Source organism: Homo sapiens, chromosome 6 (genome assembly GCF_000001405.40).
Source record: "Homo sapiens chromosome 6, GRCh38.p14 Primary Assembly".
NCBI classification, from domain to species: domain Eukaryota; kingdom Metazoa; phylum Chordata; class Mammalia; order Primates; family Hominidae; genus Homo; species Homo sapiens.
Genome location: NC_000006.12, coordinates 108,797,741 through 109,951,173, shown reverse-complemented (window position 1 = coordinate 109,951,173; position 1,153,433 = coordinate 108,797,741). Strand labels below are relative to the sequence as shown.

The 1,153,433-nt window shown below is 40.7% G+C and overlaps 12 protein-coding genes, 3 long non-coding RNA genes, 1 other non-coding gene and 8 pseudogenes across 102 annotated transcripts, besides 61 other annotated features; 14 read left to right on the top strand and 10 right to left on the bottom strand.

The window, feature by feature from the left end:
• Window positions 5,552–6,449: an enhancer, noted in NCBI's record as "OCT4-NANOG-H3K27ac hESC enhancer chr6:110265928-110266825 (GRCh37/hg19 assembly coordinates)". NCBI's record gives its function as "activates a minimal SCP1, AML or CMV promoter by ChIP-STARR-seq in naive H9 embryonic stem cells {active_cell/tissue: H9 hESC(naive)}" and the evidence as "EXISTENCE:reporter gene assay evidence [ECO:0000049][PMID:30033119]".
• Window positions 6,450–7,348: an enhancer, noted in NCBI's record as "OCT4-NANOG-H3K27ac hESC enhancer chr6:110265029-110265927 (GRCh37/hg19 assembly coordinates)". NCBI's record gives its function as "activates a minimal SCP1, AML or CMV promoter by ChIP-STARR-seq in naive and primed H9 embryonic stem cells {active_cell/tissue: H9 hESC(naive and primed)}" and the evidence as "EXISTENCE:reporter gene assay evidence [ECO:0000049][PMID:30033119]".
• Window positions 57,399–58,013: an enhancer, noted in NCBI's record as "NANOG-H3K27ac hESC enhancer chr6:110214364-110214978 (GRCh37/hg19 assembly coordinates)". NCBI's record gives its function as "activates a minimal SCP1, AML or CMV promoter by ChIP-STARR-seq in naive H9 embryonic stem cells {active_cell/tissue: H9 hESC(naive)}" and the evidence as "EXISTENCE:reporter gene assay evidence [ECO:0000049][PMID:30033119]".
• Window positions 68,132–69,331: an enhancer, noted in NCBI's record as "MED14-independent group 3 enhancer chr6:110203046-110204245 (GRCh37/hg19 assembly coordinates)". NCBI's record gives its function as "activates an origin of replication core promoter dependent on BRD2, BRD4, P300/CBP and CDK7 cofactors, and independent of MED14, by STARR-seq in HCT116 cells {active_cell/tissue: HCT116}" and the evidence as "EXISTENCE:reporter gene assay evidence [ECO:0000049][PMID:35650434]".
• Window positions 94,519–95,034: an enhancer, noted in NCBI's record as "OCT4-NANOG-H3K27ac hESC enhancer chr6:110177343-110177858 (GRCh37/hg19 assembly coordinates)". NCBI's record gives its function as "activates a minimal SCP1, AML or CMV promoter by ChIP-STARR-seq in naive H9 embryonic stem cells {active_cell/tissue: H9 hESC(naive)}" and the evidence as "EXISTENCE:reporter gene assay evidence [ECO:0000049][PMID:30033119]".
• Window positions 95,035–95,550: an enhancer, noted in NCBI's record as "OCT4-NANOG-H3K27ac-H3K4me1 hESC enhancer chr6:110176827-110177342 (GRCh37/hg19 assembly coordinates)". NCBI's record gives its function as "activates a minimal SCP1, AML or CMV promoter by ChIP-STARR-seq in naive and primed H9 embryonic stem cells {active_cell/tissue: H9 hESC(naive and primed)}" and the evidence as "EXISTENCE:reporter gene assay evidence [ECO:0000049][PMID:30033119]".
• FIG4 (FIG4 phosphoinositide 5-phosphatase) lies at window positions 125,748–259,878 on the bottom strand. Of its 2 annotated transcripts, none has more exons than NM_014845.6 (23): window positions 259,673–259,878; window positions 235,998–236,096; window positions 234,606–234,729; window positions 223,909–224,065; window positions 218,487–218,537; window positions 215,876–216,024; window positions 212,721–212,849; window positions 209,630–209,730; window positions 207,902–208,064; window positions 207,402–207,499; window positions 190,791–190,924; window positions 188,967–189,083; window positions 187,192–187,237; window positions 186,013–186,161; window positions 184,279–184,445; window positions 174,114–174,252; window positions 166,146–166,204; window positions 164,725–164,872; window positions 161,497–161,580; window positions 159,603–159,798; window positions 158,510–158,592; window positions 154,323–154,409; window positions 125,748–126,086 (listed from the first exon to the last, which is right to left on the bottom strand). In NM_014845.6, exons 1-23 carry the CDS (start codon window positions 259,736–259,738, stop codon window positions 125,909–125,911), a joined length of 2,724 nt encoding a protein of 907 aa, NP_055660.1. In that variant the 5' UTR covers window positions 259,739–259,878; the 3' UTR covers window positions 125,748–125,908. The 2 variants fall into 2 exon arrangements, with proteins under 2 accessions (NP_055660.1, XP_011534583.1); XM_011536281.4 differs by lacking the exon at window positions 259,673–259,878 and adding an exon at window positions 249,452–250,272.
• Window positions 210,059–210,278: an enhancer, noted in NCBI's record as "active region_24932". NCBI's record gives its function as "activates an Ori minimal core promoter by ATAC-STARR-seq in GM12878 lymphoblastoid cells {active_cell/tissue: GM12878}" and the evidence as "EXISTENCE:reporter gene assay evidence [ECO:0000049][PMID:35858748]".
• Window positions 259,925–260,394: an enhancer, noted in NCBI's record as "active region_24931". NCBI's record gives its function as "activates an Ori minimal core promoter by ATAC-STARR-seq in GM12878 lymphoblastoid cells {active_cell/tissue: GM12878}" and the evidence as "EXISTENCE:reporter gene assay evidence [ECO:0000049][PMID:35858748]".
• AK9 (adenylate kinase 9) lies at window positions 259,972–458,319 on the top strand. 24 transcript variants are annotated; one of them, XM_006715376.4, is made up of 42 exons: window positions 259,972–260,702; window positions 265,114–265,330; window positions 275,418–275,545; window positions 276,913–276,976; window positions 279,007–279,059; window positions 279,159–279,255; window positions 288,511–288,623; window positions 291,761–291,946; window positions 294,290–294,418; window positions 306,486–306,560; window positions 309,558–309,656; window positions 317,851–317,990; window positions 318,071–318,251; window positions 331,938–332,082; window positions 336,694–336,789; window positions 336,878–336,991; window positions 339,081–339,164; window positions 340,661–340,809; window positions 365,102–365,258; window positions 365,937–366,051; window positions 371,548–371,624; window positions 377,580–377,732; window positions 386,329–386,418; window positions 386,894–387,094; window positions 387,462–387,577; window positions 400,872–401,084; window positions 405,047–405,307; window positions 409,003–409,127; window positions 417,704–417,923; window positions 422,101–422,163; window positions 434,532–434,744; window positions 435,099–435,317; window positions 436,737–436,950; window positions 441,794–441,995; window positions 444,374–444,520; window positions 444,627–444,847; window positions 451,934–452,130; window positions 453,209–453,378; window positions 453,611–453,709; window positions 455,734–455,836; window positions 457,079–457,193; window positions 457,603–458,319. In XM_006715376.4, exons 2-42 carry the CDS (start codon window positions 265,126–265,128, stop codon window positions 457,803–457,805), a joined length of 5,952 nt encoding a protein of 1,983 aa, XP_006715439.2. In that variant the 5' UTR covers window positions 259,972–260,702; window positions 265,114–265,125; the 3' UTR covers window positions 457,806–458,319. The 24 variants fall into 24 exon arrangements, 22 of the variants coding, with proteins under 22 accessions (XP_006715439.2, XP_011533852.1, NP_001138600.2 ...); XM_011535550.3 differs by having other exon boundaries at window positions 441,779–441,995; NM_001145128.3 differs by lacking the exon at window positions 265,114–265,330 and having other exon boundaries at window positions 259,972–260,027.
• Window positions 263,961–264,161: a silencer, noted in NCBI's record as "peak6018 fragment used in MPRA reporter construct". NCBI's record gives its function as "represses an SCP1 promoter by STARR-seq MPRAs in K562 erythroleukemia cells {active_cell/tissue: K562}" and the evidence as "EXISTENCE:reporter gene assay evidence [ECO:0000049][PMID:32103011]".
• Window positions 271,304–271,985: an enhancer, noted in NCBI's record as "NANOG-H3K27ac-H3K4me1 hESC enhancer chr6:110000392-110001073 (GRCh37/hg19 assembly coordinates)". NCBI's record gives its function as "activates a minimal SCP1, AML or CMV promoter by ChIP-STARR-seq in primed H9 embryonic stem cells {active_cell/tissue: H9 hESC(primed)}" and the evidence as "EXISTENCE:reporter gene assay evidence [ECO:0000049][PMID:30033119]".
• Window positions 437,045–437,550: an enhancer, noted in NCBI's record as "OCT4-NANOG-H3K27ac hESC enhancer chr6:109834827-109835332 (GRCh37/hg19 assembly coordinates)". NCBI's record gives its function as "activates a minimal SCP1, AML or CMV promoter by ChIP-STARR-seq in naive H9 embryonic stem cells {active_cell/tissue: H9 hESC(naive)}" and the evidence as "EXISTENCE:reporter gene assay evidence [ECO:0000049][PMID:30033119]".
• Window positions 442,335–442,860: an enhancer, noted in NCBI's record as "OCT4-NANOG-H3K27ac hESC enhancer chr6:109829517-109830042 (GRCh37/hg19 assembly coordinates)". NCBI's record gives its function as "activates a minimal SCP1, AML or CMV promoter by ChIP-STARR-seq in naive H9 embryonic stem cells {active_cell/tissue: H9 hESC(naive)}" and the evidence as "EXISTENCE:reporter gene assay evidence [ECO:0000049][PMID:30033119]".
• Window positions 442,861–443,386: an enhancer, noted in NCBI's record as "OCT4-NANOG-H3K27ac hESC enhancer chr6:109828991-109829516 (GRCh37/hg19 assembly coordinates)". NCBI's record gives its function as "activates a minimal SCP1, AML or CMV promoter by ChIP-STARR-seq in naive H9 embryonic stem cells {active_cell/tissue: H9 hESC(naive)}" and the evidence as "EXISTENCE:reporter gene assay evidence [ECO:0000049][PMID:30033119]".
• Window positions 444,322–467,530, bottom strand: ZBTB24-DT (ZBTB24 divergent transcript). The gene is made up of 4 exons (NR_187591.1): window positions 466,337–467,530; window positions 463,115–463,238; window positions 456,606–456,709; window positions 444,322–444,497 (listed from the first exon to the last, which is right to left on the bottom strand). It is a non-coding gene; the product is annotated as a ZBTB24 divergent transcript (long non-coding RNA).
• Window positions 459,857–460,567: an enhancer, noted in NCBI's record as "NANOG-H3K4me1 hESC enhancer chr6:109811810-109812520 (GRCh37/hg19 assembly coordinates)". NCBI's record gives its function as "activates a minimal SCP1, AML or CMV promoter by ChIP-STARR-seq in primed H9 embryonic stem cells {active_cell/tissue: H9 hESC(primed)}" and the evidence as "EXISTENCE:reporter gene assay evidence [ECO:0000049][PMID:30033119]".
• Window positions 467,455–467,894: a silencer, noted in NCBI's record as "silent region_17464". NCBI's record gives its function as "represses an Ori minimal core promoter by ATAC-STARR-seq in GM12878 lymphoblastoid cells {active_cell/tissue: GM12878}" and the evidence as "EXISTENCE:reporter gene assay evidence [ECO:0000049][PMID:35858748]".
• Window positions 467,955–488,580, top strand: ZBTB24 (zinc finger and BTB domain containing 24). 2 transcript variants are annotated; one of them, NM_014797.3, is made up of 7 exons: window positions 467,955–468,076; window positions 469,120–470,099; window positions 474,244–474,411; window positions 474,916–474,999; window positions 475,692–475,775; window positions 483,440–483,521; window positions 484,600–488,580. In NM_014797.3, exons 2-7 carry the CDS (start codon window positions 469,148–469,150, stop codon window positions 485,321–485,323), a joined length of 2,094 nt encoding a protein of 697 aa, NP_055612.2. In that variant the 5' UTR covers window positions 467,955–468,076; window positions 469,120–469,147; the 3' UTR covers window positions 485,324–488,580. The 2 variants fall into 2 exon arrangements, with proteins under 2 accessions (NP_055612.2, NP_001157785.1); NM_001164313.2 differs by lacking the exons at window positions 474,244–474,411; window positions 474,916–474,999; window positions 475,692–475,775; window positions 483,440–483,521; window positions 484,600–488,580 and having other exon boundaries at window positions 469,120–470,225.
• Window positions 467,975–468,264: a silencer, noted in NCBI's record as "silent region_17463". NCBI's record gives its function as "represses an Ori minimal core promoter by ATAC-STARR-seq in GM12878 lymphoblastoid cells {active_cell/tissue: GM12878}" and the evidence as "EXISTENCE:reporter gene assay evidence [ECO:0000049][PMID:35858748]".
• Window positions 469,963–470,464: an enhancer, noted in NCBI's record as "H3K4me1 hESC enhancer chr6:109801913-109802414 (GRCh37/hg19 assembly coordinates)". NCBI's record gives its function as "activates a minimal SCP1, AML or CMV promoter by ChIP-STARR-seq in naive H9 embryonic stem cells {active_cell/tissue: H9 hESC(naive)}" and the evidence as "EXISTENCE:reporter gene assay evidence [ECO:0000049][PMID:30033119]".
• Window positions 478,656–478,725: an enhancer, noted in NCBI's record as "active region_24930". NCBI's record gives its function as "activates an Ori minimal core promoter by ATAC-STARR-seq in GM12878 lymphoblastoid cells {active_cell/tissue: GM12878}" and the evidence as "EXISTENCE:reporter gene assay evidence [ECO:0000049][PMID:35858748]".
• Window positions 479,066–479,135: an enhancer, noted in NCBI's record as "active region_24929". NCBI's record gives its function as "activates an Ori minimal core promoter by ATAC-STARR-seq in GM12878 lymphoblastoid cells {active_cell/tissue: GM12878}" and the evidence as "EXISTENCE:reporter gene assay evidence [ECO:0000049][PMID:35858748]".
• On the top strand, window positions 485,206–507,112 carry MICAL1 (microtubule associated monooxygenase, calponin and LIM domain containing 1). Of its 3 annotated transcripts, none has more exons than NM_001286613.2 (25): window positions 485,206–485,510; window positions 496,935–497,235; window positions 497,329–497,536; window positions 497,807–497,911; window positions 498,559–498,663; window positions 498,773–498,928; window positions 499,474–499,574; window positions 500,617–500,874; window positions 501,089–501,204; window positions 501,391–501,517; window positions 501,693–501,774; window positions 502,295–502,442; window positions 502,781–502,971; window positions 503,211–503,299; window positions 503,452–503,493; window positions 503,734–503,817; window positions 503,945–504,101; window positions 504,402–504,478; window positions 504,762–505,038; window positions 505,312–505,403; window positions 505,645–505,758; window positions 505,884–505,977; window positions 506,179–506,278; window positions 506,376–506,449; window positions 506,835–507,112. In NM_001286613.2, the coding sequence occupies exons 1-25, from the start codon at window positions 485,497–485,499 to the stop codon at window positions 506,981–506,983; spliced, it is 3,261 nt and encodes a 1,086-aa protein (NP_001273542.1). In that variant the 5' UTR covers window positions 485,206–485,496; the 3' UTR covers window positions 506,984–507,112. The 3 variants fall into 3 exon arrangements, with proteins under 3 accessions (NP_001273542.1, NP_001152763.1, NP_073602.3); NM_022765.4 differs by lacking the exon at window positions 485,206–485,510 and adding an exon at window positions 495,402–495,455; NM_001159291.2 differs by lacking the exons at window positions 485,206–485,510; window positions 500,617–500,874 and adding an exon at window positions 495,283–495,455.
• Window positions 491,981–492,030: an enhancer, noted in NCBI's record as "active region_24928". NCBI's record gives its function as "activates an Ori minimal core promoter by ATAC-STARR-seq in GM12878 lymphoblastoid cells {active_cell/tissue: GM12878}" and the evidence as "EXISTENCE:reporter gene assay evidence [ECO:0000049][PMID:35858748]".
• Window positions 494,781–495,630: a silencer, noted in NCBI's record as "silent region_17462". NCBI's record gives its function as "represses an Ori minimal core promoter by ATAC-STARR-seq in GM12878 lymphoblastoid cells {active_cell/tissue: GM12878}" and the evidence as "EXISTENCE:reporter gene assay evidence [ECO:0000049][PMID:35858748]".
• Window positions 495,890–496,398: an enhancer, noted in NCBI's record as "H3K4me1 hESC enhancer chr6:109775979-109776487 (GRCh37/hg19 assembly coordinates)". NCBI's record gives its function as "activates a minimal SCP1, AML or CMV promoter by ChIP-STARR-seq in naive and primed H9 embryonic stem cells {active_cell/tissue: H9 hESC(naive and primed)}" and the evidence as "EXISTENCE:reporter gene assay evidence [ECO:0000049][PMID:30033119]".
• Window positions 495,991–496,330: a silencer, noted in NCBI's record as "silent region_17461". NCBI's record gives its function as "represses an Ori minimal core promoter by ATAC-STARR-seq in GM12878 lymphoblastoid cells {active_cell/tissue: GM12878}" and the evidence as "EXISTENCE:reporter gene assay evidence [ECO:0000049][PMID:35858748]".
• Window positions 496,481–496,530: an enhancer, noted in NCBI's record as "active region_24927". NCBI's record gives its function as "activates an Ori minimal core promoter by ATAC-STARR-seq in GM12878 lymphoblastoid cells {active_cell/tissue: GM12878}" and the evidence as "EXISTENCE:reporter gene assay evidence [ECO:0000049][PMID:35858748]".
• Window positions 496,761–496,810: an enhancer, noted in NCBI's record as "active region_24926". NCBI's record gives its function as "activates an Ori minimal core promoter by ATAC-STARR-seq in GM12878 lymphoblastoid cells {active_cell/tissue: GM12878}" and the evidence as "EXISTENCE:reporter gene assay evidence [ECO:0000049][PMID:35858748]".
• Window positions 503,119–503,168: a silencer, noted in NCBI's record as "silent region_17460". NCBI's record gives its function as "represses an Ori minimal core promoter by ATAC-STARR-seq in GM12878 lymphoblastoid cells {active_cell/tissue: GM12878}" and the evidence as "EXISTENCE:reporter gene assay evidence [ECO:0000049][PMID:35858748]".
• Window positions 507,255–510,450, bottom strand: SMPD2 (sphingomyelin phosphodiesterase 2). 3 transcript variants are annotated; one of them, XR_942566.3, is made up of 10 exons: window positions 510,003–510,450; window positions 509,721–509,817; window positions 509,546–509,622; window positions 509,107–509,200; window positions 508,875–508,964; window positions 508,549–508,631; window positions 508,290–508,422; window positions 508,093–508,197; window positions 507,754–507,842; window positions 507,255–507,657 (listed from the first exon to the last, which is right to left on the bottom strand). XR_942566.3 is itself a non-coding variant. In NM_003080.3 (10 exons), exons 1-10 carry the CDS (start codon window positions 510,050–510,052, stop codon window positions 507,269–507,271), a joined length of 1,272 nt encoding a protein of 423 aa, NP_003071.2. In that variant the 5' UTR covers window positions 510,053–510,450; the 3' UTR covers window positions 507,255–507,268. The 3 variants fall into 3 exon arrangements, 2 of the variants coding, with proteins under 2 accessions (NP_003071.2, XP_011534381.1); NM_003080.3 differs by having other exon boundaries at window positions 507,754–507,907; XM_011536079.2 differs by lacking the exons at window positions 509,721–509,817; window positions 510,003–510,450 and having other exon boundaries at window positions 507,754–507,907; window positions 509,107–509,214.
• Window positions 509,566–509,645: an enhancer, noted in NCBI's record as "active region_24925". NCBI's record gives its function as "activates an Ori minimal core promoter by ATAC-STARR-seq in GM12878 lymphoblastoid cells {active_cell/tissue: GM12878}" and the evidence as "EXISTENCE:reporter gene assay evidence [ECO:0000049][PMID:35858748]".
• Window positions 509,806–509,875: an enhancer, noted in NCBI's record as "active region_24924". NCBI's record gives its function as "activates an Ori minimal core promoter by ATAC-STARR-seq in GM12878 lymphoblastoid cells {active_cell/tissue: GM12878}" and the evidence as "EXISTENCE:reporter gene assay evidence [ECO:0000049][PMID:35858748]".
• On the top strand, window positions 510,003–560,959 carry PPIL6 (peptidylprolyl isomerase like 6). Of its 12 annotated transcripts, none has more exons than NR_104429.1 (9): window positions 510,003–510,718; window positions 514,975–515,070; window positions 519,829–520,017; window positions 524,018–524,080; window positions 524,180–524,327; window positions 531,931–531,987; window positions 546,126–546,245; window positions 551,004–551,139; window positions 558,237–560,959. NR_104429.1 is itself a non-coding variant. In NM_001111298.2 (9 exons), exons 1-9 carry the CDS (start codon window positions 510,584–510,586, stop codon window positions 558,346–558,348), a joined length of 1,014 nt encoding a protein of 337 aa, NP_001104768.2. In that variant the 5' UTR covers window positions 510,003–510,583; the 3' UTR covers window positions 558,349–560,959. The 12 variants fall into 12 exon arrangements, 11 of the variants coding, with proteins under 11 accessions (NP_001104768.2, NP_001273289.1, XP_011534068.1 ...); NM_001111298.2 differs by lacking the exon at window positions 546,126–546,245 and adding an exon at window positions 548,066–548,143; NM_173672.5 differs by lacking the exon at window positions 546,126–546,245 and having other exon boundaries at window positions 510,546–510,718.
• Window positions 510,136–510,955: a silencer, noted in NCBI's record as "silent region_17459". NCBI's record gives its function as "represses an Ori minimal core promoter by ATAC-STARR-seq in GM12878 lymphoblastoid cells {active_cell/tissue: GM12878}" and the evidence as "EXISTENCE:reporter gene assay evidence [ECO:0000049][PMID:35858748]".
• Window positions 510,289–510,494: a silencer, noted in NCBI's record as "fragment chr6:109761883-109762088 (GRCh37/hg19 assembly coordinates)". NCBI's record gives its function as "represses an EF-1alpha promoter that drives an FKBP-Casp9 reporter gene in an ReSE screen in K562 erythroleukemia cells {active_cell/tissue: K562}" and the evidence as "EXISTENCE:reporter gene assay evidence [ECO:0000049][PMID:32094911]".
• Window positions 553,734–554,028: a silencer, noted in NCBI's record as "tiled region #15445; HepG2 Repressive non-DNase unmatched - State 13:Ctcf". NCBI's record gives its function as "represses a minimal TATA promoter and a strong SV40 promoter by Sharpr-MPRA in HepG2 cells {active_cell/tissue: HepG2}" and the evidence as "EXISTENCE:reporter gene assay evidence [ECO:0000049][PMID:27701403]".
• Window positions 568,090–568,319: an enhancer, noted in NCBI's record as "active region_24923". NCBI's record gives its function as "activates an Ori minimal core promoter by ATAC-STARR-seq in GM12878 lymphoblastoid cells {active_cell/tissue: GM12878}" and the evidence as "EXISTENCE:reporter gene assay evidence [ECO:0000049][PMID:35858748]".
• Window positions 568,305–568,814: an enhancer, noted in NCBI's record as "H3K27ac hESC enhancer chr6:109703563-109704072 (GRCh37/hg19 assembly coordinates)". NCBI's record gives its function as "activates a minimal SCP1, AML or CMV promoter by ChIP-STARR-seq in naive H9 embryonic stem cells {active_cell/tissue: H9 hESC(naive)}" and the evidence as "EXISTENCE:reporter gene assay evidence [ECO:0000049][PMID:30033119]".
• Window positions 568,400–568,749: an enhancer, noted in NCBI's record as "active region_24922". NCBI's record gives its function as "activates an Ori minimal core promoter by ATAC-STARR-seq in GM12878 lymphoblastoid cells {active_cell/tissue: GM12878}" and the evidence as "EXISTENCE:reporter gene assay evidence [ECO:0000049][PMID:35858748]".
• CD164 (CD164 molecule) lies at window positions 568,707–584,660 on the top strand. 6 transcript variants are annotated; one of them, NM_001142403.3, is made up of 7 exons: window positions 568,707–568,970; window positions 571,512–571,595; window positions 573,203–573,274; window positions 575,062–575,100; window positions 580,707–580,763; window positions 582,157–582,252; window positions 582,849–584,660. In NM_001142403.3, exons 1-7 carry the CDS (start codon window positions 568,796–568,798, stop codon window positions 582,893–582,895), a joined length of 570 nt encoding a protein of 189 aa, NP_001135875.1. In that variant the 5' UTR covers window positions 568,707–568,795; the 3' UTR covers window positions 582,896–584,660. The 6 variants fall into 6 exon arrangements, with proteins under 6 accessions (NP_001135875.1, NP_001135876.1, NP_006007.2 ...); NM_001142404.3 differs by lacking the exon at window positions 582,157–582,252; NM_006016.6 differs by having other exon boundaries at window positions 582,157–584,660.
• Window positions 568,970–569,249: a silencer, noted in NCBI's record as "silent region_17458". NCBI's record gives its function as "represses an Ori minimal core promoter by ATAC-STARR-seq in GM12878 lymphoblastoid cells {active_cell/tissue: GM12878}" and the evidence as "EXISTENCE:reporter gene assay evidence [ECO:0000049][PMID:35858748]".
• Window positions 596,226–785,343, bottom strand: CCDC162P (coiled-coil domain containing 162, pseudogene; annotated as a pseudogene). The gene is made up of 46 exons (NR_152435.1): window positions 785,289–785,343; window positions 767,083–767,247; window positions 763,466–763,538; window positions 763,105–763,215; window positions 754,576–754,689; window positions 753,907–754,101; window positions 752,662–752,815; window positions 751,484–751,641; window positions 747,307–747,459; window positions 744,721–744,822; window positions 733,788–733,949; window positions 724,496–724,608; window positions 723,980–724,115; window positions 723,525–723,728; window positions 711,654–711,846; window positions 708,868–708,995; window positions 696,526–696,726; window positions 695,682–695,803; window positions 693,400–693,628; window positions 689,083–689,285; window positions 686,218–686,373; window positions 683,273–683,366; window positions 680,998–681,135; window positions 668,450–668,607; window positions 665,149–665,198; window positions 664,656–664,832; window positions 656,716–656,833; window positions 655,482–655,647; window positions 650,805–650,943; window positions 645,062–645,215; window positions 643,097–643,192; window positions 641,520–641,672; window positions 636,882–637,111; window positions 635,756–635,894; window positions 634,206–634,326; window positions 622,062–622,171; window positions 614,657–614,806; window positions 613,725–613,778; window positions 612,559–612,726; window positions 610,120–610,272; window positions 609,741–609,872; window positions 608,623–608,775; window positions 606,978–607,187; window positions 602,627–602,747; window positions 598,260–598,387; window positions 596,226–596,326 (listed from the first exon to the last, which is right to left on the bottom strand). The product of NR_152435.1 is annotated as a coiled-coil domain containing 162, pseudogene (transcript).
• Window positions 622,062–622,589: an enhancer, noted in NCBI's record as "OCT4 hESC enhancer chr6:109649788-109650315 (GRCh37/hg19 assembly coordinates)". NCBI's record gives its function as "activates a minimal SCP1, AML or CMV promoter by ChIP-STARR-seq in primed H9 embryonic stem cells {active_cell/tissue: H9 hESC(primed)}" and the evidence as "EXISTENCE:reporter gene assay evidence [ECO:0000049][PMID:30033119]".
• RPL7P28 (ribosomal protein L7 pseudogene 28) lies at window positions 623,281–623,999 on the top strand (annotated as a pseudogene).
• RNY3P11 (RNY3 pseudogene 11) lies at window positions 645,580–645,679 on the bottom strand (annotated as a pseudogene).
• Window positions 646,450–646,594: an enhancer, noted in NCBI's record as "oligo 6:109625879:G:A used in the MPRA construct". NCBI's record gives its function as "activates a minimal TATA promoter by MPRA in K562 erythroleukemia cells, with higher activity for rs1546723 A versus G constructs {active_cell/tissue: K562}" and the evidence as "EXISTENCE:reporter gene assay evidence [ECO:0000049][PMID:27259154]".
• Window positions 646,491–646,514: a transcriptional cis regulatory region, noted in NCBI's record as "range of bases deleted by CRISPR/Cas-9 editing among clones D6 and D7". NCBI's record gives its function as "positively regulates CD164, FIG4 and FOXO3 gene expression in K562 erythroleukemia cells {active_cell/tissue: K562}" and the evidence as "EXISTENCE:mutant phenotype evidence [ECO:0000015][PMID:27259154]".
• Window position 646,498: a transcriptional cis regulatory region, noted in NCBI's record as "MPRA functional variant 6:109625879:G:A corresponding to rs1546723". NCBI's record gives its function as "higher enhancer activity for the A versus G allele by MPRA in K562 erythroleukemia cells {active_cell/tissue: K562}" and the evidence as "EXISTENCE:reporter gene assay evidence [ECO:0000049][PMID:27259154]".
• Window positions 646,744–646,934: a silencer, noted in NCBI's record as "fragment chr6:109625443-109625633 (GRCh37/hg19 assembly coordinates)". NCBI's record gives its function as "represses an EF-1alpha promoter that drives an FKBP-Casp9 reporter gene in an ReSE screen in phorbol 12-myristate 13-acetate-treated (for megakaryocytic differentiation) K562 erythroleukemia cells {active_cell/tissue: K562(+PMA)}" and the evidence as "EXISTENCE:reporter gene assay evidence [ECO:0000049][PMID:32094911]".
• Window positions 658,933–660,132: an enhancer, noted in NCBI's record as "BRD4-independent group 4 enhancer chr6:109612245-109613444 (GRCh37/hg19 assembly coordinates)". NCBI's record gives its function as "activates an origin of replication core promoter dependent on BRD2, P300/CBP, MED14 and CDK7 cofactors, and independent of BRD4, by STARR-seq in HCT116 cells {active_cell/tissue: HCT116}" and the evidence as "EXISTENCE:reporter gene assay evidence [ECO:0000049][PMID:35650434]".
• On the top strand, window positions 659,816–659,919 carry LOC124901530 (small nucleolar RNA U13). Its single transcript, XR_007059961.1, has one exon. It is a non-coding gene; the product is annotated as a small nucleolar RNA U13 (small nucleolar RNA).
• PTCHD3P3 (patched domain containing 3 pseudogene 3) lies at window positions 660,653–661,470 on the top strand (annotated as a pseudogene).
• Window positions 684,671–685,734, top strand: LOC124901374 (uncharacterized). The gene is made up of 2 exons (XR_007059701.1): window positions 684,671–685,030; window positions 685,382–685,734. It is a non-coding gene; the product is annotated as an uncharacterized LOC124901374 (long non-coding RNA).
• Window positions 699,449–700,227: an enhancer, noted in NCBI's record as "NANOG-H3K27ac-H3K4me1 hESC enhancer chr6:109572150-109572928 (GRCh37/hg19 assembly coordinates)". NCBI's record gives its function as "activates a minimal SCP1, AML or CMV promoter by ChIP-STARR-seq in primed H9 embryonic stem cells {active_cell/tissue: H9 hESC(primed)}" and the evidence as "EXISTENCE:reporter gene assay evidence [ECO:0000049][PMID:30033119]".
• Window positions 708,387–709,586: an enhancer, noted in NCBI's record as "MED14-independent group 3 enhancer chr6:109562791-109563990 (GRCh37/hg19 assembly coordinates)". NCBI's record gives its function as "activates an origin of replication core promoter dependent on BRD2, BRD4, P300/CBP and CDK7 cofactors, and independent of MED14, by STARR-seq in HCT116 cells {active_cell/tissue: HCT116}" and the evidence as "EXISTENCE:reporter gene assay evidence [ECO:0000049][PMID:35650434]".
• Window positions 756,755–757,255: an enhancer, noted in NCBI's record as "H3K4me1 hESC enhancer chr6:109515122-109515622 (GRCh37/hg19 assembly coordinates)". NCBI's record gives its function as "activates a minimal SCP1, AML or CMV promoter by ChIP-STARR-seq in primed H9 embryonic stem cells {active_cell/tissue: H9 hESC(primed)}" and the evidence as "EXISTENCE:reporter gene assay evidence [ECO:0000049][PMID:30033119]".
• Window positions 776,756–856,011, bottom strand: CEP57L1 (centrosomal protein 57 like 1). Of its 21 annotated transcripts, none has more exons than NM_001083535.3 (13): window positions 855,599–855,667; window positions 850,888–850,982; window positions 845,084–845,139; window positions 805,793–805,955; window positions 804,237–804,416; window positions 800,935–801,056; window positions 797,225–797,341; window positions 795,867–795,944; window positions 795,297–795,383; window positions 792,072–792,149; window positions 791,712–791,905; window positions 790,458–790,602; window positions 776,756–788,425 (listed from the first exon to the last, which is right to left on the bottom strand). In NM_001083535.3, exons 4-13 carry the CDS (start codon window positions 805,950–805,952, stop codon window positions 788,204–788,206), a joined length of 1,383 nt encoding a protein of 460 aa, NP_001077004.1. In that variant the 5' UTR covers window positions 805,953–805,955; window positions 845,084–845,139; window positions 850,888–850,982; window positions 855,599–855,667; the 3' UTR covers window positions 776,756–788,203. The 21 variants fall into 21 exon arrangements, 19 of the variants coding, with proteins under 19 accessions (NP_001077004.1, NP_001337587.1, NP_001337582.1 ...); NM_001350658.2 differs by lacking the exons at window positions 845,084–845,139; window positions 850,888–850,982 and adding exons at window positions 810,499–810,753; window positions 821,682–821,870 and having other exon boundaries at window positions 792,021–792,149; NM_001350653.2 differs by lacking the exons at window positions 845,084–845,139; window positions 850,888–850,982 and adding exons at window positions 810,499–810,753; window positions 821,682–821,870.
• Window positions 849,325–849,716: a silencer, noted in NCBI's record as "fragment chr6:109422661-109423052 (GRCh37/hg19 assembly coordinates)". NCBI's record gives its function as "represses an EF-1alpha promoter that drives an FKBP-Casp9 reporter gene in an ReSE screen in phorbol 12-myristate 13-acetate-treated (for megakaryocytic differentiation) K562 erythroleukemia cells {active_cell/tissue: K562(+PMA)}" and the evidence as "EXISTENCE:reporter gene assay evidence [ECO:0000049][PMID:32094911]".
• Window positions 855,681–855,940: an enhancer, noted in NCBI's record as "active region_24921". NCBI's record gives its function as "activates an Ori minimal core promoter by ATAC-STARR-seq in GM12878 lymphoblastoid cells {active_cell/tissue: GM12878}" and the evidence as "EXISTENCE:reporter gene assay evidence [ECO:0000049][PMID:35858748]".
• Window positions 856,001–856,700: a silencer, noted in NCBI's record as "silent region_17457". NCBI's record gives its function as "represses an Ori minimal core promoter by ATAC-STARR-seq in GM12878 lymphoblastoid cells {active_cell/tissue: GM12878}" and the evidence as "EXISTENCE:reporter gene assay evidence [ECO:0000049][PMID:35858748]".
• Window positions 856,328–966,865, top strand: SESN1 (sestrin 1). Of its 3 annotated transcripts, none has more exons than NM_014454.3 (10): window positions 856,328–857,379; window positions 948,831–948,896; window positions 949,686–949,886; window positions 950,501–950,683; window positions 952,419–952,661; window positions 956,565–956,712; window positions 958,275–958,387; window positions 960,339–960,529; window positions 962,487–962,631; window positions 963,544–966,865. In NM_014454.3, exons 1-10 carry the CDS (start codon window positions 857,101–857,103, stop codon window positions 963,628–963,630), a joined length of 1,656 nt encoding a protein of 551 aa, NP_055269.1. In that variant the 5' UTR covers window positions 856,328–857,100; the 3' UTR covers window positions 963,631–966,865. The 3 variants fall into 3 exon arrangements, with proteins under 3 accessions (NP_055269.1, NP_001186862.1, NP_001186863.1); NM_001199933.2 differs by lacking the exon at window positions 856,328–857,379 and adding an exon at window positions 941,622–941,815; NM_001199934.2 differs by lacking the exon at window positions 856,328–857,379 and adding an exon at window positions 942,186–942,424.
• Window positions 856,811–856,960: an enhancer, noted in NCBI's record as "active region_24920". NCBI's record gives its function as "activates an Ori minimal core promoter by ATAC-STARR-seq in GM12878 lymphoblastoid cells {active_cell/tissue: GM12878}" and the evidence as "EXISTENCE:reporter gene assay evidence [ECO:0000049][PMID:35858748]".
• RNU6-653P (RNA, U6 small nuclear 653, pseudogene) lies at window positions 891,560–891,665 on the top strand (annotated as a pseudogene).
• ARMC2 (armadillo repeat containing 2) lies at window positions 898,134–1,102,752 on the bottom strand. 19 transcript variants are annotated; one of them, XM_006715573.3, is made up of 19 exons: window positions 1,102,628–1,102,752; window positions 1,099,419–1,099,530; window positions 1,096,689–1,096,949; window positions 1,092,903–1,092,975; window positions 1,082,179–1,082,350; window positions 1,074,824–1,075,031; window positions 1,056,631–1,056,707; window positions 1,051,382–1,051,480; window positions 1,046,769–1,046,944; window positions 1,040,173–1,040,275; window positions 1,038,616–1,038,839; window positions 1,022,941–1,023,086; window positions 1,014,175–1,014,274; window positions 997,823–998,141; window positions 989,480–989,602; window positions 989,047–989,160; window positions 986,862–986,994; window positions 986,034–986,194; window positions 976,698–977,817 (listed from the first exon to the last, which is right to left on the bottom strand). In XM_006715573.3, exons 3-19 carry the CDS (start codon window positions 1,096,904–1,096,906, stop codon window positions 977,660–977,662), a joined length of 2,604 nt encoding a protein of 867 aa, XP_006715636.1. In that variant the 5' UTR covers window positions 1,096,907–1,096,949; window positions 1,099,419–1,099,530; window positions 1,102,628–1,102,752; the 3' UTR covers window positions 976,698–977,659. The 19 variants fall into 19 exon arrangements, 15 of the variants coding, with proteins under 15 accessions (XP_047275352.1, XP_011534470.1, XP_006715636.1 ...); XM_011536166.2 differs by lacking the exon at window positions 1,102,628–1,102,752 and adding an exon at window positions 1,102,353–1,102,463; XM_047419396.1 differs by lacking the exons at window positions 976,698–977,817; window positions 1,099,419–1,099,530 and adding an exon at window positions 898,134–899,416.
• Window positions 904,759–905,326: an enhancer, noted in NCBI's record as "H3K27ac hESC enhancer chr6:109367051-109367618 (GRCh37/hg19 assembly coordinates)". NCBI's record gives its function as "activates a minimal SCP1, AML or CMV promoter by ChIP-STARR-seq in naive H9 embryonic stem cells {active_cell/tissue: H9 hESC(naive)}" and the evidence as "EXISTENCE:reporter gene assay evidence [ECO:0000049][PMID:30033119]".
• Window positions 905,414–905,708: a silencer, noted in NCBI's record as "tiled region #5156; HepG2 Repressive non-DNase unmatched - State 23:Low". NCBI's record gives its function as "represses a minimal TATA promoter and a strong SV40 promoter by Sharpr-MPRA in HepG2 cells {active_cell/tissue: HepG2}" and the evidence as "EXISTENCE:reporter gene assay evidence [ECO:0000049][PMID:27701403]".
• Window positions 941,244–941,363: an enhancer, noted in NCBI's record as "active region_24919". NCBI's record gives its function as "activates an Ori minimal core promoter by ATAC-STARR-seq in GM12878 lymphoblastoid cells {active_cell/tissue: GM12878}" and the evidence as "EXISTENCE:reporter gene assay evidence [ECO:0000049][PMID:35858748]".
• Window positions 941,374–941,423: an enhancer, noted in NCBI's record as "active region_24918". NCBI's record gives its function as "activates an Ori minimal core promoter by ATAC-STARR-seq in GM12878 lymphoblastoid cells {active_cell/tissue: GM12878}" and the evidence as "EXISTENCE:reporter gene assay evidence [ECO:0000049][PMID:35858748]".
• Window positions 941,494–941,873: a silencer, noted in NCBI's record as "silent region_17456". NCBI's record gives its function as "represses an Ori minimal core promoter by ATAC-STARR-seq in GM12878 lymphoblastoid cells {active_cell/tissue: GM12878}" and the evidence as "EXISTENCE:reporter gene assay evidence [ECO:0000049][PMID:35858748]".
• Window positions 968,761–968,961: a silencer, noted in NCBI's record as "peak6016 fragment used in MPRA reporter construct". NCBI's record gives its function as "represses an SCP1 promoter by STARR-seq MPRAs in K562 erythroleukemia cells {active_cell/tissue: K562}" and the evidence as "EXISTENCE:reporter gene assay evidence [ECO:0000049][PMID:32103011]".
• Window positions 999,449–999,950: an enhancer, noted in NCBI's record as "H3K4me1 hESC enhancer chr6:109272427-109272928 (GRCh37/hg19 assembly coordinates)". NCBI's record gives its function as "activates a minimal SCP1, AML or CMV promoter by ChIP-STARR-seq in naive H9 embryonic stem cells {active_cell/tissue: H9 hESC(naive)}" and the evidence as "EXISTENCE:reporter gene assay evidence [ECO:0000049][PMID:30033119]".
• Window positions 1,005,257–1,005,813: an enhancer, noted in NCBI's record as "H3K4me1 hESC enhancer chr6:109266564-109267120 (GRCh37/hg19 assembly coordinates)". NCBI's record gives its function as "activates a minimal SCP1, AML or CMV promoter by ChIP-STARR-seq in primed H9 embryonic stem cells {active_cell/tissue: H9 hESC(primed)}" and the evidence as "EXISTENCE:reporter gene assay evidence [ECO:0000049][PMID:30033119]".
• On the top strand, window positions 1,027,071–1,043,034 carry ARMC2-AS1 (ARMC2 antisense RNA 1). Its single transcript, NR_104137.1, has 3 exons — window positions 1,027,071–1,027,113; window positions 1,028,130–1,028,199; window positions 1,042,431–1,043,034. It is a non-coding gene; the product is annotated as an ARMC2 antisense RNA 1 (long non-coding RNA).
• Window positions 1,029,729–1,030,639: an enhancer, noted in NCBI's record as "OCT4-NANOG hESC enhancer chr6:109241738-109242648 (GRCh37/hg19 assembly coordinates)". NCBI's record gives its function as "activates a minimal SCP1, AML or CMV promoter by ChIP-STARR-seq in naive and primed H9 embryonic stem cells {active_cell/tissue: H9 hESC(naive and primed)}" and the evidence as "EXISTENCE:reporter gene assay evidence [ECO:0000049][PMID:30033119]".
• Window positions 1,043,148–1,043,565, top strand: LOC124901481 (ATP synthase subunit f, mitochondrial-like). Its single transcript, XM_047419651.1, has 2 exons — window positions 1,043,148–1,043,162; window positions 1,043,248–1,043,565. Exons 1-2 carry the CDS (start codon window positions 1,043,148–1,043,150, stop codon window positions 1,043,563–1,043,565), a joined length of 333 nt encoding a protein of 110 aa, XP_047275607.1.
• Window positions 1,043,278–1,043,697, bottom strand: ATP5MFP2 (ATP synthase membrane subunit f pseudogene 2; annotated as a pseudogene).
• Window positions 1,052,989–1,054,188: an enhancer, noted in NCBI's record as "MED14-independent group 3 enhancer chr6:109218189-109219388 (GRCh37/hg19 assembly coordinates)". NCBI's record gives its function as "activates an origin of replication core promoter dependent on BRD2, BRD4, P300/CBP and CDK7 cofactors, and independent of MED14, by STARR-seq in HCT116 cells {active_cell/tissue: HCT116}" and the evidence as "EXISTENCE:reporter gene assay evidence [ECO:0000049][PMID:35650434]".
• LOC124901373 (guanine nucleotide exchange factor subunit RIC1-like) lies at window positions 1,071,674–1,074,817 on the bottom strand. Its single transcript, XM_047419631.1, has one exon. The coding sequence runs from the start codon at window positions 1,072,610–1,072,612 to the stop codon at window positions 1,071,674–1,071,676; it is 939 nt and encodes a 312-aa protein (XP_047275587.1). The 5' UTR covers window positions 1,072,613–1,074,817.
• Window positions 1,076,044–1,076,093: an enhancer, noted in NCBI's record as "active region_24917". NCBI's record gives its function as "activates an Ori minimal core promoter by ATAC-STARR-seq in GM12878 lymphoblastoid cells {active_cell/tissue: GM12878}" and the evidence as "EXISTENCE:reporter gene assay evidence [ECO:0000049][PMID:35858748]".
• RPS12P13 (ribosomal protein S12 pseudogene 13) lies at window positions 1,094,437–1,094,821 on the top strand (annotated as a pseudogene).
• Window positions 1,102,395–1,102,494: a silencer, noted in NCBI's record as "silent region_17455". NCBI's record gives its function as "represses an Ori minimal core promoter by ATAC-STARR-seq in GM12878 lymphoblastoid cells {active_cell/tissue: GM12878}" and the evidence as "EXISTENCE:reporter gene assay evidence [ECO:0000049][PMID:35858748]".
• On the bottom strand, window positions 1,133,248–1,133,494 carry RPL37AP3 (ribosomal protein L37a pseudogene 3; annotated as a pseudogene).
• Window positions 1,144,209–1,145,408: an enhancer, noted in NCBI's record as "CDK7 strongly-dependent group 2 enhancer chr6:109126969-109128168 (GRCh37/hg19 assembly coordinates)". NCBI's record gives its function as "activates an origin of replication core promoter dependent on BRD2, BRD4, P300/CBP, MED14 and CDK7 cofactors, with strong dependence on CDK7, by STARR-seq in HCT116 cells {active_cell/tissue: HCT116}" and the evidence as "EXISTENCE:reporter gene assay evidence [ECO:0000049][PMID:35650434]".

Sequence of the window (1,153,433 nt, the reverse complement as noted above, 5' to 3'; positions counted from 1 at the left end):
ACCAAAAATAAAATTCTAAGGCCCCCCCAACCATCTGAATAGACCCCTCCTCTTGGTCAAGGGCATTCCAAAGTTAACCTGAAAAGCTAGTTCAGGCCATCATGGGAAGGGGGAGGTTGTATATGCCTCTTTACATGCTCCTCGCTTTTGGAATTCAGGAAAAGCTGACCAGCATTAACGTCAACACAGACCTTAAGTCTGTTAAGAAACATTTACACTCTATTCTCTCTGAGGCCTGCTACCTGGAGGCTTCATCTGCACAATAAACACTTGGTCTCCACAACTTCTTATAACCCAGACATTCCTTTCTATTGATAATAAGTCTTTCAACCAATTGCCAGTCAGAACTTTTTTTTTTTTCTTGAGACGGAGTCTTGCTCTTGTTGCCCAGGCTGGAGTGCAATGGCACGATCTTGGCTCACTGCAACCTCTGCCTCCTGGGTTCAAGCAATTCTCCTGCTTCAGCCGCCTGAGTAGCTGGGATTACAGATGCACGCTACCACACTGGGCTAATTTTTGTATTTTTAGTAGAGATGGGGTTTCACCATGTTGACCAGGCTGATTTTGAACTCCTGACCTCTTGATCCACCCGCCTCTGCCTCCCAAAGTGCTGGGATTACAGGTGTGAGCCACCGCACCTGGCAGAACATTTTAAAATCTACCCATGACCTGGAAGTCCCCCCACCCCCAGCTTTGAGTTGCCCCACCCTTCCAGAGTGAACCAGTGTGCATCCTGAGTGTATTGATTGAGGTATTCTGTGTCCCTAGAATGTATAAAAGCAAGCTGAACCTTGACCACCTTGGGCACATGTTGTCAGGATCTCCTGAGGCTGTGTCATGGTCATGTTCTTAGCCTCGACAAAATGAACTTTCTGAATTGCTTAAGTCCTGTCTCAGACATTTTGGGGTTCACAAAATGTTATACACATCAAATTCCTAACGACAGCTGAGTGACATCATATTTTCTTCTCCTCAGGAAGGCAGAGAAGGGGTGGTACAGGGAGTCCTGAGAAACCCGCAGGCCTCAGGAGAGGAGGCGAGGAAGGTGGGAAATGTCTTTCTCGGGGGCGGCTCTGCTCTGTTAACAGAAGGTCAATATTCTCACAAGAATGAGAGACGTCTCTTTTCCTTGTTTCTAGACGAAGCTGAGATGTGACTTCAGCATTTCGTTGTTCTCTGGTCTGCATCCTTGGCCTAAAAGTTTTTCCCCGGAATTGTCTTTCTTTCAGAAGGCAGAGTTCACAAGACACAACTGATCACAAAGAGCTCGGTAATAGCTCCTTTGCGGGTGGCCCCTCAGCCCTGCGGCGCTGGGACAGTGGGAGTGGCACGGCCTCTTAGACTCTGTGCACCTGCAGTCCTCCTCCTGCCCATGTGCTGTGAATGGGGAAGGAGCATTGTCACTGTAGGTGCAGCTGAGCTGGCCAACCCACCTTCTCACTCCACCTTGCCAGAAAATTGGGTCAGTAGGAGAGTTTTTGTTTTTGTTCTTTAGATACTTTGTTTTTCCCCTCTAAAGCATTTTTCTAAGATTCTGAGAAGGCGACTGTTAGACGAACATGCAGCTATGACTCCTCATCTGATAGGAGAGCTCATCAGCCAGCCAACCCTGGCGACCATGCTGGGGCAGGAGCTCTAGCCAGGATTCCCTCACAGAACAATCGCACTAAGGTTGGACTGTCCTGGGGTGGGTGGCAAGGGCCAAGGTGCCTCGTGCAGGGGGAAGCAGGCCTGTCATCTGGGCCCGCCGAGGCGCTCTGGATCCCTCTGACTGTTCTGCAGGGAGGAAGCTTTTCACCCCCAGCTCGGGTCAGGTACAGCATTACACTGCCTCTCGCCACAGTATTTTTCTTTCACAGCACTCCCAGAGTTTGCAAGATATAGTTGAAGGATTCTTTCACGTAATAATTATGTTTTCTAGTATCTGATGCTTTGACATCTATGCCTTGCAGTTCCTGGAGGGATTGCCCCTCCCAGGGCTAGCCAATTGCTGAAGATTAAGTAAACAACTCACCTGGGAGCAGATCCTTCCTATGCACAGCAACCAAGCCTGAGCACCTAAGCCCCAACCACCTCCTTCCGCAGGCCCTCACACTCCTGGGCCAGTATTCCCCTGCCCTCATCAGTCCAGGGCCAGAGCCCATTGAAATTATTCAAACTTGCCAACGCTAAGCCTTCCCACCCTGCCTCATCTGTTCCTTTCCCGCCTCACCTGTTCCTTCCCTGCCTCACCTGTTCCTTCCCCGCCTCACCTGTTCCTTCCCCAGGAAGCCACAATAAAGACTCTTGCCCATGTTTTCCCCTCCCTCCCTCCCTCCGCCTCCTGTCCTGACCTACCCTGCTGCTTTTCCTCATGGCCCTGCAGAGCATGCCCTGCCTCCTGTTTCTAGGGATGGGTGAGTACAAAAGCTCCTTTCTCATGACAGTCATTTCCAAGTCTGCATGTCTTGCTATACCTGATTAAAAGAAAGCCTGGCTACCTTTACAACATCTTATTAATGATTCTCTTGTTCACTGGATGGTGACCTCCGTGATGAAACAATGTATCTGTTTAATCCAGTCCCTGGCCCAGCACCTGGCTTGTAGCATTTGTTGAATCAATGATTGAATGAATAACTGAATGTTTTCAAGTTCCCTTAGCAATTCAGGGAAGAGGAAGAGTTTTATAAAATTTTTTTCATCTTAATGTATTGTCCATCTTTCAACAGACTGACACTCCAGTCCTTACTGATTGAGACGAGGCCCCTTCTGACCTGCTGTCCAGGAGTGGAGGTGGTTGGCCACATACTCAGCCCAAGCCAGTTTCCCCCTTTGCTGTGGACTATGCTGGACAATATGGCGGGGTACTGGGTAAAGCTTTACTGCAAAAATAAATAAGGAGAGGGAATCACTGCTTCTATGGGGTCTGCAAGACTTTGAGAAGCAGATAGTACTTAAGCTGGTCTTGAAGAAATGAAAGGACTTTAGCAGATTATGGAGCACCTTCCATGTACCAAGCACTGCTGATGTTTTATTTGTGTGACCTCCCTTGGGCTGAACTGCATCTTTGAGATATATTTAATTTCTTTTTTACAGATGAGGAAGTTGAAGCTAACTAAAGTTAAGTAACTTGTCTAAGGTTACACCATTACGTAGCAGAAGCAAAATTTGAATCCAAGAAGACTTTAGACCAAAGCCCATGATCTCTCTATTATGCCAGGCATGCCGTGTGTTCAATGATAATACGATGCCCGCAATTACATGTGCCTGGCATGCACGGAGGTCACACACATCATCTAATCTAATCATCTTCAAAACATAGGGTGATATTCTGACTATCTTCATTATACAAATTCCAAAAAGAGGCAGAGAACAGTTTAATAACTTGTTTAAGTTCATACAACTACTAAGTGACAGAGCTAGGAATTGAATCCAGGCTGGTGTCAGAATCCACATACTTAACCTAATCATTTAGTTTGTTCATATATGCACATGCGTAGGGGTTTGGGAATGGCATGGAGGGCAGGGGGCAGGGAGGAGTGGAGGCTGGATGCTGGCAGTTTTATCAATTTTGGCAAAAAATCTTTTTAGGATAGGATTTATTGGCAAAATTCTGTGTGAGCAGAAACAATAGTAATAATCAGCAATGATAAATATAGCTGAAGATTTGTTTTCTCTGAGGCAAACCAATTAGGGTAAGGACAGTGTGTCTCCCTAACTCTGCACTCCCAAATGGACACAATGTGCCTGGTATTTCTGGGATGGAAGGGGCTATGAACTGGGACCTGAGGTAGGTACTTCGGTGACTCACAATCCTTGACAATGCCACAGAGCCCTGGGCTCCTCTGCCTCACAGCTATGTCTGCTACCAAACTCCACAGCCAACAGCCAGCCATCAGCCTGGCAGTAAGAAAGGGGCTCGAGGCCTATGGCTGCAGGAACCTGTAGCTAGGGGCAGTGCCCTGGCTCAGCAGCCCTGGCCTCCCAGGCCGTAAAGGTGCAGAATGGCCCCCTTCCAGCTACAGCACCTGGTGAGTCATCAGTGCTCCATCACTGCATGTTAAAGGTGAGCCTCTGTAGGAAAGATAGAACTTACATCGCTCTGTGCCATGAGTGCTCTCAGAAACAGGCCCTGGGCCTCCCTAGCTTTCCTACGTCTGCTGTCATCACCAGCAGTACCCACAGGAGCCTGGGGTGCTTGCTAGGCAACAACCCATCTTGGCATCCTCCTCCAATCTGTAGATGTCTTTACTCAGATTCCCTGTCTCTAGGTTCATCCTTCCTGCAGGAGAATTGGCCAGACCGGGGTCAGAGATTGTGTAGGACTCCTGCAGGATGCTTGGGTACTTCATCCAATAAAAGCCTCCCTTAGAACCAATCACTGTCCCTTAGGTGCCTTCACCTTTCAGTATTTCCAGTGTTTTCATTTGCTAACATTGAAAATATGTGTCTTCCAGAGGCAATTCATTATGGAGAGGTTTATTAGCTCATGCATGAGTTATCTGGAAGTATTCCTCTTCTCTCTCCTATGGTTACTTTTATGGCCATTTTCTGCTAGGAACCAGAGGTCTGGGAGTAACAGAAGGGTAACCTATGTTTTATGACTTACTGCTGCTGGTTTTGGAGGCAATGTGTTATTGACTGAGTTAAAAAAAAAAAAAACAAAAAAACTTTCTTTGGTCCGTGGTCAAAGGTGAACAGGTTGCAAAATTAAGAAGTAAAATATTGGCCAGGCGTGGTGGTTTATGCCTGTAATCCCAGTACTTTGGGAGACCAAGGTGAGCAGATCACATGAGGCCAAGAGTTCAAGACCAGCCTGGCCAAAATGGCAAATCCCCGTCTCTACTAAAAATACAAAAATTAGCCGGGCATGGCAGTGCAAGCCTGTAGTCTTAGCTACTTGGGTGGCTGAGGCAAAAGAATTGCTTGAACCTGAATTGCTTGAACCCAGGAGGCGGAGTTTGCAGAGAGCTGAGATCACATCACTGCACTCCAGCATGGATGACAGAGCCAGACTCTGTCTCAAAACAAACAAACAAACAAACAAAAGGAGTAAAATATTAAATAAATTACCACCCTCCCCACCTCCCCACCCCCTATAACCTTCCCTTTCCCACCTGAGTCTTTTTCCTACTTATGAAGACAAAATGTGTGGCCACTCTATCAGGAGGACCTGCAAAGATTGCACAGGCTGCCTTCATTTCTCCTCAATCTGCCATACTCAGTGGGGCTTCTTGACCCTCTGGCTTTAAACCTCATTTGCATTGCTCTGGTGAAACTCACAAGCAACACAAGGCTGAAGAAGGTGGCAACTGGCAAGAAAGTACTGTTCAGACTTTTTAACACCAACAGGGGCATTTCTATCAAATATCCCAGAACCCATGCATGGGTCTTATTGGGCTGGACTCCACCAAACACATGCCCCACAACCCTGTCCCAAGGAACAGCATTCTTTGGTGTGCACCCCTCTCCCTCCCTGTCCATTAAAGCAGCTCTCTCTCCCCCCAATTTATTTGCCTCTATCTATGGAAGAGCCTGTCCTCCCGAAGGAGGGTGGTCTTAGGAGTAAGAATTGAGGGGAAGAGAATCGGTATTTATGGAGACCTGTAACTGGCCAGGCAATGTGCTAGGTGCCTTCTCTACTTTTTTGCATTAAATCCTTAAAATAATCCTATAATGCATAAATCATAGTTTAGAAATAAGGAGGCAAAAACTTAGAGAGATTAAGACATTTCTTTTTATACCATCACACAGCTGGCAAAATCCCCAGCCCACTGGCCCTGTTTCTCAGCCAGTTATTTTCACTAGAGGGAGTCTCCAGAGAAACAGAGGCTTGCTAATCCTCACACCTATCCATGACAATCATCCATGGTGCAAGCATGGAGAGAAAGGGAAATGGAGGGGTGGCAGCCAGGTTTCAAGCCCAGGTGCTAATACTTGCAATTAGCTGGCAAACAAAACAGAACTGACCAGAAAGCCTAGTAGAAGAGCAGAGGTTTAAGAGAAAAGCCAGCAGCAGGTGACAGGTTTCCATTCTCTTCCACCCCCTGGATGTCCTTGGGAGAGTTTGAAAATGCAGCCTTGAGGACCCTGGCTGTGTTTCCTGAACTGGTAGATCTGGAAGTTGAGTGGCGGTTACAGTATTCCTAAGAACATGATCATTTCCTTTTCAAGGAGAGCTTTAGTCTGAAAAGGAAGAATTCACCTGCTACATTCTATGATCCAGCAGAAGTGACTGACTTGAACTGCCAGCCTCTTGTTGCTATAGGAACGATTTCCTACCCATTTTCTGAAATACACGGGCCTGGGTAAATGCTACCATTATTCATGCATGTACTTCCACTGGTGCAATTGGAAAAAGTCCGCCAGGTGGTCACCTATCAAAGACAGAACCTGAAGACCTCTTTCTAATGTGAAAACTATTTAACAATCCCATCTCAAATCACAGGGGTGTTTGTAGATTCTGTCCTGTGGTGCACTCAAACTTTCCTCTCAGCTTGTTTCCCAGGTAAACAATGATTGGTGAAGGAGGTGCTGTGAGATTCAGTTCAAGGAATGCAACCTGGTGGATATGACTCATCCGGGAGCCAGGGGTTCAGTGCAAGCACAAAGGAGCTGAGGATGAGTGGTGTGTGCACATACTCATTCAGGCCACACACACACACGCACACACACGCAGCCCCCACCTTAATTGTTGTTGTGCTCCACTATGTTCCCTTCCTGGAGGTCACATCACATTTGGTCAACAGAAATTCCTCAGGGTGAGCCACCGAGCCTTAGGACTCAGACAAAGTTTGCTGCCTCCCTGCATTGAGACCCATGGTCCGCACACAATGTCTATTTTGCATGCGAGTGCAGGACATTTCCATTTTTTAAAGGTGGAATTCTCTATGTGGAGGCAGCCTCAACATAAGCGGAAAGGGGACTGGATTTAAACTCAGAAGACTTGCCATCCACTGAGCTAGCTCTGGGACCTTGAGCAAGTCGTCTGGTTCAACTGGATGACATTTTTCTCATCCATGAAAATGGATGATCAAGCCTCCTTCACAGGCCGATTGGCTCAGATAAGTAAATTGATTCATGCATTCAATAGTTGCCTAGGGCTGGGGATATTTCAAATGAAGATGGGAAAAGGTCCTGCTCTCATTCTAACATAAGGAAGTGAGAAAAATAATAAATAGGGGTAAATAATGTGAAGATAAATAACAGGGGAGTATGAAAGAGAGGATCTGGCAACTGCTTTAGATTGGGGGGTCCGAGAAGGCATCTCTGATGAAATGGCACCTAAGCTGAGATCTGAATGACAGGAACCAACCAGTCACACATGGGGGAAAAGCAATCAGCAGAAGGAATATGCAGTGCAATGACTGTGTTATGGGAATAAGCTTGGACTGTTTGAGAAAGCAAAAGAAAGGTGACACGGCTGGAGCATTGTTGGGGAGTGGGAGGGGGAGGCAGAGGCCAGCCCTGCAGCACTTTGTAAACCCAGGTAGTAAGCTGAAATTTTATTCTCATATATAGGAAGTCATGATAATGGTTTGAGAAAGGACAGGGCTGCATGGTTTGTTTTTAAAAGATTTCTGTGCTCACTCTAAGGAAAGTGGATTTAGAAACAAGAAAACAAGTTAGGAGGCAATTGTACTAGTCCTGGCAGAAGACAAGGGTGGGTTGGTCTAAGGTGATAGGAGAGAGATGGAGAGAAATGGGCACTTTGGGGCACTGTGTTGTAGATTGTGTCAATGAGTTCTACTCATGGATTGATATGTGGGGAAAAAATAATAGAGGATAGGTCAGATTTTGGGCTTGAGAAGACTGTTGAGTGAGATGAGGAAGCCTAGGGGAGGAGTGGGTTTGGAGGGATCAATAACTCTATTTATGATGAGCTTCTGCTATGTTTTAGATATCCAAGGAGAGACGTTATCTGGGCTGTTGATTACATGGTCTAAAGCTCAGGAGGCAGGTCGGAGCTGGAGATAGAAACAAGGAGTTTGTGAGCATAGAGAAGGTGTTGGAAGCCACGGGACTAGATAAGGTCACCTAAGGAGAGAGGAGAGGTGCAAGGGCTGAGTCCTGGCTCTCTCCAATCTTTAGAGATGATGTTTGAGGACAAGGATCCAGGAAAAGAAACTGAGAAATAGCAGTCACTGCAGTCAGAGGAAAAGCAGAAGAGTGTGGTTTCCCTGAAGTTCTGTCACAAAATTGGTCCACGAAGAGGCCAAGTACAATGAGAAAAATAATGAGCCTGCATTTGGCAGCATGGAGGCAGTCTCACTGGGCAGCCATGTGGAATGTGAAAGTGCTTTGGAAACCGTGAAGTGTTATTGGTGCTTCTCAAAAAGGGACATTTGTGCACATGTACCCAGGGAGAGCTTTTTCAAAATGCTCATGCCTACACCTTAGCCCCTGATCAACTGAATCTGAATCTGAATCTTTAGGGTGCTTAGAAAGTTCTGCTGTAGCCCTAGTTAAGAGCCACTGTGCTATATGGCTATAAGTTACTGTTGCTATCACCTGCATGTCCCACTCCCAAGTATATTCTGAGCTACTTTCAGCCTCTTTGCAGATATCTTATGAACATCTCTGTGGGAGGATGGTTTATGTTCTTCTTACCAGACACATTGATAATATGTATAGAACAATCCTATTCAATGCCCTGACTGTAATGGTTTACACAAAAGGGTTCTTTGCATTGTCTAAATACCCTTGGGGCTCTGGAATTAACAACTGAAGAGTTCAAAGTAAGTGTTGCAGACGGAGGTCTTCTTTGATTTGGTTTATTTATGAAATTTCCCTGCTCAAACATGAGTTCCAGTTGATTTAGATGAGAACATTACTAGGTAATCCAAAATGCCCAGCAGACACATTTCAAGGCACAGCAAACAAGGCATGTTCCAGCCCATGGCAGGCAGGCATAGTGACCCCACAGAAAATTTGCTCATCATCCCACTTCTCTTCCCCCAGCTCTGTGCCTTTCACTTTGTTATTCTTCCATTTTAGGGGCTCTGGATCCATAAGCAGATGTGGACAGGGTGGAATGGTGAAGGGAATATTTTTAAAAATATCTCACCAATGCTTAATTGATTTTATAAAATGTCACTCTAAAAGTAACTCTAATACTTGTCTGACGATTGCTTCTGAGAAGTCTGCTGAATGTTTGGGGAAACAGTTATGAACACATCATTATGGCAATGATCACACAAATAATCAAATAGCCTTCTTCTCACACTCATACACCTGGATATGGCTCAGGAGGACTGTCACGGGAGTCTGCTCTGCCATGATATCTTTATTAATAAGCAAGAAGCAGAGGTAAATATTGTGCTAATTAGATCTACTGTGGATACTCATCTAGAAGGCACAGTTAGCCATGGGAAGCACAGATGCCGCACTAACTCTGAGCATTTTAAATACGTGGAATGAGAACAGCATAATGAGTTTTGATGACAGAGAATGAAAATGTGAGGGGAAAAAGATTCTAGATGTTCAGATTATTGGAAAGATGTTAGGAAGAAGTAAATACCGACTCTTACCATTATGGCTCAGCAAGAACACTGAGATAGCATGGCCCTGCCCACAAATTGGATCTCCAGGGAAGACTGGAATATTAGCTGGAAGTTTAGTTTTTAAAGACAGAAAAGAGAAAGCCAGGGTGGTTTGAGACCAGATTTACTGAAAGGGAGCGGTTAAGATCAGGTCTGCTGGGCCCTGCTGGAAGATGCAGAGACCAGTTGAAGAGGCTTGTTTTAGAGAAAGAAGTTAAGAGGCAACTGAGGAAAAGGTGAATTAAGGTAGGACCTCTTTTCCTCAGGGTCCTGGGGATAAATGGTCAGTGGGAATCTTGCTGTGCAGAGATTTACATTAATATATGGGGATTGTGCCCAAGAGGGAAAGGCAGGTAAGTGTTTACCACCTTGGTAGCATCAACCTCTTTTTACCTTTTCTTCCTTTTTTCCAAGCTCTCATCCCTTTAGCGGTACCCCCCTTCTGTCAGCCCTGGCCCTGGCCCCAAGAATGGCTGTGAAGAAGATTTCCAGGAATCTAAAGAATTAACTAACCTTTTTCTGCTCCTTGCAGCACTTTCTGGGTCCGAAGAGACAACCCACCAACAGGCGGAGGGTTTAGGGAGAGGTGAGGACAGCAACTCTGACACAGACCACTGTGTCCAAACTCTTTGGAGGTGGGCCCCATGAGGAAGACTTGAGCCCTCCCCAGTAAAAGGCCAAATTCGTCCACTCAATTAAATTCTATACACATTTACTGGGCAACTGCTAGTGCCAAGGTATGTGTTAGGATCTTGGGACATAAGGAAGCAGAAAGAACAGATACATCAATAAACCATGTCAACACCGAGAGGTAAGCTCAGGCAATAGCCTGCCCATGCCCCAAGAGTGGCACTGAGGCCACTTATTGTTGCCTCCACTTATTGTTGGGGGCAGAGGGCTGTCAGGGAAGGCCCCATAGCCTTCAGAACAAAGTGGGGTGTACTAGTCTGTTCTCACACTGCTGATAAAGACATAGCCGAGACTGGGTAATTTATAAAAGAAAGAGGTTTAATTGACTCTCAGTTTCACATGGCTGGGGAGGCCTCACAATCATGGCAGAAGGTGAAAGGTATGTCTTACATGATGGCAGGCAAGAGAGAGAACGAGAACCAAGTGAAAGGGGTTTCTCCTTATAAAACCATCAGATCCCATAGACCCATTCACTACCATGAGAACAGCATGGGGGAAACTACCCCCAGGATTCAACCATCTCCACCAAGTCCCTCCCACAACACGTGGGAATCATGGGAGCCACAATTCAAGATGAGACTTGGGTGGCGACACAGCCAAACCATATCATGGGGGGTTGGGTAAAACCAAGTTTCCCAGGAGATGTGCTGGCAGAGAAAGAAAGACTGGGATAGATGGGAAAGGGGAGGAGAGAGGTGTTCTAGAGAGTTGGAGCAGCGCGTGCAAGACACAGGCATGGCATGGCAGGGTATGCTAGGGAGAGCACAAGGTTTTCAGCATGCTTAGAGCACCAGGGGCCCCAACATCAGTAACATCTGGTTCTTTCTTTCCTGACCACACAAGAGACTACACTTCCTACCTCCTTTGAGTAGGGTAGGGCCATAGTGAAGTTCTGGCCAGGGAAATGTGAGTGGAAGTGATGTATGTCACTTCCAGCCAGAGGCAGTGGAAGCCTGTGTGTCTCTAGTCTCTCTCCTCCTCTGTCTGAAAAACAGAGGACCAGATTGAGAGGACTGAGCCACAAGATCAAAGTGGCCTGAATCTCTGAGTCACTCTACCAAGGTTAGGTTCCTGGACCCACAGCAGTCTTTGCATGAACATAAACTTCTGGTATGTTACGTCACAGAGATTTTAAGAGCTGTTTATTCCTGTAGTAGATCCAAGCCTATCCTGACTCACAGGGGAATGTGGGAAATGGTAAGGAGTAGGGCTGGGGAGACTGGCAGGGGCCAGATCTTGGATGAGGAGTACAGGGACATTTTCTCTCCCAGCTTAAGAGTGTAAATATTCTACGCCACAGGGAGATGTAAAACGTATTTTAAACACCAGAGTGACATGATCAGCTTCGGCAACTGTTTGAAAGGGTGTGACAGCCGGCAGAGAGGCCAGGTAGGAGCAGCAGAGTGATGCTAATGGCTTGAATAAGGTCATGGCCGTGAGGATGGGAACATGCTAGTATGCTAAAACTGAAGGCCTTGGAGATTGCTTAGATGGATGAAGAGAGGAGGAATTAATTCAAATGACTCTTTAGTGTTTGGCATCAGTGATCGGATGGTTAGTTTCAGGATTTGGGGTAAGAATGAGTTTCGGTGACAGGTTATTTATTATTTATTTATTTTTCCCTGTAGCTTAGTGTTACATCCGGTAAAAGCCTCAGTCTACAGAGTCTGGCTTCCAGGTCCTTCCTCAATGGTGTTTCCCAGGCACAGCCTGGGCCTGGACCATATCTAGTTATTCCCAATGTATCTTTCATCACCCTCCTGTCCCACTGATGGGAAAACCCGTTGAGACATCAACGGCTGGGCTGTAAAATTAGGATCTCCCCAGCCTTCAAACCACACACTTGAGGCTTCTGGTGAAGTTATATCACTTGGAACAGTCAGTAGTAATGATTCAGACCATGTTATACTCCAAAGCCTTGGAAGGCACCATTCACCAAAAGGAGGTGAGCCAGGTATGACCCTTGGCCCAGAAAAGTCACTCCAAAATTGTCTTGGTGAAAGGACTCTCCTGGACAGTTACCTAGGTCCTAATGAGTATCAAACACCAGGAGCAGTGGCTTCTCCATATATTACTTGGCCCTCTCCACCCCATTTCCATGGGTCTTTGGAATTCTATGGCTGAGTTGATGGGGCCTGGTTGTCACTTGGAACAATCATGTACTAAACGTAAGAGTTTGGATATTGCTACCAATAATAACAATCATGAACACTCATTGAATACTGGCCCAATAGATGGAGGCACTCAGCATCTGGACTCTCTGGTCAGCCTCTGGACTTATAGTTGGGTGGGCACATCCTACCCCTCAGGCTGTCTGTCCAGATTAGTGCAGGGTTCAAATTAGGGGTGGAAGGGAGGTGGGGAGAACTGGCTATTTACTTATTTTTTTATTATTATACTTTAAGTTCTAGGGTACATGTACACAACGTGCAGGTTTGTTACATCTGTATACATGTGCCATGTTGGTGTGCTGCACCCATTAACTCGTCATTTACATTAGGTATTTCTCCTAATGCTATCCCTCCCCCCTCCCCCCACCCCACAACAGGCCCCGGTGTGTGATGTTCCCCATCCTGTGACCAAGTGTTCTCATTGTTCAATTCCCACCTATGAGTGAGAAGCGGTGTTTGGTTTTCTGTCCTTGTGATAGTTTGCTCAGAATGGTGGTTTCCAAGAACTGGCTATTTCTGATTGGGAATGAGAGTGTGGACCAAGAACCTAGTCAGAAACAGGTGTGGAAAGACAGACAAAAAGTAATGGAGAAAAGGTGTAGCTTGATGCTCACATGACTGCCACATGCCTGCCAAGTGCATTCCACCCTCTGCTCACTGAGACGTTGGCTGGATTTGCTTGTCTCCCCTGGGTTTGGCAGCAGGAGCAAGCTACATCTATGGGTAGCTGAGCAGGACAGGGTGGGCAGGGACAAACAGTGATCTCCAGGAGAAAAGTGAACCTGCAGTGCAGGCGACTTGCCCAGCCCAACACCTTTCTAGGGTTCCAGTCCTCTGAAAAGAAATATGTGGGAAGTAGGGAGTATGATGATCATGGGGCTCTTGGAGCTGGCATTCGCATGCTCATGCTCTGTCCCCCTTGCCATCTTTGGACCTCATTGCAGCAGCTGAGGGCATATATTGAAGTCACTACTGCGTATTTTTATATGTCATGTTTGAAAATGGTCACTTAACCTCTCTGAACCTTGTGTTTCTCAATTAAAAATTGCAGATATCAACACCTAATTGCAGATAACAATATAGAATTATTGTCGTGAGGATTAAATAAGATGGTAAAGTTCTAGGGGAAGGTCCCCCTTCCCATCAGCAACATTATTCATGGAAAAGTGGTCTAAAAAATGAAGGATAGGGCCTGAGCACGGCAGCTCACACCTGTAATCCCAGCACCTTGGGAGGCTGAGGGAGGCGGATCACAATGTCAGGAGTTTGAGACCAGCCTGGCCAACATGGTGAAACCCTATCTCTACTAAAAATACAAAAATTAGCTGAGCGTGGTGGTGGGCACCTGTAATCCCAGCTACTCGGGAGGCTGAGGCAGAAGAATCACTTGAACCCAGGAGGTGGGTGTTGCAGTGAGCTGAGATTGTGCCACCGCACTCCAGCCTGGGTGACAGAGCAAGACTCTGTCACAGAAAAAAAAAAAAAAAAAAAAAAAAAGGGATGGGAGCCCCCACCTGGGGCAGTTTTCAATAATGGAAGGAGAACTTGGAAAGCAAATGCAGGAAGCAACTGGTGGCTATAGAGTTGGGTCCTACTAAGGCCTTTATATCTCTAATCTCTTCCAACTACAAATCTCTAGTATCAACTTGGTCAGAATCTGCATCCAGATACACTGACTTGCCTAGGGTTTTCTTTCATTCTTGGTTGCTGTGAATAAGTTCCATCTGTGCGGTGCATTTTCTGCTTAGAAACATCTGCCCAGCAAGCTTAATACAAGATAAGTATTACCTTAGGCTGCAAAACAAGATCTCACTGCAGCTCCTGCAGCCACACAGGCTCTCTGAGCTCACACTGAAGGGAACATTTCGGCTCATGCCCATAGCCTCTGATGATGAGTTTGTAACACTGAATTGGATCATCATTTCAAAGAAGAGAAGTGAAGCAAAAGCCCTAAGCTAGTTGAAAATCTAGCTGATTAGCATAGCGTTTTTTAAAGATTAAGCGCTTCAGAATCTCCCAGATTGCTTATTAAAAGTCAGATGTGGCCAGGTGAGGTGGCTCACGCCTGTAATACCAACACTTTTGGAGGCCAGGAGGGTGGATCACGAGGTCAAGAGTTCAAGACTAGCCTGACCAATATGGTGAAACCCTGTCTCTACTAAAAATACAAAAATTAGCCTGGCGTGGTGGCACGCACCTATAGTCCCAGCTACTCGGGAGGCTGAGGCAGGAGAATCGCTTGAACCCAGGAGGTGGAGGTTGCAGTGAGCCAAGATCATGCCACTGCACTCCAGCCTGGGCGACAGAGCAAGACTCCATCACAAAAAAAAAAAAAAAAATCACATGTGTGGGCCTCCCTCAGCCCTACTGAATCAGAATCTCTGAGCTTGGGAGTTGGTACATTCCCAAACAAATTCCCTAGTGAATCTGATATACAGTAGTGTGAGAACTACTATAAGACCTATAAGGATGGAAGGGAAAAAACATTCACTTAAATAGAGTAAAACCAATTTGGTAGATTGAGTGGGTTAAGGGCCCCACTGTTCACCCCTTCCTGGATCCTTCCATTTGCAGCGATCTTCTCTTACTCCAGGCTCAGCCATGTGACTTGTTTTGGCCAATAGGATAAACTATACACAATCGTATAGTAAATGCTATATGAACAAGGACTTCTAAAGGGCTTGTGCAATTGGACCTCTGTTCCTGCACCTGCCATTTCCATGAGAATGCTACCTGGGCTAGCCTGCTGGAGGATGAAAGATACCTGGCTCGGAGTCAAGTCCCTCAGTAGTCTCAGCTAACAGACAGCCAACCCTACCCTGTGTCAGTGAGCCCAGCCAACATCAGCTGAGCTGCCTAGCTGGCCTACAGATGACTGCAGATGTAGGAACAAGCCCAACTGACATCAGCAGAACCCTGCAGAATTGCTAGTTATATAAGTGTTTATTGTTGTATGCCACTGAAGTTTTGTGGGGTTTTTGTTGTTATTGTTTTTTAAATGTAATTTGTGTTTATTGTATGCCACTGAAGTTTTTTTTGTATTTGTTTCTGTTTTAATGCAGTTTGTGTGTGATATGGTTTGGCTGTGTCCCCACCGAAATCTCATCTTGACTTGTAGTTCCCAACATCCCCATGTGTCGTGGGGGGGACCTGGTAGGAGGTAACTGAATCATGGAGGCAGTTACCCCCATGCTACTGCTCTCATGATAGTGAGTGATTTCTCAGGAGATATGATGGTTTTATAAGGGGCTTTTCCTGCTTCACTCTGCACTTCTCCTTCCTGCCCCCATGTGAAGAAGGACATGTTTGCTTCTCCTTCCACCATGATTATAAGTTTCCTGAGGCCTCCCCAGCCATGCTGAACTGTGAGTCAGTTAAATCTCTTTCCTTTATAAATTACCCAGTCTCTGGTATGTCTTTATTAGCAGCATGAGAATGGACTAATACAGTGTGTACAGCTTTTTTTTTCTAAAAGCAGACCACCGTAGCCATAGATAATTGATACAATGGAAGCAGGAAGTAGAGTTTGGTAAATAAAAACTTTGACTCCTGAGAAAGCCTGTACGAGCTTAACTCCTCATCCCTCTGTGTATAAGTTATGTGGCTATCGGTAAATTATGCAACTTTTCTGTGCTTGGATCCTTATCTGTAAAATGGAGGTGATGATAGTATTAGCCCCATAAAACTGTCTTGAGGATTAAAAAAACTTAATGCATGTAAAGTTCTTAAATAGTGCCTGACACATAGTGCTCAAAAATTACTAGCTATTTTTGCTGCTTTCTAAAGTGTACTCTCACTCTTGGGCAGGAATTCCTATGTCTGTTAGTGAAGCAGTAAGCATTTGTTTCCCACCAACAATGTGCAGGGCCTGGGGGTGCTCACAGAGACACTTGCCCACCAGAAGGTGATCTGACCATTATTTGTTCTTTTATGCTATGATGATTTCTTCAAGGCCCATGTTTTCCTCAGCTCACATTATAGTCTTAAGAGGATGGTCAAAGAGGTGTGTGTTTCTATAAAAATATTATGGAACATCATCTGTGAGTTGTGCCCCTGTGAGTGGAATCCCTGGGACTCCAGCTTTTCCAAGCCATGACTCTGGGAAAATCACTCAACCTTTTAGAACATTTGTTTGCTGCCCTATCAAATGGGGGCAAACCCTAGCTCAGAGGCTGGGGGAGGAGTAAACATGTTAACACTCACAAACAGCTCTGCACGGTGTGGGCCCTGCAGCAGGTGCTCAGTACACATTAGTGCCCTCTTCCTGCACCCCCAGCCCCTCCCGGCAGCACCGGGTGCCTCCTGCATCCACTGTGCACAAGTCCTCCTCCGTGTCAGGCCTGGTGGGGCCCTGACCTGGCAGCTTCCCCAGCGCTGCTCCCATCTCTCTGGATGGGTTAGGAGGGGTCTTCGAGATTGTCACTGGATTGCGTGTGTTCTCCAGCTCCACTGATGAAGGCCACTCCTCTCAGCCCATGAATGGGAACCGGCTCCCTTGTGTCAGCACTGCTGAGGGCTGCATCCCTGAGCTACCATAGCTGTGGCAGGGCCAAGGTCTTCCCTCCCTCCCCATCCTTTCCAAACCAGTCACTTCACGGTTCCAGACAGGGCTTTCAGTTTCATGTAGCATCCCCTGAGGAGCACACCAGGTTCATGCAGTTTCTCCCTCACCATGCTGGAGAATTTAGGACACTTTCGCTTGAGGCAGGGTCACAGGTCAATGCAGAACAACACATGGGGGCCCCTCAGAAACCTCCCTCCCCTCCGGCAGCACTCCATGAGGGATTTGGCGCCTCGGTGCAAAACTCCCATAGCTACGTCCCCAGCTCAGGGGAGTCAGCGTCCAGGAGGCTGGGAGGGGCCTCTCACCTCTCCTCCTCCCATGGCAGCTACTGCTTTTGCAGCTTTCTGCCCACCTTCTCCAATCCCTTCTCCTGGCTGAGCAGGGGCTGAATAGGGGCCCTTAGGCTGAGCCAGATCCTAGGCCAGCTGAGAGGGGTAGAGGTGGCCTGAGAGGCTACTGTCTGCAGTCTAAAGTGGACTTGGCTGAGGGGGACAAATAGAAGAGGAAGTATTTGAGGAAGAAGTCAAGTCAAAAAGTTGGCTTCACAGAAAGAAAGAAATGGGAATCAGCCTGAGCAGTCCATGCACTCCCTGAGCCTCTGCAGCCAGGCAGGCTTGTTTTCTTTTTTATTTTTTCTTTTTTTTTTTTTTGAGACAGAGTCTCGCTCTGTCACCCAGGCTGGAGTGCAGTGGTGCAATCTCGGCATACTGCAACCTCCGCCTCCTGGGTTCAAGCAATTCTCCTGCCTCAGCCTCCCAAGTAGCTGGGATTACAGGCACGTGCCACCACACCCAGCTAATTTTTGTATTTTTAGTAGAGATGGGGTTTCACCATGTTGGCCAGGCTGGTCTCGAACTCCTGACCTCAGGTGATCCACCCACCTTGGCCCCCCAAAGTGCTGGGATTACAGGTGTGAGCTACTGCACCCAGCTGGGAGGCCTGTTTTCTAAACCAGGCCTGTCAACAAACTTTTTCTATAAAGGACCAGGTAACAAATATTTTAGGCTTCGCAAACCATACAGTTGCATAGCAGTTGCTCAACTCTACCAATATAGTGCAAAAGCAACCATAGACAATATGTAAACAAATGAATGTGGTCGTGTTCTAGTAAAGTTGTATTAATTAATTCCAATAAAACTTTACTGAAAAATAGTCATGGACTTGTAAATATTTATGGACCTTGAAATTTAAATTTCCTATAATTATCATATCACAAAATATTCTTATTGTTTTTACGTATTTAAAAAATCATTAAAAAATGTAAAAGTATTCTTAACTTATAGGCCTTATTTAAAAAGGTGACAGGCCAGATTTGGCCTACAGTCCATAGTTTGCTGACCCCTGGTCTAAACGGTCTGTGGGCCATGGACAGGGCCAGTCCCTGGGCCTCAGAGACCATACTTGTTTCCTCTCATGAGGCCCATTGGATCCTCAAGGGGAATCCCAGGCAAGTAAAGGCAGTGTTTTTCAAACTGCAGATTTCCACCTACAGTACATATATGGGTTAGAAAATCAATTTAGTGGATTGCAACCAGCATCTTTTCAGTGAATTAAAATAAAGTAAAAAAGATTAGATTGCACTGTTCATAGTAAGGATAAGTAATGCTTCATTAAATTTTACTTTCTTTCTTTTTGTGTTTTTCTAGAGGCAATGGGTCTTGCTATGTTGCCCAGGCTGGACTTGAACTCCTGGGCTCAAGTGATCTTCCCGGCTCAGCCTTCAAAAGTTCTGGAACTACAGACATGAGCAACTACATCCAGCAGTTTCATTAAATATTAATTTCATTTATATACATGTGTGATGGTTAATATTAGGTGTCAACTTGACTGGATTAAGAGATGCCTAGATGGCTGGTGAAGCATTATTTCTGGGTGGGTCTGTGAGGGTGTTGCCAGAAGAGATTGACATTTGAGTCAGCGAACAGGGAGAGAATGTTCAACGTGGGTGGCCACCATCCAATCAGCTGCCCGCATGGCTAGAACAAAGCAGGTGGAAAAAGGCAGGATAGCTTTGCTTGCTGAGTTTTCTGGCTCTCTTTTTTTCTGCTGAGATGCTTGCTCCTCTCCTTCTGCCCTTGGACATCTGACTCCAGGTTCTTTGGCCTTTGGACTCTGGGACTTGCAGCAGTGGCTTCTGGGGGGCTCTCAGGCCTTCGGTGGCCTGAGACAGAAGGCTACACTGTGGGCTTCTCTGTTTTTGAGGCTTTCAGACTTGGACTGAGTCACTACCATTTTCCCTCTTCCCCAGCTTGCAGATGGCCTATCGTGGGATTTCACCTTGTCATCCTGTGAGCCAGTTCTCCCTCATAAACTCCCTTTTATATATACATATATCCTATTGATTCTGTCCCTCTGGAGAACCCTAATACAACATGTGATTGTGAATGGGTGTGTGTGTGTGTTTGAACAAGATCACCACATAAAATGTATTTCTTACTGAGGGTCACCATCCAAAAGTTTAAAACACATTACTTTAGAATTGTGTCTTTTGTTGTTGTCTTTGTGGTTCTGGTTTATTCCAATCTTACTTCCCAGTTCATATTTGATGCTAGATGATATTGGAATGGACTTGCCTTCCTTACCCACAAAATAACCGATGGCAGGACAGGAAGCCCAAGACCCCCTGGCATCTTATCTGCTTCAGATGATACACAGAGTAGAGCAATAGGCTTATGTGAATCAATGGGCCTGTGCCATGCAGACAAGTAGCATCACTTAAGCATGGCCTAACCCATAACTGGGAGATGGAGGTGGTAGGGAAAGAACTAAACCTGGCAGCTGGACAGACCCTGCCCCTCCAAGAGCCCTCTGAGATCTCTCTGCTGACTGTCCTATGAGCCTTGCTTCTTTTTATTTCTCATCTTGCCCCAAATAGCAAATCACTCATCACTCGCTACAGACTCCTGGCTCACTCACACCTTTGGGTCTTAGTTTGCTATTTCCTCTCTCTGCATTGCCTTCTCACTGTCCACCCTTCCCAACCTCAACTCAATCAACACTTCCTTCTTCCTAAAACTCTGTCTAGGTACTACCTCTATAAGGAAACTTTTATTGGTGACCTCTACCCCTCCCTACTCTGAGTTTAGCCCCTTCCTCAGGTCCATCCTGACAACCTTGGCCATCAAAACCTATCATAGCTTTTACTACATTGCTTCCAAGTGACCTGTCTCCATATCCAGCTCTGCCACAGGGAGAAGCGAGTGGTGTATATTTATCTCTGTATCCCTAGAACCTAGGGCTGTGCTGAACAGATAAATGGGTGAATGAATGAATGAATGAATGAGTGAATGCCTCAGTGGAGATGATGCAGTTAGGATTTGACCTTCCAATCTTGAAGATGGCCTAGAGTAGCCTTGTAACTAGCCAAGCTATGCTGCTGGATGCTCTACATCCTAGATATGAGGACCTAGTCCTCAGTTTTGTCTGATTTCTAGAGAATTTGCTGTAGCTTCAGGTCATTGATCTTGCAGACACACACTCGAAATAAGTTACCATTGCCAGAGGGTGAGAACAGGAAGGAAGTTGAGTAGAAGCTAGACTTGCCTGAATGAACCTTGTTTTAGAGTTGAATTTTGGAACCAGTGAATGTTTTATATAATTTTAATTAACGAAATAAAAAGAATTCACTCAAAATCACAAACTGAAAAAGGAAATCTAATTATAAATCTGGTTTTTGACTTGACCACACACAGAAGCCTTATTTCAAATGACTTGAGACCACAATATTTTCACTACACATCTCTCATGGAGTCTATCTTGAGAACCAAAAAGAACCACAGACATATCAATAAATCTTACTCTGCATTCAGTGGTCTTATTGTAGGTAGCATAATACAGTGATATTGTTATTTTGATACCAGAAAATAAGATAAAACAGATACATTTCTTCAATATTGTTAGGATGGAACCCAGATTTACAGTGTAAGGAGACAAAACATAGAGGTACAAATTATAAAATCAGGAAGGTTAAATAAAATCCTGTAATTCTTACTTTAAATTAAAAATATCAGTATCAACTCATGATTTTGGTGGGTTTTTTTTGTTTTGTTTTGTTTTGTTTTTTGATTTTTGAGACAGAGTCTTGCTCTTGTTGCCCAGGCTGTAGTGCAATGGTGCAATCTCAGCTCACTGCAACTTCTGCCTCCCAGGTTCAAGCAATTCTCCTGCCTCAGTCTCTGGAGTAGCTGGGATTACAGGCACCTGCCCTACGCCCAGCTAATTTTTGTATTTTTTAGTAGAGATGAGGTTTCACCATGTTGGACAGGCTAGTCTCAAACTCATGACCTCAAGTGATCTGCCCGCCTCAGCCTCTCTAAGTGCTGGGATTACAGGCGTGAACCACCATGTCCGGCCTCATGATTTGTTTTTGTTTTCCTAAAAAATTAATATTTTCTAGTTATGTCCACTGAAAGCATTTAGAAGAAGCAATAACTTAATAACAAGAAACACCCCTAGTTCTTAGACTGTGGACTCTAAATGCCATTTTCCACTAAAAAGAACAAGGACTTCTTGATCTGGAACATCTTGTCATACCTAAAAGCAAGGAAGCTGTCAAAGATTACTGTGATCATATCAAATGATATGGTAGCCAACTTGAAGGGGTTCCCATTGACCAGAGATGAGACAGCTTGAACATTTAAAACAATTACAACAACTGGCCAGGTGCAGTGGCTCAGGCCTATAATCCCAGCCCTTTGGAAGGCCAAGATGGCAGATTGCTTGAGGCCAGGAGTTTGAGGCTTCAGTGAGCTACGATCATGCCACTGTGACACTCCAGTCTCGGTGATACAGCAAGACCTTGTCTCCAAAAATAAGTAAAATAAATAAAATTTACTGCAACGGATTGAAATATATTAAATATACAAAAGTCTCTGGGTTCAAAAATAATACTCCTCATCCCACTTCACTCTTCCCCCTCTGCCAGAATAGGTAAAACCTCCTTAGTCACCTTTGATAGTTGCTAGGACACCAACTCATTATTCTGAAAACTGACTAATAAAGAAAAAGAATCAAATAATTATCCTGCCTTCCTTATACAAACTGTACCTTATAACAATCAAATAGTTGCTATTTGCTTTTTTAGAGAAGCACAAGTAGTAAATGCAACCAGAATGATAAAATTGCAAAATCACCAGTTCTCAAACCCTAAAGAAATAAAGATTCCAGGCAACAGCCATCAATGACTGCTAAAGCCATTAAGTTAAAAGTTGCTGAGAAATTCTACATTGCATGGATCGAGTTGATACCACCTGAACTCAAAGGTCAAGGTTAAACCGGCCAGATGTTACGTGCACCCTGATGGATACAAAAGGAAGTATACAACATCACCTATGAAGTATTATCATGGAGTATTATTCTCCCCACCAAAAACTCAAGAACCTGAATGTAATGAATTATGTAATGAACTCCCAGTTCATAGGAAATATGAGACAGAGAAGAATACGTTAAATGACACCATGAATAATTAATTGGAAATATTAAGTACATGGGAAATTCAACAGGTCAAATTACCTATTTTCATATAAAAATAAATGGCTCTTTTTAAAAAGAGATGGGGAACAATGACAGATGAAAAGAGATTTAAGAGACATACCAACTTCAGTAACTCTTGTTTAAAGGTAGATAGGTGTTCATTATACTATTCTCTCAACTTTTCTGTAGCTTTGAAAATTTTTCAAATTTTTTTAAATTAAAAACATATCTGCCAAATGTAGTGTATAAATCTTGTTTAGATGCTGATTTGAACAAGCCAACTAAAAATATATGTTAAAAATAAACAAATAAATAAATATGTGTATTTGAGACAACCAGGGAAAACAAAACATGGGCTTTATTGCGAATTATTGTTAATTTTGTCAGGTGCAATTACTGTACTGTAGTTATGTTTTTAAAAGTGTTACTTATTAGAATGTATAGTTAAGGCCAGGGGCAGTGGCTCACACCTGTAATCCCAGCATTTTGGGAGGCCGAGGTAGGTGGATAACCTGAGGTCACGAGTTCGAGACTAGCCTGGCCAACATGGTGAAACCCCATCTCTACTAAAAATACAAAATTAGCTGGGTGTGGTGGCAGGTGTCTGTAATCCCAGCTACTCAGGAGGCTGAGGCAGGAGAATCACTCGAACCAGGGAGGCAGATGTGGCAGTGAGCCAAGATCGCACCATTGCACTCCAGCCTGGGCAACAAGAGCGAAACTCCGTCTCAAAAAAAAAAAAATTATGTATATAGTCAAGTAGTAATAAATGAAAAGATATTAACATAGTGCTAAGGTCATGAGGTACAGGAGGAGGAACCTGTTGGGTGTTGTTAGAGTTAGGATTTGGGCTCAAATCCTGGTATCGCCACTTTTTAACTGGGAGAACTTAAGTGAGTTTCTTGGTCTCTCTTAGCCTCAGTTTCCATCAAATACCACCTGCCTTGTAAGACTGTGGAAATTAAATGAAATAATGTTTATGTAAATGCCTGACACATAGTTGATATTTAGGTTTTTTTTTTTTTTTTAGATGGAGTCTCGCTCTGTCACCCAGGCTGGAGTGCAGTGGTGCAATCTCGGCTCACCACAACCTCCACCTCCTGGGTTCAAGTGATTCCCTTGCCTCAGCCTCCTGAGTAGCTTGGACTACAGGTGTGCGCCACCACACCCAGCTAATTTTTTGTATTTTTAGTAGAGACAGGGTTTCACCAAGTTAGCCAGGATGGTCTCGATTGTCTGACTTCATGATCCGCCCACTTTGGCCTCCCAAAGTGCTGGGATTACAGGCGTGAGCCACCACACCTGGAAGTTTATTTTTATTATTATTTTTTAATGTAAAGGGTTATCCCTTACAGACAGATTTGCATTTAGCCAATGTCAACATCTTTAGTGGCTCATGACAGATTTGCAAGCATTCAGTAAAGGTTGATGACTAAGTTATTCCTTACATCACATGAGCCCAGGTCACCTCTAGTTTCCATTGGTCCTGAAAGCATTACACTATAAATCAAGGAGAGACTTAGAGGAGTAGGCAGCCCGCACTGGTCATATCAGTGAGGTGGTCACACAGTGGTCAGATTAAATGAGTTAACATATGTAAGATGTTTGGAACAATGCCTGACTCATGGTAATATTGTGTAAACATTATTATTATTATTAGAAATATCTAGCAGAATATAAGCCAACTTCAGCTTCTGCAAACTCCTACTTTTTCTGTTTCTCTGAACTCCCTCTCAGGTGCTGAGGTGACAATCTATAAATTGATATATTTTTTCTACGTTTAGAAAGGATGACTCAATCTCTTAATTCACAGATTCTGCTCTTGCCTTGGGCTTGAACCATTCTGAGTTTCCATTTTGACTGCATTATCGCTAATGGGTCTTTGACTCTCAGACTACTGCCTTGACCCATAATGATGAGGGAATCGATGGCCCCATGGAGTCCTCCCTCCAGGCTCATCCTGTTGCTCCAAGGGAAGTCTGGTCCTCATTGCAGCCAGTGGTAATCAGAGATAGAGACACGATTAGTCTTTTACTAATACACTGAGAAGTTCTCAGAGGAAAGCATAGGCTATCACCCTAAGAAATCTGCCAGTTTGTAGCCTTTTTGCAGGGGAGGAAATTTCTATGTTTCGAATTCTTTCCCTGACCATGAGCTGCTCAGTATAAATCTCCATGTAACATGTATTCAGTGAGCTGCTCTATGAATCGTCATTTTGGGCTTTGAACTTGGAGCTACTTCAGACAATGAATGTGGACTCAGAAACATGACCTACACAAGGACTTTGTGACATTGATGAAAGGGATCACCCTAAGACAAACGAGTCAGCAACAAGACCTATGATTCTGGGGCTACATCAGCCTGGGAGGAAAACATTTCATTGTCTTCACCACAACCTGAAATTGCACGGACCTCAGCTCCCTCGAACCCACTACTGCCTGCTATTCCTGGATTCTCCAGCCCACGTCTCACATTTTCTCACAATCCCAGCCCTCCTGGCAGGGTGGTGACCAGCATTTGCCTCTTCTTTCTCTAGGCTCTCCCCACTGTGTCTCCTGCCTCGAGGTACCTCTGATGCTCACCCAGAGCAGTGTGGTTCCAATGTCACTATAAAGCCTCACTGTCCTCCTGGGACCTACTTCTGATGCTTTCTGGCCATCTGATGTCACATTGCTTTAAATTAGCAAGAATCCAAGTGAAATGAGGGCCAGTGTTGCTGGCTGCTTACTGCTTGGAGAAAAGCATCCAGTTAAGATGGCAGGATGGCTAGATCAAGGAGCCACTGAACCAAATTTGCTAGTGTTGATTGGTGAGGCCCCATCAGGGTGTGGGCTTCAGAGTGGCCAGGAAGAGAGGTCAGCAGAGCCTGGTGAAGGATTTGAAAATAGCATGAAGACATCTTAATCTCACCCAAATGGAAAGTAGCAACCCTCTGCTGACAGCAGCCCAGCAGAAGCTATCTAGCCTTGCTGGGGGTAAGTGACCTGGCTTAGTGCAGTTGTCTTCCCAGCACGCTTTTTCTAGGAATAACTGAATATTTTACTATATGGCAATCTCCCACTCCACCAGCATGTCATACATGCATCCATTTCAGAGCCTCTGCTTTGAAATTACACTATTTGAATTCAAAACCTGTTAGCATTGGAAGGTATCTCAGTCACATGGCACCAAAATATGTTACCAGTGGTGAATCCATACAGGTCTGCAGCGACCTCAATTCTTGCCTCCTCAGAAGAAAGAATTCAACTGAGAGGCAAGGAAGATTTTAGAACAGGAGTAAAAGTTTATTCAAAGCTTCAGAGCAGGAATGAAAGGAAGGAAAGTACACTTGGAAGAGGGCCAAGTAGGTGACCTGGGAGATCAAGTGCACAATTTGACTTTCTGACTTGGGGTTTTCTACATTGGCATACTTCCCAGGTCTTGTGTTAGTTCTCCCAACTCCTGAGATCTTATTGGGAAGCTGTGATCACCAGTTTCAGCTGTCTTCTATTAGGAGACTGCCTTTCCCTGGTGCTGTCTGTGACTAATTACTACATTAGAGAGACTGTTAACAACAGCCTGACCATGACCTGACGGTCGCCTGACACTCCTGGTGTGTGTGGGAGCCCTCTCCTGCCCTGCTTATACCCGACTAGCTACCCACTGTAACAAACCTGGCTCTGACACAATAGAAATGTCTTTGGACTTATCATTTACCCTCTCTCAGCCTCAGTTTCCTCGTCTGTTGGTTGGTTTAAGTATCACAAGAATACCTCCCCTGTAGTATTTTTTGAACATCAAATGCACCTACACACTTAGCATAGAGCCTGGCACATGGTAAGCATACCATCAGTGTTTTATGTCATCATTATAAATCACCACTGCCATTCTCAGTGCTTTTATTATTATCCCAGAATTTTGTGCCTGATATTAATAAAGCTTGCCATACTCACAACATGCCACAGATTACTACTTTAGAAGTGAGCTCCCAATCACAGCTCTTGAATCACATGCAAATAGGACAATCGGTTCTGTTCTCTGCATAGGGTCGGATAGAAGTGTCCAAGAGCCAACATTAACTATAAAGGTTTCCCATGTTTATTCCAATATTTACTCACATTTCCTGAAGAACTTGAAAGAGATTCCAGTCCACGGCCCACCACAGTCTACTTCTGATCCTCCCCAGTTCCCTCTCTGCCTCAGCTTCTCTGAGGTCTCTTTCCACGCAACCCATCACCCCAGCACTCTGCCATACCTGGTCTGCTTATTTTTCTTCCTTTTCTCTTTTCTCCTGCCACTGCCTCTTTTTAACCTCTGCAGCCTCTCCCATCCAGCCTGTCTCTTTCCACCCTTTTCTCCCTCATTAAAATGTAGAGCAGGGCTGATTGGCCAAGAGGCAGTTCTTTTTAGGCAGCAGCCTGGGGATTTCTGTGATGAATTAAAGTAATAGAAATAATGTCACTAAAAATGTATATAGCGCCTTAACATATATTATCACATTTAGTTTTTAAATTTAATGCTGAGGGGATGACACAACATTCTCTTTGGAGGGCAGGGAAGGTAGAAAAGAATAAAAAATCAGAAATACCAGCAGGTTACTAAATCTTGGCTCCAAGAAATATACAGCAAGCATGTCCCGGGTGTTCTTCTGCCCCTCAGGCCTTTGCCAAAGCTCCTTGCCCCTCCCTCTTAGATCAAAACCTGACTCCCAGCTTTCCTTCCTAAACTTTGGTACTACTGTGGCATTCTCATGGGGGGTGGAGGGGTGGGACTGCGAGTCCTGCGAAGGGCTTCATTTGAACCCAAGTGAAGTCACCACACTTGGCTTTCCAAAGGCTTGTCATCCCTACAATCTTCGGGGGACCTCCTCTGGGGATCTCCAAGCCACTTCTACAGCCTGATTGTCCTATTTGCATGTGTGATTCAAGAGCTGTGATTGGGAGCTCACTTCTAAAGTAGCAGTCTGTGGCATGTTGTGAGTAATAGTCATTTATTTCCACAGGTGTTACTATAGAAATAACACCTATAGAATTAATTATACTTTCCTTTGTAGAGAATCCATATATATACTTTATTTTTTAGAGTAGTTTTAGGTTCACAGAAAAACTTATTAGAAAGTACAGAGATTCTCCACATTCCCCTCTCCACCCTACACACAACCTCCTGCACTACCAGCATCCCCAGCAGAGGGGTCCATTTGTTATAACTGATGAATCTACATTGACACATCATTATCACCCAAAGTCCAGAGTTTACATTAGGGTTCATTCTTGGTGCTGTATATTCTATGGGTTTGGACAAATGTATAATGTATGGGTTTGGACAAATGGTTCACCCTTGTAGTATCATACAGAATAGTTTCATCCCTGAAAATCCTCAGTGTTCAGTCTATTCATCCCTCCCTAACTCTGATTTCTTTACTGTCTCTGTAGTTTTGCCTTTTCCAGAATGTTAAATAGTTGGAATCATACAGCATGTAGCCTTTTCAGATTGGCTTCTTTCACTTAGTAATATGCATTTGATGTTCCTCCATGTCTTTTCATGGCTTGATAGTGCATTTCCTTTTAACACTGAACAATATTCCATGGTCCGGATATACTATAGTTTATCCATTCACCAAGTTCAGGAAGTCTTGGTTGCTTTCAAGTGTTAGCAATTATGAACGAAGCTGCTGTAAACATCTGTGTGCAAGTTTTTGTGTGGCCATAAGTGTTCAGCCTCTCTGAGTAAACACCAGCAGCAGGATCGCTGAATCATGTGGTCAAAGTAAGTTTAGTTTCATATGTGTTTTTAATGCACGTTGTCTAGTTTTATCTTGAAAGATCTAGTGTCACTTGGATGACTCTCCCATTTTGCATTTTAGCAGCTGAGACTCCAAGGGGTGAAGGGATTTACCCAAGGCCACCAGACTGAGATGTAAATCTGCTGACTTGGAAGAGAATTCCTCCTTTGCCACCGCTGAATTTCAGCCCCTGGTGTCTTAACCCCTTGCCAGAAAGCCCTCTAAGCTGGCTCCCTCCCCACCATTCTTCTCTCAGGCTGTGGTTGACCAGGATGCCTAGAAAGGGGGTTCAGCAAATCCCACTGCCCTCTCAGGGACTTTTACTTAAAGCAACTCCTGCCCATTTCTGACTGCTCCCTCCCCTTGCATCCAGACTTTGCAGGGTCAAGAAACCATCTTTTTTCTTCAAGGCTTAGGGGTCTGCCTGGGGATTCATACACATGGATCAGAATTGGCTCAGACCACAGTTATCACCTAGATAGAAAACCCTTGTCCATTTCACAGTGCCCTACATCTGGCACTGTTCTGTGGATGCCCATGGTGAAAACCTGTTCCACGCCAGGAAGAAGGCTGAGTAGGGAGAGAGTTGCAGTTTATCACCATCCTGCTGCAAATCTGTGCAACAAGGGAGGCTGGAGTCTCGTTTCCTTTCTGAAGGACAAGCGACCTACGACAATAGGCAATCAGTTATCTTGTGGGTGTCTTCCTTTTTTTAAACTTTCTTTCAAGCTCTGTTCCTTTAGCAATTACTTGTTTAAAATCGTTTCTTCAGAATTGCCTGTTTATACTCCCCTAAATGTAGAACTTTGTGTTTCCTGTACAGTATGTCCTCTCCTGGGGACACAGAGAACCCATGCTAATAAGGGCTATGCACATTTTGTTGTTCTTTAAAATTTTTTCTCAGAAGGCAAAGCACTAAGAACCTGGGAATTTTCTTTTTGGTAAGAGAGATGAGCAATTGCAAGTGGTGTGATTAGGACTGTCTCTTCACAAATATGACTGAGATCAATTTATCTAGCCTGAGTAGCTCTAGGAAAACAGGAGGGTGGAGCTGCAGGAGGACAGAGCCATTCATCTCATTGCCACATCTTGATTTCTTCTTATTCCACGCAATAAGGAGACAGATGCAAAAGGAGGCAACAAAATGGCTTTTAAATGCTAACTAAGCATCAGGTGCACCCTGATTCCATGGCGATAGAAGCTTCTGCATTTGGGACCCTCCCACCTCCCAGACCTTGCCCTGTTCCACTCGGCTGTTGACTCTTCCATTTGGCTGTTCCTGAGTTGTATCCTTTATAATAAACCATAGTCATAAGTATTTAAAAAAAAAAAAACAAAATTAACCTGCTGGGCACGGTGGCTCACACCTGTAATCCCAGCACTTTGGGAGGCCAAGGCGGGTGGATCACCTGAGGTCAGGAGTTCAAGACCAGCCTGGCCAACATGGTGAAACCCCGTCTCAACTAAAAATACAAAAAAAAAAAAAAAAAAAACCTGGGCGTGGTGGCAGGTGCCTGTAATCCCAGCTACTTTGGGAGGCTGAGGCAAGAGAATCACTTGAACCTAGGAGGCAGAGGTTGCAGTGAGCCGAGATGGTGCCATTGCACTCCAGCCTGGGCAACAAGAGTGAAACTCTGTCTTAAAAAAAAAAAAAATTAACCAAGTATCAGAATATATGTTGATCACTAAAGTGAGGATGGTAAATGTTTGCAATGATCTTTTTGAGAAGCCATTCCAGTGATTCAGCACTCTTAAAAATCTGATGAGTGAAACAGAAAGGGTGGACAAGGACAATGACTGTCCAGCCGTTGACAACCCTATCAGTCATCATGACAACACATCCTTCCAGCATGTAAATGCGGTGCTGGGCCTGTACCTCGGAACAGTGAGCAACGCGTTTCTGACAACATGGATTCCTCAGGGCCGGTGATATGGCCCTTCTGTGTTTCTGTGCTAGGGAGAGCAAGAGAATTGCTGGTCGATACCTTCATCGAAGGAATCAGGCACTGCACACTGTGGAATCCAGGGGCAAAGAAAGGGCTGAGTGGCGGGAGCGTTGGGGAATGGGTCTGGTAAAGCTTCATGGTGGAAGGGACTTTTCTGTAGGGCTTTCGCAGAGAGAGGACATGTAGAGGAGAGGAGGGCTTCCTGGTGTGTGCTGGGCTGAGGGGGTGTGAGATGAGACACAAGGCGAGAGGAGGAGTGCAGAGCTCTCTGGGCTGAAGAGTGATCCCGGGTGATGATGATCTTGGAGAAACAAGGTATGTGACATGGAGTCAAATGGCAAGGGGACAGTGAGAACACTGTCATTCATACTAGGTGAGCAGCGATTTCCATTTCAGGCCCTAACCTGTACAGCTTGAAAAATGCTTTGCAAATGGTGAAGGGAGATCCTAGTACTAATGCTGTTGCCCTCAGCCAAGGTTTTTTTTGTTTTTGTTTTTGTTTTTTTTGGTAGAGATGGGGGTCTTACTTTGTTGCCCAGGTTGGTCTCAAACTCCTGGCCTCAAGCGATCCTCCCACCTTGGCCTCCAAAGCACTAAGATTACGGGCATAAGCCACCACGTCCAGCCCTATTAGCCAAGGTTTTTTTTCTGGAAGAAGCATAAGGGGGGTTTCTGCTTTTCTTTAGTTCTTTTCTCTCATTTAGTAAGAAAAACATGTTCTATTCAACTGTGGCCAGAAACAGAACTCACTAAACGGAGAATGTTTACCCTCTATCTCCAGGAAGTTTAAAAATGTTTTCAAAACCTTTAAAAATATAAGAATAATTTTATTAGAGAGGCTTTCAGGATGCTCCTATTAATGTATGTACATTTCAACAAATATTTATACACCTGTGTCATGTATGAGGTGCCCAGCTAGGTGCTGAGAATAAGGTGCACAGCAGGGATGAGAGCAGGAGTCAGGGCACACAGCACCCCAGAAGGACAACAGGAGTCAGGGCACACAGCACCCCCGGTGGGACGGCAGGAGTCAGGGCACACGGCACCCCAGAGGGACAGCAGGAGTCAGGGCACACAGCACCCCGGTGGGACGGCAGGAGTCAGGGCACACGGCTACCCGCAGTGTGAGAGGACCACACTACAGTGTGTGCACGCCAGAGACACAGGCACCCCTGACCGTAGTGGAGCTCCGCTGAGCCACTCCCTCTTCCAGCTTTTCTCTGAAGCCTATCAACACTCCCGGTAGACACCATGGACTCTTTCTTCACCTCTTAGCATCTACAAAATGGAGATAAGAATAATAATACCTACCTCACAATGTGGTGAGAATTAAATACAGTCATGCTCCATATAATGACTTTTTATGGTCAACAATGGACATATATAATGTCCGTTGTTGACCATATATAATGGTGATCCTATAAGATTATAGTGGAGCTGAAAAATTCCTATTGCTAGTGAAGTCATACCTTTTCTATGTTTAGATACACACAGAGTTACCATTGTGTTACAACTGCCTACAGCATTCATACAGTAACTTGCTATAGAGATTTGTAGCCTGGGAGCCATAGGCTGTACCATTATAGCCTGGGTGTATGGTAGGCTACACCATCTAGGTTTGTGTAAGTTCACTCCATCTGCACAAGGACAAAATCGCCTACCCACCCACTTCTCAGAGCCTAGCCCCATCATTAAGCAACACATGACTGTAATTTAATACAGCCGAAGTAGTCAGAACAGTGCCTGGCACATAGTAAGCACCAGTAAGTGTGAGCGCTTATTATCAATTCAGTCTTAGGAGGGGATGGGAGGCAAATGCATCTACTTAGGCCACCAATCTTGAATCAGAAACTAGCATAGACATTAGCATAGAAAATAAGCATAGAAAAGCACATTTAAATTTTTTTAGAAAACAGGTTACCAAATTATAATTACATTCTAATCCTCATTTTGGGGAAAATGTGTCTTTATACATAAAGATTAATGGATATTATGGGCTGGATTGTGTTTCTTCCCATGTCCTCAAAAAAATATGTTGAAGTCCTAACCGTCATGTTTGGAGGTAGAGTCTTTAAGGAGGTAATTAGGGTTAAGTGAGGCATTTTGGGTGGTTCCTAATTCAATCCAATGGATACCTTTATAAGAAGGGGAAATTTAGACACAGACAGTATGTGTGCACAGAAGAAAGACCTCATGGGGACACAGAGTGGTATAGCCATGAGCAAGCCAAAAAGAGAGGCCTCAGGAGAAACCAAGCCTCTTGACACCTTGATCTTGGACTTCTGCCTCCAGAACCATGAGAAAATCAGTTTCATAGTTTTAAGCCACCCAATCTGTGTACTTTGTTATTCTCAGGGTAAAGGATTTGCAGCAGAGTTCAATTCAATTTATTTCCCAATTAAACAAAAAAACCCACTAGTTCTTCTATAAGAACTAGTTTTCACAAAGAATTACAAGACAAAGGAGTACCCTCAGGCTGAGCTCTTCAAAAGTTTAGATTTCAAATCTGTTTGCTGCCATTATGTCCCCTGGCTTTGTGCTTCTCTGGCTTGGAGGCCTGGTTGAGTGAGTGACTGGCCTGGGGCCAACCTGCCATGGTCATTACTCAAACACTATCATGGGTGTCCTCACCATAGGGTTTTCCTAGAAATTGAGCAGGGCTTCTGAAAATTATTCCATTCTAAAGAAAGGATGGTCCATTTTTACCTAGTGAATGTTTGAGTCTTTGTTACATCCAAAATGTTAACTTTGGCTGGGCACCATGGCTTACGCCTGTAATCCCAGCACTCTGGGAAGCTGAGGCGGGCAGATCGCTTGAGTCCAGGAGTACAAGATCAGCCTGGCCAACATGGGACCCTGTCTTTACAAAAAAAATTTTTTAATTAGCCAGGTGTGGTGGCCCACACCTGTAGTCTCAGGTACTCAGGAGGCTGAGGTGGGAGGATCAATTGAGCCTGAGAGTTTGACAGGGCCATAATTGTGCCACTGCACTCCAGCCTGGACAACAGAGTGAGACACTGTCTCAAAATAAATAATAAATAAATAAATAAAATGTTAACTCTTCTTGTGGGAATTCTTCAGGGCCCTATCAGAAATACTCCAGAGCCCTGAATTTCCTGGCTCAGGTCCCTGGCATGGATCAGCACCCTCGTCCATATGAACAACCTGCCTCTGTCACTCCGAATGAAAGGGCGTGAGACCAAATACCCTCTCGTCACGAAGCTCTTAGCAGCTTTTGCCTTTTTCTTGCACAAAACAGCTTTGATCCCTTACCTGAGGCAGCTGGACTTCAGCCAGATGAAGGGAGTGGTGGAAGGAGAGGGGGCAGTCAGACCACCGAGGGCACCAACAGCCTCCACCCACATTTCATTCCATCCCCAGAGTAAAACCAAATAGATGAAAGCAAATCTGTGTGGAAGGAAGAAAACAAGAGCCCAATTTCCCTCAAGGGTCCAGCCTCAGCTACTGCATGAACCCCTCACTGCCCCACCAAGGCAGGGGTGGGTGGCACCGAGGAGGGGTGTGTTGGCAGTAGATACCCCCAGACAGACACTCTAATTTGCCCCTGCTCGAGCTGAGGGCTTCCTTATCTCATCAGCAGGAGGAGAAGCAGGAGAACCTTTCCACCAGGCAGATGCGTCAAGCTTTGGGAAACTGTTAGTTCCTAGAGAGCCATTTCTGAGGAGGGCATTAGAGGGGAAGGCTGGGAGGGCCTGATCTGCTCTGCTGACCTAGCAAGAATAGGGTCAGAGGGGTGATTGGAAAGGCTGCTCCGTGACCTCCGAAGACTGCCACCTAAGCCAGAGAGACCCAGCCATGTCCAACATTACCGTAGCTGAAGGCTGAGGAATGGTGCCCAGTATCCCATTCTATTTCTGTCCAGAGTCCAGCAGTGAATGTTTCTCCAGGGAGAGAAGCATCTACTGAGAAGCACCTCGCATCAGCCGCAGCTCTGAGTTTCCACATACATTATCTCCTATATCACTGCATGCTGGAGTTAACATCCTGAGCTAGTAAGCTCAGGCTTTGTGACTTCAACAAATGGCAGCTTGGTTTCCTCATCTATAAAATACAGATAAGAATGTGCCTACCTCATCATTTTGTCAGGAGCAGGATAATAAGCATTCAATAAGTAAGCCATGATTAAAAATGAGGCAGAGCTACAGTACCAATATGGAAATAGCGCTAAGCTATCTTCAGAAAAGAAAAAAGAAAAAAAGAGGGTTGGGGATGGTGGCAGGAGACAGGATACCCAGTACAAGCACACCTCAGAGACATTGTGGGTTCCGTTCCAGATCACGACGATAAAGCAAATATCGCAATAATATGAGTCTCATAGGCTGGGCGTGGTGTCTCACGCCTGTAATCCCAGCACTTTGGGAGGCCGAGGCGGGCGGATCACCTGAGGTCAGGAGTTTGAGACCAGCCTGACTAACATGGTGAAACCCCATCTCTACTAAAAATAAAAAATATTAGCTGGGCGTGGTGGCGCATGCCTGTAATCCCAGCTACTACGGAGGCTGAGGCAGGAGAATTGCTTGAACCCAGGCGGTGGAGGTTGCAGTGAATCGAAATTGTGCCATTGCACTCCAGCCTGGGCAACAAGAGTGAAACTCTGTCTCAAAAATAAATTAATAATTAATAAAATAAAATAAAATGCTTTATTGTTAAAAATGCTAAGGACTATCAGAGCCTTCAGCCCAAGTTGTAACCTTTTTGCTGGTGGAGGGTCTTGCCTCAATGCTCATGGCTGCTGATGGATCAAGGTGGTGGCTGCTGAAGGTTAGGGTGATAGTGGCAATTTCTTAAAATAAAACAACAATAAGCCTGGGCAATGTGGAGAAGCTCTGTTTCTACAAAAAAAAAAAAAAAAAAAAAAATTAGTCTGGCATGGTGGTGCGTGCCTGTAGTCCCAGCTACTCAGGAGGTTGAGGTGGGAGGATGGCTTGAGCCCAGGAGGTCAAGGTTGTAGTGAGTTGTGATCGCACCACTACCCTCCAGCCTGGGTGACAGAGTGAGACAGAAGAAGAAGAAGAAGAAAGAAGAAGAAGAAGAAGAAGAGGAAGAGGAAGAGGAAGAGGAAGAAGAAGAAGAAGAAGAAGAAGAAGACAATAAGGTTTGCTGCATCAATTGACTCTCCTTTCATGAAAGATTTCTCTGTAGCATGGGATGCTGTTTGATAACATTTTACCCACAGTAGAACTTCTTTCAAAATTGGAGTCAGACCTTTCAAATCCTGCTGCTGCTTTACCAAGTTTATGGAATATTCTAAATCTTTTGTTGTCATATCAACAATGTTCACAGCATCTTTACCAGGAGTAGAGGCCATCTCAAGAACACTCTCTTTGCTTATCCATGAGAAGCAACTCCTCATCTGTTCAAGTTTGATCACGAGATTGCAGCAATTCAGTTACATCTTCAGGCTCCACTTTGAATCTAGCCCTTGCTATTTCTACCATATCTGCAGTGACTTCCTCCAGTGAAGGCTTAAAGCCCTCAAAATCATCCATGAGGGTTGGAATCAACTTTTTTCCAAACTTCAGTTATGTTGATATGCTGATTTCCTCCCATGAATCATGAATGTTCTTAATGGTATCTAGAATGATGAATGCTTTCCAGAAGATATTTAATTTACTTTGTCCAGATATATCCGAGAAATCACTGTCTATGGCAGCTATAGCCCTATAAAATATATATCTTAGACGGTAAGTCTTAAAAGTAGAAATTATTCCCTGATCCACAGGTTGCAAAATGGATGCTGTGTTAGCAGGCATGAAAACAACATTCATCATTGTCTTCTTTTTATTTTTAAGGGAAGATGTCTCACTCTGTCACACAGGCTGGAGTGCAGTGGCATGATCATAGCTCACTATATCCTCGAACTAACTCCTAGGCTCAAGTGATTCTCTCGCTTCAGCCTCTCCAGTAATTAGGACTACCAGCACATACCACCATGCCCAGCTAAGTTTTAAGTTTTTGGTAGAGATGTGGTCTCACTATGTTGCTGAGGCTGATCTCAAACTCCTAGCCTCAAGAGTTTCTATTACCTTGGTCTCCCAAAGTGTTGGGATTATAGGCACGAGCCACCGTGCGTGGTCAATTTAGCACAATTCTTAAGGGCCCTAGAATTTTCAGAATGGTATATAAACATTGGCTTCAACTTAAAATTACCAGCTGCATTAGCCCCTAACAAGAGAACCAGCCTGTCCTTGAAACTTTGAAGCCTAAATGCCAGGCATTGACTTTGCCTCTCTAGCTATGAAAGTCCTGGATGGCATCTTCTTCCAATATAATAGTGTTTCACTGACACTGAAAATCTGTTGTTTAGTGTAGCCACCTTCATCAGTGACCTTAGCTGAGTCTTCTGGATAACTTGCTGTAGCTTCTCCATCAGCACTTGCTGCTTCACCTTGCACTTTGATGTTAAGGAGACAGCTTCTTTCCTTAAACCTCATGAACCTACCTGTACTAGTTTCAAACTTTTCTTCTGCAGCTTCCTCACATCTCAGCCTTCACAGAATTGAAGAGAGTTAGGGCCTTGCTCTGGATTAGGCTTTGGCTTTAAAGGAGTGTTGTGGTTGGTTAGTTCTTCCAGCCAGACCATTCAAACTCTCTCCATATCAGCAATAAGACTGTTTCACCTTCTTATCATTCTTGTGTTTACTGGAGTAGCATTTTCCATTTCCTTCATGAAAGAACATTTTCTTGACATTCACAGCCTGGCTAAGTGGCAGAAGAGGCCTAGGTTTCAGCCTACTTTGGCTCTCAACATGACTTCCTCACAAAATTTAACCATTTCTAGCTTTTTAATTAAAGCAACAGATGTGAGACTCTAACTTAGACACTTAGAGGCCACCATAGGGTTATTAGGTGGCCTAATTTTAATATTGTTGTGTCCCAGGGAGTAGGAAGGCCTGAGGAGAAGCAGAGAGATGAGAGAGCAGCCAGTCAATGGAGCAGTCGGAACACACAACGTTTATGAAGTTTGCTGTCTTATATGGGTGTGGTTTGTGGCACCCCAAAACAATGACAATAGTAATATTAAAGATCACTGATCTCAGATTACCATGACAGATATAATAATAATGAAAAGACTTGAAATATTGCAAGAACCATCAAAATGTACCACAGAGACATGAAGTGAACACACGCTATTGGGAAATGGCACCCTAGGCTTCCTTGATGTAGGGTTGCCACAGACTTTCAATTTGTGAAAAAATGCAATATCTGTAAAGGGCAATAAGGCAAACTGCAATAAAATGAGGTCTGCTTGTACATTCCTATCTATTTAAAATGACAAGGATGCATAGCTGTATGTACATGCTTGTGTGGCTGAAGCATAGTCTGAGATTTTAACTTAGGTCTTTGTATTCTGTAAATTTTCCTCCTTTGCCTTGGGCCTGTTGGGCAGGAGAGCAAAGAAGCCAGCTTGGCAGCAATTCTCCACCTGCAGCCTCCTTCAACAGCCCTGGAGCCCTGGGGAAGCCAATGATACTCTCCCTGGTGTCAACAGCTCCAGTACCCCTGGTCAGGGCCTGCAATGGACAGTCCTTAAGCCAGCAGCCAAAAAAGTGGACTCTGCTACATCCCAGCCAGGGGCCTGCCCCTGTATATATGTACCCCCTGGCCCCTGCAGTGTCCCAGTATAACCAAGAATTGTAGGTGGGCCCTGGATACCTGGGAAGGCACACCAGGACACCCTGCCCCTCCAGCTGGGGAAAGACATGAGAACCTCTGAATCGTGGTTGTCTGGAGAAGGGCTCTGGGGAACTGGGAATGGGGAGGAAGACTAACCTCCCTGAAGCCCTCTCCTCCCTCTCCACTCCCTTTGGCTCACTCCCTGAGTGTCACCTTCCACTGGGAGCTTCCCATGTCTTCTGGTATTCCATCATGACTCACATCTGCCCCACCTAGCAGAGGCTGAGGGCCTGTGGGTCCGGAGTATGAATCTCAGCTCCATCACTGTTATGACCATGAGAAATTACTTAATCCGTTTCCATTAGCTTCTGCATCCATAATATGGTGAGAATTATAGTATCTACTCTATAGGGTCCTAGGTGTAGATTAAATAAGATAATGCAGGTAAATGCACAACACAACAGCTGGCATGTAGCAAGCACTTAGTAAACATTCACTAGAATTACTGAGGACAAATCTTGAAACCAGTTGAATAATTTAATTACCTTCTATGTTAAGTGAAAGGGGCAAAAAGGGACGAAGAGAAAGTGGACAGAGGAGGGGGGGTGGGGGAGGGAGAGGGAGAGGGAGAAGGAGGCCCCTCAGGACACAGGGTTGTGTTCTCCCAGCAGGCAGAGCTGTGTCCTTTTTGTGATGGGGGAAAAGAGTGGATGTGACGTCCCATGGTGCCTCCCAGCTCTGCTACAGTGAGAAGGAAGACTATGCCTGGCACAGGCAGGTGCTTAGTAAAGTTTTATTGGTTGGTGTTGGGGAAATATAAGGAGTCTTCTCCTAGCTCAGAAAACCTCTCCACAAAGGTAGTAGAGACAAAATGGTTTTATTATCGAATAAGTGAAGGAAATAATGTATACAGTGGCCCATTTCCAAGACAAAGTGTCTTAAATAGGCTCAGGTCAGCAAACTACAGAAGAAACAGGATATATTAGGCCCCTGCTTGAATAATTGATGCCCGCTTGTCAGCCTCCCCCTTTCTCCCCCTTCCCCCAGGCTTAGTTGCCCTCACCCAAACCAAAGAAGTTTAGTCTAAGATAAAAGTTAACCGGTCTGTGATATAGCTCACTTTTTCTGTTCTTATCAGCCTGCCCAGCTGCTTAGGTCATTAAGTCAAATACTTGAAGAGCCCCTGAGCTAACTAGAATTGCAATGCATTGTGGGCTGCAACAAAATGCAGCAAGACAATCCCCCCCGCCAAAAAAGGCACCTAAAGCCCCTGTCTAACAATCAATAGGTGACGTCCAGGAAGATTGTGACCCCATAGTACTCAGCCTATGAGGAACCGGGGGAGGGACCTGCGCACTAGGGGATAAATTGCTTGTTGAAACTGTGCTTGTTGAAATGCTGCCTGCAAGCCAGACACCCAATCTTGCAAGACCATCATTAAAAGTCTCACTTTCGCTGTTCTCTGGGTCTCTGAGTCCATTCTTTGGGTTTCGACAGGTGAGTTTGTTTCTCACAACAAGTATTAAACCAGAAAGTGATGCACAGTGAAGAGGTTCAGAATATGCCACCCCAAAATGTGCCACTCTGGCATAAGGATATTTTGCACTGAAGGCAACTGAGAAAAAGCAGACACAAAAAAAGCTCCCTCCTTCCCACCTCTACCATGGAAAGACTACTTGAATTGGCTTTAGCTGCAGGAGAAAAAAACTTCTCTCATCTTTATGACAGGAAGCAGTTTTGCAAATTGGAACAAGGTGCCCACTGAATTAGATGTCTACCCTTCCACAGTAATTGAGAGACAGGGGCACTATCTCATTTAATGCTCACATTTCAAAAAGACGTTTCCCAGGTCCTTGAGGAAACATTTCTCAGTGAGACTGGCAAGAGGCTTATTTTGTCATTATAAAGATTTACATACATTTGAAAAAGACAGAAAAAAATTCTGAAACAAAAAGGGAGAGGTAGGGAGAAGTGTCTTCCCTTATTTTCAAAATGGAGAACTAAGCTTTTATTTTAAATGTGTGCCTGCCTTTACAATCAAACTGTGATTAAAAACTAACAATAAATTAGTTAAAAACATTATTGAGTGCTTGTTAAGGGACAAATAGGTATTAACTGATTTAGTACCCACAAAACCCTATAAGATCCATACAATTATCCCCATTTTACAGATGGGGAAACTGATGCACTAGGAAACTGTTTTACTTGTTTATGGTCACATGGAAATGGAGCATGAACTTAAATCCAATCTCTCTTGATAGATGTATTAATGAGTGGATGAACAGATAAAGGAATGCAATCTGCCAAGAAATCAAGAGTATTTCAAGCTGCAGTTGAATTTGAAAATTGAGGCAGAGGGCTGTGGGAAGTCTGCAAAATATGATACTTGTCTGAAAATAAATATTTTCTCTAAGTTCAGCAAGGTAATTCCTTCTCCATGACCTTTTCACTCCAGCATCTGAGTTCAGTACTCATCTCCTCCAATATGCCTCCAGCAGTAACAGTTTTTGATGTGTCTTAATGATAAAATTACAAAATCAGATGATTGCTGATTTTAATCTTTGCCCACACATCATGCCTTCAATGATTTATTCTCTGTGTCTCCCCCAGCCTTCACAGCTTGGGAAGAATAAGCTCAGTTTCGTTCCCCAGCTGTCACCACACACACTCCAGGGCTGCTGTTTTCTGCAGTCCTCAGGACAGAGGTGCTGAGGTTCTACTTTCAATGACCCTTTATCTTTAATTTATCTCCCCCATCATACTTAATCATGTCAGAGGATTCACTTGGGGGAAACAATGTCTTCTTTTTCTTGTCTCAGAAATGTGGTTCTGCATTTTGGGAATGCTACTTTTAAAATGTTTTTAATATTGCTTTTAAACAATGTCTTTCCACAAAGAACATAAGATTTGCTGGATGGCATTATGACATTGTGCAGTGCCGATTGTAAAATTTAAACTATGTTCAATCCTGCTTCCAGGCTGACATTTCCCTTCTCATTTACCTGATTCACTATGGGTGTTTTAGGCAGATGTTTATAAAAGACATTGGATCACAACCTAAATGCATTTAGTCGGGCCCCATGGTACATCAAATGCTGAAATCGGCTTGATGCTGAATGTTGCTCAGAGTGGTCTCTGCTCCATCTACTCTCTAACAGGACAGTGAGGCAGGGGACAGCCTGAGAAGAACAGGAGGGAAGGAGATGAAACAATGACCCTATCCATGAGTAGGCCACAAAGCAGCATCGCATGGACATTAGCTGGGAGGTCAGCACACATGGAGCCAGTTCACTGTTGAGGTGGGCTGTGTAGGGTGAGTTGTGTAACCTCCCAAAAAAGACAATATTGAAGTTCTAACCCCTAGTAGTTGCGAATGTGACCTTATTTTCAAATAAGACCTTTGCAGATTTAATCATGTTAAGATGTCATTAGTGTGGGCTTTGCTCCGTTATGAGTGGTGTTCTTACATGAAGAGAAAATTTGAATGCAGACACACAAGGAGAATCCCATGCAAAGATACAGAGACATGCAGATACAGAGGAAAGACTTGTGAAGATGGAGACAGAGATTGGAGTGATGTTGCCACAAGCCAAGGAACACCTGTGGCAACCAGAAGCTGGAAGAGGTAAGGAAGACTCCTTCCCTAGAGACCTCAGAGGAAGAATGGCCCTGCCACCATCTTGATTTTGCACCTGATCTTAGTCTGTTTGTACTGCTATAACAAGATTCTTGAGACTGGGTAATTTATAAAGAACCAAAATATATTTCTCACAGTTCTGGAAGCTGGGGAGTCCAAGATCAAGGTGCCAGCATAGGTGTCTGGGGAGGGGCAGTTTCTGCTTCCAAGATTGCACCTTGTTGCTGTGTCCTCACATGGTGGAGAGTGGAAGGGAGGAGGCCAAATGTTGGGAAACCTGTTTTATAAGGGTTTAATCTCATTCACTCAGGCTCTGCTCTTGTGACTTAATCACTTCCTAAAGGCCCCACCTCTTAATACTATGGATTTTGGAGGGGACATAAACATTCAAACCATAGCCTCTGTGGTACAGTGGCTTTAGGAAATTATTACATGAATTCCATAGGATATAAGCAGAAACCAACTTTATTTTCTTTCCTCCACTGCTATTTTACACCCATACTATTAGACCATGCATCCCCAAGCCTGGATAAAATCTCGGGTAGATCCCTTAACTTTTCTGGTCATTTTGAGCTATTGAAAGTCAAATTCTATCTAAAATCAAAACTTTAGTCCTCATCCGATTTAGAGCTTCTTCCCATTCTGACTGTAGGCTTAACTTAAGCTCAAACCTGCAGAGGTAAAAGGCAACGTGGCTGCTTTTTCACCGTTTCCCACCTGCCTGTACACCCCTTTTCCCCTTTACACAGCATATGGCCTCCAGTGTTGGAGCAAAGGGGAGAAATGAGGGAAAAAAGAGTATCTTTATGAAGCTACACTTATTATCTGATAATGGGCCCTCCAAATAAGACCGAACCAAAGTCTGGCTTTTTCTTTTATGGGGCTCAGGATATAGTCACCCCAAATAATGGATCTACCCTGCAGGCTCTTGTTAGCTGGGGCCTCTCTACTCCAGCGTGCCCCAATATGGAAGATGGTCTTTCAGACAGAGCGTTTATGACCCACCCCAGTGATACACCATCAGCCCCTGTCTGCTGTGGTTGCCGCTTACCTTGCAGGAAGCTACAAAAGACACAGTCCTAGCCACTTCTCTTAGGCAAAGGTCTTACATTTCTCTAAAGAAATAGACCATTGGAGGAGGAGGAGGAGGAGGAAGGAAGGAAGAAGGAAGGAGGAGGAGTCATTAAAAATAAAAATTAAAACAAAACGTGTTTTTTTTCATATGTCAAACTAACAAAGATTTTACTTTTAAATTACTCAGCATTGGTGAGGATACAGGTACAGTTTTATCCTCTTGCTAGGCATATGAACTAAAACAATGTTTCTGGATGATACTTGGAAATGCATATCAAAGTGTTAAAATAGGCACACCAGATGGCTGGAGAATGCTTACATTCCTGAAAGCCTTAAATTCAGGCACAAGCCATGAAAGAGTTTTCCTGAAGGCCAAAAAGAGGACAATCCTGGGAATCCTGAGACTAGCCTGGAGTTAGGAATATCCAATTTTTATCAAAAGAACCCAGCTGCACCCCATCAGAATTCCTGTTGCCATTCAACAATTTGATCTATAAAGATTTTCCTCTATAGGAAAACTGGGAGCCAGCTGTTCTGAAAGTTGGATTCTTTGGCACATGCTTTGCTATTGTAGGTAATAATTCTACTGAGTCCTAAAAAATCATTTTGAGTTTTTATTTTTCTTTCACAAAATGTATTGGTTTCTTGATGAGAAAAAAAGGCATTTAAAAATGATTTTTTAAAAAAGAAAATGTTTCTTGATTATCTCCAGAAAAACTAGTTTTGGATGTTCTATAGTTAACAAAACAAAAACCCTATGTATCTCTGTAGATTGGGTCTGTCTTTGGTGCCCTATTCTAATTCACCTATTTGTTGCAGTTGCTTAAGGATCTCTATCTGTAGAAGAGGTAAAAACTAGTCAATTTCGCCAGTTAGAACATTCAGTTAAAATGTCAGTCAATTTATTTTATTTTTATTTATTTTTATTTATTTATTTCTTTTGAGATGGAGTCTCACTCTGTTTCCAGGCTGGAGTGCAGTGGCACAATCTTGACTCACTGCAACCTCCACCTCCCAGGTTCAAGCAATTCTCCTGCCTCAGCCTCCCAAGTAGCTGGGATTACAGGCACCTGCCATCATGCCCAGCTAATTTTTGTATTTTTGTTGACCAGGCTGGTCTCAAACTCCTGACCTCAGGTGATCTGCCTGGGTTGGCCTCCCAAGTCAATTATTTAAAAAAAAAAGGCCAATGGGCAAAAGATCTGAACAGGCACCTGACCAAGGGAGACGTACATATGGCAAATAAGCGTATGAAATACATCGTATCACTAGGGAATTGCCAACTACAACTATGAGATATTGTTACGTCTAGAACACTGATAATGCCAAATGCTAATGAGGATATGGAGCAACAAGGAGTCTCATTCATTGCTGGTGGGAATGCAAAATAGTACCGCCACTTTGGAAGACAGCTTGATAGTTACTTACAAAACTAAGCATACTCTTACCATATGATCCAGCAATCATACTCCTTAATATTTACCCAAATGAGCTGAGAACTTATGTTCATCAAAAATCTGCACATGGATGTTTATAGCAGCTTTATTCATAATTCCCAAAACTTGGAAGCAACCAAGATGTCCTTTGGTAGGTGGATGGATAAATAAACTATGGTACATCCAGATCATGGAATATTATTCAGCGCTAAAAATGAATGGGCAATTAAGTCATGAAAAGACATGGAGGAAATTTTAAATGCATATTACTAAGTGAAAGAAGCCAATCCAAAAAGGCTGCATTTTTAATTATTCTAACTATATGGTGTTCTAGCAAAGGCAAAACCATGGAGACAGTGAAAAAAAAAATCCGTGGTTGCCAGAAGTTGGGAGGCAAGAGAGAAGGATGAATAGGGGATTTTTTAGGGCAGTGAAACTTCTCTGCATGATACTATTATGGTGGTTATATGTCATTATACATTAGTCTAAACCCATAGAATATACAACACAAAGAGTGAACCCTAATATAAACTATGGACCTTAATCAATATAATAGTAAAAAATATCATTTATTTAAAATAATATAATTTAAAGACATATAATTAAAATATAATAATAAATAAGGTATCAATATTGACCAATCAATTATAACAAATGTACCACATTAATGCAAGACATTAATAGGGGAAACTGTGGGGGTGGGGCAGAGGAGTATATGAAAACTCTGTGCTTTCCACTCAATTTTTCTATAAACCTAAAACTGCTCCAAAAATGAAGTTTATTAATTTTAAAAAAAGTGTCAAGTTGATTGTTTTATTGAGTTCGTGCCTCAGAAAGGTAGATCCAGGATTTCAACAGAATCTTGGGGTAACTATATAATCTGTGGGGAGATTATTTTTTCTCTAGGACCCTAGACTAATATGACTGCATGTGTTAATTCTGCTGTGACTATATCCACAACTTTGCTATGGTTAGCTAGGACATTTTCAGGAACTGCAGTGGTGAAGGTAAATGGTTTCTCTCTGAATGTTTGGTTTGGGGTTATCCCCAGTGGCAAGAATCTCCACATCTCTCCTTTTCCCCCTGCACACATCCCCACCTTCGCACAGCCTGCCTCCTGCTGATGGAATGACATCGACTTCTCTAACTTGTCCTGAAAGCTCAGCTTCTTTCAACTTTTTCCCGTTTTTCATGTGTGAGAGAAAAAGTAGTATAGTGTTGCCTCATTCCCATAAAAACAGTCTTCTCCTACCCCCAGAGTGCATTCATGTGGGTCGGAAAGGCTGTAATTGTGCCTGTCTTGTCAATGGGTAGGCTGGAAGAGTACCCAAGCTGAGGATAAACCAGAACTCAGAGTGAACATTTGTGTTCATGGCTTCACAAGAATCTGTGAGACTGGACCTTGGAAAGGGCCTGGAGAGAGATGTGGCAGGACAGTCTGTGCAGATGCATATTGGTCCTGGGCTTCGAACCCCATACATAGGCTGCATCCCAAGTACTGGACATGGCCAGTCAGCCAGCCAGAAGGTCAGAATCCCAGACAGTTCTCACCGTGGGAGCAGGCAGCAGGCTGGAGACAGCATCAGGGGTCTGTAGCTGTAGGGGAGGCATGTGGCACATTTCCAAAGTTTATCCCTAAGTGCATGAAGCCATTCCTAACCTCCAGGGCTGCTTTGCAAAGATTCCCTGGCCAGCCTGGTTCTCCTCCTACCCCTACCACCTTCAGCTGGTAGAGCCTGTTCTTTAGCTCCTTTGCTTTTTTTGTCATCTGTATCTCCTTTTTTTAAAGCACCCTAATTTAGTACCTGAAATTATAATTGGGAAGAGGACATCCAAGAAATTTCATTTTATATGACTGAAATTGACTAGACCAGGGTGCAAAAGTGATCTGTTGGCCAGCATGCATTCCCTCAGCCAGTATGGATCAAGGGCCTCCTCCGTATCAGGCTCTGTATTTGATGCTAAAAATAAAATGATGAGTTAAAAAAAAATTTTTTTAAAGCCCCCACCCTCAACAACTCACAGTCCATGAGAGAGACTGACACTAAAGAGATGAGTACCCTGGTACCCCTCCAGAACTTCAGTTTCCTCTACATGAAGTTGTAGCATATCCCTTATGAATTCTAGTTCTGATATCTATCCATTGAATCATCTCATTTGAGGTCATTAGCAGGGAGGGGAGGGAAGAAGACAGAGCTTGGGGCTGAGAAGAAACAAGGGAGACACTATGAATGGCAGGGGAGAAATGGAGACATTTTCAGTGGAACCCAGGGGAGAAAGCAAGGAAACTGAGGCAACACAAATGAGGAGCCTTCTTACAGAGGAAGACGAGAAGAAGAGAGATGTTTATCAGAGAGGCTCACTGCAAGGGATTTGCGTGACACTATCATGGACAGAGCAAAGGCTAAATGACTTGTGCAGGAGGCAGGGAGTTAAGCCACTTCCATGCAGCCAAGTTTCTCAATGATCCATGCTGTTTGGAACCAGTGAGAGCTGGGCGACAGGAGTCAATAACTCCAAGATACAAAATCAGAAAAGCTTTGAGTGTTTGGGTAGAGAAGCAGGCAGAAAAGTACATTCCTTTTATTGGGCAAACTATCTATTTAAAAGTAAAATTTTTTCTTTTAATTATTTTATTGAAACAGCCAAGAAAGAAGAGCCTCAAGATTTTTCTTTCAACAAATGGATGTTAAGCATATAATGTACATTACTGCTAATGCAGAGTATGTAAATGTTATTAATATTTCTTTATATAAGGTACTGTCTTTATTATTTAATGGATGTAATAAATAGAGTTATAATCACTTATAACCTCTACTCCCCAAGGTACATTTTAATACAAGGTGTTAAACTTCTAACTATTGAATTATCTGGGGGTTTCTGGGGCCTGTGATACATAGCTAGAGAGAAATCTTATGGTGGGTACTAGTGTAGGACAAGGACAAATTCATTTTGACCTGGGGAATCCAAGGGTATCTTCTCAAGGAGATGATTTTTAGGCTGGGTCTTGGAAGATGAGATTACATGAGCCCAGGTGACTAAGGAGACATCATTGCTTTCTCATGCCTGCATCCTTCTCATGGTCACAGATCGTTCTGCCCTTATCTAGATGTGTTTCCAATTTAAGAAAGAGTTGAGTAGGGATGTCAGAGAACAGCAGTAATAATATTAGCAAACCACCCCTACCTACATAATCTCATTTGAGCCTCGCAAAAACCCTGTGAGATAAATACAAAGAGCCCATTTGATAAATGAGGAAGCTGAGGCTCAAAGAAACTGACTCAGTTGCTTAAAATTACACAGGTAGTGAGTCATAGAGCCAGGATTTTTCTTAGGTCTTCTGATGCTCAAACCTGTATACCATCAATACTGTTGTTGTTGTTTTTTTATTACACTATGTATGTTGGGAAGAATATACCATATCAGCATGGATGTACTCTATGTGACTAAAAGTGTACTGGATCAAAAGGGGACATTTAGAACTATTTTAGATTGGAAAAATCCATTTTTTGAAATCTTAAAAAAATATTTTGACGTAGATGCCTCCAATAAATGATGCTAAACAAGGCAAGTGGAGAAAGAGACAGAGCCAAAACCAGCATTACATATTTAGAGTAATATTAGTTGAAGCAACTTCTACAAACTAACAATAAAGGAAAAGTAAAGAGAGCATCAGAAATCAATAGCACAATTTTAGTGTTTGCTGCATTTAAGTGAGACAGCTCTGACTCATTCAACATGTGATGTCAGAACAAGCGGGTTGTAAGGGGCAAAAACGTATTTTTGGGAAAAGTTGGAAAAGGAACAAAAAATTTGAATATACCACATCTTAGCCACTCATCCCTATGGACAAAGATTTTTTAAAAATTTTAAGGGATCTTCCTGGAACCCTGAGGACTCTGTATCCATTCTTAAGTCTGCAGAGCAGGACAGAGCATGCACTGCCCTGTATAGGAAGCCAACACAATATGCAAATCACTGACAATAAATGGAAGATGAAGGCTGGTAAGTCTGAAAGGGAGAAAGTCTTAGGGACAAAATGATGCTATGAGAAGAGTCTCAGTTGGTAGAACCCAGTTCCTTTAATCCCTACAAGCAAGGAGTGATCTAGGCCATCATAGGGAAGAAAAAGTAACAAAGAAAGGAGGGTCTCTAATGGCTCTTGGTGGTCCTGTCCACACTTTAATCACAGTTGCTCTCAGGAAGCATCTTCTTAATCCTTTGTTACATACAAGGTCAGCACCTGCCCCATCCTTGAAGTCTCTCCTTCTCCTTTCTTTGTTCTTTATCTCCTTGCTCTAACCAACATCTATGCCAGGGCTCCTTTCGTGTTGCTGTTGGGAGATGGGACTGACTGTTCTATCACATAACTGATGCTGCTGTTTTACTCTGACAGGCATAATTTGACCAAGGACTCTCAGTGCCATGCAATAAAAGATCTGTGTAGTTTTTGTTTTATTCTGCTTGCATTTGTTGTCGTCTTTGGTTGGGAAGGATGCTTCATTCAACACTATTCATGAGTTCCTTCCCTACATTATAAAAATTTCTGTTATGAATCTTACTTTTCTAACAATTGTTTTCTCCCTGCTGAATTACAGGAAGCTCATAGAAGAGAAAAGATTGTAAGATGGGCTATGAGATTTTAGTAGACCAAAGAAGGTGACTTTTGAGGCAGCTCTGCTTGGTTTATAGCTAAATTTATAGCACGGAGACTGTGTCTTCTGGGTACAGGCAGGAGAAGCTTCAGAATTGGCCCTTTGACTCCAGCATGAATGGAACTGAAGTCGTTGCTGACTACTGGTATGCCTTCCAGCTGTGAAATTGCTGCAGAGGCCACGGCAGCTTAACTGCATTGATGGCCACTGGGGTTATTGCACCCTGCACTCCATGTTCTTGCAGTGCCTCTGTGTTTGTGCTGACAGGCCAGTCCAACCAGGAGCTGTAACTATGCACCACACCACTCCACTTTCTAAGTTGTTCGGGTTTTCCATCTCTAACACTCTCTCCTTAGATAACTGGGACGATGGGTGCCATGAAATAACAAATTTTCTTTTGAAATTCTTTCTTTCTTGTTACCTAGCAAAGGGCAAACCCACCCACACTTGTGGGTTTAGGCTGTCAGAAGCCTGGGAATGATTCATATCCACTGTAAAATGAAGTGTTTTTCATGATATGAAATACTATTGTTCAACAAGAAACCTCTAGATTGTTTATCCCCTTTTGCTTTATTGTGTTTTTTTAATACAAAAGTTATCCATGCTTGTTATTATAAATCCTACTGGAGAGAAGCTAATGTTTGATCAGTTGCATCCCCACCTCTAGCCCTACCTCATCCCCTTGCAGTAAAGTGTGTCCCAGCTGTGTGCACCCTTCTATGCCTTTCTTCAACACACATTCCAACATGCACACACAGGTGCACAAAGCTCAAATTTTGACCTCTTCTAGGAGCCTCTCCAACCTTTCCAGTTTGAGATCAGGTTTTCAACACTTCCATCATCTTAGGCATTTCCATCGCGTTCAGCATTCCTAGAATAGCCTTTACTCAATCTGCTGGGGAAACAATGAAACATGGTGGAAGAGTGACAGTCCCTGGGGAAAGCGCTCTCTGCTTCCTGAAAGGCCAGTGGTCAAATAAATCTGAGTCACCGAACTCCTCTCTGAATCTGAACTTGTTGAAGGTGTGAGGATTGGCACATGAGATACCTGTGTAGACCCTGGTGCAAAGAGCAGATTGTAGAGGCTTCTAACCAAGCAGGAGAAGCCGGATAAAGGATGGTTGTTGCAGTTTGATAGCTGATTCTGGAATATTCGGTGACAGTGAGTGGATAATTCCTGACTCTTACTTCTCCTCCTGGGCCTCCTGCTGAGGACAGTGTTAGGGCTCATTTGCACTTCCACTAGAGGCGAGCCCTTGCTGGGAGAAGAGGTGAGAGCAGTCGATTTTGCCACTCATTAGCAACTCTGGACAGACAGTGGTGGGAAGATTGAACCTATTGGCAAAATGAGAGTTTGCTTCTCTGGGGGCACAGTTACCCATTCTAGTCCTTTCACCATCAGCGTATCACCCAGAGTTGATTTTCTGCTGGTCTCACAGAGCAATGAGCAAGACAATATTTTTCAAAGGATTAGTTGCTTTATATAATAACTCAGTGAATAGTCAATGTTGTGACCTTCCAGTGGTGAGACTGAAGAAGGAAAAATGTCTCCTGGAAAACAGATGCCACAACCACCTTCGTGGTCTTACTGTTCTGGCCTAAAGGTCAAAGATTAAGTTTGTGAAGGACAAAATGTGTGTGTGTGTGTGTGCGCGCAATCTGGAATGCTGAAGTAAGTTTGCCAATGGATGCAAAACTGGTTAATATTCTATAAGACAACGCATGTTTGTTGGCATATTTCTACTGGGCAGAAAACTATCATATCTCTACTGGACACCGGCATTTACGTTGCTATGGATAAGAATAATTTCCATTACTGTTTTCTTCAACTTCTATAGTGTAAAATTGCTGGGTCATTAGAGAGACAGAGGGTCTACTAGACAATGCCCAGCACATCATTGAAAGGACACACAATGATGTTAATCTAAAGACAAAAAGATCTATAAACAAATCTTCAACTCCAATTTAGTAAAGGTGTTGTTGGTAGAGGTATGAATGTAGCAATTCTGGAATTATGTTGTGCTTTATTAGTGCAGCACTAAGCAAAAAAGTAAATAATTTGACTGTGGGCCAGGAGTGGCAGAGGGATTCAGGATTCTCACCATGAAAGAAAGAAGATACAAGCATAAACTAGGAAAAAGCAAAGAAGAACCATGTGGTATTGAATTGGGATTAGTGGTTACTACTGGCTCTGTCCATTGAAATGGCAGTGACATCCCAGTAGCAATCAGCAGAGATCTTGGTTTCTAAATACTACTGCTGCCAAAAGAAGCCAGGACTTTTTGGAGAAATGGCTGATTCCAGGGTGGGGCAGGGCAAGTATAAGAACATTTGGTTGTTCTTAAAAGTAAGAAAGTGCTCATAAAATGATGGGAGGATGTTGCAAGAATATAAAAAGCAACTTGAAGGGCTTCCCACTGGCCAAATCTGTAATAATTTGATTATCAAAACAAATAAGAATAGTGATGAATTCTAACCCTTGGAAAAATAATATTTCATTGATTCATATTATACTAAATAAATAAATGAGAAAGAGAGGAAGGCTCTTCTTTAAAATAGAAAGCCAACTAATAAAAGTAGAATAGATAATGGAGTTAGATAATCAACATTTTGCAACATTGTAGTAGTAATTGATTCACACAGGAATTATTAATGGATGCTAAGACAGTGGAAGTCTCAAAGTATTTCTTTAGAGATGACTTATTAATTTCTTTCTTTTTTTTTTTTGAGACAGAGTCTTGCTCTGTTGCCCAAGCTGGAGTGCAGTAGTGCAGTCTCTGCTCACTTCAATCTGCACCTCCTGAGTTCAAGCGCTCTTCCTGCCTCAGTCCCAAGTAGCTGGGATTACAGGCATGTGCCACCACGCCTGGCTAATTTTTGCATTTTTAGTAGAGATGGGGTTTCACCATGTTAGCCGGGCTGGTCTTGAACTCCTCACCTCAGGTGATCCACCCACCTCAGTCTCCCAAAGTGCTGGGATTACAGATGTGAGCCACCATGCCCAGCCATGACTTATTAATTTCAAAGAGAAAAATAGTAACTTCATATTAGAATAACTTGGCTGACACTACTCTAACTAATTGATCAACATTAACATCACTAACGATGATGTGATATGCTGAGGACAAAACATGACTTATGTTATAAACCGCATAACCTGCATATAACCATCTAGAAACACCAGACACATTTAAATTGTGGAAATTCTACCAAATGCTTGGCTTGTGTTCTTTAAGATTGTCAATGTTATGAAAGACAAAGACAAAATAATTCAGTAAATTTTCCAGATTAAATGAGGTAAGAGAATCAGGACAACTAAGTGTAATGCAAAATCCTGAATTAGATCTTCAATTTGGGGAAAAGTTGCCATAAAGGGCATTATTGGGGCAATTGGTGAAAGCTGACTATAAACTGTACCTTATCTTAAATAATAATATTGCATTAATGTTAAAGTTCCTAAAATTGATCATTGTACTATGGTTATGAAGAGAATGTCCTTGTTCTAAGGAGATCTATGCTGAAACATTTAAGGATAAAGGGGCATAATATATGCAATTTTCATTCATATGGCTCAGTAATACTAATTATAATAATTATTAGATATAGATAGAGAAAGCTGTGTCAAAATGTTAATTAGTAAATCTAAGTCAAGAGTATATGGGAGATTACTATATACCTTTTGCAACTTTTCTGTAAGTTTAAAATATTTTTCAAAATAAAAAAGGATTTTTTTTAAGTATTGTATTCTGCTTTTCTAATCTCTCTATTGGAGAAATGAGGATTAGATACTTCAATCAGAATTGAAGATGTGGTCTGGGCACAGTAATGCCTGTAATCCCAGCATGTTGAGAGGCTGAGGTGGGAAGATGGCTTAAGCCCAGGTGTTCAAGACCAGCCTGGGCAACATGGTGAAACACTGTCTCTACAAAAAATACAAAAATTAGCCAGGCACGGTCCACAACTGCAACCCCGGCTACTTGTGAAGCTAAGATGGGAGGATTGATTGAGCCCAGGAGATTGAGAGATTGAGTCTGCAGTGAGCCCTGATTATGCCACTGCACTCCAGCCTGGGTGATAGAGCAAAACCCTGTCAAAAAAAAAAAAAAAAAAAGAATTGAAGTTGTGTGGAATCCCCAGAGAGGTCGGGTTGTGTGGGCAATATGCACCTTGCTAGGAAAGAGGGTCATCAGGGCACTAAAAATCCTTTTCTCAAGGTAATGTCCTGGGATGCCCAGTCCCCCAGCCGTGCTGGGTTGAGTTATCTAGGTGAACTGCAGGATTTTGGAGAAAGAAAAGGTATTTTCCATGTAATTACTGTAACAGAAATGCGGGAGTCACCCTCGGTGCCAATCTCTCATTCAACTCGTCACCAAATCTTATGTATTGATTCCACCTTTTAGCTATAATCCAAATGTGTCCCCTCCCCTCTATGTCCTCTGCCAAGGTCCTCACTTCCTTGCCCACATTTCTGTGTCACCTCATCACCTGTCACCTGGTCTTCAGTGGCATCCCTCTGACCTATTCTTCCCACCCAGCCAGGTGCACAGTGAGTGAAGCTTGGTGCCTTGGTAGGGTGGCAGAGAGTGCCACCATGCCTGCTCCTACCTCTGCTGGAAATATCTCCCACCACCTCCTACCATTTCCTGCTGCCCTCTCTCCAACCCTCAATCCACACAGCCTTTGCTCCAACAATTTTGCACTATTTTTGAAGCCACCTTTGCAAAAATTATATCAGTGAAAAAATTATGACAGTGATCTGAGCTAACCCACCCCCATCTTGCCTTTCCCGGAAGGCCCCAGATGGGAAAGAACAATGAACAACTGTTCTAAGAGACGGCTGATCACAAACTACCCAAGGGTGTGACTACCTCAGTGGGCACAATGAATGGCTTCCTTCCTCAGGCACAAGAACCCTGCATGGAATCCCCTCCAGCACAACCCTAGAAAACTTCCCTCCAGCCCCACCTCTTTGCAGACAGCCCCTTTTCTGCTGTGCTGCCTGTTGTAACCTTTGAATGTATTTTCATACTTTCTCTAATAAATCTGCCTTTCTTTGCCTAGACTGCCACCCCCTCTTCCTGGTTCATGTTGGGAACAATTTGGAAAATAAAAGAATTAAGAAATTAAAGAAGTCACAGATAAAGGGAAAAATATGAATGGCTGAGTGAGGCTAAGCTGGAGGGTGTGGTTCAGGTCTGTCAGCCAGCAAGCTGGGGACAGCTCTGGGCAGAGCAAGCTACCTCCACCTGCCCAACTCACCCTGCAAGAGCTCCAACACCCAATGAGACAAAGCTCTCCACCTCCCCAGAGACCAGGAGGTATAGGGGCTAGGTTTGTGCTGAAGGAAATCCCTCCTGCGGGCTCCCTCTAACACGCCCCAGGCTGCAGCCTGCCCCTGTACCTTGTCTCAGCCTTCCCTCCCTGAAAAGCCAGGAAGTGAGCCCTCATCAGAAGCAGACCATGTGGGCCACCCTGATCTCAGGCTTCAAGCCTCCAGAACTGTGAGAAAATAAACTTTTCTTGCTTAACCCTCCCAGTCTATGATCCTTTGTTGTGCCAGCCTGAACAGACTGAGACATTGAGCATGTTCCATGTAAAGTTAATCACATCTTCCTTAGGTCTGTCTCCTTAGATGAAACTTAAAATTTGTCTCCCAAATCAGACATTTATGTAATTTTGAAAGCCAAGTTATACCGAAAGCCTTATAATGAAAATAGTAGTCTACAGCTCTTTTCCTAACTCCTGTCTTCAGCCCAGCTCTCTGGGGAAAAAAGCACTCTCCACTTTCTATTGTTTTTTTTTGATTAGGCAGACCACTCGGTGCTTCCAAGTAATGTTTACACCATGAATACCGGTGTCAAAAGAAAAATCTTGACCAAATTAAGTTTAACAGAGTTTAATTGAGCAAAGAATGATTCACAAATCAGGCAGCCTCTCAGGCCAGAGTAGGCTCAGAGACTCCAGTGCAGCCACATGTTGGAAGATTTGTGGAGAGTAAAAGCAAAGTGATATACAGGAAATGGAAATGAGGTACAGAAACAGCAAGATTGGTTACAGCTCAGTGTTTGCCTTATTTGGACCTGGTTTGAACACTTGGCCACCTTTGATTGGCCAAAACTCAGTGATTGGCACAAGATTTGGCTACTGAGGACTAAGTTCTGATTTTTTCATCTTGCCCAAATTCCTATCTAAAAGGTCTGGGGAGTCATGCCCTACAAACGGTAACTTCTCATTGGATGGGTTTTACTTAACCCTCTATACTGTGACTTACTTTCCATCCTGACTCTGGTGTAATATTACAAGACAATGAAAAAAAGAAAAATCGAAATATTTTATCCCAAAACATGTTTCTTTGCCATATCTTGAAATGGCCCTTCAAAGCTGTCCTTTGTGGGGGAAAATCTCCATCTGTAGAGAATCTATTAACATAGCTAGATCTTTTCCTTCCAGGCCCTCCCAATCCTAAAGAGATTAACTAAAAGTCTCGCATCTTTTAAAGATTTGAATAGGAAACATTTGTCATCTATTGTCTCTAAGGGAAGCCACTATAAGATTTCAAAGGGACCTTGTTCTCCAAAATATTTTATCTTAACCTGAACATTTCCTTTCTATCAATCCCAGGTCTTACACAAAATCAACCAATTGTCAACCAGAAAATGTTTAAATTTACCTATAGCCTGGAAGCCGCCCCCCAACCTTAGAGTTGTCCCACCTTTCTGGACCAAAGCAATGTATTTCTTAAATGTATTTGATTGATGTCTCATGCCTCCCTAACATGTATAAAACCAAGCAGCACCCCGACCATCTTGGGCACATGTTCTCAGGACCTCCTGAGGGCTGTATCATGGGCCATGGTCACTCATATTTGGCTCAGAATAAATCTCTTCAAATATTTTACAGAGTTTGGCTCTTTTCATTGACACTACAGTCTGTATACAACTCTATTTGGGTTATAGTTCATGGTGTAGAGAGGAACATTTAGGCTGAACTTAAAATATGTAAGGAGGCAGCTATCAGCTAAACTTGATTGAACAATTTCCTACTTTGGGTCATCCTCTCAATTTTGACAGATTGGCCAAAACTTTAGTCATTGATGTCACTATTACCATTGTCTGTACTTACTTGGTTTTGAGACCCACTGGGAAATAGCCGAACAGTGGGGTTTGTAAGGTGGGAATAAGAACTTTAGGGTTTTTTTTGTTTTTTTTTTTGTTGTTGTTGTTGTTGTTGTTGTAAGGTTTAGAGTAGAGGGTATCTCCTTATGCTGGAATGTGCTATATACAGAGGAAAAAACAAAAGCTAATCTGTTCTAGGATCGATGTGTTTCCTTAAAGTTTTAGTTTGGTTATGTCACATTTAGTATGAGAGACTCCATTTTGGTTTGGTCTGGTCTGTTGCAGCCTAGTGCATAAGCTCAGTCCAAAACAATGGCCTTTCCACAATTTTGTTTAAAAATTCTCTCGTTTTGGTCAGGTTCTCACTTAGGTAAGAGTGTGACTGAAAATTAGGGCCTTAGCACTACTCTCAGTTACCATGATTTTGGGTTTCTGGTCTCAGCACATAATTCATAGGTTACAGTGCCCTTATGGTCACACATTTTTTCAGCTCTTGCCATTCAACTTGAAGACAGTGGAATGACATTCTAGAGATGGCTGCATGCAAACATTTAAAACTGTTGAGAGAATACAGCACACCAGACAGACTACTATTATAACTATTATAACTATCAGAAGGATATTACCAAGAGTTTGGAGTATCCTCCTTAGCCAGGGTCCCCATGAACCAAACCAACTAAAATCAAATAGGTCAAAGAATAAGCTAGATAAAGAATCTACTCACTTTAACTAAGCAGTCTCTTTGTTAATCCCCTACAACTGAATCTCTGTAATACCCAGTGTGATGTATTTCTCTATGAGCAATAAGAAGTGATAGCAGCTGCACAAATGAAGCAGAAGATACAAAAAAACAAAACACAAGTTTTTCTTTTTCGGCCTCCCCCTTCAGATTCTTCTCCCTTACCATTGTTCCTTGTTCTGTTCTTATAATTATTTTTGCAAGTTTTGTAAGTTCCTGTTTTTCCCCTTCTGTGCAGCATTGTAAGGTCACAAGATATGCTTGAGTTACAAAACCTGTCACTGTTCAACAACTGCCTTTGTTCTGCTTCTGAAAGCTTGTTTGCCCACACTACAGGTTTTGTGCCATCAAACCGGCCAACCTCCCTTCAGATGCATGTATAAAAGTCAAGCCCTGTCTTTGTTCGGGCTCAGCCTTCGGATGTTAATCTCCTGGGCCGGTGCGCTCCTAATAAAATCCTCCTGTCCCACCCATTGGTCTCTCCTGTCCCTTGATTCATGTAACATTTCTGGGGGCTCATCCAGGATTGGAGATGACAGGTTTTCTGTCTCCTTTGCCTGTGGGTCTGGGGACCCAAGCCAGGGGGAGACACATGACCTCAGGTGTGCCAAGGGGGGAACTTAAACCCAGGTGAGAGATGGGCTCTCCTGTGACCCAGTGCCCCTCCCCGTCAGTGCAACAGAACCTAAGGGGCTACTGGATGATTCCAGGAACAGCATGCTACAGGACTGCAGTAAGGTTTGGGGCTCGAGGCAGGACCTGTCCCATAAGGATGGAAGGGGAGTCTGATCAACTCCCGGGATGTACCTAGTAGTCCAACCCAGGACATGAGAGTGGCTCGCTAAGTTGGTTGAAACCTACACCCCAACCTGAGAAGAAGAACTGGGAGTGGGAGAGTGTGTGAATGCGTGTGAATGAGTGGAGTGGAGCATGTGGGACTGCAAGTCTCCTAGTGTGAGACCATATGTCCCGAGCAAGTGTGGGACTGACTGGGACTAGTGGTGAACTGCATACAGCTTATGGAGGCTCCCCACAATTTAGTGATTGTGGGGTCCAGGTTTGGGGTTTATACAAACCCTCCAATGCTAAATGGCATCTGAAATACTCCCATGAGGGAGGTGGTCTAATTGGTCTGAAGTGAAAGCAAAAGAGAGTGAGTTGCACCATAACCGGGAGGAAATGGGAGGGAAGCCGTCAAAACTCACCCCATTAGAATGTATGTTAAAGAACTTTAAGAAAGGTTATACAGGGGATTATGGGATCATGTTGACCCCCAAGAAGTTAAGAACCCTTTGTGAAATAGAATGGCCCTCTTTTCATGTCAGATGGCCAGCCGAAGGAACAATAGATGGGGGAACAATTGGCTGTATACATTGGGTGGTGACTGGGGTCAGAGGACAGCCAGGGCATCCAGACCAATTTCCTTATATTAATACATGGCTGAATATAGTCCAAACCTGACCTGCATGACTACAGCCCTGCCTGGCGGCTAGTTACAAAATGCTTGTGGCTTGAGCCAAACCTAAAATGAAAGAAAAATCAGCTTCACCAGAAGCTACGGGGACAAAGGGAAAGCCACAGGAAAGACAGGAAAAACTGGTTTTGCAGGAACCACTGGAGGAAATAGAAATCCCTCCTCCCTATACCCCAATCTACCCCACTTTACCAAGGCTGGCCCCTTAGGAGTCAGGTTCAGATAATGATGAGCCCCAGGCTTCACCCGAAAAGGAAAAATCAGAACCACTGCCCCAGGAGGTCAAGGAGGAAATTCAGGCTGATCAAGCAAGCTGCCTCCAGTCTGGCCGCACCTGGGCTTTGCAGATGCCTCTCTGGGAAACTTGGGGCCCCTCTATTATGATTAATATGGCCATATCCAAGGGGGGCAATGGACCTTCATCTACCAGCCTTTTTCAACCACTGATCTCCTAAACTGGAAACACCATACTCCCTCACACACAAAGAAGCCCCAGGCCTTCATAGATCTAATGCAGTCCATTTTTCAGACACATAATCCAACTTGGCCAGATTGCAAACAGCTCCTCCTGACGCTGTTTAACAACGAAGAGCGCCAAAGGGTGACCCAAGCAGCCCTCTGCTGGCTAGAAAACAATGCACCAGAAGGCACACTTAATGTCCAGGCATACGCTCAGGGCCAATTCCCAGAAGCAGACCCACACTGGGACCCAAATGTTGCAACCCAATTATAGCACCAGCAGAGGTACCGAGAGGCACTCTTGCAAGGACTAAGGGAGGGCAGAAAGAAGGCAGTCAATATGGGGAAAATCTCGGAAGTGCTTCAGGGAACTGATGAAAGCCCTAGCCAGTTTTATGAGAGACTCTGTGAGGTGTTCCAGCTCTACACTCCGTTTGATCCTGAGGCTACTGAGAATCAGTGCATGGTGAATGCAGCATTTGCAGGACAAACCCAGGGGGACATCAGGCAGAAACTACAAAAGCTAGAAAGTTTCACAGGCATGAATGCCACCCAACTTTTGGAAGTGGTCACCAAGGTGTATGTTAACTGTGACGAGGAGGCAAAAAGGGAAGCAGATCAGAGACTCAGGAAGAAAGCTGATCTGCTAGCAGCAGCACTCATGGAAAGAGGAACAAGTATCACCAGAGGACGTGGATGCGGACACAGATGAGGAAGGGACCAAACTGGGCAAAGACCCGAAAATTGGCCAAGACTGGATAGGGACCAATGTACATGATGTAAGAAGAAGGGACACTGGAAGAATAAATGTCTGAGGATGACAAGGGAAATGACAGAGGCTATAAAACTAGAAGACTGCCAGCCAAGGGCTACTGTACCCCAAAGGAGCCAGACGCCAACCTTATCGGGCTGGCAGGGACTGAAGGGTATGAAGACTAGGCAAGACCGGGCTCCATCTCCTTAGGCCCCCAGGAGCCCATGGTCATATTGGAAGTAGAGGGCCAACTGATGGACTTTAAGGTAGACACCAGGGCTGAACACTCGGTAGTGACACAGCCCATAGGGCCACTATCCATACATCGTGCAACTATTGTTGGAGCTTCAGGGGTCCCAGAGAAGAGGCCATTTTGCCGGCCTAGGAGTTGTGTCATGGGGGAAGAGAAGTCCAACATGAATTCCTGTAACTCCCAAATTGCCCAGTTCCCTTGCTGGGAAGAGACCTGTTCCAAAAACTGCAAGCACAGATTGCTTTTGGGCCACAAGGGGATATGACTCTAAATCTGACTTACCCAAGGGCCATGGTGTTAACTCTTACCATCCCTCAGGCTGAAGAATGGAGACTGTACATCAAGGAGTTACCAGAACTGGGACTGGATGAACTGTATGGGCTGCTTTGTAAGATTCCTGGAGTATAGGCCTAGGACAACCCACCTGGGCTAGCTGTAAACCAGGCACTGGTGATAGTAGAGCTAAAATCAGGAGCAACACTGGTCAGGTTCATCAATACCCACTACCCCAAGAAGCCATACAGGGCATTCAAGAACATTTCAAGTGGCTCTTGGAACATGGAATCTTAGCCTGATGCCAGTCATCCTGGAACACTCCACTTTTGCTGGTACAAAAACCAGAGAGTAATCAATACAGACCAGTGCAGGACTTGCATGCTGTAACCAGTGCAGGTTACAGACCAGTGCAGGACTGAATGAATGAATGCAGACTGGTGCAGGACTTGCAGTCTACTGTAACCATCCACCCAATGGTACCAAACCCGTACACATTGATGGGACTCATTCCGGCTAGTGCAGCCTGGTTTACTTGTCTGGACTTAAAAGATGCTTTCTTCTGCCTTCACCTGCCACCAATTAGTCAGCCCATTTTTGCATTTCAATGGGAGGATCCAGTCACAGGCACAAAGGAACAGCTCACCTGGACTAGACTCCCACAAGGATAAAAAAACTCTCCCACAATCTTTGCAGAGGCATTGGCTGCCGACCTCAAGGCCTACACCCCACCAGATGACAACTGCACCTTGCTACAATATGTGGATGACCTCCTTTTGATGGCCCCAACCCGGAAGGACTGCTACTGGGGAACCCAAGGCCTCCCCCACCTCCTATAGAAGGCCAGATATAAGGTGTCCAAGAGAAAAGCTCAAATTTGCCAACAGAAGGTCAAATATTTGGGCTTCATAGTGACCCAAGGGGAACACCAGCTAGGCATTGAATGAAAACAGGCTGTTTGAACACTCCCAATTCCAACTACCCGGCACCAGATAAGAGAGTTCTTGGTGGTGGCAGGGTTCTGCCATATCTGGATCCCAAATTTCTCACTTATGGCCAAGCCCTTATATGAAGACACAAAGGGTGGGGAAAGGGAGCCCGTCCTCTGGGAGGCTGATCAGTAAAGGGCATTTAAACAAATCAAAGAAGCCATAACTTAGGCCCCAGCCTTAGGACTGCCGGATATAACTAAGCCTTTCTTTCTATATGTCCATGAATGAAAGGGAATGGCTATAGGAGTCCTGACTTAAGTCATAGAATCATTGCATCGCCCGATGACATATTCATCCAAACAACAGGACTCCGTGGTGCTAGGGTAGCTTCCTTGCCTTAGGGCACTAGCTGCCACCACCATACTGACACAGGAAGCTGACAAATTGACTTTAGGGCAAAACTGACTATTTGGGTACTGCATTCGATTATAACTTTAATGGATCAGAGAGGGCACCATTGGTTATTGAATCCAAGGATGACTCAGTACCAGGGGCTCCTATGTGAAAATCCCCACATAACTTTAGAAACAGTAAACACCCTTAACCCGGCCAACTTGCTCCCAGTCGAACCGGGAGCCCCACTTCATAACTGTGTGGAAATAGTAGATGAAGTATTCTTGAGCTGGGGAGATCTCATGGACCACCCCCTTAGAGTCCCAGATGTTGAATACTTCACAGATGGAAGCAGTTTTATACTGGAAGGGGTCCACTGGGCTGAGTATGTGGTGGTAACATTGGACTTAGTGGTGGAGGCTCAGCCTCTGCCCACCAGAACATCAGCCCAGAAGGCAGAACTAATATCCCTGACGAGGGCCTGTTTGCTGGCGAGGGGCAAAAGGGTCAATGTTTATACTGATTCTAAATATGCCTTTTCCACATTGCATGTTCATGGAGCTATATATAAGGAGAGAGAACTCTTAACTGCTGGGGGTAAAGAAATAAAGTATAAGGAGGAAATTCTACAACTCTTAGATGCTGTATGGGCCCCAAAGAAGGTAGCTATTATACACTGCAGGGGGAACCAAAGGGCGGGAACACTGGAGGCCAGCCCAAAGGAAACAAAAAGGCAGACAGGGAAGCAAAATGGGCAGCTATGACCACTCCGCATCTTAGGGAAGAAGCCCTGGCTATGGCCCTCCTCCCAGAGCCTCCCCTCCCGGTGGTCCTAAGTTATTCTCCAAATGCGAAGGCCTGGTTTAGCCGAGAATCTGGAAAATACATTGAGAGAGGTGGTGGAGATTCTCCAGTGGGAGACTAGCCATCCCTGAAATGGTGGCCCCCAAATTTGTATAACAATTCCATCAAGGAAATCATATGGGGGAAACGGCACTGGAAACGCTACTGGGACACCGTTTCTATGGACCACGGCTCACAGCCATCACCTGAGCCATTTGTGAACAATGTCTAATTTGTGCCCAGAACAACCCATGACAAGGGCTTACTCGGCCCCCAGGGATTCAGGAAATGGGAGCCACACCCTGTGAAAATCTACTTATGGACTTCACCGAGCTGCCCTGAGCGGGGAGGGCTGCCAGTACATGCTAGTATTCATCTGCACCTTTTTGGGATGGGTTGAGGCTTTCCCTACCCAAACAGAGAAAGCACGAGAAGTGACTAAAATACTGTTAAGAGACATTATCCCCAGATTTGGACTGCTCCTGACTCTAGATTCAGACAATAGACCAGCATTTGTAGCTGAAATAGTTCAGGAACTAACATGGCTGTTAGTTCCTCACAGAGCTCAGGAAAAGTAGAGCACATGAACCAGACACTCAAACAGCTACTAAAGAAATATTGCTAGGAAACTCATCTGAGATGGGATCAAGTCCTGCCCATGGTCCTCCTCTGAGTCAGGTGTATCCCCACCAAACAAACTGGGTATTTACCCCATGAGATCTTGTTCGGCCAGCCACCCTCAATCATAGGTCAAATTAAGGGTGATGTCCATGAACTAGGGGAATTGACCTTGAGAAGGCAAATGCAGGCCTTAGGGATAGGCATGCAAGGTGTCCATGGCTAGGTACAGGAGAGAATACCCATAAGCCTGACAGACTCAGTATGCCCCCTTTAAACCTGGGGACTCTGTTTGGGTTGAGAAATGGAATCCAACCACTCTGGGACCCATATGGGAGTGCCCCCATACTGTGATGTTGGCTACTCCCACTGCTATTAAAGTTACAGGAATTGTGCCTTGGATCCACCACAGTCGGCTAAAACCAGCAATCCAAGACAAGTGGACCAGCCCACAGGACCCAGACCATCCAAGCTGGCTGATCCTACGACGGGACCAAGTTGCCATTAGGGATGACAGCAGCTCTGCTCTGGTCACTCCGGAAGCTGACCTGTCTATGCACAGCTGAAGCTTGAGGAGGCAACAGCCCTGCTCCAGTCACCCCAGAAGCAGACTAGTCTATGACCGGCCGAAGTTAGAGTGGAACATGCAAGTACGTCATCAATACATACTTCTTTTTCTCCTAACTATAATACTACCCTTATCCGTGTTGGGAGAGGGACCCATAGAAGGATGGCCCCCTGCACTCATACTATGGGGTCAGGGAGCAACATAACCAGAACCCTGTTGTACCACACTTATTATGAGTGTACAGGGACCCCCTGGGGGAACTTGTACACACAACCAGACAAACTACTCAATCTGTGACCCAGAAAATGGCCAGCCTTATATATTTTATGACCCTAAGTCCTCACCTTCTGAAGCCTGGTTTAAAGTTTATGTTGGGTCAAAAGAAGGAAGACTTCTGAACCAAACCAAAGTCCCTCCCTCCCAGGGGGAGGTCATTTCCTTATATTTTGATGCTTGCCAAGCAACATACATAGGTCCCTATCTCGTAGTCTCCTGTGGTAGCCTATCATGGGAGAGATGCTATAGTAACTGTCACAAATATATATGTGCTCCAAGGAAAGGAACCAATCAATAGGGAACCCCTCTTTGCTCCCCCTACTCCCCAGAAAAAGACTGTCAGGACTGCACAACATGGTCCACAGACCCTGTGGAAAGTGCAAGAACACCACAGGGGGCAGTAACTCTTACCAAAATGCCGGTAAAATCACATTGTAAGACGAAAACTTGCAATCCTTTAAATTTCGCTATCTTAAAGCAAGATCTTCCCATAGGGACTACAGGTTACCCCATGACATTACAGATCAGCGGTCAAGGAACAGATCCAGGAGTCTATTTATATATTATCCAAAAAAAACCCGGATTAAGCATTCAACCCAACAATTTCAAGTTTTTGAGTCATTCTATGAGCATATCCACCAGGAGTTGCCTAAACCCTTTCTCTTAGCCAGAAACCTGTTCACCCAACTGGCTGAAAACATAGCCAGCAGCTTACACATCTCCTCATGCTACATTTGTGAGGGAACCACCATGGGGGACCAATAGCCATGGGAGGCAAGAGAGCTGATGCCCCAAGATAACTTCACTCTGACTGTCTCTTCCCCTGAACCTACGTTCATGAGCCCGAGCATTTGGTTCTTAAAAACCTCTGTTATTGGGAAGTTCTGCATTGCTCACTGGGGAAAAGCATTTGCAGATCCAGTAGGAGAGTTAACTTGCCTAGGACAATAACATTACAATGAAATGCTAGGAAAGACTTTATGGTGGGGCAGAAAGAATGATTTCAAATTGCCCCACCCAGGTTCATTCTCCCGTTTCCCCTCTTTAAACCACTCTTGGTATCAACTTGAAGCTCCAAATACCTGGCAGGCGCCCTCTGGCCTCTATTGGATCTGTGGACTGCAGGCATATTGGCAGCTGCCAGCTAAATGCTCAGGGGCCTCCTGTCCAACCCATTGGTCTCTCCTGTCCTTTGATTCCCACAACACAGACACTTCTTTTTTCAGCCAGTAAGTCATCTAGAGCAATTCTATTATTTATCATAATGTTCACAAAAGAATTTAAAGTCTGCCTTGACAGTAGAATCTGCTATAGAACCTATCACTACGGATAAATTTCTAAACATTGCTTCACTTACTCCAAATCATAAAAAAAAAAAGACCTAACAAATGATGCCCTTTAGAAGAGTGAAGACCTCCTGGCAATGTTCTCTTCAACCCATGATGTAGGTAAGATGAGTGCATCAGTGTTTTGTTTCTGACTGATCATGAGTACGTACCATCGAAATTTCTCACTCACACTGGGCCTTCATCTTCCATATATCAAAGTATAAGATTAACCATGTAGAAGGCTGGCTGCAAAATCTTTCACAAGTAAAAGTAAACCCCATGAATTCACAAAACAGACCCGCTTTTCACTTCTATTGTTCATAGAGGCATAAGCAAGGGAAAAAAAATTAAAGAATCTCATAATAGTAGAGAAATCTTGATCTGTGATCTTGGGAAAAAGCTGTCCACATCAAAGATGCCATCTTCTGGGAAAAAACTTCCCTGTTTAGCTTTACCTTAAGGTTTCCAATAGGTGTACAGTTCCAAGAATGTAGAGGGACCTTTCCGAGTTGTGAGATTATGAACTTAAAACTGTGGGTCAAGGTCCTGAAGTTTTGCTGCAGTGTGTATGGCAAGAACAGCCTTTCTCTGATGTTCTCAAAAGATCCAATCTTCAGGTTCTAGATTGTGAAGAGGTTGATTTTCCCCAGTCAGTAGACCATGAAGAGGTTGATTTTCTTCACTGAGTAGACCATGTATTTTTTTTTACCTGGTGAAAATATATATACTTTTGTAAAGTGAGCTATTACTGTTACAACAGCTCTCTTGCATGGGAAAGTTTTTATACAACCAGAAAACATGCACTGAAAATGACAATTGGCCAGGCGTGGTGGCCAATTACACCTGTAATCCCAACACTTTGGGAGGCCAAGACAGGTGGATCACCTGAGCTCACGAGTTTGAGACCAGTCTGGGCAACATGACAAAACATCATCTCTACCAAAAATATAAAAAATTAGCCAGACACGGTGGTACATGCCTGTGGTCTCAGCTACTCAGGAGGCTGAGGTGGGAGGATATGGCAGAACCCTGCTGCCACCAAGAACTCTCTTATCTCTCTTATCTTATCTCTTATCTGGTGCCAGGTAGCTGGAATTGGGAGTGCACAAACAGCCTGTTTTCATTCAATGCCTAGCTGGCTTTCCCCTTGGGTCACTACGAAGCCCAAATATTTGACCTTCTGTTGGCAAATTTGAGCTTTTCTCTTGGACACCTTATATCTGACCTTCTATAGGAGGTTGGGGAGACCTTGGGTTCCTCAGTAGCAGTCCTTGCGTATTGGGGCTGTCAAAAGGAGGTCATCCACATATTGTAGCAAGGTGCAGTTGTCGTCCGGTGGGGTGTAGGCCTTGAGGTCAGCAGCCAATGCCTCTGCAAAGATTGTGGGAGAGTTTTTTATCCTTGTGGGAGTCTAGTCCAGGTGAGCTGTTCCTTTGTGCCTGTGACTGGATCCTCCCATTGAAATGCTCTCAGGTTCCCTGGTCAACTTAGCCAAAGATTTTTTCCTACTTGAATGTGCAAGAAAAATAAAACAAAATAGGTAAACACAAAAATCCCTGCGAATTTCCAAAAGCCAAATTTTACAGCTACAGCCCCTGCAGTATTGCCACTCAGTCCTCCATAAGAGTCATCTAACTGGATTCAAGCCAGTTAATTATCAGATCCAATTCAATCGTGGACCCAGTCCAGTTTCTGTTGGGACTTCCAAACCCAGTTTGGATCAGAAATTTGCTCAAAGAAACTCAGAGAGCTCAAAATACAAATCCATAGAGCTTTGGAATTCAAGAGGGAATTTACCACAATCTCCAGCTGCTCTGAGAGAGCAATGTACATAATGGGCCCGGTGGGTACCTCACTTGGTCACTCAGCGCTCAGGGGGGTTGTTAGAAGCTCTACTTCAGATCTCACTTCTCACACCATTTGTTAAAAGAATAACCTTAGCCAAATTAATTTTAAGAGTTTAATTGAGCAAAGAATAATCCACAAATTGAGCAGCATGTTAAGCCAGAGTAGGCTCAGAGACTCCAGTGAAGCTATGTGGTGGAATATTTATGGACAGGAAATGGAAAGTGATGTACAGAAAACAGAAGTGAGCTACAGAAACACCTGGATTGGTGATACCTGGGTGTTTGCCTTATTTGAACATGGTTTGAACACTTGGCCACCTTTGATTGCCCAAAACTCAGTAATTGGTACAAGAGTTGGCTACGGTCTGTATCAAACTCCATTTAGGCTATAGTTCATGATGAACAAAGAAACCTTTAGGCTGAACTTAAAATATGTAAGGAGGCAGCTGTAGGCTTAACTTGATTTAACATCAAATTTATCAACTTGATACATTAATTATTGACTTCTTATTATAAGGATTTGACAGTTTTATTTTATGTCTTACTGCCACTTTCCCACCTTCCAACTCAGTGATAACAATCATTTTCAGTCAATGTTCAGTGTTTCTGCTATTTTGATCACATAATTGTTATTCACTGCCAAGCCAAATAATATAATTCTATTTTCTTTCTTGTACAACATTTTTGTGTTTTCCTATAGATACTGACATTTTATTTAAGCTTAACTTTATATTACTAGCACAAATTCTTCACAAATTCTCCAACAAAATTATAGAACTCCTCTGACTGCTATTTTTCATAGAGTTAAATCATCAGTTAGTCAGTTTATTTTTTGTTTCTGTTCCTATCATATTTTTAATGTCCATGAGTTTTTATATTGTTCTCCCAACATTCCTCTTTAATAGAAAACTCTTCTTGGTTTGAGGATGCTTTCTCTCTCCCAGGCTGTTGACCAGTCAGGCACCATACAATGATGTTTCAGTCAATCACAGACCACATATACGATGGTGGTCCCACAAAATTATAATGAAGCTGAAAAGTTCCTATTGCCTAGTGATGTCCTAGCCGTCATAACATCATAGCACAATGTATTACCCACGTGCCTGCGGGAATAACTATGTAAACAAATCTACTGCATCACTAGTCATATAAAAGCACAGCACATATAATTACATACAGTACATAATACCTGTAATGATAATAAATGACAATGCTACTGGCTTACGTATTTACTATACTACATATATTTTTACATTGAGTCTTGACTTGAAACTCATATACTATACTTTTAATCATTATTTTAGAGTGTATTCCTACATATAAATACATACATATAGTTAACTGAAAAGCAGCCTCAGGCAGGACCTTCAGGAAGTATTCCAGAAGAAGGCGTCATTATCACATAGAAAATGACAGCTGCACATGTGTTAGTGCCCCTGAAGACCTCCAGTGGGACAAGATGTGGAGGTGGAAGACAGTGATATTGATGATCCTGACCTTGATGATTAGGCCTTGGCTAATGTGTGTGTTTGGGTTTTCATTTATTTTATTTATTTATTTTGAGATGGAGTTTTGCTCTTATTGCCCAGGCTGGAGTGCAATGGCCCGATCTCAGCTCACTGCAACCTCCGCCTCCCAGGTTCAAGTGATTCCCCTGTCTCAGCCTCCCAAGTAGCTGGGATTACAGGCATGCACCACCACACCTGGCTAATTTTGTATTTTTAGTAGAGATGGGGTTTCTCCATGTTGGTCAGGCTGGTCTCAAACTCCTAATGTTAGGTGATCCGCCTGACTCGGCCTCCCAAAGTGCTGGGATTACAGGCATAAGCCACCATTCCCAGCCTGCATTTTCATTTTTAACAAACAAGTTTACAAAGTAAAGAATATTTTAAAAATTAAAAACAGAAAAAAAGCTTATAGAATAAGGATATAAAGAAGGAAACTATTTTGTATAGCTGGTAAATAGTTTAAAATAAGTTTCCTTGACTTTGAAAAACAAAACAAGGATCAGCAATATTCCAAGCAAAAAACAAAAAGGTTGCTTCAGCTTTCTGAGTTCAGTCCATTTAGTTAACTCTTGTTTTGCTTGATATTTGTGAACATTTCCGCTCTTCATGAGTCTTGTACATTTTCCTTTATTCCAATGTTACAATCTCTAAAGTTATCAGAAGCCTGTATTTGAGACCTCCTGTTAAAGTTCTATAGCTCATTATAAACTGTAGAGAGTAGAAAAGTTCTTCTTCAAAGCTCATCTTGGTTTAAAAATAAAATAATAGACACTAGGAATAATAGTTCCTTACTCTAAAGCCTCCTATCAACTATTAGTTCTTACACTTTAGCCCAGTTAGTTGCTTTGGCTTACTCAGGCATGTCTGGACAGGCCCAGGCAAGTCTTAGCTCATAGCTTATGCCCCTGGCTTATTTGGTAATGTTATTGCTTCCTTAAACCTTCTGTAAGCAACTCCCTCTCCTCCTTTGTTCTTCCCTGCACTTACCTATTTAGGAAAGTTTTAGGTTATTAGCAAATAGGGTATCAGTTTAAGAGTGTGAGGTCCAACTCCAGCCAATGCATGCAGGACACAGCAGTAAGGATGACCCAAATGCATAAATGATAAATATGTCTGCTTTTCCTTTGTTCAGGTGTGCTCTCACCATTGTTCCATCTGCGACTGAGCATCCTTTCTGCAGAAAGTAAAGATTGCCTTGCTGAGAGATCTTTTGTCTCCATGCTGACTTTTCTTCATGGCACCAATTATCTATTTCTAACAATTTTGGTATTTTAACATAAACCATCTATGAAAAGGATTAGAACAAGACAACAATTGTCTGTGAATATCAAAATGTCCAGGATAGTTACAATTAGAAACACAATTGACAAATGTGGCACATATACACCATGAATACTATGCAGCCATAAAAAATGATGAGTTCATGTCCTTTGTAGGGACATGGATGAAGCTGGAAACCATCATTCTCAGCAAACTATCACAAGGACAAAAAACCAAATGAGAGGTGACAGCGTGCTGGCAGTCCTCACAGCCCTCACTCGCTCTCGGTGCCTCCTCTGCCTGGGCTCCCACTTTGGTGGCACTTGAGGAGCCCTTCAGCCTGCCGCTGCACTGTGGGAGCCCCTTTCTGGGCTGGCCTGTGGGAGCCCCTTTCTGGGCTGGCCAAGGCCGGAGCCCACTCCCTCAGCTTGCAGGGAGGTGTGAAGGGAGAGGCGCGAGCGGGAACCGGGGCTACGTGCGGCCCTTGCAGGCCAGCTGGAGTTCTGGGTGGGCGTGGGCTTGGCGGGCCGCACTTGGAGCAGCCGGTCAACCCTGCTGGCCCTGGGCAATGAGGGACTTAGCACCCGGGCCAGCAGCTGTGGAGGGTGTACTGGGTCCCCAAGCAGTGCCAGCCCACCAGCGCTGTGCTCAATTTCTCACCGGGCCTTAGCTGCCTTCCCGCGGGGCAAGGCTCGGGACGTGCAGCCCGCCATGCCTGAGCCTCCCACCCCCTCCATGGGCTCCTGTGCAGCTGAGCCTCCCTGACGAGTGCCACCCCCTGCTCCACGGCCCAGTCCCATCGACCACCCAAGGGCTGAGGAGTGCAAGCGCATGGCGCGGGACTGTCAGACAGCTCCACCTGCAGCCCCGGTGCAGGATCCACTGGGTGAAGCCAGCTGGGCTCCTGAGTCTGGTGGGTATGTGGAGAACCTTTATGTCTAGCTCAGGGATTGTAAATACACCAATCAGCACTCTGTATCTAGCTCAAGGTTTGTAAACACACCAATCAGCACCCTGTGTCTAGCTCAGCGTTTGTGAATGCACCAATCGACACTCCATATCTAGCTGCTCTGGTGGGGCCTGGAAGAACCTTTGTGTCCATACTCTGTATCTAACTGATGTGATGGGGATGTGGAGCACCTTTATGTCTAGCTCAGGGATTGTAAATGCACCAATCAGTGCCCTGTCAAAACAGACCACTGGGCTCTACCAATCAGCAGGACGTGGGTGGGGACAGATAAGAGAATAAAAGCAGGCTGCCAGAGCCAGCAGTGGCAACCCACTCGGGTCTCCTTCCACTGTGTGGAAGCTTTGTTCTTTCGCTCTTTGCAGTAAATCTTGCTAGTGGTCACTCTTTGGGTCCACACTGCTTTTATGAGCTGTAACACTCACCGTGAAAGTCTGCAGCTTCACTCCTGAAGCCAGCGAGACCATGAACCCACCAGAAGGAAGAAACTCCAAACACATTTGAACGTCAGAAGGAACAAACTCCAGGCGCGCCACCTTAAGAGCTGTAACACTCACCGCAAGTGTCCGCGGCTTCATTCTTGAAGTCAGTGAGACCAAGAACCCACCAATTCTGGACACACAGACACAGCATGTTCTCACTCATTGGTGGGAATTGAACAATGAGAACACATGGACACAGGAAGGGGAACATCACACACCAGGGCCTGTTGTGGGGTGGGGTGGGGTGGGGTGGGGGGAGGGGGAAGGGATAGCATTAGGAGATATACCTAATGTTAAATGACTAGTTAATGGGTGCAGCACACCGACATGGCACACGTATACATATGTAACAAACCTCCACGTTGCGCACATGTACCCTAAAACTTAAAGTATAAAAAAAAAAACACAATTGACAAAGAAGTTTGGTTATCTCTGTGGTTTACAATAACTTAACAACCTTAATTATGATTGGTAGCATATACTTAGACATTAGAATTTTAGAAAGTTCATACAATTTTGGAACATACATTAGCATTGTTACTGGCAGGTCTTTGCTCCCAGAGCTCCCAAGATGGTGGTGGGCCACTCCCAAGATGGCAGCAAGCCTCTTGCTCTCTGACCTGGGGTCCTTGGCCTCACGGATTCCAAGAAATGGAACCTCGGGCCATGCAGTGTGTGTTATAGCTCTATTAGAAGCCATGGGTCACGGAAGAGAACCGTGGAACCCAGCAACTAGTGTTCAGCTCAATTAGGACAAACCCGGACACTTAGCCACGGAGGAACAATGGTGAGCCTCTAGCCTGATTGGGAGCGGCAATGGGTGCCTCGCTGACTCAGAAGTGCAGCAGACACCCTGCCAGATCCAGAGGGGTGGAAGTCAGTGGCAGGTCTGCGACGGTGGTGATCAGCAGTGGTGGACGGCGAGCGAAAGCTCAGCTCAAGCCGGAGCAAACACGGACCAGGAGAGTGTGCAGTTGCAAGATTTAGTAGAGTGAAAACAGAGCTCCCACACCAAGGGAGGGGACCCAAAGGGGGTTGCTCGATCCTGCTCGAATGCCTGGGTTTATATCCCAATCATTGTCCCTCCCCCTGTGCTCTCAGGCGATAGATGATTGACTATTTCTTTACCTGCTGCTTTTAGCCTAATTGGTATTTTAGTAAGCTGTCTTTACTACCTGATTGGTCGGGTGTGAGCTGAGTTACAAGCCCTGTGTTTAAAGGTGGGTATGGCCACCTTCCCCAGCTAGGCTTAGGAATTCTTAGTCAGCCTAGGAAATCCAGCTAGTCCTGTCTGTCAGCATTATTCACAAAAATATAATCTAAAGAATATTGAGCGTCATTTTGGCAATCCTATGTACCTAAACATGTCAAATAATCTTGTTTACCACTCTTTTTTGGACACTTAAGGGGCCCTCTGAAACATCTGAAAAGTCAGGTGCCAGGGAAGACAATTTTGAAACTGAAGTTTGATTTTGGGAAGGCTGTTAAATGTTTGAGGTTTAAAACACTTGATATTATGAAATAGAATCCCAAATTACCATAAGTTATTTATTTTGCCAATATCGTGACTCAGAAATTTTAAAGAAGCAAAAACCTTTCATATGCCTTTATAAATTTTGCCAAAAAGCAGATTAGTGCCTTAGGAAAACCTTTTTATGCTTTTATTTCAATGCTCAATTTACAGAAAAATCATATAATACGCTTTTTTGAATTTAGTCAATATGTTCACACAGAGAACCTCTTTTGCAAGATTTAAGTTCCACAATTCTTCCACCACTTCTTTGAACCTTCAGCTTTTTCCCTCAAAACAATCCTTTAACCCTAGGAAAAGTTCACATTTCCATGCCTTCTTACAACCTTTTACTAAAAAACACAGTTTACTGTTTCCACACACCTTGCATGTAAATCTATTTCTAGTAGTTTCAATTAACTCCTAGCAAATTTTCACTTTAAGGTAAAACTTGTTAGGTTGCTTTAATTGTGTGCGAACTGCAGCCAAGGTTTGCCTTCTTAATTAAGGGTGTGGTTAGTTCCATATGTCCCCAGGCCCTACCAGTTGTGAAGCTGGCAAGTCAAATAGTTCTCAAAACCCCAAAAGCAGTTTATAACTTTAAAACACTTAGCAAACCTTGTATCTGACCTGCATTTTACCAATAGTCTTTAGGGCTGTCTTATTTCTTAAAGATTAAAGTCTCGTGAACTGAAAGGTACGACAGATTTTATCTTCCCTTTAAAAAATATTAGATCCAAGCGCTCGTCTTTCTTTAGGCCAAATTAATTAGAGCTCTTTTTATAGACATTACACACAGTATACACACAGACAGGCAGAAGAAAACCCAGTTGCTGTGTGGGGCCCTTTAAGAGACAGTGTTGCGGGATTTTTAAGGAATCAGAGAGACTGATGGGGTTCAGGAGGATATTTATTATTTAGGTGCACCAGCCCAGTCGGATTAACATCCAAAGGACTGAGCCCTGAACAAAGAGTTAAGTTACCTTTTAAGTATTTCGTGGGGCGGGGGGAGATCTGTGCAGGGGGAAGCATACTACAGAAGTGAGAAACACAGGCAGTTATCCAGTTAATTGAAACATGCATTACATCATTTCTTACTTTTCAAGGAAAAACATGTCTTATGACTTGCGTTTATCTGTCTAGTGACCTTGCAGCTGCACAGCTAGGGAAACAGGCTCTTCACAATGCCTAGGAAAGGAGGAGAGACAAGGCTCATTAGCCACAGAAAAACAGGCAGTTAATTTTTAAAGGACTCCAGCTCTTTCTCTTTCTCAGGGGGAACTGGGTTTTCTTACATACAATTGAGTTTCTGCTTACACACTGTTTAATTTCTTTTAATTCCTGTTCCAACAGGGCTAGGAAAACATGCAGATATGGAACATGAGAGGGCTCATCCCCTCTGGCAGGATTGCCAAACAAAGCCTTGCCAAGAGGTTACCAGCCATGCCCTCCGGATGTAAAACAAGATGGAGGCTTGATTCCACCACCAAAACTTTGCAGAGAATACAGTGATAGTTGGGGGGTCCTAGCCTAGTACAATATCTTCTAAGAGAAAGAAAAATCCTTTTAAAAGTTAACTTGCTGATGGGGTAGAGAAGGGGAAAGAAAAGGCTTAAAAATGCCTGGGGAAGAATCGCTTATTCTTTTGCAAGTGGTTCCTCCACCAGGGAGAAAAGTTTAATTACTGTCCAATGGAGCTGAATCTCTTAGCCAGAAAAAGAGACTCCAGCGGCTCTTGGGGGAAAACGCCAGCCAGCCGCCCCTGGAACCTTGGGTCATGTGTTTCAGCCCCAGCAGGGAGGGGAGAGCGGTGGGGAGCTGCTGCTCTCCAATCTGTCCTGAAAAAGGAAGGAAAAGGCCATGAAGAGGCCCCAGAGCAATGAGGGTTGACGGCATGGTTTCCCCCACCCTCAAAAGTCCGAGGGTCTGAGGACGAAAAGGCTTAAGAGCAAGAGTGAGAGACTTTGAGTCCTCATTTCACTTGCGGCTTCTGGAGCCCCCAAGTTGCGCACCAAAAATGTTGCAGGACTTTTCCTAAGTTCAGCTAAAAACGGGGTTCTTTTTCCTGTGAAAGAAAAATACCCTGGGCTCCCAAAATCACTAAGGAAAACTCAAGCCGGAAACTGCTTAGGGCAAACCTGCCTTCCATTCTATTCAGAGTCACTTCTCTGCTCACTGAGATAGATGCATATCCGATTTGCCTCCTTTGGGAAGGCTAATCAGAAACTCAAAAGAATGTAACCATTTGTGTATCACCTATCTCTGACCTGGAAGCTCCTTCCCCGCTCCCAGTCTTCCTGCTTTGACTTTAAGTTGTCCCGCCTTTTCCGACCAATCCAATGTACTTCTTACATATATTGATTGATGTGTCTTGTCTCCCTAAGTGTATAAAACCAAGCTGTGCCCTGACCACCTTGGGCACATGTCGTCAGGATTTCCTGAGGCTCTGTCACGGGTGCCTCCTCAACCTTGGCAAAATAAACTTTCTAAATTAACTACGACCTGTCTCAGATATTCTGGGTGCACAGTCCCATGGCCACACAAATTCAGGCTGGCAGACAATGTAAATGGTGAGTACAACAGGGTTTTATTGGGTAAAAAGGAAGAAAAGGGGGAAACAGGGACCCTCGCAAGACCAGAGTCCCTCTGCTAGAGCACTTCCCTCCAGCTGCTTGAATCCCAGGTTCCACCCAGGAAGAGGAGGGGCCAGGCTCCTCCCTGCTGCAAATGTCCTGAACTTCCCCAGGCTCCACCTCAGTGGGCACCTGGCTGGAGTTACTCCAGGGACCCCCTCCCACCGGGCTGTCTCATCTGCACCCTTGGGATGCGGGGCAAAGAGGGCTGGGAGTCTTCCAGTTCAGCAGGTCAAGTGCCCTCAGTATGGCACTTTGCCCCACTCTGTGCTGTGGAGCCCCTCTGGCTCCTCCTCTCCAAGAGTAAGTCTCTACTTGGGTAGGGAGGAGTGGCCTCCTAGCTGCTCCGGATGGTGAACAACCTGGGGTCTAACATCTACTTAAAACAGAACTTCAACCAAAACCTCTTGTTTTTCACTTTATGCCCATCATGACCTCTGATAGCTTATGTGTCTCCAGTTCTCCACCCTCTCTTTGGGTGGAGCTGGTTTCTCTGATCAATATCACCTCTGCAGACACTTTGTAGTCAGATTTTTCCGTTCCTCTACTTCATTTAGTTTCCATCCTACCAAATCCAATGGTGGTTTTCATTCATTGTGGTGTCTTCCCCAATTCTCTTGGTCCTTTTGGGTTTATGTATATTTATTTTTATTGCTCTTCTCTCATTTTAGTGCATTTTTCAGGACAGAGCAGATAAACATTCATGTACAATTCACCATCTAATAGGAAAGTCATTCCATGGTCCCTCTAGCTCCAATGTATTTCTTCTGCTTTGAGCTCCTGCTCTGTGCTCTATCTAATGTGTTGTTACTTGTCTACCACTCCTATGGTTTTCCTAAGGGTGGTGGTCACTTGGCATTCCCAGCCCCTATTATAGATCTAGGGCATGTGATAATTAATTATTCAGTTGAATGCAACTTAATTTACATAATTCGTGCTGTCCACTGGAAAGCTGGAGAATAAAGTAAATGACCACATAAGGCCTCATCATCTCCCTTTCTCTATTAAAGATAGTGTCAATGAAAGAAATTTTCCAAGATTGAAGCAGAAATAGCAAACTCCTACTCATAGAGTGTCTTATTTACAGTATGCACAGCTTTATCTGACTCTTTCAGAGAAGTGCTTGTTTTACTTAGAAGTAATTGCTTTTCAAAAGCTGGCAATTATTATTAGTTACAAAGTGAGTGAATCTAATAAGAAAGGTCTCCTGACTGAGCTAGGAAAAGCAATGGAACAAAATGTATAGTGTGGGGGTTTTTTCCACCTTGCCAACCAAATAGGTCCTGTGTACACATAATTGAAAAAAAATTGACATGGATGGTGTAAGATGCATTTTTTTTTCTATGCACACAAACAAAAGTGGGCATGCAAGACAGAGTCCTTTGAGGTCCAGTAAAGGCTGCACTGATGAGTCTGTTACCTCTTGCAGAGCATCGTTTCACTGCTTCTGGGGTCAGACTTCTGAAACAGTTCTGAAACTAGCAGTTTCCCAGGGCTGCTGTAATAAAATCAAGATGTCAACAGGATTGATCCTTCCAGAGGCTCTGAGAGAATCTACTCCATGCCTCCCTTCTAGCTTCTGATGGGGCTGGCAGTTCTGAGCATTCCTTGGCTTGTAGTTGCATCATGGCAGATGGATTCCTGCCTCCATCTTCACATGGCCTTCTTCCCACTGTGTGTCTGTGTGCCTTCAAATCTCCCTCTTCTTATGAGGGCGCCAGTCATTCGCTTTGGGATTTACCTTAATCGGTTCCAGTATGACCTTGTCTTCACTTCATTACCTCTGCAAAGACCCTATTTCCAAACAGGGTCATATTATAAGGTTCCAGGTGGATATAAATCTTTTGGGGGACACTATTCAATCCAGCATATGGCCTAAAACTCTTTTTTCTTGCCCCCTACTTTGAGTTATAATTTTGGAGACTGCATTTGTAATCAAATGCTTTCAGACAATTCACGTAAGAGAAGACACAGGAAACTCCTGGAGAAGGTGCCTGGAAATCAGGTGAGGCTCCCACTCTCTGGCAAGGGTTCCTAATCTTGGCTGCACACTAGCATCACTCTGGTTTTTAAAATCCTGCTGCCTTAGGCATGAGTAGTTTTTAAAGTATGCCAGGTGGTTCCAATGTGCAACCTAGGATGCAAGCCACCACTCCAGGGACTCTTCCTGAAACCCTTGCTGCTGTGGCTGCCTTGTCTGAACTCCGCTGGCCTCTGCTGCCGTGGGCCTTGCACCTGCGTGCTCTTGCTGACTGTGGAGAATTTAGCAGCAGCACATGTGGATTTTATTTCTGCTCCTTCACTTGCTTTGAAGGAGAACAGCTCCCTTGATATTGAAAACCCAAAAGGTATTAAAGAGAAAGAACATTTGTAGGAGAGTGTGGATAAAGAGGAGGTTTAACATTTAGTTTTATATTTCAGAAACAATTTTTAAGTTTATCAGAGTAACAGGTACTCATCATAGAAATTTGAAAACCCCAAAAAGCACAGAGAAGAAATCACCAATAATTTTATCCTTCTGAGAAAATGGTTTGGTGACTGTTCTTCTAATAATTTTTTTCTATGCATCTATAAATATATACTATGTATTTTATAAATGGGGAATTATGTGGTTTGGGCACATACATTACTCCTTCAGCAATACATCATTACATATGTATCAATATGTGCATATCAATAAATATTTCCCATTAAGTTGTCCTTGGATTTTGAATGGCTACATTGTATCCATCGTGGAGAATATTCTATGATTATTAAACCAATCACTATAAGACAATCTCAAACAAAACTTCTGTTGTTTGACTATTGGTCATAAAGCAAAGAGGCAAAGCATAGAGGCCCTGCCCGACTCTCCATGCTATGGTCAATTCCACACTCCAGCCCAACCCCACAGTGCTCAGCCTCCTCTCCCCGGCCCCATGCCCACTCTCACTGAAGTCTCTATGAGCCCAAGATATGAAAACTGGAGGAATTAGGGAGTTTCTGACCTAGGGGAAAATGCTCCCCAGGCCCTGATCCAGATGAATCATAGAGTTTGGGAGTATTGAAGAGAGACAGGCATCTCATTTTCTGAACATTTGCTTAAAGAGTGTATTGCTGATTCAGATTCTCTATCAGTTGAGCAGAAAAAAAAGGAACTGGCTAGAGATGGCACCACAAAGAGAGGAAGCACTTGCTCTTGCCCCCACCTCCACCTTATTTGGTATGATAGGGATGCATGAGTTGCCCGTGGCCAAGTGGACACCGTGGAAGGAAGCCAGGCTTGTGCCACCTTTGCTGACACCCTGCCTGGATATGACTCCCTACAGGGAGACAGACTGGCAGCAAGAGCCTCTGGGGTTCTCTAGCATGGGCTGGAGTTGGGGAGCAGGGGCAATAGAAGCACATGTTCCCTGTGAGGCACCTATGTTGAGGGAGGCATCCCAAAGACATCCCAAAGGACTTTCCCAAGTGCTCCACAAGAGACCTAGTGTATTCATGTCTAACACTTGGAGGACATGAAACCCCAAGAGATGACCATGCCAGGTAAACAGACTTTTGTCCTTTTCCTATCTTTTCCACCCCTCCCTAACCCCTGCTCTGGAGGACTTGGAAGCAGCAGAGTGAGGGGGAGGAGGAGGCAGGAAAGAGCAGGCCAAATCCCCACCCCAGGGCAGTCCCCAAGCCTGGAAGAGGAAGGGCGTTGAATGAGAAGCAGGTTTTGATAACCTGGTCATGTGAATCAGTGATCTCTAAAACATGCATGCCACTTGACCCAGCAGATCCATCTCTAGGAATTTATCTAAGGGAATAATCAGAGCTGTGTAGAAATATTTATGTAGTAAGATAATTGCCATGCATGAAAAATATTTCCATGCATCCTGTAAAACCATAATTTATTGCATTAAAAAAACCCTTCTTTCAATAATTAACAATTAACAGAATTCTGAGAGCCTAATTTTTATATACATTTGCAATATAATGGCCCTTAAATAGAATAACTTAAAGTAAAGAAAATGAGTTTTAAACAGCTGGTCATTACACAATGTTGAGGACATGTGTTCTGGTTACTATTCCTGTGAAAAGCTACCCCATTCTCAGCAAACTAACACAGGAACAGAAAACCAAACACTGCATGTTCTCGCTCATAAGTGGGAGTTGAACAATGATAACACAGAGACACAGGGAGGGGAACATCACACACCGGGACCTGTCAGGGGGCGGTGGGGGGAAGGGGAGGGAGAACATTAGGACAAATACCTAATGCATGCGGGGCTTAAATCCTAGATGATGGGTTGATGGGTGCAGCAAACAACCATGGCACATGTATACCTATTAACAAACCTGCATGTTCTGCACATGTATCCCAGAACTTAAAGTAAAATAAAAATAAAAATAAAAAAAAGAAAAGCTACCCCAAGTACACTGGTATAAAACAAAAGTCAGGAGATAATGCCCATAAATTTTGTGGGCCAGGAATTTGGTTGGCATGTCTCTGCTTCAGGATTCTGGGGCCTCAGCTGGGAAGTTGAATGGTTAGGGTGTCTCAAACATCTGGGGGCTGGAAACATCTGGAGGCTTCTGTGTTCACATGGCTGGCACCTGGCAGGGATGACTTAATGGTCTGGCTCAGCTGAGACGCTTGACCAGAACACCTGCACATGGCTCTGCCTTGTAGCTGGGGTGTCTCACAGTATGGCAACTGGATTCCAAAAGGGATCCTCAGAGCAAGCATTCTAAGAAAGAACCAGATGGAAGCTGCATGACCTTTTATGACCTAGCCTTGGAAGTAAATGTGGAGTCCTGATAAGTTAGCAACAATGAAGTAGAGGCCTTTGGTGGAGGAAAGCAATTGTTCTAAGAGACAGCTAACCAAAAACATCTGTTTTCAAATACCTCACTCTGCACATGGCCCCATCAGCATGATCCTATCTGCACATAACCCCTCCAGCACGACCCTATAAAACTTCCCTCCAGCCCCTGTTGCATTGCAGGCAGCCCCTTCTCTGCTGTGTGGCCGGTTGCTTCTTTGCAATGTGCTTTCTTTCTAATAAACTAGCCTTTTTAACTCATTATTGTTTTGGTAAATTATTTTACCACCTGCAACACTGGCCCCAGCCAATTGTCACCCATGATGGTAAATGGTGTCACTTCCACTACACAATCTTGGTTAAAACAGTTATAAACTTGTTCACATCCAAGGGAAGGGACATGGACCCTATCTTTCAACAGAAGGAATGTTAAACTGCCATATAATTCTTAATATTTAACAAAATTGGAGTAAATTCTGCAGTTAGAGCCAATTCAGGCTTTATGCTTTGCCTCAATTATTAGTCTAGTACATACGTGGTGGTATTTTTCAACAACAAATATAGTGTCCCAAGACCAACCAATTCTCTCATACCAACTGGGTGTTAAACAATTCAATTCAATTCTGACACTAAGTATCCGGAAACAGTGCAGGCCCCACAGCTTAAGGGCTCAGTACTACAAGACTGCCCTCACTTCAGACGCCAGTCACAAGTCCCAGGTCCCCAGGCTACCTACACTTCTGTCTAACCTGGAGACACATTTGGGGGCTCCCATGTCTCCACTTCAGGGTTGGTAATCTGCTAGAACAATTCACAGAACTCAGGAAAGCACTTTAATTACAATGACTGGTTTATTATCAAGGATAAACTCTGGAACAGCCAAATGGAAGAGACTCATGGGGCACAGTATCAGGGGAGTGATGGGGTACACCCCTGCCCAGCATGTGGATGTGTTCATCAACCCAGATGTTCCCTTAGGCTCATAGTGTCAATCAAAACCTCATTACTTAGACATGATTGATCGAATCATTGACCATTGGTGATTGAACTCAACTCCAACGCCTCTCCCCTTCATGGGGGCGGTGAAGTGTAGAGCTGAACATTCTAACCCTCTAATCATGTGATTGATTTTTCTGGTGATCAGCCGCCACCCTGAAGCTATAACCGCTGCTACCCCACCCCTTGAGTCCACTCACTAGCAGACAAAAGACATTCCTACCACTCAGGAAATTCGGAGGTTTTAAGAGCTCTGAGCCAGCAACCAGAGAGAAAGACTAAATATATATCTTATTTATTATATCGCACCATGATGCTCATTATCTGTCTGTGGAGCACAGAGCTGGGTGCTGGAAATCTAAAGAGAACCAAGACACAGTACCCGTTTTTGAAGAGCTCAGAACCTAGGAGGGGAGACAGGAATATAAACAAATTTCTGCAAAATACCGTGAAATAAGCACCTACATGGACTCAAAGGAAGAATGAGTAAGTGCCGAGGAAGCATGTGCTTTTAGAAATTTTTTTCACAAAAGAAGCATATCTTGTTCATACTCCCCTGACTGCTCAGAAGGCTGCTGCAGGAGTGTCAGCATCAGCAGACTGCTCACAAAGTCACTGTGTTCATCCAAGGGGGCCACGTGACCATGGGAGCACATGCATTTCCAAGTCAGGCAGTGGAAAATCTGCTAGGGAGAAATGGAAATACTCAGGCACCTTCTTCATAATACACAACAAAAATGCAGAAAGCCCCTTGACATGCGAGGACAGGCTGGGCTGTGTATTTTACATATGCAGCACTGTGTACACCTGAGCACTGAACTCTAAACCTTGTGAAAGAAAAATAAATTTTGGGGCCCCCAAATCACTAAGCTAAAGGGAAAAGTCAAGCTGGGAACTACTTAGGGCCAACCTGCCTCCCATTCTATTCAAAGTCAACCCTCTGCTCCCTGAGATAAATGCATATCTGATTGCCTCCTTTGGAGAGGCTAATCAGAAACTCAAAGAATGCAACCGTTTGTCTCTCACCTACCTGTGACCTGGAAGCCCCCTCCCCGCTTTGAGTTGTCCCACTTTCACTTTGAGTTGTCCTGCCTTTCTGGACCGAACCAATGTTCATTTTACATATGTTGATTGATGTCTCATATCTCCCTAGAATGTATAAAACCAAACTGTGCTCTGACCACCTTGGGTACATGTCATCAGGACCTCCTGAGGCTGTCAGAGGCATGTGTCCTTAACCTTGGCAAAATAAACTTTCTAAAGTAACTGAGACCTGTCTCAGATTTTCTGGGTTCTCAACCTTCACGGGCCACTCCTAACATTTGCAAACTGGGGAAGGAATACAAAGGAAGGCCACATACCGTGCCTCCAACTTTTGAGGAGTTATAAATCAAGTAAATAAACTGCCAAGTAAAGTATGTTCTTTCTATTTTGACAAATATATCTCAGGACACCGTGGAAGGGCCAGGTTCAAATTTAAAATCTCAGTGCCATGCCTGAATGACCTTCAAGGGCTGGCCTATGCATCATCTCACCCTTGCTTTCAGAGCCCACACATGTGGACAACCCAACATGCATGCCCACACACCTGTAAATGGCCACCATCAGCCACCCCTTAGCCTCAGGGGTACAAGCACCAGCACAGGGGTCAGGGTGGGAGGATGCCTTGGGGAAGGGGCCCACTCAGGGCCCAGAAGTGAGCCCAGGGCTACTGGGATAGGGAATACTGGGTCCCATATACCTGGTGCCTGGCCCAGAAGGGGAGCACACTGGCTCTGAGCGCACACATCCTCTTGACCTTGTGAATTCCTGGCCCCTCTAAAGCTCAGAAATCCTGGGTTCAAGCCATCCTTCCACCTCAGCCTCCTGAGTAGCTGGAGTGCAGGAGTACACCATTGCACCCGGGTGACTTTTTTTTTTTTTTTTTTGAGATGGAGTTTCTCTCTTGTTGCCCAGGCTGGAGTGCAATGGTGCGATCTTGGCTCACTGCAACCTCCGCCTCCCAGTTCAAGCAATTCTCCTGCCTCAGCCTCCCAAGTAGCTGGGATTACAGGCATGTACCACCTCCCCTGGCTAACTTTGTATTTTTAGTAGAGATGGGGTTTCTCCATGTTGGTCAGGCTGGTCTTGAACTCCTGACCTTAGGTGATCTGCCTGCCTCAGCCTCCCAAAGTGCTGGGATTACAGGCATGAGCCACCGTGCCTGGCTGACTTTTTTTTTTTTTTTTTAATAGCAACTTACTGAAAGGCTGTTAATACAGTAATTGTATGAATTAGGACATTCCCCCCAACCCCCACTGAATTTCCTGGGCTCAAACCAACATCATGAGCATCTTTGCTTCCCAGAACTGAATGATATTGGCTAAATAAGAAAAAAAAAAAAAAACACTCAAACCACAAAACTGTGCTTAATGTGTACTTAATGGCAGCAAATAAACCACTAAACAGGGAGGGAAGGAAAAACACTCCGTGAGCAAAAATAAATCTGGCTCCCGCAGAGGGAGGCAGAGCCAAGATCACTGGTTGAAACAGAGTTTTTTTTTTTTTTTCAGGTTACTGAGACATATATTGCAGCAACAGGTCAGAATCAAGCTAAACTGACAAGTAATTTTTAGGAAAAAAGATCTGAAGGAAGCACTGAAATTGAAGAAGAAACTCTAAGCCACACATAAGAATTTGCTAATTCAGCCAAGCTCAGAGACCAAAACCCCTTTCTTTCATGAAGCATGTTCCTGGAATTGCAAGGTGAATTGCTAAATCAGAACTTTCTAGGAGGTAAGATCCTTCCAGTGGCCAAAGGACCACTGTGGTGCCCAAGGTCACACCACAAGTAGGTGACAATGGTGGTAATTTAGGAGATGTTAAACCTACATCTCCTAAATTCCTAGTTACTCTCCTTCCACCTATCAGCACTCACGGGTTGTTAAAAAAAAAAAAATCCATGAGCAAGATTTGATTTACTAGATATAGTTAAAAATAAAAAGTGGAGAAATAATCTCTACCCATAAAAAATATAGCCAAGGGGCTTTCTGTATTTTTGTTGTGTATTATGAAGAAACTGCCTGAGTATTTCCATTTCTCCCTAGCAAATTTTCCACAGCTTGACTTGGAAATGCATGTGCTCCCACAGTCACGTGACCCCCTTGGACGACAAACACAGCGACTTTGTGAGCAGTCTGCCGATGATAACATTCCTGCAGCAGCCTTCTGAACAGTCAGGTCAGAGTCTCAGCCAAGAAAAGAGACCAAAACCCCTTTCTTTCATGAAGCTTTTTCCTGGAAGTGCAAGGTAAATTGCTAAACCAGAACTTTCTAGGAGGTAAGATCTTTCCAGTGGCTAGAGGACTGCTGTGGTGGCTGCTGTTCCATGCCTGCCTGCCACATACACAGGCTGAGAACAGATGAGAGCTCAGGCCACAACAAGTAGCCACAGGCACACACTTCTCTGGCTGTACTTCTTCTAGAACAACCGCCAGTCATGCATCCATTCAGCATGTTTTCCTTGAACATTAAATACTAGGCGTGTGTTAGTGCTGAGGTAGACACAAAGAAAGGTAAGGAATTATCCTGCCCCCAAGGAGGCTGTGGTCTGATGATATATCGCATCAAATGCAGATGAAAGAACACAGGCAAGAGGTGAGGGTCCTGACTTGGTGATTTGGAAGTCACCCAGTGGCTCAGTTTCCCCATTTAGACATTGAGGGTTTCAGGCTGGAGGAGAGGCAATGTTGCTTCTATGCCATTTGCTCTTCTCTTGTCACTGTGGGTGCCACTTAATTTCATATAAGCTTCTGTGCTCAGGTCTCTGAAGAAAGCAGAACAATTCCATAGGGTGGAACTTGAAATTCTAGACACAAACTGTATTTCCATAGGTCTCACTAAGCTTGGGGCAAAATGACCAGTTAGAAATAATTGGGCTTGGCCAGGTACAGTGGCTCATGCCTGTAATCCCAACACTTCGGGAGGCTGAGGTGGGCAGATCACTTTGAGCTCAGGAGTTCAAGACCAGCCTGGGCAACATAGTGAAACCCTGTCTCTACTAAAAATACAAAAATTAGCTGGGTGTGGTGGTGTGTGCCTGTAATCCCAGCTACTTGGGAGGCTGAGGCAGGAGAATCGCTTGAACCCAGGAGGCAGAGGTTGCAGTGAGCCGAGACTGTGCCATTGCACTCCAGCATGGGCAACAAGAGCAAAACTCTGTCTCAAAAAAAAAAAAAAAAGAAAGAAAGAAAGAAAAGAAATCAAAGAAAAGAAAAGAAAAGAAATAGTGGGGCTCTTGCTCTTTTCCACCTCTCAACTTGGGGCATCCTTGCTCCTTTCCAAGGAGTCTCTCAGGTACATCTTGGGACCACAGGTAGATCTCACAAATGCTCATAATCCCCTGGCTGCCCAGGTCCCTGCACCCCCATGCCACGCAGGGGCGCTGCAGCCTTCCCATGGTGTCTGGTATTGCAGGTGTTCCTTCCTCCCGCAGCTACTGAAGCCGCTAAGACATCACTGCCTCCTCTCCCAAAGGTACAATTGCTGCTGCTCCCTGGAGATGCCCCAGTACTCCCACAGCCTTAGAACAGGTGGGGCCCTGACATGACCACTGCCTCTGCCCCCAGTTGTCCACCCATTAAGCTGTTGCGTGTCAACATTCTCTGTGCTGTTTCAAAGGACTTCCCAGGGAAAGTTCTTTTCCCAAAACTTTTTGCCACATTCTGTTATACATGTCCCAGAGCAGCCCTACCTTGTCCTGGGGTTTGGTGAGAGACAGTAGAGTCTGGGCAGAGTGGTGAAGAACTCACGGTCAAGGGCCAGAAGGTCCGGTTTGAATCCTGGTTCCTCTACTTAGAAGCTGTGTGATGTAGGGCAAGTTGCTTCTCCTCTCTGGGCTTCAGTTCCTCTTGCATCAAATGGGAATGACAACATTATTTATTTCAAGGGGGTTGTGACAATCCATTGAGTCATCACATATCAAATGTTTGGAGCAGCATTTGGTGCACACTAAATGCTTGATATGTCCTTGTATTTGTACTTTTAAAGATGGTGAATTCTCAAAGAGCCAGCAAGAGCTTGTGTTTATTTCTGTTTGTAGCTCTAGCTCATAGCACCTGCTTTGCACAGGACAGGTGCCCATTTGGTGAACAAATGAGTTAATGAATAAATGAGTAAAACAAACATGAGCCCAGAAGACTGGATAGAGGAAGGCCATCAACCCGGAAAACAACCACAATGCCACCACCGGAAAGGCTCAAGGGCCTCAGAGGATTCTGGGAGAGTGACAGAGGAGGCAATGGGAAGAACAGAGCTCCACCCAGTTCATCCCTACACCCATGGTAAACTCCCAGTAACACACCCAGTAGTGGAGCCAACATGGATAAGAGAAATTTGGCTACACTGTGAATGGTTCCCATCCTCAGAGCAGCCCTGCCCTCAAAGGGTGGGAAGATGTTGTCTTCCTGGGGAGACGGAAAGTTAGGAAGGGTGGGCATGGAGGCCTTAGGAAGAGATAGCCTTGATCATCTGAAACTTTGAGTTCCTTGTATAGTCAGTTGTATATAAGTTTCACTTTATTTCTGTGCTTTTTGTGAGAATACAGACTGAAAAAATGGTTTTATCCACTCACATTAGGACAATTGAAATTTTCAGACTTCACTTGCATGCATGGCAGGGTTTCACTGTCCATATAGTTCTTGCCCCCACCTCTTAAAAGCATGCCCAAAGCTAAGACACTATAGATCTGGGTGACAACATGCAGCTCCAAGCCTCTCTCGACAAGACCACTGCCCCCTCCCTTTTGTCTCCCCGTCTTACTTTTCTCTTCCACCACATCTACCAGCCACAGTTTTATTTTTTTGTATGTCCCTGCCTCTCCTGCAAGGAGTTAAGGGACTGGGTCACAGTCCTAGAACTGCTGACCTATATCTGTGCTATGAAGAGCAGCAGCTCATGGCTCAGGCCCTCAGGAAAAGTGACAGCAGTGATCTTGTGTGTTAACGTCACTGCCTTCCACATTCATAGCTTCACATACTGCATCATTCATTGAAAAATTAAAATTCATCATCTTTCCCCAGAATGAGGCTAACAGACTTTAATTGTAAGAATCAGGAAAAGCTGTGACATTTTAATTATAACAGTTTTTAATTAAAGGAGTATTACCTCATTTGATCTGTTAAAGAAAAATTATTCATGATACTTGTCAAAGATGGCAAGGTAGGCTTTATGCAAGGGGTCCATGGTGATTGGCATCAGGTCTTGTAGTGAGGGAAAAAGACTGGACTCAACTCTGGCTCCAAAAAGGATAAGTAGGGATTTATTACAAGGAGCAGGGTGGAGGTCAATAGATGGAAAATTACTATGAGGAATTGTCAGGGATAAGGTGTTTCTGGCTAAATTGACTTGACAGTTTATTGCTGAAGGCAAGGGTGGTCAGATACCAGAGTAGGGGTCTTGGTTAATTTGGCTTAGCAGGATTCTTGCTCAAACTGGATTCTGGCCGGGCATGGTGGCTCATGCTTGTAATCCCAGCATTTTGGGAGGCTGAGGAGAAGGGCGATCATGAGGTCAGGAGTTCAAGACCAGCCTGGCCAACACAGTGAAACCCCATCTCTACTAAAAATACAAAAATTAGCTGAGTGTGGTGGCAGGTGTCTGTAATCCCAGCTACTCAGGAGGCTGAGGCAGAAGAATTGCTTGAACCTAGGAGGCAGAGGTTGCAGTAAGCTGAGATCGCACCACTGCACTCCAGCCTGGGTGACAGAGCTAGACTCCGTCTCAAAAAAAAAAAAAAAAAAAAAAACTGGATTCTATTATACAAGGACAGAGAGGGAAGCCCAAAGTCTGGCCTAGTCAAGCAAAGGGCTTGCAGAAGCTTGACTGACGTTTTGATGGAAGAGTCTTTGTCAGATCCAGTGCTATAAAATAGCATTTGAAATTTTCTTTCCCAGTAATGCCAGGGTTGGAAAGTGGTTGCATAAAGTCTTGAATGTCCAGGGAAGCGTTTGATGTCAAAATCAAACACTAACTTTTTGTGTTACCTTCTAGTTACCTCCAGTTGTTTTGCTTTGTTTTCTCTTATTAATGGCTTGTACCAAATAAAACATTCTCTTCTGCTTTGTCCCAGCAGAACTAGATAAGCTCACTACATTAACTTCAAAGTTGATTCTATTCTCTCTGTACCCAGGATTTCTCAGTATCAAAGTCCTAAGCATCCAACTATAGACTCAACAGAAAATATTCTTGAAGCATTTCAAGCTCTATATGGAGATAGATACATAAGCTCTTTCCTTTCCAGAATAGCTGTACCATGCTGGAATGATCTGATTTGTAAAACAGAAAATGTTTAACATAATTTTTAATCTCAAATCAACCCATGTTAAATTGCTTAAAAAATTGAAACTACAGGAAAATATGTAGAAAAAATTTTAATTCACCCACAATTCTACTGACCAGAGGCAGCCATAATACAATTTTTTTTTTTAAGAGTCAGGGTTTCATTCTGTCACTCAAACCACAATTCAGTGGCACCATCATGGCTCACTGCAGCCTTGAATTCCTGGGCTCAAGTGATCCTCCTGCCTTAGCCTCTTGAGTAGCTGGGACTACAGGAACACACCACTAAGCACAGCTAATTTTTTAATTTTAATTTTGTAGAGATGGAGGTCTTGCTATGTTGCTCAGGCTGGTCTTGAACTCCTAGCCTCAAACCATCCTCCCACTTCAGTCTCCCAGAGTTTTGGGATTACAGGCATGAGCCATCATGCCCAGCTACATAATATGGTTTTCTTTTTCTTTTTTTTTTTAGACGGAGTCTCACTCTGTCACCAGGCTGGAGTGCAGTGGTGCGATCTTGGCTCACTACAACCTCTGACTCCCTGGTTCAAGTGAATCTCCTGCCTCAGCCTCTTGAGTAGCTGGGATTACAGGCATGCCCCACCACGCCCAGCTAATTTTTGTATTTTTCGTAGAGACAGATTTTCCCATGTTGGTCAGGATGGTCTCTATCTCCTGACCTTGTGATCGGCCCGCCTTGGCCTCCCAAAATGCTGGGATAACAGGCGTGAGCCACCGTACCTGGCCCATAATATGGTTTTCAATGAAACACTAGTTTAAGTTTGGTGTGTCTTTAGGACATGTGGTAGGTGCTAAGACCATTCCAATCTCTCTGTAACCTTTCACATAAGAGATTGTCTGAAAGGCCATGGATAAGTGCTACTTTGTGCAACTTAACCTGGTACAGTAGTTTCAAATCTTATAAAATCTGTGTTGGTAAAACAGCTATATTTTTGCAGGAAAGCAACCTTCTGTTGGGGTTCCAAACTTCTCAGATGGTAGTTGTAATATGGAGGAGCAGGTTGGTACAATGTAGTGCTACTGTCAAAGAGCAAAATTTTAGCAAATTGAGTTTTAAAGATCTAATTGGCTTTTATTAACAATTCATGAACTGGGCAGCATCCATTCTACAAAATAGGAGCTCCAAGGAGCATGGCAAGACATTGATTTTTGTGAGGTAGCTTGAGCAGAAACAATGAAACAGAATGGTGCAAAAAGTGGATTGGTTAACATCAGATTACTTCAGGTTTCTTTCTTCATATGGGGTAAAGCAGAAGGAATTTTCTTATCATGCTGGCTCAGATTGACTGGGTCCCTTTCTATTAGTTGCTGTGAATCTCCTGTTTATTTATTTATTTATTTTGGAAAACGGGCCTGTTTAGGGATTTGGCTATCATCTCTCCCCTGATTTCTGGGAAAGTCAGATCTTTATCTTTTTCTCTCTTTTTTTTTTTTTTTTTTTTTTTTTTTGCGGGGATCAGAGGAGACAGGTCTCACTCTGTTGTCCAGGCTGTAGTGCAGTGGCACAATTTTGGCTCACTGCAGCCTCAACCTCCCCAGCTCAAGTGATCCTCCCACCTCAGTCCCCCAAGGAGCTGGGACTACAGGTGTGCATCACCATGCTCAGCTAATTTTTTTGTATTTTTTATAGAGACACGGTTTCACCATGTTGCCCAGGCTGATGTCAAACTCTTTGTCAGGCCTCTGAGCCCAAGCTGAGCCATCATATCCCCTGTGACCTGCACGTACACATCCAGATGGCCAGTTCCTGCCTTAACTGATGACATTCCACCACAAAAGAAGTGAAAATGGCCTGTTCCTGCCTTAACTGATGACATTGTCTTGTGAAATTACTTCTCCTGGTTAATCCTGGCTCAAAAGCTCCCCCACTGAGCACCCTGTGACCCCCACTCCTGCTCACCAGAGAACAAACCCCCTTTGACTGTAATTTTCCTTTACCTGCCCAAATCTTATAAAACGGCCCCACCCCTATCTCCCTTCGCTGACTCTCTTTTTGGACTCAGCCCGCCTGCACCCAGGTGAAATAAACAGCCATGTTGCTCACACAAAGCCTGTTTGGCGGTCTCTTCACACGGACGCGCATGAAATTTGGTGCTGTGACTCGGATCGGGGGACCTCCCTTGGGAGATCAATCCCCTGTCCTCCTGCTCTTTGCTCCATGAGAAAGATCCACCTACGACCTCAGGTCCTCAAACCGACCAGCCCAAGAGACATCTCACCAATTTCAAATCCGGTAAGTGGCCTCTTTTTACTCTCTTCTCCAACCTCTCTCATTATCCCTCAACCTCTTTCTCCTTTCAATCTTGGCACCACACTTCAATCTCTCCCTTCTCTTAATTTCAATTCCTTTCATTTTCTGGTAGAGACAAAGGAGACATGTTTTATCCGTGGACCCAAAACTCTGGCGCTGGTCACGGACTGGGAAGGCAGCCTTCCCTTGGTGTTTAATCATTGCAGGGACACCTCTCTGATTATTCACCCATGTTTCAGAGGTGTCAGACCACGCAGGGACGCCTGCCTTGGTCCTTCACCCTTCGCGGCAAGTCCCACTTTTCTGGGGGAGGGGCAAGTACCCCAACCCCTTCTCTCCGTGTCTCTACCCCTTCTCCACCTTTCTGGGGGGCAAGAAACCCCCAACCCCTTCTCCTTCACTCTTAGCGGCAAGTCCTGCTTTTCTAGAGGAGGGGCAAGTACCCCAACCTTGTATCTCTGCACCCCAATCCCTTATTTCCACACCCCAACCTCTTATATCTCTGTGCCCCAATCCCTTATTTCCACACCCTGACCTCTTATCTCTGTGCCCCAATCCGTTATTTCCATGCCCCGACCTCTTATATCTCTGTGCCCCAATCCCTTATTTCCATGCCCCAACCTCTTATATCTCTGTGCCCTGATCCCTTATTTCCATGCCCTGACCTTGTATCTCTGCGCCCTGACCCCTTTCCCGCTTTTCTGGAGGGTAAGAACCCCCGAACCGCTTCCTTCCATGTCTCTACTCTCCCTTTTCTTTAAACTTGCCTCCTTCACTATGGGCAACCTTCCACCCTCCATTCCTCCTTCTTCTCCCTTAGCCTGTGTTCTTAAGAACTTAAAACCTCTTCAACTCTCACCTGACCTAAAATCTAAGCGTCTTATTTTCTTCTGCAATGCCGCTTGACCCCAATACAAACTCCACAGTAGTTCCAAATAGCCAGAAAATGGCACTTTCAATGTTTCCATCCTGCAAGATCTAAATAATTCTTGTTGTAAAATAGGCAAACGGTCTGAGGTGCCTGATGTCCAGGCATTCTTTTACACATCGGTCCCTTCCTAGTCTCTGTGCCCAATGCAACTCATCCCAAGTCTTCCTTCTTTCCCTCCCACCTGTCCCCTCAGTCCCAACCCCAAGCGTCACTGAGTCTTTCTAATCTTCCTTTTCTACAGACCTATCTGACCTCTCCCCTCCTGGCCAGGCTGAGCTAGGTCCCAATTCTTCCTCAGCCTCCACTCCTCCACCCTATAATCCTTTTATCACCTCCCCTCCTCACACCTGGTCCGGCTTACAGTTTCGTTCCGTGACTAGCCCTCCCCAACCTGCCCAGCAATTTACTCTTAAAAAGGTGGCTGGAGCTAAAGGCATAGTCAAGGTTAATGCTCCTTTTTCTTTATCCCAAATCAGATAGCGTTTAGGCTCTTTTTCATCAAATATAAAAAACCCAGCCCAGTTCATGGCTCGTTCGGCAGCAACGCTGAGACAGACGCTTTACAGCCCTAGACCCTAAAACGTCAAAAGGCCGTCTTATTCTCAATATACATTTTATTACCCAATCTGCTCCCTACATTAAATAAAACTCCAAAAATTAAATTCTGGCCCTCAAACACCACAACAGGATTTAATTAACCTCGCCTTCAAGGTGTACAATAGAAAAAAGTTGCAATTCCTTGCCTCCACTGTGAGACAAACCCCAGCCACATCTCCAGCACACAAGAACTTCCAAATGCCTGAACCGCAGCAGACAGGCGTTCCTCCAAAACCTCCTCCCCCAGGAGCTTGCTACAAGTGCCAGAAATCTGACCACCAGGCCAAGGAATGCCTGCAGCCCAGGATTCCTCCTAAGTCATGTCCCATCTGTGTGGGACCCCACTGGAAATCGGACTGTTCAACTCACCTGGCAGCCACTCCCAGGGTCCCTGGAACTCTGGCCCAAGGCTCTCTGACTGACTCCTTCTCGGCTTAGCGGCTGAAGACTGACACTGCCCGATCGCCTCGGAAGCCCCCTAGACCATCATGGACGCCGAGCTTCGGGTAACTCTCACAGTGGAAGGTGAGCCCGTCCCCTTCTTAATCAATACGGAGGCTACCCACTCCACATTACCTTATTTTCAAGGGCCTGTTTCCCTTGCCTCCATAACTGTTGTGGGTATTGACAGTCAGGCTTCTAAACCTCTTAAAACTCCCCAACTGTGGTGCCAACTTAGAGAATACTCTTTTAAGCACTCCTTTTTAGTTATCCCCACCTGCCCAGTTCCCTTATTAGGCCGAGACACTTTAACTAAATTATCTGCTTCCCTGACTATTCCTGGATTACAGCTGCATCTCATTGCCACCCTTCTTCCCAATCCAAAGCCTCCTTTGTGTCTTCCTCTTGTATTCCCCCACCTTAACCCACAAGTATAAGATACCTCTACTCCCTCCTTGGCGACCGATCATGCACCCCTTACTATCTCATTAAAACCTAATCACCCTTACCCTGATCAATGCCAATATCCCATCCCGCAGCATGCTTTGAAAGGTTTAAAGCCTGCTATCACTTGCCTGCTACAGCATGGCCTTTTAAAGCCTATAAACTTTCCTTACAATTCCCCCATTTTACCTGTCCTAAAACCAGACTAGCCTTACAAGTTAGTTCAGGATCTATGCCTTATCAACCAAATTGTTTTGCCTATCCACCCCATGATGCCAAACCCATATACTCTCCTATCCTCAATACCTTCCTCCACAATCCATTATTCTGTTCTGGATCTCAAACATGCTTTCTTTACTATTCCTTTGCACCTGTCATCCCAGCCTCTCTTCACTTTCACTTGGACTGACCCTGACACCCATCAGGCTCAGCAAATTACCTGGGCCGTACTGCCACAGAGCTTCACAGACAGCCCCCATTACTTCAGTCAAGCCCAAATTTCTTCCTTATCTGTTACCTATCTCAGCATAATTCTCATAAAAACACACGTGCTCTCCCTGCTGATCGTGTCCGATTAATCTCTCAAACCTCAATCCCTTACAAAACAACAAATCCTTTCCTCCTAGGCATGGTTAGTGTGGTCAGAATTCTTACACAAGAGCCAGGACCTCACTCTGTAGCCTTTCTGTGCAAACAACTTGACCTTACTGTTTTAGCCTAGCCCTCATGTCTGCGTGCAGTGGCTGCTGCCGCCCTAATACTTTTAAAGGCCCTAATACTTTTAGAGGCCCTCAAAATCACAAACTATGCTCAACTTACTCTCTACATTTCTCATAACTTCCAAAATCTATTTTCTTCCTCATACCTGATGCATATACTTTCTGCTCCCTGGCTCCTTCAGCTGTACTCACTCTTTAAGTCCCACAATTACCATTGTTCCTGGCCCGGACTTCAATCCGGCCTCCCACATTATTCTGGATACCACACCTGAGCCTCATGACTGTACCTCTCTGATCCACCTGACATTCACCCCATTTCCCCATATTTCCTTCTTTCCTGTTCCTCACCCTGATCATGCTTATCTATTGATGGCAGTTCCACCAGGCCTAATAGCCACACACCAGCAAAGGCAGGCTATGCTATAGTACAAGCCACTAGCTCACCTCTTAGAACTTCTCATTTTCTTTCCATCGTGGAAATCTATCCTCAAGGAAATAACTTCTCAGTGTTCCATCTGCTATTCTACTACTCCTCAGGGATTATTCAGGCCCCCTCCCTTCCCTACACATCAAGCTCGAGGATTTGCCCCCACCCAGGACTGGCAAATTAGCTTTACTCAACATGCCCCGAGTCAGATAACTAAAATACCTCTTAGTCTAGGTAAACACTTTCACTGGATAGGTAGAGGCCTTTCCTACAGGGTCTGAGATGGCCACCACGGTCATTTCTTCCCTTCTGTCAGACATAATTCCTCAGTTTAGCCTTCCCACCTCTATACAGTCTGATAACAGACCAGCCTTTATTAGTCAAATCAGCCAAGCAGTTTTTCAGGCTCTTAGTATTCAGTGAAACCTTTATATCCCTTACGGTCCTCCATCTTCAGGAAAAGTAGAACGGACTAAAGGTCTTTTAAAAACACACCTCACAAAGCTCAGCCACCAACTTAAAAAGGACTGGAGAATACTTTTACCACTTTCCCTTCTCAGAAGTCAGACCTGTCCTTGGAATGCTACAGGGTACAGCCCATTTGAGCTCTTGTATAGATGCTCTTTTTTAGTAGGCCCCAGTCTCATTCCAGACACCAGACTAACTTAGACTGTGCCCCAAAAAAACTTGTCATCCCTCCTATCTTCTCTGTAGTCATACTCCTATTCACCCTTCTCAACTACTCATACATGCCCTGCTCTTGTTTACACTGCCGGTTTACACTGTTTCTCCAAGCCATCACAGCTGATATTTCCTGGTGCTATCCCCAAACTGCCACTCTTAACTCTTGAAGTAAATAAATAATCTTAGCTGACAGGATTATGCTGAACCTCCTTAGGCACTTCCTAATTAGATGTCCTAGGTCCTCCCAATTCTTAGTCCTTTAATACCTGTTTTTCTCCTTCTCTTATTCCGTTTAGTTTTTCAATTCACACAAAACTGTATCCAGGCCATCACCAATAATTCTAAATGACAAATGTTTCTTCTAACAACCCCACGATATCACCCCTTACCACAAAATCTTCCTTCAGCTTAATCTCTCCCACTCTAGGTTCCCACGCCGCCCCTAATCCCGCTCGAAGCAGCCGTGAGAAACATCGCCCATTATCTCTCCATACCACCCCAAAAAAATTTTCACCGTCCCAACACTTTACCACTGTTTCATTTTATTTTTCTTATTAATATAAGAAGACAGGAATGTCAGGCCTCTGAGCCCAAGCTAAGCCATCATATCCCCGTGACCTGCAAGTACACATCCAGATGGCCAGTTCCTGCCTTAACTGATGACATTCCACCACAAAAGAAGTGAAAATGGCCTGTTCCTGCCTTAACTGATGACATTGTCTTGTGAAATTCCTTCTCCTGGTTCATCCTGGCTCAAAAGCTCCCCCACTGAGTACCTTGTGACCCCCACTCCTGCCCGCCAAAGAACAAACCCCCTTTGGCTGTAATTTTCCTTTACCTGCCCAAATCTTATAAAACGGCCCCACCCTATCTCCCTTCGCTGACTCTCTTTTCGGACTCAGCCCGCCTGCACCCAGGTGAAATAAACAGCCATGTTGCTCATACAAAGCCTGTTTGGTGGTCTCTTTACACGGACGCGCATGAAACTCTTGAGCTGAGGCAATCCACCTGCCTTGGCCTCCCAAAGTGCTGGGATTATAGGTGTGAGCCATCACGCCCAAGGAAGGTCAGATCTTACAAGTAAACAGGTTAGGTTTCAGTTTGGTGACATGGAATCTTAGCACAGGTGACTCCATCTTGGGTTCATATGTTGGGGCCTAATGCAGCAGCTCAGTCCAAATTAGTGGGCTCCCATAGATTTTATTTAACACTAGTTAAGAGGATAATAGATTTTCCTTGAAAGTGCCCTGGAGCAGAGCCAGTTTCATGGGCATGTGACTTGTGCATGCGTACAGGGCTGGATGTTTAGAAGGATCCTATGTTTAATTTAATGCACTACTGTTGCTCCCTTGAAATTCTTGATAACTTTTGGACACAAGGTCCTGCATTTTAATTTTGCACTGGGCAAATTCTGTAGCCAATTCTGCACTGGAGTCCAACAAAACTGGTTCAAACCCTGGTCTACACTTATTATTATTACTACTACCACTTTTACTATTGTGCAACTATTACTACTGCTAGCTGTCATTTTTGGAGCACAATGTCAGAGCCTGTGCTAAACGCTTTTCAGGTGTTAATGCATTTAATTCTCATCACAATTCTATGTGCTAGCTACCATTAGAACCCCCATTTTATGGATGATAAGACTGAGGCACAGAGTAATTAAGTAACTTTCTAAACTTGCATAAGATCCCAAACAGTTTAATTCCAGAACCCATGCTCTTAACCACTGTACTATTTCATCTGACTAGATTTGTGACTTTGAACAAGTTACTTCAAAGTTACAAGTAACTTCGAACACGTTACAAATTCAGAGGGGTCTGAACCCAAGGTCTCCTAAATGTAAAATGGGGATATAGTAGTGAGAACAGAACCCACTGGCTCCCATACTCAGCCTGGATACTTAGAACCCAAACCTGCCTTACAATCTAGTTAACAGGATTTCCCTACCTTCATTAGCAAATCTTTAACATATCTTCATTAGCATGACTTTACTTTGATGGTATCCTCCAGCCCAAGGAAAAGCTTTCGTTGTCCATTACAGAAATTTCCTGTAAAAATTCTTCAAATTCCGCTGCGCGTGGTGGCTCATGCCTCTAATCCCAGCACTTTGGGAGCGGATCACCTGAGGTCAGGAGTTCAAGACCAGCCTAGCCAACACAGTGAAACCCCATCTCTAAAAAAAAAAAAAAAAAAAAAAAAATTAGCTAGGTGTGGTGGCATGTGCCTGTAATCCCAGCTACTTGAGAGGCCGAGGCAGGAGAATCGCTTGAACCTGGGAGGCAGAGGTTGCAGTGAGCCGAGATCACACACTGGACAACAGAATGAGACTCTGTCTCAAAAAAAAAATTATTTAAATTCGTCATCAACTAAATCTTCAATAGAAAGCATCAAAGACAAGATTCTTTGAATCTCTCGTCTTGCTATTTCCACCAATCCTGTACTGTTGGATCATGATTACCCAATCCTAATCAAGTCCCACATTGTAAGACCTGCCTTAAACCAAGCTTCTAATTCTCAATCAATTTTTACCTTACCTTTTCCCCTCTGAGACACTGCCAAGTCAAAGGTGGCTTTCTCTTACTGCGTTGAGATGAACTCATCTGTCTTATTGACAATGACTCATTTGTCTTATTGACAGATTCTGTGGTATTTGGGGAGCCAGCTTTTGACAGTTTGTACAAATCTAACACCACACATTCATGTGTATATGAAATAAAAACATATAGAACTCTTTAGTTCTCTGTAATTCCATTTCTATATGTGGCCCCCATGTTCCTCAGGGTGATAGAGATTTAATTTCTGTCACTTTTGTGTCCTTGCCCTACATGTTATTGCATGTTATGAAAGTCCTAGGTGGTTCTCAATGTCATAAGCCTGTGCAGGCATCTACTAGAACATCTGTCATGCTCTCTGTGATTGGCCACAGGTTTGCACAGATCACCATTAAAACCTGTTCTGTTCCCTTCTGCAGGTTGTCCACACTGGAAGGCAATTTGTAACATCTAAATCTCATATGGCTTGGGACCCACTGGAATAGAATGCCAAGATGTTACTGGAGAAGTCCAAAGGCCAATCTGCCTAGACACACCAGATGGTCATTCCCCCTCTGGGTCAGGCCTTGTAAGGCCTCTATCCCATCTGCCTTTCCTCCCAGATCTTGGCAGCCTGATGCAGGAAAAGTGCAGGCATTGGCCGAGCCCACACTTCTGCAGGACACAGCATTCCCACTTCTGTTCCTTCTGTTGTCCAAGACATCCCCAACCCCCAGCCCACCTTGGCCTCCTCTGTACTAAGTGTAGGCTCCTTATAGGTAGGGACCACCATGAGATTCTTGCTTTTTCTACAAGCAAAGCCAGAGAAGCATCTGTAGGAGAGGAAAGGTTTCTTTTCTCACTCATTGCTAGGTTCATGGCTGAAGCATTTATAACAAAAGACTGATCAACAAGATAAAAGCGTACACATTGATTTAAGTTTTATGTGACATGGGAGTGTCCAGAAATGAAGACCCAAAGAAATAGAGAAGCCCATATATTTTTATGCTTAGGGTTGATGAAGGGTGGACAGTCATGCAGAAGTATGATTGAACAAAGAGGGTATGATCTAATGGTAATTAACTGGGGGAAACTTAGAGAGACCTGTTTGTTCAGATTCTTCTCTGTGTCCCTGTATCTTCAGTGATAAGGATGTTGCTTTCCTCTTGGTTTAGGGAGCGCACCGTGGAATGAAGGTTTTATGACCTGCTTCATGGGAGAAGGGCAAGGGGAAAGTGAGAGTGACCTTCCTGCTTCTGCTATTTTCTCAAATGCCAGGTGCCATATTTTGGGGAAGTGTGTCCTGAACCCTTTCATAGGCTTGCAGTGCCCTTAGTAGGAGCTACCACCTGGGAGAAACGACAACTAAATACTGAAATAGAAAGCATTTCAACCTCTTCTCAGCACAATGGTTCTTCCCTTTGCCCCAAAAAGTCTTGTCCGCAATCCTAGGGATCCAGAAGGGCCCTGTGGCATTAGAGCCATAGCCCAAGGGTTTTTAGTGGTGTCCCAATTCTAGGGGGCTTGCATATTGCCAAGCATTGGATAGGGGTGAGGCAGGGAGGGGCGTTTTGTCCTCAGTGCTGTCTGCTCACACGGGCTTTTTCAGAACCTCCTCTTCCAACTTTGGTCATCTGCCCTTAGAGGTCACCACTTCTTTCCCATTTGTATTAGTCAGGGTTCTCTAGAGGGACAGAACTAATAGTGTGTGTATATATACATGTTATATGTCTAATAGGATACATGTACAGGGGAGTTTATTAAGTATTAACTTACACAATTGCAAGGTCCCACAATAGGCTGTCTGCAAGCTGAGGAGCAAGGAGAGTCAGTTCGAGTCCCAAAGCTGAAGAACTTGGAGTCCGATGTCTGAGGGCAGGAAGCATCCAGCATGGGAGAAAGATGCAGCCTGGGAGGCTAAGCCAGTCTCTCCTTTTCATATTTTTCTGCCTGTTTTATATTCACTGGCAGCTGATTAGATTGTGCCCACCAGATTAAGGATGGGTCTGCCTTTCCCAGCCCACTGACTCAAATGTTTATCTCTTTTGGCAACACCCACACAGACACACCCAGTATTAATACTTTGTATCTTTCAATCCAATCAAGTTGACACTCAGTATTAACCATCACAAGTCCACCCCTTGTCAACTTGAACACATACACACCTCCTGAGATCATACATATCTTCAAATAAAGACAATAATAAGGTCATAATTACACCTAATATAATACAGCTATCCTTCATACAACCGGAAATGCACCAATCCCCAACCCAAATACTATTACACAAAGTTAACAATATGTAAATGCTGATATGAAGTAAAATCTTATGTCACATGATAAAGGAAAAGGAAATAAAATAAAGATATTTTCTCAGTAAAAATGTATACTTGCACAAACATGTTTTTTGCAAAAGAAGAAGGAAATGCCCATGACAATTACAGTCCCCATTTCTGCAGCTGGTCACGTGGTCGTAGCTGGTATTGATGACTACCTTCTTTTACTACCCATTCTGTATTCCCTTTGCCTTCAGCAAGCACCTCAGCAGGTCATGGTTTTTTTCCTGGTGGAGTGACCCAAACCTTCATTCCTGAGGGGTCTGGGCCATTTGTAGTCCTGCCTGGATTGGGTTGTTGCAGTTACCCATTGACCTTAATCATAGTGCATGGTAATACCAAGGGATGCCCTAATGGATCTCCTGTATTCCATGCATACTCTTCCTTATCTTCGTTGTGGATTAGTAGACTGATTTCATCTTGATAGTTCAGGTCAATCACCCCAGCCAACACTGTAACTCCCTTCTTAGCCTGTTACCTTAAAGGTAGGAGGAGCCCAAAGTGTCCACGTGGCAATCTTAACTTCCCGTTTAATGGAATGGTTGTTGTGTCTCCTGGTGGCAGCATTCCTCCCTCTGGAATTAAGGCTTCTAGGCCAGCAGAACGTAATGTCGTGGGAACAGGAAGCAAAAATTTTGCTAGTGGATCACTACGGGTGATGGTAAGTGATGCCACTTCTACTTCCACCCCTTGATTCCTGGACCCATGAATCCTGGCTATGGGAGAAAGAGTACCATATATTGAACACTGATTCAGAGCATACACGGCCTTCTGGAGAATTTTGCCCCAGCCCTGCAAAGTATTGTCACTTAGTTGGCATTGTAATTGTGACTTCAAAAGGCCATTGCACTGTTCTATCAATCTAGCTGCTTCAGGATGATGAGGAACATGGTAAGACCAGTGAATTCGAAGAGCATGGGCCCACTGCCACACTTCTTTAGCCATAAAGTGAGTGCCTTGGTTAAAGGTAATGCTGTGTGGAATACCATGATAGTGGATAAGGCATTCTGTGAGTTCACGGATGGTAGTCTTGCCAGAAGCATTGCGTGCAGGATAGGCAAACCCATATCTGGAGTAAGTATCTATTCCAGTGAGGACAAACCACTGCCGTTGGGTGCCATATTGAGGGCTCAGTGTTGGTCTCTGTTGTTGGCAAATTGGGCACTCAGCAGTGTCTGTAGCCAGGTCAGCCTTGGTGAGTGGAAGCCTATGTTGCTGAGCCCATGCATGACCTCCATCCCTGCCACCATGGCCACTTTGTTCATGGGCCCCTTGGGTGATGACAGGGGTGGCTGGGGAAAGAGGCCAAGTGGTGTCCACAGAATGGGTCATCCTATCTACTTGATTATTAAAATCCTCCTCTGCTGAGATGACCCGTTGGTGAGCACTCACATGGGATACAAATATCTTCACTGTTCTTGACCACTCAGAGAGGTCCATCCACATACCTGTTCCCCAAATTTGTCATCAATTTTCCAATCATGCTTCTTCCAAATACCTGACCATTCAGCCAAATCATTGGCTACAGTCCGTGAATCAGTATATTATCACACATTTGGCCATTTCTCCTTCCATGCAAAGTGCACAGCCAGATGCACTACTCAAAGTTCTGCCCATTGGGAAGATTTCCCTTCACCACTATCCTTCAGGGATGTCCTACAAAGGGGCTGTAGTGCTGCAGCTGTCCACTTTCGGGTAGCGCCTGCATATCGTGCAGAACCATCTATGAGCCAGGCCCTAGTCTTCTCTTCCTCTGTCAACTGATCATAGGAAACTCCCCATGAGGCCATTGGTACAGGCTGGGGGAGAGAAGGCAGGATGGCAGGAGTGGAGACTATGGGCATTTGAGCCACTTCTTCATGTAACTTACTTGTGCCTTTAGGACCTGCTTGAGCCTGATGATGTATGTACCACTTCCATTTGATGATAGAATGCTGCTGTGCATGATCCACTTTATGGCTAGATGGATAAGAAAGTACCCAGCTCATAACAGGCAGTTCAGGTCATATGGTGACTTGATGACCCATAGTCAAACATTCAGTTACCACCAAAGCCCAGTAACTGGCCAAGAACTGTCTCTCAAAAGGAGAGTAGTTATCTGTAGAAGATGGCAGGGCCTTGCTCCAAAATCCTAGAGGCTTCCACTGTGATTCACCTAGGGGGGCCTGCCAAAGGCTCCAAAGAGGATCCCTATCTACCACTGACACCTCAAGCACCATTGGATCTGCTGGGTCATATGGCCCAAGTGGCAGAGTAGCTTGCACAGCAGTCTGGATGTGTTGCTGAGCCTTTTCCTGTTCTGGACCCCACTCAACACTGGCAGCCTTTCAGGTCACTCGATAAATGGGCTGGAATAACAGAGCCAAGTTAGGAATGTGTTGCCTCCAAAATCCAAATAGGCCCACTAGGCTTTAGGCCTCTTTCTTGGTTGTAGGAGGGACCAAATGCAGCAACATATCCTTCACCTTAGAAGGAGTATCTCGACAGGCCCCACACCACTGGACCCCTAGAAATTTTACTGAAGTTGAAGTTCCCTGAATTTTAGTTGGATTTATTTCCCAACCTCTGGCACATAAATGTCTCACCAATAAGACCGGTGTGTTTGCTACTTCATCCCTTCATATCTGTGCCATGCTTGCAGGTAGAGGAATCATCCTGCTAGTTCCAGACCATGGTAGGCTTCCAGAATCTAAGAGGCTGTCCAAGGCCCTGTCTACCATCATGTAGTTATTCTGTCTCTTAGATCTTACCCTAGAGCTCTCGGGAAGTACAGATCCTCTGTTCTGGCATTCTCAAATCCAAGAGTGTTTACCACTTCCCTCAGTCCTGGTGAAAGAATACTGGGCCCTGTTTCAATTATTTCTGCATAACAAATTACTGCAAAATTTAGAGTCTTAAAACAACCACTTGATTATGCTCATGGAATCTATGGGTCAGAAATTTACAAAGAGCACGTGGGGACACCTTTCCTCTCTGCTGTGGTACGTGAGGCCTCAGATAGGCTCAACTTGATGGCTGAAAGCAGGAATCATCTAGAGGCTTCTACACTCACATGTGTGGTTGTTGATGGCAGTTGTTCAGCAGGGACCTCAGCTGGGGCCTGAACACCTCCACGAGGCCCCGCCATGCGACCTGAGCTTCCTCACAGCATGGCTGCCCTGGACTTACAGGTGAGAGTCTCAGCTCCCAAACCAGAGCTGCATGGCCCTTAAGAGCTACTGCTGCCAGAGTCTCCAGATTGCTCAGGACCACAGAAGGGGAAACCGGCCCCACCTCTCTTTGAAAGGTGTCACACTCACATTGCAAGAAGAGTGTGTGAGATGGGAGAGGTTGTTGTGACTCTCTTTAGACAATGGAACCTGGTGTAGCCCCTCTCTCCAGGGACCTCTAAAGGCCATTTTCTATTTATTTATTTATTTTCTAGAGGCAGGGTCTTGCTCCATCACCCAGGCTGGAGTGCAGTAGTACAATCATAGTTCACTGCAGCCTTGAGCTCCTGGGCTCAAGCAATCCTCCCACCTTAGCCTCCCAAGTAGTTGGAACTATAGGCATGCACCACCATACTTGGTTAATTCTTTTTTTTTTTTTTTTTTTGGTAAGACAAGGTCTCACTAAGTTGCCTAAGCTGGTCTTGAACTCCCGGGATCAAGTGATCCTCCACCTTGGCCTCCCATACTGGGATTACAGGCATGAGCCACTGTGCCTGGACCCAAAGGTTATTCTTACTTCACCATCCTCTCTTCCCATTCTTTTCCTAGTGGAGAGTGGGTGTGGCAGGTATGCAAAAGAGAATTCCTCCTTAAAAAAAAAAAGTAAATCCTCCAACATTCTGGAAATGCCGATAGTCCTCTCCTTTCTCCAATATCACTGGTTTATGGAAACCAACATAGAAATGCTTCTTTTATTCCCTTTCCAATGGCATGGTTCCTAAAGCCTGGCCATGATAGGAGAGAGGGAGTGAAAACATAAACTGAAGAGGGAAAAGGTTACTATCCCAATATTCCCCTACCACAAGGAAAATAATAAGTATCTTATAAATGCATTGTGAGAATTAACATGAGAATGTATGCAAAGCCCTGGCGATTGAGTGAGGGTTCGCATCTGCCCCTACTCTCTGTGGAGACAACTCCATGTAGGTGTGGGCTCAGCAGTGGAGGAGCTGGTGCTGAGCTGGGTTAACTTGACGACAGTGAATTAATATGAACTTGGACTTGATGGTGGAGTTGACTTACATAACTTTTTAAAGAGCATTTGGAGAGAGAAATGCTATTTCCTAAGGCCCTTTATGGATCTAAAGTGCCTTTGCCGTTCTGAAAGCCCATTGTACTTAGATGCTTCCCACTGCCCTGAGAGTTACTCTGGCAGCTCCTCATTTCAGACTAGATCATCTTTGTGAGCTGATGGGAAAGCCCGTCTTGGGGGGCATTCAGGGCTAGTGCAGCATGGTGCTTTTTCAAAATCAATGTCTGGGTCTCCAAAGAGGAGATTCTTCAAAGCTCTCCAGCCTGGGAGGTGGCTGCTAAGCACCACACCTGAGGATACTAAATGTGGGAATATAAGCAACCTTGGTTGGCAAGAAATCACTTTTCTCCTCCTCAGTGGGGGCCAACTTGCAAGGCGCTTGGCCACGAGTTGTGTTTGCTCAGGGCTCTTGCCTTGAAAGTCTTTGTGGATAATTTGTTGCCTGCAATGCCAAAGAATTTGTTAGTATCTCCTGTGCCCTTCCTTTAGAAAGTAGGAGTAAAGTCAAACTCATAATGAAAACAATTTTTCAAAATATGGGTAGAGAAATTGCTTTGTCATTTACAGCAAAAGAAAAAGTTTGCCTACATTCTTTCATAAGGTGAACTTTTTACCCTCTCAGAGCAAGGAAGACACACATAATGGGCTCAGACCGAACTGTTTGTTGTTACTGATGTTGGAAACAGAAAATGACACCTTTGCTTCTTTGTGATTTAGAATGTAATGCAGCAATTCTCAATTTTTTGGTGATCACAGCATTCTTTTTAATACCAACATGTTTGGTGAGGCACTGAAAGATGAAAACAATGCAACACCAATCAACAAGCTTTGCAACACAAACCTTACCACAAAATATAATAGCACAGTGATTGTCCCAGTGGCCCCTTCAGCACCATTGACTGTTGGAACAGAATGGTTGCTGCCTGGGCTACCTCTCCTGTACTCTGGGGCCCAGTTGTCCTACGGCCCAGCATGCAGAGTCCTCTCTTTGGAGGGAACTTGACTGTGCTCCACTTCTCCCCTCTTACCCGCAGCCATGGCACTCGCTCCACAGCAAGCTGCTCAGCCAGCCCAGGTCACCTTGTACCTGAAGAGATGGCCCTGCTGTGGGAATACTCAGCTGTAGTCAAATCAGTTCTACATACCAGTGAAGAACTGATAGCACATCCATGAAAGGATTCCCTGTGCACCAGTTGAGAACCTCTAGATAAGGAGTCCACATATAGACTTTAATTTTAAGTGTGATTTCTTCCTAATCAGCAAAGCCCTGCTGATCTAGGTGCCCTCCTGGGTGCTCCCCGGATGCCCCGTGCTTACCACACACTATGACGGTGATGTCTAATTTTATATGTCAACTTGACTGGACCACAGGGTGCCCAGACATTTTCTCAAGCATTACTCTGGGTGTGTCTGTGAGGGTGTTTCTGGATGAGGTTAACATTTGAATCAGTGGACTCAAATTGCTTCCCTAATGTGGATTGTCTCCCTAATGCGGGTGGGCTTCACTCAATCAGTTGAAGGCCTGGATAGAACAAAAAGGCTGACCCTCCTGTGAGTAAGAGAGAATTCTTCCTGTCTAACACCCTTCAAATGGAACATAGACTTTTTTTCCTGCCTTCAATCTTGACCTGAAATCTTGACTCTTCCTGGGTCTCCAGCTTGCTGGCCTTTGGATAAAAATGACACCATCAACTCTCCTGGGTCACCTTCTAACTTGGACTGGAGCTAAACCAAGGCTTTCTTGGGTGTCCAGCTTGCTGGCTCACCCTGCAGATTTTAGGTCTTGCCTGCCCTCATCATATGTGATTATTCCTTATAAAGAATTATGTGTATATAAATAACAGTCATTCCTCAGTATCCATGGGGGATTGGTTCCAGGACCTCCTTCAGATACCAAAATCTGTGGATATTCAGGTCACTTACATAAAATGGCATAATATTTGCATATAACCTATGCACATCTTCCTGTATACTTCATTTTTTTTTTTATTGTTATACTTTAAGTTCTAGGGTACATGTGCACAATGTGCAGGTTTGTTACATATGTATACATATGCCATGTTGGCATGCTGCACCCATTAACTCGTCATTTACATTAGGTATATCTCCTAATGCTATCCCTCCCCCCTCTCCCCACCCCACGACAGGCCCCGGTGTGTGATGCTCCCCTTCCTGTGTCCAAGTGTTCTCGTTGTTCAATTCCCACCTATGAGTGAGAACATGCGGTGTTTGATTTTTTGTCCTTGCAATAGTTTACTGAGAATGATGGTTTCCAGCTTCATCCATGTCCCTACAAAGGACATGAACTCATCCTTTTTTATGGCTTCATAGTATTCCATGGTGTATATGTGCCACATTGTATGTTATTTTATTTACTTTTAATTTTTTAATTTTTTATTTTTTTATTTCAATAGGTTTTTGGGGAACAGGTGGTGTTTGGTTACATGAATAAGTTCTGTAGTGGTGATTTCTGAGATTTTGGTGTACCCCTCACCTGAGTAGTGTACGCTGTACCCAATGTGTAGTTTTTTATCCCTCACCATCCCCTATTCTTTCCCCCGAGTCCCCAGAGTCCAATGTATCATTCTTATGCCTTTGCGTCCTCATAGCTTAGCTCCCACATATGAGTGAGAATATAGAATGTTTGGTTTTCCATTCCTGAGTTACTTCACTTAGACTATAGTCTCCAATTCCATCCAAGTTGCTGTGAATGCCATTATTTCATTTATTTTTATGGCTGAGTAGTATTCCATGGTGTGTGTGTATGTGTGTGTTTATATATATACACATACACATATATATGTATATATACACATACACATATATGTATATATATGAAAATGTGATATATATATATATATCACTGATATTGGAAACAGAAAATGACACCTTTGCTCCTTTGTGATTTAGAATGTAATGCAGCAATTCTCAATTTTTTGGTGATCATAGCATTCTTTTTAATACCAACATGTTTGGTGAGGCACTAAAAGATGAAAACAATGCAACACCAATCAACAAGCTTTGCAACACAAACCTTACCACAAAATATATATATCTATATATAGTGTATATATATATCTATATATATATTGTGTGTGTATATATATATATAAAATATATATTATATATCAGATTTTCTTTATCCACTTGCTGATTGATGGGTATTTGGGCTGGTTCCATATTTTTGCAATTGCAAATTGTGCTGCTGTAAACATTCATGTACAAGTATATTTTTTGTATTATATAATGACTTCTTTTCCTCTGGGTAGATACCTAGTAGTAGGATTGCTGGATCAAATGGTAGATCTTTTAGTTCTTTAATGAATCTCCACACTGTTTTCCATAGTGGTTGTACTAGTTTACATTCCCACCAACAGTGTGTAAATGTTCCCTTTTCACTGCATCCATGCCAACATCTATTTTTTTTTATTTTTAAAGTATGATCATTCTTGCAGGAGTGAGGTGGTATCACATTGTGGGGTGTTTTTTTTTTTTGCTTGTTTTTTTTTTGTTTTTGTTTTTGAGACGAAGTTTCACTCTTGTTGCCCAGGCTGGAGTGCAATGGCGCAACCTTGGCTCACTGTAACCTCTGCCTCCCGGGTTCAAGAGATTCTCCTGCCTCAGCATCCTGAGTAGCTGGGATTACAGGCACCTGCCACCACGCCCAGCTAATTTTTGTATTTTTAGTAGAGACGGGATTTCGCCATGTTGTCCAGGCTGATCTTGAACTCCTGACCTCAGGTGATCCACTGACTCGGCCTCCCAAAGTGTTGGGATTACAGGCATGAGCCACCATGCCCAGTCGCATTGTGGTGTTGTTGTTGTTGTTGTTTTTTGAGACGGAGTCTCGCTCTGTCACCCAGGCTGGAGTGCAGTGGTGCCATCTCTGCTCACTGCAAGCTCCGCCTCCCAGGTTCACGCCATTCTCCTGCCTCAGCCTCCCGAGTAGCTGGGACTATAGGCACCCACCACCACGCCCGGCCAATTTTTTGTATTTTTTTTTTTCAGTAGAGACGGGGTTTCACACATTGTGGTTTTGATTTGCACACAGAATCATGGTAAGTAGTTTGATGCTTTTGGCAGTATGGTCATTTTCACAACATTGTAGATTGCTTTTGTCAGTATGCTCATTTTCACAATATTGATTCTACCCATACAAATGGCCAAAAAGCATATGAAAAAATGCTCAACACCACTAATTATCAGGGAAATGCACTGTGGTTTTGATTTGCGTTTCCCTGATAATTAGTGATGTTGAGCATTTTTCCATATGCTTGTTGGCCATTTGTAAGGGCAGAATCAATACTGTGAAAATGACCATACTGACAAAAGCAATCTACAAATTTAATGCAATTCCCATCAAATTATTACCATCATTCTTCACAGAACTAGAAAAAGCAATCCTAAAATTCATATGGAATCAAAAAAAGAGCCTGCATAGCCAAAGAAAGACTAAGCAGAAAAAAGAAATCTGGAGGCATCATATTACCTGACTTCAAACTATACTATAAGGCCATAGTCACCAAAACAGCGTGTTACTGGTATAAAAATAGGCACATAGACCAATAGAAAAGAATAGAGAACCCAGAAATAAAGCCAAATACTTAAGGCCAATTGATCTTCGACAAAGCTAACAAAAATATAAAGTGGGGAAATGACACTCTACTCAACAAATTGTGCTGGGATAATTGGCAAGCCACATATAGAAGAATGAAACTGGATTCTCATCTCTCACCTTATACAAAAATCTAAGACCTGAAACCATAAAGATTCTAGAAGATAACATTGGAAAAGCCCTTCTAGACATTGGCTTAGGCAAAGACTTCATGACCAAGAACCCTAAAGCAAATGCAACAAAAACAAAGATAAACACATGGGACTTAATTAAACTAAGAAACTTCTGTACAGCAAAAGAAACAATCAGCAGAGTTAACAGATAATCCACAGAGTGGGAGAAAATCTTCACAATCTATATATCCAATGGAGGACTAATAACCAGAATCTACAAAGAACTCAAACAAATCAACAAGAAAAAAACAATCCCATCAAAAAGTGGGCTAAGGACATGAATAGACAATTCTCTTCCTGTATACTTTAAGTCATTTCTATATTACTTATAATATTTAAAACAATGTAAATGCTATATAAACAGTTGTTATAGTGTACCGTTTAGGGAATAATGATGGGAAAATATGCTCATGTTCAGTACGCACGCAATTTTTTTTCTGAATATTTTCAATCCATGGTTGGTCTAACTTATGGATGTGGAATCCATGGATAAAGAGGGCTGATTGTGTGTGTGTGTGTGTGTGTGTGTGTGTGTGTGTGTGTACAGATACTCCTCCACTTACGCTGGGGTTATGTTCTGATAAACCCATCATAAGTTGAAATATTAACTCAAAAACATCATAAGTCAAAACATATTTAATACATCCAACCTACCAAACATCATAGCTTAGCCTAGCCTACCTTAAACATGCTCAAAACACTGCCATTAGCCTAGCATTGAGCAAAACCATCTGGCAATGCAGTACACTGTAGAGTATCCATTGCTTACCCTCATGATAGTGTGGCTGACTGGGAGTTCAGCTCACTGCCGCCGCCCAGAATTGCAAGAGACTATTGGACTACCTACCACTAGCCCAGGAAAAAAAACCAAAATTTAAAATTCAAAGTACAGTTTCTACTTTTACATCATTGTAAAGTCAAAAGTTGTAAGTGGAACTACCACAAGTTTGGGAATGGTGAGTGTGTGTGTGCGTGTGTATATACATGTATATATATATATATATATATATGTATGTATGTATGTATGTATGTATGTATGTATTTCTGTTTCTCTGGAGAATACTGACTAATACAATAATGCTTACCATTATGAAGCTTAAGTGCCCTTTTCTTGCCTGTCTTTTTCACCAGGCTGTAAACTCTTTGAAAAAATGAGCTGTCTTGCTTGCCAGTGTGTTTTCAATCTCTAGCAAAGAGCCTAGTAATAGTAGATATTCAGGTCTAATCCTGTAATTGTCGTACTTTGCCATGTATCAGGGCTGCCTTTTCTTTTTGGTAGCTGGCAGACACATGTGGGGAGACCCAGTCCCTGCCTAACTCTCCAGCCTCTGTAGGCTTGCATCTGGCCTAGCACATAGAAAATACACACACACACACACACACACACACACACACACACACACACACACGAAGTCTATTGAATGAATTAGCTGAAAGCATACTTAAGCCAAGGTGTAAATGGATGCATTCATAATAGTTAAGCAGCCGTCTTCTCACAGACTTGGGGGGCATCAGTTGGAGGAGAATGGGGACCTCTTGAGATGGGAAGAGTGACATAGAAGCCTGGTGGTTGTGTGGTGGAGGATGGGAAGGGTCAGAGCTCAGAGGATGGGGTTGTGGGACCAGCAAGTCAAAGCAAGAGGGAGAGAAGAAATCCAGACAGAAAGCTTTGGGCTCTTAAAGCGCTGGCAGTGTTCATCTCTGGAAGTGTCGAGATTTGTAGCTCACTCCTAAGGCTGAAGAGGGCTCTAGGTTTGTCTAATTCTCAGGCAAGTTGCTTGTTAGTGATGCTTCCACCAGCCAAATATGGGCACCGGGGCTCCGGATTCCTTTTGTTTTCTTTGCTTTGTGGTCTCTGCGATAGAGGGTCAGCCCAGCAATGCCCACCACATAACAGCTGGACAGAGCTCCCCATTCTAAGTGTGCTCCTGAAAATACTACTTTTTTTTTTTTTTGGAGATGGAGTCTTGCTCTGTCACCAGGCTGGAATGCAGTGGTGCAATCTCAGCTCACTGCAACCTCTGACTCCCTGGTTCAAGTGATTCTCCTGCCTCAGCCTCCCAAGTAGCTGGGATTACAGGCGCATGCCACCATGTCTAGCTAATTTTTGTATTTTTAGTAGAGATGGGGTTTCACCATGTTGGTCAGGCTGGTCTCGAACTCCTAACCTCGTGAGCTACCCACCTTGGCCTCCCAAAGTACTGAGATTACAGGTGTGAGCCACCGTGCCTAGCCCAATGCTACTTTTTAAAAGAGGAAGTCCATCCTACTGTATATTCCTCCACAGGAAATATTTGCCCCATTATAGGTTTGTTTATATTTTTATTTTCAATAGACAAATAATAATTATATATATTTATGGGATACAATGTAATGATTTCATAAATGTTTACAACATACTATTTCATAAACATATTTGTCAAAAAAAAGAAGAGCTAAAATTGCTGGCTGCAGGAGTTCCAACCAGAGATCTTTTTCATGTTCAAGAATGCACACCTGTGTTTTTCAAATAGGTAGGTACTTTTTTCAAAGTTAGTTAAAAAGTAACCTACCTATTTGAAATAATTTATAATATTTAAGTTATTTAATATTTATAAATTATTTTTAAAATGAAAATAAATATTTATTAAATTATTGAATTAATATTAATATTTAGTAATTCCAAAATAGTATGCATAATTATATGTAAATTCACTGCTTCATGGGTTTCATTAAAAACTCATTACCAATCACCTCTCATCAGCCTCCCTTCCCCCATGTCTTTTCACCCCAGCAGTGGACAAAAGGGGGCAGAATTTGCTTCTTCCCCATCTAGACTTGCCTTTACCAGGTGGTCCACCTGCAAGGCACTGATTCCAGATAACAAGTCCTGGAGGTGACTAGACCCCATGCCTCGGACCCCTTTGCTGTTCCTGATTCATATAGAACCCTCCCTGGCTACCCAGACTTGGCTGGAGACTCTCACCTCTGTATTTAAAGAAGGCCCTTCACAGGCCAGACGCAGTGGCTCACGCCTGTAATCTCAGCACTTTGGGAGGCCAAGGCAGGCAGATCACTTGAGGTCAGGAGTTTGAGACCAGCCTGGCCAACATAGTGAAACCCCATCTCTACTAAAAATACAAAAAAATTAGCTGGGCGTGGTGGCACGCACCTGTAATCCCAGCTACTGAGGTGGCTGAAGAGGGAGAATCTCTAGAACCCGGGAGGCAAAGGTAGTAGTAAGCTGAGATCGTGCCACTGCACTCCAGCCTGGGGGACAGAGCAAGATCCTATCTCAAAAAACAAAAACAACAACAAAAAACTGAGTTGACATGTATTAAATGGGATAGTCACAGATCCAGAGCCATGTACAACCCCGATTCTACTCCATGTAGGGGCCTTGAGGAGTGTATCTGGCAGACAGGGCTGCTCTGGCCCCCATAACAATGAGCAGCCATCAGACAGTGCCAGCCACCATTTCCCTGCTCCTTCTAGTGCAGAGCTGGGCCTGAAACTGAGTTTTGAGGTTTGCAGCTCAGTGTGCCTGGGACCCAGTAAGTACTCAATAAATGTTTGTTGTCCAGCTCAATCAGATTGCAGTTGCTAAAAGGAGAGCCTAACATATGTAATTTTTAAATGACCTTAGATTTTCACATGGGGTTTTTGTGGGCACTAGATCAGCTTATCAGCAACTGTACCAAGAGGATTTTCAAAAACAGAAATGAAATTATCTCTAAGAGTTAGGTGAAGCATACCCTGGGGTGGCACTCCTGCTCTCCTCACTGGTGTATGTGACTCAGCTTAGCTCCACATTGTAAGAATCATCACTGATCCTATTGGGTCACTCCAATTATTCAGTTACTGGGTTGCTCTGCCCCTGCTCCCAAACAAAGAAGTCCTTTTTTTTTTCTTAAATTCACGTGCACATGGCATCCCCAGGAGTTGCAATCCTGACATGTTTGCTGAGGTGAGGGGAGCATGCCTTCCATTAACCTCTTCCTAACTTCTCAGCAGAGCATCTTTTGGTGGAGAGGGCCAAGTGGTGGGCTGTGTCCTAGAGTCTGGAAAACATCTTGTCTTATCCTATCTGCATGGTTTCAGCTGAGGGAAAGTCCAGGGTCATTTTGCTCTGGGCTGCCGAGTCCAGCCACCAGGATGATGATCTCCTGTGGTCTGGAAGCTCCTGCATCAGGGGCACAGGGTCTGGAGGCTCTGGTCAAAGATTCAGGGCACCATGGGCAGGGCTGGTAGCATCCACTGTGCAGCCAGGTTATGGAGAGGCAGGGATAGTGCTGACCCACTGGCCAGTGAGAACAGCAACAGACTGTCAGGCTTCTAATCTCAGGCATTTGCCCTTAGTTCTATGTTACTCCTTGGCTTCAATGGCATAACCAGCCCTGTCACTGTGCCAGCCTTTGGAGATGTGCGTGTGTAACCCAAATACAACTGGGCCACCTCTAGAACCAGTCTCTGTATGGTGTCACATTAAAAAACCCAGCCATCCAGACCCCTCCCTCCAAACACAGCTCAGCCATGCTGAGCTGTAAACCTCAAAACTCAATTTCAGGCCCAGCTCTGCACTAGAAGGAGCAGGGAAATGGTGGCTGGCACTGTCTGACGGCTGCTCATTGCTATGGGGGCCAGAGCAGCCCTGTCTGCCAGATATACTCCTCAAGGCCCCTACATGGAGCAGAATCGGGGCTGTACATGGCCCTGGATCTGTGGCTATCCCATTTAATACATGTCAGCTCAGTTAGTTAAATTAATATAGTCAAATAAATATATTTATGTAAACAAACACAAATCCATACTCAAAAGCTAGTCAAATCCCATTTCGGACTTGGTTCTTGACCATCCTTTTCAGACAGCTCTCACTTTCATCTCACATCTCCCTCTCTCTTTACCACCACCCCCCACGGGACTCCTCTCGCCAGGATGCTCTCCCTGGCTTCTTCCCCACCAGGCCTCACTGGTCATGCACTCCATGCCCCCAACATGTGATCTTCCCATTGCATGCATCTTTCTTTCTCTAATCATTTTCCTAGTGAGAATCTGCCACCCTGCAATTATGGTAAATAAAAATTCTCCACTTTGCTATATGCAGATGCATCAAGCCACCCAACCATGTCCTCCTCCCAAAGTCAGGGTGTCTCCCATTTAGGCTGGCCTTCTCAGCCCATAAGATTGTTGGAAATCCCAGCCTTAGCAGCTTTGTGCCCTTCTTTTAGCAAATATTTTCCAGTCCAGCAAAGGGGTTGGGCCTCCTTGCACAGTTGAAAGAACCATTCTAGGCCCTGCTTCCTCGGAGATATGTCCCAGGAGTGAGGTGCATTGCAATACATGGGTACTGCTCATCACCAGGAGTTTACTGACACCTAGGGCCATGTATGAGGGTCACGGGGGCCTCTCTGAAAAGTGCCCCTCAGCCATCTTGCTTGTTAGTTCTGTGGTCAAAACTCTTCTTGACATCAGTAGCCTTCCTCGGCCTCTCACCACCTCCCCACTATGCTTCTTCTTGTCTTTGGCTCTAAACCAGAGTAGAGCTAGGTGCTGAGATATGGAAGACTGTCTAATTTTTGTAGACTTCTCAGACTTTCAGCAAAGTACACCCCAGCTGGAGAATCTCAAATGGCCTTTAGTTTTTAGGAATACTAGCATATAAAAGTGCTTGCTATTATGGGCCAGGAATAATTCTAAACTCCTTACATAAAATGTCTCATTTAATCTTCATAAAATCCAAATGGGATTCATACTATTCTAAAAGTCATATCCCAGGCCATTTAATAGAAATAGAAAATGCGGCCGACAGAGGTTGAATATTGCTTGAAGTCCCTTGTTCACCAAGTGCTGGACCAGGGACTTGAACCCACGTTCTCTCTCAATCCCTGCACTTTAACCAATTATTAGACAGGGGTCTGAGTTGACACTGACAGTTAGGGATGCAAAATGTCATCATGGCCCCACTGCTAGAGGGAGGGCTCACAGGGGCCAGGTAATAAATGGAGTCCAGGCCACAGTCCAGCACACCATGGGCCCCTTGGGCCTGTGTGGTCATTTTCTCCAGACTTGAGTGTATAGTTGGAACTGATACACCGCAGTTAAGAGTAACTTCCACATTAGATCCTTGGACTGCAGTTCAAGACCTCTCAGAGTGGGGAAGGTCAACTAGAAACTTTTGAAACTGCTCCCCTTTCCTAGGGCCAGGATTGTGAATAAAAAATTCACATCCCAGGGCAGAAGGAGATTAGTGCCACTTTTAAAGAACAAAGTAGTTTTCATAGAGCCCTAGATTGGTCCTAACCCCCAGGGTACATGAAGTTCCCCATATATAGAAATGCCCCCATATAGGGCACTTCTACTCGCAGCCAGTTCTGACCCAAGAGTAGATCCAGAAGAGTCCCTCACTGTGGCTGCCAACCTCCAGCAAGTTGATTTTGTTAAAAATAATTTTTAAAAAACTTACCCTAGTAAGGATGTAAAATAGGAGTCCTTTATATATGTAATAATTTGAGTTTCCTGAATAGACATCTACATTTTTTTAACGCAGAAGACTCTCAGAAGATTTATAGAAACATCTGATTTAATTCTATCCCCAAAGATTTCATGAGGAAAAGATAAAATGGATTTTTACACAAGTTTAATTGACCTGAAACAATGATTCAAAAGGTCATATACTTCCATTTACTAAATGTTTTCTGTGAACAAGCTGACCTGTGAATTTCTCTCTCTGAAGATACAGACAAAATTAAATGTTTTATTGAACTGAATTAAAGATGGCTTCATAATTAGGGAAGAGCAATTCATAAGGGTTCTTTTCTATCACACGTGATTTGCCAACATGTGGTATCTTTTCTCAAATTTATTTTTCAGAGTCGTTGGATTTTATTAAGGCAGAACCAAATTTAACAAAATTGTTATCCATGTATCTTGCAAAAAACCAGACCTCTGTAGCTAGTCTGGAAGTGGAGAGTTACACCGTAATTCATAATTCTCCACAATTGAGTAAATAGCAAAATTTTAAAAACATGTTAATATAATTTATAGAGGTGAGGGATGAGAAATTACTTTATGGGTACAATGTACATTATTAGGGTGATGGCTCCACTAAAGGTCCAGACTTCACCACTATGCAAGATATCCATGTAACCAAACTGTAGGTGAACCCCCGAATCTATAAACATAAGAAATATAATCTATAGATTATCTTTCTCTGCTACAAAACCTTCAAGAGTAAATAAATAAGAATAAAAATACATTGCCAAGAATTTTCAACATTGCTAATATAATTTTTATTATATTTCAATGACCAAGTCCAACAAAGTTAAGGTTCTGCACTAGTTGATTGTCTTGGATGTGATAAATAAAAGTGAATTGTATATTTACATAAATTTCTTCCCTCAAGAAAGACAAGGCATCTAGTCTGTATGCAGAACATTCCTGGGTGGTAGTAGAAAGAGGTATCCCACAGGTTGGGAAGACAGGGATTAAGAAGGTGCAGTTACATCTTCCTTGGACACCTTTTAAAATAGGAATGAGATAACATCTTTCTAAATGGATTAGACACTCAAAGGCAAGAGGATGATTGAAATCTCCTTCTGGCCCTGAGTTTCCAGAGTCACAGTGCTGCTGCAGCCATCCTCAGGGCACTCACTCAACAGCATTTCTTGAGTGCCAGCTAAGTGAGCTCTGGGCTTGGGAGATGATGTGTGTGAGTTAATCTCTGCTCTGCTCTCAAGATGCTCAGTTTTCTTGGGAGACAGACACATAAACACCACTGTTACAGAAGCGTGATAAGTGCTGTAAGATCCGAAGTGCCGTGAGCGCCCAGAGGAGAGTGTCTAACAGAGGCATTCTCTTTGAGACCCTCCATGGGTCCCAACTGTCTACAAGTTAGCACCCTGAGTCTGTAATCCCTTAGCATAGAGGCTCTCAAAACATGGCTCGTAAACCCAGGGGAATTCCTGAGACCCATGCAGGCAGTCTGCCAGGTGAGAGCTATTTGTAGAATGATACTAAAATGTTATATGCCTTTTTCATTGTGTTGACATTTGCACTAATGGTGCAAAAGCGGTGAGGGCACAGCTGCTGGCGTCAGCACCAATCAAGGCAGGGACATGAAAGCTTATTGGTAGTATAGTGTGCCTCACCACCACACACTCTCAAGAAACAACTGCTTCTTAAGTGAGAATGTCCTTGATGAAGCTAGTAAAATTCAATTTTATTAAATCTCTACCCTTGAGTATAGTCTTCTTAAATATTCTATGTGATATGATGGGAAGTATGCCAAAAGCACTTCAGTCTGCACACCCACGTGTAATGCTTGCCTTAAGGAATACTGCAACTGTTTGAGTTGCGAGCCACTAGCCACTTTTTCATGGAAGACTATTTTTACTTGAAAGAACAATTGTGAGACAAACTATAGTTATTCAGACTTGGGTATCTGGCAGACTTTTGCTTGAAAGTGAACAAAGGAAGCCTGCCTATCATTACGAGGAAAACTCTCAGTATTTGTTGCCAGTGATAAAATTTGAGCTTTTCAAACAAACATTAGAGTTTTGGAAAACTTGTATTCACCACTATGAGTTTGGCAGCTTCCCAATGCTTAAAAGCTTTTCTACAAGACGGGTTGGCTGTAAATGAATGTGTCAACATTTGGAAGATCTGCCAGGGACTCAGTGAACCAATTATTTTCCAAATTATCAATGCATGGTATTACACAGTCATGCATGGGTAGAAAAGCCAATCTAAATTCAAAATTAATCAATGGATTTTAATGTCTCACACTGAAAAGTTCATTGATAGTTTCAGATATCACAATGCAACTGACCTTTAAGAATCTATTGCTTAACTATCGCAAGGACAAAAAACCAAACACCGCATGTTCTCACTCATAGGTGGGAATTGAACAATGAGAACACATGGACACAGGAAGGGGAACTTCACACACCGGGGCTTGTTGTGGGGTGGGGGGAGGGGGGAGGGATAGCATTAGGAGATATACCTAATGTTAAATGACGAGTTAATGGGTGCAGCACACCAACATGGCACATGTATACATATGTAACTAACCTGCACGTTGTGCACATGTACCCTAAAACTTAAAGTATAATAAAAAAAAAATAAAAATAAAAAAAGAATCTATTGCGTATTGAGTTTAGTGTATTAAGAAAGAATATTCACAATTATCTAAAAACGCTATTTATTTATTTATTTTTTGAAACACAGTCTCGCTCTGTCACCAGGCTGAAGTGCAGTGGCGCAATCTCAGCTCACTGCAATCTCCGCCTCCCAGGTTCAAGCGATTCTCCTGCCTCAGTCTCCCGAGTAGCTGGGACTACAGGCACACGCTTTCACGCCCAGCTAATTTTTGTATTTTTAGTAGAGACGGGGTTTCATCATGTTGGCCAGGATGGTCTTGATCTCCTGACCTCATGAACCACCCGCCTCAGTCTCCCAAAGTGCTGGGATTACAGGCGTGAGCCACTGTGCCCAGCCAAAAGGTTATTTAAATATTCCTCCTCCTTTCTCCATCTTCATATCTGTGTAAAGATGGATTTTCTTCATGTGCTTCAACCAAAACAACATATCAAAACAGACTGAATACAGAAGAAAATGCAGGAATACAGCTGTCTTCCATTAAGCCAGATGTTAAAAAGATTTGAAAATGTAAAACAATGCCAATCTTGGTTAATCTTTTTGTTTTGGAAAAGTTATTTTTCATAAAAAATATGCTATTTGTGTTAGCATGATGAGTTTATTATCGTTCTTTTAAAATTAATAAATATTTAAAAAATCATCAGTTTCAATTTCTAAATGCGGTATACATCAATAGACAGAACCCAGGTAAACAAAAGCGCTTCAGGGGTCTTCAACAATTTTTATGTTTGTAATGGAGTTCTGAGAGCCCCATTTGAGAAACACTGAGTTAGCATATCAAGCCCTTCACAATCTCACCAGACCTATCTTCCCAGCATTATTTCCTGACCTTTCCCTTCCCATCACCACCCTCCCCTTCCACTGCCATTCCCATGTCCAGAAATACCTGATGACTTTCAGACCCCCTGTATTAGTCCGTTTTCACACTGCTGATAAAGACATACCTGAGACTGGGAAAAAAAAGAGATTTAATTGGACTTACAGTTAGACATGGCTGGGGAGGTCTCAGAATCATGGCGGGCGGGGGAGGTGAAAGGCACTTCTTACATGGCAGCAGCAAGAGAAAATGAGGAAGCAAAAGCAGAAACCCCTGATAAACCCATCAGATCTCATGAGACTTATTCACTATCACGAGAATAGCATGGAAAAGATCGGCCACTATCATTCAATTACCTCCCCTTGGGTCCCTCTCACAACATGTGGGAATTCTGGGAAATAAAAGTCAAGTTGAGATTTGGGTGGGGACACAGCCAAACCATATCATTCTACCCCTGGCTCCTCCAAATCTCATGTCCTCACATTTCAAAACCAATCATGCCTTCCCAACAGTCCCCCAAAGTCTTAACTCATTTCAGCATTAACCCAAAAGTTCAGAGTCTAAAGTCTCATCTGAGACAAGGTGAGTCCCTTCTGCCTATGAGCCTGTAAAATCAAAAGCAAGCTAGTTACTTCCTAGATACAATGGGAGTATAGGTATTGGGTAAATACAGCCGTTCCAAATGGGAGAAACTGGCTAAAAGGAAGGGGTTACAGGACCCATGCAAGTCTGAAATCCAGTGAGGCAGTCAAATTTTAAAGCTCTAAAATGATCTCCTTTGACTCCAGATCTCACATCCAGGTCATGCTGATTCAAGGGGTGGGTTCCCATGGTCTTGCCCCTGTGGCTTTGCAGGGTACAGTCTCTCTCCTGGCTACTTTCACGGGCTGGCATTGAGTGTTTGTGGCTTTTCCAGGTGCATGGTGCAAGCTGTGGGTGGATCTACCATTCTGGGGTCTGGAGGATGGTGGCCCTCTTTTCACAGCTCCATTAGGCACTGCCCCAGTAGAGACTCTGTGTGGAGGCTCTGACCCCACATTTCCCTTCCACACTGCCCTAGCAGAGGTTCTCCATGAGAGCCCTGCCCCTGCAGCAAACTTTTGCCTGGGCATCCAAGTGTTTCCATACATCTTCTGAAATCTAAGCAGAGGTTCCCAAACCTCAATTCTTGACTTCTGTGCACCCTCAGGCTCAACACCAAATGGAAGCTGCCAAGGCCTGGGGCTTCCACCCTCTGAAGCAACAGCCCAAGGTGTACATTGGCTCCTTTCAGCCATGGCTGGAGAGGCTGGGACACAGGGCACCAAGTCCATAGGCTGCACACAGCACAGGGACCCTGGGCCCAGCCCATGAAACCAATTTTTCCTCCTGGGCCTCTGGGCCTGTGATGGGAGGGGTTTCCATGAAGGTCTCTGACATGGCCTGGAGACATTTTCTCCATGGTCTTGGGGATTAACATTAGGCTCCTTGCTACTTATGCAAATTTCTGCAGCTGGCTTGAATTTCTCCCCAGAAAATGGGTTTTTCTTTTCTACCACATAGTCTGGCTGCAAATATTCCAAACTTTTATGCTCTGCTTCCCTTATAAAACTAAATGCCTTTAACAGCATCCGAGTCACCTCTTAAATGCTTTGCTGCTTAGAAATTTCTTCTGCCAGATACCTTAAATCATCTGTCTCAAGTTCAAAGTTCCACAAATCTCTAGGGCAAGGGCAAAATGCCTCCAGTCTCTTTGCTAAAACATAACAAGAGTCACCTTTGCTTCAGTTCCCAACAAGTTCCTCATCTCCATCTGAGACAACCTCAGCCTGGATTTTATTGTCCATATTGCTATCAGCATTTTGAGCAAAGTCATTCAAGTCTCTAGGAAGTTCCAAACTTTCCCACAATTTCCTGTCTTCTGAGCCCTCCAAACTGTTCCAATCTCTGCCTGTTACCCAGTTCCAAAGTCACTTCCACATTTTTGGGTATCTTTTGAGCAATGCCCCATTCTACCGGTACCAATTTACTGTATTAGGCCATTTTCACGCTGCTGATAAAGACATACCTGAGACTGGGAAGAAAAAGAGGTTTAATTGGACTTACAGCTCTACATGGCTGGGGAAGCCAGGGAATCATGGCAGGAGGCAGAAGTCACTTCTTACATGGCAGTGGCAAGAAGAAATGAGGAAGAAGCAAAAGTGGAAACCTCTGATAAACCCATCAGATCTTGTGAGACTTATTCACTATCAGGAGAATAGCATGGGAAAGACTGGCCCCCATGATTCAACTACCTCCCCCTGGGTCCCTCCCACAACTCGTGGGAATTCTGGGAGATAAGATTCAAGTTGAGATTTGGGTGGGGACACAGCCAAACCATGTCACCCCCAAATAGGCTACATTTCTTATTTCCATTGTTCTTTTGAATGCCCTCTCTACTACCCCTATGTGTCAAGTTTCTACTGGTTCTCTTAAAATCAAATTTAGTAAAATTTTCCTTCATTATCCTACAAAGTAAGTTACACCCTCCTGGGGCCCTGGGAGCTTTGTGCAGAGCTGATGATCCTAGGAAATCATTTTGTATTAGATTGTGTATTAGTCTGTTCTCATGCTGCTAATAAAGACATACCAGAGACTGGGTAATTTATAAAGAAAAAGAGGTTTAATGGACTCACAGATCCACATGGCTGGGGAGGCCTTGCAATCATGGTGGAAGGCAAAGGAGGAGCAAAGTCACATCTTACATGGCAACAGGCAAGAGAGAGAACCATGTGCAGGGGAACTCCCCTTTATAAAACCATCAGATCTTGTGGGACTTATTCACTATCACTTTCCTGACCTGCCTTCATGATTCAATTACCTCCCACTGGGTCCCTCCCACAACACATGGGAATTATGGAAGCTACAATTTGAGATTTGGGTGGGGACACAGCCAAACCTTATCACATTGTTTACACATCTGTCTTTCCTCTGTGCAGTGGGCTCCTCAGGTAAAGGAAGGGTATTCCAAAAAAGGAAGAGGAAAGAGAGAATCAGAAATTTCATCTCACTCTCCTGCCCTGACCTAATGACTCTGGGTCAAAGGGAGGGCAGATGGTTGTTGGTGTGGAAAAGGGGCAACCCCCTCAAAAAAGGGATGTGCTAGACAAGATAGGAGATATACACTTGAGCTACTAAGGGTAGCTGCCAGGCACACATAAAAACCTTCTTTCCCCAACACACTTCCAGAAATGTCTTCTTTTAACATGAGCCAAAGTTGCCCACATACAAATTTAATTATGCACCCCCTCCCCATAGGAAACCACCCAGAGAACTATCCAGCTATTGTAACCATAGGTGAGGTCAGGATACCATTGTTCCCAGAGTGCAGGATCTTTAGGATGCACCTGTGTTAGGTATTCTGCCAGCTTGGGACCAGATGGAAAATTTAATCACCAGCCCAATCATCTCTAAGACACAATGACTGGGGGTTAGGGGAGGAACAAGAGAAGAGAACTTTGTTTTCAAATTGTAATTCCCATCTTAAAAGGAAAAATGATGGTGTTAGAGGAGTGCTGGACTTATTTGCTTCTTAGCAGAAAAGAAAATGCAAGTGAAAGCATTTTCCTTGTCTCTGCAACTAACCTTGAGGCAACACCATTTGAGGTTCCTCTCTCCCATTATCCATGCCACGTTTCCCTGGCTTTTGACCAGAATCTTGGTTGCTGCCTAATTTAGCAAATCTGATTTCCTGGCCCTTCTCTTTCTCTATAAACTAAGGCAAGTGGTTTAGTTTTGTAATTTTTTTGTGAAAGAAATCTTCAACCCATGGGGGATCAATTAAGACAACAATTTTTATTTACCAGTTGGATTGCAATTACATTGGTGTTTCCTTGAATGTACTGAAGAAATGAACCCAAAAAAATTCTGTGTATGGGTAGCAAGAGTGAAATGACAGCTTACTATTCTCTATTAGCAAATGACCCTCAACTTCTGAAACGGAAAAGGGAGACTCAAAATTCTGTTAAAGAAAGCTGCTCAAGTGCAGATAGAAAAAACTGACCTATGCTAGGAGCACCTCAGAACCATGCAGTTTCTGAAATAATCCATTGTCTCTTCCAAAGGGAGGGTGATAAGTCTTGAAATAAGGAAAACAGATCATTTTTCCTTCAATAAACGATTCATTTAAGCAATACTTATCTCAACAGAACATATAAAAAATGCTAGGGGGCCAAACCAGAAAAAGAGAATGTATCTTTAAACTGATTTTAAAAGAGCAAAACATGATTTCAAGAAAAAGCATATTCAGGACATAAGAACATCTTTGCCTTCTCTGGCCACTCTAAGCAATCTCATTCTGACCAGCTAACCTCGAAGGCACGTGTGGAGGCAATCGTGAGGCACATTACTTTCCAAAAGGAGAAAATACTTCTGATTCAGCATCTGGTAAATTCTAGGAAGAAGAAAACTCAGTGAGTTGGAGAAAAAAAGCTTTACTGTGAAACATATAATAAGATACAGGACAATTTTCGACTAAAGTTGGAATCTCATTTTCAAGTGGCATCTAATTTATTCACATGTAAGTGAAGAATAAAGTCTATTTGGATTCTAAGTGGAGTCACTTTTCTATGGAGAAATGAACTTCACATAAAATAATTTCCATTTGGATCCACAAAACATAAGATTAAACTCTGAGGACAGAGCACAATCCTATGAATTCTGCCTCATGACAAATGAATGCTTTTCCATGCCAGAACCATTTGTTCAATACATGTGTCCAGTCTTCCCAACAGCATGGCAGGGAGTGTATAAGCTGGAAAAGTCCAACCAAGACGGAAGGATCTCCAGGTTTGACAAAATGATACATGACTTCCTCCGTAGTGGTGGCTAGATTTACATACTAAGTGGCTTTAAGAGACATGCCCCTCCAACCCTATCCTCCACCATCACACACACATACACACACACACACACACACACACACACACACACACGCATACCCTTAGGAAGTTCACATTGTTATTTTAATGTGAATGCTTTGCCCTTGGGTATACAACCAACAAAATTTTATTTCATGGGATCTCGCCATAATTTGCTGAGATTTCAATTTATGACCTACTGTGTCTCCAGATTCATTTAGATTGCCTTATTTAAAGAATTAAAATCTACAATGCCAAGCTGAACTAGGACATCTTCTCCTTTTTCAGTGACTAGGACATGGTGAGCATTAATATATAACCTTGTTCCGAGATGATGCTCAGGTACCAGGTTAGCAAGTGCTGGTGATTATATGTGATCAGTGATCTTTTAGTGAATATTTACGCTGTGCTAGACACCATGCCCAGTGCTTTACAGGTATCTTCTTTCTCTCAGCAACTATCTATACTAGATGAAAAAATTGAGGATTAGAGATGCTAAGTGATTGCTCAAAGACCCACAGCTACTAGTAAGTGATGGAGAGCAAAGCTCCTGCTCTTAACCATATTTGCTTCCCTTTGGGTCTACAAATAAGAGCAGTTTCTATATTTTCCATGACATATTAGCTTTTTAGTACTTTCAGATACGCATTTACTTTGTTTACATGCTCCTTGAGATCACTAACCTTTTTCTAGAGGTTAAATGTTATGTCTGGTTTGCTACCAATTTGTAAAGCCTTCCTTGTATATCCAAAGTTAAGTAATCTGAATGTCAAAAGTAATAGCTCAGATACCACCTTGTTACATCAAAATTGTGTTAACTCTGAAAAGGACATACACGGATGCCTTAAATTGAAAATATCGGGGTGTTGGTGCTGAGGACACCATCACTGTCACCAATACCAACCACTGCCATCATCAACAGCAGCTACCATTGACAGCATCATTTATGTGCCAGGAACCATGGAACCATGGCTGTATGTTTTACATGCAGAGTCTCTTAAGTGCCATAATAAGCCAGTAGAGCAGGGATTATTATCCTCATTTTACAGCTATGGAAAGTTAAGCTCAGGGAGGTTGTGAAAGAAGATCTGGATTTCAGATCTTCTCAAAGAACTTTAAGTTCATTCTTTTCCTAAGTAGGTGGACCTCTAGAAGCCATGTTAAAAATAAATTTTAAAAATGAAGATCAGTGTCTGATCTATAATTGGCACCTCTGCAGCAATTTGGGATTATTCTTTGACTTGGGAAGATTTACGTGAGATCCCACCCCCACACACAACAGCAAGCTATTGTGTTAGATATTCAACCTGCGCCAAGGCAAAATTCCTCTTACCTATTATTTTGTCATTCTCTAATCTTTACTTCATGATGGCATCAATCAAAAATATCTGTCAAATGGGGACTTAACCTTTCTTTGCAATATAAAACCTTCCATAGAATCCCAGCATGTCAGGGTTGGTGATAGCTCACAGGTCATTTTGGCTAACCAGTTTTCCTTCTCCCATTAGAAGGCTTGGCTTTCTTCTCTATATTATTTATGGGGAGGGAGAATGGGACAGTCTGTAACAAAAGTATAGACATAATGAGATCAAATCATTTGTGGTAAACTGTTAGGAAATGCAGAAAGTTGTCCACATTCATGTTTGACTATACAGAGAACAAAACACGTGCTGTGATCAGTCAACACCTGACTGAACACCAAATGTCAAAGTATGTAACGCAGCTGCATGCCACAGGAAGTCAACTGGAATAATAATTTTAACAATTTATTTTGATATAATTTTTTTTTTTGAGACGGGTTTCACTCTTGTTGCCCAGGCTGGAGTGCAATGGCCGATCTTGGCTTACCGCAACCTCCACCTCCCAGGTTCAAGCGATTCTCCTGCCTCAGCCTCCCTAGTAGCTGGGATTACAGGCATGCGCCACCACGCCCGGCTAGTTTTGTAGTTTTAGTAGAGACGAGGTTTCTCCATGTTGGTCAGGCTGGTCTTGAACTCCCGACCTCAGGTGATCCCCCCGCCTCAGCATCCCAAAGTGCTGGGATTACAGGCGTGAGCCACTGTGCCCAGCCTTGATATAATTTTATACTTACAGAAAAGCAGCACGAGTAGCTCAAAGAACTCCTGTTTACTTTTTACCTAGATTTACAAGTTATTAATATTTTGCTCCATTTGATTTATCATTCATTCTTTTTATCCTGAACCACTGGAGAACACTTTTTTGACATCTTGTCCGTTTATCCATAAATATTTCAGCATTTGTTTCCTATAAACAAGGCCTTTTAGAATAATGAAATTTCTGATCAAAATACAAAGTTAACATAGAAGCCACCAGAATAAATGTCAAAATGTTAACTACAAGGAAACAATACTTTGCTTTCACGGATAAAGATAAGAAAAATACTTTGCCTTCATTCCTCACAAGAGAGGAATTTTTTGGCCTGTTTTGCTTACTGGGATGTTCCTAGACCTTGCCATGGTGCCTGGCACACAGCAGGTGCTCAGCAGATACCTGTGAATTTCTTAATGTGATGGTGTGATAGTATATTGACCACATTTGTAAACAAAGTATTTCTAAAATAAAGCAAAGGCAACAACAGCAAATTATCTAGTCATCTTTATTAGCTATAATTTGGAATTTGCAAGTGACAGAAAAGGAGAAAGGCTTCAGACGCAAAGGACTTTTAATAAGTTACCTTTTGAAGATGAGACAAGACAGGTTCTAAGCTAATCAGACGTGTCCACCAGGTGGACCTGCGCTCTTTTCACAGGTAGCGGTTCCTGATGTACTCTCGGTACATGGAGGAGTCCTCTTTTCCTAGGGGCTGCATGATACCTTGGCTGGCCTGGATGTGGGCTTGGAAGATCTCTGTAGATTTTCTGTCTACTCTTGGGGGCTGAACTTCATAGATGTTATCTTGCGAGAAAGCCGAGATGGGTGTTCTATAAAAGATGAATAAAGAGAGGGCTGCATTAAAGAAAATATAAGGAAGGACCACAGGGAGCAGTCTCAGAAGCACTTGAGAGTCGCTGGCATTGAATAAGCAGGCTGACTTTTGACAAGCTGCTGGGATGACCTCCCCAGTCCTTGCGAGGCTGGTTCTCTTCTCTGCCTGGAGGAGAGAGCTGGACCAACACCTCTGGGAGCCTCACCTGATTGCATAGGCAGGGCACACCCCTCTCCTCTGTTTCCACATCTCTGTGTACACCCACGTCTGCACACCCATCTGTCTCCCTCACATGACTGGGAGCAACTTTAGCTAAGGCTGTATAGACTTTTTGCTCTTTTTCCTTGGCACACGCTAGGGACTCACTGGTTTTTAAGGGAAGATATAGTAGAAATCAGTGAAGCAAGGGAGAATAAGAATGCCTACCTCACATAGTTGTAAACAGGAATAAATGAGCTTATATGCATATTTACATGTATAAAGTGTTCACTTAGCGTACTGCCTGGGAGCTCAGTAAATGTGAACTGTTGTTAATAATTACAGGTACAGAATTTCTTACCGCAATTCTGAAATCCTAAAAGCTGAAACAACCAGAAGTTACCTTGCTTGCAAAATATAACCCAACTGAAACTCATTTTGTGGCACATCCTAATGAGCTGACAATAATCACCCCCACTTCCCGTGAATATTAATGTGTCTAACTATTGGACATGGCCTCCAATCACACTGGGGATGTATTAGAAGGTGTATGTACCATCCTGCTATGCTGACAATTCGGAATTCTGCGACTCATCTAGCCTCCGGCTTTTGGATGATGGCTTGTGGGTCTGTAATAGGCCACTTCCTTCCTTTCTCGGGTAATTTGAAAAGCACCCAATAATCTCTCTATTCAAAAATATCCCTCCATTCCCACCCCACTTGGGCTGCCACAGGCTTAAAATTTCCATGCACCCCGTGGGGAAGGCACTGTCTCCAGAAAGGCCTTGTTGAAATGCAGCTCCGTGTCTGACATCCTTAGCAAGAGGTAAGCCTTCAAGGGATGAGTCAACCAACAAGTCAGGTGTGATGCAGAGCATGTGTGTGTACGGAGTGTGCATGCACACGAGCATGTCCAGGAAGGTCACAAAAAGGGGACGATGGTAAGCTAACAAGGCAGTGTGAGGGGCTGGGGGGCACAATGACAACACACTCTGCTACTTGGCTCAGGGCTGGCCCTGTGAGAATGCGGGTGGTTGGCCATAACAGGGTGCCCAAGATAACACAGGGAAAGAAAATCTGGAGAATCTATTCTGCTGAGCTGAGACCTCAGCCTTGCTAGGGTGCATCTTATCAGAGGAATCAGAAATGCACCCTGGATGCCAAACTGGTTAGCTGGGACCCCTGTGGAGATTCCCTGTAGTCAGACACAGAACTGGACCTCAGACCCAGCTGGGTCTGTACTTGAAATATCAACATTTCACTGGACACTAGATAGTACGGTGACATACAAAGGAAGATGGAAGTTGTACAGTAAAACCCCCCAAAAGGGCTCTATCTTCATAGGATGTGCTACAATTAAATGTGGGTCTTTTTAATGCTCCCAGCAAACAGCCAAGATAGCTTACTGTACTTTGCTTTTATCCACAACAATGACACATCCTGAGATGACTGGAGACTACATTCAATTGCATTAAAATAACACAGAACTAGGGGTGACCAGGAGAGCAGGTTGTCTGCTCATGAGGCCCTTCAAAGGATCAGCAATAAGGAATTTCAGCTCCTCAGAGTAGGCTGGGTCTTTAAAGACTTTGATAGGAAGAGAGTCAGTGACATTTTGGTTATAGAGAGAGCATGAGGACAGCAAAATTCTTACTGTACGTGTTTCTCAAACACTGATCTGTCTTCAACCTGTCAGGGAGCCATGTCAATGACAGACCAACAAGAAAGACACTGCAGTCTGGCAAAGGTTGAGGATTTTATCGCCAAGCCTAGGCAACATCAACAGCACAAAAAAATTATTTATAGATCAAAGTATACAATGACATTAATAGATATTAAAGAAATGTATGCATTTGTTATGTCTAAGGCTGCTAAACTCTATCTTTTGTAGACTCATTTGTCATCAGATTCACTAGATTAAAAAATAATGTGTATGCATGTGTGTAGATGAGATATGGTGTATATATATATACACACACACTATATATATATAGTTATGCTTTATACCTACTTATATATGTATATGTATTCTTTAAAAACAATGCTGAAGAAAGCGATATATATATATATATATATATATATATATATATATATATACATACACACACACACATATATATACACTTCAACCATCCCCACCAAGTAATGTGCTTTAAGTGAAGCCATGTGAACTTTTATAATGGTCATTCTATTGTGCAGATATTAGAACAAAAATATAGTTAATGAGCATATGGGGTTTGGAGCCAATAAATCTAGATAACATACTGTAACCCCTATTATTTCCTAGGTAGAGCTGGAACATCTTGTCCTTAAAATGTGACTGTTTTTTTACACTGTTATATAGCAAAGATCAATGAAATACACAATAGAGATTTAGAGGCTGCTACAAGGTTGGTAAAGTTTTCAGTTGAAATACCATTATGTACACATTAATTAAATATAAAAACTAACAATATTTACCCAATATTTATCATAGAAAAACTACTGTGTTTCAGATTTACCAGTGCTTTTCACTTTTTTATTGCAAAATAAAATCGATACAGAAAATCACACAAAACAAACACATAATTATTATAAAGTGAACATCACCCAGGTAAACAAACAGAAATTCTGACAACCAACCCAAAAGCCCCTTCCAGGTGCCCCAACCCCATCACAATCCCCTACCCTGACTCATAAGTAACCTTATCCTGACTTCTATAGTAATCACTTGTTTGCACTTTTAAAAAAAGACACTGTCGTTCAAATGTGCACCCCTAGATTCTATAGTCCTGCTCATTTCAAAAGTGTGATATGCTTTTTAATCTACAGATGCTCTCATCTTTCTTTTTCTTTCTTTTTTTAAGACACAGGGTCTTCCTGTATCTCCTAGGCTGGAATACAATGGAGCGATCATGGCTCACTGCAACCTCGAACTCCTGGGCTCAGGCGATCCTCCTGCCTTGCCCTCCCAAAGTGCTGGGATTACAGGCTCGAGCCACTGAACCCGGCCTCTCACTTTTCTTTTTCTTACAATTTATCTGTTGAAGAATCTGGGTTGTAGAGTTTCCCTCAGTTTGGATTTAGCTGCTTGCATAGTCAAGATGCAGTTCAAAGTGTTCCTCTGCCCTTTATATGCGCTGTGGGTCAGCAGTTGGACCCAGAGGGTGGTGAGATGCTGTTTCGATTGCTTTGGTAACACTATGGCTGGTGGTGTATTGCTTCATCAGGAGGGTCACAGTCTCTGGTTGCTTATCTTTTTTATGTTAACAGTCACTGAGGCCAATGCCTAGATCCAGTAACCCATTGGGACTTGTCAAATTATCACTTGACACTTCATCTTCAGTCCTTTTTAATGTCTTTCTTCATTTCTTTTTAAAGCTTTGTATTTTAGTTCATTTTGAAATAGTATGTTTCTGTTTTAACCTCTTTTATTAACTTGTCTTTCTGGCATGATTTCATTGTCTGTAGGAATGTTATTTTGCTCTGTTCTTTATAATTCTATGATGAGATTGGCCCTTGATACTTTTCTGTTGCTTATTGTGCAAAATTAGTTTTGCAGAGCTGTAAGAAGATGTTGCTCAGGAAAGATTTACTTAACTTCACAGAACTCTCTTTGGTTGTTTCAGTGAAGTGTTGAAAACTGCCACAGCTTGCTCTCTGAGGTTTCCTCTCTGCTCCCCTTCCTCAATGTTGTCTGGGCTTTCTCCTTCCTTCATCTCCATTGTCCTGCTCAATTTTAATGCCACTATCAGCAATTTCTCCTGCCATGTCCAGGTAGGGAGCTTTGGCCGTTTGGGTTCAAGACTGTATGTGGCCCAGACGGCCTCAGCCCCTTTCAGAACTCACCAAAAATCCCTTGCACTCCCCTGGTATTGAATTGGGTGAACCCCTTCTGTTTCAGCTTCAATGATTTCTGGCGACTACCTGTGAGCTATTTTGGGGTTCTCCTATTCTCAGGCCTCTCAGATGCCCCACTGTTTCCTCCTGCTTCTTCCTCTTGCACACACACTGCTATCATGCAGGTCTTTATGGCTGTGGGGGGTTTACTTCCACATCCTCTTTAGATTTGGGGGTGAGTGAGGATACTGTATCGCACAGTTTTGAGGTAAGTGTTGTCTGTAGGTGCCTGGTTTTGCTAACCAGTTGTTCTGTTTTTTTGTGTGAGGATTCAGAGAGATTTTAAAATGATGCTGCTGCTGCTGCTGCCTTCTTCCAGAACCGACCAGGCTCTATTTTTAAAAGTGTATTTTTCACCCATCCCTCAAACTGAGCCCTACATTTGCCATACTGTCAGCTGCAGGGCTCCATTTTCCTTGTTCTGGAGATCGGCACTGCTACACCACCCCTCCTTACCCAGGGCTGCTCTCAGAGAAGCTCTTTCCCAGCTCAACTCCCACGTCTACTCTTGCCGGACCTGTTCCCTTCAGAGACAACGCATACTGCAGATGTTCAGATGGACTGGCTATCTGAGTGATGGGAGACTTGGGGGGTGCGGGTGAGGTGGTAACACTCTTAATCTCATGGTTCATCTGCATGTGGCTAATCAGGTATTGCCTACATAGCAGTAGAGGTACAAGAAGAGTTAGAGAAATGTTTTAAATGACTACTTATCAGATATACTTTTATTGCAGCTAATAGGAGATGGTATACCATCTATTCTCATGTGAGCTGTGGTCTCAGAAGCATTTGACAGTCGCTAGATTGAAGAAGCAGGTTTACTATTAACAAGCTGCTGGAATGACCTCCCCAGTCCACTCAGGGCTGGTTTTTTTCTCTGCCTGGAGGACAGAGTTGGACCAGTACCTGCCTGGGAGCCCTGCCTGATGCATAGGTAGGGCATGCCCCTCTCCTCTGTTCCCATAGCCTTGTGCACACCTATGTCTGTGCCCCCATCTGTCTCCCTCATGTGAGTGGGAGCAACTTTTGCTGAGGCTGTACAGACTTTTTGCTCTTTTTCCTTGGCATATGGTAGGGACTCAATGGCTTTTTAAGAAAGATTTAGTAGAAATCAATGAAGTAGGGGATACTAAGAATTCCTACCTCACACAGCTGTTGAGTGGAGTAAATGAGTTTAAGTTTATATGTATAGCATAGTGCCTGAGTGCTCAGTAAAGGTGAACTATTGTTAACAATTACATGGCCATGGTGAGTCATGCCTATAATCCCAGCACTTTAAGAGGCTGAGGCAGGCGGATCACCTGAGGTCAGGAGTTCGAGATCAGCCTGGCCAATATGGTGAAACCCCGTTTCTACTAAAAATACACAAAATAGCAGCTCGTGGTGGCGGGCACCTGTAATCCCAGCTACTTCAGAGGCTGAGGCAGGAGAATTGTGTGAACCTGGGAGGCGGAGGTTGCAGTGAGCCGAGATCAGGCCATTGCATTCCAGTCTGGACAACAGAGTAAGACTCTGTCTCAAAACAAAAACAAAAACAAAATTACAGATACATAATTCCTATCTGCAATCCTGAAATCCCAAAAGCTATAATAACCAAAAGTTACTTTCTGGCAAAATGTGACCCAACTGAAACTGATTTGGGCCTTGGGCTTCATGGACAAAGGAGCCCTGGATGGCTACCCAAGGACCTCACTCTACTATCTGAGCAAGGTGCCTTTACCATTGTTGCCTAGTGGGATGAGGTCACTACTAAGGACAAATAGCAGTTGTATGTTTCCCATACTCCTCCTTTCTGAATGAGAGTTTTAATTTTCCTTTGCCACCACTGTATATCAGGAGCAGAGGCAGTCTTTATTTATAGGTCACTAGGTGATAAAAAGCTCTATCTGGACCTAATGAAGAGAGCTACACATACCCAGAGATCCTGGACTTTGAATGGGATGCAGAAATTTACAGGGAATGGAGTGGGTCCTACTTACAGCAAGAAGAGTATACACGGATAACTGGGAAGCTAAAGGGCAGACAGTGACACATGACATAGATGAGGCTCCTCAGCATCCACTGCATTCCCCGTCTAGTGTGCAGCAGCGGAAAAGCAAAAACTAATATCCCAGGATCCCTTGCAATTCAGGTTCAGAATGCAATTTAGGTTCTACCTGCGACTTGTACTCAAGTGCTTTGATTTGAAACTGGGTCATATGGAAAGCAGCAGGATGCAGGGTATGTGTTTTGCAGATTAGTGGCACAGGTGATGTGCTCTTGAGTTGGGCACTGTGGTAATGGCTTTTTGAATACAGTATTCCCCCTTATCCTTCAGGGATATGTTCCAAGACCCCCAATGGACGCTGGAAACTGCAGATAGCACCAACCCTCATATATCCTGTTTTCCTGTACATACATACCTATGACATGGTAATTTATAAATTAGGCACAGTAAGAGATTAACAGCCTACCTAATAATATAATAGAACATGTATGACAATATTCTGTAATAAAAATTATGTGAGGCCGGGTGTGGTGGCTCATGCCTGTAATCTCAGCACTTTGGGAGACCGAGGCAGGCAGATCACCTGAGGTCGGGAGTTCGAGACCAGCGTGACCAACATGGAGAAACCCCATCTCTACTAAAAATACAAAATTAGCCGGGCATGGTGGTGCATGCCTGTAATCCCAGCTACTTGGGAGGCTGAGGCAGGAGAATTGCTTGAACCCAGGAGGTGGAGGTTGTGGTGAGCCAAGATCGCGCCATTGCCCTCCAACCTGGGCAACAAGAGCGAAACTCTGTCTTAAAAAAAAAAAAAAAGTTATGTGAATAGCGTCTCCATCTCTCAAAATGTCTTACTGTTCTGTACTTCAGGTAACTGAAACTGCAGAAAGAGAAACTGTGGATAAAGGGGGACAACTGTATAGCTGAGGTGGCTGGTTTTGGAGCCAGCAGCTGCTGTGACAGCTTCCTGATGAAGGCAGACACAGCAGCTCCTCTGATGGTTTGCCATATGGTTTTGGGAGTCATTTGTGGAAGTTTGGTCTAGGGTCTACTTCTTCAGCTCTCCAGCGATCCTGAAAGCTACCTAAAATCCTATAATAAATCACTTTCTATTTAATTTACCTAGAGCAGATTATGCTTTCTGCAGCTGAACCCTGGCCAACACAGCCAAGCTAACAGGTAAAGAAATCCAGCACCAGCCCTCTTATTTTAACCAGGAGCAAGCTCCCAGGCCGCCAGGAGACCTGTGTTCCTAGATGCTTCTGGCAGAGAGTGGACCCTTTCAGCAGCTGAGCACATGTATGTTTGCTCCTCAAGGAGAGAGAAAGGACAGTCTGCCATACGCACATATATGAGTGGCAATGGTGGCACTTTTTATGTTTTAGCCTTTGCCATTGATATTTCATGTTGGTCCAGGTATGGTAGAATTATACTCTTTTTTTTTTTTTTTACACACTCTCTGAGAGCTGTAAAATAAAAAGGTTATTTGTATTTTAAAAATAACTTTTGGCTTTAGAGAAATAAAGCTTGATGATTTTCTGACCTGAAATAGGTAAAATGCTTCCAATTCAGAATGCAATTTATAAACAGTACAATTTCCCTCCCATATGCTGGACACATTGTCTACCTTAGTATAAAAAGAAGTGCAGCTTTTCTCTGTTTCAGCTGCGTTTATTATCACAAACACTCGGGAAGCATCCACCAATATTCGGCTGCATTGTTTGTAGGCTCTAACTCAAACATTTCGGCTGTTGTTTAATGAGAGAGGGCTTGGCTCTGAGCCACAGGCAACATGGACTGGTTCTCCTGCACAGTACTGGGTCTGCTCTGAAAGGGCTTTTCTGCCAACAAAGGACAGGTGGTACATCAAGCACACAACAGCTGTTCTCAAAGGGCAAAGAACATAAGTGCTCCTACCAGAGTCATCCTTTCTCCCTGCCTGGATGCAGGGCCAGATGCTTCCTCTGCACAACTGGTCATCCATCAGACATTTATACGGCGACCTTTTGGAGCAATCAGTCCCTTCTGTCCTCACATTTCCTAGAACAGAAGCAGCGGTAGCCACTCCTGCTGTCACTCCTGGAAACTCAGACCAATGGATTGCAGTAATGGCGTGTGTCTTATCTCCCACATGGAGGTGATGACGCCCTACTTAGGTTCTTCATGTGCGTTCTGATAGTCTCATCTTTTTCTGGTTATTTATAAAGAGCTACCATTGACTTTGTCATGTCACATCATTACACTTCTTGTGACTTCCATCTTCTTTCTAATAAACTTTTAATTTTAGAACCACTTTAGATTTACAGAATTATCGTGCAGAGGACAGAGAGTTCCTACATATTCCATGTTGTTTAATGAGAGAGGGCTTGGCTGTGAGCCACAGGCAACAAGGACTGGGTATCCCACACAGCACTGGGTCTGTGCAGGATACAATTTCCTGTCTTATTAACACCTTCTTCCATTAGTACGGTACATTTGCTATACTTCATGACCTGATAGTGATACGTGATTATTACCTACAGTCCATACTTGGTTTTTGCCTAACGTCCTTTTACTGTCCCAGGATCCCATTTGGGACACATTTCATTTAGTCATCACGTCTCCTTAGGCTCCTCTGGGCAGTGAGTCTCAGGCTTTACTTGTTTTTGATGACGTTGATGGTTTGGAGGGATGCTTAACCTGCATCTTTTCAGAGTTTTCCTAAGAATCACAGAAAACTGTTTTTTGGAAGAAGGTATCAGTAGGATCATGAGCCTCCAAAACAAGACCTAAGTGTCCTGAGGTTGCAGACGGATGAAGTCAGGGGTGCTCTGCCCAGTGGATGTTCCATCGGCTACTGAGGACATTCCTGTGAAGGATCCAGTGGAGCAGCTCCCCAGCCTGGCTTATTGTTACATTCAAATGGAGAACTGTACAAAGCACAGATTTCCAGGCTTTGGCCCGAGTGTACTGGATTAGAATCTCTAGCAATGGGGCCTTGGATTCTGTATTTTTTTATCTTTTAAAAAATAATAATGCTAATTATCTTTAATACTGGCAATTATAAAGAAAACATGGCCTATAATCTGTTAGTATTATTAATATAAATAAAAGTATAAATGTGGAAAATTTAAACAGTAGTCAAAAGTCAAAAATGAAAACTGAGTGCCCCCCCCCATAATCTAAACATGCTCTAGGAACACTCTGGTTGCTCCCTGTTTTTATTGTTTTTTTTTGTTTGCTTGCTTTAGAATTTGCATTTCAACAAGTTTCCTAAAATATGCCAGTGTAACTGGAAAACTGGAACCCACTACTACAGAAAAAATGAAAAATTCAGCTGTTGGGGAGCACAATGTCCCTTTCAGTGCCGATGGCCTTTATGTGATCATAAAGCCGTGCTCTTCCCCTTCTCCACTGCACAGGCCAGTCCTAGAGCCCTCAGATGGGTATAATCTGCATGGAGAGGCAGCCTGTGACAGTCTGGGGGATGGTGGTACCAAGCAGCATGAGGAGGGCACTCTCATTAACGGGGGGGTGGGGGGGGCAGCCTGGAGTGGGGAGTTAGAGCCCAGGCAAGAGAAGGCCATCCCTCCAGAGGACAGATCCAGTGTAGGGAGTGAGAACCTGGATGGGGAGAGGAGAGCATGCATGTGGACGCAGCCGGAGGAAGTATGTCAGAGCCCAAGCAGGGAGAGGCAGGCATGGGAGTCCATATGGAAGGGTGGCCTGGAGCCCAAGGAGAGGAAGAGGGCATCCCTGTGGGTGGGTGTCTCCATGAGTGGAGTCAGAGCCTGAAGGAAGGGCGTTCATGTCTGGGAAGGGGTGGATGCAGTGGTGACAGCCAACTGGTTATGTATGGGGGAATAAATCAAATAAACATAACGAGGGTAATGGGAGTCCAGTTTCCTAACTGTTGGAGAAGGCTAGAATAAACCCTGGATACCCTACAGTTAGAAGAATCAGTATGAACTTATGGATTTAAATATATATTTAGCTATATTTTATTTATAAAAATATTTGATATAATATATAAAATAGATATGCATGTATATACTTATACATACATTTACACATATATGTACATGTACACATAAATTTGTGAATGTTTTTTGAGTGGGCCTGGGGGCAGTGACCCTCCAATTGCAACAGGTATACCTAATGCTCAGATCTTGGCTTTAATGTCATTTTCCACTAAAAATAATCAGGGAGCCTCAGAGAAATGATTTCAGGGCTGGGACAGACAAAGGACATGATGAGCCTAGAACATCTTGTGCCAGAAATCAAAGAAGTATTCAAAGGCTGATGAGGACATATCCAAAGAACACAGAAGCCAGGCTGAGGAGACTCTGGTGAAATTTGGAACACTCTGAGCTTCACAACAAATAATGTCAGTAACAAAGTATATCCCATTGAATACACAGGACGTTAGGATCTCATAGTAAGAAAAACAATGAAAAAAATGGAAATATGATGAAGGATTTTTAGTTTCAAAGTACCTTCCATAAAATATTTATTAATTACAAGAAAAAAACAAGCAACTTCACAGTAGAAAAGCTCAGATGACATTGCTTACTCAAAGGATAAAAAAAAAATCATTAGGCCAGGCACGGTGGCTCAAGCCTATAATCCCAGCACTTTGGGAGGCTGAGGCAGGAGGGTCACTTGAGTCTGGGAGTTCAAAATCAGCGTGGGCAATATAGTGAGACTCCCATCTCTACAAAAAAAATTAAAAAATTAGCTGGGTGTGGTGGCATGTGCTTGTGGGCCCAGCTAGTTGGGAAGTTGAGGTGGGAGTATCGCTTGAGCCGGGCAGGTCAAGGTTCTGTGATTATACTACTGCACTCCAGCCTGGGTTACAGAGCGAGACTGTCTTTAAATAAATAAATAAACATCATCAGTAATGGCACAGACTGAATTTGTGTGCCCATGGTAGGATGCAATAAAAAGAACTCACCATCACTTTTGTGATATTCCTGTCTGTATTTGTGATGTACCTTAAGCCAACATTTATTATGTCACAGTTTCTGGAGGTCAGGGATCTGAGAGGGGCTTAGTTTAGTGGTTCTGGTTCCAGGTGTCCCAGGAGGTTGCAGTCAATCTGTTGATTACAGCTACTGTCAACTCAAGGCTTAACGGAGGCTGGAGCATCCTCTTCCAAGTTTACTCACTTGGTTGACAGGCTCCAATTTCTCACTAGTTGTTGGCTGGACACATCAGTTCCTTATGGGCCTATCCATATGGCTGCTCACAACATGGAAGCTAGTTTCCTGGAGCAAGTGATCCAAGAGATAACTTTCACAACCTTATCACTTCTGCTGTATGCTCGTGGTCACAAAGACCAATCCCGGTACCATGTGGGAGGAGATTACAAGAGGATATGAATAACAGGAGGTGGGGCCAACTTGAAGGTGAGCTACCACACCGTTATCCCCTGATTCATAAGCTGAAGATAATCATAACAAACCCAAATCAATGCCTATTCTATAAAATAACTGGCCTGCATTCTTCAACGTGTCAAGGTCATAAAAATCAAGGAAGAGTGGAGAAGTGTACCAGAATGAAAAAGGCTAAAGAGACATGACAACTAAATGCACCATCAGATGCTGGACTGGATCCCTTTGCAATTAAGGACATTTTAGGGAGTACTGGCAAAAACTTGAATGGGTTTGAGGATTAGAAAGTTGCAGTGTACTGAGGTTAATTTCCCGATTTTCCTGATTGTATTGTGATTTTCTAGGAGAATATTCTTATGTATAAAAATACCCACAAAAGTGGTAGAGAGAGAGAGGATATCAGGCCTGAAACTCACTCTCAAATGATTGGCAGTGGGGAGGGAATGGTCTCTGTTTTATAATGGTAACTTTTAGATAAGCTTGAGATTCCCAATTTAAAATGTATATAAATTAAAAGGACCTATAAATATAAAATTGTCTAGGTTAAAATATTAGGTAGAATTATATGAAACTGCTACTTTTATAGGTAAAAAGTGTAAATATTGGTGATTTCATATGGTTCCATTTAATATGAGAAAATTACAACAAACTAATCAACACCAAAGATAATGAAATTCTAGATTTACATAAGAATACAAAATGATTCAGTGCCTTTTCGAGGATCTCTCTCCTGCAGTTATTCACCCTGTCCAGTGCCCAGCATCTGTCTCTGCCATCAGCATACAGAGAATCTGCTGTGTAACTCCTGTCTGAGGAACGATCATTCCTCAAGTTCATATTCCCCTCCAGATACTGTCCTATTCCTCTGCACCCCTTTATAGTAACATTTTTTGAAAGAATGGCTTCTACTCCTGATGCTCTCTTACTTGCCATTTTTTCCTAAATTCATTCCAAGTGGGCTTGCAAGGCTACCACCCACAGAAACACTCTCATCAGGATCATTAATAACCTTCCTGTTGCCTAAACCAATAATCATTTTTCTGTATTCAACACTGCTGCCCATTTTCCTTCTTGAAACACTTTCTTCTCTTGGCTCCCATGAAACCAACTCCTCTTGAGTTTCCTCCTATTTCCCTCTTTGCTTACATCCTTGTCCACTACAATTCAGAAAGCACCCATGGTCATCTTTTAGAGATGTAAATCAGAGATGCAGCTCTCTACTTAAAACCTTCTGGATGAGTTCAGAGTAACAGCTAAGCTCCTGTGAGAGGTTCCCTGAGATCTGGCCCCTACCTATGCCTCACTCCATCCCACAGCACATGCCTCTGTGCCTTTGACCCAGGCTTCAGCTTGCATATTAGTCCATTTTTACACTGCTATAAAGAACTGCCTGAGACTGGCTGATTTACAGAGAAAAGGGGTTTGCTTGACTCACAGTTCAGCATGGCTAGGGAGGCCTCAGGAAATTTACAATCATGGAAAAGGGGAAGCAAGGCACCTTCTTCACAAGGTGGCAGGAAGGAGAAGTGACAAGCGAAAGGGAAGAGCTCCTTATAAAACCATCTCAAGAGAACTCACTCACTATCACGAGAACAGCATGGGGAAAAACCATCCCTGTGATTCAATTACCTCCACCTGGTCTCTCCCTTGACACAAGGGGATTATAATTCAAGATGAGATTTGAGCAGGGACACAAAGCCTAACCATATCAGCTTGCTTCTCAAACATGCCAAGTTTATTCCTGCCCTGGTCTTTTGTGTATGTTCTCTCTGCTTCAAACACTCTTCCCCAGTCATCTCATGTAGACTGCTCTTTTTCACTAAGTTCTCAGCTTAAACATTAACTCCTCAGAGAAAACTTTCCTCTAAGCCTAATTTAAAACAGCTCCTGACCTGTACCTGCTCCAAGCACTCTCTCGCATTCCCCTGCTTTGTGTTCTTCAGGGTATTTACCCTAATATGAAACTGTCTTACTTATACATGTATTAGGTCAATACTAGTCTGCCCACTCTAAAACAGAAGGGCCCTGGGGAATCTTGTCAGTCTTGTTTTCTACTATGTCCCCAGTGACTAGAACAGTGCCTGACACATAGTAGGTGCTTAGGTATTTGGTGAATAAATGAATCACCTACGTTCTTTCAAGCTGTTAATGATTCCAACTATTAGATGACTTGTGGCTATGATAATAATTATAGAATCTTTAAATGACCTTTATTCCAATCATCTTGTCCAACCTCAAACCAAATGAAGATGCTCTCCATCACATTGCTGATAGAAGGTCATCTGCCTCTGCTTGAGTACTCGAGTAATGGATACCCAGGACTTTCAATCATGGAATGTTTACAGGTCATTGTCAATAGCTCTGGTTGTTAGAAAGATGTCCTCTTCAGCAACCCTAAATCTTCCTCCCTATATGTTTCACTTATTGGTCCCTGAAGCAACTCAAACAGCTCTGCTTCACTTGACAGTGATTCGAATATTACTTGAGGGAATGATCACATGATTCCTAATTCTCTTTTCTGAGATAAATACTCCCAGTTATCTCAGCACTGCACGTGACATGAAAAATTAACCAACACTGCACATGAGAAAGGTCTGTGAAATTTTACCAGCTTGGTTTTAAAAAAATAAAACCTTTCTAAGCATCTTATCTGGGAACTACAACACAAGAGTATCCTTGGATATTCCGAGAATGTGGTCTCATTTCTCACAGCTGTCTTTCTGTTCTCTGACCAGCCTGGTTCTCTGCCTCATACTCTTTCTGATACTGAGGGAACTGGGACAACTATAGACAGCTAGGCCCACAAGCATCTTTCCTGGGACAAAAACTTACCTTTTTCAGAACGTATTTTTCTGTTTTCACTTCTAAACAAATTTTATATTTAATAAGATGAGGGAAAACTTGGACTGCTCACTAATAAGCTTTGTGGCAAGGACTCTTTGCTGAGGGCACTAAACAATTTATTGCATGAGTATTCCATGAGTGAACAAACAGTTTGGATCTTAATTCCCATTGGGCTTTGAATGCGTATGCAGCACAGGAGGAAGAATGTCTGTCGTGGCTAAACAGGCAGCATTTTAGTGCTGATTTGTACCCTTCACGTGACTTAAACAACTGAGTGAGCACTCAATTATTATTGAATGAAGGAGTGAGCAAGGGAATAAATGAACCAATGAACCAGACAATCCCAGAACTAATGCTCTAGCCCATGCACCAGCAAGGCAGCCACGACCTGGACAGGCAAGGACTCACAGCTCAGCAGCGGAAGGAATGGGATCAGATCCCAGGGTGCCTGATTCTCTGGCCTAGAATTCTTTCCACAGATTCATGCTACCTCTCTTTTTGGGCACCTGTGCAAATGAATTTCCAGTTAACTGGAAAAGTACGAAGGATTTTGTTTTTAATAACTAAGTCACTGTGATCAACTTCCCTACATCCATGCACCCTGAATGAGTATTCTAAGCCAATCACCATCAGCCCATACATAGCCTGGCAGTAACATACTTAGGGGTTAGCCTGTGACCCAATCCTGGCCATTTGACATGAGAAATTTGCTGAGCAGGTTCTGGGACTCCTTGCCCCTAAGGAGGAGACACAGAGTCAGTGTTTCCCTTCTGCCCTGGGCACTACTGTGTCTGACTGTGGCACCTGGAACTGCTGTGGCCATCTTCCTACTGGTCTGAAGATGGGGCAATACTGACAATGGGGGAGCAGAGAGATGGAAAAACCTGGGCACTTCATGATCACACGAAGCCCCTGAATCCACCAGCTCTGGAGCTTGCCCATCTGCAATCTTTCAGGGAAGTAAGATAATAAATTATCTTACTGTTTAAACCAGTTGAGTTAGAGGTTCTGTTATTTGGAGCTGAAAGCATCCTAAGAAGTTCAGACAGTTTTTGATAGAACCCTTTAAAAAGAGAACATTTGCTTCCTGAATTCCTTAAAAAATCATAAATCATAGAAAATAAGATTTCTTCAACCAGTCACAGATATCATCCTGCTGGCAAATACTGAGCAAGGCTGTAACATAATAACGTCCCTGGTTGCCTTAGTAATGCATATTGACATAAATAATCAACTACCCTATGCGAACAAGTTCTCAAACTTTTCAGTCTCAGAATCCCTTCACACTCTTAAAAGCATTACTGAAGACCCCAATTAGCTTTGGTTAATATGGGTTATATCTAGTGATATTTACCATATAAGACATTAAGACAGAAGTTAAAAAATAATTATTAAAATAACAAACCCAACACATGATAGCATAAACAACTTCTTAATGAAAAATAACAATTTTTAAAACAAAAAACTTAGTGGCAAAAGAAGCAATGTTTCACAGCTTGCGAATCTTTTCTATATCTGGCTTAATAGAAGACAACTGGATTCTCAAATCTGCTTTTGCAGAATCTGTCGTGATACATTGTTTTGGTTGGCATATATGAAGAAAATATGGCCTCACAGAGATAAGTGGTTAGAAAAGGAAGCAGTATTTTAATAGCCTTCCAAATAAGCCTTCAAATATTTTTATTTGATACTACAACAAAATTTGACAAGTTTCTTAAAGGTTAGTTGCAATGTAGAACTGAAACTATATCAATGAACTTCTCATACTCTCTTATCCATTGATGCATGTCACACTTGGAATGAATGCTTTTTACCCATGCATGAGTTTTTAACAGCATATATTGATCATTTGGAAAATACTGGTTCACCCAGATATGAAGATCTTCTAAATGGTAACATATCTGATTATACATCAAAAAAATCACATTTGTTAAGACTGCTACTGATCTCATAAAACAATCTTAAGTATTGTTCACGGTGGTAGATATACGTGTTCAAAAATTCTAATTTTCACTCAAAAGATCTACTTTATCATTGGTAACAAACACTGTAAATTGTTTTTCTTGAAGTGACAGGCTTACTTTGTTCATTTTTGAAAAAGTGTCTGTCAAATATCCAAGCCCAAAGAAACATAGTTTGTCTGTCTGTCATTATTTCAATTGGTGTTTGGTGAAAAAAGCAATTAGCTCACAAAAAAAAAGCAATGAGTTAGCTCACAACTTAGACAATCACCACACAAGTCCTTTTCCTCAAGACAACCATAGTACTTTGAAATACAAGTATTATGATATGCAAGAAGTGCCTTATGCATATTTTCCATTTTGTCACAAAGAATACTAAAAATACATGCATTCAAGTGTTGATATTTAATAATTTTTACTGCTTTGTCATGACTTAATAAAACTGGCATTTTTTTCTTTCTTCTCTCTTTTTTTTTTTTTTTTTTTTTTTTGCTGTGAGTGTGTAGGAGTGAAGAAAATAATGATCACCAATATACTTTGGTGCCACTGCCTTGCTATCACAGACCCAATGAAAGGGTCTTGGAACCAGGGCCTACAGACCACATTTTGAGGGTTTTGCAGACCACCTTTTGAGGACCTTTGCTTTATGTTTTCTATCTTTTCCCTCTTCTTCCTTTGGTGACAGCTGCTAGCCATTTGCTCACATGGATATTTGCTACTCTCCATGCTTCCTGTGAGTGCTCCTCCACTTTTAGCTGAACCCAGTAGGTGCCCAGGTTGGGTAAATTCCAGGTGCCTGGCTCAGCAGATTGTGTTATTGGACTTTCTGTTTGAGTCCCAAAGAAATGAATTTGAGTGCCAGCTTTACCACTTAAAAGTAACTCTGATCTGCTCTGTTCAGAACAGAGGCCTCAGAAAAAACATCACACATCTACAATCTTTGACAAATCTGACAAAACAAGCAATGGGGAAAGGATTCCCTATTTAATAAATGGTGTTGGGAAAACTGGCTAGCCATATGTAGAAAACTGAAACTGGACCCCTTCCTTACACCTTATACAAAAATTAACTCCAGATGGATTAAATACTTAAACATAAGACCTAAAACCATAAAAACCCTAGAAGAAAACCTAGGCAATACCATTCAGAACATAGGCATGGGCAAACACTTCAGGACTAAAACACTAAAAGCAATGGCAACAAAAGCCAAAATAGACAAATGGGGTCTAATTCAACTAAAGAGCTTCTGCACAGTAAAAGAAACTATCATCAGAGTGAACAGGCAACCTACAGAATGGGAGAAAAGTTTTGCAATCTATCCATCTGACAAAGATCTAATATCCAGAATCTACAAGGAACTTAAACAAATTTACAAGAAACAAACAAACCTGTCAAAAAGTGGGAGAAGGATATGAACAGACACTTCTCAAAAGAACACATTTATGCGGCCAACAAATATATATTAAAAAAGCTCATCATCACTGGTCATTAGAGAAATACAAATAAAAACCACAATAAGATACCATCTCATGCCAGTTAGAATGGTGATCATTTAAAAGTCAGGAAACAACAGATGCTGGAGAAGATGTGGAGAAATAGAAACACTTTTACACTGTTGGTGGGAGTGTAAATTAGTTCAACCATTGTGGAAGACCGTGTGACGATTCCTCAAGAATCTAGAACCAGAAATGCCATTTGACCCAGCAATCCCATTATTGGGTATGTACCCAAAGGATTATAAATCATTCTACTATAAAGACACATGCACACATATGTTTATTGTGTGCACACATTATTCACAATAGCAAAGACTTGGAACCAAACCAAATGCCTATCAATGATAGACTGGATAAAGAAAATGTGGCACAAATACACCATGGAATACTATGCAGCCATAAAAAGGATGAGTTCATGTCCTTTGCAGGGACATGGATGATGCTGGAAACAATCATTCTCAGCAACTAACACAGGAACAGAAAACCAAACACTGCATGTTCTCACTCAGAAGTGGGAGTTGAACAATGAGAACACATGGACACAGGGAGGGCCTGTTGCGGGTTGGGGAACTAGGGGAGGGATAGCATTAAGAGAAATACCTAATGTAGATGATGGGTTGATGGGTGCAGCAAACCACCATGGCACATGTATACCTATGTAACAAACCTATGCATTCTGTACATGTATCCCAGAACTTAAAAGTATAATTAAAAAAAAAAAAAGTAACCTGAATGAACTACTGACCCTCTCCAGGACTCCTTATAAAATCAGAGGATGGAATCAGATGATCCCTAATCATCTTCCAGTTCTCAGATTTCATAGTCTTAATACACTACACAAGCACATGCACACACACACACACTCGTGTGTGCACACATGTGTGCACATTATGGGGCATCCTGAAAATGCCATCTTGCACCTCTCCACACAAGTGTGATTATCCCTTTGTATCTCTAGAAGTCATTATAGAGGGGCTTTGGGAATAAATAAGTATGTGAATAATTCAGATTACACCGATTGAGTTTCTTATTATGGGTCTGCAGGGAAACATATCCAAGGTTCCAGATAAACAAAAATAAAATTAAAGGTTGAACAATAAACCTAACAAACAATAAACTAAATTAAATCACCTACATGATTTATAAACAAACCAGTAACTGATTCTGTTATAGCATGACAAAGTCTAAGAAGAGTTAAAACTGTTTAAAACAAGTAAAAGCAAAATCTTTAGGCCAATAGGAATAATAATGAACAGATAAGCATGTGCAAAACAAAGTTACTGGGCTTAAGAAGCTTCAATATAATTTTATGTAGAGCTGTCAAAAAGACATCTAAAATTACATTTTTTGTTTTTTTCTATCTGTTAAACATTTACTGAAGCTTCTGAGATTATCAGAACGATTTTCCTAGCTCTATTCTATTATCAAAAATAAATGTATTTGAGCACACTAACTCTATTAAATGTACTTTTGTATTTTCAAGTCACATAATAAATGAGCTACCAATTTAGTTATTTATATTTTGAAATAAACCTAAAAGTTTTATTGTAAAAAAAACTAATACATTTCTCTGATATACAATGCTTAAAAAGCATGAATTGATTTTATTTTGACATTAATACATTTTTAACATGAAGAGTAAAACAAAATCGTTAAGAAAGTCAAGATGGTCTCAATTACTTTTCTGAATAAGGACAGGATACATTTTATTCAGACATTTCAGGATTTAATTAGGATTTTGGTGACATCACACATACGGAATAGAAACTGCAACCCTTTAGTAATGGATGTAAAACCATCTTATAAAGAGTTTTTTGCAAGTTAACAGAAAGTGGGTTTGAGAGGCAAGATTTTTAAGAATATAAAAATTTCTACTCTTTCCAAGTAAGATCAAACCACAATAGTTTTCTAAAATCATAGGATTCTAAAAGTAAGTTAAATATAAAAACAAAGCAAATCCTCTTTTAGAGCTTCATGTATTTGGAAACAATAGGCAAATGCAAATCAGGAAATCATGGTTCTTCTCCAGTTATGTTGATCAAGGGACTTCAAGAGCTAATTGCCTATGGGAGGAAATTCTCTCATTAAGAGCTTCAGACATTTGGTAGCAGTAGGGAATCTAAAAATCAGAAAACCATGGTCCCTTGTATCCTGTCCTTCTAACACAATGTGTAACTCAACTAATAAGGACTGGAGTAGTTTGTCAGTTGGGAATATCAAGGGATTCTGCTCAGAACTCTGAGCTGCTATACCTAAAACTGAAAATAAACCATAGTAAAGTAAAAACTTACAAATATTTATCATCTGCCTTGTCATTTGCTCCAATTTGTTAAACCTTGCATCTCTCCCTCACAATTACTGCATAAAATTCCTAAAAGAGGTAAAATTGTTGAATGCCAAATATTCCTCATTCATAATTTAATGTTATTAGTATCACGGTATGGACTGGGGATACAAAGACAGATGGGCCTTGCTCTCAAGAACTCAAAGTCTCTTTATATTAGTTTTAGATTAACAATACCACATAGTGGGTTCCATTTACAAGGACTTTCTGTTCCCATAAAATTGGGAGGGATAGCAGAAAGGTGTTTATAAAATATGAGCAGATCTTTAATTATGAAAATAGAATGCAATTGATTTCCAGAGTATGATTTCTCAAATTTCTTCATAAGACCCTAAGGAAAATAAGTAATAATATTAAAATACTTAACATGGAAAATTGCTTATATAATACTAAAAGATCTGTTGGTAAATTTTAAACACAATTTGGACTTAATGAAGTTTGTACTTTTTAAGGTTCTGAGTAACATGCAAAGGGCAGTGTGACTATATTTAAATATAAAATTGAAATGTGTTTTCTTGTATTTCAGCCAAAAGTTTATCTTAACTGAAAAGACTTCTAGTATATGCTCAGAGAAGACAAGGGCTATAAATACATCATACCTGGACACTCATCTTCATTGTACAAAAGGAATGGTTGTCAGGAAGCCACGGTGACACAGCACAAGGCTCAATAATCACTCCATCTGCCCCAAATCCTCCCACTCACCTTCCATACACAAAACTGATGATAATTTGGTAAACTAACAAAATATTAAAGGTTAAACCACTAAAAAATGTGGTTCTTGTATACAGAGCAAGGAAAACCAATGAGTAATACCCCTCATATGACCACATCAGATATCCAAATCTGCTCCCCCAGATTAACCTGCTTGCTCATGTAAAAGGTAAGAGTGTCTTATGAGACAAAAATACATTAAAAACCATAAAGTCTTCATCTCTATCAGTCATTAAAGAATGTTTTCCCTTTAATCTGACAAGAATCCTTAGAAAATGTTTAAACCACATATAAATAATCTATTTAACTTGGGCCCCTTTAGTTTAGAGAAAGTTAAAGAAATTTAACTTGCGATAGTTTGCTGAGAATGATGGTTTCCAGCTTCATCCATGTCCCTACAAAGGACATGAACTATCAAACACAGCATGTTCTCACTCATAGGTGGGAATTGAACAATGAGAACACTTGGACACAGGAAGGGGAACATCACACACTGGGGACTGTTGTGGGGTGGGGGGAGGGGGGAAGGCTAGCATTAGGAGATATACCTAATGTAAATGATGAGTCAATGGGTGCAGCACACCAACATGGCACATGTATACATATGTAACAAACCTGCACGTTGTGCACATGTACCCTAGAACTTAAAGTATAATAAAAAAAAAAGAAAAAAGAAATTTAACTTACTTGCTTTTTAAATCAATAGCCGAGAAAACCCAAATTATTGAATCTCTCTAATCTAAAACCACTTGAGGCCCAGACATATCATCTTAGGTTTCCCATTATTGTCTGAAACTCACTACCTTAGCCCCCAAACTTGCCCTTGTTGTATATTTGCTATCCTGGCAACTTGCCACTATAGCTGGTCAACCAAGCTATAAAACCCCTGGCCTCTCAAATATTCCTGAAACCCAATCCACTAACAAGTTTTGAGAAGACTTACAGATTCTACCTTTGTAAAAGAATACCCCATCTCTATTTCAACTGCCAACAGCAGACTCCAATCACTTTCTTGTCCTGATGTTTCCAACAGATATGTTGTTTATCGCCCTGCCTCTAATCCACTCTCCACACTACTTCCAGAGTGACCTTTCCAAAACGCAAATGTAAGCCTATCGCTCCCCTGATTAGAACAGAGCTTTTAGGATAAAGGCAATACTCTCTCCCTTAGCATCTCTTCCTGATCTTGTTTCTACCTGTCCCTTGGATTAAACACACAGAATTATGTATGGTTTTCCAAAAGTGGTGCAACAGGACCATCTCCCCATGTGAAGGGGGTACCTAAGCTCTGACATGAGCCCATGAAAGCTCTCGTTCGTGATATGCTTTGTACTCACCAAAATAAAACGGGCAATATGTTAAATTGTAAAAACAAAACAAAAAAAAAGGTTTTTTCATTTTGACTTTCAGCTGGGAGCTTCTTACTATTTTCTTCCCTCACATGCTTATCCCAGCTCCCAATTCACTGGAAATAATGGAAGCCTATTTTCCAAGGCCTGCATTTATTTTATCCACTATGGATGTATCACAGAAACCACTTACTCCTCTTCTCTTTTTCTAATTATCCCCAACAGGAGTCATTCACATGTCTTTCATTCATTCAACAAACAATAAGTGCCTAGATGCCAGGAACAGAGCTAAGTTTTCTAATTCTTGTGGATCCAGAAGAGATGCATTCATATAAATCCAAACAGTGAAGTCACTCACAGTAAGAAATACATGTTGCATGGCAAACTGGTACACACATGCTAAACTTTTGCACAGAAACACAAGTTTCATGAAACAAGACTTATTCATAATATGTGCCTTGTGGTCATACTTTATATTCAGTTCAGTGCTATTTCATTTCACTGCATAGGCCTACTAAATTAATTTCACAACTAATTTTCAGAATTGTCCGAAAAACACTGACCTAGAATATGTATGGCAGGAACTTGTGTTTGGGAGTAATTACTGTATTTTTTTAGAGCTATAAATACCCTGGAGGGGATACAGAAAGGACAGTGAGGGGGAAAGAAGAAAAGCGAAAGGAAGGCAAAAATAAATGGGGAGGGGAGAAAGAGGTAATTAGAAATAGAAAAGATATCTGGAAAAAGTCAGAGATGGGTAAAGGAAAAGAGAAAAGAAAGTAAATGTCAGGACGAAAGAGGAAGAAAGCCTATCTTGGTAATTCCTGGAGTGAGAGGAGAGGTCACATCCCAGTTTCCTTGGGCTGAGGAGCTCTTATCACTTATTATCTCCGCCTGTGGAGGGAATTAGCTGATTAATCACTGATCACTGCCTCCAAGCTGCTCTAATCCTTAAATGTTTGAAGACTGTATTCCAGGTGTTTGGAAAAGATAACAAGAATTATCCATTAAGGCAGAAATACTTATTCAGCTTGCTGCACAGAGACCACAGCAGTATCTACAAAGTTCCAGATGAAATCAATGGAGGTGGGAGGTCCTGGGTGTGACTTGTATGTGAAGAATGTGTTATTGAAAATTAACATCATGAAAAGTAAATGAAGTTGAGTTAATCATGGCCATTGTGTCATGCCCATCTCATCAGTGTGAAGAAGTGCTCTAATTCTGTGTAACAGCATGCTCTGATCTGTAAAACACTTCCCCTGGTAGAAGCCCACACCGAGGGGCATTCACCCAGTCTTGAATGAATACCACTTTTTACGAGAGATTCTTAGGGGATAAATGCAAGCGTATGGTCCTAAAACTGTAAGCGCACTTATTATTATTATTTTTTTGAGATGGATTCTCGCTCTGTAGCCCAGGCTGGAGTGCAGTGTCACAATCTCGGCTCACTGGAACCTCCACCTCCTGGGTTCAGGCAATTCTCCAGCCTCAGCCTCCCGAGTAGCTGGGATTATAGGCGCCTGCCACCTTGCCCGGCTAATTTTTGTATTTTTAGTAGAGATGGGGTTTCACCATACTGGTCAGGCTGGTCTCGAACTTCTAACCTCAGGTGATCCACCCGCCTCAGCCTCCCAAAGTGCTGGGATTACAGGTGTGAGCCACCACGCCTGGCCAAGCACACTAATTTACCCTGCATTACATGTCAGCTTATCCTGCGCTGGAAGAATCCTAAAATACATGGTATTTATACAAACTGTATTATATTTTGAACCATTTCTTAGAGGTGATTTTTAAATGAGACATATTCCTAGAATAGGTGAACCATAGAAAAGCAAGCACTAATGATATGTGTTCATGCCTTTTCAACCTACCACTGATTGGCTTAGTTAAAATCTCTCAAGAACTGGTAGGAGTGTAAAATGAGAACGTGTTGGTCTTGCACGAATATAGTGAATCACTGCCTGGCCCCACAGCACCTGCCTGCCAGGCACAGCAAGTCTTGCCACTCCAGTCCTTCTCACCTGGCATTTGGTCACAGGTGCAGTAGAGGCAGACTAAAGGGGAAAAAATGCTAACAACTTGGTGTGCTTATTTTTTTTCTCTCTCTCAGAAGGCAGTAGGGGAACAAAAAAGCAGGAGGGGCAAAGGGTTTATAAGGAAAAAACACAATAGAGAAAGAACTAAAAAGTGTTCAAGGATGCCCCCTTGAAAACCAGTGGGACATGGAGGGAGCATTCTAGGGATGCTCATGGGGCCTCAACCAGGCCCTGATGGTCATGGGTGTGATGGGGGATGAGAGTCAGTGCATTTCAGTAAATATTTACTGAGCACTCAATTTAAGTTACTGTTCTAGAGACACAAAGATGGGTTGCCCTCTAAAAATGTATAACCTTGTAAGATTACAATAATGTCAGCAACACTGTTCCAGTGGTGGCTAAACAACCTCCATGCCATGTTACCAAATCAGTCAAGCAAAGTATGCTTGCCCAGGAAACTTAAGTGTGTCTACATTAGGGACAGTATGCTAGGTACTGAGGAAAGAATAAAGGTATGTTCTCCTTAAGTATTTTTTAAAACTCAAGATCGACAGAGCAGAAATATTAGAATTTCTGAATATTTCTGAATATAGAGGTGTCTAAAAATCCAGGTCATGTCAGATGCCCAAAATGAGGTCTGTTAATGCTAATAATAAAGCATTGCTACCCCAGTGATTGGAAAGCAGCTGGCAACAACGGGCATTGATAGCTTAGTGATGGAGATCATGGGCTCTGGAGCCATCCTGTGTGGGTTTAAATCCTGGTTCCTCTACTTGCTAGCTGTATCACCTTGGGCAAGTTACATAACTTCTCTGTGCCTCAGTTTCCCCATCTGTAAAATGGAGATGATAATAAGATGTACTTTATAGGGTTATTGTGAGAACTTAGAACAGGCTATGGTACACAGAACAGTGCCCATCACACAGTGTGTTCGGTCAATGTTGGCTGATGCCCTTTCTCCCTGATCACCACCCCTACACTCAGGGAGTGGTTATGACTCACAGGGAGGGGTCCCACTCACACAAACTACAGCTTAGGGTGCCTGGGCTGACAGTACAGACATTGACCAGTTTGGGGTTTAACATCCACTTCTAAGCAAAGTCCTGCAAGACCGTGGTTGAAAGTGTCCAGCTGCCCATTCATGTCTCTGCACGCTCATTTCAAGAGCCCCTGTTCCACTGGCTTCTTGCCAATTATTTACTGTCAATATTTTTTACATTTGGTGTTATAAATATCTCATATTTAGAAAAGAAAAAAATGGTTTCTTCATGATTTCAAGAAAAACTGAGTAAGATTATGAACTATCCAGAGATGGGTAGATGCATATGTGTATGAACTTGAACTTATTATGACTCTTAAATATACTAGAAAATAAAACATAGCAAGAGGAGAATTTCAAGAATCCCAAATAAATGTAATTTCTCTTGGTTTGGACATAGCTTTAGAAATCTAAAAATGAATAGTCGACATTTTAAGAACCTGACTACAGTTTCAATTTAAAGCACGTCCCTGTGCACACGTGCGTGCACACACACACACCCCAAAAACACCAAAAACATTCTTGGGCAGTTGCCATGACAATGTAATGCTGAGCTACCAAGCTCTTTGTTATCTTGCTGAAGATGCTGTGTAAAAACACCATTATGACAGATTCTTTACTAATTAAGTGGAAAAGGTTAAAGAATTCTAGATCCACGTGGTTTTCATCTGTGCTAGGACTCACAGGCAAATACTAAATATTTTAAGAAAAAGAATGCACAAGTAGTAACTGTAAGATCAATTACAGATCAAATCAGAAATAATGTTAAGAAAACGGGGGAAATGTTTTGTTTTTATTTTGTATGCTATGTTCATTTCATCATCTCCTCCTAAGTTGTATCATATTATTTTAGTGGAATAATCACTTTGTATAATACAATTTGGTTAATAGAGTCTCTTATTTTACTAGCACATTTAAATAGTTTCCTTCCTTGGACATATCTATTTCAATTCATTTGAGAGCCCATAGTTCCATATGCTAAATAGTTATAACAACACAAAGTGGTCTCTAAATTAATAGGGGCTTATATGCCAAACAAAAAAAAAAGAGGAAAAAAAGAAAAAATAGTGTTGGGGAGAGAAAGAAGGATAAACAGCATTTTTGAAGGCTGTGATAAAATATGGTCTGGGGTTCTTTCCACTTCTCTGATTAGCCATCTCTGTTTCCCTTGCAGGTTTTTCTATGTCTCTGTCTCAGCCATTAGACCCAGATCCCTGCCAAGATCAGCTGCAGACTGTTCTCACTGTAGTCTCGCTTCCTAGGTAGTCTCATCCTTAACTTATCCTTGACTTTCATTATTACTCATGAGCATTTACATCCCCAGCCCAGGTTCTCTTCTGAGTTCCAGATTGGTTGATCCAACTGTCTCCTAAACTTCTCCACTTTGATGCTACATTAAAGGCAAACCAGGTCCTCTTGCAGTGCTCCTAACCTCAGTGAATGGCAGCTTTAAATGGTCCTAACACAGACATATTCAATACCTATGTGTTGAATGAGTAGGCAAATGAATGCATGAATCAATCAAAACTGTTACACAAACCAAAAAACCTAAGGGTCATCCTTAATAACACCCTCTTGTTCCCCACTCTCTGAGTCAGGATCCAAGTTCTGTCCATTTCACCACTTAAGATTATTTTCCAGATCCATCCCATTCTCAAAATCCTCACAGCTACTACTCTCTAAAAGGCTTTTGCTGTATTACTGTAATAGTAATTACTATGAGCCATTACTAATAGTAATTACTGTGAGCCATCAATTAAGAACCTGCAGATGTGAGACACAGAGAAGTTAGGCAATCAATACCTATTCAAATAAACAATTAATTGATCAAACTGATAAAACTGATCTAAGAAAACGGAAGAGAACATTTACTAAATGTCAAGTGTATGCCAGACACTGATCTAGATGCCTCACATATACTACCTCACTGAATTTCCACAGTGACTCATTTTTTTTTTTTTTTTTTTGGAGATGGAGTCTCACTCTGTCACCCAAGCTGGAGTGCAGTGGTGCAATCTCAGTTCACTGCAACCTCCGCCTCCCGAGTTCAAACAATTCTCCTGTCTCCACCTCCTGAGTATCTGGAATTACAGGCACGCACCACCATGCCCGGCTAATTTTTGTATTTTAAGTGGCCACCGGGTTTCATGATGTTGGCCAGGCTGGTCTCAAACTCCTGACCTCAGGTGATCCACCCATCTCAACTTCTCAAAGTGCTAGGATTACAGGCGTGAGCTACCATGCCCCGCCCACAGTGACCCATTTTATGGAAGCAACTCAACTGAGCATACGGCATCAGGGAGCCTCTTCTGGTCACAACCCTTTGCTTTGTTAGGTCCCAACAAGCAGGCAATAATGATGAATATGAAGAGGATGATGATGGTGATCACAACTATTTCAGAACGTATTCTAGACACTACTCTAAGCACTTTGTGTACATTATTTCATTTGAGTCTCATCACTGTCCTACAAAGTAGGTGTTATTATTCCCTTTTGCAGATGAGGAAACTCAACAACACAGCAGTTAAGTCATTTGCTCAAGGTAAAAAACTGGGAAGTAGTATGATTTGAACATAGTTCCGTTTATTTAAGATTTCACAAAACACCTGTTTAACTTACAGCAAGTTATTAGAACTGATGGGGATATACAGCTAGAAGAGACAAATCGATCCATATCCTCAAAGGTCTTGTATTAAACTTGAGCATGTCTCCAGGATCAGAGCTGTTTCACCATCCCACTTCTACCCAGTGGAGGGCAGAGTTCATGGTTGGAAGCCTCCAACAATGCCAAACCCACCTCCAAAGATGCATTTCAGGACCATTAGGGCTGCCAACCTCTTCCCTATCCCTCAGAGACCCAGTTTTCCTCAAGTAAGGTACCACAAGGAGACACTTTGGTGCTTATACTAATTTGGTGACAAGAGTGAATCTTTTTCTTAAAAAGTCTTTAAAGAAAGCCCTATGAGTGGCATGAATACAAAGATTTCTTTAAAGATCTAATCTAGTACTTACAGTTTTATAACTCCATCTGAGCACCTAGAACAGGGCTGCTGGCTATTCTTGTCTTGTTTATGTTGACTCTGCCCCAGCTGAACAAATCTACAAATTACAATGGATAAGAGTCAGCTAAAGAAGGGAGTACTTGCAATTAATTCAGTAGATCACACAAAATGGTGTAAGCTTTCAAATTTCAGTAGTATGCTTATTTCAGAAAAACACCTAAGAGTACTGTATGTAACATAAGACTTTGCCTGATTTTAAAGTGGGCTTGTTAAAAGTAGGAAAAGGGATTCTACTTAAAATGTAAGTCATAACCATGGATAAAAGAATGAAATCAAATGTGCATGCCATTGAACTTCTATTAATTTAAACATGGTGCAGAACTTGAACAGAAATGTTCCTGAAGCCAGGAAGATGATCTTGCAGAGCCTCACACATCTAAGGGTGACAAATATCTAATGCGTGGAATGCAGGAAGCATGGGGGGAAGCATGCAGGATGGTGCTGGCAGTGAGACAAGTGACGTGGAAAGGGCAGGATCAGGCTGGGGATCCACCTCCTGAAGCAGGGACACTGCTAAGAGCCGGCCACAGACTAGGTTTCCTCTGGACCACAAGAATCCCCCCACCAAGTACTCTAGCCACTTCAAAGAGGAACACTTTCAACCAAGGTTGGGGAGACCCACTGATGAGCACAACGGCCATATGACCTCTTCTGAAAGGTCTTGAACAGCACTTCTCAGACTTGAACAGCACTAAGGCAGGCTTTGAGCTAAGAGCCAGAGGAAATGGCCTGGGCCAACTCAGCAGGCAGAGAGGATACCCAGCAGCTTTCTGGAGTGCATATCTGCTGGAAGCCTGCTTGGACTGCATGGATCTGTCTTTCCTTCAAGGATACGGTTTTGTAGTTTTGTTCTAATTTGCCCATGGGAGGTTACAGGGCAGGTCTGAAGAACTGATTTCCAGGCCACGCGCAGTGGCTCATGCCTGTAATCCCAGCACTTTGGGAGGCCGAGGCAGGCGGATCATGAGGTCAGGAGATCGAGACCATCCTGGCTAACACGGTGAAACCCCATCTCTACTAAAAACACAAAAAATTAGCTGGGCATGGTGGCATGCACCTGTAGTCCGAGCTACTCAGGAGGCTGAGGCAGGAGAATTGCTTGAACCCATGAGGCGGAGGTTGCAGTGAGCCGAGATCATGCCATTGCACTCCAGCCTGGGTGACAGAGAGAGACTGTCTCAAAAAAAAAAAAAAAAAAAAAAAAAAGGACTGAAACCAAAAGAACAGATTTCCTTATTTCCTTTCCATTTTTTTAACTACTTAAAAGTATTTTCTTTGAAGACTATGGAAAAGTTTACCATTTGTTTTTCATTAGCTTTTTTAAAGGTCAAGAAAGTGTTACAGAAACTACCAATTATTGTATCATTACAGTGCTAAAGAAAAACTTTCAAACAGCTTACTTTTATCCAACTTTATATCTTCAGCAAGTAAAAAATGTTGATCCATTTTTTGGGAAGAATGCCACATAGTACTGATTATTTGTACAGAACTTTAAACTTCTTAAATCAGGTGTACAATCACTGCCAGAGTTTTCTAAAAACTGGCAAGTGTCGGGAGGCTGAGGCAGGAGAATGGCGTGAACCCCGGAAGCGGAGCTTGCAGTGAGCCGAGATTGCGCCACTGCAGTCCACAGTCCCGCCTGGGCGACAGAGCGAGACTCCGTCTCAAAAAAAAAAAAAAAAAAAAAAAAAAAAAAAAAAAAAAAACTGGCAAGTGTATGAAGCTTTGAGGAAGTAAGTAGAAAGCTTTCAGGTCTGGTAAAATAGCAAACCAAAGATACTAGAAAAGGTGAGGGAAAAGGAAGACATAGACAGCGGGGCTCAGCAATTAGAAAAAAACTACAAAACCGAGAAATCCTTAGGCGTCCAAAGGTGGGCAAGGCCTAAGGTAGGAAAAACAGGCAGAAGAATGGGAAGCTGGAAGACAGGCTGCGGAAACCACTTCTAGCTGTGTGGCTTCCCTTCTCCACTGGTTCTGTGATAGGCCAGGTGGGAGCTGTTACATGCAAGCCAGGCTAGGTCACTGTCTACTATGTGCACAAACATAGCCAGCCAACTGAGTGCAGAAACGGGGTGGCAGGGGCACCTGCCAATTCAGCGCAGAACTACCTGGGCTCTAGCCCTGCCTTGAAACTCTCCCCTTTGGATCAGAGGAGGCACTAAGAAAGCTCCAGAGCCTAGCTGAGCCAAAAGTGGGTGCCAATCAGTCCCTGAACATCCCTTGGTCACCCTCTGGCACAGTTACCCCACAGATACTGATGGAGGGAGGATTCCTCTGCCTACTGCAATGCCCATGGCAGATGGAGAGGGGAGATATTCCAGGGCAGGCAAGGCAGTAAGGGCAGTGTGCCCACAGGAAGGGGTACTCACAGGGAAAGAATGATCAGCCCCGTTTCTCCCCTTCCCCCAAGGTCTGCATCATAAGCAGAGGCAGCTGATTATGATCAAGAGAACAAAAAGGAGGGAACAGCCTAAAATCCCACGGTACCCAGAAACACAGGATATGACTCCTGGATAAGGCACTAAATGGCTCTACTTGCTGCGCTATTAGCCCATAAAAGGGGATAATATCTTTTTAATCTACTACAGAATTGCCTAAAGAACAAACAAAACAGTGTAAACTGTTATACAATGAAAGGAGGTATTATCTTCAGAATATCAAACACAGAATTTTATTCTAGGACATGGGTTCCTCCCTCCCCTGAAGTAACCCCTTCAATCCTTGGCACATACACTCATTCCCTCTGCAATAAACAAAGTCATATTACTCAGTCAGTAACTTCAGATAATTCATTCTTCAGGCCACATGGTTTGTAAAGGCCCACTTCAACTACTACAGAGTTTGGCTACAGAGTTCTGACAGCCATGATGAATAAGTACTGTGTGTTTGTGTGTCAGAGTGAGGAGGGTGTGGCTGTGCTCTGATGACTAAATTGGCTTCCAGTCAATGACGCATATTCAAAAAAGTGCAAGTTACAGGAGCTGCTTTGGCAGTCAGGAAATGCTGTGCATTTTATATTTTATATATTATAGAGTAGTTTTTATTAATTGAAATGAAAAGCTGACAATATCTAATTCAATGGATTCTGTAAATGAAATGCCCTCATTTAAAAATAACTGAAGATCAGTGCTCATTTTATATTATACAATTTACATTTTACAGACACATTTACAAATTTGTATAAGTGGAACTGTATTCATATGCAATAATCAAGTCTTCTAAATCCATGTATTAAGCTGAGGAGGTGTTTGCAATGTTCTCATCAGGTTCGTGGGGATTTCTGAGTGAAGGATTCTTTTGAGAATCTGCTAAATCTATCTTCTCAAAAGGACACACATACACACGAAATTATGCACATGATTTCAGGGAATGCCTTATGGGTATCCCCTCCTTTCAACTAGATTTGCCTAATAAAGGCCTATAACATTGTGAATTAGCACCCTATTATTACTGTTTTCTTTTTCCTCCTCAGTCACCACTCCCACCAGCATCCAGGACCTAAAGTGATGCAAGGTCCTCATTTGTCAATATCCCAGATTTATTTTGTGAGAAGGGACTTTGATCTTGAGGATTTAGAAATGCAGGAATGTACTGGTACTTTGGTTTGTAGTTTACATATGAGCAGTGCAGATACCTGCATGCATCATAAATTTTTATCATTGAGGGGCAGAGTCTCAGGCATTTAGCACTTTAACTCTGTATATAAATCAATGTTTCAGAATTTGACCGCCTCAATGCTGAAACTGCATTTTAAGTGGAATTCATTTTCTTCTGTATTGCTGACTATTTTCATTTCTTAAAAGTTATATTAGGCTGGACGCAGTGGCTCACACCTGTAATCTTAGCACTTTGGGAGGCTGAGGTGGGCGGATTGCCTGAGCTCAGGAGTTTGAGGCTAGCCTGGGCAACACAGTGAAACCCCGTCTCTACTAAAATATAAAAAATTAGCCAGGCATAGTGGCGTGCACCTGCAATCCCAGCTACTCAGGAGCCGAGATCATACCACTGCACTACAGCCTGGGCAACAGAGCAAGACTCTTGTCTCCAAAAAAAAAAAAAAAAAAAGGTATAGTAGTTAGAAGTTACTGTAATTATAAATATTCATTTTTCTTTAATATCTACATGAAAGTATCTCACCTTGAATAAATGGAGAAATCTTCTTCTGAGAGGCCATCTGAGAGGTTAATTCCATATAGCTCCTTCATGGGTTGGACCACATTCTGGGGTTTAAAAAAAAAAAAGAAGAACCAGGAAGAATTTTTAGACATATAGCATATCAATAATTTCCCCAAAAAAATGAAACTGTGAATTTTTCCACAAAAGCAATCACAGTGCTTCTTTAACCTGTTCATTAAACTTCTTAGTTGATGGTTTTAAAAAATTTTGATTTCCATTTCTGCTAAAAATAGTTTATTCTAGGATTTTAAAAAGCTGTTAAATAATTACTAGGTGTTTTTGTATAATGCAGGAGTTGGCAACCTTATCCTGTAAAAGGCCAGATAGCAAATATTTTAAACTTTTTTGGGTTATGCTGTCTCTGTTGCAAATACTCAGCTCTGCTGTTATAGTGCAAACGTAGTCACATACAATGAGTAAACACAAACAGGCATGGCTGGATTCCAGTGTAATTTTATTTACAAAAAAAGGCATCAGGCTGGATTTGGCCAATATGTCATAGTTTGCCAACTTCTGGAACATGGATTTAGCTCTTGTATTAACACATTTTTATTTGCCTTATCCATTTCTAAATGAGTTTTGGATATTTCTAGAAATCAAATTTCCCCAAAGCTAGAGTTGGTCCTTTTGTTGCTTATTTCTATTTGTTTCCCCCAATCTATCAGTAATATTGAATTGAACAGGATGAATTTCCCATTGCAGCCATTCAAAGATTGTGAAGGCCACGTCTAAATCCTGTGATCCAACAATGTGCCCAGTAAGAGAATAAATGGACCTCAAGCGGATGGGCTGATCAAAGAGGGCCAGAATTCACTTGAAAATTCTGAAAGGATCAGAAATTCACCATTACACATGCGAGCAAAAACACCAATTTTATTTTGAAATGAAATAAAATCATGTAAATGCTAAATGTATTCATCTTATGCAGTGCCTCAAACACAACAGTGAGATAATGTGACATTTTCTTGCTCTCAGCCTTTTAACTGAAAGCGGAGTTGTAAAGATCATTTTCCAGGGCTTCAGGCTGGATGCCACAGGCTTCCCTCCCCCGCACCTCGGTCACTTTGGCACTGTCTCCTGCATCAGTCATCTTCACGGGAGTGGAGCGCTGAGACACAGAGCCCTCTTCTTCCCGATCAGTCCCAGAGTCATCCTCAGAGCTGCTGGACACAGCCTCCTCGCTGGGGGGCGGCGGGGCGCTGGCTGCCGTTTTCCGCTGTAATACAGCTTCTTCTCTATTGCTTTTGTTTCTTTTAAAAGAATAATATGGAAGTGAAGCATCTTTAAACTAACCCTCAACACCCACTGTCTATCACTCTGTCCCAAAGCCTTAGGCCTAGTGAAGCATAAGAAAATGACTGTGACACTAGTTTCTGGATTCAGGTTGTGCTACAGGGAAAAGGTTCATATTTCTCCATGTCCATGCACTGACCTTATATGAATATAAGCCCTGTTATAAATTCAAAAAATAAATGAAAATTACTTGCAGAGCGTGAAAAAATCTTCTCACCACTTGGTTACCATGCCTTCCTTTGGTAACTGATATCAATATTCTCAAAACTTACCCTACAATTATAGAAGACTGTATGTTTGGGATATTATTAAAATTAGCTGTAACTCATAAAAGGTCCAAGAAAAAGTGGGTAGCCAAACCTATGTATATTTCTCTCCCGCCTATAAATTTTTTATCAATCATAGTGTATCCAAATAATGAACAACTGATGAACATAAACTACATTTTAAATTTTATTGTGTTATTAGTAAACAAGTGTATTTGCTGAACATTCCCTTTAATAGTAGGGAATAGAAGGGGGGAAAACCCTACACTTATAAAAGTATTTACTTTCATTTTAATGCCAAATTGGAAGAGTAGTAAGAATGCTGTTTTTTAAATTCAGAAAACCATTTATAGTAATACTTTTTGCTTTATGAAAAATGTTTAATATTTCACTCTTTAAAAAATTCTCTATAAGGAGCTAAAAATACCATAATATTTTGAAATGTTCTAGGAAAGGAAAATGCAATTTTATGTGACCATGGGTTAGATATTGCAGAAAACAAGCAGTCTCTGACCTTTTGCAACTAAAAATTAAAGTTGGTAACGTTTCTGTGACACACACTAATATAGCTGGTCATTTACTTATTTGTTCTGGGAATTCCCTGAATTCCAAACTCCTGAAGACCTTCCTTCTTTTAAATTCCTCATAGCATCTGGTCAGGGCTTAACATGAGCTATTTAAAGGCTACATATAAAAGCCACAGAAATAGTGTTTCTGGAAAATATCAATATATGTCCCATTGGATAAATCACACATAGCTAGAATACAATTAAGATTCCATACAATTAGGACTCTGTATCTGCAGTCTGGCTGGGGTATGTGGCCAGAGTCTAGAAGAAATCTGTCACTGAGACTAGGCAGGTCAGTGGAAGGGAAAGAGGTTCTCATGCCAGGAAACAACACATTTCACTCCAGTCTCTTAAGCATGAAGATGCAAACACAGTATATCTTCTTCTTTACTGGACTGAATAAAATAATAGTCTTCCCCCAAATAATGTTATAGCAATGCACAGAAAAATCTATTAAGTTCCGTAACAGGGTATATTTGCTTTTATGTTACTGAGGATGCCAACAAAATAAATATAATAAATACAAATTTTTACTTAACTATTTCATGTTGGGAAACAGAGAATGCTGAGTTATTTATAAGACATCATATCTGTCACCTGCCTTTATGTCATCTGTTATATTCCCAATTTAAAACAATAAAATGCACTGTATTGCTGAAACTCCCATAAATTCTACTTTCAGTATTGAACACCTTAGTGATCCCAGTGTTATTAATAAACTATATATGACCTGAAGTTATTAGTTTTTGGTGGAAATCATATTGCAAGTACTATTCTTTTACACAAATCTTTAAAGTTTCGTTCTATACACAAATCTTACCCCAATACTGATTTTCCAGTTTCATCTGGTTTACGCACAGTAAATGGACTTGGATCAATTCCAACGGTCTTAGGCATAAAGTCACTAAAGAAAGGTGAAAACACAATTACATATGAATTACTGTCCATCCAGATGATATTGGCTTCCATCTCAGTTCACACTCTTACAATATTCCTTCTTAACTCTAGGAGTTACATATTACATATTCTGAGCCAACTTGTCAGGGACATAAAACCATGAATTAACAGCACTAGATAATTTCAATGTTATCAGTCTTAATTGTGAATTCTCTATGATCACGAGGCCCAATAGGGACATAAAACCATTAATTAACAGCACTAGATAATTTCAATGTTATCAGTCTTAACTGTGAATTCTCTATGATCACAAGGCCCAGTAGTTTTGAATTTAAGTATCATCTACTATAACAGTGTTGACATCTGAACTTCTGCTAAGATGTATACCATCTGGTTAATCTGGTTATATATCATGATTAGTTCTCAGGTAAAATTTAAATTCCTAAAGGCCAATGACAAAACACTAAGCTGTTCAGTTTCATGGACAACATTTTTAAGCTATACCACCTAAGGAGGTAGACATAATGATCAAAAACACAGTGGTATGAACTGAAATACCAACATCTACCTCATTAGGCTGAGGTTAATTCATTAAAACACTGCCGGAACACTTTAAATAGAAACTCTTTTAATTTACCACTTACTGAGATAAGCTAAAGCTTCCACATTATGCAAAGGCCACCTCACCATTACTGCTGAAGCCAGACCAGATTCCACAGTAGATGCCAAAAACGCAACAGTTCCAGGATTTCTGATGGATAAGACTCCTGGCTTCTGGCAAGGACACTGCTCCAAGCGTGTGACTGAATATCACATTATTTGAAGGAAAAGAAAGTAATCTTGATTCTGGCCTAAAATAGCTATTTTAACATTTGCAAATGTTTCAAAGATGTAACTGGCTTAAATTCTTTTCTTTTTGAACATACACAATTGATCGTTTTCATTTGCACATTCCATGTTTGTGAGACTGCTTGCTCACTAAGGTGTATCTGTAACCCCCAAATCAATCCTCGTGGTACTTTCACAGTCACTGCAGACATGTGCATGTACAGAGTGGTGAAAACTTTGAATCCCTTGCTTATGTTCTCAGCTGAGGCTGAACAAGGGGTACTCCGCTTCTTAATTTCTGCTCTCCTATCGTAAATGAGTGTCTTTTTCACAGTCTATTTGACACCATGTTTTTCACATTTTTGGTGCCTTTTTTGGTGATCTTGCTATTTAAGATGGTCCCCACACATAGTGCTGAAGCTGTTTAGTGTTACTAAGCACAAGAAAGCTTGGATGCACCTGACAGAGAAAACATGTGTGTTAGATAAGCTTCATTCAGGCATGAGCTATAGTGCTGTTGGCCATGAGTGTTATGTTAATAAATCAACAATATACAGATGCTCCTCAACTTAGAATGGGGGTTACATCCTGACAAACCCATAGTAACTTGAATATGTATTTAGTACACCTAACCTACTGTACATCATAGCTTTGTGTAGCCTACCTTAAAAGTGCTCAGAACATTTACATTAGCTTATGGTTGTGCAAAGTCATCTAACACAAAGCCTGTTTTATAGTAAAGTTATTATAAAGAATTTTGAATCAAAATTCAAAATTCGAAGAACAGTTTCTAGCTAATGCATGTAACTTTTGCACCATTGTAAAGCTGAAAAATCGTAAGTTGAATCATTATAAGGCAGGGACTGATTGTATATTAACTACGTTTCTGTCTTTAAACAAAAACATACACAAAACTAGGTTATGTATTGATTGGTTGACAAATATGATGTGACCAGAGGCTCTCAGGAACCTAACCCTGTATTTCCCTTAGAAGCAATGGTCCAGTATTTACTAATTCAGTGTTTGCAATGACTTTATAGAACACAGCTACCACAAACACAATTAACTACAGTAAGTCCTCACTTAATGTCATTGATAGGTTCTTGGAAACTATGACTTCCAGTGAAACAATGTACAGCAGGTCCTTAAATAATGTTGTTTTTTCCGACATCATTTCATTTAAAGTCAGTTTCCAAGAAGCTGTCAAAGATGTGAAGTGAGGGTTTATATGTATATGAACACATATACCTAATGTCATTTATCTTTTGCTGAGTTAACAACTTCTAGAAATGACAAAGGTCTCATAGTTAAAACTGCTAAACCTTAACAAGTTTACTTGAAAAATCAAGCAAGTAAGAATTTCGAACTGTTCCTAACTATCTGAAACTGAAGCAAAATGTAGAGTGATTTCTAGGAAACAAAACCACAGAATATGTTTCTATGTACCACACAAAGTATAAGCATATAAATACCACATCTGAAGAAAATGTGAAATATAAAAAATTAAATTTTAGTATAAAATATAACAAGTAATTTTCTTTGCTCGATTTTCTTATTCTGGTCCCAGCGTTTTTCCTAAAGGGTCCCATCAAATTCTAAAAGAGATACAGAGAATGAAATGTGTCTGAAGGTGAGAGACTAGGATGGAGAGAGAATGGAAACCATGCCACATAAGTTATGGAAGAACAAATGAAGGATATTTACCCTGAAAAAATGAATACTGCTTCCTCAAATATCTTGAGGCAAAAGAGAAACTAGATTTGTCCTATGACTAATAATAATAGTAATAATAATAGCTACCATTTATCAATCACCTGCCTGTACCAGGCACTACAAAGGCACTTGCGGGGCGTGTGTGTGTGGGGGAGAGAGAAAGAAGAGAGACAGAGAAAGACAGATTAAGAAAATAATGCTCAGGTAAGTTGGATAATTTTCCCAAGGTCACACAGGAAGTGGCTGAACTAAGATTCACATCCTAGCCTTTCTAGTACCAAAGATGATGCTTTTCCCACTAATTTATGTCAACTCTCAATTTCTATGTTCAGTGAAAAAACTGAGTTTATTCCAAATGGCAAACTAGGACTAATAGGAGGCAGATTTCAACCTATCAAAGGGGAGAAATCAACTCCAACTGTCAATAGAACAATAGAAGGGGCTGCCTCTTGAAGTAGTGGGCTCCCCATCACAGGAGGTATTCAAAGGTGGACTACCCACCTGACAGAAGGCCTACAGAATGGATTTCTGGTAAAGACAGACATATATATACAAACTAGGAAAACTACAGTTCTCAAATACTTATGGTATCAGAATACACACAACATACCGTGCTGAGCTTGTCATAGCCAAGCAAAAGGTATCATCAAAGCTGCTCAACTCATATGGCCGAAAGAACTCATTGTGGATATCAATCTCTTCTTCATATTTGTGGAATTTCTTCACTATCAACTTCTTTAAGTTCACAGCACAGATAACTAAGAGAGATACTGCATGTTACTCTAAAAGTCTGAGATTATAGCAAGCAAACATTTCCATAATATTAACTGTGTTCACAGACAGCACTGTGATAAGCTCTGTGGGGGATACAGCCCTGACCGAGGGTAAGCTCCTGCCTCCAACACTTACACAGTTAGAAAGGAGATGAGATAGATGCATAGAAAATACAATGCAAAGCTGAGTTCAACAAGCTCTAAGGAGCCAGGAGGGCCTCAGGAAGTCCAATGGGAGCAGGCAGTTATTTAGAGGAGGTTCTTTAAATTCCTTTTTGCTCTTAAATAAATGCCCTTTGTGTTTTAGCTAAAAATTGTACAGCTTTTTCCCTAAGTTTCCCTTTATATTTCAAATTCTGTTAATAGCCACTGTTAGTTAAAACCCTTTCCTTTCTCCCAGAACAACTAAACCTTTTCAGCAATATGAGTAATGATTTTGCCCAGAATTTCAAGTTACAAATACCTTCCAAAATGAATTTATAACTTAATAAGAACCAAAAATACTTTGTAATCTTACTTTATGGCCTTCCCCACCCAAAGTTGGGATGCTGAAGCATGACTAGATGGAGTCCTCAATTGGAGCATTCCAGATTCGCAGGAGATCTTGCTAGGAACCCTTTACCAAATGGAAAATGAGCTTGCTCAAGGTCAGGGGAGTTAGTAACAAAGCCAGAACTAAGCTTTATTTAAAATTTGGCAATTATTTAAATTTGGAAACATCATTCTAATGTATTATACACTTGAAGGTTTTCCTTTAATATAGAATGTTTCCTGCCCCTCTGACAAATTAATGAAATTTAATTTAAATGTGACTAAAATGTACTTTTATACATGCATCTGTACCTTTTTTCACTGCTTATTAGCACAGGAAAAAAGTTTTAAGTTCTCCTTGTGAATAGGTCCTTACTTCCTCCGCATTCTCCCAAAATATGTAGAAATATAAACTGTATTAGTTTAAAGTGATGAGCCGATATATCATATTTTACTGACTAAATATTTGACAGACACATAATAATTGTAAGACACAATACAAGGTATTGGCCTACATAGATAAAAAGAAGTATAATATAATTCCTGCCCTTTAAAAAGCTAAGAGATGTTATAATATCCTATCTATTAAAGCAGCAACATAATACTGAACAGCCATTCATTTGTTTCTAATAAAATACTATGTGCAAAGGATTTAATGCTTCAAGTTCATTAAGGTATAATGCCAAAATATGTTAGTGTAAAAACTAAAACACAAACAGTTACCTACCTTCATCATAGGGCAATGGTAAATGCTTTATCACCTCTGGTGTCCACCAGTAAGTATAACTATAAAATAAAAATTAAAAAAAAAGATGAACCAAATGTAAATGTTGGTTTTCTAAAATTTACTGGATAAAATAATTTATATGGTCTATAGTAACATGTTCCTACTTCAAAGTTAATATTTTTCTTTTTAAAACATGTTTGCAAAGCTTTTGACACAGTAGGTCTTCAACATGGTAATTCCCTTCCCAACTGCTTTCTTCCTTCAACTATGTTGCAGATCTACAAAAATGCCATGAATACACCTGAGAGTCAAGATGCTCTGATATTATTTACTTTTAGCTAAAAAGGATTAGAAGGTAATAAGCTGACTCTATGAACTGCTGTTAACTTCTCCCAGGGACTGTGCCTACAGTGACTTACTCTGCCACCAGGTGAGTAGTGGGACCTTGACCCAAGTCCTACAACCAGGATTCCCTTGCGTGTAGTTATCTGATAGTTAGAATCTACTCTGCTGTATAGTACACACCTGTGTGTATAGTTAAAACAGTTAAGCAAAATCATTAAGGAACGAATTAGACAGTCCTAACGAACAAGTTCCCTTAGAAAGCAGTATAGACCGTTATTCTTTAACTGTAAATATGTGCTACTTGATTACAGAAGCTAGTCAGAGTAAGAGTAAAGAATGTCACCTGTCTGGATTTCTGCTAGAAGGCTCGTCTGCTATAAGCAAAGAATCTGAAAGAATCCTAAGTGGCCTTCTCTCTGAACACCTAATTTAATTCTCAATCAAATTCTAATGAAATGAATATTTAGAGGAAAAGGATATATGTCAAAGTTCATGAGAGCTAGGAAGGAGAAGAATTTTTTAAAAATCAGATTTCTAAAGATTAAAAAAAGAGCCTATAGCCAAAAATTGCTAAAAAGAGATTTTAATATAAATGAAAGGCTTTCTAAAAATATAAAGCTGAAATTACAATCTTGAATAATCCTGATTATGAAGCAACAGGAAAGTATCCAAATGAAACTGGCAACACAGGGAACTCTCCTAGGGATGGCAAGCAGAATACACAACCACTAATGATGAAAAAAGGAATATGAAGCCTAATGAATTGTGTGGGGCAAATCACTGTTCTAACAGGAAAGGTTCCTAAAGTTTTGTTTTAGACTGAAGTTATGCTTTACAGCAGTGCTATTCAAAATTCAATGTGCATGTAAATCACTTTGGGATCTTGTTAAAAGGCAGATGATTCAGTAGGTGGGGCCTGAGATTCTGCCTCTATGACAAACTCCTGAGCAAAACCAAAGGGGCAGATCCTCCAACCCCTTTTCAATAACAAGGCTTTGAATATGAGAAGAACAGAGCAAGGATAAGGCTGCTGCTTGTGAAGAATTCATTCAGTTATTCCACATTTATTAAGCACCTGCTATGTGTCAGACACTGCTCTATGTGTTGAAAGTGCCAAGCTGAAAGCAATGACAGAGAAAGTAGAGCTACTTAATTCCAGTACTGTTTCTATCCTCCCTAGCCATAACAAGTTTCGCACCTGAAAGAAAAAACACAAGAGGGAACTGTGTACAACCCAGAAGACAGAAGGAGGCGCTAGAGCGTCTCTACAAGAGGCTAGTGTCCCGGTGTAGCTGAGATCTATAATCTTTAAGGAACAGTGAAACATGGAGCTGATACTGGAAATGGGCCAATGCAGTCTTTAATTTTTACATTTAGCAGAATTTATTTATTTATTTACTTTTTTCAACTTTCATTAAGTTCAGGGGTACATGTGCGGAACGTGCAGGTTTGTTACATAGGTAAATGTGTGCCATAGTGGTTTGCTGCACAGATCATCCCATCACCTAGGTATTAAGCCCAGCATCCATTAGCTATTCATACTGATGCTCTCCCTTCCACCCTCACCACTGCAGGCCCTGGTGTGTGTTGTTCTCTCCCATCATGTGTCCATGTGTTCTCATCATTCAGCTCCCACTTTTAAGTGAGAACACGCAGTGTTTAGTTTTCTGTTCCTGCATTAGTTTGCTGAGGATAACAGTAGTCTTGATGCTCAGCAGTGAGAGGGTGACAGATTCCAAAAACCAGACATCAACAAGTGATGTAAGTGATGTTGATCCCAGCAACATAACAGAATCAAATATGAGATCGAGATGTGTTGTAAGTGACCTAAAAAGATAGCCAATGCATTCTCTGAATTCACATCTATTCACAAAAACAAGCCACACCAAGCTAATATCATTTCCTTTCCTAATAGGAAAATCAGACTGTCAGATCAGGGGAATGAAAAAGACATGGACTAATTGTTTAAGAGGGGTGTATGCATGTGTGTATGCATGCATCTGAGTAAATCTAATTCTGTGATGATCTAACACTGGCAGACGAGTAAAGTAGAGAAGTTATCAGTATATGAGAAATTCCCTAAAGAATGTTGCTTACAATCAGCTTGCTTAGGAAGAAGAAGTAGACATTACAAAAAATGTGTTTTAACTCAGAATTCTTGTGGTGAGCAAAAATGAAAAGATAATCATGTATTCATGATTTAAGACCAGGCCATAAACTTTTTAAAAATATTACTAAATTGTATTTCCCTTACAATATGTAGCAATTTAACAACACTTTTAAAAGATTCCAAGTCTTTTGGGTGAGTCTCAGAAGCAAAGAAATATCTGCCTTGGGGAAGATAAGCTAAAATGGATGGAGGATAAGAGCATCTAAGACGACTAAGCCCAAGATAGGGGAATCTTTACCACCTCTACTACCAGGTACATTTATCCAGAGGAAGAACAATGCACTGGGTCAGAAACCTGCTTTGGGACCAGGGATCAGAAAACAGGAGATTGCAAGTTAGTGTCACTCCCTTCTTTGCATACAAAAGAGCTAGTAAGTCAGATTCTCTTTTCTTTTTCAGTTCCTAGTATTATTAAGAGTTCTCGGTTCCATAGGAAGGTTAGGGAAAATTTTTACACTGTCTAATTTTCCTAGCTAACTTGGGAGCCCCCTGAAACATTCATGAATGTCAGCAGAGCAATCAATATTTGTGAACAAGACAGAGAAATATGGGCAGGGCAATAGTGTAGTTAAGTGAAATTACAGCTGTTTAAATGATTACAATCAAAGGCACTAAACAATGTTATGTGGAAGGAGTTGTCTGTGGGTAGAAATCAATGGGTTCTGCCATTTACCCTACTGTACTCAACATTTTTCATCAAGTACTTGAATTAGGATCAAGATGGTCAACTGATTAAATCTGAAGAAACTATAAAGCTAGAAGTATTCATTAAAGGTACACATTTCAATACTTTTTTTGGAAGTAGGCAAAGCATATACGAACATGACAAGAATGGTACAGATGTGGCAGAGTGGCAGCGGCACATGTTAAAAAGACTTAGGAGTTCTAACAGACAGGAAGCTTGGAGAATGCACACTGTGATGGCAATGCTGAGGATGGCTGGTGTGACCTTATGCTTATCAATGAAAACACAGCATCCAGGACAAGGGGAGTGATGGTCCCAGTGGTCTCAGAACAGCTAGCACAAATCAGACCAAATGCTGACCATTATTGGACCCAGATCTGGGGGCCACAGTTTAAGAAGAACATTGACCTCAACTGGAATATACACAGAGGAGAGTGTTGTTCCGAATGCTGGAGGGCCTTGAAACCACAGCATATGAGGAACAGCTGAAGAAACTGGGGCTATTTAACCAGTAGAAGAAGAGATTTTGAAAGTGTATGAACTCAACTTCAAATATTTAAAAGATTATCAAGTGGATGAGGAAATCTTGTTTTTAAGGTCTTTAACTAGGATTAATAGGTAAGATTACAGAGAAGCAGATCTCAGCATGACATGAGGAAGAATTGTGTAAGTGAACTGTTCCAAAACAACTGCCTCTTCAACAGTTGACAAACAAGAACTTGTCAAGCATAGGCCAGATTACCTCTCTCTCTCCCTAGGGAAACAGAAAGGGAACTCACATATCAGACAGGGGGCAGGCCAAGAAATCTCCCAACTCTAGGAGTCAATGAAATAATTAATGCTTAATACCTAAAAACATCTTGGTGACATTCTAAACACCAGTTCATTAGATGGAATCTTAGATGATTGTATGCCATATTAATCAAATTCAGAACAAAGCTTCAATTAGTGGTTTTAGGCAGATCAGTCAATGTGAGATTTTGTGTCATCGAAGTACTTATCTCAAGAGGACCTTGTTCCAATGACTCTAGGTAGAGTTAAGTTTATTCCCTCTTCCCTTATTGTGCAAGAAAAGTATTATTTCATGGCATAGATATGCCACGCCATTATCTATACCATTCCTGTATCATTGATAAACACAGTATAAGATACAGCATGCCACAAATTTCAAAACACTCATGAATAAATAATAAAGTCTTTATTAATATTACATTAATAAGTCACATTATCTAAGTTTCCAGACTTTATGGGCATCCCGTATGATCTTTAATAAATGTTAAAAACTAGGGAATGTTATCTCCTTAAAGAATAGTAACAGGGCAGGTGCAGTGGCTCACACCTGTAATCCCGGCAATTTGGGAGCCAAAATGGGCAGACTGCTTGAGCCCAGGAGTTGGAGGCCAGCCTGGGCAACATGACAAAACCCAGTCTCTACCAAAAATACAAAAATTAGCTGGGTGTGGTGGTGTCCACCTGTGGTCCTAGCTACTTGGAAGGCTAAGGTGAAAAGATGGCTTGAGCCCTGGGAGGCAGAGGCTGCAGTGAGCCGAGATCACGCCACTGCACTCCAGCCTAGGTGACAGAGCCAGACTCTGACTCAAAAACAAAGACAGTAACAATACTAACACCTATTGTATTTGCTAGGTGCTAACCATTTATATGATCTCATCTGATTCTCAGAGAAAGCTGTAAGTTAGGTACTATTATTGTCTCTGTTTTAATGATGTGGAAACAGAATGAGACCAGTTAAGTGACTTGCCCAAGGTCACCCAGGTATTAACTGGAGGCAGGCTTTCCAGAGCCTGGCTACTTCAGTACAGGGTTTATTCTGTGTCAGACCCAGTATTAAGTACTTTCCATATATTTTCCCATTTAAGCCTCAATGACCCTGTGAGGTATGTATAATCATCTCCATTTTATAGGTGAGAAAATGAGGTTGAGAGGTTAATGGGTCGCAGGCCACATACACTTGCAGAAATTCCAACTCAGCTCTACGTGAGCCTGAGCTCTGTGCTCTTGTCCTGTTGCTGCCTCTGGGTAAACTGTTCATTTCTTTTGAGAACTGTAATGCTGCTTTAACTGTCAGCAAAATAACCTGTACAGGTGGGTGACACTAGAAAGTTTTTTTAAAAACCCACTGAAATTTATCTTACAGTATTTATAAAAATTGTTTATGCACAGTATCAATTCCCTCTTCCCCTGACACCAAAAAATAGTTTTCAGAATTTTGACATTCTAGAGGAAAAACAAACAAACAGAAAAAGGAGACCTAAATCAACTGAGTAAGCCATATTATCTACTTAGATACAATTTTATTTTCAGTGGTAGGCTTAGAGCTGATTCTCACTGAATCATCTAACTGAATAATCTTAGCCAAGACATTATCTCTGCACCTCAATTTCCTTTTTTAGAAAATGGGGATGTAATACCAGCTTCCTTTTATTCCCACATATAAACTCTCAAACCACCTGCCTTTGTGATGTAACTCAAGGTGAGCAAGGGGTTTAAATTATGCTTTTAATACATAGCTAATTTCTGCAGTGGAAAATTGAGTTATGGCTGTTCCCAAGCTGTATCTAAATAGCTTCAACACTTTAAAGTAATACAAAATTTCAGAAAATCAACCATATTTACCTATGGTTAACTGTCATCAATAAATATAAATATAGGTATTTATACCCATCTCTCAACAAATAAAGTTTCAAATTTTTTGTCAGCAAAAATTCATGTAAATAATATTTTATTAATAATAAATTTAATGTAAAAATTAGCAGTGCTCCATTTATAGGGACAGTAAGCTCAAGTATTAAGTTGGTTATTCCAATAATATGCATTGATAAGAATAAATTTGAGAAACATACAAATTCTGAGACCTTCCAAATATTTTAAATATTCCTGAAGCAACACAGAACTTAATAACAGCTGCAAGAAGCCGGGCGCGGTGGCTCACGCCTGTAATCCCAGCACTTTGGGAGGCCAAGGCGGGCAGATCACAAGGGCAGGAGATCAAGACCACCCTAGCTAACACAGTGAAACCCCGTCTCTACTAAAAATACAAAAAAATTAGCTGGGCATGGTGGTGGGCACCCATAGTCCCAGCTACTCGGGAGGCCGAGGCAGGAGAATGGCGTGAACCCGGGAGGCAGAGCTTGCAGTGAGCTGAGATCGCGCCACTGCACTCCAGCCTGGGCCACAGAGTGAGGCTCTGTCTCCGAAAAAAACAAACAAACAAACAAAAAAAAACAACTGCAAGAGCTGTACTTGCAACTCTGTCAGTTGTTCATGGTCCCATACACACAATTAGCACAGACTGGCAATGATTCCTGTAGTGTTTGGTAGGTATCCTTTTTTTTTTTTTGAGACAGAGGTTTGCTCTTGTTGCCCAGGTTGGAGTGCCGTGGCACCATCTCGGCTCATGACAACCTCTGCCTCCTGGGCTCAAGCGGTTCTCCTGCCTCAGACTCCCGAGTAGCTGGGATTACAGGCACGTACCACCATGCCCAGCTATTTTTTGTATTTTTTTTTTTTTTAGTAGAGATGGGGTTTCACCATGTTGACCAGGCTGGTCTCGAACTGCTGACCTCAGGTAATCCTCCCGCCTTGGCCTCCCAAAGTGTTGGGATTACAGGCATGAGCCACCACGCCCGGCCTGGTAGGTATCTTTGCGCAAAATTAGGGCTCTATCAAACTGATGCTGTAAGAGAAAAGCACGATGGGAGAACTTGACATTAGAGGCCTTTGAGTGCAATGGACTAGGCTCTAACTTCATGTATGGTATGTAAAAAATTTTGTTCATGTGGCAAAATTGATTATATTATTATAGTACATGACTCCTCAGTTAAAAACACTAAAAAGCCTCCTCATTAAGTCCTCACAATGACTCTGTGAGGTGTGTCCAGGCATTTACATTTTCAGATAAGGAAAATAAGGCTTAGAGAGTTTAAATTACTCGACCCAGGTCACAGAACTGCAGAGATTCCAACTCAACTCTACCTGATCCTGAGGCTCACACCACAGAGCATCACACTAAACTGCTTCAGGTAAACTGTTTGTTTCTTCTGAGAATATTATATTACCAATTTAACTGTACTCAAAATAACCTGTACTGGCAAGTGACTCAAGCATGTGAGTGGTGGGGACATGAAAGTGGTTATCTGACGCTAGCTAGTAGCACTGCTCTAGCTTCCCGTCTTCCCAGTGTCACTGAGACTGGTTGTTTCCTGGAGGAGAGAATATTGGAATTACAAGGTACATGCTGCTTAGCTGTCACACTTGAAAAATCTAAGACTGACTCTCTGCATCTTAGAGTCCTTGAGAGTTTCAAGTTTGTAGGAAACACTCAAAGATGATACTGTTGGTTTGCTTTAGTGGAGCTACAACTTCTGTTTAACAAGGAAGTTCTGAAACTTCATATCTTAGAGAAAATACAAAACAACAATTGCTAGCCACATTTTCCCCAACCTACTATCAGGACATCAATAGTACGGAACTCATGGCAAGCATGTGGCCAGACTGACTGCTTTATGCATCAGAGGATGGATACCCCATTCTCCATGATGTACTTCCTTCCCATTGCATGCCTGTATCAAAACACTTCATGTACCCCATAAAAATATACACCTACTACGTACCCACAAAAAATTTTAAAAATTTTAAAAAATAAAATAAAACTGACTATTTTAGCCTATGATTTCTCAAAATGAAAAGTATCTCATATTCAAAATAACACCAAATGGGAGTTTATATTACAGACTAGGAAGAAAAATACCTTCTTCTTGTTGGCAAAAGTCTCATGGTATTTTTGTGATGCAAATAAAAATCTGTTGGGAGCTCCCAGAGATGAGGTTTCCCTTCAGTGGGATGGAAAACTCCCAGGAAGAGATTAATGGAATCTTGTCTATCGGCATCTAAAAAGCAAAATATATATTTCAGAAAATCCATTACTGATGGATATATAACTCAAGAGAATATTTTCTTAGGAGGATAGTGGTACAAAAGTAGTATTTATAGTTCAAATACATACAAATACAAATACTTCATACACACACACATAAGTTACCAAGATTTGGAGCAGAATTAAAATCTTGCTTCAAAATGTTTCCTCTTTGTTCCATACCTCTCATAAAATATACAGATGATAGCGAACATAAACTGCTTGTTGAATTTGGAGACACTTAAACATCTTTAAGAACTCAGATAGTAAATACCTTAGATAGCAATTTTATTTTTAAAATGAAAATATATCCTCACCATTTGTTATTTTACCTGAAGTAAATGTATCTTCACTTTATTGCAAAGACAAGCAGAGACTTCAGAGACAAATAAAATGACCCAATTTCTATCCATATTCTGTTGCACAACCTTGAACAAGTCAGTTGCATTGTCTCCACTTTTAATCCTTGAAAAGATACTCTCCCTTTCTTTAACAGAGACAATGTTTACAACACATTTTGTCCCTGTCAGCTGTGAGCCTGGCCCATTCTCTTTTGTGGTTGAAAATGAAGGCAAAGAAGGCACATGGTAACAGCCTCATTCTAACTATTCAAGCATTCCAAAATTACCTTTTAAACTATACTATGAAGTAACAAAACTGACTCTGTGTATGTTTTACTTCCTCTTCCTTTTCCTAATTATCTTTTGGTAACAATGATAATATGCACTGAAGTGGTCTCATGAACCACCCATCCCATTCTACATTCTCCTCCCTAGTGTCCTTCGTTCTTTCTCCTCGTTTCCTTCTTTCCATTCTTGTCTCAGAGCCCTGTATATTGAAGTTTGTGGCAGACATCCACAATATAAATAATAACCTCTTTCCAAAAATGAGCATAGAACTAAAAAGATAGCACAGTAGAAATGACTGCATTTGGAACAAGGTAACATTATTATAAAATCAATTTTCTTCCAACAGTTATAGCGAACAAGATATACCTGAAATTAGCAACACTGTTCTCATTGGGTTATTTGGTCATTACAGCAAAACTAAATGAATGAAATACGAAATACGGTACATCAAACATGTATTTCAGATATTAGACAGGAAGCATCCCATTAAAACAGCACTTACCTTTCGGGCTAAAAGTAATATATAAAAAGGGACATGTTTATATGCTGAGCACATTTGGGGACTTTCTTTGCACTTGTTGAGAGAAAACATCAAGCATTAAATAATGCATACATTACTGCCCCAATTTGTACCCTCTTTACATAATACAAAAGTAAACATGATGCTCTTATGGCAATTACATTCTTTCTGCTTCTTAAATAGCCTTAATAGCACTTAATAGTTCATTCTACGTAGTACCTCAAAATATCTTAATATAATCTAGAGAAGCTTTGCACTTTTCAGCCACATTTTCTAGGAGTTTCTTTCATCCTTTAACAGCAGTTACCTTTAATTTTTAGCAAGTATGGTAAAATGTAAGATGTGAGAAACATAGCCAAAAAAAGAATATTCTTTCAAAGGATCATAAAGAAGCCTTTTTGGAAGTACTGCTGCTGCAACTGAAAATACATGTATGATGTTTACGGTCACTTACTAAGCTTGAGATATAAGGCCAGCCCTAATGAGCCCAAGGATCTTCTCCTGGCTACTTCTGACTGCAAATAAAACAATCACCTCCAGGAAGATGGTGGTACTCTGGATATGAACAAGGGTTTAAAACTGGTAGGCTCTCTGTGGTTGTGGATAACAAGAGGGCGAAATGATTAGCCACTTTTATGTTTAATTGTGCTTGAAGGGAAGAAAGAATATGCACCAAATACCATTCAAACAGGTTAAACATTAGCCAATTTTACTACTGACTACATTTAAATAGATCAGGTTTAAATATAACAATTCTTTTTAATTAGAGAAAAAAATTCATTTTTGAACTGAAATAGCTCTTATTCTAATATTAAGTTTATGATACAGTGTCCTCTGAAATCAGCAATGAAAGGAAGTATTATTCAATAAACAGTACAATAGTATTGGGGTGGGGGTGGAAGGGACAATGATGTTAGACCCCTACCTCACATCAGACATTGAAATAAATACCAACTAAATGTAGGAAAGACACAGATTAACCCCTAATAGAAAAACAGGTACACACAATTTTCAAAAGAAACAGAAACAGCCAATGGATATATAAAAATCCAACTTCGCTAGTTATCAAATACTGCAAATTAGAACAACATACCATTTTCTGTCTGTTAAGTTGGCAAATACATTTCAAAATAGGCACTCCCATACTCTGCCAAGGGGAACATTAACTGTTTACATCCTTTCTGAAAGGCAATTTGGCAAATATATATCTATATAATATATATAGATAGATATTTTAAGCCCTAAAAATTATTTTTACCCTCTGACCTAATAAATTTGCTTCTGAACTTTTCATAAGATCAAAATATGCAAAAAGGTATATGTTCAAAGATGTTTGTTTAGAACAACTCTAAATGCACAAAGCAAATAACTAAATTATGATGCTTCTCAAAGATAGAGTACCATAGGGCTACTAAAAATCATGTTATAGAAGAATATTTAAGGTTATAAAGATTCATTACATTATCTAAAAGAGCAAAAGCATATTATAAATTACAGGTATAGTAAAACCAGAAGGATCATGTTCCCCTAAATATACAAGTGGCTATCTCTGGAAGGTGGGGATCATATGATTTATTTGTGAGCCATTCTGTACTTTGTATAATTAACATATATACTTTAGTAGTTGAAAAAAATGGCCAGGCATGGAGGCTCATGCCTGTAATCCCAGCACTTTGGGAGGCCTAGGCAGGCAGATCGCTTGAGCTCACAAGATTGAGACCAGCCTGGGGAACACAGGGAGATTCTGTCTCTACAAAAATAATAAAAAATATGAGCTGGGCATGGTGGCACACGCCTATAGTCCCAGCTACTTGGAAGGCTGGAAAGAGGGAGGATCACTTGAGCCCAGGAGTTAGGAACCAGCCTGGGCAACATAGGGAGACCCTATCTCTACAGAAAAAATAAATAAATAAATAAATAAAAATTAGACGAGTGTGGTCCCAGCTACTCAGGAGGCTGAGGTGGGAAAATCACTTGAGTCTGGGAAGTCAAGGCTGCAGTAAGCTGTGATAGCACCACTGCACTCCAATCTGGGTGGCAGGGTAAGACTTCACTCAAACAAACAAACAACAAGAATAGCAAACCCCTGCAGCCATCCAGATAACAGTGGATGGCCGTGGCTGTGTGGACTAGCGTGTCAGAAGTAGGGATGAAACACAGAAGATATTATTTTGGAGGTATAACCAACAAGATTTGTTGACAGATGGGATTGGGGAACAGTGATGAGGAAAAGAAATAATGCAGGGAGAATTCCTAGGTTTTCTGAATTGATCAATGGGTATTGAAGTAGAAAAAACAAGTAGAGAAACGGACTTGAGACAGAGTCAAGAGTTTCTGTCTCAGAAATGGTAAGTTTGTGATTTTGTTAGATTTCTGTGGTAGGAAGAAATTTGGCCCCCAAGACCTTTGCTCCCTAGTATCATACCATGAATATTTTCTACTACATGGTAAAAAGGACTTTGCAGATGTAATTAAGGTTACTCATCATCAACTGCAAGATAGAAAAATCCTAAATCATCTGGTTGGGTCCACTGTAATCACATTAATCCTTTAGAGGCTGAAGAGGAAGGCAGGAGGGGAAGGCAGAGAGATTTGAAGCACAAGATGTATTTGGTGCACTGTGGTAGGCTTTAAAATAGAGCAGGCCACAAGCCAAGAAATGCAGCAGCCTCTAGGAACTGACAGTGGCCCCCAGCCAACTGCCAGCAAGGACATGGGACATCAGTCCAATAGCTGCATGGAATTCTGCCAACAATGAGAATGAGCCAGGAAGCCTCCAGGTAAAAGCCCAGGTCAGCTGACATTTTGACTTCATTTTAACGTCATGTGACATCATTTTTACTCTAGTCTTGTGAGAACCTAAGCAGAGAATACAGCTCAGTAATGCTGTGTCCATAGACTTCTGATCCTCAGAAACTCTAAGATAATGGGTATTGTTTTAAACCACTGAGTTTGTAGTAATTTGTCATGGCAATGATAAAAAACTAATTCAATGGCCAGGCATGGTGGCTCACACCTGTAATCCTAACACTTTGGGAGGCTGAGGCGGGCAGATCACCTGAGGTCGGGAGTTCAAGACCAGCCTGACCAACATGGAGAAACCCTGTCTCTACTAAAAATAAAAATCAGCCAGGTGGTGGCACATGCTTGTAATGCCAGCTACTCGGAAGGCTGAGGCAGGGGAGTCTCTTGAACCCAGGAAGCAGAGGTTGTGGTGAGCCGAGATTGCGCCATTGCACTCCAGTCTGGGCAACGAGAGCAAAACTCCATCTCAAAAAACAAAAAACAAAAAAACTAATTCAATATCCCAGCAGAGATGCTAGGTAGACATTTAGATAAATGAGTCTGGAGTTCATGAGAAGTTAAAGTTAGAGCTAAAAATCTGAGTGTCAAATGCATGGTAGTCAAAAGCTGAATGTGATATCCCTAGGACAAAACTGGAAAAAGAGAAAGGTTTAGAAACACAGCAGGGGAAGTCAATAGGAGACTGAGACTCTCTCCTATTGACAGAGATCTCAATATCCCACTGAGAGATCTCACAAAGTGAAGTTTAAGAAAGAGGAAGTGGTCAACTGTGATGAAAGTTGTTGAAAGGTTGAGTAAGATGGAGTCAGAAGAGTAAACATTAGATTTGGCAATGTGGGAATTGTTGGTAACCTGGACAAGTACAGTTTCGGTGTCATGGCAGGGCAGTTGCCAAGTGGAGCAGGTAGAGAGAACACAGTGGAGACAACCCTTTCAAGAGGTTTTGCTCATGAGAGCAGAAAAATAGGACTGTGGCTGGAGGGGCATGTGGGATTAGGAATAGCTGGAAAGGGTGGATGGAAAATGCTAAGGTATGCTTTTATGTTAATGGCAATGATGCATTAGAGACAGAGAAACTGATGATGTACAGCAACAAGCATATAGTTAGGGAACACAAGAAGGCATGGGATTCAAAGAAAAAGGCAAGGTTTCACTTAAGATGGAGCAGGGCCACCACAAGCATTGTAATACAATATAGGGTAGAAACTATGGGTGCAGAAAAGGACGCCCTCTGCATTTGATGGGAGAATTAGAGGAAGTCCTGGCTAACATGGTGAAACCCCGTCTCTACTAAAAATACAAAAAATTAGCCGGGCGCGGTGGCAGGCACCTGTAGTCCCAGCTACTCGGGAGGCTGAGGCAGGGGAATGGCATGAACCCAGGAGGCGGAGCTTGCAGTGAGCCGAGATAGTGCCACTGCACTCCAGCCTGGGCCACAGAGCGAGACTCTGTCTCAAAAAAAAAAAAAAAAAAAAAAAAAGAATTAGAGGAAGTTCCCTTTCAATAACTTATTTTCTCACTGAAGCACGAAGCAAGGTCATCAGATGAGACTGAGGTGTTGTAGTTTTAAGGAGAGAGGACAAGTTATGAAATAGTCATTTTGGAGAGGGGAAGAATGAACTTACTATGGAAATGTCACAGGACAGTCCGTTGTCCTTTGGAGAACTGTAGTCTGTTTAAGAGTAATAAATTACAAACTTTTCTCTTGCCATGTACAACTGCTTTGGTTGCAGAAGAGGTGAAGAGTTGGGCTTTAACAAAAGTTACCAAGGGTATTAAAACAAACGTTATTAAAACAAAACATTTTTCCAACTGTTTTATTTCTGCTATTGCCAAATACAGCTTATTCACTCACAATCTGCTGTTTGAAGGATAACCTCAGAAGGCTATCTCACTATTCTTGATAAATTAAAATGTTCTCAGCATGTTCCCTTTGATGTCCCTCTTTCAGCAGTGAGCAGAAAGGGGAAGAAACTGCTGGCAGTCCTTTAGAGTACTATCATAATGCCAGGTGAAGCCACCTCAGCACCATCTTCTGGGATCACTGTCTTCCACACGTGATAAGCTTTGAAACCCTGACCCTGTGATATCGTTTGGATATTTGTCTCTGCCGAACTCTGGTGTTGAAATGTAATCCACAATTTTGGAGATGGAGTCTGGCGGAAGGTGTTTGGGTTGATGCACTCCTTGCGATAGTGAGTTCTCAAGAGATCTGGTTGTTTAAAAGTGTGTGGCACCTCCTTCCCCTCACCCCTTGCCATGTGAGACACCTGCTCCCCCTTCTTCTGCCAGGATTAAAAGTTCCCTGAGGCCCCACCTAGAAACTGAGAAGATAATGGCACGATGTTTCCTGTACAACCTGCAAAATCATGGGCCAATTCAACCTCTCTTCTTTATGAAATTACTCAGTCTCAGGTATTTCTTTATAGCAACGCAAAAACAACCTAACACACCTTGGGAGCTTTTCTCTTTAGATCCCTGTTGAGAACATGATTCCCCTCCATGCATGCATACACACATTCACTACATTCAAATTATGCACACGCATGTGGGTGTACATATTTATGTTAGGCATATATATACACACACACACACGTATATACAGCAGATCTATTATTAACTGCTGTAGGTTTCTTATCTTTTTTTTATAATAGGATTTAAATTCAACAAGCTCCAGCAAGAAAATCCAGGCTTAAAAATTTGCATTTAAAAAAAAATAGAAAGAGCTTAGCAAGGCCCTTAAGGGAATTAAAAGCTCTCCCTAACATCTGAAGAGATACCTATGCTTTCCCTGTAAAGCATCCTCCAACTCCCTATGTAACTAGTTATATTAAAAACTAAAAGGTGCTTCCTAGACCAACATGCATGCTAGCATGTGAAGCCTCAAGAACAGTTTTTAAAATGAATAGAAAAAAGGGTCAGGTGAGTTGACCCCATAGCATCAGTCCATCCACATAAACCAAGGGTAAAATTCCTAACAACCTAATTTCACTATTCTGGTTGCTTTTGTTTGCTTGTTTTTTGAGAGACAGTCTCACTCTGTCACCCAGGCTAGAGTACAATGGAATGATCATAGTTCACTGCAGCCTCGAACTCCTGGGCTCAGGGGATCCTGTGCCCTTAGGCTCTCACATAGCTGGGACTACAGGTGTGCACTACCATGCCTGGTTAATTTTTGTATTTGTTGTAGAGATGGGATCTCACTATGTTGCCCAGGCTGGTCTCAAACTCCTGGGCCAAGCAGCCCTCCTGTCTTGGTCTCCCAAAGTGCAGGATTACAAGTGTGAGCCACTGTGCCCAGCGCTTTTTTTTTTTTTTAATCTAGTTTATCAGTATGTTCCTGCCTAGCCCAGAGGCATAACATGAAAAGATTGATTAAGTTTTGCAAAGTTGTCTTGAGTGGTTTAAAGAAAATTCTTCTATATTGCCACCATTATATAATACCCATTGTAATTTAAAAATAAGTTGTACACCCCAATGATATCATGCTTCTTAAAATAAAGAAGCCTGTTTTAGCCACATTATTCATAAAATCATTCCTTTCACGGTAGTTCCTCTTTCAGTTGTGCATAATTTTGCCTTACCTTTCCATTTGTGCACATCATTTTCTCAGAATATCTTTATCTTTTATATTACTCCTTTCTTTTTTAAACATGGACAGCTACACAGTCATTCTGTCCGTCCTCTAGTCTTATTAAAAAGCACATTACACTCCGGAGGCTGAGGCAGGAGAATCGCTTGAACCCGGGAGGCGGAGTTTGCAGTGAGCCGAGTTTGAGCCACTGCACTCCAGCCTGTAGACAGAGCGAGACTCCCTCTCAAAAAAAAAAAAAAGCACATTACTTGATCCTTAAGTGTCAATAATGACCCCTATTACAGGGACAACGACCACAGGAGAGGGCAAAAGAACAGATGCCCTTTTTCATGGTGATATACACCCTGAGGGATATGTACGTATTAGCACATGACAGAAGTAGCCGATGAGGATTCTCCTCTCTGGGTTTTCAGAGGGAGCATGGCCCTGTCAACACTTAGATTTCAGACTCCTAGCCTCCCGAACTGCAAGAAAATACATTTCTATTGTTTTGAGCCACCGGTTTGTGCTGTTTTGATACAGCAGCCCTAGGAAATGGATGTGGATTTCCCCCGTGTTTGTGGGCAGGGGCACCTATGATTTGCTCCTGACCAAAGAAATATGGCAAAGATGACGGGATGTCACTCCCATTATTACATTACATTTGTAAGACTCAGTCTTGCCAGCACACTCATCCTATTGTCAGCTGTGAAGAAGCACGCTGCTATGAGTCCTACAGCCACAAGGAACTGAATTCTGCCAGCACGTGGGCTGGGAAGTGGTTCTTTCTCAATGGCAGCCTTGAGAGACCCTAAGCAGGGGACCCAGTTAAGTTGTGCATAAATTTCTGATGCACAGAAATTGTGAGATAATGCATGTGTACTGTTTTAAGCTGCTACATTTACAGTCATTTGTTACACAGCGCAGAAAACTAATACAGTTGGACAGGAGCATAACAGACCAGCTTTGCAAACTCTCTGGGCCTAGAAAATGTGGACAGCTGACTCTGATGGATGCTTTCCCAGATGCTTCTGAAGCTGCCAGCACTGGGGACTCTCTTACAATTCCCTTTTATCAGGCAGTTTCTTATAATTCCTTCCTTGGCTCCTTAGGTATCCAGTGTTTACCTCCTGGATCTTGCTGCTAAGGTCTCTCTGTCCTTCCAGGGGCCTTACTGGCCAGGACCCAGGCCAACCCCATGCTGGCACCCTCCTCCACGAGGCCCACATCCGGTTACCAGTCAACACTCAAGTATCCTTTGGCCCACCCAACTGGAGGAATGCAGACAATTCCCAATGTGGCACACTCTCCTCAGCCCATCCCTCTGCTTCAGATCTGCTGTGCAACAGTCCAAGGCCTACATGCTGCGTCTCTTCAACAGCAGGATACCATGTCAAGCTCACCCAGAGTCCTGTTGAAGCCCACTCTCTTTTCACTGAGGGTGGGTGTTATTGCAGGCAATAGTTCACTCCTAAGGACCTTTTTTTTTTCTTTCCGAGATGGAGTCTTGCTCTGTCGCCCAGGCTGGAGTGCAGTGGCGCGATCTCGGCTCGCTGCAAGCTCTGCCTCCGGAGTTCACACCATTCTCCAGCCTCAGCCTCCCGCGTAGCTGGGACTACAGGCCCCCATCACCACGCCTGGCTAATTTTTGTAATTTTTTTAGTAGAGACGGGGTTTCACCATGTTAGCCAGGACGGTCTTGATCTCCTGACCTCGTGATCCGCCCACCTCGGCCTCCCAAAGTGCTGGGATTACAGGCATGAGCCACCACGCCCAGCCCCAAGGACCTCTTTACTAATCTTCTCCATATTATGTAAACTTTTCTATCCTTAATCTGGTACAAGAGCTGAAGACTCATGAAATCAATCACTGAGCACTTCCTTCATAAATTCTGTGCATGGGGGTTTGTCTCACAATCACTTTGGTCTGTGATACCTATTGTATTGGCAATTCCATCAGAATGGAGGCAGGAAAAGCACCATTTCAACACCCTGTTACATGTAGTATTCACAAGTCATAAAACAGTAGAATTTAATGAGTATAATTTAGTGCTAATATCACAATTTGTTTCTAGTTGACATTTTAAAAATTCAGTGATATTTACATTCTTAGACAATTGTCGAGACTTTGAACCCTATTTAAAAAAATGACTCAACACCCTCAAAAAATTTTATCTATATACTGCAAGCAGAAAAATAGAAAGAGACAGAAGCCAAGGAATTAAAGTGTGTTGCATTATATAAAAACTCTAATTATGGGTGCCAAAATGCAAAAGTGTCCTATTTAAAATACAAATGTTTATTCATTCATTTATTGGACAAATATTTACTGAGCACCTTCTAAGTGACAGACTGTTTTATTTAAACTTTTAAAATATTAAATTTTAATTTCACTTAGCCAGATAGCTTTAAAAGACATACAAAAAATGCACTTCAGAGTAAGTCTTAAAAATAGCTATTACTTCAGAATTACCTGAAAAAGCATTGCTGTAATATCTAGACAGGGTTTGCATGATGTCTTTGGAGTGCTGGGTCCATGGTGCTATCTTTCTGTAGGTTTTCACACGATGAACAAGTTGAGAACCACCATACTGAAGGGATAGGGTATCACCATGATCTTCATAGAGTTCCTCAAATAACCTAAAAAAAGAAAAACCCGATTAAAGAATTTCACCAAAATCAAAGCACAAGTTATTCACTTAGCCAAACTCCAAACAAGTCTTATACTTTAAAAATTCTTCTGAGCCTTTCAAGTTAGATTCTTCAATATCTTGCAAATAAATGCAAACGCTAATATATTTTAGAGTGATATTCCAGTAAACACCAAAGCCATAGAAAACACTAAAATGGAAGCAGGGGCACCAAAAACATGGCCCACCAAAGCCAGACCAGGTTGTTTCTAACCACACTTAAAGACTCCTAACTTTCTGCAGCCTGCCAGAGCAATTCACTTCCCATAACGGAATGTACTGTGCTCTCTGAATTGCCTCTGAAAAAAGAATATGCTCCTGTCACGGTGTCAGTCCATTCGAGCTGCTGCAACAAGACACCATAAACTGGGTGGCTTATAAACAGCAAACATTTCTCACATTTCTGGAGGCTGGGAAGTACAAGATCAAGGAGCTGGTAGATGTAGTGTCTGGTGAGGGCCCATTTCCTAGATCACAGATGGTCTTCTCACTGTGTCCTCACATGATGGAAGGGGCTAGCTAGCTCTCTTCAGTCTTTTATAATAAGGACACTAATCCCAGTCATGACGGTTCCTCTCAGCTCTACTCATTTTCCAAAGGTCCCACCTCCTAATACCAACCATTTGGGGGTTAGGGTTTCAACGTATGAACTTAGGGAAGACACAAACATTCAGATCACAGCAGACTAAGAAACCATATTCTTTCTTAGATATGTACTTTTGAAACCTGTGTTTCTTCAAGTGTCTGTTAATATTTCCAGTGCAGTGATATCTGTTGGTGTGGCCATTTGTAAACTGATTACTTTCCTCAGCTGAGCCTTTATGACAATTTCCGATGACCAGTATCAGCTATCATTAATTGTATTTTCAAAAAAATAATACTTCATGGACTGTCATAGATCCAATAGACAGTGAAGAAATAGTAATCCTTAATGAAAAATCAATCTTTTATACATCTTAGATTTTTAGTATGTATGAAGACACAGTACTCTTTTTTAAAATGCCATCTGGATTTGTTTTAAAACAATGCCCACTAGTTTGTCTAAGTACTTTGGATTTATCTAAAGAATGTGGTGTTTATTCATAATTAACACAAGCAAAAACAACAACAACAACAGAAGAAAAACCCAAAGCCCAAACCATGGCAAGAATACACAAATTTTTAATAGAAATATTTATTCTAAGACACCAAGAACATCCACTGGGGAAAGGACACCCTCTTCAACAAATGGGTGCTGGGAAAATTGGATATTCATATGCTGAAGAATGAAACTGAACCCGTCTCTTAACGTATACAAAAACCAACTCAAGACAGATTAAAGACTTAAACATAAGACCAAAAACTATAAAACTACTAGAAGAAAATATAAGAAAAACAGAACGAGTTTGAATAATGTTTTCTAGCAACATAATTTTTGAGAAGCTAAAAGTAGAAACGCTTTCATAAAAAAATCTTATTAGTAACCAGGTTTGCCTTCTGCCATTATCAGCATTCAAATAGCAAAAAATAAGACTTACCTAACTGCATCTGTATCAAACTGTAGATTAGGTTTGTCAATCAGTCCCAGTGAATACAGCTGATAGGCCAGAGCACATTTTCCCACCATAAACTGTGCTGTGTTGGTGCGATCTAAACAGTCCACACAGTTGGTTCGAAGGATGCCAGTCTAAAGAGAAATACCTTAAGATTTTCAATCATTATTCCATCACCAAAGAACTTCCATACTACTTTAGATTTCTTTAAGAAACAAAAACAAAAACAAAAACAAAAACAAAAACAAAAAAAGTCTGTGGGCAGGTATTATTCCTGAACAAATATTATTCAGTTTTATGTAAAGTCAAAATAATAAAGAACATGTTTAAAGTTGCATAAGGTTATACATTGCTGTAACAGCACCGTTAAATCTTCTGGTCTATATTTGAATTTACTTTGTTAGTTTAACAAAATAAAACAAATAGCTGACAATTTGCTAATTTACCAGTTAGCAAAATATGGGCTTTTTTCTGACCTATCTCCTTATTATACAGTGTAAATATTCAGTGGTTAGGGCCATATCATTCTTAAAGCATAGTTAACATATATAGTATATACACTTGGCGTCTTTTCCAAAGTCACTCTAACTTATTCTTTTCATGTTCTTGTTTGTGTTTCTATTTCCAGTAATAACATTTAATATATAGAAAAATTCCATAGGACATATTATTTCAGCTACACATTTTTCTTTTTTTTTTTTTTCTTTCTGAGACAGAGTCTTGCTCTGTCACCCAGGCTGGAGTGCAGTGGCATGATCTCGCCTCACTGCAACCTCCGCCTCCCAGATTCAAGCGATTCTCCTGCCTCAGACTCCCAAGTAGCTGGGACTAGAGGTGCATGCCACCAAGCCCGGATAATTTTTTGTATTTTTAGTAGAGACAGGGTTTCACCATGTTAGCCAGGATGGTCTCGATCTCCTGATCTCATGATCTGCCCACTCCGGCCTCCCAAAGTGTTGGGATTACAAGCATGAGCCACCGCGCCCAGCCAGCTACACATTTTTCATAAGCATTAAAGACTAGAAGTAAGGCTTTTAACAATCATTCTCAAATAATAATTCTGCATTAAATAAGATACAGGTCTTTCCATGATTGCTTACAGAAAACATACAGTACACAATGGATACAGATTCTATTCATTACGAATTGTAATACTGTGTATACCTGCAGGCGACCAGTGGGAATCACACATCCTCCTAGTTCATTCCACCTGTGTTTAAAAATAAACACTTTTAAAAAACTTAATGGCAGAATACATATTTATTTTCAGTACCAGATCCTTGTTAAGAATCATAGAATTAAAGTAATAGAGCTGAAGGCTCCTGAAAAATCAGCTGATCCTGCCTACTCTCATTCTTTCAGGTAAGTGAACATGCAAATGACTGAGGCAGACTGCTTACCACACTCTCCTCAAAGACAGTCCAGGAAAGGGGCATTTTAATTTGCCTGAGTGTCCACTCTGGCATTTTGTTACCCATGCTCAACCAAAATCTCCCTTGCTTTCATTCAAACCCAATTCCTGTTTGGTCTCTATACACATGAATAATAATTGTAGGGCATCTTTCTAATAAAATCTTCCAAGCCTTAGCCTTCCCAACTCAACATTAGGATTCTCTACCTCCCCCAGCTTTTATTCATAGAGGCTTTGTTATATTTCTTTGGTTGGTTTTGTAGATTTCCTTTTAGAGACTACTTATTTTCTCCATGTGCAATGAATACATAGGAATATGTTTTGTTATGAAATACTATAGATGATGTTAATATTTTAATTATTTAAAAGAAGGTGCTGTGCAGAAAAGAGTTAACCTAACAGGCCTAACTGCTATCCTTAGAAAGTCCTGCTTATAAGGTTGGCCCTTGGCCAATGTCTGGCAACTTAAATTTCAGGAGGGTTTCCACCATTCCCAGAACTGATAAGAGTGACTAACTGTGCTGAAATGGTTTGTAGAAATAATATGGTTTTTCCTGAATACCTTCTTTCCCTCTGGAAGTCAAGAATTTTGGTATATGTCAGGCAGAGGCTGCCTATGTGACCAGCCTCCAGTAAAAAAACAGAGTCTCCAACATGCTTCCTTGGCTGGCAACATTTCACCCATGCTTCACAATCTGTTTCTTGGGGAATTAAGTGTGTTCTATGCAACTCCACTGAGGAGAAGACTCTGGAAGCTTGTGCCTGGTTTCCTCTGGACTTTGCCCCTTTTGCCTTTTCCCTTTGTTAATGTCACTTTATATCCTTTCACCATAATAAATTATAGCCAGAATACAATAGGCGGAGTCCTTTCAGTTCTCCTAGTGAATCACTGAAATCTGGGACTAGTCTTGGGGGACCCCTGTCATGGGTACCCTAAAATTCAAATAAACAAGTGCAAACAATGCAAACTATAACAAAGGGATTACTTCCAAAGACATATACACTAGTAGTTAGTTCTTTTTTATTGTCTTATGATTGTAGTTAACTACATTAACTGAAAATAAAATGCCATAAATACATAGTATTGGTTTCTTAAAAGATAAAGCATAAATCCTTGATCTGAAGAAGCTCCCAAAATAGTAATAAAAGATTTGTGAGCGAATAACTATAATACAATACTATTTTTATAAAAATGTTAGTATGTAATCTATAAGAAAAAAATGTCTGTTTCTATTCAATACTGAAAAATAGTTCACTGTTGAAAATTTTACTTACAGAAATATTTTATGTAACATTTGTTCTATGAAGCAAGAGATGCAGATCCCATGGCTTACATCTCAAGGTATGTAGGTAACCACCAAAGGAATTCCCATGCCCCAGTGAACATTCAGCACTCAGTCATGTGAGCAGTGTGCCTCCCCCCAGGACTAAATTCATCCAATTTCCAAGTAGTACAAACTGCTGTATTTAGAATACCCATAAGAGCAAAAATCATCATTTATTATAAGTTTTAAAATACCATACATACTTTTCATCTGGCCGCAAAATGCTACAGTAAGAATCAGGGCGGTTTACAAAGAAACCTGTTTTCTTCACCACACTTTCTGCAATCACATTTAGTCGATCAAGAACATTACACAGCTTGCTGAGGAGAGAAGGAAGAATGAGAAAAGTGAGAAGCCAAGTTTTAATATATATTTATCCTTATATCTAAAGCCAGTAAAGTCTATAGCAATGATACTTAAAGATGTAATTTTTAAAATCTCTTGGCTGGTACTTGATAGAAACATGTAACAATGTCTAGAATATAATGTGTACTCAGTAACCAGCAACATTTGATGTGAAAGAGACACAAAAGACCTGCAACTTAATATCAAATATTGGTGATCCTTAATCTTGGCATATAACATCCCTGCCTGAGCTTTCTCCAAAGCCTTTCACTCCTCAAGAGTTGTCAAGTCAATATACATTCATAAAACGGCTGTGAAAAGAGCACCACGCACAGTGCAGGTGGCAGAGCAGAAAAAACTGCAAAATAATATGAATGGCAGCTGGGTGCAGTGGCTCACGCCTGTAATCCCAGCACTTTGGGAGGCCAATGCGGGCGGATCACTTAAGGTCAGGAGTTCGAGACCAGACTGGCCAACATGGTGAAACCCCATCTCCACTAAAAATATAAAAAATTAGCCGGGCGTGGTGGAGGGTGCCTGTAGTCCCAGCTACTTGGATGGCTAAGGCAGGAGAATGGCGTGAACCCGGGAGGTGGAGTTTGCAGTGAGCCGAGATTGCGCCACTGCACTCCAGCCTGGGCAACAGAGTGAGGCTCCATCTCAAAAAACAAAAACAGAAACAAAAACAACAACAACAACAACAAAAAATTAGCCAGGCACGGTGGTGCATGACTGCAGTCCCAGCTACTCAGGAGGCTGAGACAGGAGAATCGCTTGAACCCGGGCGGCAGAGTCTGCAATAAGCTGAGATCGTACCACTGCACTCAAGCCTGGGCAACAGAGCAAGACTATGTTTGAAAAATGATAATTAAAAAAATAATATGAATGGCAATAACTTGTAAACAAACTTATACTCTGAGAAAGTGTGTGTGTATCTAACTGTATAAAATGACTCAGAAAAAAGTACAATAAGTACAAAACGATATAGTAACATCTTAAAAAATAAGACCTTAAGTAAACCTACAGCTTGTATGATTCTGTAGTAAGTGAACAAAAAGACAATGCAAGATTTAACAAAAGTAAGTTCCTTAGAAGAGATGAGTTTTGAATCAGATCTTGAAAGACAAAAGAGAGGTGGGAAAGCATCCCAGGGAGGGTGAAGAAGAGGAATGGAGGCTTAGGATGGGACTTTGGCTGCCACATTTGTGGCAGAGCATGAAAATTCAGTTTTCTGGAAGAGAACAGCCCTTGGGATAAATAAAAAGTGGTCACATTCTGAAGCCAACCAGATGACGAGCCTTTGACATTACACTAAGGAGTTTGGATCTACTATATACAGTCAGGAATTATCACAGGTTCATCCACGAGTGACATCTGAGAAAGTGTTTAAATAGTGAGACAGAATGATATAGAAAAAAGCAAAACTAATGCCTTTAAGGAACAGTTGTAGAGATGTTCTGAAATGACTAAATATTTCAAACAATTTGCAAATGGTATATATGATAGGCAAAAAGAAAAAAAAATGTTTGGTTAGTTTCTTGATGCACTCAAAACAGCCCCTCAACAGGTTCATGAAGGAAATTAACAGGGTAACATTTACTTTACCACAGAGGTCAGCTTCCTGTTATTTCTCATCACAAGAAAAGGAAACGATCATAGCCAGACAGATGAGTATCATTCACCTTTTGGTATACTTGGCCATGTCCCAGGGAATATAAACAATAGTGTGCTCAGGAGGCAAAAATTGGTTGAGATAGGTCACAGCAGCAACAAGTTCTTCACTCAGAATTCTTTCATGCTTTCTTTTCTCTCGTTCCTTTATCAAAAATTAAACATTTTCAGTGTTCTAATTTCCTTAAATCAGAGGAACAGGCTCAACATGTTTACTTTTAAGCTAAGCTAAGACAAAAAAATCCAAGTCTTAAATATACTAAAATGAAACCTAGCTACAATAATCAGAAATAATAAAAACACAAAGAAATAAATGCTCCATTGTATTAAAGTGAACAGCTAATGAACTTTGAAGATTCTAGGAGATCAGGTTTCTTCCTGGTACTCTCCCTGCACCCTGAGAAACCCAGCTTACCCAACGTGGGCCATGGCCCACACACTCCACACCTGACTCTGACAGAGGAGATCCCTCCCAAGGACCAGAAGAAGGGAGCCCCCAACTTTAACCAGCTGGAGGCCAGAAAGAAATCAACTAGTCTGGATGAACAATTCCCAAACTAGCACAGCAGAAAGCAGCTTCTCAGCCTTCACAGGACTTCATAAATTAGACTTGCAAATACTCTGTGAGATAACCAAAACAGGCATTTCTTTTTCTTTTTACACTGTGGTTGAATGAATTGAGGTGGAGAGGCATTCATGGAACTAAACCTTGCCTTCTGCCTCCTTGCCTGGGGCATCTCTTTAGTTAGACACTGCACTGCCTCTCATTCAAGAGAAGCTAGTACTTTACTGTACAGTTCTGTGGTTGGAATGGTGACTCTGCCACTCACTAGCCATGTGACCTTGGGCAATGTTCTCAATTTCCCTAGGCCTCCATTTTTTCATCTATAAAATAGGGTAAAAACAGTATCTTCCTTACAACATCAATGTGAGACTTAAATGAGACAGAGCATGGTGAGTTTTTTTTCTTTTTTTTTCTTAATACTTTAAGTTATGGGATACATGTGCAGAACGTGCAAGTTTGTTACATAGGTATACACATGCCATGGTGGTTTCCTGCATCCATCAGCCCAATATCTACATTAGGTAGTTCCATCACTCTCAACGACATGAACTCATCCTTTTTTATGGCTGCATAGTATTCCATGGTATATATGTACCACATTTTCTTTATCCAGTCCATCATTGATGGGCCGTTGGGTTGGTTTCAAGTCTTTGCTATTGTGAATAGTGCTGCAATAAACATGTGTGCATGTGTCTTTATAGTAGCATGATTTATAATCCTTTGAGTATATACCCAGTAATGGGATTGCTGGGTCAAATGGCATTTCTGGTTCTAGATCCTTGAGGAATCACCACACTGTCTTCCACAATGGTTGAACTAATTTACACTCCCAACAGTGTAAAAGCGTTCCTACTTCTCCAAGTCCTCTCCAGCATCTGTTGTTTCCTGACTTAAATAATCGCCATTCTAACTGGCGTGAGATGGTATCTCATTGTGGTTTTGATTTGCATTTTTCTAATGACCAGTGATGATGAGCCTTTTTTCATATGTTTGTTGGCCACATATAAATGTGTCCTTTTGAGAAGTGTCTGTTCATATCCTTCGCCTACTTTTTGATGGGGTATTTTCTTGTAAGTTTGTTTAAGTTCCTTGTAGATTCTGGATAGTAGCCCTTTGTGAGATGGAGAGATTGCAACAATTTTCTCCCATTCTGTAGGCTGCCTGTTCACTCTGATGATAGTTTCTTTTACTGTGCAGAAGCTCTTTAGTTTAATCAGATCCTATTTGTCAATTTTGGCTTTTGTTGCCATTGCTTTTGGTGTTTTAGTCATGAAGTCTTTGCCTATGCCTATGTCCTGAATAGTATTGCCTAGGTTTTCTTCTAGGGCTTTTTTGGTTTTAGGTCTTACATTTAAGTGTTTAATCCATCTGGAGTTAATTTTTATATAAGGTGCAAGGAAAGGATCCAGTTTCTGTTTTCTGCATATGGCTAGCCAGTTTTCCCAGCACCATTTATTAAATAAGGAATCCTCTCCCCATTACTTGCTTTTGTCAAGTTTGTCAAAGATCAGATGGTTGTAGATGTGTGGTGTCATTTCTGAGGCCTCTGTTCTGTTCCATTGGTCTATGTATGTGTTTTGGTACCAGTACCATGCTGTTTTGGTTACTGTAGCCTTGTAGTATAGTCTGAAGTCAGGTAGCATGATGCCTACAGCTTTGTTCTTTTTGCTTAGGATTGTCTTGGCTATACGGGCTCTTTTTTGGTTCCATATGAAATTTAAAGTTTTTTCTAATTCTGTGAAGAAAGTCAATGGTAGCTTGATGGGGATAGCACTGAATCTATAAATTACTTTGGGCAGTATGGCCATTTTCACAATATTGATTCTTCCTATCAATGAGCATGGAATGTTTTTCCATCTGTTTGTGCCCTCTCTTATTTCACTGGGCAGTGGTTTGTAGTTCTCCTTGAAGAGGTCCTTCATATCCCTTTTAAGTTGTATTTTTAAGTTATTTTATTCTCTTTGTAGCAATTCTGAATGGGAGTTCATTCATGATTTGACTCTCTGTCTATTATTGGTGTATAGGAATGCTTGTGATTTTTGCACATTGATTTTGTATCCTGAGACTTTGCTGAAGTTGCTTATCAGCTTAAGGAGTTTTTGGGCTGAGATGATGGGGTTTTCTAAATATACAATCATGTCCTCTGCAAACAGAGATAATTTGACTTCCTCTCTTCCTATCTGAATACCCCTTATTTCTTTCTCTTGCCTGATTGTTCTGGCCAGAACTTCCCATACCATGTTGAAGAGGAGTGGTGAGAGAGGGCATCCTTGTCTTGTGTTGATTTTCAAAGGGAATGCTTCCAGCTTTTGCCCATTCAGTATGATATTGGCTGTGGGTTTGTTACAAATAGCTCTTATTATTTTGAGATATGTTCCATCAATACCTAGTTGAGAGTTTTTAGCATGAATGGGTGTTCAATTTTATTGCAGGCCTTTTCTGCATCTGCTGAGATAATCATGTAGTTTTTGTCATTGGTTCTGGTTATGTGATGGATTACGTTTATTGATTCGCATATGTTGAACCAGCCTTGCATCCCAAGGATGAAGCTGACTTGATCATAGTGGAAGAGCAAATAAATTCAAAAGCTAGCAGAAAACAAGAAATAACTAAGATCAGAGCAGAACTGAAGGAGATACAGACATGAAAAACTCTTCAAAAAATCAATGAATCCAGGAGCTGTTTGTTTGAAAAGACTAACAAAATAGACTGTTAGCCAGACTAATAAAGAAAAAAAGAGAGGGGGAGGAGCCAAGATGGCCGAATAGGAACAGCTCCGGTCTACAGCTCCCAGCGTGAGCGACGCAGAAGACGGGTGATTTCTGCATTTCCATCTGAGGAATGCAGTTCCTCACCAGCAATGGAACAAAGCTGGACGGAGAATGACTTTGACGAGTTGAGAAAGGAAAGCTTCAGACGATCAAATTACTCCAAGCTATAGGAGGAAATTCAAACCAAACACAAAGAAGTTGAAAACTTTGAAAAAAATTTAAACGAATGTATAACTAGAATAACCAATACAGAGAAGTGCTTAAAGGAGCTGATGGAGCTGAAAGCCAAGTCTTGAGAACTACGTCAAGAATGCAGAAGCCTCAGGAGACGATGTGATCAACTGGAAGAAAGGGTATCAGTGATGGAAGATGAAATGAATGAAATGAAGCGAGAAGGGAAGTTTAGAGAAAAAAGAATAAAAAGAAACGAACAAAGACTCCAAGAAATATGGGACTATGTGAAAAGACCAAATCTGCTCTGATTGGTGTACCTGAAAGTGACGGGGAGAATGGAACCAAGTTGGAAAACACTCTGCAGGATATTATCCAGGAGAACTTCCCCAATCTAGCAAGGCAGGCCAACATTCAGATTCAGGAAATACAGAGAACACCACAAAGATACTCCTCGAGAAGAGCAACTCCAAGACACATAATTGTCAGATTCACCAAAGTTGAAATGAAGGAAAAAATGTTAAGGGCAGCCAGAGAGAAAGGTCAGGTTACCCACAAAGGGAAGCCCAACAGACTAACAGTGGATCTCTTGGCAGAAACTCTACAAGCCAGAAGAGAGTGGGGGCCAATATTCAACATTCTTAAAGAAAAGAATTTTCAACCCAGAATTTCATATCCAGCCAAACTAAGCTTCATAAGTAAAGGAGAAATAAAATACTTTACAGACAAGCAAATGCTGAGAGATTTTGTCACCACCAGGCCTGCCCTAAAAGAGCTCCTGAAGGAAGCACTAAACATGGAAAGGAACAACCGGCACCAGCCGCTGCAAAATCATGTCAAAATGTAAAGACCATTGAGACTAGGAAGAAACTGCATCAACTAACGAGCAAAATAACCAACTAACATCATAATGACAGGATCAAATTCACACATAACAATATTAACGTTAAATGTAAATGGACTAAATGCTCCAATTAAAAGACACAGACTGGCAAATTGGATAAAGAGTAAAGACCCATCAGTGTGCTGTATTCAGGAGACCCATCTCATGTGCAGAGACACACATAGGCTCAAAATAAAAGGATGGAGGAAGATCTACCAAGCAAATGGAAAACAAAAAAAGGCAGGGGTTGCAATCCTAGTCTCTGATAAAACAGATTTGAAACCAACAAAGATCAAAAGAGACAAAGGAGGCCATTACATAATGGTAAGGGATCAATTCAACAAGAAGAGCTAACTATCCTAAATATATATGCACCCAATACAGGAGCACCAAGATTCATTAAGCAAGTCCTGAGTGACCTACAAAGAGACTTTGACTCCCACACAATAATAATGGGAAACTTCAACACCCCACTGTCAACATTAGACAGATCAACGTCACAGAAAGTTAACAAGGATACCCAGGAATTGAACTCAGCTCTGCACCAAGCGGACCTAAAAGACATCTACAGAACTCTCCACCCCAAATCAACAGAATATACATTTTTTTCAGCACCACACCACACCTATTCCAAAATTGACCACATAGGTGGAAGCAAAGTTCTCCTCAGCAAATGTAAAAGAACAGAAATTATAACAAGCTGTCTCTCAGACCACAGTGCAATCAAACTAGAATTCAGGATTAAGAAACTCACTCAAAACCGCTCAACTACATGGAAACTGAACAACCAGCTCCTGAATGACTACTGGGTACATAACGAAATGAAGGCAGAAATAAAGATGTTCTTTGAAACCAACGAGAACAAAGACACAACATACCAGAATCTCTGGGACACATTCAAAGCAGTGTGCAGAGTGAAATTTATAGCACTAAATGCCCACAAGAGAAAGAAGGAAAGATCCAAAATTGACACCCTAACATCACAATTAAAAGAACTAGAAAAGCAAGAGCAAACACATTCAAAAGCTAGAAGAAGGCAAGAAATAACTAAAATCAGAGCAGAACTGAAGGAAATAGAGACAAAAAAAAATCCTTCAAAAAATTAATGAATCCAGGAGCTGGTTTTTTGAAAGGATCAACAAAATTGATAGACTGCTAGCAAGACTAATAAAGAAAAAAGAAGAATCAAATAGATGCAATAAAAAACGATAAAGGAGATATCACCACCGATCCCACAGAAATACAAACTACCATCAGAGAATACTACAAACACCTCTACGCAAATAAACTAGAAAATCTAGAAGAAATGGATAAATTCCTCGACACATACACCCTCCCAAGACTAAACCAGGAAGAAGTTGAATCTCTGAATAGACCAATAACAGGATCTGAAATTGTGGCAATAATCAATAGCTTACCAACTAAAAAGAGTCCAGGACCAGATGGATTCACAGCAAAATTCTACCAGAGGTACAAGGAGGAACTGGTACCATTCCTTCTGAAACTATTCCAATCAATAGAAAAAGAGGTAATCCTCCCTAACTCATTTTATGAGGCCAGCATCATCCTGATACCAAAGCTGGGCAGAGACACAACCAAAAAAGAGAATTTTAGCCCAATATCCTTGATGAACACTGATGCAAAAATCCTCAATAAAATACTGGCAAACTGAATCCAGCAACACATCAAAAAGCTTATCCACCATGATCAAGTGGGCTTCATCCCTGGGATGCAAGGCTGGTTCAATATACACAAATCAATAAATGTAATCCAGCATATAAACAGAACCAAAGACAAAAACCACATGATTATCTCAATAGATGCAGAAAAGGCCTTTGAGAAAATTCAACAACGCTTCATGCTAAAAACTCTCAATAAATTAGGTATTGATGGGACATATCTCAAAATAATAAGAGCTATCTGTGTCAAACCCACAGCCAATATCATACTGAATGGGCAAAAACTGGAAGCATTCCCTTTGAAAACTGGCACAAGACAGGGATGCCCTCTCTCACCACTCCTATTCAACATAGTGTTGGAAGTTCTGGCTAGGGCAATCAGGCAGGAGAAGGAAATAAAGGGTATTCAATTCGGAAAAGAGGAAGTCAAATTGTCCCTGTTTGCAGATGACATGATTGTATATCTAGAAAACCCTATTGTCTCAGCTCAAAATCTCCTTAAGCTGATAAGCAACTTCAGCAAAGTCTCAGGATACAAAATCAATGTACAAAAATCACAAGCATTCTTATACACCAATAACAGACAGAGAGCCAAATCATGAGTGAACTCCCATTCACAATTGCTTCAAAGAGAATAAAATACCTAGGAATCCAACTTACAAGGGATGTGAAGGACCTCTTCAAGGAGGACTACAAACCACTGCTTAACGGAATTAAAGAGGATACAAACAAATGGAAGAACATTCCATGCTCACGGGTAGGAACAATCAATATTGTGAAAATGGCCCTATTGCCCAAGGTAATTTATAGATTCAATGCCATCCCCATCAAGCTACCAATGACTTTCTTCACAGAATTGGAAAAAACTACTTTAAAGTTCATATGGAACCAAAAAAGAGCCCGCATCACCAAGTCAATCCTAAGCCAAAAGAACAAAGCTGGAGGCATCACGCTACCTGACTTCAAACTATACTACAAGGCTACAGTAACCAAAACAGCATGGTACTGGTACCAAAACAGAGATATAGATCAATGGAACAGAACAGAGCCCTCAGAAATAACACCGCATCGTCTACGGCCATACCACCCTGAACACGCCCGATCTCGTCTGATCTCGGAAGCTAAGCAGGGTCGGGCCTGGTTAGTACTTGGATGGGAGAAATAACACCGCATATCTACAACTATCTGATCTTTGACAAATCTGACAAAAACAAGCAATGGGGAAAGGATTCCCTATTTAATAAATGGTGCTGGGAAAACTGGCTAGCCATATGTAGAAAGCTGAAAATGGATCCCTTCCTTACACCTTATACAAAAATTAATTCAAGATGGATTAAAGACTAAACATTAGACCTAAAACCATAAAAACCCTAGAAGAAAACCTAGGCATTACCATTCAGGACATAGGCATGGGCAAGGACTTCATGTCTAGAACACCAAAAGCAATGGCAACAAAAGCCAAAATTGACAAATGGGATCTAATTAAACTAAAGAGCTTCTGCACAGCAAAAGAAACTACCATCAGAGTGAACAGGCAACCTACAAAATGGGAGAAATTCTCCGCAACCTACTCATCTGACTAAGGGCTAATATCTAGAATCTACAATGAACTCAAACAAATTTACAAGAAAAAAACAAACAGCCCCATCAAAAAGTGGGAAAAGGATATGAACAGACACTTCTCAAAAGAAGACATTTATGCAGCCAACAGACACATGAAAAAATGCTCATCATCACTGGTCATCAGAGAAACGCAAATCAAAACCACAATGAGATACCATCTCACACCAGTTAGAATGGCGATCATTAAAATGTCAGGAAACAACAGGTACTGGAGAGGATGTGGAGAAATAGGAACACTTTTACACTGTTGGTGGGACTGTAAACTAGTTCAACCATTGTGGAAGTCACTGTGGCGATTCCTCAGGGATCTAGAACTAGAAATACCATTTGACCCAGCCATCCCATTACTGGGTATATACCCAAAGGACTACAAATCATGCTGCTATAAAGACACATGCACACGTATGTTTATTGTGGCACTATTCACAATAGCAAAGACTTGGAACCAACCCAAATGTCCAACAGTGATAGACTGGATTAAGAAAATGTGGCACATATACACCATGGAATACTATGCAGCCATAAAAAATGATGAATTCATGTCCTTTGTAGGGGCATGGATGAAATTGGAAATCATCATTCTCAGTAAACTATCGCAAGAACAAAAAACCAAACACCGCATGTTCTCACTCATAGGTGGGAACTGAACAATGAGAACACATGGACACAGGAAGGGGAACATCACACTCTGGGGACTGTTGTGGGGTGGGGGGAGGGGGGAGGGATAGCATTAGGAGATATACCTAATGCTAAACGACGAGTTAATGGGTGCAGCACACCAGCATGGCACATGTATACATATGTAACTAATCGGCACATTGTGCACACGTACCCTAAAACTTAAAGTATAATAATAATAAAAAAAAAGAAAAAAAATACTTAAAAAAAAAAGAAAAAAAGAGAGAAGAATCAAATAGACACAATAAAAAATGTTAAAGGGTAGATCATCACTGATCCCACAGAAATACAAAATACCACCAGAGATTACTATAAACACCTCTATGCAAATAAACTAGAAAATCTAGAAGAAATAGATAAATTCCTGCACACATACACCCTCCCAAGACTAAACCAGGAAGAGGTCAAATCCCTGAATAAACCAATAACAAGTTATGAAACTGAGGCAATAGTTAATAGGCTACAAACCAAAAAAAGCCCAGTACCAGATAGATTCACAGCCAAATTCTACCAGAGGTACAAAGAGGAGCTGGTACCATTCCTTCTGAAACTATTCCAAACAACAGAAAAAGAGGGACTCCTCCCTAACTCATTTTATGAGGCCAGCATCATCTTGATACCAAAACCTGGCAGAGACACAACAAAAAAAGAAAATTTCAGGCCAATATCCCTGATGAACATCGAGGCGAAAATCCTCAATAAAATACTGGCAAACCGAATCCAGCAGCAGAGCATGGTGAGTTTTTATAGAACAGCTGGCATATGGGAAGTAACTTATAAAAATTTGCCATTTTCATTATCACCCTGATCAAGCCTTCACTTAGAAACAAAGAAAAACAATTAATTTCACAATAGTGAGACTGAAATGGTGTTAAGGCACTATTGTTGGCATCAAAATTAGATTGTGCTGTTTTCAATCATGGAGATTACTTTTCAATTGTCATGAATTTAATGAGATAACTACTGTAGAAACAAAAAGGGGTAGCTATTGAGCACAGCTGAATACATCAAATGAAATAATTAGATAAGAATTAAGAACAGTGTTAAATCAGTTTAGGATGAAAATAAATTTTGCTTATTTATATATCGGAGAAAATTAAATTATATATCTGAAATTTTTCTCAAAAGCATTTAAAATCAACTAGGGAAACAAAATCTTTTTGAAATGCTTATATCAAATCTGACATTTCGTGGGATGGAGAGGAAATGTTGTTTGAGCAACCTTCGTATCATCTCTGTGTGAAGAATCTGCTGTATGCATTGTCTGTCCATAGTGTAATAGTGTTAGTGGGTTGTTAGTCAACCTCTTTAGAGCCACAGACCCCTAACAAGTAAAGGAAAACTACTACACAAGTGATTTTGCATAACATTTCTTTTTTCTTTTTTTATAAAGAGACAGGGTCTCACTCTGTCGCCCAGGCTGGAACGCAATGGTGCAATCATAGCTCACTGCATCCTGGAACTCCTGGACTCAAGTGATCCTCCAACTTCAGCCTCCAAGTAGCTGGGACTACAGGTGTGCATCATGCTCAACTAATTGAAAAAAAAAAATTTTGTAGAGACTGTGTCTCCTATGCTGCCCAGTCTGCTCTCAGACTCCTGGCCTCATGCAAGCCTCCCGCCTGTTTCCCAGGTCACTGGGATTATAGGCATGAGCCACCACATCCAGCTGCATATCATTTCAAAGGGTTCCAAGATCCCCCTAACAGCCATGCATGGCCCACAGATTAAAAACTTCTGATGTACAGTTATACTTGATCCTAGGTTGGCCTTCTGTTGATACAGTAGCAGCATTGAAGGCACATGGATTGCTGCAAACTGTCTTTCAACCAGTGCCTCAAACTTTCACAACTGGGAAGAAGTTCGCAACACAGGGTAAAAGAGAAATGAAATCATGAAAAGCATTTCGCTTTATTAACTTCTTCATATGGTGGTAGAATAAAGAGTGAGTATCCCCTAGGTATCATTCTATACACACATGTATTCTTTGGCTCTTTAATCACAATTAATAAGGTCTTCTACCAAGTGGCCTGAATAAACATCTTCTTTAATCCTATGAATAAAACTAGTGCTATAAACAACAAAATATTTTCCTATTCCATGAAACAGCAACTTAATCTCCAAACTATTTCTGTAGCTAACTTCTAGTCATTGTCAGGATTTTTATTGCAATAGAACAATAAACAAGTACAACTTTAAAATCCACTGACTGACCTTTAAATATTCAAAAAAATAAATGTACATGTGAGATACCTGGCAAAGAATACATTATGATCACATGTATGATAGTATTTTTTGAGTGTGCACAATTAAGAGAATTATTTCAAGCATTGTAGACATGAATCTCCATTTAATGACAGCTTTTCAACCACACTATACGAACTCTGTAAAACATGAACTTACTTTTTATTTTATTTTATTTTATTTTATTTTATTATTGAGGCAGGGTCGTGCTCTGTCTAAATCCACTAATTCAAATCTAGGTTTCTAATCCAGTAACACTTTATAATTTAACACTTTGGCAATAATTTATTTCCATACTAACAATATCTTATTTTCTATACATTTACTGGAAAACTGTCCATGAGCATTTTCACTAAAGTTTTCATATTTTAAATTTGCAATTATGTATACTACAGCTACTGTTTAATACTAGGCTGAGGTTAGAGATTATCCACCTTACATTATTCTGAGTTGATATGGAGAGAGATGTGAACATGAAACTTCTGAATTAATATGAACAAATGTCTAGAAAAATGATTATTTAATATCTGAATGATTTATTTTACAAAGTCAATCCCTAGTGGGATACAATTACAAAGAGCAACACAGGAAGAAATAAAGCTGACTGCCTCACTGTTTCACTCTTCTCCCCCAACTGCCAGTTTGGGGACATATTCCTCCATATTCTTGATTTAAAACACACACACACACACACACACACACACACACACACACACACACACACAGAGCTCCTTTGAGCCCATGCATGTAGTTATACAGTCCTCTCCTAGGAACTGTCTCTTCCCCACCCCAAGCTTTGCCTCCATCCTGGGTGATATGGTTTGGCTGTGTCCCCACTCAAATCTCATCTTGAATTGTAGCGCCCATAATTCCCACGTGTTGTGGAGGGATCTGGTGGGAGATAATTGAATCATGGGGGTGGTCTCCCCCATACCGTTCTTGTGGTAATGAATAAGTCTCACGAGAGGTGATGATTTTATAAGGGGTTTCTCTTTTCGCTTGGTTCTCATTCTCTCTTGTCTGCCGCCATGTAACACGTGTCTTTTGCTTTCCGATATGATTGTGAGGCTTCCCCAGCCACGTGGAACTGTGAGTCCATTAAACCTCTTTTTCTTTATAAATTACCCAGGCTCAGGTATGTTTTTATCAGCAGTGTGCAAACAGACTAATACACTGGCTGACTTTCAGTATCTCCACCTCCTTTTCCATTCTAAATCCCCATTCCCACTATCACATCTTACACCAATTCATTATCACAGGCTGCTCTTTCTTCAACATTTCTTATTCGTGACCTCTTTTATTTCCACACTGCTTGCTTTAAATACCCCACCTCGTGAGGACTGCAATCCACTGACATCTCCACTTTCTCCAGCAGCCCTGTTCTTTAAGCCCTGTCCTTACTTGGCTGAGATTTCATGGACCACTTCGATCACAGTATTGCCAAAATCCAAAATGCCTTTCATCCTGTCTTTTCATGTCACACCTGTGTGGCAAAACTAAATAAACCCAATTACTATTTTACCTGTGCTTATACTCATTCACAAGCCTGCTGGAAGAAGGCAGGCAAGAGCAAAATGGTTCCATTTAAGAAATCATGATCACCAACTTGAAATTGGCTCTTGGTACTTCCTGCAGGTTTCTAGTCAACTTACCCTCCCACGTACAAAAGACTTAAACCTTCTCCACTCCCTTCAAACCTCCACTCTCAGCAGATGACCATTCCTCCTACCTTAAGGAGAAATTAAAGCCATCAGAATGGAATGTGCATGCTCACAAATACACACATGCCCGAACCCTTACTATTTTCTGTCTCTCCATTAAAATAATTCCAGCCAGGCGCCATGGTTCATGACTGTAATCCCAGCACTTTGGGAGACTGAGGTGGGAGGATTACTTAAGGCCAGGAGTTCAAGGTTGCAGCGAGCTATGATCTTGCCACTGCACTCCAGCCTAAGTGATAGAGCACGACCATGCCTCAAAAATAAAATAATAATTCTACTATGTATGCTTCAGATTTCATCATTTCCTACTTTCTTAAGTACATGAAATCACTGATCATTCCTTTTCTCTCCTGTGTCATACAACTATCCCTTTCACATGTATCCTCCCCATAGGCTTTTAAACATATCGATATGATCTCTTTCAAAAAATAAAAATGCCATCTTTCACTGGGTACTCCTATTGGGGGAAAAGTACATCACTTACTCACTGTTATCCCACACTCGGTCTACTTCAATCAGTGCCCTCCATGATGCTAACACTAATGGACAATCTTTCCATCCTCATCTTACTTGACCCCTCAGCATTTGATGCTGTTGATCATTTACTTCCTTCATTGTGAAACACGCTTTCTCCTGGCATTCCTGACACAGCACTTCCTGGTTTTCTTCCTACTCCTCTGGATGTTTTTTTCTCTGACTCCTTTGGAGATTCAGCCACTCTAAATGGGCATTAAGAGCAGGAGATCCCCAAGACAAGCTCTGAGGTTTTTCCTTCTCACTTTATACTCTCCACATGGGCATCTCATCCATGCCCATGCCTTCAAATGTCATCTGTACACAGAGTTACAAAAATCACATCTGGGCCTAGACCTCTCCTCTGAGCTCCAGAACCATGCCCTGACCTGTTACCTCCGTTTAGAGGACTCAAGCATCGCTTCTCGGCCTTTTGGCTAAGAACAAGTGTAGAGGACGCAAGCATACCTCAAACCTCACTCAGCATGTCCAAACTACACTCATGATCTTCCCCCAACAAACCCAGTCAGGGTTCTGTATTTCAGTGAATGGCATCACCATTCACCCACCTGAGTAAGCCAGAAACCTGAGAATTGAGCCTGACACCCCCTACTCCCTCATTTCAAATCCAGCCCATCACCAACTCTACTGACTGTCCACTTCTCTACATCTCCACCATACCACCCTGGTTTAAGGCATAATCACCTCTTTTCTGGACAATTATAACAGCCTCCTATCTGGTCTTCCAGCATTGACATTAGCCTTGTACCGATCCATTTGTTTTCTATGTTGAGGTCACAGTAATCTTTTCAAAACATAAATCTGACAATGATCCTCTCAACCATGCAAGATGTTTAATGACTTTCCATTACTCTCAGGAAGAAGGCCAGGCTCATTAATGCAGCCTACAATACTCTGCATGGTCTGGCCATAACCATCTCTTTAGCCTCATCTCAAAACAAGCATCTTGTCCTCACCCTCTGGGCCCCAGCCACAGGGAACCCCCTTTTCTTCCTCCAACCCACCACACTTCCTCCTGTCCTAGGGCCTTTGTACATGCTGCGCTCTGAGTTGAATACCATTCTTTCCCAGTGACCTGGTTAATGCCTCTTCCTTCAGGCTGATGCTAACTCATCCCGTCCTCAGGGAAGACTTCTCTCCATTATAAACTCTTGTTGCACCATTTACCTTATATTGTTGCCTCTGCATTACCTCACCATCTCCTACAACAGGCTGTTAGCTCAAGGCAGGAGCTGTTTCTAGAACTGCCTTTGCACATAGGAAACTCTCAAAAATACTTGTTAAATGACTGACTATAAGGTGTAAGGAAGGGACCCAGTTTCAGTTTTCTGCATATGGCTAGCCGGTTTTCCCAAAACCATTTATTAAATAGGGAATCCTTTCCCCATTGCTTGTTTTTGTCAGGTTTGTCAAAGATCAGATGGTTGTAGATGTGTGGTGTTATTGCTGAGGCCTCTGTTCTGTTCCATTGGTCTATATATCTATTTTGGTACCAGTACCATGCTTTACTGTAGCCTTGTAGTATAGTTTGAAGTCAGGTAGCGTGATGCCTCCAGTTTTGTTCTTTTTGCTTAGGATTGTCTTGGCTACATGGGCTCTTTTTTGCTTCCACATGAAATTTAAAGTAGCTTTTTCTAATTCTGTGAAGAAAGTCAATGATAGCTTGATGAGGATGGCACTGAATCTATAAATTACTTCCTTACACCTTATACAAAAATTAACTCGAGATGAATTAAAGACTTAAACGTAAGACCCAAAACCATAAAAACCCTAGAAGAAAACCTAGGAAATACCATTCAGGACATAGGCATGGTCAAAGACTTCATGACTAAAACACCAAAAGCAATGGCAACAAAAGCCAAAATTGACAAATGGGATCTAATTAAACTAAAGAGTTTCTGCACAGTAAAAGAAACTATCATCAGAGTAAACAGGCAACCTATAGAATGGGAGAAAATTGTTGCATCTCTCCATCTCACAAAGGGCTACTATCCAGAATCTACAAGGAACTTAAACAAATTTACAAGAAAAAAACAACCCCATCAAAAAGTAGGCGAAGGATATGAACAGACACTTCTCAAAAGAAGACATTTATATGTGGCCAACAAACATTTGAAAAAAGGCTCATCATCACTGGTCATTAGAAAAATGCAAATCAAAACCACAATGAGATACCATCTCATGCCAGTTAGAACGGCGATCATTTAAAAGTCAGGAAACAACAGGTGCTGGAGATGACGTGGAAAAATAGGAACGCTTTTACACTGTTGGTGGGAGTGTAAATTAGTTCAACCATTGTGGAAGACAGTGTGACGATTCCTCAAGGATCTAGAACTAGAAATACCATTTGACCCAGCAATCCCATTACTGGGTATATACCCAAAGGATTATGAATCATTCTACTATAAAGACACATGCACATATATGTTTATTGCAGCACTATTCACAATAGCAAAGACTTGGAACCAACCCAAATGCCCATCAATGATAGACTGGATAAAGAAAATGTGACACATATACACCATGGAATACTATGCAGCCGTAAAAAAGGATGAGTTCATGTCCTTTGCAGGGACATGGATGAAGCTGGAAACCATCATTCTCAGTAAACTAACACAGGAACAGGAAATCAAAAACTGCCATGTTCTCACTCGTAAGTGGGAACTGAACAATGAGAACACATGGACACAAGGACGGGAACATCACACACTGGGGCCTGTTGGGGGGTGGGGGGATAGGGGAAGGATAGCATTAGGAGAAATACCTAATGTAGATGACGGGTTGATGGGTGCAGCAAACCATCACAGCACTTGTATACTTATGTAACAAACCTGCACGTTCTGCACATGTATCCGAGAACTTAAAGTATAATAAGAAATAAGTAAATAAAAATAAATGACTGACTAAATGGACACACAGGGTCACAGGCTTCCTTGGTTTTTCAGTAAACTCATCTACATTTATTAACCAACCTCTCAGAATAACCTCAGACACTACTAGATTGTTGGACACCACCAAGAGCACATAACATAACAACACCCTTGCTTTTCATACTCTCAGGGTATTCTTGGCTTCTGACTGAGAGTCTTTCAATTCACTTGGCTGCAACAGATGCAGATAAAACTTATTCTGTGGTTCCCTGCCTCCTATCCTCAGCCTTTGACCTGTATGCCCATTCATATAGATAGATATGCTGACCAGTCAGTGTACTCTGCCAAGAAAGCAGGGAACTATGAGGCTAATACCACCTTGTCTGGGCTTCTCACATGCCCACCTGATCCTTCAGTCACAACAGTACCCCAGTTTATGAATCTAGCCTTTGATCCTATTACTATAAATTAATTTGCCCAGGGGAGCTTATGGATTTTCAAGGGAGATGACTGTAAAGGTGAGGCTGTGACAGTTTGATTTCATGCTTCTTTCTCCAAGTTGTCCTGGAAACTAAGGCAGAAATTTGACCTATATCTAATTCACACAAGGAAATCAGGACACAATGATTTCCTGATATACTGAATCACTCTACTCCCTTAGATATATACTACTCATTTTTTTCAGCCATGCAGAGAAGCCACATGGAATCTGAGGCCAAAGGAAAGTGACTCAGCTCAGACACAGTGAGCTGTCCCAGCATAATAATCTGCACGTCTCTCCACTAGGAAGAGGGAAAGCATGGCTTGTTAACCCCCTCTGTGTTGAGGAAGAGGCTTCCCAGAGCGTCTGAATCTCATAACCAAACAGATGAGCACATCATACCTTCACTAAATTCAAGATGATGATGGGAGAGCCAAACCTCTGGAACATCTGGTCAAAGTGAAGGGCAGCCACATGTGCAAATGGATCTGCCTGATCCACTGAGAAGGAAAAAAGATGAAAAAGCACCTGAATGAAAATTGCAAAGCAAAATAAAAGAAGCATAGGGTTGTTTTTTTAAAGAAATGCAATTCAACTAATCTTTCAATAGTTTCACTTCCCAAATCCTTCTTAAGATGCTCACTAGACACTTATTCATCATGTATTTATTACATTTGAATGATTCTTACATTTCTGAAGCAAAATAAAAATAATTTATTTAACAGTCAAAATTAAACATAAATTTATTACATAAGAATAACGGAAATTCCTCTTCTAAATTATCTACCTTCCAGGACTAAAACCTCCTGAAAACCTAAGCATTTATGAGATTTCTGTGACAACAGTTCATTATCTCTAAATGTGAGGACAGGAGTTATTATTAAAAACATGGCTCCACACACATGTAATAGGTGGTTTAGGCATCATAGTTGAAATGTCCTGAGACCAGTATAAGGGCACAGATCCTCTAACTTGTACATATGAAGAATAACTTCCTGCAGTGAAAGACATCACAGAAGCATCGCAGAGTATTTGTTCAGTCTCCACTTCATTTGCAACATCACCCTGAAAAGAAAGGTGCATTGAAAAATATTTTATGTTATTAGAAATGTTTAATGAAATAACTTTCAATGAAGTTATAATTCCTATTCTTTCAATGAAGTTATAATTCCTATTCTTTGAAAGTCTTGAGAGGTAAATATTGATCAATATTCAATATGCACATTAGAAAAGCAAAACCATTAAAATATAATAAAGAAGGCAATTAAAAGTAGCAGAGAATAGACTAGAAAAAAACAAATTAATCTCTAATAATACAAGTCAGATAGGAAACAGCTGGTTTAAATAAATGGGAGAGAGGGAAAGAAATGACAATTACATGAAATTATACAGGAGGTGAGGAAGACTAGAAGAATATCAAAATTCAATTCTGAAGACCAAAGTGAAATGAAAGGAGTGAGATTCAAATAATGCCTAATGGACAAAAGGAAAAAATAGGGTTTTGAGGTACTTACAGAAGTATATAAGGACATAATAAAGAATAATTTTAGAGGCAGTAATAACATGTCTGATTATCCTTTGAATATTCAAAAGTAAATAATATAGCTGCAAAATTCTGATATTTTAAAGCACCAGCTGTAACAATTTTCACTGTTGATATAATTTTAAGAACAATGTTGCTATTTTAAGCCAGGATCAAAACCCAGTGCCTCACTCAATCTGTCTACCAAATCACACATCCACTCAAAACTCAAGTTGTCTATTGCAAACAGAGACGGAGCACTCAAAGGACAGAACACGGCTGATGGAAGGATGGCTGCATTTTTGCTGTTGTTATTTCCTAGCGATGAACAGAAAAAGGAGTATGGGCAAAAAAGACAAAGAGGGCAAAGCGTTTCCTGAACCTTGCTCCACTTCGTCTTCTTATCAAGAATTGACTTCCCGTGATGAGTGCTGCCTTCTACTTGGGTGGAGGTGCTTTGCTATTTTTGTCTCTACATTAAACATGTACCGCATTTCATATATTATAGAAATGGCTCACCCTCCACAACATTAGACATTTTATAATTCCTCAAAGCACTGCATAACTCTAAGATAGCTGACTTTTCAGAACATCTGCATATTAGTCATATTTCTCACATGTTTCAGATGCACTGGAGTATTAATTATTGTCAGCCCCCCACATCCATGGGTTCCCTCCACAGAGTCAACCAATCTCAGACAGAAAATGTAGTTAGGCCTACGATGGTTGCATCTGAACTGAATACGTGCAGACCTTTTTTATTGTCATTATTCCCTTAACAATACAGTATTAGAACTATTTGCATAGCATTTACATCATATTAGATATTAGAAGTAATCTAGAGATGATTTAAAGTATACAGATGGATGTACATAGGTTATATGCAAGCACTAGGCCATATTATGTAAGAGACTTCAGCATCTGTGGATTTTGGATGGGAAGAGGGTTCCTAGAACCAATCCCTTGTTGATACTAAAAGGCAACTGTATTCTCTTGATAATATCCCAAACTAAGAAATACCACTTCTTAAAATTTCACTGTGCTTCTACATCAGCAAAGCTGATATAAAAGGTTAAAAGGTCAGTGAAGATACTGTTTGTCATCTTACCTCACAGTTTGCACCTCTTTTAAGAAAACGGGTGCCAGCAAATTTACTGGATCTTCTAGCTATTAGAGTGACATACACTGGTCGTCCATAGATCAACAGCTCTTGGAAATCAAGTTAAGGTTGTTTAGCATTCATGACTGTCACATAAGACCAAGAGAGTCATTATTCCTTAAATAAACATTTAGATACAGCTTGTCCAATGGCTTAAAGAACACCAAAAGCTCCACCCAAGAATGGAACAGCACTTGATCTAATGGTTCTTCAGAATTGCAGTGCAGCTACAAAGGGAAGGCAATATCCAACCTGACTAAGGAGTGCTTTCCATAAATTTCAGAGAAAATGGTAACCAGGTGTAGGGTTACTGGCCAAGGAAAGCCCTATGGCCAAGTAAGGATGTAAACAAGTACAACTAATCCTTCTGATATGGTTTCGCTCTGTGTCCCCAGCCAACTCTCATTTCGAATTGTAATCCCCACGTGTCAGGGTAGGGTCTGGTGGGAGGTGATTGCATCATGGAGGCGGACGTCCCCCTTGCTGTTTTTGTGACAGTGAGTTCTCACAAGATCTGGTTGTTTGCAAGTGTGTGGCACTTCCCCCTTTGCTCGCTCTCTCTTCTGCTCTGCCATTGTGAAGACATGCGTGCTTCCCCTTCACCTTCCACCATGATTGTAAGTTTCCTGAGGCCTCCCAGTCATGCTTCCTGTTAAGCCTACAGTCAATTAAACCTCTTTTCTTCATAAATTACCCAGTCTCAGGTAGTTCTTCATAGCTGTGTGAGAATGGACTAATACACCTTCCTTAGTCTTCCAAGATCATACACCTCTCAAAGAGAACATGTGTCATTTAATAGGCTGTTTCAATTATGAATAATATGTAATACTGAGGTGACAAACTGAGTATAAGACTCTAAAAGCAGTCAAAATTTGTCACCTACCTGCAAATTCTGAACACTGAATAATTTATTGTGAACTGCTTAACCAATATACAGCTTATTAGTTATGTCGCCTTACTTAACTTTCTGAGCCAAGTCTCATCTTCTATAAAATGGAGTAACAGTAAAGTAACCAAAGGTGGTCAGGAGGACTAGGTGAAGTAATGTGTGTACAACTAGTGCCTGGCCTGTAGTATTCATAAACTACTCTTATCAAAAGCTACTCTTTTTATAATCATATAGAGTTCCAGAATTCATTAAACGCTTGATAACCAGGAAACTAGATTCATTGTTTAAACTTACGAGCTTTAAAATGATCATCTATCATGGTGCTCACTATTTTAAAAAACAAACATTTACTATGTTTAATATGTGCCAGGACCCGAGTTAGCTCTTGGAAATACAAAACAGCTTAGAACTATCTTTTAGGAACTACCTTTAGAAATTGTAGCACATTCTTTTTGGTATCCTTGGTGGTGAAAAACCTGTGTTCTTCCCAGGTAGAATTTACTTTTGGAAAGAGAAAAAAGTAATTCAGGATCAAATCTCTTTATGCAGTAATGATCAACCAGATAATACCACTCACTGGTTGAAAGTGATTATAAAGTAATGAGCCTGATTTTCAAGTGTAGCACATAAATCTCACTGATCTTCATTTCAAAATCCCTCTGTGCTTTTATCTAGCCTTTCGTCCCCCTCACAGAAGGCAGCCCTGCTGCTCTTCAAGGCTAACCTCGCCAGCTGTGCCCTTGGCACCACTCCTCTCAAATGCTCCTGGTACAAGAAAGCATAATAATGGTCAGTCACATTCACCCACTTAATAGTCTCAAAGCAACCACTCCTTTAAATTTTTTTTTGTACATTATTATTATTTTAATATAGATCTGTAACTTCGGTTCCAAGTACCAAGGGGGGCCAGGGCTGGCCTGAGTGGGGCCTCACAGTGCGCTGGACAAAGTGACTGGTTTTTCTCCATAAATAAGACAAAGAAACCCTGGGGATCTGGAGAAAGATGTGAGGCCATTAAACTGCAAATCCCAACTGAAAATGAAGAAGCAAAAGTTTCTTTTTTGGTTCTTTTAAATGTCTAAAGAGAATAAAACTAAGAAAAATACAAATCCATTACAAATACTTCTTATCTGTGGGGGGAAAATGTACAAACGCCTTTTTCTTTAAAAGTCTAACATACTAGAAAACATGCTGAATGCAAAAATGCCCTACGTGATCTCAAAAGGTGATAGAAAAAATCGAAAAACCACTTCTAGATGGTACATGCTGCCTTCTTAAACCCCATAATTGCACTTTATTAAAAGGCTTCAATGTAGCTACAAATTAATGAGACATGAAGCTACTGAAGGAAATAAAAGTTTTTACAAAATTGAACTCATCAGCTTAACCCAAAGCTGAACCTACTTCTCTTTAATCTATTTTGCCCTCTTGCCTGGACTACTGCAATCTTTTCCTAACTCATGTTACTTGTTCTAGTTTCATTTTACTTAATCCAGCTTGAAAACGGTTGTCAACTCAAGCATCCTAAATACTACTTTGCAAATGTCATTCTTCTGCACAAAACCTTTCAAAAGTTCTAGCACCAAACCCAAAGTCCTCAGCTTGACCACCAAGGCAATCTGGTGACTGGCCATCTGACTCCCACATACCAATCTCCTTCCCACTATATCCTACCTCCTGGGAGTTTTATGCACAAGCCATGAGAACACTCCCATGTGTTTTTCCACCTCTACACACACAGTGTTTCCCAGGCTGTGATCTCTCTCTCTCTGCTCGGCCTGATCTCTCTCGCTGCTAAGGCACTGACTTTTGTTTAGGGCCCAGGCCAAGTTCAACTATTCCCATGGGCCTGTCCCATCCTCTCCAACTATCAGTAATTCTCCTCCTTCTCCCAGATAAGCATGACACTTATTACCTATATCACATTGCATTTTCTTCCTTGTTATTTATTCATCTTTATGTGTATATAACAGGCCTGTTCAAATAGTCTGCATTCTTCTTTGTATTTCTGCTACATAGTATCATGGGCAGGTTTTCCTGTTGGGGTGCACAGAGTGGTATTATAATCATATAATTCATATGTAGCTGTCTACAAATTGATACATCATAAGTTTAGTAATATGTATCTTACTTTTTCTTCAGAAAGGATACTTGACTGCCCACAGAACCCATGAATAATATACAAAAGCCAGTCACGATGCACAGTACTTTTAATTATATCCAGAAGTTCACCATTCCATACATATTTCATATAAGGCTCACTACAGATCCCAAATACCCCTGAAAAATAAAAGTCTGTATCAGTCCATAAATACACAAAATATTTTGTATCAATTAAAAAAAAGGTTGGTATCAGAAAGATATGGAAATTGGCTGACATTCAACTCATTTTTAAGTTAACTTCTGTTTTTAACTTCAAAGTAACATGCTTGGTTAATAGCATTGCCATTTTCAGTGGATATCATTCCTTTCATGTCCAGAACATTGTGTTGATTCTGTAAAAAGTCAAAGAAATCCCTTTTCTGACTTGTGAGAGTTCTTGAGAGAAAAGAAAATGACAAGGAAATTGAGGACATGTTACAAATATATAAATAAAGTCAAGAGGTGGCAGGAAGTAGCGGTTGAGCACAGGGCTATGAGGTCAAAGTTCCTGGATCCAACTCCTGGCTCTGCCTCTCATCAGCAGGGTCAGGCACAATCAAGAGTGTTACTTAGGGAGCACGGCACCTCTGCTCCCTCACCTGTACCACGTGGTTGTTTTAAGGACGAAATGAATTAATAAGGCACGTAAGGGGCCTAGAATAAGCCTAGTGTATTACAAATACTTCCAATAGGTGGCAGTTATTATGATGTCAGGCCTTTTCTCTATGAATAAATTAATTTCATCAAACATAATTTTAGCATATCCAGATAAATGTATTAAACAGCAATGAGTTTTACAAAACTTACATGAAGTGAAAAATTAAAAGTATGTTTATAAGATAATAGCTTAAAAGACTGTAATGGTTCTGAATAGCAGTTAATAAAGACCATTTTTTTCTCAAAACATGATCTGTTAAGAGTATTTGTTTATACACTATACCACACTTAGATTTGATTCATAAAAGCTAAACTTTCTCTGCCCTTTCAATGCATTACACGAGAGAATTAATAATAAAGACATCAATAGGAGTCCTGTTTTGTCACTTACTCTGTGACTTTAGGCAAGTTACTTAATGTCTTTGAATTTCAACTTTCTAAACTAGAAAATGATGTTAATACTACTCACCTCAAAGATATTGTTCAGATTAAATAGTATATGCAAAGTACCTGACATGCAGTAAAGATTATTTTAAAAATTTATTGTTTTCCTTTTCAACCTACTCTCATACCTTCTACCCTCACTCCATTTCTTATCAGTTTACCCCTGTGCGATAAGAGAATAATCTCACCTTCGACAAAGATGTATGCAGGCTAATCACCAGAAACTGTGAATATGAACTGTTACATTACATGGCAAGAAGAAATTAAAGCTGCAGATGAAGTTAAGGTTCCTAATCAGGACCTTGAGATGGGAAAATTATTCTGCATTATCTAAGTGGGTCCAATATAATCACAGGGTCCTTGTAAGTCAAAGAGGAAAACAGGAGTATGAGTGTCAGGTAATGTAATGTAGCCTTAAAGATGGAAGGGAGCCATAAGCCAGGGGATGAATGCAGCCCCCAGAAGATGGAAAGGGCAAGAAAACTGATTCTCCCCTGGAGCCTCTGGAAAGGAATGCAATCCTGCTGATATGCTAATTTTGGCTCACTGAGATCCACTGTGGACTTCTGTAAGATGATACATTTATGTTATTTTAGCAACTAAGCTAGGTAATCTGTCACAGCAACAAGAAGAAACTAATACACCCTGTTATTCATATCTATCAAGTAGAATTGCTCCAGAGATGGCAAAAAATTTAGTAGCATTGGAGGCTTAATTCACATCCCAGAACAGATATTCAAATTCAGATTTTGGATGGCATGTGGGGCAAATTTAGTGATACTTTCAGCTTTTGTATTACAAATTGTGACATTCAGAAGCGTTGCAAGCAAATATTCAAACACACCAGTTGTCTTGCCCTCTATCTGTCTCTAGTGGTATGGGTTACCACCAGAGTGTCTGAACCAGGGCAAATGTATGTGATCTAATGATCTGGGAGTAGGGAGGGTGCCCTGGGTTTGACCTTAGCTCAAGTGATAATCAAGTAAACTAACAAGAGTCAAGGGGAATGCCAGGGATAAATTCAGTTTAAGTAACAGCCTAAACCTTTTTAGAGTTGATCACAACCTTTGGCAAACCATTAACAGAACACAGCCTCTTTTTGAGAGTGCTGCAAGGGCAGATCTTCTGGGACTACTTTAGATTGGATTCTACCTCTGCACCTCTGCACCCACATGTTCATCACTATCATTTAAGTTGCACAGAGCAAGGAGCCCAAAGACACTATTGACTTACTTTCCACAGTCAGCTGAACACAACTAAAGTGTCTTAACTATTGAAATGCTTCCCTTACAACATTCATACTAGCAATGCCTCTAGCTTTACAGTGCTAGACCAACCCAAAAATTTGGCGATAAAGGTATTGCGTGACTGGTTTAGTCCAGGATTTCAGGGGCACCCTAGATGAGGCACTGAGTGGTCCCACAGCAGTCCTGCAGAGGCAAGACCTATGCAGGACTGATGGGTCAAGCTGGGACCGATCAAAGTAATAACGACCTCTGACTTGCTGCATTGATTCCCTGACATGGCTGTATGATCTTCATTTCCAGGCCTCCATTTCCTACTTAGTCTTTAATTCTATAAAACTAGCATTATACCTACTAAGCAGAGTTTTTATGAGGATTAGAGATATTACATGTAAATGTCTAGCACATAATAGGCAACCCATGGTAACTCTTTTTCAAAACTCAGACCATAACAAACTGGTCTCTGTGAAGGAAAATAAGTAGTGTGTATTACCTAATATTAAAAAAAATTATCCATGTAAACTTCACCTCTGCACACCATGTAAAAGTCTAGGCTTGAATGTATTCAATAAAAAGTACGTGAATAATTGCTAGAAAATGTCAGCATACAATTTTGTGGTTGGCCTACAAATGAAATCACATGGTGATTAATATCTCTATAAAAATGAATTGATCAACTTCACATATCCAAAACAACCCCACGTAAGGACAAACAGCAAAGAGGGATGGACAAATATGAGGGAAATGTGAGTGAATTTAATAAGATATCACTTCATGGATACCACATTAATATACATTAGATATATCAAGACCACCTACCGCTTCCACCTTGTGTAATTAATCCTTCATCTTCAAAGATGTCAAAGCTCTCTTGGCGATTCTGGGTCATTTCTGACTTTAACATCTCCAGGGGCATTCGCAAGACAGTGAGATTATATTGAAGTGAGTGGGACAAATCATAGCTGTAACTGAGAACAGAATTGAAACTTAATAAGAATTACAAAAGCAAAGCATATTTCATGGTCTTGGCGCCCATATAGAATTAAAATCTGTGAACTAAATTACTTAGCACCTATTACTTTATTTGGAAGCAATGCTATTCAAATAAGCACTGTAAAACACAGCAAAATATAAATGTAATTGGAAATAAAAACCTCACTGCATGACTAGGCATCTGCATGACTGGAAATATACAATACAATGTCAGTAACCTACGTTATTTGATTTGTACAATGTGCATTTTTTGCTTCATACTGAAATCAATCTAAGTTGATGGTCTTGTGCAAACAGGGTCACACCTTCTATGAATCTGTATGGGGTTTTATAGATCTATAACATCCACTGCAATACTGCATAGTTCTGTACCCTAGTTTACCCAGGAGCAAAAATAATTCTATTAATTATTAATGGTGGTATCATAACTGACTTCATAAAACAGAAATAAGCAAATAATATAGGCCATTACAGTGAAACATGTTTTAGAAGAGTAAAAGGCATTTCAAAAATATAACCGTCTCTGTGCAAATTAAATTTCATTACAATTTTGATCTCACATAATACCTTTTAAATAAGCATCTCTAGCTCTCTTTATATATATAGCTAGAGATATTTTAAAAGTATCTATATATAAATATATTTATACTCTATATTTATATACAGTATTTATATATGCATACTCTATATAAATATGCATATATAAATATGCATACATACATAGTTGTGTATATATACTATACTATATATATGTATAGTGTGTGTGTGTATATATATTTCTTAAGTGTTGAGGGGGCTTTCCAGTTTTTACTAGAAACTCTAAAGGAGCCTAGCTATATATTTTTAGCACAGAATTTCAGAAGGTATTTTGAATATTTTATACAAATTTGTTTTTAAAGTATTTTAGTCATATTTTAAAATGGTACAATTGTGTCTGGAGAGTCACACACATTATTTTAATTATTATTTATTCATATAATTTGATTGAAATTGATTTGTTTCATCTGTGAAGTTCAATTGTATCATTTTTGCTTGATGGATCCATTCATTTTAACAGCATCTAATCTCAAAGGGATAAAAGCTATATTAAGAAGTTGGTTTCTGATTTTTAACAATCAATTATTTCTATTTAAAACAATTCCTTTTTTCTAGAGAGTCTTAAGAATATATTATAACCTTTTTAAAAGCCTACTTATGAGGCACAAAAACTTTAACCTACATGTATTTACTTATAGAATGACTTGATCACAACTCAGTATAAAAATACAGACAAAACTGAGAAATATGAAGAAGAAGGCCATTTCTAACAATAGCACTGAGCTTCAATAATAATTCACAAACACTAAAAAGTTAGGCATAAAGACTGAAAACTAGAAGATGGCGAAAAATACAATGAAAATATACATTCAATAAACGTGTGTGGAAGTAAAAACTATTTCTTTAGGAGCCCTTCACTCCATTTCTGTTAAAATAATCAACTTCCTTCAGGTTTGCATCAATAAAGACATAATTCACCCCATGTAGTAGACATGTTTTTCTTTGTTTCATAAAGAAATGGTTAACTATATTAATAATTTAAAATAATTTTTAATGCAAAGCACCCTGTCAGTAGTATGTAACACCAACAGCTACAAATGCTCTAGGTCCTCCTTTAGTCTTTATGACTCAAGTCCTTACTGTGTTCTATTTTTATTTTGGATATTATAGCTGATAGAATTTTCCATCTATCACAATAATTGCATCTATCAGGCCCACATACTGGTCACGTCAATGGTAGTAAAATACTTATCATGATGCTGTAATAATCTACTTGCCTGTTCTTCAATTATCAATATTTGGGACGTCCCTGGATTATCTGGTTTGCTTGTTTGGGCTATTATAAATAGAGAAGCAATAAATGTCTCTTTACCAATGGAGAGTTGTATTTTTGCTCCTGGTTATTTTCTTAGGACATATTTTCATGTATGTTCAATGCCATATTCCTTCTCAGGAAACTGTTAATTTACAATGCCACCAGCAGTACATCAGTATTGCAACAGTTCTTCCTATTTTTAATTTGTTTTTACCCAATTTTGCCAGATTATTTACTAAAAGTTGAACAATGAAATTGTTACAACTCTTATTACAGGCTGAATGTAAATTTCATTTTTGTAATTTAAGATTACAAAATGAGAATATTTCTTTAAAATACATTAAGTCCTACCTAAAACAACGATGATTTTTATAATGTGAATAAATATCCTTTAATTTATCCATTTGGATTTTCAAATATAAGATTTTTAAAAGGAAGAAATAGCTATATTTTAATGATTTTAGATAAAACAAGTTGACTAAAATGAAAGAGAAGTACTACTATGTTCTCATTCTGCTTTTACCCGCTGGAAAATAATATAAAAGTTTATGTGATTGATAGGAGCAAAACTAACCTCACACTTACCTAAAGTAAAAATTGCTAGATAGGTCCACATTTTGAAATATTCGTAGATACCTAAAAAAAAAAAAACAAAGTACATTTCATTTGTCCAATACTATTATTTCTCACAGTTTAACATGTACCCATATGTACATTTATATTTGTAAATATGCTCATTAAAGCTGAGGAATTCAAACCATATCTAGAATAGGGATTACATCCAAAGCAATTCTAGGTCTATTGATCATCCCTTTGGAGACCTTTAACTTTATAGTTTGGCTGTTCCTTACCACTGATTATGCCAGTGAGAGGCAAAGTCGTGCATCTACATGTAGGGGGCACAGCAGACTTTGGGCAAGACAGAAGTAAATGCTGTTTTTGCTTTTACAACATGCTTTGCAAATGCTTTGAGGATGGAGAGAGGAGAGCAACAACAACAAGCGCAATGTGGGTCACCACAATTTTAAGTTGGTAAGTTTTTACACCAAAAAAGGTATAGAATAAAATGTTCACATTTCTGTCACTCATGATTAATAAGTGTTCACATTTTAAAATATCTATTTCAACCTTTTTAAGATAAATAACGAACAATTTAAAAAGTTAACATTCCCTTTAGACTTCCCCAGTCCGGCTCTCTCACTCCAAATGCAACCATTTTCCTGTCACTGATGTGAATCCTTCCAGTCCATGCATCTCTTTACTTTTATCACATTAGAGCCATCTTTAAATAATACATAGCATTATATTGTATATTTAAAATATGTATGCAAATCATTACAAACTTTGTATACTGTCCTACTTTTTTCACTCATTTTTTGAAACCTAGTTACGTTGAAAGTTATAGATTTAATTTGTTCACTTTGTAATCAATGTTTGGTCTTCACTATATACAGTCATCCCTCGGTATCTGTGGGGGATTGGTTTCAGGTCCTCCCTCAGATAACAAAATCTGCAGATGCTCAAGTTCCTGATATAAAATGGCATAGTATTTGCACATAATGCACAATACACATCTTCCTGTACACTCTCAATTACCTCCAGATTACTTATAATACCTAATACAATGTAAATGCTACGTAATTCTATAGTTGTTATACTCTATTCTTTAGGGAATAATGACAAGAAAAACATCTGTACATGTTCAGTACAGACACAGTTTTTTTCAAGTATTTTCAATCTGTGGTTGGTTGAATTCACAGAGGTGGAACCCATGGATAAGGAAAGCCAACTACACATGACACACTTTATTTATCCATTGTCTGCTGATAGACCATTAGGTTCTTCCTAGTTCTCCACTATAAGATACAATGCTGCCAAGAGCATCCCATGCATGTTTTCCCATACACATGTGCAAGAGTTTCTCTAGGGCAGATACACGGAAACAAGAACCACTGTGCACTATAGATAACGTGCATTTTCAATTATGCTGGAATTGCCAAAGTGTTCTTCTAAGTGGTTAAAATATCACTCCAACTCATAGTGTATAACTCATAGTATACAACTCATTTCCCACATCTCTGCTATAATTTGATGACAGCAGATATTCTGATTATTCCCAAACTGACTAATGAGAATAAAATGGTACCTTTTTAATTTGCATTTCCCAAATTACTAGGTAAGGTTCAGAATCTCTACTGTGAGCTGCCTGTTCCTTTTAATCATTTCTCAGTTATGTTGTATTTTTTTCTCACTGATTTGTAGAAATTCTTCCCACATTCTAAATAATAATCATTGTTATATGTTACAAATATCTACTTTCAGACTGCTGCTTGTTTCCTAAAATTTGTCTAGATTATAAATACATTTTGAATATTTACAGTATCAAATATAGCATTGTTTGCCTTATGGTTTATGCATTTTGTATTTTGTTTGTAAAATCCTTTTCCATACCAGGATTATAAAAATATTTACCTTTATTTTCTTAAAATTATCTTTGTACTTCTGGAATTGCTTCCTGAATATTATCAGAGAATGGAATCAAATTTCATTTTTGTCCAACTGGAAAACCAACACTATTTATCCCATCTTTTCCCCCAATGACTTGTAATGCTCACTCTATCATATTCCAGTTTGCCACATAAAATGGATCTTTTTCTAGGCTTTCTCAACACTGTTCATTGACCCCCATCAATTCCTCCACCAATACTTAGCAGTCTTATTTACTATAGCTTACTACCTGATTATCTTAATTATTATAGGTCTTACCATCTTGTTGACTTTATCCCTTCTTGTTTTTCTTGTTTCAATTGTCTGGACCATGCTTAGACATTTGCTTTTCCATATGACTTTTAAAATCATGTCAAGTTCCATTCTCAAAACATCCTCTTGGAATCTGGATCAATGTTACATTAAATTTATAAACTGGCCAGGCCCTGTGGCTCATGTCTGTAATCCCAGGACTTTGGGAGGCCGAGGTGGGAGAACTGTTTGAGCCCAGGAGTTCAAAACCTGCCTGGTCAACACAGAAAGACCCTATTTCTGCCGAAAATACAAAAATTAGTCAGGCGTGGTGGCATGTGTCTGTAGTCCCAGCTACTGGGGAGGCTGAGGTGGGAGGACCACTTGAGCCCAGGAGTTCAAAGCTGCAGTGAGCCAAGATTGCACCACTGCACTCCAGCCTGGGTAACAGAGTGAGACCTTGTCTCAAGAAAAAAAAAAATTATAAATTAATTTTGGAGAAAACTAACATCTTCAAGATATCAAGACTCATCCATGAAAAAGGGACATCTCTCCAATTATGTAGAGATTTAAAAAATCTTTTAATAATGTTTGAAGTTTTTTCCATAAGGTTTTGGATAGCTTTTGTTATATTTATTGGCAGGTACCTTATACATTTTCTAGTTCGTTACTGCTAGTGTGTGGAAATATTACTGGTTCCTGTATGTCTTACATGTTGATCTTTTCTTTTTTCTTCTTTTAATCTTTTTTTTTTTTTTTTGAGGCAGGGTCTCACTCTGTCACCTAGGCTGGAGTACAGTGGCACAAACATGGCTCATTGCAGCCTCAACCTCCTGGGCTCAATCCTCCCACCTCAGCCTCCCAAAATGCTGGGATTACAGGCATGAGCCACCATGCCCAGCCATCTTTTCTTAGTCACCTTACTGAACTCTTTCATCAGTTCCGAGAATTTGTAGATATTCTCAAATTTTCCAAGTAGGAAATGATGCTGTTTGCATAATGACAGTAATTTTTCTTTTCAAGCTTTATGCCTTATTTTTCTAGTCTTGTGGCACTGCCTAGGGACTTTCAGTATGAGGCTGAATGTTAGTAGTGACGGCAGATACCTCTGTATTGTTCCTTACCTTGATTAAAAGTAATGCTTTTAAAGTTTCACTTCTAAGAACAATTTTGGATATAGGTTTTTAATAGGTATCATTTATCAGATTAAGAAAGTCTGCTTATATTCCTAGTTTGCTAAAACCTTTTATCACAAATGGGTATTGAATTTTGTCAAATATGTTTTCTGCAAACATTAAGAAGATAATTTTTCCAGCAATATTTTAATGTGGTGAACTGTTCTAGTAAATTTTCTAACATTGGTAACAATCATGCATTACAGAGATAAACATTATGTATGAAATGTTTAATAGTACTGTATTTTATTTCCAAATATTTTACCAAATAGTTTTGCTTAGATACACTATTGGATTATATAGTTTTATAAGTATTAAAAGTTTTTCCTAATTAGTAATATTACTTCAGTTTACCTATAAAAAACTATTAATATAATTGTATCTTATTCTGAATAAGTCCATTTACATGTTATTACTCATAATTTTATTCTTTAAAGATATCCAAATCACTGTACACAACAACATAATTTGTATTAGTATTCTTGGCTAAAGTATCATAAAGATGAGACTTATAAACAACATTAACTTCTTGAAATTTTCCTATCCCTGGATTCGCATGGTCTGGTCAATCTGATTCACTTTTAGTCAATACACTATATAGGCCTTCCTATCAGCTGTATCAGATATAACCTTTTTCAGTTAGTGCAAGACAAAGGTCTACTCTGATAAACTGTACTTATCCTCAAATGAAACAAATTATTTTCTAATAACCCCCTTCCAAATCATCATCAAAAGCAACATCACAAGGGCTCAGAAAACCACTGTCTAAGATGGTCTCAAGCAACAGGGCTGCATCACCTTTAAATTTTGGTTCATGTATTGGAACACTACAAAAGTACAGGATATAATTAAAATCTAAACTGTTACCTATCCTAAAAACTTATAAATATTTCTTTGTTCCATTTTAATCTTCATAATATTAAATCAATTCAACCTTTACAATTTTATCAATTTGTTAATAGCTTTTCCCACGTTTCCAAGGTTCCAATAATTCCTCCAAAACTTTTGAACATTTCAGATATACAGGAAAAATTGCAGGGAAAAAAAAGTACAATTAACACCACTATGCCCTTCTTCTGAATTCACTTTTAGCGCTCTCTCCTTAAACACATAAACAAATATTATCTCTCTTTAAATATACAAATACATTTTATTTTTCTAAACCACTTGACTGTAAGTAGCAGACATCATGACACTTCACTCCTAAGTATTTTAGCATGTATCTGTTATAAACAAGGACAATCTCCTCAGTGACCGCAAACCATTATTATACTCCAAATTTAAATACTGATTCAAGATCACTAGTATGTAGTCCACATACAAACTGTCCAAATAAAGCCCTTTAGATCTTTGTGTGAGGATGTGTGTACAAGTACATGCACTTTTAACCCAGAATCCGACCAAAATCTGCATTTAGTTGTCACGTCTGTTTAAAAATCTGGAACAGTCTTTTGTTTTTTGTCTTTGATGACTTTTACATTCTTTTAAGAATCTAGGCCAGTTATCTTGCAGGAAGTCCAGTGGTATGTATTTATCTGATTATTTCCCCATGCTTAGATTCAAGTTAAATATTTTTAGCAATATTTAACTACTAAGGTAAACTGTGTCCTTCCCACTGAGAGTCAAACAATGTCAGTTTCGTCTCATTATTGGTGATGTGAAGTTTGATTATTTGGATAAGAATGTCTGCTGTTTTTTTCATCATAAAAATACTTATTCCTCTGTAAATAACAAAGAGATCCATGGAGTTTAAAATGTTGGGACTATGTGATTATTCTATTCCTCAATAACAACCTCTCACCTAATAGTAGCCATTGTTGATTCTTGCCAATTGCTATAATGGAGTCTTTAACAGCTCTTAACAAAAATTCTAAAATTCTGAGCCAACATTTGATCTTTTTACATAACATTCATAATATCTAAACTGTATTTTATTTTCTACCTGATCTACGACATTAAAAAAAAGTACTTGAGCCTGGGAGGCCAAGGCTACAGCAAGCTATGACCATGCCATTATATTCCAGCCTTCCAGCCTGGGCAACAGGGCAAGACCTTGTCTCCAAAAAAAAAAAGGTAGTTACCACCATACATACCTAGCTTCATCAGGATGAGTAACCCGTACAGAATCATTGGGTATATAGATCATATTTGTATCTTCGACCTTATAGATTGCATGACCTCCAATATCCGCCATCTTCCTCCTTTTAGTTATTAACACAATATAATAGCCTTCTAAGAACCTGACAAAACCTATGCAACAAAAAATAAAGAGAAATATGCTTTATAAACTTAGTAATGGCTTTTAGATGCCTATTTAAAAGGCCAAAGACCTTTGATACATTTCTCACTTTATTATTTCTATGATTTATAGCCATACAAATTTTCAGGTGTCTTAGGATTATTCTCTAAGACTATCTATACTGACATTTACCTCACTTAAAAATATTACTCTAAACAGAGCCAAATCATGAGTGATCTCCCATTCACAATTGCTACAAAGAGAATAAAATACCTAGGAATACAACTTACAAGGCACGTGAAAGACCTCTTAAAGGAGAACTACAAACCACTGCTCAAGGAAGTAAGAGAGGACACAAACAAATGAAAAAACATTCTATGCTCATGGATAAGAAGAATCAATATTGTGAAAATGCCCATACTGCCCAAAGTATTTATAGATTCAATGCTATTCTCATCAAGCTACCATTGACTTTCTTTGCAGAATTAGAAAAAACTACTTTAAATTTCATATGGAACCAAAAAAGAGCCCTCATAGCCAAGACACCAAGACAATCCTAAGCAAAAAGAACAAAGCTGGAGGCATCACACTACCTGACTTCAAACCATACTACAAGGCTACAGTAACCAAAACAGCATGGTACTGGTACCAAAACAGATATATAGACCAATGGAACAGAACAGAGGCCTCAGAAATAACACCACACATCTACAACCATCTGATCTTTGACAAACCTGACAAAAACAAGCAATGGGGAAAGGATTCCCTATTTAATAAATGGTGCTGGGAAAACCAGCTAGCTATATGCAGAAAACTGAAACTGGACCCCTTCCTTACACCTTATACAAAAATTAACTCAAGATGGATTAAAGACTTAAATATAAAACCTAAAACCATAAAATCCCTAGAAGAAAACGTAGGCAATACTATTCAAGACACAGGCATGGACAAAGGCTTCATGTCTAAAACACCAAAAGCAATGGCAATAAAAGCCAAAATTGACAAATGGGATTTAATTAAACTAAAGAGCTTCTGCACAGTAAAAGAAACTATCATCACAGTGAACAGGTAACCTACAGAACGGGAGAAGATTGTTGCAATCTATCCATCTCACAAAGGGCTAATATCCAGAATCTACAAGGAACTTAAACAAATTTACAAGAAAAAAACAAACAACCCCATCAAAAAGTGGGCAAAGGATATGAACAGACACTTCTCAAAAGAAGACATTTATGCAACCAACAAATATATGAAAAAAAGCTCATCATCACTTATCATTAAAGAAATGCAAATCAAAACCGCAATGAGATACCATCTCACACCAGTTAGAATGGAAATCATTTAAAAGTCAGGAAACAACAGATGCTGGAGAGGATGTGGAGAAACAGGAAAACTTTTACACTGTTGGTGGAAATTAGTTCAACCATTGTGGAAGACAGTGTGGTGATTCCTCAAGAATCTAGAACCAGAAATACCATTTGACCCAGCAATCCCATTACTGGGTATATACCCAAAGGATTAGAAATCATGCTACTATAAAGACACATGCACACATATGTTTACTGCAGCATCATTTTACAATAGCAAAAACTTGGAACCAACCCAAATGCTCATCAATGATAGACTGGATAAAGGAAACGTGGCACATATACACCATGGAATACTATGCAGCCATAAAAAAGGATGAGTTCATGTCCTTTGCAGGGACATGGATGAAGCAGGAAACCATCATTCTCAGCAAACTGACACAGGAACAGAAAACCAAATACCGCATGTTCTCACTCATAAGTGGGAGCTGAACAATGAGAACACATAGACATAGGGAGGGGAACATCACACACCAGGGCCTGTCGAGGGGTGGGGGCAAGGAGAGGAAGAGCATTAGGACAAATACCTAACGCATGTGGGGCTCAAAACCTAGATGGTGGGTTGATAGGTACAGCAAACCACCACAGCATGTGTGTATACCTATGTAACAAACCTGCACATTCTGCACATGTATCCCAGAACTTAAATTTTAAAAAAAAATTACTCTAAACAATTTAATTCATTCATTCCTCTTAGTCTCACTGCAAATAGGACTGAGGTGCCTTAAGCACAAATAGATATAAGATTAAGAGGAGTTGTTGTTCCATGGGTATAGAGCTTTAGTTTTGCATAGATGAAAAAATTCTCAAGATCTGTTGCACAAGATGCATACAGTTAACACTGCTGTACTGTGCACTTAAAAATGATTGTGACGGTAAATTCTGTTTTTTACCAAAATTAAATATATATATATATATGTACACACACACACACACACACACACACACAAAGGATTATAAAAATGAAGAGGAAATTACAGTAAAGGAAATAATGTTTAAAAACATAGTAAGATGAGTCCAAAAATAAAAGTTGTACATAAGAATGCATCTTAAGATCCTATGTACTATTCCCCACATTTGGCTCTCCATTTTCTAACAGATAATGCAAAGAGGAACACACATCCAATTATACCATGCACAGTGGCTGAAAGATAAAAACTAAACCACTACTTGGAGAAGCTACAGCAGTTACAAGAACTGGGAGACAATTTCAGAGTGAGTCCACATAAAAAGATATGTGCTGTAGAGAACAACCTCAGGAGAATTCTCCAGCGATGTCAAGCACACATTTCTCAATGCTGTTTCATATGCCAAGGCACAATTCAATAAATGTCATTCTTTACAAACTAGAAGAATGCAGGCAAGGTACACAGCTGAACGGAGGTCTAATTTCATCTGAAGATAAAAATCTAAGTATCTCTGGTAACATTTCCCCAAATGTGTTCTCCATGAAATATTAGTTAATGGAATCCCAGGGGGGAGAGGAGTGGCAGTGAGCAAATAATACTGGACTAAGAAACTTAAAACAAAAATCCTGAGAACCTTATAGGACTGTGCTAAAGTACACCGTGAATCTTGATGGGAGATAAAAACCAAGTGCCTTTCCAGATTCGTTTGTTCGTGGAACCTCCTCCCACCCCCCGCCTTAAAACAACAACAACAAAAACCAATGGATATACGTTCTGAGGAACATATTTTGGGAAATATTGCCCAAAAGAACAAACTTCATGGACTCTTGATAATTAATGTCAAAAACCAATTTGAGTCAGCTTAAACTAAAAAAAGGAATTTATATTAAGGATCCTGAAGTGATCCATTCCACACATGGGAAACAGTGTGACTGGGCCTCAGAAAAAGCCTAGTCAAGATGTCTCTGAACATCTACTCCATTCTTCTCTCTCTCCATAGACCAAGCTCCTCCACTTCTCTGGATCATGTGGTAGGAAACACAACTGCTGACAGCTCTGGGCTTTCCATCCAAAACCTTTACTGGGAAGAAAAGGACATTTTTATCAAGTTCAATTTCAGAATTCCTGGGGAAGAACTTGGACTGACCCAACTTGGGTCAGGGGCCCAGCCCAGGACCAATCAACTATGGCCAAAAAATAGAATCATGCAGCATTGGAAGCCATTTTATATGATAACTAGGTGGCCTAGATGAGGCCAGGGGACATGGTGCCAGTTCCCTGGAAAGTGAATAGGTTGGGCAAACAAAACAATGTATCAAGTAAATTACATATCCTTCATGCAATCTTCCACAAATATCATTTCTGATAGTTCAGTTTTTAAATGAATATTGGAGAGTTATAAATAGAGTTATATTTTATGTCAGATCATTAGAATATAGAGGTTCTATATTGGTGACTAAAGAAAGAGCCATATACATTAATGTTCAGCAGCATTATATTCTCAGCAACACACTAGTTGCCATATAATCTTGGTCAAAAACTTTCAGGTTCCCTGAACTTTGCTTTGGGAGTTAAAACTAACTTTCTTGGTGGTGGGGAAGAGGTGACACTTCTGAAATAGCAATGCAAGGAGCTCAGCAGACTCTTTCCTAGGAAAACAACCATAACTACTAAAAATAATAAAAACAAAGGAAAACATTAAAAGTTTCTGGAAACTGCCCTAAGGGCATACAGAAAGTGGAGAAACATTTATCCAAGAAAATCTAATAAATCTTGTTAAGAACAGCAAGTCTGTGGCATTTGGATCATGGCCTGCTCCCCTTCCACACTGCCTCCCAGTTCAGCGTTGACAGGATATCTACTCTGGGCAGGTGCCGCCAAGAAGGCAGGGCTCCTTCCTCTCTCTCCAGCTCCCAGTCTAGGACCACAATTGCTGCTCATGAGGGGTAGGCCACCAGCTTTTCTCATCCCCACCAACTCTGTGTTGTAAAAGCTCTATTCCAGGCAAGCATGGCTAAGGTCTGGGCTCCTTCCTTCAACCAAGCACCGACTCACAGGGTAGAGGCTCTACTCCAGGCATGTCAGGCCAAGAACACAAGGTCCCATCCCTGCCCAGCTCACTCACTCACAGGGCAAGCTAGATACAGTCATATACAGCTGTCTTCTCATCAGAAGCAATGAAAGCCAGAATGAAGAGGGATGCCATAAAGTACTAAAATATATATATATATATAAGAATCTTATATCTAGCTATCTTTCAAAATGAACTTTCTTACACATACATTCCCTTTGTTTCTCTCTCTGTATGTGTGTGTGTGTCTCTCTCTCAGAGTGTTATAGTCTATAAAGTCTAAGCTAGGATCCTGGTGCTCTGTCTGAATTTTTGCTCTAGAATTGGCAAATACCTATGATCTATGTCTTGTTATTCTCAGCTGATGAAAAAAGAATGACTAATTGAATACATTAACATGAATGAGCTGAAATCTATAATGGAAAGATGCCTCAAGAATCTTATCGGCCATGCCACTGCGAAAAAAATGCTATTAAAATAATGAAAAATATTGGTATTTTAGAAATCCACAAAACACAAAGTGTTTTTTAAAAAAGGTTAGAGACTCGCCAAAAATGACCTCACTAAAGTTGGAGGACACAGGAATGGGAAGGAAGGAAAAAAAAAAAGCTGATGACAACTTTACTAAAAGCAACTTAGGAAGTAGTCATCCTTTCAGAAATATAAAACTTACAAAAGTAAGCATTTCAGAAGCAGCACACACACCAAAAAACTTAAAAATGGAATGTAATTGGGATTAAATAATAAATATTTACAAGATAAATTAGTTTTCCTTTTATTCTTGCTGTATATTTATTTTTTAGATAAAAATTCTTAGTAATAATTTCTCTCAACCTGCATTCTAATTGAATTTTAATTTTATGTTTTTAGCACCAGGCTATTTATATCATTCTACACTTCCCTTCATAATTTGTATAAGGGAAAGTAAACATACTGCACAAAAGAGACACTCTTCTTCCAGCACAAATGGCTTCAGTATATTATAAATGAGATTATTTTCCACTTCCTTGTTACTACCAATTGGAAATGTCTCTCAACAATTAAAGGCTTCAGCTTGGCATAGACATCCACCAAGAATCAGCCTGTTCATCCTTCTAACATGATGAACACCAGAACAAGTTTCTTCATCTTCATTCTATGTACTTCTGACCCCAGACCAATTTCACTGAGTACTTTCCAGAAGACAAGATGATGGTCGTCATGCAAAAGTGATTTCTCTCTCCAAAATAAAAAAGGCTGTGTCACTTGAGAGGGAAGCCAAGCAAAGTATATTAAAAAGGACAATATGAGAGAATGGAGTAGTATGCAATTCTGGTGGCTGGAGAGGACCCTCATCAGCCCACTAACAGGGAATAGTGTAATATCCTGTATGGGGGGTCACCATGCCAGCCAGCTATTATCTTGAAAGCCTCCACTGAGAACAGCACTCCAGCAGAGAAGGACAAAACCCCCCGCAAGGTACCCAGTGCCTTTGTACAACAGAGCTCTCTGGAACCAAAGTGACATCTCTACTACCAAATCATACTGCCCCCTAACTAGTCTGAGACTCACACTTTTTTGGTGTTTTCACTGTTATCTTGGATCTGCAGTCTATTTGTAAGGGTATTGTTTTAAACAATAGCTTAGTCCATCACAGTGTACCGTATTGATACTTCTTATTTTGCCACTCCCCTTCAACATACTAGAGGCTTAGAAGAGTGTCGTCTGACAGACGACAGTGGCAGAAAAAGGACACGTACCTAAGGGCTGTGTATCAAAAGGAGCTGGGATGATAACAGAACTGAGTAGTATGAACTATAGGTCATTCCATTCATGTGCCCTAGGACCACATAAAACAACTTAGTGATGGATGCTCACGATCCCATCCAGTGGTTTCCCAAACTTCCTGCTGGCTGTCAAATAACAAAGGAACAGATCAGGAATTGGCCAGGCAGCTACAGGACTGGATCAATCCGTTTATAGCAAGGAAAACCCTCTAGGTCAGTAATATTCAAAACATGGCCTAGGGACCAGTGCTGGTCCATGAGCTTTCAGAACCGGCCCGTGAAAAGACAAGTAAACAAATTGAGACGAAGGATTTAGAAACTTTAGAACAATTTAGATTGCCCCACAACATCTGTGTGCATGATCAGTGAATCTGCCCTCACACAGGGCATAGACTAGTTTGGATAGTATTAAACTCGTGTTTTAAGTCACATGTGGTGTTGGTCTGCAACATGTGATATATGTGAGGGAGGGGGAGAAAAATGGTCCTTTATTACAGATCCTAGAGAAGTATTGTTCTAGATTCTCATGACATGTGTACTAAATAAACCATGACAACAATCCAAAACATTCCACCAAAAATATTTTCCACCAATTCAGCATGTTCAAAAAGTTAGTGAAGAAAATATTTTAGCCACAGAATAGAACACAACCATTCTAGTCATTTCACACGTGTTATTTTAACAACTAGACTACACATTTTTCAAAGATAAGTATTTTGTGTTAATAATTTCAGTATCCACTACATTTCTAAGCTTGTACTAGAAAAATCATAGACTTTTATTACTCCCTGTTTACTTTTCATGGATTCTTAACTTTATTTACATGACTGAAGTAGGACACATAAGGCACATTTCCATAAAAATACTAAATGTTTACCAGTACGTTATTGTCTTACTTTACTTGCAGGTTAATCTTACAATGACTTCACCATACATGCACAGTCTCAAAGCTAAAAGGGCTCTAACTTCAACAGAAATAGCTAAGAATGTCACCTTTAAAAGAAACATGGAGACACCTTCAGCCCTCACCCAGAGTTTATTAACCAAAACTTGTGTGTAAATTAAACGTCTGGTTACAAACTTGGTTATCAATTGATTCAAAGAAAAGTTCTAGTTTTACAAGCTTGGTTATCAATAGATTAAAAATGAGGCTAGGAATATGCTAAAAGCAAACATGTCAAGAACAATAAAAGGTGACCAAAGTATTAAAAAAAAACAAAAGAGTCCAGCAGTCTAGAGGCCATTTAATGTAAAGTCAAACAGCCCAATACAACTCTGGAATACCCAAGGACAGCTATTTTTAAACACAGTTCAGGCTGAGCACGGTGGCTTATGCCTGTAATCCTAACACTTTGGGAGGCCAAGGCAGGAGGATTGCTTGTGCTCAGCAGTTTGAGGCCAGCCTGGAAAACAAAGTGAGACCATCACCTCTAAAAAAAAAAAGAAAAGAAAAAACATTAGCCGGGCGTGGCGGCATATGCCTGTAGTCCCAGCTACTCAGGAGCCTGAGGCAGGTAGATCATTTGAGCCCAGGAGGTTGAGGTTGCAGCGAGCTATGACTGGCCACTGTATTCCAGCCTAGATGACAGAGCAAGGTCCTGTCTCAAAGAAAAAAAAAACACACACACACAGACACAAACACACAAAACAAAACCCACACAGTTCAATAAGTGATTTTCACTTCGTTACATTTAATCATCAAGAAAACTTCAATTATGAATAATAAAATCTGGCCAATAAGGCATTCAATAGTATATACACATTATGAAATGCCTATCAAAAAAGTTGTGGCCAGGCATAGTGACTCACATCTGCAATCCCAGCACTTTGGGAGGCTGAGACAGGCAGATTGCTTGAGGCCAGGAGCTTGAGATCAGCCTGGCCAACATGGCGAAACCCCATCTCTACAAAAAATGCAATAACCAGCCAGGCATGGTGGCGCACACTGGTAATCCCAGCTACTCGGGAGGCTGAGGCACGAGAATGGCTTGAACTCAGGAGGTGGAGGTTGCAGTTAGCCAAGGTCGCGCCACTGCACTCCAGCCTGGGTGACACAGCAAGGCTCTGTCTCAAAAAAAAAAAAAAAATGTAATAAGGTATCAACATTTAAGCTTAAACTATTAAGTAACTATTATTTAAATTAGAGTCTACTATATTTTAAACACATTTTATTTACAGTATTTTTTTCTTAAATTTAAAATATAAGCAGGACTGAAAGTGGAATTTAACATACTGGCATTTATGGCATTTAAGCACATGAACTCACGTGACACATACAGACATACACATTCCCACAAACACTCATCCATTCAACATGTAACCTCAAGGGCCTTCTCAAGACTAAGCAAAAGGCATAGAAAAGGGGCCAGGCCTGAGGAGAAGAAACCAGTCATGTTATACTACTCTTTACCTTCCCCTGCAGCCACCTAACACACAAAATGAGCCTAAAGGGATTACGTATGAAGAGCAACGACAGTATTCTTAGAAAAGCAAACTCCAAGGATGGCAGAATATAATCAAAGTTTTCATAGACATACAGTCACAAAATAGAAAGTGCTAAACAGAAGACCCAAAATAAGAATCTGAAAAACATATAGCATAGTCAAGTCCATATTAATTTTGTTAATATCTGTAGAAACCACTGATACGGTTTGCATTTGTGTCTTCACACAAATCTCATGTTCCATTGTAATCCTCCATTGTTGGAGATGGGGCCTGGTGGGAGGTGCCTGGGTCATGGGGATGGATGATTGAATGGTTTACAACCACCCCTTTGGTGCTGTTCTCGTGATACAGAGTTGTCATGAGATCTGGTTGCTTAAAAGTGTTGCTTAAAAATGTGTGGCACCTCCCCCACCATTCCTTAATTAAGCTCCAGTCATCTAAGACACACCTGCTGTCCCTTCCCCTTCTGCCATAATTGTAAGTTTCCTGGGGCCTCCTAGAAGCAGAAGCTGCTATGCTTCCTGTACAGCCTGCAGAACCATGAGCCAATTAAGCCTCTTTTCTTTATAAATTACCCAGTCTCAGGTATTTCTTTATAGCAATGCGAGAACGAACCAATACAACCACTTAATATTACACACAGTCCAGTAGGTTTAAGAAACACAGAGATAATTTCCTAAGTGTTTACAGAAAAAAAGACTCAAAATAAGGTGCTGGCAGCAGAGATGCTAAAATACAATAGCCCTCTGCTTTGGCTTTCAAAGCCCAAAGCAATCTGGCCTTGCCTGACTACTCCCCAGCATTCCCAGCACCTCTGGGTACCTTCATGTATGTGCCTCTGCTGTCACCCTTACTGGAGTTCCCTCTTTTCTTCTCTGCATTTATCCATACCTTGTTCCTCCTTCAAGGTACAGCTCAAGTCTCATCTACTATAGGAAATCTTCCCTGGCCATTCCAGGTCCAAGTAATTTACCTCTTCTGTGACCTCCAACACCATTTAATTCATACTACACAGCTTGGCTCTTACTTATAATCTTAGAGTTGTTTCATGTACATTGGATTTTATCCTCTGCCACAGACCAATCAGGGACAAACCCATAGTACAGTAAAGACAGGTTTATTGATTCACCACAAGGAGGGACAATGCATATCAGAGAAACCATGGAGCATCTTGCTAAAGTAAAGGAGTTATTACAGAATTGGGGGAAAGGTGGAGCTCAGGTAAAATTTAAATGAAGAGGCTCAAACCAAAGCAAGGTGATATTTAAAGAGATCAATATCACGTTTGGACTATGAAGTAGACCAAGGGTCCTGTTTCCTTGAAAACAACAGAATCATCATATCTATGGACTACTGTGTTCAGAAACCTCGTCTCTGAAGCTCTGCACCTGAGTTGGTAAACCAAAGCTGCTTCTCTGTGTCACAGTGACTTGGGTTGTCCAAGTAAATGTGGGATGTTTTATCTTACTAACACAATTTCAAACAGTGAAGTTTCTGATGGTCTGTGATTTTAGAAACCAAAGTTTCTCAGTGAGTTAAAAAAAAAAAAAAAAAGCAGTCATCCAAAGAAGGGGGTTATGACATTTTATAACTATAGACTAACCTTAGGAGAAATTCCTATTAATTTTAAATCCAGTTTTACGTGATTTGTTACTCCAGCTGACGAATGGCAGGGTGGATGTTTACAGTCCAGTCCAAGCTAATTTTTACTTTTTCATTCATCAATGAGACAGACAGCAACCTCCTCAAAGGCCAAAAACATTTTGATATTTGTTTGTATCCTAAATAAAACTGAGCAGTGCTAAGTGCATAAGCAGATGCTACAGAAACGCTGTTTGCTATCTGATTGATGGATAATGAAGTTTTAAATAACCAAAGCTACAGGTAATTATAATTTTAAAGCCTTATAGCCTTATAAACTCCTTTAAGTAGTCTATGTAGAGAAGACAAAAACAAAAAACAAGAGATTGTAAGAAGGGGGGCAGATTTCTTACCCACAACACCAAAAGCTGAAACCGCTCGAAATAAGCCCGAGGATCCTTTCTGTCCCATCTTTGTTCTATTTCCAAGATCCAAGCGGCCAAGAAGTTCCCTTACTTCTTGTTGAGTATAGACATGCTAAGAATAAGCACATTTACTCTGTAAGGTTGTGCTTAAACTTTAGATTATTTATTATTTGTGCCTGAAAGTTAAAAAGTTACCTACAAGCATCATCAGCTATTTCATACAGAAGTATATAATAGTACACAAGTAAGCTACAATTTTAAAAAGCTAACAAGTTCTTTAACATTAGCAATTAAGGTTGGTTATTGGATCATGCTGCTATACTAAAAAAAATGTCCAAACCTTATACTCTAAACCAGAGATGCAGAGATTTAAGGGATCTACAGGTAAATTTCAAGAGTCCATGAATCCCTTAAAACTATGTGCAAAATTTTGAGTAAATGTGCATCTTTAACGAGAAGGCCCATAGATTTTCTTAACATTTCAAAGGGCTCTCTGACCAATTGCTCCGATCTCCAAATAAAGCCAAGAACCATTACATTATATTGTTAAAAATGCTCAGATAGGTGGGGAGCAGAATGGACCCCAGGAGTAGCATGGGAAATCGTAACAAAGAATTTATCTAAAATTATTACAACACAGAAAATAGTTTTGTTACAAGTAGCTTAGTGAAAATGGATTCCAAACTGTAGTTACTACATATTTGAGAAACCAGGAATCTTTATGGATTCCGAAATAGTCACAGACAGGAATTTCAACACAAAAGATAACTTGAGTTCTTTTGTGTGAACAGTTAAACTTAACTGTTCAAACCACCATATAGTATTTCACTTTTGACTAACAGCTTCAGGTTTTTGTGCCATCTGAATTCCAGCCTCTGTATTCTTGACTCTGGATAATCTAACTCTGGATAAGAACAGCTTAACATTTCCTTAGTGTATAGCAAATCATCAGTAAAGGTCCTAGAGGTGATTTTTAGGAGGAAAATAAAGTCTGTAGCATAGAAGTCCTCCCTGACTTCAAGTAGCTTGATATTAAAGAACCATAACAGATCGTCTCTTTGGCAGATACAATATTAAGTTACACTGAATCCTTAAAATGTCAGCCCTCTTTAAGAAACAATACTCATTATCTTATCCTAAGAGTGTGTTTTCGAAAACAAGTCAAAACGAGGGGCAAAGTATAATTCTGGCGTACTTCTTGACACCAGTGATTTCTAGAAATCAGATTGGAGATTCAAATTCTAGCCAACCAAGAAAAATAACGGAAACTTTTAGATTTATGATAAAAATAATATATCACTAAAAACTGTAAGGATATTTCATGTCCTTTAAACAACAGGTATGAAAGTTTTTTTGCAGTCAGGTTTGGAGGATACTTACCCTGTCATCAATTATGACCAAATCTTTTGGTTCTGTTCTATCAATCTTCAAGACACGATATTTCGTTTCTGCATTATTGCTCCCAACTAGAAAGTATCTCTATAAATAAAAAGGAATGTCATTAGTTTATCAAAGCATTTTGCCCTATACACATTTTATACCACTTTAGTTTTTGAAATTAAATACATTAATAAAGTCAGGTTACTTTTTAAAGAAATATTTCTGTTATGTATAACTGGCAGATTAAAGAAAAGCTGACTCCAAAAGGTCAATTTTAAAATTAAAATATTCCTAGTGGTTTCATGATAAAGATCAGTCTGATGTCTGAAATGTGCCCAGTAACCAGGTCAGATGAATTTAATTGTCATAAATTTAGAGATTAATCTAACTGATTGGAGGCTGATGTTTAAGCTTTACCAGGAAGAAGCTCTGGTAAAAATTCTAAAGCTCAACATATAATTAGGAACGCTTAGGCAATTATAGCTACTAAAGTACTGACAGCTTATCAAAAAACTACTTACAAATTTTCATAAATGTCTGCAAATGTCTTTAATATAGTAACTATAAAATCTACCCAAAAGTCCCATAAATGATTAAAATGGTTGTCCTTCCCAAATGACCTTTTATAGATAAGCTACAAGAAATTATCATCATTCTTTCTTTCCTAAAACAGTTCCTTGGAGCGTTCTGACTAAACACAATCACATTAGTCTTATTAAATAAATACTGAAGGGGTGCTGGGCAAGATGGCTGACTAGAGGCAGCCAGGCGGAACAGCTGCCACCAAGGGACCAGGACAACTGGAGCACTCCTAACAGATCTTCAGAGGGAAGGCACTGAGAGTGGTGGAGGGAAGACACAGAAGCTGGGCTGAAGAGGGAAGAAGCTGGGAACCCTGCATGGGACTACCATGCACTGGCATTCATTCCTGGCCCCCAGTGACTCTGGGGGAATGGGTGAGTTGAACTGGTAAGGAGAAACTTACTCTCGCCAAGGCCTCTGGAATCCTGACAGAAGGAGACTCCCTGACCATCACAGACACTCGAGTTGGCAGGAAGAGCTGCTCAGAGAAGTGGTAGGGGCAACACGCTGGCTTATGCAGAGCCCAGAGGGTTTGGTATGGGAGCGTTTGTAGTGGAGCACAGCCAGGGACACTCATCCCCCTAGGGTTGACTTGTTCCCATAGGAGACTTTAGCCCTAGGGGAACTGTCGGACCTGAACTCTGCAGGGCGCTCTTGCCCATCAGACTGGACAGTCAACCTGAGCACCCCTTGGTCTGCTGACCTCTCTCCCAGGGCCCCAGCCCTGCTTGCAGGGAAGCCTTAGGTGTCCTGGGGGCCTGCATCAGAGACCCTGTGCTGGTGGACTGGCACCTGATTGGTGAAGAGCTCTAGTGGGGTGGCCCCCATGGCCACCCAGCAGCCCACCCTCTCCCTCCCTCCACTGCAGCTTCCCGCAGGCTCACTGCCACTTCCAACATCACTCTGCCAACATGTGTGTGCGCAGGTGGGTTTTGTCTTCCTTGCCCTACCAGTGCACGTGTGCGCATGTACCCTGTCCTGCCACTGCTGCAGTTGGGGGTGCAATCCACCTCCCTCCTTCAGCTGCACTGCCATTGCAGCTGGAGCCTTGGTGGGCACAGAGCCAGCCTGCCCCGTCCTCATCCCACCCCTGTGCCAATGCTGCCATGGGAATGAAACTATGCACAGAGGCCAGTGGACCTTCCCCAGCCCTCAGTGACCACCACTGCCTGCAGCACACAGAGAGTGTATATAGACCTGCACCTACCAGTGCCCTGCCCCTGTGCTAACAGGATCACCATGATGACTGCATGCACAGTCACCAGCAGGGCCTCCCCCGCCCCCTCAGCCATGCTGCCTCTGCTGCTGCTGTGAATGCCCACATGGAGGCAGGCACCTGCTGGCATCCTGCTGCAGCCACCATGCTTTCGCTGCCACTGGCACATGCGAATGAGGACATATCCCACCGCCACCGCACCATGAAATGCTTTGGCTGACACCACCCATCAAAGCATAGTGACCAGCAGTCACTACACGTTGGCACCCTCAGCGCATCGGATACCTAACCTCGAGGAGCCAGAGAACAAAGTCAGAGCCCAATACGAGTATTCCAGAGTTAGAGCACACAGTCCAGGAGTTGGCAGCTGAACGTTGGCCCCCTATAATCTTCCAGAAACAATACCTGTCGACTGAATCCACCTGATCCCACAATCGAACCCTTAAGGTCATCAAATAGGATAAAAGAAAAAAAGGCCATATAAAGGTCAACAGCTTCAAAGATTGAAGAAACATTAGCCCACAAAGATGAGAAAGAACCAGTGCAAGAACTCTGACAACTCAAAAAGCCAGAAGTGCCTTTTTTCCTCCAAAACAACTGCACTTTTCTCCAGCAAGGGTTCTGAACCTGGCTGAGATGGCTGACATGACAGAAATAGAATTCAGAATAGGAATAGAAATGAAGTTCATTGAGCTACAGGAATATGTTGAAACCCAATCCAAGGAAGCTAAAAATCATGATAAAACATGACAGACAAAATAGCCAGCATAGAGAACATTTCTGACCTGATAGAACTGAAAAACATACTACAAGAATTTCATAATGTAATCACAAGTACTAATAGCAGAACAGACCAAGCGGAGGAAAGAATCTCAGAGCTTGAAGACTGGCTTTCTGAAATAAGACAAGAATAGAGAAAAAAAAAGAATGAAAAGGTATGAACAAACCCTCTGAGTAATGTGGGATTATGTAAAGAGACTGACTCTACGACTCACTGGTATACCAGAAAGAGAATGGAACCAACTTGGAAAACATATTTCAGGATATCATCCATGAGAAATTCCCCAACCCATCTAAAGAAGCCAACATTCAAATTAAAGAAATGCAGAGAACCCCAGTCAGATACTCACTAGAAGATCATCCCCAAGGCACATTATCATCATATTCTCCAAGGCCAAATGAAAGAAACAATGTTAAAGGCAGCTAGAGAGAAAGGTCAGGTCACCTACAAAGGGAAGCCCATCAAACTAACAGTGGACCTCTCAGCTGAAGCCCTAAAAGCCAGAAGAGATTGGGGGCCAATATTCACCTTCTTGAAGAAAAGAATTTCCAACTCAGAATTTCATATGCAGCCAAACCAAGCTTCGTAAGCAAAGGAGAAATACATCCTTTTCAGACAAACATGCTGTGGGAATTTGTTACCACCAGAACTGCCTTGCAAGAGCTCCTGAAAGAAGCACTAAATACGGAAAGGAAAGACCATTCTCAGCCACTAGAAAAACACCCTGAAGTACACAGACCAATGACACTATAAAGCAACCACATAAACAAGTGTGCAAAATGACCGCTAACATCCTGATGATAGGTTCACACGTATCAATTCTAACCTTGAATGTAAATGGACTAAATACCCCATTTAAAAGGCACACAGTGGCAAACTGGATAAAGGACTAAGACCCATCAGTATGCTGTCTTCAACAGACCCATCTTACATGCAATGAAACCCACAGGCTCAAAATAAAGGGACAAAGTAAAATCTATCAAGCAAACGGGAAACAGAAAAAAGCAGGGGTTGCAATTCTAGTTTCTGACAAAACAGAGTTAAAACCAACAAAGCTTTAAAAAAAAAGACAAAGAATGGCATTACATAATGATAAAGGGTTCAATTCAACAAGAAGATATAACTATCCTAAATATATATGCACCCAACACAGGAACACTCAGATTAATAAAGCAAGTTTTTTGTTTTTTGTTTTTTTTGAGATGGAGTCTTGCTCTGTCGCCCAGCCTGGAGTGCAGTGGCGCAATCTCGGCTCACTGCAAGCTCCACCTGGGTTCATGCCATTCTCCTGCCTCAGCCTCCTGAGTAGCTGGGAATACAGGTGCCTGCCACCACGTCCAGCTAATTTTTTTTATTTTGTTTAGTAGAGACGGGGTTTCACCGTGTTAGCCAAGATGGTATCGATCTCCTGACCTTGTGATCCACCCATCTCAGCCTCCCAAAGTGCTGGGATTACAGGCATAAGCCACCACACCTGGCCATAATAAAGCAAGTTTTTAGAGACCTTCAAAGAGACTTAGACTCCCACACAATAATAGAGGGAGACTTTAACACCACACTGACAATAGTAGACAGATCATCAAGACAAAATTAACAAGGATACTCAACATCAGAGCTGAACTGAAGGAGACTGAGACACGAAAAACCATTCAAAAGGTCAATGAATCTGGCAGCTATTTTTTTTTTTTAAAAACTAATAAAGTATATAGACCGGAGGCTAGACTAGTAAAGAAAGAAGATTCAAACAAACACAATCAGAAGCAACAAGGGGGATATTAACGCTGACCCCACAGAAATACTAACAACCATCAGAGAATAGTATGAACACCTCTATTCACATACACTAGAAAATCTAGAAGAAATAGATAAATTCCTGGACATATACACCGTCCCATGACTGAACCAAGAAGAAACTCAATCCCTGAACAGACCAGTAATAAGCTCTGAAACTGAGGCAGTAATAAATAGCCTACAAGCAAAAAATGACAACAACAACAACAAAACAAAAATCCAGGTCCAGACAGATTCCAAGCTGAATTCTAGAAGATGTACAAAGAAGAACTAGTACCATTTCTACTGAAACTATTCCAAAAAAACTGAGGAGGAGGGACTCCTCCCTAACTCATTCTATGAGGCCAGCATCATCCTGATAACAAAACCTGTTAGAGATACAACAAAAAAAGAAAACTTCAGGCCAATATCCTTGTGAACACCAATGCAAAAATCCTCAACAAAATACTGGCAAATCGAATCCAGCAGCACATCAAAAAGCTTATCCACTACGATCAAGTAGGCTTTATCCCTGGGATGCAAGGTTGGTTCAACATATGCAAATCAATAAATGTGACTCACCATATAAACAGAACTAAAGACAAAAATCACATGATTATCTCAATAGACCCAGATGCTTTCAATAAAATTCAACATCCATTCATGTTAAAAACTCAATAAGCAAGGTATCGAAGGAACATACCTCAAATTAATAAAAACCATATATGACAAACCCACAGCCAACATCATACCAAATGGCCAGAAGCTGGAAGCATTCCCCTTGAAAACTGGCACAAGACAAGAATGTCTTCTCTCAACACTCCTATTCAATATAGTATTGCAAGTGCTGGTCAGGGTAATCGGGCAAGAGAAAGAAATAAAAGGTATCCAAATAGGAAGAGAGGAAGTCAAACTATCCCTTTTTGCAGATAATATGATTCTATTTCTAGAAAACCCAACAGTCTCAGCCCAAAGGTTCTTAAGCTGATAAACAACTTCAGTAAAGTCTAAGAACACAAAATCAATGTGCAAAAATCACTAGCATTCCTATACACCAACAACAGTCAAACTAAGAGCCAAATCAGGGACAAACTCCCATTCACAATTGCCACAAAAAAGAATAAAACACCTAGGAATACAGCTAACTAGGGAGGTGAAAGATCTCTACAAGAACTACAAACCACTGCTCAAAGAAATCAGAGATGACACAAATAAATGGAAAAACATTCCATGTTCATGGATAGGAAGAATCAATATTGTGAAAATGGCCATACTGCCCAAAGCAATTTACAGATTCGATGCTATTCCTATTAAACTACCACTGACATTTTTCACAGAACTAGAAAAAACTATCTTAAAATTCATATGGAACCAAAAAAGAGCCCAAATAGCCAACACAATCCTCAGCAATAAGAACAAAGCTGGAGGCATCATGCTACCCAACTTCAAGCTACACTACAGGGCTAAAGTAACCAAAACAGCATGGTACTGGTACAAAAACAGACACGCAGACCAATAGAACAGAATAGAGAACCCAGAAATAAGGCCACACATCTACAACTATCTAGTCTTTGACAAACCTTACTAAAACAAGCAATGGGGAAAGGATTCCCTATTCAATAAATGATCCTGGGAGAATTGGCTAGCCATATGCAGAAGATTGAAACTGGACCCCTTCCTTACACCACATACAAAAATTAACTCAAGATGGATTAATGTCTTAAATGTAAAACCCAGAAGTACAAAAACTCTGGAAGACAATATAGGCAATACCATTCAGGACATAGGCACAGGCAAAGATTTCATGATGAAGATCCAAAAGCAATTGCAACAGAAGCAAAAAATGACAAATGGGATCTAATTAAACTAAAGAGCTTCTGCACAGCAAAATAAACTATCAAGAGAGTAAACAGACAACTTACAGAATAAGAGAAAATTTTTACTAACGATACATCTGACAGAGATCTAATATCCACCATCTGTGAGGGACTTAAACAAATTTACACGAAAAAAAATCATTAAAAAATGGGCAAAGGACATGAACAGACACTTTTCTAAAGAAGACATACATGCAGCCAACAATCATATGAAAAAAAAGCTCTGCATCACTGATTATTAGAGAAATGCAAATCAAAACCAAAATGAAAGCCCATCTCACACCAGTCAGAATGGCTATTACTAAAAAGTCAAAAAACAACAGATGCTGGAAAGGTTGCAGAGAAAAAGGAACACTTATACACTGTTAGCAGGAATGTATATTAGTTGAACCATTGTAGAAGACAGTGTGGCAATTCCTCTAAGACCTAAAGACAGAAATATCATTCGGCCCAGCAATCCCATTACTGGGTATACACTCAAAGGAAGAGAAGTTGTTCTATTATAAAGACACATGCACGTGTATGTTCACTGCAGTACTGTTCACAATAGCAAAGACATGGATTCAACCTAAATGCCCATCAGTGATAGACTGGATAAAGAAAATGTGGTACATATATACCATGGAATACTATGCAGCCATAAAAAAGTCCTTTGCAGGAACATGGATGGAGCTGGAGGCCATTATCCTTGGCAAACGAATGCAAAAACAAAAAACCAAATACTGCAAGTTCTCACTTACAAGTGGGATGAGAACACATGGACACACAGAGGGAGCAACAGACACTGGGGTCTTTTGGAGGGTGGGAGGAGGGAGAGGATCAGGAAAAATAACTAGTGGGTAGTAGGCTTAATACCTGGGTGACAAAATAATCTGTACAACAAACCCCCATGACACAGGTTTACCTAGGTAACAAACCTGCACATGTATCCCAAACTTAAAAGTAAAAAAAAAAAAAAGAATACTGAGAATAAAATGAATAATCAAAATGTAGAAAAATATATTTAAATGAAAATGCTTTTAAGAAAAACTAAATGAAATGAATTATTCTAAAATTATATCTAAAAAATAAGTACTTCATTAGCAAAAATAAAGATATTTCGCTTCAAAAAGTCCTTTAAAAAGTGACACTTTTTAAACATTGCAAAAATTGAGAAAACACTGCCATAATCAACTCACATTGTGCCATTTACTATTGGACATATAAGGTGTAGATACACAAAGCAACTAAATAACAAACAAGTCTTTCGATATTAAAGGCCAAAATGAAGCATGTAGACCATAGGAAATCAGCGCAGGAAAGATTAATGTGGCTTACTATAGATGAGAAAAATGTCAGACAAGTTGGGTCTAGAATTGAACCTTCAAGAATAGGTAACACTTTAAAAGGTAAGAATTTACTGTATATTACAACATGAACACTTGGATATACTGTTTTAACTTTAAATCTGTAGAAATACATGGAATTTTTACTATTAAGTATATATATGTGTATATATGTGTATATATATGTATATATATGTATATATGTATAGGTATATATGTATATGTATGTATACATATGTGTATATATGTATATATATATACACGTATATATGTATGTATATATGTATATATATACCTATACATATATATATACACATACACACACACACACACATATATATATATACACACACACACACATCAGTTTATAAAGGCCTGATTTACTGATAAGTTATGAAGAGCAAAACAATCTGTTAAAAATGATGGGTTAGCCTGACCTCAAGAAGAAAGCTAGTCAAGAAATTCAATCCCACATCTCCTAGGAGAGGTACAGTCTAGATGACACTATGAGTTATAATGAGGTAGAAATAAAGCAATTATAATAAAAATTAGTAAACTAAGTTGGGACATCCAGTGACAGGATTCGATGTACTGGGGGTGCAGTTAGACAGACAGGCAAACAGGAAGAGAAAGGAAGTCAAAGAATCTCAGCCAGGCTTCAGCTAATTCCTGTCCCTGACACCCTACCCACCACTGAGAGGAGAGGGGGTAACCAATCTAACAGCGTTCACCTAAGAAGAATGGTTTGTAAACTATACGTGCTTGTTAGCAGAAAAGGGAGCCCTTCTTGAGGACTTAAAAAATGGCTTCTAGGAGAGGAAATAGCAATTGCAAAGAACTGAAAAGGGAAGAAGATGGTATGTTTGTTACAGGCACAAGAATAAGCGAGAAAATGTTCGTTCACAAAGCACCTAACACAGTGACCACAGCAGTCAGCACAAAAAAGACACTCAATAAGTGTTAGTTCCTTTTCTGTCCTTCACTTTGTAAGATGTCAGTGAGACTATGCCATTGTATTTGAGGAAAAAGACAAACGCCAGAGGAAAACAGAGAGTAGCCCAAAGGGAGGAAAGCATGTTCAGGACCAGAATGGACTCACAATGGGAAAATGCGCCAATCTGTTAGTAGTCAGTCTATGTCCTCGGGAGAGAAGAGCATGCAAATTGACAATCATGAATAGCATGCTATAACAGAGGCATGAACTAGATGCCATGAGAACACAGGAAGGGCATTTGACTTATCTGGGGATGGTCAGAGCAGGCTGGTGTTGTCCTGATTCTGAATTTGGCCTTGAGGAACCTCTAAGCAGGACTTTGGGCACTGAGCCAAGACAAGGCCAGTGAACCACCCATGTCCACCTGCACCAATCCCTACTCATCACCTGTTCTCCCCAAAGCACTTTTGTTTCTACCTAAATGTAGTACTTACTTCTGAAAGTCTTGTCTAAATTTGTTTGGGGCTTGTCTGCCCCCTACTATAAGCACCTCGGGAGACTGGGGCTAACTCCTTAACCTCTGTGGATTTTAATTTCCTAGTCTAGTAGCACAATATGGTGCCTCAGGCATTAGCTAAGTGTTAGGTGAAAGAACAACTATGTACCACAGAGTAATCATTTCATGTGCTGGGTAATTTTCTAAGACATTTACACTAACCCAGCTTTTCTGGGTAAGCACATAGAAAAATGGCTCTTTTAAGTCAACCACTCAGTAAGGAGGAACATCCTAGGTTTAAAAGAGGTAAAATCCCTAAATGAAATTCCCTAGAATTTTATTTTTTAATTTTAACTTCTATTTTAGGTTTGGGGGTATATGTGAAGGTTTGCTACATAGGTAAACTCATGTCACAGGGGTTTGTTGTACAGAATTTTAATAAATCCTACGAAACCTAAAGATTAATTGCAATGGGATGATACTTTGGCAGTTTGTGATTTTAAAAACAGATATAAATCCTGACATGCTCATGGGCAAATGCATTATTGGACTTCGAAACACATACTTAGGAAGGCAGATCTGTACTTCCAATATCTAGATCCTTCCAAAGAATCCATGAATCAGAGGAGCCAAAGGCTAAAACCCACAGAATCTGGAAATAGATCAGAGTGGAGGGAAAGAAATGGGAAGCACTATACCTACCCGCATTCTCTCTCTTCTCAAACAGTCTAAGAATCCTAAAAACGTTTTGTGCAGAGAATAGCGACCTCATGTGGAGCCAGTTATGAGGGAAAGAAAACCCCTGCTTTTCAGCTGGCCTACTGTAGACCGCGGAATCACTGCCTGCACTGCCCTCTGGTGGGCAGCTGACCATCCACTTTCACACCAATTTTTTAAGAGGTAACTTCCAGAAAGGCCTTGTTTCTACTCGTTCTTATTTCCTTCCTATTGAATATATCAACACTGTATATCCTCAGCCTTTGTTACATTTAATAGTATGCTTCAAAATGGACCTCAGCATTTTGGGGATTAAAAATTTCCCTAAAGTTTCCCTCCACTAAATTTTTCTCCACTGTTGATTTTTTTCCCAATTTTTAATTTAAAAAAATCTTCAAAGACAACAGAACAGTACAACGAACACCCATATACCCTTCATCTAGACTCACCAACTGTTAACATTTTGTTGCATTTGTTTTCTCCCTCCCCCACTCCTGATAGATGCTTTCTTCCTCTGAACCTCTGGAAATGAGTTGCAGGTATCGTAACACATAATCATAATATCATCAATACAATATATATGTACAATTTATATTCCAATTTTCCCCCCATCTCCCTATAATACCCTCTATAGCTGGATTTGATAAAGCCAGAATCTAATCAAGGATCATGTACTACCTATCTTTATGTAAAGTTATGTTACATCTTTTTAAATCTTTTAATCTAGAATAGTTCATCAGGCTTTGTTTTTCATGACTTCCCCATTTTTAAAGAGCCTACTTTTTTTTTTTTTTTTTTTTTTTGAGATGGAGTCTCACTCTGTCACCCAGGCTGGAGTGCAGTGGTGTAATCTTGGCTCACCAGAACCTCTGCGTCCTGGCTTCCCAGGTTCAAGCAATTCTCCTCCCTCAGCCTCCCAAGTAGCTGGGATTACAGACGTGCACCATGACACGTGGCTAATTTTTTTTGTTGTTGTTGTATTTTTAGTAGAGACAGGGTTTCGCCATGTTGGCCTGGCTGGTCTTGAACTCCTGACCTCAAATGATCCACCTGCCTTGGCCTCCCAAAGTGCTGGGATTACAGGCATGAGCCACCATGCCTGGCCCCAAGCCCACATTTTTTTACATACATTTTCTTGGTGTTTCTATTGATGTCACTCATTGGACCACTGACTAGTAAATGCCTCATATGTGTCAGGCACTAGGCTCGATGCCTGAGGAAAAAGATAAACTGAAGATATATTTTGGATATATAACTTACTGGTAGATGGGATCAGGAAGGAGAGTAATAGATCCAATTACCTTTAAGCAGATAGCTAGATGATGGTGCCACTTACTGATGTCGAGATGACTGGAGAAGAAACAGGTTTGAAGGGAAACCAAGAGTTCTGTTCACAACATGCCCAGAGAGGCCAAGTGAGAACTCAGTGGGTAAAAGAGCTCAGTGGGTGCCATCAGCATGTATGCAGCATTTAAAGCCATGGGACTGGGTTAAACCTACTAGAGAGAGTAGGGAGAGTGACGAGAGCCCAAAAAAGCTAGCCTGAGGAACTCCATTATTTAGAGGCTGGATACGGAGAAGGAACCAGCTGAGAAGATTGGGAGGAATGGCTGGTGAATGAGAAAACCCCAGCACGAGGTGGACTCGTCAAAGCAAAGAAAGATCATCTGGGAAAGGAGAAAGCAGTCACATCAGATGCTGCTGAGAAGTCAAGTCGATAAGGACAGAGCATCTGATGACAGGCGCTTGTGAGTGGCCCTTCTGTGGGCAGTCTCAGGGACAGAGAGGGGGCAAGATCCACAACAGAGATGTCTGAGGTGCAAAACAGGTAGAATCCTGGATAAAGATGGAGGAGTGGACACCTCTGGTCCTCCCAAACATCTTACTAAAACCATAGTAAAGTTTTTTATGTTTGTTTTTAGGCTCAAGCCCCAAGAGCAAAAGGAGGAACAAAGAAGATAAAGGAGAAAAATAAAAACCATTTGAAACTGAAAAGCATGTGTAACAAAGCTGACTCCTAAACTGGCAATGGTAAAGTCAAGAAGCAATCCAATTTACACAATAGAACCTCCAAAAGGCTTGGGAATTTGAAGCCCCTGATACCTCTGTAGTGTCAGAAGAAGATAAAAAGAAGAGAGCACAAAAAGAAGTTAGCACAGCTTCTGAAAAGAAAAAAAAACAAGCTTCAAACTAAAGATCAAGAACAGAGTAACATTAGAAGCTCTCAGCAACAATGCTGGAAGGTGGAAGAGAATGACATAAGGCCTTCAAAACTCTAAAGGAAAATTCATTCCAATCCTTAATTCAGTATTTATTTTATCAATCAAACCTGAGGGTGGCATAGGACATTTTTAGATACTCATGGGCTTAAAAAAAAAATGAACTTCTATGAACCCTTTCTCATGAAGTAATTAAAGGAAGTACTCTACCAAAACGAGGCCATAATCAAGAAACAGGAAGTGATGGGATCCAGGAAAACAGGGAAACTGTCATAGAGAGTATGATATAGGGTAACGGTGAAGGGAAACCCCAGAATGGCGGCTGTAGTGCAGGCCTTGGGAGCATCCAGTCCGGACTAAAGCCATTGCTTCAAGATGAAACCCAGAAGAATACTTAAGGGGTGTGAATGTGTTGAGAGATTTTTACATCTAGGGGAAAGTCAGGGTTCAATTTATTACAAATTTGTAGTAAGAACTAGGGATTGAAAGAAGACAGAAAAGTCATCTCAAGTATTGGCAGAGTCTGAAGAAGCAAAGGGCCCCTAGTTCAAATGGTAGGGAAAGGAGATAAATAAAATATCCAAGAATAGGGAAGGAAAGGGAGCAGTAACTGGAGCACACAGGATTTCCATAGATCAGGCATGCCTCAGCCAGACTCCCTAAAGGCATATATACATGCAAGTAGGTGCCTACGAATCAACACCACTAGGGAAAAGGTTTGTGTATTTGTAGATATGCTGGGGCTTGGGATTTGGCAGGAGTTCAGGTGGAGAATTAGGATACCAAAGAGAAAAGCTACATTGAAATAATACCTGTTAAGATAGAAGATGAGCTAAGCTGGCTCTCTTCTGAAAGTTAAGTGTCATTGTTCAGGCAAAAGCTTACAATTTCAATATAGCTTTAATAGAGGTGACTTGGTATAAAGATGAGTATTTCTAAAATATATATGTGAAATCCAAATAGAATACAATAGGTAATCCATTTAACAGGAAATTCAGTATCTACTAACATTATCTTCTTTTATAATGACAGGCTAATTAATCACTCACTTTTCATCTGAGGGAGGAAAATCAGCCTTCTTGAAAGAAATTTTAGGTTGTATGACAGCTTCAATTCATGTTAAACTTCACCTGAACTTTCAGATTAAATGTATTATTTGTAAAGAGCACCATGAAGTTGCTTCTCCCAATCTAACAGTATTGCAAGCCTGCCTCCTCACTTAGTCCAGTAATCCCAGTAATTGGGTAATGCCGCCCAGAAGGGGGAAGTGAGTCTCAAGAGAGGTCTGCAAGTCTATCCATTTGACCTTCAGGGCTTTACTCTGGGGAAGCTTCAAATCCTCTGTAGAAACAAATGTGAATGTCACCTCCAACCACACACTCTAAACCAGTTATTAATATAATCGCTATGTTTCTCTCTCTCACTTTATATACTTTGGTTTCCTTTTCCAATCCTTAGTCAACTACACCCTATATTGCTCTCTCCCATTCACTGATTACACAAATCAAGGCTAATTAAGAAAGGTGCATTTCCTCACCATGTGGTTCTTGTTTTATTCTACTTTCTGTGATGGGGGTGGGAGGGAGCTTCCTTAAATCCTTTTGGAACAAGGCAGGCAATAAATGCATACATATATGCTAACAATCTTGAACAAGTAAGAGTAAAAATTATCCTAACAACTTTCATCTCCCCGTCCCCTGCTAAATAGACACATGCAGACCTAGTTCTGTTTAGCTACCAATTTTAACGTCAACTATTATGTGTTCATTTCTTTGTTATGAAATGGTCACTTATTGTGATGCTAAGGTCCCTATGTCATCACATATTAAGCAAGGGCACCTTCTTGTAAAGGCAAACTGCAATTTCACCCAGGATAACTTCAGGTTGCTGAATCTCTGCTGGAAACTCCTAGTTGCACTGGGCTGTATGACTGTTAGTGCTGCGTTAGGCCTGGGCCACAAGGCATATTAGGACCACAGACGAGTCACAAGAGCTAAGGAGCATATTGAAGGTGCTAGGTGCCAAAAAGAATAGGTTAGTTTGGGAAAGGGCCAACCCTCACAAGCTAGAACTACACTTCCTGCATGTCATCTGCCAACACAGCTCCCTTTCCTCTCCAAATATTCCTCAAAATCCACCTCTATACACAGAGAACAATAACGACCTGAACTTCGCCTCCAGAGCAAGTCTACCCAATTATATTTCTAAATGAAGGCTCAGGACAAGAGACAGCCCATCTTGTCCACTGGCTCTTTTGCTTCTTAATGTGTCTCCTAATTCCTTTATAACTAATTAAAGGTAGAGTGTCCCTTATCTGAAATGCTTGGAACCAGAAGTAAATCAGATTTTCTGTTTTCTTAGATTTTGAAAATATACATAATGAGCTATCCTGGGGATGGGACCCAATCTAAACATAAAATTCATTTATGTTTCATATACACCTTATAGACATAGCCTAAAGGTAGTTTTACACAATGTCTTAAATAATTTTGTGCATGAAACAAAGTTTGTGTACACTGAACCATCAGAAAGCAAAGACATCACTAGCTCAGCCACCCATGTGGACAATCCACAGTTGTTGGCATTACCACTTGTGGTGTCATGTCATGTCCAAAAAAATTTTGGATTTTGGAGCATTTCAGATTTCATATTTTCAGATTAGGGATACTCAACCTCTAATACACCCCCACCAACCAAAATAAGAATGCCCATTTCTTTCAAATACTTCCCAGCAACGGCTTTGGCAAATCTTTGCCATTCTAACAGGGGGAAAAAGGGAATCTATTTTCATTTTATTGCTTTAATTATTTGCAAGTTGAACATTTTTTCATATTCAAACTTCTTTTTAGTGAGCTACTTGTTGATATCCTTGTCCTTTTTATTGGGTGTTTTATTTTTCAGATTGATTTTATAAGATATTTTTGCATGTAAGGATATACTGCTTTATCTGTTGTTCAGGCTACTAAGACTTTCACCATCTGTCATTAATCTTTTGACTACTTTTAAATTTACATTGATAGTTTTAAATGTTTTATATTAGAAAAAAATTAAGTCAACGGCATAAATTTCTATCTTATGAAGCTAGAGAAAGATAAGTTGATTGCTATGGTATACATGTCTGTGTCCTCCCAAACATTTAAAATTCATATGTTGAAACCTAATCCTTAATGCAATAGTATTCAGAAGTGGGACTTTTTGGAAGTGATTCAGTCCTGAGAGCAGAGCCCTCATGAATGGGGATAGTGCACTTATGAAAGAGGTTCAAGGAAGCCTTATTTGCTCCTTCCATTGTGTGTGGACACAGCAGGTCCTCACCAGACACTGGATCTGCCAGTGCCTTGATCTTGGACTTACCAGCCTCCAAACTGTGAAAATCGTAAGCCAACTAGTTGATGGGATTTTGTTACAGCAGCCTGAACGGAATAAGACACTGATTAATCCAAAATGCACATGAGAGGCCAGGCACGGTGGCTCACACCTGTAATCCCAGCACTTTGGGAGGCCGAGGCAGGCAAATCACTTGAAGTCAGGAGTTCGAGACCAGGCTAGCCAACATGGTGAAATCCTGTCTCTACCGAAAATTCAAAAAATTAGCTGGGCATGGTGGCGTGGGCCTGTAGTCCCAGTTACTTGGGAGGCTAAGGCAGGAGAATCACTTGAACCCAGGAGGCAGAGGCTGCAGTGAGCCGAGATCGAGCCACTGCACTCCAGCCTGGGCGACACAGCAAGACTCCGTCTCAAAAAAAAAAACAAAAAAAAAACAAACAAAAAAAAACCGCGTATGAGGAAAAAAAATAAGCCTAGGAGCAGAAATTAATTAACCAGAAAATACACAATATAGAAAATTAACCAAGTCAAAAGTTTATTCTTTCAAATCCCTAGCAAGATGAATCAAAGCAAAATCAAAGAGAACACAAAACACCAATGTCAGAAATAAAAGTGAAAATTTTACTACAAATCCTATAGACATCAAAAGGATTATAAGGGAATATTATGGGCAACTTAATGCCAATAAATTCAACAACTAAGATAAAATGAACAAATTCCTGGAAAAATATAATTTGTCAAAACTGATTCTAGGTCCACTGAAAATGTGTATAGCCCTATATCTGTTATGGAAAATGATTGATATCATTATCAAAATTCACCCCACAAAGGAACTCTATTCACAAATCTTTCACTGGTGAATCCTAGCAAACATTGAAAAATAGAAGCAATACCAATCATATAATCACTTTCAGAAAATGAACACTTTTTAACTCATTTTATGAAGCTAGAGTTATCCTGATATCAAAATCAGACAAAGACATTAAGAAAATGATAGACCAATATCCTGAATGTATTAATAAAAGCAAAGATTCTTAACAAAATATTAGCATATAGAATCTAGCAATATATAAAAACAGTAATAAATCATGATCAAGTAGGGTATACCTCCAAAATCCAAGGTTTAACATTTGAAAATGAATTAATGTAATTGGCCATAATACGCAAATAAAGAAAATGTCATGTGCAGATGTGAAAAAAACATTTGACAAAATTCAACATCCACTCACAATTTTTTTATAAAGTCTCATCAGACCAAAGCAAGAAATATTCCTCAATCTGAAAAAGGGTATCTAACCAATAGCTAACATCATACTCAACAGTGAAAGACTGAATACTTTCCCTCTAAGATAAAAAACAAGACAAGAATGTCTGTTCCGGTCACTTCTATTCAACTTTGTACTAGAGGTCCTGGCCAGGGCCATAGGTCAAGAGAAAGAAATAAATGGCATCAAGATGGGGAAGCAAAAAGTGTTCCTCTTTCTAGATTATACAATTTCAATTATCCCGAATTGGTCTACAGATTCCATGAAATTCAAATCACAATCCCAACAGGCTTTTTATTAGAAGTTGACAAGCCTATTGTAAAATTCATATGGAAACACAAAGGTTCTAGAATAGCCATAATAATTTGGGAAAAGAATAAAGTTGGAAAACTTCCTGATTTTAAGACTTACTATAAAACTACAATTATCAAGACAAGTTGGTAATGACACTAAAAAATAAAAAAATAAAAAAAAAAAACAGGCCAGGCACGGTGGCTCAAGCCTGTAATCCCAGCACTTTGGGAGGCTGAGGCGGGCGGATCACAAGGTCAGAAGTTCGAGACCAGCCTGGCCAACATAGTGAAACCCCGTCTCTACTAAAAATACAAAAAATTAGCCAGATGTGGTGGTGTGCACCTGTAATCCCAGCTATCCGGGAGGCTAAGGCAGGAGAATCGTGTGAACCCAGGAGGCAGAGGTTGCAGTGAGCCGAGATCGTGCCATTGCACTCCAGCCTGGGCGACAGTGCAAATCACCGTCTTAGAAAAAAAAAAAAAAATTGATCAATGGAAAGAGTTTAAGAAAAGATCCACATTTATTCAGTCAACTAGTTTTTTCAAAGGATGCCAAAGAAATTCAATAAAGGATAGTCATTTTTACAAATGATATGGGACAATTGAGGTACAGACAAAAGTGAACTTTAATCTCTGCAGCCTCCAAGAACTCTTAATGATTCTTGTCTCTTGGTATTCATGTCCTTCGTATGGCCCCCTTCCATACTCAACAGGGCTAACCTGTGTAAGAATATTGTAGAAATGATAAGAGTGTGACTTCTGAGGCTCAGTCACAAAAGACATTGCAGTTTCCTCCTTGTTTCTCTTGCATAACTCTCTCTGGATGAAGCAGGCTACCACATTATAAGGACAGACACTCAAGGAGTCCTGTGGAAATGTCCATGATGCAAGAAGGCAAAGCTCCTTGTCAACAGTCAGCTCAACTTGTCAGGCACGTGAGTTAGCTATTTGGGAAGTAAATCTGCCATTTCTTTCAAGCCTTCAGATGACTGCAACCCAGTTGAATCTTGACTGCGACTTCATGAGACCCTGAGCCAGAATCACTCAGCTAAGTCACTCCCAAAATCCTGATCTACTGAATCATACATTTTTCCCTTTTTTTTTTTTTTTTTTGAGACAGAGTCTCACTCTGTCGCCCAGGCTGGAGTGCAGTGGCACAATCTCGGCTCACTGCAAGCTCCACCTCCCAGGTTCACGCCATTCTCCTGCCTCAGCCTCCCGAGTAGCTAGGACTACAGGCGCCCACCACCATGCCCAGCTAATTTTTTGTATTTTTAGTAGAGACGGGGTTTCACTGTGTTAGCCAGGATGCTCTCAATCTCCTGACCTCATTTTTCCCTTTTTTAGGTAACATGTAATAATTGTACATATGAAACATAGAGTGATATTTTAATACATGCGTACACTGTGTAATGATCAAATCAGGGTAATTAGCATATCCATCACCTCAAACATCTATAATTTCTTTGTGTTGGGATCACTCAAAATCCTTTCTTCTAGCTAAGTGAAAATCTATGATAAATTATTTACCTATAGTCAGCCTACAGTGCTATAAAACACTAGAGCTTATTCCTCTTATGTAGCTGTTATTTTATATCTGTTAACCCTCCCTCCCTATCATTCCCTCTTTCCTACCCTTCCTACCCTCGAATAACCACAATTCTACTCTCTGCTTCTATAAGCTCAACATCGTTTTTTAGCACCCACGTGTGAATGAGAACATTTATCTTTCTGTGCCTGCCTGATTTCATATAACATAATGTCCTCTAGACTCATCCATATTTGCTGTGAATGACAGAAATTCATTCTTTTTCCTGGCTGAATAGTATTCCATTGTGTGTATATATACCACATTTTTTAATCCATTCACCTGTCAATTCACATTTAGGCTGATTCCACATCTTAGCTATCGTGAATAGTGCTACAATAAACATGGAGGTGCTGATATGTCTTTGACATACTGATTTCCTTTCTTTTGAATATATAAGGGGACTTGATAAAGTTCATGGAAAATGCGTATTATAAAAAAGCTATGGATTTCAAAATTTTTTTGCACCAAAATAAACTGATACTAACTTGCTATAACATGTCTGAACAGGATCTAGTTTGAAGTACTAGGAAGGATAACAGATCAGTTTGAAAACAGCCCGTCAGAGCAACATGAATTCTGCTAAAATTGAAACATGAACAAACGTCAAATCTATGGTAAAACTTGGGTGGAAGAAGGGTGAAATCATTGATGCTTATTAAAAGTTTATGGGGACAATGCCCCAAAGAAATATGCAGTTTACAAATGAATAACTTTAAGAAGGGATGAGACAATGTTGAAGATAAAGCCCACAGCAGCAGACCACCCATGTAAATTTTTCAGGAAAAAAATTCACTTGTTTGTTCCCTGATTAAAGAGAACAGATGATTAACAGCAGAAATAAGAGCCAACACCATAGACATCTCAATTGGTACAACTTACACAATTCTGCCTGAAAATTTAAAGTTGAGCAAACTTTCCACTTGATGGCTCCCAACGCTGTTTCACCCAGATCAGCTGCAGACAAGAGCAGAGCCTTCTATAGAAATTTTAAACAAGTGAGATCAAGATCCTGAAGCATTTCTTCAAAGAACTGTATTAAATATGGCGTTACCAGTATGATCCTAAAGTCAAAGCACAACCAAAGCAATGGCTACCAACAGGTGGCAGTGGTCCAATTAAAGCAAAGCAGACGGGCCAAGAGGAAAGGTCATGGCAACATTGTGTGTGTGTGTGTGTGTGTGTCTGTGTGTGTGTGTGTGTGTGTATTCACTGCATTTTGCTCGTTGACTTTCTGGAAAGCTAAAGAACAGTATCTGCTTATTATGAGAGTGTTTTGAGAGAGTCAGCCAACACTTTAGCAGAAAAATACCCAGGAAGCTCCATCACAGAGTCCTTCTCCACCACAACAATGCTGCTGCTCATTCCTCTCATCAAACATGGGAATTCTGCAAGAGTTTCAATGGAAAATAATTAGGCATCTGCCTTACAGTTCCAATTTTGCTCCTTCTGACTTCTTTTTGTTTCCTCATCTTAAAAAGAATCCTTAAAGGGCACCCATTTTTCTTTAGTTAACAGAGTAAAAAAGACTGCACCAATATGGTTAAATTCCCAGGACCCTCGGTTCTTTGTGGATGAATTAAATGGCTGGTATCATTAGTTACAAAAATGTCTTGACCTTGACGGAAGTTAGCTTGAGAAATAAAGTTTACATTTGTTATTTTTATCTTTTAATTCCATTTTCCCATGAACTTTTTGAAATCCCCTCATATACACACCCAGTAGTGGGACTGCCGGATTTTTAGTTTTTTGAGGAACCTCCATACTGTTTTCTATAATGGCTATACTAATTTACATTACCACCAATACTATATAAGAATTCCCTTTCTCCATATCCTCACCAGCATTTGATAATTTTTGTCCTTTTGAAAATAGCCATTTTAACTGAGGTGACATGATATCTCACTGTGGTTTTAATTTGCATTTCCCTGATAATTAGTGACCTTGAGTAATTTTTCATATACCTGTTGGCCATTTGTATATCTTCTTTTGAGAAATGTCTACTCAGATCCTTGCCCATTTTTAATTGGATTATCTGGGGGTATTTGCTGTTGAGTTGTTGAATTCCTCATATATTCTGGATATTAGTCCCTTCTTGGATGAAGAGTTTGCAAATATTTTCTCCATTCTATAGGTTGCCTCTTCACTCTGTTGATTGTTTCTTTTGCTGTGCAGAAGCTATTCAGCTTGATATAGTCCCATTTGTCTATTTTTGGGTTTGTTCCCTGTGCTTTTAAAGTCTTACTCATAAAATCTTTGCCTAGACCAATATCCTGAAGCATTTCCCCTATGTTTTCTTCTGGTAGTTTTACAGTTTTGGGTCTTGCACTTAAGCCTTTAATCCATTTTAAGTTGATCTGTGGATATGGCAAGAGAGAAGGGCCTTATTTCATTCTGCACATGGATATCCAGTTTTCTCAACACCATTTATTGAAGAGACTGTCCTTTCCCCAGTATACATTCTTAGCACCTGCACCACACCTTATGCCTAGTGTTCCGTTATTGGAACGCTAAGCTTGTGGGAGTTATTTATATCCTACTGCTCAAGGTCATCGCAAAGGTCTGATTTTTCACACAAAAAAATTTGCAACCTCTGGCATAAATGGGTTAAGTAACTGCCTTAAATTATCTTTGCCTCATTTTTTTTCTTTACTAAATAATATATATAGTAGTAGAATTAACAGCATGATCTCTTAGAGGTCTTATGAGGATTAAATAATAAAATATATGTAGAATATTTTGAGCTATTATCCTCATTATTACAACCTACTACAGTTTTTGTTTTTTTAATTCATAGCATTTATCCAGTTGCCTGTAATTTTATGCCTTTTTCTTATTTATTTATACTTTGAGCTTATTAGTAAAAACAAAACAAAACAAAACAAAACCTTTCTGCTTATATCTTTAACCAAAAAAAAAAAATTATTTAACAAAACCGAGACTCAGTGATTCAATGCAGCAGACATTTTCAAGGGTGGTTGCCCAGCCCCAACCATTTGCTGAAACAAAGAGGATCCTGATTCCACAGCTAAATCATTCCTGCCAGACCCCCCCTGGCCATGAATGATTTGTCCACTCAGGGGATGATAACCAATCATAGTTGAGTCGATCAGATTTTTTCTCCCAGCACCTACACTGTTTTTGGCAGTACTCTGAGAGGGTTCTCAAACCTGTTATCTCTTTCCTGCTTTTCCAGAAGCTGGATACCATGCAATGGCTCCCCTAGCATCCCTCTGATAAATTTACCTTTTGTCTCTAAGCTGGCCAGAGTTAGTTTCCATTACTTAGGCAGTTGAGAGGGGTCACAGCTGAGTTCTGGAACACACCTCTATCTCTTTGTGTTAGAGCTCCTTAATCCACATCTATTGAGAGACTACTGTTTGCAAGGCATGACCAGATATGTGCTGTGAGGATCAGCAAGGTTTTGACAGGAAAAGAGGGGGTGTGGCATTAAGAGAATAGAGAACAGCAGAAAAACACAGGGCAGATATAGGGAACTGAAAGCAATACAGTTTTACTGCAGAATAAGGCATATGAAGGCACATGGTTGATCCTCAATAAATGTTTCATTAATTGATATTAAATTAGATGTAAAACTAGATAGACAAGTTGAGGACAAATAATACATGGCTTTGAATGCCAACTAAGGGATTCAGAGTTTACTTGCTTCAGAATTGGGACCACTGAAGATTTCTGAGCAGAAGAGCCCTATAATATGAATTGTGCTTTCTGAACACTAATATCTCACGCAGTCCTCATGAGTGATCAGCTTTTTAATGGGCTGAAATTTGTGTTTTATTTACGGCCAGATGCGGTGGCTCATGCCTGTAATCCCAACACTTTGGGAGGCTGAAGCCAGGAGTTTTAGACCAGCCTGGCCAACATGGAGAATCCCTGTCTTTTATTAAAAACACAAGAATTAGCCGGTCATGGTGTCACATTCCTGTAATCCTAGCTACTTGGGAGGCTGGGGTGCGAGAACTTCTTGAACCTGGGAAGCAGAGGTTGCAGTGAGTGAGCCGAGATAGCACCACTGCACTCCGGCCTGGGTGACAGAGCAAGACTCTGTCTCAAAGGGAAAAAAAAAAAAGTTATTTATGTTTCTAATGAGGGAAATTTAGCAGCATATTTTACAGAAAATAGGTTTCATTTCAATGACAAATGATACTTCTTTATGGGTCTCATTAGAGAACTGAAAATACTTGCAAATACAGTATATTTGATAATGTCATTTTCTGCTCTAGATCTAATCAAAGTTGTCAGCAAAATTAATTTAAGGTCCACAATTCTCTACTCATGTTAACCTGAGGGAGAGGTTATTGTGCTATTAGGACTACGTTATAACTGAGAAACTGTTAAATGCCTTCTCATACTCCTCTAATGGAGACAACCCAAGTTTCAGAGAAACAGTTTATAAAGCACTCTATAACATAGTGAAGAGCATTATGAAAATATCTGGCATATGCAATCTTGTTAGCATGAAATGGGTAATATTAAACACAGTCCCTAATATCACTGTGGCACCCCAATTTAGAAGAGCTATACTGTACCAACTTTGCTTTCCACCCACAGAAAGGACCAAGTATGAAGTTATATAAACACCATTCTCCCTTAATTGAGGAACTGGTAATCGAAATACAAACTGATCTGCTTATTCACTATTTACATGGCCATTCAAAGTAATAAAATTTTAAAAGTAAATGTTATGTTGAAAAAAGTCAAGTGAAAAGCAAGATGTTATCCAAACAAATTATCTGTCTTTAAACAAAGTAAGTTTTCCTTTCCTTTCAAATAAGAAAAAAAGAGAACCAAAAAGTTCACCAATAGAAGTGTAATTCACATGAATCGCAGTGATGGTATACCATGGAATAGGAAAAAATAAGTTACAAGTCATAGTTCAAATTTTTTTCATACCCCTGCCTGTACTGTAACTTGTGAACTCTAGAACTTTAACAGACTTTCTGAAAGCTGAAAAGAATCCAGTAACTCGTACAGAGAACCTCATGAACAGTTCCTGAGGTACCACAAGCACCTGTTTCCAGCGTGTTCCAGCCATGGCTTGTAAGTGGACCTGCAAATGCTGCAATGTCCAGGGTACCAAAATAGGGGAAAGGCGCCCAGGCACAGCTCAAGGGAGCTAGCTTACCCCAAGGCTGTGTTTGACAGGGATTTGGGAACTGGAGAGGAAGGAGGAGGAGGCAGAGTACAGCCTCTGTCCTACGGCCCCACACCCACCGGCAGACATCCATCCTCCCGCCTGCGCCCCGCCGCGAGGGGGTACTCACAGCTCTAGTCTCATACAGAACCAGCTTCTGGACCGAGCTGATGATGGGGGCGGCGGCCGTGGGCATGGCGGCGGCAAATGGGGGCCCCACAACAGGGCACGAGCCTCCGGACCGCCCCAGGAGACTCGGCGAGAAAACCCCTCAGGCCCTGGACATCAAGTCCAGCCAGGAACAACACCCATTAGGCACTAAACCTATAGATGATCAGGTGTTTCCGGATCCCTGCGCCCCGCCTCCAGGCAAGCCCCGCCCCTCACGTCGGGAGCGGGGCTGGAGGACGTATCATAGAGAGGTCGGGTAGAGGCTCCCGGGACCTGCGTGCTGCCGAGAGAGGAAGCGAAGGGCACCATCTTTGGTAAGGATTGGAGGAAAACATGGGCGGAGAAAAAGTCGACGGATTAATTGAGTCTATTTATCTCCTCCCTCTCTTTGGAAAAAAGCGGAAGGTTTGGGATTGGGTAGCTTCTTTTGAAAAGGGTTCTCCGAGTTGCAGGATAGATCCTTGTGTTTTCCCTGCCTGCTGCGGCCCATTTTCCTGGAAGCCGGCCCTCTGACGGTCCTTCACTGAGTGTCAGTTTTCCCCTCACCTCTAATCCATGTTGTACCTACGCTGTGTGGCCCAAGAAATTGTTTTAAAATCACCTAAAGCTGGAAAGTGTGGCTTTGCCACACGTTTGTGCGTGAGGCTAGCCACTTGAAGTTGTCGACAGAGACTAGCGCAGTGTGGCGGAGCCGCGCTTGAAATGAGGTTTCTTCATTTCATGTGTGCGACATAAATGGGCATGCGCGTACCCTCTCTTCCATAGTTGTGAAAATGAGTGTATTATAATTATAAATGCCAAATTAGGTACAAAAGTGACTATTTCGAATTGGAAAAGAAATGACAAAGAACTACAGCCCCGCCTCTCGAGGCCCCGCCCCACCAAGCAGCAGGTGCGTGGCGGCCAGAGGTCTCCCCGGCAACCGCCCGACAGCCCCGCGGAGTCCCTGGAGGCAGTTGCTTCCCTGAGGAGGGTCCGGCTGCGGCCAGGTAAGGAGCCTTCCGGCGGCCCGCTGGGTCGTGGTCCGCCCTGGAGGCATCTTGGTATCTGTTGCACGGAACCCCGCCTCCTGCGGGGACCCCCAGACCAGCTTCTTTTCTTGCAAAACGGTCTCTTTGTAAATCCACTTTTTAAAACCACGTCTCCTTTCAACGACTGAAGTATTTATTCCACAAATATTTACTGAACACCTACTGCAAGAGTATAAGATGTAGGGGAGAGGCAGCTATCCTATCTTAGGCGGCAATTCTAGGTTTCCCAGGAAACCTCTAAACCTCAGAAACCTCTGCTAGAGGGCTTCTCAACTGCTAAGTGTAAGGAAACTTTAAAAAAAAATTATAGAATTATAGCATACCCAGATAACATTCATGTAATACCAAAGATCATATTGTAAATTAAAATTTGAGAAATTACAAAAATTGTAAAGAAATACTTAAGTCTATGTTATTTTGCGCTTCTTTCCCCCTGTAGTTTGGTACTCCTTTTATTAAGAACTAGAAGGATGGCCGTGTCCGTTCTGGCATTTTGGACTTGGATCTTTTAACTGGGAAAAATAGTTAGCTGTGTTCTGTTTCATAATGAAACCAACTCTTCTGAATATTAGTTAAATGTTTGCACAGTGTTTTTATCTAGGATAGCAACTCTTAAAATACCTGAAGGATTCTAGTTTTCAATTATTATAGTTTAGCACTTCCATTTTAACTTTATCTTAGTTTATTTCACCCGGAATCAGATCCTAAGACAAAACTTTGAAGGCAGGTTGTTTATATGAGACGTAATCCCAGGAAACAGCAGCAGGGAGGGGAAGAAAACTAATAAAGGAAATATTACCAGAGAAATTTCTCTGTGGGCTGAATTCACTAGGGAATACTGGGAGGCATGTCTCAGTTATCCCCTCTTGAGGGGCAAGGAAGCTGGAGTATTTATTCGCCAACTTCCATCAGTTATTGGATGAAGCCTGATAGGGCAGAACATTGATGCCCTAGAACTTCCAGTCTACCCTGTGTTCAGGGAGAGTAGGTTCTGGCAGCCAGAGAAAGCCCTTAGGCAAAAAGTCGCACATGCTAACATTTTGGAAGTTGGGCTGGTCGTGCATAGAAAAGGTGTATGTCAAGTGGATATGGGGGAGGCACTAATAGCAGCTGCTACATTCCACCCTTTGCAGCACTCGTATCCATTCTTCCTCCACATCAAGTTCACACCATGCCACCCTAATTCTTTAAGGTAGTGGCTAGTCTCAATTTTTAAAAGAAAAGGACTTACAAAAAAAAAGATTAATGGGACAAGCTGCAGAATCCACTACTGCAATTAATCTGAGGTCTCTAATTGATCATCTCCTTCCTCTAACATCATTCTAGATTTTCCTTACTCTTGGCCAACACTTCTGCTGGTCTGTGTTTGCCCAGTAGGATAACAAGCTTTCATCCCTGAGGAGCATAAGCCCTTGGTTACTGTGTCATTGTAAGGTTTTGGTTGCTGCAATTACCCATTCACTGGACATGAAAGCATCAAGAGCTGTCTCAGAGAATCCCCTGAGTTCAAGAAATGCATCCCCTATCCCACTTATCTAGCAGTTTATGGCCATACCACCCTGAGCACCCCCAATCTCATCCAATCACATAGCAGCAACCCTATCTCCATCTGCCAGTGCAATAACTCCTTATGAGCTTTTGGAGTCAAAAATGACCAGGTGGCAGCAGTAGTTTTAAGATTTAATGAAACCTTTACTGGGTCCCCTGATAGAACCATCTCTCCCCTCCACCAGACCCAGGACCTCTTGTCCAGAAGTGAGGTGCAAATTTCCCAAGTCAATCACTGAGAGTATTAGTGAGAGGGGTCACTCCTACTTCCAGCCCTTGATTCAAAGCATGTTCCTCATCTTGAAGTACATTGTCTCAATCCCACACAATCCCAAGCTAGCGCCTTAGCTGTGCCTTTAAGAGACCATTCCAACATTCTGTCAAACCAGTAGCTTCTAGGTAAAGTGGTATTGTAAAAAGGGTCCTCTGATCCAAGGCAATGGTATATGAGATCTCATGAAGATAAATGAGACATACTCTAAACCTTTAGGTAGTGGTGCTGGCCAAGGCACTGCAGGTAGGAAAAACAAGCCCATATTAGGAGCATTTGTCACTTGCCCCTTTAAAGGTGAAGGGGTCCTGTGTAATCAATTTGTCACTGAATGAATGTTTTGTCTCCTAAAGGGGTTGTACCATATTGAGGGCTCAATATGAACAGGTCTCAATTTGTAATCAATTTGTCACTGAATGAATGTTTTGTCTCCTAAAGGGGTTGTACCGTATTGAGGGCTTAATATGAACAGGTCTCTGCCATGAACAGGTAGAACATTCAGCAGCAGTAGTGTAGCTAAACCAGCCTGGTGAAAGGAGGCCTTGATATGAGCCCATGCCTATCCTTCATCACCTTCATCCCTGCCACCATGCCTACTTCATTTACAAACCCATTATGCAAGCATTGAGGTGACCAGAAGCAAAGATTGGCTCATGTCTACTGGATAAATTATCCTGTCCACCTGGTTTTTTCAGTGCCTCTTCTGAGGTGGATGCTTTCTGAGATACAAATATCTATGTATTTTACATCCACTTACATTAGTTTTCTATGCTGCATAGCAAATTACTGCAAATTTAGCAGCTTAAAACAACACACATTTGTGATCGCACGGTTTCCATGGCCAGGAGCCCTGGCATCACTCACCTGGGTCCTCTGCTCAGGGTTTTACAAGGCTGCAATCTGGTGTTGGCTGAGATGTGCTTCCATCTGGAGACTTGACTAGGGAAGAATCCACTCCCAAGCTGATTCACATTGTTGGCAAGCATCATCGTTTTGTGGTTGTAGGACTGAGGTCACTGTTTTCTTACCAGCTGTTGGCAGGGGCTGCACTCACATGCCACCCACTCTTCCTCATCACGTGGTCCTCTCACAACATGGCAGCTTACTTCTTCCAAGCCAACAGAAAGTCTCCCTCCAGTCCCCTAAAATGGAGTCTTATACCATGTAGCATATTCATGAGACAGACATTCTGTCACCTTTGCTCTATTTAGAAGCAAGTTACAGACCCCACTCCCACTCAAAGGAAGAGGATTATGCAAGGGTGTGACTCACTGGAGGTCAGATTAGGGTGTGTTTGCTACACCACCCTCATAGGCCCAATCACATGCTTCTTCCCCAGAACTCTTTTTCTCTTACCTTCTGATCTTGTACCTTCTAGGCCCTTGATGAAACCAATCCGCATTGTCCTCCAAATTGAGGGCCTAGGAATACTGCTTAAAGCTCTGCCTGCCAGGAAGATTTCCCCTAATCACCATTTTTCAGGGCCACTTGTGAGAGGAACTCATGTCTGGAAGCATTACATTTACAGCTTTTACCAGTATATTGTGATTCATCCATGAATTTTGTTTTCATTTTCTGTCAGCTCTTCTTAGGGAATTCCACATGAGGTGTGAGCTGAAAGAGACATTGGTGCATGAGACAGGTGACATGGGCATCTGGGCTGCTTATTTTTGAAATTTATTTGTGCCCTGAAGACCTGTTTGAGCCTGATCCCATTGTTCCATTTTTATCATTTAATGGGTTGCTGCAGTGCCTGCCTGACTTTAGGACTTGACTTGTCTGACATAACCAGCTCATAGTGGATACTTCCAGTTGCATAGTCACTTGATATCCCATGACCAGGCATTCATTCTCTACCAGAGCCCAAGAGCATGCCAAGAGCTGTTTTTTGAATGGGGAATTATTCTCTGCTGCAGACAGCAAGGATCTACAGAGAGAGGCTCCTGTTGTGGCTTTCCTAAGACTCCAGAAGGTATCCTTACATACCACAGCATTGTGGGACCTTTAGTATTGTGGGATCTAGCCAGATGTATGGCCCAGGAAGCAAAGCCTCTGGTACTACAACCTAAAACTACAGAGCTCTTTCTTGCTGTGTGCCCCACTCAAAAATGACAGCTTTCCATGTCACCCACTAAATGGGTCAAAACAGTATTCTTTAGTGCGCTTTATGCTCTCTTTGAAAACTAAAGAGGCCTGCAAAATACTGTGCCTCTTTTTTAGAGGTTGAAGGTACAAGGTACAGTAACTCATCCTTTACCTTGGACAGAATGTCCCAGACCACTGGCCTTTTAAAACTTTACCAAAGTAATAAGACCTTCAAACTTTGTAGGTTTATCTCTCACTTTATACTTACTGCTCATGTGTCTTTATAAGGGGATCCGGGACACTTGCAACTTCCTGCTCACTAGGTCTGATATTGTCAATATTGTGGATCAAGACCCCTTTATACTATATTGTCTCAAACAGCAGGAGAGTCCTTGGGTAAGACTGGATGTTCACTGTCACTGCTCTAAGTGAATACAAATTGCTTCCGATCCTCTTTCTTGATAGGGATTGAAAAGGATGCACACATTGCCAGATCATCAGCTGCGTAAAAAATACAAGAGACTGTGTCTATCTAGTAAAGATCCCATCTGCACAGCAGTTGCAACTGGGACTACCAGCTTGTTAAATTTGCAGAAGTCTACCCTCATCTGTTGTGCTCTGTCTAGCTTCTACAAAAGCAAGACTGGAGAAATAAGCAGGATTGTACATCTTTTAAATTGTGGTTGGTATCACTCTTCATTCAGAATGATTTACTCTTGGTTATCTTGCCCAGGGGTGGAGGACCCAGTATGCAATGTCATGAGCTTCCACTTGGCCTTTTCTTTTTCTTTTTTTATTATTATATTTTAAGTTCTGGGGTACATGTGCAGAACGTGCAGTTTTGTTACATAGGTATACATATGCCATGGTGGTTTGCTGCACCCATCAACCCATCACCTACGTTAGGTATTTCTCCTAGTGTTATCCCTCCCATAGCCCCCCACCCCCGAAAGGCCCCAGTGTGTGATGTTCCCCTCCCTACGTCCATGTGTTCTCATTTTTCAACTCCCACTTATGAGTGAGAACATGCAGTGTTTGGTTTTCTGTTCTTGTGATAGTTTGCTGAGAATGATGGTTTCCAGCTTCATCCATGTCCCTGCAAAGGATGTGAATTCATCATTTTTTATGGCTGCATAGTATTCCATGGTGTATATATGCCACATTTTCTTTATCCAATCTATTATTGATGGACATTTAGGTTGGCTCTAAGTCTTTTCTGTAGTAAATAGTGCTGCAGTAAACATATGTGTGCATGTGTCTTTATAGTAGAATGATTTCTAATCCTTTGGGTATATACCCAGTAATGAGATTACTGGGTCAAATGGTATTTCTGGTTCTAGATCCTTGAGGAATCGCCACACTGTCTTCCACAATGGTTGAACTAATTTACACTCCCACCAACAGTGTAAAAGCGTCTCTATTTCTCCACATCCCCTCCAGCATCTGTTGTTTCCTGACTTTTTAATGATTGCCATTCTAACTGGTGTGAGATGGTATCTCATTGTGGTTTTGCGTTTCTCCAATGACCAGTGATGATGAGCATTTTTTCCATATGTCTGTTGGCTGCATAAATGTCTTCTTTTGAGAAGTGTCTGTTCATATCCTTTGCCTACTTTTTTTTTTTTTTTTTTTTTTTTTTTTTTTTTTTTTTTGAGACGGAGTCTCACTCTGTCGCCCAGGCTGGAGTGCAGTGGCGGGATCTCGGCTCACTGCAAGCTCTGCCTCCCGGGTTCACGCCATTCTCCTGCCTCAGCCTCCCAAGTAGCTGGGACTACAGGCGCCCGCCACTACGCCCGGCTAATTTTTTGTATTTTTAGTAGAGACGGGGTTTCACCATTTTAGCCGGGATGGTCTCAATCTCCTGACCTCGTGATCCGCCCGCCTCGGCCTCCCAAAGTGCTGGGATTACAGGCGTGAGCCACCGCGCCCGGCCTCCTTTGCCTACTTTTTGATGGGGTTGTTTGTTTTTTTTTCTTGTAAGTTTGTTTAAGTTCTTTGTAGATTCTGGATATTAGCCCTTTGTCAGAGGGATAGATTGCAACAATTTTCTCCCATTCTGTAGGTTGCCTGTTCACTCTGATGGTAGTTTCTTTTGCTGTGCAGAACCTCTTTAATTTAATTAGATCCCATTTGTCAATTTTGGCTTTTGTTGCCATTGCTTTTGGTATTTTAGTCATGAAGTCTTTGCCCGTGCCTATGTCCTTAATGGTATTGCGCAGGTTTTCTTCTAGGATTTTTATGGTCCTGGGTCTTACGTTTAAGTCTTTCATCCATCTTGAGTTAATTTTTGTATCAAGTATAAGGAAGGGGTCCAATTTCAGTTTTCTCCATTTGACTAGCCAGCTTTCCCAACACCATTTTTTAAATAGGGAATCTTTTCCCCATTGCTTTTTGTGTCAGGTTTGTCAAAGATCAGATGGTTGTAGATGTGTGGTGTTATTTCTGAGGCCTCTGTTCTGTTCCATTGGTCTATGTATCTGTTTTGGTACCAGTACCATGCTGTTTTAGTTACTGTAGCCTTGTAGTATAGTTTGAAGTCAGGTAGCGTGATGCCTCCAGCTTTGTTCTTATTGCTTAGGATTGTCTTGGCTATGAGAGCTCCTTTTTGGTTCCACATGAAGTTTAAAGTAGTTTTTCCCAATTCCATGAAGAAAGTCAGTGGTAGCTTGATGGGGATAGCATTGAATCTATAAATTACTTTGGGAAGTATGGCCATTTTCACAATATGATTCTTCCTATCCATGAGCATGGAATGTTTTTCCATTTGTTTGTGTCCTCTCCTATTTCCTTGAGCAGTGGTTTGTAATTCTCCTTGAAGAAGTCCTTCACATTTCTTGTAAGTTGTATTCCTAGGTATTTTATTCTCTTTGTAGCAATTGTGAATGGGAGTTCACTCATAATTTGGCCCTCTGTTTGTCTGTTATTGGTGTACAGGAATGCTTGTGATTTTTGCACATCGATTTTGTATCCTGAGACTTTGCTGAAGTTGCTTATCAGCTTAAGGAGATTTTGGGCTGAGACAATGGGGTTTTCTAAATATACAATCATGTCCTCTGCAAACAGAGACAATTTGACTTCCTCTCTCCCTATTTGAATACCCTTTATTTCTTTCTCTTGCCTGATTGCCCTGGCCAGAACTTCCAATACTGTGTTGAATAGGAGTGGTGAGAGTGGGCATCCTTGTTTTGTGCCAGTTTTCAAAGAAAATGCTTCCAGTTTTTGCCCATTCAATATGATATTGGCTGTGGGCTTGTCATAAATAGCTCTTATTATTTTGAGATACGTTCCATTGATACCTAGTTTATTGAGAGTTTTTAGCGTGAATGAGGTGTTGAATTTTGTTGAAGGCATTTTCTGCATCTATTGAGATAATCATGTGGTTTTGTCATTGGTTCTATTTATGTGATGGATTACATTTATTGATTTGCATATGTTGAACCAGCCTTGCATCCCAGGGATAAAGCTGACTTGATTGTGGTGGATAAGCTTTTTGATGTGCTGCTGCATTCAGTTTGCCAGCATTTTATTGAGGATTTTTGCATTGATGTTCATCAGGGATATTGGCCTGAAATTTTCTTTTTTTGTTGTGTCTCTCCCAGGTTTTGGTATCAGGATGATGCTGGCTTCATAAAATGAGTTAGCGAGAATTCCCTCTTTTTCTATTGATTGGAATAGTTTCAGAAGGAATGGTACCAGCTCCTTTTTGTACCTCTGGTAGAATTCGGCTGTGAATCCATCTAGTCCTGGACTTTTTTTGGTTGGTAGGCTATTAATCACTGCCTCAATTTCAGAGCTTGTTATTGGTTTATTCAGGGATTCGATTTTTCCTGGTTTAGACTTGGGAGGGTGTATGTGTCCAGGTATTTATCCATTTCTTCTAAATTTTCTAGTTTATTTGCTGAGAGGTGTTTATGGTATTCTCTGATGGTAGTTTGTATTTCTGTGGGATCAGTGGTGATATCCCCTATATCATTTTTTATTGCATCTATTTGATTCTTCTGTCTTTTATTCTTTATTAGTCTGGCTAGTGGTCCATATATTTTGTTGATCTTTTCAAAAAACCAGCTCCTGGATTCATTGATTTTTTTTTTTTTTTTTTGAGACGGAGTCTTGCTCTGTCACCCAGGCTGGAGTGCAGTGGCCCGATCTCGGCTCACTGCAAGCTCCGCCTCCCGGGTTCACGCCATTCTCCTGCCTCAGCCTCCCAAGTGGCTGGGACTACAGGCACCCGCCACCACGCCTGGCTAATTTTTTGTATTTTTTTAGTAGAGATGGGGTTTCACCCTGTTAGCCAGGATGGTCTTGATCTCCTGACCTTGTGATCCGCCCACCTAGGCCTCCCAAAGTGCTGGGATTACAGGCATGAGCCACCATGCCCAGCCAATTCATTGATTTTTTGAAGGGTTTGTCGTGTCTCTATCTCTTTCAGTTCTGCTCTCATCTTAGTTATTTCTTGTCTTCTGTAGATTTTTAATTTGTTTACTGTTGCTTCTCTAGTTCTTTTAATTGTGATGTTAGGGTGTCAATTTTAGATCTTTCCTGCTTTCTCTTGTGGGCATTTAGTGCTATAAATTTCCCTCTACACACTGCTTTAAATGTGTCCCAGAGATTCTCATACGTTGTGTCTTCATTCTCATTGGTTTCAAAGAACATCTTTATCTCTGCCTTAATTTCATTATTTACCCAGTAGTCATTCAGGAGCAGGTTAGTTTCCATCTAGTTGTGTGGCTTTGAGTGAGTTTCTTAATCCTGAGTTCTAATTTGATTGCACTGTGGTCTGAGAGACTGTTATGATTTCTGTTCTTTTGCATTTACTGAGGAGTGTTTTACTTCCAATTATGTGGTCAATTTTAGAATAAGTGCAGTGAGGTGCTGAGAAGAATGTATATTCTGTTGATTTGGGGTGGACAGTTCTGTAGATGTCTATTAGGTCTGCTTGGTCCAGAGCTGAGTTCAAGTCCTGAATATCATTATTAATTTTCTGTCTCATTGATCTGTCTAGTATTGACAATGGGGTGTTAAAGTCTCCCATTATTATTGTGTGGGAGTCTAAGTCTCTCTGTAGGTCTCTAAGAACTTGCTTTATGAATCTGGGTGCTCCTATATTGGGTGCATATATATTTAGTATAGTTAGCTCTTCTTGCTGCATTGATCCCTTTACCACTGTGTAATGACCTTCTTTGTCTCTTTTGATCTTTGTTGGTTTCAAATCTGTTTTATCAGAGATTAGGATTGCAACTCCTGCCTTTTTTGCTTTCCATTTGCTTGGTAAATATTCCTCCATCCCTTTATTTTGCACCTATGTTTGTCTTTGCATGTGAGATGGGTCTCCTGAATGTAGCACACTGATGGGTCTTGACTCTTTATCCAGTTTGCCAGTCTGTGTCTTTTAATCAGGGCATTTAGCCCATTTACTTTAAGGTTAATATTGTTATGTGTGAATTTGATCCTGTCACTATGATGCTAGCCGGCTGTTTTGCCCATTAGTTGATGCAGTTTCTTCATAGTGTCGATGTTCTTTACAATTTGGTATGTTTTTCAGTGGCTGGTACCAGTTGTTCCTTTCCACGTTTAGTGCCTCCTTCAGGAGCTCTTGGAAGCCTCGTTTTGACAAAATCTCTCAGCATTTGCTTGTCTGTAAAGGATTTTATTTCTCCTTCACTTATGAAGCTTAGTTTGGCTGGATATGAAATTCTGCGTTGAAAATTCTTTTCTTTAAGAATGTTGAATATTGGCCCCCACTCTCTTCTGGCTTGTAGGGTTTCTGCAGAGATCCACTGTTAGTCTGATGGGCTTCCCTTTGTGGGTAACCCAAGCTTTTTCTCTGGCTACCCTTAACATTTTTTCCTTCATTTCAACCTTGGTGAATCTGACGATTATGTGTCTTGGGGTTGCTCTTCTCAAGGGATATCTTCATGGTGTTCTCTGTATTTCCTGAATTTGAATGTTGGCCTGCCTTGCTAGGTTGGGGAAGTTATCCTGGATAATGTACTGAAGAGTGTTTTCCAACTTGATTCCATTCTCCTCATCACTTTCAGGTACACCAACCAAATGTAGATTTGGTCTTTTCACATAGTCCCATATTTCTTGGAGGCTTTGTTTGTTCCTTTTTATTCTTTTTTCTCTAATCTTGTCTTCTATCTTTATTTCATTAAGTTGATCTTCAGTCACTGATATGCTTTCTTCCACTTGATCGATTCGGCTATTGAAACTTGTGTATGCTTCATGAAGTTCTTGTGCTGTGTTTTTCAGCTCTGTCAGGTCATTTATGTTCTTCTCTACACTGGTTATTCTAGTTAGCAATTCATCTAACCTTTTATCAAGGTTCTTAGCTTCCTTGAGTTGGGTTAGAACATGCTCCTTTAGCTCGGAGGAGTTTGTTATTATCCACCTTCTGAAACCTACTTCTGTCAGTTCATCAAACTTATTCTCTGTCCAGTTTTGTTCCCATGCTGGCAAGGAGTTGTGATCCTGTGGAGGAGAAGAGGCATTCTGGTTTTTGGAAGTGTCAGCCTTTTTGCGCTGGTTTCTCCCCATCTTTGTGGATTTATCTACCTTTGGTCTTTGATGTTGGTGACCTTCGGATGGGGTTTCTGAGTGGACGTCCTTTTTGTTGATATTGATGCCATTCTTTTCTGTTAGTTTTCCTTCTAACAGTCAGGTCCCTCTGCTACAGTTCTGCTGGAGTTTGCTGGAGGTCCACTCTAGACTCTGTTTTCCTGGGTATCACCAACAGAGGCTGTAGAACAGCAAAAATTGCTGCCTGTTCCTTCCTCTGAAAGCTTTGTCCCAGAGGGGCACCTGCCAGATGCCAGCGGGAGCTCTCCTGTATGAGGTGTCTGTCGGCCCCTGCTGGGAGGTGTCTCCCAGTCAGGAGACATGGGGGTCAGGGACCCACTTCAGGAGGCAGTCTGACCCTTAGCAGAGCTCAAGCACTGTGCTAGGAGATCCCCTGCTCTCTTCAGAGCTGGCAGGCAGGGATGTTTAAGTCTGCTGAAGCTGTGCGCACAGCCACCCCTTCCCCCAGGTGCTCTGTCCCAGGGAGATAGGAATTTTATCTATAAGCCCCTGACTGGGGCTGCTGCCTTTTTTTTTCAGAGATACCCTGCCTAGAGAGGAGGAATCTAGAGAGGCAGTCTGGCTACAGAGGCTTTGCTGAGCTGCGGGGGTGGGAGGAGGGAACTTCCCCAAGGCTTTGTTTACACTGTGAGGGGAAAATCACCTACTCAAGCCTCAGTAATGGCAGACTCCCCTCCCCCAGCCAGGCTCCAGCATCCCAGGTCACTTCAGACTGCGGTGCTGGCAGCGAGAATTTCAAGCCAGTGGATCTTAGCTTGCTGGGTTCTGTGGGGGTGGGATCCGCTGAGCTAGACCACTTGGCTCCCTGGCTTCAGCCCCCTTTCCAGGGGAGTGAACAGTTCTGTCTCGCTGGCGTTCCAGGCGCCACTGGGATATGAAAAAAACTCCTGCAGCTAGCTTGGTGTCTGCTCAAACAGCTGCCCAATTTTGTGCTTGAAACCCAGGGCCCTGGTGGCGTAGGCATCAGAGGGAATCTCCTGGTCTGCGGGTTGTGAAGACTGTGAGAAAAGCATAGTATCTGGGCCAGAGTGCACCGTTCCTCATGGCACAGTCCCTCACGGCTTCCCTTGGCTAGGGGAGGGAGTTCCCCGACCCCTTGCACTCCCTGGGTGAGGCGATGCCTCACCCCGCTTCAGCTTACCCTCCATGAGCTGCATCCACTGTCTAACCAGTCCCAGTGAGATGAGCTGGGTACCTCAGTTGCAAATGCAGAAATCACCCACCTTCTGTGTTGATCTCGCTGGGAGCTGCAGACCAGAGCTGTTCCTATTCAGCTATCTTGCCAGCCTCCCGCATTAATCTTTTTTGGGGGGCGGCAACTAGTTAATATTTTTTAGTCAAACTTTTCATTTTGAGATAACTGTAGATTTACATGGAGTTGTAAGAAATAATATAGAGGAATCTTGTGCCTTTATTTCTCTTATGATAATATTTTGCAAAACTATAGTATTGACATTGATACAGTCAAGATAGAGAACGTTTCCATTCCATATGTTGCCCATATATAGTCATACCCACTTCCTTTCTGCTCTACTCCCTGCTAACCCGTGGCAACCATTAATTTGTTCTCTATTTCTATATTTTTGTCATTTCAAGAATGTTACATAAATAAGACAATATGTAAACTGTGGGATTGACTTTTGTTGTTGTTTTGCTCTGTTTAATTCTTTAGAGATTGATACACGTTGCTGCATGTATCAATAGTTTATTCATTTTTATTATTATCATATTCCATGGTATGGATGTACCACAGTTTGCTTAATTGTTCACCTTTTGAAGAACATCTGGGTTGTTTTCAGCTTTTGACTATTTTGAATAAAGCTGTGATGAACATTAATGTATATGTTTTTACGTGAACATTAATTTCCTTTTCTTTGAGATAAATGCCAAAAAGTGCAATGGCTAGTCATATGTAGTTGCATGTTTAGTTTTTTAAGAAACTTCCAAATATTTTCCAGACTATACCATTTTATATTCCCACCAGCAATGTATGAGGGATCCAGTTTCTCTGCATCCTCACCAACATCTGGTGTTGTCACTATTTTTTATTTTAGCCATTCTGATATACATGTAATATTATCTGATTATTATTTTAATTGCATTTCTCTAATGGCTAGTGATTTTTAACATCTTTTCATGTGTTTGTCATCTGTATATCTTCTTTGATGAAATGTCTCTTCAGATATTTTGGGCATTTTCCAATTGGATCATGATATTTTTTTCCTGTTGACTTTTTTAAACTCAGTGAAAAGAATTCTGTTGACCTTTGATAGTTATTTATGCATAGCCAATTATTCTAAACAATTTATTTTTTATTCACCAATTTTAAATGCCTCCTTTATCATATTTTAGGCATGTATATATTTAGCAGGGCTAGGACTCCTGCATGCATGGCTCTTCACACACACATCACACACACACAGACTCTTAATTTTATGTATTAATTTGAACATAATAGATATCTTTACAAATTAAATCCTTTCGCCCAAAAATATATTATGGTTTTTTCTTCTTTAGTGTTCATCAGCAAAATGTTATAGTTAGTGCACATGATATATCACTAATGCACATTTTTACTAAAATTATTCATACCTTTTTATAGATTTGTGCAATTATGAGTTTTTGTTGTTATTAGTGTTGGTCTGAAAGAAAATTACTATTTTTAAAAAATATTTTTGCTATATCATTTTATTTTATTTTTTAACTTTTAGGTTCGGGGTACATGTGCAGGTTTACTATATAGGTAAATTGCATGTCATAGGAGTTTGGTGCACAGATTATTTCATCACTCAGATAATAAGCATAGTACCCAATAGGTAGTTTTTTGTATCCTCTTCCTCATCCTACCCTCTACCCTCAAGTAGGCCTTAGTATCAGTTGTTCCATTCTTTGTGTCCTTGTGTACTTGATGTTTAGTTCCCACGTATAAGTGAGAACATGTAGTATTTGCTTTTCTGTTCTTGCATTAGTTTGCTTAGGATAATGGCTTCCAGCTTCATCCATGTTGCTGCAAAGGACATGATCTTATTTTTCATGGCTGCATAGTATTCTGATATATATGTACCACATCTTCTTTATCTAGTCTACCACTGATGGGCATTGAGGTTGATTCCATGTCTTTGCTGTTGTGAGTAGTGTTGTGATGAGCATATGTGTGCATGTGTGCAAAGGACATGATCTTGTTACTTTTTGCTATATCATTTTAACTAAATATTTAATAATACTATTATTTTGCTAATATTTTATTTCCATTTTAAAATTGTATTGATCAAGTAATATTTAGAAGAATATTGTTTTCATTTTTCTTTTTAATTTTCAACAATTAGGGATTTTTAAAAATACTTTTATCACTATTTTTTTCATTATTTTATCGTGATCAAGAGATATGTCTCATGCTATTTTACTGTTTACATAATAGAAATATTCGATGGATATATATAAATATTTTATGAACATAAATATGTAGTCTACAAGTGCTTGAAAACAAGAGACAGTCTTTGTTCAAAAACAAATAAACTGTTGTGACCTTATTTGTTTCTGATTGACTCCAAAAGAGTTGGACTAAGTTGAAAACTGTTCATGTTAAAATACTGAGGACTCAAGCTTCTGTGCCTAGAAATCCGCTTAAGAGCAAATCAAAATAGCAAAAGGTTTCTGAAAACAACTTTAAAATAAATATATGTTCTTACAGATATTTATAAAATATTACAAAAGAAAAAATGTAAAAATGACATTACTTTTGGAAAAGTTTTCTTCATGGAATTAACCAAAGCTTCCTAAAATATGAAAATATGAATCTAATACATTTAGCCAACATTACCTTTTCTATTTCTGGTAAAATTTATACATGCACCTATGTTGCATGTGCATGTACAACATATTTAACTTTAATTTGGTTTTTAATATAATACACACAAATCTGTATTTTTTCCTCAAGTTAGTCTTTCAGAAACACTTTGAGCTCTCTTTTATACAACATATAGTTGGATTTTGTTTTTGTCTCAAACTAAGAGCTTACTATTGTTTTTATAAATGAGTTAAACTTATTTGCAATTACTGACAAAATTCATGTGTTTAATGGTACAAAATGACTTCTGGGCTAAGAAAACTCACAGGTTATTTCAATTGTTCCTAGTCACCTCATCCAACCAAATTAGACAAGTTAACAATCTTACCCTTTTTTATTGTAGTATTTTGTGTCATGACTTCTCAAGAGAAGACAGAAGAGTATCCTTTTGCAGATATATTTGATGAAGATGAAACTGAAAGGAATTTTTTGTTGTCCAAACCTGTTTGCTTTGTTGTATTTGGGAAACCAGTAAGTTATCTCTTATTATTTGGTATAATTTTTTTTATTTTTAAAATCACAATTTTCTAAGTTACCATATAAAAATAAAAACCACATATTGTGCTCATTTTTTGAGTGTCTGATAAGCTTTTATTATATGACTTAAAATCTGCCATAATATTGGTTATAAATTCATAACTATCTCTTGCACACATGCACACATATGCTCATCGCAACACTACTCACAACAGCAAAGACATGGAATCAACCTAAATGCCCATCAGTGGTAGACTAGATAAAGAAGATGTGGTACATATATACCGCAATACTATGTTATATGTTATAATTGAGAAGGAACCCAGACTATATTTAAATTTGCTTTTATATTATGATGAAATTAACTTACCAAAACACTGCACATGACAACTGTTAGTAGTGTGTAATCTGAGGTTATTTCAGACTTGATTTGCATATGAAACTTCCTATGCAATTTGTTTTGAGGCTCTGTGGATATGTGAAGATAGGACACCATCAAGATGAGCCAGGAGGTTCTCCTGTTAATATCTGAGATCCTGAGAGGCACCATGCCTCAGGCTTTACCTACAGCATGTTAGGGGACCTATGTGTTGACTTTCCACAAATCAGAAAGACACCAAAATGGCTATTATAATAAAGTTTGCTTTTCTAGACATTTCTAGTAAGAAACTCTAGATAAAAGCTACTGACAGCCACTGAGCTGGTTGATTAAAGAGCCTCTCCAGAATAGCAGAGATTAAGAGCTGGATCCCATCCTTGACTTACTTTACATGGACCCTGGGACAGGTACCAATAAATGGTTTCAACAACTTTCACTATGTTTCTAAAAACATAATGGGTTTTAAAAAGTCAACAGTGAAAGCAACCAGACACAAATGTTACTTCATCAAAACGACCTTTTATCTTTAAAGTATGATACTTTCCAAAGATGTCAGTTAAAAAGGATCTTTTTGCTCATCAAAATTACTAAATGGAAGCCTGTCAAAACATTCATGATTATGAACTTTAGAAAGGAAATAAAATGATGACTCTCCAATATAATCACAATGATTTGTAATCAAAATTATAAAAATTGACAGTTAAAATTGTGCAGTACCATAATGGTATAGCTTCTTGATTTTAGGGCTATGTACTTAATATTAAAAAGTTTATTTATATTACTTTAGGAGATGTGACATATGCAAAAATTAGTAAAGAAAAACTAAACTATACGTATCTAGGGTCTATTCTTCATTTTTTATGGGAAAAATTATAACATTGATGTAATAGTAACTAGCAATAGAATCTTTAAAAATTGCTGTATCTGTGTCACTGGCAAGTAACTGTTCTATTGGGCTTTAAATAACATTTTTCTTTTTAAGGGTGTTGGGAAAACAACATTAGCCCGTTACATAACACAGGCATGGAAATGTATTCGTGTTGAAGGTAAATTTTATCTTTTTTCTCTAATATTTTATTATGAAAACTTTCAAATATTCATAAAATGGAGATAATTATACAGTGAATGCCCATATACTCACCATCTAGAGTCTGTGATTAACGTTTTGCTATATTTGCTTTATCACACATTTGTCCACCTATCAACCCAGTGAATATTATCTGCTTGGGTTTTTATTTATATTTAATTTAATTAATTATTATTTTTTTTTTTTGTAGAGACATGGTCTTGCTTTGTTGCCCAGGCTGGTTTCAAACTCCTGGGCTCAAACAGTCTTCCCACCTTGGCCTCCCAAAGTACTAGATTACAGGTGTGAGCCACAACACCCGGCCCAATATTATTTTTATAACAGCATTATCAATCCAATAATGTTTTGCCCTTCTGTTTGTCCTAGTTTTGTTCATAGCATTTATGAAATGTCATCAACTCTATTCTACTACCTCCAATTCTCTATTCGTAATTTAGAACTGTTTGGGATATGTGTGTTTGGGTGTCTTTTTATGAAAGCTCAAATGAGATGGAACTCTCACAGCTTTTCTTAGGAACATTTTTCAGAACTTAATTGTCTTCAATGATAACTTTTATTTTTTATTTATAAATTTTCTTGCATTCTTTGCAATATATAAGAGAATGGGTTGATATCTTTATATATAAATATTCTTTTAATTAATAAAACTATTTATGCCCTAATAGAAAAATAAGAAAAAGAATGAATAGGCAATTCATAAAAGTAGAAATAAAAATAAACAATATAAGAAAAGAGAGTTTAACATCATTCTAAGAAATGTTAATCAACATAACACTGGTCCATATTTGCCTATCAAATTGGCAGTGAATCTTTACAATTACTACAATCACTGTAGGTAAGGATGTTATGAAATGGGCATTCCACATGCTGTTAGTAAAGTTGCAATCTGGTACAATTTTTTTGGAGAACAATTTGTAATACATAACACACACACACTCACACACACACACAACTCTAAAAGTTTCTTCTTTCTTTGTTCAAAAAGTTTACTTCTAGGAAATCTTAAAGAATACCAAACATCCCATAGATTATTAATAACTAATGATATAACAACTCTCCTGGGTCCTCCCCTGGGTCATGCCCCTGTCATTCCTATCCCAGGATGTCCTCTATCAAGGAATGATACATTTCCTCTTTTAAAGGAAATAAATCATTGGAATTTCAGCCTCAAGACCCCTCTTTCTAATCAGTGTTTACCCATTTTAACATTTCTTGATTCATTTCCTTTTACACCATGTGCAAAACTAGCAGGCTTTGGATGTAATTGTATGGTTATGAAAATCTGGATTAATTAATACCAGTGCATACTTTTGTAACTAAATGATTTAGAAATCACTGTCATATACACCACCTGATTTCATCCTTACGTTCTATTGTACACTACACAGTACATATGCATCCAAGGTGCAGAGGCGTTTACAGAGTTAACTCCCCCAGGATTCTTTATTTTTTTATTTTTTATTTTTATTTTGAGACACGCCCTCACTTTGTCATCCAGGCTGGAGTGCAGTGACATGATCACGGCTCTCTGCAAACTTGACCTCCTGGGCTCAAGTGATCACCCCACGTCAGCTTCCTGAGTAGCAGGGACTATAGGCATGCACCATAACTATGCCCTGCTAATTTTTTAACTTTTTGTAGGAATGTAGTCTCCCTATGTTGCCTAGGCTGGTCTCAAACTTCTGGGCTCAAGCAATCCTCCTGCCTTGAACTCCCAAAGTACTGGGATTGCAGACATGAGTCACCATGTTCGCTTCTCCAAGATTCTTAAGCTTAGTAAGTGGCAGAGACAAGTTCTCTATGGAAGACATTCTGCTGCTTCTGCTTTGGTTAGGCTTAAGTGAAGTAATATGCATACATTTGCATTGTAAATTATAAAGTGATGCACAAATGTTAATCTTTGTTACCAGTTACAAGACACTAGAATGTGTTTCTTATTTTGGTGATCTTAATATCAGTCTGTATTAATATTTTGAATTCATGTTTTAGCTTTGCCAATTTTAGAAGAACAGATTGCTGCTGAAACCGAATCAGGAGTTATGGTAAACAAACCTAAATTTCAAAGTAACTATGATTACAAAAAAAGCTCTGTATCATAGATATATTATACAGTAATGTACAATATCTATGCTTGTCCTTAGTTGCAATCAATGTTGATCAGCGGTCAAAGCATTCCAGATGAACTTGTCATAAAGCTAATGTTGGAGAAGCTCAACTCCCCAGAAGTCTGTCACTTTGGTATGTTTATTTTAATATATTTACAGCCCACAAAGCAGCCTTAAAACTCATGCTTTATCTGAGGCAAAAATAGTTTCTGGAGTTGCCCTTTCTTTTGCCTTAGCATAAGAATCTCATTATCTCTATTCAGTTGAACAGCTCAGATGGTTTTATTTGCTTGTTTTTATTTCTCAGATTGTACATTTGTTTTAAAAATAAGTTTATATGACCCAATCTTCTTTAACATTGTGTTATCCAGTAAAAGCATCAGAAATCTGCTGTGGTCCATCTTGCAGTACTGCTAACTCTGCTGACTGCTTCCTCATACACCTTGGGTTATATTGCTAAGTCCTGACAATGGCTAGGGTTGTCTGCATTAATCCACACTTAGAAGGCGGGAGTGGGAAGTGGAATGCCACTATCTTACTGTTGAGCTCCAGATATTGTCAGGCTTCAGCCTGTTCTTCCAGTCTGCCCTCTGACTCTGGACCTGAAACCTCTCCTGGTACTCAAATGGATGCTGAGCAAGGGCTTTGGATCTAATTTTTCAAGACAAAGACCACTGAAGCTCAAAATGATTAAAAAGAAAAGAGCAAACTCTAATACCTCTGCAAAAGAAGAGGAGAAGAATAATGACAAGTTTGGGATAAAATCATCCACCTGAAATGGATTTACTGAATGAAAAAAGAAAAATTAAGAAAGTTGTTTTATATTCTTAGTAAGTTAGAAGAAGACATTGTAACTATTAATGCAGGAATAAAAATACAGGAAAGTAAAAACCATAACTGCCAAAGCAAATCAATGATGGAAGCAGCAAACGCAGCCTTGTCAAACTGTATTTACTGGTTTCTATCTATAGACAAAAAGATTCCTTTTCATATAGCTCATGTGTATAGAGAGATGATACATAGAATGTCCCATATCCACATATGTAGACAGGTCTCTATATGGATATATGGGTTTTTATATATAATACATATATAGAGATTAATATATATGGATTATAAATACATTATAAGTAGATAAGGTTTCTCTGTAAACTATCTACCTATCTATCCACTTATTACCTATTTGTTCAGCAGTGATAAAGAGACTGAACGGCAAAATATCCAGAATATGGAAGGCTGGATAAGTAAAAAGGCAAACAGGAATCACAGAATTCCAAATTACGTCAATAAATGACCTCAGAAAACATAGTATTTGAAACAGATATGTATATAGGTAGGTAAGTAAATACCTATTTGTTAACCTCACTTACCTCTTGAAAAACTTAAATTGGTTTACATGGCTACAAAAAAGATGACATAAATTATAAGTATTGGCAAAAGGAGAAAGAAAAAAAAACAACACGAAGAAACTCAGTTGTGCCTCTCATGGTGTTCATAATGTTTTACAGTTGTTATTAGGAAATAGTTCAAACAAAAGTAGGGAGATTAGTATAAAGATGCTTCCACATTACCACTCAGGTTCAGCATATGTCCAAAACCAACTCTAGTCTAATCTCGTTTCATCTACACTTCTACTTACTCCCTTCTCTCAACCTATGTTATTTTGAAGCTAATCCATATCATATCAGTTCATCTGTATAATGTTCCATTTATATCTCTAAAAGAAAAGGACACTTAAACCTATTACACATTACCATTATCACACCTAAAAAATTAATTGTTATTCCTTGATATCATCTACTAGATTTCATTAATTACCTCATAGATATTTTTTAGTTGATTTTTTTTGAAGCAGGATCTAACCAGGTTTCACATAGTACAAGTGATTAGTATGTCTCAAGTCTCTTTATATATAAGTTTCCCCTACTTCTTTCTATCTTATTGTTTCTTCTCTGATGAAGAAAACAGGTCATTTGTCTTGTAGAGTTTCCCACATTCTGGATTTGGCTGATTGCATTCCTCAGACCCCAGTACTTCCTGTATGCCGATACTTGTCCTAGGAGCTGGCAGAGGAAAAGTGATATAAATGGTTTCCTGAGTCTGGGGGCCACACCCTCACCATTTGGTTACAAGGCCACGTTCTAGGCATGCACAAACGAGCTCATTTAAAGGTTGCAGTGGAGATGGAACCTAAAGCGCCTTCTGCCCAGCCACCCCTTAACCCATCCTGTAGCATCCCACAGGAATTGTTTTAGAACCTAGCACTCGGCTAAATACAGTTTGAAAATCTTTGCCCAAATTCCCAGCAAGGCGTCTCATCCTGATGTTTGCTCTCAACCCGTAGCCTGGTAGAAGGTAGAAGCAAAATTGGAAGTGAAGGGTTTTCAAAACAGGGATATAAACTTGATTAGGTCAATAGATGCAGAAAAGGCCTTTGACAAAATTCAACAGCCCTTCATGCTAAAAACTCTCAATAAATTAGGTATAGATGGGATGTATCTAATCATAATTAAGCTATTTATGACAAACCCACAGCCAATATCATACTGAATGGGCAAAAACTGGAAGCATTCCTTTTGAAAACTGGCACAAGACAGGGATGCCCTCTCTCACCACTCCTATTCAACATAGTGTTGGAAGTTCTGGCCAGGGCAGTCAGGCAGGAGAAAGAAATAAAGGGTATTCAATTCGGAAAAGAGGAAGTCAAATTGTCCCTGTTTGCAGATGACATGATTGTATACCTAGAAAACCCCATCGTCTCAGCCCAAAATCTCCTCAAGCTGATAAGCAACTTCAGCAAAGTCTCAGGATACAAAATCAATGTGCAAAAATCACAAGCATTCTTATACACCAATAACAAACAGCCAAATCATGAGTGAACTCCCATTCACAATTGCTTCGAAGAGAATAAAATACCTAGGAATCCAACTTACAAGGGATGTGAAGGACCTCTTCAAGGAGAACTACAAACCACTGCTCAATGAAATAAAAGAGGACACAAACAAATGGAAGAACATTCCATGCTCATGGATAGGAAGAATCAATGTCGTGAAAATGGCCATACTGCCCAAGGTAATTTATAGATTCAATGCCATCCCCATCAAGCTACCAATGACTTTTCACAGAATTGGAAAAAACTACTTTAAAGTTCATATGGAACCAAAAAAGAGCTGGCATCGCCAAGGCAATCCTAAGCCAAAAGAACAAAGCTGGAGGCGTCACGCTACCTGACTTCAAACTATACTACAAGGCTACAGTAACCAAAACAGTGTGGTACTGGTACCAAAACAGAGATATAGACCAATGGAACAGAACAGAGGCCTCAGAAATAATGCCGCAGATCTACAACTATCTGATCTTTGACAAATCTGACAAAAACAAGCAATGGGGAAAGGATTCCCTATTTAATAAATGGTGCTGGGAAAACTGGCTAGCCATATGTAGAAAGCTGAAACTGGATCCCTTCCTTACACCTCATACAAAAATTAATTCAAGATGGATTAAAGACTTAAATGTTAGACCTACAACCATAAAAACCCTAGAAGAAAACCTAGGCAATACCATTCAGGACAGAGGCATGGGCAAGGACTTCATGTCTAAAATACCAAAAGCAATGGCAACAAAAGTCAAAATTGACAAATGAAATCTAATTAAACTAAAGAGCTTTTGCCCAGCAAAAGAAACTACCATCAGAGTGAACAGGCAACCTACAGAATGGGAGAAAATTTTTGCAACCTACTCATCTGACAATGGGCCAATATCCAGAATCTACAAAGAACTCAAACAAATTTACAAGAAAAAAAAAACCCCATCAAAAAGTGGGCAAAGGATATGAACAGACACTTCTCAAAAGAAGACATTTCTGCAGCCAACAGACACATGAAAAAATGCTCATCATCACTGGCCGTCCAAGAAATGCAAATCAAAACCACAATGAGATATCATCTCACACCAGTTAGAATGGCAATCATTAAAAAGTCAGGAAACAACAGGTGCTGGAGAGGATGTGGCGAAATAGGAACACTTTTACATTGTTGGTGGGACTGTAAACTAGTTCAACCATTGTGGAAGACTGTGGCGATTCCTCAGGGATCTAGAACTAGAAATATCATTTGACCCAGCCATCCCATTACTGGGTATATAGCCAAAGGAATATAAATCATGCTGTTATAAGGACACATGCACACATATGCTTATTGTGGCACTACTCACAATAGCAAAGACTTGGAACCAACCCAGATGTCCAACGATGATAGACTGGATTAAGAAAATGTGGCACATATACATCATGCAATACTATGCAGCCATAAAAAATGATGAGTTCATGTCCTTTGTAGGTACATGGATGAAGCTGGAAACCATCATTCTCAGCAAACTATCGCAAGGACAAAAAACCAAACACCGCATGTTCTCACTCATAGGTGGGAATTGAACAATGAGAACACTTGGACACAGGAAGGGGAACATCACACACTGGAGCCTGTTGTGGGATGGGGGGAGAGGGGAGGGAAAGGATTAGGAGATATAGCTAATGTAAATGACGAGTTAATGGGTGCAGCACACCAACATGGCACACATATACATACGTAACAAACCTGCACATTGTGCACATGTACCCTAGAACTTAAAGTATGATTAAAAATAAATAAAATAAAACAAAAGAAAAAATAATTAAGCAAATGACAACTAAAATAGTAACTTCAAAATGAGATTAATGGAATAAAATAACAAAGAGAATTAAAAAAAAAAACAACTTGAGTGGGGGGCTGGGTGAGGATGGATAATTGATGACTCCAAAATCCCTGAAGAGATATGTGCACTTCCAGGGACATCACACGGCAGAGTATTGCCAAATTCATCTTAATTTTGTTTTATACTAGAGCCCTTTTAATAATTGGTGTTTCCATCACTATTTTAAAAGGGCCTACACGATCTATAATTATCTTTTCATTCACAATCTATTGTGTTGTTTTGGCCCTTAGCCAAAATCAGCTTCTCGGAGCTATATCCTTACCCAAGAGAAACAGATAGAGTCAATATGTGGCATCCTAAAAGCTCCTCACTGCTCCCTGCTTCTAGATTCTGGAAAATCTCGTTTTCCCCAGTGAATGAATAGCCCCAGTCTGGGCATTCCCTGCCCCGAGTATATCTTTATGAATAGTCTTGCAAGTCATTGGTCACCAATGTGTCCACTCATATCAGCCTGGTCTGAGGTCAGATGGGTAGAAGAGATGGCTGGACACAAGGCTACATCAGCCTGGCCAGAGGTCAGATGGGTAGCAGGGATGGCTGAACACAAAGCTACCTGATATCTCTGAATCTGTCATCACTTCAATCTGAAAGCAGTAGTCTGCCATCTTCATTTGTATGGAAATAGAAAATGCCTTCTTCCCACTGTGCCAAGAAATGGTGGCAAAGTGATGGTATGGGCCTGAGACAAGTCAGTTTCCTCTGGGCAGTGGTCTGGACAGTCTTACAGTTTCTCATTGGTTGAGCTAATGAGAACTGGGCAATGGCCTACAAAGCACCTAGTCTGCCTATGATAGAACATGCAAAGTCTCCCAGCAAGGACTGGCTTGGGGTGCGCCACTCCTCCATCGTTAGCATGGAAGGGCAAGGGCTTGGTAATGGTCTCAAGGACATGTGGGGTGGGAGCGAGGAGTTCCTCATCTGTGCTTTCATCCTCACATGTCTCTGGAATTGGAAAGGTTGACACTGGGCTCAGTAGTTCTGGTCTGTTTAACAAGCAGTGTGTCCCTGGGATCTTCCAGAATTGGGACTAGAGGACTAATCTATTCCACTTTACATCTGCAATGGTGAGACAAACTTAGATGACATAATTGTCTATCCCACACCTCCTCCCATAGATACACCCCTAGGCTCTGGAATGATAATACTAGACATCTCTCAGAGGGTAGAGCCCCACAATTCATAGCTCAGAACATTCAGGCAGCCCAAACAATGGCCTTTCAAGAGAGAGCTAGATCCATGGAAATTACTTATTCTTCTGCCATTTCCATCAGTAAAGAGACCAAGTATGAACATCATTCCAATATACATGTACACCAGAAGTTCAGCATTCCTGCAAACAGTTGCACGTGGAATGCCTGACAAGCTCTCCAGGCAGTGGCAGTGGCAGTGGCTGTAGGAACAGGAAGGTTTTGGCAAGCACAGCAAACAGTGCCAAGCATCTTTCTGTGATCCACTTACGATACACAGATGTTGGGAAGTATTACCAGCATAGGGAATGGCAGGGAGATACTGTTGCTTTTGCTTACAAGGCAAGGGCAAGGACTCTGGAGATAGATGGTCTCTGGAACTGTCTAACTTGGAGGAGTTAGCTTGCCAAGGTCTGAGTTCCATCCAGAGCTAGGCATGCAGTCCCGTTCAGTGTAGTACCTACCATCACAATGTGTCAGACCAGGAGTTAATGCCAGCCATCGTGTCCCAGAGGAGATACTGGTCAAAGTCTTAAAAACCAGTTCAAACATGTTGTTAATCAAGTGGAAGCTAGACTCACAAGAGCAAAGATGCCAAACCAAATGAGGGTGGTGTGGAGCCAGAAAAGCAGAAAGAGAACAACAAGAAGAGGCAGGTAGAGAAAGGTCTGGCCCATTTCTTGAGACAGTGCAGGCAGTGTCTACATTTTTTTAGGGATGTACTGAGCTAATTTAATGAACCTCCAATAGGATAGATGCCTTGGGGATACCACGCTATGTTTAAGACAATAGCAGGAGCATGTAAGTAAGTCAAGTTGGACACTAAGGATCATAGCAAGACAAGAGGGAATCATACCTACAGTTCATATATCTAAAACCAAGATGACAAGGTCATCCTTTCTGCCTTTTTAAGTTAAATTAGGTAGGATTGCTTCTCTGGATAGAGCCCAACACACTGTTAGCAGAAAGTAAAGTGATCAAAAAAGCTTAGGAGACATTGTGTATGCCTAAGCATTTAATTAGGTTTTGAATTAGCATGATGGTTCTTGGTCTTCTTCTTCTTTATTTTTTTTGAGACGGAGTCTCGCTCTGTTGCCCAGGCTGGAGTGCAGTGGTGCGATCTCGGCTAACTGCAACCTCTGCCTCCAGGGTTCAAGCGATTCTCCTGCCTCAGCCTCCCGAGTAGCTGGGATTACAGGCACCCGCCACTATGCTTGGCTAATTTTTGTATTTTTTTTTTTTAGTAGAGATGGGGTTTCATCATGTTGGCCAGGCTGGTCTTGAACGCCTGACCTTGTGATCCACCCTCCTCGGCCTCCGAAAGTGCTGGGATTACAGGCATGACCCACCGCACCTGGCCTGATCTTCTTTTTTAAAAATAAAAGATTGTGGCCTGACGTGGTGGCTCATGCCTGTAATACCAGCACTTTGAGAGGCCGAGGCAGGCGGATCACGAGATCGGGAGATCGAGACCATCCTGGCCAACATGGTGAAACCCTGTCTCTACTGAAAATACAAAAATTAGCCGGGCGTGGTAGCATGCGCCTGTAGTCCCAGCTACTCAGGAGGCTGAGGCAGGAGAATCACTTGAACCCCGGAGGCGGAGGTTGCAGTGAGCCGAGACCACACCACTGCCCTCCAGCCTGGGTGACAGAACAAGATTCTGTCTCAAAATAAATAAATAAATAAAAATAAAAATAAAAGATTGTGATGAGCATGTTCTGAGGTGAGGAATTTTAAGTTTGTTTTACACACATTCATTCACTCGTCTATCAACAGGTGCTTGGTAACTTTTTTTATTATGCTATTCTAGGCATTGCATTAAGATAGTGGTTCTCAAACTTTTGGGGCACAAGACTCTCTTACACTAATAAGAATTGTTGAGGCTCCATAAGTAGTTATGCTTACATGGGCTATATGTATTTATATTTACCATATTAGAAATTAAAACAGAGACTTTAAAAAATATCTGTTTAGAAATCATAAAACCATGACTTGTTAACATAAATTGCATATTTTATGAAAGATAATTTTTCAAAACAAAAAATTAGAAAAGTGGCATTGCTTTACATTTTCACAATCTCTTCAATGTCCAACTTAAGAGAAAGCTGGATTCTCACACCTGCTTCTGCTCAATCTGTTGCAATATATTGCTTTCGCTGAAATACATGAAGAAAATGTAGTTTCACATAGATATATTCTTGGAAAGGGAGGAGTATTTTAATAGCCTTTGGAATAATTGTGGATATTCTTGATTCTACATCAAAACCCAACAGGTGGAAGTTTCCTGAAGGTTGGTTGCATTGTGGAATCTGAAACTGTATCAGTGAACTTTTCAAAACTTGGTTACATTAAAATCCATTGGTCTGTCTTGCACTTGGAATAAGCCTGTAACCCATGCCTAATTTTTGTGGCACCATGCATTGGTCATTTGGAAAATGTTGGTTCACTGAGTTATACAGATCTTCCAAATGTTGACACACTTTACTATACAGTATCAAGAAATCACATTTGTTAATGTCACCACCACTCTCATCAAGAAAAGCCCATTATTAAGCTTTTCTTAATAATGGATGTAAGTTTTTCAAAATTCAGATTTTCACTTGAATATTATAACTGGCAACAAATGCTATCAGTTTTTGTCCTTGCAGTGACAGGGTCATTCCATTCACTTTTCATAAGATTTCTGCCAAATACCCAGGGCTGAATAAACATAGTTTGTCTGTTGTTCTTCCAAGAAAAGATGTACAGAAGTAAGCTGAAAGCTTTTAATTCCCACTGAAGGAATTGAGACTTTATTAATAAGAGAAAAGCTTCTTGAGCAAGACAGTAACATAATTGAAGAAATATATTAAGGAAATTAATATGATGATGGTAAACGGTGAATTTCAGTGAGAAGATTGAGATTTCTGGGTGGGGATACAAGCCAATAACTGCACTAAACCAAAATCATATTGGCTGTTTAAAAAACAGAAAATTATAGTGTGTCCATGGGTGTTTTATTACTCTCATAACTTATAAAAACATTATACACACATGTTCTACTATATTATGAAATATTAATATGAGAAAAAAATAAATATGGCATGCAACCCCTATAATATACCTTTACCATTCATATGAGTAAACTTTCCTAACATGAGTTAAAATAATTACTAGCATGAAATTTCCTTCCCTAGGCACCTCATCTGTCTAAAATAAATTGACTTGGAGTTTTCAAAAATGTCTTCTTCTAGTCCAGTGATTTCTTTATCATCAGAAAAACATTATTCATAGTTACACTTCATGTGGCAATAACTTTAAGTGTTAATTTAAAATTTTTGAGAGATGACTTTATGATAGATGAGTATAAAGTAATAATATAGTAAATATATATATAATATAATAAATCCATGCCCTCATATGTTGATAATTTTATAAAAGTTTTAAAATTATATTTTACTTTACAGGTTATATTATCACTGAAATACCATCACTTTCACAGGATGCCATGACTACCTTACAGCAAATAGAATTAATTAAAAACTTAAACCTGAAACCTGATGTTATAATCAATATAAAGGTAAGGATATTAATTGTTTTGCTAGTAGAGTAAACCATTCTTTTTGATAGTAGTTAAATTCAAGGAATGCTTTAAACATTTTTAAATAGTTATGGAGATAATAACTTATGCATCAATCACAGGAACTGAGTCATACTTCTCATAGTTCTGTGCTCTTGCTCCTAAAGCTCCATCCACATGAGATACCTTCTTGCCTCTTCACCAGGCTTCCTCATAGCCATCCTTTGAAAGTCAGTTAATACATCATCTCTTTAGAACTTTCCCTGACAACTACCCCGCTCCACCACCTCTCTTTCTGTCACTCCCTTCCACACCTTACTTATCATAAGAGAGTTAAATCCTTCTCTGATGACCATTCGTGGTGCTCTCCGCTCCCTGTCATGTTACTCACCTTACTATATTATAATTATCCATTTTCCTCCTAGACTCTGTCTTACTTGAAGGTAGGAACCATGTCTTGCTCATATAAACATCAACCAGTATATTACGTGGTACATAGTGGCACCTAGTAAGTTTACTAATAAAATGAAAGAATAGACACATGACATGAATGTATGAATGTTAAAGAACACTACTACATTAATTACGAGTTAAGGTTGGGTCTTGTTCCTAATTCTCTCTTTTATTATTAGAATTTGGTAAATCACATCTAGAAGTCTTGATTTCCTTTTTACAAAAATGACAATAGCTGCCTCATGGGGTTGTGATAAGAATTTAGCAAGGTGGTGTCTTCTTGTTTATGTCAAAATGAATGATAAGCTTTTGTATCCATACTCGGCCAGGGTTTATGACAGCTCAAATAAACTAGATGGTTTTCAGCTCAGATGCTGGGACCCAGTGGAGTGTCAGGGTCAGCTGTGAGAGAGAGGTGGCCTTGCAGTGCTGAATGTGGTGTAATCTGCAGCCCCAGCCACCACTCATGGCCAGGGGTCAATCACAATTGTGAGTGAACTTGAGAATGTCACACATGTGAATGTGGACATAACAGAGATATCTCATTCAACTGAAACCACATACAAAAACTAAGCCTAGGAAAAGACAGATTCAATAGAAAATTAAGATCTAATTGAGAGAGAGCACACAGTTGTGCAGGCCAGAAGACCCCAAATGCTTACTAAGTTTGGATCATAAATTTGGTTCTAGGTTTGGTGAACTAAAGTAAAAGGGGAAATGTGACCAGTTATAAAATTCACATTGTCCATGAGAAGACAAGCCATTCCTCAGGCAAAACAAGACTGCCATTGAGAATGAGAGAAATACCTTAGATGGGTCTTAATATAAGAGACTGCTTAATGTAGTGAATAAAGTCCTTAACCCCATTCATGTTATAAGTGTGATCATGAAGTATCCTATGGCAGTTTCTACAGGGTAACCAGAGTATCATCAGAGGGCTTAATGTGAGACAGAATTCAGTGCAACACACATTTTTTGGATAGTTTGTCCTTATTGGGGAATAAGCCTGGAATTTCTAGAGCAGAAGCTCTTAGCCCAAGATCCATAAATCCCTAAGCATTCATGAACCTCTTGAAATTATACATAAAACTTTATGTATATGTGAATTTTTCTGATGCAAAAATCTATGGCTTTCATCATGTTCTAAAGGATTCTGTGCTACCAAAAACCTGGTTAAAGGCTAGCAATCTACTAGAGCAGTAGTTATCAGAGAGTGGTCCCAGTTCCAACAGCACCCAGAAGCTTAGTAGAAATGCAAATTCTCAGGCCCTACCCCAGAACTAAGAACCAGAATCTGTCAGGTGGAGCCCAGCTATTAGTGTTGCAAAGCCCTCCAGGTGACACTGAGCACTTCTGCTCTGAGTTATATCCTTCAGACTCACACTTTCATTAGTCATTTCCTGCAAATGAGAACGGGAGACAGCTGAAGGAGATAGTCCTTGTCAAGGTCCTAGAAGGTGGGTATCCTGGGTTGTAAAACAGATGTTTTAAAAAATTACCTGTGTAGGTTGAAATTCTTTTTGTGAAAAATTAGGAAGCCTAACAAAAGTCTTACCTCAATAATTACCCATCCCATCTCCATCTAGAGATGGCATGAAGAAATCAGAAAATGAGCAATGAAGGTTCCAACATTCCTGGCTTCCTTTGTTTCTCAATGTGTGGTACATGAACTGCCAGCATCAGAATCACTGAGGATGCTTGTTGAAGAATCTAAGCCTCACTCCAAACTTAATAAATGACAAGAGGAGCTGCAATTGATTTAACAAGCTCCTCAGATAGAGTTACATGCTCATATGTCAGAATCACTGCCTCAGAAAACCATCCAGATTTTTTTTTATCCTGAAAAACATTCAGAGCACAATTTACAACCTCAAACCATCATCATTAATAATGCATCATAGACCATGGACTACAATCAGAAGGCTTGGTTCCAAGTTGCAGTTCCTCCATGTGACATTGTGACCTGAGATTGGTTTCTTAGTCTGCCATAGCTGTACTTCTCTGACCTGAAGGATGGTTTTAATTGTAATTTGGATTGCTTATCTTACAGGGTTAGTTGAGAATTCAGTAAAATCGCACGAGTGAAAGCACTTTGGAACAAGAAACTTACTTGTAGACTTTGGTTTTGGCTTTTTTACTACCTGGATTCAGTTTTCTCATTTACAAAATATAAATGTTATACTAGAATAGATGATCTTTCAGGTCCCATTTATGACTGGCATTGTATAAAACACCTCACCCATAAAGCTGTAAGTGATAGTAAATATTACAAATAAACAATATATTTTATTGGAAATATGTGGCTATTCCCCCCATTTTGCTCCATTCGTAAACTTTTCAAGCTAATCATAGAATTCTGTGTACCTTTGCAGAGTTAACTGATTTTCTATTCCATTTCTCTACTGTTTCTACTTTTCCAATCCTCTTTTCTCATCTTAAGACTTGTAATACTTTTTCACCTATATTAATTTTGGACAAATAAAAACATATAGCATAAAATTAGTGTCTGAGCCTCTCTTGGCATGTAATGAAACCTGATGCAAAATGCCAGTCACAATATTGCATTTGCTCAGGTTTTAAAGGAATTTTTTGGTTTATGTACTGTACAATATATTCAATAAATACACAGGGAATTAAAAGCATATTCAAAATGTTTTAAGTGATTTAATAATGTTGTTTCTTAGTGTCCTGACTATGATTTGTGCCAGAGAATTTCTGGGCAAAGACAGCACAATAATACGGGATACATATACAGTAGAGACCAGTGGGATCCTGAAGTCATTGAGAATCATAGGAAAAAGAAGAAAGAAGCCCAAAAGGACGGAAAAGGAGAAGAGGAAGAAGAGGAAGAAGAGCAAGAAGAAGAAGAGGTAATATCTCAATAGGTAACTACCATACACTACACTTTTTAAAATTGCTATAATTAAGGTAAATGATGGTATAGGTAATAGGAAATAGTAGATGCTATACATTTTCTTTACATCTTTATTGAGTTTGGAGGAAATAAGCAAAAATCTTTCATGTTTTCAAGGATTATGAGATCATAATCTTGAGGTCAAGTTTAGCCTTCCTGTCAGCATAGACGTGTCTCTACATTTCTGATGTTCTGACACCTAGTGTGCTTCATTTCATAACTATGGAGTTATTGGTCACCTACTGTGTGTCAAGCACTAGGCAAGGTAGAATAAGAAGTTAGAGCATTTCTTAGTCTATTTTCTGTTACCTACAGCAGAATACCTGAAACTGGGTAATTTATAAAGAATGACTTTTTTTTTTTAATTTAAGCTTCATGCTTTTTAAAAGCAAAAAGAAGCAAGTGAAAGTCATTTGAATAATGTATTTTATTTAATTGAATATATCCAAAAATTTTATTTCAACTTATAATCAACATAAACAAGTGAAAGTCATTTGAATAATATATTTAATTAAATATATCAAAAAATTTTATTTCAACTTACAATCAACATAAACATTCTGAGAATGACATGTTCTATTTTCATCTAAGTTTTTGAAATCTGGTATGTATTTTACATTTACAGCACGTTCCAGTTGCACTTGCCACATTTCAAGTGCGCAATGGGGAGATGTGGCTAATAACTTCCGTGCTGGATAGCCTAAGTCTAACCCTTTGCTCTGTTTTATTTTCCTTATAGCACTTAATCACTTTCTGAAATTATGTTACTTTTGTTACTTGCTTATTATCTGTCTGCCCCACTGAATGAAAACTCTATGCAGCAGGGACTGTCTCCAGTGCCTGATAGTGGGTACTTAATATGAAGATGTGTAATGGCTGAATGAATGAACGCCAGTGTGCTAGCAAAGCCCTCTACTAGGGAGAGAAGAATGGTAGCTTCTTTTGGAAAAGACGTGTATTGAGCCACTTTGAAATGTATAACCTTTGGTCCAGTAATTCTACTTGTAGGAACTATTCTAAGGGAAAATATTAGCCATATAAAGATTTATCTATGAAGCTACTTATTGCAACATTATTTGTAATTGTGAAAAGCCTGAAACATTGTTGTCCAACTATAGAGTAATTAAATAATTGTACATTCAAGGAAATTAATATATTATTTGACTATTAAAATAATACTTAAAACAGGTTATAAAATGGCTTATATAGAGAATATGGCTCAAGTCAAATATGTATGTGTGTACATTGATAAAAATGGGAAAGAATTAATAATTAGCATCATAAATATGATATGGAACACTTATCCTGTGCCAGGCCCTGGGATGAGAACTTTTACACACGCTGTTCCCTCTACCTTAAAATGTTCTTTCTCTAGAAACTTGTGTGGCACATGTTCTCACTCATAGGTGGGAATTGAATAATGAGAACACTTGGACACAGGAAGGGGAACATCACACACCAGAGCCTGTCAGGGGGTAGGGGGAGGCAGGAGGGATAGCATTAGGAGATATACCTAATGTAAATGACGAGTTAATGGGTGAAGCACACCAACATGGCACGTGTATACATATGTAACAAACCTGCATGTTGTGCACACATACCCTAGAACTTAAAGTATAATTAAAAAAAAAAAAGAAAGAAACTTGTGTGGCAGTTCTCTCTCCCTCATTTCCTTCAGATTTCAACTCAAATTCCATTTCTCTAGATAACCCTTTCATGACCACTTGATGTAAACAGCTTCTTCTCCTACCACTCTTCATCCATGCTACCCTGCTTTATTTTTCTTCCTAGTACTTACCACCACCTAATATATTATATATTTATTTGTGTACTTGTTTATGCTGCCTTCCTCAACTGCAATGTGTGTGAGTGCTATGAGCCCAGGGTGTTAGTTGGTTTTGTTCACTGTTCTATTCCAAATCCTTAGAACAGTGCCTGATGCATAGAAGGCACTCAATAAATACTTGAATGAATGAACTACAAGCTCAGGTGTTCACAGGAAATCTAATTTCTCTATTTTGTCTCTGAAAATCTGATGTTCTTCCCCTACTCGTCCCTACTTATTGGGGAACAAACAGAAATGAGTAAATATCCAGGTCAATTTAAAGCTTTATTCCATCTGATGAAGACCCGTTAGGAGTCTTCCATTCTCTTAAATAAAAATCCTTAATCTTTAATCGTCCCCTCCCCCTGCTTCTCACCCCAAAATGATATCTAGGTGTAAGGAGTGGGGAATATGGCTTGTAAATTGAATAGTCATTGACCTAAAGATATTTGAAATCTCTTCTTTTCCATTTAGGCATTTATTGCCGAAATGCAGATGGTGGCTGAAATTCTTCATCATCTAGTTCAGAGGCCTGAAGATTATTTGGAAAATGTTGAAAACATTGTTAAGCTTTATAAGGAAACAATTCTCCAAACTTTAGAAGTAAGAACAAAATATATTGCTGAAAATGAATATTGATATTTGTGTTTCATCACTGGTTAAGTAGCTTTCACATGTCTTCATCCCCATGTGTTATTATCTGTCTGATTCTCCCCTTGAGCTTTGTAGAAAGCTGTCAGAAAAAGGCCTCCATCCCAAAGACTGTTTCCCAGAACAATATTATTTTACTCTTACAAAGCAACTCTGTTACTGCAAAGTGACAAATGAACTGCATTTTTCAAAAGCCAGTGAGGAAATTCCTTTATGGATGGGAGTTGGGAAATTCATGTTAAAAGACTATGTTATAAAAGCATTTTCAATCTGTAAGTTATAGCTTTATCAAAACAAATATACATTTAAGGTACACCTTTTGTTTAAAAGGAATTGTTCATTTAGTTAAATTGCAATCTAAAGAATTTGTTACACTGATTGGTCTATGGTTATCCCATTATATGTAAACATGGTAAGACCATTATATAATGTAATAGGAAGGTTTTAATTAAAATGATTAGTATTTTAAAAGTATGATGACTGAGATTACAAGTAGCGAAAAGCGTATTTTATATGGTAAAAAGTCCAGGTAAGACTCTACCAAATGTAATCATTTGTGTTGGAGATTTAGTCAACAAACATTTATTGAACTTGCGCATTTAGCCAGACTCTATGCTAAGCAACAGAACTGTGAAGACAAATAAAACACAGTCCTCCAATTGCCTATTCCCATATGATAGAGAAACTAAAGAATGTGTTTCATGCTGTCTCACAGTGTTTATATTACTTTAAAGATAAATGAGTGGATCATTTTCATTCTCAACATCCATCCCCCAAAATGAGAACCACACTTAATTGCTTTCATATGTATGACTTCTATTCCTCCCCACCTCTCCTGTCACTGGCTTATAAACGTAGCTTCTGAAGCGTGAAGTACACGACTATCAATAACATCCTTTCTTCCTTCAATAAAAGTATCTTGACTACTCCTTAAGTGGCTGGCACTGGGTATGAAATAAAGCCAAATTAGAATCAGATTCAGAAAGTAGAAAATTGTATTTATGGGGGGAAAATGCAGAGGTTATCTTTTTAAGAACAAGCACCAGGTTATACTTCCTCACATTTGGGCAGTGCAGCGCCCAAAGTCTGGCAAGCAGTAAATATTTAACAAATGTTCATCAGCACAAATGACAAGATACAAAGGAAAAAGAATGATAGCTTCAATTTCGTTAAATGCACAACTTCCGGAAATTAAATAGATGAAACCACACTCAAACTAAAAGACAATAAACTGGAAAAATATTCACGTTAACTATGATGAAAGATTTAAAGCTTTGATATATTAAAAGGTCATAGAAATGATTTTTTAAAAACCTGTAAGTTCACTCTGTCTTGAGATAAATGGACAACAAATATGAGCAATTAACAAAAATGAAGAATGATAAGCCTGTAGAAAAAATGTTCAGCTTCACTGATAATAAAGAAATGCTAATCTAAGTAATGAAATATCATTTCCATGATGAAAATTTAAAAGATGAACAGGTAGTAAGAATTCCTGATGCTAGCAAGGATATGGTAAAGAACTCTTATACCCCAAATATGAATTTGTATGGCCATCCTTTGACAGGTTGTCCACAAAAACACCCAGAAGTAGAAAACTTCTAGGCCCTGCAGCAAAATATAGATAAGAATTCATTGCCCTAGTGCAACAAAGCAGTATTTCAAAGCCAAGAACCTAGACTTTAGGCCTAGATGACACTTGCTGAATAGCCAAGCAATTGCCTTATATGTTGAGGGAGGAGACCCATAAAGGGTAAGACCCTACAATTCTAGTCTTCTCTGACCTGGCTGAGATGTTACTTCACTTTTAGACCAAGACCACTAAAGTTCAGTGTGTCTCCAAGAGATACAAGGAAAGCAAGCAGGAGCAAACTGAGCTGCATCACTTTCTGGTATACATTCTGCAAACTGCTTCAGGGCTAAGCCAACACCATGTTCCCATTTTGGCCTGTCTTTGAATCCCAACTCAACTCCTGGTGCAGGTATCCATTTCCTTAAGAGTGTTGATACTCTCCAACTTAGTAGTTCACTCTTAAGATTGAATCTAGCTTAAGGAAACAGTAAAAAATATAGAACAGGCAGGGCGCGGTGGCTCATGCCTGTAATCCTAGCTCTTTGGGAGGCCAAGGTGGGTGGATTGCCTGAGCTCAGGAGTTCGAGACCAGCCTGGGCAACATGGTGAAACCCCATCTCTACTAAAATCCAAAAAACAGCCGGGCATGGTGGTGCACACCTGTAATCCCAGCTACTTGGGAGGCTGAGGCAGGAGAATCACTTGAACCCAGGAGACAGAGGTTGCGGTGAGCTGAGATTGTGCCTCCAACCTGGATGACAGAGCAAGACTCCGTCTCAAAAAAGAAAAAAAATATATATATTATATATAAAACAATGCGATGTGATGCCTTGTTCAAAACATGATTATTTATTGGTAAGTGAATAATGCTGATATAATCTGTTGTCGGTCTAGAGGAAAACACCTAGAATCTAACCTCATACAATATTGTGAAAACAAAATACACTGGATAAAGAGATGATTTTGTTCAAACTTGCAATAAGGAGAATGTTCATTAATAAAGACCTTCTAAAAGCAATGGAAGAGAGCTGGGTTTTATGGAAGCAGGTAAACAAGGGAGCCATCCTTGAGTCATGAGAAAAGATGGAGACAGACTTTATCTGAGTCCTTGAGGAAGGATGGAGGTGGGTCTTCTCAGCCATCCCTGCTTTCCAGGAACACAGGGCTCAGAGTTCAACATTGTTGTTGTACACAAATAAAATCCAGTAGATATTGGATTTTGTATTAAAAATAAAAACAAATAGTAGAAGAAAACTTAGAAGAATATTAATATAATCTTGAGATAAAGAAAATCTAATTTAGGCCAGGTGTGCTGGCTCATGCCTGTAATCCCAACACTTTGAGAGGCCAAGGTGGGCAGATCACTTGAGCCCAAGAGTTCAAGACCAGCCTGTGCCACATGGCAAAAAACATGGTGAAACCCTGTCTCTACAAAAAAGAAAGAGAGAGAAAAAAAAAAAAATCTAAACAAGAAAGGAAATCTACAAGTAATGAAAATATATATTTGATTATAAAAATATTTTATCTTGCTGAAGACGCCATAAATACATTCAAAAGATAAATCATAGAAAGGAAAAATGTTTGCAATCCACATGCCAGATAAGGGTTAAAAACTTTCCGTGAATGTCAGAGAAAGGAAACAATCCAAAAGAAAAATGCGTAGAGGCTATGATAAGGCAGTTTACAGAGATGCATATCTGAATGCTGAACCTCACCACAGGAATAAAAAGTAAAATAAACTGATTCCGTTTTTTAACTCAGTTTGGCAGAAATTTAAAAGCTAAGATAGCCAGTGGTGGCAAGAAGAAATGAACCTTCTCATACATTGCGGGTTAGGGCTTTGAATTGCCACCACCTTTGGAAAAACAACTGGCTATACCTACCTGTATTAATATTAAAACCTACTTTTGCCAGGCGTGTTGTCTCATGCCTGTAATCCCAGTACTTTGGGAGGCGGAGACGGGTGGATCACCTGAAGTCAGGAGTTTGAGACCAGCCTGGCCACCATGGTGAAACCGCCTCTCTACTAAAAATACAAAAATCAGCCAGGCATGGTGGCAGGCACCTATAATCCCAGCTACTCAGGAGGCTGAGGCAGGAGACTCACTTGAACCCAGTGGGTGGAGGTTGCAGTGAGCCAAGATCATGCCATGCAGTCCAGCCTGGGTGACAGTGAAACTCCGTCTCAAAAACAAAAAAAAAACACCTACTTTTACAAATCTGGCCCATATATCCAATATATCAGGATATACCAAAGGATATTCTGTGTTACTGAACATTTATATGTGTGCATATATTTATATCAATGAGGTGAATGGTTGTATAAAAAGACGCACTGTGTTGTGCGGGCAGCATGGAGGAGCAGGGAGAAGTCGTGTTAACTGTTTCTATGTACTTTTTTGCATTCCTTCACTGGTTGCAGTTAGTACAAGTTATTTTTGTAATTATTAAAGAAGAAAGTAATTTTTAAAACTTTCATAAAAAGAAATGCTTGAAAATAACTAATAAAGTATTGTAACATACCTAAATGTCAAACAGCAGAAGAATATGAAATAAATTATGCTATATCCACAGTACATAATCTTATAAAACCATTAAAATGTTACATTGACAGTGATCTTATAAAAAGTGTAGGGGAAGTTTAGTTATAATGTTAAGTGAAAAAGTAAGCTCCATTATGATCTCAAACTCCTGAGCTGTGGGTTTGTCATAAATAGCTCTTATTATTTTGAGATGCATCCCATCAATACCTAGTTTATTGAGAGTTTTCAGCATGAAGGCTGTTGAATTTTTTTGAAGGCCTTTTCTGCATCTATTGAGATAATCATGTGGTTTTTGTCTTTGGTTCTGTTTATATGATGGATTACATTTATTCATTTGCGTATGTTGAACCAGCCTTGCATCCCAGGGATGAAGCCAACTTGATCGTGGTGGATAAGCTTTTTGATGTGCTGTTGGATTCAGTTTGCCAGTATTTTATTGAGGATTTTTGCATCGATGTTCATCAGGGATCTTGGTCTAAAATTCTCTTTTTTTGTTGTTTCTCTGACAGGCTTTGGTATCAGGATGATGCTGGCCTCATAAAATGAGTTAGGGAGGATTCCCTCTTTTTCTATTGATTGGAATAATTTCAGAAGGAATGGTACCAGCTCCTCTTTGTACCTCTGGTAGAGTTTGGCTGTGAATCCGTCAGGTCCTGGACTTTTTTTGGTTGGTAGGCTATTAATTATTGCCTCAATTTCAGAGCCTGTTATTGATCTATTCAGGAATTCAGCTTCTTCCTGGTTTAGTCTTGGGAGGGTGTATATGTCCAGGAATTTATCCATTTCTTCTAAATTTTCTAGTATTTATAGTATTCTCTGATGGTAGTTTGCATTTCTGTGGGATCGGTGGTGATATCCCCTTTATCATTTTTTATTGCATCTATTTGATTTTTCTCTCTTTTCTTCTTTATTAGTCTTGTTAGTGGTCTATCAATTTTGTTGATCTTTTCAAAAAACCAGCTTCTGGATTCATTGATTTTTTTGAAGAGTTTTATGTGTCTCTGTCTCCTTCAGTTCTGCTCTGATCTTAGTTATTTCTTGCCTTCTGCTAGCTTTTGAATTTGTTTGCTCTTGCTTCTCTAGTTCTTTTCATTGTGATGTTAGGTTGTCGATTTTAGATCGTTCCTGCTTTCTCTTGTGGGCATTTAGTGCTATAAATTTCCCTCTAAACACTGCTTTGAATATGTCCCAGAGATTCTGGTATGTTGTGTCTTTGTTCTCATTGGTTTCAAAGAACATCTTTATTTCTGCCTTCATTTCGTTATGTACCCAGTAGTCATTCAGAAGCAGGTTGTTCAGTTTCCATGTAGTTCTGCGGCTTTTAGTGAGTTTCTTTTTTTTTTCTTTTAATTGTATTATTATTATTCTTTAAGTTTTAGGGTACATGTGCACAACGTGCAGGTTTGTTACATATGTATACATGTGCCATGTTGGTGTGCTGCACCCATTAACTCATCACTTAGCATTAGGTATATCTCCTAATGCTATCCCTCCCCACTACCCCCACCCCACAACAGTCCCCGGTGTGTGATGTTCCCATTCCTGTGTCCATGTGTTGTCATTGTTCAATTCCCACCTATGAGTGAGAACATGCAGTGTTTGGTTTTTTGTCCTTGCGATAGTTTGCTGAGAATGATGGTTTCCAGTTTCATCCATGTCCCTACAAAGGACATGAACTCATCATTTTTTATGGCTGCGTAGTATTCCATGGTGTATGTGTGCCACATTTTCTTAATCCAGTCTGTCGTTGTTCGACATTTGGGTTGGTTCCAAGTCTTTGCTATTGTGAATAGTGCCACTATAAACATACGTTTGCATGTGTCTTTATAGCAGCATGATTTATAATCCTTTCGGTATATACCCAGTAATGGGATGGCTGGGTCAAATGGTATTTCCAGTTCTAGATCCCTGAGGAATCACAACACTGACTTTCACAATGGTTGAACTAGTTTACAGTCCCACCAACAGTGTAAAAGTGTTCCTATTTCTCCACATCCTCTCCATCACCTGTTGTTTCCTGACTTTTTAATGATCGCCATTCTAACTGGTGTGAGATGGTATCTCATTGTGGTTTTGATTTGCATTTCTTGGACGGCCAGTGATGATGATCATTTTTTCATGTGTCTGTTGGCTGCAGAAATGTCTTCTTTTGAGAAGTGTCTGTTCATATCCTTTGCCCACTTTTTGATGGGGTTTTTTTTTCTTGTAAATTTATTTGAGTTCTTTGTAGATTCTGGATATTGGCCCATTGTCAGATGAGTAGGTTGCAAAAATTTTCTCCCATTCTGTAGGTTGCCTGTTCACTCTGATGGTAGTTTCTTTTGCTGTGCAGAAGCTCTTTAGTTTAATTAGATTCCATTTGTCAATTTTGGCTTTTGTTGCCATTGCTTTTGGTGTTTTAGACATGAAGTCCTTGCCCATGCCTCTGTCCTGAATGGTATTGCCTAGGTTTTCTTCTAGGTTTTTTATGGTTTTAGGTCTAACATTTAAGTCTTTAATGCATCTTGAATTAATTTTTGTATGAGGTGTAAGGAAGAGATCCAGTTTCAGCTTTCTACATATGGCTAGCCAGTTTTCCCAGCACCATTTATTAAATAGGGAATCCTTTCCCCATTGCTTGTTTTTGTCAGATTTGTCAAAGATCAGATAGTTGTAGATCTGCGGCATTATTTCTGAGGCCTCTGTTCTGTTCCATTGGTCTATATCTCTGTTTTGGTACCAGTACCACACTGTTTTGGTTACTGTAGCCTTGTAGTATAGTTTGAAGTCAGGTAGCGTGATGCCTCCAGCTTTGTTCTTTTGGCTTAGGATTGCCTTGGCGATGCCAGCTCTTTTTTGGTTCCATATGAACTTTAAAGTAGTTTTTTCCAATTCTGTGAAGAAAGTCATTGGTAGCTTGATGGGGATGGCATTGAATCTATAAATTACCTTGGGCAGTATGGCCATTTTCACGATATTGATTGTTCCTACCCATGAGCATGGAATGTTCTTCCATTTGTTTGTGTCCTCTTTTATTTCATTGAGCAGTGGTTTGTAGTTCTCCTTGAAGAGGTCCTTCACATCCCTTGTAAGTTGGATTCCTAGGTATTTTATTCTCTTCGAAGCAATTGTGAATGGGAGTTCACTCATGATTTGGCTCTCTGTTATTGGTGTATAAGAATGCTTGTGATTTTTATACATTGATTTTGTATCCTGAGACTTTGCTGAAGTTGCTTATCAGCTTGAGGAGATTTTGGGCTGAGACGATGGGGTTTTCTAGATATGCAATCATGTCATCTGCAAACAGGGACAATTTGACTTCCTCTTTTCCTAATTGAATACCCTTTATTTCCTTCTCCTGCCTGATTGCCCTGGCCAGAACTTCCAACACTATGTTGAATAGGAGTGGTGAGAGAGGGCATCCCTGTCTTGTGCCAGTTTTCAAAGGGAATGCTTCCAGTTTGTGTCCATTCAGTATGATATTCGCTGTGGGTTTGTCATAGATAACTCTTATTATTTTGAGATATGTCCCATCAATAACTAATTTATTGAGAGTTTTTAGCATGAACGGTTGTTGAATTTTGTCAAAGGCCTTTTCTGCATCTGTTGAGATAATCATGTGGTTTTTGTCTTTGGTTCTGTTTATATGTTGGATTACATTTATTGATTTGCATATATTGTACCAGCCTTGCATCCCAGGGATGAAGCCCACTTGATCATGGTGGATAAACTTTTTGATGTGCTGCTGGATTCGGTTTGCCAGTATTTTATTGAGGATTTTTGCATCGATGTTCATCAAGGATATTGGTCTAAAATTCTCTTTTTTGGTTGTGTCTCTGCCAGTCTTTGGTATCAGGATGATGCTGACCTCATAAAATGAATTAGGGAGGATTCCCTCTTTTTCTATTGATTGGAATAGTTTCAGAAGGAATGGTACCAGCTCCTCTTTGTACCTTTGGTAGAATTTGGCTGTGAATCCATCTGGTCCTGGACTCTTTTTGTTTGGTAAGCTATTGATTATTGCGTCAATTTCAGAGCCTGTTATTGGTCTATTCAGAGATTCAACTTCTTCCTGGTTTAGTCTTGGGAGGGTGTATGTGTCGAGGAATTTATCTATTTCTTCTAGATTTTCTAGTTTATTTGTGTAGAGGTATTTATAGTATTCTCTTATGATAGTTTCTATTTCTGTGGGATTGGTGGTGATATCCCCTTTATCATTTTTTATTGTGTCTATTTGATTCTTCTCTCTTTTCTTCTTTATTAGTCTTGCTAGCGTTCTATCAATTTTGTTGATCTTTTCAAAAAACTAGCTCCTGGATTCATTGATTTTTTGAAGGATTTTTTTGTGTCTCTATTTCCTTCAGTTCTGCTCTGATCTTAGTTATGTCTTACCTTCTGCTAGCTTTTCAATGTGTTTGCTCTTGCTTTTCTAGTTCTTTTAATTGTGATGTTAGGGTGTCAATTTTAGATCTTGCCTGCTTTCTCTTGTGGGCATTTAGTGCTATAAATTTCCCTCTACTCACTGCTTTGAATGTGTCCCAGAGATTCTGGTATGTTGTGTCTTTGTTCTCGTTGGTTTCAAAGAACATCTTTATTTCTGCCTTCATTTCATTATGTACCCAGTAGTCATTCAGGAGCAGGTTGTTCAGTTTCCATGTAGTTGAGCGGTTTTGAGTGAGTTTCTTAATCCTGAGTTCTAGTTTGATTGCACTGTGGTCTGAGAGACAGTTTGTTATAATTTCTGTTCTTTTACATTTGCTGAGGAGTTCTTTACTTCCAACTATGTGGTCAGTTTTGGAGTAGGTGTGGTGTGGTGCTGAGAAGAATGTATATTCTGTTGATTTGGGGTGGAGAGTTCTGTAGATGTCTATTAGATCTGCTTGTTGCAGAGCTGAGTTCAATTCCTGGGTATCCTTGTTAACTTTCTGTCTCGTTGATCTGTCTAATGTTGACAGTGGGGTGTTAAAGTCTCCCATTATTATTGTGTGGGAGTCTAAGTTTCTTTGTAAGTCACTAAGGACTTGCTTTATGAATCTGGGTGCTCCTGTATTGGGTGCATATATATTTAGAATAGTTAGCTCTTATTGTTGAACTGATCCCTTTACCATTATGTAATGGCCTTCCTTGTCTCTTTTGATCTTTGTTGGTTTCAAGTCTGTTTTATCAGAGACTAGGATTGCAACCCCTGCCTTTTTTTGTTTTCCATTTTCTTGGTAGATCTTCCTCCATCCCTTTATTTTGAGCCTATGTGTGTCTCTGCACGTGAGATGGGTCTCCTGAATACAGCACACTGATGGGTCTTGACTCTTTATCCAATTTGCCAATCTGTGTCTTTTAATTGGAGCATTTAGCCCATTTACATTTAAAGTTAATATTGTTATTTGTGAATTTGATCCTGTCATTATGATGTTAGCTGGTTATTTTGCTCGTTAGCTGATGCAGTTTCTTCCTAGCCTTGATGCTCTTTACAACTTGGCATGTTTTTTCAGTGACTGTTACTGGTTGTTCCTTTCCATGCTTAGTGTTTCCTCAGGAGCTCTTGTAAGGCGGGCCTGGTGGTGACAAAATCTCTCAGCATTTGCTTGTCTGTAAAGGATTTTATTTCTCCTTCAGTTATGAAGCTTAGTTTGGCTGGATATGAAATTCTGGGTTGAAAATTATTTTCTTTAAGAATGTTGAATATTGGCCCCCACTCTCTTCTGGCTTGTGGAGTTTCTGCCAAGAGATCCACTGTTAGTCTGATGGGCTTCTCTTTGTGGGTAACCCAACCTTTCTCTCTGGCTGCCCTTAACATTTTTTCCTTCATTTTAACCTTGGTGAATCTGACAATTATGTGTCTTGGGGTTGCTCTTCTCAAGGAGTATCTTTGTAGCGTTCTCTGTATTTCCTGAATTTGAATGTTGGCCTGCCTTGCTAGGTTGGGGAAGTTTTCCTGGATAATATCCTGAAGAGTGTTTTCCAACTTAGGTCTGTTCTCCCTGTCACTTTCAGGTACACCAATCAAACTTAGGTTTGGTCTTTTCACATAGTCCCATATTTCTTGGAGGCTCTTTCATTTCTTTTTACTCTTTTTTTTCTAAACTTCTTGCTTCATTTCATTCATTTGATCTTCAATCACTGGTACCCTTTCTTCCACTTGATTGAATCAGCTACTGAAGCTTGTGCATGCATCACGTAGTTCTCATGCCATGGTTTTCAGCTCCATCATGTCATTTAAGGTCTTGTCTACCCTGTTTATTCTAGTTAGCCATTCGTCTAACCTTTTTTCAAGGTTTTTACCTTCCTTGCAATGGGTTCAAACATCCTCCTTTAGCTCAGAGAAGTTTGTTATTACCGACCTTCTGAAGCCTACTTCTGTCAACTTGTCAAAGTCATTCTCCGTCCAGCTTTCTTCCATTGCTGGTGAGGGGCTGCAATCCTTTGGAGGATTAGAGGCACTCTGGTTTTTAGAATTTTCAGCTGTTCTGCTCTGGTTTCTCCCCATCTTTGTGATTTTATCTACCTTTGGTCTTTGATGATGGTGACTTACAGATGGGGTTTTGGTGTCGATGTCCTTTTTGTTGATGTTGATGCTACTGTTTTCTGTTTGTTAGTTTTCCTTCTAACAGTTAGGACCCTCAGCTGCAGGTCTGTTGGAGTTTGCTGGAGGTCCACTCTATGGATACCCTGTTTGCCTGGGTATCACCAGCGAACGCTGTAGAACAGAACATCAAATATTGCAGAACAGCAAATGTTGCTGCCTGATCCTTCCTCTGGAAGCTTCATCTCAGAGGAGCTCTTGGCTGTATGAGGTGTCAGTGAGCCCCTACTGGGAGGTGTCTCCAAGTTAGGCTACTCAAGGGTCAGAGACCCACTTGAGGAGGCAGTCTCTCCATTCTCAGAGCTCAAACTCTGTGCTGGGAGAACCACTGCTGTCTTCAAAGCTGTCAGACAGGGACGTTTAAGTCTGCACAAGTTTCTGCTGCCTTTTGTTCAGCTATGCCCTGCCCCCAGAGGTGGAGTCTACAGAGGCAGGCAGGCCTCGTTGAGCTGTGGTGGGCTCCACCCAGTTTGAGCTTCTGGCTGCTTTGTTTACCTAGTCAAGCCTCAGCAATGGCGGATGCCCCTCGCCCAGCCTGGCTGCTGCCTCGCAGTTGGATCTTGGACTGCTGTGCTAGCAGTGAGCAAGGCTCTGTGGGCATGGGGTGCTCTGAGCCAGGCGCAGCATATAATCTCCTGGTGTGCCATTTGCTAAGACTGTTGGAAAAGCGCAGTATTAGGGCAGGAGTGTCCCGATTTTCCAGGTACCCTTGGAAACACTTTCCCTTGGCTAGGAAAGCGAAATCCCCCCACCCCTTGTGCTTCCCAGGTGAAGTGATGCCCTGCCCTGCTTCGGCTCGCCCTCCATGGGCTGCACCCACTGTCCAACCAGTCCCATTGAGATGAACCAAGTACCTCAGTTGGAAATGCAGAAATCACCCATCTTCTGCATCGATCACGCTGGGAGCTGTAGACCGGAACTGTTCCTATTTGGCCATCTTGGAACGATCAAAATACGTTGTATCTTCTAAATGATGCTAGTATCTATGTGAAGAAAGTCTGTGACTTAAAGTTTAATCAGATGCTTCCATGGTTTAGAAACCAAATAGCAAAGCTATGAACATATGCAGATAGATGCCCCAAAACATTTTGTATTGGAAAAAACATTAAGGCATCAAAGTAGAGAAAAAAGATTTTTTTAAACAGGAAAATAAAATTCATGGTGAGAAGATTAGTTTGAGCTTTTGCAAAAGATCTCTTGAGCATTGAAAATAACATACATTATAGCATGTATAAGGCAAACAATTTACTTTAAATATATCTGCACAGTATATTAAGATTCTGATCTTGTATTCAGTTTTTCTAGTGATCCTGTATTATAAAGTTTCTTTTCTATTATCTGCAGGAAGTAATGGCTGAACACAATCCCCAGTATCTCATTGAGCTAAATGGAAATAAACCAGCAGAGGAGCTCTTTATGGTGAGTGCAGTGTTAAGCAGGAATACTTCACAGCATGGAAAATTTAAATCTATTGACAGTATTGTACTTCTTTTAATAAACAGAAGCATATTTATATTTGAACACCATTTATCTTTGAACAATCTGTCTTAACACTTAAAATTTTGATGTTCTGTTTATTCATCTGTCCATTTTAAAATCAAAACTACATTCGAATTTAAAATCTCTTTCAAAAGGCGTCTCAAAGAAAAGTAAAAGCAATGGTAACCAAAAGCACATGAGAAGATGCTGAACATCATTAGTCATTAGGGAAAGGCAGGTCAAAACCACAATGGGGAACCCCCTTTTACCTTCTAGGATGACCAAAGTAAAAACAAACAAACATAAAACAAATAATAAAAAGTGTTGGTGAGGATGTGGAGAAATTGGAACCCAAAAATGTTTTACAAAAATAATTCAATAATACAAAAATATAGTAACTATCTCTTAAATGTCAAATAAGTGTCTGGCATTATAATGGGCTCTAGGGATAAAGATAGGAAGGAGGCAGAAGGGTCCACACATCTCTGCTCATGCAGTATCCAATATGTTGGGGAAAATAAATCTCTAGAGAGCAGTTTGTGTTACAGTCAGGGATACACATGCATGGTATTACAGCAGTTCATAGCATAAAGACAAAACCTAGTCTGGTAAGGAGGACCACCAGTCTGAAACTATGTTTAAATAGAAACTTAAAGGACCAGTAAGAACTAGACCTTGAAGACAAGGGGAGGTGAGGGAAGTGAGACAGTGTTCCATGCTGAGGGAAGAGTCTGTGTCAAGGACCCAGAGGCCAGAAAGAGCATAGTGGTTTGCAGGTACTGAATATAGGACTGGAACGTAGGAGGATGGGGCTGGAGGGGTGGAATAGAGCCAAGACTAGAAATAAGAAGGGATTGCACCAAGAAAGACCTTGTAAACCATAGTAAGGAGTTTGGACCTCAACATGAGGGAATAGGCATCCAGTGAAAGGTTTTAAGCCAGAAAGTACAGATGATCCTATTTCTGTTTAAGAAAGATCACTCCGTTCCAAGCAAGGAAAAAAACTAAAGGAGAATCAAATTGGTGGTAGGAAAACTAGTTTTGGCTTTTGCCATTGATCAGGTATGAGATAGTGGCCTAACCTAGGGTAGTGAACACAGGAATGGACAGAAAAGGACAGATCTGAGAGACATTTAAGAAATCTACTTGACAGGACTTGGTGAGTAACTTAATATGGGAATTAAGGGAGAGAGAAAAGTCAAATATAATGCCCAGATTTCTGGCTTGATATGACTGGTGGCAGCATGGTAACAGTGCATGCTAGTGGTGGAGCCACCTCAGGGAGAAGCTCCTCACTTGGGACATGCTCTTGCCAAGATCACCTGTGATCTCATGACCAAAGTCACTGCTCATTTTTCAGTCTTCATCTAATTCAATCTATAATAGAAGCAGCATTTGACACAACAGATCACTTCTTTTTTTCTGCACCCTTCTTCCCTTGGCTTCTTGGACCCCACACCACAGTAGTTCCATTACACCTCACTTCACACTCTAATTCGCTAACCTGCAGTGTTGCAGGACCCCAGAGTTCACAAGGCATGAGCCCTTCTCTGTTTACCCTCACTCCTTAAGAGATTTCATTCAGTCAGTAGCTTTAGATATCTTCTAACCACTGACATCTCTTAAATTCATGATGCTGTATCAGATCTTTCCCCTGAATTCCACACTTGTATACTTAATGGCTGCTCAACTGCTGTTTTTCCAATTGGATGTCTGCTAGTCATTTCAGATTTAAGTGTGCAAGATAGAACTTCACCACCACCACCCTGCCCCCAATGTGCTTCTCCCACCGTTCTCCTTTTTCAGTAAATGCAAAAACCACCCAGCCAGCTGCCCTCCTTGACTTTTTTTTTCTCACATCCCACATCCCATTCACCAGCATATACAGCAGGCTTCTCCTTCAAAATATGGCCAGAATTCTACCACTTTTTACTACCTGGGACACACTTTCCTCAAGGTAGAGGGCAGAAGCTCCAAGGGGCCTGGCTGGAACTTGCCAAACCTGTGAAGGTGCCCATGGGAACTGGTACTCTGCACTTCCACCCACGTTCCATTGGCAGAGCAGGCTACATGGAGAAGCTTGACATTAGTGGAATAAGGAAGTGTACTCCACCCAGAATGAACTAGGGAATTAATCAGTGAAGGTTGCATTGTAACACAGTCTGTCACAGGCTACCACACACCATCAGGATTTTGGCTATCTCACTATCTCCCATCTCATGATCTGTGTGCTGGCCTCTTTTATTTTTCCAGATTCTTCCATGTAGTGTCTGCACAAATTTCCTGGGGTTGCCATAACAAAGTGCCACAAACTGGTAGCTTAAAATGACAGATATTTATTCTCTCACAGTTCTGGAGGCTAAAAGTCCAAAATCAAGGTGTTGGCAGTGCCATGCTCCTTCCAAAGTCTCTTGGGGAGGCTCTATTTTTGTTTCTTCCAGCTTCTGGTAGCTCCCGGCATTTCTTGACTTATGGCAGCAAAACTCCAATATCTGCCTCCATCTTCACATGGCAATCATCCCTTTGCCTGAAGAGGTCCCAGAGACCAAGACCTCTAAGGACATGAATATCTGGGGACCAGAGGGCAGACTGTTATGAGTTGAAATGTGTCCCTCAAAAAGATATGTTGAGGCCCTGAAGTCCAATACCTATGAATGTGACCTTATTTGGAAATAAGGTCTTTGCCTATAGATTAGGAGAAGAGACTCAGACACACAGGGAGAAGATGTTTCTGTGACAACAGAGGCAGAGATTGGAGTGATGCAAGCCAAGACATACCAAGGATTGTCAGCAAACAGCCAGAAGCCAGAAGAAGCAAGCAAGGATTCGACCCAGAGTCAGGGGGAGCATGGTCTTGGCTCATAAGCCCACCACTGTTTCAGAGTATTTGAGATATTCAGATGCCAATGTAGTTAAATATCTGTTCTTTAAATCTAGATTGTTATGGATCGACTTAAATATCTGAACCTAAAAAGAGCAGCTATTCTAACCAAACTTCAGGGTGCAGAGGAAGAAATTAATGACACAATGGAAAATGTAAGTTATATGGAACTGTCTGAAAGTCTAATTTTCAATATATGTTGTGGGCAGGGTGCAGTGGCTCACACCTGTAATCCCATGGGAGGATCACTGGAGCCCAGGAGTCTGAGACCAGCCTGGATGACCTAGTCAGAACCCATCTCTACAAAAAAAAAAAAAAAAAAAGAAAGAAAGAAAAAATTAGCCAGGTGTGGTGGTATGCACCTGTAGTCTCAGCTACTCAGGAGCTGAGACGGGAGGATTGCTTGAGCCCAGGAGGTTAAGGCTGCAGTGAGCCATGATCATGCCATTGCACTCCAGCCTGGGCAACAGAGCCAGATGCTATCTGAAAAAAAATTATATATATATAAAAATGTATATATATATATATATTTATTCATATATATATGTATGTTGTGGCCTTAATTTGTATTCTTTTATAAAAATGGATGTGATTTCTAGGAAGAAGCTGTAATATTAGCACAATATCCTTTCAGATATTAGACACAACACAAGTTTTGAAACAAAATCATAACAATTACATGTAGGAACAGTAAAAAAGAAAGAAATCCAAGTTCAGTTTAAAAATTTGCAGCACCAAAGAATGTGAAGACCTAAAAGTTCTTAACTCTATTTCTTTAATAATTCAACCAATTTTTTTGAGTAACTAATGTGTTCCTGGCACTGATGTGCTACATATGTGATGGGTATCAGATTATAACTGCCAATTGCCAAAAGTGCCACAAGGAGTTTTAACTGGAGAATTTGACCTATTCTGAGAAGCTCAGTTTCACCTAAATGAGTAGAAATTATTTTTAAAAAACGCATACCAGGACTGGGCACAGTATCCCAGCACTTTGGAAGGCTGAGGTGGAAGGATCACTTGAGCCCAGGAGTTTGAGACCAGCCTGGGACATAGCGAGACTCTGGCCCTACAAAAAATAAAAAAAAAAAAAAATTGGGGTGGAGTTCCAAGATGGCCAAATAGGAACAGCTCCAGTCTGCAGCTCCCAGCGGGATCGATGCAGAAGATGGGTGATTTCTGCATTTCCAACTGAGGTACCTGGTTCATCTCATTGGGACTGGTTAGACAGTGGGTGCAGCCCATGGAGGGTGAGCTGAAGCAGGGCAGGGTGTTGCCTTACCCAGGAAGTGCAAGGGGTCCGGGGATTTCCCTTTCCTAGCCAAGGGAAGCCGTGACAGACTGTACCTGGGAAAAACAGGACACTCCCCACAAATACTGTGCTTTTCCAACTGTCTTAGCAAACAGCAGACCAGGAGTTACTATTGCATGCCTGGCTCGGCAGGTCCCACGCCCATGGAGCCTTGCTCACTGCTAGCACAGCAGTCTGAGATTGAACTGTGAGGCAGCACAGTTTTGGTTCATATGGAACCAAAAAAGAGCCCACACTGCCAAGGCAATCCTAAGCAAAAAGAACAAAGGTGGAGGCGTCACGCTACCTGACTTCAAACTATACTACAAGGCTACAGTAACCAAAACAGCATGGTATTGGTACCCAAACAGAGATAAGATCAATGGATCAGAACAAAGGCCTCAGAAATAACATCACACATCTACAACCATCTGATCTTTGACAAACCTAACCAAAACAAGAAATGGGGAAAGGATTCCCTATTTAATAAATGGTGCTGGGAAAACTGGCTAGCCATATGTAGAAAGCTGAAACTGGATCCCTTCCTTACACCTTATACAAAAATTAGTTCAAGATGGATTAAAGACTTAAATGTTAGACCTAAAACTGTAAAAACCCTAGAAGCAAACCTAGGCAATACCATTCAGGACGTAGGCAGGGGCAAGGACTTCATGACTAAAACACCAAAAGCAATGGCAACAAAAGCCAAAGTAGACAAATAGGATCTAATTAAACTAAAGAGCTTCTGCCCAGCAAAAGAAACTACCATCAGAGTGAACAGGCAACCTACAGAATGGGAGAAAATTTTTGCAATCTACACATCTGACAAAGGGCTAATATCCAGAATCTACAAAGAACTTAAACAAATTTACAAGAAAAAAACAACCCCATCAAAAAGTGGGCAAAGGATATGAACTGACACTTCTCAAAAGAAGACATTTATGCAGCCAACGGACATATGAAAAAATGCTCATCATCACTGGTCATCAGAGAAATGCAAATCAAAACCACAATGAGATACCATCTCACACCAGTTAGAATGGCAATCCTTAAAAAGTCAGGAAACAACAGATGCTGGAGAAGATGTGGAGAAATAGGAACACTTTTACACCGTTGGTGGGAGTGTAGATTAGTTCAACCATTGTGGAAGACAGTGCGGTGATTCCTCAGGGATCTAGAACTAGAAATATCATTTGACCCAGAGATCCCATTACTGGGTATATACCCAAAGGATTAGAAATCAGGCTACTATAAGGACACATGCACGCCTATGTTTATTGCAGCACTATTCACAATTACAAAGACTTGGAACCAACCCAAATGTCCATCAATGATAGACTGGATTAAGAAAATGTGGCACATATACACCATGGAATACTATGCAGCCATAAAAAAGGATGAGTTCATGTCCTTTGCAGGGACATGGATGAAACTGGAAACAATCATTGTCAGCAAACTATGGCAAGGACAGAAAACCAAACACTGCATGTTCTCACTCATAGGTGGGAATTGAACAATGAGAACATTTGGACACAGGGCGGGGAACATCACACAACATGGCCTGTCGTGGGGTGGGGATCTGGGGGAGGGATAGCATTAGGAGAAATACCTAATGTAAATGACAAGTTGATGGGTGCATCAGACCACCATGGCATATGTATACCTATGTAAAAAACCTGCACATTGTGCACATGTACCCTAGAACTTGAAGTATAATTAAAATTTTTTTAAAAAATTAACCAGACGTGATAGCACATGCCCATCGTCCCAGCTACTTGAGAGGCTGAGGTGGGGGGATCAGCTGAGCCTAGAGGTTGAGGCTGCAGTGAGCCATGATTGTGCCACTTGCACTCCAGCCTGCGTGATAAAGCAAGACCCTGTCTCAAAAATAAAAATAAAATAAAAAACAAAAACATATGCCAGGATCATAAATAGACATAATTCAAATTTTAAAATCTTTGAAGAAAGAGGTCATTTTGTTATCCTGTATCATAACAAGATCTCAGTGGGTCAACATAACTGGGATATGTGCTGGGACCCCTGCAATATGAACTGGTGCTGAAGAGGAAGAAAAGTGGGCTTGGTCAGAACAGAGGCTGGGAAAAATAAACTGAGTACTGAGGCCTCCTGTTCTAGGTCATCAATGAAGGAAAGAGAAAAAGTATCTATAAAACCTGCAGGAAATTTCTGAGCCAGAAAGTTTGTCCTTAGAAAGCATTGCATGCATGGGGCATAGGTGTAAGGTTGTAGTTCATAAGCTGTATGACTAGGTGAACCTGCCTCCTTTTTCATAAAAGGGAAGATGTGGCTGTGTATGCTGGAGTCATTATTCATATCCCTTAAGCAGCATTTCTACCTGGCAGTCCAGACCACCTCCAAAAGAATCACCTGGGAAGCTTACTACAAACACAAATCCCTGAGGCCCAAATCCCAGACTGATTGAACCAGACTATCTGGAGATGGAACCTGAAAATGTATTTTTACAAAATCTAGAACAAATTCCTATGCCCACTTAAGTCTGAGAACCACTGCTTTAACTCTTGGGACACCAAAGGAGCCTGGTCAATTAAAGTTGATTAATATACAAGTTCTTGTGTTTTTAAAGGACTTTAGATGAATAATCTTCAGCTAAAGGCAGGTGATTTTTAGAGAATCAATATAATGGAAATATTTAAAGCAGTGGGTCCCAGCCCTGACTGCAAAATGGGGTCATCTAGGAAGCTTTTTAAACATTACAATGCCCAGGCCAGTTAAAACAGAATTTCTAGGGTAGGGCTCTGTCATTAAGTGAAACAAAACAAAATAGGATATGACATCAAAGGCAGAGACTACAAAAGAAAAATACAAAAAAACTTTTCTGCATCAGCACTATCAGTAGAAGCCGGGCATGGTGGCTTATGCCTGTAATCCTAGTACTTTGGGAGTCTGAGGCAGGCAGATCACTTGAGGCCAGGAGTTTGAGACCAGCCTGGCCAACATGGTAAAACCCCATCTCTACAAAAAAAAAGGAAAACACATCAATCAATAGAGTAAAAAGACAACCCACAGAAAGGAGAAGAATATTTGAAAATCACATATCTGATAGGGATTACTATGCAGAATATGTAAAGAACAACTACAACTCCACAGCAGTAAAAAAATCCAGTTCAAAAATGGGCAAAGGATTTGAATAGACATTTCTCTAAAGAAGATATATAAATAGCCAGTAAGTACATGAAAAGATGCTCAATATCACTAGCCATTAAGGAAATGCAAATCAAAACTGCAATGAGATGCCATCTCATATCCATTGGGGTGCTATTATTCAAAAAATGAGAAATAACAAATGTTGATGAGGAGAAATGAGAACCCTCTTGCATTGTTTGTGGGGATGTAAAATGGTACAGCTGCTGTTTAAAATAGTTTGGTGGTTGCTAAAAAAGTTAAACATAGAATTCTCATCTATCCAGCAATTACACTTCTAGGCATTTCCCCCAAAGGATTGAAACCAGGAACTCAAACAGATACTTGTACACCAATATTTATAGCACCTCTATTCACAATAGCCAGAAGGTGGAGATAACCCAATGTCCATCAATGGATGAACTGATAAAATGTGGTGTGTGTGTGTGTGTGTGTGTGTGTGTGTGTGATGGAATATTATTCAACCTTAAAGAGGAGTAAAATTCTTATATATGATAAAATATGATCCATGAAAACATACTAAGTGAAACAAGCAGATACAAAAGGGCAAACATATGATTCCACTTATACGAGATACACAGAATAGACAAATTCATAGAGACAGAATGTAGGATAGAGGTTACCAGGGGCTGGGGGGAAGGAGAGTTATTTCATGAGTACAGAGTTCTGTTTGGGATGATGGAAAAGTTCTGGAAATGAATAGAGGTGGTGGTTGCACAACACAGTGAATATACTTAATACCACTGAATTGTATGCTTAAAGGTGGTTACAAAAACAAATTTTATGGGATGTGTATTTTGCCACAATTAAAAAAACAAAAAATAAACCCAAAAATCTTCCCTAGGAGATTCTACTATGCAGCTCAGGAAGAGAACCACTGGTTTAAAGGGGTAGGAAAGCCACAGAGACCTTACTGTAGACTCCAGCTCCCTGGTGAAGAGTGAGAGAGCTATAGCATCTGCTGAGTTGCAGGAGAGGAGGGGCTGTGCAGGTAGATGAGGACATGGGCATGGGTTTGTGCAGTAGGAGGAAGGACAGGGTCAGACTGGCACCTAGCACAGTAAAAATTTTGGCTTTCGAGTCACACAGACCTGGATTTGAATTCAGCGGTACAGCCTATCAGACCTGTGACTCTGCTTAACCTTGCTGCCCTTTATTCAATGGTATATATTAAAAAAGGAGCAACAATCCCTATGGCATCGTATTATTGTAAAGATTACATGAGATTATGCTTTTAAAGTGCCTAGAACCAATGGTGATATTTTAAAAATTTAACAGCTGCATTGCAGGGGCAGGGTTGGCTTCATGAACTTCACACAGGACCATGTGCTTAGTTTAATACTCTGCTGCTGCAGTCCTGAAATTCTTAATAATTGTAGAACAAGGGTCCTGTAATTTTCATTTTGTTCTGGCCCTGGCAAATTAGTTTTTGTGGTGCAAGAGCATTCACCCAATCACAACAGAGCTGGCAGAAGTGCTGAAGACATTTGCCAGGCATTAACCCTTAGTTGCTGGACCATGGAAAGGTCCAGAGTTTCTTCAGCAAGAGGATGGGTAGGAGTAGAGCTTGAGGGTAGTGGTTATAGTGGCCAACTTTCTTCTGCCCCTGCCCCGCTACCTTGGCTGTGTCTGGGGTCCCTCACATGCTCCTCTGGTTAAGTGGCTCCAGAAAGTATGCTTCTGGTCTTCTCACTGGGAGAGAAGTGGTGGGAGGGGACCAAGTGGAGTAGGAGTGGCTCTGGCACTAGCACCTTCTTTCAAAGATTTCCAACCAGTTACACTGTTTTCTGCTCTCCATTCATTCCCCTTCAGAGGTACCTGGTATCACAAGGTCCCATGTCTTTCCAGGGTTTTGCAAAGTGAATCCACTGACTCCTTGTTGTTCTTACCCCTCCCATACCTATCTTTGCTCTACAGATATTTAGCTTTCACCTATCTCTGATATAAGTCAGTTACCACTCATCCATCTGCTTTCTAACTTACAAAACTGTGTAGCTGTAACTGGTGAGCTGTCAGCCTTGATCAGCACCTCTAGTCTCTTCTCCCATTCTCTGCGTCCTCATGAGTTTATTTCTTTTTTTTTTATTCTTCTACTGTCATTTTAGTGAGGTTTTAGGAAGCAGCAAACATAAATTCATGTTTTCAGTCTGCTTTGTTTAACCAGAAGCCAGTCCTGATCATTTTTAAGCCTGTAATATCAAATTCATTCAAAAGCTCATCTTCTCTTCTCCCTTCGGCACCTGCTGAACGTGTGGCCCCATGGGCATGAAGTTGAGAGAGGAACATGGTCTGCTATTCAAATACTTAACCTTTTAGAGAATACTTATGGTCTATTCAAATACTTTTTTCATGTATGGGTGGGAAATATGGATGATAAGGAAAGAGAGACTGCCTCCTGACCTAACTGGGCATGGTTTCAGTCCCTAGCTCATTGTCCAGGAACCCTGTGGAGAAGGCCTGTAGCTTAATGTGCTCCATGGATGAGGTTCTCAGTCTTATACAACTCTCCTAAGCATTGACAGTTTCCTTAATATTTACTATCACTTCCAGCTCTCACTTGGGAACATTCATGCAGTATCCCTGCAGTGCACATGCCTCTTTGTTCTCTGATGCTGCAGTGGTCCATGGAAGATCATAGCTCACAATCTCATCTGCATTGCATAGTCAACTCTGAAGCAAGCATATATCATGTGTGACCCACATCTGAGGGTTGGGGGGAGCAGTTTTCCCCTCGCCATTGCCCACTCTCTTCATTTTCTTTTGCTATAGCAGAATACCGCAGACTAGGTAATTTATAAAGAAAATAAGTTCATTTGGTTCACAGAAATAAGTTTATTTGGAGCCTGGGAAGTCCAAGTGCATGGCACTGGCATCCGGTGAGGGCCTTTGTGCTGTGTTTCCCATTGTGGAAGGTGGAAGAACAAAAGAGTGCAAGAGCCAGAGCCAGGGCAAGAGGGGTTAACTTGCCTTTATAATAAGTCCACTCTCAAAATAACTTACCCACTCCTGAGATAAGGACATTAATCTATTCATGAGGGCGGAGCACTCGTGACCTAATCACCTCTTAACAGTCCTACCTCTTAATACCATCACAATGGCAATTAAATTTCAACCTGAGTTTTGGAGGGGACATTCAAACCATAATACTCACCATGCCATCTCTCACCAGTTTTCTCATCCCCTGGTAAGGAACCACAAGGACAGATGAACCTTTCAAGCAACCTTTCTATCATATGGTTAAGTAAGCATAAATATAAAATAAAATAAGCATGTTCCCAACTGAGAATTAGCAGTTTTCTACAGAATTTTGCAGTCTGTAGAAAAGTATTTCTTAACTTATCTGGAGGTCACCAACAGAAAGGATTGCTGATGAAGGAGACTTTAAATTTTAAGAATTAAAGAACTGCTTATAGCTAAGTAAATGCAAAAACAATCTGTACATAACATCTTAGGTATATGTGAAAGCCAAGGTAAATTAGCTAAGAATCTGGTACATTTTCCAAAATTTTTAATAAGAATTTTTCAGAATCTGTTTTCTAAGGAAGATGATAGAAAATGCGCTATCTACCTTATGCTTATTTTACCATATGATAGAAATTGCTCAGTAGAATTTAAAGATTTTTTAACATAAATGTAAACTAGTTCTTTGTAAAACAAGGGTCCTGTAATTTTCAACTAGTTCAAACTAGTTCTACACTGTCTTATTAAATCAAGGACAAGTGCAGGATGTTGCAATTAAGAAAAAAGCCAAAATTTCCTTTTTAAATTATTTCTTAAATAGTAAAGCACTATAAAATGATAAATGAAATATTTAATGCTCCTAATTTCAGCAAAATTTATGCCCATATTTTTAATGTAGTATTTGCAATTCACAGGATGAGCTATTTCGTACTCTTGCATCTTATAAACTTATTGCACCAAGATACAGATGGCAAAGAAGTAAATGGGGACGTACATGTCCTGTGAATTTAAAAGATGGTAACATTTATTCAGGATTACCAGATTATTCTGTGAGGTAAGTAAGATTTTCAGAACTTAATTTTAAATCTTCCTCATACATCTTTTCAGTTGTTTACTAATATGGCATATTTTAAGTTTTCTAGGTAAAATCTACTGTCTTTCATCAGAAGAAGCATTAAAACCATTTTTGTTGAACCCACGTCCCTATCTGCTTCCACCTATGCCAGGACCACCATGTAAAGTATTCATACTTGGACCTCAATATTCAGGGAAAACAACACTTTGCAATATGCTTGCAGAAAATTACAAAGGAAAGGTGACTAACTAACTATCTGTCTATCTATCTATCTATCTATCTATCTATCTATCTATCTATGTCTATCTGTCATGTATCTATACTCGATTATAATTTGTAGGATTTTATTTGTACTCAGTTTTTAAAATTTCATGTTTTAATTGAATAATTGTTCCACTGGGCTTGGGGTAGGGTAGGCATTCTTTTTGTTGTTTATTGCTGCTTCCAGACCAGAGTCCCTCCCTGCTTCCCAAAAGCTCCCACATGTGAATATCGTGTCATTCAGACTCTGCCACCTATTAGCTTTCTTGGTTCTACTCATCTTCTGTCCCCTGGGTTTCACTTCTCCTGGCTCACTCTCACTCTCCCCATATAATCACTCCTGTCCTAATTCTTGGTGATTTCAGTATTACAAAGATGATCCTCCCAACACCTTGACACCTCCCTCAGTAATCTTGTTCTCCACTCTCAGTAAATGAAATTATTTTTAGCTTAGACAAGAGTGATAGCAGTAAAAGTGGTATGAAACAAGCATATTTGGGATATAATTTGAAGACAAAGCTGAAAGATTTGATGAGGGATTGGAATGTGGAGGAATTCTAGAAGGGGCAATGTGGCTTGAGGATTGCCTATGCAAGAAGGAATGGCACAAGATCATGGCTAAAGACAGAGCAATTCAGGCCACAGAAAGGTGTTAGAAGTTGTTCAAAGTGCTGTTGCATTCTTTTAAGCGCCGGAGTATCATTTTCTATTTGCTTTTAACTTTTTCATTGTGAAACATGACAAACATACAGAAAAGTGAAGCCCACTGAGTTACCGCAAAATGAACCCCCATGTAACCACCAACCAGGTCAAATCTGGAATGTTGCCAGCACCCAGACGCCCTCTCATGTTTCTTCTCAATACCAGTCTCCTCACTCTCCACACAAAGGTAACCACTGCCCAGAATTTTATGGCATTCACTTCCATACTTCTCCTATGGTTTTGCCGTGGAAGCATACATCCAAATACCATAGGCTAGTTTTGCATGGTTTTTTTGAATTTTATAGACCTAAACAATTTATCTTCTTTGTGCCTGGCTTCTTTCACTTAACATTATAATTATGATATTTGTCCAGACTATTGAATGTAGCTGTAGTTTATTCATTTTTATTGTTTTATTGTATTCTGTTGATTGACTTATACCATAATGTATTTATCCACATTTGAGCACTAATAAAACTTGGATTGATTCCAGATTGGAGTAAATAACACTACTATAAACATTCTTGTATGTGTCTCTTGGTGCACACATGGACATATGTTCAACTTGTGTAGATAATGCCAAATTGTTTTCCAAAGTAGTTCCATTATTTCACAATACTATCAGGAGTATATGAGAGTTCTGTTATTCCACATTCCTGTCAACTCTTACTATGGTCGGTCTTTCTAATTCTAGCCATTTTAGTGAGTGTATAATAGTATCTCACTGTGGTTTTAATTTGCATTTCCCTAATGACTAATGAGGTTGAACCTCTTTCATCTGTTTACTGACCATTTAAATATTCTCTTTTTGAAGTGTTTTCTCAAGTGTTTTGCCCATTTTTAGTTGTGTTTTTGTATATTATTAGTAAGAGTTCCTAATATTATCTATATACAAGTTATCTGTTGATTATAAGCATTAGGACTATTCTCTGTCTCTCTGTGGTTTGCCATTTCACTTTTCTAATGGCATCTTTTAATAAACAGAAGTTCTTTGTTTCAATGAGGAATGATTTATCAACCTTGTCTGTTATCATTAGTGCTTTTTATGTCATACTTAAGAAAATTTTTCCGCCCAAACATCATGAGGATATTGTCCTATATTAACTGCTAAAAGTTTTATTGTTTTGACTTTCACATTTAGATATATAATCCACCTAGACTTGACTTTCTTATGATGTGAAGGACAGGGTAAGTTTTACTTTTTCCCATATAGATATTCAGTTGTTTCAGGATCATTGAAGAAAACATCATCCTTTATCAACTGTTTGTCCCCTTTGTCTTATATCATGTTTTTATACATATGTGTGTCTCTTTTGGGGCTCAGTGGTCTATTTCTTTTTTTTTCTTTTCTTTTTGAGACAAGGTCTTGCTCTATTGCCCAGGCTGAAGTGCAATGATACCATCATAGTTCACTGCATCCTCTAACTCCTGGGCTCAAGCAATCCTCCCACCCCAGCCTCCTGAGTAGCTGGGATGACAGATGCACACCACCATGCCTGGCTAATTTTTGTATTTTTTTGTAGAGATGGGGTCTTGCTATGTTGTCCAGGCTGATCTCAGGAGCTCCTTGCCTCAAATGATCCTCCTGCCTCAGCCTCCCAAAGCACTGGGATTACAAGTGTGAACCACCATACCGAGCCTCACTGATCTATTTCATCATTCTATTAGTATTTTGCCAATACTACATTGACTTAATTATTTTAGCTTTACAATAAATCTTGATGTCAAGTAGAGCAAGGTCTTCTATCTTATTGTTCTCTTTCATGAGTGCATTGGCTATTCTTAGCCCTTTGCAATTTTATGTAGAAAAATCTTTTGAGATTTTAACTAGGATAGCATCACATTTATAGATCAGTTGGAGGAATGGACATCTTTACAATATTGACTCTTCTGGTCCATAAACATGATACATTTTGCCATTTATTTAGCCCCTCTTTAATTTATGTTAGTAATAATTTGGAGTTTTCTGTGTAGAAATTTGCACAGACCTCTGGGTATTTGATGGGTTTTGATGCTATCCTAGGTAATATCATTTTTAACTAATTAAAACTTCTCTCTATTATCTTGTATGTTATATATTATTTTCTTTAAAGAGTCACCCAAGAAATAATGCCTGACATATTACTTTCAATATAAATTGGTACTTTCATACTTCTTAGATAGTGCAAGGGTCTTATAATTCAAACATACCCTTAAAATGTATTCCCACATAATGTTTTCCTGTAAAGCATCACCTGGTTTTTAATGTGCAAACATCATAGACCACACATATCTCCCGGTGGCTCACGCCTGTAATCCCAGCACGTTGGGAGGCCGAGGCGGGTAGATCATGAGGTCAGGAGATCGAGACCATCCTGGCTAACACGGTGAAACCCCGTCTCTACTAAAAATACAAAAAAATTAGCCGGGCACGGTGACGGGCGCCTGTAGTCCCAGCTACTCGGGAGGCTGAGGCAGGAGAATGGCGTGAACCCGGGAGGCGGAGCTTGCAGTGAGCCGAGATCGCGCCGCTGCACTCCAGCCTGGGTGACAGAGCCAGACTCTGTCTCAAAAAAAAAAAAAAATTTTTCAAATACTGTTTATATTTACATCTCCAAAAGAAAATTCTACATTTTAAATTTATAATATTCAGGAAAGATGGTGTGATACATTTCAAATACAAGTAGTAGAATGTCAAAATCAAGTGTAAGTGTTTAGAAAAACTTCCTCATGTGTCAGTAACGGAGTCTCAAATGTTGCTGGCCCTAAGAAAGGCCATTTTACTGCATGGAAAACAAATGTGTATCACCAATAATATTAATTGTTTGGTGATCACATAATGATGTTTTAACCATTTTGCATCCAAACATGATTGCCTATTACTTGTAATAGGCCTTTGCTTATGTTTTAGTTACATTATAGAATTTGAGTCAAGGTATAATGCATTATAAATTTCCCATTTAAAATAATGAAAAATCGGCTGGCATGGTGGCTCATGCCTGTAACCCCAGCACTTTGGGAGACTGAGGCAGGAGGATCACTTGAGTCTAGGAGTTTGAGGCCAGCCTGGGCAAAATGGTGAGACCTTTTCTCTAAAAAAGTAAAATAAAATAAAATAAAATCATGAAAAATTGTTATCTCTGACCCTCAGAAACTGAAATAATAATTTTTGTTTAAGTCCTTAAGTTTTTAGGTACTTTGTTATGCAGCAATTAGAAAATACCCCAAAATAATTTTTTAAGATTGATAATTATATTTCATCAAAGTATAAAACATTTCTCTCTGATACAAGGCCTTTGTTTTTTTTAAATGAAACGCAGTAGCCTGGGAGATCTTTGAAACAAGTATAACTAAAAACATGTTTCTGGCACTGTATACTTAGAGCGCCTACAGATCAAAAGGATAAAGATAGGCAATGCTAGGAAAATAGACAACAGATAGCTAGAGAAAAACCACAGAAGTTTTCCACTGAGTTGTCAGTGGAAAAAACTTATGAAAGCTGCCTAACCTCATCAGGAAATAGGTAACATAAAATAATAGTAAGATGAAAATTTTCACCCATATCAAAAGAATGACAACCTTTGTTCTAAAGAGAACATGTATGAATGGGAAGTTTTAAAAACTGTTGATGGAACTGTACATGGCTACCATCTTTTTAAGAATCTTTAAATTCCAGCCATGACAGTGAACTAACCCTCCTAACGTGATCCCTGCGGGAAGAGAAACTCATGAGATGAGCTCCATGGTTACCTCAATTGTCTGCATGGATAGGGACAGTTTCCTGACAGGACAAGCAGAGCATGGTGCTTCCATGGAGCTGAGGAGACTGAGCTCAGTTCTGAAGCAGCCTGCACTGTGAAGCAGAGCAGCAGGGAGAAGGGAGCTGCTTGTGAGTAGGGTGGGAGCAAGGCCCAAGTGTGTGTGGCCAAGAGCTTCTCAAAGGAGACTTCACAAAGCTTATCAAAGGATGGCTCCTACAGGTTGTGAACAGAACAGATACTGGAGGTTGAGCAGTGCAGGGACTTGAGACATCTGGCCCAGTTGCAAAGGAGAGGCCTTATTACTAGAACATTGAGCTGACACACTGTAAAGGCCATCCCTTGGGTGTAAGGACCACAACCTAGATTAAGGCCTACTCTACACCCTCCCTTACCAAGCCTACAACCACTCCTCAATAAAATCTGGGGGAATGAATTTGGAGATTGAGCCCTATCAAATTGGGAAATACTTGGGGGCTTTCCAAATTTGGATTTAATAAAGCATAAAATAGAAGTTCAGGCCGGTTGCAGTGGCCTGTAATCCCAGCACTTTGGGAGGCTGAGGAGGGCAGTTAACTTGAAGCCAAGAGTTTGAGACCAGTTTGGCCAACATGGTAAAACCCTGTCTCTACAAATACGAAAATTAGCCAGGTGTGGTGGTGCACATGTGTAATCCCAGCTATTCGGGAGACTGAGGCAGAATTGTTTGAACCCAGGAGGTGGAGGTTGCAGTGACCAGAGATTACACCACTGCATTCCAGCCTGGGTGACAAGGAGAGACTCTGTCTCAAAAAAACAAAAAACAGAAGTTCAGTGTGGTAAACCAATACAGTTATGTGCTGCATATGCAACAGTGGTCCCATAAGATTATAATGGAGCTGAAAATTTCTCATCGCCTAGTGAAGTCATAGCCATTGTAGCATCATAGCACAAGTTACTTATGTGTTTGTGATGCTGCTATAAACAAACCTACTGTGCTGCCAGATGTATAAAAGCATAGCACATACAATCATGTACAGTTATGTCATACTTGATGACAATAAAAAACAATGATGTTAATGGCTTAGTATTTACAATACTGTACTTTTAATCATTATTTTAGAATGTACTCCTTCTACTTGTAGAAAACGTTAACTGTAAAACAGCCTCAGGCAGGTTCTTCAGGAGATATTCCAGAAGGCATTGTTGTCGTAAGAGATGACAGCTCCATGCATGTTCTTGTCCCTGAAGACCTTCCAGTGGGACAAGATATAGAGGAGGAAGACAGTGATATTGATAATCCTGACCCCATGTAGGGCTAGGCTAAAAAAAAAAAAAAAAAAAAAAAAAGCTTAAACATCGAAAAATAGAAAAAAGCTTATAAAGATACAAAGAACCTATTTTGTACATCTGTACAATGAGTTTGTGTTTTAAGGTAAGAATTGTTATAAAAGAGTCAAAAAGTTTAGAAATTTTAGAAGTTTATAAAGTAAAAAAGCTATAATAAGACAAGGTTAATTTATTATTGAACAAAGAAACAAATTTTAAATAAATTTAGTGTAGCCTAAGTGTACATTGTTTATAAAGTCTATAGTAGTATACAGTAATGTCCTAGACCTTCTTATTCACTCACCACACACTGTCTCACCCAGATCAACTTCTAGACTTGCAAGTTTCATTCATGGTAAGTTCCCTATACAGCTGTAGCATTTAAAAAATGTTTATGCCATATTTGCACAGAACCTTTTCTATATTTAGATATGTTTAGACATACAAATCCTTAACATTGTGTTACAGTTGCTTGCAAAATTCAGTACAGCAACAAGCTGTACAGGTTTGTAGCCTAGGAGCAATAGGCTATACCATATACCCTAGGTGTTTAGTAAGCTGTACCCTCTAAGTTTGTGTAAGTACACTCTATGCTGTTTGCACAACAACAAAATCACCTTATGACACATTTCTCAGAATGTATCCCCATTGTTAAGCAACACATGACTGTAACTGAACTGCCTGATAGAACAAAAGTCAACACTGACAGTCTTCAGAGGAAGATAACAGAATTCAAAGTCCCTAATAATGTATCATCCACAATGTCCAACATGTAATGAAACGTTACAAGACATGCAAAGAAACAGGAAAACGTTACCCATATCAAGAAAAAAGGAGACAATAGAAACTGGCCCTGAAATGGACCAAATGTTGGATTTAGCAGATAAAATCTTTAAAGTGGCTATTATAAATAATGCTTAAGGTCTTTATAAGAGAATAGAGAATCTCTTAAGATAAATGAAAAAACTACTTAAAACAGAACCAAATGGAAATCCTGCACTAAAAATATAAAAACCAAACTGAACGTTTTACTGAATTAGCTTGACTGCAGATTGGAATTTGTGGAAGAACTTGAAGACAGATCAATAAAACATTTCCAGTCTGAAAAACAGAGGGAGAAAAAAATATTGAAAGAAATGAACAGAGCTTCAGGGACCTGTGGGAAAATCAGATGGTCTAATGTGAGTAAGTGGAGTCCCAGAAGAAGATTATAATGGAAATAGGACAGAAAAAAAAAATACTTGAAGATATTGTCAACATTACTGAAATTAAGAAACCAAGCAAAAACCAAAAAATTATAGATTGACTTACAGGTCCAAGAAGCTCAGCAAGCCCCAAACAGGATAAATACAAGGAAAACCACACCTACACACATCATATTTAATGGTGAAAACCCCAAAAGCAGCAGTCCCCAACCTTTTTGGCACCATGGACTGGTTTTATGGAAGACAGTTTTTCCACAGACTGGGTTGTGGGGGTGGAGGATGGTTTCAGGATGAAACTGTTCCACTTCAGATCCTCAGGCATTAGATTCTCATAAGGAGCACACAAACCAGATCCCTCGCATGTGCAGTTCACAATAGGGTTCGTGCTCCTATGAGAATCTAATGCTGCCACTGCTCTGACAAGAAGCAGAGCTCAGGCAGTAACGCTCATCGACCGCTCACCTCCTGCAGTGCCCCTCAGTTCCTACCGGTCCATGGCCTGAGGGTGGGAGACCCCTCCCCTAAAGCAGTCACAGAAAAATTGATATGTTAAATAGAATAAAACATTGATACAAATGACAGCCAACTTGTCATCAGAAGCAATGGCAATCAGAAAACAATGAAACAAGAGCTTTAAACAACTACAAGAAGAAAAGCCATCCTAGAAGTATATAGCAAGTGAAAATGTCCTTGAAAAATGAGTTAACACAAAGACATTTTCGGATAAAAGACACTTCTGGCCTTCTGATGACTACGAGTTTCATAATATAATTGCCAAGCCAGATCACCTAAACACTAAACAAACAATACTCACGCAAATGAAGCTTCCAATTATTAACATGCTCTGGAAAATAAGAGTAATTATTGAATCCAGAAACTAGATCAGGATATTAGAAACAGAAAAGGGAACATTTGGAAAACAAAAAGAGTCCTTTGAAATTAAAATATATGCAAGATGAAAGAACATTAAAAAAGAAAATATAACACAAATGAAAAATTCAATAGAAGAGTTAAAAGATAGAAATTAAAGTTACCTTTTAGGTATTAGTATAAACTGACAAATGGAAAAAAGAATAGAAAAGAAAAGAAACTATAAAGTCAGTCTAGGGTGTTCATTTTCCATATAGGAATTCTTGTAGGAGCTACCAGAGAAAAGAATATTACCAAAGAGATAACTGCAGAAAATTTCCCAGATTGAAGGACATGCTTCCAGATAGAAATGACACAGTAAATTCCCAGTAAAATGGATGGAGAAAGACCTACACGAAGGGACATCACTTTGAAATTATAAGACAATGGGGGCAAAGATCCAGAAGCTTCTGTAAAATGAGCCTAGAAGACTCTGGAGAGGAAAACTAGGTCCCATGGAAAGGACTGGGAATTCCAATAACATGGAACTTCTCAAACCACAACTCTGGAAGCCAGAAGACAATTTTTGGGGGGAGTGGCTGATAGCCTAGAATTTTATATTCAGGCAAACGAAGTCTAATAATAGAATGAGGGCATTTTCAGTCACACACACAAAAAATTGCCTCTCATGTATTCTTTGTCAGAAGCTACTAGAGGATGTAGTGCATCAAAATGGGGGCCTAAACCAAGATGGTGACATGGGATCCAGAAGCAAAAGGGCATCTATGCATCCCTGACAAGGAAGAGGGTTAGGAAATCCCAAGATGGTGGGGGAAGGAGAGCCCATGATGTCAGTTGTTCTGCAGGCCTGGAAGCCTAGAAAATAACCAATCCAGTTTGGGGTAGGAGAACAGAGGGGTCCAGAAGAGATAGCTCCAGGGAGATGATTACCTGATGTATTTTCAAGCAGAAATTTATACTTGTGAAGAAGAGTTTGGGAATTCATTATTGATAGGTATATAGAAAACTAAGCAACCCCCACAAAAAAAAAACCTGCAGGAACAGAAATATGAACATGTTCTACGTAATTGTGAGTAATTGTTCCATAAGCATAATAACATGAATAATGCATATTATTTTTTTAAAATGTATTATCTAATTCTTGGGGGCTTACGGAGGGATGTGGGAGAAGAAATGTGTGTGTGTGTGTGTGTGTGTGTGTGTGTGTGTGTGTGTGTCTAAGATTCCTAACTAGTTCATCATTTGGGGAAGAAAAAGTTTTATCCAGGTAATTTCAGATTATTTAAAGTGTAAATTAGAAGGAAAAAGGAAAAAAATTAAAAGGAAAGTAAAACTTTTGACAGCATACAGAGGAAAATACTGAGTATATATTTGCCATGTGTGTGTTTCTCATTTATTACTGCATAAAAAATTACCCTAACAGCTTGAAACAACAATAAGCGTTTATGATCTTGCATAGTCTCTCTGAGTCAGGAATTCAGGAGTGGCTTAGCTACATGGTTCTGTCCTAAATGCTTTCATGAGGTTACAGGTAAGATGTCATCTGGGGCTGCACTCATCTGACACTAGGCTGGGGCTGGAAGATGGCTCGATCACATGAATGAGACCTCAGTTCCTTTCTATGTAGATCTCTTCATAGGACTGCTTATGTGTCCTCATGACCTGGCAGCTGACTACCCTCAGAAAGAATTAATCAAGGAGGAAGCTATAATGTTTTTCATGACTTAGTCTTAAAAGTCATCCACTATCACTTGCATCGTACTCTATTTAAAGCAAGTCACTACTAAGTTCTAGTTACACTAAAGAGGAGAATTAGGCTCCACCTTCTGAAGGGAGGTGTGTCAAAAGATTTGTGGACTTATTTTAAACCCATCACATCATAATATGTGTCAGATAAAGGAATTATCATTTTAAAATATAAAAAGACAAATCAATATGCAGATAAAGCTTCAATAGGAAAAAAAAATCAAACAGGCAATTCACAGAATAATAGATACAAATAGCCATTAAACATTAGCAAAAGGATACCACCTCCCTGATAGAGAGATGCCAAAAAACAGAGACTTGTCATATCAATCTCATTGTAACAGTTAAAAGATTACTAAAAACACCTAATTTCGATGTGTACCTAGGATGGGAGAAGTACATTCTCATAGACTGCTAGTAAGAGTATAACCATTAGGCATAGAAATTGGAAATACATATGCAAACCTAAAGTCCATGCATATCCTTTGAACTGCCAATTCTGTTTTATGGATTTTTCTAAAGAAACTATCAAAGATATGTAGATAATTGTGTTCATCATAGCCTAGTTTATGTACCAAAAATGTATATACCAAAATATAGATAATATATAATATGTGTGTTATATATTATCTACATTTTATACATATTATCATATATCATATATGTATACATTATGTCTATAATACACATTATATATTATATACATATATTTTATGTCTATAATACACATATATACATATATAGCATACTATGCATATATTATATTAATATACAATATAATATGCAATTTAATATTAATATATTATTGTATTATCCTGATTTATAATAGTAATATAATATTAACACTATATTAATATATATTATATTAATATTATATTATACATTGATGTATAATATACTATAGTATACTATTATACAAATATATATTACATATTATTATATACATAGTATACTATACGATATAGTATGCTATATATACTATATATATGACTATAGTATATACATATACATATATGTACATGTATGTGTATGTATACATATGGAGACTCCTGATTCTTTTTCTTATAGGAATGTATATGTACATAATATATAATATAATATGTATATTATATATAATGTCTAAAATATATACAATATGTATATTATATATAATGTATAAAATATATAAAAATGTATATTATATAATGTATAAAATATATACAATATGTGTATTATATATAATGTATAAAATATATACAATATATAATACACATATATAGATAATATATAATACACATGTATTATCTATATTTTGATATATACATTTTTGCAACTATAAACTAGGCTATGATGAACAAAATTATGAACATATCTTTGACAGTTTTTTTTGTTTTTTTTTTTGTTTTTTTTGCTCTGGAATTTCTCTTTCTGTTTTTTTTTTGTTTTTTTTTTTTTTTTTTTAATTATACTTTAAGTTTTAGGGTACATGTGCACATTGTGCAGGTTAGTTACATATGTATACATGTGCCATGCTGGTGCGCTGCACCCACTAACTCATCATCTAGCATTAGGTATATCTCCCAATGCTATCCCTCCCCCATCCCCCCTCCCCACCACAGTCCCCAGAGTGTGATATTCCCCTTCCTGTGTCCATGTGATCTCATTGTTCAATTCCCACCTATGAGTGAGAATATGCGGTGTTTGGTTTTTTGTTCTTGCAATAGTTTACTGAGAATGATGGTTTCCAATTTCATCCATGTCCCTACAAAGGACATGAACTCATCATTTTTTATGGCTGCATAGTATTCCATGGTGTATATGTGCCACATTTTCTTAATCCAGTCTATCATTGTTGGACATTTGGGTTGGTTCCAAGTCTTTGCTATTGTGAATAATGCCGCAATAAACATACGTGTGCATGTGTCTTTATAGCAGCATGATTTATAGTCATTTGGGTATATACCCAGTAATGGGATGGCTGGGTCAAATGGTATTTCTAGTTCTAGATCCCTGAGGAATCGCCACACTGACTTCCACAATGGTTGAACTAGTTTACAGTCCCACCAACAGTGTAAAAGTGTTCCTATTTCTCCACATCCTCTCCAGCACCTGTTGTTTCCTGACTTTTTAATGATTGCCATTCTAACTGGTGTGAGATGATATCTCATAATGGTTTTGATTTGCATTTCTCTGATGGCCAGTGATGATGAGCATTTTTTCATGTGTTTTTTGGCTGCATAAATGTCTTCTTTTGAGAAGTGTCTGTTCATGTCCTTCACCCACTTTTTGATGGGGTTGTTTGTTTTTTTCTTGTAAATTTGTTTGAGTTCATTGTAGATCTTTGACAGTTTTTTAAGAAAAATCCATAAAACAGAATTGACAGTTCAAAGGATATGCATGGAATTTAGGCTTGCATATGTATTTCCAATTCCTATGCCTAATGGTTATGCTCTTATCAGCAAGTATATACATATATATGTATATGTTTGTATATGTATATATATGAATAGTATATATAGTATATGGTGTATATGTATATGTATGAATAGTATATATAGTATATGGTGTATATGTGTATACTATTATGTGTATATAGTATACCATACATATGTATTCATATTTTAGTTAAGTAAGTTGTAACATATTCATCTGATGCAATACTATGCATGTACTAAAAACTGAAGATGTGGATGAAGATTTATTGGCATGGAATAAAACAGTGTAAGCCTACCAAAAGAAAAGCAGAATGGGAATATAGGGATCTGTAAATATTAATTAAAGACACATAGAATCCTATTTTTAAGATCCCAATATTCTGTATTAAATCTATTATCTACCTGACAAGTTATATCCAGAACATAGAAATTATTCTAACACAATTTTAGGCAAAAGCTGAACATATGCTTAAAGAGAAAAAAATAAGTGAATAAGCATATATAAAGAAGTTCAAAAGTATTCATGATTCAGGAACTGTAAATTTAATCTACAATGAGATACTTCTTCACACCCACTAGAAAATTTAAAAACTTCACAAAACCAAGTGTTGGTGAGGATGCGAGGAAACTAACTTTCATATCTTTCTGGTAGAGATGTAAAATAGTTCAGTTGTTTTGGAAACAGTTTGATGGTTTATTATAAAGTTATCTACACACTTACCATATGACCCAGGAATTTCACTCCTAGGTATTTACCCAAGAGAAGTGGAAACACATAACCACAAAAAGACTTCTGTACAAGTGTTCATCACGGCTTTATTCATAATAACCAAAACCTAGAACACAACCCAAATGTCTATCAATAGATAAATGAATAAAAAACTGTAGTATATTCATACAATGAAATCCATTCAACAATAAAAAGGATACCCACAATAACACTGATGAATCTCCAAAACATTCTGCTAAGGAGGGAAAACCTGAAAAAGATCACATACTGTATGCTTTCATTTATATGAAATTCTAGAAAAGGTAACACTAAACTAATTTATAGCTACAGAAAGAAAGTAGTTGCCAGGGGCCAGGAATGAAAGCTGGGGAAGGAGTAAGGCAGGAAAGGATTGACAACAAAGGAGCATAAGGGAATTTAGGGAGTGATGTAAAAGTTCAGGCTGCTCTTGAACTCCTGACCTCAAGGGATCCTCCTGTCTCAGCCTCCCAAAGTACTGGGATTACAAATGTTAGCCACCACACCCGGCAAATGTTCTATATCTTGATTGTGGTTAATATATATATATGTATATTTGTGAAAACTCATCAAACTGTGTACTTAAGATGTATGCCTTTTATTGTATGTAAGTTATACATATAACATGGATTTAAAATATATATATGTTTTAACTTCTGTTAAGTCAAAATATATACATAATCTGAATATATATACTACATGATAAATACATATATAGACATATATCCTACATGAAAAATATGGCTGAATTTCTATTAAAGCAAGTACTCAAAAATAGGTGAATTCTGAACATAACTCCAAATATACCTCAAGCAGTATTAATATTTTTGGAATAGAGATAGAAATATAGATAGATATACATAGATAGATGAACAATGTGTTTAATAGTCACAATAACTCCTGCTTATGTCGATTTTCTCAAATATTCTTTGCAGGTAGTCGACTATGCCCAACTTGTTCAGCCACGTTTTGATAAAGCCCGTGAAACATTAGTAGAAAATACCATAGCTGAGGCCACTGCAGCAGCAATTAAAGTTGTGAAAGAAAAGCTTCTCAGGGAACTGCAAGCTAGAAAACAAGGTGAAACATCTTTTTAAAATGTGTGTTTTAAGTTTAGGTAAAAATTAAGCCGGGCTACTTGAAAGCAAGGACTTTGTTTAGCTCATCTTGGCATTCTTGGCACTTTACACATTATAGACTCTTAACAAATGGTTGAAGAATGGATGTACATAAACCAATTCAAAAGCAGAGAAAAAAACTTTCAATTCTAGACCTCTAAGGAATGAATCAGAATGAGCCTCTAAATTTGGATTTCTTTCTCCAATGGGTCTACCTTACTGGGCAGACTGTTTGATCAGGATTTACACCTTTATCTACACCAGTCATTAAAACAACAGGAAGAATCCACCTGACTCTTGTGGAGTTTGTTGTTTTAGACTTATATGGCAGTCCTGATTGTGACTAAATCTTTCTATTTGGGAAAGATTAATTTAATGCGATGAAACTAGAAGAAGCCTTTGTGATCACTTAACACCCTTCTCTAATTTTATAGTTGAGAGAACTGAGGTTCATGGAGGTTGAATGGCTCCCTGGAAATCACCCAGCGGGTAGCATAGCTGAGACTTGATCCCTCATTTCCAAAGTCCTGGTGGTCTTTCTCCTGACCATTCTGCCTCTTCCTGTGTCTCACTGACTGTTGATCACATTGCAGAATAGACAAAAAGCGTTTTGTTTTTTTTTTTCTGTTTTTCTCCAGGAAAAATGAGAGTTCTCATTTCATGACTACTTTTGATGTTCATTGATTGGTTTTTGCAGACTTTCTATCTCTAGTTGGTAGTCTTGTAACTAATCATATTAGAACACATGAAAGTAGCTTAATCTAAACCTTTCCTCTTAATGGAATGTCCTTAATGCAACATTTCCTATGTACAACATGGGATCTTCCTCACTTTCAAAAATCTAAATCCAAAATCTGGGATTAGCTTCAGCAATTTTAGCTAGATTCAGTCACCACTGTTCAGAGTCCCAGAAGCTATGGCAGTGCACTCTGTGGCCATCAGTGCATCCATTCCAAATATCCTTTTCCTAATTATGTTTTTCTGATGACAAAAGTAATAATAGCCATTCGTGATGCATTTACTACAGGCTGGAGCTATGCTAACTGCATTGCATGTATTATCCTATTTAATCCTCATGACAAGTTTGCACGGTAGATGTTCTTATGGCCAATTCTAGTGGTTGAAGAAACTCAGAGGGATTATTTAAGAGTCAACAGCCAGCAAGTGATTGGGATTCAAATAAATGTGCTCTTCTTTACTGTGTCTCTCAAGTGAGCACAGAAAACCAGAAAAAGCAGATAGAAGGAAAACTCACTCATACTTAGAACGAGAACCATTCTTATTCTTTGCTGCTCTCTTTTTTTCTATTCATGTTTGTAATGGTTAATTGTGATCCTATGGTATACGCAAAATTACATTCACTGATTTTAAAATAATACTTCTTTCTAATTAAGATGTAATTATTATAATACATTTTGTATTAGATATATCTCTAAATTCATTATTTTTCCCAAATGCTGAGCCAATGTTACAAATAACAATTACTAAATTATCCATAATTTTACTGGAGGTTTGAAATGCCAACTTTATCCTAATATTAAGTTTGTGTGTGTATGTATAAACTTCTGGAATTTCTATTCTATTGATATTTATAGTAAACTTTTAATACATAATGTAATTATCAAAGCTTTATGATACATTTTTACTCTTGTGATAATATAAATCCTCCCTCAAAACATTTTGTTTTAAGTTGTTTCCTGATTATTTCTTCATTTGTTCCATGAAATGGGTGCTTATTGTTTGCCAGAAACTGTACTAGATGTTAGGATGCTTGTAGAATTTTTCTCAAGTTCTACAACAAATCCAAATGGGAGGATTGTATTAATATTATATAATAATTTGGTAAGAGTTCTCATATTTACTATTAGATCTTCTCATGCAGACATGAAATCTCCATTTTTTAGTCTAGTTTTGTCTTTCCATAATATTTGGTAGCTTTCTTCATGTGTTGTCTACAGTTTTCTTAATAAGCTTATTTCCAGATATTTTGTCATTTTATTACTAGTGAATGGGATCTTTTTATAATATTTTCTAAGTAGTTATTAACAGTATGTTGGAAAGCTATTTGATTTTCATATATTTATTTATAACTATCTAGTTTATTAAACTTACTTTCTAGTTCTGATGGACTTTCAGTTGATTCTCTTGGGTTTTCCAGAGAGCTAATCATATAATTTGAAAAGAAGTATAGTTTAAACCCCTCTTTTTCCAATACTTATATTTATTTCCTTTCTTGACTAATTAGGTAGGTGAGCAATTCTAGAATGTCAAATAGTGGTTGTGATACTGACCATCTTTAAAGGGGTTCTGGTCAATATTTCTCCATCAGGTTATTAAGTATTTTTATCTGGAATAGATATTGAAAATTGCCAAAAGCAGTCAAGGTCAGTGGCTCATACCTGTAATCCCAATGCTCTGCGAAGCCAAAGTGGGACGATCTCTTGAGGCTAAGAGTTCAAGATCAGCCTGGGCAACAAAGGGAGACATTATTTCTACCAAAAAAAAAAAATTAGTTGGGTGTGGGGGTCCACACCTGTAGACTCAGCTACTCAGGAGGCTGAGATGGGAGGATCACTTGAGCCCAGGAGGTTGAGGCTGCAGTAAGCTATGATCACATCACCACACTCCAACCTGTGTCAAAAAAAAAAGAAAGAAAAAAAAATGAAAATTATCAAATGTATTGCCAGCATCTTTCAAGAAAATCATTAAGTTTTTAATCCTTTGACCTATTGATTTGATCAGTTATACTAATGTATTTTCCAACATTAAACAATTCTTGTATTTCTGAAATAAACCTTACTTCGTTTCAGTTGGACTTTCAGTTGATTCTCTTGGGTTTTCCAGAGAGCTAATCACATAATTTGAAAAGAAGTATAGTTTAAACCCCTCTTTTTCCAATACTTATATTTATTTCCTTTCTTGACTAATTATGTAGGTAAGCAATTAATGTCAAATAGTGGTTGTGATTTTTTTTTTTCTGGCAGAGACAGGGGTCTCAGTATGATGTCCAGGCTGGTCTCTAACTCCTGGCCTCAAGTGATCCTCCGGCCTTGGCCTCCCAAAGTGCTGCGATTACAGGCATGAGCCGCTGTGCCTAGTTTCATTATTCTTATAACATTTTTTTTACTTTTGTTTGTTTATTTAGGACTTTTCCCCTACATTCTTAGGTGTGACTGGTTTATAGTTGAGCGGGGGAGATGTTCTCTATTTGTCAGAGTTTGCTATCGTTTCTTTTTTAACTTTTTACATAAATTGGGAAGCTTCTCAACATTTTGCATGCTTGAAACTATTTAAATAGCAAGGAAATTACTTCTCTGTGTTGAGTTTTTGCTAGATGAGAACACAGTATTTACCTAATAAATCTGCCTCTCTTCTTTCTCAGCCTATAAACAAATAAAATAATTCAACATGGTGCCCAAGAGATTACAAAAAACAACAAAAAGACCAGCACTGAAATTGCATGCCATCCAAATGGTTATCCAGACAATCTAGAGTGAAGTTATATTTTTAGTATAATACCTTCAAAATTAAAATTAAAATTTTAAAATATCTCAGTCAACTTACAAACTGAAGCTGGAGAAATATTGGCTCAGTCTACTAAAGTGGCTTGTTATTCAACCTATTTAAGGCTGGACAAAATGAATTTATTAATTCATTCAACAAATACTTGAATACCTACTTTGTATTAGACTTTATTCTAGGCACCAGCAATACAGATGAGAACAAGACACATGAAGTCCCTATCCTTGTGGTGCTCACATTTTAATAGAAGGCAGAAGGCAAAAAAAAAAAAAAGCCAAGGGAACAGATGGAAAAAAAATACAACATGGTAATGGGGCAGACAGTGATTGGAGTAGGGATACTGAAGTGTTGGGATGCCCAGGGAAGACCTCTCCAAAGAGGGGACGTTTGACTGAGACCTGGACCAAGGCAGGAAGTTAGCCGGGCTCCTGGAGGAAGAACAGTGATCTGTAATGTTTCTTTCACATTAAATTATAACATTAAATCATAGATTTTACAGCTTTCCACAAATTGCCTTCTCCCACTGGAATATAGCAATAGATGCTATCTCTCATATGCTGCAAACTTAAAAGCCTTTTTATTTTCTTTTCCAAATTCACTAATTATTCTAAATCTGACAATAGGAGTAACTCTACTTAAAATTTTAAATTGGAATTTTTTGCTGTTGAAGTTTGCCTCAATATATTTTTAAGAAAAATTTGTCAGTGGAGAATATTGAGGTTTTTTTAACATAAAAATTACATGATTATACAGAGGATGGCAGCTAACATGGAACAGCCTTCCTGTGTGCCAGCATTTTCCAAGTTAAGTATTTATATTCATTACCTCATTTAATCCTCACAGCAGTGCTTTCAGTTTAAAGATCCTCATTTTGCCTAGAAATTGAGACAAAAAGATCAAGTGATTTACCAAAGTCACACAGCCCTTACAGCTTATAAGTCAGAACTGAAACTCAACTGTGTCTAACTTTGAAGCAGGGGCTTTTGGTCACTCTACCTGTTTTTCTATCCCCAACTACGTTTTGCTAACACCACCCATTGTTATATTTCAGCTGAAACAGCTTTAAGAGAATTTCAAAGGCAATATGAAAAAATGGAGTTTGGAGTATTCCCAATGGAGGCAACACACTCATCAATTGATGAAGAAGGTAAAGAAATATATTGCTGATGTTATTGACCAAATCATCCCTAATATAAATAGATTAGCTGATAAAGTATATTATTCTTTCATTGCAGGGTACATTCAAGGCTCCCAAAGGGACAGAGGCAGCTCTTTAGTGGACACCGAAGAAGCCAAAACAAAGTCAGAAAATGTCCTCCATGATCAAGCTGCTAAAGTTGATAAAGATGGTAACAAAGTGAACTGCTAATCCCACGTTTGTGGATCTCATTTTCATTTATTTCATATTTGATTATGTTTATATTTATGCTTAAAATTACCCCCAAAATTGGAAACTTCAGGAGGAAAAAAGCTAAATATTTCCTTATGGATTTAACCTGAACAACTGTAGAACAGAAGTCAATTTATTAGAATAAAGAAGAAAACATATAAATGGGGAGTCAGATACAATTAGAGCCCAAAGAAAAATGTTTGAATGTTTCCAATGTTATAAAATCATTATCATATCATAAATTCTTTTTAAAAGCTCTCTACTTTAACGTATTGGAATCAGAGCATCTTAAGGCCACAATTTTAGCTGTGAAATTTTATCATTTACCCATTGTGCTATTTATCCTTATAAAATTTTTCTATTCATATTTGAACATAAGAGCATATAGCATTACATTATATAATAATTATATGTAATATATTATAGAATAGCTGTAATATATTATAGAATAGCTATAATATAGACTGTTTTTACATTTTTTTACTTATAATGTACCATTTAATTATATTACTTCATTGGGAAATATTTTAACCCTCATTATAAGTTACTGCACAATTTCTCTAGAATTCCTGGGGATTTCTAGGAACTACTAAATTAATAAATATGAAGCTATAGACAGAGTCAAATTGCTTTGCATAAAATTGTTCCAAATTATGTTTCCCCAGTAATATACAAAATCCATGTCATTGTTTCCTCAGTATTTTCTGTTGTTTTAATTTTTACTTCAGAAATTTATATTCATATTTGTTAACCATTTATATTTCTTCTTTTTTGAGGTGACTATTTTTGTCTTTTGCCCGTTTTTCTAAATGGTTATATCAATTATATAGTCTCTGTATAAACTTTCTATATTAGTCTCTTATTTTTCATATATTTTACAAATTGAGTGGTTTGTCTTCTAAGTCAGCTTGCTGTTTTTGAAGTAAAGGTATTTTTCATATTTTTGCAGTCAAATCATTATTTTCTCTTTGTTGCTTTCTTCCTTCACTTTTAGGCTTAAAAAGTCTTTCTCTCAATCAGGCATTTATATATATATTAAGTGTCTGAGAGGATAGATTATTATTATATCTAAATGTCTGATTGAGAGGATTGATTGATTATATCAAATTCTATAAACGTTCAATTTATAATATATAATATATAATTATATAAATGAGAGGAAGACTTTTTATATATAAATAATTGAAAGGACACATATAAATAATAGCTTTATATACATAAATTTATATGTATTTGTATAAATTTTTATATAAATATATTTGTGTAAGTTTATATATATAAACTTACATTTTGGTTTTTTTATTCAGTTTTAAAGTGCATCTATCATTTATTTTGTTAAATAATGTAGAGCTGATTTTTTGTTTAGTTTCTCCTACTAATTCAGACAGATGTGCTTGCCTGCTGTTTATTTAAAGCCTAGTAAGAATTGAACAGGGCACTGTCAGAAACTCACGTATGGCACTCCTCCTCCCTTAACACACACAGCCTTCACAGAACGACCCCACCCCCTATACATTAAATTTTTGACCATCAGATGGCAGCTGACAGCCTCATCTTTGCTGCTGTGGAGTTCCCAACTCCAATCCACAAAGAAAGCCCTGCCCCAAGACTGTCTGCTCCATCTTTGGGGGAGGCAGTCCAAGTTAGAAGCAGGCAGCAGCACCTCTATCCACTGCTGGAAGGATGCCAATATTGCCAGTATCCATGGGTAAGAAGGCATTCTTCTGCCCTGTGTCTCTGAGGTAAGCACATCATTGACCTCTAGGAGTCAAGAGGGTGTTAGTTGCCTCAGGAAGGGCACTGTTGATTGTTTTTTTCTATTTAGATCCATTGGCATTATAATAAACTGAAATTACTCCTGGTTTTGTTATTATGTTCATTATCTGCTGCTAAATATATTTACCCATTTAAATGTTAGGGTTGTTATTTTAATTAAAAATTGGGAATGTGAGTCCTGGTTCCCTAGGCTTATATTACAATCTTCCTTGGGAATCACCTACATTTTTTTTAATACCGTTCTTTAGGCATTCACAATGTTTTATTCACAGATGGAAAAGAAACTGGTGAAACATTCACATTTAAAAGGCATTCTCAAGATGCTAGTCAAGATGTAAAGTTGTATTCAGATACAGGTAAATTAATATTTGTATAATTTGATTCTTTTAGATTGTGGTTCTAAAAAACACAAGTAGTTCCCTCAGAATTTAGAAGAAGAAATGTGTGATTTTTCAAAAAAAATAAAAGCATGATTAATACCCAAGTACTCTATTTTAATGGCTACTCTATTATGTTGGACATGCAAGAACACTGAAAAACTAATACTTGATATGTTGTTTTGGTGAAAAAGAATGTTGGGAAGACAGGCAATCTATCTTTCTGCTCTGCCAGCCCTGGCACACAGCTACTATAATAGGCCACAAGATGGCTGCTGGAGCTCCAGCCATCACATCAGTGTACCTAGCAGGAACACTGGAAAGGGAAAGGAAAAGGAAAGGAAAGACAAAAACTGGCACTTAGCTGAGTCAGCCAAGTGTGAGGAGCACATGTGCATGCGAGTGCACACACACAAACATGTGCACACACACACACAAACTCTGCTTGCCTCTTGTTGGCTGTCCAAGCTATAAGGGAAGTTGAGAGATATAGTTTTTCAGCAGGGCACACTGCTAGCCTTGACAAAATCAGGGTTGCTGTATGAAGGAAGAGGCGAATGGATATTGGGTGGACAATTAGCGGCTTCTAGCACATTTCGCATCTTTGCCTGGCTGTTTCTGCTTCACTATGCACCCGCTCCCATGGGCACAGTAAGATCATGGGTTCTTGACTTTTCTGCTCTGGCTTTCCAGGAACTGTGAGTCTTTTGATCCCTGAGAACACTTTCAGGCAGGGAGGGCAGCAGGCAACTGCTTTTGAAGACCCTTTGGGATTTTTCTGGGTTGGGATCAGTCTGGCTCCAGCTAGACACCCTGACAGTTGGAGCCCTGAGGCAGAGGCTCAGAAGCTTGACTGCAAATGCAGAATTCAAGGAGTCAGGTGAAACTGCCAAACTCCTATCTCATTAGAGTAGCAGATGAACAAACATTTACATCATGATGCAGCCTGAGAGCCAACTCAGCCATGCAAGGACACACTTCACACCAAAAAGGACAAGAATCAAGTGTAACACTTGAAACACCAGGCTATGCCACCTTTTCTCCATCCCCTCCAACTTGCCTACCTCTTGTCCTCTCACTGTCCCTTGTAGTCTCATGCTAGTAACTGGAAGTATCCATCTTGTTTTTTGACTCATTCCCTGGATGCTTATGCTTTCACTTGATTCCTGGAATCCTCTGGCCCCTACATTTCTTCCCTGGTTTTGACTCCTGCCAGACATGACTTTCTTCTTGCCTCTTTCACTTTCATTCTGCTGTACTGGCTTTAAGTTACTTCTCTGAGAGTTTGCGGTGCTGTGATTCCTGACCTAACATTTCCTCTCCAGAGTCTTATTTCTCCCTCCTTCCAACATGTGCTGCGGTGACATGAAAATAATACTTTCTTGGGTCAGATATTATCAATCATGTTTTATTGCAAGTAGTATTGTCCACTAAAATTATTAATGGCATTAATTTATCAGCTTATTTTACTTTAGCCCCAACAGAAGACTTGATAGAAGAGGTAACTGCAGATCATCCAGAGGTTGTGACCATGATTGAAGAGACTATAAAAATGTCACAGGATATAAACTTTGAACAGCCATATGAAAAACATGCTGAAATCTTACAGGAAGTCCTTGGAGAGGTAAAAAATCTAGCTGGGCAATTCTTATCAGTGACTTAACTATTACTGAGAAAATGTTAATCTAATATGTGTGTAATTATTTTAGAGTCTTATGATGTTGAAATTTGTAGCCTTCAAATTCATGTACATTTTGTAGTCAGCATTGTTAAGTGCGAAGTACCCCAGTGAACAACTACTGATGCTCTTTGGTAAATTTTCAATTACAAACAAAATTATGTAATATAACTTTATGCTTTGAAATTAATTCTTCATTAAATTTTATTGTCTTTGATTCAGTTCAGTTAGTTAAAAGATGATGCATATTGGTACTAGGTACCAAAGTTATATGTTTCATCTATGAACTAATTAGTTATAAGCCAAGACAAATTTTGACCCCTGGTTAATTAATTTCATCCAACCAACTTGAACATGTGTTCATAGGGGAGATGAGAGGACACACATGTGCTGTTCCAGTCTAAAGGGAAAAAAAAATCCTCAAATGCTATCTATCAATGGCAGATCAGAAGGCCTACTGTTTGTTTATAAAGAACAGGATATTCATATGGGTCTGTTTTGTACAAAGATCTTAAGTAAACATTCAGAGCAAAAGTCAAATGCAGAACTAATCTTTTAGGCCCTCGATGAACTTCTGTATATCTCTGTGATTTAACTTAAAATTACTATGTGAAAAAAATATGTAGGATGTTAGAGTATGGAACCTCTTTGTAACACATTGGGTGGTTTCCTCAAGTCCCCAGCTCTACCAGCCTCTCTGACTCTCGGGTTCTCATGGCTCCCTTTGGGCTTCCCATACAGACTTTTCAAAGTTTTCTGCATACCTATCTTCAGGTTGTTCTATCATCCGTTTAGTCCTTCAGAAATATTATGAGTACCTACTATCTGCCCTATACCATGTTAGATACCAGGAATCTGAAGATGAATTAAACACAGCCCTTTCCTTTAAGGAGCTATCCGTCAGGTGGGGAAGACGGAACTGACATGTAAACCAATAACTGAGTTATCATGTGCTAGTGGCAGATAGATGTGTATGAGGTGTAGGAATTCCATGAAGGTCAGAGCCATCATCTCTGCCTGGGAGGTAAGAGAAATCATCCCAGAGGAGATCTGCAAGTGAGGGACATGTTTGGGTCTGTGGAATTTCCATATTTGCCCTTGAGTGAAATTTTTCTCCATTCTCTTCAGAGTTTATTCTGGAGCATATAAATCTACAAGGAATCCTACACTTCTGATATAGGAATATATATAGTATTAGATGGTAAACTGTAGCTCTGGGACTGTAGTTTAAATCGTATGAGATTTTAACACCAAAGCTCATATCAGGTTGTCATTTCTCAAAAGACCAGAGACCTGTGCAGGAGACAGTTTTACCTGTCATCAGTTCTGTGATCTTTATGATTAGAAGAACTATTTTTCATAAACAGCTAGAGATATGCTCCTTTGAGATGGGCCTGTACAAGTCATATGCCCATGTTGTTTTGGGGTTTGGGGGGTTTTGTTTTTATTTTTTAAATTGGATTGTTTCTTTTTTGATTCATGTGTTGTTTATGTATTCTGAGTATGAGCTCTTTGTTGAATATTTTGCAATTATCTTTACAAATATCTTGTCTTGAATAATAGGAGTTAATTTTAATGAAATCAAATTTATTAATTTTTCCTTTCATAGTAGTTAGTGCTTTTCATGTTCCGTTTCAGAAATATTTGCCTACCCAAAATCAGGAAGATATTCTCCTAGGTTTTCTTCTGGAAACCTAGCTTTATCTTTCATATTTGGATCTAAGGTCCATTTGAAACTAATTTTTGTGTATCAAAAACAATATTCAAATGGCCAATATACATATAAAAAGGTACTTAACATCACTAATCATTGACCACAATGTGGTCAAGTTTTATTTTTTTTTCAAGATAGATAGCTAGTTGCTCTAACACCACTTATTGAAAAGGCCATCCTTTCTCCACTATCATATATCAAGTGGCCATATATGTGTAGTCCCTTTATAGACTCTTCGTTCTGTTCCATTAGTCTGTTTGTTTGTCTGTGCCAGAGCCACATGTCTTAACGACTGTAGTTTTTTTTTTTTTTTTTTTTGAGCCAGAGTCTCGCTCTGTCACCCAGGCTGGAGTGCAGTGGTGCGATCTCAGCTCACTGCAACCTCCACCTCATGGGTTCAAGCAATTCTCTTGCCTCAGACTCCTGAGTACGTGGGACTGCAGGTGTATGCCACCATGCCTGGCTAATTTTTTGTATTTTTTTAGTAAAGACGGAATTTCACCATGTTGGCCAATGTGGCCTAGAACTCCTGACCTCAAGTGATCTATCTGCCTTGGCCTCCCAAAGTGCTGGGATTACGGGCGTGATCCACCATGCCTGGCCCTGCTGTAGCTTTATAATAAATCATGACATCTGAGAGGGTGAATCCTTCAGCACCCTATTTCTCCTGTCATTGCGTCCTTCTCTGTATCATATGTTATGTTTTCTTCTGCTTACTTCTTTAAGATTATCTTAGCTATTATAGGTCCTTTTTACTTCCACATAAATTTTAGAATGAGCTACTCAATTTTCACACACACACACACACACACACACACACACACACACCCCTCTGCTGGGATTTTGATCGGGTTGCATTGTATCTATTAGATAAATTTGGTTAAGACTATCATCTTTACAATATTGAGTCTTATAATCCATGAACATAAAATATTTGTACAGCCATCCCTCAGTACCCTCAGTGGATATCCTCAGTGGATTATTTCCATGACCCTCACAGATACCAGAATCCATGAATGTTCAAGTTCCTTGTATAAAATGGCATGACATTTGCATATAACCTATGCACATCCTTCCATATACTTTAAATCATTTTTAGATTACTTATAATGCCTAATACAATGTAAATGGTATGTAAATAGTTGTTTACACTATATTGTTTAGGGAATAATGACAAGAAAAACAAGTCTGCACATGTTTAGTACAGACATGACCATCCTTTTTTTTTCCAAATATTTTATATCCATGGTTGGTTGAATGCACAGATGCAGAGCCCATGGATACAGAAGACTGACTATAATTAATTTAGGTCTTCTTTAATTTTTCCCAGCATTGTTCTGTAATTTTCAAGGTAAAGGTCTTCAACGTCTCTCATTAGGTTTATTTTTTATTTTTAGGTATTTGATGTATTTTGATGCTTCTATAAATGATATTAGGGTTTTATTTTATTTTCTAATTGTTGCTGCAACCATTTTTTATCCCATTTTAAAAACTGTGCCTCCCATTAAATTGCTTTTTGTCTGAAGCTCACAGCCCATGTATAGAATAGATATGATTGATGCACTTGGACCTAATGTATGATCCAGTCCAGGGAAAGAAAATAGGTTATATTTTACTTGCAAATGGATCAGTTAAGCATTTTTTAAATAATTTTTTAGAATTATAGTTTAACAGTATTTTAAAGCCTTAAAAATATAGAAATAATGATAGATATTGTTTCTACCAAAGGAAGAGAAGAGTCACTCCCTTGCCATGGAGAATGCACAGAAATTATTTTGTTCATACCAAACCATTCGCACTTCTCCCTGTTCTCTGCCTTGACCGGCTACGGAGCACCCAAGGGAAGCAGAGGCAGAGGGACATGGGACCTTACTCTACAGCAGCTGTGTCTTCTGCTTCTGCTCTGAGCAGTTTTGTTGAGTGAAGCTGTTACACTGGCTATATGAAAGGTACTTGCCCAGTACCTAACAGAAAAACAGTAGCAACCTCTAGGGAGATGGGCCTTTTGTGTCAAACCTGCCACTCTGTGTTTTGCAGTGGAAGCTCATGACCTGTTATCCAACTGCACATCTAACCACAGCCTGTTCTTTTATCTCTGCACCCTTCTGTGTCATTAACATGATTTGCTCTGCTTCTCTGTCTACATGGTTTCCCTCTAACATCTGTACCTATCTGTTCTTGTTCATTTCTGTGTACTTCGCACCATGTACTTGGCACTGTCGTTATGTCTTTCTGTGCCTCCTACATCTCTCTGGGTCATGTCCTATTTCCTCTGCTTCCCCCAGTCTCGGTCTCCTATCTATCTATCTATCTATCTATCTATCTATCTATCTATCTATCTATTCACAAGTGATAAAATATAAAGTAAACATAAAATAGTATAGAGTAAGGGAATCCAGAAATAGTATGTTTAAATGCAGAAAAAGTAAATATTTTAAGTTTAAATCACAGGAGGATAGAAGAATGAGTAATGTATAAAAATGTTATACCATTTTTGTCAAAAGGAAGTGCCACTTTAATTTTATTTGATCAAACTCTTGAGAGTTTGATTTCCATGATTCTCTCTGGTGATACTAGACTGGACATAGACCACATGTAAAGGCTTCTCAGGGGCCCTTGTCCTCACCACTCTCCCAACAGGCACAGTCCCCAGCCTCAGAGCCTTCTCACCCCTCTGCCTGGCCACATACTCTGGAATTCTTTGGAATATGAAATCCTGGGGAAGGTTTTCACCTTCTCCCCACAGTTATCCCAACTAAGGAATCACCTCAGTATATTCCCAAAATAAAGCTGTGTGGCCGATTCATCCAAAACTTGCATCCTCAGGTACCCAAGTCCTCATCCCTCAAACCTTTCCTCACCTCAGCTTTGAATGTTCCTGAACTTGAGCAACTTGGGCTACTTCAACAACAGTAGCACCTCTCCTTTCAAGCCACCTCTTTTCCTGAAGGCATGGGAGATGCCCATCATGTTTCATTTCTCTCTTTCTTACTCCAAAATTGCTCAGTATTTGCTCTTTATCCATTTGCATCAGAATCATGTGGGATAAATTGAAATCAGAAAGACATCTAATGCATTCAGCTCTGCCACACAAACTTCTCCAAAAAAGGAGCCTGGAGATCCTGGCTCCCTTCTCAGAGTGGGGATGAAAAAAAAATAGCAAGAAAAAACTCAAATGAATATCTCAATAAATTATCTTGTCACATTAAGGATAGCAGAATACCTTATTAACATGACAAATGAGTTTGGCTTCAGGCTGCAGACCACATAACCTTAAAGTCAGAAATAAGACAATGATATTCCTATCACACTCATTTATTTTTTTAGGATATGGGGCCTTGCTATGTTGCCCAGACTGTTCTCAAACTCCTGGGCTCAAGTGATCCTCCCACCTCAGCCTCTCAAGAAGCTGGGACTACTTGCCACCATGCCCAACTGCTGTCACACCCATTCTTAATGATTTATAGAAATTTTAGCTTTATACAATGCCTTGAAACATAATAACAGGAATAATTATTAGAATAGAGGAGAAACATAATCATTATTTCAGTTGATACTATTTACTTTTAAAATATCCAAGAAAATAATCTAAAAAACAATGGAGCTAATAATTTCATTTAGAAATAAGGTAGCCAAAAGAATTTTAACAATCCACATGTGACAAGAACATAAATGTAATGTAACTAAGTTTGAAATAAAGATGAAGGATCCACATGAATAAAATTATTAAACTTTTAATGTGAACAAAAGCATATATCAATAAATAGAGACATAAATTCTTAAATGTAAAGATAAAATCTTATTAAGGTATCTTTCTCAATTTATAGATTTGATACAGTTCTAATAAAAATATCAAATTTTTTAAAACTGACAGCATCACTCTAAAGTTTCTCTGGAAGAACCAATAATTGAGACTAGAACAGTTCAACAAAGAAGTATGATAGAGGGAGACTTACTCTACTAACTAGTAAAATATGTTGTAATGCTAAAATGGTATATAGGCCTGATAAACATGCCAGAAGCAACAGAACTACAAAGAGGGTACAGAAACAAACTTCAGTATGGATAAAAATTTAGTATATGCCAAAGGTTACATCACAATCCAAAAGGAAAGAATTATTTAATGGTGTTGATAAGATTAACTGTTGGGAAGAAACTATTTAGATTCTCACTTTCTATCAAAATAAAAATAAATTCCATATATATTAAATAGTTAAACGTAAAAATGATATTTTATTTAAACTAGTAGAAAGTGTATTAACATTGAAATAATTTGGAATGGTCAAGGATTCCAGACACAAATGCAATGGAAGAACTTGTAAGGGAAAATCTCAATAGACTACTTAATAATGACCAACTCTCTATAAAAAAATTTACACGGCGGTTCCAAGATGGCCAAATAGGAACAGCTCCAGTCTACAGCTCCCAGCGTGAATGACGCAGAGGATGGGTGATTTCCGCATTTCCAACTGAGGTACTGGGTTCATCTCACTGGGGCTTGTCGGACAGTGGGTGCAGGATAGTGGGGGCAGTGCACCGAGCATGAGCTGAAGCACGGTGAAGCATCACCTCACCTGGGAAGCAAAAGGGGTCAGGGAATTCCCTTTCCTAGCCAAGCAAAGCTGTGACAGAAGGCACCTGGAAAATCGGGTCACTCCAACCCTAATACTGCGCTTTTCCAATGGTCTTAGCAAATGGCACACCAGGAAATTATATCCTGCGCCTGGCTCGGAGGGTCCCACGCCCAGAGAGCCTCACTCATTGCTAGCACAGCAGTCTGAGATCGAACTGCAATGTGCCAGTGAGTCTGGGGGAGGGGCGCCTGCCATCGCTGAGGCTTGAGTAGGTAAACAAAGCAACCAGGAAGCTCGAACTGGGTGGATCCCACCACAGCTCAAGGAGGCCTGCCTGCCTCTGTAGACTCCACCTCTGGGGGCAGGGCATAGCCAAACAAAAGGCAGCAGAAACCTCTGCAGACTTAAATGTCCCTGTCTGACAGCTTTGAAGAGAGTAGTGGTTCTCCCAGCACAGAGTTTCAGATCTCAGAACGGACAGACTGCCTCCTCAAGTGGGTCCCTGACCCCCAAGTAGCCTAACTGGGAGGCACCCCCCAGTAGGGGCAGACTGACACCTCACACGGCCAGGTACCCCTCTGAGACGAAGCTTCCAGAGGAACAATCAGGCAGCAACATTTCCCGTTCAGCAATATTCGCTGTACTGCAGCCTCCGCTGCTGATACCTAGGCAAACAGGGTCTGGAGTGGACCTCCAGCAATCTCCAACAGACCTGCAGCTGAGGATCCTGACTGTTAGAAGGAAAACTAACAAACAGAAAGGACACCCACACCAAAACCTCATCTGTACGTCACCATCATCAAAGACCAAAGGTAGATAAAACCACAAAGATGGGGAAAAAACAGAGCAGAAAAACTGAAAATTCTAAAAATCAGAGTGCCTCTCCCCCTCCAAAGGGATGCAGCTCCTTGCCAGCAACGGAACAAAGCTGGACAGAGAATGACCTTGACGAGCGGAGAGAAGAAGGCTTCAGACAATCAAACTTCTCTGAGCTAAAGGAGGAAGTTCGAACCCATCGCAAAGAAGCTAAAAACCTTGAAAAAAGATTAGACGAATGGCTAACTAGAATAACCAATGCAGAGAAGTCCTTAGAGGACCTGATGGAGCTGAAAACCATGGCACGAGAACTACGTGACGAATACACAAGCTTCAGTAGCCAATTCGATCAACTGGAAGAAAGGGTATCAGTGATTAAAGATCAAATGAATGAAATGAAGTGAGAAGAGAAGTTTAGAGAAAAAAGAATAAAAAGAAATGAACAAAGCCTCCAAGAAATATGGGACTATGTGAAAAGACCAAATCTACGTCTGATTGGTGTACCTGAAAGTGACAGGGAGAATGGAACCAAGTTGGAAAACACTGCAGGATATTATCCAGGAGAATTTCTCCAACCTAGCAAGGCAGGCCAACATTCAAATTCAGGAAATACAGAGAACGCCACAAAGATACTCCTCGAGAAGAGCAACTCCAAGACACATAATTGTCAGATTCACCAAAGTTGAAATGAAGGAAAAAATGTTAAGGGCAGCCAGAGAGAAAGGTCGGGTTACCCACAAAGAGAAGCCCACCAGACTAACAGCGGATCTCTCGGCAGAAACTCTACAAGCCAGAAGAGAGTGGGGGCCAATATTCAACATTCTTAAAGAAAAGAATTTTCAACCCAGAATTTCATATCCAGCCAAACTAAGCTTCATAACAGAAGGAGAAATAAAATCCTTTATAGACAAGCAAATGCTGAGAGATTTTGTCACCACCAGGCCTGCCCTACAAGAGCTCCTGAAGGAAGCACTAAACATGGAAAGGAACAACCAGTACCAGCCACTGCAAAAACATGCCAAATTGTAAAGACCACTGATGCTAGGAAGAAACTATCAACTAATGAGCAAAATAACCAGCTAATATCATAATGACAGGATCAAATTCACACATAACAATATTAACCTTAAATGTAAATGGGCTAAATGCTCCAATTAAAAGACACAGACTGGCAAATTGGATAAAGAGTCAAGACCCATCAGTGTGCTGTATTCAGGAGACCCATCTCACGTGCAGACACACACATAAGCTTAAAATAAAGGGATGGAGGAAGATCTACAAAGCAATTGGAAAGCAAAAAAAGGCAGGGGTTGCAATCCTAGTCTCTGATAAAATAGATTTGAAACCAACAAAGATCAAAAGAGACAAGGTCATTGCATAATGGTAAAGGGATCAATTCAACAAGAAGAGCTAACTATCCTAAACATATATGCACCCAATACAGGAGCACCCAGATTCATAAAGCAAGTCCTTAGAGACCTACAAAGAGACTTAGACTCCCACACAATAATAATGAGAGACTTTAACACCCCACTATCAACATTAGACAGATCAACGAGACAGAAAGTTAACAAGAATATCCAGGAATTGAACTCAGCTCTACACCAAGTGGACCTAATAGACATCTACAGAACTCTCCACCCCAAATCAACAGAATATACAATCTTCTCAGCACTACACCACACTTATTCCAAAATTGACCACATAGTTGGAAGTAGTAAAGCACTCCTCAACAAATGTAAAAGAACAGAAATATAACAAACTGTCTCTCAGACCACAGTGCAATCAAACTAGAACTCAGGACTAAGAAACTCACTCAAAACTGCTCAACTACATCGAAACTCAACAACCTGCTCCTGAATGACTACTGGGTACATAACGAAATGAAAGCAGAAATAAAGATGTTCTTTGAAACCAACAAGAACAAAGACACAACATACCAGAATCTCTGGGATACATTTAAAGCAGTGTGTAGAGGGAAATTTATAGCACTAAATGCCCACAAGAGAAAGCAGGCAAGATCTAAAATTGACACCCTAACATCACATTTAAAAGAACTAGAGAAACAAGAGCAAACAAATTCAAAAGCTAGCAGAAGGCAAGAAATAACAAAGATCAGAGCAGAACTGACGGAGATAGAGACACAAAAAACCCTTCAAAAAATCAGTGAATCCAGGAGCTGGTTTTTTGAAAAGATCAACAAAATTGATAGACTGCTAGCAAGACTAATAAAGAAGAAAAGAGAGAAGCATCAAATAGACAATAAAAAATGATAAAGGGGATATCACCACTGATCCCACGGAAATACAAAGCACCATCAGAGAATACTATAAACACCTCCACGCAAATAAACTAGAAAATTTAGAAGAAATGGATAAATTCATGGACACATACACCCTCCCAAGACTAAACCAGGAAGAAGTTGAATCTCTGAATAGACCAATAACAGGCTCTGAAATTGAGGCAATAATTAATAGCTTACCAACTAAAAAAAGTCCAGGACCAGACAGATTCACAGCCGAATTCTACCAGAGGTACAAGGAGGAGCTGGTACCATTCCTTCTGAAACTAATCCAAACAATAGAAAAAGAGGGAATCCTCCCTAAGTCATTTTATGAGGCCAGCATCATCCTGATACCAAAGCCTGGCAGAGACACAACAAAAAAAGAGAATTGTAGACCAATATCCCTGATGAACATCGATGCAAAAATCCTCAATAAAATACTGGTAAACCAAATCCAACAGCGCATGAAAAAGCTTATCCACCATGATCAAGTGGGCTTCATCCCTGGGATGCAAGGCTGGTTCAATATACGCAAATCAATAAGCATGATCCAGCATATAAACAGAACCAAAGACAAAAACCACATGATTATCTCAATAGATGCGGAAAAGGCCTTCAAGAAAATTCAACAGCCCTTCATGCTAAAAACTCTCAATAAATTAGGTATTGATGGGACGTATCTCAAAATAATAAGAGCTATTTATGACAAACCCACAGCCAATATCATACTGAATGGGCAAAAACTGGAAGCATTCCCTTTGAAAACTGGCACAAGACAGGGATGCCCTCTCTCACCACTCCTATTCAACATAGTGTTGGAAGTTCTGGCCAAGGCAATCAGGCAGGAGAAAGAAATAAAGGGTATTCAATTAGGAAAAGAGGAAATCAAATTGTCCCTGTTTGTGGATGACATGATTGTATATCTAGAAAACCCCATCGTCTCAGCCCAAAATCTCCTTAAGCTGATAAACAACTTCAGCAAAGTCTCCAGTATACAAAATCAATGTGCAAAAAATCGCAAGCATTCTTATACACCAATAACAGACAAACAGAGAGCCAAATCATGAGTGAACTCCCATTCACAATTGCTTCAAAGAGAATAAAATACCTAGGAATCCAACTTACAAGGTATGTGAAGGACCTCTTCAAGGAGAACTACAAACCACTGCTCAAGGAAATAAAAGGGGATACAAACAAATGGAAGAACATTCCATGCTCATGGATAGGAAGAATCAATATCGTGAAAATGGCCATACTGCCCAAGGTAATTTATAGATTCAATGCCATCCCCATCAAGCTACCAATGACTTTCTTCACAGAATTGGAAAAAACTACTTTAAAGTTCATATGGAACCAAAAAAGAGCCTGCATTGCCAAGTCAATCCTAAGCCAAAGGAGCAAAGCTGGAGGCAGCATGCTACCTGACTTCAAACTATACTACAAGGCTACAGTAACCAAAACAGCATGGTGCTGGTACCCAAACAGATACATAGACCAATGGAACAGAACAGAGCCCTCAGAAATAATACCACACATCTACAACTATCTGATCTTTGACAAACCTGACAAAAACAAGAAATGGGGAAAGGATTCCCTATTCAACAAATGGTGCTGGGAAAACTGGCTAGCCATACGTAGAAAGCTGAAACTGGATCCCTTCCTTACACCTTATACAAAAATTAATTCAAGATGGATTAAAGACTTAAATGTTAGACCTAAAACCATAAAAACCCTAGAAGAAAACCTAGGCAATACCATTCAGGGCATAGGAATAGGCAAGGACTTCATGTCTAAAACACCAAAAGCAATGGCAACAAAAGCCAAAATTGACTAATGGAATCTAATTAAACTAAAGAGCTTCTGCCCAGCAAAAGAAACTACCATCAGAGTGAACAGGCAACCTACAGAATGGGAGAAAATTTTTGCAATCTACCCATCTGACAAAGGGCTAATATCCAGAATCTACAAAGAACTCAAACAAATTTACAAGAAAAAAACAAACAACCCCATCAACAAGTGGGCAAAGGATATGAACAGACACTTCTCAAACGAAGACATTTCTGCAGCCAACAGACACATGAAAAACTGCTCATCATCACTGGCCATCAGAGAAATGCAAATCAAAACCACAATGAGATACCATCTCACACCAGTTAGAATGGCGATCATTAAAAAGTCAGGAAACAACAGGTGCTGGAGAGGATGTGGAGAAATAGGAATGCTTTTACACTGTTGGTGGGACTGTAAACTAGTTCAACCATTGTGGAAGACAGTGTGGCGATTCCTCAGGGATCTAGAACTAGAAATACCATTTGACCCAGCCATCCCATTACTGGGTGTATACCCAGAGGATTATAAATCATGCTGCTATAAAGACACATGCACACGTAGATTTATTGCGGCACTATTCACAATAGCAAAGACTTAGAACCAACCCAAATGTCCAACAATGATAGACTGGATTAAGAAAATGTGGCACATATACACCATGGAATACTATGCAGCCATAAAAAATGATGAGTTCGTGTCCTTTATAGGGACATGGATGAAGCTGGAAACCATCATTCTTAGCAAACTATTGCAAGGACAAAAAACCAAACACCGCATGTTCTCACTCATAGGTGGGAATTGAACAATGAGAACACATGGACACAGGAAGGGGAACATCACACACCGGGGACTGTTGTGGGGTGGGGGGAGGGGGGAGGGATAGCATTAGGAGATATACCTAATGTAAATGACGAGTTAATGGGTGCAGCACACCAGCATGGCACGTGTGTACATATGTAACAAACCTGCAGGTTGTGCACATGTACCCTAGAACTTAAAGTATAATTTAAAATATATATATAAATTACACAAATCAAAAATTTAAGACAAAGGACAAGCTGGGGAAAGTATTTATAATAAATATAACATTAATTTCTTAGAAAGCTGTAGAGAATCTAATATGTGATCAAAAAGCAAGCAAGGGATGTGAGCAGATTTTATCAAAGAAGAAATACAAATGGTTCATTGAAAATGTTTAGGCACTGGGTTTCTCAAGTTGCCCACTTGGCCCTCTTCCAAGTTGTACTTTCCTTTTTTTCTTTCCTTTCCTTTCTTTCCTTACCCTTCTAAAGCTTTTTAATAAACTTCCACTTCTGCCCTGAAACTTGCCTCTGTCTCTTCTTCTGCCTTATGCCCCCCAGTTGAATTATTTCTTCGAAGCAGGCAAGAATTGAGGTTGCAATAAAAAAAAATTTTTTTTGAGACGGTGTCTCTCTCTGTCCCCCAGGCTGGAATGCAGTGGCGCCATCTCGGCTCACTGCAAGCTCCGCCTCCCAGGTTCACACCATTCTCCTGCCTTAGCCTCCCGAGTAGCTGGGGCTACAGGCGCCCGCCACCACACCTGGCTAATTTTTTTGTATTTTTAGTAGAGATGGGGTTTCACCATGTTAGCCAGGATGGTCTCGATCTCCTGACCTCGTGATCTGCCCGCCTCGGCCTCCCAAAGTGCTGGGATTACAGGCATGAGCCACCGCGCCCGGCAAAAAAAAATTTTTAAAGAAAATTTTTAACGTTTGTTTCAATAAAAATTAAAACAATGAGATACAATTTCTCATCTAATTGGCAAAGTTTTTGACAATTGGTAATAGTGAGGCTGTACTGATAGAGTCACTTTCAAACACTGTTAGGAAGTATGAAAATTGATACAGATGCTTTTGGCAGCAATGTGGCAATGTGTATGAAAAGACTTTAAAATGTTTACTCTTTCATTCCCTTTGACCTGAAGTCATGTGAGGAATCTAATCTGAAGAAATATATAATATTTGGACAAAGATTTACAGATGTTGTAAAAAAAAACACAATGTTAGTAAAATAAAGATTTTCTATATAGATTTTCTTCACAGTGTTATAATAAAATTACAAATGACATAAATATTTAACAGTAAGGGGTGATTAAACAAATTAAGGTTTATTTGTTTGATAAAATACTATAAAGCCATTAAATTTTATTTCAAAAAAAGGTTGAATGAAGAACTAAAAATAGAACTACAGTACGATCCAGCAATCCCACTACTGGGTATCTACCCAAAGGAAAAGAAATCACTATATCAAAAAGATACCTGCACTCATATATTTATCGCAGCTCTATTAATAGCAATGATATGGAATCAACCTAAGTGTCCATCCATGGAGGACTGGATAAAGAAGATGTGGTATAAAACCCAGTCACTTTGTTTAGAAGCCTTAGCCACCCCTCCCTTCCTGTTCACAGATTTCATTGCAGTGGCACTCTCTTCACTTCATGCCTGTCATATTTCTAGGCATTAGGCACACCTGCTAGCCTGAATTAGGAGCCTGAGCTACCCCTCCCTTCAGGTGCAAACATCTTGGTGCAGCAGCATCCTTTCCACTCCATGCCAGGACACATCTCCAGGCATTTGGAGCATCCACTCTTCTAGGTCCTCCAAATGAGGAGCTTAGGCTGCCCTAGGATGAGGATGAGGAGTTTGGGCTGCCCCTCTTTTCCCAGGCAGAGAACTTGGGGCAGCAGATTTCTCCACTCCATGACCTGGCACATCTGTGGGTACTTGGTAACTATGCCCAGATCCCCTCTTGGAGCTGGTGCTGGTGCCTGCCATTGGAAGACATGTAGGTGGGTCAGCCCAGTTAGGCTTCACTCAGCTTGGTCTCTTCTCCAGGGCTGAGCAGGAAACTGAGACCACTCTGCCTTCCACCTGACAGCCCATTGCCTAAGGCAACAGAGAGCTTCCCACGATAAAGATCAAGCAAAGCATATACCCATCTGCATTGGCTGCAGCTAGCTCTTATCTGCAAGTGCCACCTGTTGGCTCAGAGGTTGAACTGCAATACCCAATAGAAATAGATTTTTTTCGTTTTTATTTTATTTATTTATTTATTTTTCTTTTTTTTAAATTATACTTTAAGTTCTGGGATATATGTGCAGAATGTGCAGGTTTGTTACATAGGTATACACGTGCCATGGTGGTTTGCTGCACCCATCAACCCATCATCTACATTAGGTATTTCTCCTAATGCTATCCTTCCCGTAGTCCCCTACCCAATGACAGGCCCTGGTGTGTGATGTTCCCCTCCCTGTGTCCATGTGTTCTCATAGTTCAACTCCCACTTATGAGTGAGAACATGCAGTGTTTGGTTTTCTGTTCCTGTGTTAGTTTGCTGAGAATGATGGTTTCCAGCTTCATCCATGTCACTGCAAAGGACATGAACTCATCCTTTTTTATGGCTGCATAGTATTCCATGGTGTATATATGCCACATTTTCTTTATCCAGTCTATCATCGATGGGCATTTGGGTTGGATCCAAGTCTTGGGTATTGTGAATATTGCCACAATAAACATACATGTGCATATGTCTTTATAGTAAAATGATTAATAATCCTTTGGGTATATACCCAGTAATGGGATTGCTGGGTCAAATGGTATTTCTGGTTCTAGATCCTTGAGGAATCACCACACTGTCTTCCACAATGGTTGAACTAATTTACACTCCCACCAACAGTGTAAAAGTGTTCCTACTTCTCCATGTCCTCTCCAGCATCTGTTGTTTCCTGACTTTAATCACCATTCTAACTGGCGTGAGATGGTATCTTATTGTGGTTTTGATTTGCATTTCTCTAATGACCAGTAATGACAAGCTTTTTTTCGTATGTTTGTTGGCCGCATAAATGTCTTCTTTTGAGAAGTGTCTGTTCATATCCTTTGCCCACTTTTTGATGGGGTTGTTTTTGTCTTATAAATCTGTTTAAGTTTCTTGTAGATTCTGGATATTAGCCCTTTGTCAGATGCATAGATTGCAAAAATTTTCTCCCATTCTGTAGGTTGCCTGTTAACTCTGATGATGGTTTCTTTTGCTGTGCAGAAGCTCTTTAATTTAATTAGATCCCATTTGTCAATTTTGGCTTTTGTTGCAATTGCTTTTGGTGTTTTAGTCATGAAGTCTTTGTGCATGCCTATGTCCTGAATGGTATTGCTTAGGTTTTCTTCTAGAATTTTTATGGTTTTAGATCTCATGTTTAAGTCTTTAATTCATCTTGAGTTAATTTTGTATAAGGTGTAAGGAAGGGGTCCAGTTTCAGTTTTCTGCATATGGCTCACCAGTTTTCCCAACAGCGTTTATTAAACAGGGAATCCTTTCCCCATTGCTTGTTTTTGTCAGTTTGTCAAAGATCAGTTGGTTGTAGATGTGTGGTGTTATTTCTGAGGCCTCTGTTTTCTTCCATTGGTCTATATATCTGTTTTGGTACCAGTACCATTTTGTTTTGGCTGCTGTAGTCTTGTAGTATAGTTTGAAGTCAGGAAGTATGAAGCCTCCAGCTTTGTTCTTATTGCTTAGGATTGTCTTGGCTATATGAGCTCTTTTTTGGTTCCATGTGTAATTTGATAGTTTTTTCTGATTCTGTGAAGAAAGTCAATGGTAGCTTGATGAGGATAGCATTGAATCTATAAATTACTTTGGGCAGTATGGCCATTTTCATGATATTGATTCTTCCTATCCATGAGCATGGAATGTTTTTCCATTTGTGTCCTCTCTTATTTCCTTGAACAGTGCTTTGTAGTTCTCCTTGAAGAGGTCCTTCACATCCCTTGTAAGTTGTATTCTTAGGTATTTTATTCTTTTTGTAGCAATTGTGAATGAGAGTTCACTCATGATTTGGCTCTCTGTTTGTCTATTATTGGTGTATAGGAATGCTTTCGATTTTTGCACACTGATTTTGTATACTGAGACTTTGCTGAAGTTGCTTATCAGCTTAAGGAGATTTTGGGCTGAGACGATGGGGGTCTTCTAAATATACAATCATGTCGTCTGCAAAGAGATAAATTTTGGCTTCCTCTCTTCCTATTTGAATACCATTTATTTCTTTCTCTTGCCTGATTTTCCTGGCCAGAACTTCTAATACTATGTTGAATAGGAGTGGTGAGAGAGGGCATCCTTGTCTTGTGCTGGTTTTCAGAGGGAATGCTTCCAGCTTTTGCCCATTTGGTATGATATTGGCTGTGGGTTTGACATAAATAGCTCTTATTATTTTGAGATATGTTCCATCAATACCTAGTTTATTGAGAGTTTTTAGCATGACGGGGTGTTGAATTTTGTTGAAGGCCTTTTCTGCATCTATTAAGATAATCATGTGGTTTTTGTCATTGGTTCTGTTTATGTGATGGATTACGTTTATTGATTTGTGTTTGTTGAACCAGCCTTGCATCCCAGGGATGAAGCTGACTTGATCGTGGTGGATAAGTTTTTTGATGTGCTGCTGGATTTGGTTTGCCAGTATTTTATTGAGGATTCTTGCATTGATGTTCATCAGGGATATTGGCCTGAAATTTTTTTTTGTTGTTACGTCTCTGCCAGGTTTTGGTATCAGGATGATGCTGGCCTCGTGAAATGAGTTAGGAAGGAGTCCCTCTTTTTCTGTCGTTTGGAATAGTTTCAGAAGGAATGGTACCGGCTCCTCTTTGTACCCCTGGTAGAATTCAGCTGTGAATCCATCTGGTCCTGGGCTTTTTTTGGTTGGTAGGCTATTAATTACTGCCTCAATTTCAGAACTCATTATTGTCTGTTCAGGGACTTGACTTTTCCTGGTTTAGATTTTAGAGAAACTCAATGAGATCCAAGAGAATGTTGAAAACCTACACAAAGAAATCAGAAAAACAATTTAGGATATGAAAGATGAGATAGATTTTTCTAAATTCTAGAAAGAAAAATTTATTGAAGGAATTGCAAAATACAGTTGAAATCTTTAACAATAGCCCAGCACAAGCAGAAGAAACAATCTCAGAGCTGCAAGACAGGGCTTCTGAATTAACCCAGTTAGACAAAAATAAAGAAAGAAAAGTAATAAAGTCTTCCAGAAATATGGGATTATATATAGTGTCCCAACCTACTAGTTATAGGTATTCCAGAGGAGAAGAAGAAAAAGTAAAAAGTGCAGAAAACCTATTTGAGGAAATAATTTAAGAAAACTTCCTTAATTTTGTCAGAGATCTAGACAGCCAGATATAAGAAGATCAGAAAACTATTGTAAGATATAGTGCAAGAAGTACCTCACCAAGGCATATAGTCATCAGACTATCTAACGTCAATGTGAAGGGAAAAAAATCCTAAAATCAGAAAGAGAGAAGCATCTAATCACTTATAAAAAAAAATCCCGCTGGGCACGGTGGCTCATGCCTGTAAAACCAGCACTTTTGAAGGCCGAGGCGGGCGGATCATGAGGTCAGGAGATCGAGACCATCCTGGCTAACATGGTGAAACCCCGTCTCTACTAAAAATACAAAAAATTAGCCGGGCGAGGTGGCAGGCGCCTGTAGTCCCAGCTACTCGGGAGGCTGAGGCAGGAGAATGGCGTGAACCTGGGAGGTGGAGCTTGCAGTGAGCCGAGATAGTGCCACTGCAGTCCAGCCTGGGTGAAAGAGCGAGACTCCGTCTCAAAAAAAAAAAAAAAAAAGAAATCCCATTAGACTAACAACAGACTTCTCACCAGAAACCTTATGAGCCAGAAGATATTGGAGTCCTATTTTTGGTCTTCTTTAATCCTTTTCCTATTTGCCCCTAGAATACTCACTGGTGGCAATTGCAGCTGCAGTGTTTACCCTGAGATAACTTTGCCATGAAATACCTCGCTTTTATTATTATTATTGTGTTTTGCTGTAGTATAGCAACTTTGGAAATAAAAGACATCATTCTATTTATAGAATTCTGTTTTTAGTAGTGGTATTTCCATTTACAAAATATAGTAATTTTCGATTGCTGAAAATGTCAAATCCTAGAAAATGTAGCATTCCTACACGTGATGTTAACATCAGTCTCAAACAGTTTTTGGCAAAAGATTCATTTCATGAATCCAATTTTTCTGAAATAGACAATTCTAATGATTCAGATGATTCTGATGTTAGTTCTGTTTAGAAATAACTCCAAGACCAGTTTTTATACTTTATTTTCACATTGAAAATCAGTCAGATTTGCTTCAGCCTCAGAGTTCATTTATATAAAATCAAATGAGTGCTGGCAGTGAACTGCACTTTTTTTTTTTCTAAATAGGAAAAGGGTTTTAAAAAATGCCAGGCAAGAATTTTATATCCTGCTAAACTAAGTTTTATAAATGAAGGAGAAATGAAGTATTTCCCAGGCAAGCGAACAATAAGGGAATTCATCACCACTAGACTGTACCTACAACAAATGCTCAAAGGACTTCTAAACATAAAAGCAAAAGGGTGATATTCAGCATCATAAAAACACATGAAAGTATTAAACTCTTTGCAAGTATAAGACCTCTTTGCAGGTCTTATAATGCAGTTACACAATCGAGACTGTAAAGCAAGTAGGTAATAATTAACATGACGAGGCTATCAATACTACATATAATACTAACATTAAACATAAATGGGCTAAATGCTCCACTTAAAAGATATTGGCTGATGGAATGGATTTTTTTAAAAAATCCAACCATGTGCTGCATACAAGAAACCCACCTAACTAGTAAATACATTTACAGAGTCAAAGTAAAGGGATGGAAAAAGATATTCCATACAGATGGAAACCAAAAGCAAATAGGAGTAGCTATACTTATATCAGATAAAACAGATATTAAATCAACAATAGTTAAAAAAAGACAAAGAAGGTCATTATATTATCATAAAAGGATCAATTGCAGAAGAAAAATGTCATTTCTAAATATATATGCATCGAATACCACAGCACCAAGATTCATAAAACAAATACAACTAGACCTAAGAAAAGAGAAAGACAGCAATGCAATCATAGTAGGGGACTTCAGTACTCTACTGACAGCACTAGACAGATCATTAAGGCAGAAAATCAACAAAGAAACTCTAGGCTTAAATTGGACTCTAGACCAAATGGACCTAACAGACATTTACAGAACATTCTACCATACACCTGTAGAATATTCATTCTTCTCATCTGCCCATGGAACATTCTTAAATGACCATATGCAAGGCCACAAGGCAAGTCTCAAAAAAATTTTAAAAATTGAAATAATGTAAAGTACCTTCTTGGACCAAAGTGGAATAAAACTAGAAATCAATAACAAAAGGCACCCTCAAAGCCATACAAATGCATGGAAATTAAATAATCTGCTCCTGAATGATTGTTGGATCAATGATGAAATTAAGGTGGAAATTTTTTAAAGTTTTGAAACAGATGAAAATAGACACAACATACCAAAAGCATTTGACGTACAGCAAAAACAGTGCTAAGAGGCAATTTTATAGTGTTAACAGCCTACATAAAAAAGATAGAAAGATCTCAAATTAACAATGTAACATTGTACCTCAAAGAACTAGAAAAACAAGAGCAAACCACATCAAAAGCTAGCAGAACTAAATGAAACTGAGACCAAAAACATTACAAAGAATTAATTAAAAGTTGTTCTTTGAAAAAATAAGCAAAATTGATAGCTAGATAATCAAGTGAAAAAGAGAACATTCAAATAAGCAAAATCAGAAATAATAAAGGTGTCATTACAACTGATGCAACAGAAATACGAAAGATCACTAATGACTACTATCAGCATCTCTGTGCATACAAGCTGGAAAACCTAGAGGAAATGGATAAGTTCTTAGAAATATACATCCTCCCAAGATGAACTAGAAGAAATAGAAAACCTGAACAGACCAATAAGGAGTAGTGAAATTGAATCAGTAATTAAAAATCTCTCAACAGTAACAAAAAAGCCCAGGGCCAGATGGTTTTACAGCCAAATTCTGCTAAATGTTGAAGGAAGAACTGCTACCAATTCTACTAAAACTGTTCCAAAACATCAAGGAGGAGTGAATCCTCCCTAACTCATTCCATGAAGCCAGCATCACTCTGATACCAAAGCCAGACAAGGACACAACAAAAAAGAAAGCTATAGACCATTATTCCTGATGAACATAGATGCAGATGTCCTCAAAAAAATACTAGCAAACCAGATTCAGGAACGAATACACAAAGAAAATCCAGCATAATCAAGTGGATTTTATTCCAGAGATGCAAGGTTGGTTCAGCATACACAAATCAATAAATGTGATTCACCACATAAACAGAATTAAAAACAAAAAACTATGTGATAACATCAATAGATGAAGGAAGAGCATTCAATAAAATCCAGCATCACTTCATAATAAAAACCCTTACCCAACTAGGCATAGAAGGAACATACCTCAAAATAATAAAGGCCGTATATAACAAACCCACTGCCAACATTTTACTGAATGAGGAAAAGTTAAAAGCATTCCCCCTAATAACAAGACAAGGATACCCAGTTTCACCACTGCTGTTCAACATAGTCCTAGAAATCCTAGCTATAGCAATCAGGTAAGAGAATGAAATAAAAGGCATCCAAATTGGAAAAGAGGAACTCAAATAATCTCTACTGTTGATATGTTTCTATACCTAGAAAACCCTAAAGATTCCTTCAAAAGACTGCTAGATTTGATAAATGACTTCAGTAAAGTTTCAGGATACAAAATCAACATACAAAAATTGCCATTTCTGTACACCAATAACAATCAAGCTGAGAACAAAATCAAGAACTCAATCCCATTTATAATGGCTATGAAAATAATAAAATACCCAGGAATACATTTAACCAAGGAGGTGAAAGATCTCTACAAGGAGAACTACAAAATACTGATGAAAGAAACCATATATAACACAAATAAATGGAAAACATACCATGTTCATGGATCAGAAGAATAAATATTGTTGAAATGAGTATAATACTGAAAGCAATCTACAGATTTAAGGCAATTCCTATAAAATTACCAATGTCATTCTTCACAGAATTAGAAAAAATAATAGTGAAATTTGTACAGAACAATAAAAAGAGCCCAAATAGCCAAAGTAAACTTAAGCAAAAAGAATAAAGCTGGAGAAACCACATTGCTAGACTTCAAATTATACTACAAGGCTATAGTAACCAAAACAGCATGGTACTGGTATTTTAAAAAGACACTTAGATTGATAGAAAAGAATAGAGAACCAAGAACTAAAGCCACATACCTACAACTAAGTGATCTTTGGCAAAGTCAACTAGAATATACACTGTGGAAAGGACACCCATTCAATAAATGGTACTGGGAAAACTGGAGAGCCATATGCAGAAGAATGAAACTGGACCCCTATCTCTCACCAGATACAAAATTAACATGGGTTAAAAACTTAAATGTAAGACCTCAGACTATAAAAATCCTGAAAGAGAACCTAGGAAAAACTCTTCTGGACATTAGGCAAAGAATTTATAACTAAGTTGTCAAAAGGAAATGCAGCAAAAACAAAAATAGACAAATAGGACGTAATTAAATGAAAAGTTTCTGAAGAAATAATCAACAGAGTAAACAGAGAATCTATGTAATGGAAGAAAACATTTGCAAACAATGCATCTGACAAAGGGCTAATATCCAGAATCTACAAGAAACTCAAACAACTCAAGAAGAGAAAAACAAATAACCCCATTAAAAAGTGGGCCAAGGACATGAACAGACATTTCTGAAAAGAAGACATACAAGAAGGCAGCAAACAGCCGGGCGCGGTGGCTCACGCCTGTAATCCCAGCACTTTGGGAGGCCGAGACGGGCGGATCACGAGGTCAGGAGATCGAGACCATCCTGGCTAACACGGTGAAACCCCGTCTCTACTAAAAATACAAAAATTAGCCAGGCATGGTGGCGCATGCCTGTAGTCCCAGCTACACGGGAGGCTGAGGCAGGAGAATGGCGTGAACCCGGGAGGCGGAGCTTGCAGTGAGTCGAGATCGCGCCACTGCACTCCAGCCTGGGCGACAGAGCGAAACTCCGTCTCAAAAAAAAAAAGAAGGCAGCAAACATATGAAAAAAAGTCCTCAACATCACCAATCATCAGAGAAATGTACATTAAAACCACAATGAAATAGCATCTTACTCCAGTCAGAATAGCTATTATTACAAAGTCAAAAAACAGATGTTGACAAGGATGCAAAGAAAAGGAAATTATTTATACACTGTTAATGGGAATGTAAATTGGTACACCTTTATGAAAATGGTGTAGAGATTTCTCAAAGAACTAAAAATAAGACTACCATTGAACCGCAATCCCATTATTGAGTATCTGCTCAAAGGAAAAGAAGCCTTTTTATCAAAAAGACACCTGCACTAGTATGCTTATTGCAGCGCTATTAACAATAACAATGCCGCGGAATCAACCTAAGTGTTCATTAGTGAAGAATGAAATCATGTCTTTTGCAGTAACATGGATGGAACTGGAGGCCATTATCTTAAGTGAAACAACTCAGACACAGAAAGACAAATACCGCATGTTCTCACAATTGGGAGCTAAACAATGTGTACACATGGAAGCAGAATATGGAATGATGGACAATAGAGTATCAGAGGGGTGGGGAAGTGGTGAATGATGGGAGCTTGCTTGGCTGATACAGTGTGCCTTGCTCTGGTGATGGATGCACTGAAAGCCCTGACTTCACCACAGTGCAATATATCAATGCAGCAAAATTGCACTTGTAACCCATGAATATACACAACAAATAAATAAAGTTGAATGAGGTGGAGAAATTATAAGTTATATCTCAATGTTGTTTTGTTTCAAACAACAATTGAAACATTGTAAAATTGTTTGAAAATTTGTTTCAAAAATACAATTTCAAATTTGAATGGTTAAATTTGTGTTAACCATTTATAGGTCTTCTTCATAGCTTTCTTTTTCCCTAATTCTCTTATGTTAAACATTTCAAAGTGCTTAAAATTATTTTTTAAAAGACTGCTTATTCAGATAATAATTCAAAAAGCAAGATGGACATAGTGGTGCAAGCCTATAGTCCCAGCTACTCAGGAGGCTAAAGGGGGAGGATTGCCTCAGCCCAAGAGTTCTAAACCAGCCTCGACAACATAGCAAGACCTCGTCTAAAAAAAAATCAAAAAGCAGATAATTTTAAATTCTGCATAGGCCTGTCAAGAGGGTAATATTGGCCCTCTTGACATCTCTTCCCCTTTGACTTGTAATATTTTGTGATTACCTAATGGTACACAAACTTGTTTGAAGCTCTCAGAATTGGTGTTTTCATAGATACACATTACTAATTTCCAAATATGTGTTGAAACTATTGCTATTGGAGAGAAGCAGGAAGACAAGAATTTAGCAGAATTCTCTAAGCACCTGCAAAGTTTGTTTTGTTGTTTTGACTCCATGCTTCCTACTGCCATCAGTAGGAACCATCTCAGTACCTTTTAGCTCTCACACTGAGAAATGAAAGCAGAAGAGAAGTGAAGGGTGTTGTCACTGAAAAGGCAAGCTGGACCAGGAGCTTTCTACTTAGAGTGGTCCAGGCATCATTATCACCTGGAAGCATGTTAGAAATGTAGACTCTAGGGCCATTCCCCAGACCTTCTGAATCATGATCTGTCCTCTGAGTAATGTATAGCAAAAATGTATTATTATATTTATTTCACAAAGTCTGTTCTTCCCTTTGTTAACTTTGGTTGTCGTTGTCTCATTAGAGACAGGGTCTGACACTGGTGCAGTGGCACAATTATAGCTTACTGCAACCTCAAACACCTGGGCTCAAGCAATCCTCCTGCCTCAGCCTCCTGTGTAGCTGATACTACAGGCATGCACCACTTCGCCCAGCCTCCATTCTTAACTTTTTAAACTTACGATTTTATTGCTTTAAAATTAAGTTTAGCTTTAAAAATTGTCACCCTTTTTTTTCCTTTTGAAAGAAGAACTCAAAAGATACTTGTTTAAGATCCACAAAAATTACATATCAAGGTTGCATCCTTGACTTGTCAAGCTATGATAGTAATATCAGTGTACAATTTTTCACAGGTAATGGAAGAAAACAAGGATAGGTTTCCTGGTGCCCCAAAATATGGAGGCTGGATTGTGGACAACTGCCCTATTGTAAAAGAATTGTGGATGGCCTTAATCAAGAAAGGAATTATACCTGATTTGGTCATCTATTTATCAGATACAGAAAACAATGGTTGGTAAATATTTATTATGTAAATTTGAAAGTGAAGTTTTGTTATTGATATTTTTGGTTAAATATAGAACGGACAACTCTCCACTCTTCCTAGATAGAAATACCCACCCCAGCAATCCCTGCAGGAACTAGAGGTACACAAAATGAGGCTTCCATATACTGAGAAGGTGGCCAGGAATAAGTGCCGGATGGTTGAATGTTCTAGCTGGCCGTTGTAATTTTTCTTTAAAGCTTACAGTTTAGCACGCACACACACACAATTAGAAGCTATAACTTCTAAATGAATAACATATAAGGCTGAGGGCAAAGACTAAATGTTAGTTCTTCTTCACCTCAAGTAGGAAAAATGAGGTACATAAATTTAGCAGAGCTAAATTTTAATTATTCTGTTTGCCTCTTAAAGTAAGATATTCAAAATGGGAATTGCCAGGGGAAAAATATAATATACTACCTCTTTTCATGTTTTACTTATTTCTACTGTATTCATACATACCTTTTTAAAAGAATTTAAGATGGTCTATTAATATTTTAAAGAATCTGGGCTCTATTTAGATACATGCTTAAAGGAAAATGTATTTAGATATAAGCAGAAATAATGTTTGTGTTAATCTTCAAAATACATCTCACTGTATTTTATAAGCTACAAAAGTAATATTAGTCTCCTTATCTGTATTTCAGGAAAATGTTTATTTAATAGAATATATTTACAGAAGAAATCTGAAATTGACTCTAAGATTTTAGAAAGATTATTAGAAGAACTACAAAAGAAAAAAAAAGAAGAAGAAGAAGCAAGGTAAAATCTGCCTAGAATGATAAAACAGATTAATGTATCTGTTATAGCAGTTAAATATCTTCTTGCAATTATACTTATAGAATATATTTAATATTGAAATGATAATTTATTATCTTGATCTGATTCTAGTTAATTTTAAGAAAAGCAGCGATTTCACAAATACTTCCAGAATCTCTAAAGCACACAGTTGTGATTTTTTCCCAGCCCATATCAAACTTATTCTAAATCAAGCATCTGCTCTTAAAAGACACTATTTAAAAAATGAGCATGGGTAAGATATATATATTGTTATATTTATCTGTGACTTAATTTTGTTAACTAGCATTTACAAATTGAAGAAACAACATCATAGGAAGCAGATGAAAATATATAGTACTTGTGCGACATGACTAAAATCCAAAGCCTGACTAAGTTCTACACATGGAAAGACCAGGCTAATTATTTATGTTTGACAGGTTTAACATTGAGGGCTTATTCTCTAATCTGGGTATAATGAATGACTTTTTAAAATGTGACCACACAGTTATCTGTTCATGGCAGGGGTCAATACTAAACTTTAATAAACTATAAGTCCTTCAGATTGAAGAATAAAATATTAAAAGAAACAATGACTTAGTTTGCTAATTGTTCTTCCTTACTAAAAAATTCTCTTTAAATACTTTACGTTTTAATTTGTCCACTGGGATTTCTACTATTCAAAGTAATAAAGGCCTAGACATTTAAGAATTAAATTTTTCTGTGTAAATCCATGGAACTTCCTACTATTGATGATGGCACCTATGGCTTTCTTAAATGCTGTTTCCTTTTCCCTTTCAAATATTAGCTATTTGAGCTGAGACTTAGGAGAGCTCTTTAAACCCTAGAAATGAAGAAGCTGGGAGGTGGATAATTACAGAGGTAGAGAGCAGTTTAACTGATATGTGTGCCAGAGGATTTTATTTTTTAGTGTTCATTATTCATTTAAGCTAGTCACTCCTTTAGAAATTTAACACACAAATATGTAAGATTTAGTTAAATTAGTTAATAAAATTATTATGTGATATATTGACCAAACAGTACTTTAATTCAGACAATAATTACAAACTTACTTATATTCCCTTTTAGCTTTGAAAACTTTTGTTACAAATCTACTAATTAGCTCCAATCAGCTATACTCAATCTACAGATCAGCTATAATCTGTTGATAATTAAGGAATTACTTAATCTTTTTCCAGTGTGTGAGAACTAGTCCAATCTTTGAGAACAGATGGAGATCTCAACATAAGAGTAAAACAAAGTTGATGTGATTTGTAGACTGGAGATCTGCTACATCTTAAATATATTAAAAATATGTATACCTTTAACTTTTTTTAAAAAGGAAAAGATATCTTCTCCACTTTCTGTCAATTCTACCTTCACCTCTTTAACCATATGGAATTCTCTAAGTTATTTTTATAATCAATCTTTACTTCTTTTGATTCTAAATTTTTACATCTTTATAAACTCCTTAATATCACCTGCCCAGATTGAAGCAGGCTTTTCTATGTTTTTATATGTTGATTTTTAAAATTCAACATGAGTTTTTCAAAACAAACTTTTTTCCTTTATACTTCAGAAATAAAATTTAAGATGGTTTTTAAAAAACTGTCAGACACTCACTTAAAGGCCTTATAGGTTGGTTAGAAAAGAGAGAAACTTAACAGGATTAAGAACTGCATCTTGATCAAATATCTAAAGACATGCTAAATTTTAAAACTTTTCCAGCATCAGTTTCCAAATATGCTAGTCAAATGGCAAGATAATTTCTGTCATATTGTTAGTCATTGGATCATCTATCCAAGTGGGTTACAGAAATTTCTAAGAACTGGCAGCAAAATTCTTCCTTGTTCTGTTCAGGTCTTAGATTCTCAGCAGCAACATACTTGATCCAGGATTTGGATAAGGAAGATGTCACAAAGAGCCCCATCTGAGGTACAGGCATAGCTTGGAAATATTGCAGGTTTGGTTCCAGGCCACCACAGTAAAGCAAGTCACATGAGTTTTTTTGCTTCCCAGTGCATATAAAAGTTATGTTTACACAATATTGTCATCTATTAAGTGTGCAATAGCATTATGTCTAAAAATGTATATACCTTAATTTTAAAATGCTTTAAAATAACATGGTGATGATCATCTGAGCCTTTAGTGAGTCAATCATTTTCCTGGTGGAAGGTTTTGCCTCAGTGTTGTTGGCTGCTGACCGATAAGGGTAGTGGTTGCCAAAGGTTGGGGTGGCTATGGAAATTTCTTAAACTAGGACAATGATGAAGTTTGTTGTATCTGTTTATTACTCTTTCTTTCCCAAAATATTTTTCTGTAGTATGTAATGTTGTTTGATAGCATTTTACCCACAGTAGAACTTCTTTCAAAATTGGAGTCAATCCTCTCAAACCCACCACTACTTTATCAACCAAGTTTATGTGGTATTCTAAATTTTTTGTTGTAATTTCAACAGTATTCACAGCATCTTCACCAAGAATAGATTCCATCTCAAGAAACCAATTTCTTTTCTCATCCATGAGAAGAACTCTTCATCTGTTCAAGTTTGATCATGAGATTGCAGCAATTTAGGCTTCACTTCTAATTCTAATTATCTTGCTATTTTCACTACATCTGCAGTTACTTCCTTCATTACAGTCCTGAACTTATTAAAGTAATCCATGAGGGTTGGAATCACCTTCTTCCAAATTCCTGTTAATGTGGATATTTTGACCTCCTCCCACAAATCATGAATGTTCTTAATGGCTTCTGCAATGGTAAATCCTTTCCAGAAGGTTTTCAATTTACTTTGCTCAGATCTATTAGAGGAATCACTATCTATGACAGCTGTAGTCTTATGAAATGTGTTTCTTAATAATTAGACTTAAAAGTCAAAATTACTCTTTGATCCATGGGCTGCGTTATGGATGTTGCATTAGCAGGCATGAAAACATTCATTCTCCTTATGTGTCTTCATCAGAGCTCTTGGGTGACTATCTGCATTGTCAATGGGCAGTAATATTTTGAAATTAATCTTTTTTTCTAAGCAGTAGATCTCAACAGCAGTTAAAATACTCAGTAAAGCATGCTGTAAACAGATGTACTGGCATCTAGGCTTTGTTCTATTTGTAGAGCACAGGCAGAGTAGATTTAGCATAGTTAATTAGGGGGCCTAGGATTTTTGGACTGGGAAATGGGCATTAGCTTCACCAGCTGCACAAGCCCTTAATAAGAGTGTCAGCCTGTCCCTTAAAGCTTTGAAGCCAGGCATTGACTTCTCCTCTCTAACTCTGAAAGTCCTAGATGGCATCTTCTTCCAATAGAAGCCTGTTTTGTTGACATTGAAAAATCTGTTGTTTAGTGTAGCCACCTTTGTCTATGGTCTTAGCTAGGTCTTCTAAATAACTTATTGCAGCTCCTACATCAGCACTTGCCTGCTTCACCTTGCACTGCATTTTGATGTTACAGAGATGGCTTCTTTCCTTAAGCCTCATGAACCAACTTCTGCTAGCTTCAAACTTTTCTTCTCCAGGTTCCTTGCCTCCCTCAGCCATCACAGAATTGAAGCGAATTAGGGCCTTGCTCCTGATTAGACTTTGGCTTAAGGGAATGTTGTGGCTGGTTTGATCTTCTAATCAGACCACTCAAAAACTTTCTCCATATCAATAGTAAGGCTGTTTTACTTTTGTATCATTAGTGTATTCACTGGAGTAGCACATTTAATTTCCTTGAAGAACATTTCTTTGGCATTCACAACTTGGCTAACTATTTTGCACCAGAGGCATAGCTTTTGGACTATCTCAGCCTTCAATATACCTTCCTCACTAAGCTTAGCCATTTCTAGCTTTTGATTTAAAGTGACAAATGTGGGGCTCTTTTTTTCACTTAAAAAGCTGGAGGCCATTGTAGGGTTATTAATTGGCCTCATTTCAATAGTATTGTGTCTTAGAGAATAGGGAGGCCTGAGGAGAGGGAGGGAGTCAAGGGATCAGCCAGTCAGTGGAGCAGTCACAACACCCACAGCATCTATCAATTAAGTTCACCGTCTTATATAGATGTGGTTCATGGTGCCCCAAACAATGATAATAGTAACATCAAAGGCCATTGATCACAGATCACTGACACATAATAATAATGAGGAAGTTTGAAATAGAGTTGCTTATTGCAGGGTTGCCACAAACCCTCAACTTGTAAAACAAAACAAAAAAACACAAAAAAAAACCACGATATCTGTAAAGCGCAATGAAGCAAAGCACAATAAGGCAAGGTATGCCTGCAGAATAACTGCCTGTTCACACACAGACAAAATGGGAAAGGAGTTCAGAAACAACACTCAGTAGCCTCAGAGGGCTGAGTCACGAGCAAAGAGAACTTGAATTACGCCAAGACTTCCGGCAGGAACACAGGATTTGGAATGCAGTGAGAGAATGTCCTCCATTAACAGGAAGCCGACCTGCTGGGAGAAGAGGTGTAGTAATGTCTTATGTGTAACTAGCTTTCAAAAGAAGGGAAAATGGATGCAAAGAACGCGGAGTATGAGAAAATAACAGGTCTGAGGAAAGCTGTGCCCCCAGTGTATGCTGCTGACATGAATGGGCTCTTCCTTAACCGATGAATACCTGATATAATTTTTTGTTAAAATTTTTTAAAGATTCAGTCAACATTCTTTTGTGTGTTTCTTTGTGCAGTAGTATTCCTGTTTCTGAGGGCTAAATTCCTAGATATAGATTTCTAGATCAAACATTTTAATTTTTAATAAATGTTGCCTTTCTCCAGCATTTTACTAACTTTCCGTCCACCTTTCTTTACCATCGTTAAGGCCGGTTTGGTGCTTCAATCCTAATGAAAAACAGATTCCCCCCAGGTTTTTAAGTCTCCATATTCCAGGTCTCTTTAAATTTCATCACTACTATGTTAAAAATAAAATAATTAGGGTTTTTTTCTTATTAGAAAGATAAATTTACAAATGTTCTGCTTATTCAATATAGAAAAAATTTTAATGCAAAAAGTTAAAGAAAACTTAAAACACTTATATGCCATCATCCATGTTGACCATTTGATTGGTTTTCTCCTAGACTTTTAATCCTCATTTATATGCATTCTAAATACCAAATTAAAATTATATTATACATACAGTTTTATATTTGACTTTTCTTACTTGACATTATATTGTGAACATTTACCATTAAATCAGAGGAAAAATGCTACAAATCCTTCCATTTGCCTTTTCAACATACAGTTAGGTAATCCTTTCTTATTTTTGACATGTTTCCTAATTAATAGACAAAGTTTTTCAAAGTATAACATTCCAGTTTTTCTCCCCCAGAAGAAAATGCTGAAAAGTAACTAGTCTCAACATGAGTAATTTAAAAATATACATTGTAAAGTAAGTATAATAAGATTTAATCTTTATTTTTAACACTATAAGCATTTAATCCTGTAATAGTGTGAGAAGTCTGAATTTCCAAAGATAATTAAATTTGAACCTTTTCATTTCAGAAAAGCCACAGAAGAGGAATTGAGACTCGAAGAAGAAAATCGAAGGCTACTGGAACTTATGAAAGTGAAGGCAAAAGGCAAGCACAGATTGCTATGACTGATGATGTGTCATGGTATTGTTACTGCAAGCAATTGCAGTATTTCAAGTGAATTATAGACTGGGTGATCACATTTCCCAATTTGTCCATGAGAGCCCAGGTTTATGCCTATATTCTTGAAGTCTTTATAGTACCTTTTATTCTTAAAGTGTTCCAGTTTGTATACTAAATAATATTGTTACTGAAGTAATGGATTCATAGGAAAATGACTCTTGACAGAGATACCTACTCATACACCCTCTGCAAGTGATACACAGCAGAATAGCACACACGGCTTGTCTTTAAATCATTGCTCTTGACACAGGTGACACACAGCTGTTGGAATTACTTCGTTAGAACCATCCTACAGGAGTTGAGAAGACAGCAAATCTCTTATTACCCACTTACTCTCTTTATGATTAAACTCCCATCTTCATTATATAACTCACTGTAACAGTTTAAGATTGGAGTTTTTCAGTGGACTTAAACTACACCCTAGAGCAAATAGATTTTACAGATAATTACAGAACATTCTACCCAACAACTGCAGAATATACATTCTATTCATCAGCACATGGAATATCCTCCAAGATAGATCACATAATAGGCCACAAAACAGGTCTCAGCGAATTTAAGAAAATCAAAATTATACCGAGTACTCTCTCAGACCACAGTGGAATAAAATTGGAAATAAATTCCAAACTATACGAATACATGGAAATTAGACAACCTGCTCCTGAATGTTCTTTAGGCCAACAATTAAATCAAGAAGGAAATTTAAAAATTATTTGAACTGAACAATAACAGTGACACAACTTATCAAAACTTCTGGGATACAGCAAAAGTGGTCCAAAGAGGTAAGTTCATAGTATTAAATGCTTACATCAAAAAGCCTGAAAGAACACAAATAGACAATCTAAGGTCACACCTCAAGGAACTAGAGAAGCAAGAACAACCCAAACCCAAACCCGAACCCAAGATCCCCAAAACAGAAGAAAAGAAATAATGAAGATCAGAGCAGAACTAAATAAAATTGAAACAAAAAAATAAATAAATAAAAGATAAATGAAACAAAAAGCTGGTTCTTTGAAAAGATAAGCAAAATTGATAGATCATTAGTGAGATTAACCAAAAAAAGAAGAGAGAAGATTCAAATAAGCTCAATTAGAAATGTAACAGGAGGCCAGGTGTGGTGGCTTATGCCTGTAATCCCAGCACTTTGGGAGGCTGAGGAGGGCGGATCACTTGAGGTCAGGAGTTCGAGACCAGCCTGGCCAACATGGCGAAACCCCAGCTCTACTAAAAATACAAAAATTAGCTGGGCATGGTGGCTCATGCCTGTAATCCCGCACTTTGGGAGGCTGAGGTGGGTGGATCACCTGAGGTCAGGAGTTCAAGACCAGCCTGGCTAACATGGTAAAACCCTGTTTCTACTAAAAATTTTTAAAAAATTAGCCAGGCGTGGTGGTGCACGCCTGTAATCCCAGCTACTTGGGAGGCTGAGGCAGGAGAATCACTTGAACCTGGGAGGCAGAGGTTGCAGTGAGCTGAGATCGTGTCACTGCACTCCAGTCTGGGCAACAGGCTATCTAAAAAGAAAAAAAAAAAGAGAAAGAAAGGAAGAAAAGAAAGAAAGAAAGAAAGAGAGAAAGAGAGAGAGAAGGAAAGAAGGAAAGAAAAAGAAAGAAAGAAAAAGAGAGAGGAAGGAAGGAAGGAAGGAGATATTACAGCCAATACCACAGAAACACAAAAGATCATTCAAGGCTACTATGAACACCTTTATGCACACAAACTAGAAAATCTAGAGGAGATGGATAAATTCCTGGAAGTAAACAACCCTTCTAGATTAAATCAGGAAGAAATAGAAGCCCCTAACAGACCAATAACAAGTAGCAAGATTGAAAACAGTAATTTAAAATTTTCCAACAAGAAAAGGTCCAGGACCAGATGGATTCACAGCTGATTTCTATCAGGTATTCAAAGAATTGGTACCAATCTTACTGAAACTATTCCAAAAGATAGAGAGAGAGGGAATCCTCCCTAAATCATTCTATGATGCCAGTATCACTCTAATACCAAAACCAAGAAAGGACATTAAAAAAAAAAGGAACCAGACCAATATCCCTGTTGAACATAGATGCAAAAATCATCAACAAAATACTAACTAAATTCAATAGCATGTCAAAAAGATAATACACCATGATCAAATGGGTTTCATACCAGGGATGGAAGGATGGTTTAACATACACAAGTCAATAAATGTGATACACTATGTAAACAGAGGTAAAAACAAAAATCTTATGATCATCTCAATAGATGCAGAAAAAGCATTTGACAAAATCCAGCACCCCTTTATGATTAAAACCCTCAGAAAAATGGGCATAAAAGGAACACACCTCAAGGTAATAAAAGCCATCTATGGCCGGGCACAGTGGCTCACACCTGTAATCCCAGCACTTTGGGAGGCCGAGGTGGGCCGATCACAAGGTTGGGAGATTGAGACCATCCTGGCTAACACGGTGAAACCCCGTCTCTACTAAAAATACAAAAAATTAGCCGGGCGTGGTGGCGGGTGCCTGTAGTCCCAGCTACTCAGAAAGCTGAGGCAGGAAAATCGCTTGAACCCAGGAGGTGGAGGTTGCAATGAGCTGAGATCATGCCACTGCACTCCAGCCTAGGTGACAGAGTGAGAGTCTGTCTCAAAAAAAAAAAAAAAGAAATCTATGACAAACCCACAGCCAACATTATACTGAAAGGGGAAAAGCTAAAAGCATTCCCACTGAGAACTAGAACAAGACAAGGATGCCCACTTTCACCACTGCTATTCAACATTGTACTGGAAGTCCTAGCTGGAGGAATCAGACAAAAGAAAGAAATAAAGAGCATTTAAATCAGTAAAGAGGAAGTCAAACTGTTGCTGTTCATTGATGATATGATCATATACCTAGAAAATTCTAAATACTCACCTGAAAAAGCTCCTAGATCTGATAAATGAATTCAGTAAAGTTTTGGGATACAAAATCAATGTACACAAATTAGTAGCACTGCTATGTAACAACAATGACCAAGCTGAGAATGAAATCAAGAACTCAACCCCTTTTACAACAGCTGCAAAAAAAAAAAAAAAAAGTATATATATGTATATACACCTAACCAAGGAGGTGAAAGATCTCTACAAGGAAAACTACAAAACACTGCTGAAAGAAATCATGAATGACACAAACAAATGAAAACACATCCCATGCTCATGGATGGGTAGAATCCATGAGCATGTGAAAATAACCATACTGCCAAAAGCAATCTACAAATCCAATGCAATTCCCATCAAAATACCATCATTATTCTTCACAGAACTAGAAAAAAAATCCTAAAATTCAAATGGAACACAAAAAGATCCCACATAGCCAAGGAAGACTAAGCAAAAAGAACAAATCTATAGGCATCACATTACCCAACTTCAAACTATACTTCAAGGATATAGTTACCAAAACAGCATGGTACTGCTATAAAAATTGGCACATAGACCAATGGAACAGAATAGAGAACCCAGAAATACAGTCAAATATTTACAGCCAACTGATCTTCGACAAAGAAAAAAACAAACAAACAAAACATAAAATGGAGAAAGGACACCCTATTCAACAAATGGTGCTGGGATAATTGGCAAGCCACAATGAAGAATGAAGCTGGATCTTTGTCTCTCACCTTATTCAGAAATCAACTGAAGATGGATCAAGGACTTAAATCTAAGACCTGAAACCATAAAAATTCTAGAAGATAACATCAAAAAACTATTATAGACATTGGCTTAGGCAAAGAGTTCATGCCCAAGAACCCAAAAACAAAAAGACAAATAGATGTGACTTAATTAAACTAAAAATCTTCTGCACAGCAAAAGAAATAATCAGCAGAGTAAACAGACAACCCACAGAGTGGGAGAAAATCTTCACAAACTACGCATCTGACAAAGGACTAATATCCAGAATCTAAAAGGAACTCAAATCAGCAAGAAAAAAAAATAATAATCCCATCAGAAAGTGGGTTAAGAACATGAATAGACAGTTCTCAAAAGAAGATATACAAATGGCCAGCGAATATATGAAAAAATGCTCAACATCACTAATTATCAGGGAAATGCAAATCAAAACCATAGTGACATACCACCTTACTCCTGTAAGAATGGCCATAATTAAAAAATCAAAAAATAATAGATGTTGGCATGGATGTGATGAAAGGGAAACAGTTTTACACTGCTTGTGGGAATGTAAACCAGTACAACACTATGGAAAACACTATGGCAATTCCTTAAAGAACTAAAAATAAAACTGCCATTTGATCCAGCAATTCCACTACTGGGTATCTACCCATAGGAAAAGAAATCATTGTTTGAAAAAGACACTTGCACACACACGTTTATAGCAGCACAAGCCTAAATGCCATCAACCGAGTGGATAAAGAACATGTGATATATATATATTCCATGGAATACTACTGAGCCATAAAAAGGAATGAAATAATGGTTTTTGCAGCAACCTGGATGGAGTTGGAGACCATTATTCTAAGTGAGGTAACTCAGGAATAGAAAACCAAACATTGTATGTTCTCACTTATAAGTGAGAGCTAAACTATGAGGGCACAAAGGCATAAGAATGATATAATAGACTTCGGGAATTTGCAGGGAAGGTGGGAGGGAGATGAGGAATAAAAGACTACACATTGGGTACAGTGTATAGTGCTTGGATGATAGGTGTACCAAAACCTCAGAAATCACCACCAAAGAACTTTTCCATGGAACAAAACACCACCTGTTCCTCAAAAACTTTTGGAATAAAAAAATTTTAAAAAGATAAGACAGATGTTAAAAAAAAGACTGGAGTTCTTAACCTAGGGTCTATGGGTAAAATTCAGGGGTGTGTGAACTTAATTGGAAAATAATTCCGAATTTATTTTCACTAACATTTAACTGAAATTTATTATTTCCTTCAATGTGCAATTAATATAGGCAACAAACCACAATAATATTAGCAATACTTTGACTTTGTCACCAAAAGAAATGAAGATGTTTTCATATCACATTATAGTTTTACATATCTTTATATGTTTATCACTGTTCCAAAATTGTGGTAGTTATTAAACCGGCTACTAGTTCTGGGTTGTTTGTTTGTTTGTTTGTTTTGAGCCAGAGTCTCATTCCATGACCCAGGCTGGAGTGCAGTGACACAATCTCAGCTCACTGCAACCTCCACCTCCTGGGTTCAAGCGATTCTCCTGCTAAGCCTCCTGAGTAGCTGGGGCTACAGGTGTGTGCCACCACACCCAGCTAATTTTTGTATTTTGTATTTACATTTAATATATTGATTAATATACTACATGATTTATTATTTTTAGTTAGCTGTAAGAAAATCAATCATTATATATATAATCTAACCTGGTGCTACCCATTAGAAACATAATATAAGCCACACATGGAACTTTAAATTTTCTAAAAGTCACATATTTTATATTTAGTTTTTCATATTAAATCTTTAAAATTCACTGTATGTTTTATACTTACAGTATATATCAATTTGGACTAGCCTCATTTCAAGTACTCAATAGCCACATGTAGCTAGTGGCTACTATATTGAATGGTGCTGATGTAGCCATTTCTTTGGACATTGGGCTATTTCTAGATTTACTGTAAGGATGTTTGGAACTGCCACAAACATTTCATTTTTGAATGAACCCCTAGTCTGGTACTCATACAGAACTCTGAGCAGATGACTATCATCCTTTACCACTACATGTGAATAGCTATAATAAATAGATAATTTTTCTATCTCCCCCATTAAACTACATACTCTAGGAGGGCAGGGACCATTTCATATTCTTTGTTTGGCTTCAGCACTTATCAACACCCAATAAATATTTGTTGACTTCAACCAAATGATAATTTATTTCTTCAAATTTTTTTAGAAGCTGAAGAGACTGATAATGAGGATGAAGAGGAGATTGAAGGTGATGAGTTGGAAGTTCACGAAGAGCCTGAGGCATCTCACGATACCCGAGGGTCATGGTTACCTGAGGAGTTTGAAGCATCTGAGGTCCCTGAAACTGAGCCTGAAGCAGGTTAGACTTTATTGATAGCAAGTTCTTAATTCTACTCATGTGCATTAATGTGTCTGTTTGGGTATGTGTATGTATACCTGTTGGTAAAATGGAAGCTGGCTGAGAATGGAGAGATGAGCCCCCAGAGAGCAGCCATTGAGTCCAAATCCCACAGTTTGAAGTGTGGTAGGAAAGCAGAGGCTGCTCTGCCCCAGCACTGGCACACAGGAGCACAGCTGGCTATGTAATTTGTGGGGCATGTTGTTCAAAAAGCAGGAAAAAAGTGTCATTAAAGGTAGTAAAATATAACGGTTTTTCCTTTCTTCCATAGTCTGTCTCTCAATTTGTCATGCTATTTTTTTGTTTGCTATTTAATGTTGCTCTAAGTAAAGAAAAATTAAATTAAAATTTTAAATTATTAGCATGAATTTTACAGTTCATCTTTATGGTGTGCAATGCCATTTTTAAATGCAAATATAAGAGCATTTTAAATGTTAATATGAGAGCATTAACTCTTTAAGCCCTACCTCAGAGGTCTCATTTGGTGGATGGGGCAAGGCAAGAAGGAGTCTATAGGCAATGAAAACCACTCCAAGGACTAGAGAGTGGGCTTAAAGCAGGAACATAGGGTACCCACCTGTGGTGGGAATGAGGCTTGCAAATGCTTTCAAGCAGAGTTAGTATTGAATCTGAAATTCATCCTACAAACTAAAAGGTCTTCAGATACCTGTAACTGGATGCTAGTCTGGAGCAGTTAAGGGCCTGGAACTGCTGTGAGCTTATAAAAGAAGCAAGACTAAGGGAAATTAATGAAAATTACACAATTCATATTTCACAGCTCATATGTGCATGTGTTTCATTCTGACAAGTATATTAAGTATTATGCATATCTAAGAGCCCCAGGCTGGTTTGTTCACTTAAAAAGATATTGAAGCCCCAAGCATCTTCTTTCCTCCTGTACTTCTCTCCAGTATCTGACTCCATCCTCACGATCCATAGGTGGCTGCTGCATCCAGACACAATGTCTCCTCTTGCAAGCTTTTACTTTTTATTTCTAATTCAAGAAATAGATAGTTCACAGAGACTTTCACCTACATTTCATTGAGCAGAATATTGTATCGTCATCTACCCCTACTTGCAGGGAATCTGGGAATTTAATTTGGACTTGGCTTCCTTGCCTAGATGGTAGAAGCCAATGGAATAGAAGACGAGAGGGGGGTTGAGGGAGCCAACCAACAGTATCTACCATACTGCCTTTCCACAGATGCAGGTTGCAGGAATGCCTAGGCGCACATTCATTATTTCACCCAAGAAATAAGTAATCATCTGCTCAAATTCTTAAATGCTTAACTGAGACTTTAGAGTTTCACATAAAAGAGAAATATTGTTTCATAGTATAGGTGGTAGATCAGCTGTATCAGAATCACCTATGGTTCTTATTTTAAGGTAAGCCTCTGAGCTCTATGCAGGCTCTGGTTCAGTAAGTCTAGGATGGAATTTAGGAATCTACATTTTAATGAACACCCCAGTGATTCTTATACATACTAACAGTTGAGAACTACTGCTATAGGAAAAACATTCTGCCTGAAAAATAAGTTTTGTCAATTATTCCTTATATCATGGAAAAAGCACAGTAGCATACCTGAGAAAAATCTGATCCTGAAAATAAAAACTCTAGAATCATTTGGCTGTACACTGTATCTGCAGGTCAAAATTAATGAATATATTGAATAGAAATTTGAAAAATGTCTATTAAAGACAGTGATCGTAGTTTTGATACAGTTGATGTTGAACGGTGTGTTTCAAAATCATACATCCATCCAGGTTTGATAAAAATATGTGCTAACTATAGAAAATACAGAAATTATACAAATAGAAAGATGGGGGAAATCATCATTGATCTGACAACAAAAGGCAATGATACTTAACATTCTAATGTATTTCCTTTTAGCTTTTTTAAGAATGGTGTTTTGTTTTGTTTTTATCTAACTGTGATCCAATTAGACTTCGGCTTGAGAGAAAGGTTTCCTCTCGGACATTTTTAAAGTCCTACAAGAGAGTTATTTTCAATAAACAATAACTATATGGAAATTATTTGTTTATAAACTTCCTTCAGATAGCATTTTGGAAAGAGGCATAACTTCTCCACATTGTTGAATGCTCATGAGTGTGGCCAGTTTTGTCCAGTCCACTAGAACAGGCTGTGGATTTCTGTAGCTATGTGGTATTAGGATAATGATAATTCCATTTGGATTTCTCCCAAATTCCACATGACCCTATTCTTGAGATTTTAATTTTGATTCATCTCTTAGTCATCTGGTCTACATCTTTGAGCAACTTTTTAAGGATCCAGCGTGGCATATTTTGTAATTTTTCTGCAAATCTATTGCTTTCACATATATAAAACAACTTAGAGGCTATTAAATCATTGTCATAACCTTTTCTTCTCAGAATTCCTCATGTTGACATTGCTTCATTGTCTTCTACACATGGAAAAGTCAAGATATTCCCTCATTTCTGTTCTTTTCGTTCTTTTCCTACAGGGGTGCTCAAAGGATCCTTTTCAATGCCATTATTTGTTAAAACTTTGCTGGTATGTGAATGATTTACCCGGGAATTCATTGAGCTCTTCTTGTCTTCATATCACAATCTTTGTCTAGCTCAAAATGCCTTTCTTCAGTTATTGCTTCAGATTCCTTTTTCAGGATCATTTATTATTTTTGGTCAGATAACTATTGTTTCTCAACCACGTTAATCTTCTTTTTCCTGATAGTTCTCATCTCTTTGTACTTTTTCTCTGGATTCTTCAGAGACTTGTTATCCTCCATGTCACTGGTTTACCTTCTCCACCTTATTGCCTCTCTCCTAATGCATTAAAAAATTTTTTTATTTCAGTAGTTTTAGGGGTACAAGTGGGTTTTGGTTACATGGATGAATCACATATAGTGGTGAAGTCTGGGGTTTTAGCATACCTATCACTCAAATAGTGCATGTTGTATTCTATAGGTGGTTTTTCTTTTTTTTATTATTATTATACTTTAAGTTCTATAGAGGGTACATGTGCACAACATGCAGGTTTGTTACATGTGTATACATGTGCCATGTTGGTGTGCTGCACCCGTTAACTCGTCATTACATTAGGTATACCTCCTAATGCTATCCCTCCCCCCTTCCCCCACCCCACGACAGGCTCCAGTGTGTGATGCTCCCAACCATGTGTCCAAGTGTTCTCATTGTTCAATTTCCACCTATGAGTGAAAACATGCAGTGTTTGGTTTTCTATCCTTGTGATAGTTTGCTGAGAATGATGGTTTCCAGCTTCATCCATGTCCCTACAAAGCACATGAGCTCATCCTTTTTAATGGCTGCATAGTATTCCATGGTGTATATGTGCAACATTTTCTTAATTCAGTCTATCATTGATGGACATTTGGGTTGGTTCCAAGTCTTTGCTATTGTGAATAGTGCAACAATAAACATACGTGTGCATGTGTCTTTATAGCAGCATGATTTGTAATCCTTTGGGTATGTGCCCAGTAATGGGATGGCTGGGTCAAATGGTATTTCTAGTTCTAGATCCTTGAGGAATCGCCCCATTGTCTTCCACAATGGTTGAACTAGTTTACAGTCCCACCAACAGTGTAAAAGCATTCCTATTTCTCCACATCCTCTCCAGCACCTGTTGTTTCCTGACTTTTTAATGATTGCCATTCTAACTGGTGTGAGATGGTATCTCATCGTGGTTTTGATTTGCATTTCTCTGACGGCCAGTAATAATGAGCATTTTTTCATGGGTCTGTTGGCTGCAGAAATGTCTTCTTTTGAGAAGTGTCTGTTCATATCCTTTGCCCACTTTTTGATGGGGTTGTTCGATTTTTTCTTGTAAATTTGTTTAAGTTCTTTGTGGATTCTGGATACTAGCCCTTTGTCAGATGGGTAGATTGCAAAAATTTTCTCCCATTCTGTAGGTTGCCTGTTCACTCTGATGGTAGTTTCTTTTGCTGGGCAGAACCTCCTTAGTTTAATTAGATCCATTTGTCAAGTTTGGCTTTTGTTGCCATTGCTTTTGGTATTTTAGTCATGAAGTCCTTGCCCATGTCTATGTCCTGAATGGTATTGCCTAGGTTTGTTTCTAGGGTTTTTATGGTTTTAGGTCTAACATTTAAGTCTTTAATCCATCTTGAATTAATTTTTGTATAAGATGTAAGGAAGGGATCCAGTTTTAGCTTTCTACATATGGCTAGCCAGTTTTCCCAGCACCATTTATTAAATAGGGAATCCTTTCCCCATTTCTTGTTTTTGTCAGGTTTGTCAAAGATCAGATGGTTGTAGATGTGTGGTATTATTTCCAGGGGCTCTATTCTGTTCCACTGGTCTATATCTCTGTTTTGGTACCAGTACCATACTGTTTTGGTTACTGTAGCCTTGTAGCATAGTTTGAAGTCAGGTAGGATGATGCCTCCCACTTTGTTCTTTTGGCTTAGGATTGTCTTGGCAATACGGGCTCTTTTTTCATTGCATATGAACTTTAAAGTAGTTTTTTCCAATTCTATGAAGAAAGTCATTGGTAGCTTGATGGGGATGGCATTGAATCTATAAATTACTTTGGGCAGTATGGCCATTTTCACAATATTGATTCTTCCTATCCATGAGCATGGAATGTTCTCCCATTTGTTTGAATCCCCTTTTATTTCATTGAACAGTGGTTTGTAGTTCTCCTTGAAGAGGTCCTTCACATCCCTTGTAAGTTGGATTCCTAGGTATTTTATTCTCTTTGAAGCAATTGTGATTGAGAGTTCACTCATGATTTGGCTCTCTGTTTGTCTGTTATTGGTGTATAGGAATGCGTGTGATTTTTGCACATTGATTTTGTATCCTGAGACTTTGCTGAAGTTGTTTATCAGCTTAAGGAGATTTTGGGCTGAGACGATGGGGTTTTCTAAATATACAATCATGTCATTTGCAAACAGGGACAATTTGACTTCCTCTTTTCCTAATTGAATACCCTTTATTTCTTTATCTTGCCTGATTTCCCTGGCCAGAACTTCCAACACTATGTTGAATAGGAGTGGTGAGAGAGGGCATCCCTGTCTTGTGCCAGTTTTCAAAGCGAATGCTTCCAGTTTTTGCCCATTCAGTATGATATTGGCTGTGGGTTTGTCATAGATAGCTCTTTTTATTTTTAGATACGTCTCATCAATAACTAGTTTATTGAGAGTTTTTAGCATGAAGCGCTGTTGAATTTTCTTGAAGGCCTTTTCTGCATTTATTGAGATAACCATGTGGTTTTTGTCTTTTGTTGTGTTTATATGCTGGATTACGTTTATTGATTTGTGTATGTTGAACCAGCCTTGCATCCCAGGGATGAAGCCAACTTGATCGTGGTGGATAAGCTTTTTGATGTGCTGCTGGATTCGGTTTGCCAGTATTTTATTGAGAATTTTTGCATCCATGTTCATCAGGGACATTGGTCTAAAATTCTCTTTTTTTGTTGTGCCTCTGCCAGGCTTTGGTATCAGGATGATGTTGGCCTTATAAAATGAATTAGGGAGGATTCCCTTTTTCTTTTTTTTTTTTTTTATTTTACTTTAAGTTCTAGGGTACATGTGCACAATGTGCAGGTTTGTTACATATGTATACATGTGCCATGTTGGTGTGCTGCACCCATTAACTCGTCATTTGCATTAGGTATATCTCCTAATGCTGTCCCTCCCCCCTCCCCCCACCCCACAACAGGCCCCAGTGTGTGATGTTCCCCTTCCTGTGTCCAAGTGTTCTCATTGTTCAATTCCCACCTATGAGTGAAAACATGCGGTGTTTGGTTTTCTGTCCTTGCGATATTTTGCTGAGAATGATGGTTTCCAGCTTCATCCATGTCCCTACAAAGGACGTGAACTCAGAGGATTCCCTTTTCCCATTGATTGGAATAGTTTCATAAGGAATGGTACCAGCTCCTATTTGTACCTCTGGTAGAATTCAGCCGTGAATCTGTCTGGTCCTAGACTTTTTTTGGTTGGTAGGCTATTAATTTTTGCCTCAATTTCAGAACCTGTTATTGGTCTATTCAGGGATTCAGCTTCTTCCTGGTTTAGTCTTGGGAGGGTGTATGTGTCCAGGAATTTATCCATTTCTTCTAGATTTTCTAGTTTATTTGCGTAGAAGTGTTTATAGTATTCTCTGATGGCAGTTTGTATTTCTGTGGGATTAGTGGTGATATCCCCTTTATCATTTTTTGTTGCATCTATTTAATTCTTCTCTATTTTCTTCTTCATTAGTCTTGCTAGCAGTCTATCAATTTTGTTGATCTTTTCAAAAAACCAGGTCCTGGATTCATTGATTTTTTGAAGGGTTTTTTATGTCTCTATCTCCTTCAGTTCTGCTCTGATCTTAGTTATTTCTTGCTTTCTGCTAGCTTTTGAATTTGTTTGCTCTTGCTTCTCTATTTCTTTTCATTGTGATGATAGGGTGTCAATTTTAGATCTTGCCTGCTTTCTCTTGTGGGCATTTAGTGTTATAACTTTCCCTCTACACACTGCTTTAAATGTGTCCCAGAGATTCTGGTATGTTGTGTCCTTGTTCTCATTGGTTTCAAAGAACATCTTTATTTCTGCCTTCATTTCGTTATGTACCCAGTAGTCATTCAGGAGCAGGTTGTTCAGTTTCCATGTAGTTGAGTGGTTTTGAGTGAGTTTCTTCATCCCTATAGGTGGTTTTTCATCCCTCACTCCCCTCTTACCCTGCTCCCTTCTGAGTCTCCAGTGTCCATTATACCACTCTGTATGCCTTTGCATACACATGGCTTAGCTTCCACTTGTAAGTAAGAACATTCCCAATGCATATGTTAACTCTACTATTGCATTTTAGATTTCCTTGCATTGTTTTCTTATTTCAGTTACCCTTCCTGTATTTCTGCCTTTATTTTAATCTATCTTTATGCCTCGTGATTTTTATTTCATAGACTCAGTTGTTATCTTGTGTTTTTTAGTACTCCAAGCATACATCTTGTAAAATTTACTCTGCTTTATATAAGAAATTGTCTTCAGAAGTAAAATTTTCATCTGAATCTTTGGATCAATACTCTCTTTTGCTTCGTCGATTTTGTTTTTGTTGTTTTTGTGGACTTATTCTTGGATGAAGCAGAATATATCCAACTCTTGCATTTACCAACAGGAAGGGTAGGTAGAGTATTTATAAGAACTCTGTCCCCCTACCCTGACTCCCACACACGTGTACTTTTCACTTAGACTTCTTGCCTGGCATTCTCAGATATAGACCTGTTATATCTGATATAGGTTAATGCAAATCAACCTAGTTCAAGTTGTAATATTTAGTAAGTACTCATCTTGTATGGCTCTTCTAGACTGAGGCTAGATCTTCACCCCCAACTATTGCAGTCTTTGATTAAGCCAGAGAAGCTAAGGCATTGTAGAATTATCTGTATATTCTTGGTGTTCTTTTCTCTTCCATGGTTTGTAATGATTTTCTTAATTGAGCAACCTACAATTAAACATGCCACCACCAGGCCAGTCCCAGGCTTGTCCCCTTCTACTTCCTGCTCTATTGAGTATTAAACATTATAGATCCTGTTGAAAGAGGACCCAAGTATTATTTTAGCTAACTCAGAAGACAGTTTCCACCGTGTTGCAGAATGTGTGTGTGTATATACATACGTATATATGCATATAGATATATGTACTTTTGTCTATGCAAAACTTGTGTTTCAGAACTAGGAGCAGACTAGGATGAAAAGACAGATAATTAGTCCTGCCTTCCCTGAAACTACCTCTGCTGGATCTGTATGTGCAGCATGTCTTACATCCTTCAGGAAAACAGTTTTCAACCTATATCTTCAACCGTGAAATTAGTTGAGAGTCTCTTAAATCTCTCCATGCCTACACCTACAGCTGGGACTTTGCAATATCATCATCTCTCACTGCCAGTTTGTGGTCTTTTTTGGTGTATCTTCTTGAAAAAAAATTTTTTTTTAAAGAGATGGTGTCTTGCTCTGTCACCCAGACTGGTGTGCAGTGGCACGATCATAGCTCCCTGTAACTTGAACTCCTGGGATCAAGTGATCTTCCCACCTCAGCCTCCCATGTAGCTAGGACCACAGGTGTGAGCCACCATGCCTGGCTAATTTTTATTTTTTGTAGGGATGTGGTCTTGCTGTGTTGCCTAGGCTGGTCTTGAACTCCTGGCCTTAAGTGATTCTCCCACCTCTGCCTCCCAAAGGCTAGGATTACAGGCACAATTCACTATGCCTGGCTTCATGGGTATTTTTAATAAGAAATTAAAAGGAATATCAGGCATTGTTAGTCTACTGCCAAATTAAAAGAAGTTTGATTAATATTTAACAAATTATCAGCCAGAATTGTATGTGCCATGTGTCAATTATTATTCTAGTCCATGTCCTTTTATGTGTTTAAGAATATTCTTTATTTTCTGCCTTTTTTATTATGTATTCTTATGCCGTTCTTTCCCTAACAAGAACTTTGCTTTCTATTAGGCATTTCATATACAATTTAAGCTATATTTTGAAATGTTCTTTGTGCCAAAACTTTCATAAAGGAATAATGTTTTCAAATTTAAACACTAACTATTCGATTTCTTTCTTAAGTATCTGAGCCTATCGAGGAAACTACAGTGGAAACAGAAATCCCAAAAGGATCCAAAGAGGGCCTGGAAATTGAAAAATTATCTGAAACAGGTTAGACTGTAAAATGAAAGTAGTTCTTGCATAAAAGTACTTTTCATATTTTCTTACAAAGGGTCCCTAATTTTAGGCATAGTAGGTGCGTCATACTTATTTCTTTCTATGTTGTATGCTAATTGACATACATAAATATTTGGCTTACTCCATTAAAAGTGTATCAAACTAGATTATAACACTGGTTTTTACACAAATTTGTTTTATACATTTTTTATTAACCGTTAAAGTTTCCTTAAGAAACTCATGTTAATTATCCAAAAGCTTGAGTTTTAGTAACAGGTAAATATATATCTACAGCAAATATAAGAACAAAGCATAATTAAATTATGAATTTATGAATGTATATTGTTGCTTAGAATATTATTTTTTTAACTGTTTAAAAAAATTGCAAAGTATAAGCTATTTTGGCAATATGGCTAAAGATAGGATATTTAAAGCCCCTTTTTTCTTTCCTTTGTCTTTTACTCCAAAGTTGTACTACCTGAGTTTCCAGAAGACTCTTATCCTGATGTTCCCGAAATGGAGCCATTTAAAGAGAAGATTGGTTCTTTCATCATCCTCTGGAAACAGCTAGAAGCAACAATTAGTGAGGCTTACATTAAAATTTTAAACTTGGAGATTGCTGACAGAACTCCACAGGAATTACTTCAAAAAGTAGTTGAGACTATGGAAAGTAAGGGCTTTAATCATAACATTTATTATCAACAGCAGGTGATAGTATTAGAAGCATTTTGAAACTTGAAAGCCTTCTTTGATGGTTTATGAAGTAAATGTTCAGTATATCCAAGGCTGATGTATAAAATACTTAGCAACTATCACTGTGCAGGTCCTGACCAATCAGAACAGCTATGTGGCCCAAACACCTCTGGCCATACTGGCCAGTTGTCACGTAAGGAACTTATAAAGGCCTATTTGCATACATATTTAATCTAAGAGACTAATAATAATAATAATCAATTTTCCCAACATTTGACTATAGTAATATGCTAATAACCTTTTTTACTAAAAATATTTTCCCCAATGATTCTCTTTTTCTCCAGAACCATTTCAATATACTGCATGGGAGTTAACTGGGGAAGATTATGAGGAAGAAACAGAAGACTACCAGACTGAAGCAGAGGTTGATGAGGAGCTAGAGGAAGAGGAAGAGGAAGAGGCATGATTCTTTTATTTCTACTCATTCTCATTTGTGAAGTCATTGAAAATATGCAAATAAGAGTGGTAACTATCACTTTTGGACCCCAAGTGAACAGACATTCTCATTTGCACACACATTCTCCCTCTGCCTCAGCTTCACTTGACCCCCCTGAAATTCCAGGCTATGTAGTATGAAAAAAGACTCATGAAAAGATAAAAGGAAACTATTTTGCATGGAAAAAAAGTTTAAGTTTTAAATACATAAATATTGTATAAATTTAGCAGAAGTGGTTGTTGTAAGTAAAAGAGGCTGCTTGCATGATAATAATGTGCAGTGTTCTCAGTTAGGAGTAACCCATATTCAGGCCCCATCCACTCCCTTGGCATCAGAATTTGGACAACCATTCTCATTTGATAGCTGCCCAGTTCAGACATCTATCAGTAATGAAACAGGAAGCAGTTCTTTTCATTTGAAGCTTTATAAGTAAAAAGTAATATTATTAAGTTATATAAACATAGACTTGTGATTAACTGGGTTAAGTTGCCTGACTTAAACCCAAATATATATGTGTCAAACAACAAACAATATGTAGTGTGATTCTGATAACAGCTTTTAGTACTTTATCACTAAGGAACTGGAGAGCCTTTCTTTGGGATGGCTAAAGGATGCGGGTTTTGTCCCACTCAGATTCAGATTCTTTTCTTTCATCATCCATCCTCTGCCATGTCTGCTGTTGTTCTTCTGTGTCCCACTCTGGTGCACCATAAAATGGTCTCTGGTATCCGCAGACAATTATCAGGCCGGCTGTAATACTCAAAGCTTATATTTTAAAGTATAGTCTTCATTAATAATATTAAAAAAAAACCCTCCCAATTCACAGAGCATTGGGTAGGGTACTAACAAGAGCCTAGCCTTAGGAATGGGGAATAACTAGACCTAGCATAAATGAAACTTTGGCCCCCCCATCAAAAAGCAAGAGCCAAAAGGATCAAACTGCTTCCAAGTAATTTAACTGTGTCCAAGAGCAATGCTCAAGAATATTTATGGGAATATAAAGTAAAATTCTAGCAGTCACTGAAGGATTGTGTGACCTGCAAACAGGCAGAAAAATATGACTCACAATGAGGAGAAAAAGTAATCAACTGAAATGGATTCAGAACTGACGAAGGTGTTCTTAGAATTAGATGACAAGGACGGTAAAACAGTTGTTATTCTATATGTTCAAAAAGTTAAACAGAGATATAGAAGATATAATAAATACCTAAGTTGAACTTTTAAGATTGAGAAGTACAATATATGAAATGAAATATACATTAATGGTATGACCATAGTTTAGCCACTGCAAGAGAAATAGCAATAGAAACTATCCGAAATGAAACAACAGAGGAAAAAGATTCTGAAAAAAAATGAGAAGAGCATCAGTGATCTGTGGGACAACTTCAAGCAGCCTATTATACAGAATGCTTGGGACCAGAAGTGTTTCTGATTTTAGACTTTTTCAGATTCTTGAATATTTGCACAATATATACCAGTTGAGCATTTTTAATCTGAAATCCAAAATGCTACAGTAAGCATTTTCTTTGAGTGTCAGATCACTGCTCAAGAAGTTTCAGAGTTTAGAGCATTCCAAATTTCAGATTTGGGGATTAGGGATGCTCAACGTGTACATATAGTTCAGATCTACAAAAAGTATGTGTGAGGGGAATTGAAGAGAAAATGGCCAAGTTTTTTCTAAATTTTGAAAAAAATTACAAACTCTCAGATTCAATATGCCCAATAAATAAATATGCTCAAGCACAAGAAACATGAAGAAAATATTATAATAGCACCAAGTACATCATATTATTCAAATTGCTCAAAACTAGTTTTAAAAATAAAGGAGAAAACATATGCCACATACACAGGAACAAAGATAAGGATAACAGCATATTTCTCATCAAAAACAATGCAAGAAGAGAGTGGAGCAACATCTTTAATGTATTGAAGGGAAAAAAAAATGTCAGCCTGGCACAGTGGCTCATGCCTGTAATCCCAGCACTTTGGGAGGCCAAGGCAGGCACATCACTTCAGCTCAGGAGTTCAAGAACAGCCTGGGCAACATGGCGAAACCCCATCTCTACAAAAAATACAAAAATTAACCAGGCATGGTGGTGCACACCTGTAGTCCTGGCTACTCAGGAGACAGGTGGGAGGATCGCCCGAGCCCAGGAGGTCGAGGCTTCAGTGAGCTGAGATCACACCTCTGCACTCCAGCCTGGGCAACAGAGTGAGACCCTGTCTAAAACAAAACAAAACAAAACATAAAATAAACTGTCAACCTAGGATTCTAAGTCCACTGAAACTCTCTTTTAAAAACGAAGGCAAGCTGGGCATGGTGGCTCACGCCTGTAATCCCAGCACTTTGGGAAGCCGAGGCAGGCGGATCATGAGGTCAGGAGTTCAAGACCAGCCTGACCAACATGGTGAAACCCCGTCTCTACTAAAAATACAAAAATTAGCCAGGTGTGGTCATGCGCACCTGTAATCCCAGCTACTCAGGAGGCTGGGGCAGGAGAATCGCTTGAACCTGGGAGCCGGAGGTTGCAGTGAGATCATGCCATTGCACTCCAGCCTAGGCAACAAAGTGAGACTCTATCTCAAAAAATAAAAATAAAAAAATAAAAACAAAGGCAAACTGAAGACTCTGTTAGACATACAAAAGCTGAAAGAAAGCAGCCAGACACAGGTGGCTTCCCTGATGAATTCTGCCAAATCTTGAAGAAAGAAAGAAAACCAATTCTATACAAACTGTTCCAGAAAATTGAAGAGGAGAGAATACTTCCTAGTCATTCTATGAGATCAGCATTATTCTGATACCAAAACCAAAGACATTAAAAGCAAGGAAAGAAAAACAAACTGCAGTCTAACATCACTCATTAATATAGATATAGACATTCTTAACAAAATTTTAGCAAATCAAATCCAAAAATACACAAAAAGAATAATACACCATGACCAAGTGGGGCTTATCTTGGAAATTCAAGGTTAGTTTAACGTTTGAAAAGCAATCAATGTAATTCATCATATTAACAAACTGAGGGGAAAAACCATGATCACCTCAATAGATATGGAAAAAGCATTTGACAAAATTCAAAATCTATTACTGGTAAGAAAAAAAAATGAAGGGAACTTCCTTAGCTTGATAAAGGGGATCCACAGAAAGTCTCTAACAGCTAATGTCATACTTAAGGGTAAAAGGCTGAATGCTTTTTTCCTAAGATCAGGACAAGGAAAGGATGTTCATTCTCACCACTTCTATTCAACACTATACTGAAGGTTTGGTTACTGCATTCAGACAAGGAAAAGAAATAAAAGGCATTCAGATTGAAAAAGAAAGATGCAACTATCTTTATATGTAGGAGATAAGATTTTCTATTGTGATAGGCTGAATAATGGCACGCCAAAGAAGTTCATGTCCTAAGCTGTGAATTGACACTTGTGAATGTTACCTTATATGGCAAAAAGGATTTTGCAGATATGACTAAATTAAGGATCCTGAGATGAGGGAGTTATCATGGATTATCCACGTGGACCAATGTAATCACAAAGGTCCTTGTAAGAGGAAGACAGGAAGTCAGAGAGAAGGTGCTTTTAAGCCGGCTTTGAAGATAGAGAAAAGGACCATGAGCCAACCCTAGAAGTGGAGAAGCAGGAATGGATTCTCTCCTGAGGCCTCCAGAAAGAATTAACCCTGCCAACAAATTCACAGTAGCCCCATAAAACTCTCTGGGATTCTGATCTCCAAAACTGTAAGAAAATACATGTTTGTTGTTTTAAGCCACTATATTTGTGGTAATTTGTTAAGCAGCATTATGAAATTAATACATCTATGTAGAAAAGCCAATGGAATCAACAAAAAAAGCTACTAATAATTGAATTTAGCAAAGTTTCAGGACATAAAATCAGTATTCAAAAACCAATTTTATTTCTATGTGTAAGCAATAGACAATCAGAAATTGATTTTTAAATGCCTTTCAAAATAGGATCAAGAATATGTAATATGAAGGGATAAATTTAGCAAAAGATCCAGGAACAACACACTAAAAACTACAAAACTGTGCTGAGACAAATTGAACAAAGCCTACATAAATGGACAGATAGATATACCAGGCCGGGCACAGTGGCTCACGCCTGTAATCCCAGCACTTTGGGAGGCCAAGGCGGGCAGATCACGAGGTTAGGAGATCAAGACCATCCTGGCTAACACGGTGAAACCCCATCTCTACTAAAAATACAAAAAATTAGCCAGGCGAGGTGGCAGGCACCTGTAGTCCCAGCTACTCGGGAGGCTGAGGCAGGAGAATGGCATGAACCCGGGAGGCAGAGCCTGCAGTGAGCCGAGATCGTGCCACTGCACTCCGCCTGGGCGACAGAGAGAGACCCCATCTCAAAAAAACAAAAAAAAAAACAGATAGATATACCATGGCTGAGTATGGTGGCTCACGTCTGTAATCCTAGCACTTTGGGAGGCCGAGTCAGGCGGATCACTTGAGGTCAGGAGTTCGAGGCAGCTTAGCCAACATGGCGAACCCCCCCTCTCTATTGAAAATATAAAAATGAGCCGGGCGTGGTGGTGTATGCCTGTAATCCCAGCTGCTGGCAATGCTGAGACACGAAAATCGTTTGATCTTGGGCAGTGAGCCAAGATTGTGCCACCGCACCCCAGCCTAGGCGACAGAGCAAGACTCCATCTCAAAAAAAAAAAAAAGTAAATATACCATGTTCATAGGTCAGAAGACTTAATATTATTATATCAATTCTCCCCAAATTTATCTACAGATTCCATATAATCAAAATTAAAAACCCAGCAGACTGTTTGGTAGAAACTTATAAATTGATCCTAACATTCATTTGAAAATCCAGAGTACTTAAAATAATGAAAACAAATTTTAGAAAGAATAACCAAGTAAGAGAATTAATACATTTGATTTCAAGATTAATTAATTATAAAGTTATAGCTATCAAAATAGTGTCATTGGCACAAAACAGCAAACAGATTAATAGAACACAAGAGAGTCCAGATATAGAGCCACACATATATGGACAATTGATTATTGACAAATCTACAGAGGCAATTTAGTGGAGAAAGGACAGTAGTTTTAATAAATAGTGCTGGAACAATTGGAGATCTATATGCAAAATAATGAACTTTGAACCAAACCTCACATGATATACAAAAACTAACTTAGAATGTATTATAGGCCTAAATGTACATTACAAAACTTCTGGAAGAAACATAAGAGAGAATCTTTGAGACCTTGGATTAGGCAAAAATTTCTTAGACATGACACCAAAAGCAGAATCCATAAAGAAAAAGAATGATAAATTGGCCTTCGTCAAAAGTAAGAACTAAACTATTTTAAAAAAAACACTATTAAGAGAATGAAAAGACAAACTTGGATAAAATATTTACAAATCACATATCTGATGCAAGTCCTTATATCCAGAATAGATAAAGAACTCTTAATACTCAATGAGAAAACAACCCATTTTTTTAATGGGCAAAAGATTTTAACAGACACCAGATACTTCACCAACTAAAATATACAGATGGCTAATAGGTACATGAAAAGATGTTCAACCTCATTAGTCATTAAGGAAGTAAAAATTAAAATCACAATGAGACACTATTAGATAGTGATTAGAATGCCTAAAATCAAAGACTGACCATACCAAGTGTTAGCTAGGATGCAGAATAACTTGAACTCTTATATACTGCTCGTGGGAATATAACTTGGTACAACCACTTTGGAAAACAGTTTGGCAATTTCTTAAACAGATAAATATACACCTACCATAGCACCCAGTCCTTCCACTCCTAGGAATTTATCCCAGAGAAAGGAGAGCACATGCCCATTCAAAGACTTGATGAGTGGTCACAGCAGCTTTATTTGTAATAGCTCCAAATTGGAAACCATTCAGTAATTCATCAACATAGGAGGAGGGGTGACTGCAGTCTCTGCAAACCAGCAGACTTAGCCTCTCCTCTTGGTAGTTCTGAGGAATCCAGGCAGCCCAGATGAGTGGGTTTCCCTTCAGCAAAACATACCCTCTCCACCAAGGGACAAAGTGCTTCTTTAAATGGGTCTGGCTCCCTGTGCCACCCAACTGGGTGAGACCCTCTAACAGGGGTTGTTAGACATTCTATACAGGAGCGATCCTACTGGCATCAGGTTGGTGTTCCTCAAGGTCAAAAGTCCCAGAAGAAGGAGCAGGCACCCATCTTTGCTGCTCTCTAGCCCTCTCGGTAACATCTTCAGGCATGGGGGCAAATCAGATGAGTAGTGTCTGAAGTGAACCCCCAGCAAACTGCAGCAGCCCTACGGAAGAGGGACCTGACTATTGAAAGAAAAACAAACAAGTAGAAAGTGACAACAACAGCATCAACAACAACAAAAAGGCCCCCACAAAAACCCCATCCAAGGGTCAGCAGCCTCAAAGACTGAAACTTGACAAACTCACGAAGATAGAAAGAATCAGTGAGAAAATGCTGAAAACCCAAAAGGTCAGAGTGCATCTTCTCCTCCAAATGATTGCAGTGTTTCTCCACCAAGGGCACAGAACTGGATGGAGGATCAGATGGATGAACTGACAGAGGTAGGATTCAGAAGATAGGTAATAAAAAATTAAGATGAGTTAAAGGAGCATGTTAACCTTGATAAAAGGTTAGAGCAATTGCTAACTAGAATAATCAGTTTAGAGAGGAACATAAATGACCTGATGGAGCTGAAAAACACAGCATGAGAACTTTGTGAAGCATACACAAGTGTCAACGGTTGAATTGACCAAGCAGAAGAAAGGATATTGGAGTTTGAAGAACACCTTACTGAAATAAGACCTGCAGACAACAATAGAGAAAAAAGAATGAAAATGAATGAACAAAGCCTCCAAGAAATATGGGACTTCATAAAAAGACCAAACCTACAATTGATTAGAGTACCAGAAGGAGACAGGGAGAATGGAAACAAGCTGGAAAACACACTTCAGGATATTATCCAGGAGAACTTCCTCAATCTAGCAAGAAAAGCCAACATTCAAATTCAGGAAATACAGAGAACACCATTAAGATACTCCATGAGATCAACCCCAAAACACATAATCATCAGATTCTCCAAGATTGAAATGAAGGAAAAACTGTTAAGGGCAGCCAGAGAGAAAGGTCAGGTAACATACAAGGGGAAGCCCATCAGACTAACAGTGGACCTCTCAGCAGAAACTTTACAAACCATAAGAGACTGGGGGCCAATATTCAACATTCTTAAAGAATTTTCAACCCAGAATTTCATATCCAGCCAAACTAAGCTTCATAAGCAAAGGAGAAATAAAATCCTTTCCAGACAAGCAAATGCTGAGGGATTTCATTACCTCCAGGCCTGCCCTGCAAGAGCTCCTGAAAGAAGCACTAAATATGTACTGGAAAGGAAAAACTGGTACCAGCCACTGCAAAAATACACCAAAATATAAAGACCAATGACACTACAAAGAAACTGCATCAACTAGTGTGCAAAATAAGCAAATAGCATCATGATGACAGGATCAGAGTCACACATATCTATACTAACCTTAAATGTAAATGGGCTAAATGCCCCAATTCAAATGTACAGAATGGCAAGCTAGATAAAGAACCACGATCTATTGGTATGCTGTCTTCAAGAGACTCATCTCACATGCAAAGATACACACAGGCTCAAAATAAAGGGATGGAAGAAAATTTACCAAATAAATGGAAAGCCAAAAAAAGCAGGGGTCACAATCTTAGTCTCTGACCAAACGGACTTGAAACCATTAAAGATCAAAAAAGACAAAGAAGGGGACTATATAATGGTAAAGGGAACAATTCAACAAGAAGAGCTAACTATTCTGAACATATATGCACCCAATACAAGAGCAGCCAGATTCATAAAACAAGTTCTTAGAGACCTACAAAGAGACTTAGAATCCCACACAATAATAGTGGGAGACTTTAACACCCCATTGTCAGTATTAGATCATTGAGACAGAAAATTAATGAGGATATTCAGGACTTGAACTCAACTCTGGATCAAGTGGACCTAGTTGACATCTACAGAACTCGATACCCCAAATCAATAGAATATATATTCTTCTCAGTGCCACATGGCACTTATTTTAAAATCAAACACATAATTGGAAGTAAAACACTCCTCAGCAAATGCAGAAGAACTGAAATCATAACAAACAGTCTCTCAGATCACAGTGCAAGCAAATTAGGACTCAGGATTAAGAGACTCATTCAAAATCACACAATTTCATGGAAATTGAACAACCTGCTCCTGAATGATTGCTGGATAAATAATGAAATAAGGCAGAAATCAAGAAGTTCTTTGAAACCAATGAGAACAAAGAGACAATGTACAAGAATCTCTGGGACACAGCTAAAGCAGTGTTAAGAGGGAAATTTATAGCACTAAATGCCCACATCAGAAAGCTAGAAAGATCTCAAATCGACACCCTAACATCACAATGAAGAGAGCTAGAGAAGCATGAGCAAACTAATCCAAAAGCTAGCAGAAGACAAGAAATAACTAAGATAAGAGAAGAATTGAAGGAGATAGGGACACAAAAGAACCTTCCGAAATACCAATGAATCCAGGAGTTAGTTTTTTAAAAAATTAACAAAACAGATAGACCATTAGCTAGACTACTGAGAGAGAGGAATCAAACAGACACAATAACAAATGACAAAGGGGATATCACCACTGACCCCACAGAAATACAAATTGCTGGGCTGGGTGTGGTGGTTCACGCCTGCACTCCCAGCACTTTGGAAGGCCAAGGCGGGCAGATCACCTGAGGTCAGGAGTTCGAGACAAGCCTGGCTAACATAGCGAAACCCTGTCTGTACTAAAAATACAAAAATTATCTGGGCATGGTGGTGCACGTCTGTAATCCCAGCTACTCGAGAGGCTGAGACAGGAGAATAGCTTGAGCCTGGGAGGTGGAGGTTGCAGTGAGCAGAGATCACACCATTGCACTCCATCCTGGGCTACAGAATGAGACTTTTTCTCCAAAAAAAAAAAAAAAAAAAAAAAGAAAAGAAATACAAACTGCCACCAGGGAATATTAACACCTCTATGCAAATAAACTAGAAAATCTAGAAGAAATGAATAAATTCCTGGACACATACACCCTCCCAAGACTGAATCAGGAAGAAGTTGAATCCCTGAGTAGACCAATAGCAAGTTCTGAAATTGAGGAGGTAATTAATAGCCTACCAACCATAAAAAGCCCAGGATCAGATGCATTCACAGCTGAATTATACCAGAAATACAAAGAGGAGCTGGTACCATTACTTCTGAAACTATTGCAAACAACTGAAAAGGAGAGACTCCTCCCTAATTCATTTTATGAAGCATCAGCCTGATACCAAAACCTGGCAGAGACACAACAAAAAAAGAAAGCTTCAGCCAATATCCCTGATAAACACCAATTCAAAAATCCTCAATAAGATACTGTCAAACAGAATCCAGCAGTGCATCAAAAAAGTTATCCACCATGATCAAGTTGGCTTCATCCCTGGGATGCAAGGCTGGTTCAACATACACAGGTCAATAAACATAATCCATCACATAAACAGAACCAAAGACAAAAACCACATGATTATCTTAATAGATGCAGAAAAGGCCTTTGATAAAATTTAACATCACTTCATGTTAAAAACTCTCAATAAACTAGGTATTGATGGAACATATCTCAAAATAATAAGAGTATTTATGACAAAGCCACAGCGAATATCATATTGAATGGGCAAGAGCTGGAAGCGTTCCCTTTGAAAACCAGTGCAAGACAAGGATACCTTCTCTCACCACTCCCATTCAACATAGTATTGGACGTTCTGGCCAGGACAATCAGGCAAGATAAAGAAATAAAGGGTATTCAAATAGGAAGAGAGGAAGTCAAGTTGTCTCTGCTTGCAGATGACATGATTTTATATCTAGAATACCCCATTATTTCAGCCCAAAAACTTCTTGAACTGATAAGCAACTTCAGCAAAGTCTCAGGATACAAAATCAATGTTCGTAAATCACAGGCATTCCTTTACACCAACAATAGGCAAGCAGAGAGCCAAATCATGAATGAACTTCCATTCACAATCACTACAAAGAGAATAAAATACCTAGGAATACAGCTAACAAGGGATATGAAGGACCTCTTCAAGGAGAACTACAAACCACTGCTCAAGGAAATAAGAGAAGACACAAACAAAGAAAAACTTTCCATCCTCATGGATAGGAAGAATCAATATCATGAAAATGGCCATACTACCCAAAGTAATTTATAGATTCAATGCTATTCCCATCGAACTACCATTGACATTTTCACGGAATTAGAAAAAACTAACTTAAATTTCATATGGAATCAAAGAAGATCCTGTATAGCCAAGACAATTCTAAGCAAAAAGAACAAAGCTAGAGGCATCACGCTACCTGACTTCAAGCTTGCTGCAAGGCTACAGTAACCAAAACAGCATGGTACTGGTACCAAAACAGACATATAGACCAATGGAATAGAACAGAGACCTCAGAAATAATACCATATATCTACAACCATCTGATCTTCAACAAACCTGACAAAAACAAGCAATGAGGAAAGGATCTCCTATTCAGTAAATGGTGCTGGGAAAACTGGCTAGCCGTATGCAGAAAACTGAAACTGGACCCTTTCCTTACACCTTATACAAAAATTAACTCAAGATGGATTAAAGACTTAAATGTATAACCCAAAAGCATAAAAAAACGTAGAAGAAAACCTAGGCAATACCATTCAGGACATAGGCATGGGCAAAGACTTCATGACAAAAATGCCAAAAGCAATTGCAACAAAAGCTACAGTTGACAAATGGGATCTAATTAAACTAAAGAGCTTCTGCACAGCAAAAGAAACTATCATCAGAGTGAACAGGCAACCTGAAGAATGGGAGAAAATTTTTGCAATCTACCCATCTGACAAAAGTCTAATATTCAGAATTTATGTTGAACTTAAACATATTTACAAGAAAAAAACAAACAACCTCATCAAAAAGTAGTCCAAATGTATGAACAGACACTTCTCAAAAGAAGACATTTATGTGGGCAGCAAACATGAAAAAAGCTCAACATCACTGATCATCAGAGAAATGCAAATCAAAACCACACTGAGATACCATCTCACACCAGCCAAAATGGCGATTATTAAAAAGTCAGGAAATGACAGATGCTGGTGAGGCTGTGGAGAAATAGGAATGCTTTTACAGTGTTGGTGGGAGTGCAAATCAGTTCAATTATTTGAAACACAGTGTGGCGATTCCTCAAGGATCTAGAACCAAAATACCAGTTGACTCAGCAATCCCATTAGCACTATGTTTATTGTGTTTATTATAGACACAAGCACACATATGTTTATTGTCGCACTATTTACAATAGAAAAGACATGGAACCAACCCAAATGCCCATCAATGATAGACTGGATAAAGAAAATGTGGTATATATATACCATGGGATGCTCTGCAGCCATAAAAAAGAATGAGATCATGTCCTTTGCAGGGACATGAATGGAGCTGGAAGTCATCATCCTCAGCAAAGTAACACAGGAACAGAAAACCAAAATCACATGTTCGCACTTATAAGTGGGAGTTGAACACTGAAAACACATGGACACCAAGAGGGGAATAACACACACCAGGGCCTGTTGGGGTTAAGAGGAAGGAACGTAGAGGATGGGTCAATAGTTGGAGCAAACCACCATGGCACATGTGTACCTATGTAACAAACCTGCACGTTCTGCACATGTACCCCCCTTTTTTTTTTTGGAAGAAATAAAAAACTGAAAAAAAATTATAAGGACTTGAAAGGATTTTACCCCAAATAAAATCAATTACTAAAATATGGGCTTAGGAAGAAAGATAAAAGCTAAACCAAAATAATAGGTGGGGGAGGCTTTATAGGTCATTTCTTACATACACCTTCATTGATTAGATAAGTCCCTGTATTTTTTGAACATCATAGGAAAAAAATCATTATTTTCCAGCTCGTTTTGAAGCTTGCATTTTTTTTTTTTTTTTGAGATGGAGTCTCACTCTGTCACCCTGGCTGGAGTGCAGTGTGCCATCTCGGCTCACTGCAGCCTCCACCTCTCGGACTCAAGTGATTCTCCTGCCTCAGCCTCCTGAATAGCTGGGATTACAGGCACGCGCCACCATGCCTGGCTAGTTTTTATATTTTCAGTAGAGAAGGGGTTTCACCATGTTGGCCAGGCTGGTCTCAAACTCCTGACCTCATGTGATCCACCCCGCCTCGGCCTCCCAAAGTGCTGGGATTACAGGCATGAGCCCCCGCACGCAGCCAAGGTTTGCATATTCTGATATTAATATCAAGTAAGAATAGTAAAAGGAAAGGTTAGTCTCATTTTTGCACCTTTATAGAAAGTTTGTTGTATCTTGTTTTGTGGAAAGAAGTATGATGTAAATAAGTATGTAAAGTATTCCCTTTGTATTTTTAAAAATACTATATATGTGCCTAAATATATATCTATTTTTATAGGCATATTGGTAGGATTTTTTTAATGAGTCTGGGAGATAAAACTATTAAGAATGCTAACATAGTACTGGAAGAAAAACGGTGAAAAGAGATTTTCACTTTTTATACATTGTGATGTGTTTTGAATATTTTTACAGTAAGCATGTATTTTACATCATAAAAAACATTTTTTAAGTGTATTTCCCTTGCTTTAAATAAATTGAAAGAATCCTTAATGGACTTTGCAATATTTTCTTTATCATAAATGAAAATACATTTTACACTTTCAATTGAGCTAAATAGGATATTTCCAAATTATTATTTGATCATATATCCACTTAATACCAAAGTAAATCCTGAGGCATCTCTCATTTAATTTGCCATGGGTAAGAAGTTGTGACCTTGACTCAGCTTTTACTTTTAGGGAATAATTCTATTTTAGAAACTGACCTCACAATGACCCAGCATCAACACATCCCGGAGTTTTTCATTACATCTCTGTTGGTAGAGGACTGGAGGCACCTTCATTCTCAGTGCTGCTTTATTTTCCTCATGAAAATAAAGAAACTTAGAATGTGCACTTAGAGTAATATATGAGAAACTGATTTTTAATTAATTAAAATAATATAAGGACTGGCTTTTTGTGGATAGTTTTCAAGTTGCTACAGATTAAATATTATTCAAGAAGCATTTTAAAAAATTATCTGCATCAAAATACTTTTTTAGTTTAATGTTCTCCAAACTTTGAATACCGTTTCTAGGGTGAAGATAAAATGAAGGAGAGAAAGAGGCATTTGGGAGACACAAAACACTTTTGTCCGGTGGTCCTCAAAGAAAACTTCATCCTGCAACCAGGAAACACAGAAGAAGCAGCCAAGTATCGAGAAAAGATCTACTACTTTTCAAGTGCTGAGGCTAAAGAAAAGTTTTTGGAGCATCCTGAGGATTATGTGGCTCATGAAGAACCATTGAAGGTGAGACAGTATTCCTATCTTAATGATTGCTCCCACAGGATTTTTTTGGGACTGATTACCAATCACCATCAATTTACTTAAGGGTGAAATCCCCAATCTGATATTACAATATAAAGAAAATATCTAGGCCGGGCGCGGTGGCTCACGCCTGTAATCCCAGCACTTTGGGAGGCCGAGACGGGCGGATCACGAGGTCAGGAGATCGAGACCATCCTGGCTGACACGGTGAAACCCCGTCTCTACTAAAAATACAAAAATTAGCCGGGCATGGTGGCGCGCGCCTGTAGTCCCAGCTACTTGGGAGGCTGAGGCAGGAGAATGGCGTGAACCCGGGAGGCGGAGCTTGCAGTGAGTCGAGATCGCGCCACTGCGCTCCAGCCTGGGCGACAGAGCGAAACTCCGTCTCAAAAAAAAAAAAAAAAAAAGAAAATATCTAAGTTCAAAGAACAACTTTTTGGAATATAACATAAAATAATTATCTATTTTGATTTCTTTAGTAATGACTTGTGTCAAACCAGCACTTAATATCTGCCTTTTTAGCTGAAATAAAAATAAAACAAAACACAAACACAGACAAACCCCACAGATGGATTAATTCCTTACTATAGTGAGGCCAGTCATTCTGGTTAGTCTTTCAGAGCAGAGCAGGATGATGGTCTTTTACAGGATTTTGGAGAAGAGTGGAATTCAGGGATTGGTGAACTTTCAGAGGCATAAGTGGGTTGACATCTATGGAAGTAAGATTACTCTAGTGATGCTGCTGTTGACTGGTTCACACTCAGAGAATTGTTATAGGGGTAAGTCCATCCTGATTGGTTGAGTTTCGAGAGTGAGGGCTGACACTGGTTGGTTGGATTGCAAAAATGTATTCCCTGAAGTGAGTTTACCCTGATTAATTAAACCAATTTAAAATTGTTTGAGTGGCTATTGTTACCATGGCTATACAATAGTCATTTTTTAGTGGAGCATTGTTATAGTGGAGAGGGACACTTTGGTGAATCTTCCCTGGACATTTTTCTGTTACAGCTTTGGCTGACTTTCTCAAAGCACTCTCATCATAAGCAGATGTTATTGCTCTTTGGCCCTCCAGAAGCTTAACAAGGAAAATGCATTGATCCTCAAAAAAATAAAGCTGTTGCCATGACCTTTGTGCTTGACCAGTCCACTTTTGCTTTGACTGGACCACTGCCACCTCTTAGTAGCCATTGCTTTGATTGTGCTTTGTCTTCAGGATCATACTGATAAAGCCATGTTTCATCTCCTCTACAGTTCTTCAAACAAATGCTTCAAGATTCTGATCCCATGTGTTTAAAATTTCCATCGAAAGCTCTGTTTTTGTCAGCAGATGATCTGGGTGCAACAGTTTTGGCAATCATAGAGTAGAAACTTTTTTCAACTTTAATTTTTCAGTCAGAAAAATTGTACACTGAGCCAACCTAGATGTCTAGGTGTTTTGGCTATTGTTTCTGCTGTTAATCATCAGTCCTTGTCAATTAGGCCACAAACAAGACAAATTTTTTCCTCACAAATTTAAGTGGATGGTCTGTTACTGCAGGCTTCATCTTCAACATTGTCTTGTCCTTTTTTCAAACAAATTGTCCATTTGGAAACTGCTGATCTCTTTGGGGCATTGTCCCCGAAACTTTCATAAAGCATCAATGATTTCACCATTCTTCTTCTCAAGCTTCACCATAAATTTGATGTTTATTCCTACTTCAATTTTAGCAGAACTCATGTTGCTCTGATAGGGGCTGTTTTCAAACTGATGTCTTATCTTTCTTAGTGCCTCAAACTAGATCCTGTTCAGATATGTTATAACAAGTTCATATGAGTTTATTTGGTGCAAAAAAAAGTGAATCCATGCATAGTTTTGTCATAATATGCATTTTCTGTCAACTTTTCGAAGACCCCTCATATTTTTAGATTTTTGAGAAAATTCCATACTGTTTTCCATAATGGCTTTCCTACTTTACATTTCCACAACAGTGTACAAGTGTTCCCCTTTCTTCACATCCTCATCAGTATTTGCTATTTTTTTTGTCTTTTTGATAATAGCCATTCTAATTGAGGTGAGATGATATCTCACTGTGGTTTTGATTTGCATTTCCCTGATGATTAGTGATATTGAGCATTTTTTCATATACCTGTTGTCCATTTGTATGTGTTCTTTTGAGAAATGTCTGTTCAGGTCTTTTTTCCCCATTGTTAAATCAGAATATTTGGGTTTTTTTTTTTTTTTTTTTGCTACTGAGCTGTTTGAGTTCTTTATATATTCTGGTTATTAATCCCTTGTTGGATGGATACTTTGCAAATCTTATCTCCTATTCTGTAGGTTGTCTCTTTACTATGTTATTTTCTTTGTGATACAGAGGTTTTTTTAGGTTAATGTAATCCTATGTGTCTATTTTTGCTTTTATTGCCTGTGTTTTTGAGGTTTTACCTGGAAAAATCTTTGCCCAGACCAATGTCCTGTAGCACTTCCCCAATGTTTTCTTCTAGCAGTTTTATATATTCAGGTCTTCCATTTAGGTCTTTAATCCATTTTGAGTTGATTTCTGTATAGGTGAAAGATGAGGATCTAGTTTCATTCTTCTGCATATGGATATCCAGCTTTCACAGCACCATATATTAAAGAGACCATCCTTTCTTCCACGTATTTGGTGCTTTTGTAGAAAATGAGTTGGCTATAAGTGTTTTGGCTTTCTTGAATTACTTTACTACTGTGCTATGCTATAGCTCCCTGGGATAGGATTACTGGAGCAAGATATATACATCACAATATATTGCCTTATTACTTTTGATAATATCAATGCCTTCTTAAAATGAACACATGGAACACAATCTAAGCTCTTCTGTATAATTTGGGCCATTTTCATGAACCTCAATTTTTTATATAGTGCCCATGAGACTACTGAAGTATGTGGATGGTTGTGCCCTCACAAAGAAGCCCCAATCCACTGGTGTTGGGGGTCATTTAAGGACTGTGGCCACTTACCCTTTTCTGTTGTTGTTGTTTTCAGCTGTAATTTCCGCTTAGTCTGGTTTGCTGTTTGTGATCTATTGCCTTGTTTTACACAAATCCATATGGATAAGATCCTGAAATCCTGACTGTATTTCCATAGTTTTGCAAAGCATAAAATGAACTGGGTTTTCCAGAAACATTTCCCTTCCCTACCATAGGGTACCTGAATACAGTCTGAGCACCAGACAGCCCTAGTTGCGAGACGTTTAACTGGTGGGTGAGTGAAGTGTTAATCCGGTAGTTTTATCACGGAGAGGTTTAAAATGTGATTTAAAAGTATGGTGTGAGGCTGCAGCTATATAATTTCATGTCATTCTAATTTTTCTCCTTCCCCTTGCAAAAACTCCAGCCCCTTTGAGGCTTATCCTACTCGGATATATCAAGAAGCCCCGTTCCTCCTTGCTGCTGTCACCTACTAATTTCTTAGTATTTCCTCACAATCACAGAAGACTTAGCTGCTGCTTCATTCCAGTACTCACCATTGTTCTTGACAGTTTCAGCATCCCGTGGATGATCCACACAATGTGAGTCCTGAGATTACTGTAATAAATGGAGAAGGCTGTAAATTTTTATTATTAGTGGGCTTTCTGTTTGATAGATTTATTTTATTATGTTAAGAAAGTATCTTTCCATTCTGTATTAACTAAAACTTTTGTCAAAAACAAAAATAAGTAAACTCTATTTTATTAAATGCCTTTTGGCATATGATACCAAGATAATCATATATGGTTGTTGGTGCTCCCTGAGGACCAGTGTTGATGGAACTAATTATGTTAATTGAAATCCTAATATCTAAGCATCCTTGAGTTCATGATGTGATCATTCCTACCCCATCTTAGGGAGGGCAGTTAATAAGTCTTATGTGTTCTAAATTACTCAAAACTGCTTTTCCTTCACTCTCCCTTTATCCCACCCCTCCCTGACCCACCCCCTGTGACAGGCTCCTCCATTAAGAATATGCCTTGTCGGCCCCCAGGGCTCTGGCAAAACTATGTGTGGAAGACAGTTGGCAGAAAAATTAAACATTTTTCACATTCAGTTTGAAGAAGTTCTTCAAGAAAAACTACTACTCAAAACTGAAAAGAAAGTGGGACCTGAATTTGAGGAAGATTCTGAGAACGAGCAAGCTGCCAAACAAGAACTTGAAGAGCTTGCAATTCAGGCCAATGTCAAAGTTGAGGAAGAAAATACAAAAAAGCAGGTAGTAATCTCTTTTTTTGTTTTTTGTTTGTTTTGTTTTTGCTGTTGTTATTGTTGTTGTTTTTGAGACAGGGTCTCCATCTGTCACCCAGACAGGAAGGCAGTGGCACAATCACAGCTCACCAAAGCCTCAACTTCCCTGGGCTCAGGTGATCCTCCTGCCTTGGTGTATTAGTCCATTTTCACACTGCTGACAAAGACATACCGAGACCAGGCAATTTACAAAAGAAAGACATTTAATGGACTTACAATTAGTTCCATGTGGCTGGGGAGGCTTCACAGTCATGGCAGAAGGCAAGGAGGAGCAAATCACATCTTACGTGGATGGCAGCAGGCAAAGAGAGAGCTTGTGCAGGGAAACTCCCCGTTATAAAACCATCAGATTTTGTGAGACTATTCACTATCACAAGAACAGCATGGGAAAGGCCTGCCCCCATGATTCAATTACTTCCCACTGTGTCCCTCCCATAACATGTGGGAATTCAAGATGAGATTTGGGTGAGGTCACAGTCAAACCATATCACTTGGCCTCCCAAGTAGCTGGGACTACAGGTGTGCACTACCATGCCCAGCTAGTTTTGGTATTTTTTGTAGAGATGGGGGTCTTGCTATGTTGCCCAGGCTGGTCTCAAATTCCTGGGCTCAAGCCATTTACCCACCTTGACCTCCCAAAGTGCTGGGATTATAGGCATGAGCCACTGTGCCTGGCAGTACTAATCTATGCAGACAGCTGTGCTTACTGGTGTTAATCTGGGGTAGTGGTAGTATAAAACTCTATAAAGTTTCTAAGAAGAGAAAATAATTAGCCCATAAAAGTCATTTAAAGAGTCATATTCATCATATGCTAAATACAAATCTTCCAGCTCTTCTAGAATATAAAGTACTGAGTTTTATATGACTCCAAAAAAATTCAGAAAAATTTTCCTTGACAAGGCTGTTTTATAGCATTTATTTGGAAGTATGATATTTGGTATATCTGACTTAGACAATAAACTTTTCCATTATTGTGTTCTCTGATTTCTATCAAATAGCATAAAAATCTGCCCCAGCCTTAGTGGAGATCTCAAAATATTAATTTCTAATGATGTCTTACCAGAAAGTTTGTACTGTATTAATCTGTTCTCTCGTTGCTATAAAGAAATACCTGAGATTGGGTAATTTTTAAAGAAAATAGGTTTAACTGGCTCGCAATTCTTCAGGCCATACAGGAAGCATAGTGGCATCTGCTTGGCTTCTGGAGAGGCCTTAGAAAACTTACAATCATGGCAGAAGGTGAAGGGAGAGCAGACACATCACATGGCCAGAGCAGGAGAAAGAGAGTGAGGTGGGAGGTGCCACACACTTTTAAACCACTGGATCTCATGAGCACTCACTCACTACCGTCATGACAGTACCAAGGGGGTAATGGTGCTGAACCATTCATGAGAAACCACCCCCATGATCCAATCACCTCTCACCAGACCCCACCTCCAGCATTGGGGATTGCAATTCCACATGAGATTTGGGCGGGGAAACAGATCCAAACCGTATTAACCTCTTACATGGCTTCTATCTGGAGTTATACAATGAAAGTTCTTCATTCTAACTCACATTTTAACCATTTCTGATATAGATAGGCCATTTGTTCTCAAATGATCCAAATGCAGTTATATGTAACACTCAAAGTTGAAGCAGGGTTGGATAGTGAGTGACATATGGTGTTCTAATAGGTAATGAAGTACCTGATCAGACATATTCTTTTTTCTTTTTGAGACAGCATCTCCCTCTCTTGCCCAGGCCAGAGTGCAGTGGTGTGATCTCAGCTCACTGCAACCTCTGACTCCTGGGCTCAAGCGATCCTCTCACCTCAGCCTCCTAAGTAGCTGGGACTGCAGGCATGCACCACCATGCCAGGGTAATTTTTGTATTTTTTGTATAGATGGGATTTCATCATGTTGCCCAGGTTGGTCTCAAACTCCAGACTTCAAGTGATCCACTCACCTTGGCCTCCCAAAATGCTGGGATTACAGGCGTGAGCCACCTGTGCCTGGCCTTCAGACATATTCTTTAAATGTTTTTCAGCTATATTTAGTAGCGTTCAGGAGAAACTGATATCCTATTAATTTAAAAAATGTATATCGGGACAGGCACGGTCGCTCACGCCTGTAATCCCAGCACTTTGGGAGGTGGAGGCAGGCAGATCACTTGAGGTCAGGAGTTCAAGACCAGCCTGGCCAACGTGGTGAAACCCCGTCTCTACTAAAAGTACAAAAATTAGCCAGGCGTGGTGACACATGCCTGTAATGCCAGCTACTCAGTAGGCTAAGGCAGGAGAATCACTTGAACCCAGGAGGCGGAGGTTGCAGTGAGCCAAGATCGCACTGCTGTGCTCCAACCTGGGCAACAGAGCAAGACTCCATCTCAAAAAAAGAAAAAAGTATGTCAGTCCAGATTTTTTAACTTAACAAGTCTAGATTTTAAAGTGCAACAAATATCTCCTGCTTGTCTACAGTTTTTTGTTTGGTTTTCTTTTATTGTTTTCTGAATAACTTGTCAGAAAGCAATTAAGGGATTTTATTTTTAGGTAATAAAATTAATCCTGCTTCCCGGTAAGCAGCAGTTTATCATACCTTAGCTATTCAGTTTTAGAATTTTGGATGACAAAAGTACTCAACAAAAATGTTTCATTTTTGTAAGAACTGTTGTTTTTTACTATCCATTCAAGGGTGATCCTACTTTAGAGAGACTTGACCTCAGTTAATTATCACAATGCTTTCTATTTGTTATTACATTATAATCCTCTTCTAGTTTGTATTTCAGATGGCTGCCTGTTTGGCTTATCCCATAATCAGGATCTAGGTTGGAGAGATAATACTGTAAAATTATAATATAAATAACAAAAATCAGTTAAGCCTTATAGGCGTGTGTGTGATAAATTGAAAAAGGTTTAGCAAAAAGTAATGAGATATGACCCCAAGGCCATGTATGAAAATCAATCATATTATTACTTATAATTTATCTTAGCTGTAGTAAATATTATTTACTATAGGTTGGTGCAAAAGTGGTTGTGTTTTTGCCATTACTTTTAAAGCAAAAACCGCAATTACTTTTGTACAACCTGTATTTCTAACCACATTAAATAATTGGTTTATAGAAAATAGCCCAAATTTTTAAATGTTTATAAGCAACACTATAAAAAAAGACCTCAGAGAAAATAACAGGTCTCATTCTAATCAGCTACGTAATACCATATTGTTTATGAATATAGATTTTGGGGTTTTCTAAATTGGTATTTGTACATATTTATGGGGTACCTGTGATATTTTGTTACACACATAGAATGTATAAGGATCAAGTCAGGGTATTTATGATATCCATCACCTTGAGCACTTATCATTGCTATGTGTTGGGAGCATTTCAAGCCCTCTCTTCTAGTTATCCTGAAATACACAATACATTGTTACTAACTATAGTTTCCCTCTGTGCTATTGAACATTAGAACTTACACCTTCTATCTAACTGTATGTTTGTACCCATTATCCTGCCTCTCTTCATGTCCTCTATCCCTACCACACACCCTTCCCTGCCTGTGGTAACTTTCATTCTACTCTCCACCTCCATGAGGTCCTCCTCTTTAACTTTCACATATGAGTGAGAACATGCAATTATTAGCATAGAGTTTTAAAACTTGTTTTGTTTTCTGATTTTTGTTTTTAGCTTCCAGAAGTACAACTTACAGAAGAAGAAGAAGTAATCAAATCAAGTCTAATGGAAAATGAGCCCTTGCCTCCTGAAATTCTTGAAGTAATTCTTTCTGAGTGGTGGCTTAAGGAACCAATACGGTATCTTAATTTATATAGAATTGTACATTTATTTGCTTTTATTTGTTTTATTCTTAAAAGTTAAAAATGTAGTTTAACATACATTTAAGAACTTTCTCCTTTATATTCATGTAAGCTGGTGATTTTTCACTTGAGATACACATTAAAAACATCTGTAGAGTCTTTAAAAATACCGATTGCAGGACCCCACACCAAAATAATTGAATTTGAAACTCTAGGAGTGTGAGCCTGGGATATTTTTCAGTACCCTCAGGTTATTCTAAAGTGCATTTGTGGTAAAACTGTAAAAACCTAAACAAAATAGCTAAATATTATGCACCATTAAAATTTATTGTAGGGCCGGGTGCAGTGGCTCATGCCTGTAATCCCAAAACTTTGGGAGGCCAAGGCGGGTGGATCACCTGAGGTTGGGAGTTCGAGACCAGCCTGACCAACATGGAGAAACTCTGTCTCTACTAAAAATACAAGATTAGCTGGGTGTGGTGGCACATGCCTGTAATCCCAGCTACTCCGGAGGCTTAGGCAGGAGAATCACTTGAACCCGGGAGACAGAGGTTGCAGTGAGCCGAGACAGTGCCATTGCACTCCAGCCTGGGCAACAATAGTGAAACTCCATCTCAAAAACAAAAAAATTATTATAATGAATAATGTGTAATAGCATAAGAAATGTTATTACATAAAGTTAAAAAGATGTAAAACTATAATATAATAGAGAATGCACACATGAAGAACCAACTAGAAAGAAATAAACTTTTAATAACCTCTGAGATATGGGATTATGGATAATTTTTGCCTTTTTATTAAGGCCTTTCTCTATTTTTTCCATTTTTCTATAGTGTGACTTACTGCTTTTATAATCAAGGGGAAAATAACACATTTTGAAAAGGTTATTGCATTAGTCCCAGAGAGATATACTAAGGGGCTTGAACTAAGGGAGAATTACAGAAATAGAAGTGTGAGTACAGAGGAGGACATGCCAGGACTTAGCTATTAAATGTAAGAAGGAAGAGGGAGCCAGGGGAGAGGGCCAAAGGTCTCTAACAGGTAGCACATGAGTACTAGTGGGTCAGAAGGAAGAGCAGTTTGGAAGGCTAACAGTATGATTTTTGACAGTATAATGTGTGTATAATTCCAGAAGGGCATTCAGATGGAGAAACTCCACAACTTTTTGAAAATTTGGAATCAAAACTCAGAAGAGAGGTTGGGTGTAGAGGTAAAGATTTGGAAGTCATTGACAAAGAAATGACAGCAGGAACAGTAGGAATGAAATTGACCCTGCCAGAGAGACCAGACTGAAGGCACCTCTAAAGAAAAAAACATGGAAATAGCTCAAGTCTACAGCTCCCAGTGTGAGCGACGGAGAGGACAGGTGATTTCTGAATTTCCAACTGAGGTACCAGGTTCATCTCAATGGGGCTTGTCAGACAGTGGGTGCAGGACAGTGGGTGCAGCCCACTGAGCGTGAGCCAAAGCAGGGCAAGTCATCACCTCACCAGGGAACTGCAAGGGGTCAGGGAATTCCCTTTCCTAGCCACGGGAAGCTGTGACAGATGGCACCTGGAAAATCGGGTCACTCCCACCCTAATACTGTGCTTTTCCAATGGTCTTAGCAAACAGCACACCAGGAGATTGTATCCTGTGCCTGACTCAGAGGGTCCCACACCCACAGAGCCTCACTCATTGCTAACACAGCAGTCTGAGATCAAATTGCAACATGGCAGCGAGGCTGGGGGAGGGGCACCCACCATTGCTGAGGCTGCAGTAGGTAAACAAAGCGGCCAGGAAGCTCTAACTGGGTGGAGCACACTGCAGCTCAAGGAGGCCTGACTGCATCTGTAGACTCCACCTCTGGGTGCAGGGCATAGCCAAACAAAAGGCAGCAGAAACCTCTGCAGACTTAAATATCCCTGTCTGACAGCTTTGAAGAGAGTAGTGGTTCTCCCAGCACAGAGTTTGAGATCTGAGAACAGACAGACTGCCTCCTCAAGTGGGTCCCTGACCCCCGAGTACCCTAACTGGGAGGCACCCCCCAGTAGGGGCAGTATGACACCTCACATGGCCAGATACCCCTCTGAGATGAAGCTTCCACAGGAACAATCAGGGAGCAACATTTACTGTTCAGCAATATTCACTGTACTGCAGCCTCCACTGCTGATACCCAGGCAAACAGGATCTAGAGTGGACCCCCAGCAAACTCCAACAAATCTACAGCTGAGGGTCCTAACTGTTAAAAGGAAAACTAACAAACAGAAAGGACATCCACACCAAAACCCCATCTGTACGTCACCATCATCAAAGACCAAAGGTAGATAAAACCACAAAGATGGGGAAAAAACAGAGCAGAAAAGCTGAAAATTCTAAAAATCAGAGCGCCTCTCCTCCTCCAAAGGAACACAGCTCCTTGCCAGCAATGGAACAAAGCTGGACAGAGAATGACTTTGACAAGTTGAGAGAAGAAGGCTTGAGATGATCAAACTTCTCCGAGCTAAAGGAGGAAGTTTGAACCCATAGCAAAGAAGCTGAAAACTTTGAAAAAAGATTAGACGAATGGCTAACTAGAATAACCAGTGTAGAGAACTCCTTAAAGGACCTGATGAAGCTGAAAACCATGGCACGAGAACTACGTGATGAATGCACAAGCTTCAGTAGCCAATTCGATCAACTGGAAGAAAGGGTATCAGTGATTGAAGATCAAATGAATGAAATGAAGCGAGAAGAGAAGATTAGAGAAAAAAGAGTAAAAAGAAATGAACAAAGCCTCCAAGAAATATGGGACTATGTGAAAAGACCAAATCTACGTCTGATTGGTGTACCTGAAAGTGACAGGGAGAATGGAACCAAGTTGGAAAACACTGCAGGATATTATCCAGGAGAATTTCCCCAACCTAGCAAGGCAGGCCAACATTCAAATTCAGGAAATACAGAGAACGCCACAAAGATACTCCTCGAGAAGAGCAACTCCAAGACACATAATTGTCAGATTCACCAAAGTTGAAATGAAGGAGAAAATTTTAAGGGCAGCCAGAGAGAAAGGTCGGGTTAACCAAAAAGGGAAGCCCACCAGACTAACAGCGGATCTCTCGGCAGAAACTCTACAAGCCAGAAGAGAGTGGGGGCCAATATTCAACATTCTTAAAGAAAAGAATTTTCAACCCAGAATTTCATATCCAGCCAAACTAAGCTTCATAACTGAAGGAGAAATAAAATCCTTTACAGACAAGCAAATGCTGAGAGATTTTGTCACCACCAGGCCTGCCCTACAAGAGCTCCTGAAGGAAGCACTAAACATGGAAAGGAACAACCGGTACCAGCCACTGCAAAACATGCCAAATTGTAAAGATCATTGATGCTAGGAAGAAACTGCATCAACTAACGAGCAAAATAACCAGCTAATATCATAATGACAGGATCAAATTCACACATAACAATATTAACCTTAAATGTAAATGGGCTAAATGCTCCAATTAAAAGACACAGACTGGCAAATTGGATAAAGAGTCAAGACCCATCAGTGTGCTGTATTCAGGAGACCCATCTCACGTGCAGAGACACACATAGGCTCAAAATAAAGGGATGGAGGAAGATCTACCAAGAAAATGGAAAACAAAAAAAGGCAGATGTTGCAATCCTAGTCTCTGATAAAACAGACTTTCAACCAACAAAGATCAAAAGAGTCAAAGAAGGCCATTACATAATGGTAAAGGGATCAATTCAACAAGAAGAGCTAACTATCCTAAATATATATGCACCCAATACAGGAGCACCCAGATTCATAAAGCAAGTCCTTAGAGACCTACAAAGAGGCTTAGACTCCCACACAGTAATAATGGGAGACTTTAACACCTCACTATCAACATTAGACAGATCAACGAGACAGAAAGTTCACAAGGATATCCAGGAATTGAACTCAGCTCTACACCAAGTGGACCTAATAGACATCTACAGAGCTCTCCACCCCAAATCAACAGAATATACATTCTTCTCAGCACCACATCACACTTATTCCAAAATTGACCACATAGTTGGAAGTAAAGAACTCCTCAGCAAATGTAAAAGAACAGAAATTATAACAAACTGTCTCTCAGACTACAGTGCAATCAAACTAGAACTCAGGAATAAGAAACTCACTCAAAACCGCTCAACTGCATGGAAACTGAACAACCTGCTCCTGAATGACTACTGGGTACATAACAAAATGAAAGCAGAAATAAAGATGTTCTTTGAAACCAATGAGAACAAAGACACAACATACCAGAATCTCTGGGACACATTTAAAGCAGTGTGTAGAGGGAAATTTATAGCACTAAATGCCCACAAGAGAAAGCAGGCAAGATCTAAAATTGACACCCTATCATCACAATTTAAAGAACTAGAGAAGCAAGAGCAAACACATTGAAAAGCTAGCAGAAGGCAAGAAATAACTAAGATCAGGTCAGAACTGAAAGAGATAGGACACAAAAAACCCTTCAAAAAATCAGTGAATCCAAGAGCTGCTTTTTTTGAAAAGATCAACAAAATTGATAGACTGCTAGCAAGACTAATGAAGAAGAAAAGAGAGAAGAATCAAATAGATGCAATAAAAAATGATAAAGGGGATATCACCACCAATCCCACAGAAATGCAAACTACCATCAGAGAATACTATAAACACCTCTACGCAAATAAACTAGAAAGTCTAGAAGAAATGGATAAATTCCTGGACACATAGAACCTCTCAAGACTAAACTAGGAAGAAGTTGAATCCCTGAATCACCCAATAACAGGCTCTGAAATTGAGGCAAGAATTAATAGCCTACCAACCAAAAAAAGTCCAGGACCAGACGGATTCACAGCCAAATTCTACCAGAGGTAGAAGGAGGAGCTGGTACCAATCCTTCTGAAACTATTCCAATCAATAGAAAAAGAGGGAATCCTCCCTAACTCATTTTATGAGGCCAACATCATCCTGATACCAAAGCCTGGCAGAGACACAACAAAAAAAGAGAGTTTTAGACCAATATCCCTGATGAACATTGATGCAAAAATCCTCAGTAAAATACTGGCAAACAGAATCCAACAGCACATCAAAAAGCTTATGCACCATGATCAAGTGGGCTTCATCCCTAGGATGCAAGGCTGGTTCAACATACGCAAATCAATAAACACAAACCAGCATATAAGCAGAACCAAAGACAAAAACCAGATGGTTATCTCAATAGATGCAGAAAAGGCCTTTCACAAAATTCAACAGCCCTTCATGCTAAACACTCTAAATAAATTAGGTATTGATGGGACGTATCTCAAAATAATAAGAGCTATTTGTGACAAACCCACAGCCAATATCATACTGAATGGGCAAAAACTGGAAGCATTCCCTTTGAAAACTGGCACAAGACAGGGATGCCCTCTCTCACCACTCCTATTCAACATAGTGTTGGAAGTTCTGGCCAGGGAAATCAGGCAGGAGAAAGAAATAAATGGTATTCAGTTAGGAAAAGAGGAAGTCAAATTGTCCCTGTTTGCAGATTACATGATTGTGTATTTAGAAAACCCCATCATCTCAGCCCCAAATCTCCTTAAGCTGATAAGCAACTTCAGCAAAGTCTCAGGATACAAAGTCAATGTGCAGAAATCACAGGCATTCTTATACACCAATAACAGACAGAGAGCCAAATCATGAGTGAACTCCCATTCACAATTGCTTCAAAGAGAATAAAATACCTAGGAATCCAACTTACAAGGGATGTGAAGGACCTCTTCAAGGAGAACTACAAACCACTGCTCAACTAAATAAAAGAGGACACAAACAAATGGAAGAACATTCCATGCTCATGGATAGGAAGAATCAATATCATGAAAATGGCCATATTGCCCAAGGTAATTTATAGATTCAGTGCCATCCCCATCAAGCTACCAATGACTTTCTTCACAGAAGTGGAAAAAAACTATCTTAAAGTTCATATGGAACCAAAAAAGAGCCTGCATTGCCAAGTTAATCCTAAGCCAAAAGAACAAAGCTGGAGGCATCACGCTACCTGACTTCAAACTATACTACAAGGCTACAGTAACCAAAACAACATGGTACTGGTACCAAAACAGACATATAGACCAATGGAACACAACAGAGCCCTCAGAGGTAATACCACACATCTACAACCATCTGATCTTTGAAAAACCTGACAAAAACAAGAAATGGGGAAAGGATTCCCTATTTAATAAATGGTGCTGGGAAAACTGGCTAGCCATATGTAGAAAGCTGAAACTGGATCCCTTCTTTACATCTTATACAAAAATTAATTCAAGATGGATTAAAGACTTAAATGTTAGACCTAAAACCATAAAAACCCTAGAAGGAAACCTAGGCAATACCATTCAGGACACAGGCATGGGCAAGGACTTCATGTCTAAAACACCAAAAGCAATGGCAACAAAAGCCAAAATTGACAAATGGGATCTAATTAAACTAAAGAACTTCTGACAGCAAAAGAAACTACCATCAGAGTGAACAGGCAACCTACAGAATGGGAGAAAATTTTTCCAATCTACTTGTCTGACAAAGGGCTAATATCCAGAATCTACAAAGAACTCAAACAAATTTACAAGAAAAAAGCAAACAGCCCTGTCAACAACTGGGCAAAGGATACGAACAGACACTTCTCAAACGAAGACATTTATGCAGCCAAAAAACACATGAAAAAATGCTCATCATCACTGACCGTCAGAGAAATGCAGATCAAAACAACAATGAGTTACCATCTCACACCAGTTAGAATGGCGATCATTAAAAGGTCAGGAAACAACAGGTGCTGGAGAGGATGTGGAGAAATAGGAATGCTTTTACACTGTTGGTGAGACTGTAAACTAGTTCAACCATTGTGGAAGACAGTGTGGCGATTCCTCAAGGATCTAGAACTAGAAATACCATTTGACCCAGCCATCCCATTACTGGGTATATACCCAAAGGATTATAAATCATGCTGCTATAATGCCACATGCACACGTATGTTTATTGCAGCACTATTCACAATAGCAAAGACTTGGAACCAAACCAAATGTCCATCAATGATAGACTGGATTAAGAAAATGTTGCACATATACACCATGGAATACTATGCAGCCATTAAAAAGGATGAGTTCATGTCCTTTGTAGGGACATGGATGAAGCTGGAAACCATCATTCTCAGCAAACTATCGTGAGGACAAAAAACCAAACACCGCATATTCTCACTCATAGGTGGGAATTGAACAATGAGAACATTTGGACACAGGAAGGGGAGTATCACACACTGGGGCCTGTTGTGGGGTGGGGAGTGGGGGAGGGATAGCATTAGGAGATATACCTAATGTAAATGACGAGTTAATGGGTGCAGCACACCAACATGACATGGCACATGTATACATATGTAACAAACCTGCACGTTGTGCACATGTACCCTAGAACTTAAAGTATAATTAAATAAAAATATATATATATATTATGGCCAATATATGGAAATTTGCTTCCTTACTAAGAAAGGAAAATTCACATTTTTGAATTAACAACTTTGAAGGCTGAAACTGTCAAATGTTCATGAAAGTCCTATTTGTATTAAGAAGAAAATATATATTTAAATATAAATATTAAAAACAAACCAAATTTCAGATAAGCAGGAGAAACAAATTCTACAGGAACCAGTATTGACTCTCTCAATTAAACAAAGCCAAGTTTTCAAAGCTTGGTTGTTTTATAAGTGCTCTCTAATTAAAATAAATTAAAATAAATAAAATAAAATAAAATAAATTAAAATAAGTGCTCTAATTAACATTCCAGTTATTATCCTGATTCTTTTTTTTTCTTTTTTTTTTTTGAGAAGGAGTTTCACTCTTGTTTCCCAGGCTGGAGTGCAATGGCATATTTTCCTGATTCTTAAAGTCTCATCACACGTGGGCAAGTTTGACAATCCCATTTGAATATAATCATCTTGCCCATAGGAACCAGGATACATACATTAACAATTGTCATCAGTTACAAGGAGACCCAGGGAGGTGGGTATGAGTTGTCTCATGAAAGGAAGCACTGTTAGAAGAAAAACTGCCAAAGGTGAGGGCTCCCACTACAATTGGGCTGGCCAGGTGTACTCTTTAAATAAAGAATACCACATTCATTAGGCTGGGCACCGCTCCCAAACAGAGAACTTATTTTCTCTTTTCCTATGGTCTTCTCACAACTTTTAGTAAACTTTCAGTTAATAGTAATTGTCTGTAAACTGATTGACTACAATTTTATATTATAAATATATGTATGGAATATTATAATTTTAATCCAACTTGATATATTTTGAAAAAGAAATGTCACATATACAACTAGAAATATTAAAAGAAATAAAAGAGTAAATTTTTAAACTATTCATTACATACAGATAGTTGATATTTATCAATACTTTTTTTTACTGTATTTTTTTCTTTTAAAATATGTCATTGACAAGTAAAGAATGTATATATTCAAGGTGTAATGATGACTTAATATACCTTGTATAATGATCATTACAGTCAAATTAATGAACACATCCATTACAACATTTTAATGAAATAAAGTAAATTATGAAAATTTCCACCAGTTCCACAGGTTTTATATTAGATGGTTTCCCACGATATCCAGAAGAGGCCCAGTTTTTGGGAGATCGTGGATTTTTCCCAGATGCAGCTGTTTTTATACAAGTTGATGATCAAGATATTTTTGATCGCCTCCTTCCTGCCCAAATTGAAAAGTGGAAACTAAAACAAAAGAAGAAATTAGAAAGGAAGAAACTGATCAAAGACATGAAGGCAAAAATCAGGGTATGTATCTAGCAAAAATGCATTGAATAAATCTGTTCAGCATCTGTTTAGTGATCTATTATAAAGTGATCTTCACAAAAAATATAGTATTCTAATTTTAATACCACAGTAAGCATGAAATATTTTTCATCGAATATTAAGACTATAATAAGAGTTAAGAGTTATTTCAGGCTTTTGTGGTGATCAATGTGTTAATGCTTCTCTCTTTATGGCAAATGAAAGGTAGTGGTACTGCCAAGACTTCCCTCTCCCAGACATGGGAGCAAAGTGGAAGAGGTAACAAACAGAGATTTGAAACACAAAGAAGTAAAATTTCAGAGGTCTTTTTCGCTGCCCCTGGAGCGATGACACCATCCATCAAAGACATGTGAGCCTATAGTGAAACCAGACCAAATTAGGTTAGAACATTGTACCTAAACCTACATTCTGAGGAGTATTCCATAAGATGTTCAAAAGTGTCACAGGGAACCAGCAATTCCACTCCTGGGAATGTATCTAACAGAAATGAAAATATATGTCCACATAAAAAGTTATATGTGAATGTTCATAACCATTATTCATAATAACCAGAAAGTAGAAACAACCCAAATCATCAGCTGATGAATAGAAAAATAAAAGGTGGTATATCCTTAGAATTGAAAAACTACTCAGCATTAAGAAGGAATGACCTATTGATACATCCTGTAACATGGATAAAAATCAAAACCATTGTGCTGAGTGACAGAAGCCAGGCAAAACAGGAGTGCATCCCGTACAATTCCATTTACATGACATGCCCTGAAAAGGCAAACCTGTAAGTCTAGGCTGAGGTAGAAAGAATGGGCTTTTGAGTCTGGACCTAGGATGGCCCAGATGAAGCATGAGAGCAGTGTTAAACGTCTGAAGGGCTTTCATACCGAAGAGAGCTTGGAGGTACTCCACGTGGCCTCAAGGGAAAGAACTACCATTGGTAGGAGGAAGGTACAGGGAAAGTATATTTCATTCTTAGCAAGACATTTCAAAAAGAATCAAGACTGAAGGCAGGGAGCTCCTTGCCAATAAATAAGCATAAACTAGGCGAACATTTGGCAGGGGAGAATGGAAAAATGTGTCAGAGAGCTCATCTATTAATTTCAATTCTGAGATACTAAGACTTAAATTATGTAATACATTCTCACATCTTAACACCAATTAAATTACAGACTGCCAAAGTGTTAAAACCAAGCAGTTCCTCTTTCATTGCTCAGACATCGTTTTCAAATTCTTTTCATCTTGGGGTTAGCCAGAGGAAATCCCTTCAAGGCCATTGCCATCCATTCCTCTCCCTCACCACACTAAGGTTGCATGTCCCAGGCCATCACTGGTCTGCACAGTATCAAGACAGGCAGAGTTCTTAGCCATCTGAGAACTATGGATGTGAGGAGGGAGACGTGGGAAGATACGTGGCTCCACACTGTTCTTGATGACGTTCAGGCCAAACTGTCTGCTATGCGAGAGATTCTGTAAGTATGAGAATGGAAAAGAAAGAGCCAAAGATGAGAGCCTACCAAAGCACATTCATATGTTGTCTCACTGTGGGGCCTGGAATATCTAGGCCAGTGCTAACACAGAAATCTCCGTGATGACAGAAATGTCCTAGATCTGTGCTGTCCTGTACAGGAGCCAGTAGCCGCAGTGGCTGTTGAGCACTTAAAATGTGATTAGTGTGACTGAAAAATCAAATGTTTAATTTTGTTTAATTTTAATATAAATAGCCACACACAGCTAGTGGCTGTTGTACTGGACAGAACAGCTGTAGGGCAATGAAGCCACATCCTAGATATCACATGCTTTAAGAATTTTAGGGACCTAGAATAGGAAAGCAGCAGGTTTCTGGAGCTAGTTTATCACCCCAGGCATTTGCCCCTTCCTTTCCTCACCCAATAACTCTATCTCAGTTCAGAGCTTTCTTGGCTGACACCAGCGCTCCTACAGTGACCTAATTGTCCTCCCTGGCTTCATCTCTCTGCCTTCCAGACCATCCTTCTGACTACCTCCACACGAATTTTCCTAAAACTCCATTTTGATCAAGCCACCCCATTAAGGTCTGAATTCTCAATCTTATCCCAAATTCTCTAATTTTTTTCTCAGTATTTCTCAAATACAAACCCTTCTCTGCAGCAGCCACCACATTGTATGCTTTGGCAATCCCGTATCTGGTAGTTTCTTTTCTTTTCTTTTCTTTTCTTTTGAGACGGAGTCTGACTCTATCGCTAGGCTAGAATGCAGTGGCGCAATCTCAGCTCATTGCAACCTCCGCCACTTGGGTTCAAGCGATTCTCCTGCCTCAGCCTCCCAAGTAGCTGGGACTACAGGCATGCACCACCATGCCCAGCTAATTTTTGTATTTTTAGTATAGACGGGGTTTCACCATGTTGGCCAGGTCAACAGATCGAGACCATATCTGGTAGTTTCTAAAAGCATCCTCACACTAATTGTGTGATATTACGTGAGTTAAACTCTGAATTTCTGTTAACTCACCTCTAGAGTGGAGTAATGCCTTGCAGATATGTTTTGAGCAGAAAGTGAAAGAATATATATTATAGTGCTCAGGACAGTGCTGCCATCTGGGAGATGTACAATAATTAGTTAAACCTCACTGACTATTTGAGTGAAAGGAGCAGAGGAAAAGTAGACTCGGAATGTGTATGAGTGCTATTGTGTATAGTTTGCAATTTTTTGGTAATACAGTGGTCTTTATGTTTTATGAAAACACAAAAGAGACTATGTTTTCACAACTCCACATTTAAAGAACCTATGGTAAAAATATGTTTTTATAAAATGAAATAATGGAAGTTTTTGTAAATTCTCACCAGTTAAGAGCCATAGAATCTTTCTGGGGCTCATAAACCAAATGAATTTTATTCAGTTCAGTTTTATAATTCTATCTACAAATAATTCTTGCATGCCTACAAGGCATAAGTTCTCAGGAATGTGTACTCAATAGCAACCAGATGAAAGCACCCAGGTTCTGCTCATCTGCACCAGAGCCCCAGAGCATGTCCTCAGGCACCACTCTATCTTCCCGGTATTTAAAGGGAGACCAGTTTACAGAGTCCTGAGCCAATAAGCCCCCAAACCTGAAGAAAGCAGATTAGTTTTCATGGAGACCTTGGAGACCTATCAAAGGGGATCCATTGTGTTAGATTTAGAGGATTCTGGGAAGGTTGGAGGACTATCTATATATCAAGTCTGTGACTGTCTGCCAACCACATACACTTTCCCCATGTGGACATATGTATTTTTAGGTTTGTTAGGCCAGGGGTTCCCAACCCTTGGGCCATGGATGGATACCAGTCTGTGGCCTATGAGGAACCAGGCCACACAGCAGGAGGTGAGCAGTGAGTGGGCAAGTGAGTGAAGCTTCATCTGTATTTACAGCCGCTCCCCATCACTCACATTACTACCTGAGCTCTGCCTCTGGTCAGATCAGCAGCACATTAGATTCTTATAGGAGCACAAACCGTATTGTTAATTGTGCATGCAAGGGATCTAGGTTGCACACTCATGAGAATCTAATGCCTGATGATCTGTCACTATCTCCCATCACCTCCAGATGGGACCATGTAGTTGCAGGAAAACAAGTTTAGGGCCCCCACTGATTCTACATTATGGTGAGTTGTAAAATTATTTCTTTGGATATTACAATGTAATAATAATAGAAATAAAGTGCACAATAAATGTCATGAGCTTGAGTCATCCCAAAACAATCCCCATCTTCGGTCCATGGAAAATTGTCTTCTGTGAAACCAGTCCCTCATGCCAAAATGGTTGGGGATCGCTATGGTAGGCTATTTAATAGTGTGTTAAAAGCTTACCATTTTCAGTGAATTGCCTCCACGTATTTCCCTATTTCCTGCCACCAAAACCAAACAAACAAATGAGCGATAAATTTTGAAAAGGAGTTCTAAACTTTGTGGAAAGAGTAACTGACCCCAAGTGCTGTTTATCCCTCTGGAAGAAAATAGCTGATCAAGAGGTTCAGAGGTACAAGGATGCAAGCCAAGCAACATGATTACCGCCATCACATCCTTTCCTGCAAAGTTCACTGTGCTTCTGCCCAAACGTTATTCCTACTTTATATAAAAATATATGAATACAGAGAAAGCCACTTTTATCATTCTCCATTACAATTTTTTAATGTCTCTTTCTTTAACAGGTTGATACGATTGCTAAAAGAAGGGCTGAACTTATATTAGAGAGAGATAAAAAAAGGAGGGAGGTAAGTAGTTTTGTTTTTTTTTTCAAAACAGGGTCTCACTCTGTTGCCCAGGGCAGGGTACAGTGGCACAATCATAGCTCACTGCAACCTCGAACTCCTGGGCTCAAGGGATCCTCCCACCTCAGCCTCTCAAAGTGCTAGGATTACAGGCATGAGCCATCACACCCAGCCTTTGCCTTCTGGCTTAAGACACTCTTGTAACAGCTTTTCAAGGCTGACCCTCTTGTAACCTGATTTCCATCTGTATAAAAATGTCCAGCCAAACAAGGAGAAGAGAAAAAGAGGAATATCAGAAAATACAACTTGCTACAAGTGCAACCACATGTCACCCTGGTGTGAATATGCTGGACTTCCGTACAGAGGACTGCTGATATTGTACAGTGCAACTGCAACTGCAACTGCAGGCACAAAGCATTGCAGAAGCGGGGCCAAAGTAATTGTTGCTTTGTCAAAACAAAATATTCACAACCAAAAGTAGATAAGAAAAAACCATTGGACTGAGAAAATTATGGCACCATGTAAGAATAAGAACCCTCCTCTTAATTATTTGCCTCGATTTTCATTCATTTATTCATTCAGTCCATCAGCAAACATTAATTGAGCTTTGTGTCTGACACTGTTTCAAATACTGGCAAATCAGCCATGAGCAAAACTTACAGAAATCGTAGCCTCATTATAATGCTCATTTCTCTCATCAAACATGTTCTGAAAGTTTGCTCTGTTTAAGGTGTCATGCTAATGTTTAGGATCAAAAAGATGTCCTAACCTGGAATTAAGTACAGTTAACTACTTTAAGCCCTTGGGAGTCCCTAGTGGTCCCCTTCTGAATCACTTCAAATGTTTCAGCAGTGAAGGAGTCCAGGCTTTGCAGTTAAACACACCTACGCAGTATCCCTTCTCCAGTTCTCACTGACTTTGTTCACTGCTCTCCAGTGCCTGGTGGAGTGCTGACACATGTGACATTCAACTTCAGTTGTTTCGCTGAGGTTGTATAACATTGAGTAAGTCACTTAGCCTCTGTAAACCTAGGGCTTTTTATTGTAAAATGGGAAAAATTAATACATTTAGTTTCCCTAATTAATAATAATTTAATTTCCCTTTGCTACTCTTCAGTTAAATCTTCTTTTCTTAAGAATTAATTTTCAGGATAAACTTTAAATGTTCTTTATAATTTTTTCATTTGTTAACATTAGAATGGTGTGATTTCTTCTGATTTTTCATTCGGAAATTCAATATTCTATGTAGAGGTTAAATAGGATTTTGTAAGTCAGCTCTCCTGAGACTTCATGTTTGTAAAACTGTCTGTGTATCCCACAAAACTGATACAAACAAACTCGCAGCACAACTCCTGAGATGTTTGATGAATAAAAAATTAAAACTGTATGTGGGGTTTTTTTTTTCCAACTCCTTTGATGGAAATTTTATATGTCCTGCTACTGACTCAGACAATAAAGTAGACAAAATATAGCATCTCAGGGATGAGTTAGTGTGCTTGTTACTATTGGTCAGTGTGCCACCCTAAGTGGCATCCATCCCGACTCCACATCTATACTGGAGCTCACTTCCATGAACAGATCCAGGGGGGTTTCTCACATTTGCCTTCTTATGCAGAATATGCAGTTCTGTGACTTGCCTTTTTCAGACTAACTGGGGAATCCCTGGCGGAGAAAGCCCTTCCCAGGTTTGTCTTCTTGCCCTAAACAAAATCATTGTCTTTACTGTCTTTTTAGCACTGAATGGGACATTTCCAACATTAGAAATCACTTCAATATCCCAGTCATTACTTGCATTAATTTCATAGGGAAATGTCGCCATCTTGTGGACCTGTAGTCTCAGAATGTGACTGTAAGGCAGCCCCTGGCCTTGCTTGTAATCCTCCCTCTCTTCCTGTCCCCTGGCTCCGTCTCTGGGTCTCCATTAGGTGTTGGGTAGCCACTGGGAGGTGAAAGCAAGGGAGGGCCAGGACAGGAAGCCCGGGGAGCAAGTGAGCACAGTGTCAGACTACGCCTCGGAGAAGAGTAATAGAGACACATTGTTCATAGGTACTGAGGGAAGGCCCAAGTCAGGGTCCACATGAGGTTGAAACAAGGGTCTGGACCAAGTACCAAGCCAAAACCATCTCCAGGATCCTCTAGGGAGAAGACAGAGTGTTTAGACCCAAAGGTTGATACACAGAGGGCTCTTCAGGTTGAAACAGCAAGCAAAAGTGTGCATGGGTATACGGGTTGGAGACAGATTCAAAGCACTGAAAACCAAGTAGTTCACAATAGCTGCTCCACAGGCAGTGTCAGTCACACCACAGCATAATAAAGAAATTTGGGATCTAGATAATGAGCACCTGTGTCAGGAAGCCCTGAGAACTCTGACAGGTCTTTTACTTCTTCTTCCATTTCTTCATGCTTTCCTCTTCCGTCACTTCTCTAATCATAAAAAAATCCATCGCTCTCCTGGCACAAGCTTCTGTCCAGATGTAGCTTCCCCTGTCTTCCCCTACCAGTAGACAGTTGTAACACAGCTTACCCCAAATCTAGTCCTGTCTCTCTGAGACTATGAATTTATTTGCTTTCTGCTTGTCCCCTCTGTTTTCTGTTTCTCTGTTCCCCTTTTCCGGCCTTCCTTGGATTATTTGAATATATTTTAGAAATTCATTTTAATTATCTATTGCCTTTTTTTCTTTTGAAAAGTGTGTAAAATTTTTATTTTATTTTTTCTTTTTCAATTTGTATTTTAGGTTCAGAGGGTACATGTGCAGGTTTGTTACGTGGGTAAATTGCATGTTGCCGGGGTTTGGTGTACAAATAATTTTGTCACCCAGGTAGTGAGCATAGTACTCAATAGGTAGTGTTTTGACCCTCACTCTCCTCCTACCCTCTACCCTCAAGTAGGCCCCAGTGTCTTTTGTTCTCCTCTTTGTGTCCATGTGCACTCAAAGTTTAGCTCCCACTTATGAGAACATGCAGTAGTTGGTTTTCTGTTCCTGTGTTAACTTGCTTGGGATAATGGACTCCAGCTCCATCCATGTTGCTGCAAAAGATATGAATTCATTCTTTTTTATGGCTGCATGGTATTCCATGGTATATATGTACCACATTTTCTTTATCCAGTCCACCATTAATGGGCATCTAGGTTGATTGCATGTCTTTGCTATTGTGAGTAGTGCACTGCATGTGTGCATGTGACTTTTTAGTAGAACGATTTCTATTCCTTTGGGTGTATACCCATTAATGGGATTGCTGAGTTAAATGGTAGTTCTAAGTGCTTTGATAAATCTCCAAACTGCTTTTCACAGTGGCTGAACTAATTTACATTCCCACCAACATTTCCTTTTCTTCATAACCTCACTAACATCTGTTATTTTCTGACTTTTCAATAATAGTCATTCTGACTGGCATGAGATAAGACACCACTGTGTTTTCGATTTGCATTTCTCTAATGAGTAGTGACATTGAGCATTTTTTCATATGCTCGTTGGCTGTGTCTATGTTTTCTTTTAAGTGTCTGTTTATGTCTTGTGCCCATTTTTTAATGGGGTTGTTGTTTTGGGCTTGTTGATTTGTTTAAGTTCCTTATAGATTCTGGATATTAGACTTATGTTGTACGCATAGTTTGCAAATATTTTCTCCCATTCTGTTGGTTGACTGTTTCTTCTGTTGATAGTTTCTTTTGCGTGAAAAAGCTCTTTAGTTTAATTAGGTCCCACTTGTCAATTTTTGTTTCTGTTGCAATTGCTTTTGGAGACTTTGTCATAAAATATTTGTCCAGAACCAAAACAGCATGGTACTGGTACAAAAACAGATACATAGAGCAATGGAACTCAGAAATAAAGCTGCACACCTACAATCATCTGATCTTCGACAAGGTCGACAATAACAAGCAATGGGGAAATGACTCCCTAGTAAATAAATGGTGCTGGGATAACTGGTTATCCATATGCAGAAGAATGAACCTGGACCCCTTTCTTTTACCATATACAAAAATCAAAATGGATTAAAGATTTAAATGTAAGACCTGAAACCATAAAAACCCTAGAAGAAAATCTATTGCCTTTTTAAGTATAACTCTATGCTTCGTTTTTTAGTAGTTATGCTAGAATTACAAACACATCCTTGGCTTTTCACATTCTACTTAGGGTCAATATTATTCAATGTAATATTGTAAAAACCTTAGAACTGTCTAGCTCCATTTGCCCCACCCATCTCCAACCCACTAACATCCTTTATGCTCTAGTTGTGATGTGTTTTACAACTGAATACATTACAACCCTCAAAAGAAATAGTTCTAATGTTTATATTAAATAGTCACATGTATTTTCAAAAAATTAATAGGAAAGTAAGCCTTGTTTTCCATTTATCCAGATATTTACTATTTCTGATGTTCTTCATTCATTCCTCTGGTATGATGGAAATCAGAAGGATGGGAATGCTGGACATCTGAATTATTGTTCACCTATTGTCTTTCTTTTCTCTGTATCTTTGCTTTTCAACAGTTTGGTTATGGTGTACCTACATATCATTTTCTTCATATTTAGTTTGGAGTTCACTAAGCTTCTTTAATCTGTAAATTTGTGTCTTTCACTAAATTTGGAGAAACTTTAGACATTATTTCTTTAGACATTTTTTCTGCCTCATTTACTCTTTGTCTTCTCCTTATAGTACCCCAGTTATACATAGGTTAGACCTTTGCTGTTGTTCCACATGTCCTGGGAACTTTGTTGATTTTTTTCCATCTTTTTTCTCTCTCTTCTTTAAGGTAAATAGTTTAAGCCCAACCAACAATTTTTTTAATTTCAAATATTGTATTTTTAGTTCTAAAATTTCCATTTGGTTTGTTTCTATATTTTCTATTTCTCTCCTGAGATTTCCTATCTGTTCATTTATTATAAGTGTATTTTCCTTTTCCTCATTGATCATTGTAATAATAACTGCTTTAAAAGTTCTTGTTTGGTGATCCTAACACCTGGGCTGGGTATTTGACAATTATCTTTCTTTATGAGGATGGGTCAAATTTTCATAATTCTTCATATTTTGAGTAACTTTGGATTATGTTCTAGAATTGTAAATGTTATATTGTGGGGATTCTGGACTTTGTTATGTACCTCCAAAGAGAACTGAGGTTTTTGTTTTAGCAGGCAATTAACTTGGTAAGATAAACTTTAAAATTCTGTCATGCCTGCAATGAATGGCAGCTCAGTGTATACTGTTCTTGAACCGCCCATATGTACATGGTTCACAGGCTAGCCAGAGTCTTGGACAAATTGACTTTGGTATTTCCTTCTCTGGCTCTCTCATCTCTGGCATTTACCCTCACTCTCCAGTGGCCCTGGTTTTGGCTCCTTTCTCTGGTTGCTCCATCCAGAAAGTCAGTTGGCTTTCTACCAAAGTTTTAGTCACACCAAACCACCACTACTCTGAAACTGCCCTCTCGGCAAATGAACAAAATCAGAAAACTCACCCTATGCCAGTTGCTTCCTCCAAATTTTGACTGCTCTTCAAAATCTGCTTTTCTTGCTCCAAAGACCTCAAAAATAATAGAGAGAGAGGAGTGTTGTTTACAGTTTATTATTATCTGCTAGAGGTTAAATAAACTTATTTCATCATATTTGAGGCAGATCTTCAAGGCCATGAAGTTTAGAATATACATCTTCCAACTTGAGGACTAAGAGATGCGTGATGTCAGGGAAAACAACACTGTTCTACAAGATTAAATGACCATCTACAGAAAAATGAAAAAAAAAATTTCCCTAGGAAGAATTAACCTGAGAGTCTCTTAGATGATCTTTTGTGAAGATTTTTAGGATATTTTTAGGATTTTTTTAAAATCAACATTGTACTACAGGTGTGAGCCAAAGCAAAGTAAGAAAAAGAAATAGCATACATATTAAAAAGTAAGAATAAAACTCATTATTTGTATATAATTTGAATATCTAGAAAGTGTAAGAGGGTAAATTGCAGAAAAATTCCTTAAGGTCACCTCTACCAGCCCTTCACTTAACAGCGACATTTGCCCCATAAAGAAAAAAGGTAAATCATTTCTAAAGGGATGAAATAATCTGTCTGGAAGATTCTAGGTCCACAGAATGTTGGTTGATACCTTTTATTTTTGGGGCAAGATCCAGGCTTCCTGCATCTTCTCATCTTCACATCTTAAATAGAAGTGTGATACAACATTACCTGCTCATATACAGACAGCATGCAGTTGCTCTGAACTAATCAATTTAATCCTTCATTTATAAAAATGAATAGCCAACCAAGGGTTACCATATACTTGAGGAAAATCACCAACAAAAGGAAAAACCAACATAAACAAACAGAACAATTGATCATAAAACAAGTGGACAACCCAGGAAACATCATTAAATATTAAAAGAATTTCACTTTCTCTCAGAAAATTCAAGAAGAAACTTGTATCCATAAAACAGGAAGAAGATGCTATAAAAAGTGAGAGAACAAAAAAGAGTTAATGAAAACTAAAATAAGTTAAAAGTTAAATTGAGAAAAAGGAAAAGTCCAAGAAGTTTCTCAAATATAAAACAAAGTGCAAGAGATAGGAAATACAAAAGAAAAAAACTGAAGATCTATGAGGTCAATCCAGGAAGGTCAACATCCAATATGCATTTCAAACAATGGAAACAGAAAATAAAGAAGGAAATATTCTAAGAAATGTTAGAAGAAAAGTTCCCAGTATTGAAGAGAGCAGGAGGTCTTCAAATTGAAAGGGCCCATGGAATGCCAAGCAGAATAAATAAAAAGAAATGTGCATTAGACACATCCTTATGAAATTTGAGATTGGCGGGTATAAAGAGAAGCTCCTACTTGTTTCTAAAATTTTAAAAGGATATCTACAAAGGAATGGAGGTAAGACTTGTATCAGACTTCTCAGTAACAATACTGGATAGTAAAAGACAAAGACAACACTTGTAAAATTCTAAGTGAAAATGGTTTTCAGCCTAGAACTCTGTACTTAGCCAAACTGTTTATAATGAGAGAAATGAAATGGAAAAATTTTCAGATACTTAAGATCAGTGAAAATTAGCCTCTTTTATATTCTTCCTGAAAAGAGTAGCCAATTGATATGGTGAATAACACTGCTTCTGCTCACAAAATAAACAACAATAAAACAAACGAAAAAACCCTAGAAACATGGGGGTGGGGAGAGACAATAAGAGTATTATTCAAATATGGGGCAAATGTAATTGTAGCATGATTTTGAATAAGAAGAAAAAATGATGCTTGGTCTTGATACTAGAAACATTCTACTTAGAATAGTGCATGTTTCTTGATACAGAATTGCATTCCTTGTATTACTAACTCCAGCTGTAGTGAATAAGGGTTATGTAATTTAACATAGCAGGTGCTGTTTATTGGATTTCCATATTCAGAATCAATCAAATGCTGTTTGCTTACTTTTAATTTTTAGAATCAATTTCTACATGAAGCACCAAATACTGATCTCCAATTATAGGACAGGGACATAAATGTAGTAATATTGGAGACAAAATACTTAGAAACTGAAGAAAGGGAGACTTGGAAGGAAGAGTAAGGACATCTTCTTGATGGGGAATCAAAACAGACATCTAAAGAGGACAGCTCAATAAAACAGAGATTTGGAGATAATATTTAAAGTTATAAGCACTCGATTACAAAATAAAGAGCAAAAATATGACTAAAACTGGGCAACAGGCAGAAAGAGGAGTGATGTAAGTTAGCTAAATTCCTCATCATCACTGGCAGGAAAGAGGAACCAAATATCACAAGGGTCAAAAGAGATTACCGTTTACTGTTTGTTTTGTTACTTTCTAAACTGGTTTCTATAGAAAAAACACACATTTTTAAAAGAGAAGAATGATTAAATGAACTGTGATACTATGAAATACTATGTGGCTGTTAAAAATATTAAGATGCAAAGAACAATCAGTGAAGAGAAAGAAACGCATCCAAATAAGAAAAGAAGTTAAACTATCTCTTTACTGACAATATAATTCTATACCTGTAAAACCCTAAAGACTCTGCCAAAAGGTCACTGAAACTAATAAACAACTTCAGTAAAATTTCAGGATACAAAAATCAATGCACAAAATTAGTTGCCTTTATACTAGTAACATTTAAGCTTAGAGCCAAATCAAGAATGCAATCCCATTTACAATAGCCACCAAAAGAATAAAATACCTAAGAGTACAGCTAACCAAGGAAGTGAAAAATCTCTCCAAGGAGAACTACAAAACACTGCTGAAAGAAATCAGAGACAACACAAAACAAATGAAAAAACATTTCATACTCATGGACTGGAAGAATCAGTATTGTTAAAATGGCCATACTATTCAATCTACAAATTCAATGGTATTCCTATCAAACTACCAATAACATCCTTCACAGATTTTTTAAACTATTCTAAAATTCATATGGAACCAAAACAGAAGCCCCAAATAGCCAAAACAATCCCAAGAAAAAAGAAGCCAGAGGCATCACACTACCTAATTTTATACTCTTAGATTACAGTAATCAAAACAGCATGATACCAGTACAAAAACAGACACATAGACCAATGGAACAGAATACAAAACTCAGAAACAAAGCTATACACCTACAACCATCTGATCAACAAGGCCAACAACAACAACAAAAAATAATAGAGAAAGGATACCCTATTCAATAAATGGTGCCAGGTTAGCTGGCTATTCATATGCAGAAGAATGAAACTGGATGCCTACCTTTCACCATATAAAACAATTAACTCAAGATAAATTAAAGATGTAAATGTGAGACCTCAGACTATATGATTCCTAGAAGAAAACCTGGGAAACACCATTCTGGACATTGGCTTTGGGAAATAATTATGACTAGGTCCTCAAAAGTAATTGTACCAAAAACAAAAATTGACAAGTGGGAGCTTAGCTCCCACAAGGACCTAAGACTATGGAGCTTCTGCACAGCAAAAGAAACTATCAACAGAATAAACAGGCAACCTAAAGAATAGGAGAAAATATTCACAAACTATGCATCTGACAAAGGTTAATATTCCAAATCTATAAGGAACTTAAACAATTGAACAAGCAAAAACCAAATAACCCCATTAAAAAGTGGGCAAAAGGTGTGAACAGACACTTTTCAAAAGAAGACATACATGCAGCCAACATCTGAACAAATGCTCAGTGTCACTAATCATCAGAGAAATGCAAATCAAAACCACAGTGAGATACCATCTCACACCAGTCAGAATGGCTATTTTTTTTTTTTTTTGAGACAGGATGGAGTGCAGTGGCACCATCACAGCTCACTGCAGCCTCAACCTCCAGGGCTCAAGCAGTCCTCCTGTCTCAGCCTCCAAGTAGCTGGGACTGCAGATAGAAACACAGTTAGCTATTTTTTTATTTTTTACTTTCGGAGAGACAGGGTTTAACCATTTTGCCCAGGCTGTTTTCAAACTCCTGGTCTCAAGCAATCTGCCAGCCTCAGCCTCCCAAAGTGCTGGAATCACAGGTATGAACCACCATGCCTGACCTAGAATGGCTATTATTAAAAAGTCAAAAAACAACAGATACTAGTGAAGCTGCAAAGAAAAGGGAATACTTATACACTCTTGAGGGGAATGTAAATTAGCTGAGCCACTGTGGAAGGCAGTTTGAAGATTTCTCAGATAACTCAAAACAGAAATACCATTCGACCCAACAATCCCATTACTGGGTATATATACAAAAGAAAATAAATTGTTCTACCAAAAATACACATCCACTCATATGTTCATCATAGCCCTATTCACAATAGCAAAGACATGGAATTAACATAGGGGCTCATCAGTGGTGGACTGGGTAAAGGAAATGTGCTACATATGTATAATACCGTAGAATACTACATGACCATAAAAAAGAACAAAGTCATATCCTTTGCAGCAATGTGGATGCAGCTGGAAGCCATTATCCTGAGCAAATTAACACAGGAACAGAAAACCAAATACCCTGTATTCTCATTTATAAGTAGGAGCTAAACACTGGGTACTCATGGACATAAAGATGGCAATAATAGACACTCAGAACACCTAGAAGGAGGAGGGTTGGGGAGAGGGTTGAAAAAATAACTATTGAGTACTATGCTGACTATCCGGGTGACACAATCAATCATACCCCAAACTTCAGCATCATGCAATATACCCTTGTAACAAGCCTGCACACGTACCCCGAATCTAAAATAAAAGCTGAAATTTTTTTTAATTCATTGAAAAAAAATTGAGATGTATGTTCTGATATGGAAAGAAATTTAAATATATTGCTAATTTTTTTAAAGTTGTAGAAAATAAAATAATCCCATTTATGTTTAAAATATGATGTAATTAAATATATATATAGTAAAACATTTGTAAGGATCCTAACCAAATTGTTAACCAAAATTAATTCCAGGTAGGAGGGTAGAAATAGAGATAGGAGTGTGATGAAAGACTTCTACTTTTTAATCTTATACAATACTATATAATTTAATTTCTTTATAATAAAAATGAATTTCTTTTTAAAATTGTACAATTTCAATTTTTAATAAAAAGTTGTAGGAGCTATTCAGTGGAGCCAGAGAGGTGAGAACAAGTTCATCTGGAACTAAGATGTCCCAGCTTGTAGTGTAGACCTATCCCACTATACTTGCAAAGATCCTTAGAAAATTAAATATCAGGATAGAAAATTGACAAGATATAATAAAAAGGAACAAGTCGTAAGGAGGCTAAATGATCTGAAACTTCTTTAAAACGAACCAGAACTGAAAAACCCTGCTCCATAGCCAAGCTCCTTTTGGAGAAAGGGGAGCTTGGGCAGGAGCAGGAATGGGTCCTGATGCTCTCATCTTCCTCCCTGCCCTCACACACCCGAATCCCATCTCCAGGCACTTTTCACTAAACTAAATGACCAGAGGCCTGGTCATTTAGAAAGATTAGGAAGTAGCCAGAAGATTGCAGGCAAGAGACAATGTGAAGGCAGACAGTGGAGAGGGGCCACAAGGGAGGGAGTGTTGAGCATTATTTAGGATTACAGTCCTTTGTAACCCCCCATCCCTTCCCACCCAGGACTCTCATCCTGGGAGTCTAGATAACTCCCAGGTTTCAGGCTGGAGGGCAGTTCTCCAACTGAAACAAGGAATACTACAGGGAGAACGGTGTGGAGGCAGTGCAGAGGATGATTATTATAGGGTTCAGTTTTGTGCAAAGTGAACTATAGCACTTAAAGCCTACACAATACGACTTAGTACCAATATCCTGTCATGGTCTTTAATAATCATTAATGTATTATTCTCGTTTTCTCAGATAGGCTATAGCCTCCGAAAAGGCATCTGCTGTTCTATTTGTACACTGCTTTACACAAAGTGACAATAATAGCTATAAGAGCATAATAATAGGTAACGTTCACATACTTACCATATGCCAGACATTTTTCTAACGGCTTTGCATGTATTAACTAATTTAATGCTCCCAGCAACCCTGTGAGATACTTTTATTATTCTTATTTTACAGGTAAGGAAACATCTTGTCCCAGTTAAGATAGCTAGTGTTTTATACTCTTTGAACTGCATTAAATATTGTTCCTGAAGACCATCAAAAACATGTAACATTTTGACAATCATAGACATAAATAACATTTAATATTTTGTCTCTGTATTTATTTATGGGACCACTTTGGGGCCAGAGTCTTGAAAGTATTAAAATTCTGAGTACCAAAGAAATTTTTAAACAATTTTTCCAAGATGGCAGGTTGGAGGCAGTGTTAGCATGCCTCCCCAACTTGGAAAGACAAAATAGGGTGTAGAGATACACACTGAACGTTTTTCAAAGAAGCAACACAGGAACTTAACAGGAAAACTGAAAGAAACCACAGACCCTTTGAAAGAAGCAGTGGGCTATAGCCTACACCAGGAGCCAGGCAGAAAACTGAGACAGTGAACCCGCTCCACATTGAGCACACTGCTACTACAACCAGCAACTGAGAAAGCCATCATCCAAAGACTACCACCAAGGAACTCAAGCACAGAGGCTTCACCAATGAAGGAACGCAGAAGTTGCAAGCAACTATAAACATAAAGTCACATCCTCAAGGAGAAAAAAAAGAAATTTTTAAAAACCAGTCAAATCCAAAATAAATTCAAAAATAATTAGAAGAAATAGTCTACCTAAATGAGAAGGAACCAGAAAAATAATTCTGGCAACGTGACAAAAAAGTGTTCTATAACACCCCCAAAAGTGTCAGATATTTAAAACCTTATTGCGTTACTAGATGAATGTCAACATGCAATACCAACCAATATCGAGCCATTACAAAATATTCCAGATGATTTGTTAATAGTGTCTTTTGTTACATATTTTATATGTATAGTAAAAGGGAATATTTTCTTCCTTAGAATGTTGTTAGAGATGATGAAGAGATTAGTGAGGAAGAACTTGAAGAAGACAATGATGATATTGAAAACATCCTTGAAGATGAGTTTCCAAAAGATGAGGAAGAGATGAGTGGCGAGGAAGATGAAGAACAGGAAACTGATGCAATTGAGCGCCTGAGAGGTGAACTAGGAGAAAAATTTGAAGCAGATACACATAATTTACAAATAATACAGGTTATTACTTTTCCTTTGCTTTTTATAATTCAAAAGTAATATTTGAGAATCAGACTAAAGCAATTTAGTTCATGCCATTTCTTTAAACATTTAAAAAATGTATATTTTAGGGCTGTATTTCCTTTTATCGGTATCATTTAACAATTATGCAATAAGTCCATAAATTAAGAGCAACGTGGAAGCCACAGAGGGTCAGAGTAAGTTTAGTCACCAACATGCAGCCACTTGGAAGCTGAAAAATATTTGTGTTCTGGACTGAAGTAGTCAGTCACCAGCAGTGTCTACATGCTGTGACTAAATACTACCAGCCTTTTTCTCACTAAATATATTTGTTTTTATGACTTTTCTTATCAGGATGAACTTGAGAGGTATTTGATACCAATAATTTCCATTAATGGAGCTCGGAGAAATCACATTGTACAATATACATTGAATATGAAACTGAAACCACTGGTGGAAAATCGTGCAAGCATTTTTGAGAAATGTCATCCAATACCAGCACCCCTTGCCCAGAAAATGCTCACCTTTACCTACAAGTATATAAGCTCATTCGGCTATTGGGACCCTGTAAAGGTAATTTCAGCAAACGCACCTGAAAGCCATGTTCCTTATTTATTTTTTTCAAAGGTATGTCTTTTTTAAAGGAAAAAGACTGGATAATTTCAAAAATTGTAAGTATTGTGTAGTAGTCTCATCTAGCTATAAAAATACTTTGGGATTTAAAATGGAATCATTAAACTTTCAGCTTTTCTTTTATCACCAACTGTGTAACATAGAGCAGACACCCCTACCTCCCCCTGAGTTTCTCCTTATCTCTAGCATTTACTCCCATCCATGAACTTCACTCTAGCCCAAGAATTATAATGTTGACACTACCATTGATCTGTAACAACTGTCTTGAGGTAGCTCTCAGGGAGGAGCAATATTGCCATACTGTTTCACACCTACTCTGTCAAGTTCAGGGATGGCTGACACTTGCCCATCTGATGCTATAAAAAGATATTCAAACGTAGCATTGATCAATTGCCCAGTCTTCATCATCACCAGTGCAAAGATGGGGCACCACTCCTCCAACTTCATTCCTACCCACACCTTAGGTTGCCTTTTATGGGTATTTTTCCCTTTCATGATAGCTCTTAATGTTTATGTGAGTGGGATTTGAACTACACAAAAATATAGAAGAGAACCCAGTGGGATTTGCCCTACTAGTATACCTCTAAAAGATAACCCAAGAACCCAATCGTATTAGTCATCTCTGGCTGCCGTTACAAAATACCACTTGGTAGCTTAAACAACAGAAATTATTTTCTCACAGTTCTAAAGGCTAAAAGTTCAAGATCAAGGTGCCAGCAGGGTTGGTTTTTCTGACAAGGCAAGACCTCTCTCCTTAACTTGCAGTTGGCCACCTTCTATCTGTGTCCCCACGTGGCCTTTTCTGTGTGCCCACCCTGATGTCTCTTCCTCCTCTTGTAAGGACACCAGTCCCACCAGATTCAGGTTCCATCCTTCTGACTTCATTTAACCTTAATTTCCTCCTTTATTAAAGGCCCTGTCTTCAAATATAGTCACTTGGGGTGCTAGGGCCTCAAACAGAAATTGAGGAGGTAAGGGAGAAACAATTCAATCCATAACATCACCTTAGGAATGGACCTCTTTGTGAGGATGAATTGGCCTGTGAATAAATGCAAACAACCTTAGGCTGTTTGACAGAAACATTCAGTATACACTAAACACACTATAAATGAAGTAGAAGGACTATAATTGTCATAAACTGAAGGCCAATTAAGAACTATTGCATTCATTACATACGGCTGTAAAATAATGTGTACTTTTCCACAGTTGTTTAATATTAACCTTTGATTATAATTAGTTTTCTTATTCTGTAAGGAATTTTTTTTTCTTATGTCACGAATTGTTTTTTTCAAATATGTTTCAGGGAAGTGCTGTAAAAATTCAAACTAACTTTCAAATTCAACTGTGTATATGTTGCAGCTAAGTGAAGGAGAGACAATCAAGCCAGTTGAAAATGCAGAGAATCCAATTTATCCTGTAATCCATCGTCAGTATATTTATTTTTTATCTAGTAAAGAAACAAAAGAAAAATTTATGAAGAACCCAATCAAATATATCCGCCAACCCAAACCTAAGCCTACTGTGCCCATTAGGATTATAATTGTGGGGCCTCCAAAATCTGGGAAAACTACAGGTGAGCGTATGTTTGCCTTTGTTTTCCTCAAGCATAAAAGAATCTGCTTGTACCCAATGCACATGGCAGGTCAATTCACCAAGACACTGGGTTGCAGCAGAAAAAGACATTTAATCGTAGGGTGGCTGAGTGAGGAGACAGGAGGAAATCTCCAATCCGTCTCCCTGAGGAATCTGGGGCTAGGGTTTTTAAGAGTTTTGGAGTGGGCTGAATTGAAGTGCAAAAATCATTGATTGGCTGAAGAATGCAGGGTGAAGTCATGGGACAGGGAGATGAAGAAACTGACTTCTCCTGCTGATTCGGTGGGGGTTTTAAACCTCCTGTTGGTGTCAGCTATTCTGCTGGCATTTAGGTTCTGCTTAAGGAATTCCTTAACAATAGCCTTATTATTCTAACATCAGAGATCCTATCTATCTTAAACAAAAGCCTTGTGCATCTGACATCAGAAATCCTATTTATAGGAATGATGGGGATGCCAGTGGTCAGTAACTACTGCTATGTGACTTTCAGTTACAAGGAAGTGGGTCAAAGGTGCAGCCTGATTCAGGCTTATTTTAACTGTATTTCTGTCTAGAATTCTTGTTAATCCTGTGAGAATGACTGAAAACTAGTGCCACTTCTTCAGAAAACCAACTATCAAGACTGACTCAAAACGAGATAGAAAACCTAAATAGACCAATAACCATCGAAGAGAAGGCATTCGAAAATATAACCCAACTCTGAAATGGCCCAGAATCAAATTGTTTTAGACAAAAATTATAGGAAATTTTCAAAGAACTAAAAACTCAAGAGATAATGCCTGTATTTTTATAAGCTCTCCCATAGGCAAGGGGAAAGAGTAAGTTTCCCAAGTTATTTTTATTTTCTTTTTTATTAAGGAATATGGTTCATACAGTCAAAAAGGCATATAGGATACAAATCCATTTTTTAATTAACATGACCCTAATATCAAAACCTAACCAAGACAATACAAGAAATTACAAACTAATATTCATAATTATAGTCAAATATGTTAAGTATATAAAGTATATGAAAATATTTTATAAATATAATTTACTATACTAGGCACAGTGGCTCATGCCTGTAATCCCAGCACTTTGGGAGGCCAAGGTGGGAGGATTACTTGAGCCCAGGAGTTCAGGACCAGCCTGGGTAACATAGTGAGACCTCATATCCATAAAAAAATTAAAACATTAGCTGGGAATGGTGGCACATGCCTGTAGTCCCAACTATTTAGGAGGCTGAGGTGGGAGGACCACTTGAGCCAAGGAAATTGAGGCTACAGTGAGCCATGATTGTGCCACTGTACTCCACCCTAGGCAACAGAGTGAGAGCCTGTCTCAAAACAAGTAATAATAGTAAATCAATTATCTTAATCATTTCTGGAAAGGCATTTGATAAACTATATTCCTGTAATGTTTTGTGTAACTTTGGACTTTAAGGTAAATAGTCCAAAACTTGGTTGGTTGTAGTATTTCAAGATGACATGATAACAACAAGAACAGTGGGTGGTCACAATGAGAACAGAATGGAAAGGGCAGATATAGGATACATTTCCAAGGAAAACAATAAGTCTTAATGACTGACTGAATAGAGAACAAAGAAGAGAGATAAGGGAATTTTATGTTCCAGCTCTTCAGATGAAAAGTTTATTTTGGCTTTATAAAGTTCTTAACATGACAAAAGAGTCTATAATTGTTACAGGAAAGGGGTCCAGAACCAAACCTCAAGAGAAGGTTCTTGGATCTCGTGCAAGAAAGAATTCAAGGCGAGTCCATAGAGTACAGTGAAAGCAAGTTTATTAGGAAAGTGAAGGAATGGCTACTCCATAGACACAGCAGCCCCCAGGGTTTCTGGTTGCCCATTTTTATGGTTATTTATTGATGATATGCTAAACAAGGGGTGGATTATTTATGTCTCCCCATTTTAGACCACATAGGGTAACTTCCTGATGTTGCCACGGCATTTGTAAACTGTCATGGCACTGGTGAGAGTGTGGCAGTGAGGACAACCAGAGGTCACTCTCATTGCCATCTTGGTTTTGGTGGGTTTTAGCAGGCTTCATTACTGCAATCTGTTTTATCAGCAAGGTCTTTATGACCTGTATCTTGTGCTGACCTTCTGTCTCTTCCTGTGACTTAGAATGCCTTAACTGTCTGGGAATGCAGCCCAGTATGTCTCAGCCTTATTTACCCAGCCCCTACTCAAGATGGAGTTGCTCTTGTTTGCACGCCTCTGACATAATCATATCCTAAATGTTCACAAAGATAATGATATTTTCCAAAGACAGCAGAACGTTGACATGCAAAATAAGATCCCACATCCAGAGCACAAGGTGAACATGTAGATTACCTGATATCTCATTTTTTTGTTGAAATGGTGGTTGATTTTTAAATAAGGTGTCAAATTTTAGGAGCCTAATTATTGTTAGAACTTTAAAAAAAACAGATTTCGTTCCAGCATTTGTGCAAAGCTGAAGTTATATGCTCTGTGGCTCTCATAGGAACTTCTTTATTGGGTGGTCCTGATGGTGGTCCCTGGTCAATCATCGTCCTTATGGGATGAGTAGGGTTCTGAGTATCCTCCACCCACTGCTATCTCCACACAGTGCTCAGGCAAGGAATATACACACAACAGAGCACACCCACATTTACTAGCTACTAGAAGCCATTTGTCTGTTGTCTCACTCAGGAGAAGCCAGTGTGAGTCTTCTTTCAGCCAGTGGCAACATCTATGTAACCTTGGACAAATCAGTTCCCCTCATCTATAAAACTGGAATTTCAATATCCATTCCACCCACCTGATGAAATAGTTAAAAATATCAAATAAAGTCACAGAAGAAAAATTCCTCATAGGCTGTAAGTCACTATTAAAATGTCAAGTGTGCCATTATACATTTTAAAAATTATTTCCTAGAGGATTAACTGAGATCTAACTGTATAGGGTATGCTATGCTGGTTGCATCATGGAGTCCATAAATGGACAGAAAGGGGAATGATACAATTCAGTGAAACAGGAATATTATATTGTTATTTGGGGCATACTACCAGATAGTAAGAGTACATAAAAGATGACTTGCAAAGCTCTCAAAAATTTTGCCACCTCATGCAGAAAAAAGAAAACCCTTAAAATTGGTTTGTTAAGGAAAAAAAAAAAAAAAAAACAAGCAGATTTGGTTCATTAACCAGATCTATCAGCCACATACCTGAAGTACTGTTAATGACTGACCTTTGACAGTTATTAGTTCTGTAAAATAGGGCAATTTTAATTTTTGAAATTTCATTGAGAAATGTGAAAATTAGCTTGCTGTTGATATCATTAGCCAGAGTCTAAAACTAAGGTGAACTGATAAATTTGTGAAATGAAATAAATTTAGAGTTTTGTTTTTTACTATCTATTGGGTACTACTGTTCTGGTATCTTTGGGTTGGATCTTTTCTGGCTTGAAACCTCTGTGGCTGCAGCACTTTTGCCCAAATTCTTGTCCTGCATCCAGGAAGAATGAGGTAGGCAGACAAGTGAAGAGTGAACAAGACAAACATGAATTGAGTGTTGTAGCAGCTCAGAGGAGACCCACAGTGGGTGACTCCTCTACTTAGGCAGGTCATCTGTCCAGTGTTCAGTTCTCAGCAGAGAAGAGGCCCTGGAGAGGGTAGCTCCTCTCTGCTACTGGTTGTCCTGATGTCTGCTGCTCTCAGCAGAGAGGAGGCCCTGGAGAGGGTGGCTCCTATCTGCTGGCAGGTCATCTCTGCAGCTCTCAGCAGAGAGGGTAGTTCCTCTCTGCAACTGGTTGTTCTGTCATCTCCAGCTATCAGCAGAGAGGAGTATCCTCTCTGCAGTTGGTCGTCCTGTCCTCTCCAGCTATCAACAGAGAGGGTACTCCACTGTCAACAGAGAGGGTACTCCTTTCTGCAGCTGGTCATCCTGTTATCTCTCTGCCCTCTTCATCCTCTGGTCGTCCTCTCCCACGCTCTGGCTGAGCCCAGGGCTTTTATAGACCTCAGAGGGGAGGAAGTGCCTGCTGATTGGTCCATGGGTGGCCCTGGGTAGGCCCAGAAGAGGCACCACGAGTCCCCACTCCTGTCCACAGACCGGCATCCCAGCCCCCAGCCTTCAGGCCCTCCCTGGCCTGAAGCTGGGGCCTTACTGGGGACCCACCCCCTTCTGCCCAGGAATCAATCTGCCAGGAATCAATGGCCCCTGGGGCTTGGCCCCAACCCCTGCTCAGAGATGGGAGTAGGGCCAGGAGCAGAGAGAGGCCAGGCAGCGGGAGCAGACACCCCTGAGCCTGCAGGGGTTGGGGAGGTTCCCAGGCCCCTGTGGATGCAGGCTGCAGAGATGCAGAGATGCCTGGGTCCTGCACCTGGGAAAACCCCCCAAGCTGCACCCAGGGAGCTCCCACCCCACCAACTCACAAGGGGCAGGGTTCCTGCTTGTCCGCAGCTCCTGCCTGCTCCATGGAGCAGGAGGCCCAGAGCTGCAGCCGTGGGTCAGGTGGCTGCAGCTACACCCAAGAGGGCAGGTCTTACCTGCTCCTGGCTGCCTCCAAGAGCACAGGGAGGCTCAGACCCATAGCCGCAGTTTAAGTGACTGTAGCCACACCCAGGAGGATGAGGCTGCTGCCTGCTCCATAGAGCAGGAGGCCTGGGTCTGCAGCATGGTTTGGGCAGCTGCAGCCAGTGTGATGGCAGCAGCCACTGCCATCACTATGTTTGCTACTTGGGGGACAGGATCATTAGAAGCCCAAACCTGAGCATCACACAATATACCCATGTAACAAAACTGCACATGTCCCCCCTGAATCTAAATCATTTAATTTAATTTAAAAGTTTTATGTTTTTCAGTTGCCAAAAAAATTACAAGTGAATATGGGTTAAAGCATTTATCAATAGGAGGAGCTTTGCGTTATGTACTAAACAATCACCCGGAAACAGAGCTGGCACTTATGTTAAATTGGCATCTTCATAAAGGAATGACAGCACCTGATGAACTGGCTATTCAAGCCTTAGAACTTTCTCTGATGGAAAGTGTGTGCAATACTGCAGGGTAAGTGAATGGGGTGAGAGGATGGGACAGAGGGAGTTAAATCTTTCAAGAAACTGCTCGCTCGTGATTTAAAACACTTACATGGGGCTTAAAGCTCTTATAAAGGGTGTGATCTACTTCTCTCAAACTCTGGGCACCTATATGGTTACATATTTGAATTTTCTGTCAAGCAAAAACTTGGCTTGAAAATTCACATGCCAGATTAGCAGGCAGGCCCCTTCACTCTCTCCAGCAACCCCTGAGTTGTCCAAAAGCCTTCAGACTTCAACAAAGGAGGCTGATGTGACTTCCACACTCCAGGAGTTCTTCTCACTGCCCCATGAAGTTATGGAGAAGTGGCCCTCCCCCATCCCCCAGGGGCTGGTCCAGTGGAGATGGTCTATGTCTGGCCCAGCTCTCTGCACGGGTAGCAGTGCCTCTCCCTTAACACCACATTTGGACAAGAAAGCTATGCACTTGAGCTGTCTCTTCCATTTACACTTCTCACCTTTGCTCCTCCAGCACAGCCACGGGCCATACCCAGTAGTAAAAGCCCTCCCCATGAAACCTGAAGCCCTGGTCTTGAGCACAGGTCACTGACCTAGAACCCCCCTGATTTACTCAAGGTTTTCTATTAGAAGCCTCTTTGACTTTCCTTGTCTGTGACCCATAATTAAGTCCTTGAACAGTTCTCGAGTTCATTTACTGGGGAGCAGCTTCTGGGGTGTCAGACTTTATCCCCAGAAAAGGCCCGGGACTTACCCAGATTGAATTACCTCCTCCCTGGTGTTCAGCTTTGCATAAGAAGGACCTCAGTGAGGCAATCATGGTTGAGTCAAAAAGATTTCATTCCACCTTAATACCAGGACAATGACTGCTCATTCACCCTGAATTTCCCTAATCCTGAGGGTCACTCAAGTGACTCTTCACAGGACAAAGAAGTTGAGCTACTCTTGATTAAAAAAACAACAATTGCACCCTCATACATTCTCTATGAGGCCAGCCTAGCCAACAATCCCCTCTGCTGTAGAATTGTAGGCCAGTGCCTAGAGACTCAGCTGTTATAAAAGAAAAACTTCAGCTGAATTAAATTCAAAGGAGTTTAAGCAATGAACAATTCACAAATCGGGCAGCCCCCAGAATCACAGCAGATTCATGGAGACTCCAGCGAAGCCACATGGTGGAAGAAGATTTATAGACAAAAAAGGGAAATGATGTACAGAAATTGGCAGTGAGATACAGAAACAGCTGGACTGGTTACAGGTTGGTGTTTGCCTTATTTGAACACAGTTTAAACACTTAGCAGTCTATGAGTGGTTGAAGTATGGCCGCTGGGATTGGCCAGGACTCAGTTATTGTTACAGGCACATACTCCTAAGTTAGGTTTTCAATCTTGTCTGACTATTAAGCTAGGTTACAGTTCATCCACAAGAACTCAAATATAGACGTATGGCCGTATTTAGTTTGCTTTAACAGCTGGAAAGCACTGAGGCAGGGGGTCCTGTGGCTTAGGTCAAACCAAACTTCCTGATGACCACCAGCCAGCATGCCCAGCTTGCTCCCACCTCACAGGGAGTTTCCTGAGCTTGGGGGCCACTCCTCCTGGAAGCTATAACCAGCCTTTTTTTTTCCTCCTCTCAGTTTGATAGTGACAATCTCATTATCTCAACCTATTGAACTAGTTTAAATTTTCCTTGTCATTTCTGCTCAGAGGCATGCATCATAGGTCCTGATGGAATGATTCCCACTCAAATATTATAGGGCCACTCTCACCAACTCTCCCCCAGCTGCACTCCCAGCCTCCTCACAGAGCATTTACTACAAAAAGCAAGCATGGAGCACACTTTTTTTTTTTCCATATTGGCTTAGTCTCTTACTAAAATACTACTTCTTGAGCATCTAATATGTACCAGGTCCTACTCTAGTTGCTTTACATACCTGATCTCCAATCTTTAAAACAACTCTAAGAGTTAAACATCATTTCCTCTTAGAAAGTTCAAACCAGGTTTTAAATCTAAAGTTATCTGCCTCTAAAGCTATACTCTTTCATGTTTAGATTAACAGCACCAGTTGAACACAATATTCAAGGTACTGTGGGAGTTATCTGTCAAATTCTGCCAAAATCTATCTCCAGCATGCTGAGTGTAGAAATTCAGAGCTCTCTCCTACGCCCACCTTCTGAACTGTGTTTGGATGTGTCCTGCCCACCTCATGGCTCTTGGCCTGACTGAGATTAAAGATGTAGAGATGAAGAGGGCAAAGTGTGAAGAAAATAAATTGAGTTACATAAGGAAAATCATGAGCTACTCCTAAAGAGACAGACTGGTTCTGGAAGACAGAAAGGAAGTACGAGAGAAAAAGAAATGTGGAATTTTTATTTTCATGTTTTTCCTTGTTAGTGTTGTCATCGATGGATATCCTGTAACTAAACATCAAATGAATCTCTTGGAAGCTAGGTCAATCATTCCCATGGTCATCTTTGAATTGAGTGTGCCTTCCAAGGAGATTTTCAAAAGATTGCTCCTAGAAAAAGAAAATGAACAAAGGTAATGTACATGATGAAGACAACAAAAAAGGAATAAACTTTAATCATACGGGGGAAAAGATATGTTTTTAACAGCTTTTTCCATTCCTTCTCTGTTTCCCTATTAGATTGCCTTATCCATTGCACAATAGTGCACAAATTGTAGCTGTCAATAATGTAAAGTATCGCAAAAATATTGGTGAGATTAGGCAATATTATCAAGAACAGCATCAGAACTGGTATGTGATTGATGGATTTCACAGCAAATGGTGGGTATGGAATGAAGTCATTAAGAATGTTCAAATGGTGAATAAATACATGCAGACATACCTGGAAAGAATAAAAGCAGGTAAGATAGCACTTTTTAAGGTAGAATAAAATATTAATTTCAAGTGTAAACATGCCTGACTCATGTTACTGTAATTCATTCCATTTGAACATGAGTCAGGCGTGACTTAATAAGTATTTCAATACTTATTATCCAATACTATATATAATAGTATTATCCAATTATTGTGATGCTATGGTCTGAAATTTGTATCACCCAAAATTCATATGCTGAAACCGAATCCCCAGTGTAATAGTATTAAGAGGTGGGGCCTTTAGGAAGTAGTTACATCATGAGGGCTTGCCCTCATGAATGGGATTAGTGCCCTTATAGAAGAGGCTTGAGGGAGCCTGCTTGTCCCTTCTACCACATGAGAATACAGCAAGAGAGCACCATCTATGAGGAACAGTGCCTCTCCAGATACCAGATTTGCTGGTACCTTGATTCTGGACTTCCCAGGCTCCAAAACTGTGAGCAATAAATCTCCGTTGTTTATTAATTACCCAGTCTGTAGCATTTGGTTATAGCAGCCAAAATAGATTATGACGTGGGCATGTTTGTTCTAATAAATGACTGCCGCTACCCAAGCTATCATTTATTGAATGCCTATGTGAATTTAGGACATAAAAATAATGCATGATCTCTCACTAAAAGGGTATATAGTGTTTGGAATAGTAAGAAGCTATTTTTCAGAATGTGTGCAGTAGTTATACGGGTCCATGATTGCAGAGTGACACCTGGCAAAATTTTATTTAGGAATCTAGAATTAAAATTATTTTTACTATTTACACCCATTATAGTATGATATAAATGTTGAGTCCATAAAAAAACTAAGCTTGTTCATTAAAATGTCTTTTAATCTATATTAGGAATTCACAGAAGCACATGTTTGATTATATATTCTTGTTAAATAGTTTATTGACTGTTCTCTGAAAATACACAAAATACAAGGAAAGTTATCTACATCTGATATCTCTAAAAAGAGTGATGACTACAAAGATGTGATCTGTAGGGGTCTCACAGACATCTGTTTAATGATTGTGTTTAACTTCAGAAACTACACAGAAGGTATGATGAGGTTTATGGGAGCAATGTGACTAAGAGAGTCCTATACAAAGAAAAATGCAGTGAGGATTCCAATAATAACTGCAGCACTGTATCTTGATTTGCTTCACCATGTGGGCATAACCAGTATTTCTGGTTCCTGTTTGTTTACAAATTGGGAATCTGTTTTCACCTAAAGATCATAAGGCATGAAGACAAAAGTGCAAGGGAAGGGAGAATTGAATTTTTAGAAATATCTCAATAAGCTCTGGATGGGATCGCACTGGGAAACACTCCACAGCAGACTTTGAAAGCGAAAGCTGTGCCTCATTCATCTTTCTGTTACTCTATTTCAGCCTCCCTGTCTTAGACTGGGTTCCCTAGAAACAGACTCAAGATGAAAAGTCACGTGCAGAAGTTTTATCAGAAAGTACTTTCAGGCGTAGAGTTGCCAGATTTAGCAACTAAAAATACAGGACACACAGTTCTTTTTTCTTGAAGGAGTCTCACTCTGTCACCCAGGCTGGAGTGCAGTGGTGTGATCTCTGCTCACTGCAACCTCCCCTTCCCGGGTTCAAGCAATTCTTGTGCCTCAGCCTCCCGAGTAGCTAGGACTACAGGTGTGCGCCACCATGCCCGGCTAATTTTTTGTATTTTAGTAGAGACAGGGTTTCACCATGTTGACCAGGCTGGGCTCAAACTCCCGACCTCGGGTGATCCACCCTCCTCTGCCTCCCAAAGTGCTAGTATTACAGGTGTGAGCCATCATGCCTGACTGACACCCAGTTAAATTTAAATTTCAGATAAACAATAATTCTTTAGTATAAGTATATCCCAAATAATTGCATAGGGTATACTCATACTAAAAACTATTAATATTCATTGCTTATCTGAAATTCAAACTTAAACAGGTATTCTTTAATTTTATTTTTTATTTTTTGAGACAGGGGCTTGCTCTGTTTCCCGGGCTGGGGTGCAGTGGTACAATCATAACTCACTGTAGCTTTGAACTCCTAGTCTCAAAGGATCCTCCTGCCTCAGCCTCTCCAGTAGCTAAGACTACAGATGCATGCCACCATGCCCAGCTAATTTTTTAAATGTTTTTATAGAGATTGGAGGGGGCAGTCTTACTTTGTTTCCCAGGCTGGTCTCAAACTCCTGGCTACAAGCGATCCTCTCACATCAGCCTCCCAAAGTACTGAGTTTATAGGCGTGAGCCACTGCACCCAGCAGTGTCCTTTATTTTATCCAGCAACTCTAATCAGGAGATACACCTGTGGACAAGTCAGGATGGTCAAATTGGGCAGAGGGAGAAACTAACCTGCAGTGTGGTGGGAACAGAAGCCCTCAGTAGATCCTGGGGAAACACTGGTGCTGGGAGGGACCTTCAAAATGTCCCCAAAGTGGGGGGAGGGTCCAGGCTTTGTATCCTCTCCACCCTCGCATCAGCCTGTCATTGACCGCAGGCCACCCCGGGAGGGAGTATAACTTGCGTAAGCTGTGACAGAAGGGCAATTTCCAGTCCAGCTGTGAGCAATCAGTGCCAGGTGCCCAGCAGCTGCAGGGTGGGTATGTCAGCCCTAGAGAGGGAACTAAGGATCCACTACATGATTCCAGTGCCTGCCTCTCTCACACATAGTTTCATCTCAGTGAAGTCTGTCCTGTTCTCTTCTGCTTCAGCGTCCGCCTGATAATCTAGCCTGTACCTGATTGTTTGAATTTAGTTTTGGTTTTTTTCATGCTCTGTTTCCTTTGTTTACTGTTCAAATGATCCTCTCCTACCAGGAGGCCAAGGTTTACCCTGATCAGTGAGATGGTACAAGGCTGGGGCTTAGAGAATTAAAGAGATTCCTCCTGCCACGTTCCAGAAGAGGGTACCTAGACATTGCCAGATGTCATCCAGAATATCCCAATAATTAGAAAAAGAGACATTTGGGTGTCTTTTGAGACTTGAAGTTACACGATTCTAAATTACCCTGTCACTAAACCTGTCAGGATTGGTGAGGTTCAGTACATCTGAGCTAAAGAGCAACCAAGAAATAGATAGTATTAGAATACTATAGCACCATGTAGTATAATATAATACTTTGTATTATAATACTATATACCTTAATAATACTATATATTATTGTACTATAGTACTACATATTATAGTACCACTATAGTATCATAGTAGTGTAATATTCTTTGTAGAAAATCAATATTGGAACTTCTTAGCCTTTTCATCTGTGTCATAAGCAACAGATAGAATAGTGTATTTGTTATCTATTGTTGCATAACAAATTAGTCCAAAACTTAGCAACTGAAAATAATACACACACACACACACACACACACACACACACATACCGTTCCTGTGGGTCAGAAATCTGAACACAGTTTAACTGGGTAGTCCCTTACAAGGCTACAGTGAAGGTGACAGCCAAGACTATGGTCTTTTCTGAAGGCTCAACTGGGAAAGAGCCCACTGCCATGCTCACTCATGTGATGTCGGTAAGATTCCGTTCCTTAAGTGTTACTGGACTGAGGACCTCAGTTCCTTGCTGGCTGCTATTGGCCAGAGGCCACCCTCAGTTCCTTGCCATGTGAATCTCTCCAACATGGCAGCTTCCTTTATCAAGTGAACAACCTGAAAGGGCAAGAAAGAGTGTCCATCTTTTGTAATTGTTTTACTTAGGGCTGCTGAAACAAACTGCCGCAAACTGGATGGCTTAAACAACAAAAATGTATTGTGTCACAGTTTTGGTGGCTAGAAGTCCAAAATCAAGGTGTTGACAGGGCCATCCTCTGCCTGAAGGTTCTAGGGGAGGATCTATTCCATGCCTTTCTGTTTTTCCAGTGTTGCCAGAAATCCTCAGCATTCCTGAGCTTGTGGACACATCACTCCAGTCTCTGCCTCTGTCATCACATGGCGTTCTCCATGTGTGTGTCTTTGTGTCTTCACATGTCATTCTCCCTTCCGTATCTGTCTGTTTGTGTGTATTTCTCTGACCCTATTTCCGAATAAGGTCATATTCATGGGTACTGGGGGTACTTCAATATATCTTTTTGGGAAACGTAATTCAGGCCATAATGGTAAACTAATCTTGGAAGTGACATCCCCTCACTTTTGCCATATTCTGTTTATTCGAAGCAAGTTACTCAGTCCAGCCCACACATGGGGGAGGAGATTACACAAAGGCAGGAACACCACAAGGCAGGGATCAAGAATACCACTGGAGTCATGTCAGATCAGCCCACCCTGTGGCTTCCAGTGATACACATGATATGATGATATGGTGAAGGAATTCACAATCAGATTTATGTTCAGATTAATTGGGCAATTGGGAATGTTAAGTGACAATAATTTTATGTGGTAAGGTATGGTAAGGTTCAAAGTCATTTGTTTTAAGGCCAATAATGCTCTCCTAGAAAGCCCTCTGTTAACTCTGTGAAACAGGCACAAAGACATTCAGGAGATCCCATCCAGCTGGCTCTCAGCTCTTCAGAGAAGACCAGAACCTAATGATATGGTCAGGATTCATTCATGGCTGGTAGCCTTTCTTCTGGGACTCAGAAGTTGAGTTGGGGATTCTAATTGACCTCTGCTGACTCTGATGAGTCTTAGATGTTACCATTTGGAAAATACTGTCACTTTATCAGTTTATGTCCTAAAGACCTTGTTAGGAGTAGTGCTGATGCCACACTGATGATTCTTTGCCTGCAAGAGATGAATAGAGGATGAGAGCCAATAAGCAATGGTTTTAAATGCCTGCCTTATTGAAGGAGGGCTGTGATTGCTTAAAGGAATGCCAGTTAATAAAGATCCCTTCATGTTGTGTATGTTCCTTTCCCCCTCTCCTACTCCCTGTTTAAAAGCAGGATTGTGGAGAGATTGCATAATGGAAACCTCTTTGGGCACGGTTTCCCAACCATCTCCTTTTCAGGATTACATGTGGCCTTTTGAAGAGTGGAAATGGTAGTTGGTATCAGGGGACATCATCTCCTGGACCCCCACACCCTCCTCCCCAGTACAGGCAGGCAGATCAGTGAGGCAATCAAGTGACATGACACCTCTGGCCTGTGATTCCAAAATCCAAAAACCTCTAAAAATATCAAGTTTAGTTATAAATCATTTGAGGGCAAAACTTCACATGAGCTGACATATGGCTATTTACAGTCTTTTTATGAAACCCAGTAAGTGGGGAAGGGTCAACCTATTTGGTTGCAGAAATTTCATCTTATCGATTACAGGGTGCTTCTCCAGACACTGTGAGGGTGTGATGTATTTCTTTTCTTTCATTTTGTTTGTTTGTTTGTTTGAGAGTCTCACTCTGTTGCCCAGCCTGGAGTGCAGTGGCTTACTGCAGCCTCCACCTCCCAAGCTCAAGTGTTCCTCCCACTTCAGCCTCTCAAGTAGCAGGGACTACAGGCATGTGCCACCACAGAGGGCTAATTTTTGTATTTTTTGTAGAGACAGGGTCTCGCCATGTTGCCCAAGCTGGTCTTAAACTCCTGGACTCAAGCGATCTACCCACCTCAGCCTCCCAAAGTGCTGCGATTACAGGCGTGAGCCACCACACCTGGCTGAGTGTGATGCGTTTCCAAAATCTAAAATATTCTGAATTATCCAACATTTCTGGCCCCAAGGGTCTTAGATAAGGGATTACAGTGCTGTAATAGTACATTGCAGATGAGATCATTTCTATCCTAACAAACAAAAAACAAACTATGATTTTTGCTTCATAATTTTATGGTTAATTTAGGACCTTCCTAGGCATAATCTTTTAAAAAGGTAAAACTTTGCCTTGGTAAAACGACAACTAACAAAACGTACTGGCTATAATAAGTCCACTCATTATAACTAAAATGTATTTAAAAAGTAATTTTATTTTCTATAACATCTTATATTGCTTTGAAGTCCCCATTCCAGTGGAGTATTAGAGAGAAAACTCTCTTTTTTATGTGTGTACTTACATTTTTGTTCTGGGTAAGCATAGAGAGAAAACTCTTAATCTTGTTCATTAAAGGAACTTGGGCACTTTCTTTTTAAAATCTACTCTTTAGAATAAAGCCAATCACTTTTGGATAAATGTTTGTTTTCCTTCTCTTGGGTGGGATCTGGGCACAGGGAGAACTTTGTGTGAGTAACATCATGTCAACAAACTATTTGCACTTCCTGAAATCTAGCCCATAGGTTTTTTTTAAATGTAGCAAGTTTATAAATGTGCGGGTATACACAGGTATAAATTGTGTGTGTGTGTGTGTGTGTGTGTGTGTGTGTGTGTGTATCATATATATAGTCTATAATAGCTAAGAACTAAAACGGCCAAAACATTCACCAATAGATAAATGGTTGAGTAAACTACATGTATGTTTATACAGTGGAATACTATGCATCGATTAAAAAGAATTAGGTAAATTGGCCAGGCACGGAAGGCTCATGCCTGTAATCCCAACACTTTGGGAGGCCGAGGTGGGTGGATCACCTGAGGCCAGGAATTCGAGACCAACCTGGCCAGCATGGCAAAACCCTGTCTCTACTAAAAGTACAAAAAATTAGCCGTCTGTGATGGTACACATCTGTAATCCTAGCTACTTGGGAGGCTGAGGCACAAGAATCACTTGAACCTGGGAGGCTGCAGTGAACTGAGATCGAGCTACGCCACTGCACTCCAGCCTGGGTGACAGAGCGAGACTCCATCTCAAAAAAAAAAATTAGGTAAATTATATAAGCTTATATGAAAAGAGGTCAAAGACCATAACTGACTGATAAAAGCAAGTTGCAGAATAATGTTTATAGTATAGTGGCACAAGCATACTATATGCAAAAAAGTATGTATGTGAAGGTATAGAAAAAAGACTGAAAAAGATACAAATCCAACAGTGATGATTACCTCTCAGGTTAAGTATTGGATTGAAACAATGGAGATGTGAATAGTAACTTTTACTTTTTACTCTATTGTTTGGAATTTTATAATGTGTATGTATAGTGCTGTGTAATTAAAATTATTTTAATTTCTAAAATCATTGCGTTCTCTATGAAAAATATATACATGATAATAGTTAATATGTTAATAATAGGAAAAGCTGCCTGCATTGACAAGTTATGTATCACACCTCAAGAGCTGCTTTCTCGCCTGGGAGAATTTGAACAGTTCTGCCCTGTCAGCCTGGCAGAATCCCAGGAATTATTTGATTGCTCTGCAACTGACTCCTTGGAATTTGCAGCAGAGTTCAGGGGGCACTACTATAAAATGAGTTCTCAGGAAAAACTGAATGTAAGTTTGTTCCTAACTCCAAATATTTACTAAAGAAAGAAAATGTCTTATCTTGGAATCAATCAATAGGAAGGGATAGGCACCCAGAAACTTGGGACTAGGAGCCCCATTACTGGAACTTGTGACTCTGGGACCAGTGAAGCAACTCAGCAGTGAGTTCCAAAACTGCATCCCAGGATATAATTTGAAACATTGCAGGAGTCCAGGGTCATTAATTGGCTGTTGGCCTAGGCCAGCCTAACGGCTAAGGAGAGCCAACAGTGAGCCCCATCAATGGAAGAGATGCTGAACAACAAGGACTCAGCCCACTGAGGATCCAGGGGATTCAGCACCCAGGGGTGCTGAAGGGAATCAGAGTCAGTAGAAATGAAGCAAGAGCTGACGTATGTCTCCTTTGCTTTAATTTTTTTTCTATCACTAGAACTCTTTGTATACCTTATATTTCTGCTTAATGGAACAGAAAATAGATTTCGTCTCATATTATAATGTCCAAAATTTGATGATTTTAAAAGATTGGTAGTTGAAAACAACAACAAGAAAAAACAGATGCCTCTGAACATTTTATTTCCTTGCAGAATTAGAATTGTTGTTCCCTTTATTATGAGATATTTATTTCTTCCTGCTTACTTAAATGGTAATCATAGAATTTTTAAAACTGGAAGTGACATTAAAGGCCATGTATCTGGCCCACCCCCTCCATTTTACAGAGCAATACCTGAAGCTGGAGAAGTTAACTCACCTGCCAAAGGCACCCAACCGGTTAATTACACAGCAGGACAGGAATACGGGCTGGCAGGGGCCTGCTCTCTCCAGTGACTGTAGTGTAGTAGGAGCGCAACAAGTGTTTTTTGTAGGAATGAATGAATGAGTGACTGAGATGAGGATAAATCTTGGATGTGATCACTTGGGAGTATTCCTGTAAGGAACTTCCTTTCAGAGGAGAGGTTATTTACAGTTTGAGGAGCAGCAGAACGCTGCTACTGAAAATGGGGAGGGTGCAGGAGAGCCTCGGTGGCCTTCTGATTGGCATAGCATTTCTGGTTTAAATCATGTTGCTACTGGAATTCTTTTTTAATAGAAATTCTTGGAGAACCCAGAATTGTACGTGCCTCCCTTAGCACCTCATCCACTCCCATCTGCTGACATGATCCCCAAAAGACTGACACTGTCAGAGCTGAAGAGTCGATTCCCTAAGTGTGCGGAGCTCCAGGGCTACTGTCCAGTGACCTATAAGGATGGAAACCAAAGGCAAGTCCTGGCCTTCATGGAAGTATAGAATGATATTGCTACGCCAAAGAAGTGGTTCATGTAATAATCTTAACATATTGGTCAAAAGTTCGCTGTTGTTTAATTGGAAAAATATTCTATTTCTTCCTTGAGCTACATAGGTAGAAAAATAAAATACTTTTGACTTTTTATTTACACAGGACTGCATATTAATTATACAATAGAGGTTTTGTTTTGTTTTTTGGTCTTCCAGATATGAAGCTCTAGTACCTGGTAGCATTAACTATGCTTTAGAATATCATAATCGTATATATATTTGTGAGAACAAAGAAAAACTCCAGAAATTTTTGAGGTGAGACCATTAAATCACAAATATTTACTGAAAATCTGTGTTGCATGCAACATGCTGGGAACGGGGGAGAGGAGTGTGTGAGAGAGAGAGAGAGAGAGAGAGTGTGTGTGTGTGTGTGTGTGTGTGTGTGTGTGTGTGAACAAGCACTGGTCCCTGCCATCCCAAAGCTGTCCAGGGTAAGATGGATTTTGAGTGCCTGGTAACAACAGAATGTGATGGACTTTAGGGTGGGGAAATGCCTGGACTTCTGAGAGAGTGTAGCCCAAAGGTCTAACTGAATTGTGTGTGGGTGTAAGGTCAGGATAAGGAGTGGGAATTGGCTAGATGAAGGAAAAGAGGGACATGTTCCAAGCAGAGGGACCTACAACAAACCTGGTCTAGGGTATTCCTGAACTGTAAGAACTTCAGCATAGCTGGATGTGATGTGGAGAGGGGACGGAGTGAAGGCGAGGCTGGAGGTGGAGGGCAGGGTCAGAGTGTGGAAGGTCAAGTAAGACCACCATGAAGCGTTTGCGGTTTCATGGACTCATGCTGTGTACACAGTTTGTGTCCTCATAGTGATCCTGAGGGCAATCTGAGCACATTGACTGATTGTAAGTGAGGTCCGTGTTGGAATCAAATTTGCTCTGGGGTCAGACCACTACTAAAGTGTAGACCATGGATTGGACTACCAGTGATGAGGCTGCCAGAGTGATCTTGTCTGAAATATGATAGCATGTTTGAGCTCATCCATAGTTATGTGGGGAAGGCAGCGGGCTTGGGACCACACCCTGAGAAACACCAATGCATGAATGTCAGAAGAGCTTACAAGAGAAACTGAGAAAGAAGAACCACAGAGACATGAAAGGAGAGCCAGGATGAGGAGGGTTGAGGGAGGCGGAGGGGAGGGATGGCATGGCAACAGGTTTAAATGCTCCTCAGAGGTCAAGCAAGACAAGGGCTGAAAAGCGTTTGAGATTTAGGGTGTAACAGGTCATTAGTAATCTTGCCAAGAATGGTTTTGTCAAGTGATGTGAGAGGACGTGACTACAGAGCTCCAAGGAGCAGAGCTGAGGAAACTGAGCTCTTGCCTGTAGTCCAGAGGCTACAAACAAACACAGTGCCTGCAGCAGCCAGGAGGCGAGGGACCTGAGGCAAGCAGGCTGGGTGTGAAGACACAGGAGTCAGGGGGCCTGGTGCAAACCGGACTGCACACGGCCGGCTGAGGGGACCAGAGCTGCCCATCTACTGCTGGAAGAAGCTGGAAAGTATTATTGCTGTTTAAATTGTTCACATTCCTAAACATCCACATCTGATTCAAATTTAAAAATAAAATACATGTGGATCAAATCCCATCTGCAGATAAAATTTGTGTGGTAGCTTGCAATCTCTAGTGAAGCCACTGTTTGAAGAAGTTTTAATTATAAAAAGAGAAGAGATGTTCGTTTCTGGAAGGCATATAGGATTTAAGGAGTAAAAATGGTTTTTCTTTTTTTTTTTTTTAAATGGGGAATTATGAAGATGTTTAAATGCATATGCACAGGAAGGACCCAATAAGGAAGTGGCAAAGATGCCAGGGCAGGGAGCAAGCAGGTGCTGTAGTAAGATGCCTGGAGAGAGGGAGCGGTGGGACCAAGGGACCTGGTCTCAGATGGGAGGCACCTCCACCATGGGAAGAGAACAAGTGGGTAGCTCTGCTTGTGATGGGCTGAGGAAGTCCCATCCTGATGGCTTCTCTGAGTACAGCATGGCATCTGCCTGGGGGTGAGGGGGCATTTGGGAGAGTCAGAAGTTTAAGGAAAATAAAGAAAGTTTTATATAATTGCTGTGAAAAATGAGAAAACTGAGTCGAGGTGAGTAGGGCTGGGTACCCAGTTGACATGAGTGGCTGTGCACTTCCAGGAGCCCCAGCATTCCCACTTGTATCATTTTCTCCAGTGCAGAAAAAGTAGTGAACTTTATCTTCTAATAGTCTCTTGTCTATTCCTATCTATACACACTGAGTATAACTGTGAGCATCCATCTAATGAACTTTGTGTTCTTAGGTCGCCACTGAAATACTGGGAACAGAAGCTTCCACACAAGCTTCCCCCATTAAGGGAACCGATACTTCTTACTAGTCTTCCTTTGCCTGGATATCTGGAACAGGTTCTTTTACTTAATTTTCTGTTATATATGTTAGAAGAATACAATGACTTCTTCTTTTTAACACTAATTTTCATTTTGGGAACAATAAAATTCAAGGCAGAGTTTTCTGATTTTAAGCTGCAAATTCTCTCAGCCTATTTTGTTTATATGTAGTGGTTAAAATAAAATGTGTGAAAATCCCCTGCTTCCATAGCTAATTCCCAAATATCTGCACTAAAGTGAAGAGAAAGTAGAGCGCCACAAAATTGTTTCCATTTGAATTAGATATGTAGTTTGGTTCTTACTTTTGAATTTCAATGTCTGTGAAACTTTTCATAATTTGAAATGTGCAGATTCAGTCCGTGAGAGGATCATTCACTGACTACCCAAAAGAGTTACAGTGACACAACCAGACCAAAAAGCCCATATTTTGCCCCACATCCAGATAAAGTCAGTTTTATTTACTGTTATTTATTTATTCTATTTAAGTTATACTTTATTTATCCAAGTATAACTTTTTAAGAATAGCAAAACTTAGCAGCAGCCAACTGCTATCTTTACTATTTTATTTTATTTTTACTATTTTTAAAGCTTTTTTTAAAAAAAGTCTACAAAATAAATGCTTAGGGCACAATGTCAAACCTTTGTCAGCAATTCTTAACCACTCTGATTTTTTCAACTTGCCTATAAGGTTAGCCTTCAGTCTTGTTTAACATCAAAATGCCAGATGAGGCCCACCCATAGGGGAGTATTCTCATGAAGGCCAATTTTTATCAGGAGGGCCTCTTACCTTCTTCTGGGCTCTGGAATCTTGCCAGCACTGACTACTGTGGTCTCTGGAATTACGTGTCAGGTAGCCAAGGGTCCTCAGAGTGGGAGGCAGTCTGGCCATTTCTGAGAATGAAAGCAGATACGGGCCAAGATATCGCAAAGCCTAGGGTCCCCTTCTTTCTTCTCTTAACTTTTTGTTATAAAAAATGTCAAACATATAAAAATAGAGAGACTTGTGTAATGAAGCCCATACTCCTATCCATCACTTAGCTGACACTAAGTCAGTTTGTAATTTTCATTTTTCCTAATCAAATGTATTTTGTATTTCTTTCCTGTTGGCTAACTGGTCATCTAACCATATTTATAAGCCCCATCCCCACTCCAGGGGGCTATTTGAGGCAAAGAAATAATATTTGCCTGTTTATCTATTGGCACTAAGAAAAGAAACCAAACTCAAGTATACACAGAATTTGAATTGTTCCCTCCCTGCAGGGTATTGCAACTTCTCTAATTAAAGCAATGAATGCAGCGGGATGCTTAAAGCCCAAGTTCCCCTTTTTAAGTATAAGGAGATCTGCACTGCTATATATAGCACTTCATCTCAAAGGTATGTCTTTTTTAATTATTTACTACTCAGAACAAATTTAACATTAATGGTAGTATAAGTGATGAATAGGATTGTTAAACTGTGTTGCCTGCTTGGTGAGAGAGAAAGAGAGAGTGTTAGTAGCAAATACAATACAGGGCAAATATTTTAAATAAAATGTCAAAGTTAAAATTCTATTTTCAAAGTAGGGACTAAGTAATACAGTCAGCTGTCAATAATCCATGCCATAAAGAAGGGTGAATAGAGGCAATTATGACCTAAAACAGAATAATCTCCAGATTTTATTTGGGATTTGGATATCTTCTCAACCATAACTGTGTAACTAACTCAACCACACATCCAGGTCTCTTTCATTTAATGACTCACTAACTAGCAGAAATTATTCACAGTTCTGTGAAATTTTCTACAGCATTTAATCCCAAAGGTTCCGAATACACAAGAAAAAAGTATAAGAAGAAGATGGAGCAGTTTATGGAGAGTTGTGAACTCATAACATACTTGGGTGCCAAGATGACCAGAAAATACAAGGAACCTCAGTTCAGAGCCATTGACTTTGATCATAAGTTAAAGACCTTTCTCTCTCTCAGAAATATAGACCCAATTAATGGGTAGTTTACTTAGGTGATAGCAGCCTGAATCTCAAGAGTTATCTGAAAGTGATAGAGGGAAACTGAGAGAAGTAGATTGAAAATCTGGGCCTCTTGGAAGTACTTTTGCCTCCTGAGCAAGGTACCATGGCTGCCAGACTTCAGGTGAACTCAAAGGTCTGCCAGCCAGGAAGGAGCACTCTTATGGAAACAAGTTTTAATACAATTTTAAAATGTATTGCTCTTTGCCTGAACTTTGATGCTTTAACAAAATAAACATTCTATTTATAATTCCATATAGAAAAGTTAAGTGACTTATTTAATAAATGTATTATTTTCCTTTTTAACATTTTCAGTAGAAAAGTCAGTCTCTGTTAAAATTACTCATTAAATGTTAGAAAGCTTTAAGACATTTAACATTGTTATAAATGAAACCAAAATATGGGTTATACATTTTACATACAAAACTGTTTGTGAACTTTGTGAACATAAGATACTATCATTTTCCCAATAAAATAAATGGATTTTGCAACAACTTACTGGCTGCCTCTTTTCTTTTTCTTAAGTATTCATTGAAGCATGCTTTATACCTTATTTTATAATTGGAAATTACCTGGAATTTTAAGAAGGATGAAATCTAGAGTCATTATATGACTCAGTATATGCTAGAAGAAAACTTACTAAATTGAATTTAATGAGATTTTTAAAATAACAATTTTCAGCAGCAATATAAAAGGATCTGGAATAGGAAACAGCAAGATTGACTCTTAAAAAATAAAAAATATGACCATTAACTGTGTAACCTTGGGTAAATTTCTCTGAGCCTTCATTTCTTAATCTCCACGATAAATGGTTTAGCTCTTTGATCCCTATAAATTCAATAATGTTAATTAAAAACTAGAAGCCTTTTTATATATCTTTTGCATTATATATTTCATAATAAAATGATTTTTAAACAAAAGCTGGAAGCCTATTGCCAAAGTTAGGATAAACCTCAAAAGCCTTTACTTTTTCAGGAGGCTGGGAGTTGCCAATAGCTACCAAGTTTTGCTGGCAACTTAAGCCCCATTTTTGCTCCCTGCCCATTTCTTAATGCCTGTAATTTACCATCTTTCTATCACCAACTGAAATCTACTGGCTTTTTCATTCTTGACAAGATATAAATGTTCTCAGGTCTCTTCAGCCTATGGGTATGATGAGTTTGCTTTAGCAGTTAAACCCAAACTTCATTGCTTCAGTGCCCCTGCCTTTACGAAGGGCAGCAGTCCCTGCAGAATACCGCTGAGTGTTTCTTGGGGTCTCCAGGGAGTGTCCCATGTGCTCCAGAGAAAGTCCACACCCACTGCACATCTCCTGGGGATGAAGTTCTCTAGTATGGCTTCGCCCTGAGAACTCTTATGAGCCCAAGGATGCTGTCTTCTGAGCTCTAACATCTCATGCATCATTGTTCTGGAGCTGCTGAATTCTGCACAAAACTAGGGCAAATGCCCTTTATCTTCTTAGTAGGAAGAAGCTCAGTCCCTGAGCTGAGTCAGCAACCAAAAGCCATGTGATTCTCCCTTTTCACCTCTCTCTCCATAGAGTTTCTTCCTCTGAGTAAATATATACAACAGAGTATAGCAGGTAGGAGGAGTGGGGAAGGAGTAAGGAGTCAAATTTCCTAGAGTAGCTTCTAGTGCTGGACACCCCAGGTCCCTCCCATTCACATGCAACTACAGTTAGCTACATTTGGAGCCTTATTTAGAATAACTACTGACACAGCTACTATTTCCCAGCTGCTTTCTATGTGGCCAGAGAGAGCGTGCTAGTGGCTTTTCATGCATTATCTCATCTCATTATTACACATGAGAAGAGCTTCCTACCCAAGATCACATAAGTACTATCCAGATTCAGACCCTGATCTGCCTTACTACAGAGCCTTGCTCTTACCCCTACCACTTCCTGCACTGTAAGCACATCTTGCAAACCACCATCACAGTGTCAGTGTTCTTAAGTAGTGTCAGTAGTGTCCGTGTGTGTCTGTGTGTATGTGTGAGTGTACTTTAGAGTACAAAAAAAATACGGGAGACCCTTGGGAAAGTCGTCTTGTTGGAGCCTGAGAACCACTCCCCTCCAGGCCCATTACATACGTGCACTCACACCCACCTATCATGTTTGCTTTCCTTCTCAGGGGAGCAAGCTGTGTTTTCCATGTCAAGGGGTCTGTGTCCCTAACAAGGGAGAACAACATTTCTGCAATAAGAACATGTATCCTTTAAAGCTTCTTATTGAAATTCTGCTTTTGTTTAGAAATTATGCTTGCATATTATTACAAATAATCCATTAACTAGCGTCCCAAATATGATGAAAGAATATTCTGAATGGGTGTCCAGGGACCCTTAAACCTTCCCTATGTGAAACAATAACAGAGTGGGTGGCCAGGCCACGGTGCTCACTGAGGCTGAGAGAGACTCCTTTTTGCCCACCCCCATCCTCCAGCTGCTGCCCCAATCCTGACTGCTTCAGGAAGAGGCTGAGGCAGTGCAGCTTTAAGGGCAAGGGAAACTCCAACCAGCCTATGCCTCTCCATGGCTTGTCTAGATGTCATTTTCACAGCAACAATAACTTCACCCAAGAAGGAGAAGCAGTCTCCATTTGACAGATCCTAAGTCAAACAGTAAATGAAATGTGGAAAAGTAGGAAAAGGATTTTGGAGTACTTCCTTTCCTTTTTTTTTTTTTTTTTTTTTTTAACGGTTACACTCAGATCCACACTGAATAGATACGCTATATTTGACCATTCCTATTGCTGGACTGTGTACTGTTGTACTAAATTTTAAAATACTACGTTGAGGTTGGGCACAGTGGCTCATGCTTGTAATGCCAGCACTTTGGGAGGCCAAGGTGGGAGCATCACTTGAGCTCAGGAGTTTGAGACCAGCCTGGGCATGTCTCTACAAAAATTTTAAAAATAAATAAAATACTGTGTTGAATCTTTCCCTCTTATATTTAGGATTATTAGCCTGATATAAATTCTGAGAAATAAAATTGCTGGGTTAAAGGGCATGACTATTCTTAAATGGATATTCACAATTCATATTACCAAGCAACTTTCCAAAATAATTACAGCAATTTATACTGCTTCCAGGAGCACCCAAGAACACCAATTTCAATACTTCTTTACAATCACTTGGCAGTATCTTCACATTTTTTTTTTCTTTAATGGGTGAAAAGCAGAACCTTTTTGCTTTAATCTGAACTAATAGTGAGATTGTATATTATTGCATATGTTGGTCACCAGTTGCATTTTCTCTTTTGTGAATTATTATCACATCCTTTGCCCTCTAACTTATGCAGCGTTTAAAAGTTGTTCTGCATGAGTTCTTTATGTAATATAGACATCAACCTTTTGAAGTACATATATTCCATTTTTTAGGTATTAACATAAAACATGTTCATCATTGCTTTCTAATTTTTTTTTTTTTTTTGAGATGGAACCTCGCTTTTTCGCCCAGAGTGCAGTGGTGTGTTCTCAGCTCACTGCAACCTCTGTCTCCCAGGTTCAAGCAATTCTCTTGCCTCAGCCTCCCAAGTAGCTGGGATTACAGGCACCCACCACCATGCCTGGCTAATTTTTGTATTTTTAGTAGAGATGGGGTTTCACCATGTTGGCCAGGCTGATTTTGAATAGTCTTCTAAGCTCTGGAAATTCTTCAATCTCTAGAAATGGAATATTCCATTCTGTTTTATTTTACTTATTTGTGTTTTAAAAAATATATATTTGGCCGGGTGCAGTGGCTCACGCCTGTGATCCCAGCACTTTGGGAGGCCAAGACGGGCGGATCACGAGGTCAGGAGATGGAGACCATCCTGGCTAACACGGTGAAACCCCATCTCTACTGAAAATACAAAAAATTAGCCGGGCATGGTGGCAGGCGCCTGTAGTCCCAGCTACTCGGGAGGCTGAGGCAGGAGAATGGCGTGAACCCGGGAGGCGGAGCTGACAATGAGCCGAGATCGCGCCACTGCACTCTAGCCTGGGCGACAGAACGAGACTCCATTTCAAAAAAAAAAAAAAAAAAAGGAAAAATAAATAAATAAAAATAAAGATATATATTTAATTCTTTAAGTCCTCTAGAATTTATTTCAGGATATGGTGTGAACTGTGGTTTTAAATTCTTCAAAACTCAAAGTACAGTAATAAATACTATATTTTTTAAACGTTCTCAATTTTATTATATATTTTTCACTTTATTTGCAATTCATTTGGTAATTTGTTGAATTCAGGCAATTCATTAAAATTTCACAAATTCAGTGATGAAGGGGAGGAAGTTCAAGAACAGGATAGGCTGGGCGCGGTGGCTCACACCTGTAATCCCAGCACTTTGGGAGGCCAGGGCGAGTGGATCACAAGGTCAGGAGTTCGAGACCAGCCTGGCCAACATAGTGAAACCCCCATCTCTACTAAAAATACAAAAATTAGCTGGGCATGGTGGCGCACACCTGAAGTCCCAGCTACTCGGGAGGCTGAGGCAGGAAAATCGCTTGAACCCGGGAGGCGGAGGTTGCGGTGAGCCGAGATCAGGCCACTGCACTCCAGCCTGGGCAACAGAGCAAGACTCCGTCTCAAAAAAAAAAAAACAAAAAAAAAACGGAAAGAACAGGATAGGAATGAGAGATATATTTTACACATGAACGCCTTTGTCTAGTTGTGGGTGATTTTTTTTTTTCGTTTTTTCTTTTTTTTTTTTTTTTGGTTTGTTCTTACTTTTACAAATGAAGATCCGGGTTAAAGAATATCAAGCTACAAAGCCTGAGAGCCCTTAACTATGGGTGGTTCTGGGAAGAATTATCAGAGGGAGTGACACCTGAATTAAATGGACTTTTTAAAATCAAAGCAGGTAAAATTTTAAAAAAATAAGTCAAATTTGAGATTATAACCAGGGGGTGAAAAACATTCCAAGAATTAATTTGTGAGCACACGTATTCACCAAACCTGTGAGACGCATGTTGAAGACTGCTTAGCATATGCAAGCATGTGTATATTTACAAGAATTCTACCAGTCTGTGTACAGTAGGAGATTAAAATATAAGCAGATACATGCCCTGCCCTTGTGTAGTACAGGACACATGGGATCTGGAAATTGGAGCACTACTGGATTAGTGCTATAAAATCCCTCTAAAGATGCACTATTGGCACTGAACATTGACAATTGTCCTTCTGTTCTCCCCAAATCCCTTTAAGTCATAATAAGCCTTGGACTATAGTTCCTTCCAGCCACAGTTATCAACCAACCATCCCAGGCTACACACATATTTTTGATGCCCTTCATCATGACAAAGGACTTCCACTAACCTTTAATTGCCAGATGATCATGACCTTCTCCTTCCTCCAATCTGCCAGATTCTCCATTGACTCAATACAACTGGAAGCTAGCCGGCACAGGACTTTGATGATGAAGTCCTTGAGTCCCTGTAGCCTCCCAGGGCCAAAAAAAAAAAAAAAAAAAGGAGAGAAGAATGGAGACTACATTTGGAGAGGAAAGAGAAAAAATCTGGATCGCCTTTTATCAATATTCACTCTGTAACTGATCTTACTTACAACAATTTATAATCTATGCTCTGATAACTCCATTATTAATATCTCAATTCTGTTCTCAGCTCTGAACTCCAGATTGTTACCTATGACTGCCTACTGTACTTGGTTATCTAGTTAACATTTCAAATTTAATATGTCCACCCCATACTTGTTATCCAACCCAACTTCTCTTCTTCCAGATCAGTTAATGGTAACACCGTACACTCTGTTGATTTAGCCCCAAACCCAGGAGTCAATCTTGATTGCATTGTTTCCGTCACTCCGCACATCTATTCTCAGCAAGTCCTCTCAGAAAGACCTATCCCCCAAATCTACCTTGAATATGGGCTCTTCTTACATTTTACACTGCTGTCACCCTCATATCCATGCCTCCACTCATGTCCCTCCAGGATCTACTCTTCATCTAGCAGCTGGAGTAATTTTTAAATACATAAGTCAGATTCAACAGTCCTTTTGAATAATCTTCCAGTGGCCTCCTATTTCAGTTAAAATCGAAACTCCTTTTTCTTGGCATAAAAGACTTTACATGATCTGGCTCTTCTTGCCTTTAACATTCTCTCCATCCTTCTCTTTCTCTCTCTCTTTTTTTTTATTATTTTTTTTTATTTTTTATTTTTGGAGACAGAGCCTTGCTCTGTCGCCCAGCCTGGAGTGCAGTGGCATGATCTCAACTGACTGCAACCTCCGCCTCCCGGGTTCAAGAGATTCTCGTGCCTCATCTTCCTAAGTAGCTGTGCCACCACGCCCGGCTAATTTTTGTATTTTTAGTAGAGACGGGGTTTTGCCATGTTGGCCATGCTGGTCTTGAACTCCTGGCCTCAAGTGATCCGCCCACCTTGGCCTCCCAAAGTGCTGGGATTACAGGCATGAGCCACTGCACCCGACCTGGCATTGACCAATAACTTTGAAATGCCATTATCTCCTCTACAGTGTTTGAAGTATGCACTCTATTTGTACCAATTAAGTGGCTGTCCCTTACTCTTTCACCATGTATATGTAAAGCCTCAAGGTAATCAATAGCTGTACCCTTAAAACACTGGAATACTGATAACCAGCTTCCCATCTTAAATGGTATTTTCATTCAATATTTTAGATCTACTCTATTTGTTTACTCTCCGAATTAGACATTATTTTGCATAATCAATGTTTGTTTAGATTTCCTTCATACTTACTTTTTTCTCTTTTTTTTTTTTTTTTTGGCTTACAACTCCCTCTTATACCTCAGACTTTCCTCTTGGTGTTATTTTCCTTCCTATGGTATGGGTTTGTTGGAGGTTAATACTTTTATTTTTTGTTTGACCAAAATTGTCTTGATTTTGTCCTTTTCCATGATAATTGTAGTCTATAAAAAAGATTTTAGGTGAATTTTGAAAGTATCATGCCACTAACCTCTGGCTTCTACTATTGCTGTTGAGAAACCAGCTGTCATTTTAACTGGTTTTCTTTTATAGGTACAGTCATGCATTGCTTAATGACAGGGATATGTTCTGAGAAATGCATCACTAGGTGACTTCGTCACTGTGCAAACATCACAGAGTGAACTTACACAAACCTAGATGGTATAGTCTACTACACACCTAGGCTCTATGGTACAACCTATTGCTCCTGTGCTACCAACCTGTACAGAATGTTATTGTACTGAATACTGTAAGCAGCTGTAGCACAGTGGTATTTCTGTATCTAAACATATCAAAACATAAGAAAGACACTTAAAATACAGTATACTGATGGCTCATGCCTGTTATCCTAGCACTTTGGAAGGCCTAGGTGGGCAGAGCACTTGAGCCCAGGAGTTCAAGACCAGCCTGGGCCACATGGCAAAACCTCATCACTACAAAAAATACGGAAAAAAAAAAATAGTGGAGTGTGGTAGCATATGTCTGCAGTCCCAACTACTCAGAAGGCTAAGTGGGGAGGATCACCTGAGACCAGGAGGTAGAAGTCACAGTGAGCTGAGATCATGTCACTGCACTCCAGCCTAGGCAACAGGGTGGGATTTTGTCTCAAAACAAAACAGTATAAAAGAAAAAAAAAGTACACCTGTGTAGGGCACTTACCATGAATGGAGCTTACAGGAATAGGAGTTGCTCTGGGTGAGTCAGTGAGTGAGTGGTGAGTGAATGTGAAGGCCTAAGACATGGCTATACACTACTGTAGACGTTATAAACATTGTACGCTCTAAGCTACACTAAATTTATATGAAAAAAAATTCTTTGTTGGCTGGGTATAGGTGGCTCATGCCTGTAATCCCAGCATGGGAGGCTGAGGCAGCATTTATTTTTTTAAATGGGTGTCCTGTGTCTTTATTTGTGAAATCTGGCAACTCTCCACTCCATCTGCTGCCCCTCACTCACTGTGCTCCAGCCACACAGTCCTTGCCGTTCATCAGATGCTCCTTCCCAGTCTGAGCCTTTATGCTTGCTTTTCCCTTGCCTAGAACATTTTTATTCCAGATCTTCCCACAGCTGTCTCCATGTCATTCAGATCTCAGCTCAAATGTCACCCTATCCTGATTTCACTTCCCTGTCAGTCTCCATCATCATTCTTTATAAAATTTAACACTTTCTGAAACTATTATTCATTAGTTTACTTGTATATTTGTCCTGTCTCCCCTTAGTAGAATGTAAGCTTCATGAGAGCAAAGGCCTTGTTAGTTGCTGTATCCCCAACACCTGACGCCAATGTCTGGCTCTTAGTAGACACTCGATAAATATCTGTTAGATGAATGTATGACACCCCAAATCCTGTTCTGCAAGATTTAAATTTAAGAAGACCTGTTAGGGGTAGACCGGCTGGCCTTAACAAGAACAAAAGTTTTGAAAAAGTCAGTATGGATCCAAAACAAAATTGCCTTGAAGAAAGGGCTAGTCTGTGTTGTGGGTGGCTGATGCTGGAAGATCCTCCAGACTCAGTCTTTCCTCGCAGGATTATGCTCCAGTGAGCAATGATTGAATGAGGAAATGGAAGTACCTGGCTTACCTTGGCACTGAGTCTTCTTATGCCGTTGAGGACCTCTGGAGGGACAGTGATTTGACTGCAACCCTCGTAGCAGCAAGAAACAATGAGGTAGCTAACTTCCTGCTGGTATGCAGAAGTCAGGGAGCGCTCCCCATCCCACTTGTACCCCCACAAATCCAGAGGACTTAGAGACAATTCAATATGAAAGGGAAACCTCAGAGAAGGAGCATGTGTGGCTTGAGCTAGTTTTAATAAAATCTAGTAAAAATGTAAGAGCCAGGTTGCTAATTACACCTCCGGTTCAAGATCAGGGAGGCTATAGATGGCATGTTGGGAATCTGGAAATGGGCAGAAAAATAAGTAATTAGGTATTGGCTAAGAGAGAGAAAATGCTGAAATAAATGGATGGAAGCAGGTGGGGAGTAGATCTGGATGGGGCTTGTAGACCACATTAAGAAGCCTGGACTTTATCCAGAGGGCATGTGGGAGCCACATGGATTCTAAGCCAAGGAGTGACTCTAGTCTCTGGATCTCATATGTACTTGGAGAAATCCTCTGTACTTCTGCGAATTAAAGAGAACAACGCTGCAGCTGAGACCAGTTAGAAACAGTCTATTGAACAAAGATGATGAAAGTTTGAATAATAATGATCATTTTAATCACAGCAGACGAATTAAACCAGGCATTTCCTAAGCCCATTACATACTTAATTTTGTTTATGCAATAGCAACCCTACCAAAGTGGCACTAGTGTTAACATCTCCATTTTACAGGTAAGGTAAAGAAGTTGTGAGGGTAAGTAATTTGCCCAAGATCTCTCAGAACCCAGGTTTCTCTGACTGCAGTGCTCTCTTCATTCCCTTAGACTAAGGCATCAGGAGTGGGGAGGAAAAGGAGGCAGATGTGAAAAACATTTAGGAGGTAAGTAATAGTTATTATATTAGCACTAGATAATGACGATGGTGATGATGATGACAATGATGATGACGGTAAGGGGGATTTCATGCCTTTATACATTCAAGAACAACACCAGATTCGGTGTCGGAGAAGAGATAAAATTAAGGTATTGGCGTTGAGCTAACAGTTTAATACGATATAAAACTTCCCAAAGGGAGGGGTCACAACGCCTCTCCTGTCCATTGCCCCCAATTCACCGCAAAAGTCGCTCCTGCCTGGGCTCCCCGGCAGTGCCACACGCAGGACCTCGGGCGCCGACACCGCCCCGCCCCTGGCCGCGCCCCGCCCCGGCCACTGTCCCTCCTCCGAAGCCGCGCCCCTCCCCGCCCTGCCCCGGCCCCGGCCCCGGCCCCGGCCCCAAAGCCCCGGGCCTGCCATCTCGCCCCGCCCTGCCCCGCCCCGCCGCGGCTCCCCCGACCCCAGGCCTGCATTCTCGCCCCGCCTTGCCCCTCCCCTCCCCTGCCACGCCCCAACCCTTGAACTGCCTTCGCGCCCCGCCTTGCCCTGCCTTGCCCCGCCTTGCCCCGCCCCGCCCCGCCCCGCCATCTCGCCCCGCCCCGCCCCTCACCTCCCTTCCCCTCCCCGCCGCTCTCGTGGCCCCCACCTCCAGGGGCGCCTCTGCGGGCCACGTGGTTCGGCGTCCGCGCGCAAGCGGCTCTTGGCGCCGCGCTTCCGGGTTGGCTGTGGCTGTGGCTGCGGCGGCGGCGCAGGAGCAGAAACCGGTGCGGCGCAGAAGCCCCAGAGGCGGGCGGGGCGGAGCGGAGGGCCAGCGGGCCCCGGCGTGGGTCTCCCGCCAGGCCGCCGGGTGAGTTGGCAGCGACCCGGACCCCACCGGGCGCCCCTGAGCGGTAGGTCTGCCGCGCCGACCCCTCCCCCGCCGTGTGCTCCCCAGTCGGGCCCGCGGGGCCTGGGCGGGGAGGTGGGGGTCTTTCCGCGCCACCTCTCCCTGCTGGGACCACCCGGGGCTGCGGGGGGCTCCGCGCCGCCCCTAGTGTGTCTGGCGGCCCCACGCAGCTTAAGTTATTAGTATTTTATTGCAGCTACCTCACATTCACTTTGCACGTGCACATTTCTTCACTCTTCACATTGGTTCCCACATACGAAATGGCTAATAATCTGGGAGATGGAGGCAGCTTCGTTCTCCCTGAAATAGTTGTGCAACCATAGAAAGTTCGTGCTTGCGGAGGATTTTGGAGATGGTTAATCCCATTCCTTCATTTTATAGAAGGTAGACCCTGAACCGTTCCATGAATACTGGAGAGTCACTCAGCTAGTTAATGTGCGGCAGGAGGCTGAGGGAGAGAATTGCTTGAACCTGGGAGGCGGAGGTTGCAGTGAGCCGAGATTGCGCCACTGCACTCCAGCCTGGGCGATAGAGCGAGACTCCGTCTCAAAAAAAAAAAACCGCGAGCTAAGTTGTTTTGTTTTTGTTTTTTGAGGTGGTGGTCTCGTTCTGTCGCCCAGGCTGGAGTGCAGTGGCACGATCACGGCTCACGGCAACCTCGAACTCCCAGGCTCAGGTGATGCTCCTGCCGCAGCCTCCTGAGTAGCTGGGACCACAGGCGGGCGCCACCACGCCAGGCTAATTTTTGTATTTTTTGTATAGATGAATTCTCTCCATGTTGCCCAGGCTGGTCTCAAGTGATCCGTCGGCCTCGGCCTCCCAAAGTGCTGGGATTACAGGCGTGAGGCCACTGCGCCCGGGCCCAGAGCTAAGTTTGTAGACAGACAAAAATGGTAATGGTAAAATTCAGTTAATGATGTGAAGTGAATAGGAAGTTCATGTGGGCTGGCATTAACCTTTTAGACAGTGCTTTCTCCTTTTTAAACCTTGTTTTCTTATTTCAGATTTAACCCTTAGTGGCTTCTGAAGAAAATGGCAGAAACATCGCCAGAGCCTTCTGGGCAGCTTGTTGTACACTCAGACGCTCACAGTGACACTGTGCTGGCCAGTTTTGAGGATCAGAGGAAGAAAGGCTTCCTCTGTGACATTACTTTAATCGTGGAGAATGTACATTTCCGGGCCCACAAAGCCTTACTTGCTGCCAGTAGTGAATACTTCTCAATGATGTTTGCAGAAGAGGGGGAAATCGGCCAATCCATTTATATGCTGGAAGGCATGGTTGCAGACACCTTTGGTATCCTGCTGGAATTTATCTACACAGGTTATCTCCATGCCAGTGAGAAAAGTACAGAACAAATCCTGGCTACTGCTCAGTTCTTAAAAGTCTATGACCTGGTAAAGGCTTACACAGACTTCCAAAATAATCATAGCTCCCCAAAGCCAACAACTTTGAACACTGCTGGTGCCCCAGTGGTTGTTATCTCTAATAAGAAAAACGATCCTCCAAAGCGGAAACGGGGAAGACCAAAAAAAGTCAATACATTGCAGGAGGAGAAATCAGAACTGGCTGCAGAGGAAGAAATACAGTTAAGAGTGAACAATTCAGTTCAGAATAGACAAAACTTTGTGGTTAAAGGAGACAGTGGTGTACTGAATGAGCAAATTGCAGCAAAAGAAAAGGAAGAATCGGAGCCTACTTGTGAGCCAAGTAGAGAGGAGGAAATGCCAGTTGAAAAAGATGAGAACTATGATCCCAAGACCGAGGATGGCCAGGCAAGCCAGAGTCGATACAGCAAGCGGAGGATTTGGAGATCCGTCAAACTTAAAGATTACAAACTTGTTGGGGATCAAGAGGACCATGGTTCAGCCAAGAGGATCTGTGGAAGGAGAAAGCGCCCTGGAGGCCCTGAGGCCCGCTGTAAAGACTGTGGCAAGGTCTTTAAGTACAATCACTTTTTAGCAATCCACCAGAGGAGCCACACAGGTAATGATGTTTTCAAAGCTGATTGCAGTGTGTTGCAGAATTGGGAGTAGTGATGATAATAATAGCTTCCATTTACTGTGCAACTTCTGTGTGATGGGCATTGTAATAAAGCCTTTATACATGTTATTGCAGTTAATTTTCTCCACAATCCTGCAAGGTGGGTAATATCCTCATTATACATTGTATGATTAAAATCATATTTACTCATATGTAAGAGAGGGTTGCTAAAGTGCATAGTTTACAGATGAAGCAACCAAGTTCTAGGGAGCTTAAATAACTTGCCAGAGTCACCCGTTAGTGACAGAGCTGGGATTGAACCCAGGTAGCCTGGTTCAAGAACCCCTCTCATTTGTAGTTGTTGAATGAATCCTTTAATGTCCACTTATCAAGATCTAGCCCAATGTACCCTGCTTTCTGATTCTTGAACATTCTTCATCTTGACCATAACCATGCTTTTGCCCAAGTCTGTGTAGATCACTTTGTAACTCAGCTATCTAGCTTTAAATACCTTCTCATTTTTGGTCCCTCTAGCCCAGCGCTGACCAATGGGACCCTTCTGTGATGATGGAAATGTTCCTACATCTCTGATGTCCAATATGGTGGCCAGTAACCACATGTGGTTTTTGAGCACTTGAACTGTGGCTAGCGTGACTGAGAAACTGAATTTTAAATTTTATTTTAATTCATTTAAATTTGAATAACCACATGTGGCTAGTGGCTACCGTATTGGACACTGCAGTCCTAGTGAGAAATCCCTTCCTCCTTTGAGCCCTTTCAGGTGCTTAAAACCCACTCTGCTTTGGATCAGATTGTTGTTACCACTTGTATATCCCTCAACTTAATTGTAATCTTAAGTATAGGGACTGGGGCTTAAGTCTTCTCCTGTGATCCAGCAGTATCTGGTGCTGTGGTTCTCAGCCTGCAAATTGGAATCACTTAGGGAGCTTCTAAAACTACCAGTGCCTAGACCTCCACCCCAGAGCTTCTGATTTAGTTGTCTGGAGCCTTGGTGCTTTTAAAAGCTCCCTAAAGACTTTAGCTACAGATAGGTTGAAGAGCTTGAATTCAGGTACTTCGAACAAAGTGGATACTTGAGAAATATTTGTTGAACTGTAATAGGTTATATTTTAGCTTTTTTTTTTTTTTTTTTTTTTTTTTTGAGATGGATTCTCGCTCTGTCACCCAGGCTAGAGTGCAGTGGCGCGATCTCGGCTCACCGCAACCTCCGCCTCCCGAGTTCAAGTGATTCTCCTGCCTCAGCCTCCTGAGTAGCTGGGATTACAGGCACACGCCACCACGCCCAGCTAATTTTTTGTATTTTTAGTAGAGACGGGGTTTCACCATGTTGGTCAGGCTGGTCTCAAACTCCTGACCTCGTGATCTGCCTGCCTCAGCCTCCCAAAGTGCTGGGATTACAGGCGTGCGCCACTGCGCCCAGCTGGCTATTTTTATCAAAAATTTTATGTGCATAGTTTAGAGTTAAATCATTATACAAGACTTAAGAAAAAGCATGTAGGATCGTTCTTCCCTTATGTCCTCAGTACAGACAGTCCCCGACTCACAATGGTTCAATTCATCTTTACAATAGTGTGAAAGCAGTACATGTTCAACAGAAACTGTACTTTGAATTCTGAGTTTTGATCTTTTCCCGGTCTAGTAATATTCAGTATGATCCTCTCATGCCATGCCGGGCCACACAGTCACGTGGGTAAATGACCAGTACTCTGCATTTGGTGCATTCATACAGTACTCTGTATAAGTGCATTTTTCCTTATGATATTTTCAGTATGATGGGTTTGTTAGATGTAGTCCCATCATAAGTCAGGAAGCATCTGTATTCTGAATTTTGCAGCCCATCACTTTAGTATGGGTCTGTTTTCTTCCATCTGGGTAGATAACAGGTAGATTCATAAGGTTTGGAAACTGTCTTTCAGTTCTGGAAAATCTTGAGTTATTTCATAGATGATTTCTCCTCTCTGTTTTCTCTGTTCTCTCTAACTTTATTTTCTCTTATATTTTCCATCATTTTTGGCCCCACCCTCTGGGGGATTTCCACTTTGTTTTTCAGCCCTTTGAGGTTTTCTGTTTCAACTCTTATTTTTTTCCCCCTTTAGGAGCTCTTTTTTTTCTAAATGTTTTAATTTGAATGATCTTTTTATTTCACAATGTATTATCTTACCTCTATGAGCATGTTAATGATAACAACATTTTCCTCACTGGAGGCAAGTTGCTTTTTTTTTTCTTCTTGCTTGTTTGTCTGTCACTATTACAAAAGGCTCTCCTTGAGTGCCTGGTGTTTTTTTTTTAAATCATATGTAAGGGTGGGTTGCTAAAAGCTACTGGCAATGCTGCATGTGTGGAGAGAGCCTGTATTTTATTTATTTCTTAGGCTGTTGCCCAGGCTGGAGTGCAATGGCGTGATCTCCGATCACCACAACCTCCGCCTCCTGGATTCAAGTGATTCTCCTGCCTCAGCCACCCAAGTAGCTGGGATTACAGGCACGCACCACCATGCCTGGCTAATTTTTTTTGTATGAGAGAGTCTGTAAAACTGTGACCTTGTTCCCAGATCACACTGAGAGTCAGGCTGCTATTTCTCGTGGCCCAATAATGAGATGCAGATGAATTGGAGAGGAAGAGAGTTTTTATTTCTGTAACCAGTTATAGGGAGAAGGCCTGGAAATTATCGCCAGACCAACTCAAAATTACAGAATTTTTCAGAGCTTATATACCGCCTAAGCTGTATGTCTGTCTGTAAGTGTGCATTCCTCTAAAGACGTAGGTGATTAACTTCTTTTAATCTATATCCAAGGTCTGCGTCCCAAAGACCTTCTTCTGGAGCCTCAGTAAGTTTACTTAATCTAAATGGGTCTAGGTGCTGGGGTGATTACCCTTATCTTCTGCTAAATCACGGAGATTTGGGGAGTTCCTTCAGATCCCCAGTAAAACTTGTTTAATCCTAAGTGGGCCCTGTTAAGAATTCCTTCGTTATTTTGTCATGCTTTAAGGCCCAGGAGAAGCCTAGGGGAAACTCTTGGTGGGCTTTTGTTACATTCCAGCCTTTGTTTAAGGGCACTGGCTTTTAATGTTTAACTTAACCACTCAGTCAGTACTGAAACAGTTGTATGGAGGCCTGTCATAACCTCACTGGAGGTGGTGTGGCTGTGCCCCATGTCCTTACTGGTGCCTGGCTTCCACATCTTTGCTCTCTCACCTTGGACCTCTCATGTTCCACTGGAAGACGCTTCTGCTCTCCCACTTGGAGGCACTAGGCCTGGCTGCTGGCCTGTGTCTAGGACAGGATGGGGAAGAAGGAGTGGGGGAGTCTCATCATCCCAGATGGAAATGTTGACTTACTCTCCCTGTGGTGATCCCAACTCAACTGTGCCTAGAAACTCCTAATCCAAAGACCCCTTTTTCTTAACCCTCCTCAGTGAACACTCTCCATTCTCTTTTGGGGGAGGGACAGTCTCCTGGCTGTGTAGAGTGGAAGATTTGATCAGGGGTCTAAGCACCTTTGAAACAGACTTTCATTTACCCTCCCTCACCCCTGTTTCCAGAGATAGCAGGTGCCACCAATTCCTGAGCCTTAGGAGATTGTGTCTTAAAAATTAGGTTGTATTGGGCTGGGTGTGGTGGCTCATGCCTGTACTCCCAGCAATTTGGGAGGCCGAGGCAGGAAGATTGCTTGAGCCCAGGAGTTGGAGACCTGCCTGGGCAACATAGTGAGATCCCATCTCTAAAAAAAATTAAAATTACAATTAAAAAATTAGCTGGGTGTAGTGGTGGCACATGCCTGTGATCCCAGCTACTCAGGAGGCTGAAGTGGGAAGATCATTTGTTCCCAGGAGGTTGAGGCTATAGTCAGCTATGGTAGCGCCACTGCACTCCAGCCTGGGTGATAGAGTGAGACCCTGTTACAAAGGAAAAACAAAAAATTAGGTTATGTTAGTGCTACTCACTGCTGGCTTCAGATTCATCTGTTCAGCTTCCAAAATTTTATTGCTGATGTCTCTTGTGTTCATTGTTGGCCTTTTGGATGTGTGCCTTTTAAGAAAAATCCTTTATTGTTTTTTTAATTTGGGAGAGACAGAAAAATGTGTGGATTCTTACTTATACCATGCTTCTGGGGCTCTTCTTCCAGGGGAGCGACCTTTCAAATGTAATGAGTGTGGAAAAGGCTTTGCCCAGAAGCACTCGCTACAGGTCCACACCAGGATGCACACAGGCGAGCGGCCGTACACCTGCACCGTGTGCAGCAAGGCTCTGACCACCAAGCACTCACTGCTGGAGCACATGAGCCTGCACTCAGGTAGTGGGGCTTGCCCAGAGGGCCAGCTTCACCAGATTCCCATTCCCCAGGGTGGGCATTACCAACACCTAAATGGTGTTTTCTCAGCCTAGTATCATTTCCAACGTGGTGTCATTGAAAGACAGGATTTTGCATCTGTCTGAGTGCAGTTTAGAGTTCTGCACGGATCATTAAACTAGAGCTTATAAACTGGCTGCTGGGAGTTTAGTGTGCAAGCATGTTTTATTAAACCACCAAAGTTTAGAATTGTTTTACTTTGAACGCCTTTCGGGGAAACTTAAATTCTCCAGTTCTACCCCAGTCTCCAGTACTCCCGATTGCCTTACATACCTTTGCACATTTATGTTTCTGTGGTAGATTGAAGGCTTCTGGGTATGTAAACAAGTCGCTTGTATCATTTGTAGAAAATGGGGACCTGGACCCACTGTAGTATTTACCTTATTAGTGAGCATTCCAGTTCTTTATAATTTTTTACATGTTTTAGTGTTTTGGTTTTTTTGGCAGGACAGAAGTCTTTTACCTGTGATCAATGCGGAAAATATTTCAGCCAGAACAGACAGCTAAAGAGCCATTACCGAGTTCATACAGGTACGATAAAGTGAGAACATTTAGATTGGGGGGGAAGAAATGCAAATAAGAATTGTTTCTGAAACATTAGGTTTATATTGTTCTGCTCTTAGCACATATCGTTCACATAGGGTATTTAGGGAAAAGTGCCTTAAGAGTCTAAATTACATGTTTTTATGTTATTGTCCGCCACCATGTGAATTATGTTTTATTTGTATACTACAGTTTTGGTGCCACACACAGAAACCCTACAGAATTGGCATCTTTCAAAAGTGCCACTTGCACAGGGGAGCTTCAGTGAATGGTTGTTAGTGGTGCCTGGGCAGAGACATCATCATCCCATGGCTGTCAGCCCAGGCTTTCTCTCCCCTGGTTCTACCTGTTGTCCTTTTTCTTTCCTGCCAACTGATAAGAAATGAATGTGGGTTACGAGTGTCATTTGAGGTCATTTGTGGCCTCAGTCACACCAATACTTTGAGGAAAAAAGGAGAGACTACATTTAGAATTGGAAGGATCCTAGCTCTCTTGGAGGAGGCAGTGAGTTGAGGTGCTTAGGAAAATATTAACAGTTACCAAATTAATGAAAAAATTTTTGTGGTTAAAGTACTATATTTAAAGTGATTATTTTTCAGGGAAGTGCTTTAACACAAATCACTGAAGAAAAGGCAGGGAGAGCATGTATGCACTGACACTTTTTTTATTGTTGCGACAAGGCCACTCATTACCGGAATGCAAAGACTGCCATCGCAAATTCATGGATGTGTCTCAGCTAAAGAAACATCTGCGAACACACACAGGTAAAACTCCATCTCGTCTGTCCCCCCAGTACACGGGATGTTTTCAGGAGAGTGAAGAATGAAGTTCTCTGAGTGCCCTGCTAAGCCTGTGTTTGGAAATGTTTATTATAAATTGGATGGGAGTTGTGTAAGAAGATAAGTTAAAAGTTGGAAGGCAGAATGTTGTCAGCACTGTCTTTGGGGAAATCACATCTCTTGTAGATGAGCAAAATGGAGATCACTTACTGAGGACTATTCGTATGTCACAATTCATTTAATACCACAGAATAGTGAGTCTGAGTCTGGTTCTATGTTTCACTCTTAATTTACTTCAGCATTGAAGGTGATATCAAGACTTTTTTTTTTTTTTTTTTTTAAAGATAAGGGCTTGTGCTGTCATCCAGGCTAGAGTGTAGTGGCACGATCACAGCTCACCACAGCCTTGACCTCCTGGGCTGAGGTGATCGTCCCACCTCAGCCTCCTGGGTAGCTGGGACCACAGGTGCAAACCACCACACTACCTAATTTTTTATTTTTTAATTTTTGTAGAGATGGGTCCCACTATGTTGCCCAGGCTGGTCTTGAACTCCTGGGCTCAAGCAGTCTTCCTGTCTGAGCCTCCCAAAATGCTGAGATGACAGGCATGAGCCACCATACCCAGCAAGATAAATTTTTTTTTTTTTTTTTGAGACGGAGTCTCGCTCTGTTGCCAGGCTGCAGTGCAGTGGCACGATCTTGGCTCACTGCAACCTCTGCCTCCCGGGTTCAAGTGATTCTCCTGCCTCAGCCTCCCTAGTAGCTGGGACTATAGGTGTGCGCTACCATGCCCAGCTAATTTTTTTTGTATTTTTAGTAGAGATGGGGTTTTACCATGTTGGCCAGGATGGTCTCGATCTCTTGACCTTGTGATCTGCCCACCTTGGCCTCCCAAAGTGCTGGGATTACAGGCGTGAGCCACTGTGCCTGGCCCAAGATTATTTTTTTAGAAAAGACAGCCAAATGTAACAGACACAAATGTAGCATAGACACTGAGAATGTTTCCACTTTCTCCCCTAGAACCAACACTTAAACTTAAGCAGCACCACCTCCAGAAAAATCAGTTTCAGAGATGACGAGGAGGCAGCATTGATTAGGGCAGGTCAGTTTTTTTATGTAAGATCGGAAAATTGGATCTTTTATACCTTTTGTCAAAGAATGTATGTTAAAAATAAGCCTATTCAGTTTTCTAAGAAAAACTTGCCATTACAGGTTATTTAATAATTCTGTTGTCTACTGGAATTATCTAAATAGCAAATTGATTTATGGTGCTTTGGACTTTTTTTTTTTTTTTTTTTGGAGTCACTGTCTCTGTCGCCCAGGCTGTTGTGCAGTGGTGCTATCTTGGCTCACTGTAACCTCTGCCTGCTGGGTTCAAGCAATTCTCCTGCTTCATCCTCCCGAGTAGCTGGAACTACAGGTGCGCACCACCACGCCTGGCTAATTTTTGTGTTTTTTTTTTGTAGAGACAGGGTTTTGGCATGTTAGCCAGGCTGGTCTCGCTCAAACTCCTGGCTCAAGTGATCCACCCTCCCAGCCTCCCAAAGCGCTGGGATTACAGGCGTGAGCCACTGTGCCTGGCCTGGATGTTGTTTTTTAAATACAAGTTTTTCTTCTTAAATTCAGTAAACATCTCATAGGATATGGATTTTAACACATGTACTGAGCACTTACTGGGAACCAGACATTGTTTTAGGCTTTGAGGATACAGCAGTGAATGAGATGGACAGGCCCCTGCCTTAAGGGGCCAACATTCAATAGGGAAGACAGAGTACAGACAAGTATATAACACATTTGGTGTTGTGAGTGCGTTGAAGAATAAAATGCAAGGTAAGGGGGCGGGATGCCGGAAAGAGAGTTGCTCTTTTATGCATGGACTGGTTTGGGAAGGTCTCACAGATGAGGTGGCATCTTGGATGGAGATGAGAATGCAGTGGGGGAGTGAGCCAGCCGGCCATTGAAGATGTCCAGGAGAGAGCATTCTAGGCAGGGGGAGCCCTGGGCACAGGGCCCTCAGGCAGGAATAAATGTTTTTGACAAGCTGGAGACGTGCTGGGAGGAGCATCAAGGCAGCCAGAGAGCTGGGAGTAGGAAGTCATAGTGTAGGTGGATGTTCTCAATTTAGCTGCATGCTTTTTACCACCTGGGAAGCTTTAAAAAAAAGCCTTGTCCCAGCTGCCAAGATTCTGATTGACTTCACCTGGGCAGAGCCTGGGAATTGGTGTTTTTTAAAGTACCCCTCAACAGTTGTAGGGTGCACTCGGGCTGAAGTACTTTGAAGGCCACAGTAAAGATTGGATTTTATTCTGAGGGAGATGGCTTTACTGAGATGAGTGACATGGCATGACTTAGGGTTGTAATAGGGTCACTCTAGCCACCCTGTGAGGTGGGGGCGAGGCCAGGGTGGAGGCAGAGAGACCCATCAGGAGGCTGTGCAGTAGTGGGGCTCGGAACAGCACAGTAGCAGCAGAGGTGGTGTCAGGTGGTCCAGTTCTGGAGATAGTCCAGGGAAGAATTCATGTGATTCGCTCATGATTGGATGTGGGAGTTGAAAGAGGAGGCAAAAGCCACTGTGAGGAGGAAAAGCTAGGGAAGACTAAGAAGAACAGATCAGGAGTTAGATTGTGGACTGGTTGGTGTCTATTTGACATCCATGTGCAGGTGTGGGGTAGATCATTAGATTTCCAGGTCTGGAGAATTCGGGGGAGAGATGCAGCCAGAGCTCTGGATTTCCACAGGTGCACATGTGCCTGCAAATAGTGGGTGGCGCTGTGCTGAGTTCCCTAGGGAGACAGCGGTGGTGGAGGAGCGTGGAGCTGGCTTGGTCATGCTGAGCAGTGCCAGAAGAGGCACTTCCCCTTGGTTCTGTTGCCTGAGCATAAGGGGGAGTGAGGTTTCTGGGCTTTGTGAGTAGCAGTAGGACTTGAAGTGGGGATGAAAAGGAACAGAAGACCTCCCCCACTATAATTCCAGCAAACTCTTCTCAGCCTGTCAACTTTGAGAAGCAGAACAGAAAGTGGAAGATGTGTGATGAGTTAAAAAGGAGACAGACGGGCCTCTGTGGTTTGCATGACTTAGAAATATGAAAAGAAATTGAACCTATCAAAAAATTGGGGTTCTTCAAGAGCAGCAACTATGACCCATCTGTCCCTAGCATCAGCATGGAGAATCTGCTTGAATGTTGGTGAAGGGCATTGGCGTGCCATTTCCCTGCTCCCTGGGCATTCAGAGTGAGAAGTGCCAGTCCTACTCTCAGGGCCATGCTCAGCTGGAAACCAAGACTTCATCTCTTAGAGATGAGCTGTCATTCATCTCTTAGATCTTTAGGCACAAACTCTCTGGGTTAGATGTCCTGCACCAAGCACTGGAGAAGTCAAAGGCAAATTAGAGATGTTCCCTTTCCTAGGAGTGCATCCCCAGTGAGGGAGGTGAACACATTTTGACATGGAGGCAAAGTGTCAGGCAGACAAGCAGTACCTGCCAGGTCACCACATCTCAGGCCCTTCTGCTCACATCTTGTCCCCATACCTGGCACTGGTCAGGTTTACAGGGACCCAATCAAGCCAAATGAGTTCACAGGACAGATAAACCAGAGGATATATCAACTCAATAGAGGGATTACACCTTTCTGTTGCCCACAGCACCTCCTTCCTCACATTAGTGACCCGAAAGCCAAGTTAGTGATCAGAAGATTGCATGGTGAGCTGGGAACAAGTCAAGGGAATTAGCCCAGGTCACAGAGAAGCCTGGTGAGTGACCTCTGACCCCACAGCACAGTCCCACCCCGCCAGTGTCCCTGTTCCTGGATGGTGTTCCATAAACACTGATTCTGCCCTGAGGGTTCCTACTCACAGGTAGATGGCCCTGTCAGGGAACAAATGATAAAGTTCAGTAAGTCACAGTTCTGTTCACAGCCTCATTGTGGCTTGAAGTTGAAGCTTCCCAAATCTCTTCAACTGTGTGTTGAGACCATCCATTAACGTTGAGACCTGGGGGTCTTCCCATCTTCCTGAGACCTGGGGGCCCCTCACCATAACATGCCCTTACAGAGTCTACGTGCCATCTACTATGAAACAGTATGGCGTGGTCAGAGCCACAGCAGAGGTGTGAACACAGGACAGGAAACAGCTGAGAAGACCATATAGGAATGCCAAGTACACAGGTGTCAAACCATGCTATCCACAGTTATCATGGACATGTGTCCCTTTTTTGCCAAGATTGGCAAGTACATGAGGAAATGCACATCTTTATTTATTGTTGGTGGGAATATAATTTGGGAACCCCCTGGAAGGAACTTTTGCAATACTTACCAAAACATAAACTGCACAATTGTGAAAAGATGTTTGCCTAAGGATATTCATCATAGGCAGCATTGTTTATAACTTAACAAGCTTAACAGCCACCTGAATGTCCCAGGAGGGGATTAGATAGGTAAATTTGGGGCAGTACACACAATGGTACACAGCACAGGGTTTTAAAATGGTGGTGTGGCTTTACTGATGTGACAAACGGCATGCATTGGATGACCTCACACAGTAAGACCGCAAATAAACAGATTTGTCTGTAAAGATATTCGCCATTGTTAACTGGTTGTCTCAAGAGATGAGAATAGTGGAGCAGTTTTAATATTCTTTGTATTTTCAATATTTGATTCTTTTACAATGAACACAGTAATTTTTTAAGAAAAACAAAGCCGTGGTCCACAGTGGGAGGCAGGATGCTGAGGGGTCCACACGGACGGAACTGGACTGCCAGGTGAATGTGACAGCTGAGGGAATGGGAGGTGTCACTGTGATTGTTGTGCCTGGCTGGACAGGGGCTGGGTGATGTTGTCATTAACATGTCATGCCCCATGTTATTCTGGGTTTCAGCAGGTGGGCATGGGAAATCCAGCTGTGATGCCAATAAGCAGTGACTCATCGATCCTATCTGGAGTGGGGTCCGGGATTTAAGTCACTGGGGAAGGGTAGGGGTGGGATCGGTGGAGTAACTGCTGAGAAGAGGATCTGGAAGTACACCCTGGAGCTGTTTCAGTACTTCCGTTGACATCACCCTGGGTGGGTGGGATTGGTGTAGTAACTGCTGAGAAGAGGGTCTGGAAGTACACCCTGGAGCTGTTTCAGTACTTCTGTTGACATCACCCTGGGTGGAACCTTTCATCACACTCCTGTCTCTGCCTTTTCCTTTAATCGCTATTGTCTAATCCTCTTGTAACACACTTCTTTCCGGTCCCCATGCCTCTCAGGCCCTGTCCTATTACCTTATCCTTCTCCGTCTGCCTCCTGCCACCTCCTGGTCCAGGCCTTGTGCATAGCCTGTTAGAGGTCCTCCTGCCTCTAGCCCACCCTCCTCATCATTCCCAGGTGTATTTTCTTAGTACTTTCAGCATGTCATTCTGCTAAAAACTTCCAGAGGCTCCACAGGTCCCCTGCCTGGATTTCATAGCTCCTGTTGCCTTGGCCTCCTGACTCCTGACAGTGATCCTTGGTCACTGGTGCACACCGTGTAGTCATTTCTGACACCAGCTTCTGCTCATACTATTTAGACTAGTACCCTGGCCCAGGCTTCTTTCCAGTCTAGCCAGATCCTGCCCACCCCATCCAGCACCCTGTCTGCACTCAGAATTGTTGACGCCACTCGTTTTAATGTTCAGTGAAACACAGCCCTATGTTACTTAATTAGTTTGTGCATCTCCTCAAGTAGATTAGAAAAGTTTCTTTTTTGTTTCTTAGCTGTGTACTTTATTGATGGTCTATCAGTGTTTGAGAACTAAATAAATTTAAGGAATGGGTGTCTCCATTGAAGGTGGTAGAGCTGTGCACAGGGGAACAGATCAGAAACCACTAAGCGGGAAGACCCCCTGCAGATTGACCTTGGCTAGGGAAATTTGCCTTCCCACTGTCCTGCTCACTCCCTCAAAGAGCTTCCACTGCAGGATGTTGCTCCTGCAAACACTTACCCTCAAAAAACATTTGCCATCAGACAGACTTTCTGAAATAGAAACTCAGCTGGAGCTGAATGGTATAGTTAATGTTGTTATGGATGATTGTTGCTGTTCTTTCTCTTAAAAACCTGAAAACTGCAACAAGAATTTTACAATCACAAGCAAACAGCAGGTACTCAGTCTTTGAATCTGGAGAGGGAGAAAACCAACCAAGATCAGAGAAGGCCCCAGCTCTGATGTAGAAAGCTATAGACAGATTATGGCAGTTGCCTGGTTTTAATCTTTGTAGTGGTAAGAGTTCATGATGCAAAGATGCAGATTCATCCGAGTTGTTACAGCTGTCCTCTGCCTCGATGGAGCTTGGAGAAATGTCTTGCCTGAATTTTCCAGTAGATGCTGTGAAAGGGAAGCTCACTGACCATCTTCCATTTCAAATTGTACTTATCCTTTGCTGTTCTCCTGTTCTCCAGTTAAGTGGATTTTGCTGCTTGCTTTTTTTTTTTTTTTCTTTTTTTCCAATTTAGTTTTCTTGCCTGCATTGGATTACTTAATTTTGTTTCTGGGGAACATGAACAGTCTGTCATTGTATGTTCAGCATGCAAACACACTGAATAAGCACTTGCTGATGTTAGTGAAGCCTGGTGGGTTCTGGAGCAGTTATAGCATCTCAGGTGTGCCACTCCCATGAAGTTCATTCAGCAGGGATTTCTGAAATGGCATGCCAGGCCAGATTCTCGGCACTGGGGTACTAGGAGCAGACATACCCACAAGTTATCTTAAAAAGGAAGAAATGGATAATAAATAACTTATACATTATATGAGGCAGCAATAGCATTGTGGAAAAACTAAATTGGAGAATTGGACTAAGGAGTGCGTGGCAAGGTTTGTAGTGCTCTTGGTGGTGATGGAGCCTCACTGATAAAATAACATGTGAACAGAGACTTGAAGGAGATGAGGAGAGTGAACCATGCTGGGAGACACCCTGAGATGAGATCCGGGAAGTTTGGGGTGAGGAGTAGGGTTTATGGGGTACAGATCTATGATCGCTTGTAGGGCAAGAACTTTGGGTTTTATCCTGGGGTGGGAAATCATCAGAACATTTGCAGCCCAAGCATAAAATGACCTGACTGCATCAAGGCTCACTCTGGTGGCCATATTGATAGTTTATGGCAGGGAAGCAAGAGCAGAAATGGAGACCCCATAAGAGGCAAGAGATGGTGGTGGTGTGGACAAGAGAGTGGCAGTGGAGGTACTGAGCAGTGGTCAGATTCTGGATATATTTGGAAGGTTGATATAAACATGAATAATACATAACTCACCCTAGCACACAGGAGTCCTTTCAGGGTCAAGTGGGCTACCTAGCCAAGCAATAAGGCAGGAGAGCATAGGTGCTGTAATATCTAAGGGGAGAAAACAGGAGTAAATACAGTGTAACTCACTTCCTTGTTGCAGTTTTCAGGTTTTTAAGAGAACCATGCCTTACGATTTCTGTGTATGCTCTTGGCACTCGGCACACAGTGCTTAGGTTAGTTACAGAGTAGATATTTGGTGAGTGCATCATTCGTTTACGCTTACGGAGGGGATTGCCTTTGTTCTGTTTATATTGTGAAACCGAAGTGTTTTTTTAATTTTGTCTTATTCTGAATGTATATTGTTAAATGTTTTTTTGTTTTGGGTTTTTTGTTTTTGTTTTTGTTTTTTTTAGGTGAGAAGCCATTTACTTGTGAAATCTGTGGCAAATCTTTCACAGCAAAGAGTTCTCTTCAGACCCACATCAGAATCCATCGGTAAAGTTTTGCAGATATTTTTCTCGCATGGAGGCCTCATTCAGTTCTGCTGTTCAGTGAGGTGACATGTGTTACCTATATAGTTTTCTCCCAGTTGTTACTTTGCAGAATTTTGTGTGCAGTTTATTACTTTGGCTTTGTTTTGTTTGTTTGTTTTGAGACAGGGTCTCACTGTCGCCCAGGCTGGAGTGCAGTGGTGTGAGTGGAGTGCAGGTGGGAGTTCAGGCGATTCTCCCACCGTGGCCTCCTGAGTAACTGGGATACCACACCCAGCTAGTTTTTGTATTTTTTTGGTAGAGACGGGATTTCACCATGTTGACCAGGCTGGTCTCAGACTCCTGACCTCAAGTGATCCGCCTGCCTGGGCCTCCCAAAGTGTTGGGATTACAGGTGTGAGCCACCACACCTGGCCTATTTTGTTTTATCTTTTCAATAATGAAATTCCTCACCTAGGTAAAAAGGAATGCTGATTCTGGCCAGTAAAAGTTTACATTACTGATTTCATTTATTAAATTTTGATTGGGGCTACGGATTGGTCCAAAGCTTAAATCTTCAATCAAAAATAAGTATTAAATTTGATGTTTTCTGAATAAATGTTTTTGTTTACACAGTTATCCCCAGGTTGGACTTAGGAGTTCTTCTGACAGCATCACAAATAATTAGAGGATGCTTAAATTTTTTAAATTGACATTAATCATAGATACTTATTGGGCCATTAGAGTCTAAAAATTGGCTCTGAAAACTAAGACAAAACAAAAGAGAACTATATGTTTATTGTATAAATATTTACTCTCTTTTCTTATCTGAAATACATACTGTGGAATCATAAAATTTTATCATATATAGCCGTGCCCCATCTGCCACCCTTCCTCAGGCACCACCCACACCCTATTTTCAGATTAAAAACTGCCCATGGAAGCGAGACTTGCTTCAAGTCCTTGAATTAGTAGGTGAACCCATGACTTATGACTTGCAGTCTAGTTAATTTTCCACTACTCTTGATTGCTTCCCCCTAAATAATCAGGAAGTAGTAAGTAGGTATTTCCATTTTAAAAATAAAATGTTTATTTTCTTACAGAGGAGAAAAGCCATACTCCTGTGGCATTTGTGGCAAATCCTTCTCTGACTCCAGTGCCAAAAGGAGACACTGCATTCTACACACTGGCAAGAAGCCTTTCTCCTGCCCTGAGTGTAACTTACAGTTTGCTCGCTTAGACAACTTGAAGGCTCACTTGAAAATTCATAGCAAGGAGAAGCATGCTTCAGATGCCAGCAGCATTTCTGGCAGTAGTAATACAGAAGAGGTCAGGAATATTCTTCAGCTACAGCCATATCAACTCTCTACCTCGGGAGAGCAGGAAATTCAGCTTCTCGTAACCGATTCTGTACATAACATCAATTTCATGCCCGGTCCTAGCCAGGGAATCAGCATTGTGACTGCAGAGAGTTCCCAAAACATGACTGCAGACCAGGCTGCTAATCTTACCCTGCTCACGCAGCAGCCAGAGCAACTGCAGAATTTAATTCTTTCAGCTCAACAGGAGCAAACAGAACACATTCAGAGCCTCAATATGATTGAAAGCCAGATGGGGCCCTCACAAACAGAGCCAGTGCACGTGATCACTCTGTCCAAGGAAACACTGGAACATCTTCATGCCCATCAAGAGCAAACAGAGGAGCTCCATTTAGCTACAAGTACTTCAGATCCAGCTCAGCACCTGCAGCTGACACAGGAGCCTGGTCCGCCACCACCCACTCACCACGTGCCCCAGCCAACGCCACTTGGCCAGGAGCAGAGCTGACCTGTAAACACGTTTGACTGCTTGATTGGGCTCTTCTTATAAGCCAGCTCTGACTGGATTTTGAACGCTTGAAATCAGGCTCTCCACACCATTGACTTGCAGATGCTTCTGTGAGAGCTGTGATGGCTAACTGATGTTTATAATGCCCTCCATCCAGGTAGCAAGATGTGTGTATGTCTTGTCTAAGGTACTGATTTGTATTGAGCATTTCAATATTATTGAATGGTTTTCATTTTAATCTGCAATGTCTCATAAAGACTCGGGTAGTTTTTCTTTGGGGGCATTGATCTCAGTTTTTCTGTAAGGTTTAAATGTTCACAGCCATAGGTTATGGTCTTGCCAACCTCCCCAGTTATGTTTTTTTGTTTTCTAGGACAAAGGGAGTCATTTTGGTTGAACTGGGCAGAATGGTTTGTTCTATTTTCTTATTTTTCTTAGGCAACACAGTTGTTACCACAAGACAAGTCAGGGCTAAATATGACAGATCACAATGTATGGGGAATTTGCCCTTTTAATAATTTCCAGTCCCCTAAGACAAAGTAACCCTCAACGTTTTATCTTTATGCAGTACAGTGGGCTTATTGTGTTAACACTTCAGAAAGATTCAAACTCATAAACTCAGTATTTTAACTCAAAATTCATGTAACAAGATAGCCAAAAGCATAGGATTTCTTAAAATTCTGAATTCGTCTTTTCTGAGAAACATAAATTTACATATTTTTCAACAGAAGGCTATCAAAATTTTAATTAAGTTTAAAATACAAAATTGGATCAAGACATTCACCCTAAATTCTGAATTTTTGTCAGAAAAGAGATTTGATTTTCATGAAGGTAAAGCTTTCTTCACTATTCTGGAACATAAAACTTTATTCAGTGTAATTTAAGTCTTATATATACTCTACTGAATTCTAACTGATCTCCTGAAAATGTTGATCTACGTGTTGTGTCTGATAACTTTCTGGAGATGGAAGCTTATAATTCATTTTTATTGCAGACTAGTTAAATCCCACAAAGTGAATATCTTCTCCTAATCTTTCCTTTTTTAGAGACAGGGTCTCACTGTATCACCCAGGCCAGAGTGTAGTGGCACAATCATTGCTCACTGTAACCTCGAATTCCTGGGCTCAAGCAACCCTCCCACCTTAGCCTCCCTAGTAGCTGGGACTACAGGGATGTACCACCACACCCAGCTAATCTTCATCTAATCTTAAAACTTTGAGCCTCAGAGACTTTGTAGCCAGCATGTGTCTGTAATTGTATGATTTTTAAATCATCATCAAAAGATTAAATTATGTTTGGGTTAGGTTTTCAAGCTAAGCTTATTGAATTCTTTTACCACTTTCATGTAAGCTGGTAGGGGATTTTTGAGAAAAGAAGGTGGGCACTAGTATATCTAAATTAACAATGCTGATGGGGAGTAGGGGGTAATCTACTCTAAAATTAATAGAGCCTTTCCATCAATTGTTTTGTTTTAGACATCCTTGATTTCTCCCTAAATCAAATAAGTTATTTGGAGGTTAGAGTAATAGAGAATTCTTCAGGTTTGAGAGAAGATAAAAACATTTTGGTTGCATATTTGCTAAGCTATATTTTATTATATGTAATTCACAAAACTTCCAAAATGATATATATCTTATATGTATCAACCAAACTAATGTTAAATCAGGCCTGACTAGAGCAAAGATAACAATTTTTTACAAACACTGTTAAGCCCTAAGTATTATTTCAGGTTCTCGTTTAAACTGTTTAATTTTATTCTTAAAACACAAAGTTTTTACCAACTTTTCAAAGCCCACCAATCCACATTTTCTCCAGGAAATTAAATATTTAAGTAAGTGAGTGTTTACTCACTCTGGATAGCTAGGTGATTATTCAGAAAATACGGTTACATAGCTATTTATAAGTCAAGTTTCACTGGCTCTATAACAGTCTACCTCTACACTAAGAGAACTATAACATGAACAACATAGGTCACTTTAAATGTTCTAGTAGCAACTTTTAAAAACATAAAAAGAAGCAGGTGAAAATGTTAATAAAAGTTTATTTAATCCAACATTTGCCAAATATTTCAACATATAAAAATATATTAGTGAGACATTTTACATTCTCTTTTTCATACTAAGCTTTCGAAATCTGGTGTGTATTTTACACTTTCTGCACATCTCCATTTGGATGCTAATGTTCATTGGACATACTTGATCTGTATTTAGATTTCATACAACTTACAGTTGAAAACAGATTCTCATATCAAGTAGCTAAGACAAAAGTTTTTTTCAAGAATTGAAATAAGTATCAGTTTAAAAATTTATATTAAATTTATTAAAATTAAAATCCAGTTCCTTGTTGCATGGGACACAGTGCAAATGCTTGATAAGCACATGTGGCTAGTGGCTGCTATATTGGACAGCATGGGCCACCTGTTTCTAACTTGAGCATCAGTCCTAGCTATGCCTGAATTATTTGACCAGCTGTCAAAGAGAAACAAGGAAATGATAGCTTTGTTAATCTAGCCTCTTTCTTTGTCCCACATATACATTCTACCCCTTTGAATAAAAAAGTTCAATGACGCCGGGCGTGGAGGCTCATGCCTGTAATCCCAGCACTTTGGGAGGCCAAGGTGGGCGGATCACGAGGTCAGGAGTTCGAGGGCAGCCTGACCAACATAGTGAAACCCCATCTCTACTAAAAATACAAAAATTAGCTGGGCGTGGTGGTGTACCCCTGTAATCCCAGCTACTCGGGAGGCTGAGACAGGAGAATCACTTGAACCCAGGAGGCGGAGGCTGCAGTGAGCTGAGATCACGCCATTGCACTCAAGCCTGGCGACAGAGCGAGACTCCGTCTCAAAAAAAAAAGTTAAATGACTTGAGTACCCAAAAGAAATGTCGTGAACATGAAAGTACTTCTCATGTGTCCTTGAGAAATGATGTTGCTAGTGCAGTGTTTCACAATTCATTTTCTACTAAATGTGTACCATTTTTTAAATTGTTTTAACAGAAATATAGAGTGTGTTTCTTAGGAAATAGAATGTTATGCTTTGGGGCTCCTGAAACACCTCGTTTTGAAGGTGAATCTTTGGTTTTCTCCCAGAAGAGGGTCTGCCTTGGGATGATTGGAGCTCTTACCATCAAAATCAGTTATTCAAGTGCTTGCCCAGTGCTTCTTGAAACTCACCTCTACTCTGTATTTTCTACAGTTGGTTCTTGTGTTATAAATGTTGTGAGCAACAGATTAAATGATGCTGAGGAATGAAAAAAGATTCTCATTATAAATGCTTACCTAGGATTCTCATTATAGATGCTTATCTAGGTTTTCATAAATGGGAATGTAACAATATCTTCCAAATATGGAGTCCTTACTATTGTCCAGGAGCCAAGCCAGGTCTGTTAAATCTGTATCATATCTTACTGGGTCTCAAACATCTTCCATGTCATGGCACACAGATTTACAATATAGCACCCTCTGGTTGGAGGACTCCAGTCCCCTCTGTTCATGACTGGTATATTAGTTTGCCATGACTACCATAACAAATACCACAGACTGGGTGACTGAAAAAATAGAAAGTCCAAGATCAACGTGTCAGTGGGGTTGGTTTCTTCTGAGGCCTCCCTTCTAGTTGTCTTCCCCTGCCTGTATCTTCACATGTCCTTCCCTCTGTCTTACTCTCTTTTAAGAACACCAGTTGTATGGGATCAGCCCACATTAATGTCCTCATTTAATCATCTTTTCAAATACAATCCCATTCTGAGATGCTGGGTATTAGGACATCAACATGTGAATTTGGAGTAGGGGGACACAATTTACCTCCTAACAACTGGCATCTGAGTGAGGAGGGGAGCAGTGTCTGGGACACACCTTAACCACTGGAAGCATGTCTCATCTTAATCTTCATGACATTCTGGTGAGGTGAGTAATTATTATGCTTATTGGACAGATGAGAACATGGAGCCCAAAGAGAAAGTCTGTTGCCAAATGTCATACAGTAAGTGGTAGAACCAGAACTAGGGCACAGGCTTTTAAAACTTTAAGCTGGATTTCTTATTCCCAAGGTTAATAGAACCAAAAGAAAAGGACAATTTTCTTATTAAATAAGTAATTTCTTATTTATTATTAAATACATAATTTATTTCCCACTTATTAAGTTCTTATTAAAAATTACATATTTAATAAGAACTTACTAATTAAAGAATGTGACCTGCTTAATGTAATAGAAGTTTTTGACTAAAATTGAGGGTCTATGTCTGGAATTATAGCATACTTTTTTCTTTTTTTAAGTGGAGACAGGGTCTCACTATATTGCCCAGGCTGGCCTCAAACTCCTGGCCTCAAGCAGTCCTCCCACCTTGGCCTCCTAAAGTGCTGGGATTACAAGCATGTGCCACCTGCATACAATTATAACTTTTTTACATAAAACAATAGTAGTGAAAGTTACGGTCTACAGAAATTCAGTAACTACCATATAATCATGTTAGTGTTTCACTACTATTGATTTAAAGCTTAATTGGTAAGAAAATGTGGCACATATACACCATGGAATACTATGCAGCCATAAAAAAGGATGGATGAGTTCATGTCCTTTGCAGGGACATGGATGAAACTGGAAATCATCATTCTCAGCAAACTAACACAGGAACAGAAAACCAAACACCACATGTTCTCACTCATAGATGGGAATTGAACAATGAGAACACTTGGACACAAGGCAGGGAACATCACATACCAGGGCCTGTCATAGGGTGGGGGGCTGGGGGAGGGATAGGATTATGAGAAATACCTAATGTAAATGACAAGTTGATGGGTGCAGCATACCAGCATGGCACATGTATACCTATGTAACCTGCATGTTGTGCACATGTACCCTAGAACTTAAAGTATAATTTAAAAAAAAGCTTAATCGAAATTTGCCAGTTGGATGAAAGTTACTGGTAAGGTGAAAATGTCTTAGTTAACAGGAGCCTCTGTAAGTGAGCCCTTTTTTCAAATTTTTGACTGAGGATATTTTAAGTTTAGGGTAGGTTTGTTTTATTTTTGTTATCCTTAATAAGCATTAAGGTAAAATTTCATTTTCAGTTTCTAAACTTAAGCCTAAACTCTTAAGAATTGAAAGAAAACTCTTTGTTTTGCTTTTGTAAATAGCAGATAAAGAGGAATGACCTGTGAAAAATCTGCTTGCCTTGCCTTTTGTAAATAGCAGCTCTCAAGGAGTGACCTCTAAAAGAAGCTGGAATGTTGTGATAGTTTATCCTGCTCTCAAATCCTTTACACATAATTAAGCAGCAAAAGACTTTAGCTTACTGGAGTGTGTGTGTGTGTGTGTGTGTGTGTGTATTTATATATATATTTCATTCTAACTTGAAACATGGGACATCAACAGCTTTTAAACTAAAGCTCATTCGATTACATTTCTTTTTTTTTTTTTTTTTTTACGTAGGGTCTTGCTCTGTCACAGGCTGAAGTGCAGTGGCATGATCATGGCTCACTACAGCCTCTTAGCCTCCTGAGTACCTGGGACCACAGGCATGCACCACCACCACACTCAGCTAATTTTTAGATTTTTTTTTAGAGACAAGGTCTCACTACGTTACCCAGGCTGGTCTCAAACTCCTGAGCTCAAGTGATCCTCCCACCTCAGCCTCCCAGAGTGCTGGGATTATAGACACAAGCCACTGTACTCAGCCCACATTCTCAGTAATACAAAATGTAGGAATTTAAACACATTTTGGTAACAGCAAGGGATCTTAGCTTTTTTATGAGTCTGAAAAGTGGTACTATATTCAGTGTGAAGTGTGAAAAAAGGAAAAAATTTGAGCAGGGGTCAGGATAGAGAACTTTTATTCTGAATTCATAATATCCATAATATGTCACTTTAAATATAATTCAAAGATGATTTTCCAAAAGAATAGTTTGGGTATTGGTTTTAGTTCATTCATATGACTATCCTTGTTAAATGAAAAGTCAAACTGAAGCTTCCTTAGACTAAATCAGAGTTAAAAACAAAACTACATTTTAAAAATCCACCTGTCAAGATAATTTTAGTTTGGTTAATTAAGTGGCTTCTGGATAAATGTTTCTTATAATCTTAGTGTTTGAAGGGCAAAGGCAGTCTTATTACAAAAATATGGGCAAGTATTTAACTGATCCTGAACCTATTTATGTGTTTAATCTTTGCAGCCTCTCAAGGTAGAGTCCTTGTGTTATCTCAGAATCTATGAAATCATAATTGTGCTTTGACTTCTGGGGAAGGTATTGAGTAAAAAGCAGCATACAGAGGAATAAGGTGGGAAGGAAAAATAGGAAAGAATGGGGGCCCCAAGTTTGTGATTTACCCACTCCAAGCCAAGAGACAAAGCTGGGTGTCATTCTTGAAGGGGCCCACCTGACCCCCACACCCAATTCATGGCCATGTTATGTCAGTTTCACCTTGAAATATCTTTTGACTCCATCCACTTCTCCCATCCTCACTATACCATGTCACTTGCCTGTACTCCTGACAAAGACCTGATTGATCCTTTCTACCACCTCCTGCTGGGCTTTCTCCACTGGAAGTGGTGATCTGTTTGGGCTCACCATTGTACCCTTAGCTTAGCATCAAACAGAGTGCCTTGCTGAATGAATGGATTTGCATTAGTTATTAAGATAAATATGACCGTGTCTCTGCTCTGCTTAAAATCCTTCTACAGAGTTTCCATTGGCCTTTAGAATAAAATCTCCAACTTCCTCTTGGGACCCTCTTCCCCATTCTCATTTCGTCACGTGGTTCCTTGGTGTTCCCCAAACATACCCAGCTCTTTCCTGCCTGAAGGCTTTGTGGCAGGTGGTTTCTCAGCCTTGAAAGTTGTCTGCCCCCACTCTGATTCATGAGTACTCATCTGTCCTCTAACCTCAATCAAACCATGTTGTCACATCCTCTCATGGCACTCTCTACACCTTTGGCGCAGATGTCACTTTTTAAATCATGGGCTCTGTCTCTGGCTATACTGCAGCCACAGCTTCCCGGCCCAGGACCATGGGTTTGTTGCTTGAAGATACTGGCCTGCAGGTACAAAGCCATATTACAGGTGACTTAAACATGCCACCTACAGTACTAGGGACCCAGTTTCTGGGCCCAGGAGATAAGAAATTGGGAGGTGACAGAACATGGTATGGGGCAGAGGAAGGAGGATCCTGTCGTAATGGCTCAGGTTTTAACCTAGGCTACTGCTAGGTTTTACCGTTTGCAAAAACATTAGAATGGGACTCCTTTTTTTCTTTTTTTGGACGGAGTTTCACCCTCGTTGCCCAGGCTGGAGTGCAATGGAACGATCTCAGCTTACCGCAACCTCCACCTCCCGAGTTCAAGCGATTCTCCTGCCTCAGCCTTCCTGAGTAGCTGGGATTACAGGCATGTGCCACCATGCCTGGCTAATTTTGTATTTTTCATAGAGTTGGGGTTTCTCCATGTTGCTCAGGCTGGTCTCGAACTCCCGACCTCAGGTGATCTGCCCGCCTCAGCCTCCCAAAGTGCTGGGATTACAGGCATGAGCCACTGTGCCCAGCCTTAGAATGGGACTCTTTAAACTGACTTCATGTGTCACCCACTTATTTGATCCAATATGAATTGGCCAATGTGATTGTGCCAGTATTTTTAGTTCTACATACACATAATTTGAATCATGACTCAAGATTCTAATTAAGGAGAGAAATTCTTGTGGTTAATAAATAGCTTTAATAGAGTTTTTTTTTTTTTTCTTGGAAGAAATTCTAAGTAGAACTTGGTTTGGGTCTTCTAGTCTGTTCATTTCTTAGGACAGCATTGAATGATAGGATTTTGGAGTAGAAATGGGCTGAGAAGGCTGAGTAATTAAACTGCCTCCATTTAGAGATGGGCAGACGAAGTGTGGTTGGTGACATCCAAGGTCACACTAGGCTAGCGTGAAGCAAAGCTGGAATCCAACCAGACCTTCTGGATTCCAGAACAATGTATTCCCTGCTGCTTTATGCCCCCATGTTAAGTATTTAATTAGCATAAGTTGAAACTTCAAGTCAGCAGTTTTTAGCACTGATGAACTCATTATTGTTCTCTGATCTTCTTTAAAGACAAATTTTATGATGTGTCATTCATAGAGCCACATGACCCTGCTTGGCAAAAGGCATTGAGTCAAGCCAGACCCCACTAAGCCTTTGCAAAGTGGAGCGGCTAGTTGTAGCCGCTGTAGTTGTAGTAAGTGGAGCGGCTAGTTGTGTACCATCTGCTAGTGAAAGGGAAATGAGATTATTCTAGAAGCCAGGGACTGTCTCGGGATCTCTTATGGTCTCTGGATCTCTTATGGTCTCTGGATCTCAAGGACAGCAACCCTCCTCTTTATTCCTCGGTTTTATTAGTGTTTCCAGCGTGACAGTTCACTTCCTCTAAACAAGACATAGCTTCGTATAATGCCAGCCTTTCACGCATCATTTTGAATCAACCCTGGGGTGGTGGAGCCCAGGGTAACCCAGCTGTAGTGGACTTTAGAACGTTTTTACACCATGTATTTAAATATGGGTGTGTCTGATATTCGGCAAATTCATTTCAAGCCAAATGACGTGTCACACTCAAAAGCTAGGATGGGCCCAACTGAGAGGCTGCCCTAGTTTTCTGAGCGTGACCTGGCTGAATTCCCTCGCCTCTCCTGGCAGAGAACAGGCATTTCCCCTTGCTTTCGTCCCACTGCCTGCTTCTCAGCTCGAGCTGGGAACAGTGAGTGTTCAGGTCTTACTGGGTCTCAGATATTTTCCAGATGAAATGCAAAATGAGAATAAAGGGAGAGGCCCTATTCCCTCCCAGCTCTTTATGGTCTCTGGATCTCAAGGACAGCAACCCTCTTATTTATACCTGGGTTTTATTAGTGCTTCCAGTGTAACAGTATCACTTCGTCTAAACAAGAAACAGCATCTTATAATGCCAGCCTTTCATGCGTCATTTTGGGTCAACCCTGGGGTGGTGGAGCCGACAGACCTGGGCCCCCAAACAGCTCTGCCACTTGCTGTGTGCAGATCACAGAACATCTGTGACTCAGTTTCCTTTTTGGTAAAATGGGACTGTTGCAAGCACTGATGTTGAGGTAATACTCATAGGATGACGGTCAATAAATGAGACGATGTTTTTTAATATTAACTAGCTAAAAGACTGGACGCGTCCCTTCACTTTAGGCGCTGTTCCTTATCGGGAATACGACGAAGCTGATCCCAAAGGCCTCTCCAGCCCTTTTCAGCAGACAGTCCCGTGGGTCCTCACTCTAAGGCATTCTTTGAAGACTTGGTCTCTCTTCCACACACCCCTCCCATTCCCCATCTCTTAGTGGTGGTCTAACCCGCCCCGCCATCCCCTTCCCTCTCACTTCTCATATCCATTTGGAAGCTGCAGATTGCTGAGTTTCCAGGACTTTAATCCGCGCCCTTTGCCCTCGGCCCGGGCTTAGGGGTCGACCTCTGTCACAGGAGGCGCACTCTGCGCTTGGATCCATCCTGGGGCGCCCGGGCCGTGGATCTCCAGGTGGGAGACCGGAGGAGAGCGCAGACGTTCCGGCGCCACCCTCGGACCCGCCGGCTTTTCCAAACCTCTTGAGGAGCCTGAGCGCCCTCTCGGCCCGGCGCTGGGAGGCTGCCAGCGGACCTGGGACCGCGGCGGGGGCGGGTGGTCCTCGCCTTGCGGCGGGGAAAGAGCTAGCCTTGCACGCGCAAGCACCGGCAAGGAGCCCAGGCCGAGGGTGCGCGGTCCAGCACTGGGCGCCCTGACCCTCGAGCTCCTCAGCCCCCAACAGGCCAGACCCACCCAGAGGCCCCAGAGCGGAACGGGGTGTCCGCAGCGCCACGCCCTCGGGCGCCACCCTGCAGGCATGGGCGGGCCCAAGACTGTCCCCGCTGGAGGCGGTAGAGGGATCCAGAAGTAATGAGATGCTAATGAGTCGCGAATAAAGCCCGGGCGGCGCCCCGCGCCCCTCGCGGAAGCCCACACTCCGCGCGACTCCAGGCGCACGCCCCGGGCCGCCCCGCATCCCAGCATCCCCGCCCGATCTCGGCGTTTCCGCCCCCGCCCCCGCCCCCGCCCTCCCACCCGCTCAGACCTGGTTGCCAGCCCAACAGGAAGCGGCCCCTCCCGGCTTCGGAGCCGCCGGTAAGTCGTCCAGCGGAGCCGGCTGCGAGCCCCGCGGCCGGGTGGGGTGAGGTGGGGTGCGCTTCCGGGGAAACGCAGCTGCGGTCGCTCGGGAACCACGCCTGGCAGGTCAGGCAGGTCTTCCCTCAGCCCAGCCCTGCTCACGCCGCGTCCGGACTTTGCCGTCCAGTGTCGGGGACCCCCACCGCTGCCGCCCGCGGTCCAGCTCCCTCTCCATCCTTTCAGACCGCTCCACCCCTCTCACAGCCTTTGTCCTGGCGTTTCCAGGCTGGGTCGCTCCTTTCTCCCCTTTCGCCGAGGTCTTCCTCCTTCCACCCTCCACCCCCAAGAAAGATCTTTGCCCTTCCGTCATGAGATTCCGTCTGCCCTCGTCCGGGCCACCCGCAGCGGGAGGCTTTCATCTCCTGTCTCGGCGCGGCGGGCTGGGAACGGAGGGGCAGCTGGATGGTGGAGGGGCCTGAGCCTCAGGGACCTGCCCCCACTGCTGCCATTCACCCTCCCTAACGCTGCCGTGGACACCCGCCTCCTCCATACCCTCTGATACCTTCTGGGCCCCGCGTGAGAAACCCCCTCGGGCACCCTTCAGGTGGCGTGGGAGGGGGCGACAAAGCGAGGCTTTGTCTCCGGAGATTCCTGGGAGAGCGCGCCCGGGCGCACAGGGGGCGGGGCGGGGTAGGGGTCGATCAGGGAGGGGGGAACCTGGGAGGGGCGCACCCGGCTGCGGTCGACCCCCAGCCCTACCCACGGCCCCCTGGAGTAGGGCACATTCACAGAGGAAGTGTTTTGACCACAGTGCGTCAGAAATAGACCCAGGCCTCCGTTCCCCAGTCAGTCGCAACATCCTCCCGCCGTTTGTTGAGGCAGTTTGGTGGAGGGAAGTGGAACCTACGCGGACAGAGGCTGTTTCTCTGTCAGGAGGCAAGCACGAGTGCTGAGGAAAACTTTGCCCTTGCCATGAGACACTTCTCAGACACAGCGTGGCACTGAGGCCATCAAGGGGCGCCGGCACAGGGACGCTTGGAGGGAGATGGGGCAGGATGTATGCTCAGCAGCTGGGGTTGTGGGTATCAGATCTGTCCCTGTGTTGCATGCAAAGGCAGCTCTGTCCTCTCCACATCTAAGAAATCCCCGCACACCCTGATTCCAAGGCCTAAGGAAGGCAGGCTAAGAATTCCTACCCCAGGGCTTGGAGATCCCTGGACAGGGAGGCTGAACTGGAGGCTCCCCTGGTGTCCCATGTGCCCTCTGTGCCCAAGACTAATGTTTTTCACTTCCAAATTTGGCAAATTTCACTTGGAGTGGACTGGATAGCAGCTGTCTCTGGAGCAGATGCTGGCAGGGGAATGGGCTGGGAGGAGCAGAGCCAATCACTGGTGAATCCCGAGCTCCCTGGGGACACCAGCCTGCTCTCTTCGCCTCCCCTTCCTTTTTATTTCTTCTGTTCTCCAGCCTCTTCCCCTTCTTTTTCCACCTCTCCAGCCACTCATCTCTGCCCAGCTGCTGCCCTCCCCAGGAGGCCTCCATGGCTTCACCTACCTCCACCAACCCAGCGCATGCCCACTTTGAGAGCTTCCTGCAGGCCCAGCTGTGCCAGGACGTGCTGAGCAGCTTCCAGGAGCTGTGTGGGGCCCTGGGGCTGGAACCCGGTGGGGGGCTGCCCCAGTACCACAAGATCAAGGACCAGCTCAACTACTGGAGCGCCAAGTCACTGTGGACCAAGCTGGACAAGCGAGCAGGCCAGCCTGTCTACCAGCAGGGCCGGGCCTGCACCAGCACCAAGGTGGATACACGGTGCCTGGGATGGGGTGTGGAGCATGCGGGGAGTCAGAGGACGGACAGGATGCCATGCCCTCACTGCCCTGTGTGTTCACAGTGCCTGGTGGTGGGTGCTGGACCTTGCGGGCTGCGGGTCGCTGTGGAGCTGGCGCTGCTGGGGGCCCGAGTGGTGCTGGTGGAAAAGCGCACCAAGTTCTCTCGCCACAACGTGCTCCACCTCTGGCCCTTCACCATCCACGACCTGCGGGCACTCGGTGCTAAGAAGTTCTACGGGCGCTTCTGCACCGGCACCCTGGACCACATCAGTGAGCACCACGTGGTGGCCTGGAGGGGCGGGTGAGCTTGGGCCTAGAGGCAGGCCAGTGGGGAAATGCTGGGACAGCCAAATGTCGAAGTGGACAAGATCCGTATCAGCCAGGTGACCTTGAAGATTCAGGTCCCCCATCTATAAGTGGGCTTTTGGGCTGAGTGATTGCTAAGGCCTTTTCCAGTCTGACCCTGACCAGGCACACACTGGTACATGGGGAGCTTGTGCTGCCCTAGGGTCCCTGTTCCTAATGTCCTCTCCCTTCCAGGCATCAGGCAGCTCCAGCTGCTTCTGCTGAAGGTAGCATTGCTGCTGGGGGTGGAAATTCACTGGGGTGTCACTTTCACTGGCCTCCAGCCCCCTCCTAGGAAGGGTAAGTATTTCTATGCTCCCTGGAATCTCCCCCTCCCCCATCAAGAACTTGGCCAGTGTCTGAAAAAGGATGGGCCAGGAGTGTCCTTTTCTGTTTTTGTTTTGAGACAGAGTCTCGTTCTGTCACCCAGGCTGGAGTGCAGTGGCATGATCTCGGCTCACTGCAACCTCTGCCACCCAGTTTCAAGTGATTCTCCTGCCTCAGCCTCCTGAGGAGCTGGGATTACAGGCATGTGCCACCATGCCCAGCTAATTTTTGTATTTTTTTAAGTAGAGACGGGGTTTCACTGTGTTGGCCAGGCTGGTCTCGAACTACTGACCTCAAGTGATCCACCCACCTCGGTCTCCCAAAGTGCTGGGATTACAGGCGTGACCCACCATGCCAGCCAGGAGTCTCCTTTTCTAATAGTGTGGCCTTGGGCAAGCCACTCTGAGCCTCAGATTGAGCATTTGCAAAACAAGAATAACACTTCCTTCCTCACCTGCCTTCCATAGCTGCTGTGAAGGTGTAATCTGATAGATAATATATCATTGCTTTCTAAACCAGAGAGTCCTTTACACGTTTTGATGATTTCACTGGTTTGTCCTGAGAGTATAGGGGCTCTTACGACTTCTACACCTTTGTGCCTCTCATACCCCCTGCCCTAGGGAGTGGCTGGCGTGCCCAGCTCCAACCCAACCCCCCTGCCCAGCTGGCCAACTATGAATTTGACGTCCTTATCTCGGCTGCAGGAGGTAAATTCGTCCCTGAAGGTGAGTGATCACTTCCCTCAAAGAAGCCAGCATCTCTGGCACATCCTGGGCCTTTCTAGATTGTTATAACCCCCTCCTCCTGCCATTGTTCACCTACCGCCACCTCTAGGCTTCAAAGTTCGAGAAATGCGAGGCAAACTGGCCATTGGCATCACAGCCAACTTTGTGAATGGACGCACCGTGGAGGAGACACAGGTGCCGGAGATCAGTGGTGTAGCCAGGATCTACAACCAGAGCTTCTTCCAGAGCCTTCTCAAAGCCACAGGTCAGGGACCCTCTTGCTGAATTTCCCCTCCCCCTGCCTGACTGTGGCCTGGCTCCTGCCTCTCCCTTCCAAACTTGTCCTCACTGCAAGGAACTCCACACTTTTCTGTTTTTTTGGTCTCAGCAGCAAAGGAGAAGGAACCTGTCCCCTCAGGGATTAAGCAAGCACAGCCCTAGTTGATCACCCAGCATGAAAAGTCCTGGAATCTCTCAGAGATGAACCTGTGTATGGGAGTTTTGCTTAAGTGGTACTTCAAGAAGGTGCCTCTGTTTACTTTGGTTTTGCACTGCCATGCGACCAGGTGGTGCAGGTCTCCCAAATGCCACCCCCCTCCAAGCTTCCCTCTTTGCTCTAAGTCCTCAGGCCTCCTGGGCCTGGGACAGATGGTTGTTTGTGTCATCAGGACTCGTGGGGTTCTATGCGTGGAGCACTCACCGCAGCCTAAGCTGGGATCCCAGCTCAGAGGTCAGGCCATGTTGGGATGTTTAGGGAAGGTGATGCATTATCAGGAGACATATCTACTGTCCCCTGCCCTGTACCCCCAGGCATTGATCTGGAGAACATTGTGTACTACAAGGACGACACCCACTACTTTGTGATGACAGCCAAGAAGCAGTGCCTGCTGCGGCTGGGGGTGCTGCGCCAGGTGAGGCCCAGTCCTGGCCAGGAGAGGCTGGGTGGTGAGCCCCGGGAGGCAGAGGCTAGGCTTGGACATAGTCGACACCTGGGTGTGGGGACCCCGTCCTCTCCTGCCTTTGTCCTGGCATTAACTTCACCTCTAAAAGTTCTCTTGGCCAGGCATGGTGGCTCATGCCTGTAATCCCAGCACTTTGGGAAGCCGAGGTGGGTGGATCACCTGAGGTCAGGAGTTCAAGACCAGCCTGGCCAACATGGTGAAACCCCGTCTCTACTAAAAGTACAAAAATTAGCTGGGCTTGTTGGCGGGCGCCTGTAATCCCAGCTACTAGGGAGGCTGAGGCAGGAGAATCATTTGAACCTGGGAGGCGGAAGTTGCAGTGAGCCAAGATTGTGCCACTGCACTCCAGCCTCGGCAACAAAGTGAAACTCTGTCTCAAAAAAAAAAAAAAAAAAAGTTCTCCCCTGGGATTTACAAGGCAGCAGGAATCATATTCTGGGCTAAACACCTTATACCAGCCACAGTAGATGTGTGTCAGCTCCATGAGGGCAGGCATTTCTGTCTCTTTGTCTGTTGCTTGCTGCTAATTGCCAGTACCTGGAACAGTGCCAAATACATAGTAAGCGCTCGGTATGTATTTGCTGAATGAATGAACTAGTTGAGTGCCTACCATGTGCTAGATACTGTGTTGAGAGTTAAATTTGCATCTCCCATCTAATTCTCATGAGTACCCTGATAAATTAGGCATGTTGTCTCTAAGTGATGGACAAACTAAAGCTCTTGAGTTTGTGGCAAGTATATGACAGTAATGATATGGGCAGAACAGAGCCTGGGACACCCAGCAGCAGGGTGAATGTTGAAGAAAGGGCTTTGAGAATTCCAGGCTGCTGGAATTCTAGTCCCAGCTCAGCCTTCAACTGCTGTGTAGTCTAGGGCAGCCCCTTCCTTCTCTGGGCCCCAGGATGTGCACCTTCTGCGCCCAAGGGGGTGGCACTGGCCCACTGACCCTGCTCTCAGAGGTCTCTGAGGTTCTGCTCTGTTGACCATACAGGACTGGCCAGACACCAATCGGCTGCTGGGCAGTGCCAATGTGGTGCCCGAGGCTCTGCAGCGCTTTACCCGGGCAGCTGCTGACTTTGCCACCCATGGCAAGCTCGGGAAACTAGAGTTTGCCCAGGATGCCCATGGGCAGCCTGATGTCTCTGCCTTTGACTTCACGAGCATGATGCGGGCAGAGAGTTCTGCTCGTGTGCAAGAGAAGCATGGCGCCCGCCTGCTGCTGGGACTGGTGGGGGACTGCCTGGTGGAGGTGAGGGGTTCAGGAGGCACAGGGGTTTCATGGTTAGGGGAGGGAGCTGCCTAGTATGGAGGAGGGGATAAAAAGGTCTGCCTGCAGAGGGGAGGAGCTAAGGGCTGCCTGGTGTGGGGATGGCCCCTTCTGCTGTGACCTGGGTGGATATCTGGGCTTGGGATGCACCTGTTGGATTCTCCCTGAGCTGCTTCCTATTCCTCTGACACTGCAGCCCTTCTGGCCCCTGGGCACTGGAGTGGCACGGGGCTTCCTGGCAGCCTTTGATGCAGCCTGGATGGTGAAGCGGTGGGCAGAGGGCGCTGAGTCCCTAGAGGTGTTGGCTGAGCGGTAAGACCTGAGTTGAGGAGGATGTGGGCAGGGCAGGACATGTGACAAGGTTCAGGAAGAGGGGCAGGGGTGCTGAGTGAATAGACGGAGGAATAGGCAGAAGAAAAGGCCTGGCAGTTCCTGAGAGGTGGGTGCTGACAGGTGCCCTCCCATTCATGCCCCTGCCCCTTACCCTCACCCCCTCAGTGAGAGCCTGTACCAGCTTCTGTCACAGACATCCCCAGAAAACATGCATCGCAATGTGGCCCAGTATGGGCTGGACCCAGCCACCCGCTACCCCAACCTGAACCTCCGGGCAGTGACCCCCAATCAGGTCAGACCCCCGACACACCCACCAGCCTTCCCAAGCCAACCCCCTTCCCCCAGGTCAGGCCCTCCCTGCCCAGTCGCTGCCCTTTGGGGTCAATCCTACCCCCGGCAGGCCCTTACCCCTGGACTCAGGGGCTGTGTGGCCAGCCTGCCTTGAGACCTGAGCGGGGCTGCCTTAGGTACGAGACCTGTATGATGTGCTAGCCAAGGAGCCTGTGCAGAGGAACAACGACAAGACAGATACAGGGATGCCAGCCACCGGTGAGCAGGCCTTCCTCCCAAGGGGTGACCAAAATATGTACTACCCAGCGAGGCCCAGGTGGTCCCTGCAAAGCAGCTGCAGCCTCAGGACAGGAGCAGCGTGCCGGAGCACTCATTGTTGGCTGGTGGGTTGGTTGGGGGCCTGCTGGAGGAACGGAGGGGCAGCACCGCACAGGCAGCAGTTGGCTGCCAGTCTGAATGTAAGCGCGTTAGTGTTTGAACCACCGTTACAGCCATAGTGGTGCTGGCAACCTCCCCTGCCCCCAGTTTAGTCTGCTGCCCTCTATGTGGCCAGTTGCGATTTCACTTTATTCACTCCTCTACTTTATTCCAAAGAGATTTTTTTTAAAAGAGAATTGGGATGGAGAGCTGCTGATAGTCAGCTTTAGGCTGGTGCCCTAGTAGAGGTGGGTCCCTGACTCCTCCTCCCCTACAGAACCCCCACATGCAGCAGCTGGGCTCCCTATATGCCTGGGATGGGCAGAGGGGGCCTTGGGCACAGCACAGCCTTCTTTCCCAGGGTCGGCAGGCACCCAGGAGGAGCTGCTACGCTGGTGCCAGGAGCAGACAGCTGGGTACCCGGGAGTCCACGTCTCCGATTTGTCTTCCTCCTGGGCTGATGGGCTAGCTCTGTGTGCCCTGGTGTACCGGCTGCAGCCTGGCCTGCTGTGAGTCCCTGGCAGACCCACCTCTCTCTCATGATCTCAGTGTAGGAGTTAGCATATCCAGTTGAATCCTAGAGACAGTGTGCTTCCCTGCATCTGCCGACAGTCTTGTGAGACTCTAATGCATTCAGATAGTGGAGAGCTTTGTGAATGGCACAGGCCCCCAAAGCCAGGAGTAGTGTCACTGGGTTGGGCACTGGGTAGCAGAGACTACACACCTACCTTCAAGCCTTCTTGTACCCCAGCTGCTGCTTGCTGTCCCTCCCCTCCTGCTGCCCTTCCTCCCCTCAGTGGGGCTAGGTTCTTGTCTCTAGTTGGCTTTTCTCCCTGACATCCCACAGGGAACCCTCAGAGCTGCAGGGGCTGGGAGCTCTGGAAGCAACTGCTTGGGCACTAAAGGTGGCAGAGAATGAGCTGGGCATCACACCGGTGGTGTCTGCACAGGCCGTGGTAGCAGGGAGTGACCCACTGGGCCTCATTGCCTACCTCAGCCACTTCCACAGTGCCTTCAAGAGCATGGCCCACAGCCCAGGTGACCTGAAGGAAAGGCGGGCAGGATAACTGGGATGGGGAGGTGTGTGTGTGTGTGTGTGTGTGTGTGACAGAGGGAGAAGGCGGTGTGTGTGTGTGTGTGTGTCAGAAAGAGGAAGAAGGCGCCCTCTGAGGGCCAGCCTGGGAGAGGTGTCCTTCTGGGTTGGAGAGTGACTGTCTGTTCTGAGAGTACAGTATTGGCACCCCCCATCCACACTGATGCCCTGGCTCTCCCCGCAGGCCCTGTCAGCCAGGCCTCCCCAGGGACCTCCAGTGCTGTATTATTCCTTAGTAAACTTCAGAGGACCCTGCAGCGATCCCGGGCCAAGGTGGAGAGTTTAGGCAGGGCTGGAGCTGAGCAGGGAGGAGTGGGCAGGGGGGTACCCAGTGGAGATCCTGGGGTGATGGTGAGGACATTCAGAAAGTGGGGAGGACTGGGACCTCAAAACATCACACTTAGAGCTGTTAGGACTTATTGCAGGAAAATGCAGAGGATGCTGGTGGCAAGAAGCTGCGCTTGGAGGTGAATGCAGGCAGGGGCGGGTCGGTCTCCTACCCCACATTTTATCCCCTTTCCTGGTACTGTCTTCCCTATTTCTCATCCCATGTCTTGTTCCCCACCCCAGGTCCTGTAACCCCCCCATCCAGCCTCCCTGCCTAGTCTCACTCCCCTTCCCTTCAGCCCCTTGTGTTCATCTGTACGCATCCCCTCCCAGCTGGCCCTGCCCCTCTACCCTCCCTGCCTGAGCACTTACCTCCTTAGATGGAGGCCGAGACCCCAAGTACTGAGGTGCCACCTGACCCAGAGCCTGGTGTACCCCTGACACCCCCATCCCAACACCAGGAGGTGAGAGCCAGGCTTTGTGTGCAGGCAGAGGCCCGGGGAGGGCAGGGCAGGGGCGTTTCATGGGAGGGAAAGAACTTTGGAGCTGGCCTTGGCTCCACCTGACCCTGTGTCCTGGGGGTCCACGCAGGCCGGTGCTGGGGACCTGTGTGCACTTTGTGGGGAACACCTCTATGTCCTGGAACGCCTCTGTGTCAACGGCCATTTCTTCCACCGGAGCTGCTTCCGCTGCCATACCTGTGAGGCCACACTGTGGCCAGGTGGCTACGAGCAGCACCCAGGAGATGGTGAGTGGGCCTGGGAGACCTCCAGAGAGACTCTGGGCCTGGCCCTGCTTGGGGGACACAGAGCTTGAGGTAGAGAGGCACAGGATGGAAACAGGCTCAAGATGGCACTTCGTTCTCCTGAGCTCAGGGTCTTCTCTGTCCCCTGCAAAGCTCCAGATGTGTGGTTCTGAGGAACAGGAGGCTGGCAGAAATTCACCTGCAAATCTGTCTTGTTTTCCCCACCTTCCTTCATAAACTGTTGCGTGTCTGGGCACTGGGCTGCCCACACCAAATGCCTCCTCCCCTCTCTACCCTTTCCAGGACATTTCTACTGCCTCCAGCACCTGCCCCAGACAGACCACAAAGCGGAAGGCAGCGATAGAGGCCCTGAGAGTCCGGTAAAGACTGAAGGCGTGTATGTATATTGGGGCATGGGAAGAGGAAGAGGGTCTCGTCAAACCAGCGCTTTGCTGGGGGTAACTGAATGTCGTCTTCTACTAGCATGTAAGCTCTGTGAAGGCAGGGATGCCTGTCTGCTTACACTTCTTGTTCTCTCAAGTATCTAAAACACAGCCAGACACTGTTTGTAAATGGTTTTAAGTGAATGAATGCCAAGGCTCACCTTTGCTCCGAAGGGGTGGCCTCACCCCCCGACCTCACTCCACATGGTGGCTTTTCCAGGAGCTCCCCACACCAAGTGAGAATAGCATGCCACCAGGCCTCTCAACTCCCACAGCCTCGCAGGAGGGGGCCGGTCCTGTTCCAGATCCCAGCCAGCCCACCCGTCGGCAGATCCGCCTCTCCAGCCCGGAGCGCCAGCGGTTGTCCTCCCTTAACCTTACCCCTGACCCGGAAATGGAGCCTCCACCCAAGCCTCCCCGCAGCTGCTCCGCCTTGGCCCGCCACGCCCTGGAGAGCAGCTTTGTGGGCTGGGGCCTGCCAGTCCAGAGCCCTCAAGGTAACCCATCCTCACAGATGTGCTGACCCAGGGTGGGACAGGGTGGGAGCACTGGCTTCCTGCAGAGGAATTCTGGGGAATACAGAGGGAAGTTGTGGGGATCCCAGGCCGTGGCAGCCTCTCCTCTGCTCCATTCTTCTCAGTTCCTCCCATGCCCCAACACATACATTCAGTCTTTACCAGACTTGCAGGGCCTCCGTCACCACCATGCTCTTTGTTGCCTGACTGGGGCAGGCGCTGGAGGCAGTAGAACGTCTCAGTTCTTCTTCTCAGCTCTTGTGGCCATGGAGAAGGAGGAAAAAGAGAGTCCCTTCTCCAGTGAAGAGGAAGAAGAAGATGTGCCTTTGGACTCAGATGTGGAACAGGTGAGTGGGCCAGCGTGCAGCCACAAAACGCTCTCCAGCCCACTACAGGAGAAACCTGCACTGGTCCACTGCACCCTTCTCTTGGAATGTCTTCTCACTTGGCCTGTCATATCTCTGGCCTCTACCTTTTCTACCAGAGCTTACCCCACTTCAGCACGGGTTATTTTCTGCCTTTCCAAACAACACTCCTATCCACCAGGGGGCCCAGGCCCTATCCCTGACTGGCCTGACCCTCCTATAGGCCCTGCAGACCTTTGCCAAGACCTCAGGCACCATGAATAACTACCCAACATGGCGTCGGACTCTGCTGCGCCGTGCGAAGGAGGAGGAGATGAAGAGGTTCTGCAAGGCCCAGGTGAAGCCCGGGGGTTCCCAAAATTCTGATGGGGTCAAAGTTCTGAGACTGAGATCAGAGTTCCTCCAGTGCTCTGTTCTTGAGCAACCTAGAGACTCCTGGATATTCTGTCTTGTACCCCTCAGACCATCCAACGGCGACTAAATGAGATTGAGGCTGCCTTGAGGGAGCTAGAGGCCGAGGGCGTGAAGCTGGAGCTGGCCTTGAGGCGCCAGAGCAGTGAGTGACAAGCTAGGACACCCCTCTGCCTTCTAGCACTGTGTTCAGCTCCACGCTCCAGCCCGTAGGAGTCCCAGTGGCTATGCCACACAGCTAACACATACCTGTGACACCCGGCTCTCCTGTCTCCCCTAAGCCTGTAACTCCTGTGGTGCTGGCTGGAAGCCTCCTGATCACCCTACCCATCTTCCTTCTTCTCAGGTTCCCCAGAACAGCAAAAGAAACTATGGGTAGGACAGCTGCTACAGCTCGTTGACAAGAAAAACAGCCTGGTGGCTGAGGAGGCCGAGCTCATGATCACGTAAGGGGAAGGGGATGGTGACAGTGGCCCATGGGCCAGGCTCCAGCCCCTTGGGCACCTTAGACAGCTCTGCTTCTACAATCCCTGACCTCCACAGGGTGCAGGAATTGAATCTGGAGGAGAAACAGTGGCAGCTGGACCAGGAGCTACGAGGCTACATGAACCGGGAAGGTAGGTGAAATGTGGGGAGAAGCAGACACATCCCAGGGATGTGTCATGCAAGCCTCATGATCTCAGATACTGACCAAGCAACATGATGCTCTAGTCTGTGTACCTCTGAGACAATTCAGGAGGAAGCCAGAGGAGGGGGCTCCAAAGCCCCTTCTCACTTCAGTTCAATCAGAGCTGCACAGTTGGCTTTTGTATAAGATCTCCTTCAAAAAAAATCGTGCTGCTCAGTAGTGCTAGAAAACCACTGGTGTTGGCAACCCTCCTAATTTGGCAGCTTAGGAAACAAAGCCCGGGTTATAGAAATCACATAGGCTGGGATTAGGTTGTGGCCCTCCTGCTTCCCTGCCCAGTTCCCTGTTCTCTAAGCTTTGTCTCCTCCTTTTAGAAAACCTAAAGACAGCTGCTGATCGGCAGGCTGAGGACCAGGTCCTGAGGAAGCTGGTGGATTTGGTCAACCAGAGAGATGCCCTCATCCGCTTCCAGGAGGAGCGCAGGCTCAGCGAGCTGGCCTTGGGGACAGGGGCCCAGGGCTAGACGAGGGTGGGCCGTCTGCTTTCGTTCCCACAAAGAAAGCACCTCACCCCAGCACAGTGCCACCCCTGTTCATCTGGGCTGCCTGGCAGAGAGCCTTGCTGTTTACAATTAAAATGTTTCTGCCACAAACAGCGTTCACACCGCCTACAGGTGGGAGGTGGGGGCGTGTATGGGGACAGGAGAAGATGTGTAGGAGCCTTAAGGTCTGTAGTGTGACAGTCACACTGACCCCTGGCTCCCATCGCCTCTACAAGGAAAAAGGCAGAGCCACTAAAGGGCCAAGCTTTATTGTTCTTTAGTTCTGTCCCCCTCCTGCTGCCCCAGGAGTAGGGCTGGCTGAGGCTCTGGGCCCAGATCCTGGGCCTCCCTTGCCCTTCCTAGCACATGCTGGAGCTCAGCCTGGGCCCTATATAAGCCATTGACCTCCTGTACGTGGAAGAGGTAGAATGCACCTGCCCACAGCACCAGCCCTACACTGGGGGTCCAGAGCAGTATGGCAGCTTCCCCGGCCCCTCCTCCAGCCGCCAGGACACACAGCAGTGCCAGGAGAAGCAGCCCCAGGCCAATCACATAGCTAGCGAAGGTGGCCCACCAGCGAGCCTGAGCCATGCCCAGACCCAGCTCCGTCCAGGCCTCCTTTAGCACACACATCAACGGCGACCTCTCTGCTGGTCCTACAACAGAGCAGGGCAGTGGGGCAGGAGAGAGTCAAGAGTGGAAGGGCTGCTTCAAGCGGGGCAAGGGCCAAGGAAAGGGTGGGGGTGACTCACCGTGGGTAGAGCTGGGGTTCTGCTGTGGGGGGCTGTGCCTCACAAACAGAGTAGCCATCAGGGCTTCATGATCAGAGAGGGGGGTGCCCCTGTGAGGGTCAAAGCCTGTAGTGGTTTCAAAACTCTTACAGGAGATGTAAAACCCAGAAACTGCCTAGGAAAAGTAAGGGCCAGAGAGAAGCTTATATATGAGGGCCTCTTCCCAGAGAACCAGCTCCCGGCTACCCCACTTTCCACCCATCAGTGGTCCAAGACTAGACTAGCTGAGCAAAGGATCTACACAGGTTAGTAGACAAAGAGACACAGCATATGAAAGCATGTTGAAGGGAGGAGCCTGACCTTGTAAAGCACGTAGTCAATGCGGACACCAAAGGGAAATGGCTTCAGCTCCTGCTGGCTGACGTAGCAGTTCTTGGGTACCATTGTGTTGCCTTCCTCAGAGCCCTAAGGGAATCATTGGCTCATGCTAGGATGTGGGGGAGAAGGAGGGAGAGAAGCTGGGGATATAGGTGGGGAAGTAACAGGCAAGTCCTCACCTTGAAGTCCCGAGTTTCAAGATAGGCATCATGAAGCCCTGTCCACTCCTTCAGCAGGCAGCAGCCCAGGTCTTCTGGGTGCATGTTGAGGTCTCCACACAACAGAACCACGTCTGCCTTCTTGGATGTGTGGCTGGGGGAACCAGGTTGGTGAGGCGGGAGTTCTTCCATCACCAGCTCTTCCCCATGACTGGGGCCTTGTTCACCCTCAGCCCCTGGGTCCCATCCCACTTCCCATTTCAAGCCCAGGCTCACACACTGGATGAACTGGGCCAATTCCCAAGCTTGGGCCACACGATGTGCTAGGTAGATGTCCTTCTGTCGATTGTATTCGGCATGGAGCTGAGCAAGATAGATGAGATCACAGCAGATAAGACTGAGGGTCCCAGGGGTATGTCTGAATCAAGCCTGTGTCTGTCACTTGGCATGGTGTTTGGTATACAATGGATAAGCCTTGCCCATTGCTTCCTTATAAGATCTTGCCCCCACACCTCATCCCCAGGTATGAGAGCTAGAGAAGTACCATCTCTCTGTCCCAGGACTGGGCTGCATGTCCCAGCCCTAGGCACTGCCAGCTTCACTCACATGGGTCACATAGGCGTTGAGCACCATGCCACTTAGATGGAGCACCAGCAGCCCCACAGCCTTCCCACTGAACCAGTCACCATGATGGATCTGCAGGCAGGAGGAGATAGAAACTCAGGGCACCGCCACCATCTTTCTGCCCATCCCCTGCAGCTCTCAGAGGGCTGCCTCCTCTACCTTGTATTACTGGAGGTGGGGAAGGGAGGTGGAAGAGGTCAAAGGTCTGCCTTACCATGTAGGGGTAGCCATTGAGAGTGTAGATGTGCTGGGTAAGCTCCTGGATTGGATGTTTGGAGAAGACACAGAGGCCACTGCCAATGATTCCGCTGAAAGCCAAGCCCTGCTTAATAACCAGAAAAACAGGGAGAGACACCCAGCCTTCTTCCCCTCCCTTGTCTTCCAGCTCTGATCAGCTATTTTTTTCTTTTTCTACTGCTGGGACTAGCCCTAGAACCAAGGCGACAGCCTTTGGAGGAGTATAGGGCAGCCAGAAAACAAAGCTGAAATGGGCTGAAGTCATAGGACCTTCTTGGTTCACCCTTCTCCTTCTCTCACATCCAGAGGGAGAGGAGGCTGGAGGAGACTGGAGAGTGCAGGCAGGATAGGGAAGGGCTGGCAGGGCCAAGAGCCTCCTGGGATGACAACAGGCTTCAGGCCAGTGGGCTTCTCACCTCCGGAAGTGGTGTGCAGCTGGGTAGGTAGGTGACAGCTTCTGTCTCAGGTACTGGAAGTCCTGCTCACTCCACACCTGAGGGAAGCGGTGAGGATGCCTGCTTGGTCTTTCCCCAGTGGGACGGTCTGTCCCTCCTCCCAGCCTGGGTTCCGCACCGTGCTGCACAATCTCACCTCCTCCAGCAAAGCCAGGTCGAAGCTCTCCTGGTTCAGAAAGTCTCCCAGGCGCCTCATGCGGTCGGCCCGGTGCTTGCTCAAGTACGGAATGCCCCTAAGGAAGGGAAGAGCGGGGCAGGGGAGGCGACTGCTGGGACCACCGGCGCTGGGGCCAGATGTGGACTTTGGAGGTTCGGGTTTTCCCTACACCCTGAGATCGTGGGGCGGGATAGGGGGAGGAAGGCTGCATGGGTGCGAACGGAAGGTGGCCCCCAGACCGCACTCCGCAGACGCACTCACCAGCAGTTGAGGTTGAAGATCCGCAGTCGCAGGGAGAAGTTGGGCTTCATGGTTGGGGAGCTCCAGGGGCGCTAGGCGGCTCGAACTCTCCAGCGACGGCCGCGGTGGGGACGGGGGCGGCCGGCGGCGCCTTCTCCCCAGACCGTTCCTTCTTCGCAGGCGGCGCGCACAGGTGGGCACCAAGCCCGCGTGGCTCAGGTCGGGCCCGACTCCCGCGTTCCCCCGGCAACCGGCCGGCTGTTCCCAATCAGGCGGGCCGCCAACCCGGAAAGGCGATCCGCTGCCGAAATCCGGGCGCCCAGGCTCGGTAAGGGCCGCGCGCTAGGACCCTGGGGGTCCGGAGAGCGCCCCCGGGTGGGCGGCTCCCGGTTCCTTTTCCTCCAAGCTCGTCCCCGGCGGTCGCGGCCGCCCGCGCGCCGGCGGCCCAGCAACAGGCGCAAAGTTGAGGAAAGGCCCAGCCGCCACGGGCCGCCCTCGACCCGCCCCTGGGCCCCGCCTCCTGCGAGCGGCGGAGGCGGGGCCGCGCGGTTGCCGGAGCGACGCGCAGTGTTTGGGGTCACCGGGCGTCCCCGGGCGCGGCCATGGCAAGGCCGCAGCCGTGCGGGCCCCCGCACGCTAGGTGCGGCTCGCCGTCGCTGCCGGAGCGGCCGCTGCAGGTGAAGGTGGTGGGGCTCTTCAGCTGCCCCAACTTTCAGATTGCGAAGAGCGCCGCTGAGGTAACCACAGAGAAACCTCCGTCGTGGGCGGCCCTCCCCGCTACCCGCTCTCGGCCGCGTGGACTGCAGGCGCCGCGCCTCCTCGAGGCGGCGGGGGTCGAGGCCCCACCGGCCGAGGAAGGGGCTGGCGTGTCCTGGCCGGGCGGGCTCCGTCTGGAGGACCGGGAGGAGAGTATAGGGGGGCAAGTGCGGGTCCGGGGGCGGGCGTTCCACTTGGCGACTTTTAAAGGGAGAACTGAGCGAAGGAAGGGTTCAGAACCGCGCTGGGAGATAAGGTAATCCCCTCCGAGACACACACACACACACCCGCAGATTTTGTTCTACGTCAATTTTTTCTTTAATTAGAGATATTTAAATTTATGGAAAAATGATTACTATATAACTAGCTAATTTTTACAACCCCGCCACCTCGGCCCAAGCGATTTTTGTTAACTATTCATGCGGGGAGATTCTTTTCTTTGAATTTTATAGAGCCGTCACTGCGTTCCAATCGAACTAGATGCTTCACAAGTGCTTTGGAAAATCATTTCTTTGTAAACACTCAGAACGATACTAAAGGAAAAGCACTTGAGGAAACTGGAAGAATTTGGCCAGATCAGTCATGCTGCAGCACACTTACAACCTGAAATGCAGGAGAAATGTATGAAATGTCGGCATGTAGAATTCAGCCCTTCTTACAGGGTTTGCTCCAGAAATGCTGTCCATGGCAAACTTCTCGCCGAAGCTCACTTGACTCCAGGACCATGCCTTAATTAATGTTTTTAACTCCCGAAGTACCCAGCTGGATACTTGACAACAAAATGTTCCCAAATAGAAGATATCTTGGCGCGGTGACTCACGCCTATAATCTCAGCACTTTGGGAGGCAGAGGCGGAGTTCTAGACCAGCCTGGCCAACATGGTGAAACCCCGTTTCTACTAAAAATACAAAAAATTAGCCGGGCGTGGTGGCGGTCTCTGTAATCCCAGCTACTCAGGAGGCTGAGGCACAAGAATCGCTTGAACCCGGGAGGCGGAGTTTGCAGAGAGCTGAGATCGCGCCATTGCCCTCCAGCCTGGGCGACAGAGCCAGACCCCGTCTCAAAATAAATAAATAATAAAAAGAAAACAAGTGATCAGAAGTCTGTGAAAATAATACATGAATCATCAAAAGTAGAAATTGTGGTCTGTGTTGCTTGGGCAGACGGGATCAGCAACCTTTTATTACCAAAGTTAATGGCCATGAAGTTAATTACAAAGTTAATGTATTAATGAGTTTCAGAGATTTTTTTTCTCTTTTTTTTCGCTCTTTTTCTGAAGGCACATATTTTCTGTGCCGACTCCACATTGTAAAGAAAGTGTTGACAAGTTTTTTTCTGTAAAGTCCAGATAGTAAATATGTTAGGCCTTCTTGGCAATAGGGTCTCAGTCACACCTGTTTAGCTTTTTCCTGTGTTGCAAAAGCAGACACAGAGATGGAAATGAATGACAGTATTCCAGTAAAACCATATTATGGACACGAAATTTGACTTGCGTATAATTTTCACATAACGTGAAATACAATTCTTTTGATTTTTTAGAATTGTTTACAGGCCGAGCGCGGTGGCTCTTGCCTATAATCCCAGCACTTTGGGAGGCTGAGGCGGGCAGATCACGAAATCGGGAGTTCAAGACCAGCCTGGCCAACATGGTGAAACCCCATCTCTACTAAAAATACAAAAATTATCCAGGCATGGTGGCGGGCGCCTGTAATCCCAGCTACTCGGGAAGCTGAGGCTGGAGAATCGCTTGAACCCGGGAGGTGGAGGTTTCGGTGAGCTGAGATCGTGCCACTGTGCTCCAGCCTGGGCAACAAGAGTGAGACTCTGTCTTAAAAAAAAAAACAAAAAACTGTTTACAAATCTAAAAATTATTCCTCTCCAACCCCTGATGTAGAAGACAGTAGGTCGAGAAAACAATATCTTTATTGTATTAATAATGTCAATTTTCCCTTTCTTAAACTTTTACCTACTGTAGTTATATTCAAATATGAAAATTCAGCTAGTTTTTTTTTTCTTTTTTTGGAAGAGATGGGGGTCTCACTGTGTTGCCTAGGCTGGTCTTGAACTCCTGGGCTCAAGCAATCCTCCTCGACCTCCCGAAGTGCTGGGATTATAGGCATGGGCCACGGTGATGCCCAGCCTCTAGTTCTGTCTTAATAAAGGATATCTGAATGTATTCCTAACATGATAATTTGTGAGCGATCCCAGATGCCTGATTAACTGACAAAGATTTAGATTTGTGTTGAATGTTCCCAACACAAAGAAATAATAAATGTTTGAGATGATGGATATGCTAATGATAAGTATACATTATATGTATTGAGACATCACTACCCCATAAATATGTGCAATTATTATATGTCAATTGAAAAATAAAAAACAAAATGTAAAAACCAAACACACAAAAGATTGAAATTTGTAGAGAATAGGAACAAATATTGCATACATTTTCATTTGGATATAGTCCGTTCTACAACAAATACTAAATTACTAAAAAGACATGTGTTTCATTTGAAAACTGCTGGATTTATAGTTTATTCCAGATGGTTAGAAATAGCAGTCAACCGGGCCAGGTGCGGTGGCTCACGCCTGTAATCCCAGCACTTCGGGAGGCTGAGGCAGGCAGATCGCCTAAGGTCAGGAGTTCAAGACCAGCCTGGCCAAGACCAGCCTGGCCAACATGGTGAAACCTCGTCTCTGCTAAAAATGCAAAAATTAGCTGGGCGTGGTGGCGGGTGCCTGTAATCCCAGCTACTTGGGAGGCTGAGGTAGGAGAATTGCTTGAACCCAGGAGACGGAGGTTGCAGTGAGCTGAGGTCACACCGCTGCACTCCATCCTGGGCAACAGAGCGAGACTCCGTCTCAAAAAAAAAAAAAAAAAAAAAAAAGAAAAGAAATAGTAGTCAACCTGCAGTATTGCCTCAAACTGAGCACAGACACTGGAACTGAGAAACAAGATGCGTCAGCTATTGCTTGGGGACAGAAGGAAATGGCCTAATTATTGTTGCCCTCTTCATGAGTATTCCCAAAGTAGGCCACACTCACATCCTGGTTTTCTCCCCTTGGAATACTCACCCCTGATGACCTGTGCTAGGCCAGCACCCTCTTTTGGACCATGACAGGACCTCCAAGCACTGTCCCTAGCAGGGAAGTGCCACCTGCAGCAGCTGTCACTTTTCCCTTTGGTCCATCTACTTCCCAAACCCACTCAGAAAAGAGGCCTGTTACTGCTTCACCTGTGTTCTCTTGCTTTAGAGGGAGACAAAGTATAACGAATATCAAGAACCAAGCCTGGATTGCTAACCAATAAGAATTTTCTCTGATTCCTGCAGACAATCTATGTCAAACTAGAACATATTCCGTATCTAAACCTAAACTGATTTCGTACTTCTCTTTTTCCTAAGGGGTATAACCACAACGTTATTATCTTTTTGGTCATCCCCCATTCATCAGTGAATTAAAGCAAGAACATTTATTTATTTATTTTAGTTATAAGTAAAGTATCTGTAGATCCACCGAGGTTTAGCAAGAGTTGTACTTAGGGAAAAACTAGTCTTAAAGAACATAGCATATCACAAAGCTATTGGCGTTAACCCATTTATGTATTCCTCTCTTTATTCAGCTGCTGTGTGCCAGAGATTGTGGCAGGTGGGAATATAGGAATACTAAGACAGAGTTTTTTTTGTTTTGTTTTGTTTTTTTGTTTTTTGTTTTTTGAAATAGAGTCCCACTCTGTCACCCAGGCTGGAGTGCAGTGGCGTGATCTCTGCTCACTGCAACCTCTGCCTCCCAGGTTCAAGTGATTCTCTTGCCTCAGCCTCCCAAGTAGCTGGGATTACAGGCACACACCCACCATGCCTGGCTAATTTTTTTGTATTTTTAGTAGAGACACGTTTTTGCCATGTTGGCCAGGCTGGTCTCAATCTCCTGACCTCAGGTGATCTGCCCACCTCAGCCTCCCAAAGTGCTGAGATTACAGGTGTGAGCCACTGCGCCCAGCCTCTAAGACATAGTTCTTGGCTTCGAGGCACTTATACAAATAAGCTCCCTGGACTGGGGAGCAACTTGGAGGTGAACACAAGGGCCTCTGACAGCGAGCAAGGAATATCTCAGTCGGACTGCATGGCCTGGGCTTGTGTTGTATAAAACTTCTGGAAACCCCGTAAAAATTGGGGAACATGATTTTGACTTTAAAAGAGAACTAACTCTAAAATAATTATTCTATTTCGAAATCCAGAATCTGAAGAATAATCATCCATCCAAATTTGAAGATCCTATATTAGTTCCTCTTCAAGAATTTGCATGGCATCAATATCTACAGGAGAAAAAAAGGGTAAAGGATATTTGGGGTGTGGGGGATATAGACAACAAGCCAAGTTTTGCCTGAATTATTTATGCATTGTTTTGGAAAAACTGAAAGAGTAATTTTAGTGTAACTAGATTTTATTTCTCTACATTACGTACTTTTCCTAAATTGTATTAATCATTTACCAAGCTAGGTGTTTTGTTTTTGAGACAGGGTCTCACTCTGTTACCCAGGCTGGAGTGCAGTGGGGCGATCTTGGCTCACTGCAGCTTCAACCTCCTGGATTCAAGCAGTCCTCCTACCTCAGCCCCGCAAGTAGCTGGGATTACAGGCACACGCCACCACACCTAGCTAGTTTTTGTATTTTTTTAACAGATGGGGTTTCACCATGTTGCCCAGGGTAGTCTCAAACTCCTGAGCTCAAGTGATCCACCCACCTCGGCCTCCCAAAGTGCTGGGATTACAGGCGTGAGTCACTGAGCTCGGCCACCAAGCTGTTTTTTGTTCTTGTTTTTGTTTTTGACTACAACATTTGGGCTGGGTGTGGTGGCCCACACCTGTAATCCCAGCACTTTGGGAGGCCAAGGCAGGCCGATCATGAGGTCAGGAGATCAAGACCATCCTGGCCAACGTGGTGAAACTCCGTCTCTACGAAAAATACAAAAATTAGCTGGGCATGGTGGCGCGTGCCTATAATCCCAGCTACTTTGGAGGCTGAGGCAGGAGAATCGCTTGAACCAAGAAGTCGGAGGTTGCAGTGAGCCAAGATCCCACCACTGTACTCCAGCTTGGTGACAGAGTGAGACTCTGTCTCCAAAAAAAAAAAAAAAAAAAGTGCAACATTTACAGAATTTTCCTTTGGAAAGCATGAGATAAAGGTAAAATCAATGGTGCCGTTTGCCGCTGATGATGGTTAGTTACCCTGTCTCCCTGCACATCACTTATACTTCCTCTCACACCCTGGCACCGAGCTGGTTAATGTGGCCTGGCCCTCTTGGCCCTTAAACTCTGGAAAGTGTTGATGGTGTACATCACAGAGACAGCCAGGGGCTTCTGTGGGACTGTTGCCTGGGGAAGCTCTGATGACAGACACCAAGCTCCCACAGGGCAACCCTGTCCTAGTTGAAGCTTCCTTCTCTGCATTCTCCCCTCTATCTATACCCTCAGAGAACTCCACACCTTAGGGCTAGCAGAGCTTGTCCAGGGATGATAGTTTTCCTGTTGGGTGACAACCTGTTCAGTTGGTAGTGCTGCCTGGAGCATGTGATGAGAAGAATGCTAAGGTGGCATCCTGGCTTAGCAATATCCTGTGTTGGGGAGGGTGGGATGCTTGTCACCCCTGGCCTAGTCTTGTAGATGGTCCCAGTCCTAGTTTCCCTGCCCCACCCCATCTCCCCCATGGCTGATGAAACCTCATTTCCCTTGACCAGAGCAGTTTCGATTGTTCTGTGCTGGGTTGCACAAGGATGTCCTGTGATCCTGTGATTAATTATCATGGAAGCAGCACGGTTTTATGAGACCACTTCATTCTCTGTTCAGTCACATGAATGGTGCAAGACTGAATAAGAATACCATTTGTTAAGCCTCACATGTTCATAGCCTTAAAAGATTCTCATTGGAATTCAAATAGAACCAAACACTTACAATTCTGCTTATTATATGACAGACAGTATTCTAGACACACACACACCCACACACACACACAAACACACATATATATTCTTTTTTTTCTTTGTTTGTAGAAACAGGGTCTCGCTATTTTGGCCAAGCTGGTCTCAAACTTCTGGCTTCAAGCAACCCTCCTACCTTGGCCTCCCAAAGTGTTGGGATTACAGGTGTGAGCCACTGTGCCCAGCTTATATACATAAATTATAATCCTTCCAACAACTCGGGTGACAAACGGTCCTGGTTTGCCTGGGACTGAGGGGTTTCCTAGGATGTGGGAATTTTGGTGCTAAAAGTAGGATAGTCCTAGGCAGACCAAAACTGTTGGTCACCCTAATATAAAACAATACTTTTTTTTTCTTTTTTATCAAACTTGTTATGTGACCTACCAGTGTCATGCTCTCCACCCACAGGAAAACTGTCTCATGGTTTGTGGTTTGCACCCACTCCTCTTTTGAATTCCCACTGGACTCTAGGAAATTGGTGTGGATTCTATTCCCCAGTTTCCCTCCCCTTTCAGCCTAGGTTACCTCAAGATGTTTTGTGTTCTCTTCCTCCTGCCTTTCTCATGGGTCTTGAATGAGGCTTTCCAGTTCATCATTGCTGCTTCGTTCCACCTGTGATATTCCTTATCCTTCCTTTCATCCCCCTCCCTCCCTTCTCCTCTGGCTGTTTGTTACCTTAACCTTTTCTTCCTTCTCAGGTAGTCCCTTGTCCTTCATCAATGTAAGTATTGTGTCTTGTGTCATAAGTAGTGCTTCTTAGCTCATTTGGTCTCTCTGAACTCACTAGGTTCAACTGGCCTTAGGCTTCAGCAGAATGAAGTGCCACCCTAAGTGGATGGCTTCAGGGCCATTGGGAAGGTCCCTCTCTCTGCTCCAAAGAAGGCAGCCTCATACTCTTAGTGCTGAAGGCCCTAGAAACCATCAGGTCCATGCTGTTCACATGAGGCAGGCGAGCACGCCTCCCTAAGTATAGAGGAGACAGAGGAAGGCATTTACATCTTTAGCCTCCAAATAAAACATACCTTCTACTGCATTTTTCCTACCAAGCTAGCTGAAATATCCACAGTGACATTTTTTTCTCCCGTTTAGAAAGTTCTGGGTCCTGGCAGGGTGTGGTGGCTCACGCCTGTAATCCCAACACTTTGGGAGGCCGAGGCGGGCAGATCACCTGAGGTCAGGAGTTTGAGACCAGCCTGGCCAACATGGTGAAACCCCATTTCTACTAAAAATACAAAAATTAGCTGGGCATGGTGGTGGGCGCCTATAATCCCAGCTACTCGGGAGGCTGAGGCAGGAGAATCACTTGAACATAGGAGGCAGAAGTTGCAGTGAGCTGAGATCACACCATTGCACTCCAGCCTGGGTGACAGAGCAAGACTCGGTCTCAAAAAAAAAAAAAAAGAAAGTTTTGGGTCCTGTAAAATATGGTAACACTGATAAATTTAAACACTCCAGGAAGTATCGACCAACTGGCTCTATCAGTGATTTATAGCTCAGCATAAGCAAGTCTCTTCTCTGCCTAGAAGCAGGTTTTGATAAGGGCATAGGAAGCAAGCAATAGGATATTAAATCTGCTGAGGAGAATGAAGCAAGTTGGCAAGTTGAATGTAAACTGTTCCTCAAACTAGTGTTTCTCCCAAGTGCAGTCTCTAGAACAGCAACATCAGCACCTCCTAGGAGGTTGTTAGAAATCCACATTCTGGCGGGTTACAGTGGCTCACACCTATAATCCCAACACTTTGGGAGGCTGAGGTGGGAGGATCTTGAGCCCAGGAATTCAGGACCAGCCTAGGCAATATAGTGAGACCTCATCTCCAAAAAACAAATAAATAAATGCAAATTCTCAGGCACCATCCTAGAATCAGAATATTGGGGGAAAGGGAGAGGGGACTCAGATTCTGTGATTCTGAGAATCTGAGATCAATGAGAATCTCAGATTCAGTGATTCTCATTGCCCACGAAAGTTTGAGCATGGCTGTTCCAAATTATTCATGGTTTGCCTGGCTGGTACTGGGTAATAATAAACCAGATCTCCTCAGAGGGGAAGTCCCTCAAGCCCACCGGAGATTTAGAAGGTTTACCATCAGCGTTGTGTTGATGAAAACACTAACACACTGCATTTTGAGGGGCTGAAGGCACTGTGCTGAGGAAGGTGAGTTTTCTTCCTCACTGCTCCTAGTTGTGCCCCAGAAATCCCTGTTGACCCTCGTAAGTCATTTCCTAACCTTAAGCCCCACACTACCCAAAAAACATTTTCCCAGTCCTCTGCATTGAACCCCATGTCTTACCTGGACCCCCTATCCTTTCCAAGTATGCACACAGTAAAATGTGCTTTAGGAATGAAGACAGAGACTGAATTTTGTTTGCAAGTTAATATATTAACAGGTATGCCAGGCTCATGATGATTTTTGTTACCAGATTACCATTTATCTTCTATTAATGTGTCGACCTAAAAGGAAGAAGCTGAAACAAAATTAATATAGAGTGTTAATTTGGGCCAAGGTTGAGGACTGCAGCCCAGGACACATTTCCAAGTTGCCTTGGGGAGTGCTCCAGAGAACAAAATAGAGGCTCAAGTGTTTAAAGAAAAAAGAATGAATCAGAAGAAGGGCGATTACAAAAGCTGTTGGTCAGGAATTGTCATTGATTTACAGAAATAACATTGGTTAGCAATTGGCTATATGTTGTTGAACTATAGGGTGGATGGCTTTTTATGGCTGTTTGGTGTCAGTCTAGAGCCCACATAGTAAGTGGAGGTAATTATTTAGCTCAAGGGAGAGTGAGACATAACTGCTATTACATTTTAAATGCCTTTCTGGGCATGATAATTTAAAGGGGCTCACATTCCTCAGATAAATTTTTTTTCATTTGTAACATTTTTATGATACTTTTTAGATCATTCTTTACTTTTAGTGATGTCAGATTCTTAAAAATGTTCTTAAGTTCTTTCTGAGAGCAAAATTCTGAAGGACGATAAAAACTTATTTTTAAAAGATTCAATACTAGAGTTGACAAATTCAGACCTAGAGTTGATCCTAAGCTCTGGCTTATGGGTTTAGCAAGTTTTCCCCCCACTTCTTACGTTTTTTTTTTTTTTTGTCCTTTTCCCTTACAGGAACTCAAAAATGAAACCTGGGAATATTCTTCCTCTGTGATTTCTTTTGTTAATGGTCAGTTTCTGGGTGATGCATTGGATCTGCAGAAATGGGCCCACGAGGTGTGGGATATAGTTGACATTAAACCCTCTGCACTTTATGACGCACTCACTGAGGATTTTTCCGCTAAGTTCTTAAGAGACACCAAGGCAAGTTATACTAACTTTTAAAGAAAAATTGTGGAATCTTTGACCCTTTATATTGATTCAGCATTAATTATTGATGTCCTAATGAAGGAGATTATAAAAAAGTAGGAGACTAAGTTTAAAGCCTAGTTCCATTTCCATTTGCAAAAGATTGTAATATGGTGGTATGTAAAGCAAGTGTGTCTCACAGCCCGTGGGCTGCACGGGGAGATCATCTCTGTGCAGACATTTTTACTTCCCATTAGAGATTTATATGCATGAATTACCTATTTTAAAATATAAAGACCACCCCCTCAGAGAAGGTAAAACCTATCATCCATTCATCTTGAGTGTGAAATATTTAAATTAAGACTGTCCAACATCTAGGCAAGAGCTGCTGAGCTAAGAGAATGGAAAGTTGTTTGAAGAAAGGTGACATTTTAAAGCATGAACACAGGCCGGGCGCGGTGGCTCATGCCTGTAATCCCATTACTTTGGGAGGCCAAGGCAGGTGGATCACAAGGTCAAGAGATCGAGACCATCCTGGCCAACACGGTGAAACGTCATCTCTACTAAAAATACAAAAATTAGCTGGGCGTGGTGGCGTGTACCTGTAATCCCAGCTACTCGGGAGGCTGAAGCAGGAGAATCACTTAAACCTGGGAGGTGGAGGTTGCAGTGAGCCGAGATCGCACCACTGCACTCCAGCCTGGTGCAGAGCGAGACTCCGTCTCAAAAAAAAAAAAAAGCATGAACACATAGTTAGCAAGAGCAAGCCCAGACAGGCTGTGCCAGTGGGGAGGTTTCCAGTGGCAGAGGATAGTCATGAAGCATGAGGTCCAGGGATGAGAGATAGTTATCAGGATGTGATGGCAGTAGGGGTGGAGGTACTTTGCAGTCCTGCTCAGAAACCTTCTTGTAGCAACAACTGCATTGTGCAGAAAATCATTTCATGCCCATGGCGGCCTGTGCCTACAGTGAGCCAATGCTAAGATCTGAGTTGTGCATAGGTAAAGGCCTTGTCTCATTCATCCTTGTTGAACCACTGCTCAAACAGACCTGAAACATAATAGGTGCTCAGTGCATGTTTGATTGAATAAACAGTGCACTTTGACAATGCTAGAAACTCTGGGGTGTGGGGAGGCATTTAATGTTCAAACAGTTAATTCCCAAAGGGTCAGGAGTCTAGCTGTACATGCCCTGGGAATGGCAGGGGGACAGCAAGGAGGCCAGAATTTGTGGGGAAAGAAGCTGGGAAGATGAGTTTCAGTCAAGATTCTTGGTGCCAGCATTACCAAGCTCCTCTGATTGATCGAAGGCGAAAAGGTGTGTATTGAAAGGATGCTGTTATCTCACAATTGACAGGAAAGCTGGACAACAGCTTTGGAAAACAGGCGGGAACCAATGAGGCCTGGCAGCAGGAAGACATGGCCAGAGTCACACTGCAGGGATGTGCTGCCAGGGAACTGCCATGGCACTGCTGGCCCTTGTTCACACCTCCACCTTCAATGAGATTAACTGTTCAATGCTTCAGTGTCTTTTCATCACTCCCTGGAGACCTAAGCCCAGGCAGGAGCACCTAGCTGGCAAGGCTAGGTCATATTCCCAAAACCTGGTGCTCTCAGCATGGGGAGAGGGAGAATCTGGCCCCTTTAGGTTCTAGTGAAGGTGGTGGGACCCTGTGAGGAGTTCCCCAGATAGGAAGGGTACTCAGATTTTAATTAGGAAAAAAAAAATCCAATAGATCCTAAAGAAAGATTGAGGCTGGGTTATGATTTATTGTCCATCTGAACGAAGGAGTTGGATTTTATCCAGAAGGAAACTGAACCAACAGAGCTTTCCATAAAAGAGTATGACGTAATCCTCTGTTTTTCTGGAAAAATGTTTAGGTCTGTGCAGAAGCAGGCTGGAGTAGGGGAGAGCTTGGGAGCAGGGGATTGGATAGCAGCATGGGCTGGACATAATGAAAGCCCGAAATAATTCGTGGCAGTGAGGATAGAGGATAGTCATGAAGCGTTCCAGAGACAATAGATTTTTTTTGCACAGAGGGTGGACTTTTCTTCCTGAATAAAACCCAGGGATTTGTTTACTTCCGGTTAGAACCATATGGTAGATAAATATGCTTGCCTGTTTGGCTGCTAGATGACTGGGACATTACCTTGTGTTGCATTCATTTGAACTCTTATTGGCATTTTCAGAACTATCTATTCTGGACTATCTCATAAAGATAATATCTTGATGCGCAGGGAAGTTTAATGGTGTCTGAATGGACAGTAAGTCCATTTCCTAAGTCAGCCATGATTTCCAATATATCCTCTTTATCCTCCTGAGCCTCTGAAGTTTACTATATTATGCCTCCTATTCTTTAGTTACACTATTCTGTTTTATACTTAAAAACTTGTAGTATAGAAGCTGAGAGGCACAAATTAATTATAATTAGTATGGATGGAACAGTTCATTGCTAGATGCCAGATAGCACAATATTATTTCAGTCTTTTCATTAAAAAAAAGTTAGAGTGACATAAAAAATATGATACATTTAATTTCATGTTTCCTAGATTCTTAAGAAAGAGGACAGGACAAGTTATGCACCTTGCTCAATAAGGTGGTTTTTTTTTTTTTTTTTTCTTCATAGGGTCTCACTCTGTCACCCAGGCTGTAGTGCAGTGGCACAATCATAGTTCACTGCAGCCTCAACCTCCCTGGGCTCAGGTGATCCTATTGCCTCAGCCTTCCAAGTAGCTGGGACTACAGACACATGCCATCATGCCCAGCTAATTTCTTAATTTTTTTGTAAAGACAGGGTCTCACCATGTTGCCCAGGCTGGTTTCAAACTCCTGGGCTCAAGGGATCCACCCACCTTGGCCCCCTAAAGTGCTGGGATTACAGGCATGAACCAGGGTGGCATTTTAATGTAGGAGAATGGTGCCCAAGACTTGAAATGTACTCCATTAAATGTGCTTTAGCCCCTAAATGAATGCTATTATGTTGAAACTAGCATTTTCATTTTGAATGCCTCTTTGTAGGGCTAGACAAGGTCTCACAAATGTTTTCCTCTATGAGAAAGGATATCAAGTGAAGACAAGCTGAGGGCATCTGTGCACATGAGGGTATTATTGAATATAACTTGAAAGCCCAGCATCCTTCTCTTCCCTATCTCTGGTGCTACACCTGCTATGGATATAGGGACCTGATTTTCCCACTCAGAACAGATGTGGCCTGGCTCTGGTTAGCTAATCTGTGCTGTCTCTGAAAATCCAGGACGCACAGTAACCAAATCCATGATGTTCATGATGGATCCTTCCCAAAAATAGGAAAGAAGCGAAGTAGAGAAGAATCCCCTGTCTGTTTTCTTCCCCACACTAGGTGTGGCTATTTCCACACCTAGTTGTGATGTGGTAGATATCTAGGCCATGTGTTTCACTCCTGTGAGATAGGTTAATGTTCTCCAGAGCTTTCACTCTGGAAAGGTTTTTAAAATGTATAATGTGGGCTGGGTGCGGCGGTAGCTCACGCCTGTAATTTCAGTACTTTGAGAGGCCAAGGTAGGCGATCCCTTGAGCTCAGGAGTTCGAGACCACCCTGGGCAACGTGGTGAAACCCCATCTCTATCAAAAATACAAAAATTAGCTGGGCCTGGTGGTGGTGCATGTGTGTAGTTCCAGCTACTTCAGAGGCTGCGGTGGGAGGATCACTTGAGCCCAGGAGGTTGAGGCTGCAATGAGCCAAGATGGTGCCACTACACCCCAGCCTGGGGGACAGAGCCAGACCCTGTCTCAAAAATAAATAAATAAATAAATACAATAATAAAAATTAAAATGTGTAAAGTGGGTTATAAAAACTTGATAAAATGAAATAAACTAATACAAGTCATTCACTTAATTTTACTGTAATATTATCCATTGGTAATGTTATTGAAATCTTTTCACTAAAAATATTGTATCTGCTGTATTTTTGGTCATTTCTGAAAACTTTCTTGTAAGACTTTGACCTGCATTATATGATTCTCCTTAATCTTCACAGCATGATTTCGTGTTTTTGGACATTTGTATTGATTCTTCTCCAATTGGAAGATTGATTTTTGAGGTGATACTTTTTTTTATATGTAAGTTTGTGGGGGTAGGATCTATAACTGTTGGAGTGTTAAATATTTAATCTTTGAAACCTTTTGTCTTTATTTTGTAGCTATACTGTGATGTGTGTCCCAAAACATGTAAAAATTTTCAGGTCTTGTGCACAGGAAAAGCAGGGTTTTCTCAACGTGGCATAAGACTACATTACAAAAATTCCATTTTTCATCGAATAGTACAGAATGGCTGGATACAAGGAGGGGGTAAGTTTAAAATCTTAAATACGAGTTAATTGCAATATCAAATGAGAAGGTCCAAACTTTCATTTATCTTTATGAAATGTATGTAGAATTAGATATACTTAAAATTAGACGTATTTAAAGAATGCTTTATATAGCCAAATAATGAAGTAAGATATTTGTATTCTTTAAAAAACACCCTAATTATTAAAATAAATAAATCTAATTTATGTTACCAGGAATATTCCAAATTCAAAAATGACATAGGAGAGTAGGGTGACATTTTATTTTACCAATTTTATTTTTACAAATTTTAAATGCTCACCTAAATACATAGTACCTAGAAATACAGCGGTTTTAATAAGTATGCTAAGAGTGGGAATTTGAAAATATAGTAAATGGAAAACAACTTATTTCTCACCAAACATGTTACATTATTACAAGTAAAAAGAAATGTCTAAAGGATTTTGGTTTCTATGTTCTCTTTCTTTTCAGGTCAGTCCTTTGGTTTTACATAGACTAGGTGTCTGATTAAAAGCATGGAATTGAATATTGGGCGCCTTTTGGGGGATAGTCCATAGGAAGCAACCAGGCAGTAATTTACACATAATTGGCTTAGTGTCAAAGGAAATTTGCTTGAACTCGATGACACATGGAGAAGTTTAAATTAGTTTTTACCATTTTTTATATGATCTGGAACATTCTGAGGCTGACGAGGAGAAAAATATAGATATATTCCAAGCATCCTACATGTTAAAGCAGGTATTTTCCCTTTGGTTTCTCCACAGTGAGATCATACCACAAATATTGTTATCTAACCTCACTTTCAAGTGTTTTTCCATTTTGTGTCTTTCCACTGAATATGTGGTGTCTATCTAACCATGCCAATGAACATAAACATACAAAATGTTTAGCATCTGCCTAGTTTTTTTTATCATATTGCTATACCAGTTTAATTAATTCCCCATTGGTGAACATTTAGATGGTTTTCTATTTTTTGTTAGTATAAAACATTTCTCAAGGGGTCCTGTTAATATTAGGGGCTCCTGACAATGAGTTCAGTGTTGACTCTCATGTGCTAGGCTTTCAGATGCTGTGTTCTTTTTTTTTTTTTTTTTTTTGAAACGGAGTCTCGCTCTGTCGCCCAGGCTGTAGTGCAGTGGCACGATCTCGGCTCACTGCAAGCTCCACCTCCCAGGTTCAAGTAATTCTCCCTGCCTCAGCCTCCCGAGTAGCCAGGATAGCAGGGGCCCACCCCCACACCTGGCTAATTTTTGTATTTTTTTAGTAGAGACAGGTTTGCCATGTTGGCCAGGCTGGCCTTGAACTCCTGACCTCAGGTGATCCGCACGCCTCAGCCTCCCAAAGTGCTGGGATTACAGGCATGAGCCACCACACCCAGCCTCAGATGCTGTATTCTTTTGTTTCGTTTTATTTTTGTTTTTGCTTAGCTCCCACCACCCTTGCAAGATTTGGGAAAAGTAGGTCATATTATTTGTTTGTGTTTTTATTTATTTAAAGTAAAATTTCCAAATAGTAAAGTGCACAGATCTTGGGTCATATTTTCAAACAGTGAGACAGCAATGTTAAGGACGGCTTGGGAAAAAGTTGGATTGCTAGATTCAAATCCAAGCTCTGATTCATGTAAGTTATACCATCTTGATAAGCTGCTTAGCCTCTCTGAATCAGTTTCTTAATCATAAAATGGGGATAATGATAAGAATATCACAGGATGTGGTGAGGATTCAATGACCTGGTGTGTTGGAAGTGCCAAACTCTGGAAACATCCTCTCTCCCTACAGATGTCCAGTTCCCATGATCCAGACCCCAAGAGAGGGTTCTTGAATCTCTCACAAGAAAGAATTCAGGGCGAGTTTGTTGAGTAAAGTGAAAGTAAGTTTATTAGGAAAGTAAAGGAACAGAAGAATGGCTACTCTGTAGACACAGCAGCCCCTGAGGGCTGCTGGTTGCCCATTTTTATGGCTATTTCTTGATTATATGCTAAAGGTGGATAATTCATGCTTCCCTTTTTCAGACCATACAGGGTAACTTCCTGATGTTGCCATGGCATTTGTAAACTGTCATGGCGCTAATGGGAGTATAGCAGTGAGGACCACCAGAGGTCACTCTCATCGCCATCTTGGTTTTGGTGGGTTTTGGCTGGCTTCTTTACTGTAGCCTGTTTTATCAGCAAGGTCTTAATGACCTGTATCTTGTGCCAACCTCCTGTCTAATCCTGTGACTCAGAATGCCATAACCATCTGGGAATGCAACCCAGTAGGTCTCAGCCTCATTTTACCCAGCTCCTATTCAAGATGAAGTTGCTGTGGTTCACGTGCCTCTGATACCACGGGACTATGTAGAATTTTGGAGGACAGGAGCTAAACGTGGTTTTGTGCTGTGCCTTAGGATGCCTCCAGGCACTGTTGCTTGCCCTTTGGGACTAACAGGCTGTACCCAGTCAACACTGCCTGCCCCTCCTCCTCACATCTTATCTTCTGACCTCTTACACACTCGGTTGCACACACAGCCTCTGGCTGCCTCCTAAGCACATCAAGCATGCATTGGCCCTGAGGCCTCGTTTATTTTGCCTGGGGCACATACCGCCCAGCCTGTTCCTGCAGGTATCCCTTGTTTCACCCCCTGCCCCCAACCCCACTGTCTGTTTCTGATTATTGCCCAGAGATTGTCTGGGCAAGGCCTTACCGGACCACCCTATATGAAACTGCCATCTTCCTGTCCACACACACCGCTCACCCCTCCTGCCACCCTCCTACTCCTTACCTTGTTTTATCTTTCTTCCTAGCACTTTTCATCATTAGACATACTACCATATGTTTCTTAGTTCATTTGTTTATTGTCTGTTTCTCTAAATTCCATGGGGGCAGAAATTTTTATCTATTTTATTCACTATGGTATCCCACGTACTACAACAGTGCTTGAGATATAGTAGGTGCTTAATAAATACTTGTAGAAAGAAAAGAAGGAAGAGAGTGTAAGAAGGAAAATAGGTGGTTAAACAGGAAACATACATTCTCTGCATTTTTAAAGTCCAAAGTTAAGATAGCAAGTCATTATACCACTTTGGTTGGATTCCCCCTCTGGCTCCCTCGAGGCCTACTTCCTTCAGAAGGATTAAAAAAAATTGATACCAACACTTTGTTAATCAAAGAAAATGAAATAAACTTTTTTACACAAAAAATGATCATGTTTTACATAAGACTAAAAGATATATATATATATAAAATGGGTGAGGATATCCAGGACCCACCAAATAATTCCAGTAAGAAAATTCAAACACTTAACAAAGATTCATTTTTCAATAGCCCATTAGTCACAGAACAATTACCCAACTATTAACAATTAAACCTACCTGTATATTAAAAATACATTTCATTTCACCCATACATCCAACACACTTTAAAATGGATAGAGGAAAATTTTATTAACTGGCTTTAGAAAAAAAAAAGTACCTATTGAACTCATATATTATTATTATTATTTTGAGGCAGAGTTTCGCTCCGTCATCCAGGCTGGATTACGTGGCACCATCTCAGCTCACTGCAACCTCCACCTCTGGGGTTCAAGTGATCCTCCTGCCTCAGCCTCCCGAGTAACTGGGATACAGGCACGCGCCACCATGCCCAGCTAATTTTTTCTATTTTTAGTAGAGATGGGGTTTCACCATGTTGGCCAGACTGGTCTTGAACTCCCAACCTCAAGTGATCTGCCCACCTCAGCCTCCCAAAGTGCTGGGATTACAGGCATGAGCCACCGTGCCCAGCTGAACTCATATATTATTGCTTAAAGAGAACATACCAAATTCTTACCTCAGTGTTCCCTTGTAAAAAAAAGTGGAAATCCATAGTCCAGAGAGACTCTTTAAGAATGAGCGCTGCTATGGTGTGAGTTGGCTGAAGGTTAAGAGATATGAATGAAAGTAGTAAAAACAAATAAAAACAGAAGAATGAGCCGCTGATAAGTACAATATGTTTATAACTCATAAAACATTTCATGTTGTGAATTTTCTCGAGCATACCAAATAATTAATATGCTTCAGGCTTTCCATTTGACTTACATTTATAGGATTTCTTTCCAGTAGGAGCTTTCACACGACTTTTAAATTAATTGTCTAAATGAACTTTTCTGTGTTTTTCTAACTACTAGGGTTCTAATCAAGTGTGCATTTTTATGTTCATAAGGTCCATCTCCAGTGTATATTATTATGTGACTTTGAATGGATTTGAGAGAAATGAAGACATTCCCACATTCTTTTTTTTTTGAGACAGGGTCTTGTTCTGTCGCTCAGGCTGAGTGCAGTGGCACAATCACAGCTCGCTGCAGCCTCAACCTCCTGGACTCAAGTGATCTTCTCAGCCTCCTAAGTAGCTGGAACTACAGGCACACATTACCATGCCTGGCAAATTTTTAAAAATGTTTTTGTAAAGACAGGGTCTCTGTATGTTGCCCAGGCTGGTCCTGAACTCCTGGACTCAAACAATGAATCCTCTTGCCTCAGCCCCACCAAAGTGTTAGGAATATAGGCATGGGTCTTAGCCTGTCACCCAGGCTGGAGTGCAATGGCACAATCATGGCTCTCACTGCAGCCTTGAACTCCTCCCACTTCAGCCTCCCAAGTAGCAGGGATTACGGGCACATGCCACCATGCCCAGCTAATTTTTAAAAATTTTTGTAGGCCAGGCACGGTGGCTCACGCTTGTAATCCCAGCACTTTGGGAGGCTGAGGCGGGTGGATCACGAGGTCAGGAGTTCGAGACCAGTCTGGCCAATATGGTGAAACCCCCCTCTCTACTAAAAATACAAAAATTAGCTGGGCGTGGTGGCATGCGCCTATAGTCCCAGCTGCTCGGGAGGCTGAGGCAGGAGAATCGGTTGAACCCGAGAGGTGGCCGTTGCAGTGAGCCGAGATGATGCCACTGCACTCCAGCCTGGGCAACAGAGCAAGACTCTGTCTCAAAAAAATAAATTTTTTTTGTAGAGACAGAGTCTCACTATATTGCCCAGGCTGGTCTTGAACTCCTGGCCTCAAGTAACCCTCCCACCTCGGCCTCCCAAAGTGCTGGGATTACAGGCATGAGCCACCACACCTGGCCACTTTCCATACATTCAGAGCTCTTCTCCAGAATGAGTTGTTTTATGTTATCAAATAGAACTAGAACACCAAAGGCCCTTACCGCATTTCCTCTATTCATAAGACGTTTCTTCAGTGTGAGTTCAGAAGGATCTTTTGAGATAAATTTAATGCATTTTATTATCATCATCATCATATTGAGCAGAATGATGAAGATGATGATAATGAGAAGGGGCATTCTAGAAGCATGTGATGCTGCATGGGCATGACACTCTGCCAAACACTGCCTGAGTGCTCTACCTATGTTATTTCATTTCATCCTCAGAGCTACCTGTGAGGCAGTTACCATTATCCCTGTTTGTACAGATAAGCAAACAGGTTTGGAAAAAGTAACTGACATCAGCATTTTAATCAAAGATCATCTGACTTTAAAGTTTGCTTTTAACCACTATTTGGCATCTCTGAATTTGTTGTCAGAAGTATAGCAATAATATCAGATATACAAGGCTGAATTCAAGAGGGTGGATATGGCCACAAAAAAGAATAGTAAATACGGATTGAAATGGTGTCAATATAAAATATTCACCTAGGAGATCTGAAGCAGAGGACAAGAGTAATGTTGGTGGGTGTGGGAGGGAGGGGGCAAGGGAATGTGACCAACGGGTAGGTAAGTTGGCAGGGGAGAAGACCACCTGGGTGGATTTCCCTGAGAGAACCAACCCCTAGGATCTGAAGGGATTGATGGTGGGGGGGCCCTCAGCTTCCCCATTTCCAGATTCAGCCTTCAGCCATGACAACTTCCTTTCAAGAGCTGCCTGGGGCTGGGTAGTGAACCATGGCTGAGTTTTAGGTGAGTCAGGTTGGAGACTTAAGGCTTGTCAATTAACTTCTGAGCCAGCTTTCTGAGTAGTATAATTTAAATGCTGCATGGCCTTTCTGGGATAAATTCTCTCTACATGCTTGGTGCTGCATCAGTTTTCTTTGAAAAATAGCACACACACTTTTATTGTAGGTAAATTGCTCATACTGACTTTAAAAAGCATAGTCCTTCAATAAATATTTATTGAGCACTGTATTAAAGGAGGCAGCAGAATAGAGCTGAAGTTAGTAGACAGATACTGATGGGGAGGATGGGGGAGAGAGGACAGACCTCAGAGCCCGCTCTTTTCACTAGAGTTAGCTTTGCTCCTCTTTTAGCTGTGGATAGATAAAAAATAACTTGTTCATGGAGTCTTTTTATAGTGGGAGCATTGCCTAAACCAAAATATGCGTAGCATGTGAACACCTGAAAAAAACCTTGTTACATTATAGGAAACTTTATTTCCAATATGCTAGGTAAATAAATGAGTTATCACTATAGGATATGAAATTTTGAACATGAATTCTGTTTGCAGCACCTATTTTTTATTCATATTCTTTTTTTTTTTTTTTTTTTTTTTTTTTTTTGAGATGGAGTCTCACACTGTCGCCCAGGCTGGAGTGCAGTGGTGCGATCTCAGCTCGCTGCAACCTCTGCCTCCCGGATTCAAGCAATTCTCCTGCCTCAGCCTCCCGAGTAGCTGGGATTACAGGCACCAGCCACCACACCCAGCTAATTTTTGTATTTTTGGTGGAGACAGGTTTCACCATGTTGGCCAGGCTGGTCTCGAACTCCTGGCCTCAAGTGATTTGCCTGCTTCGGCCTCCCAAAGTGCTGGGATTACAGGTGTGTCACCGCGCCTGGCTCTATTTTTTATACATATTCTAAAAATAACTTACTTTTCCTGTTTTAGCCTCTTAGTTTAATCTTGATCTCAGAAAAACAAGATAGACTGGAATAACTTATGAAGAAAGCAGAATTTATGTGAACATACTTTTGAAAAATTGTGACCACAATTATAATTTAATGCTTCATCCTTTCAAAAGTTTGCATTATCATGAATGTAAAAGTGCTTATAAAATACAAGTGAAATTATTATAGTAATATTTTCATAGTGTGGATATTGAATAATTAGGTAACTTATTCTATTCATTGGTATAAGTGGAATCATATTGCATTCTTTTGTTTTTTTTTTTGAAATGGAGTTTCACTCTCGTTGCTCAGGCTGGAGTGCAATGGCGCAATCTCGGCTCACCGCAACCTCCACCTCCTGAGTTCAAGCAATTCTCCTGCATCAGCCTCCCTAGTAGCTGGGATTACAGGCACATGCCACCACGCCCAGCTAATTTTTGTGTTTTTAGTAGAGACAGGGTTTCACCGTGTTGGCCAGGCTGGTCTCGAATGCCTGACCTCAGGTGATCTGCCTGCCTCGGCTTCCCAAAGTGCTGGGATTACAGGCGTGAGCTACCATACCTGGCTGATTCCTCTTTTTTTTTTTTTTAATCGAGATGGAGTCTCATTATGTTGCCCAGGCTGGTCTCAAACTCCTGGGCTCCAGTGATCATCCCACCTCAGCCTTGAAATCATCATTGAAAGCAAAATTTTTTCCCTGTCATTATTGTATCCTAAATCTTTTCATCTCAAAATTCTAATGTTTATTTGTTGCTATTTCTCAGATATAGTGTATGGAAAAGGAGATAATGGAGAGTCGATTTATGGTCCAACATTTGAAGGTATGTATCTTTACATTTTGTTAGTTATATATTAGTTGATTATTCAAACTTAACAGGACTGGACAGTTTCACAATTCCAAATAAGATATCACTGGGGGCAATACTTACAGTACAAGCAAGAGGTAAAAATGAGCAGATCGGGGGGAAGCGCCCTAAGGCCCGACCAGAGCAGCTTCATACACACATATTTTTTTCACTTACCTAATGATATTATTTCTTTAGGGTAAATCCCAGAATTAGGATTGTAGAGTCAAAGGGAATTTATATTTTTAGGGCTTGTAATTTCCCGTGCTGATACTTAGAACTGGTACCTTGATAATCATTCTATTTAGATTGCTGTCAGGTGGCCAGGTATGGTGGCTCACGCCTATAATCCCAGCACTTTGGGAGGCCGAGGTGGGTGGATCATTTGAGGTCAGGAGTTCGAGATCAGCCTGGCTAATATGGTGAAACTCCATCTCTACTAAAAATACAAAAATTAGCCAGGCATGATGGCGCACGCCTCCCAGATCCTCAGGAGGCTGAGGCAGGAGAATCACTTGAACCTGGGACATGGAGGTTGCAGTGAGCTGAGATGGTGCCACTGCACTCCAGCCTGGGTGACAGAGTGAGACTCGGTCTCAAAAAAAAAAAAAAAAGAAAAAAAGATTGCTGTTGGTAGAAAAACCCTGTATAACATTTACAACAAAAGCAGGTGACAAGGTATCTACCTAAATTCCACAATACAAACAGTTAAGGACAAACAACAAACCAACAGCCATGAAATCTGCACAGTATCAGCATCTGTGTAGGGGAGGGCAGGGCTTCCCAAGAATAGGGTACTTAGGATCCCCTAAGTAGCCAATAGTGTGTGAGTACAGGGGGCCCCCAGGAAGGTTGGAAGAGGCAGGAGCAGTCTAACCCCTGTGTACTCTCGAAACTGATCTGACAAGGCTCTCTTCCAGGACAGGCTCCCATGCAGATGGAACTGTTGGGAATGGCATCAAAATTATCCAGGATACAGGGACAATCATGACAAAGAGGGAATAGGAACAGAGTCAGAAATTTAAGGAAGAAAGCCACATGCTTCAATATGCAAGATTTTCAACATGCAAGAGGGAGCTTTTTGAAACTAGAAAATCTACTTTCTTTCTAAAGACACATCTTCTAAACATTTAGGAAAACTAATGTCACCCTATATAACAAAGAGAGTTTCTCTGAAAGAAAATAATGTTTATTCAGGAATAGGGTATTGCTGTAGGCATATATGTGCCATAGGAAACGATGTGCATATTCAGGAAGGTAAAGGCAGACAAAGGGTTTTAAAGGAAAATTGGGGAAGATTACGTAATTGTTTTGAAATGATTATCCTTGGCTATAGCGATCAGTAACAAGAGTCCAAGGTTGGACTGGACAGGTGTCCCTGCAGAAGTATTAATATTTCCTGCATAAGGTCGCAATGGCCTTTATGCAAGGTTGTGGCTTTTGTAGTTCTTTGTGATTGTTTTGCTATCAGGCATACAAGTGTGAGAGTTCTCTGTTCATAGCTTTCCTTGGCTCTATTTGTCAGCATTTTTTAAACATGACTACATTTTGATTCTGACCACTATTACACTAATTTTATATTAGAATGAACAATAGAAGTTTCAAGGTGATTATAAGAATAAAGAGAATAAAGAGCAGAGTAACATCAGCATTGATAGTGAATGTACCCTAGAAAGACATGCTCATAGGATACAGTTGACCCTTGAGCAACATGGATTTGAAATGTACGAGTCCACTTAAAGAAACTTACAGTCAGTTTCTTTAAAAAAAAAAAAAAAATAGAGACAGGGTCTCACTGTATTCCCCAAGCTGGACTTGAACTCCTGGGCTCAAGCAATCTTCCCACCTTAGCCTCCTAAGTAGGTGGGACTACTACCTACTTGGAGGACCATTTTTTGGAGAAGCTGCCACTGCAGCTATACCATCAGGTGTGAAAACCTTGCACTTTTTTGTGAAATACTTTTACCTTTTTTTTTCTTTTTTTTTTTTTTAAGAGACAGGATCTCACTTTGTCGTCCAGGCTAAAGTGCAATGGCGTGATCATAGCTCATGGTAACCTTAAACTCCTGGGCTTAAGGGATCCTCCTGCCTCAACCTCCCAGGTAACTAGGACTACAGGTGCATGCCACCACGCTGGCTAATTTTAAAAAAAAGATTTGTAGAGATGGGGTCTTGCTCTGTTGTCCAAGCTGGTCTCCAACTCCTGGGCTCAAGTGGTCCTCCTGAGTTGGCCTTCTGAGTCATTGGGATTACAAGTGTGAGCCACCAAGCCTAGCCTGCAAAATACCTTTTTTGTCTTGTATTGAAAATGCAGCTTTTATGTGGGCACAGGATGGCTATAAGAAAGGCAGACCTGTAGACTCTAATATGATTTGAGAAAAATCAAAGCTATTATATGACAACTTAAAGCAAAAGGAAGGTAAAAGATCTAAAACTGGATAATTTAATTCCAGCAAAAGATGGTTTGATAATTTTAGAAAAAAGTTTGGCTTTAAAAATGTCCAGATAACAGGAGAAGCAGCTTCTTCTGACCAAGAGGCAGAAGATAAATTCCAAGATGTCATTAACAAAATGAGAAGAAAAAGGATATCTACCTGAACAAGTTTTATGGCAGACAAAAGTGACCTATTCTGGAAAAAAAAAAAAAAAAGCCACAAAAAGGCCAGGCGCAGTGGCTCACACCTGTAATCCCAGCACTTTGGGAGGCTGAGGCGGGTGGATCACCTGAGGTCAGGAGTTCAAGACCAGCCTGGCCAACATGGTGAAACCCTGTCTCTACTGAAAATATAAAATTTAGCTGGGAGTGATGGCAGGTGCCTGTAATCCCAGCTACTTGGGAGACTGAGGCAGGAGAATCACTTGAACTCGGGAGGCAGAGGTTGCAGTGAGCCGAGATCACGCCACTGCACTCCAGCCTAGGAGACAGAGTAAGACTCTTGTCTCAAAAAAAAAAAAAAAAAAAGCCACAAAAGACATTTATTAGTAAGAGAAGCAAGCACTATCATTTAAGGCAGGAAGGAATAGGCTAACTGTACTGTTGTGTGCCAATGCAGTTGGGTTTATGATCCAGACTGCTCCTAACCATAAAGCTGCTAACCTAAACACCAACTGCCAGCCTTTTGGTTGTACAAAAAGGCCTGGACAATGAGAACCCTTTTTCTAGATTGGTTACATCAATACATTCTCCCTGAAGTTAGGAAGTACCTTGCCAGTAAGGGACTACCTTTTAAAAAGTTCTTTTGATATTGAACAATGATGCCCCTGGCCACCAGAACACCATGAGTTCAACACCAAAGGCATCAAAGTGGTCTACTAGTCCCCAAACACAACATGTCTAATTCAGCCTCTAGTCAGGGGGTCATAAGGACCTTTAAGGCTGATTACACATGGTACTCTATGGAAAGGATTGTCAACATTATGGAAGAGAACCCCAATAGAAAGAACGTCATGAAAGTCTGGAAGGATTATACCATTCAAGATGCTATTGTCGTTATAGAAAAAGCCATGAAAGCCATCAAGCTCAAAACAAGTTTCCGCTGGAGAAAATTGTGCCCAGATGTTGTGCTTGACTTCACGGGATTTATGACAGAGCCCATCAAGGAAATCATCAAAGAGATTTGTGGATATGGCAAAAAAGATGAGGGGTGAACGTTGTCAAGATATGGATCTTGGAGAAATTCAAGGCCTAATATATACCACAGCAGAGGCATTCAAAGATGAGTTGATAGAGATGAGTGCCTCCGAACCAGTGCCAGATCATGAGGAAGAAGACGTAGAAGGAGCAGTGTCAGGAAACAAACTGACACTAGACAATCTGGCGGAAGGGTTCCAGTTACTCAAGACTACTTTTGACTTCTTTTACAACATAGACCCTTTTATGATAAGAGCAATGAAACTAAAGCAAAGAGTGGAATAAGGATTGATACTGTATGGAAACATTGCTAGAGAAATGAAAAAGCAAAAAGTCAAACAAATTATAATGTATTTCCGTAAAGTTAACACTGAGTGTGACCACCTTTCCTGCCTCCCCTTCTACCTCGTCCACCTCTCTGCCTCTGCCACCCTGAGACAGCAAGACCAACTCCTTCTCTTCCTCCTCCTCAGCCTACTCAGTGTGACAAGGATGAAGACTGTTATGATGATCCACTTCCACTTAATGAATAGTAGATATATTTTCTCTTCCTTATGATTTTCTTTATAACATTTTATTTTCTCTAGCTTATTTTATTGTAAGGATACAGTATACAATACATGTAACACACCAAATATATGTAATCGACTATTTATGTTATTGATAAGGCATCTAGTCCATTGCAGACTATTAGTAGTTAAGTCACTGGGGAGTCAAAAGTTATATGTGGATTTTTGACTGCTCCGAGGGGTTGGTGTCCCTAACCCCCCGCATTGTTTAAGGGTCAACTGTAGATCAAAACTGTAACAGTCTATATCAAAATAAGCTAAAAGAAGCCTGGGCAACATGGCAAACCCCATCTCTACAAAAAATACAAAAATTAGCTGGGCATAGTGGCACACACCTGTAATCCTAGCTACCTGGGAGGCTGAGGTGGGAAGATTGCTTGAGCCTGGGAGGCAGAGGCTGCAGTGAGCCAAGATTGCACCACTGCACTCCAGCCTGGGCAACAGAGCAAGACCTTGTCTCAAAAAAAAAAAAAAAAAAAAAAAAAGCTAAAAGACATTAAGAAAATGATACAAGACATGAAAGAGCTCATAAATCAGAATTAGAAAAAAACATGATGCAACAGAGCTGAGGAAAGAAGGGCTGAGGAAAGCAATGAAAGAAAAATAATTTCAGAAGTGAGTAAACTACAAGGAACATAAGAGGAAATAAAAATACAACATATGTCCTAAAAGAAGTACAAGGTAGGCAGAGGAATTTTTTTGTTTGCTTTAATTTTTGTGGGTACATAGTAGGTGTGTATCTTTATGAGGTACCTGAGATATTTTGGTACAGGCAAGCAATGTGAAATTATCACATCATATAAAATAGGGTATCCATCTCCTCAAGCAGTTATTCTGTGTGTTACAATCCAATTATACACTTTTATTTTAAAAGGTACAATTATTATTGACTATAGTTGCCCTCTTGTTCTATCAAATACGAGGTCTTACTCATTTTTTCTTTTTTTTTGTGCCTATTAACCATCCTCACCACCCTCCTTTAACCCTCACTACCCTTCCCAGTTTCTGGTAACCATCCTTCTACTCTCGTCTCCATGATTTTATTTGTTTTGATTTTTAGATCTCACAAATAAATGAGAACATGTTATGTTTGTCTTTCTGTGCCTGGCTTATTTCACTTAGCATAATGACCTCCAGTCCCATCCATGTTGTTGCAAATGACTGGATCTCATTCTTTTTTATGGCTGAATAGTATTCCATTGTGTATATGTACCACATTTTCTTTATCCATTCTTCTGTTGATGGACACTTAGGTAGCTTCCAAATCTTGGCAATTGTAAACAGTGCTGCAACAAACATAGGAGTGCAGGTATCTCTTTGATATAATGATTTCCTTTCTTTTGGGTATATACCCAGCAGTGAGATTCCTGGATCATATGGTAGCTCTATTTTTAGTTTTTTGAGGAACCTCCAAACTGTTCTCCATAGTGGTTGCACATTAGTTTACATTCCCACCAACAGTGTACAAGGGTCCCTTTTTCTCCACATCCTTGCCAGCATTTGTTATTGCCTGTCTTTTGGATAAAAGCCATTTTAACTGGAGTGAGATATCTCGTTGTAGTTTGGGTTTACGTTTCTCTGATGATCAGTGGTGTTGAGCACCTTTTCATATGCCTGTTTGCCATTTGTATGTCTTCTTTTGAGAAATGTCTGTTCAAATCTTTTGCCCATTTTATAATCTGATTATTAGGTTTTTTCCTGTAGAGTTGTTTGAGCTCCTTATATATTCTGGTTATTAATCCCTCGTCAGATGGGTAGTTTGCAAATATTTTCTGTGGGTTTTTGTTTGTTTGTTTGTTTGTTTTGAGACAGAGTCTCACTCTGTCACCCAGGATAGAATGCAGTGGTGCCATCTCAGCTCACTGCAACCTCCGCTGCCTGGGTTCAAGCAATTCTCCTCCCTCAGCCTCCCAAATAGCTGGGATTAGAGGCGCACATAACTACACCTGGCTAATTTTTGTATTTTTAGTAGAGACAGGGTTTCACCATGTTGGCCAGGCTGGTCTTGAACTCCTGACCTCGTGATCCACCTGCCTCAGCCTCCCAAAGTGCTGGAATTACAGGTGTGAGCTACCACGCCCAGCCATGTCTTCACTTTGTTGTTTCCTTTGTTGTGCAGAATCTTTTTAACTTGATATGATCCCATTTGTCCAGAGAGTTTCCTCGATGTTTTCTTGTAGTAGTTTCATAGTTTGAGGGCTTAGATTTAAGTCTTTAATCCATTTTGATTTTATTTTTATATATGGTGAGAGGTAGGGGTCTAGTTTCACTCTTTTGCATATGGATATCCAGTTTTCCCAGCATTATTTATTGAAGTCTTTTCCTCAGCTTATGTTCTTGGCACCTTTGTTGAAAGTGAGTTCACTATGAGTTTGTGGATTTGTTTCTGGGTTCTCTATTGTGTTCTGATGGTCTATGTGTCTGTTTTTATGCCAGTATCATGCTGTTTTGGTTACTATAGCTCTGTAGTATAATTTGAAGTCAGGTAATGTGATTCCTTCCGTTTTGTTCTTTTTGCTTAAGATAGCTTTAGCTATTCGGGGTCTTTCATGGCTCCATGTAAATTTTAGGATTGTTTTTTCTATTTCCATGAAGAATGTCATTGGTAATTCCTTTTTAGAAGAAAACAGCTTTATTGAACAGGCAGTGTTACAGCTCCAGTGGTGTTATAGCTCTGTGACTGCTCCTGCAGAGCAGAGCTACCCTGTAGGCAGAGAGTAGCAGCTCAGGACAGTTTTACAGTCACATTTATACCCACTTTTAATTGCATGAGATTAAGGGGCAGTTTATGCAGGAAAGGGATAGTAACTTTTGGATCATTAGATGCCATGGAAAAGGCCAGTAACTCCCAGGTGTTGCCTCGGCAACAGTAGATTGACATGGCACATTGATGGACAGGTCTGATTGAAAGGTGCTTTCGCCCTGGCCCTATTTTAGCTAGTCCTCAATCTGATCCCCACCTCTGGAGTCCTCAATCTGAGCCCCACCTCTGGAGTCAAGTCCTGCCTCCTACCTCATTTTCCCCTCAGAAATTAGATCCTCCTCCTTAATATTAAGAGGGCTGCAGAAGGGTGAAGGCCAGTCTTCTGTAACTGCTTGCTGCTGAGCTCATGGCCATAGGCCCTGCCTAGCACTGGAGGAGTAAAAAAATCTCTGGATACCTGTTGTAACGGGCCCACAGGCAGGACACTTTCATTCTCCAGGTCAGTAGATGGGATAGGTTGGAAGCCTTGTGCCAGCATTGTTTTTTACCTGGAACTGTTGTAATCTAGAAAACACAAACTTTTACTAAGAGGTTAAATAAGCAAGGGCCAAAAATTGGAAACAAGAAGATAACTATCCAAGGTTCTATGAGAGGTAAAAACCAGGTGAGACTTGGGAAAGCACTTGATAATTGACCAGCTATAGTTGGGGTCAGTGCCCTGGTTATATCTGTGTAACCAGGTAGCTTGTTCATAGATCTTTTGAATGTTAATCTCAACTTGCCTAGAGTTGTTAAAATATGTGCAGCAGGTTTTATTAATAACTACACAGACTCCACCATGTTCAGCTAGTAAATAATCCAATGCTAGTCTGTTAATGAGAACTGCATTTGCCAAAGAGCCTAAGGACTCTTGAATTCCCTTTAATGCCTGACCTGTGTTGGTGGCTAAGGATTCTAGGGATTGAGTCAAGTTCATTAGAGTTGGCTCATGGTAGGCAAAGCTGCCCCGGGGTGCTGCTAGTCCTATCACTGCCAATTCCTGCCAGAATTACTCCTATTACTCACTTACTTCTGGTATTCTTGGGTGTTATGCGGTTATAGACAGTGACTCCTGGAGGGGCAAGAGTGGCCAGCATACATTCACCTCTGTTCCAAGTTTTTGATATACAAGGGAAAGCTACTCCTAAGGGAAAAGGTGACTTCCTAGGGAGTTGGGAGCAGTTCAGGTTGTAACTTCTTCCCATTCATGCCACAAACAAAAATGAGCCGGTTGGGGCACAAACAGAAGCCCTATTGGGATGTGGTATTTATGCTTTACTGTGAAATTGTGTCTAGAGAGATATTTTTCCCCTGTTCCGATGGGGGTGGCGGGACACCCTTTGTTTTCTGGAAGGGGGCAGTACTCCCACCTTCCCAGACTAGGCAGTTGTTTTTCCCTTATATGTTCTGATCCAGAAGGCACCATATGTGGTCTCCTCACTTACAAGTAGAATCCCATTTACCTTGCTGTGGCCTTGGGAATGTGGCAACTAAAGTTGAATCAGAGCATCACAGGGAGGCTTCCACTCTTGTGTCATGAACACAACAGTGAATGCAAAAGATAGAATCATTAGTGCGCTAGAGATATAGATACCCAATTTCCCAGGTCCAGGTAATGTTGGCAGGGGGTTCAAGTGGAATCCGTTAAGTGGGGGAGAGTTCCATTCAACAAGTAGGAGTTTGGGATTTGAAGATCACTATTTTAGGAGGTCAGCGGGGATGGTAGTGAGGTTTCTTAGGTAAGCCAGAAGACAGAACTCTCTATCCTGGGAATGTTCATGACAATCCAGCAGCCATGAAGATGATTCCCTGATGCAATACTTGTCGAAATATTTATTATAGAGTTGTGTTCCCACCCATACTGGACCAAGGTGATTAGGAGAGCAAACAGGATGAACAGTGACAACATGGTGTTCCGTTGGGCCTTAGCATGGCCTCTACACCCAACAAGGACAAAAGAGGTGTTTCCCAGGAGCTTGGCTAAAGCTACAGAAAATAAGTATTATAATCAGGAAGAAGAAAAATATTAAAGCTCCAGCAGAAATGGTGCCAACTGATCTTCCACATGGGACACGGGTGAAGATCTCTCCAGGATACCTCAGCTGCGATGGGCTCAGCGAGGCTGCCTCAGTGGGAGGGGCTTGCATCAGGTGGTAATCCATGGGTCTGCTGGTCAGAGAAGCGGGCCCTACACGAGGCAGATGGCACTATGGCCACCCTGCTAGTGGGCTGTCATTGGTATTTTGATAGAGATTGCATTGACTCTAGATTGCTTTGGATAGTATGGACATTTTAAATAATATTGATTCTTCTAGCCTATGAACATGAAATAGCTTTCCATTTTTGGGGCATCCTCTTCAGTTTCTTTCATCAGTGTTGTATAGTTTTCATTGTAGAGATTTTTCACTTTGGTTAATTCCTATTAATTTAGTTTTATTTGTAAATGGGTTTACTTTTTAGATTTCTTTTTCAGATTGTTCAGTGTTGGCATATAGAAATGCTATTGATTTTTGTATGTTTTTGTATCTTGCAACTTTACTAAATTTATTTATCAGTTCTAATAGACTTTTGTGTGGAGTCTGTAGGTTTTTCTAAATATGAGATCATGTAATCTATAAACAAGGATAATTTGACCTCTTTCTTTTTTTTTTTTGAGATGGAGTCTCACGACACTGTCGCCCAGGCTGGGGTGCAGTGGCGTGATCTCAGCTCACTGCAACCTCTGCCTCCTGGGTTCAAGTGATTCTCCTGCCTCAGCCTCCTGAGTAGCTGGGATTACAGGCACCTGCCGCCCTGCCTGGCTAATTTTTTTGTATTTTTAATAGAGATGGGGTTTCACCATGTTGGCCAGGCTTGTCTGGAACTCCTGACCTCAAGTGATCCGCCTGCCTTGGCCTTCCAAAGTGCTGGGATTACAGGCGTGAGCCACCGCACCTGACCTGACCTCTTTCTTTCCAATTTGGACCCCCTTTATTTCTTTCTCTTGTCTGGTTGCTCTAGCTACATAGTACTAGGAGAACTATACCCAGTCTTTTGAGGGTTTTTAATCATGAAGGGATGTGAATTTTATCAAATGCTTTTTCAGCATTAATTGAAATGATCATATGGTTTTTATCCTTCATTTTGTCGATATCACATTGATTGATTTGCATACATTGAACCATCCTTGCATCTCAAGGATAAGTCCTGCTTGGTCATGATGAATGGCCCTTTTAATGTATTGTTGAATTTGGTTTGTAAGTATTTTGTTGAGGACTTTTGCATCAGTATTCATCAGAGGTAGTGGCCTGTAGTTTTCTTTTTATGATGTGCCTTTGTCTGGTTTTGGTATTCAGGGTAATACTGGCCTTGTAAAATGAGTTTAGAAGTATTCCCTCAGGAGGAGGAAATTTTTTTAAACCAAAAGTAAATGAAGAAAGGTAAAAATTATTTACAGGAAAGTGACAAATATTAAAGAAAGAGGAGATTTAACATTTAGATGATACGTATCTCTAAGGAATTAAATTAATGCAGGGGAACAGAATGAATGCTAAGACTATAATTAAAGAAAACTTCCCTAAAATATAAAAAGGATTTGAGGTTCTATATCTTATTTTAGGTGGTGGTTATACAGCATCAAACTGATCATCAAATATGTATTTATTAAATTTTAATAAAATGCATATATCTTAGATGTTTGATGCATTTTGACAATTGTGTATACCTCAAGCATATGTTTATACCGTAAGTAAAAATATTTATATATCTCAAGTGAAAATGTTTATACCTCAAATAAAAGTATCTAAAAAATTGAAACCACTTATTGAAAATGCATACCATGAACCTGACAATTTGAAGCAGAACAACCAACACCAAGACATATTTTCCTAACATTATTGGACATTGAAGAAAAATTATTTGGGCATCTAGGGAAAAAGAGCAAGTGATTTATAAGGGAAAGAAAATTAGATTATCATATTCTTTGACAGCAACACTTTATGCCAGAAGAAAATGGAATAATATATTTATGAACTCAAGCAAAGGAAATGTGAGCAAGGATTTTATATCCAGTCAAACTGATGTTAAATTATAAAGGGCACACAGGTTTATCAACATGCAAGACTTCAGGGAATAGTGTTGCCATGAGCCCTTTCTGCAGAATCTCCTGTAGAATGAATTTCACACAACCAAATATTAATAATAAGAGAGACCTTGACACACAACTGGTGGTGAGCATTAATCATATTATTATTTGTGAATTTATTATATTCAGTGAGGAGTACGCCAGGTGTGGCAGCATGCACCTTTAGTCCCACCTACTTGGGAGGCTGAGGCAGGAGAATTGCTTGAGCCCAGAAGCTTGAGACCAGCCTGGGCAACATAGCAAGACCCCATCTCAAAGGGTGAGAGTATGCTGTATGATGATATGCTTGGGCAGTGGAGACAAAGTCTATTTAAAAAATAGAAGAAAATGAATATATACAAGTTTTATTTTTTAACTATTCTCAGTAAAGTACACTGGTGATGGTATTATTAGTATTGTTATTTTGAGACTGTTGTATATGTAATGTGGGATAAAGTCATTGAGTAATTATGGAATATAAAAATTTCATCATTTTGTTTGTCCTTGAGAATCAGGATTCTCAATGTGGAAGAAAGAAGATAGAGATGAAATGTAATAGAGGCTAATAAGAATATTCCATAGTCCTGGCCGGGCGCGGTGCCTATAATCCCAGCACCTTGGGAGGCCGAGGCGGGCAGATCACGAGGTCAGGAGATCGAGACCATCCTGGCTAACACGGCAAAACCCCGTCTATACTAAAAATACAAAAAATTAGCCAGGCGCGGTGGCGGGCGCCTGTAGTCCCAGATACTCGGGAGGCTGAGGCAGGAGAATGGCGTGAACCCGGGAGGCAGAGCTTGCAGTGAGCCGAGATAGCGCCACTGCAGTCCGGCCTGGGCGAAAGAGCGAGACTCCATCTCAAGAAAAAAAAAAAAAAGAATATTCCATAGTCCTGAACATGACTTTAAACTCAAGAAGTATCAAATGTGTATATATATAGCTCTATCCACTGAAAAGGTCTATAAACAATGGCCACAACCCAGTAGCAATGTGTAGTCCTAGAATTTAGATTGTTGTTTTGAAATGTCATTTCTTACTTAAAGAAACCAGAGTCTCTGGGAGAAATGGCAGATGCCAGATCTCACGGGGGAAATCTACAAAATGAGCCTGGAACCTCATGTTCTATTAGATAGCAAAAGTGGCCTTTGTTGTACGATGCTGCAAAGTGTGGAGATTTCTTTTCTGAAAGATTACTGGGGTCATGTCAAAAGGCCTCAGGAGCCAATTTGAAGAGGGTCTCACTGACCAAAGATGGAGTAATTGGAGCTTCACAAACAATAATAATTGCAGTTGATCAAAACCCAACAAATATCTCAAATCTGTGAGTTTATAATGATATTATAAAATAAAGGCTAATGGGTTACCTTTGGAGGAATACTAGAAAATGAATTTATCATGAAAAGTGGTATGTATAGGGAAAGAATCAAGCACCACCTTTCCTATATGAACTGTACTAAATTGTAGGTAAGGGGAGAAACATCTCTTTATAAAAGTATTGCCACTGATAAATGAAAAGGAAATAATAGAATTGGAATGTCACCATTTTGCTGCCCCCAGTGAAATAATGGATCTAAGCATTTGCTGCATCAATCTACTAATTTCACAAAAACAGAGACAACCAGACATGATGAGGCTTCTGTTGAAAGAACACACTACCAAAGAATATGAGTCTGACTAAGCCTCTGGACTCAGCTGCCGATTTGCAAGAAATACAGTCAGTTCTGTTGTATTGCGACATATGTGTTCCTAAAAAATCTCCACACTTTGGCCAGACATGGTGGCTCATGCCTGTAATCCCAGCACTGTGGGAGACTGAAGTGGGAGGATTGCTTGAGCCCAGGAGTTCAAAACCAGCCAGGGTAACATAACGAGATCCCATCTCTTAAAAAAAAAAAAAAAATTAGCTGGGCGTGGTGGCATGCACCTGTGGTCCTAGCTACTTGGGAGGTTGAGGTAGGAGGATCTCGAGCTGGGGAGGTCCAAGGCTGCAGTGAGCCATGATCATCATGATCATGGAGCCATGATGGACTCCATCCTGGGTGACAGACTGAGACCCTGCCTCAAAAAACAAAACACAAACCAAAAAAATCTACACTTTGCAGCATTGTACAACAAAAACCACTGAGTTTATTGTGAAAATGAGGTTTAAGAAAAACTTTCTTGATGGCATTAAAAAACAGGATAGTAGCCCAAAAAACCCAGCAATACAGTTTTACATATGTTAAATGGTCACGAAACATACATACCTTGCAAAAGACCTGAAGTTCATGAAGGTGGGTATGGAAAGAGTTGCAGCTTTTGAGCAATTTTGAAGTGGCGGAAGGAGGGTTTTCTGCAATCAGAACCCTAGGTGTGGGTGGGAGAGGCTCAGAACAGCTCCAGGGTAGCTGGTAGATATCTGAGGTGTGTGTGTTCCTATGTGGCTCCATGTAGCTGAATGCAGTTTTCATTTCCCTAGTGTTTCTCATGGTGGAAGAATGTAAGTGGGGGCGAAATCCATAATGTACAAGGCTTTCCCTAATATATCCATCAAGTTGAAGCAAATGTGCATTTTCAAAACAAGTATTATAGCAGAACTGACAGGACAGAGGACAGAGCAACATGCTGGACTGTACCATGTGTGCAATCAACAGACTCCAGACTGGGAGAAATTCTCGAGGTTAAACAGCTCAGGTTCATTAGTAATAGATAAATGTAAGGAAAAGAAAGGGATGGAGGTAAGAACCTGCAGATTAAAAGAAGCTTAAAAGCATAACCAATTTTTTTTAAATGGGAAAGACTAAACTATAGTGCTTAGGAATGCATATTTGGATGTTAAAACTATAAGGAAACATTAAGTGCATGGTTATATAAAAGTCGGGGGAATGATTCCTTTTGGGTGAGAGAGGGGCTTGACAAGGAACTTTGGGCAGAAGCCAGCAAAGTTTCTTTTCTTGGCCTGAGTGGTAGTTAAAAGGGTATATGCCTTATGATAACTTTATACATTAGTTTTCTGTGGCTTTTTGTGTCTATATTTGAATAAAATGAAAAGGTTATGAAAAGATATCTTTTTTTTTTTCCTTTTTTGAGACGGAGTCTCTCTGTCACCCATGCTGGAGTGCAATGGCGTGATCTCGGCTCACTGCAACCTCCACCTCCCAGGTTCAAGTGATTCTCCTGCCTCAGCCTCCTGAGCAGCTGGGATTACAGGTGCGTGTCACCATGCTCAGCTAATTTTTTTGTATTTTTAGTAGAGACGGGGTTTCACTGTGGTGGTCAGGCTGGTCTCAAACTCCTGACCCCGTGATCTGCCCACCTCGGCCTCCCAAAGTTACAGACGAGAGCCACTGCACCCGGCCGAAAAGATATCTTTATTGAATCGATGGCCAAAGTGAAAGGGAAAAAGTAATAGCTACTTTCCTTCTGAATTCCTGCAGACAGCTCTATCAAATGAAAACATGCAAGTGACACCATTCCTTTAGTCATTCATAAAATACTAAACTCCAAAGTAGGTGCTCACATGGTGCTAGGGCCTGTGGCAACAAAGATGGTATAACCGAGTTTCTACTCGGAAGGCTTGTAGTAGTTTTGTGCAGACAGATGTTAAAACAGATCAACTACAGGTGCTGTGCCAGTTGCTGTTAGAGAGGAGGGAACTGAGTGCTGTGGGAAAAGAAAGAATAGCTGCCTGGAGAGTTGGGTGCGGCAGCACAGAGAAGCTTTGAGTTGGGTCTGCAGCAACACGTTGCAGATGGAGAAAGGACTCTCCTGGCCCCAATCCCTGATGAGAATCCACTGTACCTCTCCACCCCACAGCCATTATCAGAGCACCCAAATGCTTTGTGCTCGGAGGCACAGCCTCAGATGGAACGTGGGCCTCCTGTCCAGTAGGAGACTGATCTGTTCACTCATCTCCTTGCCTGACCTCCTAGACACCCCTGAGTCTCTGCTGATTATCCCTCACCCCATCCTTAGACTGTTGTAGTATCTGCTCTCCAGATAGAATCTTTGCTGTCCTCACTGTGCCCATGGAGTCCCAGTGCATTCAGTGAAGTTTTTATTATTCGGTTGGTCTGGTAGGACAAAATTAGAAAAAATCCAGGAAGCAATCAAGTGGGAAGAAGAGATGTTCCAGAAGGAAAGATGAGTAACTGTGAAAGCGAGAGCACAGCTAGTCCTCAGAACAGCTAAGGCATGGGTCTTTCTCCCTCATCCCTTCACCTGCCTGGGAATGTGAATGCAGCAGCCAGCCAGTCCTTCCTCCACATTTCTCTCATGGGTTCCTACTTCCATGAGATGCAGAATTAAAACTGGGGCTGTGAAAAACTGCAACCACAAAACTCACTTTTGTTAAGCTTAACACAAAAATAATGCAATAAGTAATGTATCATTTAATTAGATTATCATTTTATAAACGAATTAATTTTTTTTTAACCTAGGGAAAGTCTGTTTTGCTTTGTTTTGAATCACAACTTTTAAAGTCCTAAATAAATAGGCTCTTTCTACTTAGGCAAGTTTCAGCTATTGGTTTCTGTGTAGGTTGTTCCCACACATACTTTATCCCTGGCAGAAGCACTCAGGAGAAAATAGGCTTGAATCAAACCTATTTACTGACCAGTGGCCTCACTCCTCACCAAACAAAGAGGACAGAAATTCCTCTATGGGGGCTTTCACTCTGTTTAAACCTAAAGAGGCTCAGCCCCCTTCAGCAGTGCTGTTTACTGCCAAAGGGTGCATTTTGATATCATGGAAGTATAAAGCAACTTAATGTTTTAAGTGTTAAATGAAATGTACCAAAAATTTACTATTAGAAAAAAAATCAGGGAAATTTATGTTGGTAAATAATTTTTTTAAAAAAAATTAGAGCTAGCCAGGTGTGGTAGCACACACCTGTAGTCCCAGCTACTCAGGAGGTTGAGGCAGGAGGCCTTGAGCCCAGGAGTTCAAGACTAGTCTGAACAACTAGCAAGATGCCTTCTCTAAAAAAATTTAATTTAATTTAAATTTAAATTATAGCTCTTTAATTTTAGAGCTTTATGGAAGCTTGAAAAGAAGTGTAAAGAGGCAGAAGGAAAGCAGAGGGGTTGGAAAGATCGAGAAATACCGAGGTGAGCAGACGATTAAAGAGTGAGTCAGAGAGACACGGCAGAACAAAATAACACGTAAATTACCCTTGTCTTGTAATACTTTATGTCTGCAAAGCTAGTTAGAGTTAATATTTAAAACGGTTCTTTCTTACACATCATTTTATTTGATGCATACAAGATCATGCCAAGTAGGCCAGTTACGGCATGACCACTGAGCGATTTCCGTAGGCCCTGGCATTACTGCCTGGCTGGAAGCAGCATAGCCTCGGGTTCTTAAGATTCACATACACATTCTGGACTTAGAGAATCCACACACAGTCGTTTAGTTTTCACACTTTTTTTCAGGTCCATACATTTTTAAGTTTCTAAGTCAGGGACTACCTGCACCTTTTAAAAATATAATTTATTCTGTCCCTTTATAGCAATGGTTCTCAAATTGTCTCTAAGGATTTCCATGCTGTCCTAAATAAATGTGTTCAGGAGATGAGAGGGCTCTAGGCACTTTTTTTTTTTCTTGAGACCGAGTCTTTCTCTGTCATCCAGGCTGGAGTGCATTGGCGCAATCTCAGTTCACTGCAACCTCCGCCTCCTGGGTTCAAGCGATTCTTGTGCCTAAGCCTCCTAAGTGGCTGGGATTACAGGCATGCACCACCACACCCAGCTAATTTTTGTGTTTTTAGTGGAGACGGGGTTTTGCCATGTTGGCCAGACTGGTCTCGAACTCCTGGCCTCAAGCGACCCACCCACCTTGGCCTCCCAAAGTGCTGGGATTACAGGCATGAGGCACTGTGCCTGGCTGCTCTAGGCACTTTTTGCACTGTTTTATACATGGGTTTTCACATAGGTAGCAGTTTCTTTGATAGGTATTATGATTAACTGCTTTAAAATTATCCCACAATCACAGAATTTTTTATAAAAATGTTACAACTCATCAATTTTCTTTCCCAATTTTTAAAGAATTTAAGAAAAATAAATCAGAATATGTAAAAGCAATGACAAATACCATTCTGTTAAAACTCTCTGAATCTGGGCCGGGCGCGGTGGCTCACGCCTGTAATCCCAGCACTTTGGGAGGCCGAGGCGGGTAGATCACGAGGTCACGAGATAGAGACCATCCTAGCAAACACGGTGAAACCCTGTTTCCACTAAAAATACAAAAAATTAGCCGGGCGTGGTGGTGGGCGCTTGTAGTTCCAGCTACTAAGGGAGGCTGAGGCAGGAGAATGGCATGAACCCGAGGCGCAGCTTGCAGTGAACCAAGACCGCGCCACTGCACTCCAGCCTGGGCAACAGAGCGAGACTCCATCTCACAAAAAAAAAAAAGAAAAACTCTCTGAGTCTTTGCTGTGGGCAGATTTCCATTTCATGCAATTTTCTGTGAAATTATGAGTTTTTTTCTTTATTTCACTGAAATGAATAAGGAGCATCAGCGTAATTATATAGACTCATTTGTACAAACATGCCTCATCAGCATTTCATAAGGTTTCAGGGGTCTTTATTCAGTTTTCAACTTACCAGGCTGAAAGTAACTACCCAGATATGGCTTAATCACTTAGTTTGCTTAGTTTTGAAACTTAATAACAGCAGTTGCAGTTTAATAAAATCTTATAGACAGTTAATATTCATATTTCTCAGTTATTCTCAGAAATTTATGAAGTTATTGAATGAAAAAATTCACTGAATTTCTCATCCATTATTTCCTTCTGTGTATTTGAACTTGGAGGCAAAGCTGGGAATGGTACGTCTTCAAATTGGTAGCCTAATAATCACCATACAACTCTTTTTACTTCTAAATCTTACACTAAAAAAGCTATTGCTTTCCACAAAATCTTGGTCAATCCAAATAAGGTTTCAGATTAAAATTTATTTGAAGATTGGCCAGGCACGGTGGCTTACGCCTGTAATCCCAGCAGTTTGGGAGGCCGAGGCAGGCGGATCATGAGGTCAGGAGATTGAGACCATCCTGGCCAACACAGTGAAACCCTGTCTCTACTAAAAATACAAAAAAAAAAAAAAAAAAAAAAATTAGCCGGGCATGGTGGCGGGCGCCTGTAGTCCCAGCTACTCGGGAGGCTGAGGCAGGAGAATGGCGTGAACCCGGGAGGCGGAGCTTGCAGTGAGCTGAGATCGCACCACTGCACTCCAGCCTGGGCGACAGAGCGAGACTCCCTCTCAAAAAACAAAAAAAAAATTTTATTTGAAGATCACTAAAAATAAACAATTAATTTCCTTTCATCATCAACATTTTTAAACTACATGGAATGGGAAAGTACATGGAATGGAAATCTGCCCAAACATTTAGGGCCACATTTATGCCAATTAATGTGCTGAGAAGCCTGGAGCTAAAGCCATGAGGAGACAAGGTTCCTGCCTTCACCTACTAGAGAAGAAATGCCATGTAAACCAATAATTACATCGAGTGTTATAAGGACTGTCCAAGAACGATGTGTAAGATGCTTGGGGGGTTCGGGGGAAAGGTCAGGTCCACAAAAGACTTCTCAGAGGAGGTGTTTTTAATGAGTATGGTGGTAGTTTGAAAGAAATACCAAAACAGCACGAGAAAGTTTGCTGACCTTTATTCTTGATTAGAATACTGTATATATTTCCTTGTACATTATTAATTTTCTTAGCACACTTGTTTATGGTAAAGACAAACTAAAGCTGAATGTTCCAATAGTTCTAATAAGGTTTTACAGGTTTTTTTAAACAGCCCATTTGCATGTTTGAAAATAATTTGAAATGAATAGAATATTTACAATTTGGAATCCATTGATAAATATGATTGAGAGTGTTACCAAGGGTTCTATTTGTTCCTTATATGTTACAATAAATTGAGATAATAGAAATGTGCTAATGACCTACTGATTATTGTCTTTCCTAGATGAAAACTTTTCAGTTCCTCATAATAAAAGAGGAGTACTTGGAATGGCCAACAAAGGCCGTCACAGCAACGGGTCACAATTCTATATCACACTGCAAGCAACTCCTTATCTAGATAGAAAATTTGTGGCTTTTGGGTATGTATATTGTAGATCTATTTATATAATATTCACACCTGTAAAAATGTCATTTAAAAATATTTGGATAAGTATTGTATATAGTGTATAGGTAGCTAAAAATAGGGCTTAAATGCAAAAATAATACAAATAGAGACAAAAGTATTTAAGAAATATTTTGCAAGAAGTTTGCTATCTATAAAAACACAGAAACTGGCCAGACACAGTGGCTCAGGCATATAATCCCAGCACTTTTGGAGGCTGAGGTGGGAGATTGCTTGAGCCCAGGAGTTCAAGACCAGCCTGGGCAACATAGCGAGACCCCATCTCTACAAAAAGATTAAAAATTATCTGGCTTGGCATGGTGGCTCATGCCTGTAATCTCAGCACTTTGGCAGGCCAAGGCAGGTGAATTACTTAAGGCCAGGAGTTCCAGAGCAGCCTGCCCAACATGGTAAAACCCCGTCTCTACTAAAAATACAAAAATTAGTCAGGCATGATGGCATGTGCCTGTAATTCCAGCCACTCCGGAGGCTGAGGCAGGAGAATCACATGAACCTGGGAGGTGGTTGCAGTGAGCCAAGATCATGCCACTGCACTCCAGCCGGGGTGACACAGCAAGACTCTGTCTCAAAAATAAATAAATAGGCCGGGTGCAGTGGCTCACACCTGTAATCCCAGCACTTTGGGAGGCTGAGGCAGGCAGATCACTCGAGGGCAGAAGTTCCAGACCAGCCTGGCCAACATGGCGAAACCCCATCTCCACTAAAAATACAAAAAATTAGCCAGGCGTGGTGGCATGCACCTGTAGTCCCGGCTACTCGGGAGGCTGAGGCAGGATAATTGCTTGAACCCAGGAGGCAGAGGTTGCAGTGAGCCGAGATCGTGCCACTGCACTCCATCCTGGGCGACAGAGCAAGACTCTGTCTTAAATAAATAAATAAATAAATAAATAAATAAAAATTAGCTGGGTGTGGTGGTGTGTGCCTGTAGTCCCAGCTACTGAAGAAGTTTCGGTGGGAGGATTGCTTGAGCCTGGGAGCCATGATTGTGCCACTGCACTCCAGCCTGGGCAACAGAATGAGACCCTACCTCAAAAAATATATAAGACAAAATAAAAAAATAAAAACAGAAACCATTTAGGCATAGTCACAATAATGTTCTTTCTGTGTCTCTATCTATCCATCTATCAAATCTTCAGCCTTAAGGATATTATCAATTCTTTATTACTATGAATCATACCACAGTGCTTAATAATATACTAATATGTAGAAGTGAAGAGGTGAAGTCATTTCAATAATTGTCCATGGACATCATGAAGAGGTAGATGAAAACTATTCAAGTTACATATAACTTTTTTTACTGAACGATTTTAAATATGAAAACATCACAGGTAATAGTTATTATTAGAATATTATTAGCAAGATGCTTAAAGCCATGTGGACCTAAAATGGATGATAGAAATACTTTTCATCACTCCAGTGTTTCATCTCTCTCTTTAATTACTGAGTGAATATGAGGCAGGGCTTACTTCTTCTTCCCTGAGATAATGTAAAGTGTTTGTATTTTTCTGAATAACTGTTAGATTTATTCCACCCACTCCATAGGGATAATTATTGACTCTCCAGCACCTGGAATGTCATGCCAGTGTTCATTTTAACCACAGTAATTCCTTTAGTGTAATGCTTTCTGTGATACTTCCAGGTTGAAAAAATAGAAAGTGTATTTTCATCCATAGGATATCTTTAAAGAGATAACATTACATTAATAGATGCATAACGTAAAACAATGACTTGTCTTAAGTTTTCCCTGGTCCCCAATAAATTGTATTCTGATTTCGAAAATGCATTATTAAATTAGTTTTAAGGCTGGACGCGGTGGCTCACGCCTGTAATCCCAGCACTTTGGGAGGCCAAGGCGGGTAGATCATGAGGTCAGGAGTTCAAGACCATCCTGGCCAACATGGTGAAACCCCATCTCTCCTAAAAATACAAAAATTAGCTGGGCATGGTGGCACACACCTGTAGTCCCAGCTACTCAGGAGGCTGAGGCAGGAGAATTGCTTGAACCCAGCAGGGGGAGGTTGCAGTGAGCCGAGATCGCACCACTGCACTCCAGTCTGACGACAGGGTGAGACACCATTTAAAAAAAAAAAAAAAAGTTTTAAATCCAAATAACATTTCTTGAATCATTTAAATCCAAATAACATTTCTTGGACCATTTAAATCTCTGTCATGTTGCTGACAGTCTCTGTCCTCTACCAACTTCCTGGTGATCTTTTATATCTCAGCTAAAGGTACCTTTCTCAAACACAAACATGACTACTTTAAAACATTTAGTGCCTCCATTACCACCTCCACATCTGCACAGCCTGAAGTCTAGAGTGGCATTCCAGGTCCTCTGGCCCCACATCCTTTGTTCAGCCTTCACTTCTGCTGTTTTCCCAACTCATTCAAGCAGAATTTCTTTAGGCACCTGCAGTATGCCATTCATGGTACTCAGTGCTGGGGAAAAAGAGCGACAAGGTACAATCCCTGCTCTTCAGCGAGCTTAGAGTATGTTATGAAAACAAGGTCAAATAGCCAATAGCTATGTGACAGTGAGACATGGGCCATGCAAACTGTGTACAGGGTGCATTGGGAGATGGGTAAGAAAACACCCTCCAACTCCCTTCACCAAAGCGAACACAGAGCGTTACAGGGCGGCAATGGAGTGGAGAGCACTCGGTCTCCTTTTGATGGTTCCTGTTCTCTATGATCCACCTTCCTCTTGGAGAAATCTCTAATTTTTGTTATCACCACTCTGTCCTCAGGGAGGCACTGCCCTCCTTCTATTCTGCTATTCTGCCTCAAGTATGATCTCAGTGTATTCCTTAAATCTCCAAATTAAAAACAAAGTCTCCAAATCACAGTTGGGGCTGGGCTGGAATATTTAAATAAGACCTTACAGAGTGCTAAGGGAGAAGCAGAAATGTAAAACATAATAGGCAACTAGATAATCTAGTTAAACTAATGAAATAGAACTCCTTCAGGGATACCTTCCTTCCCAGTTGTAGGGCTGCCTCTTCCCTATCATCTCTCAGTATCCCCAGGTGTGTCTGAGCTTTTGGAAGCCCAGACATGGTTAGCAAGGTCCAGAGAGATAAAGAATATTCCTCTCTGATCCAAGACAGGCACTCCTTCCAAGCCCAGTTTCCAGGTACATGAACCTGCCGCTCTCTCAGATGGATGACACTGGGAATGTCCTTCAGGAAAGACTGTAGCAATCCACAGAGCATGGCTGGCCCAGTGGGCTCATAGGGAAAGAATATCACAAAACAAGCCTGTAAGCTCTCCATTCACGTGCACCCATTGTAGAAGGGGTTTGGGGGAGGGGGAATTATTTCATTTTAAGAGACTTGTAAGGTGGGAGGGGGTCATGGAAAGTTTCATGAGAAGGTGAGCTGAGGAGTGAAATGTCACGTAGAAGTTAGCCAGATAGAGAAGCTAGAAATCACAATGAGTCAAATCAGTTTTAGGAAGAGTGAAGAGGTTTCGCAGAGAGGCCCTGAGGAGTAAGAGAGCATCTTATCTACAAGTCATCTGTTCTGGGCAGAGCTTGGTACTTAGGGGAGAATGGAAAGGGTGGAGGCCGGATAAGAGGGTCAGCAAGGGTCCAACTCCCAATGGACTGCGGGTGCCATGCTGCTGAGCAGGAACCTCACGCAAAGGTGATGGGGGCCATGGGAGAATTTTACATTGTGAGCGACATAACCAGCTTCTCATTTTGAAGAAAAAATCTCTTTAGCAGAAGTGAGGAATGAATTGGCAAAGAATGAAAAGGAAGTAGCAAGACCACTTAAGAAGCTATGGTTATAACAGGCCATAAATGAAGTCCTGCTCTAAAGCATCAGCAGTACAGATGAGCAGGTGATAAGTGGACAAACTCAAGACATTGAGAAGTTAGAGTAGAGAAGCACTTTGGGAGTCCGAGGTGGGCCGATCACGAGGTCAAGCGATCGAGACCATCCTGGCTAACACGGTGAAACCTCATCTCTACTAAAAAAAATACAAAAAATTAGCCGGGCGTGGTGGCAGGCGCCTGTAGTCCCAGCTACTTGGGAGACTGAGGCAGAATGGTGTCAACCCGGGAGGCGGAGCTTGCAGTGAGCGGAGATCGCACCACTGCACTACAGACTTGGTGACAGGGTGAGACTCCGTCTCAGGAAAAAAAAAAAAAAAAAAAGAGATCGAGACCATCCTGGCCAACATGGTAAAACCCCGTCTCTACTAAAAATACAAAAAGTTAGCCACGCATGGTGGCAGATGCCTGTAATCCCGGCTGCTCGGGAGGCTGAGGCAGGAGAATCGCTTGAACCTGGGAGGCAGAGGTTGCAGTGAGCCGAGATTGCGCCACTGTACTCCAGCCTGGCGACAGAGTAAGACTGTCTCAAAAAAAAAAAAAAAAAAGAAGTTAGAGTCGGGGGTGAGGGCCTGAGAGGAGTCCAGGCCAGCACTGTCCAGTAGAACTCTCTGTGACGATGGAAATGTCCTGTATTCTGCACGGCCCAGTATGACAGCCACTGGCCACATGTGGCCACTGGGCACTTGAAATGTGGCTAGTGTGACTAAGGAACTATATTTAATTCTAATTAAGGGTTTTTTTTTTTTGAGACAGGGTCTCACTCTGTCACCCAGGCTGGAGTGCAGTGGTGCGATCTCAGCTCACTGCAACCTCTGCCTCCCGGGTTTAAGCAATTCTCATGCCTCCGCCACCCAAGTAGCTGGGATTATAGGCATGCACCACCATGCCCAGCTAATTTTTGTATTTTTAGTAGAGATGGGTTTTCCCCATGTTGGCCAAGCTAGTCTTGAACTCCTGACCTCAAGTGATCCACCCGCCTCAGCCTCCTAAAGTGCTGGGATTACAGGTGTGAGCCACTGCAACTCCCAGCCTATAATTAAGTTTAAATAGCGATATGTAGCTAGTGGCATCCATATTGGGCAGTGCAGGTCTAGAGTAACTCCTAGGATTTGGGAACTGGTTGGAGGGGTGGTACCATTCACCAAGATAGAGAATATAAGGAGGAGGATTTGGGAGAGAAAATCATGAGTTCAAGTTGGACAAGTTTCATATTAGGATACCTATAGGATAGCCAGTTGGTGGCATCCCAGGAGGTGGATATTCAAGCTGAGTCAGAGCTGGAAATGTAATTTGGAAACAATTTGTAGACTGGCAGCCAAGCTGCAACCAAACCATAGTACCATCACTCCAAGAACAGTCCCTGTGCCTTTGCTTATCTTGTCTTGTTGGAGAACAGGCTTCATACTCTCTTTGGACAGAAATGAATCTATTTATCCTCTGCCCTTCATCCTCAGAATGTTGTCCTGTGTCATGGTTTTTTATTGGGATGGCAAAAATAGAGCCCAAAGGCAAAGAGAGGGCTAGAGTACACTTGGTGTCGGCACTGACCATGCTCCTATAAAGGCTCATGAGATGGAAGTTGCACCCTTCCCCTCAGCCACTGTCCAAGCCCAAGCACTGACAGAGGGCACCAGTCCTATGTCTTGGCCTGTCTCTCTGCCCTTTTTTAATTGAAAGAACCATCAGAAGTCTAGCTCCACTCCCCAGGAAGTTCTAGCTCATGGCCAGCAATTGTCTACAGAGATGTAAACTAGCATGGCTTTTTTTTTTTTTTTTTTTTTTGAGATAAGTCTCGCTCTATGGCCCAGGCTGAGTGCAGTGGTGCAAACTCAGCTCACTGCAACCTCCACCTCCTGGGTTGAAGCAATTCTCCTGCCTCAGCCTCCTGAGCAGCTGGGATTACAGGTGTGCACCACCAAGCCCAGTTAATTTTTGGTATTTTATTAGAGACAGGGTTTCACCAGGTTGTCCCCAGGCTAGTCTCAAACTGCTGTGCTCAGGCAATCCAGCTGCCTTGGCCTCCCAAAGTGCTGGGATTACAGGCATGAGTCACCACATCCAGTCGAAACTAGCATGGCTTTGAGCTGTCTTTTATTCATCACTCAGTGGATGTTGTCAGGTGCCTGGTAGTGCCAGGCATTATGCTAGGCACTGAGCCTGAGCACAAGCATGATCCCTACCATCATGGGAGAATTAGAAATCAATCAAAGAAGCATACAAATAAATGTAAGGTTTCAACCCTGGGAACTTCTCTAAAGGAGCGACAGAGAACTTAATATAAGCAAGGTGGCCTGGGAAACTTCCCCCAAGGAGGTGATGACTGGGCTGAGGTCTGAAGGAAGACCAGGAGGTGACCATGCCAAAGGGTAGGGGTGGGGGAGTAATGCAGGAGCTGTGGAAGAAGGGAGTGTGGAGCTCTTGAGGTACTGAAAGCCAGTCTGGCTGTAGCAGAGAGCAACAGGAAGCATGTGGCCCGACCTCCCCGAGAGGCCGTGGGAGATAGACTGTGCAGGCCCTGGTAGGCAATGGCAGGGACTTATAGTCTTCATCCTAAGGATAATGGGAAATTACTGTCGTGTTTTGAGCAAGGAAATGAAAGCAGATTGCTATTTCTAAAAGACCATGCTGGCCAGGTGTGGTGGCGCACACTTATAATCCCAGCACTTTGGGAGGCCAAAATGGGAGGACTGCTTGAGGCCAGGAGTTCAAGACCAGCCTGGGCAACATAGCAAGATCCTATCTGTACAAAAATAAATAAACAAAAATATTGGCCAGGCCTAGTGGCACACACCTGGTAAGCACTGGCTACTCAGGAGGCTGAGGCAGGAGGATCACTTAAGCCAGGAGGTCAAGGCTGTAGTGAGCTAAGATCATGCCACAGCACTCCAGCCTGGGCAACAGAGTGAGACCCTGTCTCAAAAAAAAAAAAAATCACCCTGACTGCAGGGAGAAAAACAGAGGGGAGGGTGCCAAGCAGATGGAGGAAGCCAGCTTAGAGCTGCGGCAGGAGGCCAGCTGCCTGGATGATGGCCCTGGATACTGCAGGTGTGGTAAAGTGCACACATCCAGAGAGGTTTAGGATACTTAGAGCTGATGTTCATTCAATTTGTAGGAAATAGTCTTAGCTATAGCTGGGTAGGACCCCATTTCGGAATGTTAAGCTAAATATGAAAACTTATGACTGACTAAATTTTCCATTTTTTTCTCCTATGTAGGCAACTGATTGAAGGAACAGAAGTGCTTAAACAACTAGAATTAGTTCCAACACAGAATGAAAGACCAATACATATGTGTAGAATTACTGACAGTGGAGATCCTTATGCTTGATTTTCATATCAATATTTTCTGTGATAATTTATTACTTTGTATCTGATCAGCTGTTTGTGGATTTAATTAAAAAGTACTTGATAAATTGTAATTTGAAAGCCGTGGCAGACACTGTAGGTTGCCTCATCTACACCCAATCCCTCCCCATCTTCCTTTCCTGTCTCTGTCATAGAGACTGTGAAAGGGTGGTACTCAATTTCCTAGACTCCTTTGCAGCCACGGGTGGCCATGAGAGATGGTTCTGGCCAGTGGGACAGGAATAGAACGCCAGTGGTCCTGCCCCTTCCCCTTCATCCAGTCTGGAATGTGGAGAGGCTGGAGCTACAGCTGTCATCTTGTGGCCATAAAGAAAAGGCTGAGGCCAGGTGTGGTAGCTCACGCCTGTAATCCCAGCACTTGGGAGGCCGAGGCAGGTGGATCACAAGATCAAGAGATTGAGACCATCCTGGCCAACATGGTGAAACCCTGTCTCTACTAAAACTACAGAAATTAGCTGGGCATGGTGGCATGCACTTGTAGTCCCAGCTACTTGGGAAGCTGAGGCAGAAGAATCTCTTGAACCCGGGAGGCGGAGGTTGCAGTGAGCCGAGATGCCGCCACTGCACTCCAGCCTGGCGACAGAGAGAGACTGTCTCAAAAAAAAAGAAAGGCCAAGTACTGCAGAGATGTCAGCCCCAGTCTCTTGAGCTGCGGGACCAATACCAGCAACCACCTACTCTGGACTTCTTATTATAGGAGACTAACAGAGCCCTGTGTTGTGTTGTTTATGTTACTGTTGGTTGAGAATTTTGTTACTTGTGGACAAAAAATTCTTAATTTAGCAACACACCTGATAGCCTAAGACATTTGTAATAGAATTATGTTCTTGTTTGTAACTACATGTACTCCTAGGAGAAACTTGGTAAGTAACCAAATAGGAATGATGCAGAAGAAAAAGCAATTCATTGTAATATTTCATTGTTTATACCAGCATTCAGAAAGAGTATCTACACTTTGGATGTTTTCATATATGACATGAACATCATCCTTATCTCTCTGAGCCATACCAACCCTATGAAAACCAAGGGCTTGTTTTACAGTGTCCGTGGTGGCTGACTCATGTGATGTTATTGGAGATTCAGCTTTATCACTACTCTGTAATCTAAAGTTCTCAAGCTCATATCACCTGGGGAGCTTTTAAAATGTAACCTAACAGACCTTGTCCTTGACCTACTGAGGCAGAGTTCCCAGGCGTGGGGCAGAGATTCTGTGTTCATTTGGTTCTTTCCCCAGGGTTCCCAGGCGTGGGGCACAGATTCTGTGTTCATTTAGCTCTTTCCCCAGGGTTCCCATTTAGACAGCTGGGCACTAGTCATCTGGGAATCACTGCAAGACATAAGGAACTGGTTCCAGTCCCCATGGTGTAATGTAGTCAGCAGAGTGCTTGACTCTGCTATTGGTGACCTTGCTCAGCTCCTGTTACCACCACTACCCTGTGCCCCTGCTCTGCCCAGACTAAGAGTGCTTTTCTTTTTTTTTTTTTTTTTTTTTTTTTTTTTGAGACGGAATCTCACTCTGTCGCCCAGGCTGGAGTGCAGTGGCACAATCTCGGCTCACTGCAAGCTCTGCCTCCCTGATTCATGCCATTCTCCTGCCTCAGCCTCCCGAGTAGCTGGGACTACAGGCGCCTGCCACCACGCCTGGCTAATTTTTTGTATTTTTAGTAGAGATGGGATTTCACCATGTTAGCCAGGATGGTCCCGATCTTGTGACCTCGTGATCCGCCCGCCTCGGCCTCCCAAAGTGCTGAGATTACAAAGGCGTGAGCCACCGCACCCGGCTGAGAGTGCTTTTCTTACCCTAAGCAGAATGAGGTTTGTCTTCCAAGAACAATCTCTATTTACATCAGTCTTAAAGAGGCAGGCTTCTAATGGATATGAGGCTTGCCAAAAGTAGGCGTAGGCTTTTTTAACTTTTTATTTTGAAATATAGATTCACAGGAAGTTGCAAAAATAGTACAGAGCAGTCCTGTGTACCTTTCACCCATTTTCCCCAGTGGCTACGCTTACAAAACGGTAGTACAATATCAAACCAGGCAGCTGACATTGGTACAATGTGTGTGATGCCATTTTATCATGAGTATATTCATGTAACCAACACTATAGAGAAAATATAGAACCTTTCCAGCACCTCAAAGACCCCCTTCCAGTACCCCTTTACAGTCAACCCACTCCCCTGCCCTCTGCCATCCCTAACTCCTGACAACTGGCATTTGCTTTTCCTTTTAATGACAGCTTTATTGCTATATGACATATGCTTTATGCTAAGACCTGAGGTGGATGGGAGGAAGCAGACCGCCTATGTTACATTCTCAACTGACCCAGAGCAACATAGTGTTAAGAATGTGTGTTCTAGGGCCAGAATCCTGGCTCTGCCATTCCCTAGCTGCACAAACTCAGGCAAGAACTTTTCTGTGCCTCAATTCCTTCATCTGAGAAACAGTGGTACCTACCACATAAGATTGCTGTGAGGGTTCCATGAATCAATAATTTCTATAAAGAACCTATAAGAGACCTGGTCTGCTGTAAGCACTCGATAAATTTAATAATAAATTACTAATGTGTAACCTTCAGGGTGTAGCCTCAGAGCTTGGACTTTTTGAAAGCTCTCCAATGACTTTGATAGCCAGATTTGGGAATCCCTGAGGAGAGTCTCCCTCTTCCTGTACTCACAGACTTCTGGGCAGTCTGAGAACTCGGGTGATTTGTCTAGAGCTTCCAGACCCTCTCGCTGGGCCTTTGCCCAGGTTCCTCAGGTCACACTGGGGACATCTCAGACAAAAGGGAGCTGGGCTTGCCACCAGGATTCAAAACAATTGGTGAATGAAAACTGATTCTTTGCAAGGAGCCCGGTTAAAACACATGACAAGCGTTACTCATGTAATAACAAACAGCAGGGCAGTTCTTACTGGTGATGAACCTATATATTAATGGCATTAGGCATTTTATCTGATGTTGTGAAAGAACTGGGATATTTGTGTGGGTGTAAGAAACTGATTCCAGCTCCCTTTGTCAGCAGCAATAGAAAGGTAGAACTCTGCCAGTCTTCTCAAGGATGGCGAGTTCATGGTCCCTTTGTTCACTCTAACTTTCCACTTCTGGGCTGTGGAAACCTCAACCACAGATCCATGCAGTGGTTCTTATCACCAGCACTTAAAAGTATACACACTGATACTTCTGTGCTAGAATGATTTGTATGTTTAACCTCATAGTTGAAGAAACTGATTGTTAGAAGGACTCAAAAGTTTACTCCAATGAACTCCACATGTAAGACTTTGATTTAACCAAACTGAAATACACTAATTAAACAGAAGGGATTCTAGATTTTTCCACATCTACAAATAGGACAATAAAGGCCTTCTGATGATTTACACAAAATGCTAAGTTATATGTCTAAACTTGCCCTAATTGCTGATATGGCAAAGTCAAGTACATACGCTTTATCTTATACTAGGCCGTGTGAATAAGGGAGGGCATATCTAAACATTTTTCTTATATGGGGAGATTTGAGGTAAATATTTAAAATTCTATCCAAGGAATTTGTTTGCCCCTACTGCAAACAGTGCCAGTTATTTGTTAAGGAATGGATAATCTGGCAACCTCAGGATTCCAGACCCTGAGTTTTTATACATATTTTAAATGAAGCATTATTTGTTTGAGAACCACCTGTCCAGCAATGTGATGGTCAAATCACTTAACCTTTCACTGTCCCCATTTGTAAAAATAACAGAAGTTGAGTTGCTAGCTTTCTTCTGGCTCTAAAACTTCAGTGATTATTCTGAGGAAACGCATAAAATCAACAATTTTAAGTGAAATGGGGGTACATCTGTCTCAGTGTTCTGAGGATTGACACAGCAGGTGAATCTATTCACAGCAGGTGAATTATGAGAAGCACAGCACAGTGCTTCTAATAATGCTTGGCACACAGCAGATATTCCTTAAGAATTAGTTTCCCTTCAGAAATGTCTCCCCACGGAAACCAGTCAAGCTACCACTGACAGAATATCATCATCCTAATTTCAAGAAATATCAAGCTCTTTTTATACTGAGTATTAGCAGTTCTCACATCAGATTAACTTTCAATCAACTGAACTAGTTCAAAGGTATATCTTTAAAATTAAAATTGGTCTCTACCACACCTAGCAATATTCTCCCTTATGGAGACTCATTTTTTAAACTATATTGATCTTACCATCCCCTACACTTCCCAAAGTGGAATCACCACCACTTAAATCTGGCAAGTCTTAAGACTTTTGTATATCATACGAAATATTGGTGACTAACTCAGTAGTAATGTATACAACATGAATTACAAGTTGCATATTTGATAGAGGGCTTTGTAAGGTGATAAATCACAGGTTCTTTTACTTTAGCATGCATCAGAGTGCCTGGGCCTGTCAAACAGATTGCTGGACCTCAGAGTTTCTGATTCAGTGGCACTGGGTTGGGCTGGAGAATTTGAACAAGTTCAAGGTGATGCTGCTGCTGCTGCTGTTCTGGAGACAACACTTTAAGAACAGATGGGATATATTAGATCTCTCATAGATCTGTGGCACACAGGTATGTAGAAGAGAAAAGTCATAACAGTAAAGTGTAACCTACAACAGAAAAGGAAGAATGAAGGAAACTGACAAGAAACCTTGATTTCATCAAGGCAGCAGAGGAGGTACACATACGTTGACCAATTAGACAGTGACCAGAATTCTGTTGCAAGGTCCTGAGGTTCTTAGCAGGGCCAGATGTGAGACCTCCAGGTGCTGGACAGTGGCAACGTGGTAGTCAGATCCTTAGGAAGGGACTTGGACACTTGGGCCGCTCAGGACACGCACTTTGCCAGTCAGTACAGAATTACTAGAATATTTTAATAACCAGAGTGGCCATGAGGTGTCTTCTGGCTGAAAATCAGCTCTCCAAGACAGGATCGGGAGAAGCACAGTGAATACCTAGGGACAAGGGGAAGCCATAGCTAATCCAAGATATCAGCAAGCCGCCTGAGGTGTAGTTTAGCTTGAACTTGGAGGTTATTCCTAAGGAACAAGTCAGGAAAAGGTTTCATTTCCTGAAGGACCAAGAGACGTAATGCAAAGAGCTCTAGCAGACCCAGGGTTTGAAGCAGAATACAAATAAAAATCATGCATCTCGGGTGCCAGCCTTAAGGGAACCTGGGCTGGGCTCCCTGACTCCTGCACATCCAGGAGGTTTGTGCTGTTTGTATGCTAACCTTACATATGTTTGTAAAGAAAGAAGCAAAAACAGTATATCTTGATGTAATTTTGTAAATGAATCACTGTTAAGAATTGCAGGCCTGGCATGGTGGCTCATGCTTGTAATCCCAGCACTTTGGGAGGCCAAGGGGGGAAGATTGCTTGAGCTCAGGAGTTCTAGACCAGCCTGAGCAACATGGTGAAACTCCGTCTCAAGCAAAAATACAAAAAATTAGCCAGGTGTGGTGGCGCACCCGGCTATTCAGGAAACTGAGGTGGGAGGATCACTTGAGCCTGGGGAGGCGGAGGTTGCAGTGAGCCGAGATTGCGCCAGTTTGACTGAAATAAGCCAGTTTATTTATTCATTTTTTTCTCAAAAAAGAAAAAAAATTGCAGCAGTTCAGGATAGAATAGTTCTGTGCAAGTCATAGTGTAAAGCAGTGTTCTCCAACTTTTTTTTTTTTTTTTTTTTTTTTTTTTTTTTATGAGATGGAGTCTCACTCTGTCGCCCAGGCTGGAGTGCAATGGCACGATCTTGGCTCACTGCAACCCCCACCTCCTGGGTTCAAGCAATTCTCCTGCCTCAGCCTCCCAAGTAGCTGGGATTACAGGCACCCGCCACCACACCTGGCTAATTTTTGTATTTTTGGCAGAGATGGGGTTTCGCCATGTTGGCCAGGCTGGTCTCGAACTCCTGACCTCAGGTGATCTGCCGCCTCAGCCTCCCAAAGTGCTGGAATTACAGGCGTGAGCCACTGCATCCGGCTGTTCTCCAACTTTAATACTTTACACATGTACATATCTTCTGGGAATCTTGTTAAAATGTAGGTTCTGATTCAGGAGATCTGAGGGGGAGGCCTGAGGTTCTGCATTTCTAGGTGATATAAATGATAATGGTTTGAGAACCACACTCTGGAAAGCAAGAGTAAAGCACTGGTTTTCCACCTAAGCTGCAGATTAGAAACACCTGGGAAGCTTTTAAAACTGCTGATGCTCAGACATTACTCCAGACCAATTAAATCAGTACCCAGGCACTAGTATCAATATTTTTCAACACACACCACCACCACTGATGTCACTAGGTAGTTCCAATGTGCAGCCAGGGTTAAGAACAACTGCTCTAAAGTGTAATGCTCCCCTCTGGCGCCCTGGCACACTTTTCAAAGAAACATCCACAGTCAAAGTGGAGAGCCTCCTAATGACAATATCTCCAGAATTTTACCCTTAATCTTAATCACAATATTAAGACTCTGAATATACAGTTTTAGCTAATATTTGATTTATTCCAATCCTTCTCTTTGTCAAAACAGATTCAAATACTACTAAATGAGCTTTAATATATGCTGTTAAAACTGTCTTACAGATGCCAGCCCTTGTTTCCCACCCATACTCCTCTAGATGAATCTACCCTGACCCACAGCTGAAGAGTTCAGGGAGTTATTTGTAGCAGCTGCCCTCCTACGCTTTTATTTTATTTATTTTATTTATTTATTTTTTTTTTTTTTGAGGCAGAGTCTCACTCTGTTGCCCAGGCTGGAGGGCAGTGATGCAATCTCGGCTCACTGCAACCTCTGCCTCCTGGGTTCAATAGATTCTTCTGCCTCAACCTCCCAAGTAGCTGTGATTACAGGTGCTTGCCACTACGCCGGGCTCCTCCTGTGCTTTTTAATGCAGCTAATTTTTGGCAAGGGTGGACAACTGACTGAAATAAGCCAGTTTGTTCATTTATTCATTTTTTTTTAATTAAGTGCAGGGAATAAACTGGTGAGCACTATTTCTGAGTTAATCTAGTGAGAAAGACAACTGCTATATAATGCAGTATATGCTTTGTTATGGGCAAGTCCAGGGTGCACAGAGCAGGAACACCTTTTGTAGTCTGGGAGTGGGGAGAAAGGGGTAGTTGAATATTTTAAGGATAGCTTAAGATGGGAGTGACAGCTTAGCTGAGAGACCTCAAACAAGTAGGAGTTGGTCAGATGCCAGAAGGGAATAAGAATGTTCTAGGCAGAAGAAATAGCATGGATGAAGATCCACATGCAAAAGAAAACATGACCAGTTAGGAGAACTGGAAGTTCAGGGAGCTCTAGTGTAGACTGCATGGATGGAGTCAGAGCAGAGAGTAGGTAACAGACAGGTTGGGAAGGCATGGTACTCAGTCAAGTTATCTCTTCCAAGAGCTATATAACTGGAATACTGGGCAATGGAGATGATTGGCTGTGGGTCTATAGATCTGGCAATGTCCTGTAGGGTTGAAGCCTGAAACGAAGTCCTAGCAAACCAGCTCCACGTGCTAGGGATTCCTCCTTTTAAGTTCAAGTCTCCCTTGGCCCTCACACACTTGATTTCCCACCCCTGAATGCCTATAAGATTTACTGTCATATTCTTACAGTGAATGGATTCCCTTTAACATAAGCTAGTACAAGGGGGTTTGTACTTCTTGCTATCAAGTAGTGGAGGCAAACCTCTGATTATTAAGGGGCCACTGGATGTTAGTTATAGCTAGAAGGCAGGGTCCTGTTTGGAGTGTTGATCTGTTTATTTGGGGAAAGGTACTGACACAAGGCTGAAGCATTGTTTAAAAATCTGCTGTTTAAAAAACTTAGAGGGAGCTTATACTGCTAGAAGATTCACAAGCGCAGAAGCACTCTGTCTTGCTGCTTTCAAGAAAATAAATGGTTAAGAAGGTCGCTCTAACAACCAATCGACAATCTAATTGCAAGCAATGTGTCTAAGAGGAAATAACCTGAGTGATGGCTGACCTTGCACACAGAAGAACGCTCTGAGGGTGCCTTTCAATTGTGATTTTACCCCCAGGAGACATTTAACAATATCGGGAGATATTTTTGGTTGTCACAACTGAGAGGTGGGGTGCTTCTGGTATCTAGTGTGTAGAGGCTACGAATACTGCCGAATATCCAACAATGCACAGGACAAGCAAGAATGAGTCAGCCTGAAATCTTGATAGCGCCAAGATTGAGAAACCCTGCTCTATGACAACAATAAACAGAAGCTTACTGTCAGGAACTGAAAAAAAAAAAGCTGTCTCTCTGAAATGGTGAAAATGACTTTGGAACTCCCTTGATCTACCTCTACAGTTGCCATGCAAAATAAAATAAACCAATGGTTTTCTAGTCTTAAAACAAGAGCGTGAAATGTCCCTTTATCAGGACTGAGGAATATCTGAGGACTAGAGTTAAACATCCAGGTGACAAATTGTTAAACAATGGTCTGCACAGAGGAGTGTGTTTATCCTAGGGTGGAAAGAAGATAACACACCAAGCTCTGAGAACAGAGCTTCTATTTACATTTTTTTTTTTTTTTTTTTTTTTGAGACGAGTCTGGCTCTGTTCCCCAAGCTGGAGTGCAGTGGTGTGATCTCGGCTCACTGCAACCTCCGCCTCCCGGATACAAGCGATCCTCCTGCCTCAGCCCTGCTAGTAGCTGGGATTACAGGCACGTGCCACCATGCCCGGCTAATTTTTGTATTTTTAGGAGAGACGGGGTTTACACCATGTTGGCCAAGCTGGTCTCAAACTCCGGACCTCAGGTGATCCACCCGCCTTGGCCTCCCAAAGTGCTGGCATTACAGGCGTGAGCCACCGCGTCCGGCCCCTATTTACATTCTTAACCTTAAAAAAAAATTAAAGTTGCCTTGCGCTTTCATTTGGTCTGGGTGCCAGATAGTCAAGTGTTAAATATAGAGAGAGGCCTCCTGAGAGAAGAGCAGACACTTCTCTGAAGGGCTTATGGTGGGAGCTCACTTCCCTGACAGCATTCTCATGCTTCTGGGCTGGATCAGTCAAAACTATCAGCTTTTTGTTTACATCCAAGCAACACTACTCCAACTAGCGTAGTCATTGGAACAAATGTTCATAGTCCTGAGGGTACAGAAGGACGACACTGAAAAGATCCCAAGGGGAAATAAAATCTTTCTATTTGAGCAAAAAGGTAAAAGCACTATGTAGTCATCTTTTTTGGCACATCAAAAAAGTCATCGTGGCACATCAAGACAGACCTCACGAAAGCAATTAATATTCCTATATTATTAGGATAACTTTGCATAATTAAAATTACATAAGTGTACAACAGCTGAAAACACAGCATTAAATACAACTTTTAAAGTCTAATTTTTACCATGTGATAACCGTATCAAATTTTGCGAATATTTTGTGAGACTTGGCAGTAGATGGCGCTCACCTTTACTAAAAGTCTGAGCAGCGCCTTAACACTAACAGGAACTTAAGAATCCAGCTCTGATGTCAGGCAATCCCGTGTCCAGGTCAGGTCACTTTTTTAAGTCTCAGTTTCCTCACTGGTAATGTGGGGGTGGGGGCCTCCCCAATGACCTCGCAACTCAGACCGCTTTTGATTCTCTGACTACAGTGGTGGAGTTGAGACAGGTCGGCTGCTGCAACCGCCGTCTGAAATAGCAATCCGGAAAAGTCAGGTTGGGAAAGTGACAGAGTAGACGCCCTGCGGCTCTGATCCGGGCGGCGCCTCAGCTGCCCACACTATGTGGGCGGCAACGCACAAACTCCTTAACCACGTGGTGCCTCCATTCCCCTAGGGAGTCCCATCACAGGATAACTTCTAGCAAAATCAATCTTCAAGAAAAAAAGAAGGGGTCCTGCCGAAGATATAAGGAAGCTCCCTGGGGATCCCGCAGCACAGCACAAACTTAGTTCTTGAGAGCCGCACAAAACCAACTTCCGCCCCAGTGGAGTTGCGTCCGGAAGGCGCGGCCCCGGAGGTCACGTGGGCCCGCGGAATTACAGCCTGGCGGGGCGCTCAGGTGGAAGCAGTAGGCCACATTATGTCGACTGTTCCATGCAAGTCAGGGTGGGGGCCGTCCCTATCGCAGGCATGAGACAAGTCCAGCTGCGTCGTGTCTGGTAATCTGAGGGCAAGAAGAACGATTTGCAGAAGCTCCCAGTTTTCTTGGCTGTGGCACAGTCGCTTTGAGGGCCAGGTTCCTTCGGCTTCCTCCCGACTCCCCTGCTTCCCCCCGTAGGATTCCCGTTGGTATCGTCCGAGCCCCACCTCCCTCCTCTTCGCCCCCGCACGCCGAAAACAGGGGCCTCTCACGTGACCCCTGCGCGCTCCCGCGGGGGAGCGTAGTCTCGGAGGCGGCGCCGCAGGGGATTGAGGGGTTGACTGAGCGTTGCGAGCCTTAGCTTTCTCCCGAACGCCAGCGCTGAGGACACGATGTCGCGGCTCTCCCGCTCACTGCTTTGGGCCGCCACCTGCCTGGGCGTGCTCTGCGTGCTGTCCGCGGACAAGAACACGACCCAGCACCCGAACGTGACGACTTTAGCGCCCATCTCCAACGTAACCTCGGCGCCGGTGACGTCCCTCCCGCTGGTCACCACTCCGGCACCAGGTGGGCGCGGGCCCTGTGGGCTTCCCGCCCTCCCCTGCCCAGCCGAGCCGCACTGCCTCCTCGCCGTGCGGGCGGGGCCCGGGTTCGGGCCACGGTCGGGCGGGCGGGCCGCGCTCGGGGTGCGGCGGCGACTCCGGCAACATGGCGGCCAGCCTGGAGTCCACTCGTGGCCGGGCCGGGTGGGGAGCGCGCTGGGGGGAAGCGGACGCGCGGTTCCCAGTGGCTGCGGGGCTGGGGCCCCCCTCGAAGTGTTGCAAGTCGAGGTGCCTTTTAAAAGTGCATCGTAATTCCTAGCCTCACTTGGGGTCGGAAATGGGGACGTGGCTTCCTTCCGCGGGGGCAGCGGTGGGGTTGAGGATGGGGCCGGGCGTCGCGCCTCTGAGGTTGGCGGTGGGGCCGAGCTGCCTCTCCCTGCCACTGGTTGTTCACCCTCCCGGCGCCTCTCTCCGGAGGTAGCCTTCTCCGGAAGTCCGGGAAAGAGAAACTTAAAGACGGTAATGCTCGTTCGTGTCTCAGACTTGAGTCTGAGAAGGTCGCTTGAGATTTAATTACATTGGTTTTGCAGATAGGAATAGAATGTAGCTGACGTTTGAGCACGTAGTTAGTGAAAACTTCACACTTCAAAGTATGCGAAAAGGAAGAAAAGTACCCATGTATGTACCGGGTGTTTTGCGTACGTATCCTAAGGCTAAACTGGAAGGTAGGTAGTGAAACCTAGGAGGTAGATGCAGAGACGGAGATGAGTAAACTCTCCTGACATTGTATGTTTATTCTTTTTTCAATTGTTTTTAAAATTTTCTTAACTATGTCCTGTGCTCAGATAGCGTATGTTTAGTAGGTCGTGGAACGGGGGTTTGTGCCCAGGTCTGTGGGTTTTCTAAAACCCGATCAGGAGCGTGTCTTTTGTTATGTGCAGTCGCATAGGGCTGGTTAAGGCATACATACATTTTAAAGCAGAAATTGCCATATACCGTGACAACACAAAAGAGAGAAGGAAGATAAGTTTGAGGTAATAAGCGGGAGAAACACTAGAGGTTTAAAACCTGCAGTCTCGTATGATTGGTTATTCTAGTTAACATTAGTTAAGGAGTAATGTTTACGTAGTTAACATTGGCTTCTTGACCGAAGAATGCCGAAGTGTAATGATTTTTATCACGGCATTCATATTCTACAAATTCTCCTCTAGTTTTAGTATTTTATAAAAGTTTAATAAAGTATATAGTAAACTTAATGTTTTGTTTTTAGTTTAAGGAAGATGTAATGGTAACATTTCAAAACGAGGGAAGTAAATTGCAGTATAATACTGGGAATTCTAACCGCACTATTTTAAGATGATAGAGCAGAATATGTTTGTCTCAGTCTTAATTTGACAGTTTCCTTTCAGAATTGTAGTGTGTGTGTAAGAGAAGGTTGGAAGTATCAAATTAATTTGTCTTTGTGTAATTGAAGTGCGTGCAAAGGAGGTATGTATTTTCTGGAAATCATAAGTGGATGTAGTGTGGTCTGAAAGGTAGCAAGTTTAGTTCATTGTAAAGAACATTTCAGACATTTCACTTTGCTACACCCGTCAAGCACAAAGGTTTTTAAACAGCATGTTTTATCTATACAAACTTCAGAAAATTTATTTTTACTTTATGAACCCTTCCCCACCCCACCGTACATGTCCCAGTCTTTAATAAGTACTAATGATGAAGTATTGAAAGCAGTGCCTCTGCAGAACTATTTTTTAGGCAGGAGCAAAGCAAACGAGAATGTTTGGAGGCATCTAGTTTCTAGGAAAATGAATGGAGCCCAATTCTTTTTTTTCTTTTATTTTGCTGCTTTTTCTCACTGGAAAATAGAGCCCAATTTTATAGTCCGTTCTTCTCCAGAAATTGAATTATGGTGATGAGTACTTGTTTCTGGATTGTTTGGCCTAGGATGAACTATTGACAAATACCTTGTTAACCTGAATTGTATGCACTTGAATATGGGCTTTTAGATGTTGTCTCCAGTTGTGGAGGATCCTGTCGAGAGTGGATCATTTATGAATCGAGAATCCCTGGGAAATTATCTTTGTTTGCAGCAGAATGGGCATCATCAGTGCTTGGGTTCAACCTGTTAAACTACTACTGTTACTACTAAAAATCTCAGGGTTTTATCTGATGTTTGGGGGTAGTGGTTTTCCTATGTGTAGTGTTGGTATTATATCAAAGCCTTTTTCTCGATATTTTTATGTATTAAGGATGCTTTGAAATGCCTAAATCCTTAGTGGCTGTGGGTGTCTTCCAATAGTTGTCCTGTGAAAAAGGATTGGTTAGACAGATACCATCAGGCACTGTACTGAGAGTGACCACTAGCTTGTTTTTCTAATGCGTTTACTTACAGCTTTGTAATGATTGGAATTTCTTAGTAAACCAGTATAAAGTTTTATCATTTATCTGAATTAGTAATTTTGATGCTGTATGTAATGCTTATTGTTCAAAAAGATAAGTAATACAGATTCAAATAAGATACTAATAAAATCATTGATTTCATGCATCTCTCCCCCCAACTCCCCAGAAACCTGTGAAGGTCGAAACAGCTGCGTTTCCTGTTTTAATGTTAGCGTTGTTAATACTACCTGCTTTTGGATAGAATGTAAAGGTAAGAAACTTTGGGGATGCAAAACTGTTTTGTTATAGCATTTTAAAATACAGTAATTCTTGAACACTTGAAAGTTATGTAGGACATTTAGGATATTGTGCACTATTTATTTTGCAAATCCAGTACTCCTTTAAAGTGCCAGTTGCCTCGCACTCCCCCTGAAAATCTCTTTTTGTCTCCCATCCTCCCTTTAGATTCCTTAAGACTTGATAATTAAAGCTCAGTCGTTTGTTTTTTATGAGATGGAGTCTCCTGTGTTACCCAGGTTGGTCTTGAAATCCTAGGCTCAAGCAATCCTCCAACCTTGGCCTCCCTAGTAGCCAAGACTACAGATGCGTGCTTCCTCACCTGGCTTTTTTTAAAGCCTGTTCTAAGGATTGAGAGTACTTTAATACACTGGAATTAGCTGTGAGTGAAGGTTGTGTTGAAAACTGTGTCCTGCAACATGAAATATAAAGAGACCTTATGAAACTGTTGGATGCTTAGGTGTAGAGAAGAAAGAGGTAGGGAGAGTTGACTTCCTGTGCTTTTGTTAATACAAGAGGTAGAGCGCTAAAGGGACGTACATTGAAATTCAATAAGATTCTTATTAGAACCATATTACTGCATACATTATTTTAATTGTTTTTTAATGTAAAGTGGTTGCACTTATCAGTAAAACAATCTAGTTGTTTTGGCGGTTTTTTTTTTAAGTAAAAACAAACCATAAGTTTTTTTATTTGGTAAAAATTTTAATAGTTCTAGAAATTATATCACTACATAAATTTCAAAAAGCTCTTTAAGGTATTAACTAAATTGGGCCAAATTAACTTTTTTGTTATAGAAGTGTCTCTTTTTTTTAGGTCATAAAATGGGATTTAAGGGCGTACTCTTTCCCCTTTATATGGGAGTATGTAAGAGTTGGTGAATTTTGGAGATGGAATGCTCTACTTTAAGATTTGTTGGGAAAGGTTCTCCCCTTACTCTTGTTCCAAGTCTACCTATCCAGGAAAGTTGTTTTAGAAAGTATAGAAGACTAAAGCAGTGAGATTTGGAATAGAGTTTCTACAGTGTTATGGGGTGCCTCATCTGTTTACTAACCTCTTAATACAGACCCTGACCACTTCAACTTACTGTCTCCGCCTTTTTTTTTTTCCCTGAGACAGAGTTCTGTATTTTTGGTAGAGGCAGGGTCTCACCATATTGGTCAGGCTGATCTCGAACTCCTGACCTCAGGTGATCTTCCCACCCTGGCCTCCCAAAGTGCTGAGATTATAGGCGTGAGCCACCTGCCCACTTTTTAGATGATGGCTGCCTTTCTTGATTGTACAGTAGTCTTCCCACAATTCTGAGATCTAAGTGTTGCAGATTTATTTTTTCAGTATATTAATGTGGATTTTTAATGGATAAAAGTTAGAAGGATCCTGCGTAATCTCTAAGTCAGTGGGAAAAGGAGAATGACAGGGTTTGGTCTGTGGGTTTAACTTTAGGTCAAAACACCTAAAGTGGTTCCCCCTGCCCACTTCTAAAGTGTTTGGGTTTGATTTCATAGAGCTTAGTAGCAGAGTCAAAGATAATACAAATGGGTGGTTGATGCTGTTTGTCTCTTTTCCCCTGCCCCCCAACAGATGAGAGCTATTGTTCACATAACTCAACAGTTAGTGATTGTCAAGTGGGGAACACGACAGACTTCTGTTCCGGTAAGTATTCATATTGGCTGCTTGGAAGCTGACCGCAGAGAGGTGAGGAAGATCATTGCCTCAGAAAGCCTTGTTTCAGTGCTTTGTTTGAAGCATTGCCATAATTCTCATCTTGTTAGAATTGGAATATGAATAGTATATTCATATTGATTGATTAAAGGATGATATTTGAAGCTTGGTTTAGTGATTTAGCTATAGTGTGGATGCTGTAAGTGTGGATGCGTTGTCTGCCCCCACACTTTTTTTTTTTTTTTTAAACTTTTCTAGGAATTCATCACAGTTTAGCCGCTATGTTTGCATCTTGCAGGTCTGGGAAACCTCATTCTGGCACTTTTGGTGTTGCGATACTGGGGATTGTTGATTGATAAATTTATTCTGCAGCATAGTTGGTGCTGTGGTTAAATGAGCTTTTCTATACCCATCCATTTTCTGTATTTTAATCTGAGTAACTTGATTAATTTTTAACCTTTACTATTCGTCCAGCAAAACGTTAAAATTCTACTTGAAGCTGCTGATTTTTCCAATGAGATTGTAAATCAGTGGGAAAGGCATATTCCTAATTTGATGCATAGATAATAATTGAATAGGAAAAAGATTTTTGTGCAGTGTGTCTAACCTTGAAAGACTACCTTTGACTCTTTAATTTTGGTAGGGGTTGCCCCATCCCAATGTGAATTTTGTAACTGAACATTTCATTAGTATTAGATCAGTTTTACTTCACACAGGGTGCATAATATAGTTAGGTGGTACACGAACAAACTTTTTTTGAGACAGTCTCTTTGTTGCCCAGGCTGGAGTGCAGTGGCACAATCATAACTCATTGCCACCTCATATTCCTGGGCTTAAGCAATCCTTCTGCCTCAGCCTCCCCAGAAGCTGGGATTACAGGTGCATGCCACCATAGCTGGCTAATTTAAAAATTTTTTTGTAGAGATGGTGTCTCACTATGTTGCCCAGGCTGGTCTTGAACTCCTGGGCTTAAGCAGTCTTCCCACTTTGGCTTCCCAGAGTGCTGGAATTACATGCTTGAGCTACTGGACCTGGCTGAAACATTTTAAGTAATTACTTTAATATGTGTTAGATAAACTAATAACTGTCAGACCTGTGGTTTTGTAATATTGCTTAGAGACAAGATTAATGAAGATTTCATTAGTATTAGAACGTTTTTGAAAACTGATTTAAAGGAAAACTGTATTTGTACTGCTGCATATTTGATGATGTACCAGTTAGAATTAGTTTCAGCTATGAAGGACATAAACCCCCAAATTACAATGGCTTAAGCAGTGGACTGATTTACTTTTCTCTCATGTAAAGGAAGTCTGGACTAGAGTTCAGCTCTGCAACCATTAGGGACTGAGGCTTCTTTAGGTTTTTACTCTTTCACCTCTCAAAAATGGCTTTGACCCTACTGTCCAAGGTGGGTCCTTATGTTCCAGCCATCACATTGATTATTTTCCTGCCAGCAGGATGAAGAAGGGAATGAAAGAGGCTTGTATCTTACTTTAAGGATGCTTCCTAGAGGTTATGCGTGATGGCCTGGAAGCACTGGAGACTAGGAAATGTCTTTTCAGGAGGAAGGGAGGTGTTGATAAAAATTGGTGATTCTATTTCTAAAGAAGAGACTGGTATTTGGGGGCAACTGTCAGTCTCTTCCACAGGTAGTATTTAAGTGTTGTAAAAATTGTGAAAAGTACTCAAATGATTGCAGGTCAGGAACTAGCGTTATAGATTGTGATATTTTAAATAGCTTTGATGTATATGGTTTTTCTTTTTTCTTTTTTTAATAGTTTCCACGGCCACTCCAGTGCCAACAGCCAATTCTACAGGTAATTCAAGATGACTGTTTTCTTCCTTTTCCTTCAGTATTTTTAAGCTTTCTTGATGGATTAGTTTTAAATAATTATGTAAAAGTTGTTAGTATAATTTTAAAGATGAGTAAAAACTTAAAAGTCTTGGACCACAGCAATTAACGTTAATCTCTACCTTTTGTGACAGTGACACATAGCTCCAGTGTTTTATAGTCGGTGAATGTGAGCAGATTTGCTGAGGCTGTGTACATTGAGTCTATAAAGTACTTTTTATAGATTTAGTGGAAATCTTGGGAAATATAGAAGCCTAAAGCAAATTATAATTCTCATCATCCAGAGCAACCAAAATGTTTTCAGTGATTAATTTCTTCTAGTCTTTTTTATGTGTATCTAAATAAATACACTTTTTATGAAATTGTACGATAACGTTCATGCACCTTTGTATTTCTTTTTTTCTTTTCTTTTTTTTTTTTTGGAAGCGAAGTCTTGCTCTGCCGCTCAGGCTGGAGTGCAGTGGTACGATCTCGGTTCACTGCAACCTTCCCCTCCCAAGTTCAAGCGATTCTCCTGCCTCAGCCTCCTGAGTCGCTGGGATTACAGGCACCTGCCATCATGCCCAACTAATTTTTGTTTTTTTAGTAGAGTCACGGTTTCACCACATTGGCCAGGCTGGTCTTGAAATCCTGACTTAAAGTGATCCGCCTACCTCAGACTCCCAAAGAGCCGGGATTACAGGTGTGAGCCACCGAGCCCAGCCTGTATTTTCTCTCTTAATGTAAGCATTATGGTATACACTTTACCCATCCTGCTCTTGATTAGAGAATTAGGCCGTCTCTCATTCTCCATGCAGTGAACATCTTACATGGAATTGCATTTGTATTTATCTCTGATAGGTTTGAGTCAAACAGAATTTCTAGGTCAGAGGGTATGATTATTTTAAGGCTCTCCAGAAAGATTTATTATTTTCATTCCCATCAACCTGGAAAGTTTTTACCGTGCCCTCAACAGCATGGATAAGAACTCCTTAAAATTTACTAACTTGAGAGGAAGAGTAAATATTAAATACTTAACATTTTACCAATATTAAATGCGTCTATTCCAAGACAAGTACTAGGGTAAATGGTAGGGTTAAGCCAGCATTTTGTCTACTGTAGGAACAATGAAAGATCTCAGTGAGCACAGCGTATTGGGAAATTTGTAAGAAGGAATGTGTATTGGGTGGGATGCAGATGTGGTGATAGCTTGGTAGTGAAACTGCACTGGAAAACTTGGAGAGAGCCTCTGAAGTGGAGCAGCGGGTCAGCACATGCGGAGGAGATGTGAAGTAGTACGGTGAGTTCAAAGAGTGTCCCATCCTGTACAAGGTGAGAAGGAGTTAAGCTGGTCCATCACCAGTTGCTCACCAGGTGAGCAGAATTGGGAAACACCTTTGTATGCCTTGCTGGTAGACTTAGATGTTATCCTGAAAGATTTTAAAGTTTATAGGTCATATGATCAGACTTGCATTTTAATAAAACAACTTATTCTGGCATTGTGGAGAGTAGATTGGAACGATGCCAGAAGGAACTCAGGAGATTAGATAGCCTGTTACAATAATTCTAGAGAACAGATAGAGGTGGGCTGCAGATGTTTGCAAATAAGTTTAGGAAGTAGAAGGGGTAGGACTTCATGACTGAGAGGAGGAGAGGTAGAGTGATAGGGAGAAGGGGAGGAATTTTCACCAAAGTAAGCAAGAAAGAGGAAGAGCAGTCTATTGATGGTTGGGCCTGTCATTTGGGATTTTAGTTTAAGATACCTAGAATCCATTTAAGTGGGATCTGTTCAGTATTCAGGAAACTGCAAGTCAGGCAAGAGCTCTTGGCTAAAAATATAAATAGGCATAGGCAGTAGTAGAGGCACTGGAGGAGCATATAGAAAGAAGGGATGGGGCTTGAAGACCAGACTCTAGGAAACAGTAATGTCTAAGGGCTAGGAAGAAGACGGGAGGAAATAGGGATGGGGGTAGGGTAGTAAAAAAGCCCAGAGAAGTATGTGCAAGAAACTAACAGTATGTGGTTGTGGGCGTAGTTTTTCAAAGGAAGAAGTAGTCAAATGCTGTAACAAGGACAACTCATCTTGAAACACTTACGCAGTGGTGTGTGGAGCTGGCTTGGACCAGCTTTTGCTAGCCAGTTATTGTGTAGTAGCTCTTCCCAGCCCATGTTCAGTGATACCATGTTGGTAACTTGAAACTGGTTACCATGGAAATAGTCATGCCATGGAAGTCTGCAAATGATACAAAACTTATTTTGAGCTGATGATTATATGGTGATGTGGTCGTAAATATTTAACACTCATTAGAAGACATTGACTAAGTAGGATGTTGAAGGTTGCTGAAACCAGAGGTGTTTGGAGAAAAGTAATTTTCAGAAGGTTGGTTATGAAAAGAAAATGGGGTGCAGGGAGTGGGGGAACAATTTATTCAGAACTGTTGTTCATTTCTTGAGAACTGGGTTCACTCTTGATGTAGTTCTCTGCAGCTTTCTCCACCCTGGGTCCTCCTGTGAATTGCCATGAGTCTTTTGTGCTATAGCTCTCTTTGGTGCTGTAAAGGGGGAAAGCAGCAAGGGCTTATCTGCAGAAAATGCATCAGTTGACTGACACTAGTTGAAGAACAAACCTTTAGGCGGTTTCTTTTCCGGGCATGTGTACCGTCTGCCGAAGAGAGCAAGTGAGAAGTGAAGGGGTAGTTAAACAATGCAAAGAGAATCTAATTTATATAGAAGGGTGTATAATGAGGTTAATTATAATGGCCCTCCTTCAGTACAAATAATAGAATAGCCAAAATATGTCAGATACAGTGGAAAATGTTCATATGAAGTGGAAGATGAACTGTATTAAGCAATTGTAATACAATTTTAGCTCTTGTTATATACATGCCTAGAAAAATGGCAAGAAGTAACCTGTTACTCTGATGGGACTAATTCAGTATTTTTTTTGGCATTTTCTAGATTTTCTTACCACTAATAGCAACTTTTATAACTTATGATTATTATTATTTTTTTTTAACCTTTCCTAATGAATCTTTTTTTTTCAGTAAAAGAAACAGTAGGTCAACAGAGGTATATTCCCTAAGTGGTGCTTTTATTTTGAAAATATTGTCAATGCAATACTTTTTTCAAAATCGAAAATAAAATATTTTGCCTACTTATTAAAAAGAAATAGTTTTTACCTTGTTCTGAGGCTGGGTAATGAGAACCAAATTGCAAATTTGCAGAATTTTTTTCCTAACATTGTCAAACAATTGGTAATAGTGTTTTGAGATTGAACAGAATTTGATGTGTTTAATTTGTAAAGTGTATTTTTTTGTGGTTACACAGAAGCAGTAAAAACCTTGACAGAAATAATGAGCTTTAACATAACCACAGCCTCTAATCTAAGAATTCTGTGTAAGGACCAGTCTTACCAGAGATAAGGTCAAATATTTTCCTGTAAGATTTTCTCAGCATGGAGAGTTGAGAGAACTGTTTAATCAAGAGCAGGATGGATGGAAGTATGTACAACAATGCTTGAAGTAAGAGGGAAAAAAGAAAGCAAATGGGTCTGAACATATCCATCAGTATTATTTGTATATCACCTATTAGCTTCTAAGTAGTATCAATATTAATAAAAGAAGTCTTAAGCTCTCTGTGACTCATGGTCATGTGAAAATTAGAATACCTTAGTTTCCTAGGATTCAGTCAACCTTGGGATTATGGGTAGTCAGCCTGTTACGAGAGTCCTGGTCTTTAAAGATCTACTTTTAGCAACAATTCAGGTATTTAGCAATATCTGAAAACTGTCAAGCCCTGCTCTTTTAGTGTATATTTACTGTTAAAGCACAGAACTTCCTCTTTTATATTAGTAGAATTTGGGAGGATGCTGATTCCTATTGAGGTTTTTGTTCGATTGTTTGAAAGTCTAATGCAGTGAAAAGATTACTCATTTCTGTGCTTCATCAACAGTTATTTGGCACCCTTTCCCTGTCTTTCGTGGGTTAAGCATATCACTTTGAAGTCTGTTCAGTTATGTACTTTAAACAGAAGTAACATTTGTTTTCCAAATTCTCTTTAGCCTTCAAACCCTTTTTTCTGAAATAGTACAAAAATGAATGTTTGCATAGCACCTTACATTTTTATAAAAATATAAATCTCATATGATTAATCTTCCTCATCTTTCCCCAGATCATCCCTAGCGGCCCACCAGCATAAGCATATCCTCATATTGAAGCCCTTGCACTCTGAAGCCTGACTTACCTAATGATTTCCTGAGACAAAATAAGCTCTCTTAGCTAGTGACTCCTATAGTGCACTTTCCAAAAATTTGAACCCTACCCTTAGGACAACCTCTTAATGAAACCTTTCTCAAATGCTCCAGCAAACTTTGAATTTATTTGGTAGCCATTTGGATGTTAGAAAAAATGTTAATTTGTAGAAACTATATTCACATCCTTCCTTTCTGAAAGCCTTGGTCAGACTTCTATTAGTATTCATACTACCAATAGAAACTTAATAGGTGATATACTGGCTGGACGAGGTGAGTCATGCTTATAATCCCAGCACTTTGGGAGGCCAAGGCGGCAGATCACTTGAGGTCAGGAGTTCAAGATGAGCCTGGTCAACATGGTGAAACCCTGTCTCTCCTAAAAATAAAAAATTAGCTGGGTGTGGTGGCACATGCCTGTAATCCCAGCTACACAGGAGGCTGAGGGAGGAGAATCGTTTGAACCTGGGAGGCGGAGGTTGCAGTGAGCTGAGAATGCACCATTGCACTCCAGTCTGGGTGACAGAGCGAGACTCCATCTCAAAAAAAAAAAAAGAGTGCTTTAGTCCCTAAAATGATTTTACATTCAAACTAATCCTTCTCAGAGTGTACATTTCTTTAGCAGTATCATCAGCTATTAGGTTGGTGCAAAAGTAATTGCAGTTCTTGCCTTTAGTAATGGCAACTCAAATAGTATTTTGGCCTCATGCAGTGTGGTGGACTAGAGCTTACTTAACCTTGGGCTCTTAGAATCTTACGTTGGGGAACTGTGGGCCCAGGGCCCCTGTTCTTATAAAGCTTTATTGGAACATACCATGCCCATTCGTCTGCATGTTGACTTTGGCTGCTTTTGCATCACACAGTGCCCAAAGAGTAAAATATTTGCTTTCAACCCATTTAAGAAAAGTTTGCCAACTCCTGAAGTGAAGAAGATAGGCAAATCTCAATACCCTTGTAAGAGAGAACTTACGACTTTAATAGTTTTTGTCTTAGGAGAAAGATTATGAAGAACCTATAGTTTCCTCACCTAAATGTTCTTGCCCTTGGCAGTGAGCAAGATAAGAGTTTTCGCAAATTTTATCCAGATGTATACATAGATTTTATACAAGATAGATACATAGATATTAACAATTTTATGATTGCTTATTGTTTTAAAATACACTTAAATCCTAGTATTCTTGGGTGCATAGCTATGTTAGTGAACCATTAACTGAAATTTGGCTTTTGGTCTCTAAAAAATTGAAAGCATGTTGAAGTTGGCAGGATTATTTTTTAAAGCTGTTAGATAACTGGGAAGCTAGAAATTTAAGGTTTTTTAAAAAGACATTTTGTTTTCATTCCAGCTAAACCCACAGTTCAGCCCTCCCCTTCTACAACTTCCAAGACAGTTACTACATCAGGTAATTGAGGCTTTTTAGATTAGCAATGATGCAGGATGTGTGCACGATGTTGCCCTTTACAATTTCTGCCATCATTTTCCAGCTTTCTTCGTTAATGGTTATGGAACTGAAATTCTTCTCTTACTCTTAGGGGGGATCAAGGTAGTGCTTTGTTAACACAATAATGATAGCTTTGCTGAGATTCCTCTTCTCATTTTTAAATGTGTAATCACATTTGACGTGACACTTTAGAATTAAGTAATAATGTTTTTCCAAACATTTCAGTACAACTTGTATGTAAAATCTAATTTGTAACTTCTGATTACCGTTAGGGATTGGTTGTGTGCTGTATGAGAGAGCATGGCGATTTGAGGGAAGATAATATATCCGTCCTTTTCACTGAGAAAGGTCTAAAAAGCCAGAATCACTACCAGATGTGCACCTCACTTTCTTAACCATTTCTTAACATTGCTCAGTAATGTGAAAATTAGCTTGTTATTAAATGATGATTTGACATAATCTAATTTAATTCATAGTTAGGTTACGCCACAGGATACTGTAGGTACACAGGTTAGGAATCCTTTCCTCCCTCCATATTTTTAAAAAACTGATGCTAATGAATCTTCTACCTGCTTTTTGTGATTTCTTTTTCTTCATGCTTATGCCACCTTTTTCTCAGTTTCAGTGAAGCCATTCTGTCTTCACGAGAAGGAATACAAAACAGTTGTCATTAAAGTTACCAACTTGTACAGCCACCAGAACCAGTGTTCTTTGATAACTGTTACTTTTTTCTTAGATTATTTTAAATGGAAATCGCTTTTTCTGTTTCCTCTTGAAACATTTTACTGCCTGAAAAGAATTCAGATATTTGTTTTTTCCTTATTACTTGATAATACTTTCTCATGTGAAATTTGTTGGCAGGATATGCCTTTAAAAACAGTTATTTTACTTGTTGAAATTATAAATTGCATATTATTAAGATTATTTTTGTAACATGAAAAATTGCAACCAAATATTTTACCTTATACTAGTAAATTCAAAAGTCATGTGAATTCTCAGCACTATTGACGTTTACACTCACAATTAACTAAAAGTACATAGTCTGAAGAAATTGTTGCATATTTTAGAAGTGTTTGATACATTCCCAGGGCACAATTTATGTACTAGGAGAATTTTTCCCATTGTTTTTATATTTGTACTAGTACAGTAGCATTGACCACTTTGTATCCTTGGGTGGAATGAAAAATGGGATATGGTTGTCTTCCTCAATTAGGGATAAATTCTAGCTGTAAAGACTTGAGGAAATACTTTATAGAATTTAACACATGGCAAAATAGAGGCTCAGGTGCATCTTTAAATTACAATAGAGGACCATGAAACTTAGGATTGTTGTTTCTTTTGTCTTATCTAACAGGTACAACAAATAACACTGTGACTCCAACCTCACAACCTGTGCGAAAGTCTACCTTTGATGCAGCCAGTTTCATTGGAGGAATTGTCCTGGTCTTGGGTGTGCAGGCTGTAATTTTCTTTCTTTATAAATTCTGCAAATCTAAAGAACGAAATTACCACACTCTGTAAACAGACCCATTGAATTAATAAGGACTGGTGATTCATTTGTGTAACTCACTGAAGCCAAAATACTATCTTTTAAGATGTCCCACATGGAAGACGCTATTCCAGGATCTTTAAATTTCCATGGATGCATATAGGATGTTTGGGAGCATCATCCGTGAAGAAAAAATCAATTAAATCATTGTGTTCAACAGGAATATTTAAAATATTCTGCATGAATCCTGTGGCTGTCTTATTTTAAATAGCTGCTGCTGTGGGATTATATTTTTTTTCCTTAACATGCCAAATATAACTTTCTGAAAGTGATGGAAAATGTTGTCTTGTGCAGACAACATCATGGCTCTTGGCAGTTTAAATTTAGTAATTTTAATTTAGTGAACAGAATTGAGAAGAACGTGCCAAATGAGAATCAATTAGGTGGATTTTTGGCTGTCATTTCAAAAGTGGAATAAATTTATTAATTTAGTAGTACTAAATGGTATCCTTAGATTAAAATTTTGTGCTTGATAACAGCTGTTTTTTCTACATTAGAAATAAGATGCCACACAAGGAACTACATTCCAGATTTAAAGAAATGAAAGGATACCATTAGTGTGTATAACAGATTATTGTTCATACTTGTAAAGCATCTTATGTCATTGAGAATATAAAGAACAGTGCCTTAGAAGACAGTGAAAGGTAAGCTCTAGCTTAATGTCTATGATTTGTTCTTTGACATTAAGGAAGGTAAGGATTGGTCAGAGGATGTAACTTGATGTGAGCAGTAGTAAACCTGTTTTAGATATCATACTGTTAATATTTTATTGAAAATTTATTTCAGAGCGGAGAAACTTAAGCTAAAGTCTGTTATACAGAATTGAAAGCCTTCGTATCTTGAACCTCCCAACATTTTTCTTATGGCTGTTGAAAAGTATAGAGCTAAATTGATTTAATTACACTTTCCTTTGTACTTTAAAAAAAAGTATGCTAGCACTATTGTACCTTGAAAGGATTTCCACCAGACTGTCTTGAGTAGTGACTTCTTTGGTGAGGCAAGAAGGATATACATTATTTTAGAATCATTTACTATTTAAATGAGACAATCATATTATTTTAGAATCATTTATTTTAAATGAGACAATCATTTTAAGTTTTAAGATAACAGAAGTGACCAATGTAATTTCACAACACCTAAGGATTTTTTGGTTGATCAGGTTACTGTAGATTTTTACTGATTGTCCTGGATGAATAGACTGTGCTTTTTCTTTTTCTCTCCCTTCCTTCTTGGTTTCCCATAGTATAATAAGCATGCATACTTTAACTTCTATAGTTTTCTCCTTTAGAGGGTCGTCTTCAGTTTTAGAGGTTTACTTCTCCCTTGCCTTTGACTCATTGGACTAGTGCAGAGGCTTTAAGTAGTTTAAAATGGGCTTTTGCTTTTCTAGGTCATTAACGTTTTTTATTTAGTTTCTTTAGCCAATAGTGGCTGAGTTTCGCACTTGATTTTCAATATTTTATAGTAAGAAATGACAAACTGCTTTGTTTCATTTCATAAACAAACTCTGCATTTAGATAACTATTAAAGGTTGTTAAGATGAAGATTTACTGTTTCTTTGTTACTCGTTGGTACAGCTGTTTGTTTTACTTGCACATTTGTACATATACTTAATGTTTTCAAGTGCCTTAATTGTTTAAAATCTCTGGCTTCAAAGTTTCTTGGGGAAAGGTCGGTTTACCTCACATTTTTTGTTTCCATTAGTAATATTCTAGGTACCTCACAAAATGTATTATGGTGCCATGGCTGTTAGTTTTTAGTGAGTGCTGTAGGATTAATTCGAAAATAGGCAGAATTCCATTCCTCCCAAGGTGGCAAAAATTAGCTATACTGATGTAATTGTCATTTACCTGGGTATGAATTCCCTGACACACATTCATGTCAACATATGTAGCAAATTTTGTGAAAACATAACAATTTGAAGCTTCTGTAATTTTGAGCACTGCTCTAACAACAAGCATAATATAAAATTAGTTAGATTTTGCAAGTCTACAAATGAGCTCTTGCAACAGAACTCACAGCCTTTTTACTTTTTTCCCCTAACTTTAGCAATGTAGTATCTTGAGCCATTAATTTTTGGGTTTTTTTAAAATCCAGAAGGTATATAGAAACCTTTTCAGATTTTTCATCTGATTTGTTCTTGCAGATGTTCTTCTATCAAATACCTTATTTTACCTTACAGATATTTGTTGCACAGGCAGATACTGCTGTATTTAGACATTTCTATTTCAGTTCATTAAAAACTGCAAAACCAATCTGTATCATGTACCAAACTGACTTAAAATAAATCTACATGTTTATTGAATTAATAGTGTGTTACTGCGTTTTGCTTATAAAATTTAATGCTTAGTGGATTTATCTTAGTCCGCTTGGGGTGGGCTTTCTACTCATTTTATTGCACCTCTAGACCAGCCGATAGTAACTAAGGCACATGTTCATATCAATAGAAAGCAGAGCCTTGGAAGTAATAGGTGGAGGGAGGACTTGGTACACTTGTGGGAGTGATTTGCAAGTTGATCTTCCACAAATCAATAGAAATTATGCTGTAGTTTTCCAATAATTTTTGAGAGGAATACTATCTTGGTTTTATAATCTGAAAGCTAGTTTGTGACTTTCTGCCTTTTTAGTTCATATTGCATATAAAGTAAAAACCAAGAACTATTTGGTATAAATTACTATCAAGCCACATGCTGTGACTTTGAAGTGTGGTTCTTGTTATTTTGTGGGCAAAATTATGTTCTATTTTATATCAGTGGACTTGAACTAAGAATTTACTCCTCTGTAAGCCTTAAAACCTGTAAGGGTGGACTGAATAATTCACTTTAGAAATCATGAATTTTGGGTTTTGTATTAGCCTTAAATATAGTCACATTTGGTTTAAGTAATACAAAACTTGATGCTAAGCTTAGTGACTCTGGTAAACATTAGAAACAATTTTTTTTTTGAGATGGAGTCTCACTCTGTCGCCCAGGCTGGAGTGCAGTGGCGCGATCTCAGCTCACTGCAGCCTCCACCTCCCAGGTTCAAGCGATTCTCTTGCCTCAGCCTCCTGGGTGGCTGGGATTACAGGCACCCGCCACCATGGCCAGCTAATTTTTGTAATTTTTAATAGAGATGGGGTTTCGCCATGTTGGCCAGGCTGGTCTCGAACTCCTGGCCTCAGGTGATCCACATGTCTTGGCCTCCCAAAGTGCTGGGATTACAGGCATGAGCCACTGTGCCTGGCCTTGTCCAGTGTTTTTTAGTCATTCAAGAATCCAGCCTCATTTCATCCCAGCTGGAAGAAAAAGTTCAACATAGTGTTTATAATGTATTATTTTTAAAATTTTCAATTAGTACATAGATTTTCTTAAATATACTTCTTAGAAAAGAAATTGCATTTAAATATTATAGATGTGGTGTCAGTCTGCTTTGACCATCCCCAGCCCTTTTCTCCTCTTGCCTTCCTCCGCTTACCAGAGTGGTGATACAGAGGTAATCACTGTAACTGGTTTACAATTAATGGATTTATAATCACATAATTGTATGTACCTTTGGAAAATAATGTCATGTAGGTTTTTTTTTTAATCCTGTAATGTTCATTCACTTTTTGGAGATCTTTCAAAGGTAGTGTATGTGGCTATACCAAGTTGTTTTTTTTTATTTTTTAAGTTCTAGGGTACATGTGTACAACATGCAGGTTTGTTACATAGGTATATGTGTGCTGTGTTGGTTTGCTGCACCCATCAACTTGTCATTTACATTAGGTGTTTCTCCTAATGCTATCCCTCCCCCAGCCCCCAATAGACCCCAGTGTGTGATGTTCCCCTCCCTGTGTCCATGTGTTCTCATTGTTCAACTTATGAGAACATGGGGTGTTTGGTTTTATTTTCTTGTTTTCTGTTTTGCTGAGAATGATGGTTTCCAACTTCGTGTCCCTGCAAAGGACATGAACTCATCCTTTTTTAATGGCTGCGTAGTATTCCATGGTGTATATGTGCCACATTTTCTTTATCCAGTCTGTTATTGATGGACATTTGGGTTGGTTCCAAGTCTTTGCTATTGTGAATAGTGCCACAATAAACATACGTGTGCATGTTCTTTATAGTAGCATGATTTATAATCCTTTGGGTATATACCCAGTGATAGGGTGGCTGGGTCAAATGGTATTTCTAGTTCTAGATCCTTGATGAATCGCCACACTGACTTCCACAACGGTTGAACTAGTTTACAGTCCCACCAACAGTGTGAAAGTGTTCCTATTTCTCCACATCCTCTCCAGCACCTGTTGTTTCCTGACTTTTTAATGATTGCCATTCTAACTGGTGTGAGATGGTATCTCATTGTGGTTTTGATTTGCATTTCTCTGATGACCAGTGGTGAGCATTTTTTCATATGTCTGTTGGCTGCATAAATGTCTTCTTTTGAGAATTGTCTGTTCATACCCTTTGCCCACTTTTTGATGGGATTTTTTTTTCTTGTAAATTTATTTAAGTTCTTTGTAGATTCTGGATATTAGTCCTTTGTCAGATGGGTAGATTGCAAAAATTTTATCCTGTTCTGTAGGTTGCCTGTTCACTCTGATGATAGTTTCTTTTGCTGTGCAGAAGCTCTTTAGTTTAATTAGATCCCATTTGTCTATTTGGCTTTTGTTGCCATTGCTTTTGGTGTTTTAGTCATGAAGTCTTTGTTCATGCCTATGTCCTGAATGGGCTATACCAAATTCTTAATTTCTGTGTTGGTATATGTAGTATGGATACCATAATTGACACAGGTATTTACCTATTGAAAGACAAGCTTTTTGCAGTTTTTAGTTCACAGCAACAATTTTACAGACCATCTTTGTACCTGCCACCTTGTTTATGTGTGACTTCCTCCAGAGTAGAAGTGGAGGCGTGGAAAGCTGCTTCATAGGGTTTCCTCACTGAGGATTTTCACAGAGATTGCTTTCCACTTCTCACCAGCAGCAGATCACTTGATATGTGAACAGTTTTTAAATTTCAATATTCTGGTGAGTGGAATGATTTCCTTGGTGAATCGTCTATTTTTCTTTTTCTTCTTATCAATTTGTAGGGGTTTTTGTTTTGTTTTAATCTGAAAATATGCCGGCTGCTAATCCGTGGTGAATAGATTTTTAAAAATATTTTCTTGGCCAGGTGCGGTGGCTCACACCTGTAATCCCAGCACTTTGGGAGGCCGAGGCAGGCGGATCACAAGGTCAGGAGGTCGAGACCGTCCTGGCTAACACAGTGAAATCCCGTCTCTACTAAAAATAGAAAAAATCAGCCAGGCGTCGCGGCGTGCACCTATAGTCCCAGCTGCTTGAGAGGCTGAGGCAGGAGAATGGCGTGAACCCAGGAGGTGGAGCTTGCAGTGAGCCAAGATCGTGCCACTGCACTCTAGCCTGGGCAACAGAGTGAGACTCCTTTTCAAAAAAAAAAAAAAAAATTCAAGTTTGTGTCTCTGATAATGGTTTGTGTCAACCAGTGTACGATCAGGAGACAAGCCACACAATATAAACAGGAAAAGTTTGATATGAAGAGATATTAGCTATAACAGTGGTTTGCAGTGATGAGGCATATTATCTGCAGAATTTTAAGAAATTCATGAAGCAGTAAAAAGAACTTTTTTATTTTTTATTTATTTTATTTTATTTTTTTGAGACGGAGTCTTGCTCTCTTGCCCAGGCTGGAGGCTGGAGTGCAGTGGCACAGTCACAGCTCACTGCAACCTCCACCTCCCAGATTCAAGCAATTTTCATGCCTCAGCTTCCCGAGTGGCTGGGATTATAGGCATGAGCCACCAGGCCCAGCTAATTTTTTTGTATTTTTAGTAGAGATGGGGTTTCATCATGTTGGCCAGACTGGTCTCGAACTTCTGACCTCAAGTGATCCACCCGCCTCAGCCTCCCAAAGTGCTGGGATTACAGGCATGAGCCACCTCACCCAGCCAAAAAAGAACTTTAAAGAATACAGAGATAGCAGATGTAGGAAGCAGCCACCCACCCACTCCCTCAAGCTGAATTTCAGAACTCATTAGCGAGCATACAGTCCTGGCCCTCCGGGTGGGGAAGCTCATGGTAGGTGCAAATCCATCTGAGAGAGTGCCAAGGAAGCCATCCATGTTTGTCACACCAGTGGCAATCTTCTGGGAAGTCATCCAAGGTGGTGAGGGGTAAGCCATACATAGGAGGTTGCCACAGTAGTGGCATTCCACTGTAAAGCTGTGAGCTGCTGGAGCAGGGCACTGAGGGTGTCTCCCTAGTGGAGCAAACCAGAGCCAGGAAAAGAAATCCTTCCAGCATCCTGCCAGTTCCCTTACAAAACATCATGCTGCTTCCCCAATACTGAGGCCAGACTTCCCTGAGGAGGCTTTCTAGTGTGGCTTAGTAGGAAGGACCAGGCTCAATTCCTAGCTTTGTGTGAGCTCCAAGTACTGTTTTCTCTAAACCTTTTCCCCAGCCTTGTGTATAAAAGGAGAAATCGTCATATGGTCCAGTGTCGTCATCACAGAGCAGGCAATGACAGGTGGATTGGGAGCTGAGGCAAGAAGTTGATAATAGTCACAGTCCACCCCTTTGGCTACTCAGCTTCCACATTTGCCCATCTACACACTTTGACGCTTCTGAACAACAGTGGAACAGCTCTACATTTCCACCTAACAGGATACAGCTATACTTTATTACAAGTCACGTTTGCTCCTTTCCCCAACACGAGAAGCCCAGTACCAGCAGTCATTGTATCCATTGTTGGCTATATGAATTACTCAAGTTCTGTCACTTCCACCAAATGCTCTGTTATCAAAAGACTGATTTGTGGCCAGTGCAGTGGCTCACACCTGTAATCCCAACACTTTGGGAGGTCGAGATAGATTGGTCTGCATGATACATTGGTTTCATCCAAAAGTGGAAAGCTAAAGCACTGCAGCCCCACATCCAGACCAGTCTGTCTTGGGCAGATCACTGAAGGTCGGGAGTTTGAGACCAACCCGGCCAACATGGTGAAACCCCATCTCTACTAAAAATACACAAATTAGCTGGGCATAGTGGCAGACACCTGTAATCTCAGCTACTCGGGAGGCTGAGTCAGGAGAATCACTTGAACCTGGTAGGCGGAGGTTGCAGTGAGCTGAGATTGTGCCACTGCATTCCAGTCTAGGCCATAGAACAAGATTCTGTCTCAAAATATAAATAAATAAATAAATAATAAACCTTATTGTCAATTTAACCTCCAAAAACGTGTATATTAAATTAAAATGGAAGGAGAAAATGAAAATGGTTAGAACATACGAATAAATACATACAAGAGGAAAATGGGAAACATTCAAAGCTACTATAGCCGTCATTTCTACAAAGCTTCAACCTCTTTTAACTCCCTATTTGAGATTTATTTTGCCCTTGGCCAGAACCTCAGCTGGTCAGAGTTCTTAACCTGGTGGAGTGACCCAAATACTCAAATTACTGAAGAATCTTGAGTCCTCCTGTGCTACCTGTTTTGGTTGCTGTAATTTTTCATGAGCCTTTACTATTGGATGTGGAAATACTCAGGCACCCAGAGAATCTCCTGTGTTCCAGAAATAGTCCTTTTTGCCTCCATTGTGTACTAGCAATACACTCACTTTGGTAATCAGGATTGATCATTCCTACCAGTATAGTTACACCTTTTGTTTCTTATTGGTTCAGTGGCATCAGAAACCCAGATGGCAATCTCATCTTAGATCCTACATCAGTGGAACAATTGTTGTGTCTCTGATTGAAGGATCCCCTGGGAACTAAGACTGCCAAACCAGCAAGCTTGAGTTTGCTAAAGTAAGAAGTATAATCATGAAAGGAGCCACTCCCACTTCCACCCTGTGATTCCTAGAACTGTATACTCTGGCTCAAAGCATGTACTGTCATGTGGAACTCCATCCTTTCACTGTGGTATCTGCCAGCTATCATCATAAGTGGGTATTCAGTGAACCATTCCACCTTTCAATTAGATTAACCACTTCTGGGTGTTGGAGTATGTTAATTTCATAGGCATGAGCTCATTGCAGCATTTCATTTGCTGGGAAACTGATTCCATGCTTAGAAGGAATGCTATGGGAAATGTCATGGTAGTGGACAAGGCATTTTGTGAGTAGGTGGATTGGATAGTAGTACTGGCAGAAGCATGAGCAGGGAAGGCAATCCATATCCAGAATACATGTCTATTCCAGTGAAGATGAATCTCTGCCCCCTATATGATGGAAAAGATCTGATGTAGTCAGTTTGCCACCAGGTAGATGGCTGTTACCCATGGAATTGGTGCCATATTGCAGCCTCAGTATTGGTCTTGGCTCTTGACAGATCGGGCAGTTGGCAGTAGTGCCTGTCAGCCTTGGTAAGGGGAATCCCCTGATGTTAAGCCCACACACAGCCTCTGTCCCTGCTACTGTGGCTGCATTATTTATGGACCCATTGAGCAAGTGGTGTAGTAGCTGGGGAATGTGCACTGATATTATAATTAATGTAACTGATAACCTCAGCACATTGTTTTGTCAACTTGATTAATAAGAGCCTCCTCTGCTATGGATGCCCTTTGGTGGGTGTATTAGTCCAAACCTGCTGATAGACATACCTGAGACTGGGCACTTTATAAAAGAAAGATTTAATGGGCTTACAGTTGTTCCACATGGCTGGGGAGGCCTCACAATCATGGCAGAAGGCAAGGAAGAGCAAGTCACGTCTTACATGGATGGCAGCAGGCAAAGAGAGAGCTTGTGCAGAGAAACTCCTGTTTTTAAAAGCATCAGATCTCATGAGACTTACTATCACAAGAACAGCATGGGAAAGACCCTCCCCCATGATTCAGTCATCTCCCACTGGGTGCCTTCTACAACATGTGAGAATTATGGGAGCTACAAGATGATATTTGGGTGGGGACACAGAGCCAAACCATATCAGTGGGCATTAACCTAGGGCACAGATATCTTCAGTCTGCGCCCATTCCCAGAGGTCCATCCACAGATAATTCCCAGACTTCCTTGTCACCAGCCTTCCAGACCTGTTTCTTCTAAGTCCCTATCTAGCCAAGCCATTAGCAGCTACCCATTAATTAGTGTAAGTCTGTACTTCTGGCCATGTCTCAGTTCAGACAAGTGGCCAAAGGTACTCCTTGAAGTTCTGTTCCCTGGGAGGATTTTTTTTTTCTTTTTGACCACTGTCCTTCAGGGTGGCCCTTGGGTGGGGCTATAGTGTTTTAGCTATCCACTTTTGCATGAAACCAACATATGCAGACCAATGTGTAAACCAGACTTGATTTTTTTTCTTTCTTGGTCAATTGGTTGTGAGAACAACCCCCAGGATACCATAGGTATGGGTTGAGGGAGAGAAGGCAATGAAAGCGGAGTTGGTGTTGAAAGAGTCTCAGCCACCTGTTCAAGCAAGCTACGCTACTTCTGTTTTCAGACCTGCTAAAGCAAGCTAAGTCTATTGTGTACCATTTCTGTCTGATGATAGATTGCTGCTTTGCATGTCCAAGTTCATGACTAGGCTAGCTAACAACATCCACATTATGATGGGAAGCTCAGGCCACATGATCCCCTGCCATCCCATGGTTAGGTATTGTCTCTACCAAGGCACAGTAGTAAGACAGACTTTCTTAAAAGCAGAGTAGTAATCTTCAGAAGACATAGGTTTGCTTCCCTATGATTCTACTGGTGCTAAAAGAGCCTCCACACAATATCCCTATAGGCCGTGATACTTTCAGTATCGTTGGATCTGCTGGATCATAAGACCCACATGGTAGAGCAGCTTGTGCTATAACTCAAACTTGCAATAGAGCCTTTTCTTGCTCTAGTACCCACTCAAAAATGATAATCTTACAGGTGACTCTAGATGGGCTGAAATAGCACACTCAAATAAAGTATATGTTGCCTTCAAAATTCAAAATGACCTACCAAGCATCATGTCTCTTTAATCATGGTGCACAGTGTGAAGTGCAGCAACTTATCTTTCATTTTGGAGGGGGATATTTTAATTTGTTCCAAATCATTGAACCCCTAGAAACTTCACTGAGTTTCTGAATTATGGGATTTTTCTTTCACCTTTTAGTTTTTATATGTTTTATTAAGCACCTAAGTACTTGCCACATCCTGCTCATTATTTCTAGTCAGCATAATGTCATCAGTGTAGTGGACCAATGTGATATTGTGTGGATTATCATGATGAACAAGGTCTCTGTGGACTATATCGTGGCAGAGAGAAGGAGAACTGACAAAGCTTTCAGGCAAGACTGTAAAGATATACTGTGGCTTTGCCAGGTAAAAGCAAACTGCCTCTCATGGTGCAAAAGGCTTTAAGGAAATAACTGCATGTCAAGTCCCAGGAGCATATTAATTTGTTTCAGTAAAGATACTAAGTCTGTGACAGCAGCTGCAGTTGAAATCACCACCTCATTAAGATGTGGAACTGATACTCCCTAGTTATTTTCTAAGATCTGTCTTCTGCACAGGCCAGAGTGGTGAGTTAAATGATGAAGGGATGGTTGTCATCACTCTTGCTTCTTTCAAGTCTTTGATGGTGGCATTAATGCCCAGGGCCATTTCCCCAGGGTTATGGTATTGCTTCTGTTTTGCTTTTTTGATAGGGAGGGCAAGTTCCAGGGGCTTCCAGTAATCCCTTCCTACCATAATTGATTCTTAGCTCATATGTCAAAAAACCAATATGGAAATTCTTCATATTGTTAACTGTATTTGTTCTAATTAATTATTCACTCAGAAACTGGGGACGTAGTCACAGGGTGGGTCCATGTACCAATTTGGTCCATTGTAATTCAGACCTGAGCTATGACTCCTTCTATATCACCTTACCACTGTAAGCCTTCATTTTGACTGGTAAGCCACAGTGGTGTTTTGGGTACCCAAGAATTAGCATTAATTTAGGCCCTGGGTCTAGTAACCACCAAAATGTCTGGATATTTTCTTTTCTCTGAAGAACAGTAATTTAAGAAAATGATTGCAGGTCCCTTAGGGAACGATTTGGAAGAAGATTTATAACATGAACCTGCAGCAGTGAAGGGTCCTTCCTCAAGGAGATCCATCCTCCCGTTTGGTCAAGGGCCTCTGGTCTGTGAATTGACTTAAATCTGGAACCTGGGTCAGAGGCTGTGACTCTTCACTGTGGTGACTCAAGTTTTGGCTACTAGACCTATAGATTTTTCTGTTCCATACATTAAGCAATTTTCTGTTATATACAGTAAGCAATCTTATATACATTAAGCAATTTCTGTTATATACATTAAGCAATCTATGATTTCATACCTGGGGACACATTAACTACCAAAGATCTCTGCAGGCCAAGGGATTCTGACTACTGATACATCCCTATTGCCCTTTATAATGGATGTGCCCGCCTTGTCTTTTGCCAGTTAAAGCCTGCCACTTCGCTCTTCCACTTTGGAATTGCATTTTCTTCATTGAAATCACAGGGCCCATCTCAATGGCAATGAGAAGCTTGATGAGCTTATAAATACAACTGTCACTGTAATTTAGCATGCCCCTAATAAAAACTTGTGCTTGATTTTTAGCAATATTATCCCTGTGACTATGAGAAATAAGAGATACTTTTAGGGGTATCATGGAAGCTCTCTGGTTTCAGACGATGAATTAAGCCTAGAATTAAAGGTCATGACTTGTCATTTTCTTCCAGAAGTGCTGAAGTGCATTCAAAAAAATCCACCTCACACCACAGTTTCTGTAGTCAGCATGACTACCATTATAGTCAATGTAGTAGCAATTTAGGCTCCTAAAGGCACATGCTTCAGCAGGTACTTTAGCACAATCGGCCACAGGTAATAACGTGATTGTGATGCCACTGCATGCAAAGAATACTAACATTCCAATTTCCTGTTGGCTCAGCACTGTATTCAAGCCTAAGGTTGCAACCAACCAAATCCCAAGTTCCATCTGTGTTCTGTTTCAGTACATTTTCTGTTGTTTATAACATAATACCTGAAATGGGGAAATTTGGGAAGAAAAGGAATTTATTTCTTAAAGTTATGGAGGCTGGGAAGTCTAAGGTTGAGGAGGCACATCTGGTAAGAGCCTTCTTGCTGGTGGGGACCCTCCATAGAGACCTGAGGCAGCACAGGGTATCACATGGTGAGGGAGCTGAGCATGCTACCCAAGTCTTCCTTTCTTATAAAGCCACCAGTCCCACTCCCATGATAGTCCATTAATTTAACAACCCACAAATCCATTAATCCATGAATGGATCGATCCATTAATCCATGAATGGATCGATCCATTCATAAGGGCAGAGTCCTCATGACCCAATCACCTCTTAAAGGTCTCACCTTTCAGTACTGCCACATTGGGGATTAAATTTTAACATGAGTTTTGGAGAGGACAGACATTCAAACCATAGCAGGTCTATCCTCTGGGAACACCCTGCTCCTGGTACCAGTTCTATATCAGTCATGGGCCATTCAGGAGACAGAAAGCACACAGTAATTCAAACAGGGAAAGTTTGATATAAAGAATTATTAACTATAACAAAAGATTGGCATACTGCTTGTAAGCAATAAAGAGAACTCTAAAGAATACAAGGATAGCGGATGTAGGGACCAGCCACTACCCTTCAGGGCTGAGATCCAGACCTCATTGGAGAGGATCTGGCCAAAGCTTATTGGATGGCTGAGAAATTCACAGAGACTGCAAAGCTATTCAAAGGGGTGCTGGAGGGGACCCGTCACAGGAGGTGCCATGCAAGTGGCACTCTACCATGGAGCTACATGCATCACTGGAGCCAGGCACCACAGAAACTGTATATACTACAAGAACCTGGTGCTGCAGAAGCCATGCACACTGCAAGAGCCTGCCTAGAGGAGCACAAGGTAACCTGGAAAAAAACCCTGCCACCTCCTACAGGGTCCCTCCAGCACCCTCTACTGAGAGCTTAACTTCTTGCCAGTTGGCAAAGAGGAAATATTTATAGGGTCCATATTTGTTATTGCAGAACAGACAATAAAGAATGAATTTGGAGCTGAGATATAAGTTGATAACTGATACAGTATTTTATCATACTGAAGTTTTAGTTCTGATACCAAAGTTACCAATTTTCCTATTGGCTTTTATATTCTGTTTAAAAAATCAGTTTGTGCATGTGTGGCATGTGTGTCTGTATGCATGTGTACGTATGTGCATTTAGATCTTTAATCCATTTGGGATTTATAGTGTATGGGGTAAGGTGATGATTTAATTTATTCCAAATAGCCTCCATGTTCTCTTTAGTTTGAAAAGCCACATACATCGTATTTAAATTTATGCATGTAAATATGTTTGTCTGTTCCATTCATCTGTTTATTAATTGCTTTACACAAGACAGATTTTCTTGTCTGAACAAAGGACTTGGATTAGGACTTTATACTAAAGTCTGAGGAAGTATTTGGCATTTGTAGGAAGAATGAAAAGATTGTTAATAGAGGATGGCAAATTTGTTTTCTAAGAAGTGAAACAAATGCTTTAACGTTCATTTGTGTTAATCTCTATTAACATACTTTGGTTTTTCACTTGTTAGTAAACACTGCTTAGAAGCAAGGGCCTCCATCTTAGCTTTCCTGCTTACCCACTAACTCTAGAATTCGTATTCAGAGGCTGCTGGCTGACCAGAGGCAAAGGCTAGCTTGTAGAAATGCAAATCAATGCTTAGGTTTTAAAGTCTGGGACCAACCCCTACTTCACCTGGGGTTGGTTCAAGATGTAATCATCTTAGTCCTTCAACCCTGTCTTCCAAGTACAGATAAGAGAATTTCATACATAAAATTAAGTAAGAGATTTAATGGCATTTGGAGTCATTTTTATTCATTCAAATACTCATAGAAATAAAGGTTGGAAAAAGAAGATATCATCACCAGTCAGCTCTAAATGGGAATCTGGATGGAGCTGTTTGAACCTGAAAAGCTGTCAGTTGAACATTTTCTGCCATATTGGGTAGGAAAACATCGTCAGTTCTTTTTTTGTGTTTAATAGGTACCTGTAATATAAGTAGATATTGGTGTTAAGAACATGGTGAATAATTCTTGTTATAGCATCATAAAAAGTCACTGTTATTAATGAGACCAAGATCATTGATTCAGTCTGGGTTAGGCCATATAGTATGCCTTCTTGTCTGTATTTTGCCATTGTCCTAAAGGGAATTGGTCAAGAATGAATCCATCAGTGGAAAGCCATTTCCAGTTAAGGAAGAAAACACAGCTCATACTTCAAGTAATCTAAAAATTCCTTAATTTTTTATCATTTGTGTTAGTGCAGGGCTAATTTTTAGAAAATTAACTGTGTTCTTACATTTCAGCCATGTATAAATTCCTCTTCAATGAGTATTTATCTGACTTGTCTCATAGGCCTTGCTTAAGAAGTCAGACCTGAGATCTGAAGTTCCAGCTAACTGTGTACCTTCCCTGGCCTTGAGGTTTTTTGCTTGGGGTTCCCGTATTGTACATAGCCACTGGGCCAATGGGCCCACAAGACACTTCACTGTAGGGTTTATTTATTTGGTAGGGCAATGTTCATCAATTAGCTTTAGCCTATCACCCTTTTGAATCTCTCAAATATAATAAATCTTCACTAATGCACTTATCTGCTTAGCAGCCTTTTCAACAAGTCACGATCACCAACACCCCCATGGTATTGCAGCTTTCAGGGTGAAATGGAGATGAAGTGATTCTTGAAAGCCCTTGTGATCCCACACATACAAAGTGAACTTTGCTTCTTTTTGAAAAGGGCTTTTGCGGAAACATAGACATATAATACAATTTCACATTTTCAAGAAAGATGACTGCACAGAGATTGGTGAGTCAAGCAAATGGTGGACATTAGTAATGTGGCCCTCACTTGGTCAAGATGGTGTTTGGGTATCTTCCCAACCTGTCTTTCCCCCTTCTTAACTGCATGTTTAGAAATCTTGAAACTTTTGATCCTTATAACTAGACCATCAGCTGCGGAATTACACCATCGAATGACTTGGAATGGCATACTTTTCTCTGAAGGAATGATTAAATATTTTCCTCTTAATTTTTCATCAGGTAATGGGAAATAATTTTTTTTTTTTTTTTTGAGATGAAGTCTCACTCTTGTTGCCCAGGCTGGAGTGCAATGGCGCAATCTCAGCTCACTGCAACCTCTGCCTCCCAGGTTCAAGCGATTCTCCTTCCTCAGCCTCCCGAGTAGCTGGGATTACAGGCGCCCGCCACTATGCCCAGCTAATTTTTGTATTTTTCATAGAGACAGTGTTTCACCATGTTGGCCAGGCTGGTCTCAAACTTCTGGCCTCAGGTGATCTGCCTGCCTCGGCCTCCCAAAGTGCTGGGATTACAGGTGTGAGCCACCGTGCCCAGCCAGGAATTCCTAAATGTGTTGATTAGATATGTGAATCTCTAGAAGGGATTCTGAAAGAAAATGCAGCAAAGAGTAAAATACTTATTAAAGCAGTAGAGAGGAGGCAGTGGAAGAGGAAGTATATGTTGTTTTACATAAACTAAAAACTGAAACATTTTACGAGTTCTTCAAATACATGCTAATCTGCATCCCAGGAATTTTCTTGGAGGGTAGATTTCTCACGTGTTTTAAAATGACTTCCGAAACTTATTTCTGCTCTGTTGGGGAACTCAGATAAGGAGTCTGATGCTGCTAGTTAATTGTTGAAGATGATTGGGGGAAAAAAGAAATTCAGAGATGGAACACAGCAAGGTGTTGGTACTGATTCCACACCCATTTATTGACTTGTAATTTAGAAGGTGCTGTTATAGGATTATTTCAACATCAGAATTTTCTTATCCAGATTCAAGGCATCTACATAAGCTCCTGATATATAATTTTTCTAATGTAAGTCTGAAGTGACCCAAAAACCATGAAATCAAATTGTAAGGCTTTATTGTTTAATGCATGTAATCAATCTTATTATTACTTACAGTCTGTGGCCTTTGAATCCATCTTGTTATTTTACTGCCTTTGAGATTAGTCTTTAAAAAGCGTTGCTGGGAGTATCTGGATGATGTGGAAGCAGAAGTTGGGGAGTATTGAGCCTGGGATATAAGGTCTATAAAGTTAAAAATGTTAAATTATATCTCTGGTTGCAATGGATAAACCTAGATTATTTTGATTTTTTATTTTTTTGAGAGTGGGGGCCTCACTCTGTTGCCCAGGCTGGAGTGCAGTGGCACGATCGTAGCTCACTATAACCTCAAATTCCTGTATCTAGATTTAATTCATAAAATTTAGGGCTTAAAATTGGCATCTAACTCAGCTTATTTTTCAGCTTCATCAATTTTGAGCAAATGTGTCAAAACTTGGAGAGAGTTTTTTGCCCAATAGTCGCATGACCAAGTAAAAGTGAAGGAGGTGACAAGAGACTTGGACTGTGGTAGGTAGAAGCGGATAGACTGAGAGCTACTTAAATTAGTAGGAGTTGAGAATTAACCAGATTTGCAGGGTGACAAAGAATAGCTCCCAAATTTCTGGCTTAAGCAACTGGATATTTGGCACTACCATTTGCTGAAAGAGCATCTCCCCCACCCCAAAAGTAGGAAGGGAGAAGGATAGGAAGACGGGTTCCATTCCTGTTGAACTTGTGAGCCTGAGACACGTGAACGTAGACATTATTCACTGGACATATGGGTCACTGGATATAGGGGTCTACAGCTCAGAGGAGAGTTTTGAGCTGCAGATGTAGACTTAGCAAACAATGATTAAAGCTGTGGGAAATATGCAATTATTTGGAGACAATGTGAGGTGAGAGAAGAAGGGGCCAGAAAGATCCCTGAACAACTTCAGTGTTTAGAGGTTGGATACAGTAGGAGGAACTAGAAAAGGAGGAGATAGAAAAAGCAGCCAGAGGAAGAGGAAAACCACAAGGAGCAGTGCCAGGAGAATAATTAGGAGAAGGGTGTGGTCAGCTGTTTCAAATGCTGCTGAGACATGAAATCAGTGAGAACTCAGTGTCCTTTGGACTTGGAGACAGAAGTGAAGGTGATCTTGGCAAGAGCAACTGCAATGAAATGGTGGTAAGAAAAATCAGATTGCTGGTGGTGGTGCAGAGACCTATTCTTGGCCCCCAATTGCAAATCTCTCCTCTCTTCTTAGAAATAGACCTCACATTTTTTGTTCACGGCATCCTAGAATAAAAACTACATTTCACAGTCTCCTTTGTGTGGTCTTGGGGCTAAGTGCTGGCCAATGGAATGTACGCAGAAGTGTCACAAGTGACTTCCAGGAAGCATTCTTCAAGCTTCAAGGGAGGGGTGGGCCCTTTTTGTTGCCTTCCTCCTTCCTATTGGCCAGAAAGCGTAAGCATCATATTGGACCATGAGGTAGTGAGGAACATTTGGAAGCCACAAGTTGAGAATGGCAAAACCTGAGAGAAATTAAGTGAGGTGAATCACGAAAGTGAGTATAGGCAGCTCTTTTAAGAAGTCTGACTGGGAAGAGAAAGACCAGCAGCAGGGGAAGGAATATGTTGTCAAGGCAGTGGGGGCGGGGGGAGCTATTTTACAGTGGATTTTATGATCCTGGCACATACATGATCAATAAGTAATTGTTGGTTGCAAGATTAGAGGGATGCATGGATGGGAAATCCAAGTATGTAGAAAAGAAGCAGCTAGTTCAAGGCCCCTGAGAAGGTAGCAGCAGATGGGCCCTTTACATAGGGATTGCCCTGGGGAAGAAAAGGGACATCCTTTCCATGTTCACAGGAGGGAAGGAGAAGCAGCAGAGTACAGATGTAGGTAGGCTGGGAGACAGGGAGAAGATGGCATTCCTGTCTGAGGGTTTCTAATTTCTCTGTGAAGTGGGAGATGAAAGGATGAGGTGTTGGGGGGAGCGTATGAAGATCTGAGGAGACAAGGCAGATTTAAAACAGTTGCTGCAGAGAGGAGGAGACAGCGAGCTGACCCAACCCTCAGCTCCAGTGGAGAAGCAGGTAAGCTGGGCCTAAGCCAACCAGACATCTTAGTCTGTGGCTCCACTAATTTGTTCAAAATTGGCAACATGACCCAAGTCAGTCCAGGCAGAGCCCAATTCTTTTTGACTGTCCCATCTCCATACCCTGCTCCTGCCATGCTGAGCATGAACAGAGACGGAAGCTACGGAGGTGGCTGCCATCTTGCTTCCAAAGAGCCTTGCTTCCTTTCTGCTCCCAGCCTCCTCAGAGCCAGAGATGGAGAGAGTGAAAGCAGTCCTCATGAACTAGGTCAAACCTTGATGAAGCTACCTTTAGCCAGGCCTCCTCTCAACATTTTACAGTTTTATGAGCCAAGTGATTTCATTTTTTCTTAAGCATGTCTAAAATAATTGATTTAGAAAAAAATCTTCATTTCTCAGGAGTTGCAAAATCCTAGGGGAATCACGTTAATGGCAAGGAAAGAGAGCTCGCCCTTTGAGTGCACCTATGCTTCCAACATGGGAGGCAGGAATGCTGCCATGGCTGCTGCTGCAGAAGACCCCTGGGTCACTTTGAGACTCCAGTTGGGCAACAGCGGAGGAAGGAGGAGTGGGAATATGGCTGACTTTTACTGCTTAGCATTAACAGTATGGTGATAGCTGACTGTGCCCTCAAACCCCTCCTCTCCCTGCACAGGGAAACAGAAGAGGGCTGAGGCCCGGGAGTAACGTCTACCTCTACTTCCTGGGAAAGAAGTTTGCTTCCCACTCCTGCTCCCACCCCAATCCTGGGAATTAGGGTCTCCCCCACCTGCCTCGTGCCTCATTCTGGTTCTCCTTCACAATAGGCAGGTGTTGGAGGATGTGGATGGCAGTTCACTAGGACGCATTATCCCAGGAAGGGATTAGAAAGATGCTTGGCTAAGCTGCAGGCAGAGGTGAAAGGGAGAGAAGGAAAAAATCCCCTGGCACATGGAGAAGACAGTGTAAGGTACCGAACTGCATAGGGTCAGGTGCCAAAGTAGGGCCCTTGTGTGCTCTTGATGCCCTTTATGTTGGGGCTGGGGCAGCAGCAATAACCAGTAGCTGGGGCAGGGGACACCAGCTCCCAATGTCAGGTCCAGGCAGCAACCCAGAAGCAGGAAGGAGGGCCCTGTGAGCTTTACTGCCAAGTCCAGCTCTGCTCTTAGTAAACCCAAAGTAATTTCATCTGTGACTCTGTGCTCCTGAAAGGCTGTTTGCTCAGCTCATTCACGCTGGAAGGTAGCCAAAAGGAAACACAGATAAAGGGCTAAACACATGTATGCAAGTATAGTAACCAACACTTGCACAATTACTAAGTGCCACTATACTAAGGTGTCAAGACAGGAATTATTTCATTTAATCTCAGAGCAAGCCTTTGAGGTGAGTATTCCCATTTTACGGAGAGGCTAATTAAGGTCTGTCTAAGGTCATGTGGCTAGCAGTGACAGAGCCAGAGCCTGAATTCTGGCTGTTTCACTCCAAAGCCCATATACTCAACTATCAGGCTATGTACAGAACAGGAAAGAAGAGACATGGCCAATCATAACAACAGGCCAATCATGGTTAGTGATATTTGGTGATATTTCTAATAGATCTAGAAGAGAACTTAGAATGTATTTAGTCCTCATCTTATAGAGGAGGAAGCTGGTTTAGAGACATCCTGGGGTCTGGTCTCAGCTCCATGCTGCCTGCACTGCTCAGAGAGCTATTTTGATTATTTTCAAGGACACCCCAAACCCCCAAGCATTAAGATGTCTCAAAATCCAATGAACTGGTTCTGGGACCAGTTTTTTTTTTTTTTTTTTTGTGTGTGTGTGTGTGTGTGTGTGTGTGTGTGTGTGTGTGTGACAGAGTCTCGCTCTGTCATCAGGCTGGAGTGCAATGGCACCATCTCAGCTCACTGCAACCTCCAACTCCCAGGTTCAAGCAATTCTCCTGCCTCAGCCTCCTGAGTAGCTGGAATTACAGGTGTGTGTCACCACACCCAGCTAATTTTTGTATCTTTAGTAGAGACGGGGTTTCACCATATTGGCCAGGATAGTCCCAATCTCCTGACCTCGTGATCCGCCCACCTCGGCCTCCCAAAGTGCTGGGATTACAGGCGTGAGCCACCGTGTCCAGCCAAGACCAGTTTTTTATGACTGAAACCTTTTAGTGTTGGATGTCAGTACTCCAAGGTACTAAAGTAGGAAGTTTTGACTGTAAATCAGAATTAAGGTTTATCCGTTTATGTGTCATTCAACAAACATTGTGGAGGACCCACTCAATAACCACTGGATAGTTACTGATTCGGTCCCCCCTGAGTCTCTGAGACCCTCCTCAGTTCAGACCCCAGAGACTGGGAGGGTTTTCTAGCCAGAGCAGGGGTTATCCTTACCGCCTGACGAGCCCATGGGGACAGCTGACCGCTGGGCATCGTGAAGCTGACCCTGCAGCTCCTCTGCACGCTGGAGAGCATCCAGCTTCACACTGCGCTCCTGGGCAAGCCGGCTTCTCATCTGAGGGGAAAATGAGAAGCAGAGATTCTTTGTGCTCACTTTCATTTCCTCAGTTCACAGGGGGTTCCTAGGGAGAATGGGTGTCCCAGGCTACCCTGCAAAGAGAACTGGCTCTTAAAGTCCTGATTAGGCTGAACTCAGCCTTCTGAGAATCAAGAACTTCAGGAAGACCAAGAACTTAACCAAAAAGGAACAGTCCGTGGAATCCCTTATACCTTATAATAGCTAGGAACTTATTCACAAGGTTATATCTTTCATGTTTATTTCATCAGATAAGTAGAGGAAGAGGGGAGGGAGGGCCCAGTGCACACAGGGCCTTGGAGGCCTAGCCACTGCATCTACAGTGAGGACCTGTCAGAGCCCCTGGACAGTTTCAAACAGAGGAAAGACTTATCTATCTCCTAAATCTCTGCTCTCAGCTCAGCATCTGCCGGGAATGCCCTGTTCTGACAAGCCCATCTCCAGAAGCAACCTTTGTATTGACTTATATGGCTCTCCCCGTGCACGGCTAGCCCACACTCCCCAGCCAGGCAGTGCCCAGGTCCAAAGTGTATCTCATCTGCACAGATGACAGGTGGTTTTGCTTTTTCAATTTATAATCTCCTAATTGTTTTTACTTGTAGAAAAGTAATATATACTATAGTGGTTTGAAGAGTACCCCCCAAATTTCATGTCTACCTGGAACCTCAGAATGTGACCTTATTTGGAAATAGGGTCTTCGTAGATGGACTTGTTAGGATGAGGTCATACTGGATTTAGGTGAGCCCTGAATCTAATGACTGTTGTCCTTACAAAGAAGATAGGATAAGGATACAGAAACTCAGAGGAGCACATAGGAAGAAGGCTCCATGATGACAGAGGCAGGATTGGAGTGAGGTAACTACAAGCCGAGGAATGCCAGAGACCAAAATGTGACTAAGAAGAGACATGGAACAGATTCTTCCTCAGAGCCTCCAAAAGGAACCAGCCTTGCCAGCACATTAGTTTCAGGCTTCTGGCCTCCCGAGCTGTGAAGGAATACGTTTTTATTCTATTAAGCCACCCAGTTTGTGATAATTTATTAAGGTAACTCTAGGAAATGAATACACGTGCTAATCTCAAGCATTCAGCCATGTGTATTGTACATCCCACTCCGCCTATACAGACCCAGCCAGAAGGCCCCTGCATAGTATTGCCCTAAATGTTAAAGTGGGCTCTTCCTTATGTCGGGGGGCCCCCAAGCATAGTTTAAATTTCAGAAGATTACCAGAGCTCCAGAGTTAGGAAAACTTCCTAATATAAAGTAGGTCCAAAGCCCCTCTCCATACTGTAGGGATTTGTGTAGGATCCTCATTCCCTACGGGCTGGTGCCAAGGAAACATATCAAGATTTCCTGAGCCAGGCTGGCACTAGGAAACCTAAGAAACACCAGCAAGGAAGCGTGCTTCCTCAGGACCTCCTTGTGTTAGGTCACTCACCCCAATGTCACAGAGGCTGGTGAAGTGACTTGCCCAAGGCCACACAGCCAGGATTTGAGTCCAGGTCTACCTACCTGTTTCCAAGGCTGTCTACCTTCACATTCCCAACAAAAATATAAACAGCCAACATTTACTGAGAGCTATGTATCACACCGTGATTTTGCTGTTGTTTGTTTTGAGACAAAGTCTCTGTCATGCAGGCTGGAGTGCATTGGCACAATCTTGGCTCACTGCAACCAGGTTCAAGTGGTCCTCCCACCTCAGCCCTCTGAGTAGCTGGGACCACAGATGCACACCACCATCCCTGGCTAATTTTTGTATTTTTTGTAGAAACAGGGTTTCACCATGTTGCCCAAGCAATCCTCCCACCTTGGCCTCCCAAAGTGCTGGCATTATAGGAGTGAGCCACCGTGCCTGGCCTGTTTATTTTTGTTAATTTTTTACTTTTTATTTTTTAATTTTATTTTTTAGAGACAGGGTCTTACTCTTTCACCCAGGCTGGAGTATAGTGGCATAATCTTAGTTTACTGCAGGCTTGAACTCCTGGGCTCAAGCGATCCTCCTGCCTCAGCCTCCCAAGTAGCTGGGACTACAGGCATGCCTGTTTTAGGCCTGGTTTTAAGGGCTTTATTTAAATTACCTAATTCCCTAATTTAATCATCCCCCAAATTCAGTGAAGTGAGTACATTGTTTCCATTGTAATGATGAAGAAATCAAAGCATAGAGAAGCCACAGACCTTGCCCAAAGCCACACCGCTGGAGGGCCAGCGGTATGAACCACTCAGTTCCACTCCAGGGCCTGTGCTCTAAATCACTGGTCCCCAACCTTTTTGGCACCAGGTACCGGTTTCATGGAAGACAGTTTTTCCACCGGGTGGGGACAAATGGTTTCAGGATGAAGCTGTTCTACCTCAGATCATCAGGCACTAGCTAGATTCTCATAAGGAGCAGGCAACCTAGATCCCTCACATGTGCAGTTCACAATAGGGTTTGTGCTCCTATGAGAATCAAAGGCCTCCGTTGGTCTGACAAGAGGCGGAGCTCAGGCAGTTATGCTGCCAACTGCTCATCTTCTGCTGTGCAGCCCAGTTTCACAGGCTATGGACCCCTGCCGGTCCACAGCCTGGGGGTTGGAAACCCCTACTATAAGTGACCTCAACCAGGCGCAGGCAGCAGGTTAGGACACTGAGGCTCTCCGAGGTCAGACAGTGAATTATCTGCCCATGGAGTCAGAGGCCGGAGATAGATTAAAGAAGCCACTTCTGGCTGGAAGGGGCCGGGGGGTGAGGGTGGGGGGCTCGGGTCTTGCTGGCTGAGGATTGCTGTTTAGAGTAGGTAGGCGCAGGGACACTTGAGCTGTCAGGAGAGCTGGAGGTGTACTCTACAAAGGGCCAATGGCTTATACGTACATATGGTAAAGTGCACATTTGTTGAGAGAAACCTCAAAATATTTGTTTTGACCACCTCTAGAATATCTGCCATGAAACAAATAATTAACTAGAGAAAACCTTGAAGAAATGAATCTACGAACTTCCCTGTTTTTGTGGTGGCTTTTAGAAAAGCATGATTTGTAACACAAAATTGGGATGCCAAAGTTTTCTTATAGGTTGAGTCATATTTTTGTTTACTTTTCAGGCAATAAATATGAAATTCTAATTTTTATTCTAAAGCTACTCATTTTCTCCCCCCATTTCTATATATTTTCTTTAACTCAATTCAAATTTTAATCTTTTTTTGTCATTTTTGTAGATAGAATTCTCCTTATTGATCTCTTCCTTGAGCACTTAATTGACCAGGGGCCGGGTGCGGTGGCTCACGCCTGTAATCCCAGCACTTTGGGAGGCCAAGGCAGGCGGATCACCTGAGATCAGGAGTTCGAGACCAGCCTGGCCAACGTGGTAAAACCCCGTCTCTACTAAAAATACAAAAATTAGCTGGGCATAGTGGCTCATGCCTGTAGCCCCAGCTACAAAGGAGGCTGAGGTGGGAGAATCACTTGAATCTGGGAGGTGGAGGTTGCAGTGAGCCAAGATTACGCCACTGCACTCCAGTCTGGGTGACAGAGTGAGACTCTGTCTCAAAAAAAGAAAAAAAAAAAAGAAACACTTGACCAATAATTTGTCTTTCAATTTCCATCTCCTTCTATCTCTGATGAATGAGTTCAGTGATTTGCTCATTCAATGGATATGTGTGAGGTGCCTGCTTTGGAAATTACTTTTTCCTTTTTTATTGAATTACATTGTTTTCTGCTTTGTTGAAACTTGTATTAATCCACATCTACATTCTAGTATTATTCTCTTCTATTTCTTTGTTGTTAGGTGTAGTTAACAAAATACATTGGATCTGCAAACCACTTTTGCCTTTCATTTTTGTCTCTGCAGTTCCTGAAACACTTGAATAAAATCTTCTTGTCATAGCCTCCATTAACACTTGCTGCTTTTCCAGGTTACTGCTTGGAATTTTCTAAAAGATTCCTAGTTCAAAGATGAGAGCTGGGTAGAAACAGGTTTTTCCAGTAGGTTACAGGGGTGCTGAGATTCTGAGCCCTGAGGCAGCCAAGCCACCATGGCCTGCCCAGCAATCCCTGTGGTGTGGGGAGACACTGTGGGGAGAGTTGCTACCATTCTCCTGGGCTGCCTATAAGTGACAGAGGTTGAGAAATACTGTTGTGGGGGACAGGAGAGAGGCATGGGCACGCAGGGGAAGGATGCAGCAGCCCTCGCTGGGGCACCAGGTGCACTCTGGTTGGACACTCCCTCTTACTGAGGTTTACCTGGTGGAGGTCCCTCTTCATTTTTTTCTGCTGCAGTTGGCCCAGCTTAGAAGCCCTCTCAGCCTCTTTGCTAAGGAGCTGCAGTTGCTGTTCTTTTTGCCCCACATCTTCCAAGAGCTTCTCCATCCTGGATGTTTTCATAAAATGCAGCTGCTGCTGGGTGAGAGCTTCCTGGGTCACTCTATGTTCTAACTCCTTCAGCAGTTGAGCCTGTGGCAGGAAAACGCCAAAAGAAAGGAGAAGGCAGGGAGCCTTTCTTCCCAGCAGAAGGGGGGAAGAGGTTGGAAAGCATAATAACCATCCCCTCCTTTGGGGCTCAGGGACACAACTACATGGTGTATTCCTGGGCTCTAGAAAATGCGGCCCAATGATTCTGTCCTGTGCTAGCCAGAGCACCAGGATCTAGCCTAGCCTGGCGTTTACACTGTGAGCCCTGCAGTGACAGTCAGAGGGAAGCAGAACAGACACCAAAAGCCAGGCATGCGATCACGCCACTGTACAGCAGTGCCAGGGCAAATAATTTGGTCTTTTAATACCCAGATTTGATAATATGTATGTTAGCTTACTAACCAGATAATCATATCTAGCACAAACAACATTTACATTGTCGTGGAGCCTTTGTCAGGAGGTAGCCGTGGAAGCGTTTAACACCAAGGAGATGGGGCCATGCCATACACACAATGGGCGAAGAAAGGAGGTTCTGATTTAGGCTCTGTTTTCCCTTCCAAAAATCTGGGGAAGTCAGACTCTAGATAGTTAAAGAAGGATAAGGGTAGAAATAATTTCGTTCTGTTCCAAAGTTTTTCTAATAAGTATTATCCTAAGTACTAGATGGTCAATACTTAATTATTATTCATATCTGTATGATGACTTTACAGTTTATAATGTACTTTACATAGTTAACTCATCTGATGCAGAATCATGGAGGAATTAGGGTCCAAGATGAACAAATTAAATTTCATGCTTTAAATACGCCTAGCTTTCCCAGGCTGTTACTTTAACTCAGCTGTTCTCACTCTAAACCTAGAGTCCCCCTGCTTCATTCATGCCCAGAGGGTTGGCACAGTAAGGAAATGCTTAGGCTTAGAATGCCTTTATTTTGGTGCCGGCCCCTATCGCGCAGCAGTAACTTCTGAAAGTGAGACACAGTATGGATCACTGGGAAAGGATACAGTCTCGCATGGGGGATAATACTACAAGGCTGGACCACACTCTACTTGCCAAGGATTGTTGTCAACTGGAAGCGTGCTTGCCCCATGAAAGCCTGTGTTCAAGGCAGAGGCCTAGATCCCAGGATCCCAGGACAGCCTCTAGCAAAAAGATCCTCAGAGAAATGGACACACACACACACACACACACACACGTATGTGATAATGATCTTGCTTAGGAGTAATATTTTCTCAGCCACATGAGTAAGAACAATAGCCTTTTGGCCACCGCCCTTGGTTTCTGGGCTGGAGAGGAGGGAGGAGAAGGGAAGCCCAAGTCCAGGCTATCTTTTCCTGGCTGTGCCATCTGTGTGGCTTCAGGCTGTGGTGCTCTGGTGACTGCTCCTGACAGCCACAGCACCAAGTGTGGTGGCCACGTTCAGCTTTGCAGAGTTAACTGCAAAGGGAATGAGGAAGAGGCTCTGAGGTTCAGATACCTGGCTGTCCTGCTGCTTCCACATCCTCGCGCTGTCAGCCTGTGCCCTGGCCAGGGCCTGCCTGAGAGCCAGGACCTGCTGACGAAATAAACCCACTTCTCGCTCTGCCATCAGCTTGATGCGCAAATACTCTTTTTTACTTTGAATAGATTCCTGTAAATATCCCAAACACAGTAAGATAGGAAATAGGTTTCCTTTCCAGATGTTTAGTTTCAAAAGCAGTATCTAAACCACTTTCCCATCCATTCTTCTTTCAAACTTCCGGTAGAAGGGAGCTCCTGCTAGTCACTGCTTCCATGATTTTATTTTATTTTATTATTTATTTATTTAGAGATGGAGTCTTTCTCTGTCAACCCAGCCTGGAGTACAGTGGTACAATCTTGGCTCACTGCAACCTCTACCTCCCAGGTTCAAGCAATTCTCCTGCCTCAGCCTCCTGAGTAGCTGAGACTACAGGTGCCCACCACCACACCCGGCTAATTTTTTTGTATTTTTAGTAGAGATTGGGCTTCATCATGTTGGCCAGGCTGCTCTCAAACTCCTGACCTCAGGTGATCTGCCCACCTTGGTCTCTCAAAGTGCTGGGATTACAGGCATGAGCCACCATGTCCAGCCTGCTTCCATGATTTTAATTCAGAAGAGGGTAACATATGAGAGTAAATACTTTCAGAAACAGGATGTGAAAGTTTCCAAATAGCTATCAATATGAGCTTTGGACTCAATTTACCTTAAAGCAGATTTCTCACTTATTATTTTGTGACTTCATTTTCCTCAGATACTCATGTATGAAACCCAAAGATATGCGGTATTTTGACAAAGCAGCCTCAAGGCCTTGGTGAAGCCTTTCCTCCATCTTTTCACTTCCTTCCCTTATGCTGAATTCTCTGATCTGTTTTTTGTTGCCCCCTTTGCTTCTGCCCCCTTTCTGTTTCTCCTGAAGTTCTCACATGGCCTGTTCCCAGGAAAAATCGCCAACCGTCGGGTCCTTCAGGATGGTTGGCCCTACCACCTGACACCAGTGCCACTCACAGCTACAGTGACACCATGGCAGCTGCAGCCATGGAGGCTTGGGATCAGCCATCCTGGGGACTGTCTGGGTCTCCCCCACCAGAGCTCACCTTCTCTGTCCTGCTCAGCTGGGCCTGGAAGCACGCCTGCTGCACAGCCAGCCTCCAGCGGCCCAGGCTCCTCACTTTGCACACCAGGTTGGCCAGGCTGCAGTTGTCCTGCTCCAAGGCCCACAGCTGTTCCTGCTAAGAAGGCTCATTTTCAGGAAAGGCTGCCCCCAACATTTTCATAGGAAGGGCACAAACCCTAACATCAGAAACATGCCTTCCAGAAGATGACACAATTGTGCAGTGCGTCCCTGTGCCCCCTTTAAAATGCCTGATGCAATGCTTTCTCAGGGAAATCAGGCTGGAATGCTAACAGGGTGAATGGTAGAGTCAGATGCTAGGATGAAACGCTGATATCCCATTGCTAAATGAAATCACATACTTTGGCTGGGTTTTCTTTCATTCCTTCATCGGGGCTGGCAGAGCACCATTTTTTCTTTAGGTCCTTCATATTGTCAATCCCTTCTGTTCTCACTTCACCGATGAGCTCACACACTTTCTGGATCAAATTAAGCTGATTATCATCCAGCTTCTCCTGCAAATTGCAGAATCAAGTCAAGGAAGTAAAATGGATTTGGGTAGTGTGAAGGGTAGTTGAAGAAAAGCCATTTTGCCTTCTACAACTTAACTTTTGTAAGTAATTTCACATTAAGATATCACCTCCTCAGACAATTATTCTGACATGTACTATAAGGAAGTCACACTTAGCAGCCCCCTGAGTGCTGTCTTTTATTCACAGGGCTTCATCTTCTGGACACCAGCACATCTTAGATTGTGCCTTCCTTGTCAACACCAAGGCAAGCTGAGCCAGGAGGATAGTGGAAGGTCACACAGGTAGAAAACCTGCTGACCAAACTGCCCCTGGTAAGAGTTACTTGGGAAGCTGAACCAAAGATTTTTGCTGCTATGTTGACTCACAGTAGAATGTGAGCAGACAAGACACTGTAGATGAGCCACTCCTGAGGAGCTCTGTTAAATATAGATAAAGTGGAGGAGGGAGTCAGGCTGGCTGCCTTCCTATTTAGGATCTAGCAGAAACCCCATTAGGAAATATTCCGTTCTGAATGGCTTCTGGCTAAATGGCTTGTGAGGAAACAGCCTGATCAATGGTAAGTACGACTGAAGACCCAGTGCTATGGACTGAATTGTGTCTTCCTCAGATTCATATGTTGAAACCCTAACCAGCAATGTGACAGTATCTAGAGATAGGATCTTTAGGAGGTAATTAAGATTAAAATGAGGATATAAGGGTGAGGCTCTATTGCAATAGACTGTGGCCTTATAGGAAGAGGGAGAGAGAGAGACCTTTCTTTTTCTCCCTCTCTCCCATGTGAGGACAGTGAGAAGGCAGCCACCTGCAAGCCAGGAAGCATGCCCTCAGCCAGAAGCAGACCACACTGGCACCCTGATCTCAGACTTCTGGCTTCCAGAACTGTGAGAAATATACTTTCTGTTGTTTAAGCTGTGCAGCCTATCATATTTTGTTATGGCAGCCTGAGCAGACTAAGACACCCAGTGTCTCTGGGGTGAGAGGTAGGGTAGGGGTGTCCTCTCACTTCTAAACCACTTCCCTGGAGAGGAAGGCAGGAGGAGGGTGCCCAGCTGGGAGCCACGGAGGGAAGCCTGGCTCTGGCCACACAACACAAGCTTTAGCAACTTCGTGGGACCCTGGAATATAACAGGGATTCCCTACTGTAGGAGGCTTGGTGGAACTACTTCAGCCTGGGAAACAGAGAGAATCTACTTTTTAACTGGGAATCTGGCAGAAGCTAAAAGGAACTTAAGACATTTCTCAACAATCTCACACCTGAAAGATGGCTTAGCAAATTCCAGCTGTCACTGTCTGCCCATCCTTCTCCTGCAGCACCAGACCTAATACATTTTGGGTTCGATCCCTTAATATGTGTAAGCATTTACACTGCAAGTAAGAGGAAATTCTCGCTGGAATGACCAGGCCAAGGTGAGTACTGGTGGAAGCTCCTGTTAACCTAACAACCCTCAGGGCCATTCTGCAATCCCTGGGGAGAGACTCAAGGACCCAAACGGGGCTGGCTTTGGGGTGTATCCAATAGCAGGGAAGGGGACAGGGTTGGGGGAAGCTGTGGACTTGCAGGTGGTAGGTTGCACTGAAATTCACACTGGTGAGTCAGCTGGACCAGTCTCCCTGATGGCCCATTTTAGGCTTGGGGCATCTATCTTATGGCTGTGCAAACATCACATGAAAGCGATTGGCTTCCACAGTGCTGCGGGTGCATGCGTACCCCATCACTTCTGCAATGGGTCTTTGCTGACAGGTCAGCAGTTTGCTGACATTGAATGTGAGAGTGAGGCTGGCAGGCATTTTGAGGGTTGGAAAAAAATGTGGAAGCTGATTCAAATTCTGAATGTGTCCAGGGAGTTCTCCAGAGGCACCTGCTGCTACCTACGTAAGGTCCGGCCTGGCCCAGGCACTGTAGTCTGGAAAGTCACACTAACAGATAAAATGGTGATAGAAACTGGGGAGGTGAGGGACTGTGGGGAGCAGAACACTCTGTCCTCCCAACAGCAATCAGACAGTGACAATAGCAACTGTCAATAGAGGGTAAAAGATAGACTTCTATATTATCCCCAAATTCAGTGTCTATCGTGGTTAATGACAACCCATTGCTGACTCTCTTTCTGCAGTGAAAGCTTAGAGCTAGAAAATTCTTGGGCCTAACAATCTCTTGTTACTACAAAGCCCATTATTCTGTCATCGATCCCTGGGTGTGCAGCCACCATGGGAATCCGTTACACTCGGCTACCCAATGGGTGGCCCAGATGTTCAACACGGGACACTTACTTTTATGTGTAAACAGGTCTCAAACAAAGCTCGGACTAATGCTTCATATTCTTCTTGGACTTCTTTTCTAATCTGCTTCTTGAGATTCAGATTCACTTCTTCCAAGTCTGTGAGTTGGGCTCTCAGAGTGGTGATTTCCATGATCATATCATGACTGAGCTCTGCAATCTAGAAGCATGAGAAAATGTGTGTGTGTGTGTGTGTGTGTGTGTGTGTGTGTGTGTGTGTGAGAAAAACAATTTAGGAGTTTCAAACTGCTACTACAAAATAGTTTCTTATAGATCAGTATTGAATTTCACTTCTATTTTAAACCTAATGAAGAGAGTGAACATTCTGCTAAATAAATGTGGGCAGAAGAATTTAAGGACAATTCAAAGGTCCCAGAACAGTGCCAGACACTGACTGGTGAATAAGTGACCCCAGAAAAGCCACTACATAGGCCCTTTTCAGTTAGAGAAAAATACTTCAACTGTCTTGGCCTCCATTTCCAAACTGGCCTCCCCTTGACACCTCAGCCCAAACATCCCTTTTCTTTTTTGGAATGCATTTTATTTTATTTATTTATTTAGTCTGAGACAGAGTTTTGCCCTTGTTGCCCAGGCTGGAGCGATCTTGGCTCACCGCAACCTCCACCTCCCGGGTTCAGGCAATGCTCCTGCCTCAGCCTCCCGAGTACCTGGGATTACAGGCATGCTCCACCACACTTGGCTAATTTTGTATTTTTAGTAGAGACGGGGTTTCTCCATGTTGGTCAGGTTGGTCTGGAACTTCCGACCTCAGGTGATCCACCCACCTCAGCCTCCCAAAGTGCTGGGATTACAGGCGTGAGCCACCGCGTCTGGCCTGGAATGCACCTTAACTGGCATCAAAAGAAAACAAGAAACAACAACAAAACTCCCCAAAGTAACAACAAAAACAGAACAAAACAAAACCAGTACAAAATAACAAAAGCGACCAAAAAACTCAAGAAAAAAAAATGCACCCTAAGGAGGGTTGCTCACCAAAAGTGAAAGCACACTCCTTGGTGTTCCTGCAGTGGACCTTCACTGACGGGACTTCTACAGGTGACACAAGCAAATGACTCTAAGGCATCCCATAGCTGGCTAGCCCTGAGAGTGTGGATGTGAGAAATGGAGAAGAGAACCTTTTAATAGGAAATGACCTACCTGGCCAGCACTGTCTTCAGGTGGACCCTGGCCTCTTTGTGTAGCATCTAATTCCTGGGCAGGAGAAAGCAGTACACAACCAAACTCTAACATTTAGTCTTCCAACCATGGCTCAGGTCAGTACAACACATTCCAAACACCTCCTATTTGTGTTAATGGAGCCCCATTTTGAGAACCTTAGGCTGTGCCTGGAGCTGAGACTGTGTGAGTTGCCCCACTGGACTTCAGGATGCCTAACACAGCCTCAAAAGACAACATTGACTTCCAGGTACCCACACTGATGCCAAGAACTGAGTAATGGGGATAGCCCAAAATAGGGGTGGCTCCAAGGCTCGTTGTTCATCATTTCAATGCTTCATTTGGTGTTTTGGCTAGTGGTTTAGACTTTTGAACTTTTCTAAGGTATAAACTAAAATCACACTAAATCTCTGATGCAATCTACCTTCACAATAGTGGGCAGCCCAGGGCAGGAGGACTGACTCTTCCATCCCACCAGCAGGCTCATATTTTAAGGAAGTCTCCCAGTGAGACTGACCCATGACATGCATCCTGAAGAGAGAGTTTACTCAAGGATCCTGGCTTCTTTCCCAGACCAGGAACAGCGCACGGTGCCTTGTGTTTGCTGAGGGTGGAAAGGACAGCTATGTACCTTCCCCTGCAGGGCCAGCCCCTTTGTTGCTCACCTTTCGTATTCTCCACTGGACACTTCCCAAGCACATAACCTAGTGTGCAACTGAGAATACCAGAGCCCAGGAGAATGATTGAGCCAATGAGTAGAGAGATTTGAGGGTACCATTCACCCTCAGTTCTGGCATAAGAACCACTGTATGTATCCCAACCCCCTCAGTTTTACTTTTCTCTTCTGAGTGCCTCCTGAGCCTCCCTGCCCATGCCCATTCCCCACTGCAGTTCTTCTCTCTCTGGGAACCTACTTGCTCTTTCTGGCTGAGCCTCTGCCTAGCATGATGCAACACATGCTCATAGCACATGGAGTAGGTCTCAAAGTTGCTGCATTCTCTTGCCATCACATCACAACCCAGGGAAAGGAGGCAGGCCTCAAGGTGATCTTTCCTGAAAGTGATCTGAAAGGAAAGAGGCATTCATTATTCACAGCCACTCCAGCAGTGCAGCCTCATCATGCCAGGGCCCCAGGCACTCTTTGCCTTGGCTCACAGACCCACTTTTGTTTCTCCTCTATATCCAACCATGGGCTCTAGCCTTGCAAGCCTCTCTTTCAAGTCAGCTTTGAACATTTGTAAGGACACGAGGACAATGGAAGCCCACATAGCGCATGTCAAAACATTGAAAGGTTATAAATCAAACTAACAAAATATCAGAATGAAATGTTTAATTCTCCTACCTTGAAAAACAGACCTGAAAAATGACCTGGAAAGCCAGATTTGAATTTATTATTCCTGGACTACTCTGAGTTTTTTTGTTTTTTTTGGTTTTTTTAGACGGGGTCTCACTCTGTCGCCCAGGCTGGAGTGCAGTGGTGTGATCTCAGCTCACTGCAGCCTTCACCTCCCAAGTTCAAGCAATTCTTCCACCTCAGCCACCCAAATAGCTGGGATTACAAGGGTGCACCACCACACCCGGCTAATTTTTGTATTTTTAGTAGAGATGGGGTTTCACCATGTTGGCCGGGCTGGTCTCAAACTTCTGATCTCAGGTGATCCAGCTGCCTCGGCCTCCCAAAGTGCTGGGATTACAGGTGTGAGAGTCACCCGGCCGACTACTCTCAGTTCTATGCTGTAGTGTGGTGACCTGGGGAAGGCTGGTCCCCAACCTGTAGTTTACAGTGTGACCCCCTTCTCTTCCCAGCTCTGGCCTCATGTCATGCTGTGAGGTCTTCACATGCCTGTGAGTGGACATCCTAGCCTGCATGTCCAAACTCCATCCACACGCCCAGTCGCCTCTTGGCCACTTCCAGGCCAGGGGTGTGCACACTAGTGATGAGGTCCACTCTCACTCGGGGGAAGGTGATCCAGGGAGGAGGCCCATTCAGGCCAGGGACTCAGGGAATTCCAGGTCCCAGGTACTTGGAGCATGGTCTAAAATGAAGGCCAGGGCTCTGAGTGGATATGTCCCTGTGGCCCAGGGGATTTCTTACCTTGTGGGGAAGGTCATGGCTGGAGAAAGGCCAGAGAGGGGCCCTCTGGTATATGGGGTATCTGGCAGGGGCTTCTCTTGCTCTGGTCTAAGGGCCACACAGCTCATTCTCTAGGCAATTCCACTCATTCCCTTTCTCCAGGAGATTGAGCATACTTTTTGAATAGGTGGCAATTAAGGAACAGCCCAACCTTCCAAGGCAGGCTTAGATTTAGGTTCTGGAGAGAAATGGGAGCCAATATTTGGAAGGTAGGACAGACCTACCTAACTAGGACCTGCATATCTATGCGAGTGTGTTTGTCCCTCTGTGCATCAATGAGTGTGTGTGTGTGTGTGTGTGTGTGTGTATCTATCTGCAGGGATGGGGGGTGAGAAAGTTTATGGGGCCAAGTCTAAGACCCAGCCTACACTGTAACGTGAGTTTTATCTGTGACACTTCTGGGGTCAGGCCGGCTCCTGCTCCCTGGCCATCTACCATTGAAGCCAGCCTGTCCTTTGAGCCTAGGGGATCCTCCTGGCTCTGATTTGCTTGTCCTGGAAGGCCCAGGGCACTGTCCTATCATTGCAACCCCAGTGCTCCACTGACCTCCAGTGAAAGCCTACCATGGGCTTGGCCAAGGTAAGTTATTGAGGCAAACTAGCAGAGATGGCAAATAGCAGTAAGACGAGCCCTGATGGAGGAGAGTAAGGACAGTGGCTCACTCGCTGCAGCTGGGGAGAGGAGACAGAATCTATTTTGGAGGCAAGCTGACAGAATATATGACAAGATTTTACATGCTTGTGACTTTTGACTTAGTAGCTCCTCTTCTAGGAATTTAGGGAATAAAAGTTATCCACAAAAACATACGTAAACAGATGTTTATGTATGTTTTTATATTTTTACATATTTTACATATGTCTTTATATTTTTTCCAATAGAAAAGAAAAATGGAAACGACCTAAAATGCCTAACAATGGAAATGAGTTGAATCCATCTGGCTCATAGACATGACGAAATACTGAATGGCCACCATAAATGGACATATGTTTATTGATGAGGAAAGATCTTTATAACATATTGTCAAGTGAACAAAAAAGCATGCTATAAAAAAAGGTCATGCAGAATAATCTTATTTTGTAAAAAAAAAAAAAGTGTGTATTAGTCCATTTTCACACTGCTGAAAAAGACATACCTGAGAATGGGCAATTTACAAAAGAAAGAGGTTTAATGGACTTATAGTTCAACATGGCTGGGGAGGCCTCACAATCATGGTGAAAGGCAAGGAGGAGCAAGTCACGTCTTACACAGATGGCAGCAAAGAAAGAGAGCTTTTGCAGGGAAACTCCTGTTTTTAAAACCATCAAATCTTGTGAGCCTCATTCACTATGGTAAGAACAGTGCAGTAAATACCCACCCCCATGATTCAATCACCTCCCACTGGGTTCCTCCCACAACATGTGGGAATTGTGGGAGTTACAATTCAAGGTGAGGTTTGGGTGGGGACACAGCCAACCTATATCAAAGTGCATGAGTAGAAAAGTGTTATAAATAAAGTTTGGAAGAAAATATGTCAAAATAATAATAGTGGAGGCTAGGTGCTGTGGCTCACATCTGTAATCCCAGCACTTTGGGAGGCCAAGGAGGGATTGCTTGAGGCCAGGAGTTTGAGATCAGCCTGGCCAACAAAGTGAGACCCCATCTTTACAAAAAAGAAATACAAAAACTAGCTGGGCATGGTGGTGTGTGCCTGTAGTCCTAGCTTCAGGAGGCTGAGGTTGGAGGAGCACTTGAGCCCAGGAGTTTGAAGCTGCAGTGAGGTATGATCAGGCCACTGCACTCCAGCCTGGGTGACCTGTCTCTTAAAAAAAAAAAATAATAATAATAATAATAATGGTTATCAATGAGCACTAAGATTATGAGTATATTTTCTACTACAATATAATCATAAAATGTATATAACTAAAATAATTATGTAAATATATGTAAAAATAAAATGCATATAGTAATCTAAAGATAGTTGAGCTTTTTAAAAAGTCATCAACTATATCAGCTTGGCAGGATATGATCAAGATACGGGCAATAAAGCAGCAGATGGAAACCTCTGCTCACGCTGCATTTAATGAGCAGTGGATGGGGCAGTGAGGGGCAGGAACTCAGTGTCTCCCACTCACACTCTAGGGCCCTCCTCAAGGGGCTGCATTAGTGGGTGGGGTGAGGGCAGGATGACCTGCCCGTTACCCTTCTTGCCCCACCCAGTCTCTGGAGAGCAAGCACCAGGACAGCCATGGTTTAGTTGCTGACACAAGGCAAAGAGAACTCAAGATTCTACCCCTGGACCTTGACCTCCTGGTGAAAGGGCAAGGCTACACGGGTTTGGTCATGACAAAGGAAGCACTTCCTGGTTTGACTGTAATGAAAGCCTGCAGCCATGAGAAGTCACAAGACCCTACTGGAGTTCAGCAAGGTGTGGCCAGTGACCTCTTCTGGGCCTAGTGCTCTGAGCCAGCCACAGCAACTCAGTCTTTACTATCCTGGGTATGAGTGCCCAGACATGGGTGTGCCAACAGGGCATCCAACAGCTCTTATGCAGGGCAAACACTTCTCATAGTAATGCCACCATAGCCTCTGCAGATATAGGATCCCAAACCCACAGAAACGCACAACTGGACCACAGTGGCCCTCTGCCATGCCCTCTGAGCCAACATGATGTTTTACCTGGCCAGCAGGAGGAGTCTGTGGTGAGTCTGTATAACACCAAAGAGGTGGGAAAGGTAGGACTCTCCTTGAGCATCTCCAGAGGCCATAGAAGTTCTATTGCTTCCTTCTCTCAGAGCTCTACTGAGGCCTCAAGAGGTTGAGCTGAAAGCACAGCTCAAGGGGAGAGAGGCTGGAAGCAGGGAGAGGGAGAAGGGTGCAGGCAGAGTACCTGCAGGGGACATGGGACAGGGAGCATGTCTGAGGAGGGGCAGACAGGAAGCAGTGAGTGGCCAGTGAGGGAGGGGTGCAGGGAGGCTCTCAGGCTCCCAGCAGCCCCTCTCTCCAGGTAAGCTTTGGTCTTGCACCCTGTGCACTTGGCCTCCTGGAAGCAGCACATGAAGCAGCCGGTGTGGCTTCCGTGGGCTCAGCCTTCTCTGGGCTCTCGGAGCAATTTATTTCCTAAAACTTGCTCTGCAACCTACCCCTGCCTCCCTGGGTCACTGTAAATGTCACCTGTGCTTGTGTCAAAATGCAGCGTGAGTGGGTACCATTGGCCAGTTTCTTCTCCAAGACCCTGGCTGGCATAAGAGCTGCAGACTAAGATTATTGGCCCAGTTCTGCCCAATAAGCAGCACCGCCTTCCACTGGGCTGTTCTGTCACCATCATTCAAACCTGAACCATGATGGATGGCACTGGGTGGAAGAGCAGCAGATTACCCCAGGGATTCTTCAAGAGAACCAGCCTGGGGTGAAGCATGGCAAGCACTGGGCCTTGTTATGGCCAAAGTCTAGCCCTGAGGCCTGCCAGCAGCAATTGAGTTTCTGTGGTTTGCTTCATCTTGGAATCCCTTGTAACAATTTGTTTAATATCAGGCACACACGAGGTATCTTGAGGATGTTTCTAAAACACCCACCTCTGCTGACAAAACACATCAGTGGGCTGGGGGCAGTGGCTCACACCTGTAATCCCAGCACTCTGGGAAGCCGAGGCAGGCAGATCACTGGAGGTCAGGAGCTCAAGACCAGCCTGGGCAACATGGTGAAACGCTGCCTCTACTAAAAATACAAAAATTAGCCAGGTGTGGTGGCATGTGCCTGTAATCCTAGCTACTTGGGAGGCTGAAGCAGGAGCATCACTTGAACACAGGAGGTAGAGGTTGCAGTGAGCCAAGATTGCACCATATCCATGATGGAGACAGGGGGTGGCTGGAAGAGTAAGTTCCCTGTTACTGCAGATGATCCAGAAAAGGCTAGAAGCCTACCAGGCACAGACTTTGGAGAGGCTGGGGCATCCTGAGGACCCTGACTTCAAGACACTGGCAGGCTGACACCAGCCTCTTCAAGTGTGCCCAGAGTGTGGGGTGTACCTGATATGGGTTTGCTCTGCCTACTGACATTCATGCTTCTTTCCCACAAGACCTCAATGTTGGGGTGAAGCATACAGATAAGAAATGAGAAGGACTTCAGTCACTAAACTGTTGTTTTTATTGTGTTAAACATAAAATTTGTCACTATACCATTTTCAAAGGTACAGTTCAATGGCATTAAGTATATTCACATTGCTGGGCAACTATCACCACCATCCACTGCCAGAACTCTTCATTTTGTAAAACAAAAATCCTGTACCCGATAAACAGTAATTACCTATTCTTTCCTCTCAGCCCCTGGCAACCACCATCCTTTCTGTCTCTCTGAATTTGGCTACTCTAGGTACCTCATATAAGTGGAGTCATAGCGTTTTTGTGCTTTTGTGACTGGCGTATTTCACTTAGCAATAATGTCTGCAAGGTTCATCCACATTGTAGCATGTATCAGAATTTCCTTTTTTTTTTTTTTTTTGAGATGGAGTCTCACCCTGTCGCCCAGGCTGGAGTGCCATGGCACAATCTCGGCTCACTGCAACTTCCACCTCCCAGGTTGAAGCGATTTTCCCGCCTCAGCCTCCCAAATAGCTGGGACTACAGGCGCGCGCCACCACACCCGGCTAATTTTTGCATTTTTAGTAGAGATTGGGTTTCACCATGTTGGCTAGGCTAGTCTCGAACTCCTGGCCTCAAGTGATCTGCCAATCTCAGCCTCCCAAAGTACTGGGATTACAGGCATGAGCCACCACGTCAGGCCAGAATTTCCTTCCTTTATAAGGTGAGCCACAAAATTTTTCCATCCATTTTTCTGATATGCCCCACCCTAACCACTTCCTTATCTCAAGGATGGGAAACTACTTCACCCACTCAGAGTACCCAGTACCATGTTTGTTTATGATTGAAAGCTTAAACTAATACATGTAAGTCATCAAGTTCTGAGGAAAAATGTATCCCCAACCAAGCTTGTGAATTCTCTACCTCATAAGAACTGAGATGTGTATTATAAAATAATGGAGAACATTTGAAGAACTTGGAAAAATGTAAATTTGGAGAAGACATTTAAAAAAATGAAGTATGTTTTGCCAAGTCAAATTTCTTTAAATGGTTGAGTTTCAAAGGAAACTGGATTCACAGTTACCTAAAAGCACTTGTTAACACTCCACAAAACTCTGTTATGGTCAAATATCTACGTCTACTCTCTTATCCTGCCTTTTCAGTGGGTTGCTTTGATTTAGCAAGGCACTTCCTGCCAAGAATAAACATGTTTCAAAACTCCAAGGACTGTGTATATGCATGTGTGTATGTATTAAATGTATATTATTATTTAATATAATATATAGAGTTGTCACGGATTTGAATATTTTTTCTGGAAGGACACACACAGATTGCTGAAGCTGGCTTCCTTTGCAGAGGAAGCTGGAGATGGTGGCATGGGGACAGGTGAAAATGCTAGCTTTCTGTGCTATTGGCTTTTTTTCATATGCTACATTTTAATGTTTTCTAGGTAACAGCATTATAGGCTATTTTGGTTTTCCTCATTCAGGCTTTCCATACTAACAAATCAACAACAGAATATGTTGCTAAAAACCAACTCATTCATAAACAAACTCCAAGGTTACTTTAAAAAAATTGACCAAATTTGAAATTTGCCAACGTATGTATTCTAATTACTCAGATCTTTAGTGGAAATCAATTTTTTTCCAAAATTAAAAACTAATGATTACAGCTGAGCATGGTGGTGGCTCATACCTGTAATCCCAGCACTTTAGTAGGCCAAGGCAGGTGGATCACCTGGGGGTCAGGAGTTCGAGACCAGTCTGGCCAACTTGGTGAAACCCCGTCTCTACTAAAAATACACAAAAATCAGCTGGGTGTGGTGGCACATGCCTGTGGTCCTAGCTACTCAGGGGGCTGAGGCAGGAGAATCGCTTGAACCCGGGAGGCGGAGGTTGCAGTGAAGCCGAGATCGTGCCACTACACTCAAGTCTGGGAGACTCCATTTCAAAAAAAAAAAAAAAGGAAAAAAATAACTAACAATTGCTCTACTTTGGGCTTAGCCTCAGTATTCATATAATCATTCTTAGGGAATAAGGGAAGCATTAGGAGATCCATTAAATGAGAAAGTTTTCCTTGTTTGGGATGATGTTATAAAAACCAACAGAATGACTAATTTTCAATACATACCTCTACTCCATCATCCTGATAATTCTACATTAATCTCTGTATAAATTTTTCAACTATTTGTGGTCTTGAGACTGAAAAGTTTTCTTTCATGACTTGGTGTTTCCAGAGATCTAGGGGGAAAAACATACTGGCACTAGTACCACAAAACATTGTGCTGTCATTAATGGCTATAAAATGGCAACTCTCTGAGACAGAACATGGGACACAATAAGCTGTTTCTAAACTCAGCTGCCCCTTGATACATGCAGGGGACTGGGGATTGTTCCCAGGAACACCCTCAGATCCTGAATCCATGCATATTCAAATCCTGCAGTCAGCCCTGGGGAGCTCGTGGATACAAATATCTGCCCTCTGCACACGTGGTTTTCACATCCCGAATGCTGTATTTTCTATCCTCATCTGGTTGAAAAAAAATCTGTGTATCAGTGGACGTGCACAGTTCAAACCATGTTGTTCAAAGGTCAACTGTATGCAAAAACTAATGGGGGCTGGGCAACTGGGGATCCAAGACCCTCTGGAACATGGGAACTAGGAAGATCTCTAACCTGACTCCTAATGCAAAGATTTGGAAGAGCACCTATGAAATCCAGGGAATATTCCATTACCATAACTAAAAACCCCAAATCAAATATTAGTATCAATCCTACATCATCTTTATTTTTATTAAGGCCTTCTATGTATCTGCCAATTATTTTGGTCTAAAACAATGATCAGAAATAAATGAACAGCTATTATATTTATCTGCTTAAGTTCCTAGTGCTAGAGGGCAAAATTAACTTGAATATATAATAGTGATAAAAAAGGAGAGGAAATTCAAAAGAGAGAAGTTAGAGTTACAGATTAGAAATGTTGACAGACTGAACTTTAGCTCCAAGATTGAAGCAGCAATATGGCTGACACAGATGGGATGAGGCATATACAAAGTTCACTTGAGGCCAGGAGTTCAGACCAGTCTGGGCAACATAGTGAGACCCCATCTCCACAAAACATTTAAAATAGACAGGCATGATGGTGCATGCCTGTAGTCCTAGCTACTTGGGAGGCTGAGGTGGGAGAATCCCTTGAGCCCAGGAGGTCAAGGCTACAGTGAACCATGATTACATCGCTGCACTCCAGCCTGGGAAACAGGTTGAGATCCTTGCTCTAAAAAAAAAAATTAAAGGGGTTGCACGTGATCAGTAGCTGCAACACTAGAAAGATGGCAGAGCAAGAGCGAAGAAAAATCCCTTTGGTTCCAGAAAATCTCCTGAAAAAGAGGAAGGCTTATCAAGCTCTCAAAGCCATCCAGGCAAAGCAGGCACTTTTGGCAAAGAAGGAGCAGAGGAAAGGAAAAGGGCTCAGGTTTAAATGACTGGAATCATTCCTACATGGTTCCTGGCGGCAGAAACGTGACAAGGTGCATCTCAGATGACTAGAAGTGAAACTTCACACTTTGGAATTGCCAGATAAACATCCTTTGGCCTTTGTTGAACGCATTGAAAGGATTAATGGTGTGAGTTTACTGGTGCAGAGAACCATTGCAACACTTCACCTAAAGAAAATTTTTAGTGGTGTCTTGTAAAAGTAACCCCCCAGAACCTAAAAATGCTGCGTATAGTGGAACCTTATGTTACCTTTGGATTTCCAAATCCGAAGTCTGTCTGGCAACTCATTTTGAAACATGGAGAATCCGAGGTCAAGAATAAGACCATCCCTCTGACAGACAACACAGTGATTGAGGAGCACCTGGGGAAGTTTGGCATCATTTGCTTGGAAGACCTCATTCATGAAATTGCCTCCCCAGGGAAGCATTTCCAGGAGATGCCATGGTTCTTGCACCCTTTCCACCTCTCAGTGGCCTGTCATGCTACCAAAAATAGAGTGGGCTTCCTCAAGGAGATGGGCACACCTGGCTATCGGGGTGAACGCATCAATCAGCTTATCCGCCAGCTGAACTAGACCCAGGTGCCAAACTGCAGTAAATTTTTGTCAATGAAGTGGAAGCATGTGTTTTTGTTTTTTGGGGAATTTTTATCAAGTATGTTCAGAGAAGATTATTTCCTGCCTTATCTTCAAAAACTGGAAAGGAAGCGCCAAAGAAAAGACAGCAGCTGGCCAGGCGCGGTGGCTCACGCCTGTAATTCCAACACTTTGGGAGACTGAGGCAGGCAGATCACCTGAGGTCAAGAGTTCAAGATCAGCCTGAACAACATGGAAAAACCCTGTCTCTACTAAAAATACAAAAATTAGCCGGGCGTGATGGTGCACACCTGTAATCCCAGCTACTCGGGAGGCTGAGGCAGGAAAATCGCTTGAACCCGGGAGGCGGAGGTTGTGGTGAGTCAAGATCGCACCATTGCCCTCCAGCCTGGGCAACAAGAGCAAAACTCCGTCTCAAAAACAAAACAAAACAAAACAAAAAACAACCCAAAAAACAAAAGATAGTAGCTTATGTTCACGGCAAGCACCTCTCATCACAATCCAGTTCCAAGAAAAAATGTTAGTGTTTTCTACATTGGCTGATGCCCCGTCTGAAATCAGCACATTCCATGGAGGAAGGCGTCCGCTTTGCTGCATCGTCTATCCCAGGGTTTAATGTTGGTAAATGAGTAACTCTAGCATCTGTACAAGGCTCCCTAAGACTCCTGCAGCAGTCGACCAAGCCCAGGGACATAATTGAATCTAGAGATTCCTGGGGCCTTGCTTTGAAAAAGACTTGAAATACACATAGGAAGAAAGGCACAAAAATAAATGTTCACTTGTCTCTGCAATAAAAAAGGTAAATAAATTTGAAAAAATATAAAAATTTAAAGAAAATAACCAGAGTTATTCAGAGGAACATTGGTTATGGCAGCAAAAGCTTGGAAGCACACAAGTGTCCACCCTTCAGGGCGTACTTAAACTATGGCATATCCTTCCAATGAAATAGTACGCAGCTGTGAAAAAAAGAAAAATTCTCCATATACTGTTATGAAAAGAAGCACAGATTGTTAAATGAAAAAGGCAAGGTGCAGAACAGTGGCCATAAAATGCCACATTTTATAAGAAAGATAACTAAAATGATAATAAAGGGGGAGGATATCCCCTCAAGCCTACTAGGATTACTACCCCAGAAACTCCCCTTTCTTCTCTATCATCATTTCTCCCCTCTTTCCTGGATCACTCACAATAGTATACATTATTTCTCTCGTCTCATAAAAACCTTTCTCTTGACCCCACTTCACCCATCAGCTATTGCCTCATTTCTTTGTACCCTGTTGTAGCAAAACTCCCAGATAGAGAAGTCTATACTTAAACTGCCTTTGACGTCTTACAAATTCTCTCTTAACCCCACTTACCTGGTTTTCACCTCCACCACTTCACTGAAACTGATTTTGTCACAAACACCAGTGATCTGCACGTGGCTAAAGCCAGTGGTTTTACTCAACTACCAGCAGCATTTCACACAATTTGTCGCTTCCTCCTGCTTGAGAAATCTCCTTCACTAGGCATTGGGACACTGCGGTGCCCTAGTTTTCCTAACTCAACGTTTGTTCTTTCTATTCCTTCTAGATGTCTTTTGCTATTTCTCCTCCCCCACCACCCCCAGCTGTTAACATTAGAGTGTCTCAGGGCTCAGCCGTGGTCCACCTCCTCACTTCTATATATATTCACTCCCTTGGCGTTCTCATCTCGTCTCACAGCTAAATACCATTCATATCCTGACAACTCGCAAATTTAGATCCAATACTCACTTGGCATGTCTTCTTGGATGTCTAAAAGGCATTTAAAACTTAATTTGTGCATAATCAAATTCCCAATCTTCCCTCCCTAACTTGCTTCACAGTTTTCCTCTCAGCTGATAGAAATTCTATCTTCCCAATTGAGAACGCTGGAGTCATAATTGGTTTTTCTTTCTCACATACCTAATAATACTGAACCCATTAGTGCCTACTTCACAATAAGCCCAGAGTTTGACCATTCACTATTTCCACTGCTCCCAAGTTTGAGCCACCATCACTCCTTTCTTCAGTTATTGCAGTAACCTCCACACCAGCTTCTTTCTACTTTCACCCTTTCTTCCTTCACAGCCTATTCTCCACACCTTAGCCAGAGAGATTCTGTCAAAATATAAGCCAGATCATGACACTCAAAATCTGAGACTTGGTCCCCACTGCATTTAGAGTAAACACAAAAGCCTCAAAAGGCCTTGCATGGTCTGCCCCCCTTCCCCCTCCCTCTCTGACTTCAACGCTTACTACTTTTTCTCCCTCACGGTCTCCACTCCAGCCACACTTAGGTCCTTGCTATTCTTTGAATATAATAGGCGTGCTCTGCATAGGGCCTTTGTATGGCTTGTTCCTTCTGTCTGGAATGCTCTTCCCTTAGATACCCTCATAGCTCAATTCCTCACCTTATTTCAAACTTTTGCTCAAAACATCACTCACTCAGTGAGGTCTACCCTAATCACCCAATTTAAAATTGCAGTGGACCCCTTCAAACCGCCGCAACACCACCCTTCCTTACTCCATTGCTTTCCTTTTTCTTATGTTATCGCTTGTTGTCTACCCCTTCCTAGATTATAAACTCAATGAAAGGAAGAATATATTCCTAAAATATTTCCTAAAATATAGTAGCCTAGGACATGGAATAGTTCCTGTAATGAAAGAATGTAAATATTTATTGAATAGTTATTGAATGAAAGAATGAATATATGCACAAAGCAGCACTGAAAGAACATGCAGAAAACTAATGAAAGTGGTTACGTACAGGTGGCAGACTAGGATGCAAGGGGGTTCATGGTGACAACAAGACTCTAAATGTATATTTTTCATCATTTTGAGTTTGGAACCATGTGCATATATTATCTGTTAAAAATAAGATACTTAAAAATAACATGACAGTGGTGGAACGATGTGAGAATGTCAACACTGCTTGACTTCCATCCACGTGGAAGAGCAAAAGCACATGTGCACGTTAATTACAATGGTAAGAACTGGCTGGATAGTGCCTACCTCCTCGTGGTGGTCCCAGGGGAATACTGAAGGGAAGCGATCTATGGAGTTGGACTTAGGAGCCACGCTCCACCTCACTCCGTTTTCTGTTAATGGGGGGTGCTGGTCATCAGCAGGGACACCTGCCAGCCTGCTCCTGCCCCAGCTGTTTCTAATTTCAGATGAGACTTCCTACCTGCACACTCAATTTACTGACAGGAGGCTCAGTGCTCCCAAGACGAAACACCTAGCACAGTCCACCCAGAAATGTGGGCACAACAGAGCCAGAGCCTCTGGTATTTGTACTTACGCTATTTACTGCCAAGTCCTGGTTTTGAAAATGGGATTCTATGTTTCTTTAACAATTGACTACTTTCCATAATAAACATATAAATCTGTTTTTGCTTTTCCTTTAGGAAATAAAGGCCAGAAGACACATTGCCACTGTCCCAGTACAGCTGAAATGGAAAATCCAAGAGTTAATGTGCCCAGCAATTCACACTTCTTAAGATGTTTAAGACTTTTTAAAAGTCTAAGCTATGACAAGACAGGGCTCATGCGTATTTCAGATGAGAAGTTGGATATCTTTTCCAGGGTGCTGTTGTGGCAGGTCTCCAGCTCACAGATAAGCCTGGTGAGGGACCACATCTGTTGCACACTTCTAGTATGGGGACCCTCACCTGGCAGATGTCCAGTGAGCTGGTTTGGGGTTTAGCTCTGCACTCAGCTGAAGGGAAAACTTAACAGAGCGCTCGGCCGCACTCTCTCCTTGCTCGTGAATTCAGGTTCAGACATGCATTTGCATCTGCAGGCAGGAGTCAGGGAGCCAGGAAAAGCAGAATCCATCCAAAAGAAACAATTCCTGGCAAAGAGGAGTTGGCTGTCTCCAAATGGGTCTCATTTTCAGTGTGTGTTTGGTCATGGCTTCTTTAAGAGGAGGCAGCCGTTTTTGACAGAAGCATGGAAGTAGGAAGGAGACAGCACACTGGGGGTTAAGTTGGGACTCCATTTTCTCCTCTCACTCTGTTCCAGGTCATTTGACTAGAGGAAACTTTGACTTCCTGTTAGCCAAACCACTTCCCCTCTCTCCTTCTCTGCACACCACCCCCAGGCCTCCTTCCTCTAGGAAGGACATCTTGGCTGGGTAACATTCCACTTCCCTAACACAACCACTAGCCTTTGGTGCCTCAGTGGTTCCTGGGTCCCAAACCAAGGCAGAACTGAAACTTGAAGACATATGACTGCCAATCAAGGCTGTTCTCCCAACCAGCTGGGGCGCCCCAATAAGTGGGTAGGTTGAAAGCCTTATTGCAGAGTATGTATGCATCTTGTACTCTTGTGGTTTTCAAACTGCTCCCCAGAACACTAATTCTTCGTGTTGATAATAAATGTTTCCAAGGAGAGGAAAAGGTTCTATGGTCAAATAAATAAAGAAGTAAATAAAATAAAAAATAAAAAAACATTGCATATTCTCTCTCCTTTGGAGATTCACAGTGCACAGTTGGATAGTAAAGGCTCTAGAGTAGAGGAAACTGTTTAGCATTATTTACCCTGAGTTTCCCAAACTTATTTTGAACAAAACACAAATGAACAAAACCCTTCTCCACCGACCCTGAAAAACATGGTAGAAATCCTCCTATCCAATGTACTCAAGACTAAGAGTTAGTTGGTTAGTTAAAAAAAAAAAAAAAGTCAGTTAAAGCAGAGAATGCTTTACAAATAACATGTACTATCTAAAACATTTTATTTAACTTAAAATACATAAATTTACAAACATCTGCCAGTCATCTAACATAGGGCCTAGGCCTTTTCTTTGTAAGTACCCACTGACCGAAGTTCTGCCCCATCTTTCTTCTATAAATCTTGGTCTATAGTTTCTACTTTTGTTTGTTTGATTTTAGAGAAAGAAAAAGACCATGAAAATCCAAACACATCATTTTGCACAATTTCACAATTTTACCTAGTCTTTTCAGTCATCTGTCTCATAACCAATTTGATAATTTTTCTTTTTTCTACACAACTAGCCTTTTATTCAGGTTTTCCAAATCCTTTCAACGTAATTTTTATTTTGTTTTCTTTTTCCTTTTCTTTTTTTTTTTTTTTTTTGAGACAGAGTTTCGCTCTTGTTGCCCAGGCTGGAGCACAATGGCGCAGTCTCAGCTCACTGCCTCAGCCTCTTGAGTAGCTGGGATTACAGCTGCCCTCCAGCACGCCTGGCTAATTTTTGTATTTTGAGTAGAGACAGGGTTTCACCATGTTGGCCAAGACGAAGTGCTGGGATTACAGGCGTGAGCCACCACGCCCGGGTGTTTTACTTTATTTTCTTTTTCAAATACATTTAATTTTTTTAGAGCAATTTTAGGTTCATAGCAGAATGGAGGGGAATGTATTGAGAGTGCCCATAAGGTCCTCACACACATTCTCCACCATCAATGTCCTGCCACAGAGGGTGCATTTGTTACCATCAATGAACCTACATTGACATGTCATTATCATCCAAAGCCTATAGTTTGCATTATGGTTTACTGTTAGTGTCCTACATCCTATGGGCTTGGATAACATATGATGACATGGATACACCATGTTAGTATCATACAGAATAGTTTCACTGCCCCAAAATCCTCTGTGCTCTGCCTATTCCTCCTTCCTACCCTCCTAAATGGTGGCAGGCACTGATCTTTTTACTCTCTCCATAGTTTCGCCTTTTCCAGAATGTCATATTTGGAATCATACAATATGTTGCCTTTTCACATTGGCTTCTTTCACTTAGTAATATGCATTTAAGCTTCTTCCATGTCTTTTCATGGCTTGACAGCTCATTTCTTTTTAATGCTTAATAATGTTTCACTGACTAGATGTGCTACAGATGATCAATTTCAATTTAGTTTTTCTAGAATCAACAGATCTCTTTCTTTTTGTATTCCTATTACGCTGGTTTACATAGTTTTTAATTAAATTATCTCAATACAATGACAGTTAAAACCGGCACAAACAGGTTTGGAGCAAACAATGATCAGAGATGCTAGGTAAAATACATGCAACCCAAAGCCTGTGATTAGTGAGCACTTTGCTGCCTTATGTTACCAGAAGAACGGAAAGCGTCAGGTAACCCAGAAGCCTGTTAGCGAAGAAGGGCTGGGAGAACTACTGCTGTAATATCTTGAGGAACTTGTGTTCCATCGCACTGCTGGGGAAATGCTGGCTGACACGATGCTCTTGTAAGAACTGTTTTGATATGCTCTCTTGAAGCAAAACATTGTTGATCTCTCACTTTTAATATATGTACACTTATATTTTGATTATATTTATTATCCTATATTATTATATTTTTATATTTTATTTTATTTATATGTATTTATAACTACCTACAACACTACCAATAGCGAATATCACAAAGCATGATATACTTAGGGGAGGATTCATCAACAATGAGAATGGATCTCAATCCGCATTCCCAATAGTTTCCTTGACCTTTTACAATTTTTTTTTGTCTGCCAGGCAGGTGGCTTACACCTATAATCTCAGCACTTTGGGAGGCAGAGGTGGGAAGATCACTTGAAGAGTTCAAGACCAGCCTGGGCAACATAGCAAGAGGATGGCTCTACAAAAAATTTTTAAAAATTAGTTGGGCATGGTGGTGTGCACCGGTGATTCTAGCTACTTGGAAGGCTGAGGTAGGAGGATCGTTTTAGCCCAGGAGTTCAAGGCTGCAGTGAGCTATGGTGGCACCACTGAACTCCAGCCTGGGTGGCAGCATGAGATCGTATCTTTAAAAAAAAAAAGAAAAAAAGAAAAATTTATTGTCTGTCTTCTTATCAGACATGATTAGATTATCTTTTATGACCTCAGAATGTGGCTGAGGATAAGCATGCACTAGGATTACAGTGTCACCTCGACTATTTTCTCATTACTTGTGGATTGCCTGCCCATGGTCACTTCAGGACACCTCAGTGTAGAGTGTGGCATGTGACTCCTTACATATGGCTCTAATCTATTTAGAAGTTCTCATATTTTCTTCCCACACCCCTGGGATATATGCATTCCACTTTGGAGACTGTTGGCCTTATAACTACCCAGAGAAAATTAGAAAATCAATTAAAAATCACTTCAATGCCAAAACATCAAAGATGAGGGATGGCAGAATCTTTGTGAACCAACGGGGCCATTTCTGCTAAGATAAGCCCCGGGGCTGAACAAAGATGTCTGGATCAACTTTAGATAGTTTTCAGGGGACTACTAGTTCAGCTACCGAGACCTAATACAAGGGCCAGGTCTGGATGCCACATCCTCAGAGGCTCAATGACAAACCGGAAACTCATTCAGAAGCTGTATGATCAAGCTCCAAGACAAGGTGAGGGGGAATGAAGGAGGGAGAGGGAGAGAAGTATTCCAGGGTTCCTTTTTTTTTTTTTTTTTTTTGATACAGAGTCTCACTCTGTCACTCAGGCTGGAGTGCAGTGGCACGATCTTGGCTCACTGCAGCCTCGACATCCTAGGCGTAAGCGATCCTCCCACCTCAGCATCCTGAGTAGCTGGGACTACAGGTGTGCACCGCCACACCCAGCTAATTTTTTTTCCATTTTTTGTAGAGTTGGGGTTTTACCATGTTGCTCAGGCTGGTCTCAAATTCCTGAGCTCAAGTGATCCGCCTGCCTCGGCCTCCCAGAGTGCCTTTGGGCTCCAGGAGTGAGCCACCATACCTGGCTCAGGGTTTCTTTTTGGCAGTTGTAAATGTAAACACCAGAGTCAGTCAGCCCATAGGGAAGGAGAAGACCCTGAGGAAAAGGATAAGGGCTTTTGCTGTCCCCCTGGTTCTCAATACTCTCCATTCCTAACTTCCTCTGGAAAAACCTCCAGCCCCAAGCTAATCTTGACTACAAAGGGTGATCTCTGCATGAAGAGGCAGCCCTTGCTTGGAAGCCCTGGCCACTATGGCTACTTCTTGCTGCCAAGATAAATAGTAGGTAGGTGGGGATTCCAATATGTTATTGCCTTCTTTGAAGGTACCAAGCCCACAGAGGTCTCAGGAAGATGACACTGAATAAATGTATACCAAAGCACCTTGGCACACAGTAAGGACTCAATCGCTTGAATTAGGAGAACTCAGTAGAGGTGGAGATCCAGGTCTCCACACTGAGTCATGCCTGACAGACCAAAGAACAAAACAAAATAGAACCAGAAACAACAACCCTTCCCCTTTGACATTGGCATGGAGTTTAAAAGTCTTATAAGTATAGAATCAAACAAGAGTTTAGAACTGGCCAGCACACTCCAGCCAAAGTGAGGCTTGGTAATATCAACCTAGCCACTGTTAAAAATAACTCTACCCCTCCCCTCTGCCTGCCCCCCACTGCATTGAAGGCCCTTTGCAAGCACAGCTGACAGGCACCCTATGCAAGGCAGCACAACCACAGAGCAAAGATGCTTCCCCACAGCCCCTCACCCCAGGTGTCTCATAGGAACCACGGCCCCAACATGTGCAGATGGCTGCACCTGATGCAGGCTTGTGGATTTTCTCCAAGGACTCGGAAGGGAGCCGCCTGGATGCAGCAAACACAGCACAAACAACAGGCGCTTTGTGTCTTGTTGAATGTTCTGTAACTAGAGCTCAACCACACTCAGCTCTCTGGTGGCATTAGAGACGCCCAGCTGGGGAGAGGCTCGCGCTTTCATTGCACAGGGCCCTGTTTACAGAATTCGGTTACTCGAAGCACTAATAAAACGACTATGTCTTAGGTGAGGACAGAGGTTATTAATTAACACTACAATGTCTGTGGACTTTGTCTCAAAAGCAAAACCTAATTTAAGTTCGTAGTCAGACAACTCCTCCCTAGCTCAAAGGTTATGAATTTCCTACAGAATATTCAAAGTTAGGAATAGATATTATAGTTCAGACAGGACTAGCTACATAACGCAGGGGCCTGGCGCAAGATAAAAATGTAGGACCTCTTGTTTAAAAAGCAGGAAAAAGTGTCACACCGACATTAAGAGATAAACCTTTTCCCTTTCTTCTGCAGTCTCTCCCTTGACCTGTCATGGTGTTTTTAATTTGCTTTTAACGTTGCGCTCTCTTGGTCATGGGAATATGTGCAGGGGAAGTGAGACCCCCATAAGCACCCAGTGGCCCTGCCTGTGTCTCAGTGCATGAATACGCATGACCCGCCAGCTACCAGACTGAGGCACCGGGCCCTGCCTGGGGATGAGAAGTTGAGTCAGGCATCTCCCCTTCCCACCACCCCAATCCACTGTGGAAAGGCAACCCCCAAGAGTACTGCAACCTCTGTCCTGAGAGACTCTAGGTACCCAAGGTGGGCAGGAGGCTTGCCCTCACTGAGCTACCCATTGAACACATGGTGGTGCTGCCAGCCTAAGACCCCTGAGATGCTGCCAGGTGCACACGCCTGACCTTGACCCTCCCTGTGCCAAGGTCCCCGTCCCCTCTGGGTACAGGGAGGGTCAAGGTCAGACGTGTGCACCCGGCAGCATCTCAGGGGTCCCAGGCTGGCAGCAACACCATGCGTTCAATGGGTAGCTCAGGAAGGGTAAGCCTCCTGCCCACTTTAGGTACCTAGAATTGTAACTTTGAACAAATTCAAAGGTAAACCATTAAAAGTTTCAGGATGGTGATCACAGAACATGAAATCTCAAGTGCCCCTCTGCATCCTGTGTGTCACATGCCCGTGAAGTGGCCCCAAGTTTGGACCTCAGATGGAAGGAACCATTCTGATTGCCTTCATACCCTAAATATACAAATTTGACATATCATAACTTATATATGTTACAAATAAGAAAGGCTTTAGGTTTCCCTTCATTTCAACTTTATTTCAGTTATGAGTTAATCAGTAGAGTTGAAACTGAAGTGAAACTATGTTTTCCATTTGTTTAAAAAAGCCTTTGTACAGGGAAAGAAATATACCAAAGGGCTTTGTGTCTTGTTGCAGGTTCTGTAACTAGAGCTCAACCACACTCAGCTCTCTGGTGGCATTTAGAGACACCCAGCTGGGGAGAGGCTTGCCCTTTCATTGCACAGGGTCAAGGGTAAAAGGTCATTTTTATATCATTTTCCGGGCATCGCACCGATGTTTTGGTTTTTGCTTGTTTTTACAACAAATGTCGATACATGAATTGCTTTCGTAATTAGGAAAAACCAATAAACATTATTTTGTGAAGTAACAAAATAAATGTACTTTACCTGTAGGGAGAGAACACTCCTCCTTGCACTTTTCTGATAAAACCAGTGTCATTTCTCTGTTAACTTTTCTTAGTACCTCTTGGATCATTTGAATTTCACAATTTTCCAGAAGTTTTTGAAGCTAGAGTAAGCATAGGTTGAGGGTCACTCACTACATTCAGATTATATTTTGGGTCCCGTGTCACATTCCTGCAGAAGGGCTTTGGGCTAGGGCCTGTCCCTCAGCTACTCTCCCGGGAAAGAAGGAACACTTCCCTTCTAGGTCTCCCAAGTGCTTCTGGGGGCACAGATGTACCTCCCTGGAGACTAGCACCTTTTCTTCCTGGCTCACATCCTCATTGATAAAATACAATCCTTTTTTTTTTTTTAACCAAGTTTTGCTAAATTGCAAAGTGTCTAATCCCTGGGGTGACCTCATGTCTTCCGGGGTCTCTAAATGTGGCTAGGATTCTGTGAGTTCTCATTACAAAAGAAGCTCTCAGCCGGGCACAATGGCTCACACCTGTAATCTCAACACTTTGGGAGGCCGAGGCAGGTGGATCACAAGGTCAGGAGTTCGAGACCAGCCTAGCCAAGATGATGAAACCCCATCTCTACTAAAAATAAAAAAATTAGCCGGGCGCCTGTAATCCCAGCTACTCGGGAGACTGAGGCAGGAGAATTGCTTGAACCTGAGAGGCGGAGGTTGCAGTGAGCTGAGATCGCGCCACTGCACTCTAGCCTGGGCGACAGAGCAAGACTCAAAAAAAAAAAAGAAGCCCTCAGGTATAAAACTTGATTTAGATACCAAGGAAGATTTCACAAGATTTAAAACTCCATGTAGGACCAACAGTAAAGTCTTCCAAAAACTGTGAGCCCTCACTCAATCCATTATGCTTGCAGAGTGTAGGTTTCTCCCTGTTGAAGGCCCCCAGGTACTGGAAAGGAATAGGGCTCAGAAGGGTAAGCAGTGAGCTTGGCACTGGGGCCTGACAGGGGCTGACTTCTCCTTGTTGCTCAGTGGATGAGCATCTGTGCATTGACAACCGAACAGCCGAGGCTTTGCTTGCCTGGTACAATAAGCCCAGCCACAGAGCGCGTGAGTCCCAGGATCAAGCTGAACAAAGACTCGGGAAAACAACTTCTCCACACAGATCATCTTACACATACCAAATGGGCATTTTCTTATTCTCAGAAAAACAATTACAGGGAGCTTTTACAAATATTTCATTTCCATGTGAATACTTGCATGCTAAATTTTATGCTTAAGATAGTGGTTATGTTTTCTATGATCATTCTTATGAAGGTACACATCAATTTGAGGAAAATCAAAATGATAAAAATCCAGACTTATAGAACAGGGACATTAAGGGTAGTAATTTGCTTCATCGAAGCACCACATGGCTTTAAATACTTAGTCCTGCCCTCCCTCCAGCCCATTCAATGATTTACAACCCTGCAATTTACACTCAGCTTCTTGGAAAAAATACCATTTGGGTATGCCTGTAGTTTTACATGCTAATGCCATAAAGGACATTTTCAAAGGCAAATTTAAAATATATCCTGCATACTTGGTGAGTTTTTATTTCAACTTCTGAGGCTCCACTGGGGGGAAGAACAGACTGATTATTTACTATAAATCCTTCAAATTCATCTTCTTTCCCCATCTGCCTGGCTATAGCTTTCATGCTGGGGTAGAGAACGTCAGTTCTATTAAAGAAGAAAGACAGAAATTAGCAAACATATTTTTTCTCATTTCAATTCTCTGATAATTATTTTCATTCATTTTCTCTTTCCTATCATCAGTATCCTAACCCATTCACAGATACATCAACATTTAATTCACCACAGTTATCATTCCTTAGCCACATGAAATCGTGAGGCTTTTTCCCATTGGGTGCATATAATTTCAGTCCTCATTCTTCAAAATATTGACAAGTCTTCACCTTCCCTAGTTATCAGGGACACTGACTATAATAATTTCACAAGATAAACAATCTGGCTGTACCAAAGTGAACTTTTTGTTGTTGTTATTGTTGTTGTTGTTGTTTGTTTTTGTTTTTTGAGAGGGAGTTTCACACTTGTTGCCCAGGCTGGAGTGCAATGGTGCGATCTCAGCTCACTGCAACCTCCGCCTCCTGGGTTCAAGCCATTCTTCTGCCTCAGCCTCCCGAGTAGCTGGGATTACAGGTACCCACCATCACACCTGGTCAATTTTTTGTATTTTTAGTAGAGACAGGGTTTCACCGTGTTGGCCAGGCTGGTCTCAAACTTCTGACCTCAGGTAATCCACCCGCCTCAGCCTCCCCAAGTGCTGGGATTACAGCTGTGAGCCACCACGCCTGGCCTAAAGCAAACGTTCTTAAGCTTGGTAAGGCCCAGGGTGTATGGGGGTGCTTAGCAAATGTTCGTTTGTTAACAGACACGTGGCAGAAGCAACACGCCTTCCCAGCCAGCTACGTCATTCGAGCCAGGGCCTGCAGCTGCTAGAATGCCTCCCATTCCTCAGACTTGTGCCGCATGTGCCATCTGTATATCTCTGGCTGCAATGCCACAAGCTCTGAGAGACTCAGTCCGTGGGTCTAACGGGTCATATTAGGATTCATGGACCAAATCTCGCCCTCAGACTAAGGGCAGGAATCTGCCATCCCCCAGGTTCTAGTCATGGCCATGAATTTCAGCATCAGCAACACTCACTCATAGAGCTCTGAAAACCGTTTGTGGAGAGAGACAGAGTTGATATCCTGGCCTTGCAGCTTGAGTCGGCCCCAGTGCTCCTTTAGCACTTCCAGCTGCTTCCACAGTATCAGAAATGATCTCAGCAAAGCAAAGGACATCACCGCATCGCACAGGCCCTCCAGCAGCTCAGAGGTCTTTGGGCTGCTTCGGAACTGACTTCTGAATCCTGGCACTTTGGACCAATCTGGCTGAAAGCATTATGGAAATCCTTCTTTATTGATCATGGACCAACACAGGCTAACCTTTCACATGCAGCCTGTGCAAAACAAAGTCTTTGGAGAATTAACTTTTTCCCCAGGAGGAATGGTTTACAGGCCCACAGCACATATAGAGTTGAGAGAGGTTGACCATCCTTCATGAACAGTTTATGGAAAGGATAGGAATGTCTCAACTGCAGCTTTTTGCTTGGGTCTGGAACCATTCATTTTGAAAACTCGCTTACTTGCATACTAACGTTTTATCTGCCTTTGAAAAACTGAGCCTTTTGTGTTTTCCCTCTGCATTCTGGAAAGTGCTCTTCAATATACCTGAGATTAAAGTTCCCATCACGGTGGGGCCAAGAAGTAACTTTCCATTCAGGATTTTACCCATCTTATGGGTAAAGAAATAGAAAGTTAATTTATCCTACCTCCTGTTTCTTCTCCTCTTTTAGAAGTTAGGCAGGAAACATTTCTCTTAATTAGAATTTATCATTCAATAAGAAAGATTACTTTAAAATTATGATTTCTTCATTTATTCATTGGTGCTTTCCTTAAGTAAATAATTGTGGAGGGGCTGCTATGAGCCCTGGAGGACATGGAGGAAACAAGGTATTCAGGTCCTTGTTTGTCCTGCTGTCCTGCAGCCAGCGGTCTGAGGGCCAGGGTCACCCAGAGTGAGGAACAAAATGAGGATCACGTCCAGGCCCACTGCCTGTACATAGTGTCTCAGTCACAGAAAAAGGAGCTCTTCTTGGCAGACCAGGTTGGCAAATCCCATGACGTTATGATAAAAAGAGGCTTAGAGAGCATTTAGGTGACAGTACCCGAGACACTCACGTTTCCTGGCTAGAAACAGGGAGAACAACCTGGTATAATTGGATCCTAGAGCAGTGGTATTAACATATCTAAGGAAAAGCCTGCCTGCCAGGAAGAGTATTGGTCAAATTGTCCAAGGAAGAATTGATAAGCAAGAACCAGGGGAGAGCGAGTTCCTGTAGACTGCTGGTAACTCCTCAGTCTTGTAGCCTGCCTCCCCAACAATCAGCTAGTGCATGGATTTCCAGATTTTATTTTATCCTCAGAGCTCTTTCATCAAATGAATTCTTACACACTGGCCCAAATATTCAACAGACCAAGGCCAAGCATGGTGACATGAAGGGGACAGCCTGGAGGCCATGTAATTGCCGCCCCCGCTCCCCAGCTCAAGAAGCCCCAGGGTATCTCTGAGGAACCCCAGGGCTCCTTGGACCACAATTTTAAAAGCCTTGAGCCAATTCATCACCTTTACTTTGGAGCTTTGGAGACTGAGGCCTAGTGAGATCAAAAAACTTATAGCATAACTGGGGCAGGAACTCAGGAGTCCTGACTCTCAGGGCAGTATAAATTCTACTGCTTCCTATTGTCTATGAATAGCTAAATACTCCTAAATAAAAACACACGAAATAAAATTAATTAAAATAAATAATAATTTTAAAGCAAACTTGTTTGTTAATATGTTCATATGATGAGAAGTCTTTTCTACCAACGTGCTTTAATTTAATAGACAAGAGAAGGAACAGGAGCCAAAATAAATAACAAGGTGGAGGATGGTGGGGAATGTCAGGAAAAGATGGTAATCCATCATAGACAGGGCCAAAATATGGCAAACAGAAGGACCTGAGGGCCCAGCATGTGTTTGGATCCTGGCACAATTTGGTCTATACCCAGCTTTGCAAATGATCACACTGGGTGAAGATCTAATTATGCTGTGGAATGTAGATGGCACATATAAAACCACTTCTTTTTCTACTAATTGGCCCCAAGTGGACTTGTGACTCAGTTTAGCTAAAAAGACACAAGGAAAATCTAATGGGGGGGCTTCTAGAAAATATTCCCCTCCTTGATAAAAAGCTAGATCTCCAAGGAGAAAGCTTTTTTGCTCCTGTTTTTATCTTACAAACATGAGGGAGATGTTTCCCAATACACCTAAATGGCAGAGCCTGAGTCCTTGAAGTCACTGTCAAGGGGCTACACCAACCTGAACTGCCTCCTTCTAGACGTCTTATTATGGAGGATTAATATGCTTCCCTAATTTAGGTTATAGCTAATGGAACAACCTGTTACTTGCACCAGAAGCACTCTAACTGGCACAGAGAAGCAACAGGGTAAGCGTGGATGATCAGAAGAAGCTTCCTAAAGAGAGTGGTTTGGAAGTGGAAATCTGAAGGATAAGTAAGAGTTAATCAGGTGATGAAGCAGAAAGAGGAAGGAGAGGGAAGTTTTCCACTAGAGTGACCAGTTTGGGAGAAGTACAGAAGAGAGCATGGTGCATTTGACAAATCGAAAGACATTGAGGGTAGAAATATTGGCAGGAGTCAAGTCACGAGGGGCTGATGAAAGCATTTGGACTCTTCTCAGGGCATCTGGAATCCATTGAAGAGTTATAGTAAAGGAAGTGATATAATCAGGCTTGCATTTAAAAATATTACCCTGGTGAATGGATTGGAAGGAGGTGAGAATAAGTGTATTGAATCCAATTGGAGGTCAAGATCATAGCCTAGTTAGTGATCAGGGATGATGATGGTTTGGACTCATAGAAGTGGGTACTGTGGGGGAACAGAGAAAGAAGACAAACTTGAAAGATATTAAAATAATTGATAGTAAAACTTGGTGACTGGTTGTGGGGTGTGGGACAGAAGTCAAAGATGGTGCCCAGAGTTTTTGGCTTGGCCAACTGGGCAGGTAGTGGTAAACGGACAGGGAAGGGCAAGATTTAGGGAGTAAGATGACCTTAGCTTGAGAAACGCTGTCTCTGAGATGGAATAAGTGGAGATATCCAGCAGGCAATTGAACATGTGAGTCTGATAGGATTGATATTTGGGCTAGACATACAGATTTGGATCATTGCATGTGAATGTCATCAAAGTTATAAAAGTGGATGGGTTTTCCTAGGGAGAGGGTGAGGAATGGAGCAACCTAGTAGAGAAGAGGATGAGGGAGCTCTAGGGCCAGACCGTTGGGTTGGAATCTGAGCTTCTTTCCTCATTAACCATGTGACTTTGGCCATGTTACTTAACCTTTTTAAGCCTTAGTATTCTTATCTATAAAATGAGAACAATGAAACAACCTATCTCATGGAATTATTGTGAGGACTAAATAAATGAATACATAAAAAGCAATCTGAACAGACCTCAACTTCTAGGCAATAATAGCAGTGGTATTGATAGTATTCAGGGCTGACTTAACAGCTTGGGCAGAGGAGGCACAGTGCCTCGGGCCCACAAAATGCTTTATTTTTTTTTAATCAGAAAAAAAGACCTTTTAGGCTAAATAAAATGCTTTAATATATGATATTAATATATTTTTCTTTGTACTAGCACAATGTTAAAATATAATTTTTAATGGTTTTTCATGGAGGAGGGAAGAGCCCACAAAGGTAAAAGTGTTAGGGACTGCGGAAGTCAAAATGTGGCCCTGGTAGCAGTGGTGGGATAGATTATAAAAAAATTTTAGGGTTGGCAGAGGTAGAGGACCCTACAGAAGGGTCTGAGAAGAGGGGCTCAGCAATGTTGGAGGAAAGCTAGGAGAGACTCATGCTGTAGAAGCCAAGGGCAGAGAGGCTTTGAGAAGGACTCTGTGTCAAATGCTGCCAAGGGGTTAGGTAGAAAGGTGACTGAAAGTACCCAGAGGATTTAGTGACAAAGACCATCTCTTGATGAGAGAGGTTTCAGTAGCAAGATTGGGAAGACAGACTGCAGTGCTTCGAGGAGTGGCAGGAAGGTAAGAAAATGGAGATGATGGGTTTAGGCATTGCTCAGAAAGTTTGGCTCGGACAGAAAAGCTCTTCAAGTGCGGGCACCAGCTAGTTTGTCTAGCATCCAAACATGTCTCTGCCTAGTTCCTGGATATATGCAAAATTGTTTAAAGTCATGACACTAGGAGCGCTAGTGGCCCTTGCACCTTAGAGCTTCAGAATGATAAACCCAGAGGAGGCAGTGCCTGCCCAGGAGACCATAGGCCAGTAGTTGAGTGATGAGGACAAGAGCCCAGGCCTGAGATGTCCACCTGGGGCTTCTATCAGACCCCTCTGGCCCTTCCAACTCCAGTCCTAGATGTATGACTCACAAAGAAAGCATCCAGTTGGCGCTTTTGTTTCATTTGGTTTCAATAGACCTCCCACAACTTTTGGCGTATTTTTAAAATTAAAATAGATGTATATACCATAATCATGGAACTTAGAAAATGCTTTGCAGTGGCTACCCCTGCTCCACTGTTGCTCCCAGGTGGTGTTGGCACAGTCCTGGGACCTACTGAGAGAGGCTGTGGGAAAACATGACTCCCCGGACCATCTCCCCAACAGAGAGGTCCTTCAGTTCAATATAGTACTATCAATATGGAAACGATACCCCCAGAATACCTGTGTATTTTTGCCCAGTGTGGCTTGCTGTCTTTGGGGGGCCTCCATGGTCACATGATAGCTACTCAGAACATCTTCCAGTAGCAGTTGCACACCCACCAGTTCTCCATGAGCCACCTTGCGGTCACGGTCACTCAGCCCACAGAGGCACAGCTAAAAAAAAACAAAAAAACCTTCCATTTGAAGACCATATATATATTTTACATATGGTTTTCAGGAAGAAAACTAGGAGTAACTGTATTTACAAGAACCCATTCCCTCAACTGCTAGAAAATTCATAAAAACCAGAGTAACATTTCTAACTTAAAGTTTTCTTTGAGCACATCAAATTTTGGCTCTGTATGAAAATGCCAAGTTTCCAGCCCTTACAGCAGATCTGTACATGGTGAATGTATAGTGTGATATCAATTTTCCCTTAAAAGTACAGATATAAACACACATATGCAGAGGGAAAATACCAGGGAAATAAAATGTGAACTGTAATTGTCTCTTAGTTGTGGAACTATGGTTGATTTTTTATTTTATTTTATTTTATTTTATTTTTTAAGAGAGTCTTACACTGTCACCAGGCTGGAGTGCAGTGGTACGATCTCAGCTCACTGCAACCTCCGTCTCCTGGGTTCAGGTGATTCTCATGCCTTAGCCTTCTGAGTAGCTGGGACTACAGGCGTGTGCCACCACACCCAGCTAATTTTTGCATTTTCAGTAGACACAGGCTTTCACCTTGTTGCCCAGGCTGGTCTTGAACTCCTGAGCTCAAGAGATCTGCCCACCTTGGCCTCCCAAAGTGCTGAGATTACAGGCATGAGCCACCACACCCAGCCATATGGTTAATTTTTTAAGACCACTTTTACTATTTTACTTAAAAAACCTGTTCTACTTATGGATAATTTTGAATATATAGAAATCAAACAGAAAAGTTCCCATCACCCAGCCCCAACAACCATTAACCTGTGGCCAGTGCTACCCCATCCCACCCACTCCCCACCTCCATATTGTTTTGAAGCGTTATTTATGGTTGATTTTCATGTTGTTCTTAATACTTTTCTAAGCTTTCTATTTTTTAAATAAAAACAATATTTACTTAAATAATCAGGGGAAAACATTTAATAATGAAAAGAATCAAACTATTTAAAGGAAGTTAACAGCAAAAAAGAAAACAATGAAAAGAAATTCTCCCTACGAGTCCTGCTTTAAAAAGTTCCCTTCCCACAACTGTTTATGGACAGGTCAGGAGTCACACATCTCTGAGCTGCCAGCCTGGGAGTTTCTCTAAGAGGCCCAGCCCATGACTGGAGATGACTGGCCATTCTCCCAGATCACTACTGTTACGAAAACTGCAGCTGAGTCTACAACCCAGGCCCATGCCAGTTGAGAGCATGCTTCCCTTCTATCATAAGAAAATGTGACTCACCTCGTGACCCTGGGTTTACAGCCTCAAAATCAAACACCCTGCTTATCTCACACATTATTCATCGTGGGTGAGAGTAGGAGGATCTGACCTGTGAACCCAATGGCAACCATCTTTGCAGTCTGCGCTCAGTTCTCTCTGCAACAATGGAGAAGACCTATCCTACCTGCATATTATATTCTAGGGTATCTGGGCTGTTACTCATAACTGGGAATGGTCCTCCATCTTCCAGAAATGCTCTCCAAGGAAACAGCTCAAATGCCTAAGAGAACAAAATAATAAAGATGATAATGTTGTACTTTGTGTTCAAAATTAATAGATATCTGTATATGAATAGGATATCTGTGTCTGTACCGCAAAACAATTTTGGATGACTTATTTATTATGTGTAAGTATTTCTTGATAGTTCCTAGAGATATAGAAGAGACAGCAATAATTTATTTTTTAAATTGTTTTCTCAGCAGATGGTGAAACACAGAAGAGTACTTAAGATTTCAGTGTAACTAATCAGCACCAGTGTTCAGAAGTTCCAGAACAGTATAACACCAATGGGACATATTTAAAATCAATAAAAATAAATTTACTCAAATGCTCTCAATATCAGGAACCTTAAAAAGTTGTCCTTCATCATTATTGTGCTCCAATTCTCGGTAACAACTCAAGACCAGCACCACAAATTATTACATGTGAGTCTCTGGCTCCTCCATATCACTAACCAACAGCTAAGGCATCCTCTGTCCTTTGTGACACCATCTGCAGCCCTGGAACCAGTGGGCCTGCCTATCTGACTCCATTCTACACTTCCAGACCTGGTTCTGGTTTTAGTCAAGTCCTGGAGTTGGAGTTGATTCTGACAGCAAGGAGCCGGGACTCCTATATCCACCTAATCCCAGGCAACACCCAAAGGAAGCAAGAGCAGATCCAATGGTCACGGTCCGACCCTGTCTTCTGGGTCTAAATGAGGGCCATGGCTTGGGCCAAAAGTCACTGTCTTGCAGCCACTGAAGGTAGAAATGTGGGACTTGCTTGAGGTTGATGTTGGTGTCCCTTGGCTTAGCATTATAAAATCAGAATATTAAACTGGAAATTTTGGAGTCAAAAGACCAGGGATTGTGAGGTAGTTTGAAAGAGATATCCACTAGTTCTTTGACACTCCTCCTGTAAAGAGGTGGAGCTTACTTCCCCTCCCCTTGAATGTGTTCTGGACTTAGTGACTCACTTCCAGTGAAAAGAATATGACAGAAGTGATGGAGAGTCTGAAATCTGGTAATAAAAACACTGCGACTTCCATCTTGGGTTCTCTCTTGGACTGTTTGTGTTGGGGGAAGCCATCGGCTGTGTTGCAAAGAAGCTCTGTGCAGAAGCCCATGTGAATAAGCCTGGAAGTGGATCTTCTGGTGCCCACCAGCAGCCATAGGAGTGAGCTTGGAGGCAGGTTGTCCTCCAGTTGAGCCTTGAGATGATTACAGCCCTGGCCAACATCTTGACTCATGAGAGACCCTGAGCCAGAACTACCCACCTGAGCTGCTCCCAGATTCCTGATCCTCAGAAACTATGTTAGATAATGAATGTCTATTGTTTTAATCTGCCAAACTTTAGGGTAAATCATTGTGCAGCAATAAGTAACTAATACAGCTTGCAACCTGGTGCTGCCATGATTCTGGAATAGTCTGATCTCTGGCCTTCCTGAATCTTGAACTCTTTGGTTGTAGAAGGTGGGTAATATTGTTCCTGCCTAGGAGCAACAATAGTTGCCAGGATTACCTTCAATAACAGGTGTTATAACCAGGGCTATTGAAAACCCAGCTACTGACGTCATTTATGTATTGCAATTGCTATCATGACGATTTATTAAGTGGAGAAGATTGTTTGTTTTGCTATCAACTGTGAACAGACAAGCTGTTGCCACGATCAGCCTGTTGAGTGTTTGGAGACAAAGACCCTGACTGGGAATCACAGCCGGCCCTGGGGCCCAGACTCTTCCACTGTGCAAGTGAAGCAGAGCCAGTGAAGACAGAGGGCATTAAAGTCTTGAAAGCCCCTGCAGAATCTAAACTAAATGGAAACAAACTGACTAGATTCCCTACACACTGCACACCATTTACAGTATAAAAATACATCTGAAACACACCTGGAGGCTCCGTGGATCCAGTGGCTGGGGCAGGCTGAGCTGTGAGGCAAAAATGCTCTTCCTGAGAGAGTTGCTCAGTGCTGGTAGCCCATGGCACATGCCGTCTGTGACAGACTGGTAGGCAGGAACATTTCCAGCTGCCAAAAATGTTCTTCTACCAAAACATGGGGGGGCATTTCATTAAAAGCAGTTACTTACACTTCTAAAGTTCAAAACTTTCCTCAAAGTTAGAGAAGCAAGAAAACATTTTGATATATTAACAGGTTCCTTCTTCAGCCACATCAACCCCCATGCCCCTTGCCCTCGACTTTCACAGTTCGTAGCCCTCACGGGGAGGGTTGGCATACTCTCGACTAGCAATGTCTGCCAGAAGAGTCTGCAATGGTGGAAATGTCCTATATTTGCACTGTCCAGTAGAGTAGCCTCTGGCCACGTGTGGCAGTTGTACACTTGAAATGTGACTACTGTGACTGAGGGAATGAATTTTTAATTTTCTTTTTCTTCTTTTTCTTTTTTTTAAGGGCTAGTCAAGTGAAGCAGTGTGAGTGGAGAAAGAATAAAGCAATCTGTAACTGGTTGTGATCAATTAGTTGTAAACACGACTGCACTCAGACCAGCTTGAATTTTTAATTTTCTTTCATTTAAATTAATAATAATTTTAATTAAAGTAAATTAAATAGCCACATGTGGCTACTGAACTGAATAGTGAAGCTGTAGCTCTAGAAAAAAGCTATCAATTGTTTATTGAATGAATTATTTTAAGACCAACAGCTGAGACAATAGTTCTTTATAAAAACTAAATTTTAAATTTTAAGCCTCCTTGGGGTTTGGAGGAGAAAAGTTCTTGTTTGGTTTTAAACAAAACATGGCTTTGTATATCAAGAACCACAAACCCTGAAGACTGGAGCATGAAATTTATACCATAAGTCAGAGAGAAGGAAGTATGTATGATAGATTAGAATGATTTTTCTTGCCTAAAAGGAAATAACAGTTAAACAAGGAAAGACTATTTCTAGAGCTTAGTTCTAGTGGATGCCTAAGGAAAGATGCTGGATAAGTTGGAGGAGGGTATCCCAGAGCAGAAGGTACCTTTTGCTTGGATTCTCTGTGAGGTGGCCTCCCAGGAAGACTGGCAGCCCCTCAAAGTGGGGAGAAAGACCTCCACATGTGGGTACCCAGAGGGGTGCTGAACAGCAGGCTAACCAGAAGAGGCCAGCTCACCCACAGCAGAGATAAGGGAAGTGGCTGTGTCTTCCCAACTGCCAGGAAGATTTGAAAGCACTGCCACAAACTTAGATCACCTCTGAGAGGATGGAAGAACAAGAAGAGTGTCATGTGAGCCCTAAACTTAAGGTCCAAAATTTGTGCTGCCTTGACTTCTGGCAAAATCGGGAGGCCTCAAATAGCTTAGCCACAAAGTTCCCCACTCCCCACTCCGCTCCCACAGATAAGGTCTCCAGGTTTAACGACCTTCCTTATCAAAGGAACCAGGTGCAATTCCTGCTTATCCCTGAGTAGTAGTTTCAGTTCCCTGCCAGACCACAGCATTATTCAAATCAATCACCCCTTCCTGTGTGAAGCACAGAACATCACACTCTCCTGATATTACAAAACCTGCCTCCCACAGCCCTTGCTTGTTCACTCTGTTCCCAAGTGGCCCTGTGTAGGGGGGCAGTGTCCTCTTCCTCTGGATTGTGTCTGTGACTAATAAATTACCATTCACCCCATCTGTCCAGGGTCAGGTGTTGTGTGTTCAGCCATCCCCATGACCCTAAGGCAGAACCCTTCCCTCTCCAGCAAGTGAAGAGGAGGTGATTAAAACAAAGGGGAAGAGGGAGAATCTTGAATTAACTGATTTTAAATCGCAAACGGATCACTTTTAAACTCCAAGTGTGAGTCAGTGATGTGGCATTGGAAAGTTTAATCTTCTTGCCATCAGTAAAAGCTATTTTGAACCTCAGGGAACTCACAGGGCACATGCTAGAGTTTTCCTCCAGGTAACAACATAATGAAACCTGGAAAGTGGCCCGGAGGAGGACAGGCAAAAGCTCTTTGCTTATCAGATACCAAAAACGAGGGCCGTGGCCATGAGTTCAGCACTGCTCATGTGAGGGCCCAGGCTCCTTTGTGTCTCCCAGGAATCCCCAGACAACCCAAAGCACACTTTATTTTTAATTTTTATTTCTTTTTGTGTTTAGAGACAGGATCTCTGATGCCCAGGCTGGAGTGCAGCAGCACAACCATAGCTCACAACAGTCTCAAACTCCTGGGCTCAAGGGATCCTCCCACATAGGCCTCCCAAAGTGCTGGGATGAAAGGAGTGAGCCACCACACCCAGCTGTCAAAGCACACATAAATATCTGCATGTTTAGAGAGAGCTGAGTAAGTGAGCATGAAAATAAAAACACATTCAAAAATGAAGAGAAGGCTGGGTGCAGTGGCTCACACCTATACCCAGCACTCGGATCACTTGAGGTCAGGAGTTCGAGACTAGCCTGGCCAACATGGTGAAACCCCATCTCTACGAAAAATACAAAAATTAGCCGGGTGTGGTTGCACACAACTGTAATCCCAGCAACTCGGGAGGCTGAGGCACGAGAGTCACTTAAACCTGGGAGGCAGAGGTGGCAGTGAGCTGAGGTCATGCCACTGCACTCTAGCCTGGGAGACAGAGTGAGACTCTGTCTCAAAAACAAAAACAAAAATGAAGAGAAAAGCAACAAACATTCAAGGAATGAGAGGCTCGTGTTGTTTTCTTTAGAAATTCCTTGATGTACTCCTAAAGCAGGCTTGCTGCAGGAAGGATTATATTATCAGGATATCTCTTCAGCTTTCTCCTTTTTACCCTAATCACCCTGAACATCAACAATACATTCAGACTAAAGGCATGTTTCATGCTATATATTTTATACCGTGCTATAGAGTAACTTTGAGGGACTTCTTTCTTTCCTTCTACCCCTAAAGTGCAAACGAATTGTATTCTTTAAATCAGGGGATAAAAAACTAAACTTTTTTTTTTTTGAGATGGAGTTTCGCTCTTTAGCCCAGGCTGGAGTGCAGTGGCGAGATCTCAGCTCACCCGCCTCCCGGGTTCACACCATTCTCCTGCCTCAGCCTCCCGAGTAGCTGGGACTACAGGTGCCCGTCACCATGCCCGGCTAATTTTTTTTTTTTTTTTTTTGTATTTTTAGTAGAGACGGGGTTTCACTGTGTTAGCCAGGATGGTCTTGATCTCCTGACCTTGTGATCCACCCACCTCGGCCTCCCAAAGTGCTGGGATTACAGGCTTGAGCCACCGCGCCCAGCCTAAACTTTTTCTTAAAGGACCAGATGGTAAATATTTTCATCTTTGCAGACCCTACGGACTCTGTGGCAACTATTCAGCTCCGTGGTTGTAGTGTGAAAGCGGTGACAATCCGTAAGTGAATGGGCATGACTGTGTTCCAACAATGTTTCATTTACGGACATGAAAATATGAACTCCATAGCATTTTCATGGGTCACAAAATACTATTCTTTTACACATTTTTTTCAACCATTTAAAGATGGGAAGGCCATCCTTAGCCCACAGACCATACAAAAATCGGCAGAGACCTCCAGCAGTAGTTTGCCAACTCCTTACTTAAATAGATGAGATTGGATAGAACTGCTTTGTCACCCAAGCATTTACCTTCAATGCAAATGACTAATTCACCTGGCACTAAAGATAACTCAATCCTCGGGCATTTCTTGAATTGGCTAATCAATAACTCCTGCAGGTTGGTGGACATGTCCAGAGATGAATGCTGGGCCCTGGTCAGTGTGATCCAACCCTTCGGATGACAGCTATCAATTTCCATCAGCCCTTTGGCTAGTAGAGGGGGGTTGAGACGGGCAGAGTGAAATGTTTTGTGCCTAGAAACATGCACATAGCCAGTACCCAAGATGATCTATGCCACAGAGAAGCAGGAGCCAAATTTTCAGCGACTTTACAGGGCTACTGTCCTGTCACCCCTGAGCAACATCCTTCCTCCCCCTATACCCCACCCTCATCTGTGAAGCATGCCGCCCTTATTCCAGGTAAGAGTTCAGTTTTTCCTTTGCAAATTCTGGAGAAGCCTTCAGCTTACATGGGCAGAAAATTCCTGGGGTAAACAGTCAGGTTTGCTCAGTCTTGGTGAGCTCCAGGAAGGGTCAGGGAACTGTCCCAAGCTTCCTATCTCTTTCCATTCTCTGAGGACTTCCCTTGTTTACAGGTTCAGCACTAAGTAAAACAATCAAGAGGGATGACATTTATCTTTTAGCTTCTCTTTTTCTCCTGCCTCTTGCCTTTTCTTCAGCATCCTCTTCTCTGTCCATGCTGCTGCTTGGTCTCCATCATAGATCTCGGGTTTTGGAGTCAAACACACCTAGGTTCTAATTCTAGTCTGCCACTTACTAGCTGTATAATTCCAAACACACACAATCTGAACAGCTCTGAAGAAAAAAGGCTGGGGAAATGTAACCAGTGGAGGACACAGTGGGGTGAACCATCTGGGTGATTCTCTCCAGAGGGTCACAGAAAAGTACATAAAACCAGAAATAGGACACAATGCCCTCCATTTCTGTAGACCGAGTGTGAGGACAAAGAAAGCCCTGGCAAAGCAATTCCAGGGGATTTCCTGGAAGCAGAGTGGTTCCCCTGGGAGAGCAGTACCAAACAGAATCCTTCATAGCTAAAATCCAAAAAGGACTTTTCTTCACCAGTATGTAAAATCCTTGCAAATTCTGACCTTGGGCTTTCAGAGCCCAGAGGACTAACAAATGGCCATCCTGATAATTGTCTGAGGCTTTACATCTTACCTGCTTGACTAAGCTACAGCTCAGGAAGCTATTTGTCAATATAAAGACAACAAATTAGCCTGATTTTTGTCCTGCTGAATTTACATTCTAAATCCAAGAGTCCTCTGATGTCAGAGTAAAGAAGATTGAGAGTAGAAAAAGAACAAGACAGTTCAGTGCAACCCCCACCTTGTCATTCTCCATGGATGCCCACAAGTGCAGTGGAAAGCAGCTGCAACCTACAGGTAAGAGCACAGACAGCCCTCTGAGGCCCTCTCAGTGGCTAAATACTCACACCGGGAGCTAACCCAAAAAAGTTAATTTTGACAATTAAAAAATAAGCAGAGACCTTTAGGGCTAACCCTCCTTCCCTCTCATACAAAACTTATTTATACTGGAAACATTATGAAACTTAATCCAAGCTAATTTTCCCATCAGCATCATGATTAATTAACCAATTGAAACATTCCTTTTGTATGTGGAGTACTTAACACAATAGTACCTACAAGGCTAGAGGTAGATGGATTTATTTATAAATTTAACGCTGGTAGCCAATTCCATTAGCTTGAGAGGGGCAGTAAAAATTCTGTCTCTTTGAAAGGTAAACAAATGTTGAAAAAAAAAAACCTAATCATCTTTAGAAGTACAAAAATGTTATTCCCAGTAGAACCCCCTGTACACTGAAAGCAGCAATCATTATATGAACTGTTCTGAAATTACATTTGCTAAAATCAAGAGTGTTATTAGCCAACAAGAACATATTCTCACAGACAGGCTTTGCGGCAGGTCATGTTTGGTAGCCATGGCGTTCTGGATCTGCTTGTGCCCATGACTATTTTAAGCTCATTATCTAACCTTGCCAAGAGTGGCCTCCCTATATGGTCACTCAGCAAACACCTCCGCTGCAGAATTTACTAGAACAGGATTAGTGCTCCAGCCCTTACCGGATGAGATGCCTTACTGCAGCGTCAAACTGCAAAAATATAACCTCCCTCCGGAGGAGGAGTGCCTGGGCCACCCGGATAGGGTCTTGGGGGCTCTGGAGGCTGTCAATCATGTTCTGCAGCTCTTGAAGCTCAGACCCTAGAAGATGGACAACATTTTAGTCTGACAGTGTGAAATATAGGCTACTATAGCTAAACCAGTAAACCAACATTTTGTCCCATACTTGTCACCTAATCAGACTTCCCTTGTTTTGTTTGTGGGTATACTAATTATATGTTTTGCAAGACCAGCAAAGCCTTATGCTGTAGAATCAAAGGTCTGATTTATGTCTCCTTCCTTCCTCAGGAAGATAAAAATTTGCTTGGCTTTTCAGTACAATAAGAGCAGGCCATGGAAAGAAAGTTTTAAAATTTATAAGGCCATGGTCTTGAAATAGAACAAAAAGGAGAAGTGACAGGAATAGGAAAGTCTAGTCCTTAGTATATCTGTTAGGCACTTGAAACCATCAAAGATTATGAATCAGCACTCATCTCTCATTGCCATGCTATATCCAAATCAGCACTCCCTGTCACTGGCTCATGGATTAAAGAAGACTCAAGACCATCCAAAGCAAGTAAAAAACACATGTGCATATGTGTATATATAAAGATATGCACACATATGTATACATACACATGCATATACATATGCATACATATCCCTCTAGGAGATTCTAGTCATTTTAGGAGTAAATGTGAGGGATCCATATTTGCCTTATTTCTTAGACCCTTACTGCAAGAGTAGGCTACATATACATAGATTTGTATTCATTTTGGGTAAAAATCTAACTTAGGGGCCTGTGGGTCACTCAGTGCTGGGATGTGGAACCCAGCCTGAGTCTGGATGACCATCCTAGCATCTAAGTATGTATATCCTAGTTACTGGCATAGAGAAGGAGCTAGTCAGAACAGGATAGCACAGTGGAAAGTGATGAGCCCTTGGGGAACATGGCTGGGCTCACACTTACAGGGCTACCAGAATGTCAGCTGGTCTGAAATATCCCTGTGAACATAGTGATCGTTTTCTACCCTGAGAGGACATCCCTGTTATTAGGATTGTGAAAACTGATCACAATGCCTCGACGTGCAGTCCAAGGCAGGAGTGAGACAGGAAGCCCACAGGGCATTTCTGGAGATGCTCTATCTTGACAGCTGGTCCACATGCAAGCAGCCTTCTTTCCTCCCTAGCCAAGTACTGGGCTCCAGCATCTACCGACTAAGAAAGCAGAAAGCAGAGAGTTGTGGGAGGGGGAAGCTGTCCATGAGAGCCTGATCAGGCAGATCCAGGGCTGAGAACGGTTGCTAACATGTATAACATGTGCTCTTGGCTTTAAGAACAGATGAGCAGATCAGATTTCATATCCATTTGCTGTTTTATACAATAAAAAATGTGTTTTATTTTTGTTTCCAGCCCCAAATAATAGAGTCCAATCAGCAAACTCTTTTATGACTCCTCTAAATCTGATAGTTCTATTGGACTGAAGAGTTCACCAGAAAAAGAGTCATATTAGAGTGAATTGTGCAAGAACTTTTGTGGTGGTGGGAAGGAGGAGAGGTGGTCAGGGAGCCTCATTTGTTCAAGGCCTAGTGTGTTCGGTCTAAAAGTAATATACTCTATCAGGCTATGCAGTAACCAGGGGAAATTTTTCTAATCCTCTGCAACGACAATGAAAAAAGGAGAATATAAAATTACACATACCTTATGGTTAAAGCTGGGTAAAATGTAAATATGGAATATATTTGGGCATGGGCTAGAAGGGAGTAAAGATAAATAAAATTATTTCACTTGTTAGAGTGGCTGGCTTACAGGTGATTTTTTTTTCTGTCATTTCCATCATTTATATACTACTGGCAGGTGATCGCTTCCCAGCAAAATTGTTGTATGTTGATATGTAGTATTATCATTAAAATACAGATGTGGAGGCAGGACTGCCTTTCCTTTGTTATTTTACTGATCTTTAAATCCTCATTCTGACTTTCCTTCCTTTGTGGAGTCAAGAGGCTTGGTGGGAGGGGAGGTGGCAGGACAAGCAGCCTGGCGGTGGGGACAGGGCAGAGGGTTGTTGCAGGCAGCGATGGTGGTGAGGCTAGGGTGAACCCTGTGCCAGGAAACATTGGGAAAGGAGCCTTTGCTCATGTCTTTCCCAAGAGGGTCCTGTTTGGGAAGTCAGAGAAGACAGACAGCCAGGCAGCCAGAGAGAGAGGGAGAGAGAGAGGAGTCACAGTGGCCCTGTCTCTGCATGAAGACTCAGAGCTCGTACACTTCATTCCTCGTTTGTCTAGAGAGTTCCTGAAACCCTAAGTTCAGTGTGAAGTATTTGGGCTTTAATTGGCCTCCTTATCCTTTGCAAAGGAAGTCACAGTGTAAACGTCCACATTCTGATTACATCCTCTGCTTCACGTGGACTTCAAAGGGAGTTACTGGCTTTCAGGGAAGGAGAGAATTGGCTGTATCCACAGAGCTGGTCCACAGTGTCTAAGAGCTGTTTTCGTCAGTCAAGGGGAGGACCAAAAGCTGAAATCTTGAGTTTCCCTCAAGATTTGTTTTAAAAATACTTTAAAGCATACAAATCCACAAAAGTAATTTGAACTAACTAAAAATTAGAACTAACAATTTAGAACGAACTCTAAATTGTTCTGAGATGGCTTAAAGAAACAGACTCTCATTTCATCTTTTCCCTTAGTTCTTCTTGCCTCCTCTGGGAAACAGGCCAGGAACTAAGCAGCCTAGTCTTTTTAAAAAGATTATCTTGGAGGGGATATATATTTTTTTAAGTTTGCTCTTTATTTTGAGCAAAGCAGAGCATGCAAAACTGTACATTTTCCCTGGAGCACAAATGTGTAACATGACAATGTGGGCCTCTCTGCATGCTTCAGAAAGCCTGGGCCCCACATATCTCAATGGTTTCTGGGTTCACAATGCAGAAATGGCAAGAAAACAATTCCCTTCTTCCTGAATTCTAGGTCCTCAACTTGGCCTCATTTCCCATTGTTCCTCAGAGCCATACTCATGGTTCGTTCACAGGTAGGTTCACTACTCTGGACTGGCCACGTGCAGTTCTGCCTGCTGCTTTCGCCAGTGTCCTTTTCTTATGTTGCTAGGACTGTCCCTCCTATTTTCTACACTGATCCAAGTCCACTCCTGTCCAGTCTGGGAAGCACCCCAGATCACCTCCCTGCAGATTTTGCCTGGGGGCGCCCTTTACTCCCAGCTGCTGTAGGACTTCCTAAGTAGTGACTTCACCAGGAAACATGGCTCTGGCTCTCTCGGTTCTATCTCATCTCCATGTAACACCTGCCTCCCCATCTCAACGGCAGGCAGGACATTTCTCTTGGCCACACTCCTTCTTCCTGTGCGTTAGCTAAAGCTCAGCCCCCACACCCTCCTGACATCCAACAGCTCTCCGAAGAGTGTCTTAGCTTATTTTCTGAGTAAGCCCCATTTACAACAGTCCCCAAACTAGTAAAAGGAAAGGACCTAAGAGTGCTTTGGAGCTTCTTTAATCGGATGCTTATGTTGAAGACTTGTGAGTCACTCTGAGAGCTCATTAGCCTGCAACAATTCTGTGCCTTCTGCTGAGGCGGCACCACTACCATTCTCCCTTCATCCTGCCACTCCTAGACACAGGCATTATCCTCCTCCCAGATCAGCACTCATGCCCTTCCCTATGTCTACATCTAAATGTTTACAGAGCCCTTCAGTGTTCCTTAGCACAATGCAAATATACCTGCCACCAGCTCCAAGGTCTCCCACAAATGTATTTCCTTTATGCACCAACCAGCCACAGGGGAATATCCTCAGATTCTCTGACATTTGTTTTAAGAGCAATTAGGTTTAAATAGGCATATTGCCTCATTTCGTAGGCTCTTCTTCTTTAAAATCCCTGGCTACTATAGTATTTTGCTATTAATTTATATTTACATGACCAGTGACATTATTTGGATGGTAGTCACATTATTAAGGCAAGATTACTTTCCCTGATTCTGATAAATGTAGCTTAGTAAACATTTTAGTGTCTTTAATTCACCTCATGTGTTTATCTTATAATATAACCTGTGCTGATGAGCACTGGGCGTATAAAACTACAGCCTCAATCATTCTTACCACAAAGACTTTTAGGTCATTGATAGCTAACCAAGGGCTGTTTACAAGCTTCTTAATAGGGAGTGATTGGCTCTGACCTTGCCATGTGAGTTTATGAAGGCCAGGAAGGAAACGGGAACGAAAGAAAACTAATATTTAATGGGGGCTTATATATCCTAGAATTTTTACATAAATTTCAATCCACAGAACATTTTTATGAGACAGATACTATCACCCCATTTTATAGATGGACAAGCAGAGACCCAGAGAGTAAAGTACCCAGCTTTCAGTAACCAAGTGGCAGAGGCAGAGTAAGAACCAGGCCTCCAGACTCCCAACTTGGTGCACTTTGGGGTATAGCCCGTGAATGTGGAATCAAACAGATAGCTGTGCAGTGTGGAGACAGTCTATAAGACAGTTTGGACTTTTCCTTTGCCCTTCTGATTGCTGTCATTTATGAGAGTATATTGTAGTTCTGTCTTTCCAAGTATTAAGAGCTTCATAGAACTTCCAGTGAATATTGAAGGTGATTTGAATCACCTTTAATCACTCACCAATGCCCTCAGTTCCTCCCCAGTCACCTCTCAAAGGGTTGGGACTTCGAGGAAATTCAAAACATGCTGGACAATTGCCAAGCTTAGCAAAACTGACAAGGTAGGCCACGATATCATGCAGAGGAGCTATCAGTTGTAGAGTTCGCTTTAAGGCTTTAAAAGCTGCCTGTGGATAAAATTAATACAAGGAAATACGTTTTAGGAAGTTTCTAAGAGGCATATAAAAATATATGAACACTGAATGGGGATGATATCTTTAAACAAGAATATTTCCATAAACATTGTCACAGTATATACAGGATAATATCAGAAAAAGAACAATAAACCTATTGATGAACCAAGGTTACATGCCCTTGGACAAGGGAACCCCTGTGGGGGGTTAAAGCAATGTGTTTCTTTGTTTAAAGTCACTGAAGGCCATGAACACATCAAAATGTTTGTATGGCCGTCAATGAATTACAAGGGTCACAAATCAATTCATAGAAGGGACTCATATTCAGACAACAATCTTGAGAGAATACCTGTAAGCAAGGTATAGATATTTATCAACATTGTTTAAACCAACACATGACTGAAAATCAAACCATGGATCTTATGTATCAATGTCCAAGTGGAGGAAAAGTGAAAAATTATGATCTAACTGCAGAAGGTAGTATTTCCATATTTTAAAAATAAAAGTCTGAAACTTCTTCAATGAAAGTAGGGGTAAGAAACCAAGGTTGCTAAACAAGATTTCACTTACAAAGAAAAATCAGAATATTCCCAAATGCCATTTTCAACATTGTATTTTATTTCTTTAGCAAATACTTATGTTTTATGTGTTTCTGTGTTTTCTTTTTTAAAAAAATTGTTACCAACATTGCCCTTAATCAGTAAGTGAGTTACACAGAGCACCCCTCAGAAAACAGTAACCCTAAGTTACAAGTGTGATCTCAACCTCTCATTAACTTCAGAGCACCAGTGGGGTTTTTTGGAAGGGTTGGAAAGAAATTGAAGATTAATAAGAAATGTCAGAGGCTTGAACTAATGTTCATTAGTGACCAGGGAGAAAGAGAAATCAAAGCATAGTGAGGCCCAAGACAAATTATAATAAAGCAGAAAAGGCTGCTGTGAAAAGATTTCAGTAGTTAGATGTCTGAATAAAAGAAGGGATGTTCTCTGGAATTGATACGTTTAACTGTGAGACAAAAACCAGCCAGTTTCCATTCTGGCACACATGCAAAAAAATACAAACCTTTTCTGGCAGAGTTTTGAACATAACCAGCACTTCAGAAGAATGGGGTATGAACCATCAATTGAGGAAGACTTTTCCATCCGCTGACAGCAAACATCGTGGCCGGGGCTGAAATCTTCTGCAAGTGTTAGAAAAAAGGACCCATAGCACGCATTGCCCTCTAAACAAGAGGCATCATGAATGACCCTGTTGAATCACCACCCTCCGTCACACAGGCCTGTCACCATAGGCCCAGCATCCACGCCCCAGGGCAGCAGCCCTTTTCATGCCACTCCCAGGTGGCCAGTTTATAAATAACTCAACAGGAAGAAGAGCAGTTAGGCTGATTTTAGCCAGAGCTGTGTGGGGGAAGGAGTGGGGATGGAGGGAGGGAAAAGGCATGGTAAGAAAGGACAGGAAGGCCATGAATTAGATGGCCAGCACCACACTAGGTGGTACATATATTATGTCACTTAATTCACCTGGCAACCTCAGGATGGATCTATTTTTGTTCCTCTTTCACAACTGAGGAAATTGATGCCCTGAGAGGTTATGGAGATCTACCCAGCTCCGAAAAGACAAAGTTAGAATTCAAATGAATATCTCTTTGGGAGGCTGAGGTGGGTGGATCACGAGGTCAGGAGATCGAGACCATCCTAGCTAACACGGTGAAACTCCATCTCTACTAAAAATACAAAAAATTAACCGGACTCGGTGGCAGGCGCATGTAGTCCCAGCGACTCAGGAGGCTGAGGCAGGAGAATGGCGTGAACCTGGAAGGCAGAGCTTGCAGTGAGCGGAGATCGCACCACTGCACTCCAGCCTGGGTGACAGAGCAGGACTCTGTATCAAAACAAAACAAAACAAACAAACAAAAAAGAATTCAAATGCACATCTATCTGTCCCACTGTAGAATCTGGGCTCCAGAACCAGGCTCTGCTTCCTCTTGCCTTGACATCACATTTGTTGCCAGGTTCTCCAGCTTCTGGTCTTCTTTTCCTTCTTTCTTCTCCTCTAAATACCATATTATTTCTTAATAAGGTTAGTCATCTCTTCGTTTAGTCATCTCTTTGTTGCAGGTTTATATACAAATATATTGTCCATATATGTCTGGTTTAAGGATTCAAACAAGCCCAGGTAGGTACACACCACCTGGCCTGAGAAAAGGAATGTTGCCAGCACCCTTGAAGCCTGATGTGCACTTCCCTGGTGGCCCCCAGATGAACCACCATCCTGATGATTAATTTTAAATAATTAAATTTGATTAAATTATTTATTTAATTTATTTATTTATATTTAATTAATTTATTTAATTTAAATAATTAAAATTGATTAATTTTACATTTATCAATGCCTTGTTTTTTTTGGTGGAAAATCCTTGGTGCATCCGTGCTGCTGCAAATGACTGATTTGTGGGTTATTAGGTTGATTCTATATCTTGGTTGTTGTGAATAGTGCTACAATAAACATAAGTCTCAGGATTTTAATCAGTTAATTCTAAACTCAGGAATAAAGTATGGTCTTAGTTTGGAGAATTGCCTTTCTTTTAGCAACCACAAAGTCAAACAATTCCTGTCCTGAAACAGATCAAAACCAGCGTAATCCAGTCTCATCTCTATTATTCAGTTCACCATGCTCATTCCTGCCCAGAGGTAACAATGAATATCAAAACTAAAAAGTTGCAGGGTCTGCATCCAGGCACATGGGACTGCAATCCACATGCTGGCAGGTGCTGCTAGCAGCAAGGACTGAACCAGTCCTTCCTTGGCCTCTGAGAAGCACATGTGTCCCTGGAGCCACTGGGCTGTCTACCAAGTGCTATCCTTTACTTCTTATCTGTTATTTCCTGCCATTTCCAGTCCTGCCTGCAGTGAGCAGCCGTCGGCTGAGAAGAGCAGAGATGACTGCAGAAAGCTTTAGGTGCTCAGTACATGAAGCATAGCCTGGTTCTCAGCCCCACAAGCAGACTTGCCCCTGCCCCTTGTGGATGGCCTGCCAATTATCTGGCCTGGCAGTTCCCCAACCTGCTCAACACTGTCCCCTTTCATTCCCCTTCAGCTGACCACTTCTGGGCCACACCCAAGACTTTATTATCCTCTGAAACCATATCACCTCCAAAGTCTTAACTTTCCCAGCTCCATATTTTATTCCTCCAGTTTTCTGAGTCATCCACTCTCACTAAACTTCCCTTCCTTTATTCCCCCAAAATAGGTCCCTTGACATCATCCAGTCCTCTGGTCTCCCCTTCCATCTGTCAGCTCCTTTCTGACCTCACTCCCTTCCCTACCCAGACTGGATCTCACAGTCAAGCATGCGAACCACTCTCTCCCCAGCACCTTCAATTCTCTGCTGCTTTGTACTCACAACCCACCTACCTATCAAAGCCCCAGTTCTGGGTCCCTCCAACCACTCAGCTTGCTGTTTCTGATGTCATGCTGCTAAGCACAGCTGGAGGAAATCACACTGCTAATTATACTGATGGAAATGGTTTCCAGCCTGAGGTATGTCACCCTGGAACAATCCTTTTCCTTTCCTTTGATCAGCTCTCGTGCCCATCTTCTTGTTTCATAATTCCAAGCCTTCTTTAAGGCCCCCATACCAAATTCCTGCCAGCAGATGATGACATGGTCTGCTATTTCATGATCAAATTAAAGGCCACTGCTGGAACTCCCTCCCTTTCCTGATGGCCTATTTCCCCAACCCCCACCCCTAATACACACATACCCTCCCTTTCAACCAGGGTCAAAGTCAGAGGTGCACACCTTGGATACAAAATGAAGACAGCCTCTCCCCTCCATGCTCCTACCTTCCAGAGGCAGCTGGGAACCATGACACTGTGGTAGCAGCATGGCTAATGGAAGCCTATGACAGTGCAGAGGACGCCCAACAAGAAGCACCTGAGCCTTGTTGGGAGGCTGGTGGAAGAAATTCACAGCTGAGGCTTCTGAGCTGTGATTTCTCATCTCCCTCCATATCCCTTTGTCCCAATGACATTGCCATCTTTTCCCCTCCATTAAGAAATTGTGGTAAAATATGCATAACACAAAATTTACCGTTTTAGCCTGTTTTTGTTTTTGTTTTTTTCAGAGCAGGAGTGGAAGTTTATTTAAAAGGCTTGAGGATTCTTTTGTAGTTCATGAGCCTGATGATTGGGTGTTCACACGTGTGTGTGAGATGTGCTATTCTCGAACCTTGTTACAACGTCGTCGCATTACCTGTCTGACCTCAAACTGCTACTGGGTGGACTGCAAGAAAGGTAAAATCTGTTACTCACGACACGTGGAATTTCTGTGCCGTTTATGTGTTGTGGGGAGAAACACTCAAATTCTCCCAATACATTGCGAGTCCCACAGAACAGGCACGCATTTGATGGCCTTGAAGAAGTGTTCGTTGTATTTGCTGAACCTCCTGAGAGGCCAAGCATGCCACCAACACATTTCAGATTAGTTAAGCGACAGGGCCAACCACGTGCTCCCCACGCCGCCTCTGCTCCAGGCGCGCTCACACAGGCTCCCCTAGAATTTCTCCAGGAAGCCGTTGGATAGGGCAGAGGTGGCAGCTCCGCCAGCAGCTGCTTCTTCACCGGCTGTGTCGAGTGAGAACGCCGCCTGTGCTTCCCGGAAATGGGCTTCAGCTCCTCTAAGGTCGTGGCGCAGCTGGACCCCAAGACTGAGTCGCCGTCCAGGAAGCGTGACTGGGCAACGGGGCCTGGGTCTGGCCGGGGTCTGGCCGGGGTCAGAGCTGAAACCGGAGTCCGAGTCAGAGGGGAAGCCGGGGCCGGGGCCAGGCTCCAAGAGGCCGCAGGGGTCCCAGACAGAGCTTAGCTCGACGTCACAAGGTTCGGGGCCGGGGAGGTCCCGGAGTGGGATCAGGAACTGGAATCGCTGCCGGGCGGGGCTTCAGGGCAGCCCTCGGAGCGGCGGCCGTCGCTGGGGCAGGGGCAGGGGCCACAGCCATCCCCGGCGTTGGAGGGGGACAACGCACCCCTGCCAGAGGTGGAAACCCCGGAGACCCCGTCTGCTGGCGCCACTGCCACACCGACTGCCTGGAGGCGCCGCTCTTCTTCCAGTGGCCGAGGTGGCAGGTGGACGCGCACCCCTGGATCTTCCTGCTGGCGCCCATGATGCTGACGGCCGTGCTGGGCGCCGGCTTCCTTCACCTTCCCAAGGACGAAGAGGAAGATCTGCAGGAGCAGTGCATCCCGGTGGGGAGCCCGGCCAAGGCGGAGAGACGCTTTGTGCAGGGCTATTTCACCACCAACGATTCCTACCGCCTCTCCACCTCCAGGAGGTGCACTCAGGCCAATTTCACCTGGATTCTGGTGGGCTCCCACAGCAACCCACTGCTGGAACCGGACATCTTTGCAAAGTCAGTAAATTGGACAGCACGGTGCAGGATCTACGTGTGGCACAGGGAAACGGAAGCCAGATCCAGTACGAGCAGGTGTGCGTGAGGTACAAGAGGCTCTGTGTGTCCTCCAACCCGTTCCTGGATGTCTGGCAAGTGGACAAAACGTTCGACCTGAGCTACAACCACAGTGAGCATCCCTCTGTCTGATCGGCTTCTTTGGAGGACACATCTTGGGATGTAACTGGCCTAGGTAATGGGCCAGTTCCTCCTGCAGTCCAAAGCCATGTGGCTGCTGAACTGCCTGAAGAGCACCCTGAGGACAACGTGCAGAGCAAGATGGCTCACCCATTCCCTCAACCAATTTAGCAACATTAAGAACAGTCTGGCCTTGAAGAAAATCGAGGTACCTGGTAGTTCAGGTTTACAGGGAGGTCAGGAGGATGTGGGAGGGATGAGGAAGACTTGCTCCGAGAACCCTAACAAAAGCACTGCATGACTACTTGATGGGGTCCTTGCCTCACAGCTGGGTTTGCTCTACTGTATTTGGTACTTAATCTGACTTTCTTTCTTTTTTTTTTTTTTTTTAAGGCGAGTCTCGCTGTGTCACCCAGGCTGCAGTGCAGTGGCACGATCTCGGCTCACTGCAACCTCCGCCACCCAGGTTCAAGCGATTCTCCTGCCTCAGCCTCCCGAGTAGCTGGGATTACAGGTGCCTGCAACCATGCCCAGCTAATTTTTGCATTTTTAGTAGAGACAGGGTTTCATCATGTTGGGCAGGCTGGTCTTGAACTCCTGACCTCAGGTGATCCACCTGCCTTGGCTTCCCAACGTGTTGAGATTACAGGCATGAGCCACCGCGCCTGGCCAATCCAACTTTCTTAAATTAACAATGTTGGGGCCGGGCATGGTGGCTCACACCTGTCCCAGCACTTTGGGAGGCTGAGGCAGGTGGATCATCTGAAGTCAGGAGTTCGAGACCAGCCTGGCTAACATGGTGAAACCCTGTTTCTACTAAAAATTAAAAAAAAATGAGCCAGGCATGGTGATGCACACCTATAATCTCAGCTATTCCGGAGGCTGAGGCAGAAGAATTGCTTGAACCCAGGAGGTAGAGGTTGCAGTGAGCCAAGATCGTGCCATCATACTCCAGCTTGGGCAACAAGAGCGAATCTCCGTCTCAAAATAAATAAATGAGTAAGTAAATAAATAAATAAATGAAACCGATGGATGCCAGAAATCGTGAATCCTTGGTAACATTCAGGTCGATAACACAAATTTTGTGTCCAGCATATGAGGCTGTTCAGTACAGACATTGATGTTCATGTTTGATGTGGGGGGTTGGTTGCTAACTAAATTACAGTACTTTGAAATTCTACTTTTAGTTGAAGTTTTCGTTGGTTTTGGGAAGTCCCCAAAACTTGCTTGGAGCTCACTGAGTATATTTTTTGTGGCAGGTGGTCCACTTTACATTGCTTTCCAGGCAGCTGGAATTTGAGGCAACTTCTATGACAGTGATCCCTTTGTTTCACCTGGCATACGTTCTAATCATACTGTTTGCTAATCATATTATTGTTGCTGCAAGTTCTGGATTGAAAGTATCATCTGTGAGCCTCAAGAGGAGGCTGAACTGGCCCACCCCACTCTCGCCGATGATGAGGATCTTCAGGGTGGTCAGCACGTCCTCGTCTATCCTGACCCTGCTTGGCTCCGAGCTCAGCTGGCCACCCCAGGGCCCACCTCTCAGCCATTTTAGCCATTTCTAAGTGTATAGTTCCGTGGAACTGAGTACATTCACAGGGTTGTGCAACTATCGCTACCATCCATCTCCAGGACTTTTTTCATCTTCCAAAACTGAAAGTCTGTGTCCATTAAACAATAATGGCACTGCTATCTTTTCATCCACCCAAGCCAGAGATTCTGAGTGACATCCTAGATTCCTCCGTCTCCCTCAGCTTCTTATTATATCCGCCATCTGGCCTAGCTGATTTCACCTTCTAACCGTCTCTTGTCTGTACAATTTTAGTAGCTTCCTACATAATGTCACTGACAATCATCTTGCTCCACTTCTCCCAGTGACCTGAAGGACAAACACAGCCTTCTGGCTCTTTCCTCACCCTTCGATACGTTCTACTTCCCATTGCTGCCCTCACATACTCTGGATATGAGTCCCACACAAGTCCACATGCTGTCTCACACCTCTGTTCCTTTGCACATGTGATTCTCCCAGCTTGAGCTGAATTTCTTTTCCCTGTCTCCCTGGAGCACTAGTTGTCATTCAAGACCCACATTAAGCATCCCCTCTTCCCTGGAGCCTTTTTTGCTCCCCATCTCCATCAACCCAATCCTTCAGATAATACTGTTTCTTGGTGGGTGCTTTCATTAAACATTTATTTTACTTTATTCTTTATCACAGTGTACTGTAATTACCTATTTCCCATTGCTGCGGAAGGACCAGCACTTGATACCAAGGCTGCCATATACTGTTGTTCAGGTTGTACCCTGAGGCAACAAGCGATGGCCAAGATCCAACCTGTACTTCACTTGCTAGAGGCTTTTCCCTGGGATGAGACCACACCTGCCCAGAGGAAGGGGTGCTGCCTTCTAATTTGCACAAAGTAGCTGTATGGGATGACAGTGGCTCTACCTGTCACAAAGTAAGAGCTCAATTAATCTTAGCATCCTCTCTCTGTTCATCAGCAAATGCAGCTTCTCCTGGAGTGGACTGAAGTGTCATCCTAGGCCCCAGACTCCAGTCTCCTCTGGGCCATGAAGGGAATGGAAGCCTCAAGGGACTTCCTGCTTAGGAAGAGGGCTCCCCTTTGCTCCTCCTCTACCGGGACAGGGGTATCTTTGCTAAACCAAACACACTACATTACAGCCTTTGCAGAATTAAGTAGGATTATAGAATTTTACGGGCTCTTCTAGTCAAGGATGGCAAACCCATAGCATGGAAATTACCTTTCTGCCTTTCCTTGAGCATGGCAGACATTGCCAATCAATTACAATTACTCTCACAAACTTGAGATGCCTCAGAATCCTCAGCAGGGCCACTAATGCATTGTTTGAACTGACATTTAGAATAAACCTTATTTCTTATCTTCATTCTAACTCAACCCCTTATTTTATGAATGAGATGAGGACCTCTTTCCTCTATGGCCCTCATTCCTCAACTCTGTCCCTTCATCTCTAGTTAACTCTGGCTAGGGATGATTCCTATTTGCCATGTCCTGAGCAGTCTTAAAAATGGCCCCTTTCCATAAAGTATTTCTTCAGCAGTCCTATTCCTTGCAATCATGCTCTAGATAACTTAGCCCCAAGAATCATAACATGTTTAACTTCAGAGAGCTGCTTCTTCAATTTCCTCAGTCATCAGACGAAGAGATTGAAAAAGCAGTCAAACAGCCTATAAACAAAGAACCCCTTTTGGGTTCAAATACAAAGATACTCTTATTCTTGGAGTATTAACTCTTCCTTTTGCCCTTTTGGACAAGAAGATCAAGGTCAAGTGCAGTAAAGGGAGCAAAGGTTTAATATTAAACTTAACATGCCTCTCCCCAGGGAGAAGTAGGGCCAGGGAAGGAGAGTAATAAACACTGAAGCAAATTACGCACCTGGGGTCAGCCTTGAGGCCCTCCTTGGAGTCTCTCAACCCCTTCTTCTCTTGTGGTTGCCCTACCATGAAAAAGGTGTCCCTGATGGTAGGAAAATCTTCCAGAAGATCTCTCAGGCTATTGCAGTATGCCATGATCTGACCCCGAAGAGCATAGTGAGACATGCGGTGGTTAAACCTGAAAGTCAGAAGAGAGGATGTCCAGAAGGAGAATCCAAATTCTTCCACCTCTCACAGAAGCTCCAGAATCTACATCCCTGGAGGACTTTTCAAGGAGAGAGTACTTCTATCAAGAAGGAATTTCCATTTGGGTCAGGTGGCTGTTGCCTGAAGGCAGAGGCATGAACCCCTTCCTAATGACCCCTATCCTTCACTTCCGATGCTTCTCTGCATGTCAAAGCACAGTTTAACTTGGTTTTACCCAATAAAACTGCCACTTATTACATTCAGAGTCAGAGAAATCAGCGTGTGTTATTCACATATACTATACTTACTTCTGACAATATTCAACCATAACATCTCTCTTGACTTTTCCAATTTCATCCTGTGATAAAGGAGAATGATAGTTTTAGTAGACAATTGGCTATAAGAACTCCCCACCCTAGTACATGTGTACAAACTTAAAGCAGACTTCAAGCAGGAAAAGGCTACAGAGCTGAGACATTCTTTCTGGGTTAAGCTTGTTGGGAGGCACTCCTGTGTCTCTCTCCCGCTCCTACCCATCTTGCTGAGTATGCCAAGGATGCAAGTCCCTGACCACACTTTACCTCACAACCATTTCTCAGGGTTGTGTTTGCAGAAAGCAATCTTCAGTGATAAGGTAATGTCTCTCTCCAGGAAAAAGAGCAGGCTTATTATAAAAGAGGTGGGTTCCCCAAGCTCAGTGCTTTTCACTTGTGACACAAGCCACTACCTGCATGTAGGCTCCTCCACACTGTCCCCGTGGGACTGACACGAACATGAAGATCACATTGCCTACTCTGCTGTGCATAATAAAATTCTTTGTCTCTGACAAAGGAGTCTTGTGTGCCTTCTGCCAGCATCCATGGAACGGTAACAGGTTAACTTATTAGCCAGTAAGTAGTCCCCAGACCCTGACAAAATTAATACAGGTAATTATATTGCCTGAGCTCTTTCTGATCTGATAGGTGTTGAATAATCCTGAAGGGCAGTTCATGAATGATTATATTTTTTCCACTTGGTCGATATTTTTTGAGAATTGCTTATTAGAAGGGACCCTTTGCTTCTATTATGGCTGAGCAGTAATTGCTGGCCCTCGTCATATCCCATCTGTAGAACTAGATTAGGTAAATTTAAGTCTTTCCTTTAAAGTCACAAGCAGGGAAGAAAGCCTAGAATTATAAATCTTGTCATTCTTCTCCTAAATAACAATGTATTACCATAATGATTTTCTCATCAAAAAATTAATAATGAAATGATATTCACAAAATTAAGGAATAATTTTTACTGATTAAAGTTTTGAGTTTTAGTATTTTTCAATAGATTAGGCTAATATAAAAACTTTAAATACAAACATAGTGGTAGTGTCTGAAAAACCAAGATAACCAGATGGTTATCAGGTGACCAGATGGTTAAGAGCCATTGCTTACCTTGTCTAATCCCCGAACCCCTGTGGGTCACTCAAGAGTAGGCTAATGTTCCAGTGCAGGTGCTGAAACTAGTTCATTTAGAAAGTGACAAAACAAAATGCGGCATTGGGAAAATGCATACATTTTTAAAGCATGACTGTAATCCACTTGAACTGATTCCTTTCTACTTCTTATTGAACTTCCCTTTTCACTTCTTTACAATATATTTTCAACAGTCCTAGCCAAATAGGTTGAAAGCATCAGATCACCAGATTCCAAGTGAAGAATTTTCATTTGCTCAGATGCAAAAGAGGACCAGAGCTTTAGGCAGCATTTCTCACTACACACTCACAGGGCTCTTCGTTCTGTCGGCCATGGTTTGTTTCCTCAGGAGGAAGGTGTTCAGCATCATGTCCCGCAGCCCCACCTTTTCCAGTTGAATAGACACAAAGGCCTCTGGAGCCCCGACAAGTGAACAGAAACATGGGAGCCCAAGGCAGGAGGTATATGGACATGGATCAGAAAGACAAGGTGTATACTGGGCATTGCAGCAGGAGGGCAGGTGGCTGTGCCTCCATGGTTCTTGCCTGCTTCAGGTGTTTCTGATTATTCACCAGGGATGCAGATGTGTCACCATCCTGCTTGGGGACCCTCTGTGCCTGAAGCATGCTTCAGCAGTCCTTTCTCAGTTCTAAGCCCAGTATTTGTACTACCCATCTCCCTTTGCATTCTCCTCGACTTGACTCTAAGGATATCTAGATTGAAGTGGCCTCCCAAGGGTCCTCTTGACTAGACATATTGGTCTTAAATCGTCCATCCACACATTGGAAATGTGGACTTTAATGCACTTGAACTCTGGCCATATGTCAGATTAACAGCATCTTGAGTAGTAGAGTTGCTTTGCCTGTTATTATTTTTTATTCTAAATTTGCCAGAATTCAAGTACAGTGTCATTGGTAGGCCCTGATAAAATACTCAGACTAATCATACTACAGAGTATGATTTACAGAGTATTCAGACAGAGTATCATACAGAGTATTACAAAGTAATTCATACTATAGAGTATGAATGTCTCTCTTTCTCTGTCATGGTGAAAAGAGATCCAGACAGAATAGGGCATCTCTGATTTATAGACATGTCTCTGGAGAGGTCGTGCCTCTCTGACAATAATTCACCATCCTATTATTTTAAGCAATGTTAGAACCTTTGTTAGAACAGTGAGGACAGGCTGGGCGTGGTGGCTCATGCCTGTAATCACAGCCCTTTGGGAGGCTGAGGCGGGCAGATTACTTGAGGTCAGGAGTTCAAGACCAGCCTGGCCAACATGGTGAAACCCCATCTCTACTAAAAATACAAAAATTAGCCAGGTGTGATGGTGCATGCCTGTAGTCCTAGCTACCCGGGAGGCTGAGGCAGGAGAATTATTTGAACACGGGAGGCAGAGGATGCAGTGCACTGAGATCAGGCCACTGCACTCCAGCTTTCCAGCCTGGGTGACAGAGCAAGACTCCATCATAAAAAAAAAAAAAAAAAAAAAAAAAGGGCCAGGTGCGGTGGCTCACGCCTATAATCCCAGTACTTTGGGAGGCCTAGGCTGGTGGACCATGAGGTCAGGAGATCAAGACCATCCTGGCCAACATGGTGAAACCCCGTCTCTAATAAAAATACAAAAAATTTAGCTGGGCATGGTGGCGCGTGCATATTATCCCAGCTACTAGGGAGGCTGAGGCAGGAGAATCACTTGAATCCGGGAGGTGGAGGTTGCAGTGAGCCGAGATCGTGCCACTGCACTCCAGCCTGGTGACAGAGCGAGACTCTGTCTAAAAAAAAAAAAATAGGGCAGTTCTGTGCTTCTCAATTTAAATAGATTTGGAGAATTTGGAAAGGCCTTCCTTGTGATATACACTCTTTGCAGTCTGAAAAATATACAGAGAGAGAAGAAGGGAAGTGAAAGAGAAAAGAGAAGAGGGGAGGAAAAAGAGAAGGGGTTAAAATGAGGAACTGTTCACTGTCCTTTATTGACTGGAGTATATTGGAAGGAGCTGAGCCCTCTCAGTATTCATACAAGGTCTTTATATAAGATGCTAGTCACTCTGAGAGTTTAGACTCCTTCAATCCCCCCAATACTATTTATTAATTGACTTAAAAGAGGACACTTTTGTTATTCTAAGTAGTATTCCTCCTTCCATCTCACCAGGTACAGTACCTTTTGGTAGCCTGAAATCTTTCTGGAGAATGAGTAAGTGTATCTGGGACTTTTGGAGTTGGGGCTATCAGCGAGCTGTCTATGCCATTCACAATTCTGGAATATCTTCTTCTGGTTGGGCCCATTCCACCATGATTTCTCAGATCTGAACTTATTTCCTAAAATATTTTAAACCAAAGTAAATTAAATTTTTGGGCATATAAGTCCTGAAGCACTGCTGTAAAATGATCTCACAGCCACAACTGATCCCCAACACATGTAAAGGCCTGGGTACATGTGACAGGGGAGTAGAAAGAAGAGAAGAGGAGGGGAGGAGACGGAAAGGGAAAAGAGTGGAGTGGAGGAGGAGAGATACCACTTTGCACAATTAAGAGGTGAGGCACTAAGTGTGATTATTTTCGGAAGAGAGTGCAGTTGTCTAAAGTGCTCTGAGAAAAAGATCTCCATTCTACAAAGTGGCTAGATAGTGTGCTCTGTATATAGTGGTCTTTCAAGGAATACCGATAATAGTTTTCACGGCTACAAGATCTGAAAAGTTCCCACAGGGCACCTAGGCAGATGGAGGTGGGCTTTATATGCCACCATGCACAACATAATGACAAAGAAGGGAGGGAGAAGGGAGACGGAGAAAAAGAGGAGAAGCAGGGAGAAGGGAATGAGGAATGGGGAAATAAAAGGGAAATTCATGTCTTCCAATATTCCAGCTCCATTGGCTATGGAGCTGCGGGGCATGTTGGATGGAACTCATTTATATTTTTCTAAACTACTCACTAAAAGAAAAAGGTTAAAGCTTTGAAGGAAAGATCATTCTTCAGTGAAAGACACAAGGAGTTACCCATAGCAGAATTACCATAGGAGACATAAGGAGAAAAAGAAAAAAGATCCTAGGTAAAAAACTCTAAGGTTTTCAACCAGATTTTTTTCTGAAGACCCTTGAGGTATCCCAGTCTCTTGGAAATAGGAGCATCTGCTAGTTCAGGGAACTGGGGAGGTCTTACAAGGTCATGAGTGAGGGGAGAGGGAAGAAAGCACACGCTCTGCAATCAGATCCTAGTGCTGACACTGAGCTGCTCATCTTGTCTCTTTTTCTTAACCTCTAAGAACCTGTTTCCTCACCCAGAAAAAGAAGGTAACACCCACCCACCCCCCATCACATGGGGCAGTGAGAGGACTCCATGAGTCCACCTATTTCTATCACCTAGCTTACTGCCTGCCTGGGCCACAGAAGCTGCTGAATTAAATCATTAACTCCCTGACCCACCACCTACACTCTCCATTCCAACCATGCCCAGTATTCATACTCATCTCTATCCTCAGTTGCTTCCTCTTGTCCAAGTCTCTTCCTACAAATGTGTTCACATTTTTTTTTATTCTTTAATCTTCCTACCCTTTCAAGTTTCTTCCTCAATTCTTAAAGAGCTACTATGGCCTGAATGTTTGTGTCCCTCCAAAACTCGTATGTTGAACTTCTAACTCCAAAGTGACAGTGTTTGGAGATGGGGCCTTTGGGAAGTAATAAAGTGTAAATGAGGTCGTAAGGGTAGGGCCTTAGTCTGACATGGCGCTGCACTTATAAAAGAGGAATAGACACCGGGGCTCTCCTTCACTTGCTTCCCACCTGTCCATCCTTTAGTGTGAACACACAGTGTAAGGCAGCCATGTACAAGCCAGAAAGAGAGCCCTCACCAGAAAACAACCATGCTGGCACCCTGATCTCAGACCTCCAGCCTCCAGAACTGGGAGAAAATAAATTTCTACCTCTTAGTCCATGGTATTTTGTTATGGCAGCCCTAGCAGACTAATACAAGAGCAATAAACACACACTCCTTCTACACATCTATCAGCCTCTTCTTGCTCCTTTACTCTGGCACTCTAGCTTTCACTCTGACTTCATTAGCAGAACTGCTCTCAGAGTCAGCAAGAAGTTTTTGTGGCCTCATTTTAATCCCTACCCTCCGAATTTTCTCTCTACATTCAAATCTATTGGATTCCTTCTTCTTCTTCTAAAAATAATAGCTTTATTGATACATAATTGACATTCAGGAAACAACACATATTTAAAGCATTCAATTGGATTAGCTTTGGCATATGTACTCAACTGTGTAACCATCATCACAATCAAATTATGACCATAGCCACCCTTCCCACCTTACCACTTCCTTAAGCAATCACTGCTTGGCTTTCTGCAACTATAGATGAGAATGCATTTCCTAGAATTTAATATCCATGGAATCATGCATTATATGCCCTTTTTTGTCTTCATATTATTGTGGATATAAATATTTTACTTCTTTGTGTTGCTGAGTAGTACTATTCTGTCGTATGGATACACTACAATTTGTTTATCCATTCACTTGTTGATGGGCATTTGGATTCTTTCCAGTTCTTGGCTATTATGAATAAAACTGCTATAAACATATTGTGTAAAAATGTTTGTATAGACATGTGCTTTCATTTCTCTTGGTTAAATACCTAGGAGAGGAATGGCTGGATCATATGGTAAGTATATCTTCAATTTTTTTAAGAAACTGCCAAACTGTTTTCCAAGGTGGTTGCACCATTTTGCATTGCCATTAGCAGTGTGTGAGAGGCCCGGGTCCTCCACAACTTAGCCAACACTCAGATGGTCAGTCTTTTACATTTTAACCATTCTAAAGGGCATGTAGAGGTTTCTCAATAGGGTTTCAGTTTGCATTTTGCTAACGACTAACAGTGTTGAACATCTTTTCTGCTTATTTGTCATCTGTACATCTTTGGTGACTTTTTCCTTCTTGAAATGTTCTCTTCCTTTGGCTTTGGTGGCAGTGCACAATTTGTTCTCCATCTCTTTCCTTTCTTACTCCCTTCCCTTTCTTCCCCTGCACTCTTTCATTGTCTCCATCATTTATTTCCCCTTATGATGTCATCAGTCCTCTTGTTGTTTCACACTTGTAAGAGAAGCAATGTGTGTGTGTATTACAGTATACCATTTTATAATGAAGTAGTCACAAAATGCATTTTAGTCAAGAGTCATAAACACATCCTAGAAGATACAATGACTGAGTTGAATCTTGGAGGCAAAAAAATAAAATGGGAGGGTGGGATGTGGTAAAGTAAGGTTAAAATTTTCTGAGAAATATGAGTAGAAGCAGAGAGACATGAAATAGCACCAAATGTTTAGGATACTTCAAATAGAGGGCAGGAGAAGTGACAGAATAGAGGGCTGGGGTCAGGAAGTGAAGGTCTTGCATGCCTAGCTAAGGAGGTTGAGTTTTGCTCTTTGATCTACAAGAAGCCACTGAAGGGATTTAATCAAGGAGGCATAGTTTCTCTGGTCACTGTGTGGAGGATAGATATGGTTGAGGGCAGAGGTAGTGGTGCAAGGCATGGACCCAGAGGGATGGAGGCCACTTAGAAGGCCATTATAGTCACACAAGTGAGATAATGAGAATTTGAACTAAGGCAGTGAGGATGGAGAAGAGGGGCCATATTCAATAAATATGTAGAGTGTGATATTGGCAAGAGGTAGTGCTTGATTGATCTAAAGTAAGAAAGCCAGAGGAGTTGAGGACAATACCCACATTTTAATCCTTTCTGACGGCTGGGCACAGTGGCTCATGCCTGTAATCCCAGCACTTTGGGAGGCCAAGACAGGTGGATCACCTGAGGTCAGGAGTTCGAGATGAGCCTGGCTGACATGGCAAAACCCCATCTCTACTAAAAATACAAAAATTAGCCTGACATGGTGACATGCGCCTGTAATTCCAGCTACTTGGGAGGCTGAAGCTGGAGGATCACTTGTACCTGGGAGGCAGAGGTTGCAGTAAGCCAAGATTGCACCATTGCACCCCAGCCTGGGCGACACAAGCAAAACTCCATCTCAAAAAAAAAAAAAAATCCTGTGTTACTACTCAGGTGGTGCTACCTTAACCAAGAATAGAAATACTAGAGAATTAGATGGGAGAAGAATGAGTTGCCTTTTGATACCGAGTTGAGGTGTTTGTGGGATATCCAAACACTATCTGTGAAGCATTTAGATACTCTAGTTTGGGGCTTGGGAGAGAGGTTCCATGAAGAGATGTAGATTTGAAAGTTGACAGTATATTGGAGGTTTTAAACCTCAAGAGTCGATGAGATCACCAAGGGAGAATATGAAAGGAGAGAATAGGAGTTCTAAAAAGAAGATCCAGGAAAACACCATCATGATAGAGATGGGTAGAGAAGAGGCCCCCAACTCCAGGAAATTGAGAAGGAAGAATCAAAGATGTAGAAGAGATCCAGGAGAGAACGGAGTCACAGAAGCAGAGGAAGAAGAGTATTGAGGACAAGGGAGTGACCAAGAGCATTAAATGAAGGAAAGTAGTCAAATATAACATCTTAATAATGTTCTCTGGATTTAACAATTGAGAGGTCATTGCTGACTCTAGTGAGAGCAGTTTCAGGGGTGTAGTGGAAGAGCAAGCTATATTACAATGAAAGGATATAGAGCTAGGGGGTTAAAGAACATCCTTTCAATAAACCTGAATAAGAAAGAAAGGTCATAATTAGGGTACTGGCCAGAGAAGCACATAGGATTCAGTTAAGCTTTCTGGAGAGGATGAAAACAATCTAGCCTGCACTTAAGTGGAATGTGGGAAGTACCTGTAAGTGGAAAGAGGTAATGGAGAAAAACACTGGAAGTGCAGTAGGGAAAGAAGATAACCAATGAATCAAGGCCTCAGAAAAGGAAATGGATTGAGAATGTTGGTGGGAGGCATTGAACTTGACTGGGAAGAGGAACACTTCACACTCTGTGGCTGGAGAGAAGCATGGTAGCAGGTGTAAGATACGTTTGAAGGGTGTGCATTTGAGGGTGGCAACCTGGTAGGAATCTTCAATCTCACCCCAAGCCTGTGTGCTGCATGCATTCCAACAATGCTGCTCACACCCATCCCTCCCGCTCATCCCCACAGCTGCACCCATGGCTCAGGACTTCACATCTTCTCGCCTTTTGGTCTCCCTAACTTACCTTTCTCCCCTTTAACCTGTCAAATGCAGTGAATATTCCTAATGAGAATCTCAGGTCAGGTCCTTCCTTAGCTCAAACACTTTTAAGTGTGAATTCAGCAATCACTCAACAAACGGTACTTATTATTTGCCTTTGTGTCTGTCTACAGCATTTTAAATCTCCAATAAGTGTGAATTCAGCAATCATTCAATGAATGGTATTTCCTACTTGTCTTTGTGTCTGTCTACTAGGCAGACACAAAGACAAAAAAATATACAAGGAGCCGTCCTTATAGTCAGTATAATGTGGAAAACATAATTGAACTACAAATGATTTTATATGTAGAAAATATAGTAACTAGTGATCTGAGAGACTAGGAAAAGGCTCTCTAGGGAGATGACACCTGGGCCGGTTCTTTCAGGGCACCCACATTATAGTCCTAGCCCACCTTCCCAGGCTGTTACCCTAATGCCTCCCTACCCTTCCCAATGCTGCAGGTCTTTCCAGGCTATCACTTTCCCACCTTCCACCCCTGTCCTGTGCTCCTGTCCAGTATCTTTTAACATGTGCTCCTTGGATTGATCTTAGGAAGTGACTTATAAGCTCTTAACCTTCACTTCAACCAGAACAGCCCCACTTACATCTGTTTTATATACTGGTATTCTTTATAAGATCAAATTGACTGAGTAAAGGATTCTCTATGTCAACTGTGTATGAAAATCATAAGTGGTTATCAAGTTGGGCTTCTCGTTTTTTCCTGGTCCCCATTTGCCCTTTCTGTCTCCCATGCCTGGGTATCTGAAGGGTCTTTCCTCTACTCAGAATGATCAAGTGGTCATCTCTGCCTGCCAAAAAACTCATCCTTCAGGGTTTTCCCAAATGCCCCCTCTCTGTGCTGCCCTTCCTGTTTTCCCAGATGTGTATTCTCATTTCTTTAATCTCCTTTTGTATGGCTTGTTGAACCTCTCTGTGCCTTTGTCTTTGAGCCACTTGTGGGCCTACCCCCCTTAAACACACCAGCCTAGAGGTTCATCAGGGTCAGGAATTGTACCTCAGTATTATCTTATGAGCCTAACTTACAATAGGCACTGAATTAAGATTTTGGGGGGTTGTATTTTTAAAAATCTATATAACTCACTCTATCCCTGTTTTTTGCAGCAGGTGATTTCTATGGGACAGAGTATTTGGCAGTAGAAGTATTTAGCATTCAATATTGTTGCCATACCCATAAATTTGTACTTTCCTATTAATATGAAGAGTACAGGCCAGGTATGGTGGCTCATGCCTATAATCCCACTGCTTTGGGAAGCCAAGGAGGGAAGATTGCTCAAGGCCAGGAGTTTGAGACCAGCCTGGGCAACATAGCGAGATCCTATCTCTAGAAAAAATTTAAAAATTGGCAGGACATGGTGGCACACACCTGTGGTCCCAGCTACTCGAAAGACTGAGGTGGGAAGATCAATTGAGCCCAGGAATACGAGGCTGTAGTGAGCTATGGTCACACCACTACACTCTAGTCTGGGTGCCAGAGTGAGACCCTATCTCTGAAAAAAAAAAAAAAAGAGAGAGTAGAAATGGGTAAATAGAGGTAGATAAATGTGATAAGGGGTTAATGTGGTGAGCTGAGTAGAATCCATGAGGCTTAAAGAATGTTTGAAACCATCTGGAAAGTTGATTTCTTAAAACCATATTTAATTTTACATGTAAGTTACATTCACTAGTATATACACAAAAGAGAATTATACAGTTGCAAAAAAGGGAAAACCTCTATGAACTGATTTGGAGTGATAACCAAGATATACTGTTAAGTGAAAAAAAACAAAATACAAAAAAAAAGTATATGTAGATAAAATCCAACCCCTTCACAATAAAAACATTCAACAAACTTAGAATAGAAGGGAATGTCCTCAACCGGATAAGAGGTATTTATGAAAAACTAATGCTAATATCACACTTAATGGTGAAAGGTTGACGGTTTTCCCCTAAGAGTAGGAATAATACAATAATATCTACTGTCACTACTTCTACTCAATCTTGTATTGGAGGGTCTAGCCAGAGCAATTAGGCAAGAAAAGAAATAAAAGGCATAAAGATTGGAAAGGAAGAAGTAAAACTATCTCTACTTGCAGATAACATAATCTTGTATATAGAAAATCCTAAGAAATACTACGAACACACACATACATACACACAAACACACACCTGTAAATTAGTAGAACCAACAAACTGGCTTTGTAAGATTGCAGGATACAAGATCAATATACAAAAGTCAATTTGTATTCTAATATACTAGTAATGAACACTCTGAAAATGAAGCTAAGAAAAACAATTCAATTTATAATCATGTTAAAAGGAATGAAATATTTTGGAATTAATATGTAACAAAAAAGGATAAAAGTTGTACCCTGAGGACTATAAAATATTGTTGAAAGAAGTTGAAGAAGAACTAAATAAAGGCATACCTCATTTTCTTGCACTCAGCTTAATGCAGATATTGTGTTTTTTACAAGTTGAATGTTTGTGGCAACCCTGCATTGAACAAATTATTGGCACCAATAGCATATGCTTACTTCATGTCTCTGTCACATTTTTGTAATTCATACAATATACAATATTTCAAACTTTTTCATTATTATGTCTATTATGGTGATCCGACATCAGCGATCTTTGATGTTACTATTGTAAATGTTTTGGGGTGCCATGAACCACACCAAATAAGAAGATGAACTTAATAAACGTGTGTGTTCTCACTGCTTCACCGACTGGCCATTCCCCTGTCTCCCTACCTCTCCTTGGATCTCCCTATTCCCTGAGACACCCTATTGAAATTAGGCCAATTAATAACTCTACAGTGGCCTCTAAGTGTTTAAGTGAGAAGCAGAGTCACACGACTCTCACTTGCAATCAAAAGCTAAATATGATTAAGCTTAGCAAGGAAGGCATGTCAAAAGCTGGAATAGGCCAAAAGCTAAGCCTCTGGTGCAAAACAGCCAAGTTGTGAACGCAAAGGAAAAGTTTTTGAAGGAAATTAAAAGCGTTACTCTAATGCATACAAGAACGATAAGAAAGGAAAATAGCCTTATTATTGATATGGAAAAAGTTTTAGTGGTCTGGATAGAAGATCAAATCAACCACAAAATTCCCTGAAGCCCAAGGCTAATCCAAAGCAAGGTCCTAACTCTCTCCAATTCCTTGAAGGATGAGAGAAAAGTTTGAAACTAGCAGAGACTGGTTCATGAGGGTTAAGGAAAGAAGCCATCTCCATAACAAAGAAGTGTAAGGTGAAGTGTGGTAAATGCTGATGTAGAAGTTGCAGCAAGTTATCCAGAACATCTAGCTAAGATAATTGATAGAGGTGGCTACATTAAACAATAGATTTTCAATGTAGACAAACCAGTCTTCCACTGAAAGAAGATGCCATCCGGTATTTTTATAGCTAGAGAGGAGAAGTCAATGCCTGGCTTCAAATCTTCAAAGGACAGGTTGACTCTTTTGTTAGAGATTAATGCTATTGGTGACTTGAAGTGGAAGCAAATGCTCATTTACCATTCCCCAAATCCTAGGACTCTTAAGAATTATGCTAAATCTATCCTGCCTGTGCTCTGCAAATGGAATAACAAAGCCTGGATGACACCACATCTCTTTACAGCATAGTTTACTGAACATCTTAAGCCCACTGTTGAGACCCACTGTTCAGAAAAAGAGATTCCTTTCAAAACATTACTGTACATTGACAGTGCCCAAGAGCTCTAATGGAAATGTACAAAGAGATTAATGTTTCTATGCCTGCTAACACAACATCCATTCTACAGCCCATGGATCAAGGAGTATGTCTTGTGTTTCTGTGTCGTATTGTGAAGTCATTATTAAGAAATACATTCCATAAGACTATAACTGCCATAGATAGTAATTACTCTAATGTAAGTTTGTCCAACCCATGGCCCACAGGCTGCATGAGGCCTAGAATGGCTTTGAATGCAGTCCAACACAAATTTGTAAACTTTCTTAAAACATTATTTTTGCATGTTTTTTTGCATTTATTTTGCAGTTTTTTTGCAATTTTTTTTAAAGCTCATCAGCTATCAGTAGTGTTAGTGTATTTTATGTGTGGCCCATGACAATTCTTCCAATGTGGCCCAGAGAAGCCAAAGATTTGGACACCCCTGCATAATGGATCTGGGTAAAGTAAATTGAAAACCTTCTGGAAGATTTATCATTCTAGATATCATTAAGAACATTCATGATTCATGAGAGGAGGTCAAAATATCCACTTTAACAGGAATTTGGAAGAAGTTAATTCCAACCCTCATGGAGGACTTTGAGGAGTTCAAGACTTCAGTGGAGGAAGTCACTGCAGATGTGGCAGAAATAGCAAAAGAACTAGAATTAGAAGTGGAACCTGAAGATGTAACTGAATTGCTGCATTCTCGTGATAAAACTTAAACAAATGAGGAGGTACTTCTTATGGATGAGCTAAGAAAGAAAGCGGTTTCTTGAGATGGAATCTACTCCTGGTGAAGATGCTGTGAACATTGTTGAAATGACAGCTAAGGATTTAGAATATTACATAAAGCACAGTTTGAGAGAATTAACTTCAGTTTTGAAAAAGTTTTACTGTAGGTAAAATGCTATCAAACAGTATTACATGCCAAAGAGAAACTTTTCATGAAAAGTAGAGTCAATTAATGTGGAAAACTTTATTTTGTCTTATTTTAAGAAATTGCCAGAGACCCCTGGCCCCCAACCTTCAGCAACCACCACCCTAATCGGTCAGCAGCCTTCCATATCAAGGTAAGACCCTCCACCAGCAAAAAGATTACAACTCACTAAAGGCTCAAATGATTATTAGCAGTTTTTAGTAAAAATATATATTTTTTCTTTTTTTATAACTTAATATTCTTTGGTCTGCAAGTGAATAATGTATATTTAATTAAGGTATATGTACATTGGGTTTTTTTAAGACAAAATGGTATTACACACTTAATTGGCTACAGTGTAATATAAACATAACTTTTATATGCACTCAGAAACCAAAAAATTTGCATGGAACCGTCTGGAACCAAACCTACAACATCTCCAAGGTGTGTCTATAAATAGAAAGCCATCCCATGCTCAAGAATTGGAAGACATAATATTGTTAAAATGGCAATCCTACTAAAATAAAATAAAATGGCAATACTACTCAATCTATAGGTTTGCTGCAATCCCTGTCAAAACTCCAACTTACTCTTTTTAAAGCCCCCAAAATTGACAAGCTGACACTAAAATTCATATGAAAATGCAAGGGACTCAAAATAGCTAAAGCAAACTTGAAAAAGAAAAACAAATTTGGAGGGATTATGCTTCATAATTTCAAACTTTCTACAAAGCTACAGTAATCAAAACATAGTAGTACTGGCATAAGAACAGGCATTTAGATTAATGGAATAGAATTGAGAGTCCAGTTATACATTCTTAACATTTATGGTCAAGTGTTTTTTTTTGCAAGGGTTCCAGGACAATTTAATGAGGAAAGATGAGTCTTTTCAACAAGTGGTTCTGGGAAAACTGATTAGCCGCATGAAAAGAATAAAGTTGGATCCCTACTTCCCATTATATAGCACAATTAAGTATAAATGGACCCTAGACCTAAATGTAAGAGTTAAAACCATAAATCTCTTAGAAGAAAATATAAGAGTGTTTTCATAACTTTGGATTAGGCAATGGTTTCTTAAATATGATGCCAAAAGTACAAGTAATGAAATAACAGATAAATGGAGATCATAAGACAATCCGTAGAATATATTTGCAAATCATATGCCTTATAAGGGACTTGTATTCAGGATATCTAAAGAACTCTTACAACTCATCAATAAAAAACCAAAACATCAAATTTTATAGAAAGGCAAAGGATTTAAATAGACATTTCTCTAAAGAAGACACATAAATGGTCAAGTCAGCAAATGAAAAGATGCTTAAGGTCTTAGTAAATAGGGAAATCCAAGTCAAAACCAAAATGAGATACTACTTTACTTCTACTAGAACAGCTAAAATAAAAAAACAATAACAAGTGTTGACAAAAATGTGGAGACATTGGAACCCTCATACATTGCTGATGGGAATGTAAAAAGCGCAGCTACTTTGAAAAACAGTTTGGTGGTTCCTCAAAATGTAAAATATAAAGTTACCATATAATCTGAGCAATCCAATTGCTAGGTATATACCCAAGAAGATTTAAAAATATATGTCCTCATAAAAACCTATACGTAGGCCAGGCGTGGTGGCTCACACCTGTAATTCCAGCTCCTTGGGAGGCTGAGGCGGGCAGATCACGAGGTCAGGAGATTGAGACCATCCTGGCTAATACGGTGAAACCCTGTCTCTACTAAAAATACAAAACAGTAGCCAGGCGTGGTGGTATGCACCTGTAGTGCCAGCTACTCAGGAGGCTAAGACAGGAGAATCGCTTGAACCTGGGAGGTGGAGGTTGCAGTGAGCCGAGATGGCACCATTGCACTCCAGCCTGGGCGACAGAGCAAGACTCTGTCTCAAACAAGATGAAACAAAACAAAACAAAAAAACCCTATAGATAAATGTTCATGGTGGCATTATTCCTAATGCCAAAAAGTAGAAACAAATGTGGTATATCCATATAATAAAATATTATTTAGCAATGAAGAAATGAAGCACTGATACATGCTACGGCACAGTTAAATTTTGAGAATATTATGCTAAGGGAAAAAATCCAGACACCAAAGGTCACCTGTTGTATGATTCCATTTATATACAATGTCCAGAATAAGCAAATCTATAGAAACAGAAAGTAGATTAGTGGTTGCTAGGGACTGAGGGGAGGGAGAAAAAGTAAGTAACTGCTAATGGGTACAACGTTTCTTTTGAGAGTGAGTGATAAAAATGTTTTGGAATTAGGTAGTGATGATGGTTGCACAATCTTGTGAATATACTAAAAACCACTGAATTATATACTATAATATGGTGTTTGTTTGTTTGTTTTGAGAAGGAGTCTCACTCTGTTGCCAGGTTGGAGTGCAGTGGCACGATCTCAGCTCACTGCAAACTCTGCCTTCTGGGTTCAAGCAATTCCCCTGCCTTAGCCTCCCGAGTAGCTGGGACTATAGGCACGTGCCACCATGCCCAGCTAGTTTTTTGTATTTTAGTAGAGATGGGGTTTCATCATATTGGCCAGGATGGTATCGATCTCCTGACCTTGTGATCCACCCACCTCTGCCTCCTAAAGTGCTGTGATTACAGGTGTGAGCCACCATGCCCAGCCTGTGGTATGTTTTATATCACATGAATTATGTCTCAATAACCAAAAAATAAGAAATACAGAAAAAAGTATAACTGAAAATTAAGAAATCCAATAAGGATTTGGTCATACATTGATTCACAAACAGGAAACAAGGAAAGGAAGAAAAAAGGAAAGTAAGGAAGATAAAGAGATAGGAAAGAGAAAGTAGGGGGCAGGGGAGAAAGAAAGGGAGAAAGGGAGAAGGGAAAAAAGGAAGGAAGAAAGGGGCAGCCTGACATTAGCTGGTGGAGGTGATGAGATGCCTCTGGCTTCTCTGTCATGCAGGCTGACCTTGACATTAGCAGGACAGCTCCCTTGAGGGGTGCAATAGAAGTACACCTGCTGGACAGCCGCCATCAAAGCATTTTTCTGAGCAGCTTGGCATGCAAGAGTCACCTGCATATTTTCCACTCCTGAATGCAGCAAAAGCTAAAGGAAGAAAATATGAAAAATATTAGGAATGTCTTGCATAAAGAAGTGAGTTGAGGGTTGAAATCACCACTTATTCAACATGTAAATATATGAATCAAACTCCCAAATGAGCTGGGATGCTTGCTACTCAGCCATAAGACTGAATCTGGTCTCTCCCTAAGCAGCATTTCATTCCAAGAAGGCAGCCTCCAGGCTTGATTTGCTCTATAGCTGGACACCATGAGATTTCACCAGTGGTCAGGAAAAGATGAATAGGCTCTGATGAACTAGCAAACATGTGCTCAGTGGCAGGCTCCTGTAAGCCAAGATTAGATCGACATTTTAAAAATACACATATAGAAGCAAAGAAATCCAAGTAGCAGATAAAAAATAGCACCAGGTTTAGAAAGACCAGATAAAAGCTCCAATAACAAATGTATATTTTTAAAACCTTATGCAAAGATTGTTCACTACATGTGAACTTCTTTTTTAGTACCTAACAGAAGTTATTATAAGTGGTGTTGCAGTCTCTATGGTTCAAACCAGGCTAATGTGCACATCAAATAAGGCAAGGCCATCATTATGGTTTGAATGTGTCCCCCAAAAGTTCATGTGTTGGGAGGTGATTGGGCCATGAGATTAGAGCCCTCATGAATGGATTAATGTCATAATCGTGGGAGTGGATTTCTTTCTCGAGAGAGCAGGATGTTATAAAAGCAAGCTTGGCTTGCTCTTGCAGTCTCTTTTGCATGTAATCACTTGCCCTTCTGCTTTTCTGCCATGTTATGATGCAGTGCAAAAGCTCTTGCCAGAAGCTGCCACCATGTCCTTGGACTTCCCAGCCTCCAGAATCATGGACTATCGGGGAACCTGCCCCGATAGTCACGTAGGTTCTTTTCTACTTTCCCTAAATGTCAGCTGGCTTGAGAAATAAAGGGACAGAGTACAGAAGAGATAAATTTTAAAGCTGGGCGTCTGGGGGAGATATCACATGTCGGTAGGTTCCGTGATGCCCCACAAGCCGCAAAAACCAGCAAGTTTTTATTAGGGATTTTCAAAAGGGGAGGGAGTGTGCGAATAGGTGTGGGTCACAGACATCAAATACTTCACAAAGTAATAGAATATCACAACGCAAGTGGAGGCAGGGCAAGATCACAGGACCACAGGACCAGGGTGAAATTAAAATTGCTAATGAAGTTTCGGGCACCATTGTCATTGATAACATCTTATCAGGAGACAGGGTTTTGAGAGCAACTGGTCTGACCAAAATTATTAGGCAGGAATTTCGTCTTCCTAATAAGCCTGGGAGCGCCATGGGAGACTGGGGTCTATTTCACCCCTGCAGACTACAGACCATAAAAGACGGGCACACCTAGGGGTGCCATTTATAGGCCTATACCTCCAGGCACGTATTCTCTTTCCCAGGGATGTTCCTTGCTGAGAAAAAGAATTCAGCGATATTTCTCCCATTTGCTTTTGAAAGAAGAGAAATATGGCTCTGTTCCGCCCGGCTCACCGGTGGTCAGGGTTTAAGGTTATCTCTCTTATTCCCTGAACAATTGCTGTTATCCTGTTCTTTTTTCAAGGTGCCCAGATTTCATATTGTTCAAACACACATGCTGTACAATTTGTGCAGTTAATGCAATTATTACAGGGTCCTGAGGCCACATACATCCTCCTCAGCTGACAGGATTAAGAGATTAAAGTAAAGACAGGCATAGGAAATCACAAGGGTATTGATTGGGGAAGTGATAAGTGTCCATGAAATCTTTACAATTTATGTTTAGAGATTGCAGTAAAGACAGGCATAAGAAATTATAAAAGTATTAATTTGGGGAACTAATAAATGTCCATGAAATCTTTACAATCCACATTCTTCTGCCATGGCTTCAGTTGGTATCTCCGTTTGGGGTCCCTGACTTCCCGCAACATCGGACCAAATAAACTTCTTTTCTTTATAAATTACCCAGTCTCAGGTATTTTGTTATAGCAAAAGAAAATGGACTAAAACAACCATTATTATTATTTATGAAATTGGAAGCTTTTCTTATATATGGAAGCTAAATTTATATAAAGTATTATGTCTTCTTAAAGAAATATGTGAGCAAATTGCTTTATTTTACTTTCATTTGCTTTTAAAAAATAAATTGTTTACCTTAAGAATGGCTTCCTTTGTGTAAAAACTAAATTTGCCAATTTGGTTATCATCCACCTCAGAGATGGCTAAGACAAGAGCAGTAGGAGAATATCTGCAACAAAAAATATGAAATTGTTTTGATGTAATATGCAACTAATCAAGAGACACCATTATGATGGAACAGGATGTCATGATCAGATCAGAAATGTCAATAATAATAGGAAATGCAACTTTTATGCAAGACTTGATATTTCCACTGAAAGCTATAAGGGCTCTGGGATCTTTTCTGTCCTTTTTGGACTTGATCTTTCTGTAGTTTGATTATGGTGACCACCCCATAGCGTTGGAAATTATTTTCTCTTGATTACCATTACACTACTCTCTCCCGTTTTTCCTCTTACCTTCTTTTTTTTTTTTTAAGCAAAATGTTTTTATTTATTCAAAGTACATATATAGTTAACTGGGCATCAAAGGTGTACCAAGTGACTTTTTTTTTTTTTTTTGGAGTCAGAATCTTACTCTGTCACTCAGGCTGAATGGCAGTGGTGCAATTATAGCTCACTGCAGCTTTGAACCCCTGAGCTCAAGCAACTGTCCCACCTCAGCCTACTGAGTAGCTGGGACTACAGACATGCACCACCACACCTGGCTCTTCTCACCTTCTTGACCACACTTGTTTAGGATCCCTCACTGACTCACTCCTTTGAGCACCCCCTAAATGTTGTCCAATTCTCTCTCTTTCCTATGGGTCCAACAGCTATCTAAATATTCTTTACAGCCATTTTTCCACCTTGAGACTTGGTACTTTGTCCATAACTATGAGACTTTGTCAAGTAACTTAATATCTATCAATCTTTCTTTCTTCATCTGTAAAGGGGATATCACCTATCTCACATGGTTATGGCAAATATTAAGAGGGATAATATGCATGAATGTGCTTTTTAAAATGTAAGTAACTATACTCATATTTGATCCAGTTGACCTTCCATATCTATGGGTTCTGCATCCATGGATTCAACTAATTGCAGATAAAAAATATTTGAAAACACAAAATAATAAAAAGTAATAATACAAAAATTAAAATAATACAAATAAAAACAATGTAGTATAATGACTATTTACATAGCATTTAAATTGTATTAAGTATAATTATAAGTAATCTAAAGATGATTTAAAGCATAAGGGAGGGAGTGCATAGGTTATATGCAAATACTATGCCATTTTATATAAGGCACTTGTGCATCCTTGGATTTTGGTAATATAAGGAACTTGTGCATCCTTGGATTTTGGTAACCGAGAGGATTTTAGAACTGATCCCCCACAGACACTAAGGGACCACTATATATGTTGTTGTTATAATGGCACTCCAAAGTGGCAACTTTAAGGAATTAACATACATAAAATAAATATGAATTCAATACACAAGTTCTTTGGATGCATAAGCCTTCCCTTGGTAATGCAGAAGGCTTCCTTATCTTGCGGCATCTCTAGGTCATCACCTGGAGGACCAATCACAGACCACAGAGCATCGGCCAGACCACAGGGCATTTGGGCAGTTTGTGCTGATTGGTGGATTCTGACTGAACAAAAATGTGATGCCCTATTTTCACAGCAATATAAAACACCAACCAAGGAGGCCCTTGAAGAACCAGAAAATAGCTTGGCTCCAGATGGTTTTTTTTTTTGTTTTTTTTTTGCCAATTGGAGACCCAGCATCACCTAAGGCCTGACCATACTTCCTGCCTTGGCTTCTGTGAACATCTCTGTATCCTTACAGTAAATTCTGTTTTTGGCTTAGCTAGTGTGACAGGATAGAGCAGGGGGAGGTTTTGCCCCCAGGAGATATTTGACAATGTCTGGGGACATCTTTGATTATAGAACAGTGTGTGTGGGGTGGGGTACTGGAATACTACCGGTATCTAGTGCGTAGAAGTCAGAAATGTTGCTAATGAACCTAAGACACACAGGACAGTCCCCCACAACAAAGATTTCTTCAGCCCCAAAGTTTAGTAGTGCTAAAATTGAGAAATCTTGGGATATTGTATTCTATCATCCTAACCCCCTCATTCCACCCCTGCTCTGTGGAGTCTTTTAGGATATTAACACTCAGCATTCTATTTTGAGCAGGGATCTGCATTAGCGAAACAAAGGTGCCGGTTGCCTCCTTGGAGTCACCTTTTTCCTTCCTTGGCATGGAGCCAGTACCAAGAATCTCCAGGGATAGAGGTGGGACCCTATGGGGAAAAGCAGATAGCAGAGAAGGAAAGAAGAGGAAGACAGAAGTTTCTCCTCCCACACGTCAAAGGTTAATTGTGTGAGAACAAAAGAAGATTCCTTCCCCTGACTGAGTAGACTCACCATATATTACTAGTAAGGGTATTTTCTTTCAAGCAATGGGTTGGACCTATGGGGCATGAGAGAGAAGTTTCACTGGTTTGCACTGGCTTCTGTCACTAGCTAATAAAGAAGGCTGCCTGAGATATTGCCTGCATGTTATATTTGTACCTTGTGTTATCCTTTCAAGGAAACAGCTGCTCTGAAAACTTAAGTGACATCTTCCTGGTCTGAAGAAAAGTAAGAGATGAGACCTGGACTTCTGATCCATGGCTCTCACCCCATTAGACCCATGCTGACTCCCTTTTCTACCTGGAAGCAACATATTCTACCCGGGAAGCGGCTGAACCTGTGATTTCATCTCACCTGAGTTCTTGGACAACCTGGTTCTTTCATTTCTCAGTTACTTGGTGTTTTTAAATGCTATTGTCCCCCTAAATGAGATCTTACTTTTTCCCTCTTATTAAAAGAAGAAAGAAGAAAAAAAACTGGCATCATGGCAGATAGAATATAAGAGAGAACTTAGAAATGTGATTGTTCTTGCATGTTGAATGGTGACAAAAATTATTTTTCACTGGTTATTCACTCAGCCATTACGTTATTTTTACCTCAACCCTCTCAAGGCTTACCTGTCTACCCGACCACTGTCCTCCAGCAGAGAGGTTATAAACACAGGAGGTGGCTGGTCTGCCCTGTCCCCGTGTGATGCAAATTCAAAGTGAACAGGCCTCAGATACAAATGGAACTCTTCAAAACCCATCTCCCATGCCAATTCTTTATAGAGCCTAAAAGAAAAAAAAGAGCCAAGGACATATGTTAGTGTTTTCTCCTAAAAAGAAAGCGAGTGATAAGAAAACTAAGACACCTGAACAAGAACCAAAGTAAAGTCCAACAAAAGCCCAGATCTGTGTGAAGTGAGCGAGTCAAAGAGGTCTTCTGCTCTGCACTTGCTGTGACAGTTACAGATGGTAGAAAGCAGTTCAAGTAGGAGATGTGCTTGGGTGTTTACTCAACTCTCATTTTCCACAAGCTGACTTCTGTCCCCAGAGCCCTCATGAGGTCACCAATGTTGCTGAAATGCAACACTCACCATCTTCTCTCAGAGCTCATCACAGTTGGCCTCACTGTCCCCTCCTTGAGGATCATCTTTCTCCATGTTCCTGCCTCATGACCGCTCTCTCTCATCTTCACTGGCTTCTCCTCTTGCTTATCTTCAAATGTTGGTGTTTCCTGAGGTTCTGAACCTGGTTCTCTTCTCATCTACCACATCCCCTCCTTGGGGGTTTGTGGGGGAGTCTGTTCAGCTCCACACCCTAAGACTTCATGTAACAATCTGTGACCCTTGTCTGTGTCCTGACTTAACTCTGAGCTCCAGTCCCAAGTCTGTCGCAGCATGGTTCCAGTTAGATGTTCCTCTGGAATATCAGCCTTACATCTTTACAATTCTTTCCTCCTTCCTTAACACTCTCTTCCTCCTCCTCCTCCTCCTCCTCTTCTTCCTCTTCTCCTCCTTCTTCTTTTCCTTCTGCTTCTTTTCTTCTTCTTCTTCCTTCTTTATTCTTCTTCCTCTTCCTCCTCCTCCTCCTTTCCTCCTCCTTCTTCTTCTTCCTATTTCCTCCTCCTCCTTTGTCTTTTATTTTTAGAGATAGGGGTCTTGCTTTATTGCCCAGGCTGGGGTGCAGTGGTGCAGTCATAGCTCACTGCAGTCTCAAACTGCTGAGCTCAAGCAATCCTCCCACCTCAGCTTCCCAAATATCTGGAACAGGCATGCACCACCAGGCCCAACTAATTTTAAAAAAAATTTTGTAGAAATGAAGTCTTGCTGTGTTGCCTATGCTGGTCTCAAACGCCTGGCCTCAGGTGATCCTCCCATCCTGGCTTCCCAAAGTACTGTGATTCCAGGTGTGAGCCATGGTGCATGTCCCCCAACATCCCACTTCTAATGCATTTCTCATCTTGAGAAGTTGGCACGTGAAGGCTGAGTTCTTGGCACCTGTATTAGTTTACTAGGGCTGCTGTAACAAAGTACCCTAGAAACACACAAAATATTAAACAACAGAAATTTATTGTCTCACAGTTCTAGAGGATAGAAGTCTGAAATCAAGGTGTCAACAGGACTGGCTCCTCCTGAGGGCCGTGAGGGGAGGATCTGGTCCTGGTCTCTCTCCTTGGCTCATTGATGACCATCTTCTCCCTCTGCCTTCACATGGTCTCCCTCTGTGTGTGTCTGTGTCCGAATTTCCTCTTCTTATAAGGACACCAGTCAAACTGGATTAAGTCCCACTCTAATAACTTCTGTTTAACTCAATTACCTCTGTAAAGACCTATCTCCAAATAAGGCCACATTCGGAGGTACTGGGGATTAGGCCTTGAACATATGAATTTTGGAGGGACATAATTCAACCCATAGCAGCCCCTCTTCTATGAAGCTTTCCCTGACCACTTAGGAAGAATGAAATACTCTCTTTTCTGTACTCCCCTAGTATTTTGTACATATCAGTAGAATATCATTGTTACCATGTATCATGGGTAATTTTTACATTATGAGCTTCCTGCCACCAAGAATCATAAATTATAGAGTGATGTTAATATCTTGACTGATAATTTAAATTCTGCCTTCACACTTTCTAGTTATATGCTCTTAGGCAAATTAACTTTTATGAGCCTCTATTTCCTTGCTGATAAAATGTTTGTAACCTACCTCATAAGGATATTCTGAGAATTAAATGAAATAATACACATAAAGTCCCCAGTAAAGACCCTGGCCACAGCGGGCCCTTGATAATGGTTGGTGGTAGGTAACTGGACTCTATGTCTACAGGGCCTTTTGTGGGGACCAGAACATTACAGCACTCATACATGTTTACAACAAACCCTTTAGTTCCATATTATTCCTGCTTGTAGGACATGTCCACTTGATGTCCTACCATCATCTCACTCTCATACCTAAAACGTAACTCGCTAATTTCTTTCTCCTATGCGCCGAGCCCGCCATACCTCTGTCTGACCTGGATGCTGTCACTGACTCATCTCTCTCCCATCTCTAGGCTCTTTCTATTCAATTTCATTACATTCAGGAGCAAATTCAACCAATATTCCCTGAGTGCCTGGTGTGGCTCAGGCCCCATACCAGGTGATGGTATGTCATGGTAAAGAATGTGGATAGGGCTTTTGTATTTAGGGAGCTTATGCTAGCAGGAAAGTCAGTAAACCAATAATAAGCAATGAAGTAAAAGCAAATGGGCTGAATGGAGGGGAAACCCAGGTGCCAGTAGAAGGGCTTAGCCTGGTTGAGTGATCAGAGAGGCATTTCGGGAGGCTCGGAAGAGAGAAGGAACAAGGGAGCAAGGTGATCGTGTTAGCCATTTAGAAAACTCTGGCTGCTCTGGGAGCAGAGAGGGGCAGGCTTGTAGGCAGGGAGTCTCATGGCCTGTTTCCCCCCATGTTTTGCTGCAAACCTTATATTCCACCTGGGTCCTCTGACCCCCACTGACCGAGCTAAGTGTGCACTCTCCAGGCTCATTTCTATCAGCCGGTGGCGGAGGGTCAAGAGTTCCAGAAGTTTGGAAAACATCTCCAAGAGCAGCACGTGAGAGTCTTGGTCTTGTTTCTGTCCTTCGTCTGCTGCAGACTTGAATGCCAGCAGGCCTATCTCCCCCACGAGAAAGGGATCTCCCATAACTTTAGCTGAAAACAGCTGAAAGAAAACAAAATATCCTTTAAAACATAGAAGAAGAATTTTCACATTAAAAAAATATACTGTCTGTCAGTGGCACAAACTCTGGATCCAGATTTCCTAGGCTCAAGTTCTAACTTTGCCACTTAGAAGCTGTGAGATTTTGGTAATGTACTCAATTTGGCTGTCTCTCAATTTTCTCATCTATAAAGTGATGATCAGGATAATAACAGTCCTTACTGTATGCAAATAGATACTAACTTCCTAATAGGGCTCTTGAGAGGGTTAAATGGGTTAACATATGCAAAAGTATCTGCTGTTATCATTATTATAAATGTTATGAGTCTAAATAAACAAATCCCTAGATATTCACTGTGGGGATACTTTGTCTATGCCAAAGACAAGCTAAATAGAAATAGACGTCCCTGATTTTTAAAAGTATTTTGGTGGCCAATAATAATTTTTTTTTTTTTTGAGATGGAGTCTTGCTCTGTCGCCCAGGCTGGGGTGCAGTGGCGCAATCTCGGCTCACTGCAATCTCCGCCTCCCGGGTTCAAGCGATTCTCCTGCCTCAGCCTCCTGAGTAGCTGGGACTACAGGCATGTGCCACCACGTCCGGCTAATTTTTTTGTATTTTTAGTAGAAATGGGTTTTCACTGTGTTAGCCAGGATAGTCTCAATCTCATGACCTCATGATCTACCCGCCTTGGCCTCCCAAAGTGCTGGGATTACAGGCGTGAGCCAGTACGCCCGGCCAACAATTTTTTTTTTAAATAAACCTCTCTAATTACAGTTTCAAAATTTCAAAGTATTTTTACATATATTAACGCATTTTTATTTTCACAAGATCCCTATGAAATAGGCGTCACAGGTATCATTATTCCCCTTTGTCAGTGAGGGATCTGAAGCAACATGAAAATTTCCAAGGTCACAAAGCAGTACCAAGAGTAAATCTGGGCTTCCTAATTCCAAGTTCAGCTGTTTTATAGTACACCAAACTGCCTTTCCAGCATTCTTTCACTCAGAGCTGGCTCTGGGTGATTTGTGAAGTAACCACATTGTCCTTTAACACCCTCCTGCCTTGGTGGGTACCTCTGCTCTAACATCTTTGCTGTCTTCGAATATACCACTCCCAGCAACCACCCAGTCTGGGGACCCCCCAATCTGCCTCTCTGGTTTGGCTCCCCAGGATACATAGGCTCCTTTGTCTATCCACTTATCTACCAAAGGACTGGGCTACTAAAGGATGCAATTTCTAGGCTCTTAAAGTTTTCCAAAGTGGTAACAAATAGACCTATTAAATAAATTCCTGTATGTCTTCTGAGGGCGTTTTCTGACCTAATATAAAATATTAATCTGAATATTTATCACTTGTAGGTCCAAATTTGGACAGATTTCAAAAATAATAAAACTGTGTGACAGCAATGGGAGACTAGACAGGTATCCCAGATATTTATTATAATTTATAAAAGGATTTCAAATACATCTTTTAAATGTGGTATCATAAGGCAATGTGAAAAGAATCTTCAATAATGGTAGCAGAATAAATTGCTGGTAATTTGAGGAAAAACTTGGTTTTGACTCATACATACCTCACATACCACACAGATGCATGCACACATACTCTCTTTCTCTTTTTCTCTCTCTCCAGTGAAATATTAAAAGAGTTAAATATTTTTATTTTGTTTATTTTTATTTATTATTTATTTATTCATTTATTTTGAGGTGGAGTCTTGCTCTGTCACCCAGGTTGGAGTGCAGTGGTGCGATCTCGGCTCACTACAACTTCCACCTCCCATATTCAAGTGATTCTCCTGCCTCAGCTGCCTGAGTAGCTGGAATTATAGGTGCCCACCACCATGCCCGTCTAATTTTCTATTTTTGGTAGAGATGGGGTTTCGCCATGTTGGCCAGGCTGGTCTTGAACTCCTGGCCTCAAGTGATCTGTCCACCATGGCCTCTCAAAGTGCTGGAATTACACTTGCGAGCCACTGCGCCCAGCAGTGTTAAATATTTTAAAAATAAAACCAAGCACTTAAAAATGAGAATCAAATAAGACAAATATGAAATATCTGGAGTAAGATTTTTTTTCTGAATTTAGGATAGAAGAAATCATAAAGAAAATGATTAATAGATTTGACTATATGAAAATAAGTTTATGTTAAAAAAAATGGAAAGACAAATGGGGGGGCTGGGCACAGTGACTCGTGCCTATAATCCTAGCAATTTGGGAGGCCAAGGTGGGGGAATCGCTTCAGCCCAGGAGTTGGAGACCAGCCTGGACAACATGGTGAAACCTCATCTCTACTAAAAATACAAAAATTTAGCTGGGCATGATGGTGTGCACCTAGAGTCCCAGCTACTCAGGAGGCTGAGGTAGGAGAATAGCTTGAGCTGGGGAGACTGAGGTTGCAGTGAGCTGTGATTGTGCCACTGCACTACATCCTGGGCAAGAGAGTGAGACCCTGTCTCAAAAAAAAAAAAAAAAAAAAAAAAAAAAAGGTGGTGGGGGAATGAATGGGGAAACATTTGTAGAAAATTATAGACAAAAAGAAGGTTAAAGTTCTTATTTAAGAGAAGCTCATGTAAGTAGATAGGACTAATGTTAGGATTCCAACAGATAAATAAATGAAGGGAAAGAACAAAATTCACAAAAAATATAATTAGCAACAAAACATTTGAAAGACTATTTAAGTTCAATAAATAGCAAGAAAATGCAAATTAACAGCATAATACCACTTTTTATGTATATGTGTATATTCGCACATACATCATATACTTTTGCCTAATACTACACAGTATAGCAGAACTGGTACTCAGAATATATAAGTGCCATTATAAATTGGCACAACTCTTTGGAAAGCAATCTGCCAATATGTATCCAAATATTTAAATTTTATTTTAGTAATTCTGCTTCCAAGAACCTATCAAAAGGAATCAATTCAAAATATGGAAAAATCTTTAAGTAAAAAGATATATCTTATAGCATTTTTCATAAACGAAGAATTGGAAACCACTTGAATGTCCATCAATAGAGAAATGATTAGAGAAGTTTTTATTCATCAGATATGGGAATTATGTGGTCATAAAGGTAAGTCTAAAGACTAGTTAGTGTTATGGAAAAATATGTAGTATAATGTTAACTGAGAAGAGGAGGAAATAACAATGGACAAAAACTATGGTTATAGCTGTGAACAACACACATATTAACAATACTTAAATTCAGAAAAATAATGATATGAATGCATTTGATTGGTGATGTTTAAATTCAATTTTGTTCTTTCTGCTTTTACTAGAATTCTCTGTGATTTTATATTATTTTGATCACTGTAAAATAAAATCAATTTTTACTTTAGGCAGGAGGGGATAGGAGGCCAAGGCAGACCTATAGAGCAGACAGTTTTGGCAGTGGGGGGCCCATGAAAGTTTCTTTGTCACACAGCAAGAACGCACACAGAATGAGGTCAAATTGGAAACCCAGGGGTAAACTTGACAGCCTTAACAGAAAAAGAAAATCATTAAAATCCAACTACAAACACCATATAAATCATTAACCCACAATTTTAACCATGGAGCAGTAGAGCTGAAAGGGGCTTCAGAGATCATCGAGCTCACCTCCACCTACCTCCCCTACCAAGTACACAAACATAGTTTTACAAAAAAAGGAAAGTGAGGTCAGAGAGGCTAAGATATATGCTCAGAGTCACACAGCAAGTTAATGGCAGGACTGAACTTGAATTCAGATCCCTGACTCCTTACTCAGTGCTTTCTGTCTTCTACCAGATCTTGACAAAAAGAACACATTTAGGAAGTGTCTTAGTGGAAAGAAAATATATCATTTTTAATTAAAATGTATTTGTTAAAATATAAATAATAAACCAGAAAACATTTCCCACATACCCATGTATATCACCTTTTAAATTTTAATTGTAGCAGTATGTTTATAAATGAGAAACTTTGACCCAATCCCCCAAAAAATGACATAAAAATGTTGACAAGGCCTATGACTGAGCTCTGTCTCTAGCCAAATAATGGGGGAATAGAGCCAAACAGAAAAACAAAGCTAAATAGTAACACCTGGAAAAAAACATTCTCCTTGCCAAGGACCCAACTACCCCCTTCAAAAAGAACTTACATCTTTCTGGAGCTGTGTACTGTACCAGGCCTCAGGCGTGGCTGGGGTGAGCCACAGGTCCAGGGCCAGCTGCAGGACATGTCGCTCCAGGGAGGCAAGGCCACTGGCTGATGTGGGTCTGCAGGCATGGCAGGCCTCTTGGAAGAGATGCTCTAGGGCTTTGGGGATAAGTGCTGCCAGGCTGAGGGAAGGGTGGAACTCCAGCAGATAAACATTTTTTGAAGCTGGGCTTGAAGAAAAGAACAACAAATGACAATTTTACACAACAAACTTAATCTGTTTCCGAAGATATTTGAATTTTATATTTTTAAAGACCAATAAAACAGCTTCTATATGTCCAGTGCATTATGAAAAACTGAGAGCTCAGAGGGACCTCAGAGTATGAGAACCAACAGGGTTGCATGACATGTTCTTTGTTTAATGTGAACCTTTCAAAACGGAAAGACACAGATGTATATTCTAGAAGCTCAATAAGAATAAGACTATACAGGCCGGGCACAGTGGCTCACACTTGTAATCCCAGCACTTTGGGAGGCCGGGCGGGCGGATTACGAGGTCAGGAGATCGAGACCATCCTGGCTAACACGGTGAAACCCCGTCTCTACTAAAAATACAAAAAAAATTAGCCAGGCGTGGTGGCGGGCGCCTATAGTCCCAGCTACGCAGGGGGCTGAGGCAGGAGAATGGCGTGAACCGGGAGGCGGAGCCTGCAGTGAGCCGAGATTGCGCCACTGCACTCCAGCCTGGGTGACAGAGAGAGACTCCGTCTCAAAAAAAAAAAAAAAAAGACTATACAGCAAAACTGTCAATAATCAATATTTACTCAAATATATAACAAAATAGCTCAAAAGTGACTACATAAAAAACAAATAATTTCCATGGTTATTAGTTTCTATTTTTCATCTGAATCTTTATCTCTGCTCTCCTAGAATGTTAATGGACAAAGACAATTTTTAAATGCTGTATGTAACTGCTGGAATCATTCAAATTGACTGTAAGGGTGTTATATTTCATAAATGGATGAGGCCAGAAGCAAAAAAAAAAAACTCATCTGTGGGTTATTTCTTTAGATATAAAGGGTTCAGCACAAGTCGAGGGTCCTTCTATACCTACACAGAACTGAAGAACATTGTAACTCCCTTTACATTGATGCAAATGGTATCTTTCTTAGTCCCGAATCTTTAAAAAAAAAAACAAAAAACAAAAAACAGCCTAAAGTCTGGAAAGGAATCTCACCAAGCAAATAATACTTGCTTTTGAGACTATTCTGGCAGGTTTTAGTATCCATATAACCCTAGCCTGTTCTGCCAAAAACCATTTCCTGAACAGTAAATGTTTGCCATAGCAAGCTGCACACACACAGCTGGTGTCTCAAGTTTATTACAGAGAAGAAATCAGTCCTGTGGAAGGTCTATGGGGAAAATGCAGAGTTTTGAGCCCGGGGCTCTTTCTCAAAAAATGAGAATCTCCCCTATTTGGTCCCGTGATGCCCTGCCTGCTCCCAAGATAATACCATAACCCATTATGGCAATTTCTTACACAAAGTCTGCCTTTACTGTTGGACTGTATACCTCACAGGAACATAGAACCATGCCTGTGTTGTTCATATCTGTGTGCTAAACAAATATCTGTTGGTTGTTGAAAGGAAGTATGTAATTTCTCCACCCATTTGGAGGCAATTGAGAGATTATGATCTAGAGCCACGCAGATCAACCTGGGGCTTGTCACCTGCTTCCCACTTTCCTCTACCCTCAAAGGTTAAAAGGGAATGAGGTAGATGGTTATGCTGCCTATCTAGGGGGTGACAAAGTGTGTACCCTCTCTGAGTGGTCACAGGAAATTTAACTCTGTTCCTTAAATTTAACTCTGCTGTGACCCTCCAAGGCAAATCTGCAGAAACCTCTTTAGTACACTTAAATTCCTTTTTAAGAAGCTTTTAAGCACATCCAAGTTTTATATGTGTAGGCTCGTGTGGTGCATCTGGTTAAATCCTGACAGCATCTCAAGAGTAACTGCTTTTTCCCCAGGCCTTTTCAAGAGAATAATGATTCTGTACCCAGTGGCATATGCTTAAATTCTAGCCTCCTATTCTTTATTATTCACAAAACAAACAGATATTCAATATACAAGGGAATCCCTCCTTCGTGGCCTTTGTACCTACTTCTTTCATCTCCCCCAAGCACTTGAGAAGTGCTTTATAGAGTAGTACTGAGATTTAACACTCTACCCTTAATTAATCTAGAAGATCACATGTAAAATGTCTAAAGACAACATCAACTTACCAGCTATTGTTGATGGAAATAAGTTGTTTGCAAACTATATTAAGGGGAAGTCCAAATGTATTGCTATTGTCCAGATGATCCTCTCGCCAAAGCCTCTGGACATACTCCCGCTGACGTTCTATCTAAAAATGTAGCATAAATATTAAAATTAGAAAAGTTAAACTTTCCCACGGCCATGAGTTATAAGCCTTGACATGAGAAGGATTTTGTCCCTTTGTGTCTCTTCATCATTTGACTAATTTTCACCCCGACATTGTTTTGAAGACTCTTTTGCAATGGGCTGGTTTCTCAGTCTGAGCCAGACAGCCAAGGGAAGCAAAGGCAACTGACTTCAGACAATTTTAAGAAGCAAAAGAGAAATCTTTCTGTTAAATAGTTGACTACATGGAAAAAATTTCAACCAGGTGGCAATAATCCTTTGTCTCTTGTTTGCTTCAAGCCATTAGCGTTTCCCTAGAGGACATACAATATGATGGTTTCTTTCAGTGTCCCAAAAATAATCACACTTTTTAAAAAATAAACACAATTTTATACATTAATGTCAAAAAGATATATCATTAGTTCTCCTTTCACTACAAATAAACTTCGCGATCTAATGAAAACTAAGGTCATCAATTCCTTGTGGACTATTAACTCTAATTAGGGGCGGAAATCTCTCTTTAAGACCATAGTTATACTGGGATTTCAACAATGCAAATGAGCTTACAAATAAGTCTGCTGTACATGCTGGCCTAGAAAACACAGATTCCAGATCTGCAATGGAAGGAAAACACTATTTTCATTTCTGGCCTGTGTTTTCCATCCTCTTCTCACATGCAGTCTTTTAAAACCCAACTACACTCACCTGCTGGTTGAGGATGCCCCTCACTAACTGCAGGTGAAGCCTCAGGCAGGTGCATTCCTCTTGGTAGGCCTTAATGAAATAGGGGTGGCTGAGATCAAACCTCGGGCGTCGGTGCACGATGTCCGTCATCACTTGTGCTAAGGTAAACCTCTCCTCAGGGTCCAACGTGTGCTGGTAGGCTTCAAAGTAACTGTCAAGAAGCTGCAAATAAGGTTGGTAGTCAGGGATCAGCAGAGGCAGCCTTGGGGCCCAGCAGAGCGACGGGAGGCCCCATCGTACTGTGGGCAGATGCAGTACCAATACAATGCAGTGCAGCTAGTAAACCTACAGACAGAGTTAGAGAGGGAAAGGGAAAGAACACATGCTTTGGAGCCAGACCTAGACTTGAGTTTGAGTTCCTGCTTCCATCCCCTCTTCCTCTGGTCTCCACAAATAAAAAGGGGTTATGTAATTATCATATATAATAATTATTAGCTCCAATGAGACAACACATTAAGACACTTAAATGTATTTATCTCCAACACCTTTCTCCAAGGACTCATTCTCCTTCTTCCATTTTATTCCATCACCAAAGCTAGGTAGGTGGTCGCCTGACTTCTACAGTCTCAGCCCCGCTTTTGACTCCTCCTCTTTAATAGTTTGTTCATACTTCACCTACACAAAAATGATACAGGTGGTAGAATGGAAGGCTGAGGGTAAATGTGCTTCCTATATACAAAGTGATTTATCCCAGACTCAACTCCTCTAGGTTGGGCCTTATAAACAGAACTCTCCAAGACATCAAGTGTCCAAAACCCCAGTGGAGCATCTGTTTTAGTGGAGTTCACAAGTCTTTTCTAAAAACCCAGAAAAGCTTCCAGACACTAACTGCTGAAGAGGGTTCTTAGTGTGGGAATTCAGAAAGAGATGCCTGTTGATTTTGCTTTTACATTTGTCTGTGAGCTTAAGGAATTCCTGTTCTGTGTGTAAATTCTATTTGTGTGTGATTAATCATGATGCTAATCAGAAAATGCTCTTCAGAGATCACTGGGTTGGAATTCCCAATTGGGACCCTAGGGCAAGATAAGTAGCTCTGATGTGTACAGTACATAATAAATCCCTTCTCCTGTTAATCTGTCTTTTGTCAGTTTCATTTTCAGGGCCCAGGCACTCAATCTAAGAAGGCAGAGGAAAAAGTTTTTCCTCCTCTACACAAAAGAGTTGAACCCTTGAGAATGAATAGCACACTAGGAATCAAATACTGCTTTATTAAGAGATACTTTATTATGGAGACCCAATGCTAAGGCTCAAGGAGGAAGAGCCTGAAGCACTTTATTCAGCACCTGGTTTTGTAGGCTATCCTTTGGGTATAAGGGACCTTGGATCAACCTTAGTATGAAAAGGGAAACACCAAAGGAAACTAAAAGCTCAGGTCACAGAGATGCTTCACAAGTCAGAAACTCACACATCAAGAGTGCAAAGTGAGGGAAGGTGGAGACCATCCTTGCCTTTAAATGAGCCCTAGGGAAAATGAGGCCAGCTGAGTGATCTTGGTTACCTTGTTCCATCCACCAACCTCTGCTCTATAATAACGCTCAATTATTACATAGCAGAAGACAACACAGAAATGAAGGAAGAATGACTGGATGGGGGTAAGAAGGGTGTCCCTCAGTAGCCCCAGGTGAAGATTAGGAAAGAAACAATTACTTCCCTAACCATTCTGGACTCACTTGAACCTTTTTTAGCTGGGCCAGGGCAATCCCAGAAGCTGATTTATCGTATTTATACTTCCTTGACCTGTTTTTGCACAAAGAGTCCAATTGTTTGGTTATTTAGCAGGAGGAGTTTGTGGGGAGTTGGGGGTGGAGGAAAGGTTCTGGGTGGTGATTCCAACCTGATGATACCAGATTGTAGAGGCCCATGCTAAATTGCCATTTTATTGTTATTGATAGGGCTGTCAGATTTAGCAAGTAAAAATATAGAACATTTAGTCAAATTTGAATTTCAAAAAAAAAATACTTTTTTAGTATAAGTATGTCCCAAATATTGCACTATTTTATCTGGTAAACCTAACTGTGGGGAAAGAAACTGTGGCTCTCTTTTTAAATTGATGAAGCTTCTTCAAGCTTTGTGCTCAACCTCGAGAGGCTCTCAGACCGTTGCATAATTTTATTATGAATTCTTTCCCAACAGGGATGGGGCCAAGATCTTTCTGCCTCATGGGTTCTATTTATTATCTGTTTGCTAACTGGCCCATTTCCATTTCAACTCTGGGCTGGTATTTGTTTAAGAAGTCTTCCCAGTCTGTCAAATGTCACCTGTGTGTGTCAAGGGCCAACTCTCAGGCAAGAAAATATGTGATGCATGCTGATGGTAAGCACAAAATATTGGAGAAAATGGGAAAATAGACAAAATAAATAATCTCAAACCTTACTGTGTTTATATTCTTTTTACTTCAAATTTTTTATTTCTGGGATTTAAAAAACTTCTAAAATAGTATTTTAGGTCAAATGAAAGTGCAAAACAGAAAATCTTTGCTAGACCCAACTTAGCACAGGAAATTTTCTTTTTGGCTTTTCTAAGGAATGATCTTTTTATCCAGTACATGTGTCCTTCAGTAGCTGTAGAAAGACTTAGCAGATGGTACAGTGTCACTTTGGAGCTGGTACAGCTGATAACTGACTTTTCTAAGAATCCCTTGATCTACCTAAGTTTCTACCAGCTCTAATTTTATGAGCCTTCATACATAATATGGTTATTTTAAGGATTTAAAAGAACCCAATATGTTCAAGCAATTCTTAACCCTAGTGATACCAATATATTTAACAATCAAAAACAGCTGAGGAAACTTGGCTGTAGAAATAGTACCAGGGCAAATCAACTACTTTAGATAGAAATCTGGCTTATCCATTAAAAATAGGCTCTTTTGACAAAATTTCTGACTTGGCCATATTTTACACTTTTCGCACTGATAGCTCAGTTTCTACAGGGAATTTATTCTCAGGATAGAAATGAGGGAGATATTTTCACCAAATGTTTTTAAGTCAAAATAGTTTCATTTACCATAGAAGGAACTAGTGGACAATCCCGACACCTTACCACAGAATGAATCCTAAGATGAAGTGTGGAGAAATTGGTTCGTTTTTCAGTCTTCTCTGCCTTCCTCCTCTTCTATTGCCATTGAGTCCTGCCGGGCGCCTCCAAAGGAGGCCCAGAGGCATTGAAAGGGAAGGTAGGGAGAGAGAGTACAGAAAGTGGGGGTGCTGTTTAAAATTCATGCCTAGGCCGGGCATGATGGCTCACGCCTGTAATCCCAGCACTTTGGGAGGCTGAGGCGGGTGGATCACGAGGTCAGGACATTGAGACCATCCTGGCTAACATGGTGAAATCTTGTCTCTACTAAAAAATAAAAAAAAAGGGAAGAGGAGCCAAGATGGCCGAATAGGAACAGCTCCGGTCTACAGCTCCCAGCGTGAGCGACGCAGAAGACGGGTGATTTCTGCATTTCCATCTGAGGTACTGGGTTCATCTCACTAGGGAGTGCCAGACAGTGGGCGCAGGTCAGTGGGTGCACGCACCGTGCGCGAGCAGAAGCAGGGCGAGGCATTGCCTCACTTGGGAAGCGCAAGGGGTCAGGGAGTTCCCTTTCCGAGTCAAAGAAAGGGGTGACAGACGCACCTGGAAAATCGGGTCACTCCCACCCGAATATTGCGCCTTTCGGACCGGCTTAAAAAACGGCGCACGACGAGATGATATCCCGCACCTGGCTCGGAGGGTCCTACGCCCACGGAGTCTCGCTGATTGCTAGCACAGCAGTCTGAGATCAAACTGCAAGGCAGCAGCGAGGCTGGGGGAGGGGCGCCCGCCATTGCCCAGGCTTGCTTAGGTAAACAAAGCAGCCGGGAAGCTCGAACTGGGCGGAGCCCACCACAGCTCAAGGAGGCCTGCCTGCCTCTGTAGGCTCCACCTCTGGGGGCAGGGCACAGACAAACAAAAAGACAGCAGTAACCTCTGCAGACTTAAATGTCCCTGTCCGACAGCTTTGAAGAGAGCAGTGGTTCTCCCAGCACGCAGCTGGAGATCTGAGAACGGGCAGACTGCCTCCTCAAGTGGGTCCCTGACCCCTGACCCCCGAGCAGCCTAACTGGGAGGCACCCCCCAGCAGGGGCACACTGACACCTCACACGGCAGGGTATTCCAACAGACCTGCAGCTGAGGGTCCTGTCTGTTAGAAGGAAAACTAACGAACAGAAAGAACATCCACACCAAAAACCCATCTGTACATCACCATCATCAAAGACCAAAAGTAGATAAAACCACAAAGATGGGGAAAAAACAGAACAGAAAAACTGGAAACTCTAAAACGCAGAGCGCCTCTCCTCCTCCAGAGGAACACAGTTGCTCACCAGCAACGGAACAAAGCTGGATGGAGAATGACTTTGACGAGCTGAGAGAAGAAGGCTTCAGACAATCAAATTACTCTGAGCTACGGGAGGACATTCAAACCAAAGGCAAAGAAGTTGAAAACTTTGAAAAAAATTTAGAAGAATGTATAACTAGAATAACCAATACAGAGAAGTGCTTAAAGGAGCTGATGGAGCTGAAAACCAAGGCTCAAGAACTACGTGAAGAATGCAGAAGCCTCAGGAGCCGATGCGATCAACTGGAAGAAAGGGTATCAGCAATGGAAGATGAAATGAATGAAATGAAGCAAGAAGGGAAGTTTAGAGAAAAAAGAATAAAAAGAAATGAGCAAAGCCTCCAATAAATATGAGACTATGTGAAAAGACCAAATCTACGTCTGATTGGTGTACCTGAAAGTGACAGGGAGAATGGAACCAAGTTGGAAAACACTCTGCAGGATATTATCCAGGAGAACTTCCCCAATCTAGCAAGGCAGGCCAACGTTCAGATTCAGGAAATACAGAGAACGCCACAAAGATACTCCTCGAGAAGAGCAACTCCAAGACACATAATTGTCAGATTCACCAAAGTTGAAATGAAGGAAAAAATGTTAAGGGCAGCCAGAGAGAAAGGTCGGGTTACCCTCAAAGGGAAGCCCATCAGACTAACAGCGGATCTCTCGGCAGAAACCCTACAAGCCAGAAGAGAGTGGGGGCCAATATTCAACATTCTTAAAGAAAAGAATTTTCAACCCAGAATTTCATATCCAGCCAAACTAAACTTCATAAGTGAAGGAGAAATAAAATACTTTACAGACAAGCAAATGCTGAGAGATTTTGTCACCACCAGGCCTGCCCTAAAAGAGCTCCTGAAGGAAGCACTAAACATGGAAAGGAACAACCGGTACCAGCCACTGCAAAATCATGCCAAAATGTAAAGACCATCGAGACTAGGAAGAAACTGCATCAACTAACGAGCAAAATCACCAGCTAACATCATAATGACAGGATCAAATTCACACATAACAATATTAACTTTAAATGTAAATGGACTAAATGCTCCAATTAAAAGACACAGACTGGTAAATTGGATAAAGAGTCAAGACCCATCAGTGTGCTGTATTCAGGAAACCCATCTAACGTGCAGAGACACACATAGGCTCAAAATAAAAGGATGGAGGAAGATCCACCAAGCAAATGGAAAACAAAAAAAGGCAGGGGTTGCAATCCTAGTCTCTGATAAAACAGACTTTAAACCAACAAAGATCAAAAGAGACAAAGAAGGCCATTACATAATGGTAAAGGGATCAATTCAACAAGAAGAGCTAACTATCCTAAATATATATGCACCCAATACAGGAGCACCCAGATTCATAAAGCAAGTCCTAAGTGACCTACGAAGAGACTTAGACTCCCACACATTAATAATGGGAGACTTTAATACCCCACTGTCAACATTAGACAGATCAACGAGACAGAAAGTCAACAAGGATACCCAGGAATTGAACTCAGCTCTGCACCAAGCGGACCTAATAGACATCTACAGAACTCTCCACCCCAAATCAACAGAATATACATTTTTTTCAGCACCACACCACACCTATTCCAAAATTGACCACATACTTGGAAGTAAAGCTCTCTTCAGCAAATGTAAAAGAACAGAGATTATAACAAACTATCTCTCAGACCACAGTGCAATCAAACTAGAACTCAGGATTAAGAATCTCACTCAAAACCACTCAACTACATGGAAACTGAACAACCTGCTCCTGAATGACTACTGGATACATAACAAAATGAAGGCAGAAATAAAGATGTTCTTTGAAACCAACGAGAACAAAGACACAACATACCAGAATCTCTGGGACGCATTCAAAGCAGTGTGTAGAGGGAAATTTATAGCACTAAATGCCCACAAGAGAAAGCAGGAAAGATCCAAAATTGACACCCTAACATCACAACTAAAAGAACTAGAAAAGCAAGAGCAAACACATTCAAAAGCTAGCAGAAGGCAAGAAATAACTAAAATCAGAGCAGAACTGAAGGAAATAGAGACACAAAAAAACCCTTCAAAAAATTAATGAATCCAGGAGCTGGTTTTTTGAAAGGATCAACAAAATTGATAGACCGCTAGCAAAACTAATAAAGAAAAAAAGAGAGAAGAATCAAATAGACACCATAAAAAATGATAAAGGGGATATCACCACCGATCCCACAGAAATACAAACTACCATCAGAGAATACTACAAACACCTCTACGCAAATAAACTAGAAAATCTAGAAGAAATGGATAAATTCCTCGACACATACACTCTCCCAAGACTAAACCAGGAAGAAGTTGAATCTCTGAACAGACCAATAACAGGAGCTGAAATTGTGGCAATAATCAATAGTTTACCAACCAAAAAGAGTCCAGGACCAGATGGATTCACAGCCGAATTCTATCAGAGGTACAAGGAGGAACTGGTACCATTCCTTCTGAAACTATTCCAATCAATAGAAAAAGAGGGAATCCTCCCTAACTCATTTTATGAGGCCAGCATCATTCTGATACCAAAGCCGGGCAGAGACACAACCAAAAAAGAGAATTTTAGACCAATATCCTTGATGAACATTGATGCAAAAATCCTCAATAAAATACTGGCAAAACGAATCCAGCAGCACATCAAAAACCTTATCCACCATGATCAAGTGGGCTTCATCCCTGGGATGCAAGGCTGGTTCAATATACGCAAATCAATAAATGTAATCCAGCATATAAACAGAGCCAAAGACAAAAACCACATGATTATCTCAATAGATGCAGAAAAAGCCTTTGACAAAATTCAACAACCCTTCATGCTAAAAACTCTCAATAAATTAGGTATTGATGGGACATATTTCAAAATAATAAGAGCTATCTATGACAAACCCACAGCCAACATCATACTGAATGGGCAAAAACTGGAAGCATTCCCTTTGAAAACTGGCACAAGACAGGGATGCCCTCTCTCACCACTCCTATTCAACATAGTGTTGGAAGTTCTGGCCAGGGCAATTAGGCAGGAGAAGGAAATAAAGGGTATTCAATTAGGAAAAGAGGAAGTCAAATTGTCCCTGTTTGCAGACGACATGATTGTATATCTAGAAAACCCCATTGTCTCAGCCCAAAATCTCCTTAAGCTGATAAGCAACTTCAGCAAAGTCTCAGGATACAAAATCAATGTACAAAAATCACAAGCATTCTTATACACCAATAACAGACAAACAGAGACCCAAATCATGAGTGAACTCCCATTCACAATTGCTTCAAAGAGAATAGAATACCTAGGAATCCAACTTACAAGGGATGTGAAGGACCTCTTCAAGGAGAACTACAAACCACTGCTCAAGGAAATAAAAGAGGATACAAACAAATGGAAGAACATTCCATGCTCATGGGTAGGAAGAATCAATATCGTGAAAATGGCCATACTGCCCAAGGTAATTTACAGATTCAATGCCATCCCCATCAAGCTACCAATGACTTTCTTCACAGAATTGGAAAAAACTACTTTAAAGTTCATATGGAACGAAAAAAGAGCCCGCATCGCCAAGGCAATCCTAAGCCAAAAGAACAAAGCTGGAGGCATCACACTACCTGACTTCAAACTATACTACAAGGCTACAGTAACCAAAACAGCATGGTACTGGTACCAAAACAGAGATATAGATCAATGGAACAGAACAGAGCCCTCAGAAATAACGCCACATATCTACAACTATCTGATCTTTGACAAACCTGAGAAAAACAAGCAATGGGGAAAGGATTCCCTATTTAATAAATGGTGCTGGGAAAACTGGCTAGCCATATGTAGAAAGCTGAAACTGGATCCCTTCCTTACACCTTATACAAAAATCAATTCAAGATGGATTAAAGACTTAAACGTTAGACCTAAAACCATAAAAACCCTAGAAGAAAACCTAGGTATTACCATTCAGGACATAGGCATGGGCAAGGACTTCATGTCCAAAACACCAAAAGCAATGGCAACAAAAGACAAAATTGACAAATGGGATCTAATGAAACTAAAGAGCTTCTGCACAGCAAAAGAAACTACCATCAGAGTGAACAGGCAACCTACAAAATGGGAGAAAATTTTCGCAACCTACTCATCTGACAAAGGGCTAATATCCAGAATCTACAATGAACTCAAACAAATTTACAAGAAAAAAACAAACAACCCCATCAAAAAGTGGGCGAAGGACATGAGCAGACACTTCTCAAAAGATGACATTTATGCAGCCAAAAAACACATGAAAAAATGCTCATCATCACTGGCCATCAGAGAAATGCAAATCAAAACCACAATGAGATACCATCTCACACCAGTTAGAATGGCAATCATTAAAAAGTCAGGAAACAACAGGTGCTGGAGAGGATGTGGAGAAATAGGAACACTTTTACACTGTTGGTGGGACGGTAAACTAGTTCAACCATTGTGGAAGTCGGTGTGGCAATTCCTCAGGGATCTAGAACTAGAAATACCATTTGACCCAGCCATCCCATTACTGGGTATATACCCAAAGGACTATAAATCATGCTGCTATAAAGACGCATGCACACGTATGTTTATTGCGGCATTATTCCCAATAGCAAAGACTTGGAACCAAGCCAAATGTCCAACAATGATAGACTGGATTAAGAAAATGTGGCACATATACAACATGGAATACTATGCAGGCATAAAAAATGATGAGTTCATGTCCTTTGTAGGGGCATGGATGAAATTGGAAATCATCATTCTCAGAAAACTATCACAAGAACAAAAAACCAAACACCGCATATTCTCACTCATAGGTGGGAATTGAACAATGAGATCACATGGACACAGGAAGGGGAATATCACACTCTGGGGACTGTGGTGGGGTGGGGGGAGGGGGGAGGGATAGCATTGGGAGATATACCTAATGCTAGATGACGAGTTAGTGGGTGCAGCGCACCAGCATGGCACATGTATACATATGTAACTAACCTGCACAATATGCACATGTACCCTAAAACTTAAAGTATAATAATAAAAAAAAAAGAAAATTATACTGAGGAAAAGAAAAAAATAAAAAAAAAATTAGCCGGGCATGGTGGCAGGCGCCTGTAGTCCCAGCTACTTGGGAGGCTAAGGCAGGAGAATGGCGTGAGCCCGGGAGGCGGAGCTTGCAGTGAGCCCAGATTGTGCCACTGAACTCCAGCTTGGGCGACAGCGTGAGACTCCGTCTCAAAAAAAAAAAAAAAAAAAAAAATTCACGCCTGGACTGATAAACTTGTTGAGTTTAAGGATCCTGTCTTATTTATATTTCATACAGCCATTCCATTACTACACTGTGCATCTAAATCTCTCACTCAGTTGGTTAAGGTTCTGATGGGCAGATTAAGCCTCCAGACAAAGGCTGTAGAAGCCAGTTATCATTGAAAAGAGGAACATTTTTTCAAAGTCCAAGGCTTGCGCTATTTAAGCCCAGCCAATTGTTTTCCAAAGGGTGGGTGACCTACATCTCTAGGAGTAACAGACCAACCAGAGAGTAGATGAAATGGTGAAGCATCTATTCTACTAGAAAAACAATTCAAAGAAAACACTGCCATTTCCCCATCTTCTGACCACATCATAGTGCACTATAACCTGGTTTCCACCCCTACCATGCCCCTGAAAGAGTCCTGCAATGCTGCCAATGACCACCTGACCAAGCTGCTTGGTTTTTAGGAGTTCCTTTCTTGACGTTTCACAGAACTCCACAAGTAACCACCCCCTCCTAATTAAAACTTATTTTTCTGTTGGTTCCCACAATACTATTTCTTCCTTGTTTCTCTGGTCTATTTAGTTTCACTGCTTCTTGTTTCATGACCTGCCCCTTAAATGTAGGTATATTACTCAGGGTTCGGGTGTGGTGGCTCATGCCTGTAATCCCAGCATTTTGGGAGGCCAGGGCAGGTGGATCACTTGAGGTCAGGAGTTTGAGACCAGCCTGGCCAAAATGGTGAAACCCTGTCTCTACTAAAAATACAAAACATTAGCCAGGCATGGTGGCGGGCACCTGTAATCCCAGCTACTCAGGAGGCTGAGGCATGAGAATCGCCTGAACCTGGGAGGCAAAGGTTGCAGTGAGCTGAGATCGTGCCACTGCACTCCAGTCTAGGTGACAGAGCAAGATACTATCTCAAAAAGAAAAAAAAAAGTAGGTACATTACTTAGGGCTTCATTTCAGACACCTCTAGCTTCTCCCAGTTGTTTTGATTCATCATTGTGGTTCAACCTCTGCATTCATACCTCAGCTCATACCTGTTCCTGAGCTTCAAACCTGTAGCTCCCCACAAAACATTCACATCTGAGTTTCAGCAAACCCCCTCAAATGCCTTGTTGTCCTAGGGCCTACGTTATTTTCCTGTCTAAAGACACTCTTCCTCTTCCTGGGTTCAGTTTCAGTTAATAGCCTCCTCCCTAATCCTCAGGAAGTTGTTTAAATTCCACCCTTACTCTCTCGCCCCAACTTCCAGATCCAGTCTTCAAATCCTGCCATTTCCACTTCTGCAAAGTATTCTCAGGTCTGTTCCTCCTTCCTATTCTCACCGCCTCTCTGCCTTTCTATTCTTCTATTGTCATTGCATGTCCCCTCCTAATTTTTCAGGTCACTGTTGCAACAACTGCACTTCTTTTCTCAGGGGCTCTCTATTCCAATCCATTCTCTCACTTACACCCAAGATAGCTGTTAAAAACACAGCTATGATCATATTTCTCTCTATGGAAACTCACTAATGGCTCTTCTTTGTTTGTAAGACAAACTCTAAAATAATATAACTAGTAGGTCTTTTACAGGCTGCACCCAAAACACATGTGTGGCTTGTTGCCATCCATCATGCCTTTACATCCCAGCCATAACAGTCTTCCTACCATCCTCCAAGAAGGTAAGATTTTATTTCTCAAAATAAAATCCCCCAAGCTGGTCCTTCCCATTTACATTGCCCTGACATTCTAATGCCATTTCGTCTGCTTAAGAATCTTTTCTTCCCTGCCAGACAATATCTTACTCATGTTTTAGTATCAAGATTAAATATCTATTCCTCTGGAAAGGCTTTCTAGCATTTCTTCCATCGGACAGTGCTCCCCTCCCCCAGGACAAATCTCTCTCTCTGCAGAGTCCCCATGACTCATGAATGTATTCAATTATAAGCTGTTAGTAACTAGATTATAATTTTTGCTTGGAGATTGAATCAACTTTTATAGATGATAAATTCCTTAAAGATAAAGATCATTTTCACTTAGTTATCTATAGGTCCCTGAATGCCTGGAACAGTCCCTGGCGGAGTAAATACTTCATATTTGGTAAGTAAATGCCTAACAATTGGTGATTATTAGAAGGGCTCATAATCCATGCTAAGGGCACAAATGAAGAACAGTAAACCTGCAGTGTTTCATTCATTATTGGGATATGAACCATTCGTGATACAGTGATGATTTAGTAACTTGCTGTTTCATTGCTTTAAACTCACCCTCATAACATTGCACTCAGCACCCTGTCCAATTGCTTTCACCTACCCACATGTGGCATACGCTTCTAAAGGCCATGATCAGGTCAATTTGTCTGTAATTAGCAAAGTGAGCATTGTCCCTGTGACTGCACAATGAGCATGAATGAAATCATCATTCATTCTCACTAAAAACATACATATTATAAGAAGGAATTACGTAGCCCTCTAACAAATAATACCTGTAAGATAAAGAAGTATCTTTCACATTTTGTTTTTTGTGATGAACCTCAGTAAAGAAAATAAAATGTATTACATCCTTATAATTAGCTGAGATTATTTAAATAAAATAATTATTCTCTTGGTTGAGAGCTTTTCTAAAAGTCTAACTGGGTTTTACAAAAACAAACAAAAAACAGAAAAAAGACTGGATTTTGTAAGAATGTTTTTTTAGCAGACATTTTGTCTCCTAGGCAAGAATACCTGGCGCTTGTTTTCCAGAAGAGCTGCTTCCCAAGTCCACGTGTCATACAGCACAGCAAATCTGTCCACATCTGCATGGGCCCATCCCCACTCCTGGCCACTCTTTGGCTGGCTGCCCACTTTGTGACCTGGGAGAAAAGAGGGTGAGAATGTTTAGAGACAGGGCTTCCAAGGAACCTGTTCCAATTAGAAATGTGCCCCTTGGATTATCAGCTCCATCTCAGAAACAGAAATACTGAACCAGTCCCTGGGACAAAGCCTGACTTCATACTTGTTGACTTCTAAGTCGACAGGAGCTTTTGTTTTTATTTTTAAAATTCAGTTTCAAAGACTAATCTTAGAAATAGAGTCAAAATTTAGTTAACAAGAAATCTATGCTAAAATGTCCTTAAACCCACAATTTAAAGGCAAAGTATACATTTCTCCTTCTCTAAAAACAAACCCCTGGGGGTTTAACAACAAACTTAGTTTGACTTGCTATTTCCATCATTGTGAACCAAGTCGAAAATTTTCAGAAACGTTTCCAAGATATTCCTTAATTATGTTAATTACTAACTTAAATCAATGAAGTTAATTTTCATTATTCAGCTGATTTTTTTTAACTTTGTTCACGTTACTTTTCACTACTGGTATTATTATTGCTTTAAATTTTTAACTATTGTATTTCAGAATTAAATATTCAAAGATAAGATACTTTCATGTGCTGAAATTTAAGCTCAATAATTATCACATATCTAATGGGTACTAAGCAAGAGAAAGATGATCAAGAACTTCCGTAGCAACAGTTGGGAAATCATTTCACAATAGATGACTATACATTTACCAGCTCAATTGAAAAATGCCCATGTGGTTAAATGACTACTGACTAAGTGTCTCAGTCCAGTTAAATTCTTAGCAGCTAGAAATAGTTGCATGCTATTATAAATTAATATGGACCAAATGGTGCATTGGTTTGTAGGATAACCAGTAAAGATAAAAGCTAAGGGCTGAAATTAAATACCCTGGAATGTTGGATGCCATCATTGCGTCCTATGATTCAGATACCAATGGCAAAGACAGGACAAAGAGTTCAATCCTATATCAAATTAATTCTGTCTAGGATCTGAAAAGTTAGTTGTCAAACTTTCTTTGAGCAGCATTTTATAACAATATGAATGTGAATTATCTTTAATTACAGTCTACACATATTACAAAATAGCACAAACCCTGATTAAGTTTCCCTTTAGGTATTGCAATGTGTCTAGAAATTCTAAGCTCTTTGCAAGTGTAATTCCAATGCTGTCATAGTATCCCAAAAGAATATTCTTACCTCATTCATTTCTAAAATTGGATCGATTTGAGTGATGCCAAAAGGAAGAGAAAATACAGGTTATGGGTTACTTGATTACCCTGAGTAATGATTTCTTCCTCTGGGGCTTGTCTGGCATTTTCCTAGCCAGATGTTCTTGCATCCTAGTGGTTTCCTGTTAGGAACTCAGGGCTGTCTCTGCTGCTAAATGCAGTTTCCTCAAGGTCTACCACTTAGAAAAGTCATTTGTTTCACTTGCTTACTTTCCTTCCTTCAGGGTCCTGCACCACATCCCCTGCACCCAGTGGGTGACGCAGAAATGCCCCTGGGAGTAAAATCCCAATTCTTGGCTTAAGCCTGTTTTAGTCAGAAACCACCCAATTTAGCGTGCAGGTCACCAGAGTGGGTAGAGGGTCAGAGGTCAGGTCTTTGGCCCTGAGAAATGAAAATGCAGGGGCCGTGCTGTCCCTTGTACCTCAGGAGAGCAAGGAAGAAACTGGGCCTTCCCTGGCAGGGCTTCCTGCTCCTGCTTCTGTCTCCACTAGGCTTTCCCAGAAGGCAGCACCTGCTCCTCAGTCAAAGCACCTGCCTCGCACCCCTCCGGCCCCCTCAAGCCCACGATCTGCCTCTGAGTGTTGCACTAGGATTTTTATCGCTTAAAGTGTCTTAATTCTTTGTTCCCTGACACACAAGCCCTCTAGCTATTGAAGGGGAGATCATGAGAAACCTTCCAGGGAACCAGAGCACAGAATGACTGTTAGTTGTTTTTTCAAGTCTATATAAACATTTCAACAGATCACAAAGAAAACATTTATCTCTTCGGTCCTCGCAAGAGAAGTCAAAGGAACTTTTGTTTCTTATCAAGAGCCTGGACATCTTTGTCTGTCGTAACTGGAAAGAGCCTGTTGTACTGAAATCCTGTTATCATGGTGGATTTGATCTTCAGTGGCCAAACATGAAGAATTAAAAGCATAATTCTTGACTGAACTGGTGGGTGGGTTGAACTTTAGGAGTACATGGGCGGTCATTCCTGGCGCACATATCAGTGTGACATGAGCCCTGGAGCATGTCGTCCCTCTCAGCCCTGCTCCTTTCTGTCTCCTGGGGCCCAGTGACTGAGGCCTTACGCTAGAACTGTGTATCATCCAACTCTCCATTTATAAAGGAAACTTCCTGCTGCAACAACAAAAAAAAAAAAGAAAGAAAAGAAATGTCCCTGGTCAACAAACAGAGTCTGAATCACAGCAAGAATTACAACCCGGCCCTGAAAGAGTAGTCACCATCTCTATCAGAAGCAGGGCTTGAGCTGGAAACAGAACTGTGTCTCTCCTAAAGTGAATGCATTTTAGGGGTGGGGGAAGTGTGCGCTTATTGAGTTTTCACATACTATTGGATATGTGTTTATATTTTGGGGTGGAGAGTATTAAAAAGGAGCCCTTAGTGTTTTTTGTTTATTTAGGCAGTTGATTTTTTTTTTTTTTTAAATCTGACTTCTCACCCCTTTCTTTCTCAATGTAATGGCTAGCCACAAGCAGCAACTCTGCCTCTAGTTCCTTGAGATCACTCAAGGCTTCCTCATACATGACATGCACCCCTTGCTGGTCCTGGGTGTGGATGCAGCCAGCTTCTGTGCTGTAGTAGTCATCCTGGTTCTCCACTTCCGAGAACTCCATGAATTGGACGCTGTGGACCTGGAGAAAGAAAGCCAAGCCCAGATGTTACTGGAAAAAGGAGAGCTATATTTTGCCATCCCACATGGACAAGCAGCAGGCTTCTGCTCCCACACAGTGGGCTGCCAGTATGAAGCTGTAAATATTCTGAATGTATAAAAAGCTGTATGCAGAAAACATATTAACAAAGAATATTGGCAGGAAGAGGTAGTTCCTGAGGTGGATAACTAGCTGATTAGTTTGTTTTTCTGACAAATTCAGTAGCAACTGGAGAAAGGTAGGAAATAGAGCCTAGAGTGGTCTCTGGAGTCAGAATGCCTGGGTTCAGGCTCTGGCTCTGCCAGGATCTCATCCTGGGCAGGTCATTCAGCTATTCCCAGCCTCCGTTTCCTCATCTGTAACATGGGGACTGTGGAGACACTATAGACTATGTTAGCTGCCAGGAGTATGTGACTCTATGAGTGTAAGGCACTTGGAATCCTTAAATGTTAGGTTAAAACTATTTTTCTTGTAATTCTATAAGTACTTCTAAAATGTGTTAGCACAGTTTCATGGCTTACTAATGTACTAAGTTGAATAGTGTCCCCCAAAATTCATGTCTACCTGGAACCTGTGAATGAGAACTTATTTGAAAATAGGTCTTTGCAGATGTAATCAAGTTAAGATGAAGTCATACTGGATGAGAGTGGGCCTAATTCAATGACTGTGATCCTTACGAAATTTGGAGACAGACACGTAAGGGAGAAGGTCATGTGAAGACAGAGGTAGAGACTAGGGTGAGTCAAGGAATGCCAAGGATTGCCAAGGGTTGCCAGCAACTACCAGGAGCTGAAAGAGGCAAGGAACTATCACCTCTAGAACCTTCAGAGAAAGCACGGTCCTGCTGACACCTGGATTTTGGATTTGTGGCTCCAGACTGTGAGAGAATAAATTTCTGTCATTGTGAGACACAGTTTGTGGTACTTTGTTTTGATAATCCTAGGAATCGAATACAAGTAAGAAGTATTTCAATCATAATGTTATTTTTCTTAGAAAACTGAGTATCTGCTGCTTCCTGAGAATCGTTATTTTAATAATAATTTTCACAATTTCCAACCTCCACTCTCCTCAAGCCTCGGAATCCCTCCCTCCCAGGCGTAGTCTCCTCTTACTCCCAGGAGGAGCTCCTCTGCGCGCCACTCTCCGCCGCCTCCCCAGGGCTCACATCTCTCCCCTCCTCCTTCCTCCGCACAGTGGAGGACAGTGTTGCCCCCCTTCTCTAGGGCCGCTGCCTCCCACCTCAGCAGCATCCCTGCTCCTTCATGGATATCCCACTCCTCTCCGCTGGACTCTTGACACTGAAATGTGCACACGTCCCTCTCATTGTGAAACTTCCTCACACCCTTCCCCAGGTTCCACTGTGTGGCTCTCCTCCCCCTCACTGTCCAATCTCCCAAGATGTTATCTACAATCTCCATTTCTATTTCTTCACCTCCCACTCTTCAACCCATTCCCATCTGGCCCTTGGCTCCATCGAGCCACCCAAACCACCCTCACTAAGACCAACAATGACCACTGCTCTACATGCAACAAACTTTCTTTCATCATCTTACGTAATCTCTCAGGAGCATCTGATATAATTTAGTGCTTCCTGATTCTTGACTCACTCTCTTCTCCGGGCATCTGGGACTCCACGTTCTCCCTGATTTTGCCTAGTTTCCGGTCATTCTGTCTGACACTGTGAAGTGTATTTATTTTTCTCTACCAAGTCCTTAAATGATGGCCACTCTCAAGCCGCCTCCTAGGACCTCCTCTTTTCCTCCTCTGTTCCTTCCCTAGGAGGTGGCAGACATTTTCATAGCTGAGATTACCACCTTTAGACCATTTGCTCCCCAGTTTATGCCTCCAATCCAGACCCCCTAGAGCTCCGGACCCGCACATCCAATTACCTATTTGGCAACTGCTCCTGGGCATCTCAAAGCCCCCTCAATTTTAACAATGATCAAATCATTAAATCTTCCCCCGCAAACCCAGGCTATCTCCAGCCGATTTTACTAAATAGCACCACCACCCATCCACTTCCTCTAGCATGAATCATTCACGACATCTCTTTCTGCCTCGCCCTACTTGTCCAATCTATCACCAAGTTCTGTTAGTTTTACTTCCTGTCTCTCAAATACATCCACTTCTGATATAGGAGGTGGGTCAGGGAAGTGCTGAGTAGAGAAGGGTGAGGGTTCCACCCTTGGGCCTATGCCCTCAGACCTAAGGGAGAACAGGTACTCCTGCTTTTGTGCCCGAATGTTGCATTTTCCAAGACCACTCTGGCCCACCATCCTGTGCCCATATAAACCTGAGACCTTAGCGGGCACACACGCAAGAAGCTGAATGTTGAGAGGAACAGAGGAACAGAGCAGCAGAGAGAGGCAGAAAGCAGAGCAGCACAACAGAGAAGGAGGGAAGAGGCCTCTGAACGTCCAGAGGAGTTCTGCCGAAAACAGCTGAACTTCAGAAGATTATCTCCCCCACCCCTCCACCTCTAGCTTCCCATCCATCTCACTGAGAGCCACCTCCACCACTCAATAAAACCTTGCATTCATCCTTCAAGCCTGCGTGTGATCCGATTCTTCCGGGACACTGGGCAAGAGCTCGGGATACAGAAGGCTGTCGCACTGGCCGTCTGCCCTTGTGATAAGGCAGAGGGTCCATTGAGCTGATTAGCACTCAAGCCATCTGCAGACAGCAAAGCTGAAAGGGCTTTGTAACACGGGTTGCAGGCACCCACCGCTAGACACTAAGTGGCGCTGAGAGCACAAAGCACTTGCCCTGGCCTCTGCACCTGCCTGTCTGCATGCTCCTCCTTGGGGTTTGAGCGGCAGGGCCATGAAACAGGCGAGCCACATCCCTGTCACACATTCTACGAGGGGAAATCAGGGAACTCTCCCGTTTCACTTCTTCCCATCTCCACTACCCACTACCCTAGTCCAAGCTATTATATTTCATGAGGACTAGTCTAGGAGCTTCTAAACTGGCCTAGCCTCTTAAATGGTCTATCCATGACTCCTCTGGCCTGGGCTTTCCCTCCTCTCCATTTTACTCACTGCTGGCTGGGGAACTTTTACAAATGCAATTCTGATTGTGTCATTCCCCCTTCCCCCTTTTCTATCCCTAAGAGGCTTCCCATGGGCCACAGAATAAAGCAAAACTCCTTAACAGGGCCATACAATCTGGCCCATGCCTATCCCTCTAGTCCAGTGTTTTTCAGCTGAGAGTGATTTTGCCCTCCAGAGGACATTTGGCCATGTCTGGAGATACTTCTGGTTGTCATGACTTAGTGGGAGGTACTGCTGGCATCTGGGTAGAGGCCAGGGATGCTGTTAAATATCCTGTAATGGACAGGAGAGCTTCTCACAGCAAAGAATTATCAGGCCCCAAAAATCAATCGTGCCAAGGCTGAGAAACTCAGAGCTAAGTTCCATTGTGCATCACCTTCCACCTCGTGTCTGTGCCCCAACCACTCCTGTCTTTTGGTTTCTTATAGGTGCCATGATCCCTCTGGCCACAGGTCCTTTGCACAGGCTGTCCCCACTCTGTGGAAAGGTCTCCCTCTCCTTTTTACCTAATTAAAGACTTTTCATTTTCCAACCTCAGCTCAATCGTCACTTCCTTAAAACCCTCCTGCCCCAGCCTCCCTATAGTACCAAGGAGCTCTCAGTCTCTCTTTTGAGGAACTTGATGTCCCTGTTTTACATTCATTTGTGTGATTTTTGACCAATATTTATCTCACCCACTGGATTACAAAGTACTGTAAGGGTAAGGAACATGTCTATTTTTGTTCATCATTTTATTCTCATTGCCTAGCACAGGGCCTAACACATAGTAGGTGCTTAGAAAATATCTGTTAAATAAAAGAATGTATGAATGGTTTTTATATTTGCGCATATAGGTTTCTTTGAGTCTATGATTTGTAATCTCTACTTTTAACATATGCTTTTAACATATGCCTGTGCTTTTAACATATGCCCATCAAAAATCCTGTGTTTTGCCTTCATAGATTCTGATCTCATGTCACCACAGCCTAATACATACATTCTATATGGGGGGATAATGCCCAGGTGGAAAGTGGTTCTTGGAGGACAAAAAAAATCTTATTCTTTTTATATATGAAGCACAGATACACACATTGCACATAAGCAAATCTATGGCATATCTCTGGTGTTAATATTTCTTTGTAGGGGGAGAGTAGGGGAAAAAAAAAAGTTGAAAAAGGTTATTTGTTGGGGAAGCCATAATGGAAAGGAGGTTAAAAAACACTGGCCTAGATATCTATCATCTCTCTCTCTCTCTCTCTCTCTCCTCTCTCTCTCTTTCCTATCTATAGATCTATCTATCTATTCTTATTATTGTAAAATACACATAACATAAAATTTACCATCTTATTTTTTCATGTACAATTTAGTGACATTAAGTACATTCATGTTGTTGTGCAACTATCACCACCCATCTCCAGAATTATTTTCATCTTGCAAAACTGAAAATCTGTACCCACCCAACGAGAATTCCCCATTTTTCCATCCTCTGATCCCCTGGCAACCACCGTTCTACTTTCTGTCTCTATGAATTTGACTACTCTAGGTGTCTCATGTAATGTCCTTTTGTGACTGGCCTATTTTACTTAGCATAATCCCATCGAGATTCATACATGTTACAGCATGTGTCAGAATTTCCTTCCGGTTTCAGGCTGAATTATATCCCGTAATGACTATGGAACTATCACATTTTGTTTCATCTGTTGATAGACACTTGAGTTGCTTCCACCTTTTGGCTATTATGGATAATGCTGCTATAAACATAGGTGTACAAATATCTTTTTGAACCCCTGCTTTCAATTCTTTTGAGCATATACCCAGAAGTAAAATTTCTGGATAATATAGTAATTCTATTTTAAATGTTTGAGGAATCTGCATACTGTTTTTCATAGTAGTTACACCATTTAACATTTCTACCAACAGTGCACAAGGGTTCCAGTTTTTCCACATCCTCACCAACATTTGTTATTTTCTGGGGTTTTTTTTTTTTTTTTTTGAGACGGAGTCTTGCTCTGTCACCAGGCTGGAGTGCAGTGGCACGATCTCGGCTCACTGCAACCTCTAACTCCCTGGTTCAAGCGATTCTCCTGCCTCAGCCTCCAGAGTAGCTGGGACCACAGGCACATGCCACCATGCCCAGCTAATTTTTGTATTTTTTGTAGAGACAAGGTTTCACCATGTTGGCCAGGCTGGTCTCGAACTCCTGACCTCAGGCGATCTGCCCACCTCGGCCTCCCAAAGTGCTGGGATTACAGGTGCGAGCCACAGCGTCCGGCCTATTTTCTGTTTTTAAATATATATATAGTATATTTTTATATTTTAAGAAAAACAATCTGATTTTCTTAGTTGTTACTCATGAGTCATTTAAGCTATGGAACCACTGGCTCCCAATCTTTCATCTTATATCTATTAACTCTTATAAAAACTTTGCTAAGTAATCAGTTGTATAGAATCCATTTATCTATAAATTTTAAGCAATCATATCCTGGCTGTCTGAAGACCTATCAATTGTTTTGTTTATGTGGCCTTGCCTGTAGTACTACAGGAACACTCCTGGAATCTTAACAAACAGGACAGATTATCATCTGCTTAGATGGTTAATTGCCAATATCAGAAAGATGGATGGGGTCGCTCTTTGGGTCCCTTCACTTCTATGACTGTATAATTAGTTTTTATGGGCTGTTTCTTAACCATTCAAGCAGAAACATAGAAACCTTCCAATAAGTAAATGTGAACATTTCTAAATAATAGTTATAGTTCATAATATTTCATCAAAAGGATACTTCATAATTCATCATTCCTCTAGCAGCGTTTTTCGTTTTGCTTTGCTTTTTCTATGCTTTAAGCATACAACTTTTTTTTTTTTTTTTTTTTGAGGCGGAGTCTTGCTCTGTCACCAGGCTGGAGTGCTGTGGCACAATCTTGGCTCACCACAACCTCTGCCTCCCAGGTTCAAGCAATTCTCCTGCCTCAGCCTCCCAAGTAGCTGGGATTACAGGCACGCACCACCACCATGCCCAGCTAATTTTTGTATTTTTAGTAGAGACGGGGTTTCACCATGTTGGCCAGGATGGTCTCGATCTCCTGACCTCATGATCCACCTGCCTCAGCCTCCCAAAGTGCTGGGATTACAGGCGTGAGCCACCACACCTGGCACAACTTTTTAATAATTAGTAGCTTCCTTTGACTAGAATTCCAAAAATGAAATTATCTTTTTTTTTTTCAAATGGTGTCTCACTCTGTTACCCAGGCTGGAGTGCAGAGGTGCAACCTTGGCTCACTGCAACCTCCACCTCCTGGGTTCAAGCTATTCTGCCTCAGCCTTCTGAATAACTAGGATTACAGGCATGCACCACTATGCCTGGCTAATTTTTTGTAGTTTTGGTAGAGATGGGGTTTCACCATGTTGGTCAGGCTGATCTTGAACTCCTGACCTCAAGTGATCCACCTGCCTCAGCCTCCCAAAGTGCTGGGATTACAGGCGTGACCCACTGCGTCCAACCTGAAATTATGATTTCTTACAAAATGATTGGTACCAGTGGAAAATAGAAAAGATGCTGAGAAAAGGACATGTTCCATAAAAAAATTAAACAGCTAAGATATATAAATTACCATGTTGGCTTCTATTAGCATTTAGCTCCTGTCTCTTGTTATGTAAAATGAGCTTGCCTTTGAGGAAAAAAGAAACAACTTAATGTGTTATGCTTTATTCACTTTATTGGAAAAGACCTTTCCCAAAGTTCTTGTACAGAAGAATTTTATAAGTCTTTCAGGCAATGGCAATTGGATTAAGTTCTGAAGCTGATGAAAAGCAATAGTATTGTCAAGATGCCAACTTTAATGCCATCATCTATATTAGTGGTCATTTTTCCACTCTTCCCATCCACATCCCATTGTCCAAACCCTTTATATAGGCATACATATTCCTTCTCTTTCTGCCATAATTTGCTGTCTTCCTCCCTCAGTCCCATGTCTCTGAAATACATGCTTATGCCACAGGAGATACACTTTAAAGATCAGATGACCAAATTGCCTCAGTTACTTTAATGTTTCTTTATTTCCTGTTTATTTTCATTTTTTCCACAGTCATGTGGAAGACCCTCCCTCTAATGGTTTTGTGGCCTAGAGAGTTGATCCTTCAATATTATGTTTGGAGGAGTGGCAGAAGGAAGAGGGCAATAATTATCTGTTTGGGTAAGAAATAATATGACCTTTGCAATGATTCATATGTTTTTAGTTTGAAAATTAACCGATGCCAAGATAACTATTTGCTGAATATAGTAACTATAGGAAAATTGGTGGCCCATCATTCATTCCTTTCACCCTAGTGGCTTCTGCCATCACTTGTTAATGTGAATTTTAGGCCTTTTGGCAATATAGACAATATTTCTCCGACTAGTTTACCTTTTTGTAAGTCATCTTGCATTAATTTTGGATAATAATAGTTCTGCCTAAGAACCCCATCAAGATTTGTTGGGTGAATGACTCAGTCTATTGGCTATAATCTTTTAAAAAGAAAATCAAATATATTTTCTACTCTGCCTTTCTTTCTAGTCTGTAGAGTACGTTATTATTATCACAGCTAATTGTTCTGCATTTGAACAACATGATAACTTTGCAAAGCACTTTCATGTACATGGTCTTCTTGTAAGCATGCTACCATTCTGTTATAGGCAGAACTTTTCTTTTATCAAATAAACATTTGATACCTGCAATGTATCAGTATATATCCAGCTCTCTACTACCTTTTGCCACCTGAACATCTTGTTAAGCATCTCAAACTTTCCATGTCCTGTACTGAGATCCAGATCTTCCCAACAAATCTGCTTCAACCAAGTCTCAGTTGATGGCAACTCTAAACTTCCAAATGGTTAGGCCAAAGCTTTGGAATCAAACTTGATTTCTCTATCTGAAAATCATGCTGGCTGCACCTTTAAAATACATCCAGATTTGTTCAGGAAGTCTATGGAAGCTTTGGTGCCAAATCATTGAACGTTCTATATATGTTACTTATTTATTTAATGTCTGTATTTCTTCATGCAATAAGTCTCAAGATGGCAGAATTTGTGCCCATTTTGTTCACTGCTGAAATCCCAGTGCCTGGAACCGTGCCTAGTATATTTATTGGTCAGAATATTTGTGGAATGAGTGAATGAATGGATGAGTGATAGGCTCACAGCCTGTGGGAACAAACATGCCAACAGTCAAGCACAGCAATGTGCTCAGTGCTATAATGGAAGTAGACAAAGTCATGGCGAGAAGCACTTAGCTCTGCATTGAGATGTCAAGGAAGGCCCAGAAAGGTGATATTTGAGCAGACTCTGGATAAGAGTGCACATTTACCAAGGAAAGGGGAGGTGAGGGACAGAGGAGCCCAGAAGTACGGATAGCTCTGCCCATTCAGGGGAGGTCTAGGCCCAGCTCCCTAAGGATGGACATATAGGGACAGTGGAGATAAATGAGGTCTGAGAGGTTAGCAGCAGCCAGATTGTGCCCAACATTGTCAGCTTCACCAAGGAGCCTGGACTTTGTCTTGTGACAAACAGGAAACTCACGAAGGACTACAAGCAAGGGAATAAATGTGATTACATATGGGCAAAGATCCTCTGGAAATTTACAAGCCAATGAAAAGAGCCATTCTCCCATTTAAAAGAGTTCTCCGGGCTGGGCGCGGTGGCTCATGCCTGCAATCGCAGCACTTTGGCAGGCCGAGGCGGGTGGATCACTTGAGGTCAGGAATTTGAGACCAGCCTGGCCAACATGGTAAAACTCCATCTCTACTAAAAGTACAAAAATTAGCTGGGCATGATGGTATAGTCTCAGCTATTTGGCAGACTGAGGCATGAGAATCACTTGAACTCAGTAAGTGGAGGTTGCAGTGAGCTGAGATCATGCCACTGCACTCCAGCCTGGGTGACAGAGCAAGACTCTGTCTCAAGAAAAAAAAAAAATTCTCTGTTCTCCCACCAACCTTGGAATTAGTCCCCCACTCTAAGGAGAGCCTAACCCTTCATGATCGGGCCCACTTTTCTGCTGCCTCATCTCCTACCGCTTCCTCACAACAACCTCTGCTACCAGCACGTCAAGTCCCAGCAGATCCTGAACATGCCACAGGGTATCAGGCCCCCATGCCTGAGAAGACACAATCAAGGTCAACAGCCAGGTAAAGGCTGCTGGCTCTCATTCTGGGGCTCTTTCTACTCTGCCACATGCCTTTAAGTAGGCTTATAGAGTGGCAAAGTGTCCAAGACAGATGGTAGGTGCCTTTTTCTTCTGGCATTGTTGTTGAGTGAACATTCATTAATATTAGCCCAAGACTTTCAGCATGAGATCAAATTCACTGGACCCAGGAAAAGGGGTCTCCATTTTAGGAGCCTTCCTGAGGTCTGGTAAGCCCAGTGGTTTGCTCCCAGCAGCCTCAGCCCTGGGCTTGGTGAGTTCAACCCAACAGATTAACATCTCTGACTCCCATCCCCTCTGGGGGAAAGAATCACACCGTCCAGAGCTGGATATCCTGGTGTAAATATTGACAAGGCCACACCCATGGGGTGTAGCTAAACCAAGTAGTCCTATTAAAGACAGACAGAAGGCCACTTCCTTGAGTGTCTCATACTGAAGTAATAGCAGCTGGGAGCTATTAAGAACAAAAATAGGCACTGTTTTTCTTATCATTTATGAGAGCATAGGAAAGAAATATTGCATTAAGGCCGGGCGCGTCAGCTCACACCTGTAATCCCAGCACTTTGGGAGGCCGAGGCGGGTGGATCACCTGAGGTCAGGAGTTTGAGACCAGCCTGGCCAACCTAGTGAAACCTTGTCTCTACTAAAAATACAAAAATTAGCTGGGTGTGGGGGTGGGCACCCATAATCCCAGCTACTCGGGAGGCTGAGGCAGGAGAATCACTCGAACACAGGAGACAGAGGTTGCAGTGAGCTCAGATTGCGCCACTGCACTCCAGCCTGGGCAACAACAGCAAAACTCCACCTCAAAAAATATATATAAATAAAATGCATTACCCCGAGAAGTTCCTCCTACAATGAGTATGGCAGGACAGTATTTGCCTATCCTCTCCTCCTTTATATCTATCTCCTACCCAAACCCAGAACAGAGAGACAGAGAGGGCTCTTTAGTAAGAACATTTTCAAAAATATCCATTAGCATAATAACGTACCACAGCTGTGGTTGGATCAATACTAGTAAGAGAAAGATGTGCTTGTTTTGTAGCATGTTTGTATTAAAAGTGTCTTAACTCACCTCTCTAGTTCCACTGAGGGCCAAACTAATTGGGCTTGATGAGCTAGAACCCAAGGAGGAGGGCAGAGGGGTAAAGGAAGATCTGAGAGGAAGTCTGTGTGTCGTGAGGGAGTAGGAGTTGGTGGGTGCTTTTTAGGGTAGGAGACCCAAAAGAGAAGGGTGTCCTGAAGATTGAGTGAAGGTAGGACTCTAAGTGACTGGTTGGGAAAATAAAAAAAAAAATCCCAATATCTGAAGCTGAACTGTTCAGTACATGTGGCCTCTAGCCACATGTGGCTGTTAAGCCCCTGAAGTGTGGCTTGTCTGAGTTAAAATGTGTTATCTGTATATAAAATATACACCAGATTTTAAACACTTAGTACAAAAAATGTATAATCACTCAATGATTTATTAATATTGATTATATGTAGAAATGATAATATAGACATTGGGCTAAACAGATTATATTATTTAAAATTTCATGTTTCTTTGTACTTTTTAAAATGTAGCTACTAGAACATTTTAAATAATGTATGTGGCTTGCATTATATTTCTGCTGGCCACTGTTGCTCTAGACTGTGTGCATACGAACAACAGTTAAGAGTAAGATTTTACACTTACAGACACAACAGGCATAAGTCAGAGGTCACACTAGCTTAGAAAATGACTTGTTTTGTAGCTAAATAGATTTTATTTTTCACCTTTGTCAATCTAGCATTTTTAAGAAGATAAAATTCATATTAAACTCTATCTTCAGGAATAAACTCTCTAGGGATTGAGATTAAAATATTACAAGAGTGTCTACAATAGTCCAATAAAATATAAGCATTCTCAACTTTATTCTCAAAGAAAGAAAGTTAATATGAATTTTGTCTTATTGGCCTTTTGTTAGGCAGGATTGAAATTTTATAGACTTTGTAGAAAAATATGTTCTAGAAACACCAAATGCACTAAGGGGCAAGCAGGTGTTTGTAGGGATAAAATATTTCTTTATTGTTCAGCTCTTTCCAATGTTTTTCTACCTCTGTTTTGAGTTTTTTTTTCATTTGAAGCTTGGAAAACAGAAAAGAGGCAAAAAAGGTACATATAGCAATGTCAAGGGGAGTCTTCTAAGAGTTTCTCTGTAAGGATGTAAAGTTCTCAGGCCAGGATAACAGAAGGGCTTCTCATGCTCTATTTCTTCCTTCTCAGTGTGGCCTCCAGGGCTGCTTTAGGGCACTCTCTGCCTGTGACTTGCTCTTAAGCAGACCTTGTGTTTTATTATGATTAAAAGGCCTCTTCCCTAAGAAACCCTCATGTGTTACTCCATCATGTTAATTGATTCCAGGTCTTATCTAGAGGGTGGCTTTGGGAGGCAGGATAATCAAGGAAGAAAAAACCTCAGCACAACACCTCACCTTGTGCTCAGCAGGTGTCTCACGGACATAGTGGTGAGCGCCCAGGCCCTGCAAGGTGCCCAGACCTCCTTTTGCCATATTTACCCAGGAACTATCTTCCATGGTGGGGACCAGTTTCCCTGAAACCAAGGTAAGGCCCGAAGTATTGATTGTCAGGGTTCGCTCAACAGATCTGAAATAATTCAGAATTCCTAAGCAGATGTGCTGAAACAAAGAAAAGAACAGAATCAGGTCCCTGCCCTTCACCTAGTCCACCCTATAGAATACAACTTGATGGCAGGTCAACCCTACTGTGGGAAAGGAACACACCACCCTGGAAAGGGGCTGATTCCATGTTAAAAAGAAAAAAAAAAGTGGAACAAAGGGCAAAAGCATAAAATGCCATTTGCTATTGGAATAGCAGAAAACCTCTTTTCTAGACAACCAGACATTTCTGATGCCTGCCATCCACATACCTGCAGTTCTCTGATTCGAAGGTGGCACAGATACAGAAAGGACAAGTAGGCCCCTCTCATCAGAACAGGATTCCTATCACTGGGGTCAGTGCCGTCTTCCAAGCCCAGCAGTTGTAGGGTCATTGCATAGTTGTACCTTTAGCAGGCAGGAGAGATATCATAAATCAATTTCACCTCAAAGTGATTCCAAAATTTCACATGCACAAAACTAAAGTCATTTTACTTAATTTAAAGGTGTTTCATGATAGCTTCCCTTTATAAATTTCTGAGGGGAAATAATTACTCTATATGTATACATGTAAAGACAAGTTTCTCTTAGCAATTACTCTCATTAAAAACACAGTCGTAGGGTGAAGCATTAGTTTAGTTGTCTGACCTGTTTTAAAAGTCTTGCTTTCTTTCTGACTTCAAATATTTTTGAGTTAACATGTAAACTACATATTAATCAGTCACTCAGTCTTCCCCACAGTGTTTTAATCCACTTTTTTGAGTCACTAATAATATGATTTAATTTACCCTGTCTCTTGTATCTGCTTGAGAGGCCCATCAGCATGTTGGCTGAGAGTTATCTGTGATAGATCATTTTCATTTTGTTTCATGGAGAGGTCATCATCTTTCATATTTTTATTCTATCAAAAAATTAGCATTAATCAAATTACATAAACATTTGCAATATGATTAACAAAATCACAGTCAGGTCATTGCAAAAGTAACCCTCATAATCCAAAGCATATTTAGATAAGTAAGTAAAAGAGGGGTTTGATCTACTTCAAGCTGACATATTCAACCTGACATCTAAATTTCTACAATAAATTAGGGAGGTCATTGTTTTTACTAAACTAATCTTTGTTTCACGAAAGTAGTCACAGCTTTTAAATAATAGCCATCTACCTCCCTGTCTTTTATGTAATTCCCTTTATAAAAAGTTGATACAAGAATGTATATGTTTGGGACCTTTGAACCTCTCTAATCTAGTCTTGTTCTGTACTGAGAGAGCTCAGTGGATAAAGCCTCTTTCTACGTATTAGCTATATGGTTCAGTCATTTACAGTCATGAGCCTGTTTCCACATTTGTACAATGGCATGATAATGGAAAATGATAAGGTGTTGTGAGAGTTAAATGATAGAATGTATATAAAACCTCCAGCTTAGTGCCCGGTACCTAATCGGTGCTCAAGATGCCAGTTCTCTCCTGTTACGAACTTCAGTAGTCCTGTACGATCTCTCACAGCATTCAAGGTTCACACTTATTTCCACAGTCATCTTCCCTGATGCTGAGAGGGATGTGATCATGCACCCCAGCCCCAGATAACACTGTGAGGAAGACAATGCGGGTCTGAGGTCCTGCCCCTCACCCTCTGGGCAGCCTCGTCTTAGCTGCCTTCTTTGCCTGTCTCTGGGCATACACCCCAATCTCATAAGGTGTGCACTTTCATAGTGGCACCAATCCCCACAAAAGTACTGAGTGGCAATGGCTGAGCTTGGAAATCCCCTCTCTGGGTTATATTCTAATAGTTGGTTCTTGGAATTCCAACGGACCCTTATTGCAGAAACTGCTAGTTGTTCCCCAATAGCCATTTTCCTCTTTTCCTACAGTTATTGAATATTTATCTTGCCACCTGACCACCTAGATACAGACAACATTTCCAAGCCTCTCTTGCAGCTAGGTGTAGCTACGTGACAATGGACTAGGAGTAAAGTGCCATGTTGCAGCTTCAAAGGATTTCTAGTAGAGGCAGCTTCTTCATCCCTTCTCCATCCTGCTACTTAGAGCATGAATGTGACAGCTGGAGCTCTGTCTCAGGCTGGGTGTTGATCTCAAATGTAGAGCCATATTTGTTAGAACTCCAAGATAGACAGGGCTGAGAGCCCTGAGGGCTCCATAGTGCAAATCTACCACACCAGCTCTGTACATCCTACCCTGAAACATTCATATGAGGGACAGAGAGCACAATTTCCACCTCCTTTAATCCTCTGTCATATCATTTTACCATCACCAACAGCCAAACCTAATTTTAACTAATACAGTCCCCAAGACTCTAAAGATAGACTAGCAGGCTTTTGACAGGAAGTGAGGAAGGAAAATGTTGACAGGAATATTAGGAAAAGTGGGTGAGAGAGAAAGTTGTCCAATTGAGTAGCGTTAAGTGATTGCCCATTATGCTTGTAGGTAGAATTGGCTTCCAGCTCAGTGTACACATCAGTGTATTTCTGTGTAAACATCCCACAACCCTAGGACTGGAAAAGACCCTGTGAGGTGACATGGTGCATTCTTGTTCGTTAAAACAGAAAGATCGGCATTCCAAAGTAAAGAACATCTGTTATGTTTTTTAAAATCTATAGGAAAGCATATACTCTGAGAGTAGCTGAATTTTGACAATTCCTATGAATATGGGGTAGCAGGGGTTCAGTGGAGCCTTTTGCCTCCTGGCCTGTAGTGCTCTCAGGTTGCTGTTCAGCACTGCTTGATGTGGTCCCAGAAGGAAGGCTCTGAGCCACATCCTTTCTCTGATGGGATTGTGACACTTTCAGCTGCTTCTAAAATTACCCAGAATTACATAGGACAGGACAGAAAGTGACATCAAGTTACAGTGGAAGACATTTGAAGGACTGACTGAACAAACCACAAAAGTACTGCTGGACCTGCAGGTGGCCTGGGAAAAAGGAAGGGAGCACAGATCAGCTGGAGCAGGAAAAGGAGAGCACCCAGCATCCTCCAGGAAAAAGGACCAACAACATCCCACAAAAGGAAACTGCTTAGGAAATACCAAGTCCAGAAGCATGGACCCCTAAGCGTACTGGAGACGGTGCAGGTAAGCAGCAGGGCAACCCCATCTGTGTTCATTCTCCCGGCCTGGGTGTGGAAATCTGCTGACCTTTACTGCCTGCGGCTCTTTGTCAGCATGGCTGAGTTCATGTGTTTAGACAGTTCTGAGATTTCTGCTGATTGCAAATCTCATTTTCTTCTGGGAAGTTGGCAGGGGAAATGAAGTGGGAGGTAGGTAGGAAAAGTAAGACTGTTATGTATTCCCCACACCCAGAACATCTCTGCTGCTTACATGGGTTTATCCACTGAAACAAAGACCAGAAGGATATATACCAAATATTAATAATACTGTTGTTATTCTGGATGGTACAACAAGGGGTGATTTTAGTTTTCTTTCTTGTATTTTTCTATATTTCCCAAGTTTTCTGTGTTAAACACATGCCACTATTATCATCAGAAAATTTTTTAAGTAAATATTTTATTGAATTTGGTGAGAAGAACCAGGAAAAGGGTGTTTTGTGTTTCGCTGAATATGTTGCACATCGGAGCTACTGTCTACACCACCATTTCTGTGCGAGCACACCTTCTTCTCACTACATCACATTACCTCTGGAAATGCAGGGGAGCACCTCCCCTCCTTGGTGTGGTCAGTGGGAAGAGGCAAAGGAAGGGCTCTACCACTGCCCCCCGACACTGCAACCTGGATGTGGTGTTTGCTGCTGCTTTACTACTCCATGAGGTTAAAAAAACAGTGACCAATTTAAACCTTATCTTTGAAAATACGATGGTCAATAGTAGTGTGCGATGTCTATACATAGCCATTTTAATAAATGTGCTTTTTTTATGAACATGAGTAACTTGATCTAACAATTACAGGTTCCAGAGGTTCTACACAGGCCTAGCTGGGGTGTAATCTGTAGTATACAATAAAATACAACTCAGCCATTGAAAAGAACAGCAGATCTCCAAGACATATTGTTGGGTTGCAGAAAGATATTCATATAGTATGATATATCATTTATATAAAAACCTCAAATGCAAACTTATCCTATATATATTTTATGGGGACATATGTATGTATGTAAATGCATTGAAAAGGCTCAAAGCAATAACCATGTTTGCCTCTAAGGAGGTGGAATGGGGAGCAGGATGGGCAGCAGGGAGTAGTTAAAGGGGAATTTAACTTTTCAGTAATGTTTCAACTTTTTACAAGGAGAAGACATTTATTTATCACTTATATGATTTAAACTTAATTTTTAAAAACTCCTTAAAGAAAAAAATGGTAACTTCAGTGGAGAAACCTGGCAATCACCAGTAGCTTAACCAAGTGAGCTAGATTAACATCAGCCATGATGTCACGTTGATATCATGTTCCCCGAATAGGATGTGGTGAGGACACTTAGCCTCTGTGATATTCTTCTTCTTCTAAACCCATAACCCCAGTGTAACCATGAGAAAATATCAGGCAAACTCAAATTAGGCAAAGGTCTACAGATTGCGGGGCTGGTACTCCTAAAGACTGTCAATGTCATGATAAACAAAGAAAGACTGAGGAACTGTCACAGAGCAGGGGAGGTGGGGGAGGTACGATGATTAAATGTAACATGGTATCCTGGATAGGATCCTAGGGCAGAAAGAGAACATTAATGGAAAAACTGGTGAAATCCAGATGAAGCCTAGTTTAGTTAACAGTAATGTACCAATGTTGGTTTCTTGGGTATGACAAATGTATCACTACAATGTAAGATGTCAATAATATAAGAAACTGAGTAGGGGTAGATGGGAACTCTTTGTACTGTCTTTGCAGCTTTTCTGTAAATCTCAAACTATTTCAAAATAAATAAAAAAAAAAAAACTCCCTAAAGGAAAGTGGGGCCGGGCACAGTGGCTCATGCCTGTAACCCCAGCACTTTGGGAGGCCCAGGCAGGTGGATTGCTTCGAGACCAGCCTGGGCAACATGGTGAAACCCTGTCTCTACAGAAAGAAAAAAAAATAGCTGGTAGTGATGGTGTGCGCCCACCCACCCGTAGTCCAAGCTACTCAGGGGGTTCAGTCAGGAGGATCACTTGAACCCAGGAGGCAAAGGCTGCAATGAGCTGAAATCGCACTACTGCACTTCAGCCTGGGCAACAGAGTAAGACCCTGTCAAAAACAAACAAAACAAAACAAAAAAGGAAAGGTTACTGGTGAATGGCATTCAGAGAGAACTGACCAGAAACTGTTCTGAAGTTGTGCTACAATTAGTGATTATATTCATTCTCTCAGAGATGCCAAAATGGACAGACAGTCGTCCTATGAAGTTTGTTTTTCTTTATGCAGAAGGCCCTTTAAGAAACTTATCTGTCATGAGGTATTGGTTGCCACTTGCCAAATTCAGAATCAAGATGCTGACCAGCATACAGATGCTAAAATCCACACTTGACTGCTACATGTTTGCAAAATAGTAACACAGCTTTAAGATTCATACTCACATTCCTGTAACTCCTCCTAGCTGCCACATTTTTACTTAATCCTAATCTGATTTGATTAGCATTTAACATCCAGAATGGCTATGTGCTACCAGTGGGGCACTGATACAGTATAAAGTGGCTCTTGACCAAAGCAGAAATACTCCAGGAGGTTACAAAGTGCCACCCATGGGAAAATGTGAAGAAAACTAGAAAATATTGGCTGTTGCCTTGGAATTTCTATTCTTAAACCCAGTACTATTTTCTGTTCTTTGCTTTGGAACAGAAAATAGCACTGGTTTTAAGAAAGGGAAAAAAGGAAAGGGAAGGGAGGGGAGGGGAGGGGAGGGAAAGGAAGGGGAGGGGAGGGGAGAGGAAGGGGAGAGGAGGGGAGGGGAAGGGGAGAGGAAGGGGAGGGGAAGGGAGGGGGAGGGGAAGGGAGGAGGAGGGGAGGGGTGGGGAGGGGAGGGGTGGGGAGGGGTGGGGAGGGGAGGGGTGGGGAGGGGAGGGGAGGGAAGGGAAGGGAAGGGAAAGGAAAGGAAGGGAATTCTTCTCTTTCTCCAGGCTCTTTGCATGGCTGCCTCCTTCTCATTCATTAAATTCAGTTCAATCCTCCCACCCCAAGATTTGGCTGAACTCTGTCAGAGGGTGCTCCCCTCCACTTATTGTTCTCTGCCCCCTGTTTTCTTCATGGCACTCACAAGTTAGAGATGTAGGTTTACTTCTTTGTTCACTTGTTTATTGCATGTTGCTCTCAGGGCAGGGACTGGGTCTGTTTCATCCCCTAACCCAAGTACAGTTCCTGACACAAAGGCAATGTCCATGTAATAATCATGGAATGAATGAATGAATGAGAAAATGGAAAACTTCATGATCCTAATTTGTACAGTGATTTGTGTGTGTGCTGTATGTCTCCCCTCATGCCCCATCTCTGGAATCTGAAGATCTACAGGTATTATTAGTCTCTCTATGGTCTATTTACCATAAGTCAACTTGAAAATGCAGTGCTGATATTTTTCTCCCTTTGGGGAATTCCAAGATTCCAAGAACAACATTTATATGTCAGTAAATAGCTAGAGGAAGTGGTTTTCTTTTCTTTTTATTATTTGGGCAATTGCATTCAAAACAGACTTTGGTGAAAGCACAGACTGCATCCTATCAGTACCTGAATCTCCATCTCCTCCACAAGGGGAAGAAAGCAGTGAGAGCAGAAAGTGTTAGTTGTCCCCTCCATTGCACGGCTGGGAGGAGAAGCAGGAGCTTTCCCTGCTTCCATTTCCACCAGTTTCTTACACAGTTGCCCTAGCTTGGTGTTTTCTACTACTCAACACTTACCTGAGCCACCATCTCCTACTGTCACTGTTTACTTTCTGCTTTTCACTGGCACAGTGGTCCTACAGAGGTAACCTCCTTTGTCCCCTAAGTGCCTGTGGGCAGTGCTACAACTCAGCTTCCCAGTGGTCAGGCCACACCCTAGACCTTACCGTTTCTCCATAATTTCAAACATGAAGCTCTTTATCTCTGACTCCCTCCTCCTTTGATTCCGACCTCTCCTCACTCTTTCTTTTTTTTTTTAAGACAGAGTCTCACTCTGTCGCCCAGGCTGGAGTGCAATGGCATGATCTCCGCTCACTGCAACCTCCGCCTCCAGGGTTCAAGCAATTCTCCTGCCTCAGCTTCCCGAGTAGCTGGGACTACAGGCGCGTGCCACCATGCCCGGCTAATTTTTTGTATTTTTAGTAGAGACAGGGTTTCACCATGTTAGCCAGTATGGTCTCGATCTCCTGACCTTGTGATCCACCCACTTCGGCCTCCCAAAGTGCTGGGATTACAGGCATGAGCCACTGTGCCTGGCCCTCTCCTCACTCTTATTCATCTCCTCTCACCTCTTTATGGACCTCCGGAATTTAATTCCCTTTATTCTCTCACTCAAGGAGGAAAACAGACTTGTGCTGATGGGCCTCAGATGTTAATACCATAACTCCCCAGGTAAAGGATGATTATTACATCTGCATCAAGAGGTAAACTGTCCAAGGCTGGGCATGATGGCTCACGCCTGTAATCCTAGCACTTTGGGAGGCTGAGGTGGGTGGATCACTTGAGGTCAGGAGTTCAAGACCAGCCTGGCCAACATGGAGAAACCCCATCTCTACTGAAAATATGAAAATTAGCCAGAGGTGGCCGGGCACCATGGCTCACACCTGTAATCCCAGCACTTTGGGAGGCTGAGGTGGGTGGATCACAAGGTCAGGAGATCAAGACCATCCTGGCTAACGCGGTGAAACCCTGTTTCTACTAAAAATACAAAAAATTAGCCAGGTGTGGTGGCGGGCGCCTGTAGTCCCAGCTACTCAGGAGGCTGAGGCAGGAGAATGGCATGAACCCAGGAGGCAGAGCTTGCAGTGAGCGAGATCATGCCACTGCACTCCAGTCTGGGCAACAGAGCGAGACTCTGTCTCAAAAAAAAAAGAAAATTAGCCAGAGGTGGTGGTGCATGACTGTGGTCCCATTGAACCTGGGAGGCAGAGGTTGCAGTGAGCCGAGATCGCACCACTGCACTCCAGTCTGGGTGACAGAGTGAGACTCTGTCTCAAAAATAAATAAATAAATAAAGATAAAAATAAAAATAAGTAAACTGTTCAGGATCTCAGAAGAAAAGACACGGTTCCAAGACACTGGGACAGACTCTGCCTTCTCACTCCTTTCTCCTCTACCCTGTATCCTCTATGTTTGGTTCAGGAACAGGAGAGTCAATGTTTTTTTAATATCTCCTTATTCGTGTAAGGTCTTCCTGAATGGTGATACAAACTTCAGTTGTAAAACGGCAATGGGATAGGAAAAATGTGGCTATTTTTTCAACTCTGGCAGGATGCTAGCCAAGGAGTGTGTCACTGATAGTTGCATACCCTGTCGGGAAATTCAGGGGCCTGGGAGATCCATGTTATGATATATTGCCTCTGCTCCTGATCTGTGTGGCCAACTCATTTCTCATTAGATCTCTAGATCCTTGCTCAAACAAATTGAACAGTTATAAAAGGGGTGTGTGTGTGTGTGTGCATGTGTGTGTGTGTGTGTGTGCTCCCAACTAATCTATAACTCACTGGATACCTTGAGGTCTCACTTTCCCCCATATCCAGCCTGGGATAATGGACCGTGACCGTACTTCTTTCTCCAGCATTTACTCAACTTCCTCTCAACTTTGATTTTATACAATTTTCAGGCACTCTACAATCATGTTTAGGGGTGAAAGGAATAGAATTTATACAAAAGGGGCTCACTACAAATTCATAGCATTGTGTTTTACCAGGGGCCTCTTGACTATGCAGTCACTCATGTATTTTCCTCTTACTGATGGTCCTGTGGTCTTTCTCATAGCCATGCACCTCCTCACGTGTAGCTCTTGCCGTCCACTTCACTAATGCAGATGAGCTCTGCCTCCTCCCTCTCTCTGAGACAGCCAGGGCCAGTCAGGAGCACCCACATCTTACCTTTTTGCACCTGAAAATTCTATGTATCCCATTCACCTCAAGGGAAGGGATGTCATTCTTGATTTCTCAAAATTACTCCTCCATCTGGTTTCTTCATCCCATCGCTTCCTCTTCCCCAGGGTCATCTGTTTCTCACATTTCCCTTTTCATATCTTCTGTCTCCTCTTCTCTACTGCTTCCTCCCCTTAGACTATAAACATATTTAGGCCTTCCCAACTTAAATAGACAAATGAAACGAAACTCTTCTTTTAGAGTGACAAATAATAGCAGATGAAAACTTCAAAAATGTTATGGTATCATTGTAAAGACAAGTATACACCAGCTTTGTGAATAAACTTCTTTTCACTTCCAAACCTCATGCCTATCCTGTGCAGCAGCTACCTAACTGGCTTCCTTGTCTCCAAACTCTCCCTCTTTCAGTCCAACTAACATTTTGCTGTCACATTATTTTTCCTTAAACATATGCCTTTGTATGAAATATTTTCCTTATAGGAAAAAGCACAGATTCTTTTGTCTGGAATGCATGAGCATTCACAACCAGCACCTCCCCTGACAAATAAAGAAACAAACATTCTTTCTTTTCACTGTATTTCCACATGAATCTTCCACTCAACTAAGCTGGCTCTGACTATATCACATCCAGTATCTCCTCAGCATGCTCTTCATGCTGTACCTCCTAGAATGCACTCCCTACTTTCCTCCCCACCACTTCCGTAAGTCCTATGCTTCCTTCAAACCCAGCTCAATTTCCTCTCCTTCAAGAGGCTTTCCCCAATAGAATCTACCCTTTGGGGTCCACTTTCTAAATACGATATTTAATAACTGTCCAACTCATTGGTTGCTTAGCCCTTGGATGTACAGCCTTGCACTGGCATTTACTGGTTTAAGTATCTGTCCTTGTAGGAACAACATCTTATGTTATACTTCTTTATATCTTTCTTTTTAATGAGCACTTAATCTTTCTTATAATGAAAATAAACCTGGCTAGATGATAGAGATTTTCGTGGGAAGGGTGTCAGAAAAACTACCAAAGTAAATATCTAAGGGCTACACACAGGTAGCAAGTTGCATAAAAGGGCATATTGGTTATTTCTTCCTATAGTACCTGACAGAGGTTGATGTTGTTGTCAATATTCTCCCAGACTTGGTCATAATTGCCCTGATGCAAACCTTGGGAAGCCACAAACGATGGCTGATGTGGAGCCAGCATGACTGTCTTTGCAGCGTGATCTTGGAGCACTTGCATTACTCACTCAGGGTTGGAAATCTCAGGGAGAATAGAGAAGAGAAGGAATGGTTATGAGAAGCATATTCCCTTTTTCTCAGCAAGACTTTGGTCACATACACGTGAACAAGGAAGAAAATTTAGGTAGGACTTTATTCAATTAAAAAATAAAATTAAAGTCCAGCATCATGATTCCCCAAATATGTTTGTCCATTTAGCACTGTAAGTATTCAAATATACATAGTAGCTCATTTAAAAATTCTGTGACAATCCCCTAAAGACAATAGCAGGTGGTACTCCCACAACTGTTGTGACATCAGTGAAAAGATAAACACCCATCAGCATTGGGTGCAAACTCTGTCAACTGTTAGGAAGCTTCTGGGCAATGGAGGAGGGCGCAGAAGTGTAGCACAAGAAGAGCACAAGCTTTATAAGGACACAGACCTGGGCTTGTATCTCTGCAGGAATCCTGGCTTTTCCATGCAGAGCAGGGCAAGTCAACCTAACAAAAATACTAATGATGTCTCTACCCAGAGTGCTGCAATAATGCCTACCATGTAGAAGGAGCTGAATAAATGTCCCTTCTTCTCATCTGGAGGTAAAGAATTTAATAATAATCCCAGAACTGAATTGCTACTTAAGTGATACATATATACTACATCACTTTAATATCACAAAGAACCTCAAAGATCATTTATTTCAATCTCTATCAAAATTCCAAAGATATTTCTTGCAGATATAGAAAAATTCATCCTACAATTTATATGAAATCTCAAGGGACCCCAAACAGCTAAACAACTTTCCAAAAGAACAAAGTTGAAGAACTTACACTCCCTGAATTCAAAAAATATTACAAAGATATAGTAATCAAAACAGTATGGTACTGGCATAAAGAGAGACAGGTAGACCAATGGAATAGAGTAGAAAGCCTAGAAATAAACTCTCACATATATGGTTAAGGGTGCCAAGACCGCTCAATGGGGAAAGGACAATGTCTTCAATATATGGTGTTGGGAAAACTGAATATCCACATGCAAAATAATAAAGTTTTATCATTATACCACATACAAAAATTACTCAAAATGAATTAAAGATCTAAATGTAAGACCTACAATTATGAAACTCTTGGAAGGAAACATAGGGGAAATGCTTCATGATATTAAATTTGGCAACCATTTCTTGAATATAACACCAAAAGTCGAAGCAACAAAAGCAAAAATGGACAAATAGGATGACACCAAATTTAATAACTTTTGTGCAGCAAAGGATGCAAATCAATTGAAACGAAGAGTCAACCTATATAATGGGAGAAAAGATTTGCAAATTATATATCCAATAAGTGGCTAATAGCCAGAATACATAAAGAACTCCAGGCTGGGTGCAGTGGTTCACACCTGTAATCCCAGCACTTTGGGAGACCAAGGCAGGTGGATTGCTTGAGCCCAGGAGTTCAAGACCAGCCTGGGAAACATGGTAAAACCCCATCTCTACAAAAAAATACCAAAATATTAGCCTGGTGTAGTGGTGTGCACCTGTAATCCCAGGTACTTGAGAGGCTAACGTGGGAGGATCGCTTGAGCCCAGGAGGAGGAGGTTGCAGTGAGCCAAGGTCACACCACTGCACTTCAGCCTGGGTAACAGAGTGAGACCCTGTCTCAAAAAGAACTGCAACTCACAAGAAAAGATCAAATAAACTGATTTAAAAATAGGCAGTCAATTACCAAAAAAAAAAAAAAAAAAGAAAGATGAAAGAAAAAATAAGCAAAGGATTTGAATAGATATTACCTAAAGATGATATACAAATGGCTAAGAAGCATATAAAAGATGCTCAACATCACTAATCATCAGAGAAACTCAAATCAAAACCACAGTAAGATTTCACCTCACACCCATTAGAATGGCTGCTATTAAAAATCATAAAATAACCAGTGTTGGTGAAGATGTGGCAAAACTGGAACCTTTGTGCACTGTTGGTGGGATTGTAAAATGGTGCAAATGCTATGGAAAACAGTATGGTGGTTCCTAAAAAAATAAAATAAAATAAAATTACCATGTGATCTAGCAATTGTACTTCTGGATATATATCCAAAAGAATTGAAAGCAAGATCTTGAAGAGGTATTTGCACATCCATATTTATAGCAACAGTATTGACAATATCCAAAAGGTGGAAGCAACCCAAATCCTCATATCAGATGAATAGATTTTTTTTAATGTGGTATATACTTATAAGGGAATGTTATTCAGCCTTGAAAAAAGGAAGGAAATTCTGACACAAACTGCAACATGGATGAACCTTGAGGACATTATACTAAGTAAAATAAACCACAAAGACAAATATTGCATGATTCCACTTATATGAGGTATCTAAAGTAGCCAAACATATAGAAAAAGAAAGTAGAATGGTGGTTGCCAGGAGCTGGGAGGAAGGGAAAATGAGAGTTGTTTGATGGGTATAGAGTTTAAGTTTGCAAGATAAAAACATCCTGAAGATATATTGTGAAATATTATGAATGTATTCAATGCCACAATTATCATGTTCTTTTGGAGGTGTCACGTTTCCTTGCTTTTCTGCTTCTTGTAATCTTTTTTTTTTTTTTGAGATGGAGTTTCGGTCTTGTTGACCAGGCTGGAGGGCAATGGTGCTATTCCAGCTCACCACAACCTCTGCTTCCCAGGTTCAAGCGATTCTCCTGCCTTAGTCTCCCGAGTAGCTGGGATTACAGGCATGCATCACCATGCCCAGCTAATTTTGTATTTTTAGTACAGACGGGGTTTCTCCATGTTGGTCAGGCTGGCCTCGAACTCCCAACCTCAGGTGATCCACCTATCTCGGCCTCCCAAAGTGTTGGGATTACAGGCGTGAGCCACTGTGCCTGGATGCTTCTTGTATTCTTACATTGATATCTGTGTATCTGGTGGAATGGGTGCCTCTTCCAATTTTATGGGGTAGCTTTTATAGGGATACATTTTCTGTATCCCTGAATGGTATACAGTAAATATTCATTTAATGTCATCAATAGGTTCTTGGAAACCACAACTTTAAGCAAAACAGTGTAGAGCAGGTCCTCAGGTAACATCATTTTATTCAATATCATTTTATTGTAATGTTGATGAGAAAAAATGCTGATTTTTCTTATACGTTGTTTTGTTTAAAGTTGCAGTTTCCAAGAATCTATCAATGGTGTTCAGTGAGGACGTACTGTACTTAAAGATGGTTAAGATGGTAAATTTTATGTTACTTTTTTTTTAACCAAAATAAAAGTATCACTTAGGTGCAGGCTCCCCAGGGACCAATGACTGGTCCACCTGGTGCCTACAGCTGCCAGCAAACCCATCTCCTCCAGTGGCAGAGCCACCATGTACTACACCAGTATCCCAGGAACCAACATCCAGCCTGACTGGTGCCTGCAACACCAACCCTGCAACCAGCAGAGATGCCATGCCCACTGTGTGCCCTCCAGAACCTAAGAATTGGCCCACTTGGTGGCCCTTACCCCAAGCAAAGCCACAACACTGCCTTCACAAATACCCAGAGCCTAGGCCGGTAAGGTACTTGCAGACACTGAATACAGCCAAAGAAATCACACAGAGACTACTCTACTGTACCCATCCAGAACCAAAACTAAAGCATCCTTACCTAACCAACACTATAGGACACATCTATGGGGAAAATGTATCCCTATAAAAGCTACCCCATAAAATTGGAAGAGGCACCCATTCCACCAGATATGCAGATATCAATGTAATAATACAAGAAGCAAAAAAGCAAAGAAACATGACCCCTCCAAAGGAACATGGTAAGTATCTAGCAACAGACCCCAAAGAAAAGGCAATCTATAAAATGCCTGGATAGGAATTCAAAATAATTATTTTAAGAAAACTCAGTGAGATACAAGAGAAAACAGATAGACAACTCAATGAAATCAGAAAAATAATTCATGATCTAAATGAAAAATCTGGCCAGGCATGGTGGCTTATACCTGTAATCCCAGCACTTTGGGAGGCTGAGGTGGGAGGATTGCTTGAGTCCAGGTGTTCAAGACCAGCCTGGGAAACACAGTGAGATCTTATCTCTACTAAACATTTTTAAAATTAGCTAGGTGTGGTAGTACATGCACGTAGTCCCAGCTACTTGGGAGGCTGAGGTGGGAGGATCATTTGAGCCCAGAAGTTCAAGGCTGTAGTGAGAGTTCTAATTGTGCCACTACACTCCAGCCTAAGTGACAAAGCAAGACTCTGTCTCAAAAACAAATAAAAAATAAATAACATACTCAATAGAGATTGATATAAAAAAGACCCAAACAGAGATCTTAGAGTTAAAGAATTCAGTGAATAACATAAGAAATACAATTGAGAAATTCAACAATAGACTAGATCAAGCAGAAGAAAAATTTTCTGAACTTGAAGGTCTTTTGAAATAATCCAGCCAGACAAAAAAGAAAAAAATGAAGAAAGCTTAAACGACTTATATAAAACCATTAAGTAAACAAATATTCATTTTATGGGAATTCCAGAAGGAGAAGAGCTGGAAGAAGGCATAGAAAACCTACATAATAAAATAATCACTGAAATCTTCCCAAGTCTTAGGAGAGATATGGATATCCATATCTAGTAAGCTCAAAAGTTCCCAAATTCAACCCAGAAAGCCCTCTCTGAGCCACATTATAGTTAAACTGTCAAAAGTCAAAGCAAAGGAGAAAATTCTAAAAACAGCAAGAGAAAAGTGTCAAGTTACATATCATGGAATCTCCATCAGACTAACAGAGGTTTCTCAGCAAAACCTTATGGACCAGAAGAAAATAGGAGGATATATTTAAAGTGCTGAAAGAAAAGAAAAACTGCCAGTCAAGAGTACTATTCCTAGCAAAGTTAACCTTCAGAAATGAAGGCAAAATAAAGTTTTTTCCAGACAAGGAGAAAATGGGGAATTTATCATCACTAGACTGGCTTCGCAAGAAATATAGAAGTCCTGCATCTGGAAGTGAAAGGACAATAACTACCCTCATGAAAACAGACAAAAGTATAAAAGTTACTGATAGAGCAGATACACATAAGAAAGAGAAGGTAATCAAATCTTTTTGCTACAGAAAACCACCAAACTGAAAATATAAACAATAAGAAAGGAAACAGGAACAAAGACTATATGAAACAACCAGAAAACAACTAACAGAATGACATGAGTAAGCCTTCACCTATCAACAATAACCTTGAATATAAATAGTTTAAATTCCCCAATTAAAAGACATAGACCGTCTGAATTGATTTTTTAAAATGATCCAATTATATGCTGCCTAGAAGAAACTCACTTCATCTGTAAAGACACGTAAACTAAAAAAAAAAAAAAAAAAAAAAGGGATGGAAAAAAATATTCCATGCAAATGGAAGCCAAATGTGAGCAGGTGTAGCTATACTTACATCAGATAAAATAGATTTTAAGTCAAAAACAGTAAAAAGAGATAAAGTTTATTATATAATGACAAAGGGATCAATTCAGCAAGAGTATATAGTAATTATAAATATATATACACCCAACACCAGAGCACCCAGATATTTAACCAAATATTATTAGATCTAAAGGGAGAGATAGACTCCAATACTATAATAGTTGATGCCTTCAATACCCCACACTCAGCACTGGAGAAATCATCTAGATGGAAATTCAACAAAGAAATATCAATCTTAAATTGCACTATAAACAAATGGACCTAATAGACATTTACAGAACATTTTAACCAACAGTTACAGAATACATATTCTTCTCATCTGCACCTGGAACACTCTCTAGGATAGACAAAATGTTAGGCCACAAAAAAAGACTCAAAAAATTTTTAAAAAATCAAAATTATATTAAGTATCTTTTCAGACCTCATTGGAATAAAACTAGAAATCAATAACAAGGGAAACTTTGGGAATGGCACAAACTCATGGAAATTAAACAACATGCTCCTGAATGACCAACAAATCAATAAAGAAATTAAAAAGCAAATTTTAAAAATGTATTGAAACTAATGAAAATAGAAACACAACATGCTGGCCAGGCGTGGTGGCTCACATCTGTAATCTCAGCATTTTGGGAGGCCAAGGCAGGCAGATCACCTGAGGTCGGGAGTTCAAGACCAGCCTGGCCAAAATGCTGAAACCTCATCTCTACTAAAAATACAAATTTAGCCAGGCTTGGGGGCAGGAACCTGTAACCCCAGCTACTCAGGAGGCTGAGGCACGAGAATTACTTGAACCCAGGAGGTGGAGGTTGCAGTGAGCCAGGATCACGCCACTGTACTCCAGCCTGGGTGACAGAGTGAGACTCCATCTCAAAATAAAAATAAAAATAAAAAAAAGAAAAGAAACATAACATACCAAAACCTATCGGATACAGCAAAAGCAGTATAAGAAGGAAGTTTATAGCAACAAACACCTACACCAAAAAGTAGTAAATTTTGAAAATAACAACCTACTGATGCACCTCAAGGAACTAAAGAAGCAAGAACAAACCAAATCCAATATAAGTAGAAGGGAATACATAATAAAAATCAGGGCAGAAATAAATTAATTAAAAACTAAAAACAATACAAAAGATCAATGAAACAAAAAGCTGACTTTTTAAAAAGATAAACAAAATTGAAAAACCATTAGCTAGACTACCTAACAAAAAAAAATCTGAATAAATCAAATTAAAAATGAAAGAGGAGACATTAAAACTGATACCACAGAAATACAAGGACTAGGCCGGGCACAGTGGCTCACACCTGTAATCCCAGCACTTTGGGAGGCTGAGGTGGGTGGATCACCTGAGGTCAGGAATTCGAGGCCAGCCTGACCAAAATGGAGAAACTGCGTCTCTACTAAAAATACAAAATTAGCCAGGCATGGTGGCAGGTGCCTGTAATCCCAGCTACTCGGGAGGCTGAGGCAGGAGAATTGCTTGAACCCGGGAGGCAGAGGTTGTGGAGAACCAAGATTGCGCCATTGCACTCCAACCTGGGCAACAAGAGCGAAACTCTGTCTCAAAAAAAAAAAAAAAAATACAAGGACCATTAAAGACTATTATAAACAACTATAGGCCAACAAATTGGAAAACCTAGAGGAAATGGGTAAACTTCTGGACACATGCAACCTATCAAGATTGAACCAGGAAGAAGTAGAAAACCTGAACAGATGAATAACAAGGAACACAACTGTATCAGTAATAAAAAGTCTCTCAACAAAGAAAAGCCAAGAACTGGATGACTTCATTGCCGAATTCTACCAAATTTTTAAAGAATTAACGTGGATTCCTCTTATACTATTCCAAAAACATGAAAAGGAGGGAATTCTTCCAAATTCATTCTACAAGGCCAATATTACCCTAATACAAAACCCAGACAAGGACAGAACAACAAAAAAGAAAACTACAGGCTGATATTCCTGATGAACATAGATGCAAAAATCTTCAACAAAACAGTAGTAAACCAAACCCAACAGCGCACCAAAAGATTAATACACCATGATCAAGTGAGATTTATCCCAGGGATCCAAGGATGATTCAATATACACAACTCAATAAACTTGATACATCACACAAAGAGAATGAAGAACAAAAATACATGATCATTTCAATAGGCACAGAAAAAGCATTTGATAAAATTCAACATCCCTTCATGATAAAAACTCTCAACAAATTAGGCATAGAAGAAATTTACCTCAGCACTATAAAGTCTACATACGACAAACCTACAACTAACATTATGAGGAAAAGTTGAAAGGTTTTCCTCTAATAGTTGGAACAATATAAATGTGCCTACTTTCCCCACTACAATTTGACACTGTACTAGAAGTCCTAGCCAGAGCAACTAGGCAAAACTAAAAACAAAGGGCATTCAAATTGGAAAAAAGGAAGTCAAATTGTCTTTTTGAAGACAATGTGATCTTATATGTGGAAAAACCTAAAGACTTTGCCAAAAACTCTTAGAACTGACAGACAAATTTAGTAAAATTTCAGGATACAAAATCAACATACAAAAATTATTGGCATTTCTATACACCAATAACAAACTAGCTGAAAAAGGAACCAAGAAAGCAATTACATTTTCAATAGCTATAAAAAATATTATGTAGGAATAAAATTAATCACACAGGTGAAAGATCTCTACAATAAAAACTACGAAGTACCAATGAAAGAAATGGAAGAAAACACAAAAAATGGAAAGAAATACCATGTTCATAGATTGAAAAGATTAATATTGTTAAAAATGACCATGCCCAAATTGATCCACAGATTCAAAGCAATCCCTATCAAAACACCACTGACATTCTTCACAGAAATAGAAAAAATAATCCTAAAATGTGTACGGAACCACAAAAGACCCAAACAACCAAAGTAATCCTGATCAAAAAGAACAAAGCTGGTGGCATCACATTATCTGACTTCAAAATATACTATAAATATACTGTAACTAAAGCAGCATGGTACTGGCATAAAAACAGGTACATGGATCAATGAAACAGAATAGAGAACCCAGAAATAAATCCTCATATTTATAGTCAAGTGATTTTTAACAAAGGCACCAAAAACATACATTGGGGAAAGAACAGTCTCTTCAATAAATGGTGCTGGATAAACTGGATATCTGGATATGCAGAAAAATGAAACAAGACCCTTCTCTCTCCATATACAAAAATCAACTCAAAATGGATTAAAGATTTAAATATAAGACTCTGAACTATAAAACTATTAGAAGAAACTATAAGGAGAAACACTTCGGGACATTGGTCTGGGAAAATATTTTATGGATATAATCTCCAAAGCATAGACAACAAAAGCAAAAATAGACAAGTGGGATTATTTCAAACTAAACACACACACACACACACACACACACACACACACACAAATAATCTGATCTAGAAATGGGAAAATTATCCTGAATGGATATTTCTCAAAAGAAAGTATGCAAATGACCAACAAGTATATGAAAAAATGCTCAACATCACTAATCATCAAATGCAAATCAAAAACCACAATGTGATATAATCTCATTCCAGTTAGAATGGCTATTAACAAAAAGACAAAAAAAATCAAATTCTGGCAAAGATGCAGAGAAAAGACAACTCTTATACACTGTTGGACTTATAAATTACCATAGCCATTATTGAAAAAAGTATGGAGGTCCCTCTAAAACCTATAACTAGAACTACCACATGATCCAGCAATCTCACTATGGTGTATAAATTTTTAAAAAAGGAAATCAGTATATTGAACAGGTATCTGTACTCCCATGTTTATTGCAGCCCTATTCACAATAACCAAGATAAAAGTATCCGTTAACAGATGAATGGATAAAGAAAATGTGTTATATATACCCAGTGGAATACTATTTGGCCGTAAAAAGAATGAGATCCTGTCATTTGCAACAACACTGATGAGCTTGGAGGACTTAATGTTAAGTGAAATAAGCCAGGCACTGAAAGGTAAACACATGTTCTTACTCATGTTCTCCACATGTTCTTACCCATTTTCACAAGCTAAAAAAGTTGTTCTCATAGAAGCAGAAAGTAGAATAGTGATTATTAAGGCTGAGAGGGTGAGGGTGGGATAGGGAGAGATTGTTTAAAGGATACAAAATTATCAGTAGATAGGGAAAATAAGTTCTTGCATTCCATAGCACTGTAACGTGACTGTAGTTAACAATAATTTATTGTATATTTTCAAATAATTAGAAAAGGGGATTTTGAATATTCCCAGGGCAAATAAATAATAGATGTTTGAGAAGATGGATATGCTAGTTACCTTGATTTGATAATTATACACTGTATGTATCAAAATATCACTCTGTACCCTATAATTATGTACAATTTTTGTCAATTAAAATATTTTAAAAAATAATTTAGTTGAGTATTTTGTTTCACAGATAAAGAAGCTAAGGCTCAAGGAGGTTACATGACTAGACAAATATCACAGGGAGTTGGTGTTAAAGCTGGACTAAAATCCAGTTTTTTGGGTTTTGGTTTTGGTTTTTGTTTGTTGTTGTTATTGTTGTTTGAGACAGAGTCTCACGCTCTCACCCAGGCTGGAGTGCAGTATGCAATCATGGCTCACTGAAACCTTGACCTCCTGGGCTCAAGCCATCCTCCCACCTCAGCCTCCTGAGTAGCTGGGACTACAGGTGTGTTTCACCACACCTGGCTAATTTTTAAAGAAAATAATTTGTAGAGACAGGGTCTCTTTTTGTTGCCTACGCTGGTCTTGAACTCCTGGGCTCAAACAATCCTCCTGCCTTGGCCTCCCAAAGTGCTGGGATTACAGACATGAGTCACTGTGCCTGGCCCTAAAGTCCAGCTTTTTGACAATTTTTTATTCTCTACTGAAAGCTAACAGGATTTTTAAAGTGTGGCAATTAGATTAGAAAGTTTAAAATAAGGCCAGGCATGGTGGCTCACGCCTGTAATCCTACAATTTTGGGAGGCCGAGGTGGGCAGATCACTTGAGGTCGAGAGTTCGAGACCAGCCTGGCCAACATGGTGAAACCCCGTCTCTACTAAAAATACAAAAATTAGCTGGGCATGGTAGTGCACGCCTGTAATCCCAGCTGCTAGGGAGGCTGAGGCAGGAGAATCGCTTGAGCCCAGGAGGCAGAGGTTGCAGTGAGCCGAGATCACGCCACTGCACACCAGCCTGGGTGACAGAGCAAGACTCTTGTCTCAAAAAAAAAAAAAAGTTTCAAATAAAGCCGTCATGGTGAATCCATGCCAACATTTTTAAAAAGGGAAAGAAAATTGCATATTTTGAGAATGATTTTAGAAAACATCTACATGGAAACATGGTTATTTTCTCACCTTCAAAAACTTTGCTTGGAGTTGCAATAATGCATCTGTTCTTCTCCGTTCTTTTAATTTAGTCAAAAGCTTCTTTTGCCATGGATCACATTTTGGCTTGATCTAGTGGACAAACATGTTCACATAAAGTTACAACATAACAGAATGATTCTCAATAAAAGTTGCAAGCAAAGAGATTCAAGGACCTTCTGAAATGGTATCTGGCTTTGGTGCTAGGTTGGCTAGGACAAGTGAGCTTTTGGAAAGGGTCTTCATGGGTTCACAGATCCATTGAAGGAGACAGCAGCACCAGTTCCTGTTGGTGCCTGGACTATAAGATGCAGTAGATCTATCTGGGATGACACCATACCACCCACAAGCAGCAGGGACCCTAAATCCATCAGAGTTGGTCATTGCACTTTATTTACAGGGCAAAAGAAAGTTCACCCACAGACTCCATGTGACTCCACATTTAAAACATCTTTCATATTAATAAACTGTATTTCAAAAATAAGTTCTGTTGCTGTAAACACCATTAACACTCAAATTTATATCTCAGCCCTAAACTCCAGCCTATTATATCCAACTACTCCTTTGATATCTATTCTTGGATATCAAGTGTAACAATCTAAAACAGAAAGTCTGGCTTCCCTTACATAGACTACCTTGTTCCTCAAGCACTAGATGGAACTAGGAGAAATCTTTGATTTCTCTCAGTCCATCCTGATTCACTCCTATGGTCTGAATGTGTTCCTCTAAAATTTAAATGTTGAAACCTAACCCCCAAGGTGATGGCATTAGTAATAGAATTTGGGGATGTGATTAGATCATGATGGTAGAGCCCTCATGAACAGCATTCATGCCCTTACAAAAGAGGCCTGAGGGAGCTTGGCTTTTTTCTTCCACCATGTGAGGACACAGGGAGAAGCAGAAGCCTGTAGCCTGGAAGAGGACCTTCCAGAACTTGACCATGCTGGCCCCCGATCTTGGACTTCCCAGCCTCTAGAACTGTGAGAAATATATTTCTGTTCTTTATAAGCTACCCAGTTTATGGTATTTTGTCAAAGCAGCCTGAATAGACTAAAACAGTCATACAAAATTTATTTGATTTTATTTTAATTTTTAGATGGAGTCTCACTCTGTCGCTAGGCTGGAGTGCAGTGGCGCAATCTCAGCTCACTGCAACCTCCACCTCCCAGGTTCAAGTGATTCTCCTGCCTCAGCCTCCCAAGTAGCTGGGACTACAGGCTCATGCCACCACGCCCAGCTAATTTTTGTATTTTTTTTTTTAGTAGAGAGGGGGTTTCACCATGTTGGCCAGGATGGTCTCGATGTCTTGACCTCGTGATCCGCCCACCTTGGCCTCCCAAAGTGCTGGGATTACAGGCGTGAGCCACCGCACCTGGCCAAGATTTTTCTTTTCTTCATGATACAATCAATCCTTGTTGTTTGTGGATTCCATGTTTGTGATTTTGCCTACTATCTAACATTTTTTGTGACTCAAAACTCAATACTAGTAGAGTTTTCACAGTCACTCATAGGCGTGTGCAGGGTGGTAAAAATTTGAATCACTCAATGGGCATATTCTCAATTCAGTATGAACAAGGCAACACTCTGCCTTCTTGTTTCTGCTCGCATATTACAAACAAGGATCCTTTTGTGGTCCATTTAGTGCCACATTCTTCACATTTTTGTGCTTTTTGGTGGTCATTTTACTGTTGAAAATGGTCCCCATGGGTAGTGCCAAAGTAATGTCTAATGTTCCTAAGCATTAGAAGGCTGTGTGATGTACCTTTTGGAAAAAATACATGTGTTAAATAAGCTTCATTCAGGCATGAATTATAGTGCTGTTAGTCATTAGTTCAATATTAATGAATCAACAATATATTTTAAATAAGATGTCTTTAAACAGAAACACACATAAAACAGTTATGTATTGATGAGTGTTCCGACGAGAGGTTCACAGGAACTAACTCTATTTCCCCTAGGGGTAACGATTCAATATTTGCTAACTCAGTGTTCCTGGTGACTTTCCAGAACACAACTACCTTGAATAACAAGAATTGACCATAGTTAGCACTACCTAAAATCATCTTATTTAGTCTGCTTACTTGCATATTGTTTGTGAACTGTGTATCTCCAGCATGAACGGCCACACCTGATATACAATATGTACCAAATAAATAGTTTTTGACTCAATGGTTGGATTTACACAAGTCAATCACACCCTTGGATAGTAAGCTTAGCTCTTGCCAAGTATCTGAGATCATTAGTAATAAGCAGGGAGTTTGGGCCCATTAGAGTGGGGTACTGGCATCTGGAGAACCTTCAGAGAAGGCAGATTAGCATAGCAAACTTCGATATAGAGCCAAGGCAGGCAAAAAGCTGGGACAGTGTGGCACACAAGGCCAGGTTCTCTGAGTTGCCTCCCTTGAGGACAGGGAAGCATCTCCCCTAGTCAAAGAGGACAGTTTGCTGAGGGCACTAAGGAGAGGGGACAACAGGGACTACATAAACCTGTTGTTGCCAGGTTGCCTAGCCTGCTTAGATGACACTGTGACACTGCTGACATCACTGATAGATGACTATCACTACAAGTCTCTTTACCTTTATGAAGGAAATCCAGTTGGCTTTCTTTTTCAGGGTCATTCTGGGTCCTGCCAAACCCAAATTATCTGCTTTAGCTATTCCAGCTTCACAGTCTGGAAACATTTGCAATCTCTGTTGCTCCATGAAGACGCTTTGAAATTTTTGGGAAACCTAAACAGGATGAAGTGAGAAGTGGAATCCAGAAAAAAAGTCTCAGAGAGTGGGCAATTTCAAAAACAGCTACTGGTTGTCTTTGAAATAGCCTTGGAATCAAACTAATTTATAAAACACAACTCTGTGATAGTGACAAGACCTTAAATTGGCATACTTGTGTGGCGCATGTTCTCAGTCAGCTCATTACCATAATTGTGTGTATTACCTGTTCTGAATGTCTGCTCCAGAGATTGGAAATATATTAATGCATTTATATATATATATATTGAACTGGAACCTAAATATAAGTGAGAAGTAAATTGTCCACCTTTGAAAATGCATTCACTTTTTCCGACCACCCAATAAACTATTATAGACTAAATAAGGATTAAATAAATCCTGTTCTCAGAGGCCTGACGATGCTAGAACCTGTTAAACTCTTTAAGGCATCTCAACCTATTCCCTTCATAGCTTACTTTCAGACTGAGGCTACAAGTGCTTTCTACGACATCGGTTCCTACTGTCAAAATGCTGAACATTCCTTCTTCCCCCTCCAGTGTGGGCCCCTGTGGTGGCACCTTCATCACTGTACTTGCCACGTTGTGTCAGGATTTCCTCACTACATGGTGAGCCCCATTCAGGGCATAGACTATGAATGTCAAGAATTCACCACATGGTGATGGCCACACAACAATGTGAATGTACTTAATGCCACTGAACCGAACACTTACCAATGGCTAAAATGGTAAATTTTGTTATGTTATTTTACCACTCATGTGTGCACATGTACACACACAGTAAGAAACTACCACAGTGCTGACACATACTAGGGCCTCAACAAAGGTTTCTGGAATGAGTGAGTAAATTTGTGAGTCACAGAGCTGAAGATTCTTCTAGTAATAATGCTACTACCTCTGAGGTTGTGCTATCCAATGCTGTTGCCCCTAGCAACATGTGGCTGTTTAACATTATGAATTAATTAGAATTAAATAAAATTTGAAATCTAGTTCTTGAGTTGTGCTAACCACATTCCAAGTGCTCAGATAACTATTAGTGTATGTGACTAGTGGTTAACATGGGACAGTGCAAAGGCAGAACACATCCATTGCTTCTGGAAGTTCAGTGAGACAGTGCTGGTCTATGACTGGGTTGGCAAACTTCTTAAAGGGCCAGATAGTAGGTGTTTTAGCCTTTATTGACCACAAGGTCTCTGTCACAACTACTCAAGTCTGCTGTTGTAGTGTGAAAGCAGCCATAGAAAATACATACATGAATAGGCACGGCTGTTGCTAGGGTCTGAATGTTTGTGTCCCCACAAGATTCATGTGTTGAAATCCTAACCACAAAGTGATGGTATTAGGATATGGGAATTTGGGGAGGTGATTGGGTCATGAAGGTGAAGTCTTCAAGAATAGGATTAGTGCCCTTATAAAAGAAGCCTGAGAGACTCTTGCCCTTCTACCATGTGCGGACACAGCGAGAAGGCACCACATATGAGCCAGAAAGCGGGTCCTCACCAGACATCAGACTACCTTGATCTTAAACTTTCCAGCCTCCAGAACTGTAAGAAATAAATTTCTGTTGTTTAGAAGCCACTCTGTTTATGGTATTTTGTTATAGCAGCCTGAATGAACCTAAGACTGCTGTATTCCAAAACAACTTTATTTTAAGAAAACAAGTGGGGCTGTAGTTTGCTGACCCTGCTCTTAGGCATTAGAGTATCAGAATAAACAGCACCTAAACATAGGAACTCTTCCTAGGCAAAAAAGTTGATGTAATGTGACTAGTTATCTTGGAACACAATTAGTATTTCACATAATACTATCATAAGAAAATTAAAAGTGGAAATTATCATCATAAAAAGGAGACAAGCTGTTCTTTGGGAACAACATGGCTTTGTTGGAGTGCTCCGCCAGACTTGTGTTCACTTGTTTATCATTAATAATAGTCTCCTGGGCCGGGCGTGGTGGCTCATGCCTGTAATCCTAGCACTTTGGGAGGCCAAGGCGGGTGGATCACGAGGTCAGGAGATCGAGACCATCCTGGCTAACACGGTGAAACCCCATCTCTACTAAAAATACAAAAAATTAGCTGCGCATGGTGGTGGACGTCTGTAGTCCCAGCTACTCAGGAGGCTGAGGCAGGAGAATGGCGTGAACTCAGGAGGCAGAGCTTGCAGTGAGCAGAGATCGTGCCACTATACTCCAGCCTGGGCAACAAAGCAAGACTCCGTCTCAAAAAAAAAAAAAAAAAAAAAATAATAATAATAATAATAATAGTCTCCTGGGCTATAATTAACTTACATTTATTTTGGTTCTTCTTAAACACCATCATATTCTGATTCTGTGTTTTGCCTATCATAATCCTTGATGATAATAAGGGGAGGACACTCCCACAGAAACACTCTGCTGGAGACAGTGCTGCTGGTGGCATGAAAAGAAAGGCAAAAGCTAAACATCATCACCTTCAAGGAAACAAGAAGACATGTGATACCACTGGTTCCAGTGAGCTTAAAGAGGTTGTGTTACATACTAATAAAAATCATGCTGGGCCAGGCGCAGTGGCTCACGCCTGTAATCCCAGCTCTTTGGGAGGCCGAGGCGGTGGATCACTTGAGGTCAGGAGTTCAAGGTCAGCCTGGCCAATGTAGTGAAACTCTGTCTCTACTAAAAATACAAAAATTAGCTGGGCATGGTGGCGCATGCCTGTAATCCCAGCTACTTGGGAGGCTGAGGCAGGAGAATTGCTTGAACCTGGGAGGTGGTGGTTGCAGTGAGCTGAGATTGCACCACTGTACTCCAGCCTGGGTGACAGACCGAGACTCTGTCTAAAAACAAAACAAAACAACCTCCCCCCACCCCACACACACACACAAAATCCTGGTAAAATTATGCTGGAACAAATGGAAATGCAAGTGGAATTTCAAACTCAAGCAAATGGTGATAGCACAGACGGTAGCTTACTTCTTACGTAAAGAGCATTCAAAACTATTCAGATCTTATTTTTACATGTTTGGATCCATCAATCTCTTATTTTTACCTATCAAATATATACACTTGCAAATAATATACAGTTAGAGCGTTATTGTTGAAACTTTTGTTATTATAAATCTGAAGCTTGGCCAGGTGCGGTGGCTCATGCCAGTAATCCCAGCACTTTGGGAGGCCAATGCGGGCAGATCACCTGAGGCCAGGAGTTCAAGACCAGCCTGGCCAATATGGCAACCCCATCTCTACCAAAAATACAAAAATTAGCCAGGTGTGTCTGAGGCAGAAGAATCTCTTGGACCCAGGAGGCGGAGACTGCGTTGAGCTGAGATTGCACCACTACACTCCAGCCTGGGTGACAGAGCAAGACTCCATCTCAAATATTTTTAAAAATCTGAAGCTATCTACCTATAGTCCTATTTTTCTCATTCAAACAAGTTTTTTTTTTTTTTTTTTGAGACAGGTTTTCACTATGCTGCCCATCCTGGGCTCAAGTGATACCCCGCTTCAGCCTCCCAAAGCGCTGGGATTACAGGCATGAACCACACGCCTGGCCCCCTTTGAAACAAGTTTTAACATGGCTTTTGATAATATGAGTTGTTTTCATTTCAGGAAGTACAACACTGTGTTATAGCAGAGAAGACTGCATGACTTTAAACATCACTACACAATGTACCCTCTATTAAATATAAAGCATTTTGTCAATAAGGAAAGCTATTGCAATATATTTTGAGAATTGGAGGGCTTTAGATAATTGACAACTCTGCCATGCAAATTTGCCAAATCTTTACATCATCTACTATAGACTGTACACTACTTTTGCTTTAAGTTCTGCAGAAAAACAAGTCCTGAAATCCTTCTGGGTTCACTATTTGAGTCCCATTACTCTTACAGAGGAAGTTTTCCCAACTGCTAATCAAAATTTCACCTATTACTACTTTACAAGATCATTCTTGAAACAATTGTTGGTAGTAAAAGGTGCAACTTTGTGGAAAATACCAGTGCTTTCTTTCATGAACACATATATTTGTATTAAGAAAGAGTGTATCAAATACCAAGGAAAAAAGTTCCATTTCCTTAGCAGAGTCCCAGAGCTCTTCTACGTCATATGGGATACTGAAATGGGAGAGCAGGAGCTTCAGCTGAGGTTTCAGTTCTCCTGTTTCTGTTGCATGTTGGGGGAGGACAAAAGCAGCTTCTGTTCTCATTGGCCCTGAGGAAAACCAAAATCAAGAGCATTAAGACCAATGAATACTGTCAGGGAGAGAAAATGGAGAGTCCTTTGAGACAGGTAGAAGTAGGAGCTCCTCTACTGATGGGATGCCCATTCTGCTCCTTTCCCAACATTTTCTGCCACAATTTATAGTCTGCACCCTACTTGGCCAGGTGGATCTGACAAATCCTTGGAGCTGGGCTTTTGTAGGAGGCAGCAAGGACTCCTTGCCATCTCACAGCCTACAGGAGAAACCCAACAGACCTTTTAGGGAATGACTTGGAGCAGAATTGCCTATAGTCCTTTCTGGTAAATGAAGAACATTATTTATAAATTTATCCAACAAATTAGAAGAAGGTGAGAGCCTTCAGCTGTTTTCACATGGCTAACTCCCCCTCATCTCTAAGGACCCAGTTTGGACTCCCCTCCTTCAAGAAGCCTTCTCAGATGCCCCACAACCAGGGTTGGCTGCCTCTCCCAGGCATTCCCGGGACACTCTGTGCATCCAAGCAAGAATGTCACTCAGAGTAGAAATCTTATCAGGTTTCTTAGTCATCTGTAACACAAGGCAAGGGCAGGAAAACTGCATTAATTTTATTCAGATGAAGAAATTATTTTAGATTTGTGTAATATGAAAACTGGAAGGAGCCTTAGAGATCACTGATTCTCAAAGGTTTGTTATGGAGATGACCAAATTGAGGCCAAAGGAGATAAAATGCAGGCCCACAGTGAGGCCAGGACAGGAACAAGCCTAGAGCCCAGTACTGCTGACTTCAAGTCCATTTTTTTCTCTCACTCTTAACTTGCTAATTATAAAGACGGAGATTAAAACATGTCTTAAAAATTGTTTGTTATTTTTTCCAGTCTGAAAATATTAAACTAAGACTTATTTATTAAGGAGATAAAAATTTTGGTATATAGAACAATTTTTAGCAAGAACATGGGACAACCAGCATAAGTCTAAAATTACAATCTTCTTTGCTCCACATTACCCGAGGGGAAAGAAGACTAATTTCTTACCAGAAATGCTGGTATCCACAGGGTCAGGAGATGCAGAACCCTGAATGTCAGGGTCAATGTCATTGACACAGACATTTTCATTTTTCTGACCAGCTTCAGCGACTCGGTTGAAAGCTACACTCAGCACTTTGGAGATGGGCAAATACTGGAGGGCCTATAGAAGGGCAAGACCAAGAGGCCAAACATCAATACAGTTCTCACAGAAGCTTCCAGACTCAGGTTCAGGAGCAGCCCTTTGCTTTGGGAGAGAAGAAAAGAAGTAGAAGTGGAGCCTCAGTAACCTGCCCAATGATAAGGGGCTACATTTGGAGCTCGGAGACCTAGTACTGTTACTGACTCTGAGTGGCCTTAACCTCCAAACAGGTCTACTTTGATCAAGGACCCAAAATGGACAAGGCACTGTGTGGGGTGCTAGGGAGACAAAGAGGAATAAGACAGGATACAACCTCAAAGAGCTCACGGTTTACTAAAGACCCAGACTTATAAGCAGATCGTTATAACACCATGTGACTGGTGAGAAATGTATCAGAGGAAGTGCCCATAGTGGCTGGCTGGGTGCGGGGAAAGGACGAAGCCAGTTTCCGATTTGGGCAATTCCATGTATGATGGTGTCTCTGAGCTAAGGCAGAGAGAAGTAGGAAAAGATATGGGTAGAAAAACAATAATCTTTCCAAAATGGAAATGTGATCATGTTACTCCTTTCTGATGCCTCTAGCCTGACTTAGAGCCTCTCTGTGACTCTCTTTACCCTATGCTTACACTTATCCTGTTCTTTTTTACCCCGTTGTATTTCAGTTGAATATTTACTTACCCATATCCCTACCAGCCGAGAACCCAGTTACTTTTCAGCAAAGGCCGTATCTTTGCTGCATGCCTAGGACAAGTACCTGGCACATATTAGACCCTCATTAAACATCACCTAATATTTAAAAAGTGGATCTAAATCAGAGAGCATAGATCCTGAACAAGATGATGAAGACAAGAACTTACAGAGTGAATATGAAATAGTACAACAGAGTCATCTTTGAGAAAGCTAAATTATTTCAGTAGAATAAAGTTTCAAAAGAGAAAGATGTCTAAGGTTTCAAAGAAGAAATCCAGTGACCCATTATGTTTCTGTCATTTGTAGGGCAGGTGGAGTCCTGAAACAGTGACAATCTAAAACTAAGTGACAGATGTGAGAAAACAATGTACTGATCATCCCTAGAAGGGTGCCACATCATCACATCACTGTGTTTCACATACCTGCAGGTACTGGTGAACAGTCCCAAGAGAGTGCAGGTGGCACACTAACCACTTTGTGTAAATAGTCAGATCTTCCTGTGTCACCAAGTTAGGAGGATTGTTTTTTCCCATGAGGAAGTTTTCTCGAGCAACAGACAATCTTTCAGCTCTCTGAAGGGTGTCATTGTACTCCTGCATAATGTAGCCAACTTGTTTCTGTTTAAGAGAGATACAAAGATAGAACTTGGTTATTTGCAAGCCTTATGCTCTGTATCATTTGCTTCCAAGCATAGGGTAATGTTGTTTTGGGTCTAAATAAAGGAGTTCTTTGAATCCCAAAGTTCTTCCATATTCTGAATTTGACTTATAAGGACAGTGGTCATATTCTTAGGACTTTGAAGGAGACAGACTCCAAGCAAAGAGTCAGTGCATAGGGATACTTATAACTGGAGTCGCTTCTGAACTTTTTACGTAAAGCTGAGGAAGCTAAGTCTGTGAAGAAAAATGCATTTCCTCTCATACAAAACTTCCTTCAAATTTTATTCTTAAGAATAGATTACCTTTACCATTACCTTCTGCCATAGGTAGAACAGGCAAGAAGGCACATCCATTAGTTTCTTTTCTATCTTTAGCTGTGACTTTTAAAAATATAAAAAAATAGCCCAGAGGTTCTGTTCATAGACTTCCTACCTTGTAAAGAGGATAAAGTTGCTCCATGATCTTACTGTGTTGGCAAAACCTCTTCCACCTAAGCATGTGTAAATATTTACTCTGGGCCAGCTGGGCAATTCTCTCTGTGTAATACTTTAACAACAAGAAAAATAAGCACTTAGAGAAGGAAGATTGAATAAAGTCTTAAGAACACTAACGAGGAAAATCAGTCTCTGGTTGTTTTGGAAAGATGCATTTTTCTTTCTTTCTTTCTTTTTTTTTTTTTTTTTTGAGACGGAGTCTTGCTCTCTTGCCCAGGCTGGAGTGCAGTGGCACGATCTCAGCTCACGGCAAGCTCTGCCTCCCGGATTCATGCCATTCTCCTGCCTCAGCCTCCTGAGTAGCTGGGACTACAGGCGCCTGCCACCACGCCCAGCTAATTTTTTGTATTTTTAGTAGAGACGGGGTTTCACCGTGTTAGCCAGGATGGTCTCGATCTCCTGACCTCGTGATCCGCCTGCCTCGGCCTCCCAAAGTGCTGGGATTACAGGCGTAAGCCACTGTGCCCAGCCGGAAAGATGTATTTTTCTATATGAAGACCATAACATTAAGAAGTCTGGCTCGGCCGGGCGTGGTAGCTCACGCCTGTAACCCCAGCACTTTGGGAAGCCAAGGCGGGTGGATCACCTGAGGTCAGGAGTTCGAGACCAGCCTGGCCAACATAGTGAAACCCCATCTCTACTAAAAATACAAAAAATTAGCTGGGCATGGTGGCGGGTGCCTATAATCTCAGCTACTCGAGAGGCTGATGCTGGAGAATTGCTTGAACCTGGGAGGCAGAGGTTGCAGTGAGCAGAGGTTGCAGTGAGCCGAGATCGCACCATTGCACTCCAGCCTGGGCAACAAGAGTGAAACTCTATCTCAAAAAGACAAAAAAAGAGAAGTCTGGCTCAAGATAGTATTCAAATTGAAATAAAGTGAGTAGACATTTCTAAGTCTTTATGATCTGTTACCAAGTCAATAGATTTAAGCTAATTTCTCAGTTACCAAACAATTTTAGCAGTGACATAAAAGTCTGTCAAGTAATCTAAAGCTGAGCCTAAAATTTTTTATTAAAAACTGAACTTATGAGTCAAAAATACAGAGTACATTACAGGTAAGATTATAGCTTTTAACCTCAGATCAGAAATTTTATTTATACTTAAAAACAGTTAATTCTTTTAAAGATTTTCTTTCTGATAATAAAAATAATACTGGCTGTGATGGAATAACCAGAACCAGACTTACCCTTCTATCATAAACAACTAGAAAATTGGACACAATATACAAGGTAACTGTTTTCTGACACTGGACAATGGGCAATGCAGGACTCTGGTCCCTGAGAGAAGGAAACAAATCATGTAGGCCCTGCAATCACCTTAGTTTCATACCAGAAGGCAGTTTCTGAGCCATGGAGCAAGAAAGGGAATCCTAAGCAGAGTAGATGATCTCTCTGAGTTAAAGAAAGAGAAACTGAAATTTGGAAAATTGAGTCAGCTGATGTTTGCAGGAGAGAAGGAAGCCATGCAAAGAAGGGATTCTAGAAATCTGCATCAAGATCCCTTTCAGTCTGTTGCTGAATACTAAGCCATGCATGTAAAAGGTGAAACTCCAGGAGGCTGTCCAAAGAATAACTGACTAGGGAATTGTAAACTGAACAGTTCCGAGTTCATATGAGGCTGAGAGTTGTTCAAGTCCAACCAGCTAGAGTGAGGGCTTTTCACTAAATATCTGGGACATTTAGTAGAGACATCAAAAGCTTTAGTAAAAGGATAAACTATGCCTAGAGTAATGATTATTCTAAACCTGCTCTAACAATCCTTCAGCCTTGAAAGGATTAAGCTGATCTGTAAGTAACTTAACTGCCTACCAGAATAAAGTCCAATAAGCTCTAAATAATACAAAAAATCTGGTACTTAATAATGAAAAATTGACAATTTTCAGCATTCAATAAAAAATTACTAGACATGCAAAGAAAAGAGGAAAGCATGATCCAAAAGCAAAAGAAAAATTAGGGATGAGAAACAGGCTCAGAAATGACAGAGGTGAAGAAAGTTACCAACAAGAACTTTTTTTTTATTTTTATTTTTTTGAGACGGAGTCTTGCTCTGTCGCCCAGGCTGGAGTGCAGTGGCATGATCTTGGCTCACTGCAAGCTCCGCCTCCCAGGTTCACGCCATTCTCCTGCCTCAGCCTCCCGAGTAGCTGGGACTACAGGCGCCCGCCACCATGCCCGGCTAATTTTTTGTATTTTTAGTAGAGACAGGGTTTCACCGTGTTTGCCACGATGGTCTCGATCTCCTGACCTCATGATCTGCCTGCCTCGGCCTCCCAAAGTGCTGGGATTACAGGCGTGAGCCACCGTGCCTGGCCCCAACAAGACCTTTTAAAGAACTATTGTAAATATGCTCAGCATGCTCAAGGATTGAAAGGAAAATGTGAACATAGGCTGATCAGGGTGGCTTATGCCTGTAATCCCAGCACTTTGGGAGGCTGAGGTGGGCGGATCACTTGAGGCCAGGAATTTGAGACGAGCCTAGCCAACATAGCGAAACCCTGTCTTTACTAAAAATACAAAAATTAGCTAGCTGTTGTGGTGTGTGCCTGTAATCCCAGCTTGGGAGGCTGAGGCACAAGAATCAGTTGAACCCAAGAGGCAGAGTTTGCAGTGAGCTGAAATCAAGCCACTGCACTCCAGCCTGGGCAACAGAGTGAGATGAGACTCCGTCTCAAAAAAAATTTAAAAAAGAATAAGAAAAGAAATGTGAACATAATGAGGAAATAAATGGAAAATATCAAAACAAATCAAATGGGAACTTCTAGAAATGAAAAATGCAATATCTGAAATAAAATACTGACTGGATGGGATTAAAGTAGATTAGACAGTGCATAAGAAAAGGCTGATAAATTTGAAGACATAGCAACAGGAACTATGTCAAATGAGGCACTGAGGGGGGAAAAAGACTGAAGAAAATTAGTAGTCTTAATGATCTATGAAACAATATGAAGTATTTAACAAATGTGTAACTGGATTCCCAGAAGGAGAAGTGCAGGCAGAAAATATATTTGAAAAAATAATGGTTGAAGTTTTTTAAAAACTGATGAAAACAATAAACCCACAATCCAAGAAGCTCAACCAACCCCAAGCAAGAAAAACGCAAAGAAAACTTCAACATGCATCATAATAAAATATCTAAAAACCATTAAGAAAAAATCTTAAAAGCAGCCAGAAATAAAAAGATATGCTATGATCAGAAATGGAAACTATGTACATCCATAAAAAAGAATGAAATCATGTCATTTGCAGCAACATGGATGCAGCTAGAGGCCATTAGCCTAAGTGAATTAATGCAGAAATAGAAACCCAAATATCGCATGTTCTCACTTATAAGCGGGAGCTAAATTTTGGGTACATATGGACATAAAGATGGGAACAATAGAAACTGGGAACTACTAGAGAGGGGAGGGAGTGAAGGGGAGTAGGGGTTGAAAAACTACCTATTGCATACCATGCTCACTACCTGGGTGACGAGATCAATTGTACCTCAATCCACAGGCTTACGCAATATACCCAGGCAACAAACCTGCATATGTGCCCCCTGAATCTAAAATAAAAGTTGAAATTATTTAAAAAAGAATAAAATATCAAAAAAAGAAAGTTACTTTGGATTTTGTGGATAATTTAGGTTTTAATGTGCCTGTGAAATGCAAAGACTTTTGCTGGTCAATGCCAGTGACCAAGACGAACCATGGAAACATTACGTATTAGTCAGTTCTCATAATGCTAATAAAGATATACCCAAGAATGGGTAATTTATAAAGAAAAAGAGGTTTAATGGACCCACAGTTCTACATGGCTGGGGAGGCCTCACAATCAAGAGAGAAGGCAAAAGAGGAGAAAGGCACATCTTACATGGTGGCAGGCAAGAGGACATGTGCAGGGGAATGCCCCTTTATAAAACCATCAGATCTCATGAGACTTATTCACTATCATGAGAACAGCATGGGAAAGACACACCCCCATGATTCAATTACCTCCCACTGTGTCCCTCCCATGACACATGGGAATTATGGGAGCTACAATTCAAGATGAGATGTGGCTGAGGATATGAGCCAAACCATATCATTCAGCCCCTGGTGCCTCCTAAATTTCATGTCCTCACAATTCAAAACCAATCATGCCTTCCCAACAGTCCCCCAAAGTCTTAACTCATTTCAGCATTAACTCAAATGTCCACAGTCCAAAGTCTCACCTGAGACAAGGCAAGTGCCTTCTGCCTATGAGCCTGTAAAATCAAAAGCAAGTTAGTTACTACCCAGATGCAATGGAGGTACAGGCATTGGGTAAATATACCCATTCCAAATAGGAGGAATTGACCAAAACAAAGGGGTTACAGGCCCCATGCAAATCTGAAATCCAGCAGGGCAGTCAAATCTTAAAGCTCCAAAATGATCTCTTTTGACTCCATGACTCACATCCAGGTCACGCTGATGCCAGAGGTGCATTCCCATGGTCTTGAGCAGCTTTGCCCCTGTGGCTTTGCAAGGTACAGTCCCCACTCCTGACTGCTTTCATGGGGTGGCGTTGAGTGTCTGCAGCTTTTCCAGGTGCACGGTGAAAGCTGTCAGTGGATCTACCATTCTGGGGTCTGGAGGATGGTGGCCCTCTTCTCACAGCTCCACTAGGCAGTGCCCCAGTGGGGACCCCATATAGGGGCTCCCACCCCACATTTCCCTTCCACACTGCCCTAGCAGAGGTTCTCCATGAGGGCTCTGCCCTGCAGCAAACTTTTGCCTGGACACCCAGGCATTTCCACACATCATCTGAAATCTAGGTGGAGGTTCCCAAACCTCAGTTCTTGACTTCTGTGCACCTGCAGGCTCAACACCATGTGGAAGCTGCTAAGGCTTGGGGCTTGCACCCTCTGAAGCAATGGCCTGAGCTCTACATTGACCATTTTTAGCCATGGCTGGGACTCAGGACACCAAGTTCTGAGACTGCACAAAGCAGCAAGGCCCTGGGCCCAGCCCAGGAAACCATTTTTTCCTCCTAGGCCTCCAGGCCTGTGATGGGAGGGGCTGCTATGAAGACTTCTGACATGCCCAGAAGACATTTTCCCCATTGCCTTGCTGATTAACATTTGGTTCCTTGTTATTTATACAAATTTCTGCAGCTAGCTTGAATTTCTCCTCAGAAAATGGGTTTTTCTTTTCTATCACATCATCAGGCTGCAAGTTTTCTGAACTTTTATGCTCTGCTTCCCTTTTAAATGTAAGTTCCAATTCCAAACCATAACTTTGCAAATCCATAAAACTGAGTGCTTTTGACAGCACCCAATTCACTTCTTGAATGCTTTGCTGCTTACAAATTTCTTTGGTCAGATGCCCTAAATCATCTCTCTCAAGTTCAAAGTTCCACAAATCTCTAGGGCAAGGGCAAAATGCTGCCAGTCTCTTTGCTAAAACATAGCAAGAGTCACCTTTGCTCCAGTTCCCAATAAGTTCCTCATCTCTATCTGAGACCACCTCAGGCTGGACTTTATTGTCCACATCACTATCAGCATTTTGGTCAAAGCCATTCAACAAGTCTCTGGGAAGTTTCAAACTTTCCCACGTCTTCCTTTCTTCTTCTGAGCCCTCCAAACTGTCCTAACCTCTGCCTGTTACCCAGTTCCAAAGTTGCTTCCACATTTTCAGGTATCTTTAGAGCAGTACCCCATTCTAACAGTATAAATTTACTGTATCAGTCCATTCTCGTGCTGCTAATAAAGACATACATGAGACTGGGTAATTTATAAAGGAAAGAGGTTTAATTGACTCACAGTTCCACATGGCTGGGGAGGCCTCACAATCATGGCAGAGGACGAAGGAAGAGCAAAGGGACACCTTATGTGGTGGCAGGCAAGAGGACATGTGCAGGGGAACACTCCTTTATAAAACCATCAGATCTGTGAGACTTATTATCATGAGAACAGCATGGGAAAGACCCACCGCCATGATTCCATTACCTCCCACCGAGTCCCTCTCATGACACATGGGAATTATGGGAGCTACAATTCAAGTTGAGATTTGGGTGGGGACACAGCCAAACCATATCACATTAGTTCAAGTAAGCAAATGGTGAGAGGCTGACAGAAAAAAAAAATCACTTAAATTAGTGAAGTGCTCTTTCCTGTTATGATATATATTTGAGTTTCCTTTTAGCTTATGAATAAACATGTGTACTTACATATAGTAGTGATAAAAATTCAAACTATTCCACAGTTCTATTTTAAAATGGCATGTTTTATATTTTTTGTATAATTAATCTTAATTGCAAAAATGTGTATACTTAATGAAAATAAAGCTGTCACCTAAGAAAAAGAAAGAAAGAAAGAGAAACTATGTAAGACAAAAGAGAAAAGACAATGGAGCAGTATTTTAAAGCAATAAAAAATCACCAAACCAGAATTCTATGCTGAACAAAAATATCTTTCCAAAATGAAGGGGAAATACTTCTTTCAAAATAACAAAGACTGAGAATTTGTCCCTTGCAGACCTGAACTACTAGAAATGCTAAAGAAAATTCTTCAGAGAGAAGGCAAATTATGTCCTATGGAAGTTTAGATAATACTAGAGTTTCTCAACCTCAGCAGCTATTGACATTGGGGACTACATAATTCTTCATTGTGAGAGGCTGCCTTGTGCATTGTAGAATGTTTAGCAGCATCCTTGGCCTCTACTCACTTAATGCTAGTAGCAACCAATCATACCCCTCACCCAAATTATGACAACAAGAAATATCCCCAGACATTTCCAAATGTCCCTTGGGGCACAAAATATCTTCTATCTCTACCCCTCTTCTCTGTCCCTTGAGAAACACTGATATACACAAAAGAATGAAAAATGCCAGAAATGATAGGGAAAGATAATCCTGAATGAAGACAATGATGACAATTTGACTTGCAAATAGTATCTCAATATCTTTTGTTTCTTTGTGATTAATGTAATAGTTAATTCCTAACTAGTTGCTAAAGAACTAATTTGTATGCATAGGTAAGATATAACTTGTAACACAGGAATAGAGAACAAGGAATTTTAAAATCAAAATAATATATACTTATTATAGAAAATTTAGCAAACATATAAAAGTAAAAAGGGGAACTTCATTATCCTGCCATCCAAACATAACATTCATTAGCATTTGGTCTAAGTCCTTCAAGTGATTTTTTTTCTATACATACTTGACCATTATGACACACATACATACACACATTAGTTTTTATTAACTAATATTTCATATATAATAATTCCTTATGCTAATGTTAAAAGAAAAACTTTAGACAAATTAAATTTAACAGAGTTTAATTAAGTAAAGAACAATTCATGAATTGGGCAGCCCTCCTAGCCCCCCAACCAGAGTAAGTTCAGAGAGACTCCAGCACTGCTGCACAGTGAAAGAGGATTTATGGACAGAAGAAGGAAAGTGAAGTAACAGAAAAGAGATGTGAGGTACAGAAACAGTCAGATTGGTTACAGCTCAGTGTTTGCCTTATTTGAACACACTTTGAACAGTTGGCTGCCTGCAAGTGGCTGAAGTATGGCTTCTGTGATTGGCTGAGACTCAGTTACTTGTTACAAGAGTAGGTTATGGTCTATTTACAGTCCAGTTAGGTTACACGTCACTATGTAGGGAGAAACCTTACCAAGGGTTCTGAACTTAAAATGAGGCAGCTTTAAGCTAAACTTAATTTAACAATAAAAAATGTTTAATGGCAGAACAATATTCTACCATGTACCGTACTGTTTTTCTTAACTCTTTCTCTTATTGGTGGATATTCAGGCAATCCTAATGTTTTACTTTTATTATAATGCTGCAATAATAATCTTTATGGAAAACTCTTTTTCCCATGTCTTGAGTTATTTTCTTAATAGAAATTTCCAGGGCTTGGCACAGTGGCATACACCTGTAATCCCAGCACTTTGGGAGGCCAAGACTGGAGTGCAGTCGCTTGATCTGAGCTCTCAGCAACCTCTGCCTCCCAGGTTCAAGCGATTCTTCTGCCTCAGCCTACTGAGTAGCTGGGACTACAGGCATGCGCCACCATGCCCAGCTAATTTTTCTATTTTTAGTAGAGACGGGGTTTCACCATATTGGCCAGGCTGGTCTTGAACTCCTAACCTCAAGTGATCTGCCTGCCTCGGCCTCCCAAAGGGCTGGGATCACAGGCATGAGCCACCATGCCTGGCCACAGCCAATAGCTTTTTAAGGGCTAGAACTGTCCTAGTCAATGTGGTATTGCCCTACATTATCGACACAGAAAGTACTTAGCAGAAATTCAGTCAATTGTTCCGTGCCTTTAAGCTGAATTTAAAACTGTGAAATAGATCTCTAACAAAGAACAGCGTTTACACTAGCCAAGTTCTGCAAACTATACATGTCGAGAAAAACAAAACCTACCCTAGCGAAAGGATATTCCTGAAAGCCAGTTTGCCCATACATTTCTACTAATTTCAAATGAATTTTTCAAATTGCAGTATCACTCTTACCTGCAACAGAAGCAAAGGTAAATTTTCAGGGGTGTACTCCCTTCTTAGGCAGCTCTCTAGCTCCCTCTGCACGGCATCTGCCTGAACAACAAGGGGCTTCGACTCGGCCACCTAAACCCAAATAACTAGTTTTAACATCCCAAATTAAAGAACTGTAAAATTTCAAATATCACAAAATCAGACATTTCCAAGGAAATAATGGTCTGCTCTGATTCAGTGGTAAGCTGAATAGTGGACTGTTCTCATAAATACTGTTAATAGCATCAGCTGTTTGTCTGCAAAAATACTGTTTCTGCTAAAAGTTACCAGTCAGCAAAATCAAACTTATTGTCATATTGAAATAGCCCACTGTCTTACTCACCTGTAAGGTTTTCTTCAGTGCTAGTTCCCTCTCTCTTCTAAAGTAATAAATATCCTTTGGCATTTGAATAGAGCTGCAGAAAGATTTATGCAATATAAGTGGTAATTACAGAAGCTGTAATCGACCAGATTATAGATAGACCATGATTAATCTGTAACTCTTCACAACTGCTCATTTCTGAATAAGTATATCATATTATACTGGATTATTGAGGGCACGCAAAGGCCACATCCTTTTGTTTTGGTTAGAATCTTTCTTGATTCTTCTTTGATTAGCATGTTTGCTAAACTTTTCCCTGGGCCAATTTTTCTCTCCCCTCCCCAAACAAACAGAGTATTTCGTTCTACCCTTGATTCACTTCACTATTTCCTACTGCAGAATAAAGGGAGGGACACAATGGTGAGGATTTTTATTTCCCCACCTGAATTCCCTCCAGCAACCTTATCTCTGACAAATATTGTGCCTCTCAGATCCCATTTTCACCCTAGTTGGCACATAAAACCAGTATCGTGTAATTTAAAATAAAATGCTTTTATTTTTGTGTTCTTGATGAATTATCTGCTGGGGGGTGGGAATGACTCTTAAATATCAAACATGAAATACTTCAGGAATCATTTTAACCAAACTTAATGCTTCAGGAAAATTATTGATTCGTAGGAAAAACATTTATAGCAGAAGTGCCTGTTTAAGCAGCCTTGTGGATTCCTGTTCACACCCACTGATGAGGGACCTGTTGTTTTTACCATGGACTCTGATACAAGGAGGCACAAGCTGTGGGGTCACCTGGTAAGGGGGTGGACCCTGGGTCAGGAACAGCAGAGTGCTCCACATTTGGGATAAGATATATCCCAAGGTTTGGCAGCTTTGAAAACATCAGGAAACAGCAACCCTGATGCAGACATCACTTTCTCAAGATAGTATTTTGCAGACATTGGTAAGGGGCCACAGCAGGTAGTCTGGAACACAGGTGAGAGACCACCTAGAGATTATGCAGGAGGTGTAAGCAGTGACATTTAGGTTATTATTGTTCATATGGCCTATGAGTTCCCAGATAAGTTTTAAGGGAAGATAAAAATACACTGTTAGTTTGTACACTTGCCAGCAATTTCCCCCACTGCAGGCAGTGGTTCTGTGAAAAGAACCCCAGGCTGACAGTCAAGAAATCCATCAGTCAAGTGAGCCTAAGCAACCCATTTAGACACATTGTGTCAAATTTCCACCCCTGAAGTTGGAGATAATGCCCCTCTTATCTCCTAATATCTTCGCTTTAATGGAAAAAGAAAAAGAGGTGAGCTCTGAAAGGGATTTGAGAATAAAACCGGTAATAAACCTGAGGTATAATTTCTGTCATTCTGAATCCTGGCTGCAGCCTTGTGGCGGTGGGGAATGAGTAACCAACCAGAAAAGGGATCAGCTATTACTAGGCAGCTAGAGAAACACAAGAAACTTTCCCCTGCCCTCTTGTCTTCTTATCTTTGGCATACTGGGAGATGGGGAGGGTCATGGGCTTAGCTACCCAGCCCTCTCTCACTCAGATCTTGTCTTTCCTCTCAGTTAGCCTCAAAGTGCCTGTGAATGACCCTGAAGAGACTGGTGAACATAAGTAGTGTGTACATCAACCTGCAAAAAGAGATTTACTCATACGTTCATCAAGCATTGTTCATTCAACATACATTCATTCATTTATTCATTCAGCAAGAATTTATGAAACACTTAACCACTGCAAAGTCTTGGGTTTGTGGAGTAAAACAAGGGAAAGGATGCAAAAAAAACGGGGGGGGGGGGGCGGAAATGTTTAAGACACACAGTTCTTCTCCAAGCCTCAATAGATTTTTCAATCTAGTGGAATGAGAATGTTAAAGTGATTATCAGGAGTGGATATTTCCATGTTCCTTGGACTCTAGAACCTAGCACAGCACCTGGAAAACAGAAGGTGCTCAAGAAGTATTTGTTAGGTGCAGTGTTGGGTGATTTGGGGGAGTAGACAAATAAGGCTATCCAGGATTTCCCATCACTCGATTCTAAGAGACATCAGAAAGCCTTTCTTATCCCAGTGTACACTGGGGAGTCACTTGCCTGACATTCTGACATTTAAATCATAATAATATCAACACTCCATCTTTGCATTGTGTTTTCTAGTCTTAAAAATACTTTAACATGCATTATTTCATTATCCTCACAACCTTATGTAGGTAGGCAAGGTACTAACCTCATTTTTCAAATAAAGAAACCAAAATTGAGAGAAATTATGACTTGCATGGTTCCATGATCTTTCCATCTCATCACACAATCTGATTTGCTTCAGACACCTAATGGTTTTAAATACTAATTAAAAAACATATGAAATGCTGGTTCTTCAGAATTGTCTTTGGAATGAAGTACTAATTCACCTGCTTACTGCATCTTCTGACCTCTCCAAACCTCTCACCATCCACATTGTGTTTTCTCAATGATTCAACCTAACAGGGTTCTTATATTGCTCCTTTTGATCAGTTGTGGCAGTATCAGAAACAGGGATATGAAGGTCCTGGGTCCATGAGACTTGCCATTAGGGGCTGATCTGTGTCTCTTGTTTCTCTACAATAACTTGATTGCTGTTGTTGGCAGCACTTACCTATAGAAGAGCTCCTAATGAAACAGGCTGGCTGGCTTCCTGTTGTGATCTGCTCTAGAGGAGAACAGAAGCCCCTACTCAAGCCCTAGCTTACCTAACTCTCAGCAAATCAGTAACAAAAGACCCAAGGAGTTATTAACAGCAAGTTCCTACTTTGGGGGGATAGAGACTTCCACAAAGCCCCACAGGTGCAGTTAGAACTAAAACTCAACCTATAGTTACCCCTTCCTCATTTTTGTGCTAAGAATAATGCCTTGGGTGGAGATTTAAAATGCTAATGCTACATTTGATGTATGAAGAAGCATGTTGAGCCACTGTATGAGCACTAGAAACCACACCCCCCGCACCCCGCCATATGTGCCCTGATGTAACCCTTCTCTATCAAAGGATGCTATAAAACTAACGCACACACTACCCTTGGAGAGCATCTCTTTCCTTTTCCTTTCTTGGTGCTGGCTCCCTTGTGCACAACCTGAATACACTTACCTTTGCTGCTGCTCTGTTTGGTGATCTCTCTTGATTTCTATCCTGGGAGACAGCAAGAATCCAGAGTGCTGATAACACTCACAGAACATTGTTTTGCATAATGTATTACTAAGTGCCTACCATTATTTCAGCTTTTAAATTTCTCACCAACATCAAAGTCAAATTCAATTAAAATATTATTGGGTAAAATGAGATCTCCTTTCATTGAGTATGATTTGTATTATAGCTCCTGTAACTTCAAGACAATAGCATTAATTAACATGTAAAAACACTTACATTTTCCTTGGTAAGACTTTTGCTTGGATCTGTCTTAACAAATCTAGAATATAGAAAAATCTTAGAGGTAGCAATCAGGTTAGAAATGGGTACCTGAAACTGCTATTATATACTATTTATCTGAACTGGAGATAATGCCAATTGTCTATGTAAAAAGAAGAGAGGGTGCTGATGTAGATTACGGAGTGAGAGTGGGGAGTAAAGCCCCTGAAGATCACACCTTCTCAGTGCCACTATTTACCTGTAAACTCGATTAGCTGTTCCCTGAAGAGCTCCCTGCTCTTCTATCTCAGACTTCAGTTCAGTCAGTTGCACAGCCAGTTTTTTCTCCAACAGCTGGACCCTTTCTGTGGAAGTGATCTTATAAATTTCATCCATGATTTGTATTTGCTGTTTTTCTGTATCCCTGAAAAAGAGGATCACAAATCTTGATGCCCTCAGTGACCATTATCCAGCATGTTGAACTTTGTCTATCTTTGTCCAAGAAATCATGTCAACTTTGTAGAAATGCATGCATTTTGCTATTAGACTGTTGTCATTTGTGATTTAATTAACATCTAGTAAACAGTAGAGAAAAAGTAGGTTAGAATCTCCACTGGCCATGCCTTTGATTAGCCCAGTTCACCTTCAAAAACATCTCTGCTTCAGCTTTGGCTGTGGGGTTTAATAAGTGAGAATGCACCCCCCACCACCCCTCACCTCTGCAGTCTTGATAAATGTTTGTGGGGATTACACAGTAACTTCTGTGAATGGCAGTTATTGCTGACTTCTAATAGAAAATTGTACTTCCGCATTTGAATGTGTTTTCTTAATTTTGACTGCCTACATTTAGCATACCGGTTTTACCATTAAATAACAGCTGATAACCTCCCACCCCACCTCACCTGGTTCACAGTCTGTCAAATTCAACATAATTGTTTGTTAAGTACTTAGTATCAACATTCTAATTAACAATGTAGATTAACTGCATGACTCAGAAGTCCTGGGACCCATAAGTTGCAGGGGATTCAACAGATGATGTATTTCCTTGTGTTACTGCTGCCCTCACCTGTCCTGGACAAGTATGAGTTAAGTCTCTCTTAGGCCACATTAGAGAGATTTAAAATACTTAAACCTTATTTTTTTCCTGTGATATTTCTAGACTCTCATCTTTCCTTTTGAGATATTTCATTTTCTCAAGTTAATATGCTGTCATTTCAACAAATAATTAAGCTGTAGAGATGTTTTGTGTAGAGGCTTCCTTTGGGAGCCCATTTATTCTTTTTCTAAATATATGAAAAATGGAAATGAGCATCCATGTTCAGTCCAGGTTGTGAACCTGCCTAGTAATAAATCTGTCGTGTTTGGCACGCCATTGGAGCTCAATAAAATGCACTGTTATTGTTCTTAGCAAAAGTAAAATGTTGTTATAGAAAATATTTGCCATTTGGCAGTGTCCTTTCAAGTTGGGCAAACAGTTAAACAGCTGCCTTAACAGCTGCATTCCAATCGGCAGCCAAGAGTGGCAGCAACATAGACTGGCTGATTATTCTCCCAAAGGACGGACATTCTGCCTTCATTTCTTGATCAGTTTCAACACTTCACAGCTCAGAAATGAGAACATTTAATCCTGTACTGTTTAGCTTGCAACACAGTCAAGCACAGTATTCAGAAAATTAACATAAAGGGGTCAGTCTTTGACAACTGTCCATGAAATGAATCCAACCCAGAGAAATACATGCCTGCTGAGCACTCATGTCTAGGTTTAAAGAGACAACTGTTTATTTGGAGGGGTATGGGAGGTGTGCTTCATTTATTGAGAACCTACCGTGTGTCAGGCAAGCACTGGGAACTCATTTAGTCTTAGAAAAGAGATTGCGAGAAAAGAGAATTTCTTCAATCATGTTTTTAAAAATAAGTACATTTAATTATTTGTAATTCATAATTATGTATAATACATAATTTTTATGCATTTAAAACGTGGTTAAAATTTAAGACAAAAATAGTAAGATCAGCTTGAGCAAGGTTTGGGGGTGTTCAATGTGTGGTTACAGCAGGCTTGGATGGGGATAAAGCAGACACGTTTAGAAAAGAAATACTGAGTAACTATTTTAAAAGTTTCAAGGTGATGAGTAAAAGAATAGAAATGCATCTAGATGAGTTCATGTCATTTGTAGGGACATGGATGAAGCTAGAAACCGTCATTCTGAGCAAACTATCGCAAGGACAGAAAACCAAACACTGCATGTTCTCACTCGTAGGTGGGAATTGAACAATGAGAACACTTGGACACAGGGTGGGGAACTTCACACACCAGGGCCTGTCATAGGATGAGGGGAGTGGGGAGGGATAGCATTAGGAGATATACCTAATGTAAATGATGAGCTAATGGGTGCAGCACACCAACATGGCACATGTATACATATGTAACAAACCTGCACGTTGTGCACATGTACCCTAGAACTTAAAGTATAATAAAAAATAGGAAAAAATAAAAATAAAATAAAAATATCCGTACCTATTAAAAAAAAAAAAAGAAATGTATCCTAGAGCTTCCCAAAGAAGTGGGAGTAAGGGGTGAGATAGGACTTTTAAATCCAATAAACGGTGGTCCCCAACCTTTTTGGCAACAGGGATTGGTTTCATGGAAGACAATTTTTCCATGGATGGGAAGCAGCAGGTGGCCAGGCAGAGGGATGGTTTCAGGATGAAACTGCTCCACCTCAGATCATCAAGCATTAGCTAGATTCTCACAAGGAGCACGCAACCTAGATCCCTCACATGAACCATTCACAATAGGGTTCATGCTCCTATGAGACTCCAAATGCTGCTACTGATCTGACCAGAGGAAGCTCAGGTGGTAATGCTTGCTTGCCTGTGCTCACCTCCTGCTGTGTGGCCCAGTTCCTAACAGGCCACTGATGAGTACTGGTCCATGGCCTGGGGACTGGGGACCCCTGCAATAGAAGGTAAGAAAAGTGGTGGTGGGGGGGAACAAAAAGAAGTATGGCAGAATTAAGTTCAAATGTAACAGTAATTATAATAAATGTAAATAGTTAAGCTCATCAAAATACATAAATCAGCACAGCTTCAAGTGTTTTAAAGGCTCCCAAAACTTGATAATGTGATATGTACCAAAATAAAACAATTATTTTTATTCTAGCAAATGCCAGAATTTAAACTGATAAGCATACTGGTCCCATATCACTGTGGGCTAATCCAATTCTCTTTATTGATCTGCACAGATAGATACTCTGTAACCTTGTTGGGTAAACATTTTTGATACGTAGTCATCTTGATCATCAAATGCTTTCAAATCATCTATGCTTTCAAATGAAATACATTACATGCCAGCTTCTGCATTAGTAGGGGTGTGGCTAAGCCATTGTAACAAAAAGACACCATCACCAGTGGCTAAAAGAACAAACTCATGCCTATAATCCCAGCACTTTGGGAGGCTGAGGTGGGTGGATCACTTGAGGCCAGGAGTTCGAGACCAGCCTGGCCAACATGGTGAAACCCCACCTCTACTAAAAATACAAAAACTAGCCAGGCATGGTGGCATACACCTGTGATCCCAGCTACTTAGGAGGCTGAGGCAGAATGGCTTGAACCCAGGAGGCTGAGGTTGCAGTGAGCACCACTCTACTCCAGTTTGGGTGACAGAGTGAGGCTCTGTCTCCAATCAATCAATCAATCAATCAATCAAAGAAAAAAGATCTTTTAAATCTCTCTAACCTAATGGTGCTAATGTAAATGGTCTGGGGTTGTAGAGCAGCCCCACTACTAAATGGGCACTCAACGGCCCGGGTTCCTTCCAAGTCTGCTTCATCATCCCCTAGGCATTGTTCAGATAAACACATTAGTGTTTTCCCTTCATTGTGTCTATAGAACATAGGGGACATGAGATAAATATATTTGATAGTCTGAGTTGAATAACCTGCTTCTACTTCTAGTTTGCTGAGAGGCTTATTTTACTTTTTTCTTGAAAGGGTGAATTATGTCAAATGCTTTTTCTGCATCTATTAATCATGTGATCTCCCTCATCTATTTGTTAATGTGGTTAATTTCACAGATTTTCAAAAGTTAATCCAAAATTGTGTTTTTAGAATAAACTCCATTTGGTCATAATTTGTTATCTTTTTTATAGAAAAATGTATTCAATTTTCTACTATGTTTTTCAGAATGTTTGCATTTATGTTCATGAGAGACATTGGCCTGTCATTTTTCTTATAATGTTTTTGTGAAATTTTGGTATCAACATTATGCTGGCCTCATAAGACATGTTGTGAAGTGTTCTCTATTTTCTGAAGAATGTTTATAATTGCTATATCCTTCCTTAAATACTTGGAATAAATCACCTCTGAAATATAGTAAACTGAAGTTTTCTGTATGGGAGGACTTCAATTACAGATTCAATTTTTTAAACAGATATATAGCTATTCAATTTTCTATTTATTTTTGTGTTCATTTTATTAAGACTTTTAAAAGAACATTTGGATATATAAGCACATTTCATCTAAGTAGATGAATTTTGGGGGGATGTGAGGTTTTTCATAGTATCATACTTTTTAACAGCTTTGTTGAGATATAATTAACACAACATCTGATTAACTCACATGAAATGCACAATCAATGATTTTTATTTAGTATATTCAGAGTTGTGCAATCATTACCACAATCGATTTTAGAACATTTCATTACCCTAAAAAGAAACCCTATTGCCATTACCAGCCACTCCTCATTTTTCTCTAAGCTACCTCTTCTTCCTAACAATAAGCAACCACTAATTGACTTTCTCTCTACAGATTTGTCTCTACAGATTTATATGAACATTTCATATCAACAGAACCATACAATATGTAGTCCTTTGTGACTGGCTTCTTTTACTTAGCATGTTTTCAAGGCTCATCCTTGTTGTAGCATGTATCAGCACTTCATTCATTTTCAATGGCTGAATAATATTCCATTGAACAACTATACTACATTTTATTTGTTCATCAACTGATGGACATCTGGGTTGTTTCAATTTGGGGGCAATTATACATAATATTGCTATGAACATTCATATACAAGGTTTTGTGCACATCTGTTTTCATTTCCCTTGAGTATATGTGTAGGAGTGGAATTACAGGGTAAATATGTTTGACCTTTGAGAAACTGCCAGACTTTTCCAAAGTGGTTGTACCATTTTACATTCCAATCAGCCATGTATGAGAGTTTCAATTTCTCCACAGCCTTGCTAACACTTGTTACTATCTGTCTTTTTAATTTAAGCCATACTAGTTGGTGTGAAGTGGTATCTTATTGTGGTTTTAATTTGCATTTCCCAGTGGCTAATGACGTCAATCATCTTTTCACATGCTTATTGGCCATTTGTATGTCTTCTTTGGAGAAATGTCCATTCAGATCCTTTGCCTATTTTTAATTGGATTATTTGTATTTTATTGATGAGTTGTAAGAGTTCTTATATATTCTAGATACATGTCCCTTATCAGATGTACAATTTGCAAATATTTTCTTCCATTCTGTGGGTCATCCTTTCACTTTCTTGATGTTGTCCTTTTAAACTTCTTATCTTTTTAATATTTATAAAATGTGTAGTGCTGTCTCCTTTTATATTCCTGATATTGGTAATTTCTGTACTTGTCTTTTTTTTTTTTTTTTTTTTTTTTTTTTTGAGATGAAGTCTTGCTCTGTTGCCGAGGCTGGAGTGCAGTGGCACAATCTCAGCTCACTGCAACCTCCGCCCCCCATGTTCAAGTGATTCTTCTGCCTCAGTCTCCTGAGTAGCTGGGATTACAGGCAGGTGCCACTTCACCTGGCTAATTTTTGTATCTTTATTAGAGACAGGGTTTCACCATGTTGGCCAAGCTGGTCTCGAACTCCTGACCTCAGGTGATCCGCCTGCCTTGGCATCCCAAAGTGCTGAGATTACAAGCATGAGCTACCGCGCCCAGCTTGTACTTGCTTTTATCTTGATCAGTCTTATTAGAGATTTATCAATTTTACTAATTTTTTTCAAAGAACCAGTATTACTGAGTTTTCTCTAGGTTATTCATGTCTGCCTTTTCTTTTACTGATTTCTGCTCACCTAACTTAGTAGATCATTGCTTTTACTATCTTGAGTTTAATTTGCTTTTCTTTTTCCAGCTCTTGAGATGGATGTTTAGATAAATAATTTTTAACCTCTCGTGTAATGTATTTAATATTATAAATTTCCCTCTAAGCACTATTCTAGCTACATCACAGAAGTTTTTAATGTTGTGTTTTCACTATATTTTAAATATTTTCTAATTTCTATTATGATTTCTTCTTTGACATAAGAGTTATTTAAAACTGGTTCTTTCTGTTATGGTTTCTAGTATGATTCCACTGTGGCCTGAGAACATATTCCGTATGACTTCAATTTTTAAAAATATGTCAAGCTTGCTTTATAACCCAACATATGGTTATTTTGGTAAATGTTTCATGTATACTTGAAAAAATGTGTATTCTGATGTTGGGAATAGTGTTTTATATACGCCAATTAGATCATATTGGCTAGTCATGTTGTTCAAATCTTTTATATCCATTGATGTAATCACTGATTTTTTAAAGGATATATGAGCTAGGTATATTAAAATCTTATTACAGTGAATTTACCTATTTCCCCATTTTGTCCTCAACACATTAGTTATATATATATATATATATATATATATATATATATATATTTAATTTTTAATTTTATTTTTTGAGACCGAGTTTTGCTCTTGTTGCCCAGGCTGGAGTGCAGTGGCACGATCTCGGCTCACTGCAACCTCCACCTCCTGGGTTCTAGTGATTCTCCTGCCTCAGCCTCCCGAATAGCTGGGATTACAGGCATGCGCCACCATGCCTGGCTAATTTTTTATTTTTAGTAGAGATGGGGTTTTTCCATGTTGGTCAGGCTGGTCTCAAACTCCTGACCTCAGGTGATCCACCTGCCTCAGCCTCCCAAAGTTCTGGGATTACAGGCATGAGCCACCACACCCGGCCCATTGTAAGGTTTTTATTCTTTGGCTAGTGTTTTTTTTTTTTTAACCGAAGATTTCTACCCTTTTAGAGGTTTTAGTTTAGCTCTTTAACCTCCTGCAGCTTCAAAATCTGGCAAACGTCTAGAGAGGAAAACTGGCCAAGTGTTTTGTGCTGGCTTCCTCTCTCCTGTGGGGTGTTGTCTCCTAAGCTAATCTCAGATTTTACCTGCCTTTCCAACTTCCTTCTTAGGTGTGCCTTCTGAGCCTTTTGATTGATAGATTGACATTTCTCTTTTTCCTCATCTCTGAAATTCTGTCCTTCAAAGGTTCGAACTTAGTTTCCCACCCCATGAAAGTTCAAAATCTGGCAAAAATTTGAGGGAGAGAACTGTCGTATATTTGACGCAGTTCCTCCTTCTAGCAGGGTTTATCTTTTAAGCATGGCAAGACTGCAGATTTTACTTTGCCTTTCTAGACCAGCCCCCCAGACTCCTTCACACCTTGGCATTCAGCAAATATCCAATGGGTATATTTCAGACATTAGATTCAACTCTGCCATTCCTGCAGCCATGGCCTTCAAAAGTCTCCCTGGCTTCTGTTTGTCGCATTTGGGTTCTTATGCCAAAACTGTCACTGTGACTAGAATTGGTAGATTGGCTAAGGAAGCAAATAGCCAGGGACTGTCAACTCACCTAGGAAGGCTCTTTCATTTCTGGAATTTTGGTTCTTCTAGTCTTTGTTGCTTCTATAACCTTCCAATGTCTTTCAACATATGACTGTAACTTAACTGTTTTCATGATGTGGCCTTTACTAAATCTTACCCAAAGTAGCCAGGCACAGTGGCTCATGCCTGTAATCCCAGCACTTTGGTGTAATCTTGGCTCACTGCAACCTCTGCCTCCTGGGTTCAAGCGATTCTTCTGCCTCAGCCTCTTGAGTAGCTAGGATTACAGGCGCACACCACCACGTCCAGCTAATTTTTGTATTTTTAGTAGAGACGGGGTTTCACCATGTTGGTCAGGCTGGTCTTAAACTCCTGACCTCATGTTCCGCCAGCCTCAGCCTCCCAAAGTGCTGGGATTACAGGCATAAGCCACTACGACCGGCCCCAAAGAAACTTTCTTAAACTTTGGCTCCCACCGCTCCATATTATTGTCTCTTTTACCTCAAATAATAATAAACCACCTCATTATCTGTTCATGGAAGCATTTTTTTAAAAAATTACCAAAGATCAAAAGAAGCATGTGTGAAAGCAAAATGTACACACTGCTCTGCTGTTATCAGAGCATTATCAACATGTACATTGTAGTCAGAAAATATCTTGCACCCTGAGAGAAATAAGCAAACAAAAACAGGGTCACTGTCATTCATTTTCCCAAAATAAAATAATCCTTAAGTTTTGTTTATAATTTACTAATTCCTTTAATAAAAGCAATTTTATTGCCAACTTTTGCAATGATAATAGATGAAAATCTGTGATGATCTTTGTGGCTATGACAATCATGTGAGAAAATCGCTGTCTTTTCTACCATGATTGGACAACTACAAACTTGGTAATACTGGTAATTTTGTGGGTTTTCCTTTTTTTTTTTTTGTATTTTTTTATTTGATGAGCCAGTTCTTTTAAAACTTGGGAGTTGCTTGCAAACTTTCCTTGAAAGTAAACTTTCCCCCCTAAATCCTTTGTCTATATTTCTTTGACAATTGTGTAGATTCCTCTAAGATTTTGTGTATGCATCAACCAGGGTAAAGTCCACCACATTGTCCATGAAGAGCAACTCAAGGGCTGTTCGAGGTATACATTTTCCAGTCTTGAGGCAATAAAGTCTTCATCTAGTTGATTCAAGTTCTTTTTCTGGCTCTTCATATGTTTTTTGCTTCCTGGCCAAGTCTGCGTTTGACACTGGTTCTGATTTGTAAACAGCCACTTATTTCTCCTTTGGTGGCAGCAATGTTGAAAATACACATTTTAATGGTCGATCCGTTCTTTGTGAGGCAACAATGACAGGACATCTGATTGTACTTTGTTTTTGTCTTGAGGATTCTGTTATCTTCTGTCATCTAAGATACATCTTTTCTTTGCATCTGGGTCTTAAGACATGAGTTTGGTCAAATTGATAGGTTGCATTAGTAGGTTGGAAAGTTGCTCATATTACTCCCTACATCACTGATTTACTTTCTTTCTCATCTTCTGACCATTGACGAAACTTGTTTTTCATTTTTTTGTGCCACTATGAGTTCAAATCAATTAAGAAAAATATTTTTGTGGCCACTGGAATGCAGAGAAGCCCTTGGAGATCTGGAGCTGCTACCATTAACCAATGACTCACGCTTTTTGTACTTTTATTACATTTGATCCATCTGTGGCTAATGTTATAAACTAAGGCTGGTAGTTCTGTGTATTGCTATTATTTTTTGAGATAGGGTCTTGCTCTGTCTCCCAGGTTGGAGTGCAGTGGCATGATCATGGTTCACACGGCCTCCATCTCTGGGGCTCAAGCAATCCTCCCATCTCAGCCTCCCAAGTAGCTGAAACTACAGGCATGCATCACTATGCCTGGCTAATTTTTAAATTTTTTTTGTAGAGATGAGGTCTCACTATGTTGCCAAAGCTGGTCTCAAACTCCTGAGCTCAAGCCATCCTCCCACCTCAGCCTCCCAAAGGACTTGGATTACAGGCGTGAGCTACCACGCCCAGCCTGCGTATTAATTTTTAAAAACCATCTTTTTTCTCCTCAAAAAGGAAGGCATAGTTCTTTGTAATAGTCCATTTGTAATTACACAGCTTTCTTTCTCCAAAGTCAATGTCCTTTCTCCCTCAGAAATATGCTGGAGATTGAACAGTCAGAAAAAAACATCATTTGAACACACTATTTAGGGATATCTAACTCCAACAGACAAATCTACCATGAAAAAGAACAAAATATACACAGTGAACAAACTTGGAAATTGTTTTTATGTAACTTTAGAGCAAAGGGTAGAAACTTTACAGAAGGTTTTGCTTGGTTTGTGTAACCATTCTACAAATAAGCCTGGATCTGTGATGGGATGGGAATGATTGCTGCCAGCTTGTCTGGAACATTATGACCTCTGCAAGAAATCTGAAAAGTTCTCAGTGCATAACATACTCTCTCCCTTCTCAAAAGAAAAGAGTAAAGTATCCATCTTAGACACTGTAATTTATATCCATTAGGCCCTATCTCCTAACACTGCTTCATTGGAGATGGTTTCCAACACAAGGTTTTTTTTTTTTTTTGAGACCAAGACTCACTCTATGGCTCAGGCTGGAGTGCAATGGCATGATCTCGGCTCACTGCACCCTCTGTCTCCTGGGTTCAAGCGATTCTCCTGCCTCAGCCTGATGAGTAGCTGAGACTACAGGTGCATGCCACCACACCCAGCTAATTTTTTTTTTTTTTTTAGTAGAGACGGGGTTTCACCATGTTGGAGGCTGGTCTCAAACTCCTGACCTCAAGTGATCCACCTTCCTTTGCCTCCCAAAGTGCTGGGATTATAGGCGTGAGCCACTACGTTCAGCCCCAACACATGGCTTTTGAGTGACATATTGAAATCATAGCATGTGACTGATTTCTATTTCTAATGGACACAGAAAAATTCTGCCGGGCACAGTGGCTCATGCCTGTAATCCCAGAGCTTTGGGAGGCTGAGGTGGAAGGATTGCTTGAGCCCAGAGTTTGAGACCAGCCTGGGCAGCAAAGTGAGACCGCGTCTCCTCAAAAAAAAAAATTTTTTTTTTTTTTTAATTAGCCAGGTGTGGTGGCATGCACCTGTAGTCCCAGCTACTTGGGAGGCAGAGGCAGGAGGACTGCTTAAGCCCAAGAGTTTGAGGTTGCAGTGAGCTTTGATTGCATTCACTCCACTCCAGCCTGGGTGACAGAACAAGACCCTGAAAAGAAAAAAAAAAAAAAAAGAAAGGTAGGGGGCGGGCTGAGGGGGAAGGAAAGGAAAGATTCCTTTCTTCTTTATCTCAAACTCTCAATAGGCCACCCTTGAATAAACTGGAAGGAAATAATATTCTTTAAATGGTCTCATGTTCCAACTGACCTTTTAGGATTCAGGAAAAAAATTAATAAAAATTATTAATATAACTTGTAAGTAATACAGTGTCAGGAAAATGCAAAAATAATACTGTAGAAAATGACACAATTAAAAAGTACACAAACAATGGTATACATGGTTAAATATTACACAAAAGTATCCCTTTACTTTTCACAGACATGTGGCTATTTGCATAGGTTCAAAAAAAACATGTTCTCCTTCCTACCAGGCAATAATTAACAAATCACTTTTGTAACCATCACCATGCCACACATCTCATTAAAGTAGATATGGCAAACCCATTATTAAGCAAAGCAGTCCAAGCAACTTGGCTGAGGTAAATTGACCGGTTCTTGGTTCCTGACTTCAGTATAGTATGTGGGCAGTATCTTACACATAAAGAAATGACAACCTCTTGGGCTTGAAAAAGCCTCCAGACAAAGTTAACTCCTATGTTGTAGTAACACATGGCCCTAGTTTTATTAACTAGACTTATAAGAAGGTCTTTGTATACTAAGCGTAACCTTTTATCACACTCACATAATAAAACTAGTCATCAAACTAATGATACTAAATCAGAAAATCACTAAGCAAATTTATGGCCAATTCCATGCTTTAGGAGGAAATTTGGAGGCAAGACTGACACCTTAACCAGAGGCCATGATAGGTAAGCAATGCACATCACTTTTGGGTCAGAAAACAAAAAACAATACCGCAGTAAAGGATCAACATAGCAAGTCTTGATTGTGTAAACTTTTCACATTCCAAAGAAATGTTTGTCCTGTGTCCAGATTCAAGATAACCTCTAAGTCCTTGGACTATCCTGCCTGATATGAATGTTTTAATTTACTTGGGGGCCTTAGGCCATACCAGGTAGTCTAAGCTAACAATGTGATTAATGGTGAAGTCCTTAGGCCATGTAGTATCAGCTCCATCTTTGGAGGGGCTGAAAACTGAAGGTCAGCCACATGGGCTATCAGTCATGCTATGCCTACGTGACCAACCCTCAAGAAAAAATCTGGACACCAAGGCTTGGTGGAGCTTCCCTGGTTAGCAATTCTCCAAGAATGTTGTCACACATTGTTGCTGAGAGAATTATGGTCTGTCTGCTGAGAGAATTATGGTCTGTCTACATGACTTCACAGGTGAAGGACAACTGGAAGCTTGTGCCTGGTGTCCCCCAGACTTTGCCCTATGTGCCTTTTTTCAGCTGCTGATTTTAATATATATTCTTTTGCTATAATATACCATAACCATAACTTAACAGCTTTTCTGAGTTCTGTGAGTCCCTCCAGTGAATCACTGATCCTGAAGGTGGTCTTGGGGACCACCCGAGATAAAACACTGAGGTAAGGTTAACAACAAAAACAGTCACCACACTGTCTAGTTCTCATTTCCCATGTAAATGAAACCTTGAGCCTTTCCTGTAAATTACTAATAACTATATCCCTGGTCTTGGCAATGCTGATATCTAAGGATACATGATGACCTCTGATATGATGATTATCTGAGGAAACTGTTTTCCACCATGAAAAGAATAACTAAACTTGGTGACTTTGGTAATTTTGTAGGTTTTTTCATTTTTTAATTTGATAAGCCTGTCCTCCTAAAGCTTGTACTCCCTTGCAAGACTTCTTTGCATATAAACTCCTAAATGCTTTAATCTTTTAGTGGTTTATGTTTTTTATTTCTGTAGATGGTAGTTTAAACTGATAGTATTTTAGTAGAACGGTTTAAGAGAATCAAACTCTAGGCAGGGCGCGGTGGCTCACACCTGTAATCCCAGCACTTTGGGAGGCTGAGGCGGGCAGTTCACCTAAGGTCAGGAGTTCGAGACCAGCCTGGCTAACACGGTGAAACCCCGTTTCTATTAAAAATGCGAAAAAAAAAAACAGCCGGGTGTGGTGACGCATGCCTGTAATCCCAGCTACTTGGGAGGCTGAGGCAGAAGAATCGCTTGAACCTGGGAGGCGGAGGTTGCAGTGAGCTGAGATCGCGCCATTGCACTCCAGCTTGGGCAACAAGAGCGAAACTCCGTCTCAAAAAAAAAAAAATCAAACTCTACTTTGTGGCATTATTTATGGGAATGCTCTGAGAATGAGAAATCACAGGCAAATATATCATACCCAAACACCAAAGGCACAGCCCTCTTTCGACTTGAGAGCCATTCTGTAAAAGAACAAAGAAAAAAGAACCTGTTTGAAATTTTGGCTTAAGTGTCCACCATTTAAATCATACCTTGAGAGAATCAAGAATGTAATACTGATATAAATTTTTCTAAGCTTATAAAGGAGAAGTTATATACATAAAATAGAATAAGTTTTTTAAAAAATCAATTATTTTTTAGATTAAAGTAAAAGCAGATATCTTTAAAGTAACTTGTTTTTAACTCTGGTACTGACTTTCCCAGCTTTAAATTGGTAGCTTGGTTCATTTCAGGGAAAATGAAGGCAATAATGCTTTTTATGTGTTCAAGCATTTCAACAGTGCTATTCTCTCACATGTATTACATATTTTGGATAAGCTATCTCTGAAAATATTTTGTAAGATATTAAAGATACTTTTGCTAGAAATTGTAAGTTATAAAACCATAAATGTTCCACAGACTTCTCGAGAGCTTTTTAAAATTTAATTTTAAGTGGGTTTCCTGTGCACCAAAATGGTTTATGTTTTAAATAACACATTTGTAAAGTTAAACGGATCTACAGTGATGAAGAGTGAAATACTTTCCAATTCAGCAAGATTCTGGACAATTGCCCTGTAAACATCAATCTTGTATTTCAGGCATGAAATGATTCACATTCTGTACTAGGTTCAGTAACAGGTTTTTCTAAGAAATACCAAAGGTCAATGTACATTTAACTTTAAGGCAAACTAACAACAACAACAACAACAACAAAATGCCTCTCAAGGTTTTTTAGAACCTATCCTAAAATTTACTTAACTACATTAAGCCAAGTCAGGTTGAAAAGTACATTATTTTACATTATTTTAGCTGATTGGAAGGTCTGGCTCACTTTACAATCCTCTGTTCTTAAAGACTAAGATTTCTTTCTTTAATTGTTTAGGTTAACTTTAGTAATTTGTAGTGGTGAATAAACTTCTACAAGTGGGTAGAATCCCATTACAATGGGATTATATTTGGTGGCCTTATTATTGCTCATTACCCTATAACACTTCTTCCTACCTTCTGACCATTGTCCAGAGCAGAGTGGCTTTGCTGATATGGTTATAAGAAATCTATTAAATAGGATATTAAAGGCCAAAGAAATCCTCTCAGGAGTTAGTTTATTTAATGAAGCTATCTTTCAGGTAAGATATTTATCCACTTATTCATTTTAAAATATTCAATCAGGTTGATTGCTGAGTAAGATGACATGTTTTTAAAGAGTACTACATTGGTGGTATTATCAGGTTTTTAATTTTCATGGTGCCACTGACTGTTGATGCTCGGAAAAATAGGGTTTGTCAAATAACAGATCTTTGCTCTCTTCAGATTGGAGACATGCAGATAGTTTTTCTCCGACAAATCTCACATTCTTATTGGTTGTAAAACTGTCTGAAGCACCTACAGAGCAAATTTCTTTCTTAATCATAAGACTCATGCTTGGTTAGATTTTACCAAGAGGTAGCATAATGAGGTCATTTTGTTAAGGGATTCATACTGAATGTATTTATTTGCCCACATTAGAAAACCAGTATTTCTCTAAGGTAAGTTGGCTAGTGTTTGAAAATTGTATTCTATAGACCAGGAAATGCAACAGTATTGATTAAAATGAGACTTGTTATCTGTAAAACACATGAAACAATATTTCTGGGATAAACAATAGATTGGCACATCCATAACAGGGGACTTGGGAGTATTCCTATTTTAAATTGGCTATTCCACTTTTCTCCACACCCTTCAAATTCATTCTCACTGAATACTTATTAAAAGCCAACTTTTTCTTCCCTAAAAAACATTTAGGGCTACATTAAAAATGACAACCCGTACTCACAAAGTTTCACAAAACATAAGCTACCTTAATTATGTGTGATGCACTCTGATCTTTTTTTTTTTTTTTTTTTTTGCTGATGGAGCCTCACTCTGCTGCTCAGGCTAGAGTGCAGTGGCACAATCTCAGCTTACTGCAACCTCCGCCTCCCTGGTTCAAGCAATCCTCTGGCCTTAGCCTCCCGAGTACCCGGGATTACAGGCACATACCACCATGCCCGGCTAATTTTTGTATTTTTAGTAGAGATGGGATTTCACCATGTCGCCCAGGGTGGTCTTGAACTCCTGAGCTCAGGCAATCTGCCCGCCTCGGCCTCCTAAAGTGTTAAGATTTTACAGGCGTGAGCCATCGCACCTGGCCACATTCTGATATTTTCAATACTATTTTATATCATTTAAAAAATGCTGGCCAGGCATGGTGGCTCACGCCTGTAATCCCAGCACTTTGGGACACTGAGGCGGGCAGATTGCCTGAGCTCAGGAGTTCGTGACCAGCCTGGGCAATACAGTGAAACCCCATCTCTACTAAAATACAAAAAATTAGCAGGGCATGGTGGTGCACACCTATAATCCCAGCTACTTGGGAGGCTGAGGCAGGAGAATTGCTTGAACCTGGGAGGTGGAGGTTGCAGTGAGACGAGATTGTACCATTGCACTCCAGCCTGGGTGAAGGAGCGAGACTCCAATCTCAAAAAAAAAAAAAAAAAAAAAATGCTGGTAGTGACCCGCTAAATTGATTTGACAATCCACCGGTATGACTGTATGTACTATGAAAAACACTGACTGGATCCAACCAATGAGGAGGCTGAAGTATGCAGAAATTGAGTGGCTTAAGTTCATAAGGGAAGTGAATGGCAATCATTTACACAATTCTGTGCAAGTCAATACTTGGCCTCTAGAATATAACCTTTCTGTATAATTCTTATTGTTCTGTTTTAGTCTAAGTGATTATTGCTTGATTTTCCCCCACTTCTCCATTTACTTCATTGTTTCATACCCACTTTTTCCACTCATGCCTTTGAATTGGATTATAGACTGGCTATGGCCGGCATTTTGAAATTACTAAAGGAACTGGTATCTTCAATCAAGAAGCCTAATAAAGAGTGAAAATCCTAGACCAATACTGCTACCAGGCAAAAAATTTAAAAAGGTGAAGGTATATAAATCAAGATAGATAGAAAATGAAGAAATTACAAACAGGCCAACTTCTTAAGCACTTTATCGATAGATGAGAACAAACATTTAGTAGGCAAATAAATATTTGAGCATCTGCTCTGTGGTTGTCATTATGCCTTTCATGTCACTTACTGTTTTCTTCCTTTTAAATATATATACATCTTATCTCTCCTCAAGACTATAAGCAACTTGAAAACGGAATTCCATAGTAGCTAATACAGTATTTTGAGATCAATAATTAGAGATCAATAAATACTCACTGATGAACAAGTCAAACATACCAATATCCAAATAAAGAACTCTTGGCTCTCAAACCTCTTCCTCTTAGCATAGTATCAAAGAAAGCACCATTCTGGTGCCCACAGTTGGTGGAACCACACCCTGCCCCTCCCCAAACAAACAATACTGGGCTATTCCTTTTTTCTTTTCTTTTCTTTTTTTTTTTGCTTTGAGGCAGAGTCTTGCTCTGTTGCCCAGGCTGGAGTGCAGTGGCACAATCTCGGCTCACCGCAACCTCTGCCTCCCAGGTTCAAGCAATTATCCTGCCTCAGCCTCCCGAGTAGCTGGACTGCATGCTACCACACCCAGCTAATTTTTTTTTATTTTTAGTAGAGACAGGGTTTCACTACATTGGCCAGGCTGGTGTTGAACTCCTGACTTAGGTGATCCGCCTGCCTCGGCCTCTCACAGTGCTGGGATTACAGGCGTAAGACACAGTGCTCAGCCCCAAATGGGAAATGGATCCATCTATATCAATATGGAGAACACTCCCAATAAACCTACCAGGAAAAAAAAAATTCACCTAATTCTTTAAGTAAACAATCTACAGCAAAAGTAACAACAAACTCTGGCCCAGACATTATTTTAAGGCTTAAATTTATAATTTTTCTATGTCTAATTCTCCTTACAGGAAAAAAAAAACAAAAACGAATTGAAAGACAAAGTTACATGAAAACAAGTAGATGGAATATGAAGAAAAAGGCTGAGGCATTGAGAAGGTCTATTTAATTACCAAGAAGTAAATTTATTTTCAGATGAGTGACAGTCAATATTATTTTTATTTATCCTCATCTCACTTTAATTAAAAGGTGCAATGGCACGCATAGTTTTTTAAAAATCTCACAGTTGCTATTATGCCTTAGTGAAGGTTGTCTTGTCATATGTCTGAGTGTCAGCTTATACTTATCTACACGTCACCTACAATTAAATGTTCTCAGTAGATAAAGCTTTAGTTACAGCTGAATATTGTTCCAGGAAACCCCATTAGGAGTTTCATTATTTACTCTACACCAATAATGGCAGCTGTTGCATTTCTGTCCACAATGCACTCCTTCCATTGTGCATAACCAACTGGCCTCTTCCCCCCTTAGATTGATTTCTCACATTACAAGTAAAATTTTTATTTAATTTTTGATCTCTTATCATGGATAAGAATACACATTTAGGCTGGGCGCAGTGGCTCATGCCTGTAATCCCAGCACTTTGGGAGGCTGAGGTGGGCGGATCACCTGAGGTCAGGAGATCCAGACCATCCTGGCTAACACAGTGAAACCCCATCTCTACTAAAAATACAAAAATTAGCTGGGTGTATGGCAGGTGCCTGTAATTCCAGCTACTCGGGAGGCTGAGGCAGGAGAATAGCTTGAACCTGAGAGGTGGAGGTTGCAGTGAGCTGAGATCGTGCCACTGCACTCTAGCCTGGGTGACACAGCGAGACTCCATGCCCACCAAAAAAAAAAAAAAAAGAATATACATTTATAGTTAAAATTACACTTTTAAAGTAAGAAAAGCTCTCACATCTACTGGCAGGTATAGAAAAAAAGGAATAAAGTAAGAAAGCTACCAAAAAAGCTCAAAAATAATTTTCAAGTACATTATCTACATTATCCCAGCCAGTTAACTTACTATGTACTAAGTATCTCCCACTTTAATCTTACATTGTTGAAAACTGAACATTTCCCTCTGACCCTCCTGTCTTTATCTACAACCTAATAAAAATGGCTGGGTTGCCAATGATCCACCCAAGTACAGTTAATTCAGGATTCCAACTCCCATTTCCAGTATCAGAATATAGTCACAATACCTGCTGCTTCAAACACTGGAACTTTCTGGCTTCAGTTTCATCAAAATTGAGACCTGCCTTGGCTAGAAAATTCCAATTCCATTATTTCAATTTCTAATTACATAAAAACCAAACAAATCTGTTTTTTACTTAAGTGAACAAAATCCGTGAAATCATACCAAGTTTCTGCTAGACAGAGCACAGCTGTGAGGTTGCTACAGCAACTCTTACACTGACCATAGACTGACTGCTCCATCCAGGAAAGAAATCTTTTGCTCCACCCCCTGAGGAGTCAAAGGCTCTGGCAAGCAGGCAGTCTGTGAGTTCAGTAGCTGTGATGAAGCAACAAGACACCATTCTTCATTGTCTCTCAATAATAAATGTCACCTCAACAACCACACCATACTCCAAACCTATTTGCTGTGTGTGGTTACATGTTTCAGCACAATGACAGGACTGTGTTCTTTACCCCCTCCCATTAGAAACCTGGGCTAGGAAAGATGACAAAGCCATTTCCCTTCAGGCACACAGAAAGAGATAAAAACCAAAATAAGTGAGAATATTCCCACTTTTACCAATAATATATTTAGGTGTTTGCTTTTAGGCTTCAACCCATGCAAACATGTGTTCTACATTTTTTTTTTTTTTTTGCCACTCAGATTCAAAAAATATTTATTGAGTGTTTAATAAGTGTCAACTCTTCTGCTGGGTGCTTTCCCATGTTATTTCATTAACTCCTCACAACAAATTAGTATAGTCCTGTGAGGGAGATATTAGTATAATCCTCACTTTACAGATGAGAAACTGAGGCTCCAGAAAGTTATCTGACTTGTCCAAGCTATTAAATGGTAGAGTCCCAGAATTTGAAACCAAGTTTCCTAGCTCTGAAGTTGTGGTTTTTTCTACTACACTGGACTAATTTTTAAGAAAATTCTCAGTTGAAATATTCCATGTTCCTAAAATGGTTTTAATTTTTTTTTTTTTTTTTGAGACAGAGTCTTGCTGTGTCACCAGGCTGGAGTACAGTGGTGAGATCTCAGCTCACTGCAACCTCCATCTCCCAGGTTCAAGCGATTCCCCTGCCTCAGTCTCCCAAGTAGCTGGGATTACAGGCATGCGCCACCACACCCGGCTAATTTTTGTAATTTAGTAGAGACAGGGTTTCACATGTTGGCCAGGATGGTCTCAATCTCCTGACCTCGTGATCTGCCTGCCTCGGCCTCCCAAAGTGCTGGGATTATAGGTGTGAGCCACCGCGCCTGGACGGTTTTTAAATTTTTAATGATAATTTTTAAAGCAATACCTTTTCACAAGTAATGAATTATTAATAACTAAATATATTCAGCCACCTTCCTAAATGTATAGAAAACAAAGGCACAGAACTATAGGTCTGCATTATGGTCCTGGTGGATAGCAGAAAGCTAAAAAGTTTAGCAAAAAGCTAAGCTTAAGCTATAAAACTCATATCCTCAAGGAGGAAAGGCAAAGTAGAAAAACAGGTAAGGTGATGCAACTGAGTTTAGATCAAACACCCTATGGAACATCTCCAGGGCTGAGGAGCTAAGGGTGTGAATGAGTGGGAGTGAAAGCTGGCAAAGGGCACATGCACTATTTACAACAGGAGGAAATTTTGATCTCTGCCATTAACTACTTTCAAGGACAATTTCAAGCATCAATGTGCCCATCTTCAGTCACTTCCCCACTTCCAGGTATGGAAGGTATTCTAACATGGTATCTCTCCTCACCATTAGAATGAATTATAGTTCTCTTCCTCCCCAAAAGATCCATAATTACCAACTTTTTCCTACACAAGCTTCTTGGGAATTTCCTAGGAAAACAGAAAAACTGTCTTTTAAAAATTGCTCTCCTTAGCTTCCCAAGATCCTGACCTAAAAATTCTTTCACATCTATAGCTTGAACATTCCATCAGCTGTGGGTTCAAAGAATTCAGTAAATATGTACTTCCAACTCTGTCCCTTAGGAATCACCATCTCTTAAACTGCTACCCTATATTTGAGCTCCTCCATTCTATTATATCTTTTCTCTCTGTCCTCTATTTCTAATTCAGTTCATGACTCTAGTTCCCCAGTTGCCTCAGAGGATTTGAGTGAGAAACCAAGAGTTCAGAAGAGTTGTACTAGTTCCCATAGGCTTCCAGAAAAATGATCAAGTGTAAATTTATTATAAAGCATGCATACACAATGACATTTGACATTATTGATTTTAAAATATAAAAAATAAAAATATACCATACTACCGTGAATTTCTGCTGGATGAGGTAATTTAATGCCCAGCTTCCTCTTCCTCTATACTTTCTTGTACAAAAAAAAAATACCACTTTTGTGGGTCCTAGAAATTCACAGTCTCAATTTATACTGATGGACATTACATACAATGCAAAGAATAAAAGTCAGCAAAAGTTATAAAGTAGTAAGATAAAATTGATCATTGATTTTTTAAAAAAAACTAGTTTTGTAAAAGAGAATGGGAATAGCAGAGGAAAGCTTCTGCAACTGAATTACTGTCTCCTAAAAATTAAGTAGCTATAGGTTCCTACTGTCTCATAAAACTTGGATTAAAGGCTTCTTCACAAAACTGTGTAACTATTAAGTTTTTCCTTTTCCAAAAGAGAAAAACATTTCACAGCTCTAAAACAAAATAGAAAGAAGGCACCAGGAAAGCTAAATGATCTTTCTGAACTCTGTTCATTGAACATTGGTTTTTAAGGTTCCAAACCTACTAAATGAAAAGTGGAATGAATGGTACTTGTAGCTTGGATTTAACTCAATTTTGAATATTGTCAATCTAGTACAATTTCTTAAATTTAGCTTAAGATATCTGCAAAGCCAACAATGTTTCTAAGACAAGATGAGGTTACGGGCTTCAATCAATAAGAAAAATAAAAAAGCAATTAATTTATTATTTGGAACCCACCAGGTCATTAGGCATTAATTTTTAAATACTGCAACTTCATGTTTTATAGAAACTAGAAACATGATTCAAAATGTCACAAAGTTATATTAAATTAAAACCACTTTAGACAATTCAAGGTCTCACTGACAAAGTTCATTAAGGTGACAGTTTTGCTGTTTTGTTACTGTTCCCACATGATATCATCTCTTCTCAATTTCATTTGAAGATTATGAACTCGTATTGGATGAAAGCTGCTGTTTTTCTGAAAAAGGTTAGTGTCAGTCAAACATTTTCTGGGGCTATTTTTTATGTTCTTTGATCCTTTAGGGTAGCTGTCTTCTTGCTGAATACCTGAAGCTTCACTCATCTTTGAGTTTTGAACTTTTTGCTGCAGTTTACAGACCTGGAGAGAAAAAAAAATCTAACATTTTAGTCAAAAATATACTAAAAATATATTCCAAAATAGATAGGTTGAATTGATGGTTTAACGTTAAAAAGTTAAAATTGAACATTAAAAAATTCAATTCATTAAGTTTTTAATTTATTGAACATCTATTACATGCCTAACACTGTGCTTGTCAGGTAGAAATATAATGAGAAAAAAGCTCTTACTTTCAAGGAGCTTACTGCTCCTATTAGTGAAAAAAAGCACATATGTGACAACTAGAGAATACTCTGAGCCAGGATAACTTTGAATAAGACAAAAAGTGTATATGTAAGAAGGCCAAAGTCGGATAAGGTCAACATGGGCTGCAGAGATTGAGGGAAAGGTTGTATATAAGATATTAAACTGGTAAAAACTAGAGAACAGAGAGGACAGAGAAGAACCTTTCAGGTAACATTAACAGCAAAGCAAATAATTGGTTCTAGGAATGAGTATCAAGTTTTGAAAGTTATACACACACATGTGCATATGTATGTGTATATGTATATATATGTGTGTGTATAAATATGTGTTTTTTTCCAACTGCCATTCAGTAGTACTTTAAATTCAGGAATACTTTTGTGAACAAACACTTTTGTGTATTCCTGAATTTAAAGTACTATTGAATGGCTGTTTAAAAAAAAGTCAAGGGAATAACTTTATCACCTTGAGTAGTATATGGTAATAGTGGAGGCAGACAGAATTAAACAAAAACAATACATATCAACTAGCCAAAATCAATTTCTTCAAAGTCCAACCCATTACTTAAGCTATTTCACTTGAGCATAGGTCTAATTTGTAGAGCTGATCCAGACTTTGGGGGAGTACCTAGTTCTCTATTTGGCTAACAGTCAATTTTTATTACAGATATTACATTTATCATAATAAAATGCTTAAAATTTATACTGCTATAGCTATTATGGAATATAAATCATGTTTTTAAAAATATAGTATATATATACAACCTGAGTTTTAAAAGTGATAATTCTTCTATTCCTTTCAAGTTTCTCCAATGCAATTTCAAGTAAGTGTACAAGTTGTATAATCTTCACTCCAAAACAATCATACAGAAATTTTTACTTACTATAGCCTTAAAAGCCAGTAAAATAAAAATATTTGTTTTAAAAATTTCACTTCTTTCTTTCTTCCTTTCCTTCTTTCCCACAATAAGAATAAAAGTAATAATATTCTGCATCTTCTATTACTTTCCTATAAAACGCGGGGAGGCTTATTTGTGACATTCATATATCACTAACTTATATGAATGATGATTTTGTCCATAGCCAGATGGCTACATGATGTGACTTGAGGGTTCCTGGGAAAGGCTCCCTCTGCTTTCTGCTCCAGCAGTGTAATAGTGCTGCAAGTTCAACCTACGGAGTCATTGTCTTGGAATTAAATATTACATTCCATGATTTTTCTGTTAAAATAAGAAAACTGTTAGCTATTCTTAGTTATTACATCTTAACATACAAGTGCAGAGTTTTCTTCACCATCCCTGTTCTACTCACTATAGCTAGCTGAGTATAGGACCCCAGGGAATGGAACATAAAACAGCTTGTTTTGGGAAAGGGGAAATCATGCTTTAAGGATTGGGGCACTGCTTGGGAGCCAGGTTTATGTCTGGCAGTGAATGAGAGACCTGCTGACATAAGGGGTATCATTAAGGCATTAGAGGAGAGAAGGAAAACGAAAAAGAATGCTAAAAGGGTAACTGGAGGGCTGCTAAGGCAAGTTTAGTCTGCCTCACAATTTCCCCAAAGCAATTTCTGAATACATAACTGAACTTATTTGCTCACTTAAAAAATTTTAACTTGGAGAGTTATGTAGGAGGTCCATGTTATTCCAATGGGACAGATGGCTCTATTCTGTCATAGGCCTAAGGGATTACCATCCATCTTTTCACTAAATCCCATATACAGACCTCAAATTTGGAAAGTCATACAGAGATACAACACTGAATCCAGATATTTTGTGTTTTTATTAAAATCTCTTACTAAAGCCTTCTTACACTGTCTTGATGCTTCTTCAGTTTGGAGATTTGTTCTCCTTTAATTTCCATTTTCTTGAGTAAACACTCTAGTTCACATTCTATGTCGTCACAGACTGAATGACTTTCAGTTTCCTTCATTTGTTTCAGTAGTTCTTGGTGCTCCCTATGAAAGAATAGCAAATATTAAGCAGTATTATAGTTTATTGCATATATTTCTTTGCCATAATTAAGCAATTTTCTGTTCAATCATAAATTTTAGTCAGAGTTAAATATTAACCTTTAAAAACAGCCTCTTTCTTTAGGGTTAATTAAGTCTATGGTAAATATAACCAGGCTCCTGTGATTTGAAATTAAATACCTTTAGAAATATCTTAAGACGGCTAAGCAACTTTTAAAAACATCTGAATTCCTGATGCTCATAGCTGAATGTAGTAAAATGTATGATGTCTTTAACAGAGGTATTAAAGGGCTTTCTTCCTCGTTATTGATATAGGATCTTTGGAAGAATTCCAGTTGTAGAAGTATCTGCCTGAAAAATTTCTGGATTTGGAGTTAGCCTACTGAAATACTGTTAATAGAAAGAGTTATATCTTCTACAGAAGTCTTAGATCAACTAGCTGGTCAGCCAAATCACATAGTTCTGGAATTTCTGTTGAATATATATTTAAGCAGGTGGGCACAATATAATGTATCCCATATGGAAATCTTCTTTACTATAGATGCTTCAAAATTTGTAATGCAGACCAGCCAGAGTCTAAAACAAGGAATTACATTCCTACTTGTCTAATGAAATAATTCATTCAGCTAAAAGATTCTAAAACACAAAAGGAGAGCCTGTCTTATAAAAGCTTTTGTGAGTTTTAATCTAAGGTCATCAGATCCTGTATGTTAGAATGATAATAATATCTATCAGTCCAGATTTTGGGAATACAGAAATACCTAAGAATGAAAAAGTAGTAGCTATAAAGAATTGAAATTTTAAATAGTAATAAATACAATGAAAAATAGGGACAACAAACTGTCCAAATGGCTAAGTAACGCCTTTAAGAATTTATAAGTGGTATTGTTCTTAAGACTAAGAAGAAAAAGTGATATGGTACTTCTCCTGATAAAGAATAAAAATACTGGCCAGGCACGGTGGCTCATGCTTGTAATCCTAGCACTTTGGGAGGCCGAGGCAGGAGGATTGCCTGAAACCAGGAGTTCAAGACTAGCCTGGGCAACATAGCGAGACACTGTCTCTTGAAAAAAAAAAAGAATATAAATACTTACATGCTCATTTGGTCCAGCTCATCTTGCATTGCCATCAAAAGTTCAGATAAATTGTCACAAATGGAAATGGACTTTTCTGAGTCAGGAGGAATAGCTTTACACCAGGAAGTTGTTCTAGAAGGCTTGGGGAGACATCTAGTCTCAGTCACGTTAAAAGGTTTCTGAAGGATATGTGGGTCACGATGTTGCCTCATCTGCAAAAAGTTTTGCATACTTGCATTCACAGAACAGCTTGCACTGGTAGACTTATGGGAAAAGAAACAACTGAGAATAATTTTAAATGACTGAAGATATTTAAATAGCACTTACAACAAAACAGGAGTTTTTTTGAACGACTATCTTCATTTTATCCCCTCTCACCTTTTCAGCCACAAAAGGCAGTGCTCCAAACTTTGAACAAATTTGCCAAGGTGGTCGTCTCTTTATACATTTAGTTTTCTAGAGATTGGCAAGAAAAAAACGTAAACAAGAAATTATTTTAAAAGTTATTTACGATATGAAGAACTCTCAAAACTCAACAGAAAACAATGCAACTGGAAAATGGGCAAAAGACATGGACAGAAATTTCACTGACATAGACATACGTATGACAAACATACGAAAAGATATTCAACATCATTAATTATGGAAATGCGAGTTAAAATTACAGTGAAATATCACTGCACATCTATCAGAATGGCCAAAATAAAAAACAGTGACAATAACAAATGTTGGCAAGCACACAGAGAAAATAAAATCACTCACATATTGTTGGTGGGAATACAAAATGGTACAGCCATTTTGGAAGACAGTTTGGCAGTTTCTTATAAAACTAAAAATGTACTTATCACATGACCCAACAATTGTTCTCTTACGCATTTATCCTAGAAAAATGAAAACTTATGTTCACATAAAAACCTGTACACAAATGTTCATAGCAGCTTTATTTGTAATAGCTAAAAACCTGGAAACAATCGAAATATCCTTTTTTTTTTGAGATAGGGTCTCATTCTGTCACCCAGACTGGGGTGCAGTGGTATGATCTTGGCTCACCGCAACCTCCGTCTCCCAGGCTCAAGCGATTCTCCTGCTTTTGTCTCCCGAGTAGCTGGGATTACAGGTGTGTGCCACTACTGCCTGGCTAATTTTTGTATTTTTAGTACAGATGGGGTTTCACCATATTGGCCAGGCTGGTCTTGAACTCCTGACCTCAAATGATCCACTCGCCTTGGCCTCCCAAACTGTTGGGATTACAGGTGTGAGCCACCGCGCCCGGCTCCAGATATCCTTTAACAGATGAATGGTTAAATTGTGGTACATCCATAATGCGGAATACCACACAGAAATAAAAAGGATGTACTGATACATACGACAACTTGGACGGACCTCAAGGGAAAAAAGCCAACCACAAAAAGTTACATACTGCATAATTCCATTTATATAACATTCTTGAAATAATAAAATACACAGATGGTGAACAGATTAGAGGTTGCCAATGTTCAGGGAAGGGGATGTGTAGCTATAGAGGGATTGCATGAAGGAGTTTTTTAGTGGTGGAAGAGTTCTGTATCTTGATTATTGTGATGGTGACATGAATCTACACATATGATTCTCTCAAAAATCTACACATCTGATTTCTCTCTTGTAAAACTCTCCTACTGCTGTCAGTTACCATCTAAAATTACAACTCTAATCATGTCCCTACTCTTCTCAGAAGCCTTCAATAGTTCCTGTTTATAGAATAAAAGTTCAAACTCTTAACATGGCATTCAAGGTCAGCCATTAGCTCACCCCAAGCTATATTTTCCATTTTAACTTTCATTATGATCCCATCTCACCCCCACTACTGGACTATTACTTATAGGTCCCTGGAAAAACCAACAATTCCCTCAGACTATAACACATTTTTCCTCATCTCAGTCTGTCAATATTTAATTCTTCAAGGCTTCCTTTAATATTGCTCTTGAATTACCTTTCACATATTCCTTTGTCTACACAGCACCACAACACTTTGTTTAAACCTCTATTAATCTTCTATTATACTGTTTTATACTTATATATTTATCTGTTTCTCACAAATTCCTGTCTTATCTTTTTATCACCTAGAGATACCAGTCTATGTACATCAAGATGTAAGAGTTGAATGAACTATGTCCAGGACATGGAGAAACAGTGTGATGGGAAGCAGATCTCTCATAGAGGCTTCTTGAAATCTGATCCTACTTTCAGCAACTTTAGCACTCCCTCCATCTTTAAAAAGAGACATCATTATTTGCATACCCCGTGAACTTGGGATTTGAACTAAGTACTTCCATAAAATGATTCTGCTGTTAATTACTCTCTTCTCTTCCAGTAGTTACCTTTTCTTTCCTTCATTTCTTTTATCTTCTCCCTGTACCTTCACTATTTTTATAATAAATAGGTAAACTGAAAAAAGTTCCATTAACCCATCAGAGAAAGGATGCCATAAAACATACATACTGGGCAGTATGTGTTCCACTGGCAAATTACTTATAGTGATTTTTCTATTTGGCTTTGTAGCTGTGAATCTCATTGCACAAATAAGACACAAAACAAATATTTAGGAAAGGAAAGAGCCAAAATAAGTCATATTGGGGAAATATTGTTCGTTATTGTAGTTTGAAAATTCTTTAAAATGAAAAAATTATGAAAAATACAGCCCAAGTATTGAACATTAATTTTTATTTACGTAATAAAAGAGTAGCCAAAGTTAAGTTTACTGTTCTCTCCATTATTTTATCCACAAGCTAAGCATATGGCAGTGGCCAGAATTCCCAAATAGCATCTCCTGTCCCCCACAACAAATGGCACAGAGAACACTCACTCCATTCATATCTGAATAAATAGTAATAATGGCCATCAAAACCATAATTCCACAATCATAAGATTAAAAGGGATTAAAAACTTTTTTCATACCATTATATATAATTAAGAAGGGTTACTTGAATAGCATACATTCAAAACATCAATCCATCTAAACAAAATATTGGTCTATAAAGTACTAACTCTCCAATCCTTACTTTTGGGCAAATTCACAAGAAATAAGCATAGAAATTACATATAACAATAAATTCCCTATATAAATGACTTTACAGACTTAACAGGTCTATAAGAAAAACCTTATTTTTTATTGTCTATATATTACATAAAACTGCTTTCAGGATTTATTATGTTGTCAGTATCTACTGTGTTGTTTACTGCCTCTTTTATAAACTATCACAAAATATGTTTCTCCAGAAGTTTAAAACTAGAAAAATGTTAATCTTTCTAGAAAAACTGGAGTGCTTCCTGTTATTTCACAAAGATAGCTATACTGTCCATTATATGTTCCTTTTTGCTTTGGTTGTCAAGCAAACTCAGAGCTAAATTTTGTACATGACTGCTGCTACTTTTTTTAACCTGAATCTTATGAAATTTTCTGTCCTTATACCCCAAACCATCATCCATTACTTGACACGCATTATTGCATGTCTTTTATTTTATATCTTCAAATCCTTTTTGGAAAGGGGTAGGTATAAGGATTAAGAGGTTATATAAATAAGTATTAGCAGTATTTTTGTTTGGGAAAAAATTTTATATGCACACCTTTGAAGATTTCTTCTTTTCCTTGGAGTGCTTTAGATTTGAAACTGAAGACATTATAATTTTACTGATTTCAAGTCCAGTTTGAAGCTGTAATATTTAAAAAAAAGGTTATAACATTGATTTGTAACATGCAAAAACACTGTAATGAGATATCAGGTCTAAGTTTATAAATATAAAAATGCTTTTTGGAGAAGAAAAGAAAAGAAAATCCAAGATACCGTTTTTGTACATGTGAAGGTCACTAAGTCTATTGGTAATTACAATAATTTTCTGTTTATAAAAGAATAAATTATTTAATATATGTACAGAAATCAAACTGAAAACAATCTATCCTAGGAGTTCCTTCAACTGAGAATATATGTATTTGTCAGAATTTCAAAAGATTAAAAAAGACCTCTTGGTAATACATCCATGTATCATACTGGCTGACTGAGAATTTCATTATTGTAACGAAAAGACAATTTAGGAAGCAGAAATTAGAATCTAGAACATAGGCTTCAGTTAATGAAAATAAAAATATAATAAAACATATATGGTTTACTGTGATAGATTATATAGTGCTATATTTACCTCAGAAGCTTTGTCTTGAAATAGCTTACGCTGATGTTCTTCTTCCTTAAGTTTTTCTTCTAAATGTTTAATCTTGTCCTGCAAAAGAGTAAAAACTAAGATTGTTACATAAAAACTAGAGCCAAATATCATTTGTTTCTTTTCCAAATAGAGTCCTAGGGGGTCTTGATTCTTAAGAGTTTGGCAAATTAAGGCAGAAAATAAGAAAAAGGAATGGCACAAGATGTTAAGATTTTTCTTGGCTTTCTTCCCACTTCTTTCTTTGCTTCTTTACCTTCTATTACATACAAGAAGAACAAAGGGAAAGCAAAGAATATACACACACACAGGCTTTATTAACTTCCAGCAACAAAATCATTATGATGAAACTTTTAAGGGTACTAAAGGTGTAGCAGGTCAAACAATTATAGTCTTGGGTCTCAACGTTTCATTCAAAACATAAAAAAAAAATTCTACTATTTGCATATATGTGATAAGAGTGTACTTTTGGGAGAAGAGTGAAAAGACATAATAGAAATATACAATGTGGTCCTTGTTACTTAAGAGCTTATACAGATTGAGGATCCCTTATCTTAAGTGTTTGGAACCAGAGATATTTTAGATTTTGGAATATTTTCATTACTGGTTCGGTATCCCTAATCCAAAAATTCAAAATCCTATATGCTCCAGTGAACATTTCTTCTGAACATTATTATTAGTGTTCAAAAAGTTTTGGATTTTGGAGTATATCAGATTTTGGATTTTTGGATTAAGGACACCCAACCTGTATTGTATGAAAAGAAAAAAAGAGCAATATTCATAAAACAACAAAACAACAAAGCAAGGAAATAACTTGACAGGCACCATATATACATATAACCTTATATATGTAAGTATTATGTCTTACATCTGTGGTGTGGTTCAGAATAGGAGGACAGTACTATTTCAAAGGGAGAACTTCCTGAGTGTTGGAGAGTTCAAGGAGGACTTCCTAGGGGAAGTACGACTGTGAGAAAACCCTATAAAATGGAAAAGATTTGGAGGGAAAAAGGATGAAGAGGGGAACTGGTATAGGCTTAATTTGACTACAAGTGGTGAAAGACAATTTTTCAATACCCTTTAGGTAAAGTATCTGACAAATGAAAATATCCTGCCATATTAGAAGTCAAAATTACAATTTCACATCAAAAGACAGCTCATTCATACTGTGACAGAACGCATTAACTTTTCACTCTATAGGTGAGAATTCATATCTGGATTATAAAAAGTTGTAAATGAAGTTTTATAAATCTAAGATTTACTCTACATTCACATAAAATACCAATTATGCTTAACACTAAAGATTCATTCCTGTTGTCATCACTTCAAAGAAAGCTTACCTCAGCAGTTTTCTGAGTTGTTGTAAGTCTGAAACACTCTTTTTCTAAGACATCAAGCTTTTCAAGTTTTGCATACAGCTTCATCTGATCTTGTTCTTTTTCCCTCTGAAGCTGGGCCTAGAAAGGATAAAAATAAAATAGCAACCCTGAATTTGGCAAGTAATGCCAATGGAACAAGAATAATACAATTTCTGAGAATTCAAAACACAATATAAATATCTTAAGAAACATGTACATAAACAAACACACATACTTTAGATGCTTACAAGCAAAAAACAAGAAAATCAAATACTTTTTGTTATTTATTTTTTTCAACCTTAAAGTCATAATTTTTAAAATTTAAATTTAATTTTTTTTTTCTGAAAATCAAACACTTTTAAGGAGCAAATATAACACGCAAAAAAGGCCAGGCGTGGTGGCTCATACTTGTAATTCAAGCACTTTGGGAGGCTGAGGTGGGAGGACTGCTTGAACCCTGGAGTTTGAGGCCAGCCTGGGCAACATAACGGGACCCCTCCTCTACAAAAAACTTAAAAATCAGCTGGACATGGTGGTGCATGCACACCTGTAGTCTCAGCTGCTTGGGAGGCTGAGATGAGAAGATTGCTTGAGCCTGGCAAGTCAAGGTTATGGTAAGCAGTGACTGTGCTACCGCACTCCAGTCTGGGCAACAGAGTGAGACCTTGTCTCAAAAAAAAAAAAAAAAAAAAAAAAAAAAGTGCAGATTAGATGTGTTATATTAGCATCAGTGAAACAAACTCGTCTATGCATCTTTGTATAGAATATAAATTAATTCTATTATGGAAAACTTTTCTTTTCTTTTCTTTTCTTTTTTTTTTTTGAGACAGAGTCTTGCTGTTGCCCAGGCTGGAGTGCAGCAGCATAATCTTGGCTCACTGCAACCTTTGTCTCCTGGGTTCATGCGATTCTCCCTCCTCAGCTTCCCAAATAGCTGGGATTACAGGCGCCTGCCACCATGCCCTACACTAAGTTTTGTATTTTTAGTAGAGACGTGGTTTCACCGTGTTGCTCAGGCTGGTCTCGAACTCCTGACCTCAAGTCATCTGCCCGCCTTGGCCTCCCAAAGTGCTGGGATTACAGGCGTGAGCTACCAAGTCTGGCCTAAGAAAACCATTATTGATAAAACCTGTATTAAATAGTGTTATTTACAAGGTGACCAAACATACTCATTAACTTACCCTCTCTCTAACATAGAAAAGCAGCTATCAGAGGAATAAAACATAAGAACACAGAGAAAAGGAAAGTTATACACACACACACACACACACACACACACACACACACACACACACGCACGCACATCTATATGCTATTTTGTAGTGGCATTTATAACCATACCAATGTAAAGTATTAATAATAGGGGCAACCGTGAGGGAGCAAGAACTCTTTCTATACTATCTGCTCAATTTTCTATAAACCTAAAATGGCTGTAAAAGATAAAGTCTAGGCCGGGCGTGGTGGCTCACGCCTGTAATCCCAGCACTTTGGGAGGCCAAGGTGGGTGGATCACCTGAGGTCAGGAGTTTGAGACCAGCCTGCCCCAACATGGCAAAACCCTGTCTCTACTAAAAATACAAAAAGTTAGCTGGGTGTGGTGGCGGGCGCCTGTAATCCCAGCTACTTGGGAGGCTGAGGCAGGAGAATTGCTTGAACCAGGGAGGTGGAGGTTGCAGTGAGCCAAGATTGTGCCACTGCACTCCAGCCTGGGCGACAAGAGTGAAACTCTGACTCCAAAAAAAATAAAAAAGATAAAAGTCTATTAATTAAAACAAAACCAAAAACAATACCAATAAACAGAGTCTTGGTAACCTGTGGTTTAATAACATTTAGTTGAAGTCCCAGAGAAGAAGAGAGAGAGGTGGGACAGAATAATTATTTGAAGGATAATAGTTGAAAATGTTCCAATTTAATGAAAAATACTGACAGATTCAAGAATCTCAAAAGGTTCAAGCATTAAAAAAAAAATACTTAGCAACATATTGTTGAAAACTAGTGATAAAGGGGAAAATCTTAATAGCAGCCTGAGAAATGATGACACATTCTGCATAGAGGAATACAGAGAAGAACTCTGATTAGAAACTATGAGATCCAGAAGGCAACAGGAACAAAATCTTCAATGTGCTTAAAGAAGAAAAGATGTCACCTAGAATTCTATATCCAGCCAAAATATCTTTCACAAATGACAGTGAAATAGACTTTTCCAGATAAATAAATGCTAAGACAATACTTAGCATTCTGATATTTTCCTTCAGACTGAAGAAAAATGATATCAAATGGAAAACAAAATCTACACAAAAATAAAAAGCACAGAAAATGGTAAAAAATACATATTTTTGTTTCCTAATTTTCCTGAAAGGATAATTGACCATTTGAAGCAAAAATAATAATGTATTGTGGGTTGTATGACAAATGCAGAAATAAAATGTATGAAAACTATAGCACAAAGGGGAATAAGAGGAAGCATACTAAAAGAGGATCCTACATTACATGTGAAATATTTTAATACAGATTTATGGCAGACTGTGGTTAGTTAAGAATACACATTTTAGTTCATAGAGCAGCTATTAAAAAGGATCATAATTTGTTTCAATATCAACTAGAGAAAGACTTTCATCTTATTCTTCTTCAGAATACTTTGGCTGTTCTTGGACCTTTGCTTTTCCATATAAATTTTAGAATTAAATTCTCTAGTTCCTTAAAAATCTGTTATGTATTTGACCCATCAATATCCAGTATTGATTGGTACTTTTACCCTTCTGCCAAGAAAATGCAAGGATATTAGAACACTTTAAACTACTTTACTTCTTCCTAACATATAAGCCATTGTTCTGATGAATTTTAATTCTTTATATTTAAACCATACAAAGCATTATTATTGTTGCCTTATATAATATTAATTTAGATTTATCCACATATTTACCATCTTCATTGCTCTTCATTCCTTCCTGCATCTCTGACCTTCTACCAAAGGTCATTTTCCTTCTGTCTGATGTCCTTTAGTGTTCTCTTTAGAGTGGACCTACTAGTAACAAATATATCTCAGTCTTTTTAGTCTTAAAATATCTTTATTTCTGAAGGATACTTCCCCCGGGCATAGAATTCTAGACCAGTACTTATTTTCTTTTAACACCTTAACTCTATCAGTTCCTTGTCTTCTGGGTTCAGTACTTTGAGTTGAGAAGTCAGCTATCACTTTAATTGTTGTCTCTTTGAGTGTAATTTTTTTTTTCTGGATGCTTTTAAGATTTTACTTTTTTTTTTTTTTTTGAGACAGAGTCTTGCTCTGTCGTCCAGGCTGCAGTGCAACGGCACAATCTCAGCTCACTGCAACCTCTGCCTCCCGGGTTCAAGCGATTCTCCTGCCTCAGCCTCCTGAGTAGCTGAGATTACAGATGCCTGCCACCAAGCCCGGCTAATTTTTGTATTTTTAGTAGAGATGGGGTTTCACCATGTTGGCCAGGCTAGTAATTTTACTTTTTAATACATTTTGTAACATTCTTAGCCATTATCTCTTCAAATATTGCTTTTCCCCATTTTCCTTTCCTTTCCTTTTGAAACTCCAATTACACGTAAGTTAGACCTCATTCTAACATTATGCCACCTTTGCCTTTGAATTTTCCCGTGAAATTAAAATATTCTTCAAAAACATACAAAATTATATTATCATTCCTTATAGAAAATATGCTCACCTGTTGTTCTAGGATCATGTTCTTTTCTCGCTCTACGTTGAGAACCATTCTCTTTGTATATTCTAGTTGCTTCTCTAGAAGAGTACAACGAGACTGGGCTGAGCTTAACTGTATACTTATATCTATGAAATAAAGGGTATTCAATTAGGAAAAGAGGAAGTCAAATTGTCCCTGTTTGCAGATGACATGATTGTATATCTAGAAAACCCCATTGTCTCAGCCCAAAATCTCCTTAAGCTGATAAGCAACTTCAGCAAAGTCTCAGGATACAAAATCAATGTACAAAAATCACGAGCATTCTTATACACCAATAACAGACAAACAGAGAGCCAAATCATGAGTGAACTCCCATTCACAATTGCTTCAAAGAGAATAAAATACCTAGGAATCCAACTTACAAGGGACATAAAGGACCTCTTCAAGGAGAACTACAAACCACTGCTCAATGAAATAAAAGAGGATACAAACAAATGGAAGAACATTCCATGCTCATGGGTAGGAAGAATCAATATCGTGAAAATGGCCATACTGCCCAAAGTAATTTATAGATTCAATGCCATCCCCATCAAGCTACCAATGACTTTCTTCACAGAATTGGAAAAAACTACTTTAAAGTTCATATGGAACCAAAAAAGAGCCCGCATTGCCAAGTCAATCCTAAGCCAAAAGAACAAAGCTGGAGGCATCACGCTACCTGACTTCAAACTATACTACAAGGCTACAGTAACCAAAACAGCATGGTACTGGTACCAAAACAGAGATACAGATCAATGGAACAGAACAGAGCCCTCAGAAATAATGCCGCATATCTACAACCATCTGATCTTTGACAAACCTGAAAAAACAAGCAACGGGGAAAGGATTCCCTATTTAATAAATGGTGCTGGGAAAACTGGCTAGCCATATGTAGAAAGCTGAAACTGGATCCCTTCCTTACACCTTATACAAAAATTAATTCAAGACGGATTAAAGACTTAAACGTTAGACCTAAAACCATAAAAACTCTAGAAGAAAACCTAGGCATTACCATTCAGGACATAGGCATGGGCAAGGACTTCATGTCTACAACACCAAAAGCAATGGCAACAAAAGCCAAAATTGACAAATGGGATCTGATTAAACTAAAGAGCTTCTGCACAGCAAAAGAAACTACCATCAGAGTGAACAGGCAACCTACAGAATGGGAGAAAATTTTTGCAACCTATTCATCTGACAAAGGGCTAATATCCAGAATCTACAATGAACTCAAACAAATTTACAAGAAAAAAACAAACAGCCCCATCAACAAGTGGGCGAAGGACATGAACAGACATTTCTCAAAAGAAGACATTTATGCAGCCAAAAAACACATGAACAAATGCTCACCATCACTGGCCATCAGAGAAATGCAAATCAAAACCACAGTGAGATAGCATCTCACACCAGTTAGAATGGCAATCATTAAAAAGTCAGGAAACAACAGGTGCTGGAGAGGATGTGGAGAAATAGGAACACTTTTACATTGTTGGTGGGACTGTAAACTAGTTCAACCATTGTGGAAGTCAGTGTGGCGATTCCTCAGGGATCTAGAACTAGAAATACCATTTGACCCAGCCATCCCATTACTGGGTATATACCCAAAGGATTATAAATCATGCTGCTACAAAGACACATGCACACGTATGTTTATTGCGGCACTATTCACAACAGCAAAGACTTGGAACCTACCCAAATGTCCAACAATGATAGACTGGATTAAGAAAATGTGGCACATATACACCATGGAATACTATGCAGCCATAAAAAAGGATGAGTTCATGTCCTTTGTAGGGACATGGATGAAATCAGAAATCATCATTCTCAGTAAACTATCGCAAGGACAAAAAACCAAACACCGCATGTTCTCACTCATAGGTGGGAATTGAACAATGAGAACACATGGACACAGGAAGGGGAACATCGCACTCTGGGGACTGTTGTGGGGTGGGGGGAGAGGGGAGGGATAGCATTAGAAGACATACCTAATGCTAAATGACGAGTTAATGGGTGCAGCACACCAGCATGGCACATGTATACATATGTAACTAACCTGCACATTGTGCACATGTACCCTAAAACTTAAAGTATAATAATAATAAAATAAAATAAAATAAAAAGACAAAATAATAACCAGTCAATTACCTGATTATCATATAGATCAGAGATTTGGTTATCACAAGAAATGTACTATGTGAATTCATCAAGAGCTAAAAGTTCAAGGCCTCCTTTATCTCTGAGTATTGACTCTCCCAGAGTTATGAAAATACATTTGTAAACAGCTCATTAATTACACAGAACTGGTTTAATATTGTCTCCTCCTAAAAATTCAGAGGGCACACTTCTGAAAGAGGAGGATGTCAGTAACTTGTGGGATGATAAATATCCTGGTTGTTGATGGAAATAACATCATCTGGAAAAACAGAGGCTGAAAGTTTCTTACCTATCAATATATTTCTTCTCTTTCAGGAAACTCAAGTATATGCATCTACCACTCTCATTTTCCCCTGTTCTTGACTGCTGGCAGAACAGTTAATTCCACAGCAGAAAGCAACCTATTTCTAATCCTTTAACTCTTTACTTTCCTCACCCCTTTCTTCTACTTTTGTCCAATTACCTCAGAAATATTTTTCTCCCCATTTGTTCATTCTACTTCTAAGTTGAAACACAAACTTGAGCCTTGTTTATGAGGATGAGTGTAGTGTAAAAAGGAAAAAGAAAGTCTTAAGTTTTGAAGTGAAATTACTTAAAAGACTTATGTTCTAAATTTCTAAAATTTTTCATAATTTCCACAGAAGCCTCCCCCATTTGCCTATGTCTTCTAATTAACCTTGCTTTCCTCTCATTAAATAAAATTCTTTTGTATTCATTTTTATTGGTTTTACATTGTTTAATTACTAGTGTTGTTCTGTATTTCAAATTCTAAAGTTTAGTGTTAACTGCAAATACAAATAAATAAAATAAAAAATAAATATTCAATTACGGGTTAAATTGGAGTTTGTTGGCTATTCTGAAAATATTCTAATTTTTAAACACAACTTGTCTAAAATCTTAATTTTTCCTTTAATTTCTAGAATTTATGAATTATGATAAGTAAGATATGATAGAGGTAAGTTCAAAACTGTATCTTTTTCTCACAAATATCAAAAGGTCTGAGAACAAAGTCATGAAGTTTGAATATATATAAGAATAAAGATATCTGAGTACATCGGCTTAGACTAGGTTTATTATTTTTGAACTGTAAACTCCAGTAACCCCCGGTTTCTGAGAACTACTGCATTTCTTACCTTTTTTCTGCTTTATCAGCTCCTGGTGTGCCAGATTTCTCTCATTTGTTTCATTCTCTAAGGCCTTCTTATACTGTGCTGCTTCTCTGGAAAGAATGTTCAGGTTATCTTCAGCTTGTGTTCTCTCCAGCTCTAAACGATGAATTTTTTCCTGAAGAGTTTTTAAGGCTAAAATAAGAGCTGTTGAAAAAAAATTTTGTTGATATTTTAAGTGAAAGTTTCTGAACACTTACAATCAAAGTAACATAAGAAAAATAAGCAGTATATTTTTGTTACTGAGCCAGAAAAATGTACAAGTAATGCATATTCTTCAAAAAATGAAAAATAATGACTAACACTTTGAAGAGGCGCACATTTTCTCTCTAATATATCTTGTAAAAACACTATATCTATTATTGTATTTAGTGGTTTCTAAGACTGAGAAAGGTAATAACCACAATTTTAATTTAATAAAATATTTACAAATGAAAGGACTTAAAGACAATGTACAGTCTGGGGAGCATAAGAGTATAAATATGAATAAGAACATTAAAATATAATTTCTACTAATTAACATGGCAATTTAGGTTTAAAGTTATAGGCTTTTTTTCTCAGTTCTTGAGGTATTCCGTTTTAGTCAAATCACACATATTTACTGTTTCTTTGTCCATGATGCAGTATTAAGAACCAGGATAATTATAACCTAATGGTTTACCTGATGTCAGACCTGAAAGATAATAGTATTCTATACTACTGTGACTTATATTCAACTATATTAATATCTTCATGCTTCAGATAAGTTCAGAGTTTTAACTGTCATATAGTTTATATCAAATTAGAAAGATGCTTGCTAGAGATTACCATTTTGTTTTTATAAATGAGATAAATAAATTATATTTATTCCTCTTTACATGATATCTGTAGCTGGCACATTGATTTGCATTATTATTTCTTATAGTTTATTCCACAAAACTAGTTTATTTATTAACAGCAACCATTATTATAGAAGATTTTAAAAGTAGGTGATATCAGCATCTCAGAAAAGAATTTGCACAGCTTAAAATATGCCTGGAGTAATAAAATGTTTTCCTAATTCAATTTTAAGATCCTCCTACATTTCTATTTTAAACGTTAAAATACTAGTATTTTGTAGTTACTCTGATATACTGGCTTCCTAAAATATTTTCAAGAATAATTTTGGATATATGTAATTTCTGAATCTAATTCTTGAATAAGATGCAATTCCATTTAATTCACTAACATTCTAATCATCTAGTTTAGTATTCCAAATCTGACCTTTTATTCTTCAAAGAGTATTTTCCTGTTTTCAAATGATGTTTTTATGATAACTCTGTGATATGTGTCCAGCTGGTTGTATTAATCTTCATTTTATGGCTGAAGAAGCCAAAATAAAAAATGTCAAGTAATTTGTCTAAGTTCATAGAAACTTTTAGCAACAGAATCAAAGTTAGGAGTTTTGTTAAGATTAAATATGCAATCATATTGTATTCCACATAAATATGAAAAGTTTTTTATAGCATGTTTTTACCATTCTTCAAATTTTATATCAGCATTACCTTGGCTATTTGGGCTATGAAGTATCTTAGGAGAGGTAACTTCTAAGTTTGCAGGATGGCAATTCTGAGATGGTTCATTCTGGGTGAATGAGGGAACAAATACTCTTTCTGGAGGTTTATGATAGCTTCCTACTATACTATGCATTAATTCAGAATCCATTATCTGTAGAGAATAAAGGAATGATATAGTATCATGCTTTCCTATTTTAAGGGTAAATGCATTATACAAAAATTCAGGTGAAACTTTAAAAACATAATCATATACTGTGGAGTTGTATCTTTATGAACTTAATTATAAATTCAACTCTAATAGGCTTGGCAATAAAAGAAAGAAAAGTTACTATTTCTTGTGTAAGCAGTACTGACAATTCTGCCTGATTTTCAATAATCATATACCCTGGAGTAAGCATCACATGAGTGATTTGAATTTACTGGTTTCTCAGTTACCCATAAATCCCATATACCTATCATAGTCTGAGCACTTCTCTATAAGCAGTGTGACTCTAGGATTTAAAGAGAAAGTACATATTCTAAAAGATAACTGAGCTTTTAAACACAAACCAACAATATACACTGATTCTCTAATACTGATTGTTGAATTCTAATGTATGGCTTCCTAAGGGATTTTCAAGGGTAATTTTGGATATATGAAATATCGGAATTTAACCTTTGAATAAGACACACCTCTGCTTAATGTATTAGCATTTTAATCATCTAGATTAGAAAGTTTCCAAATCTGAAGAATCTAGACTACTTAGTTTTGTTAGTCTGGTTTTTATTTTGTTGTTGTTTTTGTTTTGGTAAGAGAGCCCTTTTAACCATTTAAGCAGGTAATTTTTGGTCTAAAATTTCCAAATAATTTTATTTTCCTTTCTGCAATTTAAATATTTTAGAAATGTATTCTATTTTTTAATAGATTCCAGTCAATGTTAATTAAATTAATTCATAATCACATAAGGTGATAACTGCTTACAAAAAAATAACTCACTGGAAGAATTTTAAGCAAGAAAGCTTGCTTCAAAATGGAAATCCAAGAATTACACTATAACATTAGCCTATTTTGATTTTTGAGAGTTGTACATTTTCCATGATTTCACCACCTCCTCAATTCACAAGGCAAAGGCAGGCACTTCCCAGGATAGTATTTTCTGGAAGGGCAGAAGGCACACTTCACTTCCTAGAATTTTCTACTTTAGCCATTGCCATGATTGGCAATCTCCTAGAACATTCTGATTGGTCTAAATTAGAGGCTATAAAGCCTAAGGTTTGCTAAGATACTTGATGCTTTTTGTTCTTGCAAGGTAACCATATTTTGCTATTGTGATTAGTACCAGCTATCTCAGACACTGCCTGCTCCCCATGGGATACCGCATCTATCTAAGTTGTTGTTCCCTCAAAAAACAAGAGATCAACATTAGTCACAGCTGGCTCACTATAAAGTGGAGGTAAGGCCCTAAAGTACGTAAATCCTGAAGATGGTTGTACATCTTCAGAGAGAGGTAAGTTGTTAAAGCTATCCCAAGAATACTGGAGCTACTCAAGAAATCTGACTTAGTTTTCAGCTCCGGGTGGGTTTCTCCAATGACATAAAGAATGAAATTTTGCTATTTGTCACTACACACTGAAGTCCTTGGGAGGTCTCTGCTTCCTCTGACCTAAGTATAATATTATTTCACAAACCGGATTTTGTACCAGTTAAAAAACTGGTCCAAATTTGAGGTTTTTAATGTATATGAAATAATGACTAGTTAGAAGATTGCCAGTAAGTTAAAAAGTAGACTACAGTTTATTTAAATTAAATGTGTAGACACATATTAAAGTGGGCACAAGCAGAATAATCCACTGATAGGATAAAAACAAGATGAAGAAAAAGAAAGAAAACAGTAAAGAGATGAGAGGACAAGTTATGTTGTGACACAGAGCTCAGAGATTCTCATTGTAATGGGATCTCAGCTTAACCTTTATAATCTGGTCCTGTGTTGTAAACAAGTGCATAAGCCTACTGGAAGCTTATTTATATAAAGCACTGAAGCATCCTGGGAGAAAAACTCACTCTGAAAGAAGGTGAAGTAACTACAAAAGGCTTGATCCAAAATAAAAGCCTTAAATGACTAAGGAAAGGAGGAGTGATTCTGAGTAGACTATGATGGTGGTCATTCTAATTTATCTCTGACCTAGTGCCATGGACTCATATGTGGGTTCTAAAAAGAGAGAGAGTTTAAATAAAAACTGAGAAATGTTTCACCAATATCTCTATAAAATATCAAGGCATTAGCTTCCCTGCTTTGTGTAAGATGTTACATGACAATGGAGGGGGAGTCAGATTGCTAACACAGTTTTGGCCCCTTTCTGGTGCATCAGTTAGTAGTATTCAGTGAGAGAGAGAGAGAGAGAGAGAGAGAGAGAGAGAGAGAGAGAGAGAGAGAGAGAGAGAGCAAGAGAGACAGTGAACAAGAGTGAGAAAGCGAGAGAGCAACAGAGAAACAGAGAGAGCACAGATGGAAGGGATACATTCATGGGCACATATGAGAAATATTTCTAGGGAAAAATTTCTGAAAATACAGAGAAGTACCTAAATCACAATCTCTAGGATTCCGGTATTTCTGATACCAGACTTAGCTAGCTGTTGGTAACTGAAAAGACCTCAGGAATTCTTATGGAACATTTTATAGGTGTCTTCAAGTAAGGGCAAAAGGCTATAAAATGTGAACCTCATTTGTATCAAGCCTGAGAAACTCAAGTTGTACCTTTTTTTTTTTTCTTAAAATTTTTATTTATTTTTTCTTTATTTATTCTAACAACAAACAAACAAAAAATGGAATACATGTGCAGAACGTGCAGGTTTGTTACATAGGTATACATGTGCCATATTAGTTTGCTGCACCTATTGACTCGTCCTCTAAGTTCCCTCCCCTTACCACCCACAGGCCCTGGTGTATGTTGTTCCCCTCTCTGTGTCCAGGTGTTCTCAATGTTCAACTCCCACTTATGAGTGAGAACATGCAGTGTTTGGTTTTCTGTTCCTGTGTTAGGTTGCCAAGGATGATGGCTTCCAGCTCCATCCATGTCTCTGCCAAGGACATGATCTCATTCCTTTTTATGGCTGCATAGTATTCCATGGAATATATGTACCACATTTTCTTTATCTAGTCTATCATTGATGGGCATTTGGGTTGGTTTTCCTGAAACCATTCTTGACAGCTTGTGAACAACCAGGGAAATTACTCACTGTTTTTATGGTTTATAAAATTAAGATACCCCAATTGGCTGCAACTAAGAACCCATTGCATAAAAAAACTATCCCCCTAAAAAGAATGCTCTAGACACAAACACTTTACTGCAAAGCATTTTTACTTTTTATAGAGGAAAACACTTATTCCATAGGACTGCTAGGGAGACGACATTAGGGGGCAGTCAGAGATACTATAGAAGACTTTTGAAATAAAGGAATCTCTGTTTGCTGTAACTGCTACTTCTTCCAAGTTTGGATTTTTCCTTAGAGAAACTGAAGAAGGATCAACAGCTCAGTTTCTTTGATCTGTTTTTTTCTTTATGTATGCATCTATGCTAACTTACCTTAAGAGCAAACACAGTAAGGCTGGACTAACTCTTTTATTTTTTAATGTATAGTACTTTAGGAAGTACTATAACTTATTATATCTTATTATTATCTTATTATAACTGAATAAGATAATTTGTGGTGGTGGAACTTACTTATAGATATCCCATAATAATTATATAATGTATTATTTATAATATAAAATCACCAAAATGTTAAGATGTGACAATAAAAACTGGTCAATAGAAACTAGTAAATACACGAATGTAACATAAATACTTCAATGGGATTCAGCTATTCATTTGTTGATCATCCAATAAATGATGTTAGAAAAATTGGGGAAACACTTTGGGAGGGAGAGGTGGGCGGATCATGAGGTCAGGAGTTCGAGACCAACCTGGCCAACAGTGAAACCCTGTCACTACTAAAAATACAAAAAATTAGCCAGGCGTGGTGGTGGATGCCTGTAATCCTAGCTACTTGGGAGGCTGAGGCAGAAGAATCACTTGAACCTGGGAGGTGGAGGCTGCAGTGAGCCGAGATTGCGCCACTACACACTAGCACAGGCAACAATGTGAGACTGTGTCTCAAAAACAAAAGAAAAAAATGGGGAAAAAATCCATTTAAGGCTTCATCTTGCCCCATACATCAATACAAATTTCAGATAGCTACAGAGTCAAATAAAGAAAACGCAGCTGGGCGCGGTGGCTCATGTCTGTAATCCCAGCACTTTGGGAGGCCGAGGCGGGCGGATTACGAGGTCAGGAGATCGAGACCATCTTGGCCAACATGGTGAAACCTCATCTCTACTAAAAACACAAAAAATTAGCCGGGTGTGGTGGTGGGCGCCCGTAGTCCCAGCTACTCAGGAGGCTGAGGCAGGAGAATGGCGTCAACCCGGGAGGCGGAGCTTGCAGTGAGCCGAGATCGCACCGCTGCACTCCAGCCTGGGCAACAGAGCGAGAATCCATCTAAATAAATAAATAAATAAAAAACTCTAAAAATTATTTTAAGAAATCAGTGAATATTAAATAACCTTAGAATAGGTAAGATATTCTATGTTTAAAAGTAACAGAAAAATAAAGGAAAAGATACAAAAGCTCTGTTAAAATTAATACAACATATAAGGCCGGGCGCGGTGGCTCACCTCTAATCCTAGCACTTTGAGGGGCTGAGGCAGGCGGATCACGAGGTCAGGAGTTCGAGACCAGCCTGGCCAGCATGGTGAAACCCCGTCTCTCTTAAAAATACAAAAATTAGCCAGGCATGGTGGCGCACACCTGTAGACCCAGCTACTCGGGTGGCTGAGGCAGGAGAATCACTTGAACTCGGGAGGCGGACGTTGCAGGGAGCCGAGATCGTGCCACTGTACTCCAGCCTGGGTGACAGAGAAAGACTCTGTCTAAAAAAAAAAAAAAAAAATTAATACAACATATAAAAATTATAAACAAAATTGAATGACAAAAGACAAACAGAAGTAATTAAGTGCAATGAAGAACAAAGGGTTAATGTTAATATGTAAAGGGCTTTTGTAAGTCAAAAGAAAACTACTAACGTCATAATAGAAAAATGACAAGTGGCAAGTGCTTGTAATCCCAGCTACTCAGGAGGCTGAGGGAGGAGAATCGCTTGAACCCGGAAGGCGGAGGTTGCAGTGAGCCGAGATCAAGTCACTGCACTCCAGCCTGGGTGACAGAGTGAGACTCCATCTCAATAAATAAATACATAAATAAATAAATCTTAGTAATAATCAATGAAAAGCAGTTATATCCAGATTCAAAAGTAAAGCCTTTGCAGCTGGACCTCAATTCAAATCCTGAATCTGCCACTTACTACTATCTTTCTGACTTTCAGAAAAACATTTTTCAGAAAATATTAATGGAAAATTCCAGCCTGGGCATGGTGGTTCATGCCTATAATCCCAGCACTTTGGGAGGGTGAGGAAGGTGGATCATTTGAGGTCAAGAGTTCGAGACCAGCCTGGCCAACATCGTGAAACCCCTTCTCTCTTAAATATACAAAAATTAGCCAGGCAGGCTGGGCATGGTGGCTCACGTCTGTAATCCCAGCACTTTGGGAGGCCAAGGTGGGCAGATCATTTGAGGTCACAAGTTCAAGACCAGCCTGGCCAACATGGTGAAACACCTTCTCTACTAAAAATACAAAAAAATTGGCTGAGCGTGGTGGCAGGCGCCTGTAGTCCCAGCTACTTGGGAAGCTTGAAAAGCGGAGGCAGGAGAATCACTTGAACCCAGGAGGCAGAGGTTGCAGTGAGCCGAGATCATGTCACTGCACTCCAGCCTGGGAGACAGAGTGAGACTCCATCTCAAAAAAAAAAAGAAAAAAGAAAAAAAAATTCAGCCAGGCGAGATGGCTCATACTGTAATTCCAGCTACTATGGTGGCCGAGGCACAATTGTTTGACCCAGGAGGCGAATGTTGTGGTGAGCTGAGATTGTACCACTGCATTCTAGCCTGAGTAATAGAGTCAGACTCTGTCTCAAAATTTTTTAAACTGAAAATACCAGAAACCATTCATAAGTTTTAAATTGTGCTCCGTTCTGAATACCATGATGATGAAATCTCACACTGTCCAGCTCCATCCTGCCCAGGATGTGAATCATCTCTTTGTCCGGCATTTCCACACTGTAGACGCTACCTACCTGTTAGTTGTTTGGTGGCCACCTTGGTTATCAGATCAACTGTCATAGTATCACAGTGCTTGTGTTCAAGTAACTCTTATTCTACTTAACATTGGCACCAAAGCACAAGAGTAGTCATGCTGGCAATTTAGATATGCCAGAGAGAAGCTGTAAAGTGCTTTCTTTCAGTGAAAAGGTAAAAGTTCATGACTTCATAAGAAAAGAAAAAAAATCACATGCTGAGGTTGCTAAGATCTACAGTAAGAATGAATCTTCTATCCATGAAACTATGACGAAGGAAAAGAATTGTTCATAGTATATATAGAGTTTGGTACTATCTGTGGTTTCAGGCAACTAAAGGTCTTAGAACATACCCCTCATGGACAAGGGGGGACTATTGTATGCAGTTTCTGTAAGCAAAATATGTATTTGATAAAAGGCGGTCATACTTATCTTAAAAGAAAACAAGGCAATACAATTTTTAACATTTCAAACAAGGCAAACTCCCTTTAAGGAACAATAGTTAATGCTGGCAAGAAAGCACACATACATAGCTGACAGGAATATAAACCAATAACACTTTTCTGGAAAGCAATTGAACAGGATATGTCAAGGACCTCAAGAAGTTCATGTTCTTTGATCAGTAATTATTATAGGAATCTCTACTAAAAAAGAATCAAAGATGTGCACAAAAATTATTATAAATGTCATCACTTTAGCATTATTTATAATATCAAAATTTTTGTCTTGATACCTCTCTCTCACATCCCATGTTGAATCTTTCAGGATACATACTAGCTCTACCTTCAAAATATATCTAATATCTGACCAGTTGGCCTATGCTACCATCCTAGATTATTGTAAGAGATTCTCTCCTAGTTCCTCAGCAATCTATTCTTCACCCAGCAACCAGAATAAGCCTTTTAACATAATGTCACATCATGTCATTAATCTGCTCAAAACTCTCAAAATGGCTTCACGTCTTACTCAGAGAAAAAGCTCAAGTCCCTACAATGATTTACAAAGCCATATATGAATTGGGTCCCCCACTCCCCAACTCTGACTCTCCTTCAGTCTCCCTTTTGTTCAGTCCTCTCTAGCCCCACATTGTCCTCCCCACTGTTTCTGTAATAGTCAAACATGCTCCTGCCTCAGGACTTTTTACTTCTGGTTCCCACTGCCTGGAACACTTTTCCTTTAGATATCTGCATGGCTTATTCTCTCCCTTCAGGTCTCTGCTCAATTGTCACCTGCTCTGTATCTGCTGACCATTCTTTATAAAACACTAATTCTATTTCCCTCCTTAGCACTTTGTATCCCATTTCTCTGCATTTTCTCCATTGAATGCAGAATTGTTTTGTTATTTGTCTTCTCACTGCCCTAACTAGAATGTAAGATCCATGAGGGCATGGGCCTTGGGTGATTTGTTCCCCACTCTATCCATAATGCCTAGAATTGTACCTGGCACAGAGAAGGTATTCAAAAATACTTGTTGAATAAATAAATATCCCAAACTAGCAATAACTCATTACATGACAATCATATACTGTAAAATTATACAGCCATTAAAAGTATGTTTTGAGGCTGGGAGCGGTGGCTCACACCTGTAATCCCAGCACTTTGGGAGGCCAGAGCAGGCAGATCAGTAGGTCAGGAGTTTGAGACCAGCCTGACCAACATGGTCCAACTCCATCTCTACTAAAAATACAAAAATTAGCTGGGTGTGGTGGCACACACCTGTAGTCCCAGCTACTCAGGAGGCTGAGGCAGGAGAATAGCTTGAACTTGGGAGGCAGAGGTCGCAGTGAGCCGAGATGGGGCCACCGCACTCCAGCCTGGGCGACAGAGTGAGACTCCATCTCAAAGAAAAAAAACAAAACTTATGTTTTGAAAGTCATGATATAACTAAGTGAGAAAGGATGGGATACTAAACTACACAAAATTATAACTTAGTAAATAAAACAAAATCAAAATAAAAATGAAAATACGCATCTTAAATATATTACTATTACAAACAAAAAAGGTTTAAACATATTGACTTTATTAAAAACAGAGTTTTTACTATACTTCTAGAATACAACTTATGAAAATAATGAAAGGTATTACAATGTTTAAAGATACAAGTTTTAGGCCAGGCGCCATGCCCCACACCTATAATCCCTGCACTTTGGGAGGCGGAGGTGGGCGGATTGCTTGAGACCCCAGGAGTTCAAGACCAGCCTGGCCAACATGGAGAAACCCCATCTCTACTAAAAATACATTGTAGGGCGCAGTGGCGCACATCTGTAATCCCAGCTACTCAGGAAGCTGAGGCAGGAGAATCACTTGAACCTGGGAGGTGGAGGCTGCAGTGAGCCGAGATTGTGCCACTGCACTCTAGCCTGGGCGACAGAGCAAAAGACTCTCTCTCAAAAAAATAAATAAAATAAAATAAAATAAAATAAAATAAAATAAAATAAAATAAAATAAAATAAAATAAAAATACAAGTTTCAGAGCAGACTTCTTTGGTTCAAACTGAAGCACCGCTGTGTGACCCTCATCAAATGTTTAACTTCTCTGTGCCTCAAATTCCGCATTTGCAAAATAAAGATAAAAATGGTATCTTTTTTTTTTTTTTTTATACTTATAGTTTTAGGGTACATGTGCACAACGTGCAGGTTTGTTACATATGTATACATGTGCCATGTTCGTGGGCTGCACCCATTAACTCGTCATTTACATTAGGTTTATCTCCTAATGCTATCGCTCCCCTCTACCCACACCCTACAACAGGCCCCGGTGTGTGATGTTCCCCTTCCTGTGTCCAAGTGTTCTCATTGTTCAATTCCCACCTATGAGTGAGAACATGCGGTCTTTGGTTTTTTGTCCTTGCGATAGTTTGCTGAGAATGATGGTTTCCAGCTTCATCCATGTCCCTACAAAGGACATGAACTCATCCTTTTTTATGGCTGCATAGTATTCCATGGTGTATATGTGCCACATTTTCTTAATCCAGTCTATCACTGAGGGACATTTGGGTTGGTTCTAAGTCTTTGCTATTGTGAATAGTGCCGCAATAAACATACGTGTGCATGTGTCTTTGTAGCAGAATGATTTATAATCCTTTGGGTATATACCCAGTAATGGGATGGCTGGGTCAAATGGTATTTCTAGTTCTAGATCCCTGAGGAATCCCCACACTGTCTTCCACAATGGTTGAACTAGTTTACAGTCCCACCAACAGTGTAAAAGTGTTTCTATTTCTCCACATCCTCTCCAGCACCTGTTGTTTCCTGACTTTTTAATGATTGCCATTCTAACTGGTGTGAGATGCTATCTCACTGTGGTTTTGATTTGCATTTCTCTGATGGCCAGTGATGATGAGCAGTTTTTCATGTGTCTGTTGGCTGCATACATGTCTCCTTTTGAGAACTGTCTGTTCATATCCTTTGCCCACTTGTTGATGCGGCTGTTTGTTTTTTTCTTGTAAATTTGTTTGAGTTCTTTGTAGATTCTGGATATTAGCCCTTTGTCAGATGAGTAGATTGCAAAAATTTCCTCCCATTCTGTAGGTTGCCTGTTCACTCTGATGGTAGTTTCTTTTGCTGGGCAGAAGCTCTTTAGTTTAATTAGATCCCATTTGTCAATTTTGGCTTTTGTTGCCATTGTTTTTGGTGTTTTTGACATGAAGTCCTTGCCCATGCCTATGTCCTGAATGGTATTGCCTAGGTTTTCTTCTAGGGTTTTTATGGTTTTAGGTCTAACATTTAAGTCTTTAACCCATCTTGAATTAATTTTTGTATAAGGTGTAATGAAGGGATCCAGTTTCAGCTTTCTACATATGGCTAGCCAGTTTTCCCAGCACCATTTATTAAATAGGGAATCCTTTCCCCATTTCTTGTTTTTGTCAGGTTTGTCAAAGATCACATAGTTGTAGATGTGTGGCATTATTTCTGACGGCTCTGTTCTGTTCCATTGGTCTATATCTCTGTTTTGGTATAGGTACCATGCTGTTTTGGTTACTGTAGCCTTGTAGCGTAGTTTGAAGTCAGGTAGCATGATGCCTCCAGCTTTGTTCTTTTGGCTTAGGATTGACTTGGCGATGCGGGCTCTTTTTTGGTTCCATATGAACTTTAAAGTAGTTTTTTCCAATTCTGTGAAGAAAGTCATTGGTAGCTTGATGGGGATGGCATTGAATCTATAAATTACTTTGGGCAGTATGGCCATTTTCACGATATTGATTCTTCCTACTCATGAGCATGGAATGTTCTTCCATTTGTTTGTATCCTCTTTAATTCCGTTAAGCAGTGGTTTGTAGTCCTCCTTGAAGAGGTCCTTCACATCCCTTGTAAGTTGGATTCCTAGGTATTTTATTCTCTTTGAAGCAATTGTGAATGGGAGTTCACTCATGATTTGGCTCTCTGTTTGTCTGTTATTGGTGTATAAGAATGCTTGTGATTTTTGCACATTGATTTTGTATCCTGAGACTTTGCTGAAGTTGCTTATCAGCTTAAGGAGATTTTGGGCTGAGACGATGGGGTTGTCTACATATACAATCATGTCATCTGCAAACAGGGACAATTTGATTTCCTCTTTTCCTAAATGAATACCCTTTATTTCCTTCTCCTGCCTGATTGCCCTGGCCAGAACTTCCAATACTATGTTGAATAGGAGTGGTGACAGAGGGCATCCCTGTCTTGTGCCAGTTTTCAAAGGGCATGCTTCCAGTTTTTGCCCATTCAGTATGATATTGGCTGTGGGTCTGTCATAAATAGCTCTTATTATTTTGAGATACGTCCCATCAATACCTAATTTATTGAGAGTTTTTAGCATGAAGGGCTGTTGAATTTTGTCAAAGGCCTTTTCTGCAGCTATTGAGATAACCACGTGGTTTTTGTCTTTGGTTCTGTTTATATGCTGGATTACATTTATTGATTTGTGTATGTTGAACCAGCCTTGCATCCCAGGGATGAAGCCCACTTGATCTTGGTGGATAAGTTTTTTGATGTGTTGCTGGATTCAGTTTGCCAGTATTATATTGAGGATTTCTGCATCGATGTTCATCAGGGATATTGGTCTAAAATTCTCTTTTTTTGTTTTGTCTCTGCCAGGTTTTGGTAGCAGGATGATGCTGGCCTCATAAAATGAGTTAGGGAGGATTCCCTGTTTTTCTATTGATTGGAATAGTTTCAGAAGGAATGGTACCAGCTCCTCCTTGTACCTCTGGTAGAATTCGGCTGTGAATGCATCTGGTCCTCGACTTGTTTTGGTTGGTAAGCTATTAATTATTGCCTCAATTTCAGAGCCTGCTATTGGTCTATTCAGAGATTCAACTTCTTCCTGGTTTGGTCTTGGGAGGGTGTATGTGTCGAGGAATTTGTCCGTTTCTTCTAGATTTTCTAGTTTATTTGCGTAGAGGTGTTTATAGTATTCTCTGATGGCAGTTTGTATTTCTGTGGGATTGGTGGTGATATCCCCTTTATCATTTTTTATTGTGTCTATTTGATTCTTCTCTCTTTTCTTCATTAGTCTTGCTAGCGGTCTATCAATTTTGTTGATCTTTTCAAAACACCAGCTCCTGGATTCACAGATTTTTTGAAGGGTTTTTTTGTGTCTCTATCTCCTTCAGTTCTGCTCTGATCTTAAATAACTAAGATCAGAAAAATGGTATCTTAACACAGGGGTCCCCAACCCCTGGTCTGTGGAATAGTATCCATTCTTGGCCTGTTAGGAACCAGGGTGCCCAGCAGGAGGTAAGTGAAGGTCAGCGAGCATTACCTCCTGAGCTCCGCTTCCTGTCAGATCAGGGCTGCATTAGATTTTCATAGGAGCGCAAACCCTATTGTGAACTGCGCATATCAGGGATCTAGGCTGCATGCTCCTTATGAGAATCGAACTAATGTCTCATGATCTGGAATGATCTAGGGTGAAACTGTTTCATCCCCAAACCATCCCCTTACCCCTGCCGCATCTGTGGAAAAACTGTCTTCCATAAAACCGGTCCCTGCTGCCTTAACATATAAGATTGCTCTAAGGATTAAATGAGACAACATAAGTAAGGTACTCAGAAATATGTCTGATACATAGTAAAAGTTGATACATGTTAGCAATTATTATATTTAAGGGATAAAGGAGAAGAACAATTCAAAGATAATTCTCAGACAGTCTAACTTGGCTACTGGGTAGATATTAATTTAATTAATTTACCAGGGACTAGTACTCAAAATACCTGAAGAACTACAAATCAGAAAGAAAACACAAAACCCAATAGAAAAAATAAGCATAAGGGACACTTCAAAATGAGGAAACATAAGTGGCTTATAAATATAGGAAAAGATGCTCAACCTCAGTAGTAGCCAGGGAAATGCAACTTAAAACCACAAACTAGCATTTCATATCTAACAGTTAGGCAAAATTTAAAACCGACAATATAAAATTTTAGAAATGATGTAGAACTATGAGAACATAAGTAAGTGTTGGCACATAAACTGGTACCAATTTTAAAACAATTTAGTATTATGGAATAAAATTAAATATGTATTTCTTTACATACACATATATACATACAGATAGATATTACAATCTAGCGAATAAGTCTTAGAGAAACTTTTACATATAATCACCAGGAAATACATTATTAAGAATATTTGTAGCAGCACTATTTGTGATAGCAAAAACTAGAAACAGCCGAAATGGATAAACAGATAAACTGTGGTATATTTACACAATGTCCTAACAAAGACAATGAAAAACCTGTGGTAAGGATTTCAATAAGGATGAATCTTAGAAAACTGTTGGGTGAAAAATGCAAGTTACTGAAGAAGAGTATCATACAATTTTTTGTTATTGTTGCTGCTGTTTGTGTTTTTCAGAGATGGGGGTCTCACTATATTGCCCAGGCTGGTCTTATTCATACATTTAGAGTTCTAATTTTAAACACATTTCTTAGATCTTTAACTGTAGGAATTCTTTGAAGTCAATGTTTAAAGCACTTTTCTTCAGAGAAAATTTCTATTTTTTCTGCTAGGATCCTGAGGCACCCCAAACCAAAAGCATCATTAAACTAAACCTTTAGGTTAAGATTATTTTTGCAAGGCGAATTTCAACTTCAAACCCACATGAGCATCGGATTGTGATGAGGATTTCTCAGGAAAGATTCTTTTTGTGTACTCCAATCAAAACCAAGGATGAGCTAGGCAGTGTCATTCTAAAGAGCAGGTTATTTTCCTTAAATTATCCACAGGGGATGATTCACACTTTGGGGATCTCAGCTTTATGTTGCAGTGTCCAAACTTATAACTCACAATGCCTAGGCTCAGACTTCCTCTGTCCCATGCAAGCAGGACTACTTCTTTAAAGCCCAGGTTCTGAGCCATAAGGTATCAGAAGGCAACTTTAGAGGTAAAGAGGTTCTATGGCTCACTTATCTCCACAGAATTGGGCCTTCTCATTATTTACAGGCTTGTATTTTCACCTTACTTTGCTGTCAACTCAAGCATACTTAAAAAAATTTTTTTTAAGTATTTTATCCAGCATTTAAAAATGTGTTCTTTTACCAGAAGTTTCTCTGAACATCTAGTCTGCCATATTGCTTGAAACAAAATACTGTAATAGCTTTAGACATACTTTAGAGATACTAACTGCTTCAGACAAACCAGTTTTAGTTGCACACACAGAATGATACTTAGGCTTCAAAAAAGGAAAAGGAGTTTATATCTTTCCATTCCAGCTACAATTCTCAAAAGTATTCCATACTGTAAAGTTTGTTCTTCTTCAATTACAGTAAAATGAATATTATCTGGTTAGTTATTAACTAGAGAGTTCACTAGCAGGATTCAGATAATAGAACAAACAGTAAACAATCTATAGGCTGAGAATAAGAAAAAGTATCAGAACCTAATTCAGGTCTTAGGCACTATATATTCAACATTAAAAATATGCAATGACTTTATAGGAATACTATAGTAACCATCAAATCCAGAAATTTAGAAGCAGTTTAAGTATTATTATACTTCAATGACATTCATGTATAATGTATTAACAGTAGCAGCAAATCTTACATTTAATATACTGATCTTTTGACATTCGAATTGATCTACTTAATGTAATTTATAATTAACTTAAAAAACATTCCTTGATAGATATGAAAAATCATCATTTTGTAACCATCACAATAAAGGCTGATTTAGGCAAGAAGCATCAATAGCTGCTAAATCCAGGGGATACAGTTTAATGAGGAGCAGGATATTTGCATGGTCCTAAAGTGTATTTCCCATAGAGTGCTTATAAGATGCAAGGAAAAACTAGTAACTTTATAGTAGAAAGACAAACAACACTCTGATAGGATGATTAAAATTAACATCACCTGTGAGAGGTAGAAGGCCACCATGTGCCTCTGGATATGAAACCTGGAGAAGGACGCAACATCACCTATGCAGTATTCTGGCCAGAAAGCATAACCTGAATCTCAACATGAGAGACACCACATAAACAACAAATGAAAAGTGTTCTATTTTTCTTTAAAAAAAAAAAAAAAAACAAAACCAGCAGAGAGGGGGTTGTTTTCTTTAAAAATGTCAATTTCACAAAAAAAAAAAAGACAATCACACTTCTGCATATGTATTCAGAAGAACCGAAAGCAGGGTCTCAAAGAGGTATTTGTATACCTATGTTCGTAGAAGCACAATTCACCATAACCAAAAGGCAGAAGGAAACCAAATGCCCATTGATAGGTAAACAAAATGTGATATATACAAGCAATGGAATATTAATCAGCCTTAAAAAGGAAGGAAACTCTGACAGAGGCTTCAATTTTGATGAACCTTGAAGATATGATGCTAAGTGAAATAAACCAATCACAGAAAAGACAAACATATGATGTTTGTCTTATGTAAGTTTGTCATATATGTGTTTCCACTTATATGAAGTATCTAAAGTAGTCGAACTTACAGAAACAGAAGGTAGAATGGTGGTTGCTGGGGGGGAGTGAAATGAGTTACAGAGTTTCAGTTTTGCCAGATGAAAAAGTTTTAGAGATTGGTTGCATAACAATGCGTAGTAGGGGAGACAAATATGATAAAAACAATCTTTGATTCGATGGGCTTGGTTCCATAACAAAAGCATATGCAGAAAGCCATGGGAACACAAAGGAGAGATTAACACTCTCTGATTGATGGGGTGATAACTAACTTCAGAATATAATCTGAATATAATCAAAATATAATCAGAAATAATCTGAAATTACGAACAGTTTTGAAAGAGAAGTTTAGGTTAATATGGCAGAGTGAACATACATACTTACTTTTGCTCCCACTTGGAAACTCACTAAAATAATATTAAAACAATTTTTAAAGAAATTTTAAATTTTAAATTTTAAATTAAAAAAAAAATTTTAAAGAAAGATATAAACCTGCGAAGAGAAAGATAAGTAGAGGTGACAACAACAAAACTTTGGAAAATGGAAAACAGATGTATGAGTAGTAACAGGCTTAGCTAATGCAAAAAGGCAGACTCCTAACCCAAGTAAGAAATGTGACTTTTTAAATTTTACCCAATAGGATCCTCGAATGGCTCAGGAATTAGCCACACCTCTGTAAGCAGTAGGTAAGATTGAGCTGGAAACTAGAGAACAGGTTGAAAATTTAATGTAGAAGTAAATTATATGCCCAAATACCCTCTGTCTTTCCATGCAGCCAGAAGAGTACTCTACCTTCATCTGGGAAGATCAGAATTTTGTTTTGTTTCTTTCTGAGGAAGAAATTACAGAATATCTCTGGATTGGGGGACACTCAGCACAATTGAGGGAGGGCACCACACTGGAAGCTGGAAGACTGATCAGTTCCCAGAATGTCGGCAGTCTATATTATTATATCCAAGTGAAGAAGTGAGGATCCATTTTCTAGGAAATATGAATAGCTTAAGTTAATAAAGATACTAAAGGCGATAAAATGAATTGATTGGATAGATTTGGAGTTTCCAGTTAGTTTTTTTGGTTTTTGTTTAGAGATGGAGTCTCTCTCTGTCGCCCAGGCTGGAGTGCAGTGGTGCGATCTCAGCTTACTGCAACCTCTGCCTCCCAGGTTCAAGCGATTCTGCTGCCTCAGCCTCCCGAGTAGCTGGGATTACAGGCGCCCGCCACCATGCCTGGCTAATTTTTTGTATTTTTAGTAGAGACAGAGTTTCACCATGTTGGCCAGGCTGGTCTCGAACTCCTGACCTCAGGTGATCCACCTGCCTCGGCCTCCCAAAGTGCTGGGATTACAGGCATGAGCCACTGTGCCCGGCCTTCAGTTAGTTTTTCAGTGCTCCACTCTTACATATAAGCTATCTAACCAAGGCTTACCAGACCTTAGGAGAGACAGACACCAAAGCAAACAAACAATAAGAGGTTTAGCAGGAACACGAAAACTGGAAATATACCATTAGTGAAGACAGAATGTATAATCATTGAGAACGATGATAGATCCTAGTGAATTTGTTTGGAGTATAGTGAATAAATGTTGGCAGTAAAAAACAGGCTAAAAATGCATAAGGGCCATGCCACAAAGGATTTTGTATATCACATCAAGGAGTTTATAATTTATTTGATTAGACCATAGGGAGGTAATTAAGGACATAAAAGGGAATAACATGACCAGGTTTGCATTTTGACAAGTTCATTCAGACGGCTTTAAGGTGAACAGACAAAAGGAGGAAGAAATTATAGGCAGATGGACAAATTAAGAGGTTACCAAAATAATTCAAACACGAAAAATATAGGTCTAAAATAGGACTGGAGTAGATGAGATAAATATGAAAGATGCTGAGAAGATATAATCAAAAGAACTTACGAATCTGCTACAAATATGTAATAGGAGAGAGGAAAGACTCAGAAATACTCCTCAAAATTTTTGGTTGGGCAAATGGGTAGATAGTGGTGAATTAATGGAAATATGGAATAATATAAAAGGGGCTACAAGTCTTAGGGAAATAATGAATTCTGTTTTAGACATGTCAAATATGAGGTGCTTACAGACACAGAACTGCCCAGCAAGCAGACTGAAATATGAATCTGGAGGTTAGGTGAGCATTTAGGCTAGATCTAGAGATAGAGATTTGGTTATCAATTAGATCACCCAAGGACAGTATAAAGAACAGCAATTTTCAGTGTGTGCATTGTGTGCATGACAAAAGAGGTAGCTGAGACTCACTGCCTTTGTCCATTAGGGAACCATTGTTAGTCCTCCTCAGATGTGTTGAGACAAAATTTTATAAAAGGTTAAGAATCACAGGTTTGGTCGGCCGCAGTGGCTCATGTCTGTAATCCCAGCACTTTGGGAGGCCGAGGCGGGCGGATCACGAGGTCAGCAGATTGAGACCATCCTGGCCAACATGGTGAAACCTCGTCTCTACTAAAAATTAAAAAAAAAAAAAAATTAGCCAGGCGTGGTGGCACGTGCCTGTAATCCCAGCTACTCGGGAGGCTGAGGCAGGAGAATCGCTTGAACCCAGGAGGCGGAGGTTGCAGCAAGCCGAGACTGCGCCACTGCACTCCAGCCTGGGTGACAGAGGAGACTCAGTCTCCAAAAAAACAAAACAAAACAAACAAACAAAAAAAGATTAAGTATAACAGATTTGGGAGACAAGTGAAGGAAAAAAAAAACTCTCAAAGGAGATTAAAAAAAAGGAATGTTAAGAGAAGTGGGGAAAAAGCAGGAGAAAGTGGTAACAAAGGAGTAAAAGTGAGAACAAGTATTTACTATTTTCTAATACACTATGCCTCCCTGAAATATAAAGAACACAGGACATGGCTTCTGCTATCTGACTGAATTTGCAATTACACTGTTGAAAAAAGACTCACACAAGACGATGAGATGGAGAAAAAAGAAAAGGGAAGGGGGTGAGTCAACAGTATATCAAGTAAAATTGGTTTATTTCATAACTACTAATAAATTTTTACTAAGCAGCCTCCAAACTCATTAAATAGTCTGAATATAAGAAATACATTATTACATGAGTAGAACAGCCAGTTTTTGGTTTTTTTTGTTTTGTTTTGTTTGAGACGGAGTTTCGCTCTGTCGCCAGGCTGGAGTGCAGTGGCGCGATCTCGGCTCACTGCAACCTCCATCTCCCGGGTTCAAGCAATTCTCTTGCCCCAGCCTCCCAAGTAACTGAGACTACAGGCGTGCGCCACCGTGCCCAGCTAATTTTTGTATTTTTAGTAGAGACGGGGTTTCACCATGTTGGCCAGGATGGTCTTGATCTCTTGACCTTGTGATCCGTCCGCCTCGGCCTCCCAAAGTGCTGGGATTACAGGCGTGAGGCACCGTGCCTGGCCAACAGCCAGTTTTTTAAGAGTACAAAGTAATGCCAATCTTTTACAAATATTTTATAAATTATAATATAGCATCTAATTGTTCATGTGCACAGTTAATTCAACTCAATACATGCAATAAGAGCTATCTAATTTTCAAATAAACTCAAGTGCTGAATTTAAAATAACCAGGCTTATGAACATACTAATAATTAGATTTCTCCTTATTGAATGTGTATCCATTTAGTTTAGAACATATAATGTCTAAGGTCACTTAAATGATTAGACTCCCCATCATCTTTACCAAGATTTAGTTTATCTTGACTATTCAGTTCATGAGAAAATGTTCCTGATTTAACATAAAGTAAATGAGGAACAATATAAAACTGTATAATTATAGTCTATTTTTTAAAAGGACAAAGATAGATACAAATAACAGATTAAAGTAATTAAATGTTAATAGATGGACAACAGATTTTCATGTTCTTACTTCTACCTTCTAAAACATTGTCCACAATGAAACATTTTACTTTTATAATGAGAAACAGAAATCTAATAAAATATTTTCTCAATTAGACTTCCAAAGAGGTAGAAAGCAGCTGGAGATTTAGAGTATCAATTATTTATACAAATATCTGTTGGAAGCACTTACATATTTTCATTTGTAAGGGTCTCATGTCTCTTATCTCAACATAAACTCAGAAAGGGCAATTATGTTTATTCTTTCTGTAAGTCTCCACAATCCAAATTCCTACGCTCTGCAAAGGGGCATACATATCTTCAGGGCCTAATCCAAAAAATATTTGTAAAAATAAATCCTCTGAAACTAATTTGTTAGGTCAACAACTTTTTCCTACCTCCCTATGCTAATGTTTGTTATGGTTGAACCCAGCAAATCAGTAAATACTGTCCTAACTTAAAAAAACACACACACATATTGTGCTTTAATATGTACTTTTACATACAGGTTTTAATTTAATATCATTTTATTTAAGTAAAGCATAATTCTTAGGATTTGAAAATATTACTGGTAATATTTCTTCAAAAAATTCTAAGTTAAAAAATAAGTGATTTTGAAAGGGTTTCAACATTCTTATAATGTTTATTATATTTATAAGGATAAAAGTATACTATCCTTATTTTTGTTGAACTTTAAACATCTCTATCCACCCGTCTATCAATCAATCAATCAATCAATCAATCAGTCAAGACAGGTTCTCACCGTGTTGCCTAGACTAGCTTCAAACTCCTAGGCTCATGCAATCCTCCCACCTCAGCCTCCCGAGTAGCAGCAGGTGTGTGCCACCACACCCTTTTCTCTTTAGAATGGTTGATGGTAAACTTAGTAAAGACAGACAGAGTTCAGAAACTGGTTAAAAAAAAAATATATATATATATATGTATATATATATATATAGCATTTAAAAACTAATGGCACTCAGATTAGTTGCTACAAATCCACTTTCTAGGCCTTTACATTTTTTTTTCCACAGGTTGAGCAGACTTAATAGTCAGAATTAATTGTGGGACTTCACTGATTAGTCAGGCTGCCTAAGGAGGAATGAGCTATTGGACAATGATAAATAACTAAAGCTTGCCTAGTTCAGTACCAAAATTTATTTCGACTAGTTTTAAAAGAAAGACTCCTAAAGTGTTTAAACTGCTTTCCTTCCTTTTAGACAGAGTATATTCAACACAATTTAACCTTTAGGATGACTCAAGGATAGCATCATAGCATTTTAATTATGCACAATGATACTTAGGGACCCCGTGTGATACTTGTATTGTTTACCCCTTCACTGGAAAGTTCCAGACTATCCTAGACTCTGTTTTCTGTCTTTTCATCTCTTGCTACCTCTTCCCTTGCTGTCTACCTACCTGTTTCTAGCAGAACACTCCTTTCTAATTGGTTTCCCAACCTATAGCAAATAAGAAACAACAAAGCAATCAAGTTTCATTCATTAAACATTCAGAGATGAAAAATACAACCCCAGGCAGTCCCTGAAACATCCACAACTTAATTATGCTACATAGGATGCTATGGGAATCCAGAGGAGAAGCATCTGACCCAGAGTCTGGGCATTTCAATGATGACTTCCTGGAGGTGCTAGTTCTTAACTGAGACATGAAGGGTGAATACTTGGTACTGAACTAGTAGTATTCTGAACTAGGCAAGCTTTGGCATTTCACAAGCAAAAGAAAGTGAGAGAATGGGTAGAAGAAAAGATCAAGTTCACAGACAGAAGAAATAGCATGGTAATAATAAAAATAATGATATCTCACATTTATTAAAAACTTCTTCTGTGAATTAACTTACTAAATCCATGTACCAATGCTATGAGGCACAATTATTCCTATTTTACAGATGAGGAAACTGTGGCACAGAAAAAACTGTTTCATCCAAGGTCCATACCTAGTTAAGTGGCAAAGTCAAGATTTGGCAGTCTGGCTCTAAAGTTCACATTCTAAATCACCACACTATATTGCTTATCTATGCAAAATTATGAAAGCAAGAGAGAATCCAGTGTTTTGAGCAATCTACTCTGAGTGATTTACTAAAGCTGGAAAGTCGTATAGTGCCTAAATATTGCAGAAGATGAAGCAGAAACCAGATCTGAGGAGTCTCGCATGCCAGGTACAGGTGTTTAGATTTTATCCTGTAGGTAGTAAAAGCCATGCAGCAGAGGAGTAGCAAGATCACATTGCCTTTAATAAAGACTTTTATGAAGTAAGAACGACAGAAACAACCAAACGCTCAAAGTACAGGTAGGAGGCTATTCCAGAGCTCTATGTGAGAGATGATAAGGCAATAGAAGTGGTTCTTTTTTTTTTTTGAGACAGAGTCTCACTCTGTCGCCTGGGCTGGGCTGGAGTGCAATGGTGCGATCTTGGTTCACTGCAACCTCCACCTTCTGGGTTCAAGCAATTCTTCTGCCTCAGCTTCCCAAGTAGCAGGGATTACAGGTGCACGCCACCATGCCTGGCTAATTTTTGTATTTTTTTAATAAAGACGGGGTTTCGCCATGTTGGCCAGGCTAATCTTGAACTCCTGTCATCAGGTGATCTGCCCGCCTTGGCCTCCCAAAGTACTGAGATTACAGGTGTGAACCACCATGCCTGGCCAGAAGTGGATCTATTTAGGTATTTCCTGCTACTAATCCTATGGAAAGGAAGAGAAAAACTAGAGAAAATTAGGATGTCAAATTCATAGAACTTATGACCAGAACAAGGAAAACTCGTGACAGGGAAGAATGAAATAAAGTTGTAACCAAGGTAGAAAACAGATTTTGAAAGCAGTGGAGGTGGTATAAAACATTATTTTAGACATAATTGAGGTGCTTGTGAAATAACATTTTTTAAAAAACAGCTAACATTTATATTGAGCTTGCTACATGTGAGGCACTGGTCAAAGAAGTTTACATGCATTGATTGAGCCACTGAATCATGAAGGCAACACTATGAGGTATTAACTTCTTTTTACATAAGGCATCTGAGAAGTTAAGTAACTTGCCCAGGGTCATGCAGCTATTAAGGGGCTGAGCTGGGATTTGAACCCAGGTATCCTAGTTCGGAGTGTATTCTGTCTTTAATAGAGACATGCCAATTTTATAGATGAGTTTGACATTCAAGAATTGTTTAAAGATAAGGATTTGGCCCCAGCTAGCTCAGTCAGTAGATAATAATAATAATAATAAAAACAAAGATAAGGGTTTGGAAGTCATCAATATACATAGATGGCAGCTGAAGCCATGAGTACTGAGTTAGATATAGAGTATGCAGTCTAAGTGTGGTCCTTCAATCACTTAGGTAAGAATACCCTGAGAATTTTTATTTTTAATAAACATGCAGATTCCTAGGCCCCACCAAGGTCCATGGAAACAGAAATTCTAGGGATACGGCCCATAAATATATCATTTTGATAATTATCCAACTGATTCTTATATAAATTAAAGTTTGAAGATCACTGAAGGAATGAGCAAAGAAATGTGTAACAATGACATTGAGTTTATTAGAAGTGTGTCTACAATAAGAGTAAGCAAATTCTGAAGAAGGATGGTAGTAGGGGCCTGGGTAAGTGTCTGATGAGTCTTTTTTTTTCTTTTGAGACAAAATCTCACCCTGTTGCCCAGGCTGGAGTGCAATGGCACAATCTTGGCTCACTGCAACCTACGCCTCCCGGGTTGGGTTCAAGTGATTCTCTTGCCTCAGCCTCCAGAGTAGCTGAGGTTACAGGTGTGCACCACCATGCCCGGCTAATTTTTTGTATCTTTAGTAGAGATGGGGTTTCACTATGTTGGCCTGGCTGGTCTCGAACCCCTGACCTCGTGATCCTCCCACCTCGGCCTCCCAAAGTACTGGGATTACAGCCATGAGCCACCGCACCTGGCCCTCTGATGAGTCTTTGATCAAATCTAAGCCACAATAAATTATAAGATGTATTATTCTTTCATGTACCATCACCACCAAAACAACAAAATACCCCAAATAAGAGCCTCCCATGTAAAGCCAGAACAACAAAAGGGGTACAAATGCAATATAAACAAATGAAAAATAAACCCAGCATTCAGAATGAGACAGCAAGGAAACCTGAAAGTCTCCATCTGTACACAAGATAGAAGCAATTTTATCTAAAAGCCAGTATTCACCTAGCTTTGCAGTCTGAATTCATATAACCAGTGGGGTCAAAACCAAAACACAGCAAAACCAACAAAGACAAAACAAAACAAAAAAATCTTTCAGGCAGAGAATTTAACTTAAAGTAGTCTCAGATTGGTAGTAGTGCAAATAACTGGCAGAGCGAAATGCAAATCCTTTCTGAAGTAATCTGACTTCAATTGAGGCCAATAATGATTACAAAACATTTCCTTATCTTAGACATTTTTTAATTTCTAAAATTTCTAAAATATGCATCTTAAAGCCACTGAAATACAGTAGATAGAATGCATACCAAGCTATATTCTGAATGCTCAGAATCTTTGGCAGTGGGGTTATTTTCGGGTTCTCAAATGTACTTTATAATTTCATACAGGTGTTGATTTGTTTTCAAAATAACTATAAAACAAAGACACTATTAAAAATTATAAAATTGTTTCCCTTTCCATCACATTTAACCATATTTATAATTCCTCTAAATATAAAAAGTCTCATCCATTTTAAAACAAGAACCCCAAAGAGTGAGATCAGACCACTAATACCTGTACCCTAGAGTCTATGTAAATGCTTCCACACTCTGGGATTTTGATAATGAAATTGGAAAATTCATCACAGGCCCTGGTAACTGTCCAGACATAACAAGACAAACAGCAAACTTTGTTCCTGCCAAAGATGATGATTTACAATCCTAGTCTGACATTTGGTATTCCCTCTTTTGCTTACAGGCCAAACACTAACTTAATATTTTCATTACATCCAGAGTATCCTGGCTCTTTTTAAGAAAAATTAATCCCTTCTTAACAATGCCACAGTGAAAAAAAAATTATTTAAGAACTTCTGTAATTTTCCAGAAAAGCAGTCTTTTCTTAATTCAAACATACATTTCCTATCTATTCCAAGAGTAGTACAACACTGCACAAATTACACACCATAGTTGCTCTGGGGTCTTTTAAAACTGCAAATTTCATTGTACAGCAAGCACATCATCCAAATGAGTTGCTAGATGACTAAAATTGCTTCAGAATGAAAATAAACACCAACTGATCACTGTGGGGAGTTTCATAATCCAAAAGTGTAACTTACAAATAAACCAGTTATACAAACAACCACTGCTAACTTCCCCGTTTTTAGTGGGTGAAGGTCCTCAAGAGTCCTTCTCACAACACAGTCCTGTCTAGAGCAAATGATATAAAAATTCTAATCTGACTCTCATCCTTGCCACACCCCACTAGAGCACCTCTTTCACTCAGGAAAACTATCCTACCCCCAGAGCAAATGTTTGCCTATGAGTGAGTGACTGTGTGTGTGTGTGTGTGTGTGTGTGTGTGTGTGTGTGTGTGTGTGCGTGTGTCTAAGTATAGGAATTTTCTAAGACTGCAGAAAGTGAAGTAACAGTTTCCACATCCCTATCTATAATTGAAAATTCACTTTCCCATAGAAACAAGGGAATAATGGTTTCATAGTGACACTACGTTTCTAACCATTTTATAACAATAGTGTTTCTATGTGGAACTGTGTAAAATCCACTGAATATGAAAGTCAACCTACTTAGTAATTCTTGGGATGATATGTTAGTATAATTTGTGTGCTATAAATATTTAATTTAAAACATTTTAAGAGTAGCCCATAATCCCATTACACAGAACCCCCGTTAACATGTTTTTTAATATCCACAGGTAACAAAACTTAAACAGCACAGAAAGTCACAAAATGAAAGTAAAATTTTTCTAATCCTGGACTGCTGATTCCCAACTACACCCACTACCTTCCCCTCTCTGAAGATAATCATCTTCAACAGTTCTTGAGAACAGAAAGAAAACAATTATTTATAGACCTAAGCACTTTTCTTTTGGAGACTTTCCTATCATACGCATCAACTGGCAGCCAATGCAGAAAAAGGTTCATCAGATTCTAGAATATGGCAATCTTGTCCCTCTAGAAATGTTACCTTCATATGAATTTTTGTTTGTATAATGCATTTTCATGTTTTCATGTACCTGTAACCTAGATTATTTGATAATGAAGTATAGCATAGTGGTTAAGAGGTAGGTTCTGCAGCAAAACTCCTTGGGGATAAATCCTGTGTGATCTGCAGTAGGTTTCTTAAACGTTCCTCCTATCTATAAAATGGGAATAATATGACTACCTGTTTAAGACAATTATATGTAATGAATCAACATGAAGTACTAGAATAGAGCTTAGTGCACAGTAAGCACTCAACACATGTTGCCTATTATTGATATCCAGAAATCTTTATATTTTGGATATTTCATCCAAATTTTTGTCAGTAAAATCACTGATGTGCATGATACTGAGAAACCACAAAATCAAAAAATCTTTTTTGAACTATCAAAAACTACATTATATCCAGTGTTTCTTAACATTGTATCATACTATAATCCTAATGTCTCCAATAGGTAATCTATAAACAGTATATCACTTTTCAAGTGAAATGCTTGATTCCCCACATAACCTACTTATAACTTTATACTGCTCCTGCACAAACCTAATTTTTACACCTAATGCCTTCTCCAGGCCCAGCCCTTCTTAAGAGACAATATCACTTTGGAGTTTGCACTCATTTATTTGTTCTTTACTTCTGCCTAAGATAATATTTTTTTGTCAAGTACTGACTACCATTTCTCTGCATTTTAACAGAGTTCATGTCTACTTGAATGTCCTAAAGGCACCTCAAACGTATATCCAAAACTTAAAGCACCATCTTTGCCTCAAAACAGTTTTTCTTCCTATATTTGTAATCTCACTTAATAGGATCATCCTCCTACTCCCCATTCTCAAGTCCTGAGGAGGTCAACACGTAAAACACTTCTTGACTCACCTATCCTCTCCCATCCTTACCACCACTGATTAGGTGTCCCAGCCTAGGCCCTCATCATTTATTGGTCCCATTACGTAGCCTTTTGAAGTGATTTTCCTACTACTAATTATGTTTCACTAAAACTATTTTTTACTGTGCCCCTAGAGTGATCTACCTAAAATTAAAATCCAGCCATGTTACTTCAATGCTTCAAACTCTTCAGTGACTGCAGAATAAAGACCTCCTCAGGGCATATAGGGCTCTCCATTACTCATTATCTAGTTCTTTTCTCCTGCCCCTGCTGAGTGAACACGTTTCTAATGTTCCTATTGTTCTCTCTTCCAGAAATATTCTTGCCCATTATGTAAGACACAGTTTATCAGTTAAACTGTCCATGAAGTTTTCCCTTTCCTGGCTTCCTGAGGCTGGGCTAATTAACTTTCCTCTGTGCATACCTATATGTTTAATATATATTGAAATAATAATCTGTTCATGTCTTCCCCACTGAACTGCACGCCTCATTCATCAAAGTCTTATTCATCTTTGCAATCTCAGCACCTAATTTAATACTTAATAAAGGCTTGCTAAACTGAAATGAATTAAAAGCTATGTGGAGCTCCAAGACAAAACCTACCGAAAAGTCAGAGCAATATAAGGTAAAAGGAAGATGTCTATACCATTCAGATCAGAGAGAGTGCTAGCTACTGATTGTAGTGTCTGAGTTATTCTGTGACGAAGCAACACAAACACGGGTTTGTCATAACATTGCTTTCCTTGGTATTGAGAGCTCAGAAGTCATAATTCCAATTCTTATTCGTATTAGCAAGCTTCAGTATGTTAACTACAGTGACGTTTGACCCACATGTCTGAGGTGAACAACTGTTTTGAAAGGCTCAAGTAATCTACTGATGCACAGAGATGTTGATAGGCTGCAGAGACACACCATTAAGCCCCTTACTTTTTTTTCAAACCAGACTTGTTGGCACAGCTGTTAAGGTATTAACATGAGGAACAGCATACGTTGTCAAATAGCCCAGAAGGCAAAAGGACAAAATCTGATTTTCCTGGCTAGCTGAGGTGGGAGGTTAATTGATAAAAATATATTTTACTGGCCAGGCTCACGCCTGTAATCCCAGTTCTTTGGGAGGCCAAGGCAGGTGGACTACCTGAGATCAGGAGTTTGAGATCAGCCTGGCCAATATGGTGAAACCCTGTCTCTACTAAAAATACAAAAAATTAGCTGGAGTTGGTGGTGGGCGCCTGTAATTCCAGCTACTAAGGAGGCTGAGGCAGGAGAATTGCTTGAACTCAGGAGGCAGAGGTTGCAGTGAGCCGAGACCGTGCCACTGCACTCCAGCCTGGGCGACAGAGTGAGACTCCGTCTCAAAAACAACAACAACAACTATATACATTTTACTTAAAATGCACCTACAAAAATATGTATTACTTTCCTCTTAATGTTGCAATTTTTCATCCGTTTCCAATGTGCTTATTTAACTTACATCTCACTATGCCAAATGCTGAAAGTGCTGAGGGCCTTCCAATTACCACCAGCAGCCAAAATAGAGGAGCACAGAGAACAGCCTATGATGTCGAAATGTAAGAGATCATTATGGCTCCAATTGAACTTCCCTTGTATCCATATAGACGTTGCCTGTGACTGTATCTGCATAATTCACTTCGCTTAATATTGCAATGTCTATTTAGTAAAATTAATGTTGAGAATCTGCATAATTTCCTAATTCCTTTCCATTTCAATTCCAATACTGTTTGCTAAGCATCTATCATGTGCCAAACTTTGTGCTTAGAGCTGGAAATGGAAAGAGGAAGAGGTCACAGTCTCAGGGGAAAACAAATGCAATGCCTCACTAACTCAGGACTTTGAACTTGCTCTAAACTAGTACAGATTTGGTGCCCATAAAAAGTGGGGTTAACCCTCCAATGTTGCTTTCGTCATAGTAGTTGGCCCAGTTTGCCAGTCTAGCCCAGACAAGCCCTAGCTAAGACAGCCTCAGGTTCCTTCAATATGATCACCTTTCATCCTTCAATTAAAAACTTCCTATCAGCAGCACATTACAGACCATCAAAAGATAGAGAAGGTTTGTAGAGCAGCAAAGCCAAAAGGTATAGTCAAAGGCATTCACAATAAGTTCAATCATAAGTAATATTCTCTTGTGTACCTGAATATTGCCTACAACTTCTTATGCTTACGTTATATATAAATCCATGATATTTTACTATAATAGCTGAGACTAGAATGAGAGTGTTTGGAAAGAAGTTTGACACAAACATACTATATATATATTTCTGATTATAAAAGTAATACATGTTCATTCTACAAAATTTTGAAATTATAGAAGAAAATAAAAATCACGGGAATTTTATCAATCTCAGATTATTAAAATATTGTTAACACACTTTTGGTATATATTAAATCAGTCTTTTATTATTTTAACCAAAGTTAGGACTGTACCATGCTTGTATAAATTGTCTTTCTACTTAATATGTGATAAATGTTTTCTTGAATCATTATCTTTTTTTGTATATCATTCTTTAGAAGTATGTTTTTCTTAATGGCAGTACATAAATGATTTTGTAAATTACCAATTTTTTCATTAAGAAACAGGCTAGCAATTGTGTTGTTAGGTCAAAGACAGTTTTAAATGCTTCTGGTACATATTGTCAAATTGTCTGGGCCTGTTTTGAATTAAGGCATTACTGGAGATTTTTAGAACTTAGAAAAAACTCCTGAAGGTCACAATTCTCACCATGTCTTGAGATTATTTCTCCAGTCAATAATACTATACTTTAGACAAAGTTTCTCTTGGATAACCTCTTATCAAAAGCTTTATGACAATCAGAACCTAGAAAAAGATTGAAACTGTACCTATATAAATAAAGTAACATATATATCAATTAGTCTACTCTACTGTTAAGAAAAGTATCTCTAAAATGCTTATGGGAGCTGGGCGCCGTGGCTCACTCCTTTAATCCAGCACTTTGGGAGGCCAAGTTGGGCAGATCACCTGAGGTAGGGAGTTTGACACCAGCCTGACCAACATGGAGAAACCACCTCTCTACTAAAAATACAAAATTAGGTGGGCGTGGTGGCATATGCCTGTAATCCCAGCTACTTGGGAGGCTGAGGCAGGAGAATCACTTGAACCTGGGAGGTGGAGGTTGCAGTGAGCCGAGATCATGCCATTGCACTCCAGCCTGGCCAACAAGAATGAAACTCTGTCTCAAAAAAGTAACATAACATAACATAACATAACATAACATAACATAACATAACATAACATAACATAACACAACACATAACATAAAATAAAATAAAATAAAATAAAATAAAATGCTTAATAGGGAGGAAATAGAATTCCAGGAAATACCTAAAACAAATTTACTTTCCTTTTTTTGACCAAAACTCATAAAAATACAGATAAATCAAAATTGTTGAACTCAATTCTATAAAATGTATGTAGTCTTACTTATATAGTATATTCTTCATATCTGCAATAAAAGGCAAAATCTAAAAATATCAACTTAACATTTGAAAAGTATTACCACTTACAAGCTTTTACACGCTAAATTTAGTCTTAACAACCTTAAAGAATGCTATTACTATTACTACAGTCACTTTTTAACACATTAGGAAACAGATGAAAAGATTGGGTGACTTGGCTAATTGAATATGTATAAAAAATGAATAGCAAAGCCAGAATTCAAACCCAGGTCTCCGGACTCTAACTGTGGACCCTTTTGATTTCTGTACTGCTTTCCATAAATCATAAATAATCAAATTTTTCTTTATACTTGGCTTCAGATTTTTTAAAAAAAATAACAGATTTATTTTCTTAACGTTATTTATTTAAGCCAAAATTAAAATAAGTTTGCATTCCCTGAGTGCACACACCGACAATGGGTGGGCCAACTAATAAAACTACTGATAGCACATAGATGCCAGCTTAAAGTTAACATTTTTCCATTGTATAAATCCACAAACAGAGAAACATGTTTGGCTGAGCGTAATCTAATTTGTAAATTTCCCAAAGAAAACAAACATTACAACTACTAGAATTGTTTTCCCTACAAATAGAGTAGTGTGGAGACTACAACTGAGAACAACATGAAATTCCTTTAAAATGACACTCTGAAGGAGTGTCATTTCTCTCTTTTCTCTCCTTTAAAAAAAAAATACATATATACCCATAAATAAATATTTCCTACCATTTCTCCCTTTTATCCACTACTACCCCTAACTTCTAACAATGAAAGAATAAAAAATTAACAATAGAAGATTTTTGAAGTTGTTAATGTATAACTTTTACAAAATCAACTATCATTAATTTAGCCATATTTTAATGTATGTATTAATCATGGTTTATCTGATTAATTTAGTTGCTTTAACAAATATAGTTTTACATTTTGTATTTTTATTAGTTTTATTTTAATTGGCAAATAATAATTGTATATATTTATGGGGTATAAGGTGATATTTCAATACATGTATACATTGTGGAATGATCATATCAGAGTAATTAGCATATCCATCACCTCAAATATTTACCATCTCTTTGTAGTGAGATATTTAAAATTATCTCTTTTAGCTATTTTGAAATATAATAACTATAGTCACCTTGCAGTGTAACAGAACACCAAAACTTATTTCTAGTAACTTAACTTTGTACCCCATTGATCAGCATCTTCCCTTTCCCTGTCCACGCCCTACAACTCTCCCACCTCTCTTCCCATCCCCTGCCCCTTGCCTCTGGTAACCACTATTCTACTCTCTACTTCTATGATTTTGACTTTTCTAGATTCCACATATAAGTGAGATTACAGAGTATTTGTTTCTCTGTCCCTGGCTTATTTCCCTTAATATGATGTCCTCTAGGTTCATCCATGTTGTTGAAAATGAAGAAATTTCCTGTTTTTTTTTTTAAAGGCTAAACAGTATTCTGTTGTTTCTATATACATGAGGGGCTAACACCCAAAATATACAAAAAACTCAAACTATGAAATAACAAGAAAACAACCCTATTAAAAATGGGCAAAGGACTTAAATAGACATTTCTCAAAAGAAGGCATACAAATGGCCAACAGATATATACTTTAAAATGTTCAACATCTCTAATCATCAAAGAAATGAAAATTAAAACCACAATGAGATATCAGCTCATACCTGTCAGATTGGCTATTATCAAAAAGATGAATGACAACAAATGTTGGCAAGGATGTGGAGAAAAAGAAACCCTTATACTCTGTAGGTGGTATTGTAAATTGACACAGTTATTTTGGAAAACAGTATGGAGGTTCCTCAGAAAATGAAAAATAGCATTACCATATAATCCAGCAATCCCACTGCTGGGTATATACCCAAAGCAAAAAAAAAATAAGTACAGAAAGGGGTGTCTGCACTCCCATGTTCACTGCAGCATTATTCACAATAGCCAAGAAATATATACAAACAACCTAAGTGTCCATTTACAGATGAATGGATTTTAACAATATGGCAAACAAAGCTTTATTCTAGCAATGTCTGTACCCATTTGCCTTCCTTTATACTTCCTTAAGAGCAGGGACAACATCTTATTCATTATTCTATTACACTGGACTTTTTAACATGGCAGTCATTTAATAAGCATTTGGTAACTAAATTCAATTAATGTAATAGAAATACATACAACAAAATACATCTAATATTTAATAAATATTTACTACTGTATGTTAATACATACATTTTTTCACATTTAACATCTCCAAAATCAGGATTCACATTTAAACTATATTTGGCAGCAGTTTTTCTTTGTGATACATAAAATAATGCTGTGACTTATAATCTTTGACATCATAGATTTAATGAAGAAGTCTTTACAAAAATATATATTGAGAGCATTTTTCTGATGCTATTAAATAGGTAAATGCAAAGTCATGATGAGTAAAGATATGAGGGGGTATCCTGTATAGGTGGCTCCCCTCCTCCATCAAATCAGTGTATTAGATCTTCAAGAGAGAGAACTGTATTTTATTCATCATGTATCTCTCGGATGTGTTCACAGGGGCTCAATAAAATGAGGTAAACGAGTAAATGAACACAAAAATTTTGATCTGAGGAGGACATGGGCTTTTCTCCGGAAGAGGGGAAAAGTTAGGGGAAGAGGGGACGATCCATGTTACAAAGAAAATTATGAAGATAAATTGGCTTAAAGAAATAAAGATACCTAAATATATATGCCCCCAATACAGCAGCACCCAGATTCATAAAGCAAGTTCTTAGAGACCTACAAAGAGACTTAGACTCCCACACAATAACAGTGGGAGACTTTAACACCCCACCTTCATGTTAGACAGATCAACGGGATAGACAATTAACAAGGATATTCAGGACTTGAACTCAGTTCTGGACCAAGCGGACCTAAGAGACATCTACAGAACTCTCCACCCCAAATCAACAGAATATACATTCCTCTCAGCACCACATCACACTTATTCTAAAATTGACCACATAATTGGAAGTAAAACACTCCTCAGCAAATGCAAAAGAACACAAATCATAACAAACAGTCTCTCAGACCACAGTGCAATCAAATCAGAACTCAGGATTAAGAAACTCACTCAGAACTGCACAACTACATGGAAACTGAATAACCTGCTCCCGAATAACTACTGGGTAAATAAATATTTCTGCCAGAAATAAAGATGTTCTTTGAAACCAATGAGAACAAAGACACAACGTACCAGAATCTCTGTGACATATTTAAAGGAATGTGTAGGGGGAAATGTATAGCACTAAATGCCCACAAGAGAAAGCAGGAAAGATCAAAATTCGACACCTAACATCACAATGAAAAGAACTAGAGAAGCCACAGCAAACAAATTCAAAAGCTAGCAGAAGACAAGAAATAAATAAGATCAGAGCAGAACTGAAGGAGATAGAGACACAAAAACCCTTCAAAAAAATCAATGAATCCAGGAGCCGGTTTTTTGAAAAGATCAACAAAATAGATACACGAATAAAGGAGAAAAGAGAGAAGAATCAAATAGACGCAATAAAAAATGATAAAAGGGATATCACCACCAATCCCACAGAAATACAAACTACCATCACAGAATACTATAAACACCTCTACGTAAATAAACTAGAAAATCTAGAAGACATGGATAAATTCCGGGGCACATACACCCTCCCAAGACTAAACCAGGAAGAAGTCGAATCCCGGAATAGACCAATAACAGGTTCTGAAATTGAGGGGGCAATTAATAGCCTACCCACCAAAAAAAGCCCAGGACCAGAGAGATTCACAGCCGAATTCTACCAGAGGTACAAAGAGGGGCTGGTACCATTCCTTCTGAAATTATTCCAAACAATAGAAAAAGAGGGACTCCTCCCTAACTCATTTATGAGGCCAGGATCATCCTGATACCAAAACCTGGCAGAGACACAACAAAAAAAGAAAATTTCAGGCCAATATCCCTGATGAACATTGATGCGAAAATCCTCAATAAAATGCTGGCAAGCTGAATCCAGCAGCACATGAAAAAGCTTATCCACCACGATCAAGTTGGCTTCATCCCTGTGATGCAAGGCTGGTTCAACATACACAAATCAAGAAACGTAATCCATCGCATAAACAGAACCAATGACAAAAAAACCCATGATTATCTCAATAGACGCAGGAAAGGCCTTTGACAAAATTCAACAACCCTTCACGATAAAAACTCTCAATAAAGTAGGTATTGATGGAACGCATCTCAAAATAATAAGAGCTATTTATGACAAACCCACAGCCAATATCATACTGAATGGGCAAAAACTGGAAGCATTCCCTTTGAAAACCGGCAGAAGACAAGGATGCCCTCTCTCATCACTCCTATCCAACATAGTATTGGAAGTTCTGGCCAGGGCAATCAGCCAAAAGAAAGAAATAAAGGGTATTCAAGTAGGAAAAGAGGAAGTTAAATTGTCTCTGTTTGCAGATGACATGATTGTATATTTAGAAAACCCCATCGTCTCAGCCCAAAATCTCCTTAAGCTGATAAGCAACTTCAGCAAAGTCTCAGGATACAAAATCAATGCACAAAAATCACAAGTATTCTTATAAACCAATAACAGACAGAGAGCCAAATCGTGAGTGAACTCCCATTCACAATTGCTACAAAAAGAAAAAAATACCTAGGAATACAACTTACAAGGGATGTAAACGACCTCTTCAAGGAGAACTACAAACCACTGCTCAAGGAAATAAGAGAGGACACAAACAAATGGAAAAACATTCCATGCTCATGGATAGGAAGAATCAATATCGTCAAAATGGCCATACTGCCCGAAGTAATTTATAGATTTAATGCTATCCTGATCAAGCTACCATTGACTTTCTTCATGGAATTGGAAAAAACTACTTTAAATTTCAAATGGAACCAAAAAAGAGCCCGCATAGCCAAGACAATCCTAAGCAAAAAGAACAAAGCTGGAGGCATCATGTTACCTGACTTCAAACTATACTACAAGGCTACAGTAACAAAAACAGCATGGTACTGGTACCAAAACAGATATATAGACCAATGGAACAGAACAGAGGCCTCAGAAATAACGCCACACATCTACAACCATCTGATCTTTGACAAAGCTGACAAAAACAAGCAATGGGGAAAGAATTCCCTATTTAATAAATGGTGCTGGGAAAACTGGCTAGTCATATGCAGAGAGCTGAAACTGGATCCCTCCCTTACACCTTACACAAAAATTAACTTAAGATGGATTAAAGACTTAAACATAAGACCTAAAATCATAAAAACCCTAGAAGAAAACCTAGGCAATACCATTCAGGACATTGGCATGGGCAAAGACTTTATGACTAAAACACCAAAAGCAATGGCAACAAAAGCCAAAAATTGACGAATTGGATCTGATTAAACTAAAGAGCTTCTGCATAGCAAAAGAAACTATCATCAGAGTGAACAGGCAACCTACAGAATGGGAGAAAATTTTTGCAGTCTATCCATCTGACTATCCATCTACAAAGAACTTAGATTTACAAGAAAAAATCAAACAACCATGTCAAAAAGTGGGTGAAGGATATGAACAGACACTTCTCAAAAGAAGACATTTATGCAGCCAACAAACATATGAAAAAAAGCTCATCATCACTGGTCATTAGAGAAATGCAAATCAAAACCACAATAAGATACCATCTCATGCCAGTTAGAATGGCAATCATTTAAAAAGTCAGGAAACAACAGATGCTGGAGAGGATGTGGAGAAATAAAAACGCTTCTACTCTGTTGGTGGGAGTGTAAATTAGTTCAACCATTGTGGAAGACAGTGTGGCGATTCCTCAAGGATCTAGAACTAGAAATACCATTTGACCCAGTGATCCCATTACTGGGCATATACCCAAAGGATTATAAATCATTCTACTATAAAGACACATGCATACGTATGTTTACTGCGGCACTGTTCACAATAGCAAAGACTTGGAACCAACCCAAATGCCCATCAATGACAGATTAGATAAGGAAAATGTGGCACGTATACACCATGGAATACTATGCAGCCATAAAAAAGAATGAGTTCATGTCCTTTACAGGGACATGGATGATGCTGGAAACCATCATTCTCAGCAAACTAACGCAAGAACAGAAAACCAAACACCACATGTTCTCACTCATAAGTGGGAGTTGAACGATGAGAACGCTTGGACACAGGGAGGGGAACATCACTCACCCGGGCCTGTCACGGGGTTTGGTGCTAGGGCAGGGTAGCATTAGGAGAAATACCTAATGTAGATGATGGGTTGATGGGTGCAGCAAACCAACATGGCATGTGTATACCTATGTAACAAACCTGCACGTTCTGCATATGTATCCCAGAACTTAAAGTATAATAAAAATATATATATACTTTTCATTCTAATATTTAAATGTTATAGATCTACAACCCACTAAAGATTCATACTTTTAAACAGTATTTACCAAGACTTGCTCTATGGAACACTGGTTTCAAAGGATGTTAATTGAAATTACTCCCTAAATTAAATGAATTTCCTGGCAAATAACTTTCAGGAAATTGGTAAAACAAAATTAACCTTCTTTACCTGCAAGTCTTGTCAGTATCTTTAATATGCTACTATCATTGTAAATTTCCAAAATGAAGATGAAGCATGCATTTTCCAAATTTATGTACAACAGAAACCTTTTTGGTGAATACTCTTAAGAGATTAGCATTCCACAGAACAGACTTCAAGTAATGTCTATAATGTTTATATACATAATCATCAAAGCAGCTCTACACAGGAGACTACTATTGAGATATTATGAGACATGTAATTGATAACAAGAAATAACAACTGATAATAGAAATAACGAAGAGCAAATTGTCCACAACATCCTTGTTAGAAATTTGTATTTCTAGTGTGGGAGAGTAAAGGAAGAGAAAGAGACTCTCCTATTAAAAACAAGTTACGAATTCTAGCATTTGTGTATTTAAGTTCACTTGATTTAGTAAATAATCAGTCTGGTATATCTGATGGAATGGCACATAAAAATTGCGAAGTTAGTGTACCTTCAAAAGTACTTAACAGAATCATGATATAGCCAAATCATTCAGTAGATGCTATAACATCTTCTTGTTAATATAATTCATGAAACAATACTGTGGTTTCTCTTCAGAGCATATAAATCCTTCGCCTTTTTTAATTCAAGAAATAAGGAGGGCTCATAAATGAGATGGTAAAATTGAGTAACAGAATTCAAACAATTTGCATGAATTTATTTTGGAACAAGAAATAGAATTTGTCTCTCGTATTTTCTAAATTAATAAAGGCCAAAAAAATCACAGCACAAGGTCTCACAGGTATCATCTACCCCTTTTTGAACAGAGGAATGTAGGAAAATGCAATTAAGTCAAACAAAATAAGAAAAATGGGGCTGGCTGTGGTGGGATTACACGCCTGTAATCCCAGTACTTTGGGAGGCTGAGACAGGTGGATCACTGGAGTTCAGGAGTTCGAGACCAGCCTGGCCAAAATAGTGAAACCCTGTCTCTGCTAAAAATACAAAATTAGCAGGGCGTGGTGGCAGGTGAGGCAGGAGAATCACTTGAACACTGGAGGCAGAGGTTGCAGTGAGCTGAGATCGCGCCACTGCACTCCACCCTGGGTGACGAGAGTGAAACTCTATCTCAAAAAAAAAAAAAAAAGAGAAAAATGTAGAACATTAAATATTGTAGTCCTTATAAGCTTTGGTGTCAGAGACTCCTCCAGAACACTACTGCTTACTGGTGGGGCATTACATTTAGATTCACTGGTGTGGACAACACTAGTTTCTAACTAGTTCTGGGATCTTGTCCTAATTAGTAGCTTAACTTCTCCATAACTTTATATATTTATGAATTAAACAAAATGAATAACTTAATTTTGAGGTTTTCATACATTTCTAAAATTCTATTAAAAGAGAGTTGTACTTACAAACATGAACTTATTTTTTCTTTTCTTTTTTTTGATACAGAGTCTCTCTGTGTCGCCCAAGCTGCAGTGCAATGGCACGATCTCGTCTCACTACAACCTGCGTCTCCCAGGTTCAAGTGATTCTCCTGCCTCAGCCTCCCAAGTAGCTGGGATTACACCCAAGCGCCACCATGCCCAGCTAATTTTGGGATTTTTATTAGAGACAGGGTTTCACCATGTTGGCCAAGCTGGTCTCGAACTCCTGACCTCAAGTGATCCACCTACCTTGACCTCCCAAAGTGCTGGGATTACAGGTGTGAGCCACCATGCCCAGCCACAAATATGAACTTTTACTGAAGCTTTTGCCAAATTCTTGAGTTCTAAACCTGGGGTAACAATTAAGTTTTGTCTTCTCTGTGAATTCCCTTATGAATACCTTAATGCTCTTATTTAGACAACCATTAAGTCTAGATTTTTAAAAATAAAAAGAATCCATAATTTGCATTATTTAACAGGTATCTGAAACGCATGTTTTTCAGGCTTTAGAAAGACTATTAAGCAACTTATAAAATTATATGTAATAAGAAGGAAAATATAAAAAGTTCTGATTAATATGAAAGAGAAAACTCTCCTCTAACCTACACACAAAAGTATTAGATGATACATAACTTTAAAAAAATATATAGCCAAGCTCAAAAGAAAAAGGGGAAATGCCCAGATGCTAAAAACAGAGAGAAAATTCAAGCCAGAATTCGTGAATCATGGTTGGATTTTTTAAATGTTTAAAATGATTAAGAAAATCAGATTTATTTAAAAATATAAGTCTAATTTATTAGGTTCACAAAAGTTGCTTACTTAGGAAGATACTGCTTATTAGAATTGAGGGTCTGTTTTGATAATTGCTTAAGTATCTGATAAAATGATAGACTAAATTGAAAATTGTAGTTTGAAACGTATAAGAAATTTGTTTGTAAATACTATTACATATTTAAGGAGAATTTTATCTTTTATACGTACATGTTAACCAAACATTAATTTTATTTCGTTAGTTTTTTGAGATAGAGTCTCACTCTGTCACCTAAGTTGGAGTGAAGTGGTGCGATTTCAGCTCACTGCAACCTTTACCTCCTGAGTTCAAGAAATTTTCCCGCCTCAGCCTCCTGAGTAGCTGGGATTACAGGTGTGTGCCATCATGCCATGCTAATTTTCTTTTTTTGTATTTTTAGTAGAGACAGGGGGGTTTCACCATGTTGGCTTAGGCTGATCTTGAACTCCTGACCTCAAGTGATCCACCAGCCTCAGCCTCCCAAAGTGCTGGGATTACAGGCATGAGCTATCATGCCTGGTCTTGAACATTAATTTTAAAAAAGCCAAAGTCCTTATTTCCTTGCAAAAACTACTATACTTAAAATAGATGTAGTACAACTTGTAAGTTAAACTCAAAGTCTTAGGGAAAACTGCATATAAAAAATGACAACTTTAATAAATGGAATACTAATTAAAATAAATGAAAAGTATTGAGTTTCAAGAAAAAGGTCCACATCTGACACTAAAAACACTGACAACAAGGATACCCACTATCAGTAGTATTATTTAATAATGAATTGGAGATCCTGACAAAGGGACAAAACAGAAAAAGAAAATAAGATGTATAAGAGTATAAAAATTGTTATCTGTAGGAAATATGATTTTCTATATAGAACAACCCAAGATAATCTAGATCAGTGGTCCCCAATCTTTTTGGTACCAGGGACAGGTTTCATGAAAGACGATTTTTCCACGGACCTGGGTTAGGGGTGGGGATGGGATGGTTTCAGGATGATTCAAGCCCATTTCATTTATTGTGAACTTTATTTCTATTATTATTACATTGTGATACATAATGAAATAATTATACAACTCACCGTAAAGTAGAATCAGTGGGATCCCTGAGCTTGTTTTTGCAACTAGACAGTCCCATCTAGGGGTGATGAGAGACAGTGACAGATCATTAGGCTTTAGATTCTCATAAGGAGTGTGCAACCTAGATCTCTCACATGCACAGTTTGCAAGAGGGTTTGTGATCCTGTGAGAATGCTACTGCTGATCTGACAGGAGGCGGAGCTCTGGGGGTAATGCAAGCAATGGAGAGCAGCTGTAAATACAGATGAAGCTTCACTTGTTCACCTGTTGCTCACCCCTGCTGTGTGGTCTCGTTCTTAACAGGCCACGAACCCGTACCAGTCCATGGCCCGAGGGTTGGGGATCCCTAATCTAGATAATCTATCTAGAAAATGTAATTTCAAAACATACATGTGCACTATAGCATCAGAAACTATATGAATCATAGGGATAATGGCAAATAAAAATTTGTAAGGGCACTGTGAAAAAGAACAAAAAGATGGTACTGTTTTTCTAGTTATTAAGACTGATTATGGTACTTCAGTCATTAAAATAGTGGTATAGGCCTGAGGTGAGACAAAAGGGACTGATACAAAAGAAAAGAGAGTAAATAAACTTTTACATATGTGGGAATTTGGTATATGAAAAAGAGGGCATTTACATGGAGAAAGGATTGGCTATTCAATATTCACTATGCCAATATTCACTATACAGTGCTATCCACACGGTAAAATATAAACATATATCTCTACTCCATGCCAAACACAAAAATAAATTCTAGCTAGACTGAACATCTATACGTGAACAACAAACCTTTGTTTTAGAAGAAAATATAGAGTACGTTTCAGACTTTGGGTAAGAAGAGATTTCTTAAAACAAGACAATTTACAAATAAAAAAGAAAAAATGATAAAACTATATAAAAATTAAAATGTCTGTATAACAAAAAACATCATTGATGATATCTTTAAAAAAGAAACATATATAACATAAAAGATTAGTATCTGAAATACAGAAACAAGTTCTATCCTATAAATTATTAAGAAAAACACAAAGGTCAATTAACAAAGGAACAAAAGGTACAATGGAAGTTAAAAGACAAGAAAACACGAATAGCTAAAAGGACAAAAACGTTCTACTTCATTGATCAGGAAAATGCAAATTTAAACAATACAGAAATTATTTTACACCCATTAGATTGAAAAAAATTTTAAAAGAAGCCTATCAGGACCCAGTGCAGTGGCTCATGTCTGTAATCCTAGCACTTTGGGAGGCTGAGGTGGGAGGACTTCTTGAGCCCAGGAGTTCAAGATCAGCCTGGGCAATACTGTGAGACCCTGTCTCTACAAAAAAAAAATTTTTTAATTAGCTGGGTGTGGTGGCACACACATGTGTTCCCAGCTACTTGTAGGGCAGAGGTGGGAGGATCGTTTGAGCCCGGGAGGTTGAGGCTTGCAGTGGGCTGTGATTGTGCCACTGCACTCTGGTCTGGGCAACAGAGTGGGATTCTGTCTCACAAAACAAAACAAACAAACAAAAAACAAACAAAAAAACACGCCTATCAATATTAAGTTTTGTCAAGGATGTGGGGAAATGAAAATTCCCATGAACTGCCAGTGGGAGTGTAAACTGGTAAAACAAAACATAACTTGAAAAATGTGATCCTGTGTATATCCTATAACTCAGCAATTCCACTTCTCCGAATTTATGAGTGAACCCTAGAGAAAATGGCACATATCTGGACATATGTATAATGATGTTCACTGCTGCACTGATTGCAACAGAAAAAAATTTTTTTTTTAAATAAATATACATTAATAGGGACTGGATAAATAAGTTGTATCATATTCATACAATGAAACACTATACACCAGCTAAAATTTGAAAACAAGATCTACATTTAGCAACACAGATAAGCTCTGAAAATATATTGTTGAGTAAAACAGAAAGTAAGTTACAGATAGTAAGATATCTTCTATGTAACATTTTTTTAAAAGACAAAGACAATATATGACTGTGCCAAGAGCACTTTCACAACCTATGTGATATTTCATTTCATTGAAAAAAAAAAAAACAAAAACTAAAGCAAACTAGGTAAAATGTTAACATTTGTTCATTCCAAGGGGTAGTTTAAAAGGGTATTTATTTTGTTACTCTTATTTTTTGTTTGAAATATGTAATGCTTTTAAAAATGACATATAATTTTAATATCTTACCCCTATATATGTATATATTCATGTAAAATGTGGATAAGGAAAATAAGTAGAAAAATAAGAATAAAATCAGTAGTGAGACTGGTTTATAAAATTCATATTGTATGTTGCGTATATTGCTAGAGCTCGCTCACAAATCTTTCAAGAAGAGCAAAATGAAAATAGATTCAACAATTATTGGTTTTTAAAAATCTATCCATTAATATATGTCAGAAATACTAGAGATTTAGTCATTCAAAGCATACTATAGTAAATTTGGAGACACCAAAAACAGAAAAACTGGAGAAAATACTGAAGAGTAAACTTGATTTAAGTGGTTTACTCATTTATTCCTGAAAGATGGAACCAAAATAACATAGAAAAAAGGGGCATGGTATTCTGAGAATAGTATGTATGACAGTGTTTCAGAAAATATGTTTTTGAAGGGCTGAAAAGAATATCATTCAAATCAATCTTGTTAAGGAATTCAAATCGACCTTGTTAAGGAAAACTTAAAAATAAAATATACAGATTCAAATTAAGAGCCTTTATGATTCATTTGGGCAATACACATATACCCCACACATAAAAGTACACATATAGTACTTGGTTGACAAGACATTTTTCAACAAGCCAAAAGAAAAACTAAGGAAGCATTTAGAGGCAAAACTGCTTATGCTACTATACAGTAAATAATTAGTATAATTTCCTTTAAAAACTTAAGTTGAAGTCAGTTATCATAGAAAGAGATATTTTAAGTTTACATGGCTTCAGTGTTTCATTGTAGAGAAGGGTCAAACTATTGTGGAAAAATCACAGGTTGATTTTTGCAACCTTGTAAGACTAGGCAAAAAAGTAGCAAAAAAACAAAAACAAAAACCAGCAATGTAGACAAGTAACAAGGTAATTCAATTGGAGAATAATATTCTTAATTGTAGAAAGTCTTCCTAACAATTTTCACTTACAGCACTCAGCCAACTGCACATGCTGACAACAGATAACTAAAATGGAACTGTTAGTCCGGTTTCCTGATACATTCCAGATAAAGTTCTCCCTGGCCTCATCTTTAGGCTGACTTCAGGTCTCTCTCTCAAGGAACAGTTTTGAAGAATGGCACCAATATAGTTGTACAGATTCAGTATAATGGTCTTTAAAAAAAAGTTTTTCACCTTTTAATATTATTGATCAAAATAATAATTTCAGATCCAGCAGAAACTTTTTAATAAAAACATAAATCTAGGCACAGACCTTATACCTTTTACAAAAAAAAAACTAAAAAATGGATCATAAACCTATATGCAAAACACAAAGCTGTAAAAGTTCTGGAAGACAGGAGAAAATCTACATGACCCTGGGTATGGCAATGACTTTTTAGCTACAACACGAAAAGCATGATACATGAAAGCTGGACTTCACTAAAATTAAAAATTTCTGCTTTGCAAAAGACACTATTAAAGAATGAACAGACAAGCCACAGACTTGGAGAAAATATTTACAAAATGCAGGTCTGATATAGGACTTGTGTGTCCAAAATATACAAAGCACTCTTAAAACTCAATAGTAAGCTGAGCGTGGAGGTGCATGCCTGTAGTTCTAGCTACTTCGGAGGCTGAGGCAGGACTGCTTGAGCCAAGGGGTTTGAGGTTACAGTGATCTATGAAAGCAACACTGCACTCCAACCTGGGTGACCTAGGGAGACCCTGCCTCTAAAAAACAAAAACACTCAACAGTAATAATAATTTAAAAATGGACAAAAGATCTGAAAAGACACCTCACCAAACATGATACACAGGCAGCAAATAGGCGTATGAAAAGATGCTCAACATATGTCATTGGGGAATCACCAATTAAAACAATAATGAGATACCATTACATACCTATTAGAACAGCTAAAGTCCAAAACACTGATACCACCAAATCCTGGCAAAGGTGGGGCGCAACAGGAACTCTCATTCATTGGTGGGAAATAGAAAATGGTACTGCTGCTTTGAAAAACAGCTGTATGGCTGGGCGCGGTGGCTCACGCCTATAATCCCAGCACTTTGGGAGGCCGAGGCGGGCGGATCACGAGATCAGGAGATCGAGACCATCTTGGCTAACACGGTGAAACCCCGTCTCTACTAAAAATACAAAACATTAGCCGGGCGCGGTGGCGGGCGCCTGTAATCCCAGCTACTCAGGAGGCTGAGGCAGGAGAATGGCGTGAACCCGGCAGCGGAGTTTGCAGTGAGCCGAGATGGCGCCACTGCAGTCCAGCCTGTGCGAAAGAGTGAGACTCCGTCTCAAAAAAAAAAAAAAAGAAAAAAGAAAAAGAAAAACAGCTGTGAGTTTCTTACAAAGCTAAACATAGGGTTACCTGAGATCCAGCAATCATATTCCTAGATGAGTTAAAAATTTTTTGCCCAGAAAAAGCCTGCACATAAATTTTTAGGACACTTTATTCATAATTGATAAAAACTGGAAGCAACTAAGATGTCCTTCAAAAGGTGAATAAGCAAACTGTGATATATCCATACAATGGATTATTTTTCAGTGATAAAAACAAATGAGCTCCCAAGCCATACATATAAAGACATAAAATAACTATAAATGCACATTGCTAAGTAAAGGAGCCAGTCTAAAAGGCAACATACTGCATGATTCCATGGTCCATGACCAAAGTTAGCAAAACCTCTCAATATCTGTTCCCTAATTAATTACTCTTCTAAAATGTAACTGTGAAAATTTACTGATCTAAAGAAGTTCTTCTAAATTCCATAACATCTATTGATATGTTGCAGCAAAAAAGGCAGACTGTTTTGTTTTGTTTTTTTCCTAAGACAGAGTCATACTCTGTCGCCCAGACTGGAGTGCAGTGGTGCGATCTTGGCTCACTGCAACCTCTGCCTCCCAGGCTCAGGCGATTCTCCTGCCTCAGCCTCCTGAGTAGTTGGGACTAGAGGCGTGTGCCATGATGCCTGGCTAATTTTTGTACTTTTAGTAGAGATGGACTTTCACCATGTTGGCCAGGATGGTCTCGAACTTCTGACCTCAGGTGATCCACCTGCCTCAGCCTCCCAAAGTGCTGGGATTACAGGTGTGAGCCACCATGCCCAGCCAAAAAGCAGACATTATGAATATAAGAACTCTGAATTAAACAATGTGAAACTGTATCACATTAAATAAAATTTTATGTGACCAGTAATTACATTTCCTAGGCTACAGATTCTGTAAACTTTCTTTCTTTCTTCTTTTTTTTTTTTTTTTTTTTGAGACAATCTCACTCTGTCACTCAGGCTAGAGTGCAATGGAACGATCTCAGCTCACTGCAACCTCTGCCTCCTGGGTTCAAGCGATTCTCCTGCCTCAGCCTCCCAAGTAGCTGGAATTACAGGCGCCCACCACCACGCCTGGCTAATTTTTGTATTTTCAGTAGAGACGGGGTTTCACCATCTTGGCCGAGCTGGTCTCAAACTCCTGACCTCAAGTGATCGGCCCACCTCAGCCTCCCAAAGTGCTAGGATTATAGGCATAAGCCACTGTGCCCGGCTTTGTTTTTTTTAGGACGAACTTTCTAAAATGTTTTTATTATAATGTACCCTCGTCCATCCATTAATTACTTTGTGTTTTTGTAAATGATAGATAAATATGCCATACCTTTGAAAGTTCTGTGGCATTATATCATTCTTCCATTCATTCATTCCTTTATTCTTGCGTCACACATTTATTAAGTTTGTACTAGGTACCAGGCACTGTACTCAGAGGTAGAGATAAGATGATCAACAAAAACAAGCACAGTAGTTCCTCTTGTGTGCTTAAGCTCTACTGAAATAAACACACTTTAATCAAATCATGGCACAACTGCAAAACTAATTGGTAACATAAGAGCAACTCAAGGTTTACGGTGCAATAGGTCTATTTACAAGAAGAGTATTTAATTAGATCAGGGACACCTCTGAGAAAATGATTATTTGAGCAAAGACCTGCAAGAAGAGGAGTTAAAGACAGGCTAGAACAATCTGGACAAAGAACACAGTAAAAGAGTGCTGCATCCATACTCGCTGTCTCCCATACTCTACTAAATAAAAGTACCCATTGTTGGGCACGGTGGCTCACGCCTGTAATCCCAGCACTTTGGGAGGCCGAGGCGGGTGGATCACGAGGTCAGGAGATCGAGACCATCCTGCCCAACATGGTGAAACCCTGTCTCTACTAAAAATACAAAAATTAGCCGGGCATGGTGGCGGGTGTCTGTAGTCCCAGCTACTCAGGAGGCTGAGGCAGGAGAATCACTTGAACCTGGGAGGCGGAGCTTGCAATAAGCCGAGATAGCGCCACTGCACTCCAGCCTGGGCAACAAGAGCAAAAACTCCTTCTCAAAAATAAATAAATAAATAAAAATAAATAAATAAATAAAAGTACCCATCTGGCTTTTGTACCCTTTACTCCACCAAAAGTTTCTTATCAAGATCCCAATGACCTCCATGTTGCTAAATGTACTGGTCAATTATGAATCCTCATCTCATTTGACCTACAGCAACATTTAACATAACTTATTTTTCCTTCCTCCTTAATTACTTTCTTCATTTTGCTTCTAGAACACCTACTGAACAGTGGGTTTTTCTCTGCTCACTGGCTGCTCCTTCAGTCACCTTTGCAGAGAACTCCAAATCCACCCAAACTCCATAGAATATCACTTTTGGTGATATCAACAACTCCTATCAAAACACTACTATAAAATCCAAAATTATATCTATTGCCAGATCTTTCTCCTCACTTCTGGACTCATTTATTCAACTGCCTCCTCCACCTCCACATCTCAATGTGAATTTCTTAGAGGCATCTCAAACTTAACGTGGCCAAGCTAAAATACCAACCTTTCCTCTCTCTCCCATTCACAAATCTGCAGATTTTCCCATAATAGTAAATGGCACTTCCTCCATTCTAGTTACTCAGGTTAGAAACTTTGAAGCCATTTTTGACTCTTACTCTCACACAATCTGTCAGCAAAGTCTGTTGGCTATACTATCAAAATGTATCCAGATTCTGTCACCTGGATTATTACTTTAGTTTCCTAACCAGTCTCTCTGCTTCCACCCTTGCTTCCCTATGGTCTATGCTCAACACAATTTAAAAGAAATATTCACTTCAGGCCAGTTGCAGTGGGTTATGCCTCTAATCTCAGCACTTTGGGAGGCTGAGGCAGGAGGATCACTTGAGGCAATCACTTGAGGAGTTCAAGACCAGCCTGGGCAACACAGTGAGATCCTGTCTCTACAAAAAGACAAAAATTATCTCAGTTATGTAATTTCAGTTAAAAAAAAAAAGGAAAAAATACAAAATTAGCTGGGCTTGTTGGCACGTGCCTGTAGTCCCAACTACCTGGGAGACTGAGGTGGGAGGATTACTTGAGCCCAGGAGTTCAAGGATGCAGTGAGCTATGACTATACTCCAGCCTGGGTGACATAGTCAGATTCTGTCTCAGGAAAAAAGAAAGAGGCCGGGCACGGTGGCTCACACCTGTAATCCAGCACTTTGCAAGGCTGAGGTGGGTGGATCACTTGAGGTTAGGAATTCAAGACCAGCCTGACCAACATGGTGAAACCCTGTCTCTACTAAAAACACAAAATTAGCCAGGTATGGTGGTGCATGCCTGTAATCCCAGCTACTTGGGAGGCCGAGGACGAAGAATCACTTAAACTTGGGAGGTGGAGGTTGCAGTGAGCCAAGATTGTGCTATTGCACTCCAGCCTGGGCAACAAGAGCAAAACTCCGTTGAGACAGAGGGAGAGAGAGAGAGAGAGAAAGAGAGAGAGAGAAAAGTAGTCATTTTTTAAAAGTCAGATCATGCCCTCATCTGCGCAAAACTCTCCAATGCTTTCCCAACCCAATTAAAAATGTTAGTCCTTTCAGTCACCTACATGTTCTCCTACCATTACTTCCTTTCTCTGTGACCTCATGTTATTCTCCTCTTTGTACTCATTGTGCTCCAGCCACACTAGCCTTCTTGCTATTTCTCAAATGCGCACTCAGGCTTCTGCCCAAGGCCTTTGCACTAATTCTCTTCATTAGAATGTTATTTGCCCAGGCATCTACATGGTTTATTCCCTCCCCTACTTCATATCTCAATTGTCCCCTTCTGGATTATGTCTTTTCTAACAACCTTATTTAAAAGTGAACCTTGCCCCTCACATCCTGGCACTCCCCATTCCCCTTCCCAGTTGTTTTATTCTCCACTGCATTTGTCTTCATTTCATTTACTAAGTGTTTTACATATTTATTTATTATCTCTCCTCAGTAGAATGCAAGCTCTATGACAGTAGGAATTTTTATATATTGTGGTCAATGCTGTATCTTCAATGTCCTGTTATATAAAAGGGACTCAACAGAGATTTGTTGAGTAAACGCGTGGGTGAAATGGAATATGAGAACCAATGACTGAAAAATGGACTGTATGGCTGATCTGGAGGGCAATATATGAAGTTAGTCTGAAAGAGTACCAGATGATGTCAGGCTTTATAAAGGAGTTTTGTCTTTAACAGTAGTAGGACACCACTGAATAGTTTTAACCAAGAGAAAATCTGATCAAATCTGCAGTTTCAAAAAATCATTCTGGCAGATATAATGGAGAACTAATGGAGGAGGGTCATTGTGAATAATTGCTACTGTAGTGGTCTTGAGAGATTATCGCAGTTTGAAGACAGGTGGAGAGAAAAATATATTTGAAGGATATTTTGAGAGATAAGGTTGGCAGAACTTCATAATAATTTGGCCATAGAAGTATGAAGGGCAAGAAGAAATAAAGAATAATGTTTAGCTTTCAAATTTTCACAAGTAGATGGATAGTAGTGTCCTTTGCTGAAATAAGGAACACTGAAAAAGAATTAGATTCATAAGAGATAACTATGCATTTGGTTTTAGGTATGTTGAGTTTGAGATGCTTTTGAGATATCCAAGAAGAAATATCCAAGAGATATTGTGAAAGCTGAGAGGTGAAGCTGAATGGAGCTATTCATTTGAGAGTCATAGGTGTTGGTGAAGCCATGGGTATACATGAGATCATATTTAACTACGGCATAAAAAGGCACCCAGCCTTAAGAAACTACCCGACCCTTTATGGGCTGGATAGAGAATGAAGATCCCAAAAAGGAGATGAAAACGGAATGGTTTTTGTTTTGCTTTTTCAATCACACTCATAAGTTATTCCCTTTTTAAAATTCAGATTCAAACTAGAAGTGTCAGAATGTAACAAGGCTTTTGAAATTAGACCAATTCATCAGAACTATGCATCTATTCAAAAATAGCTCACTTACAGAAACGATGTAAAGAATTCACAATACCTGTCTCTTTGTAGCTTCTAAGTGCATCAATACACAAAAAGCACCCTTCCCGTCCCACCCCACACCGCCAAGTATGCATGATTTGGCTTACTGACGTTTCCTGAAAGTACCCTATCTCTCACTCTGGGCCTTAGCATATGCTGTTCTTTTGGTCTTCATTTCCCCTGGGATGAAGATTTCCCTGACTTTCCAAGATTGGGCTAAGTCATCTCCTTCTAGACATCCCAGTGATATCATGTATTATTGTAACCGTATGTCTAACAACTAGTTCCTCTAACTAGTAAGACTGTCTTTTTCATTGTTGTATACTCAGTGCCTAGCAAGACGAAATTTTTAGAATTTAGTGCAATGCAATTCTGCAATGTAAAGAATTAAAATCTACACCGATTATCAGTCCACTGATGGCCGTTCAAACCTCGACTTTTCTCAAATAATAACTTTTTAAAAGCAAACTAATTTTAAGCAAATGACTGAATCTTTTGAAAAAGTCGACTAAGTTTTGGAGACTTTTACGGTTTTGCTTTCTTTTTCCTGCTGTATCCTTAAAGCCTGCAAGAATTCCTATCTAGGAATACTGGGGATTCTTTTACGAGATGGATTTGACAACTTGCTTTCAAAGCCCTGCCTAGGATTTCATTTGACTGAGCAAATAAAGCCCAGAACATCCCTAAGCAAAGGCAAACAAAGGTGCAAATGCGCGGAGATCCCAAATCCACCCCGCGTGTGTCCACAAAAAAGGGCGGAATCAGAGGCAGCAGCGCGAAGCTCCAGTTTCCACAGCATCCTTCCTTCTTGGCCTTACTTAGGCCGCTCCCTGCGACCCTTGGGATCAGGATCCCAAATCCTTGCCTCACCCACCACACCCCGCGCTTGGGCAGCTGGACTAGTCCTTCCCACGCAAGTCACTGGAAAAAGTCCTTGGACTAAGGGAGGCCACCCTAGATGGCTTTGTCTCCAAAATCCCAGAGGAAATGGAGGAAGGAAAAACCCTGTCAAGGAAAGGTGACAACCCAGCTTACAGTGCTTACCAAGCAGACGCTCTCAGTCAGCCCCTGCCACCGCTAACCGTTGGTTCGCGGGCACCCACAGGCAACGTCGCGGTGGCCCCTGGGGGTTGTAGTTTCTGTCGCAAACAAAACGCGCCGGCAGCATCGAAACTACATTCCCCACAAGTCAACGCGAAGACGTCCTACCGACTTAAATCTGGGGTTTGGAGTAATGAAGAGGCCGTCACTACTTTTAGGGTGATCTTAAATGTAGACTCAATTTCTTCCAGGAGTCCCTTCGCGCCCTCTTTCTTTGTCGTGCTTGTTTTATGTGTGACGAAGTCTCAGTGTACTTCTACGTCTTACTTTTTCCTTCCCCTTCTCCAGGACAGAGTCCAAACGTCCGGGAACGGAAACCGCCTCAGGGCGCAAGCTTAGCGCCTCCGGGGGCGCTTGGCCCAGTTCGCAGTCACGCATGCGTAGCAGCCGGCAGTGGCTGGCAGCCGCGCGCGGCGCACTTGGGGTCCGGAGGGTAGCCTGCCAGAGGGCGGGGCTTTTTCCTAAGGCTTTGCCTCGGCGGGTCGCGTCTGCCTGGGCGGGGAAGAAGGCGCTGGGGCCGGGGCGGCTCCCGGTTTGTGCCGGGCGGAGAAAGGGGAGGGGCTGGGGGTGAGGACCCCGTCTCCACTCCCTGCTCCCGCCCTCTGGGCTGATCCCCACCGATGGGGCTGGGCGAAGGGCGGGCTTTGCGCCTCGGGCCCCGCCGCCCCGCCAGCTCCGCGGCCCAGCCTGGCGCTCGAGGATTGCCAGGGCCGCCCTGTGCCCTCTGGCTCGGCGGTGGTGGGCGAGGGCTCAGGGATCGGAGAAGTAGCGTCTTCCCGGGGGTGCCGAATTGGCGGGGCTGGGGGACGCTTTTTTTCACCGCCGCCCGCCGAGACTACGGCTGCCCGAGACTGCCGCCCTCCGACAGCGCCCAAGCCTCCGGCCGCTGCGGCCAGTGGGCCAGGGTTCGGCGAGCCTTCCCTGCCGGCGCCGGCCGGCTGCTGAGGCGCTGGGAGGAGCTGCGGAGGGCGGGGACTGGTGTCGGAGAAGGGGCGGGGTGGGAACGCCGGAGAGAACCCGGTGGCTGCACAGACAAAAAAGCCCCGAATGGCTGGAGGGCGTTCAGCTGTTAACAGCCTTTTGGGGCAGAGCACGGATTTGACAGCTCCACAACGTGAGGATATCCACTGACCCCGCGAGACGGAGGAGAACGCTTCCCCGAAATTCTCTGCCCACCAAAGCCAGCGCTGCAAGGTTGCAACTTTCAAACTTTGTTTTTCCAGAAAGAAGACTGCCCTTTCGTGTACAAGGAGAGGGTGAGAGGGTGACCTAGCTTGTAGATCGGCTGAAGGCACCAGTGGTTCCAAATGTCACCCAGATGTGTGTTTTCATGACGATTTGATTTCTCTGATTTTATTTTTACATTTTTCATTTTAAAAATACAAAGCAATTTTTTTGGGGCATGCTGAAAGGTAACTGAAGACCGCAAAGGAAAAACTATTGTCATGGCTGAAGGAGAGAATGAAGTGAGATGGGATGGACTCTGCAGCAGAGATTCAACTACTAGGGAGACAGCATTGGAAAACATTAGGCAAACCATTTTGAGGAAAACCGAGTATCTTCGTTCGGTGAAAGAAACACCTCATCGTCCATCAGACGGGCTTTCAAATACCGAGTCTTCGGATGGGTTGAATAAGCTACTTGCTCATCTGCTTATGCTTTCTAAGAGGTGTCCCTTCAAAGATGTGAGAGAGAAAAGTGAGTTTATTCTGAAGAGCATCCAGGTAAGGAAGAGCATTTTAAATACAACTATGTCTCTACTACAGTTAAATTTTACTTGCCGTTATTCACGTTGTGTTTGTTTCTATTAGGTTGTTATGTAAACTTTTATTATGAGTTTACATCTTTAGAGTGTTCTGTAAGTAAACAAGTAGTGTTTTTCTAGAGTTTTAGGCAGAAACTGCTTTGCTCCTGGAAGAATATATGAAAACTACAGTTAATTCCAAGTAAATACTTGTTTTTCCTTATATTTCTTTTTACATGTTGTTGGAAAATGTAGCCAGTGTTTTTTTTTCACATTGTCACAGTGTTCTGAGTGTAAAGGCTCACATTTAAAAGCCTCTAAAATGATAAAGGATATTAAATGTTTCCTAGTCAGCCTGTTCAAGATAATTGGTGGAACAATTTTCTCTTATTTTTAAAAACAAAACAAACCAGGATGTGTTCTCTAAATGCAACCTCTCTTTTTTCAAGAAGAGAATTATATAAAATAATAAAAACCTATCTTAAAAGAAGCTAATATCTTCATGTTGAAAAGGTGGACCCAGGTGGGGTATTTGATAGAAACACTTTTATGGCAAATTGCTCAACTAGCTTTCTCTGTGTTTGCCTGAATTGTTTCTTTTTCACATGTGTAGCTATTTAAGATACGAGTGCAGCAGGTTAAAAATATTATAGTTTTTCCTCCATTTCGTTCATAATTTATCCTGTTTTATTACAAGGTGTCTTAGAATACTTTTTTTTAAGTTTTTAGATATTGACAATATTCAGCAACACCTTATATATGCTTGTCAATCTTTACATTTCTCAATCCACGTGTGTTGTCCAAAGTCCTGTATGAGAGATTTTTAAAATTTAAAATGTACTTGGGTAACTATGTAAGTTAAAAGTGACAGTTTTTATATACTGGCTTGAATTTAGTTTAAAGCAACAGAAAAATAATATCCACAAAATGAAGACTCTATTTAAGATCTTGGGATATTTCTTCTCACTAACACTTTGGAAACAATTGTTACAATTCAGAGTTACCCGAGAGGAATTAATATACTAGGTAACTGAAGTTTACCCTTTGAAACACAAAAAGTTATTTCTCTATCTTCTAGACTGTAGTGACTGTAACAACCATTTTTGTCCATAATGGGGTCATCATTATGCATATCAACTATTGTTGTGCAGCAAAGGGTGGAGGACTGACTATATGATCCATTAGTTTTTGTATTTTTGTGTGTAATTTTTATAGTTTTTCTGTTCTTTCCTTTGCCGTCAGGATACTTGACTTTGGTCTCTTCCTGATCTTTCATTTTGCTGCTTAATTCATATTAGAATGGGAAACCAGATAACCAATCGTGTTAAGAGTTATATTGAAAATAAAAGTAAGCAGGCTCTGGGGAGCATAGTATCAAAGGATTTCAATATAATGATAAATAAGTGGGTACTGGAGTCAGAGTTGGGCTCAAATTCCACTCCTTTACTAATGTCCTTGCCTGTAACCTTGGGCAAATTCCTTGACCTTTCTTAGCTTGGATTTCCACATCTGTAAAATGGGAATAACAACACAGAGCTCTTGTGGGAATTAAATCAGATGTAAAGTACTCTGGTATATATAGTAGATGCTCCTCTCCCTTTCATAAGTGAAATACATAGACTATGCAATATATATTTCAAGACTCTTTCATCCTGCAAAAGGACTCAGGAATTTCCTGGGAAGGTTCCCTATAGACTTATACTCTTTTTTTCCATCTCTGCATCTATTGTACAATTATAAAAGGCAATTTACTTATATTGTGTTATAAGCACATGCTTTTGTGTCTGTCTCCCATAGGAAGGCTATGAGTTCTTAAGAGTACTGGCTGGGACCTGGAAGCTACTAAATAAATATCCAGTGGATGAACAAATTTATACTTTCTTTCTGTTTTTCATCAGTAGTCTGAATAGATGAAGTTTTCAGTTTAGGGAGTTTCCACCCCAGCATCATTCATTTATGCTTGCAGTTATGCAACAAATGTTTATTGAACTCCTGCTGAATGTCATTCTGAGAACTGAGGACCAGTGGTAACAATTTTGACATCATACCAAAGGGAAACAGACCATAAAGAAGTAAACAAATATAAAATTTAATTTTAGATAGTAAGGGAAAGCTTTCCTGAGGCAATGACATTTAAGCAGAGACATGATAAATGAATAAATATTACCCATGTAAAGGTGAGATTTGTGAGGGGACATTCCGGACATAGGGAACGGTATGTATGAAGGCCTCATGCCAAGGAGAGCAGATGAGTTCTAGGAGCTGAAAGTAATGCAATATGGCTGGGGCAGACAGTTTGAGGGTGGCGTGAATAGCTTAAGAGGACATACTCTGGAGTTTGGCAGACCTGGCTGCGATACTGTCATGTGTCACTTAATGATGGTGATACACTCTGAGAAATGCATCGTTAGGTGGTATCATATTTGTTTGAACATCATAGGGTGAAATCACACAAACCTAGATACTACACACCTAGGCTATGTGTTATATAGCCTGTTGTTTCTAGGCTACAAACCCGTACAGCGTGTCACTGTACTGAATACGCTTTGGCAATTGTAATGCAATGGTAAGTATTTGTGTATCTAAACATAGAAAAGGTAGAGTAATAATATAGAATTACAATTGACCCTTGAACAGCATAGGTTTGAACTGCATGAGTCCACTTATAGGAAGATTATTTTTTCAATAGAAGTTATACTAAGTTGGGCGGGGTGGCTCACACCTGTAATCCCAGCACTTTGGAAGGCTGAGGTGGAAAGATCTCCTGAGGTCAGGAGTTGGAGACCAGCCTGAACAACATAGCAAGACCCATCTCTACAAAAAGTCAAGAAAAAAAAATTAGCTGGGTGCAGTGGAGCACACCTGTAGTACCAGCTATTCAGGAGGCTAAGGCAGGAGGATCGCTTGAGCCCAAGAGTTCGAGGTTGCAGTGAGCTGTGATTGTCTCATTGTCCTCCAGCCCTCTGGCGACAGAGCAAAACCCTGTTTCAAACAAACAAACAAACAAAAGTTACACTTGAGTATGCCTGCCTCTTCTGCCTCTCCTTCCGCCTATTCCACCTCTATCACCCCTGAGATAGCAAGACCAACCCCTCCTCTTGATCCTCCTCCTCAGTGTACTCAAAGTGAAGACCGTAAGAATGAAGATCTTCATGATTATCCACGTCCACTTAATGAATGGTAAATATATGATCTCTTCATTATGATTTTCTTAATAACATTTTCTTTTCTCTAGCTTATTTTATTGTAAGAATACAGTATATAATATGTATAACATACAAAATATGTGTTAATTGACTGTTTATATTATCAGTAAGGTTTCCAGTCAACAGTAGGCTATTGTTGGCTAAGTTTGGAGGGAGTCACAAGTTAAACACAGATTTTCAACTGTGTGGAGGGTTGGCCCCCTAACCCCCTTGTTGTTCAAGGGTCAAGTGTGTAATCTTATGAGGCCACTGTTGCATATGGGGGTCCATCATCAGCTGAAATGTTACGCAGTATGGGACTGTACTTTATTAACTCTACAACTTTGAATAAGTTACATAATCTCTCCTTGATTCAGTTTCCTCATCTGCAAAATGAGCATTATGCTTATGGTTCCTGCCTCACAATGTTGCTGTGAGAATAAAATAAATGATGTTTGCAAAGCATAGCACAGTGCCTAGCATAAAAGAAATGCTCAGTTAATGTTAGGTATGCCTGCTATTACTAGGCAGAAACCAGATCCCAGAGGGGCTTATAGGCTATTTAAGGGTTGTGGACTTTATCATAGAAATAATGGAAGCCACTGGGGGATTTTGAGCAAGGTAGTATAGTGATTGATAGTGTGTCAGAAGGATCACTCTAGAGAATGGATTTCCATGGTCAAAAGTGGATGTGTGACATCAATTAGGAGGTTGTCCTACTAGCCTATGACAAAAGTGATAGTGGACTAGGATGTGAGGTAGGGCAGGAGGGAGTGGAAAAAATTAAAATGGGTCTGATAGATATCAAGGAGTTAGAAACCACAGGATATAGTATTTAGTTGGATTTAGAAGATGAGGAAAATAACAAAATTAAGCATGGCTCTAAAGTTTTTGGCTTGAGGTACTTGGTGAATTGTGCAATTGTTTTCTGAGACAAAAGAGTGGCAGGGGGTCAATTTAGGGGAAAAATGACTGCTGTTTTAGACATGTTGAGTTTAAGTTGCCTATGAGACATCCAAGTAGAAATAGCTCCTAAATGAATTTCTGCCCCCGATACCGCTGTTCTAGTTCTGTCACTGCTATGTCTTCTTCTCCAGATTAAACTCACCCTCCACTTTTATATCTATCCTCCACATAGCTGTAGAGCCATTTATCTAAAATGAAAATCTATGTAACTTTACTGGCAAAAGCCCTTTAGAATAGAATTGAATTTAAACTTCTTAATGTCATATAGTACCCAGCATTATCTGGCTTTCACTTACCTCTCCAGCTTCACTGCCTACCATTTTAGCATCAGCCTCACATGAGAAAGCAAATATTAATTCAAATGTAGCACTCCATAATGCTTTCTGTTATTCATTAGTAAAGCAGCAAAAGCTGTGGTGCATATGCAATTTCTGCAGCTGCTCCTGAAAGCCCTTAATTGCTATAGGTCAGCTAAAAGGGCTGTAGTTGGCAAGGGAGAAACGATGACAAGGTGGTAGAATGAATTCAATTCCAAGCAGCTAAATCTGTTAAAAAAAAAAAAAATGGACACATTGGGAGATAGCATCTTTTGTTTATACCCCAGTTCTCAATTTATTGATTCCACATCAGCATGTTTAAATATATTCACATTTTTGAGAAATATTCTGGGCCAGGCAGTCACTGTACTTAGGACTTGAAGATCAGTAAGACTTGTTTCCTGCTTTTGAAGAAGGTTTTCTATTCTCATCCAAGGCTTTATACTGGGTTTTTAAAGAAACTTTAAAAAGAAGAATTACACCTTTTGATACTCTTGATTCTCTAAACAAAGGAATGGGAGTATTAATACTGGCCCACTTTCCTAATATAGTCTACTGGTGAACTATAGTCTTGATGATACATGTAATTAAGGAGGAAAATATGAGAGCACATATGTATCAAAAGATTTTGAGGCCTATCCAGAATAGCCAAGTACTTTTCCAAGAATGGTCATTTGGTCATTTTCATAAGTTTGCCAGCAATCAATATTGTCTGAAAGTAAATTGGCTTAAGATAGAAAATTTAGAATAAGCAACAAAATACTTATCTTTGGTAAGTGGGGTGGTGGAGGCTTTCATTTAGTAAAGTGATTATTACCCCCCCACCTCCAGGAGAAATGAAACTTTCGTTGCTGGGTAGGATGCACATTTATAGCTGTTAGAGTTACAGTTGGAGTTGCAGTATCTAGTTGCTATCCAATTGAGTAATAAATAGATTGAAAATGTAACAATAAGTTTATTATTTCACATAATAAGTCTGGAGGTTGGCAGTTCCAAGCTTGATTGATTCATTGGCTCAACTACATTACTTGTCTGCTTTCTTTTTTTTGTTCTCCTTCCTCAGCATAGCAAATGATGTCTCCATTCCTACAGCATGCTATTCCAGGCACCATGTGCAGACATGACTATCTGCAGCTAAGAAGAAAAGAGTTTCTTCCCACGTCTCTCTCTCGGGGAAGAAAACCTTTCCCAGAAACCCTCTAGCAGACTTCCTCTCAGTTTCTATTGACTGGGATTGGGTCACATGCCCTTTTCTAAGCCAGTCATTGATGAAGAAATTGGGCATTTCTATTTTTGGTTTGGACTAATCAGCATTCAGCCCCTAAGGACCAGGAGACCCGCCCCCTGCCCCCCCATCACTTGAACAGAAAATTTCTCGATGAGGAGAAGCAGTACAGAAGGCAGTCAGGCCTAATTAGAGGCTTCCATTAAAACTGCATGTGTATCTAACTAGATAATATATCACTTGGTCTATTTATAATTTGGATCCGATTAGATTAGAAGCATACTTAATTCATTTTTAGTGGGGCTATAAAATATAACAGATTGGAGACATTCTAGAAGCAGATTTGGTCTTTTTAAATGATTGTTTTGTTTTGATTTTTTTTTAACTGCCATTTAGTGGAGCCAAAAGTCTAAGGTAGTGCATGTCAAACATTCACTGCTGACTCTTAGATATCACAGCAAATATGAGAGTCCTCTTTCAATATTTACACTAAGCTTCTCTCTTCCATACCACTATTTTCTGGCCTTTCTTATTTTATTGATACGTTGTGAACTCGGTCCCTTTCCCTCAGAAAGCCTTGTGGCTTACTTCTCATTGCCTCCTCTCATTCGTGTCTTTGACCACTTTCCTTCCTTGCTTTTGAGGCTCAGAGAATATTCTTTATTCTCAGGTTTTCTGTCCTTCTTTGGATAAAGAATGTGAAGAAACTGAAGGCAAATCTTTAACTTTTTTTTTCTAAATTGTTTGAAGACAGCCAATTTTTTTTCACTTTCTGACTTACAGGAGGAATCATATCTGTACTATCTATACTCAGTGTCTTCTTTATAATATATAAATACATCCTGTCCTATGTTTTGACTCTTCAGAAAGATCAAAATTAACAACAGTACTCTTTATGTGTTCAGATTTCGTCTATTTTATTTTATTTATTTTTGTTTATTTATTTATTTTGAGATGCTGTCTTGCTCTGTCGCCCAGGCTGTAGTGCAGTGGCACGATCTTGGCTCACTGCAACCTCTGCCTCCCGGGTCAAGCAATTCTCCTGCCTCAGCCTCCTGAGTAGCTGGGATTACAGGTGGGCGCCACCACGCCCAGCTAATTTTTCTATTTTTAGTGGAGACAGGGTTTCACCATGTTGGCCAGGCTGGTCTTGAACTCCTGACCTTGTGATCCACCCATCTCGGCCTCCCAAAGTGCTGGGATTACGGGCATGAGCCACAGTGCCCGGCCTGATTTCATCTATTTTATTCCTGTTGGAGTGCCCCCATTGGCCTCTAACATGAAAAAAACTGATTCATTTAAAAAATATTTTTCTAACATAGTTATTTTGTTTACAAATGGGATATAGTATTTTGTACAAAGATGTTAAACACTTGCATAGTAAATTTTACTTTAAGATCATGGGTTGTTCATGACATCATGAAGGATCCTCTAAAACAATGGCTTAATTAGAATTTTTTCTCATTTTCAACACTTTGTGTCCTTAAAGGTGCTGTATGTGCAGACCATTCATGAAGTAAAAGAATTAGAAAGTAGGTGTACTGTTGTCTTTGTTTAGAGTTATATTTATTTTTCTCTTGATAAGCCATGAGAAATTTGCAAAATATCTTTTTACCATTTGAATAGGTAATTAATAATTCAAACTGCTAACTTAAGGATTGTTGAAACTTTGGTCTGACAGAAAGTAGCTGTGGAATCTTGGGTATAATAAAGGATTCTTTTTGTTTTTTGAGATGGAGTCTCACTCTGTTGCCCAGGCTGGAGTGCAGTGGCATGATCTTGGCTGTCTGCAACCTCCACCTCCCGGGTTCAAGCAGTTCTCCCTGCCTCAGCCTCCCGAGTAGCTGGGATTACAGGTATGCGCCACCACACCCAGCTAGTTTTTAGTAGAGATGGGGTTTCACCATGTTGGCCAGACTGGTCTTGAACTCCTGACCTTAAGTGATCTGCCTGCCTTGGCTTCCCAAAGTGCTGGGATTGCAGGTGTGAGCCACCGTGCCCGGCCTAATACAGGATTCTTAATCACTTAAAATTTTAATAAAATGGGCACTACTTTGGGTTATGTATTAATCATGAAGAATTTTATAACTTAAAAATAGTCAGTGTTTATGTTGTAGCAAATTAGCATGGACTGGAAGGAACCATAGACATGAGAAAAATCTTAGAATTTGTGGAAGAACAGAGTTGATGCTGGTCAGGGAGGGCAGCGTGCTTAAAGTGCTTAGAAGGATGAAAGTGCTGCTGGAAGTACATCAGCACCAAGCAAGCTTTGCCACCAATTCTAATCTCTGCTTTGTCAGAATTTCTCAAATCAGTTTATTTTTTCACACGATGGTAAAATATCTAAATTTTTAAATAGAAGTCAGTGGAAAATAGGGTTTACTTTGACACATTGTTTCTAGCTCACATTTACTACATTAAGTGAGAAAGATTTGAAATGACCTTAAAGAAATTACTTAGTACTTTAATTAGGCTGGCAGAATATACTCAGGAAATCAGATTTCAAGGATTCTTCAGAATATTTGGTGATTGTATTTCTGTGTGTGTGTGTGTGTGTGTGTGTGTGACGGAGTGTCACTCTGTCACCTAGGCTGGAGTGCAGTGGTGCGACCTCGGCTCACTGCAAGCTCCGCCTCCGGGGTTCACGCCATTCTCCTGCCTCAGCCTCCCAAGTAGCTGGGACTACAGGTGCCCGCCACCAGACCCAGCTAATTTTTTGTATTTTTAGTAGAGACGGGATTTCACCATGATAGCCAGGATGGTCTCGATCTACTCACCTTGTGATCTGCCTGCCTCGGCTTCCCAAAGTGCTGGGATTACAGGCATAAGCCGCTGCGCCTGGCCAGTGATTGTATTTCTAGGGGCATTGACACACTAGAAATTTAGGTATGAAATCCTTAGCTAGATAGTCACACTATGGGAACATTATTTTTATGCTTGTTTTTTTTTTTTTCTGTTGGTTGCTACACTGATAAGCCAGTGTCAATAAAGATACATGTACCATAAAGTTACTGTATAAAAGAAAAAAAAACTTTAAAAGATGCTTGTTTTTTTAAAAGTGCGTTTTTCGCTGGAGATACTTTGAGAGTTTCTGTAGGATGACTATTAGGAGCATTTATTAGATTTTCCCAGTTGGTATTTTATTATTAAAATCTGTCTATTACGAGTAGACTCACAGTTTGTGGCACACTTTTCAAATAAATAGATTAAAAACAACCTTTAGTTTGTAACAAAAAAATTCATGTTAAATTTGGCAACATAATAATTATCTGTCTTCTCATGTTCTAATGTCTTTTATATAAAGAAATCTGATAGATTGTAATGAAATAGGGAATTACCTTGGAAAAACTAGATACTTTTAGCTTTATATTTTACATAAATATTACCTTATTTTTAATTTTAAAAGTTAGAGGTCTTCTTAGAATTATACATTCTTTCATTTATTATAAAATCACCTTAGGACAATTCCTAAGCTTTTATTTATTTTTTGTTTGTTTGTTTTGTTTTCTTTTGTTTTGTTTTTGTTTTGAGACCGACTGTTGCTCTTGTTGCCCAGGCTGGAGTGCAATGGCGTGATTTCAGCTCACTGCAGCCTCCCCCTCAGGGTTCAAACGATTCTCCTGCCTCAGCCTCCCAAGTGGCTGGGAATACAGGCTCCCGCCACGATGCCCGGCTATATTTTTAGTAGAGATGGGGTTTCACCATGTTGGCCAGGCTGGTTTCCAACCCCTGACCTCAAGTGAACCGCCTGCCTCGGCCTCCCAAAGTGCTAGGATTACAGGCGTGAGCCACTGTGCCTGGCCTAATTCCTAAGCTTTTAAACAATACTAAAGGGAAAAAAATTTATGACATGAGCTTTGTGGTTTATATTACCCAAATAAACTTTAATATGTATATATAATCATTCATTGAATATACATATTCATTTAGTGAATAGTATTAATTTAGTATTTTAACTTGAAAGTTGTTTAAATTGACAAACTGACAAATATATATGCCTTGAAAAATTAAACATATGGGTAGGATAATTTTTACTTTTATTGTAATATTCAGTAAAGTGTAATTAGAATCTTTACCTTACTAAAAGTGAGCATTTACTGTTTTGATACCTCTGTGTTTGACAAGCACTGCACACTTGTCTTTAAATTTTACATGATTTCATTTTCTAGCTAGTTGGCAGGTGTTAGCTGTCTATAATTATAACTGAGTAATTTTTCAAATGCTATTCATAGCCTAAACACAGCAAGACATTCTTCCAATCATGTGATAAAAACTGAGCCTTGCAAAATAGTGGTAGAGTGATATGTTCAATGGTACCGAAGGACATATTTAAGAGAAGCCTTTCAAAAGTAAAAAGTAATTTAAATGTTAGGGAGACAGGTTTTCTCACAGTGTAAGATCTCTCAAAGTCATTGATAGTGATTATACCTCAAATTAAGATGTATCTACTTTCTCATTGAACAAGTTAAGGTATACATTGACTGACTTAAATTATAACATATGACCTTTGTTGATGACAGTCATTCTGAGTATGAAAAATTGAAATTTTGTTGAGACAATGTAAATTTTACCATTGAACCTAATGAATCATTTCTTCTCATTTCATTCATTAGATTTGTGTATGTGTGTGTATCTACTATCTGCCAAACCCTATGCTTATCTATTTTTTGACATGGGAAAGAAAAGGCTATGTATTTCACTTAAGTTTAATAAAGGTTATACTTTAAAAAACAAAAGAAACTTTTTATTTCTGATTTACTTTATTTCCTAACCATCTATTCTAAGTATCCACAGTCTCACTTTGACTAGAGATCTTACTTCAGAATGGTGTAAAGGTCATGTTGAATTTTCTTACTGGCCATGTGCTCATGAATAAATTAACCTCTACAGTCTCAGTTTCCTCATCTAGTAATTGACATTTTATTATCTCCCTTGTGGTATGGTTCTAAAAATTAAGAGATGACATTGGTAAACCATTTTGTAAACTTTAGTATACTGTACAAATTTAACTGTGAATAAACTCTTTGAACCTTTGTTTACTTATCTGTAAAATAATAATAATACTTCATACAGTGGGTTTGAGAATTATTTGAACGTGTAAAGCATGTAGAAGTAAACCTAACACATAGTAAGTGCACAACAAATATTGGTGATGATTGTGATGGTGATGATAATGATGCATTTGATCTAGATCTTCCATCTAATGAGTCAAACTTGAAACTGCCATTAGTTTAGAAATGGATACGCTTGATTTTTACGTGATTGACTTTCATACATCCCGCACTTTATCCACATGTATTGAAAATCCCTAATTGCCTTTTGTACATTAAATTCCATTTTAATACATCGTGTCATAGGGTACCACTGCCCCAGTGTAAGTGTTAGTAGTTGCCCAAAGTGACAGCAGATCTGGAGCAACCAGCCCTTCATTGGAGTCCAGCATCATTCTGGTATGCCAGCATGGCACCAGCAGGGAGAGGTTGCAGAGAGGCAGCTGCATGGATCATCCAGGTGATCAAGTGCACATGGAGAGACCCATGGCCAAAGTTTGTGCTTCAGTACCTGGACAGCATTGGAGGATAATGGTCAAGACCATGGGCTGTGAAGTTAGTCAGACCGGGTTTAAGTCCTGCTCTGCCAAACTGTGTGACTGGGCAAGTTACATAACCTCCTTAAGCCTCAGTTCCCTTACAGAGTTATGAGCAATGCTTACTGGAACCCAGTAAGCACTCAGTGAATGTGAGTACTTAGTATTCTATTCTGCCTCCTTCCTCTAGGGGAGGAGATAGGAAGTTGAGCCCTCTAGCACTATATGCCCTTAGAGCCCCCAAGTCTCCAGCCAACTGAGAAAGTTTTAAGCTACTTTAAAGGTTCATTGGTCCTAGGGGAAATAGTGCCTCTAGGAACTACAAGGATTTTATAAATATTGTTTTAGCTCTCTGGGAACTGGATTTCCCTTACACTGAGTTAGTCTCTTATTTCACTTATAAACATTTAAATTTCAACGTGTCTTCAGGGACACATAATATAGGAAAGCAAGTGATTGTTTGTATGCCGGTATTGCCAGTAAGCAACCGAATACTCTGCTCCTGGTTGATTCATGTCTAGTACTCCAAGCAAGTTATCTACTACAGAAGTTTCTTTCCTTGACGGTTTAATGAGGACATTAGAGCTGCCCTATCAGTGTTTCTACTGTGCTTCCCCCAATGGGAGCTTGACATACTAAGCAGAAAGTCTTCAAAACAGTGCTTTCTGTATCAGACAGCCTGATATAATTTAGAAGAAAGGAACTAAGCAAGGTTGAATTTGCTTGGTAATATCTGGCAGGTGTCTTTGGGGCTCCTGCTGAGCTCCCAATGCCTGCCTAGTTTATCTTCTGTGAATTGGGGTGGATGGGAGGGGAGGGGCAGAGGTGGCACCAGACTTTCCTGTCTGCTTTAAAATGTGCCATGGGATTGGAATCAAGTTGTCTTAAAGAGCCATTAGCAGTCTGTATGCTTTTGAAAACAAGAAGAAAAGGCATTCTGTATGCCACACCTAACCCTTAGCCCTTTTCATGTAATAATTCATTCAACCTTCCCAACATTGTATGAGTAGATATTTTTATTCCCATTTTATCTGTCAAGAAAAAACAAGGCCCAGATGGGTTAAAAACTTGCCCAAGTTATCATAGCTAATGCAAGTTGAATATGTCTTATCCAAAATGCTTAAGACCAGGCTGGGCACCATGACTCACACCTGTGATCCCAGGGTTTTGTTGGATTGCTTGAGCCCAGAGTTCAACACCTGCTTGGGCAACATAGTGAGACCTCATCTCTACAAAAAATACAAACATTAGCTGGGCATGGTGATGCATGCCTGTGGTCCCAGTTCCTTGGGAGGTAAAGTAGGAGGATTGCTTGAGCCCAGGAGGTCAAGGCTGCAGTAAGTCAAGATTGCACCACTGCACTCCAGCCTGGGCAACAGAGGGAGGCCTTGTTTCAAAACAGAACAAAATGCTTGGGACGAGAAGTGTTTCAGATTTCAGATTTTTTTTTTTTGGATTTTGGAATATTTGCATATGTATAATGAGATATCTTCGGGATGTAACCCAAATCTAAACACAAAATATATCTGTTTTATATATACCTTATCACATAATCTGAAGGTAATTTTTATGCAATACTTGGAATAATTTTGTGCATGAAATAGTCTGTATTAAGTACTTGTGTGTGGAATTTTTCTACTTGGGGTGTCGTGTCAGTTCTCAAAATGTTTCAGACTTTGGAGCATTTGGGATTTGGGATTTTTGGATTAGGGATGCTCAGTCTGTAAGAGGAGGAGTCAGGTTTAAAACCCAGGCTGTGAGACTCAAGAGTCTGTGCTTTCCAACATTATACCTCATTATCTGAATAAAAATTTAACGTTAAGATTCCTAACAGTAAAAATATATTACTTTCTTTCCCAAATTGTTTTCCTTCAAGGTAAAACTTAAAACTTTTCTAGGGGAAACCACATTCTCAGATGTTATTAAGTTGCATATCAAGTTCTTATTTAAACCTTGACCCATGTTGAAACTGATTTGAACCCTACTGAATCTTCATGTTTCACTGTGGTGTATAATTTTCATTATGTTGTCATTATAAAAGTTGCCTGATCGCAAGGATTCTATGGACTGAGATCCTGGAAATATGGTGTATAAAAGGCTTATTTTTATATTAAGAGATTCCTAGTAAGATGATTTATTTAATGCACTACCTAAAAGAAAATTTGGTATATTTCCATGAGCAATAGACTCAAGATTAGCTTTGAAAGTTAAAAGAGCATTCTCCTAGCTAGTTCATTGTTGCCATGACAGTGCTGGCAGTGCAAGTGTTGTAGTAACTCCTTGCAATGATCTTATTTTAGACCCTAACGTTTGCAGTGCTGAACGTCCCCTTCCCCGCCCCACAAGTAACTCTAGTGGAAAAGTACTGGTTTTATAACTGGCTTCTGGCTTTATAGCTGAAAGACTGCACTATTGTGGGCTTGAAAAAATAGTGTAGGAGTGTTGAGTATTTTTCCTGTGGATTATAAATGTTTGAAATCTCCCAAAATACGGTTTTGCATTACATATCATACAGCAAGTTGTTTATAGCTAAAAAGAAAAGGAGCCTCAATTGTCTTTAGAAATCAAGCCTAGGTTGTATAATTACATTGAGCTCATACAGAAATCATTCTCCCATTTGTATGCTCATGCATACTTCAGATTCAACTTATTCTTTTATTCAGTTATTATGGAAAATTATCATTAGAATCATAAAGGATTGTGTTTAAACAATGTAGAAAAGTACTTTTTTGCATCCCTTTCATAATTCAGCATTTATTTCATAAATTGTAACATTTTAGTCTTGATTTCTTAAAAAGCAAACTCACCTAAGTTATATAATGTTCAGAAATTACTCAATTTGAACTGGGTACCCGAACCAACATAATTGTTGAAGCATTTTTAACTTTGTTGCTTATATGTTTTAAATTAGATTTTAAAATACCTCATTGAGATTTTCTAATTGTAAATCCTATTATGACAGTACCATTAAGCACAAAATATTTGCAAATTTATAAGAGTAAATGCCATTTTTGTCCTTTTGCATACCATTTGTTAGGTCAGAGTTTTGATATGTGCGCTAAAAATCTGTTATAACATGATGAAACAAAATGATTTTGGCAACTGACCTTGTCAAGGAAGATGGAAAGTCTAACTGTTATACCTCATTAGTGACACCTGCTTTTTTCTTAAATACTACATTAAAGCTTAATTCATCTTCCTTAGGTGTTAAAGATTTAAACGTATCTTGCATGATTGGGCCTGTATTGAATATTAGAGTATGAATATCAGACAATCCCTTTTGTTTCTTTTTTTTTTTTTCAGTTTAGCACAGAAAAATAACTTTATAAGCAAAAATTTGACCCCAGGCTAGAATTGCATTTAGCCTTTCCACCAGGCAATGAGAATTTATCAGAAGTGTGTTTATTTTTATTCTCTTAGTGGTAATTATTCCGATAAAGAAATATCCAATTCCAGTCTACAATGGTCTTTGATGGCTCCCTCTTTGAATTTGGAAGTAGATATATAGTAATATATGAAGATTCAAACCTTGAGATAAATATTCTTTCATTTCATACAATATATTATTTTAATTGGTCAGAATGAGACTAAATTATGATTAGCTCCTTTCTCTTGTTAAAATACAGAATTACAGGGTTGTTATTTTTTTTCCTGAATCCCACAGCACCTCTATAGCAGACCTCCCTCTCCACCTAAGGCTGAAATAAATATGCTTTTTAAAGATAAGGTTAGAATTCATTTAAAATATTTCTTTATGTCTGACACTGTTTTGGCATTGTGGGGGATGTAAAAACAAAAGAAAACAACTATTGCCCTTAAGAATTTTGTAATGAAAATCGAAGAACAAATTAAGACTGGCTAAAAATGTGAAATTTTATGGTACTGTGTTGACAACAGTGCAGCTGTTGGTGGGACAGTGCATCATACAGCCAGACTTTCTAGAGGGCAGTTTGAATATTAGTCCAAACCTTAAAAGTGTGTACATGTTAATATATTTATGATATAAATGTATTATCTATATGTCTTTTATATACAAGTGGGTAATTAAATATCAAACAGCAGGGATTATAGACATAAAGGATTATTATTTATATTTATATTTTATTTTATTTTGAGACAGTGTCTTACTCCATCACCCAGGCTGGAGCACAGCAGTGTGACTATAGCTCACTGCACCTTCAATCTCCTGGGTTCAAGTGATCCTCCCACCTCAGCCTCTTAAGTAGCTGGGACTACAGATGCACACCACTGCACCCAGCCAATTTTTAAGTTTTTTGTAGAGACAGGGTCTCATTATGTTTCCTAGGCTGGTCACGAACTTATTGTAATTATTGAAAATTGTTTTAAAATGTATGTATAGGAAAAGAAATAAATATACAAATTTAAATAGAAAAGACAGCTTTAAAATAGTATGTAAAATATTTATTATTATAGAGAAGAGGGAAAAGTCAGGAAACTCATGCACCAAAATATTAACCATAGTTCTCTTTTAGAAATAGAGTTATTGGTGATTTAAATTTTTCTTTGAATAATGGTAATCATTAGTAATTAATTTTTGATATGACTTGTTTAATGAATTAAAAAAATTAAAATCACTTAAATGTATTGAGTGCTTACCATATGGCATTGTGGTAAGCATTTTACATATAACATTTGCAGTGTTTCCATGGGTTACAGGTTTTGAGGAAGAGATCTTTCCCAAACAAAAGAAGTACACAAATATGCATGAACCCACTCACTATAATGTTAGATTAAGTTTCTGATTTATTTAGTCAAGGAAACGGGAAGCTCCTAGGCATTCTCATTGAGAAGAAGTACTTGCAGCCACCTTAGTGCTCTTTCCTTGGACCCCAGGGTTCCCAAAGGTGGGGTGCAGCTGCTGGTGACACTGTCTGATCATGTGGGTCACACCAGATCTGCAAAACTCAGTTCATGCCATACTATTGTCTTTTTATATTTGGGGTTTACATTCATATTCTGGATGAGTTTACACAACTATCTGTGCACTTTGTCTGAAGTCTCATTTCCCTGCAATCTCCAATTTTATACCTACAACAATTCTGGGAGGTGAGTTTTAGTTTTTATAGATGAGGAAACAGACCCAGAAAGATGAACTTAAATAGTGAATACTGGAGTCGAGAAGGCATGTCTGATTTCTAAGTCTCTGTTCTTAATCACTAGTCTATTTTCCTAGAGTTTTTTGGTTTTTTTGTTTTTGCTTTTTACAGTGAGCATGTATTATTTTTGTATTGGAAAACAAAATCAATGGGGAAAAAGTATGTGAAATGTAGGGTGATACAGTACAGTCATGTGTCACATAATGACATTTCAGTCAACAACAGACTGCATATACAATAGTGGTACTATAAGATTATAATATATTTTTACTGTACTTTTTCTATGTTTAGATATGTTTAGATACAAAAATACTTATCGTTGTGTTAGAACTGCCTACAATATTCAGTCCAGCAACATGCTATAGAAGTTCGCAGCCTAGGAGCAATAGGCTCTACCATAAAGCCTAGGTGTGTAGTAGAGTTTACCCTCTAGGTTTGTGTAAACACACACAATGATTTTTGCACAAAGATTAGATCACATAACAACACATTTCTCAGAATATATTTGTGTCATTAAGTGAAGCATGACTGTAATTCAGAGCAAGGAAAGATCAGGATGGGTTGGAATAATAAAGACAGCTTAATACAGCAAATAAATTTTACTGTAATAATTAACTTTTATTCTCAGTTTGTCTGTCATTTACACAAGTATACACTGCCTCTATCCCAAACATGCCTAAACCAAATCTCGGATGACTGGCTGGAAGTAATTAATGTTCTGTTGTTGTTTCCTGCAGACTAAGTTTTGGCCTCATTTTTGTTTCCTTTTTGTGGCCCCCTTTTATCTTCCTTGCGCCATCTGTCAGTGCCTGTATGAACATGTAACTATAACTTGTGTCAAAGCTCCTCACTACATTGATGGGCATTATAAATAAAACAATTCCAATAAAACAAGTTTCCATAAAGTAATACCCTCGTAATTTAAAGACTGAGATGGCCAAAAGAAGTTGTAAAATTTACATTAAAGAATTGAAATTTCCCTAGAATGTTACTATGCTTGACATTCAAACTCATACACTTATACTGTATTGAAAACTTATTGAAAGAAAGTAGATTCTTATCAAGCAAATTAAACTTACAGCATAAACTAGGACTGATATTCAGCCAGTATGCATTGGCACAGCAGTACTTGTTAAAATACTGAACTGTTTTCATACTAGTTGGTAAATAGTAAATTGAAGCTGCAAACCACAGTACAATTAGTGATACATAATAAAGATGGATGATTTATCTTAGAAACCACACATGCACTTAGATTCCAATCTGGTCTGGTCACTGAAGCATGGAACTAGGAAGTTTGCTCAAACATCATATTATTTATTTCAGATGTTGGGGAAAGTGCAGAAGCCCTTGGATGACAGAGAGAGACTATGCAGTGAACTGGAGAGGACCTAATTTGTGAAAGTGTCAGTCATGCCAAAGGGAGGAGCAGGGTCCAGGCTTAGGTGGTTACTGCAGAGGCTTCCACAAGCCGAGGAAAAAGACCCTCAGAGTCATTCCCTCTGGGGTCGGGGAGGGGGTGTTGAGGAGCTTTTATTTTTTTAACAACTGAATTAGTTTTTTATAGCCTCATTACAAATTTGGTAGTTTAAAACAACACACAACTATTATTTCACAATTTCTGTGAATTAGGAATCTGCTTACACCTTAGCTGGGATCCCTGTTTCAGGGTCTCCTATAAAGCTGCAATTACAGTATCTGCCAGGGCCATGGTCTCATCTGAAGGCTCAAATTGGGAAGAGTTTTCATCCAAGTTCATTCAGATGATGTAAGATTCAGTTCCTTGCAGGCTAATGGATTGAGGGCCTCAAGTTCTTAGTTATGTTAGCTGGAGGCCACCCTCAGTTCTTTGCCACATGGGCCTTTCCATTTGCTTCTTCAAAGGAAACGTGAGGAGCTGGAGAGAGTATTAGCCTGAGAAAGAGTGCCAGCAAGACAGAAATCACAGTCTTTTATAGCCTAATCTTGGAAAAAACATCCCATAACTTTTACCTTAATCACTTCATTAGAAACCAGCCAACTAGGTTTAGTCCATACTCAAAAGGAACAGATTACAGAAAAGAGTGAATACCAGGAGGATCATTAGGAACCATTTTAAAAGCCATTGGGAACCATTACCCTAACAACCTATCTCCTGAAGCTAGGAGTTAGGAAAAGAGTCCTTCCTGCATACTATGAAGAGAGCTGTGATTTAGGGTATATGCTTAGAAACCTGATTAATGTCAGAATAGAGTGTGCTTCAGCTAGTGATAGTATGAGTCCAGTCTCGACTTCTTCCTACCTTTGCAACCATTCTCCAGATAAAGGAGCCTCACACCAGCCTGAACAATAGATGCTCTACCCCAGTGCCTGCCCCCTCACTAGGTGGGGCTCACCATGCCTCAGTGGGAGAGGCCTGCCTGGCTCTAGCAGCTTCTTCATCTTCCTCGTTCTTCCTTTCCTCCATGACTCTTGTCAACCATTATTCCTATGCAACTTTAGGAAATGTTTTACTTCCCATTCTTGGTACTAAAAGCAAAACAGCATTTGTCCAAAAGGTAGGAAATGGCAGTCAGCTTTCTTTTCATCATTTGATACTTCTCTAGTGAGCTGTGAGTCAAATCTCTTCTGTGTCTATGATTTGAGGGGAAAGAGAATTAAAAGCAAATCCCAAAACTTTAATGAGCATTGTCAAATGAATAAGGAGTGAGATTAAATATTAAGCAAACCCAAATTTTATTCAGATCACCCAAAGTCAAGTTGGTGTACTTTACTATCAATTTTGTGTTATTTATAAGGAACAGATGAAATAATTTTGTCTTTTTTCACTTTATAAACCATAATTCTTATGTATTTTGGCTATTGTAGAGCTACCCACAAATGATTACATAATTTATAGCAATTTATTTTAAAAATTTAACCCACTGAATACAATGTTGAGATGAGAGCTTTTCAATGACAGAGAAAGCTCTTGATTTTAGTAGAGAAACAAATTATCAATATTTATAATTTTCTCATTTCATTTTTAGCATCTTGGCCAAATGTTTTATTAAAATTAAACTATTTTTAATGTATATTTTAAATCTAGAAGGTATATACATATATACACACATATATACAGTTATGTGTTGCTTAATGACAGATATATTCTGAGAAATGCATTGTTAGGCAATTACATAATTGTGCAAACATCATAGAATGTACTTACACAAACATAGATGGTATAGCCTACTACATATCTAGGCTATTGCTCTTAGGCTACAAACCTCGATAGCACATTACTGTAATGAATAGGCAATTGTAACACAATGGTATTTGTGTTATCTAAACATAGAAAAGGCACAGTAAAAATGTTGCATGATAATTTTATGGGATGACCATAGTATATATGGTCCATTGTTGACCAAAATGTTATTATGTGACACGTGACTGTATGTCCCAATACTAATAGCGGTTATCTCTCTTGGCAGTGGTTTATGCTTTTCTTAATTTTTCCAAGATTTCTATAATGAGTTAATCTATTATAATGAGACCAAACACATGTCATTAAAAAGAAAATAAGTCAAAACACCACTTTCTATTCATAGAAGAGTGGCTTTTAAGGTAAGTAGAACTTCAGTAAACTGTACTCTCTGAAATGTCTCTTCTAATATGGTATATACCAACTTTTAAAGCTGAGATTTTTATTTAGAAATAACTTTCTTTCAAACACCTTGGCTGTTAATGAAGAATATTTTTTCCTAATGAGTTTTGCATTTGTGGGTTTTTTCCCCTTTGTGTTTACACTGAATAAAAATTTACTCCTAATTCTCAGCTTTTAGCTTTTATGAGCGCTAGATGGCACTCTTGCTCAACCAAAATCTAGTTTGTTGCCCATATTTTGGTGCTGTGGGTCTTAGGAGAAGACGGGTTTGCAATGTCACAACACTTATGTTTTTAAAGGGGGGTTGGGGAAAAGAGACCAAAGTTTCCAAGTTTAAATAGCCGAGCTTAACTGATTTAGTGTTTCCATCTATTGAGAAAATAACCATATAATAACAACGATAACAGTCATTCATTTCACAAATATTTTTTGAGCACCTACCATCTTTAGTACTGTTCTAGGTACTCATATGCACTAAAGGGAAAAATAGATAAAAATCACTACCCTCGTAGAGCTTACATTCAAATGCTTGGATTTTTTTTTGCAGGTGCCACTTTAAACTCTGTACATGCATTCACCCATTTAATAGGAGGCTGAGACACAAAGAGGTTATCTAATTTGCCCCTGTTCACCTAGCTAGTGCAGATGGCAGAGCAAGGATTCAAACTCAGACATTTGGTCTCCAGAGTTTATTTTGTTAATTTCAATACTATACTGCCTCTTGAAACTAAAAAAACAAACAAAAAAACACTTTATTTTTTATTCTATTGAATGCAAATAATAAAAATTTACCTATTTATAATTTTTTCTAAATCTGCTTAATTCAAATATCTTTGCCATTTTATTAAAAAAAAAATTGACTAGATAAAATGTCTGTATTTTTTGGTGATTCCGTAGTCAACTATCGTGTTGCCTTAGCTCTCTTTCAAGTCACAAACACAGCTGGCCTTAAGTATTTATTTAAGCATCTTTATATTCCTGTTTACTTTAAACTCCTTGAATTAGCCATGCAATAATTTGGGTATGTTGTATTAAGAGCTCTACCACATTATGGTTCAGTCATTGTATAATTAAACATGAGGCATCAAGAATCAAAAGTTACTGTTTTACTTGCCTGCTCTCTCCATTGTGTCATTTTACATTTTAGTAGTACTGTGTTTTGTTTATTAAAAAAAGTAAAATCAACAATATACTATGAAGCTGAAAAATGATACAGAAGCCTAAATCATTTCTTAGTCTAGAGATGCATTTCATGGTTTTTAGAGGGCAGAAGGAACAAATTTACCTTTCTCTAAAAACATGCGACTTGGGGAAATTATATGTGACTTAGGGAAATTATGCTTGTGTTTCTCAAGGACTGGAGTTATATTCAACAACATACTTGTTGTAAACTACTGACTATAGAAGGGAAATCACCCACTATACAATAAAAATATTTATGGCTAATTCACACATAGATAACCTATCATTGAAACTTGCCTTTCAGGAAGCTGAAATAATTAATTCTTAACAGCTAGCTAGGTCCTTTTTCTTTTTTGCTGCAGAACTGTGTTAGAGGATAAAGCTGTATTTTTGAAATGCTAATAATTAAGAGTTAACTGTGTTTTAATTAAATTAAGTAATTAGTAAAAGAGGATCACTCCCTTCACCAGGGAGAAGAAAGTTTTCAGAGCAGAGATTTATTTTGGAAGATGCTACAATGTAAGCATTCTCAAATTGAGGATTATTGCTATTTTAGGTGTCTGAACCCCTTAAGCTGCATGCAAAACTGTGTACTCACTTGCATTTTTCTTGGGAGAGAGCCCGTGTTTTATCAGATTTTCAAAGAGATTGTGATCTTAAAAGATTAAGAACCATTGCTAAAACGAGAGTGACCTGCTGCATGTTAAACTTATTTTCCTTAAACTTTAGAGAAAAATTGAAGTGATTGAAACTGGGGAGTTTTAAACCAACAAAGGGAAATTTTTGTTGACTAAATGTTAGCTCGTGCCTCTGAGTCTGCTGAGTGAGTACAAGACACATTCTTGCAGTGTGTCTGGTGAATATTTGTACTTGAGTTTCTTATGATGCTGGTCTTAAACTGGCAGGCCCTCACCTGGCAGTTTACAGGTTAAAAGTTTAAGTCTGGCTTCCAGAATATGAAAACACAGGGAGCTCAGCTGAGCACAGCAGAGTTGCAGCCCTCATGTAACATGAACAGGAAATACATATTAACACAGAAATTGATCCTAGACTGCCGGGGTCCATATCCCGATTCTGCCTGTCTAACCTCGAGGAAGTTACTTACCATCTCTGAGCTTCAGTTTATCATCAGCAAAATGAAGATAAAAGGACCTTCATCTCTTTAAGGTACTTAGCATTGTGCCTGTCTTAGAACTTAGTATGGTAAAAAAAAAAAAAAAGAAACAAAAACTATCTTTGTATATGCCTTAGTTATCTAAAATAGCACCTCTTCTTACCCTCTAGATCCTTATCTTGATTTATTTTTCTTCTTTGCCCCAAACACGACCTGAACTCGTTATTTACTTATATATTTATTCTGTCTGCCCTAGTAGGTTATAAGCTCCAGGAAGACTGAGACTTTTTCTTGTTCATTGCTGGACCCTCTAGACCAATGCTATCACATACATTGTCCAACAAATGTTTGTTGAATGAATGAATAATGTTAGCTATTATTATTACTTGGCAGTTTCTACCCACCCTCTCTCCCATCTGTGTGGACTGACTGTAGCTTTTTCTCTTTAAATGAGATGGGTAAACCAGGAGGAAAACGTCCTTCCCTACCTGGGTAGCTGAAGTCATAGCTTCAAAAGGAATATTAATTTCTTATACGCTCTTACTACTCAAGGTGTAGCCTATGGGTCAGCAGCATCAGTATCACTTAGGGAAGATATTGGAAATGCAGAATCTCAAGCCTCACCCCAGTTCTACTGGATCAGACTTGAATCCCCAAATGGTTCTAATGAATGTTATAGTTTGAAAAATGCTATGTTGACCACTTTAAGAATTTTGGATTTTATCTTAACAGTAATAGAGAACCACTAAAATCCTTTAGGTTGGAGATTACATTTTCAGATTTTTGATTTAAAGTGATTAACTTGTATTAGAAACAGTAGTTGTCTTTGGAAAAAGTAGCCATTGGCTGGGGACAGGAATGAGTCCAAGGCTTTTCACTGTATACGTTTTCATAAGCCCATTTCAACTGGTGGGCCCTGGCGGTGGCCTGTCTATGCTGTTCTCCCACCCCAATCCCACCCACCCCTACACTATGAAGGATAGACACCCTGCCCTCACATCAGCTGCTGCACACCCCACATACAGCTGCTGCCTGTCCACTTTCTGAGCCTAAGGTTGCGTACATGGGCCTTGTGTTCAGCCATAGGGAGGACAACCCATGTGTAGGCCCAGAGAGCTGGCTCAGCCCATTTGAGTAGAGATTCCTACGGTTCCAAGTACCTGAAGCATAATCTGGGTGGGCACATGCCCTAGTCCTGTGGACTTCATCTCTCAGAGGGGTGCAGCTGGAGGAGGTCCACAGCAGGCCCTCTAAAGTGTAGGGGCCCCACTCTCTGGGTCTCAGAGACTTAATGCTCTTTTGCACTTCCTACATTCAAATCACGTGAAAGTATTTTGTTCAATGTGAATCTGTTACCTACATTTAAAAAAATAAAATGGAACATTAAAATAAAATGATGGTTCTTGTGTGGGGCATGGATAGGTACAACAAAGGAGGCATGAAGACCAGTTAAAGGGCTGTTGCATTGTTTCAGCAGTAGGTGATGTAATGCTTGGATTAGCGTGATAATAAGATGTGGTTTCATCACATTTTTTAAGTAATTCATTGCTATGTTTTTTAAGTTTCATAAGCTCAGTATTAATTTTCTTAAGAGTTTGTGGAGGCTGGGTGCAGTGGCTCACAACTATAATCCCAGCACTTTAGAAGGCTGAGGCAGGAGGATTTCTTGAGGCCAGGAGTTTGAGACCAGCCTGGGAAACATAGTGAGACCCCCCCTCCCACCATCTCAACAAAAAAATAAAAAGTAAAAATTAGCTATGTGTCGTGGTACACGGCTGTGGTCCTGGCTACTTGGGATGCTGAGGTGGGAGGATCACTTGAACCCAGGAGTCCCAGGTAACAGTGAGCTATGATTGTATCACTGCCCTCCAGTCTGGGTGGCAGAGCAAGACCCAGTCTTAAAAAAAAAAAATTAAAGTTTGTGGGAATTAAGTTTTCTGGCCCATGAATATTTGAAGATGTTTTTACTTTTACCTCAGATTTTGTTACAGTTGATTTGAATATTAGGTTAAAATCATTTTCTCTCATAACTGTGAAGGCATTATTCCATTATTTTCTAGCATCTGGTGTTTATAATGAGAAGTCTTATGCCAGTCTCATTCTTATTCTTTTAGCATGGAACTTGGTGTTTTTTTTTGTTTGTTTGTTTTATTTTACCCCTCTCTAGGAGGCTTGTTTTTCTTTTTTCCGCAACTTTTTTTTTAAACCTATCAAATAGTTCAAAAAATAGTATGGAAAATGCCATATACCCTTCACCTAGAGTCACGTATTGTTAACATTTTGCCACGATGGCCTTCTCTGTTTTTTTCTCTCCTTTTGCTCAACCTCTTGAAAGTTACAAACACTTCACCCCAAAATACTTTATCATGTTTTTCCTAAGAAGAAGGACATTCTGGGAACTTAAGATGCTTTCATTTATCTTTAGAGTTTGAAATTTCGGCTGGGCGCGGTGGCTCACACCTGTAATCCCAGCACTTTGGGAGGCCGAGGCAGGTGGATCACCTGAGGTCAGGAGTTCCAGACCAGCCTGGCCAACATGATGAAACCCCATCTCTACTAAAAATACAAAAAATTAGCTAGGCATGGTGGTAGGTGCCTGTAATCCCAGCTACTTGGGAGGCAGAGGCAGGAGAATTGCTTGAACCCAGGAGACGGAGGTTGCAGTGAGCCAGGATCGTACCACTGCACTTCAGCCTGGGCAATAAGAGTGAAGCTCTGCCTCAAAAAAAAAAAAAAAAGCCCAGGAAATTTCACTGGTGTATGTCAGAATATGTTTCTCCCCACTATGCTTGGGTCTTTTCAATATAAAGATTGAATCTCAAATTACTCTTCTATCCTCTCTTTTGTTACTTCTCCTCTATTATATCTCTTATGTCTGTCCTTTTTTGACCAATAGTTAAGTGTTAGACCTTCATCTTAACCTTTTTTCATATACCGTTTCTTTTTTGTCTTTTTACTTTATATCTTGGAGAGTTCCCTGAACTTATCTTCCAAATTACAAATTTGCCCTTCAGCCCAGTTCTATTATTCAGTTCTTCTATTGACATGTTTATTTAGCAGCCATGTTTTTAACTTTCAATAACTCTTTTGTATTCTCAGATTGTTACTTTCTCTGAGCAGCCAGTTCTTATATTATGAGTATTTTATTCTCTGATGATATCAATTAAATTTTTAATTAGTTTCTTTTTCTCCCTGCTGAATCAGCCAGGATCCTAGCAGAAAATGGATGGCACACTCAGCTGGGGTGACTAAAGAGAAAAAGGACTGTCTACAAAGGTGTATGCAGGGTTAAGAGAAACCAAGAAGGGATGATGGGCATTTTGAACTAGTGACATCTGGAAGTCACTGTCCCCCCCAAACTTCAGGGGCAAAGGTTGAGTGTAGTTACTGGAACTCAGTGAGGTCTGCAGCTATAAGAGAAGCCTGCCTGCCTAACAGGAACTGTGGCCTTCAATAGAGGAATATACCCACTTCTGCCTTCAGAATAAATACCCTGACCTTCTTCTCCCTGTCCTCCAATTTGTTAGTGCCTCTCTATCATAAACCAAACAGTAAGAGTACCGTAATGATACAGTCCATAGTGGTGAGCATTTTGAAGCACAAAACAGGGTAGAGTAGGGCAGATACATACTTTGCAGGGGCAAATAGAACATATCCAGCATACCTGTATTGTGTCTGTTTCATGCTATTTAGGAAGACATTTTGATGAGTGGATTGAGACTGTGAAAAGAATAGTACTTGGGGCTGATCTGGTAGGATAAGGCAGCAGCAAAAATAAATTGCTCTTGTGAATAGTCAAGGTGAGTGCAGTTGAGAGTCCTGAGGAAGTGTGTATAGGATTTGAGTACTCAAAACTAAGAGATGGAAGAGGAAAGACCGGAGAGAGGGAGAGGTAATAACACAAAGCTATAGCCATAGGAATGAGGCTCTGCCGATGAAATGGATCCCTTTGAAAAGCTTACATTCCTTTTTTGTTTTCTTTGAATTTGGAGGACAGTTATCTTACTTAGCGTTCAGTTTTAGGGAATTTTCTCTCCTATTTTTACTATCTTTTACCTCCAAAATGTCCATAAAAGACTTCTACCCTTGATGACTACACATTAATGATGATCTGTGGAGTGACAGCAGGGTGGGCACTGTGCAGGAGGGTGTTATGGGAGCTCAGGGAAGTTGGTCATGGTGTGGAGGACCTGCAGTGACAGTGATACAATCCCTTTGTGCCCAGATAGACTGGAGACCTACAGATAGGGAGGGGAAGTTGTGAGTGAGGAGGCATTGGGGTTCAAGCTGTTTTGTTGAACAGTGAGGGCTGGAGGATGGTGGGACATCCAGACTATAGGCTCTTGAAGTTATATACTCTTTTCCTCTTCAGAAAAGCAACCAGATTAAATTGTATTAGAATGAAAGGTGAAAAGCATACATTTTCAAAGTAGGCCTGTCTGAGGAAACATAATTGATTTTGCGAATATTGCACCAGAAGAACCAGGGCCAAGGAGATAATAAGATGATGGTGGCTTTTTGCCTTTTTCCTCCAGATCTGAGAGTTTCTATTGTATTCTGGCATCTGTTACTTCAACGTTTGCTGTACTGTAAGTCTTCATTGACACTTGACCCAGGCAAATCCATTTTTCTCTACATAGTCTCTCTCGAACTTTTAAGCTTAGCACTGTCTTTCACTATTGCAGCATGTTTCTTTTTGGGATGGTCATTATTTCTTCTCTTTTAAAAATAATATCCATTTATATCTGTTGGTTATTCAAGTGGTATGGCTGTGTCCACCATTTGAGTTATCTTCATGAGCCTCTTTTTTCTACTTCGTATCACACATACTTGAAAACAGAAGACTATTGTTGACTTGTTTAGTTTCATCTTATTTTTATTAAAATTTAAATGCCATCACATGATCTCAGTGCTATGATACATGTCTGGATCTTGGTTACTTGAATTGGTCGATATTTCTTAAGGGAAATAGAGTAGACCCACATATAATTCCCACCTACTTTCTTTTTCATTTTATCCCAGAGGGATCCACATTCCTTCCTTACCCTAATTCACTGCAGGGAGACAAAGAGAAATAATAACCCTCTTCCCCTACTGCTCCAGTAAAAATTACAACAAATCATAGTGACTTTAAAAAAAAAAAAAAAGAAACAGCAAACCTTCGTGATTTAAAAATAAGCAAGCTTATGTTTTGCTTCTTCCCCTGTGAGGAAGCTACAGCAAAGGCTCTAGGGAAAGAGTTTGGTAGAAATCACAAATTTGTGTATTTTTGTTTTAGTTTACAGACATGTTATTAAGCCAAAAATCAAGATACAGGATCTAACAAAGGCTTTTTATTACCTGTCAATATATGTATTAGTTGGAAATAATTAATTTGAATGTAGAACCAGGAACTATTGTATTCGTTTAATAATTTTACCTTTCACTGAGTATGGATAGTAGTGATTCTTTTATCCCTCTTAAACTTGCCTCTTTTAAGATTTAAGGGATGATCTTATTCTTAGTTTAGGCTCTTATCTTACATTAGACGAAAAGGAGTTCTAACTTTGTAAAATACCTTCAATGTATTGGTTTTAGATTCTAATTATAGATAGTATCTTCTATTATAATAGAGAAAAGGTATAGTAATAATTTCAATATTTTAAAGTAATATTAAAGTAATTTAATATTTTAAAGAAAATAATTTTTTTGTATTTTAATAAGGGGTCAGTATTTTAAGACACCAAGAATATTACAATCACATATGTCAGAAAGAGAAATGTGTGATCCAGGGTCTTTTCTACACCTGAACACACATTTATCTTATTTTTTGGCCTGCAACCTCGTCCTTATTACAATGGCCCAATATCTTGCTTTTCTTTGTTTTTTCATCCTCTAGTCATATTGTTACACATTTGAGGCTATTTAAGAAAGAAAAAGGACTCTGCTTCAGAGTTTTCTCCCTATGTCTTCATGATCAAATAGAAAGGAATGTGTGAGAGGGACAATCAGGTGATTTTTAAAACCAAGTGAATTTATATTTTAGTTATTTCAATCACAGTGAATTGTTACTTCTTTTAATATTGGAAAAATAAAAAGAAACAAATCTCTGAAAATTGAATGAGTAAATGAAAACAGGAAAAGAAGAAACTAAATAACAATAGTTATTCTTATAAATCTGAGAAGCATCATAATAATAGTATTAGGGGAAAATAATTTTTTTTATAAACCTATAAGAACACTGATAGTGATAATGATTCTCAGACATGCCTAAAGTTAAGGAAAATATATGCTTATAAAGGTTATGATAATAGATGTGAAAATGGGAAATAATAGGAATAGAGAACTGAAAAGAGTTAATGGGCTATTAAATTCGGGAACTTAAGGAGAGAGGGATTGGAAATAAGTGCAAAATTTTGCAACTCAAATAGCACAGTTTCTTATGTGACAGGTAACCTATGTTACATACTTGATGAGGAAAACAAGAGGACACAGTACTATTCTTGATAACTTTTTTAAATTGTCACAGTATGTAATATGAAGACATTTAGGCAACTAGAGGGTGTAGAAAGTAAAACAGAGGACTGGTTATTGTTGCTGTTGTTGCTGTTTTGCCTCTGTTACATATGTAGAGATTGCTAAATTGTTACTAGTTTATCACCACACAGATTTTGCCAACCTGAAAGTGTACTCTCAGCGATATAGACTTGTTTATACTTCATATACTCTATGCTTGCTATCCCTCCCTCCCTCCCTCCCTTCCTTCCTTCATCTCTCTCCCTCTCTCTCTCTCCCACCCACTCTCGGTCTTTCCCTTTCCCTCTCCCCCACCCCACCTCTCCTCTCCCCTCCCCTCCCCTCCCCTCCCCTCCCCTCCCCTCCCCTCCCCTCTCCTCTCCTCTCCTCTCCCCTCCTCTCTTCTCTTCTTTCATTTGATATTTTTTATGTCCCATGTTTTGATTTGGTGATTGATGATGAACTGTGGCTTTCAGATCTTCCTTTTGTTCTAAAGCACATACTGTCCTAAATCATTTTCTATTTTGGTGTTAATTAGTACATCATTGGGCAGAGTATTGTCTAGGTAGCTGAATCCATGATGCTTTGGAGCTAAATACACTATTTTCCATTATAGCCTGATATGTGGACTAGGTCACCTTTAGATTTATTGACTCTGAGCTAACTCTGGAGTCATCTATAAACCTTTATTTATCATCTTGGCATATAATCAGGAACATAAGGGTATAGCTGTTTGAGGATTTGAATGATCATATGGCCTGTAGGAAAAAAAGGGGGCAGTGGGGGAAATTCTAGAAGTTGACAGATATCAATCAAGCCAGTTTAGTGACAAGGCTAAATACTAGTTTACTAAGATTCTAAGACTATTTCATGATGATTTTACCGTTCATTGTTAATTTCCATGTCATGAATTTCAGTTCTTTAGATCCAAAATTGTATACATGGCTCAATTTTATTTTTTCTATTTAATGCAGCATTGATATGGGTAAAGTAAAAGGCTACAAGTTGGGGTAAAATAAATGAAAATCTAATTTTTTTTTTAGTTTTTTTTTGGCTTTTTTCTTTTTTTTTTAAAGGATAACTATTTTCAGACATTTTTGGGTACCAGACAACTTGTAGAAGGTATTTTTCTTCTTTTGAAATGTGTTAACTTCACAATATGTAATGAATAGCTTTATATGTAAATGGTTAAAACTCCCCTGGTGACGAATTTATAGATTGAGTAGAAAGACAATCAGATTAAAAGATGGTAGCACAAGACGTATCTGAATCAAAGTATCATCAAAAGCTTAAAAGCAAAAGGATCAGCAAGGGTACATAGGAAAATGCAAAGGGGAAACAGCAGTAATCACAGCATTAATCTCAGAGAAGACCTCAGGATTCAAGGATTAGGCAAAACTCATCTTCTGGCAAGATAGTGAGTTCTCAGTTGGGATGAGCAGACAGTTCCCCAACTGTGGTTCCCTAAATTTTGATTGCTCTGTCTCCATGAACATTTCCACATCATCTCTATCCCCTCTGGTCCCATCACTGTAATTGAGTTGCCTACTGGGTATGGCTCATGGAAAATTTGGGGCAAGTCATTGGTCTATGCAGCCTACTGGCCTTCCCCCCAACCCCCTGCCCAAGGGCAGGCTTCCTCTCTTTTCTCGTGTGCTCCCTCCCACCACCCCACCCTCCTACTTATTTCTCTTCAAACAGTTATACCTGAGCCTATGTTGGCAGTTTCCCTCTCCTCTTCTATCTAATATAGAGGTGTGTCTCTACCCTGGCTGACAGACATATTCATGCTCCCCTCTCAGGCCAGAAGCCTGCCCGACCTCTACAGGGTGACTCCTGGGACTCAGACAGGGCAGTGACCAAGGGCTGTTTCTCTCTGCAGGAAGGCTCTATAACCCATTCGTTTGGTATACTTTCAGACATCTCGTTCTCCCTGAGACCAACTATGAAGTGTGTTTCAAACTTTGCAGATGCAGTTGTATATTTACCTTCATACAGCAGTCCCACCTTATCTATGGTTTCACTTTCCTCACTTTCACTTACCAACAGTACAGTATAATGAGGTATTTTGAGAGAGAGAGAGACCACATTCACATAATCTTTATTATAGTATATTACTATAATTATTCTATTTTATTGTTACTTAGTGTTTTTAATTTCTTACTGGGCCTAATTTCTAAATTAAACTTTATCATAGCTATGTATGTATAAGAGAAAACATAGTACATAGGGGGTTCAGTACTACCTGTGGTTTCACACATTTATGGGGGTCTTGGAATGTGTACCCCACAGATACCAGGGGACTACTGTGTATGAATTCATGTTTTAATACAGCTATTTCTGTGTCTCTCTCTTTCACACGCACACACCATCTTAAAATTTTTATATATGACTTCTCATAGTGTTTTCGTTAAAGATAAATGTTTTTACATGGCCTCACATAATTTATCATCCAAACTGGGACACTGTGAGAGAAGGGATTACACCAAGTCAACAGGAGTAAGCCAAATTGAATAGTCAGCCTCCCTGCAAGGCCCTCCATGGTGTGGCTGCTGACCTTGGCAGCCTCATCTTGCAATGTGCTCTTCCTCGCTCTGTGCGCCTCAGACTCACAGGCCCTCTTTGCTTACTGCTTACTTTTGCTCAAAAGCCTTTGACATGCTTTCTCCTCTACCTGGACAGAGCTTTGCCTCTGCTCTCTTATTCACCTAATAAACTCCCCTTGTTCATTTTTCGGATTTCTCTCAATTCTGACTTCCTCAAGAATGCCTTCCAGGCTGGGCATGGTGGCTCATGCCTGTAGTCCCAGCTACCTGGGAGGCTGAGGCAGGAGGATGGCTTGAGACTAGGAGTTCAAGGCTGCAGTGAGCCGTGACTGTACCACTGCACTCCAATCTGGGTGACAGAGTAAGACCCTGTCTCTTAAAAAGAAAGCCTTCTAGGGCTTCCCTAACTTGATCCATTCTCTCTCATTATTCCTCAGAGCACCATCTTTTATCACGTTTAGATAATTCTTGGATTAATTTCTGTCCTCCACTAAAGTGAGGTTTAATGTGGGTAGAGACCATATCAGGGTTTTCTCATCATTTATTTTTTCATCACTCATTAGGCACATAGTAAAAACTAAATAAATATTTGTTAGATTAATTAATTTTTTTTTTGAGACAGGATCTCGCTCTGTTGCCCAGGCTGGAGTGCAGTGGTGCGCTCTCAGTTCACTGCAACCTCTGCCTCCTGGGCTCAAGCCATCTTCCCACCTCAGCCTCCTGAGGAGCTAAGACTACAGGTGTGTGCTACCATGCCTGGCTAATTTTTGTATTTTTAGTAGAGACAGGGTTTCACCATGTTGCCCAGGCTGGTCGCGAACTCCTGACCTCAAGCAGTCCACCCACTTCCATCTCCCAGAGTGCTGGGATAACAGGTATGAGCCACCTCACCCAGCAGGTTAATTAATTTAAAAGAGGAAGATGAAGATCAAGTTTATTGCATATCCCAAAATATTTAGGTAGAATTAATTCTGATACATCCCCTTTAATTTTTGTTTAAAATACATGGTACATTTTTAAATTATAACTGAAAGTGTTCAAAATTTAAAATTTTTATTTTACATGTTATACACAAATAGAAAATTTCTAAACATTAAATTTGTTGAAAAAAATTTTTTGGTCAAGGCTGTTTTTTTCTTAGATCGCATGCCTGTCTATTATTTAGGTTTAATACATGGAATCAGATGTGGTTTCACAGATATGTATATTAGTACATTGTTCTTTTTTCCTAAGGGAAATATAAAATTAAGAGTAACTTATTGTTGCTTTAATTTTAGATTATGTACATTTTAAAGTCAGATATACAACTGAGTTATGAATAATATGTGTGAGATATTTCAAAAAGTAAAATGCATTTTTAAAGAAATTGTTACCTTTCTGAGTAGCAATTTAATCATAAATTAAATCAGGGTTCATATACATGTATTGATTTAACCATTTAAATGTATTTGATTTGAAATTGGTCTGTCCTGATGCAAGGATTCAGAGGGGAGAATAGAAAGAGCAGTGGATACTTTTCCTGGAGACATTGAAAGTTGCCTGGCATAAATTTAACACAGAGAGAAGGAAGATTATGTCATTATTCCTGATTCCCTTGGTCATTCGTCTTGTGGAGAACAATTGCTACATTCCAGTAACAAGTTTTCTGAGGCTTACTAATAGCTCCATGACATATTAAGTACTGATCTCATTTAATTATAATTTCAGTGAGATTAAATTATTCTATGTAGTTAAAGTAGAATCGAGCATCCTACAGATGCTGCACTAATTATAGTTATTGATGGCCTACTTTTTCTGACCTAAAAAGGTAAATGAGGGAGGGAATTGTCTTTGCCTTTGAGGAATTTTCCCTCTAAAATAGATTAGTTCACTGTCATTGCTGTTTATTTTCACCTAACACTTTTCTAGAATCTTCATAAAACTGCACAGTACTGAACTAATCAATAGAAAAGGCAGATGAATATTCTCCCAAAGGAAAAAAGGCTTGGCAGGTCAAATCAAGCATGTCAGATCTCTCTTGCCACTCCCAATTAGAAATTGTAAAGTTTTATAAACAGGTGCTTTAAGCAAAAGATGGGATCTGTGGATCAGGAATACATACACAAGACACTAATTTTAAAAGCTATTACATTTCTTAAAATACTTATCTAAAAATTCTCCTTTTAAATTTTTTAGAATCTATTCTAGAAAAAAAACTCAACAAATTATCCTTTGTTAATGTTTTATTTAGTGGTGTGGCTTTTTCCACAGATTAGATTGTTTACTCCTTAATATAAATGTGTGTGTGTGTGTGTGTACGTGTGTGTACACATGTGTTTGTCTTTTTTGTTGTTTGTTATTGTTTATTAATGTGTGATTAACAGAGGCCTAGCTTTGGTGCTTTCAGGCTGAGAACTAAAGGGATGATTTGTAGAAAACTAAAGTAGGTCAAAGAATACCATGGTGTAGCAAAGGGGAAGTCCCTGTGTTTAGTCACATTGTTTTGCCTCTGGTGGAGTTCACTTTCATTGTTATAGTCTAGGCCTGTCTTCCTGTGAGTGGAAGAAATCGTCAAATTGCAGAAAAGTCTCGGGAATATTATCATAAGTAACTTTTTAAAACAATATGTTATTGTAAGTTATTGGAAGGGCCGGTAGGGGCAGCAAAGGAAAAATAAAAAGTAGAACTGAATTTATCCCTAAATTAATTTCACAGATCAAAAGCAAAAATATGCATGAATATGACACCTTCTCTAAGTATGATGTAAGGAGTACTGTGTGGGTCTCTGTGGGATGGGAACTAGCATTTCAAATTTTGCCCGCCTTGTGCTTGCTTCAGCAGCACATATGCCAAAGTTGGAATGATACAGAGAAAATTAGCATGCCCCTGCACAAGAATGACATGCAAATTTGTAAAGCGTTCCATATTTTAAAAATAAAAATACAAACAAAATTTTGCCCTCTTATTCTGCTTTTTTATATATAGCCATTATGGAAGTGACCATGTTTCGAAATCAAGGAGCTGTTCCAGGCTTTAGCAATCCATGTCATGTTAGTTCTGAAAATATGCAACTGAATAAACATTAAAAGCACACCTACTGATCGTTGCAGTAGCAACTATCACACTTTTATGAAACACCATTTTGTGTCTGCTTGGCTATGATTAAGCAGTACTATTAGAATCCAGGAATGTACTCTGGCTAGCTTCAAAGATCTTAGACTGTTTTTTACATCTCAAAGTTAAAATGAATTTCTCTTAAAATTAAATTTTAAGAAATAGCTTCCTCAGGTTGGTTAAATGTTAAGAAGTTATCTGTAAATTATGTGTGTGTGTGTGTGTGTGTATGAAGTGATATATATGGAGTTACATAAATTTTGAAAAACTTCGTTTTAAATTTGGTGTTTCCTCAAATATAGTATACTTGATATTTTGGATTATGTTTTCTCTTACAGCAGAAGGTTTATTCTCTGACTAAATTTCCTTTCTTTAGGTACCCCCCTACCCACCCACCCTTTATAAGGGCAAGACACCTATGAGAATATTAAGCCTTTTAGCTCAGAGTTTTACTGAAGTTATTTTCTATTCTTGTATTTGCCAAGAATTGCTGACAACTTAAAAAACTATCATACGAGTGAAAACCAGTTGCCTAGATTGTTTGATGATTTTGGTCAAGTGTGGATCGGGATTTCCTGTCATTTTTCTTCCTCTTCTGGGGCTGCATTGCTTCTATCTCTCAGCAATTGTACACTTGGAAAGAAAAAACAAAAGAAGGTCACTAGATCTGAATTACTTTTACTTCTGTGCCAAATGAAACTTTCCTTCTGTTACGTGTTACAATGTTTGGCATCTTTTGGCATCTAGAGAGAGATAAGCAGTTAGGAGGACAATGTGGGATCTGTACAGTCACGCATCACCTAATGATGGACATATGTTCTGAGAAATGTCATCAGGCAATTTTGTCCTTGGGCAAACATCACAGAGTGTACTTACACAAACCTAGATGGTATAGCCTACTGCACACGTAGGCTATATGGTATAACCTAGTGTTCCTAGGCTACAAACCTGTATAGCATGTTACTATACTGAGTACACACTGGCAGTTGTAACACAATGGTAATTATTTGTATATCTAAATATATCTAAGCCTGGGCAACATGGTAAAACCCCATCTCTACAAAAATACAAAAATTAGTCCTGTGTGGTGGTGTGTGCCTGTAGGTCCAGCTACTTGGGAGGCTGAGGTGGGAGGATCACTTGAACTCAGGAGGTCAAGGCTGCGGTGAGCCGTGATCGTACCACTCCACTCCAGCCTAGGCAACAGAGCGAGGCCCTGCCTCAAAAAGTTAATTAATTAATTAATTAATATATCTAAACATAGGAAAGGTATAGTAAAAAAAAAAAAGTTACTGTACAATATTAGGGGACCCTGTTGTATATGCAGTACATCATTGACTGAAACATCATTATGTGTTACATGATTGAACCTCATCTAGAGACAGCCAGTTCCTTCTCTTGGGCTGAAACATGTTCCTGGAATTCATATGATAAAGCAGGTTATCATCAAGAGAAACTCATTTTCCTATGGATTATATGATCCAGCAGCTTAGAATACATTTCTGAATTCTTTGTGTTTTGGGGTGTAGCTGAATGAAGTTTTTAGTATGTCAAAGGGAGACATGTTTTAAGAAGTAGGCATTCTACTGAAAGTATTGTAATTGCTTGCTGAATGAAGGGGATAATCCTTGCCACTGCCTTTAAATACTAGGAGTTCCTGCAGGACAGCCTGAATATTTTTTCTGGATCATTAAATGAACAACTGGGTTCCAGAAGATAAGAGAAGTATGAACTTCTGAGCAGAGGTAGATCCTTGAATAAGAGGAACCTTTCTTTAGAAACAGTAATTGAATTTTGGGAATTGTTGAGTATGTCAGTCTGGAATGTGTTTGGCTGCAAATAACAAAAAAACCCTACTATGTAGTATAAACAGATAGGGGTCTGCCTCCACAAGAAGTCTTAATTAGGCAGTCCAGAGCCGGTGTGATGTTCAACTACATTAATAAAAGCCCTCTGCCATCCTTAGAATGTGATTTGTATCAAGGTTGTAAAAAGTCTGTTGTACCTTCACGTATCAATCACTATATTTCTGGCATCTATTGTTGTGTAACAAAATTACCCTAAAACATATCAGATTAAAACAATAAATATTAATTATCTCACATAGTTTCTGAGGGTTGAAAATTCAGGAATGGCTTAGCTGGGAGGTTCTGGCTCAGGGTCCCTTATGAGGTTGCAGTCAAGATACCAGCTGGAGCTGCAGTCCTCTGAAGGCTTGTTTGAGCTGGAGATCTCCTTTCTAAACTAACTCACATGACTGTCAGCAGGAGAATTCAGTTCCTTACCATAGGGATCTCTCTACAGGGTTCAAGGCATGGCAGTGGACTTCTCTCAGAGCAAATGATCTGGGAGAGTGGGGAGGGTCTAGAGTGTGTGTGTCAGGGGAGGGAGAGGACAGATGGAGATAAGAACAAGATGGAAGTTGCAATGTCTTTTATAACCTAATCTTGGAAGTGAGCTATCACTCCTGCCATATTCTGTGGTCACAGAACCCTGATACAGTATGGGAAGGGACTATACAGGATGTAGTCCCTTCAGGAGGGAGGCATCACTGGGAGCCATCTTGTAAGCTGCCTCCTACACATCACAAATATGTACTACACAGTGAGAAGGAAAGGAAAGAGACAGTGCTAGCAGACTTCTGTTTGTATCTCATTGGTGATAACTGTGTAACATAGCTTCTCAAGGGAGGCTGGGAAGTCAAATGTTTAACTTTCATAGCCTCTGTAGTAGAGACAGGCAGAAGGAAGTTGGAAATGGAACTTGGGTTAGCCTACTGTCCATTTTCTGCCACTACCAGGGCATTTGATGACAGTGACTACTTTTAATTTGCCTGTATTGCCTGTTCGTAGAGTTAATGATGCATCTTCTAGGAGATTAGGAGTAGCCCAGAAAATTGCTTTTTGTTGTTGTTGTTTTTCCAAGACAAAGTCTTGCTCTGTCACCCAGGCTGGAGTGCAGTGGCACGATTATGGCTCACAGCAGCCTCAACCTCCTAGGCACAGGTTATCCTCCTGTCTCAGCCTCCCAAGTAGCTGGGAAAGGTGTACGCTACCATGCCTCGCTAATTTTTAAATTATTTGTAAAGATGAGGTCTCCCTATGTTGCCAAGGCTGGTCTCAAACTCCTGGGCTTAAGCAATCTTCCTGCCTTGGCCTCCCAAAGTGTAGGGATTACAGGCATGAGTCACTGCACCCAGTGAAAATTACTCTTTTAAAAGTGTGGTGGTTTCTCTAGTTGTTTTAGAAATAAAGTTCTCACTGGCACCTAGCTAGCTAACAGAAATAGCTTAAATTGTGAATCATAAGTAGTTTGTTGTGAGGAAATTTTAGGTTACTTTCTCCTTTGTATTCTTCTACATTTGTTTGCATAAAATATTTAGGCAGTAAAAATTCTGAAATCTAAAACTATACCCAATGCCAGTTTTCAGATCCAAAAAGAAAAATTCTTCCCAACCACAAACATATTGAGTAACTACTATATATCACGGACAATGAGTACAGATCTTACACAATTTTTGGAAATTTAAAAATAATCTCTGTTAGGCACTATTTTACTTAGTGATAATTTTATTTGTAATGGTTACTAGACTTTTGTGAACCATATTGTTGATTGAAATAACCATTCTGGTTTTCTTTCTTTCTTTTTTTTTTTTTTTTTTTTTGAGGTGGAGTCTCGCTCTGTTGCCCAGGCTGGAGTGCAGTGGCATGATCTACACTCACTGCAACCTCCGCCTCCCAGGTTCAAGCAGTTCTCTGCCTCAGCCTCCCGAGTAGCTGGGATTACAGGTGCCTGCCACCACACCCGGCTAATTTTTTGGTATTTTTAGTAGAGACAGGGTTTCACCATCTTGGCCGGGCTGATCTTGAACTCCTGGCCTCGTGATCCACCCACCTCAGCCCCTCAAAGGGCTGGGATTACAGGCATGAGCCACTGCACCCAGCCACCATTCTGTTTATTATATATTCTTTCATTAATTAATACCAAACTACATTTCTGAAAAATACCACACAACTTGAAAACAAGAAAGTAGAGTCTGAAAAACTAGGGACCCAAGAAGGATTGGAGAGGAAAGTGAAGGGAGTTAGATGCAAAAAATAAATTGAACGGAGATAAGGACCAGGGTTATCCTACCCTCCCTTTCCTCTTTTCACCCAGGGACCAGGTTAAAAGAGGATTCTGTCTTCAGGAAGGAGAAGCACACAGCTATTAGCAGGTAGAGGTGAGGATTAGAACCTTGTGTGAGCAGATGTCATGCCTCAAAAATGTATCCATATGTTTTGGACAAAAGGCTGGTTCCATAAATATACTGGAACAACTGTTCACCTTCTTGGAGAAAAGTATAAAATTTGGACCTACCTCATACTAACAAATAGAGCTGCTATTTAATTTGACCTTAAGTTAGGGAAGATCTTTTAAAGCGTAAAAGCAAGGGAAGAAAGCTTTAATGGAAAAGATAGTTTTGATTGCATAAAAATTAAGTACATCAAAAAGTACCTTAAATTTAAAATATAAACCACAAGTTGGAAAAATGAGTTGTATCATATATGAAAAAGTTAATATTCTTAATGTGCAAAGAAGCTCATAAAATCATAAGAAAAAGCAAAAGACAAAAATAGAAAAATGGATGTGGTAAATAAAAATTTTGAACAAGTGTGCCAAAAAGCTCAACTTTACAATGACAGAAGAAATTTTTTGAGAGACTATTATTTTTTTTGTGCCTACTATCTTAGTAGATTGTCCTTCAGGAGATAATCCTCGTGTAGGTCAGGATGTTATAAAATGAGCTTTCTTATACACTGCTTATAGACATGTAAATTGGTGTAACATAATTTTATCTTTTTATCAGTAATTCCACTTAGGGCAAAAATAATATTTCTTCACAATAGAGCTCTAAAGGAATTCTTTACTGTATTTTTTAAGGATTATAAAAAATCGAGTATAAAAATATTTTTTCACCTTTAGACTGTATCATTCTCTTCTGTTAAACTGAGAAAATTAATGAACTTGTTTTTTCCTTCCTCTTACCTCGTATTTTTGTTAGTCAAGTTATTATTTTAATATTCTTAAGATCTATGACATTTAAGTTCTATTCCATCATCATAACTTTCAGAGTTAGTCTTAGTTTCTATATTTAAGTAAATTTGTTTTTCATCATTGGTATGAATAATCGGCAGAAAATTAAATTGACAATTACTTAGATGTATGTTCAGGGAATTTTTCCCAGATCCCTCCCCCCCCAAAAAATTAAGAAAAAACGAAAAGAAATGTCTTGCCAACAATATTAAAAATATTAAAAAATTGACAAGGGAAAAACTGGGGCAAGAAGTAATTCCAAAATAAAGATGAAAACTACTAAAATTGCACAAAGTAAAGGTAATTGCCCAGACCCAGAAGGCAAACCCAAGCCTCTGTTAAATTTGTCTACATTTGGTTTATCTTAAAGGGTATTCAAAAGCTACCACTTTTAAAATTCCTGAAGTATGCATACTTATTAATACAGATATGATAGGTCCTAGAAAATATTTTCAAAACTGAGCGAGTGTTCGTCCTTCTAGTTCTTGTTTCATGAGATCCAACCTTTATGAATTTTCTTTCCCTTAAGTGTTTGAATTTCAGATAAAAGCAGTGAAAGCGTCTAATGCCTTCTCATTGCATTTAGGAATGCCAGAGTCCTTCATGTGGCCCATGAGGGCTTTCACTGGCCCAGCCTCATCTCCCAGTCTCATCTCCATATTTCCCATTACTTTCTGTGTCCTTACTTAGTTCACTGGCTTTGTTACTGCTGTTGTTCCCACTTTAATTTATAGCAGCCTCTCCTGTCTTGGGGCTTTCTCATGTTTCTCAGTCTGCATGGAATGTTCTCTCTTCCCCTCCCCCACACCATGCTTTATTAACACCAGCTTATCCTTTATATCTTAGTATAATTGTCAGTTATGCAGGGAAGTGGGATATGTGGCATATGACTTAAGCGCTCTGTTGTCTTATTGTTTGGGTTTTCATCCCAGTTCATTATTTACTGGCTGTATAATCTTAAGTTATTTGACTTATCTCTGAGCCCCAATTTCTTTATCTGTAAGGTGAAGGAAGATAATTCTTACTCATAAGATGCTGTGATTATCAAATAAGAAAATGAGAGAAGCCATATGTTTCCAACACAAGGCTTCACTAGCATTGAATGAAGTACTTCTTAAATGTTAGACAAAATTATTCCCAACCTACCTCCTACCCCCAATTCCCTGCTGTGCACACACGCACGCACACACACACACACACACATCCTAGTCTTGAACAGCTCCTTTTATTGAATAGTGACGTATATGACCATATACCTCTTATTCCTAACATTTACAACTTTCAATTACTTTATTGATTGTTTGATTAATGTCTGTCTCCCTTGACTAGATTATAAGCTCTACGGGGTAGCAGCTGTGTAGTTTTGCTCATCCTATTCTCAGTACTTAGTCTGGATTAAGTCAACAATAAATATTTGTCGAGTGTAGGGACAAATGAATGAACTAAAGGAATATTCTGTCTCGTCTCAAAACTGCATACTTAATGGTTGAAATGTTTCCTGTAGTATAGTTTTGCCTTTAAGCCTATAAATCACAAATTCAATATCAATGACTAGAGAATAATCTACTGCCAGTAACTTATATAAAACCTGCTTGTCAATAAAAATTGTTTTCAGGCCTTTTGGAATGTTTAAATATAACATTTAAAAAGTACATAATGAATACTCTCATTTTCAATAACATTGGGAAAGGATTATATTAAAACTTTAAGTGAACATTGAAGTCTAGATAAACTATTTTAAGTAATGTTTGATCTCAGCTGTCTAAAAATATACATAAGAAAGAGAACTGAAAGTAAATATACCAGTGTGTTATAATAGCAGTGGCTTTCTTTGAGTGGTAGGATTATGATCAATTTTAATCATTTTGTGTCTATGCTTATATATTTATATCAATATAGTCTTCACTTTTACAGTAAAACATTGCTTTATAATAACAAAAATTATCTTTAAAATTTTCTCAAATATTTCTGGAATTTATAGAGGGAAACTTCATTCATTTATCTAACAATTATTTACTGAGCAACTACAAAGTGCCAGGCACTGTTTTAGGCTAAGAGGATGAGATTATAATAAAATAAGCAACAATTCCTTTCTTTGTTGAATTTTCATTTTGATGTATTTGCAGCTACCTGTCTGACTTTGGTTTGAAACTTATCTTCTACATCTGTCTTATTAAAAGTAATGGCAAAAACCTCAATTACTTTTGCACCAAGCTAATAAGCCATTGTTGTCTGCTGTGGTTTGAATGTGTCACTCCAAAATTTGGGTGCTGTCAATGTGATAGTATTAAGAGGTGGGGTCTTTAAAAGGTGATTAGGCCAGAGGGCTGCTCCTTCATCAGTGGAATTAAGGTCCTTATAAAAGAGGCTTCACACAGGGTTTGGCTAACTTGCCTTTGTTCGACTGTCTTCTGTCATGTAAGGAGATAGCAAGAAGGCCCTTATCAGACCAAATGCCAGCATCTTGACCCTGGACTTTCCAGCCTCCAGAACTGTGAGAGAAAACAAAACAAAACAAAAGATTTTTTAAATAAATTACCCAGTCTCAGGTATTCTGTTACAGTGGCACAAAATGGAGTAAGACAATGTCACATTAATGATTTATCATTTTTATCTTGTATTCAATTACAGAAAAAAAGAAAACCAGTGACCACAATTTCTAAACTCTTTGTAATTCTACAAGCTTTTAAGTGTTTTTCATACTTTAGAACCCCATCTTTGACCTCTAATGGTAAGCAAAAAGGTAATAAGAGGACCCTATTTAAACATTCCTTAAAGGGTTACATTTTCTCCTTCAAAGAGTCCATTCATATAGTATTACTCACTAATATACAATGTTGCAGTTTGTTCAACTCCTTTTATGTTAAAAATACACAACTGATGTGTTACATTTTTCACTGAAGTAGCACCATTATTGTCTGACTCAGTTTCAATGTTTGGTAAATAATTTTTAAAAATCTTTATAATATTCTGATCCTCTGAAATTTCATTGCACCCTGCTGTTTTATAAAACCAATTTTAAAGCTACTGATCCAAAAGAAGTTTTAAACCATCATGAAACTGATTTCTGAAATGAGTTTTTTTTTGTTGTTTTTTTTTGTTTTTAAGAGATTTCCTGTTTGCTTCTGAAGTTAGTTTGCAAATTAGTTGTTTAGGACTCAGGTTATATTTCTGTGTCTAAGCAGCATTAATATTTGGTGATTAGCTTCAGGAATCAGTTCAAAAAAGGTATTCAGCCCTTCTTACTTGAAGTCATGCTAATTGAACAACTTTAACCATAACAAACGTCCACTCATAATATTATTTCTATGGAGGTGGCTGAGGACCACATTCCCCCTACCTAAGCAGTAGAAGCTGTGTTTGTTCCTTCTTGCCTTCCTTTGCTAGGCTGGAACCTGGAGACCAGAAAGTAAGAATGGAAAGGAAGGGATGCTAGTGGTGGATGAGTGATTGTTGGCAGCAGTATTTTTTTAATTCCTTATGATTACTAAAAGAAGATAGCTCTCTTGGAAGGTTGGTCTTCCTGTGGTCAGACTGGAAATCAGCTTTTGCCTTTAGGCTGAGAGACCTAAGGATTATGTAAGTCTATTGATTTAGGAATGGGAGGGAACTTCTGCTGCCTGCCCATTTGTATAGATAGGTTATTTGAAAGTTAGAGACTGCTTTGATGTTTGCCTGCCTCTCTTAGGAAGCTAATTTCATCAGTCTTTCAGACCAGTCCAACTAATTTTTCCTCCTTCAATCAGTTTTATATATTTAAAGTCTATTTTTAATATTTAAAGACTTGCCATACTGTCTCCTTTGCAAGATGGAAAGTCTATGATTCACTGTACATTAAAATGACTTTTTTTTTTTTTTTTTAACAATTTAAACAATAGCATTCTGTGTGTCTTTTCTAGGCTGGAGATGTGTTCTCTGCTTCTAGCCGCTGAATGTTTTGACTGCTACTTAATGGCGCTGTTGCAGACAGATGCCACCTTCAGCTGGTAGCACAATTGGTCAGTCTTTGAACAGCTCTGAGTTGGGCCAGTTATTGCTGTTTGGACATGTTTAGATTTGAAGTTCCTCCCTTCCATTGTGAGTAGAGCAAGATTGTGTCATCCCATAAAACCTGTTGAAAAGTGAAAAAGTAGTCAAATCAGATGCCTATCCACCAGTTTGGCTTTTTCACTAAATTGGCCAGTATTTTACTTCATATACAGAGTTTTAAAAATCAGTTGTTATTCCTTTACTTACAGCCTTTCCTTTGTTGTATTTTACAACACTGTTTTATAAATCTTCATTTTAAAATTTCTTTTAAAGCTGTTGCCTATGTTTCAAACCAAAGTCAGACATGGAGATGTATTTACTTCCTCTTCTCTGGGTATTTATTTGTTTTGACATTTAATTCCCATGATGCAACTTTCTTGAGAATTTTTTAAAGAGGGTATTTTGGTAAGTTAACTTCCTTTCAGTTCTATGCTATTAAAAAATACATATAAATATATATGTAATGATTTCAACATAATATATATTATACATCAATATTAGTATATAATATATTAATATAAATATACGTCCCCTCTCCTTTTTATTTTTTATTTTTTAACTGACACATAATAATTGTACATAATTATGGGGTACATAATAGTGTTTCAATTACAATGTGCAGTGATCAGATCAGGATAATTAGCAAATCCGTCATCTAAACAGTTATTTCTTTGTGTTGAAAACATTCAATTTCCTCTCTTCTAGCTGTTTGAAAATATATAATATTGTTAACTATAGTTATCCTACATTGCTATGGAACACTAGAACTTATTCTGCTTATCTAGCTATAATTTTGTATACTTTAGCAGATCTCTTCATATTCCCCCCTTTCCCCCTACTCTTCCCAGCTTTTAGTAACCTCTCTTCTACCTTTTACTTCCATGAGATCAACTTTTTTTTTTTGGCTTTCACATATGAGTGAGAACATACGATGTTTAACTTTCTGTTCCTGGCTTATTTTACTTATCATAAATTCAGTTCCATCCATGTTGCTGTAAATGACAGGATTCCTTCTTTTTTATGGCTGAGTAGTATTCCATTGTGTGTATATAACACATTTTAAAAATCCATTCATCCTCTTTTTTTTGATACCAACTTTTCCTACTTTTATGTGCCAAGATGTTCTCAAAGCCTTGCAGAAATCATAGCTGTCATTTATTCATACACATGTTCTACAGGTGTTTGTTGAAAGCTAGCTCTGTACAAAGAAGCGTGCTAAGCAAAAAGGACAAAGACACTAAGTCCTAGAGAGACTTGCTGTTTAGTGGAGGAAACAGAGAAGGAAACCATTGTTATGTTTTAAGTACTCATCCCGTCACTTTTTATAGCTCTGAACTTCACACATTGGAGTAGGATTACAGCCTGTGATATATGGCCATATCCCAGGGTATGCAGGAACACATAGAATAAATTGTGATGTATCTTCCTGGAATTTAGAATCAGGGGAATGGGAGGCAGGGATGAGGAAGAGATAGGTAATTTAACTGGTAAGTAATGAACAGCATTATTTTAGGTTAAAAATAAGCATAGCTGTATTAGGGAATAAGATTTTAAAATTTGACATAAAAAAAATTCTCCTACTTGTGGCCATCTACCCACAGGCTTGTCACCATATTATCCCCTGTGGAAGGAGTTCACTCCTCTCAGAGGTTAGAGGTCCTCTGGGAAAGATTTTGTAAAGGCCCTTCTATCTGTTCTAATAAACCTGGTTGTGTTAAACAGAGAGGCTAGAGAAGGTGGCTGCCTTTTCAGAGCACAGCCTTGGTATTTCCTATGCAGTCACTACCTTTTAACAGTAATCCTTTAAAAATACTTTCACTACTTTTGTTAACTAAACCCACGGTGCAATACTGTGGTGCAGATCTCAAGACAAGTAAACAAGGGAGGTGGAGGAATGAATGTCTCAGGAAGGTGGCTCCTCAAACTATTCACCTGTGGTTAAACTGCCTGCACCACATACAAGCAGGGTCAGTTGGAGATATCTGAATGTTTATTGAGGCCTTTGTGATCTTGGAAGACAAAAGATTAAGGGAGGGCATTTGTGAAGGTCATTCTTCTTGTCACTGTTTCAGTGAATGTTGACAGCAAAAATATTGCATTAGATTTTTTTTTTTTTAATTTATTTTTTTATTGATAATTCTTGGGTGTTTCTCACAGAGGGGGATTTGGCAGGGTCATGGGACAATAGTGGAGGGAAGGTCAGCAGATAAACAAGTGAACAAAGGTCTCTGGTTTTCCTAGGCAGAGGACCCTGTGGCCTTCCGCAGTGTTTGTGTCCCTGGGTACTTGAGATTAGGGAGTGGTGATGACTCTTAACCAGCATGCTGCCTTCAAGCATCTGTTTAACAAAGCACATCTTGCACCACCCTTAATCCATTTAACCCTGAGTGGACACAGCACATGTTTCAGAGAGCACAGGGTTGGGGGTAAGGTCACAGATCAACAGGATCCCAAGGCAGAAGAATTTTTCTTAGTGCAGAACAAAATGAAAAGTCTCCCATGTCTACTTCTTTCTACACAGACACGGCAACCATCCGATTTCTCAATCTTTTCCCCACCTTTCCCCCCTTTCTATTCCACAAAGCCGCCATTGTCATCCTGGCCCGTTCTCAATGAGCTGTTGGGCACACCTCCCAGACGGGGTGGTGGCCGGGCAGAGGGGCTCCTCACTTCCCAGTAGGGGCGGCCGGGCAGAGGCGCCCCTCACCTCCCGGACGGGGCGGCTGGCCGGGCAGGGGGCTGACCCCCCCACCTCCCTCCCGGATGGGGCGGCTGGCCGGGCAGAGGGGCTCCTCACTTCCCAGTAGGGGCGGCCGGGCAGAGGCGCCCCTCACCTCCCGGACGGGGCGGCTGGCCGGGCAGGGGGCTGACCCCCCCACCTCCCTCCCGGACGGGGCGGCTGGCCGGGCAGAGGGGCTCCTCACTTCCCAGTAGGGGCGGCCGGGCAGAGGCGCCCCTCACCTCCCAGACGGGGCGGCTGGCCGGGCGGAGGGCTGACCCCCCCACCTCCCTCCCGGACGGGGCGGCTGGCCGGGCGGGGGGCTGACCCCCCCACCTCCCTCCCGGACCGGGCGGCTGGCCGGGCAGAGGGGCTCCTCACTTCCCAGTAGGGGCGGCCGGGCAGAGGCGCCCCTCACCTCCCAGATGGGGCGGCTGGCCGGGTGGAGGGCTGACCCCCCACCTCCCTCCCGGATGGGGCGGCTGGCCGGGCAGGGGGCTGACCCCCCCCACCTCCCTCCCGGACGGGGTGGCTGCCGGGTGGAGACGCTCCTCACTTCCCAGATGGGGTGGCTGCCGGGCGGAGAGGCTCCTCACTTCTCAGACGGGGCAGCTGCCGGACGGAGGGGCTCCTCACTTCTCATACGGGGTGGTTGCCAGGCAGAGGGTCTCCTCACTTCTCAGACAGGGCGGCCGGGCAGAGACGCTCCTCACCTCCCAGACGGGGTCTCGGCCGGGCAGAGGCACTCCTCACAACCCAGATGGGGCGGCGGGGCAGAGGCGCTCCCCACATCTCAGACGATGGGCGGCCGGGCAGAGACGCTCCTCACTTCCTAGATGTGATGGCGGCTGGGAAGAGGCGCTCCTCACTTCCTAGATGGGATGGCGGCCGGGCGCAGACGCTCCTCACTTTCCAGACTGGGCAGCCAGGCAGAGGGGCTCCTCACATCCCAGACGATGGGTGGCCAGGCAGAGACACTCCTCACTTCCCAGACGGGGTGGCGGCCGGGCAGAGGCTGCAATCTCGGCACTTTGGGAGGCCAAGGCAGGCGGCTGGGAGGTGTAGGTTGTAGTGAGCCGAGATCATGCCACTGCACTCCAGCCTGGGCACCATTGAGCACTGAGTGAACGAGACTCCGTCTGCAATCCCGGCACCTCGGGAGGCCAAGGCTGGCGGATCACTCGCGGTTAGGGGCTGGAGACCGGCCCGGCCAACACAGCGAAACCCCGTCTCCACCAAAACCAGTCAGGCGTGGCGGCGCGTGCCTGCAATCGCAGGCACTCGGCAGGCTGAGGCAGGAGAATCAGGCAGGGAGGTTGCAGTGAGCCGAGATGGCAGCAGTACAGTCCAGCTTCGGCTCCGCATGAGAGGGAGACCGTGGGGAGAGGGAGAGGGAGAGGGCTAGAGCTACATTATCTTATTGCATTAGATTTTTTTAAGCTTGTAAATATAATATTTTTTACTTATGTTCCAAAGTATATGAATTATTGAAAGTTGAGGCATTGGTTTTTCATTTAGAGCAAAAGACAGAATACGCTTTTTTCAGCCCATATGGGTTCAAAATCAAATTCTTATTTTCAATCAGAGTTCTTCCATATCGTGCCTCACATTTATTTATTTCAGAAACATGTATTATCTACTCTGTGTAACATTCCATGCCAGACACTGGAGAAACAGATAAGGCAAAGGTCTCATTCTCAAGGAGCTCACAGACAGGTGGGCAAGATAAACAGGCAGTTATGGTATATACTAGTAAGTGCCATGCAAGAGAATTCTGCAAAGGCTTTGGATGGTTGGGGATGAGGGGATACAGAAAGGGAGTAGCCAGGGTAAGCGCTGTAGAAGAGTAATGCCTCAGCTGGCTCTTGAAGCCTGACTAAGGAGAGGCCAGTTGAAGAAGTGAGAGATAAGGTGCTCTGGTCAGAGAGATTAGCATGTGCAAAAGTACAGAACCATGAGATTTACTGTGTTTGAAGAACTGTAAGTAAGTTGAACTCAGTATCATTGGAGACATAGGCAGAGATGCAATCTGAAATGGAATTATATGCCATGTGAAGAATCTGGATTTTATTTTGAAAGTTAGGGGGAACCTATAAAGGATTATATCATCATCAGATCTGCATTTTGGAAAGACTTCTCCAGTGTAGAGAATAGGCTAGAAGGTGGCAAAGGCATTGAGACAGAAAGGAGGCTATCGTTCTAATCTGGGAGAGACATGGTGAGGGACTGTTTTGATGGGGTTGGGAGTGAGGTTGAGGATAGGGGATAGATTTTACAGTTTCTAGGATGTAGAATATTCAGAACTTGACAAGAGGTTAGTAAGGGTGTCAGAGGAGCCTAGCTAGGCACAGACTTGCAGGTGTCTGCACTGGACAACTGGAGGTATAATGAAGGCCTTCGTGGAGATAGGGAATATAAGAGGTGGTAGCGTAGTGCAATGGGTTTGGGGAAGGTGATGAGTTCAGCTTTTTTTTTTTTGAAATGGAGTCTCGCTCTTGTTGCCCAGGATGGAGTGCAGTGGCGCAATCTCAGCTCACCGCAACCTCTACCTCCTGGGTTCAACCGATTCTCTTGCCTCAGCTGCCCAAGTAGCTGAGATTACAGGCATGCGCCACCACGCTCAGCTAATTTTGTATTTTTAGTAGAGATGGGGTTTCTTCATGTTGGTCAGGCTGGTCTCAAACTCCTGACCTCAGGTGATCTGCCCTCCTCGACCTCCCAAAGTGCTGGGATTACAGGCGTGAGCCACTGCGCCCGGCTGAGTTCAGCTTTTTATTTTTTATTTTTTGATTCGAGATGTCTGTGTGACATCAAGATTAAATATATTAGGTAGATAGAGAAATAGGCCTCAGATTCAGGAGAAAGGACTGAGATGTAATTACAGGTTTGGTCAGTGATGAAAGCGTGAGATCATTCAGGGTGATCTAGATGTAGATATTCTCTTATGTTTTCTTCTAGATGTTTTTTAGTCTTATATATTAAATTTAGGTCTGTGATCCATTTTGAGTTACTTTTTGTTAAGGGTATGAGGTTTATGTCTAGAATCATTTTGTTTTCTTTCTTTTCTTTGCGTATGGATGTCCTATTATTTCATCATTACTTGGTGGAAAGACTATCCTTTCTTCCTTTCTCCATTGAATTGCCTGTACTCCTTTTTTTTTTTTTTTTTTTTTTTTTTTTTTTTTTTTTTGAGGCAAGTTCTCACTGTGTCATCTAGGCTGGAGTGTGGTGGTGTGATCACGGCTCACTGCCCTGGTATCCTTGGCTCAGACAGCCCTCCTGTCTTAGCCTCCCAAGTAGCTGGGATCACCGGCAGGTGCCACTATGCCTGGATAATTTTTTTTTTATTTGTAGTAGTGGAGTCTCCCTGTGTTGCTTCGGCTGGTCTTGAACTCCTGGGCTCAAGCAATCCTCTTGCCTTGGCCTCCCAAAGTGCTGGGATTACAGGTGTGAGCCACCATACCTGGCCACTTCTTTGTTAACAATAAGTTGACCATATTTTTATCAGTCTATTTCTGGGCTCTCTATTCTGTTCCATTGATATGTGTATCTGTCCTTTCACCAATATCATGCTGTATTAATTATGATAGCTTTATAATAAGTCATGAAAACAGTTAGTATGACTGTTCTAGGTCTTTTGCCTTTCCATATAAAATTTTGAATCAGTTTGTTGACATTTACAAAATAGCTTGCCAAGATTATATTTGGAATGTTGAACTTACAGATGGGAAAAATGGACACCTTACTAGTATTGAGTCTTCCAATCTATGAGCATTGAATATTTCTCCACTTATTTGGATTTTTGATTTCTTTGATCAGAGTTTTGTAGTTTTTGGTGTATAGAGTCTATACATATTTTGTTGGATTTATGCCTATTTTCTTTTTTATTGTAATTCTTTTAATTTCAAATTCCAGTTGTTCACTGATGGTCTATAGAAAAGCAATTCACTCTTGTATATTAACTTTGTATCCTGCAACCTGCTCAACTCCCTTATTAGTTCTAGGAATTCGTTGTTTTTTATAAATTCCTTGGGATTTTCTATGTACATAATTGTGTCATCTATAAGTAGGGACAGTTGTTATTTATTCCGTTTGTTGTTTTTGTTGTTGTTGTTGTTTTTTATCTGTATGGCTTTTATTTACTTTTCTTGCCTTATTGCCCTGACTAGAACTTCCAGGACTATGTTGTGTAAGAGTGGTGAGAGTAAATATTCTTTCCTTCTTCCCAATCTTAAGAGGAAAGCATTCCATCTTTCACCGTTAAGTATAAAAACAGCTGTAGGTTTTTGTAGAAGTTTTTAAGCTGAGGTAACTCCCACTCTGTTCTTATTTTTCTGAAAGTTTTTAAAAATCATAAATGAGTGTTAAATTTACTCAAATGTTTTTCTGCATCAATTAATATGAACATATGGTTTTTCTTCCTTAGCCTGTTAAAATGGTAGATTGCATTGATTTTCAGATGTTGAACCAGCCATGCATTCCTGGAATAAATCCCCCTAAATCTTGATATATAATGCTTTTTATACATTGTGGAATTCTGTTTGCTAATATTTTGTTTAGGATTTTTGCCTCCATTTTCATGAGGCTGTATTTTTCTTTTTTTGTATTGTCTTTGTCTGGTTTTGGTATTAGGTTAATACTAGCTTCATAAAAATAATTGAAAATTTTTCCCTCCTTGTTTTCTGGAAAATATTATGTAAAATTGGAGTTAATTCTTTAAATGTTTGGTGGAGTTATCCAGTGAAATAAACTGGATTTGGAAATTTATTTTGGGGGAGTTTTTAAAAATCACAAATTCAATTTTCTTAATAGCAATAGGGCTATTCAGGTGATCTATTTCATAGTAGGTGAGTTATGGAGTTATGGTGGGAATTGACCCATTTTGTCTAACTTGTCAAATGTATGAGTATAGAATGTTCACAGTATTCCATTATTATCTTTTGGTCTTTGCAGGTTTGTTTTTTTTTTTTCGCAATAATCCTCTGTTTCATTCCTAATAGATATTGGTAATTTATGTCTTCTCTTAATTCCCGTGTCAGTCTTGCTAGAGGTTTTTCAATTTTTTTTTCTTTTCAAAGAACCAGCAGTTTGTTTCACTGATTTTCTTTTACTCTTTTGTTTTTCTGTTTTCAAATTCATTGATGTTTGTTCTTTATTATTTTCTTCTGTCTGCTTGATTCTCAGTTTATACTGCTCTTCTTTCCCTAGGCTCTTGACATAGAATTTTAGATCATTTATTTGAATTTTTTATTTTTTAATGTATATATGTAGTGTTATAAATTTCCCTCTCAGCACTGCTTCAGCTGTGTCCCACAAATTTTGATATGTTGTATTTTCATTTTCATCCTATTCAATATATTTTTTAAATCTCCCCGATACCTCCTCTTTCACTCATGAATTATTTCTGAGTGTGGTGTTTAGTTTGCAAATGTGTCCAGGCTTCCATTTTCCTATTATCTTTCTATTATTTACTTCTAGTGTGATTTCGTTATGATCAGAGAACACATACTTTGCATGATTTTCATTCTTTTAAATATATTCAAATTTATTTTATGGCCATGATGTATTCTGTTTTGGTATATATTCCCTGAGCATGCTAAAAGGCTATGTATTTTCTTATTAGGTAGAGTATTTTATAAATGTTGATTACATCCTGTTGGTTTATAATATTGTTGAGTTCCTCTACATTTTTGCTGATTTTCTGTCTAGTTGTTCTAGCAATTGTTGAGAGAGGAATGTTGAAGTCTCCTGCTATAATTATGGATTTGTTTATTTCTCCTTTCCGTACTACCAGGTTTTCCTTCATATATTTTACAGCTCTGTTTGGTGGATGTACATTTGGGTATTGCTATATATTCTTGGTGGGTTTAACTTTTTATCATGATATATAATGTCCCTCCTTGTCTCTGGTAATTTTCTTTGCTCTGAAGTCTACTTTATTTGGTATTAATATAAAAATTCCTGCTTTTTCAAAAAATGTAGTAAAACAACAATTATGGTAAATAACTTCTACCGCTTTTTCATTGTCCTCAAAATCCCTCCTTTGGCTTAATAGTTACTTGTTAGTGGCGTAAGTACTTGTACAAGTATGTTTGGTAGATTTACTGAGTTGTTGGAGATGAGAAATAGCAAAAGGTCATCTGCTATTTTTATGTTGCAATTTTATTTTATTTTTTTAAATTATTATTTATTTAGTTTTTGAGACAGAGTCTCACTCTGCCACCCAGACTGGCACAATCACAACTCACTGCAGCCTTAACCTTCTGTGTTCAAACAATCCTCCTGCCTAAGCCCCCCAAGTAGCTGGGACTATAGGTGCATGCCACAATGCCTGGCTAGTTTTGGTTTGTTTTTTTTTTTTTTAATAGAAACAGGGTCCCACTATGTTGCCCAGGCTGATCTCAAACTCCTGGGCTCATGCTAATCTCCTTCCTCAGCTTCCCAAAGTGCTGGGATTATGGGCATGAGCCACTGTGCCTGGCCTGCAATTTGAAATGATGCACACTCTGTAAATTGAGGGTATGTTATTTTAAAAATTTATGCTAGTTTGGGCCAGGTGCGGTGGCTCACGCCTGTAATCCCAGCACTTTGGGAGGCTGAGGCGGGCAGATCACGAGGTCAGGAGATTGAGACCATCCTGGCTAACACGGTGAAACCCCGTCTCTACTAAAAATACAAAAAATTAGCTGGGCGTGGTCGCGTGCACCTGTAGTTCCAGCTACTCAGGAGGCTGAGGCGGGAGAATCGCTTGAACCCAGGAGGCAGAGCTTGCAGTGAGATGAGATTGCGCCACTGCACTCCAGCCTGGGCGACAGAGCGAGACTGTCTCAAAAAAAAAAAAAAAGATTATGCTAGTTTGTCACATATATGTTTAACAGTTCATTTGTTTTCAAGAAGTTAAATTCAGGGAAGCGACACCAAGAATTCCTGTTTTAATTTAATCATTGTAGTGGGACACCTGATGTAATTTGCTGGCGTTACCCTAAGAGTCCTTGGACAAGTATGTACACAAGGAATGAGAATGGCACAACTAAAATGATAAATTCTTAGTAACTTTCCCACATTTAACAACTAAATTGACAGAGAAATCAGAAGTCCAAAACAATAAATGAAACCTTTTAATCCTTCTTCAACCCCAGTAATTTATTATTACTCCCCCTAAAAAATCCTCAGTCGTAATACTTTTCTGCATAATTTGTTCAAAAAGGTGTATTTAAATATAATAAAAAGGAATGTCATATAAAGGAGAGGAGACTTGCCAAACTAGATTATTTCTCTTGTGAAAGAAGGGAGAGTTGGGGGTTGTGGTGGGGGTAGTTGTTGCTTAACTTTTATTAGTTCTGTAGTTGAAGACTAGCAATTCAAATAATAATCTCTTATCTCATGACTGAAGTTTTTACGCTAAAGATAATACTGTACTTGGTATCAGTAGGCCATCTCTTTCCAGGTAATTGTTTTCCCAGTCGTGGTTCCTAAGTGAGCTCAGCCATACACATTCTCTCACAGTCCTTCATTTGACTGTTGGTACATACACATTTGTGAAATCCCAGCCACAGCTGTGATGCAGTCTGTGGCCATGAAATAATCCCCCTTGACTGTGCTTTCTCCTCTCTCCCATCCTGCTTCCTTTTCAGAGTTGAAGCCACAATAATTCACTTCACTAACTTATTTTCTATATGAACAAGACTCTAGTTAAGACAATAGAAAGATCAACAAGGTTCTTAAAAAACTGAATTGGTAGCTAAAATAACTTTTACTAGAAACTTTGTAGTTTATGAAAATACTGGTTCTCGTTTCTAGTAACTCATTTCGCCATTTGGGTTAGCAAGTTTAGAATCTACAAATGTAAATCATCTATATATTTTGGTTTTTAATCCCAGTGATGGGACTATGACCCCTCCACTTGAGATGTTTTAGTAGTGCTTATCAAGATAAAGATAGCCAGTGCTTGCTGGCAGTACTCAGTAAGAAAAGTCACCAGACAGCTCTGTGATTTGCAGATTTGATGTTCTTGCCTCCAAGTTGTCTTAAATTGGACCTCATCTTGAACTGAAAATCGTGAAATACAATGATGATACTTTGACATTAATAGTTACTGTTTGTAAAAGTGAAGGGAAATTACAGAAAATTCTCAGTTAATCATGTTTGAGAATGTAAGATGGTATGATTAATAAGCTATTATGACTTAAATGATTTATGCAGTATATACAATTTATATTCCATACAAATTTGTGAAGTAGGCAAAATTTATCTTTGGTCATGGTCTTCCCTACCCTCTATAGTATCCCTTCCTTGCCCTCAGGCACAGAGCCTCTTCTTTCTTCTTCTTCTTTCTTCTCCTCCTCCTCCTTCCTTCTCCTCTTCTTTCTTTCTCCTTCTCCTCCTTCCTTCTCCTTCTCCTCCCTCCTTCTCCTTTTCCTCCCTCCTTTCTTCCTCCTTCTTGTTCTCCTTCTCCCTCCTTCTTCTTTCTTTCTCTTTTTCTTTCTTTCTCTTTCTTCTTTTCTCCTCCTCCTCCTTCTTCTTTTTCTTTTCCTTCTTCTCCCTTCTCCCTTCTTTTCTTCTTCTCTTTTCTTCTCCTCCTCCTCCTCCTTCCTTTTTTCTCCTTCCTTCTTCTTTTCCTCTTCATTTCTTCTTCCTCCTCCTCTTGCTCTTCTTTTTCCTTTCTTTCTGCCCCAATTGCCGTCAGAATCTGCTCTTAGGGAAGTAGCTGATCCCTACAATGGAGTTACCTCATTCATACACTTAACTTATGCAAATTTAACTATTCTTGCTTATTAAAAATTTCTTAAGGTAGGGCAGAAAATATTTTAAATATAAATTGCATAGGCAATTCTGTCCCACATCCCACTCAGAGCATATGCCCCTAAGTGGGTGTGAAATGAGAAACAGAAATGTGTTGTATTCCCTTTGGTCTTGAATTCCTGCTTGCTTCTCTTAGAGTCAACATCTCATTGTGCTGTAGGTAATTCAGGTGCTAAAGACTTGTGTTGTTTTTTGTTTTTTGAGACAAGTCTTGGCTTTGTCTTACCCAGGCTGGAGTGCAGTGGCACGATCTCAGCTCAGCTCACTGCAGCCTCTGACAACCAGGTTCAAGCAATTCTCCTGCCTGAGCCTCCCAAGTAGCTGGGACTATAGGCATGTACCACCACACCTAGCTAATTTTGTATTTTTAGTAGAGACGAGGTTTCACTATGTTGGCCAGGCTGGTCTTGAAATCCTGACCTCAAGTGATCTGCCCACCTTGGTCTCTCAAAGTGCTGGGATTATAGGCGTGAGCCACTGTGCCCAGCTGGCTTGTGCTTTTTTATACAAAGCCCCTAAATACAAGCCAGTGACTCCAACTAGTGCTAGAAAATAAAGTCATCTGTTCTAATGCTGCAGGACAAAATGTCTACTTTGGCCTTAGTTAAGAAGTGGGCTGTCAGTCTCTAGCATGGAACCTTCCAGAAGAGATTTTCAAGAATACTCATATAGACATGATTTTGACCTTAAATGCCTACCTAAGGTTTGAATCCATTATATTGCTTAATGATTTTTCTATTTTTCAGGGTACTTGCATTTTAACAAAAGATAATGGAATTAGTCAGCTTATAGAATTATAGGCATCGTTGAACATCAACTAAATATGTAAATGGAAGATGACTAGGTATCATTTTACTATTTTTATCTCTGAGGAAGAATCTGGGTGACAAGTTTCTATGCCTTTTTTTTTTATAATAGCGCTTCTGAAATTATACCAAGCAAGCAGCCATATACTCTAGTAAATCATAAGGCCAGCCTTGATTTTATTGATGATTGTCCAAGTTTCTAAAAACTATAATATGATAAATATTTCAACATTAAAACCATATATTTTGCCTCTGGTTCTCAATTTCTTCATCTATAGAATTAAAGTATTAATACTTAGATGCTCCAAATCTATTCTAGCTTCACCCAACTTATAATTGTTTTAGCTCTGAAATTCTGTAATTATTACATCACATTGGACTAGATGCTGAATATATTAATAATTGCATTGTGTAATGGAGGGAATTTTAACATCTTGGTGTATTTCAGAATCATCCCCGTGAATTAAGGTTGCTTTAATTATTGCTCTGCAAAGATACTAATTAGTGGAGTGTTATGGTTTCTACGGCCTAATAATGTTTCCTAGGTGAAATAAAAACATACTTCTTTTCTGTGCCCTAAATTCCAATTTAAAAGGATAAGAGAAAAAACAAAATTTTTATAACCTTAATGGACATTTTAGCTAAGATTTTGATTTGAAAAGTACATTTTAATAGAAAATAGTAGTGCAATATTGTTGCATCACAGAGTCTTAAATAGCGTGGTTCATAAGTGAGGTAACTTGTTTTTCTGGACTTATGGCCCATTGGGGAGGGAAAGATTGTCTTTACTACTTAGAAAGTTTTCATGCCTTTTTATGCTGTATCAGGAATATAACAGCTATATTTTGGCAGCACATTATGGGCGGGGGCCCTGTAGAAAAAGACAAGGGACCTTGATCGGTAAGTTTCCTAACTGAGGTGCTGAACCAAAGCCAAAGAAAGTTTTTAAACATCTGTAAACCTTTTTGTTAGTACTGATGGGGCAGTATGCCTATTTGTCTCTCTCAGATTTACGACTGTTTTATTATTTTACTGTAATTATTTTAAGAGCATTTTTATTAGGCTAGAAAGAGAGCTGTAAGTGAACATATGATACTCTACTAATGGGGAACAGGTGAGAATAATAGCGCCACTGGAAACAAGAAAGCTAAAATTGTGGTAGCACTTCCTCCAGGTATTTAGCTTAGGCTTAAGCAGAGTTGTCTGAAAGTTAACAGGAAAAGAAACTACTTGTGAAGTGTTAAAAACCACAACCTAAAAAAAATTTTTTTTATCATATCATATTATAGTGTATTAAGAACTACTTGTCACAGTTAAGCTGGTTTAGTAGTATTTGATAAATACACTTTCCCTCAAACCTCAGATAAAAACAAACAAAAAACACTAGATCCCAGCATCAGAAACTGGTTTGTTTCTTTTTCATTCTCCTGGAGCCAAGTGTGTAACAATATTAGTGCCATGCCATCTTTTATTAGGCAAAGAATGATGGTTAAGCTTTCCATTCCTCACAAAAGGACTACAGTCTAAAGTTAAAATTCATATTAATTATTTGAAACTCTGAACTTACTTTTTCACTCAGACAAATCGTAAAGCCAACCCACAAAAGCTGATTTTAACTGCATAGGTTTGCTGAACTATAAAGCTGGAAGCAGTAATGACATTTAGATTCTATTTTAGCAATGTTTCTATGAAAAAAACTAAATTTTAACTGAGAATTCCAACAACACTCCCTCCCTCCCCATTCTGATGACTCCTCTCTTTCCTAAGTGTACCTTGGTAGGAAAAGGTCCTAATAAGAGGCTAGAAGAGGGTGGAAATTCTGAATGGGGCCTAGAATTGGAAAAGAATGGTGGGGAGTCTTGAGGGTTTCTGAAAGTCTTTGATTTTAATAATACAAAGGGCAGATACAATAAGGAGGGCAATTACTATGCTCTGGGAGTTACAGAAGTTTAGTAATGAGCTTGTCCCTATTAATCATTAATATGTGATAGTGGTGCAGTGGTCACGTCTGTAATCCCAGCACTTCAGGAGGCTGAGGCAGGAGGATCACTTGAGGCCAGGAGTTTGAGACCAGCCTAAGTAACATAGCAAGACTCCATCTCTACAAAAATAAAAATAGAAATAAATTAGCTGGGTGTGGTGGCATGCACCTGTAGTCCCAGCTACTGGGGAGGCTAAGGTGGGAGGATCACTTAAGCCCAGGAATTTGAGGCAGCAGTGCATTATGACTGAGCCTGGGCAACAGAGTGAGACCCCTTCTCAAAAAAAGTGACAGAGGTTCTAAGGCTACATGAAGCCCAGTAAGAGTCAGTGACTGTGTTCTTTTCCTTTTCCTTTTTTTTTTTCCCTCTGCCGGGTAGTCACATCTTTGCCTTTGTCCCCAAGAGTCCTGAACACCTTATTTCCTATATTTCCAGTACTAAGGTTCTTCCTACCTACTCCATATGTCAGCTTTCTCCCGACCTTTTATACTCAGTCTTTTACTTCAATCCTATAAGAAAATTTGGGACCACAGAGGTGTAGTGTACAAATTAACAGAGGAAAATTTAATGTACATTTCTTAAAATACCTGACTTAGCTCTCTGAAGTTAGGGGTCTGTTTTATTCAGCATCTAACACACACTAGATGCTCAGCAGGCATTTGTTGAGTAATGAACAAATGAATGCTGTTTTGGGGTCAGTTCTTTTTTGGAGTTGAACTTCTAGGATGAAAAGCAAAATGGACCCTAGAGTGGTTGGGGGTAAAAGACAGGTTAGGAATATGATGTGAACTATAGCAGTGGTGGGGCAGCTGAATGAATCCTCTTGCCCCTTTTCTCTCCCTTAACATTATCTCTTCTTTCTCACCATAAGTTGAGGAAAAAACCTATTAAGAAAATAAGTGAAATTGAAATTCAGATTTCACTTTCTCTGTATTATTTAGGATGAGATTAGGCTTCCAGTGACAGAAACCCTGATATAAAAGTTCTTAAACAGGAAAGTTTATTTTTCTTCCTTGTAAATAAAGGCAATGCAGGACTGGTTTAGCAGCTCCATATAATCATCAGGAACTCAAATCCCTTCTCTGTTGTTCCAACAGCATCAAGATGTGGCTTCTGTCTCTAAGACAGCTCCAGCTCTGGCCATCACATCCACATTTCAGACAGACGAAGAATTTACTGGGAGAATAAGCATATGCTTTCTCACTTTAGTGACATTCACTATGCACACTCCCATTCCCTTTTGTATCTCACTGGCCAGAGCTTAGTAACTTGGTCACACCCAGCTTCAAGGAAAGCTGGATAATATGGTCTTCATTCTCAGTGGCAATGTGCCCAGCTAAAGATTTGAGCTTGTATTAACCACAGAAGAAGGAGAGAATAGATGCTAGGGAAACTACACATTTCTACGATGCTGATCAGTAAATTTTCTTGAAAATATATCAATAATGAAAGATACTCAAAGAATTGATAAATAAGAGATAATATTCAATATTGTATTTAAAATATAGATTCTATAATATGTAAAATCAGTGAGGGTAGATTGTACTTAACACTAAATTATTTACAGATACTTAGTAAATGTTGTAATTGAGAGAAGTAATTATACCATTACAAATACCAAATTTTAAAAAATACATCAATACCTAATAATTTTTATCTCAAATACATATTATTCAAGTCCAAAACACAAAGAGGAGGAGTAAAGTCATGGGTGTTTAAAAAATGCTGTGCTAAGTAATTAATTTATATTCCAAGTAAGACAGGACAGTTGGTTCAATGTACTGTAGCTCTTACTAGGTAGGTCCCACAACTAATATTTACTGACCACTTAGTATTAACCACTCACTGTGCATGATTTCATGTAATCCTGTGGCTCTCTAAGACTGCTATGTTATCATGTCCATTGTGTGGGTGAGGACATTGAGGCTAAGAGAGATTTAATTTATCCTTGTAACCCAGGTTGTTAGACTCTAATGCTGATGCTTTGAGCCTTGCCTCCGCTTCTTTACGAATGCTTAAGTCCATCTGATTGTCATCTTATCACTAACAGAAACATGGCTGGAATCAATTATGAGAGGCACTGTTAACTAAAAGCTTGTTCTTAATTTATTATAAATATTTCTTCTGTCCAGATGGCAACCTGAATCCAGCATTTTGGCACTGTCATACAGTAACTTGCCTGTTTCTAGCAGTTTTCATATTATCAAATTTTGCTCTTAGAACTGTCCTATGAATTATGGCCCCTCCCATTTTACAAATGAAAATCTAAGGCATGAGGAGATAAAATAATGTGCTGGGGTTGCAATCTAGATCTCATTTTTACAAAGTTCAGATTCATTCTAATTAATTGTGCTACCTTAAGCTCTGAAGATAATTGCAGAGGGACATTATGGAATAAAAACAGCTGGAGGCATCCTGTCCAGAAGTGAACAGGTTATAAATGAAAATAACCTTATCATCCTATTGATAAGCATCTCCATCAAAACCACCTCTGACAATGCCACCTTTGCTTATATTTGTTTGGGTATAAAGTTAGAAAGAAGCAAGAGGCTTCTTGGGAAATAAATTTTTTTATTCTAATTAATAATCAGTTTTTAACAGTCTGCCTTCTTACATTTACTTAAATTTACTTCATTTCATTTCCACTGGCATCACTGGTTTATACCTTTGTTACTTCTTAACCAGACCACTGCACTCTCTTTAGCTTAAAGTGTGTCTTTAGCTTCTCCCTACAACTCAGACTATCCTAGAAGTTTCTCTTAATCTTCTAAAATCACACCTCAACACCTCATCTCCCTGCTTGCAACATTTTTAATAATCCCTTGACTTTTTCCCCTCCTCTGAATCCATAGCATTGTCTGTACCTTTAACATAATTCTACCTCATGGGTTTTCTTAAATTGGATTATAAGGTTCCTTAGGGCTGGAATTATGATTCATCTTTGTATACAATGAAATACCTGTGTGGGTTCTTACAAGGCACTGTGCTCTCTGTTGTTAAATGACAGTTGTTGAATTCTTCCCTTTTAGCAGAAGAAAAAATTGTTTTTTAAAAAACTACAGCCTATTGTCCTCAAGCAATGGCTATAAAAGGTATATCTTCCTATCTTAGCCCTGACCCTGATCGAGCCCTCCCCTTCATTAAGGGGCTTGGGTAGACAAAAGAAAAGAAGGCTTGGAATATCTCCTTCACTGAGACAAGAGGCCATCTTCCAATTTATATTCTTCCATATTTTAGCATGGTTATATATGTATCTGTCTTCTTACCTTTTCTCTTCCCCCCCACTCCCCCCACGAGATGAAGTCTTGCTCTGTCACCCAGGCTAGAGTGCAATGGCCCAATCTCGGCTCATTGCAACCTCCGCCTCCTGGGTTCAAGCGATTCTCCTGCCTCAGCCTCCCCAATAGCTGGGATTACAGGTGTGCACCATCACACCTGGCTAATTTTTTGTATTTTTAGTAGAGACAGGGTTTCACTATGTTGGCCAGGCTGGTCTTGAATTCCTGACCTTGTGATTTGCCCGCCTCGGCCTCCCAAAGTGCTGGGATTACAGGCGTGAGCCACTGCGCCCAGCCTTACCTTTTCATGTACAGGGGGAGCACGCCTCATCTGAAATGCTCCAAACTCTGAGACTTTTTTGAGGCAGAGTTTCGCTCTTGTTGCCCAGGCTGGAGTGCAATGGCATTATCTCAGCTCACCGCAACCTCCGCCTTCCAGGTTCAAGTGATTTTCCTGCCTCAACCTCCCGAATAGCTGGGATTACAGGCATGAACCACCACGCCTGGCTAATTTTTTTGTATTTTTAGTAGAGGTGGGGTTTCTCCATGTTGGTCAGGCTGGTCTCAAACTCTCGACCTCAGGTGATCCGCGGAAAATTCCACATATAAGTACTTAACACGAAATTTTATTTATGCCAAAATTATTTACAATATTAAATTACCTTCAAGATATGTGTATAAGGTGTATATGAAACAAGTGAATTTCATGTTTAGACTTGGGTTCCATCCCCAAGATATTTCATTATATATATGCAAATATTTCAAAATCTGAAATACTTCTGGTCCCAAGCATTTGGTATAGGGGATACTCAGCCTGTAATCTTAGGGGAAGTTAATCCCTAAATCTGTTTCCTGACTATATACTTCTTTATACTTCCTCTAAATCACCCATTATGTACCAAGGGATTTTAGTGTTGGAAAAAGATGGGCCATTTCCTACCCTGGGAGCTTTCAGCCTAATAAGGGAGACTGGCTAGCTCACTGGAAATTATAGTGCTTAGAGATAAGTGCTGCCACAGAGGAAATTTTCAAAGGAGGACATCTAACTCAGACCAGGAGGGGTCAGGGAAGGGTTCTCCAACGCAGTGACTTCTAACTTTAGGCTGAAGATGAGGGGTGGGCCATGATTAGAGGGGAAAGACTTGAACTCAGAGGGAGGAGCACATACACAAGTCTAGGAATGATTCCAGCAGGTGGACTGTGAAGTTTGGTGGTGGTGTGAGGCTGGAGAGGAGGTGGAATGGTAGCACTACCTCTTCCACTGAAGTGCACATATTTAATTTGCCTTGAGCTTCTCATGCACAGTCACTGCTTTCACTCCTTTGTACCACTGCTGAGAATCTTTTAGGGCTCCTTTATTACCCCCTGCAGTATCTAATCACTTTTACTGACTTTATAGACTACCTAAAACTGACCGTTTCCCACTACTAACTCACTCATCTCCTGCCAGAGCCAGGGAAATCTCTTAACTGTCTCTTGAGTTCATCCAGTTTATTCTCTCTTCTATGTCATTCCCCTTTACCCATCTTTTAAGCCTTTACTCACTCCCTACTTCTGGATATTTGCAGTTTGTGGTGTATAATTTAATACAAAATTACACGTTGCCTAGAATTGTTCTCTAATTGTTTCTGAGTATTTTATGATCAACTGGATTGTAAGCCCCCTAAGAGCTGGCTCTGAAGCTGCATTTTAAACAGTTGAGTAGTGGAAAGGAAAGGGCACTGGACCTGAAGTCAGAGCAGACCTGCATTTGACTTGTAGCTCTGCCACTTGTCAGTTGTATGACATTTCTTCATGGGTAATATAGGAATAATGAGATACATCTTACAAGGTTGTTGTAAGAAGTTGTACAAGTCACTCTATGGGAAATTAATTTGTAGACCATAAAATCCTATATACATTTTACATTTTATTCTGTAGTCCCTAGGTAGAACCATAATCATTTCTTAATGTGAGATTTTTATGGTTCCTTTCCAGACCTTAGAATCTTGAAGATTCCAGACTTATTTTTTTCCTTTGTGACATATTTTTCTCTAAGCCACATCCCAGCTATTTTTATTCTTCCTCTTTTTCACCTATTCCCACCCCATCCTTAAACTTATGGATAAAGTAACTTTAGGCAGCTAAGAATAGAATATTTTGAGACATGAGAAGTTCAGGTGCCTCATCTATTGATACATTGGATAAATCTTCTACTGTCTTTTCCCCTTGGTATACTCTGCATGCATAGGAACAAACTTACTACTAGCAATCTACACCTTTACATAAATGCTCTGGACATAGAGCCTTGATCATGCCTTTGTGGGCATTCACAGTCCTAAGAAATTTATTTGATATTCTTTTCTAGATCCATTCTTTTTATTCTTGATTGTCATATCTCTCCTTAGACCAGATTCTTAGATCGGGGGGTCCTAGCAATGGCTTTCTTGTTATGTACTAAAGTGCTGATTCTGAGGGTTCAGAGCTAGGGATCTTGCTTATGCTAACACAGGACTAGACAGTGGAGAATCAGAGGAAGCAGACACGTGTCTAAGACCCAGGTGTCTCGAAAAGCTATGGCCAAGTTAAAAGGCTATTTTATTTTTACCTGCCACTTATATTGGGTGCAGAGATACTTAACATTTTGAGGGTTGGGTACCGTAATATCTCAGACCTTATGTTATCTGTCATGTTAATAATGTCTAAGAACCTTACTGAGGAGTTCTAAGAGCTTGAAGAAGCTCAGCAAAATATAACGTAATTAGATACAAACTTACATAGAAAAATAACTTGAACATTTCCTTCCTCACTAGGAAAAACAGCAGCTGGGTGTGATGGCTTACACCTATAATCCCAGCACTTTGGGAGGCCAAAGTGGGAAGATCATTTGAGGCAAGGAGATAAAGACCAGCTTGAGCGACATGGCAAGACTCTGTCTCTACAAAAATAAAAAAATAGCTGGGTGTGGTGGCATGCACCTGTTAAACCCTACTTGGGAGGCTAAGACAGGAGGATCGCTTGAGCCCCAAGCTCAAGACTGCAGTGAGATATGATTGTGCCACTGCACTCCAGCCTGGGTGACAGAGCAAGAACCCATCTTAAAAGAGAAACAGAATAGACAAATCTGCTTGTTATTGGAGGAAAGGAGTGGCTTGAGGAGGGAGAGGTTGTAGGAAGTGGCAACATTTAAAATTCAGTATTCACAGCATCTTAAGCAATAATTTACACTCAAGAAAAAGATTTAATAAAGCAAAATCATTCCTGCTTCTCTTAAGAATTGCTCTGAATAGTACAATTGCCATAAATCAAGTGCATTTAGTCTGGAGACCAACTTTTTGGTTCAATTACTGTGTTTTAACCCGTGATTTCTATTGTTCCTAATAGTATCCTTAGTCATCAGTGGCTAGGAAGAGTCTTTCTGGGACACAGAGCTCTATTATGCTTAGAAATTGTAGGTCTTTGAAATTCTTTGTAAAATTTAGGATCATTCCTCCTCTTTTAGTCTTCCATTTACTGCTTACATTATTGCAAATCTTCCACAGTAAATAATTTCCTTAAGAAGAGAAGGTAGAAAAGTATCCTAAAACCATCTTTATACACTAAATCTGTTTCAGAGTAGGCATGAAGCTATAAGAATTTTATACTTATGAAGTGAACAATTTAGACTAAATCTCTATGAGACAGTTAATATACATAAAGGTAAACTTCAGCCCCAATTCAGAGATACCCGCTCTCATGTCACCATATGCACCATGCGCAATCCTGTACCATTTTTTCATTTCTTCAGCTGCAGATTTATTGGAAAGTTTGGGGGTTGTTCTTTTCTGATACTAGGAGGCTCTCTGAAATGGTCTCTTTTTCCAGTGCACTGCTTTCGTGACCCAGTCTTTGTTCTGTGCCAGTTCTGAGATCGGGGCAATTATTTTTAAGTAGTAGATTCTCTTTGCTTCTATGGTATGTGTTGCCCAGTCTTCCATGTGGCATCAACTAATACTATTTTTAAGAGATGCTTTTTTATGACTCAAGGGTACTAAAAGTAGAACCATCTTGTTTAACCCTGTCTTACCCCCTAGTATTGCCCGGAAGAAAGGCACTGGTCTCTGGAAGAAAGACCACTTTACTTTTTTGCTGCATGGAGTTAATATAGTAGAAACTCATCAGACAGTACTTAATTTAACATACATACATGCAAATGTACCAGAACACTTTAAGGTCAAATTTGGTCCCTGTGATAACAACAACAACAAATTAGCCCCATTCGAGATAAACTTCTCATTCCCATTCTTCCCCTACTCCAAAAAGTTATCTGTACTGTAGAATGTTTAATAATTATTGTGGGAAGATAGTCAGATACAACAGATATATTTAAAAAGTGAATGCCCTTCACCCATAATCCCATTCCCTGAAGAGAAACTTGAGAAGATTTATTTTCAAATATCATAAAATTTATATGATCTATTAAAACCTAAAGCTATAAAACTTTCAGAAGAAAACAGATGGGGAAAAAAAGTTTACAACCTGGGGGTAGGCAAAGGTTTCTTATCTAGAATACAAGCATGAGACATTAAAGAAAATATTGACAAATTGGATCATATCAAAATTAAAACATGATTTTCAAAAGACATCATTAGGAAAATGAAAAGGCAAGCCACAGACTGAAATAAAATTTATAACACATATATCAAAGTACTTGTATTCAAAATAATATAAAGAACACAGCACAAGAAAATAACCAACCCAATAAAAAATGGACAAAAGGTTTGAACTGATACTTCACAAATATATATATATGTATTTAAATGACCAATAAGCACATTAAAACATGTTCAGTATCAAAAGTTATCAAGGAAATGCAAATTAAAATCACAATGAGATATTGCTACATTAGGCATCTTGGGCCAGATAATGCTTTGTTGTGGGACGGGGAGCTGTCCTGTGCATTGCAGGATAGTTAGGAGCCTCCCTGGTCTCTCCCTGCTACATACCAGTAACAACCTGCTCCTCACCAGTTGTGAAAATTGAAAATATACGCAGACATTATCAAATGTCCCATGGGAGAAAAAAATCACTTGTTAAGAACAACTGCACTACACCCATTAGATTGACTAAAATGTTTTAAATTGACAATGCTGAGCATTGGTGAAGATGTCTCTTTTTTTTTTTTTTTTTTTTTTTTTTGAGACAGAGTCTCCCTCTGTCGCCCAGGCTGGAGTGCAGTGGCGCGATCTCAGCTCACTGCAGCCTCCACCTCCCTGGTTCAAGCAATTCTCCTGCCTCAGCCTCCTAAGTAGCTGGGATTACAGGCACATGCCACCAAGTCTGGCTAAATTTTTTTTATATTTTTAGTAGAGACGGGGTTTCACCATGTTGGCCAGACTGGTCTCGAACTCCTGACCTCAGGCAATCTGCCCACCTCGGCCACCCAAAGTGCTGGGATTACAGGCGTGAGCCACCACCCCCAGCCAAGATGTATTTTATTGTTTTTTAGACAGAATCTTTCTCTGTCACTGAGGCTGGAATGCAGTGATGCAATCTCAGCCCACTGCAACCTACACCTCCCAGATTCAAGCGATTCTCGTGCCTCAGCCTCCTGAGTAGTTGGGATTATAGGTATGTGGTGCCATGTCCAGCTAATTTTAGTATTTTTAGTAGAGACAGGGTTTCACTGTGTTGGCCAGGCTGGTCTTGACCTCCAGGCCTCAAGTGATCCATCCTGGGCTCCTGAAGTGCTGGGATTACAGGTGTGAGCCACCAGGCCTGGCAGAAGATGTCTTATACACTGATGGGTGATAATATAAAATGGTACAACTACTTTGGAAAACAGTTTGGCAGTTACTTAAGAAGTTAAACCTGGCCGGGCGCAGTGGCTCACGCCTGCAATCCCAGCACTTTGGGAGGCTGAGGCGGGCGGATCATGAGGTCAAGAGATCGAGACCATCCTGGCCAACATGGTGAAACCCCGTCGCTACTAAAAATACAAAAATTAGTTGGGCATGGTGGCGCACGCCTGTAGTCCTAGCTACTCGGGAGGCTGAGGCAGGAGAATCGCTTGAACCGAAACTGGGAGGCGGAGAAGGTTGCAGTGAGCCGAGATTGCGCCACTGCACTCCAGCCTGGCGACAGAGCGAGACTCCATCTCAAAAAAAAAAGTTAAACCTACACCTATTATATGATTTAGCCATTCCACTCCAAGCCAAGGGAAATTAAAGCATATGTTCACACAAAGCTATTCAGAATTCGTACAGAATGTACTATTCTGGGTAGGTGAGAATTTTACCCATAAAATGAAAATCTTAAATACAAAGAACTTTTTCTTTGTTGACTGTTCTTTGGTCTTTTTCACACTTCCTTCTGAGATCATTTTGCTTCTTCCTGAACTGACACTCCTTCAGTTGAGGATCTGTTGGTGGTAGATTCTTAGTTTTTGTCTCTTAAAATGTGTTTCTTTCACTTTATGAAAGATAGTTTCATGTGTTAAATACAGTTCAACAATGATATTTTCTCTCAATATTTTGATCCTCTGGCTTCCATTCTTTAAAATTAGGCTGTCAGCTTAGTTTTCCCTTTGTAGGTAATCTGACTTTTCCCTTTCATGGACTTTAAGATCTCTTTCCTTGAAATTTTTCAGTTTTACTGTAGGCCAAGGTATAATTTTTTTAAGTTATTCTGCATGAGATTCATTGTGCTTCCTGAAAAAAAAAAAGAGTATTGGTGTCTTTAATCTGTTCTGGATAATCCTTAACCATCGTGTCTTAGAATATTACCTTTGTCCTATTCTTTCTGTTTTCTCCTTCCAATTATATATGTATTAGACCTTCTATTTCATCTTAACATGTCTTTTATTTTCTCTCTCATAAATTTCATTTCTTTGCTGTATGTGCTATATTCTGGACTCTTCAGATTTACTTTCTAGTTTACTAATAATTTTCAGCTATACTGAGTATGCTGTTTATTGAATTTTAAGTTTTAATTATTATAAAAACTATTTCATTCATTTTCAAATCTGTCTAGTTATTTTTTGATAGTTTCCTGTTTCTCACCCATACTTTCTATTTCCTTTAAAGTTTTAAAAAGCATATTGAACTGGCCTTCTGTATCTAGTATCCAAAGTCTTTGCAGATGATTTCTGGCAGTCAGACTGCATCTGACTTTGCAGTCTTAGGTGATTATTGTTTCCTGTAGTCCTCACTAATGGCATCTTTTTGCATAGTACTTTTTATTATTGTAAGCTTATATTCATTGGAATTGTATCTCCTTCAGAGAAAATCTCTATTTATTTCTAACTGGAACCTGGGGGACATAACCAGCCCACTTTATACTAAATATTTACCTTGCTTTTAAGAGCAGGTAGGTAATAAGGGAATTCATCCCCCACCTCCTTATGTGTGATCCACCTTGTGTTTATGAATATTCAGGGGAGATTTTACCCCTTCCACCAAGAATAAACCTTAAAACAGGCAAATCTTCTGTCTTCTTTTGTAAATGGGGTGTTTTTCCTTGTTCATGCTTTGAGCGTTTAGCCCCTTGGGTTTTGGCTTTATGATGGGGTCTCTGATCTACCTCCCAATTTCCCAAGTCCTAGGATTTGCCTTCTGTTTTCTGTGCTGCTGCTCTAGGTCCCTGGGGATCCACAGCTGCCAGCCTTAGTGCTCACTGTCTCCCTAGACTCCTCCTGTCGGTGGGTTTTGGTTTCTGAGGATTTCTGTTACTTTGCCAGTTCGGCCATTTTAAACAATATTTCTTACACACAGGTCTCCAATTTGTGATAGTTCCACTTAACAATTGTTTGACTTTACTAAGGTGTGTAAGCAACACACATTCAGTAGAAAAATGCTGTGGAAAGTAGTACGATACTCACAATGCTGGGCAGTGGCAGCAAGTGACAGTTCTCAGCCACATAATCACAAAGACAGACAACCAATACTCTACCATGTTGCCAGATGATTTTGCCCAACTGTAGGCTAATGTCAGCATTCTGAGCACATTTATGGTAGTCTAGGCTAGACTATAATGTAGAAGATTTGGTGTATTAAATGCATTTTTTACTTATGATATTTTCAACTTATTGAGTCATAACCCCATTGTAAGTTGAGAAGCATCTGTAGAAATATTTTTAGGTATTTTGTCCAACATGAGTAAGAAGCACTAATATCGAGGTCAGTTTTTAACCTAATCTGGGAGAGGGCGGTGCTGTCAGGGCTTTTTAAGGCTTATAGGACCATTACCCTTATAGAAAATGGCTTCCTGCTACTGTGCTATCCAAGTTCTTATTTCTGCTTTATAGAATTTTTCTGATTCTTCCTTTGTGATTAAGTGCTTCACTATTCCTTTTTTCTCTGCTATCAGTTTAATGGTAGTCCCTATGCCCTAATAAGTTACTATGGACTTAGAAACTAGATAAAGAAGCTTGTTATAATTTTGTACCAAGTAAAAGTAAATTGTCTCTAAGAGAGGCAGGTGAAGGGTTTTCCACTGAATACAGTACATATGCTATGGTATGTAAATTTTGTGACATCTATTTTACATCTTTTTTTTAATTTGTTCTAGATTCATGAGATTGTTTTTTAAAAAGTCAATTGAGATATAATGAAATGTTGCTATATCAATAGTCAACATCTATTTTGGCAAAAATTACTGATTTTCAAATGTGTGGGAAAACATTTTAAGGGTGTGTGTGTGTGATCATTGAATTTCATTCTACAGAAAAAAAAATCACTCATTCTTTGAGTAGGCAGTAACATATTTAGCCACTAAGAACAATCTACAATATTCTCTTATGCTTTAAATATATGAAAGTGACTTTAATAATGATTATTTGACAATGTAAGTCTTCATTTATGTTTTTATATTTTTCCTTTTACATAAAATGTTACATTTTGTTTATGCCAAATGGTAATTTTACTCATTTTATTTTGTTAGATCCAAACCTGTTGCTTTCTCTTTAGTATTCTATGTGCAAAGCCTGTAACATAATGAAAATGCAGTTTAAGTACCTATTTGTATGTGATGTGCCAGTAGTTGTAATTTCAAAGTAAGATAAACATATGTCCCCAAACATACTTCCCCAAATCCTTGCACCTGGGACAGAATGTACTCTTAACATAGACCAAAAGGGACTCATAAATACTCTGTGGTTGTGCCTTAAAACTGAACACAACATAGGCACATCCACTAACATTATTTATAAAAGTATCAAAAAAACATAGTGGATCATATTTTGGAGGTTAACAGTCACTGTTAGCATGGTAAACTGTCAAGTGGTAGAAGATTTTCCTTATTCAGCATGATAACATTTACAAACTTTTGTTCAGAAGATGAAATTTGAGAAGACTTTTGAAGGAAGTTATGATAATGTGTCCTTAATGAAACTCTGAGAGAAGAATGTTTTCAAGTGTCAGGGAGAAATGTATAAAGTTTCAAAGGGGAACCATAAGTAGATAAATGGAATCAAGAAAGTTGGGATAGGATTAACATGTATGAGGAGGGCAGTAATTAGGGAGAAGATATATTGAGAGATGTTATAGAACATTTTTATTTTGTCTCAATGGGGAACCAGTTCAGATTTGCTGGAGAGGGATACTGTTCTACTGATTTGGGTGGTCACAGAGGGTGGAGTGAGCAGTCATACAGAGCAGATTGCAGGGAACATAGTGCAGGGGAAGACAGGAGAAGATGGTAGGAGTTAGGGTCCCTTGGCCTCTTTCTGATGGGCACACAATCACTGGAATATTAACATTAACAAAACTAAAACATTATCAGGCAGCATTATGGTATAGTAGAAAGAATATGCTTGAGTTCTAACCTTTACTCAGGCCCCTTGATGTGTGGCCTTGGGTTAAATACTTAACCTCTCTGAGTTTCCCATTTCTAAAATGAAGATAGCATGTACCTAAGGTGTTATGATAGTTAAATGAGTTAAAATACATAAAATGCTTTAGAACGGCCAGGCATGGTGTTTCATGTCTGTAATCCCAGCACTTTGGGAGGCCGAGGCGGACAGATCACGAGGTCAGGAGATCGAGACCATCCTGGCTATGGTGAAACCCTGTCTCTACTTAAAAAATAAATAATACAAAAAATTAGCCGGGCGTGGTGGTGGGCACCTGTAGGAGGCTGAGGCAGGAGAATGGCATGAACCCGGGAGGTGGAGCTTGCAATGAGCCGAGATCGCGCCACTGCACTCCAGCCTGGGCAACAGAATGAGATTCCATCTCAAAAAAAAAAAAAAAAAAAAAAAAAAAAAGCTTTAGAACAATGCCTGATGCATACATATGTTTTAGATATTCTATTAATATCAAATCGAAACTAGTATAGCATTGCCCTGCTTCTGGAATCATATCTTAGATTAAAAATCTGAGTTACTAGTTTAAAAGCTGTCCATCAATTGGCATTCATTTACCTAACTGCTACAATAACAATTAGCTTTTCAGCATTACATGCCTTTGTAGCTTAAGGCATTCTTCATTCCTCAGTCCAGGTGCCCCGTTAGGAGTAAAAGGACTTCAAATGGGTGCATCTCTATAGGAAATTAAAAGAAGAAAGGAGAAAGGAAGAAGATATGGATGTTGTTCTCAAAAAATATATACTGGGAAGGAAAAAAAAAAATGCCTGGCACATAGTAGGTGCTTAATTAACACTGGTTGACTGAATGATGAATAAATAAGACTAGTATATCCACATATATAAATTTTTATAAATTTAACCAATCCTTTAGATATAGTATATGTGTATTAATGAAACTTTCAGTAATATTTGGATGGATACTGTTCTGAATTATTAGGGTTTAAAAGTCCCCCCAAAAACATGAGATTGATACAGAATTGATGTTTCTTCCCCAAATGATATATTAAACTACCTTTTTTTCTGATTCAACATAGCTTATTTATCTGTGACAACTGAAGATAAAGGAGAAGGATGAGGCCAGGTGTGGTGGCTCATGCCTATAATCCCAGTAGGAGGCCAAGGCGGGCGGATCACTTGAGGTCAGGAGTTCGAGACCAGCCTGGCCAACATAGTGAAACCCCGTCTCCACTAAAAATACAAAAAAAAATTAGCCAGGCTTGGTGGCAGGCATCCGTAGTCCCAGCTAATTGCGAGGCTGAGGCACGAGAATTGCTTGAACCCGGGAGGCAGAGGTTGCAGTGAACTGAGATTGTGCCATTGCACTCCAGTCTGGGAGTGCAAAAAAAAAAAGAAGGATGAGGCAAGATATGACTGATAAATAAAACCTAGAGCTAGTCTCCAAACTTTTCCCCTACTCTAGGGTTGTATGGAAAACAATGAAATATTGGGGGAAATACACATCTATACACTTATTTTACAGCATCCTACAATGTTATTAGCAAACCTCCTTTGTTTTAAAGTACATGGTGGGCTCGGCAAGGTGGCTCACACCTGTAATCCCAACACTTTTGGAGGCTGAGGCGGGAGTTCACTTGAGTCCATGTAGCCTGGGCAACATAACAAGACCCCATCTGTACAAAAATGTCAAAATATTAAGACAGTCATGGTGGCATGCCTGTAGTCCTACCTACTCAGGAGGCTGAGGTGGGAGAACCACTTGAGCCCAAGAGTTCGAGGCTGCTGTGAGCCATGATCACCCCATTACTGCCTGGGTAACAGAGCAAAATCCTATCTCTAAAAAAGAAAATAAAGTGTCTCCTAAAATGGTGGGTGAAGGAGATTATTAATGATAATGACAAAGCAAACTGTTCTACTTTAATTCCTTTTTTAGGGAACTACAACCATCAAATGGTTTAAGTAGTATTTGAAGAGAAAAGAAGTGTTGTTCATGATGATAGTCACAGAAAATATTGGAAACTGCTTTAGAATATAAATTTGGCAAACTGAAGCAAAATGAAGAAAACTGTTAACTATTGTTTCACAGTGTTTTTGTGTCTATATTGCAGGTAATGCTCTGTCAGTTTGAGCAAATCTGAGGTCTGTGCTAAATATAACAGTGATGAAATCTGTAACTCTTGAAAATCCCTTCTAAATCCTCTGAAAACCTTCTTCTCTCCAAGGAGAAGGATATGTATTGAGTGATAGAAATAAAGAGGAAAAAATTGTATAGAATTGCACTGTGCAATTTGTTCAGTTTGCTTGATCCTGCATTTGTTTTGAAAGTTGTATTTGTGGTATGGTTGTTTTTACTAGTATTTTATATTTTTGGATTTGGCCTGTAGCATTTCACTGGATATTTCTACCTTTATTTTCTACCCACAGCAAGAAAGAATATTTCCCACAAAATTTTTTTTAACTAAAAATACACTATTATTTTAATGGTAACTTGATGTATACAGTATCTGGCATAATAAAGATGAAACAAATAATCACTACAATACTAAAATCTAATCTATTTTGCCAAGAGTTGGTGAGAAGATTTTATCAGTTACTTTTAACCTAGGACAATATATCCTGTTTTATAATTTGTTGTTTTCTCTTGTGACAATACATAAAAAAAAGAAAAAAAGAAGAAGCTTAGGCCTCACCGGTATCTGGAGCAGTTGAGTCCTTACCTGTTTGTCTGCTTTGTGATTGGCTAAAAGCTGTTGCTAAGTTTGTGTTTTTGTTCTTAGGGAAAGTTAAAAGTTGAGTGTGACCTATTTGAACTGCATCCTGCTGCTTTTGACTCTGCTTTGCTCTTTCACCTGATCCACATACTTTTTTCTGGCATCTTTTGAAGTTTAGATTTTTTAAAACCCACTTATGTATAAATTTAGTGTGCAATATTTGAAGATTGTGACATTTTAATGCGTATTTATGATCTACAAACTAAAGTACTGTAGTTTAATTTTTAAAATCTAATTGAATACTTGAAAGTTGAATTTATTGACATAAAGCAAGTTCTAATTGTAGAAAGCAAATGCATTATTTTAAAACCTGCCTGTTATACTAAAAATTATCTGGATATCAATAATATCTTTGTTAATAAGAACAAATCCAAACTACTTAATTTTTTTCAATTGAAATGTAATATGAAAATAGTTATTAGGTCAAATTTTTATGATTTAGGATAAAGACTATTCTTGCTCATACTGGCATGTGTGTCACTAAAGGATAAGAGTGACTTTATTTATGTTTTCTTGAAGAGGGCTGAAAGGACTGATAATGCTTTAGGTTATAGACTAGACCCAGGACAGGCTAAATGAAATTTACATTGTGAAGGTGAGTTTGGTCTATAATTCAGTAGAGAAACATGAACTGTTGTAGTTCCAACAGCTTTTTCTCTTTAAGGCTCTATTTGGCATTAATGAGAATAAGACTTTGAACTAGATTCCCCCAGCACTCTGCTGGAACCAGTTGAAATTATTGGAGCATTCTCTGAACCTTAAAGCCTGACCCAAGTCTTGGGTGAGTGATGTAGAGAGCCACAGACTAGCTTGGATCCTCCAAACCTAGTGTGAGTTCCAGGATACAGATCATGAGGGGTGTGTGTCTGTGTGTGTGTTTGTGTGTGTGTGTAAAAAATGTTTTAATTTCTTTGTCAGCTTAGTCTTTAATAAAACAATATTACTAGAATTCTGATGTATATAGTATCTAAAACTGTAAAAGTGTTTTATCAATGAATTATTTAAGTTCAAATAAGAAAATTCATTATCAAATCAATTAGTGAAAACAGTGGGGCTATTTTATATTTTATATTTTCAGAAAATTTGAAATTAAGGGGTTATGAATGATGGTTGCAGTATTTCTATATTTTCTTATATGCATAATATCAAGAAAATCTGATTCACACAGGTAAGTGCTTTTGTGGGTTTTTGAAAATATCTTTATACTTTCATTTTTTATCGTGCTCTACATGTTCAGAGAAACTTCTCTAGTAATGAACTATAGAAGTCATCCCTGAAATTATAGACTTAGATAAATGGTTTTGAGTGAAAACTTTTTAAATAGTTCACCTTGCATTCTCAAGATACGCTGCAGTTAAACTGATCCAGAAGCTTGAACAAAAAAGTGAAAAAAATGATTTCAAACAACTACTTGCATTCTTTATTATAAACATAAAAGTTAAAACAATAAGCACCAAAATGTACAATATCCACTAAAAACTAAGGAATCATGATGGGATGTGCAATCTGTTCCTTCAACATTACAAAATTGACAGTTACACCCTTTCAGGAGCACGTACCAAGCAAATGTGCCTGAGCCTCTCCTGGCATCTTTAAAGCAAAATATCCACTTGCTGTAGCAGTTCACTCACTATTATAGTTTTACTTCAGCTGATGTAGACACGCATTAATTTTTTAAAAGACTAGAACACATAAACTATACCCCTCCTAATCACTGACACATTTATACATTTACAAGAATGTTCAAATGTGCTCACACAGATGGTGGGAGAGACATTATTTAATAACTGAATTATTACTGGTAACAAATTGTTGTTTTGGCAGTCTCCATTGAATTTAATGTTGATATACATTTGTAGGTTACTTTGAAAAACAAAGTTCAAATCTAATATTTTATAATATCTCTAAAGTATGTGTAAGGAATGGATTTTAAGAAATATAATTTGAAAACCACTGATAATATACAAGGAAGTCCAGAGCAGGAAGGGGCCAGGTTCTAGTTAGCTGAAAGCATAGAACTCTGGATAAAATCAGGAATTATATTTTTGCTATTTCTTCTTCTTATTATTGTTCTATAGAAAGAGACAGGGTTCTCGCCATGTTGCCCAGGCTAGTCTCAAACTCCTGGCCTCAAATGATCTTCCCACCTCAGCCTCCCAAAGTGCTGAGATTACAGGCATTGAGCCACTGTGCCTCGCCAGGAATTATATTAAAAGATTAGAACTTTAGAGCTGAAATAAAGTTTGAGAGATCATTAAGTTCAATTGCCCTTCATTTCAAATTTAAAGGGATTACAACTAGAGAGGTTTTCAGGCTTTTTATTTTTTCTTTGCAAAGGTAGTAAACTAGATGACCCTCTATTTAATGCTTCCTAACAGAATCCCAAGCTATCTGCTAATCTGTATGATTTATGTAAGTGGTTAAGTCTAACTTTAAATCCCAATCTCGAATTAAGAGATTTCTGCTTGTTCATATGATTTAAGAAATGCATATATTTGGGCCGGGCGCGGTGGCTCACACCTGCAATCCCAGCACTTTGGGAGGCCAAGGCAGGCGGATCACGAGGTGAGGAGATCGAGACCATCCTGGCTAACATGGTGAAACCCCGTCTCTACTAAAAATACAAAAAATTAGCTGGGTGTGGTGGTGGGTGCCTGTAGTCCCAGCTGCTTGGGAGGCTGAGGCAGGAGAATGGTGTGAACCCGGGCAGTGGAGCTTGCAGTGAGCCAAGATTGCACCACTGCGCTCCAGCCTGGGCGACAGAGTGAGACTCTGTCTAAAAGAAATGCATAAATTTGACATTTAGTAAATATTTACAAATAATGAATGATTGAATGCTAAATGGTTACATAGTATCAAGTTTTCTGTTAATTGGTAAAATAATAGCATTATTTTAAGGCTCAATGCCAAATAGAGCCTTAAAGAGAAAAAGCTGTGGGAACTACAACAGTTCATGTTTGTCTATTGAATTATAGACGAAATTCACCTTCACAATATAACTTTCATTTAGCCTGTCCTGGGTCTGGTCTATAACTGAAAGCATATAAAATATAAAATATATAAAATAATAGCATTATTTTACCAATGTAAACTTATACGAACATATATTTTAAAAATTAGACTCATAACAAATTAAGAGTGTTACCCTCTCCAATTTATATCATCTGAATAAAATACTATTTTAGTATTTCTGAGTTATTTGCCAGAAAATAAAAATGCAAAAATTAAGAAAATCATATTCTCTATTACTACAAGCAAAATGATCTTGAATTCCATTCAAATCTGAATTCCTGTAAAAAGCATACATTTTTAAGTGGTATTATATCTTTTATTGTTTGAGAGTATGTTTTGGCAAAACAGAAAGCTAGAATGGATAAGCAAATATAAACATTTTTATTTGATGAACTATAGTCCCCTAAATGTATCTATACCCTTTGGGTAAAGGGGAAAATGGCCCACAGAGTGAGAATTTGGGAGGGCAGAAGAACAGACAGGAAAGTTCAGTGAACAGCATTTTATTTTTAAAATACATAATAACCTACAAGTAGTCTCCAGATTTGGCCTTGTACTTGTGCTCAGGTTAAGAATCTACAACTTAATACCCTCTTGGAAAGCAAGAGACCTCTGAAGAAGGCAGAAAAAGAAGGTGGTTTAAAGGATTATAGGACCTACAACTAAAGATTATCAAAAAGGAACTGAGTAGGGGTTCTTTGAACTGTGCAAGAAAAGCACATATTGCAGAATTCTATTCACCACTTGGTAGTAATAATCATAGGGTGGGGAGGCATGGATAGGGAAGGCAGGATAGCTGTTATAAACAAAAACAACTGGATTTTAAAACTTTAGAATATTGTCATTGGTTTGTTTCTTTGAATAAAAATTACCGTTAGTATAAACAAAGCATTTAAAATTCTGTCATGATTAAGCTAATGACTCATTAATATGCATTTAGCCCAAACATTTTAACCACGGGTAAAAATCCTATGGTTAAATGGGATTAGTTCAGTTCCATTAAGTCTGTGGGTTCAGGATAAGTTAAAGATATTAGGTTTGGTTTTAATCTATTTTGAATGGATAATTTTTAATATTATGCCTGGCTAATTCCTCGTATTTAAAATTATAGGTTACATACTAAACCAGTTCTTGGCCTGTGCACAAATAGAAGCACTATGAGAATTTCATGTGTTCACATTGTTTAGGTACAAATGAAATCTAGCCCCTCAAAAAACTGTTAGAAAAATTATACAACACAGAGTATATTCAGTCTGAGAAATATTTTCTACTTGCATATATTTAGTATCTTTTGTTGCCTTTTTTGAGTTTGTATATTTCCTTCTCCTTCTTTAAAACCTTCAGTAGCGCCTAGCAACATATGGCTTAAAGTCCTAACCGTCCATTTCCCCCTCACATTCACCTTTTTCATAGACCTCATAGTATTCCAAATTAAACCCATTCCTTCTTATTTAACTCAGTGATGATGCTGAAAAGTAGCCTCTAAACATTGTAATATGTCTGAATGAATTCTCCCACTTAATTTTTATATCTCAACAGACACTTTCTTTTCTATCACTTCACCTTGGATAGACCTAAGGATTATTTAAAGCCAAACTTGGTTACAAAGTGTTTCTGAATCTTGTCAAACAATGGTATCTTGTCAGACACAGGCAGTGTCTGACTTGTAAGTACATGCCTGACTTAACAAGTGATCCATACATGCTCTTGTCAGACCCTGTATAGCTGCTAGCCTGGTAGTGCAGGAGAGCAGTCACAGAAATATCAAAGAAAAAATCAAAGGAGCTTGGGTATCTATGAGTTCCAAGGAGAAGTGGAGAGATTCTGAAAGACAGATTGCTTAGCAGAGCTGAACCCAGTAGAAGCTAATTCCCTCACAGAGTCAGCCTGCCTGCCTATAAACAGGCAGGTTTTGTGGCCCCTAAGCCTCAAAAATGTTTACCTGAATAGTGAACTTGAAATTCATTATTAGGCTTTCAGTTAAGCTTAAACAATTTTTTAATGGAAACATCTCTTCAGAGTTCATTCGATACATAATTTTTGAGGGTCTCCTGTGTGCAGGGCACTAGGACATTGGAAATATAGCAGTAAACCAAAAATACAGACATTCTGATTTTATGAAGCTTATATCCTATTGAGACAAACTAAATAAATAAATAGGAGGTATCAGTAACTTACAAAATTAGTGTGATTTGTTTGAGAAGCCAGCTTTCTTCCTAAAACGTACCACTTTTTGAGAAACGGGGGTCATGTGAGGAACATGTAGGAGGTTGGGTAGATTCAGATGAGATATGTAGTGAACAGGCTTTGGGTGGCATGAGGCCACCAAAGGCCCAGAAAGAGACACTGAGAGGAGTGACAGAAATATGGAGGAGAGAAGCTCTCAAAGCCCAAGATCACCCATTCCATGATTTCTTAAAAACAAAACAAAACAAAACAAACAAACAAAAAAACTCACCCTGAGTAAAAGCAAGGGAGATAAATTTTTCTGTCTTTCTACCCTCTTTTCTTGCCTCCAGAATCAAGAACTTAGGTGAATACACAGTTATCAAAATTGTAAATATATATTCGGTAAATGCAGCAACCTCATATAGTGACTGCTGCTTTGGATTCTGACAGACCTGAGTTCTAATTCCAGGCTGAATTTTACAAGTTTTATAACTTTGGTCAAGTTGCCCATACTTTTAGTTTCTATGTCACAAATTTGTAAAATAAAAATAATTACATCTGCTTTATACATGTAAAGTGTTGTGTCTGATACACAGGAGTTAACAAATTACTGGTCTTATTATTATCAGCCTAGAAAACCTGACCGTTATTTAACACATTGATTTTGGGGTAAAAGCAACTTTTAAATTTAAAACCACTGACACTTCTTGGAATACTACTTATTTACAAATATTGGTGATGCCTCATATTTCTAAACAGCTATGTAGAAAGTTAAAACACTACATTTCTAAAAGAGGAAACTCTAAATGAGAGGAAAATACCAAAGACTTGTCAACATTCTTGCTCCTTTAAAGTGATATAATTCTAAAAATTGAAGAACTGAAAAAAAAAAAAAGTATAGAGCAAATAAGAGGATCAGTTTAAAGTTCAGTGCTAAAAGGATCTTAATGTACCCAAAACATGATGTTGAAAAGGGAAAAAGTGCTTAGCAGACAAGCTATGTAGATAAAAACAGGAAGATATGAGCTGGAGGAGAAAAATCTAGACAAAATTAGTAAGCAGAAGTAGTCTTATAAACCAGCATTTGTTCTAAATGAAACGTTTTAAATGACAATAGGGGATTTTTCAAGAATGCTTAAACCACATAAATGTAACAAATCCCACTCCCACTCTTAAAGGAGTTCTTTGGTTTAATGGCTAAAACCATTACTGTATGTTTTCTAACCAATTACTGCATTAAGTATAATTCTGATTCCAATGAGGAGATGTGCAAATCTATAGTACAGGGTTTAACATGTGGTCCATAAAAGTATGATTATGCCTTTTAACCTAATTACTGCTTTTTCTACTAAAATATATCTATTCCTTGTCATGAATTGATTATACTTTTTAAAGACCTAATGCGCTCAGGGAAGCCACTTGGTCAGGAGAGCAGATAATCTGAGATTTATCTCCTAAATTTCAAAAACAAGAGTTTGAGGCATGATTGCCTCCCTCAAGGAACTTAACTACCATACTGGAGAGACAGAATCCACTGTCATCTTCTACACTTCTCTCCCTTCCCATTGTTCCGAAGACTGCCCTCTTGCCTTGCCAAGATTGCCTCAGCAGCCTAACTCATCTCCTTGCCCCTAGTTTTGCCCCTTGCAATATATTTTTCCAAACCTTAGCTGACATGCAAATCTGATGTCACTCTACAGTTTACAACTTTCAGTAACTCCACAGTACCCTTAAGAATGAAATCCGTATTCTTTAATGAAGCTTAACACTCCCTCATTACTGCTTATCTTTTTTTTTTTTTCCCTGTTGCCAGGCTAGAGTGCAATGGTGCGATCTTGGCTCATCGCAACCTCTGCCTCCCGGGTTCAAGCAATTCTCCTGCCCCAGCCTCCAGAGTAGCTGGGACTACAGGCGCACACCACCACGCCCAGCTAATTTTTTTGTATTTTCAGTAGAGACGGGGTTTCACCATGTTGGCCAGGATGGTTTCGAGCTCCTGACCTTGTGATCCGCCCTGCCTCGGCCTCCCAAAGTGCTGGAATTACAGGCGTAAGCCACCACGCCCGGCCTACTGCTTATCTTTTACCTAAACTCCTTCCGTTACTCTCCTTACCCTCTTTTCCAGACCCATTGAGCTTCCTGTATTCTGCTTCCCTAATGGATCACTCTTTCCTTTTTCTGGGCCTCTGCATATGCTAGATCTTTTACTTAGAACTCTGTGTCTATTCTCCCAAACTCTCCCCCAAATTTTCTTTCCAAGGCCTCTCTACTAATACTCTAAGCTGTAGCTCAGGTGTCTTTTTCCTTCAGGAAGCCTATCTTGAACCACCATTCCAAGTGCAGAGTCCCCTAATATTTCATAGTTCTCTGTTAAAATCAAGTCATTTGACACCACTCTGCTTTTACATAGATTATCAGCTTGCTCTTCAGAAAAATAAGGCTGAGTGCATTACTGCTAAGGACAGATGTAGAGGCAATGAACCTCACTTTGATACAGTTGAGTAAGTTGACCAAAATCTTTTTAAAAGAAAGGAAATATTTCAGAATTACTATTACTTCTTGGATTAAATGTCAGGATTCTTCCTGAGCCAAGTTCGTACCACTGCACTCCAGCCTGGGCGACAGAGCGAGACTCCGTCTCAAAAAAAAAAAAAAAAGAAATATCAAAATTAAATGTTTAAATAGCAGACTTTGTAAGGTAGCTCTGGCCTGTACTGACAACCTGTGGTAAATATCAAAAACACAGCCCTTTGTAATCACTGTTCTGTGTTCAGGATGTTCATCTTTTCAGCAGATGTTTATCGCATGCCTGTATGTGCTCAGCCCTAGAGGTTGAGAGGAGCAGCACCTTCAGAACATCAGGCCTACCTTCGAAATCCTTGGAAAATACTTTTTATTGAATTGTTTGAAACAAAACATTTCAAAAGTTAAATCTGCACAATGATAGATGCAGGTTAATTAATACATTTATTGGGCTGGGTGTGGTGGCTCACACCTGTAATCCCAGCACTTTGGGAGGCAAAGGCGGGAAAATTGCTTGAGTCCAGGAATTTGAGACCAGCCTAGACAACATAATGAGACCCTATCTCTACAAAAAATTTAAAAAGTAGCCGGGTGTGGTGGCCTCTGCCTGTAGTGCCAGCTACTCAGGAGGCTGAGGTGGGAGGATCACTTGAGCCCTGGAGGTCAAGGCTGCAGTGAACTGTGATAATGCCACTGCACTCATCCTGGCTGACAGAGCGAGACTCTGTCTCAAAAAAAAAAAAAAAGAAAAAAAATTTTAAAAATACATTTGTTGGAACTCTTGGTTACTGTAAATTTATTTGGAGGCAACCTTTTTATGTTGGAGAATAGAGTGACTAATTCACTCTAGTGCTCTATAGCAGAGAACAAGAAATTAGTACTCTTTGAGGAATTTAGGTCAGTCTTTATAGAGACCATAAAGGAATCTTGACATTTAATGGCTTGAAGGTTCTCCATAAACCACTAAATTAGAATATTAAATTAAAATTATTTTTCTTTTCACATAAGGCAGCATTAAATAATAATTTGAAACTATCTGGGGGAAAAAGGAATCCTAATTGGAGCTTCCTATACAATTTCAGTATATCTGAAATATTTCTTCAATAAATATTTATCAAGCACTAAGTATCAGCCTACTATATGCATGCAGTTAGCAGTTTTCACTTGCATTTACTTATTTTAAGCCACTTTTGATTTAACTGAATGCATGCTTTTCCCTTGCCTCTCATTAGAAAATGGAAAGATAAGCATTCTTCATTTTACAAATGTCATAACTAAGATTATGCCCTACTAGACAACTAAAACTGTGATTCCTTCAGAAATAAAATCATACCTCAACTCTTCTAGAACCAGAGTCATCATTTTTCACATACTTCTACCTAACTAGCTTTTGCAGCTCACAATCCCATACATCAAGTGCATTTATGTGTCCAACTCATTCATTTACAACCAGTTTATCTTGCAGGGTATGTCATATTGCTGCAAATTGCATGATGTACTGGGTTTGTTTTGTTTTTGTATTTGCTTACGGCTGAGTGGGCATTTGATTGTACTGTTTGTTTTTGTGGCTGTGCTCAGTGGATGAGAGCTTGGAAGCCTCTGTAGCCTTTTCTTCTATATCGACATTAACTCAATATTGCTTCTTTTGACCAGTAAAAAATATTTTGGGTGCATTAGCTATTTTTTAAAAGCAGTATAGAGAACATATATCATTTATCTTATTTATTAGGAGATAAATAAAAAGTAACCATTTTGACATGCCACTTTAAACATGATAGTTGAAGAGCTAAAAGAGTAACTTAGTTTTCACTGAGACACGGTAGCGTCACTTCTAAGACTGAAACTTATTTTCATTTATGAGTCCTGTTCTGTGGCCATAACTACTGCTATAAATTCCACTTGTTTCCTTGTCAGAATGTTCCAACTTTTTTTGTTTTTTAACCTGAGCACTTAAGCTTTGAAAACAGCATAAACATGCAAAAAGAGATCTAATTTAGGAATTTGTTTCTTTTAAAGAGAGAGAATAGAGTTATGTAAAGAAATAGTACTGACACAGGACTGGAGGGATCTGGGTTCTGGGCCCAACAATGTCAGTTGTTTTTCTCCTTTGTAACCTGTATTTTCCCAAGTTCCTCATCCGATTTCAGAGATTGAAATTCTGTCTTTATAACCCAGGGAGGGCGCTTATGAAGGAATATTAGAAATTGTAAAGCCTTCGAATATACTTGAGAGGAAAAAAGACGATTCAGAGATAGGCTACCAAGGTTTATTATCTGTGTAGGGGAGTGATATTTATAGCTTTTACGTAGCTTAGCAAAATGAATTTTGCATTGATTATAGGCCAAAGTCCTGCATTCTGCTGCCGATTCAGCGTCGTTTGGGCATTATGGGAAAGGAAGAAGGGAAATTTCAATAGTTTATCGAATTTAGAGAACTTCATTACTCCTGGTGCTGTCAGAATCAGTCTCGAGGTTGGCTGCTGTTTGGTTCTAGGTAAATGGCCGAGCAGGGGTGTAGGGGGCAGATTCCCCTGTCCCTGAAGCCCGAAGACTCGTGCTGCACCTTCCTGACAGTGCACGCTCACCTCGCGGCCCTCCAGAGCCCATTCCGTACCTGAGAATTAGCTGTTCGTGGGGAACCTGGGCCCCCAAGGTGATTTTTCACCTCGCCGCGTCAGACCGCCAGTTCCCAGCCTCCGCGCCGGAGGGGCGGTGCTTTGCGGGGACGCGAGCCCGCATTGGCTTGCGTGGCCGCCAGGGCGGTGAAATGACGGGCGCGGGGCGGGGCCGCGCGGCTTGTTTGTCGGCGCCGCCCCGCCCCCCCGCCGTCCGTGCTGACTGAGGCGCTGCAGCCAGGAGCCGCGGCCGGCTGCCCAGCGCTCGCCGCCTCCGCGCGTCCGCAGCCGTCCCCGCGCCGACATGCGCTTGGCCGCCGCCGCGAACGAGGCGTACACGGCCCCTTTGGCGGTCTCGGGGCTGCTGGGCTGCAAGCAGTGCGGCGGGGGCCGCGACCAGGACGAGGTACCTGGGCGAGGGGCTGAGCGGGCCGCTGGGTACCTGGGCGGGTGGGCACCCGGCCGAGCTGCCCTGTGCAACACGGAGGTCACGTTGCCTCCTCACAGTCGCTCCCGGTCAGCATCCGAAAACGCTCCCCAGATAGGGCGGGCTCCCGGGGAGCAGCGTCCCGGCCCTCCTGCGCCCCTCGGGGGAAGGGGTTGCCTGCGGTGGGTGGGAGACCTGCGCACCGTGAGTCGTCCCTGGGCAGAAAATGCTAAGCTGGGAGAGACTGCGGCCGCGGTCATGTAAATGAAAGTCTCCAATACGTAAATAACATTGTCGTCTGGACAAGTCTCCACAAGTCAGAAATCCAGCAGACCTCGAGTCTTGAGGGTGAAACAGCCTGTGGATATGCCCCCTCGATTGTCTTGTCTTGTGAAAACAGATTATTTAGCCACCTTCATCCCCTTTGCCTCCTACTTAAAAGAGAGAGAAAGAAAAAAAACACATTTGACTCAGGGAAGAGATGATGTTGCCTGGAATAAGTGTGTCCTGCAAGCTCTATGACGTTATGCACAGCGTTTACTCTTGCGTATTAAGCCATCCCTTTTCTGAATTGTCCTTTAGAAAGAGGTACTTAATTGTAACATTTTGTGTTTTTTTCTAAGTGGTTGCAAATAGGAAACCATTTGAAAGTTACTAATGTAACCTTAGGTAAAACTCGAACCTTAAATTTGGATTGAAATCAGGTGCTGTCAGAGTGTTGCCTTAGTTCAAGAAATCTAAATGTGAATTATTTTTTCTGCAGCTTTACTCACTAAAATGACGTGGTTTCGTGATTTCTTTAATGGAGTCTATTATCAGTATACTATGTATATTCATAGAAACTTAAATGAAGACACTTTGTCATGAAGGTTGTAAAGCACCAAATATTTTTTTGAGATTTTAACATTTATGGACATATTAGATGTTCCTTGTTTACAGATAATAAAACAATCTTTAAAAATCTCTTACAGTATCGCTTTGGAAACTTTACCAAAAAGTGAAAACAGTATGAAAGTATTGAATTAACATTTACAGTTTCTGTTTGCGGGTCATAATAGATCTTTTCTCTTTTTGAGTAGAAGTGAGCCCCAATCATCATGCTTGAATAGATCTGTTATTTCTGCTGATGTTTGTGTGCAGAGTCCTGGTTCTTGCTCAGATCTAGAATTTCTAAAGATAGCTTTGTAAACTAAAAGATAAAGAAATAGATTTTGGCTTGCATATTGTTACAGCGCTTATGGGATTGTGTTGAGGAAACCGGGAAGCTTTGTATAGTTGTATTTCATTTTTAATACATCCCAACATGTGAGAAGATAACTTAGGAAGGAATGCTTTATAGGAAAACTATTCACTTTACAAAAAGAATAACACAATTCTTTCAAATAGCTAGCTTCCATAATGCTTTTAAATTAAACACTTTCAAGAAACGGAACTCCTGAGCAAAGTATAGGGCACAAATATGGCCTAAGTATTACAAATGCAGTAACTTAAAGTCAGTAAGTTTTTTTTCTAAAATATAGTTCATAGAAGGCAAAAAAAAAAAAAAAAAAAAGTACCTGGACTTTCAGTATTTCTGAATTACCTATTAGTATTAATGACAATATTAACATAATTGTTAGTACATTTTGCTATAGTAGGCATATTTCTAACACTTCTAGATCTCTCCATTTCTATTTAAATTTTTTGAATGTCGAAAGGCCAGCACCCAGCTATAGGCAATCTCCCAGAGAAGGGCGAGTGGGATGGGAACTTTCACTTTTTATATAACATATCTTTACCTTGTTGAAATGTTTTTCAAAAAACACATGCTGCTTTTGAATTTAAAAAATAAAATTACTGTGAATGTTGTGATAATCACAACAGTAATAGTGTAGCGAGGAAAACAAAATGATTCAAATTATTTGTGTATTTTTACTTCTCAACTAATTTTGCAGGTGGGTAGATACTGTAAGCCAACAATGCTTTCATTTTGCACTTGTCATTCATTCATTATTTCACTTAAGGATATTGATACAGATGCATAAATGTATCTCACAAATTTGAAACATCTGACTGGAACAGTACTTTTCAGTACACAAACATTGATTCATACAGTGATACAATAAAAACATAGTCTTTCTGTGGTACTACTGTCAACATTCACTACGAATTTTCACTCTGAAAATTAGTGTTTTGCATTATACATTGAGGAAACATCAGAAGTAATATTGTGATGGTGGAAACTTGTTGTCTCTTTCAAAGATGGTTATTAGGTTGTTGAGGGGAAAAGATTGTTCTCATGTTAATCTTCCAGCCACACCTTCACAGAGAGCCTGTGAGGTTAGTGCTGTGATTAGTATCTACATCTGCTTTTCAACAAGGCCATTTGTTGGTGGCAGTTCTGTCTCCTAGAATCTGGATTGGCCAAAATTTGTTCAAAGTCTGTAGTTAAGTTTCTTACAGCTACAGATGAAGGAATAATTGAATTAACCTAAATAGGAAGCTATGAAATGTATTTAGTTTGGCTTATGATCACCCCATTGAACACCCGCAGTGCCTTTTTTGATCAGCATCTACTAGAAAAGAGTTGTAACCAATTTAACATGTGACCAAGAAGTGTTTCAAAAGTGAGTTTTCCAGAAAATGGAAACTTTTTATAAACCAAGACTACTACTGTATAATAACAGTGGTATCTGTAAGAATCTCCAAGGTATCAAGAAGTCTTAAAGAGGCTCAAAAGAATAATAATGAAAGATACCAACTCTAGAACCAGATGTCATTGATTCAGCCCCCGTCTCCACCACTCACTAGTACTGACTGAGCTAGAATACTTGGGTTCAAATCTCAGGGCTTTCCTTGGACACAGGGTGGGGAACATCACACACCGGGGCCTGTCGTGGGGTAGGGGGTGGGGGGAGGGATAGCATTAGGAGATATACCTAATGTAAATGACAAGTTAATGGGTGCAGCAAACCAACATGGCACATGCATACATATGTAACAAACCTGCACATTGTGCACATGTACCCTAGAACTTAAAGTATAATTTTAAAAATTAAAAAAATCTCAGGGCTTTCATCAGTTATGCTAAATGGAGATAATAATAGTACCTGCTTCATAGATTAAGGTAAGGATTAATCTAAGACTCTTGACTTTTTCATGAATATTGTAGAACACCAAATACTCTTTCTAAACTTTAGTATCATAGACTCATGTTCTTTGTTTACAGGTAGTATAATTTAAAACAGTGCTCAGCTCATACTTTGTGTTAGCTGCTGCTGCTGCTATTGCTATTTATTATCATGAGCCCTAGTTGCTTTTTCAGTGTTATTCAAGAAATAAGCCGAAAACTGAAAGGCAATTTGGTTCTCAGATATCATTGACTAGTGTTAGGGTGCCAGCCACAGTCTAGAAACCCCACTTTACCCTCTCTTCCTCTGCTACTTCTGAGAAATTAGACAGCCAAATCTGTTAGACCTTATACCTAAGACTAGAATCTATAACAAAAGACTCACGTTTGTATAATTTGTAAAATTCTATAGTTTATAATATAGATTATAATCCCACATAGTTGGGATTGATGGTATTATTATTTTGTCATCATCCCTATTTTACAGATTAGGACTCTTCAATTTGGAGGCTAAGGAAGAGGGGAGACAGTGTTATTAATATGCCCACTAAATTTGGCAATAGGGATGGACTTACAAAGACAAGAATTACATAGAACCCTTGCCATAAATATAGGAAATACTCTGTTTCTCAAGCATTCATAGCCACCTTCTTGGAATTGTAAACCTATTGTTTTATAATAATTTGGCATATAAACTATATATTTGGTAGAGAAATAAAACCAGAATAATATAATTTGTATACCTCTTTGTTTCTAAACCTATGTGCTGTCAATCTGGCCACATTTTTAAAAAGGTAACTACCTTTCATGATGCTAATGTATTTGTAAGATAAAGGCCTAGAAATTGAATCAGTGAGGTTTTTTTTCCTGCCTACTGATAACATAATATATACATATTCTGCACTTTGCTTCTCCTCCCCTTCCCCATTATTGTAATATAACTTGAAGAGCTTTTAAAGTCAACTCATGTAGAAGTGCTTCATTTTTTCTAAAGACTGCATGCTACTCTATTATATGGTCATGCTGAACTTTATTGAAACAGCCTTCTATTGAACACTGAGATTGTTTTCAACCTCGTACTATTAGAAACAATGTTGCAGTGGTTATCCTTTTACGTATGGCATTTCACAAATGTGAGCACATCTGTAGGTTAACACTTAGGATGGAATTGTTGATTCAAAGGCTATGGGACTTTTTAATTTTGATCACTATTACAAATTGCCCTTCCTAGCGGTTGTAGTAATATATTCTCTATACTCTTTTTTCTCATACTTCAAAACACTCTCATCAGCAATATATAAACAATTAATGACAGTTTCTCTACCCTTTCTCCAATACAGCCTGTGATCAAACTTTTTGATCTTAAGCAATCTTTTTGGAGGAAGACAGTATCTCAGCATAGTTAACTTGCAGTTGTTTTGAGTGTCAAGCATTTTTCAACCATTTGTATTTTCTTTTCCTTGAACTGTGTTGTTTGCTCATTTTTAAAATACGATTGTTGGTCAGGTGCGGTGGCTCACACCTGTAATCCTAGCATTTGGGAGGCCGAGGTGGGCGCATCACGAGGTCAGGAGATTGAGACCATCCTGGCTAACATGGTGAAACCCTGTCTCTACTAAAAATACAAAAAATTAGCCAGGTGTGGCGGCACACGCCTGTGGTCCTAGCTACTCGGGAGACAGGAGAATCACTTGAACCCAGGAGGCAGAGGCTGCAGTGAGCCGAGATCATGCCACTGTACTCCAGCCTGGGTGACACAGCGAGACTCTGTCTCCAAAAAAAAAAAAAAAGATTGTTGGGGATTTTCGTATTGATTTATAGTAATCTTTCTTTAAAATTTAGCCCTTTGTTATTTGAGTGGCAAATATAATTCCTAGCTTTCTGTTTACTTTTGACTTTGTATATATTTATTTTTCCCATGTGAAAGTCTTTATTTTTATGTCATTAAATTTATCAATCTTATATTTTATGACTTTTGGCTTTTGTGGTATTCTTAGGCCTGCTGCACTCCATGAGTGTTTTCTTCTAGTACTATAATGTTTTTTGCTTTTTTTCTAAGTTTTCATTTTTTTCTTACATTTAACTCTGATTTATTGTGGGGTAAAGCATGTTATAGTGTTCCAGCTTCACTTTTTTTCTGAATGGCTATCCAGTTGTCCCAAGATCATTTGTTGAATAATTCATTTTCCCCCATTTGAAATGACACCTTTTCGTATACTAAAGTCCCAAGTCTCTTAGTTATAAAACAGTAATAAACCCTTGAAACAGGCATTTTCCTAAAATACATTTTGTTTAAGTAAGACAGTTTTCAAGATTAAAGAAATTAGAGGGGATAAATGTTAATTTTAGCCTTAGTTTTGTCCAATAGGTATTGTTTCAAATGTATGTAATTGGATGAGAAATTCAGCAGTTAGAAAAGCTAAGAGTCATCATTGTATATAAATGGCTGCTATTGGTGCCAAAATTATATATTGAATAACAGGGATGTCCTCTGGCATTCATTACAGGATGTTAAAATTGAGACACACACGTGGCCAGACCAGTGAATTAAGTGCCTCCTCTAATGAAGGGTATAATGTTAAAGCATTACTATCTTCAGTGTAAGGATGGACTAACCAGGGAGAAGTCACCAACCTCCAGTATAAGATTATTTTATTTAAATATTATTTTATGAATTCTGTTGGCAAATATAAACTACTTTGAATCTTGATGTCTCCTAATAAAGATTACCTTCACTTTTGTCCTTCCTGCTTAATTTTTAAAAGCCTGTTCTGCTTTAAAGACTTTCATTTGCTGGGACCAGATTTCTTGGATTGCTGACACATGTCCTTCTCTCTGTGCACCCACCCCCACCCCATCCCCACTTTTTTTCTTTAAAAGGAAAATATCTGGTTTATATCATGAAGAACTTTAAAAGCAGTAAGGAGAGAGTAGAATTATATGAGTATTTAATTATATATATAATATATATGAGTGAAGGGGTTAATCTTTAATTGTATAAATTCTAAAAAAAATTTTTAAATGACACTAGATAGGACATAGGCCTCAAAACAACAAAAAGTTGAAATATATTATTTTAGTTTTGTTTCTGTAAACACACTATATGGGGAGGGTGAGGGAGGGAAAGGAAACCCTAACAGATTTTCAGTTCTTGTTAACCATACTACACCATCACATAAGGTACAGGATTCTAGAGTCACTGTGTCAAATGTCAGAAAACTATTTCTCAATTATTTGAGCTTCTCTAAAATATAATATGGGCAAGATTGATGACATCCTGTAAATAAAAAAAAACTTAATTTAAGGCAAACTTACAAACAAAATGAGTTTCTCTAAAATTATTTAACTGCAGAGAAAACATGCCCTGTAGTGCTGTCTCTTGTGAATTTAGTTTTTATTTTTCATAAATTTACATTCTAACCGTGAGGTGTTGTTTTAGATGTAATAATAATTACACTTTTTCTAGTTTAAGACACCTAGGTGGAAGTACTGCTTTTTCATTTTCTGACGATGCACAGGGATTGATATTTGGGTTGGTTGAGTTTTAGATGTACAAACACACTGGTCTTATTTTGTATCACTGATGATCCACAGGGTTGGCTGCTATGTGCTGAACTTTCTGTTCTAGACTTTCTGCCAAGTACTTTATGCAAAACTCTGGTTTTAGTGAAACAGGTTTTATTGTTTTTAATCAGAGTTGTATTATAAGCTGTTGTTAGCTATGTAATGCTAACAGAAGAGTTGGTATGTATATACAGCCATGAAAACAAACCATCAAAACAAGCCTGTCTCTGTTCGACTGGTTGTTTTTCCCTCCCATTCCTTTAGCCTCAGTTCATTTTGTTTACTGCCAAAGGCCTGAGATGGTGTAATTTTCTTTTCTAGGAACTTGGCATTAGAATTCCTCGACCACTAGGACAGGGACCAAGCAGATTCATCCCAGAAAAGGAGGTACGTTGTTTGTGAAAGTACATAGTGAACTGTATGCTTTTAAGGAAGAGCTTTCATGACCCACATGTTGGCATCTGAAGAACTGTTGGTCAACAACATGTTTTAGTCAGAGTTGGTTGCAGTTAATCATTCTTTGGCAGTGAATCTGTGGGAATAAAAAGCTGTTGTACTTGTGTTGATTTCTAGTATTTCATGATGTGTTTTTAACACCCATATTTAATCAAGTAAAGCCAAGATTTGTTTTTGACCAGTGATACAACATCTGCTTATATTTAGATGTTGTTTAGGTGTGCCCATAACCTGAGTTACTTAGTCTTGACTGTCTCCACAGGCTGATATCAGTGCTAGATTGGATCTTTAATTCTATATATGTATAAAAGCATCTATGCTTTATTTTCATAAGAAGTGTATGCTATTAGTTAATTTTAGTTCTCCTTAAATTGAGTGAGAGTAGGCGGTTTTGTAAAGAAAGGCTTTAGTGTCTGTTTGCAAGCTCTGCAAATTTGATAATCTAAATCTGCTTCTTTATCTGGATTCTGGCCAACTCTGCAAGCAGCCTATCTAGATGGCCTTTAATGTTCAGCCTTTGTTGTTTATCCCCTACTATATAATATGTAACTGTTTATTCTTCTGTATCTTTCAACCAGTTGAGTTTAAATTTGTAACCCCTCTTTCTTAAGCCAGATTTAATCTGCTTCTAAATGATACTTAGAGTGTAGCGCATGTATATTTTCTTCCCTTAACACCAATTTACCATTTCAGTAACCATGGTTTTTCTCATTTATACAGATCCTCCAAGTGGGGAGTGAAGACGCACAGATGCATGCTTTATTTGCAGATTCTTTTGCTGCTTTGGGCCGTTTGGATAACATTACGTTAGTGATGGTTTTCCACCCACAATATTTAGAAAGTTTCTTAAAAACTCAGCACTATCTACTGCAAATGGATGGGCCGTTACCCCTACATTATCGTCACTACATTGGAATAATGGTTTGTAAACATTCAGTGAAAAATTGTTTTTGCCTATTTTTATTAATCTCTTTAAGAGACAGTTAATGCTTTAAACACAGGGATAAATACTTAGATTATGATATATAATATGATTCCTGTTGCACAGTCTCTGTTTTTCCTATTTTTAAATAAGTACGCTCTCAAGTATAACAGAAAAAGAAGCAAGTATTTATACATTGCTGAGAACCATTCTTCATTAAATAAGTAGAACACAAGTTCTGTTTCATTATTATAAATAGTTCACATTGACATAAGTGGTGCTTCCTGTTCAAGATGTAAATAATATTCCATTATTTTATGATTGGCACCTTAATTGAAGTTTCTTCTTAATCTGAAGTTCTGAAAGTATATAGATAAAATGTCTAAAGTTCAAATACTTTTATCAGATATTTTGTTTGTTCTTGGAATATTTCTAAGGTTCTTACAGTATTTGAATTTTTAAAATGTTTATATAAAAACTGCATTTCTGTAGTTTACGGAAAATTTGAAAACATACTAATAAACTTAATTAGCTCTTTTGCATGTTGTAAATAAAAAGGATATGTAGTTCAAGGTTTTAATATTTATAATTAGAATAATCTTTTTGTTTTAAGGCTGCGGCAAGACATCAGTGCTCCTACTTAGTGAACCTGCATGTAAATGATTTCCTTCATGTTGGTGGGGACCCCAAGTGGCTCAATGGTTTAGAGAATGCTCCTCAAAAACTACAGAATTTAGGAGAACTTAACAAAGTGTTAGCCCATAGACCTTGGCTTATTACCAAAGAACACATTGAGGTAAGCAGTGGGGTAATATATCTTGGGAGTCATTTCAGACTTTTTTAGAGCAGTTTTAGGATTACAGAAAAATCGCACAGAAAGTACAGAGAGTTCCTATTTTCTACCCCCTGAATCTCTTCCCACAGATGCACATTTTCTTCTGTTACAGCATTTCTGTGGTACATTTGCTGTAATTGATATATTACTAGTAACTCTATAGTTCACATTAGGGTTCAGTCTTTGCATTGTATCGTTCTACACATTTTGACAAATGCCTAATGTCACGCATCCATTACAATATCATATGGAATAGTTAGTACCCTAAAAATGCCCTGGGTTCCACCTGTTCATCCCTTTCCCCCCCTTTCCCCTTCCCCTAAACCCCTGCAACCACTCATCTTTTTATTGTTTCTATATAGTTTTGCCTTTTCCAGAATGTCATACAGCTGGAATCATACAAAAGTATGTAGCTTTTCAGACTGGCTTCTTTCATCTAGCAACATCCATTTAAGGCTTCTTCATGCTTTTTCACGACTTGATAGTTCATTTCTTTTTATCACTGAATAATTCTCTATTGTATAGTTATGCCATAGTTTGTTTATCCATTCACCTATTGAAGGACATCTTGGTTACTGCCAGTTTGGGGCAATTACGGATAAAGCTGCTGTAAACATTCATGTATAGGTTTTTGTTTCTTGTTTTTTGTCGACAAAAGTTTTCACCTCATTTGGATAAATAATTAGGTGTGCGATTTGTGGATAATACGGTAAGCCTACGTTTACCTTTGTAAGAAACTGTAAAACTCTTCCAAAGGGCAGTATCAGTTTGCATTCCCACCAGCAATGAAGCAGCATTCCTGTTGTCCCACATCTTGGCCAGCATTGGTGTCAGTGTTTTGGATTTCAGCCATTCTGATAAGTGTGAAGTGGCATCTCATTGTTATGCATCTTTATGTTACGTTTTAAATGCCATGTTAAGCTAGTTCTGGTTCTATTTATTAATAGAGATAATAGAGTAAAAGTAGATTGATGTTCTCTAAAATTGTCTACCATGCACTATAAATTCTTAGAGATGCATCTTTTGGTCTTATCTATTTCATAGAATAGATACTATTAGATAATTAAAGATATTATCAAGAAGATACAAGATTTGAATATATTAATACAATGCCTATTATATATTGTCAAGTAAGGAAAAATTATACAAGATTACAAAATAGATAATGAAGCAGAAGTGACACAGAATTGAATAGAAGAATTATAGAAGTTATATATAACTTTTTGATGATTTAGGAATATTTAATCAAGTTGTTCAAGCCACTATCTTAAAAATTCCTTGAGGAGGCCTTATAATAAACAAAGCACAGGCGTTTCACACAGCAGCTTCTACTTTTAAACACAAATTTATTACATTTGCTTTGAGATTTTGAACTAACAACACAGTAATTCATTCATAATCCAGCATCTGAAATACAGCAGCCACTTTTAAGCAAAATGCATTCTCTTACATTTTAAGTCAATATTTCAGAAAATCAAAATAATAGTGAATGTCTTAACAGATTATGTTAAGTTCTATTTGTGAATGCATATTCATAAAAATTAGCAAATTCTGGGTTCTACATGTTTCAAATGATAATTTTATGCTAGGCTTTGTATGATGACTCATGTTTTCAATAAATTAAATACTAAAATGAACTGTATACTTTTACCACACCCCAGTACAAAAATATATTCTTTTTTTTTTTCCCCCTAAGGGACTTTTAAAAGCTGAAGAGCACAGCTGGTCCCTTGCGGAATTGGTACATGCAGTAGTTTTACTCACACACTATCATTCTCTTGCCTCATTCACATTCGGCTGTGGAATCAGTCCAGAAATTCATTGTGATGGTGGCCACACATTCAGACCTCCTTCTGTTAGCAACTACTGCATCTGTGACATTACAAATGGCAATCACAGTGTGGATGAGATGCCGGTCAACTCAGCAGAAAATGTTTCTGTAAGTATTATTTGTCATGAGATTGTCATAAAACTAATCACAATAATTGCTGTTATATTATTTCTTCAGTTGGCTTCTTAGAAAAACCCACCCTGTTAAGACTGTGGAGATATTGGGCCCCTATATCTATTCATTCAGTAGGGTTTTATTGACTGCCTCACATGCTCATCACTAGTCTAGGTGATATACAACATTTTACAAAAGTGATGTACAAAACTCTAAGACCCTGTAGGAGTTTACATTTAGATAATTTTAGGATCAGGAGCCAACAGCATGTGTCCCGTCAGGACCAAATAATATTGATTGGCTACTGCAGTGACATGAGGGAAGGCTGAAAATAGTGTGGCCTGGTGGTGGAGACTTTTTGTGCCAATCACATTCTTCTCTTTTGCACAAAATAAACAGTCTGGCTTCTTAATTTTTTATATTTCAGAAGATTTAATCAACTTTGATCTAGAAATTTCTCTCTTCAGAATTCTTTTTCATGTTTAACTTTGCACCAATATAGAAGGTGATATCAGGTGAATGTAAATGTGTTAAAATGCTTTCACCTCTATTCCTTCTGTTCCTGGCTTTTATATATTCTTAGTTTTGTTACTCCTTTGAAACAGAGCAAGTTCAGTTTTCTATAAGCAAATTTTAATTCCTGTATATGATGAATCAAAATCTCCTTCTGCATTCTTTTGTTGTAGTGAAAAAGCAAGGGTTTATTTTATGCTTCAAAAATAAATTTTAGAAGCAGTACCACAGCCATCTGAATGCTTTACATGCATTTTCTGAGTTATATTATCCCTTTGAAATAGATTTGACAGGTTGAATTGCCTTTAATTTATATATTTGACTTCGGGCAAGTTACTGAATCTCAGTTCTTTTGTATCTAAATAAAAGTAAAACACAAAGTTATTGTGAGGTTTAAATGAAATGTCTCTAAAGAAGTAAAATGCCAAGTACAGCACTTAGCATTTGTCAGGTGCTAAATAAGAGGTAGCATTTACATATGGTGAAATTAGCACAAGAAAGAATAATTTTCCCAAGGTTGATCATAGGACTGCCAAAGACCATCAGTTTCACCCTCCTTTGAGCTGCCTAGATTCATGTTATAGGCCTGCATATGGCCACTGATTATTTTTCAAAGCTTGGCAGTCAGAAGAGGATCCAAGAGAGTATTCAGTTGCTAGAATGCTAGGAGATGGATTCTTCTCCTTGCTACCAATAATTTAGTACAAGGCTAAAGAAAAAAGTACTTGATTGTTTCTAGTTCTCCTTCTATTAAAAGAATGAATAGTGAAAGAAGATAATTTTTATTTCTCTAATAAGCTTCCTATTCCCAGGTAAGTTGGATACTTTTAGAAGGTTTATGGCCTACCCTGATGACACTTTGACAGTGAGCTGATATGGCTTGTTCTTTAGGTACATATCCAGTATCTGACTCAGCTCTTCAGATACAAATGGTAACAAACAAGAATTTTCCCTCCCTCCCAACCCTGGAAACTACTTATTCATTTCTTTACTCTCTCCATAGTTGTCTTTTCCAGAATGTTATATAGTTGGAATCATACAGTACGTAGCCTTTTCAGATTGGCTTCTTTCACTTAGTAATATACATTTAAATTTCTTCCATGTCTGTTCATGGCTTGATACCTAATTTCTTTTTAGCACTGAATAATTTTTCATTTTCTGGATGTAGCAACATTTCTTTATTCCAGTAGCTACTGAAGAACACATTGGTTGCTTCTAAGTGTTGGTGTATTATTCTGTTCTCATGCTGCTAATAAAGACATACCCAAGACTGGGTAATTTATAAAGGGAAAGAAAAAAGAGTTTTCTTACACAATTTTAACATTTTAATATTAAAATGAAATGCCATTTTTTTTTTAATCCCAACTTTAGCAGATCAGTGAAGGAACAAAGAAACCTACTTTGTTTCCTTTCCCTCTTATTTCAATATAATTTATCAAGAATTACCTTTCCTAAGAATACTTAAAATTTGGGCTCTTTAAGAGGAGAATAGGTAAACAAAATAAATTAGTGACAGATAATGTGAGTTGACAGAGATCTTTTTTAAACTTTGAGTCATCCTGTCATGAAACCTAATCCTTTTCAGCTATTTTTTATTTGGTTACTGACTCTATGTCAGGAATAACTGGGGAAAATGCATGCATGCACCACAAGAATCTTCAGTATCGTCATAGAAACACTTCCCATCATGAAAGTCTTAGAGAAAGGGCTTAATACTGGGCATTTCAGTATAACTGTTTGGATCAAAAGAAAATGTAAAGCACAAGTGATATAGATTGTCTCTTAATATAGAATTATCCTGAGAGTCATTCTCCAGCAAGTATTTCTTGAATATCTACTATGTACCAGGTACTATGCTAGGCTTGGGATATATACAAGTAAACCAAACAGATTTCCTACCTTTATGAAGGTTTGGTCTGGGAAGGGAGCCTGCATTAAATCAATATCATGCGAGTAACAATTATAAATTATGATTGGTCCTCTGAAGGAAAGAGGAGAGGGTTGTGTTAGAATAATTGGAGCTTGTGGGGTAAATGACAGTGTTTACAAGGATGTAAGCTGCTACCTGAAGGATCAATGGGTGGAAGCCAGGAAGAATGGAAGATAGAGGTCTTAAAAGCATTCCTGGCAAAATAAATTTATAAGGGGGGAAACATTAATTTTGTATGTATACATTGAGATTTGAGATTAAGACTTTTTTTTCTCTTTTTGAGACAAAGTCTCTCTCTGTTGTCCAGGCTGGAATACAGTGGCACAATCACAGCTCACTGCAGCCTTGAACTCCTCCTGGGCTCAAGTGATTCTCCTGCCTTGGTCTCCCAAAATGCTGGGATTACAGGCATGAGCCACTAGCCCAACCCAGACTTCTTAATATATTCATTTTATAAGAAAGGTATAAATTGCATAGATTTGATCTAGCTTTTGTAGCAAGAATGCAGCAGGGTATAGAAGTATAACCAGTTTGACTAGTGCAAAACCACTTGGCCAGTCCTTTGTCAGCCCCATTACTCTATGTGTGACACTGCTCTAGTCATCCCAGCAAGTGACAGCTGCCAGATCCATTTGCAGAGGTCAGGTGGCCAACTCCAGCCATGTAGACATCTTTCATGTTTAATTGGTAAATTGTAGAAATAAAGCTAATTATTAAAGATGATAGACACATTGACAATATGTATGCCCAGTGTACACAGTTGATGCAAAATCACTTATACTTTGTGTATCTTATTTATTTAAAGATTAAGCAAGTAGAAGTTATCTTACGCAGTTCTGCTTTAAATTGACAAGTAGTTTAAAACAGCATAAATGGTAATGACATTATTGCTAATTTTATAAGGTAAAAGCATTAGAATGTGTTCTTAAAATCATTTTTTTCCTTATATTTTAAAATCTGCATGTCTGTATTCCTAATAGGCCAAAGTAGTTTTTTATTCATTCATGTACATTAAAATTATAGGAATATTTTCCCTATATTCTACTAAGATATAAATTCTGGCCAGGTGCAGTGGCTCACGCCTGTAATCCCAGCACTTTGGAAGGCCGAGGTGGACAGATCACAAGGTCAGGAGATCGAGACCATTCCTGGCTAACACGGTGAAACCCCGTCTCTACTAAAAAACACAAAAAATTAGCCGGGCATGGTGGCAGGCACCTGTAGTCCCAGCTACTCGGGAGGCCGAGGCAGGAGAATGGCGTGAACCTGGGAGGTGGACCTTGCAGTGAGCCGAGATCGCGCCACTGCACTGCAGCCTGGGCAACAGAGCAAGACTCTGTCTCAAAAAAAAAAAAAAAAAAAAAAGATATAAATTCTTATGAGACAGACTTAAAAGATAATTCATATATATTCTATGTCTGCCACATGTAACATTAATTGTATTTTTTCTTCAGGTAAGTGATTCTTTCTTTGAGGTTGAAGCCCTCATGGAAAAGATGAGGCAGTTACAGGAATGTCGAGATGAAGAAGAGGCAAGTCAGGAAGAGATGGCTTCACGTTTTGAAATAGAAAAAAGAGAGAGTATGTTTGTCTTCTCTTCAGGTAAGAACAACCATTATATAGTCAATATAATTATTGCAAACTCAACTTTTTATTTAGAGAATTTAAATAACTTTTAAAGCATCAATCTAAATATGTCCTTCCTTTTAGAGAGACTATTGCATAGGTATTCCTATTTACAAATAATTTTTAAAGCAAGCAACTAAGAAAAGGTCATAAGTGAAAACATCCTAGACTAAGGGGGAGGACATTTAATTTGGATTCTGGCACTAAAATTACTTCTAATAAGCTTTGTGAACTTGGCTTAGTCACTTAACATATGAGTGCCCTCTTTTTTCTCTTTTTTTTTTTTTTTTTTTTTTTAAGAAACAGGGTCTTGCTTTGTTGCCAGGCTGAAGTGCAGTGGCGTGATTGTAGCTCACTGTAACCTGAGACTCTTAGGCTCAAGCGATCATCCTGCCTCAGCTTCCTGAGTAGCTAGGACTACAGACACATGCCACCATGCCTGCTTAATTTTTTAATTTTTTTTGTAGAGATGGGGTCTTGCTATATTGCCCACGCTTCTCTTCCTTAATATGAGGAAATAGTCCCAAGATTGCTTCTAGAGTTAAAATTCTGTGATTTTTTTGGGCACGGCAGTTTGTACCTGTAGTACCGGCTACTCAAGAAGCTGAGGTGGAAGGATCACCTTGAAGCCAGGCATTCCAGACTAGTTGGGGCAACATAGCAAGACTCCTGTCTCTAAAAAAACAACAACAAAAATTATATGATTTGTGAAAAGGAGATATTTATTAAATTACCAACAACCTAAATCCTCTATGTTTAACCTTTATCTATATGCAGGCTACAGGAGATAATATATAAACCAGGTAATTTAAAGGAGAAAAAGTTTATAAAGTGTCTCCAGATGTATTTTGACAATATAATAGAGTGGGAGAAAGAGCACCGAGTTTCTTAATAGCAAAGAAACAATCAAATTTGTTTAAATGGAGGTTGGATGTTCACTTTTTTTTCTTCCAGGAAAAATTTTTGTTTCCATGCCTAAAGATGTAGAGTTGTCATCTAATGATACACTTACATGAAACTATAATCTCATCAACTCCTAAACATGATGATAGTCCAGAAAGTCTTAGTCACAGTGCAGGCAGCACTGTAAAAATGTTAACCCATGGGATTTCTTTCTTTGATCATGTTACATATTATATGTCATTAATATTCAACAAAAATAATCTAAGTGCTAAATTTTGGAGCATAGCTGATTTTTGTAGTTATCTTAAAAATTATCCAAAAGTATGTTCATACTTTGAATAAGTCGAACCTAATACATATAAATTGGAATGGGAGGAGAGAGAAAGGATCTATGAAAGAGGCAATAAAAGGCATAGAGAATTCAACTATGAGTTTTCATTTTATAACAGAAAATCTCCTTTTACTACATTCTGTTTACTAGCAAGTAAACTACTTTGTATAATTGTAAGACTACTTTGGTTGATATTGGTCACTCAGTATCAGAGAAAGAGTTATGCCATTTTTACTCCTTTGGGTAAAATCAATTTTAACTAGCATCCTATTTTTAAAAACCTTTCAATGGCCTTTTTTCCCAGATGATGAAGAAGTTACACCAGCAAGAGCTGTATCTCGTCATTTTGAGGATACTAGTTATGGCTATAAAGATTTCTCTAGACATGGGATGCATGTTCCAACATTTCGTGTCCAGGTAAAATTGCAACTTGTATGCACATGATTGACTAGAAATATCTCAGTCTGACTTAAAATACAAAACAGCCACTTAGATTTGAGAACTATGCTAAGTGCTTTGCAGGCAGTATCTCGTCTTGTTTCAGAATAAAAGGTGAAAGACTGTTTCTAATTCATCCATGGAATCATACTGTAGTTTCAATGTATGTATATCTTAAAAATTTTATTGTGTAAATATTTAAATATGTAAGTATTTAATTCAGATGAGTTGATACTCCCAGCGTTCCCAAATATTGTTAGGGGCCAGTGTTAAATAATAACTATTTTACCAGAATTATGAAAATATTTGAGAACCATAAGATTTTGTTTCTTTGCTCAAAAAACTAAGGGGCCTGGCACAATGGCTCCCGCCTGTGATCCCAGCACCTTGGGAGGCTGAGGCAGGTGGATTGCCTGAGCCGAGGCATTCCACGACCAGCCTGGCCAACAAGGGGAAACCCTGTCTCCACAAAAAAAATAAAAATAAAAAATAAAATAAAATTAGCCAGGTGTGGTGGCATGTACCTGTGGTCCCATCTACTCAGGAGGCTGAGGTGGGAAGATCACTTGAGCCTGGAAGGTTGAGGCTGCGGTGAGTTGTGATGGAGCCACTGCACTCCAGCCTGGGTGACAGAGTGGGATCCTGTCTCAAAAAATAATAAATAAGCTAAGGGGCAAAATTTAGGCACAAGGAAGAGTTATAGAATAATTATGCAATAGATTAGAAATTGAAGACATCATGTGGGCTGGAAATTTTTTATGGAGGGACATTAGGATTTGAAGAATTTGGATGGTGAAAAGGGTATTGTAAGTAGAGGAGACTAGACAATAATTAAGCTTAGGTTGAGGGATAGAGTGAAGGAAGGAATTATAAAGAGATTGGTTGGCTGCTGAGAGCTTCAAGCTAAAGATTCCTACTTCTGATTAGTGGTGTATGTTTAAAATTGGTTAGGTGTGCCTTAAATGTCAAAGTAGTTTACATTAGATTATGTGGGGTTTGTAGGCTTTGACCAGCGTGATGGCATACTATCAAAGAGGTGTTTTTAGGAAAGCAACAAAGAAGTAGGGGCTTATTAAGTTTTGTTTCAGGTGGAAAGAAAGGAGGCAAGGAGATTTAATATAGGAAAACTAATTAGGAGACTCAGTTAATAGGGCTAAAAGGCAGAAGTGCAGGTAGGAGAAGGAATGGGTGATAGATGTGTTTAATTAAAAATTCACAAAATTTGGCCAGATCTGGTGGCTCCCACGTGTAATCCCAGCACTTTGAGAGACCAAGATGGGAAAATCACTGAGGCCAAGCATTCAAGACTAGCATGGGCAGCAAAACAAGACCCTATCTCTACAAATAATTTTAAAAGTAGCCAAGCAAGGTGGCCTGTGCCTATAGTTCCAGTTACTCAGGAGGCTGAGGCAGGGAGGATCGCTTGAGCCCAGCAGTTGGAGACTGCAGTGAGCTGTGATCATACCATTGTACTCTAGCCTGGACAACATAGTGAGACCTTGTCTCTTAAAACACACACACACACACACACACACACTCATAATTTGAAGACCACTTGAATGGCTGCAGCAATGGAAAAGGAGAGGGGACTCCCAAGCTGGTCACATCTGGGGGGCTGAGTGGAGAGAGAGTGAAAGACATAAAGGCCAATGTGTAAGGGGAAGAGACTATTAGTTTTTTTTTGTTGTTGTTTTTTTTTGAGATGAGACTATTAGTTTTTAAACTCACTGAGTTATAAAACACAACCTTTTGCATGTTGCAGTATGGGAATTGAAAAAAAGATTGGAGTGTAAGTGAAGCTGGGAGTTAGGGATAAAAGCCAGTTGGATTGTCAGCCAAATGACAATGATTTTTACCATGCTACAGAGCTATAGATATAGAACTGTACTTGACCACATTTATTCACATTTGTTCTATTCCCTGTATTTAGGACTATTGCTGGGAAGATCATGGTTATTCTTTGGTAAATCGCCTTTATCCAGATGTGGGACAGTTGATTGATGAAAAATTTCACATTGCTTACAATCTTACTTATAATACAATGGCAATGCACAAAGATGTTGATACCTCAATGCTTAGACGGGCAATTTGGAACTATATTCACTGCATGTTTGGAATAAGGTTAGTCTTCTTTCTGTGTTTATAAAGAGATGTTTTCCTCTGGGCCAAATTATTCAAGTGCTTGGAGCGCACATGCACATAGACACACACATAATCAAAACCCATCCCCTCCCCAATAACTTATTTTTATGCTATTTATGCTTCAAAGAACCACTTTATTGCAGCTTAGTTTTTTCTTCTCTTTCCTAGCTAGGCAGGAGGGAGAGTTAGGGACCTTGACAAGAATTGAATGACAGCTGCCTCCAGGAAAGGGAGGACAAGCAAGCTGGTCCTAGAACAAAGTTTGTAACTGAACACCTTTAGTATCTTTTCTCTTCATATAATCTATCTCTTGATACACTTATGTTTCTACCTCCTTGGAAATCAGTACCCTTATATTGCCCCTCTGGCTGTTCTTAGGCTCCTTCTGAGGAGTACTTGCTCTCATAATACGTAATCAAAATGCAAAACTTTCATGTCCTTGCTGTTAGGTTTTCAGCCATGTTACTATGTTACATTGAAAATGCAGTCATTGTATACCACCTTCTCACACATGCACACAAACTCTGAGCTACAGTGCTTACTAGTTAACTATTTTTGCTGTAAAATCAGGCTTTCTATTATCAGAGACTCTGGTCAAAACCTACAAACCCTATTTAATCTACTCTAAACGGATCTGGCATTTGAAGTACAGCTGACCAACTTTAAACTAATTTCCCACTAATCAGTAGCCAGACTATTGACTTTAGCCTCCTCAATGGTGGTAGAACCAGCTTTGCAAGACCTTTGTCCCCTTTCCACTGAAAACTCAATAGGAGACTTCAGTGCCTATGTGATTGGAAATCCATTACCCAGTGGAGCAACGCACACAACTGGTGCATGCAGCCATCTTGGCTTAAAGCAGGATAGGCTCTCCTAAGTATAGACCATCCTTCTCCTCGCAGCCCCTGCCTTTTTTCTCATTTGACCCCAGAAACTCCTAGAAACATGAGTAAAGTAATTCTAATTATTTTTATTTTATTTATTTATACAAGTAAATTTCTCTATATAGAGAGATATCTATCTCTCTCTATCTCTCTCTATATATAGATATCTCTAGATCTAGAGATCTAGATCTAGAGATATCTCTATCTCTATAGATATCTCTCTATATATATATAGATATCTCTAGATCTAGAGATATATATACAGATATTTCTATATCTCTAGATATAGAGATGTATCTAGATCTAGATATATATCTCTAGATCTAGAGATATCTATCTATATATAGAGAGAGAGAAAGTACTAGTACCAATAACAAATGTAATTAATTTGTTTCTTAATTTCGATAATACTCAAAATCTGTTTTCAGAATTTGTTCAGCCAGGCGCGGTGGCTCACGCCCATAATCCCAGCACTTTGGGAAGCCAAGGCGGGCAGATCACTTGAGGTCAGGAGTTTTAGACTAGCCTGGCCAATATGGTGATACCCTGTCTCTACTAAAAATACAAAAATTGGCTGGGCATGGTGGCACACACCTGTAATCCTAGCTTCTCGGGAGGCTGAGGTGAGAGAATCGCTTGAACCCAGGAAGCAGAGGTTGCAATAAGCCAAGATAGCACCACTGCACTCCAGCCTGGGCGACAGGGCAAGACTCCGTCTCAATAATAGTTTGTTCCTCAGTGTGGCTACGTGTTCATGATTGCAGATATACACTATTGCTTGGTACCCAGTGCTATGTTAATATTGTCAGCTTTCAGGAATGATTTACTTGGGTAGTAGAAAAAATGTTATGTTAGTCTCCCTAAGTACTCTGTTTCTTATCCCTTTATACTCACTTATTCATCTGCAGTTATAAAGCTCTATCATTTTTGGGGACAGCTGCCTACACAAAGAGAGAAAAAATACAGTATTAACTATTGATGTGTATACTTTTGTAAGATGAAAACAGGTTATACACTGAAAATATCATAATTCTCATTATGTCTTTCAACAGATATGATGATTATGACTATGGTGAAATTAACCAGCTATTGGATCGTAGCTTTAAAGTTTATATCAAAACTGTTGTTTGCACTCCTGAAAAGGTTACCAAAAGAATGTATGATAGCTTCTGGAGGCAGTTCAAGCACTCTGAGAAGGTATGTGCCTATTGTGGCTTATTTACTTTGTAACTTAGCAATGATTCGTAGTCTCCTTCACCTAACCTAATGGTGCTGAAACCCTTTCCATCACCCCTACCAACCCAAAGAAAAACATTCCAGGACAGCTGTCTCAGGTACCCCTTCAGAAGGGAACCTGATTATGTTGATAGAGTAAAAGAATAAAGACAGGGAACACAGGTGGGCTGGCCCGTCTTCAGAAGTGCTGGCATGGCTGTCAGCACATAGAAGACTGTTTTATAAAAGCTGTGTATAGGTAGAAGTGTCTGTTCTCTTTGAAACATCTTTATAGAAATTACTGAATAATGATTTGGCAGGGGAAGTTGCTATTCTGATAAAACAGTGTCTAGATTTTCTGACATGTAACAAACCTCCAAGAAACATGATAAAATATAAATGAAAGCTCAATCTATCCAAAAAGAATATTAGGCCAGGTATGGTGGCTCACACCTGTAATCCCAGCACTTGGGGAGGCCAAGGCAGGCTGATCACTTAAGATCAGGAGTTCAAGACCAGACTGTCCAACATGGTGATACTAAAAATACCAAAAAATTAGTTGGACATAGTGGCATGCACCTGTATTCCCAGCTACATGGGAAGCTGAGGCATGAGAATCGCTTGAACCCAGGAGGTGGAGGTTGTAGTGAGCCAAGATCGTGCCACTGCACCCGAGCCTGGGAAAGAGTGAAAGTGTGCATCAAAAAAAAAAAAAAAAGATAGCTGCTGTTTTGAGAAATTTATAATCTGTTCAACAAACCCAAGGCTAAGTTATGCTGTACTACATAGGAAGTGTAGGAAGTGTACTTATTTTATGTGTTCATTAGATTCACTGAAAAACTGATTGTGAATGCTTGTAACCCTTCCTTATATGATGTTGTATTTTATATTCAGGTTCATGTTAATCTGCTTCTTATAGAAGCTAGGATGCAAGCAGAACTCCTTTATGCTCTGAGAGCCATTACCCGCTATATGACCTGATGCCTTTCCTTCATTAAAGATGATTCTGGAATGATCAGCAGATATAGTCTACAAGGGGGAAGGTACTAAGCCCCAGGACCAATGGTAGACAAAATAATTCAGAAATCCATTGTGCCATGATTCCTTTAGTTTCTGCTATTTTTCTGTGGAAAACCACTGCTGGCACAAGCAGTGACTGTTTGGCAGCTTCAAGTTTAGAGCTGTGAAGACAGGCTGCCATTCACAGTATTTTGCTTTTTGACAGTACAAGATGCTGTGTAACTGTTTTAATACAGCAAATAGTAACTCTCCAAATCCTGTTGCTTTTATGTTAAATAAGATAACAAGAATTGGAGCATGCAAAGAATGGGACTTGGATAATGACTTAAGCTTTATATGTAAAGAATTTTAGAAGATCTTGGTGCTGCTATTCCTGCTGGAGGAATGAATAGATGGCTGTTTCAGTTAAGCTATTAGTAATAAAAGTGAACATTGCTACTATCTGAGCCTACATACATAACTTGTGTGATTTCAAATTAAACTTGCATTATGTGTTAATTTTCTTGCATCTAAAAAAGCATAGAATTCCTACTCACACAGCTCAGCAACAACCATTTTGATGGTAACAGTTAATTTCTTTCATTAGTTTTTTAAATTCAGGGTTCTGGATATTAAATTAAAATGGCATTCTTAAAGATTTTCTTCAAAAAGCAATCCTAAATGAAAGTGTGTAAATTATAAGAAGCTGGCGATCTTTTGATATGCTGTTTCACAGGATCCTGACACTGGAGGGCAGCTGTCTTGTGCATTACTTGTGTTTCCAGCACCAAAGTTGTGGGACATGTTGCTGTAGACTGCTGCGCAGTCCTGGGTGCATTCAGTCTCTCTGCCTCTGCCTGCCTCCTGGTCCCCACTTTAAAGGCTGTGCAGCTCCTTAAATAATAAAGCTGGAAAATATTTTTAGTCGGGTTATCAAATTTGATTTACAAAAACGCTAACTTTGTTTGAAATGCAAACAGGTTTGAAAATATGTATTAAGTACTTTGTATTCTGGAAGCGTGAATTGCTTTTGAAGTCTGTCAGTATTACTGGTATTTTTAAATAAAGAAGAATTTTTCTCCAATTTTATTTGCTGTCTCAATCTCTTAAAAAATCATGACTTCACTATTAGTAATAATTTTGAGTTTCTATCTACTTTCATAAGCCAAGTACATTCACACTTAAATGGCAAAACAACACTTGAAGCCATTTTGAAACATACAAAGAGGAGTGGACTTTCTTTAGAATCTTATCTGAGACCATTTTTATCTTGGAAATGACTGGTATGGCCCTATGCCTGCTCTCTTTTCAACTGTTTTAGAGTTCCAATAGAATTTTAAGAATTACTAAAAAGAAGGATTCATTAGGGAGAGACTACAGAACAAAAAATGACACTCATCAGACAAGTAGAAATAGCTCTAAGTTTAACTGAAGCTGTTGTGATGATAACTCTGTTAGTTACTCCTCAAAACATTTATTGAGCTCAATCTAGTGCCTGCCTACAAATGTATGGGGTAGTGTGGAAGTAGGGGTTGGGAAGGATCAATTTTGAACAGAGGTGGTACCTGTCCTCAAGGATATTTACTCTCATGAGAAGACAAGACTATAACCTTAGCTAGGAATAGAGTATTATTATCTTCAATATGTTTTATATTTAAAGAAACTTACTTATAAGTGCATTACTCATTGAATATGCATCATGCCTTTGTCCTCTTCTGCCTGCTGCTGAGTTCTCTCACCAGAGCAATACAATTGAACCCAAGAAGATAGTTAAAATTTTACTTATCCCATTTCTGCTCTTTGTTCCTCCTCTTGAAAATACAAAATTTCTAGTAGAGATTCTAATCAGCAGTAGAGTGATCACAAAACAAGATCAACTAGAATGCATTTAGTCCACTGGAACTTATAATCACTTAGAAATTGAAATCAAAATTTTAATGAGTTAAAAAATATGTTTATACCTAAAGTAATAAAAGTGCATGTGATACAAAGTTAATGTTTCAATGCCTTCCATTTAGCAGGTGCTTCCTGTTGGAGTGTTTTCTCAAAACTAAACACACAGGATTTCTAATGTTACTATATAATCTTTGAAACCAGTAGTTTCCAAAATAATTAGGGAAGGTACATTACACTGGGGATATCAAAACCTTCCCCAACCAGAGGAAAATTTTCTTCTAAAATAATCATGAGAAGATTTCTGGTTGAGGGTCCCAGGATTCAAGAGTTAAAATCTTGAGTTGTTTTGGCCGTATTTGGGAAAATTTTTTATTAGGCCAAACTTTATCATCTCTAAGAATGAGATTGATTTTGATACAGACCACCAGGAGATAAGTAGATAAGTAAAACTTGTTGGATAAGCACTTTTTATCAATATACTCTGAAATTTTATTAGCATATTCATATATGTGAATATCATACATGAATCAGAAATGTTACTAGCATATTTGTATATGTGAATATCATATATGAATCATCATACTAGTTTTTTGCTAACACTGGTAGATGGGAGTAATGTCAGCAAGATGATGGACTTGGGAACTCCACGTCCTCATTCTCCCAGAGACGCTGAGTTAACAATATATGGGCCAGAATATCTTTGTGAGAACTCTAGAAACCAATTGGGAAACTGCAGCATTTAGGCAAATGCAAAGCCAGGAAAAGGCCGCACCAAAAGGCTAGGAAAGTTTGTGGATTTTGCTCACCCTAGCTCTTCCCCAGCAGAGGATGGTGTGATCAAGAGGAAGCATAAATTCAGCAAAGTTGTAGGATACAAAGTCAGCACACAAAAATCAGTTGTATTTCTATACACTAACAATGAATGATCCAAAAAAATTTAACAATTCCATTTACAATAGGATCAAAAAGAATAAAATACTTAGGAATAAACCTAACCAAGGGGATATGTGATGGCTGAATGTTTGTGTCTTCCCCTACATTTGTATGTTGATGTATGTTGTATGCTGAAATGTAATCCTCAATGTGGTGATATTAAAAAAGTAGGCCTTTGGGAGGTGATAAGATCAAGAGGGCTCTGCTCTCATGAATGGGATTAGTGCCCTTTAATAGAGGTCTGGGGAGCTCCCCTTCTACCATGAAAGGACACAGCTAGAGTGTGCCATCTGTGAGGAAGAAAACACTCACTAGGCACTAAATCCTTGATATCGGACTTCCCAGCCTCCAAAACTGTGAGCAATAAATTTCTGTTATCTATAAATTACCCAGTCTAAGGTATTTTGTTACAGTAGCCTGAACAGACTAAGACAAAAGACTTACACATTGAAAACTAAAGCAGCAGTCCCCAACCTTTTTGGCACCAGGGACTGGTTTCATGGAAGACAGTTTTTCCATGGACCCAGGGTGGACGGTGCAGTGGGGGATGGTTTCAGGATAAAACTGTTCCACCTCAGATCATCAGGTATTAGATTCTTACAAGGAGTGCACAACCCACATCCCTCACATGCACAGTTCACAATAGGGTCAAGCTCCTATGAAAATCCAGTGCTGCAGCTGATCAGACAGGAGGCAGAGCTCAGGCAGTAATGCTTGCTTGCCCACAACTCACCTCCTGCTGTGCAGCCAGTTCCTAACAGGCCACAGACTAGGACTGGTCCATGGCCCATGGGTTGGGGACCCCTGCTGTAAAGCATTACTAAGAAATTAAAGACACAAATAAATGGAAAGACATCTCATGGTCACCCAGAGTGACCTGTAGATTCAATGCAATCTCTATCAAAATCCCAATGGCATTTTTCACGGAAGTAGAGAATTCCATGCCAAAATTCATCTAGAATCTTCAATGGACCCTGAATAGCCAAAACAATCTTGAAAAAGAACAAAGTTGGAGGTCTCACACTCCCTGATTTCAAAACATATTGCAAAGCAACAGTAATCAAAATAATGTGGAACTGGCACAAAGTCAAACATACAGGCCAATGGAATAGGGTCCAGAAATAAATTCTCACATATATGGCCAAATCATCTTTAGCAAAGGTACCAAGACCACTCAATAAGGACAGGACAGTCTCTTTAACAAATGGTGCTAGGAAAACTAGATATGCACATGCAAAAGAATGAAGTTGGACCCTTATATATTAAAAAACTCAAAGACCTAAATGTAAGACTGACAACTGTAAAACTAGATGAAAACACGGGGAAAGTTTCACAACATTGGATTTGGCAATGATTTCTTAGATATGACACAGAAATTATGGGCAACAAAAGAAAAAAAGACCATTGGAATTACATCAGACTTAAAAATGTCTGTGCATCAAAGGACATAATCAACAGAGTGAAAAGGCAACCTATGGGATAGGAGAAAATATTTACAAATCATATATTTGATAAGAGGTTAATATCCAGAATATATGAAGAATTCCTACAACTCAAAAAACCAAATAACTAAAAAATGGGGCTGGGAGTGGTGGCTCATGCCTGTAATCCCAGCAGTTTGGGAGGCCGAGGCAGGCAGATCATGAGGTCAGGAGATCGAGACCATCCTGGCCAACATAGGAAAACCCCCGTCTCTACACAAAAATTAGCTGGGCATGGTGGTGTGCACCGGTAACCCACTGGGATTACTCTGGAGGCTGAGGCAGGAGAATGGCTTGAACCTGGGAAGCGGAGATTGCAGTGAGCTGAGATCGCGCCACCGTACTCCATGCACTCCAGCATGGTGACAGAGCGAGACTTCATCTCCAAAAAAAAAAAAAAAAAGAAAAGTCCAAAGACTTGAATAGACATTTCTCCAAAGATGATAATACAAATGACCAACAAACAAAAATTATGAAAAGGTGCTCAGCCTGACTAATTATAAAAAATGTAAATCAATATTACAAAGACACATTACCTCACACTCATCAGGGTGGCTACTATTTTTAAAACTCCCAAAATAACAAGTGTTGGTGAGGATGTGGGGAAATTGGAACACTTATGTGGCATTGGTAACAATGTAAAATGATAATCACCACTTAAACACGATGGAGGTTCCTCAAAAAGTTAAAAATAGAATTCCCATATGATACAGCAATTCCACTTGCTGTGGACTGAATATTTGCATTCCCCCAAAATTCACATGTTGAAGCCCTGTGGTCTTTGGGAAGTAATTAGGTCTTGAGGGTGGAGCCCTCATGAGTGGCAGTAAACCCTTATAAGGAGAGACAGGTGAGAGATGATCTCTCTCTCCACCATGTGAGGATAGAGCAAAAAGGCAGCCCTCTGCAAACCAGGAAGAGGGCCTTGACCACAAACTGAACTGGCCAGCACCTTGACTTTGGACTTCCTAGTCTTAAGAACTGTGAGGAATGAACTTTTGTTAAGTCACCCAAACTATATTTTTTGTTATCTCAGCTTGAACTAAGACATCACTTCTGAGTATATACACAAAAGAACTGAAAACAAGATCTCAAAGAGAGATTTGCAAACCTATATTCATGGCAACATTATTCACAATACCCATGATATGGAGGCAACCCAAATGTTCATTGACAGATGAATGGATAAACAAAATGTGGTATACTCATAGAATGGAATATTATTCAGTCTTAAAAAGGAAAGAAATCAGCAGGGCACAGGTGGCTCACACCTGTAATCCCAGCACTTTGGGAGGCTGAGGCAGGTGGATCACTTGAGGCCTGGAGTTCAAGACCAGCCTGGCCAACATGGTGAAACCCCATCTCTACTAAAAATACAAAAATTAGCCAGGCATGGTGGTGCATGCCTGTAATCCCAGCTACTTGGAAGGCTGAGCAGGAGAATCACTTGAACCCGGGAAGCGGAGGTTGCAGTGAGCCGAGATCATGCCATTGCACTCCAGCTTGGGTAACAGAGACTGTTCTAAGACTCTGTCTCAGGGAAGAAAAAAAAAAAAAGTAAGGAAATCCTATCACAGGCAACAACATGGATGAACCTTGATAGTATTATGCTAAGTGAAATAAACCAGTCACACACACACAACTATTGTATGGCTCCACTTATATAAGATATCAAGTAGTCAAATTCATAGAAATGGAAAGTATTAATAGAATGATGGTTGCCAAGAGCTGGTGGGGGTGAAAATGGGGAGTTGTTTGGTGCGTATAGCGTCAGTTTACAAGATGAAAGAGTTCTAGAGATCTGTTGCAGAACAATGTGAATATACTTAAACTACTGAACTGTACACTTAAAATGGTTAAAATGGTAGATTTTACGTGTTTTTTTAATCACAGGTTTTGTTTAAGTAGATGGTTCCAAATGGTCCAGCTTATATGTGGGTCTGAGGGGAGCAGCTAAGTATGGAAGAGAATAGGTATAATGGGATCCCACCATGAGTTACTATATATTAGTCATAAATATGAAGGGGGCTGTTTGGCGAGGGGAGAGTTTGACTTTTTTTTCCACTAAAAGTAGAATAAATAGCTTGCTATGGATGAAATACATTATATCTGTGAATGTTTTAGATAAATTAGCCCCTGTGACTTAAACTGATTTCATCTGTTGGAGTGAATCTACCAGCATATACTTACATTATGGACTACAATAAGGCGAGTGTCCCTAGAGGATTTTGCTGAGCCACATCAGGTATGAACCCTAGACTAGAACCATTCTCAGAAAGTCTATTTGTTCCTGGAAATGTAGGTTTTTTTGTTTTGTTTTGTTTTTTTGAGACAGTCTTGTGCTGCTGCCCAGGCTATAGTGCAGTGGCACAATCTCGGCTTACTGCAACCTCCACCTCCGAGGTTCAAGAGATTTTCATGAAACAAAGCCACTGGGAAGTTTGAACTGGGTGGAGCCCACCACAGCTTAGCAAGGCTGCTGTGGCCAGACTGCCTCTCTAGATTCCTCCTCTCTGGGCAGGGCATCTCTGAAAAAAAGGCAGCAGGCCCAGTCAGGGACTAATAGATAAAACCCCCATCTCCCTGGGACAGAGCACATGGGGGAAGGGGCGGCTGTGGGTGCAGTGTCAGCAAACTTAAACGTCCCTGCCTGCTGGCTCTGAAGAGAGCAGCAGATCTCCCAGCAGGCGTTCTCCTCAGGAGAACTCCTGAGGAGGAGCAGACTGCCTCCTCAAGTGGTTCCCTGGCCACCCGCGTATCCTGACTGGGAGACACCTCCCAGTAGGAACCAACAGATACTTCATACGGGAGAGCTCTGGCTGGCATCTGGCAGGTACCCCTCTGGGACAAAGCTTCCAGAGGAAGGAATAGGCAGCAATATTTGCTGTTCTGCAGCCTCCGCTGATGACACCCAGGCAAACAGGGTCTATAGTGGACCTCCAGCAAACTTCAGCAGAACTGCAGCAGAGGGGCCTGTTAGAAGGAAAACTAACAAACAGAAAGGAATAGTATCAACATCAACAAAAAGGACGTCCACTCAGAGACCTCACCTGAAGGACACCAACATCAAAGACCAAAGGTAGGTAAATCCACGAAGATGGGGAGAAACCAGCACAAAAAGCCTTAAAATTCCAAAAACAAGAATGCCTCTTCTCCTCCAAAAGATCACGACTCCTTGCCAGCAAGGGAACAAAACTGGACGGAGAATGAGTTTGACAAATTGACAGAAATAGGCTTCAGAAGGTGGGTAATAACATACTCCTCCGAGCTAAAGGAGCATGTTCTAATCCAATGCAAGTAAGCTAAGAACCCTGAAAAAAGGTTAGATGAATTGCTAACTAGAATAAGTTTATAGAAGAACATGAACGACCTGATGGAACTGAAAAACACAGCACAAGAACTTCGTGAAGCATACACAAGTATCAATAGCCATATCTATCAAGCAGAAGAAAGGATATCAGAGATTGAAGATCAACTCAATGAAATAAAGCAAGAAAACAAGATTAGAGAAAAAAGAATGAAAAGAAACGAACAAAGCCTGCAAGAAGTAGGGGACTATGTGAAAAGACCAAATCTACGTCTGATTGGTGTATCTGAAAGTGACGGGGAAAATGGAACCGAGTTGGAAAATACTCTTCAGGATATTAACCAGGAGAACTTCCCCAATCTAGCAAGGCAGGCCAACATTCAAATTCAGGAAATACAGAGAGCACCACAAAGATACTCCTCGAAAAGAGCAACCCCAAGACACATAATCGGCAGATTCACCAAGGTTGAAATGAAGGAAAAAATGTTATGGGCAGCCAGAGAGAAAGGTCGGATTACCCACAAAGGGAAGCCCTTCAGACTAACAGCGGATCTCTCGGCAGAAACGCTACAAGCCAGAAGAGAGTGGGGCCAATATTCAACATTCTTAAAGAAAAGAATTTTCAACCCAGAATTTCATATCCAGCCACACTGAGCTTCATAGGTGAAGGAGAAATAAAATCCTTTACAGACAAGCAAATGCTGAGAGATTGTGTCACCACCAGGCCTCCCTTACAAGAACTCCTGAAGGAAGCACTAAACGTGGAAAGGAACAACCGGTACCAGCCACAGCAAAAACATACCAAATTGTAAAGACCATTGATGCTACAAAGAAACTGCAACAACGGGCAAAATAACCAGCTATCATCATAATGACAGGATCAAATTCACACATAACAACATTAACCTTAAATGTAAACAGGTTAAATGTCCCAATTAAAAGACACAGACTGGCAAATTGGATATAGAGTCAAGACCCATTGGTATGCTGTATTCAGGAGACCCATCTGATGTGGAAAGACACACACAGGCTCAAAATAAAGGGATAGAGGAATATTTACCAAGCAAACAGAAAGAAAAAAAAAAAGCAGGGGTTGCAATCCTACCCTCTGATAAAACAGACTTTAAACCAATACAGAACAAAAGAGACAAAGAAGGGCATTACCTAATGGTAAAGGGATCAATGCAACAAGAAGAACTAACTGTCCTAAATATGTACGCATCAATACAGGAGCACCCAGATTCATAAAGCAAGTTCTTAGAGACCTACAAAGAGACTTAGACTCCCACACTATAATAGTCAGAGACTTTAACACCCCACTTTCAGTATTAGAAAGATCAATGAGACAGAAATTTAACAAGGATATCCAGGACTTGAACTTAGCTCTGGACCAAGTGGACCTAATAGACATCTACAGAACTCTCCACCCCAAATCAACAGAATATACATTCTTCTCAGCACCACATTGCACTTATGCTAAAATTGACCACATAGTTGGAAGTAAAACACTCCTCAGCAGATGGAAAAGAACAGAAATCATAACAGTCTCTCAGACCACAGTGCAATCAAATTAGAACTCAGGACTAAGAAACTCACTCAAAACCGCTCAACTACATGGAAACTGAACAACCTGCTCCTGAATGACTACTGGGTAAATAACAAAATGAAGGCAGAAATAAAGACATTCTTTGAAACCAATGAGAACAAAGACACAATGTACCGGAATCTCTGGGACATATTTAAAGCAGTGTGTAGAGGAAAATTTATAGCACTGAATGCCCACAAGAGAAAGCAGGAAAGATCTAAATTCGACACCCTAACATCACAACTAAAAGAACTAGAGAAACAAGAGCAAACATATTCAAAAGCTAGCAGAAGACAAGAAATAACTAACATCAGAGCAGAACTGAAAGTGATAGAGACATAAAAAAACCTTCAAAAGATCAATGAATCCAGGAGCTGGTTTTTTGAAAAGATCAACAAAATAAATAGACCACTAGCCAGACTAATAAAGAAGAATAAAGAGAAGAATCAAATAGACGCAATAAAAAATGATAAAGGGGATATCACCACCGATCCTACAGAAATACAAACTACCATCACAGAATACTATAAACACCTATATGCAAATAAACTAGAAAATCTAGAAGAAATGGATAAATTGCTGGACACATACACCTTCCCAAGGGTAAACCAGGAAGAAGCTAAATCCCAGAATAGACCAATAACAAGTTCTGAAATTGAGGCAGCAATTAATAGCATATCAACCAAAAAAAGCCCAGGACCAGACAGATTCACAGTCTAATTCTACCAGAGGTACAAAAAGGAGCTGGTACCATTCCTTCTGAAACTATTCCAAACAAAAGAAAAAGAGGGAATCCCCTCTAACTCATTTTATGAGGCCAGCATCATCCTGATACCAAAACCTGGCAGAGATACAACAAAAAAAGAAAATTTAAGGCCAATATCCCTGATGAACATCGATGCGAAAATCCTCAATAAAATACTGACAAGCCGAATCCAGCAGCACATCAAAAAGCTTATCCACCATGATCAAGTTGGCTTCACCTCTGGGATGCAAGGCTGGTTCAACATACGCAAATCAATAAACGTAATCCATAACAAACAGAACCAATGACAAAAAACACATGATTATCTCAATAGATGCAGAAAAGGCCTTTGACAAAATTCAACAGCCTTCATGCTAAAAACCCTCAATAAAGTAGGTATTGATGGAGTATCTCAAAATAATAAGAGCTATTTATGACAAACCCACAGGCAATATCATACTGAATGGGCAAAAGCTGGAAGCATTCCCTTTGAAAATCAGCACAAGACAAGGATGTCCTCTCTCACCACTCCTATTCAACATAGTATTGGAAGTTCTGGCCAGGGCAATCAGGCAAGAGAAAGAAATAAAGGGTATTCAGTTAGGAAAAGATGAAGTCAAATTGTCTCTGTTTGCAGATGGTATGACTGTATATTTAGAAAACCACATCGTCTCAGCCCAAAATCTTCTTAAGCTGATGAGCAATTTCAGCAAAGTCTCAAGATACAAAATCAATGTGCAAAAATCACAAGCATTCTTATAAACTAATAGCAGACAAACAGAGAGCCAAATCGTGAGTGAACTCCCATTCGCAATTGCTACAAAGAGAATAAAATACCTAGGAATACAACTTACAAGGGATGTGAAGGACCTCTTCAAGGAGAACTACAAACCACTGCTCAAGGAAGTAAGAGAGGACACAAATTAAAAAAACATTCCATGCTCATGGATAGGAAGAATCAATATCGTCAAAATGGCCATACTGCCCAAAGTATTTTATAGATTCAATGCTATCCCCATCAAGCTACCACTGACTTTCTTCACAGAATTGGAGAAAACTACTTTAAATTTCATACGGAACCAAAAAAGAGCCCACATAGCCAAGAGAATCCTAAGCAAAAAGAACAAAGCTGGAGGCATCATGCTACCTGACTTCAAACTATACTACAAGGCTACAGTAAAAAAAACAGCATGGTACTGGTACCAAAACAGAGATATAGACCAATGGAACAGAACAGAGGCCTCAGAAATAACACCACACATCTACAACAATCTGATCCTTGACAAACCTGACAAAAACAAGAAATGGGGAAAGGATTCCCTATTTAATAAATGGTGTTGGGAAAACTGGCTAGCCATATGCAGAAAGCTGAAACTGGATCCCTTCCTTACACTTTATACAAAAATTAACTGAAGGTAGATAAAAGACTCAAATGTAAGACCTAAAACCATAAAAACCCTAGAAGAAAACCTAGGCAATAATACCATTCAGGACATTGGCATGGGCAAAGACTTCATGACTAAGACATCAAAAGCAATGGCAACAAAAGCCAAAATTGACAAGTGGGATCTAGTTAAACTAAAGAGCTTCTGCACAGCAAAAGAAACTATCATCAGAGTGAACAGGCAACCTACAGAATACGAGAAAATTTTTGCAGTCTATCCATCTGACAAAGGGCTAATATCCAGAATCAACAAAGAACTTAAACAAATTTATAAGAAAAAACAAACAACCCCATCAAAAAGTGGGCAAAGGATATGAACAGACACTTCTCAAAAGAAGACATTTATGCAGCCAACAAACATGAAAAAAAGCTCATCATCACTGGTCATTAGAGAAATGCAAATCAAAACCACAATGAGATACCATGTCACGCCAGTTAGAATGGCAATCATTAAAAGTCAGGAAACAACAGATACTGGAGAGGATGTGGAGAAATAGGAATGCTTTTACACTGTTGGTGGGAGTGTAAATTAGTTCAACCATTGGGAAGACAGTGTGGCAATTCCTCAAGGATCTAGAACTAGAAATACCATTTGACCCAGCAATCCCATTACTGGGTATATACCCAAAGGATTATAAATCATTCTACTATAAAGACACATGCACATGTATGTTTATTGCAGCACTGTTCACAATAGCAAAGACTTGGAATCAACCCAAATGCCCATCAATGATAGACTGGATAAAGAAAATTTGGCACATATATACCATGGAATACTATGAAGCCATAAATCAGGATGAGTTCATGTCCTTTGCAGGGACATGGATGAATTTGGAAACCATCATTCTCAACAAACTAACACAGGAACAGAAAACCAAACACCACATGTTCTCATTCATAAGTGGGAGCTGAACAATAAGAACACATGGACACACAGAGGGGAACATCACACACTGGGGTCCATCAGGGGGTTGGGGGCTAGGGGAGGGACAGCATTAGAAGAAATACCTAATGTAGATGATGGGTTATGGGTGCAACAAACCACTACGGCACATGTATACCCATGTAACAAACCTCCACATTCTGCATATGTACCCCAGAACTTAAAGTATAATAATTAAGAAAAAAAAAAAGAGAGAGAGAAAGATTCTCGTGCCTCAGCCTCGCGAGTAGCTGAGATTACAGGCATGTGCAACCATGCCAGACTAATTTTTGTATTTTTAGTAGAGATGGGGTTTCACCATGTTGGCCAAACTGGTCTCGAACTCACGACCTCAGGTGATATGCCCGCCTCGGCCTCCCAGAGTGTTGGGATTACAGGTGTGAGCCACCATGCCCAGCTGGTTTATTCTAATAGGCTTCAAGAACCCCATTCAGTCTGGGATGCCTGCTCTCATCCCATGAGTCTTGGTGTTTTGTAGGGTGAGAAATGAGCTGTTTATAAAAGCTTTTCTCCAAGCAGAGTAGTAAATTTGCTTTTTGTTGTTGAGATGAGGTCTCACTTTGTTGCCCAGGCTGGTCTTGAAATCCTAGCCTCATGGGATCCTCCCCACTCCGCCTTCTAAAGTACTGAATTACAGGTGTGAGCCAGCAAATTTATTTTTATTTCCAACTCATCTTCATTTGGCTAGTATAGGATAATAATAGTAATCTCAATCTTTTGCTCTTTAATCATTTATTCAAAGGCCAAACTCATCCTACAAAGGATGGCAAGCTAAGAAAGTGCTTGCCATCATAATGTTCTTGAACACCCACTCCACATGATACACTGGACTGGGCCATTTGCCCATTTAATGGTTTGTTCCAAACTACACTACAGTAAAATTGATATGATTCCCATTTTGCAGTTGCAGCTCAAGAAATTAAGTTACTTGCTCCAGGCCCACAAAGCTAGCAGGGGAGAGCATGGATTCAGATTCAGGTATACCATTCACCTAAGCCTGCATTCTTTCTAATACATTACCTCACCTGTCAAACACAGAGAGTTACAATTAGAAGGACTGTCTTAGTCCAGTCATTTTATTTCAAATGAAAATATACTCTCATTTTATCTATTTTACTTATTTAATAAAGAACAGATGGCCCAAAGCAGTTTTCTTTAAGTTTTTCTGCTTACTCCTTCTCTTAATATAAAGACCAAAAAAATACTGGTACCTAATGAGAGCATTTATTATTTGACATAGTAAGAATTAGTACAGATCCTATGTTGTAACGTGTTCCACTCATGTTGCCTACCCTTCTTTCTATATAATCTAACAGCCTTCATTGCACAGTTCATTTAACTTATGAACACTTCAATTCCAAAATTGTTAAATCAAGATTTTAAGACTAGAACTAAATTGTTTAATAGAGAATAGAAGAAAAAGTCATTTACTTGAAAATGCACATATTTTCATCTTACATTTCTCTCAACAGGAAATATAATGTGTATATTCATTTTTCCATAATACCTAACAAGAAGAAATGCTTAATTTTAAAAAATACTTCAGCTACTCACTAAAACCAGTTCTTGAAAAACTTTCCACATTTGTTAATGCTGAAAAAAATGTTCACGTTTGTTACCAGTTCTTAAGAATGAGGGAGACGTGAGTTCTCGTTTCTACTGTTAATCTGCATCATGTTAGAAAGAGGGAATGGGCAGGGGTTCCAGGAAGGTGTGATGTCTCTGAATTCGGTTTAGAAGCTGCTGTGCCACAGGTTTGAATTCTGTTTCCCAATGGAGTTTGTGATAGTTTTTTAGGTCTGGATCAAAACTGCCATCCAGTGCTAGTTCTTCATCTGTATTAGAAAAATTTAAATTACAGCATTATTTAGAAATGTAATCCTATTGAATATAGTTTAATTTTGATGATATGAGTTAAACTCACCCTGGGTCGTCCTTTAATACCAACGTAACACAAGACAGGATTTCAGAGAAGTTCTTTACTCTCTTCTGTTCTTTATGAATACATCATTTTATTTTATTTTATTTGGAGAGGCAGGGTCTCCATGTATTACCCAGACTGGTCTCCAACTCCTGACCTCAAGCAATCCTCCCACCTTGGCCTCCCCAAGTGCCAAAGTGCTGGGATTGCAGGTGTGCGCTACCTCGCCAAGCCCATTAGTTTACAATTAGTCTATTTTGGTATCTTAATTTAAATGGGCAATATTTTTTTCAAAAAAAGTCTGGCCAGTTGTGGTGGCTCATACCTGTAATGCCAACACATTGGGAGCCTGAGGTAGGAGAATTGCTTGAGCCCCAGAGTTCAAGATTAGCTTGGGCAACACAGTGACAGCTCAGAAAAAAAAAAAAAAATCAGAAGATTATCTGGGCATGGGGGCATGTGCCTGTGGTCCCAGTTACTCGAGAGGCTGAGGTCAGGAGAATCACTTGAGCACGGGACATTGAGGCTGCAGTGGGGCACGATCATGCCACCGCCATCCAGCCTAAGAGACACAGAGAGACCCTGTCTCAAAAAATAAAAAATCCAAAATTGAACTGAACCCTTATTTCAACTAATTCCTTAGTTTTTTATATGTAAGTTTGTATCTAAAAGTCAGATCACAATTTCTCAGAATAAACAACGTATTAATATGTTACTTCCTTATGTGTACATAGAAAAATTAATTACTTCAAAGGTTAGGTATAAAAGGAATCAGGAAATCTTTTAGGAAAATAGCTCAGTTAAATTTGACACTTTAAACTTTACTGAAAATCAGAACTTTGCTGGCTTCAAAGCAGCAGGGAAGTAGTACTTTGGAAAGACAACTTTCCACCCCCAAACTCTCTCCATAACTGAAAACTGAGAGACCTTGGGAATCCCAAGGAGTATTAGAATCCCAAGTGAGCCCATGGATAATGCAGAAAAGAACTTGTAAGAATAAAATGCAAAAGTACAACTTCAATTCTTAATCCAAGGAATTCTGGGAACACCATAAATATATTCAATCCAGGTAGGAAGATAAATGACCATAAATATATTCAATCCAAGTAGGAAGATAAATGACCACTGAGGTTTCTGTGCTGATTGCCACAGCAATTTTACATGTTGATGTTGAGCCTCACACTCTGTGTGACAGACTTCAGAAAAGTGCACTGACCTGCCAATCAGATTAGCTCTGCCACTTCCTACATTTGTGACATGAGGCCAACTTCTAAAATGGTAACCACTAAATCCTAAAACAACCACAGATGTTGTTACTTAAATTGCCAACACTTTTTTTTTTTTTTTTTTGAGATGGACTCTCGCTGTGTCACCCAGGCTGGAGTGCAGTGGCGCAGTCTCGGCTCACTGCAACCTCTGCCTCCCGGGTTCAAGCAATTCCTCTGCCTCAGCCTCCTGAGCAGCTGGGATTACAGGCATGTGCCACCACACCCAGCTAATTTTTTCTTTTTAGTAGAGACAGAGTTTTACCATGTTGGCCCGGCTGGTCTCCAACTCCTGACCTCAAGTGATCCGCCTGCCTTGGCCTCCCAAAGTGCTAGGTTACAGGCGTGAGCCACTGCACCCAGCTGCCGATACTTTTTTTTTAAGGGCCAATGAAAATCCTATTACAAAATGCTTCATGACTCTGTTGATATCAGATTTTCTACACTGAATATTTGTGTACATTCACTGTGTACTTTGGCACTATGGGTGTTAGTGTCACCACCCAAAATAAGATAAGGGAGTCTGGAATCCCAGTTTGTACCTTCCTCTCATCACAACCAAGTGGTCAACTATGCAGTTCTGAGATAAGCTCCAGGCAGACACAAACACTTCGGCAAGGAGCTCCATGGAGACCCTGTAAGCAAACCTGGATCTCCCCACCCATGAGATAACTGGGCCCTGAGGGGAGGAGAATGCAGGTGATATGTGGTGCGTTCAGAGCTCTTCCTGTTTGGCTACTTCCAGACAAAAAGAGTCAGGTAGTCTCAGTGATTCAGATTTCATTCCGTTTTTTCGAGACAGAGTCTACTCTGGAGTGCAATGGTGTGATCTCGGCTCACTGCAACCTTCATGTCCCAGATTCAAGTGATCCTTGTGCCTCAGCCTCCCAAGTAGCTGGGACTACAGGCATGTGCCACCAGACCAGGCTAATTTTTTGTGTTTTTAGTAGAGATGGGGTTTTGCCATGTTGCCCAGGCTGGTCTCGAACTCCTGACCTCAGGTGATCCACCCACCTTGGCCTCCCAAAGTGCTGGGATTACAGGTGTGAGCCACAGCGCCCAGCCAGTGATTTCACATTTCTAGGCCATCTTCCTGCTCACTGTTTTCCAGATTTTCTGAACATTAAATTTTGTTGAAAAGTGAATTCTGCTGTATAAAAATAAAATTCTGTTGTATAGAAAATGAATTCTGTTGTATAGAAAATAAATTCTGGGTACGGTGGCTCACGCCTATAATCCCATCACTTTGGGAGGCTGAGGCAGGTGGATCACCTGAGGTCAGGAGTTCAAGATCAACCTGGCCAACATGATGAAACCCCATCTCTACTAAAAATACAAAAAATTAGCCAGGCATGTGGCGGGCTCCTGTAGTCCCAGCTACTTGGGAGGCTGAGGCAGGAGAATCACTTGAACCCAGGAGGCAGAGAGTGCAGTGAGCCATGATCGTGCCATTGCACTCCAGCCTGGGCGACAGTGAGAGACTCTGTCTCAAAAAAAAAAAAAAAAAAAAAGAAAAGAGAAGAAAAAGAAAAGAAAGAAAGAAAATGCATTCTGTTGCAGAAGCCCTTCTTTCCCAAGCTGCTGGCGGCTGAGCAGTGTGGCCTGGGCATGTCATAGTCCCTTCTTTCTCCTAGGGCTTTGGTTAGATTTAGTGGTTTTAGCAAAATCTCTGTTGGGTGAGTGGCTTTTTAAAATCTAATGTCAAGACCATGTTACTTGTCTTGAGGCCCAGCCTATAGTTAATCCACCCTCAAACCATATTAATTCTAAATTGGGTTAGACAAGATAACAAGAATAGCCAAACAGCTACAGGTAAGAGAAATGAGGTCTAAAGTTTCAAAGTAAACACAGCAACATACATTAAAAGTGCCATATCACATGGGGTATTAAATTTTGGAACTTGTACTGCAAAGAGTAGCAGAGGCTGATTGAGTAAAAATTTAGATCTATGATTCAATTTTTTTTTTTAAGAGACAGAGTCTCATTCTGTCACCCAGGCTGGAATGCAGTGGTGCAATCATAGCTCACTGTAGCCTTGAATTCCTGGGCTCAAGTGATTCTCCCACCTCAGTTTCCTGAGTGGCTAAGACTACAAAACACACACACCCAGCTAATTTTTTCACTTTTAGTAGAGATGGGTCTCACTACGTTGCCCAAGCTGGTCTCAAACTCCTAGCCTCAAGTGATTCTCCCACCTCGTCCTCCCAAAGTGCTGGGATTACAGGCATGAGCCATTGCACTCAGCCTTTGATTAATTCTTTTTAAGATTTGAATCATCATAAGTTAGAAACTGTGCTTCACAGTATTTTGCATCATGACTCTGTATACATATACCTACTTATATATGAATAAACAAATGTTTCACATTATAATACTTGTCTTTACTAAATATAATACATTCTGATATTTTCTTTCTTTGCTACTTCATTTTTTAAAGATGCTGGTCACAACCAACTAAATTGTTTTCCTGACCTGCAGTGTGAAAAGTGCTTATTTAGGTAACCAATCATTCTTAAGCTTTCTTTAGGCACAGCATGCTTCCAAATACTAAAATTTGGGGCAAAGTATTAGAAAGAATTAAAAGACCCTAAAATATAAATATGTATCAATGGTCATTACAACACAATCATCATTAGAAGTTTGTGTCCTGCAGCATCTATAAAAGCTTCCTTTACTCACTACACTATTTCCTAGCTAGCTGTTCAGCAGCAGATGGCTGTTTAAGGGATTTATCATCGCCCTGACCATTCTCTTATAAGGCAAAGTTGTCGAATGTTCTAGAAGCACCTGAAAGCTCTTCAACATAGGTTGATGTGATCCTCCAACTTGAACGTGGGGCCCCGCTCTACCCTTGTCACAAAACCTAAGTGCCCACTGCCACAAAACTTAGGATGAACATACAACAGCCTAGTGTACTTCCCATTTGCAACAATAAACTACACACATGGTCATCAGGTGCCAGCTCCCCACAGAGGGGCTCATGGTAGTCTGGAGTGCTCAGCACACCACTAAGAACTTCAGCATCAACACGCTGCTTATGAGCTCATAAGACATGACTGCAGTATAATGGGAAGTTTCAGACCACGTTCTTTTAAAGCCACTTTCCAGAAAGACTGTCAACATTCCAACGATGTTGAGGGTATATTACTTCTCCTTTTTTTCTAGTCACTCAGCAAGAAAAAGTTAGGTAACTTACATTACTATAGAAATTGCCATACCAGTATTTGCAAAAACAGTGTTCATACTTCAACACAGGCCTTGGTAATTCAACAGCTCATCCTGTTTCCAAAATGGCCTGTTTTTGTTTGTTTGTTTGTTTTAGCTATCTTTGTAAAAGAATTGAAATGCAAGTATACTCTCACCCACATGCCCATTTCACTCGCAGCAGTCCCACTGCCCAGACCCAGCCACGACCCGGTCAGAAGTCAGGGTCTGAGTGCTCATTGCCAAGAGAAAAGCCAGGAGGCAGCACAGCCCACCACCCAGCCCACAAGGCACAGTCCCCATGGTTCGTGAAGAGGAGCTCACGTGAGAAACCTGGGATGCATTGCAGTGGCTTGGCTTCCTGAGTGAGCTGTGTTTATTTGCTGTTATCCATGCCACAGTCCCCCTGCACAAGGTGCAGTGGAGTAAGGGTGTTCTAGGTAACGGAGCGGCTGGAAAACACAAGGCTAGTTGTTTGTTTTCGGATGGGAATTCCTGCCTTTGCTACAGTATGACTTCAGGCAAGCCACTTAACTGTCCTAAAACCTACTTTCCGTATCTGTCACCTAGCTGATGGCCTCAGATCTTTCAAAAATAGAATAAACATGCTTTTAAAAGGATATAGCACTATTGAAACAAAGGTACCACCATTGTTAGCCAATCCACATGCAGCTATCAAGTACCTTCTTTGTATGAGGCAATATCCTTTTCCTAAGGTGGTTCAGTTGCAAAGGGGAAATAAGATAAAACTCACAAAATAATAATACAGGATAATTACAGGACAAGTTACACAATTCATGACTGATTGCTATATAAGAAGTATAGATTTCCTATGACTAGCCTACGACTGTGGGCTTGAGAAGCTACGTGGGAAGGGCCTGCACCTGGCTAGGCAGATTGGGATGGGCAGGCAGGAAATGAAACAGAACATGTGCAAAGGCACAGAGGCGGGAGAAGCACAATCAGAAGCCCAGTTAGGCTATGGAAAAGTTGGGAATGGAGCGCAGTCAGCCCTTCGCATCCACGGGCCACGTATCCACAGGTTCAACCAACCACAGACAGAATATTTGAAACAACAACAATAAAAAGAATACAAATAAAAATCACAGCACGACAACCATTTACATAGCGTTCACACTGTAGGTATTATAAGTAGTCTAGAGATGGTTTAACGTGTGCAGGAAGATGTGTGTAGGTGAAATGCCAATTCTATGTCATTTTATATCAGGCACTTGGGCATCTGTGTTGGTATCTGAGGCAGGCCCTGAAACCAATCCCCCCAGATACCAAGGGGTGACTGTAACAGGCAGCAGGGCCCACTAAAATGAAGTGCCTTCCAGGTACACTGCCCCTGCTGAGAAGCCAGCCATGCCCACACCTCCTTCTGATCCATCTTTATGCCACACGGCCCCGGCCCCGCAGCCCCACCATCCTTGTTATTTATGGCTGATTGCCCCAGGCTTGGGTAACAAAGGAAACCACAGATAGCCTGTCACCCGGTAGCTGCTGCCTATGCGGGAAAGCCCTGGGCCATAGGACAGTGACTCACTGAGCCAATCATATCTTCTCCTGGAGTGGGTGACATAGGAAAGTGCCCTGGCAACAGACAGACACAGGGAGGGCAGCAAGTGGAAGCCTGGAGGTAGCTGAAGCCATGATCTAGAAGGAGCCTAGAGAGAGTAAGTGGGGAGAGAATTCTTTCCCTAACAGCAGACACAACACAGCTGGGTCTCCAGAATGGCAGAGCCCAGGGGGCGGAGCTCATGACGCCCACGGCTGAGGGGTCACTTGGGACTCTGGCTCCTGCCTGCCTCTCTGGGAGGCTTTGAGCAGTATCTTGTTTCCTGGCTTCTTTCTTCTCTGTACACTCTTCCCTTAAGCTCCTTTGCTAACGAGAGCAGGGGCTCTCAATCTTAGCTAATAGACTCACCTGTGGAACTTTGAACACAGATTCTCAGCCTCATCCCAGAGCTTCTGAATCAGAATTCCTAGGGCTGGGGCCAGGAAGGTGTTTTTAGTTTTTTTGGGTTTTAACTCCACAGCTGATTTCAATGCTCTACCACCATCGAGAACTGAATTAAGGCAACCTGAACATGCACTTCTGCTCCCTGCAACCTGAGTCAGTTTAATGCTCATGGAGCCGACTGTGAACCTCAATGATTAAAAAAAAATGCTCACTTTTTTTTCCTTATTGTGTTTTAAAACACATGTACAAAATTATATTTACCTGGAAAAACCAAATTTCACATCAACCTAGCAAACCCAATTATTTCAAACAACTCCTGAGTTCCAGTTTCTGTTTAGTAGCACGGTGTTACAACACTTAAAGAGTTTCCAGAGCACGTCAGCCACCTTCTGAGGACTTGCTATGCAGCAGGCACTGTGTTAGGCTCTTTGTACACATCTGCTCATTTATCACCCTGCAATCTGGACATTAATTATCCTCATCTTGGAGATGATAAAATATCATTTCGGAACGGCTGATAATCTGTGTTTTTAAAAGTTCCACGGGTGAGTCTGCTCTGCAGCCAGGATTGGGAGCCTCTGCTCTGGTTAGTGAAGGAGTGTAAAGGAAAGGTGTCTGTTAAGCTTTCTCAGGTTGCAGAGAAGTTGAGCTCAAAATTTAAAAACTCAGCACCTATGGCTTCCAAGTGACCTTGAGCCTTTCCACATGGCCTCCTGGATCTAGTATGGTGGCTGGGCAGTGATGGGTACATCTCCTCTATTTGGGAAAAAGGATTATTAAAAACACTCACTTACTGACCCAAATCATTGTTTTTAGAATTAACCCAGGAAGAAAAAAATTATCCTAAAATTATAAAAATTTTTTAAATGTAAAAAATGATCCTGGCCAGGCAAGGTGGTTCACACCAGTAATCCCAGCACTTTGGGAGGCTGAGGTGGGAGGATCGCTTGAGCCCAGGAGGTTGACACCAGCCTGGGTAACATAGCAAGACCTCATCGCTACAAAAAAAAAAATTTTTTTTTAATTATCTGGGCATGGTGGTGCGTGTCTGTAGTCCCAGCTACTTGAGAGACAGAGGCAGGAGGATCACTTGAGCCCAGGAGTTTAGAGCTGCAGTGAGCAGTGATCGCACCACTGTATTCCATCCTGGATGACAGAGCAAGACCCTGTCCCAAGAAAAGAAAGAAACAATCTTCTTTCCTTTGATTTGTATCAGTGATTTCCTACCTTTCAAGGATATAAACTCCATTGTAATGCCAAATAGTCTCACAGGCCCTCACCCACATGATAATTAACGTAGCTAATTAAAATGTATAGCTTCATTTAAAAGCATGACTTGAGTAGATTTTAGCCGTATTTTCTCAATTACAATAGTGTCTATTTGCTTTTGAACAACAGAAGTACATTTACGCTGAGGTCTTATATTTATGCACTCTAGAGAAAATGCAAAAAAAAAAAAAAAAAGCCATAGAAGAAATCATGAATGTATCTAATGAGTTGAAAGTCCTTCTGTCCCCACTGTAAATAGCATTCAGCCTTTTCAGTTCCAAATTATAGTAATCTTTAACATACTCTTGTTGCTTATAGAAATATAGTCACCTAAATGCATACTAATATTTATCCGAACAGGTCACAGAAAAAAACTATCTCACACTCTGATAAAACTCACAGACTCATCATAGTCAAGAGTCTTACCTAAAAATGATGAGAGCAAGAGTAAGAGTGTGTTGGTGTCTTCATTTCCAAAACATGACGAAGCATTAGTGATGTTTTCACTGAAGTTCCATAAAGTTTTACAAACCAAGCAGGCCAGCTGCCAATCAGTAGGACCCAAATCTCTTAAACAGTCCACTAACCTGAGTTAATAAAATTCAAATTGAGAAGTTATTAGGTCAGAATCTGTCTTTAATTTTAATATTGTTAGCATAATGATTATCCTTCTGTGATATGTAAGTATAATCCAGTGATCACTTAAAATAATTCCTTATCTATAAATTTAAGTGGTTATAAAGTAGCAATAATCTACTTCTACACCTTTTTTTTTTTGAGACAGAGTCTCACTCTGTTGCCCAGGCTGAAGTGCAGTCGCGCGATCTCGGCTCACCGCAACCTCCACTCACTGCAACCTCTGTATCCCGGATTCAAGCGATTCTCCTGCCTCAGCCTCCTGAATAGCTGGGATTACAGGCGTGTGCCACAACGCCTGGCTAATTTTTGTCTTTTTAGTAGAGACAGGGTTTCACCATGTTGGCCAGGCTGCTCTCGAACTCCTGGCCTCAAGTGATCTGCCCACCTCGGCCTCCCAAAATGCTGGGATTACAGGTGCGAGCCACCACACCTGGCCTACTTCTGCACTATTTTAAGTATCCAGTGGAATCTAAACCCCCTCTTTAGCCTCAGCTTAGGGGCTTCCCAATGTTGAAATACCTTTGCCCCACAGGAATGATGAAAGGGCCAAAGCTCCCAAGAAAATGATGTCCTTCAAATCCTGAGAGAGTCAGTACTCTACGCCCTGAAACTTACTTTTTAATGCCACCTCCTTCTTTCAAGATGACACGCTTGTCTTTATCCACAGTGAGATTGAGGAGAACACCACAGGCAGAAAAGCAGATATCCTGATGCTGAGCATCCAGCAGCGCCATCATGAACCTGTGGACTACGAGGGAAGAGAGCAAATGCAGACCAGTAAAAGTTCAGGATTCCCAGCTGTCTCTTGTTTTACAGATGGTATGGGGAAACGGGGAGTGGCTTGCAAACCCAGAACCCCTGTTAAGGGACTTAACTCATTCTTCCTAAGGCTTTATCCATCACACAGCAGTGGGTTCCCCAATACCCACCACTCCCAGAGTTGGCTCCCCCAATCGACAGATACTGCAAAACCTGACCCAGGCAGCAGCTGCTTCTCCACGGCAGTGAAAGAGTCCCAGCTGGTGGAAAGGAGGGAGCACAGGTGACACTCATCTAACTTCCAGTTATTCTCAAGGGTGTTCCTAAACCTCCAGCAGCAACTGTCTGTCTTTAAATACACAGTCCTGGAGAGGGGAGTTGGCTCCTGGTGGGATCATTCCTGAAGTCTCCCAGGGCCATGTGTAAGACTCAGACTGCTAAAAACCAACCTGGGGCAAGGCAGGCCTTCCAGTGTAGGGACATCTCAAGGCAGGACAGGCTCCTGCCTCAGGAGAATCATTTTCCCTTACTCCTAGGAAATGGAACTGGGAACTGTTTGTCCTGTTTTCTCATCCCTCAGCAGACGCTGAGCAAAGGGTTGGGGAAGAGTGAGTAAAGTGTGCATTCTGCCTCCTCCCACAGTACGTGCACCTGAGAGGGGCTGCCCTGTTCTAGCCCCGGCCCTGTTAACTGGGTTGGGCAGTAAGCTTGACAGAGGCAACATCACGTACATATGTGCTCTTAAGAGGCTAAATAGTGCCCAGCAAAATGTGCAGTTATCTGCAGGTAGTGAGAGGATGGGGCATGGTTTGCTGCTGCTGCTTTTTGTATCTGTATTATTGAAATTTTCCATTACGAACATGGAGAGTTATGTTTTTAAAATTATTGTTACATGAAATATTTGAGACATACAAAGAGTCAAAGTATACTAATATTTGAGACATACAAAAATATTTGAGACATACAAAGGGTATAAACATGTGGGTACTTGCCACTCAGTTTAAGAAATAAAACATTACATTCCAAACAATATGTTGTACATAATAAATATAAACAATTCTTATTTGATAATAAATAACATTATAGGTCCAATTATAATCTTTGGACATCCCTTTCTTTCCAAAGGTGAATGCTGTCCTTTTTTAATTTTTAAATTTTTTTTATTTTTTAGAGATAGAGTGTCGCTCTGTCTCCCAGCCTAGAGGGCAGTGGCACAATCATGGCTCACTGTAGCCTCAAACTTCTGGGCTCAAGTGATCCTCCTGCCTCAGCCTCCCAAGTAGCTGGGACTTGTGCCACCACCACGTCTGGCTAATTTTAAATTTTTGTAGAGACAGGTTCTCACTATGTTACCCAGGTTGATCTCAAACTCGTGCCCTCAAGCAATCCTCCCACCTTAGCCTCCCAAAGTGCTGGTATTACAGGCTTGAACCACTGTACCCAGCCTGAACTCTGTCTTAAATTGGAGTTTACTATTTCCAATTACTATTTATACTGTATAGCATCACTACGTGAATACCTGTGCAGAAGCAATACCAATGCAGAAGCAAAAGGTAGTTTTGTATGTTTTAAAACTTATATTCAAGGCATTCCTCTGCATATATCCTCCTATTGCTTTTAAATGCTAGAGAACATTTTATTGCATGAATATACCATAATGAATTTGTCCTCTTCTCTGTTGAGGAACATTTAGGTTGTTTCTACTTTTTGCTATTATAAGCAAAATGTAATAGACATTCTAGTACATAAAAGAGAATGTCTTCTTAAGAATATGCCCCCAGACAGAAGTGATTACTCAAGATTCACTGTTTCCATTAGACATACACACACCCCATCTTGGAGCACAGAAGGCCATTCACAAGGCAGAGGGGAACACTGCCTAGGTCCATCTTGGCATCCTGAGCCAGGAGCCTTAAACACGAAGCTTTACAAATCTCAAAACGGAAACAAGTATAACACTGTAATGACTCAAGCTGCAAAACCACTCAGCTGATTATTGGCAAAAAGTGAATGTTTATGAATTCTAGTGTTATTAACTCACCATTGTTCTGCACAATGAAATCGCAGACATCATGGTCCTGGGAGAGATTTCCGAAAACACGCACAGCCTCCAGGATTCCATCCATGTTGTTACTGACAAGAAGCTTTAAGAGCACTGGATTTGGCGACCAGAGAAATTAAATCAGTGAATTTAAGTTTTAACTTAAAGGTTAATGGAAATCAACATCATACTTAATACTGATGATTTTCAAATGATAATAAATTACAAACTGTAAGGGACTTTAGCAAGAACTAAGAAACTAATTTTTCCCATTTCTAGTTTCCCCATATTCTAATTTCTTAGAATCATCAGGCTCTAAGACATTTCTGTACCAGAAGGCAGAAGATAGTAATGTCTCCTGCTCTGTGTTTAGTTAATAAAATCGAAACTTCAAATGAGCACTCATTTATCCAAATCCAACTCTGAACCTTACATTCAGCAATATATAGCTTTTTGTCTTGAATTATGGAATTCTTCACTTGGTAGTAAGATAAATTGTTGATTGTCGCTGTAGCATTGATCACCAGCTCCTCACAATCATCAAGTGACTTGTATTCTGAAATGAAGTAAGGATAAGGGAGTCAAAGACCCACTGCAGGAGTAGAACCAACTACGTTGCAACTACAGCAACAGCAGGGCCAGGAGCCGGCTGCGATCACGCAGGGTCCCTACAAAGGCCCTGGAGAGGCACCTTTACCACTTGATTTCCCCCGACTCCTCCTGCACGGAAATGCCCCAAATGCAAGGGCCTGCTCCTGGCCAGAGCAGAGAGGACACTGTCAACTCAATCCTCGCAGCCAGGAGGTCTGGAAAAGTCCAGCTGATCTGGGACCTGTGTCTGAAGTAAAGCAAAGGGGCCAACACGGCAGTGAGCGGAGCCATCTCCAATCCCGCCTGTTTTCTGGGTCTTCAGGCTCTCCCAGGGGCTCCTCCTTGGAGTCTGTGCCCTCCTTCCCACACCGCCTCCCAACAGAACGGCCCCGGGGTCACGATCCGTCTGTGACTACGAACTCTAGAAGACACCTCTGGCCTCCTCTACCTCCCCACTAGTTCATCTCTCAGCACTTGCTGGCTTCTCTTCTTCCACTTTTGCCTCCCTAAATCTATTCTCAACACAGTTATCCTTTAAAAGCAAGTCAGATACTGCCACCCACCTCATAACCCACGAATAGACTGCGTCGTCTGGTTCACAAGACCTACCTGGCAGCTCCAGGCCTTATCTCTCTGGCCTCATTTGCTCCTCCTACTCCCAGACCCCCAAGGCCAACCACACCAGCCTCCTGGCCTCTTGGAATATGCCAGCATGCCCCTGCCTGAGAACCCGTGCACTGCTGAACTTTCTTCTGGAACATACTGTCCTCCCAGTTAGTCACTTGGCTCACTCCTTACGTCCTCCTAGCAGTTGCTTACATGCCGCCTTGTTGGACATACTTTCCGTAACCTCCCTATTTAAAATAGCACCTATTCTCTTTTTTCTCACCCTGCTTTAATTTTCTCCATAGCACATATGACCACCTGATGTTATATATGTGTTTAATGTTTGTCTTTCAGCCCTAAAATGTCAGCTTCCTGAGGCCTAGGGATGTGTCTGTTTTCTTCATGGCTGCATTCCCAGCTTCTAGAACAGTGCCTGGCACATAGTGAGTGCTGGATGCAAGAATAATTGATCCTCTAGCTTAGCACATAAGGCCCTTAGTGGTTTTTGTCCCTGCCTCCCACTCAGTCTCCAGACTCATCTCTTGACATTTCTGGCCACAGTGTGAGGATGAGAAGAGGCAGGGCTGCAGCTGGGAGTGGTCCCAGTGACCTCAGCATAGCGTGGACACGGGTGATGGCGGAGATGTGGCGGAGTGGAGACTGTGCTTGGCAGAGACTGGATGGGGGTGTGAGGGAGAGGAATCACCCGGGGTGTCCCCCGCCGGTGCACATAATTGGGTAGATGTTGACCACATTGTCTGAAATAAGGGCACAGGAAGAGGGCCAAGTTCAGGGACAGGTCATGAATTCAGCTTAAGATATGCTGAGGTGCTTCTGAAGCACCCCCAGGAGAGGAGGGGTAGACAGTTGGATCTAAGAGTTGGGCAATCAGACCGGCCTGGGCAACACGGTGAAACCCTGTCTTTACAAAAAATACAAAAAATTAGCCGGGTGTGGTGTCAGGTGCTTGTAATCCCAGCACTTTGGGAAGCCAAGGCGGGCTGATCACTTGAGGTCAGGAGTATGAGACCAGCCTGGACAACATGGTGAAACCCCGTCTCCACTAAAAATACAAAAATTAGCCAGACTTGATGGCACAAGCCTGTAATCTCAGCTACTTGGGAGGCTGAGGCAGAAGAATTGCTTGAACCCGGGAGGCAGAGGTTGCAGTGAGCCAAGATTGCACCACTGCACTCCAGTCCGGGTGACAGAGGGAGACCCCATCTCAAAAATAAAAATAAAAATAAATAAATAAATAAATAAAAAAGAGCTGGGCAATCAGAGAAAGAATCACGAGCCCGGCAACACTGAGCCAGTGACTGCAGCTTGAACAGGCCACCGCCTCCCCTCCCTCCTGCACAAGTCCACCCACTGTTGGGAGAGCCCCCAGTCCTTCTCCACCTGGTCTCACCTGCTCCAGAGGCCCAGTCCCAGCCTGCGAGGGAGGCCACTCAGCACCTGCACACAACTTGGCTCATGACTTGCCCACTTCCCATTACTGAATAGGAAGTGCCTTTTCTTTCCTGTATGAAACCGAAGTTTTTCTTTGGGGAGCAAGCAGGGGGGCTATGAGCTGAGGAAGAGGACTGTGCTTGTTCTTGAATTCTCCAACTTAAGTATCGCCCCCTTTGGCCATCTTTTCCTGTTCATTAAAGAGAACAGCCTTTTTATAAATTACTATGTTGAAAGGAAAGCTCAGTCATTTGTAGGCTGCAGAAGACATACACTGTTCCTTCCGCCAGTGGCCCCTCCCGCTAGAGCAGCAAGCATAGGCCCAGTACCTGGTAGACACTTAATGGATACTTGGAAAAAGAAAGAATAAATAAAGACCTGACTTCCTCTTTTTTAGTTTAAGTATATAAAAAGGGAATAAGGAACTGAATTATTTTGGTTATCAATATGGATTCTACTGTAAGGAAATATTCTAGTTATGGTAAAAGAAGGGACACAGGACCTCCAAATTATTCCCTCTTGCTTTGGCCAGGACTCTGGAGCCAGAACCCTGTGCTTCCACTCACTGGCCGTGTGACCTTACTCAAATTATTTAACCTCCTTGGGCCTCAGTTTCCTTGATGGTAAAGTAAGCATGATCATTGCACCTACATTATAGAGTTGTTACAAAGTTTAAATGCATTCAAGGGCTTAAATGAGTGCATGGCACATAGTGGGTGCTAAGTAAGTGCTTATTACATGAACAGATGGGCCATCCAGAATGACGGCTCATGGGGAGCAGCTCAGGTGAATGTCTAACTCTTGGGCAAAGGGCCTACAGCCCTAGTTTCCTCCAGCCCCAGACTGATGACACTAGGTCTTGGGCAGTGTTTGGGGATCTGTTTTATTTCTCTTGCCTTGGTAGGAGAATTCGTTAGCTTGTCCAGAAAATGCAGGGTAGCTCTTATTGTCTGACCTCCCGAAGGACCACACATTTGGGCGGCAGGAATGGTGTCTGGTATCTGGAACTAGAGGGTAGGTACTCACAGCTCCTAAGCATTTATCATAAACAGCACTAGGCACTTTACCATGCATGTAACCCTCAAAAGTCAGCTAATAAGTTTTACATGCACTTACAAGAATTCACACCCACAATAATTCATTCTCGAAAGGTGCATCTGTCTCAGTCACCTTGGCCTGTCATAATAAAATACCATAAACTGGGTGGCTTGAACCAACAGGAATTTATTTTCTCACAGTTACGGAGGCTGGAAGTCCAAGATCAGGGAGGCTGCATGGTCAGGCTCTGGTGTCTCTTCTTGTAAGGGCCCTAACTCCAGCATGAGGTCCCCACATCATGGCCTTATCTAAACCTAATTATCTCCCAAAGGCCCCATCTCCAAATACCATCACATGGGGGTTAGGACTTCATAGATGAATTTAGGGGTCAGATGAGAACACTGAGGTTTAGAGAAGTTCAATACCTCACCTCACTTCACAGAGCACACATCTAAATCCAGGTGTACTTGACCCCTACTATCCTACTCTTTCCACAGAACGCTGCGGAAGCCAAGGACTCAGGGTTGCTGAGTTCCCATTGGAGCTAGTTGGGGCAATAGACTGCTTCCAAAAAACCATGACAACCATCCTACCCTCTATAATTCACTCACGGATATGAGACAATCTGGAATTTGGACTTGCCACTAAGTCAGCAAATCTCTGAGTCTGGTGGCATACTGAGAGGGTCAGTTCTTACTAGAAACATTATTGATTTTTAAAAGACCCTCTGCAATGAGGCTGACCTCTCTAGGCAAGTCCTGGGGTACAAGTAACTCCTTGTGAAGGGTGCAGGGCTAGAGGGAGGTAGGAAGAAAAGAGCCTAAGGGATGCCCTTCCCACATGACTAGGGAAGGGGGCCATGCCACAGGAGCCATCAGGCTGGGAGGAGTGCTCAGCTCTGAGGGTAAACAGGACAGCAGCAACTCTGAGTTCAGTGGGCACAACCAAACCACGGGCAGGCCCTTTCTATAGTCACAGTCACAGCCCAGCACTGGCCCTGCGTTGCTCTAAGCTGCCAGGCCTGTCAGAGGGGGCAGGAGGCCTTTCCTGGAATGTGGTCACCACTCCACACCGACACAGACAAAACAGGTAGGAAATCCACAGAGACCAGTGTAGAAAGGGCTTAGCAGGGCTTAGAAACTCACCCAGGAGTCGAGCTGTGTAAGGGGAAGGTGGAGGGGGGTGACCCCCTGTCAGGGGTGACTTTTGCCCTTCTATCAACTTTTATTTGGAGATAAAGTCTTTCAGGAGAGAATAGAGAAGGGATCACCTGCTTGCCCAAACAACTGCCTAAGGCATAGTAGGCAAGAGGCCTGACCCATCACAGGAGAGCAGGGTTTCTTCACTTCTGCTCAACCTCATATGGTACCAGGCTCTAATACAGAGACTAAAACATTTCTCACAGGGAGGCCCTTGACCACCTGTATCAGGAGCAGCCAGGGAGCTTTAGAGAGAGAGTCTCACTCTGTCGCCCATGCTGGAGTGCAACAGTACGATCTTGGCTCACTGCAACCTCCACCTCCTGGGTTCAAGAGATCCTCCTGCCTCAGCCTCCTGAGTAGCTAGGACTACAGGCACGTGCCACCATGCCTGGCTAATGTTTGTATTTTTAGTAGAGATGGGGTTTTGCCATGTTGGCCAGGCTGGTCTTGAACTCCTGACCTCAAGTGATCTGCCCACCTCAGCCTCCCAAAGTGCTGGGATGACAGGTGTGAGCCACTGCGCCCGGACTTTTTCTTGGAGACAGGGTCTCACTCTGTTGCCCAGGCCAGAGTGCAGTGGTGTAAGCATGGCTCACTGCAGCCTTGACTTCCTGGGCTCAGGTAATTCTCCCACCTCAGCCTCCTGAGTAGCTGAGATCACAGGCGTGTCCCACCACACTCAGCTAATTTTTTTTTTTTTTTTTAATAGAGACAGGGTTTTGCCATGTTGCCCAGTCTGGTCCGGAATCCCTGGCCTCAAGCAATCTGCCTGCCTTGGCTTCCCAAAGTGCTGGGATTATAGGCGCGAACCACCGTGCCCAGCCTCTTGCCTCTTTCTCCTACCCCAAAGCATCACTTTCTTTTGAGTCAAAAGCAAGTTATTCACTCTTCCTTTATAGGTAGAAATGTAATTTCTAAGCTCATAAAATATTTATAAGATGAGGAGTTTTTTCACTTTATATGTGAATATTAACAACTGTGGGAAAATGAATCATGCATAACTCTACTCCTTGGCTGTTCACAGCCATGTGCCCCCAGTCCAGGTGTTTGAGGTCTGGTCCTCAGGCCCTTCCTGGGCAGCCACAGTCAGGTAAAGGGATTAATTCTGCAACAGATGAGAATTCGCCCAGTCGGTTTCAGGCTTCTGCTAGATCCTGAGGAGCCAGAAAAGCTAACATGGTTCCCTGAAGCACTGGGTCTCAACACTTAATGGGCAAAAGGCTCACCTGGGGGCAAAGGAGGCATTAAAAGGCAGATTTCAAGACTCTAATGGCATTTTACAGAGGCAGTTTCTGGGCAGGGGCCAGAAACCAAAAAGGGTATTTTAAAGAGTCCCACAGCTGATTCTGCAGCAGTCCCATCCCTGGTCCTGGGCTGAGAAGCCCTGCTCAGTGTGGTGAGTGGATCTCAGGAAGGGGAAAGAGCTTCAGCAGACATGGGCATGCTACAGAGCAAATGCTGAACGTTTTGAGGTTGGAACAGAAACTGAATTTCTCTCACAGCTACGTGCATTTTCTTCCACGTGGCTTAATGTGCAGTCAGCAGCTTGGAAAAGAGTTCAAGCCTAAACACAGAGATTTTTGAGTTATTTACATGGAAGTGGTAAGTCATGGTGCAGATCCCAATCAGAAGTGAAGAGTCGTTTCTCAAGACAGGTGACACGTGATGTGGAGTGCGGGGAAGCACAGGTCAGGGGCCCGGTGACTTTGCCACTTGCTAACTTTGTGACCTGTGAAAGTCACTATATCTCACTGAGCCCGTTTCCTCATCTGTGAAATGATGAAAATAACAAAAACGTGCCCTGACATTGTTGTGAGGTAACAGATATGAAAATGCGTTTTCAACCGTAAAGCTCCATAATGAAGCACGGCCTTGTCACTCACATGCCCGCAGCCGGGCTCTGCCACCCGTCCCTTAGCTGTGTATGCCTAGCTTCTGCCCTTCTCAGAAACTGGGGTTCTTGTCTGTGCACTCAATGTCCCTCCACCATATAGGCCGAATTCCTTGAAAGCACATACCAGCCTCCATTTTTAAAACCTTGTTCTAAACTGAATGTTGGTATCCCCCAGAATGCACATGTAAAAGCCCTATCCCTTCAATGTGACTGTATTTGGAGCTAGGTCCTGTGGGGAAGTGATAAAGGTTAAATGAGGTCAGAAGGGTGGGGCCCTCATCCGGTGGAGCTGGTACCCTTACAAGAAGTAGAAGGGACCCCAGAGTGTGCTCTCTTCAGCACATGAGGACCCAGTGAGAGGGCAATCAACCACATGCCAGGAAGGGGAGCCTGCACCAGACCCTGACCCTGCCGGCATCTCGGTCTCAGACTTCCAGTTTCCAGAACTGTGAGAAAATACATGTCTGTTGTTGAAGCTCCCCAGTTTACGGGATTTTGTTATGGCAGCCTGAGCAGAATAAATGAAACTGAATGTATAGCACAGAACTGGTTACCCAGAAAGAGCTTAGGAAATGGCTCTTGAGTTGACTAGTGGGGGCGAGGGAGGCCAGGGAGTTCACAGATTGCTCCTCCAAAACATCATTTGTGTCAGACATTAGCTTCCTTCCAAAACAACAACATTTTCCACAAGTATGGTTAGTAGTAGCTAATTTTTTTTCTGGAGACAGAGTCTCACTGTGTCACCTAGGCTGGAATGCAGTGGCACGATCTCGGCCCACTGCGGCCCTCCGTCTCCTGAGTTCAAGCGATTCTCCTGCCTCAGCCTCCCGAGTAGCTGGGATTATAGGTGAATGCTACCATGCCTGGCTAATTTTCGTATTTTAGTAGAGAAAGGGGTTTCACCATGTTGGCCAGGCTGGTCTTAAACTCCTGACCTTGTGATCCACCCACCTCAGCCTCTCAAAGTGCTGGGATTACAGGCCTGAGCCACCAGGCCCACCTAATAGTGGCAAGATTAATCAATCTTGGGTTGCAGTTAATTTTCCTACACACTAGCAGGCAGAAGTGCTTGTGGGAGATGACAGACCTAAAAAGTATAGGGGTTGCCATGGACTGAATTGTGTGCCCAACAAAATTCATATGTTGAAGCTCTACTCCCAATATGCTTGTATTTGGAGATAAGACTTTGAAGAGATACAGCAGGTTACAGAGCCCATAAGGGTAGGGTCCTAATATGATAGGATTGGTGACTTTATAAAAAGAGGAGGGGGAGAGACAGACTGTCCCCTACCCCACAAGTGCTTGCACCAAGGAATAGCCATGTGAGCACACAGTGAGTAGGTGGCTGTCTGCAGGCCAGGAGGAAGAGCCCTCACCAGGAGCTGAACAGTCTGGCACCTTGATCTTGAATTTCTCAGCCTCCAGAAGCATAAGAAATAAATTTCTGACAAAGTTGCCCAATCTGTGGTATTTTGTTATGGCAATCTGAGCTAATACAAGGGGAATGAACAGGACTTGAATGACTGGAGACTGTAATTACAAATAATGTAAGAACCTGAAGAGGAAAAAAAAGGAATTAATTTTAATCATGTGGATTGCCCACAATATTTGGGATTTGGGATTTTAAACTCAAATATTTGGAATTTTAAACTCTTTGTGGTTAGTTTAGCCAAGTTTTCTTCATTTGCTGAGTATAATTTTAAAAAATTGCAATGTAATTCACAAACCATAAAATTCACCCTTTTAAAGTGTACGATTTGGTGGGTTTTAGTAATAATCTCTATTACTATGTTTTCTTTTCCTTTTCTAATAATCTGGATTACTTTTAAGACAGTTCTGAACAGAAGAGGGAATTTCCTTCATACAGCTAAGACTTTCTCATAGGGAGCCACTTGTGATAATAAAATCCTCATCACACCACAGACACAGAACTGTCTTTGGGCCGCGGGAAAGTTGGTTGTGTCTGCTGCAGCCAGTGGGCTGCGGTTCTCACCCAGCGTGGTCAGGAGCAGGCCCACTATCCCCGGGTTGGCGGCCAGCACCGGGCCCACGCCCGGGTGGATGGCAATGTTGGCCAGCACACGAGTCAGCTTGATGAGCACGTCCTCTGCCTCTGACGGCGGCCTCTGCGCCCTGTGCTGCTCGCCTCGTTGGCCCACCGGCTTCTGGGAATGCAGATCCAGCTGATGGAACGTCTGGAATAATGACAGCAGAGTTTGGATGCTCCCTTTCTCTTTGGAAAATTGTTCACGAGCCTGGTTATTTTTTGCCGTCAGGTTGCCAAGAATAAAAACAACACGGACGACTAAATCCTGCAATAAACGAAAGACAGAGTCAAAAGTGCAAAGGGGGCTGGAACACATCGTGGGGAAGAAGATAGTATTTAATTTATTCACAATTGCATTAATAGTAAAATGGAACACGTCTGGCTTCGGCTCACTTGTACAGTATTTGATTCTCAAGATCAGTGCAAAGTGACAAAGGAGATTAAAAGCACTTGGCAGCAATGAAAGAATACAAACTGATTGATGTGATCAGCAACGTCTATTACCTTCAGATCCTTCATCTTAAATTCTGGCTCGCCTTTCTTTATCTCCTTCAGAGAACAATTAGTTGAGTGGGACAGCATTACTAAAAATGAGTCATGTAAATCTAAGTTTTGACAATAGCCGGTTTCTTGAAATTCCAAATCTTTCCTTAAAATTTCGTCTCCTGCTGAAGTATGGTGTTTTTGAATTTGGGCAGGATTGACACTTGGGACTGGATAATTCTTTGTTGTGGGGAGGTGTCCTGTGCATTGTAGAGCGTTTGGCAGCACACCTGGCCTCCACGCACTAGATGACAACACCTCTCCAGATGTGACAGCCAAAATTGCCCCCTGTGGAGAAGCGCTGTGTTACGTAGCTACACTACTTTAAGGCAGTACCTACCAATTCTTACCCAGGGTGGTGGTTACATGAGTGACACCTTTATAATTACTTGCTAAATTGTGCATACCCGTTTTATGCACTTTTCTGTATATAGGCTATATTTCACAATTTTAAAATGTTTTTACAAACCCTAAGCTGGGAACATTTTAAAACTAAACAAGATACAAAAATCACTGTGTTTTTAGTTTGACAACAATGTCCACATATGAGTCCAGATCAGCCTTCCCCATGGGTGTCAATGGAGGTGACCTGGGAGGAGGAGATTTTAAAGGAATACTCATTGGAGGGCTACAACTGGCCTGGATGGTATTATATCTATATCTATATATACAGTGCCAGGCACTATGCCATTTTATAGACAAGAAACTAGGGCCTGGAGAAGCTGCCCAGGTCACATGGCTGGTGAAGGGTAAGGTCAGGATTTGATTCCAGGGTGACCCAGACTCTAGTGTCCTTTCTACACCAACATCTGCTTCCCACACAGGGTGTCGTGTACTTTTTCTCCTCCTTTGCCTTCTTGCAGAACAGTTAAAGAATTATCTCCTTTTAAAAGCAAATATGTCACCAGAAGGGACGACCATAAACGTGACTTTGTTGATCAGATCAGTAGTTAGCAGTAGCCTTAAGAAAAGGGGACAAAGGGCCAAGGGCTGGGCACGTTTTCATCGAGGAGCGCATGTCCAGGTGCGACGCCAGGGGCCCCGTGAGGGGCGTCGGGTGTGGCCAGGAAACTGGGGAGGATTGGGGGCAGAGTACAACTTTTGGATTTACCTAGGCCTTCTCTGCCAATACCAACTTGTTCCTGCTTGTTCTTGCTAAAAAATCCAAAAGTTTTCCCTGACACTCACTGGCAGAGAAGAAGCGAGGCTGCTGCTTGCACAACCGGAAACCATTTGCCAAACATTAAGGAAGGACAGCAGCTAATGCTACAGCAAAAACTGGAGATGGTCCAGGAGAGAGTTCATTTTCGGAGACATTTCAACTCACAGCATTCAACCAGCCATAGTGGTCGTCCAATTAGGAGACCCTGCTCCTGACTCCACCCCGGGAAATAGAATGTTAGTCCTCAGGTAAGTTCTTAATGCCAGGGCCTAGGAATACACACACATAACCAAGTCTGAAAGTCAGTGCTATGAAGAGCTTCTCACCTACTGAGAAGACAAGGCTAACATATGTGGGGAAACGGCAAAGACTAAAACGGCAAAGGAAGAAGCGAGACGTGAAAGGGGATTATGAGTCCCAGGTCACAGCCAGGCAGGCTGGACTCACACAGATGCTTGGCCTCTCTGTACATCCATTAACTTGTTTGCAAAATGGAGACAAAATTCTTACTGTGAGATCACATGAGATACAACAGGCAAAGCACAAATTGTACTGAGCAATGATTCGGGCATTTCTGTGAACTCTTTTCATGTCCTATCAATAAAATGCTAACTAATAGCAATAAACTCAGTGGCACAGGCCTAGTAGTCTCACCAGAGTTTTGAAAAGAGGATGCTCTGGGAACAGTGTCAGGTTCAGCAGAGTTATCATGAAAGAATCTGAGTTCAACCTTGGAAGCTGTGAGATGCAGAGATATGTGGAAGGGAGCATGGGGTTGGGCAGGCAGCAGAAGACAAGTCTCTCTCTTTTTTTAACTTTTTAGGCTCAGGGGTACATGAGCACTTTTGTTACATGGGTAATCTTGTGTCATGGGGCTTTGGTATGCAGATTATTTCGTCACCCAGGTACTAAGCTTACTATCCAATAGTTATTTTTCCTGATCCTCTTCCTTCTCCCACCCTCCACCCTCAAGTAGGTCCCAGTGTCTGTTGTCCCCTTCTTTGTGTCCATGAGTTCTCATCGTTTAGCTCCCACTTATAAGTGAGAACTTGTGGTATTTGGTTTTCTGTTCTTGCGTTAGTTTGCTAAGGATAATGGCCTCCTGCTCTATCCATGTTTCTGCAAAGGACATGATCTCACTCTTTTTTATGGCCGCATGGTATTCCATGATGTATATGTACTACATGGTCTTTATCCAATCCACCATTGATAGACATTTACGTTGATTCCATGCCTTTGCTATTGTGAATAGTGCTACAATCAACAAATGTATGCATGTGTCTTTATGATAGAATGATTTATTTATATTCCTTTGGGTATATACCCAATAATGGGATTTCTGGGTCAAATGGTTCTAAGTTTGTTTGTTTTTTTTGTTTTTGTTTTTGAGACAGAGTATTGCTCTGTCGCCCAGGCTAGAGTGTAGTGGTGCAATCTCAGCTCACAGCAACCTCCGCATCCTGTGTTCAAGTGATTCTTCTGTCTCAGCCTCCCAAGTAGCTGGGATTACAGGCATGCACCATCAAACTTGGCTAATTTTTGTACTTTTAGTAGAGACGCGGTTTCACCATGTTGGCTAGGCTGGCCTCAAACTCCTGACCTCAAGTGATCCACCCACCTCGGCCTCTCAAAGTGCTGGAATTACAGGCGTGAGCCACTGTGCCCGGCCTGTTTTTAGTTTGAAGAGGATTAGTTTGAGAGAGCATCTGGGACTATCTCCTTCCTGGGCCAGGGGTCATCTTCTCATTCTTTAATTACCTGACTGTTCCCTAAAGAAGCTATGGGATATTTATGGGCCTTAAGTCTAAAACAAGCACACACAATTTGATTATAATACTTGAATCCCATTTCACATAAAACAGAGGGTTACTTCAAGTAATGCCTGGTGGCAAAGGCCCTGCCCTGGGCTCTGAGTTGGTAGCTTCTCCTCCACCCTGATCAGACCCAACAGAGTAGCAGAAAATCAGTTTTCCAACCAGGACAGAGGGTATTTCCAAGAATTAAGCATCTTAAAGAAGAACTTCATCTGATATTTTCTAAGCTGAGGACTATAAACAGAATTTTTGTGTGAACTTTGATACATGTTTCCTGCTGAAAGACTATATGAATTCTAGTTCTGAAAATCCTAATAATTAATAACAATAACAGCACAGTAACAGCAGCAACTAACACACAGTACTTATTAGTACTCATGATGTGCCAGGCATTGTCCTAAGCATTTATATATACAAATTAACTAATTCACTAAAAATGATAACTTCCATTTCTTTAACCTGAATAAAGCTATTCACAGTATCTTTTACAATCTAAACCGCCATCTCCCTCGCACATTTGATAACAGTGATGTTAATAAGTTTTGGACTTCACCATGTTCCTGGAATTGGGCTCTCTTCTCCCATTTCCATAAAAGCATGTTAAACAAGACAGGAAAGGCATTATGAGTGATTTTAAGTGATTGCTTATTTAATTAATATTTGCATTTTGTACCCTAAATTGTTACCAGGACTAAACAATTTACCTCCTAAAATGTCATGGCATCTTCTAAGGGTGCTGGATTGTTTTTTTTCTTCCTAGGCCTTGCCGTTTCACCTCCATCTACCTGGTCTTGCTTTTCTCTGAGTCCAGCTCAGTAGGCTTCTCCAGCCCTGTCCCACCTCCAGCTATCCGTGTTGATTTGCCAGGATTTAGATCAGATCCTGGTAAAAAATAGATTTCCTTAGTGGTCATCATTCTTCAAAATTCAAATGACCTCTCCCCACTGTCACATGCAGTCTAATCTGGGAAGACTAAGTGCTGCTTTTCTTTTTCTAAAAATTCCCTCAGGCCCCTTCCTCTTCTAAAATTCTTCGATTCTGTCATCTCTGTAGGTCCTAACGTGGCCGAGATTAGTAAGCCTCCAGTGCAGAAGAAGAAGCTCTAGGCTGTAGGGCAGGAAGAGTTAACACTGTTATAATACTGCTTTTCCTGCTTCAGATGGAAAAGGAGGGGGTGGTTCCTGGCAGCCGCGGTGCCAACTGAAGCATGGCATGCGAGATCAACAAATGGGATGGCAGATTGCGCCGTCTGCAGCACCAAACTTCCAGCAACTGCTATCTCTGCTTACTGTTTTTGTCCTGTTTTTCAGGGTTAGCTAAGGCACTTTTTCTTTTCTTTTTTTCCCCTCCCTTCTTAAATATATTCTACATGGACCTAGGGATCCTGGAAGAGGCCAAAATAGAAGCCATCTCACAGGAGGTCAGCAGAGGTAGTGTTTTCTTATCTCCATGCCAGGGCTTGTCTTGACTCATCTGGAATCCTGAAGAAGGCTGAGCAAGTCAGCTTTCTAGGGCCCCTCTCCTCACCATGGGTGGCCTCTGCTCCCAAACCGTGCACTCCAAGGTCCTCCCTACTGAACCAAGGTCTGCGTTGGGCAGGATCATGGAGAGATTATCTACTGTTCCACAGCCCGAGCCATCTCAAGTCTATAAAATATTACTTAATATTCTATAAAGATTTGTAAAAATTAAACCAAGGCCAAAATCATCTATTTAGAGAGAGCACCAATTCCACAGCGGAAAAGGATTTCATCAATATGCAGCTCTCCTTTGAGGCACACATTCTCTCCTTTATTCTTAGACAATATCTGAGAATCATCTATAAATTAACACTCCATTTTTATAGCATTTTTATTAAATTTAACACAATGTTGCATATTCATATCATAACTATGTGATTTTGAAATAGCAAACTGAAGATGAATCAAGAGAGAGCTTTTTTTTTTTTTCCTAAAGAAGGCAGTCTAGTATAACCAGTTCATATCGACTTTCTAATTTTGCTTAAAACAGAATCAGCCTAGCAACAGCTACGGCCAACCAGAGCTTAGACAAACAGATACACTTAGAGGAAGAAGACTGACCTCAACAGAGCTTTCCAGTTAGAGCCTGAGGGATATTGTCATTAGTTTCGCAGATGTTATGCCCCAATGAGCAAACAAGTTACTCAATCTGAATGGGCCCCACAAGCCTGTGAATGAAATTACTTTAACTGGAATAAAACCAGGAACAGGGCACTGCTCACCAGGATGGTCTATGTCCAGTTCCAATGGTGGCAGCATTGGCAGTAGCTGTTGCATGTTACTTTCCATGGGAGAGACATTGGCCTAAAGCCAATGAAAGACATTTTTACCCCTATTTAGAGATGTTGAAACTGAGGCTTCAGGAGACTCATTAAGTAAGCCCAAAGTCAAACACTGGTGAAGAGAAGAGGCAGGACTTGAACAATCATCTCTGTACACACAGATGGTTTCCAAAACCACCTTCAGCCCAACTCCTCATTGCTAATCATCATCATCTTCCCAGTCCCCCAGCCCCAGCATCTCTGATTCCTCTCTATCTCATCCCCTCACCAAGCAGTCACCAAGTCTCCTCGACTCTGTCATCTCAAAATGTTCCCCAGCTCCCTCCTGCCCATGCCGACCTGGGCTAATCTGCCTGTAGACTGTTGTCAGAGGCCCTTTCCAGGCTCCTCCCTCTGCCATCAACCCTAACACCACTTCTTAAAGCACAGCTCTTCCCTTTGCTCAAAAACATCTACTGCCTATTAAATGAATGTCAAAGCCAGCATCTAATGCATCATCTGGCCCCACGCAACCACTTCTTTGCTACCTCACATTACTCTCTGCCCATGGCCAGCCACAGTGAACACATTCCTCCCCGACTCCCACACCCTTCCTCCCGTACCTTAAAATAACTCATGTGCATAATGTTGACTGTGGGGAAGAAACAATATCAAGCTGTCACAGAAAGAATAAACTATGTTCAGCAGACTCCACTTAGGAGGGAACTGCTTCCACTAAGTAAAGGAACACATTTTAGAAAAATTTGTAAGAATGGGTTGAAATGGAAGGGGATGTAAATATACTTAAAATCCGAACTCTCTATTAACCAGAAAATTAATCAAAATACCCTGTTTAAAATATGGTTACAAACTTCTCGTGCCTGAGAGCTGAATCAGGATTTACAATTTGCTTTGTTTATCCAACTTACCACCCTCAAACAAAACTCAAACATTAATTGAGCTTGCAGGTGGCTTGAAGAACAGATAAATTTTAGCAAACTGGAAGACAGACTGTGCACTACTGCAAAAATGCTAACTGACCATAGGGCACTGAAAGTGGGTCAAGAGTTTGCCTACGTGTTTAACTAGATAAAATCGAAGAATCTGAAATGTTGGAGACTCAAAGCCAAGAATCTAAGTAGAAAATCATTTTAAAACCAGAAGAGATTACGCTTGATTCCTCCATCCATCTATCTGTTCTATCAGCAATCATTTATTGAGCACCCACGATATGCCTCTGAATGTCACTCAAAAGTACCAGGCCAATGCTAGAATTTCACTGTGCTAAGTTCTTTTTCAAGCCAGCAGACATAAATCAGGCATTTGGGTTCCGTGCTGAGCGGGGTAAGAGCCAGTTCCACAAGGGCAAAGCCGGCAGGAGCTGGAAAGAATGAACAAGCTAAGGGCGTATTGTACAGCCTGCCCGGTCAGGGGCGCAGACCAAGGCCAAGGCTGAAAAAAGGAGCAAGCTCAGCCAAATGCTCTCAGCACCCGCTGGGAATGTGCCTGCAGAGGGGCTGGGAAGACAGCCATAGGGCGTGCTCCTGTCAGGCAGGAGGCAGAGGACAAGCTGGGAGCCAAGTCGCCCTACAAAGGCACCAGGGGAAGGGGTGGGGGCACCTTCCTAACCAATCCTTGATGGCCCAAAGAGGATAGCGGGGAAGAGAAGGCACCTCTCTGGAATGCTGAAAGGCTGTGGTCACATTCAAGATGAACAGCTAGAAAAATGGAGGTGGTTTTGCTTTCAGCCCACACTGTTCAGACATTCCAGCTCTCATTTCTGATACCACGATGGCTAAGCATTCCAAATCAGTGTTCACTGTGCATACATGGCTGAAGACAGCAGCTTATGCCTATAGAAGTCTAAACAGAATGAGAGAGGTAGGACTTTAAAAGCAGCACAACCAAGAATGAGTCTGGCAGTTCCCAGGGTTTGCAAAGGCTCTGACGACAGTCCTGCTGCATCTGGAAGCTCTGTGGTAAAAGAAACAAGAAATTAACCGTATCTAAACGTGGAGAGAGTTAAATGGTCAATGGACACATGTGATAGGAATGTAGACAAAGGTTGTTCTTTTTGATCATGACCTTTGCAAAATATTGCCAGTCTTTTGAAAGTCTTATTTGAGGCATTTTACCAGATCTCTTGCCTAGTAGATATTTACAGAAGAAATGGGGAAAATCCCTTCATGTTCTTCCAAAAAACAAACCCAAATGTATTTTCCTGAGATGCTAAATGTAGCAACACTGACGTCAGAGGCGCCTCCTGAGGCAGGCTCTGCCTCCCAAAGGCTGATAGCAACCCCACTCCCTCCTTCGTTATTAAGCCCATCTGCTTGCACATTTGTTTTGTACCAAAAGCAGTTTACACCATAAAGCAGACAATATGTGCACATTTCTTAAATGAGATTTGTCATTTAATTGAATTTTGGCCAGCATTTTTAATAGATATTTTACCTAACTCTAAAGTTTAGCTTTCATACGGCATTAAGCCGAACGAGAGGCTGTTTCATCTCAGTTTTTGTGTGTGTGGGAACTGGAGTTACTAGTTGCATCATGGATCTTGGACAAATTAACCACACAGATATGAGCCAAAGAAGTTTCCCTTGCTCTCCCTGCGGAAGTCATTTATGAGAGCTGGGAGGAGTAGATGCCTTTTCATTGAGACTGTTGGTGAGCCAGAAACCCAGGCCATGCACATAACCATCACATACAGATGGAAACGGAGGCCCACTTCACTGAGGGCCATTATGCAAACAGAGGGGGTGTAAAGCGGACCATATTCTAAGTGAACTCATCACTCTCAATTTAACTGTTGCAAACTACAACATTTAGATATGGGTATATACTGAACTGTCTCAAAACACGATATCTGCAGGAATTATTTTAAAGATGAAATTTGGTGCTTGTTTCACTAACAAATGAATCAGCAACTCGCAGCTTGTCTAGCCAACTGAACTGAAGGCACCCTCCCTTGGACAGGCGGCTCTAAGGGTCCTGAGGAGTAGAGCCTGTGCCCATCTCTCCTGAGGGAGCCACTCTGGCCAGTGCTTGAAGCCTCATCAGTGTGATGAGCACCTTTTTCAAACTAGATTTGGTCCCAGGACTTATTTTGACACAAGTCTGGCAGCGAAAATTTGTGGAAAAGACTAATGTACCATCCTGTGTTCTCCAGCTAAGAAATCATTCCTCAGCTGCCTGTGCAAAAGGCAAAGGGCCAGTGGTTCTTACCACTTACTGGGAAGCCTACATTAGCACCTGGTGGGTCTTGTCAACTTGGTTCCTACTTTGTCAGGAAGAATCACTGTCAGCTCTGCTCCTGTAGAGAAAGACTGACTCTGTGTGGCTGATTTGATTAATCACTTTAAAATCTTTTGAGGTTTTATGGGAACCCCTCTGCTGTCAATACTGGAGAAAATGGTTTTAAAGAACCACCTTAATAACTTAAACCATAGGGTCTCAAAACCTGCTGTTCATTTGAGTCACTTGAGAAGTCTCTTAAAAATAGGTTCTTGGGCCCCATCCCAGACCTGAATCAGAATCTCTCTGGGTGGGGCCTGAGCACCTGTATTTCTATTTTTAATTTAAAAAAATTTTTAATTAAACTCAAATTTTAAGTTGAAAATAGGTTTAAGGGTTCCTTTTGTTTTGTCTTGTTTTGTTTTTTTGAGACAGGGTTTCACTGTGTAACCAGGCTGGAGTGCAGTGGCTCGATCTCAGCTCACTGCAACCTCCTTCTCTCAGGCTCAAGTGATTCTCCTGCCTCATCCTCCCAAGTAGCTGGGATTACAGGCATGGGCCACCAAACCCAGCTAATTTTTGTGGGTTTTTTTTTAATTGTTGTTGTAGAGACAGAGTTTTACCATGTTGCCCAGGCTGGTCTCGAACTCCTGGCTTCAGACGATCCATCTGCCGCAAAGTGCTGGGATTACAGGCCAATCTGAGCCACCTGTGCCCAGCTAAGCACCTGTATTTTTAAAGCTCCCCAGGCAAATCTGATGATAAGCCAAGTTGGGGAGCCACTCTGATTTAAATCAAGAAAAAATTAGAAATCTCACCACTTGAATACCCATTATTTGTCTTTATAATAATGCTTTTTAAAAAATAATATGAATTCTTGTAAATATAAATCCTTATTCCTCATCAATACCCCTCACAGCACAGTTGTATAGAAAAGTGAAACCACACCACAACCCCTCCTGTCGATGGACTTGATTCAGACTTTATATACTCGAATATATAAAGTATATTCAGACTTCTCATATGTTGAAATCAGACTTTACCTTGACAAGAGAAAAAGAATGTAAAAATAATGGAAAATTTTGTGACTTTTGGTATCTTCTCATGTAATTCTAATTTTTATCCCCTTTAATGGAAAACAACAGCAGATGGGGAGGAAATATTCTACTTCTTCCAACAGCAAACGGCCCTGGTGCTACCTGGTTCAAAACAGGATTTCCCCCTCTGTGGACGGCAGCAGCGACCGGCAGCTTCCTGTGAAGCTCCCCATCCGCTGATAAGATCAGTTCAAGAGGCATGTGTAGGTGACATTTCATTTATCACTATAAAGGGTTTTTTTCTTTTCTTTCTTGTTCATTTTAGATTTCTGTTTCTATGTTTTTTGAAAACGCGATTAGCCATAAACATGATTTGATTTAAAAGTGTGTCTTAGAAAAATGAAACCTATGCTGATCCTAAATGTAGTCCTCAGGCTTTCAAGACAGAAGCAATACTAACCTCCCAGAACAAAAACAGGGAAGGTCTACTGACTCTTTCTGATTGTCTAATCACTTGGCAATGGCTGTGTATATTAAGAGACTACAAAGCTTCCAGAGTATTTCTCTACAACCCAAGTTAGTCTTGCAGGGATGTTTCCAGGAGCTGAAAAAAAAAATAATTATAGGAAGTAATAATTCTGTTTAAATAAGTTGCTGGAAGGCTGATTCAGGTCTCCACAATCAGTTCCAAGCCTCAACATTCAAGTAAATCCCAGTTGCGGCAAAGTGTCTAACCACTGCAGATCAATACACTCACATCAGAACATTAAGAGGAAAAACAAATCATATTTGATCGGCCACCTGGGACATGGGAAACATGAAACTAAGATGCCATGCTGGTCTGAAGGGATTCTGTTTTGCTTTTTATGGCAGCCCACCCATGTGAAAATTGTGGGAAAAAAATTCTTATTATTTCTTCCTCCAAACTAGGAAGAAGAAAGTACATATTTAAGGAAGAAGCACTCGAGTACTAGAAAAAATATTTTTTAACACCTTACAGGTGCCAAAGCATTTCACACACTCAAAATTCTTTCTTCCAGCACTTATGAGCTTACTTTGCCAAGCATCATCTCGGTCTATCAGGACAAAGTCTGTGTTGTTTAGGAACTCGCAGTAGTGGATAGGGCAGCTGCATAATGATAACCATTTGGAGAACCACTAAAGAAATGTTTATGAAGACTTATGGGAATTTCTGGTTAATGATTTTAGGAAGTGGTTGGGACACACAACTACTTCCTTGTAGCCTAAACTCTTTCCCTGCTCTTCTAAAATATTTTGGTTTTGAGGAAAATATAAATTATGTATTTTTCTTACTGGAAAAAAATCAAAGTAATGACTTAAAACTACAACATTTCAATCTTTATTATAAGTAAAAGTATTGAGTCAAAGTATAATTTTTTAAAAGTTAAAAACATGACTCTCATGGGCTCATAAAATGAACACACTTCAAAAGTATTTAACTCATTAATGAGGGGGCCGATACCACGGTAAACTTTGTTCCAAGCACAACTGAAGAACCGGGAATTTACAAGCACTTAAAATTTCTGGGTTATATACAAACCTGACAAATGCCTACAAAGTAATAAAACCATAACTTTTGAGGTGATCCTGTCTACCAGATTGAAACCTACAAATTAACATGTAACTTTATTGTGTCTGGTATCTAACCAAATAGTAAACAGCAAGTTCAAACACCAATATGTTGGCCTAGGGAATTAATCCCTGATTGGGTCATTAAACAATGCCCTGGCATGCCTTTGTCAGGACATGCCTCCACCTATTCCATACCTTATCGCTAAGATTTGTATAGTTTTTCTTAATAATAGTGAAGTGGTTAAGGCCATAGGCATACTGCTTGGGTTCTTAGCTCTGAGTGTACTAGCTGGGGGTATCAGCTATGTTAAAGTCTTAAAAATGTTGCACTGATGAGGGAGAAATTGACTGGTCTTGCTTGGGAGGCCTCACAGGGGAGCAGACAAGAGAGCTACAACTTGAAATATGGAATTGGCTTTGAAGAGGAGAAGTCACAGAGAAATTTCATCAGAGCCCCTTAGGCTCTTCTCATTAAGTCTGTTCATATTCAATTTTATTTTAAAGTTTTTAGTCTAAAATATCTGTCTGTCTGTCTGTCTGTCTGTCTAGCTAGCTAGCTAGTGATCAATGGCTCACTGCAACCTGGGCTCAAGCAATCCTCCCGCCTTAGCCTTCTAAGTAGCTAGGACTACAGACATGTGCCACCACGCACGGCTAATTTTTTGTTTATAGAGATGAGGTCTATGTTGCCAGTCTTCTCTCTCTCTCTGAGATAGGATTTCACCTTGTTGCCAAGCTGGACAACTAGTTTCACTAGAGGCTTGCACCACCACGCCTGGCTTATGTGTTGATACTGGAGTTAAAAAGAAATTATTTAGGCAGATAGTGAGGGTAAGGAGGTCCTCGGTAAGGTTTTCCTTTTAATGAAAAGCAGCCCCCAAATAATTTCTTTTCTAATAAAGAGCAGCCTGTAAAATCAAGCTGCAGACATAGAAAGGCAAGCTAGAAGCTTCCACGGGTGAATGCTGCCAGCTGTGCCAATAGGAAAAAGAATACCTGGGACTAGGCATGTCCACTATGGCAGCTCCATCTTCCCTTCTCTTTGCTAGCCACATGTACAGTAAAGAGCAGGTAACATGGTGCTGGCCAAGCAAAAACACCATTTGTATAATAAGAAGATTAGGTTGGGGTGGCCACCTTCCCTGCGTGCTATGTAAACATCACACCTGGTCCAACCAATCTTTGGGCCCTCTGTAGATCAGATATTGCCTCCTCAAGCCTGTCTATTAATACCTGTGCATGGGCCAGAAGTTCCACTTGGGTGCCTCTCTCACGCGCAGGAGAGAGAGCTGTTCTCCTCTCTCTTTTGCCTATTAAACCTCCGCAGTTAACCTCACTCCATGTGTGTCCATGTCCTTGATTTCCGAGATAGAGTCTTCCTCTGTCACCCAGGCTGGAGTGCAGTGGCACGATCTCGGCTCACTGCAGCCTCTGCCTCCCAGGTTCAAGCGATTCTCCTGCCTCAGCCTCTTGAGTAGCTGGGACTACATGCTAATTTTAATAAGCTTGGTTATGAGGTTCCCTTGCTAATTGCAAACAAATAATTGCAAAAAAGCAGGTAAAGACTACCAAAGGTGGAGGTAGCAACCAATAGAAAAAGAAGAGAGAGAAAATCTACAAAGAAGATGCAGACATTTAAAGAACCTCATCAACAGACTCAGGCTTCACATGTGGGACAAACAGTCTCTACAGCAATAATTAATGCTTATAATAATGACCTTTGGTATCAAGAGGTTAAGTTAGTTTTAATATCTTCTAAGAAGGAAGAGAAACATGCAATATGTTTGAATATGATTTTTGCCACAATGATTAAGTTTAGTGATGAAAGTGATAACATGCATTTCTTTGATGGTTCTGAATAAGCATGTTACTGTACATGGTTTACAAGGTGCTCTCTATTCCTCTTTGGAAATTAAAATAATTTTAATAGGTATTTTAGTCTGTTCTTGCATTGCTACAAATAAATACTTGAGATTAGATAATTTATCAAGAAAAGAGATTGAATTGGCTCATGGTTCCGTAGGCTGTACAGGAAGCATGCTGCTGGCATCTGCTCAGCTTCTGGGGAGGCCTCAGGAAACTTTCAATCATGGCGGAAGGTGAAAGAGAAACAGGCACATCTTACATGCCAGAGCAGGAAGAAGAGAGAGAGCAGGGGGAGGTGCTACACACTTTTAAACAAGCAGATCTCAAGAAAACTCACTCACTACCACGAGAACAGCACCAGGGGGATGGTGCTAACCCATCCGTGAGAACTCCGCCCATGATCCAATCACCTCCCACCAGGCCCCACCTCCAATCCAGGGGATTACAATTCAACAGGAGATTTAGGCTGGGACAGAAATCCAAACCACATCAATAGGAACATAAAATTGTAATATACATCAACAGAGAAAAATGTGGTTTCTTAAACATGAGTTTTGCTTTTCAGATAACCATTGGTCTAACGTGAAAATTAGTTTAGTGAAAAGTATAGTAAAATTTTATGCCAATTTAAACTTTAGGATTTTTAGGCTGGGCGCAGTGGCTCACATCTGTAATCCCAGCACTTTGGGAGGCTGAAGTGGTAGGATTGCTTGAGCCCAAGAGCTCCAGGCCAGCCTGGGCAACATAGTGAGACCTCATCTTTATTTTAAAAAACAAAAAAAAACTTTAGGACATTTAGTTACTCAAACTAGAAAAAGCATACTCTTAGCCATACTGATATCTCTAGTCTCTCATATTGGTGAGGTACCAGGATTTTTGTTGGTTTATTCCATATGGCCATCATCTAAGCTCCAATCAGAGAAACAAAAGTATCTATTAGTAATGCTAGAAAACAATAGCACTATTTGTGAGTACTCAATTAATGAATTTTCTTCCTTAAAAAAATTATAGATTATAACATAACTTGAAATCAAACTGTTAAACAGAAGTATTTTCTTTTGTCCATATTTGAAAATTCTAATGGCAAGGCAAATAAATCTTCTCTAATTAAAGACACCTAAATCACCCAAGATCAAAGCACCAAAGCAAAAAAAAAAAAAAAAAAGGTAGTAATGGGAAAATAAAATTATAATTAAAATTCATAACATTAAATTATAAAATAAAATATATAAATAGATCTCTTTTGAGTATAACATGTAAAAGAATTCTTTTGGGCCAGGCACAGTGGCTCACACCTGTAATCCCAGCACATGGCAAAACCCTGTCTCTACCAAAAAAAAAAAAAAAAATTAGCCAGGTGTGGTGGCACATGCCTGTAATCCCTACTTGGGAGGCTAAAGCTGGGGTTAAATCTGACAAATTTAATAATTCTCAGCAGAAGTCTTTGGCTGGGTAAAGATAAGTTCAATGCTAGTCAGTAACAAACAGAGATTATGTTTTGGGGTGGTCTTAATATGGTTAACAAAACAAACACAAAGCTTCAGATTAAAATACTGTTAGTATATACATAAATTATTTGGTCCATAAACTCGCAAAACTTACTATAGGATGTTGAAAATTTACCACATTTAAAATGAATACTCATTGTATTCATGGACAAAATATCTCACTAAGTTGATGTCACTTTAATAACTTATGAAAGTGAATAAAAGTAGACTTTGCTTTAACGAATATTTAAAAACTTATAATAAAAATTAATGCCTGTGGCCGGGTGCAGTGGCTCACGCCTATAATCCCAGCACTTTGGGAGGGAGGCCAAGGTGGGCGGATCATGAGGTCAGGAGATCAAGACCATCCTGGCTAACACGGTGAAACCTCGTCTCTACTAAAAGTACAAAAACAAAATTAGCCAGGTGTGGTGGCACGCCTGTAGTCCCAGCTACTCGGGAGGCTGAGGGGGCAGAATGGCGTGAACCCAGGAGGTGGAGCTTGCAGTGAGCCAAGATATCGCCACTGCACTCCAGCCTGGGTGACAGAGTGAGACTCGTCTCAAAAAATAAAAAAATAAAAATAAAAATAATGTCTGTATGAAATATTATGATTTGATTAATGAGAAATCGTTTGTAAGTTCTTCCTTTTTTAAACAACTATATACATTTTTGCCTTGATTCATTAAAACTAAATTATTTCATTTAAACACTTTACCTGGAAATGTTACCTTTTAAATATAACAATGGGGTCAAAGAATTAGAGAACTTAAGGGCTAGAAGAATCTTCAGGGACTATCCAGTGCAGGGGAACTGCAAACCTTAATTTGCATCAGAAGTCCCTGTGGTTCTTGTTAAAATGCAGATGGCTAGGTAGGTCCTACCCTACCCATCTGACTCAGTAGACTGGAATGAAACCTGGAAGAAATAACCATTACGGAAATAACCCTTGGGGTGGGGTTATACCCCCTCCCCCACCCCAAGGTGACTCCCAGGTAGGTTTTCTACAGATCACTGGGAGGAAAAATATTGTTATAATCTACCACCTTCCTTCCTACACCAGGAAACTTCCTAGAACATCAACATTTCATTTCTGACTCATATAACTCCTTCAACTCCTATAGGTAACTTACTGCTTCCCAGGACAGCCCATTATACATTTAATGGAAGTTTCTTATAGAAACCTATATACTCAAAACATAAAGACATTTAACATGGGCTTACACAAACACATTAGTGTAAAGACTCATTGAAGAATTAAATGAATGAAGAACTGACCTGCTTCTTCTGGTATTTGTTAATTAGATTCAGAAATAAGGCATAACATCTGGAATAGCTGGCCAAGGCTGTGCAGCAGTCACGGTAAGAAGTAAGTTTGCTGCAGAAATGCCAAATGGGAAAATAAAGGTAAACTTTGTTTTTCTATAAAATTCAAGTACACATAGTATCACTTTAAATGCAGACCTTCAAAACATTGCCCAGTTCAAGAAAAGGAGTCTAAAAATACTCTACACATCAGTTCAGAGAAGCTGCAAGGAGGCTTCCTGCTCTACACTCTAGTGAGATGGATCCGGAAAAATTTAAAAGGTAACTTACATGTAGGTGTACACTACCCACGTAATTCAGAAAACACAAACTTACATGAAATTTATATGAAATCTGGTTGGATACCAGTGAGTCCCCTGAGACCACATCAGAAGCAAATGTAAAACTGCTTTAATAGGCCAGGCGTGGTGCCTCACGCCTGTAATCCCAGCACTTTGGGAGGCAAAGGCAGGTGGGTCACTTGAGGTCAGGAGCTCAAGACGAGCCTGGCCAACATAGTGAAACCCCATCTCTACAAAAATACAAAAATTAGCTGGGTATGGTGGCATGTGCCTGTAATCCCAGCTACTCTGGAGGCCCAGGCAGGAGAACTGCTTGAACTCAGGAGGCAGAGGTTGCAGTGAGCCAAGATTGAACCACTGCACTCCAGACTGGGCAATGGGGCGAGACTCTGCCTCAAAACAAACAAACAAACAAACAAACAAAAAACCTATACATTCAAAACAAACGAACAAAAACCTGCTTTAATATAGTAGATTGGTAGTGCTATACTAATATTAGGCAAAATAAACCAACCTTAAGGCAGAAAGCCTTGAAAACAGCTTCAAAATTTCTAAAGCAAGTAAGCAAGCAAGCAAACAAAACCCGTAAGGCAATATTGACAAACCCACAACAAATCAGGAGATGTTCATATATTTCTTCCTAATTGATGAATCAATAGGTAAAACATCATTAATATGTTAAAAACTTGACCACATACCAGGCCATAAATAAATCTCAGTAAATTTTCAGAGAACTGGTATCTCAAAGACCACATTCTCTGGTCAAAGTGCAATTAAATTAGAAATCATTTAAAAAATAAATTTAAAAAAACCTTTTTTTTGGAAATGTAAGAACACCTAACTTATAGGTCAAAGAAACATGAAAATTACAAAAGAAATACTTAAATACGAGTAATAAAAAATATTACAAATCAAAACTTGTAGGATGGGCCAGGCACAGTGGCTCACGCCTGTAACCCCAGCACTTTGGGAGGCCGAGGCAGGAGGATCACTTGAGGCCAGGAGTTCAAGACCAGCCTGGCTAACATGGCGAAACCCCGTCTCTACTAAAAAATACAAAAATTAGCTGGGTGTGGTGGTGCATGCTTGTAGTCTCAGCTACTCTGCAGGTTGAGGCAGGAGAATCGCTTGAACCTGGGAGGCGAAGGTTGCAGTGAGCCAAGATCACAACACTGCACTCCAGCCTGGGTGACAGAGTGAGACCTTGTCTCAAAAAAACAAAAAACAAAAAAACTTATAAATACTCATTTCCTCTAATTAGTATTTAGAGGAAAATTTATAGGTTTAAGGAGGCTGAAAAGAAAGGAGTCATGTTTTTTACTAAAATAGAAGAAAAATATGATATATTCACAGAGAGTTGAAGAAAAGGATTAATAAGGATAAGAGCAGAAGAAATAAGACAGGAAGCAAACATACAATAAAGTGGATCAATAATATATTTGTTCTTGGTAAAAGCTAATAAAATAGGAAAGATTTTGCAAGACTAAGAAAAAGAGAAACAGCACGAACAATCAAAATTAGGAAAGAAAGTCAATATTAACAATGAAGAGGCAAGGTAACACAGTGGTTCAAAGTATGAATTCTAGAGCCAGGATACGGTTTCAACTGCAGCTCTATGACATACTAGTTGTGTGATCTCGGGAAAATAACTAAACTTCTCTATGTCTCAGTTTCCTCATATGTAAAATGATAATGACAATAATAATACATATCTTAAAAAGTTGTTATGAGGATGAAAGGAATTCGTATTTGGAAAGTATTCTGAATATTGCCTAGCATGTTGTAAGTGCTATACAAATATCTGTTAAATAGGAAAAATAAATAAAAGGGGACATAATTAGAGATAAAACAGAGATTAGAATAATAATAAGAGAATAGTTGGAGCAACTTTTATATTGTTTGAAAACTTAGATAAAATTATCAAATTCCTACAAAAACATAACTTTTTGAAACTGAACCAAGTAGAAATGAGAAACATATAACCATATGGGAAGAAATTGAATCAGTAGTCAACAATATTCACACACACATACACACATATATACCCTGGATAAAAATAGCATTTTGAGCAAGTTTTTAAAACTTTTCAAGAAGCCGATCAGCTTTTTACAAATTCTTCTAGGAAAGAGAAAAAATTGGATTACCTCCCAACCCATTTTATGAGGCTGGTATAAACTTACACTAAACCCAGACAAGGACAATATGAGAAGAGAAAAATACAGGTCAATGTAACTCATGACCACCAATGACAAATCCTAAACAAAATATTAGTTAACCAAACCCAGCAATATATAATGGCTTAACTTGAGAAACTTTATTAGTGTAATTTACTATATTAACAGATTTAAATAAGAAAATGCATAATCAAAAGCAATTCAGGTAAATATGATTTATCACATACACACAACTGAAGACAAAAACCACAAGATTATCTCAATAGACACAGAAAAGGCTTTCAGTAAAATTCAACACTCCTTCATGGTAAAAACTCTCAATAAACTAGGTACTGATGCCAGGCGAGGTGGCTCACGCCTGTAATCCAGCACTTTGGGAGGCTGAGACGGGTGGATCACCTGAGGTCAGGAGTTTGAGACCTGCCTGGACAACATGGTAAAACTCCATCTCTACTAAAAATACAAAAATTAGCTGGGTGTGGTGGCACATGCCTGTAATCCCAGCTACTCTGGAGGCTGAGGCAGGAGAATCGCTTGAACCTGAGAGGCAGAGGTTGTAGTGAGCCAAGATCACGCCACTGCACTCCAGCCTGGGCGACAAAGCAAGACTCCGTCTCAAAAAACAAATCAAAACAAAACAAAAAACTAGGTATTGAAGGAACAGACCTCAAAATAATAAGTGCCATCTATGACAAACCCACAGCCAATATCATACTAAATGGGCAAAAGCTGGAAGCATTCCCCATGAAAACCAGCACAAGACAAGGATGCCCTATCTCACCATTCCTATGCAGCATAGTATTGGAAGTCCTAGCCAGAGCAATCAATCAAGAGGATGAAATAAAGGACATCCAAACAGAAAGGGAGGAAGTCAAACTATCTCTGTTTGCAGAAGGGTACTTATGAAAACCTACAACAAATATTATTTTCAGCTGGTGTAACCATGAAAATATTTCCTTTAGAGTCAGAAGAAAGACAACAGGCCCAACACTCACAGATGATTCTACATCTAGAAAACCCCACAGTCTCAGCCCAAAACCTCCTTCAGCTGAGAAACAACTTCAGCAGTTTCAGGATACAAAATCAATGTACAAAAATCACTAGCATTCCTATACACCAACAACAGCCAAGCAGAGAGCCGAATCAGAAAGGCCATTCCATTCACAATTGCCACAAAAAGAATAAGATACCTGAGAATACAGCTAACCAGGGAGGTGAAAGATCTCTACAATGAGAATTACAAAACACTACTCAAAAAAATCAGAGAAGACACAAACAAATGGGAAAACATCCCATGCTTATGGATAGGAAGAATTTGTACCATTAAAATGGCCATACTGACCAAAGCAATTTACAGATTCAATCCTATTCCTATCAAACTACCAATGACATTCTTCACAGAACTAGAAAAAAAAAAACTATTTTAAAATTTAACACGGAACTGAAAATGAGCTCAAATAGCCAAGGAATCTTATGCAAAAAGAACAAAGCTAGAGGCATCACATTGCCTAATTCAAACTTTACTACAGGGCTATGGTAACCAAAACAGCATGGTACTGGTACAAAAACAGGCACATGGACCAAGGGAACAGAACAGAGAGCCCAGAAATAAGGCTGCATACCTACAACCACATGATCTTCAACAAAGCTGACAAAAACAAGCAATGGAGGCCGGGCGCAGTGGCTCACGCCTGTAATCCCAGCACTTTGGGAGGCCGAGGCGGGCAGATCACGAGGTCAGGAGATCGAGACCATCCTGGCTAACACAGTGAAAACCCATCTCTACTAAAAATACAAAAAATTAGCCGGGCGTGGTGGTGGGCACCTATAGTCCCAGCTACTCGGGAGGCTGAGGCAGGAGAATGGTGTGAACCCGGGAGGCAGAGCTTGCAGTGAGCCGAGACCGCGCCACTGCCCTCCAGCCTGGGCGACAGAGCAAGACTCCGTCTCAACAAAAAAAAAAAAAAAAAAAAAAAAAAAGCAATGGAGAAAAGACTCACTGTTTAATAAATAATCACGGGGTAACAGGCTAGCCATATGCAGAAGACTGAAGCTGGACCCCTTCCTTTCACTATATACAAAAATCAACTCAAGATGGATGATGGATTAAAGACTAAATGTAAAACCCAAAACTATGAAGACCCTGGAAGGTAACCTAGGCAATACTATCCTGGACATAGGAACGGGCAAAGATTTCATGACAAAGACACTAAAAGCAAATGCAACAAAAGCAAAAATTGACAAATGGGATCTAATTAAATTTAAGAGCTCTACACAGCAAAAGAAACTATCAACAGAGTAAACAGACAACCTACAGAATTGGAGAAAATATTTGCAAACTATGCATCTGTCAAAGGTTTAATATCCAGGACATATAAGGAACTTAAACAAATTTACAAGAGAAAAACAACCCCACCAAAAAGTGGGCAAAGGGCCAGGTGCGGTGGCTCACGCCTATAATCCCAGCACTTTGGGAGGCTGAGGCGGGCAGATCACCTGAGGTCGGGAGTTCAAGACCAGCCTGACCAACATGGAGAAACCCCGTCTCTACTAAAAATACAAAGAATTAGCTGGGTATGGTGGTGCATGCCTGTAATCCCAGCTACTTGGGAGGCTGAGGCAGGATAATTGCTTGAACCTGGGAGGCAGAGGTTATGGTGAGCCGAGATCATGCCATTGCACTCCAGCCTTGGCAACAAGAACGAAACTCCATCTCAAAAAAAAAAAAGTGGGCAAAGAACATGAACAAACACTTTTCAAAAGAAGACACACATGTGGCCAATAAGCATATGGAAAAAAAGCTCAGTATCATAGAGAAATACAAATACATTAGAGAAATACAAATCAAAGCCACAATGAGATACCATCTCACACCAGTCAGAATGGCTATTATTAAAAAGTCAAAAAATAACAGATGCTGGCAAGGTTGCAGAAAAAAGAGAACACTCATACACTGTTGGTAGGAGTATAAATTAGTTCAATCATTGTGTAAAGCAGTATAGTGATTCCACAATGAGCTAAAAGCAGAACTACCATTTAACCCAGCAATCCTATTACTGGGTATATACCCAGAGGAAAATAAATCATTCTACAATAAAGATACATGCACGCTAATGTTCATTGCAGCACTACTCACAATAGCAAAGACATGGAATCAACCTAAGTGCCCATCATTGACAGATTGGATAAAGAAAATGTGGTACCTATACACCATGGAATACTATGCAGCTATAAAAAAGAATGAGATCAAGTCTTATGCGTGAACATGGATGGACCTGGAGGCCATTAGCTCAGCAAACTAGCGCAGGAAAATAAAACCAAATACCACATGTTCTCACTTATAAGTGGGAGCTAAATGATGAGAACTTATAAACACAAAGAAGAAAACAACAGATGTTGGGGTCTACTTGAGGGTGGAGGGTGGGAGGAGGGAGGGGAGCAGAAAAGATAACTCTTTTGACTATTGGATACTGGGCTTAATTCCTGGGTGATTAAATAATCTGTACAACAAACTCCCGTGACATGAGTTTACCTATGTAACAAACCTGCACATGTACCTCTGAACCTAAAATAAAAGTTAAAAAAAAAAAAAAGGGGGTGGGGGCCGGGTGCGGTGGCTCACGCCTGTAATCCCAGCACTTTGGGAGGCCAAGGCAGGGGGATCACGAGGTCAGGATATCGAGACCATCCTGGCTAACACAGTGAAACCCCGTCTCTACTAAAAATACAAAAAATTAGCTGGGCGTGGTGTGGGTGCCTGTAGTCCCAGCTACTTGTGAGGCTGAGGCAGGAGAATGGCATGAACCTGGGAGGCGAAGCTTGCAGTGAGCCGAGATCACCCCACTGCACTCCAGCCTGGGCGACAGAGTAAGACTCCAACTCAAAAAAAAAAAAAAAAAAAAAAGATTCAGGGCAAGCATTTGACAAAACTTAATACCCACTAATGAGAAAAAAAATCATTAATCTTCTAAAGGGTAGTTAGGAAAACCTACAACAAATATTATTTTCAACTAGTGAAACCATGAAAATATTTCCTTTAAAGTCAGAAGAAAGACAACAGGCTCAACACTCACAATTTTGTATTGAACTCCTAAACAATGCAATAAAGAAGAGATGAGGACAGGGGAAAGAATTACAATAATTGAAAAAAAAATTATATGTAGATAATATGCATAGAAAATTCAAGAGCATCTATAGACAAACTCCTAGTCCTAATGTTCATCAAGATTCTTGGATATCCTTCCTGTAGGAGACAGCTAAAATACATAAATAAATAAGTAAATATTTTTAAAGAGCTATCAATGCAAGATTAATAAGTTCATAAGGAAGGGAAAAGAACAAGAAGAGTTTGGATTCTTTTTTTTTTTTTTAGATAGGGTCTTGCTCTGTTGCCCAGGCTGGAGTGCAAGTGGCACTATCTTGGCTTACTGCAACCTCCACCTTCCAGACTCAAGCAATCTTTCCACCTCAGCCTCTCAAGTAGCTGGGACTACAGTCACATACCACCATGCCTGGCTAATTTTTTGGCAGGGGTTGGGGGTGGGGGGCAGCGCTAGAGATGGGATTTCGCCATGTTGCCCAGGCTGATCTCAGATTCTTGGGCTTAAGTGATCCACCCACCTTGGCCTCCCAAAGTTCTGGGATTACAGGTGTGAGCCACTGTGCCTGACCAAGAGTTTGGATCTTAAAGGAGAAAAAAAGTGAGAGATTTGAAGGCCAGGCAGAGTGGCTCACACCTCTAATCGCAGCACTTTGGGAAGCTGAGGCAGGAGGATCACTTGAGCCCAAGAGTTTGAGACCAGCCGGGGCAACATAGCAAGACTTCGTTTCCACAAATAATAATGATAAAATTAGCTGAGCATGTTGGCGTGCACCTGTGGTCCCAGCTGCTAGGGAGGCTGAGGTGGGAGGATCGATCGTTTAAGCCTGGGCAGTCGAGGCTGTAGTAAGCCATGTTTGTGCCCACTGCACTCCAGCCTGGGTGACAAAGCGAGACCCCATCTCAACAACAAAAAGTGAAGGATTCATCTTATAGCAAAACTCAAATTAAATCTGTAATAGTAAGTACAGTGTGGTACAGGTCTGAGGATAAACCAAACAGAATGCCCAGAAACAAACCTGAAATTATATGGAACTTTCTGTCTGATTGACAAAATCAGTGAGAAAGGATGGCATAGTCAGTAAAAGGTGCTGGAACAATCAACTATCCACATGGGAAAAATATGAAGTTGGACCCCTACATGACACTATAAACAAAAATAAATTCCTTATGATTCTACAATGCATTAGATAGGTAGTAATTAGGTATCCAGAACAAAGCTCAGGGAAGTGCAGTATAAAAAGATCAGATCTGGAGGGAAGGAGGGGGCTGGGGCTGAAGAACCACCTGTTGGGTACTATGCTTACTGCCTGGGTAACATGATTGTCGAGACCCCAAGCCTCCACGTCATACAATTTACCCACGTAACAAACCTGTGTACCATTTAATCTATAATACAAGTTGACATTCATTTAAAAAAAAATCAGATTTGGACTCACATCCTTATACAGGGGTCCTGGGGTCAAGTACCAATTCAGTCTTCAGGAAATTTTGCATTTCTTTACAACTACAACATTATAGTTCAAGAAAAGCCTCAGGCTCCCGAGAAGAATCATTATGTAAAAATACTGACAAAGAGCAGCGCGGGAGGAAACAGAAATGCATAATTCAAAGACAGTTCTGAAATTTAACAACATCTTGCTTGGAGGCAACCTGGATTCAAATGATCATTATTTCTGGAAGAAATAAAGTAAGTGTAGACTTGACTAGTGAAAGCTTGAGCCAAAGTTCAAATAGCTGAAATAGAATAACCTTCTATTACAAAGTCACATCAGACTTTCTAAGCATTGATCCCCTTTTTTGAGTTAAAACTCTTGTTTATTTCCTAGCAAACTGGAAGGTTTGCTGTGTTTTGTATACAGTTTTTTATCTCAAATAAGCTGAGAGGAAGATTAAACACACACACGTAGCTCACAACTCACCAAAGAACTAAAATGACTTAACAACCAATGAGTTTAGAATCACAATAGAATCATATAGACAATGGGTTCATTTGTTTGAATTGTTCATTTTTAACTTGGGCCACTAGATTTACCCTTTCTGGTAGGCGAAGTAAAAAGAAGGAAAAGGATTCCTTGCCAGTCACACAAGCAAATATTAAAGATAACCCCAAATCTAAGCATTAGCATTTTTGTAAGGCTACTTCACGTCTTAGTCTACCTACCTGAATATTCTGGCAATATTGGTACAGACGTCCTTGTCACCCTTGTACTGTTCCATTGCCGTGCAGAGCTGGGGAAGGGCACTGATGTTTAGGAACTTACTTCTTACTAATGATGAATCAACCAAGTTTCTCAATGTAGCAGTCACCTAGGATAAAAGCATGCTTGTGCCATTTTTTTTGAACTGAAAAAATATAACCACACGAAACAGCATAGTACAATTCATTTCATAAATTTCCTTATATCAGTAGCTAAGCAAAGCTCCCGCTATGCATCTCCCACCAGGGAATGTGAGCCTAGGCACAAGTAGCAACAAATGAAAACAAAGAAAGCCTAATTTGGTTGAAAGGTAAAGAATGAAATATTAATCTTAGTAAGCAATTGGTATACCCCAAACCCAGGGTTAAACAAACCATCATCTAGGTTTGCTAACACTCCTAAGATCTTCAGCTGGCCCTGTGATAGCCACATCAGTTCTGCAGATTAGAAACTTCTTGTTCTATGTTTTTCTTTCTTTTTTTTTTTTAATTTTATAGGTATTCTTGTCTGATTGTTCTATGCTTTTATAAATAGCATCAGATAATGAATGATGTGGCCAAGGAATATTTAAGATCTTTAGTCTCATTCTCTCCCAAGAGACAAGTATTAAGATCTCACAAATTTGTCTTATTTTATTAAAAAAAAAATTCAGGAAAGCTATCTACTTTACCTTCGTCAAAGAGTCAAGAAGAGAAGAGTTTAGTAAATCATAAAACTAATGTTGTTATCTAATAATTTTAATATGCAGTGTGCTCCTTCCTTGTGGGACACTACAGGAAAGCTACTGGTTAAGAGCCAGTTCAGCCTCACCACCCATCAGCCTGGGTTAGTTATTTAACCTCCCAGAGCTCATTTTTCTCATTCAATAAAGTAGAGGTGATGATACTTCCCTAGCAGTTGTGAGGATTCTATGAGATAAGATGTGTGAATGGCATCGCTGCCATCATCTCTTCCTAGTGAAGTGCCCAGGGGCAGCCACTCCTTCCTCCACTTCCCCATTTCCTCATCTGTGAAAAGCAGATGACAAGCACTGCTCACCTCTCGGGGGGTTGTGTGTAGCAAATGGAAACATGTAGCACTGTTTTTATTACTTATCTAATACTGTAAAGCATCATGTAAACATAAAGCATCCTTACAGCCATAGTATATAAACTTTTAAAAACAATTTTTAAGATGACATGATTAGTTTTTCCTTATAACAACAGCAACAAAAAGATACATTAAAATATAACTGACTACCCTGAAAACACAGAAAATGTAAAAAAAAAAAAAAAAGCTTCAAATAAATGTGTACATGTCTTTTGTAATCAATTCAATTATACAATGATTCTGTAAATTCTTCCCTGAAAGTTTCAGTATCCCAAACATTGGAAGTGAAACAAACTACTTGAGTATTCCACTTAACTCCATAGATCTAAACAATGTCACAATGTAGTCTTCTTCTAAGCTAAGGAATGGACTTTTTTTTTTTGGAGACAGAGTCTCTCTTTGTCATCCAGGCTGGAGTTCAGTGACAGGATCTCAGCTCACTGCAACCTCTGCCTCCCCCATTCAAGCAATTGTCGTGCCTCAGCCTCCCAAGTAGCTGGAATTACAGGTGCGTGCCACCATGTCTGGCTAATTTTTGTATTTTTAGTAAAGACAAGGTTTCGCCATGTTGGCCAGGCTGGTCTCAAACTCCTGGCCTCAAGTGATCCAAGCACCTCAGCCTCCCAAAGCGCTGGGATTACAGGGGTGAGCCACTGCGCCCAGCCAGGAATAGATCTTTTGTGAAGACTAATGAACCATTCTAGGAATTCCATTGCTGTCATAAAATGGAAAATTCTCATCATCTGACCCCGTTTCCACCTGTTCTCCTGAGACAGCCCAGGCACCGGAGCACTACTGGTTTACATTAATTCAGAGGATGCCTCAAAACTCTCTTCCATGGAGACGGAAGAGTACAGATGCCTGTGTAACTCCCATGCAGACAGACATCATGGGAAACCATGAAATACCCATTCCAGTCACTGCACACCAACAGTTCCTTTTCCCTGGTCCCCAAGGCATCAAAGATGGGACATCCCAATCCATAGTCATCTTCACGCTCCCCACATCTAAGCTCTGGCAAGGGACATTGCCAGCAGAAAGGACCATAGTTTCCTTAGGAGCTTTTATTTTCTTGTTTCAATCTCAATTTTTTCTCCTTCTCAGGCCTTATTCTCACCTCATTAGCAAAAGTTTAGACAGCTCAAGTTTCTTCTGCCCCACATACATAACTTTCATAAATAACCCAAGTCAGGAGAGAAAGCCCACATTTATATGTGACATGTCATTTGATTGAAATTCCTACCCATTTACTGCACGTGATACACACAGTTGAGTAATATACAATACCTCACGTATTTCCAAATTTGTCATTTGTGGTGCTGGTAGAAATAACATGCATGAAACATATACCATACATTTGAAAAATACACAGCAATAGCTCAATAGATGACACCATCAACCTAGTTGCTCAAGCAGAGATATCCCAGAATCCTGCCTTTCTGCTTTCTGTTACTCCAAGCCATATTGGCTTTTTGTCCATAGCTCCCAGGATAATATTCAGTTCCCTGACCATGGTCTACAAGGCTCAACAGATCTGTTCCTTCTCAACCCGTCAAGCTTCATCTCATACCATATATGCCCCCATAAACTCTACTTAATGCTAGGTTATTTAATATTATGGTTTACTATCTGTCTACTCCTCCAGACTAGACGCTTCAGTGAAGGCATAAACCTTGTTCATCCTTTTCACCATTGTACATCCAGCTCCAAGTCCAGTGCCTGGTACATGGTGGGCGCTCAATAGGCATTTATTAATGGAATGAATGAAGGGGTGGACATCTACAAAGGAAAGACTGGGATATCAGAACACCATGGGCTAAGCAGACAATATCTCTGAGGTAGACAGATTTTAAGATTTTTTTTGAAAGCAGAGGAGTAAAAAATAATGGATGAAAGAAAAATGGACTCTGTAGTTACCCAGCTCAGGCTAACTTGTCTATGTTTAAGACCTTTCAGAGGCCGATCAGTCGCTTCCTCTTCCGTGTTAACAAAGCATCCTGTTCCTGCCTCTATAACCCCCATCCATCACAGAATAAAAAATAACGGATGAAAGAAAAATGAACTCTCTGGAAGGGGACCAGCCTCTGTGTATTTGTTCTCTAGCCTATCTCATTTCTGACAGCAGCTCCTTCCCAAGCTCCTAAACTCCCGGGCCCCACCCCTTTCCCCACCTGACTGGTCACACGTTCACCCCTTCTCTCCATCACCAGCGTCACTGGTTCAGTTTAAGCTCACTTCATCTCTTACCCAAACTCTACAGCCCCCTGGATGGGCTCCTTCCACAGTTTGCCCCCATAGCTGCTCACTGCTGCCAGAGGGGGCATCTCAAAGCTCCGCCTTCCCTGCTCAAAGGCCTCCTGCGACTTCCGGCCCAGCCAGTAGCACCCATAGCCTAAAGGTTCCTCAGTCTCTGAAGTGTGGTTTATCCCTCCAAACTCATCTCCTTTGCCTCGGCACCACCCTGGCCATCTTTCAGACTCTGCACCACATGAGGTCCTCAACCCTTCATGACGCCATGCCTTTGAATAGGCGGCTTCCTCCGCCCAGAGTGCCCTCGATTACACTTTGCCACCCCTTCTCCCCCGGGCCATCTCCTGCTCATTTTTTTCTTTTTTCTTTTTCGAGACAGAGTCTCGATCTCGGCTCACTGCAACCTCCGCCTCCTGGGTTCAAGCGATTCTCCTGCCTCAGCCTCCCGAGTAGCTGGGATTACAGGCAAGCACCACCACACCCTGCTAATTTTTGTATTTTTAGTAGAGACAGGGTTTTGCCATGTTGGCCAGGCTGGTCTTGAACTCCTGACCTCAAGTGATCCGCCCGCCTCGGCCTCCCAAAGTGCTGGGATCACAGACATGATCCACCGCGCCCGGCCTCCTGCTCATTTTTCAAAACCCAGCTCAAGATAACTTCTCTGTGAAGTCCTTTCCGAGGCTGATCAGTCACTTCCTCTCCTTCCTCTTCCGTGTTACCAAAGCATCCTGTTCCTGCCTCTACAACCCCCATCACAGAAGCATTGTCACTTGTCTTCAGGCATCTTCTCTCCCATGGTGAGCTCCTCTAGGGTACAAACCACTTCTTATTCCTCTTTCTATTCAGAGGACAACAAATGTGCTCATAAAAAGCTCTTAAATGTTCAGCTACTGGAGGGCTGGAAGAGTGAATGAGAAGGGGAAGGAGGAGGGGAATGAGGAGGGGGAAGAAAGAAAGAAGGGACAGGAGCGACAAAAGAGAGGTTTTTCCCTTTAAGACACCTCTGGCAAGAAAGTGCGGGAGCTTAGCAGAGGCCTGGGTGAACCAGGGCCTAAAACCCTGAGGGAGAAGGATCAGGAAAAGGCCACCACGCAGATGCAGCTCTGAAGGCCCTGTATCTTGAGAGACTTGTCACCAACCTCTGAGAGCCACCAATCTCACTGTGGGATGATGGTGGGGCCCTGAATGCTCAGACCAGTGGCCTTTTCTGGAAAAAATGCAGGAAAAAAAAAAAAAAAAGGGTGTGGGGAGGAGAGTCTAGCTAAATCATGTGGTCACAGTAAAGGCAAGTTCCAAGTCAACCCATTTAACTGAATTTTGCTCCTACTTTTGAATTCATTATATACAAGTGAAAATTAAAAAAAAGAAAACAAGAACTCTCAGTTGAACAGAGATAAATCTGTGAAAATTATCAATGAGTTCTGTGCTCTACAGCAGGGTCTTTATTTCCCACCCTCAAGAAAAGCCCACCCACTGGGCCCTCCCCCAAAGCAGGAGTTAACCAAAGCCCAAGCTTCATGCTTGGAGGTGTGCATCCATTTCTTTCTTAACTTTCTATTCTAATTTATATTATCTATAAATGCACAAACTTAAACACACATTTTTCTTTTTTATTGTATATAATCTTTCAAACCACCTCAAATCCCTTACTTAAAAAAAGTCTTGTTTAGTCTCTAAAGGACTTAGTAGAGAAATTCTCAACCTCTTAAGTAGCATTTCACCAAGAAATAGCACACTGAAAAACACAAGTTTTAATTCCTATCTTTTCCCCCATCTCTTAACTTGCAATCCTGTGGGACTTGCAATCCTGAAGGCAGCCCATAGGAAGAAGAAAAAAGAGAAGAAAATGACACTGATAATCCACAAAGAGGACTAATACAAATGTAAGTTTCCTTGCTTATTAGCAATTGTTAGGTGATGTTTAGGACAAAAGGGGACCTAAGGTTTTGGTAAATACCCAGGAAGAAACATTCCATTTTGCTTCTGGTTACCAATCTACTACTGAAAAATGACTGAGCTACACTTGACAACTTTCTGGTGCTCACTTTTCTGAGAAAGCTTCTTTCCATGTTCCCCAAATTATTTGATCATAACAGGTACCACCCTCAGTCAGGGAAAACACCTGGAGACTTGGCAAAGCTACCCAGCTCACATTGAATTATGTAAGCCTCAAAGTTTTCATTGTGTAGTCAGTATTGGGAGACCCATTTTAAAGGGAAAAAATGTACTAAGAAGAAATTAGATCATTTATAAATGCACAACTACATTTTAATACAGTAAAATGAGAACTCAAAAGCTTTAGCTTCTGTTTTTTTCAAGTTGACTATAGGTACTTAATTATCAATTTCAAATTGTGTTTTCAACTATTAATTAATTGAGAAACCTTAGCAAACACAGGAAATATTTGTCTTAAAATATGGGGCTGGGCCCAGTGGCTCAGGTCTGTAATCCCAGCGACTCTCATGGCTGAGGCAGGAGAATCGCCTGAACCCCAGAGGCTGAGGCTGCAGTGAGCCATGCCTTTGATCGCACCACCGCACTCCAACCTGAGTGACACAGTGAGACTCTGTCTCAAGAAAAAAAAAAGGGTGGGGGGGCCCTCCGGACTTGGATCACTGGACTTGAGGACACAACACAGGCCCAGCAGCTGTGGTCTCATTCCTGCGTTCTCTACTGCAGTGGGTGGGTGCGAGGTGGGGCAACCTCCACACACACTGATCATGTCCAGAGTGGACGGCCCTCTCTTTTCCCTCTGTGCCCTTCCTCCATCAGAGTACTCTGTCCTCAAGGAACTCACCAGATTCTGCTCTAGAAGGCAACCTGCCATCAGAGCTGCCCCAGATCAGAGGAGCTTGTGACTCATTGAAGCTCAGAAGTCTATCAGCTCCCAGGTAGGCTAGTGCCCTGGCCTCAGTTTCTTGGTCTATTGCCTCCCTACTCTATTTGGCACTGGTCTCTAAAAGCATTTTGCAATCATCTGGAATATCCACAACTGAAATCCCTCGAGCTTTGTCTCAACTTAACTGCCAACTGCAAAATTGTTGACTTCCCACTGATGATGTAAAAGAATAAACGCAGCCGCCAGAGACCACAAACAGTGTGAAATGATTTATGACTAAAGCCACTATTTTCCAACCTCAGCTAAGCCATCTCCCTCTATTAATAAAGGCAGATTCATTTCTTTGAACTTGTGCCCAATTGAGGCCACATATATGCCAAAACCAGAGCCTGTGTGGTAACCCAAGAAGTTTCATATTGTCTCATATATGATTTGTACAGTTCTGGCTGAGACAAAAGAAACCAATGACAAGATGCTGCTAGACATGTGAAATCACTGGTAACATGCATGTCTAAGCTTTTCTTGGAATTTATTAAGATATATGCATATGAAGGTAATATTAATTAATAATCCTTGATAACACTCGGTGCCTGGCTACACAGGCCTACTTGGCACATCCCTACCATGGGTGTCCGACTTAGCAGGAAATGCTTCTGTCCTCCTTAAACCTCCAATGTCCTACTTTGAGACTCTATTTAACATTTGGCTCTGTTTATTGTTGTTTCTCCATTTACTGCCTCTATGCCAGTTACTTCACTAAAATGAGTAGGTAGCTGATTCTTCTAGTTGTGGCTATGTATGTATTCAATACAGGAGAAATTTTGAATATCATACAAACAATCTAGAATGGCAATGCAGCAAAACAAGAAAAAGGAGTCTGAAAAAGATAGTGCATTAAGAACTACCAAGCAATGAAACCACTATTCACAATTATATGCTAAAGCTAGTGACATTTCCTTACTGCCACAACTAATAGATCTACAGTGAAGAGAGGAGGCTGAGCAGACAGAGCACTAATTGAGAGCAAATGGCTCTCCTCAGACACAGTAGGAGCCTCATTTCCACCCTTGATCTGTCTTTTAGCATAACACTCCTGGCCATCCACCGCCCTCACTTCCTGATTGGTGAGCTTGGGACAGGAATCAGACCCTCCCAGTCCAGCCCCTACCTGGTCCCTCTCTTCCCTTCCTCTTTTAGAAGTGAGCTGCCATCAGAACAAAGGTGTTCTGCTCCTCCAGGGACAGACATGGTCTGTGACTGGGTGGGTAAATCTAATTCTAGGACTCAGGATTAGAAAGCATGCCTGCCTCAGCTATCAGCCACATCCTCCAACCACGGTGATAACTTTATCCCCATCCCCAGCCTCCTTAGCCTCTTATTTCCAAGTAAAAAACCCAAGGCATTACATATTTAGGTTTCTGAGTCTTCTCAGATCTTCAGATCTGCTGTCCCTGGAAAATTGGAGGAGAACATGAGTTGCCTATAGACAGCTCCTTCCTAGGAAAGGGAAGAGAAGGGAAGAGGAAGAACCTGGGCCCCAAATGCCTACTCTCTCGTGGCAACTGGGCACGTGAGTGGTTAGTTATGCTGCTGGCAATTCTTTTATAGGAAGGAAGCCCCATAAGTAGAAAATAGCTGTCTCCTTCCCATTAACAAATACATCATTAAAAAAGTGGCGGCACGTGCCTGTAATCCCATCTACTTGGGAGGCTGAGGCAGGAGAACTGCTTGAACCCGGGAGGTGGAGGTTGCAGTGAGCTGAGATCATGCCACTGCACTCTGGCCTGGGCGACAGAGCAAGACTCCATCTCTAAAAACAAAAACAAAAACAAAACAAAACAAAATAAAAAATTAGCCAGTGTAGTGATCAATACCAAAGACTAACCCCTAAAATAGCTTCATCTAATCTCAAAAACAATATGCTAAGCAAAATAAACCAGATATAGTACTCTAGGTAACTATGGCATATCCATATCAATTCCTATTGATAATGTACAATAGTTATGTAAGATATCACCACTGGGAGGAGCTGGATGATGGGTACACAGGACATCTCGGTACTATTTTTGCAACATCTTGTGAATTTATACTTAGTTCAGAATAAAAGTTTAAAAAGGTGCCAGACACAAAAGGGTACATGCTGTATATTCCGTTTATATAAAGTTTTAGAACAGGCAGAGCTTATCTATGGTGAAAGAGATCAGAAAAATGGTTCCCTCTGGGAGGAGGGTAGAAGAATGAGGATTAATGAGAAGAGGTGGGAGGAAATTTCTGAGGTGACAGAAACCTTCTGTATCTTGATAAGGGTAGGGGCTACGTGGCTTTCTACTTTTGTCAAACTCATCAAACGTATAAGATCTAAGCATTTTATTGGATGTAGATTATACCTTAATTAAAACAAAAAGAAAATTAAAAACCTCATCTACTGCTTGCTATTCAAGCAAAACCTTCAAAATAAATGCTTTAAATTTGGTTTAAATTATCAAATCTCCAAAAAAAAATTATCTGTAAGAACTTAGGAAATACAATCATGGGGCTATTTGCTCCCATTTTATAGGTATGCAGTTTACTTCCTCCAATAATCAGAGCAAAGTTCTACTGGTAGACACTGCTACCTTGGTTCTGATTGCACAGTCTGAAGAGTTAGGCTTCCAATAGGTGGGGTCGCGCAAGATAAAGAATTAACATAATTTCCAGCATAAGTACACATACTTATAATTATCTAAACACCTAAATACAAATGCATTAATCTCTACATTTAAAAACTATGAAACATAACTAAAGCAAGAGTTAAAAGACCCCGGCCAGCCTGGTACAACCTTCATTACTAATAATAACTTAAGTCACTGCTTGATCAAATCCCCAGACTTCAGTTGAAGGCCTCTCTTAAATTCCCCAAATCTTGAAGCAAAGAATAGCTGGCTCTGAGAATTGGGGTCCATCATGTACCCAGAATCCCATACATTACCCTAACACCCTCCTCCAATTTTAGTTTCTCTTTGGTGCTCTTCTCTACATTGCTTATCAAAGCCCGAACAAAAAGATTAAATATTTGAAAGTCATCTTGGACTCTGTCTTCTTAATTTCTTGTGATTACATTTTTATCCCATCAGAAATAATTGCTCTTTGAAGCTTCAGGTTTGGGTAATTCTGATCTTATTTTATTGAATGGCTTTCTGGTGAGTGCCTACTATGTGCCTTGCCCTGTTATGGGCGCTTTACTAGACGATCTCATTTCATTTCCTAGCTGCCCTTTAAGGCAGGCATAGTCAGCACTTTAGAGACAGGAAACTGAGGCTCAGAGGGTAAAGTGGGCTCAGTGTCCCAGCTGAGAGGCCAGCTTATGCTGGGGGCTCCAGTGCGGTGCTATCCTCACTGGACCATGCAGGGTGGCGGCACTGGGCCTGCCCCAGCATTGTCCAGGGTTGAATGAACCATCAGGGTTCCCAACGGCAAACAATGAATACAGGATTGAGCCCAGCTCTGCCAAAGTGGGGAGCTCACTCTAGGGCTCAGAAATTTAAAAAAAAAAAAAATCAAGTATATCAAAACATCTTTTAATTTAAAAATACAGAGCTAAAGAACTATGTAAGATTGAAAGAGAGCAAGAGAGCACACTGTTGCCCTAGGAGATGGCCCCCTCACACCCCTCGCTCGCCTATTCGCACGGCTCCAAACAAAGTGGTGGGATCCCTCTTCTCCTACACGCTCTCTGTAGCATTTGCCAAAGCTGACCCATCCTTGCTGAGAAAATCTCACTCTTGTACATTGCCCTTCATTTCCTAGTCACTTCCTTTTCTCTTCCCATTCCACAAATGAGGCCATTTTCACAGAATCTGTCATCAGTCCCTCTGCTCTTTCTCTACTCTCTCCTTGGGTAATTTCATTGTCTTTCTGCCTTCAACCATCAAATCCATGTAGATGACCCTAAATCTGTATTTTTGATCTTACCTGCTCTTCCAAGCCTCAGCTCATATCTCCTACTTCCTACTTGAGAGGCCTGCTGGCATCTGAAAGTTTTATATTCAAGCTAATTTCGGCCGGGAGCAGTAGCTCATGCCTGTAAACCCAGCACTTTGGGAGGCTGAGGTGGGTGGATCACTTGAGGTCAGGAGTTCGAGACCAGCCTGGCCAACATGGTGAAAACCCATCTCTACTAGAGACCTACTAAAACAATTTTAGTTTTGTACTAAAAATACAAAATGTAGCTGGGTATGGTGGCACACACCTGTAATCCCAGCTACTCTGGAGGCAGAGACAGGAGAATCACTTGAACCCAGGAGGCAGAGGTTGCAGTGGGCCGAGATTGCGCCACTGCATTCCAGCCTGGGCGACAGAGTGAGACTCTATCTCAAAAAAATATATATTAAAATTTAAAAAATAAAAATAAAGCTAATTAACATAATTTTCTTCCCACAATTTTCTTTCCTCCTCTCACCAAATCCAGTTCCTTTCTGTAACTCTCTAATTTCTATTCATGATACCATCATTTATTATTTTCTGAACTATCCAGGCTCAAATTGTCTGAGTCAGCTCTCTTTGTTCCATACACTTTCCTATTCCCTAAACCCTAAAAACAAAAGGAAGGAACCGAGTGAAGGAAGGAAAGGACTGATGAGGTGGGAGGACCGACCTTCCCGAGAGACTTCCATTTAGAAAAAGGAAGAACATGACAGTGGTATGGTACTGAGCAAGGGGGAGAGGATCTGGATTTGCGGGAGCTGCTAGGGAGGTGTCTGCAGGCTTAGGGGCCAGAGAAGCGGGGGTAGGGGGCTGTGGAGAGGAAAAGAAAACCATGTTACCTGGGGTGCTGCAGAACAGTTCTAACTTCAAAAACAGTATATCTAAAGAAGGCAAATAATACATTTCTCTAAGGATTGAATTCAAAATCAACTGGGTCAGGCTGTAAAGAAAAAACAGATTGGAAGTACAAGTGAATCCAAAAAATAGGCATGCAAGTTCAAGTCAATCTGAGCTTTAATAGTTACATTGTACACCTATAAATTACCTAGCTGTTAATGTAAGTACATTGAGATTTCCTTCAATCACAGCAAAGCAGCTTTGTACATGATGTTCTCAAGACACAGAGGACAAAGGAGACACCGGGAGAATTTGGGCTTAGTTGTGATTGTGACATAGACAGAAGACTCTTCTGTTCTCCAGGAAAGGGCACAACAGAGACCAAAACAGACTTTCAGATGGAGGTGACCCCAGGAGTTTCCTTCAGCTCCTGTGTCATGCCTGCCCGACTGTAGCTCTTTAAAGGTCACAGACGAACCCTAACACCTCATGATAATCCATTCTAGAGCAACACTGACAAGTCCCTCTTTCCATCTGTGCCACCTCCTTGGTGGTGCAATTTACTACTGGCATTTAGGGGCCTTGCCTGTTAGTTGGCCTATATTTCTGTTTTTCCAAGTTCCAGGGAGCTCACCCTAAATTCTAGTGTTCTGGAGTTCAGTGAACATGCACAGTTTAACCTGCTTTACTCTTACGACTTTACAGACAAACTCGCATCTCCAGTTTTGCCAGCCTGGGGCTATTCACGCTTTGACTTGATGCACAGGTGGCAGCACCCAGTTTCTCTGAGCATCTTGTCCTTCTCAAAATGCTATTACATTTCTGACATGCAGAACTGAATGCAATGTTGGCCATGTGGAAGTACCATAATTTTGCAGAAGAATAAGCATTGGAATACTATTATCTGGATACAGGGATCACCAAAAAGTAGGTGCCTACTGACAGCTCTCCTGTCTTACTCATCACCCAGAACATGTTTGACACAGAGCAGCCACGCCACAAAACTTGTGAAATGAGTGTCTCTTGATTTCAGCCACCAGGTGATAAACATATATCAATACATACAGCCATACGTATACATATATGTAAGAAACAACACAAAGAAGACCTTCCAAAGTTCAACACTGTGTTTTTTTTTCCTCTAAGCAACATTAGTCCGTCTGCTTTGAAGGAGCTTTTCCTTCATACCCATTCCTTTGTCTCCATTCTAATCAGTCTAAAATCTAACTGCAGCAATGCCTCTTAACTGGGGCTGCTGTGTTTGAGATCTTAGCCCTCCAATCTGTCATGTATCACGGATACGTTCTCCTCCCATCACTTTTCAGCTATTTGGTCTTTATCAGTTTAACATTTTGTGCACATTCATCTTTCTGCCGCTCTGATCTCATCTCGTCCCCCCATGCACTCACCTCCAACTGCTCCTTGTTGCCCCAAGTCCACTCTTGGCAGCTGGTATTCAAGACTCGTGGCTGTACCTTGTGAATCTCACCTTCCAAGATTCCCACACAGAATCTCTACTCTAGACAGCCCTACCTCTTCAGCACCTCCCAAACACACCTTATTTATTTCCCACTTGAGTGTTCAACATCCTTTTCCCTTTGTTCTAGTTTCCCAAATCCTGCACAATCTTCAGGGTCCAGCTTTGGAAGATGTTTTCCACTCTTTCAATGAGCCCAACGGAGCTGCTTTTGGAAAACAAGATGACTCTAACGCTGTGCCAGATGTTAAAGCAAGCGAAGTTCTGTAATATGAGGTCCCCAGAAAGTGGGCCAAAGCTCCTGAGGTTCTTGGGGTTGAAAGTCATAGAAGAAAAGCAGTCACGCCACTAGATGTTGCCTGCTTGTATCTTTTTGGCCCTCGTCATGTTCTCTCTGGCTGGCAGACATTATTTTATTCTTACTACAGCCACAAGTAATTTATTTATTTTTTCAATTGAAAAAAGCTGCTTTTAAAAATGCCTCCTGGCCAGGCACAGTAACTCACACCTATAATCCCAGCACTTTGGGAGGCCGAGGTGGGCAGATCACCTGAGGTCATGAGTTTGAGACTAGCATGGCCAACATGGTGAAACCCTGTCTCTACTAAAAATACAAAAAAAATTAGCCAGGCGTGGTGGCGGGTGCCTGTAATCCCAGCTACTCAGGAGGCTGAGGCAGGAGAATCGCTTGAACCTGGGAGGTGGAGGTTGCAGTGAGCCAAGGTCACACCATTGCACTCCAACCTGGGTGACAAAAGCAAAACTCTGTCTCAAAAAGAAAAAAAAAAAAATGCCTGCTGAGCTGGAGTTACCAGGTTCTCAAAGCTGGTGTAAACAGACACTTCTGCTTGTGGCCAGATCTGTCTGGCTGAATTTGCACATGAACCGGCTGGTGAAAAGTCAGTCAGTGTTACACATTCACAAAAGCAGAGGCTTTCATCTGCTCTTGGAGTGAAGTCTTGTTGCTTACATTTTATCATTTGTATGATACAAAACAGCTTTTGTTTTCATTAAATATGAGGAAATGTCCCATTCAGGGGATTCTGCAAATGACAAAGACTAAAACAATGTCTCCTTCCTTCCCAAATCTGTAAACACACAAACAGTGATACAGTTGATACAAATGGCATTTGGTGACCACAGCTGGAGTAAGTTCGGGTGGATGCCATCATGGGCTCCATTTTCTCCTGCTAGACAGGGGTGTGGGTCACCCATGCCAGGCCTTAGGCTGGTTCCAAGAAAGGCTTTGGAGACAATGACAGAGCCCACTGCCATCAGGTGGTGGCAGGTGGTGGTGGGCAGTGAGGAGGAACTTCTACAGCGCCCCCTAGAGGTGGGGGGACACAAATGTCAGGAAAGGAGGGGGGATCCGACCTGGTGAATCAGTTTGCACCTAAGGATGCTGAATCCAGGGGAAAGGGACATAAAAGAGTAACACAGGGAGTAATATACTATATGTGCACACCAGAGGTCCCCTTTCTTGATTTGATATATTTTTGGTCACAGTAACACTCAACTTCCCTTCATACCCACTGATCATATGTGTGTGGGTGCACACACATACACACACATACACACACACAGACATACACACACAGTGATATAGTTGATGCAAACAGCAAACCACATTTATATATGTATAAGATGGGGTTGGAAAGAGATTAACTAGACAAGAATCCCATAAGCTGTTACATAAAAATTTAAAACAGAGTGAATATCTCAATATGGGAATGGCTGAGAATTTGAGATATATCCTAATCACAGAATATTATGCAGTCATTAAGAAGAATTAAATAAGTCTTTAGGGTTAACTCAAGGGATTTTTACTACATATTGTTAAATGAGGAGAGAGAAGGGCATAGAATATTCCATTTGTTGAATCCTGTGTGTGTACTAAAAGGTGCTGAACACATCAGTGTGAACAATGTTAGCTAAATGGATAAACCAGAAGGAGAAACAGGGAGGGAAGAGAATGATAGCAAACAAACAAAAGTGACTATTAAAAGTAACGGGTTATTTAAAAAGTGAGAATTCTATTAAATTATGTATATGTATATAAATGACCACCAAAATGCTGGAGGTGTTATCTCAGGGTGAAAAAATTGCAGGTGATTTTTATATTCTTCCTTATACTTTTCAGCATTTTAACAGGAAATATAATTATTCTATAATTAGAAATTACTATTTTCATTGAGGGAAAAAATTAAATGATTCGATAACACTGGGAGCATGGAAAATGTTTCTGAAGTCTTCCTAGCCAAAACAGGGCATACAGAAAAACTGTGCATCATTGATGACTAAAAGAGGTTTTCACAATCTTCTTCAAAATGGAGACAGACCACAAAGTCCAAAATTAATAATCATCCTAAATATTTTAAGCATCTTGAAGGCAGGGCCTAAATCTAATTTTTAACACAGTTTCCCAATGGCTTAGTGTGCTCTGAGTGCTCAATCAATCCTCATTAATTGACAAACACATTTCGAATCCTATGAATTATTACATCAAAGATGCTATTATTTGATATATGAATGCTATTAAAAAGTAAAATCTCATCTAAAAGAGTATCCAAGCCAGAGCAGCTCCAGTGAAAATAATTTAACTATGAAATTTAATCTGCTACAACAGAAGTAATAAAACCCTAACATATAACAAAATTGGTCTACCTGCTCTGTTTATATTCCATGCGTCCAGTTTTGTTCCCTGCATTCCTACAGTCTCGGGGCTGCCTGATATCTACATACCCACCTCAGTGACTGTCCACTCAATCCCGTTACCTTCTGTTTCTTACAAGAGTAATGACATTAGCTACCAATCATCATAAATCATCTCCAGGCCAGGCCCATCTTCAACACTCTAAGCAGCTTGTTAAAATTTTGACTCTAACATGCAATTGTTTTGCAGAGAGGTACAACTTTTTCCTTCTTCCAGGCCTGCTTTCTCTGCAGGGCAGTGAAAGCGCATGCTGTGTGGAGAGCTGCTCTTGTAATAGCCATGGAATAGCCTGTCCAGGACAACAGGCACCAGGCCCTCATGGGGTGGAGGTGGGCTATGGCTGCTGCCCTTGGAGGCCAGGCACCCACACCTGGCTGTAGGGGCCTCTTGCATGCCATTCTTTTAAAACTGGCATTAGGCAATGTGAAAACTAATTTTACACATCTAACGTTTTCAAGTAAAATACTTACCTGGACTAGCAAGTGGCCCGAATTAGGCAAAAATGTACCACATTTCTTGATGTTCTCATTTATTTGTTTTATCAAATTTATCAGTATTTCCACAGCACCTTTGCTGATCATTTCATTAAGAAATCCCAGATTTCCAGAAATGAACTTTATAGACCCCATACAGTATAAAAAAGCTTCCATGTTAGTTTGCAGGTCTTCACTTCTTAGTACCTCCAATAATGATTCTGTCAAAAAGATTAATTATTATAAATGTCTGAGTATAACAGCTGGAGAGAAATATATTAAAGCACTTGTGTGTGAACATAAAATACACTTCGTAAAATATATTTATCAAAATCTACATTCAAGTGCTTGTTAAGAGTTATATAGTATAAGAGAAAAGCTTACTTTTAGCTAAGATAAGTCTCTGTAATAGTAATTTCAGCAGAAGGATGGGATTGTTAATAAATAAATGAGAAAGTATTCTTTTAATTAATGTCATTCCTTGCCTCTTACTAATTATTTATTGACCTTTATTTTTTGTTACAAAAATTTTGAGTCATAGAATACTAATAATTTAACACATCTAAGAGTTAAACTTCAACAAGCCTTTAAGAATATATTTGTAACTGTATTCTTAGTGGGAAATCCATGAAGGGGCTTAAAAAAAAATCTCAATCACCCTAGAAAGATAACTTGAATATAACGCCTATCCTTTTCCCAAGACAACTTAAGAACATTTATTCAAATAACATACCACTACTTGGTTTTACGAGTAATCCAGGCAAATCCAATAACGTTAATAATGCATATCTCACATTTAATTATATTAAAGTCAATGTAATAATTTGACATAATTTGTTTTCAGTCGACAATTCTTAATTAGTTGATTCAACATTAGACATTTCTTTCAGTACTGGTTTTGTCCCTATCTGCCAGGGGCAAAGAAAGATGAAAAGATAATTTATCCTATGTTGCAAAAAGAGAACTCAATGTATTTTCCATGTTGCTGCATGGAAAATACTTTGTATTTTCTTTTCTTGTATCAGCAATATTAATTAATAAAAAGATTTCCATTTAGGTAACTAGATATCTTAATTACTTAGAAGTACAACAAAAATTAGGCATTAGCTAGATAAGGTATAATAAAACTTCCTTACCTACAAATTTGAAACATGTTGATGTCAGGTTTCTATAACAGTTATAGATGTCTTTCAACTTTTAGTCATCCCTAGTATATTAAAAGACTAAAATTTTCAACTATGTCAAATACTATTAAATGCATTTTTCTATATATTAAATCCAAGTCCAGGAAATGAATTCTTAAATGGGGAACACTTTGTAAAGTCACATAATGTTACTACAGGTGTTGAAGGAAAAGAGCAAACTACCACAGGATGCATTCAACTGAATGTGGAAAACAGAGAAGGATGAAGTAAAAATGAGCATCACATAACTTCTGCATGTTTCTAGAAAACAAAATATTCTTGCTATCATTGATTATATATTTTCTCTCCAGACTTCTAATTTTTACTCAAGTACAGCATTTGCTCAATAGTAGCACTGAATGACACTCACCCAGAATGCTGTCATTTTGAATCAAAGAATCATTCTTCTCATTCCTGCTAATTTTAAATATAAGTTTGCAGACATTAAGAAGATTCTTTCTACTCACTTTAAGCTGCAGAGAAAGAAACACATCTCTATTGCAGAAGGAAATAAAGACATGCTGTATTAAAAAAAATAAACCACATCTATTTTTAAAGTACAGCAACAGTATTTTTAAACATGAAAAAGTTCTAAAGAAATCAACTTTGAAAAATTTAGACCACATATTTGCCAATTGTGGTATCTAATTAACTCAATTAGAGTAAACACAATATAAATTATCTTTAGAATAAACATTTTAATGACAGATCTTAGCGATTGTGAATACTGTGGAATAAACATAGGAGTGCAGATATATCTTCGATACACTGATTTCCTTTCTTCTGAGTATATACCTGGCAGTGGGGTTGCCAGATCATATGGTAGCTCTCTTTTTAGTTTTTTGAGGAACCTCCAATCTGTTCTCCATATTTCTTACTTCATAAAGTCTCTCTCTCTCTTTTCTTTTTTACAGAGACAGGGTCTTGCTCTTTCGCCCAGGCTGGAGTGCAGTGATGCTGCCATCACAGCTCACTGCAGCCTTGACCACGTGCGCTCAATCAACTCTCTTGCCTCAGCCGCCAGAGCAGCTGGGACTATAGGCTTGTGCCACTGTGCCTGGCTAATTTTTTCAACATTTTTTTTGTAGAGATGTTGCCCAGGCTGGTCTCGAACTAGCAGGCTCAAACAATCCTCCCACCTCAGCCTCCCAGTGTTGAGATTACAAGTGTGAGCCACCACGCCCAGCCAAGTCTCATATTTATATATGCGATTATTAGTTACTTTTAAAGGAGTATATGAGGAAGAAAGGGGTGCAGTACACTGTTAATAAATTTGATTAGAGTAATTGCATTAAAACACAAAAGTAGAGGAAGATGAATACCAAAATTTCACATTAATTTAGAAAAGAACACATAGTAGAGATGAAGGAAAGAAAAGAAAGGGGGAAAGTTTTGGTCTTTTTTATCATTTGTATAAAAGAAAATTTAAAAGTAATACTGCTTAATTTGATAATATACATATATTTCTTTTTAAGGTCTATTTCTGGAATGCTTTGAGATAATCACAAGTAACATCTAAAGTTGAAAATTACCTTCTAGGCTGGGCGCAGTAGCCCACGTCTATAATCCCAGCACTTTGGGAGGCTGAGGCTGGTGGATCATGAGGTCAGGAGTTCGAGACCAGCCTGACCAACGTGGTGAAACCCCATCTCTACTAAAAATACAAAAATTAGCTGGGTGTGGTGGCACGCGCCTGTAATCCCAGCTACTCAGGAGGCTGAGGTAGGAGAATCACTTGAACCCGGGAGGCGGAGGTTGCAGTGAGCCGAGATCGCGCCACTGCACTCCAGCTTGGGTGACAGAGTGAGACCCCGTGTCAAAAAATAAAAAAAGAAAAGAAAATTCTCTTCTAAATCATACAAAAATATCTAAGTAAATTAAACATGGGGTGATAAGGAAATATAGTGTTTTTTTTTTTAAAAAGCAAAGTATAGGATTACTGACGGAATCAAATGGTCTAAGTTAGCTGTGTATTTATCTAAAGTAGTAAAAAAGAAAAATAAAAAACATCCTAAGTATCTAATATTAGGGAATAGTTTATTAAATTGTGGGACATCAATACTATCATATTAAGCAGTCACAAAAAAGCATAACTGTGAACATTATGTCTAAAAAGGGAAACATTTGTAACCTACTGTTAGATGGAAATAATATGTGCCCTCATTACAAAGGTGTAAAAATGTATTTGTAGGAATAAGGTCATCTGAACAAAAAATTATTTCTGTTTGAAAAGGATGGCATATAGGTGATTAGTTTATTATTAAAAACTATCTTTAAAGTTATTTAATTAATTTATTTTTTGAGATGGAGTTTCACTCTTCTTCCCCAGCTTAGAGTGCAAGGGCATGATCTAGGCTCATTGCAATCTCTGCTTCCTGGGCTCAAGTGATTCTCCTGCCCCAGACTCCCAAGTAGCTGGGATTACAGGCACATGCCACCATGACTGGCTAATTTTTGCATTTTTAGTAGAGACAGGGTTTCACCATGTTGGCCAGGCTGGTCTCGAACTCCTGACCTCAAGTGATCCACCCACCTTGGCCTCCCAAAGTGCTAGGACTACAGGTGTGAGCCACCATGCCCGGCTACGACATTTCTCTCTCTCTCTCTTTTCTTTTTTTTCAGAGACAGGGTCTTGCTCTTTCACCCAGGCTGGAGTGCAGTGATGCCGCCATTACAGCTCACTGCAGCCTTGACCTCGTGGGCTCAATCAACTCTCTTGCCTCAGCCGCCAGAGCAGCTGGGACTATAGGCATGTGCCACCATGCCTGGCTAATTTTTTCAACATTTTGTAGAGATGTTGCCCAGGCTGGTCTTGAACTAGCAGGCTCAAACAATCCTCCCACCTCAGCCTCCCACATTTTATTAATGAGTTTTCAGTTACTTTAAAAAAATAATAGAATCTGTCAGGCATATTTGTTAAGTATTTGTTCTGTGCTTGATCCACAAGTATTTACTGGGCACCTGATGTGTACCAGGCGCTATGCTGCTCACTGCAGAAGACACCAAAACGGCCATGGTCAGCCCCCAGCTGGAGGGGCCTGGGGAGGGGAGCACTGCCTGTGGGGCAGCTTCTGCATACCCTCCTGCACTAGGCCACTTACAAAAGTTATTCTGGAAATTTGGTGTTGTCGTTCACACTTTGCACTTGAGGAGTGCGTGCCTCAGATAGGTCACAGAACCATCTCAGCATCACCTGGGCATGTATTAGGAATGCAGAATCTCAGGCCCCCCCCAGCACTACCGACTCAGAATCTGCATTTTACAAGATCCCCAGGGGATGCATGTGCACAGTGAAGTCTGGGAAACACTGTTGTGGAAGCTTCAGAAACTGTAACACATGGCAGAATGGAGATTCCTTCTGTTCCCAGGAGGAAAATAGGAAATGGGAACCTTAATAAATGTTTAATGATTAGGTATTTAAAATAATATTGTTTAAAACCCCCAGAAAATAAGCGGGCTTAAGAAAACAGAAGAACACAGCGGACACCAGGACTCTAAGATAGCGTCAGTTGTACCAGTGAAGGACAAGAAACTTCTGGAGGTCAAACTGGGGGAGCTGCCAAGCTGGATCTTGATGGGGGACTTCAGCCCTAGTGGCATTTTCGGAGCGTTTCAAAGAGGTTACTACTGGTACTACAAGTACATCAATGTGAAGAAGGGGAGCATCTCGGGGGTTACCATGGTGCTGGCATGCTACGTGCTCTTCAGCTACTCCTTTTCCTACAAGCATCTCAAGCACGAGTGGCTCCGCAAATACCACTGAAGAGGACACGCTCTGCACCCCCCCACCCCACGACCTTGGCCCGAGCCCCTCTGTGAGGAACACAATCTCGATCGTTGCTGAATTCTTTCATATCCTAATGGCAATTAACCTCCAAATAAAAGATGACTGGTAAAAAAAAAAAAAAAAAAAGAAAGAAAGAAAACAGAAGAACATTTCTATATTGATGGAAATATATATTATTCCTAATATCTGGAAATATATTTGAATTGGTTGACTACCTTCTACTAGATTGTGAGTCCTTGAGGTCAAAACCACAATTTATTACTCTTTCTATATGTAGTATGTAGGATGTGTTCCATACTTAATAAAACTTCATGAAAAAAATGAATACAACTCACTTTCCTTTTCCCCAACAAATCTTACATTTTTAGTAAAAAGTGGCAAAGGAAAACAAAACAAAACAAAACCTTGTATCAGAGTTTTCATTAAAACAATAAGAAGAAAAAACAAAAATGAAAACAAAGAAAAGAAAAAAGACAACTACAATTTCCAGGCCTGCTATAATGTCAATTTACAGTCAGTGCAAATTTGTACCGCTTCTCCATTGTTAACCGTAAAATTATGACTTTAAGACATAAAAAGATAATAAAATCTTACATTTATGCAAGGGATGTAGACGATCTTATTTTAAAAATTCCCTGTTACTCTCCCTTTCCTTTGCTCTGCTTTATTTTTCTCCCTTAGTTCTCATTATCTCCTTTGGTACCTGCTGTGTTTGCTGTCTGTCTGCCCTGCTACTGTGGCAACCCCAGAGGAAGGAGCTAGTTTATTCACTTGTATTCCCAGTGTCAAGAGGAGTCTCTGGCCAGGTGCAGTGGCTCACACCTGTAATCCCAGCACTTTGGGAGGCCAAAGTGGGAGAACTGCTCAAGGCTAGGAGTCTGAGACCAGCCTGGGCATCATAGCGAGACCCCAATTCTATAAAACATTTTTTAAAAATTAGCCAGGTGTGGTGGTGCATGCCTGTGGTCCTAAGCTCCTCGGGAGGCTGAGGCAGAAGGATCACTTGAGCCCAGAATTTGATACTGCAGTGAGCTGTGATCTCGCCACTGTACTCCAGCCCTGGGTGACAAGAGCGAGATCTTGTCTTTAAGAAAAAGAAAAAAAAAAAATGTTGGCACAAAGTAGGTTCTTGTGGTAGGGTAGTTTTCTTCTTATGTTAAAAACAGTAGTTTATTCTATTTAAAGTAAATTTGGCAAATTAAAGAAAAGTAAGAAAAGTTTAAAATCACTCATACTAGTACCACTATATAGCATCACAGTTGGTAATTGGTATTTCTTTTCTTTTTTTACCCTGTACATAGGGCGCTAGATTTTTTCCCTCCTAAATATAGTCACATTCATACTGTATATATTTGTTTGTACTCCTTTAAAAAATCTTAATATAGTAACATTTAAGCTTATATATTTTTGTATATTATTTTGTAAGAGTTTCTGACACAAAGATTAAAATTAAGATGACTGTCTGGAAAACTTTCATTTGCCAGTATTTGCCAATAAACAGGCAGAGAGAAGTTGTAAAAAACTTCTTAGTCCCATATAGCTTTAGTTTTTGCTGATTTTTTCTTCTTCAACAGTTCTTATGATGTAGTCTTTTAACATTTTACATAGAACCGCATCACCAAGGCCTAAGCTAAACAAGATCTTGTCTGGAATGTTACAGGAGATCCAGGCAGTAGATGGGAAGTTGGCCTTGATGGATTTGAAGGTCCCTTCTGAACTGCTGGTTCTGTAGCTAGTCAGAAGGCAAACCTACCCAGCTCTGCACTCTGGAGTTTAGCCTAGCATCTTGCTCCTGATTCAGCAAGGCCGTCAATGTCACCAAGAGGGCTTTATCTAATCATATGTTTAGTTCAAAACATGTTCACTGCCTGGCAGATCACTTAGCCTTTTGCCCTAAAATAGTTAAATTTGTGTCATATATATAATTAATTTGAATGACACCATTAATAACCGAAATAATATTTACTCTGCAAAGCATTAAAATAATTCATGTTCCTTCCTTCCTCCTTCCTTTCCTTCTTGCTCTTTCTTTCTTTTTTTTTTTTTCCTCACTCTTTCTCTCTTTCTTTGGCTTGGTATGGAACAAAATGTCTAGGATTCAGATTAAAATAGCAAAGGCAATCTTTGGGCAGCTGCTGCACCGCCAGAGCCCTGGAGTGATATCACTATTTCAAAGAAGTATTGCTTTCTTGACCACATATCACAATTTTTAAAAAGAGAGTTAATAGTTTGAGAGCTGAATAAGAATGTAGCCTCCCCCTGATATTACATAGATATATGCTCAGAAAATTCTGCTTTATGAAAGACTTCATTATCAGAATAAGAAAAGGTGGCATTCTTATTAACTAACAGTAAGTACGCCAACACTTACCTTCACTGTGTACTGTAAGATTTTAAATTCTGTAAATTATGGGGTGTTAGCACAAAGCTTGTACTTGTATGAAACCAAGAAAACAAAGCTTCATTCATTTGTTTTAGCGGCTCTCTTAGAACATTCTATAATAATTGTGGCTTATCTTTTGGTTCCAACTGTTTATGGCTGTGACAACAAAGTGCTCCCCTCAAACAGTGATATCATTTTGTTTGAGACAGAGTTTCTACAGACTTTTTTTTTGGTGTCTGGCCTTTTCTTCTCACACCTTGTGAAAGCCTTCTATGACCACTGAGGTACCTTCCTGTGACCACACGCAGCTGTATTTCGGTTTCACACTGGTTCCTAAAGCACCTGATTTATTATGACTGTGGCCTAAATTACTTAGTTATTTATTAAATCATATGACAGAATCAAGCATCCAAGAGAAACCACTGCCTGCACCATCTGCTACTGATCTCCAGTCAAGTTATTTGAGCAACCATTTTGAATGTATTTGCCTACGGTTATTTCTTTTTCTTTCTTGCCTTTCCTTCCTTCCTTCTTCTTCTTCTTTTTTTTTTTTTTAACTTAGTTGCAGTCCAAAAACGTTGAGTTTCTTTTAACATTTTCTATGTACTCAGCCTTAGTTCCTTAGATAATATTTCCTAGTCAAATTCTGAGATGTCAGTTTATTACCTTAATTTTTTTCCAAGATTCTAAACAAATACACTGCATTTCTAATATTCTTTGTAATATTTAAAAATAAAGCATTAAACAAAGCTTTTATGTGATATAGTCTACTAGACCAGAGGAAAGAAAAACTTACTGCTAGAATTATTTTTGCAAGTTTAAGGCTGAGCGAGTCTGAACCAACATCAACTAGTTTACACAGGGTCTTCAGGAGAATACTTCTTCCCTTAAATTTATTTCCAAGCATGTTTCCTTCCTCTAAAGCATGATGAAGTTGTGTGCAAGCAGCACAAACCGTTTCAATGTTTTCTTCTGTCAGAGCAAAGAGAGTAAAGCAACACTTACTAATTAAGGTTAAGTTTCCAAGTGTGTCAAACACAGACAGTGTAAGTAAAAACCCCATAATTATTTCCTTGGATATCTTCAAATTCCTGACCTCTATTTTTTTCTTATCTTATCACTTCCATCTACCTGATTTTTTTCATCCCTTTGATCCATCTCCTACCATGTTGACTTATTGCTTATCAGTCATTAGCTTATCTAGAATACACAGTCTTTCAAAGAGGTATTGAAGAATGGGACTGCTACCTGCTTCAGTTGGCCTCCTTTACTCCAGATGCCCTCCACCTCAGCCCGTGATCTGCTCAGTCTCACAGATGCATGCCACTTGCATCTTGACCTTCAACTCTTTTTTGCATAGCTCTACTGGCCTAAAATGTTCTCCATAACCCTCATTCCTACTGTTTTTGGTCCTTCGAGGCTCTGTTTATGTTGTAGCTGCTTCAGAAAAGATGCACTATTCCACATTCAACAAACATTACCTTAGGTTACTTATTTTTCATGTACGTATGTGTGTGTTGTGTTATATGACCAGTGCCCTCAAATAGATGTCATACTAAGTGAGCCAGTCTTACATTTCTTTCTATCAATAGCACATGGTACAGTGAGAATATTGTATAGAATACTGTATATAGCATAACTTCACACATATTCATTTTCTAATATATCTGTTGACAAAAACAATGATCAGTATTTTCCTATGAGAACAATGCTCATTACCTAAGAAAAGAGGGTTCTAATAGAACAAAAGCCTGAAATGTCACAAAATCCACCATTATCTGGAGGTGGTTATTAAAAAACAGGAGAATAAAAATATTTTTGTAAATCCAGCACTTTGGGAGGCCGAGGTGGGAGGGTTGCTTGATGCCAGGATCAAGGCCAGCCTGGGCAATATAGCAAGATCCTACTTCCAAAATAAAATAAAATAAAAAATAAATTTAAAAAAAGGAGAGTATTTTAGTTAGGAAACAGGGAGATCTTGAACCTTTCATCTTATAATTATGTTTGTGAGGAAAGTAATACCTATATTTTTTTGAGATGGAGTCTCACTCTGTCACCCAGACCGGAGTGTAGTGGTACATTCTTGGCTCACTGCAACCTCCACCTCTCAGGCTCAAGCAATCCTCCTGCCTCAGCCTCCTGAGTAGCTAGGACTCCAGACGCTTGTCACCACACCTGGCTAATTTTTTTATTTTTGGTAGAGATGGGGTTTTGCCATTTTGCCCAGGCTGGTCTCAAACTCCTAATCTCAAGTGATCTGCTTGCCTCAGCCTCCCAAAGTCCTGGGAATGTAATTTTTGGAAGTGGCAGCCACACTAATTGTCATACAAAGAAGAAAAATAGCACAAAAAAATGGAACATGAGGGGAAATAAAATAATCTAATGTATTCTGTCAAATAATATTATCTCTGATAGATTCCTTCATGAAATTTAAAAGTAGGAAACCAATCTTAAATAAATACCATAATGTGCTCTTAGAAGCCCACATAGAGGAAGTGTGTGCCTGCAGAAGGAAGTGACTCAGGCCATTTTTAGCTCTTTTCAACAATAACATCTAAGAAAAAATTTTAAACCTCAATAGCTAAGTAACCTTCAATGTCTTTTGGTTATGCACTTAAATGAATGAATTGATGGGAAATGACTTAGCCTAACTTTAAATAAAGGGAAAAACCTGAACTCCTATTGTATGAAACACTTGTGTTTTGTTGTTTTATTCTTCTGTGACTGGCAGTTTCTTTACAAACCCTAAGTCCAGGCTCTGGGCCACTCATTGGCAGTGGGTGGTCCTCAAAGTATTTTCTAAGACTTCCTTCCACAAACTCTTCAGCCTGGTAGGTTCTACTCAAGAATACTTGTTTTTAGCTTTAAAAAGGGGTTAGAAAGAAAGGCTCAAGGGTCAAATTTTAAACTATTGATCAAATCAATCCTTTATACCAAATAGTTTGTTATAAATGCTCTATAGCTTCAAAAGACAACTTGAATCTACAAACTATCAAGATTTGCAAGGGGCTAAATCTAGTGGGTAAAAGTTTGATTGTAACAGAGAGTAACATAATCTCAGAGTAACTTCTATCCCCAAGATATGTATTCATTACAAAGGAAAGAATAAAAACCTGACAGTGGGTACAGCTGTGGGACACGACCAGCAACAGAATGCATCAGCATCGTGTACTCCTGGCAGGAGGTGCTGAGAGGGACACAGCAGCACTCATGTGCTCTGCCTGCCCAAGATGCTAACCTGGAGCTCATCACGGGAAAACATCAGACAAACCCAATTTGCGGGACAGTCTGTAAAATATTCCTCAAATACATCAAGATCACGAAAGAGACGTGACAAATGATGAGAACTTGTGATCCAGGCTTTTATTTTTTCTACAAAGGAAATTATTGGGACAAATTGGCAAAATTTGAGTAAGATTTTTATAGTATTGTATGGTAATTTCCAGATATATAAGAGAATGTTTTTGTTTCTAAGAAATACATGCCAGCCGGCTCAGTGGCTCACACCTGTAATCCCAAAACTTTGGAAGGCCGAGGCAGGTGGATCACTTGAGGCCACAAGTTTGAGACCAGCCTGGCCAACATAGCAAAATCCCATCTCTACAAAAAATACAAAAAATTAGCAGGGTGTGGTGGTGCGCACCTGTCATCCCAGCCACTGAGGAAGCAGAGGCACAAGAATTGCTTGAACCCAGGAGATGGAGGTTGCAGTGAGCTGAGATCGTGCCACTGCACTCCAGCCTGGGCAACAGAGCAAGACTCTGTCTCAAAAGAAAAAAAAAAATTAGGCCAGGTGCGGTGGCTCATGCCTGTAATCCCAGCACTTTGGGAGGCCAAGGCAGGTGGATCATAAGGTCAGGAGTTTGAGACCAGCCTGGCCAATATGGTGAAACCCCTGTCTCTACTAAAAATACAAAAAAATTAGCCAGGCATGGTGGCGGGTGCCTATAGTCCCAGCTACTCAAGAGGCTGAGGCAGGAGAATAGCTTGAACCTGGGAGGCAGAGGTTGCAGTGAGCCGAGATTGCGCCACTGCACTCCAGCCTGAGTGACAGAGCGACTGTCTCAAAAAAAAAAAAAAAAAAAAAAAAAAAAAAAAAAAAATTCCTTCTTTCCTGTAGGAAGGCTTCCTACAAGAAAGGCCTTCACAATACTGACTCAGTGTCCCCATTCAATGTTGTGCAATATATTTTCTTGTGTAACCCTTATCCAGACTCATTGTTCTTCTCACTAGTGTTTGCACATATCTCCTGAAATAAAGGGCCCAAAGCTAACGTGGCACGCTAAGATGAGGGTGAACATAGTAACTCTAGAGGGGAAAAAGTCATCACATTCATATCCTTAGGACTTTGGGCTGCAGAAGCCTTTGGAGATAACCTAATCTCCACCTCATCTGGCAGGTGAGAACACTATTGCACACAGAGTCTAGGTGACTCCTCATGGCCATACGCTTGGCGAGTAGCAGCACCGGGACCAGAACCCCGTCCAGGGCTCCCACATTAACCATGAACACAGCCAAGCACCAATGGGGAGCAGAGGAGGGGTGAGGTCATTTGAACCTTTCAGTAATCAGGTCTTTTGCAGCACATCTCTGTTTGGTTGCTGGGGAGGGTTCATTTACCCTGCTTCTCTTAGAGCATCTTCCTGTGGCTACCAAGCTGGTTTGCTCATCAACAACTCCTAGCAAAGGCTTACTGTGCACTGTGTGCCAGGCCCTGGGCTCTCCCTAGGGCTATGACCACTGCTCCAGAGGAGCCTGGTTAACTTCAGAAAGAGAATCCTTGAGGAGCTAGCTGCAAAGAGGGAGAAAGTGGAGGGCCATCCCATGACACGCTTTCCCTACCCTTGCAGGGACCCATCGATGGTGGGCCTTCACTTCTGGGGCAGTTCAGAGCGCAAGGGTGGGACACATCCCAGGCCATTTCCCATGCTGTGGGTGGCATTCCTGACGGATGTGCTCCCTTCAAGAGAGTAGGACAGATACCAGTTGGACCAAGGAAACCACGGGCACACCTGTCAAGGACGCCAGTTTATGAGACTCAGCTTCCAAGCCTGAAATCTGTTTTAATCTTTTACTTTCTTGAGTATGAAGAGCCACCTGAGAGAGGTTAAACCAGCATTTCCTTGGACAGAGGAAATGCTAATTAATTTATATTACAAAGGGAAGTTTTAGAAATTGGCTCTCTTGGTGCATTTAAAGCATAATCTTACTAAAAATTATGTGTGCATGTAATATTTAACACACACAGGGTAAATAAATAGATGACTTCATTTGTTTTTGAACATGTTCACAGAAATGATAGTGAAAACTTACTAAAAATATCAGGGCAATGGGGAACACATAAATAACTACAGGTATTTTTTAAAAAAAAAACAAAAACGGTTTTTTGTTTGTTTGTTTGTGTTTTACCCTTTTCTAATTCACGCAAAATCGGTACAATCCTTGTATTCCAAAAGACTTCGTCTACTTCTATTTCTGCGTCCTCTTCTTGCAGGTCAGCTTTTGGGACTGCAAAAGAAATCCAGAGCAGGAGAAAAAGCTATGAAAAAGGAGTTGTCATGAAGCATGGTCAAAAGCCTTTACTATTCATCACTACAATTAATAAACTAGAGAATTAAATTACCCTTTGCTCTCCAAGCCTGACTATTTCTCATTAGAACTACAGGTCTTCTAATCAAATTACCCCAAATTAAACTCAGACTGGATAATGTAAAAAATCAGAACTTTAAAATGTGATCTGGTCACTTCATAAAGTAGTAAGCTTTGTAAATACTGATGACTGTCAGTAAGGCAAACAGTTTTGAGTACATTTTTACTTAAACTTATCCCTCTGTAATGTAGAATAGGTAACTATAGATATATAAAGAATAAGGATTTTAAAAATGTGTAATGAAAAATTTTCTAAAAGGGAGACCTAAAATGGACATTTTCTATAGAAATAAAATGTCTACACTAACATGGGGCCAGTAGCATTAATGCCAAGTGATTTTGTGTGGTGTAGCAGAAAAGCCTGGGCCTTCGGGGCTGACAAATCTCAATTCAAATCCCAACTCCACTATGGACATGGTGAGTGATGGGGTCCAGTTTCTTATCCTTCCTGAGTCTCTGTTTCCTCATCAGCAAAACAGAATATTTGCCTTCAAGGGTATAAGAATTAAAAGACATGGTATAGGTAAAGCTCTGAGCTCAGTGCCAAGCCTTTAGCAATATACAGTATATAATTAATTTCATTTCCCTGATTAAACAAGTATACAAACATGTTATCACCCCTGCAGTATCTCATGCCTGTGTGATACTACCAAGCCATCAAGAGTAGATGCTGCCTGTGAATATGGGTTGTAGGGAATAGCAACCATTGACTGTGTACTCTAGATGCAGGAGGCCTCCATTTCATTTTTGCAGTAACACTATGAGGAGGTTCCCAAACTGTCTCCATTTTGCAAGTGAAGAAAGTGGAGCCCAGGTGTATTAAGTTATCTGCCTGGGGTCATATAACTCCCCAGCCTCTGCATTTGACCTCAAAGCTATGCTGACTTGCAGCAAACTAGCCGACTAAAGGGTAACACTGGGGGGAAATGTAACTCATATTAGAAACTGCAAATTATGATTATATTTCACACAGGCAGTATCTCAAGATCTAAAACACTGACTGTAGCTAGAGGTGGCTTTGCTGTGCTGAGGCATTACTGAATAGTCCTGAGATGTATTCCTCAGTCTCTCTTCTCTGAAGACCACCCCTTAAGTCCTTTATCCGGCACTTGGTCTACATCAAGTCAGGGAGTCCATGCCCTCTCGGGGCAGGGTGGACCTGGTACCAATTAAGTGTCCACACAGAAGATGCCTGGACCCTAAAAATGTCACACAAAGAGTTAGAAATCAGGAAGGATCGGAAGGTGAGAGGTTGGAAGAGAGAGAGAGAGAAGAGACAGAGAAAGACAGAGAGACAGAGACAGACAGAGGAGCAAACGGGTATATGGCCCATGTATTTTCAGGTTACTTTGCACAAAGGACAAGTTGAGCAGGGGGCCTATCAATAGCACAGGTTTGGAGTCACCATCTGGGTTTGAATCCTAGCTCTGCCACCTACTAGCTCGTTGACTATGGGCAAATTGCTTTACCTCTCTTCTGTAAAATGGGGTAACAATGGTTATCTCTAAATATTGGGATTAGGATTATTAATTTCTTTTATGCGCTCTTCTGTATTTTCCAATGCCTCTAATGCATTCTTATTATTCTTGAAGAGAAAAATATATACAACACATATTGAATGTGTGTAATACCTTAGTAAATATCCATATTAATATTTTTTAATATTAATATGGATTAAAATAAAATTCTCTGCATCAAGAAATCCAATAAAGTCCCTTGATGATTATCTGTGAAAATAGCAGAGAAATCCATAGATAACACATAATGGCATATATTTAAGAATTCATTTGAATTCAGAGATGTATTTGAATTCTGACATGAATCCTCAAACCATCAAATGGTGCTGATGTCACCCAGGAGAAGCAGGGACGCTGTGCAATCTACCTATCCCACCCAACACACAGGCCTTCCCATTATACTACATGCTAGAAATGGCCACTCCCAGTTGCAGCAAGTCCAGGCTTGCCTTTTATCAACCCTTCCCACTGCCAAGAGCAGCTGAGCCACACAGGGCATCCAAGATCACCTAAGCAGCAAAAGTAAATAGAGGTTGTCAACAAAGCTATTATTAAACATTTGCAGTGCAGTAAATAGCCTTAATAGCAAGGTTTCAGATAATCTATCTAACCCAATGCAAGACTTCACCATCAGATACTAAATTGAATTGTCTTTAGGACAAATTAGTCCACATCAGTACAGATTCACAATCCCTTATCCAAAACCTTTGGAATCAGATGTGGTGTGGGATGCAGGAACATATGGATTTTAGAAAGTCAATATGGTATACACATTGCATATTACGTACCACCCCTGTAGGGTCTTCTGCGGCAGCACCCTGTAGCAAAATATATGAATATTCACAAAACCAAGACTCTAACTGACTTCCCATCAGGCTCAGGGATTCTGGAACTACAGATAGTTTGTAGACTACCATCTCAATCTTTTGGGTCATTGTTTTTATGAATCTGCCTTAACTTTGATAATTTATGGATATGGATTCTAAAAGTAAACATGAATATTCAAGTAATACAAAAAACATACTTGCTCATATTTGTGGATAACTAACCTATTCAAAGTCCAAAGTATATAAAAAATAAAATAAAATCAACATTATCAAGGTAAGTGAAAGCCAGAAAATAAGTCAGGCGAGTTATTTAATTGATACATATTTATAACACACTTAAATTTACTAGAAACCAGACTTTGAGTCCAATAAGTTCAAGTCTGCATTTTTTACCTCCTATGCAATATGCTGCTTAATAGAGAACTTCTATGAGAAACCATGACTATCAACCTGTTTTTCAGGACAAATAAAATGGATAACTTATTCACCCCAGAAAGAGCTGAATTATAGGGGTGAATCAGAAATCACAGAACAATTTATTTAACCCTTACGGGCCCTTCTGAATGTTTCTGAGATTTGCTTCTTCTCAGAACCAAAGTTACTCAGTCACTGGTATGAGGGTTTCCTTCCAACCCTCTCCCAGGAATTTCAAAGGGCACAGTTGTGTCTGGCTACAGCCTTTCCACCTCTTCATTCACGCTGGGCCTCCTCCTGCCTCCATTTTATACACAATCCCTGAGTTACTCTAGAAAATGAAGCATGGAATCATATAATTGCTTTTTAAGATACACACAAACACACAAATAATAATAAGGTTGTTTCAATCTTGGGCAACAATCTAATATTTTAGAAAGCACTTTCATCTAGGTTCACAGTTTGCTAAATATAAACATTATGATTCAACAGGAAATTGGGTAAGTCAAGCAAAAATTTCAGCATGTTTTTGAAGATTTTGCTGTCTCAGTGGTTATAGTTGTTAACCACAGCTTTGAGTTCTGGACACAAAAACCTGACACAATGTTTGGATTGGCTGATGTTTTTAGCACGTAAATGTAAAATCCTTAGCAACTATGCTGGCTCAGAAATTAGTATATCTAAGATTTTCCTGAGTAAAGAAATTCCCAATGACACAGAAGTCATTTTATTGATAAAAAACTAAATTTTGAAGATAAGAATTTTTAAAATCTACTATTTAGTATTGTAAAATCTCATGGGTACAAAAATATATGAAGAATATAACAGACATCAGTGTACCCCACACTAGTTTGGTCAGATATTAACATTTTGCCATATTTTTATCCTTTCCCTTATTTTAAAGAAATGAAACATTACAGATATGTGGCTCCCTGCATCCATTCCCCTCCTCCTCTCCCTCTAGGGGTTACCACCATCCTAAATCCACTGGTTACTATGACTACACTTGACTTCGCATGCTTACCACATGGCTGTGTATCCATAAACAATATATGTCTTTGCTTTTGCAACTTGTTTCATCTCATATTATGTTTGTACTGAATTTACTCAATATTACAATATTACAAAAGCCCATGAGTTCACTTTTGTGACAACTATATTCTATTGCATGAATACATTTTGTATCATTTCTAGACTGTGGTTTATATTGTTATATATTTTCTCAAACACTTTAAAGGCCCAAAGGACGGTCTTAATAAAGTTAATATAGTTTCATTTAAGTGAGCAATTATCTTTTTTTTTTTTTTTTTTTGAGATGAGTCTCGCTCTGTCGCCCAGGCTGGAGTGCAGCGGCGTGGTCTAGACTCACTGCAAACTCCATCTCCTGGGTTCAAGTGATTCTGCTGCCTCAGCCTCCCAAGTAGTTGGGATTACAGGTGCCCCACTCCCTCCCACCATGCGTAGCTAATTTTTGTATTATTATTATTTTTTTTTGGTAGAGATGGGGTTTCATGATGTTGGCCAGGCTGGTCTTGAACTCCTGACCTCAAGTGATCCGCCTGCCTCAGTCTCCCAAAGTGCTGGGATTACAGGCGTGAGCCACCATGCCCAGCCAAGCAATGCCTTGAACTCAAGCTTTGAACCCAAGAACTATGTTAATGTCAAGTTTTGCAACTTTCCAAATGCTTTTACAAAATGATTTCTATAAAACCATTAAGACTGTCATCTAGGCCGGGCGTGGTGGCTCACCCCTGTAATCCCAGCACTTTGGAAGGCTGAGGCAGGCGGATCACGAGGTCAGGAGATTGAGACCATCCTGGCTAAAACAATGAAAGCTCGTCTCTACTAAAAATACAAAAAATTAGCCAGGCGTGGTGGCGGGCGCCTGTAGTCCCAGCTACTCAGGAGGCTGAGGCAGGAGAATGGCATGAACCTGGGAGGTGGAGCTTGCAGTGAGCCGAGATTGCACCACTGCACTCCAGCCTGGGCGACAGAGCAAGACTCCATCTCAAAAAAAAAAAAAAAAAAAAAAAAGACTGTCATCTATAGATGTTTGAGGCATCAGAGTTGGGTAGTGGTAAGATGGTAACATTGTATGAATATAATAAAAATGTATAAAAATAAATGTTGATTTGTGACCAAATTGGACAAACTTCCTTAAGTTTCCAGTGGCCAACATAGATATCTTCAGTGCAAACATCTTTCCTTCAAGTGGAGATGCTGTAGATGAAGGAGTGTGGGGACCCCTCACCTGCTTTGGTTTGCAGCCTGCTCAGGTCTGAGCTACTGGGGCATGATGAGGCCCTCGCATGTCTCTTCCCCTGGTCCCTAGGAGGAATACATAAAACACTCAGCGCAAACATGAAAACACTTCTAATTTTGTAAATGACAAGAGTCTGCTATATACAGTTTCTTATTTATTATTTTGAGATAGGTCTCACTCTGTCATCCAGGCTAGAGAACAGTGGTGCTGTGATCATAGCTCACTGCAGCCTCAAACTCCTTGGCACAAGTGAGCCTCCCACCCCAGGCTCCCGAGTAGCCAGAACTACAGGCACATGCCACTATGCCTGGTTATTTTTAAAAAATATTTTGTAGAGACAGGGTCTCACTATGTTGTCCAGGCTGGTGATTCCTGGTCTCAAGTGATCCTCCTGCCTCAGCCTCCCAAAATGCTAGTATTATAGGAGTGAGCCACTGTGTCCAGCCGATATACAGTTTCTGAAGAAACCATCGAGAATTGTTTAAAAGATGGGGTTTGGTGCTCTATATGTGGGTTTTTTTTGTTTTTGTTTTTGTGTTTTTGAGACGAAGTCTTGCCCTGTTGCTCAGGCTAGAGTGCAGTGGTGCGATCTCAGCTCACTGCAACCTGCCTGAGCCTCCCCAGTAGCTGGGATTACAGGCACATGCCACCATGCCCGGATAATTTTTGTATTTTTAGTAGAGACGGGGGTTTCGCCATGTTGGCCAGGCTGTTCTCAAACTCCTGACCTCAGGCGATCTGCCCGCCTCAGCCTCCCAAAGTGCTGGGATTACAGGCATGGGCCACCACCCCTGGCCTCTATATGCTGCTTTAATTTACCTTTGATTTCCCGGTAAGATTTATCTTTTTAAAACAAGTCATATTTGCCTAACAACATGAAATACAGTTACTAGAAAGAACAAAAAATCCAGTTTACTTTGCAAATCAAAACAAAATTGGTTAAGGATATATACCACAAGGGGTCACTGTTACAATAAGAAAGAACTCTGGGATGCTTGGATTACAAAAGCTTAGCCTTTGGGAGCTGGGAAAGACCTCTGTCTCTTTTTCTCTCTTCCTCCCTTCCCCGATCCCTGCAGATAAAGAAACTGTCCCAGCTGGCCAGATGTGCCCAAGGTCACACAGTAAAGACAGATTTGGAACTTAGGTCTCATAATTTACAAATTTGCTTCTCTTTCCACTACATAAAAATGTGCCCTGATTCCATTTTTAAAATTAAATTAATATTCTCTGACAATATTTATTTTTAGAAATATTTTAAACATTAAAAAACTGAAAATAAATTTGGACAGTCCCCAGATGATAAATATTTTGTATTCCAAATAAAAGAGCAGTGGCTGGCCAACAGCAGGATTACATGCTCAGGTTTTTAAAAAGTTTTATTTAATGTAGAGAACATCTCTGAAGGATACAGCTTCTCTTTAGCCAGAGCTGACACTTAGAAGTACTTACTTTTAAATATGTGCACAAAATTCCAAGGTAAAAAAACACCAGGAAAAGAAGAGTGCAAGTTTTATATCAAAATTTCTTTTTGTCCATCAAATATAATAGTTGCTCCAAAAAACTCACAAAGAAGGCTTATACATGTGATAGTCCCTGTGAACATCTGTATGTGCCCGTGGCTTCTCCTTCCTGTGTAGTGAGCCCCCCAGTGACTATGCCATGTTGCAGCTTAGCCCTTGGCCTTTCCTACCGCCCTGAAGATTAGCTTCTCCAAATACCATTTTTTACTTCATTAACATGTTCCCCCCACCTTTTTTTTTTTTTTTTTTGAGATGGAGTTTCACTCTTGTTGCCCAGGCTGGAGTGCAATGGCGTGATCTCGGCTCACCCCAACTTCCGCCTCCCAGGTCCAAGGGATTCTCCTGCCTCAGCCTCCCGAGTAGCTGGGATTACAGGCGTGTGCCACCATGCCTGGCTAATTTTGTATTTTTAGTAGAGATGGGGTTTCTCCATGTTGGTCAGGCTGGTCTCAAACTCCCAACCTCAGGTGATCCGCCTGCCTCGGCCTCCCAAAATGCTGGGATAACAGGTGTGAGCCATGGCGCCCACCAGCCACCCCATTTTTTTTTTAAACACTTAACACTTCCTTTAATCATAAAATAGGAAAAAGATGAAGTCAATTTTCCAAAAATTGTCTAATTAATATTCAGAAATAACTGCTTTATTTGTACATAATAAAAATACGATAGCAAATGTCACTAGCCAATCGAAAATGGCTACGGGGACAGGGACCTCTCAAAGAAGGCAGAAATAAAAGAATCAACCTTGCAAAAAGGTAAAATACCAAGTTTGTCAGGGTGTGGAGCCAAGGAAGTTCTCATATTTATCACTCCTAGAAATAACAAGAAGGTTTGAGACTAGGGACAAGGCCTTGCTTTCAATACATACACCTGCCCTACACAACTATTAAAATCAAGCAAGATACTTTTCAACTAATGGGCTTCCAAAGTCACTGGTCCACTCTCCCTCAAGTCATGGTCAGTGATGAGGTTGCCTACATAAATACCACACGCATGTATCCCCACTTCTAGGGGAAAAAATGAAGTGTCCTTCTTATATGCAAATGCTTAGCAGTGCTGGGTCTCCCAGTTCTCAAGCAGAGCACAGAACTAATTAACTCAAGATGGATTAAAGACTTAAACATAAGACCTAAAACCATAAAAACCCTAGAAGAAAACCTAGGCAATACCATTCAGGACATAGGCATGGGCAAAGACTTCATGACTAAAACAACAAAAGCAATGGCAACAAAAGCCAAAATTGACAAATGGGATCTAATTAAACTAAAGAGCTTCTGCACAGCAAAAGAAACTATCATCAGAGTGAACAAGCAACCTACAGAATAGGAGAAAATGTTTGCAGTCTATCCATCTGACAAAGGGCTAATATCCAGAATCTACAAAGAACTAAACAAATTTACAAGAAAAAAAAATTCCATCAAAAAGTGGATGAAGGATATGAACAGACACTTCTCAAAAGAAGACATTTATGCGGCCAACAAATATATTTTAAAAAGCTCATCATCACTGGTCATTAGAGAAATGCAAATCAAAACCACAATGAGATATCATCTCACTCCAGGTAGAATGGCAATCATTAAAAAGTCAGGAAACAGTAAATGCTGGAGAGGATGTGGAGAAATAGGAATGCTTTTACACTGTTGGTGGGAGTGTAAATTAGTTCAACCATTGTGGAAGACAGTGTGGCAATTCCTCAAGGATCTAGAACCAGAAATACCATTTGACCCAGCGATCCCATTACTGGGTATATACCCAAAGGATTATAAATCATTCTACTATAATGACACATGCACACGTATGCATATTGCAGCACTGTTCACAATAGCAAAAACTTGGAACCAACCCAAATGTCCATCAATGATAGGCTGAATAAAGAAAATGTGGCACATATACACCATGGAATAGTATGCGGCCATAAAAAAGGATGAGTTCGTGTACTTTGCAGTGACATGGATGAAGCTGGAAACCATCATTCTCAGCAAACACAAGAACAGAAAACCAAACACTGCATGTTCTCACTCATAAGTGGGAGTTGAACAATGAGAACACATGAACACAGAGAGGGGCACATCACACACTGGGGCCTGTCGGGGGGTGGGGGGCTAGGGGAGGGATAGCATTAGGAGAAATACCTAATGTAGACGATGGGCTGATGGGTGCAGCAAACCACCATGGCACATGTATACCTATGAAACTGCACTTTCTGCACATGCATCCCAGAACTTAAAATATAATTTTAAAAAAGTAACAATAATGTTAGAAATAAAAAAAGAGCACAGGACTGGTATTAAGTGCTGTTCTACGTGATCCTTACGTTGTGGTGGGTATATGTAGGTTCTGAAGCCAAGCTGCCTGAGTTTGGGTCCTGGGTCTAACTTTTATCAGCATTGTGATCTTGGGTGAACTACTTAGCTTTGGTTTCCTCATCATTAATTTTTTTTTTTAAATAGAGATGGGGAGCTTGCTATGTTGACCAGGCTGGTCTAAAATTCCTGGCCTCAAGCAATCCTCCCATCTCGGCCTCCCAAATTGCTAGGATTACAGGTGTGAGCCACTGCGCTGAGCCTGGTTTCCTCATCTTAAATTGAATGCAATGACTCTGCTTAGTACACTGACTGACACTGGAAGAACTTAATAAACAGATTAATTTTCTCTTTCCTTATGAGTCAGTAATCACTTGTCTAAGCAGTCCAGAGTCAAATCTTATTGAGCTAAAGAATGTGCATGGCATTGCCCTGATGAAGTTTAAAATCTACTCTGAGGAACTAAGAAACCACTGTTTTTTTTTTTTTTTTTTTTTTTTTTTTTTTTTTTTTTTTGAGACGGAGTCTCGCTCTGTCACCCAGGCTGGAGTGCAGTGGCGGGATCTCGGCTCACTGCAAGCTCCGCCTCCCGGGTTCACGCCATTCTCCTGCCTCAGCCTCCCAAGTAGCTGGGACTACAGGCGCCCGCCACTACGCCCGGCTAATTTTTTTTGTATTTTTAGTAGAGACGGGGTTTCACCGTTTTAGCCGGGATGGTCTCGATCTCCTGACCTCGTGATCCGCCCGCCTCGGCCTCCCAAAGTGCTGGGATTACAGGCGTGAGCCACCGCGCCCGGCCCGGAACCACTGTTTTTTAATGGAAAAGTCCAATAGAGTTGTTAATAAAGTACTAGAATGTGAAATTCAACAGATTGTAAGAACTAGAGGGTGCTAAGAAGGAAGTGATTAGTGAGTGGGAGAAGTGGACTACAAAATGGGCCTTAAAAGAATAAAAGTTGGCCGGCATGGTGGCTCACGACTGTAATGCCACCACTTTGGGAGGCCTAGGTGAGACGATCACTTGCACCTAGGAGTTCAAGGAGTTCAAGACCAGCCTGGGCAATATGGCAAGACTTTCCCTCTAAAAAAAATTTTAAAACTATCTAGCATGGTGGCACACACCTGTAGTCCCGGCCACTTTGGAGGCTGAGGCAGGAGGATCGCTTGAGCCCAGAAGGTCGAGGCTGCAGTGAGCTGTGATTGTGCCATTGCATTCCAGCTTGGGTGACAGAGTGAGACCCTGTCTCAAAAATAATAACAGGCAGGGCGCAGTGGGTCACACCTGTAATCCCAGCACTTTGGGAGGCCGAGGCAGGCGGATCGCCTGAGGTCAGGAGTTCGAGACCAGTCTGGCCAATATGGTGAAACTCCATCTCTACTAAAAATACAAAAATTAGCCAGGCATGGTGGCGGGCGCCTGTAATTCCAGCTACTCAGGAGGCTGAGGCAGGAGAATCGCTTGAACCCAGGGGGCAGAAGTTGCAATGAGCCGAGATTGCACACTTCACTCCAGCCTGGGTGAAAGAGCAAGACTCTGCCTCAAAAAATAATAATAATAAAAGAATAAAAGTTAAACCAGCAAATGACAACACTACTCTCAGAAGGGGAATAGCATGAGTGAAAATAAAGACAGGCATAAGCAGACTGATACTGAGGGCAGGGGATAAGTGCCCAGGGCAAGTAAGACAGTCATAGAAGGTTTCCATGGGTTTACTCAACCCACACTATGGGCTGAGTAAATGAATCTGATTTGACAGGCAATAAGGAACTGTCATGGGTTCTTATACAAGGAAGTGATGCGATTTGGGGGTGTGCAATGTCAAGAGTATTTAGGAGACTTGGAGAGAAGGAACAAGGACTAATCTGAGGGTGACAGTGGAATTGGAGAAGAAGGAACACATTCAAGAGGTTCCGTAAGTCAAGGGTTGACAGGATTTCAGGCAGAGGAAATAACAGAATGTAGCCATGGAGGAATAGGATAGCAGGGGAAGCCTACCAGGGTTTCCACACAGCCATAGAGCTGAAGTCCCACAGTAAGACTGAATGGGGAAGAGAGGCATCAAGAAAAGAAAATCACTCCGTTAAGGAGAAAAGGAAGAATAGATGGACTTATGTACTCAAAAGAAATCTGTTTCTCTGTAAATTCTGCTCATTGGTCTTCGTTCTACTAATTGGAACTGCATGAAACAAATCTTTATTCTTTTTCTCCTTGATAATCCTGCACATATTTAAAGATGTTGCATTCCCCACATAAAGTCATCTCCTATGGTTTAAATCCCATGGTCCGACCACTTACAGCCGTGTGACCTCGGGTAAGTTTTGGTTTCCTCATCTGTAGAAAGGTGTGGTAAATAACACTATCCCCCAATGTGAGACTGTTGTGAGGACTAAATGATAGGATGTGCGATTGCTTGGCACAGTTCCAGGCACATGGTAACTAATACATGTTTACTATTATGGCTGTGGTCATCACTGATGTCATCAGCAAACTCCTCCAGTCCCTTCTACTGTTCCTCACATGATGCGGTTTCAAATCTCTTCCAGGACAATCAGTTACTCAAAGTGAGTGTTCGCTTGTCTGGATCCCTTTTAAAGTCTGGAACCCAGCACTCAGCCAAAGGTAGTATGGCTTGAGGACAGAGAGGAGATGTTCTACGTAACGCTGCAGCCTAAAATGACATTAGCGGTTTGGTGGTCACGTCACAGTGGTGGGTGTCTCTAATCTTTTCCTGCATGTTCACTAAGGCAGATTTTCCCATCCAGGTTGGGCCTTTGCTTGTTCTTCCTAAATTCCACAGTGCCGCATTTGGCAAAGCATTCCTGCCTATCAGATGTTTTTGGATCTTGATTCAGTCATCCAGCAAAATTGTTCTTCCTAGTTTCCTGTTCCATATTATTAAAGACTGTAATTAAATTTTTTGCAATGATTTTTCATGTACCAAAAATAATTTCAGAAGTTATTTCTTAAAGCTCCTCTGTGAAATTCTTCGTACAGGCAGATTGGCACTGTTTTGTTCTTTATGATATCTTGATCGACAAATAACAAAAACCTAATTTCAATGGATTTAAACAATAAATGCAATTTATTGACTCACATAACCTGAATGTGGACAGGTAGGGTGGGTTTTAGGCATGGTGCAATCAGGCCTTTGGCGGCATCTTTCTGCGATTCTCTCAGCTCTGCCCTTCCCTCAGTTCCAGCTGTAACCAGGTTGGAGTTCTGATTAAAGCAAAATGGGTCTGGCATTCCCAGGCCTCTCCTCAGCCCACATGTTTAAGAGCAAAAGCAAAGTCTTCTCTTGCAATCAGTGAGGAGGGTCCTACATTTCACTCTGAACAGCCAGAACCAATCTGTGGCTATGGCACTGCTACACACGGACTGACTTGAGTTACCACTGCCCATCCATGAGTCAATCATGTGGACAATATCTACTTTTGGACCACATGCACCCCAAAGAAATACAAGTATATTTCTTTAAAAATACTATAAAATTAGCCAGGCATGGTGGCTCACATCTGTAACCACAGCACTTTGGGAGGCTTAGGAAGGCAGATCACTTGAGGTCAGGAGTTCAAGACCAGCCAGCCTGGCCAACATGGCAAAACCACATCTCTACTAAAAATACAAAAATTAGCTGGGGGTGGTGGCGTGTACCTATAATCCCAGCTACTCGGGAGGTTGAGGCAAGAGAATTGCTTGAACCTGGGAGGCGGAGGTTGCAGTGAGCCAAGATCACACCACACACCACTGCACTCTAGCCTGGGCAACAGAGTGAGGCTCTGTCTCAAAAAAAAAAACAAAACAAACAAACAAAAAAAAAACTATAAAATTCAGACTTTGCTATAATTCTGACAGTTCTTCTAATTATTATGACTAAGGTTCTTTAGTCAGAGGTCAGCAAGCTTTTTCCCTAAAGAGCTAGATAATATATATTGCACACTTTGTGGGCCAAGTGGGAAAATCCAGGTACTACATGGTTACATTTGTAACCATTTAAAATGTAATGATTTAAAAAAGTGTATAAACCATTATTAGCTCAAGGGCTGTAAAAAAGAAAAACAAAACAAACAAAAACCAGATGGATGGCCAGATTTGGCTCCTGGGCTGTAGTTATATTGTTTGTTTGTTTGTTTGTGAGACGAGTATCGCTCTGTCGCCCAGGCTGGAGTGCAGTGGTGTGATCTCTGCTCACTGCAACCTCCACCTCCCAGGCTCAAGTGATTCTCCTCCCACAGCCTCCCAAAAGTAGTTGGGATTACAGGCATGTGCCTGTAATTAGCCACCACACCCGGCTAATTTTTGGATTTTTAGTAGAGATGGGGTTTCACCATGTTGGACAAGCGGGTCTCGAACTCCCAACCACAGGTGATTCGCCCACCTTGGCCTCCCAAAGTGCTGGGATTACAGGCGTGAGCCACCGGACCTGGCTGGCTGTAGTTTGTTTATTCCTACTTTGGAGGAATAACTAAACAAATATTAAGAAGTAGATTAAACAGAAGGATTTGGAATGTTTAAAAAGTCAATAAATTTATTTCCATTTTGGAAAAAATGACGTAAGGAAATTGTAAAGGATGCTTATGGATAAGAGAAAATTTAGCAACTTTTGAACTAAACTTATCCTTGCCATAAGAAAAAGACACTTCGTTTTTCAAACTAGATTCAAGTTGTGTAGGATCAAGGCAGGTAGTAAATGTTTTAGGCTTTGTGGCCACACAGTTTCTGTCATAAGTACTCAATTCTTGCTGCAGTGTGAAGATGGCCATGGACAATAGGTAAAAGATGAGTGTGGCTGTGTTCCAATACAGTTTATTTACAAAAACAGGCAATGGGCTGGATTTAGCTCATGGGCCTTAGTTTGCTGATCCTGCTTTATAGTCTCTTCCATACTTCGACTGCAATTTGGTAATGCCAACAGAGGGGTGGACAATGGAGGGAGGGTCCCCTCAGCATGTTTCATAGCCTAAAGCACTAGATATACAGTTTCCAGACAGATTATCACTTTTTCTTTTCTTTTCTTTTCTTTTTTTTTTTGCGACAGAGTCTCACTCTGTCACCCAGGCTGGAGTGCAGGGGTGCAATCTCAGCTTACTGCAACCTCTGCCTCCTGGGTTCAAGCGATTCTCCTGCCCCAGCCTCCCAAGTAGCCGGGACTACACCTGGCTAATTTTTTGTATTTTTGGTAGAAATGTGATTTCACCATGTTGGGCATGCTGGTCTTGAATTCCTGACCTCGGCCTCCCAAAGTGCTGAGATCACAGGTGTGAGTTACCGTGTCCAGCCAGATTATCACTTTTTCTTAATTACTAAACTTAAAGCATTCTACTTAAACAGCTATACACAAACACTTGAAATTAAAGGACATGGTTTTAAAGGGATGTCTGTAAGATCAAAATTTTAAGAAAGTCCTCCAAGGTACTTAATAGTGTTGGCTTGGGCACAAGACTAAAATACATACACACACACACACACACACACACCCCTTGGCACCTTTTTTAATAATCACTAACTGGTTATTATTAAAGTTCTATATATATATACACGATTAGATATATTGCTTTGTAGCTATCCATGTTAGCTTAACTTAGTTAACCTTAAATTCCCTTAGCTTAAAGGCTCATGGTTTCATACTCCCCTTAACATTCAAAGCCCCACAGTTTCAAGGTACTGCATGTGAAAAGCCCTTGTAACTTGTCAGTGCTGTACCTGTGAGGATTTCGTTCAGTACAGGGAGCAGTGGCTGTGACTGGCCTCTTCTGCAGCATGCTACTGTGTTAACCAGTGCCATGCAGGGTTCCATCTCTGCTTTCCATTCTGAATGCCCTGGTGCCGTGCTCCCTTCACACCTTACGCCAGAACTGCTACAACAGCTTCCCAATGGCTTCCTTTGTCCCAGGCTCTCCTCTCCCCATTCGTCCTTCACATAACTGACAGCGAAAGTCACCTCTCAGTGGTGCACCTTTATTTAAACAATGGACCCACATACCTGGGAGTAGCATTGAAGGCCATCTGTCATGTGTCCCTAACTTCCCTTCCAGACATGCTGCTCAGCGCTATGGCTTGCAGCCTCAGGATGCCTCCTGCCACTGCCACGTCAAATCCCACTTCTGGCTTATGCTCCTCCTTTAGCCAAGAACACAGTGCTCCATCCCTCACGAAAATCAACCTTCAAAATGCACCCCCAAATCCCAACTACTCTAGGAATTTTCCCTTGATCCTCAAGTCAGAATTAGCTGCTCTGACCTCTAAATTTTCAGTATACCTTCTTTCAGTTCCCCTTTCTTTCCTCCAGCATTTGAGTTCATCTTTGAACAGTGCTTCTAGACCTTGTGTGTGCATTCAAAGCACTTGGAGATCTTATAAAAATGCAGATTCTAATTTGGTAAGTCTGGGGACTTACATTTCTAACAGGCTCCCAGGGGATGCTGATGCTGCTGGTCCAGGGACCATACTTGAGAAGCAAGGCCTGACACGCTGGTAAGCTCTTCATGGACAGGGTCCACTCTTCTATCTCTCAACCCCTCAGCACAGGGCATTGCTTACCAGGAAACGCTTATCGGACAGAAAGGAGGGTCTCTACAAAATCAGGCCAATGTCTTTGTCTTTTCCAAATGGAAAGTTTCTCAGCCACATTGCTCTTAAAATCTTAAAAGAATAATGACTTCATTGTTTTTGAAAAAATGATATATTTATTATTTTTTAAAAGCCAGGCAATATAATAAAGTACAAAGAAGATTTTAAAAAAATTATCCAGGATCCCACCACCCAGAAATAAACATCATAATATGTGGTCAACATCATTCCAGACATATTTCTGCAGATGTTCAGAGGAAAAGATAGAAGAATGAAAGAACAGAAGGGCAGGAGGGAGGGCAGGTAAATGGATACATATAAATGGAATCATACCATACATGTTATTGTAGTGAAAAAGCATTAAGTATAAACTTTGCTTGAACTTAACAAAGAAACAGAAATTGAGGTGAAACTGAAGGAATTGTAGAACTTCAGATGAATGGGTCTTCACAAAGAGAGAATAGTTTCTAAAAGATCTCTCTAAAGTTAAGAAAAAAGTAATGAAAAACATTAGGATGCTGAAATCATTATTTTTTCAACTATATATTGCAATTTCAGACTTTAGCTACTGACAAATCTATTCCCCATTATGAAAGTAAAGAAATCAGTACTCACACTTCCTCCCAAGTACTGGTTTTGGTTATTTATATTACTACCACATTGTCAAGGTTTCTGTTCCATAAGCAGAGTTGTTTAGTTTTAATCCAATACGAAAACAAAATCATTACTGTACTCACCATGAATGCTTTTACCATAGCTTCTTCATTTCTAGGTTTTGAATTTTGACTCATCATTTTGTTGTCTACAGGTTTTCTGGAAAGTGCATGAGTAGTATATTCCCTCAGTTCATTCATATTGAAAGTGTCTATCTGTTGCTTCTGTACAACTGGACTGGCAATACAATTCTTCAGTTACCCCTTATTACACTTAGGACTTCATAGACATTACTGCCTTCTGGCACTGAGTGATTCTTTAAGAAAACCAGAAGCCAGCCTGTCTTCTTCTCCTTTTATGTGACTTGTTCATTCAGCCGGGAGAGCCATATGAAACTTTCTTCCATTTGCCCGCCCAATCAACAATTATTCACTGAGTGCGTACTATGTACTGGGTAGTGTTCTAGTGCTGAGCACTGGTGGAAATGTCTTAGTATGGATTATTCCATATCAAATTTTTCTTGGAATACCATGTGTCCATTTGAGCTTCAGATTTAAGTATTTGTTTCAGAAAGTTTTCTTCTGTTATGTCTTAATATTTTTCTTCTTTCTGCTCTGATCTCTTCCATTCTTCATGAGTTGTTGTGAATATTAAATGACTTAATATACGCAAAGGACTTAGAAAAGTGTCTGACAATTCACAGTAAGACAGCGTTAGCAGAGGAAGTGAAGGAAGATAATTATCTTCTTCAGGAAAACAAGTTTCATTCTTCCATATCTATCTCAATAATCATTTTCATAGCTTTATTATTCATTTCTTTTTGTAAGATTTCTTCTAGCCTGTCCACCATGTCCTACTGTATTTTCACCTGTTTTATTCTAATTTTTTATTCCTAATGTAGCTTTCCTCTTGATACATTTTTCTTTCATTTCTTTTTTGCGTACTGTAAGCTTATTTTTCATCTCCTTATATGGGCTTAGAATCTCTCATTTAAATTCTTATAACCCAAAGAACAGTGCTTTTTTCCTTTTTTTTTTTTTTTGAGAGGGAGTCTCACTCCATCGCCTAGGCTGGAGTGCAGTGGCATGATCTCGGCTCACTGAAAGCTCTGCCTCCCGGGTTCACGCCATTCTCCTGCCTCAACCTCCCGAGTAGCTGGGACTACAGGTGCCTGTCACTATGCCCAGCTAATTTTTTTTTGTATTTTTAGTAGAGACAGGGTTTCACCATGTTAGCCAGGATGGTCTTGATCTCCTGACCTCATGATCTGCCCGCCTCGGCCTCCCAAAGTGTTGGGATTACAGGCGTGAGCCACCATGCCTGAACCCTTTCTTTTTTTTTTTTAAGAGAATGATCACATTATCTATAATTTCTCTGAGACTATGGAAAATTGTTTGAACTCTTTCCATGTTTTTGGAAGGTAATACCTTCTGTGATCCACTTCCTTCATCTTTTTTTTGCTATGTTCCTTATATATCTAAGCTCAAGTCCCACGTTGGTTCCTATCTTAATAGTATTTATCTTTAAACAGAGCCATTTATTTATTAACGCTGAATAAGGATCCATAGAGAGAGCGAACGGAGGTATTCTGTAGCTTAAATTTTAGTCTGTTTTCTTAAACTTGCAATCACCAAATCCATTACCTTTGCTGACCTGGGAGTATATGTTCCCTTGGTTTGTGTGGAGCAGGTCGCTGTGATGCACACAAAAGCCCTTTCACATGCTGGGTTCCTTAAATTCTAATGTATCAAGCCCCTCCCCCAAAACACACACATACACAAACTAGCTGGCTCACATGTAACCAGGAGTGTGTGTCATCCTCAGCTCCATCTTCCCCCTCACTTCTTGATCTGGATCTTGAATGGAGTCCTTACACAGGGCATACTCCCTGCTCCCGCAGCCTGCCTACATCGTTAGATCTCATATCTTTAATTAAATATTGAGTACATCTTTCTGAATTAAAAGACTCACTTTTAGTGAAATCTGTTTCTTGCTCAAGGTCTGAGAAGGTATGTGTCCACTTTCAAATTACCCCTTGTTATAATCTAGATTTCTTAGGGCCTGGAAGGTTAACTAGATTCTTATGAATGCAATGTTCCAAGTAACAAAACCTAATCTAAAGTACCATAAACCGTCCCTGTTGGAAGGAAGGAAGGAAGGAGTGAAGGAAGGAAGGAAGGAAGGGGAGGGGAGGGGAGGGGAGGGAGAGAAGAAAAGAAAGAAGAAAGAAAAGAAAAAGAAAGAGAAAGACAGAAAGAAAGAAAAGAAAGGAAAGAAAGAAACAAAGAAAGAAAGAAAGAAAAAAAAAAGAAAAAGAAAAGAAAGCAAGCCAGCCACGGTGGCTCACGCCTGTAATCTCAGTACTTTGGGAGGCTGAGGTGGGCAGATCACAAGGTCAGGAGATCAAGACCATCCTGGCCAACATGGTGAAACCCCATCTCTACTAAAAATACAAAAATTAGCTTGGCGTGGTGGCACATGCCTGTAATCCCAGCTACAGGGCAGGCTGAGGCAGGAGAATCGCTTGAACCAGGGAGGCGGAGGTTGCAGTGAGCCAAGATTGTGCCACTGCACTCCATCCTGACAATAGAGCTAGACTCTGTCAAAAAAAGAAAAAAAAGAGAAAAAAAGGAAGGAAGGAAGGAGGGAGAAAAGAGAAAAGGGAACACAGGAAGAAAGAAAGAGAGAGGAAGGAAGGAAGGAGAGGGAAGGGAACGGAAAGGGGGAAGGAAGGAAGGAGAAGAGGGAGAGGGAAGGGGGAAGGAAGGAAGGAGAGAAGAAAAAGAAAGGAAGGAAGGAGAAAGAAAAAGGAACACATTGGTTCACAAAACAGTATTCTACAATGTTGATGTGGTGGCTTCAGGCACAGCTGGATCTAGAGGTTTATATGTCATCCTCGAACTTGATCATTATCTTCGTTCCTTGCTCTTTTTGTTTATGTACCACTTCCCTCTCAGCATCTCTCTCCATAAGGCTGTGAAAAGGCCACTGTCAGCTCCAAGACCACATCATCTTTATAGTTTGTGAACCTGGAGAAAGAGCACTTTCCCCAAAGGCCTTGGTGAAAGTCCCATGAAGGAATGCAACTGGCCTGGCTTGGATCATGTGCCCATCTCTGAATCAACTGCTGTAGCTGGGGTTGGCAAACTCTGATTAGCCAGCCCTGGGCCACATAACCACCCCTGGGAGGGACACAGGGAAGACAGGGCTAACCCTTCTCCAAATACGGACTGAGCAGCATTTATTACACAATGTGAGAAGGCCTGTTTGCTAGACAGACCAACAAAAATCAAGCCTATACTGCAGTGTAAAGTTTGCTTCATGTTGTGTAGTTCAGGGTCGTAGCCATTTTTTTGTTGTTGTTTCATTGATGAAATTTACTTCTCTGTTTTTCATTCTTTGCTGCTTTCATTGGATTACTGGAGAATGCCTTTGTGCCTTTAACCAGAAGCCCTCTTTTCTTATTTTTGATTCCAACAATACTAAGAGCACTCGATAGTTTATTAGTAAGGCTTTCAAGCCTTAGTCATCATTCCACAATCTACAGTGAGGGCTAGAAGGAGATGGGAGTAAAAGAGCAGAGTTATTTCCATTTTATACATTAGAAAACTGAGCCCCTGAAAGTGTTAAGATACTTGCCAAATACAGCTAAATCAAGTGGCTGAGAGAGAACCAAACCTAAATCCAGAGATTCTGGCTCCTCAGGAACAGTCCCTGATTCTCCATAACAACTGGCTGTTCTTGGGCTTTCCTCCTAAAGATCCCATTTCCAAACCATGATAGTTTGAACGTTTACATGGAAAGCCTTAACAGATTTTTTAAGCAGGTAAAGAGATTCATCTGCTTTGAAAGAGATTCCATGGATGGATGGATGGATGGATGGATGGACGAACAGGTGGGTGAATAGATAGATGGATGACTGCGTGGGTGGGTGGGTGGGTGGGTGGATGGATAGATGGGTAGATGGGTGGGTGGATAGGTTAATGAATAGATGGATGAATGGATAAATGGGTGGATGGATGGGGGATGGGTGAATGGGTGCATGGATAGGTGGATGGGTGGATGAATGGGTAGATGGGTATATGGATGGATGAATGGATGGGTGGATAGGTGGATGGGTAGGTGCTAGCTGCATGGGTAGACAGATGGGTAGATATATGGATGGGTGGATGGGTAGATGGATGGATAGATGGATGGATGAATGGATGGGTAGACAGGTGGATGGATGGGTGAATGGGTGGATGGATGGGGAGATATATGGATGGGTGGATGGGTAGACAGATGGATAGGTGGATAGGTGGGTGGATGGGTGAATGGGTGGATAGATGGGTAGATATATAGATGAGCGGATGGATGGATGGATGGATGAATGGATGGGTGGATGACAGATGGGTGGGTAGGTAGACGGATGGGTGGGTGGATGGGCAGATGAGTGGATGAGTAGATGGGTGAATGGGTAGATGGACAGGTGGATGGGTATGTGGATGGATGGATGAATGGACAGTTGGATGGGTGGATGAATGGGTGTCTGGGTGGATGTATGGGTAGATATGTCGATGGCTGGATAGGTAGATGGGTGAATGGGTGGATGGATGGATGGAGAATACACACATTTTGTTAATGGCAGCTGCATTACTTTCAATCCATATAGTAATACAAAGCAAGTGATGGTGAAGTATTCCTGAGGAGCAAGTCTGCCAGACCTTAAATGAATCCCTAAATGGGCATATGGAGACTATCATAACTGACACAAGGTTTGAGGATGACAGTTCCGTAAGTGCTTGACAGTGTGTTCTCTTTTGTAAAGTTAAATAGTCCTCTAAAGCATTGTTTACAATGATACTTTGTTTAGCAAATCCTTTTTCCACCATAACCAGCATAAAGTTGAACTCCATTCCATCCATATTCAGATATTCCATCAATATCTGAATTATCCATATTATAAATGAGGGTATACAATTATTGCAGTTTCATGGAAACAAAATGCTCCTTCCTCTCCCAGCCAGATAAACACACACCACACAGGTGACCGCTGTCACACTGGACAAGCCTGCAAGGCCCCCACACTGGGAGTGTGGCCTCACCCACTCTCTCCCCTTTCCACGGTCTACTTACACACTCCTTCTCAACCCTCCCTGCTCCTGCCAGCCCAGCTCACTGACAATTGCCACTTTATGGTCTAAAGATGAAAAAATGTTAATTGAGGGAAGGGCTCTACCATCAAAACTGGGAATACTCCACTGCATAGCAAAGATCATTTCTTGGAATTAGTCACTTAAATGTTTACAAGAAACAATTATCAAGTGTCCCAGACTGATTCATTAACATCATTAATGAAAGAATTGCTAAGAGTTTCTGTTTTTTGGTTTATTTTAATCCTACTACGTAAACTTTTTTTTGGCACCACTCCAATAAAATTCCACCCAACGATTAAAGGAGGTAAAGATTCATAAAGCAAAAAATGTTACTGAAAGTTAACCTTGCCAGGGTACATTGCAAACCCAACTTAGACACAATCCTTATATGATGCAAAAGCCGTCCTAACAAAACACAAAGAAAACAATTAGTGCTATTGCCAATGCCTCATAATTTTGGACAGTGAGGAAGAAGTGCTAACTGATTTGTCTTTTGCTGTTTGTGGGATAAAATATATAAATGAAAATGCCCCTGCTGTCCCAGAATGAGGAAGACATAATGAACTCTGGCTTTCCAGATTATTCTGCCACATCTGAAGGTTTGCAAATAAACAAATTAAATAGCTCTTGTCTGGTTTTTCTAGTCAACTTTCATTACTGTAAGGATGGATGCAGCAAGATAAATGTTTCCTTTTTACTTCAGTACTGAAAGAAACACAAGTTTTCCTGCTGCCTTTTATGTTTAAGCTCTGAGGTCCACAGCCTATTCTTATTCACCAACTGGAAACGATTTGTCTGCAATGGCCAGTTTGATGTTTTCTACTCAACTCCCAAAGTCCCAATTTGAAGTCGTTCTCTTCCACTTAAGGAGACATTTCATTTTTCCTTTAATTTAAAAAAATGTTCTGAATGTGAAATGACATTACAAGGACTACTAGATTGCTTAATATAAATTCCGTATGTGTGACACTCTTCAGGCTGTGTCAGCAGACAAGGTCGGTTCAGCTAAACAAGCTGGCAAGCAGCCACTTGGGGGAAAAGTTTTAAGCATGCTACATGTGTCCAAGCCAAAGTCAGACCCGAAATCTAACGTGAGTGTAAGAAATACTTGATCTTAAAATGGCCCATGGAATTTAATCTTGTTAAGCAAATCTGAACCGGGCAGTTATCCATGATGACCCAATGGAAAGTCCTAGAAAAAAATATCTTAAACTGAGTGACCTTGTCCAGTTCAAGACATTCTGCCTCTCTTAGCATCATTACTGGCTGGGACTGGAAAACAGAGCCTGTTCTCTCCACTGTTTCCCCCATTCCAGCCACCAAATACTCAAGGTTTCTTCAGTAAAATACCAGGGTAAGAATTCACAGTCCAAACAGCAAGCATTTCTCCACAGATCCTTAATATGGTAGGAAGATTGATTCTCAAGGAAACCCTATCTAGGAACATGGTATGAAATAAAGCAATTCCCAATCATTCATTTATGAGGGGCCAATGGAGGGATCTCACAGATAACTGAAATCTACAGGACTCTTCTGTTTTAGCCATTAGTTTGCAAAATAAATATTTAATCCAAGATCTACTGAAGAATAAAATAAGTGTCCACTCTTGTGGAGTTAAGGACTGTGAACTAACCCAAAGGGAGATAATAGGAGATTCCAGGCCATGCAAGAATCCCAAATAACATACAAACGGAATGATCAGTCATCACTCAAGGGATGGCTGGAATAGTCCAACTAAATCTTATTCTGATAGTCCTACAGAAGCAGCACTTTGACAGTCATGAATAAAAGTGTTCTTGAGTATTATATAAGGAATGATACAAAAATCAACTCCATTTGGCCATGAGAAGTAGTCTCTCCTATTCATGTACCCTTAACATAAAATTTGCTTACATAAAAGAGAAAAAGCAAACCAATCATCTATATAAAATAGAGAAGAAACTGGTAAATGATACCATTATCCTGACCAGAAAATTAAATAAAAAGAATACTGACCCTCCATTCTTGAGATGAGATGGTAAAGATGTTGTTCCTTTGAACATTTCTTGCTCCTTTATTTCACTGAAGCCTCCATCATCAGTTAGCTGAAGTGGGTGACTCTTTAAGTGGCAAATAGCATTTGATTTTGTTAAATAAATCCCATTTATTTTCACCATAGAGTCCCCCATCATAACTGTTTCTTTGGATTCCACTGTCTTCTTTGCTGCAATATAACCAAGAAAATATTTTGTTGAAGTATTCTTATTTTAGGAATCACTACCTTTCAATGTTATTTTTCAATCTAAGAATTTATATGATTTAAAAGTTATACATTGCTTATAATTAAGTCTGGAATTTTATGGCCAAAGCCTTTCTGAGCATACACAAGACCAGTATCTTAAGTCTGGCACCATCAATTCTGCAGGTAAAAATGTATAGAATCTTATCTCTACCAGCTTAGAGTCTACTTGAAGGCAAACACGCAACTTCAGGCTCATAAACTACCTAGTCCACATAAGTACTTCCGTGTCCCATAACAGCAGCTCTTCCTCCTGAATTTGATCACATAATTTTTCATTCAAAAAATATTTACTGAGTGGCTCCCCCATGTCAAACACTGTCCTAGGTACTTGGTGTGCATCAAAATAGATCTCTGATCTCACAGGGCTTACAACCTAATCAACAGAAAATAAGCAATAACCATAATAAATAAGGTATACGACATGTTATAAGATAATAAGTGCTATGGAAAAAAAGCAAAGTATAAAAGTAGGGAAGGCTCAAGGGGATTGGGAATAGGGTGGGTACAGCAGGGTAGGGAGGACAAACCCTTTATGGAGTGAGGCATCCAGCCACCAGGGCCAGTATTTTCAGCACAGAGACCAGCTGGTATGGAGGCTCTAAGGTAGGCTGAAGTGGGGGACTCTTCAGCACCCACTGTGCCTGGGGTGCTCAAGGAATAGCAGGAATGCAGTGTGCAAGGAGGCAAAGAGGAGGAGAGGTGATTAGAGGGGTGAGGGGTGGATTGTGGAGGCCCAGCCTAGTAGACCACACTACTCTGCAATGGAAAGGAGAGGGCATTGAAACATACCTCTAAAGAGGTATAAGACAGAGTTGCAAGAAGATATCCTTTTTGCTCATGACTGCAGATTCTTAGACATATAATAATATAACATTTCCCTTATCAGCAAATTGGTATTAGGAATAGCTTATTGTCCATGCTGCTACAAGGCTGTAGTCTGTGAGAAAACATTTTGTTAAAGGGGAAGAGAGTAAATCTCCCATAATACAGTGTGCGGGGGTGGGGATGAGCTGCATGTAGAAAAATACTTACTGTTTTGCAAGATTTTTCAAAATGACTCAAGGTTTCCTTTCCTTTTCTGTACTTACTAAGAAACCAACAAACCAATAAAAACTAATAATAACAAAACCACCTATTCTACCCCTCTGACCAAACTCCCTGCTTTCAAAACGCTAAATTTTAAAACTGAAAGGAACCTTAGAGATTCTAGGCTTCTTTTTTTTTTTTTTAAGATGAGAAAATTGAGAACCCAAAGATTAAATGTCCTGTCTAAGGTCACAGGGAGAGCCAGGACCACAGGGTGGGAAGAACACAGGCTTTGGCTCAGACTTGGGTTCGAGTGCAGGCCCCCCGGGGCACCCACTCTGTGATGTGGATGCTCAATTCACACCACCTTCCATGGTCCCCACCTCTTGGGGATGTGGTGAGATTTTAAATGATGTGGCCTAGTAAAGTGACTTACATGGTGCTAGCACGCTCAAAACCTAGAAGTTATTGTCATGATTATTGGAACCCAAGAATCCTGACTTCTGGGCTAGGGCTCTCTCCATATCACCACACCACCTTAAATGACTTTACTACTGAATTATGAAGCACACATTCTGTTTCCGATTACAAAGTATTTTTAGCCTACCGTTATCTTTTAGCATTCGTTTCTCTCATTCATTCACTCCCTGAATATTTATTAAGCACCCACGACTATGTGCCAGGTGCTGTTTACTGCACGGGTGAAGCCATGGTGAACAAGTCCCAGCCATCATGGAGCTTCTAGAAGGGAAACCCAACCATACCTATAGGTCAAGGAGCTATACCTGTCTATCTTCAAATCTACTGGAGTAAGCTTGTCAGGTATTACTACAACGAAGAGCTGCCCTGGGGGGCTCACTCTCATTCCTGATGAATGTCCTCGATGAAACTGAGCATGTGTAACTATGGTCTGTATCTTCTCGGTAGACAGTTGCAGCACATTATATGAATTTTGTAATGGATCGTGGGTAAACTTCAAAAGGAGACAGCTCCCAGCAGCCTTACCACACAGGACCAGTTCAGGTTCACAAATATTTATTTGATACCTGTTATATACCACACCCTGTAATAGGCTCTTGGGCAACAAACAGAGAAAAACACTTTTCTTAATGACGTTGCTCTATCTAGCAGGGGAGACAAAGGGGGCAGATGTGTAAAGAGATAAATGAAGCCCAGTGTGACCCCAGCCAGGTAAGGAGGGGGCAGAGAGAGTGGAGAAAGCTTGAGGGGTTGGGAGTTGGTCAGAGAAAGCTTCACAGAGGAGGTGGGGGCTGAGAAGCATTTTGAATGGTTAATAAGACGTAAACAGCTTGAAGAAAAGAGAACAAAAGTCTGGAGTGAAAGCCAGCTTCAAGTGTGTATTGCCAGTACAGTCAGGCAGGGCCCCAGTTTTAGAAGGGCCTATACTTGTTTTAAGGCTCTGCTGTGGCTATCTTGAAACTCTTAATAATTTTTGAACAAAGGGCCCCACATTTCCATTCAGCATTGGGCCCAGCAAATTACATAGGTTCTCCCTGAGGCTTGAAACAGCAGGGTGGGTGTGGTGAACAACAAGGGGTTCCACCCTGCCGGTGCACCCACCGTGAGGGGGCAGGCCCAGGACAGGCGTGAGCAGGGCCTGGAATGTTACGCTGGGGCTGGATCACAACACAGCTGTGCACTTGGAGGTGCTGGGATGTCATCCCCCGCCACCCCCACCAGAGCTCAGCAAACTACAAACCCCACCAAATCTGCCCTATCTCATTTTCGTATAGCCTGCAAACTAAGAACGGTTTTTGTATTTTTAAATGGTTAGAAAAAAAATCAAAGAAAGAACAATATTTTGTGACAAGTGAAAATTACATGAAATTCAAGTTTCAGTGGCCATAAATTGGTGGATGGCTGCTTCCATGCTACAATACAAAACGGAGGAGGCTGAGCAGAGACCATAAGGACCAGGTCTAAAATATTGACTATCTGGCCCTTTACAGAAAAAGTTTGCCAACTTCTACAGTAGGCTAGTGTTTCCCAAATTGTGTTCCCAAAAGACAGATCCCACAGTCCAGCAGGTTTGTGAAATGCTGTGTTGAATTAAAATTAAACAGATTTCTCCACCAACACTTTAATACGCTCATGTGCAGAGACTCTCCAAGAAGATGAGGGGTAGGCAGTGTTTCCCTGACCTATTTGAGCACTGAACCCTTTTTCCAAAGAGAAGCTATTAACATTTTGCCAAAAGTGTTCCCTGGAGTTCCCTGGAACTCAGTTTGGCAAACACTTCTGTAGGCACAACAGGGCCTCTGAAGGGTTTTCAGCAAGAGGGTGGTGCAATCTGATCTTTATTTGCTTCCCGACCTCTTGTGCTTTATGGAACACACAGAAAATGATCATTTTTCATGGTCCCCTGGGATAAAGGGATAAGGCTGCTGCTCACAGCCATGTCGTGTTGGGAGCTCAGCATCCTCAGGCTCCACTGGCTGTTCCTCTGGCTGAGGGCCTCGCATCCACCCACCTGCAGACCATCACAGCACCCCAGTGAGCAGACGGTGGTTTAAGAGCAGCAAAACAGGATGAGGCAAGAGGGATGGAGGCAGCATGGCGGTGGTGAGGGAGAATGCAGACTCGAGAGCTAGTCAGGAAGCACGTGTAGGGCTTGGTGACGGAGAGTGTGACAGGGATGGCTGAGGAGGTGGTACTGCTCTCAGGCCTCTTGTCTGGCTTGAATAACTGGGGAAGCATTCACAGCAGTGCCACCTCCAGCCAAAAACCCTGTGTGAACGCAAAGCAGTTATACTGCTGGCCTTTTGGAGATGACTACACAAATCTCTTCCTCTTTCACTGTCTTGAAGCAGGAATTCCAAACCTGCCACCACACCCCGGCCCTGCCTGTGGGGTAGCATCAGCCACAAATGACTTCACAGCAAACAAAGGGATGCCCTCCATTTCTGCAGCCTCAGTTACTCCACAAAGCCTACCTCTTCTAAACAATAGAGAAGATCTGAAATGAAACCCAGGGAGCTCTTATACAAATGACAATGATTCCAAGGCTGGAGAGCTCAAATATTTTTTATAACTTTATAATTGGATGACATGTGCTTTTAAAATAACAATGACTTTTTGTTGCCAGTATTTCCTGAATGCTGGCCCAGACCTCAGGGATGACCTGAATGGTGAAGAGGGGTGACTGCAAACAGGGTGGATAAAAGAACCACGATGAAAACATGCTTCAGTGCACCTTGGAGGTGTGAAGCTGGCCTCAGTGCTGGGAAATCACAGCTGCAGAGGGCACCTCCCAGAGCATGCAGACAACAGGCAGGTACCCCAGCGGGGAAGGAGCTAAGCCACTGGGGAAGCACTGAGGAGGGGGATGGTGGGCAAAGCATTCATCTCTGTGGTCACTTTCACATCAGTGTGTACCTCAGCAAGCAGCAGGGTTTTCTAGCATGCACTCCCAAAAGTTAAAAATACATGAAACACACAGTATTCAACCTCACAAGCAAGAACACAGAATAAAAAACAAGGTATGAGTCCTTGCACCAATCCTGCCATCCTGTTCATAAGAAGTGCCCTTCACCTCCAGGTCCCAGCCCCTCTCATCTTGGCAAACCCTTTGTTCCTGCAATTACCAACCCTTTCTGATTTACCTGAGCTGACACGGGACTCGGGTTGCGGGGGGAGCGTTTGAAAAGCTCCTCAGGTGATTCTCATGGGCAGCTACAGCTGAGAACTGCTGTTGGTGAAAAAACCTACATCACATTGTCTCTCCCTTTGGTAAACCCTATCTTTTCACTACAAGTAAAACACAGCTGGGTGTGTTTTCCATATTCTGAGGCCCTGGGCAGTTCTGTGGCCTCAGCTCTCTCCAACTTCCCTTGATCAGCCACTTTCCAGCCACTGGACCTCCAGGTCCTCCACCACCAGCACTTGCTCTCGTGCCCGGTCATTGCACTCGCTTTTCCTTCCATGTGGACACTTGGTCCATGGATTTTTACATGGCTGCCTCCTTCTCATGAGGCACCTTCCTATTCAGCTGCCAGCTCCTCAAAGATACCTTTCAGAGCCACCTGAGCTAAAGCAAATTACCCCACCACAGTCACTCTCGAGTCCATTATCTTGTTTATCTTCTTCAGAGCATTCATCAGCACTCAAATTCTCTTACTTATTTGTTCTCCTGTCATTGTCTATCTCCTCTCACTAGATTGTAAGCTCTCTGAGGACAGAACTTTGTTGGCCTAGAATGGTGCCTGGCACTTAGTAGGAGTTTGATAAATATCAGATCGACTGGCAGTGTAAGAAAGGAAACAAATCGGGACATCAAGGTAAAGCAAGTTGCCTGATGATCTACTTGGTCATGGCATCACAGCATGAGGTACACACCCTGCACATCCTCATTGTCTTGTCTTTTCTCTTCTCTTTTCTTCCTTCCTTCCTCCCTCCCTCTCTTCTTTTTCTTTCCTTCTTTCCTTTTTTCTTTCCTTTCCTCCTTCCCTCTCTCCTTCCCTCTCTTCCTTCCTTCCTTCCTACCTTCCTTTCTCTTTCTGTCTCTCTCTTTCTCTCTCTCTTTCTTTCTTTTTCTCCTTTATTCTAACTCTTCAGCCACATCAGGGACCACACAGGCAAGTGAATGGCACAGGCTGGGGACATGGTGACTGCAGATCATATCCTGGCCACAGAATGGAGGTACCACTCAGCTCCGATCATGCCCCATTGTGGCTGCATGGAATGGGGACCCAGTGTTGCCAGATTTTCTGATTTTTCACAAGAAGTCATAAATCTGGATTCTTCCATGAGATTCTTCTACCTTTTAAATGTTGGAAATGAATTAAAAAAAAATACTTGTCTGTCAAGTATGATGCTCAGGTGGGGGCTGTGATCTTTGGTATGTATCTTCCAGGCTCTCCCCAATTCTCTGTGACTGTAAGCCTATCTCTCTTCATCAAATCTTGTTGATGGAGGGAGAACCAGTTCTGTCAGCTCCTGGTAAAGTGGTTTCCACTTTTTTTGACCACACACAGTCAGAAATCAGTTTGTAATATGACCCTGAACACACACTGAAGACCGAAGTAAAGTCTCTTGAAGCAATACTTACCCCTATCGTGTGTCATGTATTCTGACATTTTCTATTATATTCTATTCTACTTCATTTTTTAAAAATGCTGGTGTGATCCACTAAATTGATTGTCATCCCACTTCTGGGTCCTTTTCCACAGTTTGAGAAACCCTTAGTATGCCCTGGATGGGGAGTGATTCCAATTGTTGGTGGGACTCCTCAGGCTGTGATCTTTAGCCTCTCTGTTCCCAGGTTTAGGTGCCTGGCAGCAATTCTCAGGCAGTAGAAGTCCCATTCAAATTTTGCTTACATGCTCACACGGGATCAGAAGGGCATTCTCAAAGAAATAAGCTTAATGTGCATTATAAGAATCTTATCATTTTCATTAATTTCTAATAAAATTAACAACTTTTTGAACTCTAATTTAAAAATCATTTATTTCTAATATACATGAACCATCCACTAGGGAATACTTATCCTAATATTCTTTTTTTTCTTTTTTGTTGAGACAGTCTTGCTCGTCACCCACGCTGGGGTGCAGTGGCACGATCTCAGCTCACTGCAACCTCCACCTCCTGGTTTCAAGCACTTCTCCTGCCTCAGCCTCCCGAGTAGCTGGGATTACAGGCACGTGCCACCACACCCAGCTAAGTTTTGTATTTTTAGTAGAGACAGGGTTTTACCATGTTGGCCAGGCTGGTCTCGAACTCCTCATCTCAGGTGATCTGGCCGCTTTGGCCTCCCAAAGTGCTGGGATTACAGGCATGAGCCACCGCGCCCAGTCACTTATCCTAATTTCCTTTTCCTACCAACTGTAATATTTAGGTATTCCTTATAAGCACCCAGAAAAATATATGAACAATGTTTCTTAGCCAGCTTTTGCCCAATATTAACTAATCTTAGTTAATATAAAAATCATCCAGGGTTAGGAAAAATCATATAAAATTAGCTTTTGTGTGCAAATTCAAGAAGCATGCCTGTCCCCAGAGATTACAGGATGTTACATGGCCTTACAGTCGGAGGGAGGAAGGGATCTGTCCGGCAGAAGGGCCCGCTGGGAGGCAGCCCTGAATAAGCGAGCCCTGGCGTTGCTTACTCTTCTAATCTTCGCAGGGTCCACTGGGGGCTTAGGAAAGGAAAAGCAGGAATCCTCCTCTCTGGTGGGAGATGCTGGAACTTTCGGTTTCTGGAAAGAGATTTTTTTAAATAACTGGAATGACTTTCTGCGTCTCAAATAACACTTACCTCAGAGCTGGCCACAACCCTTCCAGAAGAGCACAAGGCCTATCTGCCTGCCTTCATCTTGGCTTCCTGATTCTACCAACTCACTGGCCCATCTTACATAATGTGATATATGTATACATAAAGCACTTTTTAATTGTTTTTCTTAATCATATTGTATTAACTACTCTGCTGTGCTATTACCATACTTGAGTAAAACAGTTTACCCATGCTAGCAAACAGATATTATCTGTATAAAAGACTACAAAATTGGCCGGGCGCAGTGGCTCATGCCTGCAATCCCAGCACTTTGGGAGGCCGAGGCAGGTGGATCACTTGAGGTCAGGAGTTCAAGACCAGCCTTACCAATATGGTGAAACCCCATCTCCACTAAAAATACAAAAATAGGCTGGGCATGGTGGCGCATGCTTGTAGTCCCAGCTACTCAGTAGGCTGAGGCAGGAGAATTGCTTGAACCCAGGAGTTGGAGGTTGCAGTGAGCCAAGACTGCACCACTGCACTCCAGCCTGGGTGACAGAGCAAGACTCCATCCCGCCCCCCCACCCCCAAATAAAAAAAGACTACAAAATTACATATAGCATATTCAACATGCTTTAAAAATTTCTGAGTTCAATTCAGTTCAGAAAACATTTGTTGAGTACCTACATGTACCAAGAATTATGTGGAATGTAAGTGGTACATTTACATATTTTGGATGCCACAAATGTATTTTTTTAATGATATCAAAATTTTTAAATAAGTTAGGTGGAAAAGTCATAAAACATAAAAGCAAAAAGTTGTCTTGGACTTATGAAAGTGTTTTGTTTCTATTTATTGATTTATTTATTTATTTTGAGATGGAGTTTCACTCTTGTCACCCAGGCTGGAGTGCAATGGTGCGATCTCGGCTCACTGCAACCTCCGCCTTCCGGATTCAAGTGATTCTCCGGCCTCAGCTCCCGAGTAGCTAGGATTAAAGGAGCTTGCCACCACACCCAGCTAACTTTTTTTTTTTTTGAGATGAAGTTTCACTCTTGTTGCCCAGGCTGGAGTGCAATGGCACGATCTTGGCTCACCGCAACCTCCGCCTCCCAGGTTCAAGCGATTCTCCGGTCTCAGCCTCCCAAGTAGTTCGGATTACAGGCATGCACCAGCACACTTGGCTAATTTTTTTTTTTGTATTTAGTAGAGACAGGGTTTCACCCTGTTAGTCAGACTGGTCGCGAACTCCTGACCTCAGGTGAGCCACCTGCCTTGGCCTCCCAAAGTGCTGGGATTACAGCCGTGAGCCACTGTGCCCAGCCGAAAATGTTTTATTTTTTACATCTCAGAAATTCTATGCTGATACTCCCTATTTTTTCCCCCATCTTTTCTTAAGTGTCGATGCTGATACTCTTAGTAGAGGAACATTACTAACAAAATTCTAATTCCTTAAAAACTTTAAAAAAAACACCTGCACCAAGTTCTGTGCCACCCAGAACTCCCTCTAATCTGAGTGGCCTCCGACCTGATGCCAGACCCTCACAGGGTGACTCAGCTCCTAGTTTTACAGTTGCCTGGTGGTCTTATCCTTCCTGCCTCCAATGTCAGCACAGTTATTTGCCTATGAAAGAACAACCTTATGGCAGCAAGTGTTTTTAGCTCTAACCAAAAATAATCAAGTTAACATTCCTAAAGTCACTTCTATAACATGTGAATGAGTGAGTCACTATCCAATAAGTTAATCAACAAATTTTTGAAACATCCAGTGTGAAATTCAAGTCATATAATTTGGAAAATTGGGTGATGTCATTTATCACGTATGACGCATAATCCCAAACACTTGTTTTCCCACATACATGAATAGAACATAGACATCTATATTAGGGTGTTCCTTCCAAGAAGTTGTTCATTTCAATAATGATGACATTCTTCAAAATGTTTATTTCCTCTTGTTCATTTGTATTTAGGATCGATTTATAAACCAGACCAAAAAAATTGTTCTATGATATTAAAGACACATTTTTCTAACACAGTTAGAAAAAAACAGTAAATAAAATAATCATCATAATATGGAAGAAAGCATAAATCACTTTTGGAGACCTGGAGAAGGACCCACTCACTAGTTATGTGAACTTGTGCAGGCCATTTACTTCTCTGAAACTGCCCAGCTATAACACAGAGACAGTAGTCTCCTTCTTACAGGGCCATTCCCATAAACACAATTCCTATTATGGAAGCTCAAGAAATGCCAGTTCCCTTCCCCATGTAAGTTGCTCACCCCTTATTTATCAGGTTTGGTTCCAAGTTACTTTTAACTCCTCTCATAGTCAAGGCCCTAGCCTCTGACGCAGGCTTGTTAGAATTAAGATATTGGATTCTGAGGGGTCTGTTCTGAAGGAGGTAACACTTGTTTGTCTGCATAAGTTGCACTATATTTGTTTAACAAGTAATCACTTTACTTTTTAGCCTCCCCACTTTGTTGCAAAATAATCATAGGAATGTTACTTAGGCCATGAAGCTAATAGGAACAGAAAAGCTAAGACTGTAATACAGGAAAATAGGTGTTTTCTGTGCAATTATGAAAAATGAAATATAGAGGGTAATCTCAATTTTGAAGATAGACGTGTGGTTTTCTTAACTCAAAATGTCTGTATTCTGCAGGTACCCTGAAACTGAAACAAAGATCAAGAAATCTGTCAACTAACAATCATGCAGACAAAGTAAACAGCTCCTTCTACAGACACCCAAACTGTACTAAATGAGAGATCTTTTTTTTTTTTTTTTTTTTTTAAGACAGGGTCTCATTCTGTCACCCAGGCTGGAGTGCAGTGGTACGATCATGGCTCACCACAGCCTTGACTTCCTGGTCTCATGCAATTCTCCAGCCTCAGCCTCCTGAGTAGCTGGGACTACAAGCATGCACCACCACACCCAGCTAATTTTTTATTTTTTGTAGAGACAGGGTCTCCCTATGTGGCCCAGGCTGGTCTCAAACTCCTGAGCTCAAAAGCTCTCCTGCCTTGGCCTCCCAAAGTGCTGGAATTACAGGCATGAGCTACCACACTCAGCCAAAAGATTTTATAAAGAGTGAAAATATGGTTTGGAAAGCAAATTTCCCCAAAAGAGAGTCACCGAATTTTCTCTGCAGGGCAAGAGCAAAGTCCCACAAATGCTCCTCAATAAAAGGCATTATTTTCTTAGTGCAAAATTAGTAACTGTATATAATAAAAATTCGGTTCCATTTTACTACTGACATTTAATAAATTATGTGTCCCATTTAAACACGCATCTCATGGGACTACTTAGAATATAAAGTGACATATGTAAAGCATTTTTAATTCTTTAAGAGAAAACAACTAAATGACTCAGCAATTTCTTTTATGCCAAGTTCTACAAAATGTTCTTTCACGCTGTGGAGTAAAATGACTTTTATAAAGAAAAACAGCAAACATGTTTCTCTTATAAAATTTGAATAATTTTAGAAATCAGAAAATGTTGCAAGTAAGTTTAAATTTTCACCTGAGGGCTAGGTGCGGTGGCTCATGCCTGTAATCCCAGCACTTTGGGAGGCTGAGGCGGGGGGATCACCTGAGGTCAGGAGTTCAAGACCAGCCTAGCCAACATGATGAAACCCCATCTCTACTAAAAATACAAAAATTACCCAGGCATGGTTGTGCATGCCTGTAGTCCCAACTACTCAAGAGGCTGAGGCAGGAGAATTGCTTGAACCTGGGAGGTGGAGGTTGCACCACTGCACTCCAGCCCAGGTGACAGAGGGAGACTCTGTCTCAAAAAAAAAAAAAAAAAAATTCACTTGAGAATATTAACTACCTCACATTTTGTTTCCTGACACTAACCCATGACTTGAGTATAATCAAGGACACAGACACAGTCATATTTTAAGGTCTGTTCTGGCTGGTGGACCTGTTAGAGTCCATTGAGGACACACAGTCTATTTCCATAGGACAACCCCGTCAAAGAAGACACAATACATAGAACGTTTAAGGTATCCATCAGGCTGACCACAATTCTTCCAAGCACCGTCACCTTGGCCAATTTCTGCCCTGGCTCTTCCAGATCACCCAACAGGGTCTCCCCCGATCCTATGTGACAACTGGAAAAGGGAGTTCAGGACATCTCACCCCAGAAAGGTGCTCACAATTTAATCTGTAAAGCAGCAGAACACACACACACAAACACACACACGCAACAAAAGACACCTTGAAAGTCAGAAAGCAAATATTAAACATTCTCGCAAGCCGCCAGGCGTGGTGGCTCATGCCTGTAATCCCAGCACTTTGGGAGGCCAAGGCAGGTGGATCACAAGGTCAAGAGATCGAGACCATTCTGGCCAACATGGTGAAACCCCGTCTCTACTAAAAATATAAAAATTAGCTGGGCATGGTGGTGGGCGCCTGTAGTCCCAGCTACTTGGGAGGCTGAGGCAGGAGAATCACTTGAACCCGGGAGGCAATGGTTGCAGTGAGCTGAGATCATGCCACTGCACTCCAGCCTGGTGACAGAGCAAGACTCCATCTCAAAAAAAAAAAAAAGAAAAGAAAAAAAAATCACACAAGCACAGAACCTTTGTGACGCGGCAGTTCTGTGTGCATTTCTATTAACTATGATTTTCTCCACAGGTACACTGGGGTCCTCTGTCACTCTTGGCATGTGACTCACTGTTGTAATGTCACTGTTTGCTTCAGCAATTGTGAAAGAAAAAACACTGCTTTGGCTCTACTCTACTTGTCTTACCCTGGATCGCCCATCCCCAAGGTTTATATGAGTTCCTAGGTCCCTTTCTTTTAAAAATATTAAATTTTGTTTCACTTATCAATTACCTGGAGCTCAGTTATGTGGCTCAAACTAATCCACGCTGTTAGAAGTGGGGCTGGTAGTTGCCCAGAGGAGGCAGTGGCTGAGAGGGGCCATGGTGGCGGATTCTGAGCCCAGAAATGATCAATTTGATGATGTTGGCAGTGATCTATTTTTTCCTTTTGAATGCTGGTTACTGAGTGTGTTTAGTTTGTGTAAATGTATCAAGCTGAATTCTTCTGTGTCAATAAAAAGTTGAACGAAAACATTTGGGGTTTACATCACTGGACTCGGTAAGTTTAGGAAACCAAGAAAATTCTATTTTGTTGACTAAAATAATGATGAAAGACAACACTTCCTGTGTATTCACATGGTCACACCTCTTTTCTGACTTTATACAATTCAAAGCAAGAGAGCAGTTATCTCTGTGTGAACGAAATTTGAACACCATCTAACTAGAGTAGAAGAAAAATGGAGTAACTATCACCCAACTGCCCCAGGTCTCAGTGCTCTTGTGGAGCAGCTGGGAGCTGCTAAGAAGGAAAAAAGACGTAAACTGGCACACCTATATAGCAGGTAGATATAAACGTTAATGAAAGACAACAAATCAGGCGGACATGGTGGTTCATGCCTGTAGTCCCAGCACTCTAGGAGGCCAAGGTGGGGGGATCACTTGAGGCTAGGGGTTTGAGACCAGCCTGGCCAACATGATGAAACCCAATCTCTACTAAAATTACAAAAATTAGCCAGGTGTGGTGGTGCACACCTGTACTGAGCCAAGATCATGTCATTGAACTCCAGCCTGGGTGACAGAGCGAGACTCTGTCTCAGAAAAAACAAAACAAACAAACAAACAAAACCCTACAAATCAGAGTGTTTCTGCTAACAGGAACCCCCTGGGCAAGTCGGGCTGGAGGGCAGGGCCTGAGCAATCAGGAACCACAAGCGTCAGCTCTTCCTCTTCTCAGAAGCACTGGGCAGTCCTGAGTGTGGGCAGCCCATTGCCCGCTGGAGGGTGAGTGGGGAGCACATGCCAGATAGGATGGGGAGAAAGAGAGAGGGCAGCTGTACAAAAGCAGCATTGAGCTAATCTGCTCAATGTAGGAGCTGAAAGGCTGCTGTCTGAGTCCCTGTTCCCTGACTGACTGCTGGTGGAGGACTTGTTAAAAGGCAAACTGGTCTGAAAAGTGTCCTAGATCCAAAAAGCACTGAGATTCAACTGGTTAGGTCCTCACAAACTCTTTCAGCAAATGTGTCCCTTAACTGTGAGACACTCCTCTGCCACTCTCTCTCCCTCTCTCTCCAGTTATCTCCTTCTCTCCACTCCCTCTCCCTTCCCCTATCTCTGCCCTTTGCCAATTTAGTGGTTATCAGAGGCAAAGAGTTCTTTAAAAAAATGAAGTGATAAAGAAGAAAAAAGGTGGAAGGTCAGGTAGCATGGGGACATTTTCAGAATTTTTTGACTGGGGGCCCCAAATTTTAATTACTATTTAAAATGAAATGTACTTAAGACCCTCACATAATCCACAATAACATCAACGACCACAATCTCAAATTAAGCAGTCACTTTCCTTAAAATGGGAACTTCTTAGACTACTTTTACTTTGCTTTTTGGTTTTGTTTGTTTTTTTTGTTTTTTTTTTTTTTTTGAGATGAGTCTCACTCTATTACCCAGGTTGGAGTGCAGTGGCACAATCTTGGCTCACTGCAACCTCTGCCTGCTGGGTTAAAGTGATTCTCCTGCCTCAGCCTCCAGAGTAGCTGGGGTTAGAGGCATGCGCCACCACACCTGGCTAATGTTTATATTTTTAGTAGAGACGGGGTTTCACCATGTTGGCCAGGCTGGTCTCGAACTCATGATCTCAGGTGATCTGCCCACTTCAGCCTCCCAAAATGCTGGGATCACATGCATGAGCCACTGAGCCTAGCCGTCTACTTTTACTGTGAACATAGCACCCAACCATTCAGAGGTATGGAAATTTAAGTTCAATGACCCTAAACAGATAAATGCCTATCTTGTCTTAGCCCAATAGCTAATTCTGCAGTCCAAGAACTGTACCAGTTTGACAAGGACCAGGTTATCTCTAGAAAATGAGATTCTTTTTAAGGGAAGGGTAAACCCAAACTGAGTCCCAAACTGAGTGAGTCCCCAAAAAACTACAGTAATATTAAAAGCAATTTACAGGAGTCAAACAACAGAATCATAGAATAAAGAGCCACTCTACAATAAGGTAGAGCCACCGAGCTGCCGAACTGGGTCCTCAGGCTGTAGCTGGCTCAAAACCCAAGTGGTTCCCAAGGTTGTAGACGTTAACAAGCCATGTGTCAACAATAGCTGGCAAATTATTTCTTGCAATATTGGTTCGTGCTTGCTATCTTGGGATCTTGTTTTTGTCATCTGCAATACATGAACAAGTATAATCTTCCTCACAGAGGCATTCTGATAAATACTTTAAAAATATAAGATACATTTTGAGGCAATTGGGGTCATTTGGACATGGACTATACATTAAATGATATTACTGAGTAATGTTAATTTTCTGAGCTATGATGATGGTATCATGGTTATGTAGGAGACTGTCCTTGTTCATATGAGATGCACACTTAAATTTTTGTGGATGAAGTATCACAATGTCTGCAACTTACTTTCAAATGGTTCATCCAAAACAAACATACATACAAGCACATGCGTGTGCACGCACACACACATACAAACACACATACACACAAACACAGAGTAACAGAAATTGAGAAGCGCTTGACTAACATACCAATCTCATAAAGCCTAGGGAACTGGTATCACCAAGTACTTTTGGTAGCAGAGGTAGAAGGGAAGGAGTGGCTAAAGTAAGGAGGATTAGCTGAAATTCTGTGTAATTCCATCCTTCCCAGCTCCATGCAGTCAGGCTACCAAAGCCAGAAGAAGATGGGTTTATTCTCTAAAGAAGGTAAAACAGAGGGTCTTCCTTAATTGAGGTCAATAAGTAAGGGTACTATTACTGTAAGTACCCTTATTGTTGAGGTCAGAGTACTTATTATAAACATGGATGTTAATTGAATATTTATATCCTAAATGCTGGGCATTCTCACCTTCTTCCTGCACCTGGAAGCTAGCAACCAGACTTTAACATCCAGGAAACAGCGTGGAAGATACTTCTTTACAGAGAATATAACTAGCCCATAAGAAAAGTCCTAAAGATACTGCCACTGGGGTGTCATCAACAACACAGCCCAGTCAGATCCCCCTAACTACAGGTGTGGGTAGATACCACCTATAGGTTGACCAACCTCAATCCACATGCCACTACTCTTTTTTTTTTTTTTTTTTTTGAGATGGAGTCTTGCTCTGTCGCCCAGGCTGGAGTGCAGTGGCGCGAACTCGGCTCACTGCAAGCTCCGCCTCCCCAGTTCAAGCCATTCTCCTGCCTCAGTCTCCTGAGTAGCTGGGACTACAGGCACCTGCCACCACACTCGGCTAATTTTTTGTATTTTTAGTAGAGACTGGGTTTCACCGTGTTAGGCAGGATGGTCTCGGTCTCCTGACCTCGTGACCCACCCGCCTCAACCTCCCAAAGTGCTGGGATTACAGGCATGAGCCACCGCGCCTGGCTGCCACTACTCTTAAGAACAGCCAAACAAACAGCATGAGGCATCAGAGGAAGTCTCTAGTGTAAAAAGCAGAGACAAAAATGCAACAGAGACTATAAAGGGAGAAGAAAACTTAGTTAAAAAATCAAAACTACCACTAATATACTCAGATAACATGCTACAACCATGAAATAAGAACAGACTACTATACAAAGAGATAATGTAGAGGGAAAAAAACTTTTGAAAATTAAAAATATGACAGCAGAAATGAAAAAAAAACTCAATAAAGGGATCAGAATACAGTCTCTTCCACAAAAAGATGTAAAACAGAAAAGAGAGAAAATAAGAAAACTGAAGTGTCAGTCCAGAAAGTCCTACATCTTTTTTTTTTTTTTTTTTAAGACAGAGTTTCACTCTTGTCGCCCAGGCTGGAGTGCAATGGTGCAATCTCAACTCACTACAACCTCCATCTCCCGAGTTCAAGCAATTCTCTTGTCTCAGCTTCCCTAGTGGCTGGGATTGCAAACATGCACCACCATGCCCAGCTAATTTTGTATTTTTAGTAGAGACAGGGTTTCACCATGTTGGTCAGGATGGTCTCGAACTCCGGACCCCAGGTGATCTGCCTGCCTGGGTCCGCCAAAGCACTGGGATTACAGGCGTGAGCCACCACGCCCAGCCAGGAAGTCCTACATCTGAATAATAAATTCTAGAAAGAGCAAACAGAACAAAAAAGTGGGTAAGACACTATGATGATATTAAATATTCAATTAATATCCATGTTTACTGAAAGGCATGAAATTCCACATTGAAAGGGCCCTTCAAGTACCCAGCATGATTGATAAAAATAGACTCACACAAAGGACCATTGTTATTAAATTTCAGAACACTAGAAACAAAGAGAAACATCCTACAAACTTCCAGAGAAGAAAAAACAGGAATCAAGGTTTCAAATAATTTACTTCCCATGTACCCTTTCTCAAGAAACTATAGGAGGGAATGCTCTACCAAATCCACAGTAAATCAAGAAAGAGGACTTGAGACATAAGAACCACGAAAAAGCCAGCACAAGGAGAAGCCGTCTCCCCAGGAGGATGGTGAGGGGCACCCCAGGAGAGCTGTGCACCAGGTGCTCAGGGAAAGTGGTTGGGCAGGACGTGTGAAGAGTTCTCCAAGGAGGTAAATCCATAGAATGCCTCATGTGCCTGAACATAGAAGGTGATTAAGGCCACTGGGGAAGAGTTTGGGGTTGAAATACTAATAATACAAAACTTTAAAAGTAAGGCAATTATTAATGCCAGGGAAAACAAAAAGTGGTACAGGAAAGGAGAATTTATCATTAATTCAAGTCTCAGCTATGAACAGGGTTTATGTAATCACAGTCAGAGAAAACAGATCTAACCAAAGTTATATCTATATGGGAGTAATAGTGGGGATAGAAAAGGTGAACGCATTGTGATAAGAGGCAAAAAGACAGACAGAAACTAAATCTTCATCTTCCTTAGAAGTCATTAGATAATTCCTCAAGCTCATAAGTCAGAAAGCAGCAAGACAGTGTGGCATTGGGAAGTCTGGATGTAAATCCTAAAAGGATGTGTCGAAAGAGCTTAAAGTGAAAGCCACTGAGGAGGGAACAATGAAGAACAAGGGGACAGGAGACCATTGGATTTTTGTTAGTTTTTTTGTAATAAATCTTTGAATACATATATTTATATGTAAATGTATATATAGAGAGACTACATATAAATATATATGATTTTTATATATGTATAAGATATATAACTTTAATATAAATTATACATCTAATTTTTGTATATATAACTGTTAAGAAAATAATACATATGTATAACTAAGAAAGCAAAAATATTGTGAAATATTGCTTACCAAGTTATTATATATTTTAAAAATTCTTCTTTATTATCAAACTATAGGTAAATTATAGAAGTATTTCATTAGATATTACCCATTACATTTGAACAATATAAAAGAATCTGTTTTCATATTAAATTATTAGTCTATTTAGGTGTACATGATAATTATCATAGCATATATAAGTACTGATTCCAAGTGTTTTTGGCCAATTTCATTTCACAACATAATATAAATTACTGGTGGTTATACAAAGTACTCACCAGCTCTAGTGGACTAAGACGTGTGCCAGAGATAGGCCTGGAATCAGATGACTCAAAACTGGATGCATGGAGGCTAGCATAAAAGATGGTGCAGAGTGTTAGTTTGTGAAGAATTATTTCTTTATTTATAGTATATATTAGTTAACCCTAGCTAAAAAACAAGTAAAAGGATGCAATGCATAAACCATGAGGAAAAACATTTTTTCATGTTATTGTACTTAAAACAGTTGATTAACAAGTCTTTTGATTACTTTTAGGAAGTTTAAAAAATACTGAATAATGAAAAGAAGAAGTGTATAGAGTAATTTTTTAAAAAGCTTTGTTCATATCACTTTATAAAGCTGGTATGGGACAACTGCTAGTAACCATTTCATTCCAAAGTAACTTCCTGAACCAATGTTTGTAATTACTTTTAGGAATTTTGAACAAAAGTCAAATTTAAAAAGACAACTACCTTGAAAATCAATCAATGTAATCTATCACACCACAAGCTAAAGAAGATACATAAAATACAAGCTAAAGAGAATACATATCAGCAGATACAGAAAAAGCATTTGGCAAAATCCAACACTCATTCATAATAAAAATTCTTAGCAAACTGGGAATAGAAGAAAACTTCTAAGAATATCTACAAGAAACCTACAGCTAACATCATATTTTATGATAAGAGTTTTCCCACTAAGATGAGGAAGAAGGCAAGGATGTCCCCTCTTACTACTGCTTTTCAGTATCATACAGAACATCCCAGCTAATGCAATAAGACAAGAAAAAGAAATTAAAAGCATACAGATTGGGACGGAAGAAACAACTCTTTCCAGATAACAGGATTATCTATGTAGAAAATCCTAAAGAGCTGACAAAAAGCTCCAGGAACTAATAAGTGATTATAGTAGGGTTGCAAGATACAAGGTTGGAAACTGAAATGAAAACACATTATCATTTATATTAGCACTCCAAAAACTAAATATTTAGTTATAAATCTAACAAGATATGGATAAAATCTAGATGAGGAAAGCTATAAAACTCAGTGAAAGAAATCAAAAAACTAAATAAATGAAGAGATCGTCCATTTTCATGGCTAGGAAGACTCAATATTGTCAATATGTCAGTTCTTCCCAACTTGATCTATAGATTCAATGCAATCGCAGTCAAAATCCTGGCAAGTCATTTTGTAGACATTGACAAACTGATTCTAAAGTTTCTATGGAGAGACAAAAGACCCAGACTAGCCAACACAATGTTGAACAAGAAGAACAAATTAAAAGGGCTGACACTCCCTGACTTTAAGACATATTATAAAGCTACAATAATAAAGACAGTATAGTACTGGTGAAAGAAAAGACAAACAGATCAATGGAACAGAATAGAGGGCACAAAACTAGACTGACATAAATACAGTCAACTGATATTTGACAAAGGAGCAAAGGCAATACAATGGAGAAAACATAGCTTCTTCAAAAAATGGTGCTGGGCTCTTTCGCTGAGGTGGAGGCTCAGTGTATTCAAGATCCACCTTCCCTCATAACCCATTGCCATGGCTGAGGAAGACACTGCTGCTGGAGGTGCAGTGGATGTTAATACTGCTTTAAAAGAGGTGCTGAAGACCACTCTCATCCAGGTCAGCCTAGCACAAGGAATTTGCGAAGCTGTCAAAGCGTCAGACAAGAGCCAAGCCCATCTTTGTGGCTTTCATCTAACTGTGATGAGCCTGTGTATGTCAAATTGATGGAGGCCCTTTGAGCTGAACACCAAATCCACCTAATTAAGGTTGATGACAAGAAACTAGGGTAATGGGTAGGTCTCTGTAAAACTGACAGAGAGGGAAACCCCATAAAATGGTTGGTTGTAGTTGTGTGGTAGGACTATGGGAAAAGTCTCAAGCCAAGGATGTTATCAAAGAGTACTTCAAATGCAAGAAATTAACAAGTAAAACTTTGGCTCATATTCCTAGAAAAAAAAAACAGTGCTGGGACAACTGGACATCTAGCATCTACATGCAAAAACAAAAACAAAAACAAACAAAAAACAAACCTAACACCCTTTACAAAAATTAACTCAAAATGGATCACAGACCTAAATGTAAAACACAAAACTATAAAATCTCTAAAATATAACATAGGACAAAGTCTAGAAAACCTTGCGTATTGCGATGACTTTTAATATACAACACCAAAAGCAAGATCCATGAAAGAAAGAATTGATAAGCTTGACTTCATTAAAATTAAAATTTTCTGCTCTGCAAAAGACACTATCAAGAGAAGAAGAAGAAAAGCTGCAGAGCAGGAGACAACATTTGCAAAAGACATGTAAGATAATGAATTGTTATCCAAAATACATAAATAATTCTTAAAATTCAACAACACAAACAACCCATTTAAAAAATGGGCCACAGACCTTAACAGACACCTGACCAAAGAAGACATACATATGTAAAATAAGTATATAAAAAGATGCTCCACATCACATGTCCAGGGAAAGTAACTTAAAACAATGAGATACCACTACACACTTATTCGAATGGCCAAAATCTAGAACACTGACAATGTCAATGCTGGCTAGGATGTGGAGGAACAGGATCTCTCATTCATTGCTGGTGGGAAGGCAAAATGATATAGCCCCTTTGGAAGACAGTTTGGCAGTTTCTTACAAAGCTAAACGCAATCTTCCCATATGATCCAGCAATCATGCTCCTTGGTGTTTACCCAAAGGAGTTGAAAACTTGGCCGGGCGAGGTCGCTCACGCCTGTAATCCCAGCACTTTGGGAGGCAGAGGCGGGTGGATCATGAGGTCAGGAGATCAAGACCATCCTGGCAAACATGGTGAAACCCCGTCTCTACTAAAAACACACAAAAAAATTAGCTGGGTTTGGTGGCGGGCGCCTGTAGTCCCAGCTACTTGGGAGGCTGAGGCAGGAGAATGGCGTGAACCCGGGAGGCAGAGCTTGCAGTGAGCTGAGATCGTGCCACTGCACTCCAGCCTGGGCAACAGAGCAAGACACCATCTCAAAAAAAAAAAAAAAAGAAAAACAAAAAGAAAGAAAACTTATGTCCACACAGAAACTTACACATGGATGTTTATAGCAGCTTTATTTGTAGTTGCCAAAACATGGAAGCAAATGAGATGTCCTTCAGTAGGTGAATGGATAGATAAACTGTGGTACATCCAGACAATGGAATATTATTCAGCACTAAAAAGAAATGAGCTATTCAAGCCATGAGAAATCATGGAGGAAACTTAAATGCATATTACTAAGTCAAAGAAGCCAATCTGAAAAGGTGACATACTGTATATTCCAACTATATGACATTCTGGCAAAGGCAAAATCATGGAGACAGTAAAAAGATCAGTGGTTGCTAGGGGATGAGGGAAGGAAGTGAAAAATAAGCAGAGTGAAGAATTTGTAGGGCAGTGAAACTACTCTGTATAATACTATAATAGTGGTTACATGTCATCAGAAATTTGTCCAAACACATAAAATGTACAACACCAAGAGTGAACGCCAATGTGAACTACAGCCTTTGAGTGATAATGGTGTGTCAAAGTATGTTCGTCGATGGTAACCAATGTACCACTCTGGTGGGGGATGGTCATAATGAGATGCTGCAGATGTGTTGTGGTAGGGGGTACATGGGAAATCTCTGTACCTTCCACTCAATTTTGCTGTGAACTTAAAACTGTTCTAAAAAATAAGTCTATTTTTAAAAGCTAACCTTAAGTAGAATTAAGGGAAGGTATAACCTGGTGCTTAAATATCTGAATGAACATGAATGTGAAATGCCATATACCTGAAGGAGGAAGGAGGTCTATTTTCTGATGTTCTTGAGGATGCAGGTCCGAATAGTTTTCTTTGAGCCTCCTGTGGTGTAAATGGTCTTTGGGTTCTAACTGTTCTTAATGCATTTCTTGCTTCACTTATGATTTCTGCACTGGTCTTCTGCTTGGACACTGAAGGTTGATAAAATGGATCCAGTTTTCCTAACATTTTATCATTTGGAGACAGCATCTTTCCTTTGAAAGTAAAATATTCTTCAGATAGACACCACACCCTGCAAATACATGGTACAAAAACCATCATTATTTTTGTCCAGGACTTTATAAAAACGAATGCTTAAGCCCATCCATATACTAAATCATTCCTCTATATTAAGCTTTTAAAAATCCACCAAGCAGTTAGAAGGTTAGGATCTGAGAACAGCTCTCAAAAATGTAGAGAGGAAAATTTCCTCAAAAATATACAACTGAGGACAAAGATGTGCAGGAAAGAAAACCAGGATGAAAGCTAAACCCAGAGAGAAAGACTAATCATGAAAGAAGACAGAATAGGAAGAGCGAATCATCTCATGGTCTTCAGCCTACAAAAAACACTGAGGGTTCTGTTAAAATGTTTACAGTTTCCTTTTCTTCCCCACTGCCCTCCACACTAGTGATACTATAAGGTTACATTTTAGACAGAAATGTTGTATTTCTAAAGGACACTTGATTTTGCAACAAACCTCAGAGAATAGTTCAGCCCCACATTTGTCCATGATATAACTGAATGAATTGATTCAACTCACCTATAATTTGAGGTAATGACCTAAGTAAATAAATACCAAATATCAATACCAACTGATCCTTTCCCAACACCCCTTCCTGAAAGAGTTAAAGTCATTACAAGGGCCATGAGAATGCAGATCCTTCTCAAATGTTGGTGTGTTCCATGGAGACAAATCTGAACTTTAAAATAGGACAGATTTTTAAAATGTAATTCTAATGAGTATATAGCATTAGGTGTTTCTTAAAAAAAAACTCAAAGTCCATAAAATGTCATATCTCTAAAGAGACAGAGATCTATGAATTTTTCACCTATTTCAGCTACCCAATTTTAGAATAACTTCTGCACAACAGAAAACTGCTTTGTGACACATGCCCCAGGAAACTAAAAAGATTCCATTTCTATAAGTAGAATCAACAGGTGATTCCTTAGACAAATAAAGATTTACTATATTATGATTCTAAACATTGTTACATAACAACAGACAATAAGAACATTTGTTTCCTTCTACACAGGCCCCACCCCAAGAGTTTCTGATGAAAACTATAAACAATATGTCATACTTTTCATATGGAAATGCCAGGTGTTGAGTTAAAACAGTAAAAAAATTACTTGATAAGCAATACTATTTTAGGAATTTTTGATACAGGATTTTGAATTTAAGCACAGTCTCTACAATTACATTCATTAATATAACTATCAAAAATGATGAGAGGCCTAGTACATTTTATTTCCAATACTTTTGAAATGATTGGCTTTTACTTTAGAATATTCAATCATAATTATTTAAAATATATACACAATTTTTTATATCTACATATTGTATATTATTTTTGGATGCATAATACAAATTCAGTCCCGTAACATCTAACTTAAGCAGCCATGACAGGTTTGTTGGTCTGTTTCTAAAAGACCTATTGCAGTAAGAAATTATGCCACTAAGTGAGAAGAGGTTTCTGTATAATAAACAGGCTTCTTCCAGAGCCTAAATCAGGTTTGCCACCCCTTTGGCCTCACATGGCACTAATAAGTCTAACAATGTCCAAAAGTAATCTGGCAAATCTAATAAAGATTAGAGAAAGTTCTGTGGGGAGTAATAATAGACTCTCACTCCTGACCTAAGGTTCTCTCTGGCTATCTTTGAGTTTGCATTAAAAACTATACTCTTTCAGAGAGTGATGAAGCAGGAACATTTACTCAGGTCAAACTCTAAAAATTCTGTGAATTACCTGGGGGCATATAGGAATTTAGACTGACCAAATACTATACTGATAGAAACAATGTAGATACAGGGCTAAAAATATTTTTGTCTACAAATTTTTACCAAAAATTCTAACACAATTTTCTCTATCCTTCTTCTTTTTTCCACCAAATCTCACTTTAACAATTATATTGTGAGAAACTTGTACAATAATGTAAAATCTGCACAATGTTATGATCATATATTAATATTCACTAAATCAATCATGGAAATATTTAATAATACATGTGAACTGACTTAGAAGAATTAGAAGTGGGGCTTTGGGGGGAGGATTTTTAAATTGATATTTGTTAAACTACAAATTATTATAGATGGTTTTTGCCAACTTGAAAAATTAATCACTCAGGACCTGAAAGCTTATCTACTTAAAGTATACCTGAACCATAACACAATAGTCCTACAGAAATTCTAACTTTACAAAATTTTCCTTCCAAGTAGAGCAAATCCACTCAGCTAGAAGTACTGATTAACTGTTTCCTATGTGCAAAGCCCTCTGCTTAGATCTCTGGGAAACACAGAAGAGGAAACACAAAGAGGAATAAAAGACCGTCTTCACTCTCAAGCAAGAAGAACCACTAATGTGAGATAAACATTTACTTTAACACCAAGCACTGTGCTAAGTACTCTTGACTGCATTATCTCAATTAACCCCACAACAATTTTGCAAGGTGGATAGAATCTTTTAAAAAATAATAATAATAACTAGAGATGAGGTCTCACTATGTTGTCCAGGCTGGTCTCAAACTCCTGGGCTCAAGCTATCCTCCTTGGCTTCTTGAAGTGCTGGGATTACAGGTGTGAGCCACCATGTAATCCATGGTCTGGACAGGGTCTTAAGCAATACAAAAAAAAAAGCTATGATATATGCCCACAGATAATATTCAAACTCTTACCCACTAGATGGCTGGTAGGAGGTGGGGCACTTAGAGGCATTGGGGCTGCAACTATTAACCCATTCACACAGAGACCCCAATATTTTCCCAACAGGAGCAGCCTTCCTGGTACGTACCCAGTGAGTATTTACCCTGCTTATACTCAAATGATTTAAATACAAGGTAGAAACTGATGGCAGCAATAAAAACAATAGAGACAAATTACTTATGTGATCACAAAGGAAGAAGAGATTTCTGATTGGGGGAAGACATCAGGTAGACTTCCTGGAAGAGGTGGTGCTTGAGCTCGGTTGTGAAAGAAGGGCTGAATTTGAGCAAGTGGCAGTGGCTGGCACTGGAGCTGGAGTAGAGAAGGAAGTTCCAACAAAGTCGGCAAGTGAGCCAGCGCAGAGCATCAAGACATACAGGGTGTGTGTGGACAAGAGGGAACTCTGAAAATGGCCATTGGGGCTGAACCAAATAAATTAAATGGCGAGAAATCAAAAGTTGATGAGCAGATCAAATACAACATTTTGAGGGATGATGTGATCTGGCAGAGATGGGCAGGAAGGAAAGGAGGGCAAAGATCAGAAGTAGTGAAATCAGACAGTTTTTATGTAATCACCCAGCTAACTCTCAAAGGTCATTTCCTCAAGGAAGCTTTCCTGGACATGCCTCTCCCACCCTGCTAGCCTGAGTTAAGTGCCCCTCGTCCAGACTCCAAAAGGCCCCGGGCTGGTCTCTGCCACTCCACTCTCCCACTGTGTTAGAATTCCCTGTACATGTGGTGTTGGCCCGAGACTCTCTGCCCCAACCGTCCACGTGAGGCACAGCTGAAGGTCAACACTTACGTAATCACTAGACTCCATTTTTAAATATAGACTTGAGCTAAGACATTTTCAGATGAAGGCTGCATAGTTTCTCTAACTGGAGATATTTGTTACAGTGAATTATGAAATCTGGACCTTATTTCAAATCTGATTTTTGATGTTATGTGGTCAGATGAGTTCAGATTTAGCCTCCTTTCCCTGTCTTGCCTTTATTTCAAGTTGCCTGGCACAGAGTAGGACTCAATGTTGTGACGAATGAGTGAAGTACGGAAAGCCTGAGATACAGGAGTCAAGGTGAAGCAGAGGTTAGAGGAGAGATGAGAACAAGTGAGGTGCACTGAGAACAGAATTAACAGGATTTGGCATCCATGATTCCAGGAAGAGGCCAGAAACAACACTAGGTATGCAAACCTAGGGGAGCCAGAGGGCAAGGGACCTTTTAAAAGAAACAGGAGGAGAAGCTGATTTCAAGAGGAAAGAAGAAAGAGGCTGAGTTCTGTCTTGCATCACACTATCCTGAGTCCATGGTATCCACAGGACCTCTAGAGGGTGAACACCACCAGCAGTAGGAAATTTGAAAGTGAAGAACTTTTTTTTCAACAAGATATTTCCTACTGGTCTGGGTGAAAGCTCAGAGTCATAATTTATAGAAGTTTATAACTAATTATAAAGACCTGTCTTTATCGTTGCTGCTAATAGCCACTGGAACCAGAGCCTTCTTGCTAAATGCAACACTGCACTACCAGGATGTCTGCAACAGGGGAAAAGCAGGCCAGCTTCACAGTCTTCCCTGCAAATCAAATACTCAGGACCCTTCCATAACTCTGAATCATTTTTGTATTAATATGAGCATCCAAAGAGGCAGTGGTTAAGTGCTTAGATGCTGGACTAAGGGTTTAAATGCTGACAATTCACAGCCATGTGACCTTAGGCAATGCCTCTAATATCTCTAAGCATCAGTTTCCTCATCTATAAAAGGTGGATAGTAATAATAATTGCCCCATAGGATTGTTTGAAGAATTAAATGATATAATACATGTAAAGTGCGTTAGCACAGTGCTTTAAAAATGTTAACATTTTAAAATATGGCCCTTAAAGATGTTAACAATTATTGCCCAAGTGCTACATGATAAAAGGATACAGCAAAATCATTTCCACGAATGAAAAACTACATTTAAAAAAAGAAATTGCAAAAGAGAGAATGACGTTTGTTCAGTGTTTCTATACATAAGTTTTTTTTTATTATTATACTTTAAGTTCTAGGGTACATGTGCACAATGTACAGGTTTGATACATAGGTATACATGTGCCATGTTGGTTTGCTGCACCCATCAACTCGTCATTTACATTACGTACTTCTCCTTTTAAAAGGTGGGTGGTGGTACTTGCCTTTATGAAAACAGATAATTTTTATTAAGCATTTTATTGAATATCAGCTATGCCAAATCAACATCAACAACCAGAATCCCATAGATTAAGAAACCAGGATAAATATAATAAATGGTGCTTGCTTTTCAACCAAATTAAAGTATAATTATTATAAATCAGGGTGGGACGTAAGATCTGTTGTGTTACTTGTGGGAATGGATCACAAAAGGCATTATGTATACACTCCATGATTTTAAAGTATGTTAAATATTGTTACACATACGTTTTTATTTATTGAGGCCCTGTTGCCTGGAAGTGCCCAGATATAAACTGTATGACTCTGGCCCGGTCACCGCCTGCCTAGACAAAGCCCCTTAGTCTACCACTCTCATTCAACAAATATTACTGGGCTTCTTATTAAGCACCACGCACTTGGCTAAGTGCGACAGTACATAAATAAAAGACAACCGCTCCGGACCCCTGACAGCATGCACAGGGCACTCATCGTCTCTCTACCCCATCCGAGGACACACAGGCGGACGACGGCAGGAAGGGTCCCTGGGGAGCCGCTGGGGACACCTCACCTCCCGCTCGGACAGCGGCTCCCCCACCCACGGCAGTGCCCGCTCCTCCACGGTCCCGGCCAGGGCAGGGCGCAGCAGCATCCTCACCCCGCCCGGCCACCCTCCCACTTCGCCCCGCAGCCAGCGTCTCCATGGTAACCGTACACAAACTACCTCCCGCCGCCGCCCCGGCAGCCAGACCGCAGGGCCAGGCCGCTGCAGGGCGGGAGAGGCGGGCCGGGGAATGAGCTTGGCGAGGGCTCAGGGAAGGAGGCTTCCGACCTGACCCAAAGCACCTGTGATGAGCACTGGAGATAGCAGCGGCTGCGAGGTTCAATTCATCCTCCGGCTCTCCCCGGGTAGCGGCCAGGGATGCAGCGCTGGCGCGGGCGGGGTAACCCCACGACGCCGCTCGGCCACTGGGCCTGCGCGGGTCCCGCCAACGCATGCGTAGAAGCTCCGAGGCGTGGCGACGGCCGGAGCGGGTGGGAGGAGCCTGGAGAGGGCTGTAGGCCGGGAGGTCAGATCAGAGCAGGCGTCGTGGGCGGGTGTCCGCTTTTCGTTTAGCAATTTGCCGAACCACATTTGTTGCTCCCCTGCCGGATCCCAGCACCTCTGTTAAATAACAGCAGGCAGGACGGAAGCTTAATGCTTGTGGGTAAGAAGGATTTACTGGCTCAGGTTAGGGCTCTGTATAACCTGGAGCCACTTGCTGAGCTTCTGTTTCCTCCGATGTCAAGTGGCAGGAAATATTAATAATAGTACCTAGGTAGGTCTTGGGCTGTTATGAAGACTGCATGAGAAAATAGATGTAAAGCGCTATGCACGTGGCAATCAACGAATATTAAACTGTTGGCTGTTATTAAGCCCTTGCATTTGTACAGCCCTTCAGTTCGCAGAGTGTATGCACGTAATCGTACCTTCTGAGTCTGAGGTAGGCAGCCTGGCGTCCCCATCCACAGGAGAGGAACTGGGGGCCTGAGGTGTAGTGAGCAGGAGAAGGAGATTCCAGTCTAGGTCTCCCGTGGCCAATCGTTTTTTGTTCGTGCATCATCACAGTTGAACGGCAAAAAGCACTCCATTTATGTGTTTCTAGTTTAAATTCCCTTTTCTCCTGTTAGACCATTTAGCAACACTGTACAGTGTTAAATAAAAGTGAGATCATAAGCACTCTCCATTCAGGTTTGCACCACGTTTTATAAATATGGAGATTTTCCAGCTGAAGTGCTATTTGTCATCAACACTGGGAAAATGCCACTTCCCTTGGTGCTAAGCATCTTGTAAAGAATAATTAAATTGAAAATATTTTTGAGCACATACTATGTGTAAGGCATCGTGCCAGGTGGGAAATTATACTAACCTGAACTAAAGGAATGTAAATATTCTTCAAAATACTCAAGAGGATTTCAAACATAACAGAAAATAAATACCTATTCGTTGATTGGATAATTTTAGGACCCGAAACAGCCCTGGATTTTTCTGCTCATTCTTAGATAACTGACAGTCTTGTTGTAACTAAATCTCAACCACAGCTTCATTTCAAAACTATAATGTTGGGTGCAAGATATAAACAAATGCATCAAACTTCAAAAAGTCTTCCTCCCCCATTCCAGCCCCAGGCTTAAGGTCTCTAGCTGGCCTTCCCTGAAGGGGTGCACTAGGCTTAGGCTTGTCCCCGACCCCCACCCGCCCCTCTATTCACTAGAGGTTGTTTAAGGCCCAGCTTGGATCAAACTGGCAGTGAGGAGGAGGAGGAGAAGGAAGGAGATGGAGCATTTCTTCCTGGAGTTGAGCAGCTTCAAGCTTGCTGTGCTGGCTTATGGTTAAAGCAGCTCATGTAGGTCTTTCCTGGTCCTTTGTAGTCTCCCACTGATGGGGACCTCCCTCCTGGGGGCTTCTGGAAATCCTAAAAACCCAGGGTTTATTCCACCTTTCAGTGCCCCTTTAGATAGGTCCCAAGGGAAACCCTACACATCTGTTACCCTAGTGATTCTGAGAGCTCAGGCTTGTCTGGGTGCAGCCCCTTCTAGGCTGCCATAGGAGGGAGCTTTAGCTTACCCAGGAGTGAGTCAGGCTCCAGTTCTCCAGGCCACCTAACTACAGTCTCTGGCAGTCCCAGGCCCCTGGGGAAGCCCCTCTCGCTGGCTTGAGATGAAGGGCATAGCACCCCACACTCCTTTCTCCAAAGAAGTTTCCCCACACATCTTCCCTTTCCACTCTCTGACCCCTTATTTTTAGCCTCAGCCTGGGTGAGAGGCTGAGGGGGTTTTAGGTTTCTTTGTAACCTGCCCTATGGAGACTCTGCCTCACCTCACTTGGAACTGATGATTACATAATTACCATCTCAGTGGAAACATCAACCTAAAAACCTCTGGTACAGCCAATTACTAGCTGTGGTCTTGCACCCTAGGATCTTGGTCTAAAATAGACCATAAGCAAGCTACTGGAACCCGATGCTACCCAACTCAGCTGGCCAGGAAATATCTGCCGGGCAAATTAGCACAATTGAAAAGAATGACATGGGCAGAATTAGAGGAAGCAGTTATTTGAAGCAATGAAGCTCCCCAACTTACCTCACTGAAGGACGCTATATGAGAAAATACTTAGGCTGTCAACAGCAGTGGCGTATTATACTGACCTGGCTGTTTCTCCACAGCTACCTGATGGCTATTTCACATCGGTTTTGTAAGTGGCATTGCTTTAGAAACAAAACTGTTGACATGTTTCACACACTTTAGAGAGATTAAAGAGGAAGACAAAGTATTATAAGTATCTGACATTTATAAAGCACTTTATGGTTCCCAAATTGCTTTTATTTGGAACACTTCACTTCTTTTGTCTAATTTGGAGTTTACAATAAGCCTGGAAAGTAGGTATCTCAATTTGAGATGGAAGAAAACTGAGGTTCAGGGAGGTGAAGTGATCAGCCCACAGGCACATAGCTAGTAAAAGGACCTTCAGATCTGGGATTCTTGATGCCCAAGTTCAGTACGCCATGCTGCTATTATACATGCATTTTGCCCCCAGCATGGAAAGGTACTTTCTAGGCTACTGAAGGTGTCAAGCTATGCTCTTTATTTCCTCCTCTCACTTATCCCAGAGCTGCATGGGGCTATAGGGATCAAGAGGAACTGAAGAATCTTTACATTCACTTGAAAATGGCTTCTGAATTTCTGGATTTTGAATTAAAGCAAGAATTATATAGGCAGGAGATTGGGTAATGATACAATCTTATGCAGTCTCAGATGCAAAAATTGTAACAGAATGATGAACTCATAGATGCTTTTTATCCACAGACTCTACTAGTAGATTTTACAGTTTATATCATAGTTTCTATCACATACACCTCTGTTTAATATCTATAGCTCATCCTAATTTACCTATTAGATATATTCTTGAAAAGATACAGGTTAAATAAATACTTCTTTAATGTTCACAATTCCCCCCACTCCCCCCCACCACCCAGTGATTTTTATGACTACAACTGAGCTGTGACTCACAGGGGGAAGAAATACTTCTGGCATGGAATGAAAATTGCCAATTTAGAATGCTAATATTCACTTCAAGACACTTTCTGCTTTTGTCAATATAGAATCTTGGTGCTTTAATTATATATATCACACAATATAGTGTGAGGAGTTCATCAAATTGACAGCCTATGCAATCTTTGCATACAAATTTAAAGGCACAAATACATTAAAATGCAACTCGCTGGAAATTTACAATTCAATGAAAATTAACTAACTTCATGGAACTGGATAGACATGAGACTGTGGAATTGTCCTAAAACTTATCAGCTAAAATGTTTATGTAAATCCTGTCTTTATTAGGCCTCAGCTGTGACCTGTACACCTAAGTATTACTTTACCTTTAAGTACATTATCCCGTACCACCCCTGCCACCCCAGGCCACGTGCTCCACCAAGCTGCCAAGTTGTTGACAGGAGTGCTAATTAATGAGGGTCCATTTAATTACCAGTAGATTACAGAGTCTCTAAGGACCCTGCATTTCACTGGAAGGGAGGAGGTTCTAGTTTTCAGGGAGTATGTCAGTGTCAGTAGGATTGTAACTATGAATTACTTCATCCTGAACAACTCTTGGATGTTAAAAGGGACCAATTAAGACAATCAGAAACCCAATATTCTTTGTCCAACTCACCTATGAGACATTACTAAGTGAGCATGCCTGTATCTTTTGGAAGCTTTTGCCTGCAAATAACAGAATATTCCACCAAAAGTAGCTTACACGCCAAGGACATTTATTGTTTTGTTTAACAATCACTGGAACTGGGCTGCTTCAGGATTGGCCCTGCAGCTCAGGGACCAAGGAAGATCAGTCAAGTCTCCCCACATGGTCACAAGATGGTGGTGGCTGCACTGAGCTGGGAAAGGGCAAGGGCCCTCTCTATGTATATCTCTACACTGAGAAGGAAAACATTTCCCAGAAGCCCCTTGGTCACTTTGTCCTTACATCTTATTGGCCAGGCTGTGTCACATGGCCACATACCAGGCCCTGGCAGAGATGGATGGGGCTACCACTACTGTGACTGATTTCAATCCATCAAGGCTCATCCCTCGGGTTTTGGGGGGAGGAGACCACTTTGAGCCCTTTGCTGCCACAACCTGAAGCAAACTGGATCTCTGTTCAGCAGGAAGGAGGGGCAGCGGCTATTGGATAGATCTGGAAGACCGCCACAGTGGTCTGGTGACAGGTCTCTCCAGTCTGAATGGGCAACTGTCACAATCTCTTGATACTGTAATAGAGAGTAGTCCTGAGAATCAAGAGATTGTGGCAGTTGCTTGTCCCACCTGGAGAGAGCTGGAGGTGTAACACAAGGCAGGGTGCTCTATCTTGGTACTAACTCTCAGGTGACGCCTGGTCCCTGGTCTCACTGTGGCTCCATCCTGGCTGCACAGCGGAGTCACCTGGAGAGCTTCAGCACCATCTCGGCCCAGAACCCACCCAGATGAACTGATTCGCTGCCTGGGATAGGTGGGAGTATGGGAGAGTGGAGCCAGCCTTTTAGAGCTGCTGAGGTGACTGTGGTGTGCACAGCCAGCCTGGAGAACCTCAGCCCTGGTGAAGCCAGAGCTCCCCTGCCTGAGAACCTCAGCCACAACCCAGCAAGAGGCAGAGCTGCCTGAAGAAACCCTGGCTTTCAGAACACAAGGGATGGAGAGGAGCCTAATTTATGCATGACCCAGAGATGAAAAACCCCATGTCGCAGACTCATGGTGCTCTCCAAGACGTGTACCCCCCCATGTCCACCCCCACCAACCCCCACCATCACCGGGCCATCTTGGGCACTTTTTGCATCTCGTCTCCAACTGGCCCCTCTGACCCCACTCCACTCCCTTCCTGCTCCAAGAGTGTTGTTCACTCTACACTCAGCAACCAAAGTGAGTGTCATAAACCACAGTTCTGGATATGCCCTCCCACCCCCTCTGCCCAGGAGCTCTCAATGTCTGCCCACTGACCACCAAGTCAAGTCTCAGATCCTCCGTGATATGCATGATAGTCTGTAGTTCTCTGTTATTCTAAGAACTAGGACTTATTTGGGGGTTAGATGTCATAGGCTCTGTGCTAAGTGCTTTGATCACTTTAAATCAGTTCCCTTCCAACCCTAAAGTACTATTATTATCCTCATTCTACAAGCATAGAAATTGAGGTTTTGTTTCTTCCCTTAACCAGGTCGACATACAGGTGGTGAAAGTGGTGAATCTAGGATTCAAGCCCAGCTTGTTGGGTGTATTATGGTTCTCTAGAGGGACAGAACTAATAGAATATATATGTATATATACATATATGAATATATGTATATATGCATATACATATATGAATATATGCGTATACATATATGAATATATGTATATATGCGTATACATATATGAATATATGTATATATGCGTATACATATATGAATATATGTATATATGCGTATACATATATGAATATATGTATATATGCGTATACATATGTATATATTCATATATTCATATACATATATACATGTGCATGTACAGATATTCATATATATACATATAATACATAAGAATTCATACATACATGAATATGAATACATATATACATATATACAGGAATACATATATACATATATTCATATACATATATATGAATATATGTACATATATGAATATATGTACATATATGAATATATGTATACATATATGAATATATGTATATATATGAATATGTGTATATATACATATATATGTGTATATATATTCATATATATATATATATATAAAGGAGAGTTTATTAAGTGTTAACTCACATGATCACAAGGTCCCACCATAGGCTGTCTGCAGGCTGAGGAGCAAGGAGAGCCAATCCGAGTTCCAAAACTGAAGAACCTGGAGTCCGATGTTCCAGGGCAGGAAGCACCCAGCACAGGAGAAAGATGTAGGCTAAGAGCCTAGGCCGGTCTCTCCTTTTCACATTTTTCTGCCTGCTTGTATTCTAGCCACGCTGGCAGCTGATTAGATTGTGCCCACCCAGATTAATGGTGGGTCTGCCTTTCCCAGCCCACTGACTCAAATGTTAATCTCCTTTGGCAACACCCTCACAGACACACCCAGGATCAATATTTTGCATCCTTCAATCCAATCAAGTTGACGCTCAGTATTAACCATCACATTGGACTTAGGAGGCCATGTTCCTATAGACACTACACGTTCAGCCAAACCAGACTGCTGCCATTCCCTGATCACCCGCTGTATCTCTCCGCCTCTGTGCCTTGGTTTTGAATGGTCCCTGCCATGGGATACTCAGCAAGCATGTCTACTCAGCACTGGGCACCCATCGGAAAGGACTGCAAAGAGGAATTCACCTTGAAGTAGTCCACAGGAGAGAGAAAGATCAATTGGTCAAATTCATAGTGGATCCAGTCAGCACCCACCCTTTACGGCTTTATATAGCAATGCCCCATAGCCCAGGAGGAGGAGCAGAAATTGTGTGTATGGGGATGACCAGGGCTGGGGATGGCCAGAGAACAAAGTCTGAAGGGGCAGGCGACAGGCCTAGGCTGGATGGGGAAGTAAAGGGAGAAGGAGGAATGGTCTGCAGGGTTAGGGAGAGGCTGGAGGACTGAGGTCACTGACGGGAACAGAGCAGATGAGGCAGTTTGAGGAAGGAAAGTCAGGAGATCTTATTAATTCAAATGCTGCCTCTCACTAAAGTGCTTTGCTCACTTTAAATCAGTTCCTCTTCCAACCCTAAAGTACTGCTATTATCCTCATTCTACATGCGTAGAAATTGAGGTTTTGTTTCTTCGCTTACCCAGGTCATACAGGCACACACCCTCAGCTGTGTGTCTGTGGTCACGTCACTTAATAGCTGCAGCTGTCTTTTCTTTGAGATGTGGAAGTTGAACCAAATGACCCTTAAGATACTGCTGAGCTCTGGGATTCCACAGGAGGAGGTTGTTGTCAGGGGGCTGAGGGTTAGAGATTTTGGAGGTGGCTCAGATGGGAGAGCCAGATGATAAAGTTCAAGAAGTGGCCTGGCTGGTTACTGTCCTGGAGAAAGTCGGGGTGGTCAGAGGTCCCAAGAGGCCAGATGAGGCACTCACAGAGAGGGGATAGGAGGAGAGAAAGCCTGAACTGTCAGTAGTTGGTACCTCAAGCCCCTTGTGCTGTGCTAACAACACCTGTGTACAGAAAGACCTGCATGCGCCACCCCACAGAGAAGGCAGTGACCCCCAGGGATTGCGACTCTGGGAGAGACATGCCTCCTGGTTCTCTTGGGTGTTGACAGAAGTGAGTTTCCTTTAGAAGGAACCCCCTAGGCAGTCTGGGGACCCATGGGCTAAAAGGAGGTCCCCCAGGACACTTATTTTTTTTTCCTCTCCTTAGTGCACTCAAATTCAGTTAAAAAAAACAACAACCAACAACGATGTACTTATGTGCTATTGAGTTACTAGCCCAAGAATATATTATTTTGGCAATATGACAAGAAGGACAATTTAAATAGAGAAAAAGAAAAATTTGATTTAACTGTGATCATTCAAGGAAATGTGGAGTCCGGCTTCAGGTTTAAATATTTAAATATTCAAGGAATCCTAGCAGGTTCCAAATCTAGCTGAATGTATCTTGCTTCTAATAGCAAGATCTTTAAAAGCTAAAGATGTTAAGCACACATCTTCATTGACATGAGAACAGTCACACAAGTCTTTATGTTATTAGATAGAAGATATTACATAAATAGGGTCTACAAATTTATCTACCAAGAATGTAGAAGTAGGCAGGGCGCGGTGGCTCACGCCTGTAATCCCAGCACTTTGGGAGGCCGAGGCGGGTGGATCACGAGGTCAGGAGATCGAGACCATCCTGGCTAACACGGTGAAACCCCATCTCTACTAAAAATACAAAAAATTAGCCAGGTGTGGTGGCGGGCACCTGTAGTCCCAGCTACTTGGGAGGCTGAGGCAGGAGAATGGCGTGAACCCGGGAGGCAGAGCTTACAGTGAGCCGAGATCGCACCACTGCACTCTAGCCTGGGCTACAGAGCGAGACTCTGTCTCAAAACAAAAACAAAACAAAAACAAAAACAAAAACAAAAATGCGGAAGTAATAACCACAAAGAAAATGTCCTGATAATCATTGTGTACTTGGAAAGCACTTTTCCTTATCAGAGCACAAAACGTTTCATATTTCATAGAACTAAACACACACACACACCCCTATACACACACAACACGTATCAAACAAGGGAAATGTGAATCTGGTGATGGATTCTATCGATCAATATCCTGGCTATGATATTGCACTATAGTTTGGCAAGATGTTGCCATTGGAGAAACTGGGCAAATGGTACATAGGACCTCTTAGAATTTCTCTATATTATTTCTTACAACTGCACGTGCCTCTGCAATTATCTCAAAATAAAAAGTTTAAAATAAACCTCTTCACTCTCTTGCTTACTATCTCATCTCTGTAAGGCTTATAGGTGAAAAGTTAAAATGCAGAGGAAATATCATTCTGGAAATAAATAGGATGATTATTCCACAATGCAGTGTGGATAAAACAATTTCCCTCTGAAACTTGAAAACCAATAGCTTGGCTTAACTGCCCAGGAAAAGTGAATTTCAGTGCTGAAAGTCATTTGGTGAAATTATTCTTTCTGGTTGTTTTTTTTTTTGTTTGTTTGTTTTTTTTTAAAGTTCACACCCAGAGAGTGTTAAAATGAAGGGTGGTGTGTCAATCACCATTCTTATTAGGTTATAGAAAGCAACAAATGTTTCTGTTTTCATTTTGATTTTGAGAGCTCAAACTCAAAGGCAGGAGTTCTTGGCCTCGCTGGCAGTATCCACAGCAGCTCATTTTCTATCGGGAGTGGAGAGCCCTGGCTCTGCTAGGACCCTGCTGCACTCTGTCCACTGGCTGCCGCTGCTCATGCCTTCCACTGATCCTACCTTCCCCGGCCCTCTAATTAGGCGGCAGGGTCCCACCCCCCACCCCCACCACTTCCCCACCACGTGATGCGCCACCTCCCACTGCAGCCTTGCACCCAACCAGGCTTTGCACTAAAAAACATTGTGATTGCCTCTTGTACCAGCTGGTCTCCTACAGCAGCTTCAGACAGAGCCCCCTGTGGGTCTCCCGCCAGGAGCCACCCTGAGGTCATGTCTGCAAGGAGGAAAGCCCATCCCAAATGGAACAGCATCATTTCATGTTCGCCAAGCACTTGGTAAAGGAGGTCCTTTGCAGACATACAGGCCTTGCTTTCAAGAACCTTACCAAGAAAAAAGATTAATGATGCCTCTGCAGGAAGTTTTCAAAGCTATCCCAAACTCTTTTTCAGTTATTGGTGTGTGTTTTTTTTTTCCACTGTGTATTACACTTCTTGTCCATCTGGGTCACGGAGTGGGGAACTCCAAGAAGAGAATGGAGATGCTAAACTGTATGGAGGCGAGCACCCAGAGAGCAGAGATCTTGTCCCTCTTGCACACCTTTGGGTGCCCTCCACACAAGAATGGAAGCTGGAACATATGGATGTTCTGTGGAATAAGCGACCAAACGAACGTGAACTTGAGTATATGCTATGCAGGGTGAGAGTGTCCTCAAGTGTAACGCTTATGTGCCGGGATGCAGTTCCACCGCCAGTCACCTCCCCAGACCCCTCTCGCCTCCGCCTCCCCAGGCTGCCAGTCATTTCTGGGAGTGCTTGTGGCGGTGCCACCTCACCTGTGCACAGGAACAAGCCCGCTTCTCCCTCCCATTCCCGCCTTCTCAAGGGCCCCTCACTACCGCAGCTGCAAGTGCCTTTTCTTGAGGAGGGCGTGGCTCTGCTGTCCTTCCCCTAGGGCACTCTGAGGTGGGAGTGGCGGGGTGGGCTCTCTGGATCCAAGCCTCCCTTGTCTCTGGGCACAGCCGCACCGCGTCCGCCCAGACTCTCACAGGGCCGGTCACAAACAGAGCGCCCTCAGCCTCCCTCGCACACCTCCCTCACTCAGGCCTGGCCAAGCGACAGACCTCTGCTAGCACTCTCACTTCTAGTCTCTCCATTTCTTCCTCTGGCACCAAGAAACTCCTTCCTTTTGCAGGCACCTGTAGGGGTCACCAGCCTCCCAGATGTAAAGGCAGCAAGGCCCGGTGTGAACGATTGGGAAGGAGCTCCCGGCTAAGGACCCGCAGTCTGGTGAAGTCTCACACGTCCGCTCACACCAGTGCTCACACGGCTGCTGCTCCTAACCACTTGTGATGGGGGGAGAAATCGTGGGAGCTCGTGGCCCCAGTTTCTGGGTCTGTGAAATAAGTGGATCTATGTGGTACCGAGAGATATTTGAGAGAAGAAAGTGAAGACAAGGGGTGCAGGAAGGAAGCAGAGGGGTGGGGAAATCAGTTTAGCCAAGAAAGCCTTGCCAGGGAGTGATACCCTGGCATGGGGAGGACACAGCCCACCCTCAACACCAAAGAGGGCAGCCTTTGTGTAAGTACAGAGGTAAAAGGCTCCTCTCCTCTCTGGGGCTGGTCACACTCCTAGCCCAGGTTGTAGAGAGAAAAGGTGCTAGCATTACTCATTATCTTCTACTGGCATTAATGCTGTAATAAAATGCAACATGTGGGTTTCTGCGTTTTTTTCAAGCTTTAACCACAGAATTGGGACTTAGATGCACTTGCATTGTGGGGAAATGAAACTGAATTTGGAGTCATCCTTCACAGCAGGACAGATGCCACAGGCAAAGTTGTCAGGGTCTCAAAGTTAGAAAAGGGATCTTGAGTTCTCTTCTTTTGGCTCCTCCTTTTCTCTCTCTTTTCCTTGTTCCTTCCTGCCTTCCTGTCTGCCTTCCTGTCTCCTTTTTCTGTTTCTCTGTTTCTTCTTTCTTTCTCCCCTCCCCCAGTCCTCTCCTCCCCTCTCCCTGCCCTTCCTTAACCACAAATGTAACCAACCCCAAACCACTGACTTGCTGTTCTGCTCATTCATCCTTACGGGTTTTCTTGGTTACATAAGCTCTCCAGTTTTGGCATATTTGGGAATCATTTATTTCATTATATAGTAAGACCTCGGTGGCCCAAGGGACATTTTTTTCCTGCCCCTTCCCAGTTCCATTTACGTGAGGCCCCAGTGAGATTTCTGAAAGAAAATGATAGACGGCCCCAGGACTGATGTTCCGGCCTCGGGAGACCTGACACAGAAGGTTTCTGTTCTGGGGAATACGCATCAGTGTTGGAGGAGACCTTTTAACAAATTGTAAACTTTTCATCTCTTTATTAAGATGGAATTAACATAACATAAAATTAACCATTTTAAAGTACACAGTTCTGTGGCATTTTGTACATTCACAATGCTGTAAAACCACTATCCCTATTTAGTTCCGAAACACTTTCATCACCCCTAAAGGACTCATTAAGCAGCCATTTCCAATTTCTCCTTCCCCTCAGCCCCTGGCAAGCATTAACCTGCTTTCTGTCTGCCTGGATTTACCTATTCTGAACATTCTGTATAAATGGAATCATATAATACATGGCCTTTCGGGTCTGGCTTCTTTTATTAGGTATAATGTTTTCAAGGCTTATCCATGTTACAGCATGTATCAGTACTCCCTTTGTCTTTTTAGGGCTGAGTAATGCTCTTTTCCACAGATATACCACATTTTGTTTATCCATTCATCAGCTGATGGAGCATTCAGATTGTTTCACCTTTTAGCTATTATGAATAGTGCTGCTATTTGTGTACAGGTTTTTGTGTAGACAAAGTTTTTATTCCATCCAAGAGTTACTGGGTCATATAGTAATTCTGTTTAAAATTCTGAGGAACCATCAAACTGTCTTCCACAGTTGCTGCACCATTTTACATTCCCATCAGCAGTGTATGAAGATTCCAATTTCTACCCATTCTAGCTAATACTTGCTATTGTCTGTGTTTTTAATTATAGTCCTAGTCCTTCTAGTGAGTGTTAAGTATTTCAAGGTGGTTTCAGTTTGCATTTCACTAGTGACTATTAATATTGAGTATCTTTTTTTTTTTTTTTTTTTTTTTGAGACCAGGTCTCCGTGTGTTGCTCAGGCTGGAATGTAGTGGTGAGATCATAGTTTACTCCAGGCTTGAACTCCTAGGCTCAAGTGATCCTCCTGCCTCAGCTCCTGAGTAACTGGGACCACAGGAACATACCACCATGTCCAGCTCTGGGCATCTTTTCAAGTGTGTGTTGGTCATTTGCGTATCTTCTTGGAAAAATATCAATTCGAGTCCTTTGGCCATTTTTAAATTGGGTTGTCTTTTTGTTGGGGAGTCATAGACTTCTTAAATATTCTGGATATTAGATCCTTTCGTATATGGTTTGTAAATGTTTTCTCCCATTCTGTAGTTTTTCTTTTTATTTTCTTGATAGTGTCCTTAGATGCACAAAAGAGTTTTTAATTTTGATGAAGTCTAATGTATCTCTTTTTTTCCATGTGTTGCTTGTGCTTTTGGCATCTTATCTAAGAATCCATTGCCAAATCCATGGTTGTGAAGATTTTCTCCTGTTTGTTCTAAGTTTTAGCTCTTACATTTAAGTCTTTGATTCATTTTGAGTTAATTTGTATGTATGGTGTGGTTAGTGGCCAAACATCATTCTCTTGCATGTGGTTATCCAGTTGTCCCAGCTGTTGAAGAGGGAAAAAACTTTTTTGAGGCAACAATATGTTATATCACTTAAATGTCCTTCAATGATGCAGGGCCAGGGTTGCCGGAGTGGAGATTTTTGGGAAAAGGGGCAGTAAGATCCTGAGGGTGTGAGCTGATAAGACAGTGGTTGCTGTGATGTTCTGAAGAAACAAAGCCCACTGCTCTTCTGCCAGCAGCCACCTGAGGCATGGCAGGAGAGTGGGGACAGTGATGAGAGGAGAGGTGGCTCTTGGCAGCAACAAGGTCAAACTGTGCTGAGGCAGCAGCAATGGTGTCTGTGGCCACCAGGGGGCAGAGCAGAGGTGGGTACCAAGCAGGAGTACATTAAATGGCCACCACGGTGCCCCATGTAGGCAGAGGGCCCTCTGCTAGGAGAAGAAAAGGACTTAAAGGACATGGGTTTCAGCATTTCCATTGTTGGGTGCTTGAAGCCAAAAATTATTTTTGTTACTTTTTTCTTGTCCTCCCCGGGGATGGCACGGCCTGGAAAAGCAAAAATTACGATTAATTTCCCTTTTCAAAATGCAGTTCAGAAAAGAACATTCTGTTTTTCAGGACCCTGGCTTTCTGTGAGAAAGCCTATCCTAGCATTCAAAATTAAGTTATGTTTGCCAAAATGTAAATTTCTTTCAATCGCTATTTGTTTTAAAGTCACTGCTTATATTTGTGGCAGATAAAATAATAGGGAAAAGGAGGAATAATTTATCTAAAAAATAGCAATTCTATTTTTGGGAAGGGATGTCACAGAGAACTGCTATAGTTCTGTAATATTAATCTATGTCAGATTTTTCAAATGTCAAGAATACAGTTTACATTTACTGCCACAAATTTGGTGAACATTCTTCATTATGCACTAAGCAGAAAATTTGAAAGTAAATGTTCAGCAATGCTCAGACAAATGAAGAAATCCCCTCCCCCAGGCCATCTTTTGACATAACTAGGACAATCCAATATAATAACCCTCTAAAAGGATTAATTCTGCCTAAAACCAGCTCCTGAAGAAACCACATGGCACTTTCTGAAACGTTCTTGATAATGTTCACATCTTTATCACAGTTACAACCCATGAGCCTGGTGCTCACTCAGTGTCTTTGAAGATTCTATGACAATGCTGAATGAGGGCATCTTTACAATCACAAGAAACCATCAATAACATTAAAATCTACAGAATAAAACAGCGTAAGTTTCCATTTTGCTTCTATTAAATATTAGAAAATACCCATTGCTGGTGATGGTGTAGTGGAACTCGTCCACACCTACATTGCCAATAGCAATGCAAAGCCATTAGAAATATTTATATGATTTAGTGATTTGCATTATCCAAAAGAAGAATAATCTTTTACACCTGTTTAATACAAAATTAATATAAGAGCATTTGCAAGCCAGAAGCCTCTTAACCATCTAGTGAGGGTGGTAGTGGTTAGGTAAAATATACTGTAACCATTTAATGCATATAAGGGTAAAGTAGAGGCATTGAGATATACAAATGACACAATGTTCAGAGGCACAAATAGTTCTGTTGAGGCAGGGGGAGAAGCAGAATTTTAAGTGCAGTTTTTCCTTCTGTTATTTAAAGTATCATTCATAGTTGCCATAATATTTTTTGTTTGATAAAAATGTTAAATTAATTGCAGGGTAGGTACATTACCTTTTGGTTATATGTAAGAGGATACAAAGTTAAGCATACATAGCATTTCATGTTTTAAAATTTTTTTTTATTTCAGTAGTTTTTAGAGTACAAGTGGTTTTTGGTTACATGGATGAATTGTATAGTGGTGAAGTCTGAGATTTTGGCGCACCCATCACGTCACCTGAGTAGTGTACGTTCTACCCAATATATCATTTTTTTTAATTATTTTATTTTTTGAGACAGAGTCTCGCTCAGTCGCCCAGGCTGGAGTGCAGTGGCGCGATCTCGGCTCACTGCAAGTTCCGCCTCCCGGGTTCACGCCATTCTCCTGCCTCAGCCTCCCGAGTAGCTGGGACTACAGGCGCCCACCACCACGCCCGGCTAATTTTTTGTATTTTTAGTAGAGACGGTTTCACCGTGTTAGCCAGGATGGTCTCGATCTCCTGACCTCGTGATCCACCCGCCTCGGCCTCCGAAAGTGCTGGGATTACAGGCGCGATCCCTCAGCACCCCCCACCCACCCCGTAGCCCATTATATCACTCTGTAGCATTTTGTTTTTAAAAACGTTTACATTTATGCTTTGCTTGGCTTGGTTGGACTGGTCTATGATTACTTCCACACTGTATTAAGTTATATACCTACCCATTAGGCCGGGGTAGGGAGGAACCCTCAGGGGTCAAGCCATTCAGTGGCAAGTCTCAAGGGAGAGCCTGGGCAGACTTCCAGGGAAAGCTTGGTGAGTGGGCATCACAAGGAAGACAGTGGCAGAAAGGAAGCCGACTTTGGCGTCGGGGTATAACTTCTGCGGCATCTTCATACTTTATCGTCTGTGAATGCTACACTGCGGTGCTCCACAGAGCGTACGGCACCCTGGTGTTCTGCAGTGCCCAGTATCTACTGATCCCCTACTGTAGTGGACACAGTTTTGCCTACTTCTTCCTTGCAGAATTCCTGGTAATGAACGACAAAACCCACTCAAGTTAGTTTAGGCCAGAAAGGAATTTTTTGAGAAACATAGGGAGCTCATAGAATTTCCAGGAGGGCTGGAAAATAAAGGCTTGAAGGCTACATAACCTGGAACAATACCCAAATTATCCTACCAAGCTGCTCCAGCGGAGGCCTGCATCCGCTGCCGCCTACAGCGCAGATGCTATGCACAGGATGCTACCACTCAGCTGTCTCCGAAAACTTGACTGTCTTTCTGCAATGCTCCTCCACCTTCACCGAAACACGGATTCTGCCTGGCACCTGATTCCACACTTTTCTCAGTTCTGAATTCAGGCATTATGCAGGTGTGTCTGATTGGAGGAGTCCAGGTGACATACCTGTACCCACACATGCCTGCTGACTGGGAAGATGAATTCTGTTTTCCTCTTTGGTGGGCAGGACTCATAAAGTGGGAAATTTCTCAAATATAGTCAGCCACGAATGTGACAAATGTCCACTATTTGCTAACAAAATCTTACCTAACTTTGTCCAGCTGTCTATTTTACTCTTTGTGGCCATGAGCTTTGGGGAAGGTTGCCCCCTTCCCAGCTACTCTGATTAAGCCAGTTGTGGACATTCCATTTCCTTGATGTTACCTCACGGAAGAGGCATGTGACTCAGTGTGACCAATGATTCATGAAGACACATCTGCTGAGGGATTTCCAGGAAAAGTTTCTTAGTTCTTCAAAAGGTACACATGTAATCCCAGCACTTTGGGAGGCCGAGGCAGGCGGATCATGAGGTCAGATCAAGACCATCCTGGCTAACATGGTGAAACCCCGTCTCTACTAAAAATACAAAAAATTAGCTGGGCGTGGTGGCGGGCGCCTGTAGTCCCAGCTACTCGGGAGGCTGAGGCAGGAGAATGGTGTGAACCCAGAAGGTGGAGCTTGCAGTGAGCCGAGATTGCGCCACTGCACTCCAGCCTGGGCGACAGAGTGAGACTCTGTCTCAAAAAATAAAAAAAAGGGACACAAAGACACAGTACTTCCCTTGTTCTGCCTCTGGAGAGTGGTGTGTGAGGATTTGAAGCCCAGAGCTGCTGCAGCCATCCAGTGACTGACACGCTTAGAATGGCAGAGCAGAAAGACGGAATCAATCTGGATCCTTGATAACATTACTTGGCCACTGAATCAACCACCCTGTGTTTGTTCCATCTCAGAATTCCATCTCAGAATTACTCCTCCACCTTCACCAGAACATAGATTACATTTCTGTGATGATTAGGCCAGTTAAGTTGAAGTTTTCCTGTTACTTGCCGCCCAAAGCATCGTGATCTACTTCCGTGTCCAGCCCTGTAAAAATGATTGTGATAGATAGGAACATAAGGCGTGGCCATCTCCTTGGACCTGAGCAGCCTGTGGATGTGTATCCATGAAAATAAAATGGATGTAAAGCGTGGCCATATTCAGAAAGTCCCTTCTGGACAACTGTCCCTCTCAGAAGTGGACTCAGCATTCATTCTTCCTCTACAATAGCAGCCGATTTCATTTTGTGGAATTTCCTTTCCTCCATTATGTTCAGTAAATGGAAACAATCTGACCTGCCACCAAGAAGGCTGAAGGGGTTCCTGAAGGTTCTTTCTGGCAGATACTTCCTGTCACCCCGAGCAGCCAAAAGCAGGCTCACACCTAAGCTCAGTCAATCAGACCCTTTCTCTCAAGACTTTTCGTCTCCAACCAAGTGATTCAAGGATAGAAAACAGTGGGGGCTGTTCATTCATCCCAGAAACTCCCGCTCTAGCCCTGGTATCTGGCCAAGACTGCCAAGTTGTTCCAGCTGCCTGCTTGCCCAAAGCTGCCCTGGAGGAATATCTGTTCTGTTTCTAAAACCACCATGTTCTCGGAAAACAGATTACAAAACCTCCCCAATAGCTCAGCTAGAGACATTGCAGCACAAAAGCGTATACACTTGAAGAAAATCCAAATCAGAACCTTATGAAAGTCCAGTTTTACAATTCTACCTCTTTCTCTAAAGACTGTTTTAGTGAATTTATACTGTAGTGTTCTTTATACGTGTAACCCATCCTATTTATTCTTCTTGTTCCCCTATCAAAATTGGGGTGTTTAAGTTATGAAATAAAAAGGCTGATATAAAGCAAGCCGCTAAAATTAAACTCATGAAGAAGTTTACAGATGAATCAACTGTTCATGGAACATTTGTTTTAAAATTTAAGGGAATATTGGCATCCCAGATCTTTGCTTCTTGGGAACTTGAGGACAATTATATGAAATATTTTTCCAAGTATTTTATTTCTAGGAACTGTAATAGTGAATACTGTGTGACCTCAAAAAGCAAGAAAAATAAATATTGGGGATGTGGAAGAAAAAAATCATTTCATCCTTCACTTGGATTTTTTTAAACTTACATAATTTTTTAAAACTGTGATAAAATACACATAAAATTTCCATCTTAAACACTTTTTTTTTTTTTTTTTCCAAGACAGGGTCTCACTCCAGTTGCCTAGGCTGGAGTGCAGTGGCACAATCTTGGCTCACTGCAGCCTTGACCTCCTGGGCTCAGGTGATTCTCGCACCTCAGCCTCCTGAGTTGCTGGGACTGCAGGCATGCGCCCCCACATCCAGCTAATTTTTTGTATTTTTAGTAGAGATGGGGTTTCGCTATGTTGCCCAGACTGGTCTCAAATTCCTAGACTCAAGCAATCTGCCCACCTTGGCCTCCCAGAGTGCTGGAATTACAGGCATGAGCCACTGCAACCAGCCATCCGTCTTAAACTTTTAAGTATTATATTTAGTAGAACTTTTTTAAGTTAGACAGTTTAATATTTTGAGTTTACTAAACATATTCTCATACAATTTGCTAAAGTGAATTCACAATTTGCTTGTGAATTTTCAAGTAAAACCAAAATTCTTTTGTCTATTCTCTGAAGAAATGTTAGTTGTAAAGCTCAAGACCACATTGCAGTAATGACTTCTATTCTGTTTTTGAACATTGAAACAAATGAAAATGATCAAAGAAGAGAGACACATTCATGGTGTAAGCCATTTAATTTCTCATTTTAAACCTCCAGCTAATTAGAAATACTAGATAATGTTCAGTGGGTCTTATAGTAGTCAAAAGGAATTATACATAAATTTTTTTTTTTTTTGAGAGAGAGTCTCGCTGTGTCGCCCAGGCTGGAGTGCAGTGGCACGATCTCGGCTCACTGCAGCCTCCACCTCCTGGGTTCAAGTGATTCTCCTGCCTCAGCCTCCTGAGTAGCTGGGACTACAGGCATGCATAGGGACAGGGTTTCACCATGTTGGCCAGGATGGTCTCGATCTCCTGACCTTGTGATCTGCCCGCCTTGGCCTCCCAAAATGCTGAGATTACAGGCGTGAGCCACTGCGCCCGGCCTACATCACTATTAAAACAAATTTATTAGGAAAAATTTTCAGTGCATACAAAGTGGACAAGGGTAGAATAAGCTCCTATTAGCCAACCCTCAGTCTCAACAATTATCAATATTCTGCCATTCTTGTTTGATCTATATCTCTCCCCTTTCCCCTCCCACATTTACATCCAGTTATTATAATTTTTACTTAGACAAGGCACGGTGGCTCATGCCTGTAATCCCAGCACTTTGGGAGGTGGAGGCGGGTGGATCACCTGAGGTAAGGAGTTCAAGACCAGCCTGACCAACATGGTAAAACCTGGTCTCTACTTAAAATACAAAAATTAGCCGGTATGTTGGCACACGCCTGTAGTCCCAGCTACTCAGGAGGCTGAGACAGGAGAATTGCTTGAACCCAGGAGGCGGAGGTTGCAGTAAGCTGAGATTGTGCCACTGTACTCCAGTCTGGGTGACTGAGTGAGACTCCATCTCAAAAAACTAAATAGGCTGGGTGCGGTGGCTCACACCTGTAATCCCAGCATTTTGGGAGCCTGAGGCAGGTGGATCATGAGGTCGGGAGTTGGAGACCAGCCTGGCCAAGATGGTGAAACCCCGTCTCTACTAAAAATACAAAAATTAGCCAGGTGCGGTGGTGGGTGCCTGTAATCCCAGCTACTTGGGAGGCTGAGGCAGGAGAATCACTTGAACCTAGGGGGCAGAGGTTGCAGTGAGCTGAGATCGCACCACTGCACTCTAGCCTGGGCGACAGAGCAAGACTCCGTCTCAAATAAATAATTTTTACTTAGTCCTTTTGGTAAAATTTCTACCCAAGAGGGTGCACAAATCTTAACTGTACAATTCTGACAAATGAATACTGACATGTAACCTACACCCCATTACAATAGAGTACATTTCTGTTTCCCCAGAAAGTCTCTTCATGTCTTCTCCGTGTCGTCCCCCATTCAGAGGAAGTCACTGCTTTCATTTTCTCACCTTGATTATTTTTGCCTGTTCTAGAACTTCACCAAAATGGAACTCTCTGTGTACTTTTTGAATCTAATTTCACTTAGCATAATATTTGTGAGGTTTGTCGGTGCTGTTGAGTAGTTCCTCCTTTATCACTGCTGAGTTGTATTCCGTTATAGAATACAATGGACTAGATAAGCAAATATTGCATTTTGCTTATCTATCCTCTGGTTGATGGATATTGAGTTGCTTCCAGCTTTTGGTTGTTGTGAAGAAAAGCTGCTATGAACATTTCTGTACAAGCCTTTTTGAGGACACGTTTTCATTTCTTTTCAATAAATACTTAGGAATGGAATTTCTAAGTCAAAGTGTAACTCTGTGCTCTGCATAAGGCACTGTCAGACCATTTTCCAAAGTGGTTGAACCATTTTATAGTCCAACATATACCTTCCACATTATACATCAACATATGAAAATCCCAGTTACTCCACATCCTTGCTAACATGCTTTATCTGCCTTTTAGATTTTAGCCACCCTGGTGGATATATAGTAGCATCTCATTGCTCTTTTCATTTGCATATCCCTGGTGAGTAATGAGGCTGATTGCCTTGTCATATGCTATTAGTTATGTGTGTATATTTTCATTTGTGAAGTGTCCGTTCAAACATTTTTCCCTTTTAAAAGATTGGGCTGTTCTTTTTTTATTATTGCGTTTTAGGAGTTCTTTTATATATTCTGATACAAGATCTTTGTCAGATACATGTTTTATGAATATTTTTTAGTCTGTGGTTTGTCTATTTGTTTTCTTAATCGTGTCTTTTGACAGGCAGAATATCTTAATTTTGGTGAAGACTAATTTGTTAATTTTTTTGTGGTTTTCACTTTCTTTATCCTGTCTGAGTAATTTTTTGCCAACTCCAAAGATGTAAAGATATTTTCCTGTGTTTTCTTGTACATACTTCGTAGTTTTTGCCTTTATGTTTATATCTATAATTCATCTCAAAATAATTTTTGTGTATTATCTGAGGTCAGGGTTTATTTCTTAAATGTGGATATCCAGTTGTCCCACCATCATTTTGAAAATACTTTTTTCCCCATTAATTTCTTTGGCACCTTTGTGAAACGTCAATAGACCGTACTTGTGAGGCTCTATTTCTGGATTCTATTATTTTTCATTGATTGATATGACTATCTCTATGCCAATACCACACTGTCTATATTACTATTAGAGTATATGTCTTATATGGTAGATAAGTTAGTTTCTGTATTAGTCTGTTCTCACACTGCTATAAAGAAATACCTGAGACTGGGTCATTTATAAAGAGAAGAGGTTTAATTGGCTCACAATTCTGTGGGCTGTACAGGAAGCATGACTGGGGAGGCCTCAGGAAACTTACAATCATGGCAGAAGGGGCAACAAGCACATCTTACATGGCTGGAGCAAGAGGAAGAGAAGAGATGGGGGGAAGGTGCCACACACTTTTAAACAACCAGATCTCGTGAGAACTCTATCATGAGACAGCACTGGGGCATGATGCCCAACCACTGGAAATCCACCACCATGGTCCAGTCAGCAGGCCCCTCCTCCAGCACTGGGGATTACAATTCAACATAGGATTTGGGTGGGGACACAAATCAAAGCCATATCAATATTCTAACTTGCTAGTACAAATTACTACAAACTTTGTGACTTAAAACAATACCAATATATTCACTTAAGGTTCTGGAGGTCAGAAGTCTGAGATGAGTGTTAGGGGCAAAAACCAAGGTGTTGGCAGGACTAGTTCCTTCTTGAGGCTCCAGAAGGAATCCTTTACTTGCCTCTTTCAGTTTCTAAAGTTTGCCTGCACTCCTTGGCTTGTGACTACATCATTCCAAGCTCTGCTTCTGTCATCTTATTTCCATCTCTGACTCTAATCTTAGTGCTTCTCTCTTATAAAGACCCTTGAATTTGTCCTACCCAAGTAATCTAGCATGTTCCCAGGGTATTCTTGTATCTTAAGCTTCTTAATGCATCTGCAAAATGTCTTTTGCCTATTAATGTAACATATTCACAGGTTCTGGGTATTAGGACATGAACATCTTTAGGGAGCCATTATTCAGCCTGCCACAGTAGGTAAGCCCTTTGTTCTTATTCAGTAATGTTTTGGCTATTTTAGGTCTTTTGCATTTTTATGTGCATTTGAGAATGTGGGAGAATTAACATCTTAAAAGTATTAAGTCACCCTGTATATAAACATAGTATAACTCACCATTCATTTAGGAGTTCCTTAATTTCCTTCAGCAATATTTTATAGTTTTCTTTTTTCTTTTCTTTTTTTTTTTTTTCCTGAGACGGAGTCTTGCTCTGTCGCCCAGGCTGGAGTGCAGTGGCGTGATCTCAGCTCACTGCAAGCTCTGCCTCCTGGGTTGACGACATCCTCCTGCCTCAGCCTCCCGAGTAGCTGAGACTACAGGTGCCTGCCACCATGCCCGGCTAATTTTTTTGTATTTTTAGTAGAGATGGGGTTTCACTGTGTTAGCCAGGATGGTCTTGATCTCCTGACCTCGTGATCTGCCTGCGTCGGCCTCCCAAAGTGCTGGGATTACAGGCTTGAGCCACTGTGCCTGGCCTATTTTATAGTTTTCAGTGTAGAGGTTTTACATTCATGTAGAGATCTTTCATTAAATTTAGTCCTAAGTAGTTTATAATTTGTTGCTGTTATAAATAAAATTATTTGGGGCTATTATGTTATTTTCTAATTATTTCCTGCTAGTATACAGAAATATACATTTTTATGCTTATATATCTTTATAGATTTTGTATCTTGAGGTCTTGCTGAATTCATTTGCTAGTTTTAGATTTTTGCTGTTATTATTGTTGATTCCCTGGGTTTTTCTAAGTAAACAATCATGACATCTGCAAATAGGGAGAGTTTTACTTCGTTTCTAATTTTTCTAATTTTTATTTTGTTTTTCTTGCCTTACAACAATTATAACAATGGCTAACACCTCCAGTATATATTGACTAAAAATGGTGAGAGCAGATATTCCCTAATCTTAAGGTATTTATCTTTACAACAATAGATATAGGTATTAGTTGTAAATTTTTTATAAGTGCCCTTTATCGGATTGAGGAAGTTCTCTTCTGTTCCAAGTTTTCAGAGGTTATTTTTTTTTAACTATGAATGAGTGTCAAGTTCTGTCAAATGCTTTTTCTGCGTCTACTGTGATAATCTGTGTTGTTATTCTGTTATTTGGGAGGAATGCATTTGTTTGATTTTTAAATATTAAACCAACCTTGCATTCTTGGAGCAAACCTGCTTTATCATGATGTATCATTTTGTTCAGAATTATTGTGTCATGTTCATGACATATAGTGATCTTTAATTTTCTTTTCATTTAATGCTTTTGTCTGATTTTGGTATCAGGGTTTTACTGGCCTGCTAATAGATGTGAAATATTTCTCCTTTCTCTATTTTCTAAAGGATTTTGTCTAAAGCTGGTATTATTACTTTGTTAAATGTTGGATAGAATTCTCCAGTGAATGAATTATTTTTTTCCTTTCTGTTCTTTAAATATGTTATTCCATTTTATTCTGGCCTGTACTATTATTATTATTTTGATATGGAGTCTCACTCTGTCACCCAGGCTGGAGTCCAGTGGCACCATCTTGGTTCACTGCAACCTCTGCCTCCCAGGTTCAAGTGATTCTCATGCCTCAGCCTCCCAAGTAGCTGGGATTACAGGCACACACCACCACACCCAGATAATTTTTGTATTTTTAGTAGAGACAGGGTTTCGCCATTTTGGCCAGGCTGGTCTTAAACTCCTGACCTCAGGTAATCCACCTGTCTTGGCCTCCCAAAATGCTGGGATTACAGGCATTAGCCACCATGCCCAGCATGGCCTTTGCTATTATTAGAAGGTGTTATATGTATTGTTCTTCTCCTGCATAAAATGTGTTGTTTGCATCTGACTAGTCAACCCAGTGACGGTGTGAATTTCTGCTGTCCTTAAACTGTGCACAGATTGGGAAGTGAGCGAAAGCAAAAAGCTGCTGCAAATGAGTGAGTCTTACCACAGCAGATTCCTATCTAATTTCTCAAAGCTTTTGGTTATTTTTCACAACTTTCTCATAATCATTTTTATAAAAAATGTTTCCCAGATATCATAATTATTGTTTGGGAGGGTTTGTCCAACCAAAGCACTCTGTCACTATTGTATATTATTTTAAAATATATTCAAAATTTGGAAATTATTTATTGAGAAGCTCAAAATTACCCAAATGCTCAACTCTGAAACCCAACTGTACATAAGAGAAAGTAAAGCATAATTTGGGCCTTAATACACAAAGTATATAGAACCGATTTAAATAATCACAAGGTGTTTCCCCTTGATGAATGCTGCTGACAATTCTATTCCCATTGGCAAGGTGATGTAGGACAAAGCAGTATGGAGCAGGTGGCACGTGCCATGTATTAAGTTGGTGCAAAAGTAATTGTGGTTTTGCCATTACTTTTAATGGCACCAACCTAATAACTCTTGAGCAATAAGCAGTGAGTACCCCACATCTAACTTCTTGGCAAAACCAGCCTACCAGCAGGCTGATAGCCTTAATTATGAGACAACACCAATGGGAAAGATTTGTATGGAAGGTGGACAGTAGAGTAATATATGAGACAATGCTCTATACTGTCCAGAAACAGAGCAACTGCAGGCAGGGTGGGACGAAAAGTGCTTTTAAGGAGGTTCAATTTCTCTTTTTTTTTTTTTTTGAGATGGAGTCTCACTCTGTCACCTAGGCTGGAGTGCAATGGCACAATCTTGGCTCACTGCAAGCTCCATCCCCCGGGTTCACGCCATTCTCCTGCCTCAGCCTCCCGAGTAGCTGGGACTACAGGCGCCCACCACCACGCCCAGCTAATTTTTGTATTTTTAGTAGAGACGAGGTTTCACCGTGTTAGCCAGGATGGTCTCGATCTCCTGACCTTGTGATCCGCCTGCCTTGGCCTCCCAAAGGGCTGGGATTATAGGCGTGAGCCACCGCGCCTGGCCAAGGAGGTTCGATTTCAAGCATGAAACCGGTTGTTACATTTAACAAGAGTGTAAAGGAAGGAGGATGAATGATAGAAAAAAGGGAAGAGAAAGTATATGCCAATGACTTTCATATCCAAATTTCCTCAAGTAACTTCTATTGTTACTCCCCTTAATGAATTAAGGTTGAGGTTTAGAGAGATAACTGGTTTAAGTGACTCCAGTCTGTTGCACATACCATCAGGGCAATGGTTGTAAATTTTTAGAAGTTCAATGTCAAATTGCTAGATCCTTGGCCTTTGATGGATGACAAAGTGGTCGTTAAAGGCATTCAAGAGACACCAGAGGAAGTGCCATTGTTAAAAAGTCTCTGGCTCTGTGCTACCCACACCCACAATCTATTACTCAATCAATCCTCTAGTCAGTTAATTAGAGTTTTAAGTGGGTTAAAAAGCTATTCTCAAAAAATAAAATCCATTCCTGGGAGGCTTATATATCGGTCATGCACATGATTGTATTAATGATTTTACTTACATGGGTTTCCTCCCAATAGCTATCTGAGAGAGAAATGTGTCATCTTCTTTGGGAAGATGTGGGGAAGAAGAAAAGCAATGTGGAGCCAGGGCCACTAGGCAGAGGATTCTGGGGGAAGCAGGGTGGGGCTTTCAGTACCAGAGAGTATCATGGTTTCTTGGGGGGCAGAAACAAGGAAGATGTCAATTGCCAAGAAGAGGTTAAAGACTGTTTTTCCACTTTTGACTTTTCTAAGGTCATTGTTGGTGGCAACTCTCACTACCATGACCACTGCTGAAGATCTTGCATGTGATGCTGCCCTGGGGAATGAGTTCTTTCTTGAAGCCAGCCTTGCTAGGTTGACTTATGTCAAGAATAGGCATTGTGCTTAAAGGCAGATGGACCACAGGCTTAACTGAGGGTTCCCCTGCTACTCTACGGTTTCAAACACATGTGGCCCACCTCGGCAGGCACCAGATAACCGACCCTAAATAAAGAGAACCGCCGCTGAGAGGTGGGGTGCAGTCTCTGGCACACAGGTGCTAGGGAACTAGGTTTTGATTTTAAACACTCTGTGAAATGTGTAGCCAATGTGTTCCCTTCTTTGACTTGGTGCCCAGGAGGCTCAGAGCCAAATTTAGAAGCTCCATGAACTTCTTCATTTCCATGAACTAACTTCACTGTTGTCTTTATCTTACTATTCCACTTTTATCTTCCCCTTGCCCTCTTTGTCTGTTTTAGTTTGATATATTGTGTGCATTTGTATAAAGCCAACTCAAATCCTTTTGGGAGTAAGGTAGGGGAAATAAATAAGGAAGACCTCCTCAAATGGTCTTTTAACAGCCTGAGTATGCATCTTTATCTGACAAGAAGAACTGAAGCTGTTTGGTAGCTTTGTCAAATGAGTTGTGGAGTAAACCATGAGCTTGCTTTAATTTTTTTATTTTTTATTTTAGAGACGGAGTCTTGCTCTGTTGCCCAGGCTGGAGTGCAATGGCACGATCTTGGCTCACTGCAACCTCCACCTCCCAGGTTCAAGCAATTCTCCTACCTCAGCCTCCCAAGCTGGGATTACAGGCACCTGCCACCACACCTGGCTAATTTTTATATTTTTAGAAGAGACGGGGTTTCACCATGTCGGCCAGGCTGGTCTCCAACTCCTGGCCTCAGGTGATCCGCCCGCCTTGGCCTCCCAAAGTGCTGGGATTACAGGCGTGAGCCACTGCACCCGGCCTACGAGCTTGCTTTTAAGTAGAAAAACAAGGTTGACCCAGGGATGTCCTGCCTGCCCCAAAACCGAGTCTCCTTTGTTTTCTTTGGATTCTTTCCTATCCAGACCAAATTGTTCTACTAGCCTTTTATATTCTAATTTAATTGTTCAACTAGCTTCTAACTTTATTAAAGCTAAAATTAGAGAAAAGGAGTAATATTGCAGAAAAATCAACTTTGGTTTGCCAAAATAATGAAAGTTTTGTCCTGAAACACGGTTAAATTAAAAAGTAGGCTCACTTGGTTAGGCTACAGAATTCCTATCCCTAACAGCTTAAACAATTTGCACAGACAACTTCCACGAATGGTTTGAGCACAAATCTCTTAATAATATCCTTATAAAAATATTTTTTGTGACCTGCCGTCAATCAACATACATTTACTGAGTGTTATATCTGCTCAAGCACTCAGGGGATTACAAAGATAAGTAAACCCCGCCAGGTGTGGTGGCTCATGCCTGTAATCCCAGTGCTTTGGGAGGCCAAGGCAGGCAGATCACTTGAGGCCAGGAGTTCGAGACCAGCCTGGCCAACATGGCAAAACTCCGTCTCTACTAAAAATACAAAAATTAGCTGGGTGTGGTGGCAGGTGCCTGGAATCCCAGTTACGAGAGAGACTGAGGCAGGAGAATTGCTTGAACCTGGAAGGCAGAGGTTGCAGTGAGCCGAGATGGCGCCACTGCATTCCAGCCTAGGTGACAGAGAAAGACTCTGTCTCAAAAAAAAAAAAAAAAAAGTAAAGTAACATCAGTTCTCATGCTCCAAGGGCCTAGACTGTGAGGGTTGGAAGGTGGATTGAAAGATAAGTAAATGCATATATTGCAAGACAAAATGAGAGGGATGCCCGGAAGGCAGACGAACTCTTGTGAATGCAGAAGAGGAGAGGGTCTGGTTTGGGAGCTGAGATTGGTGCAGTCTTCTTGGGAGAAGCAGCGTTTGGCAAGGTTGTTATTTTCAAAAGGAGAACAGTGAGACAGAACAATGAAGCTGTTGAGACCCAACATAGAGATCCTTGAATTCAGGACAAAGGCACTGGTTCTCAATTTTGCAGTAAGGGGAAGCCACTGCAGGATTATCTGCTGGAGAGTGGTGTGTTTAATCTGACAGCAATGGCATTTTTATTTAATTTTATTTAGACACCACGTGGTTCCAGATTAGGATTTGAACTAATCATTACACTCTTTTTTAAAAAAGAAATGAAATGAAAGCCAGACATGGTGGCTCATACCTGTAATCTCAACATTTTGGGAGGCCGAAGTGGGAGGATGGCTTGAGCCTAGGTGTTCAAGACCAGCCTAAGCAACACAGGGAGACCTCATCTCTGCAAAAAATTTTTTAAATTAGCTGGGTGTGGTGGCACATGCCTATAGTCCCAGCTATTCAAAAGGCTGAGCTGGGAGGATGGCTTGAACCCAGAGGTTGAGGCTGCAGTGGCAGCTACAGTGAGCTACAATCACGCCACCACACTCCAGCCTGGGCAAAAGAGCAAGACCCTGTTTCAGAAAACGAAACAAAACAAAACAAACAAAACAAAACAAAAAAACACAAAGGAAAAAAAGAAAAGAAAAGAAAGAATTAAAATAAAAACAAGAAATCAAATGAAAAGTCTAAGTCCCAACTTACATTCCTGCAAACTGAAAATGAGCCAGTCTATTATTGGGCCATCGTGGCCTTGTTTTGATTCTACAAAGTCCATAAATAACTTGAATTATGGAGAGAAGTAACCAGAAGTCAAGTAGCACGTTTGGGAGGGCAGTTCCCTTTAGCAGAGCAATGTGACATTTTAACCTCCCTGCTTTCATCTGGACTGCCTGGGTCCACCTTCAAGAAGCGTGCTGACAATTTAATAGTATTGTTACACAACAAGCTTCCTTTTATTTTACTGAATTTTCCCTCAGACTTGCAGCTTTTCTGACACTACCAAATTCCCTGACAGAAATAGCCCTCAAATTAAATTGCTTCCTTGACTTCTTCAGAGTTTAAAGTTAAGGAAACAATATGTTTCTGATTCTCTTTCGAGTTCTTATGCTTAAGTCAGACCTTTTGCTCTGGTTATGTTACTGATGCTGCATTTTATGTCTCAAAATGCCTGCGATGGCTTTCCTACAAAGTCAAAAAGGATGATTTCAATGACACATTTCCTTGGCAGACATTTTATTAGTAGAGGTAAAAATAACAGAGGGTGCCGGGCGTGGTGCCTCACACCTGTAATCCCGGCACTTTGGGAGGCCGAGACAGGCGGATCACTTGAGGTCGGGAGTTTGAACCCAGCCTGGCCAACGTGGTGAAACCCTGTCTCTACTAAAAATATAAAAATTAGCTGGGCGTGGTGGCAGGCACCTGTGATCCCACCTACTTGGGAGGCTGAGACAGGAGAATTGCTTGAATCCAGGAGGCAGAGGCTGCAATGAGCTGAGATCGTGCCACTGCACTCACTCCAGCCTAGGTGACACAGTGAGACCTGGAAAAGAAAGAAAAGAAAAGGAAAGGAAAGAAAAGAAAAGAAAAGGAAAGAAAAGAAATGAAATGAAAAGGGAAAGGGAAAGGGCAAAGAAAACATAGGGTTAGAGGGGAGGTAAGAGATAGGAAATAAGGCCAGCGTATTAGTCCATTCTGCATTGCTATAAAGGAATACCTGAGGCTGGGTAATTTATAAAGAAAAGAGGTTTATTTGGCTCATGGTTCTGCAGGCGGTACAAGCATGCCACCAGCATCTGCTCAGCTTCTGGTGAGACCTCAGGGAGCTTTTACTCATGGCAGTGGGTGAAGGGGGAGCAGATGCGTCACATGGTGAGAAAAGAAGCAATAGAGAGAAGGGTGAGGTCCCAGACTCTTTTTTTTTTTTTTGAGACAGAGTTGCTGTGGCGCCCAGGATAGAGTGCAGTGATGGCCCGATCTCAGCTCACTGAAACCTCTGCCTCCAGGGTTCAAATGATTCTCCTGCCTCAGCCTCTCAAGTAGCTGAGATTACAGGCATGCACCACCACGCCCAGCTAATTTTTGTATTTTTAGTAGAGATGGGGTTTCACCATGTTGACCAGGCTGGTCTTGAACTCCTGACCTCAGGTGATCTGCCCACCTCAGCCTCCCAAAGTGCTGAGATTGTTTTAACAATTAGATCTCCCATAAACTTGTTACCATTGGGAGGGCACCAAGCCATTCATGAGGGATCCACCCCCGTGACCCAAACACCCCTCACTAGGCCCCACCTCCCACACTGGGGATCACATTTCAACATGAGACTTGGATGGGACAAATATCCAGACCATATCAGCCAGGAAGTTTGGTACCAAGAAATGATTAAACATGATTTAAAATACTGTGGTATGATAATACATGTAGCTAAGAGTCTTGGGGTCAAGGACAGGCAAGGCAAGGACTCATTTAAGGAGACAGGAAGCAGATGGATCTGTCTTTAGGTAGGGAAGTGAATATGAACGACTGGCAAAAAAAAGGCAGGAGTTCCTCCTCCCACAGGCTCTTTTGGTACCAGGCCCAATCCTGCTTGGTTACCCCCGTTGGAAGAAGCAGGGAACCATTAGGCTTCTGGCTCCCTACCCCAGGGTTCCCTAAAAACCCCAACATCAGCAGATAGGCCTGGGACAATTCCAGGTGCACTCACTGACCCAGAGCCCTTGTCCTGAAAATGGAACATCTCCAGCTTTTCCTACTGAGGCCTGAAACTCCTTTAAGCAATTGATGATAAAAGACACATTCCAGTTAAAGATAGAAGCCAGAAGATTGGCTAGGTAGCACTTTGTGTAAATAAGTTGGTTACCTTATCCTTTCATAGAGCCAAAGACTACATGGCTGGCGGGGACTGGAGGCTCCCTCCTTCAAGAGAGGAAGGAGGGTTTGGAAAGTGGAGAGTCTGTGACAGAAGAAGGACCTGGGAGGCACAGCTTTGGGGAGTTGCTGTGTTCACCTTCAGTGGACCCAAGGCAGAAGAAGCTGTGCCCTGGGGCATCCTGGCCCAAGGAAGGCAGTGCTGGGTCACATGATCCCTTAAAAACAATCACATAAGTTAACCTATTTATTACAGGCCAGTAATGTTTGAAATGGAGCCTCTACTAGTCTTCCAATTCCTTCAGTCTTCTGATAGCTGACTTTACTTTGGGGTTGTAAGTCCAGGCACCACTGCTACCATTTTCATGCTGGAGCCACAGTGCCACATCACCCCTTCATTTTGGTTTTGCCACAGAAGGAGCAAAATGTTACTTGCAGGCTGATTCCAATTTTCTTCATTTTCCTGAGAAAGGCACCATATTGGGTCCCATATTTACTGACGACTCCTACCTTCTTGGTGCATTTAGCCATGTCTCTGCCAGCCACCTGATATGGTTTGGCTGTGTCCCCACCCAAATCTCGTCTTGAATTGTAACTCCCACAATTCCCACATGTCGTGGGAGGAACCCAGTGGGAGGTGATTGAATTATGGGGGCAGGCCTTTACTGCGCTGTTGTTGCAATAGTGAATGAGTCTCATGAGATCTGATGGTTTTTAAAACAGGCGTTTCTCCACACAAGCTCTCTTTGCCTGCTGCCATCCATGTAAGATGTTATTTGCTCCTTCTTGCCTTCTGCCATGATTGTGAGGCCTCCCCAGCCATGTAGAACTGTGAGTCTGATTAAACCTCTTCTTTTGTAAATTGCCCGGTCTCGGGTATGTCTTTATCAGTAACATGAAAACAGATTAATACACCACCTCCGAGCCCAGCAAGGAAGCCACTTCCTTTATTTTAATGTCCACTAATTACTGTATAAATGAACCTCATCACCAGAAGATTTGTTAATTGAGGTAAAATTTGCTGTTTTTCTGCATCAACTAATGGGCAAAATAACAAGCGAGCATCATAATGACGGATCAAATTCACACATAACAATATTAACCTTAAATGTAAACAGGCTAAATGCCCCAGTTAAAAGGCTGGCAAATTGGATAAAGAGTCAAGACCCATCGGTGTGCTGTATTCAAGAGACCCATCTCATGTGCAAAGACACACACAGGCTCAAAATAAAGGGATGGAGGAATATTTACCAAGGAAATGGAAAGCAAAAAAAAAAAGCAGGAGTCGCAATCCTACTCTCTGATAAAACAGACTTTAAACCAACAAAGATCAAAAGAGACAAAGAAGGCTATTACATAATGGTAAAGGGATCATTGCAACAAGAAGAGCTAACTGTCCTAAATATATATGCACCCAATACAGGAGCACCCAGATTCATAAAGCAAGTCCTTAGAGACCTACAAAGAGACTTAGACTCCCACACAATAATAGTGGGAGACTTTAACACCCCACTGTCAATATTAGACAGATCAACGAGATAGAAAATGAACAAGGATATCCAGGACTTGAACTCAGCTCTGCACCAAGCAGACCTAATAGACACCTACAGAACTCCTCACCCCAAATCAACACAATATACATTCTTCTTAGCACCTCATCACAATTGTTCTAAAACTGACCACATAATTGGAAGTAAAACACTCCTCAGCAAATGCAAAAGAATGGAAGTCATAACAAACAGTCTCTCAGACTACAGTGCAATCAAATTAGAACTCAGGATTAAGAAACTCACTCAAAACCGCACAACTACATGGAAACTGAACAATCTGCTCCTGAATGACTACTGGGTACATAACGAAATGAAGGCAGAAACAAAGATGTTCTTTGAAACCAATGAGGACAAAGACACAACGTACCAGAATCTCTGGGACACATTTAAAGCAGTGTGTAGAGGAAAATTTATAGCACTAAATGCCCACAAGAGAAAGCAGGAAAGATCTAAAATCGACACCCTAACATCACAATTAAAAGCACTAGACAAGCAAGAGCAAACAAATTCAAAAGCTAGCAGAAGGCAAGAAATAACTAAGATCAGAGCAGAAGTGAAAGAGATAGAGACATGAAAAACCCTTCAAAAAAATCAATGAATCCAGAAGCTGGTTTGTTGAAAAGATCAACAAAATAGATAGACCACTAGCCAGACTAATAAAGAATAAAAGACAGAGGAATCAAATAGATGCAATGAAAAATGATAAAGGGAATATCACCACTGATCCCACAGAAATAAAACTACCATAAGAGAAAACTATAAACACCCCTATGCAAATAAACTAGAAAATCTAGAAGAAATGGATAAATTCCTGGACACATACACCCTCCCAAGACTAAACCAGGAAGAAGTTGAATCCCTGAATAGACCAATGACAAGTTCTGAAATTGAGGCAGTAATTAATAGCCTACCAACAACAACAACAACAACAACAACAAAAGCCCAGGACCAGATAGATTCACAGCCAAATTATACAGAGGTACAAAGAGGAGCTGGTACCATTCCTTCTGAAACTACTCCAAACAACAGAAAAAGAGGGAATCCTCCCTAACTCATTTTATGAGGCCAGCATCATCCTGATACCAAAACCTGGCAGAGACACAACAAAAAAAGAAAATTTCAGGCCAATATCCCTGATGAACATTGATGGGAAAATCCTCAATAAAATACTGTCAAACCTAATCCAGCAGCACATCAAAAAGCTTATCCACCATGATCAAGTCAGCTTCATCCCTGGGATGCAAGGCTGGTTCAACATACACAAATTAATAAATGTAATCCATCACATAAACAGAACCAATGACAAAAAACACATGATTATCTTAATAGATGCAGAAAAGGCCTGTGACAAAATTCAACAGTGCTTCATGCTAAAAACTCACAATAAACTAGGTATTGATGGAACGTATCTCAAAATAATAAGAGCTATTTATGACAAATCTATAGCCAATATCATACTGAATGGGCAAAAATTGGAAGCATTCCCTTTGAAAACCAGCACAAGATAAGGATGCCCTCTCTCACCACTCCTATTCAACATAGTGTTGGAAGTTCTGGCCAGGGCAATCAGGCAAGAGAAAGAAATAAAGGGTATTCAGTTAGGAAAAGAAGAAGTCAAATTGTCCCTGTTTGCAGATGAAAAGATTGTATATTTAGAAAACCCCATCGTCTCAGCCCAAAATCTCCTTAAGCTGATGAAAAACTTCAGCAAAGTCTCAGGATACAAAATCGGTGCACAAGAATCACAAGCATTCCTATGCACCAATATTAGACAGAGAGCCAAATCATGAGTGAACTCCCATTCACAATTGCTACAAAGAGAATAAAATACCTAGGGATACAACTTACAAGGGATGTGAAGGACCTCTTCAAGGAGAACTACAAACCACTGCTCAAGGAAATAAGAGAGGACACAAATAAATGGAAAAGGATTCCATGCTCATAGATAGGAAGAATCAATACCATGAAAATGGCCACACTGCCCAAAGTAATTTATAGACTCAATGCTATCCCCATCAAGCTACCACTGACTTTCTTCACAGAATTGGAGAAAACTATTTTAAACTTCATATGGAACCAAAAAGGAGCCCACATAGCTAAGACAATCCTAAGCAAAAAGAACAAAGCTGGAGGCATCATGCTACCTGACTTCAAACTATACTACAAGCCTGCAGTAAGAAAAACAGCATGGTACTGGTATCAAAACAGATATATAGACCAATGGAACAGAACAGAGACCTCAGAAATAACATCACACATCTACAACCATCTGATCTTTGACAAACCTGACAAAAACAAGCAATGGGGAAAGGATTCCCTATTTAATAAATGGTGTTGAGCAAACTGGCTAGCCATATGAAGAAAACTGAAACTGGACCCCTTGCTTATACCTTATACAAAAATTAACTTAAGATGGATTAAAGACTTAAATGTAGGACCTAAAACCATAAAAATCATAGAAGAAAACCCAGGCAATACCATTCAGGACATAGGCATGGGCAAAGACTTCATGTCTAAAACACGAAAAGCAATGGCAACAGAAGCCAAAATTGACAAATGGGATCTAATTAAACTAAAGAGCTTCTGCACAGCAAAAGAAACTATCATCAGAGTGAACAGGCAACCTACAGAATGGGAGAAAATTTTTGCAATCTATCCATCTGACAAAGGGCTAATATCCAGAATCTACAAATAGCTTAAATAAATTTACAAGAAAAAAAAAACCCATCAAAAAGTGAGTGAAGGATATGAACAGACACTTTTCAAAAGAAGACATTTATGCAGCCAACAAACATATGAAAAATAGCTCATCATCACTGGTCATCAAAGAAATGCAAATCAAAACCACAATGAGATAACATCTCACGCCAATTAGAATGGCAATTATTAAAAAGTCAGAAAACAACAGATGCTGGAGAGGATGTGGAGAAATCGGATGCTTTTACACTGTTGGTGGGAGTGTAAATTAGTTCAACCATTGTGGAAGACAGTGTAGTGATTCCTCAATGATCTAGAACTAGAAATACCATTTGACCCAGCAATCCCATTACTGGGTATATACCCAAAGGATTATAAATCATTCTGCTATAAAGACACATGCACACGTATGTTTACTGTGGCACTATTTACAATAGCAAAGACTTGGAACCAACCCAAATGTCCATCAATGATAGACTGGATAAGGAAAATGTGGCACATATACACCATGGAATACTACGCAGCCATGAAAAGGGATAAGTTCATGTTCTTTGCAGGGACATGGAAACCATCATTCTCAGCAAGCTAACACAAGAAAAACCAAACACCACATGTTCTCACTCTTAAGTGGGAGTTGAACAATAAGAACACATGGACACAGGGTGGGGAACATCACATACCAGGGCCTGTCTGGGAATGGGGGGCGAGGGGAGGGATATCATTAGGATAAATACCTAATGTAGGTGACGGGTTGATGGGTGCAACAAACCACCATGGCACGTGTATACCTATGTAACAAAACTGCATGTTCTGCATGTATACCCCAGAACTTAAAGTATAATAAAAAACATTTTAGGTATCATAAAAAAATTTGCTGTTTTTCAAAAGAAACCACCATCAGAGTGAACAGGCAACCTACAGAATGGGAGAAAATTTTTGCAACCTACTCATCTGACAAAGGGCTTATATCCAGAATCTACAATGAACTCAAACAAATTTACAAGAAAAAAACAAACAACCCCATCAAAAAGTGGGCGAAGGATATGAACAGACACTTCTCAAAAGAAGACATTTTATGCAGCCAACAGACACATGAACAAATGCTCATCATCACTGGCCATCAGAGAAATGCAAATCAAAACCACAATGAGATACCATCTCACACCAGTCAGAATGGCGATCATTAAAAAGTCAGGAAACAACAGGTGCTGGAGAGGATGTGGAGAAATAGGAACACTTTTACACTGTTGGCGGAACTGTAAACTAGTTCAACCATTGTGGAAGACAGTGTGGCGATTCCTCAAGGATCTAGAACTAGAAATACCATTTGACCCAGCCATCCCATTACTGGGTATATACCCAAAGGATTATAAATCATACTGCTATAAAGACACATGTACACGTATGTTTATTGTGGCACTATTCACAATAGCAAAGACTTGGAACCAACCCAAATGTCCATCAATGATAGACTGGATGAAGAAAATGTGGCACATATACACCATGGAATACTATGCAGCCATTAAAAAGGATGAGTTCATGAGGGACATGGATGAAGCTGGAAACCATCATTCTCAGCAAACTATCGCAAGGACAAAAAACCAAACACCGCATGTTCTCACTCATAGGTGGAAATTGAACAATGAGAACATTTGGACACAGGAAGGGGAACATCACACACGAGGGACTGTTGTGGGGTGGGGGGAGGGGGGAGGGATAGTATTAGGAGATATTCCTAATGCTAAATGACGAGTTAATGGGTGCAGCACACCAACATGGTACATGTATACATATGTAACAAACCTGCACGTTGTGCACATGTACCCTAAAACTTAAAGTATAATAAAAAAAATTGCTGTTTTTAAAATGACTTATTGAGCTAATCAGAGAGTGGTATTTCAACCATGGAAACATTAATAGACTCAGAAAAAGCAAAACCTTGGCACACCTCAGTGCAGGGAGCTGCATAGGGGCAGGGTCTAGGTCAAGATGAGGATTGCTAGGATGCAATCCCACAGACCCTGCTTTGCTAGCCAGAAATAACATTTTCCTCTATGCACTAGCTTCCCTGCCTCAAAACAGGAGCTACTGCTTTATAGAAAACGTCCCATTGACTCTCGCTGCATTTGTCCTCATGAGGGGCATATTATTCTCTCATTGGGCAGCCGTTAAGGCCCACACTTGAAGCCACAGCATTGGCAAGTCCAAAGCTGGGGTTGAAGGGTGGCCTGGGTGTGGAGCCTGCACTCCTGAGCACAGTGTGCACGGCCTCCAGGGGCTCCCCCGCTCACCCAGGGCCTGGGAGGCAGCCACACAGCCACTTCCACGATGCATAGGGCAAAGGCAGAGACCTATCCACAGCACGGGCACTCTGCAAATATTTCCAAAAGTGCCCCTTAGTTCACTGGAGATTAGTCAGGATGAAGAAAGGGGCTTTCTGCCCTGCCTTTCCTCCCATCCAAGGGCAGCTCAGATTAATAAAGGCTGTAAGAAGAAAATTCTCTCTAGCTGGGCGTGGTAGCTCACACCTGTGGTCCCAGTGACTTGGGAGGCTGAGGAAGGAGGATCACTTGAACCTAGGAAGTGGAGGTTGCAGTGAGCTGAGATCGTGCCACTGCACCTCAGCCTGGGCAACAGAGTAAGACCCTGTCTCTAACTTAATTAATTAATTAATTAAAATAAAATAAAAAGAAAATCCTTGACCTGGAGCTTACTCAGACGCTCTAGCATGATGATTTTCCTTCTTTCTAGAGGTGTGGAAATCACCTCCTAGATCTGGTCTTATTTTTCTTTACAATGTGTTTGAATCGAACGACTGCCTAGAATTGTCAGAACAAAATCTTAAAGCAAGTCATACAGTTTGCCGCTGTTCCTAGCGGTCATTTGTAGTCTCTATCTTGGTCCCCGTGCCATTTTCTTGGGGACAGTGCCACTCAAACAGTGGTAGAAAGGCCAACATCAATCATCATGGGCACCTGGGAGTTTGTAACAGATGCGGATCCTCAGGTCTCACCCGAGACTTACTGAATCAGAGACTGGGGGAGTCAGGCCTGGTCGGTTTCAGCAAGCCTTCCAGGTGATTCTGATGCAGCTAGGAGCTGGGAAGCACTGTTTCAGGAGACTATACATGGCAAATTAACTAGTGTTCTACTTAAACCCTCATATTGATAGACTCAGACCCTATGCGAGTTTTGGACTCCTGGATGGATAAATCTAAGTGTCTTGTCAGCTGCTAGACCTGCGCCCTCTCCCCGTCACGCCTCTGCCCTGGAATTTTCCCTTGTCAACACTTTGCTGTCCTATGTTCCTTAGGGCCCCAATTTATGAGACCAATTTATTAAAGTGTTGTCCCTCCATCCCCACCTCAGGTAATATGCTTTTCAATGAGGGAGACATTGATTAAATAAGTATACAAAAATTTAATGCAGGATACTATTTTGAAAATTATTACCAGGCATTACTTTTTGTTTGCTTTTTATGAGCTCATGATCTTCTCCCTGGTCTTACTGGAGCAGAGGATTAAGATTATTTCAGAAATAATGCAAACAGAAAAAAAGTTAATATTCAGCTTCTGGTATCTAAAATAAGATTTGAAGCAAAACAGCAACCTTGAAAGTTGGGCCTTCAATTTAAAAAAAAAAAAGGTTTTCTAAAAAATTAGTTCTTGTGTAACATATTAAAGGCTCTGTGTGGTGAAGTATTAGATCATGGAAATTTTTACAAGATGGAAATTGCATGGCCGAGCACAGAAATTGCATGGCCAAGCACAGTTCAAGACTGTAACCCCAGCACTTTGGGAGGCCAGGGTAGGAGGATTGCTTGAGCTCAGGAGTTTGAGACCAGCCTGGGCAACATAGTGAGACCTTGTCTCTACAAAAATGTTTAAAATCAGCCAGGTGTGGTGGTGCATGCCCATAGTACCAACTATTCAGGAGGCTGAGGTGGGAGGATCACTTGAGCCCGGGAGGTTGAGGCTGCAGTGAGCCATGATCATGCCACTGCACTCCAGCCTGGGCAACAGAGAGAGACCCTATGTCAGAAAAGGAAGGAAGGAAGGCAAGAAGGAAGGCAGGAAGGCAGGAAGACAGGAAGGAAGGGAGGGAAATTGCAGGTAGACAGGAATGGGAATTTTTGTTTTCAGTCCCATCCCTCGGGCCCTAAATAGCGCTGGGCAGTGAAAGGTGCTCTGTCAGTCAGCTCTGGGGCCTGCTCACCACTCTCTGGTCTAGGCCTGAAGGAGGAGACATTTAGATTAGGTTGAAGGAAACATCGAGAGTGGCAGGGCTGTGCCCCATTTCCCATCTGGGATCTTGGTGGGGACTGCTGTGAAGGTCAAGATAGGCAGCCTTGCATTGCTAGGAGGGCAGAGAGGGGTCTAGTGTGTACTCTTGAACACATTTTCTCCCATAAGCCTGGAGATTTGCCAGGGCCCTAATGTGGCTGGGAGCAAAATAACCCTACAGCCCACACTGTGGGTGGCAGCCTGGGCCAGGACCCAGAAGGACAGTGTGACAGGGACTCAGAAATGTCTGTGATGACAGAGTGAAGCAAGGGGAGGCCGTATCCGCAGGGAGGGCCAGTGGGCTGAGAAAGACCACAGCAAGAGTTTGCAGACAGCTGAGACTAGTAGCACACCAAACCAGCCCACACACAGCATGGGGGTCACCAAGAGTGTTCTCACACACAGGCCTGCCATGACATCCTGAAAGCCTGCTCATCACACCCCACACAAATACCTTCTAAGAAAGGAGCAGGGGCAGGACAAGAATCTGGAAGACAACAATTCAACGGTGGAAACCAAAGTCACCCTACAGGCACAGTATTTAAATCATGGCATCCAAGTCTGGAACTGCTTGGACTCAGTCTAGTTTATTTCTGTTGCTACCCAGTGGGTGGGGGACTCATGAGAACCCCAGTAGACATTTTCTTCACACATGTGAGCATGGTCAGTCAGAAGTCCCGCTATTCCCCGGGTACCACCTGGGCTAAATGGGGCATCCTCGTCCTGTTTATTTTCAGTAAACTACGTCCCAGGCCTCTCTGACGGAGCCCAGATGATGCCTGTGATGCTGTGTGGGTTGTCAGGCTTTCCACGGTGCCACCTTCAGGCTCAGGGGAGATGCCAGACACTCCCAGCTCCCTCGTGTTCCTCCCTTACCAAGTTATTAACATATTGTCAACGCGTGGTCTCACCCTGAGGCACCAAGACCACCACTTGGGTTTGGAGGGGGCTACGGGTGGGGTGTAAAGCACCCCCAGGTTGTAGGAGGAGCCTCAAAGAACCAAGGGGCTCCAGGCAGTTGTAGGAGACATAAGAAAATGAAAACTGCAGACCTGGAGGGTTGGGGCTCAGAGCGCATCTAGTCCAACCACCTTACTTGACCAAACCAGGAAACTGAGGCTAACCAAGTCGTAATATCAAGACATGAGCCTGTGTTTGGGGGTCTCTGTCCTTTGCAGCCCTCCCCTGGAGAAGGGGGTGGTGCATGGGTAAGGGGGTCCCATGAAGGCTCCATGTGGGAGACCGGTCCTACTTGCCTTTCATTTCCCTGCAAGCCAGCCCTGAGAGTGGGACCCACTTCTAGTTCCAATTTGTTCTATTCTTTTTTAAAAATTGTTTTAAAATAATATTACAATTTTAATTAACCGCTTTCACTGTCTGGCATCATCCTAGTCCTTGTGCTCTCTATACCCCTAACAACAAATCATGCTGCTTGCCTATTGACTGCCTGTAAATCAAACCTTTCACAGCCTATTAAATCACAGCAGATTGACTAGGTGGTTTTTGCAAAGTCAGCCTTTTAGGCCAACATTGTTGTTTCTTCTTGTCTCCCAACTTGGGAGACGGGGCCCAAGTCCTCTGTGGGGGGGTTGTGGGCATTAGGGCTGACCGTGTTTAAGGCTCCAAGCTAAATTTAGTCCTCCCAGCTGGTTGTTATTCCAGCAACTAAGTGTAGGCTTGCCCAGCTGTATTTTAAGCTGAGCCCCAAATTTCCCTCTGTTTGGTTTTGTTGTGTTCTGCAGGATTTTGCTTTAGCTACCAAAAATATACAGGATTTTCTTGTGGATGTTTAAATAAGTAAGTTCAACAGGAGTGGGCAAGAATACACCATCTAACCATGATGTGGGAATTTGTGATTTGAAGGCACCTGTCCGGCAAGTGGAGGACATTTTTTTGACCACCGAGTTCATTGTCTGAGACTAAGGAAAAAAGGAAGGCCTTGATTGCTAATTTGCACATTCAGAAAGCTTACTGTTAAGAAGCATTTGCAAAATTTCCAAAACCCTATGCTAAGGTACAAAACAGTATACATCGTATGCTACCATCTGTGTAGGAAAATAGAGAATACATGTTTGTATATGCAAATGATATTTCTGGAAACATTTGCAAGGAACTGGCAATGCTGGTTGCCCCTGGAGAGAAAAATTGAAAGACTGAAGGCCAGGGAGTCGGGTTAGAATTTTTTTTTTTTTACTGTGTGTGTGCATTCCTTATAGCTTTTATACTTTAAAAATGTATAATTCGGATTATGCATCTGTACACTGATATGTAAAATCATGGCTTCATTATTCCACTATTGCCATAGCAGTGTGCAATATAGCACCTACCAGTGCAGAAACCCTGGGGAAGAGCAAGCAAGAGGTCACAGATGTGTGAGCAGAGACATGTGAGTTCATAGTATACACACATATGCACATGCACAGACACATTCATATTTTTCAGCACATAATTGCACTAGTAAAGGTTTTAAAAATAGAGTACTAACTAAAAAGGTTGGAAGCAAATATTCCAAAATGTTAATAGTACTTAATTCTGCATGGTGGGAATGTGGGTGATTGCTATTTTCTCCTCTAGATGTCTGTGCATTGAAAACATTTCGACCCAAAGCTTTCTTTTAAAAATAGTTCTGGACCTTGTGTTTTTAAAAAGTGTATTATGCAGGAAGACTAAAGGAGTCCGCATAGGAGTGAGTCTCCAAGTGTTCATATTCGGTATCCTATTAGAAGCACCTGAATTTCTTCTAATTTTCACTTCATATCATTCAGGGATGACTCATATTTGCTAATGTCTCACCCTTGGATCCACTCATTTCAGTTCAACAAATGTTTATCCAACAAGTATTATGGACTCACAATGGGCTGGGTCTGAGATGAGTGAGACACGACATAGCTCAATTCGTGTGGGAAATAATTATCCTTTCTCTAAGAATTTTCTAAAACAAGAAAACATTTGCATTGACTCTAAGCTTTAAACAAAATACTTCTCAGTCATCATAATTCCATGCAGCTAAGGCCTTATGTCTTCCTTCTGAACTCTTCCCACAGGGATTATTATTTCAGGTACCATCCTTGCTCGAAGGCAGGAGGCTGCACAGGATGACCTTCAAAGGCCATTGGATTCTTGTCATTTGTTGGTCCTGCCCTATTCAACAGCACAATAACAAGACTGAAGTGGTGACATGGTAAAGAAAACAGTTTATCCTGGAAACTGAGAATCAAATTTCTTAACAAACTCATCACAGTGTGTTCTACTTACTTCAGCATTTTAACCTCCTGGACCAGCTGTGAACTCGAGGTCAGTGTATTGACTGCATCAATAACTCACTCGAAGCTCTTTCTGGAAAGGAGCTAAACACCAGGATGAGCTTGATAAACACTGTGTCTGAGGCAGAGGAGGAGGGTAATGGAGGTGCAGATGAGGAAGATCTGGTCCTAGGGAGAGGATTGGTGAGAGCCAGTGGAAATGCCAGGAAGTGCCTGGAGACAGGGAGAGACACTGAAGTCTCCAGCGGGGATCCTTGCTCCACGGAAACAGCTTCTGTTCTGCAAGGTCCCCAGTGGGGTCGTCTGGAATTCCTGCCAGAGCCTGTCTGCATCATGACGGATTGCTACCTTCACAGAGCCAGGCCAGCCTGGGGCTCACACTTAGTTTAGAATCACTGGTGAAGTAGAAATGAGGAAGTGGGAAGTAGAAAAATGACTCTGAGTCACTTGTTTTTTGTTGTTGTTGTTGTTTTTTAAACCAGCACCGCAGAGTCTCTTGACCTTGGCCTTCTGTTTAATCTTTTTTTTTCATTGTTTCACAGACAGGGTTTCCCTCTGTGGTCCAGTGCTGTGCAGTGGTGTGATCCTAGCTCACTACAGCTTTGAACTCCTGGCCTTCAGCAATCTTCTTGCCTCAGCCTCCCAAAGTGCTGGGATGACAGGCGTGGGCCACCACACCTGACCTGACCCTGACCTTTAAACACACTCAGCCTTGGGCCAATCCCTCCATCCATTTGTTCTCTGGCTGAAAACAGAGTGCCATCTGTTGTTGGAGCAAATCACTTAACTGTCTGCTGGCTCTGCAGCAAATCCATGCTTTCTATAAGAATTTTGTGGGCCCTCCTTGTTGCTCAGAAATCTCCTACTTACCCCCTGGGCTCCCTCTCCTCACTGCAAACATTTTTTTTCCCTACACCCGCCATACATCCCCCATCACGGCCCTTTCTTTCTCAAGGGGTAAGTCCGTCCCCCTTTTCATTAGGAGACAGGCTGTCTGCTGTGTTTCAGCTCCCTCAGTTTCCCTTCTCCCTATGCAAAATCTGCCATGTTGTGCATTTCTCCCTGTGGCAGGCAGACTCCAGGATGGCTCCCGATGATCCCTGCCTCCTGGTGTTTGCACGCTTGTGGATCTCCTCCTCTTGGAGTATGAGGGCACCTGTGACTGTCTCCAGCAACAGAATAGGGCAAGGTGATGTCGGTCCTGTGATGACATTACATAAGACGTAGCTTCCATCTGGCTAGCAGACTGACTCCATCGACTTTCCCCCTTGCTAGCTTTGTTGAAGTAACACCATATGGAGAGGCCCACATGGCAAGAACTGAGAGCAGCCTTCAGCTAACAGCAGCAGGGAATTAAGGCCCTTTGAGAGTCCACAAGAAACTGCAACATGCCAACAACCACATAAGCTTGGAAGGGAATCCTTCCCTAGTCAAGCCTCAGATGAGACCCCAGCCCGGGCTGACGCCTTGATTGCAGCCTTCTGAGAGACTCCGAAACAGGACTGAGCTAAGCTGTTCCCAGGTTCCTGACTCACAGAAACTATCAGAAAATTAATGTGTGTTTCAAGTTGCCAAGTTTGTAAAGATTTTGTTACATAGCAGTAGATAACTAACACAGTCCTATTTTCCTCCTTTCTCAAACTAATAGATGCTTCCCCAGTTCCTTTCCAACTCCCTAGGCCATCCGCATCTGCTCTTGATCCCATTCCTTTCTCTCTCTTTCAGGTTATTTCCTCAGCTTCTGAGTTAGTTAAATCCACCTGTCTACCCATGCTGTAACTGCATATCCACAGTGGAAACTAATGCATACCCCTGATGACCATTTCACTTGACTTTGGGGCCACTGAACTTGGGGGTCCTTAAGGGCTGGCCTGATACTCCCTAGACCACCCAGGACTGTCTCCCTCCTAGGTCACCAGATTATACCTTTGCCTCCATTCTCAAATCTCCAACACCCCTTTACTTATCTTGTCGTTAAGCTGCTGACTTTGCTTGCCATTTCCCAGAGAAAAAAGGAGCAATCAATAGAGAACATGCACCCTTGCCACCCCCACACTGCCACCACTGCATCTGCCAACTTACCTGTACCTGTGTCCAGCCACCCTACCTCCACCTTCTGTTTCTCTGAACTGTGAGCTGGAACCTCGCCTAAGTCCAGTCTCTCCATCTGTGCGATAGATCCTGCCTCCTTTCACCTATCCAAGTCCATAGCACAAAACGTCCTCTTTATTTCTTCTGCATCAGCAATTTGTCCCTGTCTAATGGAGTCTTTCCATGAGTATACCGACCACTGTGATTTCTCCCATCTTAAGAAAAAAAAAAAAAAGAAGACAGAAAATACTTTCTTGGGCTCATATCTATCTTTCCCTCTCGCTACCACTCCATTTTCCTACTCTCCTTTGCAGCAAAATTCCTCCAAAGAGTTGTTTAAACTTTCTGCTCTCTGATTCCTCTCTTCGAATTCTCTTTCAAATCTTCTTCTGCCAGGCTTCTCCACTCACTCCCCTCCACCCATGCTCCACCCATGCCCTTGCTCTTGCTGGGTCACCAGGGACCTCCATCTGGCTTAACCCAATGGACAATGCTGAGTCCCCATCTCAGCTGGCCTGGCAGTAGCATGCCCACCTCCCTCAAACACTTTCTTCACGTATCTCTGGGACACTACTCACCTCTGATTCTCCTCTGCCCTCACTGACTACTCACTCAGTCTTCCTGGCTGGTTGCTTCTTCTCTCCTGCTCTAAATGTTGGGGGACCCAGAGCTTGGTCCCCAGACTCCTTTTCTCCCTGCGCTTACTCCCTAAGGGATCTCACCCTTCTCACAGCGTAAATACCGCCTGTACACCAAGAACCTCAAATGTCCTGAGCCAGCACAGAGCCCTCCCCTGGGCTGAAGGCTCACATGTCCATCCACCTATTTCTCCACTTGGATGTCGAAGGGCATCTCAAAATGAGCGTGTCTAAAACTGAACTCCTAACTTCCCATCAATACTGCACCTCTTGAAGTCTTCCCATTTCAGCAACCCCATCTTCCCAATTGCTACTGCCAAAAACCGTGCGCTTATCCTTGATTCCTCTCTTCCTTTCATGTGCCACATTAAATCCATGAGCATATCACACTGGCCGCGCTTGCAACATGTATCCAGGATCCAACCTCTTCTCATCACCTCCACTTTAGCCCAAGCTACCCATCACCTATGACTGCAATAACTTCCTTACTGTTCTCCCAGCTTCTACCCTTCCCCTCCATCAGTGTGTTCTCAATATATTCACCAGCCTGGTCAGTTTAGAACATAAGCCAGATTATTCCTCTAATGAAACTTCATTAGCTTCCCCTCCATATTGCTTAGAATAAAAGTCAAAGTGCCTTCAGTAGCCTGCAGATAAGGTCTTCCGTGATCTATCCACGGCTCCATCCCCACTCCCACCCCTCACTATTTCTCTGAACTCTTTTACCACTGACCCCTTTACTCATTCTGCTCCAGCCACACCGACCTCCTTGCTATTCCTCTGAGCACGGGCATGTTTCCACCTCAAGGCCTCTGTCCTTTCTGCTCTATCTGGATCATTCTCTCAGGATTCACAGATATCTTGTGCTTTTTTAAAGCTTTATGCTCCAATGTCATGTCTTCAGCAAGGCCTACCTTGACTTATCCTGTTGAAAATGGCAACACTCCCCACCCAGCATTCCCTTTCCCTCTTCCCTGTTTTATCATTCTCTCTATCACTACAGAATACACTCTATATCTTACTCATTTAGTTGTTGGTTATTTTCTGCCCCCACTGTAAAACAGAAACTGGTTGAGGGCAGAGACATTTGATTTTATAGTTCACCTCTGTAGCATCAGTGCCTGGCATGTGGTAGGTGCTCAATAAAAATGATAGGCTGAATATTGTTGTTAAAAATTCCTTGGACTAGGTCTTGAGAGGACAATTAGGGTGATGGGGCTAGAGCAGAGCAGAGAGCTCATGCTCCCACTCTACATCCACAGATTCGACTACAGGCTGAGTATCCCTTATCCCAAATGCTTGCAACTGGAAGTGTTTTGGATTTTGGAATATTTGCATTATACTTGCTGATTGAGCATCCCAAATCTGAAAACCCGAACCCCAAAAAGGTCCAATGAGCATTTTCTTTGTGCATCATGTCAGTGCTCAGAAAATTTCAGATCTTGGAGCATTTTAGATTTTGGATTTGGGATGCTCAACCTGTAATCGCCTCTATTTGATAAACCCCACCTTTACATCTCTGATATTCAAATTCCTATTTCTAGCTGCCTGATTATTGTTTCTATGAGAAACTCAGAATGTGGACATTCTGAGTTCATACCTCATGTAGTACTCTTTTTGTGTTTCTCTTCTCAGAGCAGGTCATTACCTGCCATTCACCCAGTAATCCAGATGAGAAGCTGATCAATTACGCTTGTGTAAACATCTACTGAGTATATAATCTCTGCCACCCAGCCACTAGCAGCACAGGGCAATGCACACAGCTCCCTCTTTCAAGGAGCTGAGTTTGGTGCAGTAGGCATTGTGATAGAGAAATGTACAGGGTGCTTTTGTTCATTTTTCCAAAGCGAAACTACCTAATTTTTATGATGATTAAAATAATATATGCCTCTTATAAACAATTTGATTGCAGAACTAAAATAGAAAATGAAAGTCACCTGTAATCTCACATTCAAGAGGGCACTGCTGTTAACAGGTTGGTATACGATACAGTTTGGGTATCTGTCCCCTCCAGATCTCAATGTTGAAATGTGATCCCCAGTGTTGGAAGTGGGGCCTAGCAGGTGTTTGGGTCCTAGAGGCAGATCCCTTATGAATGGCGTGGTGCCCTCTCTCTGGTTAGGAGTGAGTTCTTGCTCAATTAGTCCACATGGAAGCTGGTTATTTAAAAGAGCATGGCACCCCTCCCCTATCTTTCTTCCTTCTTTCTTCTCCTAGCATGTGATGCCTGTTCCCCTTTCCCTTCCACCATGAGTGGAAGCTTCCTACAGCCTCAGCAGAAGCAGTTGCTGGTGCTATGCTTCTTGTGCAGCCTGCAGAAACATGAGCCAAATAAATCTCTTTTCTTTGTAAATTACCCAGCCTCAGGTGTTTCTTTATAGCAACACAAATGGACTAAGACAGCATATATCCCTCCAGACATTTTTCTATGCGTATTTAAAGGTAGCTAAGACTTACTGAATTCTTAGTATGGATTACAAACCTCTATGCTGTGCATTTTAACATCACAGTGATCCTCCGAGGTAGGTATTTTGTTATCCCCATTTTATGTACAAGGAAACTGAGGTTTAATGAGGTCAAATAAGATCCCATAGGTGGTAAAGTGACTGTCAGTCAACTTAGGCTGAGTTATGTTCTGGTAACAAGCATTTTCTTTTTTTCTTTTTTTTGAGACAGTGCAGTGGCATGATCTCAGCTCACTGCAACCTCTGCCCCCACCAGTTAAAGCGATTCTCCTGCCTCAGCCTCCCGAGTAGCTGGGATTACAGGCATATGCCACCACACCCAGCTAATTTTTGTATTTTTTAAGGAGAGACAGGGTTTCACCATGTTGGCCAAGCTGGTCTCAAATTCCTGACCTCGTGATCGGCCCGCCTCAGACTCCCAAAGGGCTGGGTTTACAGGCATGAGCCACCGTGACCAGCCAACAAGAATCTTCAAAATCTCAGTGGCTGACAATAACAAAGGTTTATTTCTTGCTTATGCTAATGAATCATGTCGACCAGGAGTCAGCTGTGGCTCTGCTCCATGCTGTCTTTGTTCCAGGACCCAGGCTGAAGCTGAAGGAGCACCCTCTATCTGGGACTTAGCTGTTCATCATAAAACAGCAGAAGCAAACAGTGGCTCCTAAACCATCTACTTAGAAGGGGCATATATCACTTCTGCTCTCATTTCATTAGCCAAAGGAGGTTCTAGGACCAGCCTGCTATTAATGAACAGGAACGAATAACCTTCCCCCAGGGAGAGACAGTAAATATTTTTCAGCAGTAACACAATCCACTGAAAGTCCTGAGCTGGGATTTTAACCAGCCTGTCTTTAGAGCTTAAAAGCTTAACTACTCTTCATATACTGTGTATATTTTAACCCTAAAAGTAGGAGTTCTACACATATTGCTGGGTAAACTCCTTTATCATGTAATCTATCTCAGACATCTTGCTATATTTGTTCATATAGACTTTGCATATTCTTTTTTCAAGGATATAGAGTTTCAGATACGGTATCCCCCATTCTGCCTGTTGAGGTCCTCCTCATTCATCCAAGTTCAACTGAGGGGCCTCACCCACCAGAACAAGTCATACTTTTTCAGCATGCGTGCAGTGTTGGGTTTACACTTCACTTTGGTCACATGTGTGCCTTGTCTTAGAGTTCTTTGTATACATGTCTGTTTCTCTCACTTGATTTTAAGCACCTGGAAGCAAGAATCATCTCTATACCTAGATAAAGATTGCTATCTTCCTATGCCTGGCTGTGCTCAACAGAGATGAGATGCTATCTGTTGGTTTTGCAATACTGTGGAATTATCCTCCATGCTATCCCTGTCACTTCATTGCCTGTGCTGGTCCTTTTGTATCATTTAAATTTGGTGACCCCTTCAGAACTCACACAGTTTGAATAGTTCTGCTTTCCAGTATTCATCAAAGTTACACCAGCAATGACAACTTTAAAGAAACAATGGCAAATAGGCATCAATCTCTCCCTTCTGACTCTTTGAAAGAAGAATATAGTGCAGGAGAAACACAAACCTAGTAAAATAATTGTTGTAAATCCATATCATCAAGTTTTCCCCTCTGGTCTCTACAGCAAGTTACTGGGTGCATGGGAGTTCATCTTTAAGAACAGAGCTGTCGGAATGACGCCAGGGCTGAAGCCCGAATAAAGCCGCAGAGCCAGGCGCACTTGCTAATGATCTAGGAGAGGGTCCCGCCGCACGCAATCAAACACACAGCACACTCTTGGGGTTCAAAAGCTCCCTTTCATGCGCCCAGAATGTTTATTTTTTTTAAGAGTGGCAAATGAAAATGAATTTCTAATCTGCATCACAACCAGAGTGCACCATGCATGGAAAAAAAAGCCCTTCCCTGACACAAAGGCCACGGCCATCTGGAAGAAAAGCCACCCTCCTAAGCAGATCAGCTGCAGGTTCCATCGCACTGGGGCGGATTTGCCCGGAAACAGGCATCTTGCCTTTATTAACTTACCCCGTCATTAACAGTAATCAGCATTGTCCGCTCCATCTAATTCTTACTGAGCACCTGTGTATGTGGTGTTGCGTGGCCTGTCCCTGAGAGACCCTAAGGACAAATGCATCCTCTCTTGTCCCAAAGCCAGCTTCGTCAACAGGAGGTGCTTTGGAAAAGTAGTGTGAGCAGGGCCAAAACCAACCAAAGCCAACACGATTTTTAAAAGTGCGGTGTGTGTGCAGGTGAATGTCAAGCCCTCACTGGTAAGAAGGTGCTCTCGGGGCCCTCTCCTGCTTCTTCAGGCCTCCCCCAACCCAGGCCCCTAGGAGCACAGCCAGATTTCCTCCCTCATTCTGCAGTGCAACAAGGCTCTCGCCTCAGTGCACTGAGCCCGCTCCTGCTGCGGGAACCCAGGCTGGAGTGTGAAACCAGCTCTCTGCCTGCCGCAGGGACTGTTATCACCGCTCCCCACGCTGCTTCCTGTCACGTATCCTGTGCCAATGCTGTGTCAAGCCCATCTTACATTTTTCAAAGTGTCTTTAGCATCATTTCCTGAGCCTGAACATTTGCTCGTCCTGCAAAACAAGAACTCATTTTACAAAGTTTCACTCAGGATTATTAGGACCACAGAGGCAAGAGTAAACACTATTCTCTTATCAGCAAGAGAGACAGAGAGCCCAGCTTTGCTGTGACACTCCAGTAATTTGCAAACCAGAGCAGGTCTGTGTGTTTTTATCTAAGTAGAGAGACCTGCTCTTCCAGTTAAAAAAATCATATTAAAAATTACACCATTCCCTCTCCCCACATAATTTAGCATCAGATAATTTTCTGCAGTGATTCCTCCTTTCTCGAGGGCTGCGAGGAGGCAGCATGGAGGTGCCAGGAGTTTGGCTCAGTGTACAGGTGGCCGGCATGTTAGTCTCAGCCCAGCTCACTGTAAATAATGCAGCCTGACAAGATTTCTCCTTTCCTTTCACCTTTCGCCTAACTCTTTCAGCCCGCTCGCTTACATCATCCTGGTTGGATTTAAATAGCTAACTGTGCCATGTTCTCCTGGACACAAACCACCGGACTGGCCACCTCCGTAGCTAGCCTCTACCTAGTAGAGCTCTGGGGCCAATGGCTGCCAGAGCTCAGCGCTTGCTGGAGTCCAGTGAATTTTCTGTCACTAAGGGAGGGAAAAACGTAGAGGCACAGGAGGTCTGTTCATGCATGGGAATACTTGCATGCCTGGGCAATGAGTTGTGTTGTGTGAATCTTACTATGTCCTGGGTATAAAGGGAAAAGATAATGTGCATCCTTTGTTCCCTCCTATTAAACTATAACTAGATGATACATTCAAACTCAGTGGTTAACTTATGAAATGATTTCAGCTCAAAAGATGGGTAGAAAATCTCTGGGAACTGCAACCTTTCCCTTTTCATTTTAAGGATATGTTAGCTACATTCTTGCGGCAGTGCAATGTTGCATGAATATCAAGCTGAGTTT

Excerpts from the sequence above, each read along its gene's own strand:
- CD164 (NM_006016.6), top strand. The coding sequence starts at position 568,796 with ATGTCGCGGCTCTCCCGCTCACTGCTTTGGGCCGCCACCTGCCTGGGC. Across the intron at positions 568,971-571,511 it reads GGTCACCACTCCGGCACCAG|AAACCTGTGAAGGTCGAAAC; the intron begins GTGGGCGCGGGC and ends CCAACTCCCCAG. Across the intron at positions 575,101-580,706 it reads GCCAACAGCCAATTCTACAG|CTAAACCCACAGTTCAGCCC; the intron begins GTAATTCAAGAT and ends TTTTCATTCCAG.
- FIG4 (NM_014845.6), bottom strand. The coding sequence starts at position 259,738 with ATGCCCACGGCCGCCGCCCCCATCATCAGCTCGGTCCAGAAGCTGGTT. Across the intron at positions 234,730-235,997 it reads TGGTCATAATTGATGACAGG|CATGTCTATACTCAACAAGA; the intron begins GTAAGTATCCTC and ends GCTTATTCTTAG. Across the intron at positions 161,581-164,724 it reads GCTATGACAAGCTCAGCACG|TGACTTTATGCCTAAGACCG; the intron begins GTATGTTGTGTG and ends ACCTTTCTTTAG.
- LOC124901373 (XM_047419631.1), bottom strand. The coding sequence starts at position 1,072,612 with ATGGAATATCTGAATATGGATGGAATGGAGTTCAACTTTATGCTGGTT.
- SMPD2 (NM_003080.3), bottom strand. The coding sequence starts at position 510,052 with ATGAAGCCCAACTTCTCCCTGCGACTGCGGATCTTCAACCTCAACTGC. Across the intron at positions 509,201-509,545 it reads GCTGCACACCACTTCCGGAG|CGGAATCATTGGCAGTGGCC; the intron begins GTGAGAAGCCCA and ends CTTGGCTTTCAG. Across the intron at positions 507,908-508,092 it reads TTGACTACGTGCTTTACAAG|GCAGTTTCTGGGTTTTACAT; the intron begins GTCAGGCTCCTC and ends TACTTTTCCTAG.
- AK9 (XM_011535550.3), top strand. The coding sequence starts at position 265,126 with ATGCACACATTGCCAGATCATCAGCTGCGTAAAAAATACAAGAGACTG. Across the intron at positions 288,624-291,760 it reads ATGTTATAATCAATATAAAG|TGTCCTGACTATGATTTGTG; the intron begins GTAAGGATATTA and ends GTTGTTTCTTAG. Across the intron at positions 452,131-453,208 it reads GTTCTCAGGAAAAACTGAAT|AAATTCTTGGAGAACCCAGA; the intron begins GTAAGTTTGTTC and ends CTTTTTTAATAG.
- SESN1 (NM_014454.3), top strand. The coding sequence starts at position 857,101 with ATGGCTGAAGGAGAGAATGAAGTGAGATGGGATGGACTCTGCAGCAGA. Across the intron at positions 952,662-956,564 it reads ACTCAGCAGAAAATGTTTCT|GTAAGTGATTCTTTCTTTGA; the intron begins GTAAGTATTATT and ends TTTTTTCTTCAG. Across the intron at positions 956,713-958,274 it reads TATGTTTGTCTTCTCTTCAG|ATGATGAAGAAGTTACACCA; the intron begins GTAAGAACAACC and ends CTTTTTTCCCAG.
- ARMC2 (XM_005267154.5), bottom strand. The coding sequence starts at position 1,096,906 with ATGCTGTCTCCAAATGATAAAATGTTAGGAAAACTGGATCCATTTTAT. Across the intron at positions 1,046,945-1,051,381 it reads TTTGCGTGAATTAGAAAAGG|AAGAAAACATTGAAACGGTT; the intron begins GTAAAACACAAA and ends TTGCTCTGACAG. Across the intron at positions 986,995-989,046 it reads TTTCATTGTGCAGAACAATG|TCCACAGGTTCATGATGGCG; the intron begins GTGAGTTAATAA and ends CTTCCCTCGTAG.
- CEP57L1 (NM_001350655.2), bottom strand. The coding sequence starts at position 805,952 with ATGGATTCTGAATTAATGCATAGTATAGTAGGAAGCTATCATAAACCT. Across the intron at positions 801,057-804,236 it reads GCTGATAAAGCAGAAAAAAG|ATATAAGTATACAGTTAAGC; the intron begins GTAAGAAATGCA and ends TTTATTTCATAG. Across the intron at positions 788,426-790,457 it reads TGAAGAAGCATCAAGACAGT|GTCTGTAAACTGCAGCAAAA; the intron begins GTAAGAAGGCTT and ends TTTTCTCTCCAG.
- MICAL1 (NM_001286613.2), top strand. Across the intron at positions 499,575-500,616 it reads GGCTGGGGGTGCTGCGCCAG|GACTGGCCAGACACCAATCG; the intron begins GTGAGGCCCAGT and ends TTGACCATACAG. Across the intron at positions 503,494-503,733 it reads GCAAGAAGCTGCGCTTGGAG|ATGGAGGCCGAGACCCCAAG; the intron begins GTGAATGCAGGC and ends TTACCTCCTTAG.
- ZBTB24 (NM_014797.3), top strand. The coding sequence starts at position 469,148 with ATGGCAGAAACATCGCCAGAGCCTTCTGGGCAGCTTGTTGTACACTCA. Across the intron at positions 470,100-474,243 it reads CCACCAGAGGAGCCACACAG|GGGAGCGACCTTTCAAATGT; the intron begins GTAATGATGTTT and ends CTCTTCTTCCAG. Across the intron at positions 474,412-474,915 it reads GCACATGAGCCTGCACTCAG|GACAGAAGTCTTTTACCTGT; the intron begins GTAGTGGGGCTT and ends TTTTTTTGGCAG.
- PPIL6 (NM_001111298.2), top strand. The coding sequence starts at position 510,584 with ATGGCAAGGCCGCAGCCGTGCGGGCCCCCGCACGCTAGGTGCGGCTCG. Across the intron at positions 524,328-531,930 it reads TGGCTGGATACAAGGAGGGG|ATATAGTGTATGGAAAAGGA; the intron begins GTAAGTTTAAAA and ends GCTATTTCTCAG. Across the intron at positions 551,140-558,236 it reads AGAAAATTTGTGGCTTTTGG|GCAACTGATTGAAGGAACAG; the intron begins GTATGTATATTG and ends TCTCCTATGTAG.